At 40.0% G+C, this 961,326-nt stretch overlaps 4 protein-coding genes, 2 long non-coding RNA genes, 1 other non-coding gene and 3 pseudogenes across 18 annotated transcripts; 4 read left to right on the plus strand and 6 right to left on the minus strand.

The window, feature by feature from the left end:
- The first annotated feature begins 9,206 nt into the window (after positions 1-9,206).
- Positions 9,207-10,814, plus strand: LOC126950054 (26S proteasome regulatory subunit 4-like; annotated as a pseudogene).
- A 23,399-nt stretch (positions 10,815-34,213) lies between these two features.
- On the minus strand, positions 34,214-41,218 carry LOC126950055 (coiled-coil domain-containing protein 86-like; annotated as a pseudogene).
- A 26,345-nt stretch (positions 41,219-67,563) lies between these two features.
- On the minus strand, positions 67,564-384,039 carry HIBADH (3-hydroxyisobutyrate dehydrogenase). 2 transcript variants are annotated; one of them, XM_050783207.1, is made up of 9 exons: positions 384,036-384,039; positions 209,033-209,213; positions 195,509-195,669; positions 178,210-178,319; positions 175,279-175,400; positions 85,066-85,199; positions 80,096-80,172; positions 73,219-73,375; positions 67,564-68,494 (listed from the first exon to the last, which is right to left on the minus strand). In XM_050783207.1, exons 2-9 carry the CDS (start codon positions 209,121-209,123, stop codon positions 68,336-68,338), a joined length of 1,011 nt encoding a protein of 336 aa, XP_050639164.1. In that variant the 5' UTR covers positions 209,124-209,213; positions 384,036-384,039; the 3' UTR covers positions 67,564-68,335. The 2 variants fall into 2 exon arrangements, with proteins under 2 accessions (XP_050639164.1, XP_050639166.1); XM_050783209.1 differs by lacking the exons at positions 209,033-209,213; positions 384,036-384,039 and adding an exon at positions 205,400-205,538.
- On the minus strand, positions 280,677-282,091 carry LOC126950059 (phosphatidylethanolamine-binding protein 1-like; annotated as a pseudogene). The gene has a single exon (XR_007724043.1). The product of XR_007724043.1 is annotated as a phosphatidylethanolamine-binding protein 1-like (transcript).
- Positions 289,223-381,356, plus strand: TAX1BP1 (Tax1 binding protein 1). 7 transcript variants are annotated; one of them, XM_050783183.1, is made up of 18 exons: positions 289,223-289,397; positions 295,996-296,164; positions 305,833-305,935; positions 315,232-315,419; positions 319,046-319,204; positions 335,554-335,702; positions 335,790-335,880; positions 337,833-338,018; positions 343,039-343,263; positions 344,100-344,246; positions 345,334-345,457; positions 347,117-347,220; positions 350,958-351,083; positions 354,365-354,436; positions 367,785-367,956; positions 368,325-368,473; positions 379,532-379,614; positions 380,219-381,356. In XM_050783183.1, exons 2-18 carry the CDS (start codon positions 296,003-296,005, stop codon positions 380,418-380,420), a joined length of 2,442 nt encoding a protein of 813 aa, XP_050639140.1. In that variant the 5' UTR covers positions 289,223-289,397; positions 295,996-296,002; the 3' UTR covers positions 380,421-381,356. The 7 variants fall into 7 exon arrangements, with proteins under 7 accessions (XP_050639140.1, XP_050639142.1, XP_050639146.1 ...); XM_050783185.1 differs by having other exon boundaries at positions 289,247-289,397; positions 367,785-367,926; XM_050783189.1 differs by having other exon boundaries at positions 289,247-289,397; positions 367,785-367,830.
- On the minus strand, positions 382,157-731,465 carry JAZF1 (JAZF zinc finger 1). Of its 3 annotated transcripts, none has more exons than XM_050783212.1 (5): positions 731,116-731,465; positions 542,798-542,870; positions 448,403-448,599; positions 392,228-392,397; positions 382,157-384,549 (listed from the first exon to the last, which is right to left on the minus strand). In XM_050783212.1, exons 1-5 carry the CDS (start codon positions 731,228-731,230, stop codon positions 384,373-384,375), a joined length of 732 nt encoding a protein of 243 aa, XP_050639169.1. In that variant the 5' UTR covers positions 731,231-731,465; the 3' UTR covers positions 382,157-384,372. The 3 variants fall into 3 exon arrangements, with proteins under 3 accessions (XP_050639169.1, XP_050639170.1, XP_050639168.1); XM_050783213.1 differs by lacking the exon at positions 731,116-731,465 and adding an exon at positions 622,942-623,958; XM_050783211.1 differs by lacking the exon at positions 731,116-731,465 and adding an exon at positions 570,445-573,539.
- On the plus strand, positions 427,210-511,202 carry LOC126950065 (uncharacterized). Its single transcript, XR_007724045.1, has 3 exons — positions 427,210-427,345; positions 461,698-461,809; positions 509,304-511,202. It is a non-coding gene; the product is annotated as an uncharacterized LOC126950065 (long non-coding RNA).
- Positions 669,615-669,721, minus strand: LOC126951742 (U6 spliceosomal RNA). Its single transcript, XR_007724611.1, has one exon. It is a non-coding gene; the product is annotated as a U6 spliceosomal RNA (small nuclear RNA).
- Positions 731,095-744,419, plus strand: LOC126950066 (uncharacterized). 2 transcript variants are annotated; one of them, XR_007724046.1, is made up of 5 exons: positions 731,095-731,192; positions 732,132-732,260; positions 740,671-740,824; positions 741,003-741,130; positions 743,971-744,419. It is a non-coding gene; the product is annotated as an uncharacterized LOC126950066 (long non-coding RNA). The 2 variants fall into 2 exon arrangements; XR_007724047.1 differs by lacking the exon at positions 732,132-732,260 and having other exon boundaries at positions 731,103-731,192.
- A 90,491-nt stretch (positions 744,420-834,910) lies between these two features.
- On the minus strand, positions 834,911-835,408 carry LOC126950870 (peptidyl-prolyl cis-trans isomerase A-like). The gene has a single exon (XM_050784824.1). It carries the CDS (start codon positions 835,406-835,408, stop codon positions 834,911-834,913), a length of 498 nt encoding a protein of 165 aa, XP_050640781.1.
- Positions 835,409-961,326: the final 125,918 nt, after the last annotated feature.

Here is a 961,326-nt window from a genome sequence, read left to right on the forward strand (position 1 = left end):
AGGTGAGTTTATAGAGGCAGTAGGCCTTGCTGAGCTGTGGTGGGCTCCGCCCAGTTCGAGCTTCCGGGCCATTTTGTTTACCTACTCAAGCCTCAGCAATGGTGGATGCCCCTCCCCCTGCCAGGCTGCAGCCTTGGAGGTTGATCTCAGATTGCTGTGCTAGCAGTGAGCAAGGCTCCATGGGCATGGGACCCACTGAGCCAGGCATGGGAGAGAATCTCCTGGTCTGCTGATTGCTAAGACTGTGGGAAAAGCACAGTATTTGGGCAGGAGTGTCCCGTTTTTCCAGGTACAGTCTGTCATGGCTTCCCTTGGCTAGGAAAGGGAAATCCCCCAACCCCTTGTGCTTCCCAGGTGAGGCGATGCCCCACCCTGCTTCAGCTTGCCCTCCGTGGACTGCATTCACTGTCCAACCAGTCCCAATGTGACGAACCGGGTACTTCAGTTGGAAATGCAGAAATCACCGTCTTCTGTATCAGTCATGCTGGGAGCTGCAGACCGAAGCTATTCCTATTCAGCCATCTTGGACCATCCAATGTTAAACCAGCTTTGCATCCCTAGGACAGTCCCACTTGAGTGTAGTGTATAATTATTTTTCTATATTACCTATCCTAATATTTTGTCAAAGACTTTTGTGCCTGTATTCCAAGAGATACTGATACGTAATTTTTCTTTTCTTGCCATGTCTTTGTCTGATTTTGCCTTCAGAGTAATACTGGCCTCATGAGCAAGTTGGGAAGTCTTCCCTTCTCTTCTGTTTTTTGGAAAAGTGTGTGAAGAATTGGTGTCAATTCTTTTTAAAATGTTTGGTAGAATTCATCAATGAAGTCAATTGATCCTGGGCTGTTCTTTGTAGGAAGCTTTTTGATTACTAATTTAATTTCTACTTATTTTAGGTTTATTCACGTTTTCTATTTCTTCTCAGGTAAGTTTGGTTGTGTCTGTCTTTCCAGGAATATGTCCATTTGATCCAGGAATTTGTCCATTTGATCTCAGTTATCTAGTTTGTTGGCATCCAATTTTTTATAGTATTCCCTTATAATTTTTGTTTCTGGAACATCAGCAGTAATGTCCCTCTTTCATTTTTGAGATTTATCTCTTTTTTTCCTGTTTAGTCTGGCTAAAAGTTTATCAATTTTGTTGATCTTTTCAAAGAACTAACCTTCAGTTTTATTGATTTTTCTGTATTGTTTTTCTGTTCTCTATTTTACTAACTTCTGCACTAATCCTTGTTGCTGCCTTTTTTTCTGCTTGCTAACAAAGCTTTTTTGTCATATTAAAAAGAAGAAAAAATTACTTATCCAATATACTTTTGATGGTCATTCTGGTTATTTCCTGATTGAAGCTAGAGGCTATATGTATAAAGTTGTATTCTTGCACATATATTTATACGAACATGTATTTTTATTTCTCTTAAGTACCTAGGAGTGGAACAGGAATAGGGTAGATGTTTCAGTTTGTAGAAAGCTGTCAGTTTTCCAAAGTAGTTGTGCCATGTTATATTTCAACTAGCACTCTGTGAAAATCACCACGTCCTCCCAACATCTGGTATTGTCAGTCTTTTTCCTTTTAGCATTATGGTGGGAGTATAATGGTATCTGGTGTTTTAGTTTGCATTTCCCTGATAACTAATGAGACTGATCATCGTTTCACTTCTCTCAAAGTAACTAATCAAACTTTCGTCCCCTTTTCTGTTGACTTGTCTCCTTTTGTCTTACTGATTTGCGTTCTTAATATATTTTATATATATATGTCTTTTGTTGAATAAATTACAGGACCTTCATACAATGAATTACTCTAGAGTAATCAAAGTCAATTAACTATTGCTACATACACTTATGTGTATAAACTCACAGACATAATATTGAGAAAAAGAAGCTTTCAAAAAAGAGTACATACTTTTGCATAAAGCTCAAAACCGAGCAAAACCAATCTACCATATTGAAAGTCTAGTGAGTGGTCCCTATAATTGGGTAATAACTAGGAAGGGGGCATATGGGGATCCCTGGGCATCCTGGTAACATTGTATTTCTTCAGCTGTACACAGGCTACACAGGTGAGTTCACTTGTGAAAATCTATTGATATGCCGCATTGCAATTTATGCATTTTTCTGAATGTTACATCTGAGCAAAATATTTTAAAAAAAGGAAAATTGAATGAGTTCTTGAAAAAAATCTGTTAATTATCACATGATATTTGTTAGCAGATTCTCTGTATATGATGTATTTCTAACACTGTATGAAGGTGGGGGTTTTTGTATTAAATGCTTTCCTTGTTCATTCTTTATATTGTAAGCCTAAAAATTTCATTCATAGGTCAATAACAGCTTAACTTTTCCTTTGCTCTGGACTGCAGACATCTTGGCAAATAATACAATCTGAGTTCCCAAGGGCTATACCAATTTTAAAATCTGCTCCTTCCCCATCAATCTCATAATGCTGAATACAGTGCTCATACAATGAAATGCCACAGCTAACACTGCTCTAGCTGTCCCCTTAGGAATTCATTGTAAAAGGGTTTCACTGTACTTTGTAAAGCAATTTGGAATCCTTCATGATGAAAGGTTCTATATAAAGAAGGTAATATAATGGACTTGGCTTTCAACTTATTTCATTTAAGCCTTAACAGAAACATGAATCTACTATATTAGCATCATAAACCAATAGGTGCTATATAAATGCTGAATAGAAATATTCTGGGTGAATTAAATTGCGAATATAACCATGTATTAGCTAAGTGCTAGTATTATGCAAATACTGATTAATAAGAAAATTATACTCAATTAAAATAATAATAATGCTACATTCTTCTATATTCTCCCAATTCTCTGAGCACCCATTGACTTAGTTATTTTGCGTGTGTCTGCCACCCAAATCTCAAGCCTAAATGCAAACTCACATGAGATGTCCCTTTGGAAGGAAACAGTCTTCCCCATGGGTTGGTACCAAACACAAACTTCGGTGAGTGTATGTCAAGGGGGCGGGTAAAGGAAGTCCCTCTAATACATGTGATTGACATGCTTTTAAAAAGTCCATAATATTAAAAAAAAATACTGCTGGTATTTTACACAGGTATTCTGTGTAATACTGCCCAGAGTTACTTTTTTGCTTCTTAGCATTTCTTTGGAGACCAGATTCTCCAATGCTTCCAACATTATAATCACCAGGCATTAGCCATGTCATGGAACAGTTGCTATGCTTCACCCCAAAGACAGTGATGACCAGAAATGCGTGATGCAACCCCTACATGAAGTTTAAAATGTTACTGGAATGGTTTTGATGAAAAGTGTGTTAACATGAATCATTATCATCATCATCATTGTTCTTTTAAAAATTTCATCTTTCAGGACTGAGAGATGATTCCTACATCTATAGGAGCTGCACTTTAATTTTTTTTTTTTGTATTTGTGAGTCTAGATTTACAGAGAAATGTATTTATGGAAAAATGTGTTAAATCTGCAGCTGTTAGTTTTGCAGGTATGTCAGATGAAGTACTCAACTTGATGGGTAAAAAATGGCATTTCTATCTCAACCTCTCATTTACTGTGCCTTACTGTGATGGGACAGGGCACAGCAGGGTCTGGTTAGAAATCAATTTTCTTGCAGTTCTAGCCTTCTGTACAAAATAATATAAATCCAATCCTATTGCAGAAAGTTTCAAATTTCACTTTGAATGGTCACAAATTTGAAAACGAAGAGAAGAGGGACTGCTAGACTGGAGAGGCTGCGAAAGAGACGATGGTGACCAACTGTTGACAGTGTCACTGAAGATGGGGCCTGGCTTAACTGAATCAGGAGGTTGTGAGGGTTTATATCCCTGAAAGGAGTTGCAATGAAACATGCAAGTCCCCCATCTCAAGGAAAGCATAGAATGAACCCTATTCTTGTCTCTATTCCTTTGGGTTGCAACATCACAGATATTCTGTGCTCAAAGATTCTTAAGAGTAGTCTAGCCAGGTGGAGTGGCTCACACCTGTAATCCCAGCACTTTGGGAGGCCGAGGTGGGTGGATCACCCGAGGTCAGGAGTTCAAGACCAGCCTGGCCAATGTGGTGAAACTCCGTCTCTACTAAAAATACAAAAATTAGCCAGGTGTGGTGGCACATGCCTGTAATCCCAGCTACTCGGGAGGCTGAGGCAGGAGAATCACTTGAACCCAGGAGGTTGAGGTTGCGGTGAGCCGAGATCATGTCATTGCACTCCAGCCTGGGCGACAGAGTGAGACTGTATGTCAAAAAAAAGAAGAGGGTTTCAAAGCTCCTGTAGCTGTGGAACACTTTGTTCAAGGAACCTTTAACATGAAACCTCAAAGAGAAAACAAAAGCCCCAGGATCCTCTCAGGCCTCCTTTCATTTTCCTCCAGCTCTGCACAGGGGCCCTCCCAGCTTATTGTCACTGCTCTATTTTTGTGGAATCAAGATCCACAAGGTGAGGCCATTGTTAGACTCCCAAAATCTTCAGTGAGCTTCATGAAACAGATGGGATCTGAAGCAGGGCTCTGTCCTGGGGGATGAGGTGGGACAACTTCAGGCACATCAAAAAGAAAGGAATGAAACACAGGGAATGAGTTTCCTACAAGTCACTGGAGGGGCTGGAGGAATGAGTCATGGTGTCGCTAAGCTAGATGATTGGCTTCAAGGTCACATCACAGCAACTATGATGAAGAGGTCAGGAAACTGCCGGAAACTGAACTGCCTCTGCTCTGGCTGCTGCCACAGTCATCCTACACCCAAGAAACTGTTAGAGACCAGCTGCTGCCAACAGTGCTTGCTCGTCAGGCAGCACTGCTGCAGGAAGATGGCCTCTGCTTCTCTCTTTCTAATCTTTATGCAAGGGCATCTCATTGCAGAATCTAAATCACATCCAGAACCATAGTCTAGGAGTCTGAGAGTTTAGCTATCAGCCTTCCAGCTCCATGAGAGGAGACAGAACTAGGTGGATCTCAGTGGATCTGGCACAGAACAATTGGGGAAGAGGCAATGCTTGTGAAGAGCCTGAGTGAAAGTGGTGCCAAAGCAAACTGGAGGTGAATTCTGGAAGTGGAGAGAGCTTTAGTCCTGCTGTGAAAACAAGAAACCCCAGCGGCCTTCAATGAATAAATGGAAGGCATAGAATCTCCTTCCATAGCAAGTAAAAAATGAGGCCAGGTACGGTGGCTCACACCTGTAATCCTAGCACTTTGGGGGGCCAAGATGGGAGGATCACTTGAGGCCGTGAGTTCAAGACCAGCCTGGGAAACATAGCAAAACCTTCTGAAAAAAATATTAGCCAGGCATAGTGGCAGGCACCTGTAATCTCAGCTATTTGAGAGGTTGAGGCAGGAAGATCCCTTGAGCCCAGGAGTTTGAGGCTGCAGTGACCTATGATCATGCCACTGCACTCCAGCCTGGGCAATTGAGCAAGACCGTGTCCAAAAAAACAAAAAAAAAAAAAAGAAAGAAAGAAAGAAAAGAAAAAGAATAGCTCAGGCCATCATTTTTAGAATCATTTGAGATGAAGTCTTTGATTTCTTTCCTATTTTTGTAACATAAGAAACTTACATTCATTGTAAAAAACACTAGAAAATGCATTCACTCGAAAAGAAATACAAAAACCACCCGTAATCCCACCATTCATGGATAATCACCATATTGGTGACTCTCCTTCCTTCCAGATATTCTAGGGTTAATTTACTATCATATCATTGTTTTAAACTTTTTAAAAATTATGAACAATGCCATCAGCCACACTGTTGACAGCATTCTGTTATAGAGATGTCTCATACTTTAATAAAACATTTGAAGTCCCCATTTTGTTAGACATGCCAATATGTTAGATTAACAGTGATGGAATGGATAGAAAAGGCAATATTGCAGAGGAGATTTGAATTGGGAGGTGCTTAAAGCTAAAGTATTAATGAGATGGGAGGATGCAGGAAAATTCACAATCTTTGAAGCTAGAAGGAACTTAGAGGTCATTCTCGCCCACCTTCCTCATTTAAGGGATGAGGGCAACTGCAGCCACATCACACTCTTTATCCCACGCTCTCCAGTCCTCCTTCTTCATATTTCTTTATTCTGTCCTCAGCCATGTGTATGATTCTTGTTAAAACTCCAATCTAAACAGCAACTCACAGAAAATATGACTTAAAGAATAAGAACAACAAAAAGTCCAAGTCATAATAATTCCATTCCATTCATTCCTTTCACCTAGCATTTATTGAGAGATTGCTCTGTGGCTGATATAGTGCTATGAGGGAGGGGTTTAAAAATCCAACACAGACCCAACCCTCCACACACTCACTATCTTAAAAAGAAGATGAGAAGAAATATTTCAGTCACATTGAGGCGCCTGCTTTTCCTGTATGTGGGAATGGCCCTGGGACCCAGACAATTTCTTCCACGATTTTTTCCTTCTTGGGCTTTGGTTGTAAAGAAGCAGGAAAGTGAGAAAGGAGGGTGTATGGTTTTATATCTTCCAGTACAAGAACATTTAAGACAAGGTCTCTAATATTTTTCTTGTCTAGACATCCCCATCTTTTTATTTTTTAATAAAGCAAAAGGCAGTTGTGCCTTGTGGTTTGTAGCAAGAGTTCATTATCAGAGGAATGCTTGGCTTTTAAATGGTGTTAACACTGAAATCCTCTTCTCTTGTCTTTTCCTAGTTAGGATTTCCTCATCTTGATCCTCTCTCCTCACATATTGATCACACATTGCATGCTTCAAAGTGTTCACTGAATCATTCCACTTTTTCCAAGAGAATAGCTAACTCTTAACATGCTGCAGGTTTCCTATTACACTTCCTTTGCCTTAAAACATGTCTTGCAAGAGTAAATCTGCCCATAAAGAAACCACTCGGACCAAAAAGCCTTTGTACACACTCTCCCAAATGGAGCTGGACTGTAGGCAGGGACGATGTAGCAATAGCATCCACACACTGTCTGGGGTTCCTGGACCCATCTATTGTCCCATTTGAATGGAAACAAAGCCTCTGCCCGTCACTCCCTCACATTTGACTTGTACCTTCTAAGGTCTCAGCCACACGCATCCGAAGCTGTCTGGGGATTATTCATTCTACAAATGGTTTAAGATGTGGTCATTTTACTCTGTTGTTGTTGTATTCCTTCTGTTTGACAATTTGTAGCTTTTAATTTGGGGGACAGAGTAATAACTCTTAAGCAGATGGTTGTAATTGGTCCCCAGGGGTGTACTTGGGGAGGGAAGTTGGATGGGACTCTCACCAAGGTCCAGCACTCTGTGACTCACTCGGCTTGATTCCAGGCCAGGAGTGAGGTTGCTGATTGCTTCTAACCCGTTCTTTGGCAAGTAGTAAATGTCAATTGATCTTTCTTCATATGGTAGGGATGATATCCATATAAGAGAACATGAAAAATAGTACGTGTTAAAATGCATTCTCAGCAGCCAAACCCATGCGTGCTTAGAATTAAGTTGTTGCATCCAGTCCATTTGTCATTCTTTTTATGTCCAAGTTTTGGTAACAGAATGTTTTCAAATAGTTTACATTTCTCTTGGGACATCTTCCCTAACCAAATGTCATACTAGTGTTAGGCTGGAGTTATTCGGATTGCTCAATTCTTATTGTTTCCAACAAGATTTAGGCCATTTCTGTGAGCAGAATTCTGCATTGAAGATAATGGGCTTTTCATGCCTGTCCTTAAGGAGAAAAATTATTAGATCAGTGGGAATTTTACAGAGTACATTATTGAATTCTTGGACATTAAAAACTTCAGCTACTTGGAACACACACATGGCAGAAACAAACTGCAACTGACATTCAAAAACACACCTGATGGAAATATTAAGGTTGATGTTTTTCTTAATATTATCCTATGTAACGTCTAGTGTTCTCTAAGGAAATTATATTTATTAGGCTTTTCTTTTTTCTTCTAAACTCTTTTATTATGCTGCAAAATAACTTTATTTTCTGGTTATGAAGTAGTAGATCTTCACTGTAGAAAATTTGAAACATACGGAAAATATAAAGAAAATTTTTAAAGTATCTATGATTCTTCAATCTTGGGGTCTTATTTATTTATTTAAAGACATAGTCTTGCCCTGTTGCCCAGGCCGGACTGCAATGGCGTGATCTCAGCTCACTGCAACCTCTGCCTCCCGGGTTCAAGCAATTCTCCTGGCTCAGCCTCCCACATAGCTGGGATTAGAGACGTGTGCCACAACGCCCAGCTAATTTTTGTGTTTTTAGTAGAGACGGGGTTTCACCATGTTGGCCAGGCTGGTCTTGAACTCCTGACCTCGTGATCTGCCCACCTCGGCCTCCCAAAGTGCTGGGATTACAGGCGTGAGCCACTGGGCCTGGCCGGGGTGTTTATTTTTAAAAAGCCAACAGTGAACATTACTTGAAATCTTATTAAATGTTAAACACTTTTTTCTGAATTAAAGATTTCCTGATTTAAACCCTGATTCATTATTCTGCTAAGGATCTTGCTCTAGTGTCAAAGCTCCCTGATGCCACACTTCAAATGAAGCTTAGTTCTAGAATGACTCCTTTTCAGATAAGTGGACAATAAGTTATGGGCAAAGGTTTAGCCTGGGTCATCTCACTGGGGTCTTGGTGAAATCACTATTTCCTTTTTAATGTAATATTCTGTGAATAAAATCAAGATTAGAACAATGCTTGCAACTAAAGGGATTACTCAGTAGTAATAAGATAATTAGAAAATGAAGTATCAGCCCCAGCTGCAAGGAAGTATGGGGATGTGAGTATTTTGAGTAGGACACATTGCTGCTCTAGATAAAATGTTTCTGAAATGGAAGGTGAAAAGGGAGTAATAACTAGTAGGCTGCTAGCTGTGCCTGCCACAGAGATTCTCACAGAGCCACTTAGAACAATTCGGGATACTAACCTAAGACTTCTAGCCATACATCCCATGAGTTGTGAGCTACAGAGGAGTTATTATGCCCACTTTTCCATATAAACCTGAAACCAAGTCAACAAAATAGTTATGTTTTAGAATTGTTCAACACAGGTAGTGAAAGATAAAATAATAGCTTCACAGAGCACATGGAATTTTACTGAACCAAATCATGTAGATGTACTTATGGCTGAATTCACCTTCTATCTTCAGTAGGCTTTTAAAAGCCAAGTCTCTGGAAGCATGTCAAGAAATGTTTGTTCTATGACGGGTGCGATGGCTCACATCTGTAATCCCAGCACTTTGGCAAAAGGATCACTTGAGCCCAGGAGTTCAAAACTAGCCCAGGCAACATAGCAAGACCTCATCTGTACAAAAAATTTTAAAAACTAGGCAGCTTGAGTGGCCAGGGCAAGATGGGTCAAAGTCAGAGTGGTGCTCATGGTCTTGGAGCTGGAAAGAAGGATGACAAGGACAAGAAAAAGAAATATGAACCTCCTATACCAGCTAGAGTGAGGAAGAAGAAGAAAACCAAGGGACCAGATGCTGCCGGCAAACTGCCACTGATGACACCTCACACTCAGTGCGGGTTAAAATGATTGAAAGTTGGAATTAAAGACTGTCTTCTCATGAAGGAAGAATTCATTAGAAATCAGGAACAAATGAAACTATTAGAAGGAAAGCAAGAGGAGGAAAGATCAAAAGTAGATGATCTGAGGGGGAGCCTGATGTCAGTAGGAACCTTGGAAAAGAGTATTGAAGACAATCATGCCATCATGTCTACATCTGTGGGCTCAGAGCACTATGTCAGCATTCTTTGATTTGTAGACAGGGGTCTGCTGGAACGTGGCTGCTCGGTTCCTGCTCAACCACAAGCTGCGTGCCATGATATGGGTTGCTGATGGATGACACGGATCCCCTAGTCACAATGATGAAGGTGGAAAAGACCCCCCAGGAGACCTATGCTGATATTGGGGGGTTGGACAGCCAAATTCAGGAAATTAAGGAATCCATTCTGAATATTATGAAGAGATGGGTATAAAGCCCCCAAAGGGGGTCATTCACTATGGTCCACCTGGCACAGGTAAAACCTTGTTAACCAAAGCAGTAGCAAACCACACCTTAGTCACTCTCTTGCAAGTGATCAGCTCTGAATTTATTAAGAAATACCTATGTATGGGAACTGAACAATGAGATCACTTGGACTCGGGAAGGGGAACATCATACACCGGGGCCTATCATGGGGAGGGGGGAGGGATTGCATTGGGAGTTATACCTGATGTAAATGACGAGTTGATGGGTGCTGACGAGTTGATGGGTGCAGCACGCCAACATGGCACAAGTATACATATGTAACAAACCTGCACGTTATGCACATGCACCCTAGAACTTAAAGTATAATTAAAAAAAAAAAAAAGAAATACCTATGTAATGGGCCCAAACTCACATGGGAATTGTTTGTAGTTGCTGAAAAACATGCACCTTCCATCATGTTTATTGATGAAATCTATGCTATTGGGACAAAAGATATGACTCAAATTCTGGTAGTGAGAGAGAAATTCAGCAAATAATGTTGGAAATGTTGAACCAGTTGGATGGACTTGATTCAAGGGGAGATGTGAAATTTATATCCACAAGCCGAATAGAAACTTTGGATCTAGCACTTATCAGACCAGGCTACATTGACAGGAAGCTTGAGTTCCCCCTGCCTGATGAAAAGACTAAGAAGTGCATCTTTCAGATGCACACAAGCAGCATGAGACTGGCCAGTGATGTAACCCTGGAACAACTTGACACTTGACATCAAGGCAATTTGCACAGAAGCTAGTCTGATGGCCTTAAGAGAACATGGAATGAAAGTAACAATGAAACCTTCAAAAAATCTCAAGAAAATGTTCTTTATAAAGAACAGGAAGACACCCCCAAGGGGCTCTGTCTCTAGTGAACCACAGTTGCCATCAGGAAAATGGCTGGGAGATTTCCCAAGCCCTCAAAGGGATGAGGTTGGGGGAGTTGCCCAGAGGAATTCGTGTTCCAGTTTATTTTTATTAACAACACATCCTGTGAGTCTTTTGCAGTATGATGTGTAAGACATCCACTGGGCTGTTTTTGTCTGTTGGTCACTGTGCAATATTCTGCTTCCCAATAAACTGTGCTTTTTCTTTCTCTCTCTCTCCACACAGACACGAACTAAAAATGAGAAATGTTTGTTCTAGAACCAGTAGTTTTTCATATAAGCAATTGCTAAGCAGAAAAATATGCCCTGGCTAACAAACATCAGGTAGGAAAAAATAAACGTATTTAACAGATTTTTGTTTTGGTGTGACTTAGTTCCATAGGTTTGTGTATAGCAATGACTTTAATCTTCTAAGACATCATTGATGTAATGCACTTCAAATATATGTTGATACCAAAATTATCTATAAATCTAAATTTCTATGACTTTTTCTTAGGCTTTTATCTTCCCATTGCAATTTGAAAGTAAAGGCATTCTCCAGCTTATATTCACAACCTTAACCCAACTCTAGGTTGAAGAACTTGTTAATTCTTCATAACTTTCCCATTCTCCACCTTCTGTCTCCATTTATCACATGCATCCACTCACACTAGCCTATGGATCAGGTGAAGTTTAGAAGCATAAAGGAGATATTATTTGGAACAAGGTGTTGTTTTATTGCAGTCTTACCCTTTCCTATTCTTCAAGTGAGTGACTAATTCCTCGGAATTTCTAAGATTTGGGTTTAAAACTGCACTGTCTCTAGGCTGTACCTATTATTGAATGAGATAACTATCCTTGCAGAGGTGCATAAAGTTGTTTTGATGGTAAAGCACATTCATTTGCAACCACTGCGGCACACAATGAAGGAAATGCAACTGCTGTCCTCCTGGGATAAGCCACTTAGGCAAGAAAATAAATAAGAGGATTTTGATTATATTTGGAACTCTTAAGCTTGTGCTCAGGGAGGCTCCATCTTTAAACTCTTGTCATTTCATGTTTACACAAAAATTATAATGGAAAAAATAGGCTTATCGTTTTCTGTACAAGCATTGCACGTTTTAAAAATGTATCCATGTTTTACTGGGGTAATGCCAGCCACAATTCGCACGTGTTTGTTATTGCATCTGATTGTATGAGACAACAAATGAAAAGGGCTCAGCACGGTCTCTGGCACAGTGTGGACCAGGAGAAATGTCCTTTTTCTTCCATTCTCTCTCTTTTGTGTGTATCTTATTGCTCCTACTTCTTGTTAGAAGTTATTCTGAAGAGAATGCAGAATTCCAGGTATCTGAGCCAGATACAGCTGTCAGAGCCAACAAACGTAGCGCTCTGCTATTGGACAAATTCTTCTAGTTCCCACTATTTTCTGTGTACATCATGTCTCTTCATTGGTGAGTGCAAAGAATCCATGTTCAAACTGCCTGTTCTTCCCCTACCTGCCAAAATTAATTCAGCAAACGGAGTACCAGTCTAGCTGGGGGAGAGATGTGTACCTGGATAATAACAATATTATTATTACTAAATAACACTATTTAATAATAATACTGTGTGCCAGGTACCAGGTGCAAATACTACAATAACTGTTACTACTATATTGAGCACTTATTATATGCCGAATATTGTGCTAAATGTTTTTACACATGACAGAGAATTATTCACTAAATGGGCCCAAAGAAGTAGGCTTTAATCTGGAAGCTTCCTAATTTATCTCCTTCAAACACAGTCTATCAGAAATTGGACAATATTAGATGCCTGTCTCTCCCGGTCACTGTCAGCTATTAAAACAGTCCTAGCCAGGCTTTGTGGCTCATGCCAAGTGCTGTAGTCCCAGCACTTTGGGAGGCTGAGGCATGAGGATTACTTGAGCCCAGGAGTTTGAGGCTGCAGCGAGCTAAGATCATGCCACTGCACTCCAGCCTGGATGACAGAATGATACCCAGCCTTTACAAATAGAAATAAAACAGTCCTAATTGCAGACATGATAAGGTCCAAGTCATCCTAAAACAAAACTTCAGACTCGTATGCAGTTTAGATCTGCCTGAGTCCCTGACAGCTTCCCAGTTGCCGTCTGTAATCCCCATGAAGACCAGCTGCTCCTGACTTCCATGAGCCACTCCTATACCTGTTTAATAGTCTCCTGTCTTTATTTGAGCAAGCTGGCAACCTTACAACCAACTAGTCAATCCCTGACTAGAAGAGGATGGACAGTACATTCTCAGCAGAGATTTTGAAAAAAAAGACACTTTGGCTACTGCCACCTCAACCCTGGCCACTGCCCTGTCATTCTGTCAGGAATCAGCTGCCTTTCTCTGCCTTTCCACCTTGAAACTTTCATGTGTTGTGGTTTCATGATTTTTAACTAACATCTTTATTTGTGTAAAGACACCAGGCACAGTGGTGCATGACTGGCATACCAGTTACTCACAAGGCTGAGGCAGGAGGATCGCTTGAGCCCGGGAGTTTGAGGCTGCAGTGAGCTATGATCTCACCACTGCAATCCAGCCTAAGTGACAGAGCAAGAGCTTGTCTCTAATAAATAAATAAATAAATAAATAAATAAATATTTTATATATATAGGGGGCGGGTTGCAGGAAGGTATTTTAGAAAAGGCTTTGCCATCTATCATGAGGGAGGTTTCTGCCTTCTCCCCTCCAGTGAAGTAGGGCCCCCATGGGGCTACCTGGTAAACTTAATATGTAAGCCCTATGAAGTGCAGTGAAGCTCTAGCCTCCTCTTGCAAAGTCTGCTAGGGTCATGCTTGCTGAATCCCTTTGTGAATCCGGAGGGACGTTTCTTGTTCCACTCTTTCAAATACAGAGTTCCTTTCCCCCTATGTCTCCATTTGGAAATTCAGTCAAAACCTAAGTCAACAGGATATGTCCCCCTGTACATTTTGTTATGTAAACATTGGATATAATCCTCACAATAGCCTTCTGAGGGAGAGAATAAGATCCTTGCTTTACAAATGAGGAAGTGTAGGGAGATGAAATACCTTGTTCTAGATCACATGTTTAGTGATGCTAATACAGGATTAAAACCCAGGCCAGTCTGATTCTGAAGCCTATCCTTTCCACCACATCCTGGCAGAGAAGAAGGCAAAAAAAAGGTTGGAAAAGGTTGGTGCAAACGTAATTGTGGTTTTTGCAATTACTTTTTTAAAAAAATGGCCTCCCAGCACTTTGGGAGGCCGAGATGGGCGGATCACGAGGTCAGGATATCGAGACCATCCTGGCTAACACGGTGAAACCCTGTCTCTACTAAAAAATACAAAAAAAAAAAATACTAGCCGGGCGAGGTGGCGGGCGCCTGTAGTCCCAGCTACTCGGGAGGCTGAGGCAGGAGAATGGCGTCAACCCGGGAGGCGGAGCTTGCAGTGAGCCGAGATCGCGCCACTGCACTCCAGCCTGGGTGACGGAGCGAGACTCCGTCTCAAAAAAAAAAAAAAAAAAAAAAAAAAAAAGGCCAAAACTGTCATTACTTTTGCAATTTTGCACCAACTTAATAGCTAAGTGTGAGCAGTGTCCTCGGGGGGAACCAGCAATGTCTGCGCTCTGTGGACAGGGTGCTCCTGGCCAGCTGGCACGGAGGGAGTCCAAGGGGGATGGTAGGTGACGGGTCTGCAGAGGGTAAGATCTGGCCAGACCATGAAGGACCTTGATCTAGGAGGTTTATGTAAAAAATGGTAGGGAAGTTGGACTCTGCCACAGGTAACTGGGGGTCATTCACGTTTGGAGCCAGTGAAGGACTCCTTCAACTCTGTTTCAGAGATCGCCCAGGTGGCCAGGTGCAAGCAAGTAGGAGGGGAGCAAGGTTGCAAGTGGAAGCGGATTGCAGATCCTGATTGGATGTAGTAAGAGTCCAAGTAGGCAGTGAGTGCCACAGGGATAGGGAAGGAGGGACTGGGCTAGGAGAAGAACCAGTGGCCTGCAGTGCCCACTAGTTCTTCCCAGACACAGACAAAATTGAGGCAGGAACAGGAAACGAGTGTGGGTGCTAATAGTTGGGGTGTCCCCAGATAAAACAGCCCTAAGGGCGTCTCCAGCGAACCCAGCCCAGCTGGCACACAGGACGACAGAGAGGTGCTGAGTTCTGCAAAGGCAAGTTAAGTGCTCAGCCAAATGCATTCCTGCAGCATTAGATGACCACAGCCCCCGACATGTGTTTTTAATGGATTCCCAGGCTGCTAACAGTTAACATTGTTAATGACCTGCGGAGAGTTCCGATCCCTGGATAAGGGCTACCTGCAAATCTTGGTTATTACTTTTAAAGTATGCAAAGTGAACCTGAGCTGGTTCTTTTCTTCTTTTTTTTTTTCTTAAATATAGATTCCAGAGTCTTAAGGGTGTGGGGTGGTGTGTGTGTACGTGTGTGTGTGTGTGTGTGTGTGTGTGTGTAGTCATGTCTATATCATCTCTCGCATTGACAGACCACTTTCTCTGCCTGAGTCAGGTCACTTTGCTTAGGCTGAGAAACTTCATGTCAAGCATGAAGCTTTTCACTCTAAATCAGTTTTTACTTCTAAATTAGTTCCACAAAACAGCATCCATTAATCAATACCCTGTTCAATCATGAAGCCTTTTAAGCTGGAAGAGGTTGAGTGCAAGTGTCTGGCGTGGGCTTCCAGATCGGCATCCCTAATCCCTGGGGGCCCTTCATCCTCTGCCCTTTCTTGCCCTTCTAGCCTCATCTCTTCCCTCTCAAGGGCTCCCTGTTTCTCAGCCTTTCACCCAACATGCTTCTTCACACTCTAGGGCTTCTTCACACTCATGGCACATTTTGTTCTTTCTGCCTGTGCCCTTCAAGTGCAGCACCATGCACACCATCCTTTCCTCACCCAGCCCCAGCTCTCCTTGAATGCTTGGTGCAGGTGACACCTCGTCCAGGAAGCTCTCCCTCACCTGCTGCTCTGCGTTTTCATCTTCTGTGTTCACACAGTTTTGTCACAACACTTTCACCCTATATTTAAAAAGTATATTTCGCTTGATTATAAAAGTCACTCACACTTGTAGAAAATATGGGAAATAAAAAAAAAAAAACTTAAAGGGAAAAAATACATGTAAATTGACAATTTGGGGGTTATAAGCACTGTTAACATTCTGATGAATTTCTTTCCAGTATTTTTTCCATGTATATATTTGTAAAACTTTCATACTCAGAAAAGAAAAAAATGCCGTAAGAAGATGGGGAAGGAACCTTGACTGATAAAAAGTTCAGTGCATTTATTGTTTCTAGGTGACTGGCAACTTAAAAAATTGCTTAGTTTAAAAATCAAATTACAAGGGATTTTTTGGCACCAGTGTAACAAAAGTGTGTGCTGGAAAATGAGTGCTTACACAAATAGTCAGTGTCCTCTTTTTTTTATTTAGCATTTTGTCATGTCCTAAGACATCTTTGAAAATGTGTTTTTACTCCATAACCCTCTGTTTTCTGATTCTCATTATGTTGTCCTGTTTGCTTACCTTTTGGTAGCCCCTGTCGGACTATAAGCTTCTTTCTTTCAGGCAGGGCCTGTGATCGTACCATTTTTTAATTCAATCCCTAACCCATTCTGATGAAGTGGGAATAGGTATGTAATAAACAGAATGCATTACCTGAGATTACCAAAAGATTACCTGAGTCTTCCTGAATTGCTTACTTACTCAACCCCTATTTGTTCTCTATGCTGAGGTGTCAAGACTATACCAGCATCCACAGGTCTGGTGGGGGCCACAGGCCTGCATCACCCACAGGCCCCTTAAGGGATGAAGGGCCACTCTACAGCTGCAGGGACTGCTGCTGGCAAGAAGCCCTCAGAGATTGCCTCGCCCAATGGGGAGCCGCTTCATCCAAGGTCACCCCCTTTCCCGGGGTGGCCTGCTGCATCAATGACTGGTCCTTGGAGGTATAACATCCTGGCCCCTATTCCCCAACTGGGACAACTCTGAAAAGTTCTGCTTCAGAACTCTCCTTAGCATCTACCAAGGTTGCCATTGAGACCACACCGAAGCTGGACTCCTCCCCCTGCCCGACCTTGCTTCCCTCCCCTCCCTTCCCTCAGGTGTCATCCCAAGAGCACCCCCTACAAAGCTCCTTCAAATTCATCTACGCCTCAGAGCCTGCTTCCTGGGTAGCCCAACCTGCAACAACAGGCATCTAAACAATGCCCAGACACACCCCTAACTTGAGGTGACTTACAAGCCAGCCGTGTCATGTGCTTCCAGGTTGTAGATTGTGAGTTCCTTGAACAGTGACCATGTCTTATACCTTTCACAGTGCTGGGCCTCACTACAGTCCCTGGAGCACAGAACATGACCAAGCACATCCCACATCGAGAGGGTAACAGCGAATGGGGAGGGAATAGAAGAACAGTTCCCAGGGAGCATCAGCTGGGTGCTAATGGCTGTTGGGACAAGGTGAGAATGATGAACATGTGGTTTCTGAGTCTCAACCTGAGAGACTGCGAGAAGAGTGACTGCTGGAGCGAGAAGTTCCTATTGTGGAAAATTGGTCTGATATTAGATTGGTGTGAAAGTGTTACATTTGAAGCACCAAAATCTTCAAGGGGAACTGTCCTGTAGGTGGTAGTTGAGGCAGAACCAGGTCTTGTGTACAGAACGATTTAGAAATCACGTTGAGGCACTATGGATTCCCACAGGGGTGATATTAGAAGCTGTGAGAATAAGGACAGTTTCAGAGAGTTTCTGTTTGTTTTTCTTTTCTTTTTAAGTTCAGACCTAGAAGAGAAGAAAATCCACCAAATGATAGCTGGACTTAAAGTGCGACATCAGCTTTTCTCTGGGTCTCTAGCCTGCTGGTCTACTCTGCAGGTTTGGGACTTGCCAGCCTTCATTAGCCAATTCCTTATAATCTCTCTCACTCTCTCCATATGCATATACATAACAAGAATGACAAATAGGTGGTTTCCAAGTTTCATATATACATGGAGAGAGAGAGAGAGAGAGAACCATTAGGGGGTGGGTGTGTGTGTGGGGGTGTGTGTGTGTGTTTCTCCGGAGAGTCCTGACCAATACCAATTTTGATTAAAATCTGACTAAGACACTTGATTAAGGAAAAAGCAACAGCACTGAAAGGAAGGAGAAGTTAAATGTTTTACAAAGAGATTCACTATGGAGCAGTGTCTTCAGGGGCAAAAAGAAGCAGGTTTCAATCGTGATTTCCTTCTGTTTCTTTGGCTCAAGCTGCACATTGAGTTAGCTGTCCCATAATGCAGGCTTTGTAGAGGACACAGAAACAATGCAAGGAGCAGGGGGAAGCTTCCGGAATAGAGATTGATATCCTCAGAGAGTAAGCAAAATCAGATACTAGAAAGAAGATCCAGCAAACAAGACAAAGCTCTTGGAAATTAAACCCATGATGACAGAAATTTTAAATGTAATAAACGAATTAGAAGGTAATTGAGTAACTCTCACAGTAAATAGAATAAATAGTCAAAGAAATTGAGAAGAGAAAATTGGAGAATCAATTCAGAAGGTCTAATTTCTGAAAGACAGGACAGATAAAATGGACCAAGGAATTATCAAAAAATTATACAAAAAATTTTCCTGAGGGATGTAGTATTTCAGATTGAATGGGCTGAAAAGCCCAGCATACTTAATGAAAATGACTCATAACAAAGCATTTCATAATGATATTTCAGAGTTCTGAGGATAAAGAAAAGATCCTGAGAGCTCTAACAGGGAGAGAGAGAACAGGTCACAGGTGAAATAAATATGGGATCAGTCTTCTCAATACCAATACCAGAAATTAGAAGTCAGGCCGGGCATGGTGGCTCATGCCTGCAATCCGAACACTTTTGCAGGCCAAGGCGGGAAGATCACTTCAGCCCAGGAGTTTCAGACCAATGTAGGCAGCATAATAGGACTCCATCTCTACAAAAGTAAAAATTAAAAAAATTAGCTGGGTGTAGTAGCACATGCCTGTCATCCTAGCTACTTGGGAGGCTGAGGTGGGAAGATTGCTTGAGCCCAGGAGATAGAGGCTACAGTGAGCTGTGATCACGTCACTGCACTCTAGCCTGAATGACAGGGTGAGACCCTGCCTCAAAATAATAATAATAATAATAATCATCATCATCATGTTAGAAGATAATGGAAAAATGCCTTTGAGATCCTAAGGGAAAATAATTTCCAACTAGGATCTTATACTCAGCTAAGCTTTCAATTGAGGATGAGGGGGTTAAGACAAGGCCTCAAAATGTACCTTCCATATATCACTTTTTGAGAAGTCACTAGAAGACGCACTCCACCAAACCAAGACTGTTGTCAAGAAAGAGAAAGACGTGAGATTAACAACAACCACAATAAAAATAAATAAAAGCCAGAGGATTTTCCACAGAAGAGCAGGAAAAAAGTTTCAAGGATAACGGGGCAGAGGAATATAAGAAAGCTCAATTCTGATCTTTCATAGCAGGAATTCAGTGGGTGATATCTGTAAGTGAAAAAGAGAAAACAGTATAATGTTGTTATTTAGAAATATGAAGGTACATAGCAGGAGGAACGGCTAAAGAGATGAAAGGAATTTCCTTTGGGAAACAGGAATTGAAGGAGGAGGTTGAGTCGGGAAAGGATTGCTGTTTTTCTTCATAAGTCCTGTAGTATTATTTGACTTTTAAACTAAGCACATTTATTGCCTTCATACAAATTAAATTTAAATAGGCAAAAGTCTATTAATATGCCAAAAATAATTTGTAAATTGTGAGTAAAAATAGACCCCTTGCCCACACTACTAGAAGTGGTCTTTCAGGAGAGAAAGCACGACCCTCTGATTTGTCCCTCTTCCTCTGCAAATGGTTTTTAAGCAAATTCTTGGGAACCCATCAATCTGCCAATTAGAAGAAAATGCAAGAGTAACAGCAGGAATCATGACTGCAAGGAAACAGTTACCATCCCATAAAATTATTGCCTTTACCAAATTAGAATAAACCTGTCAAGACAATGTTTAACTATCTTTATGTAAAAATCAAAACGGTCTGACTTCAACTGTCAAACAGAGTCTTCGAACTTGTCTGTAACAAAGTGCTCCCTTAGTAAGTCGTATAGTTCAAGTTGCATTTGCAGTTTGGGGAAATGGAGCTGCCTGGCCCATGAATCCAGCAAGCTCGACTTTTCCATGGCTGACGTTCCTGTAGAATGACTGGCTCATTTAGTTGGCCGGGCAGTTGCAGCAGGCTGGGTGGGTGTTGCTACTGCAGGAAAACTATGAAATAAAATATCATTGCACCTACCTCACTGATCAATAACATAAAAGAAAAAAAATCTAGCTCCTGTATTTGGACAAAAGGCAATTTTCTGTGGCTTCTCACATTTGCTAGAACTTTACAAATATGTATCATAAACTACCAGATGAGACAAATCGGTACAATACTAGTTATTTTTATGTGCTGCCTCATCCTTTATTCAAAATATCTCAGATCACTTTAAAATGAGAGGTCAGAATGGAAAGTGTGATTTATAGAGCCTAAGGGACCAAGGCGAAGGCTGCAGAATAGGCAAACGGCCCACTAAGGATTCTGGGAAAGGAAGGCAGGCTGAGTCAGATGCAAACCTCACTTGCAGCCCCTTCCAGAGTCCAGGGAGACAAGTGTAGTGGGTGTCACAGCTTCAGTTTTGCAGTTGTGGAGCTCATTATGAAAGGATGATCAAACTAGAAGATAAATGAACATTAACAAAAGTTGAGCTGCTTCTAAAATTATCTGCTTGATCATCTTTTTTAAAAACAACTGCTTTTTAAAAACCTCCTGGATTCAAGCAATCCTCTTACCTTACCCCCCCCCCACTGTCCCCCTGGGAGTAGCTGGGACCACAGGCACACACCCCAACACCTGGCTAAATGTTTTATTTTTAGTAAAGACGAACTCTCGCTATGTTGTCCAGGCTGGTCTTGAACTCCTGAGCTCAAGGGCTCTCCCACCTTGGCCTCTCAAAGTGCTGGGATTATAGGTGTGAGCCACTGCACCTGGCTTGATATTTTTCAGTGTATTTACAGAGTTGTGCAATCACCACAATTTTAGAACATTTTTATCCCCCAACCCCATACCCCTTAGTAGTCACCCTCCTTTCTCTTTCTACATGCCCATTCCCCCTACACACACACACACACACACACACACACGCATGCACGCACACACACACGTACATGCCCATGCAGTTCCAGGAAACCACTATTTCTGTCTCTGAACATTTAATATCAACAAAATCATACCATATATATTCTTCTGTGACTTGTTTCTTTCACACCACGCTGTGTTTTCAAGGTCCATCATGGTGCAGCATTATCAGCATCTACTCCTCTTTCTGGTGGAATAACCTTCCGTTGTATGTACGTACCAGATTTTATTTACCCATTTCTCCATCCATGGACATTTGGGTTGTTCCCACCTTTGAGCTGTATCAATAATGATGCCACAAACATTTATGTACAAGTTTCTGTACACTTGCTTTCAATTCTCTCTGTTATAGACCTAGAAGAGGAATTGCTGGGTCATGTGATAAATCTATTCTTAACATTTTGAGGAACTGCCAAACTATTTTCCAAAGTGGCTGCACTGCTTTACATTTTCATCACTGGTGTATGCGGGTTCTGATTTTTCCACATCTCCATGTGGAAATTGTTATTATCCATCTTTTTATTATAGCCACCCTGACTGGTGTCAGGTATCTCATTGTCCCAATAATTTCTCATCTTTAATGATGCTCCTATGCTCTCATGTTATGTGGATTTTAATATCCAACAGCCGTTTTGTTAAAATCCCAAAATGGAAAGAAAAGATCAATAAAGAACTCTGGAACTTTGGTGCACCATTCAAAGTTGTCCATGGATTCCAATGCTTGGGAAAAAATGTTTATTTGAAGGTATAAGCGTGGATATTGCATAAACCACATATTATTACTATTCAGCAGCAGCTATTGAGAACATATTGGCCACCAAATGGCTATTCTAAGTGTCTTAGAGGAAATGAAAAACACACAGGCTCCTTACCGCCAAGCACTTGCAGAATTCCGGTACTCATAATGACGGCAGTAATACTGTTTACATGCACCTTTACAGATTATATAGGGCTTTGAAATTTTAATTCTGATTCCTGTTCCTGGGGCCGAGAGTTTCAGCAGCCACGTCATTCAGGCCCTAACATTGTATCGTAGGGGACTGGGAGGGTTTGGCAGGCTGAAAAACGGTGACCCACCCAGGTCCTTGCCTCTGACTGCCCTGACCTGCCCACAGAATCTGGTCTTCAGCTCTGTTAGTTTTCAAAGAGGTGCCAGGATTCAGGGGGCCCCCATCCTTGTTAAACTCCCCAGAGACTGACTAGTAAGCCAGGCTGGCTATATATGAACACACTCTGCCCAGAGAATCAGGAGAGTCGGCTGACATTCTGTGCATTCTATCTTCAGAGGGAATGTCTCCTGGGAGGCCCCAGGAATTAAAGAAAAGTAGGTTGGATGGTTGGCAGGGCCAAGTGACTGAGCTAAGAGCCCCTGATAGACACAGGTCCGCTCCAAGGCTATAACCACCAAACAGACATGAGGATGAATGTTAACAGCTGGGAACCCCCCTCCCCACATAACAGTGCTGAAATTCTCTCACAAACTCGTCTTTACACTCTTCCAAAATGCTGAATCGGTCACCAGAGCTTCCACTATTACTGCACCTAATGACCAGCATAGAAGCCCAACACCTGGTAGGTACTCAACAAGTAAGTGGATGAGTTGGTGAATTAAGTTTCAAAATTATCTTCATTTGCTACACATTTAGATAAGATTCTGGAGCCGTTCTCCTCTTAGGAGTCAGTCACACATTCTTTCTCGGGATGAGTTATCTCCTGGGAAGATTTCCAAAGAATCATTCAGTAGATCACTTTTCACTCATTTACTCACTGAAAATTCATCTAATGAACATTTCCTGGGGTCCTACTACATACAAGGCTCAACAGCACATGTAATGGGGCTTTTAAAAAATTACATATATAAATATACAAAGAAAAAAAGGCATATCAAAATAAAGGACAAAAGACATACCAAAATGTTAACAGTGGTGGCATCATTGATCATTTTTCTTTCCTTCTTTTTGCTTATTTGCATTTACTACAGTGCCCATGTCCTGTTTATTTGAAGTGTTTTAAAAGCATTCAAGATGCATCTTGCCCTCAAAAAACATGGATAGAGTGAGTGGGCAGGAAATGGGACAAGACAAACTGAAAAATGACAACTCTGACACAAGTGCAGACCGTGATCATTTCCCTAAAAGGCTTAAATGCTGTCAGGGTTAAGAGGAAATTGCAGCGACCCCGACAGATCAGGGACCAGGTCACAGAGGTGCCATCCTTGAAGGACAGGAGGGTTTCTCCAGGGAGCAGGACCTCAGAGAGTGGGAAGCATAAAGGTGGGGCGACAACAAGAAGTCTTCACATTTTCTATTTTCTCTTTTTTGAGACCATTTCAGTGACCTTGCTTGCGTAGGCTCTGGCTCTCTAACCTCCTACCCCAACAAGGCAAAGGATCAGATGGCTTACTAGGAGATGGGGATGCTGGGGGAGGGCAGAGTGGCAGAGGGAACATCTCTGATGGGACATGCTGGGGGAGCCCCACGACGCAGGAGCACAATGATGAGAGCCAAGAAGGATGGGAAGCCGGAGAAGGAAGTCCAATCACATCATGATTCCATGGGCAGGAGAAGCAACTGGGTACAAAGAGGTAAACTGGAGGGCCTAGTGCCCAGATATGCCCCAACAGAGTGGGACCAACCTGGAGGCATTTATTAAAAGTCTTTGCCAGCTGGGTGCAGTGGCTCATGCCTGTAAACCTGCACTTTGGGAGGTCAAGGCGGGACAATCCCGTGAGAGCAGGAGTTTGAGACCAGTCTAGACAACATAGTGAGACCCCCATCTCTATAAAAAAATTGAAAAAACTAGCCAGGCATGGTGGCACATACCTGTGGTCCCAGCTACTTGGGAAGCTGAGGTGGGAGGATCACTTGAGTCCAGCAGTTTGAGGCTGCAGTGAACTATGACGACACCACTGCACTACATACAGCCTGGGTGACAGAACGAGACCTTGTCTCAAAAAACAAAAACAAAAACAAAACCCACCAAAAGCCTTTGCTCTCTCATCACCACTTGTAAGAAGTTGGCCAAAGTGCGGCAATCAATGCTGTTCTCAATGTAGCCTCACCCTGTGCTGCCCAGTCCTCTGCTGCCCTTCTGCTGGCATGGGTCACTCTCCCATATGCTCTGCAAAGCCTTCCCTGATGCTCCTGGGCAGAATTGACTCCCTTTTTCCTGTGTTTCCTCACCCCTTGCTTTATACCATGATTGCCCTCATCATTATCTAGCATGCTGTATATAAAGTTGTATACATTTTAGTTCCTCAGATAGTGAGGTCATTGAAGGCAGGGTCTCTGTTTCATTCATCTTTCTATCAACAGTGCCAAAGTGGGCGATGCAAGTCAAAGCATTCAAAAGGGAGGGAGGGAGGGAGGAAAGGAAGGAAAGGAAGGAAAGGAAAAGGAAGGAAGGAAGGAAGGAGTAAATGAATTTAAAGGAAATACCAGGTTTGTTTAGAAAAATACTTGTTTAGAAAAATATTGTCTTGGATAAATGTCATGACTAAGAGTTCATCTCAACATGAGATCAGAATAATTAGCAAATTGTGCTTATGTTTACACTTTTGTTTTCAAGAGAGACTATTTACATATGCTCCCCTGCGTTGATTAGAGCTCTTTTTGATTAGTTCATACAGGATATAGAGGTATTATTTCAACCAAGAATGCAATAAAGACAAAAGAGAAATTAAAAAATGAAATGCTTTTATTTACTAATGGTCATCAATAGCAATGAGCTAGAAGTGCAAAGAAATGCACAGTTCCTGAACCCAATTACTTTCCATAATAGTAAGATACATTAAAAGTGGGAGAAGGGCCGGGCCTTTAGGTGATTTTCTAAGAAATGTAATGCACTAGTACATTTGCAGAACAATAGGGCAATGTCAGAGATACCCTTTGTGGTACATTATGTCCTCAGAAAGGAATTGATCTGCCTGTAATGAATTAAAGATGGCTGCAAATTCTCTACCACTACTCTCATGGAGAGGCAGAGTCTGTACTCTTTCACTTTGAATCTGGGCTGGCCCTGTAACTTGTTTCATCCAATGAAAAGTAGCAGAAGTCACACTGCATAACTTCTGAGGCTAAGCCTTGAGAGATCTGCAGTCTCTGCTTTTATGTGCTGGAAATGTTCCCTCTTAGAATCCAGACACCGTGCTATGAGAGGCTGCATGGAGGGGTCCTCCTAAGGTGGTCTGGTCAACAGCACCGAGCTTATAGCCGATAGCCAGTGACCACTGCCAGCCATGTCAGTGATCCGGCTTCAACATTCCAGCCCAGTGAAGCCTCCAAATGACTATAGACCCAGCCAACACCAACATGAAGCAGAAGAACCACCCAGTTGAGCACAGTCAACCCACAGAATTGTGAAATATAGCAAATGCCCGCTGTTATTTTAGACTACTGTGTTTTCAGGTTGTTATGCAGCAATAGATAACTGAAACAACCCCTGATTTGTATTTACTGGAAAGTAAGAATAATTTGAAATTCTACTCATCTCTAGGAATAGCAAAGTGGGACAGAAATAAGACTTTCTGTCTCCCAGGCAATTCCCAGGAGAAATACTTAGTTGGCTGTAGAAGAATTAATAAGAACAATGCAGTAAAGTAAGTGAGACAAACTGTGTCAAGTCAGCAGTGTCACTGGCAAAGTGTGCAAAAACTTATCGCGCCATTAAGGCACACAATCCAATTACTACAATATGTACAAAGTGAAATGATAAACTTAAAGTTGATGGGAAGAGTATATAAAATCAGTGGCTGTGAAGGGCATGGTAGAATCAATAAAGTTTATGAAAATTGAATTAGTTGTGCATGAATGTGGGTAACAAATGCACAACATGTTCTATATTTAGGAAATAAGGAGAGAGCCCTCTGTGGTCTGAGGCTACATTCAGAATAAAGGGTTAACAAATACTCATCTACTCCCTGATTTATTTTGGTCACATCTAAGACTATTGGGTTTATTCTATTTTTTTAGGCTTTCCTTTTGCCTGTATAGCTTCTGCCTCCAACCCAGTGAACTCCTACTTTTCAAGGTCCAGTGAATACTACCTCTGTGAAGCCTTCTTTACTTCTCCTTCCAGTAATTAGTCATGTCCCTCATTGTGTTCCAATGATACTTTTTACGAGTTGTTGTAATAGCACTTATCAGCTCTGTTTCAATTTCTGCTTACATGAGCTCACTGGGGATGGAACCAAGCCTTATTGAGTTTGGTGTCCCCTCTCATGGGTAAGACATGGTTCCAGGCAAGTAGAAAAGGCTACATTGTGAGTGCTCAGCATTCAAATAGATAGATGAATGGATACATGGATAGATGAATACAAAAAAGATTAAATGGATGAGTGTGTGAATCCCCACTAAACTGTGACTTTTAAAGTATCCTAAGAGCTGGAAAGACAGGAAAGGAAGAGTTACGTGGTATCTTGAGTATTCTCTATAGGATTAGAACCATTCGTTGTTCTAATAGCTTAAATTCCAATCCAGATACAATGGCAAGGACCACACTGTGTACAGGACACTCTGGCAACAGAAAAAAACATTGTCTGCAGATGAAGAGAGCCACATTATATATACATTCATTCAGATTACATTTACTGAGTGTCTATGATGTGCCAGGTCTGTCCCAGGGGCTGGGATACAGGGATATGCAGCTCTTGTAAAGTTTATGTAAGTCTAGTTAAGAGTATTAGACATTAAATAATAAACACACTCATAATTAAGTGCTGTGGAAGAAAGAACAAGATGATATGATATAGAAAAATCTAGCGTAGATGGGGTGGAGACAGAAGCGGAAGGCAGGAAGCAAGTACCAGTTAGATTGAGAGCTAAGGGTATAATTCAATGAGATATATATAATTTGTATATATACATATATGTGTATATATATGTGTGTGTATATATATGTGTGTGTGTATGTGTGTGTGTGTGTATATATATATATATATGGAGTTGGAAGTTACTATTAGGTTGAACCACATACAATTACTGATACTTAACCATTTATTACCTACAAAATGGCAATTTCATGTGGTTCAAGCTAACGTGTGTATTCCCAGCAGGGTCAGGGACAAAAGGGTATTCTATAATACTTTCATCAGGGCAGGGACAGATGGCTGCAAGATTAGAGGGAACTGTAGCAACGGAAAGAAAACTTGCAACCCCACATTATAAAAGTAGCACCAGAATTTTAGCATTATGAATTGAGGTTTATAGTATTCTTTTGATTTTAAATACTCATGCTTGTTCTCAAAACACTGAATGGATGATTGGAGAAAAATCTGAACTTCTTTGATCTCACCTCTTTCTGAAATAAAGGTGGAGAGGGGGATGTTGTTTAAGTTTGGGCCTTGGACAGCAAAATAAACTATCATCAGAGTGAACAGGCAACCTATAGAATGGGAGAAAAATTTTGCAATCTACCCATCTGACAAAGGTCTAATATCCAGAATCTACAAGGAACTTAAACAAATTTACAAGAAAAAATAAGTCATTCAAAAGTGGGCAAAGGATATGAACAGATACTTCTCAAAAGAAGATATTTATGCAGCCAACAAACATATGAGAAAACTCAACATCACTGATCATTAGAGAAATGCAAATCAAAACCACAATGAGATACCATCTCACACCAGTCAGAATGGTGATTATTAAAAAGTCAGGAAACAGTAGATGCTGGTGAGGCTGTGGAGAAATAGGAACACTTTTACACTGTTGGTGGGAATGTAAATAGTTCAACCACTGTAGAATACAGTGTGGCGATTCCTCAAGGATCTAGAACCAGAAATACCATTTGACCCAGCAATCCCATTACTCTGTATAATACCCAAAGGAATATAAATCATTTTACTCTAAAGACTCATTCACACGTATGTTTACTGCAGCACTATTTACAATAGCAAAGACTTGGAACCAACCCAAATGCCCATCAATGATAGACTGGATAAAGAAAATGTATCACATATACACCATGGAATACTATGCAGCCATAAAAGGAATGAGATCTGTTTTTGCAGGACATGGATGAAGCTGGAAGCCATCATCCACAGCAAACTAACACAGGAATGGAAAACCAAACACTGCATGTTCTCACTTATAAGAGGGAGTTAAGCAATGAAAACACATGGACACAGGGAGGGGAACAACACACACCAGGGCCTGCTAGGCAGTGCGGAGCAAGGGGAGAGAGCATTAGGACAAATAGCCAATGCATGTGGGACTTAAAACCTAGATGATGGGTTGATAGGTGCAGCAGACCACCATGGCACATGTATATCTATGTAACAAACCTATACATTCTGCACTTGTATCCTGGAACTTAAAGTAAAATAAAAATAAAAACAGTTTGGGCCTTGGGGATTATGTGTTTCTAAATGAATCAGCCAGCTGCTGATTAGAATCAGTTTCTAAATGAATCAGTCACCACGTACTGTTATACAGTCACAGTGACAGGAACATGAGCACCCAGCATTAGGTATAAAGTGTGCTCATGTCCCTATTACTGTGAACACATAACAAGCTACCCCAAACTCAGTGGTATAAAACTACAGCCATGTATTACACTCACAGGTTCCAAGGGCCAAGTACTAGGAATGGCACAGTAAGGATGGTTCTTCTCTGTTCTATGATGCCTGGGGCCTCAGCTGGGAAGATATGAACCGTGAGAGGCTGGAATACAGACACTTATTGACTTACAATGGAATTTCATCCCCAGAAACCTATCATAAGTTTAAAATATTGCTAAGTAGAAAATGCATTTAATTCTCCTAACCTGCCAAACACCATAGCTTAGCCTAGCCTGCCTTAAGCACGTTCAGAACACTTACGTTAGCCTAGACACAGATGGGTGTTTCGCAGACATGATGGGATGTGAAAACACGGAACACAGTATCTAAGAAATGCTGGCAACGCAGTACATGGTCGGGTATGGGTTGTTTATCCTTGTGATTGCGTGGCTGGCTGGGAGCATGAGAGAGGATCACAGGGCATGTCGCTAGGCTGGGAAAAGATCAAAATTCAAAGTACAGTTTCTCTTGAATGCATATGATTTTCATACCATCTTAAAGTTGAAAACTCCTAAGTTGAGCCCTCATAAGCTAGGGGCCGTATGTAGTATGATATGTCGTGGTAACTGGAGGATCCACTTCCCGCATGGGTTCTTCACTCATTGGTGCCTGAGCTGATATGTAGGCGGCTGGCTCCACTGGACCTGTGGTACACAGCATCCCACACAGTGTGGGCATCTCGCAGCCTGGAGGCTCAGTTTTGAAAGGAAGGGTCCTGATAGGGGGCCTTTGGAAAGGCAGAATTCTAAAAGACTAGGCCAAAGCTCCATGGCCCTTTCTTCACAGCCCATTCCTTCTAGTGTACTTTACTGGTAGAAACAATCACAAGCTCACTCAGACCCAAGGTGGCGGGGGTGGGGGCAGGGGGAGGCTGCAAAAATCCCACCTCTCAGTGGGAGGAGCGTCAAGGTCACAGTGTAGAAGAGCACCTGGGATAGGAGTATTGCTGCATCTATCGTTGAAAATGTAATCTGCGGGACAGGTGCCATGGCTCATGCCTGTAATCCCAGCACTTTGGGAGGCCAAGGCAGGCAGATTGCTTGAGTTTGAAACCGGCTTGGGCAACATGATGAGACTCTGTCTCTACAAAAAATGCAAAAATTAGCCTGGTGTGGTGGTGCATGCCTGTGATCCCAGCTACTTGGGAGGCTGAGGTGGGAGGATTGCTTGAGCCTAGCAGGAGTCAAGGCTGCAGTGAGCCTTGATTGCACCACTGCACTCCAGCCTTGGCAACAGAGTGAGACCCTGTCTCAAGAAAAAAGAAAAGAAAAGAAATATAATCTGTGATTAAAGTGATTCAAGAGAGAGTAACACCCAAAGAAACTTTTATTAGAGGGCCAGGTAATAGCTTTGCACAGGATCGTTGCGTATCTGCACAAAGGGAAGGCGAAGGTGGGAGTATCCCCTATCACAAGAAGGGAGTGACCCCACCAAAAGAATCTTTCCAAAAACAGTCCTTCTCTTGTCATAGCATGCAGAAAACTATTGGCTGTTCCTGAGAAGATGGAAGCACACACACTCCGTCTAGAGAGACAGGTGACTTCTGCCGGCAGAGTTAGAATTTTGGAGAGTGTAGTAGGGTAAACAGAGTCCCCCAAAGCAATCAAAGGTTCAGGTTGGAAAAGCTGCTCCTTGAGCAAATCACATAAGCAGTATCTGAGAGTTAGTGGTCTGAAGCAAGAATCAGATGTAAAGACTTAGCTATTGTAGACTTCAGCCCAGAAGAGGGGGAAACAGTAAAATAAATACCCTGACCTTTCTCAACTCCTGCCATTCCATCTCCTTCCACTTCCTACCATTGGCCAAACCAAACCAGAGCCAGTGACACTGGCCTTAGATGCCAGCCCCCAGAGACACAGGGCAGGGTGCAGATGGGTAGAGGATGAACCTGGAGCACAGCCCTAAATGAAAGAACCCAGAATCTAGAAAAGATAGGCTCAACCTATTTATTACATTCAAGATCCAGTGGCACAGAATAAGCAGCGATAATTTTGTGTTATTGAGGCTTATTTCTGGCTTTATGCTAATGGTATAGTAGTATTCTGAAAAAAAAAATCTTAATGTGAATACATCTAGAAATCAGGATTTCTGTGTTCCCTCTGAATTACTGTAAGGCAGGCAGCATGGTGGTTGAGCTTGAGGCTCTGGAATCACATAGTCTGGGTTCAAGTCTTGGCCCTGGCACATATTAGCTATGTGGCCTTAGGTGAGTTACTTAACATCTCTGTGCTTTTATTTCCCTCATTCAGAAGTTAGGGATGATGATTGCACCTCATGGAGTGTTCTAACAATAAGATGAGATTGTATGTAGCAAGCAGAGTGCTACTCTGGGTAGTAAGGGGTTGATAAATGCTACTATTGTTTTTGTGCACTAGAAGTTTTCACAGAATAGTTTATATGTGAACAGCTCTGTACTTTTTCAATACAGTATAAAGTTGCTTAAAACATACTTTTTAGTGCAATTTTAATAACATGCCTCTTAGTTATTCTTTAACCTTCATCCCCCTGACACTTTTCAGGTAGACAAAAACATTACCAGTCAAAATTTAAAATCCACATGCCCTTTGACCCAGCAATGGTAATACTAGTATTTATTTAAAACAGACTATTGCCGGGCGCAGTGGCTCACGCCTGTAATCCCAGCACTTTGGGAGGCCGAGGCGGGTAGATCACGAGGTCAGGAGATCAAGACCATCCTGGTCAACATGGTGAAACCCCATCTCTACTAAAAATACAAAAATTAGCTGGGCATGGCAGCATGTGCCTGTAGTCCCAGCTACTTAGGAGGCTGAGGCAGGAGAATTGCTGAACCCGGGAGGCGGAGGCTGCAGTGAGCCAAGATGCACCACTGCATTCCAGCCTGGGTGACAGAGCGAGACTCCATCTCAAAAATAAATAAATAAGTAAATAAACTTTATTTTTTAGTGTTGTTTTAGATTTATAGTAAAACTGAGCAGAGTCATGAAGAGTTCCCATATAGCCTCTGCCCCCACACATGCATGGTTTCGCCCATTATCAACCACCTCTACCACAGCGGTACATTTATTACAATTGATGAGCCTCCTCTGACACATTTTCACCCAAAGTCTGCAGTTTACATTAGGGATCACTCTTGGTGTTGTACATTCTATGGGTTTTAACAAATATATAATGACCTGTCTCTAGCATTATAGCCCCATACAGCATCATTTCATTGACCTTAAAATCCTCTGTGCTCTGCCATTTTACCCTTCCCTTTCTTACCCACCCCCAATCCCTGGCAACCACTGATCTTTTACTTTCTGCACAGTTTTGCCTTTTCTAGCATGTCATATGCTTGGAATTCTACACTAGGTAGCCTTTTCAGATTGGTTTCTTTCACTTAGTAATATACATTTAAGATTCCTCCATTCTCCCATGTCTTTTCATGGCTTGATAACTCATTTCTTTTTAGTGTGGAATCATATTCCATTGTCTGGATGTACTATGGTTTATTTATCAAGTCACCTTCTGAAGGACACCTTAGCTGCTTCCAAGTTTTGGTCATTATGAATGAAGCTGCTATAAACATCCATGTGCTGTCTTTTTTTTTTTTGAGATGGAGTCTCACTCTGTCACCAGGTTGGAGTGCAGTGGCACAATCTTGGCTCACTGCAACCTCCGCCTCCCAGGTTCAAGTGATTCTCCTGCGTCAGCCTCCCATGTAGCTGGGACTACAGGTGCGCACCACCACACCCAGCTAATTTTTGTATTTTTATATTTAAAGCCCAGGCTGGAGTGCAGTGGTGTGATGTCAGCTCACTGCAGCCTCCGCCTGCCAGGTTCAAGCAATTCTCCTGCCTCAGCCTCCCAAGTAGCTGGGACTACAGGCACATGTTGCCACACCCGGCTAATTTTTGTATTTTCAGTAGAGACAGGGTTTCACCATGTTGGCCAGAATGGTCTTGATCTCCTGACCTCATGATCTGTCTGACTTGGCCTCCCAAAGTGCTGGGATTACAGGTGTGAGCCACTGTGCCTGGCCCCATGTGCTGTTTTTTGTGTGAACCTAAGTTTTCAACTCCACTGGGTAAAAACAAGGAGCACAATTGCTAGATTGTATAGTAAAATTATGTTTAGTTTTGTAAGAAGCCGACAAACTGTCTTCCAAAGTACTATCCTTTTGCATTCCCGCCAATAATGAATGAGAGTTCCCCTTGCTCCACATCCCCACCAGCCTTTGGTGGTGTGAGCGTTCTGGGTTTTGGCTGCTCTCATGGGTACATAGTGGTATTTCATTGTTTTAATTTGCATTTCCCTAATGACATATGATGTGGAGCATCTTTTCATGTGCTTATTTGCCATTTGTATATCTTCTTTTGTGAAGTATCTGCTAAGGTCTTCGGTCCATTTTAAAATTAGGTTGTTTCCTTATGTTGAATTTTAAGAATTCTTTGTGTATTTTGGATAAAAGTGCTTTATAAGGTATGCCTTTTGTAAATGTAGTATTTCCTCCAGATCGGTAGCTTGTTATTTCATTCTTTTGATAATGTCTTGGCCAGGCACAGTGGCTCACACCTGTAATCCCAGCACTTTGAGAGGCCAAGGCGGGCAGATCACGAGGTCAGGAGTTCGAGACCAGCCTGACCAACGTAGTGAAATTCCATCTCTACTAAAGATACAAAAAATTAGGCAGGTGTAGTGGCATGTGCCTGTAATCCCAGTTGCTCAGGAGGCTGAGGCAAGAAAATTGCTTGAACTCTGATGGTGGAGGTTTCAGTGAGCCGAGATCGCGCCATTGCACTCCAGCCTGGGCGACAGGGTGATACGCCATCTCAAAAAAAAAAAAAAAGAAAAAGAAAATGTCTTTTGCAGACATTTGAAATTTTTAATTTAATTTAATTTAATTTTTGAGGCAGAGTCTCTCTCTGTTGCCCAGGCTAGAGTGCAGTGGCGCCATCTCAGCTCACTGCAGCCTCTGCCTCCCAGGTTCAAGCGATTCAAGTGCCTCCATCTCCTGAGTGGCAAGGATTACAGGTGTGTACCACCATGCCGGCTAACTCTTGTATTTTCAGTAGAGATGGGGTTTTGCCATGTTAGCCAGGTTGGTTTCAAACTCCTGATATCAGGTGATCCACCCACCTCAGCCTCCCAAAGTGCTGGGATTACAGGCATGAGCCACCACTCCCAGCCTAGTTTTTTAATTTTAATGAAGTGCATTAAAATTTTTTTGCCTTAATTATGCCTTTGGTATTGTATCTAAAAAGTCATGTCATACCAAAGGTCATCTAGGTCTTGTCCTCTGTTACCTTCTAGGAGTTTTATAGTTTTCCATTTTATAATACTAGGATTTAACCCACAGATATGTGTGTTGCATCCAAATAAGTATGCTTGAGGATGTTCTCTGCGGTTTGTTTATAATTTCAAAAAATTAGGAAAAACACAATTGTCCATCAGTAGGGGACTGGTTCAATTATGGCACAATCTATACGTGGTGATGTTGAACAAGCTTCAAGATATACTGTTGAATGGAAAAAAAAATCAATATGCAAAGCAGTGTTAACAATGTGCCACCTCTTGTACTTTGAAAAGGGGCCGGGCGCGGTGGCTCAAGCCTGTAATCCCAGCACTTTGGGAGGCCGAGGCGGGTGGATCACGAGGTCAGGAGATCGAGACTATCCTGGCTAACATGGTGAAACCCCGTCTCTACTAAAAATACAAAAAACTAGCCGGGCGTGGTGGCGGGCGCCTGTAGTCTCAGCTACTTGGGAGGCTGAGGTGGGAGAATGGTGTGAACCCGGGAGGCGGAGCTTGCAGTGAGCCAAGATCACGCCACTGCACTCCAGCCTGGGAGACACAGCGAGACTCCGTCTCAAAAAAAAAAAAAAAAAAAAAAGAAAAGGATACAGTGTATACACACACGTATAAACATACAGACACACATACATACATGCTGGTATACATGTAGACTATCTCTGGAACAATATAGAAAAAACTAAAAACAGTGGTTGCTTCATGTGCAGGGGAAGCAAAGGCCTGGGGAGTGGGGCAGGGATGCGAGGAAAGGGACCTCATCTTCATTATATACTCTTTTGGACATTTTTAGCTTTTGACGATGTGCATGTATTATTCAGTAAAATTAATGAAATAAAAATCCAAATACAATAAATGCATAGCAATGGACACCTGTTCTGTACAATTCAAGGACACATTTTAGGGTTGAAGAAATAATGCTAACGCATTATTAGAATTTAATATTTAGGTATCATACTTTTAATGATTGTAAAGCTAAGATTTCTGGGGATGTGGAGGAAATGGAGAGGGATAATCCACCTACAGGAGGGCTTACAGCATGGACATTACCTCGGGCTTTCCTCTGCTGGGAGATGCAGCTCCATGGGGAGGTCTCTGAGGGCAAGGAGGGGTCTCTCACTGGGTGTCTCTGCCAACCATCCACATCAAAGGTCATTCTCACTCCTGCCATCTAGCAAAAAGGGTGTGAATTTTAGGAGGCCAATTATTAGACTATGGCATTCTCCATTTCTTCTTTACCAGGGTGTCATTTACTAGCATATTTTAGCAAAATAGGATGGCGTTAAGAATGCAGAGGTGAGGAAGCGTGGGAAATGCTTGGGAAGCGAAGGCCTTGACTGGGGAGCAGCAGAGGTCTTTGAGGTATCCTCAGAAAGCATGCCTTGCCCTTTCTCTGGTTCTAAACGGAAAGGCTGCACAGCAGGGAGCTCTGTGTGCCCCACCACCTGATTGCCACCCAGTGCCACTGAAGCTTAGCCTGTGCCCCAGGAGCTAAGCAGAGATGGCCAGCCTCCAGCCTTCCGGGAGCCTCCATGGCCTCCAAGACCATGCTTCATCTTCGTTGGTGGCCCGTGTGCAAATGGGCCAGGGATCTTAGTGACCCCCTTGAAGTCATAGCCCTGGACCTCCTCCCACAACCACCTGCTGTGATGAACTGAGTTTGGCCTCCTTGGCACAGTGGCCGTTCTCTTGTTGGAGGCTGGTCACCTAGAGTACAGTGATTAGAGCCTGAACCAGGCCAAGTTAAAGCACAGGTCTCTAAGTCCTATTGTGTAGAGTGGGTGGAGTGCAGGGTTTCAGTCAGTTTCCCTGACTGAAACTGCAGATAAATAAATTCCATCTCGTTGCCTATCATTTGTTCCTGGTCTTCTCCCACAAGCCAAAATTACCAGAAAAGTACACACAGGTGAGCCAGAGAAAACCAGGGAAGTAAAGACCTGGGCCAGAGCAGCAGGGCACTAAATCTAAACAGGTGCTAGGATCCAGCCCCCTGGATTTCTTTGGGGCCTGGTTTCACCTGGTAGACACTCACCTGGCTCGAGAGTCCTACAGATGACTGCACGGGCTGTCCTGTCTCTGAATCTCACTTAATACTTGGATTCAGAGATGGCTTGTCTGGAAGGAACACTCTGCCCCACATGAAGACTTTTTCTAAAGCAAGACTTTTGTCTTTTAATGAGAAGCATCTTATCATTTTTACTTGACCCCTGGACTGCAGTGGAAGCCGTGTCCCAGCTTGAACGTCCTCTCACTGGAGTGCAAATGAGCTTCCACTTGCACCACGTGTTCCCTGTGTGCCGGGACCTGCTGGGCGGTCAAGTGCATCGTCTCACTTACTTCTCACGGCATCCTCTGAGGTGTGTGCTATTTCTAGCCTTGTTTTACAGAGAGGAGATGGGTTTGGAAAGGAAAAGCAAGTTACCCAAACTCAACTGGGCAGCCTGACTCCATCCCTCCACCCCTCATTGCTCTTTTAGTAGTTTAAACAACACATCCAAAAGTTAAAGATCTAAAATCCCATTTATTGACCCCCTAAAGTCCGATGCTTGATTTCAGTGATGTGGTCCTGTAGTTCAAGCAATGCAGGGTAAAAGAGATGAAGTCAAAATCTTCTGACAGCACCCAGTGCCTTTGCATGCAGGAGAGGGGACGGCTGCCCACTGCTGTCCCATGGATGGTACCTTCTCCTTGTCCTTCCTCCAGAGAAGAGATGTGGTCACAGCTGACCTGCCACAGTGAGAAGCAGCTTCTCTCGGCAGACTGGCAGTGTGTATGGATAATCTCGGGGTTCATTGGACCTGTTCTTGGAGGTGAGGGTCTGCCCCACCAACCGTCACCTTATGTCCACTCTGGCTCAGGACATCTGCTTCTGGGCACACATGCAAAACATCTCCTCCCCAGGCAGGGCCTTTGAGGGGATATCCTTGAGCGCAGCCTGGCTCGTTCAGGCTTCTCCCAATTGGGAGATCATCTGCTTTCATCAATCTCTAAGTTCCCTAGCTGATTTAACAAGACACTAGTGCTGTCCGCAGGATTCCTGGAGTCTACAAGTCTTTGCTTGGAAATCCCTGGGGAGAAAGAAGGGCACCCTAAACTTCTTTCTTCCTCACCTTTAAAGGGGTTCCCATTTAAAATCCTCCCTAGTCCCCTCCTTTCCTAAACAAAAGGCATTCTTTACAGTCCCAACTCACAGTTCTATTTTTCAATATTTGGTGGTTGCTTTAGTGTAAGGTCCTTGGGGTATTTAAACTACATGGATTAAAGAAGAGCAGCTGGAAGGTGGAGAACTTTTCAGCAGAGTATCTTTTCTCTCTCTAATTGGTAGCAGCACAATCTGTAACAAGGTGAGTCTAATTCCATTCTGCTGAGAGAGGAAGAGTTTTGTTTTTATTATCCTTCCAAGACTGGCAAATTGGCAGGGTTTTTTTTTTTTTTTCCTAATATAATAAAAAGTAGAAAAGCCCCAGTTTCTTCCCATTTCTGAGGAATCATCAAATGTGGGGATCAAATGAGGACACAGACGTCCCTTTCATCACACCATTGCCTTGCTCCAGAGCCCCCTTGTCTGCCGGGACCCATCTTATCTAGTCCAGCCTGGTTCAGCATTACTTGGAGACAACGTGCCACCTTCTCCCGTCCCACCACTCTGTGCCCACACCTGCCAGGGCTGGTCTGGAGGGCACCTGCTTCACATCAGCGGCTTTCTCCACCTCTGGACCAGTCCATTACCCACCTTCAAGACCTTCCTCAAACCTCATCTCTCCCCAAAGCTTCTCCAGACTCAACCAGACCCATAAGACTGCTCCCTTTCTGTGAATTCCTTTAGCCCTTATGCCCATTACTGCAACCATGCACTGCGTGGCATAGTTCTCTAGGTGTGATCACAGCAGCGTGGAGGGAACCTTCAACTGTCATAGACATAGACCCTGTGCACACTGTCAAAACAATTACTATAACCCCCTTCATACTCTTATATTGGCCAATTAAAAAGCACCTAAATACAGCCCTCACAGAGGGTAATTTGGTAATATGAATTTAAAAACAATATTTTATAGACCCTTTAACCCAGCAATTACACTTCTAGAAGTATCTTCTCAGGAAAAAATCATGTATGTAGGAATGTCCATTAGGAATATTTATTCTAAAAATTAGAAATAATTCAAATGTCCAACAATAGGAAAATGGCTAAATTATAGAGGAGCTGTGCAAAGGGCTATTCTACAGTCATTCAGATATTATAGAATAGTATTTAATGACAGGCAAAGATATTAAGGTTATATTATTTAGTAAAACAAAACCAAACCAGACTTCAAATTAATGACAAATTTTACTTTAAATCATCTATCTACAGCTCAGAAGAGCTAAAAAAGAAGTAGACAAGTCATAGAATTAGAAGGTAGAGCTCTTTCAATGGGGTAATGATTCATTTTCTATATGCTAGGAAAAAATTAAAAATACACATAAACAAAGGAAGAGAAAAATTGACCAGCTGCCGCCACCCACACATAACCACAGTTAACATTTTGGTGGAGGCTTTCCATGATTTTTCTCTGTGTGCATGCAAGTGCATGTGTGCTTGGGTATGAGTGCATGTGTCATGAGTGGTACTCTTTTAGTAGTCCTTGGGTCATTAACACAGAGATGCAGTATACATCCTGATTTATAAAAGCCTGATGTTATTTTGTACTTCTGCCCTCTTCTGATAATGCCTTAAAATACTAATTTATTAATTTACCCTTTCCATCCCACTCTGACCTTACATATTATTGTTGCCATGCATTTTAATTCCATAGATATTATAAATTCCATGAAGCATTGATAATCAATATTTATTTATATTTCCTACATACACTTTCCATTGTTCTTCATTCCTTTCTACACCTCCAATTTCTGTCTTTAATCATTTTCCTTCTGCGTGAAGAATAACCTTTAGTATTCCTTTAGTATAGGTCTTCTGCTGACAAATTTATCCATTTTTGGTTGAAAATGTTTTTATTTCATCTTCATTCTTGAAGGATATTTTTACTGAGTGTAGGATCCTCAGTTGGTTGATTTTCTGTTAACTCTTTGAAGATGTTTTGAACAGTTTTCCTGTGATGTGCCTAGGTCTGCTTTTGCTTTTATTTGTCCTGCTAGGAGTTGGTAGTACTTCCTGAACCTGTGGCTCAATGTCTTTCATCATTTTTCGAAAATTCTCAGCTACTGTCTCTTCAAATATTGCATCCACCCAATGTCTCTCCTCTACTTTTGGGACGCCAATTACACATTATGTTAGATTCTTCATAGTATTTCCATGTCTCTTATTCTTTCCTCTGTCATCATTCATCATTCCAAATATTTTTTCATGGTCTATCTTGCAGATCATTAATTTTCTATTCAGCTGCGTCTATTCTTCTATTAAATGCACTCAATTAATTAGTTTCAGTTACTGAATTTTTCAGTTTTACAGATTCCATTTGATTTTTCTCTGTGAAAAATCACAATGTTATTTACTTATTTATTTTTGCATTTGCTTGTTTATTATGTTTTCTCTCCATCAGAATGAAAGCACCTCGAGAGCAGGGACTTTGGTCTACTGTCTGTATTGGCTGGTGCCTAGGGTTGTGCCTGTATGCAACAGGCACGCAATGAATATAAATATTTTTGCTGTACACTGGATGGACGTGAGTGATTCTCTGGGGCTTCTGCAGAGTCTGGTTTGGGAAAGGGGGTGCTAGGGAAAAACCCTGCTCCCTGCAGCCTCTCATTTTAATCTTTCAGTGTTGAAAAGTGGGGAGGAGCCAGATTCAGTTTGCTGGGGAGAGAGCCAGTGGGGCGCCAAGGTGCCCAGAGCAGCCTTTGGGAAGGTGTGGGGGAGGCTGGATTCCCAACTGCCAGCCTCCAGGCCTTGGATGGACCTAGGATGCTGAGACAGAACATACAACACTAGGTGAGTCACCCGCCAGTCACCAGCTCACTGAGGAACCAGAATAATGTACTGTTCTTGGTTTGAAGGCACTTGGAGAAGGAGAGGAAGGAGAGATGGGGGCTGAATCTCTTCCCACCCCATCTCTGTCAGGTCCCAGCCTCCTCTCTGGGCTTCTGTCCCAAAGAGACCTGCCTGCAAGCCTTCAAAGGCCTAGGAACCCCAGTTGGGGGTCCCTGTTCTGGAGCCATGGGGTTGGAGTGCCAGCTCCAGCAGAGTTGTCTGAGCTGCGGCCTGACATTATTGTTGGCCATGGAAGGCCTCGGGCCATCCTGAGCTCAGATCTTGGCTGCCGGCCGGCTGCTTCTGCAGCAGGGTCAGGGTGTCCTGCTTCTTAATGCAGCGCAGCTGCTCCTGCTTTGCCTGCTTGAGCTTGGTGGGGTTTCAGATCACTTGGACGATTTCCACCTTTGGCTCATTCCGGGCATTTCAGGTTCTCAGCCCGGTGCTGTTTCTTCTCCTGGCGGCGCCTCTCCTACTCCTCCTCCAGGTGAGGGGCAAAGTCCTAGGCCAGCTTCCTCTCCTGCTTCAGCTTCCCCTGCCACGATGGGCGCAGGGGCTTGTCTTGAAGCATCAGAGAGAATCTTTTCTTGGAGTGGTTCTTCCACACTCAGCCCGATTTGGGCTTCCCCTTCGGGATTACAGAAAGCTGCTCTTTCTTCAGCTTCTTGGACGCTGGGGCCTGGGATGAAGAACCCTTTCGCTTCTTTGCCGAAGCCGTGTGTCACCACCTCCCCAGCTGGAGGTGGTTTGCTCTGCTCGTGCTGACCCTGACCCCGGGGGAAGCCAGGTGCCTCAAGTGTCAGCTCCAGTAGTAGCTGAGAGGGCTCCGGACCCGGAGCTTGCTGAATGGGGTTAAGGCTCTGGTGATCCTGGGCCTGGCAGCAGCTGATGCTGGGAGGCCCCTGGGGTCAGCTCCTCCTTACTTTGGGCCAACACCGAGGCCAGTACTCCCTCGCCCTGAGAACAGTTGGGTGCCTCCTCACTTGGCTTCGGCTGACATCGTGGGGATTCAGGACTGACTCCAGCTGTCTTTGAGGCGACTCCAGGTGTAGGTCTTGCTGACGCTGTGGGAACCCTGGGCCTGATTCTGGCCGCCCCTGGGGGGGCTCCAAGTCTGCACCCTGCTGCAAAGACTGGGTGATCCTGGATCGTCTCCAGTGACCTTTCAGCGGGGCGCCCCAGGTCAGCTTGTTGCACACTCGGAGGAGACCCGGGCTCCCTCGTTTCTTCTGGGTTTGACTCGAACTCCACAAGGACCCGTCTCACCCGCAAAACTGAGGTGAGGCTCTCGGGGGATTCAGGCCCTAGGCCTTCCAGCCCTTGGCTGTGCCTTAGCAGTGTATCCATGGTTCAGCTGTAAGTTTCCAAACCCCTACACATATCCACAATGTTATCTTTAAACATCAGGCATGGTTATTTTAGAGTCTATGTTAATACCTTCCTTGTCTGGATCCCCCGTGGGTCTGTTCTTTCTCTCGATTTTCATCTGTACTTTTCTTTTTCTCATATGCCTGGTTATTTTTGCATAAGTGCCTGAAATTGGTTATGAAAAAATAGTAGAAAAAATTAAAAGTTAGAAGAATGGTATACCATGTCTTCAGAAAGGATTTATCTGTGCATCTGGATGATAGCTGGGGCATTAGCAACCTAGGATCCCATTAATCCAAATTCAGGAATGAGAGGATTTGAAGCTGAGTTTCAGTCCCTTTGAAAGTTAGTTTACGGCTGGGCGCGGTGGCTCAAGCCTGTAATCCCAGCACTTTGGGAGGCCGAGACGGGCGGATCACGAGGTCAGGAGATCGAGACCATCCTGGCTAACACGGTGAAACCCCGTCTCTACTAAAAAATACAAAAAACTAGCTGGGCGAGGCGGCGGGCGCCTGTAGTCCCAGCTACTCGGGAGGCTGAGGCAGGAGAATGGGCGTGAACCCGGGAGGCGGAGCTTGCAGTGAGCTGAGATCTGGCCACTGCACTCCAGCCTGGGCGACAGAGCGGGACTCCGTCTCAAAAAAAAAAAAAAAAAAAAAAAAAAAAGAAAGTTAGTTTACTTCTGGTTCATCTTTTCTTCCAGAGTATACATAATTATGAGTATCACCTCAAATTATAGAGTTCAGTTTCTGTTCCCCTGTGTTCTGCAAAGCAATCAAAGCCCTGTTTATGTTTTTAACCTCTCAACCATAAGTCTCTTCTGAGATTGGCAGAGGTAGTCCTGAATGCCACTGGGTCTCCATTGCTCTGTGTTTCTGCCTTTCCCCAAATCTTAACCTGGTAACTCTTTTCTGCCTTGTTTGCTCTCTAATGCCTTCAAGCGGATTTTTACTACTTTGTTAGCTTTTCTAATGGTCTTCCACTGATAGGTAGGTTGGTCCAAATATCCTATTCTGCCACTACTGAAAGCAGAAGTCTGATATCTATTATGAAATTCATTTTAAAGGGCTTCTATAACTATTTTTTTACCCCTATTACTGAATAATTTGCCACTTTGTTTCTTATTACTGTTGAATTGGTTGTCCTTTGTTCCTTTGAATCTGAAAAGAATTGCCAACCAAAACTGTAGAAAATTACTTCTGCCTGGGACTGCTCAAGGATTCTTTCTCCTGTGGTTCATCTACTTATATCCCACTTTACTACTCAGAAACTCATCCATGATACTGCCTGGCCAATTGGGACCCAAGACAAGAGTGCCTCTTGATGTCTCCCTGAGTGCAGACTACCCTGCCTCTTCCTCTTTGGGGTCTAATTTTTGCCAATGGATGAAAGCCTGTCGTGGCCTAGATCTACTGTCCTAATTCTAATGCTTTGGGGCTCTATAGAAGAAGAAAAATACAGTCTACAATTCCACACACCAAAGGCCTGGGAAGCAAAGCCAAAGCATCAACAAGATCATATTTTAATCTGCCTTTTGCCTGCCTCTCATTTGTATTGGTGAGAGCTACAGCTACTGGCCCCTTTTCTGTCAGTGATTCACACAATTTTGTTGCTAGTGCTGAATTTCCCAGCTACCAGAAAGAGGATCTAATGTTTCTTTTTCAAAGGTCAAGTCTATCACAGTTATTTTTTTGTTTGAGTTGATTTTAAGAACAGTCTTTGGAAGGATAGTGGGTGGGGCGGCATTCTATAACACTGCTTCCCTCTCCAGGGCTCCTAATGAACAGAGGTAGGACCCGGGAGGAGGTAATTGCAGCAGTATCCAAGACTTCAGTGTTGGGTTCCTTTTGTAACTCATCCATCCACCCACTCACTCCCCTACTCTTTGGCTTGGTTTGGGGTGCTATAACAAAGTGCCACAGACTGGGTGGCTTTGAAACAACAGGAATTTATTTCTCATGGTTCTGGAGACTGGAAGTCCGAGACAGTGGTAGGGTTCTGGTGAGGACCTTCTTCTGGGTTGCAGATTGTCATCTTTTCGTTGTATCTTCACGTGGATAAAAGAGTATGAGAGAGCTCTCTGGGGTCCCTTTTATAAGGACACCAATCCCATTCATGAGGCTTCCGTGTTCATGACCTAATTACCCTTCAAAGACCCTCACCTCCTAATACCATCACATTAGAAATTAGTTAATGTATGAATCTGTGAGGGACACAAACATTTAGTCCATAAAACTCATTCACCTCCTCATTGAATATATACTCATTAGACCTTACCACTTGCAGGACCTTTTGCTAAGTATAGTACTTCAGGGGATTAAAAACGTTAGGCAAGGCACAGTGGCTTGCGCCTGTAATCCCGGCACTTTGAGAGGCTGAAGGAGATGGATCACTTGAGCCCAGGAGTTTGAGACCAGCCTGGCCAACATGGCAAAGCTCTTGTCTCTACAAAAAAAAAAAAAAAAAAGAAAAAGAATTAGCTGGGTGTGGTGGTGCAGGCCTGTAGTCCCAGCTATGTGTGCAGCTGAGGTGGGAGGATCACTTGAGGCTGGGAGACAGAGGTTGCAGTGAGCTGAGATTATGTCACTGCACTCCAGCCTGGGTGACAGAGTGAGACCCTGTCTCAAGAGAGAGATTAGAAAAATCATTATAGAAGGACGATGATCTAACAGAGGCCACTGTCATGGCCCTAAAATGTTTGCACCATGTGATGAACGCTGAGATGCTCCTCTGAGATTTTCCCTTCAATGAAAGACCAGTTGTCCCAGCTACTGGGAGGGGTGGGCAGACAGCTTTCAGTTGTCAGACCCTTTAGGGATTGCCTCAGCTCCCGAGAACCACCTGGCCTGGTCTTCACAGGTGGTCTCCATCCAATGAGTGTCTGATGCATGAGTATAAAGGCCTGGGCATCTCAGCCCAACTTAGGAACAGTCTGAGAGGCTATTCCAGGTTCAGAGCTCCCTGTGTGACTGGCTGAGTCTGTTGCTGGGGCTGCATCACAGCCCAGCTTCTCTATCTAGTCCAGCTTCCTTGCCCTATGTTCCACAGGTGTCAATACCAGAAGTGCTCCTTAATAAATATCTGCACATTAAACTCCATCTCAGAGTTTGCCTGCTAAGAAATTCAATCTGCCATACACCTGTCCCAGAGTATCTAATGGTTACAGAAACTGCTAGAATAAGTCAGGTTCATGTAGACTTTTGGCATAAGTCTAGCCAGGGCTGCAGAAGCAGTACTGCATGGGGCAAGGGTTGGCATTTTTTTTTTCCTTAAAGGGCCAGTAGTAAATATTTTAGGCTTTGCAGGCCATGTAAGATTCTTGTTGTATATTCATTCTCTCAGTCTCTCTCTCAGTCTCTCTCTCTCTCTCTCTCTCTCTCTCTCTGTGTCTGTGTGTGTGTATGTGTCAGTCTATTAATGTAAAAAACATTCTTAGCTCATTGGCAGTAGGAAAACAGGCTGAAGGCTGGTGGGCTGTAGTTACTAACTCCAGTGTAAGGTATTAAGAGCCTAGACTTGTTGGGAGGCAATTATCCATGGGTCTTTCATGTTTCTACACATCTAGCAATGCAGAGATACCAAATAACATTGTTCTAAATTATCTTGTTGTGTTAGACCATTCTTTCACATTGCTATAAAGAAATACCTGAGGCTGGGTAATTTATAAAGAAAGGAAATTTAAGTGGCTCAGGTTCTGCAGAGGCCTCAGGAAGCTTTTACTCATGTCAGAAGGCGAAACAAGAATAGGAGCATCACAAGGCCTACTCCCACTTTGGGAGCAAGAGAGAGTGGGGAAGAGATGCCACATACTTGTAAACAACCAGACATCACAACAACTCAGTCACTACCCTGAGGACAGCACCAAGCCATGAGAGATCCATGACTCAAACACCTCCCACCAGGCCCCACCTCCAACACTGGGGACTGCATCTCAACATGAGATTTGGAGGGGACATCCAAAGTATTTCACTTTTGAAAAATGTTGTAGAGTAGTCAGCCTTCAAAGATACAGTGTCTCTTACCGGAGAAGAGATTAGGCATACTCTCTGTCCATTATAAAAGACCCAGGTTCCCTCATCTCAGTATTCCTCTCCTATAACTCAACCTACCACATGTAAAGGAATCAACTGGCCCTCTTTGTGTTGCCCTGTGGCAATGAGGCTCATGAAACCAGCACAAGAAAATGCTGATGCTCTGCCTACTGGTATTGCTATGAGCAATAAACTGCTCTTTGTCTCTGATCCAGGAGTTTTGTGTCTGTGGCCAATCCATGAAACTGTAGCAGGCTAATTTGTTAGATTACAAGTAGAGTAAAACCTCAGACCCTTCATAGTTCTTAATTTCCTAGGTTCAAATTCCTTCACCATTGATAGGTTGGTTAGATGGCCTAATTCCCAGGAAGGCCCAGAGACAGGGACAGGTAGGAACCATACCCAGGGACTGCCCACAGACCTCACCAGCTGACTGCATGTTGGGCTTGCCCCATCCCTGGAGTACAAAACTCTGCAGCTGCTCCCAGCTGAGCTTGCCCAGGCTCTGTATTTCCTTCCCTCTTTAGGTTAGAGCAGTGGTTCTCAACGTGTGGCCACCAGGCCTATAGTATGAGTGCCCCGTGAGAATTAGATATGCCCATTTTCAGATGACCAAGCTCTCAACTCAGATGCACTGAATTGGAAATTCTAGGGGCAGAACCCAGCATTCTGGTTTACCAAGCTCTCCAGTGATTCCCATGAGCGTCTTGCTCTGGCTTTTCATCTCAAGAAGCAAAATGCTCTGTTTCACAGCCCGAATTCATTCTCACCTGTCGGAAACCCAAAGGTGCCAGGGTTTCCAGTGAGCAACTACACCTTTTAAGTAAATTAAATTCTTTCTATGAAACTTTGACCCCCATCCAAGGACGTGTTCTAAGCACAAAATTAAAGGATCAAGAAACATGCCTCAAAGTCAGGGCTCCTGTGAGAAGACAACAAATTCAAGCTTGCGAGTTTTGCAAACCTCTCTAGGTACACATTTTTTCCCCACCTGAAAGCCCACTGCAAAACTTTTCCTACTTGTTGTCATGAGAAATAGCCCATGCCCCTTTGGTAAATATTAAAATCTCAAAATTCTTCTTTAAACATTTGAATTATCAATATCCTGACTTAAATCAATCTAATAGTACTTTTACAAGAAAAATTATTTTGGTATTAAAAAACATTTTGGACTGGGAGTGGTGGCTCACGCCTGTAATCCCAGTATTTTGGGAGGCTGAGGCAGGCAGATCATTTGAGGTCAGGAGTTCGAGACCAGCCCAGCCAACATGGCAAAACCTACTAAAAATACAAAATCTCTAGAATACAAAAATTAACCAGGCATGGTGGTGGGCACCTGTAATCCCAGCTACTCGGGAGGCTGAGGCAGGGGAATCACTTGAACCTGGGAGGCAGAGGTTGCAGTGAGCCAAGATTGTGCTATTGCCTGGGTGTCAGAGCAAGACTCCAGCTCAAAAAAAATACACAAAAAAAGTTTTGATCATAGGCTATCAGTGTGTCACACACTTTCTATCCTAGGTAAAACATGGAGGCTGGATCCAATCTAGTCTGTTAGCATCAAGCCCAGTTCATGATGTGTGCAAAGTGTACTGTGCCCGCTTCTACCCCCTTTCTTTGTTAAGAATGCTTCCTTTCCTCTCAATTGAGAATCTCTGATTTAATATCAGTAGAATGACAACAGGGTGAAAAAGTATAGACCAAGCACCCTAGAGTGTCACCTCAAATTGTGTCTGGTTTTTATTAGACTATATTAATTTTATATACTGTTATTTGTAAGGTATAGAGCCACAAATACAGAAAAAAGGAATGAAGTAAGTCCTCACTTAATGTTGCCAATAGGTTCTTGGAAACTGCAACTTTAGGTGAAATGCCATAAAACAAAATCCATTTTCCCACAAGCTAATTGGTATAAACAGGAGCTAAGTTCCTGGAATATTTCTAATCAGAAAAACATCACCAAACTTCTAAATAAATACCAAAATGCGCCTAATAGTAAACACTGAAATAAATATGAGCAATATATACACTTAAGACAAATTCATAAGAACAAGATAATTATCTTCCTACTTATTCCAGTTCAGGGTGCAGGACGGAACCTGCCCCAGCCTGGACACCATCAGATCTCAGGGCGCACTCACACACACCCCTGCTCACTCTGGGGCCAGATAGACATGCCGTGTGCACACCTTTGGGATGTGGGAGGAAACCAGAGTGCTTAGAGAAAACCCATGTAGATGTGAGGAACGTGTACCAACTCCACATAGACAGTGGCCCCAGCTGGAATTCATTTTTCTTTTCTCGTCAACGTGGTAAGAAAATAATGTTGAACTAAATGTTATTTGGCCGGGCATGGTGGCTCATACCTGTAATCCCAGCACTTGGGAGGCCAAGGCGGGTGGATCACCTGAAGTCAGGAGTTCGAGACCGGCCTGGCCAACATGGTGAAACCCTGTCTCTACTAAAAATACAAAAATTAGCTGAGCGTGGTGGTGTGCGCTTGTAGTCCCAGATACATGGGAGGTTGAGGCAGGAGAAACACTTGAACCCAGGAGGTGGAGGTTGCAGTGAGCTGCGATGATACTACTACAATCCAGCCTGGGTGACAAGAGTGATACTGTGTCTCAAAGAAAGGAAGAAAAACGTTATTTGAGGACCTGCAGTATTTACTAAGTGCCAAGTATTGAATACGCATTACCTCAATTCAATACACAGCAGCCTTCCAAGGTCGACAGCAGCATCGCCGCCCCAGGTGGTTCTCATGTGCAGTCAGACTTGAGAGCCACTGATGGGTGAAGTTTGTTAGCAAATGTCATGGTTACTGAATGCTGGGGCTCACCAGCCTGCTTCTTCAAAGCCTCAGGTTCACCCTGGAACCCTGAAGCTGACACCACAGATGGTAAGGGAAGACTCACAGGAGGCCACATCTATTCATGGATGTCTGGGAAGCCGCCAGTCCCATGCCTGCCCCTCCTGGACCTGCCTGCGCTGGCCATGGGTCTGGAATGGAATACTTGAGACCCTCCAGTGCTGATGGCACTCTTAGGTTGCCACTCGCCAGGAACATTCTGTGGCTCAATATTTGTCAAGAAGGTGGTCAGTTAAAATGGAACCTGCTTAAGAGAAAGAGCAATTATTAAAGCACCAGTGTGCCGATTGTGGAGGCTGGAGACTGCAAGTTTATATGGCCAGAGAGAGAGGGGCCTGATCTGGGTTTTTCCCCAAAGCTTCACCGGAACCAAAGCCACATCTCCGGCCCTTGCATGGTTATTCTCCCCTTGGTGCCAAGAGGGGCCTTGTGCTGGGCTCTGTTAGGCCTAGCTTCAAGCGCTGGGTAGCTAGCAGAGGGCTGTCCAAGCTCCTAGGCTGTTTCCTTCTCTGCCTCCCTTACTGCCCACATTTTGGTCATTTTGCTGCTCATTAGCACCTCCTCCAGAAGGTGACCTGGTTAAGGGGAGGAGGTGAAACTCAAATCCAGCAATTTTCCTGCCTGTTAGCAGCTCTTATAAAAGTCTTGATGGACAAGCAGGTTAATGCTGTTGGCTAACCCTGGAGGCTCCAGCATCCCCGTCCAGGGGCTGCACAGGGGCTTGCATTTACTGAGCACCTACTGGCATCACTAGAGCAGCAAGTGATGTTCTGTGAGGTACTGATGAGTTCACGGAGCACTTTGGAACATATGGTTCAGGTGATCCTCACAGCAAGCTTGTGGGGTCGGTATAATTCTTATCTTATTTTACAGATATGGAAGCTGAGACTGGGAGAGGCAAGTGACTTGTTCAACATCCCACAAACCACAGCAAATAAGTCCACCAGGAATGTGAATTCTGATAGGAAGTTGGAGTCCAGATCCTACTCACATTACTGTACCACTCTGTTTTTCTACCCGGTCACATTCGGTGTGAAGATTTCAAGTTCCCATTCTCGATATACTTCTGACCTGATGGGGGAGGAATGGCACCTTTGAGGTGAAAACCTAAAAAACAAAAGGGAAAGGGAAATGTGAGATCACAGCTGCTATGAGGAAGATGAGACATCAACAAACCAGTGAGAAGGAGGAGGGGATCTCGAAAGCGGTATCAGAAATGCACTTGAGGCTGAGCGCGGTGGCTCATGCCTGTAATCCCAGCACTTTGGGAGGCTGAGGCAGGTGGATCACCATAGGTCAGGAGTTCGAGGCCAGCCTGGTCAACATGGTGAAACCGCATCTCTACTAAAAATACAAAAATTAGCCGGCATGGTGGCAGGCACCTGTAATCCCAGCTACTTGGGAGGCTGAGGCAGGAGAATTGCTTGAACCTAGGAGGTGGAGGTTGTAGGGAAAGGAGATCATGCCACTATACTCCAGCCTGGGTGACAAGAGTGAAACTCTGTCTCAAAAAACAAAACAAAACAAAACAAAACAAAAAAACACTTGGAAAGTGGGGGGCATTGTGAAAGAGCCCAGAGGAGGTTCTAGGCAGGGATAGGAAAGCTGGGGGCAGTGAGCAGGGGCAGGGGACTGGGTCAGCACTCCTAAGGAAGGAGACCTTGCAGGATGACAAGAGTGTATGGTGCAGATGAGAGTGTCGTGGGAGGCATGGCCACTGTGTAGTGTTAAGGCGAGTGCCAGGCTGGGGAGGCTGCTTCCTTCACAACTTCTACAGGGGTCTGAGCAGATCAGGTCTGGTTGGAGCTGTGCTCCAGGAAAGCCAAGTAGCAACTGTGCATGGATTAGGCCAGAGGGGACGGAGTGGAGGCAGGGGAATGAGTCTCACTAACGGAGAGGGAGAAACAAAGGAAAGGAGGGGCCTGACCAGCAGAAAGACATTGTGCAAACCGAATTCTCTCTATGACTGCAATGAGCTCTCTCGGCAGTGCCTGTTAAACTAGGCTGCAGGGCTTCCATAATGTTACCTTGTAGCATCAAAGGGCTTAGTTTCTGATCCCCAGGTGGCTGACATATCTGTCCTGGGATTTATAATTTTTGTAGAAAAACTAAGATTCCTGATAAAAGATTCAAATCTTTCAGTAATAATTTTAAAACTCTCAAACTTTCTCTAACAACTTCTTCCAGGCTTCATAAATGCAGCTGTGATTAGGCTCTTTGAAGAGAGGTAAGTGGGGGTACCTGTCTTCTACATAATACTCCAGAAAATTTCAATTCGTTACACTTCCTCTCACTAGCCTCTCAGGTATATAGTTTTATGTCTTAATATAAGTCCCTAAAATAAAATAAAAATAAGTCCCTAAAATAAAATAAAACTGGCCCACAAAATATCTTTAAAATTAATGTTAGTTCCTCATACTCACCTTTCCTTCTTTCTCTCCCTAGAATAGGTCTGGCAGTAAATAAATTTAGAAACTTTTTTTATTTCCTGACTTAAACTGACATTTGCATTAGGGAGCAGGTAAGAGTTTTGTTTTGGTGTATGTGTGTGTGTGTTTGTTTTTTTGTTTTGTTTTTGATGGAGTCTCGCTCTGTTGCCAAGCTGGAGTGCAGTGGTGTGATCTCAGCTCACTGCAACCTCTGCCTCTGGGGTTCAAGTGATTCTCCTGCCTCAGCCTCCCGAGTAGCTGGGACTACAGGCGCATGCCATCACGCCCAGCTAATTTTTGTATTTTTAGTAGAGACGGGGTTTTACCATGTTGGCCAGGATGGTCTCGATCTCCTGACTTTGTAATCGGCCCACCTCGGCCTCCCAAAGTGCTGGGATTACAGGCGTGAGCCACCGCACCCAGCTAAGAGTTTTTTCCCATGTTGCATTGAGATTTTTTATTCTGTAGTTCCTACAAGCTGTGATAAATTGAAGAGTGGCCAGCGGCCCACCCCTCAGGCCTCTCAAACTGCCTGCCGGTCCTCAGAGGGTCAGCCTTCTGAGTTTGGCCTCCCCTGCTGAGGGTCAGCCTTCATGCAGATCATTTGTATCCCCAGCCCCTCGAGCTGATCCAGAGTCCAATTCTAGGCTAGCCAGTGACCTGTGGAAGGTTGGGAGCAAAACATTTTATTGGACCGATCAGATTCTAGCTCTTGAGAATTGAGATGGAGGAAATCAGGCATCAGTATGAGCTGAAGCTGAAAGGAGATGCTGATGCAGAAAGGGGTTGGAGGGGCCATGATGGACCACGTCAAAGCTTAAGTTGTGCAGCAGCAGAAGCCATGAGGAAGCGCTGAAATGTGGTCCGTGAAGTGGGGAGAGTGGAGCAGACACAGGAGCTAGGGGCAGAGGGCAGCCTGTCCCTGGAGCTGCCTCCAGATCTTGCTTTCAGACTCCAGTTTGGGTCCATGTATATCCCATGAGTAAGCCCTCTGCTTCTTGGAGTGCTCTGGGTCTAGGATTCTTTCCTCGCAAAGGACATCCCTTCAAACTAAAAACCTGCCAACAACCCTAAACACCAGCATCTCCTGACACAGTGCGAGCTGAGGGATACTCAGCAGCTCTTCTCAGACAGGTCTGGCTAGCAACTGAGGCTCTGCATGTCTGTCATGGCCCCAGGTGCTGCCACTCCCACGGCCCCCAGTTCACAAGAGCAAGAGAAAGGGTGACTTGCGTGAGCAACCCTGTTACTCAACTAGAAAGAAATCCCGATCTAAAACAAATAAAACCAACAAAAACTTGATTTCCAACTGATCTAAAAGGCAGTAAAGAGGCAGAATAAGTGATATTTCCTCACTTTTTTCCCCTTTCTGTGGCATTTGGGGAGAGGAAGATGCTCAAATCTGGCACATGACCAAGCGCCTCTGAGGCCTCAGGTCCTTAGCATCTTGAGGAAAGCTTTTTTCTTTAATTTGTTTTAGAGAAGAATTCTTGGGTTTTTAAAAAAATCTGTTCTCTGGTATCAGTAAATTTACCCAGAGAGGATTTTTTTTTTTTTGGCTAAATGGATTGGTCTTGAATAGTTTCTAAGACTCTAACAAGAAAGTGTTAGATTTCACTAGAAGGTAGTATGATGGGATATGGTAAAAATTCTGAACTCAGCAGTAGGCCTCCTGATGTGCAGTTTCCAAACATGCTGCTTTCCATTGCCGCTGAAGTCTGTTGAAGTTTTTGATGCATATTTTGCTTTTAAAATGAGAGAGCTGACTCTTGACCGAGTGACTGAGTGCAAATGGTAACATCAATTTCCTCACACATATTTTCCTATTCTAACTTCAGGCTAGATCAATGTTTGCCCTCTTCAAACACTGGAAAGGCTCCACTGGGATAGAGGTAACAGTGAGATGGGAAATAAAGGGAAAACAAAGAGTACATTACAGCAAATACCAAAGTCAAACTTGGATCTGGTTCAAAAAAACCAAAAGGCATAATATAAAAATGTAAGCTTGAAAAATATCCAGTAGACTAAACATTCACTCATCCTGATAAAAAAAATAAAAATAAAGGCCTTGCCTTGGTGTCTTCTGGGCTAAACTCTTGGGCAATGGCTTTTAGTACAGTATAATTTGTTAGCATTTACTGCCGGTGATAAATTACGAGGCCCCACCATGAGATTTTACTGCTTCAGGTAGGGTGATCACAGCTTTCCAAATTGTAAATTACTTTAGCAACTACTTGGGACAGAAGGAAGTGAAACAGAACACTTCAGCTTAGAAGACCATTTCTTCTTATTCCTCTACCCTGGTGCTTATCTGCATGGAATGCCTGGGTAAAAGCAGGCTTCAAAACATCCCGCCATCCCTTGCCTGATCAGCCTTTTTAATTGTCTTTTGAGTAAACTTCAAAGCCATCTGTTAGTTATGCAAAAGATACCAATACAACTCACCTGATGTTAAACACAGTGCTCACTGGAAGCACCACATTTTAGGTAATCATATTTTTCAAATCCTGCTCTTGGACTTACTAATCCATACTTTGTTATTTAACCAACTTCTTAACAGAGTCTTTAATCAAAAAGGTCACTACAAGGGTAAATTCCTTAAAACCCCACTAAGATAGTGGAAGCTACGTATACGATATAAATCAGACTATTCAGATCTGGGACAACAGAGTTTTAGATATGTCACACTGATTGTGTCTTTTGAATGTGAAATCAACACACCTTATATAATAAACATTTCTTAAGGAGACAACAAGACAAAGTATTTGAAAATGAAACTCACTTTTATTGAGTACCTTCCCTGGGTCAGATGCTTTGTATATGCTCTTTCATCTCACTTAATTCTGCCAATAGCTCTACAAATTGCTTTTCCTATTTTGTTTTAATTATTATTTTTTTTAGAGACAGGGTCTTGCTCTGTTGCCCAGGCTGGAGTACAGTGGTGTGATCATAGCTCACTATAGCCTCAAACACCTGGGTTCAAGTGATCCTCCTGCCTCAGCCTCTGAGTAGCTGGGACTACAGGCATGTGCCACCACACCCAGCTAATTTTCATTTTTATTTAGTAGAGATAGGGTCTCTCTATGTTGCCCAGGCTGATCTCCAACTCCTGGGCTCAAGTGATCCTCCTGCTTCAGATTCCCAAAGTGCCTGCCTGCTTCTCCATTTTATAGATAAGGAAACCAAGCTTCAGAAGTGTTAAGTAGTTTGCTATTTATTGGCAATTCAGGTACTCAAATATAAGTCTGCTGTATTCCAAAGCCCCTATTCTATTCTCTATGTCCTAAGATAACTATTCTACACAATGGCAGCTCTCTCTCATCCTCTTTCCTTCCCAACACCATCTTCCTGTCTTCCCCTGGCTGCACACACTAGCTCTATTTTACTGTGATCTCTATTTACATTCCATGGCTCTATTATGCTGGAAGCATGTTTGGCTGGCTATATGCAGTTATTTGTATTCCCTGCCTAGGGCATTTATTAAGCATCTACTATAGGTCAGTAACCAGGAGAGCTGTGGATGGCTGCAAGTGACGATGGATAGATAATTTTCACCAGCCATTTCATGCCTTATTGACAATTTAACAGTGGTAGGGAACATTCCAGGGTTCCTATGGTTCATTTTTTCCTCCCCTGAGACGGAGTCTTGCTCTGTCACCCAGGCTGGAGTGCTGTGGTGTAATCTCGGCTCACTCAACCTCTGCCTCCTGGGTGCAAGCAACTCTCCTGCCTCAGCCTCCCGAGTAGCTGGGATTACAGGTGTGCACCACCACACCCAGCTAATCTTTGTATTTTTAGTAGAGACAGGGTTTCAACATGTTGGCCAGGCTGGTATTGAACTCCTGACCTCGTGATCTGCCAGCCTTGGCCTCCCAAAGTGCTGGGATTACAGGCGTGAGCCACCGTGCCTGGCGGTTCCTATAGTTTTGTGGTGGCTCTTCCCACTTCACTGCCACCTCCAAAGCCAAACCTCTTCACCAGCCGCACTGGGCCTGGCAAAGCTTAGCTAGAAAGAGCCCAATAAGGAGACCAGGGCATGGAAAAGGATCTGAATCACTTGTCAATACTATTATATAAAAGAAGCTAAGATGAATGAATACATTTGTAAATATTTCGGTGTTTAATTATAAATGAGTGTTTTTAAAATCTATTGGCAAATGATGCTCCAGCAAGACTTTTATCAGTCTGCATTCCCATCAGCTATGCACTAGCTGAGTCCCTGGGTTTGCAGACATTTAGCTAGCAATCTCCAGTTTGGTTTAGAGTGATGTCTGCTTGTCTGGCAGCTTCAGAATTTCTAAATGGGAAAGTCTCAGGGACAGGGATCTCATTGGGTGGAGGTGGGAAAGTGCTTTGAAACTGCATCTGCATAGCACTTTACATGAGATTGACAAAGTGTCCATTTTCCACATCAAAGAATGGGGTAGGGGAGCATTGCACAAAAGACAGGACTTAAAGCCACCATTTGCCCCACTGGGCTGAGCACTCACAGCCTTGGGCTGCGCCAAAGCCCCAGCTCTGAGTGGAATTCATTCAGCAAGATTTGTCTCCCAGAATATGACCTTGCAGACCACTGCTTTTGTCTTAGCAGATATAGCCCATGAGTCCAGCACATTTCTGACTTATCTTCTGCCAAGTTTGAGAGAGCCAGGCTTTTCGTATTCACTCTCTCTACTGGGTCCTATGGCATTAGAGGAAAAAAATCTCCCACAAGCAGATTCAAATACCCTCTTGCTAACTAACCAGAAACCATTTGAAGTAGAAGATGGCTGATGGCAGTCTTGTATTTATCAAGTTTGCTCTTCACCAACTGGCTTCTTGGTTACCAGTAGCTCATAATAAGAGCTTGTAAGTTTTAGTGAGCATTTACTATGTGGCAGACACCATGCCATGCCCTGTACCTACACTGTGTTATTTAAGCCTTTCAATTATACCCTGGGACAGTTACTGTTATCCCTATGTCATGATGAGAAAACTGGCACTGAGAGGCTGGGCGCAGTGGCTCATGCCTATAATCCTAGCACTTTGGGAGGCCGAGGCAGGTGGATCATGAGGTCAGGAGATTGAGACCAGCCTGGCCAACATGGTGAAAACCCGTCTCTACTAAAAACACTAAAAATTAGCCGGGTGTGGTGACACGTGCCTGCAGTCCCAGCTACTCAGGAGGCTGAGGCAGAAGAATTGCTTAAGCCCGGGAGGTGGAGGTTGCAGTGAGCCAAGATTGCACCACTGCACTCCAGCCTGGGCAACAGAGCAAGACTCTGCTCAAAAAAAAAAAGAAAAAAAGAAAAAAAACTGACACCGAGAGAGGCTAAGTCACCTGCTCAAGTACACACTAGAAAATGGTATTGCTGGGTTTAGAACTCAGGCCTGACCTCTCCGGGGCCCACCTTTTAATACAGTGTTGAAGGATGTGGGAGGTGAGTAGGGCAGCAAAGGATGGCTTTCATCATTATTTTCAAAAGTTGATTATAAGTTTGTAAAATAAAGCAGAGTGTTTAGACATATCTCACTTAGATATATTAAGTGAAATGAGATTAAGCCGTTTCTGGTCTTCTGCTATGGTGGGCTTCTGTGTTCTCTAAGCTTGATTAACACAGCATTTCAGTGTTAACGGGCTCGTGGCTCCAATCAAAGATCCTACCTGCTGGTATTCAGATGCAGTCTGAGAGCAAGGGCATTTATTAAGCATCTACTACAGGTTAGAAACTCTGCTAGTGCTTTATGTGTGTAAAGGGATGTTTAGAGGGCCTCTTCCTGATGCCTTGGAATTGGTCCTGGGCCCATAATAACAGAGGCTATGTGTTCATGTTTCTAACTCAGGGAAAGCTTCCAAATATTGGGGCCAGGCTTCCTAAGACTTGGCAAACCCGCCTCACTACAGTCAGTCCCTCATTTCCTCCAATCCTTCCTGCTTTAGAGCCCATGGAATGAGGATCCTGGGAGCTTTGGCTTTGCCTGTGTTCCTGGACAGCTAAAGGAAAGGGAATTACTAGTTCCTTAGTAATTTTATTAGTAATTCAAGAGAATTACTAATAAAAACTGGGGCCATCTCATTCATTTGTTCCTTCACTCATGCACCAAACAAATGCCGTGTGTGGAATGCATCCAGTGTGCCAGGTGCTTGTGATACCTCAGTCACAAAACCATGGTCCGTGCCCTCATGGAGCTCGTGTTTGAACATCTTCTCAGGCAGTGGACATGCTCATTTGCCTCATGCCAGCCTGTGGTAGAAATGCAGGTGCTGCCACGCATCAAGAGGCCTCCTCAGTGGGTAGGTGGGTTGGAGCCTTCTTGTCAGTGCCCATCTAAAGGGCTCCTTCCAAGCAGGAGGTCCCTGCCTGTACAAAGCAGGTCTGTGCCCCTATGGAAGTTGAGAGAGATGTGGACAAAGGCAAGCTGGAAGAAATTTCTCCATCAGAAAATAGTGGGGTTGGGGAAAGGTGCCAGCAAGAGGGACTGCAAGGCTCTCTGAGGCCTCACATGTGGTCCCTTGTGAGATACAGAATACCCCCTGTTTTCCTAGGGAGGGATGCAGGTGTCTTACCTGGTCGCAAGTAGATTTTACTAGAATACTCTCCCTAGCCATATTCACAAGCAGACAAACTAACAAGGCCTCCTCTTCCTCCTTAGCCTAATTAAATCCACCTGGAGAGACAGAGGGCATGGCCTCCCTTTACACCCACTATCCATCTGAATTACCTGGACAGGACCCGGAGTCTTGATCACGCCAGTATGAAATTGTCCCCAGGCTCTCTTCTAACACTTCCCAGAGCTGCACTGTGTCTTCCTGAGTGCAGTGGATCCAAGGTGACATTTACAGGAGAGTGCTGATTTGATCTCGCTTCTAGGAAGCAGGGTAAGGCTGAGGTCCTTGGCCTTGACAAGGCAGGACCCAAAGGCCAAAGGTTGCTATTTAAACCCAAGTTTCCAGCTGACAAAGTTAATGTTGCCAACGTTGATAATATTTAAAAAACATTTCCCATAAGCAGGATGCTGCTGCTGCAAGCCAGACAAAGAAGCACCCACTGTCCCCCGGCAGTTCACTACATGCTTGGAAGTCAGAGTAGAAAACTTCAGAGATCACTTTGTTTTACTTAGAAACTGCTTATTTTTCAAAGTTAAAAATAAGCAGTTTCCAATTTTTTGTTTCTACTGAGCTGCTCTGTTTGTTATCTATTAAGTGATCAAAATAGGCAAAGGCTTGCTTTCGACATTTTTTCTTTTTCTTTCTTTTTTCTTTTTTTTTTTAAAGATGGATTCTTGCTTTGTTGCCCAGAATGGAGTGCACTGGTGCAATCCCAGCTCACTGCAGCCTCTGCCGGTAGGGTTCAAGTGATTCTCATGCCACAGCCTCCTTAGTAGCTGGGATTACAGGCACGCACCACCACGCCTGGCTAATTTTTGTATTTTTAGTAGAGATGGGGTTTTGCCATGCTGGCTAGGCTGGTCTCGAACTCCTGACCTCAAGTGATCTGCCCACCTCAGTCTCCCAAAGTGCTGGGATTACAGGCATGAGCCACCACGCCCCTCCTCTTTGAACATTTTTCTCACTCCAACATTTAAGGAAAAGAGAGGTTCTTAATTACTGACAGGAAGGTGATTGCCCATTTTTCTGAAACTCAAAACCAAAAGTGCAGTAAGATTGATCAGAGGATTTGCTCTCTCTGGAAATACTGTTCTTGCCATCTTCAAGCAAATGGCGGCTCACTGGTAGAAATTTCAAAACCTGTGCTTAAACTGCCAAATTCCTTTCCTCTGCTGTTCCCATTTCTCTGTAATGATGGCCCCAGAAGGGAGGCTCGGTGCAGGCAGAGGCTCACTCTGCCTTGGGCAGCATGGAATGTCTCACCCTTGACACACACACACACAGCCAGGTTCTAAGGAGGTCCTCCATAAACATTTGTGGATACATATTTGTGGTCTGCGTCTGCAGTGCATTTACCTTCTCTATTATAATTCACATTAGTCCTCCTTTGTCTCTCTAACAATAGAGAAGGGTAGGGAAACCTTTTTTGTAACCTAATTTCAAACTCATCACCTATTTCTTTCATTACAACCTTCACTATTTAGAGCAAGCAAAGCAAGTCTTAGGTCATCATTTTCCCATTAGTGAAGGACAGCAAGCGTTCACTTTATATGAATATTCTTTCCCTTTCCCACAAAGTAATGATCTAAGACTTATAGCTAGCGGGGAAAAATGGTGTTCTTCCCAACCTGGAAATGGCATTGCTCATTAAGTGACTGAGGCTTGCTGAATCCTATGCAAATCAGTCCTGATGAGCCTTTAACTAATCTGTTTACAAACCAGACCTGCTAGACAGGCCTCAGTGATTTTCTATCAAAGCAAAAAGCACTGCTCTTTATGGGGATCTGGCTGTCCCTGAATGGGTAGTTTAAACATAGACTCTTTCCTTCAAAGTAAGATCAAAGGCTTTATGACTCCTAAATGAGTGCATTATTTCCACTTACTACCTTCTTGTTTGCAATTTGTGTTTATTAACAGCACTGTCTCAGGTTTACTTTGTGACTTACTAGTTTCTGAAAACAGTATGGCAGTTTTATGGACCACAGTATACATTTGTGGAGATTATGTAGCATATAATACATAGAATGGCCCATCAGACAGGACATTAGGCAAAGACAGTTCTCTGCAGAGATGACAATGCCTGTCCATGCAGAATACATTCATGATTTTTTTTTTTTTTAAAGAAACCATATGGCATAACAGGGCTAACACAAGAAAAGATTCCCCAACTCTCCAGATTTGATAACTCTTTGACCACCTTAGAAGAATTTTCTTTGAAATTTTATTTCTTTTGAAGAGAGTAAGTTCCTAAAGCTGTATTGTTGGTGAGGGAATGCCACTAGTACTTTTCGAGGAGAAGCACAAACAGGTTCTTTTAGAGAACAAGCAGATTGTTTTAAAAACAACAAAGATTCCAGCATGTAACTAACCACTTAAGAAACCCTTCTTTTAGTCCTTCAGCCAGCAGCTTCCCAGTGCGAAGACAGAGGTCTCTATCGTCCCTGGTCCTAACACAGAGATTAGAACCCTGTCCTTCACTCCCACTCTCCAATTCATCTTAGGAGGATAAAGCTGCCAAGAAAATTGCATCTTTTAAGATTTGTAGTGACTCAGGTATACAGGCTTCAAGGTGTCACTGACCTATAAAAGGGACTAGACTAAACTGCAATGAGTACAGTGCAATGCAGGGAATATCCAGCTTTGGAAGGGGCAGCTTTTAATGTCACTAGATGGTCCAGCCAGAAATTAAATGGGATGGCCAGGAAAGGCCATAATCAGGGACCAAGCCACTGTTCAAAGTCATATCAGTTTTTAATAGATTTTTTTTTTTTGGACACTGAAGTGAGCATAAATTCACAAGGATAAAAACACATTTGTCAGAACCCCATGGACAGACCCCTACCAATCCAAAATGAATTGGGCTGAAAGTGGCAAGCTGGACAATAGGGAAACTAAACCCATCGTAAATCTTCTCCTTAAAAGTCTCTTCCAGCTTATCACCTTCTAAGCGTCCTTGATGGCCCAGTTCTGCCATTGCAACTTTGAAAAAAAAAAAAAAAATCAGAGACTACGTATTAAACTCAAGTCAGAAAAGCACGCCTGCACACACAAGCAGAATCAGAAATTATGTTATAGAGGCTGGAGAAATAAGACATTCGAATCACAAAGTGACAAACACAAAAATTTTTAACTTGGAGATATGATGACTCCTAGAACTCACAAGAGGAAAGTAGTCTGAACCGGAGCGCATTAGGCTGTAACTGTATAATAAAACATGTTAATGAACATTTATACTGGACTATAATATGGCAGTTGAGGTACAGGATATAAAGATACTCTCCCTCTCCAGCAGTTTGTTTTATGTTTCACTCTAGGGTAGTAGTCTGTATCCTGACTCTTGTTTATGTTAACTGTTTGCATCTCTTTGTCTAAGACATAGATGTTTCATCTCTGAGACAGAGGGTCAATTCTAGGCAAAGTAAAAGCCAAATAAATGAGTTAGGAGTTAACTAGTAGAGCATACTTACATTAGTGCAAATAAGCTATCGGGTCTCCCTGGTCATCTTGGCTCATTAAAGGAACAAAACTAAACCAAGCAAAGAGAATGAATCATGTTTATAGAGAGTGGTCCTCAGGTCAGGGTTAAGGTCATTAAGAGGAGGGATGGAGAGATGAGATGAAAGCTGCATTTGCTCTGGAGTCTCTGGGATTGGAACTCTAAGGTGAAGTTTCTGGAAAAGGTCTCAAATAGTCTAAAATTACCATAGACTACTTCAATTCTATCCATAAATGGTATACAAACGAAGTTCAAGAGGCACAAAACAAATGTAAAAGACTGGTGAACTTGATATCATCTGAACTCCTCACAGGGGATGAAAAGCTCCATCTGGAAGTGAATTAACTCTTTCAGGGCACGAGGCTATCTCTTAATGGTGCTGGGAGGAGGAATTCACTTCCAAAAGGCCCAGACCATCATTTTTACAAGGAGAACTGGCAACAATTATGCTCAATTCATATGATTAAAGGGAAAATAGTGAAAAGATTTTAAGTTTTGATTTGACAATGTCCATGAGAAGTTTTCCACTCTAAAATCCTGTTTAGTATTGACACAGTATTTATTCTAACCTACAGTAATCCAAACTCTATAAAGTATTTTAGGCATTTATCATTTTTAATGACTACAGCAAATGCCAAATTTTGTCCTTTTGAAGATAAAATGCTACACTCAAAAAGTCATGGGATTTGCATCTACAGCCAGGGCTGAGAAGCATACCCCAAACCTGCTTTTGATTTTATGAGTCTGGCTGTGAAGAAGGTTTCCATAGTTTCTTCCTCTGCCAATGTCATTATTTCACAGAGAGGCCTGCCAAAATGCAGCTTGAAGCTAAGCTTATGTGTCAGGTTTATTCAAGTGGCTCATTCTAGATGAGCTTTCTTGCTATCTCTTTACCAGGCATGACGGACCATCATTAATAAAAATGTATTGATCTCTGAATCTATTCCTGGCTATAAAAAAAACCTTAATAAATGAGATGGCTATATGAGCAATAAATAATACCTAACCAGAGAGAGTCCAAAAACTGTCAGAAGCACATGCCTCATGTTTTCTTAAATCCTTAACTACGGGGAATCAGAATTTTAGAGCTAAAACAAACCTTAAAGATCAATGGAATGCCCTCATTTTAAAGAGAAGGAAACAGATCTACAACACACACAGCTTAGTGCTGACCTAGGACTAGAACTCAGGTCTTCTGTCTCCCAGCCCAGGAACCATTCTTGTAACCAAGCCATTCGAAAGCACTCCCTGTAGGCTGGTTGCAAAGGGCTTCTGATTTACTGTGTTTTCCTATTAATGCTCTAATCTGAATAAAGAAGTCTTCATCCCCTTTAGATATTCTTGAATTATTAAGTGATGAATACAATTACATAGCAAAAGGTCATCTTCAGTCTGTCTGCCACCAATGAGAGACGACTCCACTTGCGCATCGGTATGATGGACACGCTAGTTTATGGGTCTGACACCTTGCATGGAATGTTACAAATCCCTATGATGTCCTTAAGCTCCCTCTTCAATTGAACTGAAAGATGGCTAAAAACCCCACTCAGGCAGACGCCTCTCCATTGGCTGGCCATTTGAGAATGCTCAAGGGTGCAGTTACCGCAGCTGAGGCTGGTAGTAACTCGCGCTGTTTTCCTGAGCAGCAGCAGGCTTCTGACAGTAGCCTGGGTAGAATTTATGCACATGGATAATTTTGCCCCATTCTCTGCTCGGATTTGCCTTTCTTCCCCCTACAATGTGGACATATTATACACATTTCTGATTGCTTAGAAAACAAGATTGAACTTTGTGTAATGTGAAGAAGGGCTGAGTGGGCCCAGTTCATTTGGTGTTCGCTTTCATGTGGACTGGGCTGTGGCTGAGCAGTGTGCTCCATTATAATGGTGTCAGATCAGCAGGATGGCAGAGTCTCTCAAACACCTATTTACAGATTCCCTTGAATAAATCAAACCTAGATTCTTCTGAGATTCACCTCATGTCTCAAGGTCTACATAGCATGTTATGTAAGATGACATTTGCAACTGCTGTGCTCCATAAGGGGAAATAGGTGCATGCTTTACTGTAGGCAAGTACATAAAAGTTTAGACTAAGCTTGCTACCAAAAATGCATACTTTCTCTTTTCCAGAATTTCTCCAGTTTTAACAGCATAAGCTAAACTTTTGACTAATAAACTTGGTCCGCTAAGCAAGAATCTTTAAGAAAATGTTTATGCAGTCAGTAATTCCCCTAACATAAATGTAATGCCCGAGCTTTCACTCATTCATTTATTCAAACGCTTATTGAGCTCTTACTTAATGCTAGGTGCTGAACTCAACGCAAACCTCAAAGCTGACAGGACATATTCTGTGCCGTCCAGGAGCTCACAGTCTGGTGAGGAAGACAAATGAGCAAACCTGGAAATATAATGTAACAGGGCAAGTCCTGTGATGAGAAAGATATCAACAAGGAGCTATGAAAACAGAGTGGCCACAACTGAGTCTGAAGTAGCTGAGGAAGGCTTTTTAGAAGATAACAGTGCTGAACCAGTCACAGTGCCAGAAGGGGCGGTGAAGGGCATTCCAGATGGAGGAAATGACATGTGCAAATGTACTGAGGTGTGCAAAGCATGGCAGGTTTGGGAAAAGATGTATTGTGGGCAGTGGTGCCGGTGAAATAGAAGCCCCAGCAGGAGGGTCTTGGAGACCAGACTGTATCCTAGACTCAAACATTCTAAACAGGGGGTTGGCTGGATTGGCTTTCAGTCTTAGAAAGACCTCTTCTGCAGCAGTGCTCAGCAACTGGGAAATAAAACCAGGCTGGTGGCCAAGAAGCAGCTTTAAATCTAGAGTCAGAAAGCTTAGTAGCCGCCAATGGCTGGGGGCAGGGAGAATGAGGAGTGACTACGAATGGATCCAAGGGATTTTGCAGGGGTGATGGAAATGTTCTAAAATTGAATTGTGATGGTTGTAAAACTCTAAATGTACTAAAAGTCATTCATTATATAAAAGGAGCAAATTTCATTGTATGTACACTGTACCTTTAAAAAGCTGTTAGGAAAAATAAAAGGTGTCACTGAAGATACTGAAGTACCCTAGATCAGGGGTCTCCAACCCCCAGGCCAAGGACTAGTACTGATCTGGTCTGTGGCCTGTTAGGAACTGGGTTGAAGGGCAGGTGAGCGGCCAGCCAGTGAACAAGCAATACAGCCTAAGCTCTGCCTCCTGTCAGATCAGCGGCTGCATTAGATTCTCATAGGATCCTAAACCCTATTGCGAACTGCACATGTGAGGGATCTAGGTTGTGCGCTCCTTACAAGAATCTAATACCTGATAATCTGAGGTGGAACAGCTTCATCCCAAAACCATTCCCCCAACCACCGCCCATGGAAAAACTGTCTTCCACAAAACCAGTCCCTGGTGCCAAAGAAGTTGGGGACTGCTGCCCTAGGTAAGAACTGGTGAGGGCCTATAATAGGCACTAGATATTTAGGATTAGCTGTGGAGATTGGGTGGAGGAGTGGAGGAGTCAGGGATGGGTCCTGAAAGCCTGGGAGAAGTCATGGGGTAGGACCAGAAGGAGAAGCAGGGCTTTGGGGGAAAATGAGGAGCTCAGGTGTTGATATGCTGAGTTCAGGTCCTGTGGAATGTACACCTAGAGCAGCATTTCTTAAACTTTGCCTGACTCGTATTTTGGGCAGGATAACTATTGTTGTGGCTGCTGTCCCATGCATTGTAAGAGGTTTAGCAACATTCTTGGCCTCTACCCACTAAATACCAGTAAAATGGACAACCAAAAATGTCTCCAGCCATTGCCATGTGTCCCCCCTGGCAAGCAAAACTGCCCCAGTTGAGAACCACTTATCAAAAGATCTTAACTCATGATATTTTCCTTAGGCTTTTTAAAAATTGAGATGTAATTCACTATTTTCAAATATACAACTCAGTGATTTTAAAATATATCCACAAAGTTGTGAACCATCACTATTCCAGAACATTTTCATTACTCCCCTCAAAAAACTCCATATCCATTAGCAGTCATTCCCCATTTCCCCCTCTCCAGTCTGTGGATACCACTTATCTACTGTCTCTGTGGATTTGCCTATTATCTGATACTTCAGATAAGTAGAATCATACAATACGTGGCCCTTTGCGTCTGCCGCCTTTCACCTGGTATGTTTTTAAGTTCATGCATGTGGTAGCATGGATCAGTACTTTACTCCTTTGTATGGTCAAGCAGTCTTCCACTGTGTGGATATAATAGTTTGTTCATCCAATCATCAGCTGGAGGATATTTGGATTGTTTCCACTTTTTAGCTATTATGAATAATGCTGCTATGAACATTTGTGTATAAGTTTTGTGTGGAGATATTTTTTTCCTTTCTTGGTTATACATCTAGGAGTGAAATTGCTGGATCATGTGCCAACACTGTTTAACCTTTTGAGGAACTACCAAGCTATTTTCCAAAGTGGCTGCACCATTTTATATTCCCAGCAGCAATGTATAAGGGTTCCAATTTTTCCATATGCTTGCTATCATGCGTGATTGTCCTTAACTTACATCTTTTGTTTTCATTTCCAGAAAGCATCTAATATTAAGCTAGACTGTTTATGACAACTTCATAGATGAGAAAATGAATGGTCAGTAGAGGGTGGCTTGCACAGGGTCACACGCAGAGGGAATTCCTTTCCAGCACAAATATTTTGTTCATGTTGAAAACTGTATAATTAATTACAATTCTATTCTTCATGTAAGATGCTGACAGGCTGAAATGTGATCTGATCTGTTTTTGCTGGTTCCTTTAATTTGCAGAGATTTGGCCCAAGTTAAACCCCTTCCCTCTCAACTACTCAAAATATATCATTTAGCAAGTATCTTCTCTGTTGTGTCATTACTTTCCCCCTCGTTACTGGATCATTCCACTTCCATCCGTATAATCCCATAATATTTCCTATTTTAAAAATATAATAAAACTCTTCCTGACCCCTTATTTGCTGCCAATGTCTACCCCATTTGTCTGTTCTCCTCTGCAGCAAAGCTCTTCAAGAATTCTCTAGTTTCCAATTCCTCTCCCATTCTCAATCCAGGTCTCATTTCCAAGACTCCACCAAAACTCTTGAAAAAGTCACCAGTGATAGCTCTTTTGCCAAATCCAAATGACTCTCAGCCCTATTACTCATCAGATCATCATTCCCTCCTTAAAATACTGTTTTCATTTGGCTCCTGGGACACTGCTCCCATGTTTTTTCCCTACTTTGCTGATCTCTCCTCTTCAGTTTCATTTGCTTATCCCCCCCATTTTCCTAACCACTGAAGTTACAGTAACACAGGGCTCAGTCCTTGGACTTTTGTTCTTTTCTTAGATGTCTATTAGGCATCTCATATAAATCCCTGACTTTTTTCTCCTAAACTTCCTACAGTTCTCCCCAAATCTTCCTCCCACGATCTTGCCCATATAGGAAATGGCAACTTCTTTCTTCTACTTTCTCAGGCCACTGACATGGGGTTATCCCTGACTCCCCACTTTCTCTCTCATGCCATCCATCAGTTAGTAGCTCTGTTTTGTAGGTTCAGAATCTAACCACCTCTTGCCTCCTTCATCATTTTAACATTCTGATCCCAGCTACCACCTCTCAACTGGATTATTACTATTGCCTCCGAATTGGTCTCCTTGTTTCCAGCTTTGCTCCTACAGACTCTTTTCCACACAGCATCCAGAGTGATCCCTTTAAAAAAGTAGGTCAGATCACATCAATCTGGTGAAAAACTTTCACAGGCTGCTTGTGATAGGTTGTTTGCAAAAAGACAACCATAATGCCCCTCTTTGTATCCACACTCTCATGCAGACCCCTCCTATGCTGATTCTGGGCTTGGCTATGACATTTGCTGTGGCCAAGGGGAAAGTACCAACATGAAGCAAGCGCAGGCTTAGAAAGTCAAGGCTTGTCGTCTGCTGCTGCTGGGATGCTTCCAGCACTATGTGAACAAATTCATACTAGACTCCTGGAAAATGCATGACCACATGGAGAGAAGCCTCAACCATTCCAGCAGTCCCAGCTGAGCAAAGCCAAACTAGAGACTTTAGCTAGAGATGAGCTGGTCTAGACCAGAATAATATGGCCAACCCACAGAATCTTGAAAAACAATACGTTTGTTGTTTTAAGCCACTAAATTTTGGGGTGATTTGTTATCCAGCAAAAGCTAAGTGATACATTGCCCATTTTGCTCAGAATAAAAGCCAGTGTCCTAACATACACTGCAAGGCCCCGTATGATCTGGCTACCCTCATTCTGAGCCACTTCACTTATAGCCTGCCTGTTACTCCTCATATTCAGCAGTGTCCTACCTCAGGGCCTTTGTACTTTCTGTTCCCTTTGCCTGGAATGTTTGTTCCTCAGGTACCTGCATTGCTTACTCCCTTACTTACCTCTGCTCAATTGCCACCTTATTGGAGAGAACTTTCCTTATCACCCTGAGAAAACACCCCAGCACTCCCTATCCATCCCCCTTATTCTGCTTTTTCTTTTTAGTTCTTATCTGAAAAATACGTATTTCTTGTCTGTCACAAACACATGAGACACCAGAACTTATGCTCTGCAAGGGCAGAAATCTTGTGTCTTGTTCATCACTGTATCCCCAGCACTTTTAATAGTGCCTGGAATTTTTTATCACCAGGAAAATGATGAAAGCAATAATACTTCTGCCAAATTTGGTGTCTAGGTCTATTACCTGGAATGTTGCTAGAGGCTGAGGTGGGAAAAGTGGTGACTGTGCTCCATATTGGGGCATGTTACATTTAACACAGGCTGAATTCCTAGAGAACTGATGACCTAAAAAACATTCAAACTAATACTCAATAAGGATTCAGGTAAAGCAGCAAAACACTGGCTTGCCACTGGCCAACTCAGAGCTTTGTTCCTTTTGACCTCCCCTCCTTTCTCTTTATTCCCATCCTTTCTCCATTAATGTGAACGTCAGTTTGTCAGATCATTAGTTCACCAAATGATGGGGAAGAAACAAAAACCAAGAAAGTATTACCAGTATAGAAATTTATTTGAATTCAAAATAATATGGCTATATTTATAATAATATAATAATTATCTAAAGCAAATATCATCATTGGCTCTGAAATGGGTCTAAAGATGTCATTCTTTTCAAGTCAAAAAAATACGTAGTAAGAATGTACAAGACAGAAAAAAATACAAAAACAAGTCTGCTGAGTGTTGGGAGTTGGTGAGGGATATCCTACCATATTGTGACTGAGTCCAAATAGAAAACATGCTGCAATAGTTCTCCTGCTTTATCAGCTCCCTGGAAAATAAACCAGTAACCCTGGTAGTGCAGTAACCATTTGGTTAACAGCACAAACTTCCTGATGGACACAGATAGTAATTCACTGCATATCCCTTCTCTAACTTCTCTCTTCACACCAATTCCTTTAAGATGGGTTTCATCCGGTTGACAAAAGATTTGCTTTTATTTGTAAAGTAAAGCAGATAATATCCTGATTGGAGGATTCAACGATTTAGTTGAGGATGCTCAGGGATCAAACTTTGTAAAAGGTCAATTCAGCTAGTTAGCAGAGACTATCAGTGGCTTGCAGAAAAAAAATTCAGATGTTTGTTAAAAAGACAAAAAGAATAAGTGGTTAAAAATGGGTGAAAAAATCCTAGAGATTACTGTGACCTAGACAATCAAAAGCAGATAGGTGACCTTTGATTAAATCCATTTACTTGTGGAGTGAGCTAGAAGGAGGCTCCAAGACAGAGTTTGGTTCCCAACAGTGTCCGTGGCCAAAGGGCACACTCAGAAGGTCTCCTCCTCTCGTAGGAACTGGAACACAGATGAGAAGTCTTTCTTTGAGTAGCCCTTTGCACACATCATCCTGTAGATCTGATGGGCCAGGCTGCCAAGAAGGATTGGGGTCTTTGTGCTGGTAGCAGAGTCTTGTGCCAATCCCAGATCCTAAATCAAACAAGAGGAAGAGAGAACACATTGAGACTGGTGGTAAAGGCTCTTTAGAACTGTGGTTCCTAATGTTTTGGTTTCAAAGAAGAAAAAATGTAATCTGAAAAAATAAGATAAATACTATGGTAAGTTAACATTTTTTAGTAAGTGCTTTCATATAATTGCAAAACTGCTCCAGACAGAAACCTTGATTTCTCTTATATTTTTCCACCTTCCACAATACCTGTTTGTTTCACAGATTTGAAGAAGAAAAAAATTTCCCTGTGTAATCTTATCTGTGGAAATCTGTAAGACTGACAAAATTTTTTTAAAAGATTCTTAAATGAAAACAAAGAGAAATAAAACTGCAAAACAGGAAACAGTTACAAATATTACTTCATCCAGTAAATATTTGAAGTGTGCTGACAATGTGCCAGAAGCTGGGATAAAATGATGAGCAAAACAGCCACAGCCCACCCAAACTCACATTGTGTTAAGGAGAAAGACAAATAAACATGGTATAATTGGATAGGAGGAGTACTATCATGGGATCCAAGGAAGCAGGGTCTGGGGTGCTAGGAAAGGTAAAGAGAAAGAGACAGTGAAGCACAGACCTGGAGCCAGGTGAAAACATCGGGGTGGCAGGGAGGTGGTGGGCAAGGAAGAATGATCCTGGCAGACGGAACAGCAAATGTGAAGGTTTGTAAGAGAGAGAAATGAGTTCAGCATGATGAAAGCAAGGAGTGGGGGATGGGAAAGGAAATCAGTCTGGTTGAGGCAAGCAAAAGCCAAGGCATCTGGGGGCTTGTTAGACAAGTTGCAGGGATGGACTTTAATCTCGAAGTAACTGAAACTACTACAAAAACTTCAAAGTAGAAGCGACACAATCAGGATTTTACATTTTAGAAGCGCACTCTTGCTTTGTTGTGGAAAATAAAGTGGAGAAGATCAGGCTGAAAGACAAGATCAGTTAAGATGTATTTGTGGTACAACACACACGAGGCTCAGCCAAGGTACTGCTAGCAGGGGAGGAGGGATGGATTCAAGGCATATTCAGGAAGCAGAATGAACAAAGGTCATGGGGAATGAGGGAGAGTAAGCCAAGTATGGGCACATCTTGTCTGTCTGACTATGCTTCACTTTATCATGCTTCACAAATAATGCATGTTTGTTTTTGTATTTTAATAATCAAAGGTTTGTGGCAATCCTGCATTGAGCAAGTCTATCAGCACTGTTTTTCCAACAGCATGTGCCCAGCCATGCAGCTGTCACATTTTGGTAATTCTCACAATATTTTAAACTTTTTCATTACTATTATTTCTGTTATAGTGACTGTGATCAGTGACTTTTTTTTTTTTTTTGAGACGGAGTTTCTCTCTTGTTGCCCAGGCTGGAGTGTAGCGGTGCAATCTTGACTCACTGCAACCTCCGCCTCCCAGGTTCAAGCGATTTTCCTCCCACAGCCTCCTGAGCAGCTGGGATTACAGGCATGTGCCACCACACCTGGCTTTTTTATTTTTAGTAGAGTTATTTTAGTAGGGTTTTGCCATGTTGGCCAGGCTGGTGTTGAACTCCTAACCTCAGGTGATACACCCACCTCGGCCTCCCGAAGTGCTGGGATTACAGGCATGAGCCACTGCGCCCAGTGATCTTTGATGTTATTATTGAAACTGTTTTGGGGTGTCACAAAGCGCATATAAGATGGCAAACATAATCGATAAATGTGGTACACATGTATTCCGACTGCCCTGCCGCTGAATGGCAGCTCTCTCTCTTTCAATCCTCAGGCCTCCCTATTCCCTGAGACACAAAATATTGAAATTAGGTCAATTAATAACCCTACAATGATCTCTGAGTGTTCAAATGAAAGGAGTCAGCTGTCTCACACTTTAAATCAAAAGCTAGAAATGATTAAGCTTAGTGAGGAAGTCGTGTAGAAAATCAAGACAGGCTGAAAGGCAGGGCAACTAAAACAAACAGCAGAATGCAAAGAAAAAATTCTTGAAGAAAATTACAAATGCTATTCCAGTGAACACATGAATGATAATGTGTTACTGCTCCCTATTGGCCTTACTGCTGATAGGGAGAAAGTTTGAGTGGTCTGCATAGATCAAACCAGCTACAACATTCCCTTAAACCAAAGCTTAACCCAGAACAAGGCCCTAACTTTCTTCAATTCTATGAAGGCTGAGAGAGGTGAGGAAGCTGCAGAAGATGTGTGAAGCTAGCAGTGATTAGTTCATGAGGTTTAAGCAAAGAAGCCATCTCCATAACATAAAAGTGGAAGGTGAAGCAGCAAGTGCTGATGGAGAAACTGCAGGAAGTTATCCAGAAGATCCAGCTATCGCTGATGAGGGTGGCCACACAAAACAACAGATTTTCAGTGTAGATGAAACAGCCTGCTGTTGGAAGATATCATCTAGGACTTTCACAGCTAAAGAGAAGTCAATGTCTGGTTCCAAAGCTTCAAAGGACAGGCTAACCCTGTTGTTAAGGGCCAGTGCAGCTGGTGACTTGAAGTTGAAGCCAGTGCTCATTTATCATTCCAAAAATCCTAGGGCCCTTAAGAATCACGCTGAATCTGCTCTGCCTGTGCTCTACAAATGGAACAACAAAGTCTAAAAGAAAGCGCATCTGTTTATGGGATGGTTTACTGAATATTTTAAGCCCACTGTTGAGACCTACTGGTCAGAAGATTCCTTTCAAAACATGACTGCTCACTGACAGTACACGTAGTCACCCAAGGGTGCTGATGGAGATGTACAAGATTAATGTTGTTTTCATGTCTATGAACACAACAACATCCATTCTGTAGCCCATGGATCAAAGAGTCGTTTTTCAACTCTTATGTGAGAAATATTTCGTAAGGCAATAGCTACCATATATAGTGATTCCTCTGACAGATCTGGGCAGAGTAAACTGAAAACCTTATGAAAATAATTTGCCATTCTAGATGCCATTAAGAATATTTGTGATTCATGGGAGGAGGTCAAAGTATCAACATTAACAGGAGTTTGGAAGAAGCTGATTCCAATGCTCATGTATAACTTTGAGGCCTTTAAGACTTCAATGGAGAAAGTCACTGCAGATGTGGTGGAAACAGAACTAGAATTAGAAGTGGAGCCTGCAGATGTGACTGAATTACTACCATCTTGTGCTAAACTTGAAGGGATGAGGAGTTACTTCTTATGGATGAGCAAAGAAAGTGGTTTCTTGAGATAGCTCTACTCCTGGTGAAATGACAACAAAGGATTTAGAATATTACACAAATTTAGTTAATAAAGTAGCACCAGGGTCTGAGAGGATTGCCTCCAATTTTGAAAGAAGTTCTACTGTGGGTAAAATGCTATCAAACAGCAGCACATAAATCTTCTATGAAAGGATGACTCAATCAATGCAGTAAACTTAAACTTCATTACTATCTTATTTTAAGAAATTGTCATAGCCACCCAACCTTCAGCAACCACCAACCCTGGTCAATCAGCAGTCATCAACCTCAAGGCAAGACCTTCCACCAGCAAAAAAGACTTATGACTCACTGAAGGCTCAAATAATTGTTAGCATTTTTTAGCAGTAGAGCATTTTGAAATTAAGATACGTATATTGTTTAGACATAATGCTACTGCACACTTAATAGACTACAGCATAGTATAAATGTAATTTTTATATGTACTGGGAAACCAAAAAATTTGTGTGACTTGCTTTGTTGTGGTTGTCTGGAACTGAACCCACAATATCTCCAAGGTATGCTTGTGTGGTATCTAGGTATATGTATTCTTACTTTTTCTTTTTTTTTTTTTTTGAGATGAAGTTTTGCTCTGTTACCCAGGCTGGAGTGTAATGGCACGATCTCAGCGGACTGCAATCTTCACCTCCCGGGTTCAGGTGATTCTCCTGCCTCAGCCTCCTGAGTAGCTGGGCTTACAGACGCGTGCCACCACGCCTGACTAATTTTTTGTATTTGTAGTAGAAACGGGGTTTCACCACGTTAGCTGGACTGGTCTCGAACTCCTGACCTCAGGTAATCTGCCCACCGTGGCCTCCCAAAATGCTGGGATTATAGGCATGAGCCACTGCGCCTGGCCGTATTCTTACTTTTGAATCAGAAACAAACAAAAAAACCCACCCTCAACTGGGAGAAAATAGCACTGCAGAAATCTGAAAGTTAGCTCGTCTAAAAATTATTTTCTACAGTTGACAGCACAGACTTTCTAAAGTTGAGATCTCAAATAAGGATGACAATCTGCTTTTCAAATGACTTAACTAATTTTTACATATAAATCCATATATTAAAATTTTAAAGCAGGAAGATGTATTTGGAAATCTATTATCAATGGGAAAATCCTCTCTTCTTTTGTGATGCATATATGCACTGCCAGTGTATTATCAACAATGAGAAAATTCTCACTGCTCTCATTTAAGAAGTTGGTAAATTAACCTAAGTTTATGATGAACCAAATTTTACCAGCTCATATAAACAAACCCAAGCGCGCGTGCACACACACACACACACACACACACAGCCTGGCCCATTCTTCTCATCCAAAAGGCCAGGAATAAAAATGAACAAGATACGGATTTTCATCTAAGCTAGGTTTTTACTCTTTTAGTGAGAGTGAATATGCTAGTAATTTTGCCTCTTCTATGAGACATATGCTTTATTAAGAGAAAGAGAAGGAAAGAGTTATTAGACCATGAAACATTTTTCCTTCTCTCTTGGTTAGTGTCTACATTTACCATACCTTAGCCATGAGTGTTGTTCCAAATCCACCCTGATAGTTATTAGCCGAGGGAACACCATCCATCACTCCAGGCACAGGATTGTAAGTGTCACTTGACCAACACCGTCCTGAGCTCATGTTTAGGATTTTAGCCAATAGTTTTGGGTCAAGCCCTAACCTGTCAAAGGTCAAAGAAAAGAAGTGTTAAGTGTCAAAATGTACAAGTCGTGCGTGACTTGTACGACTTGTATGGGGATGCTCCATCTTCTCTCTCCATTTATTATATGTCTTCTAAAATCTAAGCAGATTGATATGAGAGTGAACAATCCAATTTTGAATTATAGGGTACTAAACACTACTGGTTAAATAACATTTTTGAGCCAGGACCATTTTGCATTTAGAGAAAACCTATGTTATCCTATTATTAAGAAAAACTAATATATAATTGCATAAAAGTACTATTGCTTTATCACACTCATGGGTTTTCTAATCTTTGGACATTACTACATTTATGTGTCACATAAGAACCTTAAACCAATATGATAATTTAAATTCTACATTCTTTACCCACAAATGATATATTTCAGAAAGAAATATTGACAGATAAATGATACATCATGGGAGTCTGTGTGAATGCATTTATATGTATGTTTATTCCTTTAGTTTTTATGAGAATAAATGCAAGAGATGAGCCAGGAGCTGTAAACGAGCTTAAGAAAAGTTATTATAAAAGAAGACTTTTTTGCTGCAAACTTTTCCTTACTTATTAAATCTTTATTAGACAATCTTGCTTATGAAGCAAGTCTGCACAGAGTTGTGACATATGCTATCTATTCAGAGACATGCATTATAGTTCTGGGTCAACTGCTGATAAGGTTACTGATCCTGATAAAACAAAGCTTGCCCAAGCGGAAACATCATTTGTTCTATCACTGGGCTGATGGCAGAAACGGCTGTTCAGTATGGACCCTAGAAAAAATAGAATCAAAATGCTCCATTACTTGGATTCTAAAGATATAATGCAGTTTGGGAAGCACAATTTTGCTAAGTATCATTGAATCAAGTTTCAAATAAAACTTTATACCTAGCAATTTATTTGGTTTCTTTTATACACAGAGCCATTATGAAACAATTGTCATAAAAGCTTTCCGCTTTTTCTTAAAACCAACCTCTTCCAGAAAATAAAAACACTGAAAAGAGACACTTATGTAAATGTTAAACAAACTATGCATCTTGGCATGCTTAGATTGTTTGTGTGTCTAAAACACATATGTTTATTTCAAAATCTGAATATCATGGCCAATAAAACATTTTTTTCAGATGCTAGAGCAGGGGGCTGAGGCTAACAGCCAAAAATATGTATGGTATTACCACATAATACAACTGTTATGTAATCAGGCTTTCAAGGGGTAGCTGTGGTTCCCAGACTGCTATGTGGCATATCAAGTATCTGAATTCATATGGTGGCCCATGTTATAGTGATGGGTTTTACTAAGGATTATAACAGATACAGAAACTCAGTCTAAATCGGCTATCATTCATTCTGTTCAACTGTAGATTGCCAGAGAGAAACCCAACAGTTTCATTCATTCTTTTATGAAGATCCAAGTTCACTGCATGTATAGTTTGCTACTGATGCTTGCTTTCTCCTTTTAAATAAGATTAGGCTATCAGTATGCTATTGTAGTATATCACTTAGGAAAAGATAAAGCCAGTGTGCTTAGTGAAAAATTGTGAAAAGTAAAACCACAAATTAACAATTAGTTAATTCGTTATACCTGGAAAGTACTAATGTTCAAGAATGCATACATCTAATATGCTCCATAAGGAGAAAATACTTTTAAAGACTCCAAAACGTCGCTTTCTCCCTCCACTTGAAATACAATTTCAGGGCTTCCTAATTTAGATCTTTTAAGATGGTTCATCACATTTAAAGCAGCAGAATTCCTCCCTTCTTTCTAATCTACCAGGTTACACTCAGTAGTAGCTCACAAGAGCTTTTACGGCTAAGGAAATTCTCTTCTATAATATTCAACAAAATGGTGAGCAAAGCTAATTATCCTAACTTTGTAAAACCCTACATTTTTCTTGAATGTTCAAGGAAGAGTACTGGTACTGATTGATGGAAACCCTTTTTGGTGAACACATTACAATTTAGAAGCATCCTGAGGGGCACACACAAAAAAATCAGGCGGCAGTTTTTCATTCTCACTTTTCAAATCTGATGCTTCCCCACCGTGCTGATTCCCTTCAGGAGATAGTTACTCCCTCTCCACTTCCCTCCCCCTGCCCCCACCCATAGCAAAGTGTATCATTAAAAACAGCAAGTTAGAAGTGTTTTGCATTTCATCTTTCTGAGGATTCTTTCTCTGGCACATACATAACTGACAGTTAAAATTAGACATGATATTAAAATCAGTTACTGAAGTCCTCTGTTTTCCACTGTGCCCAAGGCTTGTAATGGTCTGAAACCAGCTAGAATACACAGTAATTGTCATTCAGAGTCTATCCTAGAACGTCATGCTTCACTGGAGAAGACTGAGTTTCCATTCGAAATCAACAAATTAATCCAAGACAGGTATCTGAAAGGGCAAGTTTAATAGGAAGCAGCTACTGGGCTCTCAACCATGATAAAATGTTATTGCTGTTTCCCTGTAAATTGGCTGGGAACATATGATACTTTCTGCATAAGAGCCCCACTGCTGTTCAGAAGATATACAGCTCAAGCCATCAAAAGAATGACAGTCTGTCAGTCCCCATAATAACTTGCCACTGGATGTGGTTCGAGAGTGCATGCATGCATGCATGTGGCTTTACAATTGCTGGAATGTTCTCTGATATAAACAGAATGAATTCATTGCTCTGACTGCATATATAATGCATCTCAAATAAACGTCACTGTGTCAAATCTACTCACCTCTAAAGCATAAGAATTTTAAATGAGGTTTTGGAATAAGTAAAAATAATGCATAAACTGTAAAAAAATTTTAAAAATTAAACATTTGCCTTCAATGTAACCAAGACTTTAAGGGCCAAAAAAGTTTGTTTATATTATCTGTGAGTAATCTATACTGTCTGGTTTTACGAAAGAATGAAACAAATTATGTCACTAAACTGGGATGTTTATATATCACAGGAACATATCTGGAAATGAAACATCTAAGACCATGTCAGTTTTAATTAATCACTTATCCATCAATGTTTACTGAGATCTACTATACCCAAGTGCTACATGTAGTGCAGCCAAGGAGACAGTAAGAAGGAAGCTAAGAGGAGGCTGTGCCAGTCTGCCAGGAGGGCTGAGTTAAGACCCACCTGGATAACTTTTACTTTTGGCAAGAGACTCACTCACTCACTCACCCCTACCTCCTCCCTCCTCTCCTTATTTATCTGACAAATCTTCACTGGGTGCCTAATACCTGCCAGGTATATTCTTAAGATATGGCAATGAGTAAACAAACCATTCCCCTTCATGGAGCTTCTAGATGGGAAGACAGGTAATAAACAGACAAATAAATATGTAATGCCAGCTAGTGAGACATGTTAGGAAGAAAAAGATTAAAGTACAATTTAATTTCAAACAATAACCACCTCACCACAACCACAAATATCATTACCACATATCAACACCTACTATGTGCCAGAAATTGTTTTACGTGGGTTAACTCACTTAATCTTCACAATAACCCAGTGGATAGATGTAATTATTTTTGTCATTTTATAAATGAAAAAAGCTTAATTATGTGGGACAGCTTGGATGCAGACCTACATGCACGCCCAAACACATGCTATTGTATTGGCTAGTAGTTAACTATTAAGTAGGTGGTGAACTTAATACGTATTGGTATACGTAGGTAGTAAACCAATACGTATTGGCTAGTTGTTGATAAAATATGATGGCATTTTATCAGTTTATTAAGAAATCTGTATGATAAGTGAATGATTTGGGTTGACATAGTCTTAGATGTTTCATTTCCAGATCTGTTCCTGTGATACAAACATCCCAGTTTAGTGACATAATTTGTTTTGTTCTTACGTAAAACCAGACAGTATAGAGACATACAAAGAACAAACTTTCTGGCCGTTTACAAATTACAAACCTTTGCCATCTGTTATATTTATTAGGGTACACAACTAAGGCTCCAGTCATCACATAAATGCAAAAGCAACATCTTCTAAGGGCAGTATGCAAGAAACTATTAATAAAACCACACTGGAGGGAAAGTTCTCATCTTGAATAGCTTTCCAGAAGTTCAGCTGCTTCAAGCTTCTTTTGGTGGAAGACAATACAGTGGGTGCTGGAGGAGCCTGGGCCTGGTTGGTAATGCAAATAACTTGTTATACTACCAATATATATATATTTTAAATCAATTTCCAGTGGAGCTGGTAATTTAAAACAACAAAACATTATCAATGTTGTCTCTATGTGATACACAGGAACAAAACCTCTCTAATACAAGTAGGGTACTTTCAGGGCCATAAAACTATGATTCTAATGCCTATGTAGGAATGCAATTAGAAAGCAGAAAGGTCTAATAAAAAAGGAATCTCAAAATATATTGTATACCATATTTTGTACTTTTTTTTTTTTTACAACATTTAAAAACTTTGCTAACATCCATAAAGACTCATTGTAAAAGAGCATAGGGTCAATAAGAATTTTAAACTGTAAGATTTTATTCTTCATTATTTTTAAAAAAGTGTTCCAGAAAAACCACTGACTTATGAGAATAAAATTAATCAGAGATGATCACTTCACAGGAATGGGTGACTCAATTTGTAAATGTTGACATTAATGCTCTGAAAAATTTCACTTCAGAGTGGACAGAATATAAATGTGGCTAAACCGTTTTGATGCTATACTACTTTGTGGGAATTTACTACTTGAGAATTTATGCTTGCTGATGCCAATTTTCTCTTTCACCTTGCAGAGCTCAATAAATCGTGGCTGCTCTCTATACTCTATTAGAGAAAAATCCTGTCACTTTAAACCATGTCTGTAAACCATGGAGAAAAGACAATAGCAGAAGCATTCATTTTTAGGGCCTTTAAACCACTGAGAATCTTTGTAAGATAAAGTGGTAAAATCCTCATGTTATGAAAATAAGCAATTCATTGGTATAATCTGAAACACGAGAAACTTTTACATTATTTTTAACAGTTAAGTACAACTAGTGAGTTTCTGCCTTGTGTTCAGACTTTTAAAATATATTTTATGTTATATATATCAGTATATATGTAGAGTTTTAGAAAAATGAAACATTTAAAAGTTTCATATTTCTAAATAATAATTTTGTCATAGTTGATCAGAGCCAAAAATAAGGGAAACTCTGTTAATTGCTTCTGCTCTCTTACATGTCTTTTTTTTTAAAATCACTTTTCATTTTCTCCTTGAAAACGAACCCACTACAAGTGAGTGGGCAAAGAGGGAAAGTTGTAGTACAGTATAGCCTAAGTTCATCCAGCATTTTACTTTATATAATCATTTATATCCAGAAAATAAAAATAAAATTCTAAACATACATATGCATACCAATCCTGCTGTCAACACCAATTGTATATGTAATTTATGTTCCAGAAATGTACATTTTCCTCTTCCATGAAATTAGTCTAGAGAATGAACATGAAAACAAGTTGCTAGTAACCAGTTTTTCAATTATAAGTGACCCATATCCTAAAACTGGCCACAATACAAACATAACACTCTGAAAAGGTGCCTATATACTACCACTTTTATTAAGGCTCTGTACAGACATGCTTTACCGTCTTATGGACATTCAATTTTAAAATGTAAATGGTACACGATATTGATAAACCAATTAGTGCTGATGCAAAGCAAATTCCTCTTTTATCTCAATTACAACATGACAACTTAATAGGTCAAGATAGTTAAACATCTGAGACAAGGGCAATTCAATAAAATAACAGCATCTTGATATGGTAATTAAGAGGAAATGTGAATCCGTTACTGTGTTTTCAAAAATATCTCAAGTATGTTGGCTCTTTTTATTACTTTTATTAAAAGCTGTGCTAGGAAACACTATTCTGTTTTGTGATATATTTGGTAAGCAGTTTTGGGGAATGTGATGAAAGCAACTGAGTAAAGCATCCTGCTCATTAAGCATTTTCTAAAGTAAGCAATGTATATTTATTATTTTCATGAAATATAAAACATTCAAAAAATTAATTAGGTGATTAATCATATGTAGCATTACTAACCCAAAAGATTAAAGGCTAAAATTAAGACATTAACCTTAAGCATTTAAAAGATGATCATCCATAGGAAAAACAGAATTCCTGAATCACTTTAAGCAAAGTATGCCATTTTAATAGAAAGATACATACTAATGCAAAGTAACTAAACGACAGGCAAAATAAAATGAAAGAGTTATACATATGAACTGCAGCTTTATGAATGCTATCCAGTTTTTAGCCTGAGAATGAACCACTAAGAACACTTTTAGGGCAGATTTGGGGGACCATATTTTTAAAAGGAACATAAACTAGTCACATGGTAGCATACCACTTGAATTCACTACACACTAAAACCATGTCTTATACAAATTTGTCCCGACATTGCCAAAGTATGTTTAAATTTTATAGTAAAAATGTTTCTTGCATTTCAACATAATAGAAGAAATGGGGCTCCCATATAAAAAGGATAATATAACTTCAAATGCACAGGCAATACATTTTATGGCTATGGCAAAAAGTATTCATGCTCTCCTGGGTCCTATTGCTTGTCCAATAAGCAAAGTCTGTTCAAGTTGAATAATGAAGTACTTTCAAAATGTTCTTGGATCAACTCATTTATCTCTCATGAACATCATTTTTTAACATCAGAAAATCAAATAGGAAAGCCTATAAAAATGTTAGTATAAAAATATACTATTCAAACCTGATTCCAAGATTCATAGTTTCAGCAGTTCCGATCATACTAATAGCTAACAGCATGTTGTTGCAGATCTTTGCCGCCTGAAAATAAATTGAGTACATATTAAATATCTGTATTTTCAAGCTATAACTCACAGGATGTTTTTCCTTGCCCAATTCCAGGGGCTACGTTCTAAAAGAAGTAACATTCAACTGTTGATTTTCTCGAGTGGGGAAGAGAACATGATGCAGCCTGGCTCCCTCTGAACCTCATGCTATCCCAGAGCAGACTTGCAGGTCTCCTCCACTAGGTAATAAATTTGCCTATGTGAAAATTTATTTTTCACATCGCTACTACGGGCTCAGCACTATAGGGTACAACTGCTCTTTACAGGATGTAACTTACAGTCTAATTGGGAAATGGGAGTAATATGCTATATGAAAAGGCAACAAAACAAGTGGTGAATTGTAAGGTAGAAGCTATAAGAGATAGGAGGAGGAGTTCAGAGCAACACGATCACTGAAGGCAGGAAGAGAGAGGAAGTGGAACCTGAAATCATCCTTTAGGAGGCCAAGGCAGGATTTAAACAGGCAAGAAAGGGAAAGAAGGAGATCTGGGGAGAAGGGTAAATATATAAGGATTAAATATTTTACATGGGATGTTGCTGGGGAACAGTAAGAAAATTGATTAATATGCCTATGTTTTAAGGAATAGTGAGAAATTTGATAGTTAAGACTGGGGCAAGAACATGTCAGCTATGAAAGCTAGGGTGTAGAGTTAAAATTTGACACGGTAGAAAATTGGGATCTATTCAGAGTTTCAGAATGGGGAAGCACTATGATGATACAAGCATCTTGATGGAGTTGGTCTGGGTTATGGTGTTGGACTGAGGGGTAAATTTGGCATTCAGGGACTTATTAGGCCCCCTGAGCAGTAAACTAGGTGTGAGACACTGAAAGAAAGGGTTGGACCAGGTCCTGTGTTGAATGGAAATGAAGGTCAACAATGAGAGTAATTTGAATTAATAGAGCTTGGAGACTGTGTAAGAATATGGAGACGATAAATATATCTAAGATAATACCAAGTCTAGAGTGAGATAGAGTCCTAGTGACTAGGATAAAAGCATTAAGAGGAGGAGTGACAGTGTGTGTGTGTGTGTGTGTGTGTGTGTGTGTGTGTGTGTGTGTGTGTGTGTGTGTGTGTGTGTGTGTGTGTGTATTGGGAGGGGGAGGGAAACAACTAGCTTGATTTCAGTGTTCAGTATTGTTTAATCGTCTCTGTCAATCACCTCATATTTCTAAATTAAAGTTACTTTTCAAGAAAAAGTTTGAAGTCCATGAGTTATTGCTGCCTGATTGTACTACAAATAGAGCTATGGCAAGTACAGTTGACCCTTGAATGATGAGGGGGTTAGGGGTGCCAACCCCCGGTTGCAGTCAAAAACCTATGTATAACTTTTGACTCTCCAAAAACTTAAGTACTAATAGCCCACTGTTGACTGGAAGCCTCGTCAATAACACAAACAGTTGATTAACACATATTTTTACATGTATTATATATTGTATTCTTACGGTAAAGTAAGCTAGAGAAAAAATGTTACTGAGAGAATCATGAGGAAGATAAAAATATATTTATTATTCATTAAGTGGAAGTGGATCATCATAAAGGTCTTCAATCCCATCATCTTAATAATGAGTAGGCTGAGGAGGAAGAGGAGGTGTTGGCTCTTTGCTGTCTCAGGGGTGACAGAGGCAGAAGAGGTGGAGGTGGTAGAAGGGGAGGCAGGAGGGGCCGGCACACTCCGGATAACTTTATGGAAATTGTAATTTCTATCAGACTTTTCTGCTGTTTCATTTCTCTAAAAACGTTTTTGTATGGTACCAATCCGTCTTCCACTGTTTGCTTTATTTTCAGTGTCTGTATCATAGAAAGGTCCATGTTGTAAAAGAAGTTGAAAGGAGTCTTGAATAATAAGAACCATTCTGCCTTACTGTCTAATGTCCATTTGTTTCCTGGCCCTGCTTTCAGTACATCATCTTCCTCCTCATCTGGCACTGTTCAGAAGCTCTCATCTCCATCAAGTCTCTTCTGTTAATTACTCTGGTGTGGTGTCTATTAGCTCTTGAATTTCTCCAAGATCCGTATCTTGAAAGCTTTCATACACTCCCCACCTTTTCTGCCATATGCACAGTCTCTTTAGTGATTTCCTTGATTGGCCCTGCCATAAATCCGGTGAAGTCCAGTACAACATCTGGACACTTTTTTCCAGCAGGAATTTACTGTTAGGGACTTGATGGCTTTCAAGGTGTTTTCTACAATAACAATGGCATCTTCAGTGGTGTAACCGTTCCAGATTTTCATGATGTTCTATCAGGGTTTTCTTCCACAGTGACAATCCTTCCCATAGAGTACCATGTGTAATAAGCCTTAAAGGTCCTTATGATCCCCTAATCTAGAGGCTGAATTAGGGGTGTTGTGTTTAGGGGCAAGTTGGCCCCTTGGATGCCCTTCAGTGTTGAACTCATATTATTCTGGGTGGCCAGGGGTACTGTCCAATATCAAAATAGCTTTAAAAGTCAGTCCTTTACTGGTAAGATATTTCCTGACTCCAGAGACAAAACCATTGATGGAAACAATCCAGAAACAGGGTTCTCACTGTCCAGGCCTTCTTGCTGTACAACCAAAAGACAGGCAGCTGGTATTTATCTTTTTACTCAAAGCCTCAGGAGTTAGCAACTTTATAGATAAGGGCAGTCCTGATTACCAACCCAACTGCATTTGTACAAAACAGGAGAGTCAGCCTATCCTTTCCTGCCTTAAATCCTGGTGCTTGCTTCTCTTCCCAATAAATGTCCTTTGAGCATCCTTTTTATTTCCCCCCATCATAGGGCACTTCTGTCTGGATTAAAAACTCATTCAGGCAGATATCCTTTCTCTTCAATTATTTTTCTTTTTTTTTTTTTTTTTTTTTTTTTTGAGATGGAGTCTCCCTCTGCCGCCCAGGCTGGAGTGCAGTGGCCGGATCTCAGCTCACTGCAAGCTCCGCCTCCCAGGTTTACGCCATTCTCCTGCCTCAGCCTCCCGAGTAGCTGGGACCACAGGCGCCCGCCACCTTGCCCGGCTAGTTTTTTGTATTTTTTAGTAGAGACGGGGTTTCACCGTGTTAGCCAGGATGGTCTCGATCTCCTGACCTCGTGATCCGCTCGTCTCGGCCTCCCAAAGTGCTGGGATTACAGGCTTGAGCCACCGCGCCCGGCCTCAATTATTTTTCTTAATGGCACCTGGGAACTGTCTGCTGTCTCTTGGTTGGCAGAAACTACTTCGCTTATTATCTTGACATTTTTTAAGCAAACCTCCTCCTAAAATTATCAAACCATCCTTTGCTGGCATTAAATTCTCCAGCTTTAGATCTTTCATTTTCTTTTTGCTTTAAGTTGTCATATAATGACTTCACTTTTTCTTGAATCATATTAGATGTAAGTATGCCTTTCTATAGCAATCCTGCATCTACATAAAAGCTGCATTTTCAATGTGAGATAAAAAGATGTTCTGCAAAAAGTGCAAGCCTGCTGGAGTAGCTGCAGTGATGGGTTCATGACTATTCTTTTCTTTTTTTACAATGGTCCTTACATTGGATTTGTTTATCTTGAAATGGAGGGCAAATGCAACCGCAGACCTCAATCCATGGTACATATCAGGCAATTCAACTTTTTCTTGCAATGTCATGACTTTTCTCAGCTTCTTGGGAGCACTTCCAGCATCACTAGTGGCACTTTGTATGGGTCCTATGGTGTCATTTAAGGTTTATGGTATTGCACTAAACATGATAAAAAATACAAGAGAATTCCAAGAGATCGTGTTTACTATGATACACAATTTACTGAAGAGATGAACCACTCAAAGATGATTAGTGTCACATGACATTTTATGTCCAACACTTGTAACACGTGAGTTCACTGCAATAGCAACAGGAGGTGGCCACAAAATTATTAGAGCAGTACAGTATTACTATAGTTAATTTTATGCCATTATGATTTAATACTTCTTTTCCCAACTGTGAATGGTGCCATGTATGGTCTATAAGTGTTTGTAAATTTTGATAAATTTTAAATCTTTGTAACAGATTTGTGCATATTTATAAACTAGCATCTATCTACATATAATGCGTTCATGACATATCTAACTTTTTCTTAATTTTTTTGGTATTTATAGGCCATGTGGTTCATCTGTTTTTTCAAACTGTCACAAATCTTCAAAAAGTTTTCAATATATCTATGGAAAAAAATACATGTATAAGTGGGCCCACGGAGTTCAAATCTGTGTTGTCCAAGGGTCAACTGTAATTACAAAATTAGGTGGAGGAAAATAGCAACTCAGAAACAAGCACTTCAAAATAAGAGCAGTTTTAAGGATGATTTCAGTAGTTGCTGGGATGACATGTCAAGATCCTAATAATGAAATTTTTTTCCCTTTTTTCTTTTTTTTTGAGATAGGTTCTTGCTCTATCACCCAGGCTGACTGCAGTGGCTCTATCATGGCTCACTGCAACCTTGATCCCCCACCCCTGGGCTCAGGTGATCCCCCCACCTCAGCCTCCTAAGTAGCTGGGACTATATAAGTGTGTGTCACCACACTCGACTAATTTTCTTGTTTATTGTAGAGATGGGGTCTTACTATGTTGCCCTGGCTGGTGTCTAACTCCTGGGCCCGAGTGATCCTCCTGCTTCAGCCTCCCAACGTGTTGGGATTACAGGCATGAGTCATCGCATCTGGCCAATAATGGAAGTTTTTTTAATAAGTTAATTGACTGATGTCTGCTTAAGCCCACCAGGAATGATGCAAAACTAATTTATTCCAAATAAATTTTTAAAAATCTGAGCAAAGAAAGAATCCAAAGGTTGAAGAAAGAAGAATAAAAATATGGTCAGGAAAGAGAAAGGAACATTAGTCAATTTTACATCATCAAGTCAAGGTCATTAATGTAAAAATCTTACCTGCCCAGTCCCAACAGCTCCACAGTATACCACGTTGGAGCCCATGCACCCCAGCAACTCTTGGGCAGCAGCAAATTCATCTTCAACTCCTCCCACCATAAACGTGAGGTTCCCAGATCGTGCAGCTCCTACACCTGAATCATTTGGGGGTAAAGGTATAGAAGCAAAAGAATACATTTCTTAAAATTTTTAGGCATATAATAAAATTAGAGAAACCAACTAAAAACATCCTGCCTCCAAACTGTATTTTTGCCAGGCATGTATAAGATACTCTAAATCTCTACAGAAATATTCAGCAATCAAGTATCACCCAGATTAATCACAAACCAAAAGAGACATATAGATTCAGTCGTACTCTGAATCTCAACTCACCTTAATCATTTCGGCACAATCATGGCCTAACAGATAAGGGAACTTAAAATGTAAATATTATTATTCCCATGCATCTATTATTCTCCTAAGAAACCTATTAAGTTACAGAAAGTACACACAAAAAAAGTTTTACCTGGGCCCTGATCAGCAAAGGAGCAGCCAGAGAGAGGTCTGCTGACCACGTTTGGATTTGGGGTTCTTGCTCACTCACCCACTCTCCAAATACTATCTATAAGTGAGATCTACAAAGAGGGAGACCTGGCTCTTTGTTCCTTAAACAAGTAGGCATTTCAGATGGTAGATTCTTTTTTTAAGGCAAGAAAAACTGTTGCTTATTTTGACTGATTATTCTCATGTGTACTTTTCAATATTATTTGATTTTTCTTTTCCTTCCTGCTATACATCTTTTGGGCAATTTATTTTTAGTGATATGAGCAAGAAGAAGAAATAAACTTTAACACTGACTTCACTACTCCTTAGTAACTTTTAACAAAGACTTAATGCATGTTCATTCATTCGAGTGACTGGAGAAACAACTTTTTATTTAGCACAGAAAATATGATCTAGACTTGTCCTAAAAGGAAGAGGAAGAAGCTTCATTCATCTAAATTTTTATTAACTATAAAATCAAGAGTATTATTACTGTTTTTAATATTCAAAGAAATCTTGGTTCATAATTTTCAAGCTAGGCTTTATTTTTCAAAACTTCCCAGGCAAGTATGTGGAAGAACTTATTTTACAGTACGGTAAGAACAAAGAAACTGTAATTGTCTGTAGTATATATCAAATCTGGCCATTAGAATAGACAGCTGCAAGTAATGGCCTGCTTTTGAATTTAATGTATTCAATGAAATACCGTATTTATGTTTTTTAAAAGCCCAAGTGAAGAAATACCTATTTCATTCAAATTGTGAATATTTTGCTTTCTATTTTACAGTTGATACTAGTCATAGCCAATGATTAAAAGTCAAAAAAAAGTCAGCATTATGCTAGCCAAACAATCTTGGAATAGTGAGTGCCCACATGTTCTGAAAACCTGAGATGCTCATGCATATAGTTAAATTACATTATTTTGCAATATCTTCACTTTGAAATGGATTATATACAAAAACCCAATTTATAAAAAATGCATTCAGTTAGCCAATCTATGTCATTCAAACATTCTTATTAACATTTAAGTGACCGTTGTTTTGTTAGTTTCTAGTTTACTTTATCAAGATGGTAAACCATTAATGTTTTACAATTATTTTGCTCAATTTCTATAGCCATTTTTATTTAAACCATATAACCACCATTCCTCCTAATCCTGTTGATCTCACCTAGAGAAATTAAGTAGAAGATTTAAGTCAAAGCTTACAAACAAATCCAGCACTATCCATCATAGATCAATAGCTTTGCTTTGTATTTAGATTACAGACTGCTAAATAGCTTCAGAGTCATTTATTTAAAAAAAATAAATTAATGTTGACAGTGATTCTCAGCTGGTTAGTCTTTTGACAGGTGTACTTTCTCACTTGTTCAAACACGTATTTTAAAAAGCAGAAATAAGTTGCTTAAGCAAGAGAAGACCACAAAAGAAAGAATAGTTTATCTTTTAATTCAGAGGTCTGTGGTAGTTCGACTCTTTCCTCATATTGATGTGGTATCATAATTATTTCCGACTTCATCATAACCTACATCCCAAAGTAAGGGTCTAACTAAAATGGGTAATTCTAAAGTTTTGACATTCCTTGGAACCAAATCTTATCTTCTCATACATATTCCTTTAATCATACAACACTATCAAGCCTAGTCCCTCTGCAAAGGCAGAATTAAGACCTAAATTAGCTAGGCATGGTGGTTCACATCTGTAATCCCAGCACTTTGGGAGGCTGAGGCTAGTGGACTGCTTGAGCCCAGAAGTTTGAGACCAGCCTGGGCAACAGGGCGAAACCCCATCTCTACAAAAAATACAAAAATTAGCTGGGCATGGTGGCATGTGCCTGTAGTCCCAGCTACTCAGGAGGCTGAGATGGAGGATTGCTTGAACCCAGAAGGTGGAAGCTGCAGTGAGCTGAGATCATGCCACTGTACTCCAGCCTGGACAACAGAGCAAGACCTTGTCTCAAAATCAAAACAAAGAGACCGAAATTATCCTGAAATAAATGTAAGTAACCATTTTGAACTTAGGAAAGAATATCTAGAAAGCTGTGACTCTAAAGCTGTGTAAGACAGCTTATGGATTTCAGAAGACATTGTATAGATTTTTATGTCTATCAAAAATGAAGAAATTTATTACAATGACATGCCATTTTGATTCAAGTCCATTTTCTAAAATATAAAAACACAGAATGCATACTCGGGTAGCTGCTAGAATACTGGAAGAAATATTTATTTTACTATATATTTTAGTAATTGTATATACAAAACCAAAATCCACCCTGTGCTTAATTCTATTACAGCATTTATCATACTTTATTAAAATCTTAGATTTTCTTGTCTGATTCTTCCATTATAAACTTCCCACAAAGTCAGCACTGGGGGCATGGCTTGCCAGCATCCCCATTATCTATTATAGTGCATGATATACTCAACAAATGGTTGGTTGATAAATAAACTAATAAGCATGGTAGAAAGGGTAAAATATCTGGAGATGTTATATTTTGTTTTGGGGATGCGCCACTTGCTGGCAAATTGTGTGACAAATTATTTAACTTCTGAGTCTCAGTGTATAAAACAGGAAAAGTATTAATAACCTCTTCATAGATTGGCTGTGAATATGTAAATGTATGCTGTAAAATAAAAATGCTATTTATTTTTTGAGACAGGGTCTTGCTCTGTCACCCTGGCTGGAGTGTAATGATCATAGCTCACTGCAGCCTCAACCTCCCAGGCTCAAGCAATCCTCCCACGTTCAAGCAATCCTCCCACCTCAGCCTTTTGAGTAGCTCGGACTACAGGCATGTGTCATTGTGCCTGGCTATTTGGCTTTTGTTGTTGTTGTTGTTGTTGTTGTTTTTGGTAGACAGGGTTTCATTTAGGTTGGTCTCGAACTTCTGGGCTCAAGCAATTCTCCTGCCTTGGCCTCCCAAAGTGCTGGGATTACAAGCATGAGCACCCTGCCCAGCTAAAAATGCTATTTAAATGTAAGGGCTTACTACTTTTTAACTTGAATTTGTGAAGTGGACATTTTCCTATTTAGTTACTTAAGCCATTGTCTTCTCTGGGATAATTTTAGCCTCTCTTTTTAAGTATTAGTGGGTTTGGGCTGCACCTGTAAATAACAGAAGCAGGGTGGCTCAGGTTAAGAAAAACTTCAGTGGTCTACAGCCATTATGTTAAGATGACATCACTGTGAAGACTTCTTGCAAAATCTTTCACTGGCAGCATAGTGAATGGGGAAGACACAAGAAATCTGCATTTGTTTTATCTATTCAACACAATTAACTGGGCACCTACTAAGAATCAGGCCCTGTGGTAAGCCCTTGGGTGAAGGATGAATCACAAATGTCCCTGCTCCTAAGAAGTTAGGCACTGGTGATTCAGCCACTTCTCTCACTGTCCGTCCCTACTACCCTGGTCTGAGCCACAGGTAACTCCTGCCTGGATTACTGCAATAGTCTCCTACTTTATTTCCCTTCTCCTCTTGTCTCTGTAGTCTGTTCTCCATATAGCAGCTAGAGGAATCCTCTTAAAATATACATCTAGTTCACCCAGCTCATGTTTGTTCCCTATTCCCAACCCTCCAAAGACTTCCTATCACTCTTGGTATAAAATCCCAAGTCCTACAAAGCCCTACATGACATGGCTCTGGGCTACCTCTCCTATTTCATTTCATGTCATTCTTCCCATCACTTGCTGCTTTCCAGCCACCCTGCCCTCCTTGCTGTTCTTGAAACAGGTTAAGTATGCTCCCATCTCAAAGCCTTGAACTGGCTATTCCTTTTGCCGGAAATATTCTTCCCCCAGATATTCATGACTGGTATAGTTTAGTTCATTGAGGCCTCTGTTCAAAAATTCACCTCTTGAGAGAGGCCTTCCCTGACCCCACTCAACCTAACAATCTAAAATAGCATCTCATCGCTCTCTCCTTTTCCTGCTTCAATTTTATTCATAGCATTTATCACCTCTTTAACACTTTCATTTGTTTCTGGTCTGTATTCCCTAGAATAACACTAGCTCCATGAGGGCAGTAATCGTTGGCTCATTCACTCACATCCACCAGCTCTAGTACATAAGAGATTCTCAGGAGGCAAGAGAGAAGAAAAGTCCAGGAAACAGACCACAACTGTAATACCATGTGATAACTGCTCTCACAAGATATGCACGAGATGCCAAAGATTACAAACAAAGCATTTCTATCATTCCAGCAAGTCATTAAATGCTGCTCACCCTGTTTCTTCATCTAGGATGTGAAGTGGTTAGAGAAAATTACCACTGAATTCCTTTTAAGGCTTTGAAATTCTATAATTTTGGGTTTTCAAGTTCATAATCATCCACTTTCCCACATTTATTATATTAACACACAAAACTATGGCATGTTTTATTTTGTACAAAAAAAAAAAAGTTCCAAATGAGAAAAAAAAATTTCTCATGTAACTACATTAACCCTAAAAAGCCTAAATATTTGTGGCTGCCGTTAGTGCTTTTTCTAACACTTCCCTGTGATGATGTCTCTAGTGTTTCTCTCCCATAATACTAGAATCGGAAACACTGAACTCATTTGTACAAATACATGTTTTTGGCAAATGCCCAAACCGCGCAAAATGGGTAGCTGACTACCCTGATTTTAAAGTGATAGACATCTGTCACTTCTCTTGGTAATCTGTTTTGATTTTAGTAAGCCTTATAGGGGAGAAGCACTTTTAAATCTAAGCACAAATCCTCTAAATCAGCCTCTCTCTCTCTCTTAAAAAAAAAAAGGTATCATAGATGACTCCATTTGCTAAGCTACGTTCCTTCTTCCCTTCCACACCTACTTATAGTTGACATCAAAAATGTGATCACTGGAGATCCATTCTTCAGTGGTCCTCAACCCTGAGAATGAGGAAGAAACAATCCTTGTTCTCAACGAGTTTGAAATTTTGTGCTTGTGATGCTGGGGGGAGGGAGACGTTGGAGAATGGAGGTAGCGGAAGGGATAAGGAAAATACATATAGCTAATAAAAGAGTCAGATTCGTGCTATTAGAGGGTATACAGTTGTACAGAGGTCCAAAGAGGAAAAATATCATCAGCAAATATTTATTCAGTGCCTTTAACAACTTGCTAGATCTTCGTGCTATGTGTAAAGATTCAACAAGTAAATATATGCTGAATCAAAAATAAGGACTTGTTTTCTGTTATATTCAGAAACTACCTGAAATACGACTATCACAGAAAGTCCAAAATGTAAGGTCATGGTAATTATAAAACCTAGTCTTTGCACTCAAAAAGTGCAAAATATAATTAGGGAAAGAGATGTATAACCAGAAGAAAATGCCAAAAGGTAGCATCACATACCAAGTATCAATGAATGAGGGCAATCACCACCAAATCCTGATTCCCCCTTTCCTTTCATTTTTCAACCTTCGTCATTGAAAGAATAATTCTCAGAAAGAGAAGGGGTGAAAAAACAACAAATTGTTCTTGAAGAGTAATATTCTTGCTGTCAACTGTAGGTAGGCATATAAAAACTCTGATAAGAATATAGGTATTCTGAATCCATTTGCAAATCTAGTTCAGAGCAGTTTAACTAACATGAACTGAGCAGGTAATCTGGTATGCTTTTTATTAGATGCTGAGTTCTGCCTGTTCTCTAAATGCACGTAACACTCTACCTCTCTTCACAACCAATGTGGGTATGCTTATCAGAGCAAAAACATTAGAGAGCTTTTAGAAAATCAGAAATAAGGAGAAGTTCAAGAGACCTGTACAACATAGTGATTATAGTTAATAACAATGTACTGTATTCTTGAAAATTGCTCAGAGAGTAGATTTTAAGTGCTTTTATCACACAAATAGTATGTGAGGTAATGCATATGTTAATTATTTCGGTTTAGCCATTTCACAATATGTACATATTTCAAAATATGTTGTACATGCTAAATATATACAATTTTTATTTGTCAATTAAAAAATGAAATCAAATTTTCAAAAGAAAACAAAATCAGCATTAAGAACAATAAAAAAAGAAACCATAGTATCTCACAACGAATCTCAAATATGGATCTGAGTATCTTAGAAGTCTTGGGAAACCCTATTTGGGAGCAAGCATCTTTTCCTTGAACTGAGTTCCATATTTTTAAAAATTCTCATTTGGAACTTCATGCAGGAACAGTAAATGAAGTAATGAACAATGTTTCCACATTTTTGCATCAAAAATAGTGACCTTTTTTTCCCAAGATAAACTGAATTGAAGCTTGGTTCTTGCTTTATATCCTTTCCAGGCTAATCTTAGCCTTATACCTATAAAATAAATAAAACTTAAATCACCTCATTCTAACATTTATGCTTATCTGTCTCCTAATCTTTGGGCAGTTTTATTTGATATGAGAATGAAAACAGGCTCAAGTCTTAAGTTATACATTAACATGAAAATAACCAGCAACTGAACACATTATTCACTATTACTTAACATTTCCTTTCTTTTATCTGAGACGAGTCTCAATCTGTCGCCCAGGCTGGAGTGCCATGGCGCAATCTCAGCTCATTGCAACCTCTGCCTCCCGGGTTCAAGCAATTCTCCTGCCTCAGCCTCCCGAGTAGCTGGGACTACAGGAGCGTGCCACTACACCTAGCTAATATTTTTGTATTTTTAGTAGAGACAGGGTTTCACCATGTTGGCCAGGATGGTCTCGATCTCTTCACCTCGTGATCCTCCTGCCTCGGCCCCCCAAAGTGCTGGGATTACAGGCGTGAGTCACCACGCCCAGCCAACATTTTTTATATAGTCTCAAAGTTCCTCCCATTTTTTCTCCATTAAGTTATTCTTTCTGAAGTACCTATATATTTATGCTTCGGCAAAAAGGTGAACTACATAACTCACTGTACCCTCTCTTCTGTCTTGAGTTGTAGGAAGCAATGAATTTTCTCTTCTCTCCTTAAATGACCTCTGATTTTTAAATCTTTATTTTCCTTGTCAGTGAATCCTAATTACTTCTTTGGTCTCCTCATCTAACCCTTGCAACAAAAACTACCACTCAATGCACACTGAAAACTATTTGCAATGGCCAGAATGTGCAATGATTTTTCAAGTACCCATGCCTATCTTGGGCTGTTCCCTCACATGAAATACCCTTCTCTGCCTTCTTTGCCTGGCTAACTCCTGCTTATTTTTCAAGACTCAACTCATGTCAACTCTGAGAAGTATTTCATGACCCCTCTTTCTCTATCCTTAAAACATTCCTGGTGATATCTCTAATAAAGCACACTACTCTAATCAATGATTTTTCTGGTGTGTCTTATTAATATCCTTATGGGCATGAGCTGTTTGAATCTTTGCACCCAGCACATGGCATGTATCTGATAAATGTTAATTTTCTTCTTAGTAGGCAGGCAGATATCAATGGCTAATAAAATGACCAATAATCCTCATTAAGACTCATTAAGACAGTATTTTCTAGTTTATCAAAAAACTTTTTAGTATCAATGTATTTATTGTAATCTTGAAAATTACTGAGAGTAGATTTTTAAGTAACTTGACCACACCCCCCCTCCCCCCACACACACACGGTTAGTATGTGAGGTAATTAACTAGCTCAGTTTGGCCAATCTACAAGGTATACATATTTTATAACATGCACACAATACATACAATTTTTTATTTGTCAATTACTTTTTTTAAAAGCTCAACTTTGGGGCAGCATGATTCTTCACATGTGGTAATGGCATTTTCATTTACTGCTACATAAGCATGCATAAGCATAAGTGTATATGTATGGGGACATTATTATGAAGAGTTAAAAGTGAAAAACGTGATTGAGTTAAAAAACTTGGAAAGAAATCACAGGGCAGGGTCCCACCTCTTGGACAAGTTATAACAACTCTCAATCTTGGTTTCTTCATCTGACAACAGTGATAAAAACACTGGCCACACTAACTTTGACACTCAAATCAAGCAATACATTGGAAAGGTATACAGCTATTACACAAATGTTATAAAAAATTTAAACATAACAAGTACATTTATTCAGCTTAAACATGTCAAAGTCTTTGACCTAACAGTAGCAAAGAGCTGAAATTTGGAATTTAGCCTTACTGAAAAGGTGACCCAAAGAATTATGATAGATAAATAATGATACAGGTGCTGATAACTTAGATTAACCACTCCCAAGTTACTAATAAGGAGATCATTTTCAATTCTATGGCTATTGGAAAGAAGGCTTCAAGTCCAAAGAGGGAAGAGATGGAAAACTAAAAAGTACAATTCAAATTATATTTGTCTTTAACACTATAAAAATATTGCCGCCAAAGCACTTCCATTGATATATAGCCAAACATAGTCAATCACTTAATTTACTCAAAAGAACTTAAATGTTTTAACCAGTGTGCCATCAAAAGACATCAAGAAGAGCACCAATGGGACTTGGGCTGCAATGTGAGCCATCTTTAAAATGCAATTGTTCTAATCATTTTCTACAGATGCAGCCTCACAAGGGGCTGCTGTCACAGGGACCATTTACGACTTGTTATGGTGTCTCTATTGTTTACCGGCGACATTCGCAGAAAAAGGCGACAGCTGGGAAAGAAAGCTGCTACTCAACGAACAATATAATCCCGTGAAAGTAATCAACAAATTTAAGGGTGTTAATTAACTTTACACTTTATCATGTTCAATTAGTTGTCCTTTCTAGAAAAGATTGCCGTGCACAATCAGTTTAGAGCATGCCATGTTTGATTTGTAAGTGATCACTGTTTCTGTTTCAGAGTCCATGTCAGATGTTCTCTTGGGTTTTGGTGACACAGATGAATGGCTTTGCACATGTTAGGGGTGATCTGGTTTAACATAAGCCAGCATAACATAACCCCTTGTTAACACTATTTCTGGCATTATCCAAGCTGGAAACAGAAAAGCAAAAACACTCACAGCACTCTTCTGGAGTCAGATAAACAAAGTTTAGTTAGCTTTTCCTGAAATAAACACAGACACAAATACATGAAGAAATAAGCAATTTTTCATCATTATTTTTTAGAGTAAGACTTGTCTTTCAGGAGCATGTTTGGGATCATTTCCTCCCAGCAACATCTCAAAGCTCTGCTATATTATGCACAAAGCACCACTGTATCCTCAGACTTTACATAATGCACACAGTCTTTTCTATGGCAGTTGAATAAATGTTAGGGATATGTTGTTAAGTGCTGGCTTGTGTTAAATTCTAGAATATGACTTTTAAATCCAGAAACTGTATTTCACAAGTATGAAAAATCTGGAGGAAGAATATTAATCTATGAATGCAATTTGCCTTCTCTCTTACCTTAATGCACCTGTTCCTACTTGCTAATAGGACAAGGAAAAGCTCATGATGGAGTGACAATATATTCAGTATTGCATTTTAATGAAAGTCACTGCAGCAGTTCCTCTGAATTGATAAATAGAGTTCTGCATCAAAATATTTCATAAGCCATTGACAAAGTGAACAAAACTCAAAACTGATATTTGGTAGGTGTTTATCTTTAAGAAAACAAAAGCAAGGGACATGCATCTATCTCTTTTTTTAGAAGAGGCATCTACATAGGATTGTGACACATCTTAATAAAGCTATACCTTGCTCTTAGAGACTAGCCATTTCCTGCACAATACACAAATTAAATGCATATAAATAAACTGTAGCTGATTAGCTAAAGCGTACACAAGGACAAAGCTGAACTTCTTCAAAATAGAAAAGTTGTTGACTCTGAAAGCTAATAATGTCCTAAGTTAAATATTAAAGAAGGAAATTATAGGCTATATCTGAAACAGCTGAAACCACAATACACAGCAGCAGAAAACATTAGTTTTCTGCAGAAGATCTGCAGGGAGAAGAGAAGCGGTCGATAGATCCTTAAATTGGAAGCAATAGCCGTTCTTCTAGCCCAAGTTGGCAGCTGCTACATTTGCAGACCTGGTTCATTATTTACCCATAATGACCATCAAGCTGCAGTCAAAGTCAGATCACAACAACTGTCAGCAGCTCTTTTAATTAGCCTTGCTTGAATTCAGATAAATATCACAATAGACCTGCTTATGCTGAAAGAGCAACAGAATGTTCCGCATGGAGCTGGCCGGCTTGAGGAGGACCGATGCAGTACAGAAGCCGTAAGACAGAAATGCAGAGTGGGGTTTTTAAAGGGAGGGCAAATCAGAGAATGAAATGGTTTTCTTTCATTCTAAAAATCACTTTAAAAAGCAATTCCCTGGCATTCACCTCAGATCAAGACGGTGCACAATGCTGGTTTACAATAAAACGCTAAGCTCCTGAAAGCTAAATAGCTGGAGCACAAAGAGAGTTAACTTAATGCCCCTGGAGAATATGATTTTTAAAACTCCATCTTGCAAATAATGTAACTTTCAGCTTTAAAAGTCATTTTTATTTTTACTATTTATTTATTTGAGATGGAGTTTCGCTCTTGTCGCCCAGGCTGGAGTACAATGGTGTGATCTTGGCTCACTGCAACCTTTGCCTCCTGGGTTCAAGCAATTCTCCTGCCTCAGCCTCTCGAGTAGCTGGGTTGGTTGGTTGGTTTGTTTACTTATAGAGTTTCGCTCTTTTCGCCTAGGCTGGAGAACAATGGTGTGATCCCAGCTCACTGCAACCTCTGCCTCCCGGGTTCAAGTGATTCTTCTGCCTCAGCCTCCCGAGTAGCTGGGATTACAAGCGCCCACTATCACAGTTGGCTAATTTTTGTATTTTTTAGTAGAGACAGGGTTTCACCTTGCTGGCCAGGCTTGTCTTGAACTCCTGACCTCAGGTGATCCACCTGCCTCAGCCTCCCAAAGTGCTGAGATTATAGGCGTGAGCCACCGTGCCCAGCCAAAAGTCATTTTTAAAAGCCAAATAAGAGAGAGAGAAAAAAAGCCAAATAGCTTGCAATCGTTATGTCCTTCTATTTTACTTTCTTTAGGCAACACATAGTTTGTAACATTTCTGTGACAGGAGTTGGCTATTTTCCTGTAAGTTTCACATGCATCCTTTCATTCAGCATTAACAATCACAAAGTAAAACAAGGCCAATAACCAACTTCTCAGTAATCCAATTACCACCAATACCACACCCTTCCGGGTATCCTCCCATCCCTAATCTGTCTAGTTTGCTTGAGAAGAAAAACAGGCATAATCATCATGTGCCCTCTATTTTAAAGAGAACTGATTATTCACATGAGTTTTGTTATAACTTTGAAGGTAGGTATAAAGAAGTGATGGCTGTCAGAGAAAGGAGGGAAGAGAGTAAGAAGAAATAAGCAAAAGGCAAGATGATAACCTGGCAGCAAATAGTAGAAAACTGGGGACAGCAAAAAACCAAAGATTAAGAGAAGGCCGTGCTATGAAGCTACACTTGGCTAACCAGGAATTATCATCTCTTTCATGTGAAAATCCCTTGAAAATGTGGACTCTCATATTTTGGGGTTGGGGTACAGTTGAAGACGGTGCCAACTCCTACATATGAGTTGAGTATGGTCCACTCTGCCATTCTTGCTAGCTCCTCAGCCAATGCGTAGCCTTTTGCAACCATTTCTGATGGTGCATTAACATAACATTAAGGAAGGGTAACCAGATTTGCGTGAGGACAAAGAACGCAGTACTGCTTGTATCGAGTTTGGATGCCACGTGACTATTTCCTTATTGAGCAGAAAAACACTCCACTGGGAAGTAGTTTAAAAAATTATGTTTTTGGGCTACTTCAAGTACTATAACCTTGGAACAAAATTTTTGTAGAATTCTGTATGTGCGATAAAGGCAACCACTGCTTAATGGTAGTAATTTAAGTGGGGAGAACTGTTCTGGTTTCACGAGAATGAATCATAGCCAAAGGAACATTTCTTGCTCTACTTTTTTTTTTTTTTAAAGACTAAGCCAAATACATAAACCTATCATGGATAATGGCCTTCTCCCTCCTCAGCCCTTAACACAACCCACCTCCTGACTACATACAACTTGTTTCAGTAGAACACTGAGTACAAAGACAAGACTCAACTTTCAGTTCCAAGTCTAGAGTCAAAATTTCAACTATCAGCTAATTCTTACTATTGGCCCTTAGAAGCACAGTGAATTCAACATGTCCAAACAGCTTTTGTCGCCCTACCTTCTCCTCAAATAGACCTCAAATTGGTCTCATGCATGTCCATTCAGTTATGATATTACCATTACCCACTTATGGCAGCATTTCCAAATTTACAGTGATATAAATGTATAGATATGTATTATTTATTTGGATCACTTGAAAGACAATTCAATACTATGCCAAGAAGTTCAGGCATATAAAAAAAGTACCCAACCAGTCAAAATCTAGAGACATGATTCATGCAGTATTTGCCAAAGTAAAATAGAAGCAAATCCTTGTAAAAATCTTGTCTATCTTCTCAAGTCAAATATATATGCATCCAAGTGTGTGTCCTGAACGCTTAACCTGTTAGGGTCACATGATCAAGGGTAGCCAACTGCATTTCTTTCCTTGCCCTTTCTCTTCAAGGGGCTATACTAAATAAACACCTTCAAGTGTATTCTGAAAACAAAATTTATATTAAAGATAGTCGTGAATTAGAGAATAAAGGATTTTAACTTAATGCAAAAAATATTCCACTTCGATGCCTTACAGTATTTGAAAAAATGTCCACCATAAGTTACTAATTCTAAGACTCGCTTTTCTCACTTGTTAAATGAACTGAGTAATACCTGCCTTGACAGGACTGTGAAAGACTACATAAGCAATGCTTGATATACGATAGTCCTTCTGTGTCCTCTAGAAAAGTCGAGTATCTTTTTACATAGTTCACTGGGTTTTCTCTTCAGTAAATTGCCTATTATATGTTTCTCTACTTTTCTCCTGATTCTTAGTCTTTTTCTTGTTAATTATAGTAGATTTCATGTCTACTCTGTTATATATTTTGCAAAGAGTTTCCCTCAGTCTGTTGCTGCCTTTTAACTTTTCTTTTTGTCACAAAGATGTGTGTGTTTTCAATTCTTGGATCTGTTAATTTTTTTTAATGGTTTTTTTATTGTCTTGCTTCGGAAGGTTTTCCTCATTCTAAGATTTTGAAAATATTCTCTTAGACTTTTATTTGGCCTTCTTACACTTTTGTTTTAAGCAGTTATTTAATCCATCTGCCATTTATTTTCAGTGTATGGGGTGAAGTAGGGATCTGCCCCCACAATGAATTGTCCTAACAACATTTATTAAATAATTCATTTCCCCACTGATCTGATTGCCTTACTCAGATTCTAAGTACCTATACATACAAGGGTCTGTTTGGGGACCTAACTCTGTCTCCCAGTCTGTCTGTTCTTGAACAAATATCATGCTGTTTTAATCACTGTAACTTTATACTGTGTTCTGATATTTATGGAGTCCTAACTGCCTTATTAAAATTTTTTTTTTGGGCAGGTGCCTATAATATTTGGGAGGCCAAGGCAGAGGATAGAGGATAAAGGAGGGTAGAAGAGGATAGAGCCTAAGCCCAGGAAACCTGCCTAGGCAACATGGTGAGACCCTGTCTCAACAAAAATTTTTAATATTAGCTGAACATGGTAACACATGCCTGTGGTCTCAGCTACTCAGGAGGCTGAGGCAAGAGGATCACTTGAGCCTAGGAGGTTGAGGCTATAGTGAGGCATGTTCACACTACTGCACTCCAGCCTGAACAACAGAGTGAGACCCTGTCTAAAAAGGAAAAAAAAAAAAAAAAAAACTGGCATTTTTTATTTACTTAATTCTCCCAGATGAGCTTAAGGTTTTTTGTTTTTTAAGAAATAACATGGTTTTGCATTAAAATTTATATATTATCTCAAGAGAATGGACATGTTTACATGCTTTCCCAAGCAGATAAGTGGTATCTCCATTTATTCAGATCTTATTTTGCCTTTATAGTTTTGTCATCTTCCTCATATAGGTCTTAACACATTTCTTGTTAAATTTGTTAAGTACTATTCTAGACCTTAGAACCTAGAATAATATTAAACTATATTATATAGTTACATATTGTCTTAGTCTGTTTTGTGCTCCCATCACAGAATATCACAGACTGGGAAATTTATAAAGAGCAGAAATGTATTTTTTCAGTTTCGGAGGCTGGGAAGTCCAAGATCAAGGCACCAACAGGTTCAGCTGTCTGGTGAGGGCTGCTCTCTGTTTCCAAGATGGCACCTTGTTGCTGTATCCCCTCCAGAAGGGAGGAACATTGTGTCTTCACATGGCAGAAGACAGAAGGGCAAGCAGAACAAACTCCCTCCATGAAGCCTTCTTATAAGGGGGCCTAATCCCATTCAGGAAAGGAGGAACCCTCATGACCTAATCACCTCTTAAAGACCCCACCTCTTAATATCTTTACATTGGCCAGTAAGTATTAACACCTGAATTTTGGAGAGGACACATTCAAACCGTAGCACAATATACAAGAACTAAGTATTACTTGAAGACTACATAAGACTTGTCTTTTAAAACCATCTTTACTTTGTTCCTCCTTAGTAATGGCTGTTAGAATACCTTTGGTCATTGGAAGTTTACTTATGTGTTTACCTCTTCTTGAATCGATTTTGGTAACTTATTTTTTCCTAGAAAATCACCTATTTCCTCTGGACTTTCCACTTTTCTGCCCCCAAACTTATAATTCCTTATTTCATCCATATCTGTGTGAAATCTCTTATCTTATTCTTGATGTTGATGGTTTCTCTATTTTTCTTGGTGAAACTTCTTAAAGATTTGTCTTCTGAAAGACCAGTTCTTGGTTTTATTCAACGATTCTATTTTTCTTGTTGCTAACTAATTTCCTAATTAATTCCACTTACCACATTTGTCACATTTATCTTCTTATTTAAATAGATTTATATTTGTTTTCTTCTAGTTTACTGAGTTTGAGAGGCTCTGCTTATTTTCAGTTTTTTTTTGAGAGAGGGTCTCGCTCTGTCACCCTGGCTGGAGTGCGGTGGCACAATCTCGACTCACTGCAACCTCCAACTCCCAGGCTCAAGCAATCCTCCCACCTCAGCCTCCCAAATAGCTGGGACCACAAGCACGCATGACTTCACACAGCTACTTTTTTCTATTTTTAGTAGAGATAGTGTCTTGCCATTTGCCAGCTGGTCTCAAACTCCTAAACTCAAGCAATCCACCTGTGGTCCCAGCTACATGGGAGGCTGAGGCAAGAGGACTGCCTGAGCCCAGGAGGTTGAGGCTGTAGTGAGCCATATTCACTCCAGGACTCCAGCCTGGACCACAGAGCAAGACCAGGTCTCAAAAACAAAAAACAAAAACAAAATAAAACACCAGCACTTAAAGTCTGTAAAATCTCTTCTACAGTTTTAACTTTATAAGGGGGCCAAATCCCATTCAGGAAAGGAGAAGCCCTCACATTTTTAATGTAAAATGTTCTCATTTTCATTTACTTTAGCTTAAAACTTCTCTGATCTTCAAACTATCCAGCAGAATATTTTCAAGTTTGAAATGGTAGCTGTATTAGTTTGCTAGGGCTGTCATAACAAAGTACCACAAACTAGGTGGCTTAAACAACAGAAATTTACTGTCTGACAGTCCTGGAGGCTAGAAGTCTCAGATTAAGGTGTTGGCAGGATTGGTTCCTTTGGATGGCTGTGAGGGAAGGATTAGTTTCAGGACTTTCTCCTTGGTTTGTAGATGACTGTTTTCTCCCTGTGTCTTCCCATCATCTTCCTTTTATGTGTGTCTGTGTCCAAATTTGCCCTTTTTATAAGGAGAACAATCAAATTAGGGCCCACCTTAATGACCGCACTTTAACTTGATTAACTTTGTGAGGACCGTATCTCCAAGGTGGTCATATTCTGAGATACTTGGGTTAAGGATTTCAACATAGGAATTTTGGGAGCCCACAAATCAACCCAAAACCACAGCTTAAAACTCTATTTAGGCTGGGCACAGTGGCTCATGCCATAATCTCAGCATTTTATGAGACCAAGGCAGGGGAATTGCTTGAGCCCAGGAGTTCGAGACCAGCTTAAGCAAAACAGCAAGATCTCATCTCTAGAAAAAATTTAAAAAATAAAAAAATTAGCCAGGAGTGGTGGCCCAAACCTATAGTCTCAGCTTCTTAGGAGGCTGAAGCAGAAGCATCACTTGAGCCCAAGAGGTTGAGGCTGCAGTGAGGTATGATCACTCCACTGCACAGCAGCCCAACCTAGGTGACAGAGCAAGATTCTGTCTCAAAAAACAATAACAACAACAACAACAAAAAGCTATACTTGTCCTTATGAGTAGAGAATCACAAAAACTATACATGTCCTTGTGATTAGGGAATATGACAGGATTTTCTATTTCTGAATCTTTAAAGGTTTTATCTGTGGCCAGTTCTCCCCACGGAAATATGATAAGAAAGTATATTCTCTATTTTTGTAGTATTCTATTAAACTAAGCATCACTGTTACTTTTATATGCGTTGTCATTTTGATCTGTCAAATGCTGAGAGAACTATTATAAATTTCCAAAATAATTGTAGTTTTAAATCAAACTCGTAAATTTCTAAAGATTTTGGCTTTATGTATTCACTGATATATAATGATGCCATATGCATAAAAGTGCATAATTTTGTTTCCTCTTCACAGTTGTGCAGTTTTGTTCCATTGTAAGACATCCCTGTTCATCACAAATTTTGCCCTAAGTTTTCGTTTCTGTAATATGATGTTGCCATCAAATCTTGTTTATATTTCTATTATTATTTTGATACAGAGTCTTGCTCTGTTGCCCAGGCTGGAGTGCAGTGGTGCGATGTTGGCTCACTGCAACCTTCACCACCCAGGTTCAAGCGATTCTCCTGTCTCAACTTCCCAAGTAGCAGGGATTACAGGTGCACGCCACCATGCCTGGCTAATTTTTTGTATTTTTAGTAGAGACGGGGTTTCACCATGTTGGCCAGGCTGGTCTTGAACTCCTGGCCTCAAGTGATCCACCTATCTCTGCTTCCCACAGTGCTGGGATTACAGGTGTGAGCCACTGCACCCAGCCTTTTATTCATTTATTTTAAACATTTTTTATTTCATTAACTTTTGGGGTTCAAATGGTTTTTGGTTACATGGATGAACTGTATAGTGGCAAAGTCTGAGATTTTAGAGCACCTGTCACCTGAGTAGTGTATACCCAAAATAAATATGTCTTTGTTTTTTCTTTTATTGTTAGCCTTTAATATAATTTTGTTTCAGATATTTCTTAAAAAGAGCAAAGAGCTGCATTTTGTTCTCTAATCCTGAGAATCTTGTCTCATAGTAAAATTCAAGTCAGTCATGACTGTTAATCATTTAAGTTTCGTTCCTGAGGCCGGGCGCGGTGGCTCAAGCCTGTAATCCCAGCACTTTGGGAGGCCGAGACGGGCGGATCACAAGGTCAGGAGATCGAGACCATCCTGGCTAACACGGTGAAACCTCGTCTCTATTAAGAAATACAAAAAACTAGCCGGGCGAGGTGGCGGGCGCCTGTAGTCCCAGCTACTCGGGAGGCTGAGGCAGGAGAATGGCGTGAACCTGGGAGGCGGAGCTTGCAGTGAGCTGAGATCCGGCCACTGCACTCCAGCCTGGGTGACAGAGCGAGACTCCATCTCAAAAAAAAAAAAAAAAAAAAAAGTTTCGTTCCTGGATTTTTACTTAGTGATTTTTTTATGGTAAAATGTACATAAAATTTACCATTTTAACAATTTTTAAGTGTACAGTTCAGTGGCATTAAGTACATTCACACTGTTACACAACCATCACCACCATCATCTCCAGAACTTTTTCATTAACCCAAACTGAAACTCTGTACCCATTAAACAATATTTCCCTATTCTACCTGCCACCATGCCTGTGTTAACAACTGTTCTATTTTCTATCTTCTAGGAATCTGATGTATGGAAAAGCATACACTATTTGTCCTTTTGTGTCTGGCTTATTTCACTTAGCATAATGTCTTTAAGGTTCATCCACATTGTAGAACTCATCCGAATTTCATTCCATGTTAACGCTAAATAACACACCATTACATGCATATGCCACATTTTGTCTGTCTATTTATCCACTGATGGACATTTGGGTTGTTTCTACCTTTTGGTTGCTATGAATACTGCAGCTATGAACATATGTGCTTTCAATTCTTTGGGCATATACCCAGAAGTAAAACTGCGGGATCATATGGTAATTACATGTTTAATGTTCTGAGGAACCACCAATATCATTTTCCACAGTGGCTGCACTATTTTACATTCCTACCAACGGTGCAAAAGGGTTCTAACTTCTCCACATCCTCAACACCACTTGTTTTCTATTTGTTGTTTTAGTAATAGCCATTCTCATGCGTGTTAAGTATAATCTCTTTGTGGTTTTGATTTGTCCTTCCCTAATGGTTAGTGATGTAGAGCATATTTTCATGTGCTTATTAGTCATCTGTATATCTTCTTTGGAGAAATGTCTGTTCAAATCCTTTGTCTATTTTTAAGCTGGGTTATTCACTTCTTGTTGAGTTCATTTTAGTTTTCACTATGTACTTTAGATTGGAAAAAATTCAAGTTTTCTTATACTCACCTTGCCCCCTTATATTTTCAAATTCCACTCAAAACTTGCATTCTCAGTTTCTTAAAAGTCCTGCTGCAGCTGCATCCCAGTTTACTAGACAGTATTTTCATTATTGTTGAGTTCTAACATTTTTTCTTGACTTCTTCCACTAAAAAAAAAATTCTTTAGAAGTGTGATTCTAGAAGATGGCTGAATAGGAACAGCTCCAGGCTACAGCTCCCAGCGTGAGCAACACAGAAGACAGGTGATTTCTGCATTTCCAACTGAGGTACCGGGCTCATCTCACTGGGGCATGTCGGAAGGTGGATGCAGGACAGTGGGTGCAGCCCACCAAACAAGAACTGAAGCAAGGCAAGGCATCACCTCACCCGGGAAGCGCAAGGGGTAAGGGAATTCCCTTTCCTAGCCAAGGGAAACTGTGACACACGGCACCTGGAAAATCGGGTCACTCCCACCCTTAATACTGTGATTTTCCAAGGGTCTTAGCAAATGGCACACCAGGAGATTATATCCCGCATCTGGCTCGGAGGGTCCCAAGCCCATGGGGCCTCTGTCATAGCAGTCTGAGATCTAACTGCAAGGCGGCAGTGAGGCTGGGGGAGAGGCGCCCACCATTGCTGAGGCTTGAGTAGGTAAACAAAGCAGCCAGGAAGCTCGAACTGGGTGGAGCCCACTGCAGCTCAAGGAAGCCTGACTGCCTCTGTAGACTTCACCTCTGGGGACAGGGCATAGCCAAACAAAAGGCAGCAGAAACCTCTGCAGATTTAAATGTCCCTGTGTGACAGCTTTGAAAAGAGTAGTGGTTCTCCCAGCATGGAGTTTGAGATCTGACAACGGACAGACTGCCTCCTCAAGTGGGTCCCTGATCCCCGAGCAGCCTAACTGGGAGGCACCCCCAAGTAGGGGCAGACTGACACCTCACACGGCCGGGTACCCCTCTGAGACGAAGGTTCCAGAGAAACAATCAGGCACCAACATTTGCTGTTCAGCAATATTCAATCTTCTGCAGCCTCTGCTGCTGATACCCAGGCAAACAGGGTCTGGAGTGGGCCTCGAGCAAACTCCAACAGACCTTGCAGCTGAGGGTCCTGACTGTTAGAGGGAAAACTAACAGACAGACAGGACATCCACACCAAAACCCCATCTGTACGTCACCATCATCAAAGACCAAAGTTAGATAAAACCACAAAGATGGGGAAAAAACAGAGCAGAAAAGCTGAAAATTCTAAAAATCAGAGCACCTCTCCCCCTCCAAAGGAAGACAGCTCCTCGCCAGCAACAGAACAAAGCTGGACGGAGAATGACTTTGGACAGTTGAGAGAAGAAGGCTTCAGACGATCAAACTTCTCCGAGCTAAAGGAGGAAGTTCAAACCCATCACAAAGAAGCTAAAAACCTTGAAAAAAGATTAGACAAATGGCAAACAAGAATAACCAATGTAGAGAAGTCCTTAAATGACCTGATAGAGCTGAAAACCATGACATGAGAACTACGTGACAAATGCACAAGCTTCAATAACCTATTCGATCAACTGGAAGAAAGGGTATCAGTGATTAAAGATCAAATGAATGAAATGAAGCGAGAAGAGAAGTTTAGAGAAAAAAGAGTAGGAAGAAACGAACAAAGCCTACAAGAAATATGGGACTATGTGAAAAGACCAAATCTATGTCTGACTGGTATACCTGAAAGTGATGGGGAGAATAGAACCAAGCTAGAAAACACTCTGCAGGATATTGTCCAGGAGAAGTTCCCCAACCTAGCAAGGCAGACCAACATTCAAATTCAGGAAATACAGAGAACGCCACAAAGATACTCCTTGAGAAGAGCAACTCTAAGACACATAATGGCCAGATTCACCAAAGTTGATATGAAGGAAAAAATGTTAAGGGCAGCCAGAGAGAAAGGTTGGGTTACCCACAAAGGGAAGCCCATCAGACTAACAGCGGATCTCTCAGCAGGAACTCTACAAGCCAGAAGAGAGTGGGGGGCCAATATTCAACATTGTTTTTTTTGTTGTTGTTGTTGTTTTTTTTTTTTTAATATTCTTAAAGAAAAGAATTTTCAACCCAGAATTTCATATCCAGCCAAACTAAGTTTCATAAGTGAAGGAGAAATAAAATCCTTTGCAGACAAACAAATGCTGAGAGATTCTGCCACCATCAGGCCTGCCCTACAAGAGCTCCTGAAGGAAGCACTAAACATGGAAAGGAACAACTGGTATCAGCCACTGCAAAAACATGCCAAAATGTAAAGACCATCGATGCCAGGAAGAAACTGCATCAACTAGTGAGTAAAATAGCCAGCTATAATCATAATGACAGGATCAAATTCACATATAACAATACTAACCTTAAATGTAAATAGGCTAAATGCTCCAATTAAAAGACACAGACTGGCAAATTGGATAAAGAGTCAAGACCCATCAGTTTGCTGTATTCAGGAGACCCATCTCACCTGCAGAGACACACACAGGCTCAAAATAAAGGGATGGAGGAAGATCTACCAAGCAAATGGAAAACAAAAAAAGGCAGGGGTTGCAATCCTAGTGTCTGATAAAACAGACTTTAAATCAACAAAGATCAAAAGAGACAAAGAAGGCATTACATAATGGTGAAGGGATCCGTTCAACAAGAAGAGCTCACTATCCTAAATATATATGCACCCAATACAGGAGCACCCAGATTCATAAAGCAAGTCGTTAGAGACTTACAAAGAGACTTAGACTCCCACACCATAATAATGGGAGACTTTAACACCCCACTGTCAACATCAGACAGATCAACAAGACAGAAAGTTAACAAGGATATCCAGGAATTGAACTCAGCTCTGCACTAAGTGGACCTAATAGACATCTACAGAACTCTCCACAAATCAACAGAATATACATTCTTCTCAGCACCACATCACACTTATTCCAAAATTGACCACATTGTTGGAAGTAAAGCATTCCTCAGCAAATGTAAAAGAACAGAAATTATAACAAACTGTCTCTCAGACCACAGTGCAATGAAACTACAACTCAGGATTAAGAAACTCAATCAAAACCGCTCAACTACATGGAAACTGAACAACCTGCTCCTGAATGACTACTGGGTACATAATGAAATGAAGGCAGAAATAAAGATGTTCTTTGAAACCAATGAGAACAAAGACACAACATACCAGAATCTCTGGGACACATTTAAAGCAGTGTGTAGAGGGAAATTTATAGCACTAAATGCCCACAAGAGAAAGCAGGAAAGCTCTAAAATTGACACCCTAACATCACAATTAAAAGAACTAGAGAAGCAAGAGCAAACACATTCAAAAGTTAGCAGAAGGCAAGAAATAACTAAGATCAGAGCAGAACTGAAGGAGATAGAGACACAGAAAACCCTTCAAAAAATCACTGAATCCAGGAGTTGGTTTTTTGAAAAGATCAACAAAATTGATAGATGGCTAGCAAAACTTATAAAGAAGAAAAGAGAGAAGAATCAAATAGATGCAATAAAAAAATGACAAAGGGGATATCACCACCAACCCCACGGAAATACAAACTACCCTCAGAGAATACTGTAAACACCTCTACACAAACAAACTAGAAAACCTAGAAAAAAATGGATAAATTCCTGGACACATACACTCTCCCAAGACTAAACCAGGAAGAAGTTGAATCCCTCAATAGACCAATAACAGGCTCTGAAATTGAGGCAATAATTAACGGTCTACCAACCAAAAAAAGTCCAGGACCAGACGGGTTCACAGCTGAATTCTACCAGAGGTATAAGGAGGAGCTGGTACCATTCCTTCTGAAACTATTCCAATCAATAGAAAAAGAGAGAATCCTCCCTAACTCATTTTATGAGGCCAACATCATCCTGATACCAAAGCCTGGCAGAGACACAACAAAAAAAAGAGAATTTTAGACCAATATCCCTGATGAACATCGATGCAAAAATCCTCAATAAAATACTGGCAAGCCGAATCCAGCAGCACATCAAAAAGCTTATCCATCATGATCCATCATGATCAATTGGGCTTCATCCCTGGGATGCAAGGCTGGTTCAACATATGCAAATCAACAAATGTAATCCAGCACATAAACAGAACCAAAGACAAAAACCACATGATTATCTCAATAGATGCAGAAAAGGCCTCTGACAAAATTCAACAGCCCTTCATGCTAAAAACTCTCAATAAATTCGGTATTGATGGAACGTATCTCAAAATAGTAAGAGCTATTTATGACAAACCCACAGCCAATATCATACTGAATGGGCAAAAACTGGAAGCATTCCCTTTGAAAACTCGCACAAGACAGGGATGCCCTCTCTCACCACTCCTATTCAACATAGTGTTGGAAGTTCTGGCTAGGGCAATCAGGCAGGAGAAAGAAATAAAGCGTATTCAATTAGGGAAAGAGGAAGTCAAATTGTCCCTGTTTGCAGTTGACATGATTGTATATTTAGAAAACCCCATCATCTCAGTCCAAAATCTTCTTAAGCTGGTAAGCAACTTCAGCAAAGTCTCAGGATACAAAAATCACTGTGCAAAAATCACAAGCATTCTTATACACCAATAAAAGATGAACAGAGAGCCAAATCATGAGTGAACTCCCATTCACAATTGCTTCAAAGAGAATAAAATACCCAGGAATCCATCTTACAAGGGATGTGAAAGACCTCTTCAAGGAGAACTACAAACCACTGCTCAATGAAATAAAAGAGGACACAAACAAATGGAAGAACATTCCATGCTCATGGGATAAGAAGAATCAATATCGTGAAAATGGCCATAATGCCCAAGGTAATTTATAGATTCAATGCCATCCCCATCAAGCTACCAATGACTTTCTTCACAGAATTGGAAAAAACTACTTTAAAGTTCATATGGAACCAAAAAAGAGCCTGCATTGCCAAGACAATCCTAAGCCAAAAGAACAAAGCTGGAGGCATCATGCTACCTGACTTCAAACTACACTACAAGGCTACAGTAACCAAAACAGCATAGTACTGGTAACAAAACAGAGATATAGACCAATGGAACAGAACAGAGCCCTCAGAAATAACACCACACATCTACAACCATCTGATCTTTGACAAACTTGACAAAAACAAGAAATGGGGAAAGGATTCCCTATTTTATAAATAGTGCTGGGAAAACTGGCTAGCCATATGTAGGAAGCTGAAACTGGATCCCTTCCTTACACCTTATATGAAAATTAATTCAAGATGGATTAAAGACTTAAATGTTAGACCTAAAACCATAAAAACCCTAGAAGAAAACCTAGGCAATACCATTCAGGACATAGGCATGGGCAAGGACTTCATGTCTAAAACACCAAAAGCAGTGGCAACAAAAGCCAAAATTGACAAATGGGATCTAATTAAACCAAAGAGCTTCTGCACAGCAAAAGAAACTACCATCAGAGTGAACAGGCAACCTACAGAATGGGAGAAAATTTCTGCAATCTACTCATCTGACAAAGGGCTAATATCCAGAACCTACAAAGAACTCAAACAAATTTACAGGAAAAAAACAACCCCATTTTAAGTGGGTGAAGGATATGAACAGACACTTCTCAAAAGAAGACATTTATACAGCCAACAGACACATGAAAAAATGCTCATCATCACTGGCCATCAGAGAAATGCAAATCAAAACAACAATGAGATACCATCTCACACCAGTTAGAATGGCCATCATTAAAAAGTCAGGAAACAACAGGTGCTGGAGAGGATGTGGAGAAACAGGAACACTTTTACACTATTGGTGGGACTGTAAACTAGTTCAACCATGGTGGAAGACAGTGTGGCGATTCCTCAAGGATCTAGAACTAGAAATACCATTTGACCCAGCCATCCCATTACTGGGTATATACCCAAAGGATTATAAATCATGCTGCTATAAAGACACATGCACACGTATGTTTACTGTGGCACTATTCACAATAGCAAAGACTTGGAACCAACCCACATGTCCATCCATGACAGACTGGATTAGGAAAATGTGGCACATATAGATCATGGAATACTATGCAGCCATAAAAAAGGATGAGTTCATGTCCTGTGTAGGGACATGGATGCAGCTGGAAACCATCATTCTGAGCAAACTCTCTCAAGAACAGAAAACCAAACACCGCATGTTCTCACTCACAGGTGGGAATTGAACAATGAGATCACTTGGACACAGGAGGGGGAATATCACACACCGGGGCCTATTGTGGGGTTAGGGGAGGGATCGGGATAGCATTAGGAGATATACCTAATGTAAATGATGAGTTAATGGGTGCAGCACACCAACATGGCACATGTATACACATGTAACAAACCTCTATAGATGCAATAAAAAGTAATAGTGCTAAATGGGGGGAAATTGACATCTTTACTACACAGTCTTCAAATCCATCAATCCATGAACACAGTACACTTCATTTATTTAGGTCTTCTTTGACTTCTTTCATCAACTTTTGTAGTTTTCACGTGTTCTGCGCATTTAGATTTATAGCAAGTAATTTAGTTTTTTAAACAAATGTAAATAATAATGTTTTAAATGTTAGTTACCAATGCCTTTTAATTTATTTCTGATGCTTTGAAATCTGGGCCCTTGCTGATCCTGGAGAGACTGCCCCTCCCAGGGCTAATCAATTCCTAGAGAGAGTAAAAGACTAACCTTTAAGCGTGCCTTTCATATGCAAACCAACCAATCTAAAGCTCATATCCCCAACCACCTCCATTATACAGCTCTTATGCTCCAGGCTACTATTTCTCTGCCCTAATCACCCCAGGGCCAAGTACCAGACACTTAGAGATAGCCCCTATACCCCAAAACTGCTGAAATTATTCAAACTAGCCAAGCCTAAGCCTGCTTACCCTGCCTCACACATTCTTTCATGTGGAAACCGCAACAACGGCTCTTGCCCACGTTTTCCTCCTGTTCCTTCTGCCTCCTGATAGACCCTGATGCATACCCATATGGTCTTGTGTGGTGTGACATGGCCCCTCCTCTTGGGAACTGTGAGTAATAAACTATCTTCTCAATGGTAGTGGTGTCCTGATCTGTTGGCCTCACTATACCTGCTTAATAATAAACTCTGTATCTTAAAACACCAATGTTGATTGCTAGTATAGAAAAATATGATGAATTTCTGCATGGTGACCTTGTGTTCTATGACCTTAGGAAACTCATTTACTGTTTATAAGCATTTACTTGTAGACTCCTTGAACTTTTCGATATAGACAATCATGTCATTTGTGAATATGAATAGTTTTATTTCATTTTTTTCTTACTGTACTGGCTAAGATTTCTAGTGAGAGACTGGTGAGAGTAGATATCCTGTGTTGTCTGATCTCAGGGGAAAGCATTTAGTCTTTCACTGTAAAGTATAACATTAGCTATAGGTTGTTTTTGTTTTAGTATATGCCTTTATCAGTTTTAGGAAGTTCCCTTCTATTCCTAGTTTGCTGAGAGCTTTTATCATGAATGGATGTTGAATTCTGACATATAGATATATGTCTTATATATGTCATACATATATATTCTGTATACATATATACACACACATATTAGCATGAAGTCTTTAGACTATTAATATTACAAAGATTGATTTCAGTTGAACAAGATTTGCATTTTAAGATAAATCCCACATGGCTGTATTGTTCTTTTTATGTATTGCTGATTCAATTTATTAATATGTTGATCAGAATTCTTATGTGTACAGTATAAAGAATACTAATCTGTACTATTCTTATAGTTTATCTGGTTTTATTATCAATGTAACACTGGTCTCAAAAAATGAGTTGGGAAATACTGCATACTCTTCCAGTTTTCTAGAAGAAATTGTGTAGAACTGCTGGTATTTCTTTAAATAAGAAAAAATGTGGTAGAATTCGCCAGAGAAAACATCTAGGCTTGTGTTTTTCTTTTTCAGAAAGTTTTTAACTACAAATTCATGCTTTAATTTCTTTTTAAGTAATTTTTAGTAGTTTGTGGCTCTCAAAAAAAAAAAAAAAAAAAAAAAAAAAAAAAAAAAAGGTCCCTTTCATTTACACTGCAAAATTTATGTCAATAAAGTTACTTACAGTGCTCCATTCCTCACATTGGCAATTTGTGTCTTTTATTTTTTGGTTAGGCTGGTTTTTCAAAAGTATCAACCTTGGGTTTTATTGATTTTCTTTAATGTTTTTCTGTTTCCAATTTCATTAATTTCTGTTCTTTATTATTTCCTTTATTCTGTTTGCTTTGGTTTTATTTTACTCTGCTTTTTCTAGTTTCTTACAATAGAACTTAAATTACTGATATGAGACTCCTTTTCTAATACAAGCATTTAATTTTATAAATGTCCTTCTAAGCACTGCTTTAGGGGCATCCCACAAATATGTTGTATTTATATTTTTGTTCAGTTCAAAATATTTTCTAATATCCCTTGACATTTCCTCTTTGACCCATAGATTACTTAGGAATGTGTTATTCAATTTCCAAATATTTGAGGGGTAAATTTCCATATATATTTGTTACTGGTTTCTAGTTTAAATCCTTATGGTTAAAGAATACATTTTGTTTAATTCTAGTTCTTTTCAAATTGTTAAGGGTGGTTTTGACCCAGGATAACATCCATCTTGGTAAATGTGCACTTAAGTAGCATGTGTTTTCTGCTGTTGCTGCAGAGTGTTCTATACATGTCAATTAGGTTCATTTGATTGACGATGTTGCTCAATTCTTTCATATTGTTGTTGATTGTTCTGTCTACTTGTCATATCCATTACTGAGAGAGAAGTGTTGAAGTCTCCAATAATAATTGTGGATTTGTTCATTTCTCCTTTTCATTCTGCTAGTTTTTATTTTATGTATTTTGAAGCTCTATTGTTAGGTACCTACAAATTTAGGACTGTTAGTGTCTTCTTGGTACATTGACTCTTATCATTATGTAATGTCCTTCTTTACCTTTGGTAATTTTCCTTGCTCTTTGTTTCAACTAGTACTTACATGGTATATCTTTTTCTATACTTTTAATCTGCGTACATCATTATATTTAAAGTGGATTGCTTGTAAACACACTTTGGTCTCTTTTTAATATTTTTTATTTTTTCTTTTGAGACGGAGTCTTGCTCTGTTGCCCGGGCTGGAGTGCAGTGGCACCATCTCGGCTCACTGCAAGCTCCACCTCCCGGGTTCACACCATTCTCCTGCCTCAGCCTCCCAAGTAGCTGTGACTACAGGCAGCCACCACCACGCCCAGCTAATTTTTTGTATTTTTAGTAGAGATGGGGTTTCATCGTGTTAGCCAGGATGGTCTCAATCTCTTGACCTCGTGATCTGCCTGCCTCGGCCTCCCAAAGTGCTGGGATTACAGGCGTGAGCCACTATGCCCGGCCTGGTCTCTTTTTTAAGTCCAATCTGATAATATTGTGCTTTTTAGTTGGTGTATTTAGGTCATTTACATTTAATGTTGGTATTGATAGGCTTGGATTTAAGTCTACTAGTTTATTTTCTGCTTGTCCACTATGTTTTTAGTTCCTCTCTTTCTCCTTTCCCACCTTCTTCTGCATTACAGTATTTGAGGATTTCTTTGATATTCCATTTTAATTTACCTATTGCATCTCTGTATAGAGTGTGTGTGTGTGCATGCGCGTGTGTGACTGACCTAGGGATTACAATATACATACTAAACTTTTCATGTCCATTGAAAATTAATATTTTACATCAAGCAAAATGTAGAAAAATTGCCCTTACTACCTTTAATATTATAATTGTCATCTGTATTACATTTACATACATACAAAATTCCACCAATGTTTAACAGATGGCCTTCGACTTAGTTTGCCTTACAATTTTTTTTCACTTTACAATGGCACAAAAGCCATATGCATTCAGTACACTCCTTGACTTTCCATGGGGCTACATCTAGATAAACCCATCCTAAGTTGACAATGCATATTCAATTTATAATATTTTCAACTTATGCAGGAGTTACCGAGATGTAATCCCACTGTAAGTCAAGGAGCATTGGCAATTTTTAATCACGACCATCACACATATTTTAAAGAACTTAAAAGTAGAAAAAATACCGTATTTATCCAAATGCTTACAATTTGTTTCTTTTTCTTCTTTCTTGAGGTTCTATAGTTCTGTTATCAGTTTCCTTTTACCTGAAGAAATTCCTTTACCTTTTTTTTTTTGTAAAGCAATCAACTGGAGATGAATTTTCTTAGTTTTCCTTTACCTGTGAATATCTCTATTTCATCTTCATTCCTGAAGGGTATTTTTGTCACATATAAAATTCTGGTTTCAACACTTCAAAAATGTTATTCCACTGGTCTTTTGACCTATATTTTTTTTCTGAAGTTGTTGCAATCATTGTTCCCCTGTAATGCATCATTTTTTTTCTAGCTGATCTCAAAAAATGTTATTTCTTTAAATAGACTTTTATATTTTTTTTTGCGACAGAGTCTCTGTCACCCTGGTTGGAGTACAGTGGTGTGATCTCAGCTCACTGCAACCTTCGCCTCCAGGGCTCAGCCAATTCTCATGCCTCAGCCTCCCGAGTAGGTGGGATTACAGGTGACTGCCACCAGGCCCGGCTAACTTTTTTTTTTATTTTTTTGTATTTTTAATAGTGACAGGGTTTCACCATGTTGGCCAGGCTGGTCTCAAACTCCTGACCTCAGGTGATCCACTCACTTTAGTCTCCCAAAGTGCTGGGATCACAGGTGTGAGCCAGCGCCCAGCCGGCATTTTTTTCTATGTGTCTGGTTTTCAGTAGTTTATGATAATCTGGGCATAGAGTTCTTTATTCTATTTGGGGCTCACTGAGCTTCTTAAATCTCTAAGTTTGTCTTTCACTAAACTTAGGAGGCTTTCAGCCACCTTTTTTTCCTTTTTTTTCAAGTTTTTTTTCTGTACCACACTCATCTCTGCATGAAACTCCACTAGCACAAATGTTAGATATTTCTTGGTATTATCTCAGAGTATCCCAAGGCTCTGTCCATTTTCTTACAGTTTTTTCTCTCTTTTGGTCCGATTAGATAATTTCCATTCATGTAATTTCTATCTCCAAACTCACTCTTTCCTTTGTCACACGCACTCTGCTTTTGAACATATCCAGTGATTTTCTTCACATTTCTAATTATTCTATTTTCCAGTTATAAAATTTCCATTTGGTTCTTTTTTATAGCTTCTATTTCTTAACTGAGACTATTATTTCTTAAAGCATGGTTATAACAGCTGTTTTAAAATCATTGCCTCATACAAAACATCTGGGTAATCTCAGGGTTGGTATCTTGTCTTCCCTTGAGACTTAATCGGACTTCCCTGGTTCTTTTTGCATCAAGTAATTTTGTACCATATCATGAACATTTGGGATATAAAATGCTATGAGACTCTAGATCTTGCTCAAATTCTATGACGAACAGGATGTATTTGACTCTGTCCTAGATGTGCATCAGTCAGGAGTCAGTCTGCTGTCTATTCCATAGCTACTTGATATGCTGTTTAGGGTCAGATCCATGTTGTATGGCTCAAGGGTGGGCCCTGAAGTTCATACATAACATCATGTGGTCCCTTTTATGAGCTCCCTCTTACCTGTGAAGGGCCCCACTCTCTGACACTCTACTACCCCACCTCCATCCCCGACTGCCACCCAGTCCTCTGACTAGAAAGTCTTGTACTTCCTACAACTATATCTGTCTCTGGGGCCAAACAGCAAGAGAATTAAAAAAAGAAAAAAGCAATAGAAATCATTCTGCACTGTTTGGACCACAGTTCCTCTGATCAGAGAGTATTCACCTCCCTTGGATTTTTAAGCGTCTGGTTGGCTACTGCTGCTACCACAAAACTGCAGGTTCAGAAGTGAGGATCATGTGGCAGCGCTGGGAGGGAAGAAAAACAAGAGATAGCATTTCTTCCACTTTCTGTCTCATAGAGCCTCTCTTCCTGCTCCTTGGATCAGAAATTTCCCTTGGAATTCTTGTTGTTTGCACCTGTGCACAGTCCTAGGATTCATGCTGTCTTTGAATTCAGACTCGGAGATACAAAAAGTGGGGAAAGGATCCAGGAAACTCACCACCAGAGCTTTTGTACTTAAAGTTCTATTTCTTCTCCAAGCTACTTGCTATCATTTACCTTTCAGAGTCCTCAGACAGCTTCCCCAGGCATTCTGCCCAAGGTTTTTAGCCACATTCAGTAGGAGAGAAAGGACAGTGTATTCACTTCATCTTAACCACAACTGGAACCTACTATCATTCTTGATTCTGTTGGATGCAAATTCTAAGGTGACAGTTACTTGTATTTTGATGATACTGTTCTACTGTTTTCTGGCTTCAGTTGTTCTTAGGAAGTCTTGCTACTGACACAAAAGGCTACCTATTGTATGAATTCTACATGCATATGTACATGATATTTACATGGTATTTTTACATGATATTCTAGAAGAGGCAAAACTATAGTATCAGAAAGCAAATCAGTGTTTACCTAGGGCTGAGGAAGGAAATGACTTCAAAAAAGCATGCGGGGAGTTTCTGTAGTGACAGAAACTCCCCTCTGCCTTAAATGTGATGACCGTTACACAACTATATATAGTTGTCCAAATTCATCAATCTCCACACTTCAAACAGGTAAATTTTACTGTATACAAATTATACCTCAATAATGCCGGGGGCGGTGGGGGGAATAAAAAGTAAGTATGGTAACAGGCTGTATTGTTCTTTTATAGGTAATGTGTCTTTTTTTCCTAGCTGCTTAAACATTTGTATTTGGTACTTAGTAGTTTTACTATCATGTACTTAGTAAGATTTTTTTTTTTTTAAATTTAAACTCCTATTTGATATACATTGTGCTTCCTGTTTCTGTGGGTTTATGTCAATTCTGAAAAATTCTCAGATTTCATCATGTTGACCACTCTCTCCCTATTCTATCTGGAACTCCAATTAGATGCATGTATAACTTTTTCTTTCTAGCTTTCTATTCATGGCTCAACCTTTCTTTCATATTTTCCATTTCCAACTCTTTCTGTAGTATCTTTATTTCTTTAGATCTCTCTCCTTATTTACTAATTCTGTCTCTTCAGCTCCCATGTACCATTTAACTTATCTATTAATTTTTAAATTTCAATGATTTTTCTAAATTCAGTCATGTCTGACATTTTCTGGATCCTTATTCATTTTCAGTCTTTTTATTTTTATTAATTTTTTTTGAGATAGAGTTTTGCTCTTGTTGCCCAGGCTGGAGTGCAATGGTGTGATCTTGACTTACTCTCTGCCTCCCGGGTTCAAGCGATTCTCCTGCCTCAGCCTCCCAAGTGGCTGGGATCACAGGCATGTGCCACCAGGCCTGGCTAATTATTTTGTATTTTTAGTAGAGACAGGGTTTCTCCATGTTGGTCAGGCTGGTCTCAAACTCCTGACCTCAGGTGATCCACTTGCCTCAGCCTCCCAAAGTGCTGGGATTACAGGCGTGAGCCACTGCTCCCAGCTATCTTTTATTTCTTTAAATGTTTTATGTATAGTCATTTCACATTCTGTTTTGGAAACGTCAGTGTCTACAGTTTGTAGAGACTGAATATTTTTGTTCCTGTTGGCTTGTCTGGTGACCTATCTCCCTATGTGTCTGGTAATTTTTTTTTTTAACTGTGAGCTTATATTTATTATACTTGATATTTATGAGTTCTAAGATTTCTGGATTAAGGATGATTTTCTCCAGAAAGAATTTTTATTCTTTCTATGGATGACAAGTGCTAGCCCTACCAAATTAAGGTCTTAAATTTAATTATTCGTTGGGTACCTTCCCAACTGGATGAGTAATTTAAATTTGAACTTTATGCCCACAAATTCAGAGCTACTGTTATAAAGATTCAGGAGAAACTAATATACTTTATTTCTCAACCTATAACCAGCATAGACAGACAGACTTCCTGGATTCTTTAACTAGCAGGCTTATTATCCACAGACCACCCTTTCTCCCAGAAGTTATGGTCTCTTTGGGCATCTGGCTTTGTTGGGTCATAAGGGTTGGCTTCCTCACTTTGTGTGAGCATAGGGCCTAGGTTTCCATTACCCCATGATTGTTTCACTCACGAATGTTAACATCCAGAGCCCCTGTTTTCTGGAATCAGCATTTGCTTCCAGGTCAGCCAGAGCTTTCGGCTATATTTATTATTCTTATTTCAGATTACTACTCAATTATTTGGTCATTGAAGATCTCCCTTCTCTACTGAGAAATGTAAAGTACAGTTAAAAGTACATTTATTGTAATATATCCAGCACAGGTATTTTATTGCAGCAGGGTATTTTAATATACCCTAGTCCACCATATTGCCAGAAGCAGTAGACGGCTATGTAAAGAAACAAAACAGGCCCTTAAATGTTAAACGAAAAATTCATTTCCATTGTATTTTTTTTTTTTTTTTTTGAGACAGAGTCTCGCTCTGTCGCCCAGGCTGGAGTGGAGTGGCGTGATCTTGGCTCACTGCAAGCTCCGCCTCCCGGGTTCACGCCATTCTCCTGCCTCAGCCTCCCGAGTAGCTGGGACTACAGGCGCCCGCCACCTCGCCCGGCTAGTTTTTTTGTATTTTTTAGTAGAGACGGGGTTTCACTGTGTCAGCCAGGATGGTCTCGATCTCCTGACCTCGTGATCCGCCCGTTTCGGCCTCCCAAAGTGCTGGGATTACAGGCTTGAGCCACCGCGCCCGGCCTTCCATTGTATTTTTATGCCAAGATACTCTTAACTATTTTCTCATAATAAAACAGGTTTCATCTTTACCATTAGCACCTTCATTATTCACTATTACAGCAGACTGTTGCTTTTATGGCATCTACTTTTACAAATGAAATCAAGAAATCATCTAACTACATACAGCAGTCAATCATGTTAATGAAGACTTTCCATGAAAGTAATCTACAAGAAACATTAGGTACTTGAAATCTCTAGATAACTTCAATTTTGTGCTTTTGTTTTAAATATCTCATAAAAATACTTATTATTCACAAATCAAGTATTTACTGAATATCTTCTGTATACAAGGAACCCACTCTCAGCTCTTCAGGGTATACAAAAATAATTAATATGTAATTCTTGCTCAAATTAAGAATTTGATTTGGTGATCCAGACTATTACTACATTATAAAATTAACTTTAATACAAAAAATATTGTCATACAAAAGTTAAAATGTTCAAAATTCCAAGAAGAGAAATAGCACATTCATTTGGGGCATAAAACTACAACAGAAGAGTAAAAGAAGCTTCACTAAAAAGATCAGATCAATACGGGCCATGAAAGATGATTAAGATTATATATACTGGTAAGAAATGACTTGGGACAGAGAGAGAAATTCTATGTAAAGTGATCTGCAAAAGCAAATGCTTAAAGGTGAAAAAAGTAGGGGATTTGTATAGAAAATCCTAAGTAGCTGAAGTTAGAACAAACAAAACTCCAGAAACATTGACTCTCATTTAATCTTCAAACATGCCATGCCCTTTTCTAATTCTCAACTTTGAATACTATCTCTTCTTGGAATGTCCTCATTCCAACCCCATATATATGGTAAACATGGATTACTTCTTCAGGAAAGCAACTGCCTAGCAATCAGATCTGGTAAATGTGGATGACCCTAACTACATCATCGTCTCATCGTGGAACTTGTTTCTATCTCTGTTATGGCAATTACCAATCTGCACTATAACACAGTATCTTTTTCCATGCCCATCTCACTGACTAGGCATCTTCTAGACTAGAGTATGAGCTCCTTGAGAGCAAAGGCTATGACTTATTCTAACAAAGTGGCTGATACACATATTATTCTAAAAACAGGAATGTAGGAAGTATGGGAAAAAAGGAACAAGAAAAATTCTGTAAATTTCCTTGCATGTATTTAACGAACATTGAAAGGCAGTGCAGAACCAGAATATGTCATTGGCTAAGAGAAAAATGTAGCGGCAGACTCTAAGGCTGTGTCCTGTCCAACAGAGTAGCCACTAGCAACATGTGGCTGTTGAGAACTTAAAATATAGCTAGTTCACATTCAGATGTGCTTTAAGTGTAAAATACACACATTTCAAAGACTTAGTGTGAAAAAATGTGAAATATCTTAATTTTTATATTGATTACATGTTGAAATTATATTTTTGATATACTGGGTTAAATAAAATGTATTCCTGAAATTATCCTCACCTATGTTTCTAACTACTTTTTTAATGTGACTACTAAAAAATTTTAAATTACACATGTGGCTTATATTACATTTCTATTGGACAGTGCTACTTTCAGAATCTGAACCTAAAAGATCAGAAAAATTGAAATTGTAATATACTATAGAGGACCAAGAGGAAGAGGTGGTTTTACTGAAACAGAAAAGCTTGACTCCAAAAATGAGCTTGATTGAAGGGGTCCAATAAATAAAAATGCAGATCCAGAAATCAGAAAAGTCTGTGATGGAAATACAGAGTTAGAAAATCTCTTTAGAAACAAGATAGTTGGAATTTTGGAAAAGCAGGTGAATCCCCAGATAAAATTTTAGATCCCACAGCTTAGAAAAGGGGAGGAAGACACAGTAGGTGATTTTTTTCCTCAAAGGATAGGATAGGAGGGGCTGGTATCCCACGAAGGATCTCTGAAATCATTTCCTACAGAAATACGATGACAATTGTGTTATAATTTAGGGATATTCTGAATATATGTGAGGTTGAAAATAAGGACCTAAATATATTAGAAAATATTTTTCCAAGGAAAAGTACATTCCAAACTTCTAACAGGTAACTGTTAACCTTTTTTACTTGTAAACCAAAAACACTGCAAGTTAGCTTCTATCATAACTAAGGACATAGATAGGTTCAGACATGCAGAACTTTATTATTGCTGCTCTGATAGAGGAAAAAAGGGGTTATGCACATCTCCCCCTCTAATAATAATGAAAATTTATATACTGTACTCAGCCACTGGAAAAATACTTGAAAAGAGCCCCCAAAATATAGTTCAAGTTCAAAATTCATGTATCTTCCACATATCTTATTTTTACCAAAACACAAGCCATCTGGAGCTGTTATAAGCAAAAGATTGTTTTTAACAAAACTCAATTTCTTCAAAATAGAGCCATGTACATATAAAATGTACATACCATTTTAAATTATAAAATACATTTTCTTTTCATTTAGGAGATTTAATATAGAACTGTTTGTATTCCCAGTGATATTACAAAGCAGGTAATCGAGAAGGGCAAGCTGACTACTATTCTCATGTGTTCAGACAGAGCTCAACTTATTGGACAAAGGCCTATCTTTTGTAGATGAGAGTTCTAGCAAAGGATATCCCACAGTCTTCCCTAATATTACAAACCTTAGCATTATAAAATTATTTTACTTTTCCCAGAATAAAATTAGAAAGCCAGATACTCTGCCAAATAGGTTTTTTAATTGGAAATTTTAGCACTCTTGATTTATTTGTCAAGAATCTCTGGACTTACAATGTAGCTGAGAACATAGGTACACAGTAACTACAATGTGAGGTGAGACCCTACCTGTCATGGTGCTTCACAGGGAGGGTGACCTCTACCTAAGGAGGGATCACAGGAGGTGGTATCTACATTGGGCTTAGAATTTGACAGATAAAAAATGAAGAAAAGGTTAAAATCCTAGTAGAAGAAAAGCGTAAATAAGCACCAGGGACTTGAGTAAATAAGAATTAGTGAATAGTCCAGTTTGGTTAGAATTTAAGGCATGTGGAAAGAAGTAGCAGGAAATAAGAATGGAAAAGTAAGTTGGATCCAGACTGTGGAGAGCCTTGAACGGCAGGCTGAGAAGGAAGACTGGGCTGGACTGGGTGAGCATCAGGAACCAGAGAAGGTTTCTGAACAATTTATCAGAAGTATATCTTGGGCAGACTGAAACAAATCTCAGAACAGTGAGGGGGATATAACTGTATAGCAGTTGGCATAGCAGCAGGGATGGTAAAAGCAGCAAGAAGTAGAGGAAGTCCAAGGAATGGTGTGATATGCCTGCTTTCTAAGAAAGAATGCACAGGGCTGTTTTCAAAAAAAGGAAACACATGTGCACATGTTGTTTTTTCCCTATGATCATGAGGCCTCCTCTTGGGCAACTAGCCTAGCCTGTAAGGAGGAAAACAGTTTTTATCACATAAGTACGGAAATCTGCCTTTTCCTGAATGGATTCTGGGCTGGACAGCCTGAAGACAGCCATCTGCTCGCAGCAACAGCAGCAGCAGCATGCTTGCTTATATGCATACAATCTTCCTTTGCACTGCTGGTTGGCTCAGCTCAAGTTGCCCACCCTAGGATTACTTTAACATATGCAGTAAAAGTCACGTTCTTCTACTCATTGAATCAAGGCTGGAAAGCTTGAGAAGAAACATTCAATCACTGACAAAATAAAGTGGAAAAGGAATCCAAAGGAGGGAAGGAAAGGAATGAGAGAGCAGAGAACAGGGATGGGAGCAACAGAAACCAAGAATGAAGCAGGAAGACAAGACATGGGGGAGAAGAAGGAACTGATCATAACCATTACACCTATGTTCACTTAAAAGTAATTGTTATTTAGAGTAAAACTTTATTTCCAAAAACCCTGTGGCCCACAAAAGATGTGGAGGCGGTAATGTTAATTATGTCTCATAATTAGTAATTAAGATTATATAACAAAGCCTTTGGCTATGTTCTATTCTAATGATGGAGGACCAACGTCAGAGAAATATAATAGTGTATTAGCATAACCACGTATGCAAAGTACATAGAACCATTTCCAAAGTTAACTTGTCATTGAATGATTAAATATGAATCCATAATTAGAAAAACCAACACTGTAATTTATTGGCTCTCCTGATCGTTCTGGTTCATTAAAAGTTGATTACTAAACAGTGACCTCTAGTGGCCCATAATTTTCCAATGCTATATTGTTTCTCTTAGAGTCAGCACAGATTTGAAGAACCTATTTACCCTAAATAAGGCAATTACTCTGAAGATGTTAATATTCCTTTTCATTATAAAGGGAAATATTCCTTTTTCCTGCACTTAGCTCCTTAAAGTATATTCTGGCAAATACAAAATGCCAAAAAGCTCTCCTGCTTCTACCCAAAGTGTCACACATTCATTAACAAATTATGATCGAGCACCTATTTGTGAAACCCAGGGGCTGGGTGTTTGGGATATTTTATGAATAATTAGAAACTGACTTCACTAATTTTTTACTATCCAATGAGAAATGAAATCAACATTAATACAATTGTCATGCTACTATCTATTCACTGCCTATACACACGGGATATAGTGAAAACATACCTGATTTTAAAATTCAAAGACATCAATAATTTCCGATTCAATGCATACCAAATTACTGAGGTTTATCTTAAAAGGCAATAGATTAACAACTATAAAAAACAAATCCAGTTCATCTCTTAAATTTTTCGTAAAGAGATTTCTATAACAATGACCTTTTGGAAGAAATTACTTCTACAGCACATTTGTGAACTTTCCAAGCATCATTTCTCCCTTAAAATGAATACAAATCTTTTTAAAAGACCCATATCTTTATAATAATAATTTATGTTAAATTTAAACCCAATTTAAAAATCCACAAATATATTTGTTTTTATTACTTGCAACCCAGGTACACTCATTATGAAAACAAGGTTTCAGAAAGGCTCACAACATAAAGAGAAGACTTTGGGTGTGTTATTAAAAGGATTATATATCCCTTCATCCCCCCAAATCAGTCAAGATAATCATCCTGGTTCCCTAAAGTAGTGGCAATGCTGTAGCATCCTTTGAGAATGTAAGTAAGCCTCCAAAAAATTTGAGATGTAAATAAAAGAAACAAATATACTTCCCTGATGTACCACTGCTGCAGAACACATGGGTGTGGAGTGCCAGTTGTTCCTGTAATGATTTAATATAGTAGCTGGATAATGAGTTGTACCTTCTGCAACAACTGAATCACCATTTAATGCTATTATCAACAGTTCATGACCCACCAGCAAGAAATGTCAACCTGATTAATCTAAACACTGCTGACCTCAAAAAAAACCTTACTCCTCACAGAATACTGTTATTAGCATCCATTGTTCATGAGTATGAAAATATATAAATCAAATCATTAAATAAAAGAAATAGTTTAGAGTTCAGTATGCTAATTTTGCTAAGTGAGAGTCAATAGGGTTCTGAAAATGTGAAGCTGAAGACATTACTTAAACATATTTGTTAAAACCAAGAGAAATTTTTTTTGAAGATACATTATTTTTTAAGTTCAATATATCAATGAAAATATTTGTTTTCTTAGTACTGTATATTAGGGTTACAGTAAGATTTCATTTTGGTTCTAAAGTTCAATGTTTAGATTTTTTTTTTTTTTTTTGAGACAGAGTTTCGCTTTGTTGCCCAAGCTGGAGTACAGTGGTACAATCTCAGCTGACTGCAACCTCCGCTTCCCAGGTTCAAGCAATTCTCATGCCTCAGACTCCTGATAGCTGAGATTACAGGCGCCCACCACCACGCCTGGCTGACTTTTTATATTTCAGTAGAGACAGGGTTTCACCATGTTGCCCAGGCTGGTCTCGAACTCCAGAACTCAGGCAATCCTCCAGTCTTGGCCTCCCAAAGTGCCAAGATTACAGATGTGAGCCACCTCGCCCAGCCAAATGCTTACTTCTTAACATAAATTTCAAAAATAACCAGATTATATTTACAGCACATACTGGACACTAATTTTTACTAAAAATAAAATGAAATTTTTTTTGTTGTTACAATAAGCTAGGTCTTTAGTACCCATAAAAAGTAGTCAAACTCTGCTTCCTTGCACCTGAGTTGAGAGGTTAGGACTCTAAGAAAAGCAGATGCAAGCAGGCAGAACAAGTCAAGATTCTCTATAACTGAATGCTAAACTTCTTAAAAAATAATCAGACTCTATATGGTAACCAAAAAGATTTAACCTAAAATTAACAGTAAGAAAATAATCAGACAAATCCAGAATGAAGAACATTTCATACAATAACTGGTCTAGACTCCAGAAATGTAAAGAAAGATTTTTTTAATTTTAAAAGGGAGGGCATGGGAACTGTTCTACATTAAAGAAAGATGAAGAAACAGAACAACTAAATGTAATCCAGGAGCTTTTATTAGATGCTGGCTCAAAGAAAATTAGAAAGTCCAGTTATTTGTGGGACAACTGAGAAAATGTGAATATGGGTTACACAAATAAGATGGCACTGAATCAAAGTCAAATTTCTTGGGTGTGATAGCAGTCTTGGAGTTATATAGAGGAATGTCCCTATTCTCAGAAGATACATACTAAAAGTATTTAAGGCTGAATGGTTCCACCAAAAAAAAAATTATGTGTGGCAGGGGGCTGAAGGGGGCAAAAGAGAACACATAAATTGAAATGTAAAATATAACAAATAATTAGATAGCAGAGCACTGATACCACACATAAAGAGAATCTCTATACACTCATTATTTAGAAATGTTTCATGAATTCTACTTTTACTGTGTCTTCCAAAAGGGCAGAAAGTGAAGGAGAAAAACTTTGGTCCCAAATACCAATGGAGGTAAATAGTTATCTTTTGATTTATAAAAAGGATATTTTATTGAAACATCTGAGTCAAATTTCTGTAAACTGAATACTTAACCATTAATTTATATTATTACATTGCTGCGTTACTCTATTATTACATTGCTGAGTTACTCTTTATCTCCACTTTAACAAGCAGGTTTACGTATGTGCTTTCTGTCTCTAGTAGCTCTGAGTCTGCCCTGGCAATAGCTTTCCAAGTAAATGACTAACCACATTAATCGTGTTTGTTCTAGGGTATCAACTACAACATTATGTTTAGAAATGACCTAGCTGAGTTCCATTTTAGGGTTGTCTTACAAAACACAGCCACCAAAAAAGAAGCGAGGCATCTTTATCATAATACCATTTGACTCACATTAGTAAGAACTGCAGGATTCATGGACTGGTTCTATAACATACTGCCACGTTACTAAGTTATAGCCCAAGAAAATCCATAATACTTGCTCCCATACTAAAACTGCACTGCATGTATTTCAAAATACATGAGAGTCTGTTTGAACAGCCATACTTCTACAAATTAGGATTCAGGGAAAAGAGATACAGAACCAAATTAAAATACATGTGGCTGTTTTCCTATGATTTTTCATGAAACACAGGTGTCAGGGAAACAAACATGCTTCCCCTGATTTTAATGAAAGAAATGCAATCAATTATATTGAGACTATACTAGGCATTTCTTAATACAAGAATCATGCCCAGATTCACTTCAGTGAGACAAAGTGATGGAGCAGGCAGTTGAACTCCGGTCTTCGAAGTAGCAGTAATGAGTAAAATGAACAGTTCTGGATTTGTACAGATCTATTCACTTGTGAAACTGCCACCAGAGAAATTCGTTTGAAAACCAAAGCTTAACCACTTAGAAATCAGAAAAATCTCAGTTCCCAGTAACAACAACAACAAAAATCCAGATAACTAGGACTGTCTGCATAAAAATTCTAGGAAAAGTTTTCAGGTGAGGACAGTTACAGTAAATCAGCAGAAAACTCTTTAAATGAACATTGTAAGATGAACAGTTTAGCTCCAATTTGATCATACAACACAAGGAAAGATTATTTATTAAGTATGTTTTGTGCTCTTCAGAGCTTGTACTGTAATTTATATCTTTTTTACCAGAAAGATTCATTCGTTCATTTATCCATTCACTCATCTATCCATTCAACACAAGACTGAGTGCCTACTGTTGGGTTATGTATTGTTACAGACACTGAGAATACAGCAGTGAGCAAGAGAACAAATCTTTGGTCTGTGGAGTTTATATTCTAGCAGAGTGGTTCTCAATCCCAACTACGTATTAAGGAACAACTCTTAGAAATTGATTTAACTGGGGAGAAGGTAAGAGAGGTGGAGATCAAAGCAGAAGTAGAAAGGCTGACTTCAGAGAGACCACTAATGCTTGGCCAATTGTGACAGGAGGATAGGCAGAGTATGTGCATACAAATGCATGCAGGTTAAGGGGTGGTGGATCATGTGGAAGTTCTTTCTCGACTGTGTCTATTCTCAGTGAAAGTAAAAAGGAAGGTCATCAGCTGACACTGGGAGAGAGTACCAGAGGCGCAGAGATAAGAGAAGGTGTGAAATAATTGTTTAGGTGATGGAAAAGAGTGAATGGACTACGGAAATGAAGGGGAACTGTCAAGCAGCCCTAAAGGCCAACTTGGGATTACTGATCATTAATTTAAAATTCAAGCCAGACCCACATGGTCATCCATTTACTCCAACCATGTTCAGCTACTCAAGGGCCAATGCAGGGCAAATGAACAGTTGGATTTGACCAGGGATGGGGTCAAATTCAATAAAGGGAAGGACGAATGAGGGAGCTGAGGATGTGTAATCATGTACAGTGGAATATAAACCAGTAGGGAAGGAAGTTAGGACATGAAGAGGGTATAGATAAAGAATAAGGTATTTAATTATTCTGCTTCAGTTTTATCTACAACAGGTACTGCCATCAACTATAACTGCTTATCTTCCTAAAATTTGAAATTCCCTTCCTTTAGAATTATTCAATTCATTTTACGGAAGGATGGAAGATAGATTTCTTTTTCTCCTCCAACTTTATTAAGGTTTAATTGATAAAAATTTTATAGATTTATGATATACAATATATTTCGATAAATGTATACATTGTGCAATGATTAAATCAAACTAATTAACATATCCATCACCTTACATACTTACCGCTTTTTCTAGATTACTTTTGCTCAGGAGTGGCCAAACTTAGTTTCTTTCAAAGTTCAGAAGAATCTAGTATTTGTGGATCCTTCAGCACTTAAAGACCACCATACAGAATATCATTTTTTCATTCTCATTTAAAAGAAATGAGATTCTATTATGAAAAGGAATCTACAAAGAAAGACCAATTCAAATGGATTTAGCTTCTTGTGTTTTCTTTAATAAACACAGATCCTCTAGAAAAAAATATGGTACTTGATATTAGTCCCCAACTTCATGTAAAGTGACACATACTTATTTGAAAGAAGATAAAATAAGAGATGCTTGTTTTCTCTCTTTGGATGTAACTATTAGCATTTGAAATCACGGGCCAAAAAGACTTAATGCTTTGACTTAGGATTAAGAGTCCTTTGAACAGAGCTATCACTTGTCTATTCAACTTAGTAAAGTAATTGATGCTTCTTTATTCTTGAAATGTTGTTATATGCTTTACAAGTATGCAATCCCTTCCCTTCAACTCTTATACAATAAGCTCTGAAATGCAAGAGTTTTTCTTCACTCATTTGAAAGCAGAACTTTACCTGAACTGATTTAAGGCTACAGTCTTCATTTCTTCTGCTTAGTGTGAATATGCATATATTTCATCGCATAAATTAATGTGTTTTGATTACAGGGGGCTGCCCTGGTCTCTGCTAGGGATGTTACACAGTATATGGTAAATATACATATTATCTTTCTATAATTCTAAAACAAAACTCACATGACTCTAAGAGTTTCAAGTAAGGGATTGTGGGCTTATGGGAAGTTTTTCTTTTCCTATTTTATGAACAGGAACCTAAACTTCTGGCTTAGTCTTAGAATGATTGTAATAGTTCACTCCCACTTACTGAATAATTACTATATACCAGGCACTGGGTTTTACACATTTACATTATTCTAATTGAACATTGTGGAATGAATCTTTACGACCTAGAGATCTAAGTGTATGGGACTTTATCCAGGCTTCTCCCCACCTCAAAATCAATCTGGTCTCCCAGAGTAAGAAGCTGGGCTAGCTGCTCTTTGTGTCCATATGGTGGTTTTTCATTTCTCTTTAATCAGAGATTATTATATGGATAAAAAACACAAACCTTACAGTCATCCAGGCTCATGTCTGAATTAGCTCCACCACTACAAATGAGTAGGACAAGTTCTTTAACCTCTTTATGAGACCATTTACGTCAGTAAAATGGGGATAACAACAATACTGACCTCACAGGGCTTTTGTGGGGATTAAATGAGATGATGTCTATAAAGTACTAGCAATTTTATAAAGTACCTGGCCTAGTACTTAGTGTATAATCATAAGCTACCTTACCTATCTTTATCAATAAGCATCTGCATGATGATAATTTACTTTCTGTATTACAGCTATTATTCCACAAAACCTTTTTTTCCACAGAAATAAGATGATATTTACATGATGTGTTCTTGTTTCAAAAGACCCTTATTTTGACTTCAAGAGAAACTTTATTAAGCATTAAATGTCACAGATACACCGCTATTATACAGAATTTTAAAAGTTAAGGGAGATGTTAGAGGGAAGTAAAATACATTGAACAGCTTACTCTGTTAACAAGCTTGATCTGATTTTTAAAGTGAGGAGAACAAAATTCAGGCTTGGCCAATGTTACAAAACTAGTAAAGAGCAAATACCTTCATCAAAAGCCAGAAGGAAACAGTATCTCACGAATCAGTCTAATACTCTTATGACAACTTCAAAAAAACTTTTTCTACCTTCCTTTTCAAGAGAAAGCTGCCTAATACCTAAGTATTATAGAATACAATATTAAGTATATTATATATTAACTTTTTGTGACATTAAATCATGTATTGTTTCATAACCTGCTTTTACTACTAACAAAATACTGTAAAATATTTTCATGTCAAATGTTTATCTACATCACTGATTCATAATATGTAATTTAATCGTTTCTCCCTTATTGGACACTTGGGTTATTTCCAAGTCCTTATCATTTTAAACCAGTGATTCTTAAACTTTTTGGTCTTAGGATCTCTTTATACTCTTTAAATATTTTGGGGGACACAAAAGCTTTTGTTTATATGAATTGCATCTATTGGTATTTACTATATTAGAAATCAAAACAAATTTTAAAAACATTTCTCAATTGACTTAAAAACAATCATAAACCTACTACATATTAACATATTTTGGGGAAAATAACAAGCAAAAAACTTTAGTGAGAAGAGTAGCATTGTTTTACAATTTTTCAAATCTCTTTAGTTCTGGCTTAATAGAAGACAGCTGGGATTTTCATAGTAGATTAAATGCAGAAGCAGATATATGTTGTTTTGGTTGAAATACATAAAGAAAAGCTGACCTCATATAGATAATGCAGTTTAAAAAAGTAGGAGAGAATTTTAATAACTTTTTCAGATAATTGTGGATATCCTTCTTTTATATTAAACCCAAACTTGACAAATGGTGGTTTCTTAAAGGCTTGTTGCAATGTGGAAAGAACTTTTTATACTATGTTACATTAAAATCTATCCCTCTATTTTGTACTTTGTCTTCATCTTTTATCTAGGCATAATTTTGTAACATCATACAATGGTCACTTGGAAAATACTGGTTCAGTTAGTTATGCAGATATTCCAAATTCCCAGTATACAATAGCAGAAACACATTCTTCAACTGCACCAACAATCTTTGTCACAAAAGTCTTTAAGGATTAGAAAGTTATTAAGTTCATATGGTCAGATACAAGTTTTCCAAAATTCTAATTTTTACTTTAAAGATCCAGTTTTATCATTAGCTACAAATACCCTCATATGCTTTCCTTGAAGTAAGACTCACTTTTTTCTTTCTATAAAATGTCTTGTTCTTCTTTGAAATAAAAATGGTGTTCCACAAAAATGCAGATAGTTTAGCTGGCAACTCAATCACCTAAATACTTCTCAAGACAACCCCAATACCAACACTAGCAGGATCATTTGGGGCATATTTTCCATTACGTCAAATAAAATATACAAAAGACATGTACTCAACATCAAGATTTAATAAAATTAATAATTTTTAATCCTTCATCAAGGAACATTAAGTGGAACTGCATTATGTGTAGCTGTTAAGAATACAATATCACTGTCTTGACTCTTGCTAAGGGCAGCAGTTTTACTCACCATTCCTTTTGCACCATGAGTATACTCTATTATTAGAAAAATAATTTTCACTTTATGGCCTCCTGGGGGATCCATGGAGGGCACATTGAGAACCAATGTTCTTAACAATGCTAAAAGTACATTCTTATACTTTAGTTAAACCTTTAACTAAAGTTAAAGAAAGATTTAAAGATTTAACTTCAGTTAAATCTTTACAAGTATTCTTAATTTGGGGGGATAAATTCTTAGAAGTGGAATTACTAGGTAAATTATATATATTTGTAAAAATAGACATATATAAATTACTAGGTAAATTTATAGATCTATATATAGCTTTTACACATACATACAGGTGTTTTTTATATGTTATATATGTATATGTGTATACACACATGTATAAAACGTGTGTATGTGTGCATGTACGTATATGCATGTGCACATACGTGCATATATACACATGTGTATATATGTATATGCACACACGTGTGTATGCATAAAAGTTAAGTTTTTGATGCATACTACCAAACTGTTCTCTGAGTTGGTTCAAATAACTTACATCACCAAAGCAGTCTATGAAGCTACACATCCTTCCCTATCTATGCTAAGACTAGACTTTTGTATCTCTGCCAATCTGAAGGTTAAACACAACTTTTCAGAACCATCCTGACTGCCAGAAAGACTGGGTGGCCCCAGATTAGCCAGGAGACACTACATATATTTGCTTTCTTTGTGGCTCACATTTCATCCCATCAAAATGAAGATATTATTTACCCTAATTCACTGGGATGATATGAAAAATAATTAGGAAAAGAATGAAAAAGTAAAAAGCATTTGTAAGACAATTGAAAGAGAAACAGATCAAATGTCAATGACACACACTCAAAGGAAGTATATAAATTGTTTGTTTTCACTAGATTTTGGTTGTCCTAAAAGTGAGTGAGTTTCGGGCTTTTCAGGCTTGTAACATTTAAGTTTTCTGTTTTAGTGAAAAATGAATCTAGAGTTTTCCTGCCCTTAAAAATGGTTGTATTTTCTAGGTACATGATTTATTATTTTTTTTATTTTTTTGGAGAAAATGTTATAAGATGACAAAATTCTCAATTTAATAACACAGATGTAAACTTTATTAATAGCAGGTAGAGAGCTGGCCTTCCTTTCATGCTATTCTATTCTAATCTAAGAAGATATGGGGTTATGTAATTCCTCCACATAAATTCAGTCCACCTGGACGTAAAGGGGGAGGTGACTTAAACTGACTTCACATCAGTTCACTCATTTTTCTCTGCAATTTATTCTTTAAACATGTTTTTTTCCCTATGAACAATACATTTAATATAAATTAGATTATCACCAATTTCTAAAAAAAACAAATATGCCCTTGTTGCGAATATGCAAAAACAGAAGGAAAACACAAAAAGGAACGTTCTTTTTCCATTCCAACTGATCGTCTATACGAACTCTCAGGAAGTTTGGCAACTAGGTTTCAAGGTTTTAAGAATATTACAATAATCCAGAGTGACTGCAGTATAAAGGAAGGAAGGAAGGAAGGAAGGGAGGAAGGGAGGGAGGGAGGGAGGGAGGGAGAAGAAAGAGAGAGAGAGAGGGAGAGAGAGAAAGAAAGAAAAAAAGAAAAAGAGAAAGAAAGAAAAAGAGAAAGGAGGAGGAGGAGGAGAGAGGGAGGGAAGGAAGGGGAAGGGAAGGGGAAGGGGAAAGGGAAGGGGAAAGGGGAAAGGGGAAGGGAAGGAAAGGGAGGGGAAGGGGAAGGGAAGGAAACGGAAGGAAAAGGGGAAGGAAAGGGGAAGGGGAGGGGAGGAAAGGGGGGGAAGGGGAGGGGAGGAAAGGGGGGGAAGGGGAGGGGAGGAAAGGGGAGGGAAGAGAGAGGAGGAGGAGGAAGAAGAGGAGGAGGAGAAGACAAAAAGAAAAGAGGCCTGCACCCTTAGAAAAGGAGGGAAATCACCCTATGAGGTGTTAGCTTTGTGGTTGCAACAGTGACCATCTCTACTTTCCTGGGACAGATTTATTCAGCTTAACCACCCTCACTGGTGACTTGTGACATTCTCCTGCCAGTCCCTGCAGGTACAGTACCCTGACAGGCCATTATAAAAAGGCTCTTTAACAGGGCCACTGGCTGTCAGAAGCCACCAGCTGGCCTGCCACAGCCCTGCAGTCGCCAGGGTCCAGCTGCCAGTCTGGGCGGTGCTGTCCACGCTGAGCAACGTGCCACCCAGCTGCTGCATGGTCACGTCCATCTGGAGCGCTCTAGCTAGACAAATCTCTATGCCTGTCAGATCTCTTCAGCAAGCCTTGTTATGCAAATTCAATTACTCAAGTGTGCCCTATTACTGCTGGCTAACTGCTCCTAGAACCGATCTCACACTGACAGTTCACATTTTTTGTTCACCAAAAAGTACCTCATTTATTCTTGCTTTGCTACCTCCTTGTATCATTAAAGCTGAACAGCCAAAGTCCACGGTATTCTAACCTCTCTACAGTGGGCTACTGTTCTCCACAAAGAGCTGAGAGGAAAATTAATTGCAAAAAGAAAACCTTCTAATCAGACATGAAGTGGTGTTAAAGGTGCAGATTCCCTACACTTGACAGAGATGATTTTACTACCAGAAATATGAAATTTAAATCTTAATGACCGAAAGGAAAATCTGGTATAACAAGTTATATTAGACAAAAAAAAAAAAAAAAAAAAGAATTATTAGGAGAAAATGCTGTAGTAGCATTTACTAATACCTACTTTTAAATAAAAAGGAAAGAAGTGACAAGACATTTCATCAGGTAAAGTTCATGTTGATGGCTCACTGCCTTGTCTACATTCTCCCCTCCCCTGCACCCTCTAGCCCTAGCCATGCCACTCCCAAACACGTGCACTCCCTCTCCCCACTGCCTATACCCTCTAGCCTTACAGCTACAATTAGGAGGTTTTGTTCTTTTTCAATAATTCATTTTAAACCAGCAGTGATTTGAAGGTTGAGATAAGTATTTGAAGGCATTTAACCATTTCTAATCCATTCAAGACAACTGAGAAAAGATTCCAAGGTACAGCTGTAATTCCAAGAGTCTCACCCAAGCAACGTCATCACAAAATGAGACATTTTAAACTGAAGAGGTTAAGAGAAAAAGAGTCCATCAGTAGTTACACTTTCAAAATAGCAGTTTCCAAACATGAATGAGTACAGCAGTTTAGAAGAGAAAGGGAATAAGTAATGTCTGTTTATGAATCATGCAATGATACGAAATACCAACAGAAATTTAGCTAAAATAGGTATTACAGAGAGAGTGATATTTGGACATCAGTCCCCAAGGAATGTTTCTAATGCACAAATCTTTAGGATCTTTACTCTGAAAATAACAATTAACTGTTGATTACAAAACTAAAAAAATGAAAAGACTGCTGGCCAGGCACAAGTCAAAGTCAAATGCAACCGTGTTTCAAGTTTAAAGCTTATGGACAATGGAGGGTTGTTGGTTTTTTTGGTTTGCTTTATTTTCTAAGTGAACTTGGAAAATGTGTAAGGAAAGGAGATCCAGGATAAATACAAGCAAGAAGTTTTGGTAAACAGTGTTTATTTTTTTATTTTCTTTTGTTTAAGAGATAGGGTCTCACTCTGTCACCCAGGATGGAATGCAGTGGTATGATCATAGCTCACTGTAGCCTCTAACTCCTGGGCTCAAGTGATCCTCCTGCCTCAGCCTCCCAAGTAGCTAGACTACAAGTGCATGCCACCACACCCAGCTAAGTTTTTAAAATTTTTTTGTAGAGGCAAGGTCTTGCTATGTTGCCCATGCTGGTGTCTAATTCCTGACCTCAAGTGATCCTCCTGCCTCGGCCTCCCAAAGTGCTAGGATTACAGGAATAAGCCACCACACCTGGCCCAGTATAAGAGTATTTTAAAATAGATCATGAAGCCATCTTATTTTCTGCTAAGATGATTTTAGTAACTCTATAATTTTGCTTCTAGAAATTATTAAAATTTTCTCAATTCCATCTGAGCAATCAGTACTCTAAAAGCATAAAGTGTTATATTCTCTAATTATTTTTACTTTTGAACTCTGTTCTTGATCAGAAATGAAAAAGTAGAGTGCCTATATGCTTGGCCTTAAACCCCTAAAATCCAATTGTTTAGGAACTGCTTTTCAAATGCCTCATTTGTAATCATTTTTTAAAATCAGTATCTCTTACATTTTGAGAGACCCGACCAAAGTTATTTTAAATTATACTAGTTAAAACTGAAAGCAAACTATTTCACTCAAGTATGTGAATAATATGTATGAAAATTAGGAACTATCTGCATTTGCAGGGACATACAGCTATCCCACAGGAATGACTTTTAAAATGTGGGAATGGCATTATTAGGTAATACAAGTATATTGAAAATGTGTATTTTTATGTAACAAAATGGTTTTATCAACATGTTATATTTCCACTTATAAATTCAGATTAACAAAAAAGGGTAAGTATGCTTCTATTACATTTTTAAAAATCACTAAAATGCTTATATTTGATTTAGGAAAAACCTAATTTTTAAAATTTTTATAGTGAATAATATATTTTCCTTCAAATCTTTATACACAAGTAGAAAAGCAGTAACTAGAATTTATCCTTAAACTATGCTGCTAGCTCTCAAATTCTTATTGACTAAATGAGAAATTCGTGTTTTCCCCTTAATAATTCCAACAGGGATTTTAATAACAATGGGAGTAATTAACACTATTCAGCACATACTGTGGATCAGGTACTTTTCTAGACCCTTGAGAAATCAACCCTTGAGGTATGTATTATATAATAATGTCTATTTTACAGATGTAGAAAGTAAGGCACAGAGATATTAAATAACTAGGACATATGCCTAGTATGCATCAGAGAAAGTGATTCTAACTCCATTGTCTTCAAATGTATGGTAGAAACTAAAAGGAAAACTGAAATCAAACACTTGATTGTAAGACAATCAGTAAAAAGGCAATCTGGGGAAATACTTCTCTGTATATAAAATGAAGACAGTTGTGTTCTCTGAGCAACCTTTTCTGTGGCAAAGACTCTGTGGTTCACTTTTGAATATGTGGTTCACACATACCCAAGTTTACAACTAGTAAGTGACCTACATTGGAGTCCTGAATCCAAATCCCGTGATCGTTCCATCACACCAAACTGCCTCTTCTCAAAGTTCCAGAAGTCCTATTTTGTGAACCAGAGTAAGAGTTCTGATTTGGGTTATCACATTCTCAATTAAGTACTAATCTGTATCTTTCCACAATGATTACATTAGAACATTCTGATAAAGTCATCCCTGAGGTTAGGATTTTGGTGAGAAAAAAAGAAAACATCAAAATCTCATTTGATGTTCACAAAAAGCACAGGCCCTAAAAATGGCATTAGAGAAAGGAATATGCCCACTCCAAGAGATTCAATGGTACATCATTTTATTTAAGTCTCAAAATAAGCAATGCATTTAGACTCAGCACCAACAGTCCCATCACTTTTATTTACACCCAGAAAAGCTGAGGCTCAGAAAAGTTAATTTGCCCAAAGTCACACAACAGATAGAGGAAGTAACAGAACTCAGATCTATCTTCAGATTTCTCATGTAAGTGCTCTCTTGACTATACCTAATGCACTTCTATACTGTAATTAATTGTTCTGCTGCCCATCAGTCAGAATTTCCTGCTTATCCAAAACTGTCCATTTTACAAAGCAAAAAGAGTAGGCCCCAAATTTCCAAATCATCTGAATAGTTTCTTCTTGATACTTTCAGAAGCACTTACAAACATCAAGGTTTCTCATGGAACCAAGTCAGCAAAAATTAAGCACTGTACTTAATAGACCTCTGGTTTGCAGATTTTAAAAGGGACATCTGCTATTACTTAACCACCACCCATCTAATCCCTTTAGAGCTCTACAGCGATCTACATACACCTCAGGTGTAAAGCATTCTGAAGGTATCTGTTAATCCTTTCATAGTCCCAGATAAGGATCTCACTTAATTCTATAAAATACAACTATCACTTTCTTCAAAGTTTGGTCATAATATTAGCAATTATTATTATTTGAATCATTTGAATTAGAAAAGCACTTTCTTATACCATTTAAGAAGATGCTACCAGGTATGGTTAAGTGAAATTATATTTCCAGCCTTTCAGTGAGGGACTCTGTTAGCTTCAATCCTTGAATATCTCCCTCAAATAACAGAAAAATGCTTAAAGGGAGGAGAAAGGAGCTCAGGAAAAATACTAACACTGCAAGAGAAAAGTCAATTTTTCCTTTTATACGGAACTTAACTGATACCATCATATTTTGGTATCAACTGGTCTCATCTAAGTTTTTTTAATTTGAAGTTTAGCTTTCAGTTTTCCTAAATTGAGGCACTATATAAATTCAGTTAGTTAAATGGGTACGATCAAAACATCATTTAAAAAATTCTCTACGACTCTCAGAGACTCTCCAAGTCTCTCCTTAGAAGTAAATTTTAAGTTTGGTGAGGACCTGAGCCCTTTCAGCTCACTTAAGATTATCACCTAACCCACCACAAGTTCTGACTGCTTTCAGTGAAGAGCATGGGAATTTCATGATTTTGTTTAACTTTCATTATTTTGTTTCATCTGCAAGCATTTACATATACATACAATGTAAGGCATTTATCAAGACAGTATATTCTAAAAAGTACAACTAAATCGTCCCCTTGAAACTTAGTTTAACAATTTACTTGTTAACCTAGGTAAAAAGGGCATTTTTTAAATGGAGCTGTGGGCTTCTAAAATCTAAATACATTGCTATGTTAATTTTTCATGCTAGCCTTTTATATCCCCCAATGTAAATGCTTTTCTGAATACAGCGATTCTAGAAGAACCTTCATGTGAGTGTCTTGTCAATCAAGCCAATCTCATCTCTTCCCACTTCCCTCTCCATTTACAACCAGAAATGCCAAAATCCAGAAATTTCAAACTTCCAAATTTCAGCAAAAACATTGTATTATTTCACGCTTCTGTGTCTTTGTAAATGCTATATTCCCTTTGCCTGAAAACAGCCTTCCCCTTCCTCACTTGGAAAATCTCTATTAATCTTTTAAAATGTAATTTGAACCTCACCTATTCCAGAAAGGCTTCCAAATGATGCCTCAAATGTATCAACAGCTTCATTTTGTGGGTTACATTTAGTGCAATGTGTTTTTTATGAATATGCATCTGTCTCACCTAATACATTATGATGATCTTGAGGTCCCTGAGCATCCATTTATCTTTTTCCTCAGCACTCAGCAGAATGCATGATACAAGAGGTACTCAAATGTTTGCTGGATGAAAGGATGTTTAAGATAACGAAGAGACTATCTGAAGAAAAGAGACTGAATTTTTAGGTCAGAAACCAAAATAGGAAAGATGAGAAAAAAGAGCAGGATGAGAATAAAAATAAAACAAAAAGTACTCAGACCAACTTGGTTATTTTTTATCCCAAAAGCCACACCTTCACCCGGCCCCATTCATCCTATGAGTTATTCTTGGTGAATGTTATAGGCTGACTTCTTGTAAAGCCTAAACTTAAGATACTTTTAAGAAAACAAACAAACAAAAAAAACTGACAACTTTTCTCTATCTCTATATCTGTAGCTCAGGCTACCATCCCTGCATGCCTGGACTACTACAACTGACTCCCAATTGTCTCCCAGCTTTTACTCACACCCTGTCTCTAACATGTTTTCCACACTATAGCTACCATAATCTTTTAGAAATCCTAATCTGATTATGCTGTCTCCTTATTTAAAACTTTGAATGGCTTCCCACTGTTCTTAGCATATGAACAAAATTAGTAACGTGGTGAAAAAGGTCTTGATAGTCCAGCCCAACCTCTCTCTTCAGCCTCACCCAACACCATACTTCCCTATTTAAAATGTGCCACCAGGTGCTCGGCATGCTCTTCCTCTGTGTCTAGTTAACTCAAACTCTCCTTTAAGGTCACAATCAATGGTTACTTTTTCCAGCAAGACTTTCCTGACCTCCAAGAAAATCCACCTTAGGTAAATACTCCTATGGTTCAATGTAACCCTGCTGTAGCACAGGGCAAAATATGGTACAGTTTTTATGATTATATGATTAATACAGGTTGAGAGGATCCCAGTCCAAAAATCTGAAATCTGAAATGCTCCAATGAGCACTTCCTCTGAATATCACGTCAGCCCTCAAAAAGCTTTAGATTTTAAAGCATTTTGGATTTTCAAATTAGGGATGCTCATCCAGATATGTATTCTGCAAATACTTCAAAATCCAAAACACTTCAGGTCCCAAGCATTTTGGCAAATCTATAATCAATCGGTATCAGTTCTCCCAAACAGACTGTAAGTTCCAAGGGCAGGGATTGTGCCTATTCTGATTGCTCACTTTCCAGGGCCAATGCAGTGACTGACTCATACTAGAAACATTATATATTGGTTGAGGAAATTAATAATGCAAACATAAATTTAAAAAAAGATATTTCTTCAACATAATTTTTCAAAAATCTCCTTCAAACCAAAGCTACCACTGTGTTCAAAATTAACTCAATGAAAGCATTTTCATTAATGTCAGGAACATGACGAGAACACCTGTTATCACTACTATTATTCAATATTATTCTGGAAGTATTAACCAAATGTTTAATAACCAGTTAAGAAAGAAAGAAAAAACAAAAAGAGGCAATATGATTTAGGAAAAAAAGGCGCAAAATGATCATTTTTAGACCTAGAAAATCAGAGAACCACTGAAAAACTAGTAGAATAAGAGAATTCAAAAAGGAAGTAGGGTTCAAATTAATATATAGAAATCAATACCTCTCATATGTATAAATATCAATGGAAATTTTTTTTTTTTTTTTAAAGAGGAGTCAGTTTGCAATACCACTAACAGAGGCAGGAGAATGGTGTGAACCCAGAGGTGGAGCTTTCAGTGAGCCGAGATCGCGCCGCTGCACTCCAGCCTGGGTGACAGAGCGAGACTCCATCTCAAAAAAATAAACAAATAAATAAAATAATACCAGTAACAATAAAGGTAAAAAGACTTGGGAATAAGCTGTTGAAGAAATGTTTAGGTTGTTACATAAAGACGTTTTTTGTTTTTTGTTTCTGAAACGGAGTTTCACTCGTTGCCCCAGCTGGAGTGCAATGGCACAATCTTAGCTTACTGCAACCTCCAACTCCCGAGTTCAACTGATTCTCCTGCCTCAGCCTCCCGAATAGCTGGGATTACAGACATGAGCCACCACACCTGGCTAATTTTGTATTTTTAGTAGAGACAAGGTTTCACCACATTGGTCACGCTGGTCTCGAACTTCTGACCTCAGGTGATCCACCCGCCTTGGCCTCCCAAAGTGCTGGGATTATAAGGCGTGAGCCACTGCGCCCAGCCTAAAGAAGACCTAAAAGTCCTAGTAAGAGACACACAAAAAGAAATCAATGAGTGTATCTTATTCTTAAATATAAAGATTTAGCTATGTAAATTTTCCATAAATTAATCCATAAATTCAGTGCAATCCCAACGAAAATATTAACAGTATGTTTTGGGAGGAACATGATAAAATGATTTTCATGTCTCTTTGGAACAATAAACAAGCAGAAGTAGTCTGAAAAATTCTGAGCAGGGAAAAAGAGCAATGAAAGACGACTACCCTTCCAGACAGTAAAATAAAGCAATGGAAAGTTGTCCTACTCAGGAAACACTCAACAATGAGATATCAACAGAGAGGTCAGAAAAAGACCCAAATACATATTGGAACTGAGTGTATGAAATTAATGGGGCATTTGAAATGAAGGGAAAAAAGATTTTCATTCAAGAAATTTTTAAGAGAAAAAGTAATCTAGATTTCTACCCTCACCCCTTCAACTAAAATAAACTGCAAATGAATCAAAAATTTAAGTTTCTAAAAATGAAATCATAAAATAACTAAAAGAAGATATACATAAATTTCTTTTTAATTTTACAAATTTAGTGACAATAAACCTTTTCTGGATAGGACATCAAACTCAGAAGCCATAAAGGAGAAGACTGATACACTCAACTGTACAATAATTCCAAGCTTCCATATTTTAAAAATTACCATAAACTGAATAAAGAAAGGACAAACTGGCAGAAAATATTTGCAACATTTTTATCTTCCCACACATATTCATACTCATTAAAACGTAATTTCCAGCCAGGCGCAGTGGCTCATACCTATAATCCCAGCACTTTGGGAGGCTGAGGTGGGCAGATTTCTGGAGGTCAGGAGATCGAGATCAGCCTGGCCAACATGGCAAAACCCGGTCTCTATGAAAAACACAAAAATTAGCCAGGCGTCGTGGTACGTGCCTGTAATCCCAGCTACTCGGGAGGCTGAGGCATGAGAATCACTTGAACCTGGGAGGCAGAGGTTGCAGTTAGCCTAGATGGCAACACTGTACTCCAGCCTAGGCGAAAGAGACTCTGTCTCAAAAAAAAAATTTTTTTTTAATTAAAAAAAAAATGTAATTTCCATAAGGGCAGGAGTGTGTGTGTGTGTGTGTGTGTGTGTGTGTGTGTGTGTGAACAGCTATATTCCCAGGCCTAGACTAGTACTTGGTATATGACAGATAATAAATATTTATTGAATAAATGAATGAGCATTTGATACTCATACATACCGATTAGAAAAGATCAATGCCTAGCACAGTGCCTGGCACACCATAATCAAGAAATAGCTGCTGAATGAATAAATCTAATAAAATCATGCATAAAGGACACGAATTCGCAATCACTTTTTAAAAAGGCAAATAAATGGCCAATAAGTGTTCCTAAAATGCTCAAACAAGATAATTTGGAGGAAAAAAAGAAAAGAAAATCAAAACCACACTATACTATTTTTTACTTCTTATTAGACTAGAAGAAAAGAAATGTAAAGATAATGTATCAGTTCCCCCAACCAGACTGTTGCAAACGTATGAATAAATACTCTTTTTCCTTTTGTGATCCTACAACAAAATACCTGACACTGGGTAATTTATAAAGAACAGAAAAGTATTTCTCACACATTTCTGAGACTAAGAAGTCCAAGTCAAGATGCCAGCAGGTCTGTTGTCTGGTGAGGGTTCCAGCTCTGCTTCCAAGAAGTTACCTTGAATGCTGTGTCCTCTGGAGGGGAGGAATGCTGTGTCCTCACAGGGCAGAAGGCAGAAAGGCAAAAAAGGACCAAAGGACCAAACTCCCTCCACCATGCCCTTTTCTAACATTATTAATCCATTCACAAGGGCAGAGCCCTCATGATCTGAACAGTTCCCAAAAGTCCCCAACACTGTTGCATTGGGAATTACGTTTCTAACACACGAATTCTGGGGGATACATTCAGACCACAAAATTCTCCTACATTGTTGGTAGAAGTAAAAACTTTGATGAAAAGACTGGCAACATCTACCAAAATTTAAAATGCACATACTCTTTGACCTAGAAATACCATTCCTTAAAATTTCTCCTACTGATAAATTTGCATTTACATGAAAATATCTCTGCTCAAGAATATTCAGAGTAGCCTCTGTAATAGCAGAAGGCTGTCTACAATATAAAATATTTTGTAGTAACTTGAAAGTATAAAGTAAATTTATTACAGGCTGAATGTCCCTTATCTAAAATGCCTGGGACCAGAAGTGTTTTGGATTCCAGATTTTTTCAGATGTTGGAGTATCTGCATTGTACTTACTGGCTGAGCATCCCAAATCCAAAAATCCAAAATCTGAAATGCTCCAGTGAGCATTTCCTTTGAGCATCATGTCAGTTCTCAAAAAGTTTCAGATTTGGAGCATTTCAGATTTCAGATGCTCAAGCTGTATATATGAAAAGATATATGAAATTTTTAAAAAGTAATTTGCAAAAAAAATCCCATTTTTGTTTTTTAAAGAAGTGCGTATATGCATATATATGCAATAAAAACTTTTTTTAAATATTAAGGCAAGAGTTAAGAGAAAAGTAGAGGTAGGGAGTCTTGATTTTATTTAAAAATTAGAAAAAATAAGCAAAGAAAATAAAAACTAAGGCAGGAATAAAAGTACATAGAGAAAGATTTTAAAAAGAGACAGAGCAGCACAAAAACCTGATGGCCCTATAATTCATATATTTACTTCCAAAAAGGATTTTGAGATAATTTGTAAGATGACACAAACATATGGACCATAAGTACTAAGAGGAAGGAAAGCAGGTCTCTCATGTATACCATTGTATTCTCAGTGCCTAGCAGATAGCAGGGACTAAATAAATATTTTTTAAGCTAAAGACACAAGTGAAAATAGAAACCACACAGAAAAAGGGAAGGCCAGGGGAAAAACGATGATTATTATGGGGTACCAAAATGTAGCTCCGAGCTTCCCATAGCCTCAGTTAAAACAAAACAAAAAAAAAACCATGATGCTCTGAGTCAATAATCCTGTATTCTCAGGCTTAGAATAGTATGCTGGGTACAGAGGCAACACCACTGTAAGAGGCACTACCAGAATCCCCCAACCAGACTCCTTTGCATCCTGTATCTCAGATGCCGTAATCACAGTCAAAGACATGAGTGGACTCCAGATACCACTGAGACCACTTACTGTTTTGATCATAGTTCATCACTTTCCCCCGACACCAATAAAAAGAGGGGCTTAAGACTGCGGATGCTGCTGCTATCTTATTTTGCTCCTAACTATTGAAGGAAAGAATACATACAAGATAGAAAATAAAATATAAAGGAATTCAAAGAGGGAGTTTCAGATCCAACATCAATTTCTAATTACCTATATTAGTGTAAGAAAATATTAACGGCAAATAGCTGAGATGGAGGATAATAAAAGTTTGCAAATCACCCCACAGACTCAGTTCAGGCTATAAATTTACTCCCAATTGTGTCAGAGCATATCTGCAGTGGGAATCACCCAAGAAAGAAGAAAGAAACTCTGTCTTTAAATGCCAAGCAATTTGATTAGAACCTCCTACTTGTTTTTAGTAACAAGTTTATTTGTTGGGAGAATTTAATCAAAAATTTATTTCCATCCAATAGGTAAGTGGTGGCTAACAGCTTTCAACACAAGTGTAGATAAATTACAGATTGCATAAAAGCTATTAGAAGTACACAATTATCTAAAAATACTATTAGTCAAACTAATCAGAATAAAACTAAAGACTGCTATGCTACATGAATGGGAGAATTGAATGTTTTATTTCTGGAATATGAAAGAACCAAGTAACTTCTTTGCTTTTATTTTTCTTTTATAAAATAAGGACAATCCTTCATTATCTAGATATTTCTTTCTAGAAGCTCTGAAGAAAAAGGTTTGACTATTTCTACCATTTGTTTTATTTCAGACAAAACTAACAATCATTCCTGGTTTTTATTCCTAAACCTTTTGTTTTAAAGAAAGAAAAAGAATCACAAGCATCAATTAGAAGTACACATTATTATTGCTGGTCTGGCTCATGGACTTGTTTGCTCAATGGTTTGAATACTATGATTCCATTTTCTTCAGGAAACTGAAAGGAACAGTAATCTTTCCAGATCAAACTTCCACCAAGCAGTTTTAGTACAACATTTATCATACCTAGCAAAAACACCACAGGACAACTCCATCTGCTACAACAAAACAGAGAAAGATAAAGGTCTCCAAACACTTAATAGCACTTTCCCAAAAAAAGGCCATATACCTAACACCACTGCAAGAGAAATGCAATCTGCACTTTGCAGACCTAGACAGGAATTGCTTCAATACTATCTTTTCCCCTCTTCCTCACCATAAAAACTACCCAACCCTAGTCGTGATGTACAGATCTACATCCCAAGACTCTTGGAAGATTAGGAACCTACAAATACCAACAAAGACAGGAAACAAGGACTTCTTTCCCACACAAGCTTTATGTACTGAGTGTGCACTGAAAAGAAAAGAAAAAGTATGACCACCAAGAGGCATAAAGTGAGTACAATTCAAACTCGACATACAGTAGCATAATCATCTATGTCAAATGCAGAACACCTTACAATGATATGTGATTGATCCCATTCAACAATTTTAGTTCATTACGGGGAGGGAATAATTAAGCAGCCCTTCAGAAAGCAAACATTGTATCAAAGATGTGTTCACATATGAGGTATGTACCAATTAGTCCATCAGAGTTGCTATTTTGGATCCAAATAAAAAAGTTTATCAAATGTGTTCCTTAGGTTGAACTTAAGGATTAAAATGAAAGAACATTTTTTAAAGGAATTTCTATAGAAAACGCAGAAAAACAGCAGAGTCAATTAGATCAATTTCCCTTCCCAAACTTTGTTTTAAATCCTTTGTATTTCAATTTTTAATTAGTTTTAAAAATTGATTAAAACTGAACAAGAGAAAGTAAAATAATACAAATAAAACCAAATACCAATTGTTTAGAAGATTCAGTGTTTTTTTTTTTTTTTTAAGGAAAGTTTTTTTCTTCAAAAAAGGTTTGCATGGAAAATTATAAGTAAATGTTTGTTGGTCCTTTATAATTGTATACATTGTCTTATAATCAAATAAAAAATTCAAAACTCAGACATAAATAAAAGGAAGCTATATCACATTTTTGTCGCCAATGGGAAAAAAAATCAAAGTTTAAGTTACTATAGGATATGGAAGAAATAACAGAGATAAGTCACTTCTTATTTCTTAGATGCTAAAATGTTTTGACAGAGTCAGGGAGTTCTCTCCCTTAAACAACAAAAATAGAAAGGGTCTTCTTTTACGTTCCTTATTTTTCTTCACCTTCATTGCTATGGTTTTCCCATATCATCTCTCCTTTATGAAAACACTGTCATGTTCACTTAGCATACTTCCTAGAATATAACAATCCACCCTTTTAAACTTACAGCCTCTATCTTCAAAAAACACATCACTTAAAACATGCATAAATATAAAGAATTGTTCATTTTTTTTTCCAATGAAGAATCTCATTATTATAAGGCATTTTGGTTTGAAAAGATAACACTGAAGTCAGGCAAAGCTAAACTTGACCTTGGTCCTGCCATAATCAAACAACCCACTAAACGTCTTTGCCAACCCAACCAACTACAGGAAAAGAGTGAGTAAAATCACACAAAAATAAGAGTTGGCTAAACTCCAGTTTTCATCACTACCTAGTTGGGCAATTTTCTGGCTAGCAATAATCTTTATTCCCTTGGAACTTTATCCCACTGAGGGTCAGGGTCAGAATATATTTTCAAAAGTAATTTTCTCTACTCACCCTTTTCTAAACCTTTCCTTTCATAGCAACCTATCTAGTAAGCATTTCTAGAAACAATTTAGTATATAACGAGCCAGGAATCTTTAGAATAAGAACAAGTTGAAATGAAAAGGTCTTCATACACTACTTCTAAAACAATCTGGAAACTGATAGCTGGCTCTTCTTTAGTGCTCCAAGCTATAGTAACAAAAATACTGGTTTATATTTTACTTTTGAACACACCAATGTAAGAAGAAGAGCCTCTTCTTTACTCTTTTTTCCAAACTGCTGACAATCTTATTTGGTGCAAGAAATCTATGAGTTATGAAGCCAGACTTATTAGACTATTGAATTCTCATTCTTAAAATATGTAAAATATACTGGGCAAGTGGATTTTGGTTTGTTTTCCGAAAATACATTAGCATTTCGTACTTTGGATACTTGATCTTTGCAAAATTCAGACAAATACTGGCAAAGGAAAATGTTATAAACATCAGATTTTCTTACAGCCTTCAATGAAACCTATGTATAAAACTCCAAAAGTTAAGTCATGATGATAGTATGGGCTGGTTGGTTGGGTCTTTCTAACATACTCTAGAAAGTATCTTTCACTGAGTTCTCTTCAAGATAAAACTATTAAAACACACACATCTCACACTCTTGAAGGTCCTCTGTTTAAAGTTGTTGGAACAGATTTCTTTTGATGAAACTACTGAAAGATTACATATGTTGAGAGGGATTAAAAATACTAACAAGATGAAAATCATCAGTTACCAATATAAGTCTTTCAGTATAACACCAAATGATAATTGCAATGTCTACTTAGCACTGAATGGTGTATTTTATTATGATCGTGCAATAAGCTTGATACACTGTTAATCATGTATTAACGTTAAATACCTATACTATAAACGTACTTAAAAAAAGCTTATCAGTGATTAATGTTGAATACTGAAATTCTCATTGATATTTTGTAAAGGTCAATTTTGGGTATTTAAAAAGTTACAAAAGAGCATTTAACTGGGTAATGTTGCAAAATAAAAATTTAAAAATATAAGGTAAAGGGGAAAATATGTAAAGCTGTCCTGTGTACTCATATTACAATTAATGACTAAATAAGATATTCTGGCTCTTTTTCCTAATCCAATTGCTAAAAGACCTATGAAGGAAATTATGTTAGAAGGTTAAAAGTTCTGGTTTTCATTTGTTTATACATGTTTGCCCTTCCTGTTCCTTTGGTTAACTAGATTAAAGCACTTAAAACCAAAACTAAAATTACTTTAGATTACCTATGTGAACTTTTTTTGGCTGGCTAACAATTCTTTCTGTATTTTGATTGTGGGTACGTGTGTGGGAGTTGGGGTCATTGAATGGTGTGATATCGATAGAGCAAGAAAAAGTATTTTTCTCTATTTTGTTTTTAAATGAAACAAACCAAAGCCTTTTAGTTATTCTAGCAACCCAAAGAAACTCCAAACTTGAATGTATTAGTCCTGCCATAATATTGAAAATCCTCTACCTAAATTGTCTTCTTTTTGCTAAATCAGGCTAATTCTTAAAATTACATATTGTCCTATCGTGCCTTCCTGAGACTCAACTTCCTCACTGGAAAAAAAAAAAAAAAAATTTAGGATAATCTGCATTTCATGGGGATGCTATAAGGATGAAATGTTTTAAAATACAGAAACAACCCAGTGAGGTAACCTGACACACAAAAAGTACTTAATAAATGAGCTGACTTCTAGAAAATTCTGCACTATAAAACTTTAAGGTGATTAGAGATGTTTTGAATCTACTTATTGATAAGGCTGTGTGCATTTTCACACTTTCCACTCCGTTAAGACTATCAGATTTTACTCCAAGAAGGTGCGGGGAAGAAAAAGCAGCAGGCAAAAACTGAAACAGAAAAGCAACACGGATGTTGTAGCTCTTACTTTCATTCTCTTATTTTTAAAAATAAACTTGACTTTTCATCCCTTGTTACCTATTTTTCCAAGAAATACAAGTTTCCTTAGTCTTTTAGTTTTTAGAAGCCATGTTTAGAGCTAAGCCGACTATGCCAAAAGTACACTTAAAACTGGGCATCTTCATTGCTGAACGTTTTACATTATAAGGCATCAGTCTTTAAAAAAAATTTTTTTTAACCTGAAGATTACTGACAACTAAGCATTCTCTAACAATTATGAATTATTTCACATCATTTTAAGGTTTCACTTGATCCATTTTAGGTGCAAACATACTTTCTCATTCTTTACTCTCTTTCCTACTATGTTTTGCATGCCAAAAAAATCCACTAATAGATTATAAACTCTGCTTGCCAGTTCCCTTCTCAACAACCCCCATCCATCCCAGCACCCACCCACTCCCAAAGAGACACCCAGCATTGTTTATGTGGAGTTGGAAACAATACACTCCCCACTGCTGGTTAATTTACATCAGATACAGCCAGGCCCGGGAAGCACAGTGCCTGTCGTTTTCACCCCTCTTTCTTCTCGCTTGCTTGCTCATGCCCCCTCACCTCTTTTAATTTAAATTACTCATTTTAACTTAAAAACTTCTGGATATTTTATTACCTTGGCAGCTTTTTCTCTGGATTGACTAAAAAGGTAAGTTTAAACAGTTTTTGTCAGGTTAATATCTCTTCTTTTTTTTTATACTTGTATCTGACAACCAGAATCCATAGTGTTAAAACTGCCATGATGATGATGCTGCATTTTACCAGGCTAACTCAGGTTGGGCACAATTTCATTGTTTTTTTGTAACCTAAGCATACAAAAAACAAAAATGTTACTTTGCATGCAGTTAAATTGGTTGTTCTCTAATCATCTCTATCTCTATAATCTTTATGTGCTCCTAAGGGATATAAAAAGATTTTATGTTAGGTTTTGTTGTTTTCATTCTTTATTTTTTTAAACCATAAAATATTATACATGTAGATACAGTAAGTCATTGTTTCCTTGCCTATATATTTATAGAAAATTACTAAAAATCTAATATTAAAAATACTATAAAGCCAAAATGCTAGCTTTTCTTTGAAAGTCACATTAACTGTGTCCTAGTCAGTTTAGTTTTTCTAAATTTCAGATATTTAAAAAGAATTAAATATGATAACCATCTTTAATAACATGTATAATTAAAGCCATTTCAAAGACTGAAATCCTCTCAAATTTCACTAAATTAAATTTTATCTAAAACCAAGTAAGTTAAACATACTCCAATGTAGGTTAAAAATAAGGTATGCAAAGACTCCCCAGTATGTGCAAATGATACCAATAATTAAGAATCACATTTCAAGCTTTAAAACACTTCCATCTAAAAGAATCCAAAAGTATGAGTAAATTGCTTTGACTGGTAACATTTACTTTCCGTAGTACTTTCTCTCCCCTTTTCATCCTAGCTCTCACCCCCACACCAACACATACATAAAATAGATCATTTAGGCCACTGGTATTTCAGTACATCGCCCCTCCTCCTCCACTTAGACAGTATTGCCTTTTATATCTATGTGGAGGTTCCCATGGCAACACTCACTTACACCAATACTATTTCCAACTGAAATTACAGAATCCAAAATCTAAATGCTTCATTACTAAATAACATATACCCTAACAAGTAAGAATTGTTTTTCTCATGATCAGTATTTTTCAATGTTTTTAGATTTCTGAAATTTCAGCAAAAAAATCATCATTTTATTATAGAAATAAGTAGAAAAATACAGTCATTGTGGGCAACTATATGTATGCATATCATTACATGAGATTTGCATGTGCTTACTCTTACTGCATAAAATTGATATGCTTAGCCAAGAAACCTCAATTATAATTATGAATAGTAAGTATAATTTTTACTAATCCAGTTTGCTCTATCAAATTTGATTTTTTTTTTTTTTTTAATGTTGGCTACATAGCTCACAAAAGACCCTGGTGAGAAATTCTAACACAACAAGCCAAGAAGCAATTCATGGACCGCAGGAGGCAATTCCAGAACACAGGCCTAATCTATAAAGAGAAACCTCGACAGCTTTTTGATGTTAAATAAGTAGAAATATTAGCATACAACAAAGCTAAGAAGCAGACTGTTGTATCAAGTTTAAAAGTAAAAATTTCAGGGTCAAATGTCATGAGTACCTTTGTCTAGATTACTTTCAAATGTGAAATTTCCTAATTTTTAAAACCAAAAGGTCTCTTTTGGTAATACTGAAGGGTACGTATATTTAGTTTTAGTACAACACACATTCTCATCAAGTTATTCAAAATATAAGGGAGAGAAGGGTTTTGCTTTTAAGTGGGAACATCAAGGTGGGAGGTCAAACATTTACTTTGAAAACATATACATTTCTTAAACAGGTTGTGCACATTAAGAAGCCTCAGAGAAGAGGCAAGAGTATAAAATGAGTAGCACTAAGCTTTTTGATAAATGATCAAAGCTAAGCATTAAACATCTCTCTGCATGGTGAATACATTTTTTAAAAGAATAAAAATCAATAGAATATACACTGAGCTTTATTTATTCTGACAACATATCCTAGCACCTGGATAGCTGTATTAAGTAATTTAATTGTTTCTGCTACAGTTTATTAACTAATATTTATGGCTTCATAAAAATAGAACATGAATACGTATTTTAATGAAAAAAATCACACTTTTATAAAATTTATAATGAGCCTTTTTTTATTGTGCTTTTTACATTATCACTGTTTTAAAATGAGCTGATTCAAAAGACTATAAAGACTCCCTGAAAACCAGTACAGGAAACTCAAGAATTTACTTTCCCAAAAACAGCTTTTAAGACATGAACATGAACTCCTAATGAATCTCATAGTGAGGCTTGTGAAAAGGACCAACTTGCACCTTTCAGAGGTCTCTCCCTCTTTTTAAAAATTCCCATACAGTAAAACCTGCTGACACTTTTTTTTTTTTTTTTTTTACAAGACCCAAGGAGGGGGGTGGAATCTTGCCACATGGTAGGGGGCGGGGATTTGAAATATTTGTGAGAATCTTTATAGGCTGGATTCCCCTCTCCAGTGTTTAGACGAGCAAAAAAAAAAAAAAAAAAAAAAAAAAAAAGCCAAATGTTAAATGCTTATTTTACTAAATGAAAAATAGCAGTCCCCTCAATGTTTAATTTTCATTTACTTTCGTTTTAATATCAACAACCTAAAAACAAATATTTACAGAGTTTAGAAATCTTTTCAATTCTTTGGAGATACTTAACCTTGATATCAGATGTAGTTTTAAGTTAACTTCAAAAGCAAAATCTTTATATCTTTAACAAAAAAAATATATTTTATAATCCTTCTTTTATCATTAGCAGGTTTGGATGCAATGCCACCTGGTGGCACAGATAAATTCTTAGCTGGACTTAGGTTTTTAGAAACTGAGCTGTTCTACGAAATACTAACCAACCCTTCTGACTAACCTCCTCCCAAACAAGTTATTCATCCCATAGTTTAACAATAAATGATCATTTTTATTTAAAAACTTTTAAGATTTTTAAGCAATTAAACTGTACATATGCACATGACAACTTCCTCAGCATTTAAACATCATAAAACAAAAAAACGTTTTTTTCATAAACCAAAATTATACCAAAGATTTACTTTTTAAAAGTTGAAATGTTTAAATATGGGGGAGGGGATAAGATGGAGTAACCAAGTTGCTTTGTAAAATTACACTGTATAATTAATTCCATGGTAAGAATGTTTTTATGGTGTGTTTTGGTGACCTTTTATTACCATCAAGTTCACAATGCTGGTGGGCTGCCTTTTAATCCCTCCGCAGACAAAGGCCCTAAATAAACACAGATCCCTTCCTGGGAAAAAGTCCACTCTGGTTAAATGGTAAGGAAATGAGTAAATCATTAGTAATCTTTAAAGCCAAAGCTATAAACTCAAGTTACCTTAAGTTGAAATGAAAGTGTCCTGCAAGAGTTTCAAAGTTCTGTCACAGATAGAAATCTCCAGCTCTTGACTCCAGACTAGGCGCCAGCTGATAAACAAACAATTTAAGTCAAGAGCTGGAGAATTCCCAGCTTTTTCATTTAATGGCTTTGGCCAAGAGTATTTATTGCCTCCAGTTTTATTCTCACTTAGCTCTAAGAGGAAATTTAAACTCATCATTATCTTAAAGCCCCATATGGGTAGCAGTCAGCTCACCTGATAATAGCTCCTCTTACTCTGCACTGATTGTGAGTCTCTATTAAAAGTGATGTAACAATATAAACTAATTAACTATAGTTTTAGGTTGACTTTTTAACAGGCTAAATAAATTTTGTTCAATATAGTTTACATTCCCACTTGGGATAGTTACAATTCCAAAAAGTTTAACTTTACAGTTTTCGGTACAAACTACCAACTAAAATGGAAGAGGACAATGTAATCGCACTCTCATTCTTGCATGCTCTGCTCTCTGGCACCCCCACCCCCCAACCCTTGTTCACTTGCTCTTGAATATTGCGTAAGGTAACTTTTACATAACAAATGTAGACTTTTCCTATTGGCTTCAAAATATCCAGTGTTGCTCTATTTCCTAACAGAGCAGAGTGCAAGATTTAAGATGTAAATGCCGAATCATGAAAAGCTGTTGATTTTATACGTGTACTAATAAGAATATAAAAGTTCAGTCCAATTAAAGACCATATGATATCATCAAACCTTTCTAAATGCTGTTTTTAAAAGTTTGCAGCTGGGCACCGTGGCTCACGCCTATAATCCCAACACTTTGGGAGGCTGAGGTAGGCAGATCACCTGAGGTCAGGAGTTCGAGGCCAGCCTTGTCAACACAGTGAAACCATGTCTCTAGTAAAAATACAAAAAATTAGCCGGGCGTGGTAGCTCATGCCTATAATGGCAGCTACATGGGAGGAAGAGGCAGGAGAATCGTTTGAACCCAGGAGACGGAGGTTGCCATGAGCTGAGATCACGCCACTGAACTCCAGTGTGGGCAACAGAGCAAGACGTTGTCTCAAAAAAAAAAAAAGTTTGCTATTAAAGATTACAGGTCTCAAAGTCAGAATTATGTCACTGCTCTTATTCCTTTCTCAAAATTATCATTTATTTTTAGAAAAACTTCATCTCTACCCAGGATTTTATATGAAAATAATTATTTTAACTATCTGAATATTTGCAGATATTTAACACTTACAGTAAACTAACTAGCCTCCTTCCTCCAGCTGCTTATCTAATGAAAGAATGCTGCAAAAAAAATGTTACAGCCTAAGGTAAAGGGTTAATAAAATATGCCATTAGTGCATAGAAAAATACTTTTCCTCCCATTTCTTAATTTTCACAAAGTTTTACAAACCTATCTTGGCTGGAAAAGCCAATTAACTATTCCAGTGTCTGCCAAGACTGGTTTCTTTTCTTTTAATATATGCACATAGTACATTAAAAATGTTGGTCACTTAAGAACAAGTATTACTCTCACACATAAGAAGAATTAGGGGAAATGAAATGTAATTAATGATAAAATTATTTGTATTCTGGCCTCATACTAAGTTTGGTTTTTAAAATCTCCCTAGGAACAATGTCCTCCTAGAGGCTATAGTAGATAAACAATGATGGTAACCAAAACTAACAGTCAATAATAACTCAGTGTAAAAAGATGTCAGATGCTAATGTTAAAATTCTTAGTACTCTAAGGAATCCACATCTTTCCTATCCCTGTAGGTAACCCAAGCTAAATGCAAAATAGCAACAATCTTCTAATCTTCAGGTCAGGTCAAAATCCTTCCAAGGCAGAAGACAGAAGGCATACCTGCTGCCATACTTTCCTTGGACCCGAAGGAAAGATGACTACTATGAAATTTGCATGTAAATTTAAAATGTTCATAACTACATCACCCAAGCAATGCAAAACAAAACAGAATTTTATGGCAAATATATTGAAAGACAGACTTAAAACTTCATATACTTTTCGTCTGTTAACATTATCAAATTTTAAGAAAATCGGACTTCTTGAAAACTTCAAATAAGTCTGATAAGGTTTCAGTTTGATTATGGTAGCAAGGCCCTTGTCAAATTCTGAATTACATCTGCTCCTCCCACTTCACTACCAATGCTATCCAGGGGTCACAAACAAAGCCAAATAAAGACATATAATACATAGAGTATTCTGGAACTAGTTTCACATTGCTTAGAAATCAATAGATGTTAAAGAAAAATAAATTGTACATAAGTAATAGCTTCAGATTTATTTCCTAAATTCACCTTTATATAAACAGGGCTCAGTAGTCCTAAACTGTGACCAGACCCAATTGTGTCTGGTCTGACTTACATCCTGAATGGCAATTAAAGGACATTAAAAATACACTGGGATTACTTCAGGCAGGACCCCTGCCTTATCCATACACTTTCCAGCATAGCCATGTGAAGAGAACACAGGTTCCCCCTCCACCACAGAATAGAGCCCGGCAAGAGCAGCCGGTGTCATGGTTACTTGATTGGAAATTACAATGCAATTAATATTTGGCCTTCAGGTTTGGTCAAACTGTGAAAGTAAAATTTTAGAAATAAAGTAGCTTGTTGGCAATAATAGTAATTATCACTAACAATAAATAATGAAAGCAATAATAAGAAAATACTGTAAAAGTGATCACCTTGCCTTCTCTAACACATTCTTCAGTAATTTTCTTAGGAGACAAACTGCTGGAGCTGCCTCAACCATGTTATCTTGGGCAGTGAGTCAGCAGTCTTCTTTGAATGTGTTAAGAACTTAACACCTTATATAACGAATTCTTGTCTATGACAACTGTTGTAAGGCAGTCTTAGGCATGCCAAAGAATGTAAAAAGAGATTTTTATGGGCACCTCTTCTTCAGGACTAATTTCAAAGAAACCCTTGGAATTTATTTACCAAACATTTCTGAACTACTTGTGCAAACTGTAGAAAATCCCAGGCTAAAGATATTCTCCAGAGACAGAAAGGATACTTTATGGATACAGAGTGATAAGTAAAATTATGGGAAAATGTAAATGGCTAACATAATTGACCCAGTTCTGTGTACTAGTACTGATGAATCTTAACTCATTTCTAAGGAAATGGATTTGTCCCTCAAACAACGTAAGGGATACTTTAATTATGACAGTCACCGAAGTTTTAAATAATAGCAAGTCAGACCAAGGAAAGTCTTATTTTACTTAATTTTTTTAAGATAGTGTAATTCAAGCCTTTCATATAATAGTCAATGCACAAAGTACTTTAATTTTTATAATAAATAACAGAAGTTGCTAATTAAAAAGTTAAGTTTTTTAAAAATTTATTTATTTATTGAGACAGAGTCTTGCTCTGTTGCCCAGGCTGGAGTGCAGTGTGCGATCTTGGCTCACTGCAACCTCAGCCTCCTGGGTTCAAGCGATTCTCCTGCCTCAGCCTCCTGAGTAGCTGGGATTACAGGCACATGCCACCACACCCAGCTAATTTTTATATTTTTTTAGTAGAGATGGGGTTTCACCATGTTGGCCAGGCTGGTCTCGAACTCCTGATCTCAGGTGATCTGCCTGTCGCAGCCTCCCAAAGTGCTGGGATTACAGACGTGAGCCACCACGCCTGGTCAAAAGTAACTTTAAAATACGTAATAGTACTATAACTCTTTAAAGAGAGGAACCCATGGGGATGAATTATTTTACCAAAATATTTCAAATCATTCTTAAAAATTCTTTCTTAAACAGCCTTATTGAGGAATAATTGATATACTGTACATATTTAATGTATACAATTTGGTGAGTTTGGACATATGCAAATACCCATAAAACTACCACCACATTCAAGGTAATAAACATTTCCATCACCTCCAAAAGTTTCCTCATGCCCCACATGTTGTGGTAGTGGTGGTTGCTTTGTGGTAAGAACACCTATCCTGATATCTACCTTCTTAACAAATTTTTAATACTCAACACAGTATTGTTAACTATAGGCACTATGTTTTACAACAGCTCTCTAGAACTTACTTATCTTGCATAACAAAAATAAATTCTTACTGAGGTAAGAATAAAACGTAAGAATAAATATCACACACAAGACTACTGTATAATCGAAGCACTTGTGAGAGTATCAAAAAAAGACCTATTCTGATAGCCCTTCCCCCTCTACACATTATAATTTCAGTTATATGAAATTTGATAGAAGAATTTGCTTTTTGGACAAAAATAGCAATGTTTCAGCCCAAAGCCAAGTAAAACTGCCAAGTTATAAACTTCTCTAAGAAAACGTTTTAATGGAAATGCCAACAGACCCTTAACTATAATAGTGTTAGGTGCCAAAATAGAAATAATTTTTTGTGGTCCTTTTACCATAAATTAGATACAGATCTAGTGGAAAAACAGTAGGTATCCAGTTCAGTGAGCAGTAAAGGCCAAGCTTGAATGGTTGATTTTAAAAACAATAATGAAGTCTATAGGAAACTCACTGAGATTTACCAAGCAAGCCTAGCACTCTAAGAGAAATTTCTTAATAGGTTTTGCGCTTATTCTAAGAATGCCTCAAACAAATTACTAAAACTTAACTCAGCCAAGTAGAGTATAAAATTTGGTTTTCTGGTATGGAACTGTTATACAAACACGTACACACAAGTTCAATTATTTAATTTTGACATTAACTCCTACCTGGAACAATACAGTTTAGCAAATCAATGAGGCTTGCCAGCATGCAGTGCCTGGGGCTAACTACAAGCGCCACTTCAGAATCACTTCAACTTAAGGTCTCTGGGCAAATCTACAGATGTATTGGGCAATCAGTGAGTTTATTCTTCAGTTATTCAAGCACAGCTATAATGATGCCCTGGGAGCAGACTGAACAGTATTTGGTCATCAGTCACTAGCAATAGTTTTTAATTTAGTTTTAATTTGCTCTATGTCTAGCATTCATTATAGATGACAGCTGATCAAGCTAGAACCAACGCTGTGGTAGCAGACCCACTGCGTGCACACACACACACACATACATACATACACACACGTGCATGTATCCAAAATGGCATGACTAAACAACATTAGACATTAAATAAGGATTACAACTTTCATAAAAATGTGATTTGCACAAGTTAATAGGGCACCATACTTATGAGACCTGTGTCATGGGCTAATTTATATAAAGCCCAGTTCGCTTTACTTTGGAAACAACAAACTGATCAACAAAGGCATAGTATTAGACATATGGTGAGTCAGGTACAGGTTATTCAGTTTAACAAACTCTGAGGGAAACAACTGCTAAGTCTGGTGATACAAAGATAAATGTTCCATGAACACACCAAGCCAGTTCAATGCCTCGGAGCTCTTAACAGAGCAACTCCTTTCAGTGAAACACTCTTCCCTAAACCTTTTCATTCAAACCTCTGCTTAAATATCACTTCCCCAGAAAGGGCATCCCATCCACTCTATCCAAAAGAGCACTCTCAATACTTTCTATCTCCCAAACTGTTACTCTTCCTTTTTTTTTTTTTTTTTCCTTCATAGCAATTATCACTGAAATTATTTTTATGTTAACTCTCTCTATTCCTCTAAGTTTCAAGAGGCAAAGGACTTTGAGTATCTTTAAAGCCTTATCCCTTCATCTTGTTCTGAGTATTTCTCTACCTTCTTTATATGAACTGGAAAATGAGGCAAGTCCCTTGTGGTGAAGATGCTGTCAGCATAATACAGAAGATGAGATTAAAGTGTATAATCAGAAACAAGTAGATAATCTTGTAAGGACTATATAAATAATTTCAAGTACAAGATATTTTGTTGAAGAAAGAAATGCAGACCTTGGTTTTTAAAGTTACATTCTCTTTCTTTTCATTTTCTTTTTTTTTTTTTTAAGAGAAGTCTTGCTCTTGTCCCTCAGGCTTGAGTGCAATGGCTCAATCTCGGCTCACTGCAGCCTCCGCCTCTCAGGTTCAAATGATTCTCCTGCCGCTGCCTCCCAAGTAGCTGGGATCAAGCTGCCTGCCACCAAGCCCAACTAATTTTTGTATCTTTTAGTAGAGATGGGGTTTCACCATGTTGGACAGGCTGGTCTCGTACTCTTGACTTTAGGTGATCCGCCCGCCTCAGCCTCCCAAAGTGCTAGGATTACAGGCATGAGCCACCGCGCCTGGCCAATTACATTCTCTTTCTAAAAGTACCAGGCTCAGCCAGACACAGGGGTTCACACCTGTAATCCCAGCACTTTGGGAGGCCAAGGCAGGAGGATCACTTGAGCCCAAGAGTTGGAGATCAGCCTGGGCAACACAGCCAGACCCCCCATCACTACAAAAAAATTAAAAAATTAGCTGGGTATGGTGGTGCATGCCTCTAGTCCTAGATATTCCAGAGGCAGAAGACCGCTTGAACCCAGGAGTTGAAGGATGCAGTAAGCTATTATCACATCACTGCACTCCAGCCTAGATGACGGAGACCGTCTCCAAATAAATAAATAAATAAATAAATTATATATATATATATGTATGTGTGAACCAGGTTCTTTCTACCATCCAAGGAAACTTCTTTCAATTTATTCTTTAATAAAAGCACAACAACAAAAAACCTAAAGGTGGTAGGAGAATTATATGAACTAATTCCCTTTCTTCTTTATTTAAAGAATATGTACTAAAGAACTGTCAAATCTAATTCCAAATTCCACTGGTTCCCCCAGGTTGTTACTGGGAAGCATCTTAAAAAATTTCCAGTTGATCTTTAACAGAAACATTCCATTTCCAGAACTAAAAGTCCTTCTGTTGGCCTGGAATCAGCTGTATAGATTAAATCTAGTGGGGTTTTTTGTTGTGGTTTTTGTTTTGTTTTGTTTGAGACAGGTCTCATCTGTTACTCAGGCTGGAGTGCAGTGGCACAATCTCAGCTCACTGCAACTTCCACCTTCCAGGTTCAAGTGATTCTCCCATCTCAGCCTCCTGAGTAGCTGGGACTACAGGTACATGCCACCATGCCCAGGTAATTTTTGTATTTTTTGGTAGAGACAGGGTTTCACCATGTTGGCCAGGCTGGTCTCAAACTCCTGAGCCCCAGTGGTTCACCCACATTGGCCTCCCAAAGTGCTGAGATTACAGGCGTAAGTCACTGCTCCCGGCCTAAATCTAGTGTTACTCTCTTTAAACATCCAGAAAGTTGACTAGGAGATAAAAGTGTAAATAGTAATAGTCAACCGAGATGGGATGAGGACTGTTTCTTTACAGTGCCTAGAATGCTGTTAGAGATTAAACTGGCAATGAGGAGTTCCATTTCTGCTTGTTAAATACTGGGAATACTGCCATATTGCAGTATTTTGCATTCTGTAACTATTTGCAAGTATTAGTATGTTTTTCTAAATTCTAAACTTTTAATGTAAGAACTTCCTCTTTAAGTTGTTTTGAGTATTTCTCTACTTCTCTTATCTCATCCCTACTAAATTGATCATAATCACACTCACCACAATGGCACCTAATATTATAATACAATATTTTTAACATAGTATATACCTGCTACCTGACTGATAACAAAATGTAGAGGCAGTTAGCTCACACTTCACAGAGAGATAAATAATCTGGAGATAACCTGGAGGACAGCTTCAGAAAGATGAATTAACTCAGCTCAAAATATTTAACATCAGTCTTGAATTTTAAAATAAGAAAAGATTCTTGATTCAACCAACCATACTTTATTAAATGTCTACAAGGAGATATACATTGGAGATATAAATTAAATAAGATATGGTGTCTGCCCTCTTCAGTCTAGCAGAAGAGACAGGCACAAATATAAGTGTAACACAGTTGTCCTTGCAATAGCATAGATTCTGTACTATCATTGTTGCTATATAAAAATCCTCTCATCCCTTTGCTTTCAACTATAATTCTGTTCAATTCACAAATCCTTATACCTAAAAACAGATCTTATCCCATTAAACTAAAACATGTTAAAGATATGTCAAGGTATTACTTTACTTTCTCTTTCTCTGGAGGCTTATTTGATGAAACAGCACTAGTCAGGTGGATCTCAATCAGGAAAGACCCCAAAAACTGGTTCCATCCCAATCCATCCACAGAACAAATGCCCCTTAGAGCCAGTTAACAAACATTCCAGGATGGACATAACCTAATAGGACTGATCTGATCTCTCCTGAGTTCTCCAGATTCAAGAACAGTGGCTTCTCAATGATTCCTTCTCATGTGAATCTGACACAGAAGTATTAAGCCTCTTTCAGATTATAAGCTAGCCTCTGAGGACTAGGAAATATGGCGATTCCCTATTTTTACTACATGCCAGTGCCCATCGGCTAGCAACATAGGAGATGGGGAGCAGTTGCTGGGGTAAATAAAATGGATACAAATGGAGTTATGAGAATCCCTTCCGATCTGATAAGTATGACTGCTATGAAGAAGAGAGGATGCCACCATGGAATGAGACTGAAGGGAGGAAGGTGTGACACAGTGTGGGAAGAACATTAGATTTAGCTGGAAAACTGATTCTAGTCCTAGAGTTGCTAAAAACCTAGAGAACCCTGGGCAAGTCACTTATCCTCTTTGAACCTCGATTTTTCCATCTATAAAATGTTAACAGAGTTAAATTAAATTATTAGTAAGGCCCTGTCTAATAATAAAACTGAAGTCTAGGAGCACAAGAGACATTTAACAGCTAGACATACTACAGCCATGCACTGCATAATGACACTTCAGTCAATGACAGGCTGCATATACAACATTGGCCCCATGAGATCATCACGGAGCTGAAAAATTCCAGTCACCTAGTAATGTCACAGGACAATACATTATTCATGTTTGTGGTGATGCTGGTATAAACAAACCCACTGCACTGCTAGTCAGATAAAAGTGTAGCACACAACAATTACGTACAGCACATAATACTTGCTGATGAAAATAAAACAACCCTGCTACTAGTTGATGGATTTACTATAATTTTAGAATAAATAGAGTATATTCCTTCTATTGATAAAGAAAAGTAAGCTACAAAACAACCCCAGGCAGGTCCTTCAGGAGGTATTCCATAAGAAAGCACTGTTATTTTAAGACATTATATCTCCATGCCTGTTAGTTGCCCCCGAAGACCTTTCCAGTGAGACAAGACGTAAAAGTGAAAGACAGTGTGTCTTAGTCCATTTAGTGTTGCTATAAAGGAATACCCAAGGCTGGATAATTTATAAAGAATAGAGGTTTATTTGGCTCATAGTTCTGCAAGCTACACAAGAAGGATGGCACTAGCACCAATGCATTTTCTGAGGGCCTCAGGCTGCTTCCTCTCATGGCAGAAAGTGAAGGGGAGCCAGCATGTGCAGACATCACAGGGCAAAAGAGGAAGCAAGAGAAAAAAGGGGAAGGAGCCAAACTCATTTTAACAACCCGATATTGCGGGAATTAAGACTGAGAATGCACTCACTCCTCACCTGCAAGGAATAGCATTAATCTATTCATGAGGGATCTGCCTCCATGGCCCAAATACGTCCCATGAGGTCTCTCCTCCAACACTGGGGATCAAATTTCAACATGAGGTTTGGAGAGCTCATACATCCAAACCACAGCACAGTAATATCCTATGAGTGAATGTGAAGGCTTAGGAAAGGCCCAGGCTAATGTGTGTGTTCATGTCTTCGTTGTTTTTTTTGTTTTGTTTTAAATATAGGGTTTTGCTCTGTCGCCTAGGCTGTAGTGCAGTGGTGCCATCACGACTCACTGCACCCTCAATCTTCCAGGCTCAATCGACTCTCCCACCTCAGCCTCCTAAGTAGATGGGACTACAGGTGCACACCACCACGCCCAACTGATGTTTGTATTTTTTGCAGAGAAGGAGTCTTGCCATGTTACCCAGGCTGGTCTTGAACTCCTGGGCTCAAGTGTGTGTTCACCTTGGCCTCCCAAAGTGCTGGAATTTCAGGCATGAGCCACTATGCCCAGCCCCTGTGTCTTCCTTTTTTAGAAAAGAGTTAAAAGGAAAAAAATTAATTAATAGGAAAAAAGCTTATAAAATATCAGGAAAAAATATTTTTTGTACAGTTGTATAATGTGTTGCTGTTTTGAGTATTATTACAAGAGTTAGAAAGTTTTTTAGAAATTTAAGTTTGTAAAGTAAAAATGTTACAGTAAGCTGGGGTTGATTATTGAAGAAAGAAAAATATGTTTTCTAAATTTAGTGTACCCTAAGTATACAGTGTTTATCAAGTCTACAGCAGTGTACAGTAATGTCCTAGGCCTTCACATTCACTCACCACTCACTGACTCATCCAGAGCAATTTCCAGACTCACAAGCTCCATTCATGGTAAGTGGCCCTATACAGGTGTGCCATTTTTTATCTTTTATATTGTATTTAATATTGTATCTTTTCTAGGTTTAGATATGCTTCGATACACAAATACTACTGTGTTATAACTGCCTACAGTATTCAGTACAGTAACATGTTGTATAGGTTTACAGCCTAGGAGCAATAGGCTATGGCCATACAGCCTAGATTCAGATTTGTGTAAGTACACTCTGATATTTGAACAATGATGAAACTGCTTTACATTAAGTGACACAACACTGCATTTATCCCAGCAGTCTGAAGAACACTATAACAACTTTTATTAAATTTTCACCAGCTTGGTCAAAACTCAGTTACCTGGTTGAAGATGGCTGACGACAGATATCAGACAGCCACCCTCTCCAGAAAGAAAAGCCAAAATTAGGAATAAAAATACCTCAAGTAGAAGAGAACATTAGAGTCCACGGGTGAATTCACAGCAAACACCAGAGGCATAGAAAGAGAAGAAAGAAAGCAGTCAGCTTAACCAAGATCAACCAAGAGCCCCGAGGGACTCTGTATTACAGGAAAATGGTAAGTAAAAGAGCTTCAGCAGTCCATGTCTCTGCAACGGACTGTTGCGATCTGATGAACCACAAGAGAGCTCCTCTACCTACATGAACCCTGACACTAGCGCAGGTGGAGATCTGCAAACGCTGCAAGGGCAGGCACTGCACCAGACAGGAAACTCATCCTGGGTCATTCGCCATCCCCCAAGACCTGAATGGCTGTGGTGGCACAGCACTGGCTGAATCCAAAGGACTTTAACCCACAGGGTATACTACTCCCCAGGAAAAAAATGGTACAGTGCACTGAAAGGCAGTACCTGGGACAAAGGAAACCGAAGCACACTCTACAGTGTCTGAGAGCTCCCTGTCCGGGGCTGTGAGAAGTGACTCCAAGCCCAGCAATTCACAAACCCTGTGCTTGGCTTTGCAAAGGGAGAGTGAACTCTTCTCCTACGGGTGGAACAGCCTCTGTGATCAAGCTCTCACACACACACAGAGCATGGTACCCTTCCCCCTGCTCTGTGTACTTGTTCCTGCTATCACTGGAGGCTGGGCTAGGCAAGCTGGAGGGCTACCAGTGAGGGGCAGTGAGTGGTGACTGAAACCCCACTGGCAGCATGGCCTCCATGCTAAGGCTCACATGCAAAGGCAGGGCCCCTACACCACTCTGTATAGCATGGCAGCACTGCTGCTATAGACAGCAGGAAAGCCTGGCAGCAGCATGTCTGGGGCTGTTGGGGGTGACCCTGTATTGCAGCCACCACCATCACCAGCCCACACAGATAGGGACCCAGAAGGTAATCAAACCACCAATATTGCCATTGCCCAAACCACTCCAGCTGGCCAGGGATATGAGAACCTGCTCACCTACCCAGCCCCCACTGCCACTACTGGCATTGGAGTAAGCCATGTGAAGGCATCAAGAATTGGTCCGCCGTAACCACTGACACAGGTGCCAGCATGTATGAGGCTGTTCTTGCATTGCTATAAAGAAATACCTGAAGCTGGGTATTATAAATAAAAGAGGTTCAATTGGCTTTTGGATCTGTAGGTTGTCAGGAAGCATGGCACCAGCATCTGCACAGCTTTGGGATAGGTCTCAGGGAGCTTTTCTCATGGTGGAAGGCAAAGGGGGAGAGGGCATATTACATGACCAGGTGGGAGCAAGAGAGAAGGGGGAAGGTGCCACACACATTTAAACAACCAGGTGTCCTGAGAAGTTACTCATTATTGCGAGGACAGCACCAAGGGGATGGTATTAAAACTTTCATAAGAAATCTGCCCCCATGACCTCCCACCAGGCTTCACCTCCAACACTGGGGATTACATTCTTGGGCAGACAAATATCCAAACTGTACCAATCACACACTGCCCTGGGGAACAAAGCATGCACAGCCCACTGCTGCCACCACTAGGGCCTGAAGACTGGCCTACCTGGCTTCCCAGTCCACACCGCAACTTCACCACAGCTTCCACTAATAACTTCACCCTAATCCTCCAAGGAAATAACAGATACCAGTAAAGCTATTTACAGCCAAGGAAAATCATGCAGTGACTATAATACTGCATGCAACCATAATCAAAGCCAAAGAGCCCTGCTCAATCATGAAACCACAGATATATCTTTAAGAAAAAGTCTTCCCCTACAAAAAGTAAATTCAAAAATAGGAGGAAGAGACTATTACACCAGATGCATAGATATCAATATGAGGAGACAGGAAACATGAAAAAGCAAGGAAATATGACATCTCCAAAAGAATACACCAATTCTCCAACAATATATATTAATTTTTTAAAATCTTCAAAATTCCAGATAATAAATTCAAAATATTGATTTTAAAGAAGCTCAGTAAAAAACAGATTAATTCTAAAACACAATGCAAACAAATCAGAATAACAATTAAGGACATGAATGTGAAATTTACCAAAGAGATAGATATCTTTAAGAAGCAACAAGTAGAAACTCTGGAACTGAAGAATTTATCGAAGGAAATATAAAATACATTAGAAAGCTTCAACAATAAACTAGACAAGCAGAAGATAAAAAGCTCAGAACTTGAAGATAGACTTTTTTAAATAATGCAGTCAGACAAAAATAAATAATTAAAAAGAATGAGTAAAGCATTCATGACATTTGGGATAACATACAGTGACCAAATATACAAATTATCAGTATCTCCAAACCCACAGAAAAAGTGAAAAGATTAGAAAATCTATTTAACAAAAGAATAGGTGAAAACTTCCTAAGTCTAGCAAGAAATTAAAATATTCAGATACAGGAGGTTCAGCAATTCCCAAAAAGATACAATGCTAAAAGATCTTCTTCACTACACATTTTAATCAGACTGGCTAAAGTCGAAGCCAGCGGGATATGGTGGCTCACTCCTGTAACCCCAACACTTTAGGAAGCCAAGGTGGAGGAGCGCTTGAGCCAAGGAGTTTGAGATCAGTCTGGGCAATATACTGAGATCCCATCACTACAAAAATTTTTAATTAGCTGGGCATTGTGACGCATACCTATTGTTCTAGCTACTCAGGAGGCTGGGGTTGGGGGGAATCACTTGAACCCAGGAGTTCAAGGGTGCAGTGAACTTTGATCACACCACTGCACTCCAGCCAGGGCAACAGACTGAGACCTAGTTTCTAATAAATACATAAATAAATAAAGTCTTTTTTGTTTGTTTGTTTTGAGATGGAGTCTCGCTCTGTCGCCCAGGCTGGAGTGCAGTGGCGCAATCTCGGCTCACTGCAAGCTCCGCCTTCCGGGTTCACGTCATTCTCCTGCCTCAGCCTCCCGAGTAGCTGGGACTACAGGCGCCCGCCACCACGCCCGGCTAATTTTTTGTATTTTTAGTAGAGATGGGGTTTCACCATGTTAGCCAAGATGGTCTCGATCTCCTGACCTCTTGATCCGCCCACCTCGGCCTCCCAAAGTGCTGGGATTACAGGTGTGAGCCACCGTGCCTGGCCATAAAATAAATAAGGTCTAAGCTAAACAGCAAGACAAAAGGACCTGGACACCTATAAAGGGAACCCCATCAGACTAACAGAAGATTTATCGGCAGAAACTTTATAGGCTGGAAGAGAATAGGATAATATATTCAAAGTGCTGACAGGAAGAAGAAAAAAAAAAAACCTGGCAGCCAAGAATACTGTATCCAACAAAATTACTGTTCACGATGAAGAAGAAATAAAGTTTTTTCCAGAGAAGCAAATGCTCAAGGAATTAATTCCACTAGCCCAGCCCTACAAGAAATAATCAAGGGAGTCCTGAACCTGGAAGCAAAAAGACATTTACCATCATGAAAACACACAAAAGTATAAAACTCACTGGCAAAGCAATCACACAAAGAAAAAAGGACTCAAATGGTATCAATACAGAAATCCACCATGCCATAATGACTAACAAGGAGAGAAAAAGAAACAAAATATATAACATCATTGTAAAATAATTAACAATATGACAGGGACAAAGCCTCTCATATCAATAATAACCTTGATAGTAACTAAACAGATTAAATTCTCCAGTTAAAAGATACACAATGGTTGAATGGATTAAAAAAAAAAAAAAAAAACAATCCAACTGCTTACAAGAAACTCACCTCACTAATAAGAACACATACACAGTTAAAGAATGGAAAAGATATTCCATGCAAACAGAAACCAATAGCAAGCAAGAATAGTTATACTTACATCAGAAAAAAACAGACTTAAATAAAGAACAATAAAAAAAGACAATCATTAATTGTAGGGCATTAAATAATGAAAAAAGAATCAATCCAGCAAGATGATATAACAAGTCCAAATTTATATACACCCAACACTGGAGTACCCAGATTCATAAAGCAAATATTACTAGATCTAAAAGAAAGATCCAATAATAGTTGGGGGCTTCAACACCCAATTCGCAATGTTAAACAGCTCACTTAGACAGGAAGTCAAGAAATAAACATTGAATTTAAACTGGAGTTCAGACAAAACGGACCTAACAGACATTTACAGCACATTTTATCCAACAGTTGCAGAATATACATTTTTTTCATCAGTATATGGAACATTCTCCAGAATAGACCTTTTATTAGGCCACAAAATAAGTATGAATAACTTTTAAAAAACTGAAAACAGCCAGGCGTGGTGGCTAACACCTGTAATCCCAGCAGCTTGGGAGGCCAAGGCAGGCAGATCACTTGAGGTCAGTGGTTTGAGACCTGCCTGACCAACATGGTGAAACCCCATCTTTACTAAAAATACAAAAATGAGCCAGGTGTGGTGGCACAAGTCTGCAATCCCAGCTACTCAGGAGGCTGAGGCAGAAGAATTGCTTGAACCTGGGAGGTGGAGGTTGCAGTGAGCCGAGATGGCGCCACTGCATTCCAGCCTGGGCAACAAAGTGAGACTCAGTCTCAAAACAAACAAACAAACAACAAAAAACTGAAAACCTGTTAAGTATCTCTTCATACCACAATAAAATATAACTAAAATCAATACCAAGAAGAATTCTACAAATACATGGGTGGGGTTGGGGGGGAACATGCTTCTGAATTGACTAAGAAATTAAGATGAAAATAAAGGCTGGGCACCATGACTCATGGCTGTAATCCCAGCACTTTGGGAGGCCAAGATGGGAGGATCACTTGAGCCCCGGAGTTCAAGACCAGACTGGGCAACACAGTGAGAATCCGTCTCTACAAAAATCAGACAGGTGTGGTGGTGCACACCTGTAGTCCCAGCTACTTGAGAGGCTGAGGCTGGAGGATCCCTTGAGTCCAGGAGGTCGAGGCTGCAGTGAGCTGTGATTGCACCACTGCACTCCACCCTGGATGACAGGGCAAGAGTTATTTAAAAGAAAAAAGAAAAAAAAAGAAAACATGGAAATTAAAAAATTTATTGGAACAAATGAAAACAGAAACACAATATACCAAAACCTGTGAGATACAGCAAAAGCAGTACTAAGAGGGAAGTTTATAGCAATAAATGCCCAAAGATTATAACATAACATAAAATGAGCAGAAGAAAATAAATAATAAAGATCAGAGCAGAGCTAGATGAAACAGAGACTTAAAAATACAAAGGATCAACAAAACAAAAATTTGGCTCTTCAAAAAGATAAATAAAATTGATAAACCACTGGTTTTAACCAGGAAGAGAAGAGAGAAGCCTCAAATAAAATCAAATGAAAAATGACACATTACAACTGATACCACAGAAATACAAAAGATCATCAGAGACTATTATGAACTATCATATGCTTAAAAAGCTGGAAAACCTAGAGGAAATGAAAAATTTCTAGAAACATACAACCTATCAAGATTGAATCAGAAAGAAATAGAAAACCTGAACTGACATTATGACTAGCAAGATGGAATGAATAATAAAACATCTTTCAACATGGAAAAGTCCAGGCCCAGACAAACTGACAGTTGAGTTCTACCAAACGTACAGAGGAACTAATACTAATCTTTCTGAAACTATTCCCAAAAATGGGAAGAATTCTGCCTAACCCATTCTATGAAGCTGGAATCACCCTGATCCCAAAATCAGACAAGGACACAACAAAAAAGAAAACTACAGGCCTATATCCCTGATGAACACAGGTGCAAAAATTCTCAACAAAACACTAGCAAACAGAATCCAGTAGCGCATCAAAAAGATAATACACCACGATCAAGTGAGATTTGTACTAGGGATGTAAGGATGGTTCTATGCAAATCAGTAAATGTGATACATCACAACAACAAAATGAAGGACAAAAACCGTAAGATCAATAGACACAGAAAATGCATCTGATAAAATTCCACATCCCTTCATGATAATAACATGCAACAAACTAGGCATAGAAGGAACATACCTCAAAATAATAAAGGCCATATAAAACAAACCCACAGCTAACAACATACTGAATGGGGGAAAGTTGAAAGACTTTCTCTAAGAACTGGAACAAGACAAAGATACCCACTTTGACCACTCCTATTTAACATAAGTACTGAAAGGCCTAGCCAGAGCAGTCAGGAAAGAGAAAGAAATGAAAGTCATCTAAATTGGAATAAAGGAAGTTAAATTGTCCCTTTCTGCTGATGATAAGATCTTACACCTAGAAAAACCTAAAACTCAACCCAGAAGTCTTAGATTTGATAAGTAAATTCAGTAAAGTTATAGGATACAAAATCAACACACGAAAATCAGTAGCATTTCTATAAACCAAGAGTGATCTAGCCGAGAAGAAACTCAAGAAGGCAATCCCACTTATAATAGCTATGAAAAATAAAGTATCTAAGAATAAATTTAACTAACAAGGTAAAAGATCTCTACAAGAAAAACTGCAAAACACTGATGAAAGAAATTGAAGATGACATAACCAAATGGAAAAACATGACATGCTCATAGATCACAAGAATTAATATTGTTTTTTGTTTTTTGAGACAAGATCTCACTCTGTTGCCCAGGCTGGAGTGCAATGGCACAATCTCAGTTCACTGCACCCTCTGCCTCCCAGGCTCAATTGATTCTCCTGCCTCAGCCTCCCAAGTAGCTAGGACCACAGGCGCACACCACCGTGGCCAGTCAGATTTTTGTCTTTTTAGTAGAGACAGGGTTTCACCATGTTGCCCAGGCTGGTCTCAAATGCCTGAGCTCAGGTGATCCCCCTGCCTAGGCCTCCCAGTGCTGGGATTACAAGCATAAGCCACCGCGTGCCCGGCCAAATTAATATTGTTAAAATGACCATATTGCCCACAGCAATCTAAATATTCAATGCAATCTCTACCAGATTACCAAGTTATTTTTCATATTAGAAAAAAAAATCCTAAAATTCATATGGAACCAGAAAAGAGCCTGAATATTCAAATCAATCCTCAGCAACAAGAACAAGGCTAGAGACGCCACATTACCTGACTTCAAAACATTCCAAGGCTATAGTAATGTCAAGCTGGCCTTCATATCAAAACCACATTACAATTATTCTCCTTCAGAAAGAGTTTATAACACTTGTACTAAATAAGCACAGGTAGCACACTGATAATACAAGCAACATTACTACATAATTATGGAAATATCAACTTTATTGGCTGCATCCATTATTTACTGCTACAAAACACCCACCCCCAAATTTAGTGGCCTTACTTGTTCACAATTCTGTTGATAAGCACTTTAGATTGAGTCTAGCTGGAATGTTCATCTGCTGCTCAGCCCTAAGGTCACTAATTCTTGTATTTAGCAATCTTTATTTCCCTCTTGAAATACATGAGAACTCTTTAGAAAATATTATTTCCTAATACAGTAGAATATGCATTAAAGAACTATCATGCAGTGACCAAGGAGGAATTTCAGGGTGAATGGACTGCTCCAGCTCCTGAGTTCACTGCTACTCAGCCTGAGGTTGCAGACTATCTGAAGGTGTGCAGGTGCCCTCTGTGCCTGTTCAGCAGTTCCCTACTTAAGACTGGAGTGCTCAGCCTGCCACGGAAGACTGGTCTGCAGTTCCCACTGCTCAGGCCACTGAATGGGTAGGAGCAACCACTGAATGGTCTTAAGCTGTTCTTGCACGGGCTCTTAAGCAACATGGAAAAATGGTTGATGAAAAATAAACATCAGTTTCTAAAAGTTGAAAAAAAAAACAACAACAACAAAAGAACTATCATATCAGTCCTTCAATTCTGCCAGTAATTAATAGTATGGTCTTGAGGTAAGTTATCTAATATCTCTTGGTGTTACTTCCATCCTTGGTAAAATGGGAGTATCACTGCTTATCCTGTCTATTTTCACATGGTTGTTTTTCCAGTTGAAGTCAACCCAAGTTTTTAAACATTTACTGAAGACCAACCATGTTCTAAGCATTACACTGGAAAAACAGAGACTAAAAAGACACATTTCATAGTGTGTAAGAATGTGAATTTTTTTAAAACTTGGAAATAATCCAAATGTATATCACAATAGAAAGAAGAAATAGTGATATATTTATATAGAATACTACAGAGCAGTTAAAATTAATGAACTACATGTAACAACCATGTAATAGAGATACATTTTATGTACTGCACATGGGCATCTAGCCAAACGGGTGAGCAGGGGCTGACATTTAATCCACATTCAGTGTGTCAAACCGCAAAGCCTGACGTAAGGTCACATGTGTCCACAGAAAGGCATACCTTTTTCTTTATACAAAGGTTCATTCTGCTCATCTGAAGGGATATTTTGGTACAGACAGGTGCCCTTTCTAATTCTCACACAGGCACCAAGTAAGCCAGTGGCTCCAGTAACACCAGGGATGAAATTCAGAAATACAATGTAAAGTGAAAAAGCAAGTCACAGAATATGCTCATTATGATTCCATTTCTACAATGTTCCAAAGATGGAAAATAAACTACTGTTTAGAAATAAAAACATACGGAGTTAAACTATTTAAAAAAAAAAAAAAGGAATGTGACATGAAATTCAGGAAGCTGGTTACCTCTCATCAGAGAGAAAAGAAAATAGGATCAGGGAAGCAAGAACTTCAAAGGAAATAAATAGCAAGGCTCTAGTTCTTAAACTGAGTAGGGGGTACGTATTAGTTCAATGTATACTTTATACTGCACATATATTTTATAAATATCTTGTACATATATTCAATATTTAATTTTAAAAACTGGGGAAAAAAACTTACTCCCTGCACTTAAAAAGCTTAAACTCAAGAGGAAGAGAATCATAGCCTATAAACACAGTGTGATGTGGGCTCTGATAAAGACATACACATCAAGGCCGGGCATGGTGCCTCACACCTGTATTCCCAGCACTTTGGGAGGCTGAAGAGGGCAGATCACCTAAGGTCTGGCCAACATGGCGAAACCCTGTCTCTACTAAAAATACAAAAATTAGCCGGGTGTGACGGCAGGCGCCTGTAATCTCAGCTACTCGGGAGGCTGAGGCAGGGAGAACTGCTTGATGCCGGGAGGCAGAGGTTGTAGTGAGCCAAGATTGCTTGACCCCGGGAGGCAGAAGTTGCAGTGAGCCAAGATTGCTTGACCCCGGGAGGCAGAAGTTGCAGTGAGCCAAGATTGCTTGACCCCGGGAGGCAGAAGTTGCAGTGAGCCAAGATTGCACCACTGCACTCCAGCCTGGGCGACAGAGCAAGACTCTGTCTCAAAAAAAAAAAAAAAAAGATGTACAGTTTGACAGCTTCAAAAAGAAGCACCAAGCCCATTTTACATGATGTGATTATTATGCAGTGCATGCCAGTATCAAAACATTTCATCTACCCTGTAAGTATATACACCTATTATATACCCACAAAAATTAAAATTAGAACAAACAAATAGCAGCACCAAATAGGCTGAGGCATGCCAAAGTGCTTTATAAACTACTATCTATACCATAAAGTGATAACTACACCAATATTAAAGTGGTTCTTCACACTGGTTTCAGTATAAATATAACAAGTTTAAGCATTACTTACTTTTGATTTTTAGAAGAAGTCATACAGCACTTAAATATAATTGTATTCTTTCGAATAAGGATAATGTATGCAGGAGCCATTACACAGTGGGTCTAATAAGTATCAAAATGAAACCTGAGGAAAACTTTCAATCTGTTACTCCATAGGCTAGAACAATGATTAAGTAATAATTCTTACTTTACTCCCCAGAATAATACTTAGCAGGAAGTAGGGGGAAACACTTGACTAAATAAACCAATTGCTTCTCAAAAATCAATACTATTTTAAATTCATCTGAGTTTTTTTAAAAAAAACTTCTCTTTAAAAATACTAACCATAGACTAATAGAAGTATAGTATGTTTCCATTTACAGTTTTAGAATACTACTCTATTTGTATGTACCTATATATAAATCCAGGATGCATTTTTTAAAGTCTGGAATAGGAAATAGATGAAGACTTGGGAGAAAGGGATGGGGAGAAATTCTTCAAGTTTTTTTCAAATGATCTCAAATACTCTACGTTTCAAGATTGATGAACACAGGACTTCTATAAAACTGTGGGCCCATTTTGGTTATCTAAGCCATGCTTTTCCCACCTCCCTTTTGAAACCACCACCCTCACAGAGTTGATGGAGAAGTACAAGCCAGGCTTTAGGCAGAATTATAGTCAGGCACTGACCAGGGTGCACTGGGGCACTTCAACCCATTTCCCTGTAGCTGGTAACTAACCAAGGGTCATGTGGCATGCTGACCACCTGCTCCCCCATTGTTCCTATAGACAGAATCTCTGACACTGGACCTTTTTACCCAAGAATTGCTTATGGCATTTTCAGGTCCTGAATTCCAGCAGAATGGCTGAAGCCATTCTAAAGACGTCAACCAAGGAACCAAAGAACTCTGCACAGGAATGCGGTTTCTTCATCTCCCTGTCCCAGGAATTCACCCCTTGCTTCCTGACCAATCAGCAATCCCCACATTTTAGCCCTACCTGTTCAGACCCTTTACAAGCTCCATCCCCAAACCCTTGAGGGAGGAGGATTTGAAGGATCCTCTGTCTCATTTGACTGCCCTACAATTATTAAATTCTTTCTCTACTGCAACTCCCATTGTGTCTGCATACTGGTCTGTTACCATGCAACAAGCAATCAAACCCAGTAGTCCTATAACACTTTGGTTTAACTTTATTTAGTTAAAATACAATAATTTTTAAACCAGCCCATTTAAGTGGGAAGGTAGAACAGTTTGTAACACACCATGTTAAAAAATATAAACATAATAACAATAAGACCAATATAAATAAGCTGTTATTATATACTGGTTAACCTCATAATGATCATGTGTCAACCAATAAATTGCCACAAATCATCCCTGCACAAAGCTTTTAATCTACTGTATAGTGCAGATTCAGGTGTATTCAGTTATATTAGCATTTTTGTACACTAAAACAACAAACCAAAGTTTAAAAATTGCTTGACAAGAACTAAAGAGTAATTTCAAAGTTTTCTCACAAGATTGTATTTTAAAGGTTAAAATAATGTTTAAAACTCAAATTGGTATTTTTTATTATCAGATTATAATTTCAGGTTGTACTCCTGAGGCCAAAGAAAATCAATCAATGGCAAGAACATTTGTACCATATCAATTCTCAAATTCAACTGTAGAACCACTCTAAGAAAGACCTGTTCAGTTTATTAATTCCAACCAATAAAAACCACACAAACACCAACCTTAAAACCGCTTATTAGTATTTTGTAGGTACTTTTACTCAAAGTACCTATACCACATCATAAATCTTTATACCTAAATCCTATTTAAGTAATTCAGTATAACAATCAGAAGAGCTAGCAATTATTTATTCCTCCACCTATATTCAAAAATCATTTGGGATATAAGGTACCTTTACAAGATCATTAAGTTCTTTATAAAAAAAATACAAAATGATTTAAATTTCTATATTTTACTTTTTAATTCTAAAGCCCACAATCCAGTTTAATGTAACTGGAATAAAATTCATATTCTGCTGCCTACTGCTATACTGCTACAAATACATAATATAAATGTGTACACAGTAATTCTGATTACACAGTAATTTTGGAAAACTTGGAAATTACAGAAAAGCCATACTATAATCCTGCCATTCCAAACTACCCAGATACCCACTATTAATATATGAGTTAATAGTAAGTTTTTAGAATTTCATTACTGGGTCTTTTCTTCTAATTGAGACAATCATATGACTTTTAACCATGTTAACATGGTAAATTATATGCACAGATTTTCTAAAATTAAGCCATCTTGGCATACATGGGCTAAAGGAAACTTGGTTATAGTGTTTAATCTCTTTCATACATGGTTGGATTTAGTTTGCTAATATAAAGTTTTTACATCTATATTCATAACTAAAATAAATCTACATTTATTTTTTCTTTTTTATAACATTTCTATCTGGTGTAAACATCAGAGTTATACAGGTGTTACAGAATGAATTGGGAAGTATTTCCTCTTTTCCTATTCTCTGGAAAAGTTTGTATAAAATTTAGATGATCTGCTCCTTGAAATTTTGGTAATATTCATCTGTAAAATGATCTGAGCCAATGTTTCCCTTGTGAAACAACTGTTTTTCTTTTTTTCCACTTGTTCAATTTCTTTAACAGTTACAGGATTATTTAAGCTGATTATTTTTTACATTAGTTCCAAAAAAAATTTTCTAAAAACTGATATATTCCTATCCACAGTAAATGGACCAAAAATTCACAACACTTCAAAGTTATGACACTTTTTTATCTGAATTTAAGACTAACAATGTTACTTAGACTTGAGAGTACTAAATAACATGTCGGTTTGTTTTTATTTTTAATGAGTGAGAATCCTGTAACAAGTCTAAAAATAACTACTACAAAACCATATGGTACCACAAAACCATAATTGCTACTTCTGATAAACATAAATAGGTTTGCATATATTTTAGCTACCACTTACCACCAGAAACAGGGGCATCCATGAAAACTGCTCCCATTTTCTCAACTTCTTTGGCCAATTCTTTTGAAACTGCAGGATCAATAGTGCTGGAATCTATTAATAACGAGCCCTTCTTCACTTTTCTAAGTAAATAAATAAAAATATTTCTAGTTTACAATTCCGAGTAAAAATTTCATGCACCTACCTATAGAATTAGAATCTGCTAAAAAGCTGCCATATATCAAGGAGGATTTTAGTTTAGTATTAAAAACATTATTTTAGAATAGGTTTAAAAATCTCATATTCTTTTTGAGATCAATTATAGTTCAAAAGTAAAGCCAAACTCTTTCAAAAGATCCAAAAAAACCTGATACATTACATGGTATAAATTCTGATTTCAGGTGAAGTACACACTAACCACAATAATAAACACGAAGCTAAGGCGTAAGCAATTTAAAACACCTATTAACTTTAAAAGGGTATTAGATAGGACTTAAATTTTTGTTTGTAAAGTAGTTGGGTCTTTAAAAAGTAATTTATTTGTCTTTAACAAGCCATACTGCAAATTTCATATATCTGTGTTATTTCCACTATGAAGAATAAACATAAGCAATTAAAATCTAGTCATTTGTGTTGAGATGGCATATTACTTTATAACTGTAACTTTTTAATGACAAAATAAAATATCAAACAGGTAGAAAGGAAAATATATGAAAGAATCTGGAAATCTCACAGTCTTTTTGGCTTTTTAGGGTAACTTACGTATATACACTATAAGGCACTGTCTATCTTCACTAGCTAGGAAACTCTAACCTAAATTATAATTTCTTTAAAGGGTATGGCTAACCTTTAATTCAAACTTTCCAAAGTTCTTTAAGACATGGTCTCCCACCTCAGCCTCCCAAGTAGCTGGGACCACAGGTGCATGCCACCATACCCATCTAAGTTTTATATTTTATATTTATAGAGATGGGGTCTCACCATGTTGTCCAGGCTGATCTTGAACTCCTGGGCTCAACCAATCATCCTGCCTCGGTCTCCCACAGTGGTGGGATTACAGGTATGAGGTACTGTGCCTAGCCAAACTTTCCAAAGTTCTTACTATAGATATACTAACCCAGAGGACATGGAATCATGATTAGAAAATTAAAACTGAATAAATGTAAACACTGAAGAAGAAAACAGAAAAATCATTGATAAAAACTACTAAAAGGAAGAATCTTTCTATTAAAAAAATAGCACACAAAATGGTTTAAACATAACCAGGCATGGTGGCTTATGCCTGTAATCCCAGCACTCTATGAGGCCAAGGCAGAAGGATCACTTGAGGCCATGGGTTGGAGACCAGACTAGGCAACATAGCAAGACCTCGTCTAAAATAAAAAGAAAAGAAAAATATATACATTAAAAATTGTTTAAACAATTTTAGACATATGAATTGTTACAATTCAAATGCAATGGGTATATTTCACAGAAGAGAAATAGCATACTCTACGAGTATGTAGGTTTCTCTTTAGCCTAAAAAAATAAGAATTAAGTTTATCAATCTGTGATCTTAATATTTTAAGATCTTAAACCTTCAAACAAATGGAAAATCATCCAAAAAATTATACATGCAGTGGGTGTATGGAAATGATCCTTACCCAGAAAAAAATAACCACCCATAAGAAGCAAATTATAGCTCAAGGTAAAGTCAAACTTTTTAAAAACACATCCTGGACCAAACTGTTCTGATAGCTAGTCACCATATTCCTTAGCAAAGGATATTAACAAATATAGGGCTATGTCTCCTCAGAAGTTTTTAGTAACTTTTCCTTCAGAGGCAAAGCAGGACCATAACTGAAACAGGCTAGGTAACAGGACAGCTAGGATGCCTCTGGACCACACACACTGTGGCCCTGAGAGCTCCATCCAAAATGAGTGTCTTTTAACCTTCCCTGAAATCTAAACATTTATCTTATCAGTTTTCTGCCTAATATCCAAGTGTCTTTTGCTTCCTTCCAAGTTGGTTAGTTTTCCAACACAATTCAATTTCCAAAAACTTCAAATTTCACATATTACAGTTTCCTGAAATCAAACCCTTTCTTTTAGCCCTTCTTGTGACTACAGCATCTACCAGTTTGCTCTAGCTCTTTGTTGAAATTCAACAACAAAATAAGTTAGGAATAGAAACAGTGAGATGAGAAAACTAAGTTGGGAATTCAAACACTATCATCCTAACATAACCACAAGGGTTTGGCAATAAGCAGCAATTAACCAAAAGGTTTCTCAGAGCCAGGGAAGACAGGCACAGATTAGGAAACTCTGACCTAAACTTTATTTTACTTAGCCCATTTATGCCTACTGTTCCATTTACACTAAGTTTGTTGGAGTTATTTACATCCTACTGCTCAAGGTCATTGCCAAGGTCTGATTTTTCACAAAAAAATTTGCAACCTCCGACATAAATGGGTTAAAGAGCTACTGCTAACCTTTAATTCCAACTTCCCAAAGTTCTTACTAAAAACATACTAACCCACAGGACATACGATAACTTTTTTCATATAATAAAATGTTAAACAATGGTGTTCTTTCCAATGTTTGGCTATATTTTTCTTAAAACTCTTTTCCTGAATTTCTATAAGCTGTAAGAAAATTATATTATTAATAGTTGCAGCTTAAAATGTAAGCTTTAAAAGTCTCCTAAACATGTTACCAATGAAAGGGTAAGTTTAAAATCCAAGAGTTAAAGGAAAAAAATGAAACCAAAAAAATTTATACACAATGTCACATACTTGACTTCAGTGAAAAAAAATAAGCCTTTTACAATGAGAAAACCACACTATTCACTGTATGAAATAAGAACAGTATAGAAAGGTTTAACAAACACAATTGTAATTTCCTAATAGTTCTAACACGTGAAATTCATGAACTATCATAACAAGAAAATATCCACAGTTGAGAAATACATACTTTAGAATCCCATTTGCTCCGGAATAAGCTTCTATTGCATTGATACTTGTGGGCAGCATTGTAATAATTCTGTCAGCTTTTTCAGCAACATCTGCTGGGGAAGATACTACCTTTAAAAAAAAAATTGCAAAGGCACATTATTTAAATTATAATGTAAGCAGTTTCTAGAGCACAAACAGGATCCACTTTTCATGCATGCCTGTAACAGTGACAGTGCATAAAAACTAATCCTTGTTTGCAAACGACCAAAAAAAAAAAGCTTACTGCCCAAAATAAAGGCACATCATTATACATATACAGATGCAGTTTCTGTGAAATCAAATCTATCGTTTATTTTTAAAAGTGTGAAGAGAGTTGAGGGTAAAAGGGCAAAACCCAGCAGTCCTGGGAACAGACACACTTCTCATGGGTTCTTCCAAGTTGGATTCCTAAACAGCATAGTCTTTGGTATACACTTTGACTAAGAAAAATATTATAGTACAACAACGCTGGTAACTCAACTGTAGGACTCATTAGTGATTTGGTGGGCAGCAAAATCCCTTAACAAAATCTCAAGTCCCAATCCCCACCATCCTCCAGTCTCTATTTTCAAGCAAAAAAAGAAGAAAATATAAGTCTGTTTCAGAAAAGAAAAGGTCAGGACAAGGACATAAACACTTACTACAATGACTGCAAGTACCACCAGGAAGGCTAACAGTATGAGCTACCTAAACTTATGTGGAAACTACATACAGAATAAAGATATATGAATAGGCATCAGGGCACTCTCTCAACCCTCATTTCTGCTTTATTAACGACCACAAACATACTGCAAAGGAAAGTCGCACTGTCTATCCTGTTTGTATAGATGCATGCATGAGTAGATGCACTGTCGCTCAAATCCCCCACCCCCAGCTCTCTCGCTCTTTTCCATATATTCAACTTGAGAAACCTGGCCAGTCAACTGGCAACCAAAGAGGTCAGGAGAGACCAGGAGCTCCCTCCTTGACTCAAATTACCCTTTAATAGAAAGAATCAGCTGGGCATGATGACTCATGCCTGTAATCCCAGCACTTTGGGAGGCCAGAGCAGGACTGCCTGAACCCAGGAGGTCAAGACCAGCCTGGGTAACACAGCAAGACTCCATCTCTACAAAAAAACAGAAAAATTAGCTGGGTGCAGTGGTGCGCACCAGTAGTCCCAGCTACTTGGGAGGCTGAGATGGGAGGATAACTTAAAAAAGCCCAGGCGTTGGAGGTTACAGTGAGCTATGATCACGCCACTGTAGTCCAGCCTGCCTGGGCAACAGAGCGAGACCTGTCTCTTAAAAAATAAATCCGGCATCCCAACTGTCACAACATCTTCTGTAAAGCCTTTTTTCTCTTCGTTGAAAAAAGACAAAAGACTATCAGGCAGATTATTGAAGATTTCTCTCCAGAATGAGTCACATATGGAAAAAGAGACATATTTCTACATACATTATGCATGTAGAAACATGTATTTTCTACTAGAAAATGTGAAGTGACATGTAAGCATCTTACAAATAGGAACGCCTCTGCTTTTCATGTGGTAGAAGTTTACACATTTTATATTTTACGTGCATTTGATGAAAGTAAAAGAATAGGAAGCCAAAGAGAGTGTGTAATCTAAATATTAAGAGCTAGAAGTAATTACATTTCAATTTCCACAAGAGACTATGAGTTTCTAAATCAAATTCAAGATAAATGTAGCTTTAACAAAAAGCAGTTTCATAAGTCACACTTTAAAATTTCAGTAAATCAAGTATCCTGGCATATGGTGTATTAACAAGGTAGGAAATGACATTATAAAACATCTCAGACCCTAAAACAAACAAACAAAAATTCTCTTTTAATGTTTCACTCTAAAGACAATGCAGCATTTTAGAATCTACAATGAGATACATTCAACCTGTATATTTTGATACATAATGAGGATTTGCTACAAATAATTCTAAAAATTAAAAAATTTTCCATCAAATTACAAAGAAATGCTTAAGTTGCATGAAAACCTTTCCTACACCTTCATAAATATTGAGACTCTAGAAGAGGCAACTATTTCCTGGCAAACAGTTGAAGTTTACTCAAGAAAAATAGAGCTCAGTGAAATAAGAAAAACAAGTTGTAGTAGTCATACTTCTCTATTCCTATACTATACCAAAAATATGTTACTTAGACGGCCCCATTTATTCATCCTACTCTAATAAACACAATGCAAAACAATGGCATACTTTCCTTCTATTCCAGCTCCATCCTTCTAGATCTTTCAAGGACATCAGTAAGCCATGAGGTCTAAGAGTTAATTCCAGACTTCCTCTTAGGAATTGAGTTCTCTCTCACTGAAGAAAATTAAATTCCATCTACATAACTCCTTTAGAGGGGCCCTGAAGGGCACCAACAATTAGTTCACAGGTCAAGGGTGTTTCACACCTCCAAGTTTCCTAATCCCATGAACTGGCAGTGCCAATTCAGGCACTTGCCAAGTGCATGGGGTGGCCAATCAGCCCCCTGCATCTCTAGCATCTGCTTCTTGAGATGGTTGCATTGCCAGAATACTGTTAACCCCTCAATTATACAGGAAAGTAGTGTCAAAGCTCACAGGCCCAGAAAAAACACACAACAGTAGTGATAGCTGGAAATGTCACCACTGTACTGGCCACAACTGCTCTAAATCTAATAACACACAGTCTCTCTCTCTCTATATATATATGTAGATATATAGACATACAGATATACATGTATATATGGTATATCCTAACAGTCTCTAATTTGTACTACAAAGGCATGTTTATTAGACAGATAAACAGACATTCAAATAATCTCACCATCCATGTGATGACTTCAAGACCCTGAAATAACTGACTGACAAATCTGGCCACAACTCAAAAGCTGGGAGGAAAAAAAAAAAATCAACCTTGTTGCCAGTCTGACATCAACTACAAAAGCCTTTAGAAGCCAAACTAATTAGAGTCCCTTCAATTACATTTGCTAATTGAATGGATAAGCAAAGCCAGCATAGATCAGTGAAAGGAACACTAATTTGGGAAGCCAGAGACCCGGGTTTAGTTGCAGCTCAGCCAAGAAGTCACGGGTGATTCTGTGTAAACTATGTAACGCCTCCAGCTTCAGTTTCCAAATCTATAAAATAAAAACAGTGATTTGGATTATCTCTCAGTGTTCCCATCCCCAAAGTAAAAAGGAAACTTAGGCAGAGATACTTTTCATATTTAGTAATCTCAAGTTCTAAGAAGGTATAGTTCCCAAGAAAAAGGGCTGAGGGGACTGGAAGCACGTGCAATGATTCAGCACAAATGCACAGCATTAGCAGGACTTTCACCGTGCAGGTTTTCAACACCTCCATAACCGGGGATGGTCACTGGCCTGGCTGATTCTGGGACATGGCTCTGCTCTGATTGTCAAGGCTGCCCCAGACAGATCTGCTAATTCCAACTGCCTCACACTTATACTATTATGAATTAAAACAATTCTACTCTTCTATTATCTCAATTTTGACTATAGGAAATTGGTTTCTGTGTATACCACAACACAGTCTTTAAGATTTCTTGCAGCCAACTTATCTGAATTTAACTTTATCTGTATGCCAGTATGCATCAACGGCGGGTGTGTAATATAAAGAGCAGAGGACTGAATAAATTAAAAATCTGCTAAAATAAATTAAAGATCTGTTTAATAAAAACAAAAATCTGCTTTGCTGCATGAGGAGGGGGGTGAAGAGCCAAGAGTAATCTGAAGGGACTACACCCTCTTTTTACATATCCATTGGGAGAAGACAACTGTTACCTAGTTGCTTTACATGAAGGGAAAAATCTTGCTGCCTCTTCTAGATAAAACAGTCACGTAAGTCAAGTTCAGCACTGCTTCCAAGTAAACCAGATGGGTAACAGAAATTTACAAAGAAACAAGAAGAACTTGATCTTGTTAAACTTGCCACTCCTGTGTTTTTTAATCTTTAAAAGTACTATTTAAAAGTACTTTTTAAATACTTTAAAAGTAGAAAAGCACAATTACTTCAAAATTACACTACACTTGGAAAACTGACAAAAGTGCTTTGTGCCTACATCTTGAAACATTTGGTCAACAATGATGGAGCCCACTCAGCAAGAGGCTTTTAACGCTCTCATTTAACAAGACCTGAGTGGATGCCAGATTAGATCCCAAGAGATTTACTTAAGCAAACATGTTCAGCCTTACAACTCAGGAACAACAAAATGGTTTCCAAGTTTTTAAAGAGAAAACAAAAGAAAAGAGAATCTAATTAAGCCTAGTTCAATCAGAAAACTCACACAGAAGTGGTGCATACATCCCAGACTTTTGGCATAGATCAGGAGCATCTCCAAGGAAAATCCTAGACAATGAAAACAAAGCACAAGTCGCATGTCCTTGATGCTAAGGCCTAAGTTAAGAAGAAAAACCAGTATCTTCCGCAAAATAAAGGTGGGTCAGAAGGGGCAGTGCAGAATAGACTCAAACAGGAATGCTGCCAAATCACTTTACCGCCTAGCTTGGTTTTAATTTGTATCTTCATTCTTTCATTTAGAAATATGTCTCCGTATCACTTCTTGGCCTTTGGGCTATAATCAAGAATGAAAATATATCTATGACTCTCTTTCAACATATTCTGGACTCAATAATGCAGCCGAGACAGTGGTGTTTGAGGTGTGTTGGAGAATAAAGATTTTGGAGAAAAATGCTATAGCTACAATAACAACAGCAGCAGCAGTAATAACAACAGCAGCAGCAATAATAGCAGTAGCAGCAGCAGTAGTGGTACTTTCTATGTGCCAGGTTATTTTGGGCTAAGAGAAAGATACTCTTATCCTCATTTTATATAAGAGTAAGAAATTTAAGCAGAGAAAGGTTAAGTCATCTGAAGTCACACAGCTATCAAATGGCAGAGCTGAGATTTGAGCCCAGACAGTTTAGTTCCAAGGTTTATGTTTTTAAATCACTACATTCACAATTTATTGATTCAAAATTTCTAAAATATGAAGATCTGATCATTATTATCAGTTACATTTTTTAAAAAGATGCTAAAAGTTGAAATGATGCATCTGTTTCCAACAGAAACACGAATATAATAAAGGGATAAGCTATGACAAACCCACAGCCAACATCATAATGAATGAGCAAAAGCTAGAAGTACTCCCCTTGAAAACCGGAACCAGACAAGGATGCCCCATCTCATCACTCCTATTCAATATGGTACTTTAAGTCCTGGCCACAGCAATCAGGCAAGAAATAAAAGGCATTCAAATACAAAGAGAGGAAGTCAACCTATCCCTGTTTGCAGACATGACCCTATATCTAGAAAACCCCATAATCTCAGTCCAAATGCCCTTTAAGCTGATAAACAACTTCAGCAAAGTCCCAAGACACAAAATCAATGTGCAAAAATAAGTAACATTCCTATATACCAATAATACTCAAGCCAAGAGCCAAATCAAGAACACAATCCTACTCACAATAGACACAAAAAGAATAAAATACAGGAATACAGCTAACAAGAGAGGTGAAAGATCTCTATATCAAGAATTACAGAACACTGCTCAAAGAAATCAGAGATGACACAAATGGAAAAACATTTCATGCTCATGGATAGGAATAATGAATTTTGTTAAAATGGCCATACTGCCCAAAGCAATTTATAGATTCAATGCTATTCCTATCAAACTACCAATGACTTTCTTCACAGAATTAGAAAAAAACTATTTTAAAATTTATATGGAACCAAAAAAGGAGCTCAAATAGTCAAGGCAATCCTAAGCAAAAAGAACAAAGCTGAAGGCATCATGTTACCTGACTTCAAACTCAAACTTTTCTACAGGGTTATAGTAACCAAAATAGCATGGAACAAAACAGGCACACAGACCAATGGAACAGAAAAGGGTTCCAGAAACAATGCTGCACACCTACACCCATCTGATCTTTGGCAAAGTCAACAAAAACAAGCAATAAGGGCTCCCTATTCAATAAATGGTGCTGGAATAACTGGCTAGCCATATGCAAAAACCTGAAACTGGACCCCTCCTTACACCATACTCAAAATTCAACTCAAGATGAATTAAAGACTTAAATGTAAAACCTAAAGCTATAAAAACCCTGGAAGATAATCTAGGAAATACTGTTTCTAGACATAGGACCTGGAAAAGATTTCAAGACAAAGTTACCAAAAGCAATTGCAACAAAAACAAAAATTGATAAATGGGACCTAATTAAACTAAAGAGCTTCTTCTGCACAGCAAAAGAAACTATCAACAAAAAGTAAACAGACAACCTACAGAATGGGAGAAAATGTTTGCAAACTATGCGTCCCACAAAGGTCTACTACTCAGAATCTATAAGGAACTTAAATCAACAAGCAAAAATCAAACTGCATTAAAGAGTAGGCAAAGGACATGAACAGACACTTCTCAAAAAAAGACATACACATGGTCAACAAGCATATGAAAAAATGTGACCATACTAATCATTAGTGAAATGCAAATCAAAACCACAGTGAGATACAGTATCACACCAGTCAGAAAGGCTGTTATTAGAAAGTCAAAAAATAACATGCTGGCAAGGTTGCAGAGAAAAGGGAACATTTATACACCACTGGTGGGAATGTAAATTAGATGAGTTATTGTGGAAGCAGTGTGGTGATTTCTCAAAGAACTCAAAGCAGAATTACCATTCAACCCAGCAATCCCATTATTGGGTACATACCCAAAGGAATATAAACAGTTCACCATAAAGACACATGCACCCGTATGTTCATCACAGCACTATTCACAATAGCAAAGACATGGAATCAACCTAAATGCCCATCAATGGTAGACTGAATAAAAAAAATGTGGTACATATACACCATGAAATACTATGCAGCCATAAAAAAGAATGAGATCATGGCCTTTGCAGCAACATAGATAGAGCTGGAGGCCATTATCCTAAGCAAACTAATCCAGGGAGAGAAACCAAATACCACATGTTCTCACTTATAAGTGGGAGTTGAACACTGAGTACATATGGACACAAAGGAAGGAACAACAGACACTTGGGACTACCTGAAGGTGGAGGGAGGGAGGAGGGTGAGGATCAAAAAACTACCTGCCAGGTACTATGCTTATTACCTGGGTGGCAAAATAATCTGTACACCAAACTCCTGTGACATGCAATTTACCTATATAACAAACCTGCACATTACCACTGAACCTAAAAGTTAAAAAACATCTTCAACTGCAAGCTTCCTGCGGGGCTTGGAGGCTGCCCTACAAACACACTCATTTTCTGAGTCCATCATTCTGCCCAACTTATTTTAATAAACGCTTATATAATAATAACTTCCCTCTGATGTTTTTAAATTTAAGAAAAGGGATAAGGCCGGGTGCGGTGGCTCACACCTGTAATCCCAGCACTTTGGGAGGCCGAGGCAGGCGGATCACCTGAGGTCAGGAGTTTGAGACTAGCCTGGCCAACATGGCGAAACTCCGTCTCTACTAAAAATACAAAAATCAGCCAGGTGTGGTGGCAAGCACCTATAATCCCAGCTACTTGGGAGGCTGAGGCGAGAGAATCGCTTGAACCTGGAAGGTGGCGGTTGCAGTGAGCCGAGATTATGCCACTGCACTCCAGCCTGGGTGACAGAGCGAGACTCCGTCTCAAAAAAAAAAAAAAAAAAGGGATAAGGAAATAGAAATGTCTACATATTTTATGAAAATGACCACAACAAGTTCAACCAATTATAAATGCCCTATCAGAATAGGTTAACACTTCAAGGCATAAACAAGCTATTAAGTAGTCATGTAAAACGTATTAAACATATCAAAGTTTTTATTTCCCTAATAATCCACATACAGTCATGCAAAAGAGATACGTTCTGAGAAATGCGTTGTGAGAAAAGAAAAACAACTTGGAGCAATCTGAGCTATGTGAGGTTTGCAAAATTTATCAGGCCCAGAGAGACGTGAGCATAGGACTTTGGTCACCACCACCTTCCGTGCCCAGTGGTAATTACTTAAAGGCATTTTTGTTCCTGACTAGCTGCCTCACTTATTATGGTCATGTTCCTGAAATCTGGAATACAAAGAACAGTGTACAGCCAATTAATAATTTATGTTAACGTAAACTCTTGCTAAACAACTTAGGAACTGCCTCTTCTTTTTTCCTTAAAAACTCACCTGGGGCCAGGTGCAGTGGCTCACACCTGTAATCCCAACACTTTGGGAGGCCAAGACAGGCTGATCACTTGAGCCCAGTGGTTCAAGCCCAGCCTGAGCAACAAAGCAAAACCCTGTCTCTACAAAAATACAAAAATTGGCTGGGCATGGTGGTACACGCCTGTGGTTCCAACTACTTGGGAGACAGGGCAGGAGGATCACTTAAGTCTGGGAGGTTGAGACTGCAGTGAGCTGTGATCCCACCACTGCATTCCAGCCTGGGTGACAGAGAGAGACCCTGTCTCAAAAGAAATGAACAAACAAAATCACTTGTAACATCTGGTAATCACATATATTCAAGGCAACTTGAATTTATGCTTCCAGGTGGACATTTTCCACCTTTTGGGCTTGAATAAACTCTATACCTAATCACAGTTTCTGAATCGTTATTTAAGGTTGACAGCTGTTAGGCTATTTCATGGTGTCGAACGTCAGAGAAAGCACTTACAGACCTTCATGGTATAGTGTATTGCTTCTAGGCTACAAACCTGTACAGCAACATTACTGTACTGAATACTGTAGGCAACTGTAACATAATGTAAGAATTTGTGTATTTAATGTATCTATACATACAAAAGGTACGGTAAAAATACTCTATTACAATCCTATATGCAGTCCATGACCAAAACATCCTCATGAGGTGCATGACTACAGTTTTACTAAAACTTGAAGAAAAGCCTCCAGGGTCATAATATTCTAAAACACTTCTTCACCTGGAACTGCAGGTGGCCATCTTGCACCTTGAAGGGAGAAAGGAGCCTAAGGGAGAAAAGCAGACTCAAGAGGCAAAGAGAAAAGAAAAGAATCTGGCTGTATCTATGTCACTAAATTCAACTCTGCCAGAGGTCAGACCACTCCCCAACTCTTCGAATACATGAAACAATAAATTCTCAGTTTTTGCTTTCAAAAAAAGAAAAGCACTCCTTCAAAACATCTGATTTTCCTCCCTGCAAATCTCTCACTGAAAGAACAGTTGACATTAGAAATCAACTAGCCAGCATTTCTGCAATCTTGGCAGGGTGTTGGGGGATGGGCTTGTTTTCTTTGACTCTCACTTCATCAGCTTGACTTGATATAGTAACACAGAAGGAGGAAATGGACACCCATCCTTAAAAATGTATGAGTCAACTCAAATATACCCTGAATTTTTTAACCTTTAAACCCTTCAGGGCACTATTGTGGCAAAAAGTTTCAAGGTTTCACACATACTTTTCCATCTCATCCCAAGTTGTGTCTTGGCCTTATAGTAGTAGAATGAAATTCATTTTTTCTTTTATCCAACATTTTAAAAAACTAAACATAGCTATGAAATAAGAATGTTGACATTTTAATATATCAGAACCTATCTAATATTACTTTTTAAAGTAGTGCTCTTAGGAAATCACACTTGTTCTGATGATGTCGCCACTGTTCCAAACATTCTCTAAGCTGCCAACATAAATCATTTATCAACAAATGCTTTCATTTTCTGTTGCCCTCAGGACCAAAGCTTTTTCACCCTTTACCTTTCTCACTTCATCTGAATTTCACATTGTCCTACCTTCCACTGCTGTTAAAATCAATACTCAAAGGACCTCTTAGAGTCAAGATGCTTAAGAGAACGAGAGATGTGAGGAAGAGAGGCAAGAAGATTCTGTCTTCCAGGCTTCCTGCCGCAGTGTGAACCACACACAGAATTTTCCCCACTGTGTATTGGGGGAGGAGTGGCAACTGTACACAAGAAGCTAAGTCTTTGCTATTCACTAATCTGGGAGGAGCACTGACCCAGAACCCACCTTCTTTCCTTCTTTACAACCAGTGACATATTGCAAGGAAGAAGAAAAAGGAAAACCCAGTAACTGAGTCTGTGTCCTGGAACCCTCAAATTTTTATGCAGGAATCTTGGAGACCTTGTCCTTCATGACTTTCATTTCAGACTACAAAGATAATACAATCTTTGTTGGGTGAGTAAAGATTATATGCAATCTTTACTGTAATTAATCCTGTTTATATTAATAGGGAATTAATCCTGTAATTCCCTATCAGAAATGAAATGACCCTTAGGAGTTGCTTATTTTTTTCTACCTCAAAAATTGCCTTAGCACTTAATTATAGTCAAATTACAATTTTAGTAGAAACTTCCTTGCAGTATTAGTTGGTCTTGCCACCTAAGACATATCCAACACCTTGTCACATCCAACTCAACCTGTTTTATTCCCCAAGAGCATTAGGTAAACTACTAGACATATGGTAGTTACTCAAGCTATCTCTGATGACCTAAAGTAACAGTCTTCAGCAAAGACTGAGGCTCCACTTCTTGAGGAAATTGCTCCTTTGTCTTCATTCTTAATCTGGATAAATCCTATTTGTTATTTTGCTGTCTGCCTAAATATCTAGTCTTTAGAGAGAATTCCCCTAACCACCCTCTCACCTAATGTAACACAGATTTTTATTAAAAACTAATGTGACCTTTTACTTTTTCTTTAGACTTATCACAGTTTGGAATCACATATTTGTGTGATTTGACAATCTAACACCCCCTATTGGTCCCTAAAGGCAAGGACTGTGACTATCTTGTTCTGAGCTGTATTCCCAGTGCCTGGCACATAGAAAGTTCTCGAGAAACATCTGTTAAATTAGTGACTTAATGAAGGTCCTATCCCCCGTTTTGCTAAGGTAGTCTACAGTAGCCTTAACCCATAGTGATTAGAGCAATAAAAAGTAACTTTTCTTCATAGAAGAGAATATCTGATACTACCATTTGAATGGAGAACATGAGAAAAGGAACAGCTGTGTACAGCAGAGATGAAACTAAGGCATACAGAAACTAATTTATAGTTAACATTAACATACAGTGATTAATATGTGCCAAATGCTATTTTAAGCTCCATACATAATTAACTCACTTAATCCCTGTAACAACTCTATGAAAACAGTATGATTAATCTTCATACATGTGGAAACAAGGGTATAGAGACACTGAAAAACTTGCCCAAGATTGCACAGATACTAAGTGGTAAAAAAAGATTCAAAACCCACACATTTTGTAGATTCCCAATGTTTGCTGCATTAGTTTTCCATAGCTGCTGCAACAAGTTACCACAAGCACAGTCGCTTAAAACAGAAATTTACTCTCTCACAGCTCTGGAGGTCAAAAGTCTGAAATCAAGGTGTCAAGAGAGACACGCTCCCCACAAAGGCTCTAGGGGAGGATCCGTCTTTGCCTTTTCCAGCTTCTGATGGCTCCTGATATTCCTTGGTTGGCAGCAGCGAAACTCTAATGTCTGCTTCCATCTTCACATGGCATTCCCCTCTGTGTCTCTGTGTCTTCTTTTCTGTCTCTGGTAAGGACACCTGTCATTAGCTTTAGGGTCCACCCTAAATCCAGGATGATCTCTCTTAACTTACTTAGATCGTCAAAGACCCTGCTTCCAAAAACGTCACATTCACAGGTACTAGCAGTTAGAACTTGAATATATCTTTTTTAATAGCTTCACTGACATATCATTTGCATACAATTCACCCATTTAAAGTGTACCAAAGGCCCTGTTAACATATTCACAGACATATGCAACCATGATGACAATCAATTTCAGAAACTTTTCAAGAAGAAACCTGGCCGGGCCTGGTGGCTCACGCCTGTAATCCCAGCACTTTGGGAGGCCGAGGTGGGCAGATCACGAGGGTCAAGAGATCGAGACCATCCTGGCCAACATGGTGAAACCCCATCTCTACTAAAAATACAAAAAAATTGGCCAGGTACGGTGGCTCACACCTATAATCTCAGCACTTTGGGAGGCCAAGGTGGGTGGATCACCTGAGGTCGAGTTCGAGACCAGCCTAGCCAGTATGGTGAAACCCCATCTCTACTAAAAATACAAAAATTAGACGGGTGTGGTGACATGTGTCTGTAATCCTAGCTACTCAGGAGTCTAAGACAGGAGAATTGCTTGAACCCGGGAGGCAGAGGTTGCAGTGAGCCAAGATTGCGCCACCGCACTCCAGCCTGGGCAACAGAGCAAGACGCCATCTCAAAAAAAAAAAAAAAATTAGCTGGGCGTGGTGGGGCGTGCCTGTAGTCACTGCTACTCGGGAGGCTGAGGCAGGAGAATCACTTAAACCCGGGAGGCGGAGGTTGCAGTAAGCTGAGATCGCACCACTGCACTCCAGTCTGGTGAGAGTGAGACTCCATTTCAAAAAAAACAAAGAACAAGAAGCCTTATAGGCATTAGCTATCATGCCTCTATGCCCAACTTTCCCTCTTCCCCAGTGCTAAACAACCACTAATCTACTTTGTGTCTCTATACAGACTTCCTTATTCTGGACTTTCCTGGGAAGTCTATAGTATGTGGTCTTTTATGACTGGCTTCCTTCACGCAACATGTTTTCAAGGTTCATCAATGTTGCAGCAAATATTAGTACTTCATTTCTTTTTATTACTGAATAATCATCCATTGTATGGATATAACACATTTTGTTTGGACATTCTATCCACTGATAGATTTTTGGGTTGTTTCCACTTTTTCGTGATTATGAATAATGTTGCTGAATACACATTTCCATGTGGATACAAATTTCTCATTTCTCTTGAGTATATAGCTAGGTGTGAAATTCCTGGGTCATGGCATAATTCTAATGCTTAATTGTTTGAGGAACTCCCAAACTCTTTCCCAAAGTGGCTGTACCATTTTACATTTCTACTAGCAGTATATGAGGGCTCCAATTTTTCTACAACCTCACAAACACATTTTGCTATCTAACTTTTTAATCTAGATTCTAGTGGGTGTGTCTCATGGTTTTAATTACTTTTTTTTTTTTTTGAGACAGACTCTTACTCTGTCACCCAGGCTGGAGTGCAGTGGTGGCAATGTCGGCTCACTGCAACGTCCACCTCCTGGGTTCAAGCAATTCTCCCACCTCAGCCTCCTGAGTAGGTGGGATTATAGATGCGCACCATCACGCTTGGCTAATTGTTTTTGTATTTTTAGTAGAGACGGGGTTTCACCATGTTGGCCAGGCTGGTCTTGAACTCCTGACCTCAAGTGATCCACCTGCCTCGGCCTCCCAAAGTGTTGGGATTACAGGCGTGAGCCACCTCACCCAGCTGTTCTGATTACGTTTCTATGATGCCTAATGATGTTGAGCATCTTTTCACGTGTTTACTGGCCATTCATATATCTTCCTGGGAGAAATGTCTATTCAAATCCTTTGCCTATTTAATTGAGTTACTTGTCTTATGTTTCCGTTGTAAGACTTCTTCATATATTATAGATACAAATTCCTTTATCAGATACATGATTTGCAAATATTTTATCACATTCTGTGAATTGTTTTTCACTTTCTTGATGATGTTCTTTGGAGAACAAGTTTTTAATTTTGATAAAGTCCAATTTACCTATTTGTAATTTTGTTGCTCATGCTCTTGATGTCATATCTAAGAATCCTTCGCCAAATCCAAAGTCATAAAGATTTACCTCTGTGTTTTCTCCTAACAATTTTATAGGACGTCATTGGGGGTTGGGGAGGTGGGCCACTATTCAACCCACTAAACAACCCATACAATAGATAATTATTATTATATTCTAACTCCATGGGTACAGAACCACACAAGAGAAGGGGCAAGGGAGACAAATGATCAGTGGCTTGACTGATCTAGGCACTTTATTTTCCAGCAATCTAGTTTATAAATAGGTTAACAGGTAGCTACATTTCAGAATCATCAACAGCGATGTCACACACACACACACACACACACACACACTCAAAAACGTCTTTCACGTTAATTTCACTAATTAGTGACTATACATCACATAATTAAAAGAACCAAAACTCCAAAGTCAAAGACCTTTGTTTAGACACTGGCTCTTGCTATTCATTCACTGCACAGTGGTAACTCTTCCTCTGAGAGGTATCCATTCCAAGACTCGCAGTGGATGTCTGAAACCACAGACAGTACCAAATCCTATAACATAGTCTATATGTTTATAGAACATAGTCTATATGTTTCACTTCATGTTCTATATGTTTATAGAACATAGTCTATATAAATATACAGACTATGTTTTCCTTTTTTTTTTTTCCTTTTTAAGGCAAGGTCTCACTCCATCACCGAGGCTGCAGCGCACAGCTCACTGCAGCCTCAACCTCCTAGGCTCAAGTAATCCTCCCACCTCAGCCTCCCAAGTAGCTGGGACTACAGGCACACACAACCACGCTCAGCTAATTTTTTTTTTTTTTTTTCTGAGACAGAGTCTCCCTCCGTCATCCAGGCTGGACCAGAGTGGTGCAATCTCGGCTCATTGCAACCTCCGCCTCCCGGGCTCAAGTGATTCTCATGTCTCAGTCTCCCAAGTAGCTGAAATCACAGGCACATGCCACCACGCCTGGCTAATTTTTGTATTTTTCGTAGAGACGGGGTTTTGCCACATTGACCAGGCTGGTCTTGAACTCCTGGCCTCAAGTGATCCGCCTGTCTTGGCCTCCCAAAATGTTGGGATTAGAGGCGTGAGACACAGCGCCCAGCCAGTTTTTCTTTAAATATACACTTCTATGATAAAGTTTTAATCTACAAATTAGTCACAGTAAGAAATTAAGAAATTAACAACAATAAAATAGAACAATTATAACGATATGCAAGCATCACTACTCCTGCACTTTGGACCATTATGAAATAAAATAAGGATTACCTGAAAATAAGCACGCAATATCACAACAGCCAATCACTGAGGCGGCTACTAAGCGGCTGATGGGCCAGAGAGTGTCTACAGCATGGAGACACTGGACAAAGGGATGATTCACATCCAGGGTGGGCAGAGCAGGACAGCACAAGATTTCATCATGCTACTCAGAACGGCATGCAATTTAAAACTTATAAATTGTTTATTTCTTGAATTTTGTACTTAACATTTTCAGACCACATTTGACTATAGGTAACTGAAATTGTAGAAAGTGAAACTACAGATAATAAGAACCACTGTATAACGTTAGGGATATTATTTAGCTTCTCCAAGCATCAATTTCTTGATAACACTTCTGTTGCAAAGACAAAATGAGATAATATACACAAAATATTTAGCAAAAGACCTGACACATAGTAGGTGCTCACTAAATACTGTATTAGATTCTTTTCTCTGCCTTTCAAAATATCTGTCAAAATATATCTATTTCAAAATAAATATCTATTTCAAAAATATCTATTTGAAAATAAATATCTCATTCACACAGGGTGAATCGCCATCTCTGAAGATGGTAAAAGGCCACCTTTCCCAGATTCTCTTATTCTTAAGGTAGGCTTCCTTCATACCTACCTAAAATTAGCAACACAAAAGAAATAATAAACTTGTTGGGAAATAGAGGTAGGCCTGGTAACTTCAGAGTATGAAGTAATTCAGGTAGGGCATCAGAAAGCTCTAGAATTCTGGGAAAACACAGGAGAGATTCACAAAGCAGTGACGATCATTACAGTTGTTCCACAGACAAGCTGGAAGTGCTACAGGGATAGAGGGAAAGTACTTGTGTTGGTAACAATTTAAAAGGTCACAAGTTTCTGCTTTGCCGGTCTAGGGTAATAGTCTCCATTCAATTCCTATTCCACTCTTTGGTCAAATTTTGTATTTAATTGAAGATATTTCCTCTGTTTAGAGATGAAGTACCCTTGTTACTCTTACTAACAGATAAACCACTGTAAAACGGCAATACCAAATAGATGTGTTATCCCAGAAAATAATAACCATCTCCTCAAAATAACTACTAATTGGTTCATCTCAGACTGAATATCAACTTGAAATGCTCACCATCTCTGAAGATGGTAAAAGGCCACCTTTCCCAGATTCTCTACTATACAACTGATCAAATTTCTCCAACAAGGCTACTAAGTCCCTACATTAATTAAGCCCATAAGCCTGCTGTACTGGGAGTATAGTATCCGTATTCAGCGACTGAACAGGCAGAAGCAGCCACAACACTACGCTGAAAAGTTCCAAAGTCATACTTCCACCCTAACACTACACTGCTGCAATTTCCATATGGCACAAAAACCACGGAAGGGGAAAGATTCAGATATCTAGTTGTGAAAATGGCCTCTAAGTTACCTAAAGCTGTTCTGTATCTAGGTATAGCATTTATCAGTATTTATTTTCAAGTCTATTATCTAGAAGTTGACTAATTTTTTTCTCTCACCTTTTTCTCAGGAATTTTTTAGTATTCTCTGTTTTGGGGTCACATACTATCCTCAGTTACCACTCTACAACTTGACCAAGAAGGATTTCCTCATATCTAGAAAAAACAAACTCTATATTCAGATACTGATACATGGTCTCCTATAATTTGAGTTACTGATAAAGTTTAACAAATCCAAACAACTCAAGACTTAACCAGCAGATACTATCATCCAACATGATAAACTCTAGTACCAAAATTCTTTAACATGAATGATAGCCTAAAAACAAAACACTAGAGATTCACTATAACTCAACTCTTCATTACAAGACATAGTGTTTTTAGGTTGTCTCCTGGTTTATGGCCAATAACTAATAATTATGCACAAAGTGCTGCTATATGGTGTTTACAAAGTATGTTCACATACATTCTCTCATTTGAGCTTCACAACCTAATGGCGTAGGTTGTCATCATTCACCTTTTAAGAATGAGGAAATCAGCAGAAGTGATGTAACTTGCCCCCAGTAAGAAAGCACGTAACTATCTGAACTAGAACCCAAACTAAGCTTTATATCTCTCAGTCTACTCTTGTTTTAAAGACAATTGTGCTTTTAATAACACAGGAGATTATTTGCACCAAACTAAATACTTTAACAGCACAATCAGTAAAGTTACTATCTCAGAAAACTGATACAGAGCTAAAGCAAGGCCCTCTCACCAAATGTGCAAAATGTTCCAAGTCACCCGCCAAAGAATAGATACCCCTGAGTGTCTGACGAGAACTCTCCTTTACTGCAAATCTGGATGTTGGATGTTTACATATATATAAAATTAACATTGAATCAGGTTTACAACTCCATTGGGTATACTTCTAACAAGCTGTCACTTATTTGAATGTACATTCATTTTTAATCCTCAAAATCTAAAACAAATCTAAAGAAAAGGTCTTACCTGTTCACCTGCATCTTGAAACTCTTTGCAGGCATCAGGGAACACATCATAAATAATAAGTGGATAGCCATGTTTCATGAGATTTTTTGCCATTGGATTCCCCATGTTGCCCAGTCCAATGAATCCAACTGGAGTCTTTGAAGCCACTGACCTAGAACACACTGATTTCAATACATTATATTCAATAGAGGCAAATAATATTTTTTATTGTAAACATTCATTTAATATTAGCAAGTCAATTGTTAGGTTTTTTTTTTTTTAACTAAAAGAAACTTTTAGGACCAGGTGCAGTGGTGCGCACCTATAATCCTAGCTACTTGGGAGGCTGAGGCAGGAGGACTGCTCAAGCCCAGGAGTTTTAGAACAGCCTAGGCAACACAACGAGATCCCATCTCAAAAATACACAAAATAATAATACATTTATTTAAGAAAAAAAAATCCCACTAACTTTTAAAAGGTTAATTTTAAACTAATGGACCTAACCACATTTAAAGTTATCAACAATGTGCAGGCAGACTAACTTCTAATTATTTAGTTTTCTGGGGCACAGTCACAAAATTTTAAGCATTTTTCCTGTTTTGTACCTGTATAACATTCCTTTACCATTTTTAACACTAAACTAAATAACATTATCATTTACAAAACACCTAATATGTGATTCACTTATAATGTGAAGTATTCTATATTATCTCCCTTAATAATGTGTATAAAAGACAGAAGTATTCAATAAGACCTATGTCTTGGACCAGCTCCAAGAATGGAAAAGCTTTTCACCTTCCCACTCCCACAGTTACAGAAACCATCTCCTCCAATGATACAAAAAACAAAAAAAAACCTCAAAAAGATGTTAAACCCAGTAGAATGGAATCATCGGTTTATAAAGGTGGTCCTGGGGGAGAAAGCGGAGACACTTCCATAGGCTTTAAATGGCAAGTATAACAGTATCAGGACCTTGGTCTAACAACTCTGAACTTTCACAAAAGAGAAACTTCCTTATTTTATTTATTTATTTATTTATTTATTTATTTTTTGAGATGGAGTCTTGCTCTGTCACCCAGGCTGGAGGGTAGTGATGCAATCTCGGCTCACTGAAGCCTCTGCCTACTGGGTTCAAGCAATTCTCACGCCTCAGCCTCCGGAGTAGCAGGGATCACAGGCACGTACCACCACGCCTGGTTAATTTTTGTACTTTTAATAGAGACAGGGTTTCACTCTGTTGACCAGACTGCCATTTAAAAAAAAAAAAAAAAAAAAAAAAAAAGCCTTAAAAACTATACAGATTTTATTTATTCTTTTCTTTTTCATATAAGACTTTTTGAAATTACTCTGTGGGCATATGAATCAAAGTAATGCGTTACAGAGTGGGGAGGCTTTACATTACTATGGAAATAACATTAGATGCAGTTTTTCACTTTCTAGATTGAGAACTCCACTCAACAAATATTAATTGCATGAAGTACTACGACAGAGCTCAGAGATAGACACAAGCAATGTATGGTCCCTGTCCTTTAAAAGCTCACAGTCTAGTGAGGGAAGAAAGAGAAATAACTCTCCTTGCCCTTTCATTTCCCAGAATTCTTTTTCTTTTTTCTTTCAAGAACTCCAGCTTTAAAATTTGTAGTGCAACAACTAATCACAGTCCCTCTTTTAAGTTTCAGGTCCCCTCAACTGAACTTAATCTGCTCTTCCCTGAATTGAATCTGAATGGAATGAGACTTGTTAAAAGCAAATTATTTGAAGCCCTAATGCTTAAGAACTAGAGGTCTTCTTGGGTTAGAAGCATATTTAATTCCTTTAACTTAATGATTGACTAACACTCCCATTAAATGTGGGTGTCATTTCTGTGCAACATCATTTAACAGGTGCTAAGTTTAATACACTGATATAATAGTACATTGGTATAATTTGTCTTTCTGGCCCACGAGGAATTCAGTAACAGAAAAGTGACACCTAATTGAAATTTTATTTTGATATTTAAAAAAAATGAGTACACTTCATCGAGAACTCTAACTAATGCTCACAAACAAACTAGCAATAATAGCCAGAAAGACAATGTGGCATTACTGTGCCTGACTACTGTGTTATGGTTGAAAAGGTATAATTTAGCAATCTAAAAACATTAGAAACTAGGAAGATTATAATTTAAAGACAGTTAATTTAACAGGCAATTCACCCTAGGTCAAACACTTCGTAAGTACAGTCAGGTAGAACCACAATTCATTCACAAATTCAACAAATATTAAGCAACTATCACATGTACCAAAAGAGATGCCAAGGAAGGTAAGAGACACAGTCCTTGCCTTCAACAAGCTTAAAACCCAAGAAGAAATAAACCATGTACATAAACACTGACATAAGACAGTTAAGGATAAAAACAGAATGCTGATGAAAAATGAGAATTCATGGTGTGGGAACTTGAGGAAGGTGGCATCTGACCTGGATATTAAGCAAGGGGTAGGATTTCAAATGGATAGGAGGGTAAGGAGAAAAAGTTCCAAATAGAAAAAGGAACATGAATATACACAAGGAACTAGAAGAGCCATGAAGAAATGACAGTAATAGTTAATACTTGCTGCAATTTTACTACATGCCAGACACTGTACTAAGCACTTTATAAACAGACTTATTACCATATGCTATATATGAAGCCCATCTTACAGCTGAGAACCCTGATGCTTAGTGAGCTGAAGTAAAATACCCAATACTTTACTAAGTTGTAAGGCCAAGATTCAAATCCAGACATTCTAATTTTAGAGTCTCCACTTGTAAACACTGTATGATACTGCCCTCTATTCTTCCTAAAGAATGCACAAAGAAACAAAACAGCAAGAGATTAAGATTTTTTTAAAAATGCAACCATAATGTGGAAGGATGGAAGGATGCTAAACAACTGGTATTTTGTAGGCAAGAGGTAGTTACCGAAATGGTGGGCAAGAGAAATGACAGATGAGACTTAATACTTTAGGAACAGAAAAGAGGCAGCAGTGCACAATGAATGAACTTAAAGAAAAGAGTCTGGAGGCAAGAAGACCAATATAAAAGCAACGGTAATCCTCTAGATGCCTTAGTTTGAGCTACTATAACAAATATACCATAATGGCTTAAATAACGAATACTTATTTCTCATAGTTCTGGAGGCCAGGAAGTCCAACATGAAGGTGGCAGCAGATCCAGTGTCTGGTAGGTCCATTTACTCGTTTCCCGATGGCCATTTTCTCACTGTATCCTCACACGGTAGAGAGCAGAAAGAGAAGCAGCTCTCACGTCTCTCTGTATAAGCGCGCTAATCCTATTCACAGGAGCTCTACCTGCATGATCTAATTGCCTCCCAAACGGCCGAGCTCCTAATATCATTATATTGAGGGTTACGAATTTTGGCCAGGCACATTGGCTCACGCCTATAATCCCAGCACTTTGGGAGGCCAAAGTGGGTGGATCACCTGCGGTCAGGAGTTTGAGACCAACCTGGACAACATGGTGAAACCCAGTGTTTACTAAAAATACAAAAATTAGCCAGGCATGGTGGCATGCGCCTGTAATCCCAGCTACTCAGAAGGGTGAGGCAGGAGGATCGCTTGAACACAGGGGGGTGGAAGCTGCAGCGAGCCAAGATTGTACCACTGCACTTCAGCCTGGGTGACAGAGCAAGACTCCATCTCAAAAAAGAAAAAAAAAGGAATTCAACATAAAAATTTTGTAGGGACATAAAATTTCAGTCCATAACAAAGTCAAAGTTAATAAAGTGTGGTAGCCACAGGAAAAGACAGGTATAAAAAATACTTCAAAGACAGAAGTAAAAGGATATAACAATGGATTGGATTATAAGCTAAAATAAGGGTGAGGTCCAAAATGACAGCAAGAGAATAGTGTTATCAATACCTAAGTGAAAAAATCAAGGAGATCTGGCTCAGTTTTACACAGGGCAACGATGAACTGTCAATGAGCTGAAAGACGTCCAACAGACTATTAGAAATATCATGACCAAGGTTTCAGTTATAGGATGAGAAAAAAGAGATATACATGGTAGCCACCTGTCTCAAAGTAAGAGATGAAATCTGTAAAAGCTAATAAAATCACCAGATGAGTATAAAGAGGCTGAAGGTCAAAAGCTGAACCTCTCTGAAGCCCAAGAGAATGTGTATACTCAAAAGTCAAAACCAACCCTAAGCTGAAACAGATGTTAGAATCAGGAAACAAGGACATTAAAAATTATAACTGTAGTCCATATATTCCAAAGGTAGAATTATGAAAGATATTTTTACCAATCCAAATTAAATTTCTTGAGATGAAATCTACCAATAAAATGTGTGAGATGAAAATTATACCAGAAGATTAACCAAAGAATAGATACCAAAGATTAATAACCTTGAAGATAAATCAATAGAAACTATTTAAAACACAGAGAAAAAAAACAATTTAAAAAATAAAGAGAGCATCAATATGCTGTGAGACAGCTTCAACCACCTAAACACATATGTAACTCGAGTCCTCAAACGAGGGGAGAGAAGTGGGGCAGAAAATATATGTGAAGAATGAATGGCCAAAAATGTTCCAAAGTTGATGAAAACTACAAACACCCCATGCATCCAAGGAACTGGATGAACCCCAATACAAAAAACGTGAAGAAAACCATACCAAGACACATCACAATCAAACACATAAGAGCAGCCACAGGAAAAAAGACACACTATGTAGAAAGGGAAAAAGATAAGGATAAAGGCAGATTTTTCATCAGAAACAATGCAAGTGAGAAGACAGTGGTGCAACATTTTTTAAACACTAGAAGGAAAAAACAACTGTCAAGCTAGAAATCTATAACCAGGAAAAATATACAAATATTCATATATTCCACAGGTATGAATAAATCTCAGGGATATGGTGATGGATATGTTTACTTTTTTTTTTTTTTGACAGGGTCTCACTCTGTCGCCCAGGCTAGAGTGCAGTGGCGTGATCACAGCTCGCTGCAGCCTCAACTTCCCAAGCTCAGATATCCCACTTCAGCTTCCCAAGTAGCTGGGACTACAGGCACATGCCACCACGCCCGTCTAATTTTTGTATTTTTTTGTAGAGAAGAGGTTTCATCATGTTGGCCAGAATGGTCTCAAACTCCTGAGCTCAAGCAATCAACAGGCCTCAGCCTCCTAAAGTGCTAAGAGTGTAGGCGTGAGCCACCGCACCAAGCCACACTATCCTGTGATGATAGCTTCACTGGCTTATATACATCAAAACTTACCAAATTGTATACTTTATGTACAATTTATCGTATGTCACTATATTGCTAACAAAGCTGTTTTTAAAAAGTCAGTATCATATTTATAGAATCAAACAAGACAGTTCTCAATTAAAAAATACTAAAGTGATAGATTAATCAAATGTAAAGTAGGAAGTCTGAATAGATCCTTTTTAAAAAAAGCTGGACTTTCTTAAAAAAATAATGAAATCTTGAATATAAACTGTACATTAGATGATACCATGGAATTGCTGCTAATTGGCTTAGGTAGGACAATGGTAGTTTGGTTACATAGAATATCCTCATTCTTAGATTCATGCTGAAGCATTAGGGTTAAAGTGTCATGTCAGCAATTTACATTCAAGTGGAATAGGTATATATGTGGAACAAAAAAAGATAATGTGGCAAAATATTAACAACTGTTGTTTCTAAGGAAAGAGTATATGGATGCCAGTTATATTACTCTTTCAATACTTTCTGCTTCGTATTTTTCATAATAAAACAAAGGGGAAAAGTTTAGCACGTCTATGTGGAAAAAATATCACAAACAGATAAAATACAAATAACAAGAAAAATACTCCAACACATAACAAAAATAGGGCTACTTTGTTTTATATGTAAAATAACTTTAAAATCTGGAAGAAAATATAATTTTTTTAAGTAGGCAAAAATCACGAAATGACAACAGAAAATTTGTAAATTACCTCCCAAAAAACCCTCTAAATATATACCCAACTTGTCATAATTAGAGAAATGCAAAACAAAATGATGTAATACTATTTTTCACCTGTTGGATACGTTTTATTTCTTTGATAAAAACTGCTCTTGGTAAGAAATAACTGATGAAAACATATGCTCTCATATACTGTCCAACTGTATATTAGGTCAACCTTTTGGATGGTAATTTGGCAAAAAAAAAAAAAAAAAAAATTTGAACTTTTATTTAAAATTTAAATTTAAAACATGCATACTCTCTGACCCAGCAATTCCATTTCTAAGAATATATAGTACACATGAGGGGCCAGCCAACTTTGTCTTAAAGGGTCAGGCAGTAAATTATTTTCAGCTTTGTGAGCCATAAGGCTCACAACTATTACAACTATTACATTCATCTATTTACAACTATTTCATTCTGTTACAACTATTTCATTCATCTACTCTAGTTTGAAAGCAGCCATAGACAACATACAAACAAATGGGTATGGCTGTGTTCCAATACAATTTTATTCACAAAAAAGGTGCCCAACTAAGGGCCATAGCAATCCCTACTATGTATTAAATTCTGAACAACACAAAGATACAGTTTATTACACCACTGCTTGTAACAGCCAAAAAACTGCAAATAACTATATATTAATAAGGCACTTCATTCATAACTAATTATATATTAATAGGGCACTTAATTCATAACTAAATATACATTGTAGGGCACTTGATAATTCACAGTAAATAACACAATGAAATGTGCAAATGTTTAAAAAAAGGTGATATATTTATCTAAAATTATAGGAAAAAATCTCCAGGATAAGCTATTAAGTGGGAAAAAAAACCCCACAAAACGCTGAACATTATCTATAGGATAGAGTATGAGAGGAGAAAAAAGGATACATATGCATTAAGTTTTCTGATTTTCTGTATGGAGACACACGAAACAGTACTTACACCTGGAGAGTTGGACTACTGGGTCAGAGTTGAAGAAAATATTACATTTTATAACCTTTCCCATTTTTTTACCATGAGCATGTAACTTTTGTAACTACTTTTATAATAAAATTAAATACATAAAGTGGCACAGTGAAATTTAATATATGCCATGTGAATGAATAATAAGCTAGGTAAGTTTCATCAAATAGGCATATGGGAATAAAAGCCAGTTCTAAAGCAATTACAAAGTAATGATGCTGATAAAAGTGGATTGTGTAAAGGTAAACAGTGTCACAGCAATCATTACACATTGCAGGTTGACTCTCCAATATTCTTTCCCCTAGATCCGAGGTCAAGTTCCAAACTGCCTAAACTAATACATGGTAATGTCATCCTTCTGCCAAATGACTAGTTCAGGAGCTGCCAGCCCTAAGTTAAAGTTCTAGAAATGCTGTGGAAAGTCTGCAAATGTAATGGGGAATGAACAAGAAATTAATGAAAGCATTGTATCTAATCAGCAAACTTCTGTGACTCTCAATACCACTAAGCTAAGTGACAGCTGGGGAAAGGCACAAACAGACCACAACAACGGATTTATCGAGAAATACAACAAGAGGCTGAAAAAAATAGTATTAGGCATCAGTGAAATTCCTAATTATAAATAAGTTTGAGACTGGATACAGACAAACCTAGAGAGAGACCTAACGAAATGAGGAAACAAGAAAGTATGTCTATGTACTTGGAGGAAAACGGAGGGAGTCAAAGGACCAGGTGATGAGCATTATGTAACATTATGTTTGTTAGAACAAGAATCACAGAGGGGGTTAAATCAACCAGAAGACTAGTTCTGCTGGTGAAATCTCGGCAAGAGAATCACTCCCACTACTAAGATCCTAGAGAAGCTCAAGTAGAGTGCTGATGTTTGTTACTAAAGCTGAAGAAGTGAAGAACAATGAGGCCATGTTGGATGGGCCAACATGAATGTGAATGAAGATAAAGTTTTCAAAGGGCTCAGCTCTCTTTATTTCATCTTTGCCTGTGGCAAAGTTAAAGAAAGGGCAGTATAATTAGATGACCTGATGTCAAAAGAGAAGAAGTTATTTATTGATAGTGATAATGTTTAAAATTTTCTCTGAGTTGGGAAGGCCTAGGTTCCTATCCAGATAATTTCACTTCTCAGATGTATACAAGTTACTTAACTTCTCAAGACATTGTTTGATCAATAAAAGTACCTACTTCAGAAGGTTATTGTAAAGATTACTTGAGATAATGCGTATAAAGCGTTCAACAGTGCCTGACACATGACAGATAATACGTATTACTTACTCTTACTAAAATTGGTCAAGAAGTAGCAGTACAGGTGAAGTCCTATGCCAACTGCCCCATTTTGCCTAGTGGGTTAGAAGTAAGAGTCAAAGAGATAGAAAAAGGAATAGATGCCTGTAGGAGAAGCCCTGTATCTGGGGAAAGAAAGCTTTTAGTTAAGGTGAAGCACCTGAATAAGCACTTGGCAAATACAAAAGAATTTGCAACCAAAGGAGCAGAAATCCATGAGCATAATGGAATGATTATTGCCCTAAAAACTTTCAAACCTAAATAACGCATCTCTCTTTAAATAACTTCTGACAGTAGAGAGTGGAAAAAGTAGAGTTAAAACATAAATAAAACCAAACTGGGAGAAAATCAATCAACAAAATACAAAGGTGATACTGGTTGACTGGTTAAGAAACTAGCATTAGTGTCTATTACTGAGGACCAATGTAAAGAAACTAGCTAGAAAACTTGGCAAAGTTTGTTTCTAAATTTATAGATGCAAATTTACCAATCATGACCTCTTTCTCCAATGTAACAAGGGGAGTTATCCGTATCTTTTTTTTTTTTTTTTTTTTTTTTTTTTTTTGAGACGGAGTCTTGCTGTGTCACCCAGGCTGGAGTGCAATGGCCAGATCTCGGCTCACTGCAAGCTCCGCCTCCCGGGTTCACGCCATTCTCCTGCCTCAGCCTCCGGAGTAGCTGGGACTACAGGCACCCGCCACCTCGCCCGGCTAGTTTTTTTTTTTTTTTTTTTTTTTGTATTTTTTTTAGTAGAGACGGGGTTTCACCGTGTTAGCCAGGATGGTCTCGATCTCCTGACCTTGTGATCCGCCCGTCTCGGCCTCCCAAATCCGTATCTTGACAACCTTAAGTGCTACCAAAAACCAGGTTTCACTAAGTGTCAAAATGCAAAAACTGGTAACAAGTTAATTACTTTACATTTCTGAGGCTTCTTTTCTATTCAAAGTAATGCATTTTCATTGTAGAAAACTAGAATGAAAAAGTATATAGTCATAAGGGGAAACAATCTCATTACACAAAAATAAAAACATTTTGCATGGACCTTCAGTCTTTCGACTGCATTTTTCATTGTATCATTAGGTTTTCTATACAATGTATGTCTATTTTATCACATAATACTGCATCATAAGCACTCTATCTGCTTTACTATTAAGAGTTACTAAACTAAGGGTGAGGACTTTCTCTATAAAGGCCTTTATGGTCTCAGTTAACTTATTTTAGTAATAAATACACTCCTTACGTAATTTCACAAGTTTAGGGTCAACTTTTAGTCCCAACTTTTACCACGAGCAGCTTTTCAGAACTTCATGTGCAGCCCCAGAAGCTAAGGTAAAGGGAAAAACTGCCATTATATATTTGATTTATCCAATGAGTTATGCTACTTTGAAAGTAAATTTCATGTATACAGAAGGACCAAAAATATTAAAAATTGTATTCCTGTTTCTATACATGATGCTAACTTTTCCATTCTACCTTTGGTCAGGTGGTCACTTCAAGATGATCTGATGTGATTTATTTTTCCATGTACAAGCTGGAGAGTCACAACAAGACATTTTGTAGAGGGCCTACATCCATAGATTTTTTTCTCTGTATAAATAAGTCTGAAACTAAATTTAATTACCTTGTAAAATAACATACACAATTGTATCAAACAGGTGATGAAATAGTAATATACATACAATTTAATATTTCTCATTCTTCTATTTCCCTTTCAATGCTTTAAGTATTTTAAAATTAGGCTCAGGTACAGCGGCTCATGCCTGTAATCCCAGTACTTTAGGAGGCTGAGGTAGGAAGATCAGTTGACTCCTGGCGTTCAAGACCAGCCTAGGCAACATGGTGAGACTCCATCTCCACAAAAAAAAAAAAAAAAAAAAAAAAAAGGCCAGGCGTGGTGGTGTGCACCTGTGGTCCCAGCTACTTGGGAGGCTGAGGCAGGAGGACTGCTTGAGCCCAGGAGGTTGAGGTGACAATGAGCTATGATTGCACCACTGCACTCCAGCCTGGGCAAGAGAGAGAGAAACCCCATCTCAAATAAATAAATAAACAAACATACAAACAAACATTTAAAAATTAAGATGTGGCAGGCTGGGCACAGTGACTAATGCCTGCAAGCCCAACACTTAAGGAGGTCAAGGCAAGAGGATGGCTTCAGGCCAGCAGTTCTAAACCAGCGTAGTAGGCTACTAGCCTTGTCTCAAAAAACATTTTTTTTTAATTAGCTAGGTATGGTGGTGCACCCCTGCAATCCTAACTACTTGGGAAGCTGAGGCAGAAGATCACTTGAGTCCAGGAATTCAAGGTTGCAATGAGCTAAGTAGGTGCCACTGTACTCCTGCCTGGACAACACCGGGAGACCTGTCTCTAAAACGTATTTATAAAAAAATTAAAAAGATGTGCTACTAACTGGCAACTTTCAGGTTTCATTTTTTTAAACAGTAAATAAATTATATAGATCCTTATATTATCATTTGTATGATATAAACATCTTAAACATACTACAAATATCCAAGAGAATTCAGAACATCACACATTATTATTTGAACATGGTTCTTTTCTTTTTTTTTTTTTTTTTTTTTGGGACGGACTCTCGCTGTGTCGCCCAGGCTGGAGTGCAGTAGCCCCATCTCAGCTCACTGCAAGCTCCGCCTCCCGGGTTCAGGTCATTCTCCTGCCTCCGCCTCCCGAGTAGCTGGGACTACAGGCACCCGCCACCACACCCGGCTAATTTTGTTTTGTATTTTTTAGTAGAGACGGGGTTTCACCGTGTTAGCCAGGATGGTCTCTATCTCCTGACCTCGTGATCCGCCCGCCTCGGCCTCCCAAAGTGTTGGGATTACAGGCGTGAGCCACCGCGCCCAGCCTGAACATGGTTCTTTTTCTTAATGTCATTTGACTCCAAACTTGCAGGTAGATTTTTTTCTACTCTTTAAGAATCTAATGTCAAAAAAGTTAACACTTTTGCAGTAAACTCAAATTAACAGAAATTTAAATGTTTAAAACAATTCCAGAGAAAGGCCGGGAGCGGTGGCTCACGCCTGTAATCCCAGCACTTTGGGAGGCCGAGGCGGACGGATCACGAGGTCAGGAGATGGAGATCATCCTGGCTAGCAGGTGAAACCCCGTCTCTACTAAAAAATACCAAAAAAATTAGCTGGGCGTGGTGGTGGGCACCTGTAGTCGCAGCTACTCGGGAGGCTGAGGCAGGAGAAAGGCGTGAACCCGGGAGGCGGAGCTTGCAGTGAGCCAAGATCACGCTACTGCACTCCAGCCTGGGTAACAGAGCGAGACTCCATCTCAAAAAAAAAAAAAAAAAAAAAGAATTCCAGAGAAAAAAACAATTGGTGAAGTGATCTAATCACTTTGTCACAAAAGAACTATTTAAAATTTATCAGAAATCTACATTCTTACAATATCTTTGGGCCAAAGAACCCAAAGTACAAGACCATATGCCAAAGTAGTCTAATCAGCACTCTTGAGGTAGGACCTCCCAGTTTACAGAGGCACCTATTAGTCTTAGGCCTCAGGCTCTTTCACCATGAACTGGTAAGAACTTTCATAACCCTAAAAGGTACATCAAGGGTTCATTAAAATACCATTAGAACACCTTGTAAAACCACTAAACAGCAAATATGTCTTCCTTGGCTAATTAGAACTGAAAGAATTGTGAATTCATGTGAAAAGTGCTGCTACTGTGGAAAAGTGTCTTTTTTTTTAAGGTTATCTCAAAAGTCGGGAGCATTTTTGTAGCTCAATATATAAGCTCAAATAGTGATTACATTCAGGTTTGGCACATTCTGAGTTTTTATCTTGTTACTGTGGTTCTGTATCAGACACCTGCTCTCTTGCATCTCGCCAAGCCTCTGTCCTCCAACCAGAAACGAAATTCAGAAGTTTCACTGAGGGGGAGAATGGCAAGCTGTTAAGAATTTTAAGAGAAAGTTCTTACAATTCCAGGCCAGGCACGGTGGCTCATGCCTATATTCCCAGCACTCTGGGAGGATCACTTGAGCCCAGGGGTTCAAGACCAGCCTGGGCAACATGGCAAAACCCTGTCCCTAGTGAAAATACAAAAACTGGACGGGCATGGTGGCGCATGCCTGTAATCCCAGCTACTCGGGAGGCTGAGGTGGTGGGAGGATCACCTAAGCCCAGGAGGTCGAGGCTGCAGTGAACAGTGTGATTGGGCCACCGCACTCCAGTCTGGGCGACAGAGACCCTGTCTCAAAAAAAAAAAAAAAAAAAAAGGGGGGCAGGATGGGGGAGGCTCAAATCCTAACCTACCACACTTTTTTAACCAAACATTAGAAAAAATTAATGCCAAGATATTTTTGTGGTTAATCCTCAGTATCATCTTGCTACAAGGTGCACTGTTACAACTCTCAAACTTTCACAAGAAAACGGCAGTGTCCCCACAAATCAACCAATTTTTCAATTAAAGAGGAGTCTTGGTGTGATAGAAAGTGAAGGAATTAGGTAGAACTGAGAACTACTTCCTAGATCTTGCTGGGAATATCCTGATTCACTTATCCAAGGGGCCTCATGTCCCTCGTGCGGAATATGAAAGACTGTGGATCTTCATCCTGGCTCTAACAACTGTCTCTTCATAAATTCATGGCTAGCTTCCACAATTTACAATAGTATGAGAGGAGGGAGGCAGGATAAATTCCGCCCACAATCTTGAGGACGCTGAACATGCTTTGGTTCATAATTTGACAGAAATGACATTTTTTAGATGGCACAGTTACAGTAGAGGGGGGAAGCCCGTCTTGCTGGTCAAGGCTGACTCAAACTTTGCTGGAAGATTTACTGCCTGGCTTGTACAGACACCGCTTGTGTAATAAGGCCATTCCCTCGTACTCAAGTGGTTAAACATCAGGCCCTGCTGCCCAACTGTGTCCCCAATCCAAGGTGCACCCTGGGGGCGCTGAAAGGCCAGGGGGCGCTGGGGTGAGTGCGGGGTTGCCCCTGGAGTTGGGCCCTCCAAAAGTCCTGCTTAACTCCAAAGCAGCATGCCGCGGTCCCAAATACTCTTCCCTTCAGCGCAAGCTCTTCCCCACCTCTTCCTAAATACCGAAAAGGGCGCTGAACCCTTTCATCAGGAGCCGGGGAGAAAGGGAGGTAAGGCAGAGGGGGGTACTCGCGGAGTGGCGGCCGGAGAAGAGGACAGGCCTTTAGGACCAACCAAAATATTGGTTTTTAAGCCCCAGCCCAAGCGCAGCACCTCCCGAGAAAAGACTTCTTCGGCCGTCTGGACAGAAGAAGCGAGCGGCCGAAAGAAGGACAAGGGGGAGGAGGCGTGAGGTCCTTACCCGCTGCAAAGCTGCCGGCTGCCGGCCGCAGCCGCCGGCTCCAGTACCGGAGACCGGAGGCAGCTCCGAGGAGCCGTAAGGAGGCTGCCATGCTGCCCCCGCCCCTCCTCCCCGCGGTGACCGCCGCCGCCTCCTGGAGTGCCCACAGACGGCGAGCGTGTGCAGCGGGACTAGCTGGCTCGGCCACGGAAAAAGCCGCGCGCGCACGCGCTCTCACCGCTCGGGGGCGGGTGCCCACGCGCGAGAGAAGGAGCGCGGAGCCGAGAGGAGCGGCCTGACGCGGCAGAGCCTGTCAATCCCCTTACGGACAGGGAAACAGACCAATCAGAACTCCCAGATCCGCCGCTGCGCGAAGGACCAATAAGAGGTCTTTTTGAACAGTGGCGTCAGGCGCCCTGGCTCTGCCCCCAAGCTCGTGCCTCATTTACAGCCTGCGGGCGGGAGTCTCCTTGTTTACCAAAGCAGAGGGCGTGTGGGAGCAGGTGGCCGTCTCTCGCTCCCGCCTCTTTGGAAAACCTGTCCCCAGAACCGTCCTACGGAGAGCTGTATTGCGTGTTTAAAAGGACAAAACTGACTCGCAGCTTGAAAAACACTCAGAAAGCTACCATGTGTGTAATAACTTTTAAATTCATTTGATTTTGTTTAACACAACAGTTTCTCAATAAATTCTAAAAATAGTAGGAAAAGAAGTTGGTAACATTATCTTTGAAGGGAAGAATTACTAGAAACTTGCACTTTCTATTTCAAGTATTTCTCTAATACTTGAAAATTCTACAGCCTAAATCCATTTTGTAAGCAAAACTAAATATAAAATCCAGAAAGTAGTAGTATATGTATGTGTATTAGAAAGACAGTCCTTTTTTTTTTTTTTTTTTTTTTTTTTCCTTCTTTGGAGACGGAGTCTGTCACCCAGTCTGGAGTGCAGTGGTGCGATCTCGGCTCACTGCAACCTCCGCCTCCCGGGTTCAAGTGATTCTCCTACTTCAGCCTCCGGAGTAGGTGAGGTGGGACTGCAGGCCTGCGTGCGCCACCACACCCCGCTAATTTTTTGTCACTTTTAGTAGAGGCGGGGTGTCGCCATTTTGCCCAGGCTGGTCTCAAACTCCTGGCCTCAAGTGATCCGCCAGCCTCGGCCTTCCAAAGTGCTGGGGATCACAGGCGTGAGCCACTGCACCGTGCGGAGAGACAGACAATCATTCTTCTGTCAGTTCTTGGTGTACCTATTCGAGTCTGTAAACCCCTTGAGGGTAACTGCAGGCCTTCTCATCTCCACTAACTCCACCAAAGGGTTGGAAGTCATGACCGCACCAAAGCAAAACTATATAGCCTTTGGAGAATGGCGATAAAGCAGGAAAGAGGATGTGTATGGAGTAGGTAGGGAAATGCGAACCCCAATCTGAGGAGCACAATCAACAAATTTGACTTTGACCTTTTTTTTTTCACTCTACCCAGTAACCCATGGAGTTGAAAGCACAGGAATTGGATCATTTCCATCTGGGCTCTTTCATGTTTCTGGGCATGCTGGCAACGTTTCCAAAAACCTGTACAGAGTGCAAGGTCCCTATCTGTAACTGGGAGGAAAGTAATTCCCTTCTTTGACCATCTCTCCACCCCAATCCTCTACCCAACACTAAATGAAAAGAATGAAGGAAAGGGAGTGAGGGAGAAAAAACTCATTTCACCAATTAGACCCTCTCCTAGATTTGGGTCCCCACCCCTACTAGGGGTTAATTAGTTTCTGGAGCATTCCCCACCTGTGCCTCTCTTCCTGGTTTCGTCAGGTTTTAGCTGGAATAGATCTCCTGCAACCAATAAATGTGGGCCTACAGGTTTCTTTCTTTTTCTTCCTCCAGCCCTACAGATTTCTGTAATTAACTCCTGAAGTGCAATTGGCCTTTCAACTATGTCTCCTCCAAGAAGCCCTACATTGTCTCCTCCGAGAAGCCCTACATTGATTCGTAAACTAAGGAATTTTCATAGGTTTCTATGATTTTTAAAAGGCGTTATGAATTTTTAAGTAATTCTTACTGTTTGAAGGTGCTTGCAAATATTATTGTACTGGCAAATGCAGTTACTGCCTATGGCTGGCTAGCTTTCTTCATTTGATTGCCCTCCTGATGCCCTTGTTTGAAAGGCACTGCAACTCCTCCCTGTGTCTTTGCCACGCGGTTTTGTTTGAAATTGTTTCAATGCCTTATAGTGGCCCCTGACTTCTGCTTCCAGGAAGATGGAGTAGATAGGTTTCTCCCTATTCTTCTAAGTACAGCTAAAAACTCGACATTATATGTAAGATAAACATAGGGAAACTTTGAAAGGTGGAGAGAAGTCACACTGGCTAGGGTCCAGAGAGGAACACAGTGGGAAGTTCCTTGGGTTTTCATGTAGCCTTATGTATCCCCAACTGGGTCCTGGAGAAGCCAAAAACCAGAAACCCCAAAATGCCAAGAGGCATAGATAGACAAAAAGTGCCCCAATAAAAAGCCGCTCTTTCTAGCCAAGCAATGAAAAAGGAGCAGCCTAGCAAGAAAGAAAACATTTAGAAGATAATCACTCTACTGTAGACAAACAATACACACACACACTCACTGACCCCACCCCATAAAGCAAAGGCTGAGTGGGGAGCCTAGACTTCCACACTCTCCAGGTTGTGATGAGACACGCCAGCATCCTACCACCCAATCTACTCCTCAACCCCTCTAAGGTAATGTCAGAGAAAACCAAAGAGAGAGATGAGATTTTCATCTTCAACGGGTCAGTAATGAGTGATCCTCCACACACATCCTTCCCTACCATCGGTGTCCCTGGAAACCACAGGGGATGAGCCTGGATTTCCACTCCTACCTTACAGTGATGACGTTCCCCTCCCTTTCCCTGCTTAGATGGTGTAATTGGAGGCATACTGGAGAGTCAGAGCTTTCATCACTGCCCAGTGGTAAAGATGTCACCCCTTCCCCTCCATGGTGTCAGTGGAGGCTACGTGGGGGCAGTAAGGAGCCATTCCAAGCCTTTTAAACTAGGGAAGTATCAGTGGACAACTAGTGGGGAGCTGAAACTCCCATCATTGCCCGGCAGTAACAAGGAACCACCCACCCTTGGTGTCAACGGAGGTGGAATAGGGAACCTAGATGTCTACCACGAGTTGCCGTTTACAAGTTGATGCCCCTGCCAGAACAGTGTCAAGAAAAAGATAGTTAAAATAAAAGCTTAAATAATATCCAAAATATCGTAATACCCAAATGTCCAGATTTCAGTAAAAAATCACTCATGATACCAGATTTCAATTAAAAAATGACTCATGATACCAAAACCCAGGAAGATCTCAAGCTGAATAAAAAAGACGATAAGTGCCAACACTGAGATGACAAGTTAAAATTATCTAACAAAGATTTGAAAGCATCCATCAGAAAATATTTCAAGAAGCAACTAAAACACACTTGAGGCCAGGCGCTGTGGCTCATGCCTGTAATCCTAGCACTTTGGGAGGCCGAGGCTGGCAGATCATTTGAGGTGAGGAGTTCAAGATAAGCCTGGCCAACATGGTAAAACCCCATCTCTTCCAAAAAATTACAAAAATTAGCCAGGTGTCGTGGTAGGCACCTGTAATCCCAGCAACTCGGGAGGCTGAGGCAGGAGAATCACTTGAACCCAGGAGGCGGAGGTTGCAGTGAGCCACTGCACTACAGCCTGGATGACAGAGTGAGACTCTTTCTCAAAAAATAAAATAATAAATAAAACATGCTTGAATTAAATAAAAAGAAATCTCAGCAAAGAAACAACATGTAAAGAAGAAATAAATGAAAATTTTAAAACAAAAAATGCAAGAAATACAATTTTTTAACTCAACAGCGGAATAAAAAGAATCACTGAACTAGAAGATAGAACAGTAGAAACCATCTAATCTAAACAGAGAGAAAATAAACTGGGATTTGAAAAGCAACAAAGCTCAGGGGTGTGTGTTGTGACTCTAACAAAAGATCAAACATTCGGCTGAGTGTGGTGGCCCACACCTGTAATCCCACTTTGGGAGGCCCAAGCATCCCTGATCTCAGGATCACCTGAGGTCAGGAGTTCGAGACCAGCCTGGTCAACATGGTGAAACCTCATCTCTACTGAAAATACAAAAATTATCTGGGCATGGTGGCAGGCACCTGTAATCCCAGCTACTCAGGAGGCTGAGGCAGGAGAATCCCTTGAACCTGGGAGGCGGAGGCTGCAATGAGACGAGATCTCATTATTGCACTCCAGCCTGGGTAACAAGAGTGAAATTCCGTCTCAAAAAAAAAAAAAAAAATCTAACATTCCTGTCATCAGAATCTCAGAATCTGGGAAGAAGAGGAAAAAGACTTTCCCAACAATGCCTACACTATCTAATCATTTTTACACCTATTCCTAAGATATCATTCTCTCTGTACTCACCTCCCTGATAATGCAGTACTCTCTCCCTTTCCCAGAGCACTCTGAGTTCCTCAGGTTCTCTGTTTTTCTTCTTTCGTTCCTTTTTTCTTTTCCACACATTCTAATGTCGCTTTTACACTCCCCGCTTTTTAGTACTCAACTCAGTATGACTTTCCTCAAGAAGTCTTTTTCTGAATAATATATAAGCAGTCATAAAAACAATCCAGTTTGATTAAGAAATTATATCTAAAGTCACTTTCAAAAACTATCAGCATCAGGTTTGGTTGGATAAAACAAAGTCCAAATGATAGCAATTTGGTTTTTCCTCTCATAAAAGCGGTGTGGACGTAGACAGAACCAGGGCCAGTTTGACAGCTCTGAGTTGTCAAAAATCCAAGATTCTCATTTTGTTTTACTATCTAAAATGATTTTCTAACCTCATAATTACTTCGTGATCAAAGATAGCTGCTAGTGGTCCAACCATCTTGTCTGAGTTCCAGGCAAGAGGAAAGAAAAGGAGGGAAAAGTAAAGGAAAGAGGTGTGTCAGCAGACTGTTCTCATTTTCAGAAGCCTCCCTGTAAGTCCCACCCTACAACTGTCCTCCCACTGACCAGAACTTTGTCACTTAGCCATAAGATTTGGATGGCATGACAAGTCTTTGTTCTAGGCAGTTTCAAAAATTTTGGAACACAAAACCCTGGTAAGATAATTGAGTTGTGTCCTAAGATGAGAGCAAATCTAAGTACATACTATTGCATTAATTTAAATGGATTAAAGTTGGAGACATCAGTATGAACTAACTTAATATGGATACAGATGGTTACATATAGAAATGTTTTTCAATGTGTATATAGACACAGGTTAGTATACACATGTCTCTTTGCTCTGTCATCTGAGGGGGCCTAGAAGCATTTATACTCCAGTAGCAACAATTGTGTGTTTTCCAGTTCTATATGTCTTTGACTGTGGTGGTCAACAATTATCTTGTAATTGGATTACGAGATCCCTTGTAAATATGGATTACAAAATTGTATTATTGAATACAATTACATTGTTGAATAAATTTAATTACCATTCAATAAATATCTGTTGATTCTGCCAATTATTATTATCATACAACCTAATTTATATTCAGTTATTTTACTTACTATGTGGTCCTCAATATGCAAATTCAATATGAACATTTAATCAAATGAATTAACTATATTCTTTTGTTTCTGTTTCATAAAACGTATCCAAACATGTTAATGTTCATTACTACTATTGAGCAATGCACTACATCTTTCGTTATCTTTTTTTCTTTTATTTTCTTTTCTTTTTCTGAGACGGAGTTTCACTCTTGTTGCCCAGGCTGGAGTGCAATGGCATGATCCTGGCTCACTGCAGCCTCTGCCTCCCGGGTTCAAGCAATTCTCCTGCCTCAGCCTCCCAAGTAGCTGGGATTACACGTGTGCGCCACCACACCTGCCTAATTTTGTATTTTTTTAGTAGAGATGGGGTTTCACCATATTTGTGAGACTGGTCTCCAACTCCTGACCTCAAGTGATCCACCTACCTCAGTCTCCCAAAGTGCTGGGATTACAGGCATGAGCCACTGTGCCTGGCATACTTTCTAATATGGCATGATAGTAAGGAGCCTGAGACGTAATTACCTCTTTTGATGATGTCTATGGTGTAAAGGTGTTACAAATTCCCATAAATCCCCGTTCCATCTTGATAATTTGGTTCCTCAATCATGGACCTGAATTTTTATGACCTCTAAGTATGGGAAGATTCAAAATCATCCTTACTTTTTTGCTAGTTATATAACTAGCAAAAAAAAAACCCCAAAAAACTAGCGTATGAATTAATAATATTAGGGATGTATACAAGTGATAAAACTTCTTCTTTTTTTTTTTTTTTTTTTCCTTGAGACGGAGTTTCACTTTTGTTGCCCAGGCTGGAGTGCAATGGCATGATCTTGGCTCATTGCAACCTCTGCCTCCCAGGTTCAAGCGATTCTCCTGCCTCAGCCTCCTGAGTAGCTGGAATTACAGGCACCCGCCACCACGTCCAGCTAATTTTTTATATTTTTAGTAGAGACGAGGTTTCACCGTGTTGGCCAGGCTGGTTTTGAACTCCTGACCTCTAGTGATCTACCCACCTCCACCTCCCAAAGTGTTAGGATTACAGGTGTGAGCCACCACACCTGGCCAAAACTATTTTAATTATAATAAAGACCACGTATTAAATCAGTCTTTATGTCACAAGTTGTCTTAGTTCATTTTGTGCTGCTATAACAGAATATCACAAACTGGGTAATTTGTTAAAAACAGAAATTTATTTCTCACAGTTCTGGGGTCTGGGAAGTCTGAGATTAAGGTGGCATCTTCTGTGGGCCTGCTGGCTGTGTCCTCACGTGGCAGAAGAGTGAAAGAGGGCAAATCTACTCCCTCAAGTCCTTTTTATAGTGGCAGAGCCCTCATGACCTAAACACCTCCCAGAAGGCCCTACCTCCCAACAGTGTTGCATGGGGGATTCAGTTTCCAACTATCAATTTTAGGGAACACATTCAGACCATAGCACAAATTATTTTAAAATTTTAATTTGCTTAAAGAAATAAAAAGAGGGTGTTTTTCTGCATTACCGAAAAGTCCATAGTAGAGAGACTTGCTCCACTCTACCTGCCGTGGTCTTGGCTTCATCTTCAAGCATCATGCACTGTCCTAGTTGCTCCCCTGGCAGTGGCCAGTGGCTATGGCTGCTTTACATTCTCATACTGAACCATCCTGGGGTGGATATGAACTTTCTTATGGAAGACAGAAACTTTTTGTCCTCACAGAACTGATTAGATTCTTGCTTATCTCTGAATCAATTACTATTGCCACAACAATGGAATAATACAAAGCTCTGGTATCTGGGCTCACAGTGGAGCTAAGTTGAGGTCATTCTCACTCCAACTAAATGGCTTGAGCATGGGAGATGAGGGAAAGATGTGTTCCGGGTTTTTTAACCCACAAGAGGATGAAGGGCTACAGGATAACAACAATGGATGTTGACCTCAGATAGCGACTGAGCAAATTAATACTTAAATGTGACTTTAAACAGGGTTTTAGACTGGCAGCTCCAGGTAAAATCTCATCTTCAAAATGTGCTGCAGTGCTTTTAAAAATTAGAATCACAATCTGTCATGGGATTAGAGTGAAATAATAAAAGAAAAAGAAAAAATTGGAATCAGATGCCTTTGGAGAAGTCAGGCAGTCTCCCATGTTGACATCGTATGTTTATATAACCTACTGGCCCCTTTGTGATTGAGGAAGCAGTGGACCAAATTTGTTCAATATCCCATAAACCAATTATAACAAAAATAGCTGAAGTATGGGGTTTTGCTGTTGTTTATTTGGTTTTGTTCAAGAATATAATTACCAGAGACTCACAACATAATTCTGATAGCCTTGGATCACTCTGATATTTCCTAGTCAGATTACTTCTACATCTGGCCCAAGATGGTTCAGTTTATCTTCCAATCCACTTGCAATTCATCTTCACAGATCATAAAGCAATGGCTTGCCATCCTAAGTGCACATTAGAACTTTTTCAAAATGTGAATGTCCAGTCCCCATCCAAAAGTAATTTCTAAGGTGAGTCATCAAATATTTGATTTTTTTTTTTTCAGATGGAGCTTTGCTCTTGTTGCTCAAGTTAGAGTGCAATGGCACAATCTCAGCTCACTGCAACCTCCACCTCCTGAGTTTAAGCAATTCTCCTGCCTCAGCCTCCTGAGTGGCTGGAATTACAGGCATGTGCCACCATACCTGGCTAATTTTGTGTTTTTAGTAGAGATGGGGTTTTACCATGTTGGTCAGGCTGGTCTCGAACTCTGACCTCAGGTGATCCACCCACCTCAGCCTCCCAAAGTACTAGGATTACAGGCATGAGCCACTACACCTGGCCGAATTTATGTTTAATTTCCTCAAGTTCTGCTCTACAGTGATCATTGAGAGCCACTGCCATAAAAGGTAAAGCTATCTAAGACATAAGAGATGCTCAGGAGCCGGGCGCGGTGGCTCACGTCTGTAATCCCAGCACTTTGGGAGGCCGAGGCGGGTGGATCATGAGGTCAGGAGATAGAGACCATCCTGGCTAACACGGTGAAACCCTGTCTCTACTAAAACTACAAAAAATTAGCCGGGTGTGGTGGCGGGTGCCTGTAGTCCCAGCTACTCGGGAGGCGGAGGCAGGAGAATGTTGTGAACCCAGGAGGTGGAGCTTGCAGTGAGCTGAGATCATGCCACTGCACTCCAGCCTGGGCAACAGAGCGAGACTCCGTCTTAAAAAAAAAAAAAAAAAAAAAAGAGATGCTCAGGAATAAATCATGCTGGTAGTGATAGCAAGCATAGAAAGAAAGAGGCAGGTATGAGAGATATCTGGGGTGCAAAATTGATGCTATCAGTTACTTGCAGGGGTTGAAGGAGACTTGAAGGAGGATGGGTAATCTAGGTAAATTCCCAGGCTGTTGGGTGAGTAGATAGATGAAAGTGCCATCTCCCAAGACAGGGAACTGAGTAACACTGAGTTGGAAGTGGACATGTTCAAGGGCAGTTGGCCATATGGAAAGTGTGAGTTAGAGATATATATTTGGGAGTCGTGGGCTAATAGATGATACTTAAATCATCAATGTAGATGGGATCATCCAAACATTTATAAAATGAGAAGAGAATACGGTTGCTGATAAAACCCCTGGGAACACCCCTAAGGAGGTGGGAAGGGGTGTAGAAAAGTTAGTTTATGAAGATGAAGAAGGAGGGGCCATTGAGGAGAAAAACAAGAATGATGTCATAGAAGTTGAAACAGCAGCAAAGCTCGAGGAAGGAATATTTCACAGTGCTGGTTATTATCATCACTTGGTAAGGTAAGTACAGAAAAGTCTGTATAGGCTTTTACAGCTAAGAGTTATTGTTGACTTTAATAAGGGAGAGCAGGTTCGGTGAAATGGTGGGGCCAGTCACAATAGGTCAAGGGAAGAATGAGAAATGGGGAAATAAAGACAATGAATCTTGCCCACTTTTTCAAGAAACATGACCTGTGAAGGAAAGGAGAAATCAGAAGACAGCAAATTTAATGAAGGTTTTTATTTGTTTGTTTTCATTTTAAAGAGGAAAGAGATTTGAGTATGTTTAAATGCTAAGGGGAAAAAGCTGGGCAGGGTGGCTCTCACCTGTAATCCCAGCATTTTGGGAGGATGAGGTGAGAGGACTCCTTGAGCCCAGGAATTCAACACTTGCCTGGGCAACACAGCAAGACACTGCCTCTACAAAAAAAATAAAAGAAAGTAGCTGGGTGTGGTGGTGCATGCCTGTAGTCCCGGCTACTCGGGAGGCTGAGGTGGGAGGACTGCTTGAGCTCAGGAGGTTGAGGCTGCAGTGAGCCATGATCATGCCACTTCACTCCAGCCTGGGTAACAGAATGAATCCCTGTCTCAAAAACAAAAACAAACTTTCCCATTTAGTTTACACATGTGGCAAAGTAGTTGGCTGAATTGTGTTTATGTTGTAGTGTTTTATGGAAGGTAGAACTCACAAGTGATGAAATTGGAAGTTTCTAAGCAGTGTTAAAGGAGGGGTTTGGTTCCTTCCATTTGCAGTAAAATGCAACAGGAGAGAAAATAGTTGAAGATTAAATTATCAAGCAAAAAGGAACCAGAAGTCAAAGCAAGGTTTAGCAAGTCGCAAAAGAATAAGTACATTTATATGGTACTCAAACCAGGCAGAACAAAAAGTATTTCATTTTTTGAATACACATACAGATAGTAAAACTATGATGATGACTTATTATTTATTTATTTATTTTTTAGATGGAGTTTTGCTCTTTTTGCTCAGGCTGGAGTGCAGTGGCGCCGTCTCGGCTCACTGCAATCTCTGCCTCCCAGGTTCCAGTGATTCCTTGCTTCAGTCTCCCAAGTAGCTGGGATTACAGGCACCCACCACTACGCCCAGCTAATTTTTGTATTTTTAGTAGAGACGGGATTTCTCCCTGTTGGCCAGGCTGATCTCGAACTCCTGACCTCACGGGATCCACCCGCCTCAGCCTCCCAAAGTGCTGGGATTACAGGAATGAGACACTGCACCCAGCCTAAAACATTATTTTAAGCAAGAGAATAATTACCACATGTTTCAGTTAGAGGTTACCTCTGATTGGGAGGAAGGGGAGGCAGGTTTATTATTATTCTTTATATAATAGTAAAGTCAGGAAAATTTCACAGGGATTATTCCATGAGTCTGGATCAATGATTCAGAGAAATCAACATGTTTTATATATTCTTAGTCACAGGGCATGACACTGAGTAGAACATTTCCAGCCTGCCTTGCAGCTAGCTGTGGTTATATAACTAAATTTGGGCCAATAAGTTATGAGCAGAAGTGATGTGTGTGACTTCCACATCTTTCCTTAAAGCCAGAGTCCCTTGCCCTCAACATTTTTTTTTCCATTCCCACAGACTAAAATATAAACATGGAGAGAGCCAGTTTCAACTATATGGATGAAGAAAATACCTAGAGAGGTGGTAAAGCAAGGAGACAGAAGAAACTTGGGTATCCGAATGAAACCCAGGCCTCTGCTCTAATGAAGTAAGACCCTCAGACCAGCCCTGGACCTCTTACTCTAGACTTATAAGAGAGAAAGAAACTTCATTTTATTTAAGTCAATATATTTGGAGTCTCTTTATTATAGCAGCTTAGCTTGCACCTTGACTAATAAAGCCACTGCCATGTATTTTTTTTGTAAATGTCAGTAGATAGGCATGACTTTAAAAATGGAATACTGTGCACAATAGCAAACACTTGGAACCGACCCACATGTCCATCAATGATAGACTGGATTAAGAAAATGTGGCACATATAGGCCGGGCACGGTGGCTCACACCTGTAATCCCAGCACTTTGGGAGGCCAAGGCAGGTGGATCACGAGGTCAGGAGATGGAGACCATCCTGGCTAACATGGTGAAACCCCATCTCTACTAAAAATACAAAACATTAGCCAGGCGTGTTGGCGGGTGCCTGTAGTACCAGCTACTTGGGAGGCTGAGGCAGGAGAATGGCCTGAACCTGGGAGGCAGAGCTTGCAGTGAACTGAGATCGCAACACTGCACTCCAGTCTGGGCAACAGAGTGAGACTCCATCTCAAAAAAAAAAAAAAAAAAAAAAAAAAAAGAAAGAAAAATAAATATACAAACAAATAAATAAAATGTGGCACATATACACCATGGAATACTATGCAGCCATAAAAAAGGATGAATTCATGTCCTTTGCAGGGACATGGATGAAGATGGAAACCATCATTCTGAGCAAACTATCACAAGCACAGAAAACCAAACACCGCATGTTCTCACTCATAGGTGGGAATTGAACAATGAGAACACTTGGACACAGGGTGGGGAACATCACACACCGGAGCCTGTCAGAAGGTGGGGGGCTGGGGGAGGGATAGCATTAGGAGAAATACCTAATGTAAATGATGAGTTGATGGGTGCAGCAAATAAACATGGCACATGTATACCTATGTATCAAACTTGCACGTTGTGCACATGTACCCTAGAACTTAAAGTATAATTTAAAAATAATAATAATAAAATAGGAAAAAAAAAAAAAAAGAAGGAATAGTGTGCATGTGCCATGGTATACAAGAAGACCAGCTGCTTCCACATCCTGGAAATGTCATTTTCTCAGTGCCTGGGAGTAATCAGGCCCTGAGAGACTGGGACAAGTTGTCTGAAAAGCACAAGAGACCAAAATAGATACCAGAATGCAAATATATTAATTTACTAGGAGAAATAAAGCAGCAATACCCCTGTGGACATAATAAGCATATTCCCACTCCTGTAATGAAGCTACATAGGAAGCTAAGCCATATTCACAAGTCATTTCCGTGATTTGCTAGAAATATTTGAAGTTCAGGTGGTCAACCCAGGCTCTCCCTGGTTGACCTACGTTGGAATTAGATGGTTGCTTCATGAGGATAAGAGAAACAGATAAATCAAATGTTTAGGGAATGTCCTGTTACTTTTGTGACCTATATTAACAGGAAGAACTCGAAATCAATGCCTAAATCTCCAATATTTATCTTCACATTGGAAATGGTGTTGCAAGGCCAGGCGCAGTTGGCTCAGGTTTGTAATTCCAGCATTTTGGGAGGCTGAGGTGGGAGAATCACTTGAGGCCTGGAGTTCAAGACCTGCCTGAGCAAAATAGTGAGACCCTGATTCTACAAAAGAAAGAGAGAAAAAATAAATGGTGTTGCAACTGGAACCAGGAATAGGTCAAATTTAGGTGGCATAGTTTCCTTTTGCTTTGACAGTGGACACTACTGGTGTTTGCCTTTGTGACTTTTCTTTTTTGGAACAGGATCTTGCTCTGAGGTCCCGGCTGGAGTACAGTGGCATGTTCTTAGCTCACTGCAGCCTCAACCTCCTAGACTCAAGCAACCCTCCCATCTCAGCCTCCTGAGTAACTGGGACTATAGACATGTACCACTACACCTGGCTAACTGAAAAAAAAAAAAAATGTGTAGAGACTGTGCAGGCAGAGCAGGGGGCCTCACTACTCAAATTCATCACTCAAACTCAAGCGATCCCCCTACCTCAGCCTCCCGAAGCACTGGGATTACAAGCACAAGTCACTGTGCCCAGCCCCAACTGTGACTTTTCTTATCCCAAGGACTGATCCAAAGAGTGTTGCTTGCCTTTAAGGAGATTTTCACCTGTTGGGGGAAAAAGCTCCCTAGATTAGTAGACTTTCTGGGAAGTACTATCTTTGTTCTAAAGATATGCTATTTGTTATTTTTTGGAGATGAAACATCTTTTCTTTTAGGACATGACAGTGGTAGTAGACTATTAGATCTTTTTCATGCCAGTCTTGGGTAAATTGAAAAGTTGGCAGCACTTCATCACATTCTACAATTTTTTTTCTAACTTGGTCATAAAACTTGAAGTCCTGGAACTACTGTTCTGTCCTGCCAGAGTTGAACAACTACTTGTTTTGATTGATACATCCTTAAGATGCAATAATAACTTCAAATTGGTTTCATTAAAATTTTCTGGGCCTTCGGCCAGGCACAGTGGCTCACACCCGTAATCCCAGCACTTTGGGAAGCCGAGGCGGGCAGATCTCGAAGTCAGGAGATCGAGACCATCCTGGCTAACACGGTGAAACCCCGTCTCTACTAAAAATACAAAAAATTAGCGGGGCGTTGTGGTGGGCACCTGTAGTCCCAGCTACACGGGAGGCTGAGGTAGGAGAATGGCGTGAACGTGGGAGGCGGAGCTTGCAGTGAGCCGAGATGGCGCCACTGCACTCCAGCCTGGGCGATGGAGTGAGACTCCGTCTCAAAAAAAAAAAAACAAAACAAACAAACAATTCTGGCCCTTCCAGCTATCCTTCATGTGATTCATTTTAGTTAGTTCTATAACTAAAAATTTAGGGGCATTTTGTTTTATCACATTTGTAAGTTATCAATGCATATCACTATAGCTCTCAATTATTTACAACATCCTATGAATTCACTTTCTAAGAGCACAGGAATCATGTCAATAGTAATAATAACAATGATCTCTACCATTTATTGAGCATACTCTATATGCTAGGCACTATGTAAATCCTTTATGTGGATTAATTCAGGTCATCCTTTCAGCAACCCTTTGAAGCAATTATAATTATTATCTGCATTTGAAGATAAGACAGGAAATGAAGAGGTTGTTAACTTGTCCAAGATTACACAGCTATAAATAGGACTAGAACTCAAAAAAAGGCATCTGATTCCAAAGTCCATGCTCATAACCACTATATACTCTGTCTTTCAAAAAATCAGGGGCTGCATCCCCGTTGGGAATTTGAACTGTGGTTTTCCGTGAGAAAACAAAACTAATGAGGCCTCGCAGGGCATTTTTTTTTTTTTTTTTTTTTTTTTTTTTTTTATTATTTAATACACAAAAAATATTCAGTGCTAAACCTAATCTACACCATCCGTATACAAAAAACTTTCATTTTATAGGGTAGACTAATGAAAATGCTTCTCAATAAATTTTTTTTTTTTTTTTTACTATTTCTGTTTGTAAACTTTTTGTCCCTAAAAATATTCCTGACTGCAGCTTTATCAAGAACAGTATACTTTAAAAAAGAAGTGACCAGATGCGTGGCTCACATCTGTAATCCCAATATTTTGGGAGGCTGGGGTGGGCAGATTGCTTGAGTTTGAGACCAGCCTGGGCAACAAGGTGAAACCTCATCTCCACTAAAAGTACTCAGGAGGCTGAACTGGGAGGATCGCTTGAGCCCAGGAGGCAGAAATTGCAGTGCGCTGAGATTGCACCACTGCACTCCATCCTGGGCAACAGAGATACTGTCCCTCCCCTCAGAAAAAATGAAGTTTATTCTTTCTTGCAGGTCCTTGTTTTGTTTTGTTTTGCTTTGCTTTGCTTTGTTTTTCCAGCACGCTTTCTGATTTTAACCTACTCAGCCAATGTGACAGAGATAATACCAGCCCTTGTCTCTCTATTCCCTTTTCTAGGATGCGGTCTTGGGTTCTGTTTAAGGAGGGTCCTGTCTCTGATTTGCATGTCTCTCTGCCATACTGAATCCTTCAAACCTTCCTTGGTCTTCCTGCACTGATCTCTCCTGAGTGTACCCTATGTAACTTGTCCTAACAGGGATCTTTTGGGAAGTCTACAACATATGCCAATTTTCCACATATTATTAGCCTCGGCTTTAGTGCTTTGAATCTCCCAACCATATTATGTAATGCTGGATGTATTCAGGGGTTCCCATTCTGAACTCTAAGAAAAATAATGAAAGCAAAAATTACATTCAAGACTTCCTCCAGTAGTTTCCGTATATTAACTGATATGTCAAGGGCCCCCAAGACCATCCCCAGATTTGGTTATTTGCTAGAAGGACTCAGGAGTCCGCATATAGTCACACTCATGGCTATGATTTATTACAGCAAAAGGATACAGAGAAAAATCAGCAAAGGCAAAAGCACATGGAGCAAAGTCTAGAGGAAACCAAGCTCAAGCTGTTGATAATTCTTTCCCAGTGAAGTCATACAAGACATGCCTAACTCCTTAGTAATGAATTGTGATGACACATGGGAAATGTTTTATACCACAGAAGCTCATTATACACTCTGCATCCAGGGTTTTCACTGGTGGTTAAATCACATAGGCATCCTCTGCCTACCACCAAATATCATATTCCCAGAAATAAAGCAGATATTCAGCATAAACTCACATTGTTTGTACAGTTTAGGTATAGCGAGCCGCTTTTATCAGTTAGCATGGAAGAAACCTTTCCCAAATTCAAGTTCGCAGATGTCAGCCAAGGGTGAACCTGGTAAGGAGCCAGGCCTGCTATGTTAACTGTTTTTTTGTTTTTTTAAATATCTGAGGAAATACAAATAGAGATCTGATTTTCCCTAAGGCAAATCCCTTGAGGGGGAGCCAAGGGTCTGAGGCTGGAGTCACCAGACGTAATTGTCAAGTCCAAAGGTCTGCAGCTTGACAGTGAATGGGAAAGAAAGCCAAAATGGGAAACCAAGCAGGAAGCTGATTGAAGTACAACCCACTGAATGTTTTGGTCAGAACTGATTGGTCCCGAATGCTGCTGGGTGCCCAAAGTTACCCCTCCAGGTGCATAGGTGAATCAAGCAACTTAAAGGTGTAGAGAGTCAAGATTGGCAAACACTCTCCAGATGCCCCCCATGACATGGCAAAGATTCCTCAGGGAAGAAAGGCTGTGACTGGTCACTGAGGTGAGTGTTTGTATTAGAAAGCCAGTGTTCTGAGTTTTTCATTGGTTTTTCCATTTGCTTTTTCCATTTCTTTCCAGCCAAAGTCTAATAACTTCAGTGTCTGACATGACCCAATCTTTCAATGATGCATTTGTGGCAGATGCTGAATTATGTGTGTAGTATCCCACAACATACAGCCAACTATTCTTGAAGAAAAGCCCCCACCTCACTTCAAACTGGGCTGCAGCATCCCATGCTCCTTGGGAAGAATGAGACCCTATGTCAGGAATACCGTGGCCTGCCCACAGTGACCTTAGGGCATCATTATCCACTCACTTCCTCTGCAGCCAGTACTAACAGGCCCTGAGAGGCTCATCAGGGAGTTAGATCTCTGAGGAGGCTAAAGCCTTGGGCATATCTCTCAGGAAATAAAACAATTTTTCCAAGCCCAGTTCAGATGTTTGAATACTGGCTATAAATATTAGTTTCCTAGCAATTGATTAACAACATTTTTTATGACTCTCTGAACTAATAGACTTATTTGGTCCCTGGATCTTGCCTCTCACACACCTCTGGTGCTGAAAGTCCTGGACTGAAATGGATGTGGTATGCTGATCTCCAGGCAAACTGAAGAAATTCAATTCTGAATGCCTTGCTTATAGAGAGCACCTCCTCAGACCCAATATCTATTCATAGATTTTGGATTTTACAGCCTCTGGCCACACATTCACTAGCCTAACTCTCCCACTGACTATTCTCTGGAGCAGCACTGTGCAAAATAAACATAATTTGAGCCATTTAAATGTTATAGTAGCCACATTTCAAAAGAGTATAGAGAAATAAGTGAAATTACTTTTAATAATATATTTTATTTAACCTGATACTAAAAATATAGTTGCTTCATATAATCAATATTTTAAAATGATTAACAATGTATTTTATACTTTTTTAGACTAAACCTTTTCATTCTGGGTTCTATTTCATGCCTGGAGTACATCTCAATTCGTACCAGCTACCTTTCAAGTGCTCAGTAGCTACCTGTGGCCAGTGGCTACTCTACGGGACTTTGAAGTTCTAGAGAAAGGCCAGGGGGTCACTCAGATCCAGCAGTCAGGAAGTTGGTAACCCTGTAATGCACCCTACACATTAGCATTCAATGCCATTGTCCTAAGAAAACACCTGCGGAGGTGCCCTGCTACATGCTCAGTAGTTTCACACAGACTGATGCCAGATGAGCCTAATTACTAGGGTAGAAGAGCAGCTCCTCACCATGAAGTTCACCTTCCATGCCTAAAGACCCCACCTCAAAAAGATCTATTGCCAGGCACAGTGGCTCACGCCTGTAATCCTGGCACTTAGGGAGGCCGAGGCAGGTGAATCGCCTGAGGCCAGGAGTTCAAGACCAGCTTGAGCAACATGGTGAGACCCCTTTTCTACTTAAAAAAAAAAAAAATTAGCTGGATGTGGTGGCACAGGCCTGTAATCCCAGCTACTGGGGGTGGAGGTGGGGGATGCTGAGGTGGGAGGATCGCTTGAACCCAGGAGGTCAAGGCTACAGTAAGCCATGATTTCACCACTGTACTCCAGCCTGGGTGACAGAGCAAGACCCTGTCTCAAAAATAGAAAAAAGACTTAGTGTTCCTAGTAAGTTCAGAATGAAGCCCTCAGCAGATATGTGCCCCTAGAAATAACGGCCAGAGGCTTCATTCTTCCATTGGTTAATTTTAGGTTTTAAGATGCTTTGAGACCAAGAAGTCAGAAAATTACCCCCATTCCAGATCTTTCACTCAAAAACCTCTACTATATAGTCCTACAACCTCAAAAGGACTGGCAAAACTCACCCAGTGCCACCAAACAAAATTTCTGTATCTGTCCAAGCTTACAGGGCTCTGAACATACCCTGAGAGTCAGCCATGTGAACTAAGAGTAAGGAAGGCCTCCCATGCAAGTACAGCCAGTTACATGTCCCAGCAGACACGGACTGGGTCCAGGTCTTTCTGCCGTGCCAGGATGCAAACTGAAAGGGCCACTGGGGCCCTTTCAAGGAAACTAATTTGACTCCTTAGGGACTCTAATGGTCTCGTGTGTAATAAAACTTCTTTCATTAGTCAGGCAAGTGCAAATGGTACTCCTGGCCAAAAAATAAATGGGTGATTCCCAAAATGCTATTATTCCTTTTTCTGCCCCCTGAGCCTCCTAGGGAACAATGTCATTCGAGTTAATCATAAACTTTCCTGTTTATCTGGGTTCATCTCAGGGACGATGGAGCTGTTAATGAAGATAGTTTTATTTATCACTTGTGCCTGACTACACTTAACACTGGACACTCAACCATGCACCTACAAAATGTGATAGAACAGTATAGACCACTGAGTAGATTCCTGTCATACAGAACCCTTAAGAGGACCTACACTTGTGACTTGCCTTGTAAGACATCAATTCCAGGTCCGAATGTACTTCCCATTACCCCTAAACTCACGGCTAAGAATTCATCAACCACGTGCTAGAACACTTCAAATTTAGGGCATCTTCTTAATAGGGTAATTGCCCTTAATAAGCCAAACTTCACACTATGAAATTTTTAAAAATAACTCCATTCAGCCAATATTTAAAATACATACTACAATTATGGGTTTCACTCTGTCTTAGATTATTTGGGCTGCTGTAACAAAACATGACCTGACAACAGAGGAATGAATAAAGACGTCGTGGAGGCTGGGCACAGTGGCTCATGCCTGTAATCCCAGCACTTTGGGAGGCCAAGGCGGGCAGATCATCTGAGGTCAGGAGTTCGAGACCAACCTGGCCAATATGGTAAAACCCTATCTCTACTAAAATTACAAAAATTAGCCAGGCGTGGTGGTAGGCGCCTGTAATCTCAGCTACTTGGGAGACTGAGGCAGGAGAATTGCTTGACCCCGGGAGGCAGAGGTTGCAGTGAGCCAAGATTGCATCACTGCACTCTGGCCTGAGCGACAGAGAGAGACTGTCTCAAAAAAAAAAGAAAAGAAAAGAAAAAAGAAAGTGTGCTATCTTTGTGTATATACATAAATATATATAAATATTTACATATATGTGTAAAAATATAAATACATTTACACATATATGTACCACAGTGTGTGTGGGTGTGGGTGTGTGTAAAATGGATATTTATTCCGCCTTAAAAAGGGAGATCTTGATCAGGCACAGTGGCTAACACCTGTGATCCCAGTGCTTTGGGAGGCCAAGACAAGAGAATCATTTGAGGCCAGGAATTCAAGATAACAGTGAGCCATGATCATGCCACTGCACTCCAGCCTAGGTAACAGAACAAGACCCTGTCTCTTTTTTTTTTTTTTTTTAAAAAGAGGCCAGCGCGGTGGTTCTCGCCTGTAATTCTAGCCCTTTGGGAGGCCCAGGCAGGCAGATCACCTGAGGTCAGGAGTTTGAGACCAGCCTGGCCAACATGGTAAAACACCATCTCTACCAAAAATAAAAAATAAAAAATAAAAGGCCGGGTGTGGTGGCTCATGCCTGTAATCCTAGCACTTTGGGAGGCTGAGACGGGAGGGTCACCTGAGGGCAGGAGATTGAAACCATCCTGGCTAACGTGGTGAAACCCCATTCCTACTAAAAATACAAAAATTAGCCGGGCGTGGTGGTGGGCATCTGTAATCCCAGCTACTCGGGAGGCTGAGGTTGGAGAATTGCTTGAACCCAGGAGGTGGAGGTTGCAGTGAGCCAAGATTGCAGCACTGCACTCCAGCCAAGGTGACAAAGCAAGACTCCGTCCCAGGGCAGGGAAAAAAAATACAAAAATGTAGCCAGGCATGGTGGCAGGAGCCTGTAGTACCAGCTACTTGGGAGGCTGAGGCAGGAGAATCACTTGAACCTGGGAATTGAAGGATGTAGTGAGCCGAGATCACACCACTGCACTCCAGCCTGGGTGACAGAGCAAGAGTCTGTCTCCAAAAACAAAGGGCTCCTGTGATTTCCCATAACATGGCTGAATCTGGAGAACATTGTGCTAAATGAAATCAGCCAGACACAGACAGAAAAGTATTACATTATCTTACTTATAAGTTGAATCTAAAAAAAAAGAGTCAAATATGCAGAGATAGAGAATAAAGCAGTGGTTACCAGGGTTAGGGGGGTGGAGGGAAGTGTTGTGGGAAGTCAGGGACCCTGAATGGAGGGACCGACTGAAGCTGCGGCAGAAGAACATAAATTGTGAAGATTTCATGGATATTTATTAGTTCCCCAAATTAATACTTTTATAATTTCTTACACCTGTCTTTACTATAACATATGAACATAAATTGTGAAGATTTCATGGACACTTATCACTTCCCCAATGAATATCATCATGATTTCCTATGCCTGTCTTTTTTTTAATCTCTTAATCCCATCATCTTCTTTGTAAACTGAGGAGGATGAATGTCGCCTCAGGACCCTGTGATTGTATCAACTGCCCAAATTGTAGAGCATGTGTGTTTGAACAATCTGAAATCTGGGCATCTTAAAAAAAGAACAGGATAACAGCGATGTTCAGGGAACAAGAGAGGTAACTTTGAACTGGCCGCTGGTGAGCCGGACAGAACAGAGCTATATTTCTCCTCTTTCAAAAGCAAATAGGAGAAATATGGCTGAATTCTTTTTCTCAGCAAGGAACATCCCTAGAAAGAGAATGCACCCTGAGGGTAGGCCTATGAACAGTCCTCTGGCCCTCTCAAAGTGCGCCGTCTTTTATGTTCGAAGCGAAGGGATGAAATAAGCCCCGGTCTCCTATAGTGCTCCCAGGCTTATTAGGATGAAAAAATTCCCACCTAATTAATTTTGGTCAGACAGGTTATCTGCTCTCAAACCCTGTTTCCTGATAAGATGTTATCAATGACAATGCGTGCCCAAAACTTCATTAGCAATTTTAATTTCGCCCCATCCTGTGGTCCTGTGATCTCGCCCTGCCTCCATTTGCTTTGTGATATTTTATTACCTTGTGAAGTATGTGATCTCTGTGACCCACACCCTATTCGTGCACTCTCTCCCCTTTTGAAAATCACTAATAAAAATTTGCTGGTTTTACGGCTCAGGAAACCTCACGGATCCTGCAGACATGTGATGTCTCCCCCGGACACCTAGCTTTAAATTTCTCTCTCTTGTGGTCTTTCCCTTTATTTCTCAACCCAGCTGAGACACTTAGGAAATAGAAAAGAACCCACATTAAACATCAGGAGCGGGTTCTCCTGATAGGGAAGAAATGGGGAGATGTAGGTTAGAAGTCACAAAGTAGCAGGTATGTAGGATGAACAAGTCTAAGGAGCTGATGTACAACACCATGGCTATAGTACGGCTAGAGTTAATAAAACTGTGCTGTATTTGGAATTCCTGCTAAATGAGTAGATTTTACCTGCTCTTACCCCCTCTATACACAAAATGAGTTACCATGTGAGATGATGCATATGTTTATTTGCTCCACTCTAAAAATTATTTTGCTATCTATATGTATCCTGTAACATGATGTTGCGTACCTTAAATATACACAATAACGTTTATTGTTTTTTAAAAAATCATAAATGGGGTGGCTTATAAACAACAGAAGTTTATCTTTTTACAGTTCTGGAGGCTGGGAAATCCAAGATCAAGGCACCAAGAGATTCAGTATCTGGTGAGGGCCCACTTCCGGGTTCACAGATGCTGTCTTCTTGCTGTGTCCTCACATGTTGAAGGGGTGAGGGATCTCTCTGAGGCCTCTTTTACAAGAGCACTAGTCCCATTCATGAGCACTCCACCCTTATGACCTAATCACCTCCCAAAGACTCCATCTTCAAATTTTACCACTGAATGTATGTTAGGAGTTAACATATCAATTTGGGGGTGACACAGACATATAGTCCATTACACACTCCAAATAATTCTCCATTATTCACTTCAATCACCACTACCACAACTCATCTAGAGAATCCCATGCAGCCCAGAAGAACCATCAAGCCTCTCGAGACCTAAAAGACTAGACTCTGAAGTCTGAAATACGGCCAACAATAATTGTTTTGTAGATGGTGTCCATGAAACATTCAGCTTTGCTCCCATTATGAGGTTCTTTGGGAATATCTCCTTTTGCTGGGCATACATTGAAAAACAGATAAGCTGAAATGTTCACAGTTGCCATTGTTTCTCTTGATAGCATCAATGTTTACTCTATATTGGGCTAAATCTGGGAAAGACAGAATGTTCGTGGTAATTTTAACATAAACTTAACATAACTTTAAAATTTTAACATCATTTGTATTAGCAAGGAAATATTCTGTAACTTATTTGTTAGGGTTTTTATGGGCTTCTCTCTGTAACCTTTACATTGTTTCTTCGTAGACAATCATTATTGAGGGAAAGTTAGACCTAATGAATCCCAGTTTGGAGTTTAAAATTATACATTCATCATCATGATAATTATTCTATATTCTCTCCAAGCCTGACATACTTGAAGATATAGTTCTATTTCTATTCCCCCAATGGTTGTATTCTAATTAATAGGATAATCTAACAACTGATCTGTATCAAATGAGAGAACTTCCTATAAATTACATCTTTTCATAAGACATATTATGATCATTATTGCCAGGCATTACTCTGTTGCTATAGGAGAGAAATTAATTCCTTCTCTTTGACAATAATTTGAGAACTTTTTGGAGGCAATAGTGGAAACCCTTTTATAATAGCATTGAGGAAGATTAGAGAGGGAGTCATGGTCTTTGTTGGTTGCCTGCAAGGCACCAATTTCCCTCTCTTCCCTTTTCTAACAGTTTCCTAATTCAGGTTCCAGTATAATTCTTCTCTTGTACTTCAGGGAACACTGTTATACTCAGCTCCAGAGGAAGACTATTTTGAATGAAGGGTAATGCCATCTCCCTTGCCACAGTGACTGGTACAGGAACCCAGGCCTAAGCTTATGTGCATATGGCATTCCTTTGACCACAGGGAGTAGTTCAGGAATGACATAAGAACCAGTTTAAGCCAATGAGACATAAGAGGACACATGCAGAACCTTCTAAGAGTTTTCCTCTCTTTCTTTGGGCATTAAGGAGAGCAGATGTGAAGGTAGCATTTGGTCATGAGAAAAGCCAATGTGAAAATGAATCTAGCTAGGGACAGTGGTTCATGCCTGTAATCTCAGCACTTTGGGAGGCCAAGGCGGGTGGGTCACTTGAGGTCAGAAGTTTGAGACCACCCTGGCCAATATGGTGAAGCCCTACTTCACCATTTTTGTCTCTACTAAAAATACAAAAATTAGCCAGGCATGGTGGCTTGCGCCTTTAGTCCCAGATACTTGGGAGGCTGAGGCAGGAGAATCGCTTGAACCAGGGAGGTGGAGGTTGCAGTGAGCTGAGATTGCACCACTGCACTCCAGCCTGGGTGACTGAGCAAGACTCCGTCAAACTCAACAAACAAACAAACATTAGCTAGGCTGGTGGCGCACACTTGTAATTTCTGCTACTCAGAAGGCTGAGGTGGGAGGATCACCTAAGCCCAGGAGGTTGAGGCTGCAGTGAGCTGCAGTTGTGCCGCTGCACTCCAGTCTGGGTGACAAAGTGAGGCCCTGTCTCAAAAAGAAAAAAGAGAAAGAAAATAAATCCAACAAACAGGAATAAATAACAGTCCTGGCAGCCTGCATCAGGCAAAACCTAAAGCCTGCCCTGCTCTGGACTTCCGTTATGTAAATTCCCAGTTACATAAGCCAATGAAAACTAAGCAGAGTCTGGTTTTCTGTTACTTTCAAAAAGCATTCTAAATGAAATGGTGAGTTAGTTTTAATTTTATTTCACTTTTGAAGTATTTTAGAGCCTTAATTCACAACTGTAATTCCAGCACTTTGGGAAGCTGTGGTGGGCAAATCACCTGAGGTCAGGAGTTCAAGACCAGCCTGGCCAACATGGTGAAACCTTGTCTCTACTAAAAGCACAAAAATTAGCCAGGCATGGTGGCGGGCGCCTGTAATCCCAGGTACTCAGGAGGCTGAGGCAGGAGAATCGCTTGTCCCCGGGAGGTGGAGGTTGCAGTGAGCCAAGATCACGCCACTACACTCTAGCCTGGGCAATAAGAACGAGACTCCGTCTCAAAAAAAAAAAAAAAATTATAAGCATATGGTAAAATTCAAGCAGTGTAAAAGGGCAATCAAAGTAAATGTCCCTCTCATTTCAGGCATCATTCGTCTCTCCAGAGTCAACCTCAGAACAAGTTTCGTGTGTGTGTGTGTGTGTGTGTGTTTCATTTGTGCTCAAATACAAGACAATATACACATTGTTTTAAATTTTGTTTACTGTACTTTATATATCTTTCAATCAATACATATAGATCTATCTCCCTTTTTAAATACTGCATGATACTATATTGTATGGATATATCACAATTCATTTAACCAATTCTAATTTTTTACCATTATAAATAGTGATGAAATGGACGTCTTTAAATTTACATCTTTAGACAAAGTTGTGAATAGAAATCTGAGGATATATTCCTAGAAATGGAATAACTGATTCAAAAAACATGCATTTTACATTTTAACAGCAATCTCCAAAATTTCTTCTAAAGAGGTTCTATACATTTACATTCAAGAATAAGATAGTTTTAGATAATAGAAAAAGTTCTATCCACCCTCATAGATTTCCAAAAGCCTTAACTGTTGTCTATTTCAAAATTAGCAGACAATATGGTCATCTCCTATATGCTAGGCACTTTGCTAAGCACTTAATATACACTGGCTTATTTAATGATCAGAACAGTCCTGTAAGGCACAAAAGGATGAAGTAATATGCCCAAGGTCACACAGATAGTAAAGAACAAAGGAATTAAGTAACATACCAAGGTCACATAGCCAAGAAATGGTGAAGCTGAGACTAAACACTCATAAACTGACTTCAGAGCTCATGTGTCAGATACTATCCTGTCTCACTACTTTACTTTGAGTTTTATATTTATCAAAGTAATATGTATATATTGTTAAAATTTTTTCATCTTATAAAAGCAACTATAATGAGAGACAATAGTCCTCTGCTCCCCAGAAACCACAGCTTTTAAGCACTGTGATTTTACTTCTAGTAGAGACTTCCATACATCTAAATAATATGTTCATATTTCATTGCTTGATTTATTTGTTGATCTCCCACTTTAAAAGATGAGGATTTAACTCACTCAACTTACATCTACATCTCTTTCCACTTTTCCTCTTCTAGATATTTGACTGTTGTGTCATTTTTTAAACTTTGTAATATTTAAGTTTTTATTTCTTGTTCTCTTACTCAAAGACAGTATTTCTTAATTCCCCATTATGTTTTTGTTTTTTTAAAAAAAAGGTTATTAGTGTCCCTATGCTTCCATTTACTTCTCTTCTTCAACTTTTACCTACCAATTTCTATCAACTTTATCTTTCTTTTATATTGTCAAGAGTGGTTTATATTCTGTTCTGTGGCCATAACATAATAACATTTTCTGTATCTTGTCTATAAATTGATTCTAAAAGTTGAATCATAATTAATAACACAATTATTATTTAGACTATAAAGGTATTGTTCAATAGAGAGCCAGGAAGTTTGCTTTTTTCAAACTATAGATTTCATTTAGGATTGCTGTATACATGAAGGAGAATGCTTCTGACATCATAGTCAACTAGATTGTTTTTGTTTTTATTTTTGTTTTTTGAGATGGAGTTTTACTCGTCTCCCAGGCTGGAGTGCAATGGCATGATCTCGGCTCACTGCAACCTCTGCCTCCCTGGTTCAAGTGATTCTCCTGCCTCAGCCTCCCAAAGAGTTGGGACTACAGATGTGCACCACTACACGTGGCCAGATTGTTTTTTATACTCTGTCTTCCACTGTATTGTATTTCCTTGTACTGTATTGTATTTCCTTTATACTCTGCCTTATACTGTATTGTATTTTCCTTGTACTCTAAATACAATATAATCCTTGTACTATAAATACAATACAATTAAATTATACTGTATTTTAGATTGATTAATATTAGTAATACAACTTTATTTCAGCATTTTTGTTTTCCTGGAGTTTCTAATTGCCTTTTTTTTCTTGAAAAAAAGAACATGCTTACTTTGTCATATCCAAATATCTTCCAACATTTTATTTATTCTACCTATGACATGGGATTCTTTCCTTTCTTACTGAAGATGTTCTTTTTAGTCCCCATTGAATTCTTGTTCCAATTTGGAAAGACTTATTTCTAGGCCTGCAGTACCCAAAATAAGTTCTTTTTATTGAACTCCTGAGTAGTTCCACATTTTCTGTATTCTAAGTGATTTTCTTTCTGATTTCCCTCCGTCTTACTTTTTTCTTGGGTACATCAAGTAACTTCCTAAGAAAAGGATTTTCTGAGACCTAAAGTATCTTTATCTTCTTTTCATGCTTACTTGATGGTTTGACTCCAAGTTCTCCAGTCTCAGAGTTTCTCTGAAGTGCCGCTGGTTAAATTCATTCCTATTGCCACTGTAGCCCCTCTTGATTGTATCTGGGTTATGGCTTCCTTCCTTCTGTTTAATTACATGATTCCATCTCTTTTCTGACTTCCATAAATTTAAAACAAATCTCATCTGTTGGTGATTCTCATTCCATTCTCTTCATTCTTGTGATTTTATTTCCTTTCCAATTTTTGTTCCTTTATTGTCATTTTAATGGCTTCCAGATTAAATAACCCTGTGTATAGTTTGCCATTGAAAATGGAAGCTTCTCCCTTGTCCTTTTTATTTTTTAGAGTCGCAAAGCTTGTGTTATTGGTTGTCATCGTGCATAAGAATCCACCTTTCTACTTTTTCCATGAACTAGGCACTATAATGTGTGCCTGTAATTGCAGCTACGTGGGAGGCTGAGGTGGGAAGATCACTTGAACCCAAGGGTTTGTGAGCAGCCTGGGAAACACAGTAAGACTCCATCTCAAAAAAAAAAAAAAAGTGGCTCATGGTAAGATCTAACCTCTTATATAATTATATAAAATTGAACTATATAGGTGGGAATAAAATGTTACTTTCCAAAAATATTATGCAGTTAGCACTTCAACATGGTTTTAAAGTCTCACCGTAGATCTCATAGGAGTTCAATTGTCTATTTGTCATCAAAGTGTTTAAGGAAATAACTGAATGGGAATTCCTATTAAGCACTGGTAACAGCCTGAAATTTTTGTAGCATTGATGGAGTATGATTTAGGATGGAGTCATACTAATCTGGAACTAAGTGAGTGAGAGTGGAATGAAATGATGCATTATTCATATTTTGTTACTATTAGCAATTAATTACAAACATATTACCTAGAAGTAGTGGTGTGCTAGTAAATGTTTGAAAACTGACTCTTCAGGGAATAAAAGTGTGCATACATATTTATGTGTGTGTATATATAAGTTTATTATAAATTTTGTGACATAAAAGATATACAACATATAATTTACAAATAATAATAAAATATACAATACTTTTATTGTGACTTTCATGTAGCCAATGGATTTGTGAAGAATGTGTTTGTTAATTTTTGCCAAACTTTTGTTTCTGTAGCCAACATATGGTTACAATTGAGCGATGATTTGACAAATGGAGTTGCATCTCAATCTGCTAACTCTTTCCCCAGTAAATCTTTTGTCATTAAATCTGACATGTGTACTTTATTTTTCATGATGGCTTCATTTAACAACCAGCTTGCAAAATTCCTGAAAATTTAATACTCAGCTCTCACAATCTGGTACAAGCCAACTCCAGCACACCATCACTTACAAACTCCACTTCTCTGACTTGAAGGACAAAATGAGGAACCATCTATTTTTGTTATCCAAATCATACTTCTCCGACATGAAAATATCTTTCTTCTCTGTAATCCCATCTCTCTGACCATTCCCACATTCCACCATAGGAAATCCATATACCTCAGGGACTGGATAGTCAGGTCTGCCTCTAGAAGAGAAAACCAGAAATTCGGCTCAGTCAAAGTGGCACATTGGGCTAGATCTAGGCTGTTGCTGGTGTCATAGCCACATGATGGCACTATTGAAACACAGGTGTTGCAGCTGCCTCAGTACCCCCCTCCACACCCAGCCCCCAGCTTGTCCTCAGTCATGCAAAACCTACATCTCTTCTAAAAACTTCACATCCCTGTCTCCCTTCACACCCGGTTCCTTTCAAGTGCAGGAAGTTCCCTAAGTGCCAAAAGCCTGTGGGCATTCTGCTTGCCTAAAAGTCCTATCATAGGACCTTCCTGTTGCATCTGTCCTGGCAACTTCTACCTTTTGACATCTGATTTTTAGACTCTGTCATCCATAAGTCACCAGGGCCCTCTATGTCTCTCATTGATGCAGGCAATGCTTTGTCCGAACACCATTCCAGGGCCTGGGTTCAAGTTCTTATAATTTGTGTGTCCTTATTTATTTGCGTCTTTCTGTCTTCCATTGTTTACTTTATCTGCATGGCTTGCTCCATATGAGATCCCAATGGGAAAACTTGATTGTTTATCATTTTCCATAAGAAATCTAACACAACTCAGCATTTCTGTGTTTCGGTAGCCTCATTGAAGTGTTCCTAGTTTCATATAAATATCCCAGAGGAAGACTCTAATTGGCCCAGCTTGGGTCATATGCCTACTACTGGGCCAGTGTGTGGCCAGGAGGATGGAATACTATGAATGATGAGACCTGCATCACATGATAACTTCTATGATGGTAAGAATATAAATGAAAACCTGGAACTGCATGGAGTGAAGGAGGAGCAGTATCCTCAAAGAAGTGGGAAAGTATTACCTGAAGATGGGAGACAGAAATACTGAGAGAATAAATGCAACAAACTTTCCCTACTGGTAGAGATTTGACCCTTCCTTATGGCTAGTTCTCATTTTTGGGATGTTTTACAATTCATGGAGAAAATAGGGAATGATATGCTTTGGGAAAGAATGGTAAAATGAAAACATATTTACCATAAAGTGATGCTGAAGAATGTCCTTTGAAGCATTCCTTTGAAATATTAGCTTATCTATTATGAAGCTTGGATTTTCACCCATATAATTGGCATTATTAAAGCGGGGACATGATTTTGGCATCCTTTCAAACTCTCTGACATGTGTAGTTACTTTAAATTCTCCCTTAATATGCTATCATTATAATTTAGGAGCTTCAATGGAAAGTAAATCAGAAGCTGCCTTATACTACTTTGGTAGAGCCCAAAAATGGAAAATAATCCCACTGCTATTTATTCTACTATTCTAGTTTTATATTTTTGTCTTACAGACTTTTTCATCTCTAAAAATTCAAAACATATAGATTAAAATAAAGAAAAGAATTTAACTTTGGAATTGAGTTCTGCCAATAGCAGGGCGTGTTCATGAAGGAGTTCCTTTTGCCCTACTGATTTTCTGGAAGGTCTGGTGCCGTTTGCATGCCTCACCACCGGAAGCTTATCTTTTATCTTGCATCTTCATAGCACATGCACTTTTAAAAAGAGTTCAGGGGAGTAGGCTTCAAACTGGATACTCATATTCCTAGGGTACATGAAGACTTTCCAAAAGCATATGGTGATGGATAATGCAATCAGTTTCCAGATTCCCAACTTCTACAACTTGGTTTCCTGAGAGCCCTCCTCTTAAGGCCTGCCAATATCTGCCTTTACATGTTCACCCTTCTTCCATTCAGAGAAGACACACTTGTCTCTCTCCCAACCTGAATCTTTCCTTCGTGCATTGCTCTGGGGTATACAAATCTTGAGGATAACTCATAAGGGGATAATTTAAAATGTACTGCTTCTGAGGGGGCTTCTTCTCATTCCTCCCCAACAGAGAAAGAAAGAAACAGAGAGAGAGAGAGACAGAGAGGAAGGAAGGAAGGAAGGAAGGAAGGAAGGAAGGAAGGAAGGAAGGAAGGAAGGAAGGAAGGAAGGAAGGAAAGAAGGAAGGAAGGAAGGAAGGAGAGAGGGAAAGAAAACAAGAGTAAAGAAAGTATCAGTAAAAATTACTAAAGCCTGACTGGGCACGGTGGCTCACGTCTGTAATCTCAGCACTTTGGGAGGCCGGGGCAGGCAGATCATGAGGTCAGGAGATCGAGACCATCCTGGCTAACACGGTGAAACCCCGTCTCTACTAAAAATACAAAAAAATTAGCCGGGCGTGGTGGCGGCGCCTGTAGTCCCAGCTACTCGGGAGGCTGAGGCAGGAGAATGGCGTGAATCCGGGAGGCAGAGCTTGCAGTGAGCTGAGATGGCGCCACTGCACTCCAGCCTGGGTGACAGAGCGAGACTCCATCTCAAAAAAAAAAAAAAAAAATTGCTAAAGCCTTATTTTATCCAGGCAACAAACTCTTGGCAAATCTCCATGCCTTCTCTCTCTACCTCATCTCTGTCTCTCTCTTATAGAATTAAGATTCATAATAATATGCCATTCATTTAAATTTTGAAATGATAGGCAGTAAGTCTGATTTAGCTGATTGGTTTGACAGGGAAGACTGGCTTCTCCAGTAATGTATTTGTGCGGTGGACTTATTCCATAAAGTGAATGAGCTAAACCTGCAGCTCCAAGGATTTGATAAAAATAAAATTAGGCCAGCCACTGTGCCTAAGGCCTGTAATCCCAGTACTTTGGGAGGCTGAGGGGGAGGATCACTTGAGGCCAGAAATCCAGATGAGCCTGGGCAACATAGTCAGACTGCCACCCTGTCCCCCTAACCCCATCTCTACAAAAAAATGAAAAATAAGCTGGGCACAGTGCTGTGTGCCTGTAGTTTTACTACTTGGGAGGTTGAGGCAGGAGGATCTCTTGAGCCCAGGAGTTTGAGGCATCAGTAAGCTATGATCAAGCCACTGCACTCCAGCCTGGGCCATAGACAGAAAGACCTTGTCCCAAAAAATAAAGTACATATTCAAATTACAATACACCAGAAAATACATTATTTGCAATGACTTAAACTTGATACAATGTTTTTAGATATCCATGTAAAATGTTCAAGAGATCCATTGTTTTTCAAAATGCTTTTGAGACTAAATTTGCAAAGAATTTTGAAGGCCCTGGGTCTAAAGAACCAGAAAAATACTTTAAACAGTTTAAACTCTATTAAGAAAATATAACTATATACTTACAGCCATAATTATTAAAAAATACCCCACTGAAAAGAGAAGGATGGAAAAGAGCATAACGTGTTAGTAAAATTTCTGTTAACTAAGCAAACTTTTTTTTTTTTTCCAAGACAGAGTATCGCTCTGTCACCTGGGCTGGAGTGCAATGGCATGATCTTGGCTCACTGTAGCCTCTGCCTCCCAGGTTCAAGCAATTCTCCTGCCTCAGCCTCCTGAGTAGCTGGGATTACAGGAGCCCACCACCACACATGGCTAATTTTTTGTATTTTAATAGAGACGGGGTTTCACTATGTTGGCCAGGGGGGTCTCGAACACCTGACATCGTGATCCACCTGCCTTGGCCTCCCAATGTGCTGGAATTACAGGCATGAGCCACCGTGCCCAGCCCTTTTTTTACTCTTGAGTCTAGTCAAATGTGGGGATTTTCCTGTTGAATATAGAATTTGGCCAGAGGACATACTAGCTTTCAGTCCCACCATCTTTTAGCCTGTTTGCTTATGCTGTAGGCAGGAAGTGCCTGGTGTCTAAATTCTATTTTTCCAATATTTAAGCCCATTATGCTTATATTTTAACCCCTAAAAGAGCGAAAGTTTCTGATTACAGTTCTCCTGGTGGTGATTTTTCCCTTCTGCTAAATATTTCTTCAAAAAAGAAGAAAATAGCAATTTCCCCGTAGTCTGGTAGATCCCATGACTATTTCTACCCTATGAAAAAGTAAATCGTGAAAGTACTACTCTTTTACTTTCCCTTTTCCACCTCTGCTGCTTAGATACTTTAGGGTCACTTAACACAATTATAATGCAAAATTAATTACTAAGATTTGATTATATTAAATTGCCAGATAGTTTCACTGACCCAGAACCAAACTGGTTTTTCTACCAGAATTTTCCTCCCTGTTTCTAATACCTAAAAAAAAAAAAAAAAAAAGAAAGAAACATATAAAGACTATAAATGCTAAGCAGCACAATTTTCTCCACAAACGGTACCCTCTTACCCATTAATTTGCTTCCAGCTGAGAGAAAAATGTAGCAGGGACAGGGAGACCCCTGAGAGCTAGAGGGAGGGAGAAGAAGTGACTGCAAAGAGAAAGGGAGCTATTTGGAGATGTGCGTGTGCCAGAGACAAACTTCCTATTGCATAAGCTTGCTTCTGGCCAAGCCAGGCCTTGAGGACAAGGCCCTCTTTAATCACCACATTTAACCTGGGATGACCTTGGTTTGGGGAGACACAGTAATGTATTGATATATATTTGGAGCAGAGGGTTAATTTTAATTTAGCTTTTCTGCACTTAATTTTTATTTTCTATCTGCCGTGTAGGCAAAGCCCTTGCAATAATAAACTAGGTGCAGCTGCAGCTTTTGGTACAAAAATCGAGGTTTGAAAAAGATATTCTAGCTATAGACTTGGAAGGGTTTTTCTTTTTTTCTCTTGTTTCCATAATATTTTTGATGTAGTGGCTGATTCATCTATATTTTGCACTTACATCCTGTAAAGATTTTTCTGTTGACTCATTTGAGGAGTAAAAACTCCCCAATTTTTTTTCAAGAATATAATCCCAAAAGGGTAATTACCTGTTCCCTGTGGTGATGGGAACATTTTCTAGTCTCATAAGCGGAGACTGCAGAGCACAGCCAATGAACAATGAATAACTGTTAATAAGGATAAAACCATAAATAAGCAAAATTAAAGTGTGATTCATCATAAATTATAATGGTGGACATGTTACCAAGAAGAAACAAGTGCATTACTCATGTAATATATTTTAAAATGATAAGAAAACCATTCATTGGTACAGAACTCTTCCTCAGCTCAGATTAAATGAAGATTTAAGTGCAGTTAAGTGTATACACGTGCACTAGAGAGTAGACAGAATCTTCTTGCCAACTGCTTCATACTAATAAGGACACTGAGGTCACTGAGGAATTCACTGAGACTCTGTCTACGCAAGGGCTCAGAGTCATCAGTTTTGACACAGTTCCTTACAAATCTGTTTTCACTATCATGTAGGAATAATCATAATTTTATAAAATCAGTATGGTCTACCTTATAACTTTTGCAACCCAATAAGCATCCCCCCAATTCCCCCACTTCCTCAGCAGATACTGTTAAGGTAAAGCTTCTGTTTGCCTAGCCTTCTAAGGTTAATCTAATCAACACTGAATTATGTATTGACTTACTTCTTCAAGGCACCAAACCTATTTTCCATCAAGAGAATAGGAGAATGATGTACCAGAAAGCATACTGCAGACCAGAGGACTGACTCAACGTTTTAGCATGATATGGGATAAAATACAGCCTAAGAAAGTGCAGGCAAGGAGGAAACATATGGATGTGAAATATATCTTGTCTGGAAACACAAATTTAAAGTATTCCCTTCCATAATCTCTGATCAAGACGACAGAATGAGTTTACTTGGAAGCAACATCCTACCCGCAAGAAAACCACCCTCTGCCCTCCACAGCATCACAGACAGAATGTTTATTTTAATAAATGTATACTTAAAAGTGTTAAAGAAAAAAAGTATTCAAAGATGCTAGTTAAAGCATGCTAAAGAAGACTTTATTCAGGAACACTGCAATAGGTGTAAGAACCATGGCAAGGGGATTTTGCAGTGGAGGAGAGAGATTGGGTTCAACTCTCAATACAACATAGGCAAGTGGGAATTTATAGCCAAGAAGCCGGGTAGGGCTCAGTGATAAAAAAATTACTAAGAGGAAACATTAAGGTTGAGGGGGATTCTGGTGAAATTGACCTAACAGGATTCTTGCTGAAGATGGACCAGGATGATCAGATATCTCCTGCTGGATGGCGGAGTTTGAGGAACCTGATCAAGCTATTGAGGGTGATAGGATATGCAGGGTGGGGAGTTCTTGCTAAACTGACTTAGCAGGGCTCTTGCCAAAATCGGATTTTACAAGGAAGAGCATAGATGGGCCTAGGAGAAGGTTCAGGAGACTGACTAAAGTTTGGTCAAGCAAAGCATCTTTGTCAAAAGACACCTCCAAGTTCCAAAATGAGAAGTTTAAAATGGCATTTAAAATATGTCTGTATGTACACATGGAGAAATAAGAAACATGATAAATTTATATATTTTCTTGTAGAGAAGTTTGTGATGCGTTAACTAAAAAATAGTAAATTGTAGATTCACTTTTATAATTCTATTTCACAGAAAACAAACTCAAAAATCAATCTGTGTTTGTGTGTGTGATGAGCAAATTATATAGGCTAGATTATATTATATAATTTGTGAAATGATGCATGTTGGTCACTTAACATGTTAGCCTTAGATGGCAGAGACAGAATATAGAGATAAAATAGTTTTTTGACTTTTAAAAAGAGACAGGGTCTTGCTGTGTTGTCCAGGATAACTGGAACCCCTAGACTCAAGTAATCCTCCTCTCTTAGGTTCCTAAGTAGCTGGGACCACAGGCATGTGCCAGGAAAAAAATTTTTTTTTTAAATATAACTTTGTATAATCTCAGTTATTACAACTAGCCTGTATCATTTTTATAGTTTGAAAATCCCCAAATTAAGGAAAATAAAAAAAACTACACAACTAAGTTTTACGTAGTTTCTAGATTCAGCAGTAAATTTCATACTGATTCAGGATTCATTTGTAAATTTTCCAAATTTCATCTATTTATAAAAATATTAAATATTCATTTAAGAAATATTGAACAACACAGAAAATCACACAAACCCAAAGGAAATAGGTAACATCAATAATTCCAACTCTTGGAAATAAATATTATGAATATATTTTGGTGTAATTATTTCTGGTCTTTTTTTTTTTCTGCATGTGCTATGTGTGTGTTTGTATATTTAAAACAAAAATTTAAAAAAAATACTGTCTATACCCCACTGTTTTTGAAGCCCAACAAAGGTTTTCCAAAAAATCAAATATCCTTCTTTAGCAGCAGTGTAGTGACTATACTGTACACTATAAGGGCAAGGATTATATTTGACTAAAATGAAACGGTGATTTAAACACAAAAGTAGGCAGTTCAGGGATGGTATGGTGGTTCCTTGATGTGAAGGCTGACTAGGTAATTGTGGGACCCAGTGCAAAATGAAAAAGTGGGGGCCCCTGTTCAAAAATTTTAAAAATGTTTCATTAAGAGTACTGAAATATAGGCTGGGCATGGTGGCTCAAGCCTGTAATCCTGGCACTTTGGGAGGCCTACGCGGGCAGATCACCTGAGGTCAGGAGTTCAAGACTGGCCTGGTGAACATGGTGAAAGCCCGTCTTTACAAAAATACAAAAATTAGCTGGGCATGATGGTGGTACATGCCTGTAATCCCAGCTACTCAGGAGGCTGAGGCAGCAGAATCGCTTGAACCCGGGAGGCAGAGGTTGCAGTGAGCCGAGATTACACCACTGCACTCCAGCCTGGGTGACAGAGTGAGACTCTGTCTCAAAACAAACAAACAAAAAACGAGTACTGAAATATAAAGATTTTTCTTTTCTGCTGAGACCTCTCTCTTGACTTGCCCTGGTGTTTTAAAAAATTTCCTATTTTAATGTTGTTCTAAGTAACAAAAAATACATAAAAACTTAAATTGATAGCATGAATTTTACCCTTCATCTTTATATTAAGCAATGCTAGTTTTAAATGCAAACATAAGAACATTTAATGTGTGTACTTGAGATCACTGAAATCACACAATTCATATTTTATAGGATGTGTGTGCATTTGTACTTTGTTCTTAACCAGAAGAATGAAAATGTTGCCCAAAATGAAATTAACTGTTTTTATTTCACTTCTTGATACGAGCACCTTCTACCAACACTCTCTACCTTTGGCTTACTGATGAGTAAGGAAGGACTGAAATTAAAAGGAACTATGGGCTGTTTTCCCTTTTCCTTCTATGCTATTATTTTCAGGGTAAGTTGTTGACTACTACAGGGAAGTAACGTAAGTAAGAAATGACACAACAGGATTCCTTGATTGTGTATGTTTCTAGAAATGCCACTGCCTTCTTTCTGCATAGCAAGTTCTAGTTCAGATGGGAAGTGTGGCCTCTTGGGGCCATCAGTACTCCAATTAATTAGTCATAGATCTAACACATTCTCCTTGTACACTCTGAGTCTCACTGAACTCCCACTCACTGTGGGGCCTCCGGAATTCAGAGCTCATGGGGCTACATGCAAATAGGGCAACAAGAAACAGCAGATGTGCTGATTGTGTGTGTAACTTCTCTTCTCACATTCATGCTTCCTTGTTCTACTAGACTTTATGTAGAAAGCACAACCTCAGGCTGGGTGTGGTGACTCATGCCTGCAATCACAGCACTTTAGGAGGCCAAGGCAGGCGGATCACTTGAGCTCAGGTGTTTGAGACCAGCCTGGGCAATGTGTCAAAACCCTGTGTCTACAAGAAATGAACAAAACAAAACAAAACAAAAATGGACGTGGAGGTGCATGCCTGTAGTCCCAGCTACTTTGGAGACTGAGGAGAGAGGATCACTTGAGCTCAGGAGGCAGAGGCTGCAGTAAGACTGCACTGCAGCCTGGGCAATAGAGGGAAATCCAGTCTCAAAAAACAAAACAAAACCAAAAAATACAATGTCAAAGATGACAGTTATTAAGAATTTCAAGGTAGCAATAATAGAGCATTGAACCACATGTGAGGCCCTTCTGAGCAGAGGTCCTTGTATGACTGCACACTCCAAATCTTCCAGGATTTGGTCTTCTTTTATCTTTTTCCTCCTTCATATGAGGGTCTCCAACCTCAAGGTCACTTCATGGTCCAAGCTGACTGGACCATCCAACATCAGCAAAAGGGGTGCAAAGGAGTCTCCCCTTTAGGCTGAATCAGCTTCCTCGAGGGAGACTTCGAAGAAGCCTGGCTCTGCTTCCATCTCATTAGCCAGAACTTAGTCATGGGACTACACTTAACTTGAAGGACAGCTGGAAAATGTAGTCTTTTTGCTGCATACATGGCCACCTAGCAAGAAATAAGGCTGTTACTAAGAAATAAAGGTGAATGGATATGGGTAGGCAACCAACAGTCCCTGCCATACCAACCGAAAAAAATATGTAAGCAAACTTTAATTTTTATTTACATAGGTTGTATCTGATTTTTCACCATTATCAACATTACTTCCAAACTTTTCAATTGTGTCTTGCTCTAAATTTTTAAAAAACACATCCCTAAATAACAAGTACACCTCTTTGGAATAATTTTCTGTTTATTAAATCAAATTATATAATATGTATCTAATTAAGGTTGCAACAATAACAGTTGAGTTCTTTTTAAAAAGGAGGGCAATTGAATGTTTATATTGATATTTAGTCCTGACATAAATCCTTGTGGGTCAAGGAATAGATGGCTAAGATAAAGATACGTTAAATTATTATTTTCTTTCTTTCTCTCTCTCTCTTTCTTTTCTTTCTTTCTCTTTCTTTTCTTTCTTTCTTTCTTTCTTTCTTTCTTTCTTTCTTTCTTTCTTCCTTCCTTCCTTCCTTCCTTCCTTCCTTCCTTCCTTCCTTCCTTCCTTCCTTCCTTCCTTCCTTCCTTCTTTCCTTTCTTTCTTCTTTTTTGAGACAGTCTCCCTCTGTCACCCAGCTGGAGTGCGGTGGCACAATCTTGGCTCACTGCAACCTCTGTTTCCTGGGTTCAAGTGATTCTCATGCCTCAGCCTCCCGAGTAGCTGGGATTACAGGCACATGCCACCACACCCAGCTAATTGTTTTGTATTTTTAGTAGAGATGGAGTTTCGCCATATTGGTCAGGCTTGTCTCAAACTCCTTACCTCAAGTGATCTGCCTGCCTTGGCCTCCCAAAGTGCTGGGATTTCAGGCCTAAGCCACCATGCCTGGCCTAAATTATGATTTTCTGTTCCTGTACAGTGTTGCTAATTAATGTGTGACTACATTACATAAAGCAAAAGTGATATAAGCAGCTTCTAAAGGTTGCTGATGTATTTGTTTATTTATTTATTTATTTTTGAGACGGAGTATCGCTCTGTCGCCCAGGCTGGAGTGCAGTGGCCAGATCTCAGCTCACTGCAAGCTCCGCCTCCCGGGTGTACGCCATTCTCCTGCCTCAGCCTCCCGAGTAGCTGGGACTACAGGCGCCCACCACCACACCCAACTAATTTTTTGTATTTTTTAGTAGAGACAGGGTTTCACCGCGTTAGCCAGGATGGTCTCGATCTCCTGACCTCGTGATCCGCCCGTCTCGGCCTCCCAAAGTGCTGGGATTACAGGCTTGAGCCACCACGCCCGGCAGGTTGCTGATTTTTTAAAGATCATTTATGTCTACCTAAATCAATCTACTGCCAATATCTGGATGCATTGTATCATCTTGCATTAATGTTGTCTACTTGAAGCATTCCAGATAACTAAATTTAAATGAGAAATAGCTATTGTTCATTTCTGCATTAGCATTTTACATGGCACATAATCAAGCTGTTCTTTAATTGGTGAAAACTAGTTCTCTGTCTGGTGTTAGTAACTCAAGGCTGAAATAATTTGAATTTTCTTAGCTCATTTTTATGTTTCTCACATCTTTGCCAGGCTTATCAAATTATTTCCATGTGAAATGAAAAAAGACTTTACTAGCCTCCACAACATTTTTATTTCAAGTAAATAACTGTGAAAGAATTTACTTATTCCGACCAGTTTTTAAAATTTGTTTTTAAATTACAAGAACTTGTAGTTTATTAAACAGAACAATTTCTGCATATTTAGATTCTAATGTGAGATTTTTCTGAATGAATTTGGGCACAATTCGATTTCAAAAATGGAACCATTAAAATCTGAGTATTATGAGCAAACTGTTATTTATAGAGTATAGTTCTACATATTCTGACATTTTGTCTTTCACATATAAATATCTGGGTACATGCACATCTGAGTGTATAAAATTAAACTACCTGAACACCTTTAAAAAATTAGAATAAAACGTAAAAATGTCTATAAAAAGAAATTCATTAGAGATTTCAAAATATCCGTAAGTGCTAAATAAGGTTTCCAGAAATCAGTGATTATGCTGAAACGTGTCACAAGGGGAACTGTTAACAAGTGTTACTTTGCCAATGGTAGGAAGATTGCCAACCTTTAATTGGCTTTAAAGTTGGTGTTCTATCAATGGTGTATTGTAAAAGGTAATAATGCCCACATTTATTATTTAAGCCTGAAATGGGAACTCTAGATTTGACTAAAGGTGGCACTGTGCACTACTCCTTCTAATTAAAAATATTCAAATGCCCACATTTTAAATTTGATTAAGATGCACATTATCATGCTTTTCATTAACAACAACAAAACAAAAGATGTTTGTCTACAGTTTATAATACACAATGACCAGCCAACCTTCCCTTTTGGTTTGCTGTTCATTAACTCTTTTGTTCTAAGGAAAATGCTGAAAATAGCTGTTGGTAGGTTGATAGGAAAGTACAATTTTATTGAATGAAACCCAAATTTGGCATGCCATCTTTCTTTGTATTCTGTAAAGGTCGGGGAGGCTCCTCATTAATAAATGCAAATGAGGGATTATCTTATCTTGCAGAATAAATAATGCTGTATCCATTGGTTTCTGGATTTCTAACCATGAATTAGACCCAGAACCTAGGACAGCACACAAGAGCTCTTGAATAACAATTATGAACAAATAAATATGAGGAAAAACTAGTCAAACCATTAAGAGGAAAAATTCTAACAGAAAGATCACTTTCAATATGTGTGAGGCTTCAGACAGTAGGAAAAAGATCCACTGAAGGTTTTTGAGGGAAATCAGCTGAATGTTGAATACCAACATTCACCTGATTAACCTCGAAGTTTTGTTCTGCCGACTTGAATAGCTTTGTGGATTAGGGATAGTTTACAATTTTTCTGACTCTGGCACATTACATATTCATCAGACTATCATTCTATACCAGGAGTGTGTCTTTTTTTTTTTTTTTGAAATGGAATCTCAATCTGTCACCCAGGCTGGAGTGCAGTGGCGCAATCTCAGCTCACTGCAACCTCCACCTCCCAGGTTCAAGCAATTCTCTGCCTCAGCCTCCCGAGTAGCTGGGATTATAGGCACCTGCCACTAGGCCCAGGTAATTTTTGTATTTTCAGTAGAGAAAGGGTTTCACCATGTTGGCCAGGCTGGTCTTGAACTCCTGACCTCGTGATCTGCCCGCCTCAGCTTCCCAAAGTGCTGGGATTAAAGGCACGAGCCACCGCGCCCAGCCACCATGTGTCTTTTAGCCCTCTCCTCTTCCTTCCACCCCATGTGACATTCACATCCTCCATATTTTAGCTCACTGGCCATAAGAAAGATGCAAGGCACATGGAGTGACGATAGCTACAAGACCCCTGTGGCAGACCTCATTGGCTGCCTTCCCAAGGTCTCCTTCCTTGTGGGCAGGGCCATCTATATTCTATAACAGAACAGAAAATATCCAGTACTTCCATTCCTAGCTTCCCTGTGACCCCAGTTCTGGTTTATTATGTGAGGTGAAGTCTGCTGAGAATTTCTGGAAAGAAGAAAAGAAAGAAAAGTTTCTCCCCACCTCACATCCCCAGGCTTTCTGTTTTTAATGTGATTGTGTAAAAGATGTGATGTTTGGAGCCCAGAAGACAAAGAGGATCACGCTCAAGATAACGGATAAAAGCCAACTTACGGTCTGTTACCCAGGCTGTCACCTGGGTGGAGTACAGTGGCTTAATCATAGCTCACTGCAACCTCAAACTCCTGGGCTCAAGTGATCCTCCTGCCTCAGCCTCCTGAGTAGCTAGGACTAAAGGCGTGTACCAAAAAATAAGCTATCTTTTAACGCTGCTTGTTAATTGATTTTTTTACTTGCATCCAAAAGCATCTTAACTAATACCACTAAATCAATATAGTTTTCTAATACAAACAGACTGACTTGTGATGACTTAAGTTGTCTTTCAGACAGTGCATAGTATCTACTTGGTCATTTCTGAATCCAATTTTTATGCTGCTATAGAAAAGTAGCTATCAATCAAAGGTATGCATCTAATAAGTTGAGATTTAGATATAATCTACACAGAGGGCCAGGTGTGGGTGTGGTCACTCACGCCTGTAATCCTAACACTTTGGGGGACCAAGGTGGGAGGATCACTTGAGGCTAGGAGTTCAAGACCAGGCTGGGCAACATAGTGAACCTCTGTTTCTATAAAAACCAAAAAAATTTAGCCAGGTATGGTGGTGCACACTGGTAGTCCCAGCTACTTGGGAGGCTGAGGTGGGAGCATCACTTGAGCCCAGGAATTCAAGGTTACAGTAAACTATGATTGCATCACTGTACTCCAGCCTGGGCAACAGGGTAAGACCCCATCTCTTGAGAAAGAGAAAGCCTAGATAGAACAAGAGTCTGTGAAAATTACTTATCCTTCATGACAAAATTCACTCATCCTCAACATTAACGCATTTTTTCTCCCTAGATGCTTCTATAAACATAAGGCAGAATGCCTGTGAACATAAAAATGTCTTTTCCAGAAAAGGTGGATTTAAAGAAGTCTTTTTAATACAATGTCTTGTGGAATGTAAAATATGAAAAGATGAAAATCATAGCCACTAAGAGCTAAAAGTAATGATAATTTTAAAAGAAAAACAAAATTGACTTTAATATTTTGTTCATGCACTCATTCTCATATAATCACAAACTATGAAATAAAAATCTAAGTATTTAAACCTGAGGTTTTGAGGTCATCTCAGGAACATTAGCAAACGCTAAAGGAATCTTTTGCATTTATTCTCAGCTAGAAAAAATTGTCAAAAATTTTTCTATATCCTGTAAGCATCACAATTATTCATTAGTCAGAAGAATAGACATGTGGAAAGGATACTAAATATGTTTGAGAATTGGCAAATCTCTGTGCTGGGATTAACACTGAATTAATGGGAGCTCAAATATAAAATATTGACTAAATCACCTCATATTGTAGTCTCTCCCTTCATAGCCTATTCTATGATATGGAAACAATATTATTGACAGTTCCTGAATGTCCCCTGTGAGCTTGGAAAATTTCCCATCATGGCTGCGTGTGGTGGGTCACACCTGGAATCCCAGCACTTTGGGAGGGCAAGGCGGGTCGATCACTTGAAGTCAGGAGGCGAGCCTGACCAATATGGTGAAACCCAGTCTCTACTAAAAATACAAAAATTAGCCAGGTGTGGTGGTGGGTGCCTGTAATCCCAGCTACTCGGGAGACAGAGGCAGGAGAATTGCTTAAACCTTGGATTCAAATGGGTTCATTTATGCCACTACACTCCAGCCTCGGCTACAAAGGGAGACTCCATCTAAAAGAAAAAAAGAAAGAAAGAAAGAAAATTTCATGCACGCTGAAGGTTAACCCCAAGCAATTTACAACCTGATATCAGTTAGGATTTGGCTAGTTGTTGGCAACATAGACTGAAGTTATAGTAGCTTAAACATATTGTTTATTATCTATCATAAAATAAGTCCAGACATGGCAGTTTAGGGCTGATGTAAAGACTTCACAAAGTCATCAGGGACCCAAGCACTGCTATCCTTGTTGCATGGCTTCTGTCCTTATTCCAGCCATCATATCTACATTCTAGCAGGAAGCAGAATGAAGGGAGTGGGAGGAAAAGGGAACAAATAGGGTAATTGCAATGAAGACACCTTTTCAGAAAAGAGGAGAATGTGAAATGTACGGTGAAGAAATCTTTAGTTACTAGTGTCGTTCCACCATTGATTTCTTGGTTTTGACAAATGTACCATGCCGAGGTAAGATGTTAATATTAGGGGTAGCTTGTTGAAAGGTAGAAGGGAACTTTTTTATATAGTGGTAAAATTCACCATTTTTAAGTGTGCAATTCAGTAATTCAGTGGAATCAGTGCCTTCACAATCTTATGTACAGTGTTACGCACAATCACCACTGTCCAACTCCAGAATATTTTTGTAACCCCAAAAGGGAGCCCTGTACTCATTAAGTACTCTCCACTCTCTCTTCTCCCCAGCCCCTGGCAAACCACTAATCCATTTTCTGTCTCTGTGGATTTGCCTGTCCTAGATATTTTGTGTAAATGGAATTATACAATACGTGGGTTTTAGAGAGAGTAGTCAGAAGACTGGCTTCTTTCACTTAGCATGTTTTCAAGGTACGGGAATTCTTTGTACTATGTCTTTTCAACTTTTCTGTAAATCTAAAATTATTTCAAAATAAAAAGTTTATTTAAAAAAACTTATGGTCTGTTTTCTTCTAATATGTTCCCTTTGCTCGTGACTATAGTCAAAGATCAGGCTACATTTGTATATGCTGAAGCCATCATATTCATATTCCAGACAGGAAACAGGAGTGGGAGTTGCAGGACACATGGGATCATTCAGCAACTTCTGCTTACATCATGGCTGGGGAGTTGTAGTCTTTTAGCTGGGCACACTGCTGCCTGGATAAAACAGTGATCCTATTCCTCACTAAAGAAGAAGGTTAGAATGGATATTGGGTAGGCAACTAGCAGTCTGCCACAGACCTCCAACAAAACTCCTCATGGCAATGAAAATTTGAAGCAAGTTTGGTTGCTTGAAGTTGTTTGCTCTAGGGAGCAACAGCATGAAACTTGAAGTCTGTCTGAAACCCGGCTTTGATACTATCTTTGTTATTTACCAGCTATGTGGCCTCAGGAAAGCTGATATCCAAACCCTAATTTTCTCTTGCATAAATGCAGAAAATAAAATATGCTCAGTACTTGTTAGAGTGCCTGGCCATCATCATCATCATCATCATCATCATCATCATCATCATCATCGATGCCTTATCTCCCAGTCCAGGAAATTTTCTATTACAATATTTTGCCCCCTTTTTTCTTCTTTTTTTTTGGCAGGGTCTCACTCTGTCGCCCAGGCTGGGGTACATAGGCACAATCTCGGCGCACTGTAACCTTTGCTTCCTGGGTTCAAGTAATTCTCCCACCTCAGCCTCTCGAGTAGCTGGGACTATAGGTGTGTGCCACCACACCCGGTTAATTTTTGGTAGAGACAGGGTTTCACCATGTTGGCCAGGCTGGTTTCAAACTCCTGACCTTAAGTGATCTGCCCGCCACGGCCTCCCAAAATGCTAAGATTACAGGCATGAGTCACCATGCCTGGCCAATATTCTGCCTCTTTTAAGATTCTTTTTTGGTTTTGTTTTTTAATACATTTTTAAAAAAATTAAAAAGTAAATAAATTTTTAAAAAATAAAAATAAAATAAAATATGCTTAGCAAGAAGATTAACCGTAATAATAAGTGGGAGCTATTTCTTATTTATCTGATGAGAAGTGATTTTAAAAGATAAGATCCAGGGCTGGAGCAGGACTTGGAGGGGTTTCATAGGCACAGCAGCATTGATGTTGAAAACAGGAGCTAACTGGTTCTCATGGATTTCAAAATTTTCTCCAATAGGCTGCTGACTAGCAGTGCCAACAGGTATACTTGTATCCTTATGGGAGATCTCAAAGGCTCTTCTGCCATAGTTCTCCATGATGGTTACTTTTATGTGTTATTTTGGCTGGGCCACAGTGCCCAAATATGTGGATTATTCAGGATGTTTCCATGAGAGTGTTTTTGGATGAGATTAACTTTAAATCGGTGGACTTTGAGTAAAGCAGATTACTTTCCCTAATGTGGATGGGCCTCATCCAATCAATTGAAGAAGACCTGACTACAACAAAAGGCTGACATCCACCACCCCCAGAGGGAGTTCTAGTGGCATATGGCCTTCACACTTGAACTGCAGATTTGGGGTTTAACAGTCTCGGTAATCGCTTGAGCCAATTCCTTAAAATAAATCTCTCTTTCTTTATATAGGTATATACACACACACACACACACACACACACACACACACACACACACCCCATCCCCTATTGGTTCTATTTATCTGGATAACCCTGACTAATATATTATCTGACAGAAAACCTAGGGGTTAATTTCACTGTAGTCTCTTTTAGCCTAGATCCCTTAGTAAAACTGACCCTTTTTAAGATGTGTCTTAAAACGTCACTGTATCTGAGGAAAGCACAGGATAATGACCCAATACCAACAAGATTGGTTACAATGAGGCTCTGTTTGGATGATTAAGTGGGGAGAGAATTAACTCTTAGCTGGGTATAAATGTGCATTGCCTATTCCAACCATGTTTATGATAGACAAGGTCTTTACACATAAAGTAGGGGCTATATAAACACAGTGTTGTAGTGACTATGTGTTTTACTCATATTACTTTTCCATATTGAGCTGGTGATTTTCTGGAATGCTTATTAATGTGCATATTAATTGCATTTCTAAAAGCCTTTTGCAGCTTTTAAAACACAATTTATTAGCAAATATAGTTCACAACCACAAACTCTTACTACTTTCCAACTGTGAATGCATCAATTCATCATTCCTTGATACTTTTTCATCGTACATTTCAAAAGTGCATTTTCAATGTTTGGCTGGAAAAACTTCAAGTTGGCACTGAAAACAAATTATTGAGCATGAATGTGATTTTCCTATTCCAAAATATAAAATTATACATGTAATGGTGACCCATTTACACAGGTAAACTAGAGTTTTATGTAAGTAACCGAGAAAGAAGAGATATTTATGTTATGATTTTTCTAGTGTTGAATAAGAATTTTATGACTAGGCATGAGCCTTTTCAATATAAAGTAATAATTATTTTTCCACTAAAGATAATATGTGGCTTGTGCATTCAGATATTTTTGATCACATAAAGTATACTGCTTTATTTTTAGCTTTTGCATTCTAAAGAACTGAAATAGTTTTAGGAACGCTGTCATTAATCTTCACAACATTCCCTTTGAGCTATAATGGGAATCAGTCATTATCTTTGGGTAACATAAGGATGAGATAATATAGATGTATATTTATTAATATAAGTATTAATATGCTGTATGCAGAATACACACATGCTCTGAGTATGTCCAGTTCTTAACATTTTTACTTAGACACGGGTTAAGTAACAGAGCCTAGTAAATGAACATCTTTCATGAAATCTTTACCAGCCATATCTCACATGCGTATGAAGGTCTAAAGACATTTAGTCTTGGCTGGGCACAGTGGCTCACGCCAGTAATCTCAGCACTTTGGGAGGCAGGCGGATGGATCACTTGAGGTCAGGAGTTCAAGACCAGCCTGGCCAAAATGGCGAAATCCCATCTCTACTAAAAATACAAAAATTAGCCCAGTGTGGTGGCAGGCGCCTGTAATTCCAGGTACTCGGGAGGCTGAGGCAGGAGGATCGCTAGAACCCGAAAGGCAGAGGTTATAGTGAGCAGAGATCATGCCACTGCACTCCAGTCTGGGTAAAAGAGCAAGACTCCATCTCAAAAATAAATAAATAGAGACATTTAGTCTTGATTACATTTGTATTAAACACACACACAAAACAGTACTGTATTTTTCCTATGCATATAATGCATGGAAATAATCTGGAAGGATGCATATTTAACTAATAACAGCAAACACCTGTGGAAAAGTAGCGCTTGCATCAGGATGGAAGTGGTGTTCTAAGAGACTTTAGTTTTCTCTATTACATATATAAACTCCCGGCCTCAAGTGATCCCTCTGCCTCAGCCTCTTGAGTGGCTGGGACTGCAGGTGTGTGCCACCACACACCCAGCTATTTTTTACAAGAAGCTAAGTTATGTGTTGTTTTAGGAATTAATTTTAAAAACTTTTTCCATCCCACCCAGCATGAGGCAGGAAAATAGGGTCTGGAGGCAGGGAACCTAAGGCTGATTCATGCTGACTTCCTAGAACTGAATGAAAAGGAAAACTCCAACTTTGCACACCCAAGTAACAAAAGGACCAGAGGCTACTTCCTTTGCAATACCCCCCACCTTCTGTGTTGCAGATGAAAAAAGGAAAGTACCTCTGATTGGTAACCTCCTGCAACCAATCAGACATTTGCATAGGGTATAACTTTGTAACTTCCCTTCAGTCTCTGACTGGTTGCCTTGTGCCAGAAAATTCTGTAACCAGTGCTCTTGAGCTGCTTGCTGGAGCCTGCTCCCACTCTGTGGAGTGTACTTTTATTTTAATGAATCTATGCTTTTGTTGGTTGCTTTGTTTGTGCGTTTGTCCAATTCTTTGTTTAAAACACCAAGAACCTGGACATCTTCCACCAGTAACAACCAGGCAGGCATAATTAAACTAATTCGTAAAATGAAACTGCTGGGCTGTTTTTCCTCTTTGCAAGACAGAATTGCAAACAGTATTTGTCATGCCCATCACCTGGGTCCCTATAATCCTATATCACCACTTTTGACCCTGGCCACCCAGTATCCGGTTTTAGAGACTCTTCTTACCACGAAGGAATGGGTTTTGTGGAAAATTGTACATGAGGCTCCTTTATACATATATGATGGCTGAGAAAGAATAAGTAACACATGCATCCCTTAAAGCTGTGTTTGCAGGTTTAAGTAACAATTATTTATTCAAAGCCTATTTGGTATCTAAGACCAGTGTAAACATTGAACATATAAACATGCATAAATGTGTTCTTGCTTTTAAGGAAAGATGGAAGGAGTGGGCAGACATAAATAAAAGAATGAAAATATAGTGAGAGGAAAGCTAATGGAAGTCTGGGCTAAGTGCTTGGGCAACACAGAGGATGAGGTAACTAGTAGTGCAGAGGATAAAGGTGAAGAATGAATCAAGGAAGACTCGTAGTGATATGTAAGTTGATTCTTGAAGCAAGAGTAGGTGTGTGCTAGGGAAACAAGAGGAAAACGAGCATAACCAGTCAAAAGAATTGTTAGATTCTCTAATCAAAGATCACTAGGAGTACCTGTTGATTGTCCAAAGCTAGGTTTATTACGCATACCGAGCAAGGCAGAGCACGACTGTGATGGTGTCCCAAAACGAAGGAGTCAGGGAAGGGTACTTGGGTCGGGGCTGCAGTTAATCATCAGGTGGTTTTAGGTGGCAGATAGTAAGTGTGGTCTCAGCAGGGATTGGTCAGAATATGTAAATGAAGTGGCCTGTTAGAAGAGTCAGTGGTTCCATCTGCACAAGATATGAGTCTGCAAATTTTCAGTTAAGTCAGTTTATCTGTGGTCTCACCTGGAAGATGTGGCTCTGAAGGAGATAAGAGTTAATTTGATCTTAGATTGTGTGTGTGGCACATTGTGGCTTGGTGCAGTTTATCTGTTTTGTGAGTCATAGTGCATTTTCCAAGTTGTATTTCTGTTTCATTTCTAGGATCCATTTGTGCACTTAATATAAGGCCATGATCTGAGTAATATGTCACATGAAAATAATGACTCAGTCTGGATGTCAGCCTCAGGGCCACGGCAGTGATCCATCACAGACAGGTTTTTGTTTCTGATTGCCCAGTAGGTCCATGGCATGGTATGGGGCAGAAGGACCAATCATGGCTCCAGTTGTACGTCAGGAGGGCAAGAACAAATCTGTGAGATTTCTAATGTTGGAGCTGGAGAATTGACTCCAAACAGGTTGTGAAAGTAAGAAAAGCCTGAGATGAAGATCTTGAGCCAGAGTAAGAAAGAACAAACAATAGTGATTTAAGCTGAACAAGTAGGATTCCTAGTGATGTGTTTGCCTATAATACCAGGAATCAAGAAGACTGTCAGAAAATCACACCCCAGATAAGAACTACACAGTCTCTGAAGTCCTCTTCAAATTCAAAACTTAATGGATCAAAAAGATGAAGGTAGAAAAGGGCAAGGTAGAACCGATGGATGTAAGGATAAACAAATGGTCATAAAATACACACAATTTTGTCAAGTGCAACTTCCTATCTACTCATGCAACATCCCCTCAACGGGTGGTCATCTGCCTTCTGCATGGACAACTTTCAAAGAGTTTATATACTACTTTATAATGTGTCCATTTTGTGTGTGTATGTGGGGGTACAGTTTTAATCATTAATTTAGGTAAAACTGGATTATCTGCCATTTCTGCTCATTATTTCTGCCTTGGGAACTATACAGCACATATCTTACCTTCCACACAATAGAGGCCTGCAAATATTTTAAGAAAGTAACCAATATTATCATCTCCTCAATGTGTTTCTTATTCCTGACGAATGGACCTTTTTTAATAAAGGTCCATTAAAAAAATTTCTTGGCCAGGCATGGTGCCTCAATGCCTGTAATCCCAGTACTTCAGGAGGCTAAGATGGGAGGACTGCTTAAGGCCAAGAGTTTGAAACCAGCTTGGTCAACATAGTGAGACACTGACTCTACCATACTCTACCAAAAAAAAAAAAGAAAAAAGAAAATTCACTTTTATTCTGATAACTTCTTGTCATGTACATATAGGATTAAATTATAAACATATATGTAAGTTTTGACTTTTATGGTTTTAATATTGATAAATATTTTTAACAGTGAATAAACTTTTTATTTTAGAATAGTATTAGATTGATATAAAAGGTGCAATAATATTACAGCAAGTTCTCACATACCCCACACCTAGTTTCCCCTATTATTTATGTCATTATGGTACATTTGTTACAGCTAATAAACTGATATTATTAACTAAAGTCCATACTTTGTTCACATTGCCTTAGTTTTTACCTAATGTCTAAAAGTCCACTTTTCACATGACAGTTTTCTGGCCTTTATAGTCCTGGTCAAAGCCCCTTCAAATGCTCAGAAATAAACATGATTCTCCAGATGTAATCTTCCCAAAGAAGATCCCTGGTCAGAAACTAGAAAGTGAATGAAAATAAGAAAGAGAGGTTGGGGCCACCCCAAGAAAGGATGTGAGGCTGGGCGCAGTGGCTTTTGCCTGTAATCCCAGCACTTTGGGAGGCCGAGGCAGGCGGATCACCTGAGGTCAGGAGTTAAGACCAGCCTGGCCAACACAGTGGAATCCCATCTCTACTAAAAATACAAAAATTAGTTGGGTGTGGTGGTGGTGCACCTGTTATCCTAGCTACTCTGGAGGCTAAGACAGGAGAATCACTTGAACCCAGGAGGCAGAGGTTGCAGTGAGCCGAGATGGTGCCACTGCACTCCAGCCTGGGCAACAAAGCAAGGCTCCATCTCAAAAAAAAAAAAAAAAAAAAAAAAAGAAAGGATGTGAGATCAGCATCAAGGAGACTATGTCTTAAAAGCTGTGCACTGTTCATTGATGGATTCATTTATTCCTGCCAACCATTTAGGAGGTAGGAGCTGTCATTGTCTTCATCCTTAAAGAGACTCTGATATGTTCATTGATCTTCCCAGGGTCACAGATGTGTCTGACTCAGAAGTTCATTTCATTGTCTCTCCTAGGTATATTTCAAAGAAAGGATGCCACGTCTCTCTCTCTCTCTCTTTTTTTTTTTTTTTTTTTGAGATGGAGTTTCATTCTTGTTGCCCAGGCTGGAGTACAATGGCGCGAAATTGGTTCACCGCAACCTCCGCCTCCTGGGTTCAAGCGATTCTCCTGCCTCAGCCTCCCGAGTAGCTGGGATTACAGGCATGCGCCACCACGCCCAGCTAATTTTGTATTTTCTAGTAGAGATGGGGTTTCTCCATGTTGGTCAGACTGGTCTCGAACTCCTGACCTCAGGTGATCTGCCTGCTTCGGCCTCCCAAAGTGCTGAGATTACAGGCATAAGCCACCAGGCCTCGCCAGTATGCCACGTCTCTTATCCATGAACCACTCATTGTTCATCCAAGATTGTAACATGAAGGGCATTTAGCCATTCTCTGCTGTGAATTCATTCATTTAACAAGTGCTTTAGCTCATGCTATGGGGCAGAAATGACTGCACTTTGCAGAAAGGACTTTGGATAGAAACAAAGGTCAGGCTGGGGCATGTGGCCCCAGCTAGTAAATGTGAGTGTGAAATATCAACACGTTAATGTTAAAGTCAAATTTCTTGCCTTTAACCATCAGACTCCTAAGAACAATAAATGCAGGGAAACTGTGTTCAATTATGATTTGGAGTTGTCAATAAAGATAGATCATAATTAAGAAACCAATAGTACCCAGGTCCATACGTGTGCTATTTGTACTTCTATCTTAAGTGAGTAGGACATTATTAAGATTCAGGGGTAAACAGGTGACTCTTAATGTATATCTCAAGGTTGAGAACCACTGGTTTACTAAGTAGGTTGTACGTGGGTGAGAGACTATGTAAAAGAAAGTCCTGTTTTCTTTTGATATGTATTGTCCACCTAACTGTTGATGTAAAGTAGTTGTGATATCATAAACATGTACTGATGATGTTGGCCACCATTTACTGAGCCTGCGGTGATGTGGACCAGCCTCTGCATTAAGTGCTTGACATTCATTTTCTAATTTAACCTTCACAAAGACTCTTGTGTGAGATATCCTAATCACAATTCCATAAAGAGTGAATTGAAAATTAGAAAGATTAAGCACTTACTATTAGTAATTTCGTACCGAGCCCAAGTTTGAGCCTGGATTTGTCTGATGCCTGGCTGGCAGTAAAGAGGCTGTGGTTTACCTGGCTCAAGCATGAGCTATATGAGTCGGGGAATGAGTGATGAATGGCTGGCCTTGAGGAGGTTCACCACTAGGGTTTGGAAAATAAAGATATCCTTTAAACATGAAATAGAAATGTTTAGTTAGTTCTGATGTATTAGTCCATTCTTGCACTGCTATAAAGACGTACCTGAGACTGGGTAATATATGAAGAAAAGAGGTGTAATTGACTCACAGTTCCACAGGCTCTACAGGAAGCTTGATTGGGAGGCCTCAGGAAACTTACAATCATGGGCAGAAGGTGAGGGGGAAGTGAGCATGTTCTTACATATTGTAGCAGAACACAGAGAGCAAAGGGGGAAGTGCTGCACATTTTTTTTTTTTTTTTTTTTTGAGATGGAGTTTTGCTCTTGTCGCCCAGTCTGGAGTACAATGGCGTGATCTTGGGTCACTGAAACCTTTGCCTGCTGGGTTCAAGCGATTCTCCTGCCTCAGCCTCCTGAGTAGCTGGGATTACAAGTGCCTGCCAGCATGCCCAGCTAATTTTTTGTATTTTTAGTAGAGATGGGGTTTCACCATGTTGGCCAGGCTGGTCTCAAACTCCTGACTTCAGGTGATCTACCTGCCTCAGCCTACCAAACTGCCGGTATTACAGGCGTGAACCACCGCGCCCGGCCTTGCTACACACTTTTAAACAACCAGATCCTGTGAGAACTCACTCACTATCACAAGAACAGCAAGGGGGAAATCCCCCCCATGATCGAATCACCTCCCACCAGGTTCTTCCTCCAATGTCAGGAATTACAATTTGACGTGAGATTTGGGTGGGGACACAGAGCCAAACCTATCACCTGGGATGTAATATTGTGTCATTATACTAAAGTCCAGATGCCAGGCTAGCACTCTAGGTAAAGAACACAAGCTTCACCTTTTTAGCATAACATGAAGCTTTCCACCATACATTGATGAGTTTGATACAGTTTATTCCAACAAACCTATAATATAATTTATTCAATCAACAGGGCAATCAGTTTAAAGGGAAAAGAAATAAACTTTACCTACCCATGAGGGTAGGAGGAATGAGAGAAAGAATGGGGAAATTAATACATATAAATGTAGAGAGAAGGAAGGAAGGTGGTGTCTTCCCATGCTGATATCATTAATATTAGTAATAATAATGATGATGATAGTATTTTAGTCAGTTAGAGCTGCTGCAACGAAGTGTCATGGACTGAATGGCTTAGAAACAACAGAGATTTACTTGATGCAGTTCTGGAGGTTGGAAGTCTGAGATCAGGGTGCCAGCATGGTTGGTTCTGGGATGGCCCTTTTCCAGGTTGCAGACTGCCAACTTCTCAATGGATTCTCACAAGGCAGAAAAAGGCCAAGAGAGTTCTCTGAAGGCATTATAAGGGCACTAATGCCATTCATGAGGGCTCCATCCTTGTGACATATTACCTCCCAAAGGCCCCTCCTCCTAATATCATCACACTAAGGGCTAGGATTTCAATATATGAATGTAGGGTGTGGAGGGGGGGGATACATTTAGTCCATTATAGATAGGAAATTTTTTGAATATTTATCATATGCAGGCACTTATGTGAATATTTCATAACTATGAAATAGGTGCTATATGGATGATAAAAAGGTTCAGAGAGGTGAAGTAATTTTCATAAGGTCACTCAGGTCTATCAGACTCAAAAGCTAAGAAACAGTACTATTTCTTTATCCATGCGTGTATCATCTATTATCCAACCAGGATGTCCTTCAAATCTCCCTCTAAGAAGGCATGAAGACTAAGAAGGGTGTGTAGAGAGAGTATGTGGGTGATCTGAGATGCAGTTTCACTGGATGGGATTCTCAGGAGGGTGTGGACACCACTGGTGAGAGCCTAGTGCTGTTTCGTTATTGTAGTGGGGGGAAGTCTATGCTTTCTCAGCCTCACTGTACTTATGAACTTTGTGTTTTCTTTACATTCTTTTGTCTTCAATCATATTCCTTTGGGAAATTCCAGCTTGCTTTGCTGTGCTGAGAGTAACAATGTTCTTTTGTTCATGTCTGAGCCAGAGAGTTTCTCTGCCAAGGGTAGAGGAAAGGATGTGATAGGATGGGGGTGGGCATGGAGTTAACAGTGGATATCAAAGTGTGAGAAGCTTAAAAGGGTGACCCATCTGCACACACACACTCCTGGGTCGTTTTCTCCTCTATGTACCATCGCAAGGGAGAGGGCAATGAAAAATGGCGAACATCTTTCTACTTCAACTTGCTATGTTGTCCCCTCTTGGCTGTAGATGCTCTCTGTAAAACAGGCATCCAGTGGAGCATATGTAGGGTTCTCTGGGGACCCCTATAGGGGTCCTCCCCACTGTTTAGTTCTCTGACTAGAGAGAAGCTAGCCTGATGCTTTTTAAAATCCACCAACCTCCTCTCCTTTCCCTCTTTTCCAGTCCTGCCGCCCCTTGATCTTGCGTCCTCTTGCCCACAGGCAGCCCACTTGGGCGGGGCACCCCCAAGATGGCTCAAGCCTATCTGTCTTCGTCAGGGTCCACTCAGATCCTTGCCAAGCCCAAGAGAAATCTGACCAATTACTCATACAAAAACAAAACAAAACAAAACAAAACACACAACTGTTTCCACTGACCCATTTGTGTTTTATCAGCTAAGGCTAACAAGGTGCCGTCTTTGAGTGCACCTGTCCTCCTACCTCAGCAAGGGAGCAGCCTGCTCCTTAACCATCCACTCTCCCTTCCTTGTTGTCACTCCCTGATTCCTTTTTCCTTATGCTCAAATGGGCACAAAGGATAAGTAATATCAGGGCATAATTATAACTTCAGCTGGGGAATGACTCTCTCCACACAGGCCCTTTCCAAATGTACAAATTTACCAGAGATTCTCTTACTGTCTTCCTCATGTGGCTTGGCTTGGGAATGGAGAAGGAAGAAGCACAAAAGAAGTGTGGTGAAGAGAGGGGACTCACCACATAGCTAAAGGTTTTCTTGAGAATTGTGAGTGGGAAGTACAAGCACCTATTTTCCTCAGTTTTAGGATCTGATGTTCTCAGCTTTGGGGTTTTCCCAGCAATCAAGAGGCGACAGGAAAAATCTTACTTAGCTTTCAGTTATATGTATATTCATGCAACAGCAAAGGTGCAGAAATATGTTTATCTCAATCATAGGGTCGATATGATAATCAAATGAGATAGTCAAAAGGCTAACAGCTCCAGCCCACGGTATCTCTTAAATTAGTGTTAGCCATTCTAGTTCCACAATCCCTTACTTGAAACCTGAAGGGCTGACCATATTCTAAGATTCAGGAGTTTTTGGACTTTAGAATAGTAATTCCATATGTTATAGCACCTCCAGGGAGTCTGGAGCAAAGCCTTCTGATCAAATATTCATATTTCTGCAGTGAAATATATAAATAGTAACAGTAAATGGTTTAAATAGATTTTAAATAGCCTAACATCAGTTCAGGTGATAATTTGCCACTAAATGAGTTCAGACTAGTCCAAGGTTTGGCATTTTGAGATGTGACAAATTGTCAATTTCAAGAGTTCTTTGGATTTCAATATTTCAGATGAAACTTTATGGACTTGTATTAAGAATACAAGGTCTTTGTCTTAGGAACTAAAGCCCAACAAACCAAGTGCTACACTATAGCTTTCCGTACTGACAGTTTCTGTCATTGTGTCATTGACCTGGCCCTTCACAAAATAAACTGTGCTTTGTTTGACCCATTCATATTTTCCTTATCCAGCCTAAAACAATGCCCTTTCTAAGTGCATCAATTGTTCTCCCACTCTGGCAAGAGTAGTTGGCTTCTAGTAGACAAGGCCTCTTGGGTGACTGTAACAGTACAGAGATTTATTAAAGGGTGCCCTGCTGGTTAACAAGCATTCACACAACTCTGAAACATGCCTAAGTTATAAGTAGGGATGGTCAAACACAAGGCTGAGTTCATTGGGAATTTTGCTCCCCTTAAAGAGTACAGAGTACACTGTTTAGTCATTAGCCCCTTTAAAATGTTTCATTCTGGCTACTGTCCATTGATTAGATATGCCATGAGCATTGGCCAAGCTCCAGGTAATCAAGGGTTCCTTCTACTTTTGAATGACTGATTTTTTTTTTTTTTTCAGTTTAAAATAAGGTAGAATGAAAACCATAAATTTAATCCACAGAGTCCCCAGATTACTTGCAACTATTATTTGACTTGGGATATTTACTACCAATTAGTTGACTCATTTAAAATAATGTATGGTGGAAAGCTTCATGTTATGCTAAAAATATTTTTAATATAAACTTATTATAGCAATGAGAGATATTTTTAGCACAATTTAAAAAGTGCCCTAGAGCTTTAGAATTGAAAGAGTATGTTAATAACTTCCACAGAGTTGGCATGAAATATAATTTTCAAGAAATATGTGGGATGATAAACACTTAATTCAGAATATTAGTTACCCCTATATGGAGGGGAATACAATCTCTGGGAGTACACAGAGCCCTTCTTTATCAATAAATCAATACTCTGAGAGCTTGATTGATAAAGTCAATATTGATAAAGTTTTGATAAGGTTTTATTTTTAAGGGGGATTAAGGGTAAATGAGAATTTATTATTCTTTGTTTTCTCCCCTCCCCTCCCCTCCTCTTCCCTTCCCTTCCCCTCCCTTCCCTTAGTTTCCCTCCCCTTTTCCTTCCCTCCCTTCCTCCCTTTCTCCCTTTCTCTCTTTCTTTCTTCTTTCTTTCTTTCACAGTGTCTCACTCTTTCACCCAGACTGGAATGCAGTGGCATGATCATGGCTCATTTTAGCCTCAACCTCCCTGGCTCAGGTGATCCTCCCACCTCAGCCTCCTGAGTAGCTGGGACTATAGGCGCATGTCACTACATCCAGCTAATTTTTGTATTTTTTGTAGAGATAGGGTTTCGTCATGTTGCCCAGGCCGGTCTCGAACTCCTGGGCTCCAGTGATCTGCCTGCCTCAACCTCTCAAAGTGCTGGGACTACAGGTGTGAGCCACTATGCCTGGCATTTATTATTCTTTATGCTTTTTTGAAAGTCTGAAATATTTCATGATAAATTAACTATAATATACATATAATTTCATGAATTCGTCTAGGCTAGGGTAGTGAAGCACAAAATAGACTTCTATATCATACATCTTGATGACGATGAACTATTTACTAACCAGCTATCCTTCCATGAGTTTTCTCCTCCTGTCCTCCAGTGATCAATATTTCTTCATCACTGGCTGTCCCCCAAGCTCAGAATTCATTTTAGAAACTAGTTGTTAGACAAAGGGAAAGTCCTCTCCATACAAAGTCTGTGAAAAATGATTTCATTTTAATGTGAGGTGTGACATTTTATTCTTAGAAGGAGCTTAAAAGCACTCCTAGCCTCCCCCAAGGCTCACTGTGGTGAATATTTCTGCTTCCTTGCTCAGTTCTTGCATTGTCTCCTCCTGGCCTCACCTTTGCATGAGGCAGAAGTCGGTCATGTTATCTGTATTTTTGTTCTAGGCTTCCTGTCTCATGGAAACTATTGAAAATAAGGCATCATTACTGCATGGGAGTGGCCCTTCCCAGAATTCCAGGCTCTTTTCCATAAAAATTTATATGTGAAAAGAGCCACAGTCCGTATTAGTCGGTTTTACAAAATGTGGGAAACTAATAGTGGGTCTACTCGGTCTTTTCTAAGCAGAAAAATCTCCTTGAAGGCAGATATTAAAGCAAACATTTTGAAAATGCTCATTTAGCACTATTTATACAAACTTTAGTATGTTTAAGAATTTCTCATATTAAAATAGTATTCTCCTTTTATGCATTATTACAGCAATTATGTAACATTCCATTATGAGTATAGTTCAGATAAGAAAGGTCTTTGATATCATACACGTATGCTACATATGTGTTATGTGTAATGCCTACAATATGATTGTTCATAGAATCTTGGAGAAGTATGTTTGTCTGAAGTAAAATACACTAAATCTGAAATCCTTACATAAACTCGTGATTTTCAAAATTTGTTGCTTCATTAAAAAACACTGAAGTTTTGTTGGAGCTGTTTACCTTCTACCTGTGGGCAAGTCTCTGTGGAATGGTCAGCTCTAAAGCCTTCTAACTCAGTAGCTGTCTTTACTAGTAACTCCTTGAAACAGGTGTGGGGAATATCAGGAGCAGAACCAAAGTCCCAGAAGTCAAGATCTGGCAAGAGTGTCCAGAAATGACTGATATCACATTAAACAGAGCAGGGAACGTAAGGAGGGAGAATGAGAGGCATGTGTCCTTCAAGTCCCTTTGGTTTGCTGAATGAAGACAGGACCGTGATTTCCTTGGTTCCATGGGCAGAGGCCTGGTCAGTCTTGTGTTAATGTGCACAATGGTACAGAAAAGGATCAGTCTACTGCGGTAAGGAGCTCAGAGTAAATTCAGTACTATTGGAAATGCAATCCAAAATTATGTTTTTCAAAGGACAGGGGCAGTTCCATTATGTCCAGGAAACGGAGAAGCCAGAGTTCAATTGTGGAATAATATGATGGTCTATGTTTCTTTTCTTTCTTTTCTTTCTTTTTTTTTTTTTTTTTTTTTTTTTGAGATGGAGTCTCGCTCTGTCACCAAGGCTGGAGGAGATTGGTGCGATCTCGGCTCATTGCAACCTCTGCCTCCGGGTTCAAGCGATTCTTCTGCCTCAGCCTCCTGAGTAGCTGAGACTACAGGCGCCTGCCGCCACGCCCAGCTAATTTTTGTATTTTTGTAGAAATGGGGTTTCACCATGTTGGCCAGGCTGGTCTTGAACCCCTGACCTTAAGTGATCTGCCCTCCTCGGCCTCCCAAAGTGCTGGGATTACAGGCGTGAGCCACCACCCCCAGCCAATGTTCTACGTTTCTAAGGGTTAAGTTAGCCACAGTACATTTGTTTCTAGGCAGTGACCTCAAGAAGAGCCTGTTCTAAAACGGAAGCTTTTCTGAGACATTACTACACTGCTGACCTCAGTGTAGTAATCTGACAATTCTTTTAGTCTCTTCAAACTGGACTGGAAATAATGGTAACTAAACTATATAGGGCCTTGGCATTTGCAAAGTGTTTTCTCCCATCCCTAAATGCATGAGTCAGACTCTGGACAGATAATCAATTGGTGGCAGATAGAGTAACTCAATATAGCAGGTTTACTGATTTGGCTTTGATGAGGACTCTGAGCTGTATAACATGTACATTCATTTATTTAAATTTTATATATATATATATATACTTTTTTTTTTTTTTTTTTTGAGATGGAATCTCACTGTCACCCAGGCAGGAGTGTAGAGGCACAATCCTGGCTCACTGAAACCTCCGCCTCCTGGGTTCGAGTGATTCTCGTGCCTCAGTCGCTGAGCAGCTGGCATTACAGGTGTGCACCACCATGCCCAGCTAATTTTTGCATTTTTAGTAGAGACAGGGTTTCGCCATGTCGGCCAGGCTGGTGTGGAACTCCTGGCCTCAGGTGATCCGCCTGCCTTGGCCTCCCAAAGTGTTGGGATTATAGGCATGAGCCATTGTGCTAGGCCTATTTTTTTAAATAATATTTTTTGAGTTTCTCTTACGTGAGCACACTGTTCAAGGCATGGAGACATTGCAGTGAATAAAACAAACTAAGTCCCTCTCCAAATGAAGCCTATAATTTTTACAATCGCAAAGATGACAAATGTGAGTTAATGAAGAGTATTATTTTTAAAAAAGCAGGATAAAGGACTAGAAAAAAGAGTAAGTAAGTAGGCTGAAGGACTAGAAAAGTAAACAGGATAAGAGGGATGCTGTTTTGCATAAGGTAGTCAGAGAAGGCCCCTCTTAAGAGGTGACATTTGAGCAGAGGCCAGAATAAATTAAGGAAGCACACTACGTGGCGACCTGAAAGAACGATATTCCTGGCAGAGGTGACAGCATGTGCATAGGTCCTAAGGCAGAAGCATATTTGCATCATTTTTTCTTACTTTTTATTATGGAAAAATTTAAACAATACAAAAGTAGACAGAATTGTATAACAAACTGCATGTATTCATTAATCTGCTGCTATACTGCCAACCAATTAATCAACACTCCCACTGGATTATTTTAAAGCAAATCAAGACATCATATAATATCATCCAAAAAAATTCAGTATGTATTCCTAAAGATAGGAGCACTTTTCTTTGACATACCACATCACTGTCATACTTCAAAAATTGTCAATAATTCCTTAATATCATTGAATATTAACTAGTGTTCAACTTTCCCAGATTGACTTATATATATTTTTACTAGTTGGTTTGTTAAAAATCAATATGTAAATAAGGTTATCTACAACATCCGAAAGATAGCAAGGAGGATGGTGTGGCTGGAAAGAACATAGCTCAATACCAAAGCTTACAGCTTCACAGAGAGGGAAAAAAAGCAGGATTGGAATCAAGAAAGGAAGTGGGAGAAGGAAGTGGGAGAAGGAAGTGGGAGAAGGTGATCAGTAGTTATGAGGATGCAATGAACGGGCCAGTGCTGGTTGGCAGAGGTGCACAGGATTCTGTCAACATTCATGAGAAGTGTCGTCCTGTGGGTCCCAGCTCCAGGAGGAGCAATATAGAAGATGCTATTGCCCCATCCTTGAGATCCTTGGATCTTCTTGCCCCAGACAGGAGAGAATACTAATCTTTATATACCAGCTCCTAATTCTCACAATAGCCCTGCAAGATGATAACTGTTGTTTATAAAAGATGAAAGAGGCTCAGAGAAGTCAAGTGTCTGGTGTGGTGTGGAGAATGAATTTGAGCACTGGCCTATCTGGCCCCAAAACTGACCTTCACTTTCTGATATTATATCCTAAATCTATTTCTTTATTGTCCCCATCACAAGGGCAAGGACCTTGTCTGTTTCATGCACTGTGATATCCTTGGACCTAGAAAACTAACTGGCACATGGAAGAAACAAAAATATATATATTAATTTAAGGTATCAATATACATGTTGTATAACCTTGGGTCTCACCGAAAATGCTTTTGCAGGGATTGACTCAATTTCAGATCAATTTCTGTATGTCTATGGCTCAACATGATACTTTCTACCTCTCTCTACTTTCTTTATTTTTTCTAGATCCACAGGTCTTCGATGGCTTGGAATACGGTCAGAGTTAGGCAACATGAAAATAGCTCAGGAATGACCCCAACTGAGAGACTATTTTATACTTACTAGATCAGTAAAAAGAAAGGCTGACTATATCAAGTGTTGGTGAGGATGTGGACTAACAGGAACTCTTACATATCACTGGTGAGAATGTGAGTTGATAAAATAACTTTGGAAAACCTTGGCACTGTCTTGTAAAATTGAACTTCTGCATATTCTAAGACTCAATAATTCCACTCCTAGGCCTTATTCCTGGAGAACTCTTGTACCTCTTTACAGGAGACTTTCATGGCAGCATCATTCATAACAGCAAACAACAACAATACTTTGTAGTTCTTTTCACAGTGGAATGAATTCATAAACCACGCTATTGTCAAACAACAGAATTTTATACAGCAGTGAAAATGAATGTGTGAGCTACAGCTACCAGCAACAATATAGATGAATCTTGAAAACATACCCTTGGGTGAACAAAATCAAGTTGCAGAAGACTATTTTAAATATGTTGTTTTTATAAAGCACAAAACAAGGAAGATGAAACAGTGCAAAGTTTAAATATCTGTGTATTTATATCTATCTACTAAAACCGTTTTTTAAAATATAGGAAGAACAAATGCAAACAAATCAAGATTTCAATTACCTCTGAAAAGGCAGCAGAAAAATGAGAAGATTCTGTGAGGTAAAGGAGAGAAACATATGTAGGTAGGTGAAAAAAATAGATAATTTGTCATTCTTCTTAAGTTTGGGTGGTGTGTTAATGGCTGCTTATTTTATTATAACACTTCAAAGCTCAGAAATTAACTACGTGACTTGTTTTGTAGGTATCAAATAAATAAATAAAACAAGCCAGTCAGCAGGATGGAGCAGTGTGTGAGGGCATCCTGTCTGCCATCCACACAGCCATCTGCTGGCTGCTGGCAGGAGTGTGTTTTGGCATCTGGATGCTGTTGTTTACTGTATGGTGGGTGCCAGGAGGTGTGCTGAATCCCTTAAGTGAGAAATGAAACACTTGCTCAAACTTGGAACTCCCAAGTACACATCCAGTAATTACACACCAGGGAGCAGACTTCATTCAGGGAATGCATAATTTATTTGTGCTTATACATTCCTTTACTGTTTGACAATGTAGTGATCACACCGAGAGGTACCAAGGATTCAAATGTGTTCTTTTATAAACATTTTTCTTCATGCACATCACGCTGCATAAAGCTGCCAAAGATCACGCCTTAAGTTCACTGAGCTTCTTTGCCACAGACGTGGAGGCACACACATTCTCAGCTACATGTGTAGAATTAATGTGTCTGATCTCATTCGGTCTCATGTGAGAAAAGTCACAAATTTCATCCATCTTTCTAGTACAGTTTCAGGAGCCCTGGCAGCTCTTGCAATCTATGAATGGGGTAACTATTAATTCTAATTAAGTGTCAGAAATGAAAATAGAAAACATACAGAGGGACTTTTTCCTTAATAAGAAATGTTAACACCATGTGATCTTAGCTTGTGCCAAAGACAGTAGTTGTACTGGAGTTTAAGGTGTCAGACTGTTTTGAAGAGTTTTAAAAGTATGTTGAAAAGGAATTTATTCATTCTTTTTAATGATAAATTTTAGAGAATAAAAATCTATGCTTACTCTCCCCACAATGAAAATGAAGATTTATAAATTATCCAGAAAATATGATCAATGTAAATAAACTGGTAATCTAGATACCTTTATGTTTTTGGCTTATATTGTCAACTGAATGTCTTTATCCCATGAATCAGAAAATTGCTATATCTCCATTTTACTTTCTTCAAATTACACACAGTGTTAATAATTACTCTGGCCTACAAGATCATTTTCTTGCAAATTAAAAAAAAACTTTGAATAAGCCAATTGAAGAAGGCCATGTGCATATATATAATATGTAAACATATATGTGCATAATACATGATATATAATACATACATATTATATATGTATCTAGTAACAGTATACACATATTCAAATACATATATATGGAAAAATTTTTTTTTTCTTTAGAGTCAAAGTCTTGCACTGTTGCCCAGACTGGAGTGCAGTGGCATGACCATAGCTCACTGAAGCCTGGGACTCCTGGACTCAAGCAATCCTCCCACCTCAGCCTCCTGAATAGCTGGGACTACGGTCATGTGCACCATGCCCAGCTAATTTTTTTTTTTTTTAGACAGAGTCTCACTCTGTTGCCCAGGCTGGAGTTCAATGGTGCGAATTGGCTCACTGCAGCCTCCACCTCCCGGGTTCAAGCGATTCTCCTGCCTCAGCCTCCTGAGTAGCTGGGATTACAGGCACACGCTACCATGCCCGGCTAATTTTTGTATTATTAGTAGAGACAAGGTTTCACCATGTTGGCCAGGCTGGTCTTGAAACTCCTGACCTCAGGTGATCCGCCTGTCTCGGCTTCCCAAAGGGCTGGGATTACAGGCATGAACTACTGTGCCCGGCCTGCCCAGCTAATTTTTAATTTTTTTGTAGAGACAGGGTCTCACTATGTTGCCAAGGCTAGTTTCAAACTCCTAGGCTCAAAACAATCCTCCTGCTTTGGCCTCTTAAAGTGTAGGGATTACAGGCCTGAGCCACAGCATCTGGCCAGGAAAAGCATTTTTAAAAAACTGCCTAGTATTCTTAGAATATGTAGCAGTGGGTTTAAAAAAATAGACATTAAAATGATTTTCTATTATATTAATTCACATGTAACTTTTTAATTTTTTTTTTTTTTTTTTTTTGAGACGGAGTCTCTCTCTGTCTCCCAGGCTGGAGTGCAGTGGCGTGATCTAGGCTCACTGCAACCTCTGCCTCCCAGGCTCAAGTGATTCTCCTGCCTCAGCCTCCTGAGTAGCTGGGATTACAGGCGCACGCCACCATGCCTGACTAATTTTTTGCATTTTAGTAGAGATGGCGTTCCACCATGTTGCCTGGGATGGTCTTGAACTCCCGAGGCGAGGCAATCTGCCCACCTTGGCCTCCCAGAGTGCTGGGATTACAGGCATGAGCCACTGTGCCCGGCCCACATGTAATTTTTAAAACTTATGATCATCAATAAAGAATGACACTGCACACAGCATGATGTACGTGTCCTTTTGTAGCTTAAGGGTCTGGTCACGCTGCTGGGACTATTTCTTACATAGTCATTAGTATTTTCCTTTATAAACATTTGATTCTTGGGCTCCATGATTATACAATATCCATTTATTTATTCACTAATTTATTCAACAAATATTTATTAAATATTTGAAAATAATACTGTGAGATGCTGTTCACTTTGGTTCTGGGGCCACAATGATGGACAAAACCAAATATGACTCTTTACCTCACAGAACCTTCTGTCTAATGCTAAATATATTAATGAAATAATCACCAAAGAAATTTTTAAAATTTTTTTTTAAATTTTGAGATGGAGTCTTGCTCTATTGTCCAAGCTGGAGTGCAGTGGCATGATCTTGGCTCAATGCAACCTGTCTCCTGGGTTCAAGTGATTGATTCTCCTGCCTCAGCCTCCCAAGTAGCTGGGAAATACAGATGCCTGCCACCACGCTCGGCTAATTTTTTTATTTTTAGTAGAGCTGGGCTTTCACCATACTGGCCAGATTGTTCTCAAACTTCTGACCTTGTGATCCACCTGCCTCGGCCTCCCAAAGTGCTGGGATTACAGGTGTGAGCCACCACGCCTGGCCCCAAAAAGGCATATAATTATGAAATGTGAATAAAGAAAAGTATGTGGTGCTGAAAGATTATAATGGAAATATGCCTTAGTTTGGGAACATCTCAGAAGGCCTTCCTGAGAAAGTCATGTTTAAGGTGAAGAGGGCCTGGTATACAGAATCAGCCATTTGAATCTCATTTTCTTTAGAATTCTTTTTAATGGCTGGTGTTTTGCCAAAGTTACTCTCCAATTACTTTCAAAGTTGTATGATTAGTTATAATCAAATACACAAAAACTGAACACGTACTACGTGATGAGTAGTATAAGTATTAAAATAAAGTTCTTCCCTTCAATGAGTTACTTAGGGTAAAAGCACAATATGATAATATAAAATAAAACTTATAAGCAAAATAAGAGATATACAAGCTAGAGTACAAAAGAAGGAAAGCTTTCTTCTAGTTAGAAGTAGATTCTAGAGCATTTTCACAAGCTTGTGGCATATATCTTGGGCCTTGCAGTGTAGATAGGAGTTTGAAGATACAGATGGGGGGAAGTAATTCAGTACGATGTAGGGATGGGAAAACATGAAATATATTCTAGAAGTTGTGGGTCTAGTTTGAGTTCTGTAAGAGGAAGTGGTGAGAGATGTGGCTGGACAGTTAGACTGGAATCAGCCTTTGACAGTCCCTGATGGCCATTAATTTGTATGGGCGTTTGAAAGTAGTGGATGAGCCAGCCTCGGTGGCTCACACTAGTAATCCCAGCACTTTGGGAGGCTGAGCTGGGCGAATCACTTGAGGCCAGGAGTTCCAGACCAGCCTGGCCAACATGGCGGCACTCCGTCTCTACTAAAAATACAAAAATTAGCCGGGTGTGGTGGCTCACGTCTGTGATCCCAGCTACTTGAAAGGCTGAGGCAGGAGAATCACTTGAATCCAGGAGGCGGAGGTTGCAGTGAGCTGAAATCCTGCCACTGTACTCCAGCCAAAAAAAGAGAGGGAAGGAGGGAGGGAGGGAGCGAGGGAGGGAGAGAGAGAGAGAGGGAGAAAAAAAAAAGAAAGAGGATAGATAACTCCTTAGATGTGTAAAGAAGTGAATGATAGATAACTCCTTAGACGTGTACATCCAGCCTTGCTCAGCTCTCCTACTCCATACTGTGGCTCTAGGTCAAGAAAATGATTAACTCTAATATCCCCTGTCCGTTTCTGTTCCTTAAGCTGGGCAAAAGTAAGGCAGATAAATTGTGTGCATTTGGAGGAACACAGAAGGACTATATCCTTGAGGTTAGGGACCTTGTCCTATTCATATTGCTATGCCCATCGCCTCACATAAGCCTGGCATTTGATTAATAATAAGTAACTGTTAGTTCCCATATTTATCTACTCAGTCACTAGGTAGAAACAATAAAGATCAAAACCCATATATTGCCCTTTTTTAATTACATTTTTTATTTACAAGACACCGAACAGACATAACCAAATAAAATGTATTTTACTGGAACTTGGCTTGAAAAGAAATAGGTACAAAAGGCATTCTTCGGACATTTGGTGAACTCTGAATATGGCTGATTTATAGAAAGATATTATGAAATTATTGTTCATTTTCCTGGGTGTTTGCAACTTTCTCAAATGTTCAGAAAGCATACATATAAGGCAAATATATAAAAATATTACCAATTGTTGAATCTGGATGGATGATATGCAGTTATTCATTTTACTATTCTTTTAACTTTTTTTTTTCTTTTGAGACAGAGTCTCACTCTGTTGCCCAGGCTGGACTGCAGTAGCGCTATCTCTGCTCACTGAACTCTACCTCCTGGGTTCAAGAGATTCTCCTGACTCAGCCTTCCGAGTAGCTGGGATTACAGGCACATCCCACCACGCCTGGCTAATTTTTGTATTTTTAGTAGAGACAAGGTTTCACCATGTTGGCTGGGCTGGTCTCGAACCCCTGACTTCAGGTGATCTGCCTGCCTCAGCCTCCCAAAGTATTGGGATTACAGGCATGAGACACTGCACCCAGACTTAACTTTTCTATATGTTTGAAATTATTCATAATAAAAAGTTAGGGAGGCTTTTCATTTCAAAAATCAGTGTTTTTAGTGTCTAGTAAAGAAAGGAACTCTGGCTTATCAGGAAAACAGTTTTTACTGAACCGGTAGTGGACAGCTCACAGATCCTCTGGGAAGGCTTGAAAATCATAATATGGGGGACCAGTCCTTCCAAGAACTACTCACCTTTCCCCCACCGTCCACACAGCTGGTTCTGCTAAAACTGATGCTACAATTACTGTCATGTCTCCCTCTGGAGACCCGATAGTTTCCACCGAGCTGCTGCCTCTCCTGGGCCAGAATGAATTCTATATGCAGCTAACTGGTGGAGCCCAGGCCCTGATAACAAGGGAATATGAAAAACACATTTCTTACCTTTTCAGTATTTATAATGGAATACAAAATCTGCCTCATAAGGTGGGGGATTCCCTAAAGCAAGGTGGTTAAGATGTTGATTGGCCAAGAACAATAACAAAGGTCAACTACAGAAGTATGTATTAATTATTATCATTTTTTTTTGAGACAGAGTCTCGCTCTGTCGCCCAGGCTGGAGTGCAGTGGCGTGATCTCGGATCACTGCAAGCTCCGACTCCCGGGTTGACGCCATTCTCCCGCCTCAGTCTCCCAAGTAGCGGGACTACGGTTGCCTGCCACTACGCCCGGCTAATTTTTTTGTATTTTTAGGAGAGACGGGGTTTCACCGTGTTAGGAAGGATGGTCTCGATTTCCTGACCTCGTGATCCGCCCGCCGTGGCCTCCCAAAGTGCTGGCGTGAGCCACCGCGCCCAGCCCAGAGGTATGTATTATTGAAGATGAAAGTTACACTCCTTCACAGACACATAGGAGACATATGAAAAAAGAGTTATACCCCTTTCCAGAAGTCATCACAATTTTACATGTATCCTTCCATATATACAGATAGATATAAATACATATAGATATATAAGATACTGGTAAAAAATGTATTTTATATAAACAATAATAATGGTAGTAGCTAACATTTACTGAATAATATCTGTGTACCGGATACCATTTTGAAATACTGCTTATGTAAACTAACATATTTACGGCTGACAACACAATCCTCTGATACGGGTACTAACATTATCACTCTAATTGTCCTATAAGAAAACCGAAGGTTAACTAAATATTTAAACTATACAGGTTTCCAGAACTAGTAAGTGGTGGAGCCAGGATTGTGAATTCAGATAGAGCATACACTCTTTAAACATAGCCTCTCCAATACCTATTGTTTATTATTTTCCTTATTCACTTACAATATGTGATTGTCTACTTCATTCTTTTAATGGCTACATATTATGGGCATATCACAATTAATCTAACCATTCCCCCGTTAGTCAACATTTAGCTTGTCTAAGTTTTCCCTATTCAAAGTAATAAGTCCTATTAAATATTTTTCTGCATATGTGTAAGTATTTCCAAGAGTCCTGGAAGTGCAGTTGCTGGTCAAATAGTACAAACATCTTAAATTTTATGTATATTGCTAAATTGTCCTCTAAAAAATTTTGTACCAATTTACATCCCACCTCTCTGAGTATGAGGGTCTCTTTCTGTTACGTCTCTACATTTGTACCAATTTAATGGTGAAAAGCATTTCATTGTGATTTTAATTTGTTTCCCTGATCATTAGTGTAGCTCAGCATCTTTTCACACGTTCATTGACTGTTTATAATTTTCCTTCTATGAATTGCTTGTTTACGTATTTTAATCCATTTTTCCATTGGTTAATCTTTTTTTTTATTCGAAGGTGCTCTTTATGAAAAAAAATTCCTTTGTCATGTTACTAATGGTTAAACTTTATGTAAACTGAGAACAAATAATTTAAAAAGCAAGAGACGTGTGTGTGTGTGTACGCACTTGTGTGATTAAAAAATCAATCAGAGGGTGCAGCACACCAACATGGCACAAGTATACATATGTAACAAACCTGCACGTTATGCACATGTACCCTAGAACTTAAAGTATAATAATAATAATAAAAAAAATTTTAAGCCTTCTTAAAAAAAAAAAATCAGTCAGAGGTGAAATCTGCACAGGGCCTGTGGTCTAGTTAACAGTATGGTACTAATGTCAATTCCCTTACTTTGATATTGTACTATAGTTATACTAAATATTACCATGGGGCAAGCCGAGTGTATTAGTTTCCTAGGGCTGCTGTAATAAATTATCACAAACTGGATAGCTCAAAATAATAGGAATTTGTTCTCTCTTAGTTCTGCAGGCTAGAAGTCTGAAATCAAGGTACTGGCAGGTCCACGCTCTCTGAAGAGTCTACAGGAGGATCGCTTCTGGCTTCTTCCCCAGTTTCTAGTGGTTTCTTTCAAATCCCTGGTGTTCCTGTGCTTGTACATATAGTACTTCAATGTCTGCCTCTGTTGTCACGTGGTGTTCTCTGATTCTCTGTGTACCTATGTCCAAATATCCCTCTTCTTACAAGAACGCCAGCCACCGGATTGGGGCCCACCCTAATCCAGTATGACCTCATTTCAACTTGATTATATCTGAAATGATAAGGTGATATTCATCGGTTCCTGGGATTAGGACTCAAGCATATCTTTTTGGGGCACACAATTCAACTCAGATACTGGGTGAAGGGTACAGCACACTCCCTTTACTTTTTTTTTTTTTTTTTGCCACTACCTGTAAGTCTAATTATTTCAAAATTAAAAATTAAAAAAAATGTATCTGGAAAAACATAACAAAATTATTAACAACGGTTACCTCTTTAGAAGATTTTACATTATATTTAATACACTTCAGTTCAGCTTGGCTTTCCTTGGGAGTTATGGTATATGACTTTTGTCATTTAAAAACTAAAAAAGAAAAAAAGAAAAAGAAATTTGGGAGAAAAGAATGGTCTTGTCATTAAAGCACTTAGATCTTAGCCTTTTGGAAAGAAACTTTAGTAGCAGTGTGAAGGGATGGTAAAGGGATGGTTTGATGCTAGAAGCTGAGAGACTAGATAAGAAATGCGTGCACTTATCAAGGTGAAAAGAGATCAGGACCTGAGCTGGGAACACTGGTAGGGAATGGCAAGGAGGAGATAAAGGTGACAAACATTCAGAATGCAACATAGACAGGATTTGGTGACTGATTGCATATAGTGGAGTAAGTAAGAGCGAAGAGTTGAGACAAGTTCCCAGGTTCCTGGCAAGCAAGACTGGGTCCTTGGTGTTGCCATTCATTGAGGAGATAGGCTGGTGATTGTCCATTTGCCCCAACAGAACTATTCTCCACTCATTACCTCACTACTTTCTGCCCCAAGGAGCTGACCTCAAGAGACCAAATCCCTGGACTCCTTTTATCTCTGGTTTCAGGTTGGGTTTGGCCAATGACTGGTGTTAGCAAGAGATCAGAGAGAGGCCACAGCTTCTGTCAGAGAGCCCTTCCTCCATGCCCAGGTCTCAAATGCTTCCCTGACCTAGTTGGGGGATAACAGCTTCCTCTCTGTTGTTGCTCCTCTCTGTTGTTGCTCCTAGAGAGAAACTTTATAGGATTCTTAAAGGGTCCCATCATTAAACTCTCATCAATGACTTACAGAGTGTGTCATCCATTTCCTGCCAGGACCTTGATTGGTACAGAAAAGGAATACAGGTGAAGGGGAGTGAGGTGAGAGAAAGATGGCAAATTCGCTTTTAGAAATGTGGGGCTGGGCATGGTGGCTCATGCCTGCAATACCAGCACTTTGGGAGGCCAAGGCGAGGGGATCGTTTGAGGCTAGGAGTTTGAGACCAGCCTGGGCAACATAGCAAGACATTGTCTCTACAAAAAATGAAAAATTAGTCAGGTGTGGTGGTACATGCCTATCATCCCAGATCTTCAGGAGGCTGAGATGGGAAGATTGCTTGAGTCCAGGAGGTCGAGGCTGCAGTGAGCCGTGATTGTGCCACTGCCTTCCAGCCTGTGAAAAAGCAAGACTCTGTCTCTTTGAAAAAAAAAAAAAAAGGGGCCAGGCACGGTTGCTCATGCCTGTAATCCCAGCACTTTGGGAGGCCAAGGCCAGCGGATCACGAGGTCAAGAGATCGAGACCACCCTGGTCAACACGGTGAAACCTTGTCTCTATTAAGAATACAAAAGTTAGCTGGGTGTGGTGGCATGCACCTGTAGTCCCAGCTACTTGGGAGGCTGAGGCAGAAGAATCACTTGAACCCGGGAGGCGGAGGTTGAGTGAGCCGAGATTGTGCCATTGCACTCCAGCCTGGCGACAGAGACTCCGTCTCAAAAAAAAAAAAAAAAAAAAAAAAAGCTGGGGTTTAGGATGTTTGTGTGACATGTAAGTGGATATCTATTATATGTAGGGTTGATGTCAGGAGGAAAGCCCGGGCTGGAGATAGAGATTTGGTAGATCTGGTAGTTATTAATAAATACATTAGTATATTTGGCAATTGAAAATATGTAATCATAATCGGAAATAATTTAAACCTGAAGGGACTGATGGCTGGACTCTGAGGAAGATTAGTACTTATGGGAGCAACTGCAAAATGAGAAGCCCACAAATGAAATTGAGAAGGCATATTCAAAGAAATAAAAGGAAGACCAGGATGCAATTGTATCCCAAAGGGGATAAGGAAAAAGTTTTAAGCAGGAAGGAGTGAACAATTCTATCATTAGAACTTCTTGGTTGAAAAGTTTGTGGAATAAGGTCTGAGAACTGAAAAGTAGGTTGGGAAATGAGGGTCATTGATGACCTTATCATGGTAACTTTCAGTGGACTGGTGGGGGTTGAGCACACTTTTTTTTTTTTTTTTTTTGAGATAGAGTCTTGCTCTTGTCACCTAGGCTGGAGTGCAGTGGTACGATCTTGGCTCACTGTAACCTCCGCCTCCCAGGTTCAAGCGATTCTCTTGCCTCAGCCTCCTGAGTAGCTGGGACTATGGGTACCCGCCACCACGCCCGGCTAATTTTTGTATTGTTAGTAGAGACAGGGTTTCACCACGTTGGCCAGGCTGGTCTCGAACTCCTGACCTCCGATGATCTGCCTGCCTCAGCCTCCCGAAGTGCTGGGATTATAGGCGTGAGCCATCATGCCCAGCCTGAGCACATTTTATGGGGTGAGGAATGCAAGATTAATGAACATGTAGCAGTATGAATTTTAGCCCACAACTCAAGCTTGTAAAGAAGTATGTTTTAATATATTCCACGAATTCAATTTCTGTTTTGAGTCTCCATTCTAGTTTTTTCGTTTTCATTCAGGTTTCCATTTTTATTCAACTATAAGCAAACAGCACAATTAACACAACATTCAGCAACTCCAGACCAGCTTTTCTGACTCCCATGAAGAACAATCAATTTAACAGACAAAGATGTAAGGATTCCTCCTAAGCTGTCAGCAAGCGCTGCTGCCGGTCTCCATGGCCACGTCCCAACAGCAGCAAAGCCACTCTCCCTCCTGCCTCTTCCAGGACTGCTCTTTAAAGGGGTCACAGCAACATGCTGATGCCTGTTGAGGCATCTGAGATGCACCGTGTTGGGGGTCCGCTTCAATGCCAGCCTCTGCTTGTCTAGGTGAGCGACATCACCATAAAAACACGTTGTGTACCATTCTGGACTCAGGTTCACAAAGGCAGAGGCAACCAATCTTTTTTTTTTTCTTTTTAAACCTCCCTTAAAGATTCTTCAATGCCTTGCTCTATCACTGTAGACCTGGTCTTTTTCCCACCTGATTTTTTCTTTTTTACATTCCGGGTTGCTATTTTCAGATTAACAATTTGATGACCCCATCACAGTACCAAAATATCCCCCAAAATGAAGTTCAAATTTGATCAAAACATAAATCAGAGTGAGTAAAATTATAAAGGTCAGGCAGCAGGAAAAGTCACCCTCAACCACCATCTGACTGGTCAGGTGTCGTCTGTGCCAAGGTGGGCAGGAAGAGGAGAAATCTATTATACATGCAACACTGAACTGGGAAACAGGGCTTGGGTCCTCCAGGACAGTTGAGGTCCCCAAGCTAACCCCCTACTTCCCAGACAGCTGCTCGTACAGTTTGGGCACATAGTCGTCCCACTCGGCCTGGTAACATGTGCCCGCCACCGGGGTCCCGAGCTGGTACTTTTTATGGAAGGACGCCACCTTGAATTTGTCACGTTGGTTTCCAGATCGGTTGCTGAGGGGGCTCGTCACACTTTAGCTGCCTGGCCTGCTCGTAAACCAGCCAGACATAGTAGTGGAGGCCTGTGCCCTTGGGAGGCCCTGAGCCCACATAATCGGAGAGGACTGTGCCATTGCTGATGTCACTGCCCTTAATGTTGACCGCCAGGAAATGATGCCATTCCCTGTATTTGGGATCCTTTCTGCTGGGAGCATCCGGGTCTGTCAGGACCAAGGTGTAGAGCTTCCCTGAATCAATACCATCCCACCAAATGCTGGTGGGTCTATTCTTAACCTGGGTGGGCGTCAGCACTTTGCCCAGCTTGTCCACCGCCGCCCCCGGCGTAGGTGACATGCAGCGGGTGCTGCGTCTGCTCATCCACTTCTTGCAGGCTCTAGGGCCTGGACCACTTGCTGAGGTCCACCGGCATGGCGAGGCCAAGCAGAGTGTGCAGCCGGGAGTGCCGCGGCAGGCTAGGCGCGGGCGGCAGCGGCGACACGGAGGCCTCAGCACACTGGCCCGGGAGGGCGCAGAGCCAGCGACCGCGCGAGAGCACGCGCCCCAGCCACCGCCCAGCCCCGCGCACCGCCCCGCTCCATTCTAGTTTTGTCAGGATTTTGAAATATTGCTCTGTACTAAGATAGGGTAGGGGATGTCTTGGAGACCTAGGAAGGTTAAACGGGCTGTGTGCTTTTGTCCACCTAGAGGTACCCTCCCATCCTCTCTGGCCCAGAGAAATCTGTTTCTAGAGTTGAGGGGGAGGAAAATGCTGGCTGTTCTCCCTCCACCTACATACCCCTGCCCTTGGCTTCTCCTCAAGCCATTTCTCTGCAGCCTGAATCCTCTCCCCATTTGTGGGGTTCGAGAGTCTGGAAACAAAAGCCAGAAAGATTTTCCTTCTACGTCCTTTCTTCAAGGCAACATATCTATGGGTGAAGGTTGGGAAAGTGGCAAGCTATACAAGGGGAAAATACCAAGAAAAATAGGTTAATATCTCAAATATATTATCACATCATATAGATTGATTCTTAAGAAGTTCAGCTGGGAAGGAAAGAAAAAAAATAGGATGCTAGTTGGAAGAAGATATGGGTTAAAAGGAGCTTCTTCCAGAATGATAGCAACTGTGCTTAAAGAAGCACAAGGAAGGTTCCTTACTTAAAGAGATCCTCCCCCCATGCATGGAAACCTCGCTTGACAGACTCATTACTTTATGCTCGTAGGTCCTTTTTTGAGATCCTAAGACTTGCACTAAGTTTCTCGTAGGCACAGAGATTATTACTGAGAATCAGTTTTTTTGTTTTTCCCCCTGGATAAGACTGCTTGGTGCCCGAGGGGTGGGGCTGTTAAACCTGTGAAGGGTACCTGAAAAAGAGGAAAAAGTATAGAAAAAGAAAGATTCAGGAAGGGGAATTTTGTCTACTCACAGCTTGTCTTAGAACTTGCTATATCACACTACGTAACCTCAGAAGCCAATTTTCACAATTAACTAATAAAATATATTACAAATTACTTTCTAAAGATGCTCAGCCTAAGTACTTAGTAATAATTTCATGTTTCCTTTTGTCCTCATGGCAGGATCAGCCTAGCCATGGTCTCTTGTGAGAATAAAGGCATTTCTTTCATCTATTAAACCCAATGCTAAATGGCAATAAATCATCATTCATTGAATTCTGCAACCTAAACTATACCTTACTGAAGAAATTCTAGCCCCTATGCATCATAATTAACATCAAGTAGCAGTAGAAAATTGCAGTACAACAAAGACCTACATTTTGGCAGCAACCCTACTTGGTTGGAACCGAATGAACTCTGAGCAATTACTTCAGGGGAAGAAAGAAAAATAAACAAGACAGGCTCTACCTATGAAGCTAAATGAAGCAGTAGAGTGGTTTGTCAGTCTGGGTCCAAATAGCAGAGAAAAACCACATAGGTGATATGAACAAGGAAAGTCTAATATAAAGAATTATTAACTATAACAGGAGATTGGAGTCACAAGGCTAATGGGAGTAAAAGGAACTCTAAAAAATATAAGAATGGCTGATATAAGGAGAGACACCACCCCTAGGACTGAGATAGAGTGTCCAAGCAAGATCACCTCTCAGGGCTGACATCTAGGCCCTGGAGAGGGCACGGCTGTGGGTCCCTGAATAAAGTCCCACAGAGAAGTCTCACAGAGAAATCCTTGTGTTGCTGAGCTGGTGAAACTTACTGGAAACTCACCTTCTGGAACTTGCCAGAAATCTACCATCTGGAACTTGCTAGAAATCTGCCCTCTGCATCTTGCTAGAAATATGCCTTCTGGAACTTGCTGGAAATAGATGGAAGATGAGGGAGTACCACAGAGACAATTCTTTCTAGAAGCAAGACAGTTGCTTGTAAAGACAAAAGACAATAGGAGCTGGAAGGAAATAGGGAGCTGGAAAAGTTTTAAAAATTGAAGAGACTTCAGCATGTTTAAAAAGACAACGGAAAAGATCTCGTGGAGATGGGGGTCTTGAATATAAAAAAGAGATGATGTAGAGTTCCTGAGAAGGTGGGAGGTGTTGAGATCTGTGAAATAAAAACATATTTGAGCCTAAAACTTTGATTTAGCCTTGGTTAAAATTAAACATTTGAAGATTATCTTAATAACATTTCCTTAAAATAATTTTTATTAACTTCAATTATCATTGATACACAGTGACTCACAAAATACAGGCATTTAATAAGAAACACTGAGAAGGAAGAATCTTGTTGACATAAGTACCTTAAAAATTCAAAGTACTTTGCTGGCTATTACTCTTCTCAGTAAGATGAGGAAGAGAGGTTAGAGAATATTTACATTCTAGTGACCTTTCAGTTGCACAAGGAACAAAGAACACTGTTAGGAGCCAATGGGGCAAAGGTCTTTCTGAAATATAAACCTCTGCAGGCTCTGTTTCTTAGTATAATAAATTACAGTTTCTCTTTTTGATAGTGCAAGAAACTTCCCAAAACATTCTATTTTAACTTCAAAGTTTCTGCTTAGTATTTCCAGACGTAAACTTTAGTGTAAAGCATGTGATGACCACAAAGTCCGTGATGCATTTGTTATAGGAAATTTTCTTTAATGTGCAAGATAGGAAGTCAAGGGAATTTACGGTGTTGGAAGTCATGTTAATGAAATTATAGCCTATGGACTCTAAGTTGGATACTGAGGGAAGCATTAAAAGAAGAAATGGACTGAGATGCTGATGAGTTTGAAAAATAGTTCTGCTGGGCATATCTGAATGAGCAAGTTAGAAGAATAGGAGGTTGTGGTCAAAGAGTAGGAGGCTTGCTTTTCAAGATGATGACAAGGGCCAAGGTGTGACCACAGAAATAGGTATCTGGAGCGGAGTGGAGTATTTGAGATGGGGGATTCAGGATAAAATGCTGGGATGTTGGCCTTTTCATTTTAATTTCATCCAAGTAGACAATGAATGGCTTAGAATGGAGAAGGAGGCTGTGCACTAGGTGACAGTCTTCACTGCATGAGGAACAGTGACTTGGAGATCAGAAGATGACAGCCACAGGGAGAGAAGACGGAGCATAACACAACAGTGTATACCTCAAAGGAGCAAAGGTGTTTTACAAGCATCTAGGTAGGTAATGGTTGGGAAACGAGCAATGAGTACATCAATAAAATCTAATAGATAGGGAAAGAGAAAATAACCCTATTTTAGAGTGTTTGGAATCCTCTCTTTCTTTGCCTATCCAAAGCCTACCATTATTCAAATCTCATTTTTAAAGCCTCTCTTTTTAGATTGAGATCATCCTGGCCAACATGGTGAAGCCCCATCTCTACTAAAAATACAAAAATTAGCCGGGCGTGGTGGCGCGCGCCTGTAATCGCAGCTACCCAGGAGGCTGAGGCAGGAGAATCGCTTGAACCTGGGAGGCGGAGGTTGCAGTGAGCCAAGATTGCGCCACTGCACTCCAGCCTGGGTGACAGAATGAGACTCTGTCTTTAAAAAAAAAAAAAAAAAAAAAAAAAAAAAAAAAAAAAGCTCTCTTTCTAAAACAAAGGTTTACAAAGGGTTTTTTTTTTTTTTAAATTAAGAATCATTTATAGCAAAAGGTATCTTTAATACAAATTCTAATGTAAACCATTGTTCTAAGAAAGGAGAACAACTTATTTGCCTGGCTTTTAAAACCTGTAATGTTTCTAATAAAATATGTCTATTTGAACTTTTTCAAAAATTTTCAATCCTTGTTTTGCTATCTAATTGTCCCATCCGTGCCTTTTAAATTATATTATTCTCACTATGTAAGCCTTTTCTTCATCTTTTCAAATCTTATCAGTCTTTTGAAGTTTAGAACCCAATCTCTTTTACAAAGTCTAGCTAATTTCAAAATTATTCTGTATATCTTTCTACTTTATTTCTCAGAGTCCATTTCCTGCAAATTTGACAGTTATCTATACCATCCTGTAATATCTTGACCTGATTTTAAGCAGTTTCAGGGAAGAAACCATGCTTGATTCCTTGTTTTTCCCAGAGCACATAGTAAATGAACAAAACGCTCTTAGTAAGAAGCAACATGACACAATGGTGAATGCATGAACTTTGGAGGAAATTATTTTTGGTTAACAATTTTCTTCCTGATTCCTTTGTCCAAGCTCTTAAATCCTGACTGGAAAGTCCTCCCCCTATATCTCCTCATCAAAATCATACCTCACTTTAACAGTCCAGGCCTGCCTCTCCCATGAGAAGTGTACTGCTAACACTAGCCTGTACTTTCTCTCATCTCTAAATATCTGTCTTCTTATTCATTTATTTACACTTTAGTTACCTACATTTTCATGGGCTCATTTCTTTTCTTCCTTTTGCTATCATAAGTTCCTCTAATGAAAGAACACTGTCTTTTAAATATAGTCAGCATATTTTCCCAATCAAAACACAGGACAACTGCCTACAAACTACTTGAAATTGTAGTTGTTCCAGAAAAATCATGGGTTACTCACTGATTTACTTTCCAATAATTCTCTCAATAGGTCTGCAATCCCTTATTTACCATTTTGAAATCTGAAAAGCTCTGAAAATTGGCCGGGTGCGGTGGCTCACGCCTGTAATCCCAGAAGGAGAATCGCTTGAACCTGGGAGGCAGAGGTTGCAGTGAGACGAGATCTTGCCACTGCCCTCCAGCCTGAGTGACAGGGCAGAGGGCAGAGACCCCGTCTCAAAAAAAAAAAACAAAAAAACCTCTGAAAATCAAATGTTTTCTTAACATTTGGTGGCAAAACCTGTTTGACCTGACTCATTTGTCATTAAAACTTGACCTGAACCCAAGGGCAAAGTGGCAGAACCTGACCTGAAAAACTTGATCTGAAGTGAGACTATACACCTCATTTATCTTAGTGTGATATTCATAATTGTTTGGGAAAAAAAGTTGACTGTGGGTGCTGCCCCAGATAGTGAGAAATGTCACATAAAACACACCTCTCTAAAGTCTGAAAAATTCTGAATTCTGAAATCCCTCTGGCAGAAAGATTTCACTTAAAGGAAGTGAATCCATATCTCTTCTAGCCGTAGTCCACTGCCATACACATAATAGGCTAACTTTAAGAAATTCAATTAAAGCCGGGTGCAGTCACTCGTGCTTGTAATCCCAGCACTTTGGGAGGCTGAGGCAGGTGGATCACTTGAGGTCAGGAGTTCGAGACCAGCCTGGCCAACATGGAGAAACCCTGTCTCTACTAAAGATATAAAAATTAGCCCAGAGTGGTGGTGTGCGCCTGTAATCCTAGCCACTGGGGAGGCTGAGGCAGGAGAATTGCTCGAACCTGGGAGGTGGAGGTTGCAGTGAGCCGAGATCATGCCACTGCACTACACCCTGGGTGACAGAGTGAGCCTCTATCTCAAAAAACAAACAAACAAACAAACAAACAAAAAACCCAACCCCCCCCCACTAAACCCAGAAATTCAGTTAAATACTAAGAGAGTATCTATTTATCTTGGTGGGAAAAATGTGGTGTAAAAATTAAAGGATCATTATTAAAATGAGTGAAGCAAGTTAAAATTCCAGAACAAATACCTTCCTGGGGAAAATAAGGTCTAAAAATTCAAGAAATTATTAAGAATAACAAAGTAAAAAAATACCTGTGAAAATGTCTTTCGAGACTAGCCTGACCAACACAGCAAAACCCCGTCTCTACTAAAAATACAAAAATTAGCCAGGCGTGGTGGCTGGCGCCTGTAATCCCAGCTACTTGGGAGGCTGAGGCACGAGAATCGCTTGAACCCGGGAGCCGAGGTTGCAGTGAGCTGAGATTGCGCCACGGCACTCCAGCCTAAGCAACAAGAGTGAAACTCCGTTCCCCACGCCCCCCCAAAAAGACTTTCAATTGTGGTTTTTATTAAGCATACTGTTTTTCTGATTTCATTAACTGAAAATTAGTGGTCATTAAAAATTTATTACATGTGAATAGGAATATGATTTAAACATACAAGGAGTGACATCTCTGACAAATTGTGCTTATAAAGTTCACTGCTATGTTTACATTTCTTAAGGGACACAGTTATTTCTACTACCAGAAGGCTGCTACCAGTAACGCGAGTGATAACTTAAGTTGATTATTCACACCGTTTTCTTCATCCATAAAATAAGGAGACTGGGACTAAATGACCTGTTAAGGTTCTTCTGAAATTCTATGATCAAGTATACTACCCAGCACAAGATCAAGTTAAAAAATGTCAATACATAGGAAAGAAATCAGTCTGTAAATACTGAGAACCTGTATTATCAAAGCTAATGTCTTCTGAAATAACGAAGTAAAGATGAAAGTATATGAAAGATAATTTTGAATGTTCTGTATTTAGAATGTGCTTCAACATTTAACGCGATCTAATTTACATACCTTTCAGGTGCTATTGCAAGTTTTATCAGGGTTTTATGGCAACAGACGAATATGATGAATTCGAATGGGACACACTGGCTTCTGTGAAGTTAGGATTCAAACTGAATGTCTAATATAGGAAGGCAATACATACAAAAGGCAAAAGTGATTTTAGAAATAACAGAACGCGGGACAAAATTCACACACGGAAAATGATATGGCTAACAAAAGCCGGTAACTCACAGAAATGCGGGTAGAAAAGAGGCCTCTCTGCTGGAGCGAGAGCAAATAGAATCAGACGGCATTAGAACTGAAAGGCTCCTAGGAGCTTTCAGTGAACAAAACTTCGTAGTCAAAAAAGCACAGGACGGGCCAGGAGTTGAGAGACAGTCCTGGAGTTTAGGTGTTTGCAGCCCTAGCCGTGTGGTAACTCCCTTGCTTCTCTGGCTATTTCCTTATCTATAAAATCGGTGGGTTAGTTTAGGCCGACTGAGACGCAGGCAGGGACACGGTACTGTTCATGGACCTCTGAGCTGCCCTTTCCACATCGCGGTTGAGTTACTTAAATCTCTGGTGTGTTTCCCCATTTCGTATGTCAAAATAATAACATACAATCAGAATGTAAATCCAGACGCACTGTTTTTCTGCGATTAACTTGCTGAGCGAAAATGGCAAAGACGAACGAAGGAGAGAACCATTCGGCCTGCGAGAGGAGGCACGCCTGGGTCCAGCTTCGCGTCCCGCGGCGCAGTAGGCTGGGGGCGTGTCGTCGCGGAGCGGCGGGACGAACCCTCCAGGAGGCGGAAGAGACCGCCCCGTGGGCGGAAGTGACGCAAGGCCTACTGTCGGCTGTGAGGGTAGGTGTAGCCGGTCTTTGGGGGTAGGCGGTGGTGGCGGAAGAGGTTCCGCGGCTGATGGCGGATCAGGATCGGAAGCCTGTGTAACTTTCTCCCTTGGTCCGGGAGTCTTTCCACTGGGTAAGGCGCCTCCCCGGTCCACCCCAGCACCTTGTGCGGGTCGGACCCCAGCTGCATCTCTTTTAGGGCTCGTGCTACACCCCTCTGCCCCTGTACTGTAGGGGCCTGGCCGGTCTCGGGAGAGGTCTCAGTGGTGACGAGGCTTTCCTTCCCGAGAACAAACCTTCCCTTCCGGACTGCGATTGTGACGGGGGTGTGGGCGACTCGGATCAGCCGTAGAGTTTTGGAATAGCAACGGGTGGCCGCCCTACGCGGAGGGAGGCCCGCGGGACAGGCCTTCGCGATTTGGGGGAGGCGTGTGGGACGGGTGCCCTTTGGCTGGGGACGAGTGACGCTGGCGACCCCCGAAGGAAAAGCTTCTGGTGTCCAAGGCTTAACTCTGGGATGACTGTTTTGAGGTCCCTGTGGGTGTTACCGGCTCAGTAAGCTGAGAAAACACGTACGTCGCGTCCGAGAAGGACGCTGGGGTTTGCCTCTGCGGAGAGAAACCCAGCTGTTTTGGTTTGAGTCGCCGATGGCGAAGGGGGCGGAGACTCCCTGCGCCGCCTACTTTTGAGGGCCGCGGGCGGAGTTGGCTGTTCCGGCTGATCTGCTTCACCTGGAATCCTTTCCCCACCCCCGCCCCAACACACCCCGCAGGTTCGCGAGGTGTGAACTAGTCCCGACCGACCTGCATTCCTCGCTCAGGGAATCTGTGGCTAGAGTTTAGCGTGCGCGTGTACACCTTATTAGTAAAAAATAGAGCTTAGCATGCGTTTGTGTGGGTGTGTGTACACACCTTATTGGTAAAAGTTTTGTTGGACAACACTGGCATATGACTTTAGACGTACAGTGTTAGATTTCCGATTTCACACAGTGGTTATGAATTGCTATTATGTCAGGCTTTAGATGGGAAAATCTTAATTGTTCAACTGTCTGCATTCTGCTGATGTTAAAATTTCTACGTGCTGTGCACGAACAATTACTAGTTACAAGTTTGGTGCTTAATTCCAAAAGGATTTAAGGAGATCATTTGAATAGAAACTAAAAGTGGGTTGATTGTCCTCAGTGCTTTTCGGGTTTAGAGAAGGAGCTGAGGACAGCCTTTCTCCTTCGTTCTGTTCTTTTCAAGGGTAAACTTGAAGTATTGTTTGATGATGCCGACTTCTAATAAAGTTTTATTTATTTTTCAAGCTGTTCAACTTCAAAGAACATCTTACTGTATTTTTTGTTTTATAGCCATCACGTTCTTTTTTTTTTTTTTTTCCTTGAGACGGAGTCTTGCTCTGTCTCCCAGGCTGGAGTGCAGTGGCACGATCTCGGCTCACTGCAACCTCCGCCTCCCAGGTTCAAGCGATTCTCCTGCCTCAGCCTCCTGGGTAGCTGCGATTACAGGCGCGCACCACCACGCCCGGCTAATTTTTGTATTTTTAGTAGAGACGGGGTTTCTCCATGTTGGTTAGGCTAGGGTCGAACTCCTGACCTCCTGATCTGCCCGCCTCGGCCTCCCAAAGTGCTGGGATTACAGGCGTGAGCCACTGCGACTGGCGCATCAAGTTCTTAAATTGTAGACCGCTGTTTGTAGTTCTCACTGCAGCCATATTTGTAGAATTAACCAGTAAATATCTTTTCCATAACAAAAGTAAAATTTTGGAATTCAGAGTTTCAACCTTTTTAATGATGTTGAAATAATTATAGAAGATCCTAACGATGCTCCTTGTATACTTCTTTTGGGGACTTTATTGTATTCTTTTGGAATGGATATGTAAAATCTGGGCTTTATGCATTTCTGTCTTTTTAAAGCTTATTTTGTCCCAAATAAACCTTCAGAAGAAGATAAAAATGTCCTCTCCCCTAATATATGTGGGCCAAGATCATAGCATTTTAGAAACCAACTTATAAAATCTAAGAAGTAAGTAAAAGTGGTGCGGGTGACACCTGAGCGGAATGTCTTGGCACTCAGGTGTAAAGGATTCTGGAACTAGGGATGCCTGCAATGGTGCAAGTTAATAGACTGGGGCCTTTGCTTTTGCCTCCTAGAAAAATTGCTGATTACATTTTTTTGGAAGCAGAGGTCTGTTGATAGTTGTTAAGTTTTTCTTTCTTTGAGCCACAGTGTGAATAATTGGAAACTGTTTGAATGTTGGACATTTTTTGCTTTCATATGTTTGCGTGTCCTATTGGACTGAAGTTTGGAGATAATTCTAAAGGTTTTTTAGCTGAGGATGTGAAAAACTTTCGGTAACTCTGTCAACCATTACCTGAATTATAACACTTCTAAAGATACAAAGTGTTCATATTCTAAAATGCAGTGTTTCTGCTGCAGTAGGTCTTATGTGGAGTGTTACTAATCTGTTTCATTTCTTTATTTGCTTTGGTTTTCCTATTACGGAAATTTTCAAACATACACAAAGGAGAATGAACAGTAAAATGAACTGACACTTTACTAATCTTGTTTTATTACCCCTCTAACATTTATTTTTTTCCCCTGGAGTTTTTAAAGCAAATCTTAGACATCAAGACGTTTCATTTGCAGTTAGTTTAGCATCTTTAACTGAGAAGGACTTTAGAAAAACACAGAATTGCCATAATTATATTATCACACATAACAAAATTATTTTTGAATTCTAATTGTTAGGACTGGCAAATTATATTTAATATTTATCTAAATTAAAAAGCTTAATTTGGCTTCATATGTTTAATGTACAGAAGTTCTTACTATGATCTATTTTTTAGTAAGTTCACTCAGGCTTATATTTTTGGGCTAAAGTAAAACAAGTATTGGGAACCACTGGAAAAATACTACCACAAAAGTCAAATCTGTTTTGGGGTTGAAAAAGTTCCAAGAGGAGTAAGTAAAGATAAGGTTGAAATGCTTCCCCACCCCCACCCCATGTTTATTTTAGCTGTATACATAACTGAGTGCCCACTATGTATTATTTATCTTTTTTATAGACATTAATGCATTTGCAAAATAATAAAATTGGAATTTAGACCAAAGACTCTATAGTATACAGTTTACAGCGTAACACACATAAAGAAATTCTAGAGGCATTGGAGCTTGAGGGAATGTAGGAGGAAACCTGAAAGAGGGCACTGTAGTCAGCATGTGTAAGCATTTCTGACTTTGTTTCCCAGCCAAATGTGTCTGGTCCCTTGATTGTTGACTGGACGTTTTGTACTTATCCTTGGCTTGCCAACTTACTATACTCCTGTTTGTGGAGATGCACTTTAGAGAAGGGGAATCAGAATTTGACATGGTAAAGCTGCTTGCTTCTACTTTGCTTTTTGTGTAGGGAGTGTACTTCTGTCCAACTGAGAGGAGGTTTGTACTTTTTCTCAGGATGTTAGTGAAGCTACACTTCCCAGGCATTACCACAAGGTGATGCAGTGACTTTGCATATTGTTTCTCCTCTCCCATGCGACCTTGACATTCTCAGTGAATTCCAGCATTTTTATAAGCTTGCCTGTCTCTTCAGTCTGTTATCTGTAGGAGGAGTGAACCAGAGGAACTATGTAGGAATTATAAATTTTATTATTTAAAATGGGTTGATTAATGACATATTTAGATTGCATTCATCCATGTAAACTTTTTAAATGATTTGTAGCTATATTTTAATAAGAAGAGTAAAAAATGACAAGGTACTGGAATGACTTTTGTAAAATATTTCTATAATTATAGCAATTAAATTTTAAAAAGATTGGAGTGTTGGAGAGAGATTAATGAAGGCGATTAATAGGATAATCACAAATTATTTTACTTTTCAGACTTGTAAACATTGTGAATACTATATTTTAAACTGAAATACTAGTGTTTTCTATTAGAAAATGTGAAATTCGGGGGAGGGTTTAAAAATGGGATTTCTGGTTAATAGGGCTATTTAAAACAATAGAAATAATACATTTATATATACTTGTAAAAATTCAAACAATAAATTGATGTAAAATTTAAAGTCCTTAAGTCTTGTTTTTACACACATCCCTTATAAGACTATTAACTTAGTGTATACTTCTTGAGTTCCTTTTGATGCATTTGTAAACATATACAAATACATATATGTATACCTATGTGCTATTTTGTACCTCAAAAACTTCAGTGAACTAAAAGTATAAGGTTGGATTGTGGATTTTTAAAAACTGTTTTAATTGAGGTTAACAGAAGTTTAAACACTTTTGCCTTGTCTTATAAAAAAAATTGTTACAGCTTTGTTGTTTAATTTATTTTAGGAAATGACATGTTAAATTTTAAGAAAAAAGTATTATTCTTAATCAGCTTTTGATTAAAAACATGGGACGTTTATTCTAAGCTAGTTTATTTCCTTCTTACTGAAAATCTTTCTCAGAGGAAGTGTGACTGTTCACTCGCTTCATAGAAAAATATTCTCTTGATTCAATTTTGGTAGTTGTATCTAATAGATGTTGGTTCAGTTGATTTAGCTATAGTTTCTTCTGTTGGTATCTTATAACCAGTAGTGACTTTTTTTTTTTTAAAAGAACTGGAATTGGTGATTTTTTCATCTTTCTTAAGCCACTGACTTGAAAAGAGATTATCATTAATGACTTCATTAATATGACCTCCCTGGGAGCCCAAATTAGCTCAGACAACTCAAAGAAACAAAATAATAGAACTCTTCAGTTATTTTAGGCAGAGTTCTCCAGTGTTTGTAAATGCTACCTTTTCATTTTTCTGATGGCTTTAGATTACCAGGTAGAGAGTGTACATAGTTAAGTCTTTCCATGAAATATGGTTGCTGGTAGCAAAGTCCCTTTGTTAGTGCAGAGGTAAAGGAGGATTGCTACTGAATATACTCTTTATCTTGGAATGCTTGCAAACCTCAGGTAGGGAGAGGCTAACAACTAGCCTGATACTCTACAGTGGTTTCCAGGTTCATGATTTACAGTCTCTTTTTGGGATATCCATTATATTCAGTAAAGCAGGACTTTGGCCGTAACAGAAGCAGAGGGGGACATAAGAAGAAAGTTGGTATTTTTTAAAGTGCTTATTATTACAAAACTTTAAAAATTTGCCTTAGTATTTCAAACAGGTCAGCAAAAGAACAGTTGTAAAAGCACACTGTTTCAGATCTTAGCAATAAGCCTTCTTACTAATGGCTAAAATATGAGTAGAGCCTTACTGCTGTGCTTGCTCTGTAGAAACTTCATTGATTTGTGAAGTAAATTAGATTAATTTGGTTAGCAAAAATCTTGCCCCAGTTTTCCCCATTATTACAGAGATGCCTGTTTTAATGACTCAAGCAAGTGCGGTCAGGACAGTCATAGTTTCTTATGTGTATTGTAGAATTAGTGATTGTACTGAGCCTGTGACAAACTCTGCAGATTGCTTTTTTGGGTAAATCCTCATTTGTTTCTGTTTTCTCAAAAGTAGAGCACAAAATAGGGAAAACATTTGGATCTTGCAGTTTTTATAATCTGCTTTCACCATTCATCTGCTATCCAGTGCTTGGTGTTTACTAAGCCAGTGAGCGTTCGTGAATTTCTAATAGATTTTCAACAGTATGTATTTTATTAACACTACATTCCTATTTTTATTTTTAAATATAAGTTTATTTTAATCAGTAAACATATGGAAAGGGTACATGAATACTAGAAGTCGAAGTAGGATCGTTGGACCTAGGATGAAATGATAGGTTTGTTATAGGTAGAGAAGAATGAATAAGCTGAGCCATTTCAAGTAGACCAGCTAAGATTTTACATGGTTTGAGAGATTTGAACAAGCTTGTACCAGAAACCCAAGAAGACAGGCTGGGTCTGGGATCTGTGGAAATGAGTGAGTTAGTAGTAGAGACTTAAGTTGTTGGATAGTGGTTCTCTTTTCTGGTTGCATACAGGATTGAGATTACTTGGGGAGATGTGGGGGCAGGGATATGTATATTCATATACACACCGACAGACACACATGCACACACCCCCAGGCCCCACTCCCAGAAAGTCGTTGTCATCTATTTATTTATTTATTTTTTAAAGGCCGCTAATGATTCTAATGTGTAACCAGGGTTGAGAAATGCTGGTCCAGGGGATTTAGAAGGGCAGGAATGTAGGCACAGAGATGTTAGCATCAGGTTTAGTTATAGGATCCCAAAACCTAGGGAGAGGGGAAGAGATGAATGGGATGGGCTAGGTTAGGGAGGAAAATGATGAAGCTCAAAGGTTCTCATAGGAAGGAAAAGTTAATTGACCCATAGCCATTAAAATACTGACTTTTAACTGTCCTTGTTTCTGTTTCTAGCGTTCGTTACTAGGAGCCAGCAGGTTTATATTGGCAGCATGTGCATGAAAACAGCTCTGGTTCATTTGGTTTTGATTCAGATAGATGCAGAGGGCTAGGCTTTCCAGGAGAGTTGAATTTTTGGTTTGGTTTTTTAACTTTTAAATGCCCACATAACTTTCTGAGCCAAATGGGTGTTAGTTATTTTCCAGTTTATCTGTATTTTTATATTTAATCATATTTTTAAGAAGTTGCAGTATTTACAAAGTATATATTTTCTTAATTATGACATGCAAATATAGTTGAAATTTATATTAAATATTATGTATTTTCTGAAGGCATAAGTTTATTCTTAGTTGGTATAATTTAACTTGTATGAATTACTTGTTTCAGATTCACAATGGCATCCTTTCAAGAAGTCCCATTGCAGACTTCCAACTTTGCCCATGTCATCTTTCAAAATGTGGCCAAGAGTTACCTTCCTAATGCACACCTGGAATGTCATTACACCTTAACTCCATATATTCATCCACATCCAAAAGATTGGGTTGGTATATTCAAGGTAAGAAAGCTTTCGGAATATGTTCTCCATGTAAACACTTTTAATTTTCTTTTAAAACAGATTGATAAGTAGCTTGTACTTGCCTTTTCTTAACTCTGCATTAGACTCATTTTTTTAAACGTCACCATGAAATATTTAACAGTGAGGGGTAGATAAAATGAATGTTGGTAACTCCATTTCACCAGATTTTCCTCTCTCATCAAAAAGTTTATCTTCACTTAAGGACTTGTGAACATTTTTTCAGAATCTTCTTTTCCTATTTTCTCCGTTCGTTACCTGAAAAAAAAAAGATCTTTTTCTTTGGGTTCTTATATTATTTACTGTCTTTTCCAGTCATCTGAAATTAATTTTATACAGCTTGACAGTCATGTTATTATCCCTTCTACTGTTGTCCTGCATGGCTTAAATATTGCTCAGATTGTATTACACAGTTTTAAGAGTATTCTGTTTGTATTACACAGTTTTAAAGTATTCTGTTTAACATGACTGAAGAGTAAACTCTTTGATGGCAGGAGTTCCAGTTCTTATATTTTACGAGTGATTTTGTATAATACTTTCTTGAAAATAAAGGTGATCATTACAGTGGTATACCTCACTATGCAGGACGTTTTCTGGCAATTTTAACTCTTCAGAATGTAGTGGAAAACCAAAACATAAGAGTGTCCTCTGAGCAGTCAAAATAATGTCATGAATGTCCAAACAGTAAAACACATTCACTTTTCTCCTGTGTTATTCTGTATTCTTCCTCAGAATCAGTTTGTTTTATTTTAGTTAGGATTTTTATGGGCTTGATATTTTGATTGTCTAACCTGTATAAAGTTAAACGACAAGGAAGAAAGAAATGAATAGCTGCTAGAAATTAGGCACATTGAAAGTGTCTAGAAGTAAAAGTCCAGCCTGATGGGAAGGCAGAATAACATTTGGACAAAACAAAGTTTTGGCATTTAACGACTTTTAGTTCCTTTCTTTGAATTCCTCATTTCTTGATGTTTCTGAATACAACATAATAGTTATTTACTGTAGTTATTTACCGTTTACTTTTTGTGTCAGCTTTTTAGGCTTGTTAGATCCCAAAATGGAGAAACATTCATTGTAACCGTTTTATGAAATCAGTAGTAGTTTTTTAATTTTATTTCTTATTTTTTGAGACAGGGTCTTATTCTTTCACTCAGGCTGGAGTGCAGTGGTGGGATAGTGGCTTACTGCAACCTGACCTCCTGGGCTCAAGTGATCCTTTCCCTGCAGCCTTCCAAATAGCTGGGATTATAGACACACCATGCCTGGCTAATTTTTAAATTTTTTTGTAGAGACAGGGTCTCATTATGTTGCCTAGGCTGGTTTTAACTTCCTAGGCTTAAGTGGATCCTCCGTGTCCCAGCCTCCCAAAGTGCTGGGATTACAGGTGTGAGCCACCGCACCTGGCCTCAGTAGTAGTTTCGATTTTATGGGAGATACTGGTATCAAGTTAAAGATACTGATTGAGAACTGGTGTTTTCTGTAGTAACAGAGCAGAGTGGAAGAAAACAGAAATGTGATTGAGGAAAAAGAAGGGCATTTCCAGCAGGAAAATGGTATAGGTTAAACATCCTAAATCTGAAAATCTGAAATGCTTTGAAATCCAAAATTTTTTGAATGCTGACATGATGTGCTAAGAAAATGCTCACTGGAACATTTTATGTTTTGGATTTGGGATGCCCAACTAGTAAGTATAATGCAAATATTCCAAAATCTGATGACCAATTTAGAAATCCAAAGCACTTCTGGTCTCAAGCATTTCAGATAAGGGATATTGAATCTGTATAAGCAGAGGCTCAGAGGTAGGAATGTTCATGAGAATGAGTAAGTCAGTTTACAGCATAAGCTTCAGTTAGGAAAGTTGTGGAAGATGAGATTGGAGATAAGTTTCATTCTGTCTATGGAAGACCTTCAGTGTTAGACAGTTTATAGACTTTTTTCTAAAGGGCAGTGAGAAGTCTTTGTATATGTATGGGTTGTTTGAAAAATTATGTTTCAAGAAGATGAATTATTACCTTTTTCCTGCAGACTCCTTTTTTATTTCTTGTATTTTTTCATTTTTTTTACAGCCAAAAGCCTGTGACTTTCCCTTCAAATCCAAACATCAGTTTTAACCATTTTATTACTTACATATTTCTAAATCCTTAATATCACTGCTCTAGTTCATGCCTTCTGTATTTTTTACCAAGACTATTGCAATAGGTCACCTGTTTTACCCCACTTTCATTCTTGTCCTCTAACCTTTGTTTTTTAACTGCTCTATATAAGCTGTAAAATGGAAACCTGAACATCTTTCTGTTATTTGAAACTCTTCATTAGTTCTTCATCATCTATGGAATAATGCGAAGACCAAATAACCTAGAGCCATACAGGGCTCCTGTATAAGATTTAATTTCCAGCTTCATTTTTGGTCATTCCTGCTGCTGCTTTTTTGCTTTGGTAATGCTGAACTATACTTCTTTCATTGTGCACTTTAAGGATTGTAAGTTTTCTCTCAGCAAAAAAGAAAAAAAATCTTCTGTTTAATACTTTTTCCATCCTTTTTGCCAGGATAAAACTTTAAAACTCAATAGGAAGTTCAAGCATATAGTAAAAATTTCAGGTAATACAGGAAGGCTCAAGGAAGAAAATAATCATGCTTAACACTTTTACCTAGTGTTAACTGTTGTTAACATAATGGTATATAGCTACATGTAATAAAATTACAAATAATTATACACATGCATAATGTGTGTGTAATAAATATATACACACATACTACTGATGCATCATAGTGTGTGTATATATTCATTGAACCAGTTTCTTAATATTGGAATTTACAGTGTTGCTAAATGCTTATCATTAATACGTAATAAAGTATTAATGTCTACCTATCTTCATTTTGTCTACTTATTTCATAAGGTAAGTTCTTGGAAGTAGAATCACCATGTTTATGACATTGTATGTTTTTAAGCACTTTATGTGTATAGCAAATTGCCCTCTAAAGTGATTTTGATAGACACCATATTGACAAGCAGGCAGGAAGAGAGTGCCTGGGTAGCAATTGTAAGGGAGGAGGAATGAAGATGGAAAAGTGGTATGCTTGAGAAAGTGTTAAGGAATTTGATTTGCTTGGGACAACTATCAATTAAAAATTTATTATTATTATTATTTTTAGAGACGGGGTTTTGCCATGTTGCCCAGGCTGGTCTCGAACTCCTGGGCTCAAGCGATCCACCTGCCTCAGCCTACATAAGTGCTGGGATTGATAAGTGCTGGGATTGTAGGCATGAACCACCGTGCCCAGCTGCAGATACCAGTTTTAGAAGATGGATGGGAAAGGTTAGTTTGGATCATGTTGTAGATTGTTTTAATATTTGAGGGATAGTTTTTAAGTAAGGAGTAATAAAGTTTAGAAGTGAAGCTTAATCTTATAGTGCTGAGTATGATAAATTGGAATTTGAAGAGAATGGAGGTAAAGAGAACATTTAGACTATCCTAATTTTCTGTGTGAAATAGTGAAAGCCTAAAGTGGAGAAGGAAGTAAGTTGTGTGTAATAATCCATAAATAGAATTCATAGGATATGTCAACAGTCAATTGAATTAGGACTGGCACTCATTCTATGGCATCTCAGTAAGGAGGAGCAAGGTCATGTGTTAAAAGTTGGGGAGGGCTTGAGTATAGATAATTGTCCTTGCTACTGTGGAAGAATGTCACAGGGAATTGGAGTAGCTTAACCAGAAGATTACTAAGCAGCAATTTTATGACTTTCTCCAGAGAGATTCAGCATTTGGAATTGTGTCAAGAGTGCCAGAAGTGGCTGTCATTCAAACTGGGTGTTGGAAAAGGGTGGGAATGGGAAGGGAAGAGGACGAAGGATACTACGGTGGTTTTGAGTATATTATTGAAATGATTGACTGATAGTGAAGTCCAGGTTGGGTAGGGAAATGAGTGAAGCCAAACAAGGGATATAGACCGAGTTGGAGGTTTTTGTTCCTTTTAGTTTTTTTTACTCCCTCTGCAGTATTGATTGATTCGTTTTAATTATAATGAAAATAAACATATAACTTATGTTTATTATTTTATACGTTCACCTCTCATCTGAGCATTATACTCCCTATTTTACAGATGATGGAACTGAGGTCCAGAGATTAAAGTGACTTGTTCAAAGTTATCCATTACACATTGGAGCTGAGATTTGAACCTTATGTAAATTGGCATTCAGTAATTATTCTCTGGCTGTTTGGTTGAGCTATCTGATTATTCAGAATTAACAACAGAGTTGCTAATAAGTTCAGCATGGATTTTCTTTAGTGACAGAATTGAAGTAAAATTACAGGAAAAGATTTAGAACTGCACCTGATGCAGGCTGGGCACAGTGGCTCACGCCTGTAATCCCAGCCCTTTGGGATGCTGAAGCGGGCAGATCACTTGAGGTCAGGAGTTTGAGAACAGCCTGGCCAAAATGGCAAAACCCTGACTCTACTAAAAATATAAAAATTAGCCAGGCGTGGTGGTGTGTGCTGGTAGTCCCAGCTACTCAGGAGGCTGAGACATGAGTATCGCTTGAACCCAGGAGGTGGAGGTTGCAGTGAGCAGAGATTGCACTAGAGCACTCCAGCCTAGGTGACAGAGCGAGATTCCGTCTCAAATAAAAAGATAAAAAGAACTGCACCTGATGCCATATCTTTATTATTAAACCAACATTAATTGCAGTAAAACATTATATGTTACATTATATTTGAGTTTTGTTCTGTTTTGTGTTTATGAATTTGATTTGGTCTTAGTTGTATAAGTACATAAGCATGAGGAATTGGTGTATGTTTAGATTTATGCTTAGTACAAATTAAATTACCTTACAGTTAAAGACCCCCAGTGGATACCTGAAATTACAGATAGTACTGAACTCTGTTTACATTGTACTTTTCTGATACAGTCATACCTATGATAAAGTTTAATTTATAAATTAGGCACAGTAAGAGTTAACAACAATAACTAAAAATAGAACAATTATAACATGTAATTGTTATATTACCTGATAGCCCGCCTGCATCATTAGTAACTCTGTTGCTAATTTTGAATAATCAGATCTTTCACTTAACCAAACAGCCCGAGTAAAAGTTATGTGAATGTGGTTTCTCTCACTCTAAAAATATCTTATTGTACTGTACTTACTTATTTTGGGGTCTTGGTTGACCTCAGGTAACTAGAACCACAGAAAGTGACACCTTAGATAAAGGATGACTACTGTAGTAACATTACAAGTCCATTAGTTTTTGTTTTTTAAACTTTAGAGTCTTAGAATTCTCACATCTCCAAGATACTGTTCTAATTGGAATTCTCACATCTCCGAGATACTGTTCTAATTGGAATTCTCACATCTCCAAGATACTGTTACAGTTGAGGAAATTGGAAGTGCAGAGTGGTCATGTGATGTGTTCAAAGTTACATTGCTAATGCATGACGTACCCTATACTAGACAAACAAAACCTCCCTATAAGATACTGTTTTCACTGCATCCTGCTGCCAAGCACATCAAAAACTAAGTTGCCTGATTAGAAGGTGGATCTAAACAGTGATTTTATTCTTGAGTATCCTGTTTCAAGCTTTTGTTTCTTTGTTCCTTGTTTTTCCTTTTCCTTTTCAAATTTTTTTCCTCCTCCTCCTGTTTTCCTGCCTTGGTCTCCCCTTCGGTCCTGTCTCATTCCACTCATTTTCTGTTTAAACAAAAAAGTCCTCTGGTTTTAAAAAAATAATTATAATTATTATAATATATAATATATACATATTTATAATTATAATTATTTATAATTATAAAATTAAAACGTCCTATAGTCCCACTACCAAAGTATATCCCTACCTAATATCAATGGTTAGCACTGTTAATGTTGTATTTCCTTCCAGCCTTGTTTTATTAATGGAAGGAGACTTTCAGTCTTTTTTGTTTTTGTTTTCGAGACGGAGTCTTGCTTGCTCTGTCGCCCAGGCTGGCGTGCAGCGGCGCAATCTCGGCTCACTGCAACCTCCGCCTCCCGGGTTCGCGCCATTCTCCTCTCTCAGCATCCCGAGTAGCTGGGACTACAGGCGCCTGCCACCACGCTTGGCTAATTTTTTTTTTTTTGTATTTTTAGTAGAGACGGGGTTTCACCGTATTAGCCAGGATGGTCTCGATATCCTGACCTCGTGATCCGCCCACCTCGGCCTCCCAAAGTGCTGGGATTACAGGCATGAGCCACCGCGCCCGTCCTCAGTCTTTTTTCTAATATATGTATTTTGAATGTTGCTGGCATATCTCATGTATTTTTTAATGCCGTAATTTTTTCACTTAATCACTTACAATTAGTTCTGTACCGTTTTATCTCGTTGAGGAATTTATGCTGTTTATGATATTTCTCTCTTGAATCAATGTTGCATACTCCCTTTGTATATCTAGGCATTTTTGCAGTTATTTTTTTCCTAAAGGAACTTTTCTGGTAACGTGATTTTTAGAAGCTACATTGTATACAAAAGAAGGAAAATGAATGCTCCTACGCATTGTACTCCTAGCTTCCCCAGTGATGTCTGTTGTTATATGTTTCTGGATTAGAAAAATTCATAGGCTCATTTTATACTTTTTTGTGGGCTTTTTTCCTCACTTAATTGTATTTCTTGGGAATCCTCCTATATCCATATGTAATCAGCTCATTTATTTTCAGTGCCCTTCCTGCTCCAAGGCTTGTCTCCCTTTATTCCTCTCCAAACATCAGCCCCTCTTCTCTGTTTCTTTCTTTCCAACTGGTCTCTCGTATGCTTTCCTCACCCTAATGTTTCTGTCTTTTCCTCAGTGTTTCTCCAGGATTTATTATCTTTATTTTTTCTAGGTAACTTTGATGTCATTATGGTCTTCTGTATGTTCTTTCTCAGAATTTCCTTTATGATCAAAACTTACCCGGCCGGGCGCGGTGGCTCACGCCTGTAATCCCAGCACTTTGGGAGGCGGAGGCGGGCGGATCACGAGGTCAGGAGATCAAGACCATCCTGGCTAACACAGTGAAACCCCGTCTCTACTGAAAATACAAAAAATTAGCCGGGCGTGGTGTCGGGCGCCTGTAGTCCCAGCTACTTGGGAGGCTGAGATAGGAGAATGGCGTGAACCTGGGAGGCGGAGCTTGCAGTGAGCCGAGATCCGCCACTGCACTCCAGCCTGGGCGACAGAGCTAGACTCCGTCTCAAAACAAAACAAAACAAAACAAAAACAAAAACTTACCCAGCGTGTTTTTCTGAAATGTTAATCCTGTTTAAAAGGAATATATTGTGGCTTTCTCCCTTCTCTGTCATCCTTGTTTAATTTCCATTTTCTCATTTATTTTGCTGTTGCAGTAGTAACAAGAATGATGCCCACTGCTGTTGTAATTCTTCAAACTAAAGTATGTGACATATTCATTGCTTTAGTTTCTTTCTTAACATAGATACAGCCTCCAATGGTATCTGTGACTACAATTAACTGGTTAACTAGATTCAGGTGTATCTCCTAGAAGCAATATATTTTGGCAGTTTTAGATAACTGGCTATTTTGTCCCATTGTCTGAAGTGTTGCCATGTTCTCCCTGCCATTTTTCAATATTTGAAAATTGCTGTTATCAACTGTAAGTGTAATAATTTTCTTTTCGCTTGGTAATGGTGGACTAAAAGACAAGATTTCTTGTATTTCAGTGTATCCTGTAGCATTGAGAAGCAAGTTCTAGCCCGGTGACCAGGAAAATAAAACAGAGAATCAACCTTTGGTTTGGACACGTTATGGTTTATTGACCCTTCTAATTAGATTTATTGTTATTGCAGTGGACTCCTACATAATTTCCTGATGTTCATCTTTTGTGTTCCTTCCAGTACTGTCCACTCTAACATACTTTCATGTGGGAGCTTGATATAAGACAGTTACATCCCAAAGGAGCCCATTCCCTATGTCTTTCCAGGTTGAGAGACTTCTACATTTATTTTTTATGTATGCCTAACATGCCGCTCTCTAAGTGACTTAAGAACTATTTAGTTTTCCTTACTTAAAAGCAGTTTGAAGTGTAGTTCTGTATTTCTGACTTTTTGCTTAGGATTGTATCTCACCCCCCAACTTCTTGGTAGGCTCAGTTCTCAGGCTGCTAAGAAGCACTTGTGTGATAGGCACTGTGCTAAATACTCTACAGGGATGATCTCATTTAATACAGACACAACCTTTAGAGGCTGTTTTTGTTATCAGAGGAGAAAATAGAAATGAATAACTTGTCCAAAACCATACAGCTAGCAAATGATCTGTTCTGGTATTCTGACCTCACACTCTATGCTCTTAATTATTACAAAATACTACACCTATAATAACTACCATTCATGGAGTGTTTGCCATGGATTAGGCACTTCACGTGCTGCTTTTAGGTTCATTATGTTATTTAATTCTTCCAACAACTGAAAGGAAAAACTGGCTCAAACAGGTGAGGTAAATGACTTGTTCACTGATTCCTTAGGTTTCATATCTGTAAAGAGATGAATAGTGTCAAGTGTTTTTTACCTTGACACAGAACAGAATAAATTGTAAGATTTGTCCCAGCATGCAAATACACCAGAAACCAAATTTCATGAAACACTTACCCTTAATGTACTCCAGTACTTTCTCTTCTATATAATTACAAAATAAATGCCAGTCATGAACCACTAAATTGGTTTTATCACTTCCTACTGGGTTGTAACCTGTAGTTTCAACCATTCTTTTGGAGGCTAAAGGTGACAAGGTTTATCCAGCTTCAGCATTCTGTTGTCTATAATCAGGCCAATCAGAATCCTAGGTATAATCTAACCTTTTGGTTTATGCATAAATTTTTGTAATATTACTAGCAAATGGATATCTAGTACCTGTTTTAAACATCTCTAGTTTTCAATATTTAGCATGGCATAGTCCATCTGGAAAATACGGATTGAGATATGTATATATTCATGTTGTAAGTAGAAAATGTGTTATTTGAGACATGGGTGATCTATCTGTATATATATAAACATCTTGGTGCTAAAGGTCTTTTTACAAAATTTGCCAATTGGCTGTAGGCAAGACTTGCCAAAGATGAGGGATTAGTGAATTTAGTGAATTTAGAGGGAGGCAGATGTCTAAGTAAAACAAATAAAACACTTAAATTGGAGGTATAAATTTTTTGAATTTTGATATATCTGAAAATTCTTCAGAGGTGAATTTGTAACGCATGTCTAATGTTTTAAATATTAATTTTCTTTAGTCTATAACTCCCTCAGTTGTTGGATCTACTAGACATTCAGTATGTGCCACCTTTGAAAATAATACTCTGTGGTCAATAAAAAATAAATAACAAGTATTTAAAAACTCACTGTGTTTAGTGAAATTAAATTTTAATCAAAACAAGTTTTTATATTTGATCATGTGGATGGATTATCCTTGAGAAATTGGAAGCAAATTCCTTTTTAATACAGTAGAAATTCTACTATTCAATTTATGTAGATTTTTATAGCATTAGGCTGTGGTTTAATTTAAAAATAATTTGACATGCTTGTTAAAATACTCAAGATTTGTAAACATATTAAATGTATATTTTAACTATAAAATACAATTTAAAAAATGCTGTATGAGCCTAATATTAAACTATTTGCTTATAAACCTGCCTTTTTTGTTATTTCCCTTTAGGTTGGATGGAGTACTGCTCGTGATTATTACACGTTTTTATGGTCCCCTATGCCTGAACATTATGTGGAAGGATCAACAGTCAATTGTGTACTAGCATTCCAAGGTAAGGACTGAAAACTGCAGAACTCGATGAAACTGGATGTCTTACTGCCGTTAGAGATGTTGTACTCCATTGTAATGATTTGTTCAGGTATGTCCAGGGTACCAAAGTTGAATTAATTTGTGTCTTTACTTAGCAAAAGCCCTAAGAATGTAACTGTCTAGTGTAGGCCACATGATGTTTTATGTAGACATTTAAAAGTTATTGGTTGTTGTCTTAACTTTCACTGAAGAGTGGGTTTCTTTTTAGATATTAATTTTTGGGGATTTTTTTTTCAAGTGAGAAAACAAACAATAGTGATAACAGATATTAGAATAATGTAACAAAAAAGAGGTGAGGAAATAGTCCAGATGAAAACCACAAAAATGATTAACAGAACTTGTAGTTATTTGAATTCTGTCATGTGTAAGTTCCTTTATTATAAAATGGATATAAAGTAATATAAAATTCATTTTTGTGTTAGCTTGGCATTATTTACAAAATTTTAAAAATACTCTTATTCAGGTAATTCTGACATATGCTACAATATGGATGAACACTGAGGATGTTATAAGTCAAATAAACCAATCACAAAAAGAAAAATACTGTATAATTCCACTATATGAGGTACTTAGAGTAGGGATAGACACAGAAAGTAGAATGGTGGTCCGCAGGGCGTTCAGGTTCCCTCAAGGGAGGAATGGGGAGTTATTGTTTAATGGGGGTAGAGAGTTTCAGTTTTGAAAGATGAATTTTGGAGATAATGTTAGTTGCACAACAATATGAATGTGTTTAACATTGAACTATACACTTTAAAATGCTTGAGATAGTAAATTTTATGTGTTTTTTTACCACAACTTAAAAACTTGAAAAAAAAATAACACTTATTCAGAGATCTATCAAAGAATTTGCTGCAGAGTAATTTTGTATTATAATTTTACTGACTTTAGGGTTGTATTAAAGTGAATTCTTACTCTTGTGTATGTCATAGATTTCTTCTGGTCTGGTGAAGTTTGTGGACTCTGTCTCAGAATAATATTTTAATGAATATAAAGTAAGACAAAATTGCAAAGAAAACCAATTATATTGAAATAATTATAATATCACAATAACAGATTTTTGATATATTAATACATGTGCTTCAAAATCTGTGTAACAAGATGTATTTTATTGGCAGATTTAATCGCTGCCATGATTTCCAAGTAAGATAACATTGAGATACCTGTAACAATTGTAATGTGGTATTAACATATAAGTAATTCCTGTTGGTGACAAAAATCACAAATACTGATAATCAAAGTACATGCTGAAATTTTAGTTAAATGTTGGTAAAAATAAAAATATAATGTTTTTACCATTAAAGTTGATGGATGACCTGAATTTTCTTTATCCTTTGACCCCAGGTTGAACATTCTCTAAAACTGCCTCTTTGCTATTGAGAACTTTATTTGCCTTTGTGTTTAAAAAAAAAATTCTAGGACTTTATTGCTCTTCCCTGGGACTGGCTATTAATAATTAAGACTTTTTCCTCTGAGTTTCTCATATGTTTAAGCAATGGGCTCTATTAAGAATGTTCTTATGTTAGCAGAAAGAAGTTTACATTTTATGAATCATTAAAAAAATGTGCTCGGGATTATGAGATGAATGATTTAAAATAAAGTTTATTGTCTCACACATTTTCACATATTTTAATGCAATTTAAAAATCGTGTAAATCTTTTTTGTTTGAGCCGGAGTCACACTGTGTCACCCAGGCTGGAGTGCAATGGTGTAATCTCAGCTCACTGCAATCTCCGCCTGCTGGGTTCAAGCGATTCTTGTGGCTCAGCCTCCTGAGTAGCTGGAACTACAGGTGCTCACCACCACGTTTGGCTAATTTTTGTATTTTTAATGGAGACGGGGTTTTGCCATGTTGGCCAGGCTGGTCTCAAACTCCTGACGTCAGGTGATCCACCTGCCTTGGCCTCCCAGAATGCTGAGTTTACAGGTGTGAGCCACCATGGCTGGCCCTAAATCTTTAAAATGAAACCTCAAATCATTTCTCCCTTATCTGATCTGGTTTACCATCTTCAGAATGTTAAAAATTAAATTTGTTTTAACAAACTAAAAGAAAAGCCTCTAAAAAACCAAACTATACTAAAATATTTATTTAATGAAAATACTTTGTTAGCATGCAAATGCTTACTTCAGAAAGGAACTAAAAAACAGTTTGAATTTGGGATAAACATTTCTAGTATTATCGATTTCTTTTTTTTATTTTTATTTTTTTGAGATGGAGTCTTTCTCTGTTGCCCAGGCTGGAGTGCAGTGGCCCGATTTCAGCTCACTGCAAGCTCCGCCTCCCAGGTTCACGCCATTCTCCTGCCTCAGCCTCCCAAGTATCTGGGACTACAGGTGCCCGCCATCACGCCCAGCTAATTTTTTTTGTATTTTTAGTAGAGATGGGGTTTCACCGTGTTAGCCAGGGTGGTCTCGATCTCTTGACCTTGTGATCCTCCCACCTTGGCATCCGAAAGTGCTGGAATTACAGGCATGAGCCACCACACCTGGCCAAAAAATTTTTATAGTGATCCCTCCCTTGAGTTTTAGCTTTTGTTATAGTTGCTAAGAGAGAGCATCAGCCTGTTTTAAGGGCAGCATAACTTGGAGCCTATGCACATAGCTTTGGTATAGTGATTTCCAAATTTAACTGTAATTTGGAATCACCTGAGTGCTTTAAGACATGCAGAAATTTATGTCCCACCTCCAGATGTTGTGATTTAATTGGTCTGTGGTATGGCCTGGGTTTTAGAATTTTGGAAAGATCAACAGGTGATTCTGTTATGTTGAAGTTTGGGAACCAGTGGCATGGCAGACAGTTTTCAGCAAATAATTGTTAACATTATCTAATTGATTGGGAGGCCGAGACGGGCGGATCACGAGGTCAGGAGATGGAGACCATCCTGGCTAACACGGTGAAACCCCGTCTCTACTAAAAAATACAAAAAAACTAGCCGGGCGAGGTGGCGGGCGCCTGTAGTCCCAGCTACTCGGGAGACTGAGGCAGGAGAATGGCGTAAACCCGGGAGGCGGAGCTTGCAGTGAGCCGAGATCCAGCCACTGCACTCCAGCCTGGGCGGCAGAGCGAGACTACGTCTCAAAAACAAAAACAAAAACAAAAACAAAAACAAAAACACATTATCTAATTGATAGGGTCTTATCTAAGTTAAAATGTCCTGTTTTTTATCAGGCAATATCTGACTTGGATTTTGGTGACATGTGCAGAGCAGCCTTCTAAAATAACTAGGCTCAGATTAATCAGCTTCAGATGGTTTAATTTAAAAAAATTAATAAACTTTTTTGGAGCAGTTTTAGGTTTACAGAAAAAATTGAATGAAAAGTAGTTCTCTTGCAATCCCTTACACTACCCTTCCCTGCTTTCCTTAATTTTAACATCTTGTGTGCTCCATTTGTTACAACTGATGGACCAATATTAATACACTATTATTGTCTGAGTTCATAGTTTACGTCAGGGTTCACTGTGTGATGTAAATTCTGTTGATTTTGATGAATGTATGAAGACATATACCTACTGTTGCAGTATCATAAAGAACAATAACTTCACTCCCCTAAAAGTCTCCTGTGTCCCACCAACTCATCTCTCTTTCCCTCCTCGTAAAACCCTGGCAACCAGTGATGTTTTACTGTCCCCACAGTTTGCCGTAAAATGTCATAGAGTTGGAATCGTATGATATGTAGTCTTTTCAGATTGGCTTCTTTTACTTAGTAATGTGTGGTTTAAATTCCCTCATGTCTTTTAGTGGTTTGAATAGCTCATTTCTTTTATTACTGATTAATATTCTATTGAATGGATGTATCATAGTTTATTAATCTATTGAAGGACACCTTGGTTGCTTCCACGTTTGGCACTTACTAATAAAGCTACAATAAACACTCTTGTGCAAGTTTTTGTGTGGATGTAAGTTTTCATTTCATTGAGTAAATACCAGGGAATGTAATTAATTAATTGTATGATAGGTTCAGTTTTGTAGGAAACTGCGAAACTGTCTTCCAAAGTGGCTCGTACCATTTTACATTCCTCCCTGCAATGAATGATGAGAGTTCCTGTTACTCCACATTTCAGCAGCATTTGATGTTTTGGATTTTGGTGGTCTGTTTGTTTAAAAACTTTTTTCCACTTTATTCTGAATTTTGCATATGTTTGGTCTAAACATTAATTGGCACTGTGAGTGCATGGAGCTTGCATATATAAAGATATTTCCTTATATTCTGTGCCAGGAAACCAGTATGCAGAGGATAAAACTTGTAGTGTAATATGGGCAATGATTTAGGTCCTCATAGATGTTTTTGGATAAGGAAATGTTATAAATTATATATGTAGTTTATCTTTTAAAATAGCTTTTTTAGATAATAAAATTTAGGTGTGTATTGGAACCAGTTTTGTTATGTTTAAAACTTCTTTCCTAACAGCTGTTGTTTTATTTTTAATCATTTTTATTGTGATTGGTTTCCTCTTAATAAGTTAACTGCCAGGTTATTATAAGTTATTATAATAGGTTATTATAAGTTAACCTGGCAGTTAACTTATTTTTTTAGTGGTGACTCACACCTGTAATCTCAGCTATTTGGGAGGTTGAGGCAGGCAGATGGCTTGTGACCAGGAGTTAGAGACCAGTGTGGGCAACATAGCGAGACTCCATCTGTTGCAAAAAAAGTTATTTAATGTGTTATAGTGACTATTGCATTTGTTTATTAGGGACTTAGCAATAAGTTTAAAAGTGGTTAAAAGACAGAGAGAGAGAAAAAGCATCCAGTTTATTTCTGTTAATACTTCAAAAACATTTTTGGGCCAGACGTGGTGGCTCACGCTTGTAATGTTAGCATTTTATGAGGCCAAGGAGGATGGATTGCATGAGCCTAGGAATTTGAGACCAGCCTGGGCAACTTGGTGAAACCTTATCTCTACAAAAAATATCCCCAAAATTAGCCAGGCATGGTGGTGTGCACCTGTAGTGTCCCAGCTACTTGAGAGGCTGAGGTGGAGAGGATCACTTGAGCCCAGGAGGCTGGGGTTGCAGTGAGCCGAGATTGTACCACTTCACTCCAGACTGGGCGACAGAGTGAGACCCTGTCTTAAAAATTCATGGGCACTAAGCATAAATGCAATATGTTTTACAAGTTTCTGAAAATTCAACAGTTCATTTTTATTTTGAGTTTTGAAATTCAGAAATAAAAGCATCTGCCTGCCTAGAACTTTTTTGTTGCGTAAGGAAGTCAGGGAAAGCTTAGTCATCAAATATTAGAGTTATAGAAGGGCTTTCAAGCATAATGCAAATCACTTTGCTCATTTTGTGGATGAGTCATGAGAATCCTGGAATGCGAAACCCGAAACATCTAACAGTACCTAAACGTGATTGTTTTCCTAAATGAACCCTTATTTATTTATTATAATCTTGTTGAACACTAAAGGCACAGTCTGTAAAATTCGACTCGAAAATTTTGTTTTTACTTTTTCCGATTTTATTTTCAGTATCTATCTGACAACAGTTTTTCCAGGCAGCTTTAAATTGCAGCTCTGAATAATTAGGTCTATCTCAAATGGTTTTGAACCATATTTTTTAGCAGTTTATTTTAGTGAAGTTTTTGTTTTTTAAAGAATCGGACCTTGAGGTCGGGCGCAGTGGATCACGCCTGTAATCCCAGCACTTTGGGAGGCGGAGGTGGGTGGATTACCTGTGACCAGTCTTGCCAACATTGTGAAACCCTGTCTCCACTAAAAATACAAAAGAATTAGCCAGTCGTCGTGGCGTGCGCCTGTTAATTCCAGCTACTCGGGAGGCTGAGGTAGGGGAATTGCTTGAAGCAGGAGGTGGAGGTTGCGGTGAGCCGAGATCAGGCCACTGCACTTCAGCTGGTGACACAGTGAGACTCCGTCTCAAAAAAAAAGAATCAGACCTTGAATACCTAGTTTGTAGAGTTTCTAATGTCTTGATGCCAGAGCTGATTAATTATGCTGTATATTTGTTTTCTAGTTAAGATTTTAAGTAAGCCTAGTGGCTATTTGGAAGTTGGTATGAATTAGTAAGTTTTTAGTAGAGATTAGGAGGGTGGATTTTTAGAAACCTTAAAAATGTATATTGCCAGATACATGTCTATGATATTTGCTTATTTAAACTTTGTATTTTGAAGTAATTTTAGATGTAAAGAAAACTTGCAAAAGTAGTTCACAGAATTTCTGTATGCCCTTTGCCCAGCTTCCTCTCATGTGAGCATCTTGCATGACCATGGTACATTTATTTAAGAAAACAGTAGTTTAATAGTGGTATAGTACTATTGACTAAAGTACAAGCCTTACTCAGATTTCACCAGTGCTTCCATTACTGTTCTTTTTCTGTTCTTAGATCCAGTCCCTAATCCCTCTTTGCATTTAGTTGTCATGTTGTCTTAGTCTCCTTGGTTTCTCCTTATCTTTCATAACCTTTACTTTCTTGTAAAGTACTGTTAGCATTTTGTGTTGTTGTTGTTTGTTTTGGTAGTAGCTTGTCTCTCATCTTGGTTTTGCTCATTGTTTTCTCATCATTAGATTGAAGTTATGCATTTTTGGGAAGAATGCCATAGAAATAGTACTGTACCTTTCTCAGTACATTTTATCAGGGAGTATGTGATGTCCATATATCTTATTACTGGTTATAATAATCTTGATTGCTTAAGATTGTGTCTTCTGGGTTTCTCCACTGTAAATAAAGTTATTTTTTTTCCCCTTGTAATTAATGCATATTAAAAGGGAGCTACTTTGAGACTGTGGAAATATGTTGTTTCTCCTCATATTTTCAGCCACTAATTTTAGTATCCCTCTGTGTGCATCTTGCCTACGATTATTGCGGTGTTTGTCTAATGAAGTTCATTACTTGTATATTTATTAGTTGATCATTATGTTAGAAAGAATTGTCGTCTTCTCCATGGAATCATTAATTTCTTCTGTGAAATAAAGTCTAATACCGTATTTTTTTTTGTTACTTAATTGTTTCAGCTTTAGCCATTGGAGCATTTCAAGTAGGCTCCTGTACTTTTTTTGACATGCTCCACCCCTCCTAATTTCTTTTTGTGGACTACTACTTCGCTTTAAAGTGCCACAAGAATTTATCTTATGTGATATATTGTCTGCCTGTCCTCTCTGTTTCTGGGAGACACAGCCTGTCTCACTGTGTCTCCCAGGCTCGAGTGCAGCGGCGTGATCTCGGCTCACTGCATCCTCTGCCTCCCATGTTCACGTCATTCTCCTGCCTCAGCCTCCTGAGTAGCTGGGACTACAGGCACCCACCACAACGTCCAGCTAATTTTTTTGGATTTTTAGTAGAGACGGAGTTTCACTGTGTTAGCCCGGATCGTCTGGATCTCCTGACCTCATGATCTGCTCGCCCCAGCCTCCCAAAGTGCTAGGATTACAGGCGTGAGCCGCCGTGCCCGGCCTGTCCTCTCTGTTTCTAAGGAGAACAGCCAGCTGTTTTTTAAAGAGTGAAATCAGGCCAAGTAGGTATAATAACTGAGGCTGAAAATTTCAAGGCATGAACGAATAGCAAGCATAGTGATTATAGCTTTTGGGGTAGATATTAATAAGGTAAGATATTTATCTTTGTTTATTCATTTCACAATTATTGAATGTTTTCTTTTTACAAGTCATTGTGGGGAATTCTGAATTTTTTAATATGTATATGCACAAATATATACACATACATGTGCCCTCAATGTGTATGTGTGGTATCTACGGTGTTTTAGAGGTCTGATGTAGTTGTAAGGCATGTACATAGTAACCAGTAATGTTAGGTTTACTGTGGAGGTATGTAGTTTTTACACTTGATCTTAGCCAAAAAGGCTGAGAAGCGATAGGAGATGTTTATTTTTTAATGTAAAAAGTACTGTGTGAGCTTTGAGGGGGAGGCAAATATTAATTTTAAGTTACAATAATCCAGCAAAATTTAAAATGGAATAACAAATTGAGGAAAGAAGGGGGCAAATATTGAACATATTATTCTAGATACTATAAATATATTATCTATTTGTTAATATTTTGGATCTCTGAGACAGATAGCCTTTTTTTTTTCTTTAATTTTTTTTTTGAGATGGAGTTTTGCTCTTGTTGCCCAGGCTAGAGTGCAGAGGCGTGATCTTGGCTCACTGCAACCTCCGCCTCACAGGTTCAAGCGATTCTCCTACCTCAGTCACCAGAGTAACTAGAATTATAGGCATGCGCCACCACCGCTGGCTAATTTTGTATTTTTAGTAGAGTTGGGATTTCTCCATGTTGGTCAGGCTGGTCTCAAACTCCCAACCTCAGGTGATCCACCCGCCTCAGCTTCCCAAAGTGCTGGGATTACAGGCATGAGCCACCACCCCTGGTTTTTTTTTTTTTTTTTTTTTTTTAACAGATTAAGAGCCTGTAGCTCAGGGAGGTTAAGTAAATAATAGTGGTAGAGCTGGAATTCTGAATAGAGCTGTGGGGTTCTAAAGCTTTTTTTTTTTTTTTGAGACAGGGTCTCACTTTGTCGCCCAGGCTTGAGTTCAGTGGCACCATCATGGGTCATTGCAGTCTTGACCTCCTGGGCTCAAGCGATCCTCTCACTTCAGCCTCCCTAGTAGCTGGGACTACAGGCACATGCCACCACACCTGGCAATTTTTTGTATTTTTTTGTAGTGACAGGGTTTCACCATGTTGGCCAGACTGGTCTGGAACTCCTGGCTCAAGTCACCTGTCCACCTTGGCCTCCCAAAGTGCTGGGATTACAGGCATGAGCCACTGCACTGGGTTCTAAAGCTTATTTTTACCATACTGCACTAGCAGACCTCATCTTCTTTTCTGCCTTCATGTAGTTCACATGTGCAGCATATTCCTTTAGTTAATATCTCTCATTTACATGTAATGAATGTCAAATTGGAGGGAAGATTTCTTTAAATGACATATTCCCATCCCCACTCCCAGTCCTCAGTAGATTTTTATATTGGTTCTTCCCTTGCTTCTCCTCCAGCCTGTTTCCCATTGTAAAGTATATACTTGCTTCTCCCAGATGAGTGGGTTTTGCCCTAGAAGATACAAGGGGAAAGGATATTCTGGGAATATAAGCTTAAACCTAAGAGAAGAAAAATTTTAACTTTAAGGAGGAAGGAAGAGTCTAGTTTTGATAATTTGTGAAAGGAGGAAGGACATTTCCCAGATACGTGCCAAGAACAGTGTGCGGAATGAGATACGGCAAGTATTGTTAAATTGAAATAACATGAATTTTATAATAGGAAGTTTAATAATTTTGTTTGTTAACTTCCTCTTAGGATATTATCTTCCAAATGATGATGGAGAATTTTATCAGTTCTGTTATGTTACCCATAAGGGTGAAATTCGTGGAGCAAGTACACCTTTCCAGTTTCGAGCTTCTTCTCCAGTTGAAGAGCTGCTTACTATGGAAGATGAAGGAAATTCTGACATGTTAGTGGTGACCACAAAAGCAGGCCTTCTTGAGGTTGGTGTTCACAGTGAGATAGTGATTCACTGATAACTTTAAGAACAGAGCTCATCTCGGTTGGCATTTTAAGAACTTTAAGGTTACGTGAGAGTTGCCACAAAGATCGAATGCTTTAACTTGATGCAGTGGCTCACGCCTGTAATCCCAGCACTCTGGGAGGTCGAGGTGGGAGGATCACGATGCCAGGAGATCGAGACCATCCGGGCTAACACGGTGAAACTCTGTCTCTACTAAAAATGCAAAAAATTAGCCAGGCGTTGTGGCGGGCGCCTGTATTCCAGCTACTCGGGAAGCTGAGGCAGGGTAATGGCCTGAACCCGGGAGGCGGAGGTTGCAGTGAGCCGAGATCGCGCCACTGCACTCGAGCCTGGGTGACAGAGCGAGACTCCGTCTCAAAAAAAAAAAAAAAAAAAAAAAAAAAAAAAATCCAATGCTTTTTAACTAAAATAGAGTGTCTTTTTTGAAATGCTTAAAAAATCTTTCGGCCATAATTATGCTGTTGGTTCCACTGTGGCAGGGACTGTCCCTAGGGCCTGTCCTTATTTTGTGCATAGTAGATAGTGCAGTAAGTACCAATTGGGAGAGTTTAGGTCTAAAGCTTTCCTTACGTTCCTTTGCCTAACTTTTTGTGGTGGCGTAATCATTTCATTGTAGAATGTTACCAATTTGAGGATGAAGCTGCTTGGGATAATGGTATAAATCAGTAAATCTAACTGTAAGGATGTGAACTTGGTTTCACTACCATGAGCATTCTCTTTCTAAAGTGTGGCAGTGAGGCAGGAGAGCTTCCCAGTCTCTTAATTTAGATTGAGCATTTTTAGAATGATTCCTGTTGTTGTACTTCTGATGAAATGGATAAGCCTAGATTAACCATAATTTAAAAAGAAAATTTAAAAAGCTATTTACTATTTACTGTTTTTGTAAATATAATATTATGGAGTCATGATAATGGCTTCAATATAAATTTACTGTGTAGATGGTCTAATAATGCCTTATGTATTAATTTTTAGTAGTCATTGACAGAGAAAATAGAGTGACATTCTTTTCTCATTTTAAGATCACATTTTTCAGTATCTTTATCCTATACCTAAAAAACTACAGCTATATTTGAGTTATTGTGATTAATTATATATAGTGCCCTCCATTATAATAGTAAGAAAAATAGCTTCTCAAATTGGTTCATTATACATTTTTGGCTAATTTATATTCATATTTCTTCTATTGCAGCCATTGCTTTTTTTTTATAGTTGGATAGATTTTTTTAACATGTAAATATTTAATGCCTTTGATTTTACTTTTATTTACCTCAAAGAACTGAGACTGGAGCAAAAAGACAAGAGGCTACAGATATAATACTTTTATTAGACAGTCAAACTAGGTTAGGAGGAACCAATCATTTTTTATTGTGAATTCTTTCATATCTTTCCTTCCCCTTTCCAGAAATTCCTCTCTTATCTTAAAGAAATGTAACTTTTATAGGGTGACTAAAACATTTTGTGGTGCAACTGCTTGATGATCAAGGTTTTTAGCTTTGTATTTGAATGCCAGTCAAAGATGCTGAAACAAGCCCAGATCTTAAGAATGCAGTTAGTATTTATACTGTAGCTTTTTGAATACTTATTAGACCACCCTCATTTCAGGGCCTCCAACAGAAAAGTGATGGGCATTTTGGCATTCACATCTATGTTGTACTTTTTCTTCAAGTAGATTGAGACATACCACATTCTGTTTCACTCCTTCCTACTTTGCAAAGGGTACTTTATAAAGAAAATGAAAATTGCTGTTTCTTAAGTATTTCTAAGATTAAATTTTTTTAACCAATATTTTGATGAGTCTTTAAAATCCCCACATTCATTAAAGTTTTTGTTTTATCTAAAACTGCACAAAATTAGTACAAATGTGAGACATTATCTGGGGCCCTGTTGACATTAAAAGTGATTAATGAGACATAATTTTGCCATGTGTGGACCTTGATTATATCCTAGATTAAAAAAAAAATTGGGGGAATAATGAGGGATATTTGACTATGGCCTATTGGGGAATATAAAATTATTCTTAATATTCTTAGCTATAATAATAGTGGTGGTTTAAAGCCACTGTCCTTATTAGGTGATGCTTGCTCTGAAGTATTTAGGAGTGAAGTGTCTGCAATTTCATTTCATTCAAATGGCTTAGAAGAAAAAAGGATACATAAGCTTAAGTATATAAAGAGAGATAAAATAAACATGGCAAGATATTAATAATTAGTGAATTTAGGTGATGGATGTTTGGATGATCATTGTAAAATTTTAACTATTTTGTATTCTTAACATATTTCAAAATACAAAATTGAGGCAAGAAATGAGACATATACGTTCTTATCTAATTTGAATTCTTCTAAAATGTCTACTTAAGTTTTAGTGAACTCGAGAAAGTATATGTGAATTAAATAAATCACTGGAAAAGGTGATTCTTTTATAAAGTCTGTGTTGTGCTTTGTCAAGATATATCTTTATTTTTAAGCTGCCAGATAGTTTTGAGCCAGACTTAATGCCAAATTAATAATGATACTAACCTTTATGGGTAATATACTTGCCTGGTTCTAATTTTCTGTTGACTTTATTGAATGCCATTTATTGCAATCTACTTCAAATCATTTTTAAAAAATAGATAAGATATAAAAGAAATTCAATGATTGAATAAATAAACTTTTCCTGGCATTTTGGTTTGATTTGTTGGAACAGGTAGAAGAGTCATTCAGAAAGTTTGCAGCTATTCAACTTTGATAAGAGCCATTTTAGAATTTAATCAGTTTAATTTCATAATCCCATGACCCTGGAAAACCAATTTAGGGTATATGGAGGAAAAACATTTTACCAGTTAAATGTATAATACCACCTTTGTTAAGTCTTCCCTCTGAGTCTTCATTCTTCCTGTAAGAGAAATATTAAACTTTGTTTTACTATCTTAGGACCATTAATTTAGTAATATTTTAGAATATTGAAGTTCATATTTTCCTGAACTATTGGCTGTTCCTGTAAGAATCAGGTATATTGTTAATATATTGTTACAGTCTGCATGTTTGTCCTAAAATTTGTATTTTTACTTATGAAGAGTGTTTTAATTTAGCCAAGTAGAGGCCATTTTATATATAGAACCTATAAATTTCTTGATGTCTTAAAGAATCAGCACTTTCAATAGTAATTCCATAGATGAAGGCCATATATACCATATAAGTTTGTGATAGATGCAAAGATTTCCTATAGGTTTGCATTCCAGAAGAGGTACAACTTTTCCTCTCGGAGTATCTGATTATTACTGTGGATCAGAAAGTCCCGTAATTAACGGAAAAATTAATATGCCTTTTTTTTTTAGTTTTGATCTCAAAAATGATTAGCAGCCAACTTCATAATACAGTTCTCTCATTTTATATCTTCTTTTAATATTTTCTTCTTTGCTCAACCAAAAGAAGGTTTAAATTTATGATTGTTGAATTTTTGTAACTGAAGTCTAAGTAGGTAGAATGTAAAAGTTCTTTCTGTGAAAGTCTTCACTATTTTTTTTGGAAATGGAAAACTAAATTTGTAATAACATATTTTAGGATTAAGCAAAAAACTATTTAATTTGAGTTTTTTGCTTTATAGTTGAAAATTGAGAAAACCATGAAAGAAAAAGAAGAACTGTTAAAGTTAATTGCCGTTCTGGAAAAAGAAACAGCACAACTTCGAGAACAAGTTGGGAAAATGGAAAGAGAACTTAACCATGAGAAGGAAAGATGTGACCAACTGCAGGCGGAACAAAAGGTTAGTTGTGTCTTGTGTAACTGACTGAAGTTGATAGTATATTGCCTGAAACCCACCTTTTTAAAGAGCTGAACCAATTAAGTAAGCAAAAACCAGGTATTGAGAAAAGTAGCCTTTTAGACATTTATACAAGAACAGGTCAGTTCCTATTAACCTTCTGCCACAGCTGCTTTTATGTTTGTAAGATGGTTAAAATACTTTTAGACTTTTGGTACCAGGCTTGTTGAGGTAGTCCCTGACAACTATTTCCAGATGTTTTACATCTAATTGTAGAATACTTGATAGATTTTTTGTTCTTGTTTAGAAATACAATTAGAAATGATAAGCACTGAATAAAGGAAAAATAGAATACATCAGTTAAAATTACTTTTCAAAAAAGTGTAATTTGGTGAAATAAGATGTAGTATTAGACAAAATTTTGAAAGTTTTAATGGGAGAAATGTTATATTATCCTAAGAAACAAACTAGTTAAAGTTGGCAGAATTCCTTGAGCTAAGAAAGAGAGAGACAGGTACAATGCAAGCAGAAAACATTGCGGCTTCATTAGTAATAGAAATAGACTTGTAAGAAGCCAAAAACAGTGAAAAAACAGTTATCTAGTCATTGAATTGTTTAATATTTTCACAAGAAAAGCAATTTGTTCTGATGAAACTTACACAGACTGTGATCATATATATTACAGTCTCACTTATAGTAGAGCTGGTGGGATATACTTACGCCCATTGACAGTATTGAGCTGTTGTTTCCTGAGGATGGGGTCTGTTCTGTTATCCTTTTGTTCAACAAGGCCTCCAGCAATTGCTTAATAATTGCTAATGAACTATTAGTCCTGTGATTCTCAAACATTTTTATACTCCAGTGGAGTGGTTATATATTGCACACCTGGGCAGAGATGTTATACAAGTAAGTCTTAAATTCTGAAAAGATTTTCCTTGCTTTGTTCTATTTGTTTGAGGATTGCTCTTTTGAGTTAGAGGGTAAACATAATGTCAAATACTGTGTACATTTACAAATCTCCTTATAAATGTCTGTGAAGTCTTCACTTCTGTCTTTTCTATCATTAGTCTTTTTAGTTAAAAATATGCAAGTATTTGCCAGTTTTACTTTTAGTGTCCTGCTGCAGACTGTAGGACTGTAGGAGTAGGATTTTCCATTTGGTTAAGGAACTACTTTTTTTCATTTGAACCTTTCAAGCAGGTATACCAAATATTAAAATACAGTGAAATCTCATAATACGTGCCCTCCATGACTATTAGGACATTCAGCTAATTTTTTTTTTTTTTTTTTTTTTTTTTTTTACTCATTTGTTGTAATCTCTTGCTGCTTTGTGTAGTTATTACTCTCTTTTTCTCCATTCTTTACATATTTTTCTCATGATTTATACCTGGATTTGGCAGTTTTCCAAAGTGTAATGTCAATCTTTTTTTTTTTTCCCACTGTATTACAAGCCAGAGGGATCAAGGTGAGATAGATAACTCATGAAAAAGGCCCATTTCACCATGTCCTAAGCCCATGAGATCAAGAATATCCCGAAATGTGGCCTTTGGGGTTTTAACTCTGATTACTTTGAAATCCAAGAAAAGAATGGATGATTGTGCGAATAGGAATGGCAGAATGATAGACCTTCATTTATGTGAAATTACATATATATACACACATCAGGCCATTTCTGTGGTTCATTTGAGTAGTAGCTGAAATTTAAACAGTCTCACATTCTCTGTCCTTTCCAGGTGATAAAGGGGTTAAGGACTACAGACAAGACTAAAGTGGTAGACTGAGGTCAGGGGATTAATGAAGCAAAACTTGTAGGAGATTGTGGCCTTGGTGCTCAGAAGAGGTCTTCAGCAGAAGTTTTTATGGCAACTCTTAAATCTTGATGACAGTCACTAATCTTGGAGGAGACCACTTCTCTGCTGCCATTCTTGCATTGGGGCATATTCCCTTTCAATTGGAGGCACTTGAAAGTGATTTTTTAAATGATGCTCCATATTATAGAAAAGGTTGATAAAAGTACCTGGAATGGTACTTGATGCATGGGAGGTTCTCCCTAAATGTAAGTAGCTATTACTATTTTACTATTTTTCATAATATGAACCAGAGAATCATCAAGGAAGGACTAAAATATAAAGTGTCATCCGACAGGAGTGGAAATTCATAGCATTTCCCTCAGATTCTAAAAGTATAATGCATATATACTGTAACCAAAAAAACTAAGTTATAAAACATATGTGGTGACAATTGTTTATTTCTGGGGATAAAACGTGTTTGCCAGGAGAGATAGTTCCTCTTTGTTCCTCTTTGTTACTAGTCAACGGACTTTTAGTTTTTTTATTTATTTTTTATTTTTTATTTTTTTATGAATTTGCTTCATATTCCAAAATTAGTCTCCTGCTGGGCTGCTACAGCTCCAGACTTTCAAACTGGTCTGGTTGGATGGCTTATAAAATCTGTGACATTTCTTGGCATTTGTTTTAAATCTGTTCCATGGTATGAATCCTATAGTAGTTCTAGAGGTCTTCTATTTGAGGTACTGAGTATATAAACTGTTGAATATCTGAAAGATTGTTCTGATGTATCATCTATAATTTCATTTAAAGTTTTATAATGGATACTCCATGTAATAAGCAGAGACCTTCATTTTCTTCATAATAGAAATTTATTGCATTTCGATTCTTTTATAAAATAATGACTAGCTTATTACCTATTCCATACTTGACAAAAAATAAATTAAATGTCTGTAATTGTTTATTAATAAAATTTTTCATCTTTTATCACATTGACTTTTATCACTCTAAAGTGCTCTAATAATTAAAACTAAATGAAATTCTGATAATTACAATTCTTTAACTCAGTGAATTAAAAGAATTGGATATGTTGGGATTATTACAACAGATTGGTTTAAATTATATGTTTGTTTTTAATGTTATTTTATGAAATTGGCTGCTTGAAGGAATAAACTAGGATTACAAAGTAGATTAAAACTAAGACAAGATAATGTTTATAAATTGAGAAACAATAAATTACATATTGTATTTCCCCTAGATTTTTGTGGTATCTACTTCGTTATTCATGTACATCCTAGATTTGAAAAGTAACTATTATTAAGGATAATTTTCCATTAATTTCTGGTTCAACTGTAAGGGAAGATTTCTCCCCTCCTCTCTTGAAAAAGGCTCATTAATAAAAATAACTCATATAACATCTAATAAAAGCCAGATGGTGATTTGAGTGCTTTACATATGTTAGCTAACTTCATCCTGTGAAGTAAGCAGTATCGTCTGTATTTTTCAGAGGTAGCCCAGAGAGGCTACTTACTTGTCCGTGATTGCACAGTTAGTAAGTGATAGAGGCTAGCAGTATGGCTCCATCAGTGCTTTTAACCACTACTCCATACTTCTGAGGGCCAAAGATGTGAGCTGATCTAATTGATTATTTTTCAAAACAGCTTTATTGAGATGTCATTTGTATATCATAAAGTTCACCAGTTTATACAATTCAGTGGATTTTAATGTATTTACAAAATCATGCAACCATTACCATAGTCTAATTTTAGAACAAATTCATCCCCAAAAGAAAGCTTTTACTTACTTGTGGTTACTTTCCATTTACCTTCCGATTCCTTCCCCCAGTCCCAGACACCCACTAATTGAAATTTCTGTATCTATGGATTTGTATATTTTGGACATTTCACATGAATGGAATTATATAATATGTGGCCTTTGTGACTGGCTTATTTCACTTAGCCTAATGTTTTCAAGGTTCATCCATGTTGTAATATATATTATTAATTCATTCCTTTTATTGCCAAATAATCTATTGTACTGATGAGTATTTTTTAAAAACCCCATCTTTACATTTATCAAAGACTTCTGTGAAAATTAGCAGTTTGTGTGTTTCATTGTGTTCTCGTTTGTATTTTGGAGTGCTAGATACATAGTGGAAATGGAAAGATTTAAAATTGAGGCTCAGAGAACCAATGATTTTGAATCTTGTTTTTCAAACAGGACTAAAAAGTGCTGTGCCCCTATTAAGTTTTTCAGTTAGTTTAGTTTATAATTTTTTGGAGCCTAAACTATGAATTGAGTTTTTTCATATAATTGTATTTTCAACTTGAATAACAAAATGGATATGATGTACTTCAAGACATTTTTGAACTATATTATATTTGAGAATATTAAAGTAATATTGCCAAAACGATGTAATGGAGGCTGTTACAAACTGTTAAATGTACTCATACTGTTTTGATTCTTAAGTTTCACAAACTGGGTAGGAGACATCACCAGGTATTTGGGAAGTATCATAGGTATAGGAGTGAGACAATGTGCAAGATCTCTTCTCTGGCTAGTGTGGACCTCTTAAGCTATCTTTATCTTCTTGGCTTTTTCTTCTCTAAAGTGTAAACATATTTCGCATTGTTGTAGAGTGACAGCATATACTCCAAAGAATAACTTGTCATCACATGGAGTTTTCCTTTTTATTCTCATTGAAATTGCTTTCAAAAGGTAGTCACTTAGTTTTTCTGAGTTCAGGCTTCCTCATGGATAAGTCGTCTAGTTAACAAGTGGCAAAGTTGAGAACCTGAAAAACCAAGATAGGTGTTTTTGTTGTTATATTACAATAGCTTATAATAACAGACGCAAGTGTGGTATGTCTCTTTATTCATCGAGTGTTTGTGGAATAAATAGGTAACAATGAGTTTTGGGGCTTGTGGCATTCTGACCAGTTTTTATTGTAGTCAAAAGAAGGATCTGAAGGTGACATTTTACTTCGGATATGGGATTTTATGGTCTTGAAAAGGATTAAAAAAACATATACTTAAAAACTATCATTCTTGGACAGTCCTGGTTTACTATATGTAAGCTATTTACAGTGTTTTCTTTTTATGCATCTTTAGTGTTTTTCTGTGGCCTTCCAGTTCTTTTAAGAAGTTTTAAAAAGAGCACTATTTTGCACTTTATCATTTTACAAATATTGTGGGTATTCTGGCATTTAAAGGGACGAAAATACCAGTTTGTAACAGCTAACAAATGAAAGATTTTGTATTACTAAAACTCAGCAGTCATTTGTCTCCCTCTAGCGATCACATAACTGTGCCACATTGCCCATTTACTTACCATGTTTTGATTGAAAACCAGAAAAAAATAGTTTAATACTTTTAAAATTATGTTTCACATTTTATGGAATTTGATTTACATTTATTTAAGATTGTCCTGATTATAATTTTAATAGAAAATCAATAGTTCCTGTAAAGATTTTGGGAAGCCTTTATTATCTTGCTTCATTGAGCCTGAGAAGCCATGGTAATACCTTTTTACTTCCAGGAAGAAATAATCCAAGTAAACTAAGACATGCCATTGATTGTAAGATACATCTCCGTTTCAGAAAGGATAAATTGTGGGAAAAAAATTAGCATATAGTTTTAGTACAGTAATGTAATGTCTTTGTGGATATTAGTCATTGAAATGGTTTTCTCATTTATAGAAGAAATTTTTCTTATCAGAATATTCTAGGATACATAATGGTATGGTTAGATGAAACTCATTGATAATACAATTGAAGGATCATATGTATTAAAAGTTTAAAGTTTAGAATTTTGAGTTGCGAGAACTTAAGTCAAATGGAGTTCTTTTTGATAAATGGAATTTTATGGTGGTAGCTTTGTAATATGTCAGCTTTGCTAGGCTGAACTTATTTTCCAGAGTTCGCTTCTCTGTAATTTGTTTAGGATGAGCCACAGGAGAGATTCTTGCATGAGATGAGGCAGAAGTGAAGCAGCAGCCATTTTGTAGCTTATACAAGTTGCGGCTTCTCTCCTCGCTCTCCTTGTTGGTATGAGGTAATAGTAGCCAGGCTGCAATTGCCCTACCTTCTGTGGAATCCTCTTTCAGTTTCTCCATCTCCTGGGTTAGGCCTGTCAGGAAGGACCCCAGCATGCTCAAGACACCTTGAGACTATCAGGGTCAGAATAAAAACCAACATGGACTTCAGTTTTCAGTCCATTCTGGTGGGCTTCAGCTGGTGATTGTGGATCCTATTTTGTTCTTGCTTTTCCCACTTTATAAATGTCTTTCTTGATTGCCTGCCTTACACAAACTAGTTCCAGTTTCTACCATTACACAAGATCAAATCTCTTAGTGTCTCTCTCAATCTGTCTGTTCGTCTGTCTTTCTCTCTCTTTCCAGCTGTTTGCTTATCTAGTTAAGCGCTTACTGATAAATTTACCATGGTACATAATTCTTAAGGAGTTTTTAATGCAATTTCAAATTTGAAATTCTAGTAATGTACATTAACATTTAGGAAATTGAATTAACCATTTTCCCTTCAAAATGGTAGTGGCATCTTTTGGAGTACTAAAGTATTCTTCAGTGTATTGTAAGTAATTTTGAGGATTCTTATAAAGAACCAAACTGGTAAAATGCGTAGATAAAGATTTCTGTCTGGTATAATTTTCCTTCTGCCTGAAAGGACTTTCTTTAACATATTTGTAGTGCAGGTCTTCTGTTGATGAATTTGTTCAACTTTTGTATGTTATGTTAGGAAAAGTCTTATTTTTACCTTTAGTTTTAAAAGAGATTTTTGTTGTGTATAGAATTCTAGATAGATAGTTTTTGTATTTGAGTATTTTAAAAATGTGGTTCTTCTCACATTTATTGTTTTTGATGAGAAATTCAATGTTGTCAGTATTTTTCTTGCTCTGTATTTAATGTGTTTTTTCCCTCTTACTATTTTTAGGATTTACTCTTTTATCATTGAATTTAAGCAGTTGATTATGTTGTGTCCTCTTTATTTTCTTTATTTTTTATGCTTGGGGTTCAGTGACCTTTTTGTATCTGTATACTTAGAGTTTTCATTAAATTTTGAAAATTTTAGGCCATTATTTCTTCAGCTGTTTTTTCTGTCTTTCCTGTTCTTCAGGGACTTGCGTACACATATGTTTTGTTGCTTAAAGTTGTTTCAGAGCTCACTCGTGCTTTTTTTTTTTCCCACTCGTGCCCTTTTTTTTTTTTTTTGGTCTCTTTTCGCTCTGTTTCATTTTAAATAGTTAAATTTTGTATGTCTCCAAGTTCACTAATCTTTTCTTTGCAATATTTAATCTGCCATTAGTCCTATCCAGTGTATATATATTTTTTATTTCAGACATTGTCATTTTCATTCCTGGAAGTTTGATTTGAGTCTTTTTCATGTCTTTCATGTTTCTGTGTATACTATGTTCAATTTTCTTCTAGCTTCTTGAACATATGGAATACACATGTTTAAATACCTATTAACTTGATCATCTGGCTCATTTCTGTATCAGTTTTGATTGATTGGCTTTTCTACTCATTATGGGTTATATTTTTCTGCCTCTCTGCATGCTTAGTAATTTTTAATTGGATGTCATATATTGTGAATTATACCTTGCTGGGTGTTGGGGTATTTTTTATATTCCTAAAAATATTCTTGAGGATTGTTCTGGGATGTGGTTTAATTACTTGGCAACAGTTTGATCCTTTTGAGCCTTGTTTTCATGCTTTGCTTGGTGGTACCAGAGCAGCATTTTAGACTGGGGTTACTCTCTCCCCACTACTGAGGAAAGACTATACTGTAATTGTTCTCCCACGAATTATGAGTTTTTCCATTCTGGCTGGTAGGAATAACCACTATTCCTGGCCCTTTTTGAGTTCCAGGCACTGTTCCCTGTAGTCGTTTTTGGATGATTCTTTCTCCAGCCTGGGTTAATTTCCTCACATGCATATGCTGTTCAGTAATCAGCTCAAGACTTGAGGGGGACTCCTTGCAGATCTCTTGAATTCTTTTTTCTATATGATCCTTCTCTGGTACTCTGTCCTGAAAACTCTATTCTCCTTAGCTTTCCTAGACTCTCAGTTTCTCCCCATAACTCAGGGAGACCACTGGATTCTGCCTGAGTTTGCCCTCTTTGCCCTGTGGCCTTAAAAGTCTCTCTAGACAGTAATAAGTTGGAGCAGTTATAGAGGTGACCTGTGTTGTTTCTTTTCTTTCGGGGATCACTAACCTTTTATCCTGACGTCCAGTGGCTTGAGAGCTGTTCTTCATTCAGGTTTTTAGTTTTCAGGTGGTAGAGTTCATTCGGTTCTTGTTACTCTATCTTGGCACTATTTTAGTTGCATCTATTTGTGTGTTTTAGAGTTGCTATCAGGAGAAATGTTTATTTAGAGGAACCAAGATGTTCTTTCTCAAGTGATTTGAATTATCTGGTATTCTAGGTACCCAGGTTTAAAAGCCTGTATGGTTTTTCTGCATGTATTTGGCGTTCTGTTCTTAGTTTTCTTTTCCATGGTACTCAAAGTAGCTGGTTCAGAAACTTTGTTACTGGTCTGTGTTGGAATGAAAAATGTACACTGCAATGTATGTAAATGCATTACTTCCTTCACTGAGAAAGTATTGCTGTGAAAAGCTATTAGGTGAACCCAACAGTGTGGTTAGCGATGTAGTTGATTTATATTTTTTACAAGTGTCTTGTCTTGATATAGCCTGGTAACTGTTGGTGGTCTAGTACTGTTCCCCTAGTCACACTCCTGAGTAGCTGCTTGTACTTTATGTTACTAGTTTAACAAACGTGGACTTTTATTTAATATGCTTTTTATTGGACTCAAGAATATAGATAGGTTCTGTAAAATTGTACCCAGGATTACTCAGTTGCAGATATAAAAGAAAGCAAGCATCCAAAAGCCAACCTATATTAATATCAATTGTCTTGATTTTTAAAAAATATGCACAGTTTGCCACGTGCGGTGGCTCATGCCTGTAATTCCAGCACTTTGGGAAGCTGAGGTGGGTGGATCACGAGGTCAAGAGATCGAGACCATCCTGGCCAACATGGTGAAACCCGTCTCTACTAAAAATACAAAAATTAGCTGGGTGTGGTGGCACATGCCTGTAGTCCCAGCTACTTGGGAGGCTGAGGCAGGAGAATTGCTTGAATCTGGGAAGTGGAGGTTGCAGTAAGCCGAGATTGTGCCACTGCACTCCAGCCTGGTGACAGAAGACTTCGTCTCAAAAAAAAAAAAAGTATACAATTGGATGGTTTTTTGTATATTTACAGAGTCATGCCACCATCAACACAATTTAATTTTAGGATGGTTTTTATCATCCCCCAAAGAAACCTTGAGTCCGTTAACAGTCACTCCTTACATACCCTTGTCTCCATCCCTAGGTAACCATGAGTCTACTTTCTGTGTCTCTATATTTGCCTTTTTTTTTTTTGCATTTGCATAATGATTTTGAGGTTCATCCATAGATCAGTACTTTGTTTCTTTTTATTGCTTAATAATATTCTGTATCTTGATGTAAAAATTTTTTTTTAAAATATAGAGACAAGGCCTCACTATGTTTCCCAGCTGGCCTCAAACTCCTGGACTCCAGCCATCCTCTCACCCCAGCCTCTCAAGTACCTGGGACTACAGGTGTGTGCCAGTGTGCTTGGCTCATATCTAGATTTTTGGTTTTTGAGGCAAATATTTTTCTGACAAGTGCTTTACTGTTTTGAGATCCTCTATCATATGTATTTGTTGCCCTTCAAATTGGCTGTTTTTGGATTAAGTGTACTCAGTATCGTAGCAGTGTTTGAACTAGCTTTATAATTTCCTTATTTTTGGCTTTTAGTTGCTACATTTTCTCTTCAAGAATCAGATATTTAAAGTAATTTGCAATAGTAGTTGAATTTGGGTATGATCAGTGGTGCATATCTTATACTTTATTACATAGCCAATTTAATTTTTTGTCTTAATGGCAGTGTATCAGATGGGTTACTTGATTTGAATACTAGTCAGGGATAAATAATGAATTAGAGTGAAGACAAAGCAATCCAACAGTGTAAAGTGTTTGTTGTTGTTGTTAATGTAACAGTCTATGTCATAAGTCATTGAAGTCTGGGGAGGGGAGCGCGGATTGGCTTTACATGATTATTCAGGGGCCTTGTTACCTTTTATATCATTCCACTGCCCACCCTTAGAGTCCTAGAGAATTTATGTCTTCATGATAGAAACTTAGTCACTGGCATATCCTGGTTTCAGCTGGCTGAAAAGGGGAAAGAGATCTTAGACAAGGCATGATCAATAATGTAAGTTCTAGAGGTGGAAGTAATATATATAATTTCATTGATATTTAACTGATGATAATTTAGATAACTATAATGCATTACAAGAGAAGCTGGGAATAAAGTGTAGTTGGGCAGCGATATGTAATTACTATGGTTGAAAGGAGGTCATAATTTGGCAGACAACCAGCAGTCTCTGCCACAACACACAACACCAATGTAGTACCAACAGTCTCTGCCACAACACACAACACCAATGTAGTACCAGCAGTCTCTGCCACACCACACAACACCAATGTAGTAGTCTTTGAATTTAGCAGTTTATGAATGAGATCTGGAAATTATCTTTGAAGAGTATCTTATAACTTTATTTATTAGTACCACTGTTAAGAAAGGTCATATCAAGAGTAGATAAAAATCAAATTACCAAAATTTCAATACCTCAATTATTAAAATTTTCAGTTATTATTTTAGAAAACTTTTTAAGAATATTGGAAAGTTGAAATCATTCTCAGTTCTTCCATTTACTAGCTGTGTAATCTTTGATAAACTACCTAACTTCTCTGTGGCTCACTTTTCTCATGTGAACAAGCATCATAGTTGTTCCTAATTCTTAGGCCATGTGTTCATCAAATGAGAATGTATTATGCATAAAGCACATAGAATTTCCTACACAGTAGCTCTCAAGATAGCTGTTATTGTTATCATAGCATTAGGTACCTGGTTTTGGACAGAGGCAGTTTAAGGCGTTTACTATCTAATACATGGAATTGCCAAAAACCAATTTTGAATTTATGATCTAATTGAATTTGTTTTTGTTTATTTTTGCCGATTGTCATCAAGAAAAGATACAAAAGGCTTAATTTTAATACATGGGGTGATGATTATGACTTATGTATACATAGCAATATATTTCTTTCAAGCCAGTTACTTTAATATTGTACCTGCTCTACAAAGTAAGTTTTAAGAAATTCATAATATATTATTTCTACAATATATTTATATACTTTTAAATCCATAATTTTTGTATTGATAAGTATAGAACTGTAAAATGAAGCATTTTTATAGTTTATTTCATAAGACTACATCATTGAGTAGTTCCCATTCAATCTAATTAAAAGGTAATTTAAGTTATACTACCTTAAATTTTTGCACTTATTCCCTAACTCTTTAAAAATGTATATGAAACCTAATGTTCAAAAAAATAAAATCAGTAGTCTGTGGAATAAATTCATATTCAGGAAATTATTTAGACACTAGTATATTTGTAGCCTGTCTCTCTTCCCCCTCCTCTCCACTCCAACCACAAAAATAATGCTTGGATCTGTTATTTTCTATAAAAGTTGAATTTAAGTGCATTTGTTCATAGCAGATTTTTCAGTGAATTGAAGGTAGCCCTCATTACATTTTTTACTATAGTAATGCATCACTTACCAATGGGGATATGTTCTGAGAAATGGGTCGTTAGGGGATTTCCTCTTTGTGCAAACATTATAGAGTGTACTTACACAAACATAGATAGTACAGCCTACTACACACCTAGGCTATATGGTATAACCTATTGCTCCTAGGCTACAAACCTGTAGTGCATGTTAGTGTACTGAATACTGTAGGCAGTTGTAACACGTGGTAAATATTTGTGCATCTAAACATATCTAGACATCTTAGAAGAGGAAAGGTACAGTAAAAATATTGTATAAAATGTAAAATTTGTTATACCTGTACAGGGCATTTACCACAAATGGAACTTGCAGGACTGGCAGTGCTCTAGGTTATTCACCGAGTGAGTAGTGAGTGAACGTGAAGGCCCAGGGCATTGCTGTACACTACTGTAGATTTTATAAACATTGTATACTTAGACTACACTAAATTAATTAATTATTATTATTTTTTTTGAGATGGAGTCTTGCTCTGTTGCCCAGGCTGGAGTACAGTGAGTGTAGTGGTGTGATCTTGGCTCACTGCAACCTCTGGCTTCCAGGTTCAGGTGATTCTCGTGCCTCAGCCTCCCGAGTAACTGGGATTACAGATGCACGCCACCACACCTGGCTGATTTTTATGTTTTTAGTAGAGACAGTGTTTTACCATGTTAGTTAGGCTGGTCTCATACTCCTGACCTCAGGTGATCTGCCTGCCTCGGCCTCCCAAAGCTGGGATTACAGACATGAGCCACTGCACCTGGCCAGACTACACTAAGTTTATAAAAAAATTTTTTCTCCAAAAATAAATTAACCTTAGCTTACTGTAACTTTTTCACTCTCTAACTTTATTTTTAAAAACTTTTTGATTCTTTTGAAATAACTCTTAGCTCAAAACGCAAACATGTACAGCTGTGCAAAAATACTCTTTCTTTGTATCCAAATTCCATAAGCTTTTTTCGATTTTAAAAAGTTTTTGTTTTGTTTTCTTTTTTTATTTTGTTTTATTTTGTTTTGAGATGGGGTCTTGCTCTGTTGCCTAGGCTGGAGTGCAGTGGCGTGATCTAGGCTCATTGCAACTTCCGCCTCCTGTGTTCAAGCAATTCTCCTGCCTCAGCCTCTCGAGTAGCTGGAACTACAGGCACACACCACCACGACTAGCTACTTTTTTTGTTTTTGTTTTTGTTTTGTATTTTAAGTAGAAATGGGGTTTCACCATGTTGGCCAGGCAGGTCTTGAACTACTGACCTCAGGTGATCCACCCACCTAGGCCCCCCAAAGTGCTGGGATTACAGATGTGAGCCGCCACACCTGGCCAAATATTGTTATTTTTGTCTGGTGGATTTCCAGAAACCAGAGAAGATGCATTTATAGTCTGTGTAGCTGTCATCATAACTTGGTATTTTAGTTGATTTCAAAAGTAGGGTGTTTGAGAAAAGCCAGATTAAGTAAAATGAGTGAGATTTGATTTATAATCTGACTAGCAATTTTCATAAATAGTTGTTTTGTCAATAATTTGCTATTTAAAGTATTCAGTTGCTAGTTTACTAAATTTTACTCTGTATGTGTGTGAATCTAGAATACCATTCCTTTTTTCTAGATAATTGTTAGTGATACTATATCTGGTTTCTTCATAAGCTTTTGTTTATAATCAGAATTTTATTTTTTAACATGAGAATAAATGTGCTCTGTTATTTTAAATACTTTTAAAATGTGTTTAGCCACCTAGATGAATGATTCATAATCTTTTTATGTGGTTATTCATATGTGAGAGTTATGACTTATGGGAATTGGTAGTAGTGGCTCTTGGAAACAGTGATTTTTCAGTTTAGGAGTGAGAGGAAAGTCCCTGCATGAATCTGAAGTACTCACATCTCTTTATCTCCTTTTGCCCCAATTTTTATGATTGTTTTCTTATTGGTATACAATTTAGCAGGCTTAATTATCTGATGGAGGTTTTCTTTGCTTTAATATTAGAATTATGATGTGCTTTTGGCGTGATTTACAAATGGTGACCAAAAGTGTTTTAGAAAAATTGTGTTTTAGATTTTACTCTTTTAAAGTTAATTTTTGTTTTTTTTGTTTTTTTGGTTTTTTAAAATTTATTTATTATTATTATACTTTAAGTTGTAGGGTACATGTGCATAACGTGCAGGTTTGTTACATATGTATACTTGTGCCATGTTGCTGTGCTGCACCCATCAACTCGTCATTTACATCAGGTATAACTCCCAATGCAATCCCTCCCCCCTCCCCCCTCCCCATGATAGGCCCCGGTGTGTGATGTTCCCCTTCCTGAGTCCGAGTGATCTCATTGTTCAGTTCCCACCTATGAGTGAGAACATGCGGTGTTTGGTTTTCTGTTCTTGTGATAGTTTGCTAAGAATGATGGATTCCAGCTGCATCCAAGTCCCTACAAAGGACTCAAACTCATCCTTTTTTATGGCTGCATAGTATTCCATGGTGTATATGTGCCACATTTTCTTAATCCAATCTGTCACTGATGGACATTTGGGTTGATTCCAAGTCTTTGCTATTGTGAATAGTGCTGCAATAAACATACGTGTGCATGTGTCTTTATAGCAGCATAATTTATAATCCTTTGGGTATATACCCAGTAATGGGATGGCTGGGTCATATGGTACATCTAGTTCTAGATCCTTGAGGAATCGCCATACTGTTTTCCATAATGGTTGAACTAGTTTACAATCCCACCAACAGTGTAAAAGTGTTCCTATTTCTCCACATCCTCTCCAGCACCTGTTGTTTCCTGACTTTTTAATGATTGCCTTTCTAACTGGTGTGAGATGGTATCTCATTGTGGTTTTGATTTGCATTTCTCTGATGGCCAGTGATGATGAGCATTTTTTCATGTGTCTGTTGGCTGTATGAATGTCTTCTTTTGAGAAATGTCTGTTCATATCCTTTGCCCACTTTTTGATGGGGTTGTTTGTTTTTTTCTTGTAAATTTGTTTGAGTTCTTAAAGTTAATTTTTGAAAGCAGGATTCCTAGTTGTCTGAAATGGCAAAGCTCTTAACTTTTTCATGCTAGGGAGGACTGAGCCACATTGAAGATGCTTATGCTTAACTCAGACATGAAAACTAGAGGCCTGAAGACTAATCCTTACTTTATAATTTTCATGTCTTTTGAAAGGAGGCTTGGATGCTGAGAAGCTATCAGGTGCCTTTATGGGCACCAGAGAAAGAGTCTAAGCGCTTGTAGTCAGAGTTAATATATAATTCACTGTGAAGTTAACTGACTCAAAGCAATTAGTTCATGATTTACATTCAGTTGCTAGTGATTTTTTTCTCTTTTCCTATGCGTTTTGTAGAATGCTGTATACCCATTATAGGGCTTCATTACTTTCAGGATTGGAAGCTAATTTTGTCCTAGGGAGAAATACTTGGGTTAAATCTGTAGTGTACTTGCAGTGCCAAGAGAGCATTGGTAAAACTAAAAATGAAAAAAAAAATGTAAACTTTATTTAGAAACCTCTCTGGCTGTCTTTATAAATCAACACAACAAATCCTGAAAATGTGCCCAGTGTCACAGCAATCATTATGATTGCAGAGGAAATAAATATTACTTGTTTTTTCTCTGGTATTATGGCATTGGAACAAAAAACGCATTTTGTACAACAGTTTTTGGTTAGTGTTACAAATTCAGTCAAACATTTGCTTTGAACAAAAATATATCAATAGGGTGTATCTGACTTTTATAAAATAATGTAGCAATGTGCATATTCTAGCAAGATATTTAAAATGATATTCTATCAAAATATTTGGGTGAGTTCTTTTATGTGAATTAAAGTGAAATATAAATACTATATAATGTTTCATACTTTTAACCTGGCAGAATGATAATTTTTTAAGTTTTTGTTGCTGGGTAGGTAAGTATTACTGTTTTGGGGAGAAATTTTAAAACTGTTCTCTAATAAAAATAATTTTATTTTAATTTACCAATTCTTTTATTGTATAGTTTTCTATAACAAAGCACCTCCCTGTATACACTGTTGTATTTGAGTCTTATAAATCGTCCATTTAAAGTAGAATATTCCAAGTAGAAATACATTCAATTTGTTGCACTAACTACCTCTTTTGTATTTGTCTTAGTATCTTTGAATATTTGTTTAGGCGTGAGTCACACTAGCAAGAACATTAGGAACATGGCTTTAGGCATATTTTAGTGCTTTGATGGGACTTAGTTACCTGTGCTAGAAAAAGTGGGTGTTAACCTCGATGGTGTCGTGTAAGACTTGATTTGTCGTGACTAATTTTAAAAAATTTTTCCTCATTTTTCTTGCCTGCCCCCTGGTGGAGAAAAGTTAGTAAAATCAACACACAGGGTACATGAAAAGTCTGAAGGTGGGGGGAAAATGTATATAAAAAAAGTAATCATTGCTCATGCGTGTAGTCCCAGCACTTTTGGAGGCCGAGGCAGGAGGATTGTTTGAGCCCAGGAGTTTCAGCCTGGGTGACATGGCAAAAACCCTGTCTCTATTAAAAAAAAAATACAAAACATTAGCCAGATGTGGTGGGAGTGCCTATAGTCGCAACTACCTGGGAGACTGAGGTAGGAGGATCACCTGAGCTTGGGAAGTCGAGGCTGCAGTGAGCTGTGATCGTGCCACTCTACTGCAGCCTGAGTGACAAAGTGAGACCCCAGACAAACAAAAAACAAATTATCGATTAATTTAGTATATGAAAATTTAAATATATGTTATCATTTCAGGTTTTATAGTCTTAGCTTCTCAATTTTGGAGGGAACAAATGCGGGACTAAAATTGTAAGAATACATAGTTTTCTTAAAGCTATGCAAATTTGCTTTGCTGATTGTGTTTCTGTGTTTCTCAAAATACCTTCTCACTTCTCAGGGTCTTACTGAAGTAACACAAAGTTTAAAAATGGAAAATGAAGAGTTTAAGAAGAGGTTCAGTGATGCTACATCCAAAGCCCTCCAGCTTGAGGAAGATATTGTGTCAGTAACACATAAAGCAATTGAAAAAGAAACTGAGTTAGACAGGTATTTCTCATGCTTTTAAAAAATAAATTCAATAAAAATTTTAAAACTTTAAAACATTATAATGTTACTTTATCATACCTATCTCAGTTTAAAGGACAAACTCAGGAAGGCACAACATGAAAGAGAACAACTTGAATGTCAGTTGAAGACAGAGAAGGATGAGAAGGAACTTTATAAGGTAATTTATTTGTTGCATATTTATTGCCTGTTACTTCAAAAGAAATGACGCCAAAGCTTAGAGGCTGTAGGTCAGCAGTTGAGGAGCAGCTTAGCTGAGTGGTTCTGGCTCTGGTCTCTTGTGTAGTTGCAGTCAGGATGTTGGCAGCGGCTTCAGTCAGCTGAAGGCTTGATTGGGACTGGAAGAGCTGCTTCTGAGATGGCTTACTCACGTGGTTTTTGACAGGAGGCCCTTCAGCTCCTCTTGAAGTGGTCTTTTCATAGGCTGCTTGAATATCCTCACAGCATGGCAGCTAGCTTCTCTCAGAGTGAGTGATCCAGGAGAGAGCAAGGAGGAAGTCACAGTCATGTTGTGTATCACCCCTAAAAGTTAGTTTTCAGGGAATTAATTTGCTTCTGTTTTAGATACTTAACAGGTAGTGTGTAATAAGTTGAAGAGGTTTAATGACATTAAGATACTTGTTTATCACAATTCATATAACTATTTTTCCTTTTTAAGAACATACATATATGTATACCTTGGGGAGAACATTAATTTAGTAATGATCCTGTTTTAGAGTTTGACTTTTAGAATATCTTCAGAGATGTCATTTTATAAAAATATCATCACTACTAACAAATCTTGACTGCTTGAAGTTTTAATTTTTTTTTTATTTGAGATGGAGTTTCACTCTGTCGCCTAGGCTTGAATGCAGTAGTGCGATCTCAGCCCACTGCAAGCTCCACCTCCCGGGTTCACGCCATACTCCTGCCTCAGCCTCCCGAGTAGCTGGGACTGCAGGTGCCCGCGACCACCTCCGGCTATTTTTTTTTTTTTTTTTTTTTTTTTTTAGTAGAGACAGGGTTTCACCGTGTTAGTCTGGCTGGTCTCGATCTCCTGACCTCATGATCTGCCCACCTCAGCCTCCCAAAGTGCTGGGATTACAGGTGTGAGCCACTGCACCTGGCAGTTTTTATTTTATTTTATTTTTAAGCAACCCTGAAATATAGGGTAGTTAGCTTAATTGTCACTAACTAATAATGTTGTGGGTGCAGATTGAGACTTATTTTTTTAAGTGGCTCATAAGCATTTCCTGAAGGCAATTCCAGATGAGGAATTTCAAGAACATTCTGAGTTAAGTCCGTTTCTTGTTAAGTCAGTTTAATGAGCTGATGATTATGAAAATCAGGTAGTGTTTTAAAGTGATGCTGCAAGGGTGTTGGCTGCTGATGCCTTCAGAGAATCAGGAGTTAATATTCTATCCTTTTGAACAAGAATTAGTCCTTCAGCATTCTGTACATTGAAAGAGTAAAGTTCAAGAAGTAAGTTAATTCATTTCTCCTCAGTACTCTTAACCAAAGTAAGATATACTTGATAGTGGACACTAGGGGTCTGTACTTATAATTCCAGTTATTGAATTTGATTTGTGTATCTGTTAGGAGCAAATCTGCAATAGCGAAAGTCATGGGAAAATCAACATAGTTGGGTTAGTCAACAAATACATTTTTCGGCACATTAAAACTAAGTGATACCGTACTTTTAGCCTGCAGAAAATGGAATTGTTTGAGATGTTGTTTTTGAATGTACCCCTTCTAGTTTTCCAGAGTCTTGTCATGCCAGATTTGAATATGCCAAGTAACATAATTTGTTTTCCCAAAACAACAGCCAAATCTATTTGCATTTTTAAAGAGAACCTGAAACCATTAAATCAAAGGAAAAGACTTTAGAGATCAGGTAATGTTGTTAGGCCTTAGAATAATCTCTATGGAAAATAAAAAAGCTTAGAAAAGCTGCGTTCTGCTCCTGCATGCTTAACTAGTCATTTGGCAGAACCTGGGTCTCCTAAATCCTAGTCTAGTATGTCTTTCCTTCCTTTAATTATCTTTGGGTTAGAAATATAATGGCATTTTAAACTTTGACTGACTTAGGTCATGGAGTTAGAATGTTCTTGACATTTTCAAACACCATTACAGGTACATTTGAAGAATACAGAAATAGAAAATACCAAGCTTATGTCAGAGGTCCAGACTTTAAAAAATTTAGATGGGAATAAAGAAAGCGTGATTACTCATTTCAAAGAAGAGATTGGCAGGCTGCAGTTATGTTTGGCTGAAAAGGAAAATCTGCAAAGGACTTTCCTGCTTACAACCTCAAGTAAAGTAAGTACTTTTGCTATATGTATTTGAAGATTGTAAAACATACCTATGAAATGTATGCAATATGATTTTCATTTTTAATTCCCCCAACCTTTTGTTTTGAAAAAGTTCAAATTTACAAAACAATTGGAAGAACAGAACAGTGTATACTAATGTATGCTAAAATATTTTGCTTTTCTTTGTTTTATCTCCCCCATTTATATGCCCTTTTTTCCTGAGTGATGTGAATTGCAAGTATTATGATAATTTACTCTAAATACTTTAGCATGTCTCCTTTATGAACAAGTACATTCTTCTCCATAGTCATAACACCATTATTACACCTAAGAATTTAGCATTGATTAATAGTCATTCTTGTATATAGTTAGTTCACATTCAAATTGCCCCAAATGTATGTATAACCTTATATAACCTTTAAAATTTTGTGATTCAGACTTAAAGATTACATATTATTTTGATTGTTGTATTTTGAGTCTGTTTCAATCTATAATAGTGTCCCTACACTTTTTATGACATTGGTATTTTTGGAGAAGACAGGCTAGTCTGAGAAAATGTTTATAATCTGGATTTGTCTGTTCTCATGACTAGATTCAGGTGAGACATTTTTGCAAGAAAAGACATAGATGATGTTTTGTCCATCCTGTTGGAGTCATATCAGAAATTATATAATGTTGATTTGTTCCATTCTTGATAATGTTAGGTTTAATAATTTGTTTAAAGTTATGCCTACCTGTCTCTGTATAGGTGCCTTTCTTTTCTTCTTTGTGATTATTAAGCAGTCTGTATAAACACCCTATTCTCCAACAGCCTTTCCCCAATGGTTTTATTGTCCTTTGATGCTCCTCACCTGCAGCAGCTATTACGTTGGTAATAATTAATGATAGAAAAATGGTGATTTAAAAAATTCTCGGCCGGGCGCGCGGTGGCTCAAGCCTGTAATCCCAGCACTTTGGGAGGCTGAGACGGGCGGATCACGAGGCCAGGAGATCGAGAGACGATCCCAGCTAACACGGTGAAACCCCGTCTCTACTAAAAAAATACAAAAAAACTAGCCGGGCGAGGTGGCGGGCGCCTGTAGTCCCAGCTACTCGGGAGGCTGAGGCAGGAGAACGGCGTAAACCCGGGAGGCGGAGCTTGCAGTGAGCTGAGATCCGGCCACTGCACTCCAGCCTGGGTGACAGAGCAAGACTCCGTCTCAAAAAAAAAAAAAAAAAAAAAAAAAAAAAAAAAAAAAAAATTCTCTTATTCCTTTTATGTTTATTTGTAGGTAATCTTTTATAATGAGGAAGTTCCTGTCACCCCTCCCTCTTTTTTTAATATAACTTTGTACTTACGAATTTTTTGTTGCATATTATGCATAATCATCATTATTCTTTTTCGTACCCAAATTGGTCTGAATTTAACTAGGGGAATCTTTTCAAGCCTGCTTTTTTGTCCTGATATGTTCCTGTAATGCTTTCAATACTTACTTGCTTTATGGCACAACTGTATGTTCTAACTTCAGGTTGTTCCCCCAGACCTGATATTACCATTTCTCCAAGAAACTCTGGTTTTTTTAGTAGGTAATGGTATTTTGAAACCAAGAACGGGATCCTATTGCTACTATGGGGCTGCTGCTTTGCACTTTCAGTGGGTATTTTGCATCTTTATTTTATATTGGTAGCTCCAATTCAGATTTAGTACCTTAGGATTCTTCCTTCCTTTGCTCCGTTCCATATTTTTATCTGTCTTCTCCCAGTGTGAGAACTCTTGTTTCTAAAACATCGTTATTACTCATGTGTTTCCATCCAGCCGTACACACCAATGGTTTCACAATTTTTACATCGATGCCACTTCCAACAATAAATCTACTAAATAAAGTTAAGGTATTTTTACAGCTCTTTTTTCTTAGAATATGTTTCACTAAGGATGTATAGATCACCATGTTCAAAAGTTACTTGAACTATTTTTTTTTTGCATACATATGTTATAAATTTATAATATAATTTCATTTGTTTGTATTTAATTTTAATGTTTGCTTTTATTCTTCTGTTTGATTTAATTTTATTGTTTGAAAATGTGAAACAGTTGCTTTGTTCAGAAGTCAAAATGATAGAAAAATTTTACTCTGAGGTCTCAATCTTTTCCTTATTTTTTTAAACCCTTTTCTTACCTATACCCGTAGGTAAACATTTTCATAAGTTTCTAGTTTATTCTTACGTTTCTTTTTGTAAAAATAAGCTTATATATGCATGTGTACATGTACATACATCTTTATCCTCTTCTTTCTTAAAAAAGATGGCACTACTATACATACCGTTTTGCATCTTTTTCTCACTGAACAAAATAAGTTGCTAGTTATTCCATATCAGTTCATAGAGATCTTCCTCATCTGAAAAAAATGGCCATATAATATTCCATTATATAGATTTCCCTTGATTGATTCATTATTTCTTATGATGTTATTTTTAGTAATTTGCTATTAAAAATACTCAGACATAGTTAATGTAATACCTAAAATGTCAGAAGTGCATGACATTTAGAATTAATGATTAATCCTTGTTACTTTTTAATGTAACAGATTGCCAATGCAAACATGAGAAGTGTGTTTGATTATTTGTTATTTAATAAGATGCTAAAAATTTCTCTAAGCATCTTTTTCCTATTTAAGCAAGACTTCTGTAAGGAAAAGCATAGTTATGGAAGTACCTGAGAAAAATGAGTACTAGTTGCTAAAGCTTTTTAAAAGATTGTAAAAGTAGTTTGAGGTTATGGTTATAAAAAAATTTAAACAGTATGCGAGGGTACAGAGTAAAATGTAACCCTCATCCCTTCTCAGATAAGTCAATATTGAATTTATGAATATATGTATATTTATATTTTAACACAAATTAGAATTTATACATTTTTTCCTTTTTTAAAAAATTTATAAATGGATATCTTGCACTATGATACACATGTGAATCTTTTTCATTCATCATAACAGCTGCCTAGTATTTCTTCATTTAACAACTGTATAGTATATGATTGTTTAGAGTCTTCAGCTTTTATAAGCATCCTGCAGTAAACATCCTTATAGCAATATGTAGGCACATTTATAATCCGTAGAATAAATTATTTCAAGTGGAATTACTGGGTCAATGAGTATTTAAATTTTGATAGTTATTTTCAAATTACCTTTCAAAAAAATGTTCTGTTGATTTTTTTTATTCCTACCAAGAGTATATGAGATATGTATTGTTCGTAATGACTGCACAGACTTTGATAATATGGGAGTAGTATATCGTAGTTTATCATAAATTCTCATATTGGTAGACATTTTAGGTTCTTAATAATTTTTCATTATTTTAGTATTTTGTTGAATCCTTGTAAAGCTAAACCTATGTCTGCCCTTTGATAATTTTCTTGGAAACTTACGGAAATAAAATTGCTAGATCAAAAGCTGTGAGAATTTTTAAGCTGCTGATGAATGTTGTAAACATCTGATGAGAAAAGATGCCAGTTACAGTTTATATAAGCCCACCTGTTTGTGAATATGCCAGTTTCTCAAAACCCATGCAAATATTGGAATGTTACTGTTTTTTAATCTTTGTTAGTTTGGAAGGTGAATGGCATTTGTTTTAACTTATTTATTTGATTGTTAGTGAGTTGAATTTTTTACTGCATAATTGCATTTATTTCTTTAAAAAATTTTGTATGTTCATGACTTTTGACTTTTTTTGTTTTGTTTCTCCTTTTCCTATTGACTAGAAAAGTTATTTATGTCAAGTATTATTATACCTTTCTTGAATATATTACATATAATTTTCTTCTAGTTCTTTTTCTTCTCTTTTGACATATAGAAGTTGGCAATATTTGTATAGGTAGATCTATTAGTGTGATGCCTCCGAAGATTTTGTCCATGCCAACACTGCGTAAAATCATCGTTTATATATCCTTCTAATGGGCTAACACTTTAGAAACCAATATTAGGTTGCATTTTTTTTCCTGATTTTACATTATTTTTAGTGCAGAGATTAAAAGCAGGAAGTTGAATAAACTAAATTTATTGTGTTTATAATGTTTAAATGTTATAATGTTTAAACATTAATATTAAAGGAAATAATTTCATCACAGCAATTTTAGCTTTTTAAAGATACTTTTAGGTTTGTCAAGCAGTATGCGTTACTTTTCATTTTCCCAGTGGCTTGTCTTTACTCCTTGTATATCAATATTTTGTTTTTAGAACTAAGGCCTAAATCTGTTCTGTGTTTTTATAATGATATGTGAAATAGATTAGATTAGATTTGATGTCTTTTTTTTTTTTTTTTTTTTTTTTGTGAGATGGAGTCTCGCTCTGTTGCCCAGGCTGGAGTGCAGTGGTGTGATCTCTGCTCACTGCAAGCTCCGCCTCCCGGGTTCACACCATTCTCCTGCCTCAGCCTCCCGAGAAGCTGGGACTATAGGCACCCGCCACCACGCCCGGCTAATTTTTTTTGTATTTTTAGTAGAGATGGGGTTTCACTGTGTTCGCCAGGATGGTCTCGATCTCCTGACCTTGCAATCCTCCCCCCTCGGCCTCCCAAAGTGCTGGGATTACAGGCATGAGCCACCGCGCCTGGCGATGTCTTTTAGGGTAGAAAGTAGGAAACATCTTTTAACCAAAATTTTTGGTGTTACAAAGAAGCTTTTGAAATGATTTTTACGGGTAGTCATACAAAATGAAGGTCAGTATTTCTAGGAGGAGAGATTCTGGGGGATGGGATCTTTTGTTTGAACCTCAGTTTGGGCAGGTCCTTAAGCACTGGGTATGTTGCCTGACTCCCTGTACTTTAGGTTCCTTGGGTATGAAGTAGTAGCAGTGAAACCAAGTACATAGGGTTGTTATAGAGGGAACCTAAAACAAAGTTACCTCTTAAGTTTTTTATAGGCATATACTCTGTAAGTCATGAGTAGAAAAATCAATATCTAAAATTTTGGCCCTGTTGAAATATGCAAAAATTGTTTCTCTTCTGTTTTTTACTTGAGTGGTTGAATTACAAATATATTTATCTGCTTTCTTCAGGAAGATACTTTTTTTTTAAAGGAGCAACTTCGTAAGGCAGAGGAACAGGTTCAGGCCACTCGGCAAGAAGTTGTCTTTCTGGCTAAAGAACTTAGCGATGCTGTCAACGTACGAGACAGAACAATGGCAGACCTGCATACTGCACGCTTGGAAAATGAGAAAGTGAAAAAGCAGTTAGCTGATGCAGTGGCAGAACTTAAACTGAATGCTATGAAAAAAGATCAGGTAAAGCAAGTTAATTTTGAATTTGCATTTTGATTTAAAAAACCACTATAATCTCACAAAATAGTAAATTGTGTTAAAATAAGGCAGGTCAGATATCTGATCAGAGAATGTTAAATTTTCATTCCTTTTGTTTAGTCATTGTGACTTCTTGGCTTACAGTTAATGTATGCTGTAAGAAAAACTTCTGTGAGCGAATTCTTAATGGTTGGTGAAAGCTGCCCTATTAATTAAATATGTTGATGTCAGATATGTATTGCTTTGTTTGGAATTTCTTATTAGCTGTATAAAACAGTATTATGGTTGTTTAAGAACTTAATAATTGCTCTTCAGGAGGTAGATTATTTTTCTCTAGTTTTTTAAATGAACCTTAGTCCTAAGAATGTAAAACTGGACTTAACAAGAGACCCTGTGTTGCTCTGTAACCAAAATCCCAAAATAAAGAAAAAAGTGGCCAGAGGCAGTGGCTCACACCTATAATCTCAGCACTTTGGGGGGCTGAGGTGGGAAGATAGCTTGAGCCCAGGAGTTCAAGACCAGCTTGGGCAACGTAGTGAGACCTCATCTCTACAAAAAAATTTCAAAAATTAGCCAGGTGTGGTGGTGTGCACATGTAGTCCCAGCTAGTCAGAAGGCTGAGGCAAGAGGATTGCTTGAGCCAGGAGGTCAAGGCTGCATTGAGCCATAATTGGGCCACTGTGTTTCAGCCTGGGTGACGGAACAAGACTGTCTCAGAAAAAAAAAAAAAAAGAAAAAAGTAAGATTGAAGTTGGGGTTACTATTAACATTAGGAGAGACCAGATTTTTATTTTTTTCTTAGAATGTTTGTTTCTTTCTAGGACAAGACTGATACACTGGAACACGAACTAAGAAGAGAAGTTGAAGATCTGAAACTCCGTCTTCAGATGGCTGCAGACCATTATAAAGAAAAATTTAAGGAATGCCAAAGACTCCAAAAACAAATAAACAAACTTTCAGATCAATCAGTAAGTATCATTAAATTTACACATAGTAAAGTATCTTGTTAGTATTTTTATTCGAAAATCAAATTTGTAATATTCTAAATATCAACCTTTTAAATATAATTTATCTCTGCTTGATTTCAAGTAATTGGCCGAATATTGTCAGAACTCTTCTTTAAAAAAGTCTGGAATTTTAATTTACTGGACAGCCAACAAAGGAAGCAAGGGCAGTAACAAGGAGAAGACAAAGAGAACAAACAGTCCTCTTTTCTAGATAATTTCCCTCTTAAGTTCTTGATGAATATCTTTATCACTTAAAACTCAATACTTATTATTGACTCTTGTGACAATGACATCTATTCTCATTGGAGTTCACCATTAATCATCCCTTGGTCTTAGATGGTTTCTCAGTTGTAATTGGCAAGTTCTTCCTACTCATATTAGGAAGATTCTTATTCCTATTAGATTAGGAACAGTTAAAGAGTATTAGCTAATTCTTTTGTATTCCATTTGAGACTAGGTAGGTAGATTTGTAAGACAGCCAAGGAAATGTTTTTATTTTGAGGTATGTATGTTTCAATGTGGGTCCTTAAATTGTACTTAAATACAGGGCTTGCTATCTGAGGAACTCCTGGAAATGTAGAAGAAACATAGTTAAAACCTGAATATGATGCATATGATACTTTCCTGGTCCTACTTTTTTAAATCAGAGGAGACAAGCAAGAAATGCCTGTAGTAAAATAGGAAGGGTTTTGTGAAAAAATATGATACTTTAAGTATGACTCATCCACATGTATGAATTTGGCCTGGGGCCTTTTGAGTACATTATAACTTTGTAGTAGATTTCTGTGAATGACTTATTTTGGTGGTGTTTTGATGAGTTTATAAGAAAAAGCAAAATATGGTACATTTCTTTTGCAACATTTAGGTCAGTGAGGAAAATGATGTGTATAACTTTAGTCTTTGTTGGCATTTAAAACAAGAGCAGCTTTTGTGGACTTCTTAGGATTTCCTAAAGTAATATGTAAAAATATTATTTACTTAGTTACTGCAAGAAGGAAATATAACTAATTCATTGACTCATTTAACAACTTATTAACATTTTGAATAGGCTAATAATAATAATGTCTTCACAAAGAAAATGGGGAATCAACAGAAAGTGAATGATGCTTCAGTAAACACAGACCCAGCCACTTCTGCCTCTACTGTAGATGTAAAGCCATCACCTTCTGCAGGTAAGAATCTTTTAGACTTTTTGTGGAGGGTAGTGTACACTGGAAAGTACTTATACTGCCTTCTTCCATGTGTAAGAACTTCAGGGTGTTCATAAAAATTTTCATGTGATAAGTGAAGGAATTGAGGCAACGAGAAAATAAGGGTGTAAACGTAAAATAGAGTCATGCATGTGGTGAATATACAAAACATGAATAGATAAAATGTGAATGTAAACTAGTAGTTATCTTCTTGAGACTATTCACACATGTTAAAAATGAGCTGGTGCTTGTGAGTACTAATTTGGGCTACATAGGACAAAAGCCATGAATTGAATTTTTACTTGATGTTCCATTAAATCTATGGAATTTTGAAGCATTTTATTTGTTGATTTTAATTTTTAAATTCTGCAGGGGAAAATAATCCCCTATTATTCTCGTGTTTTTCTGTTTATTCATTTATTTTTGGCTGCTTTGGATCAATGGGGTACTTCTTCCCTTGTCAATGTACCTGTTGGCTGATGGAGTTAAGTTTTTATTAATTTATTACCTTATAGAACAGAATAGAGAGACATAGTGAAAACATGAATAATATGAGAATTTGGGTTAACTAGGTTTTCATCTGCCCTAATTTTTTCACTTTTATGTAAATTTGACAGTAATGACATTAAATACTAGAGAAAGTATATTTTCTTGTTTAGTGTGTGGGGTAGTTGATCTTTTAAGTCTTTTTAAATGTAAACATCTTAGACTATTAAATATTAGGTTTATTCCCTGTAGGACAGAATTGAGCCCTCTGTTTCCATGTATCCTTTGTAGTAACTAAAATGGTGTTATAGGGTATTTACTTAATAAAGACTTAGTGGTAATGAAGGGCTAGAAGAATGATTTAAAATGTGTTCTTGGCTGAGTGTGGTAGCATGTGGTCTCCTAGCTACTCTGGAAGCTGTGGCAAGAGGATCACTTGAGCCCACGAGTTTGAGGCTAGCCTGGGCAACATAGTGAGACCCTGGCTTTCAGAGAGGGGAAAGAGAATTCTCAGAGTATGGTTTTCCTACTTACCATGTCTATTCAGTTATATAAGGAGAACAATTTTTGTGCTGTTTTGGAACTCTTTTTAGCAAAAAATTTTTTTTTGTTTTTGAGATGGAGTCTCACTCTGTCACCCAGGATGGAGTCCAGTGGTGTGATCTCGGCTCACTCCAGCCTCTGCCTCCCAGGTTCAAGCGATTCTTGCCTCAGCCTCCTGAGTAGCTGGGACTACAGGTGCATGCCACCATGCCTGGCTAATTTTTTGTGTTTTTAGTAGAGACACAGTTTCACCGTGTTAGCCAGGATGGTCTTGATCTCCTGCCTCAGCCTCAGCCCACCTTGGCCTCCCAAAGTGCTGGGATTACAGGCATGAACCACCACGCCCGGCCAGTTTTTAGCAAATTTTTTAAAAATCAAAGAATAATCCTTTATTATTGAACGTGAACTTGGTTCTAGCCAAACGCACATTTAAAAATTCTCAACTAGAGTTTATGTATCCTTTGTATATCTAGGATATAAATAGATATTTCTGTCCTTCAGTATTCCGTTTATTATATTTCACAATATGCAGACCTTTAAGTTTTTCTGAACAGGAAGATAATATAAGGGGCAAAATACTTTTTAACAGTCTTATTTTCTGCCTTGCTACAGCAGAGACAGATTTTGACATAGTAACAAAGGGGCAAGTCTGTGAAATGACCAAAGAAATTGCTGACAAAACAGAAAAGTATAATAAATGTAAACAACTCTTGCAGGTAAGTTAACTACCTTGTAAATGAAAGAGGTTTATAAAATGTTGATGACTTAGCTTACCTTTATTGTTTTGATTGATTGGTATCTTTGAGTTTCTTTCCCATCCCCATATACTGTTACTTAGTTTCACTTTTGGGATGATATGGGCGTTTTGTGTACCTGTTCACATAGGCATGTGTGTAACATCATGAGACCTGAAGTTATTATTTTCTTTTCACCTAATAAAATGTTCTTCTTTGGGTAATGGGCAAATAGTTAATTGAGGTTAGAAATTATTATCTATCATCGTATAAAGATTCATGAGAAATATTTGAACTTCATAAAAGGAAAGTGCTGTTTTTAAATTTACTATTATAGGCCAGGTGTGGTGGCTGATGCCTATAATCCCAGCACCTTGGGAGGTTGATGTGGGTGGATTCCTTGAGGCCAGGAGTTCAAAACCAGTCTGGCCAACATGGTGAAACCCCGTCTGTACTGAAAATACAAAAATTAGCTAGGTCATGGTGGAGCATGCCTGTAGTCCCAGCTACAGTCTCCTGAGGCAGGAGAATCACTTGAATCCGGGAGGCGGAGGTTGCAGTGAGCCGAGATTGCACACTGCACTCCAGCCTAGGCAACAGAGCGAGCCTCTGTCAAAAAAAAAAATAATAAAATAAATTACTATTATAATAGCAAAGATTTTTACATCTTAAAGTGACTAGACTTGCATAGTGGAAAAGGGAATGTTAACCAAATGAGTCGTCTCTTATGGTGTTGTTTATTTTCATTATGATTATTACTATTATTATTATTATTTTTGAGACGGAGTGTCACTCTGTTGCCCAGAATGGAGTGCAGTGGTGCGATCTCAGCTCACTGCAAGCTCCGCCTCTCGGGTTCACACCGTTCTCCTGTCTCAGCCTCCCAAGTAGCTGGGACTACAGGCGCCCGCCACCACACCTGGCTAATTTTTTGTATTTTTAGTAGAGACAGGATTTCACTACGTTAGCCAGGATGGTCTTGATCTCCCGACCTCGTGATCTGCTCACCTCGGCCTCCCAAAGTGCTGGGATTGCAGGCGTGAGCCACCGTGCCCAGCCTATTTTGATTATTTTAAACAGCATCATTCAGACTTTTCTGGTTTGCAGCCTTCTTGGTGTAGTATTCACTACTGGAATATTTAAAGGAAAAGGGAAAATGCTTCTCATTTATATCAATTTGGCATGGAGAGGAAAAAGTGGTGTTTGTGTATGTGATTTTTGTTTGTTTTATTAAATGTGCTTTTTTGTGTGTGTTTTTGTGTGCATTGGGGAGGGGAGGAGCCTTGTTTAGAGCTATAGAATAAAATTTACACATTAGCTTAATTTTACGGTAATTTAATTTACAGTAATTATTTAAAATATTTTCATGTTAGTTATAAATAGCGAAATCTTTTAACCAAAGTTAAAATGAACTTTTTTTTTTTTTTTTTGCTTGAGAGAATCTTGTAGAAGGGTTGATTAGAACAGTTTTGAGTTCAGGGCAGTTGTTTGTAAGACTGAACTACATTTTCATTAAAGATGAAACAATTCTGGATGAATATTTCAAGATTTTTCTATAGAAATAGTATTGAAAGGAAGGTAGAATAATGTTCAAGCAAAAATCTTTTTTTTTTTTTTGACAACAATATTGAGGTATAATTGAAATCCAGTGAATTACTACACATACCTAAAGTATACAGTTGGATCAGTTTTGACATACACAATTGTGAAACTATCACCACAGTGCCATCACTCTTCCAGTTTTTTGGGTACGTGTTTGCAACACATCTCTTTCGTTATCCTTACCTCCGGGAAATCACTGGCCTGCTTTCTGTCACTATCAATTAGCCTACATTTTAGACAATTTTATAAAATGGAGTCATGTAATATGTACTTTTTTCCACCCACTTTCAGCATGATTATTTGAGATGTATTCATATTATTGCTTATATTTATTTCTTTTTATTGTATCATTTGTTTATCCATTCCCCACTTGGTGGGTATTTGGGGTTGTTTTTCGGCTGGTACAAATAAAGCTGCTTATGAACATTTGTTTACAAGTTGTTTATGGACATATGGATTTTTTTGTTTCTTTTGGGTAAATATCTAGGAGTGAATTGCCTGGGTGATATAGCAGTTGAATGTTTAACTCTATAAGAAATTACTGGCTGGGTGCAGTGGCTCATGTCTGTAATCCCAGCACTTTGGGAGGCCGAGGTGGGAGGATCACTTGAGGTCAGGAGTTTGTGACCAGCCTGGCTAACATGGTGAAACCCCTTCTCTACTAAAAATACAAAAATTAGCTGGACATGGTGGTGCACTCCTGTAATCCCAGCTATACAGGAGGCTGGGGCAGGAGAATCGCTTGAACCTGGGAGATGGAGGTTGCAGTGAGCCAAGACTGCGCCACTGCACTCCAGCCTGGGTGACAGAGTGAGACTCTGTCTCAAAAAAAAAGAAATTACCAAACTGTTTTGTAAAGTGTTTGTATCATTTTACATAGCCAGCCTAATGGGTGTATACTGACAGCTCATTGTGGTTTTAATGTGCGTTTCTGTAATGACTTGATGTTCAGCATCTTTTCTTATGCTTATTTGCTCTTGATCTCTTTTTGTGTGAGTGGCCAGATCTTTTTGGTAGTTTAAACATTGGGTTGTTCACCTTGAGTTGTATTTTTTTTTTTCTGGATATGTCTTTTGTCTGATATATGTAAGGTGAATATTTTCTCCAAGACTGTAGCTTGCCTTTTCATTTCCTTAATGATGTTTTTAGAAAAGCAGAATTTTAATTTTGATAAAGTATAGTTTATCAGTTCATTTATGTTTTATGCTTTTTACCTTCTAAGGAATGGTTTGCCTAATCCAAGGAGATAAAGATTTTCTCCTGTGTTGTCTTCTAGAAGTTTTATAATCAGCTTTTCTATTTAGGTCTGTGAATCATTTTAACTTTTGTGTATGGTATGAGATATGGAATGTATGGTATGGATATTCAACTGACCTAGCATTATTTGTTTAAAAGATTTTCCTCTCCATTGAATTGCTCAAAGTATATTTTTAGGTGTTCACATTGAACAAAATGTTCCAAGTGGAACTGGCCTAATTACCTTTTTGTCATGATTTGTAGCTCCTCCTTTATGATAATCTGGGTTGTAGAGAAGATCAATGTATAAGAAGTCAACCTAAAAATTATCTTGGTCAGCAAATCCTGGAGTTTATCAATGTATGGAAACAACAGCATTATAAATATGACATTATTTCCTCCCTTTGCAAAAGTAATATATACTTATTGTGAAATGTTGTAGTGTTCCAGAAATGAAGAGTAGAGATGGCAAAAATTACCTCTATCATTCTGATCCCCTGAGATAAGAACTATTAATATTTTGGTTTATATTTTTGTATATAACACAAACATAGATATTATAACTGTGTAAAACAACTTATAAACAAAAATGGATTATATTATATCTTCTTTTTTAGCAACTTGCTATTTTCAATTAATGTATCTTAACATTTTTTCTTGTCAACTTGTACAACTGCCTTATTTAAAAATATATATACTATTTCGTTGTGTGGATAGAAAATGATTTATCCAATTGTCTATTAATAGACATTTGATTAGTAGTTTTTATGCTGTTACAACAGTGTTATAATAAACATTCAGCCCATATCTAAGTATGTTGCTATAGATTTTCACTCTACATGGATTTAAAATCTTTTGGTAATTATACTAATTTCATTTAGGATGAGAAAGCAAAATGCAATAAATATGCTGATGAACTTGCAAAAATGGAGCTGAAATGGAAAGAACAAGTGAAAATTGCTGAAAATGTAAAATTTGAACTAGCTGAAGTACAGGACAATTATAAAGTAAGTTTGGTACTCATTGTATGTAAACTTAAGGCATAAACTTTTGAAAATTTGTTATGTATAATTTTATTCAATCTAATGTACATTTTAAATATGGATAATTGATAGTTTTTTCTACAAGTAAAAATGTACTATATATTTAGTTACATGAATACTGTTCATTAACTTTGAATTGAGAAAATGGATACCATTTGGGTTGCTATTGTGGCTTTAATTCTGTGGATTCAGATGGCTATTAAAATTACATCTTTGCCGGGCGCGGTGGCTCAAGCCTGTAATCCCAGCACTTTGGGAGGCTGAGACGGGCAGATCACGAGGTCAGGAGATCGAGACCATTCTGGCTAACATGGTGAAACCCCGTCTCTACTAAAAAATACAAAAAAAAAACTAGCCGGGCGAGGTGGCGGGCGCCTGTAGTTCCCAGCTACTTGGGAGGCTGAGGCAGGAGAATGGCATGAACCCGGGAGACGGAGCTTGCAGTGAGCTGAGATCCGGCCACTGCACTCCAGCCTGGGCGACAGAGCGAGACTCTGTCTCAAAAAAAAAAAAAAAAAAAAAATAAAATAAAATTACATCTTTTAATTGTGTTTATTTTTAAAGGTGAAAAGTGATCATTATCCTCCTGTCCTCTTGTTCATTTTGAAACAAACATGAATGCTTATGTAAAATTATTAGGATTGCTTGAGTCCAGGAGTTTGAGATCAGCCTGGGCAACATAGGGAGATGCCCACTCCCCCACCAGTCTCTAAAAAATAAAAATAAATAAATAAAAAGAATTATTTTAGGGCTTTGACTTTTTTTGTAGTACAATAATATGTCATCAGTAATTTTAAAAATTTGGCTAGAGTTTTACCATTTGTCACCAAAGTATGTGACTGTGATCCTAAATGAAATACTGTAAAAGCAAGTGATGTAATCTTAACTAATGAAAATTATTTTTGCCAATATAATGTTAGGCAACAGACAAGCCCAAATAATAAATGGTAACTGTAAGAATGTTAGAGAAGGTCAGGTGCCGTGGCTCACGCCAGTAATCCCAGCACTTTGGGAGGCTGAGGTGGGTGAATCACGAGGTCAGGAGTTTGAGACCAGCCTGGCCAATGTAGTGAAACCCTGTCTCTACTAAAAATACAAAAAATTAGCCAGCCGTGGTGGTGGGCACCTGTAATCCCAGCTACTCGGGAAGCTGAGGCAGGAGAATCACTTGAACCCTAGAGGCAGAGGTTGCAGTGAGCCAAGATCATGCCATTACACTTCAGCCCGGGTGGCAGTGCAAGACTCCTCAAAATAAATAAATAAATAAATAAATAAAATGTTAGACTAAAAAAAAAATAGGCTGTCTAGCTACTTAATAAGTAGAAATATATATTTCTTCTAAGGAATAAAGTATAATTTAATATATTTTAAGAAATGTATATGGATATAATTTACATTTTTTTTTTTTAACTGAAGACAGGAATTCTAAATGGTTCAAATATCATAGCTGGTTCTACCTGTGATCTAATTTTAAAATTAGAATTACTTTAGTTTTCCCCTGTAGGGGCTGGAGATGTAGGACATTACAGACTAAGATACATTAGCTTATTATTTCTGTGACCCTTGTGGATATTCTTTTCAGTAACTGGCAACTTCCTTAACTATTAAGTGTGAATCATGAATTCATATGAAAAGAATTTTTTGCATATTGACTAGGAAAATGATTTAGTAAATGTTTACTGAAGCCTATTTTACATAAAGTACTATGTTAGATATTATGTGGGCAATCACATAAGGCACAGTGGTATGCTTAAGGAGTTTATAATCTAGTAGATTGTTAGAAGTGTAATGGTAGTGTGCACAAAATTTTCACACCACCGTAGGTAATCATCTGTAAACCATGGGACGCTGAACAGATAATTTTATTTCATTAATGTTAAAAGTAAGCATTGAGATCAAACAGCGTATCTAAAATTATGTAGCTGGTAAATGTGTTTGGCTTTTTATTTAGTTCCTTTTGCCCTATTTTGTACTATTTTGACATGGACTAACACTGACCAGACAAGGCAAAATGTGATAAAGCTCCACATGAATAATAAGTTTAATTGCCTTAGAGTTGTTTCCAATCAAATATTTAGGGGGAAGACATTATGGAATAATTACACCTTTGAAAGAACAAACTGGAGGGGAGGAGAAGCAGAGCTAGGGAAAGGAAGCAGCAGCATTCTATGTAGATGGAAGAGCATTAAGACATATTTGGAGTTGAGAAATGGAGCACGTAGTCTGCGAACTGTGAGCAGTCTTGATCATTAGGACTTGTGTCTGTAATAGAGTAGCTTAGGCTTGAATGATAGCTTGAAGCCAGGTTTTAGGCCTAAAATGGAATTTCGGTGCTAGTTCTATTAAGAATTTTCTAGGAGAAAAGAGACCCAATCACAGTCTTTTTGAAAATAATTTGGCAGTATTGAAGAGGATTTAGAGGTGGGAAGGGTTTGAAGGTGAGGAAATCAGGTAGAAATATTCTTAAAATGAATTGATAAAGACCACCTCCTTTTGGGTACCTTCCCTGATCACCTGCCATTGAATGGATTATATATTTACTAGAGAAAGCTGTGAAAGACATGTTTAGGGAAGAACCATTGAAGAATGATTTTATTTGTATTTGTATCCATTAATGCTTAAACTGTAATAGGTGATCAGTGGGTGACTGCTGAATGAATGAATGATTTAGAGACTGAAAGTGTTGGAGAATGGAGAAACAGGAAAAGGGAAAAGTATTACAATATAGTTTCTCAGCTTTAGTCACAGTGTAGTCTGAGATTGAGTTCTGTTAACAGAAGTATGAAAGTAGGCTTGGGACATTAACTATCAATTTAAAAGGCAGATTTGGAACTTGGGAAAGAGAAAGTGGTACATTAGTTAATACTTGTGATTTATTCCCAGGGGGGTGATATTTGAAGGTATGGAAGAAAGTGAGTTTTCAGAGAGAATATTGAGAGAAGAGGCCAAAGAAGAAACTTTGGAGAATACTCATATTTGTATTGGGAAGAAAAAAACACACAAAAAAGGGCATGGGATGATGAAAATATTCATGCAGTTTCACATAAACCAAAGGAATAGTTTTAAGAACAAGGCAAGTTGGTCAATAAATGACAAATAATTCAGAGAAGTCAAAGAATTAGCTGAGGAAAATACATGGATTTAGTAATAGGAATTATTTTCATAAAGCAGTATAAACCAGGTATCAAAGTTGCAAGGAGGGAGAGGTAATGAAAAAAAATAATGAAATTTCTTTCTTTATTCAGCTTCAATTGGCAGAGAAAGACAAAGAAATAAGTGGTCTGACTTCACATTTGGAAAACCTCTCCAGGGAGAAGGTATTGAGCAATGTAGTTAAAAAAATTTGTACCATATGAAACTGAATAATAATAGAACTTTATGAAGAGACACATTTTAAAGTTCATGTGACAGTACAATGTTCAAATTTAGGAAAACGTGAAATTTCTAAAAATTACATGAAATGTTTATCTGGTTTTCTTTTATAATAGGAAACATTTTTGAAGTTGTTTAATGACTTACAGCAAAAGCTCACAGTCAGATAGAGCAATATATCGGTAATGTAAAAGACACTATAGTGCAGCATTTCTGAGTGTGGTCTGTGGTCCTTTTGGTGGTCCCCAGTCCCCTTTCAGGGGCCTGCAAAGACATGGTTTTCATAATAATACTACCACATTATTTGATTTTCTCCCTGCTGTTATATTCTCACTGTGTGAAAGCAGTGTGGAAAACTGCTTGTGTATTATTATGAATTAAGGCAGTGGCACCAAACTGCTTTAGTAGTTATTGTATTCATCACCACCGTGTGCTCACAATAGAGAAAAAAAAGCCAGTTGTACTGAAGATGTTAAAACAGTAAAATATGTTAATTTTATTGATGCTTGACCCTTGGGTACATGTCTTTTTAGTATTCTGTGTGATTAAATGGAAAGTACCCCTAAAGTTCTTTTGTCGCCTAATGAAGTATGATATTTAATAAAGGTAAAGTGCTTGTGTGGTTGAGTTGTGAGTTGAACTAATCTCTTTTTTCATGGAAACTATTTTTACTTTAAAGAACAATTTCTATATTCAGACTTGGGTATTTGGCAGATATTTTCTCAAAGTGAAATGAAATGAGCCTGTTATTTTAAGGAAAAACAATTGATAATATTTTTCACCATTGATAATATTTAAGCTTTTAAGCAAAAACTAGAATTTTGAAAAAATTGTTATCTTCCACTGTGAGCTTGATGCTTTCCAATGTTTATAAACTTTTCTAATGAGATGGGTGTAATATTTAGACTGTATTTTTTTTTGTTGTATAGCAAAATTTGCCAGCATTTGGAAGATCCACATAATTCAGTGAACCAGTAGTTTTCCAAATGACCAGCTATGTTGCAAAATCATGTGTCATAAAAGAACCATTCTAAGTGCAAGTTAGACCTCAAGGTTGTATGGGGTTATTGTAATAGTTGTGAAATTCTGATTTTTCAACTATTACTACATTTTCCACATTTTTTCTTTGGCATTCTACTGTAAGAAAGAACCTTCGTTTGTCCTTGTTTATATATGTCTGTGTGGTATTGTTCCAGTAACAATTTTCTGACGCCAAAACTGGTATTCTACAATTCAGTTCAATTCTGATACTAACTACCATGAGTTAGCGTAGACCCCACAGGTTAAGGGCTCAGTCCCACAGGACTGCTCCCACTTTAGAGGCCAATTACAAGTGAAGTCCTCAGGCTACTGATAGCAATCATTTTCTTACACTTATTCACACATAAGTACTTAATAGCAAAAATTATTATGTACCATTAATAACAGTGAAAAAATAATGTGGCACACGTGGAATTTTCTACTTGTGGCATCATGTCAATGCTCAAAAAGTTTCAGTTTGGAACATTTCAGATTTTGGATTTTTTTATCAGGGAATGCTCATCCTGTGTATGCTTTTTCTCAACACTACTATATTCTGAAAATCATTCCATATATGAAGTTCATACAAATCCTCCTTTTTTTTTTAAACAGGTGTGTAGTACTCCATTGTACATACCATAATTTATTCAACCAACCTCGTATATTTGGCCATTTAGGTAGTTTCTAATATTTTACAAATAATACTACAATGAAAGATTCTATGTAGATACAGTTTTCTGGTGTTGGGGTAGTACCTTCAAGGTAAATTGCTGGAAGTGTGATTGCTGGTTTGAAGGGTAAATGCATGTGTAGTTTTGTTAGAGATTGCCAGATCCCCTTTCATAGAGTTTGTATTATTTTTTGTTTCCACCAGCAATGTATGAGAAGTGGACCTGTTTCCCATATAAATTGTAATCAGGTTTTCTAATTTTTGCATATGGGATAGATTAGGAATAGTATCTTAGTGTAGTTTTAGTTTGCATCTCTATTATGAGTGAGGTTAAACATCTTATCTTTTTTGTGAGTTTTTTGGCTCATTATTCTCTGATTTTTGGTTTGTTTTACTTACCTTGTTATATATATATTTTTTTCCCCTGTTAAGAGATATTAGCCCTTTATCTGTGATATATATGTAGCAAGGATTTTCTCTCAGTTTATTTGACTTTTGACAGTGCTCACTATGCTTACTTTTACCATGTAAATGTTCTTTATTTTTGTGTAAAGTGTGGTACTGCCTTGACCAGCAGTGTCAGCACCATCTGGAAACTTGTTAGAAATCCATATTCTTTGCTGGGTGCTGTGGCTTACGCCTGTAATCTCAGCACTTTGGGAGGCTGAGGCTTGTGGATCACCCGAGGTTGGGAACTCGAGACCAGCCTGGCCAACATGGTGAAACCCCGTCTCTATTAAAAATGCAAAAATTAGCCAGGCATGGTGGCTCACGCCTGTAATCCCAGCTACTTGGGAGGCTGAGGCAAGAGAATTGCTTGAATCTGGAGGCAGAGGCTGCAGTGAGCTGAGATCGTGCCACTGCACTCCAGCCTGGGCAACAGAGTGAGACTCTGTATCAACAACAACAACAAAATGCATATTCTTGGGTTCTGTACCGGCCCTGCTGAATCAGCAGCTCTGGAGATGATGCCCCAAAATATGTGTTTGACAAAAACCCTCCAAGTGTTTCTGATTTATGCTCAACTTTGAAAACCACTGATGTGTTGCATTTGAATTTTTATTTTCCACGGAAAGCATTCCCTACACCCAGGTTATAGAGGAGTTCACTTGTGTTTTGTTCTAATACTGATATAGTTTCAGTTTTTTTTTTTTTTTTTTTTGAGATGAAGTCTTGCTCTGTTGCCCAGGCAACAGTGCAGTGGTGTGAGCTTGGCTCACTACAACCTCTGCCTCTCGGGGTTCAAGCGATTCTCCTGTCTCAGCCTCCTGAGTAGCTGGGATTACAGGCTCCCGCCACCACACCTGTCTGATTTTTGTATTTTTAATAGAAACGGGGTTTTGCCATGTTGGCCAGGCTGTTCTCAAACTCCTGATCTCAGGTGATCCACCTGCCTCAGCCTCCCCAAGTACTGAGATTACAGGTGTGAGCCAACATGCCCAGCCAGTTTCAGTGTTTTGTTTCTTTTTTTTTTTACATTAAAATTTCTTATCCATTTAGAATTTATTCTTAGATATCACAGAAGGAATGAATCTAAGTTTATCTCCTTCTAAATTGCTGTCTAGTTATCTCAATCCATTTATCAAAATGCCGGTTTCGTGTCAGTGATTTGAGATACTAAATTTACTGTATAATAGATTTCCATGTGCAGTTGGGTCTCTTTCTGTACTTTGAGTACTGTTCCATTGATCTGTCTGCTCATATGGTAGTACCATGATGTTTTAACTGTAAGAACTTTGTAGTCTATTTTAATATTTGGTTGGGTTAGTCCTTTCTCATAACTCTTTGTTTTCAGTGTTTTCTGGCTTTTTTCTCTTGAAGGGTTAGTTTTCCGTATCAATTTTAATACCAACTTTTCTAGCTCTAGAAATGATTGTTGGTATTTTTATTGATATTGCATTAAGTATATACATTAACTTAGGGATAACTAACATCTTGGTGATATTTCTACTTTTTAATAAAGAATAGGCAATATGGGATGTGTCGTTCAAATCTGTTTTGTGTCTTTCAGGAATTTTAAATAATTTTCTTCCTATGGGTTTGGAAGAATTCTTCTTAAAGTTTATTCCTAAGTATTTTTGTTTTTCCTTTTGAAAATGGGATTTTCTCTTTCATTGTATGTTGTAACAGGTTATTGTTTTTGAATGTGGGGCTCTTGAACTTTTTGTAGCTTTTAATTTTTATGTAATTTCGAACTCAAGTTGAAAAAATAGTATAGTGAACTCTCATATATATTCTTTCCCCACCATTTGACAGTAACTGGAGGTGAAGACATAAGAGTCCCTGCATATTGTATCCTCAGTACAAGGATGTTCTTTCAGCCATGTTACAGTTAACAGATTTAGGAAGTTTAACACTGACACAGTATTATCATCTAACCTACAATACATATTAAAATCGTATCCTTAATACTTTGTTTATTGTTTATAGTCTTTTCTTCCCTGATCTAGGATCTAATCCATGATCATACATTGCATTTAGTTATCATGTGTTTAGTTTTCCTTTATCTGGAACAACTTTATAGCCTTTCTTAACCTTGACATTTTTGAAAAATATGGGCCAGTTATTTAATATAATATTGATTTTGGTTTAATATTTCATCATGATGAAACTTAGGTTATGAATTTTGCCAGGAATGCTACAGAATTTAAATATCCTTCTCAATACTGGTAATCTTTAATTATTTGGTTAAGGTATTGTCCACCAGGTTTTACTGATGTAACATTAATATTTTCCCTTTGTAATTAATAAGTAATTTGTAGGGAGATACTTTGAGACCATGTAAATATCTTATTCTTTATCAAACTTTCACCTGGTATTTTAATATCTATTAATGATCTTCTAACTCCATCATTCCTTCTATATTGATTAGAATTTTTCTGTAAGAAAGAGCTATCTTTTCTTTCCCCCTAATTTGTTTGTTTATTCATTGATTTTTATCATTGTAAACTCATGGATTCCTGTTTTATTCAGTGGGTTACAGTCTATTTTTATAATCATTTTGATACTCAGCTTGTATCAGATTTAACTAATAAGAGCCCCTGCAAACTAGCTCTTGTGGCTTTTTATTATGTCTTTCATTATTCTTTGAGCACTTATTACTTTCTGGTGCAGAAAGATGTTCTAGGCTCATCTTGTTATTTTCCTGCCCCAGCCTGGAATCAGTCTTTTGTCCAAGGAGCCCTGTTCCATTTACTGGTGAATGTAGTTTAGAAACCAAGATCTGGGCTGTAGGTGTGCCCTCATTGATTCATAGTCCTTAGCAGACAGCTAGAAAATACGTTTCTCCCCCTCTCTTTATATTAAAAAATAGCAACACACACACACACAAAACCCATGAGTAAATACTTATATCTCCAATTGTAGTCTAAAACTACAGCATAAATTCTAGTCTTCTCTCTTTCCATAATGTAACTTCCTTTTCTAATTAGACTAGGAACCTGGTCTCAGTTTCCTTGATATATTTACTCAAGTGTTGAATACACAGAAAATAATTTCAGAATTGCTAACCCATAACACTGTGAAAAGCACATCTAACTAGAGTTCAACATTTGTTTCATTTTTTGGCAGGTGGGGTGGAGAGTGTAAAATTTACATATTTAGTTGTCCCATGGTGTACTCTCCATGCTCCTTTATTCTCAGAGCATCCCCATAATGGCAGAGAAGAGGAATATATTATTTCTCCTGTTTACCAGTTGGGAATATCAGAAACATCCTTAACTTGTCAAATAATTTGTAAAACTGGGGTCACTGTGAGCCATTGTGGGTACCGAAGAAAAAAGTATTTAGGCACCCTGGCAAAGGCAACCAGCTAAACAGACTTGTTCCTGGGAGCTGGAATAGTAAGAGGTGACTACTTCTGACAAAATCTGTTTCTTAAACTGTGGTGGCTTTCTATTTTAGGAAAATTATGAGTCAGCAGTTAATATTGTTTTGCTCAGTTAAGATAGCTACACTCATGTTTTCCATGCCTTTGTCAGTAGGAGAGATCCCCCAGGGATTCTTGACCATTTTTGTCTCTAGTACCCTTTGATATTTTGATGAAGTCTGTTTTCAGAAAATGATTTAGAATGAGTACAGCAAAATGTGTAGAATCACAAAGGAAACACATTGTTGTGGTTATCAAAATATTAAGACAAATTTGTAATATATGTGATAGTAGAGTATGTACGTATTCTTTTAAATGTTAAATAAGATTTAATAGCCTATCTAATAATGACTAGAATTTTGAAGCAGTGATGAATAGAAAGGCTATTTTGAGATGGCTACAACAAATGTAGTTCGAAACAAATGGAAGATTTAGCAGCATGTCTGATAATGACCATAATTTTGAAGTGGTGATGAATATCAAGGCTATTTTGAGATGGCTACAACAAATGTAATATGAAACAAATCTATTTGATTTCTGTAGGTGGCCAAATTGCAGGCACTACAACCATTATTGTGTTCTTTGGCCTACATTCCTAATGGAAGAAAATCCTAAATTTTAGTTAGAAGTTAGTGAGTAGATACAATGTTTTTGCCCATGTAAGTTAATGGACCTCCTGAAATCTAAACATGGACCCTTTGAGGGGCTTTGTGAATGCAAGTTTAAGAACCTTCTCTAAGTCCAGGTATTATGTTTTGGAGGGGAGAGTTCAGTCTTCTGATTTGCAAAAGAACCTAACCTTAACTATCTTGTCCATGTTCAGGCATTCTCTCTCCCCCATGAGGAATCAAAGCTACTTGTCACCAATCCTGTTCTTACCCTGAATCCTATTTGCAAGGGATTTATTGTATCTTTGATGGTAGAGTAGGCATATTAGATTAAACTCCCTATTAGGTTGGAACTCTCTATAAAGTTGCTTGACTGTACCAATGCAGCATAAATCTTTTGATGAAACCCTTGACTGTATTTCAGTAGTATGTTATTTGCTTATGGAAGAATTTAAACTCTACTTCTTTTTGCATAAACTTTTGATAGTAGAGTATGTGCTTATTCTTTTAAAAGCTAAATAAGATTTAATAGCATGTCTAATAATGACTATAATTTTGAAGTGGTGATGAATAGAAAGGCTATTTTGAGATGGCTACAACAAATGTAATTCAAAACAAATGGAAGATTTGGAAGTATTTTATTATCTCTAACTTCTTTTGTGCCTTTTTGAGTTTTTTTTTTTTTTTTTTTGAGACGGAGAATCTTGCTCTGTCACCCAGACTGGAGTGCAGTGGAACGATCTTGGCTCACTGCAACCTCTGCCTCCTGGGTTCAAGCGATTCTCCTGCCTCAACCTCCTGGGTAGCTGGGACTACAGGTGTGTGCCATCATGCCGGGCTAATTTTTTGTATTTTTAGTAGAGACAGGGTTTCACTGTGTTAGCCAGTATGGTCTTGATCTCCTGACCTCATGATCCGCCCGCGTTGGCCTCCCAGAGTGCTGGGATTACAGGCATGAGCCACTGCACTCGGCCCTTTTTTTTTTTTCCTTCTTTCTTTTGAATCGTGTTTGAAATATTTCTTGGATTTAACCTTTCTTTTTTTTCTGTAGTCACATACCAGTCTTGAATGACTACAGTAGCATCTCTGGGGTTTTTAGTCATGGCAGGAGATGAAGGATATCTTTTGAATGCCTGTCTTGTTCTAAATGTATCTCCTATTTCTCAATAGCCCTGTAAGGCTTAGAAAAGATAAATTCTTTAGGGTTATTAGTGCTGATCTGATGATCAAATCTAGGTCAGCCTGATTCCAGTCTACCATGCTGTGCTGCCTTCTTACTAATTTGCTTCTTGTTTGCATATGCCCATTATTGTTTTGCTAGATTAACCTTACCAAGGACCATTTTTACCTGTTGTTATTGTTTAAAAACCTGAAGGCCCATTGTAGTAAATTGTATGACAGATTTGACACATCTGACCTCCAACTTGTCTTTTCAGCTATATCTCCTACCTGAGACAGGGTCTTGCCTTGCTCTGTTGCTCTCCAACTCCTGTGCTCAGGTGATCTTCCCTCCTAAAGTGCTGGGAATATGGGCATGAGCCACCATTCCTGGCTCCTGCTACTCTTAATATGTATCCTTTGCTTTAGTCATATTATTCATTTACCAAGCCTGAAATATGTTATTCTTTCTCATATCTTCTGTATCCGTTTATTTACTTTATGTCTATAATGCTTTTTATCTGCTTGGTGAAAATTCCTGAGGATCCACCTCAAATGGCTCTTCTCTATAGTCTCTTCCTAGTATACAGTGTTTCCATTTTGATACATTGCATTTTACCTTCATCTCTATACTAGTCCACTTATCACAATTAGTTGTTAATTATTTATCTAGAGTTGTACCTTTTATTAGACTGAATTCCTTGCAGGCAAAATCCATTTCCAGTTAATCTTTGTATCTCTAGTTCCTAGTACGCTACCTGTTACATAATTGATGGTGTGCTAGGTATCTTGAATGAGTATTTTCTTTTTTTGCTTAAAGTTTCACAAGTCTTATTTTTACAATAAAATAATGAATGATTGAAAGGCAGGAATGCCATCTTAACCTCACAGTTTTACACAGTACCTGGCGGAGTTGATACATGGACATGTATTTATGAATGGACTTGCTTAGAAAGAACGTTTAATTCCTCCATCTCTTACCAAACCTAAGTTGACTTGAATTTTTCTTAATGTTTGCCAGTTTTGCTCTTGATGATGACTTTCATTTTAAGGTTACTTAGTCCATTTTTTGGATCATTTATATAGGTAAAAATGTGTTAACTTAGAGTCTCATCTCTACCCCCAAGAAATGAAAAGCAGCAAAACCAGCTAAACTTTCCAGACTAAATTTTTCATTCTTATATCCTTTGTTAATAAGGCCTCTGGTTGACTTTTTTTTTTTTTTTAACAGCTCTGTTAAGGTGCAGTTTACATGTAATATAATCTGTTCATTTAAATGCAGTTTGATGACTTTTGGCAAATGCATGTAGTTCTGTAACTACCATTTCACCCAAGCAGTGTAACATTTCCATTACTGCACAAAGTACCCTCTTGCTCATTTGCAGTCATCCCCTCCCGCTACCCCCCATCCTAGAAAACCTCTGGTCTGCTTTCTGTCGCTGTTGTTTTATGGCTTCTAGTATTTCATGTAATTGCAATAATGCAGAATTTATCCATTCATTAGTTGATAGACATTAATCCTCTTACCAACTGATGGACATTTAAATTATTTCTGATATTTTGCTATTACAAGTAATACTGCTATGAACATTCTTACACAAGTCTTTTTGTGGACATATGTTTTCATTTTTCTTGGGTAGATACCTAGGAGTGGAATTGCGGGCTTATATGGTAAGTGTATGTTTTTAATGAAACAGCCGAATTGTTTTCCAAAGTGGCTGTACCATTTTGTATTCCCACTGGCAGTGTATGAGCATTCCAGCTGCTCCATATCCTCACCAGCACTTGGTATTTTTGTCAGTCTTTAATTTTAGTCATCCTACTGGGTGTATATCTCGTTGTAGATTTTAGTTTTAATTTCCCTGATGACTAGTGATGCTGAGCATCTTTTCATGTGCTTACAGGCCATTTGTACATATTCCTTTGTGAAGTTTCTGTTCAAATCTATTTTTTTTTATTGCGCTGTCTGTCATCTTTGGTTGCGACAGTTCTTTATATATCCCAGATATAATTCCTTTGTCAGATATTTTGATGTTGTTTTCTTCCAGTCTGTGGTTTGTTTTTTCTTTTTTTTAACAACATTATCTTTCGAAGAGCAAAAGCCTTGAATTTTGAGGTAGTCCAGTTTATCAGTATTTGTCTTAATGATTCATGCTGTTCGTCCTATCTTAAATTTTTGCCTAAATCAAGGTTATGAAGATATTCTATTTTTTTCTTCCAAAAGGTTTGTAGTTTTAGCTCTCTTACTTTAGATTTATGATCTATTTATTTTTTATATGGTATGATATGTAGTCAAAGTTTGTTTATAAATACCCAGTTTTTAAACATCATGTTGAAAAGACCATCCTTTTCCTCCATAGAATTTCCTCTACATCTGGAGGTATTTTAAATGTTGAAAATACTCTATAAGTATGGGTCTACTTTCAGAATCTATCTTCTATTTTATTGATTTTTACCAAGGGTCAGAAAACTAAGGCCTATGTGCTAAATCTGGCTTTATATAAATAAAACTTTATTAGCACATGGCCATGCCCATTCATGCAGGTATCATCTATGACTGCAACTGCAGAGACAGATTTCAGTAGTTGCAACAGAGACTGTGTGGCCTACGAAGGTGAAATTACTGTTTGGCCCTTTGCAGAAAAAGATTGCCAACTCCTTATCTATTTTCTTATGCCAATACTCTACTGTCTTGTTTACTGTAGCTTTATAATACATCTTGAAATCAGGTTGCATAAGTGCCCCAACTTTGTTCTCTCTCTTTTTTTTTTTCCCTTAAAGACGGCGTCTCACCCCGTCTTCCAGGCTGAAGTGAGTGGCTTGATAATGGTTCACTGCAGCCTCGACCTCTTAGGCTCAAGTGATCCTCCTGCCTCAGTCTCTGAAATAGCTGGACTACAGGCATGTGCCACTGTACTTGGCTAATTTTTTTCTTGTTTTCTTTTCTTTTTTTTTTTTTTTTCCTGACACAGGGTCTTACTCTGTCACCCAGGCTGTAGTGCAGTGGTGCCATCATGGCTCACTGCAGCCTTGACCTCCCAGACTCAGGTGATCCTCCCACCTCAGGTTTCTGAGTAGCTCGGACTATAGGCACATGCCATCACACCAAGCTAATTTTTGTATTTCATGTAGAGTAAGGATTTTGCCATGTTGCCCAGGCTGGGCTCAAGTGATCCATCCACAGCCACCCAAGTGCTGGGATTACAGGCATGAGCCACTGTGCCTGGCCATTTTAAAATGTTTTATTGAGATAGGGTCTCACTGTGTTGTCCAGGCTTGTCTCAAACAGGCAATTCTCCTGCTTCGGCCTCCCAAGTGCCACGTTGTGAAAATCATTGAGAAACAGGAAATGAAGGTGGCTTGTCCAATCTGATTCTAAGGCCTAAGGAATTGTACAGTGGCCAATAGTCACACACATCCCATTAGTAACTACTTATTTAGGAATGAAATAAACACATTACTTTTTTTTTCAATTTATGTGTAGTTTGTTTTTTAATGGTCACTAAATTTGTTAGAAGACAAATACTTAACAGTCAGTAAATCCTTACTTAACATCATAGAGCAGTTGTTAGAAACTGCAACTTTAAGTGAAAGGACTTACAGCAGGTTGAAAGAAATAACACCTCATGATCCACCCACCTCGGCCTCCTAAAGTGCTAGGATTACAGGCATGAGCCACCGCACCTGGCCCCCTTTTTTTTTTCTTTCTTTTGAATCGTGTTTGAAATGTTTCTTGGATTTAACCTTTCCTTTTTTTCTGTAGTCACATGCCAGTCTTGAATGACTACAGTAGCATCTCTGGGGTTTTCAGTTATGGCAGGAGATGAAGGATATCTTTTGAATGCCTGTCTTGTTCTAAATATATCTCCTATTTCTCAGTAGCCCTGGAGTTACAAGCATAAGCCACCATGTCCAGCCTGTTCTGCTTTTTACATATGGGCTATTACAGGACCTTTGTATTTCTGTGTACATTTTAGAATTATTTTGTCAATGTGTACAAAAGCCTACTGGGATTTTATAGGTATTGCGTTGTAACTATAGTTAATTTGGGGGAATTAATAGTGTAAAAATACTAAGTTTCTAGTCCATGAACATGTTATATGTCTCCATTTGTTTATGCTCTTTTTAATGCATTATTTTGTTTAGTGTAGAGGCTTTGCACATCTTTTGTATATTTATTCCTAAACATTTTATCTATTGATTTTACTCTAAGTAGAATTACTAAAAATATCATTTTCCAATTATTTATTGTATGTACAAATACAATTGATTTTACATATTGATCTTGTATACTGCAACCTAAATTATTTACACTCATTTTACAAAAAAAAACCTCCTATTTTTTTTTTCGAGACGGAGTCTCGCTGTGTCACCCAGGCTGGAGTGCAATGGCGCGATCTCGGCTCACTGTAACCTCCACCTCCCAGGTTCAAGCAATTCTTTCTGCCTCAGTCTCCTGAGTAGCTGGGACTACAGGTGTGTGCCACCACGGTTGGCTAATTTTTTTGTATATTTAGTAGAGACGGGATTTTACCATGTTAGCCAGGATGGTCTCTATCTCCTAACCTTGTGATCCACCTGCCTCGGGCTCCCAGAGTGCTGGGATTACAGGCATGAGCCACTGTGCCCGGCCATTTTCCTAGTTTTTATAGATTTTTTGGGATATTTCACATTCATCCTCATACCATTGTGAATAAAGATTGTTTTACTTTTTCCTTTCCAATCTACCTTAATTTTGCCTTGATCCACTGGCTATTTTGAATGGAAGTGTTGAGAGCAGACATCATTGCCTTATTATTATTGGATCTCATTATGATCTTCAGTAGAATCATTTAGTTTTTCACCATTAAGGGTCACAGTAGGTTTTTTTTAGGTGCCTTTTACGAGGTTAAAAAAGTTCCTTTTTATTCTTTAGTTTCTGAGATTTAAAAAAAATCATGAATGACTTGGATTTTGTAAAATATTTCTTCGGCATCAATTGAAATTATCATATTTCTTTTTCTCCTTTATTAAAAGGTAAATTACATTTATTGATTTTTGGATGTTGAACTGCATTTGGTTTTTGGATGCTAAAGTGACTTTTTTTGGTGATAAAGTCCATTTGATCAGGTTTTATTTTTTCATATTGGGTTTGACTTGCTATAAGCTAAGGCTTTTGCATCAATATTTATGAGGGATAAGGTCTCTAGTTTTTTTTGTGAAATCCTTGTTTTTGGTATAAGAATAATACTGGCTCTGTAAAACAAGTTAGGAAATGTTTCTTTGTATTTTGAAAGAGTTTATACAGGACATACTTTTATAAAAAAAATCTTAAATGATAGAATTCACATTTTTCTTTTTTTAAGGAGACTTTTTGGCCAGGCACGATGGCTCATGCCTGTAATCCCAGCACTTTGGGAGGCCAAAGTGGGTGGATCACGAGGTCAGGAGTTCAAGACCAGCCTGACCAACATGGTGAAACCCCATCTCTACTGAAAATACAAAAATTAGCCAGGCATGGTGGTGCGCACCTGTAATCTCAGCTACTCAGGAGGCTGAGGCAGGAGAATCGCTTGAACCCAGGAGGCAGAGGTTGGAGTGAGCCAAGATTGCGCCATTGCACCCCAGCCTGGGCAAAACTGTGTCTCAAAAAAAAAAAAAAAAAAAAAAAAGAAGACTTTTTATTCATAGCTAAGTTGTAAGAGATTCACAGTTTACCCTAAATTAACTCAGTGAGAATGATGTACTTTTCTTGGCACAAATAAATTTGAAAATACATTGGCTTTATCCTGCTTTCTGATTTTGTTATATGTGGAGGATACATTTATGAGAAGTTGAGAGCCAGCTTTTCTAACTGTATTTCCAATTGCATTCCAACTTCATAATAGGAAATAATTTTATTGTTATATTTTGACTAAATGTTTAATAGTACTATACTTATGAAATATTTTATTGCTTTGCTTATTCATCTTTGTTTTTGTTAATTTTAGGAACTTAAAAGGAGTCTAGAAAATCAAGCAGAAAGGAAAATGGAAGGTCAGAATTTCCAGAGTCCTCAATGTCTCAACACATGCTCAGAGCAAAATGGTTATGTTCTAACACTATCAAATGCACAACCAGTTCTGCAATATGGTAATCCTTATGCATCTCAGGAAACAAGAGGTTATTACAGTATTTTTGGTTTGGGGTTAGCTGCATCTGGAGATTTTTTTATGGTTTATATTTTCATAGATTAGCAAACTGCTGGTATAATCAACTCTAATACAAACATTATTTTATTTGTATAATTAGCAGTTTTAATATTTAACAGTGTGACTGGCCTCATCTATAAGTGATGCACCATGAGATGAGTAGTTTATTTGCTTATTACATATAGTTCACAATTTAAAAAATCACCTGGGTTAAAAATAAAAACATCTATTTTTTTCATATACCAAAGTGGTTCTTTATATACTGTCATCATATCTATACATACAGATGTTAATTTTAGTAACCGGTTTCACTGTACCCTTCCAAAAATTTTATTACAGATGGAGCAGATGGTGCTTTTTACCCAGATGAAATACAAAGGCCACCTGTGAGAGTCCCTGCTTGGGGACTAGAAGACAATGTTGTCTGCAGCCAGCCTGCTCGAAACCTTAGTCGACCTGATGGCTTAGAGGACCCTGAGGATAGCAAAGTAATTTTGAATTTTCATTGTGTGAGCCTGTCCCTTTTTTATTTTTTAGCTTATGTAGAGAGTTAAGGGTATGTGTGCATATGTGTATCTTTGTGTGTGCATGTGTGTGTGTGGAAGGAGAGTGTATACTTGTGCCTGCACACAATTGTCTACTTGATTTTTGGAAAAACCTGCTTGTATTTAAATTAGAAAAAAATCTACCAGTATGCTTCAGACTTATACTTTAGGAGTTATATACTAAAGTAAAAGATTAAGTTTAGGGAATAATCTCAGAATATTGTAGTTATCAGATAGTTTAATCTTAAACATCACTAAGTAACTTACTATATTCTTTTGATTATAGATGTACTAGGCTTGAAGCAGCAAAGTGTTAATGGCAATATTACGTTTCCTTACAGCAGCTCTTTTTGGATAATAGTTTCTTTTCTTCATAGAAGCTCTTTTTGGATTTCCTGTGCATTAAGATGAATTTAAAAGAAATGCTTTATCGTGCTCTTTGCAAGTACAGTGGTATCATGACCTGTTTCTTATTTAATCTAGTTTGCTGCATTTAATTGCTATTAACCTTTGCAGAAACTGATCAGTGTTCAGACAGGCATGATTTTAGCCCTAGTGCTCAACACCCATAATGGAGAAAAATGTATTTCTCCCTCCTGCCTTTTGGCCTCCTATGTCCATTACTGGGAATAATTAGGAAAACTGTCAGAACTTTTGTAGCCTATTTAAGGTCTAGAGTATCATCTTACTGCTTTTTCACACCTTTACCTCACATTTTGCATATTTAATCTGATCATTCTTGGCACAGATGTTACATGTGACAAGACTTTCTCTTCTGTAGTCATCTGCTTCAGTTTAATTAGCAGAATGTTCTTTCTGATCTGTGTGCTTTGCCCTCCTGCAAACCCATGAGAAGCAGTGTTAGAGTCTTGTGCTCATTTGCTGACATGCTTAGATTTGGTAATGAGATGGAGGACTTTTAATATGCACACTTTGAGTAACTTTATTTTGCAGTCAGAAGATTTTTCACATTAGAAAGTAATTCTTATGTATATTCAGAATTTAAAAAAATTATTGTCATTACAACAATAAAAAATCACTTGCAAATGAAGTGTTTTAGTAAGTAAGTTTAGTAAGAATATGGAAAGCAAATTTGAGTTAATCTGTTCTTTCTTTCTGTTTCTCTGCCCTGGGAGTGATTAATAGCCACAGGCCCCAGCACTTTTGAGTCAGGGTTGAGGTGACGTACCTACTCTTTCAGCCTACCCTGGTGCCTACACCTGCCATGTCTCCTCTCTTCTGCACCAGAAACTGTGGTCAATTGTCAGATCAAAAACTTTTTGTGGCTCCCATTTACCTAACTTTAACATCATAATTATGACAGCAGCAAACATTTCTATACCCCTCTTTGCCATTAATGCTGAGCTCTTTAGATAGAGTCACTTAACGGTTCTTCATAGCAGTTCTTCATAGCAGTCCTGTCACAACTTTATAATGGAGGAAACCGAGAGACAGATTAAATAGCTTGCCCCAAATCACATAGCTGCTGTAGGTAGAGACAGGATTGAACCTCATGAGATTGGCTATAAAAGCTGTGGTCTTAGCTACCTGTCAAATGGACTAAACCAGAGGTTTTCCTACTTTCTTAGTTCATGGCACCCTTAGCATGTCAGTAATTTTTTTTTCACAGTAACTCCTACACCAAAAGACGGACAGTAAGTCCTCACTTAATGTCATATATAAGTTACTGGAAATTGTGACTTTAAACCAAATGATGTATAATAAAACTAGTTTTTCCCTCATCAGCGTTTTAATGAACCGACAAAAGAAATGATGTTACTTCTTTCAACCTGCTGTAAGTCCTTCATTTAAAGTTGCAGTTCCTAAGAACTGCTCTATGATGTTAAGTAAGGACTTACTGACAGTTAAGTATTTGTCTTCTAACAAATTTAGTGACTATTAAAAAAAAAAGTACACCTAAATTGAAAGAAAATTAATGTGTTTATTTCATTCCTAAATAAGTAGTTACTAATGGGATGTGTGTGACTATTGGCCACTATACAACTCCTCAAGCCTTAGAATCAGATTGGACAAGCCACCTTCATTTCCTGTTTCTCACTGATTTTCACAATGTGGCACTTACTTTATATCACAGCAGCTGCCAAAACCAGCATCTCAAAGATAAGATGACATTGAAAGGAATGGGTAGCACTATTCAAAGTTGAATCTGTGAGCCGTCTCCAACGATTGTAGTTGTTCACGTGGTATATGACAAATCCACATGCTCCTCAACTTACAATGGTGTTACATCCTGATAAACCCATCATAAGTTGAATATGTGTTTTCGACTTGAAGGATATTTTCAGCTTACAGTGGGTTCATCGGAACGTAACTCCATCATAAGTTGAGGAACGTACTGAATGTGTATTGCTTTTGTGCCATCTTAAAGTTCAAAAATTGTTTAAGTCTAGCCATTGTGTGTTGGAGGCCAACTCTAATGAGTATTCTGTGTACTTCTGCATATATAATATCTTTAGAAAATTTAAATTATCCCACAGTAATCCTCGGAATTTACTGTGGTGCCCTAGGTACTTTCATACCTCATTTTGGGAACTATGGGTCTAAATCGTTGCTTCTCAAAAAAGTGGTTTGTAGACCAGCAGTAGTGGTATCTCCTAGGAGTATGTTGGAAATACAGAATCTCCTGCCCCACTCCAGCCCTACTGAGAATCAGACGGCATTTAACAAAATCTTTAGGCGATCATATGATTTTTAACATTTGGGATACACTATTTTAAAACTTCCTAACCCTAATCGTTCAAGGCCAGATTATTTTCTCTTCCCTTAATTCATATCTTACTTTCTAGTTGTGTTCTTGCATTTCTTAGTGTTTCTCTTCTACTTTCATTCCTTTCTCCTCTGTCTCTTAAAGATGAAAGCCCACACATTCTATTAATATGTGGCTTATTTGAAACTTTCCACATGAGCCCTTCACTGTGAACCCCTAAACTGAAGACATTTTTTGTTGATAGACAGTTTTTTCTTTTTTCTGGTGAGTTGTAGCTTTTATTCTCAGAAGGGTCTGTGACTCCAAAATGATTGAGAACCAGTGCTTGAGAGAGTCAAGGCCTGTTTCCCATTTATCATGATGCACTGTTTGAGTTTTTGCCTTTCTCAAATTTGCCATTTTTCGTGTATTATCTTACGTTTTAAATTTAATTTTAATGTGTTTTCTGTTCGCAAAAATAGTGTGTGGTTACAGTCAATTTCATCTTTATCAAGAGTGCCAAGACAGTTCAAGAGGAAAAGAATAGTGTTTGCAACAAATGGTACTGGGAAAATTGTATATCCAGTTCGATGAAAGAGTGAAATTAGACCCTTGACTCATATCCTGTGCAGAAATTAACTCAAAATTGGATTTTAAATGTAAGAGCTAAACTACAAAACTCAAAACATATAGATAAATCTTTATAACTTGGATTAGGCAGTAGTTTCTTAGATATGACACCAACAGCATAAGCAACAAAGAAAAAATAGATATAGGTTGACTATCCCTTATCCAAAATGCTTGGGACCAGAAATATTTCAAATTTCAGATTTTTTCAGATTTTGGAATATTTGCATTATATTTACCAGTTGAGCACTTCTAATCTGAAAATCCAAAGTCCACAGTGCTTCAGTGAGCATTTCCTTTAAGTGTCATCTCAGTGCTTAAAAAGTTTTAGATTTTGGAGCATTTTGCTCTTCAGATTTTTGGATTAAAGATATTCAGCCTGTAATTGAATATGTCATCAAAAGGATTAAATGAATCTTTGCTGTTCCATTTAAAATTTTTTACACACAGTTATTTCCAACAGATAATATATAGCTGGTTGGCATCTCGTAATGCTGAATATTCCCTTTTCTATACCATATTAGTATAATACCTTTTATATAGTAGAGGCTTTTTAAATGTTATTAATGAATTTAGTTTAAAGAAATGTGTTTGTTCCATTTTTGCCTATTAAACCATTTAAAATTCAGGCCATCTTAGAAAAGTAATTGTTGGGCTGGACATGGTTGCTCACGCCTGTAATGCCAGCACTTTGGGAGGTCTAGGCAGGCAGATCACTTGAGGCCAGGAGTTTGAGACCAGCCTGGCCACATGGCAAAACCCCATCTCTACTAAAAATACAAAAAAAAATTTAGCTGGGCATGGTGGCACATGCCAGTAATCCCAGCTGCTTGGGAGGCTGAGGCATGAGAATTGTTTGTATCTGAGAGACAGAGTTTGAAGTGAGCCAAGATTGTGCCACTACACTCCAGCCTGGACAACAGAGCAAGACTCTGTCTCAAAAAAAAGAGAAAAGTAGTTAATTTTTTGTGGTAGCTTTATTGAGATATAATTTACATATTGTACAATTAGCCATTTAAAGTATACAATTTAGTGGTTTTTAATATATTCACAGAGTTGTGTAACCATCACCATATTCAATTTTAGAACATTTTGCTCTTTACCAAAAGAAACCCTGTACCTTGTAGCAGTTAACCTCTTCCCATTTATTCCCACCAGCCCAGGAAACCCTCAGTCCACTTTGTTTCTCTATAGATTTGTCTGTTCTGCACAGTCATATAAGTCAAATCATAAAATTGTTATCTTTTGTGACTGGTTCTTTCACTTAGTATGTTTTCAAAGTTACCCATGTTTTAGCATGCATCCATGTTCAACATGAAGAATGGGTTTTCTTGTTTGTTGGTTTGGATGTATAGATTGAGCGTCCAAAACCCAAAACTGAGTGCTGACATGATACTCAAAGGAAATGCTTACTGGAGCATTTTGGATTTTCAAATTTGGGATGCTCAGCTGGCAAGCATAATGAAGTATTACAAAATCTGAGAAAGTCTGAAATCTGAAACACTTCTGGTCCCAAGCATTTTGGGTAAGGGAGACTCAACCTGTCCCACATTTTGTTTACCCATTCATCTGTTAGACATTTGGGTTATTTCACCTTTTGGTTATGGCATACATGCTTTTGTTTGTGTAACTTTTCACTTCTTTGGGGAAAGTGGAATTACTAGGTCAGTTCCACTAGTAGTTGCTGGAGTAGAAATGCTAGGAGTGGAACTGCTGGGCCATGTGGTAACACTTAGGTTTATCTAAACCTTTTGAAAAACTGCCCGATTGTTTTCCGCAGTAGCTGCATGACTCTACATTCCCGTCAGTAGTGTGTGAGCGTTCCACTTACTCCACATCCTCAGCCACACTTGTTACTGTCTTTGTGAAATGGTTCATCGTCATGATTTTGATTTGCATTTTCCTGGTGGTTAATGATGTTAAGCATCTTTCATGTGCTTGCTGGCCATTTGTATATCCTCTTTGGAAGAATATCTGTTCAAATCCTTCTGCCGTTTTCAAATTGGGCCCCTTATTAGAGAATATGGTTTGCAAATATGTCTCCCATTCTGTGGGTTGTCTTCACTTTTATGATGGTGCTGTTTGCAGCACAAAACTTTTTAGTTTTAGTGAAGCTGAATTTATGTTTATTTTGTTGCTTATACTTTTCTGTTATACCTAAGAAACCATTGTCTCCAAAGTTTTTAATTTACTCTTGTGTTTTCTTATAAGTGCTTTATAGTTTTAGCTCTTATATTTGGTTTTTGGTCTATTTTCAGTTAATTTTTGAATATGGAGCAAAGTAACTAAAGCTTTTGAAAACTAAAAGAGCTTTGCAAAATTATTTTTAATTTTTGAATATGGAGCAAAGTAAAACTTGAAAACTAATAGAGATTTGCAAAATTATTTTCTTTCTGATTTTAAATACTTTTAAATTAGATAAATGATATAGTTCAATGTTATTTCTTCATTGATTTATTACTAGAATTGAATGTCTGACAAAGCATAAACAATAACATCTCATAAGAAGAGGAGGAATACTGACTAATATTGTATAGTAATACAAAGGTTTGAGGGGCAATTTAAATAAAAGTTTTAAATAAAAATTTTAAATAAAAGTTATCCAGAGTCATTGGGTACTCTCTTTTCCCTTATGTATTGATTTTGGTCTTAGCAAATATATAAATTTCTTAAAGTGTGAATGCTCTTGAACTAAAGTAATAATTACCAACTTAGTAAGAGTTTTGTTAAGTGGTAAAACTTTCTTCCTTGATATTCATTACTAATTCCTGAATGATAACTAAGTATTTCAATTAATAGTTCCTAGCAGAGGTAGAATTACAACACGGTTTGGGAAATGCTGAGTAGATAGAGTCCCACAGTCTGGATACTAATAATACAGATGATGTAACTCAGTCATTAACCCCTGAGTATGTATTCCCATAACTTGATTATGATAGATGGCATTTTTTTTTTATTGTGGTAGAATAAATATAAAATTTGCTATCTTAGCCATTTTTAAGCATATAGTTCTGTAATGTTAACTTTACTGCTGTGCAGCCAATCTCTGGAAACTCTTCATCTTGCAAAACTGAACTCCTTACCCATTAAACAACAATTCCCATTCCCTCTTCCTCCAGCCCCTGAAAACCACCTGTAATTTGAATTTGACTACTCTGGGTACCTTATGTAAGTGGAATCATACAGTATTTGTCTTTTTGCGAACGGCTTATTTCACTTAGCATAATGTCTTTCTTCAAGGTTCATCCATGTTGTAAACATGTATCAGAATTTCATTCCTTTTGAATAAGGGTAAATAATATTCTACCCTATGGATATATGCCACGTTTTGTTTATCTGTGCCTATATCAATAGAAATTTGGGTTGTTTGTACCTTTTGACTATTGTGAATAACGCTGCTGTGAACATGGGTTCGTGATTGAACATATCTGTTCAAGTCCTTGCTTTTAGTTCTTTTGGGCATATACTCTGATGTAGAATTGCTGGATAATATGGTAATTTTATTTTTAATTTTTTGAGGAACTACCATGTATGATCATGATTGTATTTTGAAGTTAGTGTGATCTAACCCTAGTTTATTTTCCAACAGGTTATAACCCCCTTTACATCAGGCCAGGCAGGTGACTCATGCTTGTAATCTCATCACTTTTGGGGAGGTCAAGGTGGGAGGATTGCTTGAGCCCAGGAGTTTGAAACCAGCCTGGTTAACATAATGAGATCCTGTCTCTTAAAAAAATATGCCGAGTGTGGTGGTACACTCTGGTAGTCCTAGCTACCTGGGAGGCTGAGATGGGAGGATTGCTGGAGTCCAGGAGGTCGTGGCTGCAGTGATCCATGACTGTGCCACTGCACTCCAGTCTGGGTGACAGAGCAAGACCTTGTCTCAAAAGAAAAAAAAATTACTATTAAATGTCCAAGGTGGTCACATGCTTTTAATAAGAAAACAAGAATGTTTTTGTACAGAGTATATCCTGAGCAGATAATGAGAAGTTTTTGGGTTTCAGATTGAGCGTCAGTTTATCGTAGCTTGTTTCCTTTGCTTAAAAACCAGTTTGTAATGGAAAGAGTATTGTGCTGATGGGTATAAAGGTAGATGAACACAATAGGGCGTTTAGATCTTTAAATGGATTAAAGTAATATTAATAAAAGTTTTCTGAAAAGGTTTTTCTTAAAATTTGGAATTGTTCATATATTTCAGTATGGTATTCTCAATAAAATTTGCTTACAAGATTATTTTAGTAGTTTAGCTAAAAGACTAGGTGGTGATATTTTAAAATGTGCTGTTAAACCCTTTGGGTTTGTAAGTTTCAGTGCTGAAACTGATAATTTAATAATTTGAGGTAGAAATATTTCTAAAACAGAATACATGATTCTCTGGCTTTCATTTAATATAACCTTGATGATCAAGGTTTATTTAAAAAATCAATGTTACATGGTGTCATATTCTTTTAAGATGCATAGTAAGGCTGTGTGATCTGTTACCAATAGTGAAATGCCTAACATTGGATATTTCGAGTTCTTGTCTTGCTTTTCTCTTTTTCCCAATAGCTTTTTTTTTTTTTCCTAAACTGCCGGTCAGCCTGCTTATAATAGCTTCATTTCCCAATTAAAGTATTTTTAATCTACTATGGCTCTGAAACTAACCAGGCTTGTTGAGTAAAATAGAATAAATGTATTCTCGGCTGGGCGCGGTGGCTCAAGCCTATAATCCCAGCACTTTGGGAGGCCAAGACGGGCGGATCACGAGGTCAGGAGATCGAGATCATCCTGGCTAACACGGTGAAACCCCGTCTCTACTAAAAGATACAAAAAAAAAAAAACAAACTAGCTGGCCGTGGCGGTGGGCGCCTGTAGTCCCAGCTACTCCGGAGGCTGAGGCAGGAGAGTGGCGTAAACCCAGGAGGCGGAGCTTGCAGTGAGCTGAGATCCGGCCACAGCACTCCAGCCTGGGCGACAGAGCGAGACTCCGTCTCAAAAAAAAAAAAAAAAAAAAAAATGTATTCTCAGGTAAAGATTTCACTCATCATTTTGCCTGTCAATATCATGAGAAACGTTATTATATGTATTGGCTTCTTAAGAGTGCTTACTGCATACTCTCTGATTTCAGCCTATGTTCTGAGTAGATGGTTCATGTTTTATTTCATGAGAACTTATTGTTTCTCATTATAACATGTAGAATTATACTCCTGAACCCTTCTCCCCTTTTATTACGTAATAGGTAGTAGAAGATAACAGAATAATCGAGTTATCATTGCCAAATTATACATGACTTAGAAAGTATAAATTACTTCTACTTTTTTTCCCCTCCAGGTATTTAACGAGCAGGGTTAACATGTCTGACAGGTTGTCTGAATCTGAAACCTTAGCTACAAACTCTACTGTTAGCTGATTCATGGAAGCAGTAAATTGGTGTATGCTGTTAGCTATTATAAAACAGGAAAAGAAGGTTATGAGATTTTTGGTTCCATTACATTTTTGGCCTTTGGAAAATTGTGTTCTATCTTAAAATATTTGTCATTAAAAATTCTAAAAAATATATCAAGACCTGCCCCGTTTTATCTTTTCCCATTATTTTCTTCAACATTTCATAATTTTGGATTTTTGTTTTTCAAAGATGAGTGAGAAACTTTTGTTCCTTATCACTGATTTGTAGTTATTTAAGCATACTCAGTGTTTCAGAGATTGTTGCTGGGAGGCCTAAATCTGGGAGCTAGAGTAACCTGGCACAGAATCAGAATTCACTGTCAGCAGATTCAACTACTTTCTCATCTTCCTTCTTTGTATCTACAGACTTAAAAGCTATCTGGGGCTGGGCACGGTGGCTCACACCTGTAATCCCAGCACTTTGGGAGGCCGAGGCAGGCGGATCACGAGGTCAGGAGATCGAGACCATCCTGGCTAACACAGTGAAACCCCGTCTCTACTAAAAAAAAAAAATGCGAAAAATTAGCCAGGCGTGGCGGCGGGCGCCTGTAGTCCCAGCTACTCAGGAGGCTGAGGCAGGAGAATGGCGTGAACCCGGGAGGCGGAGGTTGCAGTGAGCCGAGATCGTGCCACTGCACTCCAGCCTGGGCGACTGAGGGAGACTCCGTCTCAAAAAAAAAAAAAAAACTATCTGGATTTTAGTTACTTGATTGAATTTTTGAAGTATATAAAGGATTCCTGTTTTATCTCCCAATTTAATCCCCCTTTAGGTTATCTGTCCTGTTTTCCTTTTGCTCAGTTATATCCTATGGGACTCATAGATAAACAAAAGTATTTTTCCTCTTCTTTTACTTTTCAAGAGGGGAATATTGTCAGAAGGATAGTCAAGTACCAGAAATACTCATTTTGTCTTTTGTTTGTTCATTTTGCACTTCACACCATATATACTTTTTTGGTGCTCCTTCCCATAACAGACTTAACTGACCCATTAATAGCAGCTCTGGGGCAAGCATGCCTACCTAGTAACATAAAGACTTCATCAGGGCCGGCTACACTTGGGGATATGCTGTTAGTTCATGACATGGAGCAACTAACAGCTGTTGAGATATAAAAAGGAAATAGGCAATTTAGATGATGTGCCTTGTTTTAGTGTTAAATGAGCCTGTGTGTTTGGCTGTTGATGTAGCACGTACAGATCTCTAAAAACTGACTGCTGGGATGCAGCCATGGGAATCCAAATCAGTGTTTTCTTTCTGATTAAAACTAGATGCACACATTTTTAGAAGTCTCACTTGACAACCTCTGAAATATTTAATTTTGGATTTTGTTCCTCTACAGCAGAGTTTTGAGGCTTGTAGTTGAGTGCATTGCTTTGCTTTAACATGTGTTAATCCAGTTGGATTTGCTGCTGTGTGTTCCCAAGAATATACATATACAAACTCACACATACTCTATTAGTTTTTCATTATGATTTCTGTATATCATGCAATGGATGTATCTTGTCAAAGAGACTGTCTTTCTTGTAAATTAAGCTTACAGTTATTAAATGAGAACATTTGAGACAGTAATGCCGTCTGACAATATTGAAAGTAGGGCCGAGCGCGGTGGCTCATGCCTGAAATCCCGGCACTTTGAGAGACCGAGGAGGGCGGATCACTTGAGGCCAGGAGTTTGAGATCAGCCTGGCCAACATGGTGAAACCCTGTCTCTACTAAAAAATTAGCTGGGCCTGGTGGTGCACACCTGTAATCCCAGCTACTCAGGAGGCTGAGGCATGAGAATTGCTTGAACCCAGGAGGCAGGGGTTGCAGTGAGCAGAGATCGTGCTACTGCACTCCAGCCTGGGTGACACAGTGACGACTCCATCTCAAAAAAAAAAAAAAAAAAAAAAAAGTGGCCACCCAGTCTGCAGAAAGATAAAGTCAGTAAAAGTTACCTATGTATATAGGTTTGAAAAGGTCTACTGTTCTCAGTTTCATTTACACACACAGGTATGGTAAATGGTATGTCTCTATTCCTCTGAATACTGCTTTTTATTTCAAGAACACCACACTGTTAGTCCATAGTGAAATACTCTGCAGAGTTTCAAACATGTTTATTTGAAAGTCTAATTAAATGATAACAGAGAGAAAATTTCCTGAAGTGTAATCTTCTTTTATACAGTCAGTATGTGCTTGATTGAATTAAGGAATTTATATTTGGTTTTACTTTCCTTAAAAGTTCCAAAATTATTTTTCCCCTAGGAAGATGAGAATGTGCCTACTGCTCCTGATCCTCCAAGTCAACACTTACGTGGGCATGGGACAGGCTTTTGCTTTGATTCCAGGTAGATTTTTCTTTCCTTTGTATAATTTGGGTTAATTTAGGCCAGTGGTTCTCAAAGGTGGTCCTTGGGAACTCATTAGAAATGCACATATGTAGGGCCTGGCCTAGCTGAACCAGAAACACCAACACTGGGCATAGGCCCAGCAATCTGTGTTTTAACGTGTCCTCTGACTGATTCTGATGCATGCAATCATTTGAGAACCAGTGCCATAAAAACTTTTAGCTATTAAACCAAATGCACTGGTGGGAAGTTATGAGTTGTATTTATCCTTACAGTCTTACAAAAGGCATTTTCTGTTAAACGTGGAAGAATTCTTGGTACTAATAATTTCACATAATTGTGATTGGATTTGGAAGGTTTTAAGGGGAAAAGTTTTGTTAATCTAATTGTAAAACTAAATTTAGAGGCTCTATAAATGGGTTACACAATTGTCTACAGCAAGCATTTAGAAGCAGAGAAAGGTTTCTGGAGTAAAGACTTGTAAGGTAGGTTGTTTAGTATGAATATCAGCTAACTAGATAAATGGAACCTTGTCATATACGGACAAGTTACTGTTGTTCTACATTTATTAGAAATATGTAATTTTTTCATTTTTCTCTTTAAGCTTTGATGTTCACAAGAAGTGTCCCCTCTGTGAGTTAATGTTTCCTCCCAACTACGATCAGAGCAAATTTGAAGAACATGTTGAAAGTCACTGGAAGGTGTGCCCGATGTGCAGCGAGCAGTTCCCTCCTGACTATGACCAGCAGGTGTTTGAAAGGCATGTGCAGACCCATTTTGATCAGAATGTTCTAAATTTTGACTAGTTACTTTTTATTATGAGTTAAGACAGTTTAGCGGTAAAAAAAAAAAAAAAAAAAAAAAAAAATCACCTAAAATAGACCACTGAGGAGACCATAGAGCGATGCCTTCATGCACCCTCTATTGCACTTTCTGACCAGGAGCTACTTTGAGTTCGGTGTTACTAGGATCAGGGTCAGTCTTTCGTTTATCAATAAATTTTAATCTGTTAATCTTACTTGCTTTAAAACAAAGTTCTTGTGTGTTCTTATCTTTATTTATTCCCTAGTTTGCAGAATTGTCTGAATAAAGGATACAAGGATTATTTCAGTGTTACTGCACTGAAAAATGTGTATGTATTAGTGTGCTACATTATTTAGCAGAATATTCACAAGTTTCTGTTGACCTTGTTGATTGAGCATGACTACTAAATATTATGTAATAAAAAGCATTTATCATAACAGTCTTGTGAAGTAGTTCTTCAAATACAGAGAGTTCTATAATTTAGCCCATGAAATGATAGGTTTTTAATTTCCAGAAATGGAGCTGCATGTAGAATGAGATCACATGCTTTTTATATGTGAAATGTTGGTTTTAGCAATTAACAGAAGGCATATTTTGCTAATTTTATGACAAAATTTTAGAATAACCTGAATGATTATTTTTAAACTATCTTAAAGTTGTATGTATATATCTAATGGGAAAATGGAACAAGAGATGTCAATATTGTTTTCCTATTAAATGATCTCATAACAGGGGTGTTTGTGGCATAAAATCACAGAATATATATCAGTATCTTTTTTACATTTTCCTGATGAGAATATAAATTTGAAATATTCTCAGTAAGTGATTAAAAGTACAATGCATAAACCCAAATCAAAGTAATGTGTTTCTTCAGTTATGTCTCTGCTGTATAGAACTCTCACTAACATTAAAGAACGAGGACACATTTTCCAAGATCTATAATTTCATTGTTGTCACATTTATTTGTGAGTTTTTCATTAATCTAGCATCTTGAACATCTTTTTTTTGGTTTGGGCCTTTAAAATTCTTCTGAACTGTATTCCCTTTCCCTTTTATAATGTGCATGTGAATAATTTAAAGTACCAGCTTTTGATTTTGCTGCTTTTGTAGTTATCAAAATAGTTTACATTTGTTCTGAGCAAACTAAGCTATTGAAGATGTTAATGTAATATTTAGACTTGGGGGCATTTTGGGTTGCTATATGTGAACTGCAGCATATGTCACTTGTATTTGTTTGTGGAAGCAGAGTTTGTATATTGTTAGAATCCTTTAAAAAGTTTGAGTCTAGGGCAAACCAGTATTAGGCATTCGTATGCCAGCTGTTAGGACACAGCAGTCCTAGGAAGCAACAGCTTTGGAGACTCCAAGTTTCAGCTTCCTGACAGGTTATATGACGAGCAGAATATACTTAGGTAAAATATGTTCAACAATGGGAGCATTTTTGTTGCAGTTAATAATTATGGACCATGTTAATCCAAAAGTATCCTTTGAATATTACAGTAGTAGATGCTGTTGATCTTACTGGCCTAGAACTTATTTTAAAATAGTTTAAATCCAAGCTTGTTATTGATAGAAAAGTAATACAGGCTAATCTAAGCAAAAAATGTAAGGGAATAAAGTCTACGTGCATCAGCTGAACAGCCTTAGAATGAGGAACTGAATGGATATATTTATTAATTTCCATGGTAAACTTGATACTGGTTTTCATAATAGATACTAAGGGAAATAAAGAGCCATATTTATTTTTGGGTCAGAGGCAGTTTATTTTCAATGTGATTTCATTTACATTTATAAGCAGCTTTTCTTGACAGGAATTTTGATTAAATTGCCTTCAGTTCTAAAACAAACCTCTGTTGCTTTCAGACTTAATGTGCTCTGTCCCCAACAAAACATATGAAAATATAATTTAAAGCACAGTTTTCACAGACACAGTACAATACATTCACTATACACAGTATAACAAAATATTCCCATCCTTACCTGTTTAGTAATACTGTCACAATGAATAAGTAAATAGAAATTGGAATTTATCATTGAAAGAAATGTAACATGCACAATGACTATTTTATGACTGTTTAGCTGTTGAACTACTGATCCAGCCTGCAGTTTCTTGCACTAGAAGGAGCGAAGCTAAATAATAATTGCTGGCCTAAAAATTTTTTTTTGGTCGATTGTAGGTAGATATGAAATAGCCAAGTGGGGCCTTCTTATGCACCAACTAGTTGCGTCTCATATCTGGATCACCCTTTTAAACACAGGATAACACTGTATATGCAGGACCAAGGCCATACTTCAGATCTGAGGAAATTTTTAGAGGGCAGTGTATTTATAAATACTTTAAAATCCCTCATTATGAGAGATTCAGAACTTAATGAATACAGAGGTTTACTCATCTGGCTAACAGAATTGTCATCCTTTCAAAATGTTTGAAAATTGAGGAGGGACCCCTGCTTCCCAGCTATATGTTACGTAAGACTTTTCATCAAATGGGAACATGGGAAGAAACTTTTTAATAAGCAATTTGAGTTTGTTTTATGGGCAGTTAGCTATCTTGAAGCATTTTTTATTGCATAATTAGGCAACTGGTAAACTCTCATGTTTAAGGAATAGCACTTGGGAGAAAAGAACACTCAAGGCATGATGGTACTGTCGGTGAGGAAAAACTTCAGGAATGGTCCAGGTGTAGGTTACTCTAACGGGTCAGATTAGTCACGCTTTTCTTTGACCACCTGCTGCAAGAAGCACTTAATTGTCAATAAGGCTCATTTTCATATTTCAGCAAAGTGTTTTATAAAGCTAAACAGACATTTCCAATGAGAACGCAGACCTCTCTACAATGTGATGAGAAAAGTGCCTTTTAAAAATAAGTCAAAAATGAGCATGAAGAGGAGGCAACAGGGGTCTTAACAAAAATGTTCCTCTTTGAAACGTGCTTAGAATTTTAGTTCTGATTTGCAACCCACAGGTTTGGTAGGGCAGTGGTTGCAAGAATTGGCAACACATAAACATTAAATTGTTGGCAATAGAGAACTACAAAGTGCTTTAAAACTTCATCTGAAGATGAAGATATAACTAAATTTCACACACACAAAATTTGCACTTAAGTATTTCAAAGTGTTTCCTAACAGATTTCAGGGAAAAGTATTTCACTAAGTGGGTATCTTGGTCCGCAGATATCAATAGGCATAAATTGAATCCCTTGTATCCAGCAGGCACTCAATGAATGTGTATTAAATGAATGAATGAACTGAATAGACTATTTTGTACAAAATGCCATTTATAACACTAAAATGACTAGTAAGTGAGATGGCAAGATTTTCAGCTTTTTAAAGGGCAAAAGGATTTGCAAGATAATATAAAACACAGAAAGCACACCTTTTATGTATGTTATTTAAATATGAAAATATTTTTAGCATATTATGTTAAACATTCTTTCTTATTTATATTTCCATTACCTAAAGTCTTTCTACTCACAAATACTAACTCCATTATGTAAGGCATGGTAACCAGTTTGATAATGAAGGTATTATTTTGGTTTTGAACATATGTGAGTTGATGTGTTGAAAACTTCAATCACATTACAATCTTGAAAAAACATCTCAGTGCCAGCCCCTCCTCCCCCCAGTTGATACCACTGCAATACAATTCTACAATATGCAACATGCCCTCAATTTTATTTTGTTTTGGGGGAAATGTGCTGAAGAACCTAGAGCTTGTTTTGTTTAGCACCTTATATCAAAGTAATGAAAATGGGTATGATGATTACATGTGCAAATGTACAAAATCATTAACTCTACAAAGATACATCATTCCAAAATTACAGAAAAAATTTAAAGCATGCATTTAATTCTTTTTCTTTAAAGGGTTGCTGAATGCTTCCCCTGAAAAAAGGTGGCTGTTTTCAAAATCAGCAACTGCTGGTGAGGATTTCTTGGCACAGTTATGACCAGCATGTTATTGCTGCATCTTCCTGATGATCTCAGCCGACACCGGGGGATGGAAATTGATTGTGTGGTGCCGCAGGCCCTGAGCTGTCTTGTAACTCTTCCCACAGCGACACTTGAATGGTTTGCGGACACGAATCTGTGTTCTGTGACCATTCTTAGCGTGATATTTTATGCCATTCACATTCTGTGGAGAAGACGAAAATATTGCTTATTAGATGGATTCACAGAATGCCTGTCAAACTTGGGAAACCTCAGTTTGGGTCTGGACTGCAGTTCCTGGATGGCAGCTGTTTAGTGTAGTCTTTTGCAAGGACTCCAGTTGGGACCCTTAGGGACATTCTGGTGTGTCAATCATGGGCTGTACGGATGGCCACACACGCAGCTGACTCCAAATTTCAGATGTGCCTCAATTACTCTGAAAATGAAATTACTGATTTCTTCCAATTTTATATAAAATATATATTTAGGACTTAGACTGTATAAAGAAAATCCTCTGAATCTTTTCCACTCTAAATAAACAGTGAACAATCCTATACAAATGTCTTCAGCATGTCCAACAAAATATCTTTCTAAAGAAAAAAAACATTAGGGCACATCTCAAAAGTTTGACGTATAGAAATTTTTGATTTGAAAACTCAATTTACATCTTGCTTCTAGACAACTGTGTTAACAGTTCCCTACCATGCCTTAACCAGAGTTTTTGTCAATGTTCTGCTCGGCCCTAAGCCAGTATCTCTGATGCCACTGTGGGAGCTACTTGTTGCCCAAATCGTGTTGCCCCACTGTACAACTGTATATGTTTAATAAGCACCTGTGGTCAGACTGGGCCTTACCTTAAGTATTACATTCCAAACATACAATGAACTTTAAAAATTTAAGGTTATTTATATAATGTTAGTCACTAAGATTGGACTTCTTAGCATCTGGATACTAAAGTTATCAAAATGCTTTCTGAATTTCTATTAATCGGTTTTGCTAGCTCACCAGCATATTCTATGTAAGACTCCATTCCTAGAGTCACTCTCTAGTTTTAACAACCAGTAATCCTCATCCCAATTAAATGGTGAGGAGATAGGCTCAAGGGTAGTAAGTAACTGGTGGAAGATTTAAGAAGGGATGGCAGAGGTGTGGTATTTGAGCATAGGTCTTAATTTCCAAGTTGGCAATTGCCAGATTAGAGAGTAAGGGAACACAGAAGACAGCCTAAAACAAAAAGCACAGATTTTAGGAGAGTAAGCTGTTTCCTAAAATACTACCTAAATCCAGTCCTGCTAGGCCCAGTCCCTTGCCCAGCTAAAGGATTCCAACACAATACTGTTCTCACTCTTCATGGGATGCCTTTAAAGAGCTCCCAGAAAACAGCTCCCTGCTGTCGTCTCATGAATATCTAGCACAGTGCCTGGCACATTGTAGATGCTCAGTAAGTCTCTGTGAGTGAATGAAGTTACAACAGCACTTCCCAAGTTCATGCCTCACTAGTAATGGAAGAAGGGTTGCTACTAAATATAAATATAAATGTTTGGTGGTTATTACTACCACATTAGAGATGTGCAATGCACGTTAATGTTTTTAAAAAGTCCTTGGAAGAGAACTCTGCTGGACTTTGTTGAACCCAGGGGTGCCAAGTAGCAGTTGGCTCAGAGTCTGAAGGTTGTCCAGTGATTTGAAGCAGGACAAACAATCTGCTCTGAACACCTGGCTCCAGGCCTTCTGTACCTTGTCTCCAGCCTTGTCCTTCCAGCATCAATCCTTTCAAACATAAGTTCTTCAGTCTTGTTAAGAGGCATGTTGGGGGTTTCAGAGCCTGCTGGGGCAGGAAAGGGGAGGGTAGTGGCAGTGGCAGAATCAGACCCACTGAGATGTTTGATGGGTAGATATGTCCTGCCAGTCCCTGGCGGTTCCATCCCCTCCGAGGCCCAGGCACATGAGTGAAGAGGCCAACGTGTGTATCGAGCCCAAGTGAGCCTTCAGATGATTCTAGCCCCAGCTGGTGTCTTAGAGCAACTGCGTGAGAGACCCCAGGTGAGAACCACCTTGTTGAGCCAGGCAGCCCAGAGAACTGTAAAAGATAATTGTTTTAAGCCATGTATTGTGTGTGAGAGAGACAGAAAGAGAATGAACATTAGTTTTATGGCCATTAGAAAAAGACTTCCAACTTTAATATGGTAGAAAGTGTCCTGGGTTACAAATGCTAGAGATGTGCACCTGCCTGCTTAGTAATATCCCATTTATAGCTCAACGAATATTGAGCACCTATCAGGGTCCTTTTCTGTGGATGAAGGGCTACTAAAACATTTCATGTCCTTGTTTCCATGGGGAACTTGATGCAGGACAGATCATTAGTAATCCAGCTACCTCTGTGCCCCAGAACCATTCAAACCTTGTCAGAAAATAGAGGAAACCAAAAACAGAAAAGCATTAACCAAGAAACAAAAAGGCAGAGCAACTCTTAACGGTGTCAGGGCTTAGCCATTCCATTGAGGGCTGAGGTTTTTTATAACTAATTAGGCTAAAAAAAAGATTTAAGACCAGAAATTGCTAAAACCAGAGAAGCCAGTCCAACGTGAAGTCAGATCTGTCGTTCATCAAGAGAAGGACAAGCCAGGGCTGAGGGGATTCCAGCAGGCGCTGTGGCCCGTTCCCAGCTTGAATGCAAACATTATGTTGTGTGTCTGGCATGAGACTATGAGGAAAATAGCCAACACTACACACACATCAGCTTTATGGAAAAATCAGGAAGCACATTTAGAAACATAAGGTATTTCCAGGGTTGGTCAAAGAACCTGCTGTGCCATCACTCCTTTGTCTTTGCTGCTGTGATTAAAAATGTTGACAAGTGTGAGTGGGTTGCCTTTATCACAAATGTTAGTACAAGGTCAAGTAAGACTCTCTTAAGACATTTCCTCCATCCAGCCATTCAGTTAGAGGCCGCAGGAACATCCTCTTTACAAGACCAGAGGAGCTCTGAAAAGATCCACCGAAGTTTCTTATTGCATCAGTCCTGAAACAAATTTGATCTTTCAAAAATATTAGTAAAAAAATAAATAATGGCTGGAAACCTGAAATGCTGAAATTGCTGAAATTCTTTGGTCTTTGAAAAAAATGGAATCAAGCTTAAAAGGGCAAGGAAGGTTGCTAACGTTTATTAAGAGCTTATCATACTGGGTACTTGATGTCAATTGCCTTATTTAATACTCATGTTCTGGATGAAAGAACTGACTCCTAGAGGAGGTGAGTGACTTGGCCAAGATCACATGGCTCGTAAATTACAGAATTGGAATAGGAACCCAGGGATGTCCGATTCCATAGTCCATATTTCCTCATGTAGTCTCCTAACATGCTAGGTACTCGTCAATTACAACAACCAGCTGGTGGTCTTTGAAAAATCTTACCAGTTGGGAAGAAGGATTGGGATAATAGTCTGGAGAAAACTGTCTGTGAGTTACAATGATGCTCTGACATCAAGCTAGTAAGGGAAGAAAGTGGGAAGGTAGGAGGTAGAAAGGAGGACTTAGGTGGGGGTTCTACCATTAGGAACTACTTGTCCCCTCTGATGGAATCAGGCCAGTCAATAGACAGCAGGCGATTTAGAGGCTTTTCTAAAAGTCTACTCCAAATCAAATCATGAAGCCTAAAGTCCAGATGCCAAGCTGGGCCATCCTGTCCTTACCTGGATGGGATCTTTGTTGTCAGTACTCAGACCTTCATGTGTACAACATGACACTTGACCTAGATAAGCCCAATGGTCAGTTTCCCAGGGGCCTGGATGTTGTACACAATGGAGAAGATGAAGTTGCTTGGGGATTTGATGAGGAAGAGGAGTAAGAAAACAAACTGGGGATGGTAGTAGTGGTAATGGTGGGGGTTAAAAGTGAAACCACTTGCAGCAATGTGGACACCCCACCAGCCGCAGAAAGCAGGAGGGCTGAGGCGCACGCAGTTCCCTACTGGCCACTGCACACCAGCACACAGGGTGTCTAGCAAGTTGGGTGGGGTCTTTAGGAAAAAAGAATTGCCTCTTCCCTCAGTCATTTAAGTAATATGTTCAGTTAGACAATTGCAGAAATTCAGAAAACACAGAAGAGCATAAAAAAAGAACAGATACTATCACTGTTAATATTTGAGTTAATGATATCTTGAGTTACATAATTGAGTTAATAATCTCTCTCTCAATACCTTTTTTCCACTTAATGTTACTTTGTGAGCACTCCCTCATCATTAAGTGTTTCTCAGTGTTTGAAAACGGGACACTATCTGGGTCTGTCTCTGTTGATGAAACTGTCACCGTGCAGAGGACTCCAGAGGAACTTTGGGGGGCGGGGTATTGTTGTTTTACATTTCTTAAAAAACAAAACAAAAAAACTTTAAAGTGCCTTTAATCTTTGCCATTCTAACATAAAAATTATCAAAGGGAAAAAACCTCAAAGCACTTCAACCCATCTTTTAAACCTATCTGCATTATAAGGAAGGGCAGTCGTCTCTGTTCCCTGAATTCAGGCAAGCGCGCGCAGGGCAAGAGTGGTGGGCTCAGTGGTTGTGGCCTGGCACGCCTCTGGGAAGGATACAAAGGAAATAATCCTCCCACGGCTTTGGGGCTCCGGGGCTCAGTGGGGAGCCCACACTTCCCTGTTCCCATGGGCTACGCCTTGATTCCTTTGCCCTCAGAGCACCTGTCACATCTGAGACCTGTGCTGGGTGCTGAGGAGGGACAGTGAGCTCTGAGGGTTTGGGGAGCAGTAAGGGAGATGGTGCCTCAATGTAGAAAGAGCATGTGGGGAGGATGAGAACTTGACCTACGAGAGGCGGAGAGGGGAGTCGGTCTGGGAGGTTGGTGAGGGCTCCCAAAGGTGGTGGCACTGGAGCTGTGCTGGAGAAAGGAGCGGAATTAAAATGAGAGATACTGAGGGAGAGAGGAAGGGACGGGGGACCGGAATATGCCTCTTTGCCCTAAGGACTGTTTAGCTGAAGGCAGTTAAGCAGCAGCAGATGCAGGAAGGAGTCCCTGCTCTCCCTCTGTGTGCCTAAAAACAGGACACAAATTTACAAAGACAAAGGGAAGGCCACCCCCACTTCTTCCAGGGAGATCGAAGGTTAACCAATGCAGAAGACTTTAGACTCTTATTGGCCTGGAGATGGTACTGGAGGAATCTACATGAACAAGCTAATACACTAACAGGACTCTTGTCTGTCTTTTGTTTTTCTTTTTTCCTTCCACAAGCTGCTGCTCCCAGAGACTCAAAGCCCTTTTCCTTTGTTACTTCTCTAAAAATGTACTTAACTGTTCTTTGTTGAAGAGGCTGTATAAGCTGTGAGAACCGCCCATTCCCTGGGTGTCTTGTCTCCCATGTATATATGAAATACACATGTTGATAAACTGTTTTTCTCTTGTTAATCTCTCTGTTGTTACAGAGAAGATGTTGCAACTAGAACTTAGGATGATTGAGGGAAACATTGTTTTTTTCTTCTACAGAGGGCAGGGAGCATCCTAGGCTAAGGAGTTAACATGGGAAGGAAATGTGGAGACCTGGCTTTACTGCGGGGTCCTTCTCCCATTCCCCGCTCGGCATGAGGTCTGGGAGTTCAGTACCTCATTCTGTCTGCTCTGTAAATGCCAATGAAATGGCGAGGACTGCTGATCCTGAGTCAGTGTCCAGGAGACTTGGCTGGCAGAGACTGCTGCCAGCAGCAAGCAGGGAGTAAGAAAAGTTTGACTTGCCTTGGGAACAAATAAGGTGGCAGCACTTCTGGATTCTGCCCGAGTCCACAGTACCCAGCTCATCCCACCCTCTTCTCTCCAGTACCCAAGCCAGCAATGATGTCGTGAATAAGATGAAATACGAATCCCATTGGAGCACAGCCCTACCTTCCAGCCAGCAACTTCGGGGCAGAAAGAGTCAGCCGCCAGCTTGGGATGTAGGAGTGGCTCATCTCCAGTGCCTGGTCAGAGGTGAGGTCACAAGCCTGCTATGGCCCTGCGTATCATGACCTGCATTCTGGCCCAGAAAAGGAAACTCACACTTCCCTCGCGGGATCAGGACCACCCACTGCCGCCCACGTCACCTGCCAGTCAACGGGGCTGGAGTCGGCAGCCCCTTCAGCCCAAGGCTCATTGAATTCTCAGTGGTGGAGAGAGAACACTCAGAAAAGCCCCCCCAACCCAGACACAGACAACGGAAGGGGGAAACGGCCAGAAACCCAAGCAGAGGAAAAGTAAAAGAATGACAAAACAGAAATGACAAGAAGGAAAGGATGCGAACAAGAAAAGGGGATGGAGCTAGAGGTGGGAGAGAGGGGATGCCTCCCCTGCACCCGCTGCCCAGAACTCAGGGCGTAGCTTGTATTTCCTTTGTGTTTTGGCGGGTCAGCCTGAGTACAGGTCATTACTTGGCTCCCGCTTTTAACATGGCCGATGTGGAAGACACCCCCGGCCGGGTGCTCGGCCCCGGAGAGCAGGCAGCAGGACGGCAGTGGTGGGGAGGAACAGCTGCGGTGAGATGCGGTGGGAACCGGCCCCAGGGGCCAGTCACGGCCTTCTCTGTAGAGAGCAAGAAAGAAGGAAAAAGTCTCTTTCTGCAATGAAGCGCTGCCCTCTGGAAAAATGGGCTTGTCCAACAATCCTGTGGATGTTTTGTATCCCAAGGTAACCCTTGAGCGGCCCTTCCCTCCTCTCCCAACTCCATGCCTCTGACACAGAATGTACAGATGCGTCCTGAGGCCTGTTCTGACCCAAATGCAGCGCTCCTCTGCCAGCCCGCAGAGGCTTCTCACATCTGCGTCCTGGGGAGTTCATTTCAGCTTAAACAACGAGCATCTGGACTTTGCATGATGGAACTGTAACAGTACATAGAGTAGGTGAAACCTAGAAATGCTAACTTTGTGGCACATTTGTGTGCCATGCTTTTACATTGACAGCTGCTATGAAAAGTACTGAAATAGATGAGTGTTCAGAGAGACCTATTTAAGAAGGGGCAACATAAGTGCTTATGCTATCTTTTCTTTTAAGCTTAAAAATGAGTCAGTCTGCTATGAGTGAATCAGCGTACCATCGAGCATGCCAGGTATGTTTCTGATGTTTCTACTCCTAGCTCACAGGTGGATGTGAAAGAGCTGCTAACACCTCATGGGGAAGTTTGCAATTTTGTTTTTTAAAATGCCCTCTAGACCCATACTTGACTGTTGTGGTGTTTCTCATTTTGTCCCTGTTCCTTATTAGAAAATTTAGCACCCCCAGCTGCCCATGACACCCAGTCAGGCCCTCAGAGACCTGGGTCAGCAGACAGGCAGCTGAAGTTGAAGTGGGTGGTTTGGTGAGAAAAATATCAAAGACCTTTTTTCTCCTGATCCCCTTTCATGCCAGTGGGTGGAAGGAAGCAAGAACTTCCTCAGCTGGAGGCTAAATACCCTACCACACTCACCAAATGGCTCTGGGAGCCATCTGGGGCTTTTACAACTTCAAAGTGGTCTCCCGTGAGCCACCTGCAGGGCCATCCATTGGGGAAGGTGCTTGGCAAATAAATAGGTTGACGTATTTGATACTCTGTTCTGATGGGTCCCCCAGTATGACATGAATTTGAAGACTATCAAAGACATGATCCTCCTACAAAAGATCTCTCTTGACCACCAGGATCCCAAGTAGGTGAGCAGAGGGGAAAGCCCCGGCGGCAGCCAGCGGTGGCGGGTGAGCACTGCCCTGAGGGCACCTGTGTGCATGCAATGGTGAGGGCCACGCAGTCTAATGCAGGAGAGGGGAGTGTCTCCCCCCAGCCCATACACTTGCTTTAAAATCAAGAAAGGGCGGCTGCCTTCCATGAAGCTTGCCCTGTTTCCATGTGGTTATGCCAAGCACGCAGCACCTCTGTTACCTTGTATCTCTTTTTACATCCAGGAACTGGGCAGGCAAAAGGCTTCTCTTCCCCTCCATTCATGCACATGGAGCTGAGGATGGCTTCGGAGCTGATGGCACTCTCTGTGGTCCAGGACTCATCGCTGTCCGACTCCTCATAGTCCACCTCCTCCTCGTCATACTCACTGCCTGCGGGACAAGAGAAGGGCAAGGACTGTCAGGAGCACTCATCTCCCCACAGGTTCACCCGGCCACTCCCAGGACAGGAGACGTGGCAGTGGCAGCGCAGCGCTGACGGCCCAAGGAGAGGGCACTCGCGGCACCAAGTGACTGCAAACATGACTATTCCCTTACAATCCTGGGAGCAAGAGCCCTGCGTTCCCACCTAAGAGACCAGGGCAAGGGCTTCCCAGCAATTCGTGGCTAGGAGTTGGCGGAGCAAGAACATTAACTCGGTTCTACGGCAGCCCAGCCTGTGGCTGCGAAGGCACAGGGAAGACTCGCTCTGGGGCCAAAACCAAAAATAAGCAACGATGACAGACTCCTCACACTCCCCACACTAGTGCCTGACACTCCCAAATGAGCAGAACCCTGTCCCCTTAGCTTTATGCTTTACTGGCCTAGTAAATGCAAAAATCTCCAGGGTCAGGGTCAGCTACAATCAAATCCTTGGGTGAAACTAGTCATCTCCCTCGGCTGCAACAAGATGGACTTTTGTTTATACTTAATTTTGTCCTCTAACAGAGAACATCAGCACAGACCTGGGCTCATGCCTTTGCTTTCATTAGCTGAAGGACAAGCCGCTTGGCTTTTATTTTCTCTTTCATGAAATGGGCACAAGTCTGTTCCTTGCAGGTTGAATTTAAGGATGAGAATGAGTGTGTACAGAATACCTGGGATAGGAGGACTTCCATAGAGTACGAGCTGAAAACATACGTTTTGGACTTCTTAGGCATTTCCAGTAGGAATGAATTTCAGGTGTTTTTCTTTATGGATTTGAGCTGGGAAATTTGGAACTAAAAGAGGGTTACCCTCAGGCTAGGGAGCAAGAGGCACAGAAGGCCAGGAGCTCTGAGGGTAAATCACCAGCAGCGACTCGTCCTGGAAGACGAAGCGATCCTCTACACACGCAGTCCCAGGCACCGCGTCTGCCCTTCGGCTCATGCCACGCTTCCTGCTAGGGCTGGCCCATCGCAGTCACGCAGCTCAGACAGGAAGCAGGGATTCTCTTATATTCCTAAGGGTGAAGAGCTCTGCTAAGAATCGAATTGAAATAGACTCTACTGACTTCTGTGCAAGACGGCAGGGATGGAGAACCACTCCAACAGGCAGCCTCGCTTCACTCTTTTTTAATGAGGCCCAAAGCCATTTATTTGGAGCTTTTGCACAATACAACCCTGAAGGACGTAATTCTACAGATCATAAACAGTGTAAAATAATATGTTGACAAGTCCTAATGCATTTACAAGCCCCGTGGAATAAATAGGAATTATAGCACAACATTAATAAGAATTATATGGTAGCAATTACAGTTGTGAAATTCATCCCCCAGGTGTGAGGCTAAATTGTACCAGGGGCCTGCCTGGGTGCTTCAGGGGCTTACTCTGCTACATCAATTATTTCAACACCAAATATTGGCACTTTTATTGGGTTTCATTTTAATAGGCATTAATAAGATTGTTTGAAGAGCCAGTTGAGCCAGGAACAGGGACACCGGCATCTGAGGCTAAAAGTTGAAAGGAGCCAGGAAGGAAGGAAGGGACCTGAAGTTTATTGAGTGCCTATTATGTTTCAGGCACATTATATGCATTATCTCATTTAATCCTCCAGTAACCCTGTGAGGTGGGGATTACTGTCACTTTTATACACACGAGCACCTGAGCCCTAGGGAGGTTAAAACGCTTATGCATTCTGAATTAGCCATTAAGGGACAGTGTGCTTTTCCCCCATTGCTTCCCAGCCCCCAGTGCCAAGCTCTTCTGAGGGGTTCCTTTTTAATCTCCTTTGAGTTGCTGGCTCTTCACCATTTAATACTGAGACGGAATTCAAAGCAGTCTGTTTTGAAGTCTGTTAGAAATTCTTGGGTGGTGCAGAAAAAACAATTTGGCAAACATGAAGCTTTGGAGTTAAATGTGGGTTTCAGTAAATTCCGCTGTACTTGGCCATAGCTCCCTAAATCAAGACAGCCGGTTTGGAAACGCTTGTACCAGGCGACACAGGGGTGCCACTCTGCCACGTTGCTCAGGGTCTGTCCTGGAGCAAATCTTGAAATCTGTTTTTAAGTAGGGCATTGTTTAAGACATTTTACTCTTAAACAAATGCCACATGCTGGCGTCCTTTAACTTGCTTGTTAGAAAACTATAAATGCTATTTCGCAAAGCTCCTCCAGCGGGACTTCAGAAAGTTAGAATGACTAATTTATCCATCTAATTGGGCTAATTTGTTAACCTCAATACCAAGAACCACGAAACATTTAGAATGGGGGAGGGTGGGGCACCTCAGACCAACTGGGAGCTTAATGAAGCCCAACAGAACAGAAAACTTCAAAACTCCACTGGATCAAAAGCGATCAGGCCGAGGGGCTGAAGCTGCCTACACCGTCTCCGTCTCCAGGGAAGGCGCGTGGTATCCAGCCCCAGGCAGGGCAGGCAGGGGCCACGCAGCTCACCCTGCAAGTTGGAACACTTCTGAGACGGAAAGGTAGTGTGGGCTGACAGGTGTAAGCTGGGACTGTCCCAGGCAAGGTGGGACACACACCACTCAGCAGCTACAATCAAATCCTTGGGTGAAACTAGTCATCTCCCTCGGCTGCAACAAGATGGACTTTTGTTTATACTTAATTTTGTCCTCTAACAGAGAACATCAGCACAGACCTGGGCTCATGCCTTTGCTTTCATTAGCTGAAGGACAAGCCGCTTGGCTTTTATTTTCTCTTTCATGAAATGGGCACAAGTCTGTTCCTTGCAGGTTGAATTTAAGGATGAGAATGAGTGTGTACAGAATACCTGGGATAGGAGGACTTCCATAGAGTACGAGCTGAAAACATGCAAAGCAGTGTAAGCAATGCCATCTTTGTAATCATATTACATAGACATATTCCACATAAAATAAGATTATCTTTAGAAGGGCCTTTTGTGAAACCAAACAAGATAATTCCAAAAGGGTTGGGAATCCCTACTGGAAAAAACACAAGAGAGACTCCAGGACCAGACAGGCCCCAGCTGCTTTAAGCTCAAAGAAGGAGCAAAGCACACTCCAGCCCCCACCTCCCTGAGTCTGCAGGGGCCGGGAGGGAGCGCAGCTGGGGCTCAGAGCACTGTGAGCCAAGGCAAGTGCCGCTACCTCTCTGAGCTTCGAACTGCTCATCTGTAAAATGATGAATGCCTGTACGCACTAAGGCTATTGTGAAGAATAACTGAGTTCCTGTGTTTAGGACTCTGGACAATGCCTGGCCCATGGTAGGCATTAAAGTAGTATATGGCAAGAAAATAAAATGCTATGTGAGCTGTTTATCTCATCTACTGTTCCCTTGCTCTCTCTTGAGAACAGTCCCCTTTTTAAACCTGAGGAACATGCTGGGGTTCTACTACAGCTTTTCTTATTGCACCCCAAATGCTTCCCTTTTATTAACCAGGTGTCCACAGCACCAGGCGGCAGCCAGAGGGCCTGGGGCGGGCAGCGTAGGGGCTGCGGGACCCGAGTCACAGGCGCTCAGATGCTGGCACCCATTCGTGTCCCTGGCAGGGCGTGGGGGGTCCTGTAGAAAACTTTTGAGGCCAAAACACAACTGCTGTTAGTCTCCTTTCAAACATTTTGGAACTGTAGAAAGAAATACCCTAAAACGAAAGTCACCAAAGCTGCTGGGCCAGCCTTTGTCCTCTGCTTTATCCATTTCCTCATGTCTTCCCACAAGAGGAAAATAAATCCCAAGCTCGTTCATTCGTTTTCAATTGCTGCTTCAGCTGCTATCTCAACACTCGATGCAGAATGAACAAATCCCCAGCCGTCTCCACGCCTTTGCTAGGGAACTCCTCCTCCATTTCTGGAAAGCAGGAGGTGGCAAAGCTGCTTCTCCTAGCTGCTTCTCCCAAGTTTTACTCCTGCGCTTCAATTAATAAAAAATCGTGAGCACCGCCCCGAGTATGAATGTGTATGAATATTTTTATTATAAATGCCGTATATGTATTAATATATTATTGCAGAAACCACATCTGCAAAGAAGCAAAAAGGGTAGGGCTAAAATAAGTATAAATATCTTAATACAGGAATAGTTTTAATAAATTATTTATAAGTAGGTATAAAGATTTAATACCCCCTTCTCGCCCCTCACTTTGAGCCCACTGCCCTGCATGCCAGCTGGGGCTTCAACGGGGCATATCACAGTCTGCACTGAGGCTATCAGGTTGAAATGAGGCTCTGGGCTACTCTAGGGGAAAATGAGAGGACCTTAAGGATGAATACATTCATTTATTCACATGGCAAACTTTTACCCAACACCTGTCATAAGTAGAGTTGGTGATCACTAGGTCCTGTCTAAACGCCCCCCTATAAGCCAAAGGAGAGGTGCGGGGTGTCTCGCCAGGAGACAGAAGATCATGAAGAAATGAAATGATGTTCTTGTTCCGTGCCTCACACTATCCCAAGACAACAAATGTTAATTTCCACACAATTTTTGAAACAAACAAAAATATATAAAGTATTTCCTTAAAAGAGAGGGGAAAAAACAACCATGTGTATGTATAGTTATAAGCAGTTGGGGCAGGAAAGGTCTTTGGAGTGTGAGAGTCACAGAAAGAATGTGACTGGGGGCCAGAGTGGGCATCTGGGGACAGGCTGGCAGGTGTCCTCAAGGCCACCCTCTTAGCAAGCTCTGCTGGGGAACCCTGGACTGTGGGGTCAGAATGTTGCAACTGGGAGGAACTTGCAGACCACTGAATCCCACGCTCATCTTGGTGTTTCAGAAGTTAGTGACTGGGGCTGGGCACGGTGGCTCACACCTGTAATCCCAGCACTTTGGGAGGCCAAGGCGGGTGGATCACGAGGTCAGGAGATCGAGACCATCCTGGCTAACATGGTGAAACCCCGTCTCTACTAAAAGTACAAAAAAATTAGCTGGGGTGGGTGCCTATAGTCCCAGCTACTCGGGAGGCTGAGGCAGGAGAATGGTGTGAACCCGGGAGGCAGAACTTGGAATAAGCCAAGATCATGCCACTGCGCTCCAGCCTGGGAGACAGAGCGAGACTCCGTCTCAAAAAAAAAAAAAAAAGAAAGAAGTTAGTGACTGGGGGTGGGCAGTGGGGAGGGTTAGTGGGTACAAAACAAATAGAGTAAGACCTAGTATCTGCTAGCACAACAGGGTGACTTTAGTCAATAATAAATTGTATATGTTAAAATAACTAAAAGAGTATAATTGGATTGTTTGTAACACAAAAGATAAATGCTTGAGGGGCTGAAGACCCCATTTTACATGATGTGATTACACACTGCAGACCTGTATCAAAATAGCTCATGTACTCCATAAATATATACACCTACTATGTAGGCACAAAAATTAAAATTAAGAAATTTAGGCCAGGTGCAGTGGCTCACGCCTGTAATCCCAGCACTTTGGGAGGCCGAGGTGGGTGGATCACGAGGTCAGGAGTTCGAGACCAGCCCGGCCAACATGGTGAAACCCCGTCTCTACTAAAAAATATATAAATTAGCTGAGTATGGATGAGTGCCTGTAATCCCAGCTACTCGGGAGGCTGAGGGAGGAGAATCGCTTGAACCCGGGAGGCAGAGGTTGCAGTGAGCCGAGATGGTGCCATTGCACTCCAGCCTGGGTGAAAAAAAAAATAGAAAAAGAAATGTAAAAAAATGTTAAGTGACTGGCCCACAGTCACACAGTGGTCCGTAGCCCGTTCAGGGGGCTTCCCTTCTCCAGGTCTACCTCATGATGCAGGATTCTAAGCAGGAAAAGATCACGCTATGGCCTGCACCCATTCACATTCCCTCTCTTCTTCCTCTCTCCTCCACCCCACCCTTTCCAGCCCTAAATCCCAGGATGCCTCAAGGGAAAGGGACATGGTGCTAAGAAAAAACCTGTTATGTGCCAACCACCCCTCCCGATACGTTCCTGTTTGGGGGTCCAGAGGAAAGCTTTCTCACCACTACCACAAAGCTCTCTAGCTTCGTTCATCCTACGTACCTACTACTTCGTAACTTCTAAGCTACATCTCCCCATTTCCTCCCTCTACCCCATAACCACTGTTTTATTCCCTATCTCTGTATATTTGACTTTTCCCGCACGTAAGTGAGATCATGCACTAGTTTTCTTTCTGTGTCTGGCTTATTTCACTTAGCATAATATCCTTCAGGCTCATCCATGTTGTGGCAAATAGCAGGATCTCCTTTTTGTAAGGCTGAATAGTATTCCATTGTGTGTCTCACACACACACACACACACACACACACACACACACACACACACACACACACACACACACACAGATTCTTGGTGCATTCATCCACTGACGGACACGTTGGTGGTTTCCAATTCTTGTCTACTGTGAGTAATGCTGGGAGAACATGAGAGTACAGACATCTTCCTGAGGTGATGATCTCATTTTCTCTGGGTATATATCCAGAAGACGGATTGCTGGGTCATATGGTAGCTCTATTTTGCTAACACTTGTTATTACTTGTCTTTTTGATCAGAGCTGTCTGAATGGGTGTGGTTTTGATTTGCATTTCTTTGATGCTTAGCGATGAGCACCTTTTCATATTCTGTTGGCCATTTTTATGTCTTCTTTGGAAAAATGTCCAGGTCCTTTGCCCATTTTTTAAACCAAGTTATTTGTTTTTCTGCTATTGAGTTGTATGAATACTTTGTAAATTTGGCTGTTAACCCCTTATCAGATATATGGTTTGCAAATATTTTCCCCAATCCATAGGCTGCTATTTCATTGTGTTGATAGTTTCCTTTGCTGTGCAGCTTTTTAGTTTGTAGTCTCATTTATTTTTTATTTTTATTTTTTTGAGACAGAGTTTTACTCTTGTTGCCCAGGCTGCAGTGCAATGGAATGATCTCGGCTCACTGCAACCTCCACCTCCTGGGTTCGAGTGATTTTCCTGCCTCAGCTTCCCAAATAGCTGGAATTACAGGCATACACCACCACACTTGGCTAATTTTGTGTGTGTGTGTGTGTGTTTTTTCTTTCTTTTTTTTTTTTTTTTTTTTTTTTTTTTTTAGTAGAGATGGGGTTTCTCCATGTTGGTCAGGCTGGTCTCGAACTCCTGACTTCAGGTGATCCACTCGCCTCAGCGTCCCAAAGTGCTGAGATTACAGGCGTGAGACCCTGTGCCCAGCTATGCAGTCTCATTTATTTTTGTTTTTGTAGATCGAACTTCTGGTGTGATAACCAAAAAATTCATTGACAAGGCTCATGTCAAGTTGCTTTTTCCCCACCTTCTCCTATTCTCTAAGAGTTTTACAGCTTCAGGTCTTATATCCATGTGGAGTTGATTTGTGTGTATGGTGTAAGATAAGGGACCAATTTCATTCAAGTGTATGTAGAAACCCAGTTTTCCTAGCACGATTTACTGCAGAGATTATCCTTTCCCCATTGTGTTCCCTTTGTGCCCTTGTCAAACAGTAGTTGAATACATGTGGCTCTCTCTTCTGTTCCACTGGTCTATGTGGCTGATTTCATCCCAGTACCATACTGTTTTGATAATCACCTTTGCTTTGAAATATAATTTTTATTTTGAGATGGGGTCTTGCACTATTGCCCAGGCTGGAATGCAGTGGTGCAATCTTGGCTCACTGCAACCTCTGCTTCCCAGGTTCAAGTGAGTTTCCTGCCTCAACCTCTTGAGTAGCTGGGATTACAGGCACCAGCCACCATGCCCGGCTGATTTTTGTATTTTTTGTGGAGACAGGGTGCTATGTTGGCCAGTGTGGTCTCAAACTCCTGACCTCAGGTGATCCGCCCGCCTCAGCCTCCCAAAGTGCTGGGATTACAGGCGTGAGCCACTGTACCCAGCCTGTAATATAATTTTACAAGACCAGTGCTCTAACCACTGAGCTATGGAGCCCACGTGCCTGTAATAAAATTTTAAAGCAGGAAGTGTGATGCCTCCAACTTTTTCATTCTTAGGATCACTTTGGTTATTTAGAGTCTTTGCGGTTCCATATCAATTTTAGGATTGTTTTTACTGTTTCTGTGAAGAATGCCATTAGGATTCGGATAGGGATTGCACTTATTTCATATGGCACTTTGGGTAGTATGGACATTTTAAGAACATTAATTCTTCTGATCCATGAGCAAGGGATATTTTTCATTTATTTGTGTCTTCTTCAATTTCTTTCATCAATGTTTTATAGTTTCTAGTGTACAAATCTTTCACCTCCTTCATTAAATTTATTCCTTTTTTTTGATGCCATCATAAATGGGATTGTTGTGTTGATTTCTTTTTCAGCTAAGTTGTTATTTGTGTATGGACATGCTACTGATTTTTGTATATTGATAATGTATCCTGCAACCTTACTGAATTCATCTTCCTCTGTACTTAAAAATTAGTTGGATCAGATTTGTAATTTTGATGAAACAATCCTCTATTAGAGGAGAATGCCTGCAGAGATCTACCTTTCAAAAGGACACAAGGTTTAAGGACACAAAGGATCCACTGGCTGTGACACTGGGTGAGTGTGACAGTAGGGTGGAGAGTCAGCCCAGCAATCCCTTTTATTGGGATGGTTAATTGTTTCTGCTGATGCTCCAGTGAAAGTTCGACGGTTTTGAGGCCTGATTATTTTTAACAAACAAATGGGCAGATTGTATAAATGTGTACATGTCATGGCAGTCAAAATGCCTGTTTTTTGTTTGGCCTCCTTTTGCTCTAAGCCATTAGCTCCTTAAATTATGGCACTTGCCTTTATACCCAAACCTACCTGTGCTTACTTGATTTTTTAGTTTGGTAAAAATTCTAGCTGCCTAAGAATGGGCAAATTTTGTTTTACATGTGCATTTAACCAGAGAAGTGTCTTTGCCATTGAGGCTTGAGGTGCCGCCTATGAACCTGGCCCTAGGAGAGGTGCTCTCCACATCACCAGCCTTTGTCTCTCCAACTGATCAGAGGGGAAGGCTAGGGTGTGGGAGGGTAAGGGATGTGCCGCAGGTCACCTGGCTAGCAACAGGCCCATCAGGTCTTTGGTTTCAAAATTTGTGTTCCTTTGATTCATTTTTAAATTGAATATCCCCTGTATGATGGGGAGAACAGAGATGCGACAGACAAAGCAAGGCCCTGGAGATGGGCTGCAGAGAGAGGAAAATGAACACGATGCATGGAGTTGCTCAAAACTACATGTGGTGCGCAGTGTGTGAGCAGGTGGGAGCAGCGCGCTAAGCCTCATGACAGCCAGTGATGGGACCCTGCCATCCAGGTGGCTGTGGTCTAGTTTTCCAAAGGCAAGGGACAAGAGCTGTCTTTGTAAGGCTCTCCGTAGTCTTAGATATGATTAATCAATTTTAAAATGATGTTCACTAATGTTAGGGTTTCTGCAAGAAAATGTAATTTAACCTGACGCTGTCACATATAAAAATTGGCTGCCACTCATCTTTCTTGGGTTGAGTTTTCTGTATTCATACTCCATGGTTTCATAACCACTGTGGTGGGAGCCTGGGGCAGGCAGGACAGCAGCCGAGAGGGGCCTCAAGAGCTCATTTCAGCATTTCAGTTGGGGAAATGACCAAAACCAAGGTACGACCCTTGGTATATAAGACAATTATATACCACAGGATGGCCAGGGAGGGTTGTTGGAAAAGGAGGTAAAAATCAGTGTCAGTTTCATGAATCACATGAAGAAACTGAGGTGGCCTGGAACTCATGCATGCACATGCACACACACACACACACACACACACACACACACACACACCCCCCTCTCTTCCCGGCCACCCGCCTACACCAAGCCCACATCGCCATCCAGGGGCCTTGCCGGGTGCTTCGGCCACATTTGCTCTCTCACTGGCCACAAGAAGATTTCCAGTCTTGCCCACCCTCCTCGAACCTCTGCCCGCACTTCCCTTTGCTGACTCCTTACTCTGTGGAGATGGCCCAACTCTGTTTTACTGCCTACAGAGTTCTCATTCTTTGTAGTCATAAACATAAAATAGTGACATACAGATAAAAGTCAACCTTTTCCAGAAACCCAATATGCCACATTTTTCTTATAATGCATATCATTAATATTCATGTAAAAGTGATAACTGCGGTGACAGCAAATTAAAACTTTCCTGGGGTATCACATTCTGGCAAATACATTAGCAAAGAGTTGCCTTTCTGTCTTATAGATTTATCATTATAAATTAGCTTTAAGTGGTACTGACCCACTTTATAGGAGCTAAAGCAACAATAGTCAAAATGAATTGGCAATGAATGATTACAATGAAAGATACATTAATGGCTCTGGGACCACAGGCCCTGCCTGGAAAATTCTTGACCTCTTTGTTCCTGGACCTCAGCTCATTACTGGAACGTCATTCCGAGTTAAGGAGGAAACAGGTTCCTCCTTAACTATGGAACTGCTCCTGGTTCTCCAAACCAGAAGTAATAGTTCCATAGGACTTTACACTTTCTAATGAATTGCCGTCCCGGTGTTGGATTCATCTCTGGTATTTGGAGTTCTGGTCACTATTTGTGATTACCTCACAGTCCCCAGGACACTGCCAGAGCCACAAAGAGCCACTGGACATGTGTTTGTTGAATCAGTGAATGAGTGAATCGAGTTCAGAGGGGAAGGAGGCCCCAAGATTACACAGCTTCAACTCTTGACTCCCACTAATCTTTTTTAAAAAAAGATTTATTTCACTTGCCTGCTTAAACCCTCCAGTGGCTTCCCACAGCAAAGAGCAGCCCTGGGCCTCATCATGACTTTTTTCTTTATCAAGGTTTCTTTATCAAGGCATCTTTCAGCTCTGAAGGACCAGTTTTTTTTTTAACTTAAGAACTATTTGTACTTGGTTTAATGATAAGCTTTTACAACTATAAATCTAACAAACATTTATAAATCTTTAGATAATATTAAATAATAATACATTGGAATGTAATTTGTAAAGTTTTTTTTTTTTTTTTTTTTGAGACGGAGTTTCACTCTTGTTGCCCAGGCTGGAGTGCAATGGCGCGATCTTGGCTTACTGCAACCTCCGCCTCCTGGGTTCAAGTGATTCTCCTGCCTCAGCCTCCAGAGTAGCTGGGATTACAGGTATCTGCCACCACGCCCGGCTAGTTTTTGTATTTTTAGTAGAGTTGGGGTTTCACCATGTTGGTCAGGCTGGTCTTGAACCCGTGACCTTAGGTGATCCACCTGCTTCAGCCTCCCAAAGTGTTGGGATTACAGGCATGAGCCACCAAGCCCGGCCTAAAATAATATGTTCTAATACATTTAAATATTGATTACACACACACTCAAATTTGACATATTTCAACAAAATCATGCCAACTTTACTATGTAAGCTTTAAAAGATCTTAAAAATACACAAATCAAGGCTGGGCATGGTGGTTCACACCTGTAATGCCAGCACTTTGGGAGGCTGAGGTGGGAGGATCATTTGAAGGCAGAAGTTTGAAACCAGGCTGGGCAATGCAGTGGTACCCCGTCTCTATCAAATAAAAGTTTAAAAATTAGCTGGGTGTGGTGGTGTACACCTGTTGCCCCAGCTACTCAGGAGTCTGAGGCGGGAAATGAGCAAAACCAGGATAGAACCCTGTGATAAGTTTGGGAAGATCACTTGAGCCCAGGAGGTTGAGGTTGCAGCGAGTGGTGATGGCACCACTGTACTCTGACCTGGGTGACAGGGCAAGATCATGTCTCCTAAAAAATAAAAAAATGTTGGCCGGGCGCGGTGGCTCAAGCCTGTAATCCCAGCACTTTGGGAGGCCGAGACGGGCGGATCACGAGGTCAGGAGATCGAGACCATCCTGGTTAACACGGTGAAACCCCGTCTCTACTAAAAAATACAAAATAAAAAAAAAAAAAACTAGCCGGGCGAGGTGGCGGGCGCCTGTAGTCCCAGCTACTTGGGAGGCTGAGGCAGGAGAATGGCGTAAACCCGGGAGCCGGAGCTTGCAGTGAGCTGAGATCCGGCCACTGCACTCCAGCCCAGGCGACAGAGCCAGACTCCATCTCAAAAAAATAAAAAATAAAAAAAATAAAAAAATAAAAAAAAATGCAAACCAAAAAACGAATCACACCAATGACCACAATGACTATCAAGCCTAAATTTAGCCTGTTACACAGTTGGTTCTAAAGAGCTGAATTATTTTTTCATAATTTCCATACTTAGCTTTGACCTTTCTGGGTCACAAGGATCTGGTGAGACCTAAAAGACAGAGGAACTGACCTCGGGCCAGTGGAGGGTGGGGGTTCTGAGTTATGGACCCACACTGGTGCTTGGTCAGGATGCAGTCAGGACAAGATGATTCAAAAGTGAGCCTGGAAATAATTGCATTAGAAGATGAGTGGATACTCACTGGTTTCAAATAACTTATTTATCTCTGCCTTAATTTCATTATTTACCCAGTAGTCATTCAGGAGTAGGTTGTTCAGTTTCCATGTAGTTGTACGATTTTGAGTTAGTTTCTTTATCCTGAGTTCTAATTTGATTGAACTGTGGTCTGAGAGACAGTTTGTTGTGATTTCTGTTCTTTTACATTTGCCGAGCAGTGTTTTACTACCAATTATGTGGTCAATTTTAGAATAAGTTCGATGAGGTACTGAGAAGAATGTATATTCTGTTGATTTGGGGTGGAGAGCTCTGTAGATGTCTATTAGGTCCACTTGGTCCAGAGCTGAGTTCAAGTTCTGAATATCCTTGTTAATTTTCTGTCTTGTTGATCTAATAGTGACAGTGGGGTTTAAAGTCTCCCACTATTATTGTGTGGGAGTCTAAGACTCTTTGTAGGTCTCTAAGAACTTGCTTTATGAATCTAGGTGCTCCTGTATTGGCTGCATATATATTTAGGATAGTTAGCTTTTCTTGTTGCATGGATCCCTTTACCATTATGTAATTCTTTGTCTTTCTTGATCTTTGTTGGTTTAAAATCTGTTTTATCAGAGATAGCAAAAACCCCTGCTTTTCTTTACTTTCCATTTGCTTGGTAAATATTCCTCCATCCCTTTATTTTGAGCCTATGTGTGTTTTTGCACATGAGATGGGTCTCCTGAATACGGCACACCAATTGGTCTTGACTCTTTATCCAATTGGCTAGTCTGTGTCTTTTAATTGGGGCATTCAGCCTGTTTACATTTAAGGTTAATGTTGTTATGTATGAATTTGATCCTGTCATTATGATGCCAGCCCATTAGTTTCTTCATAGTATCTATGGTCTTCACAATTTGGTATGTTTTTGCAGTGGCTGGTAATAATTTTTCCTTTCCATATTTAGTGCTTCCTTCAGGAGTTCTTGTAAGTCAGGCCTGGTGGTGACAAAACCTCTCAGCATTTGCTTGTCTGTAAAGGTTGCTATTTCTCCTTTGTTTATGAAGCTTAGTTTGGCTGGATATGAAATTCTGGGCTGAAAATTCTTTAAGAATGTTGAATATTGGCCTCCACTCTCTTCTGGCTTGTACGGTTTCTGCAGAGAGATCCGCTGTTAGTGTGATGGGCTTCCCTTTGTGGGTAACCCAACCTTTCTCTCTGTCTGCCCTTAACATTTTTTCCTTCATTTCAACCTTGGTGAATCTGACGATTATGTTTTTTGGGGTTGCTCTTCTCAAGGAGTATCTCTGTGGTATTCTCTATATTTCCTGAATTTGAATGTTGGCCTCTTTTGCTAGGTTGGGGAAGTTCTGCTGGATAATATCCTCAAGAGTATTCTCCAACTTGGTTCCATTCACCCCTTCACTTCAGGTACACCAATCAAATATAGGTTTGGTCATTTCACATAGTCCCATATTTCTGGGAGGCTTTGTTCATTCTTTTTCATTCTTTTTTCTCTAATCTTGTCTTCATGCTTTATTTCATTAAGTTGATCTTCAATCCCGGATATCCTTTCTTCCGCTTGATTGATTCAGCTATTGATACTTGTGTCAATGAGAACAAAGACACACAATGTATCAGAATATCTGGGACACAGCTAAAGCAGTGTTTAGAGGTAAATTTATAGCACTAAATGCCCACAGGAGAAAGCGGGAAAGACCTGAAATGAACACTCTAGTATCACAATTAAAAGAACTAGAGAAGCAAGAGCAAACACATTCAAAAGCTCGCAGAAGACAAGAAATAACTAAGATCAGAGCAGAACTGAAGGAGATAGAGACAAGAAAAACCCTTTAAAAAAATCAACGAATCCAGGAGCTGGTTTTTTGGAAAAAATTAACAAAATAGACTGCTAGCCAGACTAATAAAGAAGAAAAGAGAGAAGAATCAAACAGACACAATAAAAAATGATAAAGAGGATATCATCACTGATTCCACAGAAATACAAACTACCATCAGATAATACTATAAACATCTCTACATAAATAAACTAGAAAATCTACAAGAAATGGATAAATTCCTGAACACATACACCCTCCCAAGACTAAACGAGGAAGAAGTTAAATCCCTGAATAGACCAATAACAAGTTCTGAAATTGAGATAGTAATTAATAGCCTACCAACCAAAAAAAGCCCAGGACCAGATGGATTCACAGCTGAAGTCTACCAGAGGTACAAAGAGGAGCTGCTACCATTCCTTCTGAAACTATTCCAAACAATAGAAAAAGAGGGACTCCTCCCTAACTCATTTTATGAGGCCAGCATCATCCTGATACCAAAAACTGGCAAAGACACAACAAAAAAAGAAAATTTCAGGCCAATGTCCCTGAGGAACATCGATGTGAAAATCCTCAATAAAATATTGGCAAACAAAATCCAGTAGCACATCAAAAAGCTTATCCACCATGATCAAGTTGACTGCATCCCAACATATGCAAATCAATAAATGTAATCCATCACATAAACAGAACCAACGACAAAAACCACATGATTATCTCAATAGATGCAGAAAAGACCTTCAATAAAATTCAATGCCCTTTCATGCTAAAAACTCTCAATAAACTAGGTATTGATGGACCGTATCTCAAAATAATAAGAGCTATTTATGACAAACCCACAGCCGATATCATACTGAATGGGCAAAAGCTGGAAGCATTCCCTTTGAAAATAAGCACAAAACAAGGACGCCCTCGAGGTCTTACCACTCCTATTCAACATACTAGTGGAAGTTCTGGCCAGGGCAATCAGGCAAGAGAAACAAACAAAGCATATTCAAATAGGAAGAGAGGAAGCCAGATTGTTTCTGTTTGCAGATGACATGATTGCATATCTAGAAAACCCCAGGTCTCAGCCCAAAATCTCCTTAAGCTGATAAGCAACTTCAGCAAAGTCTCAGGATACAAAATCAATGTGCAAAAATCACAAGCATTCCTATACACCAATAATAGACAAACAGCCAAATCATGAGTGAATTCACACTCACAATTGCTACTAAGATAATAAAATACCTAGGAATACAGCTTACAAGGGATGTGAAGGACCTCTTCAAGGAGAACTACAAACCACTGGTCAAGGAAAAAAGAGAGGACACAAACAAATGGAAAAACATTCCATGCTTGCTGCGGGAAGTCAGGGACCCTGAATGGAGGGACCAGCTGAAGCCATGGCAGAAGAACATAAATTGTGAAGATTTCATGGACACTTACCACTTCCCCAATCAATACTCTTGTGATTTCCTATAGCCTGTCTTTAATTTCTTAATCCCATCATCTTTGTAAGCTGAGGATGAATGTCACCTCAGGACCCTGTGATGATTGCATTTAACTGCACAAATTGTTTAAACAATATGAAATCTGGGCATCTTGAGAGAAGAACAGGATAACAGCGATGTTCAGGGAACAAGGGAGATAACCACTAGGTCTGGCTGCCTGAGAGCTGGGCGGAACAGAGCCATATTTCTCTTCTTTCAAAAGCAAATAGAAATATTGCGGAATTCTTTTTCTCAGCAAGGAACATTCCTGAGAAAGAGAATGCGTTCCCAAGGGGAGGTCTCTAAAATGGCCACTTTGGGGATATCTCTCTTTTACAGTTGTAGATAAGGGATGAAATAAGCCCCGGTCTCCCGTAGCGCTCCCAGGCTTATTAGGACAAGGAAATTCCTGCCTAATAAATTTTGGTCAGACCGGTTGTCTGCTCTCAAACCCTGTCTCCTGATAAGATGTTATCAATGACAATGTGTGCCCAAAACTTCATTAGCAATTTTAATTTCATCCTGGTCCTGTGATCTCGCCCTGCCTCCATTTGCCTTGTGATATTTTATTACCTTGTGAAGCATGTGATCTCTGTGACCCACACCCTATTCGTGCACTCCCTCCCCTTTTGAAAATCACTAATAAAAACTTGCTGGTTTTGCAGCTTGGGGGGCATCATGGAACCTGCTGACATGTGATGTCTCCCCCTGACACCCAGCATTAAATTTTCTCTTTTGTACTCTTTCCCTTTATTTCTCAGACCGGCTGACACTTAGGGAAATAGAAAAGAACCTACATGAAATATCGGGGGCTGGTTTCCCCCAAAACATGCTCCTGGATAGGAAGAATCAATAATGTGAAGATGGCCATACTGCCCAAAGTAATTTATAGATTCAATGCTATCCTCATCAAACTACCATTGATTTTCTTGACAGAATTAGGAAAAAACTACTTTAAGTTTCATATGGAACCAAAAAAGGGCCCGTATAGCCAAGACAAACCTAAGCAAAAAGAACAAAGCTGGAGGCATCACGCTACCTGACTTCAAACTATACTATAAGGCTACAGTAACCAAAATAGCTTGGTACTGGTACCAAAACAGATATATAGACCATTGGAAAGAACAGAGGCCTCAGAAATAATGCCACACATCTACAACCATCTGATCTTTGACAAACCTGACAAAAATAAGCAGTGGGGAAAGGATTCCCTATTTAATAAATGCTGTTGGGAAAACTGGCTAGCCATATGCAGAAAACTGAAACTGGACCCCTTCTTACACCTTATACAAAAATTAACTCAAGATGGATTAAAGACTGAAACGTAAGACATAAAATCATAAAAACTCTAGAAGGAAACCTAGGCAATGCCATTCAGGACATAGGCAAGGGCAAAGACTTCATGATTAAAACACCAAAACAATGGCAACAAAAGCCAAAACAGACAAATGGGATCTAACTAAAGAGCTTTGCACAGCAAAAGAAACTATCATCAGAGTGAACAGGAAACCTACAGAATGGGAGAAAATTTTTGCAATCCATCCGTCTGACAAAAGGCTAATATCCAGAATCTGCAAAGAACTTAAATTTACAAGAAAAAAACAACCCCAACAAAAAGTGGGTGAAGGATATCAACACACTTCTCAAAAGAAGACATTTATGCAGCCAGCAAACATATGAAAAAAAACTCATCATCACTGGTCATTAGAGAAATGCAAATCAAAACCACAATGAGATACCATCTCACGCCAGTTAGAATGGCGATCATTAAAAAGTCAGGAAACAACAGATGCTGGAGAGGATGTGGAGAAATAGGAAGGCTTTTACACTGTTGGTGGGAGTGTAAATTAGTTCAACCATTGTGGAAGACAGTGTGGTGATTCCTCAAAGATCTAGAACCAGAAATACCATTTGACCCAGCAATCCCATTACTGGGTGTATACCCAAAGGATTATAAATCATTGTACCAGAAAGATACATGCACACGTATGTTTACTGCAGCACTGTTCACAATAGCAAAGACTTGGAACCAACCCAAATGCCCATCAATGACAGACTGGATAAAGAAAAAATGGTACATATACACCATGGAATACTATGCAGCCATAAAAAAGGATGAGGTCATGTCCTTTGTAGGGACATGGATGAAGCTGGAAGCCATCATACTCAGCAAACTAACACAGGAACAGAAAACCAAACACCGCATGTTCTCACTCATAAGTGGGAGTTGAACAATGAGAACACACGGACACAGGGAAGGGAACATCACACACTGGGGCCTGTCAGGGGGTGGAGGGCTAGGGGAAGGATAGCATTAGAAGAAACACCTAATGTAGATGACAGGTTGATGGGTGCAGCAAACCACCATTGCATGTATATACCTATGTAACAAACCTGCACGTTCTGCACATGTATACAGAACTTAAAGTATAATAAAAAAAGAAAAATAATACAAATTATCAAAGTCTGTAAAGTCTGATAATCATACAAGTGCACGACAATAAACGATGATGTACAAAAGTGCTCAGTGATCCTGCCACATCTGTTATTGCTGGTTTTTGAACTGTGGTGGGAGAAGGTGCTCCTTACAATATTCACACATTCATTCCTTAATTTAACCCACTACCAAGAAGACCACTGTCACTCACTGATGCATCAAAAGGATTGGATAAATAATTACCCTGTTTAATTAATTTTCTTAAATGTATGAGAGTTCACATTTATTTTAATGTTTACTACTAGACGTGTTTTGGGTCTTTATTTAGAAGTTTGGTGATGTTTTTGTGACCAGAAATATGCTGTAGGAACTTAACTTCTCTTTGTATAAATTAGCCTTTGGGAAAACTGGTTTTGTTATATGTCTTTTCACTTAAAGTGAAAATTTCCAAGAACCTCTTGACAACATTAAGTGAGGCCTTCCTGTATTTGGCTTCATTAGTATTCAATGCTGCACTATGATGACGCTGAGCCATAGGATGAACCAAGCTCACATCTTTATCTTCCTTGGAATTCAACACCATCTCCATAACCTCTGTTGTGATCTTTCTCATCTTCATGCTCCTCCCCATCCTCCTCATTGCATGAGCGGCTGATGTGTATCTGGGGCCCACTACAGGCCAGGCACAGCTCTAAGTGCTGTACATCTATTAGCTCATTTAAATGTCACAACAACCCTTTTAGGTGAACACTAACGTTATCTTCATTTTACCTAAAATGGAAGCCCAGAGAGGCAGAGTGTCTTGTCAGAGGTCACAAAGGTCCTCTGTGGGGGTGTAAGGGTTCCCAGCTGGCCATCTGGCTCCAGAGTCTGTGTTCCCAGCCAGAATACTGCGCTGCACACTTAAATTCAGTCTGACCCTCGGATGGACTGTAAGCCTCTTCTCAGTGTGTTTAAGCCCCCAGGTATTCTGGTCCCCCCTCCCTACTTTCCTCTCTGCCTCCCCTCATCCCTCCTTTTTCCTAAGAGACAGTCTTCAAGCACCTGGTGCCCTCTGTCCTTCTGCTCCGGGACCACCCTGCATGGCTGCCATCCTGGGATTCCCCTTCTCCACTGTCCCAGGAGTTCCCTTTTCTTCTCCCCATATGGGGCCGATGCCTTTTCCAAGGTTCTGTGTCTTCCTCTTTCTTCGTTCACCACTTGCTTGGGTCATGGGAGGTAAAATCTGGAGTGCCCGAATGTCTGAGAATGTCTTCATTCTACTCTCAGGTCGCAGCCCACGAGTCCTGAGCTGCACTGACTCCCAGTCTCAGCTGTGTCCTCCTCCCAGGAGAATCAGCTTCTTGCTGCTTTCTGTCATTCCATTTGCCATCCTTTTACTACTGTGCTGGGGACTCATCCACCTGAAAACTCACGCCCTTCAGTTCTGGGAAATTTCTCTGAAATTTGCTTTTTTATAATTTCCTCTCTTCGCTGCCTTTCTGGGAATTCTTTTTATTCTAATATTACACCTCCTGGACTAATTCTCTTATATTCTTACCACTTCTATTTTCTAAATCTCTGATTTATTTTTTCCTTTTTACTTTCTGGGAGATTTTTTTCTAAAATATCTCTCTGTCCTTTCTACAAATGTTTTCATTTCTGCTATTATCTGTTTTAATTTCCAAAGACTCCCTTTTTATTCTTTTTTTCACGCACAAAGCTTTCTCCTCTCTGTAAGGAGAAAGTTATCGTTTGTTTTTATTTTCTCCTGCCCCATGCACTGTCACTGTTTCTCTGGTGTGCCTTTCTTCCTCTTTAATCTGGTCTGACACTGTCTGCCCTGGAAGCCATTCCCAAACCTTCAGGATCCTTGTCTGTCTGCTTATATTTAAAAATGAGGCATAAAAAGCAGATTGGATGCTCTGGTGCATGGGTGGGTCTATCAAATGGTGAAGGTCCATATAGTAAACCTGGAGGGGGACCACCTCACAGGTCCTTTTCCCTTGGGCTGGCCGTCCTGGGTGGTGCGAGTGGCTACAGGTAGGGAAAGGGCACTAGGCTTCTACCACTCAGGATGGAGTCTCTTCCTCAGTCTCCCTGTTCTCCGAACGGGGTCCTCACCCTGGGCTCTGCCTGGCAGCTCTGGTTCAGCATCTCCAGAGCTATGCTCTGTCACGGGAGGGATGGCGGCTGCCTGGCCTCGCAGGGTTAGGGAGGACACAGAGCGGGAAAGGAAGGGACATCCTGTGGAGACCGTCAGCCAGTTCTCCTGACTTCAGCCTTGTCTGCACTCCCACATTCAGAGGTATCTGTAGCTCCATTTTAAAATTAGAACAGATTTATTTTTTACTTTTTAAAGATATTTTCAACTTTTATTTGAGATCTAGGGGGTACACGTGCAGGTTTGTATATTGTGTGATGCTGAGGTTTGGGGTACAACTGATCCTGCCACCCAGGTCCTGGGCATAGCAAACAATAGTTAGCTTTTCAACCCTTGTCCCCTCCCTCCTCCCCTGCCCCAGAGGTCCCCAGTGTCTACTGTCGCTGTCTTTATGTCCATGAATACCCAATGAACATAAAGCTTTACTGAGGTGTAATTCACATACTATACAGTCCACTTATTTCAAGCGTACAGCTCAAGGTTTTCCATATATTCGCAGAATAGTGCAGCCATCATCACAATCAATTTCAGACCATTTTCATCTCTCCAAAGAGAGACCATGTACCTATTAGGCTGCTCCAGATCTGGAGGCTTTCTGGGATTACTGAACATGAATCAGCCCACCTCTGAGCTCACCCTTTTCAGCTTAAGTTCCAGCTTTTTCTAGTCTGCTAAGTCAGTGACCTCTTTTCCACTTGCTCTCCAGCTTCCACACTTCTGTTGCTGCCGCCTCTCCTCTATCTTCATCTTTGTGGATTATGATTTTGAAATTCCGCTTTCTGTATTTTGGGTACATGTGTGTGTTCACACCACCTTTTAAAACTGGAAGTTCCCTGGCTGCTTTGAAATCATTCTTTTTTCTAGCAAGAACAAAAGTTCCAGGCCTGTCTTAGATTACTCCTGCCCTAAGACATGTGGTCTGCTCCTTTCCTTTCAATAGAGGACAGCACTGAGACCAAAATCTAGGTGCTGCTGTGGGGCCCAGTGGTCCCATGTGAGGGCTGCTTCTGGGCAGCACCGCCGTTCCGGCCTGCCTTGGGGACAGGGCTGTCTGGGCTTCTCTTTAGGATCATGAATTCACTACTGACATTTCCAATTTAATGCTAACATCAACACGTGCTTCAAAATGTTATTCCAGGTGAACATGCGATTTATTTTCTCTGCCTACAGCTACTTCATTGTCTATTCCTTCCCTGCCCATCATTATCCTTCCCTCTCTTTTATGATGCTTGTATGTCTCCATGTCCATCTGGCTGGGGTCCTTTAGATGACCCTGTTCTCCCTGCTCTGAATTAGAGACTGGTGGCTACAAAATGCTGAGCCTGTCCCTGCCACAGGGCCTTCTTCTCGTGGCGCCCTCTCCTTGGACTTTCTTCTTCTGGTTTGTCTCATGGGTGGCTGCTCAGCATTCAGGTCATGTCAGCTCAAATGTCACTTCCCTCAGGAGGCCTGCCCTGATCACCTCCCTGCCAACGGAGCCCGTCCTTGCCCAGGCACAACCTCCATACTTGGGTATCTCCCTCACAGTGCAGCTAATTTTCTAAATGATATCGTTTTCGTCTTTGCCATCCTTCTTCCCCACTGGAATGCAAGCTCTGCAAACCTGAATTCCTGGTATCCTTAAAAGTGACTTGCACACAATTGACACTCAATATATATTTGTTGAAGAAACAAATCAGAGGCAGAGACAATGTGCAAACACTCCTGACCCCCAGGCCATGTCTTGTGACTATGCGATGTGGTTCCTGGGGGAACAGAAATCCAAGTACAAGGCCCAAGGGAGGAAGGCATAGTGAAGACACACAAAAACGTCACCTACCTGAGATTCAGCTTCCAGCAAGTGACACACCTAAGTCCAATTCCCTGTCACATTTCTCTATGCCAGTTTTTGGCAAAGAATTGAAACTCACGAGTTCGTGGAATGTTTGTGGGCAGTGGCACTTCCCACTAGGTCAACTGCCAAAGAGAGGAGCGCAGGGGAATGCAGGGGTCGCCTTCCCCAAGCTGCCAGCTTTGTGAACACAGCCCGGACTCATCAGGAGCGCAGAGGCCTGACTGCCGCCTGGCCGCCGTGACGAGACCGTTGTCATCCTAACGGCTAATGACGCACAGAGGAGGCTGTGACTCACCCCTGGCTCCCTCATCCTCCATCAGGGAAGAAGGAAGAATGTCACCCTAACTCGATGGCCGCGATTTAATTTGAGGTCAAGATCAAAGCTATTCAAATCAACATCTTCTAAAAACTGGAAATTCAGATTTTAAGACAATTCCACAAAGCCATAACAAGAAATTCTGCATGTATTTAAATAAGCACATTCTCAGAAAAAGATAAAAAGAAATGCACACCCTAGGAAAAAAACAGTCCCTTTCTCATTAACCCTATAGCGCCAGGCCCCTTCATCCTTTTCTTCTTTTCATTTTGAGACCTCAAAGCAGCCCTCTGCTCACCTACTCAGTTTGGAGTCCACACCCGCGGGCTTGCCCAGCTCAGAGCCTACTGTGCCTCTAGCAGGAGTCCTCTCCCTGCTGACGGCTCCAGCCAAGCTGACTTCTCCTGGTACCTGAGTTCCCTGCTCTCCCAGCTTGGTTAGAAGAGAAAGAACCACCTGAGTAGCACAAGAAAATATGGTCTCCTTTATTGTTCCCATATGTTGTTTCAGGTCCCATATCTTTAAAATATCCCACATTTTAAGGAAAAACTGAGCAACGAAAAATGCCAGTGTCTCTTCAGGACAGCAGGGAACTTAGAGGGACACCTTTCCCCATCCCTATCCAAGTCAGAAGTCCCACTGCTTCAGAAGTCCCACTGCTTCCTTCTTAGGGAGATCAAAATGACTTCTTTTCCCTTAGCTTTCTCACTGCTGCTAAACACTTGGGGACATTTGCTATAAAGTTTTCCTGTGGCAATGGGCTCCCTCACAGGACCTGCTTCCCCCAGAGTCTCCAATAGAGCTTCCAAACTGCAGACCGTGACCCAGGAGTAGGTTGTGAGATCCATTTAATGGGGCATGACGAGCATTTGAAAAGGGACGAATGGAATAGAGAGTATCAGAGTATAAGGTGTGTTCATAGACTGGGCACCGTGACTCACAGATGTAATCCTAACACTTTGGGAGGTTGAGACAAGCAGATTGCTTGAGCCCAGGAGTTCAAGACCAGCCTGGGCAACATGGTGAAATCCTGTCTCTACAAAAAATACAGAAATTAGCCAGGTGTAGTGGTACACGCTTGTGGTGCCAGCTACTCAGGAGGCTGAGGTAGGAGGATTGCTTGAGCCTGGGGAGGTTGAGGCTGCAGTGAGCCATGATCGTGCCCCTGCACTGCAGCCTAGGTGACAGAGTGAGACCCTGTCTCCAAACAGAAAACAATGACAAAAGAGACGTGTTCATGAAGCTTTTGTTTCAGGGGTGTATGTGCTGTCTCTCATGTAAAATGTAGTTCTTACTACGTGAAACAGTAAAAACCTTTAAAGCCATATTTAACCATCAGCATCTAGTTTACAGGATTTCTTTATAAAAGAACCAACATTTAACCAGAAAAAACATATTCGTGAATAAAGGTATCCAACATTTAAATAGGATATAAAACAGGCTAACAGAGAAAGAGAAAGGGAGTTTCTGACGACCATCGACAAGATGTTGTGTTAGGTAGGTGTACAGTGAGTGCCACCCGCCAGCCCTCCCCACCAGGAACCTGAAGTCTAACCGGGGAGAAGAGCTGTTGCCAATCTGACTTCCGTAGCTGCAGAAGGGCCCAAGTAGAAGGGAGCTGACAGCCACAGACACGAAAGTGACAGACGTACAGACTGATGGAAAGTGTGCAGAAGATTCCTGGCTGATTCGGTGTCCTTTAGGACACGGGGCATATTCTTTGTGAATATTCTCAAGGGCAGTCCACCCTTGCTTTCTGAGCAGGTGACACTGTTCTAGGGAACGGCCACAAGTCACCTGGGGCTGTTCTGCTGGACTAAGAATGATCATGTATGCAGTACTTTGCAGCCCTTACTCAGGCCGCCATCGGGCTGCTGCCCAGAATGGGTGCACAGACAGGTTCAAGTCTTGCAGCCCGACCTCAGCTTGTCTTCATGGAGTGAGGGCAGCACCGCCGGCGCTGGAAGAATGGTGCTCTGTGACACAGTGCACGTAGGCGTTTGTATGTAGTATGGATATTTTGTACCTAGTAATTTTGCTTACTTAATAGACACTACAATTTCTATATGATAAAATGAAAGGAGCCACAATGATGACAGGCCAGATTGCGATGTGCAAAGGTACACACAGAACAGCTTCATCCTTCTATTAACCCTAATGAGCACAATGACACAAACTCAACTGTCCAGAGCCCACATGGTGAGGTGGCTAAGAGAGGCACTTGGGAGCAGGTGGCCTGTGCTAGATTCTGTTCTGTTCTGACAGATATCTCACCTCTCCACGCCTCCATTTCCTCATCTGTAAAATGGAAATAATACTAGAGCTAACCTCACAGGGCTGTGGTGAAGATTCTGTTCATAAGCATATTTAGGTTGACTTCCGGCACACAGTGAACACTGTACTAGCGTTGGTTGCTATAGTCCTGGTAATCAGCATTTTAAAATTAAATGTCTGGATTTGAACGACAACCACGGATCCACAAAGGCCTAACAATAATCCAATTCGAATTATCTGCCTATAATTAGTGGACTAAAATGTCTAAAATGTAGTTTACATTTCGAATACACTCGATCACAATACTGCTTCCTAATGATGTTGGAGAAACATAGCGTGCTCATTGAGGATTATATTGCTGAATTTATTTTCATTAATCCACTCACATTATTGGAGACCTGGGGATAAAGAAGACACGCCGTCTCTCTGGCCTCGAGGTGCACGATGCAGGACTTGGGTGGGCAGACTGCGTCATGCCGTGGAGGAATGCAAGGTCGGAGATGGCCCAGACACTCAGGGAGTGCCTCACTCTTAACGACATGACTTCTGAAGGCAGTGAGAATGAGTACTGTCCTTGTTGGACCAAGTGCTGTTTGTGTCTGCACTGCAGCAGCCCTTGCCAGGGCTTGTTTTGGTATGATGATTTCCTTCTTAACTGTGAAATAAAATGTGCTATATTTATAGAGCGTATACCTACAGACAGGGTGGATATTTTTACGCCAAGAGAAAGCTCAAAAGGAGGGTTGGGAAAGGGAGGATGATTGATATAGAGAAAAATGTTGCAATGATCAAGATGAGAAATAATTAGGGTCTGGCAGCCAAAACCAGTTTCTACTACATCAGAGTAATTGTCTCTGCCCAGACATCGCATATGACATGAAAATGCACCAACAGAAAATAAGCTGCTTCTCTCGGGAATAATGTCGTGAGAGTCACTGAAAGTTCACGCAAATCTCAGAGATTGCCCATAAAAGCTTAGTTTCACACTTCGTCCCATGTGGAAACTACAGCCTGTGCCGCATGAAAAACGAGTTTTATGAGAGTACTTCTGATTTTTAAGAAGGCTATTTGGCTTCATAACAGGGCAGCTTCCTGAGAGCACCAGCAATGTCGCTTTTACATACTGCACGTACCAGGCAGGCCTCATAACCATCAGGGCTGCATTTAAATCTGGTAAAACGTTATGCGGGTGACAAACTTTGACAAAAGCGATTGGGAGAAACTGCAAGGGCAAGAATTTCCCACTCAAAGAAATCGTTTTAAGCATGCTCTAAAAATCAGTCAGAATTTTACACTCCAGGCATGACAACAAAGACCAAGGGAGAGGTAGACAGCGTGGCTGTCCCTGCTCCCAGTGCCATTCATGTCCGACATGCTGATCTACCAAGTAGACATGGGCATTGTGGCCAGTTTCAGCAGGCCAAGGTCTCAGTGGGAGTGCCCAGTGACCCTGGCGATGCTTTTCCTGTCATTTCTATTTCTTTCACAGGATCTCACCTGGTTATGAGAGGACACTTTGTGACCCACTAGCCTGGGTTCCATGTTGGTTTCTTCATGGACTCACTTGGTGACTTCAGGCAAGACATTCAATTCCATTTGCCATTTTCTTCTCTTGCTACAGAGCCCACTTCAGAGGATTCAGTGAGTGAATACGACATACGTGCTTAGGTCAGTGCCTGCCATACTATCAGCACTACCTGTTACTATTTTCACTGGGTAAGCAGACACCTGAGTTCACACATGACACCGTCTATTGGGATGATGCACATTGCTTGCTCAATGGCTTTAAGGCCTAGGATCAGTGACAGAACTCCAGGAGCAGTGGGGTTAACATGGTGACCAATTTCCCCTGCCCACTGTCACTCATATGGCCCATGCCTGCTCCTGCAGATGCCGTTCCTCGGTCCTCACCGCAACTCCGTGTGGGGTTGACAGCTGCTTGCTTCTCCCGTCCCCACCTCCCTCTCCAGATTCCTCCGCCCCTGCATGGGCCGCCTCGCTGGGGTTTCTCACTGTCCACTCTGAACAAGGCCTGGAGTTGCTTGCTCCAGCCTGGCTGGTCAGCTCCCCAGCTGCCCTGCCCCAGCCCATCTAGGTGACAAAGGCATGATATTGCTTCCTCTGAAGACTGGATTCTTCTTTAATTTGGACACAGTGGACTTCAAAAGCGGCACTCAGATTTCCCTGTTGCTGTGACTTATAAGCATTAACTCTGGCAGTGAGACGTTGCCTCCTGATAAGAGAGAGCATGGTACCTGTCAAACTGCCAACATTTAAACCCTGTTTGTGGGATCTTGGGGACTTACTTCTTCAAGCCCCAGTTACCCCACTTGAAAAATGACAACCACAACAGTAGCTCGCTGTGGTAAGGATGCAGCTAATACATGGAGAAGGCTTTTCACGGTGCCTGGCAGAGAGCAGTAACTCAGTCTAGACCCTGGGCAGACGGTCACACCAAGAACGAAAGGCACGATGTCTTTCTTCCCCAGAATAGAGGTGTGTGGGCTCTTCTCTGCGCTCTTGTCCTCTGTTCATTCAACTTCAGGGCCTCTCTGGATACATGTATTGTTATGTATTGCTACACTGGAAATCCTGCATTCACAAGCTGCAAACTTCTCTGCGTGTTCATAAAATGTCTTGCGGAACAGAACGATGCCACATAAATGCCACACAGTGATAAGCAAGAGGTTTTTACGTGGTTTGGTAATAAGACTGTTACTAGACATCTATTCAGGGCTGAAAAACAGGAACAGTCATGGTCTAATAAATCACACCTATCAGTTCCCAAACAAGCGGCAACAGAAATAAGGGAGGACCCCGCACCCTGCTGTGAATGGAAATGTGATGAATGACGTATTTACCAGTAGGACTCCAAAACCCTCAGGTGCTTCCATTAGCTTCTGCCTGAACTGTGGGTGGCCAGTTTGGATAGCAGTTTTCATTGTAATACATGCGGACAGACTAGGTATTTTTGGGATTCTAGACAGCGGTGTCTCAACGGCACCAACATGGAGGTACAAACATCTCCAGCATCAGCTGTGCCATCCCCCTTCCCTCCCCCTGCTTCCGAGACAGATGATTAAATGGATATAGGCGTCTATTTGGGTCCCTTCCTAGCGTGGTGACCCCATGCAGGAACCGAGGGGTTGATTCTGGCCTGTTTTCCAGAATCACATCCAGGACGGGGCAGGCCAGGAAGATGCCCCAGCTGCCACTCGTAATGTGCAGTAGGAAGTAGGCTTTGTGTAAAACAAAAATAGAAACACGGCAACAAAAGACACTATCTCTCCGTCCTTCTGCCATTTCTTCCCTTCTAGGGTTAGGAAATGGTATTTCTACCAAGGGCTGACTCTCTGTGCAAAGGGAGGCTGGTTTGAATTTCTGTGTCTTATTTTCCTCGCCCCTCTAATCAGGCTCTGCCTCCCTAACTACATTTATTTTATTTTATTTTGAGATGGAGCCTCACTCTGTCGCCCAGGCTGGAGTGCAGTGGCACGATAGCAGCTCACTGCAACCTCTGCCTCGTGGGTTCAAGTGACTCTCCTGCCTCAGCCTCCTGAGTGGCTGGTATTACAAGCACGCACTGCCATACCCGGCTATTTTTTGTGTGTGTGTTTTTAGTAGAGATGGGGTTTCACCATGTTGGTCAGGCTGGTCTCGAACTCTTGACCTCATGATCCACCCGCCTTGGCCTCCCAAAGTGCTGGGATTATAGGTGTGAGCCACCACACCTGGCCCCTAACTGCATTTAAAAAGCCCCCATAAGCTCATTTCCTGGGGTCTCGGAGGAGGTACTGGTCCTGCTGTGCTTCTCCCTCCAGCCCCACCTTGCTCAGTGCCCCTGACTCCGGCTCTGCTACCTGTGTTCTCGCCATGCCTACCCCTTTCATGTATGAATTCCACATCTGCTTTAAGTTCCAAGTGGGCTGGGACCCTGTTTGATGAGTCTCTCCTACACAAGTCCCAAGTATGCCATCAGTACATACTTTCTGATAGATTTTAAAACGGCCAAAGCTTGACCTGTGTACAATGTTATCACTGCGTCATAGAATAATAATATTTCAGGGCTGGAAAGAACCTCAGATTTCCTGTGCCAACCTCCCCTCTTATAGACCAAGGCCTGGGGAAGGGGTGACCTGTCCCAGGTCACACACTCAGCAAAGGTCCAAGCAAGGGTGGAAGTCCAGCCCCCAGGTCACTGGCAACCCCTCCAAGGTCCTGCCAGTGGCCGCCCAGGTCAAATAAATGGGAAACCAGCGTTTGCAAGCCAGGAGACGGAGCCCTCCTGAGTCACAGATGCTGCTCGGAAGGCTGCTTAAAACTCATTTTCAGGCATACACCAGTGCACACGTCCAGTACTCTGCGATTGCGTCCACCCAAACAAGCTGCTTATCTACTTTTCTGAACTTGAAGTTCAAATAGTGAGTGCTTTTGAAAACTCCAGAGTAGTTATCAATGCTTCCTAGATGACTTTAACTGGGTTCACGTACCCCCAAGCAATGGTATGTATCTGTAGACGCAGTTTCATGAATAGAGGAAAAATACCAGGTTTAAATGTGTCTCTTAAACTGTCATTCTAATGGGAAGTTAGAGTTGGGTCCTGAGGGAAATAAAAAGGAGAGATTTTCTAATTCTAAGTTCTCAAACCACTGAATAGCTTCGCTGCTCCTCCTCAACTGGTTTGGAGTTTGATTTGAGACCAGCACTAAATACAAATGGCTCCTTTTTCAAATCAATCTTGATCTAGAGACATACAGGTCGACCTTGGGAAAGCAAGGTCAGTGCTTTGTGCCAACAGGGTTGTGACATCTGTAAGGAGATGATCACAATCTTTAGCAAACCTCCATTTGTCAGCTCAAGTCTATTAACTGTTTCTTTCCTTGCTTTGTTTTGCTCTGTAAGGAGAATACTCCTTTTCATCTCAGGACAAACCAACGATATGTCATCCACAGATGTCCTAATGGGATAATCCATGTGTCACAGACCATAAGGAAAGTACTTTCCAGTTAGCTAAATAAGGATTAATGAAAAGATACTCAGCAAACCTTTTGGGGAGACACAGACAACCTCTGCAATGGGCAGTGTCATCAAAGTCCAAGAAGCCTGCCTAGTACACATTTGTAAATGGCCATTGCAAACTACTTCAGAGGCATAACTTTCAAGTTTGTGCATCCAAGAGAAATGTTTTCTATGTCTATATTTTTCTAAAAAGTGAAGGTTTAGAAGAACAAGCTTCAACTGTTAATTATATGATGGTCCCAATCTTTCGGGGTGGGTTTGAGAATTAGAAGCGTGTAAAGGGTATGTGGTTCAAGTGGGTGGAACTTTTTCTACCTCAGCCGACTGTCACACGAGAACTGTCAAGGATGGAAGGTGGAGAGACACACATGTCAAAGATGGAAGGTGGGAAGAAAGTGGTGGTACTATCTGCGGCATGTGCTCTGTTCAGCGGAGCTGAAAGTGCAGCTGGAACACTTCTGAGGTGCTAAAGCAAATTGTTACAATGTCACTGCCCATGGTGCTGTGGAGGCTTTATAGCCACAGAGCGCCCATAGTCTCTGGAAGTCATTCTGCATTCTTACATAAACTCTTTCCCCCCCAGCAAACTCCATTCTCCACAGAAAAAGGCCTTTCAATAATGAACAGCCGTCTGTTCCACAGAGCACAGGAAAAACATGATAAACCAAGTCACACAGCCTTGGCTGTAAACATATTCTTACATAAGATTTCTACAACTCCATATAAACAAAAAAACAAGCTATTAACCACTTGCAGAACAAAAAAAAAAATGCATTGGGTTTCCTGCAATTAAGCTGCAATGTTTTACAGTGCAATTTTATTTATAACTGAAAAAGAGCAAATAAGTAAATATATAAAACGTCGAACAGACCCCTCCTGCCAAAGGCTTTTTCTGCAAATTAACTTTGCAGTAATAAAACCTGTGCCAGCTGGAATCTTTTCCCCTGTGCTCTGTGGCAAGGGCAGCCCACGCGGGTATATGGCTGAGAAAAAACACAGTAGGGCATTTTCTACCTTCAGCCAGGGGATGCTAACTGAACTTTGGCAAGTGTTTAAAGATTTCTCTCTCCATGTTCAAGAAAGAATTAAAAACAGTTGAACTGGGGAAAATGAACATCTGTTACTTACTTACACTCACAACCACAATGAAAAACATTCACAATTAAAGCAATTTTGCTTCCCTGCTAGTTACAGCTGTAATCTTGGGTTAAAAATATAAATGTGGAGGCTCCTTATTGTCTTTGGAGCTTTCTTCTTTGGGCTGCTTGTAAAAAAGGTAGTTTACTTGGGGTTGATTTTTTTTTCCCCGTTGGAATAACAATATCAGGAAACAGGTCTGCATAAAAAGATAGGGGATGACAACAAAAAGTACCTACGCAATGGAGCCTTGTTTTATGAAGCTATGAACCAGTAGTCAATAAGTGTTTTATATTTGGGAGTTAAATACACTTTACAGCTGTGTAAAAAACCAGAGCCATTTTTGGCCAAACATAAACATTCCAGCGTCTACAAGGTTTACTTATATTAAGCAACAAGGCAGGTTTCTATCAACTGGGAGGGATTTGTGTGTTATGCATGACAGCGCTGAAAAGCCTTCCACATCAAGTCATTTCCCTTCCAACATGCAGAAATTTCATCAAGAAAATCAAATCTATTTCCGACAAGGTCTTCATACTTCCACCCCAAGCTAATGAAATAACCTCCTAACTGATATGCCAGGCTCTAGTCTCTTGGCCCTCCAATCCATCGTCTTTCCGGCTGCCACATTCAACCTTCCTCCAAATAGCTGCAATCCATAATACCGCTCTTCTCTGACTGCATTGGTTACTTTGCTTATTAAAAATGGCTCCACTGCCAACTCAAACACAAATTCCTTAGCGTGGGATTTAAGGTCCTTATATCTATGCATATGCTTCATGAACCCAACACACCAGTTCACTGGTGTGGAATGGGTCCCCAGCCATCCCCTGTCTGTCTGTCTAGGTTTTTCTGGCTTGAAATACACAACACTCAGCCCACCCTCTACCCTTTCCTGCACTCACTCTTGAAAACCTCTCAAATGCTACTTTCCTCAGGTTATTGTTAGCTGAATTGTTCCCAGTAGATGTGACTACTAACCCTTTTAACCATGATAGCGGTTCACTGAAGGCACTGAGGTTCAGAGTCTCCTAGGAGCTTTATTTACACCCTTGTTTTCCTCTGTGACTTCACTGCCATCTCTCTGAGGGTGGCTCATCTTTGCATCCCCTCCAGCACTCAGTGCTGGGTCTTCAAGGTACAGCCATTAGAGCCAGTCGCTTGTCTCTCTTCTAGAGAGCTGGTGGAACATTTCCTGACTCCACTCTGATATGCTGCTGAGAAGGTAGACTGAGACACACGGATGCGATTATTATATGGACTAAAAACCATCAGACTTCCACCAATATCACATATAATTCAGCCAAACAGATTTGCCAGGTGTGGGTTCTAATTGGAATGGCCATCATAATTAGTCTTTCTCCTTGGTCAGGCCAAGAAGGAATTAATTTGTAACTCATTAACATTGATTTGGAGCAATCTTAAACCACGGTAGGAATGAGTTCATCTCCAACTGGGCACAGGGCCTTGCTGCTGAAGGTCCAAGGTCACTGCCCACAAAGGCTGGCTCAGCCTTGGAATGTCCATGGGCTCCTGCCAGCCCTGGCCCTGATCCCACACCACAGAACCCATGTGGCTGAAGAAGCTGAGGCTGGGAAAATCCCCAGGGAGGGGGCAGAAGACTGTTACGTCCTTAGCAGAACATGAGGCTTTTTCCGAGGTTCTGGAAAATAAGTCTGGACAGTTTTCTTTCAAAGTGGTATGGTTCAGCACACCTCTGCCCTCCTTTGCCGTCCCCTCAGGAACAAAAACCAGAAGTGCAGAGGGAGCTGTCATGTTATTCCTGGCCCGATGAGAGCAGGAAGTGCCATAAATCTCTCAAGACAGCCTAGGCTCATGGGATTTCCAGAACCAATCTGTCAATTTATGAGAATCAGATCATTCAGACAGACATCCGAGCTTAGATCCTTATGAAAAAACATTTACAGGGCATTCCTGTCACTTAGGAAAACATTATTCTTTCAAAGTTCCTCCCATAGAACACATCCAACATCTAGGGGAAAATAGCAAAGAAGCATGGCCTGAATCAGGCCAACCGCTGAACCTTTAATCTCGGAATGACTGACTTATCTGGGGAAATCGCTAGCAGCCCTGCTGGACAATGATCAATGAAGGCTGGTGTGGCGTGGCACTGCCTTGGCCCTGAGCGGGAAGGCTGGTCAACAGCCTTTGGGATCATCAAACCCGGCCCCAGCAAACAGGAAACAGAGCAGTTTTGCAAGTGTTTGGCTTGCAAACACTACCTACAGATGATGTTGGACCGGCAGTGCTGGAGCGCCGGAGCTGCAGAAAGGACCTGAGGCCCAGGCTCCTCTATCCCCTGGAATTCGACTTGCTAGATCTGGGGTGGGTTCCAGAGAGCCATATTTTGAGGGTCACTGGGAAAAGCTTGTGAACTACCAAAATACCATATATTCTGACAGAAGGGGTCAGTGATTTAAGACCATGTCTTGATTCTAAAAGAGAGTCCTTGACCGTAGGCTGCCCCTGAAAACCTGCTTGTCTCCCATCTGCGCAAGAAATGGCCCGGCCTTTACTTGGTTGCCTGGGAGTCTTTCTCTCTCGCTTTCCCTTCCAGCCTCATCCAACTCCCATCGGCTCTACCTCCAAAACATTTCGAGTTCATCTGTACCTCCCCGCTCTGTGATCCTCGTCCCAGACTCGCATTGCTTTCCTCTTTCCTCTGCACAGCTGGAATAGAGTCCCCCTTTTAGCCAGTTTTACAGCCCCAATCCCAACAGTCATTGGTCAGTCAGAATAACCTTTTAAAAATGTGAAGCAAACCATGACATTCCCCTGTTTAAAACCCTCCCTTGACTGCCCCTCACATGTAGCAAAAAGTGCTAACTCCTGTCATCTGGGCATGTTTCCTCCACCCCACCCACCAGAACCAGCCAGCCTCACACTCCTGTTTTTTCTCTTCATCTTTAAAGATGAGCTCTGAGCTCATCCTTAAAGCTCAGACTGGGAATCACCGCTTCCAAGAAGTCTCCTGACTCTTCATCCAAGTCTGGGCTAGGTAGATGCCTGCCCTGTGTGGGCTCTGAGCTCATCCCTATCAGAGAATTGTCCACCCCATGTGAATCTTACCATCCGTCTCCCCTCTGTGTCTCTGGGATACTGGGGTTATGTCTTTTATCTCTGTACATTCATTAGGTACACAGTAGGCACTCAGATGTTTGTTCAGTATATTAACAAGAAGACCGATCCTAGTTATACCTGGAAAACTAGTAATTATCCTAGGAGCTAAAATGAATGTTATGGAAGGACACACAAAAGAAATCACATTTCCTATATATCCATTCATTCATTCCTAAGTCCTCAGAGGCAGCAGAGGAGAACACTCAAGAGTCTGCTTTGCAGCAAGGCAGCCCTGGGTTAAGATCCAGGCACTAAAACTTCCTAGCAGTGTGGCCTGGGGCATGTTACCTAACGTCTCTTACCTTCTGGTCTACATTTACATAGAAAATGGGAATGTGAATTACATAGAAAATGGGTATGGTTAGCCAAGTGCCCAGTACATCCTGGGTGTCCCCACATGGTAACTCACAGTGTTGTTCTTACTCCTTTAGGGCGCTAACCCTCTAATGCCTCTGGCCAAGGTGGGGTGGAAGGGACAGAGGGTCTCTCTTCAACCTGCTTCCAGAACTGTTTTATCTAATAAAGCATAACTCTTGATTTGTTTTCCTTTTTAAGTAATCTTGATTTTTGGTATTTCTGAAAAGTCAACTCTACTGGACTCTAGAATAGCTTTGGTCATCTGTTTCCACCTTGACTCTTGGGAGAACATCTGATGGGACCTCGAGGGGCACACTCTCCCTTTCTGCCCTTCTCCCTCTACGGCGCATGTTTCCATTTTCCAGTCCCATTAACACCACCGTCACCACAACTGCTAGGATTTTGCTAAGTACTTAAAGCAGAAAGAGGCCTGGATTAGAATTCTGAATCCTTTTAATCTCTCTACAGGTAAGTTCTGCCAGCCTAGTTTCTTAAAATGTCAAGTATTAAGCTGCTTTTATCTCCCTAATTAATAATTAGCTTTGGCAAGCAAGAAAGTAAAAGGCATGGCTGGATCTTTCTCAAAAATAAGATCCCGGATAGCAGACTAGGTATAAAACGCAAGGAGATGGAAAGATCATTTGGATTCAAATAAAGCAGAAATCATGAGCCAAGTGTCCTTCCTCAGAGGATGGAACTGAGCGGGTGAGTTTCCATTACTCTCTCTGGAGAGGTCTGTGCACTGGTGGGAAGGGGGGTTTCCACAATGAGTGCTCTATACTTGAATGCCCTTAAAGACTAGAGGCAGTCTTTTCTATTGCTGCTTTGTAGCTTGGAAATCCCAGCTAGTGATGACTTTATGGGTTTGTATGGTCTAGACAAGAGGGTTACTCTTTGGTGAAATTGCTCCTTAGGGAGGTTACTGTGAAAAATTCCCATACAACTAATTAGCATTCAGAAGGGCAGGCTACTGAGAGGGCGCTAGACTTTGGCAGAGGCCGCTGCTGGAAAGCCAGCATCCCAGGCTTTATCACCGACCACGTTTATTTTCTTCCCTGTCAAAACAAGGACAGGAAAGGGGAACAAGAGAGCTAGCGAGAAAACACAACTCAACGTAATAGTGGAGAACAAAAAATGAAGCCTGCCCGTGGCTCTGAATGAGAGGTCACGCCTTCTCTGAGAAATACGGAAATACCAAACTTTTTTTTGTTGTATATTTTCTACATAAAACATTTTCAGCTTTCTCAGCAGCTTCAGATCTTTGGAAGCAAACATGGAAAGGTATAACAGTCTGAACTGGGTATGGGGTAAAATGCTCCTCCAAATGTCAGCAAGTCATAGTTTTAAAACCCAGAGGAACTCACAACTATTTTCACCTCAGGTTTTACAGGGCCAATAGAGGTAGGTGGTTGTACGTGTTCCTTCAATACGGGGAAGAAATAACTTTCACCTACCCTAGGACTGAGCCAAGAGAAAACACCTGTCTAGAAAGCCTTGGGTTCTGGTCAGCTGACAAGCGGCCTCTGTGCAGGGATGTCAGCCTGTGCTCCCGAGTCTCATATCCAAATGCAAAACCCATTCGGGCAAGTCAGCATCTTCTCCAAGAAGCCCTTGGAGACTGGCCCTGCATGGCGGCTTTCCTTGCCATACGTGCTCTCAGATGATCTCGCACTCACACAGATGTGGTTTTCTCACGTCTATGTTATTTGTAGGGATGCAGTTTCTTCTTCCTGTTGAGTTCATCAGGGTGTGGCATCTTCTCCACCTGCACTTCACCCTGATGGCCCTATGATGGTCTTGCAAGCTAAGTGCTTCACACCTACAATGGAATAACTGAGTATGCAAAGGGGGACCATCTACAAAAGCAGCCATATTTTAAAAAAGCATTTTTCTTCCTCTCTGTGGTTACGCTCCAGACAGGGACTGTGTATGCATTCTGGTGACGCCGAGTCTGCGAGTGTTCCAGGGTCTGCAAGCCCGAGGGAATTATATAGCTATGGCTTGATGGGGTCTCAGGAGTGAACTACAAACATGATGCAGTGTGATTATGGAAACACACTTGCTGTTTTGTAGTGGCTAGAATGTGACTGAAAGGAATAAGCACTAGAGTGGGAATCAGGAAGACTGGACTGTGGTACTGTTTTACGCAATTTAACTACACATCCTTGACCCTACACTTATGAAGAGATGAGCCTAGATCACTTGTAGGCTTTCAAATTTTTTGACCATGATCCATTGAAAAATATATTTTACATTACAACTCAGAAAACCACACACATACACACACACTCACACCGTTTCCCCAGCTAATATTTATCCTTATGGAGTGTGAAACACTATTTTCTGTTTTTTTCTTGTCTTTTAAAAATACTGGTTATAACTTACCAATTAATTTCATGATCCATCAATGAGATATGACTTCAGTTTGAAAAAAGTAGCCAAGATGATCTCTGCATAAATTTCTGGTTCCCAAATTCCATATATGTAAAGATCTGATGCTATTTTACGCCACAGTGTTTTTCCTTGTTTTCTTTAATTGGGAGGAGTTCGGAGCAGTAATGCACTTTGTAAATTTAGGAGTGTTAAGGAATGACAACTTCCATAACGAAGCCATTGCCTCACCTGCCATTCTCCCAAGAATTCTCATCTAACTGGTGGAATAGGGAATGGAGTCACCCTCTGGTCTCTTTGACCATCATTTTATTTATTTATTTATTTATTTATTCAGTTAATACAATTATTTTTAAAATTCTTGCTCATTTCAGTTTTTTTTAAATTATACTTTAAGTTCTAGGGTACATGTGCACAACGTGCAGGTTTGTTACATATGTATACATGTGTCATGTTGGTGTGCTGCACCCATTAACTCGTCATTTACATTAGGTATATCTCCTAATGCTATCCCTCTCCCCTCCCCCCACCCCACAATAGGCCCCAGTGTGTGATGTTCCCCTTCCTGTGTCCAAGTGTTCTCATTGTTCAATCCCCACCTATGAGTGAGAACATGCAGTGTTTGGTTTTCTGTTCTTGCTATAGTTTGCTGAGAATGATGGTTTCCAGCTGCATCCATGTCCCTACAAAGGACATGAACTCATCCTTTTTTTATGGCTGCATAGTATTCCATAGTGTATATGTGCCACGTTTTCTTAAACCAGTCTGTCACTGATGGACATTTGGGTTGGTTCCAAGTCTTTGCTATTGTGAATAGTGCTGCAATAAACATACGTGTGCATGTGTCTTTATAGCAGCATGATTTATAATCCTCTGGGTATATACACAGTAATGGGATGGCAGGGTCAAATGGTATTTCTAGTTCTAGATCCTTGATTGCCACACTGTCTTCCACAATGGCTGAACTAGTTTACAGTCCCATCAACAGTGTAAAAGTGTTTCTATTTCTCCACATCATCTCCAGCACCTGTTGTTTCCTGACTTCTTAATGATCGCCATTCTAACTGGTGTGAGATGGTATCTCATTGTGGTTTTGATTTGCATTTCTCTGATGGCCAGTGATGATGAGCATTTTTTCATGTGTCTGTTGGTTGCATAAATGTCTTCTTTTGAGGAGTATCTGTTGATATCCTTTGCCCACTTTTTGATGGGGTTGTTTTTTTCTTGTAAATGTTTGAGTTCTTTGTAGGTTCTGGTATTAGCCCTTTGTCAGATGAGTAGATTGCAAAATTTTTCTCCCATTCTGTAGGTTGCCTGTTCACTCTGATAGTAGTTTCTTTTGCTGTGCAGAAGCTCTTTAGTTTAATTAGATTCCATTTGTCAGTTTTGGCTTTTGTTGCCATTATTTTTGGTGTTTTAGACATGAGGTCCTTGCCCATGCCTATGTCCTGAATGGTATTGCCTAGGTTTTCTTCTAGGGTTTTTATGGTTTTAGGTCTAACATTTAAGTCTCTAATCCATCTTGAATTAAGTTTTGTATAAGGTGTAAGGAAGGGATCCAATTTCAGCTTTCTACATATGGCTAGCCAGTTTTCCCAGCACCATTTATTAAGTAGTGAATCCTTTCCCCATTGCTTGTTTTTGTCAGGTTTGTCAAAGATCAGATGGTTGTAGATGTGTGGTATTGTTTCTGAGGGCTCTGTTCTGTTCCATTGGTCTACATCTCTGTTTTGGTACAAGTACCATGCTGTTTTGGTTACTGTAGCCTTGTAGTATAGTTTGAAATCAGGTAGCATGATGCCTCCAGCTTTGTTCTTTTGGCTGAGGATTGTCTTGGCAATGCAGGCTCTTTTTTGGTTCCATATGAACTTTAAAGTAGTTTTTTCCAATTCTGTGAAGAAACTCATTGGTAGCTTAATGGGGATGGCATTGAATCTATAAACTACCTTGGGCAGTATAGCCACTTTCACGATATTGATTCTTCCTATCCATGAGCATGGAATGTTCTTCCATTTGTTTGTCCTTATTTATTTCATTGAGCAGTGGTTTTCAGTTCTCCTTGAAGAGGTCCTTCGCATCCCTTGTAAGATGGATTCCTGGGTATTTTATTCTCTTTGAAGCTATTGTGAATGGGAGTTCACTCATGATTTGGCTCTCTGTTTGTCTGTTATTGGTGTAAAGGAATGCTTATGATTTTTGCATGGTGATTTTGTATCCTGAGACTTTGCTGAAGTTGCTTATCAACTTAAGGAGATTTTGGGCTGAGACAATGGGGTTTTCTAAATATACAATCATGTCATCTGCAAATAGGGACAATTTAACTTTCTCTTTTCCTAATTGAATACCCTTTATTTCTTTCTCCTGTCTGACTGCCCTAGCCAGAACTTCCAACACTATGTTGAATAGGAGTGGTGAGAGAGGGCATCCCTGTCTTGTGCCAGTTTTCAAAGGGAATGCTTCCAGATTTTGCCCATTCAGTATGATACTGACTGTGGGTTTGTCATAAATAGCTCTTATTATTTTGAGATATGTTCCATCAATACCGAATTTATTGAGCGTTTTTAGCATGAAGGGCTGTTGAATTTTGTCAAAGGCCTTTTCTGCATCTGTTGAGATAATCATGTGGTTTTTGTCTTTGGTTCTGTTTATATGCTGGATTACGTTTATTGATTTGCGTATGTTGAACCAGCCTTGCATCCCGGGGATGAAGCCCACTCGATCATGGTGGATAAGCGTTTTGATTTGACCATCATTTTAAAAGAGAGCAGTAGGTGGAAACAGCCCCCTTCCATCCATGTCACTAGGATCCCTGTTCTTACCGGGCAGCAACTACTAAAATGGTTTACAGCTTCCCCATTCTTAAGACATACATTATTATTATTTTTACCAATCTGTTTCCCATTCTTTTGAATATTCTGAGGACATTTGTACTGAACACAAAAGATGAACAGGAAGATAAACAACATGTTACAGCAGTGCTGCTACTCTGTCAATGCATAAATGGAGGCCAGAGATCTTAACACAGAGCTCTCAGGAGTCTCTGAAATCTGCGATTCTTTTATTTCCAAAACATACGCGGTAAGACACTCATTTGAGTTGTTTTCTGCATAACCATGATATTTTCACACTGACCTTGAGGGTAAGGCCAGTCTTTGAGAATGTCATTTGTCCTATGTGTATGTTCCATTTCTTCATACCGAGCATCATCTCTTTTCTGAGAGTCAAGGGACCACACTACCTGTTGTTTGACGTTTAGCTAGCTTCAAGGGCATGGTTCATGGCGCCAGGATGAAGCTAAGTTAACCGGCCCACATGAGAATTAAACCCATGACCTCAGACTTATTAACACCATGTTCCTATCACCTGAGCTCCAGTTTGCGAGTATCATGCACAGAGAGGGAAATGACTTCTTATAAGACAACAATGAACAGGTATGCAGAACTGATTCGATTTAGTATCTTCTCTAAGGTACTAAATGAGTTAGTATCATTTAGTATCTAACTTCATCATCGTGTATTTTAGGGAGACTTTCAACACAATAATGGTCTAGAACTTGGTGGAATATTAGAAAGTAACCATTTAAAAGGGTGGGGCCTGCTCAAGATATAGGGTCATGATCATGCTTCAAAAACACCATCCTACATTTAGTATCTTAGAAAAGATACTAAAAGTACATTCATTTAGTATCTTAGAAAATATACTTCAATGAGAGGAACCAACGATAACTATTAATTTGGCGTCTAAGTAACAATATGGTTTATTAGGTTAATAAATTCAGAACACTTTATAGACAAGAACCTGCGAACACTCTGAAGAAGCCACAAATTGCCATCTTCTGGAAGATAACAAAAGAGGCAAAATGTATCAGAAAACATCCATTCACTTTTCAGTCCTGCCATCTTTCCAAAATAGACTATTATATAATAGAAAACAAAAGGTAAATAGAAATTCTAGGAGGCTGTTAGATGCTATTTTTAAGAGGCACAGCTACCACGAAGATGGAGCTACTTTCAAGTTTATATATAGCATAATTCATTTTCCAGTTTACCCTCCTTGCTTGACAGAATTAAAATGACAATGTTCATCAGTGTGCCACATTTATAGCTTTAGCTAAAGGTCTCCCACATGGCAAAGGACAAGCTTTCTAGTCCTGGCAAAACTTCCACTTTTGATGATGCCAAGAAACACATATTTGTTGGAAAGCAAAAAAGGGAAGGAAAAAAATCCTTTTTGGAATATTTATTACTTATTCATTTTAGAAAACAGAGCCCTATAGATTACTTACAAATGTGTTAACTAGCTGGGCACAGTGGTTCATGCCTGTAATCCCAGCACTTTGGGAGGCTGAGGTGGGCGGATCACTAGGTCAGGAGTTTGAGACCCGTCTGGCCAACATGGTGAAACCCTGTCTCTACTAAAAGTATAAAAATTAGCTGGGCGTGGTGGCGGATGCCTGTAATCCCAGCTACTCAGGAGGCTGAGGCAGGAGAATTGCTTGAACCCAGGAGGCAGAGGTTGCAGTGAGCTGAGATCATGCCACTGCACTCCTGCTGGGTGACAGAACAAGACTCCATCTCGGGGGGAAGAAAAAAAAAGGTTAACTAGATTCTACTAAACTTTGTTTTGTTTTGTTTTGAGACAGGGTCTTGCTCTGTTGCCCAGGCTGGAGTGCAGTGGTGCAAGCTAGGCTCACTGCAGCCTCAATCTCCCAGGCTCAGGCGATCCTCCTGCCTCAGCTCCTGAGTAGCTGGGACCATAGGCACATGCCTCTGCACCTGGCTAATTTAAAAAAAGCTATTTGCAGAGACAGGGTCTCCCTGTGTTACCATGGCTGGTCCCGAACTCCTGGGCTCAAGCGCCTCAGGCCTCACCTGTTTTGGCCTCCCAAAGTGCTGGGATTATAGGCATGAGCCACTGTGCCTGGCCTGAACTTTTAATTTACTATTTAGTTGGCAAGTACCGTGTATTAGTAACCAAAGGTGTATTTATGTTTCTGTAATGCGTATTTATTATACAGTTATTCCAGAAATGGTTTCATTTTTCTTTGATTTAAAGAAAAAGCCAATTTTTATATTTGCAGTTACTTCATAATTTTAATTTTATGGTTTTACTTTCCAAAAGGGGCCTATTCATCTCCCGGCTGCGGGGGGAACCGTTCCAGGTTAAGGTGCATGGCCCACAGGTGGTGGCAGTACCCCATCTAGCCCTTCAGAACCAACTCCAGTCAAGATCCCCTTGGTAGCTTACTCACAACTAAGTTGTGACATTTTAATTGCATGCTTTTAAATATTAACCATTTGTCAAGTTTTGTTAGTCTTAATAATTTTCCTATACACACAACATAGCATATTTTGAATTATATATACTGGTATTACAGAAACCAAGTGGCTTTAATTAAACACTTTTTTCAAAGAATGCTTCCTTTTAATGGCAGTGAAATGCTGTTCATAGCATCTAAGTGCTCTGCCAAAACTAACTTCATCATGGTGAATTTCAGGGAGACTTTCAACACAATAATGGTCCAGAACTTGGTGGAATATTAGAAAGTAACCATTTAAAAGGGTGGGGGCCTGCTCAAGATATGGGAGTCACGATCACGTCTCAAAAACACCATCCTACATTGACGGCCCAGCATCAGTCCCCGTAACTGTTAGCACACTGTTAGTACAGCCTGGATAACCCCAGACAGTTCTGTCTAGAGGAGGATAGCTGAGGATGCACCACCAGAAACGCATATCGAGGGCCTTTCCTGCCCCTGAATGTAAGACTCTAGGCAGCCATTTTCAAGTCAAACATTCTGAGGAGACTTTTTACTATACAGTGACACAGCTTATCTTAGAGAGCTCACATGAAAACAGATCACACGAAAAGCACCACTTTATTTGCCAGAAAGAAGTCTGCTTGACTTTTATTTTTTATTTAAAAATTTTTATAGTTTTGAAATAGGAATCTATTTGAAAAATAAAAATGCATCCAGTCTCAGGCTGCAAGGAAACATCTTAGCTGGTAGACAATGTCAGGGACCAACTACTCCATTCAAAATTATTCAGGTTCCCTGAGAATGATTTGTCCTGGGGCCTATACCTATTTAGAATACTCTAGCTGCCTTAAAATGAAACTGAAGAATTGGGGTACTGAGATAGAAAACACAGTCCATCATGAGATCAGTAGATGTCAAATTCATATACAGTTGTCCCCCAACCAGCTTTAGTTTCTTATGGTTGATTTTACCTATGTGTTCTATACCAAACAGAGCCTAATTGACTTGGTTTTTAAAAAAAATACTTATTTAGACTAGTGGAATATGAAATAAATCTTTGATCTGATAAGACCAACTCAACTTGTTACTGCTAAAGATGAATTAACACCAGTCCAATTTTCCAAGGAGGAACTGTGTACTTTCGGTTGCAAGGTGCCAGACATGCACAATCCCTTCGTCCATGGTCCCAGAAAGGTTCCAGCAACCTCAGTTTCTCCCTGCCTGTTAAACACCGCTTGTTCTGAGTGCATTTCCAACATCTGACACAAGTCCTGGGACAGGAGCAGTGAGATTCTGCCCCTTGTCTTTTTAGCAGAAACAAATTAGCTCAAAGCATTCTCAGTTTTCTGCAGGTTCTTTAACGCTGTGCAGCTGGGTGTGCCTGGGGATCATTTTATTGTTAAAACTTGAGCCACATGGAAAAGACATTAAAACAAGTTTGCTGCCGTGATACTCAGAAAGATGAAAGGGCTTCTCTGATTTTAATATGCCGTGTTGTAGACTGGTGGTGGCAGGGGTGGGGGCGCGGAGAAAAGGTGTCTTTGGAAATATATGAGTTTGTCTGGGCTGTGAATTCTTCAGGTGCTAAATCTACATCACCTTCATAAGGGAGGCGTATGGCAGTCGCGGGCGTCTGTTTGTTTATTCATGTTTTCAGTAGAATCCACACCACTTTCCAGGCTTACAATATGTTGCTCTCTTTAGCACTCATATTTCAGTTCTGGTTTGTGCTTCCAAAGGAAAATTACTGAGAAGTGTGCACTGATGGATGTTGGCATATGAGCGAGCTCTGGACGTTGGCTTAAAAAGATGGCATTCTTTCTTGGGGAGACAAGGTGTGAGCTGCACAGTCTTAATATGTGCTCTTTAAAACAACTTTACCTTGTGATCTTTTTTGGTATTTTTTTGGCCGATGCAGAGACCCCTGCTGGGACAAAGAAAAAGCAGCTAGGACCTAGGACCAATGCCTCACCACTAACCGTGTTGCTAGCACGAAGGGAAATATGACTGTAAAGACCTTTGAGATTTCTTGTGGGAATTCTTAACAATGGACATACTATTTTTATTGAGTTTGATTAAACAACACAGTTAACAGTAGAGATGAAATTCAGGTTTTTAACTAAATGTAAATGGTCAAGTGTGGTATAGGATCATTCTGCATGAACAGTATAAAAAATAACACAGAAACACTGAATTATTGGCTTTCTGTTAGCACAGATATTAAATCTGAGGATTTAAGTGCCTGCCCATCAGAGAAACCGGATTACTTAGAGTTTCTGAGGATGTGCTCAACATGGACTGAACCTGGGTGGCTTTAATTTTCTTTCTTGTAATATTCTCAACGTAAGGAAGCACCCTTTATCTCATGGGAAACAAAATATTTTGGGTATTGGAAGATGTAGGTGCTGTAAGTTCTATCAGAAACACTTTCAGTCATTAACCAATTCTCAACTGTGTCACTGGACTGAGAGTTTGGCAAGAGTGCTTCTTTATCTTGTCTTCCCTGCTCCTTCTCTCTACTTAATATGTCCCGTAACTGTTTTATTTGTCCATGTTACTGCTTCCTTAGTGTTCCTATGCTAAGGATAAAGAATTCCGCCTACTGTCTTTCTTCAATGAAGAGGAAATTCCAGAGATTTTCAAACTCAGACTACTGCATGTATTTACTTCATTGTTCCTAAATGAATTGTTTGTAACAGAGGAAATGCTATTTGCTAGTTCAAAGAGTGACTGGAAGTTGTGGACTCCTGTTCTTTATTCCTGCCTGAGCCACCACTCTTTTGTTTCAATTGAGGTAAGATTTACACACAGTGAAACGCACAAATCTTAAGTGTATACTTGTTTTTTTCTGAGACGGGGTCAGTGAAACGCACAAATCTTAAGTGTATACTTGTTTTTTTCTGAGACGGGGTCAGTGAAATGCACAAATCTTAAGTGTATACTTGTTTTTTCTGAGACAGGGTCTCACTCTGTCACCCAAGCTAGAGTGCAGTGGCACAATCACAGCTCACTGTAGCTGTGACCTCCTGGGCTCAAGCCATCCTCCCTGCCTCATCCCCAAGTAGCTGGGACTACAGGCATGTGCCATCACGCCCAGCTAATTTTTTGATTTTTTGTAGAGACAAGGTCTCACTATGATGACCAGGCTGGCCTCAAACTCCTGGGCTCGATTAATCCTCCCACCTCAGCCTCCCATGCTGGGATAACAGATATAGGCCACTGCATCGGGCAGGCATATAATTGGATGAGTTTGATAAATGTATACATTTGTGAAACCAACATCCCAATCAAGACACAGAATATATCCATCATTCAAGAAAGTTCCCTTGTCCACGCCTTCCTCCTCACATTCTCACATTAACTACGGTTCTGATTTCTGTCGCCGCAGGTTGGTTTGCCTGTACTTGAATTTCATGAGTACCCTTTGGGTCAGGCTTGTCTTGCTCAGCATAATGTTTTTGAGATTCATCCATTTTTTTTGTGTGTGTATCAGTACTTTCTTTTTATTGCTAAATTATACTCCACAATCTGGATATATCAGTTTATCTACCCATTTATCTGTGGATAAACTACTCATCAGTTTGGGGCTACTGTGAATAACTGCTATGTACATCCTTGTACCTGTCTTTTGTGGATACATGTTTTCATTCCTCTTTGGTAAATACCTAGAGTGGAAGTGCTGGGTCAACATCACTCAGCTCTGTGGCTCTGAGGAACCTACATCACACCTCTGTCCATTTCACTCTCTGCTGGGCAGAGGGATAATGAGATCTGCTGCCCTCTCCCCTCAGAGCAGGTTTGAGGACATTCTCCGCTCTGCACAGGAAGGAGGGAAGGGAGTTTCAGAGACACTGTAGTCAAAACTCCCCCAGTTCTAAAGACTTTGAGATACCCTTTACATGGCCCTCTGACCTTGATTTAAATCTCACCAGTGGGATGTTCAATTCTACACACCTTAAAGGGAATCTGAAATGTAAAAGGACCCTAAATTGGGTGGCACAAAGGGGTGTCCCCCCAGTCCCAACTGTGACAATGGTCGGGGCTATGTGGGCACATCCTTCAACAAGAGAGGGGACAGAGCTCCTTCACCAGTGTGTTCACCTGCTGGAAACATCCAGTGCTCTGTTTCTTAGTACTCTGAGCCTCCACAGTTAAAAGGGTTATTGCTACCTTTACTAAAATAACAAAAAGGACATAAAAGTTGGTCAACTTGCTACATCTTCACTTCTGCCACCCCTGGTTATAAAATGATAATCTTAAATGCTTCTGTGTTAATAACAACGGTGTCATGTCCCCCCATTTCTAAATTGGGTTGTCCTTTCATTATTGAGTTGTAGGAGTTCGTACATATTCTAGATATGAGACATTCATCAGATACATGGCTTGCAAATATTTTCACCTATTCTGATTGCCATCTCAATTTCTTGATAGTGTCCTTTAAAGCACACATTTGTTTCGTTTTGACGAAGTCCAACTTCTGTTTTTTTTTTTTTTCCCTTTGGTCCCATAGACACTTTAGATATAGCGTTTGTATCCACTCTGACAAGAAAATGAACCCATCTCCTTCCTGAAAATGTATCCATGTCCAGAGTGTTCATTAGCAAATACCACCTGTAATGCACATTCCTGGAATCAGCCTTCTCTGAGGTTAGTGCAGACTAAAAATAAACATGCACAAGCAGCCCTGGCTAGGGCTGGTGAAATATTGTCTGCCCAAAAGGGCTGGATTCAGCTTACAGCAAAAAATATTTTGATTTACAGGTGCTACCTAGCTATTTCTAGAAGCCCTAACTAACCTGACTACATAAGCCATTTCCACCAATTCCAGTCAACAGTTCCTGAACACATGGGGCTTACTTACTAATGCAGGGTATTTTGAAAGCAGAGCGGGGATATTCCTATGCTAATTTATTTTCTGAACTGGTGGTTAACACAGCAGTTGTTCCTGGCCCTATCCTTATTTAATTAATCCTCCCAGTAAGGTAAACACTGCCTCCATTATACAGATGAGGAAACTGAGGCTTGAAAACGTTTAAGTTCATCTGTCTCTCAAGCAGCAGAACCAAGATTTGGATTGAGACCCCTTTGGTGTCCAGGACTCTTAGCACTTTACTTCTGTGCTCCCAGAGTTCGGGAGGGTCTCCCAGAAAAGTCTAGATCTGCATACCACCTTTAGTCAACGCATCCAGGTCTGCTCACTAATTCCCTAACCTGACACATTCCATAATCATGGACTATAAAATTGTTCGCCCAAATCACTTTCCCTGTGATGTCACCTTATTCCTACTCCTTTGGAACTTACATTTGCCTTGCAATTATCTATGACATTTTATGAGTGTGAATATACATCTTTCAATTGCATTAAAACAGCGTAGAATGACCCCATGTGTATTTCTATACTGTCTTATTAATCATCTGTGCTGCTAATGTAGCCCGTATGTGTATACATCATGTTCATTAGTTGTCTGTTCCACAGGCATATGTAGCCTGCTTCTATTAAGGGTTGTAAGTTCTAAACCACAAGGGCTATGCCTTATGCTTTTCTGTATCCCCAATACTTGGCACAGTGCCTTATAACAAGATATACATGTTCACTGCAGCACTATTCACGATAGCAAAGACATGAAATCAACCTAGATGCCCATCAATGATAGACTGGATGAAGAAAATGTGGTACATATACACCATGGAATACTATGCAGCCATAAAAAAGAACAAGATCATGTCCTTTGCAGCGACCTGAATGGAGCTGGAGGCCATTACCCTTAGGAAGCTAACACAGGAACAGAAAACCAAATACTGCATGTTCTTACTTATAAGTGGGAGCCAAGTGATGAGAAAGAACTAACTGATGAGAGAACACATGGATACATACAGGGGAATTATACACACTGGGGCCTTTCGGAGGGTGGAGGGCAAAAGGTGGGAGGAGGGAGAGGATCAGAAAAAATAATGGGTACTAGGGTTAATACCTGGGTGATGAAATAATCTGGAAAATAAACCCCCATGACACAAGTTTACCTATGTAACAAACCTGCATTTGTACCCTGGACTTAAAATAAAAGTTAATAATACTTGTCTTGTGTGCTATCAAATATTAACAAGGATCAAATTACATGGTGAATGTGAATGCTTTTGTGCACTATAAGGTTCGAAAAAGATTATGATTACTGATCACCACTGACTTTTATTTATTTATTTATTTATTTATTTATGATGAAGTATTACTCTGTCACCCAGCCTGGAGCACAGTGGAGCAATCTTGGCTCACTACAACCTCCGCCTCCCAGGTCCAACTGATTCTCATGCCTCAGCCTCCCAAGTAGCTGGGATTACAGGTGTGCACCAACACGCCTGGCTAATTTTTGTATTTTTAGTAGAGACGGGGTTTTGCCATGTTGGCCAGGGCATGAATTCCTCTTTGGTAAATACCTAGAGTGGAAGTGCTGGGTCAACATCACTCAGCTCTGTGGCTCTGAGGAACCTACATCACACCTCTGTCCATTTCACTCTCTGCTGGGCAGAGGGATAATGAGATCTCGAACTCCTGACCTCAGGAGATCTGTCCGTCTTAGACTCCCAAAGGGCTGGGATTACAGGTGTGAACCACTGCACCTGGCCAATTTGATTGTTTTCCTCAAGTCAAAAAAAGGTTTTGTTTGGGAAGGTTTTTTCTAAGTGGTATAGCTGTGGAAAAATAAATCCCATTTCCTTGTTGCCATCCTCACTGCAACACTTTCAGTAGCAAGAAGAGATTAAAAATAAGTGGCTGCGGAAGATGCTGGGGAAGCAGAATTAGCCATAAGACTCGACCATGATACTCAGGCAGAGGAATAAAGGTTTTACTGGTCAATCAAAAAGGAAGAGGAAGCGACAAAGATTAGAACAGAGTAGTATATAAACAAGCAAATGACCTACAGAATGCAGGCAGAGAATATAGCAACATCTTCTCATTCTCCAGCTACAAGAGCGGGAATTTATGTGAAAAGGAAAATGTAAATCAGATCAATAGGAAGATTTTAGGGAATGTTGCTTAGGTATCATGCAGACATCCAACTCTTTAGGGAGAGTTTTTTAGAAAAACCAAATCACAACCTCAGGAATTCACAAGTAGATCACGACATTCAGTCAGGCTGAAATATTTCACTTTCCTCCCTCATTTTCCACTATTAAACAGAACAGGATTTCTCTGAGATTTTTCCTTCCATTTTGTTCTTTTCTTTTGGGTAGGTGGGGGATGTATATTAGTTTATACTTTATTTTGCTTATCTTTTTTCTGTCTGGAATTTTTTGTCCTTACTAAGCCTGTTTATTTTGTTTTCTAACAATAAAGGCATGAGGGAAGAGCTCACCTCAACTCCATTCAGATAGAGCTTCTAAATGCCAAGCAAAGTTCTATCAGTCCTGTAAGTCTGTATTGCAGAGTAATGTTCACCCCGAGGGAAAAATTAATACTATATTATTTAAAATAATTTGCTGCGTAGTAATAACTCCTGAAGTTTTCAATATTTTTATAATCTGAATAATTTATTGTAAAAGCCATAAAGAAATATTTTGTAAAAGGCCATACCAAAAGACACAGGAATATGAGGTAAAATAATATAAAATTTAAGCTTCTGCATTGTTTTAAGAATCTAAACAAGAAAACCTAAAAATTGGTTTAATTTCCTTGGGTGCCTTTCTCTGGTTTAATACTTGAATTTTCCCCCCCAGAGTATGCCAAAATATATATACCAATATTTTCCAGGAGTAACTATGTGATGCCACTAGAACCAGAAACCCAGCCAGCTCTTTCCACGGCTTCTCCATTAAGACATGAGTGAGCATCTGTCAGTCCCACTGGATTCATCCCGGAGGCCAAGGAAACAGATTACAATAATCTTTCTCCAGACAACGTGGAAATATGTTCAAAATTCAAGCTAGAAGGCACACAGATACTACAACGAGATGGGCCACGTTTTAAAACAGTGGTTTCTTAACTCTGGTTGTAGGTTAGAATTACCCACCCAAAAGCGCTTTTAAAAACTCCCAATGCCCAAGCCCCACCCACCAACTGAATCAGAGTGGCTGCAGGGGAAGCCCAGGCTGAGGGAGATTACAATTTTTTCCAGGTGATTTCAACGTTCATCCTGATCGAAAGTCACTGTATTAAGAGGTTCAAGGGGGAAATATGGCGGGAGGGGGGACAAATTACTTTCTTAACTAAGCTGTAGGCAATAATAACTAAGGCAACCTGCTCTCTAATGATGGATGCAAAAGCAAATAGGCCTTTGCTACAGGATGACCTCACACCACAGGTCAATTAATTTGATGGAAAGAGATTCATTCAACTCTTTTTAGGGCCAGTAATTCTATATCTTCCAATCATATGGACTAAGTTGCTTTAATTATAAAAAGAAAGACAAGCTCATTTCAGAAAATGTGGGAAAAGAAAAAGAAGAAAATAACATTCATCTTCCTACCATATTAAGGTAGATAACCATGGTTAACTTCTCTGAAGTAAAAGATAAAATTCAGATCACGGGTCAGGTGTGGTGGCGTAATCTCAGCACTTTGGGAGGCTGAGGCGGATCACTTGAGGTCAGGAGTTCAAGACCAGCCTGGTCAACATGGCAAAAACCCGCCTCTACTAAAAATACAAAAATTAGCCAGGAGATGTTGATGCGCACTTGTGGTCCCAGCTACTTGGGAGGCAGAGGTGGGAGAATCTCTTGAACCTGAGAGGTGGACGTTGCAGTGAGCTGAGATCACACCACTGCACTCCAGCCTGGGTGACAGAGTGAGACTTTGTCTCAAAAAAAAAAAAAAAAAAAAAAAAAAAAAAAATTGAGATTATATTGCTTATGCAGTTTTGAAATTGGATCTTCTCGTGTAACAATATAATGTAAAAACCTTTCCTACAACATTGTGGTGAGTGGCTACAAAGCAGTTCATTGCTTGAAATGGTCATTATTTATTTATTGGTGATTGACTTTAGGTTTATTCGCAGACACATGGATCCACGATTCCTTGAACTACAAACTAAGTAAGATTAACCTGGTAAATACTGAAAGGAAAAAACAGTGGTATAATGGTAAAGTGAGGCAGGGAAGGTCCTGATATGTAGCATTTGCCAATTTCACTGGTGTAAATACTCCCACCATGGCCAATTTCAAGGTAACAGTTTAGCAAACAGCTTGCAAACCTGATTATTTAACAACTGGCTATCTGGAGTCAGCTGACCCTTAGAGAAACCCTGGCTGAACGAAACTGTTAAGTCCTTCTGTTATGACATGCTGTTTGAATGGTAGAGCTGTGTGAAAATGGAAGTTATGGTGAATGAAGTCAAACCAAGGTTTCAGTAACTTAACGTATTTTGAGTTTGGAGGTGTCAAGTTCACACACACTGTGGATGGTCTAATAAAGTTTTTAAAAAAGTATTAATGTAATAATAACGAATGTGGATAGAAAGTGCGGGTATACTAGAAAGAGCATATTCTTTGAATAGACAGACATGGATGTGTCATTAACCTTATTAAGCCTCTATTTCTTTATCTGTACATGGGAATAATAATGTCTCAGTGAGTCTGGTGTTAAGATTAAATACAAGGTCATACATAAAGAATATAGTAAGCACACATAGCAAACACTCCACAAGTGCTACCTGCCTTTCCCCCTAAGTAATTATACTCTAGATGTTACTTTTTTTTTTTTTAGATGAAGTCTTGCTCTGTCACCCAGGCTGGAGTGCAGTGGCGTGATCTTGGTTCACTGCAACCTCCACCTCCCAGGTTCAAGCAATTCTCCTGCCTCAACCTTCCAAGTAGCTGGGATTACAGGCATGAGCCACCATACTTGGCTAATTTTTATATTTTTAGTAGAGATGGGGCTTCACCATGTTGGCCAGGCTCGTTTCGAACTCCTGACCTCAGGTGATTCGCCTGCCTCTGCCTCCCAAAGTGCTGGGATTACAGGCGTGAGCAACTGTGCCTCGCCGATGTTACTACTTTTAAAAGGAGAAGGGTATGAATTATCTTAACACTTTATTTTCATATAATTTAATCACATTTATTTTTAAATTCAATTTCTCTATTATTTAAAGCAGGGGTTGGAAAACTGTGGCCTATGGGCCAACTCTGGCCTGTTTTTGTACATGGAGTTTTCGAAAAACTTTTAATAAAACATACCATGCCCATTAATTTAGGTGGTTCTATAGCTGCTTTCACATTACAATGGCAAAGTTGAGTAGCTGAAACAGAGGCCCTGTGGCCTGCAAAGCATATTTACTATATGGACCTTTATAGAAAAAGTCTGCTGATCTATGATTTAAACTATTCTAAGCTTTTCTTAAATGAATACTTTCTCTATATATTAAAAGAAAACAAGACAAAGATAGGAAAGGAAAACAAGAAGAGAAAAAGATTCTTATAGGATGTAAAAATGGCAAAACAGGCCATATATGATGGCCCCTGCCTATAATCACAGAGTTTTGGGAGGCAGAGGCGGGAGGACTGCTTGACGCCAAGAGTTTAAGACCAGCCTGGGCAACATAGCAAGATCTCATCTCTACAAAAAAAAGTCAAAAAATTAGGTGGGCATGAGGGCATGCACCTATAGTCCCAGCTACACAGGAGGCTGAGGTGAGCTACCCAGGAGGCTGAGCCCAGGAGTTTGAGGCTGCAGTGAGCTATGATAGCATCACTGCACTCCAGCCTACGTGATAGAGTGATACAGTAAGACCCTGTTGCAAAAAAAAAAAAAAAAAAAAAAAAAAAAAATTGCAAAACAAACATTGATTCCAAGTATACCAAAGAAATACTCAAAAGTCTAGGATAAAGCTGAGCTCTAATTCAGTATTGTCAAGAAAATATACCTTAAAGAACATTTTATAAATGAAGTTCCTACAAGATGACTATTATTTCTGAAGTGGGAATGCACCATGAATATGGAACTTGGAAGAGTGAATTTAAGGGGTAGAAGCGTGGAATTTTATAACCTGGCAATGAAAGTGACTGAAACCACATTAGTCAGGCAAAATAAGCTGATCTCTCTAACTACAGGTAAAATAACATTCCAAACATTGAAAAATGTACACAATCAAAATTGTACATGGTAGGGGTTTAAGAAACCATTTCCCCTGCTAATTTTTGATGTTTACATGGAATGTTCTTCCAGCAGCAAATAACTTACCAATGATCTTGACAGATTGAAAATGATACATCTTTACCACAACATAAATTAATTCTCTCAATGGGAAATTGCTAAAATAGGCAAGGTGTCAGAAAGATTTCTTTATGTCTGAAGGAAAGGAAATGATTCCATTTCTTCCAAACATTCTTACGTGAAAAATAATAAACTCTCACTTTTAAACTGTCTTTATTTTCAGGGGGTCCTAGGCACCCGTCACTAATTGGGGCAGTCATAGTTATCTGGTGTTGGACATGAGTCAGTCCATATTACTTCAGGTATAAAACACAGCCAGTTGGAGACTGCCTCCATAATTCATATTATACATGAATAAATATCATAGCAATACCCAGAAAAGAGGATTGAGGAATTACACTTCACTCTCTTTCATTCCTTAGATTTACAACATAAATGTCACACAAAGATCCTGGAAAGTCAATATTCACAAAATAAAATATAAGGGAAACATGGTGGTCTATTCAAGGAAATAGATAAATGCCTAACACAAATGAACTGGTTCGTCCTCTAGAAGAATGACCTTGATACTGTTCCTAAAATACAAAGTTGAAAACCCCAGACGAAAGAGATGAACATTTACTGAGCACTGTGTTATACGTGTGCTATCACATTTAATTTTGATACAAAATCTATATAATTGGTATTAGTGACTTGCCCAAGGTAACATTTGTAAAGAAAGAAGTTCAGGCAGGAACTCTGGTCTATCTCCCATACCTAACCTGTCTTCAAAATGTTCAATCCTGATTGAACACAGGGTATCTGTCAACCTTGACAGATACCCTGTGTTGGTATGGGGCAACCCTGAGATGCCCCATAGAGAAAGAGGTCCCCTAATCACAGCATCTAAGTTTACTAAATCCTCCCTTTGGAGACTAACAGTGCATATTAAAGCCCTGAATTAAAGAAATCCATTTAACTTTGTCGAACTCATCATCTCCCCAAACTTACTAGGAAATCCCTTTTCCCCAACTAGTATTTTGTGAAGTTAGTATTCTGAAACACACTTTGCACAGTGGAAAATGGATGACAGAGAGATACATAAACTGTCAGAGAAGATAAGCAATTTTAATCATGGCTAAGGAGATGATGGTGTAGTTACAAGTGGCTTCTCTTTGCTCTTCGATTCAACCAAAATTTTGAGTAAGACCCCCAATGCCCTAGTCCCCACCTACCTCTGAGTCTCATCTTACACTTGGGCCACCTGGCCTGCTTTCAGTACTGGGGACCTGCTGGGCTTTTCCCCTCCATGGAGCCTTTGCAAAATGTTCCCTTTGTGACATTGCTCCACCTTTCCTCTTTACTAAGTTGACTCCTTTCCTGCCTGGGTCAAACTTCTCTCTGGTTGCCCTCCTATCACAGAATTCTATATAGCACTTGCCATGATTACAAGGTTATATTTATTTGTGTATTGATTTGATTAGTGATGGTCTATACTCCCACCGGGGGAAGAGAGCTATCTCTCTGTTTCTCAGACAGCACAAAGATGCGGGACCTCTTCCACCATCTCCATTCACTCCTGCCCAAGCAGGAACAGTGACTTAATAAAGCACGAACTAGGGAGGAAGGGCTGGACACGCTCTGCTCAGGGTCCAGGGTGCAGTCTGGTCAGCTCCCACCCTGAGGTAAGCTGAGAAGTGCACTGTGGGAAATAAACTGAATTCTGGGAAGACATACTAGGAAGCCCAATTATTACAGATCCAAGCTCCATTCTGTGGTTTAGCTTTATGTAATACAGGTGATATTTTGTTCTTCATCTGTGACTGCTGTTTTATTTTTTAATCATTTCCATACTTAGGAGAGGAAGACAAAAGTGATCTTGTTTGGCCTCTAGAATGCCAACATTCTCCAACAGGTGTAAGCTCCTGTGGTCAGGGAGAAGGGCCTCTCTCTGCTCACCTCAGTAGCTCAGTTTCTGGCACTTACGAGGCATTCAAAATGCCATTTCGCCCAGGCTGGTCTTGAAATCCTGGCCTCAGGTGATCCTCCTGCCTCAGCCTCCCAAAGAGCTGCGATTATACGTGTGAGCCACAGTACCCAGCTGAAGTCCTAGTTTCTTGATACATGTAACTCTACCAAGATTTTCTTACTAATAAATTTTTTAAACAACTGAACTTTGTCTTCAGATTATTACAGGCTAATCCTAATGTGGAACTGAGGATAAAGTTTTGAGCAGAGTCAATCCAAATCAATGAAGACGGTATCCTTAAAAGGACAGAAGCCTCTTTAAGGCGAGGACCTGGAGGAGAGATGAGAGTGCAGGAGTAGTGGACATCCATGTGTGTCAGGGAGACTGAGATGAAAGAGGAGGCACATAGGAGAGATGGGCTGGGAAAAATAAAATGGATTACTTGACTGGAGAATAGGTGGGTATAAAGAAGCAAGTGAAAAAGCTAAATTGAAGGGCAAGTTTCCACTATTTACAGAAAAACCTGGAGAAGACAAGGACTCCCCCTTTTTCTCAAGGCATTGTAAAAACAATGAAGTCTCCTTGGAAGAAATATTCTATCTAAATTTCTCCAAGACTGCTTAATAAATTGTTTTCTCTAAAAAATGTAATGATTTTAACTGTTTTAGAAGACAAAGTGTTCATAACATATTTAGTTGTAAATCAGGTGATGAAATATATATTATTGTAGAGCCCATTAAAAATGTTGTGTATGTGGGTATGCACAGTAAAAATGGGAAATATATTGACAAAAAATCTACGAAACCATTATCGCATGCATATTAACAATAATCTAGAAATATTTCTTCAGTAATAAACTGAAGAATGAATCAATATACAGAGACTAGTGAAAGGACGGACGATGTGGTGGGTCTGTGTCATCATCTGTCCAGCCCCTTTCTGCCCCCAGCACATCGCACACACTTTCTCTTTCTCCTCTCTCCTCTCCTCCTCCTCAAGGCGGTAGGGCCAAGCCACTCACCTGTCGGAGTGCTGCTGCGGAATGAAGAGGAGGGGGTGATGGGTGGGGTCACGGGGGGAGTAAGGCTTCCACTGCTGTGGCGTGGGGGAGTGGACACATTCCCTCGAGACACTGAGCTGGACAGAGTCAGTGACAGCTTCGGCTGAATCTTCTTCTTTAGGGACTCCTGCTCTCGGCGGGCAGCATCTGTCATGAATCTGAAACAACAACAGAAGGTAAGGAACCTGGGCCACGTATAGAGCATGAGGACTCACGACATTCATTAGAGTTTCACAGATGCCCGACCCTGGAAAAGGACCCTGGCCACAGGTCAGTCCCAATCTCAAAAACTCACAATAGCTTCCCTTTTCCAATGCAGTGGAATTATCTTCTAGCTTGTTATTTTTAAGGTTCCTCAAAGTCAGGTTCACTTCTTCCCTAGCAAATCCTCCTTGCCAGGAAGCTTATACACACAGAATACATCTGCACCCACTGTAATGCTTTCAGTTACAAGATTTCCTCTCTTGGAAGGTCTGCTCTCTTTTTTTCTACCCATAGGAAGCCCACACATCCTCAAAGTTCCCCAACCACTCCTAAGTAGACAGCGCTTCCTTTATCTGCAGGTTGGCAGTATTTCTTTGTACCACTTAACTGCCACCTAACATATATGGCCTCATGAAAACTCTCTTTTTTGTATTACTTTGATTCTCACATTGTTATTTGGGTTTAAAAACTCTTCTTGGCTAATTGAGGCCTTGCTTGCCTCATCATGAAGGCAAGGATTCTAGTCCCCAGTTCCTAGCACAGTGCCAGGCCCGCCTCAGGAAACACAGACAGAACTGCATACATTTGCCCAGGAAGATTCCAGAAGGGAAGAGAGCAGCACAAGGAGGGAGGTCACCACTGATGATCTGTTTACGTTCTAATTTTATTACTCATAAAGAGAAAGGTGACTTTTCCTGATAGTTTCACTTTGGAAACTTGAGTTATTCTTCCAATGCTTCTCTGATGTTGGTAATATTCAAACTTCATTCTTTTCTCACTGTATAATCTACCAATTTGTAAATTCGTGTAATATGAGATTCAAAACAATCTATGAAATGGTATCTCCTACCTAAAGAACATTCACCTTTTCATATTGGCAGGCAAACTTTGTCAGCTGCATTTTTGAAAACTGCCATAGAAAGCATAGTCCATAAATGTATGATAGCGTTCAGATGATAAAACCACAGCTGTCCCCACCACCTAGGCTAAGAAACAGAACATTCCAGGCCCCTCAAGGCCTCTCTCCAACATCTTCCGCATGAACTATATTTTGACTATTTCAATACAATTTATCATAAACTCACTGCATTGCACTTAAACATGGTATTTTACCCAACCTATTTCACATTTTGTCTACAAAATTCCTTAGTATTTTTCCTCACTACATGATGAAGTTTTGAAAGTCAACAGATAGTTCTAATACCTGGTGAAAGCTTGAAGTCAATTAAATACCCAATGAAACAACAGTAATATTGTTACGCTGTCTTAAAATTTCTATTTTTATACTTGGAACATGGATGGCACATTTCTTGAATGGTTCTTGCAATATAATCCAGATATACAAACTGGATTTTATATGCTGAACTGAGGTTAGTATGCCTTGAGCTCTTAGTTTGTGCTATAGCATAGTGATGATTTAAAAACGACTGTCAAGGCAAAAGAGAATTGTTTGCACATGGTAGCCAGGTACTCATTTATTTTCAGATGCAAAATTGGTTCTATTGTCCTTAAAACTTCTTATTCCCCTCCTCATAAACCTCTACTAAAAATACAGACTCACAGAGAAAAGCAAAGAATTAGTGCTTTTTTAAAAAAAATTATTCTAAGAAGAACTGCTAACTCGCATGGTGCTGAGCGTCTCACACTGGGGTATGCAGCGCGCCAGGGAGTGGCAAAGCCACAGGATAAACAGGCTGCTGCTTCCAGGAAGGCTGATTGTTCTCGAGGGCAAGTTATTCAAACTAGTGCTTCAAATAGCAAAATAAACACGGACATGCTTATGGGGGTAGGAAAAAATTTTTACATCTTGCATTTTAGTTAAGAGCATGATATTTGGAGTGAGGCCAGGGTTCAAATCCTGGCTGGGTTATTATGTAATTTGAGGCAAGTTGATAAACTTCTCTGAATCTCAGGTTTATTCTCTGTAAAATGGGAATGAGAGAGTAGGTAAGGAATTAACATAAGTCTTTTCCCTTTCTGCATGGGAGTCTGATCTTTGGCTAAATTTGGTAACCTGCTAAGACAGTATGTCAACCACGTTACCAGGCGACACTATATAAGAATGACCTCTGACTGGTGAACTGCACAGCCTGGGAGGATCTAGGAACCTGTAGCTATCTGATAGGAAGCCAAGAATCCTGATTTAGGCTTCCTGAGCATGGTGATCTTGTAGCTGGGCATGGCCCTTGCAAAGAACTGGGGAGCTATGCCCAGAGCATGTTACAAGAGCTTTGGCTTCTGTAGGGCATGAGGCTTTTCTACCAGGATGGTTTCCACTCCTACCCCTCTGCACCTGAACAGACTCTCATGTGCACTGCTGCAAGGGTGCCTGCAGAAGGCGGCCTGTCCTCCATCCTCTGAACGGGCCCAGTGCCCTATTGTGGCCCATTGTCATCTGTGAGTCTGAATGTTCACAACCTAAGAAGGTAACCTGCTGGCAGACGGGGCAATAACATTTCAACTTCAGAGGACTGTTGTGAGGATAAATGAGGTAATTGGCCCGACATGTAGCAAATGGCTCAACATGCAGAAGCTGTTATTAATTACATAAAGCATTATAATATGGTTATGTCTCTTTATTTTGTCCACCTTACTCAACTCCAAGTGTCTTGAGGACACACCACACACCCATGGCTCTGAAAGCACTAAGCACACACATGCCTTGTGTAGAGCAGAAATTCCATTTGTGGAACGGCTGAATGGAATAAACCCAGAGGGTGCATATCCAGTGTGAGACAGAGAGGGAGAGACAACCAGAGGGAAGAGAGAGAAAGGCTTCTCTATGTCTAACTCATATATTTATACATTTTTTTTTTTTTTTGAGATGGAGTCTCGCACTGTTGCCCATGCTGGAGTACAGTGGCACAATCTCGGCTCACCTCTGCCTCCTGGTTCAAGCGATTCTCCTGCTTCAGCCTCCCAAATAGCTGGGAATACAGGTGTCCGCCACCATGCCCAGCTAATTTTTGTATTTTTAGTAGAGACAAGGTTTCACCATGTTGGCCAGGCTGGTCTTGAACTACTGACCTCAAGTGTTCTGCCCGCCTCGGCCTCCCAAGTGCTGGGATTACAGAACTCATACCTCTTATTGTAAAACTCTCCTACACCTCAGATATAACACAACAACTATAAACAACCATAACAACATTCACACACACACAAACCCCGCCTTCACCCTCACATGGGTTTGGCCAGCTACAGACAGCAATCTGGATTTGGGTTATATCTTCTATAGTGCTTTCTAGAAACAAGAACAAGGCACCTATGTTAAAAGCATTAAACATGAAACACATTCTTAAAGCCCTGTCGCCAAGACTTCCTCCTGTAGTTCTCCCTCCTCTCTTGGATTGGTGTTGTGAATTTGGACATACGATCTATAAATCATGGTAACCTTGACATATCAAGGCACACAGCTGCACAATTTGTTCTAGTGACAACCATACACACACATCCCCACACCACCCGCCCCCACAAACACACACAGGAGTGCCACACAAGCGCTGTGGGAACCCTGGTTAAAATAGGCCCGTGTCTCCCCTGCACTACCATGTCGCTCCTCTTCCTCTTCCCTTCATTAACCACGACTTAACAAATTTTCTGAGACTTACTAAGTTCTCAAGTTTTTGAGCAATGTTCCATCAGCACAGCTGTCTGTCAAAAGGTGGGCAGATTCCCAGTGGCAAGGAACCATTTGGGGAGACAAGAGTGTCTAGAGAAGCCAAGGAGGCATAGCAAAGGCTGTGATTCTGGCCAACAAATGAGGACTATGTTCCCCGTTTTACCAAATATCAGGGCTGGGAAAGGTTCACCATGTTCCCAAGGCTGAGTTCAGGTTAAGTGAGTCATGTCATTCAGTAGCCTGAGCTTTCCTCAATGAGTAATGAGTCTGGACACCACTGGTGATCTTTCTGAAGCTCTCAATAATCGATTTTTTTTTGGAGATAGGGTCTTGCTGTCACCAAGGCTGGCGTGCAGTGGTGTGATTACAGCTCACTGAAGCCCTGACTTCCTGGGCTCAAGTGATCTTCTTGCCTCAGCCTCCCAAGTAGCTGAGACTACAGGCAGGCCCCACCATGCCCAGGTAATTTTTTGATTTTTTGTAGAGATGGGGTCTCACTATGTTGCCCAGGCTGGTTTCAAACTCCTGGGCTCAAGTGATCCTCCCACCCAGAGTGTTAGGATTATAGGCGTGAGCCACTGCACCTGACTCACTTGGGTTTTAGAGCAGGAAGGAACCTTGGTTAAGTCAGATCATCCGGTCCAGTCCCCTCATTTGTTACAGCAACTGTGAACTGAGGTGGTGTGACCTGTTTGGGGTCATTTAGGCTAGTGGCAGAGCTGGCATCAGAGCCTAGTCAAGCCTCGGGACTCTGTCATGGTTTTCACAGTTGAAAGCGTTCAGGGAGCCGGAGCATGGGGCCTGGGGCAATGCCCCTCTGGCAGTTTACATGGGGGCAGTGGGCAGCTGGGAGAACAAAAGGCTCATCCTCCAAATGTCAGTCCGTCCTGCTGTGTGGGACCACTGGGCTCCCCAGTTGTGGGGCAGGGGGTCTCTGGAATTGTAGCCCCACTGGGCTACAATCTGGGGAAGGCAAGCTGGCTGTGCCCACCTCCCAGAATTCTCTCTGCTTTGCAGTGGTGACACTGCTCTGATCTGGCAGCTGCAGTGTGCTGGAGCTGGCTCATACTGGGTTGTGAAAGCTGACTTAAATTTTCAGGGATTTGGTGAATCTGTTGTTAAACACAGCCGTTATTAAAAACTAAATTATGTAAATAATTAAATCAAGTGCTTTGTTAAAAACAAGGATATTTAACTCAAGGCTCATCACTTAATTATTTTACTGCATTTTAATATTATCTATATTCTTGAGGTTATTTACATTAACATTTTATCTATTTGGTAGAATTACTGTATAACTATATGCTATATAATGCAAAGTAACCTACTCTGTGTTCAGTAACATGTGGGTAGCTTGAAATTGGCTATGGCAGGAGTATTTATACCACCGAAACTGGTAATACCACAAATTGGGATTTTTTTTCCTCCCCAAGTCAGTTCAACATTTGCCAGTACACCTTCTAGTGATTATTATTATTATTATTTTTTGAGATGGAGTCTCACTTTGTCACCCAGGCTGGAGTACAGTGGCGTGATCTTGGCTCACTGCAACCTCTGCCTCTCAGGTTCACGCCATTCTCCTGCCTCAGCCTCCCCAGCAGCTGGGACTATAGGCGCCCGCCACCATGCCCAGCTAAATTTTTTGTATTTTTAGTAGAGACGGTGTTTCACCGTGTTAGCCAGGATGGTCTCAATCTCTTGACCTGGTGATCGACCCGCCTCGGGTTCCCAAAGTTCTGGGATTATAGGCGTGAGCCACCGCGCCTGGCTGTGATTATTATTTTTTAATGTGGGGAAAAAAAGTGTTTGAACTGGGCTTCTTGCCTACTCACTAAAGGAATTAATCAGGGAAGGAACAAAGAATGAATAAGGAAGTCTTTTTTCAAATTGTAAAAAGTAATGTATCTCAGTAAAGAACACTTACAGAACATTTTTTATGGATTTGTGACTTGTGTTTAAAAAGCGTTTTAATTGACCAATACAGAGGTTAGGAAAAGAAATGAAATAAAGGTATTTTTTAAAATTATGGAATATATATGCAAATCAATATCTACATTGCCATGCATAAAGATTTTAATAAAATAGCAATCTGTGTACCTACCATTCAGCTTATGAAAGGAATTTTTGATGTTTCCTGTGTAAAAATTTTTTTTTCTAAGAGAAATATTACCCAGATAAAACTATGGTTGATATTTTAGGGTTTTTCCTTCTAACATTTTTCTACACATAGAGAAAACTGAGTATTTCTTAAAGAAAAAAAGTCACTTGAGACTCTTTCACTCGCTGTTGACTAACAGCCTGAAAATCTGCGGTCAGGCAAAGCAATGTTTTCATTTTGAAACTGAAACTGCTGTAAGATTAATTTCAACTTTCCTACAAATCAGAAATGTCTAAGTTACTTTAATTTAATATGGTCATTTGTAGTAATATTTGTTATTGCTAGGGGAAGTACATATTCCTTAAGTAAATTTTCAAGACTCCATTATAAATCTTTTAAATCCTCAGACCACAACGTTCATTTAGTCTGACATGTTCAATGTGGAAACATGAATATAGCTCCACAGGGGGAAAATGGCAACTGCTGGTCCAGGGAGACTAGTTTCAACCACAAACTCAGGAAATGTACAGTATTTGCTGGAACCTGGGCAGAGACTCCATTGCCACCTCAGTTGATGGCCAAAACACCTGAGTCTAAGTGACCTGCTGGGGAAAAAACATCACTGGGCTTTCACTGGATCAGAGAACTCAGAAATGGAAGTGACCACTCAAAACTGCAGTCTGAGAAAAAACGGAAAACTCCAAGATATGTGGTGTGGCGTGGCTGTGATTATATGACTCTGGAGAAGGCGCGTGGTCCAGAGGTCTGCACTGCATGTTGCCAGGAGGCTTGCTCTGGGGCAAAGAAACGGGTGGCCTCCGGAGTCACTGCATTTGCTCTTGTGGTCTTGGTTTTTCTACTTGTTAAAACTGAGGAGATTTGGTTTTATGGATATACGGAATACATCACTGCTAGGGTCCTTCCCAGCTCTAACAGTGAATGATTCCAGCAATAGCATTGTGCAGTAGTTTTCAAACTTTGACTTCAACCCAGTGTAAGAAATGTATCTCACGGTGCGACCTGGTGTGCTCACATGTATAAATAGGCCTGCAACCTGCAATTTTGAAATCTCCAAAGCTCTGAAATCTGAAATTAAAAAAAAATAAAGTTTGGCAATAAAACGTCATTGGAAGGCAAACTCTAACCTGACCGGGTGAAAGGCTACTTACAGATTTTATTGTATTTAGTGAAAATATTTGTGTGTTTCACTGTATAAATATCAATGTATGTGATTATATGGGGCTGCCCCAGACCCTACTGGGGATATTATGTAATATGTAGTATTTGTACCATATTACCTTTATGAAATCTAAAAAATTATGACTTATGAAACATATCTGGACTCAAGGATGAGACATTTTAATGTAAATATCTGAAACAGAAATTTCACAAAACAATCTTTACTACATGTGATATACTCTGGCATTTTTCTGTTCTATTTCATTTTAACAAAATCTGATGGTCATGACCACCACATTGACTTCCTGACCCCCTGGGAGGTCATGGCCTGGAGTCTGAATACATTAGTGTAGCAGTTAAGAGGGTGGGCTTTGGAGGTGGACTGTCTAGATTTAAATCTCTGATCCATGCCCTGCTAGCTGTGTGATGACAGTGGGCAAGTTACCTACCTAGCCTTTCGGTGCTGCCATTTTCTCATCTATAAATGGTGACAATGACAGGCCCGACCAACGGTTGTGGTGAGGATTAAGTAAGTTAATATACATAAAGCACTTAGAACAGGGCCTGACACTTCGTGCTTGACAAATGTCAGCTTCCTGGTTCATAAAAGAAGCGACTAACACTTGTACTGGAAATCTTAACTCGCAAACCTTTTACCTTCTGCCATCTACACTAGCATTTGGTTACTTCTGAGCTGGGGCACTGAATATTAGGATTTTAAATACTGTCATCATGAGTTCTGCTGATTCTGAAAGCAAAGAGCCACCTTTACTGATTCTGCAGGCATTCATGTTATTTTTATTTATTTTTTGGCTTTTGTGACAGGCTCTCACTCTGTCGCCCAGGCTGGAATGCAGGGGCGTGATCATGGCTCACTAGCAGTTGCGTGATTTTCTTGTCAGCCTCCTGAGTAGCTGGGACTACAGGCAATCGCCACCACACCTGGATAATTTTTTGTACTTTTTGTAAAGATGAGGTTTTACCATGTTGCCCAGGCTACTTTTGAACTCCTGGGATCAAGCAATCTGCCCACTTTGGCCTCCCAAAGTGTTGGGATTACAGGCGTGAGTCATCGTGCCCGGCCCAGGAATCTATTAAATTGCAGTGGCATCTATTGAATGGCAATCACAGGCAAATTCAAGAAGACAGATACAGTAACTATTAACACAACAGAAAAAGAAGGTTCGTCTCATTAGACAACATGCTGGGGCCCACCTATAAACTCATACACCTCTTCTTACTTTCTGGCCTTGATTTCTAGAGTAGAACCAAATTATAGAGGGTCTTTCCAGCAGGACAGGCAATGGGAGACCCTCCATACCACGAGCTGCTGGACTGACATCCTTCCATCCAGCTAAAGGTTCTCTGCTTGGGAGATTCATCAAGTTGCACAAGGCTCTGACTTGGTCTGCCAGCAGACCCTCCGTAGAACACCACATCCAATTACGCTTCATTTGAAGTTCAAAAGCTTTGTTCTGCCTTTTCAATGGCCCTTTGGGCACTGACATTTCTCAGCAAAAACAAGCTTTTGAGAAAAGCTGTGGGGAGTTGGCAGATAGGCCCTGAGATTCCAAGCACTCCAAAATCTGGTAATTCATTGCTCCAGATGATGGTATTTCTGACATAAAAATCTAATCTTCTGAAGGACAGTCTAACATGGAGAGTAAGGATTTTTCTTTTTCTCTGGCTGTTACTATGCAATCCAGGACAGAACCAGTAAGCAAGCAAAACAGTGCATGGCACATTTGAAATGTGTCTGTGGGAAATGGTGATGGAAATAATGGGTACATTTCAGCATGCAACCATGTGTGGCCCACATGTCAAAGGATCTGGCTGCTCTAGGTCTCAATGTAATGATGGCTTTCAGAACGTACGTCTGCTAATAAATTCATGTGGCGGGTCTTCTTATTTTAGCAGCAACTTAATTCCATAGTGAAGCTAAAGGTGTATTTGGTTAAAACAGCTAGTTAGTGAAACATGACCTAGAAACAGCAAGTGGAGTAATCATTTGTCAGCACCCCTTCATTAATAGAATGGCCTTTTTTGGTGATCTGGGAACTTAATAAATGTACTTTTCAGTAGAAAAGAGAAAATCTGGATTTCCAAATCACATTAATTTCAGAAAGTTTATAGTAATGCTTCAAATAATCCTATGTTTCACTTCTTATCCCAGAGTTATTTTTGACTTCATGATCTGAAGCCCATGGGGTGGATTTTGAAGCTTCATAAAACTTTTTGCAGTATCACCAAAACTCTGAGCCCCTTTTAACATGCCATTAAAATGTTAATGCAAAATAATAAAACTAAAAGCAGCACGAGGAAAAAAACCCACTCCATTTGATCAGATCAGTTTGGCACTTAACTTGTAAGGGGTATTTTTTTGTGATTGACCTTTACACTGGTTGCGGACATAATTTGAGAAGTACACAGCTAACGAAATAGACTGTGTTCTCAGGTACCAAACTAAAACTGACAGACTTACTGCATTAAGAGAGACATTATTTTCTCTCTCTCTCCTTTTCTTTTTAAGACAGGGTCTCACTCTGTCAGCCAGGCTGGAGTGCAGTGGCATCATCACGGCTCATTGCAGCCTTGACCTCCTGGGCTCAAGCGATCCTCTTACTTCAGCCTCCCAAGTAGCTGGGACTATAGGGATGCACTACCAAACCCAGCAAATTGTTGTACTTTTTGTAGAGCACCACATCCACCTAATTTTTGTAGAGGCAGGATCCCACTCTGTTGCCCAGGCTGGTCTTGATCTCCTGGGCTCAAGCAGTCTTGTTGCCTTGGCTTCCCAAAGTGCTAGGATTTCAGGTATGAGCTACCCACATCTGGCCTGCTTTTCTAAGATTCTATTTGACATAGATGGAAGGATGTAGTTCCTGGTCTTTGGAGAATTCTAATCTAATTTTGCATAAAATAAATAAATATGAGGGCAAGCCAATTTCAGAGCAAACCTTTAGCTTATTTTGCGTACAGACATTCATTTCTTTCTTTTTTTTTTTTTGTGGGGGTGAGGGAAGAGAAAAGGTGGGGTAAGATAAAAAGACAAGATAAAAGGTGATCTTTTCTTCATCTACTGTCTTGACAATCATATTTTATTTCTTTTTCTTTTTTTAAAGGCAGCTACAGTTAATTTATATTCTGTTTGGTATATTATAGCTTGGATATTCTACACCTTTTTTAGTATTTATTTAAATAACACTGGGTTGCAAATTTTTATATTGCCATGTATACCTTATCTAACTAACATCTATCATCACCAGCCTCTGATTAAAAAGAAAAAACTACTTTAACATAAAATATAAGAAGATCATAATCTTGGAATAAATCTTTTCTTGAGAAAGACTGTTCTTTATTCTGAGATTAGGATAACAGAACACAGGAAAAATCTACTTAAACTGTTTTGATGAAGAAAAGCCACAATATAAAATTTCATGTTATTACTTTATACTTGCATCATATATATATTGTATTATTTATAATATACTGTTTACAATTATTCTGTAGATGCACATTTTTAAAAATATCTAAATGTGTTTTCTATTATTATCATTGCAAAAAATTCAGTTGCAAGGAATGCTGACCAAACAGAACTCTTAAATTTAGGTGGAATTGCTTGAAATACGCTGAGCAAACGAAGAAGGCAAACAAAAGGGCACTCAAATCCAGCAGCTTCTCGTTTCCAAGAGCTGGGAGAAGGTGAGCAAGAGCTGAGTGTCCTCTTACAGCTGGACACACAAAGGGGTGGTGAGGTGCTGAATGCCCACTGTTCCTGGCCCCACATGCCCCAGGCAGCTCAGACACTGCAGACCAGTGGAAACGTCCTCATGAACAGCAGCAGACTAGCAGCTGTGCTGCGGATAGCACTTAAGAACCACTTTTTTAAACCAGTAGTATCTTTTCCTAAATTCTGACACTCAAATGAAATCCAGGCACCAAAGTTAAGCCACTGAAATAACAAACAAAATCCCAGTCCTGAATACGATTTCTTTGTATGTTCCCAACAAATATTGTATATGTTCTTCACAACTATGGAATGATACAGTCAATTTACCTTAATGAAAGCTTGCTCAGGCTCCGGCAATCACTCTTTAAAGCCACAGGTCAGCATAAATTATCAGTGAAGCAATTAATTTTGATGTACTTTAGCCTGAATAAAATAAACCATGGTCTTTTTCATCATTGATGCCAAGAATAAAAAACACTTCTGAAAGCTACTATACCACAAGTCTTTGGTTTGGAGACCAATGGAATATCTTTCTCTTGGCAACTCCCTATCCTCCTTTCCATTCCTTTCACACCCTTCATTGAATTGCAAATAAGTATGGCTATTTCTTACACATGGTTTTCATTGCTAATTTGACATTCACGTAGACTAATTAACAAAACAAAGAAGTTGCACTTTACAAGGTTTTGTGATATAAAACTACAAATAGCTTTTGAGTTTTCTTGTTTTGCCTCCTCTAGAAGCAAATTAAATGAGTTACTGAGGTTTCACTGTAAGCTGCTAATGAGATGATGCGTAACTTTCCCCATAAACTAGAAGAAATTTAAAAACTGAAGAAAAAGTTGCACTTACGGTCTCTGAGAGTTTTAAATCCAGTATACAGCTGGGAACACAGCCTGGTGAATGAAAAATCTAGGTTCTGAAGGCAAACTCTTGATCTGACTTAGCTGGTGTTCAAGCTTGGGAAAATTAATGACTCCTTCTCATCTTAGGGTCTTCGTTATAAAAGAGAGGTAATCCAAACACTTACCTCATGGGGGTTATTATCAAGATCTCATTGGAAAATGCATGAAAAGCCCTTGGCTCCACATAATACTCAATATATGTTAGGAGACCACTCAGAGTTGTGGTATTTCCATGGGCGCTGGCCCTATGCTCTTGACCCTTTCCCAGGAAGGAGAAATTGTTTGTAAATTTAACAGCCATCTAGGAGAATTCTTACATAAGAGGTAATTTCTTGGGGGAACCTATACAGTCCACAGGTGGGCTAAGATAGGTATCTAAGTCTGGGATTGGACAGTTCCATTTCCAAAGAAAAGTACTTCTCTGATGTTGCATGGCCTTACCCTTAGGTGAATTCTTCTATGTGTAAATCTTGGCTATGGAAAGGATGCAGATGGTGATAATTTAAAGTTTTTATTAGGCATAATTTTTTTAAAAAACCCACAACTACCGCCACAACGTCAGTATTTTGCTATCTTATTTAAGCTTTCGCCCTTCCTCCCTTTTTAGGCCATGAGTGATAATTCACATATTTTTCATCTTGTGTCCACATAATCACTTAAAAATTTATAGGGATTTTTAAAAATGGAAGAAAGAACAAAGGGAGAAGGAAATTATTCCAACATAGTTCCTGGGAAATACCTAACATAGATTCACAATTAAGATGGCCAGCAGCACAACTGCAGGGACACAACACACTGCCAAATGCTTGTAGAAGAGTACTGTTATATAGAATCTATATCATTGAATGACACTGAACATTTATTAATTTGAAAGTATCAGCCAATGGTTTCCAACTCTTTCAGGTATGAGAGTCTGTTATAATGTCAAATGGTATGTTGCGTTGCATAGTACAGTATTTAGATTTAGACACAGTATAGAGATTTTGGTGGTTTTTAAGTTAGAGGGAAAAAAGAATGACATAAAACCACTATTCAGTAATGCTTTGAAATGAATGTATATTTTATAAGATCTCCTAGCCACCTTTCCCCTACATGCTTCCTCCCATGCATAGCTCCCATGCAAAGCCTGCACAAATTTATGGGTTATCTGGAAAAAAATTCAGGGGGAATGTGTGTGTTTAAATTTTTCAAGAATGTCACTACTTAACTGCTAATGAAGTACTTCTTGGAGGGGCCTCTGGACCTTCTGCTGATTTACAAGGAGCAGCCTTCATTTGCATGCCAAAGGCGTGCACTAATCCTTAGCATCAGCTGGCTTCCAGGAATGCATGCGTCCCACAATCCTGTTTATCCTGCTGGTTTATTTAGCAAAGCTTTTCTTCAGAGAGTACAGGCCCGCATTTCAGGCCAGCCAACCTGATTATCCCAAATCCCTAATTAGTGTAATTAAAGCTTTAATGGATTGCAGCCAGGATATAAACCAGGCAAACCCCCATTAAAACCTATTACTTGTGTATGCAGGAATGGTCCACAGCAGAGGGCTCCTTGTTGAGTGACTGAAGGTCCTGGACACCTCTGCACCCAACACCCAGGCCATTTTTGGTGACCAGGGAGCCTCTTTCACCAAGTTCAGGTATGCAAACCAAGCGGTTATTCCCCCTGCCCCAAGTATCCACTGAAGCAATGGGCATTTTCAGATGGGTTTACCTTTCAATCATTACTCCAACAGATGCTAGCCTCATGGAGATTTTCCTCCTGTTATTATGCCCTGGGAAATGAGACAAATACCCTAACTAAAATAATTTCAACCAACTAGGAGAATCTTGTTAGACCCTGCTGAGCACACTCATATTAACCATGATGCAGAGAATCGCTCAGAACTTTTCCAACAACCGAACACCAAAGATCTACAGCTTTAAGCCAGATTTAATCCATAGCGTTTTTAGGTGTTCCCAACAGTGTGCAAACTAACCCCTTCTTAAAATGGCTCTGGAGAGTGTTCACATTATCCAAGCTTCAGGTGGATATTTGGACGTTAATATTAAAGAAGGAATAAGGGCAGAAGATCTATGACTTTTAAAAAGTCTTTTTAGTATGTGATATGCTAGGTGCTTTATCATTATTACCTTATTTAATCCTCATGACAGCTTGCAAAGGGTTATCAGTCCTATTTACAGATACAAAATTGAGGCTTGAGACATTAGTTTGCCCAAGGACCCACAGTTAATATCACGCCATAGGAAAGTTACAAAGTGCTAAAAGTCTGTGTTCTTCAATACAGTAGCCATTAGCCATATGAAGCCATGAACACCTGAAAGGTGGCTAGTGCAGCCAAGGAATGAAATTTATAATTTTACTTAATTTAAATTTAAGTAGCCACATATGGCTAAGGGCTCCTATATTGAATAGAAACATAAGATTTCCACGATCACAGAAAGTCCTATTGAGCAGTGCTGTTATAACTGATAAGAGCTCCATCTGGATATGCTGGGTGTGAAATGGTGGTGGGATACTCAAAATGTAGACAAACAGGTCAGCGATCTAGATTTGGGAGTCATCCACCCAGAGAAAACTAAGTGAGCAAGCAGGGAAAAAGAGGCGAAGGGTGAGAAACTTGGGGAAATGCCTGCAGTTTAAATGGTAGGAGGAGAGACTGAGTAATGGGTCTCATACATGTTTTTTCAGACTTAATATTTTTACGTTTTTAGATGAACATCTGGGGTACAAACATTACTTAAGAGTGAAGATCTTAAATGAAAAAGTACATTTATTTGAGTGTTTTATGCAAAGATGTCCTCTCCTTCAAAGGCATAGCATTTAAATCTTCCAGCTCAGAACGGGGGTGTACTGGGAACTGAAAAATGTTAATACAGGACACAGGCATCACGTGGCTTTTATGCAATAAGTAGCTCAAATTCAATTTCATTCTGTCCACAGACCTCCTAAATAATGGGATCCCAACAATTTGCTGAAATAAAACTCTAACACTGGTACCTGCTGTGAAGGGTACTTTACAGTAATTTTCACTTACACTTCTTTCAGTTGCCTGGGGGATTCTTTGTGATGTTAACCGACCTTGTATTTCTTACCATGAAACCAAAAACACCTAGAGAAAAAGTTGACTCCTTTTCCTTATTGGGCGTGAAAAGTCTGCTCACAACACAGGAATTTCACTTTGGTAAGATCTGAGACCAAACCTTTGAGACCAAAGGTTTTCCCTTGGAGAGGGTGAGAAAAATCTTGGGGCTAGTTTACCTCCATACTCTGCATCCTATGGAAGGACAGGAGTCTGAAACTCTGACTTCAGAAGAAAAATTTTCACCCACCCCTACAAATGGAGGTGAGTGATGCAGAGAGGAAGGAAGGAAGAGGGAATAGTGAGAAAGGTATTAGAATGGGTTGCTAAGATTAGGGTTAAAATTAAAACAAAAACCTTGAAATTTAGAGTTCTGAAAAGCCAGTTAAGACATTTCCAACTTTTTTTCCCCTACATAATTTACAATGGGGCTTGGGTGACTTTACAGAGCATGTGACCCTACAATGCAGAATTTGGAAAAGAGGAATTATGGGAATTAAAATGCAGAAAGTGTGCAAACAGAAGGCCAGTGTTGCCTATGACAGCTGGGAAAAGACTGGAGACGGCCAACACAAAGCTCCCTTTTCCCCGTCCTCACTCGTGATGGTGGCAGGTACCGTTTCCACTCACGGTGCTGATGATACAGCTGGCTCTGGCCTCATTTACGCAATTAACCCCACATTCTCTGTGTCGGTATCGCTCCCTCGGAGAACATGAGGAATTTGTGAGGAGACTTTATATCTTTCAGGGTATCTGGGAGCTACTTAGTGGGTAATTCACTTAATGCTACCCCAGTGTCTTTGAAAGAGTTAATTCACCTCCTGAGGGCCTCCAGAATCTGCCTCATTAGGCCTTATGGGACCAAAGAGAGGTCAATACAGAACAGCATATATATATAAATATATATGTATATTTTATATATTCATATACATATACGATAAATATAATTTATAGATGAATATATATTTATATGCATATAATATATACATATAATGTATATTTATATTGTATATGTTTATATATTCATATATGTATTTATAGACAATACATATTTTTATATATTATATATATTTTCATATACGTATGTGTGTGTGTTTGTAGCCAGACTGATATTTTCTAACCGTGCAATGTATTAAGAAAAAGGGGGGAGAAAAAAACAACGAAAGCACCAGAAGGCCATACCTTTCGGACAAGCAGGACAGTGAGGAGGGAGGTCTTCTCTAGTCTGTCTCATCTCCGCTGTCTGTGGGCGGAGGAGGGTGGGGAACAAGGAGACCCCAGGTGAACAGAGCTTGTGGGAGGGGGTGCTGAGAAGCTAAGTGGTCAGCATATCTGCTGCAGGAGGGGTGGAAACCCCTTGCTCTCTTTCACACCGGGTCAGAGCTCAGCTCAAGCCTGCTCTTACCCTCTCTTCCTTGACTGATTAACATCTCCAGAAGAAGAAAATCCAACCCACCTGTGGGAGCCCTTGCAGATGCCTCATTTCTCTTGTATTCAGGCAGTGAGATACCTTGCCCATTTGATTTCTGACCTACCCTCTTCTTACTATAATTGAAGTCTAATTCTCTCTTTCATTCTCAGTGAGTTGTTACTTAGCAGGGGCTCTTAGAAAAACAAAGGTGGGACCTGCAGGCAAGCCCTCTATTCAGCTTTACCACGTGCTAGTTATATGCCTGTGATAAGCTTTTAACCTCTGAGCTTCAGTTTTTTGTTTGTTTTTTGGTTTTTTTTGGATACAGAGTTTCACTCATGTTGCCCTGGCTGGAGTGCAGTGGCGTGACTTAGATCACTGCAGCCTCCGCCTCGCAGGTTCAAATGATTCTCCTGCCTCAGTCTCCCAAGTAGCTGGGATTACAGGCGCCCTGCCACCACGCCCAGCTAATTTTTGCATTTTTAGTAGAAACTGGGTTTCACCATGTTGGCCAGGCTGGTCTCGAACTCCTGACCTCGTGATCTGCCCATCTCGGCCTCCTAAAGTGCTGGGATTACAGGCGTGAGCCACCATGCCCGGCCCGAGCTTCAGTTTTCTTATCTGTAAATGGGGGTTTCACTGATGTATTTCTTTATTTCCACGAGTTCTGAAGGTGCATAAGGTGGCTCTTCAGGATAAAGATTTAAAGCACAATAAAATCGAATGAGTAAGAGGGGCGGGAGAACTGAGAGAGAACAAACCTGGGGACAGAGCATAGGGGCAGGAATGGGGCAGCAGAAACAAAATGTGGAGGAGAACTGCCTGCTACCTGTTTGCTATTTGGGTTGAAAGTTCTTGAATACTTGTAAATTGGAAAGTTCTGAGTCAACAATGCAAGGAATTGCTCCCAATATTCTCAGATGCTTCTGAGTGAAGGACCAACATGTGCTGTAACTCCACTTCACAAGTAGTTATGGAAGTACTTGTACATGGGCTGAGGGGACATGGAGATGGGGACAGGGTCTCTGCTCTCCAAATGCTGCTAACAGCCTGGAACAGGTGTCTGAGGGAGGGCACAAAGAATTCTAAAGCCGACTGTGGGGTGTATGTTTGCACAGGGTGAGGCTCGAAGCAGAAGACCACTGTGTGTGGTTGGGCCGGGGGCTGTACTTTGGTCCTGGATGTTAAAAACTACTGTGTGTGCTCGTCAACCCCAGTTTCTGTTTTGTTCAGGTTTATACGAATAGTGGCAACCTTTTGTTGCCAGACGCATTGTGATTTTCTCATGCCTTCAGCAGGACTGCCAGAGAAGCAGCCCTCACATCCCTTACTAAAAATGGAAACTCCTGCTCACCAGCCAAGGAAGAGAGGGCTGTGTGGCCAACATTTACCTTGCAATTGTTACTAGATCTCCCATATAGATGTAGCACTTCTTCAAAAGCACAGTGCGACAGTTACCTTTCATTTCCACACAGGGGCCTCTGAGGATCTTATAGTAGATCGGTTCAGCCTCCATTCCATCTGATGCCCAATGTCCCTGCAGGAAACAGGCTTTGGGATTTCACAAGCCATGCACTGTGCTCCTCTGTTCTAGAACCTCCCTCTGGTGTGCTCATAGGATCTATTTTATTCGTGGCAGCAACCAGAGTGCCGTTTACTTTATGTAAAGGATTTCAGCTGGTGAAGAAATGAGCCCCAGCCCTTAAGCGAGGATTAGACCCAGCCTCAGCAACCAATAGGATGGCAGCCACCAGCATCTTAGCTGCAAATTACTGTTAAGAGTCTACTATCAGGATGATTCCTTCAAGCAGGCCCTATTAAAAAAATAATCACCATCTGCTAGACTCCCTTCTTTATTAAACTGGTCATTAATTACTCGTAACAACTAATTTTGTCAGGATTTTATTGAGTAATTATAAAATAAACAGGGAGGAGATCAAGCTTCCTGCCTTGCTGAAGGCAGGAATTCTTTATAATGCTATGTTTCAAAAGGGGGCTGTAATAAATCCCCAAATTCCATTTAATATGGTAATTATAATTTGCAAAATTCATCCTTCCTGTGGTGAACGAGTGCCTTCTTTCAGCTTAGCTCAGCCTGACTTCATCTTGGATCATTAAATAGCAAACTAGTCTTTACCCACTGGTAACAATAGACCTTTCATGGGTTATTGGCTAATTAATCAAGGTGCATAATTTGATCGCTAGCACTTTTTAAAAAGTTTTATATTCCAGGTATCATAAAACAATATGATATTGCTGTAGAGTAATTAAAAATGAAGCAAGTTTTAATGTTTTGATTAGAACAGGTTTATTATCCTGAATAAGGTGAAGTGCAAAGTTTCACTGATTTCTTCAACTACAACATTTAGGTTGAAACATTTGAAACAAGCCATTAATTTAACAACATGCTCATCCAAAACAAATCATAACTCATTTCTTTTTACTGCAAAAGTAATTGAGTAATGAATAATGAAAATCATCCCACTGAAAAGGGCAGTAAATATGTTGACTTTATTATTAATACTCAATTTTGGTTAATAAGGCAGCTATTAAATTTGAAACATGATGGACCTGATTTATTGACTTATTCAAGATTAACAGTGAAATACTATCCAGTAAATACTGGGGTTCTTACAAGAGAAGATTTGATTCTGAAAAATTAAGTAGAATTCAACTGAAATTTCAGTTCATATTTAGAATGATTTGACCTTAAATCTCTTATCTCTGTACTTTGCTTGTTCCTTAAAAGAATTTAAATTGTGTGTGTGCTTATGTGTGTGTGTACAGGGGTGAGTATGGGAGGCCTCAGAGGGCCTTATACCATGCACTCTGCACCCTAGTGAGCTGGAATTCTCTGATGAAGTCAGTAGTGGTATGGTCATTCTTAGACTCTCTCCAAAAGGAGTTCATAATAAAATACCACAAGGACATTCGTTACATCTAAAGGATTAGTTGCAACCTAAGTCTCAAACACAACATTTTAGTGATGGTTCAGGGAAAAGAAAAAAAAAAAGTAAAAGGGATCAGTGAATTTTTTTCTCCTTCAAATAGGATTATTTATACTAATAAGAATACTTGTTATTCATAGCACTAAGTTTCTTTGAAACTGAGTTAGTGTATACTGAACCAGTGCTCCTAGGGGAAATTCAAGGTTAGGTTCCTGCAAGCCTCTGGCCACAACATTTTCCTCAACGGATTAATACACGAACTTCTTTTAGGTGTGTTTCTGTTTAAAGACACCTTGCGTAATACATGTTGTTGATTCCTTGAAATCAGGGCCAACAGTACTATGACTCATGCCGGTGTAAACTTACCTGACACATATATTCTCCTAAGTCACCTTACAGCCTTCTTGTGCTTAGGAACTCTAGATAGCACTTCGGCACTATACTTGGGGCCATTTTAAACAGCAAGATCACCAATAAAAAGCTTGAAATGCAAACAGCATGGCACTAAACACAGTGTGAAAAGGACACGTGTGTAATGTAAGAGCTGAAACAAGAAAGCAGAGCACTGCTTTGCTCAACCTCAGCTAGGAATGTGTGCACTGGTCAACTCAAGAATCTCACCACTCCATCCATGTCGGCGAGTGACTATGAAAGCACCACTTGGGGACACAAATACATATTAGTAAGAAGGCAAATTTACAAACACTGAATCCACAAATAATAGCAATTGACTGGGCCTGGCACAATGGTTCATGCCTGAAATCCCAGTACTTTGGAAGGCTGAGGTGGGAGGATCCCTTGAGCCCAGGAGCTTGAGACCAGCCTGGGCAACAGAGTCAGATCTCACCTCTTAACAACAACAAAAAAACCCGACTGTACCTTAAACTACAGGCTCTTACTACACATTCACCTATGTATTATTATATTTGCTTATCCACAATTTGGGGACATTTCAAGTGCTTGTCAAACATTTTCTTATTTATCTGCATATTTCAGAGAAGGGCTTCATTTCCTTAAGGAGCATTAGGTAACATCCCGAGTTTGCTTTCCATGGAGGCACAGTCTTTTCTAAAGGCAATGAGGACCTGTTCCAGAGTGCCTCTCCTCACTCCCAACTCTGGCATATTTCTCCTCAGGTTTCACTGACCAGAACTACATCACAATATTGTTTACATCAATCAGTGGCATGAGGAATGAGTTGCTTCCGTCAGCTTAGACCAGAGTTCTGACTCAGTAGGTCTAGGATGGCACCTAAGAAGCTGCAGTTCTAACAAGTTCTCAGGTGATCCTGATGCTGTTGGTTTGAGAACCACGGAGCTTAGACGATTTAAGATTTACCACCTGAATACACTTTTATGGCCCTTCCAGCAAATGAGAAGGGGAGAGTTTTAGGTGGAAACAGGCAATGGAGCTGTTCTACATGGTCTTTGCAGACATATGATGTCTGCTGAGATACTGGTCATTGGTGTTAATGAAACTTAAAACAGGCTGTATTTCTTTTCAACAATTAATGTCATTTCCCATACTTAAGCAGCAGTTCAGTATAAGCTCACCAAATTTCATTTTAAATCTCACTAGCTGATTTTTTTTCCTCATCACCACTGTTTTCTCTTCTCCTTAATTCATTTTGGAAAGGGAGTGAACAAGACATGTACAGTCAAATTCTTCAGAGAAATGGAAATTTGCATAGGTGGTAAAAATTGCCACAAGCACAGTTAATGAAGCAAGCACGTGGCTACTTGCAACTCTGCTCTCAAATTTTCTGTATAACTGTGCAGCAATATGTGCTCAATAACTGCCTGATTATGTGCAGATAGCACTTGGAAAAGTTCAAATACTACAATATATTGACATCCATTCTCCAGCTAGATTTGCAAGTGGGGAAAAGTACTCCAAAGAAGGCTAGCAACATATATACCAGCATTCTAGATGGAAGCAGAAGCCAAGCAAGCTATTTTAAGATCCCTGGAAGGTAAGCTGGAGATTTTCGTGCTATGATAAGTTTGCATAGACAGTTTTATTTACTCTAAGCATTGTATTTGTTCTAAAGATTACACAGAAAGATGTGGCAGTCACTGATGCTGTTTCCCACATATTTCTGACTCTCCACTTTTGGGCCACATGATGGTACTGCACTTCTTTGTTCCCCTTGAGGTTACATATGGGCAGATGACTTGATTTGGAAAATGCACAAGCAATGATGAGCTATAGTGGCACCTCCTGCTATAGTGATTACAGAATGTGGGTTGAGATAAAGCTTCTATAAGACTAGGTTCCTGAGTGAAGGAGCAGGGCCTCTCTAATGAACCATGGTGGACACGCAGAGTAAGCAAAAAATAAACTCCTGTTGTGTTAAGTCACTGAAATTTGGGGATTTGTTACTGCAGTATAATCAAACCCATTCTAATACAAAGGATGTAAAACTTTTATACTGCCCTTTAATTATACATGTTTTTCCTTTAAGCTCAAATGCCCCTTTAAAAAAAATCCTAATAACCCTTCAAGCTCTGGCTCAAGTTACATCTTCATCATCACTCTAGCCAACATTTATCTCTTTGTGTGAACACCAGTTGCAACTCTAAGAAAAATCACAAGGTTTAGCACTTGATTATTTTATAGTTGTCCATATATATTAGTATCACCTCACTGACTACATCAGAGACTTAGGAGGGGGGCAGAGTTCATGTCATAGGCATCTTTGTGTCATCTTGAGCAAAGGAGGAAAATGAGTAGTCTTCAGATAAAATCTAGCTGGAGAATGGATGTCAATATTTTCTAGTATTTGAACTTTTCCATGTGTTATCTGCACACAATCAGGCAGTTATTGAGCACATATTGCTGCACAGAGTCATACAGAAAATTTGAGAGCAGAGTTATAAGTAGCCACGTGCTTGCTTCATTAACTGTGCTTGTGGCAATTTTTACCACCTATGCAAATTTCCATTTCTCTGAAGAATTTGACTATGCATGTCCTGTTCACTCCCTCTTTCCAAAATGAATTAAGGAGAAAACAGTGGTGATAAGAGAAAAAAAAATCGGCTAGTGAGATTTAAAATGAAATTTGGTGAGCTTATACTGAACTGCTGCTTAAATATAGGAAATGACATTGATTGTTGAGAAGAAATACAGCCTGTTTTAAGTTTCGTTAACACCAATCATCTAAACATGGGACTTTGTGATATTATCTGGCCTAGTCCTTGGTCTTCAGATTTGTGCTTTTGAGCACGCGAAGTATCATGGTTCTTAAAAGGTAAGAGGCTGAGTGAAGGTCTCTTGCTTACTAAGTGATGAAGGTAGCACTGAAACACAGGTCCCAGTAACGGGCAACTTTAAATGCTCAACATAGGTGGGCAGACTATCTCATTAGCATGAAATGTAAAATTATATTTTGAAGAATTATGATTTTTGAGCTCTTAGAAGAGAAAAATATTTTGAACCTGGCCCCCCATTGTGAATAGAAACTAAAATGGGAAAATTTGGAGAAATAAACCAGTAAGGAATAAAGATCATAGGTCATTCATGCCAAAACCTGTGATGAGAGTTAAAGAAAAGTCATTTAATTTTTCAAAGGTAAATAGAAAATGCAAGCAGGTCAATAATGCCTTAAAGCTCAGTAGCTGCTTATCTTGTCAAAAATGTAACTATCAGAGCTGGATAAAACAGAACAAGCATGAGGATGCATTCTATGATGATAAGGCAGCAACATGAAATAACATATTTATAATCACTAAAATAGTGCCAAATTTGCTTGGGTGAAGTCATAGAAAAGAGGGGTGACTTACGGTTACAGAAGGAAGGAGCAAGCTCAATTTTGTGCTATTTGACTACAGGAGTGCTCTGGAACGCCCAGGAAGATTGGACCAGCAGTCTAATTCTACCCACACCATTTATTAAATAATTAATACCTAATCATTTCAAAAAGTACTAGTTGGGAATTGGCTGTAAATCTAAATATCACTAATGACAATGTAAGTAGAGGCAAATTCAATCCTGGTTTCTAAACAACTTCACAATAAGCAGCTTGTGGAGTTTACTCTGTGTGCAAGTTGTATTACTGCTTGCGCCTTGGAATCCTCCTTCATTGCTACCCTTAAAATCCAAGCTAAAGGGACTCTCTTACAGGGATGAATGCCTCAAGGGAAGTGCCTTCAGTGTTTGAGGAACCAAAAGCTCCTGGCCCTGACCCAAAACTAATCCACATTATTGTAAGGTACATCCAATATTAAAGGCACTACGGTGATGTTTTAGTACACTGAGTTCTTAGCTTTCCTGAAAACTTCAGCTTCATTGGGCAACTGATGCCTTTTGGGGAGCAAAATTACTTACATCGTTAAAACTTCATCAAGTCATAATTTTATTATAATTGTTAACATAAATAACTACAGTAAATAAGTACAGAGTGATCAATTTGTTCTTGATATCTCAAGGGAGTCCTTATTTAGCTTTGATATATAAAATCAGGACATTATTTATTTGCATTACAAACTGCATATCAACTATTCACTTGGGCATGTTTTAATTGGCTTTAGGTTTAGCACATTCCATAACTGAACTGTGTAAGCAGGTCGGCTTCACAAATAAGGTCTCATGTAACAGCTAAGTCTAAATGACGATGTGTCATATGGCGTGTCAAATATTTTTCTGCTTTCCTCTGCTTCCCTTCCTGACATCAGAAAAAACTTTGTTATAGTGAAATAGAAAATAAATTCTGCTACGACGGGATAAAAGGGGGGCATGTGAATAAGACCCTCTTCTTTCCTGGCCAGCAGGAAGTGCCTCCAGTTCTCTGATCTGCCTCAGTAGCCCAGCACAAATTTTTCAATTGACTAATGCTCCCCACTTCCACCAACAACAGAGTAAGATATCGCCTGCTAAGATAAATTACCATAATATAATGATTGAAGGGAAAATATATGGCGTAATAGAGAGGTCTAAATACCCGTAAGTGGAAAAAAGCATAAACGACCATTTTAATTAATTTCCTAATGTAAAACACAGCTGTAGTAATGTTGGCAAGCCTCACCTGCCCGTTTTAAATTTGTGACATGAAATCATGCCACTTAATTAAGTCTTAATGCACAAAAATATATTTTATTTACTTTTTATGGAATACCAGCATTTAAAGCTTTCTATTTATGTGTATAAGCGCTTTATAAATTACTTGAAATACTGAAAAAATCTGACTACTACTAATCGGCAGTTACAAGTACCAGTTTTAGTTTCAATAATTAAATGCCTTTTTGGTGGACTCCTGCTGCTATGTGAACTAGCTCTAGGCTATTAAAGTAATGAGTCCGGACAGAGTCATCTGATCTCATGGTTGGTGGAAAACTCAAGGAAAAGGGCTTTGCCCACAATTCCTAGTCTGTTTACCAGACTGCAACCAGACTGCCTGCTGGAAGCATTATAAAGCCTCTGGGCTTCCCCTTCCCCCTTCCAGCAAGTACCTTTTTTTTTTCCGCTTTTGCTTTTTACAAGTGTTGTCTCGGAAAATATGGTATTACAGAGCCCTCTGCAGGCCAGAAGTTTTGTAGTGTAGCTTACCAGCATGACTTTTCTTAAAGTGGCAGTAAGAGATGGGAAAAGTATAATTGTCAAAACTTCATAAATCAGATCTCATTAAGAAATATGTTTGTCATAAGGGCAGACTGGCATCAATTCTTCCAGAAGACGCACTGAAAAAGAACATCGGTTAACTTGATTGAGGGATGTTGCCTTGATAGCAAAATTCTGGTGGCCCCTGGTAACTCTTCATAATGGGTTGCAGTGTTAGGGATTATATCATCTTCATCATCATCGTAATTCTTAAAATAATCCATGAAAAATACAGGGCTCTGAACTGTTCACTTAAAAATGCAATTTCTGGCCAGGCATGGTGGCTCAAGCCTGCAATCCCAGCGCTTTGGGAGTCTGAGGGGGTAGGACTGCTTGAGACCAGGAGTTCGAGACCAGCCATGTAGTGAGATCATGTCTCTACAAAAATAGAAAAATATTTAAAAAAAAGAATTTCTATCACACCTGGGCTTTAGAAGCCTAGGTATAAGGAAGAATAAATTAGAAGTTAATTATACAAACTCCATGATTTCCTCAGCCAAGTTTTCATTCGAGTGAATGAAGTGTATGCCTAGAAAAATTCAGTGAATTTCTCAAGTGTTTTAGGGAACTTAGTATAAATTTTTACAGGGCATTTTATATGTTTTAAACTTTTTGGATGAAATGGATATAAATCATTACAGAAAGAATGCATATGTAAAGATAAAAATGAGGAAGTGCATTGAAGACAAACAACAAACAAAGTAAGGTCTCATTTTCATTTAGACAGTACTTTTCGAACCACATTTTATGTTGGTTATATTCTTTTTTTATTGGAGACAGAGTCTTAGTCAGTCGCCCAGGCTGGAGTGCAGTGGCACGATCTCAGCTCACTACAACCTCCACCTACCAGGTTCAAGCAATTCTCCTGCCTCATCCTCCTGAGTAGCTGGACTGTAGGTACACACCACCATGTGCGGCTAATTTTTTGTACTTTAGTAGAGATGGGGTTTCACTGTGTTGCCCAGGCTGGTCTTGAACTGCTGAGCTCAGGCAATCTGCCTGCCTCGACCTCCCAAAGTGCTAGGACTACAGGCGTAAGCCACCGCGCCGGGCCTTATAAAATATTCTTAAAGTCAGCAAAATAACCAACAACTTTTAATAGGAAAATTTTTCCTAATATTTTCAAGTCAGCAAAAGTACTAACTGCTTTTAATAGTGGTTTTTTTTTCATAGTAGTCAAGAGAGTATTAATTTAAAAGAGGAAGCATTTGACCAAAATATTTCCTTTTATTGAGTTTAATCTGTGCCAGGTAACTCATAAACCTCCTGGAGCACCCAGAGATACATGCTTCTAACAACTCACAAAGGTGCCAGAGCCGTCTCCTCAAAGTTCCTCACCCTGGTAGTAAAACATTATGATCAACATTTGCCTAGAAGCTAGGATAAGTAGAAAAAATGGGAAGTGATATGACGATGAAAAGAATCTGATATTGCATATGTTAGAATTTCCTTCCATAGCATTTTAATCATTTAACAGGGTCTCTTTAAGGACCTGAAGGGAGTTATGAGGAGGCCGTGGTCTGGAGGTGAGAACCCAGGCTGTGGTGGTTGGAGGCAGTCTCCAGATGAGCCTCAGCAGCTCCCTGGAGACTCTGGTGACATTCTAAGACCATGCCTTCTGTGGCTGTTTGGCATAACTGACTGCTGCTTTTCCCAAGGACAGCCATTTGGTGTTGGAGGTTTTTCTAGTCTTCTCTACTCAGTGGTATAGACAACACCAGCATGTCCTTAGGGTAATGTCCGCAAGGGCTTGGGTTCCAGTAAAATGACTCTTCCAAATGAAAACCCGAAATTAAAACGTCGAGTTTCCAGATTTGTTGAATTCAGAAACAAGTGCTCTCAGCATGAACTGTCAACAGCCAAAGTTAAAATAGGCCAGCTGGTGGCTCCTGTGGGATCGTCTCCACACACTCTATCCCAACTTTGCAGAGTTGAATGTCAGACATTATTCTATCAGGCCTGGAATCCGCTGCCAGACTCAGCCTCCTTCATCCGGCTTATCTCCTACTGGGAGGCTGTGGCTGACTGGATGGAACTGCACACTTCCCAGCAGATGCTGGGCTGCCAAAGGATGGGAGCACGGCTGGGCTGGCGCCACCAACATTTACAGCCATTCCTCCCGCTCCATTCCCCCTGCAGCCCCCCAGCCCCATCCCACCAATGCCTGCTTACAGACTTGGCACACTAGGAGAGGACAGGTGATGAGGATTAGGCCAAACGTATTTGCATATCCTCAGCACAGGGACGGAAATTAACACCACAGTGACATGATTTAATGGCTAACCTTAAACCCGAGAAAGCCCTGAACCAATTTTTGAGCACTACGAGACTGAGGGAGATGTAAAATGCAACCCATCTGGCAGGGATGGGTTTGTCCAGGGTTAATGGTAGAAACAGAAATGAATTAGTTTGAGTACGAAGTGTTGTTTAACGTTCACTCACAAATTATGAGTGGGCCTTATTCTTGGGCATAAGAAATGCCACCTTTACTGTATTCTTGTGGGATGGGGACGGGGACTGAAAATGGTGGGACAGTTTTCATGATCATTTTCTCCTCTGGCAGCCGTATCACAATCTTTTGAGACCGAGTCTTGCTCTGTCACCCAGGCTGGAGTGCAGGGGCGTGATCTCAGCTCACTACAACCTGTCTCCCGGGTTCAAGCAATTCTCTGCCTCAGCCTCCCAAGCAGCTGGAATTACAGGCGCCTGCCACCACGCTCGGCTGATTTTTGTATTTTTAGTAGAGATGGGGTTTCACCATCTTGGCCAGGCTTGTCTTGAACTCCTGACCTCGTGATCCACCTGCCTCGGCCTCCTAAAGTGCTGGGATTACAGGCATGAGCCACCGCGCCCAGGTCACAGTCTTAATAGGCCCTTAAAGACAATGTTGACCATTTGTCTGCAGCCAAATTCAGAAATGCTCTGACAATTAGGCATTTCAGAAATGTTCTGACAATTAGGTATTTCAGAAACTGAACATGTCATACAATTTTTGTTCACTATAATAAGAGCATAAAAACATTTTCACAATCTCTCACAAAGTTAAGTGAATGAGAAAATGAATTAGTACCCATGAAGTATATTTTCATTTTTCTAAAGCTGCTTCTTGTGGGAAAGTCAGAAAAGGGGTTGATTTTTTAAAAATGATTATTTAGACAACTGTGTCATTCTGTAATTTGAAGCAGGCAAGAAGGCAGCTAATGCTCTTTCAATTTGCTGTCATATGAAGGTACCTAGAAAAATGAATGCCATTAAAACTTTCTTCTCATTTTTATGAATCCAATAAGGATTCTCTGGGCAAATCCGCATAAAGCTTATTTAATTTGTTTTCTGCTAAGACAATGACGAGTTAGTTTCTCTGTAAGTAAGCACGAGCCTAGCATCCCTTGGAACACAACGGTGACATCCATCATGAACACAGTGCTTTACCAACATAGGGTGACTGACAAATGCCAGACATATATTTTTAAAAATAGGGTTATTTCCTTTAATGCTGCCATCTTAGGGGGATATATGTACTTACTCTGCTGTGCTGCCATTTTATTACTCAAAAATATTTTGGACTTCCTATTGAAAACACCTTTGGAAAATACCTGGACTTCTATGGAAGATCACTAAGGGTGGTAACTATCACTGAGGAGCCAAAGGCCATTTGTAGTCAAGTTTGGAGAATAAAGTAGGTAATTCAGCTCCCAGAACCCCTTGAAGTAAAAACCACACAGCAAAAACTTACCCAAAACAAATAAGGTGAAGCTAAATAGAATCTCAGCCTTTCATGAGATTGGAAATTATCTTTGAAGACCATTCCAAAAAAGCAGCTAAAAACATATTTTGAGCAATGGTAGAGTCATTGAAATAGGTCTGGTAAACATCCCCCAATGGGGTACTTTTTAAAAAGACAACATTCATTTATTTTATTTTTCTAGAGACAGGGTCTTGTTCTGTTGCCAAGGCTGGAGTGCAGTGGCAGTCATAGCTCACTGCAGCCTCTAACTCCTAGGCTCAAGTGATTCTCCTACCTCATCCTCACAAGTAGCTAGGACTACAGGCATGGGTCACCATACCCCACTAATTTTATTTTTAATTTTTTTCTAGAGACAGGCTCTTGCTATGTTGCCCAGCCTGGTCTTGAACTCCCAGCATCAAGGGATCCTCTCGCCTCAGCCTCCCAAAGTGCTGGAATTACAGGCATGAGCCATGTGCCCAGCCCACGGTCAATATTCATTTGGATGTATATGTTCTGGTATGTTGTGTATTATGTGTCTTTTGCAGAGGAAGCAAAATGTCCGTGGGAGGAGTTCTTAAAAATCATGGCAGCCCCTTCTACAACTAGGAATCTCTATTGAGGTCACCTGGATGCAGATCACCTTTCTTCTGGGAAGACACTGGAATCTTACCTCCGTAGTTACAAAGTAAGGTGTACTAAAAACCTTAGAAACCTCACCATGGCCAGCCTGGAGAGTCCCCTGTGGTATGCAGAGCTGAATACTTGGAAGAAGTGAACCACTCTGCATGAGTGATGAGGGAGTCCCCAAAGGGAAGTGATGTTGTCATTAGGGCAGGCAGAGTGTGGACAGGCTCAAGATAGACAGGACACCTTGAGGACAGGCTCAAGATGGAGAGGAAGGCTGGTTTGGGAAGAGTGTATGATGAGTTGGAAACTCCTTTGTACCCATCTTCCTGGACACAGTACTTGGGTTTGGGGAAATCATGGCTGAGAGTACAATTATGAAACAAAGCTGTGAACAGAGGCCCACACGAGGATCTACCATGGTGTGAGCCATAAATGGACCTGCAAATCCCCCAAATAGCAGCTAATCCTTGGAACTGGCAGGACATACCTTCAACAGCAACACTGTACAAGAGAGATAGTGAAAAACAGCATTCAGGTCCTGGCTTGCACTTTTTCCTTAGCATCTACAAAACAAGACTGACCTTTTTCACTGAGCAAACCACTGGGTTCTTGGGTAATTTGTGCATGTCAAGAAGACATCAGACTTTCTTCTAAGAACATATAGGTGCTCTACTAATTGGAAAAAGTCACCATATCAGCACTCTAGCCTATTTTTTCATCTCTCATTCATTGCCTTGAATGAGGATGCACAGGAGATCCAGGAGCTGCTCTGTCTCCCCCTTCAGAGTTTCCCAGGATTCCCAGAGGCAGTGGCTCCAGCACTCTCCTGCTCAGCTGGGAATCCCCTGCGGAGCCCCCATCCCAATTTCTTCCCCAAACTTCTGTTTACAGTATTTACTAAAGAAATGAACAAAGAAACTCTCACTATTGGGAAGGCCACTTAGGAACATGAAGAGGATGGGCTTCGAAACCTTTCTGCTGTGATTTTAATCCCAGCTTGATCATCTACTGTCTGTGACAATGGACAAGTTTCTCAACATCTCTGTGCCTTAGTATCTTCATCTGTAAAATGAGGATAATAGTATCTTCCTTATCGTGTTGTTGTAAGCATTAAATGATATAATAAATATAAAGTACTGATAATCGTGTCTGGTACATAGTACTTAACAAGTAGTGAGATTTTAATGCCTCCCTCTGCTTTTTAAAGTAAACTATAAGCCCTTTGTGGGCAGGAGCCTCATAGAATCATCAATCTATATTTCTCATTTGAATAACATCTCACAAGAGATGTTTTTTATATTGCAACACAAAAATATAAAAAAGAACTATGAAGAGAAGTTGCCAAAAATATAATTCATAATGGTAGATGTGGGAATGCTGTTTGGGTAAGGAGTTCTCAGCACCCTTTAAGTCACCCCAAATGCAATTAGTATTCTACAAGAAGGTCAGAGCAAATTCTAGAGGCAAGAATTTCTTTCCCAAATCAATTTTCAGGAACCCTATGATGAAAACTTCTCATTTTACATGTACTTGATAAAATGAAATAATAATTGAATCTACAAGGCCCACATGCAACATGAGGTCATATAACTGTGTCAATATGTTTGTGTTTTATTTGAATAGTTCATTTGTATTTATTTAATTATATATTTACTGAAAAGCAACACAGATTTGTACTACATTGTGCCAAATGGTATGTGATGGCTATACTTAAAATGCCCAGATTATTTTGAACAGAGGGATTTATTTTCTTCTCATAGCTTTTGGAAGTCTGGGCCTATCTGGTTTCAGTTAGGCAATAGTCTTTGGCCAACATTTTCTGGTACATTTGAAACTGTTGAACAATGAAAAGTAGAAACTTTTCATTGCCAGTGCAGCTTAAGCCTAATGCAGATATAAACACATTTAATAGCACTTTATTTAGGTTCAGCTTTATTATTCTTAACTTTCATAGTAATTTTGAATCACATTGCATTAACAAATTTTTATTGGGTTTCCCAATGGAAAGCCAATTGCAGGCAAGGCCTTTTACGACTAGGATGTCGCAGTCAATCTTAGATTTACCTTCTAACAAAGAAGAAAACACAATTCTTCAAAGCTTGCTTGTGTTAAGTTCTGATGTAGTATGCTCTGAAGGACACTAGTTCTTTGCTAGTGCCCTTCCTAGGTATTGTACAAGTACCTTTCTTAAACATCTTTGAGTTACAGCCTTCTAACAGAGCAAGCACATGGATGGAGCTGGAGGCCATTATCTTCAGCAAAGTCACGCAGGAACAGAAAAGCAAATACTGCATGTTCTCACTCCTAAGTGGGAGCTAAATGATGAGAACACATGGACACATACAGGGTAATAATACACACTGGGGCCTGTCAGAGGGCGGAGGGTGGAAGGAGGGAGAGGATCAGGAAAAATAACTAATGGATGCTAGGCTTAGTACCTGGATGACGAAACAATCTGTACAACAAACCCCCAACACACTTTACCTGTGTAACAAATCCACATATGTACATATGAAAATATGTACCCCTGGACTTAAAAAAAGAGCACATGGCAGTTGGCGACGGGAAGGGCAGGGACGATGCTTACCTACAGGCTCAAAATCTAACCTGGGCAAGAGGGGCATGTTCAAGATTTGATTTTAACTGGCAACTTACTTTTCTTGGCAACTGAAAGTATTCTAAGCAACTTATTCCTCTGGAGTCCTCTTCAAAACTTATAAATAAAGCAGTCTTCTAGGAGCCAGCTCCTTGAGAGGAGCTGCTATATTCTGGTTTCTGATTTATTTAGTGGTTAAAATATTTCCCTGTGATTTACGGTAGGGTGGCTCCAGTGGGCAGCCAAGCATTGCCCAGTGGCCTGTGGCATGCCCACAGCATATTGGGTGCTATGGCCAGCAGGGGGAGGGAGCAGAAGTGGCGGCCACCCTGAAAGATCTGGTGGCCAGCAGGCCAGGGAGTGTGTCCAGCAGCCCTGTGGAGGAGATCCAGGCTCCCAGAAGGAAGTGAGGGTCAGCCTGGAATCTTCAATGAAAACCTTCACTACAGGGTACACTACAGAATAACCACTTTTACTAAATATTACCCTAACCACAAAGAAGTTACTTAGTTTGCCAGTTACAAGCACTTTAGCTTATTGACTGTAAGCAGAAGTTTGTAGGTAGGAGAGTACATACAGTACCTAAGAATGTGAGTTTAGGCATGAGCTGTGTGACTCTGGGCAAAAGATTTAATCTCTCGGGTAAAATTTCTCATGGGTAAAATGAGGTTTATCCCATCTGTACATGAGGAATGCTATCAGGATTAAGTGATTAAGCTGTTGCAAAGTGCAGAGTAAAGCCAAATAATAAATGGCAGTATTATTATTCCTAAGAAAGTATAATAGCAATTTTTTAAAATGCATGTAATACATGTGGGAAAAAAAAGCCTAGAAAGATATACCCCAAAATATCAACAGTGGTTATCTCTGGGGAACAAAATTATAGGAGAATATATTTCCTTCTCTATCCCTTCCTCCATATTTTCTGCATTTCCTTTTTTTTTTTTTTTTTTTTTTTTTTTTTTGAGACCGAGTCTCGCTCTGTCGCCCAGGCTGGAGTGCAGTGGCGCGATCTTGGCTCACTGCAAGCTCTGCCTCCCGGGTTCACGCTATTCTCCTGTCTCAGCCTCTCGAGTAGCTGGGACTACAGGCGCCCGCCACCATGCTTGGCTAATTTTTTGTATTTTTAGTAGAGATGTGGTTTCACCGTGTTAGCCAGGATGGTCTGGATCTCCTGACCTCATGATCCACCCACCTCGGCCTCCCAAAGTGCTGGGATTACAGGCGTGAACCACCGTGCCCGGCCAATTTTCTACATTTTCTATAATGAACATATATTACTTTTTGGTCAGAACAAAGTTATTACAATACTAAAATGTATCTTACATGAAAATATAAAGAAAATGGCTATGAAGAACAAGATGAGAAAATGTTATTGCAAACCTGACCACTGGTTTCCCTGAAAGTATTTCTGGAACATTCCAACCTTGTCCTCCTTTTCTCCCAAGAACACATTGCAAGTGGTCACACTAAAGTTAATGAAAACAGGCACATTTATAGCATACAAAAAGGCAATACAACACAAGTATGTTCACTTTTTGATGGTTTTATTGGTTTTGTGATATATTTTTTTAAAAGGAAAGATTAAACTTTTCTTCATAAAAAAATGGTTCAAATAGTTATTTTTAGACACTGTCATAAAAACTTAAAATTGTAGGTTTTTGCTCTACCACTAAGAAAACGTTCATATAATCTAAATTTCGTATTATTTTAAGAAACTATATTTACATCTTACCACTATAGCCCAAATATTCCAAATAATTTTCTCCTATAGTCTGACAGCCATTTTTTTTCTTAAAAAGGAAGAGATAAGTTGACAAAACGATATGCTAAATATAACACAGCCATCAGCAGGGCAGTGGTATTATATGAACAGTAATTGAAGTTTTCGATCACTTTGCTATCAGAAAAAAAGCCAGTATTAAAAATAACATTTTTACTGAATGTGAAACCAGATCTAAGTAGATTAAATGACTTGTCCAAGTCCTTTCTGTAAATTTGTGGCAAAGGAGAATTTCTCAGTGGACTAATTACATCTTTGCCTTCTGGAAGGCCATCTACAATGAGATTTCATGTAGAGCAAGGGTTAGCAAACTTTTTCTGTAAAGGGTCGGACAGGAAATATTTTAGGCTTTGTGGGCCGAGAGTTTCTGCTGCAATGACTTCACTCTTGTGAAAGTGTGAAAGCAGCCATAGACAATTCATACATAAATGAATATGGCTGTGTTTCAATAAAACTTTATTTACAAAAACAGGTGGAGGGCCAGATTTGGCTCACAAGTCATGGCTGCTGGTGTGGAGGAACCTAACTGTTGAATTATAAAACCATTCTTTAAAACCTCTATCCTAAAAAAACAAAACAACAAAACAGAAAGACACAGGACTATTATATTATAAGAATAAACTCACAGGTGGGAATTTGGGATACCTTGGCACAGCAATGTGTGTGTTTGCACATGATGGCAAAAATCAGATTTGGAGGCTGGGCGAAGTGGCTCAGGCCTGTAATCCCAGCACTTTGGGAGGCCAAGGCAGGCAGATCACCTGAGGTCAGGAGTTTGAGACCAGCCCGGCCAACATGGTGAAACAATGTCTCTACTAAAAATACAAAAAATTAGCTGGGCGTGGTGGTGCACACCTGTAATCCCAGCTACTCAGAAGGTTTAGGCAGGAGAATTGCTTGAACCTGGGAGAACTGCTTGAACCTGGGAGAATTGCTTGAACCTGAGAGAACTGCCTGAACCTGGGAGAACTGCTTGAACCTGGGAGAATTGCTTGAACCTCGGAGAACTGCTTGAACCTGGGAGAATTGCTAGAACATGGGAGAATTCCTTGAACTTGGGAGAATTGCTGGAATCTGGGGGAACTGCTTGAACCTGGGAGAATTGCTAGAACCTGGGAGAATTGCTTGAACCTGGGAGAATTGCTTGAACCTGGGAGAACTGCTTGACCCTGGGAGAACTGCTTGAACCTGGGAGAATTGCTAGAACATGGGAGAATTCCTTGAACTTGGGAGAATTGCTGGAATCTGGGAGAACTGCTTGAACCTGGGAGAATTGCTAGAACATGGGAGAATTGCTTGAACCTGGGAGAATTGCTTGAACCTGGGAGAACTGCTTGAACCTGGGAGGCAGAGGTTGCAGTGAGCCAAGATCGCACCACTGCACTCCAGCACAAGTGACAGAGTGAGACACTGTCTTGAAAAAAAAAAAAAATCAGGTTTGGGTGATTTCTTGAATGTAGTTGGAAATAATTCTCCCTGGTTCATCACAGGCTCAGTCCTGAGCAGGAACTTGTTTGATAAGCTAATAGCATGGGCTATTGTAAGTTTTTTAAAAAGGAGGTTTGGGGGACTGGAGAAATAAGCCAAAGGAAAAGGGGTTAAAGACAGAGAAGAGTTTTATGTGTATGGAGAGTGAGAAAGGAAAAGAAAGAGAAACCCAAGGTTTGGGAAGGTCATCTGGAGTTGGACAGGACTAAGGCAGTAAGTTACCTAAGACATTTCCCCCAACTGTTCTCAAGTCCAATCAGGGATGAAAGGACGCATGTGTTGTGTGTAAATCCATGTATAATGAGAATGCTGTTTGAAGTAGCACAATCTTGGCTCTACAGCCTGTCACAGTTGAGAAAAATATTGGTGTTTGATAGGTGCTCCCACATCATAATGTAATACTTTATGAGGACTGTTGCCATGTAAAGTCACAGATACAGTCATCCATAATCTAGGTGCAGGTGGAAGACAGGGTACATCTTGTGCTCTCAATCAGCTGGAAACAATAAATAAATTTATGATTCCCAACATGAAATACAGACTTTTAAAAAGAAAGACTTTAAATGAAGGTTTTAGTTACACATCGTTTATCCCAAACCATTTTAATGTATATCCATTTACTGCAAACTAATCTTTTATTTAAATAATGACAGCTAGAAGTAAATCGAGACTGAAGACAAAAAACAAAGTCCTTCAAGATGTGAAAATGAACTTGGTGATGATATTCAACAGACTCCTCATGCACTCTCCTGCAAACCTATAAGCTGAAGAGATTTAGAACTATTTACATGTGTGGTGATTGCACAGGCTACTGAAAACCAATGATTATTTTCTTCTTTGAGGTTTACATACTTTTTCATACATATAAATGTTTTTATGCTTCTTTATGACATTTTTGATATTGTGTATAAATATGAAAGGGCTGCATCTGGTAACGAGGGCTATCATTCCCTGAGCATATAGGCAGGCCAGGAGATGCTTTATAAACGTTACTGGGACGGACATTATAAACAGCTCTGTGGAATGGGTATTATTATTTCAATTTTCCAGCAGAGGAAAATGGGCTCAGTGATGTATAGATGTTCCTGGTAAAAGTAGGACAAAGATGGTTAAACATTTTTAAAATAATGCTCTCAAATTAGTGGAGGGTTTAATAAAGACAACATTCAATCTATATTCTAAATGGATATGTGATGTGATATGATCATTTTGAATACAGATGGAGAATTCAAAAAGAGCAAACAATCACTAGCTGACCAATAACTACTAAGCAGAGATTTTCTCAAAATAATACTCCAAGCACTGAGAGGGTGAGAACTGACTGAAATATAAGCTCTAGAAAATGAGCAGGGCTGCTTCTGCAGTAGGAAATCGTCTACGGTAAAATCCTTCCTAGGCCCTCCTTTGGGACTCCCCAGTTTATTAGAAAAAACACACACAAATATTACTATGTTTTGTGCTTTTGAAAAGGTGCAAACAAAACAGGTTGTTTGGCTATGGATGTTCTTCTCTAGATTTAGCAGTTTTCATCTTTGAATCACATTTACAATAATGGAGTTATTTAAGAAAGCCATATTTCGCTAAATATTCTTTAAGGCCTTGGTGCTTGTGGATATACTGTATTTTTGCACACTTGTGGACAAGATGTTGGCTTCATTTTACAACTAACATCTTGTCCACATCAGGGGAGCTTTCTCACACAGACATGCATACCATGTGGGCTACCTGCTGAGTTCTGGCAAGCTTGGCAGACTGCAGAACATAATGGGAAGGCGGTTGGAGCGGAAAAAAACCTTCCTGGGAATTTTTTAAGTGGTTACAAAAAAGGCATACCATTTCCTAATGTCCCACACTGTGAGTTGGCACAGGAAAGATAATCCAGGAAATGAGATGTAAAAACTGTACACAGGTTTCTTAACAGAAGAGGCATTTTGCAAACAGCCAACATAAAGAATGCATTTCCATTTAGGAAGTCAACCACTTGAAAGTTTTACTTTTTAATTAGCCGCATGGAAGTTGAAAGAATATGAGCTGTAAATGATCATTAATTCCACATGGAGATCTTACAGTTGAGCAACCAGTTCTCAGAAGCCAGTATGCTCATTTGTTAGTTAGGGTGCACATTCAAAACAACCCAGTTGGAGAGGATATTCATTGGGTAATGTCTTCAAGAATTTCAACCGGAGAAGCTGTATCAGGTAAATGTGATCTAAATGCAGTTATTTTAGTTTTCTACTTTGGTGGAAGGCTTTTCTCTAGTAAATTACTTGGCTTACCAAAGCAAGATGTAAACCTTCTGATTTTTAAAGCCAAAAGGAAGAAAAAGAGAGAAAATGCAATAGCACCACCTAAAGGGCATTTCAATAGCAATAAAAACTAAACGAAGCTTGAAAACCAGTGAAGATTTTTCATTTTGCCACACACACACACACACACACACCCCCCCCCCATAACACACCATATATAATATATATAAAACATATATATTACAGTGTACCAGATTGTTATGATAAATGCAGTTTGACAGATGGTACACCGTGGCGGTAGTCTCTGGAGCACTTATATTTGGCTCCATATCCCATCGGGTAGGGGGAAAAAATCAATCCAATTTACAGAAAGGATCATTTTGCAAGGTTCAAAATTCAGTTGAATGAACTCATACACCAAGACGATCACAGACCTAAATGTAAATGTAAGAGCTAAAGCTATATATAAAACTCTTAGAAGAAAACACAGGAATAAATCCTCCTTACTTTGGGTTAGGCAGTGGTTTTTTAGATATGACACCAAAAGCACAAGTGACAAAAGAAAAAAACTAGATAACTAGGCTTCGTTAAAACTAAAACCTTAGTGCTGCAAATGATATCGTCAAGTAAGTGAAGACAACCCACAGAATAGGAGAACATATTTGCAAGTTTTATATCTGATAATGAACTTGTATCCAGAACATAAAAAGAACTCTTACAACTCAACAATAAAAAGATCACTAACCCAATTAAATAATGGCAAAGGATTTGAACAGTTATTTCTCCAAAGAAGATATACAAATGCCAATAAGCATTTGAAAAGATGCTCAACATTATCAGTCATTTGAGAAATGCAAATCAAAATCGCAATGAGATTCCACTTCATACCTGCTGGAATGGGTATGATCAAACAGACAATAATAAGTGTTGGTGAGGATGTGGAGAAATTGGAATCCTCACCCATTGTTGGTGGGAATGTTAAACGGTGCAGCTGCTTTGGAAAACAGTTGGCAGATCCTCAAAATGGAACTGTACCTCAAGTGAGGAATGAATAAACAAAATATGCCATATTCACACACAATAACATTCTTTGGCAATAAAAACAAAGTACTGACATATGTGATAACATGGATGAGCCCTGAAAATGTCATGCTAAATGAAAGCAGCCAGACACTTTAGGTCACATATTATATGATTCTGCGTGTAGGAAATCCAGAATAGGCAAATCTATAAAGGAATAAAGTAGATGAGTGGTTTCCAGGAGCTGGGAAAGTGGGGAAATGGGCAGTGACAACTAATGTGTACGTGGTTTCTCTGAGAGACGACAAAAATATTTTAAAACTAGGTTGTATTGATGACTGCACAGTTCTGTGAATATACTAAAACCAATGAATTATACACTTTAAATATGTGAAATGGTATGTGAATTATATCTACAAAGCTGTTACATTGAGTTGAATAGTTCTCAATTGCTAGCCCCCAGCAAAATAGAAGGTATTGTTTATACACAAAAATAAACCAGCCACAGCCTCTGTGATCCTGTAGTTTGCAAATCTCTTCTACGCAATGTTGAAGGGGGAAACAGTGACAACTTGGTGAGGTCACACAGCAGCAGAAGTGGGACCAGGAGCTGGGTCGCCCAGAGTTTCAAGCAGGGCCAGGACTAGGGTGAGGAGTGAGGTACTTGGATTGCCCCAGTGAAGGGGGTGCTCACTCCCAGCACTTCGTGTGCCTTGCCCTAGTCCCAGCCCTGGTTCCGCTTTCCATGCCACCTCCCTGGGAAGTTCGAAACAAGAACAGCTGCAAGTAGAAATGCTATTGTTAAAGCATCAACCATCATTCTTCATTTTTTTCCCCTAAAAACGTCGTTAAAGAACAAGAAAAGATTTCTTTTTCCCCTTTACTTTAGGGAATACTTTAGGGAAAAGAGAGATGACCCAAAGAATGAGAAGTCAGGCAGAGCCTGGAAGAAAAACTAACTGAAAAAATACATGCTTGCCAAGAGGACATGCTTTCTCTGGTGACCAGAAGTACCACCAGCACTTATTTTTAACAGTTTCATCTAGCATGGTCTTCCACAACATGCCTACTACAGCTGCCAGTGGAATCTAGATTGGCCACCTCCCTTCCTCATATGTGTCTATACCAACATGCTTCAACTGGATTAGTGAGTTTGTGAGTGCAGTGGACATAGTGTAAATGCTACAATAAAAATGTGGCCTTATTGCTCCCCAGCAATCTTTTATTTTTTATTTACACATCTATGCAGTCTCTCTAAGGTAAGCTCACACACACTCTCTGCATGCTACATGGTTATATCCAATGCACAAACTCAGGGACAAAGTATTCCTGAAAGAGTATAGAAGCTTTCAGCTTTATTTTGTCCATTTGTTTACTTTGACATGAGATGGTGGTAGTAAAGATTAAAATGCTCTCCCATGTCTATCCTGATTATCTATCCTGCCTGTTGATGGTATAAAACGGCTCGTAAGGCCAGACTTTCTATTTACATGTTCTGATTTATTTGCTGTTGTCAAAGATTCCCTGTTTATTATCCCCTCCAGAATGAGCTCCATGCTCCAGCTAAACATATTTTTATACCCTTTCCTGCTTTAATCATAGCCAAATATTTGAAATCACGGACATGCTTGCTGACTCTAAGTTTAAGTATCCCATTACACAGCAAGTTAAATAGGTGCTTGGGCTTTACAGTCTTCATGTTTAGTTTTGCTCTATTTGTTTCTCTACATAAGCATTGTACTCATTCTTAAATTTTCTTGTGAGGCTTTGCCAACAGTGTTAGGTTTTTTTTTCATGCACTTCTATTGCTTGGTGTCAACTAGAGTTGTCAAAGCCTTGCCAAATTTACTTTCTTAGTATACATCTTACAAACCAAAGAGATTTGTGCATTATGAAGACAGCTCTTATGTCCACAACGTTTACTCCTTAAGCAAGCACATAGGCTTAATGTTTAACAAGGACTCCACAAGACTAACTCATATACAGGGTCTGAAACCTCCCCCTACCACTTACTAGCTCTGTGCACATTCTTTACCCTAGCTCTGCCTATTTTCTTTAATGGAAAATGGTGACCAGTGTGACAGCTCCTCCATCCAGCTGTCATGAGGATTAAATGAAGTACATAGCAATCACTCAATAGAGGCGGTTGCCATTAGCATTGCTGTTGAACTTTTGTCTTTAGGATGTTCTCATGACATCCTCTTATTCTGGTTTGCTTAAAGGTAACCAAAATAGGATCCTCTCCTTTAAGAGCATATGTAAAATAAATATATTATTGACTCGAAAACACTCAAAAACCTGTAGAATAGGTTTATTGCTTATAAACAAGAAAAAAAATTAAGCAATCAGTGTTCCCTCTTGGTTTTATGGATGGATGTATAACAACAGAATCAATATGCTATGAAAAAGCTTTATATTCCATTAGGAAATCTCATACCTGAGTGAATAGAACTATCCATTTAAACTTGTTTTCTATCTCTTTGCTTCTTTGGAACTCAAAAGCAACATATTTTTCCATAAAAATGCAAACATCACAGGATTACTGATACTGTAAAAAAGCAAAATTCTTACAGTCCTATCCCAATAGCCACTGTCAGTTATCGGGAAATACTCTGGATTGCATTTTTTTGGTGCATTTTCTTTACCAACTATTTTTTCTTCTTAAACTTAGCAATAGATCTTGGACATCTTTTCAGGTCAGTACATACAGATCTACCTCATGTTTTTTTTTTTTTTTGAGACGGAGTCTCGCTCTGTCACGGCCCAGGCTGGAGCGCAGTGGCCGGATCTCAGCTCACTGCAAGCTCCGTCTCCTGGGTTCACGCTATTCTCTGGCCTCAGCCTCCCGAGTAGCTGGGACTACAGGTGTCCACCACCTCGCCCGGCTAGTTTTTTGCATTTTTTTTAGTAGAGACGGGGTTTCACCGTGTTAGCCAGGATGGTCTTGATCTCCTGACCTCGTGATCCACCCGTCTCGGCCTCCCAAAGTGCTGGGATTACAGGCTTGAGCCACCGCGCCCGGCTACCTCATGTTTTTAAACAGGATGGATACACTCAATTTAATGAACCAATCTCAAATTGAAGAATATTTTGGTTACTTCCATTTTTTTTTTTCTATCACAAACACTTTTGTGGTCAAATTCTTAATAGTTTCACAATCTGACCCAGTCTCTATGTTTGAAAGGCTCTTCCAAGCTTCATGATTATCTATTGAAATGAATGGCAACATCCATCCTCAAATGAGCCCTCCTATTTTACGTCCTCCTCTCTTTAGAAAGCTTACGTTACATTGTATCCAGGAGCATGGCTTGTTTTGTTCTTAACTTTCCATCATTACCTCTTCCCTGGGAAAAACAAAACAACAAAAACAAAACACTAAAGCATCTGTGTCTATGTTACAATCCTCTGAAAATCTGTTTCTCTGTCCTGGTTCATCTATTGACTAGCTCTTTGTCCTGTAGCAATTCCAGGGAGGTCCAGGGCATATTAACCTCAGCTTCTACAGCCTTGGGCAAGGTACTTATCGCTGTGCCTCAGTTACCTCATGTGTGAAATGGGTATAATACAATTGTGAGGACTGAATGAATACAGTGCAAAGTACTTCAAATGGTGCCTGGTAATAGCTGGTATTCAATAAGTAGTAGCCATTATTGTTAATAGTTGGTTGGTTGCTTTTAATGATTTTTTGAGATAGGGTCTGGCTCTGTTGCCCAGGCTGGAGTGCAGTGGCATGATCATGGCTCACTGCAACCTCCACCTCCCAGGTTCAAGCAATTGTCCCACCTCAGCCTCCTAAATAGCTAATTTTCTTTTCTTTCTTTTTTTTTTTTTTTGTAGAAATGTAGTTTTACCACATTGCCCAGGCTGGTCTCAAACTCCTGAGTTCAAGCCATCCACCCGCCTCAGTCTCTCAAAGTGCTGGAATTACAAATGTGAGCCACCATGCCTGGCCATAATGATTCCGTTTTAAAGAACTGAAAATACTGATTTCTGCCCCCTACAGGGAGAATGGCTCTCACTTGTTTCCATGACTGATGCCGCTTTTGCCACCATCACTGTTTAGCAAGAAATCTGAAGCTTAGGCCGTTTCTCTAAAACACCTTGTGTTGCAGAGCCAAGTAGCAGCTGGCCATGAGGTGTATGGAGCACAGAGCAAATCTTCCTACTTCAAAATACATGAACAAATTGATACGGTTAGAGGTTCATTACGTGGGGCTTTAGGAATGGTTTTGTTATCAGGAATTCTCTGCTTAAAATATCAAAACTCCTGGGAGGAAGAAAACCTTTAGTTATCTCACAGCTCAGCAAAGATGAATTGACAGTCAGCTAAGCTAAAATAGGTGGAAATCACAGCTGGGGGTGGGAAGGACTGAGTAGCAGTGTAAGAAGCAGCACTATGGCAGGGGAGGCAACAGGACAGGAGAGAGGCCTTGCTTCCTTTGCAGGGTGTGGTTCCCAGGTCCTGCCATACCCCCAATACTCTGAGGGCACCAAGCCAGGTTTAGAGGCCCCTGGATCGGGACAGAAGGGGATGAGCTGTGTCCCTGGGGTGAGATGGCCCCTGTGCCCTGTCCCACCTGCCAGTTACCCGTGGCCTCAGGCTTTTTTCCTCCTCCACACCCCTCTGATGGCATCTTCAGCAATGAGCCAGTGTAGGGAAGAAATGGCCGTGGCCTCCTAGAGGGGGAAGACCCTGTGTGTCAGGCCACAAGCCAAATGCCACCTTGCCATCAGCAACCCTAACGTGTTGCTTTTCTTGGGCACTCGCAAGAGGCAGACTGGTTTTATAACACACCCACTCATGGTCTTTCTCTCCACTTCATGAGAAACCCCTTCAGAATTCAGACGGTTTTCACACCTCGGTTCTCATCACGGGGTCTACGCATGATGTTTATTGGGATGAACACATTGGAATCTGGGACTCTGCTTTCCTCTTTGCATGTAAGTGACCCTGCCACTTGCTAACAGTGGTTGAAAGCCATTCCACGGCAGCCGTGGCCACTGAGGAGGGTTCTGAGGACTGAGGCAGGCAGCAGGGCCAGACTGCAGGTGTGTGCCAGGAGCCCTGGCACAGCAGTAAGCAGCTCCCTGTCTCCTGGGAAGAAGAAACCTGGCTCCCGCCCGCTGCCCTCCTCTCACCTGCTCCCTACAGAGTGCTGCGCCAGCCCTGAGCATGCCCCCGGTACCATTCTCAGTGAGCGCGGAACACAAAGGCCTCTTCATGTTCAGTTTTGATAAGTTTTGATAAGTTCCTGGGAAAGGCTGGTGAAGAAGGCGACAGCTTTCTGCTCTCCTATCTTTCGCGGGGCCGGGTCACGGCAGTGTGGTGGTGGGGGTGCTCTCCCCGCCACCCCCCGTGATCAGCCTTACCCTTGCACCTCCTCACTTCTAGCTCCTTCATGCACCCTGTGACCCAGACTCACCTCAGAGTCCTTCTGCCTCAGTGTAATGCATCTTATTCTACAGCCTGCACTTCCAATACACAGCACACACACATGCCCAGACGCCATCTCAGCAGTCAGCCTACATGGTTTCACAGAGAACGACCACAGGCACAATTAGGCATTGAACAAAAGCTCTCTGATGATGCCGCTGATTTGGTTGAAATCCCTCAAGTCTGATGACAGCACTGAGAGGCCAGTCCACAAGAAAGACTGACTGCTGCATCTTGGGTGGGTGGGTGGCGTACTCGGGTGGAGGCTGCCTGGGTCTTGGGTCTCTGATCAGAAGGGTTTTACACCAACGCAGCAGCCCTTGAAATTAATTTTCCATTAAAATCTAAGCCTCTCAGTCCGATAAACAAACTGCACATTTACTGTGGATTCTGTATCTGACCTTTTACACTGGTTTTGTCAACAAAATTCACTGTATTCATAAATACTAATGTTCTCATTTGGTTCCCTATCTTTAGTATACTGTAAATTATAAGCAAGTACATAAATGTCTTGGGCTGGTAATATAGTGGCCTGAAATGACTTCCTTTTTCCTTTAAAGATGTTGCAAGTTTTAATGGTAGGTGTTTTTAATTAACTTGAAGTGCCATAAACTGCCCATGTATGAACAAAGACAAGTGAGTTGCATTAAATTAAAAGTGCAGTATCTGACTAATGTTAACAAATTAGGCATGCCTTCAAGATGCACAATTTCTGTTTGGAGTTGTCATCTTATTAATGCAGAGATACCAAAGCTCCTACAATAGCCGCACCAAATGAGCCTTTCAAAATTAATATTTTTGGCAATCAATTAGGAATAAGATTTCAAGCTTTAAAAAGATTCCCACTCAGGCATCTCAACATAGCATCCCTTCCCTTTTTCCTTCATAAATGAGCTCAATTTGGGGATCTGATCTTTTTGCCAATATCAGTCCAAATTAGCACTGTAAATATTGAAATCAAATGTTACTACTTCGCCTAATTTTCTTTCAGCCTGCAGTTAATCTTTATTCAGCCTTAATGAGTATTTATTGTGTGACCCTGACAGCTTGCTACTGCTGTGATAAATTATCTGACTCAAGTCCGATTAAAAATGCAACCCTGAGTGCTAATTATCTCAACAGACCTGCTTAATAATAGCATTTCTTGTCAATTATGGAATCTCAGCATGGGTGTCAATAGCAACAAATGCACAGGCCTACCTTGGATGCTGACTTCCCATAATGCCCTTTTACTTGCCATATGTAAATCAGAGTGCTTCTGTACCTGTGATGACCTTTTATTAGCAAACTGTCAAAATGATAAAACTAGCTGTAGCAAAACCCCCACCACCATACAATTAGGGGCTACAGCTTAGGACAACAGGAGGGCAATCAGACACAGCTAATTATGATGCATCTTACTTATGGCCTGTCCAGCAGGAAGAATGAGCTGTTTTTGAAATTTATGCCAGCTTCAGCATGGCCCACAGGAGGGAAGCTGCTGGAAAGTGGGGTAAGGGGGGAGGGGACAGGCAAGGAACTGCATGTTTCTACAGTTTTTCTGGGAATCTGGAATCAGATCTGAGTTCAAATTTCAGCTCACTTATTTGCTGTGTGATGCTGAATAAATCAATTCGTCAGAAAAATGGAGGCAACACCATTTCACTCCATTGGGGGCTGGATGAGTGAGGGGAATGGAAGGTAACAAATGTAGAAACACTTAGCAGAGTGCTATCACGTAGAAGGTGCTGAGTATCTTGTTGACTTTCTTCCCATTTGCCTTTTCCTTTCCTAATGACCAAGACAACCAATAACAACAGCTAGAAGTGCCGTTTACAGAGCTCTTGCACGCATCCTGCACACTGTCTTATGTGCAGCCTTCCTCCTCACCCTGTGGTCAGAACTGATGAGAAGAGCGGAGCTGAAAGCTACCCTACCCAGATCATTTAGTGCAGTCTCCCCTTCGTAGGTACAAACGTCTTAAAGAATTCAAAAGCAAAGACGACTCTCTTCACAAAGGGTTATCTGAGTATTGCAAATGGAGTAGCATTTATTTAATTGAGCATTTACTACGTGCCAGTCACCATGGGGAGTGCTTCACTTTGTTTGATCCACACAGCATCCCTATGAGGTGGCTGCTCTTAGCATATTCCCTCTGGAGATGAGGAAAGAAGAGAAGAAAGGTTAAACGACTTGTGCAACCTCTACAACTTGTACATTTCAGAGCCCAGGCCTGAGCTGAGAGTCAAAACACCCACTTCTCAAAATAGGGGGGACACCACAACAGATTTTAATTACCTCCATAATGCTTTTAGTAGAAAAGGACAGGGTGATACCAGCCTAAGAATGTTCCCCACACCGTTATATGGCACTCTAATTATAAGGAACAATAAACAATACATGCCTTTTTGGCTCTCTGCTGTGACAAACCACAAAGGCAGCAGGGCAGGAGGCAGGTCTGAAACAAGCTTTGGCCTTTGCATGGGGCAAGGTGTGTTGGGAGTGAAGTAAGATGAGGCACTATTTGGTCACATGACCTGAAGCATGATCAGTCTTGGGTGGTAATTTATGGGGCACAAACCTCCTCTGGCTTAATCCAGAGAGGCTTCTTTCTCATGACGAAACTAATTCTGTCACATTGACGCGTTCCTGCCTCACCTGCCTGCCCTTCCTAGGCCAACCTGACAAGAACCCAGAATACAGCAGGGTTCTGAGCATAACTGGAGGCAACGTCCTCAGACACAGTTCTGAATTTTCCCAGAATAGAAGGGGACTGTCTCAAGTGAACCCCTATTAAAACACAGATGTTCACATCCCCTGCATCCGGACTGCCTGGCCTATGCAGACAGAACAGGGAATCCATCCTGTTCTGTAAGGAGCCAAATGGCATTTCCCTGGTGGCCACACCCAGGTTGTGATAAGGCTCAGGGTCGTGGGAAACAATGCAGAGGAAAGGAGGGTAGTGTAGACGCCTCCGCTGCTAGCTGGAGACCGCGCGCTGGATGGCTAATGAGGCCCAGATGCGGGTCTCTCACTGACTGATCCGGGGAGATGTGAGAAAGGAATGCGATCATTTCCGTCTGAAATAATGTGCTCCCTCTTCCCCGACACCTCGGGCCCACTTCATTACTTCCTCCACAGATGATCTCAAATTAGGAAGCCAATCCTTCCCCTCGATATGATGCCAAGTTAGTGCCACGAGGGTGTAAATCAAGTGTTTCATAAACACTGTGTGGGCTAATTTCTTTCCAGGGGTACTCAAGTCAGTCATCTCCCTCTCATGAGCATTTGCTGCTTTCCCATAAAGTGAGCGTGCCTGTGCTTTCTTTGATGAGTGATGCTAATTGTCATTTGGGGTGAGCTACAAAGCTCTTTCTCTAGGGCATTAGCTGAGAGTTAATGCATTCCACAGAGATATCTGGGGGCCCAGTTTTCAACATCCTGACGCTTCTCATCACCTTGTTCTGTCAAGGTAAACCCAGATTTCAGCTGGGAATAAAGCCTTGTGGGTTTAAGTCTGTCTCCTGATTTTCATACTTTCTTTGATTCCTATGACACAAAGCAATGTTGATGTAGAAATTATTTTGTACCACACTTGCCTCCTTGGCATGTCCTTCAGCAACCATTCAAATTCCACATAAGTTTCACAGGAACTATGGAAACATATCCTCTACAGATGAGCTTAGCATGAAAGTTATTACCCCACTGGGTCTGACATTATTTATCTCCCTCTGAACACTACTATAAAAGGAACAACATCTTGCCGAACACTTTAGCAACAAGGAACATAATACATGTGCCCGGTGAGCTGTTAGATTCATATCTGTAGTCTCTGTATTCCAAACTGTTCTATGTGTGAGTCTAGTGCAAGAAAAAGTGTGGCCAAAGGCTGTGTCTACAGCGCATAAGGTTTTAATGGCCTTTGCTTGTTTGCAGACCAATCCCTTAATTTTCTGGTTATCCAACCATTTGCCATTTGGCTTCCTATTTTGAACAATATGCTTGTTGACACATTTTACTGAAAAATCAAGTAATCTGAAATATAAACTGTGCTTAAGTGGTAGACTATAATTTGTTTTGTAGGTGGGTGCCCGATTTGAGCAGCTGTTATCTACTTTTTTCATTTTATAATGTTGACCCAATCTTTTTATTATTATGATACCTTAAGTTCTAGGGTACATGTGCACAATGTGCAGGTTTGTTACATATGTATACACGTGCCATGTTGGTGTGCTGCACCCATTAATGTTGACCAAATCTTAAAAAAAAGTTTGTTTCAGTCTGGGTCTCAGGCCAACAAAATAGTCCCCTGAACTTGACTGAAACATACGGATGTGAGATTTCATTTATTGTTTTTGGTAAAGTCACGTTCCTCCAGAAATTCTGCAGGGGTCAAATGAGAATCTTGGGTGCTGCCACTTGCCTGAAGCTGTTTCCACTAGCAACGATCTTCCTAAAAACACATGTCAGCAGTTAGCAATCCAGCAGTATTACTGAAGCCAGCCCTAGGGAGCTTCATTTCTATTTTGGGGCCTCACTGGCCTTCCAAGGGACAGAAAAAAAATTTGGATAATTTGGCTTTGCAGGAAACCCCTTGCCTAATTTCTATTTCTCTAAGCCACACCCCTTCCGGAACCCTGTCATCAGCTAAGGTGTGACTGGTAATACATTTTGGATTTCGAGAAATAATCCTGGACACCTCCCCACTATGTATTATCATCTTAAAACTATCACAAGACCCACGGGAAAATAGTTCTTCCACCTAGGATCTTTGGAAAAGTGATCGAGAACTCGCTTTGGTACTTCTGGGGGTACTGAAGTAAAAAAAAAATTTTTTTTAAATCTTCTTTTAGGGCTGGGGCTTAAGCACACCACTGTTAGACACACTGTTAGAAAAGAAAGTAAATCCAGAAGCCATGATTTCAAGCAGAATTGAGTGTGGGTGCTGACTTTATGCAGGATTATGACACAGCTAGCATGTAAGATGTCCAGGGAAGTCCAGCGGGGCAAGCCATGCCCAGCACTGATGCCCTGGACTAGGAAAAGCTCTCCTGATCATCCCCCTGAGCTTCTGTGTAGCACCTCCCGATTCCTGACCTTGGTGTGGGCTAGCAGGGTCCTCTGCAACTCTTCTCTAAGCCCCAGGCCTTGTGGGTACCTAAAATCAGATCTTTTCAATTCTTCCTCCTCCTCCTCTCTGAAAGTTACTACCACTTCCCACACCCAGGTCAAGTTACACCTGTCCAGTTTTTAGGTTATTTGATTCCCTCTAGACCAGCAACCAACACATCTCAGGGGCTGTGGTTCATCACCATGCCCTTGCTGGGAGTTCTCAGAACCAGCTGCATCAGCATTGCCTGGGCACTTGTTAGAAAGGCAGAATCCTAGACCCCACCCCAGAACTCTGGGATTTGCATGCACTTTAAGTTTAAGAAGCACTGGTCTGGAAATGATAGGTGTTTCTTGACAGCAACTTATTTCTGAGAGTTCATGAGTGATCTAGGATTTTGGGCCAATTCACAGAATATTGACAACCATGGTTGCCTTCTAAAATCTCACAGCTGAAGTCTTCATTCTGCAGACAGACTCTCATTTATGATAATTTGACTTACAATTTTTTGACTTTAGGATGGTGCAAAAGTAATACATATTCAATAGAAACAGTACTTTGAGTACATACAACCATTTGGTTTCCACTTTCAGTACAGTATTTAATAAATTATTTAAACCTCTACTATAAAATAGGGTTTGTGTGAGTTGATTTTGCTAGAATAAAGGTTAATATAAGTGTTTTGAGGATGTTTAAGGCCAGCTAGGCTGAGCTATGATGTTTGTTTGGTAGGTCAGGTGTATTAAAAGCCTTTTAAACTTATGTATTTTTAACTTATGATGGGTTTATCAGGACATAACCCCATTATAAATCCAGGAACATCTGTATTTGATATCCAGGAGATATGTTTAAATCTGTAGTAAATTTGTTTAGTCTAAAAGTGAAATTAAATGTTCTAGTTACCACACACACCAAATAAAGATATATAATTTTTGAAGAATTAACCTAAAGAAGATCTATCTAATACGCAATCCGAAGGCACTTTGAAATCTTATAGTGTCTCATATTTAGCACCAGCTGACAAAGGCCAGGGATAAAGCAGCCTTTGTTTTAACTGAAATTCTACTGGAAAAAACATCCAAGAGTCTCCATGATTCCCCCAATGACCAACTGAGTTTCCTTCAAGTTTTGGAGTACTCAGTATTCACAGGGTTGTGAGTGGCTTCCAAAAATAGATTTCTGGGCTGCAAGTCATCCCTAATAGAGCAGAATCATCAGATGTTGGGATAGGGATTTGTGGTTTTAAATCTCCCTAGTGACTGCGGAAGGACCGCAAGTGGGAGCAATTATTCCAGGCCACTGAGGGGCTCTGAAGGTGGCTTCTGTCTTACGTTGTAGCTGTAACCTCAATCACAAACACAGATTTATACACAGAGATTCTGATGACACAGAGTTCTGAATCCAAAGGTGAGGAAGGGTTTTGTGGTCTACATGTCAGTCCTTGAACTTGTGCCTACATGTTTAGTAAACTACGGTGGTCTTTTATTCCACTGAGGACAGAATACCACTGTAATATGTAAATATATGCTACCAACAAATTCTACTGCCCTAAGGTGAAAAAAGAATTCAAAATGTTCTGAGTAGCTACACTATGCCCACTGCATTCAATCAGAAATGGTCCTGAATTTTTTGTTTTCAAGCAAACTTGGCGAAAGTCTAGATCATTTTATAGTGGAATCACAAAGCAATTTGTTTTTCCTCTCTGAGGTGAAAATGTAAAGCCTCCTGTTACTTACGCCATGACATCTAAAAAGCAGATGATATTATACATTTTTATTATCTTCAAGAGTCTATGTTTCTGTTCCTTTCTAGTAGATTATTTAGTTACTCTGCCAAAGGATGCTCATAATGTCATGTTTGCAAAATAGCTTTAAATGCTTTCAAATACTTCCAAGATTAAAATAACTGCTGAGTTATTTTGCTTTCTGTGGACAGTTCAATTTCATTTAATCTCTGAATATACTCTTTTTCTGATGGATTTATAACTACTACACAATAGTAGCCATCCATAAAGAACAACACAATAGGTACTAAGAATCTACCATTCACAGTTGTTCTGTTTTTGGCATTTGTGGTTCATGATAGCCTCTGCTATTCCTTTCAAATGAATCTGTTTTCATACAGCATTTATTTCTTGACATTTCACATAATTTAGTCAACACTCCTTAATTTTTTTCCCCTTTGATCTATGACTATGTGTAAACCAACCAAACAAAAAACTATAAAACTCTAAACATAGTGAATTTCTCCTTTTTCTCCTCCCTTCTCCTTCTAGTTGGTTATTTACATCACTAGTGACATACTATAATAAATTGCCATCACCATCCACTCCTCACTGTGGATCAAAGCCTTGGAGTGCTTGATGAAAATTTATTAGACCTCTGCCCACTGATTCCCACCTGGCTGCTCACAGCACCCTTGGCTAGCGTTGCCTTGAGCTGGCTGGAGACGGACACTCTGATGACTAACAGCTGGGTGTCTCAGACAAGACCTCTCTACCTCCAGCCTCCATGGGCTAAGTCCGTTTGCTTTCCTATTTCTTTTTCCTTATCTTACACCTAGGTCTTTGGTCAATTCATGGCAGAGGCTGCCAAGGATGTCAAAAAGAGGACATGGGGGCGAAGGGTTGGGTGTGGCCTGCAGATGGTCTATGTGCCGTACCAGGCCACTGGACAGTGCTGCTGGACTGGTGATATTCGGGTCACTGATGTGGGGTAGCCAGTCACTGAGAGGTCCTGGGGAGGCTGAAAATCACAGGTTGGGCAGAGAAAAACTCTCTGAGGGGCTTTACTCTGGGAGATTTATAAGACCCAGGGGTGTTTACATCTGTGTTCAGTTTCAAGCATTTTCCCAACTGCTTCATGCCATGGTGCTCCAGCTTATCACTGCAAACATGGCCAAATAAAAACTACATGTGGCATTTGGTAAAATTTATACAGAGGGGCAGCTCTTTGTATCCTGCCTCACCTGAGGCTCATCTAATCAAACAAATCTGGCAATAAGGATGACAGACTGTAAAATCCAAATGAAGCATTATTTATTTTCTGCACCCCCTTTCCCACTATGCCACGATGCCTATGGAAAAAGAGACCGAATCAAAACCTTCTAAGAGTCTGTAATTACCCTGACAGTAATGACTTATCATTTGTACACCCTTGTATTTTCTGTCCCTTCTCTGAAGATTCACTTCAGGCATGCGGGAGCATTTACAGCCAAGACGTCAGGAACAGAAACACAGTGACCGTCTGAATATTGATCATATACAATCTGTATACAATACACAATCTGTATATTGACTGTATATTGACCATCTGTATATTGATAACTTACAAGGGTTTGCAGCTACATTGCTAGCTCATATTTTTGGTGATTAAAAAGAGAATGGGGGCTCCTGGATGTAAAATATCACACTTGAAGGTAGTGGTTGAGTTTTGGAATTTTTTGACTTGATTCATTCCACAGTTGTGCAGCGTTCTACCCTATGTCAGCAATTAGAAAACTGGGCAATTAACTTCATGGATTTCTACCTGCCCTTAGAAGACATCCATTTGCTGAACACCCAGGAAGTCCTGACATATGCTAAAATGTGCACCCACAAACTCACAAGGCTGCATAAGAGGCCAAATTCAGCAGGCCCTGCTGTCAGCCACACCCTCAGCCCACAACAGCTGCTCTCATCAGTTACACCCTTTGCATCCCTGTCTAGATGTTATTTTCTGGACTCCTCCAATTCCATAGTTGCTCAGATAAATTCTGTAGAACAATAGTATTGACATCTGGAGTTTGGGAGTCCAGGGAGAGTTGAGGAGAGAGAAAGGGACGAGCAGGGAAGGGAAGGATTTGCGACGCAAGGCAACTGTCAACACAACCATTCTGGCTGGTCATGCTGTTCCTTGGGCTCCCTGTTTGACCTCCACCAGCCTTTCTATTGTTGCACCCTCCTGTCATTCCCCAGTGTTTTCTTTTCCTTTTGGTAGTGGAGGCCCCCACAGTTGGCCTTTAGAGTGCATGTGTAGTTCCAGGACCCAAACTACACGCAGGGAAGTGTTGTCATGCTCGTGTGTGATGCTAACCTTCACCCTGTGGGCCTGAGCCACAAAGTGTGCTCTTGTGGTCATTTAAAAGTCTGCCTTTGGCCAGGCGGATCACTTGAGGTCAGGAGTTTGAGACCAGCCTGGCCAACATGGTGAAACCCCATCTCTACTAAAAATACAAAAATTGGCCAGGCGTGGTGGTGCGTGCCTATAATCCCAGCTACCTGGGAGTCTGAGGCACGAGAATTGCTTGAACCCAGGATGGGGAGGTTGCAGTGAACGGAAATTGTGCCATTGCACTCTAGCTCAGGCAACAGAGCAAGACTAGCAAGAGTCTGTCTCAAAAACTAAATAATAAAATAAAATAAAATTAAATTAACAGTCTGCCTCCTAGACAATGCCAGTCTTTAAGAAGCTTCCTCTCACAGCTCTGCCAGCCTCATGAATGTATGTCAGGAGTCTCAAGTTTACCCCTCAGACACAGGTCAAAATTATCGCTCCACTATCTCCTAACCTCCAACTTAGGAACTTCCCAGGATTCCTGACTTTTACTAGACACTCAGCTTCAGACCTAAATTAGAGAGATAACTTACCTGCTTTTCATGATACTTTTGATACAATCTCATTCCACCCTCCACTCCTCTTTGTGAAACACTGGCATCAAGTTGAGCTTTGCACCGGTTAACATTTTCAAGGTTTAAGATTTCATTAAACATTTCAAGGTTTAAGACTTTGTAGGACCATCATGAGCATATCAAATGAGACTATGTATACCAAAATATTTTGTAATCTGTTAAGTAATATAGAAGTGGTTAGGTGAGCCAGATACCAGAGCATTAAGACTCTCTGCAGAGTTGTTGAGGCTATACAGTCTGATGTCAGAGCAGGAGTCTCAGCTGACACCCTGAGTAGATGACAGTGAATCACTTGAGGGACTAAATATGCAAAGCTGCTTCAACCTCAAGGTGGCCCAGTACCCACAGGCACGTTTGGATCCACTGCCTTGGAATGCCATCCCTCCCAAAAGGGACTGGGATCATCCAGTGGCCCTATCTAGTTGATGAAAAGATCTACAGAAGACTACCAATGAAAAGCCACTATCACGCCCACGGGACCTTTGAGTAGGTCTAGGTAGGCGTACACTTTACCAAAAACCAGGATTTTTATGACACTAGCCCTAATGATCTTCAACCTGTAATAACTGAAAAACCAAATGTCCAAACACAGGTCTGGTACTTAGGAAATCATTCTCACTTTGAACCAAACCTGGTTAACAAAACTTCAATTCCGTATTGTCCAAGGGACCTAGAGAGTGTCCATTATGCACCATGAGCTTGATAGTGAGCCAAGTACATTACCTGCATTGTACTACATAAGATTACACCAAGTAGTCGGTCACAGCACTCATAAGCTAAGGGCTACCTCAAGGCCAAACAGAGGACACAAAATAATTACAAATCAGCGCAACAGGCTCCTGTTAGAAATGAACGGATGGCTCAAACAACCTGAATTTCAATGACAAAAAAGGCACAACTCTTGCATACAAGATAATTTAGTCTTTCTCTTCTAATTTTCTGCAAATACAAAATGAAGCAACAACATTTTCCATTTTAAATGATATTTAAATAAATGTTGGTATGAGTTACAGGGAATCTTGCCCATTCTTTTAGGATGGTGAACCCACATAACCCAGCTTTAATTACTTCTATTCCCCCATCTTACTCAAGAGGCATAGCTCAGTGCCTGGCCCATAGTAAGGACTCAATAAAAGGTTGTTATAATTAAGCTTATCAATCCTATTTAAATATGCTGTTCAATTTTCATCTGGGTGTGCTAACTTCCCTGTAGGAATGCCACTCTGGCTCACATACACCTAGAACCCCTCTGATGTGTAATGGTCTTTACTCTGGCATTGCTTGAGACATTAGCCCTGCTAAGCCAAAAGAAGAGTACTATTACCTTCAGAAACTGTATAGGTCTCTATTTAATAATGCAATTTCTTGCCGGGTTCTAAGGCATTTGCTGCCACAGTGTACATGAATAAAAAGGAAAAGCATGCATTTTAGACATTAAAGCATAAGCCTTATGGTTACTTTTCTGAAATGGTCATCTTTCCTGGGCAACCAGATTTGTTTTTATAGCTTCAAAAATCCAGGTGTGTCCAGTTTTGCAAAATGAATTAGTTCATTCAGCAAACATTCAGGATCCTGAATCCTTTTACAAGTTAATTATTACAGTATTTAGGTCCTGATGTTGGTGCTTATACTCAACAATTCTTCCAAAGGCAGAGAACCAATTAACAAGAACAGAATATTGGTCCCACACTATTGGAACAAGACAAAAACACGGCTCAGGCATCTTCTAGTTTTAGAATCAACACATCAGAAAAGGTATCTGGTGTAAGAAGAGAAAGACGGCGGGTTCATGAGCCACACTGCTGACATTCTACAGCCTCTCTCCTTTGCTGCCTCTGTGTCCTTCCTCAGATTGAATTACTGGGCTGAGCTGCAGGTTCTGTCTCCTTTCATGCTCACTCCATTCCCTCCTACAGAGAAACTACAAAAGCCTACTCCTTGAGGAACTGAGCCAATACAGAATATTCCCTGCATATACCTGTAGGATGAGAAACTGGTTAATGACTAGGCAGGTGGGGTGGGCACTCAGAGCAGCTGTGTCATCAGCAGTTCATGGCACAATAAAGAGTTTGTGTTCACTTCCAGGGACATAATGAATAAGAATTAGCACCTCCCTTCAAGGAGCCCATAGTCTAGCAGGGAAGGCAGGTTCACAAATGGAAAAACTTAACTACTTTGCACAAGGTAGAGGCAGCACCTAGCAAAGAAGGGGTAATGAACCCTAACGGGTGGAGAGGGGTCAGAGAAGACATTTCTGAGGAGGTAGGTTGTGAGAAAACATCTGAAGTTTATCAGTCCCAAACGGGGATTAGAGGACCGATCCTGGCACCCAGTGAAATGGTTCCCATGCTTCATCTGTGTCACCAATCTCAACATGGGACCTTTCCCCACTTTCCATGAGGGGCTTTGTCCATGCAGACACAACCTATGAGTACAAAATTACATTCTAATCCACCAATTCTCTCTTACATTCTTTTGTAGGTCTCATAAGTAAACCAACAGCTGAAATACAGATCTGGCTACAAGAAGTTAAATCCCTTTAGGCCTTCCCAAAGTGGCTGAGCTGTAGTTGGCAATGGAGTTGTTCTCTGAGTTATGAATCACTGAGGGAAAAGGGCTGGAGAAAACTGCAACCAGCTATAGGGCTGGGGGAGTTGAACAACAAGCATATTCCTTTCTATTAAAATCAGATGTTAACAAATTTCATCTGTTTTCTTGTTATGCACAGAAATGCACTGAAAACATGTTTGAAACATGTTTAGGAAAAAACACATTAAGATATTTTTATTCTTATGAGAGTGTAAGCATGGAGGGATTTGAAGGCATCTGCTATCAATATTCAATATAAAAATCTTACCTATTTGATCTCTTAAATGTTACCAAGTGGAACCACATCCTGATCAACAAAGAGCTTCATAGTATTAAGCAAAATCATTTTTAGCAGAGAGAAACGTGCAGTTTCCTCTTGTTGCTCTAAAGGCAGTAGCATAGGATATTAGTTACAGCATTAGCATAATCCTGAGCTTACTTTATTTTAAAAGCATGGAACAAATATTTGATGATGCCTCAAGTTTTACCAAACTCAAGTTTTTCCAGCTGGCAAACCACAGGCTGAAAAGTTAAGTCATATAAGGCTTTATAGCTCCATGTACTAAAAATATTCCCAGCCAATGGGTAATTTTTAAAGCTGTTCTAATCCTACCTGTAGGTGGATAAATTTTAAGCTTGAACAACATTTTAAGGGGTAGGCTTTTTGTTAACTATAGCCAAGAGGTAAAAACAGTCCAAACCCAATTCTGGCATTCATTTGCAAGGTCATGTTTGAGATTAAAATTTATGTGTATAAAAAGGATTTACAAACTTAATGCTGAACCCAAAATGTGCCATATTGGTTACCATGACAAATGACAAATCTAGCCCTCTGACTTCACACTTAGCTGAAGTGCCTGCAGCTTAATGCAAGCTCAGCTTTGAGAGGACGAGAGGGGAGTAGGCTTCAAAAGGTTCTGTGGTTTGGCTGGGGTGCCTGACCTCAGAATCCACCTACTCAGAAAGGTTTGGATCCCTGGAATCTCTGAAGAGACTCCAATGAGGTGGCACACACACATCTATATTCTTTGGGGGTGGAGGGTTATGAAGGATTAAAAAGACAAATTTAACTTGAACAACTAGAAAATGAATAGACTGAAAAGTATGTTTAATCCTCTTGAGGGATCAAAGATCTGTAAAATACATACGTATCCTAAGTTATGGGCTGAGTCTGTGAGATGATAAGAAGTACAGCTTCAATGATATGGAGAAAAGATGGATGTTTACTCTGGATAACTGCAACACAGTCAGCTTCTTACTGGAGATGTCATCAGAGAAGTCACAGTGACAGCATTCACACTGCCTCAGCATGGCAGATAAAGGCATACATCCTGACCTAGATGACATGACCGGTGACCCATTGGGCTTCCAACATCTTTCCACCCTGGTGTCCTGCCATGCCCCACCCTGCGGTGAGCTCATTAATCCCTCAGCCAGCCCTTCCCAGTTAGTCTGTCTAGGAACCAGTGAAGATGAGACTTTAGATATCTAACTGCAAACATTCTAGAGGCTTCTGATAGACATCACTTGTCCTTCTGTAGTAGCCCAGCTCAGGGATCCAATCCATCATAGCTCCTAGAGGTAAATACTGTAGTTAGTGGGGTCCATGGTATTTCTTCTTCCTGCTGCCTTTCACTATTTCCTGCTCAACTACTCTGTTCAGCCTGACTGGGGCTGTGTCTCACCGATCATGCAATGTCAATAAAGATGGCCCTATGGAAGCTCAGTGTCTGCCATCATCTGCAGAGGGACACTATCTGTGGAATAGAGCATGGTCAGCAGTGGGTGTGGCTGCTGAGTTGGGAACACTAATTTAGGATGGTGGCTTTGGCAGGGCATCCTTGTCCATCTGCAATATCAATCTTGTCCTCCACCCCTCAAAAAAGAACTCTGGTCTTGTACTCCAGCAGCTTTTCAATATTATGACTAGTCAGCCCATACATAAGGGTCAAATTCAGCAACTCAAATGCAGGTGGCTTAGGGTATCAACTGGTAATGTGTAAATGCAGTTATTTCTGTGACAATCAAATTTATCCACCTACAGGTAGGATTAGAACAGCTTTAAAAATTACCCATTGGCTGGGAATAGTTTTAGTACATGGGGCTATAAAGCCTTATATGACTTAACTTTTATAGCCTGTGATTTGCCAGCTGGAAAAACTTGAGGCTCATGGGTGGGGGACAAGGCATGTCACCCCAATCTGTAAACAAGGTCACTTTCTTAAGTATCACACTTGATTTTCCAGATTGCAAACAGGACTTCTTTCTTTTTTTTTTTTTCAGATGAAGTTTTGTTCTTACTGCCCAGGCTGGAGTACAATGGCATGTTCTCAGCTCACTGCAACCTCTGCCTCTTGGGTTCAAGGGATTCTCCTGTCTCAGCCTCCCGAGGAGCAGGGATTACAGGCATGCACCACCATGCTCAGCTAATTTTTGCATTTTTAGTAGAGATGGGATTTCTCCATGTTGGTCAAGCTGGTCTCGAACTCCCAACCTCAGGTGATCCACCTGCCTCGGCCTCCCAAAGTGCTGGGATTATAGGCATGAGCCATGGTGCCCAGCCAGGACTTCTTTCTAATTGACATCTTCCAACTAAATGACAATTAAGTTGCCTGGCCAATAAATTCTTGTGGTTTGGTCTACAAAAATTTCTTAAAAAGTATATTAGTCTTTTACATGTTCAACATTGGTTTCTGCCAGATTTGTGAAGTAATAGAAAAAAGTGGTCATAAGTGAAACACATCCTTTGTAGCTCATATGAAAAGGATGCCAACATGCATTCCCTGAATTCAGTGTGTTTTTAGAAAAAGCGGTATAATTTATATCATTTCATTTACAACAGTGCTAAGTTAATGCTCTTGGCTGATTTTGACAGAGGCCTTTCCAATCAAACTGCAATGATTTGTTTCCCTTAAACACTTTCTGTACTGACGGACTTTTAATTAGCTTTCTAGAGTGTTTTCCTGATGGACATCACCTCCCTAAAGCCTTGTAAGTTTCCTGGCTTCTAAAAAAGAACAAGAAGTTAAGGGGCATTCTTGGAGTTTCAGGCTTTCTGTGAGTCAAGAACAAATCGTCGTTTCGTGAAATTGGGTGCAACTGCTTACTGGGAATTACGTAGAGAGGCTTCTTTCTCTACCCTCTCAGCCCAGTCCCCAAACCTGCTCAGCAATTTGACTGTATTTGTTTATTTTACAACTGATTGTGACAGTGTACTAAAAGGCATGTTTTTATACAATAATGTCAGCTGGGGGTGGTAATATGAGACCACAATTAGGCATGACCTCTACTTCATGAAGCACTCCCTAAAGGGTGGTGGAGGAGTGCCAAAGCTCAACAAGGTTAGCCAGATTATCTTGAGTGAATAAAATGCTCAGAGGCTGGAACCTGCACTGTGAATCTTTTAAATCTGTACCTAGGACACACAGCAGGTCCCAAACTCAACCACAGACTCCTTCTTTGGAAGAGCGTTTCACGGGATGAGTGTTCTCAAGAACTCACTTCGGGGCACGTTGACCTCATTCACTGAATTAAGAGAGTGCTGGAGGAAGGGACAGGTGACCTTGTTGTGTTCCGATTGGGTGGGATGGGGTAGCAGAGATGAAGTAGTGAAGGAGTGTCAAGGAAGTTCGTGAGTAGGGTAGAGCAGATCTTAAAGGCGTTTCACAAGAATCAGAACCTGTATTTGGCTCCGAGAGCTGTCATGAAGTAAAGGGAGGAACGTAGTGGAGGCGCTGACGTGGCACCTGTGAATGTGCATCTATCCTTCCCGTTCACATTCTCATGAGAGCAGTCGACTAGCCATATATTATAAAACTGAGGGTCCTCTGACTCAGTTACTTCCCTCATTGATTCTGCCAGGTGACCAAAGACCCCTATTAAGATCATGCTCTTTGGGGGTGTGACTCAGGCATTCCGAAGACTTTAAAGTGGGAATGCTATCAAGGATGATAACGTGCTAGGCCATGGTTAGTCAATGCCCTTGAACCTCATGAATTGCTCATTATTATTCCCTAATATCCGCTCCACTTGTTGTTCCCCATTTTCCACTCCTAACCAGGCCTCTCAACACTACTGGGGAGAAAGTTTATTTTCTCTTCATAAAAGTGCCAGGGACTGCTCTTCTGGAAGAAAGGGCCCTGTGTGGTAGGGCTACAGAGTACAAGGCCAGAGAACACCAGGCAAGTCACACCATGGCCCAAAAGGAAGGTGGGGTGAAAATGCGGTCATGCCGAACCTCACCTCACGGTTCTGGCTATGGCCAGTCCGGGCTGCTGGGGACATCTGCCTCCACGGCTGTCTGAGAAGAATATTTGCAAACTGTCAATTTGAGCACTGGGGGACTGGGAGGCTGGAGTGGCAGTAAACTCTGTTGAGTGCCACTGCCAAAGCAAGAGTCTATTTATGTGAGATCACACGGAGGCAAGGCTGCACACGAATAATGGCAAACCTCACTTTTGAGTTTTAGTGGTACCTCATAAAGCCATTTGTTGATGGAAAGTTTGTGCCGTTGACTCAGTTCTGCTCTGCCCTGAGTCTGCATTTTTCCCTCCCTTCCCCCAGTGGCAAAGGCCTATTTGGACCTGACATAGGAATCATCTTTGGTTCTCTCCCAGGTAAGTGAACTGAATTTAAATCCTCAAAGCACTCCTCCTGCGACCTTCAGGAATAGCAGCTAGACCCTGACATCAGTTGGCCACATTTATTCCTGAAATTTCTAGCTTTTGTGTCCGAGATATGAGGCCCCACTTGGCACTTGAGAAGTGGTTCAGTGCTTAATTATTTTATTTATAAAATAAATAACATGATTTTTTGCTTTTATTTTCTAGGATATAATGACATAGGGGATGATGTTTGTTCAAGGTATCCTCAGAGGAAGCAATACCTCGAGGTAGTTCATCTAAGTGGGGACATTTCTGCAGGATTTCAAACGACGCACCTGGTGTGAAGCATTATACATTTCAAGAACACCAAATACAGATGTATAAGAAAGTGGAGGAATGAAAACAACTCAAAAATACATTCAAACGGAGCACTCTGGTTACCCTGGACTACTGTATTTCCTACCCAGCCCAGTTCCATTGATGTAACGTCCTACCACCCAGAAGATCCTCCTATTTTAAGACACTATCTTGCAAATGCCCCTGCTCCATACTCAGACTACTGCAATTACACAGTAAGATTAATGAATTCACAGGCTGTTTCTGAGGATTTAATGACTTCTTAATAGAACAGGGTGCACACATAGCTAGACTACTATGACAAATCATAAAAGCTTCTTAATAAGAAACCCCAATTAGTTAATTAAAATTTGCTAATTGAAAATTCTAAGAATAGCTTGTAAAATATTCCAGACCTTGAGATAAAGCAGTAAAACACATATCTAATGTGCCCACCAGACAAGTTTTACATATCTATGCAATAGGAGACCTTGGTAAGTGAAACAAGAAATGAGGAAATAGGTCATCACAGAGAAACCTTGAAAGTGGTCTAATATATCAAGAGTGAGAACTGGAAATTATTATTATTTATCACACAGAGAGCAGGTGCAAGGAATGGGGTCACCTTTATTAATTTACTCATACATTTCTTACTCCTCCTACTCCGTTACTGATTCATCTCTCTGTAATGGCATAAAGGCATATGTAAGTAACATTGCATGGATCTCACCAATTTTTGGATATTTTAACATTCATTCCTGTTCTTAAAAGATGTACTTGATGCTCAGGGTGGCTCTACAAGAAAATGCTCAAAATGTGCCTCATTAAGATGACTGATGTAAATTTTTACTAAAGAGTAGGTGAAATGTTGTAAGGAAAGGAATGCCTTCTAAAGCAAGTAGAGAGAAACCATTTTTTTTTTTTGCTCCAAATGCCGCATAACCAGTTCTAAATTAAGGGGAAAGGAGGAAGAAGGGTAACAGAGCTACAGGACTCAACCTCCATGAAGTCATCACATGGAAGCCTTGACAGTGGTCTAATACAGCAATCCCTAGTTTTTGTGCTGCAGAGGGAACATGGCTGCTGCTCCACCAAAGCAATCTGGCAGGCTAGACTTCACAGCTCACCTGAAATATCCTTGGAGCTATGTACATGGCTCCGGTGAAACCTAAAGCCCAGCCCAGGCTCTCCGATTCGTTCTTGTTTCGAGCTGGGGGTCCAGTTCTGTGTGACTTACCTTTCCTCACCATAACTTGGGAGTAAAGTAAGGTCAAAGGTTCTGGCTTTGACTTCAGCCTTCAAATTTGATTTTGCAGTCCAGACGATACCAGATCCACCCTGCCATCCCCAAGTTAGGGCTCCTTACAAAGAATTTTTGGAAAGAAGAATGGATGACAATGAGGAGGGCAGAGGGGACAAGCAGGGAAGGAGCTGGGATGTGACCTGGTGATATAACTTATAGTACTAATAGCAGTAACTGGTTTTACTAGTAGTACCAGTAAAAGTGCAAGAGTAATGGCAAGATTAGCAATAGCAGTGGTGGTGGCAGAACAGTGACAGTAGTACGAGTAATGTTAACGGCAGCAATCATTTGGGGAAATGCCTACTGAGTGGTAAAATAAAAAGACATGTTATTAACTTTTCTGTACTATCTTTACTTTACAGATGAGAAAATTATAGCTGTAACCTGCCAAGGGAACCGGTCCAAGGCCACACACAGTTAACAGCAGATAAAGATTTGACACCAGGTGTCCCAACGCTTTCTAATTATGATCAGGGTTCTCTGAACAAATCTCAGGAAATACTTGTAGGCTAGTCATTTTACCATTCCTTTTACATAAAATGTCTCTAGCTAGCCAGCTCCTCTTTATACTGCAAAGTCCATTTCCCTTTTTCCTCCATGAAACTTCTCTGATTACTTTAACTCCTATGAAGTTATAGCTCTGATCATTTGAGCTATTAGCCTGGCACAAGGACATACTTTGGCCCTGTGACATACTTTACACTGCTATTTAAGTTTCCATGTGTGTCATCTTGAGTATACAGACCCACCATTTATATTTCTTTGTCTCTTCTAAAGTACCTGACACCTGTGAGTATACAGTAACCATTCTCTATACAGAGCATATGTTACAGACACTCTAAAAATGAATGAACAGCTGGGCGTGGAGGCTCACGCCTGTGATCCCAGCACTTTGGGAGGCCGAGGCAGGCAGATCCTCTGAGGTCAGGAGTTCGAGACCAGCCTGACCAATATGGCGAAACACCTTCTCTACTAAAAATAAAAAAATTAGCTGGGCATGGTGGTGGGTGCCTGTAATCCCAACTACTCGAGAGGCTGAGGCAGGAGAATCGCTTTAACCCAGGAGGCGGAGGTTGCAGTGAGCCGAGGTCACGCTATTGCACTCCAGCCTGGGCAACAGTGAGATGCTGTCTTAAAAAAAAACAAAAATGTGCAGATGAGTTTCTTAATTTTGTGGAAGTGCATGACACTCAGATCAGATGCCCTGTTGCAGATGATAAGGACAGACTGTACCAACGTACCGGGGGTCTAAAATGAGGTTAGAGTGAAATACTGCAACCTTGCCACTTACTTTACTCAGTATAAAAATGCATTTAAATCCCCCAATTATTCTCTCTGGAAAAGGTATACATCTGTGAGCAACTCCCTAAGAGAAAAAGGCAAACTTCAGAACACGAAATATTCCCAGTTCGTTAGACTTGTTGTGCTTATTTAATTGAATGGCATTTTCACTGGAAAATTTTAACCAATTCATGTGTCTCCTTAAACCACAAGACTGAAAGGACCCAGGGAATCCAGTAGTGAGAATTTACTCCTTTGGGGAAAAAACTTCTGTGTTCTAAGTGCTAATTTTTAACCTGCATATCTTTCTTCCCGGGGGCACAGTGTTTATCTTGTATGCACAATTTCTTTAGGTTACATTCGTTTTGGGGTAACCCATGCCAAATGAACCCAGTGGGCAGACTTAGAAGACAAGGCGTTGTGTAAAAATGTAACAAGGATTGATTGGCTCTAACAATGTCTGACAGTCTTGCTGATATATTATTCAGTGCACAACAGGGTATTCTGTAGAAGTTAAGCTGTGGCATGAGGTGGAAGTTCAGCCTGGCTGCTGACATATTTTGGACAGCAGAGAGGGCTGAGGTTGCTGTGGTTGCCCTGACAATTGAGGGGTTGGCACATCAGCAGAATGAGAATTGGAGAAGTCTGGCAAAAAGTAAAGCCGCAGGAGGGTGAAATCTGGAGGAACAAAGCCTGGTTTCCCAAGCCACCCAGGAGGCTTGGGTCCGTGCAGCTCCAACTCACAACCTGGTGGAAGAGCTTGCTGGGAGAAAAGTGCAGGAAGGTATGCAGACAAGGAAGGAACGGCGAGGGAGGGAGCAGAGGGGAGATGCTGAAGGTGGGCAGAACAGACAACAAACACAGCTAAGAATGAGGAGTCCAAGAGAATCATGACAGGCCCAAGAAAACCCTGGGGTGTTATAGAGGGAGCATGTGACAGTAGGCAGTGCAGAAGCAAATGGAGTCAAACAAACCTCCTCATCAAAATGGAAATATGGCATTTGAGGACTTAACTGTTTGATCTTCTATGAGAAACCAGGACAGTAATAGCTGGCAGTTTTATTGCTTACTACATGCCAGGCACTGTTCTAACTATTTTACAAATATTAACTTATTTAGTACTTATAACAGTCGTCAGAGAGTAGGCAGTGCAGAAGCAAATGGAGTCAAACAAATCTCCTCATCAAAATGGAAACATGGCATTTGAGGACTTACTGTTTGATCTTCTATGAGAAACCAGGACAATAATAGCTGGCAGTTTTATTGCTTACTATGTGCCAGGCACTGTTCTAACTATTTTACAAATACTAACTTATTTAGTACTTACAACAGTCGTTAGGGTAGGTATTACAACTTCCATTTTACAGATGCATAAACTAAGGCACACAGAGGTTAAGTAACTTGTCAAAGGCCACTGAGCTTATCAGAAGCAAAGATGAAATTTCAACTCAAGTAGTCTACCTCCAGAATCTGTGTTCCTGGTCACTAAGCTATACTCTCTCCCACAGACCCACGACGTGTAATTATAATATATGATTTGTATATGAAACGTAATTGCCTGAGGCAGGATTCTCAATTCCGACTGCCGCCCAAAGCTGGTGTGTGGGTGAGTGGCACAGGCGATGACTCAGACCCACTGATTGTCCCCGACCACATCATAACTGGGAGAAGCTGGTTTCTATCTGTCACCACACATATGCCCAGGAACTCTGGTGAAGACATTAAAGAGTTTATTTTTCAGGAAAATATTCTCCCCAAAGAAAGCTTACTGCAAGAGCCAGAGGTGGCAGGAAACAAGGAAAAGTGATAGGTTTTGCCAGATTATAGAAGAATTCCTTTTTGGATAAATTAAAGAATAGAATGTTGACTTTGATGCTAGTTGGACTTGTCCACCAGACAGTCAATGTGAAACAAGGAAACACTGTCATTTAAACAGTTTCAGTGGGAGCCCCGGCCAGAGAAATACTGCATTTTAAGGGGGAAACTGTACACCCATGCCATAGTATTTGAGAATCTAGGGATTCATGGTGCTCTCCGGATCCTTCCATCATGGGTATCAAAGGTTTACTGTCATCACCTAGAGGCAGAAGGCTATATGCTGGTCCAGGACTTTGGCACTGGAAAGACCTCAGTTCAAATTCCAGCTCCACTAGTGGTGAGTAACCTTTTTGAGCTCTGTTACCTTATCTATAAAATGAAGATGGCATCTCAGTCATAATAATAGATTATTTAAATAGTGGTCATAAACACTCTTTGCTTTTTCATATCAACTTTTGATTGATGTGAATTCTTGATAGTCTTCATGTGCAATAACACGATTCACTGCAGTATGAACATTCTCACTTAATTTACTGAATATTTACCAGATACCAGACTAACTGCACACAAGAGGAAACATACATAGGTAAGAAGTATCAAATAATTTTTCTCAAAATTTTCTGATTGTAGAGGTGCCTAACTTTGTTGACATTATGTTAGAAAAAGATAAAAGTGATCATAGTAATATTCAGAAAATTACCCTGACAACCACACCCATTAAGTGTTAGGAAGGCCAAGCCTCACAGTTCATATGCATCAGTTATGAAAAGTTTATCCAACTGGCTCTCATGGCTGGGTGATTCACAGTCTTCCCCAATCCACAGAGAGTCAAGACTTGCTTTTCTAAAAACAGAAAGCTTTCATGCTAATCCTGGAATCTCTGAGGGACAAGAGAAGTCAAAGGGATCAGTCCTTGTATTTTATAAATGGTGGATACAAGTTATATTTGGAATCCCATATTGAATGCAGAACTAACAAATCCATAGAGGAAAGGCAGTAGGCTTTGCCAGCCCATAAATTAATTACCTTTAATAGCCAGGCTTAGGGTAAAAGCAGGAAGATATGCAAGAGCTTCCCTATCTGCTGCTTTCATTTTGGTATTTAGTCCTGGAGTTAAAATCTAATCAGCAAGAAAAGCAGTTGTTTTAAAAACAGTAACATGCTGAGGGGAGAATTTCCCCTGATATTCTAGGGAATGTGAACTTTGGCCTTTGCTGTGGAATAATCCTACATATGCCTTTCTGAAATACACTGCAAATCTTTTTTGTCCTTTTTAAATGAATAGACTAAAGCTCTGAAGCTTAACAGAAATGATCTACCCACTATCCCTCCTTTTAAAGCTTCACTGTGTGGGGTTAGCATTCACCTGTTTAATAAACTGAGCAAACCAAACACGGCAAACCTTCAGAATTAGGGAATCTGAATTCCAAATTCAGATTGTGCTGTAAAGTGTAATTCTTTGGGATGGATTTTCTGTGAATGAAGGGGAAAACGTAATAATACAGAATTTTCTGGGGAATATACTCTTATGTATACTGTGTTACAATTTGACATACAGCATTCTGCAAACTTATTTTCTAGTTAAGTCAAGGACAATTTTAGGAGTATGGTAATAATCATGTTTCTCTGTATCACAGTTAAATTTCAATTAACTTTAAATTGGAAACAACATAGCTTTGGTGCTTTCTTTCCACCTGTTAAGAGGATCAGAGTAAATTCTTGGATGAGAAAAAAACCTACTCTTTTATTTCCTTCCAAATTCAGAACTGCCATGCTGGTTCCCTATGATGACTCAAGTTACAATGGTAAACTGGGGGCAGCTGTCAATCCTGGGGTCTTGCACATTGTTGTGATGGGTCACAAATATTCGAATAATTGCACAAATGACAGCAAATGGATCAATGTTTGCAAAAGCCCCCCTCTTTTTTTTTTTTTTTTTTTTGGAGACAGGGTCTTGCTCTGTTATCCAGGCTGGAGTGCAGTGGTGCAATCACAGTTCACTGCAGCCTTGACCTCTTGGCCTCAACTGATCCTCCTACCTCAGCCTCCCAAGTAGCTGGGACTGTAGGTACACACCACCACGCTGGGCTTTTTTTTTTTTTTTTGGTAGAGGCAAGGTCTTGCTACATTGCCCAGGCTGATTTCAAACTCCTGGGATCAAGCAATTCTCCTACCTTGGCCTCCCAAAGTGCTGGGATTAAGGCATGAGCCAACATGCCAGGCAATGGCTCCACTTTTAATAAACTGAAGTAGACTGAAGATTAAAGTGCTAGATGTAAGTAGCACTTTCTTTTCTTTTAACACAATTTCTTCAGTGGAGAATGACGACAACATCTGAACTGGTTGCTTATATACCTATATACCCATAATATAGTGATGGCAATTGTGAATTTCTCTAGTGCTTCTATTATACCCTCTTCCTCCAAATGTTTTGGGATTTAGTAAAAGTCTAAGTTTTCCCTTGGAAATGTTTAATGAATATTATCGTCCAAAACACACACTGGTATAAAAATTGGAAACTCACTGGTAAATAGCGTTATAACATCCGTATCCTTTCTCCCCAGTCCAACCACTTCTGAGACAAGGTTCTATGAAAATGATCTAAATGGAAAAAAGATCCATTAGGTGGATCTTTTCTGGCACAATGAAAAATGTTTGCTTCAGTGTCATTTATAATAATGAAAGCTTGTAAGCAGCCATCATGACGAAATGAAGGGCATGTTTCAGTGAACTCTATCTTATGGAATATTACGTGGCCATTAAAACAGTAATTTTGAAGATGCAGCAATATGGACAATGCTCATGATACAATAATTAAATGTATGACCCAATTATAATCTTGCCACAGATGCTTATAAAACTAGAATGGGACCAAAAACATGGAACCACTGAACATAAAATATTGTACAAGAGTGGTACAATATAAATAATCCACCCCACCACCAAAACCATTTTCAAAGCTTACTTTTTACTATTTCCCTAATAATCAGAAAAAAATTTTTTTTAAATGGCTGACACAGTGTATTATGCTTTTAAAAAGAAGCCAAGCAGAAGATGACCAAGGAAACCAAAGGAAAAAAGAACCCACATATTTTGGTAGTCATGAATCTTACCAAAGGCTAGTTGGGTCACCTCAGATGCCAACAATGGTAATTCATGAATCTGTTAGTCCTTAAACTATTGGCTACAATGGGCAAACTAATCTCTTAATAAAAGTCATTTTAAAAAGCAAGAGAGCAAGAGAGACACTTTCCCAGTATATCCTGTGGTCTGGAATTTATTGTGGTATCTGTGACGGAGAAGAGTGTATGTTCGCATGTGTTTCTTTTTTCTAACATTATCAGCATGAGAATGACTAGAAATGTGCTGTAAGTTTTTCAGAAGTCAAGACAGCTGCGACAGCTACAGGGTTTCATTTGTAGATACTGACACTGCATATTTCAGTATATATCAGACACAAAGGTTAAAATATGTGCATACTGTTCTTCAGCATAAAATCTAAGCAAATATCTTAACTCTTGACAGCACCAAAATGTTGCTCTTACTTTTTCCAGCCATTGTACACCCAACATACTCTATTCCCCGATATTTATAACACAAATAAGCAAACAAAAAATCAGGCATCTAATCAAAATGCATCCATTCTATATTCGAAGTCTAAGAAAGTAAAACTGGTGACAGGTATTAAAAGAAGATCTGAACATGTTTATTTTTATAGTCAAGTTGTCTCACAAAGCATACATACATATGTTTTCCTTATAGCTAATATTAACACACATAAATGCCTATCACTTAAGTCTTCTGACATCCCAAAATTACTGCTTGAGGTGAATCAAGACTGTGGATCACAACATTCTTAAATTTGACTGCATGAAGAAGACTGGCAAATGTCTCCCTCTTTTAAAAGATGTTATATTTCTACATGAGGCATCTTTTTGGGATACATTTGAGCATATTCAGTAAAATGCTGATTAATCTTTCTTGATCTTTACTTCTGATAAGAAATGAAAGATCCTTGTATTTTATAAATCTTCAGCAGTTTAGATTTCAGTAGTCTAAAGACTAATGAAAAACGAAAGAGAAAAACAAAGCCAAAAATCATAAATCCTTCCTGACCAGAAGGCATTCCTCCCTTATCCCTAAAAGAAATTCATTCCTGCACATCTTGTTTGAATTTAACTTCTGAAGTTTGTCTTGTTCCATCTCCAGAACGAGTCAGGCTGCAGGGTATAGAGATATGACTACATGAATAAAAACACATGAGCAATGCAGCCACTGCATATACAAAACCAAGATGACTGTCAAGTGACATGTCACTTGGATACATGTGTTTCTGTACTTTGTCATGAATGTTCAAGCTGAAAGCTACTGGAAGAATCTGAATTCTCCTTCCCCTGCTATTGCAAAATATGGTAATGTAATTAGAAAAAGCTAATGCTTTATGAGCAGCATGCTGGCATCCCTTTTTAGCTGTAGAAGATTCACTTTTTAAAAAGCACTCAACACATTAACACTATACAATACATTCCACAACGCTACAATGAGGGCAAGACCCTCCTACTAACACAACCCCAGGTTCTGAGGAAGTGCCTTGCACAGATGCTGGGTTTGAGTTTTACTCAGGAAGAGGGTGCTGTTTTTCTTTAATCCCACCCACTCTTTCTTACACCAGCCTTACATGATTTATAGTATTTTTATTACAAATAGAGAAATGAAACCTTGGTTTGCACAGATTGAAGTGGTGATGAGGGAATTGGGGTGGTTTGGCAATGGATGGAGGTAGAGAGTGAGATGCAAAATTCTATTCCCATCACAAGTGAGAAAAACACAATTCAAGGCTGATCCTGGACACAGTCAAGTTCACAGGGGTAGTCCAGGAAGGGAAGGGCACTGATGGTGTATGTGGCCATGCCTGTAATGAGATGAGGTCCATAAACTACAGTTCCCCTTTTCCTGAGTCTCCATAAATGCATGGGAGAAGCAGAAGCAGGGTAAATTTGCAGGAATTGTTACTGGTGGCCAAGGCAGGTTTTCTTTTTCATGCTTTTATATTAAAGCCTTTGAATAAACAAAATTCTTAGGGAACTCTCATGGGATAATTTTGTCTAGAAAGTTCCTTCTGCTTCTTTCTTAATTCCTTTAAAGGTGTGGGATTCTGACCTAGTAACTTGCAATGAAGCAGTATAAGCAACAAAGATGAGGTAGTGGTTTAACTTTACAGCTGCTTCAACTTTAGACAAGAAAAGAAACGGATGGGGGCATCCAGGTTGCTTGGCAAGGTGGTGCAGACTGCACAGGTCTAAGGAACTGACTAGTCAGCGTCCACATCAGTGATAAACCAAGAGATCTGAAAAGGCCCGACTGTCTTTCTTATTGCGGTCTCCTTTTCATAAAGCACAGTTTTTATGCTTTTATTATACACATATGTATCCCAGACACATCGGTTTTAATTTTTAAAAATAAAGTTGTCCTTATTTGGGGTGGGGGAAAGAAATTCAACTAGCTGCACCCTCCTCCAGATGGTTTTGGGCAGTGGGTCAAAGTCACTGGCAGACCCATGATGCACCTGACAGAGCTTTGGAGTAGATACTGCAGGGCCCCCGGACCATGCTCTGGCCATACTCCTGCCCCTGAGACATGAACAGGAACAGCTAAGGAATCTGAGGGGTCCTCTGCTTGCACATGGGAAGAGAAAACAGAACATAGGGGCATCTTACAGCTTTCTGACTGTCCGATCCCTCTCATGGTGATAAAGGGAGGGATCTGACAGACTAACACTTTTAGTTGTAAAAAGATGAAGTAATGTCTTCTTGCCAGCCATATTTGTGTATTCAGATCAATCAGGGTCATTAAAAACTATATATTACTAAATAACAATCTACAAAAACATAGGTTAAATGAAAAAGCAAAATTTAAAGAAGTTCCTCTAATGCAATTTTACACATATGTGTGGATAAACACTTGAAGGGAAATATAAAAGCATCTTATTTGTTGATAAATTCCTGGTGCTGTTTCTTTCCATTTTTGCTCCTATTATTTTTAAATAGAAAAAGAGATAAGATGGATCAAAAATAAATTGCTCTAAATACCACTATACAACTACAAGAATGACTAAAATAAGACCTTGAAATTACTGACAATACAAATTGTTGGTAAGCATGCAGAACAACAGGAAGTCTCAAACCTTGCCAACAGGACAGCATTGTGGTCCATTTTATTTTTTATATTCTTTTTTTTTTTTTTTTTGAGACGGAGTCTCGCTCTGTCGCCCAGGCTGGAGTGCAGTGGCCGGATCTCAGCTCACTGCAAGCTCCGCCTCCCGGGTTCACACCATTCTCCTGCCTCAGCCTCCTGTGTAGCTGGGACTACAGGCGCCCGCCACCTCGCCCGGCTAGTTTTTTGTATTGTTTTAGTAGAGACGGGGTTTCACCGTGTTAGCCAGGATGGTCTCTATCTCCTGACCTCGTGATCCGCCCGCCTCGGCCTCCCAAAGTGCTGGGATTACAGGCTTGAGCCACTGCGCCCAGCCGGTCCATTTTATTTTTAAAAAGTTTAGCTGGTTGACTGTTTTTACTAGCTGAACACACATCTATACCACAAGCCAGTGATTCCACTTCTAGTAATATATTAGAAATAACTGCTATGTACACAAAAAGACTGGGAAAAGAGTATTCATAACCTCTCTCTTTATAGTAGTCAAAGACTTTCAACAGAGAATAAATAATTGTGAAAACTCACATAGTTGGACAGTATATAACAAACAACAAAACATGTACTAGCACATGCAGTAATATGGAAGAAACTCAAAAACATGCTGAGCAAAAGAAATCAGACATAATTAAATGAAAGTTAAATGAAGACCACCTGAAATTCCAGATTAATTTGCTTTGCCATAACAGGTATTATTCTATACATAATATAATTAGTCCCATAACTCACAGTCACATAATAAACTTATTAACAGATGGGAGAGGTGGTAGCAACTGGTGAAGAACTTGTTTTGAAGATGGAAAAAAAATGCTTATATAAGGTAGAATTCCAGAGCCTGAGCCTGGTCTTTTTGCGTTCAGCATCTTTCAGTGGCTACAAGGGTGTTTGTGCCTAGGAAATCAGAAATTGCAGGGCTTATAATAGTTTTCCAATTTAAATTAAGAGTTCTTTGACTTTGCTATTATATACAATATGCACATGCCTCTTTAAAATTGTAGAAAATAAGACTTTGATGCCTTAGCCCTTCAGATAAATGTATGCCAAAGACCAGAAAGTGCTATTTTCAAAAACAGTAAATGAGTTAAGAGCATAATATGCCTTTATTATTAAAAGCATTCTGGCTTTGAGTTTTCAAAAATATGCCTGCTGTCTAGCAAAGATTAATGCAATATAGAAACCAGCTTTTCATCATACTTATTTGGCCCAGGAGAAGTGTACATCGCTAAATCTGGTTGGTGCTGAACACATGATAAAATGGGCAATAAAAGAAAGTAGGGATGTTTGTATGGGCACAAGGAAGACAAGTCTAAGCAACCTCCCAGCTAATTTGCTCCAAATGAATTTATCCCAATAATAAAAATGAAAAAAAAGATCAATCAAGTTTGTACCAATAACAGTATTTTTCCTGGTAGCCTACAGTACCGAGATGGCCCCCACTGTCTGAGAGTAACATAGCACTCTTCCTCTGGGTGTCAGGATGTGATGCCATTTATCCTTTTCTGCTAACCTTACTCTGGTCAAAAGGTAAACTTGGACAACTCACAGTTTGCCAAGGTGATACTGTGATTCCTGAGAGACACAACTATTGACGATTGCTTAGCTCTCTCAATTTGAAATCAAAGAGTGAGTTCAGCCAAGTCTGGCATCATCAAGAAGAGACGCACACAGACATCACCAAGAAGGCAGGGACAATTCCAAAACCCAGATCCCATTTCTGGTCTTGGCGTGCTGAATGATATCTCATTAGGGGAGAGAGGACGTGGCAAGGACTGATTATACACCAGCCCTACCAACTGTAAATTACACAGGGCCCATGTTGTCACCTAAATCTGCAGGGAAATTCTGGTGATCACGGAAGGTGGAAGCTGCTTGGAGAGCTTCTCTGCGAATCCTTCTGCTTGTTGAACATCACGTTTATGGCCTTAGCAACGGTGTAGAGTGAATTGATTGTCAAGGAAAATGCAGTAACTCATATCAAGCCAGGGAAAAAAGCTCCTGGGACGAGGCTGACACGAGTGCAATGACCAGAGACTAAATTACCACCTGCTTAGGGTGGAATGAAAAGACCAAACAATAAGCAAGGGGATTTATCTGCAACTGGAGACAATGACATAAAATACAAGCTAGCACTTCAATTATTCAAGTCTGGTAATTCCACACAGTCTGCATGTCTGGTTAAAGAACTCTGTGGAAATTCTTGAGCTGCAGGTTTTTAGAGGCAATGTGTATGAGGCAAGACAATGGAATTGGAGATTAGGAGACACAGGTCTTGCCTTGGCCATGCCTTGATTCCGTGCAGTATGGCGAGAAATCATCTAGCATCTTTTTACCTTTGTATCTGAGCAATCAAGAATAGTGATAAAAACAGGGATGTACAATAGAAAGATCTCGGAGTTCAAACCTTGTCTGCCATTTATTAGCTGTGTAAACTTGGGCAAGTCACTGAATTTCTCTGATCCTTGCTAAAAAAAAAAATAGTGGTAAGAGCAATCTTTTAAAGTAGAATCATGGCTCACTTGAGCAAATGACTTTGTAATAAACCAGACACCTGGGAGTATCTGGGCAAGTTCTTTGTAAAATAGAAAGGGTTATATACATTTTGGTTTTCATTACTGCTTCTGCCATGATTTACCACACAGGGCAGTGTGATGACGTGTACAATATATAAAAGATCTTACAGAAAGCAAGGTATTAGTATGGAGAAGTTCTATGATATCCAAGAAAAAACAAAAACTTTGGAATCACATAAATTTGGGTAAGAACCCACTTCTAAAAGTTTGACTACTTAGAACTGTGATGACACCTTACTCAGGCATTCTTAACCTGAGGTCTGTGGACCCAAAGTGGTCATGGGGAGAATTTAAGAGATCTGTGAACCTGAACAAAAACAAAAAACACCAAAAAACTTACATCATTACTTTCAACTAGTCTGTAACTGAAATGTACCATTTCTTTCAATTATAAGTATATGCAGTGAGTCACAGTATTTTCACAGTATCTACGTATGACTTTGTACCTATTAGAAGTCAGATATTTTGATATCACAGTACGATTGTAGCAGGTATCTCAAAATATTGTTTATACTCATGACTAATTGAAATTATGGAAGCTACTAACCCAGTGACTAAGCTTTCTTATTTAAGGCTTTACTAAAGAAGCACACATTAGTGTATCACAAATTTGTAATTTTACTATTTTGACAACAGCATTTTAATGTAACTGGTTTTCTTTGGAATCTTACATATTTTAGTTTATGAATCTTAGTTTAACCAGTTTTAGTTAATTCCAAAACACTATTTTGGGAAGTAGTCCACAGGCTTCACGAATTTGCCAAAGGGCTCCCACAATCTCCCTGGGAATTCATTTCTTTAGGTGTCAAAGAGAGCTAAGAGCCATGATGCAGGGTCACCGTGAAGATTTCAGATGACACGGAGAAGTACACAGTCTAGTGCCCCACACAAAAGCCAGTGTGCATTGAAACAATGAGACAAGGGAATTAATTTCTATTTTGTGTCTTTCATTCTTCCTAATTTCAATACAATTCATTTTTGGTATTTCAAGGATTTAAGTCAATGAAGACTTGACTGTCTTCATTTGCTGTATGGCTTTGGGTGTTGTTTGTGATGATATGGTTACGCGGATGTCCTTTCCTTCTAAGTTCAAAGTGCTATCGCTGGACACAACCTCTGCACAGGCCAGACGGGAGAGCTCTGGGGATGAGTCCACGTTGGCTGGGGATGGGGGCGCCTTATAGGGGATATACCGCTGACTTAGCTGAACTGCTTTGAGCCAATGGGCAAGGTCTTGGCCACAGTGGAGGAAATGAGAACAAGTAATTTAGAAACTGGGAACACAGAGCTATTTAAAAGCTTGCCAGTGAGAGAGCCTTCAAAGACAGGACTAGTCTTTAGGCTCAGCATAATGAACCTCAATGTGAGAAAATTAAGTAATGTTTCAACTTGAGTCCCAAATCAACAGTCTCAGCAATATGAGAGTATTCTACGAATGGGAATGCACTAGAGCTACAGAGGGAAGATTCATGGCCTTCTTAATTAACTCTGAGGTGCCGCACATAAGGGGAAAACGATAAATCAAGTAGATTACTGCCAGCAATCTGAATTTCCAAATGAAATAAGAGAGGTGTAGCGCCTTGAGTCATTTTGTAAATGTGTACGGTGGGTGGAAGGGAAATCTCCAAGGTCATCTCTTGTGTTTAATTTGCCAGTTTATGATTTAATTTCATACCATGTGCAAAGTACTTGCTATACAATCAGGTGTGAAAAGATAGGAAATAGAAAGATTAGTAAGACATGATGGGAGGGCAATGCAATATACACACATGTAAAACTGTAAACTTGTTACTCATGCATTTATCCCAAATATATTTATTGAGCTACTACTACTGTGTAACAGTGTACTACCTACTGTGTAACAGTGTTCTAGAAGCTGAGGATGTAGTAATGACCAAGATGGACAAAGTCTCTGCCCCCATGGAGCCCACATTCCTTAGGGAAAGACAGGTACTCAACAAGACAATTACATAAACTGTGATTTCAAGCAGTGATAAGCACTATGAAGAACAGAAGAGAAGAGTAAGGGCACAGAGAGGGATGAACAGGATACTGCTGTGCAGGTGACATCTGACCAGTGACTAAGAGAAGGGGAGGACATGAACTGTGTAAAGCTCTGGTTGGAGGGAGAGCATCCCAGCAGAAGGGCCAACAAGGACAAGAGCCTTGGAGCAGACCTGAGCTGGGTGTGCTCAAGCGGCAGCAGCGACAACTCTTTTGGGGGAAGGGAGATGGGGGTAAGAGTTGAGGCTGGAGAAGTGAGGGGATGCCTGGTTGCAGAAGCCATGCTGGCCATGATAAGAAGTTTCACTTTTATTCCTAGTGTGACAGGAAGCCTTTGGCAGGCTACAACTTAGCTCCTGCTAAGATAAAAACACAAGCAAAGAAATATAGGTCCGTAGAACAAATAAGGATTAATCCAAATTGCAGGATTATCATTAGTGGTGAAAAACACAAACACATGCAAGCAAACCTGGAAACAACTGGGATATCCACCACTTAATAGTAAAACAAATAATTATATATCCATATTATAGTATTTTGTGTTGCTGTTAAAAAGAATGACTTAGATCTATCTCTATTGACCTGGAAGGATGTTACATGAAAAACAAAAAAGTGTGTGGGGGGGAATGAGATATATACACATATACATATATGCATATATGTATGCAATAGATATATTTTATGCATATATATGTATATATGTGTGTGTGTATATATATACACACACACATATGATGTTTATTTTAGGCTCTCAACTTCATTTAAAAAATGTCACAACCAATCAGGGCTATATATATATATATATATATATATATATATACACATACACATATATACATACATATCTCCACACATGGGGAATACCCGCCACAACGTTAACATTTATTAACTTGGGATAGGGCAGGGTGGGGTGTTAGGGAGAGAGGAGAGAAGCTATTAGTCTTAAATATATTTGTACACAATTTTAAAATTTATATTATTCAACAGTCATAGCCAAATGTGTTAATGTTACGATTTTTAAAATTTTAGCTTTTTAGAGATGGTGGTCTCACTTTGTCACCCAGGCTGGACTGTGTGTGTGTGTGTGTATTATTATTATTATTTTCCGAGACAGGGTCTCACTCTGTTACCCAGGCTAGAATGCAATTATAGCTCATTGCAATCTTGACCTTGTGGGCTCAGGTGATCCTCCTCCCTCAGCCTCTTGAGCAGTTGGGACTACAGGATCATGCCACCATGCCCAGCTACTTTAAAAATTTTTTGTAGAGACGGGGTCTTGCTTTGTTGCCAAGGCTTGCCTTGAACTCCTGGGTTCAAGTGATCCTCCTGCCTTGGCTTCCCAAAGTGCTGGGATTACAGGTGTGAGCCACCATGCCTGGTAGGGGGTGTATAATTTTGAAAAAGGCACTTAATCAAATATTTAAACAATTTATTCTCAGTGACTGGGGAATCTTCGTAATATAGATAGTGTTAAACGTCCATCTCGAAGAACAGGATTATCACAGCCAGAAAGAAGTAGAGACAAGAAGGAGGATGCTGCAAGTCAAGGGCAAAACAATGGAAGGTTTTCATTCACGGCACAAACAGACTGATGCTTTCCACAGATCTTGTGATGGCAGCTGGTGGACAGGGTTTCAGTGGAGAGAATGGAGGCAGAGAAAGCATTCATTTGCTGTATGGCTTTGGGTGTTGTAATCAGTGAACTCTTGGGACAATCCCAAACAGGAAGTCAGCGCTTCAAGTAAGGACAGGAGCAGGGGAAGCATTCAAGAGGCGATGAGGATGCAAAGGTTATACATTTGGTGCCTGATTGTTTGGAAACAGGGGTGAGGAAATGAAATGGTTGGAATATAATTAATTCCAAGCTTCCTAGACTAGTGAATGGGTGGGTGCCATTAAACGTAATATGAATCAAAAAAAAAAAGGAGACATTCTGGAGAAGGATGTGAAATAACGGGCCTGGCACTAGATGAGCTGAGCCTGTACTGAACATTCCCAAACCCACAGGTAGTGGGGTGGTTAAAAATGGGGGCTGAACGAAGCATGGGACTAGGGTCTTCTCCACATAGGTTAACAGCCAAGGTCAAGGCATGGAACAAATACAGACAGAAAAACAAAATGCCAGAGACAAAACTTAGGGAGAGGCCACTGCTTTCATGGCAAAGAAGTAGAAGAACCAGGACAGAACAAACTAATGGGCACAAAGGAAGAAAGGATTTCAGCACTGAGAGCAACTGTCGACAAGGGGATGGGGACTTCCTTAAGGAACTTGAGTACAGTACGAAACACTTCAAACTGAACTGCAGTAAGTTTAGCAAGGTTTTGACCTGAGACTGTTACAGGTCAATCTTGAGGGTCCAGCCGAGGTTGGAAAGATTGCATTTGAAGTGGGACGAATCATCCCACTATATACTTTTATGTAGCAATTCTCCGTGGCCACTAAGTAGAGAGGCACATATTAAGTTTATCTGAGGCTGAGGACTGGAGATGATGAGTGGGCAAGGTCAAGGGGACAAGGGAATTAACCTAATTGATAAATTCAAAGTTGAATTTAGCAACTGGGTGAAGGCAAGTTGTGTTTGGCTGTTCTTGTGAAGCTATAAAGGAATACCTGAGACCGGGTAATTTATAAAGAAAAGAAAAGAGGTTTAACTGGCTCACAGTTCTGCAGGCTGTATAAGTATGGTGCCAATATCTGCTTGGCTTCTGGGGAGGCCTTAGGGAGCTTTTTTTTTTTTTTTTTTTTTTTGAGATGGAGTCTCGCTCTGTCACCAGGCTAGAGTGCAGTGGCGTGATCTAGGCTCTCTGCAACCTCTGCCTCTTGGGTTCAAGCCATTCTCCTGCCTCAGCCTCCTGAGTAGCTGGGACTGTAGGCACGTGCCACCATGCCTGGCTAAGTTTTTGGTATTTTTATTAGAGATGGGGTTTCACCATATTAGCCAGGATGGTCTTGATCTCCTGACCTTGTGATTCACCACCTGCCTTGGCCTCCCAAACTGCTGGGATTACAGGTGTGGGCCACCACGCCCAGCCAGGGAGCTTTCATTCAAGGGTCGAGGCAAAGTGGGAGCGGGCGTATCACATGCTAAAAGCAGGAGCAAGAAGAGGGGGAGGTGCCACATGCTTTTAAACAACCAGATCCTGTGAGAACTCATGATCTCAAGGACAGCACCAAGGGGATGGTGCTAAATCAGTCATGAGAATTCCACCCCCATGATCCAATCACCTCCTACCAGGCTTCACCTCCAATACTGGGGATTACTTCTCAACATGAGATTTGGAGTAGACATCTAAGCTATATCACATGTCAAGGAAGGACGGGCTGAGACCCTAGAGGTCTCAAGGCAAATGTGGCACCCAGGAGAGGACACAGCAGGGGAAGCACTGGAGCCTCTGGTCAATAGGTCAACTTCACAGTTTGAGATAATGAAAGTACAGCAGGTCTTGCTTATGACAAAGTCCAAGACATCGCTTTCTACGTAAAAAAGAAAAAGGAAATCCAAGTCTATTTCTAGAGAGTTTCCGTATCACTGAATTTCCACTGACCTGTAACAAGTTTAAAAATTTTGAAAAATTATAAAGCAGCTTTGAATTGGGCTAAAGATGCATAAGAAGAAGATCGGTCATAAATACTGATGAGTGGACATAAAGATTTTTTAAAATGGTCTGATGTGATTTCAATTGTATAAGCAAACTTTTTAAAACAGAGTGTCCTAAGAATGAACTGTAGACTGCTGGAAGTGCAGTTCCTAACAAATGAATCACATCACCCAACTGTGCCAAGACTCACCTCTCCTACCAAGTGTTTTGTGTGAGCAATGCAAACTAATTCTGTTGGAGCAAGCCGAAGTGTCACATAAGGGTTGTCCTTCCAGCTTCCCAGTGTCCCTCAAGAATATATGGTCTTTCTGGAACACAATGAGCACACCAAATCAAGTTACAGATATTACAAGGAAAATCTGGCAGGCAGCCATCTCAGCTTTTCTTCAACTAATGTCCATAAAAATATAGGGTAAGAAAATGGTAGCACGATGCCTGGTGTTTGAGACCAAACAGCATGCAGCATGTTTATTATGGCATGTATGAGGCCACAAACTTCAGTCTGGGGCTGGGGCACACAGCAGAACCTTAGTTCTAGTAGACAAGGGAGGAAAATAGGAAGGCATGCCTTGTACTGTAATAAATATGACTGCTCTCAGAAGACCATAAACAGGTGGTTTCATGAAAAAATAAAAAAGTCACTGCTTTTAGATTTAAAAAACATCAAATGCTTCAGGCTTGTTTGTATTAAAAAAATAGAAGGCCAGTACACACTCAGCTAATTATAGCATTTTTTATGAGGCTATGGCTGACTAAAATCTGGCAAAAATGAGTCCAACTGAAATAGCAAGAGTGAGAGTTTGGGAGGATTAGGTGAGGTTTTGGAGTGGGAAGAAATGTGGGAAAGAGGAAGAAAGCTTTCATTAAGCAGCTCACATTCTGGTAGAAGGAGGAAAAAAAGCATCCAGACTGATTTTATTTTCATTCAAAACAATCTCTTATTCCATACATTTTTACTTTAAATCCCTGAACATGTTTATAACGGCTACTCTGAAGTCATTGTCTCTTAAATCCAACATCTGGGCTATCTCAGAAAAGATCTCTATTGACTGCTTTGTTTTGTCTAAGGGAAGATTTTCCTACTTCCTTCATGTCTAGTAATTTTTAATTATATATTAGACATTGTGATATCTGATCCATTCCTATGAAGATACTGAGTTTTGTTCTAGCAGGCAGTTCAATTTCACGCTGATCATGTTAAACTTGCAAAGGTCGAGACTTATACTTTATTAGAACACATCTCTTAAAAGCCCAAAATGTTTCCCAAGACCCTTTAACTTGTCAGGACTCCAAATTCTGTCTCCTCTGACAATCTTACGTGGGTTTGGTTTTACGGATCGTTGGGGTGCTTTTAGAGCAAGTCATACCTTAGAACAAAGTCCTTATTCCTAATCTGAAGTCTTTCTGGTATCTCAGTTGAATGACCAGATGTCCACAAATTGTTTCCATACTGGCTGGGCTGGAGTGCAACATGGTTTCTCTATTCTAGTCTCACCCTTGTGGCAGCCACTCTTTGATAAGACTCACGGTCTTACCCTGAACAACAGCAACCCACCCTCAGCCATGGACTCATGGAGGATCCTCATACAGATTTTTGGAAAGTCTTCACAGATCCCTTATCTTCACTTGCACCCCCCTTCCCTCCACACACATATACACACAGGCAGATTTCAGTGGCTTTAGTTGTGCCAACTCTGACTTCTGCCTCCTCAGTTCAGTGAAGCTGCTGCGCTGTGCCTGGACTCTAGCTTACTCCATTGCAGTAAGGACATTGTCCTCAGACAGTGAGGGCCAGGTAGGTGACCATGGGGCTCACCTCCAAAGCTTCCTTTCTCTCAGGGATCATGGTCTTGTACTACTTATTGTCTACAGCCTGAAACCATTATGTTGTACATTTGTCCAGTTGTTTATGGTGAGAGAAATCATGATGGCAATTTAACATATTTTTATGCTCCATGCCATATGAATGTTGAATAAAAGTTGCAATAACATTCCACATAGCTCTCTCAATGCAAGTAGCAGTAGTGGCTCCTGGTTTCACATAAAAGTGTCCCTAGAGTTCTTTTTTTTTTTTTTTTTTGAGACGGAGTCTCGCTCTGTTGCCCAGTCTGGAGCGCTGTGGCCGGATCTCAGCTCACTGCAAGCTCAGCCTCTCGGGTTTACGCCATTCTCCTGCCTCACCCTCCTGAGTAGCTGGGACTACAGACGCCCGCCACCTCACCCGGCTAGTTTTTTGTATTTTTTAGTAGAGACGGGGTTCCACCATGTTAGCCAGGATGGTCTCGATCTCCTGACCTCGTGATCCGCCCGCCTCGGCCTCCCAAAGTGCTGGGATTACAGGCTTGAGCCACCGCGCCCGGCCCCCTCGAGTTCTTAGATCATTCATTCTTATTCTTTCATAAACAAATTCACGTATTCATTGAATAAATACTTATTGAGAGTCTTGTATATGACAGACAGTGTTCTGGGGGCAGAGACAAGATTTGAACTGAAACAAGTCTGACTCCTGCTCCTATACTCTTAACCACTACATTGTTCTACTTCTCAAAGAGAGGAGAAATACATTGGAAATGTGGGAAAAACAGTGATAGTTTCTGAGCAAAAAAAGCGGAAGCTATATTTTTAATAGAAGCCAGCCTGGTGTCTGAGCAGGTTATGAGAAGTAGGTGGGAATACCACTAAAAGAGGCACAAGAGGATACTTTGATTGAGTTATACCATTAGGGCAAAATTTTGTCCTTGTTCTTCCAAGATGATGATGAGTAAAAAGAGTATTCTACCTTTTGAATCAGAAAAAGAATAAAAAGCCATTCTGAATAAAAGGCTTCAGGGTTCCTTGGGGAAGTTGAGGAAGTAGGTGGAAGTGATACTACTCTAGTGATATTACTATTACCACAAACTATATACAGAACACTATTCCCATCAGATGCTTCAAGAAAAAGTGCTCTGGGATCAGGTGCATATAAGAATTATATTACTCCTCTTGGAGACTTAAAATGCCTATCAGCATAGCAGAGGATCTGATAAATCATAGGGTAAAGAAAACCATTTAACTCAAAATCTCCCAAACACAAAGACCATAGTACCCTACTGTGAGTAAGTGCGTGAGGGTGTGAGGGTGTGTGAGGGTGTGTGTGTGTGTGTGTGTGTGTGTGTCCGGGGGGAGAAAGGCCGGAGAGAGAGAGAGAGAGACAGTGTGAGAGGACATGTGAAACCGGTGAATATCCCTTGGAATTATTGTTCTATGAAACAGATTTTAGAATTTGCTATCTAATATCAACAGCAAATACTAGGCTAAATAAAAACCACTTTTAGAGGTCAAGCCTACCACTACTACACCAAGTAGTGCAGGAAGTTCTACAAAGAGAACGAGGGTAGATCTGTAACTAACTTGTAAGAACATAGTATATTTTTGTTAGGTAGTAAATGAAAAGAATCGAGTATAAAAAGGTGCCAATTTGTGCCTAGGCATGACAATTCTTTACATCTTATACTAAATGCTATATATGTATTTTTAAGTTAAAGTTAATTTGGAAACTCCAATTTATGTTATTTTAATAAAAGCATATTTTGCAGAAAATACAGTATAATTAACAGCTGTGGCCATGTACATTACCATGTCTTATTTTCTTTCTCTTTTTTAACAAACAAAAAACAAAAAAAAACCAGAGTCGTTCTTGTTCTATCACCCAGGCTGGTATGCAGTGGCGCCATCATAGCTCACTGCAGGCTTGAACTCCTGGGCTCAAGCAATCCTCTCACCTCAGCCTCCCAAATAGTTGAGATTACAGGTGTGAGTCACTGTCCCTAGGATCGTATCTTTAAGTTTTGTCAGTTATCCATTTCTGGGGAGTGACAAGTTATTATAAGCTACCTGAACTACTCTGACAATAATCTGAAGGAAACACCGAGGGACAGTCCCACGCTTCTCAGTAACCTTTTTATGGAGACTCACCTGCCTTTGCCCTGCAGCTCCCCTATCCCCTGCCTCATTGGTGAGTCACGATGGAGGATGATTTCCTGGGTGCTATGCCCTTTCTTTCCTATTGATTGGAGATGCTAAGGTGTCCTTATCCATTATAGCTGAGGCCTGTTATGCTAGGATTTCCCTTGCACAGTCAACCTAATTCGGTGGTAGCTATCTATCATATAGGAATTACTGGTTACCTCTCTCGTAGCGTTTCCAGCTTCTTCAGTCTCCTACTGTTTCATCTTATCAGGTTGCTAACCTCTAATTATCTAGGACACAGCAATTATTCTGATATTATTTTTATGTCTGTTCCCTCTGCCCAGGTGTCCTACCCCATTTTTCCAATATTAGATACTCTTTCAAATTCTCCTCTTACTTTTCTATCCTCTAATACTTAACTTCCAACTCTGATATCCCAACAGGTCAAGCTACACAGTGGTTAGAGTCTAGAGCCTAACTGTGCAGGTTTGAACCCAATGCCCCACTGTGTACTATCTGTGCAGGTTTGAACCCAATGCCCCACTGTGTACTATCATTTGCAGGTTTGAACCCAATGCCTCACTGTGTACTATCATTTGCCTTTTTCATTCTCATTTTTTCACAGGTGTACTGTGGGGTTTTCCAGAGGTTGTATGACATATAGCATTGCAGCAGATTCGATGCAAAATCCAAAATCCAGCTGATGACCATTACGTCATTAAAAAGCCCACTTTTAAGAAAATCAAAGGTTTTTTTCCTATTTTCCTGTAAATATCTATTATGTTCAACATATTATGTTCAAGAGTGTAGAGTAATTTTAAATAGGTATATAAAGGCAACAATTTTTACTTAACTGTTTTCTTCTTTCTTTTATAATCCAAAAAGCTAGCTCCATTTTAAGGAACCTAACCCTCTGTTGATTGATTAGTCAGTGTTATTGCCAAAGAAAGTTTCATCTCAATTTTGAGACGGCCAAATGTCTATCAAGGTTGTTTAAACATATATCTGAGCAGAAAATCATCATTCTTTTCCGGTCTTCACTGCTCAGAAAAATTAGAGCTTATTTCCCCTGAGAGGAAATAAAAATCTCTTATTTGTATAAACCTCATTTTTTTTTTAAAAGCATTATCTTCTGTCATATTTAGCCTATTGCTGTCAAGCTGATTTTCTTTCACATGAGTTAACCCGTATTACTATCATCTTGAATGCATACTGGCTTCATCTGAATTTTGATACTGCATGCTTCCTTTCTCTTATCAAAGGTCACCAAGATTCCTTTTGGTCATCTTTCTACCATGGCCAGGTGAGTAGTTGTCTGTTGCTTGGCACTCTCTTTCATTTACTACTTTCCTACAGATACATATCCAAAGTGCCTATTGTGTGGTAAGTTTATGCTCTGGCATATGGCACTAGAAATCTGGTATGAGTGGAGGTGGTAGTAACTTGGGCAACCTTCCACTCAATCTTTCTCTTCACTTAAAAATAATTGGTAAACTTACTGATCCACTATACATGCCCACTTCTCTCCCAGCCAGAATTTGATCCATCAAATTCCCTATTTTCTCAGGTTTGTAATTACAATGAGGTGCCCAGTTCAAGACCCATCTTCTCCAGATCTAATTTCTAATTTACAGTAAATACAGAAGACAGAGGAACCCATCAATTGACGTCTAGAGGAAACAACCAAGAGAAAATCCAGAAAGTAGAAACATTCTGTGGGACAACTAGCCTATCTCTTCAACTAGTTATTGTCAATAAAAGGGACTGTGCCAGATCAAAAAAAAAAACTTTAGGGAGAAAATATCCACGTGCAATGTGATTCTCTGAATTGGGATGCTAGACTAGACTGACCAGTTATAAAGAACATGTTTAGACCACCTGGAGAAATCTGAATATTAGATTAGAAATCTGTGTATTAGATAAGATTTAAATTTAATGAAACGGAAAAGTAGAGATGAATGACTAAAAAGAGTAGATTATGAAGTAGTATGTACAGCTCTTGATTAAAAATTATATATTTATGTATTTTTATAAAATGATCTGAAAAATATGAGTTAAAGTTTTAGTAGCAGTGATACCTGGGTGGTGGGAATGTGATGTTTTAATTTGTTTTTACATTTTTGTCTGACTATATTTTCTAATTTTCTATAATGCCTATAACAATAAAATGTTATCTTAAAAATTACTCACTTTCTCTGAGATGACTTATCCAAGAAATTTCACACCCACTGATCATGCCCTGACTCTAGAATTCCAGCACATCCTACTGACAGTTTATGCCAAACCACCGCACTTGATTCAAGTTCTCTGGTGGTTTCTGTATGTGGCCCCATCCCTATTCTTTGACTTCTTTTGTAGTCCCAAACCATGCTTGGCAGAATATTTATTACTTTAGTGAGTATAACTCCCATATAGAGAAGGTTCCAAGATGGCTGAATAGGAACAACTGCAGACTGTGGCTCCCAGTGTGAGCGAGGCAGAAGACGGGTGATTTCTGCATTTCCAACTGAGGTACCGGGTTCATCGCACTGGGGCTTTGTCAGACAGTGGGTGCAGCCCGTGGAACAGAGCAGGGCATCGTGTCACCCGGGAAGTGCAAGGGGTCGGGGAATCCCCTTTCCTAGCAAAGGGAAGCCATGACAGACGGTACCTGGAAAATTGGGACACTCCCACCCTAACACTGCACTTTTCCAATGGCCTTAGCAAACGGCACACCAGGAGATTATATCCCGTGCCTGGCTCGGAGGGTCCCACGCCCACGGAGCCTGGTTCACTGCTAGCACAGCAGTCTGAGATTGAACTACAAGGTGGCAGCAAGGCTGGGGGAGGAGCGTCTGCCATTGCTGAAGCTTGAGTAGGTAAACAAAGTGGCCAGGGAGCTCAAACTGGGTGGAGTCCACCACAGCTCAAGGAGGCCTGCCTGCCACTGTAGATTCCACCTCTGGGGGCAGGGCATAGCTGAACAAAAGGCAGCAGAAACTTCTGCAGACTTAAATGTCCCTGTCTGACAGCTTTGAAGAGAGTAGTGGTTCTCCCAGCATGGAGTATGAGATCTGAGAACGGAGAGACTGCCTCCTCAAGTGGGTCCCTGACCCCTGAGTAGCCTAACTGGGAGACACCCTCCAGTAGGGGCCAATTGACACCTCATACAGCTGGGTGCCCCTCTGAGACGAAGCTTCCAGAGGAAGGATCAGGCAGCAACATCTGCCGTCCTTCAATATTTGCTGTTCTGCAGCCTCTCCTGGTGATACCCAGGCAAACAGGATTTGGAGTGGACCTCCAGCAAACTCCAACAGACCTACAGCTGAGGGTCCTGACTGTCAGAAGGAAAACTAACAAACAGAAAGGACATCCACACCAAAACCCCATCTGTATGTCACCATCATCAAAGACCTAAAGTAGATAAAACCACAAAGATGGGGAGAAACCAGAGCAGAAAAGCAGAAAATTCTAAAAATCAGAGCGCCTCTTCTCCTCCAAAGGAATGCAGCTCCTCGCCAGCCATGGAACAAAGCTGGATGGAGAATGACTTTGACGAGTTGAGAGAAGATGGCTTCAGACGATCGGTAATAACAAACTTCTCCGAGCTAAAGGAGGATGTTTGAACCCATCACAAAGAAGCTAAAAACCTTAAAAAAAGATTAGATGAATGGCAAACTAGAATAAACAGTGTAGAGAAGTCCTTAAATGACCTGATGGAACTGAAAACCATGGCACAAGAACTACATGACGCATGCACAAGCTTCAGTAGCCAATCCGATCAACTAGAAGAAAGGGTATCAGTGATTGGAGATCAAATGAATGAAATGAAGCAAGAGAAGTTTAGAGAAAAAAGAGTAAAAAGAAATGAACAAAGCCTACAAGAAATATGGGACTATGTGAAAAGACCAAATCTAGGTCTGATTGTTGTAGCTGAAAGTGACGGGGAGAACGGAACCAAGCTGGAAAACACTCTTCAGGATATCATCCAGGAGAAGTTCCCCAACCTAACGAGGCAGGCCAACATTCAAATTCAGGAAATACAGAGAACGCCACAAAGATACTCATTGAGAAGAGCAACTCCAAGACACATAATTGTCAGATTCACCAAAGTTGAAATGAAGGAAAAAATGTTAAGGGCAGACAGAGAGAAAGGCTGGGTTACCCACAAAGGGAAGCCCATCAGACTAACAGCAGATCTCTCGGCAGAAACTCTACAAGCCAGAATAGAGTGGGGGCCAATATTCAACATTCTTAAAGAAAAGAATTTTCAATGCAGAATTTCATGTCCAATCAAACTAAGCTTCATAAGTGATGGAGAAATAAAATCCTTTACAGACAAGCAAATGCTTAGAGATTTTGTCACCACTAGGCCTGCCTTACAAGAGCTCCTGAAGGAAGCACTAAACATGGAAAAGAACAACTGGTACCAGCCACTGCAAAAACACGCCAAAATGTAAAGACCATCGATGCTAGGAAGAAACTGCATCAACTAACAAGCAAAATAGCCAGCTAACATCATAATGACAGGATCAAATTCACACATAACAATATTAACCTTAAATGTAAATAGGCTAAATGCTCCAATTAAAAGACACAGACTGGCAAATTGGAAAAAGAGTGAAGACCCATCAGTGTGCTGTATTCAAGAGACCCATCTCACGTGCAGAGACACACATAGGCTCAAAATAAAGGGATGGAGGAACATCTACCAAGCAAATGGAAAACAAAAAAAGCAGGAGTTGCAATCCTAGTCTCTGATAAAATACACTTTAAACCAACAAAGATCAAAAGAGACAAAGAAGACCATTACATAATGGTAAAGGGACCAATTCAACAAGAAGAGCTAACTATCCTAAATATATATACACCCAATAAGAGCACCCAGATTCATAAAGCAAGTCCTTAGAGACCTACAATGAGACTTAGACTCTCACACAATAATAATGGGAGACTTTAATGCCTGCCTGTCAACACCAGACAAATCAACAAGACAGAAAGTTAACAAGGATATCCAGGAATTAAACTCAGCTCTGCACCAAGCAGACCTAATAGACATCTGCAGAACTCTCCACCCCAAATCAACAGAATATACACTTTTCACAGCACCACATCACACTTATTGCAAAACTGACCACATAGTTGGAAGTAAAGTACTCCTCAGCAAATGTAAAAGAACAGAAATTATAACCAACAGTGCAATCAAACTAGAACTCAGGATTAAGAAACTCAGTCAAGGCCGGGTGTGGTGGCTCATGCCTGTAATCCCAGCACTTTGGGAGGCCGAGGCAGGTGGATCACCTGAGGTCGGGAGTTCAAGACCAGCTTGACTAACACAGAGAAACCCCGTCTCTACTAAAAATACACAATTAGCCAGGCATGGTAGCGCATGCCTGTAATCCCAGCTACTTGGGAGGCTGAGGCAGGAGAATCACTTGAACCCAGGAGGCGGAGGTTGCGGTGAGCCGAGATCATGCCATTGCACTCCAGCCTAGGCAAAAAGAGCAAAACTCCGTCTCAAAAAAAAAAAAAAACCTCAATCAAAACCGCTCAAATAGATGGAAACTGAACAACCTGGTCCTGAATGACTACTGGGTACATAATGAAATGAAAGCAGAAATAAAAATATTCTTTGAAACCAATGAGAACAAAGACACAACATAGCACAATCTCTGGGACACATTTAAAGGAGTGTGTAGAGGGAAATTTATAGCACTAAATGCCCACAAGAGAAAGCAGGAAAGATCTAAAATTGACACCCTAACATTGGAATTAAAAGAACTAGAGACGCAAGAGCAAACACATTCAAAAGCTAGCAGAAGGCAAGAAATAACTAAGATCAGAGCAGAACTGAAGGAGATAGAGACACAAAAAACCCTTCAAAAAAATCAATGAATCCAGGAGCTGGTTTTTAGAAAAGATCAACAAAATTGATAGACTGCTAGCAAGACTAATAAAGAAGAAGAGAAGAATTAAATAGACGCAATAAAAAATGATAAAGGGGATATCACCACAGATCCCACAGAGAAACAAACTACCATCAGAGAATACTATAAACACCTCTACGCAAATAAACTAGAAAACCTAGAAGAAATGGATAAATTCCTGGACGCATACACCCTCCCAAGACTAAAGCAGGAAGTTGAATCTCTGAATAGACCAATAACAGGCTGTGAAGTTGAGACAATAATTAATAGACTACCAACCAAAAAGTCCAGGACCAGACAGATTCACAGCCGAATTCTACCAGAGGTATAAAGAAGAGCTGGTACCATTCCTTCTGAAACTATTCCAATCAACAGAAAAAGAGGGAATCCTCCCTAATTCATTTGTGAGGACAGCATCATCCTGATACCAAAGCCTGGCAGAGACACAACAAAAAAAGAGAATTTTAGACCAATATCCCTGATGAACACCGATGCAAAAATTCTCAATTCTCAATAAAATACTGGCAAACCGAATCCAGCAGCACATCAAAAAGCTTATCCACCATGATCAAGTGGGCTTCATCCCTGGGATGCAAGGCTGGTTCAACATACCCAAATCAATAAACGTAATCCAGCACATAAACAGAACCAAAGATAAAAATCACATGATTATCTCAATAGATGCAGAAAAGGCCTTTGACAAAATTCAACAGCCCTTCATGCTAAAAACTTTCAATAAACTAGGTATTGATGGGACGTATCTTAAAATAATAAGAGCTATTTATGACAAACCCACAGCCAATATCATACTGAATGGGCAGAAACTGGAAGCATTCCCTTTGAAAACTGGCACAAGACAGGAATGCCCTCTCTCACCACTCCTATTCAACACAGTATTGGAAGTTCTGGCCAGGGCAATCAGACAAGAGAAATAAATAAAGTGTATTCGATTAGGAAAAGAGGAAGTCAAATTCTCCCTGTTTGCAGATGACATCATTGTATATTTAGAAAATCCCATCGTCTTAAGGAGATTAAGCCCAAAATCTCCTTAAGCTGATAAGCAACTTCAGCAAAGTCTCAGGATACAAAATCACTGTGCAAAAATCACAAGCATTCCTTTACACCAATAACAGACGAACAGAGAGCCAAATCATGAGTGAACTCCCATTCACAATTGCTTCAAAGAGAATAAAATACCCAGGAATCCATCTTACAAGGGATGTGAAGGACCTCTTCAAGGAGAACTACAAACCACTGCTCAATGAAATAAAAGAGGATACAAACAAAAGGAAGAACATTCCATGCTCATGGTTAGGAAGAATCAATATTGTGAAAATGGTCATACTGTCCAAGGTAATTTATGGATTCAATGCCATCCCTGTCAAGCTACCAATGACTTTCTTCACAGAATTGGAAAAAACTACTTTAAAGTTCATACGGAACCAAAAAAGAGCCCGCATTGCCAAGACAATCATAAGCCAAAAGAACAAAGCTGGAGGTATCATGCTACCTGACTTCAAACTATACTAAAAGGCTACAGTAACCAAAACAGCATGGTACTGGTACCAAAACAGAGATATAGACCAATGGAACAGAATAGAGCCCTCAGAAATAATGCCACACATCTACAACCATCTGATCTTTGACAAACCTGACAATAACAAGAAATGGGGAAAGGATTCCCCATTTAATAAATGGTGCTGGGAAAACTGGCTAGCCATATATAGAAAGCTGAAGCTAGATCCCTTCCTTACACCTCATATGAAAATTAATTCAAGATGGATTAGAGACTTAAATGTCAGACCAAAAACCATAAAAACCCTAGAAGAAAACCTAGGCAATACCATTCAGGACATAGGCATGGGCAAAGACTTCATGACTAAAGCACCAAAAGTAATGGCAACAAAAGCCAAAATTGACAAATGGGATCTAATTAAACTAAAGAGCTTGCAAAGCAAAAGAAACTACCATCGGAGTCAACAGGCAACCTATAGAATGGGAGAAAAGTTCTATAATCTACCCATCTGACAAAGGGCTAATATCCAGAATCTGCAAAGAACTTAAGCAAATTTACAAGAAAAAAATCAAACAACCCCATCAAAAAGTGGGCAAAGGAGGCTGGGCATGGTGGCTCACGCCTGTAATCTCAGCACTTTGGGAGTCCAAGGTGGGCGGATCATGAGGTCAGGAGATCGAGACCATCCTGGTTAACATGGTGAAACCCTATCTCTACTAAAAATACAAAAAAATTAGCTGGGCGCAGGGGCGGGTGCCTGTAGTCCCAGCTACTCGGGAGGTTGAGGCAGGAGAATGGCGTGAACCTGGGAGGCGGAGGTTGCAGTGAGACGAGATTGCGCCACTGCACTCGAGCCTGGGCAACAGAGTGAGACTCCGTCTCAGACAAACACACAGACAAAAGTGGGCAAAGGATATGAACAGACAATTCTCAAAAGAAGACATTTATGCAGCCAACAGACACATGAAAAAATGCTCATCATCACTGGCCATCAGAGAAATGCAAATCAAAACCACAATTAGGTACCATCTCACACCAGTTAGAATGGCCATCATTAAAAAGTCAGAAAACAACAGGTGCTGGAGGGGATATGGAGAAATAGGAACACTTCTACACTGTTCGTGGGACTGTAAACTAGTTCAACCATTGTGGAAGACAGTGTGGCGATTCCTCAAGGATCTAGAACTAGAAATACCATTTGACCCAGCCATCCCATCACTGAGTATATACCCAGAGGATTATAAATCATGCTGCTATAAAGACAAGTGCACACGTATGTTTATTGTGGCACTATTCACAATAGTAAAGACTTGGAACCAACCCAAATGTCCATCAATGATAGACTGGATTAAGAAAATGTGGCACATATACACCATGGAATACTATGCAGCCATAAAAAGGGTGAGTTCATGTCCTTTGCAGGGACATGGATGAAGCTGGAAACCATCATTCTGAGCAAACTATCTCAAGGACAGAAAAACCAAACACTCCATGTTCCCACTCATAGGTGGGAATTGAACAATGAGAACACTTGGACACAGGGTGGGGAACGTCACACACTGGGGCCTTTCATGGGGTGAGGGGAGAGGGGAGAGGGGAGAGGGGAGGTATAGCATTAGGAGATATACCTAATGTAAATGACGAGTTAATGGGTGCAGCACACCAACATGGCACACGTAGACATATGTAACAAACCTGCACATTGTGCACATGTACCCTAGAACTTAAAGTATAATAAAAAATAAAAAATAAAATAAAATAAAATAAAAACTCCTATATAATTAGTAGCTACCTGCTGTCCAACATGGCTGACAATATAAACACAAATAATGAAGGTGAAAATTTCATAGATTCTTATTAGAATATGGCTTAGTATTACACAAATTTGTATACACATAGGTGACATATTTTACCCAAAGTGACAGTCACAGTATTACAAGTCCTACTCAGTACCATAATTAATCTATATGCCTGTTCATCATATTCTCCAATATTAGGAGGCTAATATTATTGGTTATATTAATTCATATAACTTTAACATATAATTAAAAAATTTCAAAACCCTTGCTAATTACAGAAAACAATACTGACTCTGTAAGAAACCCAGAAAACTGTATGTCTTTATTTTCATTTGATGTAATTTTGAAGGTTCTATTTAACACATGTCAAATATTATGGGTAATTAAAAACTGCAGATATTCCATCTCACTTCTTGGGAAGGCTGATAAGCAAGAAATCCAAGGGAGGTATGCAAATAGATATTTCTGTCCATAAATCCTTTTAAAAACATGTTTCATAGAAGAGCCTGAAACTGAACAACAGGTATCTCTAATTCACAGCACTATCTGGGCAAGAATCAAATAAGTTTTCTAAAAAGGCACTCAAATGGAACAGTACAGATAATTCATTCCCAGCTTTCCACTTCAGACCCCGAACCTCAGCTCTGGTACCAAGAGACTAAAAACACTCCTCACCTACTATTAAAAGACCTATCAATAGAAATTCATTTCCTGAATTATGAGCAGAGAGTTTCTCATTCTCATTAAAAACGAGTTTTGCTTTTACTTTGTCTTTTTTGCTTTGGGACTGTATGTTTTCTTAACCTAAGTTGATTTCAGTTTCTCTCCAAATATTACTGTCTCCTTAATTATTTGAGTTGGCTGAAACACTAAGTCCTCTTTTAGGCCTGATATATCAAGTTTGAAATGGTGCTCTAAAGTTGGGCTCACACGTTCAGTTTAAGTAAAAACTATGTTACTTTACAGATGGGGTCAGTTGTTGAGAATGTTTTTACTAAAAGATGAGCTGCTACTAAATAACTTTCTGATACTAAATTATTTCAATTTATTATATTCTGATATTACAACAATGTTTTGAATTCATAAAGTACTTCTTCACCTCAGGATTTAAAAGGTTCACTCGAACATAAATCCATTAATCTCCCAAACCGTCCTATGAAATCAAAAGAGCATATTCTAACTATGCATATAAAATACTTCCAAAATGAGCTTATAAATCAGTCATGTTTGCAGCATATGCACAGAGCGTTACAATTTGACTTCTCCCTAACAAAGAAACAAGAGCATTCCATACACAGGTTGCTTTTAAATAGTTTCATGCAAATATTTTAAGACTGAAAACATTTTTCTACTCTGTTAAAAAAGACGTGTTTAAAAAGTCAATAAGCGGCAGATATGAGGTTGGTATAAATTCTGAAAATGGCTTACCTATTAATGTAACTCAGGGCAACGTAGGTTGGCTGCTGTAATTCTTGTTTTTCTAAAACCCGTGGATCTGTATCTGTAATAAAAATAAAATTATGATTTTTTTAGATTTTTGCATTAGAATATATGAAGCTACCTAACACAAAGTAACAGAGGCTAAGCAGAGAAAAAGATTAATTTAGTACACCACTTTTTAAAGCAAACTCAGTCGGCAAAGCACAATCATTTGTTCATTCATTCATAAATAACAAGATATTGCATTACTTTTCAAGGGAATTCCAAACATCAACAGTGATAAAATGTCCATCTGTCACAGAAACTCTTGCACAATCCCCCTCATAAATATTGGTTTTCACTGCTTACAGTTACAATGTTGGCATGGTTTTTGGTGGTTAATCGGCCTAAGAAAGAAAGTCTCTGTTAATTATGCTCACTTCAATGCTGGAACAAATTAGTTTCCATTGGAAAGCTCCATCAATTTGAAAATCTACTGAGTATTGTTCTTGTTCACGAAACACTTTTCTGCATTTGGATTCATATTCTGGAGGGCAGTTCTTCTCTTTTTAAAATGTATGAGTTTATTATAACTTTTCTAGACTCTCCATCAGAAATTCTCATACTGGTTCAGAGTCAACAAACACTACATTCACCAGAGGACTTTTCCCCTCAAAGAGACAGAATTCAACACCATAGCAACGCTTTATAATGGTGCTTCTCCAGCACAGCACCAAGAAGATACTTTTCACAACCAGAAATGTATTCTCAAACTTCTCACATAGAGAAATGACTGTATAAATATATGCATAAACAATGTTTATGTAATAAGGACATAGGAAGAAAACAAGCACACAATTTTGTTTTCTTAGAAAAAGGTTCATAGACTTCACAGATTTATCTTCATTATAACCCCACTTAAAACTATCTCATTATTAGAAACCTTACAGCTGCACTTGGCAGTAACCCCTTCTTTGATGTAATGACAGATGTTGTTTCCAGCACCTTTGCACAGGAAGTGTTTACTGCACATGGTAGATGTAAGCTATGTCCACTAACTCCAAAGTGCATGAACAGGTGATGGGGGGAGGGAATGAGATACAGTGGCAGAGAACACGGGTGGCAACAATGACAGCATAAAAATCAATTTACAATGCTTTTAACTCCCAGACTAAAACTGGACATTAGTACCGGTTTTATTCGTGGTGTTAAAGTTAAGAATCTCATGTTCACTTTATGATTTTTTCTATGCCAAGAATTTCAGGGAGACACTATTCAGAAATCCTGCTTCCTGGGTCTTTGCCACTGCAGGTCCTTGAAAGCCAAATTCTGACACAAGAGACAAAGATTCTCTGAATGGCTCCATCGAGTCGGGTCTGAAGGTTTTGGCAGTGCAAATGAGAACAGATCAGTAGCTCTGCGCTTCCTCCCTCCTACAATGAGTACATATGCAACTGAGGCTATCCTCCATCTCTGGCCCAGTGATAAAAGGAGTGGTTCTCTAAATACAAGAAAACCACTCTTCAAGGGGAAACGCGTTTTCACATGCAACTCTTATTCACACTCATTTAAATTTGCTGTAATCCCAACATATATCCATGCTTCTGAGAGGAAGATCCTCGCTGGAGGAGTCAGTAGAACAATGTTCAACAGGGAAAGGTGTTTTGTCCAAAGAAATGGCACATTGGTATGCTGGGTGGGCCATGTGTGCAAATGGTGACTGACATGCCAATCCTACAAGGTCTTTCTAGGTGCTTAACGAGGTAAGAAATAAGAAATTAGAGATAAAAACCATGAAAATGAAAAGAAAGGAGGAAGATAAGAAAGAATAGGGTAATGCAGAAAATTTCTCAAGTGCTCACAAAATAGTTTCACCTCAAGTTTAGGTACTGACGATTAAAGGGCTTTGCTTTTGACACAGGGGCCTTAACTTGAATTGCTAAAAACCGTCCTTCAAAGAGGTATCTGGTGCATGATTTAATAAGGTGTATTATTTTGAAAGAAAAGGGCACCATTCAGAGTCTAAAATTTGTGTATAAAGGGGAAAAGGGGCCCATAAACATTTTTATAATCTTTTGCTTGTCTTCATTCCTATAACTGACATTCCCCAATCTAACAATATTCCCACAAACCATCTTCTAAAGCTTTCCTTTGTTCCCAAATTATATAATTTCTAAATGTTCTAAATATTACCTCTCCAGACTACCTTGATTTTTATTTTTTCCCATGTATATGTGTACAAAGATACATTTATATTATCCTTTTCCTTCCTCAAGCTCTAGAACCTCTTTGGAAAACAGGAAGGAAGTATCTTATATAAAAGTCTACAACTTTGATGCTCAAATAAATGGCGTCAGCTCCTGCTGATCACACAAACTGCATCTTGTAATCTTGATTCACAAAAAATCAAGAATGTTTAGCACTTTATTTGCAAAGCAAGGTTTTAAAGTTTTGTTTTCTTAATTTGCTTCATCATCTTCCATAACCTATTCTAGACCTAGGCTCACACATCCTCAAATTGTAAGTGGGAAACAGACTTCTGGAAGCTTTCAAACACCACCCTCTCCATCACAAAAAAACCATTTGGAGGCACCTCAGGTAGGATTCTACTTTCTCTAGAATGTACTCTGGTAACCAACAAGACAGCAGAACTTCTTGACAGACATCCACCGGGTCCCCAAATCTCCTTTTCAAACTAAATGTTTCCTTGGGCAACCTTTAGAATATCCATTAAAGCGCTGAAATCTTAAAATGAAATTAGGCACTTGGTACCCACAAATCAGGAGAGGCCTGCACCAGTGCCACCGGAGGAGTAACATCAGCTGCTGGTCACAAATAAATGTCGGTTCTGTCACTTGCCTCCTGGCTGGCTGGTGTGTGGGGATTATGACTCACCATTTTACGGATTTAATTATGCTGTTGAGCACTTCACATTCAGTAAAAGTATAATAGCTGCCTTCACTATTTCTCCCTCCCTGACAGAAATGTAACTGTCTGATGCTAAAAACTCTCCACAGGATAGGAAGAGAGAGAAAAGAGAGTAGGTTTTCAGAGCAGGACAGATCCCCAGGTCCTGCACAATGACATACTCCTCATGAGGATTATATGAGGGCAGAAGGGATACAATCAGAACAAACTGGAAAGAGTAACACTATTCACTAAACATTACTAAATCCAACAGGAAGAACTTCCTTATAATATGCCACATTGTTCAGAATTTTTTTGAACATGATAAATTGCTACACGAAGGAATATAATATGAAATGAGATGGCCACGGCACACGTTTATGGTGCCGATAAAAATCTGGAACTAGAACATTGGTTACAATTGCCCAGAGATATAATCCACCTCAGCAAATGGTCTATGGAATACTTGGTTTTTCATAACCACATGAGGCTCCTTAAGCTTGTAATTTGGCAAGAGAATAAGCATTTCTATAACATGGCTGTCAACAGCCACATAACAACATTCAACCTCTTTCATATCACTAAGAAGTGACAGGAAGATAAACTCAAACTTCAACTTTTTTTTAGCAGGGCAGGGTAGGGCCAAACACAGCACCAACAGAGATTATGACACTGTTTTCTGCCCTAGACTACTCCTTGCACAGTCCCTTGCATACTCACAGATTTCAGGTAGACTGGAGGCTAAAATAATTCACATATTAAAATATATTTTAAAATACCCGAGTGATAAACACCGACACTAGCTTATTTCAAAGTTTCTAAAACATAGCATTCTTGAAAGTAGATGGCAGTGTGTCTATCTTTATCTCAGGGGATGAGGTTCTGAATGCACAGCTCTATAATAAGGACTTCGCTGTGTAACACTAGACACAGGTACAAATTGAAAGTTTTCTGTAGCTCCTGTGGTCCTAGTAACTTATGGTTTTATAGACTCAATTACATTGCGAAGGGCTGGGGGTCACAGTACTAGCTCCCACTGCTTCTCAAGTGGCAAGGAAACAGCAAGGCAGATAGCAGAAACAAGGAAAGGACAGCATTCAGACCCTTAGTAGGAACTGGAACTGCAACGTGACCAATGAAAGGCGAACACCACAGATGACCTCGTTGTCTCTGTGAAGCCCACGTTGATCAGCTTTGTTGTCTCTAGCACTGGAACCAACGGCCATCAAGCATCAGGATTGCCACGGTTCTGAAGAATAGCCTTTTGCAGTGCTCGTGTCGAGTCTAAACGAAAACTTTATCAGGGTTATTTACCTGGTCAACTGAGGCTAATTAATGAGCTCTTGGGCTTTGGCTATGCTTTAGCTAGTCTACATTTTATAACCTGGATTACTTATAATTTTAGAAAGTCAGAAACCAGACGCACAACGTCTCAACAAAACTAAGGAGGCCTCTAAGGGCAATGTGCTATTCGCAGGCTGGGAGGTAGCAGGGTGGGGAAGATGTGATATCATGCCGTTTGAGAACTTGTTCGAATTCGATATCCTCCAAATACCAGGTCCTTTTTAAACTGTGTACAGCAACAGTGGGAGGCCTGAGAGGATGTGGGTGGGAAGGGGTGGAGGATTTGCAGTGCTGGAAGACCCTGGGGAGGCGAATATCCACCCAGCCAGATGAGTGATTTTGAAGATCTGGGCTGGATACACCACTTTTCTTGGGAATCAGCAACAACTAATGGGTGCTGTCTGTTCTTGGCCTTCCCCCAGCTATCCAACTTGTGAAGTCACAGAGTTGTAGACTTTGTTCAGCACAGCCTTCCACAACATTCCGTGTGGAGTTTGCTGCATCCTCCTCCTCCTCATTCTGCACCACTGTATTCCTAGTGCTAGCACTGCACTTACGCCCCTGGAGGGATGTTATCCAGGCATCTCCTCTCCTCCTTCCACACTTTTCAGAGGTGAAAAACTTGTCTCAACTTCTTTCATTTCTCTAGCACTCAGCTCAGTGCCCTGCATGTAGGAGATGCCAAGTAATTGCTGAATGAATACACTGTTCCACTAGTTTTATAATGAGAAAATTGAAGGCTTTTGCTTATAGGTAGCAGCTTCATCAAAGGCATGTTTCCTTCACTATCCAAAGCCCCCTAAAATAGAAATAAATGAATAAACAACTAATTAATGATAGAAGAATGGCAGCAGAGGCATCAGGAAATAAGTTATTTCAACCAGTATTTTGGAAGGTGGAAAATCCATACAGGAGTAGACAAAGACATAGAGTAGATAGAGTCTCAAGTACCTGCAGTGGGGGAGACCCAGAGCCAGGATCTGAAGCCCCTGCAGAAACCCTGAGGCCCCAGACTTAGAGGTGTCAGGTATGGCAAAAGGCAAGTGGGGGAAGGTTCAGGCCTGAAAATAGGGGGGTTGTTTAAAAGGTTGATTATCCAGGGACACTAAAGCAGGACACCAATTATAGTGGAGGGAGGAGAGGGAGAGCGCAGGGCTGAAAATAGGGGAGTTAAAACGGAAATATGCCAACTCCACTGCTCCCAATAACAATGGTAACCAGTCAGAAGGATTCTTCTCTGATTCAGTTAAGTGGGTGTGGAGAAAAGACTGCCAATGCCAACATCTGGTGATTCCCTAATTAAACGATCTCCCTACAGTTAAATGCATGGTCAACCGGCTCCATCCATGCTTCCATCGAGAGCCTCCTAGCAGTTTTTTCTTGCTGTGATACATTTTCTTAAGAGTCAAGGTCTTGCCCTATTGCTCAGGCTGGAGTACAGTGGTGGAATCAGACCATAGCTCACTGCAGCCTCAAACTCTGGGCTCAAGAGAGCCTCCTGCATCATCCTCCTGAGCAGATAGGACAGCAAGTGTGCACCACCATAGCTGAGCAATTTTTCTTTTTCTTTTTTTGTAGAGATGGGGTCTTGCTATATTGCCCAGGCTGCTCTTGAACTCCTGGCCTCAAGCAATCCTCTTGCCTCGGCCTCCCAAAGTGCTGGGATTACAGTTATGAGCCACCGAGGTCAGCCTGCCTTGGTTTTAAATATGAGCCAAGAACAGTCAAGAAATTGTCTCTAGACATTGGAGGAAAAGTCTTAAACGTGAATGAGAGAAACCAAAACAAACAAATGGGGAGGGAGGACAGAAAAAAAGGAAGGGAAGAAGAGAGGAATGGGGGGAAGAAGGAAGGAAGGCAGGTAGACACGAGCGAAGGAACAAACACATCAAGGCCTGGGAGGTTAAGTGACATGTCTACTTACACAAACCCGGTACTGGCAGGGCTAGGACCAGAAGCCCTGCATCCTAAGTCTTATTGGGCCAGCATTTGGACTATTAAAAATGCTGCTCATCCTCTAAAGACATTTCATTGCTACCATCCAGTTGTAACACTGGACTCCGTATAGATAATCTTTTTTATACTTTCTTAAAAGCCCCGTAGTTCTGTTGGTTGCAACTTTCAGTCCACTTTGAAGACTGAATTTGTTGCATCAACAATTTACAAAGACCAACTTTTAATTCATGGCTAGTTTACTTCAGCTGCTGAAACAAATAATTCTTGTTGGCAATGGCCCTTTAAAAAAAAAACTCTACAATTGCACGTAACCAGCCTTTGAATGGATCAACTTTTCCTTAGTTTATAGACACGTCATTTGAAACTTTTCCCAAGCCATAATTTCCATTACAGGGAAGTCAGTGCAAATCAGTGAGATGCTAGCTTTCCCCAGTTCAATGTGAAATCCAGATGCGGTTAAGTGTTGCTGTAAACTTTATGAGTTAAATATCTGAAAGTCAGGGACACTGTGCAGCACAATAACACCATCTATTAAAACAAGCATTCATGTTCACATTTGTAGCCCGAGTTTTCCCACCACAAGTGAATGAATAAACATTATTCAACCAAGAACTGTTTGGACAATACTCCATAGGCTAAATTAGCTGGCTGTTGCAACTTTCCCTATTCCTGGCAGACCAGAGGGCTAAAATGATCAAAAATAATTCTGACTAGGATACTTCCCAACTTTACCAATCTATCAAGCTTCTAGGATCATCAATGACTGCTGAAATTTTCCCTTAAGTATAAGATGTATAGTCTTTCTATCGATGAAAAGGACACTACCAGTTCACACTTTTCAGTGGTGATGGAGTGTGCTTTATCCACTCAAGCTCTTGCCTTGCTACTTGTGAGAAAAGAGCCTGCCAGAAACCATAATGGCTGCAAGATATGCTTGTAAAATATACAACCTGCACATCTGTCTACAGCAGCCCTGGAAACTGGGGTGCTGAGACTAAATAACAATAAAATTCTTTCAAACCGGAGTAAGGCCAAAATTTGGTCCCATTTAATCCTGGGACCAAGTTAATTTGTGTGCACATACAAATAAATATACATGCCTGCCTTTTCCAGAAATGAACCTGATGACAGATCCAAGCAGCATGCAACGCAAAAGATCATAAAGGAGCTGCTATATCTCCCCCTGCCCATGAAAAGAGCCTATGAGAAGGTATCTGGAAGAGAAGACAGCTGCTTGTGAGTGAGGTTTAGTGACAAAAGAAAAGGCAAGAACATGAGGCTCTCGAATTCGTCTCTGAAGGCTGGAAGGCAAAAACCTGTTTATGGAAAGGAAACCTTCCCCTCCTTCTGCCTAACATTGTTTGCCCAAGGAAATCCTACCCATCTTCCAAGGCTTTGGCCCATATAGTACTGTCAGCATGCACTATACCATATATATTTGCAAATATGTCTTATCAGTCCATTAAAATGGAAGCTCCTTAAGGAACCAGATCTTAGAGGCCACAAATCCTAAGCCCAGTGTTCTGTAAATAATCAGTGCCCATGATGATATATGACGAATACACGAATGAATGCCCTGAACATGCAGTACCACAGAGGATACAAACGCATTCAGTTCAGACAGCTCTGCCTTGGAGAGTCAGGCAAACAGGGGGGGAATAGTAAATGACTTTACCAGGATATATACTTCCATCAAAATACATCCCACCAAGCACAGATGTTCAGAGAGCTATAAAATGATGTACAATTCACAATAACAAGGGACAGAGGGCAGATAGGGCTAATCCAGGAAGGCTTTACTGATGAATGGGAACTGAGCCAGGTTTTGAAGGGAATGAGCGTAGGGAATCTTCACAGGTGAGGGCGGGAAACCTAAGAATAGCACAGGGGAGAAGTCCGTGGATACTGTGGAAAAGCAGTGGAGTTGAAGAGTATTAGTTGTAGTATTAGTATTAGTTGTAGAATATTTATAGAGATACCTTATAGAGATACTTTAGAAGAGTAGTTCTGAACTGCAGGCAATTTTGCAGCACCCCCCACCCCCCGACCCCTGCCCTGGGATATTTGGCAAAGTCTGCTAACAATTGGAGGGAGGGTTCAAGTATAGTATCTAGCAGGTAGAGGTCAGGGATGCTGCTGAACACCCTACATACGCACGCAAAGCAGCACCTACAACAAAGAATCATCTGGTCTAAAATGTCAATAATGTCAAGGTTAAGAAACCCTGCTTTAAAACTATACGATTATGAGAAACAGAGCTATTGCTCCTAGATTGCTTCTAGGTTATAATTTCTGTTGTTTTCTGCAGTCTAAATCAAGAGGCCAGAAGACTGGTGAGGAGGCAATGAGAAGAGTAACACAGAGGCTGTTTGGACCTGGATAAGTGCTCCTATTTTCTTTTTCTTTTTCTTTTTTTTTTTTTTGAGACAGTCTCGCTCTATCACCCAGGATGGACTGCAGTAGTGGGATCCCAGCTTACTGCAACCTCTGCCTCCTGGGTTTAAGTGATTCTCATGCCTCAGCCTCCTGTGTAGCTGGGATTACAGGCACCCACCACCACACTCGACTAATTTTTGTATTTTTAGTAGAGATGGGGTTTCACCATGTTGACCAGAGTGGTCTCGAACTCCTGGGCTCAAGCAATCCACTGGCCTTGGCCTCCCAAAGTGCTGGGATTACAGGCGTGAGCCACAGTGCCTAGCCAGTTCTTATTTTCTTACTGGAGACAAATAAATTGAATTCATTTAAAAGACATTGAATTCTTGCCATGTTTAGTTGCTTAAGGGTAACTTTAAATCAGTAGGTTCACAACTGAGCAAAAAAGATGAACAGAATTCACAGTTAACAATAATCTGGCCGGGCGCAGTGGCTCATGTCTGTAATCCCAGCACTTTGGGAGGCCAAGGCGGGCGAATCACTCGACGTCAGGAGTTCGAGACCAGCCTGGGCAACCTGGCAATACCCTGCCTCTACTAAAAATACAAAAATTAGCTAGGCATGGTGGCGTGCCTGTAATCCCAGTTACATGGGAGGCTGAGACATGAGAATCACTTGCACGCAGGAGACAGAGGTTGCAGTAAGCTGAGAACACGCCACTGCACTCTAGCCTGGGTGACAGAGTGAGATCCTGTCTCAAAAACAAAACAAAACAAAAACCTAAACAAAAAAACCCAATAATCTAAGACAGACTACAATGTTTGTCAATACAGAGGAAAATACTAACTACTCTAGAAACAAAACATGATTCTCTGTGCTACTCAGGGGAACTTTTTGAAAGAAAAATTTACATGAGCCTTGAACTAAATCTACGTTCAGAAACGATGAGAAAATGATGAGTCTGAATAGAACACAGTTTGAGCAGATAAACAGAAGTATTTAATAGAAAGGAGCAGGGAGTGGCAAGAAGTCAGTGGGGCTGGAACTCAGCAAGAGACCTGAAATGCAGATTGGGTCACGTCGCAAAAGACTTGCAATGCTTTCCAAGACATCAAACTTAGTTGTGCAGACGATGCAGAGCACTGAAGGTATAAACTGACAAGGCCCATGTTTTAGAAAAATAACCTGTGGTGGCAGGGAGGACTAGGAGGGTGGGGTGGGGAACTGGGATGTAGAAATATAAGATTTGGTAAAAAGAACTGGAAATAGAAGATTTTTCTTATGTTATAGATCTGAGTATTTCATTACAAAAACAAAAAGTAACTAGAAGGTGAAAAGGAGTTTGCTAGACAAGAATATGAGGTCTGCTTCTGACGTGTGGTAAGACATTCTGCAGAACCAAGAAGTCTGGAACTCAAAGGGCAGATAAAAGACTCATGGTATAGATAGGAAGTGAAGTGCTGAAGAATCCCATCATAACACCACACATTCCAACAGGCAACTGAACCAAAGCATGTCTCTCAAAACAAAACAATGATATTCCATAAAACCCCAACTACGCTGATTAAAAACTCAGTTATCAAATAACTTGGCCAAATACTGGCTGAGAACCTACTAGGCCCAGTGGAATTCCAGCAGGGATTTTTTAAAAGCCAGAGGTTGTGCTGCATTTGAAACCAACTGAATGGTAAATTTCACAAAAGATGAGTATGACAGACTGGGGGGAAAAAAGAATAGAATAAAAATTGGCCCTAAGTTCAGTTTTGATCTGGTACCCAAGTCTCCAAGGCTCACTATGACAATCAACCTCTCATTGGCACATTTGGTGTTGCATACAAGTCAAACTGCCTCAATTCAATCCTAGCTGTGTAACTTCTTTAAGCCTCAGTTTTTTTCATCCACAAGAAATTGATAAGGATAGTCCTTTCACCCTAGGGTTGAAATGTGGATTAAATTAGCAAGCATGTTAAGTATAACTACTGCTCAGTTCTTTAGTCCATAAGGTATTTTGAAATTAAAATTTGCACTGTTCTGGATTATTTCCATTTTATGTGGCATAATGATACACAGAAAATCTAAGAATTCATCACTCACGTAAGTGTGGCCGGGACTGCTGGCTGCTGCCCAACAGCTATTTTCCCCCCTTTCCCTCCATAATGCTTAGAAACATGGCTGCCTGCCTGGTATAAAAACCACATTTCCCAGCCTTCCTTGAGACAGAAGCATTCATGTGACTAAGTCTTGATCAATAGGATAAGGCCTCAGGAAGCCTCCTTAAAATGGTAGATTTCTTTCAGGCTGCCTGAAAGAAATACTGGGTATGAGATAATCTTGTGAATGGAAGTCATATATGGTGAAGCAACACAATAGGAGTCTGGATCCCTGATTGGGTGAAGCTCCACACTACTCTTGAACTGAGCACCTCCAGCCTTCTTTAAAGTGAGAGAAATAAACTTATCTTCCAATTAAGCCATTATTTGAAGGTTTTTCAATTATATGAAGCCAAACCAAAACTTGACTGAAACACAAAACCACCGGAATTCTGGTTTATTTTGTTGGACCTGAAACTCTCATCTGAAACATGAAATATTTCATGTTTCGTTTTATTTTCTTGGATTTAAAAGAAAAAAAAAACTCTTTAAACATGTATCACAATAAATGCATGGAAAGAAAATCAGAGCAAAATCACACCTGAATCACCACAGCCTCTGTGGCTAACTCTAAACAGGGATGTTTAAAGAATGGGAGAAAGAAGAGGAAAAAATCATCATGTCAAATTATGGCTCTTTTGGTCGTTTTAAGACTTTCTCCAGAATTAGTTATTAGTGGGCAATAATGAAGCAAATTGCACATGCATATTACTTCTGAGTTATGAACAATACAACCAGCAGTAACCTTTGAAGCTGTCAGGATCTTTTCAGGCAGGCAATTAAAGTGAAAAATGAGAGTGTGCACAACTTCCATCACCCAATACTACATGTAATAACACCACCTACAAACACTGACATAGGAGTGGGGCTCAGTCTGAATATTTATTAATGCAGATCTGTTCCCATTTGTTCCTCTTCTTTTCCTATAACCCATCCCACCCCCACCTGCCAAAATTTTTTTTCTTTAAAGGGCAGCTCTGACATCATGCATCGCATTTACCTGAAACCTACATGCACCGTGACATCTCTCCTATCTGCACTGAAAGAAATTTTCTTCCCTTTCCCTTGGCTCAAATATAAATTTAGGACAAGCTTGGATTCTACAAGGAAACGAAGTTGATAAAGTAGTAAGCCCAATTAGGAAAACACAAAATAAGACGAAAATAATCAATAATGGATATTTACAGATGGCCAAATATATACGTCAAGTATGGGGTGCTAGGCATCGAAGGTCCCCCTGCCTGCCCCTACCCACCCCTGCCAACACACATACAAAAAGGTCTCAGCTCTCAAGCAGACTGGCCTGTAGAGGAGGTGACTTATACTGATCTAAGAATAATATAGTGTAGAAGTATCAGCTTTTCTAATAAAGTGTAAGACCACTATTTGCATATTTTGTGATTTAAGTACCTAGACTTTAGAGAAATGGCAGGGATGACCGCAAAGCGGTGGGGGGGGGGGGGGGGGGGGGCTGATGAGCCAGTTGGAACAGGTGTTCCCAAGCTAAGAAGAAACACCCATGCTAGAGGCCTAATACCTGACACCTATGAATCCATCTGTGAGTCTGTCTCCTGTGGTTTCAGCCATTTCTAAATCAACAAGAGCCTAGAGGCCAGTGGATTCTAGCCAGAACTGCCCATGATTATCACCTGGGTAATTTAAAAAAAAAAAAAAAAAAAAAAAAAAAAAAAAAAAAAAAAAAAGCCTGATGCCAAGGACCCATCCCCAAAGATTCTAATATGCAATCAGGGTTGACAATTACTATTTGACTCTGAGAAGGCTCAGAAACTGGAAAAGAGATAGAGAACTGGTTGGGAAAGTTACTTACACCAATTTGCATCCCTCTCACCCTCCCAAACTAAAAAGGCAACTGTGAAACTGGAAAGGAACTACTGGAAGTGATTTAAAAGTTGTATAAGTCTGACATCCAGTGAAATCATTAAATTTTTTTTTTTTTTTTTGAGATGAAGTCTTGCTCTGTCCCTCAGGCTGGAATGCAGTGGCGTGATCTCAGCTTACTGCAACCTCCGCCTCTTGAGTTCAAGTGATTTTTGTGCCTCAGTCTCCCAAGTAGCTGGGATTACAGGTGTGTACCATCACACCTAGCTAATTTTTGTATTTTTAGTAGAGATGGGGTTTCACCATGTTGGCCAGGCTGGTCTCGAACTCCTGACCTCAAGTGATTCGCCCACCTCGGCCTCCTGAAGTGCTGGGATTACAGGCGTGAACCACAAGACCTACCTGAAATCATTAAATTCTGACTTCACTTGGGACTCAGGTTTATTCCCCCCGCTTTCACTTTCTATACAGAAAGTATTAAGCTTAGAAGTTATGTAGACAAGTTAATGTTTTCGTGTATTTCTAAAACCAAATCACAGTCTTTGTGAGTGGTTTTCATCTATTCAGTAAGAATGTTCTGACAAGACCTCTGACTGGGAACCATTTATTTTTCTTCACAATATGTGCCTACAATTAATAAGACCACATCACTTTAGTTGTTCTGCGGTTCAAAATTTTCTGTAAGTCAGATGGGCCAGAACCAGTGTGGTTTTCCTGTGCTGTTATTATTCACCTCAGTAATAAATCAGACCATATCCAGGCATATTAGTTTTGTATTTCAGAAGCCAGTTTTGTCAAGGATTTGGCAAAAGAAATTGCCTTTGTTACATCCTATCTCCCAGGGAAGCCGAATCACTGCTTTAAAAAAAAAAAAAAAAAAAAAAAAAAAAAAAAAAAAAAGGCCACAGGGAGAAAGAGCCGAACATCTGGACCCAGACTGACTGGATGGCTTTGCCTAACAGTTATCAAATGTAAGTGTACATAGGTCACAGCTTACTCAGGTCAAATTCTGGTCCAAGAGACTCTGCCTGGCCGGCTAGAGCATTATGCATGCCGACTCCATGCCCAGGTGGCAGCCAGGAACGCAGTGTTCAGGCTCGTGGGCCACAGAGGTTACGTGCTAGCTGGGGATTTATTGCTCCTGATTCTGCGCAGGTTGTGTATTCATTCTGCTTGCTAATGAGTAGGGGAGCAAGCTGAGCTGTAACTCAGATTGATCTCGCTGATGGTGTGAATTTGGGCGTCTGGGAAGTCCCTGGACCTTCTCAGTTATCTGGCACTTGGCAGATGGCTCCTGACAATCTTGGCTTCTGTGGAAGGACTTCTGGGAATTAACTCTGGACTCTCTGTTGCTTTAAAAAAAAAAAAGGCTTAAATTTCTTTAGACAATGTAAGATGGTAGTTACTGACACTCTGCTACTTTCTGTGTGACTTGAGCAAGTTTCTCAGCAGATAAAGACGACAGTGACTCATGGCTCCTACACATGATGAAGTTATTATGAGGATTAAAAGACATAAGCCATAGACAGCACAGAGCACAGTGGCTGCTGGTACATGGTAAATACTTAATAAATCTTACCCACTAGGGGCCGGACTTGGTGGCTCACGCCTGTAATCCCAGCACTTTGGGAGGCAGTGGCAGCTGGATCACCCCAACTTGGTGAAACCCCGTCTCTACCAAAATACAAAAATTAGCCGGGCATGGTGGTGTGCTCCTGTAGTCCCAGCTACTCAGGAGGTTGAGACAGGAGAATCGCTTGAATCTGGGAAGCAGAGGTCACAGTGAGCCGAGACTGCGCCACTGAACTCCAGCCTTGGCAACAGAGCAAGACTGTGTCTCAAAAAAACAAACAAACAAAAAACCCCAAGAAACCAAAAACTTACCCACTAGGTACTATTATTATTTTAGGTAGTAAGGTCTGAAAGCATTTAGTGCTTACATTGTGGGACTACATTTGTGAGCAATCAATATTTCTCAAGTAGCAATAATAACTAATAATAAAGGTATTATTACTATCACTGAGTGTCTACTATGGGTCAATACAAAATGAATTGCTTTCTGTGTGCAGTCCTCATGAAAATCCTGGAAGGGAGATATCTCCTGACCCACCCCGCTTCCCAGAGGAAAATACAAAGCTCAGAGAAGGCCCCAAATCACATGACCAGGAGATAAAGCCTTAAATCTGGGTTTGTCTGACTTCAAAGTATGTGCTATTTGACCACACTTGCTGCTTCCCCTGAGCAGAAATAACTTGTTTCACAGTATGGAGCTCTACAACACTGTTCAGTAACAATGCTCTCAAATTAAATTGCCAGGTGGCCTTTCCTTTGTATTTTAACTTTTAAGATGATTTTATTATATCTCTTCCAGAAACGAACATGGATTTTTTATAACAAAATTAAAATAAGCATTATGTAACTATTAGCATAAAACATTTTTGTTCTTGTATGACCTAACATCATCTCGCATATCCCCAGAAGCATGTGGAACACTTTGCAGGCACCCCACCTTGCCCAATTCCCACTCTTTAAGTGCTATCCTGCAATGGGATGTCAGCAGCCCTATATCTTAGGAGCAGGTAAAAGTATGGTATTCCTGATCTTTCCAATAAAGTTTATGTTTTTGATTGCCCATGTCTGACTCTAGGCTTAGAATCATTTCTGGACCCAAATATTTCTCATGTCCAGTACTTTGGGAGGCCAAGGTGGGCAGATCCCCTGAGGTCAGGAGTTCGAGACCAGTCTGGCCAACATGGTGAAACCTCGTCTCTACTAAAAATACAAAAATTAGCCGGGTGTGGTGAGGTGGGCAGATCACCTGAGGTAGTGAGTTCGAGATCAGCCTGGCCAACATGGTGAAACCCTATCTCTACTAAAAATACAAAAATTAGCCAGGTGTGGTGGCGGGCGCCTGTAATCCCAGCTACTGGGGAGGCTGAGGCAGGAGAATCACTTGAACCCAGAAAGAGGAGGTTGCAGTGAGCCGAGATCATGCCACTGCACTCCAGCCTGGGCAACAGAGTGAGACTCCATCTCAAAAAAAAAAAAAAATTATTTCTGGACACTAAGGTTGCTCTTGGAGCTGGTAGGCAGCTCTCTGAATTAAGCAGTTGGTTTTGGCCTCATTGCCATGGTGTCAGGAATCAATACAAGTTGACCAGGTGACAGACTGGATGGGAAAGCATACAGGTCAGAATCATGCCTCTTTCCTTCTTTTAAAAAGACTGAAAAATTAGACTTTTTAAAAGAGTAGTTTTAGGTTCACAGCAAAATGGAGAGAAAGGTACAGAGATATCTCATATACTTGTGTCCCCGCCCCATGCATGGCCTCTCCCATTACTAGCATTCCCCACTAGAGTTCTTTTTTTTCCTCGCTAAAAAGTGCTTCATAGAATGCCGGAATGCTTTGGAAGCACTGGGATGAAATATTGAGACAAATTCTGATGGAAATTAGAACCCATGACAGAAGCTGCAACACTATTACTGCACCTGCATCTTTTGTTAAGTTTCTCCTTTGGGTGACTGATCTTAAAAAACACCAGAGGTTCTAGTCCAGGGTCTAACTATTTCTAGCTTAGAGTTTTCATCAAGTCGGTTACCTGTGAAAAGGAGATAATGATATATGCACCAACTCCCTCACAAGCTTTAAGTGAGAATCATACGTTTTAATTATTTATTTTTAAAATTAATTATTATTTTTTTAGAGATAGGGTCTGTTGCCCAGGCTGCAGTACAGTGGCACAAACATGGCTTACTGCAATGTCAATCTCCTGGGCTCAAGAGATCTTCCCACCTCAGCTTCCTGAGAGGCTGGGACTACAGGTGTGTACCACTATGTCCAGCGAATTACAAAAGGAATTTTCTTTTTTGTGGAGACGTGGTTTTGACCAGGCTGGTCTTGAACTCCCTGCCTCAAGTGATCCTCCCACCTTGGCCTCCCAAAGTGCTGAGATTATAGGCGTGAGCTACTGTGTGAATCACACATTTTAATTGGTCAATTCCAGTATAAATTCTAAGGTCCTACCCCAGCTGCCAAGATAAGGTGGCCTCAGAGTCATTGTCTCTCCAGCAGGAATAACCCAGTGCAGCCATGTCTTAACTTATTAGTCTCTCTGGCAAATAACCTCTGGGAAGAGAAGGCTTAAACTATACACTAAAATAGAAACCTGAATTATTATTATTATTATTATTTTGAGACGGAGTCTCGCTCTGTCGCCCAGGCTGGAGTGCAGTGGCGCGATCTTGGCTCACTGCAAGCTCCGCCTCCCGGGTTTACGCCATTCTCCTGCCTCAGCCTCCCGAGTAGCTGGGACTACAGGCGCCCGCCACCTCGCCTGGCTAGTTTTTTGTATTTTTTAGTAGAGACGGGGTTTCACCGTGTTGGCCAGGATGGTCTCAATCTCCTGACCTCGTGATCCGCCCGTCTCGGCCTCCCGAAGTGCTAGGATTGCAGGCGTGAGCAGGCGTGAGCCACCGCGCCCGGCCAAAACCTGAATTATTTGTATAAAGAACTTAGATTTCATTTTACTTTTCTATCCTTGGAACTTGAGTGCACACATGCACTCAGATTATGATTTTTCTCTTGCAAGAGTAGGGACCTGTATCAGAAAAGTTCTTCAAAAGTTCTTCCAAAGAGCCATGTGACTTTTCAGTAGAGACAGAAAACCTTCTGGCTAGCTTTAAGCTGAGTTTATTAAAAGCCATTCTGATTCACTACAAGCTGTGTGATCAACTAACTTGTTTCACACATAAAAGGAAAGCCTTTCAATTTATAAAACCAAGATACATTTAAATGATTTTATCACACATTCAAGCCAAATGCAGAACTTTCTATCATGGTTAAGTAAAATAGACATTAACAAGGTAAATACAAGACATCAGATTCCTCAGAGAAGCTCGGGTGACTTCTGGGATTTGGCAAATGTTACTATCAGCTGAGTTTCAACAAATGGAAGGCAGAGACTCTGATGGATTTTCTAGGCTTACTTAAGATGAGGTTTAATACTCTAGACATGGATTCAATATCATAAAGATACTGCGTCTTCATTTCTATGGCTTGGTTTTAAAAGGAATGCAGAGATAACATACTTTAAAAAAAAAAGTAGTTGCTGAGTATCTACAACCATTCTGCCTGTCAATCTCTCCTCCTTTCAGCCCACACCTTCCTACTTTAGCCAATCAGTTCAGTGTTTTTACGATATTTTTGATGCAACTCACAGTAAGACATACATTTTAAATCATAACCAGTACACCGCTCCAGACACAAACATACGAAAGTTTCACAAAACATTACCAAACTTCACCATATGTGATAATACCATTGCATTTTTTTTTTTTTCTTCGAGACAGAGTCTCACTCTGTCACCCAGGCTGGAGTGTAGTGGCGCAATCTCGGCTCACTGCAACCTCCGCCTCCCGGGTTCAAGCGATTCTCCTGCCTCAGTCTCCTGAGTAGCTGGGACTACAGACACATGCCACTACACCCAGCTAAGCTTTTGTATTTTTAGTAGAGATGGGGTTTCACCATGGTAGCCAGGATGGTCTCAATCTCTGGACCTCGTGATCCGCCTGCCTCGGCCTCCCAGAGTGCTGGGATTACAGGCGTGAGCCACCACACCCGGTCACCATTGCATTTTTTAAAAATGTTATGACAACCCATTAAATTGATGTTGTCACTAACTAATGAGTCCTAAATGGTGACTTCAAAAAAATTCAAATCTTGCTAAATTACAAATCAATAATGGCGTGTGTTAAGCCCACTCCTACACATGGCTCTTTATTGCTTATATGATAAGAGATTTAGGTAAAACATAGAAGATCATTTGCAATTTGGCTCCCTCAATCAAATTCTCCAAACTCATCTCTAGTTCTCTACATGCCCCCTACACTCCAGCAACTCCTAACTTCTTCCTGTCCTCTGCACATACCTTGTCTACACTCTATACCTTTGGTTCTGATTAGCCTGTTTGCCTTTCTGTGTCCTGTTCTGTGTGCTAAGTACTGTTTTACACAGTCTCTCTTGCCTCTGGTTAGGTTCAGAGAAAATCAGGGGGAGAAAGGAGATGGTGGTCCAGTATCTGTTCTCCTACTCCCTCCCAGCTAGGCATGGTTTTGGAAGCAGCTGCTATGCTCTACCTAGGGCCACAGCTCTGGATGGCGGCTGTCCCCCTTCCAAGGCTGCCACTCTCCAGGTTCTGTTCACAGCATCACCTCCCCTTTCCCTGCAGCTTTCTGCTGTTGCTAGGTCCTGGGTGCCTCAACATCTCCTACCCTGCCAGACCCCTATAAATAGCCCCCATATTTAACCCTCTTCTATTATTTGGGGGCCTAGAATGATATGCCATGCTACCCAGAACACCCCGTCCTCACCTGCTTCTCTGTGGTCATCCTCAAACCCATCATCCAAAGTCCACTATAAAAGTCACCTCCTCTAGAAAACATTCCATGAAGCTACATGGTAGAATCTGCCTTAATAGTCAGGTATATTAAAAAGATAGATTACATTTTAAAGTGCTCCCAACAGACTCAGCTTCTCCAAAAGCTAGCAACTTGTTTCCCTCCTGTCCCTAGCACTTAGCACGAGGGCTGGCAAATAATCATGATCATTGAAAGAATAAATGAATGAAAGGTAAGAGGATTATCAATTATTAAATGACATCACAATTACATGCCAGTAGGTAGTATTTTCTAACAAGAGTGTCTACAGAGCTGCTTCATCTGAATTCCCATTCTGGGGTGATCTAGTCAATTTTCTCTACATGTAGCTGCTGGGATCCAGCTAGAGACAACTGCTGCTTACTGTGTGGTGAACCCTCTATCCCTGGTGGTAACTAGCTGGCTCCCCACAATCCCACATCACCTGGCAGGGTGTTTCTGCTTACGATGCTAATGAGATTTTACTTGAAAGATGTAATTATTGCTGCAACCCAAGAAAATAATTAATGGCCAATTTTGGTGGGCAAAATATTCATTAATCAAGTCAACAGACAAGAGACCTGCCGAGTTTAGGAAAAAGGTCCTTAGAGAGAAGGAAAAAAAGATAATCACCTAGAGATTTCTCCTTTTCATAAGTATAGGTTAAATCTATTCAATTATAGTCTCTTCAAAGTTTACATTTCAGATTTAGTCCAATGACTTCTAATGAAGTCTAGGTTTAAACTTTTTAGTTTTAGAATGCATTGCACAACTGTTATTTAATCATTATGCTGCACCAAAAGGTAGTGATAACGAGGAGACAGCATTAATCTCATACTTGGTTGGTTTAAAACACTTCACGCAAGGATTTCTAAACATGACAAATGTCAGCTTCTGTTTTTATATTACAAGCGAGGAGGAAGAAAGGTGTCATGATGAGAAAACCACTGGGCTTGGTGAACGTTTACGTCATCTTTGACCCTTACAAACACACAGCCTTTTAAACCTGAGGGTGAGAGGACATTTTAAATTCTTCTAACACCTTGGTAATCAGAGCGCAGGGAAATATTTGCCCAAAAAACAACACAGTGACCCAGAGATCAAATCAAACCTACACCTACTATTAAAAGATACTTCAATCCCAAAGAGCATGGGCCCTCATAAAAAATGATAAACAAACCCTCCAGCCTCTCCCTCCAGCCCTTCTTCGCAATGCCTTTTTATAATATTCATGTCCTCAGATTTATGTCGACCATATATTGCCTAGATGTGTCTCCCCATTCCATTAAAAGGGACTTAAGGGATGGGAGATGGGTCACAGAAGGCAGCAAACAATAGCTGACAGTCGAGTTTATTTTTTAAAACCAAAAAAACTTCCATGTTTTCATTTAACTTTAAATGCTAACAACCATATTCTAGCCTCGACATGCCCATAAAGCTGTTTCACAGTCCAGGGAAAAAAATTTTTTTGTTGTAAATAATGTTCACCATCCACATCTTAACAGTCTGGATACTGAAGCATTTTTCATTCAGAGTAATGATCTCCAGGAGTAAAAATAATATAATTATAACTGAACTACTTGGTCAGCTAAATCACAACCAGAAATGCACTGGTATGTATTTCATTCACTGTGTCAAAAAATCTTCATTCTGAACTATCAACACAGCACTAAATTTTGATCTGTCATTGAAAACAGGTCGCTTCTATTTCTGGCTTACAGCATGGTAACAGGGCACAGCAATTGGCAAAGACAGCTAATATTTCACATTAAATCTCCCTACCTGACCTTCTGAATCAAAAATGGAGGGACTCATGAAGAAGAAATTAAGTAAACACTCCTTTTTCTTAAAAAAAAAAAAAAAAAAATCAAAACAAAACCCCTCTTAAAGGATAGAAAAGAAACGACTGAAATTCTTGGGATACAAATTTGTTGTTGATAGGTTAGCCACTAAAGGCCACTGAAGGGTGTGGGCTGCACCCCTGGGCTGCCTCCTCTTACAGAGGGATAGGAGGGAAAAGGGAGTTTCTTGGTGTCTAGGTGGTCCTTAAGACAAAGCCAGAATTGGCATTTCCAGTGGAGGGAGGACCACAAGGTCAAAGGGCACGTCAGCCACTTTGGGTGTGGCCTCAGCTGGCCCTTTGCAACCCACTGCTACTGATGGTTGAGATGTGGACAGAGGATGATGGACATGCATTGCAGAAGGAAGCAACATCTCTTGAGATTCTTCTCCTCCATGAGTCGTTTTGAAATCACTTGTGGATCTGTATTTAAACCACGTTTTTATCTTTTAGTTTACCTTTAAATACAATCTGAGAAAAGTTTTGCAGATACTTCTTCCTCCTTTGTCCCACCACAACCCAAGCCTGGGTAAAGTGACCCTCCCAACCCAAGCCTGGGTAAAGTGACCCTCCCATCTGCTCTTTTTAGTTGCCCCATCTTCACACGTACCCCATGGTTTGAAACCACCTGATGGGCATTCTCAACCTGGGTAGGTTCACCAAGTAGCGTCTCCCTGCTATAGCCCCAGTGATTTCTGATTTAATTGATCTGGCATGTGAGACCCACTGAGACACCTGAGTGCACCCCAGGTGACTCTCATGTGCAGTCAGGGCTGAGAAGAACTGCTGTGCTAAGCTCCCAGAGGACAAGCCCTGGGGCTGTTCACCTTTGAACCAGACCTAGCACAGGGCCTCCTTGCTAAATAGTAATGGAACACATAAAAGAATGTCGTTCAGTGATTGAAGAAGACAGTGGGAGGAAAAAATAGGAGGGCCATTCAGGATGGCCTCTCAAACGTGAGTGTGCATCAGAATCACCTGGAGGCCTGTTACAGCTCAGGACAGCAGGGGTCGGGGGGAGGGCGGGCATCCCCAGTGTTCCTGATTTAGTAGCTCTAGGGTGGGCCCTGAGAATTTCCATTTTTTACAAGCTCCCAGGTGACGCTGATGCTGCTGACTGATCTCAGGACCACACTTCTAGAACCAAGGCACTGAAACGACCAAAGCCGTCTAGTAATCTTAGATTAGATGACATATAGTAGTGGACTGCAGGATCTGATGAGGTGGCCAAGGACAGTAATTCTATGAAGGACATCACAAGGAGAGGCTGCACAGGTCTTTATTCCTATCTGATTGCTGGCCACAGAGACCAGGGTTGAGGAAATCTCCCTTTTAAACTGTAATTCCAGGTCACTCCGCTACCTTTAATCTTCATGGCTTAAGTATATGAATTATCCATCATGTGTCCACTACTATTCAGAATTACGGTGTGGTTGGCAAAAAGAACAGACTGCCATCAATATCTAAATAAAAATTACAGTAACACTTTCTTAGAAATAGGCCCAAGATCAAATTTTCCAAAAGCAACCAGTGGCAGACCTAGGCCAGAAAACAAACCCAGGGCTGCTAGTTAAATCAACGGAGGCACTGGATTCTACAGCTGTAAAAATACAGTGGTTTAAAATTCAAGCTTCCAACAGCCATCCAAATAGATGCTATACTAAAATTACATGGGGGGGAAATGCAAGCTTTCTTCAACTACTGCCAGTTAAGGTATTTCTTTCTTAACAGACAAAGCAAAGGAATAAAGAAAATGCCAATTGCATTTGGTTTTCTTAAGAAAGCACTGGCTACTGGTTCCTAGGAACCCTTCCATCACCCAAGCCATTGAACAGTGACACAAATGGCATTGTGACAGTAACACAAGCAGGGGTTCTCTCTCCACTTCTGGCGAACCATCTGATGGGTTGATATGGTTTGGCTGTGTCCCCACCTGAATTTCCTGAATTTCCACATGTTGTGGGAGGTAATTGAATCATGGGGGCAAGTCCTTCCCATGCTGTTTCTGTGATAATGAGTAAGTCTCAAAAGATCTGATAGTTTTAAAAAGGGGAGTTTCCCTGCACAAGCTCTCTCTCTTTGCCTGCTGCCATCCATGTAAGATGTGACTTGCTCCTCCTTGCCTTCCACCATGATTGTGAGGCTTCCACAGCCACATGGAACTGTAAGTTCATTAAACCTCTTTCTTTTGTAAATTGCCCAGTCTTGGGTACGTCTTTAACAGCAGCATGGAAATAGACTAATATATGGGTCCTAGCCAGAAGTAATAAATCTGGGTGTTAGACAACTGAATGTCTCTCTACTTTGGGGTTGTGAGACAGTCTTCAAGGAGTTTCTAGAGCAGAAGTAAACAGGAAATTGTGTTCTCTGGAAACACAGTCTGTTATTGGGAGGGGAGTGGTATAAAGATGATGGGCTCACCCACTCAACAAGGATCAACCCTTATATTTGCAGAGAGCAGTGGTTTAAAGTATGGTCCTGGACCAGCAACCCCCAGGATCCTGCCAAATTCTCAGCCCCTGCCACTTCCCAGACCTAGCAAAAGCAGAAACTGTGTGTGTGTGTGTGTGTGTGTGTGTGTGTGTGTGTGTGTGTGTGTGTTTAGGGGTAGGGGGCAGTGCAACCTACATTTTAACAAGTCTCATGCTAAAAATTCTGATGCAGCTCAAGTTTGAGAGCTACTGACAGAGCTTTACAGTCCTCGAAGCACCTCTGCATACCTTTTCTTGGGCAAGTCCAACAACCACGTGGGAAAGATGGTATCATTACATTTTAAACATTAGGGAACTGAACTGAGACAACAAAGATAAGCTTAAGGAGGCATAGTGCCTAAATGGTAATATAGGATCTTGGAAGAGAAAAGGGACATTAGGGGGAAACTAAGGAAATCTGAATAAAGAATAGCAAACAATGCATCAATTTGGTTCATTAATTGTAACAAATAGTCTATACTAATGTAAGACATTAATAATAGGGAAAACTGGGCATGGGAATATATAAGAACTGTACTATCTTTGCGATTTTTTTCTAAAATAAAAAATTTGTTTAAAACAATTAGGGAACTGATGCTCTGAGATACATGTTAAAGATGCTAAATACACAATGGGTGCCTATGGCATTATTTTCTGTATGTTTAAAGTATTTATGAAATATTTTATAATAAACTATATAATACTTTGAAACTGTAAAAACTATACTCAGACACTGTTTTGTCTTTTCTCCAGAAAAGGACTGGCATGTGTTTAGATAAGGATGCTGTGCTTGCAGCAGGCCTGAAACACCCCCTCGTCCCAGCAGAGGCTGTGGATCCTTTTTGTGCAGGCCCTCTTTGTATTGTCAGCTCCCGCACCACGAAGGGGACCTGCCCATGCTCAGGATCCTCCCTGAAAAATAACTGCTGCGATGGAGATGCTCTGGGTTCCACCTGCTCCCCAGGCTCCAGGCCCCCGCCTCTCCCCTCACACCCACCACAGGCCTGGGCATCTCATCATGTTTATAACCCCACAGGGCCCTCATCTCGGCTAGGCCTCCTCTAACAGTAGCTGCTCCTCCTCCAGACAGTGACGGCATTTTAATGAGGGCACTATAGAGCCTCTGAACCCCGCAGAAGTGAACTGCATGCTGAAAGCTGCTGGTGCCTTCAGACCAAGCCAGTTGGCCATTTCCCTCTGCCTTTCTTTGCTGCAGACTGCGCTGCCCTTGGTGAGAGGTAAAACCCATGCCCCTCGCCCCAGTGGCTCCTGATGGAGCAATGTCTCTGAGGCCAGCCCGGAGCTCTTGAGGATGCATCAAGTCATTTACTTACCTCTTTTCCAACCTCGGAAGGAGTTAAAAACAGGTAGTGAAACCAACAGAATAGGGATTCAGAGGAAAGAGAGCTGAGAGGCCTGAACAACCCATAAACTGAATGTTAATCCCTAGAATAGTGGGACATTCACGGCTGCCCACACGTTTCTGAGGCTGGCTATTTTCACTCTGCTGTTTTAATGCCAACACCAAGGAATGTGTGTGGCAGCCAGCCTTCCGCTGACACCTTTGCCTTGGGTCTTACCCAGACCAAATGAGTGAGGATGAGGGGACAGGAGCCAAGGGGGCATTGTTTGTGAGTTCAAGAAACAACACTGAAAGCTTACTGGTTTGTTTTCTAGATCAAACACGTCACCCTCATGTACCTGCCGGCTCCCCCGGCCCTTACTCATGCCATTATGTCATTTTCGACTGCTCTCCCTCCACTCCTCAGTGGAGTCAAACCCAATTCCTCCCTAAAGGGCCTGTTAAAGTCCAAAAGGCAGCCCAGGGAATCGTTCTCTGCTTTCTTTTGTATCATTCATTCTTTCATTCAACCAATATTTACTGAAGACCTACTATGTGCCAGGTACTGTTCTCGGCACTAGAAATACAGCAGTGAACAACAAAAAAAGAGGATTTACATTCTGGAAAGGACAAGGGTCAATAAGGACATCAGTAAATACACACTGCTATGTGTACCATGTCAGATGGTAACTTCCAGGAAGAGAAACAGAACAGGGGAAGGGATGATAGTGACAGCTGTCCTCCTCTCTTCACTGGCACTTAGGTTAAATATGCCATTATCTGGCCAGGCCCAGTGGCTCACACCTATAATTCCAGCACTTTGGGAGGCTGAAGCAGGTGGATCACTTGAGGTCAGGAGTTTGAGACCAGCCTGATCAATATGGTGAAACCCCATCTCTACTAAAAATACAAAAATTAGCCAGGCATGGTGGTGGGCGCCTGTAATCCCAACTATTCAGGAGGCTAAGGCAGGAGAACTGCTTGAACCTGGGAGGCAGAGGTTACAGTAAGCCAAGATCGCGCCACTGCACTCCAGCCTAGACCAGCCTAGTTGACAGCGAGACTCTGCCATTATTTAACTCAGTTAATGTTTTGTTTCCTCTTCAGCTAGATACTCTGTGTTCTCAAACAGTAAGGGCTGTTTTTGGCTTCTTCCAGCATGGGATTGTATACAATGTCGCCGTTCAACCAATTCTGTTGAACAGCTGATTCATATTTTAGAAACACAGACCTTCTGGGTGCACAGGGAAGTCAGGAGATGAATTAATCCAGATGGAACCGCAGGCAGTGAGTCATCCATTCCACACCTATTTTCCAGCAGCCATGTCCTAGGCACATGAGTGCAGCACTAGCCAGATACTTGTGGGCTCACCAGTGAAATCCTGCCCTCGTGATGTGTACATTTTGGTGGAAAAGACCAGCAAATGACAAGCGATTACTTCTTCGTTGTTGTTGTTGTTTGTTTGTTTGAGACAGAGTCTCATTCTGTTGCCCAGGCTGGAGTACAGTGGCATGATCTTGGTTCACTGCGACCTCTGCCTACAGAGTTCAAGCAATTCTTGCATCTCAGCCTCCCAAGTAGCTGGGATTACAGGTGCCTGCCACCACATCCAGCTAATTTTTTATAATTTTAGTAGAGACAGGGTTTTACCATGTTGGCCAGACAGGTTTCGAACTGATCTCAGGTGATCCGCCTGCCTCAGCCTCCCAAAGTGGGTAAGCGATTACCTCTATGGAGGAAACGGCAGGAAGATGAAAAGAAGAAAAGCAACACAGAGGCTAGGAAAAGGCTTTCCACCGAGATGATGTTCCAGCCAAGACAGGAAGTGGGAGAAGGAGCCAACAAGGCCAAGGGCAGGATAGGGGTGGGCAAGGATACTGAGAAGCAGCGCCTGGAGGAGGAGCCGGGCAGGGCACAGGCCTGGAGGTGGAAATGTGCTGGGTGCGTGGTCACAGAGTCCAGTTAGTATGGGGATGAGGCTGGGGAAGACAGGAGCCAGCTTTCACGGGCCCTTGTAGGTCACTGTAGGGAGTGTGGGTTTCATTCTAAGTGCAATGGAAAGACACAGGAGAGTCTAAGCAGGCGAGAACACAAGATTTGTATTTTAAGAGGATCCCTCTGAAAAGACTGCCCCAGAATCGGGGTGACTACATGTCACACTTTGCCAGGGACAGTGTTACTTTATGCCTGTTGTCCTAGCATCATTATTAATAGCACCCCATTTCACTCTCCAAAGTGTTGCAGATTAAGGGAAAAATTATACAGTCACCCTATCCAGAACCCATTATTATAACTAACATGATTCACTGTTCTGAGAAACCTGATATGCTATGTACCAGTCACATCCCCCCAAATACAGCAGAGGCTGAATACAACATATTCTATAGTGGGAAATTAAGCCTGTCCTCCAGCACCGCAATTATGAAAAGGTTCTACTGTGTTCTGATGGCTTTTTTTTTTTTTTGAAAGACAGGAAGAAGAGAAAATTCTATAAACTTCTTTCCATGATGTATTCCACATTTTACAGCTGCTGCGAGGGGAAAACTTTTCCACAGATCAAATCTAAAATTTTCGTGGTTCAGTTGGAGTCTGTCCTCACTTGATATGGACAAAAAGGGCCAGTCATTGCTCTCTGTGCAGAGATCCTGAGAGTCCTGTTCTTGAAGAAGCCTGCCAAAGTCACCTCCGAGCAGCTCCAGGTTACATAAACCCTGTTTCTCTAACCTCTCCTCTCAGGTCTTATTTTTCAAATGTTCAGTCATCCTTGTGGCTCCTCTGTTTATCCTTGCCAAGTTCTTCACACTGACACAGTACTTCTAAAGTTATACTCCAGAAGCCCTCTGCTATTTTCCCTACCAAATCTTTCCAGAAGCCTCAAAGCCATTCTCCTCTGCATCTAAGCCATGGGCCGGGAAACTGGAACCAGTGCTGACAAGCCACACTGTACCTCCTGCCTTGCTTCCACCTGTCCTCCTTGGAGTAGACCACCTAAAGAGAGGATTAAGCATAATCTTACCGTGTCTGGGGGATAAAGGCATGTAGGGGTAGCAACCTCTGTCGGCTTGGATTATGCCCCTTCTCATATTCCATCTTAGAATCTCAGAATGTTGGGATAAATGCGACCTTAGCAACACTCTTTTCATTTGGTAGATTTATTGAAGGCTGATCCTACAAATTGCTCATAGATGGGACAGAACTCACCTTGGACCGTGGCCCTTCCCCTCTGCTTTGCTGCCCCTCCATCCACTTCATGGAAATGTTACCGTCCTCTGATTGATTTATACTGAGCTGAATTTACATGTCTTTTCCCACCCCTCTCCTTGACTTGATTTAGCTTGAGGGCAAATAATATATTTAATAGGTCTCTGTATTATTCACAACATGGCATCTTTCATGTAGCCAGGTCTCCAGGGAGATATTTGCTGAGCAAACTCCTGAATGGACTCTTAAGGCTCCTCCTTGCTTTATGATAGAGACAAGAGTAACACTCCCAGGCTTTTGGGGGTCACAGGCTCTGGGGACAAACAGACCTGACTCCAAATCCAGGCTATGCCACTAGTTTCCAGGCTATGCCACTAGTTTCCAGGCTATGCCACTAGTTTCCAGGCTATGCCACTAGTTTACCAACTAGTAGCTAACTGGCTGTAGGAAAGGTATTATAATTCATCTTTCTTCATCAGAATAATGGATGCAATATACCTACCTCTTTCTGAGGGCTACAAAAGCCTCCCTATGTTGCACAGAAATGCCTCAACAGATACATGTTCTGCCCTGAACACCACTGCTCCCTCTTTTGCTTGCTCTGCTCAGTTAATATGAGTTCCAGCTATTTTCCCTATAGGTTAAGCTTTTACCAAAAAAGAAAAAACATCCCAACAGTGCTGTTCTTACCAGAGAGACCATTTTTTTTTTCTCAGGCTGAACTACTTAAAACCCTCCTTAGATAAGAGATAAAACTATGCTGGAACTTATATCCTTTTGCAAATTTTTAAAGTAGAGTGCTGAGATAACACCAAAATGGGGGAATTCCTAAGGTGACTTGGGACATAAGTAGGAGTGAGGAAAGTAAGCTTAGAGAGAAAACGAAGAGAAGCTTTCTGATGAGGTGTGAGCCCATGGAAAACGGCGCAGGGAAAATGAATCGGAAATGCAGCCTGTGGGGTAATACCGCTGCAGAAGGAAACAGGCGAGGAGAGCCAGCCTCCACGGTGCGTCCTCCTCCTGACTCAGAAACTCGCGGCAGCAGGAGTTGAAGCCTATGACCCCTAGGACTGATCCCATACTGACATCTTGTGGTTACAAGTGTCATGACACTTATGTGGCCCCACGGCAAGCATGGACATGCATATTCATACCACAACCAGGTCTTCATTTTGCCGCATTTCAAAAGCATCAAACGTTTTCTCAACCCCAAGCTCCCTGTTTTCAGTAGACGTAGAAGTGAGCGAAGGAACTGTTGATGAATGTGACACTGGCATTTGTCTCCCCCGACTGCATCCATGCTAGTGGCTCCAAGCCTCTGCAGCCTTGGCTGGAGCATGTCTTCTTCTCCAGCACCCGAGGCTTCTTTAGAATTACTAAAACTCACTGGTTGTTTTAAATGTGAAATGAAAACTGCAGCTGCTCAGAGCTTTCAAACACCAACCAAACCACCCCCTCATGAAGTCTAAGGGAGGAAGGCAGGAAATAGAACAGTAACCTGGTTCTTTGGAATTTCAAAATTAAATTTCTCTTCACAACCGTTCCCCGGAGCTCCTCAGTAATGGAGGTGCGCCAGAAACCCCCCATCTTGCAGAATCCCAGATGGTCCTGAGTGCCCGCTGCATTCGAAGCACCTGGGGATACTAATGCACCTCAGAGGGCCCACGATCCAACAAGAGATGGGCAGGACCCCATCACCGTGAAGTAAAGGAGGGGTGGCAAAGGGCGGACATGGGCCGAGAGAGTTCTGGCGGGAGACACCAGGAAAGGCTCCCATAGGAGAGCAGCATTTTATCTTTTAGGATGAGCAGTGTGGGGCAAATAAAGTTGTGCAAGAAGGCATTTATAGCACCTAAAGTCACAGGCCTTAGGAATCAGACAAAACAGGAATTTACGCCCAGGCCCATCACTTCCTAACTGTCCATCTGAACATGATCTGTGAGCTCTCAAAACCTTGTTTTCTTCCTCTGAAAAGCAAGGATGAAAATTCTGACTTCATGTTGCAGTTGTGAAGAATGAGTAAGATAATGTGTAGAAGCGATGACTCGGCACACACTAAGGACACACACATGAGAATGCCAGTTGCTAACAGCTGGAGGAGCAGCAGGAGTGCAGAGATGGGCAGGAAAGGCTGCCACCACCTGCGGAAGTCAGGGGCAGGTGAGGACAGTGTGGACGTAGGACAAACAAAGACAAGGTGGTGGGGCAGGGTTGGAGGACAGAGGCACTGGACACCAGGCAGGGCCGCCTGACCAGCTCTTGCTCCTCTCTGCTCTCCCAATGTGTCGCCTGACTCTTCACTTGGTTTCTTTTTGCCTCTTTATATCCTCTCTCCCCAGCGAGGTTATTTTGGCTTTCTGGAGACATGGGCCACAGTTCATCACGGGTCCAGCAGAAGGCTCAGGTGCAGAGCAGACACTCACTGAGCATTTGGCCTGGCCCCTGACGATGCTGGGTCACTTTCAGCAAATTAGCTAACCTCTGTTAGGAGGCAGGTTTCTCTTCAGTACAATTCAAACAAAGGCAGAATACTTGTCTCTTTTGGTTGCTGTGAAGATTAAATGAGAAAATGCAAGTGAATGGACAAATGACTGGGAAAAGGCTCAATAAAAGATAACTGCTATGAGAGCCGCACCTGCTAGAGTCCTAGCTGCCAACTTCACAGAAAGCACTGCAGACTGTTTTCTATGAAACCCTGTCTCAAAGACCTAAGGATATGCTCAGGATAAATCAGAGAGGGTTGAACAATATTATCACAACAATATTTTCTAAGAGAGTTGTTAAGAAAATTGAGTTTTCATCTGAATTTCTCTGTATTATGTAACTTTCCCACTTCTTAATCATAGCTTTCAGAAACACACCATGGTAGCACTGCCCTTAACTGCTTTTCCAGACGAAATCTTTTCAAATTTCCACCAAAAGAATGCAGTTAGCACCACCTTCTCCTGACCGTCCTAACAAATGGATAAACGTTGCTGCAATGAGACAGTTTAGAACAACATCTGCTCCTATCTGCCAACAAAGTTCAGCTGTGGCTTCTGACACTAAACAGGGCATGAAAATCTCTTCCTTTAAAAAATAATAACATGTATACTTTTTTGTTGATCAAAAATAACAGATGACTATAGAAAAAGTAGAAAATCTAGAAAATTATAAAAAACAAGCTACCCATAATCAACTATCCACACACAGTTCAGGCTGTGCATTTTATAATATCCTTTACTATCCTTCTAGTCTTCTTTGCAGATATATTTTTAAAATGGAGTCAGTCTTATCTTTTCACTTATTATACCTGAAGATTTTATTTAATATTTCACTTTTGTTCTTGTTGTTGTTTGTTTGTTTTGAGATGGAGTCTCTGCCGCCCAGGGTGGAGTGCAATGGCATGATTTTGGCTCCCTGCAACCTCCGCCGCCCGGGTTCAAGTAATTCTCGTGCCTCAGCCTCCTGAGTAGCTGGGATTACAGGTGCGCGCCACCACATTTCACTTTGTAAAAAATTACCACATTACATAAAGCTGGCAGTATTGAAAGAGATGTGAGGTGAAGTCTTTGTTCTCTAGAGGTCGGTGCTTCATGAGGATACATGACACACACACAGGAAAAACAAATAATGGCATACAATAATGATGGGATACAAGAATGACTTAAGACAGGGTAGTACAAACAACATCTGTGAGGTTCACACCTCGATGAGATTACCATGGCCTAGAATGGCCTTGCAAGGACTTCATAAAGGAAGACAGAAACGAGTCCAGCCGTGAAGCATTGTAGTTCTATAGAAAATTTTGAATTGATAATGACTAATTTACCTCCCTTTCTCCAATACACAGAAGGACAGGTTCACTGAAGTCTTCCCTTGCTAAGCCTTTGTTCTTACGGACAAAGCTGAGCTCCCACAAAAGCTGTTTTTCAAATATCATAAATAAGGATGTAAGTAATTCGAAACAATTTTCCAATTATGTTTGCATTCATGAGGAAAACCAAGGTTTTAAGAGAAAATAAAAGAGGTTATCTGAAGAATTAGAAGTCAATTCTGAAATTCCAGATTCCTAGTGTCTAAATAACACATAATACAAGAATTAGCAAGAATCTACTCCACACATGATATTGAAACTTGGAACCACTTGTCAACCAAGCTTAATTCCTGGGACAGACCTTCCTGCTTAACCTGTATTCATCCACTCATACATTTAGGAAATACTGTTCAGTATTTTAGAATGTGAGTTAATGAGTCCGACACTGGGCTAGGCGCTAAGGTAAAGTGAACCATATGGACAGGTTCCTGCCATCATGGAGTGGACAGTTTTAGTACGAGAAAGGCTGACAGGTAAACAGACAATGACAACCCAATGTAATCAATGCTCGGTAAATTAAGCCACCTTAAGGACTTACAGATGCTACAGATATAAATGCTTCATTAAGAAATGACCACCTAGAAAAAACACTATATTACCCTACGCTTGGAAAATTAGGAAAGGCTTCTTAGAATAGATAACATTTAAGTTTAAGGAAGAACAGCAGAAAGTCAGGAGAGGCAGTAAAAGAAATATCTAGGGCTGGGCACAGTGGCTCATGCCTGACATGCTAGCACTTTGGGAGGCCAAGGTGGGAGGATTGCTTGAGGTCAGGACTTCAAGACCAGCCTGGGCAGTACAGCAAGACCCCATTTCTAAAAAAAATTAAAATAAAAAATGTAAAAATGAATATGGTGGCACTGCCTATAGTCCCAGTTACTCAGGAGGCTGCGGTGGAAGGATTGCTTAAGACCAGGAGGTTGAGGCTGCAGTGAGATGTAATCACGCCACCACACTCCAGTTTGGGTGACAGAACGAGACTCTGTCACAAAAGGAAAAAAAAAAGAGAGAGAGGTCTAGGAAGAGAGAATAGCATGTTAAAAATTCTAAGGGAGAGAAAAAAACATGGTGAAAAAGTGGAAAAAAGATATTCAAATGGCTGGGTCAGAGGGTGGAGAAGGGAGGATTTCGGTGAGCTAGAAGTAAGCACATACATAACCAGGTGTGGGCATGTGTGTATACACACATACTCATTTAGACCTCAAAACAATCCTCCCATAATTATCATCATTTTGAAGATAAGGAAACAGGTATGAGAACACTAGTTGGTGATAAACAATAAGTAGCCAAAGGACCCTGAATGGAAGAGGGACATGATGAATTTTGCATCTCTGGCAAAATACCAATGATGCAGTGTAGAGAATGCTTTGGAAGTTAGGAAGTGATGATAAAATCTTTATTAAGCTTCCCAGAGAGATTAAAGGGCTCACTTTCTGTCATCTTACATGCCATACCCTGAGTCTGCAACTTGAGAGATCAGGAAACATAGACAGAACCGTTTCCTTCAAGGAGGTTATAATCTACCAGGGGCAACAAGCATATCAGGACACTGGGTGCTCTCTGTAGTGCTTGGCAAGGATTCCATAGACCAACTACTTTCTAAAGCACCATGACCAGCAGAATCATAGACTGAGGTTCCTTCTTTGAAAGACAGCCAAGCTTCTTCCAGGAAGAGAAAGCCCTGACCACAGGGAAGCACTGACCACAGCTACAGCCCCAGTTCTTCTCTGGGTCTGACAAACTCAGGACAATGGTTCTGTCCCCTAACACCTTTCTATAGTCCCAAATCCTAACCTGGTGACCCACTAACAATGTCCACATGGTACCGTGAGTGTCCAGGGCTATTCCTGGCTTAGTCACACTCTTCCCCTCTTGGGGTTTAGCTACTTTGTCACCTCCCTGCTGGAGAAATGCCACTTACCCATGATAGTGTTAAAGAACATTTGTCCTCATACTTAACAACAATCCAGTCCACCCTTTATTCTACTTTCTTCAAAGCTATGAGTAAGAAAGAGAAATTAAACTAAAATGTTCAGTGTAGGTAACAGGCTCTCCATACAGCAACATCGTATCTAAATCTTTACAACCACCACCATGAGAAAAAGATGTGCTTGTCCTCATAAAACATGAAAACACAGGAAAAGGTAAATTGACTTGCCTTGGTCCACACAGCTAAATAAGAGCATAAGCAGGCTTCAAATCCAGTTCTGACTCCAAGGCCAGCCTCATTCTACTGCACTATTTAATTCTTCAGAAGTAAAATAGGTCATTTGAAAACATACTATCTTTCTGAAGTTGGCAGTTAACGTGTTTGCTACAGAAGATTGGTCAAGAAACCAATCAGCGGTTTAAAATTTGACTTTGAAGTTATATCCTCAATTCTTAAACCTTCATTTATGGTTTGGTGGCGTATTTAGTCTTGTCAATAAGGCCCTTGCAGCAGCAGATGTTGGACTGATGTGAGATGGAAAGATTTTTGGCCAGGTTTCTGAAACCCTAAATTCTAGACCAGTTTTCCATAGTGAACACAGGTTCATGAGAGCTAGGGCGGAGCTGGGGTTACTCTAGCCAAATGCACACTGTTATTATTCAGAGCCTTGGCACCAAACTTTGGCAAGGTGCTGATAAACCAGGGTAGGTTATATGTCAATGAATTATAAGTAGGGGATCATATAATTCCTTGTCCAAACCATTGGGACACAGCAAAAGGAAGTGTTATTAAATATGACAACAGGACAAATGTGTAATCCAGGTCTGGCCATGGCAAACCAACACTTATGGTCACCCAGGTCATAAGGAGCCCCGTTACTTTCTAGCTTAAGGCCTAGGTTACAGGAAGTCTGGAGGCCCCACTGGGTCTGGATGCCCAGGCTCACATGCTCATCTTGTTGCTAATAGCAACAGGTGGCTTCTAAAGATGAATCTAAGGAAAAATGCTCCACAGGAATAAAAGCTACAAAAGTATTCTTCTCTAAAGCCCGAAGTTAGCCCAAACCATCCATCCTAAACCTTGGGGCAGGGTGGGCTGCAGTGGAGGCAGTCTGTCTTTCTTACTACAATACCCTTCTCAAAGGAGGACGAAAAGAATAAGAGAACGTAGTGCAGACACAAGAGCTCTGAGCCTTTTGTGTACCAAACTGACATTCCCTGGTACTTGTGGCCCAGGAATAGCCCGGGTTTTGAACCTGTTCCAGCTGCTTTCTCCCTCAAGGCTCAGGTTCCTCTGGGTGACTGCAACGCCTCTAACAGAAGCACAGAATGAATGTTGAAAATGCATTCCCCCTAGAATGTGCTACTCATAAGAATTCCTCAGTGCAGGGGAATCAACCAATGGTGCAGGTATCATTTGTGTAACTGTCTAAGGTACCATGCAAAGGCTGTTTTTTCATGTTTATAAAAATAGATAGACCCAGTTTCTTGCCCCTAACACAGAACTCTATACCTCGTAGTCATTTACTAAATGTTCTCTCACCTGAATAGGACCTAGTTAAGTATTCCTGAAGCCATTGGCACTGGAGAGGAGTCAGCGCCTCCTTACTGGTGAGTGGTCAGGAGATGTCCACAGAACGGTTTACACCACAAAACTTACTGCACCCCTTACCTCGGTTTTCCACTGCATCAGGTCAGAAACTTATTTGATTTGCTGCCCCGAGTGGGCTTCACACCTTCCCTCCTATTCGCCAGTGTGTCTTTTTCCATTACCCATGTTTAAAAACAGACTCTTTAATTTATGGGCATTTAGGGCTGGTGAAAATCTCCAAGCTCTGGGCTCACCACAGACTCAGGCCCCTAAATGGTAACAGCTGAGCTGGCTTGTCAGGCGGGGTGAGGCCCCTTCTCCCGTCCCTGGAGAAACAGCCTGAATGAACAGACGTACTGACCCCAGCCCCATGCCGGTCTCAGGGGCTGCCCCAGAAGTGGCTCACTTGGGGATACGGCTTGTTGCTTCCATGGTGAAGAAGAAAATCTTTATTTGTGCCTGGGGAGTAGGAAAAAGGGGTTCCTAATGCTGGCCTTGGTCTGTTTCTGATCTCTCACAAGGGATGAAACATTGATAAGGACGGTCCTTTATTTGTGGTTATGTTCTTGTTTGGTTATTAAAATACCCTTTCTTCTGTGAAACGATGTTGGACAGTGGGTGACATTTTAAAATGTCTTTCATTGGCAAAATAAAGAGTTACCATTGGCATACTGATAAAGTTTTTTGGTAAAATTTTACTGCCCCCTGAAATGCAAAAGTCTGGGAAACACTTCCTTAGACTCCATGGCAAGGCTTCTGAAGAGCAGAGAGATGGGAACGTGGGTCGGGAGAGTGGGGAGAGCACTCTCATCTCAGAACTCCGATCTGCTGGCTGCAACATATACATTAAATAACTAATGGGGATGGCAACAAAGCTATCTTTGTCACCTAGTCCAGGCCAGGCTGGGTACTTGTATTATCTCAGTTAATCCTCACAATTACCCTGCAAAACAGACACTACATTTTCCATTTTATAGCTAAGGAATTAAATGTGCAGCTATGTACCATCAACAAGTAGCTGTGGAAGGCTGGGATTCAGCCCCAATGCCTGTTTCTTTCCCGGATGCACGGGGTATGCAGTGGGGAAACAGGGCTATCAGCTTCACTAAACAGCAAAACAGAGCTTTTCAATTAATCAGAGTTGGGAAGGGACCCATTTCTGAATGGAGCCTATTACATTCTAAAACTCAGATGATCATGAAGACATTATAATGGAAGTTTGTTTATTCTCTGTATTTTCTAACTGGTTTATTTGAAAGTTTGGTCTCAGGAACTGCTCTGCAAGGCTCTGGAAATGACTTAATCAAAACAAGCCCAAGTTCAATGTGAAACAAGCAACCTATCTTCTGCAAAGCAATAGTCATCAGCCAAATCGGAAGCACCCAAGTAGTCATTACCCTCCCTTTCTTGACCTGTGGGTATTTCATTGCTTCTTGCCATTTCCAAGAGTTCAGGCAGGCTTGAGTAACTGTTCATTAAAACCAGAGTTTAAGGGGGAGGATTTTGAACAATGTCAAAGACCAAGGAGCTCACTTGAATATTACCTGTAGATTTAACTTAACCATGCTGTTGCTATTTCTAAAAAGGCATAAATCACACGATGGCTGTATTCTTAAGGGTCATGTAGCACTAAATACTAAATCAAACTTCTTGCAGCCATTGAATCTACTGAAGGCAATATGTAGAGATGTTGCAACATTCTTCGCCACTACCTTTCCATTCTGCTCCATTCCCACTTTTAGACACAAAGCAAAACCATCCACCCCGGGAATTTAACAACAATGCATCCGATCATTAATAGGTACAAATAAAGATGCAAGAATCAATTGTCACAAATAAGGATAGGATTTGGCATCTGATTTGGAATGTCTCCTTGGCCTTAACAACCCTATTAAGCGTTGGTGAATAACATTAGGCAACTATTCATTCAACCAATATGTACCAAGTGTCTACTAAATGCCAGCCATTGTTCAGGATGATGGGGATGCAAAAGTGAATTAAGAATAAAGACAAAAATCCTTGCCACTATGGACTTCTCCCTGTAGTGCAGAGAAAACTTGATATTATACAGTAAAAACTTCACTTATTAAAGTTAAAATTTTAAAATAATAATTTGACTTTTAGATGGTTTTCATGGTACATGGAAACTCATGATTTTCTCAAATTTATTGCTTCATCCTAGGAGAAAATATTATTTTGCAGATGATTTAACATAATATACCTAACTTGAAGCAAAATCATGCAGACATCTTTTGTTACTATCCACATTCCTGACATCTTCCTTGAAGTTTTTCACTTCTAAGGGCTGCAGTGATTCAAGAGACTGCACTGGGTGCTTCTTAGAGGATGGCCCTGGGGAAGAATAGGGTTCCCAGCACAAGACTTGTCCTTGTGATGTTCTGCCAAGTCAAATTTACTTCCTACAAAACCAACAATTCACTTTTACACTGGATTACCAAATAGTAGGGCAAAATTTTAGTCAGAAAACTTAGGCAGAAGCTTATGAAATATCTTAAGAATGAAGGAGAAAGAATGAGGACGCAACAATGGAATCAAGAGTATCTGACATATCACACTTTGTCTGTTGTAAGGAATTGCTAACAGATGAAAAGAACGTCCTCTAAAAATCCCCTCTCGAATAATCAACTATCAAACACGTGCAACAGAATAGACTATGGGAAGTTACTGCAAAGGCAACTGCTAACTTACTTTATCCTAAACAGATGGATCACAGATAAAAATGGCTACAGAGCTTGGTAATACCTATGTAGAGAATGAAAGGCTACATGGCAAAATCTATATAGGAAAATCTATAGAATTCTTATGAAATAATGTTTTCTATCAAATGGGAACCATTTTAAATATTGAGGCAACTGAGATATTAAATTTTTTAACCTAATGTTTAGATCTTTTCTTATACTGTATAAGCTAAGTTATTTAAAAGCTTGAAAAAGAAAGCAATGGCACCTTTGCAATGATCAGAGCCAAGTTTGCTGACAAGGTGAAGAACTACACAGTCAGGACTCAGGTGCTGGCTGCAGTGCATCACTAGGTGGAAAACAAAACATAGGAATCAGTGGTAAGTTCAGACTCAGTAAAGTGCTACACATTCCTTCAAAGTCGACTGGTTAAGGTGAATGGAGCACTGGCCTCAGGTATACCTGGGTTAAAGCATTCTTACTTTCAAAATCTGAAACATAGCAAGAGTTAATAATACAGCTTGGCATCATTATATCAGAGTGTCAAAGCAGGTGAGCTGATGAGATTAGAAAATAAAGACAAGGACTCAGAAGGTGGCACCCCTCTAGATGCAGACCTGAGCAAACCAGAAGGAGCAAGAGCCCTGTAGGGGCTGGCACAGGGTGGAGAATGTTTCTAAGGAATTGAAAAGGAGTGTTCAGTTTAAGTATACAGATACAGAACACAGCCTCGGTTCTGACTGTAGTTGAGGGAAGTTTTATAGGCTTGTGGAAGGCAGGCGTGGAATACAAACAAATCAATGCGGACAGGAGTAAGAGATAAACAGTTTTAAATGTCTTGTACAACTAAAATGTTTCTGCAGCCCAGGTTTACTGCCAAAAGAGGAGACTTGGAAAATTTTGGTCTGGCTATTCCAATTATAGAGCTTTATGAAACCACATAGGATACAGCACTACCTTCTTGAGAAAAGCAACGATGTCTTGACCAGGTAAACCTCCACGGTAAGTGTGACTTGTTATGGATAACTCTGCATAAGGGCTGTTCATCCTTTCAAGGCCTGGCTTCATTCGTTTTGGAAGACAGTTGCAAAGATCTTGTAAATTTTGCTTTATCTATTTGTCAGATTGAGACTTGTACCACTAAAAAAAAGTACATGAGTTACTATGAACCTTTGTACTATTTATAATGTGAAGTACAGGTCGTCAGTTACCATCTTGACGTTAAAATAGTTTTTATTTATCTTTGTGTTGGTTTAGAACTTAAACTTTAAACAATGTCTCTCTCTCTTTTGGTTTAGGGAGAGAGAAAAATGAAAGTTTTAATTTCTATTTTGGTCTTGCCCAAAAGTATTTCATAAACATTTACTAAGAAGATTGTCAAGCTCTACCTAACTGCCCCCATGAAAAAGATAAACCTTCTTATGATATATTCAGATAAATATATTCATCATTTTCATCCTGGTGTTGTTATTCATACCAACAAAGGTACAGTTGTCATTAAAAGTAACCAGAGTTCCCAGGCACCTCATCAATTACCTACCTACCTATTCTTGGCAAAGCTTGGTTGCTATACATAAAGCATATTTACGTCTACTTAGTATATGGTCTAGCTGTTGAGTCCTCTAAAGCTAAAAAGACATCTATACCTCAGGTTCAGCTCTCCTTTCCATCCTTTCTCTATTGATGGCACCTTCATACATTAGATCCTAAAAAAGAAGTCACCCTTAGGTCTTTCTAGACCTTAGGAAAGACAAGAGTCTTTAGAAGTTGATACGGGGAAGAGGGGGCCAGGAAGTATCATCTTTCTGATGGCCATTTCTGCCTGTGTGTCTAACACAGTGAACATTCATATAGAACAAACACTGGCGCGGTGGGGGTGGGGGATGGTAGATGTTGAGTGGATGATGGAGAGAAGGGAAAGTGTTTGTGGAAAGACCCTCACTCCCAATATCCCACCCCTCAGTCCCAGACTGCTTTGAGACTAGGAAGCAGAGAGCAGGAGGAATGCAGCTGGTGATGCAGTGAGACCTTATACTGGTTACTAGGACTATCCTGCAGAGTGTACCATTTGTGTATATATGTTTGTGTATGCATAACTTTTTCACTTAGAAAATGGGGCTTCTTCCATTATTCTCAGCAACCTAAAGCAGGAACAGAAAACCAAACACCGAATGTTCTCACTTCTAAGTGGGAGCTGAATACATGGACACAGAGAGGGGAACAACACACACTGGGGCCAGTCATGGGGGCTGGGGGAAGGGAGAGCATCAGGAAAAATAGCTAATGCATGCTGGGCTTAATACCTGGGTGATGGGTTGATAGGTGCAGCAAACCACCATGGCACATGTTTACCTATGTAACAAACCTACATATCCTGCACACGTACCCCAGAACTTTAAAACGAAGAAAAGAAAATGGGCTTCTTTTCTCTGATAAAGACTCTCTGGGAAGAGACAGGATCTACACTTTGTCACATGGGAACCTGCAATGGGAGATATGAGGATTTTCTCTTTCTGCGTGTGGAAGGCTTTGCTTTTCCGAGAACACTTTGGAGTGTCTCAGACATCCAGAAGTGAAGACTGGGGCTGGTTCTCTTCCTAAGCTTCACAACAAATATAAAAGTTCTAAAAGTGTTATGACCTATGTTTATAGAAGTTCATCTTGTATATGTACAAATAACATGAATAAAACATGATTTCTTCCTTACTTTCACGTTTACCTTCTCCTTCTCTCTTTAACCTGCAAAAGGGAACTGTGAAATCTGCATAAGAATCAACACTGGCACTGCACATTTTGGATATAAACCAAGGACAGAAAATATGGACTCTGAAAATACTAGTTCAGAACTAAATAAATAGATCTGCAATTTGGAAATTAATAATAAGAAAAAGTTACTGGCTTTCTTTGTAAGACTCACAGAAGATAAATACCTCTTATAGTTTGGGAATTAAAGAGAAAAAAAACATGGCTCTGCTGTGCCTCGATGAAAGCTTTCTCTGCCCTGGCATGTTTGTAAACAGCATGTTTCACTTTGCTAGCAGGAGTGACAGCTTGAGTGTCAAGCCCACTCCCTCATTTGCTAGATCAGATAGCCTCTTCTGTTTGTGATAAGCGAAACCTAATCTTCACTTGAATGAGAATTTGCCCAATATATTTAGAACATGAGGCAGGGCTATCCCTGAAGCAACCTAACTGCCTCTGTGCCTCAGGCATTTTCCGCTAGGTCTAAGAATCAACACAAAAAGATCGAAAGCTTTAAACACCTGAGTTTGGATAATTCTGGCCAGGAAGAGACCCCATGAACAGTCAAGTGTCATTACCAGGTAAGGAAGTAACATTAGCACAATGGGCCCATTCTTGGACCCTAACCTGTGCTGTACCCACATGCTCTACCTCCTCCCCTTTATACCTCTTGGTCCTCCCATTGCAGGTCCAGCACTTCCCCTCAGCTCCCTACAAGGATGCGAAAGCATCCCAACACAAACGTGTGTCCAAGTATCTCCTCTCCGTCCTCGACCCGTTCATTTTTACTTTCTAAAGATATTACTACAGCACCTTGCAAATTGAATTTAACAAAGGACCTATGTAAGTATGGATTATGTTACTTAAGCAAACTAGATGGGGAGCCCATCTTTTCCATATTTACCCCTAGAACAAAGCAAAGTGCTTGGTCCTTAGTTGATACAATGCTGACTCAAGTGAAAATAAGGAGACTGCACAGCCACTGGGATGGAACATGGATTATGAGATCGAAAAGTTCACAAAAATAAAAACATTTCAAGGAGTTAAAGAGGAAGACCAGAGATTTGGAGCCTAGTGTGTAATGTGAATAAAGACTTGAGGCTGGCAAGGTGGCAGAGGACAATGGCACCAGGGCTGGGATGGCAGTAGACTGTGGCTCTGATTATAAATGAGACACTCTAGGACCCAAAACTGGCTAGGCCTAGGGTATGCAGGAGCTGCACATGTAAGATTCTGAAGGCCCCAAAGTTATTTGGGGAGTAGAACCCTTGGAAGAGAGAGGACGTACCGCTAAGGAGACTTGAGGGTGTGGAGCAGATTCGGGGAATTACTGTAATGTGACCACAGGGCACACCCCAGCTGAGGAAAGCAAGAACTTGCCAGCCACACGTGTAAATACTATTCTTTGTGCTTGACAGCAACTCCTCTTTCTTTCAAATGACATGCACCTCTTTCCTTCCTGACTTTCAAAGAGCCCTGATTACTGAACTTGTAATTATGGTACTCTATGGGAACTCTTTTTTTGGGGGGCGGTGGGAGGAGTCTCCCTCTGTCACCCAGGCTGGAACGCAGAGGCACGATCTCGGCTCACCACAATCTCCACTTCCCAGGTTCAAGCAATTCTCCCTGCCTCAGCCTCCTGAGTAACTGGATTACAGGCACCGCCACCATGCCCGGCTAATTATTCTATTTTTTAGTAGAGACAGGGTTTCACCACATTGGCCAAGCTGGTCTTGAACTCCTGACCTCAGGTGATCCACCCGCCTCAGCCTCCCAAAGTGCTGGGATTACAGGCATGAATCATTGCACCCGGCTGGAACTCTTAATTCTTTCTTAAATCAGTTAGTCCTGATGCATAAGAAATACCAATACCTCTCAAAAAAAAAAATTCTCTTTTATGACTTTCTGAAATAAAACATCACGATATAAATTTCAAACTGTTCTGTGGTCTCCTGATCCCAGGCAAAACACACACATGCGCGCGCACACACACACATACACACACACACATACACACAAAGTTTAAGCAGAACCTTACTTAAGCGACTTGAGTCAAGGAACATGAGAATCTGAAAGGTTAGGGTGGGTTTTTGTTCCCTTTGGCCAAATCCTAGAAGACTTTGTCCACTGGGGGTCCCACTGCCTTTAAGACAAACAACAGGGAGAAGAACAATTGGAATCACAAAGATATCCTTTCAGTTTCTTTTGTTATTTTGAGGCAGCCTTTGAGGGTGGCCAGTTATAATGAAAATAAGAAAGAAAACTAATATACACACACACTGATTTATAATTTTCATAATGGAGCATTTAATATTCACATTCTTGTATGGAAAATATTCTTATTTTCCCCAATCCTGCTTCATTCCAAAAGCATTTACAAAAGAGACAGATCTGTCTTTAACTCACAAATGAGAAAACAGAGGCCAAACTGTGTAAGTGACTTTCCTATATTCACATACCCAGGTGTATGGCCAAGCTGGAATCTGAACACAAGTCTTTTGAATTAAAATGCCACAATCCTTCTACAAAGTACAGAAATGACACCATCATCCTCCTAACAGAAACAGAGATCTGGATGAAATATCAAAAGAGAAATCCTGCTTCCCTGTTCGCTCGGAAAGGAATTTGTTATTGAATAAAAGGTAAACATGCCATGGCCTCTGCAAACAAAGTGTGATTTTTTACTATCCTGTATATTAATGAAATACCATCACAGCCAGTAAGATGAGAACTTACAATGTGAAGCTAAGGACATGAAGGCTGAGCAGTTACCATCCTCAAATTGCAATATTTTATATATATAAAAGAAATAGGCTGGGTGCCGTGGCTCACGCCTATAATCCCAGCACTTTGCGAGTCCGAGGCAAGTGGATCACCTGAGGTCAGGAGTTCGAGACTAGCCTGGCCAACATGGTGAAACCTCGTCTCTACTAAAAATACAAAAATTAGCCTGCTGTGGTGGCAGGCGCCTGTAATCCCAGCTACTCAGGAGGATGAGGCAGGAGAATTGCTTGGACCCAGGAGTTGGCGGTTTTGGTAAGCTGAAATCGTACCTCTGCACTCCAGCCAGGGTGACAGAGTGAGACTCTGTCTCAAAAAAAAAAAAAAAAAAAAAAAAAAGAAAGAAACAGGCACAATTTATCTGTTATAGTGTTGAAAAACATCAGGGTGGCATTAATCTCAAGTAAGTAAAAAAAACAGGAAAAGAATGAGAAACTTAAGACATCTAAGAGATTAAAAAAAAGAACATCATCAAAAATAAATTTTTTCAGAAACTATTTTTTCAAAAAATGTTTAACAAACTCTTAAAAGCAAATAAGACACTCAATTTCGGTGTAGAGCCCTTTCTCCTAATGGATGACTGCGGGAGAGATGTTTGTGGTTCCTTGCTTTCTTTTTGGGAAGGGCTGGGCAGGAGGAGTAAGCTGGAGGATAAAGGGCAGAGAAAGTATGGCATGCTTAGAAATTGTTAACGTGTACTCATTAGTGAGTACACAGAGTGACAAGATGTCAATCAGAAAATATATAGCTGATTCACTTTTCTTCTGGGTTGTTAAAACCCACCAAAGCTTTCAACCACTGTCCTGAACAATTCTCAATTTCAATTCTAAAGCAACAACAACCTGAAACCCTGAGAACAGACCATAGACATGTATGGCAATAAATACACAAAAATAAAGGAGAAAAAATTAAATGCAATTGTCAAATAATATCTTTAACTGGAAGAAGATATATTTGTGACAATTCAGCAGGAAGACCTTATTTTTTTTTTTCTAACAATGTAACATACACAAAGTCAAATGGAGTAGCTCTAGCCTCTCTTTAAGTACATGTATATGAGATGATTGCCAAGGACCCTTGCAACTTTACTCAGTAAATTATAATCATTTATTTGTCTTGATGCACTAATATGTAATAACTGTGGGTGAAAATACAAGTAAATAACACCTTCCCCCAACCAGTCATTTTAACATGCAGCACTCTGCAATAATTATGATTCCTTTATACATTCAAGTCCACAAGGACAGCAGCCCTGCCTAGAATAAACTTCAGGTTAGAGTCAGTTTGATAAACATTGATTAACAAACCACTGACATAGTAACAAACTAAAACCTATCTGACTTCTGTAGTGACTTTTTTCTTATGTTTTGTACAGTTATTGGGGGCATGCATATTATTTGGAAATATTAGTATCATGAAGTTGTTTTCTTTGTTTATTCTTCATCTGGTGCCACAGTCTTCACTCACTTTGGCGGGGAACAATGAGGATGCAAATAGAAGTGGTAGATTAACGCAACCTCACTCTGCAGGCAGCTTTGGACACAGAGCATCTTGACAAAGGCTCGCACTGGAGGAGGTAGGGTCATCTCTGGAGGACATTTGGGCTTCCTCGTGGCACACAGGTTATTCTGGGGCCTGCCCCAAATGCCATGATGCCTTGTGCCAAACAGGGGAAAGGAGGGAAAGCTACCTTCCTATTGTGGGTTAGTGGCTTTTACCTCCCTTTATTAGACACCTAGAGGTTCCTAACCCTGCCTGGGCACTCAGGGGTGTGGGATGTTGGGGGTGACGCTGTGCTCCTGGGGATGGTAGGAAAGTATGGTCAGGGATGGGGAGAAGCATCTGCAAAGAATGCACATAGCAAGACCAGAGAAAGTGAATAACCAGCAACCCTCACGGCAGCCCATTGGCATCTACAGAACAAACTCCCTCTAGGTACAGCAGATGCCAATCTTTCGGCTCACGAATGGGCACAGCTCAGTGGCCCAGTTTAGGAAGATTCTGGGCCTGGGGACAAGGGAACACAGTGGAGCACACCCTTACTGGGGTACAGAGGGAATCAATCTGTTCAGAGTTTATTTAGGTACATGCAGAACTTGCTTAACTGTCCACCTCTGAAAAGAGACAATTATGATGTAGGAAAAGAAAAAGCAGCAAGACTAGATGTACTCAAACACAATAAATATTATGTTTTCTTGCAAATGTCCTCAGCAATGAGATACAGAAGCAGAGGAATTTAAAGAACACATCCAAGAGATCTGCACAGTCAGAGAAATCAGTGACTTTGTTTTATTTTTCAGTTTTCCAGGCAGGACCAATTAAACCTGTCTTAATAAAATTCTCAAGCAATGCTGACACGATTCATCTGTGCAGTATTATAAGAGTTTAGCAGCCCCCATTTTAACCTTGGTTGAGTTTTATGACTCATGTAAAACATTCTGAAAATGACTCAGGGAAAAAATGGGGACATGGTGAGATAAAAGTGGAGGAGGTGAGTCATGAGATCTGAGTTCTTATTTCCCAGATCAGTAACTAGCTGTGTGGCTTTGGAGGGGTCCCTTCACTTCTCAGAGCCTCTTTTTCCTCATGTGAAAGAAAGGGAAGGAATTTTTACAGTTTTATTTGCACGTGTCTATTTCATCTCAATTTTATTAAAAACCGGGCTCAGGTTGAACACACTTGGTCAAAAGGAACCCTCTTTCTAAATGCCAATTCGCAGGATTGTTCCATATCCAGAGATGTGTGGATGGAAAGTTTCCTTATTCAAACCTTACAAATGAATTCCAGACACCCAGGACACCCCCAGCAACAAGGAATCTTTTGCTGAGTTGGTTCACGACATTTTTGGACAGCATGATTTATCACAGATGTCTCCAGGTAATATGTTTCCTCATACTTTCTACCTCAAACTCACTTTTCTCTCCTCTAGTCACGTGTACACATAAATTGCTTTACTAGAAATGGGCAGAGATATTTTGGAATTTTCATTGCCAACATCACAATTTCAAATAGGAAAAATAAAAAGCTCTTTTTCTTCCAGCAGAGAAAAGCATGAAACTCAGTTGATAATTCTTACAAATGGTACCAAACAAAGGAAGAAAATACCAGAACCGATGGGCTAATGCAAAACAATAGAAAGAACAGAGGAGAATGGGAATTTCCACGCAGTGGGTAGCCTATTTTTGGCAAGGTAAATGAAACATTAACATATTATATTAGAGTAATTCAGGTAAAAGAAAACATACAACCTATAAACTTTGGGATGGGGGAATGATTGTGGCAAATAGCTTCTCACTGTGCTTGTATTAGCATAACTAGTAGATACAAGCTCATTTTTCAGGGTTTTATGATTCTGACACTATAAATCCAAAGTAGACTTGACCTTGTTAAATAAATGATTCATATAATTTTGTTTACATCACTGAACTAAAGAGAGGAAGACAAGATAAAAATTCTACTATGGAATTTGTTGTTTTCTTTCAAGCATTTAAAAATATTAGAGATAATCTTCCTTTTTATTTAAACAAAACTGTTTAACATCTGCTTTTTATAATATTGTTATTTCTTGTGAACATTCAGTGTTTGAAACTCTTGTTCCCAAGAATTACTTGCAAATATCACATAACTAAAATTCCAAAAAAAGAAGCATGCACACACCCCATAACTCCAGCAAATCCTTGATTAACTGAAAGCCAAAACCCAACCAAACAGAATTCCAGACGAGCTGAAGCTTGTCCTTTCCATATGACTTTTATAAGAAAGTAGGAAACTACAAAAAAGATACAAATGTATTTAAAGCAAAAGACTTGCTGAACATATCTGTAGGTCAGTAATATTCAGCTGCACTGTCCATGCTTGGTATGCTTAAAGTATTATACAAAAAACCATGCTCATGATGAGGTATGAACTCTACCTTTTATTTCTACCTCAAATTCTTTTGTGGAACAAAGCAGAATATAAGCAGGTATTATCTTTTATCTCTACAACTTTAATGCGTAGCACATCGATTAGACCTGCATACTAAAATATTTCTGTTAACAAATGAATAAAGAGTGGTAAATGAGAGGCAAAGCATGCTCAATCGAAAAAGATTCATGATCGCTCAGCATATGGAATGTACGCTCATAGCATCTTAAGGTTTAAAGAGACCTTGGAGATTTACTTAGCCCTCCCTGGTGCAGGGCTCAGCTTCTCCAAGAACGTTCTAATGTTTTAAACAATGCTTTGGTATTAGCTACCATATTGGGAACACACGCACACGCACACATGCATACACACACACATACACACAATCATCTTATTTCATAGTCTTATGAGATAGATGTATTTATCTTGCAACCAGGGAAACTGAGGTTCAGAAAGTGGCAGAGGGAAGACAAGGAAGAAGAAAAAGTCAGAAAGAAGTGAAACACGTTTTTTTGCCAATTCTTTTCTATGGTCTAAGATCCAAGAATAAGTAAGAAATTAATTAGACAAGATGAAAATGTGCCTCCCCTGCCCCATGCAAATACCAACATTATAACTGACTTTCTGAGATATATGAAGCTAAGATAGTCCCTGGAACATACTACACACATGATGTTAGCTTCCTTTCTTTTCAGTATGTTACAGCATCTTGGGGACAGGTAAAGATATTTAGGACCCACTCTCAACTCTGAAAGTTTTGGAATTACCGCATAACTAAAGAGAGTTATGAGGAATGCTAAAACCCATTCCCCTAAGAATAATCATTGCAACTGTGTTTTTTATTTTAATTTAAAATTCAATGTGTATATGTCTCCTTCCCGCCGCCCCAAGGATATAAATTACTGGAATGACTGAATACAGCAAAAAATACAGATGTGGGGAAAGGGTGGCAGTTTTAACTTTGAAATTCATTATATTTGTCAGTTAAAGTCAGGCCTAAAGCATTAATTTATTCTGAAACATTAATTAACTGGAGCTTTTTTGCATTTAATTTTCTCTGGCATTTTGGAATCTATTCTAAGCCCTGTGGAAATGGCAGGTCTGATGTTATTAAAGTTAGCCTTTCAGAAAGTCCTCGAACTGAAGACTCCTACACATTAAAAAATGCTGAGAGTCCAGATAATGCAAACCTAAAGTATTATTAAAGGGTATTCTTTACACATGAAAGAAAAACCTTACTTTTATTAAAAATGAATTAAACTGTCAGAAGTCTACAATTTCACATAATATTTGAGCCCTTTAAACACATAAAAAACAACATCTAAAGCCAGTTTCATTTTTTTATTTATTCATTCACCCACTCATTTAAGTATCTGTTGAGTGCCAACTAAGTGCCCGGCAGATACTGTTCCGGGGGGGGTGGCAAGCAAGGTCCTGTTCTTGTGCAGTTTACAGTCTAGATGGGAAAATAACAACCAACCAATATATAAGAAAATATCGAAGAGAGATGGGTGCAATAAAGAAAATTACAGAGTAATGTAATCAAGAGTGACTGGGAAGGCCTCTGTGAAGAGGAAGAACTTATGTCAAGTCCTAAATGATCAGCAGTTGGCTACACAAAGTCTGGGGGTAAACATCTCAGAGAGGGGGATACACAGTGCCACACTGGGGAGGTGGGAGTGAGCCAGGCAGGTTTGAGGAGCAGGAAGGCAGCCATAGAGTCTGGGCCACCCGGCAAATGAGGGTGTGGGGGTGTAGAAATGTGTTTGGTGGGATCAAGAATTGTATTTTGGACACAAGGAATTTTAGATGCCCACTTTAAAGAATGGTATGATAAAACAATAATTTATAGCAATTCCATGATCGCCCAGAGTCAAGAGAGGAATTGGGAATGGAATTCAGGGATGGATGCCACTGACTGCAGCGATGTAAGGTAGAAGACCACGATTCTCTAACAAGCTTTATCCCATGCGTCACTTTAGATATTCCATTTAATCGGTTAATACTTAATTTAATATGCCCCAAATTCAACAGAGTAGATACTGTTCCTTAATGTTCTATTAAGGAAAAGAAGACCCATCTAGAAACCACGGAGATTATTTCTATTACATAGATATTTCTTTAATAGTCAGTGTGCTCTCAAAGAAACAAATTCTTTCAGAAATGCATATAAATGGGTGCCCTAGATACATGTGGCAAAAATTTTAAAAAATTAAAATGTGTGTAATCGGAGAGAGTATTTGGAGAACGTAAGAGCGAAAGGCTTTCTAGTGGTGGTTCACAACACAAAGAACTATTGTTTACCTGGTGAATGTCTGTGTGTTGGAGCCCAATTGTGTGCGTGTCTGCATGGGTGTGAATGTGCGAGTGTGTACGATTTGATATTGCTGATGGTGGAGGGAGGGAAGTTCACCTTCTTTCCAAGTCAGATGGCCCAAATGATTATATCTCCTTGCTTGGGATGTTTTGAGCTTGATTTTGGATGGATAAATAGTTTATAATTTGGTATAAGCTATTTTTAAAAAGGTGACATTTTTTAAAAGGTATGGGAAAAATTAAACTAGACATCTTACTATGCAAATTTCTGAGGCAGCAGAGAATTCCATGGCCACATCTATTTCCCAAGACACAGCCTTCCAGAAGCCAGTGAGATATCACCGCTTCTTGTGCCTCTTTACTTTCCAAGACATGTTTGTGTCTGAGCCTCATCAGCCTAAGGGCAAGACCTACATATTTCAGATGATTTGCATTGATGGGTTATGACTATAATACATACCAGAGTTAACAATCTTGATTTCAAGTCTCCTTGACTACATTTGGGAAAGGGCCACCTTACTTTTTGTTAATAAATCTTCAGAGAATTCCCCTGTAATGCAGCTGTCTGATACTCATCTTGAGTATCTCAGAAACAGTATTTCTCATACCAACAAATACCACTCATGACTAAGTTTTCTAAGAAACTGGCAGGGAGTCATTTCCACAATTGTTTGACTTTCAAAGAAAGGCTACTTTCTACTCCTGTAGGAGGAGATCAAACCGAACTGGGCACCAAGTATCTAGATCACCCTATGAAGTGCTGCCCTCAAACACGTTCTCTGTACAGTCACAGATGGTGGGGTCACCCAAGGAAAATAAAGACCTGGCCTAAAAGACGCAGTCCTCTTGGGGAAGCACAGAAGTAAACAGTGACAACCAAGAAGAAGAATGTGCTGAAAGCACACAGGATAGGTTTTGAAGGATCAACAGGAATTCATTAAGAGGGCTGAGAGATGGTGACAACATTTCAAAGAGGATGGAGCCAACTATGACAGAAAGAGGCAATGTGGAGTGTGATGTGTGGAACAAGTAGCCCCATCTGATTACAGCACAGCGTGTGGGGAGGGAAGGGGAAACTACTGCCAGTTCCATTCAGAAAGACCTTAGAGTTCCTGCCAGGGTGGGACAATTGCCCTGAAGGAAATGGAGAAGCACAGAAGAATTCTGAGTTTGAGGGGGAGTTGGAGGCGAGTTGGGTTCCTGACATGATCAAGTTTTAGAAAGATCAATGGAAATGGCAATAGCTGAAGAATGGATGGGTTAAGGCTGGGGAAGTGTGAAGACTGAAGCCAAAGTAGAAAGCAAATTAATTTATGTTAAAAACCAAAGTAACAACCGTCCTTTAACCAACTGCTTAGCGGGAGGGATTGTTTTTAAAACACTGTTGTCTTGGTTGTCTTCTATGCACTATCACATACAGATACGTACTGCAGAACAACATTTTGGTCAATGATGGAACATTTATGCAATGGTGGTCCCATAAGATTGTAATGCTGTATTTTTACTGTACCTTTTCTATGTTTAGATACAAAATACCATTGTGTTATAATCACCTACAGTATTCAGTACAGTAACATACTATACGGGTTTGTAGAAGCAATAGGCTATAGCATATAGCCTAGGTGTGTAGCAGGCTCTACCATATAGGTTTGTGTAAGTATGCTCTATGACGTTCAGGTAATGATGAAATCATCTAACAATGCATTTCTCAGAACATGGTTTCTCAGAAAGTATTCCCATTGTTAAGTGATGTATGACTGTATTCTACTAAGTATGTGTGCTTTGCCTACCTGACAGTCTTCTGGGGTACCTGCAAAAATATAAGATAGATATGAAACTGCTGCAAAAGATGCATATGATCTGAGTATCACTAGGAAGTATATAGGAATATTGAATGAGGATTCACATTAACAGGTGAAGCTAAGTCTGTAACAATGAACTGTGACATAAGGAGGCAAGGTAGAGTACTAGGAAACCAACAAACTGGCTAGCCGATGGCCTTATACAAAAGATGGCTGCCTGTTAATGGCAGACCATTAGCTCTCTTTCCCCCAGAACATGAGCTCTTTGGTTGCAAGAATGCCAACTGTTGTGAGTCTGTCTTTTTGGGTGACCCATTACCTCCATCTTTCGGCTCAAGTGTTGCCTCTTCTGAGAGCCAGAGTGTGAACTACCCTCCCCTAAGCTCAGCATGTTCTACCTACCTTACAGCCCCAACATTTTCTTGGGGGCTACTTTTTATTCATCTTTGTGCTCTCCGGGCCTAGACAAGGGCCGGATACATGAGTTGGTGTTTGTTTTAAGAAACACTGTGAGTTAAACCTAGCTCTAAAATTATTACACAGCCATTGTAGAAAACTGGCAGATCCTCACAAAATTAAACATAGAATTACCATATGACTGGCGATTCCATTCTTAGGTAAATACCGAAGAAAGCGGATACAATTGTTCAAAGACTTGAACATAAATGTTCAAAGCAGCACTATGCATAGTAGCCAGAATGGAAACAACCCAAGGGGCCACTGACTGATGAATGGGTAAACAAAAGGTAGTATATTCTCACAGTGGTGTATTATTCAGCCATAAAAAGAAACGATGTACTGATGCTTGCTACAATACGGATGAACCTTGAAAACATTATGTTAACTGAAAGAAACAAGACACAAGAGGCCAGATACAGTATGATTCAACTTAGAGGAAAAATCCAGAATAAGCAGATCCATAGAGGCAGAGAGCAGGTTACTGGTTACCAGGAGCGACGGGGAGGGAGGAGTAGGAAGAGACTGCTTAATGGGTTTGAGGTTCTTTTGGGGTGATGAAAATGTTCTGGAGTTATACAGTGTTGATGGTTGTACATTATTGTAAATGTACTAAAAACCACTAAATTGTACCCTTAAAAATGTTTAAATGGTGAATAGTACGCTATGTGAACTTTACCTCAAGTAAAAAAAAAATGGATCAAATATATCTCATTTCACTGAAGACCATCAAATATATCTCATCTCACTGAAGACCATCAAATATATCTCATCTCTTCTTAGCTAGTAAGTGTCCATCTGTCCTTCCTTCCTTCCTCTCAACACTCCTCTCTTCCTCATTCCTTCCTCCATTCCCAGCTTGCTATGAATCTTCAACAAAGTCAAGTAAACAAAGTCTTCACCTGCCAAATAGGAACTGCACGAAGATGATGATCATACATTCTTCTCTGCTGTAGCATCTGACAGATAATTTGCTGGGATGCTGCAGTTCCTATGGACTGGACATCCCATAGTAGACAGCAGGTACAGGGATGAGTGATCCACCTCCTCCCAAGTGTCTGCACTGTCCTAGCTGATGAGGCCATATGCCAAAAATTTTAAGAGTCTGCCCACGTTCTTTGAAAGTTCAGCAAGACAGTGGGAGTTACAAAGAAAGCTGATAACCTATTCTTCTAAGGAAAAAAAAAATCACACAAAATGTATTTTTCTTTAGTTTTTAATTAAAAATGACCTTTCTGATTCTATGGCTGGAGGCAGCTATAGTAATGAAAAACGATGTCATTTACTGGTGATACTAACAGTGTGACAGTACAATGAAAAAGGTTATAATCATCAGAGAATTCCTAGGTGTCTACACACCACCTAATTGCTGGGATGTGGGGAGGATACTGATTGAGAGACATTGTAATCACTCTGGAGCAAAAGACTAAACACAAACCTATTTGGCATATGGTACTCTTGGGACTTTATTCTCAGCTTTTCCTTTAATGCTGCCAGCAACCAGAAAAGCACATGAAAAGGAGTTCAACCCTAAGAGATGGAATTTTGACACCATGGGTCACCATCCTCTTAAACTCTGAATGAGGTGAGACCAGTGCCTAGCCTAAGGGGCAGGCAGGCAGGAAGGAAAAAGGCTGGGAGGAAGCCAGGAGGAAGGTGAAAATTAGGGAGGCAAAAAAGAAATTCTTTTGCTTAGCTTGTTCAAAGAAGGTGAGGTACGGGAGGTGGGGGTGGGGATGAGTGGTAGGAGTATGTCTACAGAAATGCTGCTGAATGCCTAAGTGCCCTGAAGCCCATTTTCCCTAAAATCCAAAATATGTTCTCTTCAGACAGTATCTGGGCTACTTTCTTCTTCACCCAATTCAACCCAACCTGAGTAACAAATGAAGGGGAAGCTGCCAGGAACGGGAAGAGTTTCTAAAGACTCTTGAGAAAAAGGTCTGCTGAACTGAGATTAAACTATTTCTCCACCACTGTGCTTATTTTCTGCTATCTTCAAAACCCAGGGCAAAGGGAAGTGATTATATTCAGAATAAGAAACATCTATTGGTTTAGTGGCTAGAGGATAGACAGAACTGTTAAAAGCGCAACGAGTGTGTGGATTAGAAGAACTTCACAGCAGAATTTTGTTTTTGTTTTTTAGAGACAGGATCTTACTCTGTCACCCAGTTTGGAGTGTAGTGACGTGCTCGAAGCCCACTATAGCCTTGAACTCCTGGGCTCAAGCGATCTGCCTACTTCAGACTCCCAAGTAATAAAGACTACAGGCATGCCATACCATGTCCCGCTAATTTTACTTTTTATAGAGATGGGGTCTCACTGTGTTACCCAGGCTGGTCTTGAACTACTGGCCTCAAGTGATCCTCTTAACTTGGCCTCCCAAGGTGCTGGGATTACAGGAATGAGCCACGATGCCTGGCCTGTTTTTATTGTTTGTTTAAAAGCATTTTATTGGCCTTAAAAATTACAAAATAGCATTTGCACATTTTTTAAAAGTGGAAAACCATTAAACATTTTAAGAAAGCCTTATAGAAGTATAAAGTTAAAAAGTGAGAATCCTTCATCTCCCACTACACCTCCCTAGGTTAATTACTACAAGAATTGTGATAGGTTTCCTTCTCTAATGTTTTCAATGTATGAGCAAATATGTAAATGCTTTTGTTATATTTTATATCTGTTTGTTATTCAGTGCTTCCAGCTGTGCCCAGCATGACACAGGAGTTACTTCTTTAGTTTCTACAAAACTTTTAGGAGCCAAGTACTACAAAAAGCCCCATTTTTAGTGATGGGCAAACTGAGGCGCAGAGAAGTTAAGCAACTTGCTCAAGGTCAACCAGCTGGTAGATGACAAACCTAGTTCCAGACCTGGCTTGTTAGCCCTTATGCTGACATACGGCATCTGTCCAACCATGGACAGCTAGCTTGTTCTTTTCAAATGGCTGCATGGCATTACATGTAATGAATACTCCAAATTTTATTTAATCTGTTCTCTTACTGAGGGACATTTAGGCTGTCCCAAACTTTCCTCTATTATAAATATCGTTATGATGAATTTCCGCAGTACAGCAGAACTGTTAGGTCAAAAATAGTATGGTTTAAGTTTGGATAGGTGTTACCCTCCCAAATAGCTTATGTAAATCTACATTTCTAGAAAGAACGTTCCAAGAGCGTCCTTTCTGACACACCTTCCCAAGTGCTGGACGCTGCCAGTCATTTTCATTTTTGGCAATCTGATACATGAAAATTGATTCCTTTTTTTTTTTTTTTTTTTTTTTTGAGACGAGTCTCGCTCTGTCGCCCAGGCTGGAGTGCAGAGGCGGGATCTCGGCTCACTGCAAGCTCCGCCTCCCGGGTTTACGCCATTCTCCTGCCTCAGCCTCCCGAGTAGCTGGGACTACAGGCGCCCGCCACCTGGCCTGGCTAATTTTTTGTATTTTTTAGTAGAGACGGGGTTTCACTGTGTTAGCCAGGATGGTCTCGATCTCCTGACCTCGTGATGCGCCCGTCTCGGCCTCCCAAAGTGCTGGGATTACAGGCTTGAGCCACCGCGCCCGGCCGTGAAAACTGATTTCAATATTTTTTTTTCCCTGATTGTAACTGAAGTTGAAAGTATTTTGCTATGTTAAAGAGTCACTTGTATTTCTTCTGTGGTTGTTCATATCCTTCCAACATTGATCTATTTCACTCTTTTCCTTCCTGATTTGTGGGAGCTCTCTATAAATTTTTAATATTAATGCTTTTTCTGTTACATATGTTTCACATATTTTCTCCCAGTTGGCCCTCCATATTTTCATGTTGTTTATGGTCTCTTTCACCATAATTTCATGAAATTGAATTTGTTAAACATTTTAAGACTTCAGAGCTTCTTGTCATGCTTTTAAAGGTCTTCTCCATGACTATAAAAATATACTGCTTTGTTTTCTTCTAGAATTTTATAGATTTGAAATGTAGTATGTTATGAATTAGGGATCTAAATATATATTTTCCCAAAGAGATTGCCAGTTGACTCAACACTATATATTAAATATCCCATCTATTCTTACTGAGTTGAAAGTTACCTTTATCATATATTAAATTCTCAAGTACACATGGATTTCTTTATGGATTCTCCATAGAATATTTTAAAATCTGGTGGGGCATATTCCTTCTAATTATTTCTTTTCTTAAAAATAGTTCTTTGATATTTTTGCTTACTTATTCTCCTATATGAACTTTAGAAACAAACTTTAAAGTTGTAAAAAGAAATTCTATTAGAATTTCATTGAAATTGAACAGAAGTGTTACGTTAATTTGAAGAGAACTTATAATACTGAGCTCCTAGCCAGGAGTGAAATGTATCTACATTTATCAATATCTCTTTCTGTATACTTCAGTAAATTTCTATCATTTCTCTCACAGACATGTTTTGTTAATTTTACTTTTACATTTTTATAGATTGTGATGCAATTGTGAAAGGTATCCCTTCCCCCCATAATACCATATATATGGTTACTGCTATCAGATGAAAAAAATATTCATTTTCTTTAACTTTACTGAAGCTTTATTTCTCCTAATCCATTGCTTCTGATATTTATCATATATGGAGATGATCATATAGATTTTGGCCTTTTATGCTATTAACTAATCAAATTACACTGATTTCCTAATATTGGACTAGTCTTGCTTTCCCAGGCTAAGTTTACAATATCACGGTGTATTGTTTTTCTGGTATTTTGCTGTACTTGGTTTACACTTATATTGATAAATCAGATGGTTTCATGTTTTCTTGGTCATATTCTTGTCTGGTTTAGGTAACAAGAGTTAAATCAGTCTGTAGAATAAGCCTGGATATGTTCTATCTTTCTCTATGCTTTGGAGGTGTACAAATTACCAGTAAAATAATAAAATCTGTCCCTAGTATCATTTAGGAGGAAGGAGATCTGGCTACTTTTCAGAAAGAATTAGATGGTTGGTTAGAATGAATGGACCCTCCATGGATGCATGGATGGACAGAGAGATGAAAGACTAATTTTCTTCTGTGGTTCCTTTCTATTCATATGTTCCTTTTTGAGTCATTTTTGGTAATTTCCAAGTTCATTTCTAAAAGACTGATACATAGAAAAATTTTATAAACCTTTGGTTCTATCTCCCTCTAACCCTCAAGTAAGCTTTCCAGGTGTTCCTATTTTATCAACATTTCCAAAGAGATGAGTTTTATTTTATCAAATCCATTAGGTTTTTGTCTTTAATCTTGTTTTCTATAATTTCTGGACTTATTACTTACGATATTTGACTTTTTGCTTTATTAAAATAGTTGTTCTTTTTCTCAAATATTGATTTGAATATTTAGTCCATTTATTTTCAGCACTTCTAAGTTTCTTTTCTTTTTTAGGCAAGGGATGCTGGCAAAAAGCTTGTCTAATTTTCTTATAAATGGCTTTAAGACTATAATTTGTTCTCTGAGAACTGCTTTGGCCAGACTTCTGGTTTCTTATGTGAAGTACTCTCATTCCTATTAACTTCTAAATAGTTTGTCATTTTCATTATGATTTCTTCTTTCACTGAAGAGTTATAAAAAATGCTCACACAAAGACTTGTAAATGAATGTTCATAGCAGCATTATCCATAATAGCCAAAAGGTAGAATCATCCCAAATGTCCATCAGTGGATGAATGGATAAACAAAATGTAGTATAACCATACAACGGAGTATTACTGAGCCATAAAAAGGAAGGCAGTATTGACACATGCTGCAGCATTGATGACTCCTGAAAACATGTTAAGGAAAAGAAGCCAGACACCAAAGGCCATATACTGCATGTTTCTATTTATATGAAGCGTCCAGAAGAGGCACGAAGAATCTCTCTCTCTCTCTCTCTGACAGATTCTCACTCTGCAGCCCAGGCTGGAGTACAGTGGCGTGATGTCGGCTCACCGCAACCTCCGCCTCCCGGGTTCAAGCGATTCTCCTGCCTCAGTCTCCAGAGTAGCTGGGATTACAGGCACCCGCCACCACACCCGGCTAATTTTTTGTATTTTTAGTAGAGACAGGGTTTCACCATGCTGCCCAGGCTGGTTTTGAACTCCCAACCACAGGTAATCCATCCACCTCGGCTCCCAAAGTGCTAGGATTACAGGCGTGAGCCACCGCACCCAGCCAGAAACCCTTTCTTTCTATTCTACTACTTCCAATACTTCACTTCTGACACCAGATGTGTGGGTTTTTTTCCCTTACACCAAGCAATTCTCCAATCCTTGGTGAACACCAACTGGTGTCCTACAATATTTTCGATTCAATTATGACACTAATCAGAGTTAGTATCAGTTCCCACAGGTAAAGGGCTCAGTCCTACAAGAATGTCCCTATTTCAGATGCCAATTGAAAGCCCAGGTAGCTACTTGTACTTCTGAACAACTGGCTATAAATAGGAAGTTCTGGTAAATAGAAAACTCTCTTCAGGTTCAATTATTTGCTAGGATGGTTGACAGAACTAGGGGAAACACTTTACTTACATTTACCCATTAACTATAAAGGATACAACTCAGGAACAGCCATGTGAGTGGAATGGAATGGAAGTGAGGCATTGGACAAGCTATGGGAAAGAGGCACAGAACTTCCATGCCCTCTCCAAGCACACCACCATCCCAGCACCTTTCCATGTTCACCAGCCCAGAAGCTCTCAGAGCCCCATGCTTTAGGAATTTTTATGGAGGCTTCATCACGTCGGCATGATTGATTATGAACTTAATCTCCAGCTCCTCTCCCCTCCCTAAGACTGGCAGGTGGGGCTGAAAGCTCCAACCTTCTAACCATGGCTTGGTCTTTCTGGTGGCCATCCCCATTCAGGAGCCCACCAAGAGTCGCCTCATTAGAACAACAAATAGTCCTGTCACTCAGGAATGGAGATGGGGGAGCTCTGTGTCAGGAACCAGGATCAAAGACCAAATATTAGAATTAAAGATAAACTTAGCACCCCTATTGCTCAGAAAATTGCAAGGGTTTTAGGAGCTCTGTGCCAGGCATCAGGGGCAGAAATCAATATATTTATATTTATTATGTCACAAGGCAAATCCGTAAGAGACAGAACATAAGCTAGTGGTTACCAGGGTTGGTGAAAGAAGTGAATGGGAAGTGACTGCTGATGGGCACAGAGTTCCTTTTGGGGGTGATGAAAATGTCCTGAAATTAGACGGTGCTGATGGCTGCACAACTCTGTGAACAGACTGAAAACCCCTGAATTGTATACTTTAATAGGGTCTATTTTATCTTATATGAATTGTATTCCACAACAATAACAGTTATAAAGAATAGTATTTTCAAATCTCCATGTTGTTAGATTTGGGAAGGCTAAAATCTACTCTTACTGTATTTTGTTTGGAGAATTTAGACTATGCACGGTGTCCAATTTTTGAAATGTATAGAGATTTTCTTTGTGGCTTAGTCTCTGTCAGTTTTTGTAAGTGTCACTAAGTACTTCAAAAGAATATACATTCTCTCATTGTTGGATTAAAAAAAGAATTCCAAATACTCTCATTAAGTCATGGTTGTTGATCGAGTTATTAATATTTTACATATGCCTTCTCTTGTTACTGATTCTGTCAATTTCTGCTAAAGGCATATTAAAGTCTACTACGGCCAGGCATGGTGGCTCATACCTGTAATCCCAGCACTTTGGGAGGCTGAGGTGGGCGGATCACAAGGTCAGCAGTTCAAGACCAGCCTGGCCGCATATGAAATCCTGTCTCTATTAAAAATGCAAAAAATTAGCCAGGTGTGGTGGTGTGCACCTGTAATCCCAGCTACTTGGGAGGCTGAGACAGGAGAATCGCATGAACCCGGGAGGTGGAAGTTGTAGTGAGCCGAGATCACACCATTGCACTCCAGCCCAGGCGACAGTGCAAGACTCCATCTCAAAAAATAAATAAATAAATAAATAAATAAAATAAAGTCTACCACTATAACTGTTTTTTAATAAAGAAACTATTGTTACATTTTAAGTGAGTATCATATTCTGTTTTTTTGTTTGTTTGTTTTTGAGATGGAGTCTTGCTCTGTTGCCAGGCTGGAGTGCAGTGGTGCGATCTCGGCTCACTGCCTCCACCTCCTGGGTTCACGTGATTCTCCTGTCTCCGCTTCCCGAGTACCTGGGATTACAGGTGCACACCACCACGCCTGACTAATTTTTTTGTATTTTTAGTAGAGACGGGGTTTTACCATGTTGGACAGGATGGTCTCAATCTCTTGACCTCGTGATCTGCCCACTCGGCCTCCCAAAGTGCTGGGATTACAGGCATGAGCCACCGTGTCCAGCTGTGAGTATAATATTCTTATAATAAATAATAGCTCTAATCTAGTGAAGTTCTGCATTATCTCCTGCAAACTGGCTCTTGAAACCTAATTTTTCCAGCTCCTTTTGCATACTCATCTATTTCACTTACAACCAAGGCGTCTCCCCAACAAGCCTCACCCATCCCACTTCCCCACTAAAAAAAAGTCCTGAGGTTCATATGCAAACTCCCTACAAAGGTCAGTGCCACCAAACAGTGCTATAAATAACACAGTTCATCAATATTTAAAGCCTGCAAATAAGAACAATTAAACTCAACTAGTAACTCAGAAAACAGAATCACAAGGAAAGAAATCACACCTTAAATTGATTTAGACGGGCATTAGAAACCTTACAAAGTGATTTACTGACAAACTAAACATTCTAGTGTGGCCTAGTGGAAAAGAAAAAACACTGTCATTTTTTTCTGTTTAGAAGCCAATGCATAGAATCTGAAACTGCAGGTTCACTCTGAGGGCAGGCCTCATGTGATGTTTAAAGGAAAAAAAAAAATTAACCTTGTGCACACCTCTTATATTCAAGATCATTAATGAAAAGCCAAAATGTTTAATTTGCTCTGATGTTTCTGCTTTCTGTCATTTTTGTATAGTTAACAGGATCATAATTTAAGTAAGTCACACATTGTAAATAACCTGGGCATATTATTCTCTTCTCCTTGGTAATTAGACCACCTTTTGTTACAAAGAATCCTATAAACCATTTAACCATGAGTAGCTGTAAACTGCTCATATTAAAAAATGGGTGCTTCTGCTCTTAAGAAGTTGAATAGCACCAAGAAAATGACATACCTTTTTGTCTCTCCTTCACGTGCATTTTATTTGAGTTTCTGGAGTCAGTTGACTAATTTGATAATTGATATGCAGGTGTAAAAATCTACTATAAAAACTTGTAAAAGAAAGCAATCCCTATTGACCCGTCATTTTACCTCAGTGCGAAGCAGATAATCTACACTCAAGACCTCACCTACAAGTGGCTTCTCCAGCCATGTATAAAAAAGATGAAGCCATCTGGCACAACAGGAGTTGCAGAAGTATTCAACAAATTAAACAAACAAACAAACACCTCCAATCACTTCAGTTTCTTAAGCAGAGCAAAGCAACTTGTATCTTTGTGTTACTTGTGATTACTTGATATGCTGATCAATTAGGATGTAAAAATAAAACTGGCAAAAATCAAGCTAAGAATCCTAGTGTTAGAATATAGGACATTCACAAAGATGAGGAATCATTTTCACGCAAACAAACAGCAACAAGTATGGATACTGACTTTTTTTTAAAATTGTGGTAAAAAATACAATATTAAATTTTACCATCTTAACCACTTCTAAGTATATAGTTCAGCAGTGTTACGTATTTTCATATCGTTGTACAACAGATCTCTAGAATTTTCCATCTTGCAAAATGGAAACTCTATACCATTAAATACTAATTTCCCCTACCCTAGGCTTTGACAACTGCTTTTCTACTTTGTTGCTATGATTTTGATACGTCATATGCTTTGACTCACAGTACTTGTCCTTTTGAGACTTATTTTGCCTAGCATGATGTCCTTGAGGGTTAGCCATACGGTAACATGTGATAGGATTTCCTTCATTACATCTGCATGATATTCCACTGTAATTACACACCACACTTTCTCAATCCACTCATCTGCTGATGGATACTTGGGTTGCTTGCACTCCTTGGCTATTGTAAATAATGGTATAAAGAATATGGGTGTGCAAATATCTCTTTTAGACCCTGCTTTGAATTATTTTGGATATATACTCAGAAGTGGGTTTGGTGAATCACACAGTAATTCTATTTTCGGTTTTTTGAGGAATGTGTTTTCTATAATGTTTTGTTTCTGTTTTGAGGAACTGTTTTCCATAATGGCTGTACTGTTTTTTATTCCTATAAACAATGCATAACCATTCCAATTTTTCTGCATCCTTGTCAACTCTATGACAATTACACAGATATGAGGAAGAAATCTTTTACAGGAGTGTATTCAGGAAACAATTGAAGAAATTGATTCTACTATATAGCAAAAGAAAACAATAGATAAAACAGTATTTTCATACCTCTTATTAATGGCAAAAAGTATCCCAAAGAACCAAAATATGTTGTGATCCCAATGAGAGATTTCAACCAATAAGAGTTTGCAATGAAATAGCTTTTCTTAAATTTCATAACACCAGCACTTGGCTTTTGAGCAAAGGAGTGGAAAGGTATGGAAACAACTGGAAGGGGCTAAGAAGACACTGGCTGAATCCACTCATACTGAGAAGATGCTAGAGGGCCTCACAGAACCCTTCCATCCTCACCTTTCCCACCCCACCCCACGCCCCGAGCAGCTCTGCATCCATCTTTTTAAAAAACTGTTGAATAAAGCCAAAAGAAAAGGAAAAAAGGAAAGCCATTAGTCTTCATGCTTCTTCCAGGATTAAAATTCAGTTTCTTCAATTAGGATAGGAATCCTTGTCTATTTCTCACTTTGCATATATACCTCCCCAAGTATACACTTCCCATCTTCATTTTGAAAAGTAAATGTGCCTCGAACCAATCAGTGATGTAGAACAAAACCTTCAAATTCTGCTTTCCACAGAGCATATAATCCTGCATCTACTTAAATATACAAAGCACTACTTTCAGTCATCATTCTTGCTCAATCAGTACCATTTATCTATTAAATGGATGGCTCTCTTATTTGCTCTAGCATAAAACTGACCCCATAGTAGTTACAGAAGTTGAAGAGACACAACTTGAAAAGAATCTACCCTTTTTAATTTAACCAATCCCAGTTGTCCTTTATAACAACTGATGCACGAATATCCAACTAGAGTATGGCAGGGCAGTCACCAGCACTGGAACGAAAATGGGTCCTCTCCTATATATGAAGAGAACACCATACAATTTCTTTTGAGAGGGAGAATGGCAAAAAGCACTGACTCTAGGGCCCTTGCTCCCTAGTCATGCCCCTAGACCCAGTGAAGCCTCCCCTTGTACACTTGCTGACAGGATCTCTATTTGCGGTCTGTTTGGGTATGTTCTGGCCACACTAAAGCTACTTGTAAATATTTCTGCCATTTCCCTTTAGGAAACCCAGGGCCTGGTATAATATGTGATTCTCTCATGCTCGAGGCCATTAGGGTAAATGTGCCTCGTGTATCCCACTTAAAAAGTTAACGCAGGAAGAGGTGCAGACGCTGGTAGACACAGTCTGCCTTTCTTCCTGCTGTCTGGTTAATGTAGCAACTGGCTGCTCAGGAAGGAAGGGGAGGGAGATGGACCGGAGAGCTGAAAAGACGGCTGGCGCTAGGTAGGATTTACCTCATAGACTTATCCACACCATCCCTCCCTAAAACAAGCTACAATGCATGGCGCTCACATTGCATTTTGAGGTAAAAGTCCTCAATATAGGTGCTGGCAGTGTGCTCTATCTTGATCTGGATGGTGTTTACCAGGGATATAGATGAAATATGCAATTGTTAAAAATCAGTCATGTACACTTAAAGTTCATGTACCGCATGTTAATAAGACTTTGAAAAATTAAATTTGAAAGTTCCCAATATAGACTTACTAAATGACAGAATATGGCTCCAATTCATTCCTTTCAGGTTTTTTTCTTTTTTTAAACTAAATTTTGCAATGACCTGATCTCTCCAACTTCTGGTCTAGTCTCTCTCCCTTCCATCCCCTTTTTGCATCACTAACACATCAAAATTCCTAAAGTTCCACTCTGATCAAGTCATATTCCAGGTTAAAAATGGCTCTCCATGGTTTATCACTGTCTATAAACTCCCTGGCCTGGCACTCACTCCCCACTCCAGGGTTAGCCACATGCCCTGGCCCAAAACACCCCTCAACAGCCTTCCTTGAGCCCGTCCTATGAAGATCTCCCAGCCCGCGCTTTGGTGTGTGTGATTTCCTCTCCTCTACCTCCACCCATCCCCAAATTTCCATCTTCCACTGTTAAACATATGTATGTATATCTTTCCAGCTTCCTCCAAATGGATACTCTAATAGTAACAGCAAGAGATCTTCATTTATTATGGATTTGATAATAATGTTTTAATATCATTTACTACATACAATGTAAGCTTCACGAAGACAAGGCTCTTTGTTGTATTCACCAGTGTATCTCTTGGGCTTGGAAGAGTGGCTGGCACATAGTAGGTGCACAATGATTATTTGCTGATTTGATGATAATAGCTTTCCTGAAGGACAGCCTGTTTCCCACACACTGTGCTTTATACAGATCATTTCTATTCCTGAAAACACCAAAGCAATATGTATAATATAAGCCCCATATTCCAGATGGGGAAATTGAAGCTCGGCGAAGTTAAGTAACTTGTTTAAGGCCTCACAGCTCAGGGTAGTCAGGATTCAACCTCCTCTTCCTTTGAATTCTCAGAAAACATTGTACTATGGTGCTTATCTTCTGTCTGATACTACACTACACAGTAGCCTGTTCTCTCTTTCTGCTTTCCATTCTTTGTGAACCGAGACAGTGTCTTACCCATCACAGTGTCCTCTGAAGCACCCAGCTCAGGTCTTCACAGTGCAGGGGCTCCATAAATATCTAGTGAGTGACTGAAGAGTAGATAATAAAGGGGTGGGGGAATATGATTTAGAGAATATCTCTAAAAAAAAAAAAAACCCGGAGCATGCAATAAACTAAAGCATAAATGAACACTAATTAATAAAAGGAAGAAAGTTAATTAGTAAAAGCAGGCAGTTCACACCACATGTACATGACAGGAGAGAACAGCCTCATGTCAGATGGGACTCCTGGGAGCGCAAGTCTTTACCATATAAAAATTAACTACAAGACTCAAAGGGCAACACCACGTGGCAGCTTCATTCCTTGAACTATTTCAACAACTACACACACACAAAAAAAATAAGAAAGAAATTGTTGAGGCTGGACTGAATATATTATCTGAATGTGAGCATGAAATTTCACAGAAGAAATCATCATAAACCTTTTCCTCCTCAAGAATCATGTCCACCATGTCACAAGTGCTAAACTAGTAGATTAAACTAAAAGCAAACACAGCTCATGACATCAGGAGAGCTATCTGGCTTTATGCTCAGCTGGGGCTCAGGCCGCTTTTGCAATCACCAATGTGGCTGCATACTACCCTTCTCTTTGTCTTCTTTATGCTAACAATTCCTGATGCACCCTCCTGTTCCCTGCTCCTGAAACCCTTTCCCAAGTCGGTAGTTCCTCGCCTCCATGACTCAAGAACTAAGGTACAACGACTTTCCAGAACCCACCCATCTCTTAAGTTGGGGGCTGCCTGTACTCTCCTTTATGAATATATATATATCATAATGTTTTGTGTCTTTAGGGGATAAGATTTTGAGCTGCTATTCTAGAGCATGTTAAAATGTTAATTCTATACATTTATTCTGGAACACATGAACAATAACACTACTTTGGCTATTTTTCTGAATTCCTCCATAATAGAAAGTAAGATTAAAGCAAGTTCCTAGCTCTCCATCATGCTGTGACCCTCATCAATGAAGTTCAGAAATTGTTGCACATTAAAGAGGGTTTACCTGCTAGGGGCTAGGCTGAATCTTACCTTTAACCCACACCTTAGTAAACAATTTGCTAAATAAATGAACTGGTAGTATAAGGAAGATTTCAGCCTGATTATTGTAAAAGCACATAAAAAATGTTTTTATGACCTTAACCTCTATGTCTACCTGTATGAGGTTTTCAGAGATTATTTATTTTAAACTCTACTTTTGTACCTCAGTATAGGTTGAAGAGAGACCCTGCAAACAAGCCCAAGGAATGTTAAGAGTGATAATAGCTAAGATCTACTGACCACTTAATATTGTGCCAAGTACTCTCTAAGTACTTTATATGTATTATCTCATTTAATCCTTGATCATCTTATATGATAAAAACATCTGGGCCTGGTGTTTTCTCTATGAAAAGATTTAAATTTTTAACTTTTTGTTACAGAGATTTTTCAACCATACACGGAAGTAAAGAGAATGCTATAATGAATTTTCATGACCCATCACCCAACCTATGGGATTTTTTACTCCTATTTTTAATGGTTATAAGCTACTTAGGTCTTTGTAGCCTTTGAGTCAGTTTTAATAAGTTAGGAATTTTCCCATTGTGTCTAAGATTTAAAATGTATTGGCCCCAAATCTGTTCAAAATATTATTTTATTAGATTTAAATCTCTGCCCTAACTGTGGTTACTAACATCATTTGTTTATGGCTTTTCTCTTTTCATTTTCCTTGATCAGTCTTGGCAGAGGTCTGTCAACTCTATTCATCTTTTCAAAGAACAAACTTTTGGCTTTCTTGATCCTGTCTAATGTAAAAAAAAATTTCCCCTTAATTCTAGTTCCTCTTTCATTATATCCTTCCATTTTCTGAGGGGTTATTAGGTGGTTATTTTTTCTTACTGAGGCTGGATGCTGTACTAGTCAGGGATGCAGAACCATCACCAGTGATGTGACAGGAGGAATGCTTACAGCAATTAGACCCTGCTACTGTGGGAGGGGCTGGGGAAGTGAAGGTGGTGGTGCTGATCCTGATGGGGACACCAGCGACTCCTTCTGAAGCGCAGGAGCAGGAGGACCAGTCAGAGTTTGTATGCAGGGAACTCAGAAGCCAGGCTCATATAACACCAAAGTGGACCTACAAAGTGGGGGATGCACAGAGAGGTCTAAGGAAAGCTCACTTTTTGTGGGTCCACAGGAAAGAACCTGGGGTGGCCAGTCAGAGGGAAGAAGAGCTAGATACAGAGAGGACAAAAATGAGGACAAGCCAGAACCTGCCTGCACCTGCCTCTATTTCTGTTCATCAGCTCATCTCACCCTGAAGTACTCTGGAGAATGAAGGCCACTGCTTCACTAATTCTACCCCCCAGTCTCCTACAAGTTCCTCTTTTGGACTTCCCATACAAGGAAGGAGATTCTGGGAAACAGTTCCTAGTTTAACCAACTTGATCAGGGAACAGAATAGCACAGATGCTTTCATCTCATTAATGTTCAGCCTTTCTTCAATACATTTCTAAGTACTATTCAGCTATATCCCATAAGTTTTAACATAGATTCTATGTATTTTCATTATTATTTCTAAATATTTTATGTTTCCCATAATGTCTGCTTTGTCCTGTGATTTATTTGCATGCATGCTTCATAATTTCCAAACATACGGGTTTTCTTCTAGTTTTTGTTACTGAGTTTATAGTGCAATTGTCTTAAATATTTTCATTGCAGTCAATTTTCTTAAGTATTTTACGTGCCCTTAAAATGCTCTCCCACTTCAAATGTTGGATGCAGCGTTCTTTATATGTCTTTCACATCAAGCTTAACACTGTTACTTTTTTGCCTGCTTGATAAACCAATTAGACAGAGTGAGAAAGAGATTAAAATCTGCCCCATGATAACAAGACTGTTTTATTTTTCCTTGTGATTTCAATAATTTTGATTTTACATATTTTGGGTCATAGTAGTAACATAATAAGTATATAAACGTTTAGAATTGTTTTATGTTTCCGGTAAATGGAACCTGCTAGGACCTTCTTTATCATTAATAATATTTTTGCTTAAATTTCATTAGTAATATACCAGGTTTCTTTTTGTAGGACTCTGCCTGGCATATAACTTTACATACTTTTCATTTCATCTTTTCTTTATGTGTTGTGAAGATGATTCTTGGAAGCAGCATGCTGCCAACATTTTTTAAAAATCCAGACTGATAATCTTTGTCTCTTAACTGGAATAATTTGTCCAGTTATATTTAATATAATTTAGTGGTTATTCTGAAAATACCAAAATTATACATAATGTATCAAAACCTAAACATTGCCAATTTACCTTCCTCCCAAATAATACGTTATATGTAATCACGTCCTGACTGACATGCTATAAACGACACATATTTTGGTTTTCTAAGCTCACAAGAAAGTTACTGTTGATTCAAATTTACCCACATATTTACCATTTCATTCCTTCTTTTAACTCTAATCATTTTATTCATGATCTCTTACCTTCTTCTCAAAGTACATATTTTAGAATCTCCTTTCATGAGAATATGTTACTCCTCTTTCCTTGGTCTGAAAATTGCTTTATCTTATCCTCATTTTTGAAAGACAGATTTGGCTGAGCAAACAATTACAGGCTAATTTTCTCTCTGTATTCTGAAGACATTGTCCCACTATTTTCTGCCCTGTCATCACTATAGTTAGTTGAACCGCTCCTTTGAAAGCTACATGTCTTTTCTCTGTGGCTGCTTAAGGATTTTCTTTGTGATGGTGCTCTGCTATTTTACTATGCCATATCTAGGCATACGGATCTCTTAAAAATTTAATCTTGTTTAATGTGTTGGTATCTTTAATCACTTCTGGAAATTCACTCTTCTTGTTGTCGTTTAGCTCTCTTCTATATTTTTCATCTTTGTATCTACTGCATTCTAAATACTTTATTCAATTTTATCTTCTAGCTTATTAATTCTTTATTTGATTCTATCTAATCTGTCATTGATTACCTGTCAAGCTTTTAATTGAAATTTCTATATTTTAGTTAATATAAGTTGCATCTGCCTAATTTTCAAATTCTTTGTTATTTCAATACTCTTGCTCCTTACACATATTTTTAATCTTCTCTTGCATTTTTGTAAATGTAGTAAACATACTTATTTTATGTATTATGTCTGATAAATTCAGTATCTGAAGTCTTTGCAGGTTGATTCTGCTGACTCTTTTTCACAATGATTTATTTTTTGTGTGTGTTTTGAGATTTTTGAATGGGAGCTAATGTATTTCAGGAATTCTGTAAGGGTTCTTTATGGTCAAATAAAGAAAATTCCTTCACAAAGAATCTGCATTTGCTTCTGCTAGGTAACAAGAGCGACTACCAACCTGGTACCATTTTAATTAGATTCTAAGCTGAATGTTTTTCTGACCATTCAGCTAGTGTGAATTTCAGCTGTAAATCCACAAGTTGCTCTGTGGTTACAAATTTTCTGAGGAGATTTATTTTTTGCTCCTCCACATAGCTCTAAGGTTCAAGACAGAAAATTTTCCTTGGAGGAGTCTCAGGTTTTTTTCTGGCTTGCCGTTACCAAGAGAATACAGCTTAGAGGTACCAGTTCCATGGTGGGAGGAGCCTTTGCTAATTATACAGTTCAACTTGGGTGGGCCTAGAGTTTTCCTTCTGTGGCTCTGGAGGTTGTAAAAACCTAAGAGCAAGTTCAGGGTGAAAGTCAGCCTCCAGAGCTCTCTCTGGGTTTCCAAATTTCACTTGGTATTTAGCATCTGAGTATTTCTTCCTGTCTTGTCAGATTGGCAGTACAATTGAAAAAAATCTGTTCCACTGATCCTGCAGGCAGTATGATTTACAGTGGTTCAGAATGAGAGCTTTGAAACCAGACTGCCTGGGCTCAACCTTCTGCACAGTACTGATTAGCCAGGCAGCCTTGGGAAGTTATTTAAACTCTGCTTTAATATTTCTACTTCTAAAATGGGAATAAGAATAGTACTTGCCTCATACATGGGTTTTTGTAAGGATCAAATGAATTAGTGCAGTAAACTACTTAGAACATGGCTGGCCATAGCACTCAAAAGAAAAAAAGGCATTATTATTACTACTATCACTGTTAGATTGTGGTACCATGATGAGATCTTACAATGCAGATGTTGCTTTCTACTTCCTTAACATTCTCTCTTGTATTATCATGTTGTAAAATCAAGCTTTGCAAAATGTAATTTTATATAAACATTTCTGCCAATGCACTCATTTTTATGAAGCTGCTATTTAAGGAAGTAGACAAAACACATAAATATATGCATAACAATGAATGGCAGACACACTCCACTGAACACTCCTATTCAACTGCTCTTACAATTTAGGACCAAGAGGGAGCACAATGAAATTAAAAAGCATTAATCAAAATAACCGAAAGAATAATTTTAATGATGCCTAATGGAGGGATTTGGCTGTTGCCATCAAGCGTAAAGGTGAGCATGTTAATAGCAAAAAGAAATGGCTTTGTTAAATGTGATTATCCCTTGCTCTTACTAAGCCTTATGAGATAGAGCTACACAAAAAAGAGCCAGTAGAGTTTTCAGGCCCAGAGTGGCTGTATTTACAATGGTGAAAACCCAGTATATTACAAATTATATACAATTTTTTTTTATATTATATACAAATAATATAAAAAGGCATATACTATGCATACAATCAGAAAGAGCTGGCTTTAGTAAGACAAGGGGGTATTTCTTGATTTTAATATGCGAACATTTTTCAAGTATCAAAATAAATCTTATTATCATGAACACATTTTTTTTTTTTTTTTTTTTGCTTGGCCATGAAAAATTTTATTTTTATATTTAGGTTTGATGAATGAACAGCCATGCAGAAATATGATTGGACACGAAGGATCTGGCCTAACGGTGATGGACGGAGTGGGGAAACCCAGCAAAACCACACAATTTTTTACTGAGTACTTCAGTTATAAGGTAGAGAGTGAACCCTGCAAGAGAAATGAGCTCCTGTTGATTTGTTTATAAATTATCACAACAAAACGTCTCTGGCTAAATTGGAATGTGGGATTTGGGGTTGTGCCAGCTGTCAGGTGATCACTGCTCAACTCCAAATACACCCCTTAATAGCTGCTCTGTGATAATGGACTGGACTCGAAGCATTCTTCTTGACTCAAAGCCTAACATTGAGTGAGCTCAATGTCAGTTAGAGTGAGCTCAGAGTGAGGCCTTGTCAGTAGAGGGCGCCGCAGGGACACTGTAGTGGCTCCAGAGTACGGTGTTTTGACATTTTCTTGCTGCTGCTTCACTGTCCTTCAGCAGTGCATGTATATAGGGACATCTCTGCTCCGGTCTTGTGTGCAGAGCATGCAGTCCCTTAGCGACTCCGCAGCCCTGTCCTGAGGCTGAGTAACCACCTTTCCACAGGCCTCCCACACAGCGCCTGCAGCTTGTGCCCACTGCGATACTCCAACTCCCCACCAGCATCAGGTTGCCTGTGCCCCAAAGCCAGCAAACTTCCGTGCCATGGCAGGGAGCTACATCCACACCCTCCCCAAAACAGTCTGAACCCAGCCTTGGGGAGTGGCTTCCAAGTGTGTCCTTCTTTGCATATTTTTCTCCAGCCTTAGGGCACTTATTGAGTTCTCTTTAAATCTTTATAGTTACTCTCCTATCTTAGTTTAGTAATTCCTTACACTAAACTTCCCCTGTTTTAAGTTCCTTTGTGGTTTTTGTCTCCTCGTTCGACCCAGACTGACACAGTGTTTAATTCTAATTTCTGAATTCATAGTCATGTACTCTTTCCTCATCATACATCACTTACTTTATCCATTAAAAATATGCTGTCTTTTCATGTACGTGTCAGCTGAAATGATGGCCAACTACATGTTTTGAAAAACTTTGAATGATGCAAGAAAACATCTTCTAAGCTTATTTTATTCTTTGCTTATATCATATGAAAAAATTCCAAGCTCAGCACCTTGCCTACCAAAGGATTTAAAGTCAAATTAATTATTTCTTCCTCTTTTTACACCCTGTTCTTTCTCTCTTCCACAGAAAAGGGCTGGACTTTTGTTTATAATTTAAAAATAACAAATAGATTTCACAACACCTTATTCTAAAACATTTTAACAAGAATTTACAGATCCTAATTACTTCCAGAGTAACATTTGAAACTAAGATATTAAAAAGTGCATTGAAAAACATAGATCATTTATTTATCTTTCCTTTAGTACCCAGTACTGGACAGACTGTAGACTAGGAACTGTGATCTAAAAAGATGAATGAGGCATCCTCACTTCTGCAAACTGCAATAGAACGAGAACATAGGTGAAAAAAGAGAAGGAAAGGCAGGGAGACTTGATAGCAAGATATAACAAAAAATTTCCTCCAAAAAATCACCCTTGTAATAATGACCAACATTGTTAAACACTCCTTAAGAGTATCACCCATATAATTCAGGGGGAAAAAAATCAAGTATCTTTAAGAATAGTTTCATATCACATCTATTTGAACTTGGGCTCTTAATTGTAAAAGCTAAATTAAATCAAAATATAAAACAAAACTATACTAAAATAGAACAGAAAGAAAAGAATGACACGCATTATTTGTAGTATCTTCCTGTGTTCCTTGGTAATGGAAACAAGCAAATATCTGGGATTACAAAAATTTTTAGGACATCTATTTCACCAGCATGCAAATAACTTGACATTTTACAACTATATTTATAGTACCCTTTGAGGTTCCCTGAATAAACAGTTTCCAATCTATATGCATCTCTTTGACATGTGAGAGAGGGCTCAAGAAAAGCCACAGTGTGAAAGTTATCAAAATGGAATTTTAAATCTAATGAGTTGCATATCATATCTAAGCAGAGAGTTTTAACATGACTGCAAGAAATGCTCTATTTTTTCTCCTCCCAAAATCTAAAAGGTCACACCAGTCTAATAGTGATACGTAACTGCCAAGAGTTAAAAAAAATTGGACATCCTGGAAATTATAATTTAAAAATATATACATGACTGAGGTAGGCAAAATCAAGGAAACCAAAGATACGGAATTAACACCCTCAATGACCAGAACGTCTGGCTATATATTTACTTATTTTTTTCTTTTAATTTTAATTTTCCCCCAAAATAGAAACATATTTCAAACCTCATCATTTTCTACTTTAACCAGCCAGCAGGAAACCAACATAAAATTTAAAAGAAGGAAACTATGTAAAAATCTTATATAAGCAAAAGCTTTTTCAATTTTTATTCCAACATGAGAGCAGAAAGCAAGATTTCTGGAAACTGATTATTAAATAGAAAAGAACAAAAAGAAATGTGGTCCTATTTATCACCCATTCAACAAAGAACTAGTTTTTAAATTGAAAAACTAAGCAATGCATTCTGAAATGTGGCTACAAACAATTCTATAAATTTTTAAACTAATATTAATGAGAGTTGAGGAAGCAAACTTTCAACAACACTCAAGTAGTTAAACAGAACTTCCTCATACTTCATGTTTGCCAAACAAAATATCAGGAATGTGGGATAAAGCGTAAAGCGATCTTATTATCATCTAACTCAGTCTTCTTTCACAGATTAGGAACTTGAGAACCAAAGAAGATTTTTGTTTTTTGTTTTCCTCTAAAAAATGCTCTGCTAATGATCTTACGGGCAGGTGGAATAAAAAGGGTACAATTTTAGAGGCACTAGATCACTTAGCCTTTAAAATTTCTTGACCAGCCTAACAGAATATCTTAAATTCCACCATTAGAGATTCATTCTATAGGGTTATTCATTATAACTTTAGATCTAAGAATCTAAAAGTTTGAAGGGCACTTGCAGATCCTGAGTCCAAACTCACTCAAGGAGCATATCCAAATCACATTTAGGTTAAGTTATTTTAGGGAAATGACTGGGTCCTCTTTACCTCCATAGTCCCAGATCCTGGCAGACAATAACCTACATATTAATTGTGGTGTTGGTGAAAATGACTAAAGAATCAGTCAGCTGACTTTCTCCCTGAGCACTGAGGAGGAATCTTTTGGGAATAAGATTCAGGGGTGGTAGGTTTTAAATAGAAGAGGACAGAAGGGAGCCAGACGTGGGTCCAGGAGACACAGTTTGGGGTTCTTGACAAATGTAAGCAGAGTGAAAACCTGGGTAGGGTAGAGGAGTGGGTGAGAGAAGGGGGGAGGTGCCTCAAGAGAACAATAGGACATCGAGGTGAGGGAATGGAAGAAACACACTTTGTTTATTGCACAATGTTTCACAGACCTTCTCCTGCCAACAAGCAGACCATAAATGTCACTATTCTATCCTAACATGTGCTGTTAAGTCAGTGCAGGATGGTCCAGAAATTTTGCAACTATTTCAAAAAATTACCAAAAATGTTTTACATCTTGCCTAGCATCTTGTTATCTAGGTAGTAAAATACCAAGGGTTAATGTGATAGCTAAAGAAAAAGAAAATCACCCAACCACCTCATGCCTTTTCTTTTTCTTTCCTAGGAAATTGCCAGTTATATGGGTCCTACATTTGTCCTTCTTTTTAAATGGGAAAAGGCAGAGAAAATAAAACTACAACGCGTTTTATTTGTGCGTTAGCGATTACAGCCCGGGGCTATTTTTCCTTTCCCAAACAGTGTACATTTTAGACCTGACACAAAGCAGGGGGTGGTACATTGAGCTCCATCAAGCAAATTTTTACTTGTGACCAAAATACTGGACCAGATGGATCGCAAAACTTGCCAAGAGCGCAGTTAAATGTTCACGAGAGGACTACTAACGTAAGCAAGGAACTCACTAGTGCTATCTCTGTTTTTTGTTTTCATTCCACCTAGAACCAAGAATTTAGGAATGCTAAGGAAATCAACCCCAGGCAGATTTAGTCTTTGCTAAGCACATTACAGAACTGTTAACACACACCTTAGATGCACTGAATTCGAACAATTACAGAAACAAATCTCTAAGGTTATGGAACTTCACCAGAGGTATTTCTAAGAACTGCTGGATGATTGTTAAAAGAACACTGGAAAGAGTCTGGTACAGGCCAGGTCAGGGTTGGAAGTGGCAAAGAAAGCATCAACAACAAAGCTGGGCGCGGTGGCTGACACCTGCACTCCCAGCACTTTGGGAGGCTGAGGCAGGTGGATCACAAGGTCAGGAGTTCAAGACCAGCCTGGCCAGCATGGTGAACCCCCATCTCTACTAAAAATACAAAACATTAGCAGGGCATGGTGGCGCATGCCTGTTATCCCAGCTACTTGGGAGGCTGAGGCAGGAGAATTGCCTGAATCCAGGAGGCGGAGCTTGCAGTGAGCCAAGATAGCACCACTGCACTCCAGCGTGGGTGACAGAGTAAGACTTCATCTCAAAAAAAAAAAAAAAAGAAAGAAAGAGAGAAAGCATTAACAACAAAAGGTAGGAACCATCAAACCAGATAATGATCCTCAACCAGAGTACTACAAGGTCCCTGCTTGGAAAAGTATCTGTGCTTGCCTCAAGCTCACGGTTACTACCTAATGGCACCTTCCAGAGGGTGGCTGCTGCTGTTGATTTGATTGTTGTTACTGTTGTTTTAAAACTCTAATTGGAAAATCAGTTTGTAATTCCATTTTATGACTCCTGAGGAGATGAATGGTCTTTTTAAGAACAGCTATCAAAAAAACCCTACAAAATCCATCCAAAGACAGCCTCTGCTCATCCAGAGCCAAGAAGAACTAGCAGGTACCTACAGCATCTCGGCACAAGGCTGGTCCCCATTCCAGATGAAGCTTCCACAAGTTAACTCCTTTGTACCTGCCTACCCTTGAATATGAAAATCTTTGACAAGCTGCTGCCATCCCTCCATGGTTGTGAGACCACCTGGATAAAAACTCTAGGAGAAAATGCTGGAGTCTGTGTCCACTCCAGACAACTAAGTGAAGCTTTGTCATTTACTAGGTCCACAGCAGATGGAACTAGGAAAGGCTGGGTTTGAAAAACCTAAATTAAGGTAAATATTATCCTCAGTGAACATGTTTCCCTGCTCCATCAGTGTTGTGAGGGGGGAAGATTCCAGAGATGATGACTCAGACATCAACAGGGATGAGTTCTACTGTTCTGGTTGTTAAACCAGTGGACTCTTTATCTCTCCATTAACAAATGCTGTTGTGCCCATATCCCCAAAGGAACCCCTTGCTGCTCCTGCCCTCTCCTTGGGGCTACTTTAGGCCCCCCTACAATCCAGCAACTAAAGAGGTGACCACAGAGCACAGCCAGAGGCCTGTGAGAATCAATGCCAAGGCTTCAGCCAGAGTCTCATCAGTGCTGCCCAGGCTACACCAGGCCTTAGGTAATCTGACTTGTGCTGCTGGAAAGCTCTGGAGAACCAATGATGGAGAAAGTGTTGGGCAAACTTTCTCTTGTTTTCTGCCCAGGCTAACAAAATGAAAAAATGAGGAAGAAGGTAGATTTGGGCCACTTAGAAAAACATAATTTATTTGAACCAAGTACGGCAATTTAGTTTCAATTTGTGAAATCTCAGTGTCAAAATAGGTTGGAAGGGGACTTGGGCAGGTGCTCAACCCAATCTTCAAACTGTACAGATAGGATAAATGACTTACGCTCGCTTGCTAATCAGTGCTGAGGCGAAGAACAGAACCCAGACTTCAGCCTCAGTCTCTCAGCCTAGTGTCCTTTCCCGTCTCCTTCTGCTTCTAAGTAGTTTGTTTGTTTGTTTTTGAGACAGAGTTTCGCTCCTGTTGCCCAAGCTGGAGTGCAATGGCACGATCTCGGCTCACTGAGACCTCCACCTCCCAGGTTCAAGCGATCCTCCCCGCTCAGCCTCTGGAGTAGTGGGATTACAGGTGCAAGCCAACATGCCCAGCTAATTTTTTATATTTTTAGTAGAAACGGGTTTCACTATGTTAGCCAGGCTGGTCTCAAACTCCTGACCTCAGATGATCCGCCCACCCAAAGTGCTGGGATTACAGGCATAAGCCACCGTGCCCAGCCTAGTTTTTATTTATTTATTTATTTATTTATTTATGTATTTAAGACAGTTTGTAGTACTTTCAAGTGTGCCAAAAACTGGGCTAGGAGGAAAACAATATAAGATGATTATCTCTAAAATACAAAAAGGATATGTAATGGGCATGCAATTGGTCAGTAAATACCTAGAAGCTTCTCATGCATGCATAATAAATTGCTTCCCTTAAGTTAAACAATCCTCTTGTCATATCAATTATACCATTCACCTAATTAACAGAATCTTTCCTAAACTGTGCAAAGGCAAACTTCCCTGAAGACCTTGCAAATGATTCCAGTGCCCAATTGCTGGAAGGGCACTAATGAGATTTGACTCTACTGACAAATTAAAATTTTAATCAGGGCCACATGAAAATCTCAAGAGCAGGAAAAGTAAAGCAAATCGAGAGGTTTACATCATAGGTTTTGAGATACTTTTCCATACATGCAACATAGAACAGAGAAATTAGCAGGCCAAGGAAATGTTATTTTTTTAAAAAAGGAGGAGGACAAAGAGAAAAAGAACACACGAGTCACTGGTAAACAATGTTGACACTGTTGGCCACTTTGTTTTAAAATCATATAAAATCTTTGGGGTATTAACAATTGCCCATACTTTCCCCTGGAATTGCAGAAAAGCTGGCTCTGCAGCAAAGGGAGATGGTTTAGGCCACTGACTGAAAGACTCATCCCTGTGTGTGGTTTCAAAATGCTGCCTGGTATCATAGCAACCATACATGACTGAATGTTGTACAAAATGTGATCAAGGCCTCCCCTGGGAAAATCTCGTGGAATTTACTCCATTTCTAAGATGTTCCCAGGGCTCTGGAAATCAGGTCCTCAGTACAAGGATCTTAGCGCAGGAGGAACTTACACATCCTCCAATCTGCCTACTGACAAGGCACAGAGGGGATGGAAGAGCCCAGTGACTTAACCAGCACCGTGACTGGTGGCAGAGCTGAGAACAGAGCCAGCTATCTGGACTCCCAGCTCAGCACTGCTTCCTCTTCATCTCACGGCCTCATCTCTCCAATTTAGTGAGAACTGATCTTCCTCACCAATCAGCTGTTTCACAATGAGACTCATGCATCATAGCTGTATTATATTTTAACCTGGAGATCGAGTATGGTACGCCAGTTGGATGTTTGTACTCTGGGGATTTTTCCTTGTTCTAAGGTGACATGACAAATGGCAGATCCTACACCTTCCACTTCACTAAAGATAGTCTTAAGGACAAGTGCCTCGACTTCCTTTGGCCATTAGCTCCCTGCTTGCTCCCTAGCATTAAGAAACAAAAGAAAAGTTAGCTGATTTGTTCCACGAGCCTGAGCCATGCACCTGGAGTGAGAGGTACTGAGGGAGAGGCCCAGGTTTCCTGGGTCTGTACCAGGTTCAAAGGGCAGAAGAGCTGCTCTCCATGCCCAACTTGGAACATACATAATGACATAAAGGGGGAGAAAACTTATCTCCAAACCTCTGGTTCACAGGCAATCATGTGCAGAGGCCTTTAGCTTTACAGTTTGGGGTGCTTTTTTCTCCTGGAGGTGCCGGGTACGGCTCCATGCTTGGTCTGTAGCATTCACCATGCTGAGCGTTGAGCAGCGTTCTCAAAAACTCATGCCCCCAAGTTTGAACAAACTCATACTTGTCCCCTAAGAAGTCCCTGTCATCCCAGTCTGTCTGGACATGAGCTCCTCCTCCCCTGACCGTGAGGCCCACAGATGGGATGAAGCCAGGGCCCGGCTCCTCACTCAGGTCCTCCCGCGCCTTCTCTGGATGCCTTTCTCTCCCTGCTCACGGCACACTGCACTTTGTAAAACATCTTCAGATGTGGAGTGCTGAGTCCTGGCAGTCATCCCAGGAAAGGGGAGCTTTATTGTTGCTCTGCCCGTGATTGGTCCTCACTCTCAAACAGCTGTGAACCTTTTTCTTCGTTTATTTTCAAGCAATTAAAACTACAGCTTGATAGCATTACTGTAATCTCTCCCACTGTGTTTAGAGAAATTTTCTTTCTTCGAGATTTCATGTATCTATCCAAAAGAGAGAGAACAGTCTAGAGGCACCGCATACCTCACGAAAGTGATCTGATTGGTTTCTATCCCTGAAATAGCCAAATACTTGGAAATAAGAAGTTGAAAACATACATGTGGCCACATTTTCCTCTCCTTTGCTTCCATGTCCACATGGAAAAGAAGAAAAGCTTCTAGATATTTGCAAAGGTTTTGTGAAATATGAGCTTTGGCTAAGCAAATGTTTTTGAAAATATTTGGACCCTCCAAACAGAACAGATGTTTTTGCAAAATTTTCCACCATCCAGTCACAGCAATCCCGGCATGATCCTGCCCCATGTCCGGCTCCGGGCAGGCTGTCAGTGGCAGCTGGTCTGAAGAAAGTTTCACAAAGCATCTAGCTCTTCTTTGACTTTAGAACAAGCTCCCTCCAAGCCTTGCAATGTTCCAAGGTAGAGGAGGTAGCAGGAAGATGGGCATTTGAACAGCACGGAGGGCCAGAGGCAGAGTGTGAAGGCAACAGTACCAGTTCTCTTAGTGACAATCATCAACAAAGCCTAACATTTCACAAGTACTCGGGCTTATTTCTTACGAAGTCCTGAAGCATTAAGGTCACCCAAAATCCCCTATTAAAGCGTGAGCTCCTCGAGGGCACAGACTGTGGTTTATTCATCTTTCTATATCCAGCACTTGCATACTGCATACCCAGAGCAGACACTCAATCAATTTGATTGACTGAAATGAAAGCTGTGAATACCTTCATGGGAACAGGACCATGACCAGCAGGCATCTTACCTAGAACTGGTTACCAGGTGAAGGCAAGATAAACAGAGTATTCCAACATGGAGAAGGCAGCTGCCTAAAACGGAATCGGCTCTGGAGAGCCAGAATCCCAGTGTGTAGCGAAATACTACAGGTCAGCAAGCAATGCGGTGTGATACAAAGATCCAACGATGTGCAGCCAGAAACCAGTGCACAGGGAGGTTTGATGCCAACAGAGACTGTCCTAAATCACAGGCAAGACCTGCATTCATAAAGTTATGAAAAGAGCTCATCACAGCATATTTCTTCTCCGCTTTTATGCACCAGGACAAACACCTAATACAATATCCTTAGCAGATACACCTCTGTCAACTCCAGCACCAGCAGGCGTCGACAGTTTGGTGGCTAAATGAAAATTCTTCTGCAAACCCTGCTTCAACTGCCCTCAAAAAATCTTTAATCCTCCTTTCAAACTTTTATAATTCAACTCTCGTTTCTCTCCTTCCTCATAGAACCATTTGGAAAGATTTTGGTTTTTCAATAAATATATTAATACACAAAAGTTAGTATGTCCTATAAAAGTATTTTTAACCCAGCTCCTAATCTGCCAAGATTTCAGTGAAACCTTTCACTTACCATTTGCCACCCACATACAGACCCAAGGACGGACCTTCTATCCAGTGACGGCACTTACAGCTGATTAAAGGGTTTGGAGGTGATGACAAAAATATGCTTGGTTTACAAAGACAGGCAACATGGAAGGACACATCTGTGATCAGAAAAACTGCAAATCTGTGGAGGAGGAAGCTGCTTTCGATTTGCATTATTATTGCTTGGGTTCAGGAGAGATCGTGCTGTTCCAAGTGATTCCATATTTAACAAGTTCTCGGCATTTCTCATTCCAAAAATATGTAATGAAACTACTAACAATACCAAAGAGCTGATTTTAACTTTTGTCTTCTTGTCAGAAGACAGAAAATGTTAAAGAAGAAATTTATGATGTCGTAAGTTTAACATCATAGTATGAAGTCTGGGAGACATGTCTGAATCAAACACATCTTCCGTTCTAAAATCTACCAAAATGAAGAACTTCCGAGAAGACGAATGAAGGAAACACTGTATATATTGCTTGCATAAATTGGATCTCATTAAAAATATGATGGCTAGGCTTCACACACAGTTTGCACCTTAACCTTGCATCTGTTATAAGTGCCCCAAGCATTATTCCAGCTCTTTCATTTTAGTGAGAAAGTGTGATGATTTTGTCAACCAGGGTGTAAAACTGACTTGAAACAAACTGCTATAATCAGCTTCCCACAACCCACTGAACTATGCGAAATGGCAGTATGTAATAAATAATTAATGCAATTAACAAAATGGCATGAGCCTACTATAGAATATAATCTGTTCAGGCTGAAGAATAAAGTTCATTTCAAATAATTGTTACCATATTTACTTATGGATATGGCTATATGCAACTGTACACTTAAATAGCATATAACAATTCCCAAAGTCAGGTCTTTAATGTAAATTGGCCTTGCTTCACTTTTGAGATAAGTATCTCCAGACATACGAATTCTTGGATAAAACTTAAAAAGACTAGAAGTCATTATAAAAAATAGAAAAGATAAACTGAAAGAAAAAATAGAAACCATCCATAATTCAGCTCCCTTCCACCCCCCGCCCCCTCCCCCACCAAAACACGTACAGTTAACATTTTAGAAGGAAAGAGACAAACACCTAACAGTTGTTTCAAAAGTTGGGATGGGGTTAGAGGATCAGGGAAGGATGAGTTTACCTTTCTTTGTATCATTTAAATTTTTCAAGTCATGTGCATGTATTTTTAATTTTTAGAAAATAGTTTATATAAACTTGCATACACCTTTCAGATTTTCCTCTAGATACATATTTTTTAAAAACCAAAACAGTGATGACATTGTGTGAATAACCAAAAAAAATTATAAATTTAAGAAAAGTACAAAGACAACCTCTCTCACCTTGTTCCCCTCCTCCCAAACCTCAGGAAAGGAAACTCCAGCCTTGCCTCGGTGTGAAAATATATGACTTTTTAAATTAGCACTATTGGTAGGTGTTAGCAGTGAGCAATGTGTGACCCACAATCTTCCTTTCACACAAAACACAACACTATTGTCTTCTAAATTTCCTTCATCCGAGTTGGACAGGACCCTCTCCAGTCCTCTATGTTTTAAAATAAGCAACTGATATCTAGGTAGGTTACAGAGTACTTGAGTTAGCAGAGCTAGCCATGCTGGAGCCTGGCTGGAGACCTGGTCTCTGGACTTCCCATGCAGCCCACACAGCCATCCATGCTGTTACTGGTAGAGCTCTTTTATACTGAGAGGGAAGGTCAGTCCTCAGATTTGCCCTGGAGTGTGATGACTTCAGGCTGTCTCCCCCTCGCTTTCTCTCAGGCAAGGGCGCACCCAAGGACTGAAAATCAAAGCCAGGACCACACGACTCCCATCCTGACTCTCTGGACCCGAATCTTTGCATTTTGCTTTATTTTCACTTTAAATCAAAGTAGTTTGTTAGGCTGTCTCTTAATACTTTGGCACATGTGTTCTCCTGGGGGACAATTTCACAAGGTACACTTACAACCACCGAGGCACAGTCTCTTTGGAAGAATAAGGAGCCCTCACGTCTCATCACAGTGAACGTGCCTGTTTATGTCACGTCTGCATTATTGCCCCTGCCTGGGGCAGTGCTGGCAACCCCAGGAGGAAAAACCATTCTGTTGTGCCCATTTTCAAAGAAACTCGCCTTCTACATACAGAAGCCCCTGGATGTGTGAATTTTCTTCGCAACAAAGGGACAGAAGGCCCAGTGATAGTCTCATGGTTATATGGTCAAAGGGGTTGATAAGAAGCAAAACATAAAATAAAATAATCATAATCGGAAAGAAATTGCATAAGAAAAAGGAACCTAAATGCCAAGTAAATTCAATTATTTAAGAGTAGATGCTTGAAAAAAAAGCTGACTTAGTTAAAAAAAAAATCAGAAGTGAGGCTTTTTCCCTTCAACGTATTCTATTGCTTTCTTATGCTTTATTATAAAATTAGCTGACAGTACTGTACAGGGGTCACTGCAACATTTTCTAAGTGCCTCACGTCTACCTATGTGTTCCTACTTTTCCAGGCCTCTGGGCAAGGATGTTTACATTATTTGTCCTAAGTAATTAACTTGCCCCAAATAAGTTAAAAAGTCAGTGTCACAATGTCAGAAGAAGGGCCATGAAATGTTTGTTAAGGTCACTGGAAGAGGCTAACTTGTGGCTAAATTTAGTAAGTATTTCTTTCATAGGAATAATTCCAAAGTTTGAGTCATGGAATAGAGAGGAAACCTGAAATGAGATTTTAATATTGTGCACAACACCTTAAAAAGCCCAACAGGAAAGCAGTATCCCATATGAAGCAGAAATCCAAGCTAAAGAAGATATGGAAAACAAACAAAACATTGTGGAGAGTTTTTAAAAATCCGAAACAGAAATACATATATGTATGTACTTATGTGCACATACACACATACATATAGAGAGCCCTATTTTTTGTTGATGAAATAAGCTTATTTTTATGAAATCAAAAAGATTCGTGGCTTAATAAATATGTTAGAAGAAATGAGCTATTTGAGTAAGCTACTACTTCGCAGGAGTAAGTTTATAAAGGAGGTTATACATACTTTTATAATTATTCTGATCTTTACATTTTGCATAATATTTATGAAGACAACCCTTGCTTGTCTGATGTGTGAAATTATTTATTTTTAAATTGTATTTCAAATGAAATTAACTGACATTATTACACACTGCCTCATTTTAGGACAAAGGCTTCCACTCACTGGAGAATCCACTGTGAATCCCATGAGCACAGAATGAGACTTCTTAATGACTAGTCTAAGCCTTTATAAAAAATGTCAACCATTAACGACAATAACAACTACTCCTGAATTGTGTCCTCATTTTCTTGAAAGAAATGAAGAGGGAAAGGACACAGGTCCCAGGAAATCAAATCCGCTTTTAAAGAACTGTCCTCAGAAACCAAGCAGGGAAAAGGGAAGAGGTTATGGGCATGTCGCTGGAGCCAAGCTGACCTGGGTTCAAAGCCTTACTACACTCACTGCAAATTTGTGGCCTGGCAAATCAACACATCTCTCCAAACCTGTGCACCCTCGGGTGTAAAGTAAGTGTAACAGCATCTACCCCACAGGGCTGTTGGAAGGATTTTCCAAAATGAAGAATGTAAAGTTCTCCCTCAGTGATAACCCCTCTCATCATTACTATGCCCCAGCATCCCTTAATACCAGAAGTTTCTCCCCACTCCTCCTGGGCCACAGAAGCTCATTTGTTTACTTACAACAGGGCATTTACCTGATAGTGAGCTAAACTCCCCCTAGAATATAAAAAGTATTCATTAAGTAAATATGAGAAAATAATTTTAAAATACACATATACAGACAGTAAAAAACAAACTTTACCTCCTTCCATCTCCACTTCTCCTGATTTTTACCATAAATAATTTAGTATGCTTTCTTCCAAATCTTCTCTCTCTACCTATAAATGTATATTGTAATTGGGTTTTCCCCAAAAAACACATCATGCTTCTACAAACTGTTCTATAAGTGACTTACTTTACTCAACAACATAAAACAGACAGTATTATTCTTTTTAATGGCTGCATAGTGTTTCCTATAGTGAATATACTTTACTGAAGCACTCCCCATATTAATGGATATTTAGGCGAATCCCGATTTTGCTATTAAAAAAAAAAAAAACAGGCTGTGCACTATTTTTAGGGTGGATTTCTAGAAATGGGCTTGCTAAGTCCTTGATTCATTTGAAACTTAATTTGACACTGGTTATCTTGACCACACTGACATCAGATCATAAATATGGTCATAATGACATCATAATGGGAGAGACGAGAGAGAGAACTTCTATTGGTATTCAGAGCATTTTTTTTCTCTTGGACATAAAATGGATCCATTGTACAGGAATGCCTTCTCCCCATTCTCAGTGCAGAGACAAAGCTGACAAGCTTAAAAGTACATGTTTAGGATTCTAGACTTGGTTTAACTCAAATGGCCTTGATTGGATGGGGTCCCTCTGCAGTATTAAAACTGCTCTAATTGCATTCTTCAAGCCAGCTGAAGGCTGACAGCTTCCGCTCCCGGCTCATTATCAGAGCACTTCAAGGGGCTCCATTATGAGCAGAGCACCTGGTCCAAATTTATTTCAACGGCCCAGAGCAAAATGGGAAGGTGCTTAATGTTCAACCACAATGGTGACATTTTTATGAGATATCCAAGGTTCAGAAACAAATAAATGAAAGGTTTGAAGGGAGCATGAACAGAAACCGTGACAATAAAAATTCAACATTGATATATCAATTTAAAAACATATACCACCCATACACTTGGGGTAAGGCCAAAGGTTCAATGCAGGCTAACCAGAAAGAAAAAGAAGAAAAAAGGTCAATACTCAACTCCTCCCGTGACTGGCTTTGCTAAAAAAGACTGATGAAATTCTAAAAATGTTTAAGGAAATCAGAATGAGATGCGAATTCTGGTTAGGATAACAATTATGTTATCTATCTTATCTATCTTCACCAACATGAGAACGAAAGAAAATCCAAGTGGAATTCAGAGTGAATTCTAAATGTATTATGTTCATAGTTTTTCTCTGGTTTGCTTACACAATTGCTGTCTTTCTCTCTCTTAAAAAAAAAAAAAAAATCCCGTGTGGAAATAAGTTAATAATTCCTTACAGATGTTTCCATAAGAAAACATTGTGCAAATATATATTTAGAACTTTTTAATAAATGCATAATAGGGAAATTTTCCCAGGTAGATCATAGCAGGTCCAAAGTAAACATGACATCCTATTGCATAAATCCATATCTAGAGACTGCTTGTCAAGTGGGATTTTGCTCTCTGCAGCTGAGTACTTGCAGAGATCTTAGTGTGCAGACGACAACCAATTTTAAAGCCCGAAACCCAGCTGCAGAGCATTAGAAAGCTCTACCCTCTACTAAGAATCTGTTTAAAGAATGTTAAAATAAATATTTGTATTCTTTCACTAAACACAACAATGACACTTACATTGGAATCTAAGAAAATGATGAATGAAAAATTATAACACTGGCACTTTACAATGGGAATGCTGACTAAATCGGAACTATACAAACTCGGAGGATTTACTCAATGTTTAGTCTCTTAAGAGAAAAAGAGGAGGACAATTAATCAACTACATAGAAATTTTTTTTCAGCTATTAGTTGCTTTTGGTCTTGTGATTTTTATCTTTCTCAAGCATTTTCCCTATTAAGCCGACCATATGGATGTGCAATGCATTAATCGGCCAGACTATAAAGGCTTTAATTATTTTACTGATTTAGAAAGGCAATTAGGCAGCACCTATTTTTCACGTATTGATTACACCGACTCTGGTTTTAGATCTGAATTCATGAATCATCAGGCAACTGGTATAACCACAAAAAAGGCTACTGGAGTCTTTTTTTTTTTTTCTACAACAAATAAATAAAAGCACTTAAAATTAATTACCTGATAGAACCACCTTAACTACAAAAAAAGAGTGGCAAAATCCCAGTAGAATAAATTCGGTATGTAAGTCCTCCAGCAAAGTGATCACTTTTCTGAATGCCTGCAGGCCACCCAGTGTTAGGTCTTAGAATTTGGGAGCTTAGAAAAATCTTCATCTGGGTGTACAAAAACAGGGTGCTTTGTTTTGGTTCTGATTTAGCCTTGCTTCTGCCTTTACTGTATTCTGCTGCCTCCTTTGAAACTACATAAAGAGCTGGAGCTCTGGGAGTCCATGGGGAATTTCCAAGCTCACCATGGAAACTGAGGAAGTGGTCATTTGGATTATGTACATCCGGGTTCTGATTTCTCCTTCACTTTGACCTCCTTCTCCTCCCCATCTACTAACTATTTAAGACCCGCTATGTAATCTAGCTCAGAACAACTGAGACTGCAATGATGGCTGTGCATGGTGGCACTTATGAAACGAATAATTCCCAGCCTTTCCCATCTTTATGGAACAGAAGAAAACATAAGTCTTGAAAGTTTTCACAAGACGCTATGTTAGATGAAAAAATTTGAGAATTTTTCCCATAGAACAGATGTTTCCTAGCTTTGTACAGCCTCTCAGCTCTACATAAGGAAGTCACTCATATGATGATAATGTACCATTTATAGGCAGGGTGGCAAGACACTTGGATTCAAGCACTGGATGGCATTTATCAGCTGTGCAACTCTATGCAAATTATCTTCAAGTCTTTCTAGCATTAGTTTCTCCATCTATAAAATGGGAGCAATTATGCATGCTTTACCCATCACAGAGAACTGCTGAGACAGTCATACGTGCATGTGAAAATGCTCTCTAAGCTGGAAACTAGTGTCATAAACGTCATTTCTTTTTGCAGAAGCCATCTCCTTCATGCAATCACCTACACTGCCCTCTCGTGGTAGGCAGGCTGCATTGCTACTCAAAGGCAAAGACAATTATTTTGTGAATTTAAGATTGTATTACTACCAGATTAATTTCATGTCACCAATTCTTAATTGCCAGGCAAATAGAGAGAGGGCCACTTGACATGAAATACACAATTCAAAGGATCTACTTGGGTTTTTTTTTGTAATGCCATTTATGAACAGTGAATCCAGACACTATACTCTGGGCCCTTTTCTTGTACTAGTAGTCAATGATAAAAATTTTGAAAAGTGGAAAACACTGGACAAAAAGAGAAGCAGGAGATCAGCTGAGTATTGGTGAAAAGTCTTACCTTCCCTGTTACTTTGGACATGGATATTAAAGCCAGTGAAAATGTTCATAAAAATTGTAGGAACAAAAAGCCATCCATAGTTTTGCCGTACTCTAGAACTAGAATAACTGACTTTTAGAACTGGCAGGACCTGAGATGCCACATTGTTCCTCCTCCTTTCTTTACAGATGGAAAATCTAAGATGCCTATAATTTTTTTTTTTTTTGGTGAGACAGAGTCTTGCTCTGTTGCTCAGGCTGGAGTGCAAGTGGTGTGATCTCTGTTCACTGCAACCTCCACTTCTCTGGTTCAAGCAATTCTCCTGCCTCAGCCTCCCAAGTTGCTGGGATTACAGGTGGCCGCCACCATGCCTGGCTAAGTTTTTAAATATTTTTAGTAGAGACAGGGTTTCACCAAGTTGGGCAGGCTGCTCTTGAACTCCTGATCTCAGGTGATCTGCCCGCCTCAGCCTCCCGAAGTGTTAGAATTACAGGCGTGAGCCACCACACCCGGCCATGTGCATAATTTGAAAGATGTACCTCACTTGGTCGCTGACCACCAAATTCCATCACAGCAACCACCTTCACTTGGAGCTGCCTCCTGCTTCTGTTTTTATCACTTCTTAACTCAAAATACATCTTCAATCCCATTTTTCTCTGACATTGATATAGAATAAGAAATACTGGAAAACTAAGCCACGAGGGGCAAAATAAAATATAAACATCACTTAAGATAATTCATTATGAGAAATCATAAAACTGACAAGTCTCCTGAACAAAAATGACTTGAGAGTTTACCCAAAGGTTAGCAAATATTAAAATAATGACAAGGATAACAACCACAAGCAAATCAATACATGCTTGCTGATGAACTGAGTAGGAACTTAAGAACTTGACGCCTCTCTAAAATTTTTAGTTGAGAAACATTTAATTATACTCACTATGCAGTAGGCCATGTTTCAAATGCTTTCTTATAATCTCATCACAACATCCAATATGCTGTTAATAACCTTTATTGACTGCAGCATCGGTTTACAAACCCTGCTGATTGTTCAGCTAGCACCATGGATCGGGGAGTAATCTAGAGGCATAATTCAGAGATACTGCTGGTCTGGTTCCAGACCATTGCAATAGCAAATATCACAATAAAGCGAGTCACACTAATTTTTTGATTTCCCAGTGCACATAAAAGTTATATTTACACTATACTGTAGTCTATAAAGTGTGCAATTAACATTATGTCTTTAAAAAGTATATATCTTAATTTTAAATTATTTTATTGCTAAAAAATGCTTTGTAAAAATGCTTATAGTCATCTGAGCTAGATCTTCTGGATAAACTGTTGCAGCTTCTCCAGCAAGTACTTGAGAAGCTGCCTCACTTTGCTGCCTCACTTTGCACTTTCACATTATGGAGATGGCTTAGTTTCTTAAACTTCATGAACCCAACTTCTGCTAGCTTTCAACTTTTCTTATGCAGCTTCCTCACCTCACCCAGCCTTCATAGAATTGAAGAGACTTGGAGCCTTGCTCTGGATTAGGCTTTGGCTTAAGGGAATGTTATGGCTGTGTTGATTTTCCATCCAGAACACTCAAATTTTCTCCATATCAGCAATAAAGCTATTCTGCTTTCTTATCATTCGTGTGTTCACTGGAGTAACACTTTTAATTTCCCTCAAGAACTTTTTCCTTGCATTCACAACTTGGTTAACTGTTCGGTGCAACAGGCCGAGTTTTCAGCCTGTGTCGGCTTTCAACATGCCTTCCTCACTAAGTTTAATTCTTGCTAGCTTTTGGTTGAAAGTGAGAGACGTGTTACTCTTCCTTTCACTTGAACACTTACAGGTCATCATAAGGTTATTAATTGGCCTAATTTCAACATTGCTGTGTCTCCAGGAATAGTCAGGCCCAGGGAGAGGGAGAGAGACAGAGGAAGGGCCTGTTGATAGAGCAGTCAACACATACAACATTTATTGATTAAGTTCACCATCGTATATGGGTGCAGTTCATGGCACCACCAAACAATTACAACAGTAAAGTCAAAGATGACCGATCACAGATACAATGACAATGAAATTTAAAAGATTGCAAGAATTACCAAAATGTGACACAGAGACATAAAATAAACACAGGCCATTGGGAAAATGGCCACAAACCTTCAATTTGTAAAAAATGCACTATCTGCCAAGTGTGGTAAAGCAACGTGTGCCTGTATTAGGGAAGGGAGGGCATCAAAGTTCCTTAGAAGATAGAGTAGTAAGCTGGTAAATTATGGGAAAAGTCAAGAAAACCTCGTGGGGACCAGCACAGGAAAGGCTGGCAGAGATGAAGCAGGCCTTGCATTCTTTGACCTCAGGGCAGTGGAGGACATCTCCGGGATGTGACCCAGTCAGGTTAAGGTTTTGAGACAGGGCTAAGCCCAGTGTTGTTACTCTTCAGTAAGCCTGGAATGGAGCCACCCCCTCCCCAAGCAAATCACATTATGATGAGGAAGAGTCACATGCAGATAAACAGTAAATGAAGACAGGACAGCCAGCTCGGAGGAACCAACACCAACATGGGGGAAGGGGTGCGGGCGCGCCTGGGGGGCTGCACCTGCAGAGGGGAGCAAGAGGGCACTTTGGGGCACCAGATGCTTTTTCTAAGGTTTGGTCATAACCAGCACCAAAAAACAGCAAGCCGTGCCATTCCCTCTGCTATTCTATTTCTTCACGCTGCCTAGCTGGGGTTTTAGGGACTTGAAAAGGTACCTGGGGCTACAGAACAGTGTCCATGCACTTTGGCAAGTGGGCAAGTGGGCCTGGGACATTGTAGCGGCCTCTGCTCCACCCTTTTGCCTTGTCCAAAAGTCTCGACACTGCCAGAGAGCGAAGTGGGACAAGACCCCAGAGAAGAATTTAATAAAACATCAAGGCCAGGGAGTTTGTGATACTTAAAACTTTGTGGAGGATGGGTCAATCTGCATTTATATGTGTTTCCATCTTTCCAGAGAGAGAAAAAAAATTAACATGGACTGAATTTTCTCTATTTCTATTAATTCACATATTATGGCATTTTCATTACAACAAAATGCTGCACTCTTATACTTTCTTAAAAAGATCACTATAGTAAAACTCCTATTAATCTATATACCTGGATGACACTAGAGTTTAATAAGTGTTTACAGAATAAATCAATGACTGACAGTAATATTAAGGGGCTAAATAAGTTGATCTCTAAAATTACTTTCAACCTAAAAATGCTAAGTCCTTAGGTTATTTTAGAGTAGAGTATGTTTGACGATTATGAGAAAGTATCTGGAAACGTGAAACTTTAGCCTGCTAAAGCATCCTCTAGACAGGTCCCTCTGACAAAATGAAGTAAGACCTGGTAGAATTTTTCAGACAAATCATGCCAAAGCATCACCTCCTTCAAGACAATGCATGGGGGTGTGGGGAGGCAAGGACATCACTTACCCTTGCAGCCCTTGTCTATTTGGCTTTCTTTACAACATTTTACTGGACTGATGAGTGCTCCTCATTGAACTCTCCTTCCTGGGCTTCCCCTTGCTCTCCCACCTCTGCCCGTTCACTCTGCTCCTGTGCAGGCTCCCTTTTCTCTGTCCACCCTTAGTGAGTCTTTGGCCTTAGGGATCTTCTTAGGTTCTCTTCTCATGCCACACCGTCTTTCGTCTCCCGTGATTTTAGTTAATATCTGTATGGTGATGGCTTTCAAATCTCTTCCTCCAGCTCCAGCTGCCTATTGGACGTGTATAATCGGTAGCTCCCCAGGCTGCAGTATGTCCGAAGCTCCCTGCCCTGGTCTCCCTCCTCGCAGCCTCTTTTGAGTGACAGACACATGTCCCACCAGCCACCCATGAGCCATCCTTGGCACCTCTCTGGAACCTTACCCCTCACATCCCATAAATCCCCAAGGACTGTGCCTCCACCTGCTGAACATCACCAGAGTCCACTTCCAACTCCACTCACAGTGACTGCAAAGGGGGCCTTTGCCTTGGTGCCACCATCACTATTCCCTGCTCCACAAGGTGGGCAGGGTCAGCTTCTCAAATGCTGATCTGGGCACCTCAGTCCCAGTTCAGAACCCACCAGTGCCTTCCTACAGCCTGTGAGAAAGTCAAAACTCCTCCATCTGGGTTCGCAAAGCCCTTCCAGAGCTGACCACCACTGAGTGCTCTGGCCTCTCCCTCATGGAAACACATTTTCTCACCTCCTTTACTTCTGCTGTACTCGTGGATTAAATTGTTTTCCCTTATCCAAATCCCCTCCACCTGGCTGGGGCCATTGCCTTCCAGCTTTTTGGCTTCTGGTAAGTTCTGCCTGAACCCCTTCAACCCTAGATCAAACACCCCTTCCACATGCTCTCTTTGGGTTCACATCTCTCATTTTAGCCCTTGTGCCTTGAGTGTAAGTTCCTGTAAAGTCTCAGTATCCTTGCCCCACTCGTGCACAAACCCTAAGGCTGTCTCATTCATATCACAACTCCAGAATCTGCACAAGGCCTACCACATGACAGCCACTCAATGGATATTTACTGAATAAATAAACTCATGATTATGAATATTTTAGTACCTGACCTATGAGTTATTGATACATAATGGGAGTACCATGGGTTTCAAAATAACACAGACCTGGTTTCCCATCCCAGCTCCACAGCTCACAAGCTATTCGATCTCAGAAAATGTATGCCAACCACTTACTTCATAGGGTTGCTGTGAAGACTAAAATACACACAGCATGTGAAGTGCCAAGAGTGCTGTATTATTTTGTATTTTTCAAAATGCAGTGCTACCAACTTCTTTATCACTATGTCAATTAATGCTATTGCTGCCTTAACCCACAGGCCATCAGAGACATTTTTAAAGTTCTTTATGTGAGCATTATTCAAGGAAAAGCCTTGTCTGCTGACCCAGCCAGTAAAAACATTGGGCCTTGACATTGGGTAAGAAATGTTGCTTACAACATTGTAACATTGTTGCAACATTGTCTTACCCAATGCCAGGGCCCAGTGTTATTACTCAAGCAGGCTGGAACATCCGATAATTTCCGCCAGCCTAAGAATTATTGGTATTGCTTCTACATTTTACATTTTATGACAAGTCTAACAATACAAAGCAAACAGTGAAATAGCTTGTTTCTTTCCAGGATTATCGAATGAGGGCAGAAGATGTCATGGGTATATTTTGATAAGTATTTCAGGCATTACAAACAACACTGAAATATATGCCAGCCTTGTAACCACCACACTGCAACATTTTCTGCTGCCTTCTGAAGACTGTGGAAAAGCCCCCTTGTGAGGGAGGGTGGAAGGAAGAGAGGGAATTTCTCAGAAAGAGAAGAGAAAAACCTAACACTTGCCCAGTATCATTGTGGGTTTAACCATTTTGCTTTACTGATTTTATGGCACAATCTAGTCTCCCCGTATCCCCAGAGCAAAAACAAACTAACAGCAACAACAAACAACAAAAACCCTTTCCATCAGGCCACCTAGTGGCTTTGGAACCAATTACAAAGTACTATGAGACAACTCTTTAAATGAAAACTCTTAAGCCATTCACCAAGTCAAGTACATTGTGGGAGCTGAACTCCCACTTCAAAAGTTTGGGTTCTGACCACGGCCTCCAATCCAACCTCCCTCAAATTCCAAGAGACTTCTGGCTTCCCGTCAGGAAGTTTGCTCTCACAAACTTGTAGAAGTACTGGCTATTAAAAAGTGTATGAGTTCTTTTAGTCTTTCTGTGCCACGGTCAGTAAGGGCACAGAAGAAATCCTGAGCTTCTAAGGGTGACCCCACCCCACAGGGGGCAAGCAGCATCATGCCATCGCCATGCCCAGGAGGGAGACATGGAGATGGCCTTGGAGCAGCTCTGGGCAGACTCTCTCTCTCTTTACACAAGAGGCAACTTATGTTCTAGGTCAGAAAGGATGTTTGTTGTCTGCTGTGGTTTGAATGTTTATCCTCTCCAAAGTTCGTGTTGCAATTTCATCCCCAATGTGGCAGTACTGAGAGGTGGAGCCTTTAAGACGTGAATGGATTAACATTTATGGATTAATAGGTTAATATGGGATTGGCGCTGTCGGCTTTTATAAGATGAGGCAGAGAGACCTGGGCTGGCATGTTTGCACACCTCAGGACTCTGCAGAGACCCCACTTGGAGGAAGGCCTCACCAAATGCAGCCCCTCAACCTTGGACTTCTCAGCCTCCAAAACTGGAAGAAATAAATTCTTTTCTTTATAAATTACCCATTATCAGGTATTCTGTTGTATGCAACATTGTCTTGCCAAGGTGGCCCAGTTCATACTATATTTTCCAAGGCTTGCAAAAACTAAGCTTTGCCCTAGAATTCTTGTTGAGAAGGATCTGAAACATATGATTTTTATGTGGCTGACAGGCATAAAATCCCAAAGACATTAATACAGAATGATTTTTTAAATATCTTCTGATATGTACCATACCATGTTTAAAATGTTCCCTTCCAGTTTAAAATGTATGCTCTACCTATAGAGTATTTCCTTAGAAAAACTGAACAAGAGGAGCAATAAGAAATCCTATTTATTTAAGATTTTTCTCTTTAAAGTACATAAAACTTGAAATTTTTATATGCAGCTTAGGTCTTCATAAACCTACAAACAGGTAAATGGAATACTTAAATCTTTTCCTGAAAATATCTTTGTTTCCCCAGACTAAGACCTCATATTCAAAGTGTCATCCCCCCGTGATTTTTTATGACCACGTTATAAACCCCTCCAAAAATGGGGTTTACAATGGAAGTGTTGACATCATGTTAACTATTGCTTTGCAAACCGAGCTCAGTAATCAAGGCCCATTATATTTATGAGGCAGGTAAAATCTGTAGCCATTAATCACAGAGCCATATTGACAGATCCTAAGTTTGAGGTCCAGCAAAATTAATGTATCCCATTTCTTATATCATTGATACCACGAAGAAAATTTGCAGGCAGCTTTATAATTGTGAGGCTTTCACATTTTTACAGAAATCCAGAGGCAGACTTGTTGAAACATTTCATTTATTTACACCTGCTATGGTCAGTTTTTGCACATCTGCAAAGTACGAGAGAAGATTTTTCTTTCCCCACAGATAATTCATGAGAATTACATGCATTTGCACAAATGCAGCCTTTATTAGGAGAGCACTACAATCATGAATTCTATGTATCCATATACCTAACCCACACTGACATTGTACCAAATTGTGATTAATTACCAAAAGAATATTCCACTCCTAAATTATAATTCAACATCCCTATATAAAACAATCTGAAATGTCAGCACTCTGTCTTTATGACATCATGCCATCCCAATAATTCTGTTTTACAAGTAAATTCCTATTATACATTAATAAGGGCTGTTGGTGGCTAAACATCTTGCCTCCCCAGTAATGACTGGCTTGAAGGCAATTAGAGCAGCCAGGTGCAGTGGAGCTGGGTACTCATAAAAGTTTTTAAATTTTACTGTTTCCGTTTCATTTGGGGAGGTGCATTCCAATCTGCCCAAATTAAAGAGGAAGCTCTGCCCATGTTTTCAGCTGTTGTGTGTTCTAACCATTACTGATAAACCCCGTTAATATTTCTTGGCTCCTTAGAAGCTGATGATCTGAGGAGTTCAAGTTTCACCACGAGCATCTATATTTCACTGGCTGTCACAGTGGTTACTCCAGACACACACATATATGTGCACACACACAGTCCCAGGGTAACAGAGCAGCACCTTCATTTAAGACTTTCTGGGGCAGCCCTGAGTAGTAAAATTGATGCATGAAAGAAAGAACTTTACTCACTTTGTTAACATGTTTTTGCTGTAATTAGTTTGGGTCAGTGGAGGAGACATCAAATTAAAGTTTTATGTCATAATAGGAGCGATGATTTTCCCATTACAAGAAAATCAATTTCCTTCTACAAACTACAAACACTACATAAAAGAATTAATAAGTGTAAAGACTTAACACATCTGAAGCAAGAGAAAAGGTTGCCACTGATGATGACAAATATCCTTAGAAGTAGAATTTTAAAAAGAGTTAACAACTTCCCCACAGTAGTATTATAAGGGTGATGTACCCTGGGAAATTTTCCTACCATTCAGAAAACACAGAGCCCTTTATTTAACTATTATGTGTCTTTCTTCTCTTTACTGTGTAACTCATACTAATCAATTTAATTTAATTCAGTTAAACATTTTTAATGTTATAAACAATCAGTTTTATGATATCAAATGACTGACCTAAGTAGGTTTTTGTTTAGCTTTCAACAAGTTATATGGATACTTTATACATTAATGATCAGATAGACAAAAGTAATTATGTAGCAGCTGCTAATCCAAGGACCAATACCATCCTTAAAAGCTGGATTCATGTCGATGACAGTAAGACAGGGTCTCACTTGATTTCAAGAATATATCAGTCAGAGCTATTCTAGGAAGTACTCTTGGAAGAGCCCCTTTAGAAGTAAAAAAAAAAAACATATTCCATTTAATTTCAGAGGGCAAAACAGACGTGACTGCCTCTGAATGAGAACAGTCCTCAAAAGTGATACCCAATTTTTTTCTAGGCGGTTTGGGGATTTTCCTTTTTGTTTGCTTTATTTTTGATAAAAACTTTACACTTACCAAAATAGGATTTAAAAAAAAAAAGAGTAGTGCAGCATTAATTCAGAAAATAACATCATTCAGAAACACACTGTTGGTCTGTATTAACAACCAACCTCTCAATTTTCTGAGGGGAAAAAGGGCACATAAAATGAAGACCCTTTGCATACAGTTAATCATCTCTTGCTTCTAAGCAAAGAAAAATTTATCAAGCACTCATTTACTTAGGATAGTGAGCTTCAGAATGTCATCATTCAACATAAGGTTTTTCAGAATTCCTAATCAGGAATAATGCAAGGAGGAGGCCATTTGTAATATCAAACAGGGAGCACCAAAATCTAGATTGCTTATCTCTGTGTCCTTCCTTTTGTTTTCCTTAAACCATGAAAATGTCCGTTTTAAAAAGAAAAAATAGTCACAATCAGTATTCTTACATATTTTCTTTCTCCTCTCTACTTTTTTTTCCTCGTGGGAATACGGGAGATAAAGAGAAGGGTTTCACAAAGGGCCTTTATTTCTTTTAAGCAATTACCAAGACGAATCCTGCTTCCCAGTGGATGTCTCCCTGCCAGCTTTTGAACTACATCCTTGGCCCCCTCGTACAGATTAGCCGCCCTACATTAACAGACACAGCCTGAAAACCAGGGAGTCTGAAAACACATCCCTTCACAGAGCGTAACAGTCACTCAGGGTTAACACCTGCAGGGCTGCAATCTGCTGCAAGAGGCAATGGTGCAGGGACATGGTAGCCGACAGCAGTTTCAACCGGTATCATGTTCCAAAAGTTTCATCAGTTTGAAAACTGCAACTTCTACATTTTTCTGCAAATCTCTCTTCTGCATTGCTGAATCCATTCTGGATTCTGAGATATTTTGCTGCTAGCAGCTAGCTTTCTTACTGGCTCCCTGTGCCTTATAAGGCAACTAGGCAATACATTAATAAGTGCTTTGGTGGCTCCCTTCTGACCACTGAGCCACAAGTAGGTTGCAGGTAATTTGATCTAAAGGCTCCATTGTCAAATACACCTTTCCTTTTCCTAATTACATGAGAAAACCTCAGTAAGTCCCAATTTTAAAAGTAGTGCTTCCTGCCACAGGGATCAAAGTCAGAGATGTGTGTGATGAAGTGTAGCTAGGTTTGTTTAAGGAGGGTCTCCTTTTCCTTCTACTTCCAACCCTTTTCCTAGTATCTCCCAAAGAAAAGGGGGCCTGCCTCCATCCCCAAGGACAGGTCCTCTGATTCTCCTCTGTTAGAACTCTGTTATTTTCACCTGCCAAACCATTATGCCAAAAATCACTATTTGCATTCTGTTGTCCTACATGTTTCTTTTTTATTGTTGTAAGCAGGGATGGATGTTTCTGTGAGTATATATAATCTCTCTCAGGATAAATGCATTCTTTAATAATGGGCTTGATTCTCATGTTAATTCCTCCCTTCAATTAATTTTATTTTACCAGCATCTCCAAACTAGGGGGACACTGGACAAATCATTAGCACTGCACATACTGAGCATATTTCCAATCATCACCAATTTCCAACAAGAATAAAAATGCTGCCCAAGAAATAAACTCCCATTTGGATACACTCAGTCATCAGAGTGCATTCCAAAGAGCAATGCAGGAGGAAAAAAATAAAACAGAAACAGAAAGCAAAACAATAATAGTATTGAATCTTTAAGGCAACTTAAAAATCTAATCCCCAATGTGATGGTATGTGGCGATGAGACCTTTGGAAGGTAATTAGGTCATAAGAGCGGAGTCCTTGCCCATGATGGGATTAATGCTCTTATAAAAGGGGACTCGAGAGAACTTGCTTCCTCTCTCTCTCTGTACTAGTTGAAGACAACAAAACCACAGCTATCTGCAAACCAGAAAGAGGGCCTTGTCAGACCCAATTATGCTAGCAACTTGATCTCAGACTTCCCAGCATTTAGAACCATGAGAAATAAATACCAGTATTCTATGATAATAGCCCAAGCTAAAACAGAAATTGGTATTGGGAAGTGGAGTGCTACCTTAACAAATACCTAAAAATGTGGAAGTGGCTTTGGAACTGGTTAATGCATAGAGAGGCTGGAAGGTACATGCTAGAAAATGTTGATATTGCTGTGAAAGGACTTTGGAAGACGATTCTGGTGAGGGCTCAGAAAGAAAAGAGGAGAGACATATAGAAAGTTTTCATCTTCTGGGAAAACACATAAGTAATGCTGTTCAGAATGTTGGTAGAAATAGGGATGGTACCAACGAAGGCTCAGACAAATGAGGAACACGTTATTGAATAATTAAGGAAAGTAAATTCTTGTTATAAAGTGGCAAAGAACTTGATTGAACTGTGTTCATGTACTAGTATTTTGTAGAAGGTAGTATTGGCAAGTGATAAAATTGGCTATTTAGCTGAGGAAATTTCTAAGCAACATGTTGAAAGAGCAGCTTGGTTCTTCCTGACTACATATAGTAAAATACAAGAAGAGAGAAATTGAGATGTGAGGGAAACAAGAAACTCTGTGGTGAGATTACACCATTTAGATTCAAAAGTCCATGTAAGATTTGGGTCCCCAAGAAGTTAACCACATAATCAAATCCATTATGGTGCCATTGTCAGTCAAGAATCAAGGTTGCCTGCCAAGGCTTCAATCCCAGTATCCACTGTGGATACTAACAAGTTACTCAACCTCTTTAAACCACACTTTCCTCAACTTCAAAATCAGTTTAATGATTGAACCTACCTCATCGGACTACAGTGAAGATTAGATAAGATTTCCTGTATAGCTCTTATAGTGCCTAACATACCTTATGATCTCAATGAACATTAACTGTCATTATCATCAACATCATCTTCTTCATCATGAACAACAAATCTCTCTGCTTATCAAAGATGCTAATATCCAGTTAAATTGCAATCTTAATACTGGGTTTCCCCAATTTCTTCAATAACTGCCTAACTTGTCCATTCATCTTATTTTTCATAACTTTAAACATTATTAAATCAAAGCACAAGAATCTAATATAAATTCTAGGCCAATTACACGCCAAAAGGAAATTATTTTAGTGTTACGGTACATTCTTAGCATTATCCTATTCCATCTACATGAAAAGTAAAAACTCACTCTTTGTTTAAAATATCTCATTTGAACATCACAATATCCTCCAACACAGGTAATCTGTACTCCCATATAATAGAGAAGAAGAGTGAGGTGGCTTCACGGCTTAATTTACCCAAGGCCATGGGCTAGTAATTGGTGGAACCTGGATCAAAGCCAACTTACCTCACTTTTAACCACGCCTCCTCATTCTCTATCTTCCTCTTTTCCTATTCAAGTTCTTAATTTTTTTCTATTCCACAGACTTTTTTGTTTTAGTTTTTTTACTTAAAAGTTAATTAAAATTATTACTATTTTTTTCTAATTATATCAGGGGAACTAATGTTATTCTTATTTTTACATACTTTTGAGAGATGCACTTTCTTCTGTCAACCTGAACTTCAATTTTTCATTATGTATCAACTAGAAGTCCATATTTTCATGAATATTTAATGTTTCCTTCTAACAGTCATGTTATTTTTCATGACTATTTAAAACCACAGTTGTTAAACTAGCTATTTATGAGGCATTTTCCCTTGCTCCCAATATGCTACCATAACAATTTTAACCACTAAGAACGTTCTTAAAATAGTTCAGTTTTTTTTTATTTAGGTATTTCCCATTAAATCCACTTTTGGAGAAAAGTGAATACAGTTTTACTTTCTTTCATCCTCTTAAAATCAACTTAATACTAACCTGAATAAACAAAGTCCTGAATGATGATCTCAATGTAAGTTTAAAAAAAAAAAAAAATATATATATATATATGTACAGACACACACATATATATGCACACGCAGAGAGAGAGAGAGAGAGAGATCAAAGGAAAATCTGTTTAATGTAAACTTTATTACTTTGGGGTTTTAAAATTCAGAAATACACTTCAACATTCATATCGCTGTTAGAATAGTCAGTGTATGTATGGCCCAACTGGAAAAATATTCTCTTGTTTTAAATGATGATGGGTCCTTGAATCCTGTGTAATGGAACTTAAAAGACTCATATCTTCTATCTTAGCATGTCAATAGGTCAAAACTTTGTAAAATCAACTTGGCAATAACATTTCATGCAGTCCAAGTATGTTACCGTAGCAGAAAATTTGCTATGATGGCTTAATTACACAAGTACATAGCAACATTCAACTTCCAGTGAGAAAAGGTTTAGATTTAGGGAAACTTTTCAATATTTTCTTTTTCCTCTCATTGAGGGTATATTTGGGGTATTACACATGACTTCATGTATATATGTAAACACAATGTTGTATTTGTGTATATATGTAAACACTGTAATTACACATATAAAGGGCACTCAATGGGTAGGAGTCAATGTTTAAACTATCAACTTTTAATTAGTTTCAATTTTTTTTTTTTAACCTGACAGCAATAATCTAAACTCTAACATCCCATTTCAGGGAAAAAAGGCAAAACAAAACAAAACAAAACAAAACAAAAAAAAACCAATGTCAAAGTAGAGGAAGAAGGAAATAGAAAGATCTCATTTTTAGAAATGACAGCTCCTTATTTTGGCTTCTATTTAATTAAAATACACGGTTGGACTAAGCTTTGATGTTATACTGCCTATTCAGAAAGTGGCAAGCAATATTAAAAGTATATAAAAAATTAAAAGTAGGGAAGAAAAGGAAAAGAAATTGCTTAAACTACTTCATAGAACTGCTTTTAGAAATTTCTGGCTGGATGCGGTGGCTCACACTTATAATCCCAGCACTTTGGGAGGCTGAGGCAGGCAGAGTGCTTGAGCCCAGGAGTTCAAGTCCAGCCTGGGCAACATGGTGAAATCCCACCTCTACAAAAATACAAAAAGAAAAAAAATGAAAAAATTAGCTGAGTGTAGTGACTTGTGCCTGTAGTCCCAGCTACTCAGGAGGCTAAGGTGGGAGGATCACTTGGGCCTGGGAAGATCGAGGCTGCAGTGAGCCGTAATTACACAACTGCACTCCAGCCTGGGAGGTAGTGTGAGGCCCTGTTTAGAAAAGAGAGACAGAAAAAGGGAAGGAAGGAAGGAGGGAAGGAAGGATGGAAGGAAGGGAGGAAGGGAGGAAGGGAAGGAGGGAGGGAGGGAGGGAGGGAGGGAGGGAGGGAGGGAGGGAGGGAGGGAGGAAGGAAGGAAGGAAGGAAGGAAGGAAGGAAGGAAGGAAGGAAGGGAGGAAGGGAAGGAGGGAGGGAGGGAGGGAGGAAAGAAGGAAGGGAGGGAAAGAAAAGAAAAGAAAAAAGAAAAAAGAAAAGAAAAGGAAGGAAGGAAGGAAAGGAAAAGAAGGAAATTTTTATCTAGAAATTTCCATTCATAGACAAATAATCAAAACATTATTCCATGTAACTTCAATTTCTTTCCTAAAACATGTCCCTGAAAGGGTTTCTACAAAGTGTTCTAGTTGCCATGTGCATTTGAAGAACACAGAAGTGCACAATCTTTTTAAAAGCATTTTTAAATTTTGATGTTTCAATACTTCAGTAGGACTTACCACCCCTTACTTCCCACCATTAATTAGCATCTGTGAATCTGGTGTTTGATATGGTTTGGCTGTGTCCCCACACAAATCTCATCTTGAATTATAGTTCCGTAATTCCCACATGTTGTGGGAGGGACCAGGTGGGAGATAACTGAATCATGGGGGCAGTTTCCCCCATACTGTTCTCATGGTAGTAAGTCTCACAACATCTGATGGTTTTATAAGAGGTTTCCCTTTTCACTCGACTCATTCTCTTCTGTCTGCTGCCATGTAAGACGTGCCTTCTGCCTTCCACCATGATCGTGAGGCCTCCCCAGCTACGTGGAACTGTGAGTCCACTGAAACTCTTTCTTTATAAATTACCCAGTCTCGGGTATGTCTTTATCAGCAGCGTTATCAGCAGCATTATCAGCAGCGTGAAAACAGACTACTACAGTGTTGCAGACAAAAAAATTACTGATTGGATAACTTCAAACTTAAGTTATCTGAAAAACTTGATTCTTCATCAATTACCACTTACATATGTTCCTTTCAATTTGCTAAAAATTTCTCTTGGTATATGACCATTTCACATTGCTAAAATCCAGTCAGCTCTCTCAGGCAGCGAGTTCACTGGGCTGTTTTGCACATTCAGGGGGAAATGAAGAGAGTGCCACAGTGATAGTTCACTTCTCACTGAGCTTTGGGCAAACCCAAAAGACAGGTGCCTGCCTGCAGATGCTGTCCACTGTCTCTTCTTTTCAAATGCTGTAGCACCCCCCTGTGGCAATGCCTGCAAACAAGTCAATAACAAGAATGCCTTTTAGAATGAGCTGCAGACAAAAGGGTGTAGGGGGCAGGACCTAGGGAGGGAAGAATATATTCAGTGCTCAAGACAACTTGACCCTCCTTCTTCAGTATTCCATATATTTATTCGCAAATCTTTATTAAATGTTACAAGCACATCATAAATGTAGAGACACCGCAGGACAGACCATGGTCCCACCCCTAACTGGAACTTAGATTCTTGTGTGGCCAAAGCAAGAGACAGACAGTAACTATGAAAGCACACAAATAAAATCATTTCAGACAGTGATACACGTCCCCACGACTCAGAGGTGGAAGAAGTATACATGTTCAAAACAGGGTAAGGCTATGAGACATGGTAATATGCATATATCAGCAATGTAACCCTCTGAAGTAGAAGTCAACATTCTATCTGCTCGGAGGCAATAGACATTTGCATTTCTTTTTCGGATCAAGACAGGATCTAAAAGTAAATCGTTGTCTGACTCCCCGATATCCCTTCTTCCCTTTTCTCATCAATACAGATCGCTAATGTTCACTCAGAACAGAGGCTACATTTGCCAGCCTGAAGGTCCCACAGCTGGCAAGGGGCAGGACAGAAACCAAAGGGCTGACTCGCCAAACATCAGCAGTCTCCTTTCCAGCCCCAGCACGTCTCTCCAGGGCTGCTCGCTTCTGCCTATCCACTCTGTAGCACAAAAAGCCTGCAGAGGCTTGGCCTGGCCTGGGTTTCTGTCCTGACATACCAGCTAACTCGTCTGTGACCCTACACACATTAATAAGTTCTGTCTCCAAACTGTCATCTGCTGAAAAGCAGCCACCTATCTTATAGGAATGTCATGGGGGAAGAAGGAACCCAGGAGGCACCCAGGACTTGAAAATTTCTGGCAGAAGGAACATGGGCAAGCAGACCCGAAGCTTCTCCTTCCAGGCAAGAGCACCCGCTTCACCACTACTTATTCATGTTTTGCTTATGGTGCTTTTTAAAAATTATTTTTTTTTATGTTTTTGCCAGCTCAGTCCCACCCTGTGGCCAGAGGGGACCAAGGGCCGAGCTGTGCCTCCTCATGATGTTTTAACAATGCCCTCTTTGCTCCACTGCCCTCAATCGTCGTACCAAAGCCCCCTTAGTAAGACGGCAAGGAGGAAACACACAGAAATATATCTGGAGTCCCAGCAAGAAGCTCCATCCAGAAAAACTGGCACCCCAGAGAGAGGCACAGTCTCTACTCTGTGTTTTGGCTTATGCGATACCCACATTTATCCCAAGGTTGTGCCATCTCCAAATCTGAGAAGCTCCCACAGCACCAAAGCCAAACTACTTTCAAGGCTCTACGCAACCTATCCCATCTTATTCCCACAAGTCTTCAGTTTCATCCCAGCCCATCTCTTCACTCTCCATCAAGAGCACCACGATCATTCTACGTATTTGTTCACTCTCTCGGGCCTCCTAGGCAAGCCCTATATTAGTCCATTTTTATACGGCTATGAAGAACTGCCTGAGACTGGGTAATTTATAAAGGAAAGAGGTTTAATTGTCTCACAGTTCAGCATGATTGAGGAAGCCTCAGGAAACTTACGATCATGGCGGATGCAGGGAGGAAGGAGAAGTGCCAAGAGAAGCAGGAGGAGCCCCTACAAAACCATCGGATCTTATGAGAACTCACTCACTATCATGTGAACAGCATGGGGGAACCACCCCCATGATTCAATTACCTACAGCTGGTCTCACCTGTGACACATGGGGATTATGGAGATTATAATTCAAGATGAGATTTGGGTGGGGACACAAACCCTAACCATATCAAGCCCCTTCCTCAAGGAGTTCTCTGGCTTTCTGCTCATCTTCAGCCCACCTGTCCTTCTAGCAGAGCCTCTGCTGCCTTCCAACAGGTAATCATGGTCCCCTCCTCTGAACCTCAAATCCCTGTGAGATCCTAAGAGGGCATCAGTCAGCTTAGGTTGCCATAACAGAACACCACAGCCAGGGTAGCCTGAACAACAGAAGCAATTCTGGAGGGCAGAAGTCCCAGATCAAGGCACCACCAGGACTGTTCGGCTGAGGCCTTGCTTCCTGTCTCATAGGCTGGCCCTCTTGCTGTGTCTTCACATGGCTGAGACAGAGAGCTCTGGTGCTCCTCCTCTTCTTATACTGGCACTAGCCTTTATCAGGCCCCAACCACATGACCTCGTTTAACCTTCGTCATCTCTTCAAAGCCTCCATCTCCAAATACCCTGGGGGTTAGGGCTTCAACATATGAAATTTGGGGAGACACAAACATCCCATAACAGCAAGGGTGGCGTGAGACAGAAGACATTAAAAGGGAGAGGGATAAGCAGAACTGAGAGGGAGGCCACTGAAGAGAGAAGGGGGAGGCAGGCCCTCTGTCTGCTCTTGAAGTTGGAAAAAAGAAGAATGAAGGGAACAAGAGGGCCAGAGGGTAGGGTTGTCTGAGGAGTTCCGTGGTGAGGAAAAAATTATGAGTAAAAGGCAACACTTTTGGTTATAAAGCACAATAAGCTATGACAAGAAGCGGTCCTTTGGTGTTAACTCTCTGAAGGTTAACTTGACTGGACCATATAAATCGGAAATGACCTTTCCCTTGTCATAAAAATAACTGAAACCCTTATAGACATAATGAAAAACGTACTATCCACTATTGAGCAAGGAAAAACATCTATCATCAAATTAAATATTTTGTCTTTTAAGTGCATGAGCAAAATAATTTACATAAGAACTACAATTTTCACATAATCATTCATGCATGTTGATAGGCAATTCAAGGAAAAATTCATAAAACAGAACTGTAGCTCAAATCTGTTCTGAACAATTTATCTTTTTACTAGAAGATGGCCAATAAAAGACTATTTTTTAACTTTTTCATTTGCAATTTTTTTTTTTTTTTTTTTTTTTTTAATTCTCAAATTGCATCTGTGTCTCAAATAAAGTAATGTGAACATCCTACCTCTGGGGTGTGGAAAAGCAGCCATGGCTGCTGGATGGCCGTGGGAGGCTGACTGCAAATGAAACACTGGCTTACACTGCCCTCTGCTGGTATACTGACCACATTTCAAGTTCCTTCGTTTACAAAGTTACCAAAAGACGTTCAGTATTTTGAACCAGCAAATTCAAGCCTAATTACTAAAAACAGGTTGTGGAAAATATTACCAAGTGGCGTAAATGCCATCTGCACCACATCAGGCACACATTCCTAATGAAAAGGGCACATGTGCAGAAAGAGATGGTGCCAAATCACATCTGCTAACCTAATATAAAGGGTTTTTAACTAACTCTTTAAAATATGCATTAAGTTCACAATAACGCCTTTAAATCACCCCCCTCCTTTCCCACTCAACCCCTGCCATGCCAACCAACTTTTCAGAAAACAAATAAATATTGCAAAAAATTAAATCTTGGCTCCCACCACTGCATTTGGGCCTCTGTTTAAATCAGCTCGGCAATAAATAACTGCATGTTACCACAGTTTACAAAATTCATTTTCTAAGTACAGACTTTTTTTATCTAGATGCTGCTAATTTGCCAGAATGTTGCTGGAAAACATGCCATTTGTTTAAACACACACAACATCAGCCTCCATTAAAATGATTACAGCATCATTCAAAAGTCTGAAGCATTTATTAGGTGTCTCTAATTCCACAGAGCCTTTTACTAAGCCCTGTATAAATGAGTTAAGCCAAATTCCTGCCTGAGAGCTTATTTCCTAAAATAGATGAAGTCACACACATTGACACAATAGAACAACACAGGTACACTAAGTTAAGTGAATGTACCTACATTGTGTTCTGAAGCAAGAAATGAAAGAGTTGTAGGAGCCGGATATATAAAGGGTGGGGCAAGAAGAAATCACAGCTGTCTACGAATCAGCCAGCAAGTCCTTTAGGAGGAGGTGGGATTTCAGGTAGCTGAATGAAGGGGAAGCTTCGGGGAGCTAGAAAGAAAGGTGGCAGCCACAGGACTGCTAGAGTCTGGGAGGTCATTTGCATGTAGAAATGGGATGACAGGAAAGAGGTAAATCTTGGAAATGCCATGACTCCCAGCAGCCACACAGCAGCTTGCTTTAACCAAGCCAAGAACACTATGCACTTCTGCACAGGGGTGCCCAGCTCCAGGCTACTCATTAAATTCTCAAAACTATTCCATAACATAGCTATTATTATTAAATCCCAAGTTTTACACATGATGAAACTGAAGCACACAAAACACAATATTTTGTCTCTAGACCCCAAAAACCTTAAGCTTGCTGCTATGGACTGAATGTCTGTGTCCCCTTAAATTCCTATGTTGAATCTGTAATCCACAATGTGATGATATTTGGAGTGAAGCCTTTGGGAGATGATCAGATCATGAGGGTCTCTGGATGGGATTAGTGTCCTCATAAGAAGAGAAGCCAGAGAGCTTTTCTTCCCCCCTCTCTCTCCCTGACACATGTGGACATAGCGAGAAGACAGCTATCCACAAACCAGGTAGCAGGCCCTTACCAGGAACTGAATCAGCCAGCACCTTGATCTCGGATTCCCCAGTCTCCAGAACTGTGGGAAATAAATGTTTGTGTGTAAGCCAAACAGTCTATAATATTTCGTTGTAGCAGCATTTCGTTGTAGCAGCCCAACCTAAGACACTTCCTGAGTGCAGGGACCAGGTACGTCTTCCTCATCTTTATGTCTTTAGTATCTAGCACCTTTAGGGCCTGGCATATAGGAGGTATACAGCGACCACCAGGAGGCATTACTAAACAAATACCACTCAATCATAATCTCCCCAATAGAATGTAAATCTGGTTCAGAATGGAACATTATTCACCTTTTATTTCAGAGTCTCCTTTACCTAAAGTGCAACTAGATTCTAGTTCCTTTGAACTCTGGATGCCTCACAATGTGTCCCACTGAGGATAAATGAATGCTAGACTCACAATGAAACATTTGATGGTAAGAGATGATTAGTAATGATGACGGTAATGGTAACCGCTAACACTGACTGTACTGACAACATGTTGGGCATTGTGCTAAGCATATCAAGCACAACATTTCATCTAACCATCAGGAAAACACTCCGAGGACAGAACTATGACCATCCTCCAGTGCAACAAGAAAGTCCATAAAGGGAGGTCCACTAGTCATGCCCAACTCCTACTCTGGGATTATTCCTAAAACAAAGCAAAATGTTCTGAATTAAATGTCCTCTCTCTCGGGCCATGATAGGCATCCATGAGCTACTCTACCTTTTCCTAATAAGCAGCAGGGCAAAGTCAGCACTAGGACTGAGGGATGCCAGCACCACTTTCTTGGGACTTTCTGTTATTGTTGACCTGTTAGCCAATGTGACTTAGAATAACATGGAGATTATTTGCAGTATGGAATGGAAACCTTCCTCTTCTTTTCAAAGAGGAAAGTATACTTTGTTCAAATGTCCAGTATCTTGTCTCTTATGATGACAGTTGGCCACATCTCCATCCCCAAATTCCAATGCTCTTTAGCATTTGGTACTTATTTCTTAAATGTGTATTCAGTCTGACTAAAAGAAATTATATGAAATTTTCATTGTCTATTCATAACTTCCAGCAAGACTAAAAAGCATTTTTTTTTTTATAGCTAATAAATTCCAGCTTAGAAAAGTTAAAACTTCCACGCTTTGGAATTTCACCAACATGGGGGAGAGAAGTATGCAAGATGGAACGGCTTTTTAACTTTTTTTTTTTTTGAAATGGAGTTTCACTCTTGTTACCCAGGTTGGAGTGCAATGGAGCGATCTTGGCTCATTGCAACTTCCGCCTCCTGGGTTCCAGCGATTCTCCTGCCTCAGCCTCCCAAGTAGCTGAGATTACAGGCATGCACTACCATGCCTGGCTAATTTTGTATTTTTAGTATAGATGGGATTTCTCCATGTTGGTCAGGCTAGTCTCGAACTCCCGACCTCAGGTGATCCGCCCACCTCGGCCTCCCAAAGTGCTGGGATTACAGGCATGAGCCACCATGCCTGGCCTTTTTAACATATTTTTAAAAGCTAACCAGCGACAAAAAAAGAACTAATGAACAAGAAGGGGTCCTCACTTTCCTACAAAAGGATATGGCCTTTTAGTCTCCAAGATTTCAGTGCTTGGAGCTCCACTTGGCCTGCCTCAACACTAGGAACAGCCAAGAGAAGTTTCTGTGCTCACTAAGAGAAGAGAGATGCACTAAACATCGTGTTCTTTTTAATGGTTCTGATTATATATATCCAAGTACTTAAAGTCAAGTTTTTGAAAGATGCTTGCTTTCTTCTGTTAATTAGTCTAAAATCTAGTATTGGAAGGAAGAATCGTGGACAGTGTGTTCCACACCCCCAAATTTATTAGAAAGGACAAAGCGGAAAGTTCCGAGGAGAGGGTGGGGAGAGAAACCCATCAGCCTTAATAAATGAGAGTAATACTTCTGTTCATAAATCAAGTTCAAAATAAACTATAAACCAGCATTTCTAAACCAATACATAAGAGCATTTTTATAAACCACAATCCTTACATGAACTCTGGGTTTTAGATTAGCATCTCTCTGAGCTTGCCTAAAACTTGTATAAAGTAAATCATTCCAAATCCAAATCAAAAAAGTTTTATTTTTCAAACTATTGATTGTTCAGGTAGAACATATGTATATATAATAACAAGATATAACCCCTATTAAATGATGAGGTCTCCATTTTACCAGCAGGGAGAGGTACTTTCAGATGGATGGAATTACATCTCAGACAACTTCTCAATGCTTAGGGTGATTCTGCAAGCTTAATTTATGGTCCTGTAAGTTAAGGCTCTATGAGCAACATGATTAGTGTCCTACAGAATGGCTCAGTTTAACATAACCCATCACAGAAGTGCCTTCACACTCTGATCACTCTAGACCCAAACTTAAAGAAGTATAAGAAAGGAAAAGAAAACAGAATTACAAGACCACCATCCATATGCACTGCTTTAAAAATGTGCCGAAATTCTGAGAAGCAAAGGTGTGTCTGGAAAAGAATCCAGAGAATAGCTGGACTAAGTCTGTGGTAGGTGGACATGGGGCCACCAAGAAACAGGTTTGAGGCATCTGTGCATCTACACTGTATTTTGTATTGGGTTAAAAACTGGGGAAAAAACAAAACAAAAGTTTAGGCAGCACTCATCCACTCTGGATAAAGAATAAACTCTCCATCTAACAGTGAGCTGGTGACAGGACTTATTTACAGATCATGTCATCTAAGCACCTGAAAAGATAAAAATATCATAGTGATTTTTATGAAGTTTACATTTTCAGAATTGCTTTGAAGCATGTTTAGTGACTTAATGACATAAGCATTCCTTCGGCATTCCAGATAACAATAGAGGCATTGGAAATACAGGAGGAACTCTTTTTTTATCCTCATCGTGCCACATTAATTTTGTAAATAACACAACTGTGACTTCAAACACAATTAATCTGATATTTCTGCCACTACAGCTTTTCAACGTTTGAGCTCTTGCTGTATACCACTTATTAAACACACCTCTATCACAGATACACAGTTATACTATGTGTTATATATTATTTATTACATATACTATGTTATATATTGATTCTACTGTAAGAATATCTGAGAAGACTAGGGGAATCACAGAAGATTCTGACACATTTACAGTTTTGGCCAGTCATGGTGGCTCATGTCTGTAATTCTAGCACTTTGGGAGGCTGAGGTAGGAGGATTGCTTGAGGCCAGAAGTTTGAGACCAGACTGGACAACATAATGAGACTCATTTCTACCAAAAAAAAAAAGGCTGGCATGGTAATGCATGCCTGTAGTCCCAGCTACCTGGGAGGCTGTGGAGGGAGGATCGCTTGAACCCAGGAGGTTGAGGCTGCAGTGAGCCATGATCCTGCCACTGAACTCCAGTTTGGGTGATAGAGCAAGACTCTGTTTCAAAAAAAACAAAAACAAAATAAAATTTAAGCCAGTTTTAAGTGTGTGCTTGGTGTATTTGAGAATCTGTAAAAAAAAAAAAAATACATATTTAACTGCTTGAGGGAAATTCCTTTTTTTTTTTTTCTTAGCTCAAAACGGATCAATATGACAGGGGATGCTTTTAGATGTATTTTTAACAGAATACAGCTAGAAGGATAAAATGCTAATTTTCTATGCATTGTCTTATGAACCACAGAGGAATAAATGGTGCCTCATCAGACACGTCTCAGTGATGGAACTGGGGAGTGGTGCCACCGTGGGTGGGAGGCAGGGCACCAACAACCCTTCCCAGCCTGTGCCACCACCCTGATTGCCCAGAACCCCCGAGGGACAATGCAGAGGCAGGCAGCTGGAGGGACAGCTTAGCTTGGGCTCAAATCTGAAACACAGAAAGAGATAAGAGAGGACCAAATCCATCCCTGCTCCAGCATTTGCTGCAAGGTAACCACAAGCAAATGTCTTTATCTCTTAGGGCGCTTGCTGCAAACGTGGAAACAGTAACAGCTACACCTCACAGAACTATGGTGAGAATTAAAAGACATATTGTGAATAAAATGCCTGGCAATCGCGCCCAGCGCATGCTTAAGGCTCAGTGAATAGAAACGATTCCCGTTAAGTATCACTCTCTGACTTCTGGGTTTGTTCTCATTGGCAATCCCTAGGTTATTTCTTATCACCATGTCCTTGCAAACCATATCATAAATATCTAGGCACTATTTGAGAAAAAAAATACAACAATGTATACTTATACATTGTTGGTGAAAAAGGGTATATAATATTTAGCATAAAATCATTTTTTGAAAAAAATGTCTACATAGGTGGTTGGAAAAAAGTCTGAAAGGACATATACTGATTTGTAAGCATGGTAGATTCTGAGTGGTATAACTACAATCAACAGCTTTGGCTTTCCTTTTGCTTCTCTGGTTTTCTAATTTTTCTATAGTAAGCATACATTCCATAGTTACATAAAAATATGAGAAATCAAAATTTTCATACATACTAAAAAACAAAATCAGAAGATACTGCTGCTAAAGTATCAGGACTAGTACAAACACAATACCACCTCCAATGCAAAAGCACACGATGACGTAAAACAGCACTCAGAGGTCAAGCACAGCCAGAGGACTCTCATGGCAGAGAGAAAGTGAACTTGACCTTGAGCCCTAACCCAGCTATTTCCCAGCCACAGCCCTCGGGGAGTCATTTATCTTAGGCCTCAGCTTATGACCAATTGATGTATCCATTTTTGCCCCAGTGGCAACACTTGCTAGATATGACCAGTCCCTTCTCCTTGGAACACTGCCTTGGCTTCCAGGTCACTCCCTCCTGGCTTTTCCTTCCACCTCGGTGGTCCCTCCTTGGTCTCCTTTACTGGTTCCTGGATCCCATCCAGTCTATTGTTTTAATGCCCACCAATCCCAAATGCATATCTTCAGTCCTGACCTCTCTCCTGAATTCCAGACTTGAATATCCAAAACTGCATGGTGGTACTTACCTATAGTTCCAGCTATTTAGGTGGCTGAGGTGGGAGGATCACTTGAGGCCAGCGGTTTGAGGCTGTAGTGTACTATGATTGTGCCTCTGAAAAGCCACTGCACTCCAGCCTGGGAAGCAGAGCGAGATCCATCTCTAAAATATTTTTTTTTTAATTGCCCACTGAAGATTATCATTTGGCATCTAATAGGCATCTCAAACTTAACCTGGCCAAAATAGAGATCCTGATTTCCACCTTCCTCCAAAACTTCCCCCAGCCAGTCACCCTCATCTTAGCGAATGCCAGCCAAATCCTTCCAGTTGTTCAGGTCAAACACTCTGCATTCATCCTTGGTTTCTTTCTTTCTCTCATACCCAAACCAAACCTGTTGACCTTACCTCTAAAATCTACCCAGAACTCTAGCACTTCCCACCACCTTCACAAGTACCACCTGCACCAGGACCACCATCTTGTTACTGGACTATTGCAATCCCCCTTTAATCAGCCTCCCTTCTTCCATCCTTGTCCCCTCCAGTCTACTCAAGACACTGCAGCCAGAGTCACACTATTAAAGCACCCATTCATCCATCCTGTCACTCCTCTTCTCAAAGCCTCACTGGCTCCCCATCTCCCAGAGTAAATGCCTCAAGCACACACTGGCCTATGTGGGTGCCCACTACCTTATCTCCCCCTGCCCTCTTTCTCACTCACTCCAGCCCCACTGGCCTCCCTGCAGTTCCTCCAGCACACCGGGCAGGCTCCCACCTCGGGGCCCCAATCTGAGCTGTTCCCTCTACTTAGAATGCTATTCTCCCAGTTGGCCACCTTCCCACTTCCTGCAGGTCATTACTCAAATGTCTTCTCCCCAGGGCAACTCCCCGGCCACCCTAGGTAGTACTGTGACAACCCCACTCTCCTCTCCACTTTCCTTGTCTTACTTTTCTCCATGGCAGTTTCATTTCCCAACATAACTTTTGTTTCACTCACTTCATTTATTTGTGGTCTGTCTCCCTACAGCTAACACATAAATTCCACAAAAACAGGATTTCTTTATTGTTTTGTTCCCAATTGTATCCTTTGTACCTAGGACAGGGCCTGGCAAATACTAGGCACTCAATAAATATTTACCGAATAAACAAATAGGATTTAACAGCCTGCCCTTACTTGTCTGAGTTATATAAGAAGCCCACAAAATAAGGAATGTAAACATAACTACTTAATAATTTGTCACTTAAACATGTGGACAGTGTTATTATTATCACTGTTGTATTAAAGATGTGTCCCAGTTCTGCCACATGTGGCCTTAATTAGTCATGCTTGACCTGTGATTCCCCACCTCCCTCCTACTTTATTTATTTCAGTACCAAGGCTGGTAACTGAGAATTCCTACAACACTAGGATTCTGGAAAGTATTAGGTTTGCAGACCCACTCAATAAATTAAATAATTATCTGAATCTTCCCATTTTTGTCTCCCATGGGGAAGGATAAGGGGAGATTAAAACATTGAATGTGATCGCTGAAGAGTGCAAACAGTGCCTATTCTTCCTTGACTGTGCATCAGAAATAGTATACCACTGAACCTAAGGCAGCTCAGGGTAGAAGACTCTGCCCTTGACTTTTGCTTAGCCCTCATGAAACAACCATGTCTCACCCGAGGTGGATTTCTGTGTGACCTCTCGCAATAGACAACAGCTTGGGTTCAGCTCCAAGATCTTCATCTGGAAACCAAGAGTATTTAAAATATGCTAGTAACTCTAGGAGATACAGAAAACTGCACGTTAGGTTATGACAGGCCCAGATTTTTTTTAGAGACACCAAACAGAAATGATACAGAGTTAAAAAACAAACAAGAACTCTCCTCTAAATGCCAAAGTCTCTTGGCCAGTAGAAAACTCTACTTGAAGACAATTTTGCTGACCCATATTCCATCTTGGTTAGAAATGGTTGTTTGGAACTCTTCTCCGTAAGTTCAAAAGAACCATAGCCCTTTCGAGGTCAATAACAGTACTTTTTACTTACAAAACTAACACTTAGTTACCGCAGATAAACTGCAAAGCATTGTGAATCCTGGTGAGGAAGGTAATTAATCTAATTGAGCTGAACACATAATGGTTTTCGAGTGGATAAAACTGCATCTTGGGACACCTGAGCCCAGCAGCAATGCCTGCCCTATTTCAGGAATGCGCAGAGTTGACAGGAAGGCAGTTGTATTGAGTTCACCTTTCAGTTTGACAAAAGGATTTCTGTCGTCACACCCTAGGGCTCCTTTAGAAAGAAGCAACTTATAAAATTCTATCCTGTAAAATACCCTAATATCAAAGTGGGAAACTGACCGATTTAAGACTTAATCAGCTTAATTTGTAAGATTTTGCCTGTCAGCAACATACCAAGCTTGACTTGCTCCTCTCACCTCATTACATGGAGACTGCGTTACCCCAGAAGCAAGAGGAAGAGTCCACCGGAAAGAATTACACAAGCGGCTACAGAAAAAGCTTTCATTTCTCACTTTATGTAAGTGACTCAATGAGCACACAGCATCTCATCCTCATCAACCGTGGCTTCTTTCTTCGTTAAAAGTAAACCAAACAGACAAAAAGCTATTTTGCATTTGGACTCTCTTTCAGGAGTAACAACATATTCCCAAGAAAAAATGAGGTAGCATGGGAAACTGTTTTAAGGATGACACACTGGCAAGCTCACGACCGCTTCTGCTAGGATCCAAGCATATGTGGAGGTTTTCAGTAGGTAACAAGAACAACCTTCACCGTGAATGCTGTCTCACAGTTTACTTCAGCGTTTAAAACGCTTTATTTATGATAGCAAAACTAGAGAACATAAATGCATCCGTATCAGACCAAAGGATTACAAATAAATCCCCTAGTATTGCTGATGTGGCATTTTTCCTTCCGAAGAGCGATGGTTTTTCTTTTCACTTGCTTTTGGTGTTGGTTTAACTCCACATTGGGTTTGATATTCTCATCACACACAAGTCAGGAAATCTGGAGTTAATGTTCCAATAGCCACTCTCCCAACAACCTCTGACGCAGACGTGCACCTGGCTTGCTGAGCAGCAACGTCCTGATTACCGCATGTCATCATTTCAATAAATAGAACTCAAGTGTTACAAGACAACACTGAGTTCCAGGGAGACACAGGATCTGACACATGTTAATACCTCATTATACATCCAAGCCTTCTGCCAAGCAGAAGAAACACAGGATCACCTTCTAACATAAACATTACCGGCCTTTCTTGCTATAGGGATCAAGTCCAGTATATTTTTCATTCACCACATGGTTATTTCCCTCCACTGTAAAGGAGATGCAGTGAATAAAAGCTATGTTAGGAGGGCAATATGCTTGAGATTTTCAAACAAACCAGTGAGGCAGATCACTTATGGTTTTCATACCAAGCATACCTCTGAAGGCTGCATATAAATACTCCTTTCAGCTGTGAGCACCATGCACCCCGATATGAAATACTGTACTCTATATATAAGCAAGAGACACAGCATTCCACTGACTCAGGAAACACAGGTCCAGACTTTCATACTTTCATCTTCCATGCAGGCCCCATGGTCTAGTGGGCTAGCACAAGGCTGGAACTGGAGGAATCTGAGAGTTAGTTACAGGACTGCCTAGTTCCTGACGGATTTTGAGTTCAGGAAAATTATGTAAATTATAACTTGGTTCTTTATTTCTGGAAGAGGGAACAAAGTGACTACAAATTCCTAATTGCAGCAGAATCATCTAAACTTTGATGACTCAAGTTGCCAACATCGAATTAATCTGCCACCTGATTGTCCCAGTTTGACAGGTGTGCTTTATATTTGTCCCTCAAACACCAGCCATTCCACAAACATCCCACTAGAGTATGTTTCCAGCACTTAGTGAGTGAAGTATCTTGAAGGTATTTCTCATCATGGGCAGAGTTTTACAACCAGTCTCTTGAAGCATTTTTGTGTATTTCAAAAACCACGACCTACTACAGAAACGTTAGCGCATACAGTAGCTGTGACAAGTCACCTGTGGAGAATACAACCAGGAGCAGTGTCCACCTTGGTATCAGCTGTACTTTACTAATGTGCTCTGGGGGACTGAGAATGTTTTTGGTGCCTGTACTCACTGTACTTCTCCCTCCAAACTGATGAAACCTAAACTGGAGATGTGTTTCAAGACATACAGTATGAAATAGCCGGGAATATAGGGATCTAGTGTCTCCACTGGCTTCAACTTCTCAAGCCAAAAATTACCGTGTAGCTATCTAAGCCAGAGGCCACCATGGCAGACCAACAGAAACAAGGCAAAATTAAGTGAAACGTAGTCAGCCCAAGGCACATACACAAAAAGAGGACATGAGGACCTCACAGGTTACAACATTATCAGAACAAAATGCCATTCAATAGTGGTTCAAAGGAAAGAATAAACAGAGACACCATTTCCGTTGTTAGACACACATATCTAATGTAGTTTACTGCCAGAGAACACATACAGAGTTCCACTTTACAGACCCTGTGATGGACCTAAAGCATTTTCACAGAGATGACTTATTAAACTAAAATAAATGGTGGCCCACAAATGAAACCAGAGACATAAGCATGAAGGCTTAGATCCAGCATCGCACCCAGGCATACCTCACTTCCCTGAGCTCAGAAGGCATTTGCTCCACCAGATCTAAAGCAGTGAGCTCCCAGGTCCCAGAGGCCCACTGATCAGACCTGGGGGGTGGGATGCAGTAACTCTCTTCTTCAGAGGACAGGCTTTTCCAGATGGTAGTGTGACAATACAACCTCAATTCTGCAACTGGTTCTCTGCACTATCTTTATTGTGCCCACTGATTCACTCAACAAATATTTCCTCAGCCCTTGCTCTGCCAGGTGCTGGACTCAGCAATACTTTTTCCTAGTCGAGACAGTCATATCCAGGCCCAGTTAATGCCCTGATTGGATTAACCTTCCAACCTCTCTTCACGCTCACCTTTCCAGCAATGCCAAATTCATTCGGTCCCCAAGGTCACTGGCATCCTAGTTTCAAATGAGGAGCCTCGTCATGGTGCTCCTATTATTATTATTATTATTATTAATTTTTTTTTTTTTGAGACGGAGTCTCGCTCTGTCGCCCAGGCTGGAGTGCAGTGGCCAGATCTCAGCTCACTGCAAGCTCCGCCTCCCGTGTTTTACGCCATTCTCCTGCCTCAGCCTCCCGAGTAGCTGGGACTACAGGCGCCCGCCACCTTGCCCGGCTAGTTTTTTTGTATTTTTTAGTAGAGACGGGGTTTCACCGTGTTAGCCAGGATGGTCTCGATCTCCTGACCTCGTGATCCACCCGTCTCGGCCTCCCCAAGTGCTGGGATTACAGGCTTGAGCCACCGCACCCGGCCGGTGCTCCTATTATTACATTTTGGTGGCAGGATAGCCCCTGCCCTTAGTTTCCAAGCTCATCTCTCTATAATCAAAACAACTCACGTTGTCTTTACTCTTCCCTGTCAGTTCTCTCTGCTCCTCTAACATTCACTTGCTCAGTTTCTCATGGATCTGATCATCCCATGAGGCAGCCTGATCAAGGAGGGCCTGTCCTCTGTGGAGAAAATGAAACCCTTGTGCACTGTTGGCAGGAATGTAAACTGGTACAGCCACTATGGAAAAAACAGTATGGAGGTGCCTGAAAACATTAAAAACAGAACTACTGTGTGATCCAGCAACCCCACCTCTGGATAGATGCCCAAAGAACACAAAATCAGTATCTCAAAGAGATACCTGCACTCCCGTGTTCACTGAAGCATTATTCTCAATAGCTAAGCCATGGAAACAACCTAAATGTCCGTCAATGGATAAACAGACTTTAAAAATTGTGGTATTCATACACAATGGAAATTATTCAGTCATAAATAAAGGAAACCTTGCCATTTGCAATAACATGAATGAACCTTGAGGGCATTATTCTAAATGAAAAAGTCAGACACAGAAAGACAAATACTGTATGATCTCACTTATATGTGGGAACTAAGAAAGTCAAACTCATAGAAACAGAGGGTAGGATTAGAATGGTGGTTGCCAGGGGCTGGGGGTGGATGGCTGGAGGAGGAATAGGAAGCCATTAGCTAAAGGATATAAACTTTCACTTATAAGACGAATAATTCTGGGGATGTAATTAAAAGCACAGTAACTATAGTTAACAATACTGTTTTATATACTTGAAAGCTGGTGAGAGGACTGGTCTTAAATATTTTCACCACACACGCAAAGTTAACTATGTGAGGTGATGGGTCAGTTATTTAGCTGTTTTGTGGTAATCATTCCACAATGTTGACATATATCAAAACATCACATCGTATATAGTAAATATATTCAATTTTAATTCATCAGTGATACCTCAATAAAGTGGGGGAAAATAAAATTGAAATAAAAAAATAATAATTTTTTAAACGGCCTATCCTTTTCCTTATTCAGGCAACTGATATGCCACATGCCTACATATTTCATCTGATAACCCATAAATGCTCTCTCAAGGTATATCAACCACCTGCCCAGGAAAAAACATTTGCAATAACAATAGTACTGAATACTGTAAAGCACTTCCAATTATACCATCTTAATCCATCCTCGACACTGTGAAATGCCTATTACCTAACTCATTTTACACACAAGGAAACTAAGGTTTGTACAAATTAACTAGTCCTAGATAATAGAGCTAGGGAATGGCTGAACTGGGACTCACTCTGTCAACAGGCTCCTAAATAAGGGTCCTTCTATCACCCACTCTGCCAATCCCTGTTCAGTATTTGCCATGAGAGACTGTGGGGATGGAGGGCACTCACCCTGCCTATCTCCTGAAGGCCAAACTGGGCCAACAAGTGAAGAGATAATCAGCCAAGCCAAAAGAGACGGGCATATGAGGACTTGAATCCTAAACGGCCTAAGTGAATTTAAAAGAGTAGTAGTACCCAACGAGAATTTGTCAGAAAATAACTCAGAATGAAGCTGCAAAGGTTACATTACAAACCACACTAGATATTTTTTAAGGAACACTTGCACTTCACACACATTAATCAATAAAAATGAAAATATTCACCGGGCGTGGTGGCTTATGCCTGTAATCCCAGCACTTTGGGAGGCCGAGGCAGGCAGATCATGAGGTCAGGAGATCAAGACCACCCTAGCTAACATGGTGAAACCCTGTCTCTACTAAAAATACGAAAAAAAACCCTGTCTCTACTAAAACCCTTGGGAGGCTGAGGCAGGAGAATGGTGTGAATCCGGGAGGCGGAGCTTGCGGTGAGCCGAGATCACGCCACTGCACTCCAGTCTGGGGAAAACATTTATTTGACTGCTGAAGAGTTAAAATCAAGAGGAAAAGAACCAACTGAAAAGAATTATAATTAGAAAGTTTAGGCCGGGCATGGTGGCTCACACCTGTAATCCCAGCACTTTGGGAGGCCAAGGTGGGCAGATCACCTAACATCAGGAATTCGAGACCAGCCTGGCCAACACGATGAAACCCCATTTCTAATAAAAATACAAAAATCAGCTGGCTGTGGTGGTGTGTGCCTGTAATCTCAGCTACTTGGGAGGCTGAGGCAGGAGAATCACTTGAACTTGCGAGGCTGAGGTTGCAGCAAGCCGAGATCACACCATTGCACTCCAGCCTGGGTGACACAGAGTGAGGCTCCATCAAAAAAAAAAAAAAGGAAAGAAAGGAAAGAAAGAAAGAATAAAAAAAATAAGCAAAACTTCCAGAAGTCTCAGACTAAGATGTTAGAGTTCAGTTACCAAGATGTGAATGGAACGGTGCTTTCTGCCTCAGGGTCCTGAAGACTAAGACGTGGTGATGTGCCTACATGGCTGGCCACAGGGTAGCATGATATCTCAGTCACCTAAAATCACACTCACAACCCAGGAGCCTTGCCTGGGAGGGACTTCTAATTCCATCCAAAAGTCTTGTTCTCCTCTTATTTTTGTGAAGATAGCAGTAAAAATTACCACTGGTAATACATTTAAAATTAAAAAGTAGGATGAGGGAAAATGCTTGCAATCTGGTCAACAAGAGGGACAAACAACCCTGAATTTCTGGCTTAGAGTTTCCTGAGGACTCTGCTACAGTAGACAACTAGATCTGGCTGAAGAAAAGTAAGGAATTCATAGTCAATCTTTGCCTATTTTATGCTTGATACAATCTGAGTATCAAAATATTCGTAGATAAAGGGATAGTCTGTTGTTTTCCTAGTTAGCAAAGCAATGCTAATCCAGTTAAGTTCAATAAATACTTCTTGCAAATCTACTGTAGGCTTGCCTGCATCCTTGTCAAATCTGGTTATAGGCATAGAAGTAACAAACAGAAAATATTCATTTGCTTCCATGTTTCTACTTTCTGGCCACTGGAGACATTTCTCTCTAGGGTTTTGTTTTATTAGGGTTCTGTTACATTTTATTTATGTGTTTCTTTGTTTATTAATTCATTTGGTGAGCTTTTTGTTGAGGAAGAACATGCAATAAAGGATTTTCCTTCAGTTTCATGGTAAAATATAAAATTAGACCTTTATAAAATATCATCGCTTTCTACCAAATGACAGCTATATCTTTGAATAAGTCACAAGGCTTCTTTGAGGAGGTTCCTCAGTAAAAGCGGGATAATAAAATCTATGCTTTTCATCTTAAAGTGGTTTTCTGAAAGCCAAATCAAATGATGAATCCAAAAGTGCTCTGTAGGTATTAGAGGATATTGTTACTTATTATTAGCATAGATACCTATGGATCAGAAAACCTAGTAACAACAACAGTGTATTTACCTTCAGGAGACTTCCCAGGGGTGTGTGTGTGCATGCGGCATGCATGCATGTACAAGTGTGTGTGTGTGATCAGCAGAAGTAGGGTGGCTCTGTGCCTTGCAACCAGGATGGTAATTTCCCAGGTACAACTATATTTCTGCAAGCATCAGAGTTCAAGGAAGAAACAAGACTTGGGACAGCTATCATATGTCTGACCTAGAATTGTGTAGTATTATGGTGCTATCCCAACATCTAATTTTTAATCATCCCAACACTAGAGCTGTTTTTTCACTTTGCTGTTGTTTCCAGAGCTTGACTGGTGGCAAAGGATACTTGAAATATCCCAAACCTATGATTTTATGATCATGAGGTGTCTTCGCCTCTCCCCTGCTGGTGACAGATACTTGGCTGTCCCAGGGTTACTTAGAACAAGTACCACTGGGAAAGAACTTTCTGAAGAAACCTTAGTGGCCTCCAAATTGGCAACGGAAAGAAACCAAGTTAGTGGAGGGGAAGTCACTGACATAACAATGGAGGCCAGTTTCATTAGTTTCATTCACTGAAGCAAAACTTGGACCAGAAGACTCATTATTCAAACCAGATGCTGATTTTGTAACATCCATTTCAGTGATGAACTGTCTCCATTTTCTTTTTATTTTGAATATGCAATATTACAAAGCAGACAAATCACCACATTAATAAGGGCACACTTAAAGTTTGTAAAGTTGGTTTTAAAAAGAACTGAGTGTAGAAAATCTGTTTTCAAAAGTTTATTGCCAAAAGCATTTTTTTAAAAAAATTTTAAATCATGTGACAAAAGAAATGCTATAATTGGTTTAAGATAAGATCAATTATGGGCAGCAATGAAATTACCTTTTAATGATAATTAGCCCCAAATCTTGATTACTGCCAGCTCGAATTATCTGGTCATAAGGCACACAAAGTACTGTGTTCAACTGTCTCAAACATGAACGAATGGTGGGCCTGCCCCAGGTTAGCAGTCAAATAAGATGGGAGGCAGGGGAGGAAGGGGAGCAAATGAGGCAGAGAAGGCTGACCGTACAGACCTCACGTGCTTAAGAGAAAGCAAACATTCATAAAAATTTGTATCAAGCACAAAACTCACTTTTAAAAACAGCCTGCTGATAAACTTCCTCTTAAAAATGATTATTCTATATCTCTTGTCAAAAGAATGACAAGGATCAGATCTCAACCCCAGAAAAAATAGCCTCTCCAGGGAGAAACTGAACCAGGTCGAGCTCAGGAGAATATGAAAGCAGAACACAGGGAATGGAGCCTGGAAAGAAGACCTGGGCCTCTGGACACAACCTCAAAGGGGAAATGGGAACCCGCCTCCAGTTCAGGGCATTCGGGGGTGACACAGCCTTGTTGCCCAACGTCCAGGTTCGTTCTCAGAGTCCGGCCTGGTGAATAGGTATCCTACAAATAAGGCAGCGTAACCTCTGGGGGCCCACTTCTGTTGCTTTATGGAGGCAGACTATAGCATTTAGAGATGGAAATGATCACCAGCCTCATTTTACAAACAGGACCAAGGAGGCAGAATGAATCCTCATGGGACTAACTAATGGCAAAGCCAGTTCTCTAACCCATGTGTCCTGACTCCTTTACCCAGCTGCTCCTGTCCTCTCTCTCTGGGCTGGCGGTGAGGCTCTGATCAGTTACTAACACTGGTGCTGAGGAGCACTCGCTCGCTCACCACAGTCTGCCCACTATGAAAGGACATGCTCCTCTCTGGCCTTGGGCGTTCTCACCTGGTTATTCAACACCAGATAGCTGCAAATAAAATCTGTATTCATATTGGAGCTATAAGTCCTATTTACCAAAACTTATATGGACCAGGCACAGTGCTAGGCTGCTGCATTCATTCACCTCTTGTAATGCCTATAACTTAGGATGGGTTTAAGCCTCATTTTACTCAATAATGAGGCTTAGAGACATGAAGTAACTTGCTAAGTCCACACCACTAGGTAGTGACAGTCCTAGGTTCAGACTGGTTTTTCTAGCCACTGAAGACACTCTACTTTCTACTACGCTACTAGCTCTCAAAATTTTGCTAAAGAAAGAGCTCCTCATTCAGCTGATTATGAGAGCTGCACAGGAAGCTTTACCTGATGAAAATAATTGGATCTCCATATAAGAAATAAATAGATTCTAAACAATGGTAATAATGCTTCTAAAATCTTGGGGGGTAAACACAGGCCCTTTCAGTTTACTTTGCTAAGGAGAGAAGTTTCTTGCAAAATTCGAATTTTTCCTTCCCAAAATCTTCGCTCCACATATCTTGGGTATTGTTTATTATTCTTCATTTCTCTTTAGAACAAAAGCTTAACGCAACAGAAGAGAAGAACAATGGGAATATTAACAGGCAAGAATAACTTTCCACAGAGGTGGTAACCGAAGTAAGATCCCACAGACCAGACTGTGGAGAACTTCATTATTCCAGCTCGCCGCCTCCTTGGAGCTGGCCATGTTCCACTGATGCTTTCACCTTCTGGCAACCACCTGCTACCTTTACCTTCTGCAAACGCAGGCACCTGGCCAGCCTGGAGAATTCTGCTCTCTGAACAGAACACAGATAATTCCCATCTTCCAGTCGGAACACAGCCCTGAAAACTAGAACTCACTGCAGGTTTGGTGCTACTGACAACTCTGCAGTTTGTAATCTTCTGCTTGCAGGGAGGCTGGCCTGTTCAAAGCTAGAACACTCCAAAGAGGCCTATTCTTAACCAAGGAAGGCTGACAGGTTGGAGCCTGCTTTCCTCAATATATAGATTAGACAAATAGAAGCATCATCAAGGCAAACCGGGCATGGTGTACTCTCAACCAAATACAACCAACTTCTTTTTAGGGTTTGTTTTTGTTTTTGTTTTTGTTTTTACTTTTAGGGTTTATTTACTGGCAGTTTCAGGTCTGGAAATACAAAAAGGAACATGACATGGGTTCTGCCCTTGAGGTGCTCTCAGTCTGGTGAGGGAGACAATACCTTTCAAGGGACAACTGTGGTACTGAGGATGAGTGTGAGAACATAGAGGTCTACTAGATGCTATAAGAAAATGGGACAGGGGAACTAGGGATGCCTCATCAAAGAAGGGGCCACATGAACAGGGCATATAGATGAGTAGGAATTTTCTGGGCAACAAAATGGAGGCGAAAGAACATTCCAAACAGAAAGAACAGTGTGTTCAGAGACTCAAATTTATCAAGAGGCCTGCAGTCCAGGGAGTAAAGAGAAGCAGCGTTTGTATGTGCAGCGAAGTGGGGAATGGGTAAAGGAAGGATCTCAGACTATTTACAAAGGGTCTCTGTAGGCATGTAGGAGGCAAGAGGTTTTAAAGCAGTGAAATGACACATGTAGGTTTTGTTGTTGCTTTTAAGTAATTCTGGCAGACAAGCTGACTGTGGATAGGAGGCTACATCAGGGCTGCACAAGAGAAGTAAAATGCCAACCACAGGGCCAAGCCACATATGTAATTTTAAATTTCCTAGTAGCCACACTTAAGGTAAGAAAAGACAAGTGAAATTAATTTAATAATACGCTTTAACCCCTCAAACCCAAACTACTATCTTTCAACATGTAATCAAGAGTTTTAAAATTATAAATGAGATAGCTTACATTCTTTTTTTCATACTAAGTCTTCTAAATCAGGCACAGTACAGCACATCTCAATTTAGACTTGCCACATTTCAAGTGCTCAAAAGCCAGATGTGGCCAGTGACTACCATGACAGACAGCACAGCTGTAGATAAACCACTACAGCTAATATAAGACCCACTTAAGAGGCTGCAGTCAACAGTACCAACAAGAAATGATAAAGCTCTGGGAAGGTATTTCTGGCCCTTGGACATATGTTGAACTGGCACTGAAATACAACTGTAAAGACATGTAACTTATTTTTTGTTTTGAATAGGCAATACTTTATAGGCTTCAAATATAAAAATAATACAACAGAGTACACAAAGAAGAATATTGCCCCCTGCCTCTTCCTGCTCACCACATCCTTATCCACGCTATCCCGCACCCACCCACTCAAAGTAACCACTTTTATTGAGCTCCTTTTGTTTGTTTATCCTTTCAATGTTTCTTCATGTGGATTCAACCAGATATGACTATAGACTCATATTTTGTCTCCTTTCTACATCAAAGGGAGCATACTATATATGGTTCTATACTTTTTTTTTCCATTTAATAACATATCTTGGAGGTCTTTCCATATCAACGTATGAAGAGTTTCCATGCTCTCTTTAAAATGCTGCACAATATTCCATTGTAAAGGTGGATCATAGTTTATTTAACCAGTCTTTCACCAGTGGATACTTGAATTGCTTCCAGTCTTTTCTATTATAAACAATGGTCTAATGAGACACCTACTCTATAGGTCACTGCATACGTATTCAGAAATATCTGCAGGAGAAATTGCCAAAGCTAGACTGCTGGGTCAAAGGGTAACTGTATTTGTAATCTTGATAGATGAAAACCGGCCGAACTGGCCTTCATGAGGGTTATGCCATTCCGTACTCTCAGAAGTACAGTGCTGATGTTTCCACAATTGGTCAACAATGTCTAAGTGTCACACTGTAAAACTTTTGCCAATCGGAAAAAGTTAAAAGTGCTACTTCAGCACAGTTTAAGTTTGTGATTCTCTTATTATGTGTAAGGCTGAAGATCTTTTGGTAGATTTGAAAACAATGTCTTTTTTTTTTTTTTTTTTTTTTTTTTGACAGAGTCTCGCCCTGTCGCCCAGGCTGGAGTGCAATGGTGCGATCTTGGCTCACCGCAACTTCCACCTCCCCATTTCAAGCAATTCTCCTGCCTCAGCCTCCGGAGTAGCTGGGATTACAGGCACGTGCCACAGCGCCCGGCTAACTTTTTGTACCTTTAGTAGACACAGGGTTTCACCACGTTGGCCAGGCTGGTCTCGAACTTGAACTCCTGACCTCGTGATCCACCCGCCTCAGCCTTCCAAAGTGCTGGGATTACAGGCGTGAGCCACCGCACCCGGCCAAGACAATGTATTTCTTATTCTGAGGATAATCTGTTCATAGCCTTTGCCTAGGCTATTGGTATTCCAATTCATTTTCTTTTTTCTTTTGAGACAGAGTCTCGCTCTGTTGCCCAAGCTGGAATGCAGTGGCATGATTTCAGCTCACTGCAACCTCCGCCTCCCAGGTTCAAGTGATTCTCCTGCCTCAGCCTCCCAAGTAGCTGGGATTACAGGCATGCACCACCACGCCCAGCTAATTTTTGTATTTTTAGTAGAGACAGGATTTCACCATGTTGTCCAGACTGGTCTCGAACTCCTGACCTTAGATGACCCACCCACCTTGGCCTTCAATGAATAAGAAAGTCATTTTCTTATTCATTTGTAGAAACTCTTTATATGAAGGTTAACTCTCCACTGCAAATAGTTTCTTCTCTGATTGTCATTTGAATTTGCTTATGGCATTTTTTTAATCAGGTAAAAATGCTTTATTTGAATTTAGTCAAATTTATCAATTTTTTTTTAATGGCTGCTGGATTTTGAGTCATGGTTAAAAAGTCCTTCTTACTTAAAGGTTATAAAGGAATGGCTTCTAGTTTCTCAGCATTTCATGCAGATACAAATATATATTTGTATATTGAAATCCTTCTTAAAATATCATTTTTCACTTTTTTCCAACTGCGGTAGACTAGACATTTGCTGAATTGCCTTTCTGATTTCTCCTTCCTTTCTTTCTTTGTCATAACTCTGTTGAATATGATGCTGGTCATCATATAAAATTAATTGATCAAGTTGGAGTTTATCTGAATGGTATGAGATAATAGAACCAACTTCACCTTTCTCCAGAGATCTACCCACTTGGCCCAGTAAAAATCTCATCATTCCATGGGAAACACAATTTTAAATACTATTCTATTTGTGTGTAGACAGCAACCTAGATTTTTATAAACTCATGGTTCTAATTCTCTAGTCTAGACACTACAGAGGTAAATACAACCTGTTATTCAGTTATTTATGGGAACTGCCAAGTTTCATGAAACTGCATTCATCACATCATCAACAGTATCTTTTGAGCAGATGCTTGACTTGAAGAGATATACAGACACAAACTGCCATTTAGAAGTTTACAACTGGGAGGTCGCTAAATTATTTTTCACAATTAATTTGTTTAAAAAGCAAGCAATACAACACAATTAAAGTCTGGCAAAACTCACAGAATTCTGGTTTACTCAAGTTTATTTTATATGAACACCAGTGCAGTATTAAAAAAAAAAATTATAACAAAAATAGGACAGGGAAAACAGGCAAATCTGAAAATGTCTGGTCTACCTCAGCTGGAAAAGTAGTAAATGACATTTCTTTGAGTGTTTCATAAGGATAAAAATATAAAATGCTTCATAAATGTGTGTGTCATCCTTGCATAAGGGCCATGCTAATCTTCTCTGTATCTTTCCTATTTTTGCATATGTGCTGCCAAGCAGAGTACAAAAAGAATATTTTTGGCTGGGCACAGTGGCTCACACCTGTAATGCCAGCACTTTGGGAGGCCGAGGCAGGTGGATAACAAGGTCAAGAGTTCGAGACCAGCCTGGCCAATATGGTGAAACCCTGCCTCTACTAAAAATACAAAAATTAGCCTGGCATGGTGGTGGGCGCCTGTAGTCCCAGCTACTCAGGAGGCTGAGGCAGAAGAATCGCTTGAATCCGGGAGGCAGAGGTTGCAGTGGGCCAACATTGCGCCAGGGCAACAAAGTGAGACTCTGTCTCAAAAAAAAAACAAAAAAGGGAATTTTTTTTTTAACAAGGATCTAACATTCCCAATTATTTCTATTTGAAAGTTTCTTGTAAACTGTAATTTTTAAAGTAAAAATGTGAAAGCTACAGTATTCTATGGCAAAAGACCTTGTATTTCATTACTAACTCTAATTTTCCATATTAACATTCTTCAAGTTTTTATTCAATCCATAATGTACACATTACCCTGTCATTTGAGGTTGTAAGATTAGTTGTTAGAGATCCATTCCTAAGAGAGTTTTACACACACACACACACAAACACACAAAAATACACACACACACACAGTCATGAGCAGCATATCCTTCAAAAACAGCAGGGGGATCTGTTCCTGCAGGGGATGTTCATTTATTAGACACAAATTATAAAACTTCCACACGGCAGATGATCTTACCAGATAAATAGCTATGACGACAAAATGCCCCTACATAGGAAATAAAGGCAATGCTGGGGAAAAGGGCAGGGAGAATCCCTGGGAATGAAAGCTCCCTAGACATGAACAAAGTATGACTCCTAAGACCTCTGTGCTATTAAAAGAAACAGTTGAATTGGAAGCCAACGGCTCTGTGAACCAAGAGGCAGTGGCCATGCTGCTCCCCAGGCAGCCCCCAGTCTCCCTCTCCACTCCCACCCTCAAGAAGTTCCTGCTTCCCATGGCAACCTGCAGACCATCACTCACAAACCTGATCTCCAGCCCTGAGAGGATGCTCCTGAATTTCAATCTTTTTTCGGCTTGCAAGTGAGATGATTTGCCCTTCTATCATACCTAAGTATCTAAAACTAACCATTAATACCCACTGCCCCTCCCCTCCAACAAAACCCTACTTTGTTTCCTCTATCTATGGCAATCATATGATCATTTTCCAACTTACCCGGACTCTAGAGCACCTCCGACGGCAGGCATCTTCTGACTCAACTTTCCTTTGACACCTACAATAACCACTCAGCAAGTCTGTTTTTGTGATGTCTCCATCCTGCCCGTCCTTTTTGTTTCCAGTGCCACTCATCTATTTCAGACCCTCCTTACGACCCTGTGCCCACTTCACAGTCTCTTAATTTGCTTCTTCATTCCTCCATTTACAATCGGCTCTCCACATGGCTGCCATGGACCTTTCCTAAACGGTACTTTCTCAGAAACCTTCTGTGCTTCCCCCTACTACTTACATGACAGCCCCAAATTATGCCATTAATCATTTCATTCACTCAACAGATATTTACTGAATACCCACTATGTGCCACATGCTATTCTGGGCATTTGGGACATATCAATGAAATGATAAAAACTCTTGCTTAATCTTGTCTTAACCCGTTTTCTCCTGCGCCTTACCGCACTAGTCCCCTACATAACTGTAAACATTACCTATACATGTACCTGTATCAGCAGTTATATTCTACTGTACTGACACATTCAATGATGCCTAACAAGCCCCTACCATGTGTTAGATCCAGCAGTCAGCAAGACAGATGTAGTCTTTTCTGTTCCCTCTAACCCTCCATCCTAAAATATGCAATCCAACCCCTCCAACCTCCGCGAAGACTGCTGTAGGCATCCAAGCCCACATCAGGGGCCATCAATTTCTCTCTGTCTTGCAACAGTGATCTTATCTTGTAAAAGCACTTATGGTTTTCATTTGTTTGGTGGGGTTGTTTTGTTTTTAAGCTTTTCAAGGGTTTAAACTCCCTAATTAGAGTAAAGGTCTTAGAGGATTGGATGCTTATTCTCTTCTTTGCACTCCCTAGAATGTCATAATCACTGAACACTAGAGCCAAAGGAAACTTCTGACCCCCGTTCATCAAACCAATATTATTGCTCGAGGAACTTGAGACACAGAGAAGCTAAACTGTAATATCAAATGCTAAAAAGAAGTGAATAAAAATATGAAGGAAGTCTACCAGGCATCCTTCCCTTTGTCCCTAGGGGTAGAGGAAGGAAGATGTCTGAACCAGTAGTCGTACACAGTTCTTTGTTTTCGAGACAGTGTCTCGCTCTGTTGCCAGGTTGGAGTGCAATGGCGTGATCTCGGTTCACAGAAACCTCCACCTCCCGGGTTCAAGTGATTCTCCTGCCTCAGCCTCCCAAGTAGCTGGGATTTTCATTTAACTCTGGAATTCATGCAGGGGCTCTCACGCTGTCTGATGAATTATTTCGAGCTTCTCCCCAGATGAGGCCTAACTAAGCTGGGAAGCCACCCCAAGTGGGAGATTTGCTCAGCTCTGCTCTGCTGCTCTCTTTTCAATCCCCTACTCCTTGCATTTGCTTGGGACCTAGACAATGCTAATAAACTAAACCCTAAGCCCAGATACTTACCAGAACTAAACCCTAGGCCCAGATATTACCCCCACCTTGAAATCCAGGCGTTCCACTGGGCATGTTGGCTCACACCTGTAATCCAAGCACTTTGGAAGGCCAAGGCGGGAGGATCACTTGAGGTCAGGAGTTCAAGACTAGTCTGGCCAACATGGCTAAACCTCGTCTCCACTAAAAATACAAATATTAGCCGAGCATGGTGGCATGTGCCTATAATCTCAGCTACTCGGTAAGCTGAGGCTGAAGAACCGTTTGAATCCGGGAAGCAGAGATTGCAGTGAGCTGAGATCGTACCACTGCACAACAGAAGGAGATTCTGTCAAAAAAAAGAAAAAAAAAAATCCGGAGGTTCCCTTATTCTGCCATATCAATGCTTTACCCTCCCCTCTAGCCAGTGAGCTGCCCCTGCTGGAAGCCAGAGAACTCTCTAAGGGAGGTAGCTGTTACCCTCAGCTAGAGTTAGAATGGGACCACAATTAAAAGGATCTACAAGCACAAAGTAAGAATCATCATATGAGACATGCAATTTGAAACAGGCTGGTAGAGTCCAGGAATCATCTACAAAGCTGTGAGATGCAGCATGGTGTATCCTGCTATAAGATTTTTAACATGAGCTCCGTTTCTGTATCCATGTGATTTCCTCTCCACTATTCGTATGACACTCAAGGGGGAAATGTGTGTTCCTATTTTCATCCCACCCCTGTGCTCACTGAAATGACAATTGGTGCTCAATAATGTTTCCTGAATCCCCTAAAAGTGAAAGTCAAATTTAACAGAGGTGTAGTTGCAGACATGTCGACAATGTAGATAAGAATGTCTCATATGTTTGTACATTTCTCTGTGGGGCCTAGAAAAAGTGATAGCACTTAATTGGACATAGATTACGATGTCCATGTTGACCAAGTTAGACACCCTTCAGGTGTTGTTTAACGCAGCTTTCCCATTATTCACAAGTAAATCTGTACCCGCATTTTATAATCACCCTTCAATGTCCCAGTCTTTTCGTTTAGCTGAATCCCATAATCTTGGAAGCTGACAAAAGTTCTCTCCCAAGCTGCCATCACACCTGGAGGATAGTTTGGTGCCAATGTTCACACAGAAAGAAAAGTTTTCAAGATCAAAAAATATTCCTTGCATTTGTGAAAATCTTTGAGGTATAGAGACTTTCTACCTAGCAGCAGCCAACAAGTGGCCTTGTTTATTTCTGTTTAATTAAATGAACTGTTAAAAGCAAGAGAAACATACCATTCTAAGCTCCAATTTTAAATATTCTATCTGATTTTAGCTTCTCGGGGGAAAGAAATAAGAATTCATGTCTGAGCCAAAACCAAATCCATACAAGTCCTGCCATCAGTGATGCAGCTGCCAGAGAGTCTTCTCTAATGTGCTCCCAAACTCATGTTTCAGTTTTTCCTCCCCTTCCTCCCCTGCAAACAGGACGGGCACCTTCCACCCAATCCAGGCTCCCACCATGTCTGGAACATGCTCTGTAGCTCAGCTTATGTGAACATCTGAACCTTGTTTTCCAGAACCCAGCCACCATGACCCAGGTCAGCCTAACAGTAACTGCTGACCCAGACCACAGGGCTGGAGCTCTTTCAGGCCCCTCCTGCCTTGAGCTGAAATTGGTTCAAGCAACTAGGGCGAGGCTGGGGCACCAAGCAGGATTTAAGGGGTTCTCCGGGCCCAGATCTGTGGAGGAGGAGAAAACAGTGACTGAGGAACCATCTGGGCCTGAGATGTCAATGTGGCCTGCCTTCCATCAATCCACAAGACCTGAACAGACGAAATATTAACCTACGGGGCAATCCCGGAACACTAACCAACACCACTCAAGCAGGGACGCAGCACTCATGTGTCATGCATTCATTCTCTAGGAAATGAGCCACTCCATAGTTACAAGGAGATACATCCCAATTTGGAAAATCTAGTGAGCCTCTAGTTAGCTAGAACGCAAAGAAGTATAAACTTCCATTAACTACATGATGGGTTCCTTCACATAAGCGACATTTCAGCCACAATGAACTTCTCATTATTTCCTGAACACACCAAGATGCCGATATCCTATTTAAAGATGCCTCTCCCTCTTCTCTACCAGCAGCAATCAGTTCTATTTATCGTTAAAGACAAACATGTCACCCCCCTGAGAAGTTTTTTCCAACTCCCCCAGCCTTTCCAGGAGACTTTCCAGCTACGCCACCCTGCATGCCCCACCTTCACTCTCTCCTCTAGCCACACTGCCCTTTTCTTCATTGCTTCCATGTTAAGTTGCTTCCTGTCTCAGAGCCTGTGCACATGCAGTTTGCTCTTGAGAAATGTTCCTGCCTGTACTGCAAATCACGACCACCCCCAGCACCGCGACCCGCACCACTCATCCCTTCATCGAAGTAAGACTCACCTTCTTCAGATCTCAATTCAACCAGCAAAGTCTTCCCTAACCCCCCAACATTATTCACCCTCACAGCAACCCATGCCTTTCCTTTCCTGCACTTATCAGAGCTGTACTGTAGAACCGCGATATGACCTGATTAAAGTCTATTTCCCCACTAGACTGCAAGCTCTGTAAGAGTAGGGACCATGACTATTTTTATCTATCATTGCAACCCCAGTGACCAGCACAGTAGGCACTCAGGAAAGATTAGCTGAATGAACGAATGACCTTCTCTATAGTGTCTGTGTCATTATATTCTAATTGCCCACTGTGTGCTGGCCACAAAGCCTGGCCTGTGCCAGACACGTCAAGAGGCAAACACTTTCCCAGAATTCATTTAAAAATGGAAATGGACATGTATCCCTATCACCTGCGCCTTGTACATACATCTATAGCAATGATGGAAGGTGGAAATAAGGGTCTTAAAATCCTGGGATTGATGACTCTTACTAAGGACAGGAAAAAGTGGCCGTAGAACAGATCCAAACAGGTAGAAATACTAACCAAAAACCAAGGGGGTGGGTAATATTACTGTTTCTGATCAATTCTAACCTAACCAGAAAAGTCACAAACAAAAAACCCATTTCTTGGCTCTTCTGTTGATGTTTCAGCTGTTTTGACTGCTGAGAAAGAACAAAACTGAATGAACAGGAGACACAACATGCCACGTGCAGCATCTCGGTCAGTCCCTGTTTGGGGTTGACCTGTGTCCTTCCAAAATTCATATATTAAAGTCTTAACCCCCAGTACCTCGGAAAGTAACTATTTGGAGATAGGGCCTTTAAAAAGGAAATTAAGTTAAAATGAGGCCATTAAGGTGGGTCCTAATCCAATCTGATTAATAAGAGGAGAGCAGGACACACAGACCCCAGGAGCGCGCACGTACAGAGAAAAGACCCCGTGAGGACACAGCCAGGCGGCGGCCATCTGCAAGCCACGCAGAGAGGCCTCAGAGGAGACCAACCCTGTCAGCACCTTGTTGCTGGACTTATAGTGTCCAAAGCTGTGAGAAAAATACATTTCTATCCTTGGCGCCAACTGGCCTGTGATACTGTGTGCTGTGGCAGCCCAAGCAGTTCTCGAGAGAAAGGGAAGGAAGAGGTTCCAAGTATCTGCTGCCTGCCCCACTCTTCACCATCCTGGGTGTCATCTTCTCTCCAGTGCCGTCCTTTCATCTTCATTTGACAAATAAGGACACTGAGGCTCAAAGCCACAGAGGGGGCTGAGCCAGAACTTGACTGCAGGGCTATGTGCTTCCAAGGCCATGTCCTTCGCACTTTACCGTCAGATGCAAAAGACCAAAGTAGAGTATGAAATATGAAAGCAGATTCTATTTTGCTTTTCTTAGCCCTTAGAGAAGGGGGGAGATCACCATTTTAACTAAGTTGAAAAACCAGACACATTTAAATAAAGTGACTGAAATGCTGTGGAACAGATGTGAATAGGAACTAATTTTGCTTTTTAATGAGCATTTTGACCAGATCAATACTAGAAAATGCTGAACTGTACAATGCCATTACTGTGTAAATGCAACTACCCAGTTGATTGGCTCAAAGAGGCATTACGGTAGCTAAAAAATGTACTTTATAAGAGCAGGGTCTATTATGTAAAATAAAGTCATAAAAATCTTAATTGCACTGTATAAAGGACAGAACCTGATCTAGCCTACAAACCACGGAAAGCAGAGAAAAATAAAATGCAGCTGAATGCTTAATCAGCTGTCTGTCACTTTCTGAATAGTGCCTAATATTCTAATTATTAGTCACCACACTGAGAAGGTGCAATTATGGAACAGGGAAGATTGCTTTTTTTTTTTTTTTTTTTTTTTTTTTGTTAACCCACAATTTGGAAGGCCTTCACAAAAATATCATTTAAGACCCAATAAGCTATAAAGGGAAAAAAATGATTAACAGTTAAAATTCAGTTTTCCCCCCAAAGCATTTTTAAAAAGTTTGAAGTTGTATTGACAGATATGACTAACAATTGTAATCACAGAAATAAATGTAGTAAAACGATAATTTATCTGTCACAATTTACCGAGGGGGAAAAAGTGCAGCACAAGCAGCTGAATTGTGAAGTTAAATGAAAGCAAAGATAGAACCCGGTTTTTAATGAAATGTGGAGCATTATTAATTGGTTTCCTAGCAACAACGGGGCTAAAATTACTTAACACGTCTGTTCAATCAGATGCAAATTTGAGTGCTATCCCTTAAATGTTGATTATAGTTGGTCTTTTCAGATGCAAATCCAATGTGTAAAGTGAATGTAAATGTTGACAATGCTGATACAAAAAATCCCCTGATTAACATCATTCTGGTGTTCAAAGCACTAGAGTTGAGGATATTCCCTTGGAAGGACTGCAAGCTGCCAGGGTTGCCCATCTTGTCTGGCATTTTTCTGTACCTGTCCTCCCTGTCCCACCTCACCACCACCCTCACTCAGTGCCAGCATGAGAGATGACTAAAAAATGAGATTGCTGGGCCTTGTGATTTCTCAAGCACTGGTTTCTCATCAGTGCTAAATGATAGAGACAGATGATGCTTTCAGCTTAGAATTCCATCAGCTGATGCAAAGGCCTTGCCAACTCAAGACCAAGGTTGGTCTCAAGTGTAGTTTTTCAGATGGAACAAGACCTTTGGGTGACTCCACCGGAATGGGAGCCAAGCAAACAAATTCCCTGCAAGACTGCCAAATAAGGCAGCCTTCCTCAGCTATACCCTGGCCGTATCCTATGGTTCAAATGTAGCATATTCTAGTAAATGGAGGCACCAGGAAGGTGTTAGGGGTGGGAAGGATGTAGCCCCTTCATAATCTCCATCATCCCCCAAAGCTACCCTAGTAACACACTACTCCAGACAAAAGCAATGTGCTTGCCTCACTTTCACTCTCATGCAACAAATATTTATTGCATAGTTACTATTTGCCAGGCAATGATCTTAGGGAGCTGGAGACACAGAAGTGAATTAGAAAAAGTTCCTACTCTCATCCCTCCTAGTGCAGGGGAGAGACAAATACATAAATAAACTTAGAAACAATAATTTCGGGTAGTGATAAGAGCTAGGAAGAAAAAAGTAGCTTAATGAGGAGAGGGGGATGGGCATGGCTGGGGGACCACTTTGGATAAGGTCTTTTGGAGGGAGGATACCTTATGCACAGACCTAAAGGAAAAGGAGCAAGCCAAGCAAGGTGGGGGGAAGCGAGTCTCACCCAGAGGCAGGATTGACTTTGGAAGAGCACAGAGGCCAGAGGCTCTGAGAATGACAAAACAGGACGGGGAGCGGTGATGATGAAAGAAGAGCAACTTTGAGATAAGTTCCTAAACCATCTTCCAACAAGACTGCACTCCCCATTCTCCACCTTACGGTGTTTCAGGGACACAGTCGTCTCTAGAGCCACCTCAGGGTACAGTGCAGGAGAAAAAGTCTGCCATGTGAGGGAGAGGAGAGGGAAAGGAAGAGGAGGGGAGGAGTGAAAAGAAGGGAGGAGAGAGGAAGAGAAGAGAGGGTGAGTCCACAGAACCCTAAAGGTCATCTCCTTTCCAAGTCAAGGCCCGGTCCCTTTCCAACCCCACCCCACCCCCAAAAAGATTCCATACCAGTGGAAAGTACATTCTTAAACTGATCTCCTCTAGAAAACGGGGAATGGCTTTTCTGGCCAAAGCCCCCTGCCTCTCAATGAACAGTTTGTTCCAGACACTCAATCAAGGCTCTGGGATATCCTAGGCAGTGGTCAACAGGACATATATTCCACAAAGTTCTGAAGCTTGCTTTTGACTAAAATTGATAGTCTCCTGACAGCTGCATACTAGGCCAAGGATCCTAAGGTTAACCTTAAGAGTACTGGGGCAAGGGAAAATTGGCAGACCCTTCCTGCAAAGCATCTCACTTTAGCCTTAGAAGTCATGCCTTCAGTCTTTGAAGTATTTAAAGGTTACTATTAAATGCGAATGCCCTTTACAGAAACATGTGTAACCTTAGGTATAACCCACATCAGGGTGGGGATACAGATGCCAGAGGAAGCTGTAGAAGTGGGATGGAACCTAAACTATCAGCACGGACCTGCATTGGGAATGGTGACAGTGTCAAAGTATGCAAGGGGAGTTGTGATGCCTGACTGGAAAACACAAACCTTCACTGGGCTTGCCTTAATTCATGTTAACCCTTAGAGAGAAACACCGGCACCTCACTTCACCAGGGAGGTCTAAAAGGAAAAAAGTGCGAAAAAGTTTTATTTCATGAAAAGTAGAGATAAATGTCAAAAAAAGAGAAAAGAGAAAATGTGGCTGTATTAGTCCATTCTCACACTGCTAATAAAGACATCCCCAAGACTGGGTAGTTTATAAAGCAAAGAGGTTTAATTGATTCACAGTTCAGCATGGCTGGGGAGGCCTCAGAAAATTTACAATCATGGCAGAAGGGAAAGCAAACACATCCTTCTTCACATGGTGATAGCAAGGAGAAGTGCCGAGTAAAAGGGAGAAAAGCCCTTGTAAAACCATCAGATTTCATGAGAACTCGCTCACTATCATGAGAACAGCAGCACGGCGCGTAAGTGCCCCCATGATTCAATCACCTCCCACCGGGCCCCTCCCAGGACACATGGGGATTATGGGAACTACAATTCAAGATGAGATTTGGGGTGGGGACACAGCCAAACCATAGCAGTGGCCTACCACTCGATTACAAAAAAAGAGATATCCTCTCTTAGTAGCATCTACTCAGAGTTCCAGAAGGCCATATTAAATTGTGAGTTAAGAATCAGGTTGTACATGTGACCATAGTCCTGGTTACTGAGATGTATCTTCTAGATCAGTGGTTCCCAAAGTCTGGTCCCCAGAGCAGCAGCTGATGCAACACCTGAGAACTTACTAGAAATGCATATTCGACCAGGCACAGTGCCTCATGCCTGTAATCCCAGCACTTTGGGAGGCCAAGGCGGGCGGATCACAATGTCAGGAGTTTGAGATTAGCCTGGCCAATACGGTGAAACTGTGTCTCTACTAAAAACATAAAAATTAGCCAGGTGTGGTGGCACGCAACTGTAGTCCCAGTTACTTGGGAGGCTGAGGGAGAAGAATCGCTTGAACCCGGGAGGCAGAGGTTGCAGTGAGCCAAGGTCATGCCACTGCACTCCAGCCTGGGCGACAGAGTCCGTCTCAAAAAATAAAATAAAATAAATAAATAAATAAATGCATATTCACAGGCCCGGCCCCAGACTTATAGAAATCTGGCAGTGCCCCCAGTAACCTGTGCATTAATAAGCCCCCAGGAGCTTCTGATGCACAGTATATTTGAGAACTACCATTCCAGGCCAATTCAGCAGGAAGGTGTGTCTGGCTGAGTTTATACTTAGCACTGACTTTATATTTGCTGAGTTTATACTTAGCACTGACTTGCTGCAAATTATTTCAATCAACAGGAAACCAAGGATAGCTGCACTGTACCTCCTGCATGATGGCACACATTCAAAATAAACACATTCACGGTGTGAATTCTTTCACATAATGACTTCTTCAAAAGAATGTACCACTCAGAACACAAGATGCTGATTTACTGATTTCTTAAGATAACCCATTGTTCTGACTGGGAGAGAAGTAAAAAGAAAAAAGTGAGTTATTCTTTAGGAAACTTAAGTTTGGGGTAGCCTTCTGAGAGTAGCTCTGAGAATCACTGGGTTCTCTATTTTTATGCGAGACTCTTTTCCTTGACCCTTCATGGCCAGCTGTCAGGTCTCCATCCTAAACAGCAGGAGCTCCCTAGCAGTGGACAGAGGGTCTTAGTCATACAAGAAGACCCTCTGTGAATACCCCCCAAACTCCCTCTACCTCTCATATTTTAGACAGAATCATATAATCTCTTAGTGTTCCTGACAACAAAATGGATATTATGCAGGCGTATGGTTACTTAAAAACTCTGAAGATGAAAACAGAGCCTAGAAGATGTTTTAACCATTATAAGATAGCTATACATGAAGAAATCTACAAGCAGAAGGATGAATCTCAAATGTAACTGCACATCAGAATCACTTGTGATGCCTAATAAAAATGGAGATTTCTGGGGTCCAAACAGTTCGGATTCATTTGGTGTGAACTGGGACTCAAGAATCTGCCTTTTTGGGGGTCCAAGAATCTGCCCAGGTGATTTTGATAGAGAGATTCGTGTTTAACTTATCTGCATGGTAACTTCTCCAGTTTTCAAGGGGTATTAATATGGTATAATGATAGAGGGCTTTTTAACTTAGGGAAACAAAGCAATACTATAGCAAAAGAACTACAATTTCCTTTTCCCCTGGGTGTTTACTAAAGTAGTTGAGAAAAAGTCTGTATGTCTCTCATTAAAGTAAGTTTGTAATAAGTAATCTTTTTTCTTTTTATAAAAGCTATACATGTTCATTGTAAAAAATTTTAAAAGAAAAGAAAGAAAAACAAAAGGGAGAAAGTATAAAATACCCATAATCGCACCATCCAGAGATAAGTTGGTACATTACATTCTTCCAGATAACCTGCTGGCTCTTTCCAAACACATTTTTTAAATAGTGGGATCAGAGTATATGCAGGTACTGTGTTATGTGTTTTTCACATTTAATAATACTGTCAATATCTTTCCGCCACTCCTCAATTCTTTAAGATATAAAGTGAAAGAATGCCTAAACATGAACTCTCTATTGATAAGTTTTTTTTAAAATCAAGGAATTAAAATTCTATGTAACCAGCACATAAATACAAATATTTATGGCACTTGTACAAGTATGCTAAAAATCTGTTTTTATTAAAGTGATTTTGTATTGAGGCAGAGTTTATTAGTAACCTTTACTAGCTCATTAGCTCATTTTAGTGAAAGCATGCACATTACTGGAGGCCTCTGGATACACCTACAATATATTCATACAACAAGTATCCACTTTAATGAAATGTATTCGATGAAGGTTTTTCTCATGAAATCCAAAGGGAGCCAAAAGACTCTACTGGAAAAAAAAACCGAGGACCCTCCCCCAAACAAAAGATGTTTTTTTTAACTTGCCCTGAGAGTCTATAAACTAATTCTGTTCAACTAGGGAGTGGTTGAAAAATAAATATACTTCACAGAATGCACTCATCATAAACTGAGAGCTAAATTCTTGCATGTTTATAAATGAGACACAAAGAATGTGAGTTTATGTAACAACCCACATTCACACTCCCTTGCAAGGCCTGCTTGGTATCAGAAAGCTTGTAAAAGCTTCAACACAGTAGTCACATGAATGTAGGCAAGTCACTTAATACTTCTGTGTTTCAGTTTCCTCGTCTGGAAAACATGGAGGCTACTAAAAAGCACCTGTGCTAATTTACTCAGGGTTTTCTGAGGGCCACATGGGAGAAAACATGAAGCTCTATGTAAACTGTAAGTGGTACTCCAATGTGATCAGGAGTCTAACTGGTATTTCTCTCTCTCTCGAAAGGGTGCTTGCTCACCATTCCTTAGTCTATTGCCCATACACAGTATTCCACAACTTCCTGAACACAAGGGATTGGATAGAATACCAAATGCATGTGTGTTAGGCCAAAGAACAGAGACTAATTTAATCTTTCAATATTTGGCCCGATGACTGCTTACAATTGAATCAGACCCATGGATCCCTCACTACCATCATGAAAACTTATATATTCTGGGAAAATCTTTGTTAATAATAATTCTCTGAGAATTATCGGGCATGGTCCCAAACTGAGCTTATCATCACCATTACCTGGTAGGTTTTTCAGAAACAATGGATTCTCAGGCCTCACACCAGAGATTCCGGAGCTTTTAACTTAATCACACAGACAATTCTAAGATGCCCTAACTTACCTTAGTATTTTCTGTGCCAAATTGTACTTGACAAAAGATTGTACATTCATTTCGGTAAGACTGGGAACCCTCAGTACAATATGATTGAATTGCATGTCAGTGATTTTTATATTCACAAAGACAGATGACCCTTAAAATGAGTGTTCTCTATCACTTCAAAAAAAAAAAAAAATCTAAATGAGTATACCTGACTGTACACAACAAACTTTCTCCCTATTGCCCAGTGTTAGGGAAATAACAGAAAAATCTCAATCCCTTTCCAAAACACTTTTTATTTCACCAGAGCCTTCTCTCCTTACATAAATAAAACCACAATATGCACTAGATGACCAGAATCTTTAAAAATATCCTTAAAATTATAGGTATTATCTCTTTTTCCTGTAAGCATTTTGCAAAACGAACAGACATTTGGTCCATGGTCGATACGACCTTATCTTTGAATATATGGACTAAGCTCTTTACAACATTCTTTTATTTATCCAACAAATGATCAAAATAAGCACTTCTCAACACCAACCACAAACCTTCAGGGCTTATCCCGGAGCAGTATCCTGCAATTTGCATAGAGTTTTGTTGCCACTCTCAGATATTCAAATATTGCCTAATTTTTCTAAGCTCTAGGTTGGAAAACTGGGCTGTTACTTTGCCATGGGCATTTTTTCTCAAAAGTTTCTTCTGCTATGGGAAAATTGACAAAATACTTCACTCAATGTATTATTAGAAGTGATTCTTCTGCACTCCAGCCTGGGTGACAGAGCAAGACTCCGTCTCAAAAAAAAAAAAAAAAAAAAAAGAAGTGATTCTTGAAATTTAATGGAATGGAAAATGCAATGCACAAATCTTCAAATTTATTGTACTAAACAATCTCTCTAGAATATATGGGGCAAAGACTAACCACATAAAATACTGATTTGAAAAAAAAAAATACTCTTTGATCCTACTACCCCCATGATCAGATGCTTCTTGGTGAAAACATTTCCTACTTGGAATTCCATGGAGAATATCATTACATGTAATTTTCCTACTATAGCTGATGACATGGAATGCAATAAGTGCTCATTTTGAAAACATGTGAGCTATTGGTCACTTGGTTTCCATCAGAGAATACTAATTAGGGTAAGCAGTACATGGCGGTCTTGGCCCGAAAGACAGCAATGAATTCATTAGGGAGAACGAGGATCAGCAAGGCTCAGCTAATTTATCATATTGACCACAACATGAAATCAAGTCGCGTTCCAGAACCAGAACTCATTAAAAATGTAGTGGGAGAAGAGGGAGCAAAGACTGTTTTACTTAGAAGCTTAAAGACTTGTGGGAACAAAGTATCAGGATACCCATAGCTTAGGGGAAACCAGGGCTGCCCGCAAAGATTTCAAAGGAGTCAACTTCAAGGACATGGAAAGATTCTTAAGGGTGGTAAGGAGAGGATTAAATAGAAGTTATAAAGTGAAATTATTGCAAAGGCAATTGGAGCTACACATAAGGAAGCAATTTCCAGCCATAATTTTAATTAGGAGCATAGAATGATCTTCTGTGTAATGATGACCCTTCATCATTACCATTACTCAGAATTACCCTGCATCCACATGCATAAACATAGAATGGAAATTAAATATAGACATGGAAGAAAGGTCAAACATAATCACATCTTTCAGATCCTCCAGCTGCAGGTGAAACTTTTCAAACAAAATACTAAAATACAGTTAGCTCTCAATGTATAAATATTCAACTTACAAGCAATTGATAAATTCATTGTCACTGCTGCCCCCCCACCCCTACCCATCTCTGAGCCTTCACACTATGTACTCTTGACTATGGAACTCCCTGCTGCTGCTGCAGTAGCAACACAAATAATTTTATGGATAAAAATGGAACTTTCAAGAGAATGTGTGTGTGGAAGAAAGGAAGAAGCCGTGAAAGCAGACGTGCTTTAAGCACAGAAGCAAACCCCCTCTGGCAAGCAAACAAGGCTGGCTCACCCCTTCCCAAAAAGATCACCCTCCAAACCTGTGACATGGATTACTCATCTTTATTTTACCATCTTGTTCACTAAAGCAGGAGATTCATTCAGCTTAACAAACACCCTTTGTAAAATGCAAATGACTTGATAAGTGGACCAGACCACATCCATTATTCACACTGTGAATCAGATTTACTTTCCTACTACCAGCTACCATCAGCTGCCTTGAAGGAATGAGAGTTTTGACTGAGAATGATTAAAAGAGGAAGAAAGGTAAAATTAAATTCAGAAAACGGAGTGCTACAGGAATATGACAAGGAAGGAGTATCACAACAGGGAAAGAAAATCCAAGAATCATAAGCCTATCAGCTGCTTAAAGGGCTCTAGATGAAGAGAGATGATGACATAAATTGTACTTTTCAAAATCTGCCAGGAGAATCCAGGAAATAAAACAAATATTCTTTTCTCCTCTTCCTTCTTTCCCTAGCAGCAACTTGCTTCCAGGCCCCAGAATTCAACTTAGGCTCACTAAAGAGGAAAAAAAAAAACAAAAACTAGAACTGGGCTTCCACTTGAGATAAATGGTCTTTTGTGCACTAGCCTAGGAACCTGTCCACTGTCATAATTCCTTATCGTGGCCTCCTAGGACACCAGCTCCCCCACCAACCTCACCACGGTCCTTACTCAGTGTTCTCGCCATATGGATTTTCCTTCTGTTCCTCTAACAGGTCAACTTGCTCCTGCCTTACGCCTTTGCTGTTTCCTTTGAGAAACAGTCTTCTTCCAGAGAGTCCTTCACATCACTGTGGTCTCAATAAATTTCACCTCTCCAGATGGGCCTTCCCTGACCCTAACCAATGTTGTCCCACTGCCATTCCACAAAACTCACACATAACTACTTGTCTCTATTAGTCTCATTACGTACTTACTTCCCTCTTAGCACTTAGGCCTATAAGAAATATTATCTTGTTTATTTATTTACTCACGTATCATCTGTCTTCCACACTACAACCCAAATTTCCTGAAGGCAGGGGTGACAACTCTTGATGGCAGCTGTCAACCCTGTGCGTTGAACAGCGCCTGGTGGGTACTGAGCACTCTGCATGTTGGCAGTTCAGAAAAGAATTTCAGTAACTATATGGGACACTTCTTTTTTTAATTTGGGAATTTCTCTATTATGAATGGTTTCAAAGGCATAGCCAATAATCATCTCCAACTACATATTTATAGTTCTAATAGCCCAAGTTCGGTCTCCACATATTTTTGTTTCTTTGATGATTGATTGAGAGAGACAGGGTCTTGCTCTGTCACCCAGGCTAGAGTGCAGTGGCACAAACACAGCTCACTGCAGCCTCCATCTCCAGGGCTCAAGTGATCCTCCCAACTCAGCCTCCCGAGTAGCTGGGATTATAGGTATACACACCAGCATACCTAGCTTTTTTTTTTTTTTTTTTTTTAATTTTTCATAGAGACTGGATCTCACTTTTTTGCCCAGGCTGGTTTCGAATTCTTGGCTTCAAACAATCCTCCCTCTTCAGCCTCCCAAAGTGCTGGGATTACAGGTACAAGTCACTGTGCCCAGCCTCTATCATTGTTTTAAATTTACCAATATTTGTCTTTTACTGAACAAATACAAGACCCTGGTTCCTGTAGGCCATCAATTAGAACCCAGTCTAAGTGATATATATATATATATTTTTAACAAATGATATAATTTATCATTTGTTATAAATGATATAAGAAGAGAGAATTGAAAACTATGTGTATATAGGTGTGTGACTCCTACAGTATACTGTCCAATCCTGTTTTACACTATCATTTAAAATCTTCTATTTTGTATTAAGGTTTTATGTACACACATACTCTCTCGCTTGGACTATAAGCTCCTTGAGGAGTGGAATCCATGTCTGATTCCTGCTACCTCCCGAATGCCTAGGATTGTGCTTTATATATACACGTGCTCGACAGATCCCAAATGAATGCACAAATTATACTTACACTATTACTCAAAGTGACTCAAACTATGACCTATCCTGTCTGCAACAGCAATTTCCCTAAGTGATAACTGGGTAATTGTAGGGAAGCAATATTTTCCTTTTATAGTAGCAGCCTAAATGACAACTGAAAAATGCAGACTATTTGAAATACAAACATGCACAGGTTACACTGTATAAACACAGACACAGGTTTGAATGAAAATTAAATGTGAACATTTAAACATGGACAGTTCTATTCCCAAAGTTTGTGTTCCCCAAAACTAAGGAGCCCTGTCTCCTCCACCGGCTTGATACCTAACAAGCAGGCTGTGTTGCTACCACAAACATTAACTAAAAGGCAGATATGAGACAGAGTTTTCCCTATGTGGCACTAAATATATTGTTTAATATGTAAGGGTTGCTACATGTTATGAGTTTTACAATTGTTCTTATGTCAGTTAATTGCTTATAAGAACAAACAGCACCCTGCCACATGCTCACAGCCACATGTTCTTTGGCTATTTTAATAAGAACTGGACTGGATTTACAGCAAAATAAGTTTACTTAGGACTTTCTGCCAAAATCTTATCTGATAACCGCCCCCCACACATGGACATCTGGGGACGGCATTTTGAAACACTGTTTTGAAAGAACACGGAGATGTTTTCAAGGGCAAAAGAAAGCTTCAAAAGAGGCAATTACTTTTTAAGTCTGATCAATAGCGAAGAGCAAGAACTATAAAATACCTCTTAAAAACTCATTTCAGGGTGAGGTGCAGTGACATTTACAGCAACACCAAGAACAAAATTCTTATAAACAAGCTGGTGGTATTCTGGCTAAGTAGGTGGTATAAACATAAAATTCTGTTTGTATCTATGTAACTAGGTAGATGGAGATTATCAACCAATTCATCTCTGGTCCTCTTCCTGTATTAGAGTCTTGTGCTATTGTACTGGCTCTCTTATTTTAAGCAACTCTGTGTAATGAAGCTTCTGCAAGCTGCAGGGATTGGCAACTGTACAAATACCTTTTTCCATTCTCCCTGTTTCACTTCAGGAAAGAATTTCATTCTTCTGAAATGTATGGATAGCACTGCCAATCTACAACGCTGCTATGGAAGCCCAAAATACAACAACAACAACTAGGATGATCGCAGCAGGGGGTAATTACTGAATGCTCACTGTGTCGGTCACCGTGCTGAATGTTGGGTATTTGTTATCTCTAATACCCCTCACACTCTATTCTCCCTATTTTACAGGTGAAGAAGCTGGGACACAGAGTTTAAGTTACTCGATTAAGGTAGTTCAGGTAAGAATGAGTGGTAGGCGTGGGATTCCAACCCAGTTTTTCTAACTCTAACCCAATACCCTTATCTCCCATATTGAAACAGTTCCTGCCCTGGTGATGTCATAAACGGAAATTCAACCTCCCTCAAGAAGGAAAAGATAGAAATCCCTGGACACATATGGGGATCTGGGCTGCATCACACCAACAAGGATGAGTCTAGAAACAGCAGCGTGCTCAGAATCTAGAGAGAAACACCACCTTGGTGGAAGTGGGTCTGTGCAGGGCTGCCTCCGGCACTGAGTTGAATGTGTGGTATGAGTACACAGTTCAATTCCACCTATTTTTTAGTGAGCACCCACTATACACCCACCATTTCAACACATGCCACAATTTCAGAGATGAGTAAGTCTTCGTCCTTATGGAGTTTGTAGTCTAGTTAGGGAGAGAGATAGGAGGAGGATGAATTAAAATACTGCATGAAGAGACCCAATTCTGAACTAATTGTTCAGGGACAAGGGTATGTCTAGACCCAGCCTATGGTGAGGAAGACAGGAAGGCTTCCTGAAGGAGAAGGCCTGAAGGAGCCCACAGAGTGAGATGGGTGGAGAGCCTGCAGGCCGCAGGATGGATGAGTGCTTGCACGGGAGGCTCGCAGGCGATGAGGCTGCAGGGCCAGAAAATAGCAACGGCCAATGCTGAATGCTTATGCCATGCCAGACCCTGTGCAAATGTACTTTAATGCCCAACAGTCCGATAAGCTAGGCATCCTGATGTCGTCTTACCAAGGCAGCTGGGGCACTGGAAAGCAGTGACTCGTGTGAAGTTGCTCAACAGTTAACATGGTGGGGTAGGGACTGAGACTCAGAACGTCTCACTCCAAAGCCTGCAGAGAACTGTGGTGCTGTTGGCCTCTGAGGCTCAGTAAGCATCTGAGGGCAGGAAGGAGCAACACACAAAGAGTCTAGGTAGAGAAGGAACATGATTCAATCTGTGTCTTTGAACACCACTCTCACAGCTGTGAAAAGTAAGCGGCAGGGGTGGACCAGAGGAACGGAGACCAGTCAACTGCTCAGCAACAGCATCTTCCTGTGGTCAAACTTCTCTTGCTGATAGCTCCCTCTCCCGCTGCCAGTCACCCTTCACAAGCCTGCGGCATTCCAAAACAAGGAAGGAATGTATTTGGAACAAGCAATCCATAGCAAATCAGAATGCCCTTTGCCAGTCCCCTACCTGGATCTCCTTAACAGCATTTATCACGGGCCTCAAGAGGCCTTGCAAGTCCTTTTCTGCCTCCACAGGGTACGCTCTTGGATGAACTGTGCATAATTCCTCTACGTATCCCTGGGATATAGATGGCAGTGGTTTCTAAATGATGCCTCCCCCTCTACAGATGCCATTTCTTGATAGTCACCACATGAATGGTGTCTTCCGTGCAGCCAGGAACTCAGGATGGCCAACTTCAATCCTTTGAGACCATATTACAACTGAGAGCCCAAAGGGATTCCATTATTAATGTGAACCAACATGAGTGGTACATAGAAGGTATCTGACACTTTTCCAAGAACTTTCCGTGTATTCATTCAATTGTCATGACAATCCTATGGGAAGACACAATTAATTATTACCCATTTTCCTGATAGGGAGACTGAGGGACAGGCAGGTTAAGTCCCTTGCCCCAAATCACACAGTAGGTAAGTAAGTGGCAGAGCCAGGATTCAATTCCAGGTAATCTCACTCAGAGCCCTTAGTCTTAACTACTATCCTCTGTTCAATGCCTCCCACAAGAAAAACTAAAGAAAAGAGATCCATGTTCCAGAACCACACCTACCACCTGCTATGAAACAAGCAGGTATAACCTCTCTGCAGGGCTTATGTATTTATTACCAGAAGGGAATAAACACAGATTTAAAAAGCACACATTTTCAAAAGCCTGATGCTGGTAGAAGTCACAGTGGAAGCAGGAGCCAGAAGCTATGAACAGACCCCGCCAGGTAAGACAGGCACAGAGAACAAGTTAATAATGGCCTAAATATAAAGACATAGCTTCAAATCCAACCTACTATTAATTAATTTATGTATTGCCACTAGGGAGGAGGCAGTTAGTATTAAGTTAGATTAAATTATGGAGAAGCTTCAGCATTGCTGTGACTATTTCAACAGTAATTATTAAGTTGCTATGCCTTCCTTCCCTAATAAAAAACCCTTTATTCTCATTCTCAGAATGCTTCACCGTTCACCTGTCGCTAGCTTCTTTTGACAGGCATGACAGGCTTTTAAGATTAGACTGCAGACACTTTTCAAAGAGAAAAAGGAAATCTGATTTCTAAATCCTAGTAGGCTTCTCATCCTAACTTGCTCTGTGAAGAATATTTGCCGCCCATCTTCTTCTCCAAAGGGTTTTAGATTTCCTTGTTATGCTGAGTGTTACACTTGCAAAGACTGACAGTCCTGGAAGGAAATTGTAGATGTCGAGTGCTGGAGCACTAAATTAGGAGTCCAAAGACCTGGGCTCGGGCCCCAGACTTACCACTTGTGAGTATGAATTTGCCCTCAGTTTCCATATTTATAAAATAGAGGCACCTCCCAGACTACCTCCCAGAGTGGCGGGAGGCTCAAATGAGATAACATGCATGACAGTTGTTTGGAAACTGTACCATCACATGAACGTGAACGACATGGTGAACTGGCTAATTAATTAGGTCAAGGTAGACCTGAAGTGGAGGGGCTGAGTCACTGCCCCACTGCCCAGCACTGAAGATCAGGGGCCTGGTACTGGTTGTTTTGCTTCACCATCAGAGACAAATTTCCCGGCTGCCTATAGTGACCTTGGTTTAGATTTTGTCACAAAACACTGATTTTGTGTCCTCCTGTCAGTACCTGAAGACCTCAAGGGCCATCAACCCACTGCATCTATGAAGCTGCCAAGCTTTTCATGGAAACACCAAAGGAAACTCTTTGCAAGGGCACATTCCTTCTTCTGTGCATCAGCCAGAGGCCCAGGGAACAGTTAGTGCCATGAAGTGAACTGTGTTCCCCAGAGCTGATCCATTGATGTCCTAACCCCTGATACGTCAGAATGTATTTTATTTGGCAAAAGGGTCATTGCAGATATAATTAGTTAAGATGAGTCATTAGGGTGGACCTCTAATCCAGTGTAATCGGTGTCCCTATAAAAAGGAGACATGTGGACACACAGACAGACATGCACACAAGGAGAACTTCCTATGAAGATTGGAGTTATGCTGACAAGAAACTACCAAAAGCTAGGAAGAGGACCTGGAATCGACCCTTCTCTAGCACCTTTAGAGGGGGCACAACCCTGCCAATACCTTGATGCCAACAATTTTAGTCCCTAGAAGTGGGAGGCAATAAATTCCTACTGTATCAGCCACTCGGTTTATGGTACAGTTATTGTAGCCCCAGGAAATCATATATTTAGGATTTACTTTTCCTGTTTCCCTACACTCAATAATTCATTCATTTAATCATATTTACTGAGGATCCACTAAACGACAAGGATGAAGAAGACATCTATATCCTGCCTTTAAATAACTTAGAGTGGGGTAGGAGGCAACAGCCCTCTGGACAAACGTGATAAAGTGGTGTCGAGGTATGTTTAGAGTATACGTATTTGCGGAACAGGGAAGAAGGCATGGTTCTTTCTGGAAAGGGAAGGAGGATGGGGAGGGAGACTAGAAAAGGTTGCAGAAAGAAGTGCTTACTCTGACAAAATAAGTCCTTCAAGGTATCCAGCTCCTATAAAAGTTGAAAGTCACAAATCTTTTTTTTTGAAATGGAGTTTCGCTCTGTCACCCAGGCTGGAGTGCAGTGGCGTGATCTTGGCTCACCGCAACCTCCACCTCCCCCTCCCCGGTTCCAGCAATTCTCCTGCCTCAGCCTCCCGAGTAGCTGGGATTACAGGTGCCTGCTACCACACCCAGCTAATTTTTGTATTTTTAGTAGAGACGGGGTTTCACCATGTTGGCCAGGCTGGTCTCAAGTCTCAATCTCAGGTGATCCACTCACCTTGGCCTCCCAAAGTGCTGGGATTACAGGCGTAAGCCACCGCGCCCAGGCAAAAGTCACAAATCTTAGTAGCCCAGAAAACAGGCAGAGAATAAAATAACCAAGGTGTCAAAATATGAGGAAGGCTAACAGAGACAGAAATACTCACTACAGTATTTTTACTGCAGTCTAGGAAACATAACACCTGCCACTCCTCACCCCAAACCCCACTGAGATTCTGACTCAGTAGATCTGGGGTGGGGAGAGAACATGTATGCCCTTAAAACGTTCTAGAGGAGATTTTACTGTCCAGCCCCCCATGGATTCTGTTGGTGCTTCCCAACATTTTCACATCACAGTACATAGAGTCAATAATATGTGTACAATACATTGAATTAAAGTAGAGATAACCTCGCAACATTTATGCAGATAAGAATCTGTTTTTATTCTTTATATCACATTGTTATGGCAAGAGAAATAAAATACTAGGGAAGATCTTAGCAAGAATTTTTATAAATATTCCAAATACTAAATTCAAGAACTTTACATAAGTTACATAAGAAGCCACATAAGTGATGCTCAAATATAATTTGAACTGTTATAATGTTTTGAATTGTTGTAGGAAATGTTAAATGTTTTAACAGAAAGAACTTTACAGCTGTGAATATCTGGTGGCAATGTGAAACTCACTCACAGCATATAGTTTAGGAAGCTCTTGGTTATGTTATGCTATCCCAGCTTTTAATTTGGAGTAGAACAAAATTTCATAGACTCAAAAGATGCAGCCACAGCCCTGTATCCTGTTACAGTGAAATCTCAAGCCAAATGTGAAATAGAAAATCGAGGCAGACACAACTCAGAGACCTGTGACTTCTAGAAGGTTGAAGTTAACAAACAAAATGAACAAGCACCTCCTACATGGAAAGCCTGACAACCAGAAGAGAAGGTTTAAGGAAAGGATTTTTCAAAGACTCGGCTTTTTAAGCTATAGAGGTGGATTCTCAGAACTTGCCCTGAGTTCTTTAGGTACACAGTCACGGAATGCCAGAAAATTCCTGTAAGGTGTTGGTAAGAGGCCAGTGCTACTCAAACCAGGCCAGTTTTCTCGGTAAAAAAGGTGTAGTTAGAGTATGTTGAGTTAATTCCCATAAGACTGTCAATTCAACTTTTATAGGATTGTATTATAGCCCTAAGATCAATTTAGATGTTTTCAATAAAACGTGCCTTAAGAACAGGAAGCCTTCATTATCATCAGGCATAGACTAAACTAAAAAAGAAAAAGAAATCCTGGTTTTTAGTACAAATGTTCACATACAGTAAGTTCACCAGTTACTGTGACCTCCCCCTGAGAAAGAAAATGGAAGGTTCTGATGTTAGGTGCTTGACGGATACCTTACGTATAGTTCTCTTAACCTATGACTTTCAGAGTTTTGACCAAGGCTGACAGTAAGAAATAATTTCTAATATCTTCATCAGTATACCTACATGTTTAAAATGAAAAAGTTTCACAAAACACTCTTTTCTAATTTGTTTTATTATAAAAATAATACTTTTTACTGGTCAATATTGATATACAACTTCTTATTGGGTTTACAGTTAGAAAAAAGACTACAGTCAGAAAAATACCAGTGAGCTAAATTATACTACATCTGCAGAGCAAAATATGTGGCAGTCGTTAGAAACAATGAGGCAGTTCTACTCATATGGAATGATTTTCAAGATATATGATTAAATGTAAGAAAATTAATTTTAAAATATTAGGATTACCTTCTTAATGATGTTCAAGCATTTTTTTCCCTCTTCTTTGTCAACAGGACATGAAAACAGAATTTCGTAAATGCTACTGCCCATAAACATCATCATCATCTGGGGAACTCAGTGAAATTCCTGGAACTCATCCTCAGAGACTCTGATGTGATGTTCAGAATTCGGTATTTTTGGTAGGTACCACCCCCTACCCACACACACATATACACATGCAACAATTCCAACAAAGGTACTCTGAGGACCACACCTCGAGAACCATTTCTAAAGCCTCACTGACACTCAGGTGAGCAGTAATATATTCCCTGAGACTCGCTGAGAAGCCTCTACTTTAAAATAAAGCCTCCACTTTAAAATAAACACTTGGGAAACACTGACCACCAGGAGTCAGAAATAAGTTCTAAGGGCAATGGAGGAGGTGACTCCATAAGTACTTCCTAAATACTCAAGGCCCTTCTACTGTGGGCACCTTTCCTTTGTCCTGCCATGTTTAGCTCCCAGCACAAAGGACACTTCAGTAAGACGTCAAGTATAGGAGGCCTTGCTGTTGAACTTACGTTGCTCACTGTATCTGTCCCTTGGAGCCAGAGCATGTCTCAGCAGGCCACCCAAGGCCCTGCTAGCCCATGCAGCCCTTTTGTCAAAAGAGGTACCACTACTTCTGGGTAGGACAACAACCTAGCACGAGATGCAGGGCATGGCCAGCAGAGAGCAGGCTGGATTTCAGCACCCTTTCCCCCACCCAGGTGTTCACGCACAGTGAACAACCTGCACAACCACACTAGATGCAATCCAATTCACTGTCAACCCTGCCTAGAGCTTCTTCTGTGTTCTGGGGATAGAAAGTATGGGCATTGTGTTGGAGCAGAAAGACCATTGTACTGGGAGTCAGGAGAGCTTTCAGTCTCTATACCCTGCCTCCAACCAGCTACTGAGATCTTCACTGGGCCATACTGTTCTGCAGCCTCTGAGAGACAGAATGAAGAGTTTTGTTTAAGCCTAGGTCCAACCCTCTGGGTCTAGTCTCACCTTCCACAACTCTCATCTCTTTCTCTATACTGCAGATTGACTCAAATACTTCTACTTCGAAGAGTCATCAGACTTTCTCTGTGATGCCTCCAGCCTTGTAGTGCTGTTCCCTGCTTGGGAAGCCCTTCCTGATACTTGTGTGTCTTGAGAACTCATCCATGTCCTTCAAGTTTAAGTTCCAGCAAATTTAACTTTGATTTTAAAAGGCTGAAATAGAAATAGTTATTTCTATGGCCCTCTATCTCTGGGGAAGCCTTCTCTGACTCCCTCAGGTACTGCTTCCAACCACTACACCTTGAACATAAACACCCTCCTTAGACAAAGCATCACACTGTATTATAGCTCCTGGCTGGTGTGCCAGTCTTCCCTTTGCATGCAGGTACACAACCTTTGGAGATGATGTTCCACTGACTATACAGTCCCAGGTTTAGAATGCTCAGCATTCATGGAAGGAATTAATATATGGGAAAACTGTTTCTTCTACCCTCTAGCAGTTACTAAAGTGTCCCTCTGATCAAAGAGAGGGATGGACCTATGTCGTCTTTGGAGCTATAGACACATCCTTTAAGTAGAAGAGAAAATGATACTATCCATAAAAGGAATTTATGGTATATTCTTTTCATCAATGCAGCCAGACTGCAGGTCTTAAAGAGGTTCCTTTTATGGATAATATCATTTTCTCCTTACATATAAGTTCCTCCTTATATACCGTAAGCCAGGTCATGTTTATTATTTTATTATCTGTCTTTCCTCCTAAAATGTAAGCTCTAGCAGATCAAAGTCAATTTCATTTAGTGCTGAATCCTCACCACCTAAAACAGCACCTGGAGCCTACAAGGTGCTCTGTAAAACGTTGTTGAATGAAGGAATAAATGAACAAATAAGCCTATGAAAATTAAAGTTGCTGGGTGGGGGTGTTAAGAGGAGGGAAAGAACTAGGAACAGGTGCTGCATTTGTAACACGTTTACAAATTGCTTTAAAATCACTAATTAGCCACATTCTCTCCAATGTAGGTAGTGCCTATCCTCCCAATTTTAAGATAAGGGAATTCAAACCCAAGGTCACACAGCAAATCAGCTTCAAGTTCAATGCTTAGCCCCTAGCCAGTAATAAGAATAAGATTAAAGATACTGCTGAGCTCCAAAAGGTTGAAATATTAGAGAAAGTAAGAGTTGAAGGCATGGGACCCAGAAAGCTTTGCACATATTCTCAGCACACTGCATCGAAAGAGAAACAGACAGTTCTGTCTGGAATTGTAAGTTCTCAGTGTGTATACACTGCATTATTCAGTCATCAATTTCCAAGGCCCTGAGAGGCAGACATTTGCAGGAAACAATGGGAGCAGCAGTCTCGCTCCAGAGTCTCAGGCCCTGCCTGCCAATCAGCAGTGACACCACTCTGTCACCAGGAGGCTGGGGCTCGCTCACTGCCAGGGGTTTGTACAGGCTCTTTACAGAGCAGCTGGAGAGGAAAGAGAAAAGGAAATAAAACCTAACTTGAAAATAATTAAATCAAACAAACAATAGGCTGACATCAAAAATAAATATATTTAATCACAGTTTAATCACAGTATAATCATCTAGCAGCAAATATGCTCATTTATATTATACATGAGATTCCAAATTAAATTTTTAAAAAAGGAAAATGGACAGATGGATAAAGATTCCTAATTTTTCTATTTCAGCCTTTTTAAATCAAAGGTAAATCTGCTGGAAAATGGCACTTGGCTTCCAGTATTATTACTCATATTCCAAGAAAGGAAAGTAAAATGTAAATTTTGATGAAACTTAAAATTTAATTTTGGTTGGACTTTTTCATTTTACTTTTTACTTATAGTTAGGAGATGAGATCACTCTCCTCTTCTGTTTTAAAAATCATTTTCCACAAAACTATCCAAACACGTTCAATACTGCTAGATCTAATGACAGAGGTCATAGTGAGTTTGCATCACTGAACGAGGAATAAAGAAATCAAGAGATCAAAGCATGATTTAGGCTGAGAGAAAAATAAAAAAAAGAAACCAAGAGAGTTCCCATCCTTGATCCCTTCTAAACCGGATCCACATTTCCAGCAAGTAGAAGGACAAAGGAAAAGGTAACTAAAATGTCCAGGGCAGTAAAAGGCCTGTGAGTCAAGGTTCACATGTACAATCTTTGCTTTTCCAGGTACTGAGGGTATGATGCTAAGAGGTCATGCCTCCCAAACTACTGGAGGTAAATATGAAAACACGCCTAAGCACATACTGAAATGGAGACCAGGAAAATCCAAAGATAAGGATAAATTATATGCTGACCCTGCAGCTTAATCATCAACCACTTAATCTTACCCCTAAGTAATGTCACATGAAGCATTTTTAAATATTTAGCACCACAGATTCTTGTAGGAATCCAACAGATAATAAAAGAGGGAGAAGGGTTTGGTAACAATTCATTCTCAAAAGAGCACGGAAAGTGACTGGAAGCTTTCTCATATCACTTAACAGCTACTGAGAAACAATTTATATAAAATAAGAGTCATCCATTTTTATGTGTGTAGTTTGATGGGTTCTGGCAAATGCTTACAGTTGGGTAACCACCACCACAATAAAAAAAAAAAAAAAAAAAAAACAGAACATTTGCAGCACCCCCAAAACGTTCCCTTGTGCTTCTTTGTACAATCTCCTTCCCCCATTCCAGGATGCTGGCAACCACTTATCTGTTTTCTGTCTCTGTAGTCTTGCCTTTTCTAGAATTTCATAAAGTAAAATCAAACTCTATGTAGCCAAACTATATGAACGCTTCTTTCACTCAGTATGATGGGTTTGAGAGTCACGCATGTTGCTATGTGAATGAGGAGTTTGTTCCTTTTTATTGCTGAGTAGTATTCCATCTCTCCATGTCAATTTTATACTCTTCCTAGAAGCCTTAAGATAAATCCCATACTATTATTCTAAATACTATTTATTGACTTCCCTTGATTTTGTCTTTGGCAGAAATGTCAACACGGCTGTGGCCACTTGGCCAGGTACAAAAATAGCACCTGTCAGGAGGGTCAAGCTAGGTAAGCCAACAAGAATTTAAACAAAGAGTTGGAAATGCCTAGACATACTAAGGAGCAGAATCCAGCAGATGACAGGCCACCATCTTGAAGAAATCTCTTGACTGTAAAAGATTAGAACAACATTAAATTAAGGAAAATCATTTCCCCATTGATCGATTGATCAGTAAGTATTTCCATTTAGGGAACAGTGATACACCAGATGATCTGTAACTTGTCCCACTGTGAGGGTGACATGAGCTATCCTATGGCACTTGAAGATTCAGGATGTTCTGGTGTAACACATGAGTGAATCTTCAGATAACTGAAATTTATCTTATTAAGTACTGTAAGTACTAATTAAGTATTAAAAGGTGCTAATTCTATGCCTTATTAAACAGAGTCTACTGAATATAATCAAGTGTTTACTTGATGACGCAGACTGATCATTATAAACAGTCTGACTGCATGATAAGCTCTTAAATAGAGTTGTCCTCAGGGATGGTAGACAATTGTCTCCCTATTCCAAATGGTCCCAGAGTATTGTCATTTAAAAAAAGAAGTTCCAATTTTCTTCCTATAATGTTAACTATCACTAGTCATACTGTTGCTGTGTTCTTGCTTTTAACCTACTACAGGCTGAGTTTCCTTTGTCTAAAATGCTTGAAACCTGAGCATTTTAGAATTCTGTATTTTGTTGTTGTTGTTTTTGTTTTTGAGACGGAGTCTCTTTCCGTCACCCAGGCTGGAGTGCAATGGCGCGATCTCGGCTCACTGCAACCTCCGCCTCCCGGATTCAAACAATTCTTCTGCCTCAGTTTCCTGAGTAGCTGGGATTACAGACGCCCGCCACTATGCCTGGCTAATTTTTTGTATTTTTAGTAGAGGCGGGGTTTCACCATGTTTGTCAGGTTGGTTCAAACTCCTGACCTCGTGATCCTCACACCTCAGCCTCCCAAAGTGCTGGGATTACAGGTATGAGCCCGTGCATCTGGCCCAGAATTCTGATTTTTTGGTGTTTGGGATATTTGCATTATACTTACTGGTTGAGCATCCCTAATCTGAAAACCCAAAATCCAAAATGTCCCATTAAGCATTTCCTTTGAGCATCCGGTCAGCACCCCAAAAATATCCAATTTTAGAGTATTTTGGATTTCATATTTTCCAATCTGGGATGCTCAGCCTATACTATTTTCTCTTTTTATATAAAAAAATAAAATATTTCCTTCATACAGAAAAGCCCAAAGAATAAGTATCCAAGTACCCACCTTCTGATTCAGCAACTGTACACACTTAACATACTTCTTTCAGATCACCTTTCCCCTACTAGTAAAAATAATTTTTTTTTTTTTTTTTTTTTTTTTTTTTTTTTTTTTTTTTTACATTATGAAAGTGTAGCTACCTTCCAAGACATCTGGAAAATGGAGAAAATAAATCAGTCTTGGCTGGGTACAGTGGGCCATGCCTGTAATCCCAGCACTTTGGGAGGCCAAGGCAGGTGGATAGCTTAAGCCCAGGAGCTCAAGACCAGCCTGGGCAACATGGCAAAACCCCATCTCTACCAAAAAAAATGTGTGTGTGTGTGTGTATATATATATATATGTACACACACACACACACACACACACATATACATATATACATATATATATACACACACACACACACACAAAAAAAAAATTAGCCAGGTGTGTTGGCACATACCTATAGTCTCAGCTACCTGGGAGTGGGCTGGGGGGATGGGGGACAGGGAGGCTGAGGTGAAAGGATCACCTGAACGTGGTGAGGCTGAGGCTGCAGTGAGCCGTGATTGCACCACCACACTCCAGCCTGAGTGACAAAGTGAGACCCTGTCTCAAAAAAAAGGAAAAGGTAAGAAAAAGAAATCACTCTTAACATACCACAACCACTCTTTACATTTTGGTGAATTTCTTTCTTTCCTTTATCCTCATGCAACTGGGTTTCCCAGGTATGTCACTTTATCACACGTTTCTTACTTTATTTTATTTTGTTTTTTTGAGACAGAGTCTCACCCTGTGCCCAGGCTGGAGTGCAGTGGTGCGATCTCAGTGCACTGCAACCTCCGCCTCCCGAGTTCAAGCAATTCTCGCGCCTCAGCTTCCCGAGTAGCTGGGATTACAGGCACGCACCACTACACCCAGTTAATTTTTGTATTTTTAGTAGAGATGGGGTTTCACCATGTTGGCCAGGCTGGTCTCCAACTCCTGACCTCAGGTGATCCATCCACCTTTGCCTCCCAAAGTGCTGGGATTACAGGCGTAAGTCACCGCGCCTGGCCCACATGTTTCTTTAGATTGCTACACACCATAATTTTTTAGAGGCTGCATAGCAGAGCAAGTGAATATACTCATTATTGAACCAATCCTCTCTCATCATTACTCACTTAGGATATTTCCAATTATTTGCTATTGTAAATAGACTCCAGAGAATATCTTTAAGTATATGGTTTAGTCTTTGGACTTTTAATCTACTAAGAAGGCATATCTGAGTATTTCTTGACTTAACTTGTTATCATCAGAGTGAGGCCTAAGAAACTCTGTTTCTTAAAAATAAAGAAACTGTTTCATTCACTCATTCATTCATTCATTCATTCATTCATTCATTCATTTATCCATCCATCTATTCATTTACTCAAAACACATTTACCAAGTTCCTTCTTAATGTTAGAGATCTTTTTTAGTGAAATAAATTAAAATGCATAGTTGCTACGCTCAATAAGCTCATGAACTAGCTGTGAAGACAAACTCACTGCACTTGAAACAATCAGACAGCAACAAAGGAATGAGGAAGGATTCACTGATTCACTGCTGACTGAATGACACATGCAACTCAGGGTCTGCAGGAAGAAAACCTCCTTGCGGTTTACGCAGTCAGAAATGGGCAGCTGAGGAGTCCTTAAGGATAGGCGAGGTTTCCATTTCCGCTGGCTTTACTTATCTATTTTACTGCTCTCATATTAACGAAGGGATGGTACTCAAATCTTTCCCCCAATCCAAAGTCAAGTAGAGCAAAAATAACTCTTTGTCTCCTGGCATTACGTGCTGTCCCCATCATTTTTGGTGAGGGAATCAGGGTGATGGACCACCTTTCCTGTGCTACCAGGGAGCATTCACACACAGGCTGGGCTGCAGAGCCTGTAAACAGCCTCCTCTCCTCAAGCAGCCCAATCTCTCATATCTTAGCAATTGAACCAGACAACTATATCCCCTTTCTTGCTCTGTCAACAAATGCATGAAAAGGCTCTTTTTTTCTTAATGCCTATCAGACTGGAAAAAGTGCCAAAGAAGTATGTCGCCAGTGTCAAGAAAGATGTCCATGGAGAAAGAAAGGGCAACAGTTCACCTATTTTTTTCCCTCTGAAGATCAAAATGTAAACAGGCAGGCAAAGGCAGGCAAGCAGAAAGGCCTGGGTCAAACTCAAAGGTCCCCACCCCACCCCCAGTCTCTCTGCTCTATGAGGCCCTGTCTTTTCGGGCTATTGCAAGTCCTCCTTGGCATGCCTCCCTCATCGGTGAGGACACTGAGAAGTGTCAGAAATAGGGAGGAGCATCCAGTTGGTAAGAGCACAGAAATAAAGAGGCAATGGGAAAGCCTGAACCCACGGGTTCAACTGGATTCCCACACAAGCACACATTGATCGTCAATCTGAATCAGTGGGGGGAAAGGTCACTTATCTTTAAACGTGAGAGTTGTCTGAAACGAACGTATCTGCTGAAACATGGGATAGAGCAATGGGCTAAATAATTACTAATTAATTCACTTAGCAGTCATCTCATTTTCTTCCCACTGTCCATTTTCTTACTCCTTGTCTTCCCCATATTTTCTTCCCCTGAGGAAATAAACACATTGATGAAATAAAACAAAATCTCACAATGCTGATTGGAAAGTCCCTTCTGGCAGGAGCCTCAGCAGTGACCATTAGAGCAAACAGAGCACCCACGTGATCTGCAAGAAGGTTTTACCTTCCTCTATTCCCTTGCCAGGAGCACCCTGACACACATTCCCTGGCTCCTTTGAAGACAGGTTTCCTGAAGAGGACTCCACCTCCTTCAGGAACTTTCTAGGGGAGGCAGTCAGAGGACTGAGTAACTGAAATGAGTGTTACTGTAAGGACAGGATCATCCTGACTGGTGGGGAGGCAGGTCCAGAAAGCTCAGGGGGGCAGGGTACTGCTTAAGGGAATTTTGATAGAATCTGTCATCTTGTCAAAGGCGGGCATTCAAGGAAGTAGGAAGAGGGTGGGCAAACATGTGTTGGGAGCACTCAGGGAACTGCCAATCATTTGGCACAGCTGGCCTGCAAAAGAGTTGCTTCCAGACTTTTGGATTTCACAAAGCAGGCCATGAAAGAAAAGTAATGCCCACAGAAGAGTCCAGAAAACAAAGATAACGACTATCATTATCTTCATTTTGTAAAAGAAACAAGTTTAGTGCACACACTCATCAAAAGGTATCACCTCTGAATAAAGGCCACAAATGCCCCCACATCTAACTTAAGGGAACAGTCACAACAGCGTGTGTATGTTTTTTTCTCATTGCATGAGGACCAGTGGGAACCCTGTCATGGGGCCGGCCCTGGTCTGCACATTTGGGCATGATGACTACAGGGCACAGGAAGGGGCTTTCCTCTCCTAAGAGGCCACGCAACTCGCCCAAGCCTCACACAAGGGAGACATTAGGAAGCACTCAGGTGGGGTCTGAAAGAAAGCCTGTGTGTCCACCTGCTTCTCATGCTACAGGCCACCTCACCTCGAGGCCCATGCTGATGGCCTGACAACTGAAGGAGACTGGTTGTTGAGGTCCAAAACTCCACCAGTCATTTAAGTGTCTGCAGGCAGCATGTGAAGTATAGTCGTCAAGTATTTTAGATTAAAATGTGTTCATTCTATAGGATAGAACTATTCAAATTTCATGTATGAAGAATTTGTACTAGAAGTAAGAAAGTTTTAAGTTATAAGGCAAATGGAAAAGCACAATACAAATTATACATAATAATTAATAATGTAAATAAAGACTGAAAGGAAATGCATCCAAATGTTAACAGCAGTAGCTCTTGGGAGGGGGATTTTTTTTTTTTTCTTTTTTTTTGAGACAGAGTCTCACTATGTTGCCCAGGCTGGAGTGCAGTGGTGTGATCTCAGCTCACTGCAACCTCCACCTCCCGGGTTCAAGTGATACTCCTGCCCCAGCCTCCCAAGTAGCTGGGATTACAGGCACATGCCACCACACCTGGCTCATTTTTTGTATTTTTAGTAGAGACAGGGTTTCACCATGTTGCCCAGGCTGGTCTTAAACTCCTGACCTCAAGTGATCTGCCCACCCTGGCCTCCCAAATTGCTGGGATTACAGGCATAAGCCACCATACCTGGCTTGGAGGGGGAATTTAAAAAATGCTTTTCTACGTCTTATAAATGTACTATTATTTATTTTCACGTTTTCCTTTATTTTCTATATTTTCTACAATACTTTCAAAAACAAAGGATAAGACCAGGTGCATTGGCTCATGCCTGTAATCCCAGCACTTTGGGAGGCCAAGGCAGATGGATCGCTTGAGGTCAGGAGTTCGAGACCAGCCTGACTAACAAGGTGAAATCTTGTCTTTACTAAAAAAATACAAGGTTAGCCGGGCATGGTGGCGCATGCCTGTAATCTCAGCTACTTGGCAGGCTAAGGCAGGAGAATCACTTGAACCCGGAAGGTGGAGGTTGCAGTGAGCTCACGCCATTGCACTCCAGCCTGGACCAAAAGAGTGAAATTCCATCTCAAAAAAAAAAAAAAAAAAACCACTGAGGATAAAATCTTTTAATTTTTAGAAGTTTGAGTCAAAATTATTTTTTTAAAAAAACCTGCATTTTGAAATTATCATAAATTGCCACAGTTCACTCTACTAGTAAAAAAAACAAGAAAGAATTGTGGCTCATGTTGACATATACTTAATAATTATTTTTCTTTCTACTTTACTATCACTATCTCATTAGCATTTCATTTATAGATTTCCCAAATCAAACCAGCAGCTTCATGTCTTTACGTAGTTTCATCCTCACATGACAATGTGAGAGTTTCGATTTGACTTAATTATATCATTATGCAGAGGAAATTTAGCTAGGTCTGTTGATGAATCAGATGTTATTTTATATAAAACAACAACAACTACTACAACTACAGGTCAGCTAATGATATAGATGGTTTTTAAAGGAAATGAATTGGGTTTCATGGTTTCATGACAGGGTTGCTAAAACTTTGCTCTATAGGATTTTCCCATATTTGGCTACATCTCTTCAACAACTTCACAAATATTCATCTGAATATCTAAAAGTCCTATATTTGGAATAAATCAAAAGGCTTGACTGATTACTCAGGAAACCGTGAATCTAATCCCTGGTATAAGTAAGGTGGCCCTCTGACCCACTCCATCTCCCAGTTACCCCACTATGCTACCGAGCACATCTTTTCCTCTCCCAAACCCCACTGCATTTCTTCCAATGCGTACTCAGTGCTTCCTCTATGTCAGGCATTGAATTAGTTTTTTCTATCTCCCATTGACTCAGAAAAGGGAAAAGAAAAATCAAAGGCCATATAAGTAATAACAAATGAATTCTGACTTACTGCTCCTTTGTAAAAGAGAAAGATAAAAATTAAAAATTTGACTCAGGAAATAAAAGAATAGTTAAGTAAATATGGCGAGTTAATGAAGAATGACAGACAAGAAAGTAGTGATTGAAGAATGGGTTATGCGGAGGTGAAATTCAGCTAGGTCTGTTGATACAGGACAGGAAAAGGAAGAAGGTAGGAGGTCTGAAAAGGGGACACTGCAAAAAATGACAGTGAAAAAGCATAAGAAAGATACAGAGATAACCCAATACAGATACATAGAAATACATTTGAATTTTACAACTTTTTCATAACTATTATGATTAAATGTTTTTAAAAACAGTGTAAATTGGTGTTGCATTTTCACAAAGCTGTATTATATAGTTTCTTATGTTTCTAGGAAGAATTTTTAAAATTTATACATCATGTAAAATGTTTGTTGAGCAGTCTAGGTAATTTCCAACTTCCAGAGACCAACGTCCAGTTCATCACAATTTCTCCCTCGATTCAGCACCCCCACTGTGGGCCTATGAGCAGTGTGGGGCCACTAGTACTCTCCAAGGTTACACCTTGGTTTGCTCATCTTGGAGCACATGGTTCTTAACACTGTCAGCGAGGAAATGGGCTCTCAGAAAATGTTTGCTGAAATAAAACTAATGAAATGTAAGCATCTGGCTCTTTGCAAATGATAAAAAGCATCATATCTCTACTAAAAAAAATGAGCAACAATGTTTTCTATAAATTTATTTTCCTAAAGTCTGTATTTAGAATATGATTATTCAAAAAAAGTGACTAACTTCTATTGGGGAAATTTTCATTAATAACCAGATTGCAGCTTTTTTCCAATTATAATAAAAAGGCAAAGACCAAAAAAAAAGAAAAAGATTGTTCAGTTAGATGAAGATACCAGGAAATTCTACCTGAGGCAAACCTATCCCACAGCCATCTCCATTCTAACTGTCTCACTCTCTGCAGCCATACTGAAGAAATCTATTCCCTCTTTCTTGACAGCCCTCCTCATATCTGGAACTATGTTCTCTTCACCAAGCTAAGCATTACCAGTCCCTCTTCTCTTACTCATTCATGGCTTCCACAGCCTTCATTTCTTGATAGCCTTTCTACAGAGACTACTTCATTGAATGTGACAATCAGAATTGATGTGGTCTGGCAATCAGCATGGTGGGGTTAACACTCACCATACCCAGAAATCCATACCTCTATTAGGGGTGCTTTGGGATGTCTGCAGCTCAGAATTGTTTGTAAGATGTGTATCCTCTCCTGCCCTCCACCTACCTGCCCTTCTACCCCCTCCCGCTGGAACAATTATCATGAGACTCTAAAAGAAGTCCCTATCAAAATGTCACTATGAAAAATCCAGGGAGAACACCGGGAAATGCCAAGAATTCTCAGTCCTTGGGTACTTTCATAAAGGGAGGAAGAGGTACACATGAAGACGGCCCCTATCAAAGCCTCCCCAAAGTTTTGGGGACTGCTGTCCTCCTTGACTGCCCCCTCCCATCCCAACCCATGAGGGTAACTGGCTTGTATAACCACTTAAGAAAGAATCTGCTTTTGCTACAATCCCACAAGCTGATCCCACAATCTGAGCTGTCCAACCACAGAATAGACCTGCAATAAGCTGATGTGCCCTTAGTGATTACAATGTTCAAGCATGGCAGAGGGCCACTGTCAGGGTCCCTACAGAAGTCTCCAATGGGGAGAACAGATGGGTTTGAGACCACTAATGACTCTTCCAGTACTTAAGATATGATCATTATATAGCCTCTTCAAGATCCTCTGGTCAAACTTAACCTCATATCCAATACTCTGACGCCCTGGAGTGAGCGCAGGACTCAAACATTTATTCAACAATCAAACAACTAACCAAACCACATTTACTGAATGTCTCTTGAATGCCCACCATTGTGCCATACAAGTGAAAAAGGAATTCCACTCACATTCTCTGGCCAATTGGATCTTATTAATCTATCACTGAGCAAACTTAGGCTGCTGCTGACAATATTAAATAATTATTTATGATTCCCTATTCCTACTTAACATTTATTAATTATGGTACTTCTTAGTTTCAAAATTTCTGTAACATCAATGACTATAAATATATTATATTTCCTACAAAGATGATGCCTACAATATTGAAAAAAAAAGGGGGTCTCAATGATAGACCGAAAAAATGGCCTTTTCTCCTAAAAACAATTATATTCATAATAGACAAAACATACTAGGGAGAGCAAAGGCAAAACATTTAAGAAAAAGAAAAGAAAAAGCTTAGAAGTAGATACAATAAGCTATCTGCAATTGCTATCTGCCCTTGCTCACTAAAACTAAAAATAAAATTGGCCTGTGGTTTACTAAATTTGGTTGCAAGTACTCTTCCCCACCAAACCACTCTGCAATCACATCAATCACTAATGAAAATGATTGGGAGGGGGGATGGAAAGGAGGCTGTAGTAAAAATATACTGTATATTTTCTGGAACGTATGATGAAACAGAAGGTTTCACTTCTTGTTTCAACCATTTTAGCACCTTCTCCTTTTACTCAATTTCAGGGCATGAAAGAGACTGGGCAGTTGGGCAGAATATGAGGAGAACTCATTTTGAGAAAAGATTAAAACCTGGCCCACTAATAAACTGTCTTCAGTTACTATACACATCAGTCAAACCAAATAATTCACTCTCAGTTTAACTCATTCTGCAGGGCTCTGGAATAATACATCATTCTTCTGATAGAGGCACAAGTCCATTAATTACCAAACTGTGCTGCCACAGAGTTATACGGTCTTCATTATTCCCCTATAAAGTGTGTTTTAGTTTTCGAGGCAAGAGGAGAAATTCAGATGGGAAATGAGTAATTTAGGAATCTTTTACAGCTCTCTAGCCTGCACTAAGTAGTCCTTTCTTCCCTTTCAGAGTTAATCATCAAAGGTACTGAACACGGTATGGAGGGCCGGGCCACCCATGCCCATTCAGCAACTACAACCTCCACCTAAATTCAGAATTATCACACAAGAAACGACCCATGCAGAAGAGACCAAGAGAAACAACCACACCTAGGTTGTGACAGCACAGAGTATGTGTGTGTGTGTGTGTGTGTGTGTGTGTGTGTGTGAGAGAGAGAGAGAGAGAGAGAGAGAGAGCAAGTAAGCAAGCATGGGATGTATAGGAACCAACTACCTGGGCCCAAATTCTAACCCTGCCTCTCCCTAGGAAGATGACCTTGTGCAAATTAACCTCACAATGCCTCAGTTTTTTGATCTGGAAAATGATCATAAGGGTATAAGGGTACCTACCTGATAAAGTGTCTATGAGGTTACATAAGCTAATGTAGATAATGTCCAAATCACAGTACCTGGTATGTGTATGTGTGTGTGTGTGTGTGTGTGTGTACATATATATTTATTTATATATATTTACATATTTATATATATTTATATATGTAGATCAAGGATATCTATCTATCTATATATCTCTATATACATCCTTGATAGACACCGTATTCATTCAATCCAAACTGCCACTCACTCCAGCACGCTGGTATCTCTGGCTGCCAAAAGTTATGCAACAATATACTTAAACATCAAATCATCTAAATCATTTGGGTGGAATCATCGATCCTTAACCAGGCTTGTGAAAGGTTATCTTGGCTCTGTTTACTTTGGACAGGCATCAAGCATCTGCTTTCCTCAGAATCTGAAAGTCACTAGGTCAAGGCTGTCGAGGCCCCTTTTCACACAGAGGAATCAGTCAAGGACTGAGACTGCTCTGTGTGGTGGTGGTGGTGGTCACCTGGCCAATTGCATGGGGAGTCACTTCGTGGCTTTGGCAGAGTCTGCCACTGTCTGCTAGAACAAATGTGGAGCCAAAATATGATTTGTCTGTTTTGACGTGTGTACATTTTCTGAGTACAAGAGACTATTGATAAGAAGTTTAGGTAAGTGGAGAGAATGTTTGTTGATTCCCCAGAAAGCACAAAATGTTCATTCAGTGAAGAGAGAAGGCCATTCGCTCATTATGGTTATGAATTAACGCTACATCTTCTATAGCAGAGGTTCCCAAGAGTGTATTGAAATTGCCTGGGAATTTGTTGAAACACAAATTGCTGGGTCTCAGCCCCATAGTTTCTGATTTCGTAGGTCTAGGGCAAGTGGACACAATGTTGAGAATCTGCACATCTAATACGATAATTCAGAAAATACTGATGCTGCTTGTCCAGAGACCGCTCTTGGAGACCACTGCTCTATAAGCAAGAGTACGTCACTAACCGTAAGAAACGTAAATTCAGATCCGAGAACTAGCACACTACCAAGCAAGGGGGGAAATCATTCTCATGAGACAGTCATTGAATGAATACATGAACCAAAGAGCACATAAATACCTTCTCCTCTATCATGCTACATTTCCCATATTTCTTTATACTGGACTTCATACTACATATAAATAAAGATGGCCTTCGATATCCTTCAACCAACCACAGTGGGTTCTGAAAGCATACATACATGTGCATGCACACCTCCCCTGTGGTGGTCTGCTCAATGTAACCCAACCTCCACTCTCTCCTTCCTTTTAATAGCAGAACCTCCAGAGTGCCTGCTGGGCAAATGGCTGCCCAGCTGCAGACTGATCTCCTCACCCCACCCCGTAGCTAGGTGTGCCCACTAAGTCCCTCTTCCCACAGGCTGAAAAGCAGATAAAGCGAGAGAAGGCTGGCCTCAAGCATCAAGTCAGGACTGCAGCCTAGAGTAGAAGGTGGCAAAGTTCTCTTGTAAAGAGCCAGACAGTGAATATTTTTGGCTTCGTGGGCCCGATCAGCTCTATCACAACTACTCAACTCTGCCATTGTAGCACAAAAGCAGTCACAGACGGTATGAAAATAATGAGTATGACTGTGTTCCAATAAAACTTTATTTATGGACGTGAAATCTGAGTTGCAAATAATTTTCACATTTTTTCCAACCATTTAAAAATGTAAAAGCTATTCTTAGTATGTGGGCTGTACAAAAACAGGAGACAGGGCAAATCTGTCCCAAGGCCGGTAATTTGCCAACCCCTACCCAGTGAGAAGATGACACAAGACAGAAGGAACCCGTCCTTAGACAGCTTCGTGGAGGAGACCTACTACCCACCCTGAACCACAATCTACTTCCATTAGTGACAGAGACAGCTTTTATCTTCTTTTAAACAATTGATTTCAGGGTCCCTGTTAATGAAGCTTAGCATGTAATGCTAACTCATGCACCTACATACACACGATCACATTTTGGTGTGACATGGTTTGAGTTTAGGACTGTTCAAAATGAACAAAAAATTAAGGAATGGAAGAGTCCTCTTTATTTTTTAATCCCCGATGTAAGCTTAAATTCCACATGGTCACCTCCTAACTTTCTCAGGTAGCAGAACTGATAGGAATAAACACTCATGTTGGTTCCTGCAGCAGGGATTGCCCAATGCCTATTCTCTCCTTATCTCTGCATAACAGAACCCTGGACAATGTGCCCTGCAGGGGAAATTATACTTCTCCACCTCTCAAAACTTGGTTGAAAGCAGGCACTCTGGGCCTAGGGAGAAAGAAGGCCACATTGTAAAAAAAAAAAAAAAAAAAACACACACACACACACACACACACACACACACACACACACACAGAGACAGATAGCACTAGAGAGAGAGAGAGAGAGAGAGAGAGAGAAACAGAGAGAGAGAGAGAGAGAGACTTCCTAACGTTGCCTGGGCCTCACCCAAAACCCATCGTCCATAGGAGACTGACAGGAGATAAAAAGGCAAGGAGGGGTAGCCAACATAATGGAGGCAGTAGTTATTGGTAGGGCCTTCCAGAAAGCCCTTTTGGCCTTCCTGCCCTTTCTTCTGGAAGCCTAGAAATCATGGAGTGCTAACGAAAGGGGAAGAGAATGGCAGAGACTCCAGTTGGCACAAACATCCTGGGAGTGGGGTTGATGGGAACTCCCTGTACTACTTTTGCAACTTTTCTGTAAATCTAAAATTATTCTAAAAATTAAGTTAATTTTTAATTTAACAAATTTTGTAAACTCTAAAGAAGAGTAACCTAAGCAGAAGAAACAAGAGCAAAGATCTTGAGACATGAACAACATTGGCCAACTCAGGAGAGGACAGTGAGTGGGTGCAGCATAGGAGCAGAGAGGAAGGCGGGAGGGAGGTGGGGCCTTCAAGGGGGTATGGGCAGGAAGTGTTGAGACCATAAGCCTTAGGAAGGTGTCTGGGTTTCCTTTTGTTGGAATGGAGAGCCTTGTCAGCACAGTGGCTTGACATGACTGACATTCTGAAGGATCACTCTTGCCGCTATGGAGGACAAGCTCTAGGGCGGTGGAGGACGTAGAGGCAGGGAGGCCCAGGAGGAAGCTGATGGGGCTTCAGTCACAGTCTTCAGCCTCCTCACCAACTGCAGGAAGAATCAGTTGTACTAGTAAAGTTCATTCTTCCTGGTGTACACACAGCCTATTATACTGTAGACTGCATAAAAACCGGGGAGTCCAGATTCTCATACTTCACTCCTGGTGCCTCAACAGTTTTTAAAAATATTCACCCAAGCCCTGATACCCCTTATAAACAAAGCCATAATTACAAAATAAAGTGCTTTGAATTAAAAAGTTGTTTTAGGTTAGATTGTGATAGTTTAAAAACAGCTACTTCATGAGTTTGGTTCTGCTTACAATAGCAAAAAGCAGAACTTAACAGAATGATGGGGTGATGCTGCCCTCCAGGTGGTGAAAATTGGTTTTGGGTGGAGCAGGGATCTCACTCTAAGTGTAAAGCACAGATTACGTACAGGACATCAACAGATGCACAGTTTATCTGTGGTGTTAAAATCTCATGAGGAGGGATGGGAATAGGAAAAAATGTCAAAAAAGGCTCCGGGGTATGGGGGCACATTGTGAAAAAAAGGTTGAGAAATGTGAATTTGCATAAGCACCCCAAATATAGCATAACCCAGGCAGAACTCCCCTGTCACTCTCTCCCCTCACCCTGTTCTTCTTTTCTTTCCAGCCCTTACCACTACCTAACACGATATACTTTTGTTTCTGTTGTTGTCTATCTGTGTCCCCTATCTAGAATGTAGGCTCCATGAGGGCAGGGGCTTTGCTTGTGGCTGCACCCCCAGCACTTACAGCAGGGCCTGGCACATGGTAGGCGAGGCTTGTTTTGTGAAGGGAGGCTGTTGGGTGAGACATCCTCAAAGGTTCCTTCTGCTGCAAAACTATAAGATTCTCAGATACCCTCGCATTGTCAGTCACAAAACATTGCTTTAGATCCATCCCAGGAGGCCATTCCTTGCATACCAAAACCATCTCATCAGAAGGTGGCCCCGCTTATGATCTCCACCCCCAGGACCAGCTGTGTTTTAGGAAGGCCACGATATATTTATCGAAGCAGCTCCATGGTCAGAAACTTCAGCATGACAGTACCTCATGCTGCATCAGGTGATCAAGAAAAGATTATAGGCTTTCTAAAATTATCAGCAAGATATGGACCTTTATGACTTGCATTCAGCTTCTAATTTTCAAGAAGGAAGTAGTAAATCATTTGGAAGTTTGTTTTTGGTTTGCTTGGAGAGAAACGTTTTTGAGCTATCAGGGATAGAACCACAGTATTTTTTGATCTGAAAGAAACCTCAGAAATCATCCGCTCCTGCATTAGGATGTAGCTGTGGATCTCAACATCTAAGTTTGAACTCTGGTTACGTTCTAGTAAGTAACAATGGGCAGATTATTTAAGCACTCTGTAGCTCAGCTTCCTCATTTGTAAATTGAGAATAATACTAGGTACACCCCATAGATGAATTAATTCATGTAAGGTTGTCTGAACGATAACAATGCGTAGCACAATTCAGGCATTCAACAAATATTAGCCATTATCATTATAAAAAGCCTTTTGGTTTTTACTTTTTTTAACTTGAAAAACCCTTTAATCTAAAAAACAAGTCTATTCAAAAAGCCCTGTAGGTAGAGGATGAAAACTACTAGGAAGTCCTACAGAAACCCTAGAACCCCAAGAACTAGAAAACCAGTGATTAAACCCAATGCACATATTTTATTCCCCAAGAAATGGAGGCTGCAGGTTGAAGTGGCTAGTCAAGGTCACAGAGTACTCCAGTTTCAACTACTGGCCCTCTTGCGCTCTGCATTACCAGGTGCCTCCTCGTTATTAAGGAAGTACAGAACATGTGCTAATGGGGGCTTTGCTGCTGTCACGGGAATGAGTGCCAAGAGTGACATTCAGAAACTGCACGTGATCTTCATAGAGAATCATGGAGGTCCCCATGGCAAAGTGAAAAGCAGTAAGTCTCTCTGGGGCTTCCCTAGCAGATGGTTATACAGCTTCTGCTTGAATATTTCCAATGAACCCACTGCTTTTCCTGACAGCCTTTGCTGCTAACTAGCTATAGAAACCAGACTTAGAAGCAGCATATGATTATCCTTTATTCCCCAAGAATCTCACCATTCCCAGGGCAGTATGGTGAAGGCTTTGGAGTCAAGCAGGCCTGACTGTGTGATCTTGAGGGGGTTACTTACTCTCCTTAAGGCTCAGTGTCTTCACCTATAAAATCCAAAAAATATATAGTACCTCCTTTGCAGCCTTTCCGAGAGGGTCAAATGAGAAAATGCATTCAATTGTGTTTTGTAGTCCCCAGTACTTAGCTGGAGCACAATAAATTGTAACTGCTATTAATTATCATTATAACCATCTACTCTCTCCATTAAACCATTAGGCTATATGTTAGCTCTTCAAAGGAAAGGCAAAGTTCTCAACAGCAGGCTCACTTATTTGGTCCAAGGCAGAAACTTGCTAGCTGCCTACCCAAATTAGGCCTTCCTTTCCTCCACAGTAATAGAATTATAGTTAGGCCACGCCGAGGATATATGCACCTGTGCCTTTGCAGCTCCATGTAGCCATGGAATTAAGTTCTCACTAATGCAATAAAAGTGGAAATAACAAGTTATCACTAACAGCCTAGGCCATACACATTGTATGTGTACTCCTCCATACTCTTTTCCTTTCCCTCCAGAGGAACACAAAGTTTCATCCTCAGGCCCCAGAGAATCCAGCCTCTACCATACAGAAGAGGAATACAGTTTAGGAGTGTAGAGAAATAAGATGGAAGGAACCTGAGGCCCTCAATGACTACATGGAGCCAGGAAGACTGCCTACCTACCCTGGGCCCTTACGTGAAAGAGATAAACTTCTTGAGCCTTTAGTTCACGTAAGGTTGGGCCTATTTGTTACAACAGCTGAACTTTCTGTCCTAGAGTGACCGCTCCTTGGGATCAGTGACTTAAGCTGAAACATTTACAACACCTGTCAACAAGCTAAACAGTAAGATCATGGCCACAACCTGAGAGACAAGTAAAAGGACAGGTGTTAGAAGAATATTAGAAGAATATATTCTTTAAATACCCTTTAAGTCTTGTACATACACCATGAAAATTAGTCTCCATGCTTTTTGCAACTCTTCTGATATAACATAAAGACACCAGGGGCTTCCTTGGGTATATAAAATGTCTGATGAAAGGCAAAGCATGAAACTAACTCAAAGCCTTTACATTCCTATGGCTTCAAGAGTCTTTATTTCAGGCAAAATATGAAAGTGAAAAAAGGAGGACTAAATCTGTTTTTAGGCATAATCTAATCTGGTCCTTGGAGCTTAAGACTTCATGGTAGAGGAAACATATCTGAATATGATTCAGTGGCAATCAGTTTAAGTTCCTGTGTCATAAACTTAGTGCCACTGCAGATGAGATGCAGAGCCATGGATCATGTCTTCTGGAGGCCCACAATTTAGTGAAGAGAAACAGGAAGATAATGGAATAACAATAATAGAGTGCTGCCTGTTGTGCCTGCTATAACAGATAATAAGAAAAGCATTATCAGCTCATAGTCATTAAATGTTTAACATGTGCCCCTCTCACATCAGTCTTATATGGCAGGTATCCTATTCCTCATTCCTCAGTGTGCACATGGGAAAATCATATATTAGTAAGTTGCCCAAGGTCACACAGCAGTCCAACCAGAACCTAGGTCAACTGACATCAGTGACAGCTCTCTCTGCCACAAGAAGGTGTGACATACAGTGGGAGAATGGGAAAAGAGGTTCCCAACTGGCTGGGCTGCCCTTTTCCATCCTCCATGACATCGACTTGGAACTGGGGAAGAAAAGGGGCACATGAACAAGTGGCAAAGCAGCCCCAAAATTCTTAAAGCTCTCTATGCTAGGGGAGGGCATCACAGGAAGCATCCCTTAACGTTCTCAGCCTTGCCAAGCAGATCAGGAATTGAGAATACAAGTGCAGAAGACTGGGCAACCCAAATTAAAGCCTTTAGATTTTTAAGGAAACTTATAATGAAAAGGGGTCATCCCTTAAAAAAGCAGCAGGTTCCCCTATTCTTTGTGGCCAAGCAGAAATCATTTAATTGCTTTTTTTCTCCTTCAAGCCTCAGTTTCCCTGCCTGAAATGCTTATTAACTCCTCCATGGGGAGTTACAACATATGCATCCCAAGCCCTCTGGGATGCTGTAGGGACAGCAACCTCCTGTTTACAGAGTACCATGGTCAGTTTAGGAGAAAATTTTTATCTCTGTACTAAACATCAAAATCCTTTGGACTCCTCCTATTTCTGATAAAATGCATCCATGATAGATTGGATTATTGTTCACTCACAGCTCTTCCTCCTCAAAAGAAATATACTTCCTTGACCTATTAATTCTGGGCTTGGCCATATGACTTAATTTGGCAAAAAGAATGTTGTGTGCACGATGTGAATAGATGCCTTAAATAAGCTTCTGTGGTTTGGCTTGGCACTTGAGCTCTAGTAGTCCACCATGAGAAAAGTATGTCCCTACTAGCTGCTGCCCCTTCAGCCTGGTTCCCAGAAGGAACACCAGTGGGCAGATGTAAGCCCAACCCACAGCAGATTAGCTGACCAGCAGCCTAACACAGAGCCACCCAGCTGAACCCAGACTCAGTCAGCCAAACCACAGTCCCCCTGCAGACCAGATAGCATTCGTGCTTATTGTCTAAAGCTACCGAGTTTTGGGATAGTTTGTGATGCTGCATTATTGTAGCAGTAGCTGATCATCATTTTACTTAAGGAAAGGCTTAATTACAGGTACAAATATATCTATCTTGGCATATTTCACACTCTGATTTTTCTCTTGAACTTCATTGACTGCATGGGCATCCTGTCACCCAAAGCACATTACTTTTCAATTACTTGAACAAAGATGCTGACAGGTGAAAATACAGAAAACAGGTCCAGATGTCCGCGGTAAAACAAATGGCGTATTCTGACAGTAAAGTGTTTCTACTAACATCTCTCCATGACATGCAGATGTGAAAGAAAAAAACTACTGTTCATGGAATTCATAAAATACTACCTTGCAGAATTAAAGAAATGGCACTGTGATGGTGAAATAGTATCTTCAGAGTTGGAATCTATACAATCTCCCACAGTACTTTTTCTCAAATAAAATATATGTCACGTTACTGCTTTCAAGACCATTCTCCTCCCCTGCCCCCATTTCTGGCAGTCTCATAACCACTAAAATATACGCAGATTTCACAAAGCTACTGAAGAAATTTTTTAAAGAAATCTATAGGCTCTCAGTTTGAAAACCGTACCAAACATTATTTTCAATACATCACAATTGGCCTGGCATGTGGCTCACGTCTGTAATCCCAGCACTTTGGGAGGCTAGGTGGAAGGATCACTTGAGCTCAGGAGTTTGAGATCAGCCTGGGCAACACAGGGAGACCCCATCTCTACAAAAAATATAAAAATCAGTCAGGTGTGGTGCTGCACACCTGTAGTCCCAGATACTCAAGAGGCTGAGGAGGGAGGATTGCTTGAGCCTGAGAGGCGGAGGATGCAGTGAGCTAAGATGGTGCCACTGCACTCCAGCCTGGGTGACAGAGTGACATTCTGTCTCAAAAGAAAAAAGCAAAAACAACAACCTTATTTTCACTCCCACTTCCAAATAGCAAACACTAAATAAATTACATTAGTCAAATGAGTTACATTAGCCAAAAATTTTTATTTCAATACAGAACATAAAAAATAAATAGAGCTTTTAGGATTAAAAAACAAGCAAACTAGATTTAAAGAGAACTAAAGTGCCAGTTAGGGCTTCTCGGGTCCCTAGGGGGCTTTGAAGGTGGTAATGGGGCTTTGAGCTATTTGAATGTTATAAAAAAGCAGAACGGAAACTAACCATAATGAAGCCACACAACATTCCACATCATCCTCTGGGGCTGGAATTAGGTTGCCTCCACGTGGTGACATTGACTGACACAAGGCTAAGCATGCAGATCCCAGCTCCCCCTCCTATCCCACCCCCACCATTCTCCTCCTCAAACACACCAGATACTCCCATCTCAGGCCCTTGCAGCCTCTGCCTGGAACATTCTTCCCAAGACACCCCAATGGCTCATTCACTCCCCTTCATCGAGCTTCACTGAACTTTGTTCAGACCCCTTCTGAAATGTTTCCCTCTCAAAGAGGCCGTTCCAGACCACCTTATCTCAAACAGGCCTTTCAACCTCTCCTGACTCGCTGTATTTTTCTTCACAAGGTTATGACTGTTTGAAATTAGCTCATGTATTGTGTTTTGTCTGCTTCTTCCATGAACATGAGGCTTTAACTGTGTAGTTCACTACTATATCCCCAGCTCCTAGACAGTACCTGGCACTCAATAAATAGTTACCAAACACATAAATTGGGTGTTTCAGATGGTGCTGCATGAAAAATTTAAAAACAAAGCATTTAATTACTTATTAAATCAGCCTGTTTTGTTAGACAAAATCTTTCAAGAAATAGAACCCATGAGAAGGGAGAAAGAAAATTAACAAAAGAGGCCCTCAGTTATATTAAAAAAAAAAAAAGTTGGAAACCATTTTCTTACTCAACTACTGCTAAGTCAAATAAGCCTGGACCAGCTGCTTAACTGTATCAGGGCAATATATTCTGTAAGGCTAAAAATGGTTTCAACTGATGTTGACAAAGATTGTTTAGGAATAAAGTATTTTAAATATTCTCTGCAGTAAGTAAACAACTCAACTATTGCTATGCAAGCTTCTAAAACAGGGCCCAGCTTGGGGTTTGCCCGAGAAGCTTCCAGCATTTAAGTCTGTAACATTTCAAGGACTATTATTAAAGAGATGCACGGCCCCTTAAAGAGGAAGGCATAGCATTTTGTGAGTCCTATAGTCATGTTCTTGGATTTCTTCATAAAAGCCCTACAAATCCTTTTGAATGATTCACAACAAACCTTTATAAACCAGACATATAAAATAATCTCTTGTTTTTTCCTTTGCTTAGTTGTTGCAACATGAAATAATTATGTTTTCTGCTTATATAGTTTAACAAACCTCTCTAGACTCTTGAAATGCCTTTTCTCTGAAATAGAAAATTATATTTATCAAACATGGAAGTATTTTTCTAATCACATGATCTAATGTCTCAAAAACTTAAATCTGGATAAACAATACTAAATTAAGGCTGGTATATTTTCAAACAGCAAGAATTTGTGTGTGGAATGTTTTAACAGCTCATGAATTCCTACGACCACTCAGTATGACTTATACAAACACAAACCAAAACTCTACCAGGGAAATCAAATTTCACCAAATATCTCCAAGTTAAAAAGCTTAACAAAAAGCAGAAATGTATATGGTTATTTTGATTATTTTCCTCCCATCATATTATGGAAACATGAAGAGGACAGGAGAATTTGAGGAGTGTGTGGCATGGGGAGCATCACCATGGATGCAAAAAAAAAGGTAAATCCTATTAGTATTACAACATGTGTGGGGGCTTCCTGATCACCAGGCCCTTCGTAATCATGTTTCTATTTAATTCTCACAACAACACTGGGAGATAAGTACTATTCCCATCCTCATTGCACAGTAGCTGAGAGCTAGAGGAATTAAATAAGTTGGCCAAGGTCACGTAGCCTGTGGGATTCCAGTGGCATGCATAACCGCTTCACAGTAAAACCTCCACCCCTGCCTCCTGCAAGAGACAAGGAAGGGAAATAACCAGACAGCTTCTTTTTCTTCAGAATTCACCAGCTAACACACTGCATATAGGTGGTGTCTCACAAAACACTGTGATATGTTCATACTATCATCCCATGTTAGAGAGGAAGAAAGTGAGGCACAGGGAGGTTCTATAACTTGACAGGAACAAAGCCAGGACCCCAAGAGAGGCAGGCAAGCTCCAGGAACCTCACACTGAACCACGGCTTACTGCTGTTCTCTCAACTTTTCTCATCCAAGCACCTGCACTCACTCACAACTTTAAATTTTCAAGGACGGAATTAGCTAGTTGGCCTAGATCATCTGTAAGTTTCCTTTCCATTTTTAAATGATAGGATGCTCAATTCACTTGCAAAAGGATTTTTGCTACAATAAAAACACTCTGGAGAGAGTTTTTCAGTGGTCCTGCTTTTTTTTTCCCAGGGGAAAGAAATGGTACTGATAATAATCTTAATACACTTTTAGGATTAAGGCTTAGCATTTTAGAATTTGGTATAAAAGAAAAAGTTTTAATTACAATGTTTTCATGTTAAAAATAGTTAACTGCTTCATAAAGAACAATGGAAATTTTGAATAAAAACCACTATAAGCTATTATTCTTTTCATTATTCTATAGTTTGGATAGCTTCTTTGCAGGAAGCAATGGTATACAAGGTTTACTTTGTACCCTGCCATTCATATGTGCTTCATTAAAGCACATGGCCTGTCATCAATGGCTCTTATTAAATACAGCGATTGGGTGGAGTGCAGTAGTTGTCTTGCACAATGTTTTTAAACCCATCTGTATTAGTTGCCAGCATTTAAAGATGAGTTTCATGTAAAAATCTTAATTCCTAGCTTCTCTCTCTCAAATAATAATAAATAAATAAAAGCATCTGCCAACAAAGGGCCTGTACCCCAACATGGCAACACTGGGTATCAGCTGCCCTTTTAAGCAAAGCAAAGACTCTTCAGTTTGCCAAAGTCTCCACCACGCCCCATTGCATTGAACTTGGTTACTTCCTCCATACACTATGTCCTCAGGCATGTGAGTTTAAGATCCTTTCACCACCACAGGCTCCCCGGTTTGAGCATTTCTACTCTAACCACATAGCTGAGATAGTATCACAGCATCAAACTTGCTGTATATTAAACGTCTGCCTCCAGTATAACTAAAAACTACACCCACAGAACTGAAACCCAAAATGGACACACCCCTTTAAAAGTCTGATTCCTTTTTGAAACAACACAATCCTCCCAATGCTCGATATTTCATTAGTGTAACCCAATGAGTTCCCAACCTTGGCCGCACATTAGAATCAACTCTGAAGGGCTAAGAACACATAGGCCCTGACCCAGACCATTCCACACCAACTGCATCAGAAGCTCCGGGGATAGAACCCTGGAAACCTTTTCTCCCCCAGCTTCACCCAAGTGATTCTGAATGGCAAGCCATGTGTTAAAGTACTGGGGTAAGCTCTAACATACACGGTGTGACTTATCAATCAATAAGGCTGATTTTCCACAAGCCACAGATGAGAATCATTCTCATTACAAGTTATGTTAAATATATTCCACTGAAGGTGCCATGATAGTTCCAGCAATTGACAAAAGACGATTCCTTTACTCTAACATCTGAAGTGAAGTGCATGTATAACTTAATGTTATATGTTAATCTCTTGATTCTTCTGTGCGATGTTTGCATATTTTAACAGCAAATACTTTGGTGTGGGCCCCTGAAAGTGCTGAAGTGGAGCCAACATATAAAAGGGAGTTTCCAATCTGGGCAGAATATTGAGACACATTAGTTTAAATCACACATCATCAACCACTTGGTTGAATTGATGCCAAACTCCAGATGTCTAGTGTCAGAAAGATCTTATTAAAAGATGTACCTGGCATCTCTCTGAAACCTAAACTATGTCTAAGTTACACAAGGACTGCGAAACACCTGTGCGACACTTGCTATCAGTCCTGAAGATGAGTCATACTCCACAGTCCATCAGCCAGTCAGATTCCCAAGTAAACTGAGATGAGCTCAATGAGGAAAAGAGAGGCCTAGGAAAAGTTAACTGGGAACTGTCGAGGCCACAGCTTTCCATAAGAAGTACTCAGCTTGGGTTTACAAAGAAACTTCAAAAACCCCATTTCCTTCATGTGATGTTTGATACCTGAGGAAGCCTGGGCATAATTTCTGCTTCTGTATGCCTATTGCCATGGTGTTCAACTTACTTAACAGAAAACCGTACAAGTATGTCTCTACAGATTCCCCTGCTTTTGCCATTACTTTCATAATTATGCCATATATGGAAAATCAGGCAGCTAAATTAGCATTCGAGAGGCTCTCGCTAAATGAATTAGGTAAGAAATGGGTGCTTCAATTTTAAGCCCAGATGTGCTCCTGCAGAAGCGATTTAAGATCTGGTGCTGGAGTGACAGGACTTGACGTGTGCCCTCTGTGTGGATGGCACCAGGGAGATGTCCAGCAGTGAGGGCTCTACACACAGGCCACGAGCACTGAGGGTTTTCAGTGCTTAATTCACAATGTTTACAGTTGGAGCCCGTATGTATGTACCGTTGGTCAAAAAAAAAAATCTTTAAAATAAAGTACATGAGCTGAGCACTGGGCCATGTGCCTGCAATCCCAGTTACCAGAAGGCTGAGGCGGAGGATCGCTGGAGTCCAAAAGTTCAAGATCAGCCTGGGCAACATACCAAGGCCCTGTCTGAAAAATAATAATAAAGTAAAGTACATGAACATAATTACATGATTTCAATTTTGGAAATCTGAAGCAAAAGAGAAGTTGGTGTGTGTGTGTGTGAGGGTTAGGTATTGCGTTTGTCAGGAGAACCTATCCTTAAATAATCATCAGTGAGGGAGAGAAATCCAGTTAGCATCTTTAGACAATTCAGTAATTACAACCATTTTAGAACTGCCAAAGTATTGTTTTCATTGTTGTTACTGTGATGGGATGCTCATGGACCCTCCTGTCCTACCTAAGCGTTTTCTTCAGAAGTCTTGAAACATTCAGAAACATTTCTACCTCAACCAGACAACCAGCATCAACATATTTCATCAACCATCCATATTGCTCCCATCCACACTGCTCTTGGTGGAAATCCAGCCTTTCTGTATTTATTTCTGCAAGACTTTCAGGTGCTGAAGAGCCTTCAATGAAAATGCAAACGTCTTGTAAAAGATCACAACTTAGGGTGTAAAGGGCAAGTACGGAGTATATGGGCACACCTGGGAGCAAAGCTGTCCCTGGCTACCCCAGGCATTTTCCTGGCTGTTCTTTGCTCTGTGTCCTGGCTTCCTCCTGTGTTGCATGGGACTAACACTGTATAATGCATATTAAAGCAACTAGCCAGTAGGTACTGTGAAAGGAAAATCAATCTCGGGACCCCCCAAATAATAAATAATACTATTACTATCTCATACAAATAAGACTGTAAGAGCTGCTCAGGTTTGAAAAGCTCAAGTTAGTGAGATCAGGAGGATTCAAAATCCAATTCTGTGTAACTTCACAGTCCATGCTTCTCACCACTCAGGCCTCTGCCTCCTGTATACCAAATACCCCTGGCAATTTAACAAGGAAAATCAATTTCCTTTTTAAATCAGCTTTTAAAAAAGTCTTTTTCAGATTCCCTTAATATAAACTACAGTGGACTAATTGCATAACTGGTATTTGTGTGAATGCCATAAACACATAAATATACAGCCCTCATAGATGCAAACCTACAGAAATTAATTTCAAAGATGTTTTTCACTGTCCAAAGTTACCTTTGTAATTTATTTTTTTCACAGCCCAAAGTACTTCTCAATTTTTATTTTCATACCATTTCTGAAAACACGTCTTGGGGAGGAGGATAGGATGATGACAAGACCCTGAGTTTCTGGGGGAGGAAACAGTGCACAGGAGGTGACCACACAGTTCAATGCACACCCCTGCTGGTGCAGCTGTGGGCAGGGGCAACAGGACAGAAAGGGAAAGACCTATTAAAATAGTGATATTTATTGAGGTAAAAGAGGCTTTCTGTCCTGAAGGAAAATATTTCTGTTTTATACCAATATAAACAAACACTCTAGTTCATATTTCACTAGGTGTGGTATTTAATTAATATGGTAGCATATTTAACTCCAAAGGAGAAGGCAGTACGTATAGGATGGGGGTAATGTCTACTTCACAGGCTTGCTGTGAGGGCCAATGAAATAGTATACAAAAATTATTTAGCACAGTCTGTGGCAGATAGTCATGATTCCCGAACTGGGAATTCATGGAATAGACCCAAGTTTTGTGGGCCTGCAGATTCAGCCTTTTCTTATGAAAAAAAACAAAAATTGAATGTTATAAAATGTTTACCAAAGTGATTATTTATTGAGATTAACAAATCACAACAAATCACAAAATTTTACAAGCTGCAATCCCAAAACATCCTAAAATCAGAATCCAGGAAAAGAACCCAGTATGTGTATTAATTAACTTCCTGACACACTGTTATAAATACTTCTTTTGGGCTGGATACTCTGACGAATCCTCATATCACAAAGACTTATATTCATACCATTTTCTACAGGGCAGAAAGATGACTCAATCTCCCCTCAAGCATGGGTGATCAAAATTTATTCCTAATTATTGATAATTCAGAAAATTTACTTTTGGCCTTATAGTTCTTTATTGGCAATGACATATACATTTTTAGGATTGTTATCAAACCTCTAATCACATCTCTTAATTTTCTTTCACATATGAGTCATAAAAACCCAGGACATTTCAAGTTTTCTCATGTAGTGACTAACTTTAAACATTCTTTTTATCAATGATACTCATTAACCAGTTTGTTGTCAGTATTTTTGGTATCAGGCATATTCATGTCAAATGAACAAGAATCTTAAACACAGAATTCTCATTAAAAATAGTGCATTTCTAATAGTATATTTGTATTACTGAGTATATTCCTAAAAGAAGAGAATTTTCATACTGACTACACTTAGATAAGAACTGAATCCTCCACGTAGAATCTTACACATCTAACAAGTGAAAGAATTCTCCACAGACCTGGCTCCATACACCATAAACCATCCCACAGCAGATGTCACGGTACCCATTAACACTGCAATGCTCTGACTCTCCCTTTGTGTAAGGACCCCAGGTGAGCTGGCACAATGGGTGGCGATCCTATGAAGCAATTTCTACACTAGGATGGCTACGGATAACTTGACACAAAGGTAACTGTGAACTGCATAAATACATCCCACTAAGCCCAAACGAAATGTGGCCCCAATTTGACTTCCCTCTAGCTATATCTCAAAAGCACTTTCAAGTCCAATGTCATCGAACCCAAACAGAAATGTGAGAGCAGGGAAGTCAGAATGAGAAAGAAAAACATTAAGTGATTGCTGTTAAAATCTTCTTCCAATTTTACCAGTTATGATCTCACAAAGGCCCAGCTACATACACTGCTAGGGCTCCTCCAGGGGCCTGGAAAGTGCTAGGTGAGCCCTGGCAATATATTCAAAAATGGCAAGGAATGTGTTGTACAGGTGAGGGGCCCTGGGGCTGGAGCTTCATTAACTTCACAATAAATCTGCCTCTGTGGTCCCTATTATTATTCATCATTTATCTCAGTCTGTACATGTCTGGTCTCTCCAAATAAATTTCAAATCCTTAGAGATAGGAAGTACTGTCTTAAGCACTAACATATAAGAAATACTAAAAAATATGTGGCTGTCTTCACTATCCATGGTGATCTTAAAAGAGAGGGAAAAATGTATAATACAAATGTATATATACACACACATAAATATGTATACAAACATGTGGATATACATACACACATATATGTGCTATGTGTACAGACATATACATGTATTATTTATATATGTGTTAGATATCCTATATGCCTTTGTGTCTAAAATATATATTTATTTCTATATATCAATTATATCTATAATACCAAAAAAATGGTGAGTTTTTCAGTGTTATTAACCTGGTATCCAGACCATGTCCCTTCAAGGAGGTCTATCTCAGGCGAAAGTCACCATTGAAGTCTGGCAGGCAATAAACAGTGCTTCCTTGGGAGGCCCGTGGGTGAGCCGGGCAAGGGACAATGGCCATCAGGGGCTATCAGTGCTCTCTGGTGCTGGGCAGACGGTCTATTGTTAGTGACCCTAGAGGAGTCCCTCTGACTCCTGCCAAAGTTGAGAGCAATTGGAAAGACTTCACCCTTAGAGAGGATATCCACTAATCTGGTCCCTGCTTGCAGCTAGCTTTAAAAAAAAAAAAAAAAAAGTAGGTGAAAACTACTGCCATGTTCCAGTGCTTACAGCGAGGGGAAAATACAATTTTCTTTACACCAATTAAATATATTAAATGAAAGGCACTTTTAAAAAATACACACATAATGAATTTCTGACATCTATGGTTTCCCATCTATAGATTCTAAATAAAGAACACTTTTCAATTTAATATGTTAGCCAGGTCAACATGGAAACAAAATGTGTATCTACAATCCAGCAGGTATTTCTTTGTATGCAGGACACGTCTGCACTGTTAAGATCTAAAGGCAGGGGTAAGAATGGGGTGGAGAAATATAAGGAAATGTGGAGTATGTATGATTCTTGCCCTAGAAGCAAAAACTAGAAAAGGAAGATTTTTAAGGAATTCAGAAACAATGCTCTGCAATACCAGGCCTCTGGCTTCTCAACAGTCCCAGGGAAGCCCCTCATCAAGTGTCACCAGCCTGTACCAGCCTTAAGGCGTCCTCATTGTCATATACAGGAAGAATTGGGTTTTCTCAAAACAGCTGTCAGTTTGTATTTCCAGAACTGTCAACGTAGGAGATATCTCTGAAATATATGAACGCTAAAGAAAACCATTTTCTGAAGAATATGGAGGTTTCTGTCAACCCAGTTACATGCAGAGTTTTGGTGTCTGTACATTTCGGTCACATGTCAGAAAATGTGTATACCAAATGAAAACAATTAGAAGCTTGTGAAACTTATGAGACAGGATGTTCAACAGTGATGTTTTCTGAAGGATGATCTGACTGTTTATAGGTGAGAAGAGGCTTATGCAAAAACCAGTGAAGACAGAGTTTTGGAGACTGCCATGAAGTTTCAGATTTCGGGTTCCCTTATCCTGCCTATGGTGTGTGTGGGTGTGTGTGCGTGTGTGTGTGTGTGTGTATGCACATGCATTTAAAATTTCTCCTAGCACTACACCTGGGGGCTTCTCGGGAACCCTGGGAGTAACAGTGAGATCTTGCCGCCAAGCCACAGGGTGCAGGCAGAGAACAGGGCAGGCAGCAACAAGCCTTTCATTCATTCATTTGTTCATTCAGTCATTCCTTCTCCCCACAGGAAGTGTTCTCAAGGGAATGCACCCACAGGCCCAAGGCACAGTGCCTCTTTCTAGTCCTGGATTTTTTCAAATAAATTCAGGCCACAAGGAAAGGCCATGTTGGAGGCCGCTGGCTTTAACACCACTTTCCCAGTCCACTGTGGCAAATGCCTCTGCCAGGGTATAAAGTGCCTCTGGCCACACAAAAGAGAACGTGGCCAGAGGCTGCAATACTACCGCTAGATTGTTGAGGGGTCTCCTATTTCCCATTCTCAGTCCTTCCCAGGAAGAACCCAATGATGTCACACAGTTATAAAATGCCCAAAACAATACCACAAATAGGTGGATACAACCCATGTTAATCTCGAAGGTAGACTTTAACAGTAGGATTACATATTTATTTAGCAGATACACAAATGGCAAGAAACTACATGATGTAGACAACTTATTATTGTAGATAAATACTTCACATATATTATCTCACTTAATCCTCATTAACCACTCCGTGAGATGGGTGCTGCTACTATCCTCATTTTACAGAGGAGGCACAGTACGGTTAATTTGTCCCTGGTCATACGGCTGACAAGTGGCAGACATGTGTGTTCAACCCCAAGCAGTCTGGGTTCACTATGCCACTGCTCAGATGACCTTCATGTGGAGTTCAGTTACTTTCTAAAGGAGGAAACACAGACCAATCGTGTGAGGGGAGGTGAGGAGGGGACTGTCGAGTTCTTCACCTAATTGGCAACTGGCATAGGCTCAGCTTTGCATACCTGTCTGGAATTCAAATCTCCAAATCATACAAACCAGCCACGAAAGCTTAGGCAATTATAAACTGTTCCTTAGTTTGCTCACCTGAAAGTGGGAGTAATAAGGGCCAATGACAGACTGTATGACTTATCTATTTAGTACACTGTGGTGCTCCTTTGAGAAGATAATGCAAATATTTACTAAATCATCTTAGGAGCTAAATTCTATATTTTTGATAGTAAGTGGCCTGATTTTTCTTTCCGGAAACTTTGACCTTTATTAATTAGATGGTTTATAAATCTATACTATGAAATGAAGCACTATAGCTTTATTACCTGGGTTTTGGAGATGAGGAAACTAACAAGTAGAGACTCACAACAAGAAACCTGTTGATATTTGGAGTTAAGAACCAAGTTATAGCTAATGCAAGCCATTCTTGGTCAGTGAGACTCTGCCCCTTAACTGGGCCCTTGCAGGAAAATCTCTTTCAATAGCAAAGCTGAGAGTCCTAACATCTGAGGAGAGTTCTGAATGACCTGCTAGTCTGGTACTATCACACGAATAACTGAATTGGGTCAGATTCCTGTGTTTCTATTCAAGTGGTGCAGTCCTGCCTTGGGGCCTGTGCACTGCTGGCTCCCGGAATGTCCTCACGGCTAACTCTCACACCTCCTTCGAGGTTTTGTCTCCCATATCAGCCTCTCGGCAAGGCCCACCCTGACCAATCTATTTAAAATTCCAATACCTTCTCCTCCCAACCCTCCAGACCCTGCTCTAGTTTTTCTCTTTTCTGTATCATTAACCACCTCCCAACATACTGTATATCACATACTTCAATTGTTTATTGTCCGGCCCCCTACCCTAGAATATAAACTTCCTAGAGTGGTATCTTCATTTTGTAAACCAAAAAATATCAAGTGCTCATAACTTTGCCTGGCATAAAGCAGGGACTCAATATATTATTACATAAATAAATTCAAAATGCAGAGGTACTTCTAAAAATGCACCAAATAAATAAGAATGATTCAACAGTTGTGTTTCTGAGACGAAAAGTCATACGATTTCACAGCACTGGGATGCAGGATTGCAGCAGGCATTTCATGGGCCTGGGGCATGACCTTCAGTGCTAAATTTAGTGCTCCTGGTGTTTCTAAGATTCCCGGTTACCAGTTTAACTTCATCTATCTAGGATGTTCATACCGAGTGTTTCTACAAACTCAAATACCTACTCAAAATAAGAAGCAAGCAAATCCGGACCTGCTTTTCCCACCTCCATGTAACAGACCCAGACCTATGAATGAATTGATAACAAAATTGATGGAGAAGCACTTCACAGTTGCAGGGCTATGGGATTTCTAGGCAATTTAAATTTAAGTGGGAATGGGGGACAGTTTTAGCTAGGATATTCAGTGTGTACACTGAGACAGGTACTCCAGTACTGAACCAGCAGTGAAATGCAAGAAAGAAAACAGGAATACCAGTACAGCACCCTTCCAGGAGGGAAAAGAGCTAAAACAGTGGATGGTGAAAATCACACTTCCCTTGGTGCCAAAGCCCCAAATCCTTGTTCATTATGGGGAGAGGAAAATAGTTAAAAACAAAAGTTAAGCATACACGTATAAGATAACAGAGAGTTATTCTCAACTTAATGTGCTTAATTAATCCAAACTAAACATAATACTTTGATAATGAAAAATACAGGCCTTGAAAAATCTGCCAAGCAAGAAACACACCACATTCCCATAAATGTTCATTTTATCGCTGTTTAAGGGTTTTTACTAGCGGCTAAAGGTAATAACCCAGATAGGCCCCCAAAATGGAACGCTCGCCTAAGCATATCTCTAATACTCATGGTTGCTAAATAACAAGACTGCTTAACAAATTAAAAGCAAAATAACACATCTCTTATTTTTTTCCTGAATCTTTTTAATGTAACCACTCACCAACAGACATGAAATCAGTAAGTCAATCATTAAAAATAACAGTCTCCAAACTCTTATAGATTGAATTACAAACGATAAATATCACATAACAATACCAGTCTAGAACTTTCACTAAATGCTTTATATTTTCACCCATGTCTCTTCATCAAAAGTGTATTATGACACTATCTACTAATCGGGATATTTTTATTCTTTCTTAAGATCAATTCTTACTTCTTTCTGCATATAGGGCTGCCTTTGATAGTAAAGGGCCTCTCCCCAGCAGAGGTGTATAATAGTTTGAGCCTCTTCATCCTGGGAATTGCAAGTGTTCATTCATTTTAACATTTGCTTTTCATAAAGTTTGCTGGTTCAAACTATTTTCTACTGTGTTAGCCCTGTGACACAGTTCGCCTAGGTCACTGCTATTGCTGTAAACTTAATTTTTTCATATTTTCACTATTAAAAGGACAACACTAGCCTTCTGGGAATGAGATAGCATTACTTCAAAGTTGAGTTTTAGAAAATGTATCGAACTCTTAACCTTCTTAAAAAAATGTGTGCAAAATATTAGGACAATTTCTACACTTAAAAAAACCTCATGACTCACCAAGTTTTAGACCATCTCATACAAACTCCTCAAGAAGGATAACTGTCTTTAACACATCTTAATAAATAGAATTTATACTGTCTTTAACCAGCTTGTCTAAGTAGGCAGGCAATGGGGTAAAATTATTACTCAGCTTACATAAATTATAGTTTATTCTGAAATAACTGTTAGCGAGAATGAATGGGATATGCAATGACAGCCTTCCTTAAGTCAAGAGATATTATTTATTTATATTACTTATATCATACATATGAATTTATAGCATTATTTATATTTCTTATTTTTTACTTATTATTGGGAGTAAGGGGAAGAACTTAAACTAGTAACATTTCTACCAGAACTTCACAGTACTGGTGTTTTCGCTTTACTTTAAACTAGCCATCATGAAAAATCTGATTTAATACTTTAAAGCACTTTCAGTAATGACTATTCAATCATGATATGAATCAGCAAATTTGTTGCTCCATTAAACTGCTTTTAAGACTACCAAAACTTGCCCAGCTCTTCTGTCACACCTTTAGCAGAGGAAATGGAAGAAGCTATTACAAGGACACCTGAAAACTTGAAAAGTTTCAAAACGTGGACAATTACTCAACAGAATTTTCTTCTGAAAGACATTTTGTAGACGTTTCCCATGATTATCTCCTATTCCGGATGGCCCATCAAATCACATTCTAAACAGGCATTCAACACTTATTAAGCACCCACTGTGTGCAGAGACAGCACTATACTAAGCAAAGGAGCATAGGGTTCTGCCTCATTTTATTCCTGCATAAATACACAGCAGTCGTGATTTATTCTCTCAACTTTGTAGAAACGTGAGCTGCATCCACATGGCTGAATCCATGGCATTCATTTGGACTTCCTGGGGGCAATTTACAGGTTCTCTGGATTAGACAGCCCCATTGGGACACCGCTCGGACCCTTCACCTTCCAGCCCACGCAGGACAATTCGCTGGCGTCGACCACACCTTCCGCAGGTGGTTGGACCGCCTGAGCCAGATGCACCCGGCCCACCTCCCTTAGCAGGGGTTCCGAATATAAGTGTGAAAATGTGTGCAAGGACTTCTGCAAATCAGAGGATTTGTTGAAAGGTCCAGGGGTCCAGGCGTGAAGGGAAAGTAGCCACCCCGCGGGGCGCCCTCTCCCCGGCGTCCCCCGGGCCCGGGGCACTGCGCAGGCCGCCGCCGGTCCCAGGGCGCAGCCAGCGTACCTCGGGCCTAGCACCATTAGAAAGGCAAATCGCAGAGCCGGGGTGCATTTAAATCCCCGGCCATGGGCCCGGGGGGTGGCTCTCCAGCGGACGCTGCCGCAAGGGCCTCCAGGGCGCGTCGACCCCGGGGCGCTGGGCGCGGCCCGCGGGCGCACCCAAGACCTCAGCCCGCAGCGCCCGGGCGTCCGCGCCAGGCCGGGGCACGGGAGGGCACCCAGAGCCCCCGGGCCCGCGTCCCCGGCCCCGCCCGGGTCGCTCGGCCGCCTCCCAGAGAGAGGGCAAGCGCCCGGGCCCCCGCCCGCGGCCGCCGGCCCCGGCCCCCTCCCGATGCACCACACCTAGCAACCGGCGCTGACAGGACGCAGTGGCGGCGGCGGCGGCGGCGGGAGGAGGAAGCGGAATGGCTGCCGCGGTGGAGCCACCCCCGCCCCCCCGCTCCACCTCCCAGCGGCTGCAGCCGCCGCCGAGCCCTGACAGCTCGAGCCGGGGCGGAAGCGCCCGGCGGCGTGCAGCGCCCGCCCCCCGCTGCCCTCAGCGCCTCGGGCTGCTCCGACCACCCGGGCCAACTAACTCCGCGCCCCTGCCCAGCGCCCAGCGCCCGCCGCCCGCCGCGCCCTCCGCCCCGCGCCCCGCGAGCCGGCGCTCGGCCCCGCCGCCGCACCCCTCGCCGCCCCGCCGCGGCGCTCCCCGCTCCCACCACTTCGCAGCCCGCGTGCACGCCCCTGAGTCCCCCAGCCGCCAGCCCGCCCGCCCGCGGCACCTCGGGGCGCCCGCCCCCTCCCCCACCCCAGACCGCTCCCCGCCCCCCCGGCACCTCGCGTCCCCGCATCCCGCCACCCCCACCTCGGGGCTCGCACGCGCCCTCCCCGGCCCGCTGCCTCCCTCCCTGCGGGCCACCCCTGGCCATTCCGGGGCTCCCCGCCCAGGCAGGAGTTTCCGCGCGCCTGGCACCTCCGCCCACCCCCGGGCCATTTACCGATGTGGTTGTCCTCGATGTGCTCGATGAGGTCGGCCAGGGTGGGGAAGTGGAGTCCGCAGCCCCCGAATCGGCAGGTATTGGAGAAGAAGGAGGCGGCGGCGATGCCTGTCATGGTGCTACATCGAGAGCCCCCCTGGTGTCGGCTCTGCGAGCGCCGGGCGGGCGAGGGAGGGAGGGAGGCCGGGTGGGGTGAGGAGAGGAGGGGCTGGGGGAGGGGGAGAGAGGCGGGGTGAGGGGAGCGGCGAGGACGGGACGGAGGGAGAGGGGGCGAGAGAGATGGAAGGAGAGCAAGGAGCCACCGGGAGGCAGAGGGGAGGCGGCGGCTGCGGCGGCGGCGTCGGGAGCGGCGCGGGGAGGGCGGGGGCGGGGGCGGGGGGGAGGCCGCCGCAGCTGGGAGGAGGGACCAGGGCGCGCGGCTACAGCTGTGCGGCCCCAACCTCAGCGCCCGGACCCAGGCCTCACCTGCGAGCCCTGCCACCAACTTTATCTCGCTAGGCCTGCCCTTTACAGCTTGCGATCCGTGCCATCTGTTTGGAGCCTCCTTGGTTATGTATATGACGTTCTTAATGCACCCACATGGATTAATTACACCTACCTTCCTGCGAGGAGAACTCAGGGAGTTACCCTGGCCCCTCTCGGGGACATTTTTTTGTACTCAGCCACCTGTCTAGGTGTGACACATTCACAGGGGACCCGGGAAAGGTAATTGTGTGCACCTTCTTCTTTAAACCTTCTTTAGAAAAAGTCTGCATTCTCCGGAGGTTTGTACTAATTGATTTTAATGAAGCTTCCCTCTAGGCCAGAAGAAAATCTTAGCTTTATTTAAATTTCAAAATAGAGTGCTTGGTTGTCAAGTGCATTTGCCTGTGTTTTACATATGTACCACGTTTTTTATACTCCCTGCTCCTTCTAGGAAAACAAAAGCTAAAATAATTTAATCACCCGAAATTACAGCACCCCACTGCACCCACTCCACCATCTCAGGTGTGGTAATTAACCCAACCTCGTTTCAGCCACGGCAGAAAGGACGGTGCATTGGTTAAGGCTAGAAGGAATGGAAACAACGGCGAGGGAAATGGTGACTCTTATTTAAAAAGGAAGCGATTTCATCCTGTGAGCATTTAAACCATAATGTTGACCAGGTAACCACTTAAGTTGAATTTAGTAGCTTCCCTGAAAACCAGCATTTTGCTGATTATCAATTACTTTCTGGTCCCCACCCCCTCCTCCAGTTGCAGTCATATTTCTGCTGTAAAGTGTCTGTTTGCCATAGCAATTTTCAGGTGCCTAAGAAATACTACACATTATCAGCAGTTTATGACCCAACAGTACATTTTTTATTAATATTAATATATGCATACTGAATTTAGTATTTTTCCTTACGGCAAATTTCACTTACCCTCTGGTGCAGATAAATGGAGAAATAGTATTCCTCCCTCCATAAACTCTATGCATCCCTATCTAGTGTTATTTCTAATAATGGGATTGTTTGCTTTTCATGCAAGTTCTTAGAGTAAAGGTACATGTAATATGTCTGTTGCTACAGGAAGTTTTATGATCTGACCATCACGGGTATCATTTTCTCTTCTCATCTCTTCTGTCTTGCAGCTCACAAGGTGACAAACTTTTGCTGAGATGAGATTTGGCTTGGGTGGGGCTGGGGCAGCTGTGTCTTGAAGTTCAGTTTGGTGCCAAGAATGGTTTCGTGGTCCCAATGAGGGAGGGGGCAGGGCCCTGGTGGGCCTGATAATGAGCCAGGGACCCAGTTGGCAGGGGACTGAGGCCAAGGCCAGACAAGGGTCTAAAGAGCAGGAGTTAGAATTCTAGATCTTGAATTAGAATTTTGGCAGCTGTGCAGTACATTCAGCTGCCCAATCTGGGAAGGCCTTCAACTGAGAGCAGGCAGAATATCTGGCAGGCACACATCACACCGAATGACATGGAAATGCAATACAAAAACTTCAGCCAAAAATGGTGCCAAAACAGCCACTCTTAGAGATGAGTGTGAGGCACCCCCACTGTGCAGCATCTGGGAGCCCCAATAGCTTTGAAGAAGTAGCAATTCTGTCCTCCGGAGGAAAAATTGTCTATGTGGAGTTATTAACTCCCAAGAGTGTGGAGAGGTGGTTCAGGCAACAAAGTTCCAAGATGGAAAGTGCCGGAAATGTGCAGGTGAAAGATGAAGGAAGTAAGGGGCCTGGGTTTCACTAATGCATGGCTTTCTACTACCTCCTGTCAGTTTCACTATTCCTAAAATAAAACCTTGCTAGACCAAATTGAAAAAATAGATTTTTTTTTTAAAATGAAGTGAGCTAAAATAACTTCCGAAGTAAATCAAGATTTTGATTTTTAAGACAAAATTATTTTCTCTACCTTGGATAATTATTACTATTTTATAAGGAATCAGTTCATTTTGCCTGAAAATAATCCACCCTACTACTTCTTCATATATGACTGAAGCTTTGTTTATGTGTCATTCTGCTTATACTAGTTTTTAAAAATCTGTATACTCTAGGCATTTCTGGTCTTTGTATAAGATACATGATTATGATCTCTTAGATCTGGAAGATGCTCTGGCTGTCAGAACCACTGGTTTTGGAAATGTGGTAAACTGACGCCAGGGGCATCAAGCAAGTTCTCCCAGGTGCACACAGTTTTTTCTCTGTACTCGTGGTGCATTTAGAAGGCATTGATAAACAATAGAAGGACAAATATATAGATAGTAACCACATGCAAAGTTTTTAAAAAATTGCTAATAGCATGCTTACCTTTCTGTACTTACATTTTTAAAGTGTTTGTTTCAAGGATACTCCTTTAGATAAAGTCAACATCTAAGCTACAAAAATATATAAAACAAACAATTCAACTTATTGCATCCGAGAGAGAAGGTGATGACTGACATACCTCTGTACTTGCAAAAAACATTTATCTGTCTGATTTGGGAAGTAAAAATATTTGAAAGGAGAGGGACAGTGAGGGAACTGAGAAGTCAGAATGATATGACAGTGGCTGTAGACAAGAAGCATTCTCTGGGTTTAAGAGCCTTCCTTGAAAACATGTGTCTCTCCCCAGAGCCTAGTGCCTCCCAATGTGTAGGCACAAAGTATGGATGTGCAGTGGCCCCACAGTGTGGTACTTAGCATTACAAATGGTTTGAGATCCCATAACAGTCTCTCCAAATCCAGCATGTCCAGTGCCCTCGAGATGGGGCAGCTGCCGGAAGGTGTGAATCCACTGGTCTAATGGAGCCAACTGAAGACACTGAGGATCCTGCTTCATACAGCTGTCTGTCCTCCACATGCAGGAATTAGTTTATTTTGGCATACACTGATAATCAAAACCGTGCACTTCCTGTGTCCTGTGTGGACATCTGTTAACGATGCAAGAGGATCTATATGAACATTAGATTCTATCTTGAATCTAACTCTATACTGCCTTCAACTCTAGCTTTCTCTGGCTTTTTAGATTGTTTTCCAGGTCCCTCTTGAGGTGCTTTTCAGGTTTACTAGATATTTCTTCTCTTGTCACCACTGTGTCGAATGAGCAGATCATGAATCTCGGTCTTCTTCAGCTCATGCAAGTCTGTGGACACTTACAATGTCTGATGTTCCCCGGCTCTTGAATACTAAGGCTGCCACTTCCACCAACAGCAACCTTGGGCTCAATGGCATGCCTTCTTTAGGCTCCATCTTCTTCTAAGGAGGATGATGTCTATTCCAGGTTTTATTGTTTAATATTTATGCAACCAAGTTCTCTGTATTGATTTTATTCCAGCTCAGAAATGAATCAGCTTGGCCGGGCGCGGTGGCTCATGCCTGTAATCCCAGCACTTTGGGAGGCCGAGGCGGGCAGATCACAAGGTCAGGAGATCGAGACCACGGTGAAACCCCGTCTCTACTAAAAATACAAAAAAAATGAGCCGGGCGCAGTGGCGGGCGCCTGTAGTCCCAGCTACTCGGGAGGCTGGGGCAGGAGAATGGCGTGAACCCAGGAGGCGGAGCTTGCAGTGAGCCAGGATCGCGCCACTGCACTCCAGCTTGGGCGACAGAGCAAGACTCCGTCTCAAAAAAAAAAAAAAAAAAAAAAAAAAAAAAAGAAATGAATCAGCTTTATCTGCTCTCTGCTGATTAATTTTCATTTTGTCCCCCAGTCTCATTTTGCCTAGGATTAAGAGCTAGCCTTAGAATGAGTAATGGGGGTATTCTCGTTAGTTGCCACCAGCGACCTCATGAGTGTTAGCCCCTAGCTCGCCACCTGGCTCCTCCTGCCTACTGACTGTATACGTAGTTATGGCATTTATTTCCAGTTCCTTTTAGGACTTTTCCAGAACTAAAATAGTAAAACACACCACCAATCACTGCAGTTCTAATTGAGCGTCTTGGATGCATTCCCCTACGTTATGTGCTATACTGCTATCCAGATGATAACTCCAAACCCAAATCTGATGGGAGCCACTGCTGCTCAGGCCAGCCCAACCTGAGATTTAGAATAATGTTAACAAAAGCAGCTAAGCAATTACTATTTCATTTTTGCCTTTAACCTATCTTGATTGAACATCTATGCAAGGCTCCTGTTACACAACTCCAGAAAGCTCTATTTATATAGGCAACTGCATGAACAGTGACCCTGGGATCTGTGCAGCCTTGCAGTGCTGTTCCACCATGCAAGATATGAGGGATACAATTTGAATGAGACAAGCCCAGTCTGTCCTCACATGAGAGAGCACTAGGTGCTTTGCAAGGTCCTCCTCAATCTATTCTAAGGGTCTGCTAGGGGTGGCTTGGTTGGACTCCGTGTACTACCCTCTTGGCTGCTCTAGTATCTATTATTTCCCTTCTTTCCAGCTTTGGCTCACTCAGATGATAACTTCAGTTGCTGCTGACTGTATTGGAGGCACTAAGGCCACTAATGCTTGTAAAAGACTGCACAACCGTTTTTGCCCAAAGATGTGTTTTTAGGCATCACTGATTCTCACACAGCAATGCACAGTCTTGAGGATTTCTATAACTTCAAAGGCTACTAGCACCTTTTTTGTTGTAGCTTTTTGAGGTTTTACCAGCTCACACTATTGCAGTCCGTTTCCTCTAGGACTCAGACAAGTATCAATGGAGATTGGACTAGAAGATCAAATTGGGAATACTACTCCATGATCTCATCTCCCCTGCTAGAATGTCTTAGTGGTAACTTTCACTACCAGAATAAGCTTCCTACTTTTCAATGACCAAAATTGATCTCTGCAGAAAAATTTGATCCCAGCCTTACCTCCTACAGTTTTCCCACGCGTACTGACAGTTCAAGATGTACCAAATCATTTTCGTTTTCTTTCTTCTTCTTTTTTTTTTTTTTTTGAGATAAGATCTTACTCTGTTGCCCAGGCTGGAGTACAGTGGCACGATCACGGCTCACTGCAGCCTCAACTTCCTGGATTCAAGCAATCCTCCCACTTCGGCCTCCTGAGTAGCTGGGATTACAGGTGCACGCCACCATGCCCAGCAAATTTTTTGTATTTTTTGTAGAGATGGAGTTTCGCCATTTGCCCAGGCCAGTCTCAAATTCTGGGCTCAAGCGATCCACTCGCCTTGGCCTCCCAAAGTACTGGGATTACAGGCGTGAGCCACTGCATGCTGCCATTTTAGTTTTCAAAATGCATTCACTTGTTCACACAAAAGCCACCTTGCCTTTCTTTGCAAATGTTGTGTAGCCTGCCTGGAACATTCTTTTTCCCTCTTCCCCATTCCCTCCCCCGAATATACTGCAGCAACTCAGCATGTAATCTCCTCCAGGAAGCCTTCCCTATAACTGCCTCCTCTTCCTTCCCTGCTGAGCTGGATGCCTATCATCTGTGTTCTAGCCAAATTCCCTCTGCATCAGATTCTGACTGCTGGCTTACTGGTCTTCCATCTCCTGTGTACCAGTAGTTCTCAAACCTTTTGATCAAGAATCCACTTGATCTCATTAATATTTATATTTATTTATAAATTATATACAGGAGCTACTTTTCACATATCGTATGTATATTATAGGCTAGACACAGTGACTCACGCCTGTAATCCCAACACTTTGGGAGGCTGAGGTGGGAGGACATTAGAAGCCAGGGGTTTGAGACTAGCCTGGTCAATATAGCAAGACCCTATGTCTGCAAAAAATTAAAAAATTAGTTGGGTATGGTGGTATACCCCTGTAATCCTGGCTATTCAGGAGGCTGAGGCAAGGGGGGAATAACTTGAACCCAGAAGTTCAAGGTTACACTGAGCTATGATCACACCTCTGCACTCCAGCCTGGGCTACAGAGCGAGATTCTCTCTCTAAACCAAAAACCAAATGTAGTATGTATATTATGAAATAAACTCTTTTTTAAACGTAGGAATAGAAGGCCTGGTATCTTCATACTATACTGCAGAGTATTGCCTGGCCCACATCCTGGGGTAAATGTATTCCTCCTTGGAGGCCTCTGCACTTGATGGTAGCCTCCTTGAGGAAAGAAACTTTTTTTTTTTTCTTTTTTCTGGAGTCTCACTCTGTTGCCCAGACTGGAGTGCAGTGGCACGATCTCAGCTCACCGCAACCTCCGCCTCCTGGGTTCAAGCAATTCTTCTGCCTCAGCCTCCTGAGTAGCTGAGACTACAGGCGCGTGCCATCATACCTCCCTAATTTTTTGTATTTTTAGTAGAGACGGGGTTTCACCGTGTTAGCCAGGATGGTCTCGATCTCCTGACTTCATGATCTGCCCACCTCAGCCTCCCAAAGAGAAACTATCTTTAGGCCTGCACTGCTCAATAAAAGTTGTGTGGAAGTATAGTTCAGCACTGTGATAAGGCAGTGTGCTAAGATTTCAGTTTTCAATGTTAAAGTTATTTCTAACAATTTGTTACTGTTCTTCTCTTATGTAGCATCAAGGAAAGAGTCTTTAGTCTCTTAGCTTGGATAGATTACAAGTCATTCCTTCCTGTGATTGTGGATCCACTTTTGACGAGACCTCTTTCTAAGGTCTAGTGCAATGACTGTGCTGTGCCAATAACAGGCACTTACAAACTGCTTGTCTCATTTATTTTGATGATGCTGGTTTCCTAGTCTCTGCTGACGCAAAGCCATTCAACTGGACAGAGATAAGCAGGGAGCCGTTCAGTCATGACATGAGATCTGACACTAGCTCTCCTTTTGTAGACTGACTAGGATATCTTTCCCTTTCACAGATGTTCAAATTCACTATAATGATTATTTTAAATAACTATTACTACATTCATTGAGTGCCCACTGTTGGACTTGATGCCTTAACACAGAGCAGTTCTTAAATCCTGTGAGGTAGACAAATGCTATGCCCAAACTATGGATGAGAAAAAACAAGACCCTGGGAAATGAGGTAACTTGCTGAGGTCCTTAAAGCTAATAAGTGCTGGAACTAGGATTTGAACTCAGCTCTGTCTGACTCCAGAGTCCTGGCACTTAACACTCTATCCATACTTGAATTTGTGGATTATAGAACACTTTTGTTCTCTCCCCTTGAATCTGGGGGCAGGCCCATGCTCACATAAATCACAGACACTGGGCTAGAGGGGCAAAAGCATCCTAGTTTGCCAAATGCATTAGGTGAGGATACTGAGAATCAGGATGGGGATTTGATGATGGAGATGTCATGAGGCCTCCAGCAGGAACTGAAGCTCTTGGCTTGTCTTTTGCCCTCTCCTTCTCTATTGGGAGGTCCTCTCATTGCTGTTACCAAGCTTGTTTCTGGTCTTAAATGCCTTATTTTAAAACTAAACTTTATAGAGATATCAGACTTTTAAAAGATACCCTTATGTTGCCCTTCACCCTGTTCCTGACAACCTCCACTCTGTGCCTTCCTGTTGGTGATTTTGGGGTGGAATAGGGAACACAGGCATCACCTATCATGAGGAAAGGTGACCCTTTTGTTTTCGTCATGCTCTTTGTCTTTGCTCCTGTTTTGTAAGGACTTAACTCATGTTGTCTTTCAGCCAATTGTTTGGCATAATTATATTTTCTGTTGCAATTTTAGTTCCCAGAGTCACAGAACAAACAGTCCCATTAAACATCATCTCAAAGGGCTCTGCAGCTCAGTCCCTTCTTTTGCAGATCTGGACCAATGTGGAGGCTACTTTTGCCTTACAGAAAATGGACCCAGATTCCAGTCATTTCTCTAGGAAATGACTTTCCCCCTGGGTTTTATAACTCAATTTGCCTTTCTGTAATTTTCATCCCATTATGTGTTTGCCAAGATAAATGATTCTTTCTTCTCTGTATTGCCTTATATATGTAATGACTTTTCTTATTTATAAGGCCTCAAACTCAGAAACCTTAGAGTCAAACAGGATGCAATGAGAGAAGAGGTGTGTGAATGCACGTTTGTATTGTGTGAATGGTGGGGCAATGGTGACCTGGACAGAACTGTTCTTTTAAAACACTGGAAAGCAAACACATTCCACCTGCAGCCCACAGTTGGCCCATGAGCCTTCCAGTTTGCAATCTCTGTTTTTCTTTCCATGCCACAGTGCCCAAATTAGATTACTCTTATTGCCACAACAGCCCAAGAATATCCAGATTAATTATTTCTCATCACTGTGAGATGTAATCTAATTCTTGTTGTAAACAATTCAAGAAGGGTCCTTTGCACCTTAAACAGATCTTGAAGATAATATCTGAGCTGCCCAGGTAAACGGTCATATCAGAGGGAATAAATAGTTGATAAGGACTGTCTTCCTGGTTTTAACATTTCTTGGTTTTCAGCATCTTTCTGTATTACCCAGTGCAGATCAAAGTCATAGGACATTTTCAACAAGCTGACTGTATAAATACTCCAAATTTATCTCTAAAGTGAGTGACGTAAAAGATAATGTTGTATAGCACCTGACCAGTCTTCATCTATAAAATAATTAACAAAACCCTTCAGTTGGTAGGTTTGGGCTGCCCAGTCTTTGAGTATTCCCTCTCCTGTGTCTGCAGCTCAAAGTCACATTGCTTGCAAGATATTCTCTTTAAAAATGTATATAGTAAACAAACATTTTAGATTACAGTCTTCAGGGTTAGAGCCAACTCATGATTCCAATTTCTCTCTCATTCGCCATTAACATTCTCACTCTCCCCTTCCCAATCCAGCGTCCCTCCCCTGCTACCTTTCCCTGCCTGTCCCCGACCCCCTGAAAATATGGTGACTTTTCAGGATTGATTCTTGCATGGGGCCTATGCATGGAGAGTGTTTGGTATCGTGTTTGAGAAAGTTGCACCAGAGAAGAGAATTCAAGAAAGAAACAGGAAAAAGGAAATTGGGAAAGAAAACTAAAAAAGGGCAGAAGCAAAGGTTGAGAGATCTTTTCTGTCTTCTCTCTCCTGTGCACCAAAGTCCTGCAGCAGAGGAATCCTCTCTTCAGATAATCCCTATACTCGGTCTCTTATTCTTATGAACCACAATCAAATTTGCCTCTTATCTTCCTTATTATGTACCCTGATCCAAAAGACTGATAAGAGGAAAGGTCTTCACAAAAGTTCAGTGTTGAAAAGACCTAGATCCTAATACCAGCTCTTTTTTTTGACTTGCAGATCATTAACCTTGGGGAAGTCGCTCAATCTCTCTGACACTTCCTTACCTACACACTGGATATAACAGTACAGATCCTATCCAACTTCTGGGGATGAAATGAAATGCTGCATGTGAAAACACACTGGGAACTATAAAATGCTAATCAAAGATGAGGTATTACCATTATTATCTCTGAATCCAGTGCTACAAATGCTATGGCATGTGGTCATCTAACCAAATTTTCTTAGATTTTTTTGGAGGAGGGGGTGGGTGTTACAGTCTGGTGCAGCAATAAGGTAGAGCTTGAAGTTATAGGAAGGAAACTTTAAGTTGCCAACCATTGCTATTTCAGAGACATCATGAGGATGTGAAATCACTTTGGAGCATACCTGCTTTATTTTGAGATGAGCCATTTGAGTGGATCCTTTTGAGTGATGTAGACATAGTAAGACACTTATTATTCTCGGGGAAGTACAACAGGTATTGTTTTAGTTTTGGTTTTGGTTTGCTTGACTGGGGCTTGAGGTTTCAGCACTGCAGGCAGCTGGAATCTTGCTGCCAAAATGTTTGGTTCGGGAGGTGGGCATGTGGCCAGAAAGTCCCATCAGAATTAAGTTCAGTGCTTTTATCCAGTGGTTATCTGCATTTCTATCCAGATAAGCCTCTGCCTGCTCTCTTCTCATCATTTGAGAAGGAGGTACTTAGCCCAGTTGATGCTGGCAGACATCTTAAGACCATGAGGGACTTCTGCCTGAGGACAAAGCCAACTTAGCAGAATGCGGAATTAAGAGACCTCAGAGAAACTGAACTGGAATTCTGATAGAACTGTGCTGGAAGCCCACATTGGTCTTTGCTGTTACACGATCCAGTGATTCATCTTTATTGTACAAGCCAGTTTGTGTTGGGCTTTAGAGTACTAGATAGTGACGGTGAAGTCATCATCCTAAATGATACAGAGTTTGAAGGTTTCTGGAGAAGGGGTGGGAAAGTTTACACAGTGTTCGGGGAGCTTACTGAGAGGCAGCTGCCTGTCTCCTAATCTTTCTTAATGAGGTTCACCGCAGTGAACCTGCCTCTGATGGGCTAAGGTGGGGCCACGTATGATCAGCTGATGGAGAGAACACTGCAGGAGGGAGGCCTGAGCTATCACAGAGGAAGGAAGGCTGAACTGGGTCCTAGCATTGGGGTAGGGCTGTGGATAAAGCTGTGTCACTAAGTTGATGGCCATGGTATAGTCCGTAAATATGCCTATGTTCAGTTTTCACAGATTCTGCCAAACCATTTTCTAGAGCCAGGTTAGCAATTTACATACTCATCATCACTGGTTCAGAGTTCCCAGAGCATTTTACATTTACATTGTCTACAGGCTAAATACATTTCAATTCTCTTAAGTTTTTTTTTTTTTTTTTAATGCAAGTATAACAAAAGTGCCTGAATGCCTGCTGGTTCTAACCTATTCTCCATGAAATAGGAATATCTTAGCACCCCCATCAAAATTTGTCTTCCTGATATAGCAGTCATGTGGGGAGAGGGAAGGGGAAGGAGTATGTGGGGGGCAAATGATGAAGGGGTGGGTAATGGTAGGGAAGGTTGTTTTCTGCACAAGTAGCAGCCAGTCAAAAACATTTTATTACACTTAGGTTGATTCTGTGTCTTGGCTGTTGCAGATAGTGCTGCAATAAACATGAGAGTGCACATGTCTCTTTGACATGCTGATTTCATTTCCTTTGAATATATATCCAGTAGTGAGATTGCTAGATCATATGGTAGTTGTATTTTGAATTTTTTGAGGAACCTCCACACTGTTTTCCATAATGGCTGTACTAATTTGCATTTCCATCAACAGTGTATAAGAGTTCCCCTTCACCTGCATGCCACCATTTGTTATTTTTTTCTTTTTGCTAGTAGCCATTCTAGTTGAGGTAAAGTTATATTTCATTGTGGTCTGATTTGCATTTCCCTGATGATTACTGATGTTGAGCATTTTTCATAAATATCATCAAGGAATGAAGGAATAAAGAAAATATGGTATTTTCACTGCGATAGCCTGAGGAAAGAAAGAAAGAAATAGAGCAGAGAGAGAGAGAGAATGTGTTATTTATAAACAATGGGATACTATTCAGCTATAAAGAAAGAATGAAATCCTGTCATTTCCAGCAACATGGATGAACCCAGAAGACATTATGCTAAGTGAAATAAGCCAGGCACAGAAAGACAAATATTGCATGATCTCACTGAGGTGCAACTTAAAAGTTGATCTCACAGCTGCAGAGGCTGGGGAGGAAAAAGGGAGAGTGAGATGGGGAGAGATCAGTCAATGGGTACAAAATTATGGTTCTATAGGAGAAATAAGTTCTGGCATTCTGTTACACAGTGATTCTGGCTAACAATATTGTATATCACAAAATAACTAGAAGAAAGGATGTTGAATGTTCTCACCACAAAGAAATGCTAAATCCATGAGGTGATGGATATGCTAAATACCTTGATTTGACTTTTACACAATATTTACATGTATCAAAACACACTGTACCCCATTGATATGTACAATTATGTGTCAGTTCAAAAGAAAACAACGTTCCATTATATTAAATTATTCAATATATGTTGATGAAACAAGCAATAAGATTTGGTATTATTGCTTTGATTTGGTAATATTGCTGGTTAATTTTTAAATTAATTTTTACTTAAGGTAATGCCTCAGTTATCTAAAAAATTCATTTCATTGGGCTTAGTTGTCTAGTGGCACGAGCTTGTTAAGCATGAAAGATTTACTTGAAGATGGAGGAGAGAGTTGATATAAATTTAATTGACTTAATATTTTCATTTAAATGTATATCTCCTAAAAAGCAAAACACGCAAACCGACAAAACTATGCATGTTCACTCAAATACTACCTAACATATTCCTATGTTGCCTTTCATGGGTTCCATCCTTGGAGTAGAGGGTGGCAGCCTCATAAATTGGAGTCCGTGTTTCCAGTGGCAATGTCTTTCACTGTCTATTAGGTAGGCTTGTCATATATGCTAGATTAATGGGATTATTATCCATCAGTGTTACCTGCCGGCCTTTGGGAGCTCATGAACAGAGCTCAGGAGTTCCTGAATTTTTCTATGAACTTGTTCCTGCCATGTTACAGTTGGCACTTTCAACAATTCCCATTTTCGTGCATTCACAGACATCTTGCGGCAGAGACTTCTAGGTGCCTATCCAATATCTATTCTCACTTGCTCCTTAGTAACAGGATGAGAATAAAAACCATACTGACCCAACTGCTGGGCATTGTTTTCACTTGGCCCATCTTCCCTTCTGTTTCCAAGAGCACAATGTGACAGCCGGAATGACAGTAGCTATCTTACGAATGTGAGAATGTGGATCACACTAGATTGATGAACTGGAACTGCCCTATCAGCCCTGCACTGCCTACTTCTGGAATTCTCATTCTGTGAGAGAAAAATAAATTCCTATTTATTTAAACCACTGCTTCTCAGGTTTCTATTACTCATAGTCGAATGCAATTCTGGTATTCTAAATATTCATTCAATGTAATCCCCCATTTGATTTGTTCAACATTTTACAATTGACTTGGAACAGAAGTCTATACAACAGAAATGCGTACAACTCACTCAGGCTGCCTGACCTGGTCATGAAAGACTAAGCTTTAAAGGCTCTGCCAAGCCAAATTATCCACTATAGAACAAGGGGCTGAGTGGCAGGGCAGGTCCTTCTACTCCAAGGTAGGGTCGGAAAGTCCACAGGATGGAATCAAAAGTTGAGGTCTGAGGGTCATCACAGCAGAGCTCCCTGCCTGTTGTCATAGCAGGAAGGAGAGATCCATGACAATGTGTTGCGACAAATATGAAACTTCCCCCTGCTTTTACACTAGAGACTTGCAGGCCCACCTGTTGAGTTAATCAAGCCCCCTGAATCTAAATGTCGAGAGCTTTTGGAAGCTGTAAAGGATTCTGTCATCAGCCCATAGGCACTCTCTCACTGCATCTGCCTTTTTCCACCTGGCCTCAGACTAGGGATGATTCTCTACCCTTTTTCCCCCGCCCCAACACCACCACCATTGGAAAGATCACTGCAGCTGTGAAAGGAGCAGCGAAAATGCTCACTGTGGCAGCTCTCACTCCCATTCCCTTTTATCTCCCACTCCATTTCCCCGTTTTTAAAATTTTATTCTCTCAAACATTTTTTTATTTTATGTTACGTTATTTTATTTGAGATGGAGTCTGACTCTGGCCCAGGCTGGAGTGCAGTGGTGTGATCTCAGCTCATTGCAGCCTCCACCTCCTGGGTTCAAGTGATACTCGTGCTTCAGCCTCCTGAGTAGCTGGAATTACACGAGTGTGCCACCACACTTGGCTAATTTTTGTATGTTTAGTAGAGATGGGGTTTCACCATGTTAGCCAGCCTGGTCTTGAACTGCTGACCTCAGGTGATCCACCTGCCTCGGCCTTCCAAAGTGCTGGGATTACAGGCATGAGCCACTGCGCCTGGCCTCATCATTTTATTAATAAAAAAAGTGTTTACAATAGAAAATGTTTGTAGGAACTAAAACAGGTAAACTGCATACTGAAACATTTTGTGAGTACAATTTCCCAAAAGCAATTTATAGATACAGAAAACTAAAGCAAACTGAAGATTAAAGCAGGGGAAAAAAAACAAAAAGGAAGGAAGAAATGAGTTTAAACTTAAGCAGATCTGATCTACCTGCTTGGTAAATGAATGAGACCATTTCCAAAATCAAGAACTTTTTTTTGCTCTGCCAGTTATTAAATTAATTATCTGAGCTATATCCCTTAATACCAGAGTCATTTTAGTAATGGTGTAGCTTATAAACTTTTCACTCTCCTGTGGTTTCTTAAGCTGAGCCGGAGCCAGCTTTTCAAACTACATTTAACTCAAAGCGCTGTTTTAGTGTGTTATAGACTTCAATAGAAACTAGAGCAGGTGTTTCCCTGGACCACCATGCTAGGTGTATGCTCAAAGTGGTAATGAGGAATAAAGCTCACATTCTGTGTCCCAACTCCCACAATCTCCTCCTTCATTTTCTGTTTTCTTTTATTTTTATTTCTTTGAGACAGGGTCTTGCTCTGTCACCCTGTCTGGAGTGGAGAGGGGCGATCATGGCTCACTGCAACCTCGACCTCCTCGAATTAAGCGATCCTCCCACCTCAGCCACCTGAGTAGCTGGGACTACAGGCGCAAGCCACCATACCTAGCTAATTTTTTGTAAATATAGGGTCTCACTATGTTGCTTAGGCTAAATCTCCTCTGTCTGGTCCAAATAAGACAGTGAATTGCTGGGGGCCCTATAATGGCTTCCATTCCTACAAGTGTCAATGTCTGTCCCTGGCAGCCCCACCTGGAGAATCCAGGGGTTCTTGCAGGGTCCTGCATGTGTTATCATAATGTTGCTCCGCTCAGAGCCCTGTTCCAGAGTCACGCCAAGCCCACTGAGGCCTTCTCTACCTTGGTAACCTGAGTGAGGAGTCCCAGCAGCACAGGGCACATCAAGCTGCCCCTAGATCTGTCATCTCCAAATGTGCTCGGGGGGCCCCTTTTTTCTGGCTCCCACCAGCCACACAGGGACTCTCACTGGAGTAGGCCTAGTGACATTTGTCTGGATTCCTCTGATGGGTACCTGAGCCCCACAAGTTAGGTCACAAAAGCATAGTTACTTAACACTTGAATCACTTAATCCTTCTAAACCTCATTTTATTTATCTGCACGATGGGGATAAATCATGGTACCTTCACGTTGCAGTCGTTATCACCACAGCCACAACTACCATTTTTTTCCCCATTTACTACAAGGCGTGTATGGCTTACTGGTTAGACATACAATCTGTAATGCCAAATTGCAGGGGTCAAGCCACGCTTCTGCTACTGAATTCCTAGATAACCACGGCAAGCTGTTTGAAGGCTCTGTGCCTCAGTTTCTCCATTTGTAAAATGGGGAAAAGAAGGAGCCTACGTTTACAGGGCTGTCATGGAGGGAAAGGAAGCTAATGGTATTAAAACACTTGGAGAAGCCCACAGCAAGAGAGAGAGTGAACGCCAAGCCCACGCAAGCCCTAAGTAAGACAGCGGGTGCCAGAGTGCTTGCCAAGCACAGGAAGCTTGTTTACCCTCCCACAGAGGTAGGTACCATTTATTCTTATCTCACAGATAAACAAACTGAGGTTTAGAAGGGTTAAGTGATTCAAATGTTAAGCAACTGTGCTTTTGAGGACCTGGGGTTTTTCTCCTTTTCTCCTTTGCTTTGAGAAGCCCTAGATCTCATGGGTGGGGGGTCATCACCCATACTTCCCAAATTGATATTGGGTTTCACAGGCTGTTTCCCTATACCTCAAACCTAAACTGAAAATACATTCCTTCACCTTGTCCCAGTGCTAACTCCTACCATTCACCCACAATTAGGCCCCTCCTCCCTCCTGGGGCCACATTCGCCAGGGTTCCTGGTGAAATCTTGGTTGGGGGAGATGCCTCATTGCAGAGAGAGGGGTGTAGCTCCTGCTGAGAGTGGGGCCTGCCGCCCCGCAGGGACAGTTGGCTGCCTTGGGTGATAACTGTACCAGTCTGCATGAGTGGCTGCAGACTGTTTCGTTTCTTCTCCAGTTCACACTTCATCATTAGCCATAGCCTCACCACCTTCTTCAATTTCCTGTTCTAGGTTTCTAGCACACACAACGAAAATCTCCTTCTAACATTTCTTCCTCACATACTTCTGGGAAAGAAGCACGATCTCCTTTTCTGAATGGTTTGATCCTGAACATGGAGTTAGTGCCTACTTTTTCCACAATGACCTTGGATTTTTTTTTTAATTCTCTCTCAGCTTCCATCTGAACTTCAAGTCTGGCTGCGCTGGGCCAGAAATGAGCAGTTCTCACACTCAGCAGCTAATTGCTCATGTCAGGGAATGTTATTTATCTACTCTCCCCTGAAGTTTAGAGCAACACACCTGCAAAATGCCAATAGGGCTTAATATGGTTTCTTCATCTTCTTCCCCAAAGAATTTGGTGTGGAAACGGATTTTCTATCTAGTGACAGTTCTCAAAATGTAATACAGTTCTCAGAAGTACATCGTGAAAAGTAAGTCCTGCTTCCCACAAGGACCACACCCTCCCCAGCGTGCCCCTTCCCAGAGGCAATCACTATTACTCACTTTTTGTTTTGCCTTCCAGATATGTACAGGCCCATGTGTATGTCCCCTGTAACCAAGGGGTAGCATGATATTCACATTGTCTGAGACTTTTATGTGTTTCATTTAATAATATGTCATGGGGATCTTCCTGTATGAAAATGTGTAGGTGCTCTTCATTCTGTTAAATGGCTGCATAGTATTCCATTATATGTAGAAGTACTTGTATTAGTTTCCTATTGTTTCTATAACAAAGCATCACAAATATTGTGGCTTAAAACAATACATATTTATTATCTTGTGGTTCTAGAAGTGAGAAGTCCAAAATTGGTCTCACTGGGTGGAAATTGAGGTGTCCTCAGGAATGCATTCTTTCTGGCAGCTCTAGGGCAAAATCCATTTTCTTGCCTTTTCCAGCCTAGAGGCTGCCCTCATTCCTTGGCTCATGGCCTCCATTCACCAGTGCTATCGCTGTGACTTTTGTGTTTGTGATCACATCTCATTCTCTCTGGCTGTTACACTCCTGCCTTGTGATTACATTGGGCCCTCCTGGATCATTCAGGATAATAGTCTCCCCAACTCCAGATGCTTAATCAAGATCCAGCTGAAATGTCTCTTTTGCCATGGAAGGTATTCACAGATTCCCGGGATTAGAATGTGGATATCTTTGCAGGGGGCATTATTCTGCCTACCACAGTGTCCTGGTTTATTTTATCTGCTTCCTACATATGGGCTTTTAGATCATCTTTTATGACAAGCAGTGCTTCAGTGACTATCCTTCATTGTGCTTGAGGAACTCTGCACAATATCGCTAAACCATTTAGAAGATAATATAATTTACTCTCTTATCTGTGATTGCTACGATTGGATCCTTGACTTTAACAAAGACTCTGAGTCTCAGGAAGTGGTTTTATATTCATGGAACTGAAACAATTTATTTGGTTAAAAACCCAATACTCTAAAGCTGTAGCTACTTTAATTTAAGTAATTCAGAATTAAATAAAATTAAGTATTTAGTTTCTCCGTCACACTAGCCACATTTCAAGTGCCCAATAGCTACATGTGACTGGTGACTGCCACATGAGACAATGCAGATACAGAACAGTTCCTTCATTGCAAAAAGTTCCATTGTACAGTGTTGGTACAGCATGATCTTTTAATCCACTATCAAATTAGGACTAATCTGTTGCCTGGACTGCATTTAACTCTTTCCTATAGACTGAATGTTTATGTCCCCTAAAATTCATGTGTTGAAACTTGATCCCCAAGGTAGTAGTATTAGAAGGTAAGGCCTTTGGGAGGTGATTAGGTTATGAGGACAGACCCTCATGAATGGGATTACTGACCTTATAAAAGAGACCCCGGAGAGCACGCTCACCCCTTCCTGTCTCCATGTGAGGGCACAATGAGAAGGAGCCGTCTACAAACAAAGAAGTGAGTCTTCACATTCTGCTGATGTCTTGATCTTGGACTTCCCAGCCTCTAGAACTGTGAGAAATAAATATAAATGGTTGTTTACAAGTCACTTGGTCTTCAATATTCTGTTATTGCAGCCTGACTAGACTAAAAACACCACTAATTCAATTAACATTTATTAAATGCCTACATTGTATGAAGCATTGTATCTCCTAGATACTCCAGGAGATACAAGGACTTTTTTTTAAAGGTTCCTGTCTCAGGTACATCACACATCAATGGAAGAACACAGAAATGTTTTCTGGACTTGCCCCAGGAACACCAACCACCTATAACCAAGAAAATAACAAGTACAATAAGTTCCAAAACAACTTAGAAGCAGAAAAGAAGTACATATATTATGTGAGTAATCCTGGAGGCAAGAATATATAAATTCTTTTCTCATCTTTACAAATAGCTTGGTCATTGTCTTTGTCCATTTTTTTGATGCTATTGAAATATTGAAATGTTCATTGACATTTTATATGTAAATAATACAACGAATAAGATTTTAAAGGCCTTTTTTTTTTTTTTTTTTTTTTTTTTGAGACAGTCTTTCACTGTCGCCCAGGCTGGAGTACAGTGGTGTGATCTCCACTCACTGCAACCTCCGCCTCCCGAATTCAAGTGATTCTTCTGCCTCCCAGCTAATTTTTTGCATTTTTAGTAGAGACAGGGTTGGCCGGGCTGGTCTTGAACTCCTGATCTTGTGATCTGCCCGCCTCAGCCTCCCAACATGCTGAGATTACAGGCTTGAGCCACCATGCCCGGCCTTAAATAAAGCCCTTAATAAGGCATTATAGAGAAGCAATTACAGCACAGATTCTGGAAAGGGACTGCACAAGGTTCAAATCCAGATTTTGCTGTTTACTAGCTATGTGACCGTGGGCACGTTACTCAACTCTTCTGGGCCTCACTTTTCTCATCTGTCAACTTAGCTCTTATCTTACAAGGTTGTTATGAAGATTAAATGAGTTAATGTCTGTAAGTACTTAGGATGGGGCCTGGCACTTAGTGCTAGCCCTTATTATTTTCTAAACATCCTTAACTACAGTGCTGGAATTTCAGCTGCTCAGAGTGAGTCTAAATGTTTCAACTGGTTCTGAACTGACCATGGAGGAGTTGGTAGTTTGTGGAAGTACTCTAGGCTCTGAGCAGTCAGTGAGATAGGCGTGATGTATGTGTGGCTGTCTTGGCTCAGGTCCAAGTTGCCCTCCCTAGACTTCTTGAGGCATGATGACGTTAAGGAAATTTGCAAGCAGAAGGCCTGAGTTTCCTCTCTAACATTCACTGAGAGGGAATTCTGCACTCTCATGGTTCGTTATGGCCCGGTCATTTGTAAATTTAGCCAAATACTACCTCCTCATGTTCTATGTGCTTTTTTTTTTTTTTTTTTTTTTTTTTGAGACAGAGTCTCTTTCTGTCACCAGGCTCGAGTCCAGTGGTGTGATCTCGACTCACTGCAACCTCTGACTCCCTGGTTCAAGTTATTCTCCTGCCTCAGCCTCCCAAGTAGCTGGGATTACAGGCATGCACCACCATGCCCAGCTAATTTTTGCATTCAGTAGAGATGGGGTTTCACTATGTTGGCCAGGATGGTCTCCATCTCCTGACCTCATGATCCACCCGCCTCGGCCTCCCAAAGTGCTGAGATTACAGATGTGAGCCACTGCGCCCGGCCCCATGTGCTTATTTCTAAGTGAGATAACTAATATGTCCTGTCATTGATTCTGACATCTCAATCTCTGAAAGATACCCCCTCGCCACAGTCTAGAAATTCAGGTTTCTATGCTGGTCACAATTGCATTCATTTCAGTTATATTTGCCTTTGGATTTCTCCAATATTCTCACTGCTTGGAGTCTGTCTTCCTATGGCATTTGTATCTTTCTGCCCTTTAGATCATTTTTTGTAGCCTCTGCCTTTTTCTCTCACCTTTCAAGTGATGCTGGTACCCACCGGGATTGGTCTCACTAGATCATCAACAGAAACAATTAAAGGTTAGGAAACATTTAACAGATACAAAGCACTATATAACTGTGAAATAATGCTTTGTACTATAAAATGCATATATCATTGCTTTCATTGTAATATGGGTTACCTGACTCATTTGTATCTACAAAGCCTACTTCTTAGGTACTAAATTCATCGTGCAACATTTGGAAATATACATTATAAAAGCTATTTGTTGTACTGACTAACCACTTAGCATCTGCTTTTAAGTGTCTAGGGCTGTTGTTTATCTCCCTGCGACTGTCAACTTCGATCTTAAAGCCAAACTACAGAACTTTAGATTGTTTTCACCAGAGAAGAAGTTGAAAAAAAAGAGTAAGGAAACAAAACACACCATGCTGCTTATATTTTCCTTAATGCAAATTAGCTAGAGTTCTTCAGAAAAGCAGGAAAAAAGAAGTAATTTACAGGCAGTCCCACTACAGTCTGTACTTCTGCTCTGAGACAGTTTTCAGGCACCTTGCTTGCATGAGTCCTACCAAGACCCTGTGTCTAATGCTGTATTCTTTTTCTTAAAGAGTTTCCCCATCAGACATATTAGCATCAAGCACCACATAATCTCATATCCTCTGTTGGTGCCATAGTAATTATCACATTTGGCCACTGGCGCCTGATCCAGCTGCAATGTCAGGGTTGTGGGGGTGGGGGGCGTGTGTTCTGTGGCAAGTGTTGATCTCTGCTGTGCAGAAGATTGTGCACTACTTGGTCGAATTGTTCATGGAGTTGCTAACCCAGGGCCTAGGACACCATCTCTACTTTTATCAGGCAGCCCCTGTGGGCTGAGAACTCATTCCCTAAACTTCACTCCATATTTCTTCTTCAGAATCCTGCAGCTTTGAGAAGAGTGGCTCAAGTCAGTGAGAGAAGAGGCCATTTTCAGAAGCTATTCCTTTAATCCAGGGTTTCTCAACTGCCGTGCTACTGATATTTTGGGCAAGATAATTATTTTTCTGGGGGGTTTCCTATGTGTTACAGGATATTCAGTAGCATCTGTGGCTATTGTCCTGCTCCTGCCCCCCAAGTTGTGACAACGAAAATTGTCTTCAGGTAATGCCAAATGTCTCCTGGAGCAAAATCTCTGTTCAAGAACTGGTGCTTAATCCGACATTCCAGTAAATACTCTAAGATGAAAACCCTCCTTTTCTCCTAGAAGGCAAGACTTCTGCCACTCCAGTGCAAGACTTCTGCCACTCCAGTGCAAGACTTCTGCCACTCCAGTGCAAGACTTCTGCCACTCCAGTGCAAGACTTCTGCCACTCCAGTGCAAGACTTCTGCCACTCCAGTGCAAGACTTCTGCCACTCCAGTGCAGACAGGACTTCTGACTGGTGAATTCAACGTCCAAAAGCCAATTAGTTCTTAACAGATGACATGGTCTTATATGTAGAAAACCCCAAGGAACACACACATACACACACACACACACTCGCACAATTATTAGAACTAATACATGAGTTCAACAAGATTACAGGATACAAGATCAATATACAAAAATCAACTGTATTTCTACAATTGGTTTGAATAATTGAGCATGAAATTAAGAAAACAATTCCAATGAATAATTAAACATAAAATTAAGAAAACAATGCCACTTACAATAGCATCACAGGGAACAAAATGCTTAGAATAAATTTAACAAAAGATGTAGAAAACTTGGACATGGAAAGCTGTAAAATAAAACGTTGTTGAAAGAAATTAAAGAAAACGTAACTAAATGGAAAGACATTTCATTAGAAGATTTCATACTGTAAAATGGCAAAACTCCCCAAACTGATCTACGGCAATACTCCCCAAATTTAACAGCTTAATCCTTAGAGAAATTCCAGCTGCTATTTTTTGTTGGCAAGAATTGATAAACTGATCCTAAAATCCGTATGGAAATCCAAAGAACCGAGAATAGTTGAAAAAATCTTGAAACAGGGGAACAAACTTGGATAACTTAAACTTTTCAATTTTAAAATTTACTATAAGCTGACAATAATCCAGCCAGTATGGTATGGGTACAAAGAGGGACAGACAGTAGTCAATGGAATAGAATTGAGAGTCCTTGGCTGGGCGCAGTGGCTCATGCCTAAAATTCCAGCACTTTGTGAGGCCGAGGTAGGCGGATCACCTGAGGTCAGGAGTTCGAGACCAGCCTGACCAACCTGGAGAACTCCTGTCTCTACTAAAAATACAAAATTAGCTGGGCGTGGTGGCACATGCCTGTAATCCCAGCTACTTGGGAGGCTGAGGAGGGAGGATCACTTGTACCTGGGAGGCAGAGGTTGTGGTGAGCTCAGATCACACCATTGCACTCCAGCCTGGGTAACAAGAGCGAAACTTCATCTCAAAAAAAAAAAAAAAAGAAGAAGAAGAAGAATTGAGAGTCCTCTTATATTTATGGTCAAATGACTTTTCAACAAGGGTGCCAAGAGAGTCAACGATGGAAATCAACAAATGGTGCTGGGACAGCGGGATACCTACATGCAAAAGAATTAAGCCGGACCCCTACTTCACACTATATACAAATTTAACTTAAAATGTATTAAAGACCTAAATGTAAGAACCAAAAGTATAAAATTCATAAAAGATAACATAGAGGTACATATTCATGATGTTGGATTAGGCAATGGTTTATTAGATTTGACCCCAAAAGCACAAGCAACAAAACAAACAAAAGCAAACACATTGGACATCATTTAAATTAAAAATTTTGTACTTCAAAGGACAATCCACAAAATGACGTAAAATGTTTGCAAATCATATATCTGACAAAGGACTTGTATCCAGAATACACAGAGATCACTTACAGCTTAACAACTGAAAGACAATCCAGTTTTAAATGAGACAAAGGATTTAAATGGATATTTCTCCAAAGAAGTTATACAAATGACCAAAAAGCACATGAAAAGATGTTCAACATCATTAGCTATCAGGAAAATGCAAATCAAAACCACAATAAGATACCACTTCACACCCACTAGGATGGCCGTAATAAAAAAAACAAAAACAAAAAAACCTGGCAATAACAAATGTTGGCAAGGATGTGGAGAAATTGGGGTCCTCATACATTGCTGGTGGTGATGCAAAATGATGCAGTCGCTTTGGAAAACAGTTTAGCAGTTCCCCAAAATGTTAAACATAAAGTTATAGTGATTCCACAGTCCTATTTCTAGGTATTGAATTAAAATACGATAATGAAATATGAGAAATATGAATGAGAGTTTGAAACACATTTCTACAAACAAGTGTTTGTAGTAGCATTCTTCATAATAGACACAAGTGGAAACAACCCAAATGCCCATCAACTGATAAATGGATAAACACAATGTGCTATACTGGTATACCCATACAGTGGAATTTTATTCAATAAAAAGGAATGCAGGGCTGATACATGCCACATCATGGATGAACCTTGGAAACATGCTAAATGAAATAAGTCACATACAAACAACCACATATTGTACGATTTCACTGAATGAAATGTCCAGAATTGGCAAATCTACAGAGACAGAAAGTAGATTAATGGTTGTCAGGGACTGGGGGGATGGGGTAATGAAGAATGGCTGCTAGTGGATATGGGGTTTCCTCTCGGAATGATAAAAATGTTATGGAAATAGTTAGTGGTGATGGTTGCACAATATTGTGAATATACTAGAAGCCACTAAATTGTACATTTAAAGAATAAACTAGAAAAATGACAGAGCAATTGGAATGCAAAAAAATAAAAACGCCAACCCTTGACAGAAAAACAGGATTTCTATAAAAACTTCATCAGAGAGGGTCTTATGGAGAACATAAGATGATAACTTAGCACCTCTTAGTAAAGGTTGGAGAAAATGCTTTTCACCTTATCATACCAGCTGCACCAAGTGTATCACAGGAAATGGCGCTGCTGAAGGTCCCACCCTCTCCAACACCTCCCATGTTGTCTGGTCTATAAGTTAGTCTGATGAAACTTTAAGATCTCACAGGAGGGAGCCACTGATAAAACCCACAGGGAAAGGCCCAGTAAAAGACTTGCTTGCAAAGTATGATACACCAAGGGCGAGAAGCAATGGTGTAAGGATTACATGCCTCCCTCATTCCCATAATAAAGATGAGGTTTCCCTCCAGGAACTGAACACAGAAATTATTCCTAGTTTTTACCCATTGTAGAAATCTGCTCCCTTTGAGGTTTGCCCCTTGCCAATTACATCAGAATCAGGACTGCTCTCTTTGCAGTTTATTTTAAATAGAGAAAAAAAGAAGGTAAAAGAACAGTGCCAGGCACTGTCCAAGGCGCTGGATAATACAACAGTAAACAAAACAGAGCCATATTCCTGCCCTTGTGGAACTTATATTCTAATCACTTGATGCCAACCTTTTTTCCAGGAGTGTGACATGTTTTTTATTTAAATCCATACTACACTGTTATGATGTAGCTGCTATTATAATACCCATTACCCATGAGGAAAACTAGTGGAAATAATAGTCTTATCAACAAATGGTGCTGGGACAACAGGAGACCTCATTATACCTCTAAGCTCACACTGTAAGGGGTGGGCCAAGATAACCCAAGCAAACTCACTCTAGTTGCTGAGCACTGAACTGCTTTGTCCACGGTTCCCAAACCGGGGTGCCCTAGAGGGCCATAGGGAGGAATGGCCTGCAGAATCTTTTACCTTTTGAGAGAAACACAGACCGATCTTTCAGGAACCACATTGACTACTACTATTCAGTTGTTTGGAATTAAACTAATAAATAAAATCATTAGGTATTTCTTTTGACCTCGGGACACTGTGAAATATTACGGAGATGCTAGAGGCACCATGAGCTGAGAACACTTGGGAACTTCTTCACTATGCTATTGGCTATTTACATGTCTGGTACCTCCTCTAGAATGAGAACTCCTGAGAGCAGCCTGGCACACAGTAGGCACAACAACAGTGTTTGTTGAATGAATGAAGAATAGAATAGAAGTAAGCAGAGATTTATAAGGGAATTGGAGCCAAGATATGAGCAGCGGGGACAACAGAGAGAAGAAATGGGAGAAGAGGGTGCAACATTTGAGGAATAAAAATCATGTAGGGAGCATAATACAGCAAAAGGCAGTATAGTGAAATTGTTTAGTTGTTGCTCTCTGAAGCCAGACTACCTGACTTTGAATCCCAGCTCTACTACATACTAGCTCTGTAATCTTGGGCAAGTTATTTAATTTCCCTAGGCCTCAGTTTTCTCATCGATGACATGGAGTTAGAGTTATTATGACTGGTTAAATGAGTCTACATGAATAGACTACTTGCAACACTGTCTAGCACATGGTAATTGTTACATATGTATTGTTTGATATCATTATTAGTATTACTTGGGTTCTAGTCAACCAGGTTTGTTTCTTCATAAATTTGGAGTCATTTGGACTCTAAGAGGATGGGACACCAGCCAAGCTGGTGGCAGCCAGGAAGGCCCACTGTCCCCTTAGCCTGGGACTGAGAGGTTTCCCTGGAGATGAGATTTTCATTGCTAAAACTGGGAAACGTTTTGGGGAAACTGGGATGAGTTGGTCACCCTAGTGGCTGTCATCTCTAATTCCTGAAAGCTTAATTTAATTGTAGGCTTATTCCTGGCTCAGGAGAGGGCAATTCCTTGGAGACCCAGAAGAGGCAACAGTGAAGCATTCGAGTTGTGATGTGTCTGAGCCCCGTGAGGCAAGGAGTGTGCAATTTAAGGCAGGAATGCATACATGATTCGATTTGTGGCAATATTCTACCAACAGATGAAAGGATCCATCACTACCCACCTTCATAAATGCACCAAGTTGCTTAAACACTGTATGTTTTTGAGAGTTTTCAGAGAAGGGGAAAAAGGGGAAACAATTGCTTCAATTAAATTTTATAGATAATTGAGATGACCCAAATATTATTGGACCATGTGAATACATACACTAAAAAAGCCTTCCTCCGCTCCTGTCATCTAGCCAGCCAGCTCCCCACACATGGAAACATCCTTCCAAGAGTTCTTTAGCCACATGCAAGAAAATACCAATATGTATTCTTATTTTACCTTGTTCCTGGCATCAGAGACCTTAAAGGTGGTTGCAAGCATTCTGGTCACTACAGAGGCTATGCTTTAATAAGCGTGCAGCCCAGAGTCAAGCTCTAAAAGACTATTCACCTTCTGAGTCCACTGACAAATTGAGGATTGGGACCTGCAGAATTAAAGACAAGCCTGTGAGAGGCAGTGACTACATCAAGGCCCAGCTACCTGGCCTTGATACCTTCATAGAGGTCTCCTTTATCTCTTTATTCTCTTGCCTCTATAGAATAACTGCAGTTTTTTACATATTCATTGTCAAGATTCATAACCGCTTTTACATCGAATTGTTGGTGGTCATTTCATTTTTATTTCCTTTGTCATATTGCCCATTCAGGATGCTTGACACCTCTCTCCCGCTACGCCTACAAGTTAACCTCATGGTCCCCTTTATCTCAGTTTCTAACCGGTGGTTTTTGTTTTGTCGACTAATTCTATCTTTAGGTACTCGAAACTCCTACTCCAAAAGTTATGTGGGACGGGGGAAAGATGCTGTAGGTGTGGGCTGGTTCACTCCAACATTTTGTCCAACCTCTGCCTTTGCCCTCGTGTGCCATTACCCTACCCCTCTCTGCTTGCCATTCTTATGTCCTCTGCCTTTTTCTGTGTTTACTTCCTTCTCACATCTCAAACCTTCCATGTGAGTTACTTACATACTGACTGCTGTACCTTTAGAATTTCTTTGAATAATGGTCATCTGGTAATAAATTATATTTTTCCTTTACAAATGTCTTTATTGCCTTCATTACCAAAAGTTATTGTCACTGAGAAATATATACAATTCTACACTGGTAGCCATTATCTTTCAGCATAATGAAAATATCATTTCTGTTAAATGTATGTTAGACCTTATCACTTTACAATCCAGGCGTCTTAAGCTGTCTTCCATTTTTTCCCATGTTTTTTTCCTCCTCTTAGTGTGTTCTGGATACATTTTTTTTTTTCAGACAGGGTCTTTCTCTGTTGCCCACTCTAGAGTGCATTGGCCTGATCACGGCTCACTGCAACCTCGATCTCCCTGGCTTTGGTAATCCTCCCATGTCAGCCTCCTGAATAGCTGAACTATAGGAATGTGCCACCACACTCAGCTAATTTTTTTTTTTAGTAGAGACTAGGTCTTGCTATGCTGCCTAGGCTGGTCTTGAACCCCTGAGCTCAAGTGATTTTCCCGCCTTGGCTTCCCAAAGTGCTGTGATAACACTGAACCCGTGGATACTTTTTCTGTATGTAATGCTACTGTTAAGCCCATCTATTGAGTTTTTAATTTGAATTATTGGTTTCATTCCTAGACATTCTGGACATTTCTAAACACTGAGTTCTTTTTCAACTATACTAGATCACCTTTTATATTTTCTATATCTGCAGAAATTTTTTCAAACTTGTGTCTAATAAGTCCAATACTTCAATTATTTGGGTTTGTTTCTACTTTCTATTGTTTCTGTTCTTGCTCATGATGCCTCATTTCCTCTGGTGGTATGTTATTTTTGACTGTGTGCTTCTCATCAGCTTAGAAAAGTTGTATGTGGGGGTTCTTTGAGGTCAAGGATAAAGGTGCCACCTCTGTAGAGAATTTGTTTTTGTTGTTGCTGTATAAAAACTGTACTATTTAGCCTGGGATCACTTGAAACTAAATTCATGGCTTGAGGTTCTTTTGGACCACCCAGATGATGTAAATTTTAGGTAAAACTTTTTGTTAGAGCTACTTTGCAGTTAAAAAATTCAGGATGGAGATTTCCCCCTTGTTCAGCTCAGCATAAAGGCAACTTTCTTTGCATTCCCCTGGAGATGGTGTTGGTGTTGGTTATATTTCCAGTCTTGGGGTACCTTGAGGGTTTTGATTTATTTCCCTTCACCCCAACAGGTAGAATTTTGAAGTTGCCAGGACTGACAAATGATCTCAGGATATAGACGGTTGCTGGGATCACTTACCTCTCTGGGTTCTCACTTTTGTTCGGATATCTTTTGTTATTTGTTGGATCTCCTTTGTCTTAAGGGCTACTTTAAAAATATTTTAGCCAGCATTTTAAATTGCTTTCAGTGGGAGGGTTGGTATGAATAACCTAGTTTGCCATTACCAAAAATAGCAGTATGATTTTTTAACAGCTGCATACTTTTCTATTGTATGCATATACCAGTGTCATTTAACCACTCTCCTATGATGGATATTTATGTTGTTTTTATGTTTCATATTATAAATAATAGTGCAGTGAAAATTATTCATCCACCATGTATACATCACATATATATTATACACACACACACATAGATACACACACACACACACACACACACACTTATTTCTGTATGGTAAGTGTTGAGAAGTAGATTTCAGGATCAGATTTTATTATACATTTTTCTTTTGTTTTTTACTTTTGAGAGCTATCACCAAGCTACACTCCAACATACTAGCAACGTCAGAGAGCTTCACCACAGCCTTGAATTTGGGGGAAGGCAGATAGTTCTTAAAGCTATATTCTCAAATGCATGCCACCTTGGCTTGTCTAGAAATTGTGGCCATGCGATTGTGATCAAGGTGGGGACCTTCCTGGGTAGGACCACAGCTGCTTTCAAAACCTACCATAAGATGAGTATTAATTGAAGGCTCAGTCATATACTCAAGTCCCATAGTATCTGGACTTAAAAAAAATGGTAAGCCCAAGAAGGATATTGACCAAGTTGGAATTTAACACCAAGATTAAGATGGTCTCTCGAAGATATGGTGCAGAGAGACCTGAATGGCCTCTGAATTAGTGGGCTAGGAAACTACTTCTCCAATAGTGAAGTTGTCCACATAGCTCTGAAAGTTTTCCAGAAACTTTAATCATGGAATAAGGTTTGTCTATTTTTAAAATGTGTGGATATTATTATTGATAAAGGCTCTAATCCAGGAAAAAAGAACAATTCTTAATCAATACCTACTGTTAGGGATTGAATTATATCACCCCAGATTCTCCTTCTTCCTTCCTTCCTTCCTTCCTTTTTTCTTTCTTTCTTTCTTTCTTTCTTTCTTTCTTTCTTTCTTTCTTTCTTTCTTTCTTTCTTTCTTTCTTTCTTTCTTTCTTTCTGTTCTTTCTTTCTTTCTTTCTTTCTTTCTTTCTTTCTTTCTTTCTTTCTTTCTTTCTTTCTTTCTTTCTCTCTCTCTCTCTCTCTCCCTTCCTTCCTTCCTTCCTTCCTTCCTTCCTTCCTTCCTTCCTTCTTTCTTTCTTGACAGAATTTCGCTTTTGTCCTCCAGGCTAGAATGCAGTGACGAGATCTCGGCTTACTGCAACTTCCACCTCCCAGGTTCAAGCAATTCTCCTGTTTCAGCCTCCTGAGTAGCTGGAATTATAGGCACCCACTACCACACCTGGCTAATTTTTGTATTTTTAGTAGAGATGGAGTTCTGCCATCTTGGCCAGGTTGGTCTCGATCTCCTGACCTCAGGTGATCCACTTGTCTCGGCCTACCAAAGTGTTGGGATTACAGGCGTGAGCCTAATCCCCAATATCTCAGAAAGTGACTGTGTTCAGAGATAGTCTTTAAAGAGGTAATTAAGGTTAAATGAGGCTTTTGGAATGGAGCCTAATCCAGTGTGACTGCTGTCCTTGTAAGAGAAGATTAGGACATAGATATACACAGAGGGAAGACCACGTGAAGACACAGGGAGAAGACAGCCATCTGCAAACCAAGGGGAGAGGCTCCAAAATAAATCGACCCGACTGCTACCATGATCTTGGACTTCAGATAAATTTCTGTTGTTTAACTCCCCCAATCTGGGGTATTTGTTATGGCACCCCTGGCAAACAAAAACAGTTAATTATGGCTGAGGAATTGTTCATCCTATCTGATGTTAAACTGCCTGAAACTCTGAGTTAAAGAAAATATGATGAGTGGAAACTTATTTCATAACTTACTTGCCTGCCTCTGCTCTACTTATTTTAATACAGTTCTTAAGGAGTCCACAGAGTGATTTATAGGTTGGTGCAAAAACAATTACAGTTTTTGCCATTGAAAGCAAAAATAAAAAAACCGCAATTACTTTTACACCAACCGAATAATTTTGAGATGAATGAAAAAAAATTTTTGAAATTTTCAGAACTGTGATATTTTGTTATCCTTGCATTTTATGAAAGTAGTATGATATTAAATGACATGATGGATACATGACAACTAGAACTTTTTGACTATGATTGTAAGATAGACAGGGCAGGACTTAATACTTCTCTGGGCACTGTGCTGCCTCATCATGGAAAGCAGAGTCCAGGTTGACCCTTGGTCCCTAGCATAGGTACACGTTCAATGCAAACCTCACACTGTACGACTGGCCATTTGAGTGGGATGGATTACACATGCTTCTGTTGAGGGAGGTGATCTGGGACCTGAATCCTTTCTCTGAAGGATTACTCAGAGACCAGCTCCTACACCTGATAAGTTAAGATTTTGAACTTCTCACTGTATCTCTTTCAGTAGATGAGGGTGGAATTTGGCCCAGAAGGCAGTGTCAGGAGGTGCATGCTGGGATTGTCCACAGAATACCTGTTTACTAGCGAGTTGAAGGGCAGCCTCTTTGGGCACAATTTGCAAACTGTTGACATATGTTTATGAATACAGAAAAATAAAATATTTGCTTAAGAAAATTCTCTATTTTTTTTTATTTTACAGACTGCTTTTAAGAAAATATTTTGCCTTTTTTTGAAGACAATTTTTAAAAATCTTCATTTCATATTCTTCTGGCCAAAGGAATTTACTTGTTTTAAGCATGAGGAAAAAGCTCAATGCTTGGGGATCTTTCTTGTTTTATATTTTGAATTTAATGGCTTTCTGAGTCATATTCTGTTGGCAGGTACTATAGATATCCATTCAAATTACTGAAGACCCGGGTGAAAATAATGTCTTGTTACATATGCCTAATTATCATATCCATATTTCCCTAGAGCATATCACTGTTCTGAAACCATTAAGTGATTGTGCAAACTTAAATATAAAAGACAAACTTGAATAATAACAATCTTAAAAAAATTAAGATATCTATATTAGTCAGTTTTCATGCTGCTATTAAAGATATACCCAAGACTGGGTAATTTATAAAGAAAAGAGGTTTAACTGACTCACAGTTCTGCAGTGCTGGGGAGGCTTCAGGAAACTTACAACCGTGGCGGAAGGGGAAGCAAACACATCCTTCTTCACATGGCGGTAGCAAAGAGCAGTGCAAAGTGAAGGCGGGGGAAAATCCCTTATAAAACCATCACATCTCATGAGAACTCACTATCATGAGAATAGCATGGGGGAAATGCCCTCATTATTCAGTTACCTCCCACCAGGTCCTGCCCATGACATGTGGAATTATGGGAACCACAATTCAAGATGAGATTTGTGTGGGGATACAGCCAAACCATATTATTATCAAACCTCAATAACTTTACTAAAAACAAAGAAAACACAGCATAACTAATTCCAAATAATTTGAGATTATTCTCAAACTTCCCATAATTTTTCAGATTATAACGTAAATCTGAATTGCAAGTCTATAAAATTATTACAAATTGCAAAAACAGTATGTGTTATTTTGAAATAGTTTCAAAATAACAGAAAAGTTGCAGGAACAGTTCAAAGAACTCCTATATGTCCATCTCTCAGAGATCCCATTCACTTCACTAATTGTCTCAATAATGTCCTTAGGGAAATGATCTAATACAGTGTCATGTGTGGCCTTTGGTTGTCATGCCTCTTCAGTCTCTTTCAATCCAGAATAATTCCATAGTCTTTCCTTGGATATCATGACTGTAACATTTTTTCAGATCATGGGCAAGTTATTTTGTAGAATATTCCTCAATTTAGGGGACTTCAATGTTTCCTCATTATTAAAGTCAGGTTACGCATGCAGTTTTGAGGGGACATTACAAAAGCAATGCTAAGTTCTTACATCCTGTCAGCTGGCACATGATTTCAATCTGGTGATGTTACATTTGATGCTATACTTGAATAAGGTGGTTTCTGCCAGGTTATTTTATTAGAAAGTTATTCTTTTTCCTTTATAATGAATATGTCTTTGTGGAAACATACTTAGAGACTATGTAAATATTTCATTTGTCTTCTGACTCTTGCCCACAAATGTTAGCATTCATTGATGTTTCTTGCCTGAATAAGTTATTACTATGATCCTTGCCAAATGGTGATGTTCTATTATTTCTTCTACATTTAATAGCTAGCATCTGCTATGGAGAGGAACTTTCTCTTTTTTCCATTTATGTATTAGTTTGTTTAAATATGCTTGGACTCAATGATACTTTATTCAATGGGTTAGTGGTTAGCTCTTCAAACCGGCTGCTATGTCCTTTTGACATGCCCCCGTCATTTTTGAGTACTTCATTACTTCCTGACATTAAGTTAGTTTTTAGACTGGGCACAGTGGCTCATGCCTGTAATCCTAGCACTTTGGGAGGCCCAGGTGGGCTGATTGTTTGAGCTCGGGAGTTTGAGACCAGCCTGAGCAACATGGCAAAACCCCATCTCCACAAAAAAATACAAAAATTAACTGGGTGTGGTGGTGCACGCCTGTAGTCCCAGCTACTTAGGAGGCTGAGGTGGGAGGACAGCTTGAGCCTGGAAGGCAGAGGTTGCAGTGAGCTGAGATTGCGCCACTGCACTCCAGCCTGAGCAACAGAGAGCCAGACCCGAAAATAATAATAATAATAATAATAATAACAAGTTATTTTTCAGACTCAAAAAAAGCAGAAGCAAATTGTGCTTTTGCTGCACCAGCCCTGAAATCAGTCTTTATTTTTTTCTAAGATCTCTTCTGTTAGTGGAAAATGATTTCTAGAAATCCGTGTGCTATGTAGGCTTACTGCTATTGGCCTATTGCTGCTTCCAGGATCCCTCAGTGGACAGAACAAGGATAGAACATTCAGACATCTTATTCATTTTTATATCTATCTAATTTTATATATATATATAAGTTTATAGCAGTTCCTCCAGTTCAAACACAATCCTTTCGCCTTTTCATATTTAAAATTGTCTTATCAGGCAGCAAAGGAACCTGGCTGCATAATCCTTAATATACAGTTATCCCTTCATATTCATGGGTAGATTAGTTTTAGGACATTCCAAGGATACCGCAATCAGCATAAGCTAAAGTCCCTGATATAAAATGGCATAGTATTTGCATATAACCTAATCATATCCTCCTGAATACTTTAAAAATTATTTTGGAGACAAGGTCTCTCTCTGTTGCTCAGGCTGGATTGCAGTGGTGCAAGCATGCCTCACTGCTGTCTCAACCTCTGGAACTCAAGCAATCCTCCCACTTCAGCCTCCTGAGTAGCTTGGACTACAGGCATGTGCCACCACACCCACTTAATTGTTTAAATTTTTTATAGAGATGGCATCTCATTATGTTGCCCAGGCTGGTCTCAAACTCCTGGCCTCAAACAATCCTCCCCCTTCAGCCTCCCAAAGTGCTAGGATTACAGATATGAGCCATCATGACCAACCTGTCTGAATACTTTAAATCATCTCTAGATTACTCATAATACTAAATACAATGTAAATGCTATGTAAATAGTTGTTATACTGTATTATTTGGGGAATAATGGCAAGGAAAAAAGTCTGCACATGTTCAGTACAGATGTGATTTAAAAACATATTTTTGATGCATGGTTGGTTGAATTCACAGATGTGGAATGTATAGATATGGAGGGCCGACTGTATTTATTTGCTCAGTCCCCCCGTATGCAACAAATCCTCCAGCCTGCTGGGCCACCATCCACTCAATTACTTTCTAACTTTCCTTCTTCTTGGGCATCTCCAATGATTTTTAAAATGAGTGATTAAGTGGAAAGGAAAGAAAAAAGAAGGGAGAAAAGGAGGAGGAAAAGAAGAGAGAGAAAAAGTAAATAAGGAAGGATGGATATTAATTGTTAATATTGATCATGAAAAAGTGTGTGAGTAGAAAATTCAGAATCAGGAAAGAAAATACAAAATTAAGGATCTGCCTGGTTGAGAAGGTAGTTACTAGGTGAGACTAGGTTGTGTTGCAGCAATAAAGACCCTAAAATCTTAGTGGTTTAAAACAATGCATGTCATGAGCGGTTCTGCAAGGTGAGTGCTCTTTGTGGGGTGCTCAGCACTCCAGAGTGCTTTGACTTCATCATCAGTCTGTCTTAAGATGTTACCATTGCGATCCAAACCTTCAGGGATCACTGAAGTGGGAGAAGAGAAGATGTGACCAGCTCTTACATACTTCCTCGTGGAAGAGACACACATCAATTCTGCTCACTATTTATTGGTTAAAGAGGAGTTAGGTGATCACTCATAATTTTAAAGGGGCAAGGAAGAATAGTCTTCCCACTGCCCATAGAAGCAGAACAGAAAATGCTGGTAAGCACAGGGATAGTTACCACAAAAGCTGTTTTCTACCAACTGTTAGGAAAAGCTAGCAATATTGAGACTATTCAGATTCATCTTTTTTTTTTTTTTTTTGTCAAAAAATTTTATCATGTCGCTTTTGCCATAAATATTCTTGAAATCCAAGATAATTAAGATAAAGGTCACATTACAATTACCAAGAAAATCATCTAAAAATTATTTACTTTGAATTTACATGGAACTGAAATCTGAATTTAGAGATGGTTCACATCGTTTCTACTCTGAAACACTTTTTAGTAAAGACTGAAGTCACTGATTCTTGAATAGGGCTGCACATTAGAATCACTTGCAGAGATTTATAAAAATTGCTGCCTGAGTGAACCTTGTTCTTGGAGATTCAGATGGAATTGGCTTGGGTGGGGTCTAGACAGCAGTAGTTTTTTTTTTTTTTTTTTTTGAGACGGAGTCTCGCTCTGTCGCCCAGGCTGGAGTGCAGTGGCGCGATCTCGGCTCACTGCAAGCTCCGCCTCCCGGGTTCACGCCATTCTCCTGCCTCAGCCTCCCGAGTAGCTGGGACTACAGGCGCCCACAACCGCGCCCGGCTAATTTTTTGTATTTTTAGTAGAGACGGGGTTTCACCGTGGTCTTGATCTCCTGACCTTGTGATCCGCCCGCCTCGGCCTCCCAAAGCGCTGGGATTACAGGCGTGAGCCACCGCGCCCGGCTCTCCAGGTGAGTCTAATGCAAAAGTCAGGATTGCAATCCCTGCTTCTAGCCCTGACACCATTGTACTCCCACTGGTCCTTCAGCCTGCATATCACTTCCCCGAGGAAACCTCCCTAACCCCTAAGTCTAGCGATGTGCTCCTATGTCTCTCTGTGCTTTCTGTCTTACTCTTTTTGGAGACGGAGTCTCGCTCTGTAGCCCAGGTTGGAGTGCAGTGGCATGATCTCGGCTCACTGCAACCTTCGCCTCCTAGGTTCAAGCAATTCTCCTGCCTCAGCCTCCCAAGTAGCTGGGACTACAGGCGCGTGACACCACGCCCTGCTAATTTTTTGTATTTTAGTAGAGACAGGGTTTCACCATGTTGCCCAGGCTGGTCTCAAACTCTTGAGCTCAGGCAACTGCCCGGCTTGACCTCCCAAAGTGCTAGGATTACAGGTGTGAGCCACTGCACCCGGCCTTCTGTTTTATTCTTTATCACACTGTGCTCTGTTTGCCTGGATGCTGTGCTATATTTAGCTGTAAGCTCTATAATGGTAGGAACATGTGGTCTTCATTTTTTGAATGCATAGTCTCTGACATAGATGCCTACCTAACACATAGTAATTGCTCAATTAATGTGTGTTGAATAAAATTAATACATAATATTGGACTTAGAACTTTCTTTATATTGCATCCTGTTCCAGCGTAAAGCTTGCAAGGACAGACATAGGTTTAGGAAATTAGTTTATTTGTATCCTTAATGAATAACTGATAGATATGAACCTCTTTTAAAAGGATCCTGGCCTACCTACACAATGAACATGTGTAAGATGGAGTAAAAACAGAAAGAAAGTAGGCTGGGCACAGTGGCTCATGCCTATAATCCCAGCATTTTGGGAGGCTGAGGAGGGGCAGATGGCTTGAACTTAGGAGTTCCAGACCAGCCTGAGAAACATGGCAAAACTCTGTATCTACAAAAAATATTTACAAAAATTAGCCAGCGTGGTGGCACACTTACGGTCCCAGCTACTCGGGGGGCTGAGATGAGAAGATCGTTTGAGCCCAGGAGGTTGAGGCTGCAGTGATCTGAGATTGTGCCATTGCACCCCAGCCTGGGTAACAGAGTGAGAACCTGTCTCAACAACAACAACAAAACCAAAAACAAACAAACAAAACCCACAAAAAATGCAAAACAAACAACAACAACAAAAAGCAAGTAAACATTAGATGCTTTTCCAAAATGATTATTTGAACTCGTTTACAGGTTAAATACACTGGGAAATTTTCTTAAGAGAATCAGAAATGGCTAATCTATTTGCCTAAGCTTGTTGTAGCTGTAAACCTTTAGATGACAATTATAGTGCCTGCAAGGTAACGAATAAACTTCTCTGTTATTCAAAGACCTTTGCAATCTCTTTCCAGCCTGCCCTTCTAACTTCTCCCAGCTGAGTGAAGGTGGAAAGAGTACATTTGGAATTCAGAAGCCTCAGAATCAAATTGCTGTTCCACAGTATTCTATCTGAGAAACTCAGACCAGTTTCTTAATTTCTCTGGGCCCCAATTTCTCCATCTGTAAAATAGGGGAAAAGGAGCTACCTCTCACAATTGTTTTGAAGATTAAGATATTGCATCTGAGGGTGCTTTGTAAAGTGCAAAGCCCACTGCAAACAATTCTTAATATTAATTGCCAAACAGAGTTACTGATAGGTGTCACACTTTAGATGAGTACCTGAAGTTTCTCAACCTGGTGCCTTCCCCAGCTGAGAGTACTTTTTCTTGTCATTCTATCTATCCAGTTATTATGCTCAGTAATTATGAGTCTCCTTCCCTCCCTTCTTGAATTGTTATTTCTCAATACGTCTGGGCAATGGAACTCAAGCCGTGATGCAGCGATGGGAGGAAGATGCAGCGATAGATTGCCTTTTCTGCGGCACTAAAAGTGGAGAAGAACAGGGTAGGAAAGAAACAGTAATGCCTGCAAGCATCTGCTCACTAATCTCAAATGTGCCATTTACTTTTAATTATTTATTATACTACTTCAAAGCATATTTTGTAAAATTAATAAAGCCTGAGTAATTTGAAACCTCTCCATTTAGCTTGCCAATACATCTTTGTTGAGAAATGCAGTGAGTGGAATTCTGAGAGAATGATTTGATCTATGGGCCAGGGACAGAAGGATTACTGAAGATTTTTATATGTTCTTAGAATGCCTTTCTATTTCGGGAGAAAAATAAAACAAACATAAAACAAACTCCACTTCATAGCAGCAAGCCAAGTTATACCAGAAAATCTCTTATTACTTAGCGAAGAAGAGAATTTCTACTCTAAATCACACTCCTTATATTTACATATATTAAATGTAGAATGAAAAGAATTTAGAAAGCAAAAACAATGTTTATAATCGAACTTTTAAAATCAGATGCAGACATGTAAATGAAAATGTTACCGTTGTATGAGGACCTATGTTAATTTTTGCATAACATTTGTTTCCATGGGTTCCTGTGTTGATTAAAGTAAATGCATTTACCAGCATACATGTCATGGAAGACTGACTCTGCACCATGCTCTGTGACAAAAGGCTTCAAGATTAAACCAGTTTGGTAAATCCTCTTCTTGGAGACACACAATGCATGTCTGCCTATTAAATCTCTGAGTGCTCCAGCAGTAGAGATCCTGTTGAAATTTAACTTTGTCATTCTTAAATTTCCTTGACTGTGGAGCCTTTTAAAATAATTATTTCACCTATTAACAGCTGAAAACGTGCTGTTCTTTGGAGTACCTCTTGGGAAACTCTCAATGACATCAATTAAATACATTCACTTGCCCTGCTCATCCACAGTGTCCTTTCTGGAATGGAGTTGCAATAAGAGTTAGGTAAAATTTTACATAAAGCATAATGTGATTTAAAACTAGTCATAAACGGGTTTTTCTTGGTAAGAGCTTTATTGGGATATAATTCACATAACGTACAATTAACCCATTCAAAGTGTACAATTGCATGGTTTTTCGTATTTTCATAGAGTTGTGCAAGCATCCCCATGGTGAATCTTAGAACATTCTCATCGCCTCAAAAAAGAAAATTCATTCCTTTTAGCTATGATCCCCTATTCCTCTATCCCTCCACTCCACCCCTAAGGAGCAACTAATCCATCTTCTGTCTTTACAGATTTGCCTATTCTAGATATTTTATGTAAATGGAATCATACAGTATGTGGCCTTTTGTGCCTGGTTTCTTTCACTCAGTGTAGTGTTTTCAAGGCTTTCATGTTATAGCATGTACTAGTACTTTATTCCTTTAAAGTTTTAAAGATGGACAGAAGCCCAGGAAGGCAAGAAAGTATTAAGAGGGGCAGGGTGGTGAGTTGGTGCCCTGGGGATCCTTGAGCTTGACTAGGATAGGAAATGCCCTGCCTGGGAGAGAAATGCCATATTCTTTCCTTTCTTCCATAACTTCTTATGGTTTGGGCTCCAAATCTTTTTACACACACAGAGTTGATCTCCTCTGCAAAATCTGCTTCCTGAAAATTGTTGGTGGATCAACACTGATACTTTTCTTGGATATGAGGGACACAAGGCTTGCACCTGTTTCTCAAAATGAGTATCTGAAGTTCGAGACACTTGTATTTGTTTCCTGCTTATTTTACAGACTTGAAGACGGACTTTCCAAGGGGATTGCATGGCACTTCAGTTAAACCTTTGAAAATATAAAAATAGTCAAGAAAAAGAATGCTGCTTCTCTCCTGAGGCAGCTACTAGAATCACTGTAGGGATACTGTATTTTGTAAAAAAGCTCATAATGGTTTCCAGTAATTAGGTCATAAGAGCTCTGGGGGTGAGAAGAGTTCTTTTTCCTCACAGAGCAGGTAAGTCAGGGTCTAGGTACAGAATTTATCATCCAGTCAATACTCTTCCTAAGAGGAGAAAAAAATGAAAAAAAAAAAAAAGTATGTGAGTGTTCCCAAGTGCTGGAGATTAAGGTTGATTTAATCTTGTTGCTTCTATTTTGCCACGTTGTGACTTTCATGTGCATCCCATTGCCTGATGCTTATAAATGGTGGTTGTGTATAATGTCCCATCTTTTGGGTGCAGAGTTCAAGGACCCTAAACCAGCTGTAGGGGGTGTTTCGGACACTGGTCTAGCAATGGCCTCAGAAGATCCTGATAGAGGTTTGATTGGTCACTTTACAAGTAACACTGGTCTGTACTTAGTCTGTGTTACATGCAGGAAAATACTGATTCTGAGGCATTGGGGTCACAGAACTTAAGATGCTTTTATCCACAATTCGGCCAACATTCCTTGAGTGCTGCTGTTTCTACACAATAAGTATATAGCAGTAAATAAGACAGTCCCTGCCCTCGTGTAGTTTATAATCTGGCGGAGATTCCTGTAAATCAGAATTGTCTAATGTTCCCTGTGGATTCTATGAAATGATCAAGATGTCTCAAATTAACTCGTTTCTGACCTGAGCTCCCTAGAGAGACCCTGCGTGAGCAGGAAGAAGCATTCTGTGCTATGTGTCAGCCACTCCGTTGGATATGTCACACGCCTTTCTCCTTTCATCTTCCCAACCAGCCTACATGTAGGGTCTTATTGCAACTCTTTGGTGGAAGAAGTTGAGGCTCAGCAAGGTTTATTAGGAGACAGAACCAAGATTAACTCTAAGATTGTCTACCCATTCTCTTTCAATGAATCAATGCTACTCCAACAAAGAAACACTTTGATATTGACCCCAAGTTCAAGGGATGCCCAAAGGAGCACTAACAGGTGACAATAAAAAGTGTGCTCAATTCAACAGTAATAACAGAAGGCATTTTTGTGCCTTTAATCCTGTACTGTGGTGGAAAGAGCATAGGCTTCGATAAATCAGTGAGGATCACGTTAGTCTCCAATCAATCAAAATTCCAAAAATAGAGGCTTAAGAATTAAAAGTATTTTCCTGTAAAAGGTGGCATGAAATTCCTTGGTCTTCAGGGTCAAAGGCTCTTCCAGCTTTCTGTTTCCTTATCCTCATTGTCCAATATGGCTGCTAGAGCTCCAGATATCACATCGTAGTTCCAGGCAGCAGGAGAGAGGAAAGGCTGAAAAGGGGCATTGCCCCTTCCCTTTGGAAGACTTCTCAAATGTTTTACATAACACTTTAACTTCCATCTCTTTGTTTAGAACTTAGTCACATGACCAACCTAGCTATAAGGAAGAATGGAAAGTGTGATCTTTTAGCTGGAGGGCAGTGTACCCAAATGTTAATTGAGGTTCTGTTACTAAGAAGAGGAGTCTTGTTACTAGAAGGTAATTAACAGTCTTTGTTGTAATATATTCTATGCTTTTTAATTATATGATAAAATCTCAGCTAGAGCCTATTAACTGAATTGATTGCATTTTTTGCATTCACTCAACAAACACTAGTTGATGCCTACTGTAGGTATTGTGTTAAGTGCTAGGGATGCAAAGACCAATAAGACACAATATGAACTTGACATTATCAAGATAAGTATTAAGGTTGATGACGAAGGGATGCAGGGTTTCTTTCAGAATTCTAAAATTGATGGTGGTGATGTATATACAACTCTATAAATATACTAAAAATCATTGAATTGTACACTTACATGGTGAATTGGATGATATGTGTATTCTATCTCAGTAAAACTGTTTTTAAAAAACAATGTGTGCCAGAGTAAAAGGAATCTGTATGCCAATGCTTAGGAGATTCGTGTCAGTGCAGAGAATGGATTAGAGCAGTGGTTCTCAAAGTGTGTTCCTGGACCAGCAGCATCTGCCTCACCTGGGAACTTGTTAGAAATGTAGCTCCTCAGGCCTTACTCCTCATCTGCTCAGTCAGGAACACTGGGGGTGCGAGCAGCAATCTGTGATTGAACAAGCCTACCAGGGGATTCTAATGCACGCTCAAATTTGAGAGTCTCTAGATTAGAGAATATGAAAGGACTGAAGGAAAGCATTTAGGATGTTACTTCAATGAACACTGGTGAAATGACAATGAACACTGGTGACCCTGAACACTGGTGGCTTCAAGTAAGGATAAAGAGACAGACGTGGAATTATTAGCTATAGGTGGAAACACTTCTAAAAGGGTCTTAATATACTTATCTATTAAAGTGATGAATCAGGAGGTAATGGCTAAAGCTGATGAAAAAGAACTCGAAGTCTATTTAAGCATATAATGAAAGTAGCCTATAAAGGAACTAGAGTGATAGTCATCAACATTTTGGAGGAGGGGAGAAAAAGAATAATGAAAGTGAACTACGTTTTTGCCTTTCTGGCAATCTCTTGAATGTTCTTGAATCTTTTGAATAATCTCTTAAATTGACAAATAGATTTTTGAAAAAATATATAAACTTATTACGTAAGGAAGAACTAAACCCAGAAATGGTTAGGTTTCCTTTGATGAGGTGGTCAGTGTGGAGCTTTTAATTATATGCCCTTCTGCACTTTTGAAACAGGCAAAAATACAATGTTTATTAAAAAAAAAAAAAACACTTAACTCTCTAGTGAAGTAGATAATGCTAGTAGTCTCACTAATCTGATACCCCTTAAGACATCAGCTACAGTTTATGAGTAAATCTGAAAAACCAACAGTTTTAAGAGGTAATGCCAGAGAATTAAATTTAATCTGAGAAAAAAGTCATCTAACAGTAACACAAGTAATCTTGGGTGTTTCTAAAGCTTTATAGCTGATACCTTTTCGTTGTGTGTTAGTACCTGAAGAGTCATGATGTTCTAGTTATTTTTCTTTCTAATTCGATTTGCTCTTGTCCTGTCTCTTAGGTGTGTAATATCTCTCTCAATAGATTTGTTTTGCTGGGTCCACCCAAGTCAATAGTATCCACTGGTTCCTTCATATGCTAAATTATTTGTGCTGTTATACTTCATGGTGATGAGCATCCCAGGAAGCCTGGGCCACATTTCACTCAGGCCTTCAGCCTCATCATTTCTCCAAAATCTATCCCTTGAAGGCCCAAATAATCTTCGTGCTTCCAGTCTCAAAGCTCATTTCTTGGTGTACATCTTATTCAACCTACCAACCCCAGCTGACCATTTATTCATTGACTATCTTCACTTGGTTTCCAGCACCCCACTACCTTGGTTTTCAGGTTTTCCTGATGGCTTCTTTTTTAATCTTCTGTGTTGGTTGTGTCTCTGAACCTTGCTGAGCCTCAGGGATCAGTCTGAAGAGCTCCTTTCCTCTCTAGCTTCACTCACCTACTCATTCCCCAAATGATCTTATGTAAGTCTCATGACTTTAAATGCTGTCTATACGCCAGTAACAACCAACATTTTATCTCCAGCTCTCACCTCTGAACTTATACCTCCAGCTGTCTATGTAATGTCTCCACTTGGGTGATCAAGTAGCCATTTCGAATGTGGCATGTTCCAAAACATTCCCTCTGCAAACTCTTACTCTTTTGCAAGCTTTCCCAGCTCAATATGTTGAAATGTCCTTTTTCTAGTTGCCTAGGTCAACACGGACTCATTCTTTGTCCCTCTCTTCCTCTCATTCCTCAGGTGTGATCCATTAGTCATACTGCAGCTCTCCCATCAGGCATATTCAGAAGATGACCGCTTCTCAACATCTCCACTACCACAACCCTGAGTCAAGCAGCCATTATTTCAGCCTAAAGTATTACAATAAGTGGTCTCCCCACATCCACCTTAATACCTTCTCAATTAATTCTCCACATAGCAGCCAGAGTGAGTGTCTTAAAATATGCACCAGATCTTGCCACTTCCCTGCTTAAATCACCCACGACTCCCATCTTACTCAGAGAAAAAGCTAAAGTCCTTACATATTCCCCCGAGATGTGGCCTTATCTAGCAAACGATACCATGGTTTTCTTTCCCTAATCAGTGTTGGTTTCACTCTGTTCTTGTTAAATCCTTTTCCTGCAGCTAGCTATCTTGAACACATAGGCCACTGAACACAGAGAAAATTCAGTGAAAGCAAGTGGCTGAATCAGTGTATTTTAATCAAAAGGTTAAAAAAAAGAGTAGAATTTATGATACCCTATTAATGATGAATGTGTATACATAGAGCAAGTAATAATCTCAGTCTGTAAGCTTAGATATTCCAAAGATGTAACTTTATTTTTCTACAGTTCAATTTATATCTATAGCAGCGTGCATCCTGTAGAATCTTCTGAGATGATGGAAGCATTTGCTGTCTGCAGTGTCAAATAGAGAAGCCATCTATTTTCTTGGACAGGACAGATCCAGAGCCCCCATTCCTCCCAGTGGTGGAAAACATAATCAGCGCAGGGCAAACTCAGTCAAAACAAGGATTTCTATCATTTCAGGGGATCTCCCTCCTCTCTTTATCCCTAGGTTGCATCTAAGTCTTACAAGGCTCCTTGTGAGTTTCTGGTTCTCAATCCTCCAATTGTCATCTGCTGAGCAGTCTGAGTTCTTATTGGTTTCTGGTCATTGGTCTCTCAGGTGACTGTATCTTCTGGTTTGCTGGCCATCCCGTAAGTTTTTTTGGGATAAGAATGTACACTACAGGTGTTTTTGTTTGTGACCTTGTGGGGTATGTGAGTGTGTGTGTGAGTGCTAGATAAATGTGCATTTGTTCTAAATTTGAGAATATTCAATTCTGCTATAGAAAATAGAAATGGGATGGTGATACTCCTAAGATGTGTTAAATATAGATAAGGAAGTTAGTAACTTGTGAGATGTGTTAAACGTAGATAAAATAAGTAGGGCTTATGCATACTGAACATAGATAGGGAGAGATGGAAGAACTAAGAGACACTTAATTTTCACGAAGCACTAAATATACATGGGGTACCAGAGGCATCTAATTTTCATGATACACTAAATATAATAGAGGTATATGAATCCCTTTATATTTATGACATCTGAAATTGATAACCCATTGATGATACCCATTCTGACTCCAAATGTCCACTGCCAGATAAAATCCACAGCTGTTCAACAGGCTAACTGGTGAGGAATAGCTGTAGCCAGATATAACAAATACATGTGTTTCTCCTAGAAAACAATTGTTTGTGCTGGTCCCAGGCATCTTCTGTGTCTTGGGCCTCTTTGCTCATCTTTGAGGAAATATAGCCACACCATCAGGAGGGAAAACTGTCTATGGGTCTTTTGTCTATGGGTCTTTTGTAACCCAGGTTTTATGTAGTGTGGTCCTTCTACCTTTCCTGCACCCTTTCCTAAGCACATTACCCCACCCCATTTCTTTTCTCCTTTTTATTGCTGCGTGGATACATTGATTTAATAAATTGTGTGCTTTCAGTATTTTAGTTTGGTCTCTGATCCTTTTTAGTCCTGCATCTCTAGGGTAGCTTGTGCAACAGTGTACTGGTAGCATAGAGGCCATCATGGCATCAAGGTAATTTCCCTCATGACACTGGGGGTAGATAGGATTGAGACTGCCTCAGGGTGACTCTGCCCAGGCAGGCTGTGCTATCATCACTGTCTACTGCTGCTGCTCTACCACACTGCTGCGGGAGATGGCTGGAAGATTTGGCTCTTCTGTGAACCCCAACTAAGGAGTGAGACATAGCCCTTGATCGTGCTCAGATTCCCAAACTTACTGGGGGCTCTATCTAGCCAGACTTGGCCAGGTGCAGGTGTGACTCCTTCTTTGGGACACCCACCAGTGTCTCAATAGCTTTCTTCCTCCTCCTCCCTCAGTACAGAGGGTCTGGTCTGTATGTGCTTTGGGAAGCACTGTTTCCAAATCTGTGGCTAACAGTATAAATTTCATGCCTCTAGTCCTTAAGAACCTTGGTTTTGATTCTGATAATCCAGGCTTTTGAAATTCAAAAACGTTTTTTGAATTAAACTTTTTGAGTTTATTGTCTTTAGTTTAAAAAGTCGATTTCGAAACTCTACTATGGCCTGAATGTCTCTCAAAATTCCTATTTATCTCCACTGTGAAACCTGGTCCCCACTGTGCTGGTATGAATAGGTGTGTGGTCCTTTGGGGAGTGATTAAGGATTAGTGCATTATAAAAGGGCAGGAGGAAATTAGCTTAGGTCGCTTTCTGCTCTTCTGCCCTTCTGCCATGTGAGGACACAGCAAGAAGGACCTCACCAGACACTGAATGATGGCATCTTGATCTTGGAATTTCCAGACTCCAGAACACTGAGAAATAAACTTCAATTAAATTACTCAGTCTGTGGTATTTCGTTATAGCCACACAAATGGACTAAGACAAAGTCATTTCTCTTTTCTATCCCTGCATTTCTGCCATAGCAACCCTACTGTGAGGGCAGGCACACACCTACATGCTCACACACACACACACATGCACATACACATGACATCTCTGCTGCCTGAATTGGGGGAAGGTTGAGGGTAGGCCTGGAATACTGGGGAAGGAATAAGCCTAAGTCGTTATTTCAAATTCCCATCCTTCCCCATTTGCAAAGGACTGCATGTAGCTATGAGTGAGTTGTCTGGATACAGGGTTTGGAGGACTTTGCAGGCTGCTCCCTCTTTGTGTCTTAGTCTACTCTCCTGCTTGTCTTTATTCAGCAGCAGGATGGACACTGGCAGTTCCACGACAACATTATCCGTAGAGTTCAGTCAAGTTCAGAGGATGCTTTGATGTCCCTCTGGATCTGAAAATATCTTTCTTACCTTCTAAGTTTGCTTTGGTCCTTCAACGGAATGGAGAGAGCATTTATTGATTACCTTCCACATGCTGGGCATCACTTTCCAAGAGGCCCCTTTTAAAATGTAAATTCCCTCTGGCAGGGAAAAACCCTTAAGCCCTCATTATCTAACCCCTAGAATTAACTTATTAGAACCATTTCCATCTGTCATAGCCAGCTGCGATCAAGGCCGTGTGAGACTGGCGTCAGGATAGCTGTCCTGGGGAGCACCCTGGGAAGGGGAGGGGGCAATGAGAGGGGCAGGAGTGGAAGACCTTCCAAATCAAAGTTTATCTGCTCCACAACATTTGCCCCGTGGTAGCCCTGAAATAATTGATGTGCTAATTAAAATCTCTGTAGATTCATTAAAGCAATCCCGAGAAAATCCCTGCTTTGCACTTAGGTTGCCCAGCCAGTAGTTTGGGTATAAATATGAAAGTAATGAAACTCATTGCTTTAACAAAAATGATCCCATTTTGACTTTTTCTATCAGTCCAAATGATGAAGTTTTAACTTCATTTTAATGCTTAGAAGTGCAAAATAGTGATAGATGAGAGAGGGTGTGGGTCACATAGGCAGGCTGGCTTGTGATTTACAATTTATATTATACAGACTGGCCACAAATGATCAATTAGCATGCATGAATTAAAATGGCCTATTCACACAATGAGATACTCCTCAGCAATAAAAAGGAATTACTGATTTATACAATCACGTGGATGCATCTCAAAAACTTGTTGAGCAAAAGACCAGACACAAAGGAATATACACTGTATGACTCCATTCACATGTTCTTAAACGGGCAAAACTCATCTACAATAAAACAATCTGAATAGTGGTTGCCTCGGTAGGGGTAAGAGGAGAAGATTAAAGCATGAGGGGACCTTTTAGGTAGGTAGAAATGCTATCTTGATTTGGATGTTGATGTCAGAACCTACACGTTTGTCAAAACTACTAGAATTGTGCACTTCAGAGATGTGCGTTTAGCCACATGTAAATTATAACACAGTGAAAACAATTTAAAAAACATTTCCTGGCCTTTTCTTGAGCTATCTTTCCTCAGAACTGGCTGACTGCATGTTGGTTTGGTGTCTGAGGTAACTAACAGCATAGGTATATCTAGCATAGAGCCGTAACCGCACATTGTGTAACATGCAAATTGCTTTAAGTTGAAGAGCTAAACGTTTAGGGTTGCCCACATGTAATGTTATTAATCACTTTATTATGTAATACTTGCTCTGAAATACAGACAACACAAGCCAATCCCATCAATATTCTTTTGAATTTTTTATTTATCCAGAGTGTGTGTGCATGTGTGCGTGTGTGTGTGTGTGTGTGTTTGGGAGGGAGTCTCGCTCTGTCACCCAGGCTGGAGGGCAGTGGTGCTATGTGGGCTCACTGCAAGCTCTGCCTGCCGCATTCACGCCATTCTCCTGCCTCAGCCTCCTGAGTAGCTGGGACTACAGGCGCCCGCCACCATGACCGGCTAATTTTTTTTTTTTTTTTTTTTTGTATTTTTAGTATTTATTCTTTCTTTCTCTTTCTTTCTTTCCTTCTTTCTTTCTTTCTTTCTTTCTTTCTTTCTTTCTTTCTTTCTTTCTTTCTTTCTTTCTTTCTTTCTCTCTCTCTCTCTCTCTCTCTCTCCCTTCCTTCCTTCCTTCCTTCCTTCCTTCCTTCCTTCCTTCCTTCCTTCCTTCCTTCCTTCCTTCCTTCCTTCTTTCCTTCCTTCCTTCCTTCTTTCTTTCTTTATTTTTTGAGACGGAGTTTTGCTCTTGTGGCCCGGGCTGGAGTGCAATGGCATGGCTCAGCTCACCGCAACCTCCACCTTCCGGGTTCAAGCGATTCTCTTGCCTCAGCCTTCCGAGTAGCTGGGGTTACAGGTGTGTGCCACCTCGCCCAGCTAATTTTGCATTTTTACTAGAGACGGGGCTTATCCATGTTGGTCAGGCTGGTCTCAAACTCCCGACTTCAGGTGATCCGCCCTCCTCAGCCTCCCAGAGTGCTGGGACTACAGGTGTGAGCCACCGTGCTGGCTGACTTACCCTTTTCTAAGCTACTCCCTATGCACCCCTTTTGTTACAAAAAAAGTAAATAAACACAATAAAATAGTTTCACTCTGGCCCTGTAGTATGCTACACATAATAACTCACGTACACCTATAAATCTCTAAGATGCTACTGGAGAGTATTTCTGCACAATTGGCGTGTACCTGATTGGAATGTTATGGAGCTTTGATTAGGCTTCCCCTTGCCCCTTTTATTTATACAATGTCTACATTATAGGAGTAGCTGCATCTTAGGGTAGGTAAGGTCTCCTAGAAAACTGAACTGAAGTAATTGTTTTGAAGGCTGAAGAAATTTTGAAAGACCTATAGTGTACATTCTCATCCTAATATTCCTCCTATTCTGATTGAGAATAAGAATCATGATTATTTTCGTTACTCATCTGCTCCTCTTGTTTATTCCTTTCCTGAAGTCTTAATCCTCTCCTTGAGACATCCCAGTTGGTTGCTATGGAAATGATTATTTTGCCACAAACAGAGAATTATGACCTACAGTAAAGAATAAGCAGCAGAAGCCAATGAACTCTTGGAAAATAACTTAGTCTTGCTGACACCAAAATAAGACTAACACTATTAAAACTGGAAGCAAAGTTGTCCAAAGTTTTTCATGAGGCAGTAAGTTATCATGAATTTTTCTGAAATAATTATTAGATGAGTTGTTGAAGAATTTATGGTTTGAACACATTTATGGGCACTAATACCTTTACAAGTTAAAGTCTTTCCAAAATTTTGAACCTAAAGGTTCAAAGCAACTAATGATGTGATATTAGTAATAATCATTTAATTGTTTCTGACCTGTCATACTCAAAAAGTACACTTAAAACTCTACTTCAGTCTGGGTGCGGTGGCTCATTCCTGTAATCCCAGCACTTTGGGAGGCTGAGGCGGATGGATCACCTGAAGTCAGGAGTTCAAGACAAGCCTGGCCAATATGGTGAAACCATGTCGCTACTAAAAATACGAAGAATTAGCCAGGCATGGTGGAGGGCGCCTGTAATCCCCGCTACTTGGTAAGCTGAGGCAGGAGAATTGCTCGAACTTGGGAAGCGGAGGTTGCAGTGAGCCGAGATCACACCATTGCACTCCAACCTGGGAAACAAGAGCAAAACTCTGTCTCAAAAACAAAAACAAAACAAAACAAAAACTCTACTTCAAACTCAGCCATTTAAATTCTTGTGTATACCTTTCTGGTTTTATATACAGATATAGCCATAATTTACTAAAATGTATGTATATTAAATAATTTTTAATATGATTATATCTACTTTTGACATAATAAAATACATCTGTACTTAATAAAATAGAAATATATTTATGTTTCTATCTATATTCTTTTCCATGTTTCTATGCCATCTTAATTTTCAAATTAAGAAACTACTTATCCTGGTTCCATATAGTGGAATATTTATGTTGTATCAAATTCTTTTGCCGTTATAAATGAAATGTCTGTAAATATCTTGATAGCAGGTCTTGAAAGAAATTCTCTAGAATTAACTCAGAGAAACTGTGTTCTGGGCATCAGGAATATGAGAATTTTAATGTAACACACTTCCCTATATATAGTAGGCCATCAATAAATGTTTGTTACACGAATGGACCTCATCAAATACATTAAATTGAAAAGCAATGGCAAAAACCGCAATTACTTTTGCATCAACCTAATACTTACTTTATGGCAGGTAATATTGATGGCTCTTAAAAGTCAGAGAAGCTAGGACAAGAGAAAGTTCCAAGGAATCTTAGGGAAGAAAGCAAATCTTTCATAGACTAAGGTCCAAGAGTGTCAGTAGCTTGACTCAGGCCCTGCTTGTGAGAAGGGTGTGTTTAGAAGTTTCATCTTCCTGCTTTCCATTGAATTTTCTTTGCACTGCACAGGCTGTGCTTCTCAGGGAGCTCAACAGAGCTTGCAAAGGCCCTGAGGGAATGCAGTGTGTTCCCGACTCTGCTTAGTTTGTTAAATTCTGTGGTTTTTTTCTTCCAAAACGATTTTAGGCAGCTTATATAGGAACATCAAATACAGTGGAATAACACCAAAATGAAAACCAAAAAAAAAAAAAAAAAAATCAAGTCAAAGAGGAAGTATAAGCAACAAAATAAAGTTGTCCCAAAAATGTGTACCTAGGGTCATATGGAGTTGGAAAAGATGCGACACAATTGGACTCTGAACTTCCTCAAGGCCAGAGGAAAGGGGGACATAAAAAACAGCACCTGATCCATAGCATCTGCTAGACAAAAACCAGTTACCTAAGGGAAGAATGGCACTCTTTGTCAGTGAGTCCGTGTCTGTCCCTGAATGCCAAGATAGTGCTAAGTCCCTCTTCAACTCCACTGCGGAGCTTTCAAGCTTCGCTGTTGTGACAAGTGCTGCCACTGACATCGGCTGGTTTCATAACGCCTGGCCCCATGAGTGCCTCACACTAGATGACTGAATTTTGATGACTGCCACGAGGAGGGTAGAAATACAGCCTTGATGAGAGAATTTATGTGTAAATACCTGAGAGTCTGAAACTGTATCCCAGATGAACTCGATTAAAAATTTTTTTCTTATTGTGATTAAGAAAACCACATAACATAAAATTCAATTGATTTTAAATATTTTTTTCTGATTTAAAAGGTAATATATAATAGTTTTCTTGTAGAAAATGGAAATTTTAAAGAAGAAAAAACTGCCACTGTAAATCTGTAATATATAAGGCCAGTATATATTAGATATACCATAGAGTCTTTTCTAATTTTCCACCGTTGCACACCTAGGCTGTTTTCAATTTCATGCTATTACAAATAGGGCCGTGATGTACATATTTGTACATGTATCTTTATACCTCTGATAAATTCCTTGAAGTAGAATTACTGGGTCAGAGGGCATGCCTATTTCTAAGATTTTTGAACAGATTACCTAGCCTAGAATATGTGTATCAACAAAGCCCACACCTTGTGATCTTTTGAAGTCTTTTCTAGCCTTCTTTTCTGTGGCTCATGCCTGTAATCCTAGCACTTTGGGAGGCAGAGGCGGGCAGATCACTTGAGGCCAGAAGTTCGTGACCTGCCTGGCCAACATGGTGAAACTCTGTTTCTACTAAAAATACAAAAATTAGCTGGGCGTGGTGGCAGGCACCTGTAATCCCAGCTACTCGGGAGGCTGAGGCAGGAGAATTATTTGAATCTGGGATGCGGAGGTTGCAGTGAGCCAAGATTGCAATGCTGCACTCCAGCCTGGGTGACAGACAGACTCTGTCTCAAAAAAAAAAAAAAAAAAAAAAAAAAATACAATATGTAGAATTTTTCAAGGCTTTGGGTGTATTTCTTTCCATAGTTAGGGTTTTATGTGTGTGTGTGTGTATATATATGTGTGAGTATGTGTATGTGTATATGTATGTGTGTATATCTATCTATATTTATATACAGCTATATCCATATATGTAGCGAGAAAGAAAAAGAGAGAGAGAATGTCTACAGACAAAGCAAATTGAAAAGAGGTAAGCTGAAAAGATTCTTTGAGGCCCTGCAGTATAACCGCAGGGGGTTTAATAGGGTCTCTTTGGTCTTATCCATGGGTGGAAAGGGAATTAAGGACTCCAAGTCGCTTCATGTGGCTATCCCTCGGTTTCTCTAAGACTCATATTCCTCAGTGTCATTGTGTAATTTTCCACATATAAACACCACGTATTTCTTGTGGAGTTTAATACTACTATATGTGTTATTTTTTATATTGTGAACAAAAATGTTTGTTCTACTATATTTTTCCCTGGCTCCATTTCTAATAGATACAGATTTTTATACTTTTTTTTTTTTTTTTTTTTTTTTTGCCTCTGGATGCTTAACTAAATTCTCTTTTAATAATAATTTTTTTTCTTTATGAAGGTTTCCTTGGAATAAAATGTGTCCTGAATATAATAACATTATTTCCTGCTTGTTGATGGACATGTTTTTAAGACTCAGTTATATATAGCATTTATCTCTAAATAGAAATAATATGCCAAAACACTTTTTCTGCTCATTAGACTCTGTGAATCAGTTTTTTCATCAGTAGCTGTTATTTTCATTATCTTTTAATGGAGGTTTGGTGGGATTAAGGGAAAAAGAAGCCAACAAAAAAAATAAGGAAAACTGTCTTTGTCTTTAATCCTGACTTTTCTGGTCCCATCCTTCTTTCTATTCCCCTCCTATGGATCAGTCTCATATCTGCAATATTAGGAGAATAGGAACAACAGGTGTGAACAACAAATGTGTACTCTCGGGATGGCTAAATCTTTCTAAATTGTATGTTTTCCAAGTTACCAGGATCCCTGTTGTGATATATAAAAATCCATCACAATTATAAATAATATGTATTTTTCCTTTATATTAATATTATATAAGTGGCATGTCCGATGGAAGAAACGGACTTTTTTTTTTTTTTTTTTTTTGAGACGGAGTCTCACTGTGTCACCGAGGCTGGAGTGCAGTGGCGCGATCTCTGCTCACTGCAAGCTCTGCCTCCCTGGTTCACGCCCTTCTCCTGCCTCAGCCTCCCGAGTAGCTGGGATTATAGGCGTTGGCCACCATGCCCGGCTAATTTTTTTTTTGTATTTTTAGTAGAAATGGGGTTTCACTGTGTTAGCCAGGATGGTCTCAATCTCCTGACCTCATGATCTGTCAGCCTTGGCCTCCCAAAGTGCTGGGATTACAGGCGTGAGTCACCGTGCCCGGCCCAGAAACAGACAATATTTTGAAAGCACACATAAAAAAAATCTGAATTATCCAGAATTGTTATATCCCAAAATAACCTCTGTCTTACCCACAGTGGGAGTGTTTACACCGTGGAAATTGGTGAAAGCCACAGATCAGGGCTATTTTTGTTAGAGAGCTGTCTAAAGGTTTATTGGCGTATCACTTGAAACATTGATCCACTGGCTCCTATCTTCTCTTAGTCTTACTTGGGTTTTCCCAGAAAGACCCTGGGACAAGGGCTCATGTGCAGATTGTCTTTTGGGAAGTGATCCCAGGAATGGGAGTGGAGGGCTAGAGAAAGGGAAGCAGGGAAGGAGGGAAAGCCATTCAAAAGTGTACTATCAAATCGTTCACCACTCTGGATAACTAAGGTTTAGTCTCACTGTAGAATGTGCTTCAGATTGTCCATTGAAGAGATGGAAGGTCGAGGCTGCAGTGAGCTGTGATCATGCCATGCACTCCAACCTGGGTGTCAGAGTGAGATTCTGTCTCTGAGAGAGAGAGAGAGAGAGAGAGAGAGAGAGAGAGAGAGATGGAAGAGGTGAATATATTCAATGGTGTGTTGGAACCTGCTTGCCCAGCTTGGCATGGCCTGTTGTGCATATGTCGTGCCAACTTTGTGCTCAGTGACATCAGGTTGGTAGCTTGAAATTGACCACAGTGGGAGTGTTTACACCGTGGAAATTGGTGAAAGCCACAGATCAGGGCTATTTTTGTTAGAGAGCTGTCTAAAGGTTTATTGGCATATCACTTGGAAAATCGATCCACTGGCTCCTATCTTCTCTTAGTCAAGAGTCACTCCATAAGGAACTCCCTTGTTCTTCCAAATTTGCAGAGACATCAGAAGGCTGAGAGAGTTTCTGCAGACAACCCACAGGGTTGAGAGGACATCCTCCCAGCCGAGGCAATATGCTGTCAGTTTATACCTGTGTAGCTGCTTTCCACAGCAATGACTGAAGTAAAATGGCCGGCTGAGGGGATGTGAGGCCCCAGAGGTGTCTAATCCAAGCATTATTAATGTTTTGGCAGTTTTCATGTATCCGTGCATGCACACATATAAAAACACACAGTTTTAAACTTACTAAAATGGCATCTTACCCCATACTCTGTCTCCTTCTCAGCTTTTTATGTTTACTTAACAATAAGTTGTGAACATTTTCCATGTAAACAAATACTACTTTACTGGTTGCAAAGTATTAGATATACCATAGAGTATTTTCTAATCTTCCACTGTTGCACACCTAGGCTGTTTTCAATTTCATGCTATTACAAATAGGGCCATGATGTACATATTTGTACGTGTATCTTTATACCTCTGATAAATTCCTTGAAGTAGAATTACTGGGTCAGAGGGCATGCTATTTCTAAGTCTTTTGAACAGATTGCCTAGCCTAGAATTTGTGTATCAACAAAGCCCACATCTTATGATCTTTTGAAGTCTTTTCTAGCCTGCCTTCCTTCCTTCCTCCCCTCCCTTCCCCTCCCTTCCCCTCCCTTCCCCTCCCCTCCCCTCCCCTCCCCTCCCCTCTCCTTCCTTCCTTCCTGCCTTCCTTCCTGCCTTCCTTCCTGCCTTCCTTCCTGCCTTCCTGCCTGCCTTCCTGCCTGCCTTCCTGCCTTCCTCTTTCTTTCTTTTCCTTTCTCTCTCTCTCTTTCTTCCTTTCTTTCAGACAAGGTCTCACTCTGTCACTCAGGCTGGAGTGCAGTGGTGCAAGCACAGCTCACTGCAGCCTCCACCTGCCAGGCTCAAGTGATCCTCCCACCTCACCCTTCTGAGTAGTTGGGACTACAGGTGCACGCCACCATGCCTGGCTAATTTTTTGTATTTTTTGTAGAGATAGGGAACTTACAATGTTGCCCAGGGTGGTCTCTAACTTCTGGGCTCAATCAGTCTGCCCACCTCAGCCTCCCAAAGTGCTGGGATTACAGGCATGAGCCACCATGCCCGGCCTTTAACTTTCTTATTCTATAATTCTCTCATTCCAATGCAGAAGTATCAATGATTCCTGTAAGACTAACATGAACCACAATAAATAAATAGATTGCTTATGACTCTGTATCCAATAGCCCTGAATAGTACATACTTTTAAAACAAAACAAAGCTACTTTACTTTAATATCTCTACCCAAAGAAATAATGTTTTTCCATATTTATGATTCATATAAACAAAACAAACTTGCAGCAAACTAAAAATTGAGTTCTTTAGACTTTAAAACTTACAGCATTTCTATAACTGCTACTAATCACCAGTCTTAAATATATTATCTTCATGTCTTCAGACTCAAGAAGACTTTTGTCTATAAATCCATTCTACATAGCTATTTTATTTGGAAGAGAGCATAATGCAGATGACAAATGATTCATTGTTTCTGGAGCAAAGCAATATTATTCCAGAACAAAAGGAAAGAGAAAAATAGTAACAAACTTTGTGATATTTTTGAATTTGGATTGATTTGATCCTTCAACACTGTTCTAAACTATCATATTTCTATTTGATTACATTTTTTTCCTAGTCAGATTTTAATGACAAAAACATACTGTTTGAAATCTTGCGTATGTGCTCAGGTATTTAACAACTTAAGACATTTGTGCTGCATTCAATTCTATTGCACTGCAAGAAATTAGAAAATACAAAGTCAGTGTAACAAAGCCAACATGAGATTTCTGAAAGGCTTCAATTCAACATTTGTCACCAATGTTGACTGATCACTTTCTCTGTACTAGTTGTGGTGCTAGGCACCAGAGATAATGCAGTGAACCAGACAGACCCCAGACACCATCCCTAGTCTCATAGAGCTTGCAATTAAAAACCATACTCCAATGGAAATAAGGAAGGAAAGAAGCAAATGCCCAGACTTCTACTTGCTCTTCTGGTCTTCTATTGCTTTCTCAGCATCATTTCCTTTTTGAACAATGAAGGGCCTGCTACTGGCCTAACTTATAAGGAAAAGCTCATAAAATTGATTTGCCAGATTGCCTCACAACCCAAATGCATCTATTTTTATGGCATAAAACAAAGATGTGGTATGAATAACAAACATACTTGCTTTAATGGATGTCAATTGTATTCTTAGTCTCTCTCCAGGCAATTAATATTTCTCCTTGCCATTTTAAACACAAAGATCCTCTGAAAAACTCAGCTAAGGGCATAACACGACTGTTGTCAGTGACCATGGATCCTAAGAGATCCATATAGGCTCCCAGGGCAAGCTGGTCGTGGGTAAAACTGCAGGGGTAATGGTCGCTGATCACTGTTGCCTCTCCCTGGAGTGACAAGATACCTCCTTCCCACCCTCTGCATCCAGCGTCTCATACTTGTGCCATCCTTTCCTTATTAAAAGGTTTTCAGGAACTGATCAAGTATTAATGCCCAAAGAATAATAAAACGTGAATTTTAGCAAAAACCAAAACGGTGAATTTAGCAGAAAACAAATCTTTAAATCAAAGGGATAGCCCAACATATGTAATTTAAGATATTCATTAGCATATAGAATATATTTGGGCAGGAGAAAAGTCCAAATATAAATTAACTTGAGAACAAAAATAAGAGAAAACTAGTTAAACATAGGTGGGTGGATGACAGGCATCTGGGTACAGTAGGGAAAGCCCAAAATCTGGATGAAAGAACATACCTGGGTTCAAATTCTTCCTGAGCCTCAGTTTCTTCAACTACAAAATGGGAACAATGACATCTATAAGATTTTTTCTATTTATAGGATTAAATATGATAATGTATGTAAAGAACATGGACCACATGAGCTGTCCCTGTGCCATCATGAAGTCAGACCACAAAGGTACCTGCAAATTCTGCATATGAGCGCTTCCTGAATGCCTTTTCCTATCTGTAAAATGAGGTACAACAGGATTTTCAGCTGAGTCTGAACTCCAATAATTTGGAATACCGATGGAAAATCATGAAGGGAGAGTGAGAAAAGCAGACTTTGTTGGTTTTGTTTTTGTTTTTGTTTTTGAGAGAGGATCTCCCTCTGTCACCCAGGCTAGAGTGCAGTGGTGCCCTTTTGGCTCACTGCAACCTCCGTTTCCCAGGCTCAAGCGATTCTCATGCTTCAGCCTCCCGAGTGTCTGGGACTACAGGAATGCACCACCACCCCGGCTAATTTTTGTATTTTTTGCAGAGACCGGATTTCGCCATGTTAGCCAGGCTGGTCTCAAACTTGGCCTCCCAAAGTGCTGGGATTATAGACGGGAGCCACCGGGCCAGCAAAAGTAGACTTTTTTTTTTTTTTTTAAAACTTCAGTTTGTTTTTCTAGAGCGAAACAGTGGGGTCTTTAGTTTGCATTGGAATCACTCAAGAAACTCCTCCCCACCTTTAAATGTTCATTTATTTATCACAATGAACAGGAAACATGTAAACCATGTGGCTTTTTCCTCAGGAAATGGGTTTTTAAATGCACATTCTGGGGCCCAGTCCTATGAAATTCTGATTCAGAAGATCTTTGGGAATCTGCATTTTAAAAAAATTCCATAGGTCATTCTGAGGCTGGGCAGCTGTGGGCAAACTTGGAGAAACAGGGCTGGAGAGAGTGTACCTTGATTTCCACTTCGAGAACACACTGTTTGAGAGTCTCTTTAATGTGCTATTTGGTAATGTAAATGGAAAGCAAAACTCCTTTCCAAAGTGGAAAGATTTAAGACAATGAATAACTAAATTGATTGGCAAAGTAAAATAAAGTCCGTTTTCATTGTGAAGTGAAATCTTGGCAATGTGTTTCTTTAAGGAAGTGCTTCTTGTTCTTAATATAGATTTGGGCTACTATAAATCTGGACATTCTTTTGGTTCCCAAAGAACCAAATCATTATGCCAGGAAAGCTGGAGTAGAGGTGGGCATGAGCAAAGGATGAAGGAGTCTAGTTTCTCTTTGCTGATGTGAAGGGAACACAGAGGTGGGCCTGGTAGTTCCAGAGCCCAACACCTTCAGTTCTGTGCGCAGTTCCCTCTTGGTGTTTTTTTATACCGGATGTTCCAAAATGTGAAAAAGATGCTACTGTCAGCTTGAATTCGGATGCCTTGTCCTTTTGCCAATAGGAGGTGGGGTCTTCCTGAATGTCAGGGCTTCCTGGATGGTTGGCCATCCTGGAAGGCAGACGTTTGTGAACTGCAAAGTTTTCCTTTAAACATTGGTCAGGGCCTGGGCTCTGGGAGAAGACAACTGGTCTAGGGGCTCTTGCTGGGGAAGGCACTGGCCACTGCAAAGTGGTGGGCGCAGGCTAGGGATGAAGGAGAGAGTGCTGGTAGGCCACTTTCCTCTGGAAGGGCTCCTCTTACGACTCTGCTGGCAGTCACATCCAGTGTGAAGGTCTTTGCTATTCTTTGATCTTTTATTCTTTTTTGTTAATTCCAATCCTTCAGTAAAGTTGGACACTTGAACAGATTTTTCAGTTCCACAAATTGAAGAGCACCTCTCATATTCTAGGATACTGAAGTGAGCATGGCAGACAAGTGTCCTATCTTTATGGGCTTTCTAACTTTAGATCCTGAGGTCTGAGGGGAATTAAGGAATGAGCTGGCATCCAAAATTGGACTGGGTTGTATGAGGTGAGCTACACAAAGGGTTCACACTCCTTCTGTGCACCTGGCGGGATTTGCCTGGAGCTACACAGATCTGACTACTCCATCCACCGTGAAGTTACCACTGATGGTCTATTATCCTTCCCTCCTATGGAAAAACCTTTTAAATTTGGATTAAAGATTTATAGAGCTTTACTAATGTCCTCAAAGAACAGGCATATGCAGTTTGAACTCTATTATAGAAGCAATTCAGCTCTTTGCAACTAAAAACATTGGCTTCTACTTGAAGTCTAAGTAAAAACTGCCTGATTGACTTGATAATGAGAATTGTCTGTAATTAGCAATCACTTGTTTGGCATCCAAATAGCAGCCCGTTTGCTCTCTTGAAGCATGCTCAAATCACTCACCATGTTACTTTAAGAAAAATTTCTTTCAATTATAGATGTAACATATGCTCCTATTGAAAATTTAGAAAATAAAAATGAAGAGAAGGAAAAAAGATTATCAATAGTTTCACTTACATATCCATTGTGATTTATTTTCTTCTTCTGACATACAAACAGTTGCCAGTTTATGAAGGTTTGATATGCATTTTTTTGACCTTACATTGGTACAAAAGTGATATGCATTTAGTAGAAACCATACTCCAAGCACCCACATGGCAATTCTCAGTACAGTGTTTAATACATTACATGAGATATTCAACACTTTATTATAAAATAGGCTTTGTGTTAGATGATTTTGCCCAACTGTAGGCTAATGTAAGTGTTCTGGACACGTTTAAGAGAGACAAGTTTAAACTATGATGTTCTGGAGGTTAGGTGTATTAAATGCATCTTCACCTTATGATATTTTCAACTTAAGGATGAGTTTATTTAGCCCCATTGTAAATTGAGAAGCATCTGTATTAATTTTTACACAGTTGCAATTTCATGGTATATGTGCAATTGCATAGGCTGGTTTCTTAAAAATCTGTTTTTAAAATATCTGCTAACTGTATAAAGCAGGAAAAATATCACTTAGAAGTCTGCCTCCCAGAGAAACTATCCCTTCCTTTAACATCTGGGTGCATTCTCTTATAATTCCTTTTTTTAAAAAAACATAATTGGGTTTATGCTGGATTAGTTTTGTTAATGTGCACAGATCTTGTCAGAAAGAGTTTCAGAGGCTCGGTTGCAGATCATATCTGTTATTGGTGGTTTAGCAGTCTTTCCCAACTAAACCTCAATGACTCAGGACTCTCAGTATGACTTTTAAAGGTGCAGAAAACCATCCTTCTTGTTCCATGGCAGAAAAAAAGGACGATTATGTTGCACTACGTCATTCTACTTTTGTGCAGGGAAAACACCTTTTGAAAGTGATTCCCCTGGTTCAGTTTCTTAACAGAGTGACCCACATAGCCATTGTCAGCAAGCACTGGAAGAGAACACTATTAATTATGGCTTTAAGTGGCCACTAAATATGCAGAAGATTTCCTCTGAACTGAGAGTTGAAGAATATGGTGCAACAAGCCCATTTCCTGGCACTGGAAAGTGGAGAGAGAGCTGCAGAAGAGGCCGTGATGAAGGAAGCACTGCAGGGCCATGCTTGGCCCCCGACGTGGGCCTTCAGCTGGGCCTCGTGATTCTAGGTCCCAGCCTGAGTACACGAGGATTCCTCTGGCCTGTTAGCTACAACTTCCTCTTCTAGAGGTCATACTTGTCATCTATGTCTTGGTCATCTGCATATATTTTCTAGAAATTTCCTCAAGATACTGTGATGATTCACTTTCTGAGATGTCACAAACTTGAGAATGACTTACTATTGTCTTCATATATGTGTGTGTGCATAAGCACACACACACACACACACACGCACACATATTTATGTGCATGCATTCTGGTGTCATGACCCTTTCCCTAAAATCTTTATTGTCTTCTGAAGTTTACTATTATAGACGTCAAGACTGAGCAAAGCCTGATTTGTATCATTTTGTAGAACCTTCTGTTCCGTATTTTAATTTTTAGTTTAATAATTTTTCTAGAATATATATAATGTGGATACTTCTTTTGTAAACTCCTCAACTATACTTACTTTCTGTGTAATCCAATTTTTTTTCCCCTTTCTCCTGCAGCCCTTCTACCATGAAGGTGAGCCGTGAAGTCTATTGCCCAGGGATTGGGGACGTTTGTATTAAAGAAGGTTTTGGAGTACAGAAGCAGGAAGATGTGTTGTGGAGATGCTGTTGGCAGAAACAACTGACCTTGACTAAACAAACCAAGAGTTCCTGCAGGAGCAGAGGCCACTGGGTGGAGGCTGATGCCCTTGCACAGGCTTGGGCAGCTCTTCTCCACGTGTCCGTGTGGCTCACTTCCTCACCTACTTCAGGGCTCTGCTCACATGTCACCTCCTCGAGGAGGCCTTCCTTGACTACCCTGTCCTCACTCCTAACGCTTACCCCTGCATTCTCTGTCCCTCTCACTCTGCTGTGGTTTATCCTACCTGACATAGAACAGATTTATCTCCCTGTTGTCTAGCAGGCTTTTATCTAGTTCTGCTTTGCTGGACTGTATCAAGTAAGTCCCAGTTCCTGGACTTCATCACTCAGAAAGGGTGGAACACATGAAAATGGGATTTTCCTGTTCCCACTACAGCACTTTCTTGTGGATACCACATCTTCCCACATGCAATATTCCATTCCCATCTCACTCTTACCTCTTGCCGAGCTATTTTCTCAGCACGTGAGTCTCTGAATGGAAAATCTACTGCTTTGTGCCCTGCTTGAGGATAAGCTTCACCAGAGCAGTCTATATTGTTGTTGCTGTTGTTGTTGTTTATTGCTGTATTCCTAGCTTCTAGAACAGTGCCTGGCATGGCACTCAGTGGCATGAATAAATTTATGAGTATATATAATGGACAAGTTTGGGAGAAGAAAATTAGTTTGGAAACAGGAGAGTTTAGTGGGAGAGACAAGGCCCTGACTACTTCAAAAAGCAGCAGTACTGTAAGAGGACAGAGTTTCTACTTTTCTGCCCGGCCTAGGACTTGTACTGGACTTTCAACTTGAATTCATGTAGCAAGATGGTGGTGGTAAAAAGATAAAGGCATTTCTACCTCGGTAGACAGTTTCTTTTTCTGGAGACAAGACTTGAGAAGGCCTACCAGATTCTGGCAGTGAGTTGACTGTACTTGTTTTCAGCATTGTGAATTTTTGCCTTCATATGAATTTTAGTAGGGAGTTGAGCAATGCTTCCATCCAGATTTCCATTTCAAATTGGGTATCTATTTGCACCTTTAATTCATGTAACAAATACTTCACAGAGAATACAAAGTTGAACTATGGGCAGCTCAATTCATCCCCCAAAGGCAGACAAGAGATGGCAGGTCCAAGTTATGCCTATACTACACAGTAGAGATTGCATTTTAAGTGTTTTGTCATTGCTTCCAAGTTCATACAAATGCTTCTTACTAATTCATTTTGGCCACATTCACTATTCTTATTTGGTACTCATTAGTGAGTTTTTACTCTTTTAAAGAAAAGAAACCTCCAGATTAACTAAAACATTTAAATATGAATTGTATGTAGGCTTTATTCATTTATAAAATGCAAAGAAATTAAGATTAAAAGGAAAATCACATCAAAACCCAGAGACATAAATAAAATGCATTTAAATGATTCTTCAGTAGTTTATTGATGCTGAGATAGTTTTTTTTTCCCTTGAAAATATATAAAATTTTCTTTTCATCTTTCCTGAAGCATATCCAAATAATTTAGTGACTACATAATTAATATCCAGGTATTCTGTGATATTTGGATATAGGCTTCAACTTCTTCTAAACTTATTTTATACTTCAGACCACACATTTGCAGTTCGTTGATAATGCTTTTGGTTGCAGCCTGAGATATTTCCAGGTTTAAAGCCAGGTTCACATTTTGCTTTGAAGGGACAGAAATTCTAAACAAATACAGATGGTCAGGCCATAAACTTAATTAAAATTTCTGCTTTATTGGATGTTACATTAAATATGGCCATAATGCCAAGAGAAATACATGAAAAATCCATTTGCATCCACATCCTGCTGCTTCCACATAGAATGAAATAACAGAATGCTAAGAAGTATGTGTTTGTGTGTATGTGTGTGAGAACACATGTGTATTAAGCGAGTTTTCTCTTTTGGCTGGGTGGCCATACTAGTCTCATATTTTGACTAATAAAAGATGTTTTTTAAAAAAAATTTTAATTAATTTTTTTGTTTGTTTGTTTGAGACCGAGCCTCCCTCTGTCACCTAGGCCAACTTGGCTCACTGCAACCTCCGCCTCCCAGGTTCAAGCGATTCTCATGCTTCAGCCTCCTGAGTAGCTGGGATTACAGACATGCACCACCATGCCCAGCTAATTTTTGTATTTTTAGTAGAGATGGAGTTTCACCATGTTGGCCAGGCTGGTCTGGAACTCCTGACCTCAGGTGATCTGCCCGCCCTGGCCTTCCAAAATGCTGGGATTACAGGTGTGAGCCTCCACGCCTGGCTTAAAAGATGAGTTTTAATTAAAATCTGGGATTGGTCAGCTCCATACTGTTAACTTTCCCATAGAGTGCTGGAGCACTAATTTAGAGAGATTTTGAACTACTGTGTGGTTTGTCTGTCTTCTTTTTGTGTAAATCTAGGACTTTTTTTTTTTCTTTTCCAACTTGCCTGGAATATTTTCTTACTTAGAATTCTATGGAGATGATAACTCATCTCCAGGAGGGTGAACAAGGTCACTCATAGGAAGGTGGAGCATGGCTTTCTTACACAATTGGAAGGGAGGACGGGACGCAGCCCTGTCATTTACAGATGAGGACTCTGTGTCCCAGGAGGGCAAGGGAGCATGCAGAGTCTGGTGTGGTAAGCACAGGCCCAGCTCTGTGCAGATGGGGCAGTGAGAGCAGAAAGGACTACTGTGGCCACATTTGACAGGTCTGGTTGACCCTGCAGTAGGACACCATCCAAAATTTCCATTAAGTGCCTTAGTCCCAATTCCTCAGAAAGAAGGGCTTGAGAGCAAGCCTATATATGAAGTCTTTATTGGCGAGTATGATCCCAAAGAGGAGTAGGGATGTAAACCAGGAAAAACGGGTAAGTCGGTCACTAAAGTCAACTGTTTGCTCTGCCCATCAGGACCCTGTGAGGAGCCTAATGAATTGTAGCCCGGGACCCTCCATCATGGGTTGAATTGTGTTTCTCCAGGATTCATATGGTGAATCCCTGACCCTCAGTATCTGAGAATGTGACAGCATTTGGAGATAGGGCCTATAAAGAAGTGATTAAGATAAGTGAGCCTGATAGAATGGGCCCTATTTTAATCTGACTAGTGTCCTTTTAGGAACAGAAAATCTGTACACACACAGAGACATCAAGGATGCATGTTCACAGAGGAAAGGCCAGGTGAGGCCGTAGCAGGAAGGCAGTCATCTGCAAGCCAAGAAGAGAGACCTCAGAAGAAACCAACCTGCTGACACCTTGATCTTGGACTTCCAGCCTCCAGAACTATGATAAAATAAATTTCTGTTGTTTAAGTTACCAGTCTGTGGTGCTTTGTTATGGCAGCTCTAGCCAACTCATACATTCTTTGACAGGGAAGAAGAAAGACTTCAAGTTTTGACTCTTAGAGGGTTCGTTGCCTCTGGGTTGCATGTGCTTGGGTATGAAGAAATTTCCCCTGGAGTCTCATGCACTGGGGTCAACAGAGATGTCCCAGGGCAGGAGATGACAAGAGCACAGCTGGGTTTCAGGTAAGGCCCTAGTAGGTGGCAGATGTTAGAAGCAGATTGGAGCCTGTGCAGAAGTGGACTGCAGGGGGTGAGAGGTGGGGAGGGGAGACAGGTAAGGCTGGGAGGAGCAAAAGCAAAGCTGAAGTGGTGATTAATACACAAGGTAATAATGGTATTGATAATAGGGATACTGATAATGGGTGATATTTATTGAGCATATTTTATGTGCCAGACACTGGGCTATGCACTTTACACAAACTATTTCACTTTCTATCTCACTAACTCCCCAGCAAACACTCCAGGATTTAGGTACCACTCTTATCCCTATTTTACAGACAAAAAAACTGAGCATAGGGAGTTTCAGGAACTTATCCCAAGGTCATAACATCTACTAGTCAGTTGCCTCAACTCAAGTGATGTGGCTCCAAATCTTGCATTCTTAGTCTGCTTTCTCTTGATGCTGTCATTAAAAGAGTGTTCTAGAAAGATACATTTGAACAGTTGTTTTAATTCATTTTAATTTCATATACGAGTTATATTTTAATGAAAATATATGGTATTCTATGTGCAAGTTTATCACAAAAAGGTCAATATAATAGAGTGGTTAAGCAGTCCGACCACAGAGCCAAGTTCCTAGGTTCAAATCCCAGCTCTACTATTTTCCTGCTGTGAGAATTTGGGAAAGTTACTCCACTTCTCTGGGCCTCACTTCAAACCTGTGGATGATAAAAACAGCACCTACTTCATAGCATTTGTCCCAGTTTTCCAGAAAGGGGAGGATTAAATTATTTAATATACATAAACTGCTTTTTGTACATAGTGAATATTAGGGTTTTTTATTATAATCTTTAAAAATAATTTAGCTGAGCACAGTGGTGCAGACCCATAGTCCTAGCTACTCAGGAGGCTGAGGCAGGAGGATCTCTTGAGCCTAGGAGTTTGAGGTGTACAGTGAGCTACGATCACACCATTGCACTCCAGCCTGGTCAACAGAGCAAGACCTTGTCTCTAAAAAAGTAATAATAATAAAATAATAAATAAATGAGGAAAAATTGACCAGATGTGACTTTCAATAACTCTTACTCATTAAATTCTTGAATTTTACATGTGGATCTCCAAATTTTTGCAACACTTCTGTTGCCGTGTAAGCTAAGGGACCCAGTTTTTTTGAAGTACTGGTCACATGTCAGCTGTTAAACATCACATTACTGGCATCATAAATGAAGTCACCATTTGGCAAATAATTTCTTGGCAGGAGTGGCTCTCACCAACAGGGAAAATGTAAAAACATAAATAAAATCCCTATTGCAATTATTTAACACATTTCAGACACACGGCTCAGCAAGTTTTTCAACTGCAAAGCTCTTTTCCTTCCATCTTTGAACTCAGATGGCTGAGCTGTGAGGAGGAATTGAACTGTCCGGTAAATCCATTTTTTTTTTTTTTTCTGTAGCTGTCACTTATCTGCAGGTGATGCTGTTTACCACAGGAAAGATAAGCACATTATGCAAACACACGCATGCGCTTTGCCTTAAAAGGCCATAGTTTGTTATCTGATTGCTCTAAGTTAACGTGGGGAACCCGCATGAATGGTTGCAATAGTTGTTCTTACGTCATTTCCTCCCTTTCAAGGGTAGATAGAGCAAGTTTCTTCATCTGAGAAACGAAGGAGGTTGGACCAGATATCCTCCAAGCTCCCTTTACGCTGTGACATTCTGTGGCTTCAGATTCTCTTCTTCTTGGGCAGTGTTTTCGGTTTTTAGGGCACTGAACCCAAACAGCCCTACCTGCTAATTTCAGTTTGGGCTGCTATGAAGACAAAAGGAAAGGACTGACGTTTCAGTAAAGCATTATAACATACAGAGTGGCTTCACATATGCATCCTTTATGAAATCCTCACAGAAATTTCCAAGGAATTTTGCAGATGAGGAGAATGAGATCCCAGGAGGTTAAGTGACTTGTCCAAGGCCACACAGCTTGTAGGAAGTAAGGCCAAATTTAAAACTCAAGTCTTTTTATCTGTTGGTGCAGTGTTATTTGCAGCATGCCACAGTCCCTCACAATCCAAGAGATAAACCTGATGAGATTATGTAAACTTTCAGTTCCTTCAGCCAATGGGCCGGCATTGACTCTATTAGTTCTGATTGGGTCATGTGTATAACGCTGAACCAATCATTGTGGCAAGGGCAGTGTAAAGCTTTTGATTGACCGGACCTAGTTACAACCTCCCCCTGAAACGTGGGGAGGTTCCCTGAAACACAAAGCTAAAAATAGGAGATGAAAAAAAAAAAAAAAAATCAAGGGCCCTCATCAGACCAGACAGAATAAATGATGCACAGAAAAATAAGAAAATTCCCATTGTACACAGAGAAAGAATTTCCCCTAAAATACACTTCAAAAACAAGTTGTTTTAAAATGTCTTATTTTCTATTTTGTCTTAATTGAATTTAATTTTTGCAAAAGCAGTTTTTTTTGAACCGATGTCAAATCAAATACTAACTCAAGCGTGGTTGAGGGAGCACAATGATAAAAGCCCAATCATTTCAAGTACTGGGATTTCTGAAATTCACATTCATTTACTGCATTTGGGTCCCAGTTCAAATGAGATAAGCTCATTCTTCTTTGGGGAATGAAATAAGGATTTGAACTGCTCCCAATCAGATCAAATCAACAAACATTTCTTGGACACCTTATGTGTAAGGTGCCCAGGATAAAGAGAGGTGGCTGAGCCAGCCATGTTTCCAACTTTGTTAATTTGTTAAGTTTTCTGTTTCTTGTCTTGTGATCCCCAGATTTTATACCTGGGAGACATTTTACTTGTTGGGCGTGCATCATTCACATTCCCTTTGGCTTCTAGAAGCTGCTCAAAGGGTTTTTTTTTTTTTTTTTTTTAATTGCTTTTGGATTATATTCTGTTGAGCAAAACTTTCCCCTTGGTTGTTATGGCAACTTTCAAATTGCCAGAGTTAGATGTCAGCCCAGAGGTTTGACAAACAGATGACTTCCAGACAGAGGGGCTGATTTAGGAGTTTTGGATGGGGACACAGGGCTTTTACTGTACTCTGAACTAGTTTACATAATTTGCAAATTGTTTTGGTTCAAGTAAGCTAACCTCTGAACCAACCATAGAGTATTTGGTTACATTCCAAGTCCCTACAAGGAGCTACTCAATTCATTCATTAATATTCTATAAGTTTCAACTAGCAGCTAACTAGTTAGCCCGTATATGTGGGGGCAGTGGATGGTGTCTGCATCTTGCAGTTGTTGGCAAGCTGGGTTCGGTTGTGCTTTTGCTTCTCATGTCTCCTAACCCATCTTCAAGTTTTACTGGCTTCCAAAAACATGAATCCAACCCATTTCTAAACCTCTGTCCAGAAGCCTGACTCCTACACACTCTCTGGGACTATCTGGGACTCTTAGGGTGAATGTGATTGCAAATCATAATTTTCTCAGTGAAAGGAAGGTGTTCCTGGTTAAATTCAGGGTTGCTGCTGCCCTCTCCCCAACCCCCCACAAAGATTCTTAGTCTACCTTTTCAATGAGAGTCTATATAGTTATTTTTTGTTTTTATTGTTATTGTTGTTTGTGTTTTCATTAGGACAACGAGTTATTTGTAGTTCCAGTTCTTGAAACTAAAGTCTATTCCTTTAAATTGTCATGTAAAGGAAATTAAAAAAAAAAAAAACTATTGAGAGGTAATTCACATACCACAAAAATTCACCCATTTTGAATATATAATTCAATAATTCTTAGCAAATTTACAGAGCTCTATAACTGTGATCACAATCCAAATTTAGAACATTTCTAACACCCCAAATACAAACCCAGTACCATTTTAATCACTTTCCAGTCCCACCCCAGCCCCAGGCAACCAATAAAGAAGGATGATTTATCCTTAGTCTATTTGGCTTCACTACTAAATCCTCAAAGTCCCTTTTGGGATTCGTGAATGATCATCATTCCAGGAAAAAAATAAAGGAAACAAAACCTTTATTATTTTTTTCCTGGTTACAAAAGTAAGACATGCTTATTGTGAAACAAATTCAAAATTTAAAGAAAAGCACTTTTAAAATATGTGATTTGTAGCAGAAAAAAACTACTGTTATATTTTGGCATGAAATATTTCAGGTTTTTAAATCACATTAGAAACAATAAATATTTATAGTGGAAAAGGGAAAATGCTTAGAAGCACAAATAATTTTAAAAATCACTTAATTTCACTGTCCAGAGATAATCTCTATGTATTAGTTACCTTTTTCAGTATAACAAATGGCCTCAAAGATCTCAGTGGCATAAAACAATGAGCAATTATTTCTTGCTTATAGTTCTATGGGTAGGCTCGGGCAACTCTGTTTCATGCTACAGGCCAATTTTAGGTTTGCTTCACAGATGTCACTTTATTTCTTAAACTCAGTAATTACGTGGAACATGTCTACTCAGAGGATTAGTGGAAACGTGATATTTCTTAAGACCTGCAATCAGACCTGCCATACTCAAGGCACATGGAGCAGTCCAATTTGAATGTGCGGGGAAGCATACTCCTCCCATGGTGATACTGGGGAAAGGGAACCAGTATTTGCTAAACAGTGTATTAGTACCCTGTAAAGATTATGATGTCTATTCTTTTCTTTTTCCCCCTATATAGTATTTATATAAAAACTTTTTTTTCTGTTATGAAAACAGGTTCTTTCTAACAAGTACATGAAAAGATGCTCAACATCACTAATATTAGGGAAGTACAAATCAAAACCACAATGAAATACCACTTCACACCCATTAAGATGGCTATTTTCAAAAAAACAGTAAGCAACAAATGTTGGTGAGAATGTGGAGAGACTGGAACTCTTATGCACTATTGGTGGGAATGAAAAAGGGTGCAGTTGCTACAGAAAACAGTATGGCAGTTCCTCACAAAATTAAAACTAGAATTACCATATGATCCAGCTATTCCACTTCTGTGTGTACACCTAGGAGAATTGAAAGCAAGGACTTGAACAGATGTTTGTACATTCATGTTCGTAACAACATTATTCACAATAGCCAAAAGGTAGAAGCAGCCCACGTGTTCACTGACAGACAAATGGATAAACAAAATATAGTATATCCAAACAAGGAAATATTTTTCAGCCTTAAAAAAAAAGGAAATTATGATGCATGTTACAACATGGATGAACCTTAAGGACATCATGTAAAATGAAATAAGCCAGTCACAAAAGGACAAATACTGTATGAGTTCCCTTATATATAAAGTACCTAGAATAGTTAAATTCATAGACACAGAAAGTAGAACTGTGGTTCCTAGGAGTTGAGGGGAGGGAGAAACGGGAAGTTATTGTTTAGTGGATACGAAGTTTCAGTTTTACAAGATTAGATAGATTCTGGAGATGGGTAGTGGTAAAAGAGGCATAACAATGTAAATGTACCCAGTGCCACTGAACTGTACATGTAGAAGTTGTTAAAGCGTTAAATTTTGTGTTAATTTTATCATGATAAAAATGGTTTCTTTTCCTACATATGGTTTTAATTGCCTTGTTAACATTTCCAAGTCAATAAACATTATTTTGTAGCATTATTTTAATTATTTATTTATCTATTATTTTTTTATTTTTTTATTTTTTTGAGATGGAGTTTTGCTCTTGTTGCTCAGGCTAGAGTGCAATGGCACAATCTCAACTCAATGCAAACTCTGCCTCCTGGGTTCAAGCAATTCTCCCGAGTAGCTGGGATTACAGGCATGTGTCACCACACCTGGCTGATTTTGTATTTTTAGTAGAGACGGGGTTTCTCTCTGTTGGTCAGGCTGGTCTCGAACTCCCGACCTCAAGTGATGCATCCACTTTGGCGTCCCAAGGTGCTGGGATTACAAGTCTGAGCCACTGCACCCAGCCTGTAGCATTATTTTTAATGATTGCTTATATAGTTTCTCATAATGTAGATATAATTTACTTAATTTCTTATTATGGGCATTTACTTTTTCAATTTTTTTCTGTTGTAAATAATACACTTTTGTTCCCACCTGTGATTATATTCTTTAGATAATTTTCCAGAAATGGAATTTTGAGATCAGTGATTATGACCATTTAAAAATATTTAAAAATCTGGATTCTCACTTCTTCAATTACTTGCCACTATGGCATGTTACTATCTTAAAAACCTTTTTTTTTTTTTTGGTCACATGAAAAATGCTATTCCATAGATATTTTAATTTGGATTTCAAAGATTAGTAATGAAGTTGAACGTGTTTCGACATGGCATTTCTTTTTCTCTTCCCCTACCCACCCCCTGACCCCCATCTCTTCATTTTTTTTTTTTTTTTTTTTTTTTCTGTGTGTCAATTGCCAGCCCATGACATTTGCTCAGTGTTCTGTTGGGACAGACACACACTAAGGGCAGGACAATGGCATCAGTCTATCCTGGGTACAGGCCATATGGGGGTGTATTGACTGTAGGCAACTTAAAACCAGTAGTGAAACCTGTTAAAGGTCAACCTACACCAGCATTCTAAACAATGTCAATGTAAAATACTCCACCCAGCCCTCTCTTTTCTTTCCTTAATGGTCTATACATTCTTTATATATTGCAGTTATTAAACCTTTGTCTGACATTCATGATATTTGCCCTTTCATTTTGTGGATAGTTTTTAAATTGCTTTGAGTAAGTGATTCATTCACATGTTTAAAATTCAAAAAGTATGAAAGGGTCATCAGGGAAAAGTATCCCTCTCATCCCAGCTACCTAATTCTCCTCCTTTCGGACACCATTGTGATTAACTTCCTATGCATCCTGCCAAAAAAGAATTTAGGCATAAACATTTCTCCTCTTTTAATCAAATAGGAGCATACTATAATAATTTCAGTGCCTTGCTTTTTTTTTTCACTTAGTAATAGAGACCGTTTTATAACACTACCTTTATAACACTCCATTTTCAGTGCCCTGAAAAGTTAGATTTGTGCCTACTGCCAATGACAGAGGGAGACTGCTTTAGCATGCAAGGAGGAGGTGAGGGATAGAAGTACTTAGGAGACAAGAGAAATTAACTTGCCAAATCATTCTCAGCATGAATGCAAAAAAAATCTTGCATAATGAAGGATTGCCTCCAGCACCACCAAACATCCATTTTCTTGCTTTTCTTAACCTTGGAATTTGAGGTTCCAGAAATCCTCATAACTTTGTGTGGTGTTTGTAACAGTTGCACATTTTAGTATCAAACAATTCATATATATGTGTGAAGTGTGAAGTGTGATATCTAATATTTATATGGGCAACCGGATGACTTTTGAACACTTGAATTGCAAAAAAAACCCCTTATTTCTATAAAAGTATGTAATAAGCTTTTACTAAGTTTTCAAAAAAGCTGAAATATACTTTCAGCTTTATTAAATACTTTTCATTTAACCCTACATAAAATTTTGATTTTTGTTAATAATAAATTGCATTTGCCTTTTTTAAATAGACTATTTTTAATATTTAGAAGAAAATATTTTTGGAAAGCACATATAAAAAGTAAATTTAAATTTTATATGTTTATATTTATTTAACTTATATTTTTTGATAAAATATTCAAATTTTGGATATTTTAATATGATCACATTTTATATTTTTAATCTTTTAGATTATTACTTTCTACAGGCCACAATTCATGTGAAATTATTCATTATAACAACCTAGTTAGTGATTTATTAAAGTGAAGTTAACATATATTAATTTTGTCAAATAAATATATAACTTATAAAACTATGTATGTCTATTTTATTACAACATCACAGCATAGCAATACAACATTCAGATGTGTACAATAATAAGGCCAAACACAATGGGTCACACCTGTAATCGTAGCACTCTGGGAGGCCAAAGTAGGCAGATTACTTGAGCTCAGGAGTTTGAGACCAGCCTGGGCAACGTGGTAAGACCTTGTCTCTACAAAAAATACAGAAGTTAGCCAGGCATTGTGGCGCATGCCTGTAGTGCCAGGAGGCTGAGATTGGAGGATCCCTTGAGTCCAGGATGTTGAGGCTGCAGTGAGTCATAATCATGTTACTGCCACTCCAGTTTGGGTGACAGAACAAGATGCTATCTCAAAAAAAATAAATAAATAAAAATAAAATTAATCATAAAATTCAGTTGTCTTTGACGTTTTTCCCACTTTCAGTTATCTAAAATACCTTGTTTGAAAATCATAGCTTTACATGCATCTTACATGCATTTAATATACATTATAAAGGTATATTTGTCAAGATATGAGAATAAAATGTACTTTACAAAGGTTGGTAGTTCAATTCATAAGTTTTAAATGTCTAGACAATGGCATTGGGCTTCTGTGTGTTCTTGAGCTCCAGGCCCTGTAAGTGTGGGATGAGCTGGTACACACACACTCAGGTTTCCCCACTGAATCCATCCTCAGGTTTGATTACTTGGTTAAGACTGGTGACCACTGAATCTCTCCACTGGCAATGTACAGTTTGTCTTTGTATTTGGTCGGTAACTGATGGGGTGAGACTTTGCACCATGTTTTAGCATCCATTGGCTATCTTTGCCAAATCAGTTATTATCTTGGGGACTAGAAAAAGATGTTTTTTTTTCTACTTCCAGTATTGCTTCTACATGTACTAGATGACGTTGTTCTGTAACAAACAAAAAGCTAGGCTTGCCTTTGTACTTTCCCTGCCCTAAACTTCGAGTCACCTGGATCCTCAAGGAGCCTCTCAATGCAATTTAATCTGAAAATTAATGGTCCCGCTTTGAGTGATGTTGAACATTATTTTATTTATTTAAGGGTCATTTGATTTTCTTTTCTGGAACTGTTTGTTGATACCCTTTGCCCATTTTCATTATCCTTTAGTTTTTAAAAAGTTTGAAACATACTATCATGGCAGCCACAAAAATGTACTTTTCAAATCTCCCGCTGTGGGTAATGTAACTGACTAACATCGCAGCTACTGCTTTCTGAAAGCACCTCTGAATTCATACCAAGACCATGATTTCCAAGGCTGGTCCTAACCTGTGGCTGGGTATGACAAGAACACTGTCCCTGCAAAATGGGGACTCCTTGATGGGTGACTTTGACTCCTTATGGATCTGGTTGAAACTTTCTTAGAACCATGCTGCAGTCCAAGGCTCTGCCTATCTAATCCTGCTTCCTTCTCCTTCTCCTTCAGAGGTATCAGACCTGCACCGTGGTGCCTTCCAGGCATTTCCCTAATAAGTTTCTTGCATGTTTAACCCCATTTTGGCATCTGTTTCTTAGAAGACCTGAGCAAACACAATTCCATGAACATAAGAGTGTATAAAACACATATGTACACTTTATATAATAAAACAATAGATGTATGAACCTGCCACCTAGGTTAAGAAATAGAAAATAACCTGTAACTCCCTCTTTACCCCCATCACTTCAAACTTAACCATCGTCCTGAATTTTGTGCTATTATTCCCTCACTTTTCATTATTGTTTAATCACTGATACATGTATTATTAAGCAAAACATTGTTAATTTTGTCTGTTTTGGAACTTTATGCCAATGGCATTATACTTTAGGTATTCTTCCGTGACTTAATTGTATTATTCACTCAACATCCCAGGGCATCAACGCAACATTCAGATGTGTGCACTCTAAAGTGCATAACTAAAGTTAATTGACTTCGATATTTGCCCAGTTTTTCTATTTGATTATTTGTTTTATTCTTTTGTAGTAGTTAATTGTATATTCTTGATATTGATTTTTTTTATAATTATAAGTGTTGGAAATATCTTATCATTTGGGGCTTGACTTTTCACTCTCTTTGTAACTCTTGACGAACAGATGAACAGAAGTAATCAAATATATCTATCTTTTCCTACATTGTGTCTTATTTAAGGAATTCTTCCCTACTCTAAGATCTTAAGTTATATTTTCCTGTGTTGGATATTAAAAGTTTATTTTGTCTTTTATGTTTTAATCTTTAATGTACCTAAAATTGATTTTTAATCTGCCATGAAATAGGAATCAGATTTAATTTTTCTTATTGAGGTGTGATTTACATCCGGTAAAATTCACCTTTTATAGTTCTATGAGTTTTGACAAATGCAGGTGGGTAAACCACTACCATTATCAAGATAGAGAACCATTCCCTCACTCCATAAAATCCCCCAACCTCCTTTGTCATCAACTTCTTCCCCTGCCTCAATCCCTGGAAACCACTGCTCTATTTTTGTCTCTATAGTTTTACCTTTTCTATAAGGTCTTATAAATGTCAGATGCATACACATGGCATTTTGAGTCTTCTTTCATGTTGTAAAATGCATTTGAGATTCATCCACATTGTATGAATCAGTAGTCTGTTCATTCCTTTTTTATTGCTGAATAGTATTTCGTTGTATGGTTGTAGCACAATTTGATCCATCATTCACTGAAGGATATTTGGGGTGTTTTCAGTTTTTGGTGATTCCCATCGACAATATAAGAGATTTCCATATCTGTGCATTCACCAGCACTTGGTATTATTGGTGTTTTATTTAAAAAAAATTCAAATGGGTGTGTGCTGGTATCTCATTGTGATTTCAATTTGTATCTCCCTTAGGATTAATGACATTGAGCATCTTTTCATGTGTTTATTTGCCATTTGCATGTCTTCTTTCATAAAGCATTTTTTTTAAAAATTGGATTTTTGTGTTCTTATTGACTTATTGAATTGTAAGAATTCCTTATATGTTGTAAATAAAAGTTCTTCATGAGATAGTGGTGTGCAAACATTTTGTCCTAGTCTGTCATTTGCCTTTTCATTTTCTTTTTTTTTTTTTTTTTTTATTTATTTATTATTATTATACTTTAAGTTGTAGGGTACATGTGCATAACGTGCAGGTTTGTTACATATGTATACTTGTGCCATGTTGCTGTGCTGCACCCATCAACTCGTCATTTACATCAGGTATAACTCCCAATGCAATCCCTCCCCCCTCCCCCCTCCCCATGATAGGCCCCGGTGTGTGATGTTCCCCTTCCTGAGTCCAAGTAATCTCATTGTTCAGTTCCCACCTATGAGTGAGAACATGCGGTGTTTGGTTTTCTGTTCTTGTGATAGTTTGCTAAGAATGATGGATTCCAGCTGCATCCAAGTCCCTACAAAGGACTCAAACTCATCCTTTTTTATGGCTGCATAGTATTCCATGGTGTATATGTGCCACATTTTCTTAATCCAATCTGTCACTGATGGACATTTGGGTTGATTCCAAGTCTTTGCTATTGTGAATAGTGCTGCAATAAACATACGTGTGCATGTGTCTTTATAGCAGCATAATTTATAATCCTTTGGGTATATACCCAGTAATGGGATGGCTGGGTCATATGGTACATCTAGTTCTAGATCCTTGAGGAATCGCCATACTGTTTTCCAGAATGGTTGAACTAGTTTACAATCCCACCAACAGTGTAAAAGTGTTCCTATTTCTCCACATCCTCTCCAGCACCTGTTGTTTCCTGACTTTTTAATGATTGCCATTCTAACTGGTGTGAGATGGTATCTCATTGTGGTTTTGATTTGCATTTCTCTGATGGCCAGTGATGATGAGCATTTTTTCATGTGTCTGTTGGCTGTATGAATGTCTTCTTTTGAGAAATGTCTGTTCATATCCTTTGCCCACTTTTTGATGGGGTTGTTTGTTTTTTTCTTGTAAATTTGTTTGAGTTCCTTGTAGGTTCTGGATATTAGCCCTTTGTCAGATGAGTAGATTGCAAAAATTTTCTCCCATTCTGTAGGTTGCCTGTTCACTCTGATGGTAGTTTCTTTTGCTGAGCAGAAGCTCTTTAGTTTAATGAGATCCCATTTGTCAATTTTGGCTTTTGCTGCCGTTGCTTTTGGTGTTTTAGACATGAAGTCTTTGCCCATGCCTATGTCCTGAATGGTACTACCTAGGTTTTCCTCTAGGATTTTTATGGTATTAGGTCTAACATTTAAGTCTCTAATCCATCTTGAATTAATTTTCGTATAAGGAGTAAGGAAAGGATCCAGTTTCAGCTTTCTACTTATGGCTAGCCAATTTTCCCAGCACCATTTATTAAATAGGGAATCCTTTCCCCATTTCTTGTTCCTCTCAGGTTTGTCAAAGATCAAATGGCTATAGATGTGTGGTATTATTTCTGAGGACTCTGTTCTGTTCCATTGGTCTATATCTCTGTTTTGGTACCAGTACCATGCTGTTTTGGTTACTGTAGCCTTGTAGTATAGTTTGAAGTCAGGTAGCGTGATGCCTCCAGCTTTGTTCTTTTGACTTAGGATTGTCTTGGAGATGCGGGCTCTTTTTTGGTTCCATATGAACTTTAAAGCAGTTTTTTCCAATTCTGTGAAGAAACTCATTGGTAGCTTGATGGGGATGGCATTGAATCTATAAATTAACTTGGGCAGTATGGCCATTTTCACGATATTGATTCTTCCTATCCATGAGCATGGTATGTTCTTCCATTTGTTTGTGTCCTCTTTGATTTCACTGAGCAGTGGTTTGTAGTTCTCCTTGAAGAGGTCCTTTACATCCCTTGTAAGTTGGATTCCTAGGTATTTGATTCTCTTTGAAGCAATTGTGAATGGAAGTTCATTCCTGATTTGGCTCTCTGTTTGTCTGTTACTGGTGTATAAGAATGCTTGTGATTTTTGCACATTAATTTTGTATCCTGAGACTTTGCTGAAGTTGCTTATCAGCTTAAGGAGATTTTGGGCTGAGACAATGGGGTTTTCTAAATATACAATCATGTCATCTGCAAACAGGGACAATTTGACTTCTTCTTTTCCTAACTGAATACCCTTGATTTCTTTCTCTTGCCTTATTGCCCTAGCCAGAACTTCCAACACTATGTTGAATAGGAGTGGTGAGAGAGGGCATCCCTGTCTTGTGCCAGTTTTCGAAGGGAATTTTTCCAGTTTTTGCCCATTCAGTATGATATTGGCTGTGGGTTTGTCGTAAATAGCTCTTATTATTTTGAGGTATGTTCCATCAATACCGAATTTATTGAGCGTTTTTAGCATGAAGGGCTGTTGAATTTTGTCAAAAGCCTTTTCTGCATCAATTGAGATAATCATGTGGTTCTTGTCTTTGGTTCTGTTTATATGCTGGATTATGTTTATTGATTTGCGAATGTTGAACCAGCCTTGCATCCCAGGGATGAAGCCCACTTGATCATGGTGGATAAGCTTTTTGATGTGTTGCTGAATCCGGTTTGCCAGTATTTTATTGAGGATTTTTGCATCGATGTTCATCAGGGATATTGGTCTAAAATTCTCTTTTTTTGTTGTGTCTCTGCCAGGCTTTGGTATCAGGATGATGTTGGCCTCATAAAATGAGTTAGGGAGGATTCCCTCTTTTTCAATTGATTGGAATAGTTTCAGAAGGAATGGTACCAACTCCTCCTTGTACCTCTGGTAGAATTCAGCTGTGAATCCATCTGGTCCTGGACTTTTTTTGGTTGGTAGGCTATTAATTGTTGCCTCAATTTCAGAGCCTGCTATTGGTCTATTCAGGGATTCAACTTCTTCCTGGTTTAGTCTTGGAAGAGTGTAAGTGTCCAGGAAATTATCCATTTCTTCTAGATTTTCCAGTTTATTTGCGTAGAGGTGTTTATAGTATTCTCTGATGGTAGTTTGTATTTCTGTGGGGTCGGTGGTGATATCCCCTTTATCATTTTTAATTGCGTCAATTTGATTCTTCTCTCTTTTCTTCTTTATTAGTCTGGCTAGTGGGCTGTCAATTTTGTTGATCTTTTCAAAAAACCAACTCCTGGATTCATTGATTTTTTGGAGGGTTTTTTGTGTCTCTATCTCCTTCAGTTCTGCTCTGATCTTAGTTATTTCTTGCCTTCTGCTAGCTTTCGAATGTGTTTGCTCTTGCTTCTCTAGCTCTTTTAATTGCGATGTTAGAGTGTCAATTTTTGATCTTTCCTGCTTTCTCTTGTGGGCATTTAGTGCTATAAATTTCCCTCTACACACTGCTTTAAATGTGTCCCAGAGATTCTGGTATGTTGTATCTTTGTTCTCATTGGTTTCAAAGAACATCTTGATTTCTGCCTTCATTTCGTTATGTACCCAGTAGTCATTCAGGAGCAGGTTGTTCAGTTTCCATGTAGTTGAGCGGTTTTGATTGAGTTTCTTAGTCCTGAGTTCTAGTTTGATTGCACTGTGGTCTGAGAGACAGTTTGTTATAATTTCTGTTCTTGTACATTTGCTGAGGAGTGCTTTACTTCCAATTACGTGGTCAATTTTGGAGTAAGTATGATGTGGTGCTGAGAAGAATGTATATTCTGTTGATTTGGGGTGGAGAGTTCTATAGATGTCTATTAGGTCTGCTTGCTGCAGAGATGAGTTCAATTCCTGGATATCCTTGTTAACTTTCTGTCTCGTTGATCTGTCTAATGTTGACAGTGGAGTGTTGAAGTCTCCCATTATTATTGTATGGGAGTCTAAGTCTCTTTGTAAGTCTCTAAGGACTTGCTTTATGAATCTGGGTGCTCCTGTATTGGGTGCATATATATTTAGGATAGTTAGCTCTTCCTGTTGAATTGATCCCTTTACCATTATGTAATGGCCTTCTTTGTCTCTTTTGATCTTTGATAGTTTAAAGTCTGTTTTATCAGAGACTAGTATTGCAACCCCTGCTTTTTTTTGTTCTCCATTTGCTTGGTAAATCTTCCTCCATCCCTTTATTTTGAGCCTATGTATGTCTCTGCGTGTGAGATGGGTCTCCTGAATACAGCAGACTGACGGGTCTTGACTCTTTATCCAGTTTGCCAGTCTGTGTCTTTTAATTGGAGCATTTAGTCCATTTACATTTAAGGTTAAGATTGTTATGTGTGAACTTGATCCTGCCATTATGATATTAACTGGTTATTTTGCTCGTTAGTTGATGCAGTTTCTTCCTAGCCTTGATGGTCTTTACATTTTGGCACGTTTTTGCAATGGCTGGTACCGGTTGTTCCTTTCCATGTTGAGTGCTTCCTTCAGGGTCTCTTGTAAGGCAGGCCTAGTGGTGACAAAATCTCTAAGCATTTGCTTATCTGTAAAGGATTTTATTTCTCCTTCACTTATGAAACTTAGTTTGGCTGGATATGAAATTCTGGGTTTAAAATTCTTTTCTTTAAGAACGTTGAATATTGGCCCCCACTCTCTTCTGGCTTGTAGAGTTTCTGCTGAGAGATCTGCTGTTAGTCTGATGGGCTTCCCTTTGTGGGTAACCCGACCTTTCTCTCTGGCTGCCCTTAAGATTTTTTCCTTCATTTCAACTTTGGTGAATCTGGCAATTATGTGTCTTGGAGTTGCTCTTCTCGAGGAGTATCTTTGTGGCGTTCTCTGTATTTCCTGGATTTGAATGTTGGCCTGCCCTACTAGGTTGGGGAAGTTCTCCTGGATGATATCCTGAAGAGTGTTTTCCAACTTGGTTCCATTTTCCCCCTCACTTTCAGGCACCCCAATCAGACGTAGATTTGGTCTTTTTACATAATCCCATACTTCTTGCAGGCTTTGTTCATTTCTTTTTCTTCTTTTTTCTTTTGGTTTCTCTTCTCGCTTCATTTCATTCATTTGATCCTCAATCGCTGATACTCTTTCTTCCAGTTGATCGAGTCGGTTACTGAAGCTTGTGCATTTGTCACGTATTTCTCGTGTCATGGTTTTCATCTCTTTCATTTCGTTTAGGACCTTCTCTGCATTAATTACTCTAGCCATCAATTCTTCCACTTTTTTTTTCAAGATTTTTAGTTTCTTTGCGCTGGGTACGTAATTCCTCCTTTAGCTCTGAGAAATTTGATGGACTGAAGCCTTCTTCTCTCATCTCGTCAAAGTCATTCTCCGTCCAGCTTTGATCCGTTGCTGGCGATGAGCTGCGCTCCTTTGCCGGGGGAGATGCGCTCTTATTTTTGGAATTTCCAGCTTTTCTGCCCTGCTTTTTCCCCATCTTTGTGGTTTTATCTGCCTCTGGTCTTTGATGATGGTGGTGTACTGATGGGGTTTTGGTGTAGGTGTCCTTCCTGTTTGATAGTTTTCCTTCTAACAGTCAGGACCCTCAGCTGTAGGTCTGTTGGAGATTGCTTGAGGTCCACTCCAGATCCTGTTTGCCTGGGTATCAGCAGCAGCAGAGGCTGCAGAAGATAGAATATTTCTGAACAGCGAGTGTACCTGTCTGATTCTTGCTTTGGAAGCTTCCTCTCAGGGGTGTACTCCTCCCTGTGAGGTGTGGGGTGTCAGACTGCCCCTAGTGGGGGATGTCTCCCAGTTAGGCTACTCAGGGGTCAGGGACCCACTTGAGCAGGGAGTCTGTCCCTTCTCAGATCTCAACCTCCGTGTTGGGAGATTCACTGCTCTCTTCAAAGCTGTCAGACAGAGTCGTTTGCGTCTGCAGATGTCTGCTGCGTTTGTTTAGTTTACTGTGCCCTGTCTCCAGAGGTGGAGTCTACAGAGACAGGCAGGTTTCCTTGAGCTGCTGTGAGCTCCACCCAGTTCGAGCTTCCCAGCAGCTTTGTTTACCTACTTAAGCCTCAGCAATGGCGGGCGCCCCTCCCCCAGCCTCGCTGCTGCCTTGCCGGTAGATCACAGACTGCTGCGCTAGCAATGAGGGAGGCTCCGTGGGTGTGGGACCCTCCTGGCCAGGTGTGGGATATGATCTCCAGGTGTGCCCGTTTGCTTAAAGCGCAGTATTGGGGTAGGAGTTACCCGATTTTCCAGGTGTTGTGTGTCTCAGTTCCCCTGGCTAGGAAAAGGGACTCCCTTCCCCCTTGCGCTTCCCAGGTGAGGCAATGCCTCGCCCTGCTTCAGCTCTCGCTGGTCGGGCTGCAGCAGCTGACCAGCACCGATCGTCCGGCACTCCCCAGTGAGATGAACCCAGTACCTCAGTTGAAAATGCAGAAATCACCGGACTTCTGTGTCGCTCACGCTGGGAGTTGGAGACTGGAGCTGCTCCTATTCGGCCATCTTGCTCTGCCTCTGCCTTTTCATTTTCTTAATCAGGTTATTTAAAGAGCAGACCTTTCTAATTTGATAAAATCTAATTTGTTAATGTTTTTCTTTTAAGGATCATGCTTCCTTTGTCATATCTAAGAATTCTTTGCCTCCCCAAGTTCATTAAGATTTTCTTCTAGATATTTTTTAGTCTTAGCTCCTGTTTTAGATCTATGATTCATTACAAGTTAACCTTTTCATATGGCATGAGGTCAAGCAAATTATTTTTTATTTGTATGAGGTCAAGCAAATTATTTTTTATTATACTTTTTAAAAATTTCTTCTAAAAAAACAAGATCCATGTGCAGAACGTGCAGGTTTGTTATATAGGTATACGTGTGCCATGGTGGTTCACTGCACCTATTGACCCATCTTCTAAGTTCCCTCCCCTCACCCCTCACCCCTCCAATTATTTTTTAACAATATATCACCATTCTGAAATATTCTGTTGACAGTTACGTAAGATATATTTCAACTACTTCATCTGAACTTGTTTTTGTTTTAGTTTGCGGTTTTAAAAATTTTATTTATTTAAAAAACTTTGAATTGACAAACAATAATTGAAACATTTATGGGGTATAATGTGTTGTTTTGATATATGTATATATCATAGGAGATTAAATCAAGCTAATTAACATATTTATCACCTCACCTGCTTGCCATTTTTTGTGGTGAGAATTTTAAAAATCTACTCTTACAGCAATTTTGAAATATACAGTGCATAACTGTGCTCACCTTGCTATGCAATGCATCTCTAAAACTTATTCCTCCTAACTGATACTTTGTATCCTTTGACCATCTCCCCTTTTCTCACCTGTCCCACCGGCTACCTCCTGGCTGAATCCCCAGCTTCCATTCTACTCTCTGCTTCTAGGAGTTTGCCAATTTCACATCTAAATGAGATCAGGCAGTGTTTGTCTTTTTAAACGAAGCAATGTGACTGCTTTCCCTAACTTATTTTTTTGAACTTTATTTATTTTTTGAGACGCAGTCTCGCTCTCTTGCCAGGCTGGAGTGCAGTGACGCGATCTCGGCTCACTGAAACCTCTGCCTCCTGGGTTCAAGCGATTCTCCTGCCTCAGCCTCCTGAGTAGCTGGAACTACAGGCACACACCACCACACCCAGCTAATTTTTGTATTTTTAGTAGAGACAGGGTTTCACCACATTGGCCAGGATGGTCTTGATCTCTTGACCTCATGATCTGCCCACCTTGACCTCCCAAAATGCTGGGATTACAGGCGTGAGCCACTGCGCTCAGCCTGAAACTTATTTTTTAACCGGACTATATGTCACAGTATAAATTGATCTACCCATTAGCCAATTTCCTTAGCAGCATGAAAACTACCAGATAGGATATTTCCAATGCAGAGAAACTTTTGCTTCTAAATATAAAAACACTTGATGTTACTGAGTTGAAAATATAGATCTCAAAACATGTTTAAGACAAACTTGCTTTATTTTTAAAATTTCAATAGGAATATTGTTTTAGTAATTTCCTTTTTCTTAAAATTCCTGTTTACTTAATGAATGCATTTAAAAACAAAACCCTCAAGTGGGGTATTTTGCAATAAGACTTATTTTGATATAGGCTCTGAGAAAGCTTCTACAATTGGTGTTGCCTGCCTGCAGTTTGCCCATGGCAAGTCGAGTTGACATAGCAGGTGCACTTAATTTTTCCCTCATCTTTTAAGATGGTTATTAAGATTTATGGGGCATGTGTGCCTGTATATGCATGCCTGAAGAGACCTCATGGAAATGAAAAGCCTCTTTCACTTTGTGCACGTGGGGAGCCAGCCCTTTGATTAGTTACTATTGTGGAAGAGGCTGCTAGCTAAGGCCTTTTGCAGTTCATGATGCTATCTCTTTTCCCCACCATTAGCCTGAAAACTTTGTCCACAAACAGCAACTCCATTCAGCACTGCTGAACTTGTGTCTGAAGTAAGCCTTTCTGGGGAAGGTTCTTCAAAGTACAGTTTGACTTACAGTTTGAAATGATAACCTTAGCAGGTGTCAAGCAGCACCCAACACTGCAGAATCCCACAAGTAAGCATTTCAACGGATAAATGATATTTTGTGTCTTCTACATAATGGATTTAATGAGGGGTTAGTGTCAAAGTCATACACAGAACAGAGGGAAGGATGTTATTGAATGCCCAGCATGATATCTACAAAAACTGTTTGCTGAATGCAGTAAATTATCAGTCTTTTCAGGACTGATAAAAGCCAAAATGGGCTGGAGTGCTGACATTGAGGGGAACCTAATAGAATCCCACTTTGGCTTCGGACTTGGCTATACTCTGTCTTCTTTTTAAAGTCACAGAGACAAACACCATACACAGGGTAATTGATATCTTTTACTTCTGCCTGTGTGAGCCTGCCACAACTGTTAGGGACTGGGAAGTTATGAAAAGGATGAAAAGAAAAGATGTACCTTGAAATTCCATGATATTGTTACCAATGCAAAATGGCTAGGATCTTAATGTCCTCGAAAAACTAAATAGAAGACTCTTCATGTCTAGCTCTGTGAATGAGTAAAATTTAGTTAATACATCAAAATTAAATCTTACTATTTAAAAAACTAAATAAGATTAACTAAATGCTTCCTCTTTCTCAATTTGGTTGGTTGATTTGTTCCTGGGTGTATCTAGGTGAATTCCTCTATTGACTAATCTCCCTATTTCTGTGTGTAATGAACTAGATTCTTCCCAGTTCTGCAGGTGCAAGCCTATCTCCTTTGTAGCAGAGTGAACTTGGGTCACAACCCGAAGTTATCCTGGTGAAGCGGCTTCGTTTGTCTGGGGTGATACCCGAGGTTCGTTGTCTCACGCCAAGGAAATCGAGGATGCGGACACACAAGGAGTGGGTTTAAGAGCGGAAGTTTAATAGGCGAAAGAAAGAAGAGAGCTTCCTTGTGCAAAGGAAGGGGTCCTGAACAGGTTTCTGGGTTCTCAGTGAGATGCGGTGTGTTTTATAGATGAGCTTAGGGAGGTGGTGTCTGATTTACATAGGGTCCAAAGATTGATTGGACCAGGTGTATCATATACATCGCCTGTGAAGAAGCTGGACGTTCCACCCTAATTTTTTATTATGCAGATGGAGTCTCTACCTGGCTGGCGCCATGTTGCCTGCTTTTTTACTGCACACACGTGGCAACAAAGAAAAGGGAAGAGGGAACCTCCATGTTGAATATACCTGGCCCCCAGGTAGTCTTTTCCTGTTGGCCCAGCCGCTGGCATTTACTTATGAAAGCTTCCAGCTTGCTTATCTATGTCTGCAGCTCGATTTTACAAGCTGGTCTTTGTTAGAAAAGAAATGATTTGGTGGCTGCTTTTTGTTAAAAGGAAATTCCACCGAGAACTCTGTTACCCTTACTAACTGCCTAAATAATTTTTGTTTTTTTTAGCTCCTGTATCACTTGTTAGTGGCCCGTGTGGTTAGGTTTAAATGGCAAGGTTACAGAAAATCTCCAGAAGGGCCAATAGCTATTAAGGGATTATATCTGCTTTTTGAGTACCGTGCTTAAAATTTTAGCTGTTAATGACTAATGTTTCTCAGAAATTGTTGCAATAAGCAGTTTTATTAATCATTTTATTAACTGAATTGTAGAAATATACATATGCATATATATCATACAATCTTTTGCATAAGTTCACTTGTGGATGCCAACTGTCACAGAACTTAGAATTCTAAAGAAAACAGTTTAACAGGTACCCAATGTCTTGTATTGCATTAAAAATTCTGCAGATAAAATTCTAAATTATCAAATATCTATAACCCTTTTAGAAAGCAACAAGGCAATATATAGTAACTGTGGGCTCATATTCTTTGATTTAGTAATTCAACTTCTGGGAATTCTTTAAAGGATATCATCCAAAAGAAGGAAAAGGAGTATGTACCTATATTTTCATAGCAAGGCTGTTTGTAACAGAAAAGAAAGGAAATAAATTTCTCATGAAAGATAGATGTTTAAATCAATTGTTAAAAATGCAATGGGTGATTATAGTTTTAAACTGACTCTTATTATTTCTATTTATAGACACGTAAAATGCCTATGATTTGATATTAACTGAACGAGCAAAAATGTGTGTCTAATATGATTGAAACTATATAAGGATATTTATAGGAGCAAAGAATGAAATGTTACTAAAAATAAAAGTGTGGTGGTGATCAAATTGTAGAAGATTTTTGAAATATTAAATTATTTTTTGCCTGTTTCTTTTTTTTGAGACAGAATGTCGCTCTGTTGCCCAGGCTGGGGTGCAGTGGTGTGATCTCGGCTAACTGCAATCTCTGCCTCCTGGGTTCAAGGGATTCTCATGCCTCAGCCTCCCAAACAGCTGGGATTTCAGGCACCTGCCACCACGCCTGGCTAATTTTTGTATCGTTAGTAGAGACAGGGTTTCACCATGTTGGCCAGGCTGGTCTCGAACTCCTGAACTCGTGATCCACCTCCTTGGCCTCCAAAGTGCTGGGATTACAGGCATCAGCCACTGTGCCCAGCTCATTGCTTAATCATTATTTTAACAGTAAAAGATATTAAAGTATCTTTAAATTGCAAAACCACAGAAATTTTGTGAAATATTTGTAATCTTAAACCAAAGTGATTCTTCACGTATTTTCAAAACGCCAAAAAAAGTACCATAAAAGAATCAATTACATCACTAAGTATACTGTTTAGTTCAGCTGCTTTTTTTTTTTTTTTTTTTTTTTTGGGTGGGGGGAAGATTTTTTTGCCGAAAGAGCAGTACTTTGATTTATATGCTGGCACAAATCCCTTCCCTTGTTGTGGATAACCTGTTGCAGACAACGCTCTGAACAACCCTGCCCTGCCACACTCACCTTTCTGTTTCTCAAACATGCCGGCCTGGTTTCTGTCTCTGGGTTTTACACTCACTACTTCCGCCTGGAATGCCCGTACTCTGGATTGTCCTGAGTCCTTCTCAACGTTTAGGTCTCAGAATATTATCATTTAAAAGGAATCTTCCGTTAACCTACCTTAGCCAAGGTTGTGGCATAAAATTTCTTTTTTCTTTTCCTGGAACTCTTCAGCAAGATCTCCAACTTTGGTTATGCATTGGGAGGTGGATTTATGGGTAATTTTTTGGATATTACAATGATATGCTCAGAGCATATTTCAGGTGGAACCAGAGCAAGCCACTGACAGTTACCAATATGTGGGAAGAGACCAGAGTCTTATGTTTGAAATAGGAAGACTCCAGAGATCTCACAAAGGATCTGGGAGAGCTCCCCACTTAGGTAGGACACAGGATGGAAGATCCGGTAAAGGAAACAGGAAGAGACATGTGACTTCAGAGGCCTCTTTATTTTCTAGTCCCAATGAATGACATGCATTCTCATCCCTCTGATTCCCAAGTGGCCGCATACGCTTTTATTATCCATGTCTCAAGAAGTCCCAGATGAAGTGATGGTGGTGGTGGGAATTTTGCAAGGGCAATACTCCTGTCATGTAAAAAGCAAAGACACTATTTTAAGTAAATTTATTCTTGGTATGTCTTTCCTTTCAGCACTGAACCAAATCCTAGTACATTCTTTGTGATGTGGAGAGGCTGCTGCTCTGGGATTGCCTGGGCACCATCTTTCCTGGCACCCACCCTCTGTACCAGCCTTTTTTCTCCTCCTTAGTCACCAGAAAACTGACTTCTTTTGCAAAGTAGCAGTGATGAAAACTTTCCAAGTTTCAGCGGGTAGAGGATATCCAGCTTTGACCCTCAAAGTAAACAGAGCCTCAGAAATTCCATGGAGTAGGCAGGGACAAGCAACAGAGCTCTTCAAACTTTTTGAATTCACAACACTCTTTCTTTAAGTTTTCTGGTTAACTAAATATATACTAGTACAGCAAAAATTAATATTGGTATAGAACCAAGAAGCCAGAGATTCAAAAAGGGTCTGAAAAAGCAGTAATTAAAGATTGAGAATAGGAGTTGTGGGACTCATAGTAAAATATTCCTCTCTACTTATTACGGTCCTTGTGTAGGCCAAAACGTGACAAACCGAGTGGATAGTTCATCTATCAGTGCAATTTGCTTTCTGAAGTGGTTCTTGGTTATACTTGAGGATAAATACACTGCCACAGGATGAAGATGATCGTATAATTTGGAAAAAGAAGAAGAGAAAGAAATTGCTTCCGAAATGCCTTCATAGAATCTTAAAATCAGTAGAGCCACAAAATCACCTAAGCTTAATATTTCTTCCGAATGTCCCAAGGAACTGTAAGATACATTTCAGAAGACTCTTTTAGCATCATGAAAATACATTTAGAAAGACTCTAATTTTTGCCTCTAATGGTTGACTGGTTTGACAAGTATGGTTAAAATTCCTCAAAATTCAAATTTCATAGGTAGCTTTCTTTTTCCTCCCCCTCCCTCCCTCCTTGCTTCCCTCTTCCTCTCTCTCTTTCTCTCTCTCCCTTCCTTCCTTCCCTCTCTCCTTGCTCCTTCTTCTCCTTCCTTCCTTCCTCCCTCTCTCTCTCAACTAACTTCCTTCCTTCCTTTCTTCCTTCCTTCCTTCCTTTCTTCCTTCCTTCCTTCCTTCCTTCTCCTAGAAATATCCCTTAAATAGATTTATTTTACAAAGTTTTTGCCCCAAGATAGTCTAGCAGTTAGGAACAGGGACTCTAGTGTGGCCAGGGTTGAAATCTCAACTGTCGTTTACTCACTCTGGGACCTGGGCAGGTTACTTAATCTGTCTCAGCCTCAGTGTTTTTATTTGTAAAAAGAGGGTAAAAATAGTACATATCTCATAGATTTTTATGAAGACTAAATGAGTTAATCAATGTAAAACTCTTAGAACAGTCCCTGGTGTATTGTCAAGGTTTGGAAAGTGTTTGCTATTGTGATTTTAAACCTAGGGGATCGAAGCATTAGCTTAGGTATTTTTGGTAAAACATTTAGCTGAATTGGATAAATATTCTTAAATGAGTTAATATTAATTTCACTGTAAGCAGGTCCAAGATTTAAACATGCAAATGTTGTTTGTAATAAGTTGTACTGATCAGTTTTCCCAGTACTTCAACAAAAGAAACTCTGGCACAGTAATTCTGAAACTTGAATGTGCCTCAGCATTGTCTGCAGGACTTAAGACGCAGGCTGTTGGGCCTCACTCCAGAGTTTGTATTTCTGTGGCTCTAAAGGAAACTTAGAACTTTCTTTTCCAGCAAGCCATCAGGTGCTACTCATGCTTCTGGCCCTCATACCACACTTTGAGAACCACTCACTGCTTTACAGGTTTGAGGAGCTCATGGTAATTGTATAGAGGGAAAATTCTCCTCTTTTCCTTTCTTTTTCTGTGAGAAACACAGCCTTCCTGTGGTTTCTTGGGAACTATAGTATTGTTTATAAACAACTTGATCTCTTTAATTGAATTAAAATCTCCATTACTACTTTACTTGGTCTCTGCAAGTACTTCCCAGACTGCTCATCTCTGGTCTAGAGCATTGGTGTTTTGTTTGTCTTGGGTTTGGTTTTGCTTTTTAATTTGGTGCGGAACATTAACTTTGCAAAAGACAGATCACTTTTTGCTTCCTGGTAGTGGTTACACCAGTTACCACAGTGTGATCTTGGGTAAGTTTTCTAATCTATCTTTGGTTCTGTCATCCACAAAGAGGGTATCATCTTCTGAGGCAGGAAAATAGGGTCCGGAGGCAGGGAACTTAAGGCCGATTCACACTTCAGCTATGACAGGAAATATCCTCTCCATAGGGCATACGCCAAGTAAATGACTTTGTAACTTTACTTTATCCTCTTCATTTACATTGGGCGTACACCAAGTAACCAATGGAAACCTCTAGAGGACACTTAAAACCCCAACAATTCTGTAATGCGGCCCTTGAGCCCCTGTGCTCAGGCCCGCTCCCACACTGTGGAGTGTTTTGTATGTTCAATAAATTTCTGCTTTTGTTGCTTCATTCTTTCCTTGCTTTATTTGTGCGTTTTGTCCAGTTCTTTGTTCAAGATGCCAAGAACCTGGACACCCTCCACTGGTAACACTTCTATTTCACAAGGGTGTTGTGGGAGTTGAATTAAATAATGTAAGGAGAGTCCTTAGTGTATACTTGCACAGAACAATGGCCCAATCAAGTGAGCTATTAGTATTCAATAAACATAACACAAAGCTGAGAACTGGATTTAAAAAGCAAAGTAATTGAAAAGTAATAGAAAAAATATATAATTTTTTACAAAAAGGAGATGGGAGTGAGGGGGATTTTAATTTTGATCAGATCACGGAAGCCAAGTCACCAGTTACTTCACTTCAGCACTTAATAATATTACACATCAGTTAAAGCCAATTTACTGGATTATTTTGACTTGTTTCAACTCGAGAGACTAGAAAACTTTTGCTGGGGCTTACCAACATGTTGTTGGAGGAATGTTGCTGCCTTTCTCTTCTCTCTATCAGTACTCTTTACATATAACTTCTAGGTAGAGGGAGTTAGTCCATTTTGTATCTTTTTATATTGTGAATGCAATCCTTTCTCTTTCAATTAATTTACTTCCCTGATGCATACATTTTCCAAACCACATTTCAGAAAATCACAATTTAACATAATTTGGCAGAATTTACCACGAGTGGGTAACTCACTTTTGCAAAAATTTAAGCTTCTTTGGAAGAAATTTTCAGACTCACTTTTGGCTGATATCAAGTTGATTCTTCTCATGCATACATATTTGTCTTTCTCACAGCACCAGATATTAATATAACAAAGTTATGTCTACAAAAATGGATCTCTGCAGTACATATATTAAAATTCTAAACAAGTCTCCAAAATTTCCTTTAACTATAAAACAAAGGAAGCTATTATTGTTGACATTAGTATTGTTGCTAAATAACTTTCAAATTTATTTTGGGTAGGGGGCACCACATAAGGAAAAGAACTTGGTGAAATATAAACTCTTATGGAGAGAATTTCATATAAGAACTAATTTACAGAGGCAATCCAAAACATAAATATTCAATAAAATGAATGAAACAATAACTTTTGGCCTTGTAGCAAAATATAAGCCCAAAGCATTTTTCTTTTGCTTTTAGCTGAAATGTTCATAGTGTGTATAGTTACCAATTTGCAAACACCTGACTTACGAATGACACACCAAACAGCTAACCTTGTTCTGAACCCTCAAACTTTTATAACCAGTATTATAAAATAACTCAGGAGAGTGATTTTTGGAAGAAAAGTCTAAAAAGAAAAAAAAAATCCAACTGGAGACTTTAGAGCAGTGGTCCTCAAAGTGTAGCCTGCCTCGGAATCACCCCCAGGGCTTGTTTAAACACAGATTTGTAATCCCACTCCAGAGATTCTGACTCAGTGGGTCTCAGGTGGGACCCCAAAATTTGCATTTTTACCAAGTTCCCAGGTGATGTTGATGCTGCTGATCTAGGGCTCCCATATTAAGAACCATTGATTAAGAGTCTTTGAGGTCAGCCAGCCTGGCTCGCACCTGTAATCCCAGCACTTTGGGAGGCCTAGGTGGGCAGATCACCTGAGGTCAGGGGTTCGAGACCAGCCTGCCAACATGGTGAAACTCTGTCTCTACTAAATATACAAAAATTAGCCAGGTGTGGTGGCAGGTGCCTATAATCCCAGCTACTCAGGAGGCTAAGGCAGGAGAATCGTTTGAACCTGGGAGGTGGAGGTTGCAGTGAGCCAAGATAGCGCCATTGCACTCCAGCCTGGGCAACAAGAGCGAAACTCCGTCTCGGGCGAGGGAAAAAAAAAAGAAAAAGTGTCTTTGAAGTCAAAATACTGGAAAAGAGACTAATGAATTGTTAGAGATAAATTCTATTACTTACCTTTGGAAACCACACAGAAAACAACAGAAACTACTTGGTAGAGTTGTGGTGAGGATCAAATAAGAAATTATATGTAAAGTACTTAGATGGCTAATGAATGGTAGCTTTTACTGATACTGTTACATTGTGGTTCCTCTGTTTTCAATATCTACTAAAGTATTACTGAGATGTATCTAGGCACTAGGAATATAAAAGTGAATGAAAGCCAGGCTTGCTCCCTGTCCTCATGGACTTTACTGTTTGATATTGATAAAATAATCAGTTGTTAAAAGGAAGACTTTTGACAAATTAAACTCAACAGAGTTTATGTGAGCAATGAACAATTCACAAATCAGACAGCTGTCAGAACCAGATGAAGTTGAGAACTCTGCTCTGCAATGTAGGCAGGCAGCATTTGTAGACAAAAACCAGAAATGAGGTACAGAAACAGCTTGATTGATTACAGCTCAGCGTTTGCCTTATTTGGACATGGTCTGATCAGTTGGCAGCCTGTGATTGGCTGAAGCTCAGCTTCTATGATTGGCTGAAGTGCAGCTATTTGTTATAAAATATACTCTTAAATTAGGCTTTTGGTTTATTTAGGTACTGAATTGGATTGCATTTGTTATTTAGGGACTCAGTACAGAGACAGCCTCAGGCCAAATTTGGTTTAATTTAACACAGTCAAATTAAATAAAATAACAGCTAGAGCAAGTACTAGGAAAACAAGGTACAGAGTGATATGAGCATATGTAAAATTAAACCTGACTGGTATTTTCTGACTGAATTTTTTCACTGTCTGCTTTACTGTATGAAATTTCACCAACTAGAAATTCATTTGATTTGACCATCATCTGTCCTCAGGGGACAAATAACCTCTGCAAGGTATTTTATATGGTTAGGGACACTGAAAAACCACAATAGACAATATTTTCCCACACTTAGTTTTTCTTTTTAAATTGTGGTAAAATACGCATAACAGAACATTTACCATTTTAACCATTTTTAAGTGTACAGTTCAGTGGTATTAAATACATTCATATTGTGCAACCAATCTCTGGAGCTTTTTTAATCCTGCAAAACCAAAACTCTTACACTCATTAAAGAAAAACTTCCCATTCCTCCTCCCCTCAGCTTCTGGGAATCACCATTCTACTTTGTCTCTATGAATTTGACTACTCTAGGTATCTCATATGAGTAGAATCATATTTTATTTTTAATATTGTGACTGGCTTATTTCACTAAGCATAATGTCCTCCAGGTTCATCATATTATAGCATGCCAAAATTTCCCCCCTTTTTTTCTTTTTTGAGATAGAGTCTCACTCTGTCACCCAGGCTGGAGTGCAGTGGTGCAGTCTCGGCTCACTGCAACCTCCGCCTCCCAGGTTCAAGTGATTCTCCTGCCTCAGCTTCCAGAGTAGCTGGGATTACAGGCGCCTGCCACCACATCTGGCTAATTTTTTTATTTTTAGTAGAGACAGGGTTTCACCATGTTGGCCAGGCTGGTCTCGAACTCCTGACCTCAGATGATCTGCCCACCTCGGCCTCCCAAAGTGCTGGGATTACAGGCGTGAGCCACTGAGCCTGGCCAATTTCTCTCCTTTTTAAAGGTCAATAGTATTCCATTGTGTGTACAGTATATACCACATTTTGTTTGTCCATTAATTATTTAATGAACACCTGGGTTGCCTCCCTGTTTTGGCTGTTGTGAATGCTTCTATAAACATGAGTGTAGAAATATCTCTTTGAGACCCTGCTTTCAACTCTTTTGGTTATATAACTGAAGTTGAATTTCCAGATCATTTGGTAATTCTGTTTTCAATTTTTTGAGGAATTGCCATACTGTTTGCCACATGGCTGCACCATTTTGCATTCCCACCAACAGCATATATAGGGTCCAATTTCTCCTATTTTTGCCAACATTTGTTATTTTCTGATTTTTTTGATAGCAGCAGTCCTAATGGGTATGGGGTTTAGATTTGCATTTCTGTGATCATTAGTGATGTTGAACATCTTTTCATGTGCTTATTGGCCATTTGTAGATCTTCTTTGGAGAAATGTCTATTCAAGTCCTTTGCCCATTTTTATTTTATTTTTATTTTTATTTATTTATTTTTTGAGATGGAGTGTTGCTCTGTTGTCAGACTGGAGTGCAGTGGCACAATCTTGGCTCACTGCAACCTCCACCTCCTGGGTTCAAGCAATCCTCCTGCTTCAGCCTACCAAGTAGCTGGGACTACAGGCGCCCACCACCACACCCAGTTAACTTTTTGTATTTTTGGTAGAGCCAGGGTTTCACCATGTTGGCTAGGATGGTCTTGATCTCTTGACCTTGTGATCCGCCTGCCTTGGCCTCCCAAAATGCTAGGATTAGAGGCATGAGCCACTATGCCCGGCCTCTTTGCCCATTTTCAAAATCGGGGTTTTTGTTGTTGTTGAGTTGTAGGAGTTCTTTATATATCCTGGATATTATTAACCCTTATCAGAAATATGAATTGCAAATATTTCCCCCCTGCCTTTTTGTTCTGTTCCTTGTGTTTTTTGATGCACAGAAGTTTTAATATTTTTATGTAGTCCAATTTATCTATTTTTTTCTTTTGTGGCCTATGCTTTCAGTATCATATCCAAGTAATCACTGTGAAATCTATTGTTATAAAGTTTTGCTACTATGTTTTCTTCTAAGAAATTTTTAGTTTTAACTCTTATGTTTAGGTCTTTGATTGATTTTGAGTTAATTTTTGTATATGGTGTAAAATAAGTCACTAATATTCTCTTCAGCTATGTCTAATTTCTGTTTAACTGATTCACAGTTTTAACATTTCAACAATTATTATGTTTTTACTAAAAATCTAATCTGATTATTTTACGAATCTGACTGGCCATTTTGGTAGTTTTTTCCTTGCTTATTTGTAAATACTTCATTTTTAATTAAAAAAAACATTTCCAGATAGTTATATTTTGTGCTGATAACTTCAGTATCTGAGGTCTTTTGGAGAAGGGGTTCTAACGGTTTTTTTGTGGTTTCTGTGAACTCTCACTCATAGTGTCTTGCTTTCTTGCATGTTTGTTGATCTTTGTTTACTAATTCATATTTTATCTAGTCAATTATTTATTCTATTCATTCATTGAATAGATATGGAGTGCATACTCTCTCTAGCCTTTGTTTGTATGTCAGGCATACAGAAGTAAACAAAGTAGATAAAATCCCCTTCATGGAGTTTACATGAAGGAGAAGAAGAGAGAGAGAGAGAGAATAAACAAGATAAATATGTCAAATATATGTTATATGATGACAAATTTTAAGGATAAATTAAATAAGTGGGATATAAAGTGTGAAGTGTTGGGTTATGGGTTTTTTCGTTTGTTTGAAAAGTTGGATAGGATTGCCAAGAAGGCTTCATTTAGATGAATTTTGAGTAGGCGTCTCAAGTGAAGAATCTAGACAGGCAGATATTTGGGAGAACATTACATGGAGAATATAGTAGGTGAGAAGACCCTAAGGTGGGTTCTTGACTTCCAGGTGACAGTGAGGGGCAGAGTGGCTACGATGGTGAGCAATGGGGAACAGACTGGGAGATGAGGCCAGAGAGGCATTGAGGACCAGATTATATAGAGTCTTGTAGGTCAAAATAAGGACTTTGGCTTTCATTCTGAATGAGTTGGGGAGCCACTGGAGGATTTTGTTCAGAGAAATGACCACTTTAGCTTATGTTTTAACAGACTCATTTTGGCTTCTGTGTTGAGGATAGATATCAAGGAGGTACATGTAGAATCAGCGCACCTTGTTGGAACCTATTTCAGTAATACTGACAGGACATGAATTGGCTTGAAGCATGGTAGGGGCAACGGAGATGGTGAGAAGTGATCACATTTTTCTACATCTATAGTTTTAAGTTTTACGGTGGAACCAACAGGATTTTTAGGGTTAGATGGGGAGCGTGAGAGAAATGAAAGAGTTCAGAATAACTCCAAAAGGGCCTGAGCAACTGGAAGGATGGAACTGCCAGGTACTGAGATGAAGGAGGTTTATGGGCAGAGAGGTTTGTGAAATGAAAAGAGGAAGTCAAGAGCTCAGTTTTAGACGTGTTGATTTTTGATGCTATTAGTCATCCGTTTGGGGATGGCCAGTAGGTGGTTTCATATATGAGTCTGGAGTTCTGGTAGAGATCTAGGATAGAGATATAAATTTGGGAGTGTTGGCATAGAAATGGTACTTAAAGCAATAAGATTGAATGTGATTACTAGGCAGAAAATATAAAAGAGAAGAGGTCTAAAGTCTAAGCCCAGGAAGTCTCTAAAGCTTAGAAATCAAGAAAATGAGAAGGAAACAGAAAAAGGACCAAGAAAGACCAACCAGGAAAGTAGGGGAAAAACCAGACAGCTGTGGTGTCCTGCAATCCAAGTGAGGCAAGTGAATCAAGGAATGTCAAATGCTGATGACAGGCCAAGTAATATTGATAGCAGCGGTATTTGGGTCCCTGAGGTTCCTGGCATCTCCAAGCTTCAGGGTGCCACCATGTTCCCTGGTGCCAGCTGTGGAAGCTGCTTGCAGTGCACCTGGTCTAGTCACAGCCTTACAGAGAGCTGGCACCGGTACTGGCACCTGGAGCTGCCCGCTCCGCTGCAGCAGCTGGCACTTCTGACTGTATGGTGACCAGACCCCATACTCACTTACACACCCCTTACTGCTCCACGCAGTGTCCCTTGGCAGGTGTGGGATCCATGCTGGTACCATGAGTCAAGAGCAACCTGCCAGGCTGAGTGGGTAGAATGAGTCCAGCAGGCCTGAGCAAAACTTGAGCAAAGGTGCCACTGACCACAGAGGTTTCTGGCCAGAAAAGCAACACCCCAAAGATTCTGTGACAATATGAAGACTAAGAAACATTCAATGGATTTAGTGACATCAACGATACTTGGGACCTTGATAAGAGTAGTCTTAGAGGAGTCACAGGGATGAAAACCTGATCAGAGTGGATTCAAGAGAGAATGAGGTACACCCATGTTTTTGGCAGGATTATTTGTAATAGTCAAAAGCTAGAAAGAACCTGAATGTCTATCAATGAGTGAATGGATATGCAAAACGTGGTATATACCTACAATGAAACACTATTCAGCCTTAAAAAAGAAGGAAATTCTGACATATTCTACAACACAGATAGAACTTTAGGACATTATCCTAAGTAAAATAAGCCAGTCACAAAATTATAAATATGGTGAGATTCCACTCATATGAGGTACCTCGAGGAGTCAAATTCATAGAGACAGAAAGTAGAATGTTGGAATGAGGAGTTGTTTAATGAGTGTAAGAGTTTCAGTTTTGCAAGAAGAAAAAGCTCTGGAGATTGGCTGCAAAATAATGTGAGTATACTTGGCACTACTGAATTGTACACTAAAAAGATGGTATGTTTTATGTTATGTGTATTTATCACAATTAGAAATTTAAAAAGTTAAAGAAATGAGAGACAGAAATTGGAGACAGAAAGTATAGAATCTTTTGCGGAGTTTTTCTGTGAAGGAAAGGAGAAAAATAGATGTAGAAATAAGACCAAGAGTGTTTTGTTCTTGTGATCCTAGGTTGTCTGCTCATATTTTTGAAGAGTTATGTTTATTAATCTAAGAATGCTTGCGTAGATTGCCTCTCTTTTAGTGGGAAAATTGAAGACAGCAGGGTGTGCATATGAATAGGTCTGAGTCAGGAATGTCCAGGTGAGAGATGGGCAGATGAATTTTTGCATTTAGAAAAATGGAGTAATAATATTATCTACACCTAGGGCAGTGGTGATTATTAAAACGTATATGAAACGTATTTTCTTGAGCAGTTAGTGCTGAATAAATGGTAGGTGCAATTATTATTTGTTTTTCTTCATTATTTGCTACTTGGAAAAGGCAAAAGTTAAATCTTTTATATTACTTTTAAATGTGTGAATTAGGAGACAATGTTAGCTATTTTACTAGAGTGACTTATATGGTCAAACAGATTTAGTGGAGATTCCTTTGTCTATATCCCTGATACTTTTCTACTTGATTCCTGAATCTTTTATGAGGGAATTATAAGAAACAGGAATTTCCCCCTTCAAATTTGATTTGGTTGTGTTTTGCTATATAGGAAAAAATAAAACAGACTATTTTTGTAAAGCAATGGTTGCTTGTGAGCTAGAAAAAAAAATCTCCGTTTGACAAGAAAAATGTATAAATTTTCCCAATCCTTTACCATAGAGAAAAACAAACAACAACAACAACAAAAAAACAACACAATTTGCTTCGACCTTTTTGAAAGACCCTAGTTATCTAGGCTCCAAGAAAAAGGCACGCTCAATTTTGTGAATTACCATTTTATGTGAACAAATTGAAGTCTTATAGCATTCTTAATTTGGTTTCTGAGAGATATTTAGATAATTGGGCAATTTACAATAGAGTATGTTCTATTTGGGGCGAAACCTGCTTTTTCTTTGGGTTGCAGATTCTCTGCCCCCTTGTGGCCTTTCTCCTTCCTCTGGGGGCGTGTGTGTTTAATGCTACTGCGTTTTGCATTTCCAGGCTGGTTTGAGAAGAGCGCGGCTGCCTGGTTCCCTGAACACCAGACGGGGTTGCTAATTACATTTGCCCAGATGGCAAAGGGGGTCCCTCAGCCTACGGACTTAATTTCGGAAATTTACTTTCAGAGAGAATCGAGAGAGAGGATTGCTTTCCAAATTAAAGAGAATTATGTTACAGGCATTTGATTGTGTGAGGAGACAGAATCACAAAACAGGAAGGAAATCCTCAGAAGTTATTTAATCCAATCTGGACTCCAGAAGACATTCAAGACAGATGGGCAATCTCCTAATCTCCATGTTTTGTCTTCCTGTCTCTTTTTGAAGATAATGAAAGGATTCTTTTAAAAACATTATTTATCAGAAATATATTTATTTTAAGATATTTGGAAATCGTTGAAAAATGTAATGAGGAAAATAAAAATCATCTATAACCCCATCACCCAGAGATAATTACTATTTAAGGGTTTAACTCCTCTTCATATTTTTTGATAGAGAAAAATTAAATATACACTTTTGCATTGTATAAACGATACATGTTTTCAGATGGGAGCAGAGGCTGGCAAAATATGGCTTGTGGACCAAATCCAGTCCACATTCTGTGGGCCTGTATTGCCTGTAAGCTAAGAATGGTTTCACAGTTTTAAATGGTTGAAAAAAAGAATGACATTTCCTGACATGTGAAAATTACATAAAATTCAAATTTCCGTTCCCATCAATAAAGTTTTATTGGAACACAGTCATGTGTATTCATTTATATATTTTCTGGGGCTGTTTTTGCAGCACAGTGGAAGAATTAAGCAGTTGTGGCAGAGACTGTATGTATTAGTCCATTCTCACATTCTCTGCTGTAAGGACATACCTGAGACTGAGTAATTTATAAAGGAAAGAAGTTTAATTGACTTACAGTTCCACAGGGCTGGGGAGGCTTCAGGAAACTTAAAATCATGGCAGAAGGGGAGGCAAACATGTCCTTCTTCACAAGGTGGCAGGAGAGAGAAGAATGAGGTAAAGAGGGTAAAGAGCAAAGGGGGAAAGCCCCTCACAAAACCATCTGATCTTGTGAGAACTCACTATCAGGAGAACAGCATGGGGGAAACGCCCCCATGATTCAGTCACCTCCCATGAGGTCCCTCCCCCAACATGTGGGGATTACAATTTGGATTACAATTGAAGATGAGATTTGGGTGGGGACACAGAGCCAGACCATATCTCTATAGCACTATAAAGCCTAAAATATTTACCATCTGGTCCTTTACAGAAAGTTTGTCACTGCTTGGTATTGAATAAGCATTTTCCAATACCCTTAAATGCTTTTCAAAAATAGACAGCAAGGCTGGGCATGGTGGCTCATGCCAAAATCCCAGCCCTTTGGGAGGCCAAGGCAGGAGGATTGCTTGAGCCCAGGAGTTTGAGACCAGCCTGGGCAACAGAGTGAGACCCCATTTCTATCAAAAATTTAAAAATTAGCCAAGTGTGATGGTGCGCACCTATAGTCCCAGCTACCCAGGAGGCTAAAGTGGGAGGATCACTTGAGCCTGGGAAGTTGAGCCTGCAGTGAGCTGTGATTGTGCCACTGCACTCCAGCCTGCGCAATAGAGCAAGACCTTGTCTCAAAAAAAAAAGCAAAATTATTGTTCATATAATTTTGTGGATGAATTCAACTTTTATTCTCTTAATTCTCCTGCCTTTAAACATTTTTTTACAATGGTCCTTTAAATAATATTCAGTATAAAAAATTAAAATATACATAGAGAGTACAATATGGCCATATATCCCTCATCCAGATTGAATAGTTACCAAGATTTGGCCACATTTAGCTAATATTTCCCTTTGTTGAAATACTTTAAAGTAAATTAATAGAGATTGTAAAATTCCATCCCACTTGAGCAATCATTTTTTTAAAAAATTATAAAACGGTTTGCCAGAGATTCAGGTTCAAAAATATTATAAAACTAGTTCATGTTCATGATGAATATTGAAGCACATAAAAACAACACAGAATGTGTAAATACTTGAAGTAAAAAGTAGAAATCCCTCTTCACCCCTTCTCCCCTGCCAGTTTAGTGGGTATCCTTTCAGTTTTTTTCTTATGTATATAGGAATAAATTTTTTATAAATTAGATTAACTGCTTAAAACATAATTTTGGAATAAAGGAACAAGAGAAGAAACTTGAATGCAAGCACATAGGACAGCACTCCAGATTGGTGCCTTAATTGTTGGAGAGTGAGGACTGGGCCCCTCCTAAGTTACTAGCTAGGCTGGGATATGTTTTCTTCTTCAAATGCCACTGATCACCAAGAAACACACAACAGAAACCAGGAATGGGAAGATGATATTGGCGTGGACCCTCCTTTTACTGCCCCTTGCCACCTCCCCACTTAATTTCTCAGGTAACAGGTGGATACACATAGTAAATTCGAGAGACCCTACTTTAGGCTCCCTCAAATGAGAGTCACTGTATATAATCCACCTTATTACTTTTTGCACTTTTTATCTTAAAAGCAAAACTCAAATTTAGAGAAAGTCTGCATGAATAATGTAATGAGTTACTGTATACCCATAACCCAGATTCACTAGTCACTATTGCCATATTTATTTTCTCTATATATACATACTGATATTTATTAATATTGTTGTTATTGCTGAAGAATATGTGAATAAATTGTAGATATCATGACTCTTCTTGATCTTTCAGTGTGTAAGTGCATTTTTGGGGAAGCTTCTTCTTCTTCTTTTTTTTTTTTGAGACAGAATCTCACTCTGTCACCAGGCTGGAGTGCAGTGACAAGATCTCGGCTCGCTGAAACCTCCACCTCCTGAGTTTAAGCGATTCTCCTGCCTCAGCCTCCCCTGTAGCTAGGACTACAGGTGTGTGCCACCGCGCCCAGCTAATTTTTGTATTTTTAGTAGAGACGGGGTTTCATCATGTTGGCCAGCATGGTCTTGATCTCTTGACTTTGTGATCCACCTGCCTCGGCCTCGGAAAGTGCTGGGATTACAGGCATGAGCCACCGTGCCTGGGCTAGGAAGCTTCATTTTAATGTGTGCTGAAGTCTGGGGAAAGGACCCTCAGGGTCTACCGGATGCAACATTTCCATGTACAGTTTACTTGAGTGGTTTGTGGAGTTACCAGATCATTTTTGTACTATAAATTGACAAATTACACAGTCTCTTCAGTTGTTTCATTTTTATAAAAGAAAAATATTTCTTTTAGAAAATAAATTTTGTAGTGTTAGAATTGGAGTAAATTTTTCCCATTCTAGTTTTTGTTTTTCTGAAACGTATACATAGTTTAAAAAAATAACAGCTTTATTGAAATATTACTCACCTAACATAAAATTCATTCTTTTAAAGTACATAATTCAGTGGGTTTTAAAAAATATATTCACATGTTGAATTGTCATCACTACTTAATTACAGAACATTTTCATCACCTCAAAAAGGTACCTGTCAGCAGTGATTTTTCCTTCTCACATCTCTGTAGTCTCTGGCAGTCACTCATTCTGTTTTGTGTCTCCATAGATTTGCCTGTTCTGGACATCTTATGGAAATGGAATCATGTAATATGTCACTCTTTGTGTCTGACTTCTTGCATTTAACACAATGTCTACAAGGTTCATCCATGTTGTAGCATGTATCAAAACTTCAATTAATATTCTTTTATATAGGTAGGTTACATTTTGTTTATCCATTCATCAGTTGGTAGACATACACATTGTTTTCATGTCTTAGCTATCATAAATAATGCTGCTGTGGACATTTGCATACAAGTTTTTTGTGTGGAAATATGTTTTCAATTCTCTTGGGAATATACCTAGAACTGGAATGGGTCATTTGGGAACTACATTTAATCTTGTGAGGAACTTTTCTGAGAAACTGCCAGCCTGTTTTCCCAAGTGGCTGTACTATTTCACAATCTCACTAGCAATGCATGAGCATTCCAACTTTTTCATATCTTTACTGAGACTTGTTATTGTCCACCTTTTTTTATTATAGCCATCCTAATGTACATGAAATTTCACCGTAGTTCTGATTTGCATTTTCCTAATGACTAATGATATTGAGCATCTTTTCATGTGCTTATTGGCCAAATTGTGTATCTTCTTTGGAGGAATTCTATTCAAATTCTTTGCCCATTTTTTAGTTGAGTTATTTGTTCTTTCATTGTTGAGTTTTAAGAGGTTTTTATATATTCTGGAGACAAGTACCTTATCAAACATATGATTCAAAACATGTTCTCCCATTCTGTGAGTTGTCTTTTTATTTTCTTAATGATATTTTCTGAAGCACAAAAGTTTTTCATTTTAATAAAGTCTAATTAATTTATTTTTTATTTTGTCATTTGTGCTGTTGGGATCACATCTAAGAAACTATTGCTAATCCAAAGTTATGAAGATGTATACCTATGTTTTCTCTAGGAAGGTTGTATAGTTTTAATTCTTATTTGTAGATCTATGATTCATGCTGTATTAATCTTTGCATATGGTGTGAGGTAGGGACATATATTTTAAGAATAAAAGTATTTAAGAAAAAATATTTCAGAATAAAATGTTTTTAAGAATAAACAGTTTTAAAAATAAGTTTATGATCATAATGAACTGACAGCTTTCAAAGTCCTAATATTTGTTGTTTCAAAATTTGTATGCCTGTAGGCTAGAAATTTAAATTGATCATCATTAGATTGAATTAGAAAAAGATATACAAAAGCAAAGTCAGCTTTTTCCTTTTTAAAAAGATTGAATAATGGAATTGTCAGATGGCTGCCATCTGTGTATTGTTCAATTAACAAAGTATATGCATGTGTTTTTTGCTCCTCCCAATAATCTCATTATTCACAAGAAAGCTAAAAATAGTCATGAAGATCTAGGTGATAAATTTTAAGCAAACAGGCAATTAAAAAATAACAGGATTGTGAAATATCCAATTAAAATCATATTAGAAAATGGTCCAGGAATCCCCAAATAACTTTTATGTACATTATATGGAGATAAATGGATCTTAAACTTTCTGGTTTTCATTTTCAGAGGTCATAGACATTTAAAAAATTTTTTTTGATAATGAAAGAATATTTATTTCCATGTTGTGCTCAGGCCTGAGCTAAAGTACATTAAGACATTGAATGATGTCACCCAGGGATATGTAACCAGACAATATACAGGACTAAGAGGAACAAGTGGTGGTGGTGGTAGAGGGGGTTGCATCAGTAATTCATGTAGAAGGAACCAGGCAGACAGTAAAACAAAAATTTGCAAAACACACCAAGTGATCAAATCTCACATCTTCAGGATAGGCAAACTTGATTGCTGGGTTAAGAACTTTAGAGGGCAATTAAGGTGGGTAGTGGTGGCATTTTCTCAGCTTAGATTGTCCTCTGGTATGTATATTTCAGCCTGTACATCTACTTGCCAGCACTGTACATTTAATTTCATGAGAAACGAAGTCCTCAATTAAGGGAAGGGAATCGCTTTGACCAGATCTTTTGGCTCAGATTTGGCAGGTTGGCAAGATCTTAAAGTCTCCATAACCAAAGTTAGAGAGAGGCTCTATATGCTAGAAGCAGTAACTAGGCACTGCATGTGGTCTGGGCCTTAATCCTCTGCAGGAAGACTGACTACAGCATCTGGCTTTTCAGACTCTACCTAAGCTAAGAATTCCACCATAATTAAAAGATGTATAAACTTGACCTACATCCTCCAACTCAAATAACTTAAAGGGCCCAGGACCCTTCCCCATAGAGCCTAAAGCCCAATATCCTTCCCTCAAGGAATACCAGCAGTGTTCAAGTTTAGCTTTGTTACAGAAAATGAGTCATAACAGATTTCTCAGTTTGTGACACTAGTCACCTTGAAGAACACCTCTAAATGCATGAACTCATTGAGACTGGTCCAACCTCTAATTTCTGGCTCCTTGTTTTTCCTGCCCCTGCCTACCTTTAAGAGACAGAGTCTCACTCTGCCACCTAGGCTGGAGTGTAGTGGCATGATCATAGCTCACCACAGCCTTAACTCCTGGGCTCAAGCAATCCTACCATATCAGCCTCCTGATTAGCTAGGCCTACAGGCATGCACCACCACGCCGGGCTAATTATTTTTTGTGGAGACAGGGTCTCACTATGTTGCTCAGGCTGATATCAACTCCTATCCTCAAGTGATCTTCTGCCTCAGGTTCCCAAAGCTTTGGGATTACAGGTTGTAAGCCACCATGCCCAGCCCCTGCCTACATTTTCAATATTCCACTCAACAAATAACATTGAGACTTCCTGGGTCTGGAAAGTAAAAAAAAAACTAAGTACTATGTAGAATTAAGCAAGCATGTAAGTGATGTTTCAGAAGTAACGTGTTTCTGTTTCAAGTAAGGCCTACACCAATGCCCTAACTCAAACAAGGACAGACAATAGTTAATTAGTTTTTATTTCATAATCATAAACTTAACTCTGCAATCCAGCTAGGTATGGAAGGGGATGAAGAAAACATGGAACCCAAAGGGAACTGCAGTGGAAGCACAAAGATTCTAGGATACTTCCAGCAAATGGGGTGGAGGGCTGCTCTCCCGAGCTACAGAAGGAATGGTCTGGTGGTTAAGGTAAAACACAAGTCAAACTTACCAGAGCTGTCCACAGTCATCTATGGTGGTCTTCTTGCTGGTCTTGACATTCCTGCATCCAAAGAGCTCCATGGCCTCCACAATATTCATGCCTTCTTTCACCTTGCCAAAGACTACATGCTTGCCATCCAACCACCCCGTCTTGGCAGTGCAGATGAAAAACTGGGAATAGTTTGTATTGGGTCCGGAATTTGCCATGGACAAGATACCGAGACCTGGATGCTTCAGGATAATGTTCTCATCTTCAAATTTCTCCCCGTAGATGGACTTGCCACCAGTGCCATTACAGTGTGTGAAGTCACCACCCTGACACATAAACCCTGGAATAATTCTGTGAAAGCAGGGACCCTTATAACCAAATCCTTTCTCTTCAGTGCTCAGAGCACAAATGTTTTCTGCTGTCTTTGGAATCTTTTCTGCAAACAGCTCGAAGGAGACGTGGTCCGAGGGCTCGCTGCCGACAGTAAGGTCGAAGAACATGGTGGGGTTGTCCATGGCTGATAGTACCAGGACTCCTGGCGACAGTAGCCTCTGCAAAGCTGGTCATAGAAATTTGAGAGTTTCTCCTAGATGGAGGTTTTAGCTATTTATTTTTATACTAAATGGTAAATTCTTGACTGTAGGTACCTTGTCTTAATCCCCTTTGTTTTTATTTTTTTCCGTCCCCAGGGCAGCCATGTTTGCTTTTACGGATTGTGTAGTACACAGCTCTAAAGAGTGCCTGGGGTTGAGCAGTGCACATCTATCTCACTGTACAGGGAAGCCCTGACTGTCACAATAAACTGCAGGCAGCAAGTCTTTTTATTTATTTGCTGGGTTAAAATGATTCCCTTAAGTTCCCTCTAAAATTACCGACAGATTTTCGGTGGGAAGAATGCATTGGAGACTGGCATTAAATACTAGTCCAGGTTAATATTTGCATTGAATGCCTCTCTTATATCTTTTAGCATACATTAAAATGGTCTCTAGTCTTGTTCTAGTAAAACCCACGACAGAGTGAACCAAGGACGAGACTGCCGGTTGGTCGTGCACACTCTGGAGGGTGCCAGGAGGCTGGCTTCATCCATGTTGCAGTGTTTCCTAAGGAATATCTTACATCTAGAGGCTATGGTGTCTCACATCTTTGCCCCCAGTTATCTACCTTGTGTGTACCTTGCATTCCTTCATTTTCAGAATGCAGAATTGAACTTGGCTTTGAAGTAAAACAATACTGTTTTTTGAGTGATCCAGCAGCTGTTATACTTTGGTGAGAGTTTTCTTCTCCACCCAAGTCTTGTTTTTCATTTCTCTCTCCACCACTTTCTCTTCTACCCCCACCTCTTCCAGCTTACTCTACCCAATTACCATGCCAGAAACAATTCTTGTCTATCTCCTTTCCCAAAGAGATGCTTCCTTTATTCAACTGCTTAAATAAGTAAAACAAAGTTTCCCTTTCCCCTGAAGCACCTGCTCAAAATACAAGCGGGAGACCAATTATAACCCAGGAGACAAATCCCCTTTGAACAGCTGATCCAGGGAATGGATTTGGAGGCTTATCTTCGGTCTGAATCACAGGGTCACACCAGGGTCATCCCTAGAGCAAATTGTCCCCTTGGCTTCCACTGAACTTACCCTGAAATGTGCACACTGGATCTCTTTTCCCATGGATTATGAAGCTGTTTGGTGAAGGCTGCTCATTTGATGTACTAATCAGCATCTTGACATAACACATGGGAAGAGTTTAAACGTTTGCTTTTGTACTGCAAGGCTTCTAGGGTACTTTCTAATTAGGTCCTTGTAATCACAGACAAAAGCCTGTGACTGTAAATCTGAAAAAATGACTTCCAAAGCATAGGGCAGTGCTTCTCAGACTTTCATGTGTGTACACATCATCCAGGTATGTCATTTAAACGCAGGTTTTAATTCCCTAGGTCTGAGGCATGGCCTAAGATTCTGCATTCTTACAAGGTTTCAGGTGAGGCTGATGCTGTGGTCTGCTGGACTGCACTTTGAGGAGACCCTACTTGATGGACAGTCAGCCAGGAAACTTTCAGTTTGAGGCATAATTAGTGAAACTTCATATTCCTTAACTACTGCCCAAGGGCCTTGAATGGTAGATGCACCTGTGTATGGTAGATGCACCTGACAGTGATAACCTGACTTCAGCACACCCTGAGAATGACCCTGCATGGTAGATGCACACAAATGTGTATTTGGAGTTCTGACCTAAGGAATTCAGAAGTTGCCAGCCTGGAGATTCATTCCTTATCCGTAAGGAATATCTGAGCCCCTCACCCATGCCAAGGAACACAGGCTGTACAGGAGATCAAAGCCCTGTGTTTTGGGTTAAATGAAGGTTACCAGTTGGAGGTTGTTAGGAGGAGGGTGCTAAGTGAAAACGCTATTTCAACTGCATGCTTCTTACAAGCGGCTCTCCTGCCTTGCCCTTGCCCGCTGCCACTGGGGAGAGCAGTTCCACGTAGCCCACTGTCACTGAACCATCCCTATATGTAAGTAAGTTTCCCTCAATAAACCCCATGTCTGCTTTGCTGGCTCTGGGTCTCTTGTTCGGGCTCTTGAAGCTGGTGCATTCCCTATTGGAGCTGAGAGGGGTCTGGCATGATTGATTTCCTCTGTACAACTGCCCAAACTTTGCTGAGCATTCTTATTTTTGCCTCCTTTCTCTGGTTCAAATGTTTTACTGTTGTAGTCATCATTTGAATGATACTTATTTGTTTACATGCCTGCCTCCTAGACTCTGAGCATGTAGGGATAAGACAGCTAATTCTCATTCATCTTTGGATCAAGGGCACCTAGAACAGTATCTGGTAACACACACACACACACACACACACACACAGAGTAGGCACTCAACAAATACTGGATAAAAGAAAAACTGATAGATTAAACTCATAAAATTAAAACCTTCTATCCATTCCAAACATCATAAACAGGATACAAAGGCAAATGATAAACTGAGAAATATATTTGCAGTGTATTAAGATCTCTTATGAGTTGTTACGGTTTGAGTTGGGTCTGTCAAAAGATATGTCACAGTCCTAACCCCCAGTACCTCAGAATGGGAACTTACTTGGAAATAGAGTCATTGCAGAAATAATTAGTTAAGCTGCGGAGTAGGGAGGGCTCTTAATCCAATATGACTGGTGTCATAAAAGGAGGAGACATGGACATACAGGGAGAACCTCATGTGTGGATGGAAGCAGAGATTCAACTGATGGAGCCACAGGCTGTGGAACACCTGGGGCTGCCAGAAACTGGAAGAGGCAAGGAAGGATCCTTCCTAGAGACCTCAGCAAGAGTATGTACTGCCAATGCTTTGATTTTGCACTTGCTGTCTCTAGAATGCTGAGAATACATTTCTGTTGTTTTAAGCCACCTAGTTTGTGGTATTTTGTTACAGCAGCCCTAGTAAACTGACACATAAGCAACAAGAAAAAGAATGATCTAGTAGCAAAGGGGGCAAAGAACCCAATCATAGGTAATGCACAAACAAATGCAAATTGCTCACAAACAAACAACATTCAAGGGCTAGTAATCAAAGCAATGCAAAATGAACACAACATTGAAATGCTCTTTTTATCTTATTATATTTATTATTTTAATTAGGAAAAAATACAGTGTTGTGAGTTTAGGACAACCAGGCCCTCTTCTGCGCTTGAGCCACTAGTAGCTGTTGATATTACCTCCAAATATATCTTAAGTTGTTCCACTTCTCTCCATGTCTTCTGCCATTGCTTCCTTCTAAGATACCATTGTCATTGTCATTGACTTTTTAAAAATTTTATTATACTTTAAGTTCTGGGATACGTGTGCAGAACGTGCAGGCTTGTTACACAGGTATATATGTGCCATGGCGGTTTGCTGCACTCATCAACCCATCATCTATATTAGCTATTTCTCCTAATGCTATCCCTCCCCTATTTCCCCACCCCCTGATAAGCCCTGGTATGTGATGTTCCCCTCCCTGTGTTCATGCGTTCATGTGTTCTCATTGTTTAACTCCCACTTATGAGTGAGAATATGTGGTGTTTGGTTTTCTGTTCTTGTGTTAGTTTGCTGAGAATGATGGTTTCCAGCTTCATCCATGTCCCTACAAAGGACATGAACTCATCCTTTCTTTGGCTGCATAGTATTCCATGGTGTATATGTGCCACATTTTCTTTATCCAGTCTATCATTGATGGGCATTTGGGTTGGTTCCAAGTCTTTGCTATTGTGAATAGTGCCGCAATAAACATACGTGTGCATGTGCCTTTATAGAAGAATGATTTATAACCCTTTGGGTATATACCCAGTAATGAGATTGCTGGGTCAAATGGTATTTCTGGTTCTAGATCCTTGAGGAATTGCCGCACTGTCTTCCACAGCGGTTGAACTAATTTACACTCCCACCAACAGTGTAAAAAGCATTCCTCTTTCTCCACATCCTCTCCAGCATCTGTTGTTTCCTAACTTTTTAATGATCGCCATTCTAACTGGCATGAGATGGTATCTCATTGTGGTTTTGATTTGCATTTGGCTAATGATCAGTTATGATGAGCTTTTTTTCACATGTTTGTTGGCTGCATAAATATCTCCTTTTGAGAAGTGTCTGTTCATATCCTTTGCCCACTTTTTGATGGGGTTGTTTGGTTTTTTCTTGTAAATTGGTTTAAGTTCTTTGTAGATTCTGGATATTAACCCTTTGTCAGATGGATTAAAGACTTAAACATAAGACAATAAAACCATAAAACCATAAAAACCCTAGAAGAAAACCTAGGTAATGCCATTCAGGACATAGGCCTGGGCAAAGATTAAGCAATGGCAACAAAAGCCAAAATTGACAAATGGGATCTAATTAAACTAAAGAGCTTCTGCACAGCAAAAGAAACTACCATCAGAGTGAACAGGCAACCTACTGAATGGGAGAAAATTTTTGTCATTGACTTTCTAGACAACTGAATTAATCTAAATGGTGTTGTTACTTACCTTGCTTAGAGCTGGCAGAAGGAATCATTTAAAAAACATTAGTCAGACCACATGACTCCTCTGCTTAAAACCCTTCAGTGACAGCTTTCATTGCAGTTAGTGTGGTCCCTGCCAAGCTCCCGCTTTCTCCGTCAATGAGCTTTGGACCCGTGGCTTCTTTCAGTTCCTTTGTGGAGCTCTTCTTGTGGGGCCAGCACATATTGCTAGTCCCTCTCTGAGAATGCTTGTCCTGCCACTCTTCACCTTCTGATCTTAGCTTCAATGTCCCAGTGGAACTTCCTTGGTATTCCTCCTCGGGCCCTGCCTAAGTGAGGTCACTGTATTATATTTTCTCATGGTAATTTGTTGGTTTTGCTCATGATTTATTATTGTCATGAATGTTGGGTATTTGCTTATTGTCTCTCTCTCTATCTAGATTATAAACTTTATAAAGGCAAGGACTGTATTTCTGTTGTCCTCCAGCTGTAACTCAGACTTGGGTATAGAAGCAAACAGATAATAGGCAATCAATGTATATTTGCTGACTGAATAAATGGAGATTAACTTGGCAAAAGAGGTCAAAAGTCTTAGAAATGTTGATATCCTTTCAATCAGTAATCCCATTTCTAGGAATATATTTTAAGAAAATAATTAGGGATGTGTGTCAAGACTAGTCACACTGCAACTTAAATAACAGTAAAATAAATTTTAGCAATGTATTGGGAACAAAAATAAATACCTAAAAACGACCAGTATGATAAATTATGATTTGTACATTCAAAGAAATATCAGATAGATAATCAAAGTGGTATTATAGAAATATATTCATTGACATATAGTTTCAGTGAGCATATATTTTTGTAAAAATAAAATGTATATGTTTTTATATTGTTCTCGAATGCATAGAAGAATATTTAGAAAACTATATACCAAAATATTAATTGTGGCTCCTTTTAAAATTATTTAAACTTATTTAAACATTGTATCATATGTATTTTTAAAACATTCCATAAAAAGGATATTTCTAGTATTATTAGGAGAATAAAAGTTTTTTTGAGTGAATGAGAGTTACCTGGAATGTTTGGTCTGAATTTGAAACCTTCATTCCTACAAAAAATAAAATAACTGATATAATCAAAAAGATACTTTCTAAATTTCAGATGCTGTCATTCACTTCCACACAAGCTTATGCTGTGAAGGAAGACATCCTGTCTGTAGTTAAATCCCAGGTCGTCACTGTTTTCCATGGTTGAAAGTTTATTCTGTATCTTTTTGTTGGATAAACTCTTTCTTTTATGTTGGAGTTTTTTTCATCTTAGGTTTTGGGTGAGAATTGAATGTAGAAATCTGCAGTTTCTCCTGTCAAAGAAATTTCAATACTTTGGTAGGCATCCAAACAACACATTCTACTATATAGACCAAATATTGTGTCAAAAATGGGCTCTGGATCAAATTTATGAAAACATATTGGATGGATTTTATAATCTGAAAAGTTTCCGAGATAAAATTATATCTAATCTTATATCTTCATTTCCTGATATGTCTTTACATTAGGAAGCCCTTAGGTTCTCTGGAGACCTTTGTTCTCCAGATGACCTGTGTTACTTCTTTATTTTCTCCTTGGACGTGGCTCCTTGGTTTTCATAGCCATGTGCAAATACAATATTGGTTTGTTTCCAGTCTCCAGATTCGACTGTGTTACACTATTTTTCACCAGAAAGAACAAGTTAAGGGAGCACATTAGTTTGTGTATTTACTTATGTACACAGACACATACACACACAAAATTTTTGTATCAACAATGAGTCAATGACAATACAACATTGGGCAATTTTTAATCTATCTATAGCAGATAATGAAGCTATATCTATTTTAAAAAGTGGTACACACTCTCTTTCCTTTCTCAGTCTGAAATGTTATTACTTGAGGGAGTAGGGGAAAGAAGAGGGAATGATTTAGGAGAAATGAGGCAGGGTATGGGAGTGAATGGGTAAGGAGAAAATTCTTAGAGACACTCCCAAGTTCAAATTAAAAAACCAAATTAATAAAATAATTACTGCCCTTCCATGGCCCCTCTTTTGTATACTCACAGCACTTAGTCATGTGGGTAGGTATCATTGCTCACCCTGTTGCTATGATAAACTCCACTTCCAATACTAAAGACGTGTGTGACTGCTAGACCTCAATGTCCTCAATTACATCTCTGTGAGAATCAAATGTGATAAGGTATAACACTCTTGGCATGGTGGCTTGTAGATATTAACAACTGTTGCTATGTTGTGCTTCTATGTCTATCTTAATCAGGGGTTGTGTCTATTTTTCTGCATCTTCCTGGGTATCTAGTAAAGTAATCAGAGCATTACAGATGCTCAATGAGTATTCAAACAATTGAAAAGAAATTTTCCGAGCACAGTGGCTCCTGCCTATAATCCCAGCACTTTGGGAGGTCAAGGCAGGTGGATCCCTTGTATTCATAAGTTTGAGACTAACCTGGGCAATGTGGCGAAACCCCATCCCTTTACGAAATACAAAAATTAGCTGGGTGTGGTGGGGCATGCCTGTAGTTTCAGCTATTTGGGAGGCTGAAGTGGGAGGATGGCTGGAACCCAAGAGGCAGAGGTTGCAGAGAGCCGAGATCGTGCCACTGCACTCCAGCCTCGGCAATGGAGCCAGAACTCGTCTTTAAAAAATGAATAAATAAAAGAAATGCATAAAGCTCCTGTTTTCACTAAAATGCATTCTAATCTAGGCTAACTCTATAGGAAATTACAACTTTTAATTTTCCAGTTAACATTTTTTGGGGATGTGGTTGAATGCAAAAAGAATTAACACCCTCTGGATTTTTTTTCCACATGATACATTTAATCATTTTCTTTCTATTTAAGTGAAGGAAAACATTTAAATTTTGCACATTTTGACTTCTGTATTAGATAATTTTCACATTGCTATAAAGAATACCTGACACTGGGTAATTTATGAAGAAAAGAGGTTTAATTGATTCAGAGTTCCACATGACTGGGGAGGCCTCAGGAAACTTACAATCATGGTGGAAGGTGAAAGGGAAGCAAGCACATCTTACATGGTGGCAGGAGACAGCCAGCATGAGGGAAGAGCTGCCAAACACTTTAAAAACCATCAGATCTCGTGAGCGCTCACTCACTATCATGAGAACAGCATGGGGGAAACCGTCTCCATGACCCAATCACCTCCCACCCACCAGGTCCCTCCCTTGAGATGTGGAGATTACAATTGGAGATGAGATTTGGGTGGGTACACAGAGTCAAAACATATCAACTTCAATCTTTCATTATTCATGTCTCTTCTTAACTGTTAACCCCGGATTCCACTAATTTTTATAATAGTGATTATGTCTCAGATTTTCTGGTTTCAATATTTAGTTTCTTTCTACTTTATTTTGATCTCCTCCTCCTCCTTTTTCTTTTAAAATAAGGACACAGCTAACCTAATGATTTTGCAATTCAGTATTCCCTACCCAGGACTGACTACATAAATTCTAGGTGTAGTGAAAAATAAAAATGCAGGGTCCCTTGTTCCAAATATCAAGAATTTAAAGACAGCAACAGCAGAGCATTGATCCAAGTGTGGGTCCTTCTGAGCCCAGGGCCCTGTGAGACTGCATAAGTTGTAGGCCCATGAAGTGCGTCTGTGCAATGGGTCCTGTCCATAGCAAGGACATTGTCTTTGTACAGGGCAGTGATTAAGAGTGTAGATTCTAGATCTGGATTTAAATTAGATCATTAGTCATTAGATCTGGATTTAAATCCTTGCTTTGCTAATTACTAGCTGAAAGGCCACGGGCAAGTTACTTATTTTCTCTGGGCTTTAGTTCCTTCACCTGTGGAATGGGGAAAATAATATCACCAAACCGTATTACGTGAGCTAATATATATGTAAAGTGCTCTGGCATAGTATTGCTCAATAAATGTTTGCCATGTGTTTGTGCACACATGTGTGCATGTGTGTGTGTGCGTGTGTGTGCGTGTGCGTATGCCTGTGTGTGTGTGTGTGTATTGCCCTTCATTGTCTGATTGCCTGTAGGCATAGCATTCACATCTTTGAGAATTGAAGCTGCATCATTTTTCTTTCTCCTCTTTCATTTATTGAAACAGCTTTTGTGTGTGTATCACAGTTGTTAAGAGTTATCCTGCTCCTTCTCAATCCCAAGAATTTCACATGAAATCTTCATAATTTGTAACCACAGGTAAAAGTCAAATGCTCTAATTTGCCTGCATCTTGAAACAGTATGGGCTAAAGGCACCAGAACAGCTTGGCCTGTTTTCTGTTTCTTGCTCCATTACCTGGTCTGTGTGGCATCACACCAAGTACTTCCCTCTGCTCTCTTTCCATTGCACAATGTATGCTATGTAACATTTCTACATCCTGATCTTTTTGATATGATATTTATTTAGTTATAGGTGCTATAAAAACAGACAGATCAAGGTGATAATCATGTCTCCAAAACCAGGCCGGTGACGAAGAGTGGGTCTGACCAACTCCAAACTGAACCCATTTGGAAGAGGGCTTTCCCGAAGGGAGAAATGCCCCATGGCTCATTGGAAGTGAATACAGACTTGTCGGGAATATGGCCTTGGAGCATCTGCCAGTGGTGCTGAGAAGACAGAGGTCGGAGACAAAAGCCTAAGTCAGAATGAAGTCTGTGCCATTTAGTTGCTGATTGACCAAGTCCTTCCCTGGACCTTTTCTTGTCACTTAAGACATCGGGATACTATTCCCTGCCTCAGGTGGTTGGAATGAGGATTGGGAAAACATAAGGGAAAGTGTTTTGTAAACATAGCCAAAGCTCCTGTACTCTGTCACGATCTCGAGGAACAGCTGAGGAATATATGTCTGGCTGGTGAACAAAAATCAGTGCTTATTATGATTCTTCCTTCAGGAGTCCCAGGGTCTAGAAATTTGCATATAAAGGAAACTAGTGACTTTGTGATACAGAATATTTATACCATGAAACAAAAGCTGGTGCTCTGTAGTCAGATAGACTTGGATTCTGGTCCCTATCCAGTCATTTACCAATTGGGCGTCTTTGTGTAAATTGCATAAACGCGGTTAATCTCAGCTTTCTCTTTGGGTAAATGGAACAAATAACAGTGACTTACATGGTCATAGGATTGTCATTTTACAATTAAATGAGATAATGCAAGGCCAGCCACTTGGTGCTGTGGAATTGCAGTTTGCAGACCACATTTTGAGTGGAAGAGACTAAATTACATACAGTGACAGAGGCAAGTTACAGTTTGTTATGACCAGCCCAGCAAGCATTTTTCCAGGAACGATTTGGAACGATCCCACCACCCGTGGAACACTCACTTTGGCTCACAGAGTCAAAGAGAATCTTTTAACTTTATTCCTTTACAAAACAAATTAATAATCAGTAGCCACGGATCATTTCCAAGGGGGCCTTTAAACACTTCTTGAAAAAGAGCTTGGTTTTAGCTGCATTTTAACCTATAAAAGCCAACTTATCAATCTATGAAAACCACATTCAAGTTAGATACATTTCAAAAATAATTGAGGTCAGAAGTAGCTCTTCTAATTTTCTTGGGCCGTTACAGCATTGGATTAGGAAAGAAAATTGTGATTGTGAAATTGAGGCCTTCTCCGGGTTTATTCTGAAGACAGCCAAGCTCGATCTTTATGACCATGGCCTCAAAGCAGTTGAAGCTATTCTGTTCTGATAGTTAATGTTGTGGTACTTTCTTCAGATCCCCCTTTCAGGACTGGGGGCTCATCCTCTCAACTGCCAAGAGCATGTTCACAGCTGGGCTTGTCCTGGGGAATGGCCCACTAATGGAAGAGAGCAGCCTTGACAAGGTCATGCCCATCCAATGATGGTTGGGGAGGAGGGGTAAAGGGGGAAGAACTCAGCTCCTTACCTGTATTTGGGTCCAGAGCCCCTCAAGGGATCTGTTGAAACCTTTATTGTAACTGCATCTCTGTTCAGTGTTACTCTCTGTCCAACCCGCTTTCTATAGATACTGTTCGTGTTACTCCCAATAAACCCCTTACACAGGGAACCTGACCTAAGATACTTCTCTAGGATTACCTTCTGAGACTTCAGTAACCTAAGACCAGTGGTCTCAGCTCAGGATAATTTTGTCCCCTAGGGCACATTAGGTCTGGAGACATTTTTGGTTGTCACAAATAGGGTGGCAGTGGGGAGAGGCATCTAGTGGGTAGAGGCCAGGGATGCTGCTAAACATTCTACAATGCACAGGACAGCCCCGATATGGTTTGGCTCTGTGTTGCCACCCAAATCTCATGTCGATTGTATTCCCAGTGTTGGGGTGGGGACCTGGTGGAAGGTGATTGGATCATGGGGGCAGATTTCCCCTTGCTCTTCCTGTGATAGTGAGTGAGTGTTCATGAGATCTGGTTGCTTAACGGTGTGTAGCACATCCTCCTTCACTCTCTCTTCGTCCTGCTCCAGCCATGTAGGACTTGCCAGCTTCCCCTTCACCTTCTGCCATGATTGTAAGTTTTCCAAGGCCTCCCCAGCCATGCTTCCTGTACAGCTTGTATAACCATGAGCCCATTAAACCAATTTTCTTTATAAATTACCCAGTCTTAAGTAGTTCTTTATAGCAATGTAAGAACAGACTAATACAAGCCCCCACAACAAATAACTATCCACTGCAAAATGTAATAGGGTAGAGGTTGAGAAACCCTGGATTATATATGTTTTGATCATGGCTTTTTATATCCAAGTATAAGAAGGAAGATGGAAAATAAGTGTTGTAATTCAAATTATCAAATCGTGCTTAAGGTGAGAAGAAAACCTATGATCATGAGCTCCAGCTTCCCTCCTCCAGCCTCATTTCTTCTTTCCATGTGGCTGTTGACTGCAGATACCAGTTTGCTCAAAAAATGCCCTCTGTGGTAAGGCCCCAGAACTTCTCCTATTACCAATTACAGCAGACAACACTGGAAAATATGAAGCAGCACTTCTCATTAAGAGCGTTTCTTTACTTCCTTTTTGTTCGTTTGTTTTTAGAGACAGGGTCTGGCTCTGTTGCCCAGGCTGGAGTGCAGTGGTGCAATCATGGCTCACTGCAGCCTCAAACTCCTGGGCTCAAGCGATCCTCCCACCTCAGCCTCCCAAGGAGCTATGACTAAAGGTGTGTGCCACCATGCCTGACTAATTTTTATATTAATTTTTGTAGAGACAAGTTCGCCCTATGTTGCCCAGGCTGGGATAGTGTTTTTTAAATGAAGTTTTTCCTCCGCCAATCTGCTTCTGCTACCTCATCCTCCTTGTTTCCACATCAATAATGACTCTATTCACCTATTTCTTTTTGGGAAGGAATTTTTCATTAACTAAGAAATAGCTGATTTGCTCCTTGACTTAGTGCTGGGAGGTCTCATGCTTTCATGAACTTGAGCTATTTCTTGACCCAAATCAGGCCAGACTGAGTTTGCATTACAAATGTGCCACATTCAGCAAATAGTTGACATTGCAGACTGTGCTGTGCCTTTGAAGGCCAATGCTGACTCCCTGAGGAATCAAAGCCTTCACCCCAGTGAGGGCCAGGCACCTGGTGACTTCTGCATACTCCTCCTCTCCCATTTGTTCAGGAATGAGACACATTTGAGGGCTTAGACTACGGTTTCCTGAATTGTTTTCATTCAGAGGGTGAGATGGGCGAAAAGTATGTGGTGGCAGAAAATAAATGATGAGTTCTTTTTTGGATATGTCAAGTATAAGATACCTATTAGCCATTAAGTAGAGAAAGCGGGTGAGAGGAAACGAGAGGTCAGGGACAGGGAGAAAATCTGATTGATATTGAACTGCCCATGGGATAGAAGGAAAACTGGTAGATTGTAGGGTTAAGGACAAAGAGGGGAAAGCATTTTAAGAAGAAGAAGCTGGTCAGCCATGTCTAATGTTGAAGAGAGGTTTTAGTAAAGTGGGAACAGAGAAGGGAAGTTAGATTCCCAAACTCAGAAAATTAAATGAGAAAGGAACAGGCAGATAGGACACCCACCAGGCGATGGTAAGAGTTTGTGCCTTGGCTGCAGTACACTGATTAATAACAGTCTGCTGAAATGGCCCTTAAAGGTAACTTTGAACACCCTCTGCCACTGTCCCTGCCTTCTCTTCCTTCATCTCACCCCAAATTGCAAGGCCCTGAGCTTTTCATCATTACAAGAGTGTTTAATGCCCTCTCCTAACTAATCAAGAGAAAGGGAGAGGTGATAGAACCATGGCCTTGAGCGATTTGTGCTCATGGTCCCTTGAGTTGCCTCCTTTCCACACCACACCCTCACTACATTGGGTATGGGCAGAGCTGTTAGACATGGCAGAGCGGCAGAGCAGCAGAGCATTGGTATGAAGCCACTTTACCTCTTTGAGCCTTGGTTTATGTTAAGGGAGAGTTTGGGACTGGAGGATCTTTCAGGCCCCTTCAGGCTCCAATATTGCATAGATCTGAAGTGGTTCCATTTCATTTACCAGCAGTGAAAAGCAGCATGCACTCAGCTGTTCCGTCAGTTTAGTCAAAGCAACACATTTCCCCTTCTTGAATTTACCTTCAACAGAGGGGGAAATGTAGGCTGCATTATTCCCAGCATGTAGAAGCTCTGTTTGAGATTCTTAGTATTGCAGGGTACATTTACTTTTTGCTAATGATCCCTGAAGCTGACTGGTTTCAATCATGTGATTCCAGCAAAGCACAGACACTCTGATTTGTAATAACGACACCGTGAAATCAATATCGAAAAACCTTGGGCTATATGAAACTGCTACTACTCAGTGAATCATACTATGCAATATTTCCTGAAAGATAATGGGTTTCAAAACCAAACATAAATCTTCAGTGACATGTTGGCTATTTGTCATGTTTTCTGGTGGTGGAATTACAGCAGCTTCAATAAAATCCATTTGGTGGTTGGGTTTTAGATTAATATCTGATACAATCATGGTCTTCGAACCACAAGAAGTAAAGCTTAGTGGGAGGGAAGCAAGTTTGCAATTATTCTAGGGTTCTAGTACCCCTTGTGCCAAATGTTGGCACAGAAATTGCTCAAAAATTACAAAAAAGCAATATAATGTGAGACTTTGAATACCAAGCACTGTAAAGTGATACTGTATTCTTGAAATAGTAAACATGACTTCCATATGTGGCTAAGTGTGCCCAAGACTGCCAACTGTAATGCAAAGCAAATTGATTCGCAACTGTTGTGTTCTTACCACTTGAACTCCTGGCTTTCCATTTGAATCCTTGACACAAACTAATTAACTCTACACTTTTCTCAACTTAGCAGAAATATTTCCCCCATGACAAGGAAAATGAAATTGATTTTCTGATTAAATGACTTCACTTAGTCCTTCTGAGTTAATATTGCTTCCCTGTGACAGATGAGTCAGCAACATTTATTGAGCCCCCACTGGGCAGAAAGTATTTACAAGGTGTTACATGAATCTATATGAACAATAACTTTCTGGCTTTCCTAACCCATCCATGTTTGGAATTAAGCAGCTATTTCTGTCTAGATGCCAGGCTGACACCTAATTCTCTCAATATTGTGGAGAAAGGGAAGGTTGTCTTGACAACAGTGTGGAAAAAATCAACTTGAAAAATGTATTTAACCTAAAACTGTAGTCTTAGCAATTGAATGTGGATGCAAGTTCTCTTGGTAATTTAGGCCAGTATCAGGATGGATACCTCTTTTTAAAAAAAATGAATAAAACGATAAGTAACATAGTCACAGGTTACAAAAACTAGGAAAGTACAAAGGATACACAGTAAAAAGCCTCCATCCCATCCCAGTCCCTCAGGTACCACTTCCAGTCCCCATAGGTATCCACAGTCCCCAGTTTTCTTTTATGTCCTTCTAGAAATATGAAATGCATAAACAAGCAAAAACATAAAGAATATCTGTTTTTTGTTTTAATATGAATAGTGGCACACTGTATACATATGCTTTCCAAATAATAATATTTCTTGGAGATTCTTGCATAACAGCACAAAGAGAAATGTCCCTGTTCTTTTTAATGATCCCCTAGTATTCCATTGCATTGATGTACCATGATTTATTTAACTTGTTCTCTATTGATGGATTCGTTTCCTGCCTTGGTTTTTACAAGCAAAGTGCAATGGATAACTCCATAAATGTCACCTTTCTTATACATTGGCATAGCGATAGGGGAATACATTACTAGAATTGGGATCACTGAGTCAAAAGGTATGCAACATGTATTTAGCAGATAAATGGAAAAATGAATGCATAGACAGATGGAGGATGACTTCATGTAGATGACTTAGTGTCATTTTAATTTACATCTCTCTTATCGAAAGTATACTTGAGGCTGGGTGCAGTGTTCATACCTGTAATCCCAGCACATTGGGAAGCCAAGGTGGGCAGATTACTTGAGGTCAGGAGTTTGAGACCAGCCTGACCAATGTAGTAAAACCCCATCTCTACTAAAAATACAAAAATCAGCTTGGTGTTGTGGCGTGCACTGTAATTCCAGCTACTTGGGAGTCTGAGGCAGGAGATTGCTTGAACCTGGGAGGTGGAGGTTGCAGTGAGCCGAGATCACGCCACTGCACTCCAGCCTAGGCAACAGAGTGAGACTCCATTTCAAAGAAAAAAAAAAGTATACTTGAACATTGTGTCATGTTTCATGTCTTCATGGGAAGCAGTTTCCCTAAAAATTACAAATGGAACTATCATATGATCCAGCAATTCCAATTCTGGATATATTCATACATTTTCAATTTTGATAAACACTGACAAGTTGCCCTCCACAGGGGCTGTATTAATTTATTTTTCCACCAACAATGTATGAGAACGCCTATTTCTTCATATCCACCCTAACATAGCTGTAATAACATAGCATGTTAAAAGTATGTCAGCCATGATCGGGTGCAGTGGCTCACACCTATAATCCCAGCACTTTGGGAGGCCTAGCCGGTGGATCACCTGAGGTCAGGAGTTCGAGACCAACCTGACCAACAAGGTGAAACCCCGTCTCTACTAAAAATACAAAAATTAGCTGGGCGTGGTGGCAGGCACCTGTAGTCGCAGCTACTTGGGAGGCTGAGACAGAAGAATGGCGTGAACCCAGGAGGCAGAGGTTGGAATGAGCCGAGATCATGCCACTACACTCCAGCCTGGGCGACAGAGCAAGACTCTGTCTTAAAAAAAAAAAAAAAAAAAAAGGTATGTCAGCTTTTTTTGACTTTTGCTAACTTGAAAGTGGAAAATTATATCTTAATGCTTTCACAGTGTTGGGAGAAGGCAGATCAGGAGCCGGATCTAGATAGAATCCAGGTCTACTGTCTTCTAGTCCAGGGATCTTCTCTCCAGAGTCTCATACAGAAGTCACAAACAACACACAGTAGGCATGTGACGTATGTTTACTGGATAAATAAAGAGGTGGATGCATGGGTGGATGGAGGACGACTTGATGTAGATGGAATGGTTAATGTCATTTTAACTGATATCTCGAATATACTTGAACACTGTGTCATATTTCATATCTTCATGTATGGCAGTTCCCCTAAAAATTAAAAGTAGAATTACCCTATGGTCCAGCAATTCCAATTCTGGGTACATACCCAAAAGATTTAAAGCTTATAAAGACTTGAACAAGTATTTGTGCACCCACGTTCATAGCAGCATTATTTCAACAGCCAAAAGGTGAGGGCAACCCAAGTATCTATCAACGAATGAATGAATAAACAAAATGTACATCCACACAATGGAATATTATTTGGTCTTAAAAAAATGGGAAGTCTGACACATACTACAACATGGATGAGCCTTGAAGACATGCTAAGTGAAAGAAACCAGTCACAAAAAGAAAATATTGTATGATTTCACTTTTCAGAAGTACCTAGAGTAATCAAATTCATAGAGATATAGAGACAGAGGCTGTGGAATGGGAGGATTGGAAGTTAATGTTAATGGGTATGGAGTTTCTGTTTGGGAAGATGAATGATTTTTGTGATTGTTGTGTGGGTTCCACAACACTGTGAATGTCCTTAATGCCACTGAACTGTACACCTAAAATGGTTAAAGTGGTAAGTTTTGTATTATATATGTTTTATAACAATAAAAAGTGGGGATATTGAGTTCTAACAAATATCTTTTCAGCATCTATAAAAAGGATCATATGAGTTTTCCCTTGTGCTATAGCTATATGATGAATTAAATCAATAGATCACCTAATATTGAGTCTTTCTTGGCATTTCACAAAATAACCTCAACCAAGTTATGGTTTAATTATTTTTAAATGCTGTTGGGTTCTTTTTGCTAATACTATATTCAGGATTTTAAAAAATTGAAGCCCACAAATGAGATTGTTTTGTTTTCTCTTCTTTCTTTCCTTCCTTCTTCCCTTCTCTCTTTCTCACCTTCCCTTCTTCTCTCCCTTTTTTCTCTCCTTCCTTCCTTTTGTGCTAGGTCTTCTGTTTTTCTCATGAGTCTCTCCTTAATAGCTACAGTATTTTTCTCTGACTCAGCTATGCCATTGCCAGAATAGTCCAGCTATATTTCAACTTAGTCACAAAATTCTGAATGTTTTATCCTGTTGATAAATTATTTCTATTTTGAATAAAAAATACATTCTAAGGAGACTGAGCTTTTCAAATGATGTTGCTATTTGAGAAATTAGATAACAGTATTTTGAATCATATTAATACATTTCACAAACATTTGTTGGTCACCTTCTACGGGCCAGTGACTAAATTAGATGTGGGGAATAAAAATACGGCTGAGATAAGGCTTTTGTTTGGTGGAGACAGAGGAGTAAACAGGCAATTGGTAGGCTGTAAGATAAGGCCTATGGAAGAAGCATGTTCAAGATGCACAGTAGGGGGCGCCTGGGGGCCTCAGGGAAGCCTTTCTGGCTGAATCCTCCACCTCGAATCTTGTTTCTTATAGATTATGCTTCTTCACCTAAACTCAGAATTGGCACGTAGCCTCATATCTGGTAAAATCTCCCTCTTCTACTTATCCAAGGATTGTCTCAGGATCCAAAATACTTCCGGTGATTGTTTGTACCTTCTTTGGATTCATAGACGTCTCTGGAGATACGCCTCCAGAGCTTGTAAGTGGCCTGCCCAAGGACACCCAGACAGTAAGTGGAGTCAGTGAAGGACTGATTTACTGTCAAAAAACAAATTTGCTAGGTTCCCACTGTGTGCTGAGAACAGGCTCTGCGGATGACAATGGAGAAACTGGAGCAGAGCCCTTCTGAGAAGGACTTCAAAATCCTCAGGAAATAGCGAGACCTGGTGTGGGCCTCTAGTCCCAGCTACTCTGGAGGCTGAGGCAGGAGGATCAGTCGAACCCAGGAGTTGGAGGCTGGGACTATACCGCATCACTGCAGTCCAGTCTTGGTGACAGAAACAGACCCTGTCTGGGAAAACAAAAAACAAAAAACCAATTCAAGAGGTAACGAAGATCTTTGCACTACTTACCTAGTGCCAGTCTGTGTAATTGTGTTTGTTCAGTCTTTGTCTTTCTGCTAGGACTGCCAACAAAAGTATCAACACATGCTAAGTGGGTCAATGTTGTGTTCATGTCATTTTCTTAGGTTTAAGCTTGCTCTCTCTGCATTTGTGCCGGGGAAGATTTGCAGCTCCTGTCAATTTTTTTATTTTATTTTATTTTATTTATTTTTTTTTTTGAGACGGAGTCTCGCTCTGTCGCTATCTCGGCTCACTGCAAGCTCCGCCTCCCGGGTTCATGCCTTTCTCCTGCGTCATCCTCCTGAGTAGCTGGGACTACAGGCGCCCGCCACCACGCCCGGCTAATTCTTTTTGTATTTTTTATAGTAGAGATGGAGTTTTACCGCGTTAGCCAGGATGGTCTTCGATCTCCTGACCTCGTGATTCGCCCGCCTCGGCCTCCCAAAGTGCTGGGATTACAGACGTGAGCCACCGCGCCCAGCTGCAGCTCCTATCACTTTAAAATGTCCCTTGGAGTTACATTTTGTAAGATCTTGAGCTCCAGCAAGATTCTCTGCCAGACTTAGCACAGTCTTGGGGCCTCTTGAGTTGTGGAAGCCGGAGGTGCGCCATCTTTACTTTACAATCACAATGAATGCTGTATGGAGCTGGTTATTTTCAGTTCCTTTTTTTTTAATTTCCGAATTTTATTTCAATTTCAGGGGTACATGTGCAGGACGTGCAGGTTTGTTACATAGGTAAATGTGTGCCATGGTGGTTTGCTGCACAGATTACCCCATCACCTAGGTATTAAGCCCAACATCCATTAGCAATTCTTCCTGATGCTCTCCCTCCTCCCCACCCATCTTCTTGCAGGCCCCAGTGTGTGGTGTTCCCCTATTTTCAGTTTCTATATAACTTTCTGTTCCTTAGACATTTGCTTCTTGGAAACTACATCTATAAGGAGCTTAGCTATATTTCATATTGAGTATTTTTCCCATGAGTGGAAATTCTAAATTGAAACAAAAAAATCAACTAATCCTACACGCAATTCTGTAACAGTGTAGTCCAGGTAAAATGCAATACCGGAATGCCATTCAAATTCTTTACCCGAGAACTAGCTACAATAGTCAGAGACTAATGTGGCTTTTCAAATATTTAGGTTTAGCGTAATTATAAATGTACATAACTAATGATTCATGAACTCCCAAATTATACATCTGTGTTTAATTTTATGTTGAAGTGTTTTTAAATCCTCAGAAAATAATGTTACCAAATGTTTCTGGCTCACTAAATGTTCTATTTAAAAAAATTCTTAATCAAAGGCAAAGACTCATCCAGCACCTTCATATAAAATTTGATGAGTGGGAGATACATTTCTTGTAATGTAAATACATCGGGCTGAAGGAATTCAGAGACAATCTTCTGGAATCTTAAAAACAACAGCCCACCAAGATGATGATCACTGGTGTTTTATATTCCTTCTGAGAAAGGCTATAAGACAAAGCATGGATTAACTGACGATGGAAATGCGTGTGACAAAGTCACAGTGTGAATAGACAGGTTAGGTCCCCCATCCCATCATTGTCACTATCTTACCTGACTGCTTACCGCTTATCATCGCGATGGTGCAGGATTCTTCCTTGGTCAGAGAGGATTCTGCTGGAGTCAGAAATTCAACCAACCATATTGCCACTGGGTGGCACAATTGGAAATCTCTAAAGAGGTCTGGGCTTTAAAAGGGCCTTTTTCCCTCTGTCCAAAGGACTGCGATTTATAAATACTAAAGCTGCCGGCCATTGTGATTCCTTTTACTTTGGGACTGTTTATAAAAGTGGGGGGAGTCTGTGACCTTTCAAAGAGTGTGGATTTCACAGTGGAAGCCTCTGTGTTGTTGTTCTATAGGAAATTAACTGGAATATTTTTTAGATTTGTCTTATTTTTGATCTGATGAATCCAAGGAGTGGAGCAAGAGGCAGATTTTGGACACGGTTATGAGAATGACAGAAAGTGCCTAAAGCATTTATGCTCTGGCATTCCTCCCTGTTTCCGGAGGTCCAGTATGGTAGGCAACAGCCATGTGTAACTATTTAAATTAAAATTAATTAAGATTGAATAAATTAAAAATTCAGACCCTCAGTCATACTAGCCACATTTCAGTTGCTCAACATGTGGCAACTAGCTACCATATTGTACAATACAGATATGGAACATTTCCCTCATTGCAGAAAGTTCTAGACAGGGCTACTGATATTCTTTTCTTATTGTCCTCAAAAGAATAGACAAATACTGGATGTTTTCTGTTCATGCTACCTGAAAACCTTAGGAAGTGTTATTCACTAGTATTGATGGTGCGATGTGACCCGACAAACATTTGCTTAACATTTACCCTATGTTAGATAGATATATTTTGCAATGCTGTGATGTTTTGTTACCAAAGCTTAGGAGCTAGGGTAAATTGGATAATGTGTTTGATGGACATCAACATGGTCTTGAAATCGAATTTGCCTGTTGCATATTGTAAGAATCAATCTATACCACTAAGATTTTGATAATTAAATGTAATTATTCAGTCAATCCTAATTTCTCCAGATCCATTTTTGTGTAATGTGTTGCCCTTTTCATCCTGTTTTCCATTTTGTTATTTATACTGCTTTTTAGCTTTATTTATTTATTTATTACTACTTTAGATGTTTCTTTTCAGTCATACAGGGAGGGATGCTCGCCTTGTCAAACTTTGACCCTCCTTTACCTGTACAGGAATTGTTTGAACTAGGCTTCTCTCTTTCCTTGTGTAGTGCTAGTTCTCAAGCTTTGGCTCCCATTGAGAATATCACATTTACGCATCGACTGAATGGGCTGTGAGAAGATAATTTGCTTGTCTAATATTTGTGTCAACATTCAGGAGTTTTGGTTACATTTATATGCTGTCAAAGCAGCTTGGTGAAAAATGAAAATTTCAGGCAATTTTGTCCTTTTCTCAACAGAGCATATGTCCATCTCCAGGTGGCTGGTGTTGGGTGGACAATAAACAGATTCAGCTCTACAGTTATTGAACATGTCTATGTGCCATGCCCCCGTGTGTAGTACCTGTGGGGACAAAGGTGCATTCAAGAAAGCCCATGCTTTTGAGGAGTTTTCATACTAGCAGTAAAAAAATACACATTTAAACAAAAATCCCACTGAACATTTCCTGTTGCTGAAACATTTTGAAGCCATGGATAGTCTGTGCTGAAACTGGTTGAGCATTAGTGTGTGTGATTTAATGTGATGAAACACATTTCACACGAAGTATGGGAACTAATATGGTTTTTTTATGGGCTCATCTTTCTCTAGGACAGTGATTATCAAACTTGGCTGCACATTAAACTCTCATGAAGGGGTTTTAAAAAAAAATGCTACTCTTCAGGGCCAACTCCTGAATAGTGGTTCTCAAAGTGTGGTCCACAGACACATAAAACCTTGGAACTTGTCATACATGCAGATTCTCAGGCCCTGGTCCAGACCCACTGACTCAGAGACTGGGTTTGGGATCCACCAATCTGTGTGTTAACAACTCCTTCAGTGATTCAGATATTTAGAAATTTAAGAACTATTGCTCTGGAGACTGTGATTTAATTGGTCCAGGGTAGGATCTACATTTTGATTGTTTTAAAGGCTCTTTTTAAAGGTGACTGTAATATGTAGACAGATTTGAGAACCACTGCTCTAGCAGAAAAGTCGTTCAAGCTTACTTTTTGATTGGGAACTGTTCAGGTTGGTGTGACATCAGAGAACTAGTTGTTTCAGCTGTCCTTGGATTGTGGTCAAACTGTCTGGCAGGGATTTTCATGCCTTTCAAATACATGAGGGGAAGAATCCACTCACTTTAGACTAGTGTGTGTGGGAGCAAACTTTAGTATTGACCAAAACCCATTGGAAAATAATTCCTAAACTGAGGTAGATGAGTGCTACTCAAACACAAATGTTCATACAGATTACCTGGGGATCTTGTTATTATACATGCAGAGTCTGCCAAGGTAGGCCCAGGTTGGCCTGAAAGTCTGAAAGTTTGCATTTCTAACAAACTCTGAGGTGCTAATGTTGTAAACTCTGGAACTTTGAGCAGTGAGTTAGAAATTACGACTCAGGTCCAACCCCAGATATACTCAATAAGGATCTACATTTTAATAAGATCCCTATTGTCTAGAGGGACTCTATATTCTAGAAGAAGAGAAAGCATTCTCACCTCTGGAAGACACAGCCTGGCTATGAATTTCTGTTGTCTATATTGCCAGTCCTGATCCTAGAATTAATTATAGCTTGTCTAATTCCAAATGTTTGTTCTGTTGTTCACAGGTTTGTTTTGTTTAGCTCAGAGGAGGAAGATGCACAAGGCACATCCATGTGACTGAGTTCCCGGGGTTACTAAAGTGAGAGAAACAATTGTTTAAAATTTCTTTGGATTTGATGTCTATTCTTAAAAAATTTCACCTTGAGACAAATTCTCTGGAGGTTTGCCTAATGGGAAAAGTGACTGAGTGAAGTCAGAGCTTTGATATCTGGAGAGGTGTTTTAAATAGAAGCTACTTCAGAAATAATAAGCAATTGGGTTGGAAATTCTTTAAAATAGATAAACTCAGAGAATATTTGAGTGGCCTATGTATCATCAGCAAAGTTAATTTCTTTCATAATAAATGTGGTATATTATTTAAGCTAAAAATAACAAAATGTGAAATTTCAGAATCCCTATATATCGCATTAAAATATTAATCCTCTAATTTTAAAGCACCAAATAAACGGCTGCTTATTTCCTATCACATTAAGTATTTCATTAATAATTTGAGGGTTTTTTTAGACTGATTTTTGGTTTCTACTGAGAAGACATACACATGTCAAATTAATTTCAAAACAAACATTTATGCAATTCTCTTTATTGAATATCACATGTTAAAAATCTGCCTTAGTTCAAATGATTCATACATGTTAAAGCTGAAATTGACAATGGACGTTAATGTATTTTTGTCATGTTTACTGTTTGGAAATCAAACTACATGGAACATAATTATCTAAATTGCAGGATTTTAATATGATGAATTCATAGGATTTAGAACTGGAGGAGATTTTAGATTTTGAATCCAATCCCTTCATTTTATATGTAGGGAAGCTGAAAGCCAAAAAGTTTTCATGCCTCTTTCAAAGTCCCAGAAAGGAGGATTTAGTATGTGATGGGCTGGGGCCAAAAGAGGCAGGCAAGGCCATGAACGTCCTGCTCAGGAGCTTGTGCACACCCCCTTTCACGTTCCATGGAGAGCCAGCCCTCTCTCCAGCATGGAAAACAACTGCTAAAACACCACCTTTAAAGACCAATGTGGAAAATCACTTTAGGAGAACAGAAAACCACATCTGTTTGGCTTTGGACCCACAAGAATTACATAAATCACCTCTTCTTTGCCCACCAATTATGGTGATTAAATTACTATAAAAATCAAACTTGAAAGAAAAGGAATGCTATTCACAGGATGATGGCAGAATATAGCGTTGCTCTCCCATCCCCCTTCACCAATTTTTTTTAAGAAAATTCAGAGCATAGGTCTATATTGCTAGTCCTAATCTTAGAATTAGTTGTAGCTTGGGAGGTGCCAGAAGGAGAATCGCTTGAACCCAGGAGGCAGAGGTTGCAGTGAGCCAAGATTGTGCCATTGCACTCCAGCCTGGGCAATAAGAGCAAAACTGTGTCTCAAAAAAAAAAAAAAAAAAAAAAAAAAGAATTAGTTATAGCTTATCTAATCCCAAATGTTTGTACAATATATGTTTAGTAAGCAGATTGTGATGAACCTTATTTATTTGGGTAAGTGTGATTGGTTTTGGACTGCCCCAATTCATAGGCATAATTTTTGAGGCCAGTTGAAAATTTAGGTCTTCACTTAAATGTTGGCGCAGTTAACTAAGACCCAATAGAAAAACAAAGTAGCATAAGATTACATTTCATTTTACAAGATAAAAGCAATCAAACATTAAAAAATACTATAACAATAAGTCAAGAGGGGGAAATTAGCCAGCCTTTATCTAGTTAACATTTGAGCATTTTAATGTAGAGAGGCTCTTCCCTCTGCTTTTTTAACTTTGCTGATGTAAAAATACATGAACACCTAATAAATGCATATTTGCTTTTTGATTAGGTTGCTTGACACAAATATTTGCATGGTTGCTGAAGATGAACAGGAATTGTATGTTGTGTTGGACCTTATATGAGGCAGTAAAATAATAGGATTGATATAAATATCTAGTTTTGCCTCCCTGTGGCCAATTTCTCACTTTCTAAAACTTTATGGATACAATCCAAAATATACACATATACATACATATTTAACTTAATGTTATTGCAGATAAGAATTTGAGAAATGTGGACCTGATTAATGTTAATGGGATTTTACAGTATTTTTTGCACAAGTGTTCAAAAATAAAATTTAAATATATGCAAAGAAAAACACACATTTAATTTACATTGGCAATAAAAATGGAATAAAATAAATACAGTTTTAGAATAAAAATCAGGCAACCTTGCTAATAAGAGAATAAATAGCTGAAAAGAACAGCTGCTTTTTTATGATTCCAATATTGGCATTTGGAATGCTATAATGTAGCTCAAATGTATAAATCAAACAGTGTTATTCTAGTACCTAATGATAGCAAAAATAAACATAAGGCTTCATCCTGTTTTCTTTATCTATAAGTCTTCTATTAAAGATGTGAGTCTGGTCTCAGGGGAAAAATAAGTGAGAGTCCTGGCAATTTTTGTGTGTGACCAGGACATAGAAGAATATCATGGTTTAACCATCCACCAAACTATTATTTAAATAAATGAAGATTTATAAGAAAAGAAAATGAATGTATATATTTGGCTCTGTCTCAATCATAGACTCATAGTGCAAGAGGATATGTGAAAAATCCATCTAATGACAGGCATGTGGAAAAATGTTCTTTACAAGTAAACAAAGACATTACCATTTATAGTAGATATTTCATTTTCTCCCTTTTAAATTCCTCCTTTTCATCTCCCCCTTCAAATGCTAATACCCCCTTTGATTGGGGTGGAAGGATGGAAGGAAAAGCACTTTCTTAGCCTGCTGGTGGGAGTATTTGTTGATTCTTTTCTGGAGTACAGTTGGGCAATGGTTATGGAGAAGCACAAACTTGTTCCTATCTCTTTCACCTAGGAAATCTCAAAAGCAATGAGAGGCATGCATAAAGATTAATGTTTTTGTAAGTCCATAAAAAGAGAAGCCACATAAATATCCAATAATTGTGGACTAGTAGATAAATTTTAGTATAGTATACCCATACCATGGAATATACTATAGCTATTAAAACTCACGTTGTGAAAAATTGAATAGAATGGAAACATTTCCATGATAAACTATTAAGTGGGGAAAAGCCGGCTGTAAGACAGAAAATAGTGTATGGTTCTGATTTTTATAAAAATATGTATGTATTTGTAGAAATGAAAGACTGGAAGAATATACACTGAAGTGTGCACAGTAATTATCTCCGGACAGTATACATACTCTGGGAAGTATTTCTTCACTGAAATCTTTCATAGTTCCCAAATTTGCAACATGTTTGTCAAGTTTTATAACTAGGAAAAAATACATTTTAAAAAAAGTTTAGCTCCTCCAGCCTCTTGTTCTAAATTACAAAGCTATGAGTTGCCAATCTTGTCCTAAAACATAACTTAGGAATATTTAGCATCTCTCTTTCAGCGAAGTTCTTAAATACACTTCTCTTACAATTCACATTCATAGTCTCCCATGTTCTTCTGGGGTAGAATTGTCTTTATTTTTTACAATACCTTTGATTTCATGTTGAAACACAATTCTGAATCCACACCTTGGCTTTCTCATCTCCGATCTTTACAGTATCTCTTGTCCAGCCTTTTGCTCTTTCTTTCTTTCTTCTTCTCTGAGTCTCTCAGAGAACATCCCAGGAAAACCTACAGTCCACTACTGAACATGCCTGGAGGCCAACTCACTGTTTCCTTCAACAACAGTGTAGATGTCAGAGGAACCCAGCTTTCCCCTGGGAATTCTAGCTCTGTAGCTCAGTAGAGTTGCCCCAGTGCTGTGGAGGAGTGGGCACTTACCCCGAAGCTACTGCCTTCCCTTTGGGCATTCTTGGTCTGACAGTGAAGAGTGAGACTAAGAAGACCTCCTGAAGTGAGTTAATTGACTTGATGGGGACTCTGCTATTCAGAGCTCCCAGTAGCCACACTTTCTCATCCTTTCCTGGATCACTCAGCATTAGCCTTCATGGTGAATATCACCTGTCTGCTTGTTTTTCTATTTATTTGTTTATTTATTTTAAAAAAACTTCATTATTTCATTTTAATTGACTATTTCATTCATTCAGTTATTTACTTTTGATTGATTCAAGTAACATATTCTCCTTGTGAACTAATTCAAACACCACAGAAGTATATAAAGTTTGCCCAGAGGTAACAACTAATATTATGCATGAACCCATCCAGATATTTGTCTATACACCAAAAATAGTGTGTGCGTGTGTGTGTGTGCATTTACACATGTGTATGGACATGTATACTGATTTTAATTAGTGTTTTTGCAAAAATGATATGCTATTGATAGCAATTTAGGTTATTTTCAGTTTTTCATTATTACAACCAATGCTACAGTTATTCCTGGATGGTATCTTTGTGCCACCTGTTTGAGAAAGACAGACTCTCTCCTGGGCTCTAGCTGCAGCCAGCCAAAGCGTCCATAATTGTAACACTTGCTCTTCATGCCTAGGGTAGGCAGAAACCCACAAAGTGTGAAACTGAATACTAGTTGTAATATTTATTGTTTACTGAGAGCTCTTTATGTGCCTGCCGTGTTACTCTTTTCTACACACCCATTTTACAGAGGAGGACACTGAGGCTCAGAAGGTAATAGCTTGTGAACCATCACACAACTCTGAAATATCTGACTCTGACCGCTGTTTTTTTTTTATTCCACCACTCCAACTTCCCTCTGAAACTACAGCCCATTCCTAATTGGGCTGATGTCCACCAGGGCAGACTCCCAAATCAAAAATCTTTTTTGCTTATAATGCCACAAGATTTTAAATGGGCGATGAAAAAAAATTGGTGTCAGTACATACAGACACAGTTTTATTGATATAAAAAGGTAGTCATGAATACATATGAAATGTGAGAATGATGATTGGAGTAGGAATCTAATAGATGACAACATTTTGGTTTACTTGCTTTTGCAGTACAATGATTGCTCCAGCAGTTTTTACCTGTTCAGATAAGAGCCACCCTCACACTTTTTCTTTAAATTTTATTGACTGCTATGAAACCTAACAGTGTTTCAGGGAATGTTCACTCTTAGCTGATAAAGAGATGGATGTCAGATGCCCTTGTTCCTCCTCTAACGTCCCTTGTCCCTGGCAGATGTTGCTTGTGGTAGGACGCTTTCACACTCAGCCAGTGCTGTGGTTTGAATACATTCCCTCCAAAATTCATGCTGAATCTTAATACCCCTGGTGGTACTACTGAGAAGTGGGGCTTTCAGGACCTGATTAGACCACAAAGGCTCTAGCCTCATGAATGTATTAGTGTCTAATAAAGGGGTTTGAGGGGGCGAGTTTGCCCTTCCATCCCTCTCAGCGTGTGAGGACCCAGTGTTCATCCCTTCCAGAGGACACAGCGACAAGGTGCTGTCACAAAAGGGGAGACTGGGCCCTCACCAGATACCGAACTTGCTAATGCCTTGATCTTGGACTTCCCAGCCTCTAGAACTATAAGAAATAAATTTCTGTTCTTTATAAATTACCCAATCTAAGGTATTTTACTATAGCAACACCAATGGGCTTAGACAGTTGCCATCTGACAAAGCTCCAGAATCCTTCTCAACCTGGCTTCTAAAATGCCACTGGAAATTAGTTGGACTTAGCTGAGAGCTGAAACCTGTCATCTCTAGATTTATTAAATTCTTGCAAACATGTATTTGCTGAGCACAATGTGCCTGGCACTGTGCTGGGTCCCAGAGGTTCAACTGTGAATGATGCAAACTTGATCCCCAGTCTTAGGGAGCTGGGTGAGAAGGAAGACAGATAATGATTGCACATCTAATTCCAACGCTACTGATGATTGATGTGAAGAAGAGCAGGGGCTACAGAAGCATACCTTGGAGAGACTTTTCCTTAAACAGAACCCCTAATGATGCATGGGAGCTGGTAGGTAAGCAGGGCAGGACCCAAGGAGGGCTGCTCCAGGCATAGGTGACAGCACTGCAGAGACCCTGAAGATAATTCAGGGAACATGGAGAAACCTGGCAGCCCTGGTGCCTGGGGATCCCGGATGAGAGAGGTAAGAAGTGAGTCAATGCAGAGACACATCCAGAACAAATCAGGCAGCCTTAGAGGCCCTGATAAGAACATGAGTCTGTTTCCTAAGGCAACAGGAAATCTTGGAAGAGTTTTAATTAGGTAGCTTAAATAAAATTGCCTTTTAAAAAGACGGGACTGAAATATAAGACAATCTTTATATGGCTTAGTCCCTTTTCGTTTTGTATTATTTGAAGAAAAATTTCAGTTCAAAATTTCCCGAGTGCTCAGAGCACAATATATAAGCTGCTCTAGTGCTTTTGACTAATACTAGCAAACAATTCCACAGCACTTCCATGTACCAGGCTTCACAAATATTATTTGTGCTTTACAATAATTTAACTTATTGAATTTAGATATTATATTTGATTTAGGTATTACCAATAGCCTCATTTTGCAGAGGAGAAAACTGAGATACAAAAAGGTGAAGTAACTTATTCAAGTTAGCAACGGGTAGACCTGGACTCAAATCCCGGCTGCCTGGTTCCTGTATTGTGTGCTAGTGGTGAATGGCTTGCTCCCTTGCTCCCTTCCCTCCAATAGCTTAAAAAGCTGCCTGTCTTATGTCAGTCCCCTGGCACCACCCCTTCATATCCACCCCTACAAGCTCGTGGGCTCATCCTTTCTTGCCCATTGCAAGAATCATATAATGACCTGGGTCTTCATCCAGGTATAAGGCCTTTTAGTCTTCCAGTTTCTGCAACGAGTTGAGATCTTTTCTGTTTGTCCCTAATGGTTATTTTTATGTGTCCATTTGGCTGGGCCATGGGATGCCCAAATATTTGATCAAACATGATTCTGGATATTTCTGTGAGGGTGTTTTGGGATGAGATTAACATTTAAGTGGGTGGATTTTGAGACTTCCATAATGTAGGTGGGCCTCAACCAATCAGCTGAGTAGAACAAAAAGACCAACTATCCCCCCAGCAGAGAGAATTCTACAGCAGACTGTCTTTGTGCTCAAACCAGAATATTAGCTCTCCTGGGTCTCCAGACTGCCCATTTTGCCTTATGGTTGGAACTGCAGCATCGGCTCTCCTGGGTCTCTAGTCTGCCAGTCCCCCCTGCAGATTTTGGACTTGCCAGCCTCCTTTATCATGTGAGACATTTGTTTATTCCCTATAATAAATCTCTTTCCCTCAATGCACACATGCTATTGGTCTGTTCTTCTGGAAAGCCCTGACTAATACATCCCTGTATCCTTGGCATTTGGCTTAGAGTATGTGCTTAATAAATATGAGTGAAATTAATGCACTTAGAACACCTGCTCACAAAGCCTTAGTCTCAGGCCCCTCTTTTCTCTTGATGCCATCACCATGGCCAGTGAATTTGCCTGGCTTTCTGGCACATGCTCCTGATTTGTGTCCACTTTCTTCTGTATTTCCTTTCCAGGGATAGAGGCTTTCCTGGATCCAGGCCTCCTGGATGACATCCTGCTTAACCCTCACCAGCTTCCCAGTTTGAGAGCCTGGCTGGTACTGCCCTGCCCGGTATTGCCCTGCCCTCATTGCTGAGCTGCCTCACTTGATTTTGCCAATGCCAGGAGAGCCCACCTACCAGCCCTAACCCATCAGGCTGGCTCCTTTTGGATACTGATGCTCCCAGCTAGGAAAAGTTCAGGTTTCCTTCATACTCTTTAGAAATGATGTTTGGATCTTGGCCCAAACCTGTATCCCTCCCTTGCTATTTCCAGGACAAGCCACATCATAACTCCTGGCCCTACATGGCCTCTTTGCTTCTGGCTTTCTCCTTTTCTTCTCTGATTTCTGCCATTGCATCTCAGCATGCCTGACACGAGAGCATTGAAAGGGCAGGTCATACATGTGCTTAACCATTAACAAGGAAGGAGATAAGGACAATAATGAGGCTCAAAACAAGGGCTAGGGGTGTCCAGAGAAGGAAGGGAACACTTTCTACTGGAAAAGGGATGAAAGGGTTCATGGAGTAGCTGCATTGTCCTGGGCTTTGGAGCTAAGCAACGTTTTAGCAGGATAGGTTAGACATTGGAAGGTGGACACAGACACCCAAAGTTCAGTATGAGGTCAAAGGCATCAAAGAATGCAAGGATCCTGGAGGATGGAGTGTCCTTGGGGATGGAGAAAGGAGTGGAAGGGAGTGGGGAGGGGGTGAGTCTGCAGAGAATAGGGAGAATTATTTCATGCAAACGTTTACTCAGAATGAGCAAAGGAAGTGTTCATTTGGCCTTTGACCAGACCTGCTTCTGTAAAATAATCATAGTACCCTGTCTGAGAGTTTATAGCACAAAGATTAGAAAGCAACATTCTTATGCTTGTCTAATGGTGTTTGGTGTAGGAGCTCTGGACAGAAAGCCTAGAGAACCAGATTCTAGTCCTGGCTGGGCTATTAAATAGTTGGAAGAGCTTTGGAGTTCTGAGATCCCTCATCTGGAAGACAGGGATGGGTGGAGTGGACTGGACAAGGTCTAACATTCTTTTCAACTATGAAATTTTTAGAGTTTCACATCAATTTTGCTCTTAGGAGTAATTGCAAGAGCAGGATGATACATTTCTCTATATATTTGCCTAAGGATTTTTAAATTACACAATTTTAAACACACACGAATGTATGTTTACCTAATTGTTAAGATCTCACTTTATTTGCTTCATCTATTCAGTCCTCTTTTCCTCTTTTCGGTTGAATTATTTTAAAAGACTGACTTCATGTCATTTTTACCTCTACGTGCTTCAGTGTTCTGAATTATGCAGGCATTAAAAAGAAGAATTACAAATAATTATTACACTCGATGAACACAGCTTTGTATCATCCAATATGCAGATCATAACCAAATTTTCCCAATTGTCTCCAGAATATCTGTTTACAGTTGCTTTGTTTGAATTATGATCTAGATAGAGTCCACATGGGACATTTGGTCATTATGTCTCTTTAATCTCTTTTAAAGAATAAATATTTTAGGCTGTGCGTGGTGGCTCACGCTTGTAATCCCAGCACTTTGGGAGGCTGAGGTGGATGGATCATGAGGGTCAGGAGATTGAGACCATCCTGGCTAACACGGTGAAACCCCATCTCTACCAAAAATCCAAAAAAAAAAAAAAAAAGAATAAATATTTAAATGCAAAAGCGGTTTTGTGAAACTAGTAAGAGTGAGTGAGCCTACATTGCATTTAAGGAGACAATGTAAACGGCATTATGAGCAGACACCCCTGGGTTGGCTTCCTATCTAAGGGAGGCAGGTACTGTTTCTATCTCTCAGTTCCTTTTTCATGGACTCTTGAGCCCTTAGGACGTATTTTCAAAGAACTGTGCTGAACTTTAGCTGTGTCTGCATCATTAAAACCAATGGGAACTGAGCAGTTAAAACCCTGGGCAGTGCTTTGAAAACATATCCCCCACTGTCCTCTCTTCCCTCTTCCCGTGGAACATTGATCAGAAACAGACCTTTGGATCTGTCCTCCTTTTACACATTTAAAACGTTTTTCGGTCCTACACAGTGTACTTTATATTCTACCCCAGCAAATTATTGTAGCCACTATGTTCTTAGTCTCTTTCTTTAATGTTGACCAGTTTGCCACAGACTCTGATTTAATACTGTGTTAAGACACATTTAGAAAAGAGGGAGTCAGGAGCCCTGAGCTCTGGTCCTGGCTGTGCCACGCCTGGCCAGTATACTCCTGGCAAGGTATGACACCTCTCTGGACTTCCGTGGCTTGTCATTGAAGACCCTGACTAAACTAACCAGTGCATGGAGTCGCCGACCAGAACCTTCTCTGCAGCAAAAGCGTCACGTGGCAGGCACGGTCTCTGCTGTCTGCACTCCTCCCTCCCCAGTGACAGTCTCCCTGCTGATGCGGCCCCTCCCATAGGCCCTTTGTACTTCTCAGGAGGTTTGGGCTGTTAGGACCCTGACTTCTTCTCCCTTCTTCCTTCCACCTCCTGCGGAGCCAGTCCTGTGTTCTGCACCCCTTTGTTCTTCTACCTCATGTAGAGACGATTTTTTTGAGTTGGAAAAGATCTAATTAAGTGAATTCACACCCTAAGATGTAATTGGCTCTTATCAACTTGATGTGCTCTTCCTTTGGGGTCATTTTCATTTCATTTCATTTTAGTGGAAGGAAATACTTAACTAATTGATGAAAAAGTGGAATTTTAGCTAGCAGTGCCTAGTTGGCTTATAAGGGTCTTCCTGGAGGCCCTCATATCATGACCCAAAGGCAGCCTCTTTTTCTGCTCATGGATGGTGAGTTTTGAGGGCAGCCAATGAAAGCATGTTTGCGAGAGAATGAAATACCCATGATACCTACTCGGATTTCACAGAGGGGGAAGCACAGAGTGGTGGAGCTGCAAGAAATGCTAGCATGAGCTGAGGGGGCTCAGTGACAAGACCAGTGCAGCCAGAGGGCAGCAGCACAGTGGCTTGGGGAACCATGGACATGCAGAAAGTCTCTGGTGTACAAAGGAGGAGGGAAGCAGGTAGAGGAGAAGAAACATGGGTGCTGAGTCTGGCATTTACTGGCTCTCTGAACTTGGACAAGTCACTCAACCACTTTGAGACTTTTTCATCTGTAAACACAGGGATGGTAATAACACCCATCTCATAAGGTTATTATGGAGACTAAATGAAATAATTAATATGAAAGTGCCTGGTAAAAAGTAGGTCCCGGTGTCATCTCCAGAAATTAGTCCCAGGTATTGGTATTTTGTTTTATTTTAAAGCTCCTCAGGCCATTCTAATGTCAGAGTTTATAACAATTGTAGTGATGTATTCCAGTTCTGTTTCCATAACTCATAGTGTTGCCAGTGGTCAAGCCTGAGTGTTGGTAGAGCATCAGTTCCTCATTCCCAAAAAGAAAATAATGCAGACCAAAGAACCTTATGAGACTCGTGAAACTACAGAACTGAATGGCCATCCAGTCCAATCTCCTATCCAATGGTTGAATGCTACCTGCAGTATTCTTGACCAGTGGTAGTTTAGGTCGGTGTTTCTCAAGCTCCAGCAGACATTGGAGTTACTAAAACCCACAGTGCTGAACCTCAGCCACAGAGTTTCTGAATTAGTGGGTCTGGGATGGGTCTTGAGAAATTTCGTTTCTAGTATGTACCCAGCTGTCTGGGCACCACCGTTGGAGAACCACTGATCTAGATGGTGCTGGAATACCTCTAGTGACAGAGAACTTCCTGCTTCATGAGCCTGCTCATGCCATCTTCTGAGAGCCTAAAGCACGAACACACTTAATCTGATGGAAAGTTTCTTCTCATATGAACTTGAAACCTGTTTCCTTTTACCTATAGGCTGTTTGTCTTGCCCTTTTGACAGTAGAGTTAAATTGTATTCATCATAGTTTTAACAGAAAGTATTGTTATTACTTTTGGTCTGTGATTCACTATCCTAAGAATAAAAGACGACCTGACTGTATTGGCACTCTGAAACTATGGCAAAAACCTCAAGCCATTCTAAGGAGAAAAGAATCTGATCTATTCCTGGGAAAACAACTTCAATTGAGCAAACGTATTTTGAGTGCCCAATGTGTTTGGGATGTGGGAGATGCACAGGTGAACAACCACTTCAGGGATTTCTGTGGAAGGTGGGAATAACCACTGAATAACCACTCCTCACTCAATGGATGTAGATTTCTAGTGATGGACAACTCAATACCCCTTCATGGTTTTAACACAGCTTTGTGGACTTGTGACCATTTCAGCAATGAAATGCATATTTTGGCACATATGCCACTTGCTGAAGAAATAAAAATTTAATAGTCATATATCTGAAAGTTTCTAGCACTTCAGGGAGATTTTGAGATTTATTCTAGCATACCATACAATGAGTTTTATTGGGAGCTGCAAAAATATATAATTTTAATAGAAATAGGTAAGCATAAAACATTGACACCACTGAAAAAATATTGGCCATGCCAAAGCAACTCCCATAAAAGTCTGCAGAAAGTTTCAGAAAAGAATCAGAGAATTATTAAGGGCTGATTTTTCTAGTGGAGCTTTGGCCAGGGTCTCATTTTTAAGGAAACATATCTATGTTTCCAAGGAAAAAGCAGATATTTGCTGCCTTTGAAGTGCAGCTATCCTGATGTTTCTTATAGCTACGTGAAGAAAGATCATGGAGATTGTTTTGTGCAGATTTGGTGAAAAAGCTTAATTAATGATTAAAAGCACAACAGTCCTGTTAAATCAGACATGTTTGAGGAAAACACTTCAAGATGAGATGACAGTGCCCTCCTACATTCAAAGGCTAGAAATTCGAGGATTAGAACATTCATCACTTTTTCATGGGAGTTGGTGCTGTCTTTATGATCCATCTTCATCACTTGCTCCAAGTTAAAATGGTTGATTTCTTGCTGCTGATTATAGGGCCTGAATCTTAGTCCTATGGAGCTTGAAAGCACTGTGCCTTTGTGTTCTTCAGTATCTCTGAGCTTCATTTTCATTGTCTGGTCAAAACCAGGAGAGTAACATCTGCCACTCAGATTATTGTGATACGACAACACACACAGCACAGTGTTTGGTGACCAAGACATGCCTCTGTCATAGTTCATATACTATGGGGTAAGGCTTAGTGAGCAGCGACACGTCTACCCCAAGGCAAAGAAAACCAGAAGGGCACTTCCTGAAGGGGAATCTTGCTCCAGGTCCCCAGTGTCTCTTTGCTGAGAGCCTGTAGCTGTTCTTCCCCAACTGGATCACTAGTGTGCAATTTGACCTTAAGAAGTATGTTGTAGAAAAGTGCTGTGTGGTCAATAAATTTGGCAAATGCTGCTAATGGGCACATCAGCATGTTGAAGGCTGTAGAAAGCCTAATAGTAAAGAAACCTGTTTAACTTGGTTTCATGTAGCATTTTTCTAACCATATTCCAGTGACAGGAGCATATTTTCCTGCCTCAAGACTGGTATGCCTCAAAACACTGTTTGGGAGCTGCTAATCCAAGCCCTTGAAGTCAGTAGGTGATAAGGGGATCTTATCTTATCCTTGGTGTTTAGTGCAGTCCCAGCCTATAGTAGGTATGGAACAGACGCTGGGTGAATAAATGGCTCAATGTATATGTCAATTTCCTGATGATTCTTGCCAAATCAATGACTTCCTGTGGGCAAAATTCATTTGAATTGTCACCACCAACAGGGACTACAGCACAAATCCTACCCACATAAGCTGGCATGGCTACTATGTTGCCAGTTTAGTGAATTTTGTTAAACAGACTTCTGACCAGCCAGGGTCCTGATTTGACAATTTTATTTTTTCCGAAAAAGTCACTATGATGTCTCTGTTTGCAGCAGTTGTCCAAAGCTGAGGTCGCCTTCTGTTAGCCACTCCTCTTAGTTGGACCTGAGCAATGGGCAGGTGCCAGAGAACCCTGGAGAAGAAGATGCTTCCAGCTGGGCACTGCAGAAAACTTGTTCTGCAAAAGCAGACAGGAGACGCTGAATGAAGTACTCTGTTCTCCAACAACAGATTTCATCATTGCGAGGTTCACATGGGGTGTGTTTTCGTTTTGTTTTCCCCTACAGTTTCAATCTTCTTTCCTCCCAGAAAGGGTTCTTTTGTGTTTGACCTCGTCCCGACGCGTTGGAAAACTTCCTGCTGCACCAGCTCTTAATTCACCTTCCTGTGTGGACTTGCCTCTGTGGCAAAGTCACACTCATTAACAAGTTCTTCCTCCCTGCGCTCTGCACATCACCCAGCTATATATCTTCCAATGCGTTCCCTTCTGTGGGGAAATGAGCTATTGCCAGAGTCGGGCTCTGGGACACGGAGGACTGGCTCATTGGCTGGCTGCCCTAGTGATAATCTGGAAGTGATCAGTGGAGGAAAAAGATAACACAGCTGTGATTTTCAAGGAGACAGGTCCTGGTTTTTTTTACCTGCCAACCACGTTTCCTCCGGGGAGTTTTTCGGCAAGTGCTGTAAAAGAGACCTTTTAATCTTGTTTCAAAAACCTGGAGACCCAAGTTGTTCCAGATCTTGAGTAGAAAACAGGCCAGGGAAACGTGCGTTGCCGAGGAGGCGGGTGGGATGCCATTGCGATTCCGTGGCTTAGTTTTGCATGTGCTTGAGAGGACTTGGTGAACTTGGCCTCCAAGTGCTTTCACCCACAAGTATGATATGGTTTGGGCTGGGGGTGGAGGGTGTTGCAGAGGTTGATGAACATAAATCTGTCAGTGGGTGATTTTCAGACATCTGCCTGGAGCACTTGCAGACAAACATTGGAGTCATTGGAGCCAGAGAAATGCCTGACAATGCCTGGGAAAACCTGAGCCAAAAAGCTGGCCCGGGACACTGCTGGGCCAGAAAAAAAGGATGTGTCAGTAATAAATAGTTTATAATTTAAATTGGGAGCAAAAAAAAGGAGAGAGGAAAAAAAGAAAGAGACAAATCAATCAGGATTGGGAGCTTGGGAACTAAATATTGTCTTTGTTAGGAGTCAGTGAATGCTGCAGAAATGCACTGCCAGATCCTGGCAGTGTCTGCCATCCATTGGGCATCTCGTATCACTCCTGCCAGCAGCCTGGCTTTAGTTGAGCAACAAGGCCCAAGAAGTCCCCAGTGTGTGGTTTCAGAGATTTACTCAATTAGGGCATTTCATTTTTCTTAGTGTATAACTGGCAGAGTTACCATCGTATTTTCTAGCTGAAAATTCTACTGCTTAGTGCGGCATGATCAAGTCAACAGCTCTAACTGTGGTTACATTTCAGAATACTTTCAAAATCTCCTTGTTGATTCACAGTGCAGAATGTATATAGTAGATGGCAGCTGGGTTTCTGTGGCTTCCTCAAGCCTCAATATCCTAACCTTTAAAAGGGGGATGATAATACTTGTCTTGAAGATTGTTGAAAGAGCAGACACATGGTTAGGTCAACAATAAATATGACTTCGCCTCCCATAAAATGCAAGATTTTCATTCTGAAGGTGAGTCTTGGTTTACGGGTTGTCTTCTCTGGCTGGCATACTTGATACTTACAGAACTGACACCCACATAGGTATTTGGTAGAAATATAAAAGGAGACCCATCCCATCTCCTCCCTGACAGTATTTATCTGTCGATTTTTTTATTTCTGCTGCCCATATTTCTGCTTCAGCTTCAGTTTCTCCCTGTTGCATGGTGTAAGCTGGCATCTCACACAGAAAAGGAGGGTTCAGATTACCCTCGGAAAGTGTAATGCAGAGAAATCGTCGTCAGGGTGAAACCAGGGTGGGCACAAGCAATGAAAACCTTCGAATCAGAGGTGAATTTCTGGCTGTTGTTTCCCATGTGACAAAGAGCCAACAAGTAGTTTCTCCCTTATTCCACCTGGGGCATCCCATAAACTTCAAAGTTCAAAACACACTTTGAGTGGGCAGGGGAAGAGGCGTCTTCCTAATAGCCTTGACCTTCCTCATCTCTGAATTTCTAAGGCAGCAATAGCTGGTGCTGTGGTATAGGCATCAAGAGGCAAAAGAACACGGGAGCTAAAAGCAATGGGCTTGCATTTATTCAGACAGACGTGGCTTAAAGCTCAGCTTCACAATCTACGATTATGTAATTTGGGGCATATTCATTTACTTGTCTGATTCCCATTTATCTTCTTCCTTCATTGTGCTGAGAGAATTAAATTAGGTAATGTATGTAATTAGCACAGTGCACTGCACATTGGTAAACATCAGTAAATATTTTTCAATAATGACGTACAGTGTGTTTTATATTATTGTTCCGTACCTGTCGGGCTAATCTCTTCATTTCAGTTCTAAGCACCTTAGGAGAAGGACTGTGTTTCTATTTGTTGAGTTCTCTATGGGATTACTGCATTTCTAATTGTACCACATAGTAGATGGCCATTCAATATTTGTAACATTGACTATCAGCAGAGAAAGATGGATCTTGAATCTATTTAAAGCTCTTTAAGTCCTTTAAAGAAATTTCCAAATACACTTCTGAAATTTGCCAGTAATACCAAAAAAAAAAAAAAAAAAAAAAAAAATCCCCAAATTTCCAATAAATTCTTTTATTTCTAGCCAACAGTTTTCCAAATATATGAAGTTATCTGATTTTAAAACCTGCCAGGTATTCCTAGTATTTATTCCTAGAATTTTAAGTTTGGAATGATTCCGACATTCCAATCTACCACAGCCTATGTTTCTTCTATAAATCCTATGATATTAAGCTCATTCCCTCAGTTCAGATTACGACAGAGGGCTGTTCAATTTGATACATGAATGTTGTGTTATTGACGTAGCCAATCTGCAATGTGTTGGTTCTAAGAACAGGCGGTAATAATGATGCCTCAGCAAATAAGGTGCAGATGTTCTAGGAATATCCACACCAGACAAAAGTGTGTTGTAAAAATGAATAGGTGCTATTTGTAAAAGTATACAACATTATTTTCTAAGTTTCAAAATATGTTTACTGTATGCCTTGAGGCATTGGTGGGTTACATGAAAATGTATTATTCATTTCAGAAAAACTATGACCAACAATACATGTATTTCCAACATCACTGATTCTCTATAGAGCCTCCCATCTCTGCTGCAATGCCTCACTCTCAGAGTTGCCTGAGACGGGAGCTGGACCACATGGCTTGACCTAGGAGGCGTGTTCAGGCTGGAAGAGACCGAGAGACAGAACCATTTCCTAGTTCAGGGATTGTGCCCAAAATGTCCTGTATCTAGTTCTACAGAATGAAATACTAGACTCTTAGAAGAGGCACAGAATATCATCATAAATACAGCATCCTATGCTGCTGCATTGAAGAGGAAGAATTTCAAGGCTCACCAAAATCAAATTGCTTAGGCATCTGCAGATTGATAATATAACACCTGGAAGTAATTATGTGGGGAAGAAAAATAAAAAGTACTAGACAAGTCCTCCCAAATATTTACATCTACTCAACAGATTTCGATTCTGGACTGACATTCTATCTGTGACATTTCAATCAATTCGACTAAAGGAAGCCCGCTTATCTGTATGTTAAATGTACTAATTCAGTGGGTGGAGTGACACATGGGGTCATTCCAATACTCTTTTCTAGTTTCTTTAAGGTCAGGGCCTAGAATATACCTTGAGACCTGTTCCCTAGCTCGAGAAGGACAGAAAGCCATAAGGAAAAACTCCAGCGGAGGGAAAGGACGAAAATGGCATCTCCTATTAGGTCTGCCACATTACATGGCCTGTAGAGAAGACCAGTGGGTCAAGGGCAACTGAAAAACTCACTAGTAAGGGCAAAAAGGGCTTGTTTCTCTTATAGAGTAATTCCTGTATATCTTATTTATCTTTCACTTGTGCCGCTCATTTACATAGAATACCTTTGTCCATAAGTTGGAGTATTTTTACCCCTCAATGTTGGCAAGTTGCAAGATAGCTTTAGTGTAAAAGAGAGCAAAAGTGTGTCATCCTTTGATTCTCAAGATTCCTAGTGGAAGCATTTTCTTTGTTATTCTCTGAACAAAAGATAAAGAGGAAGCTGGACTTTCGAGGATTTGTGAAAATGCAATTTCTAGCACTCCATCCACACGGCACCTTTTGGTATTCATCTGGAGGTGATGAAGGTGGATGCAGGTGACTCCGCTCTACCCATGCTCACAGCCCAGCCCACTCTTCTCAGGAATGCCCACTATTTCCCCATCAAGTCCAAAGGCAGCACCAGAAGGGTAGAGTGAGCATCCCCAGAGTCTGTGTCTTTATTACTTCCGTGGTCTGCTTCAAGTGTTATTCCATGTGCTTGTGGTAATGTGTTTGTTTAATTGGTGAAAACTCTAGGTTGCAGGAGGGTGGGAAGATGGCTAGGCTTTTTCATATTTATTCTCATGGAAAACATTCCCCTTTATAAATCTTTTTGCTACAAATAGTGTGTTTTTTTTCTTTTATGTAATTTTCTTAATTTTTTTTTTTTTAATTTTTGAGGCAAGGTCTTGCTCTGACACTCACGGTGGAGTGAAGTGGCATGATCTTGGCTCACTGCAACCTCTGCCTCCTGGGTTCAAGTGATTCTTATACCTCAGCCTCCCGAGTAGCTAAGACTACAGGTGCGTGCCACCACACCTGGCTAATTTTTGTAGTTTTAGTAGAGATGGGGTTTGTCATCTTGTCCAGGCTGGTTTTGAACTCCTGACCTCAAGTGATCTGCTTGCCTCGGCCTCCCAGTGTGCTGGAATTACAGGCGTGAGCCACCACACCTGGCCACTTTTATGTAATCTTGATGTAACACCAATCTCATGTAGTCAGCACAAATTATAAAGGGTGTAAATGGTGAAAAAAATAATGCCCTTCTCAAAGAGAAGATAATTCCATTACAGAGAATCTAGGGACCGTTCAATGCCAGAGGATCCCACCAGGAAAGCTGGTAGCTGCAGGGATAAAAGCCAGCAGTTTGGAAAGAAACACCTATAAGTACATGGACCATGTAGGAGCCTAGCTTCAAGCTCCCCTTACCAGGCTTCCCTTCCCCTTTGCTGAATTGCAGGTCCTGATCCTGCCTGCATCCTACTGGCCTGTCTTGCATAAAGATCTAGTTCCAGAATACAGGAAATATGGTGGAGGTTGTTCTATGTTAAGGTTCCAAGCCAAGTATGGGCCCATATCCTCAGCTAAGATAATTATTGGTGGGAGAATAAATTAGGCTTGCCGGCACTTGTTGTCTGTTTAAGCAAAGACAACATTTTAAACATTAGAAGAATGTCCACTTCACTCTACAGAGTCAACATTATTCAGCACTTCCATTAGCTGTGGATTACTAAAGCAGAAGACAATTCTTAAGTTAAGAAAAGTTTTATGAGTGGAAAAACAAACGTAAGCAAAGTGGATATGTATTCTGAAAGTTTTATGTGAAAACCAAGATGCAGGTGTAAGTATATGTAATTGATATATAATGCAGAGAGGCAGAATGGGAGAGCAGAGGAGAACACAGACTCGGGAGCGAGATGGCCTGAGTGTGGAGAATGGCTCTGCGATTGACTGCCTGGGAAACCCTGGGAAAATTACCTGACCTCTCTGGGCCTTGCTGTCTCCTCATCTGTGCAATGGGGCAATGATAGAACTTGTCTCAAAGGATTGTAGAGAGGATTAAATACCCTAGAGCATGTAAAGAACTTGGACACACTGCTTGCCACTTAGTAAGTGCTGTGAAAGTATTAGCTTCCTAATGCAAGCATTGTCTTTGCCCTCTTCATCCTCTTTTTTTCTTTTGTCCCCTTCATCCTCCTCTTCTTTTTCCTCCTCCTCTTTCTGTCTCTTCTCCTCTTCCTCCTCCTCCTTCTTTATCAGCATGATTGTACATGCTAAATGGCCAGGGCTGGCTATATAATTTGTGGAGCACAGGGCAAAATGAAATTTCAGGGCCTCTTGTCCAAAAATCAGGGGAAAAAACATTTCTCTCTCTTCTAGCTCTCTCTCATGCCCAATCTATCATGGGGTTCTTTGTTGGCTATTTATTGACCCATTTTCTCTCAGGCACAAGGATATTCTCTTGGCAAATATAGACTCACGAGTGCCCAGAGTCCCTCCTCGAAATTTGGTGTGTGAGTGTGCGCCCAACTCCACCCCTTGCTATGTTTGTGTCCAGTCTCTCGCCAGGGTGGGGTGACAGAGATCACTGGGCTGAGGGAAGCAGTGGGTTGTCAGAGAACCCATCCCAGGGAGGCAGGGAGGTGGTGAGCGGGGTACTGCACGGGAGCAGAGGCCCCAAGCCCTAGCGCATGCTTCATTGTTCACTGGACTTCACTTAGGAGAAACACACTAAAAGGTAAAATTAGTAAGAATTTTCTTTTTTTTTTTTTTTGATTTTGTTTTTGAGACAGAGTCTCGCTCCCAGGCTGGAGTGCAGTGGCGCGATCTTGGCTCACTGCAAACTCTGCCTCCCAGGTTCACGCCATTCTCCTGTCTCAGCCTCCTGAGTAGCTGGGACTACAGGCGCCCCCCACTACGCCCGGCTAATTTTTTGTATTTTTAGTAGAGACAGGGTTTCATCGTGTTAGCCAGGATGGTCTTGATCTCCTGACCTCATGATCCGCCTGCCTCGGCCTCCCCAAGTGCTGGGATTACAGGCGTGAGCCACCGCGCCCGGCCAAGAATTTTCAACATGATCACAGAGCACTGATGCTCCAGGGGGTGACCCCCTTCTGAGTGTGGGACCCTGTGTCAGATGTCCTTGAAGTTGGCACTGACAGTAGCAGAAAAGATTTGAAGTTAGCAATCAACTAAAGCCCCATTTTGGTTATTAAGCAATTCTTTGGTTTAAGATGTAGAAATTGAATTTTATTATCAGTTTTAGTGAGGCCAACACAAATTAGGTAACTCATTTTATCCATTTATTAAACTTGGGGGCGAAATGCACATTTTAACCACTGGTCTACCCCAGAGATGTAGTAAAAAAGTAGCTTTTACAAAGATCTTTGTGCTCTTCTACCCAAAAGCATTAGATGGGCATTTTCCAAAGTGTGTTACTTGAGAAAAGGGTTCTGTGAGGAACAATTGGCTCCTTGGGTAAAACTGAATTAACAGGTTTTTGAAATTCAGGACAACCACTTACTAAGTAAGTAGTATAATTGTTTTTCTGTTTATTTACCTTAGGTCTTACTCTTTTCTAATTAATCATCTTAGACTTTGGAAGGTGAGGGGAAACATGGAAGCAGAGTCCATTTAGCAAGCTGAGATATTGTCAAATTTCAAAATGAATTTTTTTAACTTAATTTAATTTTTTTATTTTAAAAATTTTACTTTAAGTTCTGGGATACATGTGCTGAATGTGAAGGTCTATTACACAGGTATATTAAGTGCCGTGGTGGTTTGCTGCACCTATCAACCCGTCATCTAGGTTTTAACCCCCTAATGCATTAGGTATTTGTCCTAATGCTCTCCCTTCCCCAGCCTCCCACCCCCCACCGATAGGCCCTGGTGTATGATATTCCCCTCCTGTCTCCACATGTTCTCATTGTTCAACTCCCACTTATAAGTGAGAACATGCAGTGTTTGTTTTTCTGTTCCTGTGTTAGTTTGCTGAGGATGATGGTTTCCAGTCTCATCCATGTCCCTGCAAAGGACTTGAACTCATCTGTTTTTATGGCTGCATAGTATTCCATGGTGTATGTATGCCACATTTTCTTTATCCAGTCTATCCAAAATGAATTTTTAATCTTAAATGTAACTGGCCTCTCAGTTCTTTCACCATGTCACCTCCAATAATCATTTTCTATAATTATCTACCCCTAAGACCATATTCTTAGTCCCCTCCCTCTGTCCTTTAGCTAACCAACTCTATACTCACTAGTAATTCTTCTGCCTTGTTGATGAATTGACCACCAACAAATCATTGACCAGCACTTTAATACCTCCCTTAGTGCCCTCATTTCCTTCTGTATCCAGCTTAATGACCATGCCCTGTCATTAGGGACATTAACACCCTAATTCTTTCATAACTTCCTCTCACCAAACTTGGCTGGGAGAGCCCCAATCCTGGTTACAACCCACAACCACCTACTCTGGACTTGGCTGGAGAAAAACCCACAACTGTGCTGACTGTTCTCACTTTAAATCCTTGCCCTCAAATCTCAAATGAACATTCAACGTAGCAGCAAATCTTATTTACTTCATTTTTCCATGCTTCAAAATTACTCTTTTTATTCTTTCTCCTCCTCCCTTCCTCCCTGTTCTTATCTTGGGACCCTGCTTCATTCTTCACTGGAAAAATAGAAGCAGCTAGATAGTAATTCTTTTGCTTTTTTTCAGCAGTTAATCTACCTACACCCTTTTCCTTTTCTTCTTGTGTCATAAACAAAGTGCCCCTTCATCCTCTCAAGGAGTTATTCCTACTCTGTATCACTTTTCAGCCCATGAACTCTTACCAATATCTCCCCTCCTGCATCACTTGCTGCGCCTCCAACATCCCTACTCTGTCTAGGGCAGTGAACCCCAGCCTTTTGGCACCAGAGACCAGTTTTATGGAAGACAATTTTTCCATGGACTGGGGGTGGGGAGTGAGGGATGGTTTCGGGATTATTCAAGTGCAGTACATTTATTGTGCACTTTATTTCTATTATTATTGCATTGTAATATATAATGAAATAACTATACAACTTACTATAATGTAGAATCAGTGGGAGCCCTGAGCTTGTTTTCCTGCAACTAGATGGTCCCATCTGGGAGTGATGGGAGACAGTGACAGTTCATCAGGCATCAGAGTTTCATAAGGAGCATACAACCTAGATCCCTCATATGTGCAGTTCACAACAGGGTTCATGCTCCTATGAGAATCCAGTGCCCTTGCTGATCTGACAGGTGGTGGAGCTCAGGCGGTAATGTGAGCGATGGAGAGTGGCTGTAAATACAGAGAAGCATTGGTCACTCGCCCGCCGCTCACCTCCTCCTGTGCGGTCCCTGTGGGGGCTGAGGAACCCCGGTCTAAGGGATATACAACTAGAGCCAAAAATGTGCTCTGAAAACTCCTGTTTAAGGAACAAAATACAAAACAAACCTTACATGATCCCATTTTATCCTTCCAGCTTCTGCTGCATTTCTCTGCGCCCCTTCACAGCAAACCTTCTTTAAGAGTTGTCTATAAGCACTATCTTCACTCCCTCATTTCAGTTCTCTGCTTCACTCATTCCAGTTGGGTTTCTGTCCCCACTCTTCGTCCTGAAACTGCTCATGTCAAGGCACCATTACCTCCATGCTCTCAAGTCCAGTGGTTTTACTTTATATAATATTGCCTCATTTTTGATATGGCTTTAAAAAAAATCTTGACTTCCATGATGCCACATAGTCCTGGTTTTTCTCCCACATCACTGGCTATTCCTTCCGTCTCCTTCACTGGCTGTTCCTCCTGTCTCCTTCACTGGCTCTTCCTCCCTGCTAGAGCTGTAAATGCTGGAGGCTTTTGGAGCACATTCCTGAGCCCTCTTCTAATCCCAAGTAATATTTTTTTTCCTGTGGATGATATCATCCAATCACAAGGTCTTCAATATAATCTGCACACCAGTGACTCCCAAATCCATGTCTCTAGCTCTTTGCTTTGACTTTCAGATTTTCTATATCCATTTGTCACAGACATCATCTTCACGTGGATGTTTGCTAGGAAGCTCAAATTGCTATGGTCAAAACAGAAAGGCTGATACTTCCTTTCCCTCCCAAATCTGGTACTTTCACAATCATCCTATCTCAGTAAATAGCCCTGTCATCCACTTAGCTACTGAAGCCAAAAATCTAGGAACTATCTTGATGTTCTCTTTTCTTTACCTTTTTATGTCAAATGTATCAGCAAGACTTGTCAACACTTCTTTCAGAACTCATCCCTAAACTGCCCACTTCTTCTACCTCCTATGTATGACTCTACTACATACTGTCATCTTTTCTAATCTGAACAACTGCAATAACTTCTCAATTAATTTCTTTGCTTCTACACTTATACACTTATAGTCCTTTCTCTACACAGCAACCAGAGAGATGTTTAAAAAATGTAAATCAAACCATGCTTAAACCATTCTGAAGGCTTCCATTGATGCTGGGAATAAAATCTCACCTTCTTGCACTGGTTATGCCCTACCTGGTCTAGACCCTGTCAACATCTCCACCTATCTCATATGATTCTTCCTGTGCCTGCTATGCACACTTCAGCCACTCTGGCCTTCTCTTTGTTCCTCTAATATGCCAAGGTCATCTTAACTAAGGGACCCTTACTCTAGGTTCCCACTGCCTGGAATGCTCATGCCTCTGATTTCCATATGGTCAGCTTCTTCTCACTCAGATGATGACTTAAATGTCACCCTTGTTATTTATGTCATTATGTAGCAATGAATTCCTGTTGTATTCAATGCGTTATAATCAATTACTAGCATTATGCGTTTTGATGCTCAAATTGTTCCAAACTTGGGTATTAGGAATCCCTTCAAGCTGGCTTCTGTGTCCTTTTGACAAACCTCTGTCATTCTTTGAGTACTTAATTATATTCTGCCACAGAAAGATGTTTCAGGCTCATTTTATTCTTTCTCTGGAATCAGTTCTTCAAGGAGCTTTAATTCCTTTTAGTGGAGGATTTAGTAACCAAGTCATGGACTCTAGATGTACTCATCGTTACTGTGATGTCATTGCTTTTAGGCCTTCTCAGCAGACAGAACTGGTACACACACACATTATCTATCTATCTATCTATCTATCTATCTATCTATCTATCTATCTATCATCTATCTATCTTTAAAAACATGAGTTCACACTGATACCCACAGTTCCAACCTAATACTACATACTTTTTAAAACCAACCTCCTTTCCATATTTATAGCTTTTTATTTTTCCAGGAGTGAGAATCCTGGCTCCCATTATCCTTGATATATTTATTTGCTAAGTCCCTCCATATGTAGCCAATCTCCTTACCTGGACTGTCTCCTTGGCCCAGCACTGCTGGTTCACAAAGCTCATGCCAGTTGGGAATCCATGCTTCCAGCCCCACTGCTGTTTGATATTAACAACTTGTAACTTTCCAGTAGGTACGTTCATTCTGTCTGTTCATTCATTCGTTCACCTATGAAATATTTACTGAGTGTTTAGTCACATCAGGCACAATGCTGAATGCTGCATAGACACCAGTGAACAAGGCAGCCAGAATATCTGTCCTCATGGTTGCTACCCTAGACCTTGTGTCTCTGCTCTTGACAATTCATCTTTATTAAACTTGAAAGTTTGTTGAACATAAATAGGTTGAGGTTACATATGATCTTTATTATAGAATTAGGGCTCAATTATTTTTAATATACCCTTTGGATGTCCATACAGTTCTAAGTTAAAGAATATCCTAGGTAGACACAGGTGGATAAACATATAGAAACTGTATTTAGGCTGGGCGCAGTGGCTCACACCTGTAATCCCAACACTTTGGGAGGCCGAGGCAGGCAGATCACGAGGTCTACTAAAAATACAAAAAATTAGCCAGGCATGGTGGCAGGTGTCCGTAATCCCAGCTACTTGGGAGGCTGAGGCTGGAGAATCATTTGAACCTGGGAGGCAGAGGTTGCAGTGAGCTGAGATCACCCCATTGCACTCCAGCCTGGGCGACAGGGCAAGACTCTATCTCAAAAAAAAAAAGAAAAAAGAAACTGTAGTTAGTGGACTTTATCTGAGTATGATTCTGGAAGGTGGAGTAGGCACAACCAAGTGAGCAATGCTTATTAATCTCTGCTATGTTATGCATTAGCCACACTCAAGAGTTGTAAATTTTGGCTCCAAGAAATGCTTCCAACCCATGAATCTGCATTTTGTCACGTACCTCAGAGTGACTTGATGACCTGCCTCATACATTGTAATAAAACACCATGGGCTGCTCTAAAGGAAATGAGATTTAAATATATAGGCCTAACACTCATCTGCAAGTCAGCGGTGTTCCTTGCACACAGTAGGTGTTGGATAAAAAGTGGTTATTTGAATTAAAATTTGTTATTATATAACTTATCTTCTGCTGTAGTATGTGTTAAGATACTTATTAATAGCATTGTTTATTTGTCTCTGCCCTTCCCACTTCTCCCATAATTGGGCGTTTCTGTTGCCTTTGCAATCTGATCCCTTGAGAGCTTTAATTCTTTTTTGCCTTTTTCTTTTTACCATGGCCGCACTTCCTGCTAAACAGTCTTGCCAAAAACATTCTTCCTCCTTTTAATATCTGTAAATATAGGTTCTCAGAATTTCACTGAAACAATTTTTGCACCTCCCCCTGAGAGAGAAAACGCTAACACAGATATTAGAAATTGTTTATGAGGCCTGATTTGTGGCAGATAAGATGGCTTCTTCAAGACTCAATTTGGGGATAAACGAGTTACTTTATATTCCATTTCCTTTTTCAAAAAACAAGTCTGGTTTTGTTCAGACCCCTTATTACATTTAGCCTCTGCTCTCATAATCCATCAAAATTACTAGCTGAAAGATCAAAAAATAAAAATCTTCTGGTGTAGATTGAGAACGTTCCTCTTCTCAAGCCTGCTGTTTAAATAGCTGCAGCACCCCTCAAACACATGGGCCTATCTCCTACTTGCTTCTAGGATTTCCTGCAAACCAGAGTCAGTTGTCTGCGATATCAAGTGAACTTGGAAGAATGGATGAGAACAAGCTACTCCTTTTCCATGGCAACTTTTCATGACTGCTTTCAATCTAAGCCCATCATCCTCATTTGGTTTTAGCCTCCCTTCTTAGTAAAATACAATTTATAAACTTTATTGTCGTGTCTATAGTTGGCCACAAGAAAGAACTAAGAAACAGAGCAGTTGAGACAGATTCCCACACAAAAGGGTTATGACTGTGTCTCAACTGTCATTTTTGGTGAGGCACAGACCTCATTTTCAAATCGTTTCAAATATCTTTGGCAAGAGAAAGGCCTTCAAACAAGGTGTGTGAATGAATGACTAATTGCTGTATATTTTTAAGGCGTGGCCATGTTTCTACCTGGCTTTTCTTCTTTTCCATTAGGATGCCCTGTCAAAAGGCTTTTAAATGCATTTTCCAAATAACAAAAATAATAGGAATAATATTTGCTGAGCACTTACGATCTGCAATGACTTCCAAGTTTAGAGGGATTCTGCTTTATGTACAGCCATATGTTGTTGTTAGGCACTCTGTTCTGGGAAGTGGTTCTCATATTTATCAAAAGTCATCAGCTGCTTAAAAGGCAGGTCACCACCAGATATCTGATTTGCGTGCTTAGGATGGGGCTCAGGAACCGAAAATGTTCAAAAGTGGCTGGCAAATTTCAGCTATCATGGGTCAAACTTTGAAAACCACTGTTTAGGGTATTGAGAGGGCTCTTGGCTACCACTCTATACACCATGATGTGATGGATAGTATTCCTGGAGAGTCATATGCAAGTACACTTTTGGTGAAGCCAGTTGAATTTTGTCGGTGACTTACCCTGCCTTTCTGAGAGGTGTGTGTCATCTGTTCTTTTGTTATGTCAAGTAACACAGGTGTCTGTAAACATCACTTCAATGTAACCCATGAAGCTCTCCGTTCAGAGGAATATCTTAGTGGTTCATTTTGTAAAGCTGAGAATCCATTTCTTGGGTAAATAACCACCCTTAATAGATGAATAGGGATTAGCATATGGGGAAATTTCTCACAGAAAGGGAACCACCATTCTGTCTCATGACACCATGACAATTGTCAAATCTATGAGCTGAAATGACTGGGGTTTCATTTTTTGGCATCATGCTCTTCATCACTACAGAAATGGTTCTAGTTTTGCTGCTAGCAGATCATAGACTGAGGTAGAGGCTGTGTTTGCATTTCCAGAAATTGCCAGAGTTGATCCTCCCACTGGCCTTCCAGCTACAGAATGGGGTAACACTGGAAAGAATAGACTGCACTGGGGCTGAAGCCTCTCAGGCTGGCTCAGTGCCCAAGGTTCTTGCATTCGGAAAACAAATGTAGATTCAAATTGTAAACATTCATAAAAATCAGAATGACATTTTTGACTTCTCGCCAACTTGTTTAAACTTTTCAACTTCTATCTTTTAAAAAATCGACTTGCTGGAATATGGTGTGTGAGAGATTTTAGAGCCAGCATTTCTCTCCACCATTGAAAAAAGTTCCCTAGAATGAGAACTTTTGCATCTGGTTTTAGCCATGAAAGGGTGCAGCGCTTTGTCAAAGATAACACTGTAATTCTCCCCCACATAATGTGATGATTTATGCCCTTGGCACCTTGCAGTGTTAATAGGACAGAGGGGCATGAATTCTCTGTTGTTAATACAGAAATAGTTCTCACAGCTTTAGCTGTGCCATCCCATGTGGTGCTGGTCAGAGAAGGAAACCAAACCAAACACATCCAATAAGAGCAGATGCTTAAATACTTTTTACACTGATGGGTTTCTGGAGCTGTTTTCTCTTAAGGATGGAATAATTTGAAACACCTTTCCCACCAGTTCATCCACTCTGGCAGCAGCTAAGCAGCTCCATGGGGCCTCACCATTCTTGATGCCTGCAACGTTAGGTCCCCTGAAGGGCGAGCGTGGCCCAAGATGCCCTTGCTTGGCTACAGGTTTCAAAGGACATCTGCAAATCATTGTGCAAAACTGAAAAGTACAAATTCACCACAGCTCGATTCTCTCGTGTTGAGTGTGATATTTCCTGTTTTGAAGGTTTCCTTGGTATCGTACACTGGCTGTGAAATGCCAGCTGCTCTAAGTGACTCAAATTTATAGATCCTTTGATCAATTATCTTGTCATGTTACTCAATTTCTAGATAATTGAGAGGAGGGTTAAACTCTCTCCTTATGTAAATATGACTTAATTGTTTAAAAATTCTGTCTTTTAGCATGTGCTAAAAGAGGCTTACTATTTTTTTTTTCATATTTAGTTTGCATCATCAGTGGAGCCTTTTCTCCCTAATGATATCTCATAGTGCTTTGCAGGTAGACCAAACTGGAAATATTATTAATGACAGATTGAAAGTAATAGAATGACTTATCTAAGTTTTGCGTTCTTTGGTGATTCATTTAGTTTGTAAGATCTGAGATCTTTGCAAAATAGAAAAGTGAAAGAGAAGTCGCGAGAAACAACCACAGACTATGAACTCAGCCTCCCAGCTGAAGGGCAGGTTGAAAGCAGAAGCACCAATTTTCATCATGTTCTTGTATTTTCCTTCGTGGTACAAATTCCAAAGTGATGGTTAGGGTGTAGGTATGGTCATAGAGAGACATTTGAATTTGCAATAATTGGACTTGTTTTGCCTGAGAGCCCAAATGGCTGGAAAAATATCCAAGGAAATTTATGGTGTTATGACATTGGTGTGTCATGTACTTGTGAAGCTTAATAAATATTTCCTTACTAATCCTGACACTTATCTCATGAAAATCCTCATCTAGCCTCTGCTTGCAAACTTCCAAGGACAGGGTATTTACTACCTTGTGGGGACAGACCTGGTTCACTATGAGTCACTGTATCAGTTACAATGCTTCTCCTCATTAGTGAGGCCCACTTTGTCTCCCCGAAGTTTTATCCATTTATTCAATAATTGAGTTAACAGTTACTGAGCACTACTCATAAATGACCATGACATGGTTCTTAGTTTTGAAGGAGTTCTAGTTCAGTATTCCTCAACAATTTTCTATTATTGCTCCCTAAAGGAGTCCTTTCAGGTTTTTTCCTCCCTAATCACGCATCCACCCCATGAAAATTTAATACCATAGTTTGGTGCTCCTAAGACATTTTTTATTATTGTTCCCTTAAGGAACCTTTTTAGAATTTTTCCCCTAATTACCTCTCCATCTCATGAAAACTTAATATTGTAGATCTGTTTATGTGCTATAGGTATACCTGTGCTTATTATATAAAAAAGTAAGGTTTTTCGCCCCTCATGAACCAATTTCTGCCCCTTGAGGAAGGGAATGCATGGTCTAATGGGAACTACAGACGTGTGTGCAAATGACTAAAATCCTGTATGGGGATGCCAGCATACTCTTCCCTCTGTCCTTATTTTTTTACTCCTGCATTTCCACTACCTTTCCTAGCCTCTGGTAACTATCATTCTACTCTTTATCTCCATGAGTTCAATTGTTTTAATTTTTAGCTTCCACAAATAAGTGAAGTTCGTCTTTCTGTGCCTAGCTTATTTCACTTAACATAATTCCCTCAAGTTCCATCTATGTTGTTACAAATGATAGGATCTCATTCTTTTTTATGGCTGAATAGTATTCCATTGTGTATATGTACCACATTTTTAAAATCCATTCATCTGTTGATGAACAAAAAGCAATCTCCTATTGCTTTTTGCACATGCTTTTAGAAAGAATTTTGGGAAGCCAAGATGTGTGGATCACTTGAGGTCAGGAGTTTGAGATCAGCCTGGCCAACATAGTGAAACCACATCTCTACTAACATAAAAAAATTAGCTGGGTGTGGTGGTGCATGCCTGTAATCCCAGTTATTCTGGAGACTGAGGCAGGAGAAGTGCTTGAACCCAGGAGGTGGAGGCTGCAGTCAGGCGAGATTGTGCCATTGCACGCCAGCCTGGGTGACAGAGCAAAACTCCATCTCAAAAAAAAAAAAAAAAGCCTGTTTCATATTTTATTTTAATTATTTGCTTAGCCATTTGTAGTGAGTTGAATGATGACCCTCCCCCAAAAGATATGGTTTACCCAGAACCTTTGAATATAACTATTTGGGAAAAGAGTCTTTGCAGATGTAATTCAGGATCTTGGAATGATATCATCCTGGATTATTTGGATAGACCCTAAATTCAAGGACAAGTGAGTGTCCTTATAAAAGAAAGGCAAAGGATATTTGGGACAGATACAGAGGAGATGCCCACATGAACATAGAGGCAGAGATTGGAGTGATGTGGCTGCAAGCTAAAGAATGCCGACAGATGCCAATAGCCACCAGAAACTTGGAAGGGATTCTCCCGAGAGCGTCTGTGAGGAGCGTGGCCTGGACTGAAACTAGACTGTGGACTTTTGAACTCCAGAACCGTGAGAGAATGCATTTCTGTTGTCTGAACCACCAAGTTAGAAGTAATTTGTTATGCAGCTTTAGGAAACGAATATACTGTCTCTCTCCTCCACTCTACCCTAGTCTCCAAAAGGCACAGCATCTTATTTATCTAAGTATTTCTAAGTGCATAGGCTGATGACTGGCATATAGTAGGTGCTCAGTTTACGTTTGCATGGTAGAAACAGTGAGTAGGAAGTGACTCTAAGCTTGCTGCCTCACCTACTACATGGACTTGGAAGTATTTGAAGATTACAATCATGTACACCTTCCCATCTCCTCACACTCCCAGCAACCTTCTCCTGGGCTAGAGGCACAGTTTCTGAGTCTTATATTTTAAGTTTAGAAATAAACGTTTAAAAAATGTCAAACTATATAGACCCACAACTTTATACAAACTGGATAATAACATATACGTTTTTCTGTAGTCTGCTTTTTTCCCTCACTAACTAACTTGTCGTGGGCATCTCTCCACGTGAATAAGTGTAGCTCTACATCATCATTTTACTAGCTACTTGGTTTTCATTGTATGGATTCCCATAATTTATTTAACCAGTCTCCTATTGATGGATGCTAATGTCCTTTTTGAAATGGAATAGTCATTTTGACATAAGATACCGTATATTGGCTAGATTTGCCTCACCAATATAATGAGACTATTTTTGCTTTTGACTTGAACACTACACTAGTTTTAATGTGATTGACAATTTCATTAGCTTTGAGAGATAGTTGCTACTTTCTTTTGATAGCAGACTGCTATTGTCTTTTAACTCTGTAATTAACTAAAACCCCTACGACTTTTAACCTGAACAGCTATGAAGTGGGAATGCTCCTAACTTGTGTTTAAATAATTGATTATATAGTTAAAGAATTCATGTGGGATTTTTACATAACTGTAATGTAAGCTTCAGCATGGTCTTGTTTCTACTTTTATATTTTGTTTAGCATATTGGTTTTATAATTTTTAATTTTTGTGGGTACATAGTAGCTGTATGTATTTATGGGGTACATGAGATGTTTTGATACAGGCATACGATGCATAATAATCATCTTGGGGTAAATGGCATATCCATCAACTCAAACATTTATCCTTTCTGTTAAAAACAATCCAATTATACTCTTTCAGTTATGTTAAAATGTACAATTAAATCATTATTGACTATAGTCACCTTGTTGTGCTATCAAATACTAGACCTCATTCATTATTTCTACCTTTTTTTTGGTGCCCGTTAACCATCCCCACTCCATCCACCCACTACATTTCCTAGCCTCTGGTAACTATCATTCTACTCTTTATCTCCATGAGTTCAATTGTTTTAATTTTTAGCTTCCACAAATAAGTGAGAACATGTGAAGTTTGTCTTTCTGTGCCTAGCTTATTTCACTTAACATAATTCCCTCAAGTTCCATCTATGTTGTTGCAAATGATAGGATCTCATTCTTTTTTATGGCTGAATAGTATTCCATTATGTATATGCACCACATTTTAAAAATCCATTCATCTGTTGATGAACACTTAGGTTGCTCCCAAATCTTAGCTGTAATGAATAGTGCTGCAAGGAGCCTAGGAGTACAGATACCTCTTCAATATACTGATTTCCTTTCTTTTGGGTATATACCCAGCAGTAGACTTGCCAGATTATATGATAACTCTATTTTTAGTTTTTGGAGGAGTCCCTAAACTGTTGTTCATAGTGGTTGTACTAATTTATATTCCTACCAACTGTGTTTCCTTTTCTCCACATCCTTGCCAGCATTTGTAATTGCCTGGCTTTTTGATATAAGCCATTTTAACTGGGGTGAGAAGATATTTCATTGTAGTTGTGATTTGCATTTCTCTGATGATCACTGATGTTGAGCGCCTTTTTTTTTGTTTGTTTTGTTTGAGATGGAGTTTCACTCTTGTTGCCCAGGCTGGAGTGCAATGGTGCGATCTTGGCTCACTGCAACCTCCACCTCCCAGGTTCAAGTGATTCTCCTGCCTCAGCCTCCTGAGTGGCTGGGATTACAGGCGTGTGCCACCATACCTGGCTAATATTTTGTATTTTTAGTACAGACGAGGTTTCACCATGTTGCCCAGGCTGGTCTCGAACTCCTGACCTCAAGTGATCCATCCACCTTGGCCTACCAAAGTGCTGGGACTACAGGTGTGAGCCACCATGCCCAGCCAACCACATTTTTATATAGCTGTTTGCCATTTGTATGTCTTCTTTTGATAAATGTCAACTCAGATCTTTTGCCCGTTTTTAAATTGGATAATGAAATTTTTCCTGTAGAGTTGTTTGAGCTCCTTATATACTCTGGTTATTAATCTCTGGTCAGATGCATAGTTTGCAAATATTTTCTCCCATTCTGTGGTGTGTCTCTTCACTTTGTTGATTGTTTCCTTTGTTGTGCAGAAGTTTTTAAATTTGTGATCCCCGTTTGTCTGTGTTTGCTTTGTTGCCTGTGCTTGTGGGGTGTTACTAAAGAAATCTTTGCCCAGTCTAATGTCCTGGAGAATTTCCACAATGTTTTCTCTTAGTAGTTTCATAGTTCGAGGTCTTAGATTTAAGTCTTTAATCCATTTTGATTTGATTTTTGTATATGATGAGAAATAGGGGTCTAGTTTCATTCTTCTGCATATGGATATCCAGTTTTCCCAGCACCATTTATTGAAGACTGTCCTTTTCCTATTGTATGTTCTTGTCACTTTCATCCAAAATAATTCACTGTAAATGTATGGATTTGTTTGTGGGTTCTCTATTCTGTTCCCTTGGTCTGTGTCTTTATGCCAATACCATCTCGTTTTGGTTACTATAGCTCTAAAGTATAATTTGAAGTCAGGTAATGTGATTCCTCCAGTTTTGTTCTTTTTGCCCAGGATAGCTTTGGCTATTCTTGTTTTTTGTGATTCCATATAAATTTTAGGATTGTTTTTTCTATTTCTGTGAAGAATGTCATTGGTATTTTAATAGGGATTGCATTGAATCTGTAGATTGGTTTTGTAATGTGAACATTTTAACAATATTGGTTTTTCTAATCCATGAACATGAAATATCTTTTCATTTTCTTATGTCCTTTTTTATTTCTTTTATCAATTGTTTATAGTTTTCATTGTAGAGATATTTCACTTCTTCAGTTAAATTAATTCCTAGATATTTAATTTGATTTGTTGCTATTGTAAATGGGATTACTTTTTAAATTTCTTTTTTCAGATTCATTGCTGTTGGCATATAGAAATGCTACTAATTTTTGTATGTTGATTTTGTATCCTGCAACTTTACCAAATTTGTCAGTTCTAGTTTTTTTTTTGTTGTTGTTGTTGTTTTTGGTGGAGTCTTAAGCTTTTTCCAAATAAAATATTGTATTATTTGCAAACAGGGATAATTTGACTTCTTCCTTTCTAATTTGGATGCCCTTTATTTCTTTCGCTTGTCTGATTGCTCTAGCTAGGACTTCCAGTACTATGTGGTATAACAGTTTTGAAGATGGACATCCTTGTCATTTTCCAGATTTTGGATGAAAGGCTTTCAATTTTTCCCCATTCAGTATGATACTAGTTGTGGGTCTGTTGTATATGGCTTTTATTATGTTATGTTCCCTTTATACCCAGTTTTTTGAGGGTTTTTATCATTAAGTGATGTTTAATTTTGTCAAATGCTTTTTCAGCATCAAATGATCATATGGTTTTGGTCCTTCATTTTGTTGATATGATGTATCATATTGATTGATTTGTGTATGTTGAACCAGCCTTGTACCCTGGGATAAATCCCACTTGGTCATGATGATTGATCTTTTTAATGTGGTATTGAACTCAGTTTGCCAGTATTTTGTTGAGGATTTTTGAATTAATGTTCATCAGAGATATTGGCCTGTAGTTTTATTTTTTGATGTGTCTTTGTCTGGTTTTGGTATAAGGGTAATACTGGCCTCATAGAATTGGTTTGAAAGTATTCTTTCCTCTATTTTTCAGAATAGTTTAAGTAGGATTGGTATTAGGCTTCTGTAAATGTTTGGTAAAATTCAGCAGTGAAGCCATAGGGTCTCGGGCTTTTCTTTGCTGGGAGATTTTTTATTATGGCTTTGATCTTGTTACTTGTTATTGGGCTGTTCAGGTTTTGGATTTCTTCATGGTTCAATCTTGGTAGGTTGCATGTGTGTAGTAATTTATCCATTTCTTCTAGGTTTTCCAATTTATTGTCATATTGTTGTTCATAGTAGCCTCTAATGATGTTTTACATTTTTCTAGTATCAGTTGTAATGTCTCCTTTTTCATGTCTGATTTTATCTATTTGGGTCTTCTTTCTTTTTTCTTGGTTTGGTTAAAGGTTTGTCAGTTTTCAAAAAACCAACTTTTCATTTCATTGATCTTTTGTATTGTTTTCCTTATTACAATTTCACTTATTTCTGCTCTGATCTTTACTATTTCTTTCCTTCTACTAATTTTGGGTTTGATTTGCTCTTGCTTTTCTAGTTCTCCAAGATGCATTGTTAGATCGTTTATTTGAAGTTTTTTTACTTTTTTTGATATAGGTACTTACAGCTATAAACTTCCCTCTTAGGACTGCTTTTGCTGTATCTGGTAGGTTTGGATATGTTGTGTTTCCATTATCATTTGTTTCAAGAAATGTTCCAATCTCCTTCTTAATTTCTACATGGACTCACTGATCGTTCAGGAGCATATTGTTTAATTTCCATGTGTTTTTATAGTTTCCAAAATTCCTCCTGTGATTGATTTCTAGTTTTATTCCATTGTGGTCAGAGAAGATACTTGATATTATTTCAATTTTTTGAATGTTTTAAGACTTGTTTTGTGGCCTAACATATGGTCTAGCCTCAAGAATGATCCATGTGCTGAGGAGAAGAATGTGTATTCTGCAGCTGTTGGATGAAAAGTTCTGAAATATCTATTGGGTCCATTTAATCTATCGTGTAGGTTAAGTTCAATGTTTCTTTGTTGATTTTCTGTCTGGATGATCTGCCTAATGCTGAAAGTGTGGTGTTTGATGTCTCTAGTTATTATTGTATTGGAGTCTATCTCTCTCTTTAGCTCTAATAATACTTGCTTTATACAACTGGGTGCTTCAGTATTGGGTGCATATATATTTACAATGGTTATATCCTATTGCTGAATTGACTCCTTTATCATTATATAATGACTTTCTTTGTCTCTTTTTATAGTTTCATCTTGTAATTTATTTAGCCTGATATAAGTATAGCTTATCCTGCTCTTTTTTGTTTTTTATTGGCATATATCATTTTCCATCCTTTATTTCAGTCTATATGTGTCTTTATAGGTGAAGTGTGTTTCATGTAGGCAACAGATCATTGGCTTGGTTTTAATTTATTTTATTTTTTAATCCAGTTAGCTACTGTATATCTTTTGATTGAAAAGATTAGTCCATTTACATTCAATGTTATTATTGATAAGTAAAAACATTCTTGCCTTTTTGTTATTTGTTTTCTGTTTGTTTTGTGGTCTTATCTTCCTTATTTCCTTCCTTCTTGTCTTTCTGTTAGTGAAGGTGATTTTCACTGGTGATATGTTTCCATTTCTTGCCTTTTATTTTTTGTGTATTTGTTGTATGTTTTTGATTTGAGGTTACTATAAAGCTTGCAAACAATATCTTATAATTCATTACTTTAAACAGATGACAACTTAATACTGATTGCATAAACAAACTAAAAAACAAGAAAAAAGAAAACTAATAAAAATTCTACACTTTCACTTCATTCCCCTACTTTTTTTTTTTTTTTTTTCTGAGACGGAGTCTTGCTCAGTTGCCCAGGCTGGAGTGCAGTGGTGCCATCTTGGCTCACTGCAAGCTCTGCCTCCGGGGTTCATGCCATTCTCCTGCCTCAGCCTCCTGAGTAGCTGGGACCACAGGTGCCCACCACCACGCCCAGCTAATTTTTTTTTGTATTTTTAGTAGAGACAGGGTTTCACCATGCTAGCCAGGATGGTCTCGATCTCCTGACCTTGTGATCCACCCACCTCGGCCTTCCAAAGTGCTAGGATTACAGGCGTGAGCCACCACGCCCAGCCCATTCCCCTACTTTTTAACTTTTTGTTGTTTCTATTTTTATCTTATTATACAGTCTACATCTTGAAAAGCTGTTGTAGTTATTATTTTTGATTGGTTCATCTTTTAGTTTTTCTATTTAAGATATTAATAGTTTATGCACCACAATTACATTGTTGTAATATTGGGTTTTTCTGCATACTTACTATTGCCAGTGAGTTTAGTTCCTTCAGATGATTTCTTATTGCACAACAATGTCCTTTCTTTCAGATTGAAGAACTCCTTTTAGCATTTCTTGTAGGATTGGCGTGATATGATGAAATCCCTCCATTTTTGTTTGTCTGGGAAAGTCTTTATTTCTCCTTCATGTTTGAGGGATATTTTCAGCACACATACTATCCTAGGAAAAAAGGTTTTTCCTTTAGCATTTAAAAAATGTCATGCCACTTTCTCCTGGCCTGTAAGGTTTCCACTGAAGAGTCTGCTGCCAGATGTATTGAAGCTCCATTGTATGTTATTTGTTTCTTTTCTCTTGCTGCTTTTAGGATACTTTATTTATACTTGACCTTTGGGAGTTTGATTATTAAATGCCTTGAGGTAGTCTTCTTTGGATTCAATCTGCTTGGTTATATAACATCTTGAATTTGACTATTGACATCCCTCCCTAGGTTTAGGAAGTTCTCTGTTATTATTGCTTTGACCTAAACTTTTTACTCCTCTCTCTTTACCTCCTCTTTAAGGCCAATAACTCTTAGAGTTGCCCTTTGAGGCTATTTTCTAGATCTGGTAGGCATGCTTCATTCTTTTTTATTGTTTTTTCTTTTGTCTCCTCTGACTGTATACTTTCAAATAGTGTGTCTTCAAGCTCACTAATTTTTTCTTCCGTTTGATCAATTCTGCTATTAAGAGACTGATGCATTCTCCAGTATATCAATTGCATTTTTCAACTCCAGAATTTCTGCTTGATTCTCTGTATTTGAATCTCTTTGTTAAATTTATCTGACAGGATTCTGAATTCCTTATGTGCGTTGTCTTGAATTTTTCTCAGTTTCCTCAAAACAGCTATTTTGAATTCTCTGTCTGAAAGGCTACATATCTCTGTCTCTCCAGGATTTGTCCCTGGTGCCTTATTTAGTTCATTTGGTGAGGTCATGTTTTCCTGAATGGTCTTGATGCTTGTAGATGTTTGTCAGTGTCTGGGCATTGAAGAATTAGGTATTTGTTGAAGTCTTCACAGTCTGGGCATGTTTGTACCCATCCTTCTTCAAAAGGCTTTCCAGGTATTCAAAGGGACTTCAGTGTTGTGATCTAAGTTTTTAGTCACTGCAGCCATATCTGCATTGGGGGAACCCAAGCCCAGTAACACTACGATTCTTGCAGACTTTTAGAGGTACCAGTTTGGTGGTCTTGGATGATCTGCGAGAATTTTCTGGATTACCAGGCAGAGACTCTTGTTCTCTTCCCTTACTTTCTCCCAAACAAATGGAGTCTTTCTCTTTCTTTCTGGGCTGAACTGCCTGGAGCTGGCAAAAAGGTGACATAAGCACCCCTGTGGCCCCCACTACTTGGGCTGTGCTGGCTCAGACCTGAAGCTAGCACAGCACTGAGTCCTGCCAAAAGGCCCACTGCACCACTGCCCAGCTACCACCTATGTTGACTCAAGGCTCTAGGGCTATGCAATCAGCAAGTGGCAAAGCCAGCCAGGCTTGTGTACTTCCCTTCATGGTGGTAAGTTCCTTCTGGCCCCAAGCTGGTCCAGACATGATATCCGGGAGTCAGGAACTGGAGTCATAAACTTTGGAAATCTACCTGGTATTCTATTGTACTGCAGCTGAGTGGACACTCAAACTACAAGAGAAAGTCCTTCCCACTCTTCCTTCCCCTTTCCTCAGGAAGAGGAGTTTCTCCCCAGGGCCAGCACCACCACAGGCCCAGGGGCAGTACTGGTAGGCTACCGCCAATGTTCACTTAAGGCCGAAGGGCTCTTTAGTTAACTTGTGGTGAATAATGCCAGGTGGGGGACTGACCCCTCAGGGTAGTGGGCTCCACTCTGGCCCAAGGCAGTTCCAGAAATACTATCCCAGAGCCAAGGCCTGAAATTAGGGACTCCAGGAGCCTGCTTTGTGCCCTACCCTACTGTAGCCAAACTCGTACCTAAGGGGCAAGATAAAGTCCTGTTTCCTCTTTACTCTGCTTTTCTCAAGCAGAAGGAATCTCTCCTCATAGCCACCACAGTTAGGAATGTTTTAGGTCACACCTAAAGCCAGCATGGCTCTGAGTCTTACCCAAAGCTCACAGCAAGTACTGCCTGGGTACTGCCTGGGTACTGCTGCTGATCATTTAGGACCCAACAACTCGTTAGTCAGCAGGTGATAAATCCTGTCAGGACTGACTGCTTCCATTCAAGGCAGTGGGTTCCCTTCTGGTCCAGGGTATATATAGAAATGTTGTCTGGGAGCTAGGGCCTAGAATGGGGGCCTCAAAATACGCCTACTATCCTACTATGGCTAGGCTGGTCTCTAAATTGCAAGACAAAGTCCTCCGTACTCTTCCCTCACCTTAAGTGAAAGGAAGGAGTCTCTTTTGGAGCTGTGAGCTGTGCTGCCTGGGGTTAGAAGAGGGATGGTGCAAGCACTTAGTTGGCCACTCTGGCTGGTATCTCACTAGGTCGTGTGCCCCTACAAGTCCACTGGCTCTGAGCCTAGCACAGCACCAGAACTTGCCTAGGAGTTGCAGTCCTTGTAACCTAGATTGCCTTTCAAGTTTATTTAGGATGCCAGAGCGCTTTAGCCTGCAGTAGTGAGGCTTGCCAAAACTCAATTTCTGACGGCTGGGATGGGTGATTCCCCTCTGGCTAGGGCTCATCTAAATGTTCCCTCAGTGGGCATCAGTTGAATTCTGCTCTCTGTTGGTAGCACTGAGTTCTAATGCGAAGTCCCACAATCACTGTGCTATCTCTCCCCACATTCTCTCTCTGCACAGCTTTTCTCTGTGTCACATGGCTGCTGCTGGGGGATGGGGAAGGAGTGGCATTGGCAATTGAAGAGTGTATTTCTTACCTTCTTCAGAGCCTCTTTCAGTGATACGAAGTTAAAATTAGGTACTGTGACTGCTCCTCTGATTGTTCGTTCTTATGAAGCTGCTTTGTTGGGTAGATAGTTGTTAAATTTGGTGCTGCTATGAGGAAGATGATTGGTGGAGGCTTCTATTTAGCCATCTTGCTCCACCTCTTTTAGTTTTGACTTTAAAATTTTACACTATATCATAAGCATTATTTTCTACTGATTTTCATTAGTTTAAACCTATACGATTTTATATTTATCTCTGTTTATTGTTGGAAAAATATTTCCATCATTTCAACTCACTGAGATAATTCTGGAACTAAACTTTGTTCTCAATTATACCAGTCATTCACACCCAATAAGCAGGTATTTTATATTTTTGTCTATGTTAGGGATTGCAGTGTTGACTAGTGCAAGGCAAGAGATGGAACTCTGGCTCTTACCTCAAGATGTCTACTTCCTGGTTGATACTAAATTCCTAATGGACATCTTGCCTTCATCATCCATATACTACCTCCATCTGATTGTATTGGCTTTCATCTTGGCTCATGTAGGAAAGGGCTTGCACTTTATTTTGTCTTGCATTCTTTGTAGTACTTAGTTCAGTGCTGGATGTGCAACATAAGAGGTACCCAATAACCGTTTATTGTTTTACATTGAATTGTCCTGGAGAATATAGTGAATTGTATGTAGTGGACCCACACAGCCACTTAACAATTAGTACTTTCTCTTGCCCTTGCTCATTTATCACTTATTCAATAATTCATTCTAAAATTCACAAGGGATTGATGCCAAGTTCACTAGAATATATGTACCTTTGCCCCTTTCTTGAAAGTCAGCAGTGAGGGCTGGGAAAGTTTTGTGCAGGAAGTGAGATTTTGAGTTGATATTGATGGACAGTTATAATTTGAGGAGAGGGAAGGGAAGGAAAAGGCCATTTGGAAATCAGGAGCTCTTCTTAGTAAATGTGGTTGGAAGTCAGAATTGTTCACAGACACAGAGAATCATTTTATATTAGTGAAATTTCAGCTCAGCCAGCACCTGGACAATCTTGAAAAAGTGAAAGTTGTGTTGGAAGCAGAGAACGTCCTGTCCTCCTCTGCTCTTCTCCTATATCCATTGACACTCATGAGCCTTAAATGTAAGCCTCAAGTATGTAAAAATATTAATACATTTATTATCACCATTCCTCTTTTCCATTTGGTGCCTAGATGTGGCTATCATCCTTTGACACAGTGTGGAAGGATAGATGGGGGTTAGTAGGAAGATTAAAGTGGTATAGAAGCCCCCTTTTCCCATGAGCTGGTAATGGCTAAGAAAGTAACTATATAAGATATCAACTTCATTGATTCAGACTAATTAGTACAAATACTAGTAAAAGTGCAAAGTTTGAATTACTGAATACTCAAGAAAAAAAAGGAGATTTGTAAGTGATCAGTAAATCAATCAACTCAATTAACAAATGCTTGCATCTGCAATGTTCATTATAATATAGCATCATAGTTACAAAATTAAAATGGCAAGATTATAAAATATAAGATTTCTGGAGTTTCAAACTTCTATATAGTAGTAAGAGCCAAAAAGTAACTCTTCATTTCTGTAATATCATTCCATCTATATTTGTAACTCCTCTCTCTGTTCTACTTCATCCTGGGCCTGTGTAGCCTTGAAAGGAACAGATTACAGGAGGAACAAAACCATATCCCAATTTCAGTTGTCACTTTTTAAAAACTGACACATAACAATTGTACATATTGATAGGGTACAAAGTGATGGTTTGATAATGTATAATTTGTGTCATGATCAAATCAGGGTAGTTAGCATATCTCATAAATTCATCATTTCTTTGTGGTGAGAACATTCAGAATCCTTTCTTCTGGCTATGTTGAAATACGTAATACCTTTTTTTTTTTTTTTTTTTTTTGTTGAGAACGGAGTCTCGCTCTGTCACCCAGGCTGCAGTGCAGTGGCATGATCTCAGCTCCTTGCAAGCTCTGCCTCCCGGGTTCATGCCATTCTCCTGCATTAGCCTCCTGAGTAGCTGGGACTACAGGTACCCACCACCACACCCAGCTAATTTTTTATATTTTTAGTAGAGACGGGATTTCACCATGTTAGCCAGGATGTTCTCGATCTCCTGACCTTGTGATCTGCCCGCCTGGGCCTTCCAAAGTGCTGGGATTGCAGGCATGAGCCACCGCGTCTGGCCTGAAATATGTAATACTTTATCATTAACTGGAATCACCCTACTGGACAATAGAATACCAGAACTTATTAATTCTGTCTAACCGTAACTTTGTACCCGTTGACCAACCTTTTCTTATGCTATCCCCCGATGCTGGTAACCACTTTTCTGTTTTCCATTTCTGTGAGATCAACATTTTTAGATTTCACATATGAGTGACATCATACAGTATTTGTCTTTCTGTACCTGCCTGGCTTATTTCACTTAACACAGTATCCACTAGCTTCATTCATATTATTGTAAATGACAATATTTCATTATTTTTAATGGCCAAATCATATTCCATTATATATATCTATATCTGCATCTATATCTATATCTACATATACCACATTTTCTTTATCCATTCATCTGCTGATGTACACTTAGGTTGATTTCATATCTTGGCTATTATGCAGTAAACCTGGGAGTGCAGATATTTCTTTGACATACTGGTTTCATTTCCTTTGGATGTATACCCAGTAGTGGGATTGCTGAATCATATGGTAATTCTACTTTTTACTTTTGGGAGAAACTCCATAATGACTGTATTGATTTATATTGCTACCAACAGTGCACAAGGATTTTCTTTTCTCCACATTCTTGCCAACCTTTGTTATCTTTTGTTTTTTTCTTTTATTACAGCCATTCTAAGTGGAGTAAAGTGATATCTCACTGTGGTTTTTACTTGCATTTCCCTGATAATTGGTGATATTGAGCATTTTTTCATATGCCTGTTGGTCATTTGTATGTCTTCTTTAGAGAAGTATCTATTCAGAATTTTTGTCCATGTTTTAATGGATTTTTTTTTTTTGCTATTGAGTTGAGTTCCTTATGTATTCTGGATATTAATTCCTTGTCTGATGTATAGTTTGTAAATATGTTCTCACATTCTGTAAGTTGTCTCTTCAGTATGTTAATTGTTTCCTTTTTTGTTGCTTTTGTTGCCTGTGTTTTTGAGGTCTTATCCAAAAAATTCTTTCCAAGACCAATGTCATAAAGCATTTTCCTATGTTTTCTTCTAGTAGTTTCATAGTTTTGAGTCTTACATTTAAAGCTTTTATCCATTTTGAGTTGATTTTTATATATGGTGAGAAATTGGGGTCTAGTTTAATGCTTCTGCATGCTGATATCCAATTTATTCAGCAACATTTGTTGAAAAGACTATCCTTTCCCCAGTGTGTGTTCTTGGTCCTTTTGTTGAAAATCAGTTGGCTGCAAAGGTATGGATTTATTTCTCAGCTCTCTATTCTGTTCAACTGGTCTATGTGTCTGTTTATATGCTAGCACTATGTTGTTTTGGCTACTATAGCTTTGTGGTATATTTTGAAGTCAGGTAGTATGATACTTCCAGCTTTCTTCTTTTTGCTCAAGATTGCAATCAGAAAACAACTAACAAAATGGCAGTAGTAAGTTCTTATCTATCAATAATTATTTTGAATGTAAACTGATTGAATTCTCCAATCTAAGGACAGAATGGCTGAGCGCATTTAAAAAAAAAAAAAAAAAAAAAAAAAAAAAAAAAAAAAAAGACAAGATCCAATTGTATGCTGCTGACAAGAGACCTACTTTAGCCTTAACACAAATGGACTGAAAGTGAAAAGGTGGAAGAAGGCATTCCATGCCAATGGTAATCATAAGAGAGCAGGGGTGGCTATACTTATATCAGATAAAATAGACTTCAATTTAAAAAGTCCACGAGAGACACAGAATGACATTATTTAATGTATAAGGGGTATAATTCATCAAGAAGACATAATAATTGTAAATAATATATGCACCCAACATCAGAGTACCTAAATAGATAAAGCAAATATTAATGAGCATGAAGGGAGAAATAGACAGCAATACAATAATAGTAGGGGACTTTAATGTTCCACTTTCAATGATGGGCATATCAACCAAACAGAAATTAATAAGCAAATACTGGAATTGAACTACACTTTAGACTAAATAGACCTAACAGATACATGCAGAACCTTCCATCCAAGTGCAGCAGAATATACATTCTTTGATGTAGGGAGACCCCCGGAAACTATTGCTATGGAATAAAAGATGAAATGCTCCTGATTATTGTAAATACAAAATTACATGGAGGATTGTGTAAAGACAATGCCAGGTTGGACTGCCAGAACGAGCCGACAGCACATGCTGTGCTTCCCCTTGCAGAGAGCCTATGAATGGACATGCAGTCAGGGAAGTTTCACATCACCAAGATTCCTATCCCAGAAAAGCAGATGTTCATAGCTCTGGGAATGGAATGCGACCCTCGTGGAGAGCCTATAAATGGACGCAAGAAGGGCGCCTGTCCATATGGATAAGACAGGGCTATAAACACCCTCATCTTGCCACGGCTCTTCTAGGACTCTTTAGGGTTAAGGCATACTCCCTTCTGAGAAATTCTGGTCTAACTGGTTGTCTAACTTCACGTCCTTTTTCTATGAATTGTTTGTAACCAGCTTTTGCTGTAACTGTTACTGCTGATTAATATCTTGCTAATCATAGGTTATGGAAAGACTGTGTTTCTGTTTTAAGACTCTGTTAGAAATTACTGATGCACACACTATATTGTACATTCTTATCTCTGTATACTGTACTTCTGCATACAGATGCTATGTTAAAGAATTACTTCATCCCCATGTGACCATCTCACCTCATAATCAAATGACCCTAAATCCCTCACTAACCTACCCCCACCCTCACTAAACTTAATAATAAATGCTGGCATATCCAGTGCATTGTTGGCACTGCAGGACCAGAAGGCAGTGACCCCCCTGGACCCAGCTTTCACTATCTTGTGTGTGTCTATTATCTCTCGACCTGCCTATCCACCTGGGAACAAAGAGAGAGCCCTGTTGCATTGCAGGCTGTTGGCCAGATCCCGCAATACTTCTCTAGTGCACATGGAACATTCTCCAGGATAGACCATATGGTGGCCCACAAAACAAGTCTTTTTTTTAATATATATATCTTTTCTCTCTGAGTGTGACAACTAACACAAAACAAGTCTTAACAAATTTTTTAAAAATCAAAATAATGACAAGGATTGTTTCAAACCACAATGGTATGAAACTAGAAATCAATATCAGTTGTTACTTTTGAGATCCCACTGAGCTAACAATACCACTTACTGTATAACAGGGTTTGTTGTGATGGGGTGTGGGGATGGGATGAATGGTGCTGGGAGGGGCCAGGCTTGACCTCAATTTATCCTTTAGGGCAGGGCAGGTCCTGCAGGCAGAGAGGTACAGAGGCAGGGATTGTGTCCTGCTCATTGCAGAGTTTCAACCCAGTGGGTGAACCAGACACACTGTTCAAGGGGACAGGAGTTAGCAATATCTTGTGTTGGTTCTGGCAGATGGTTAGCACTGGGCAAGTGGGGAGGTGATTGGGATTGTCCAACAGGATGGTGGGAGCTGCTGATGCCAGATGAAGATAGGCCAGAGGCAGGAATCCATGCAGGCTCTCAGCTATCATCCAGGGACTTGTGCACAGGTGGTGTGACCCAAACTGACACAATGGAGCTCAGGAACATAGGGAGTGCTGGTGATGAGGGTGGGTGGCATGGCAGGGGCTTATCCTCAGCAGGAGACAGGCAACTTTAGTATGGTGGCCCATCAGAAGCCCCACCCTACAAACTATAGGGCAAGGCCTCTGCTCAACTCAAGATTCAGACACAGATACCATGTAATCAGAAGGGGGGCACTGTAGTGATGGGTTAAGTGTCCCAGGTTGGGTTTTCTGGGGAAGTAGATTCTGAGATGCAAATCATCATATTTGGGAATGCTCTTGTGATCAACACCTGTGGAAGGAAGCAATTGGAATATTGAGCAGAAAAAGAAATTGACCAAGACACCATCTGTCTTAGTCTATTTAGGCTGCTAAAACAAACCACCATAAGTTGGTTGGCTTATAAACAACAGACATTTATTTCTCATAGTTCTGGAAGCTGAAAGTGTGAGATCAAGGCATCCACAGATTCAGTGTCTGCTGAGGGCCTGTTCCCAGTTGGTAGCTGGTGACTTCTTACTGTGTCCTCACATGGGAGAAGGAATGAGCTAGCTCTCTGGGGCCTCTTTAATAATGGCATTAATCCCATTCATGAGGGCTCCACTCTCATGAACTAATCACTTCCCAAAGGTCCCACCTCCTAATACCATCACCTTACGGGTTAGGATTTCAACATGTGAATTTTGGAGGAACACAAACTTTCAGGCTATAGCACCATCCCAACAAAGGCCTTAGCCAACTCCATGGGGAAACTTGAAAGGACCCCTCAGAATTGCCCTGAATTAGGGGAATCAGGAATCAGGCCTTTATACCCCTATATTGATTAGTCTGGATGCAACAGGAAGCGGGTGGGACTTTGGGCCAGACACTTTTCTTCAACAGAAGCAAATCTTAAAGGTGGTTAAGAGCTGAGGGCCATCTTCTGGCTGAGCTCCCAGGAGCTGAGAGAATAAGTCCTTCCTTCCTGTAAAGGGATCTGGGGCCTGCATCACAACATCCACCACAGTGGGTCTACCACAAGCTACAGCTTGAGAGATGTGAGTGCCAAATGGTCATGCATAATAGGATGGGGACATTACAAGTTTGATCAATATAAAAGGGAAGACATAATATTATATTAAGTACCACTGGGTTGGCCTTGGTAGGAGAAGAGGCAAGGACAAAGGAGGGAGTGGAAAAGAAAGAATGGGAGGAACGGGCCAAGACAATTTGCATATTTGAACCCAATTTCTCTGTGAATATCCATGGCACATTTCTCCCTGTTCATTCTAGCAAATCTTGTACACTATGGCCCTGGGGCTTATCATGCCCTAAAAATATTCAAACAGTCAAATCTGCTCATCATGTGCAAACATGCAATGTTAATTTTAAGAAGTATTTCTTAAGGCACTGATGTAATTTTGTCCCTTAGACTTAAATTAATGTTTTATTGTGGGATTTCCAGTGTGTTGTTCCAGCCATTTTGCATTACAAGACCAGAACAGGAGATTTTTGATTAATTTATTTTAAGGGAGACCCGTCTCCTCTCTGCACAGCTCAGAGTGGTCTTTGATTTAATGCTACTTAGAAGGCAGGAAAGAGGACAACAATGTTTAGATTGAGTTCAAGAATAGAAAATTCTTATATCAAAAAATCTTTCCCCTTTAAAAAATGAAGTGAGTAAGCAGAGAGGAACTCATATTAAAGCATATTTCGATGTCAGCATTTAATGTGTCACAACATTTGGCTCATCTTGGCAAATTATGAAATTTTTCTAAATCTTAGAGTGTCATTAAACAGCTGTTGTTTCTTTTCTAAATAATACTAACCCTGCCCCACTCCCCGCCCCGGAGTGTCCAGGTTTCAATAGCTTGAAATTTCAATGCAATAGCTTCAATTTCACTTTGGAATCCTTTCACAGATTATGTATGTCCACTTTGCATGTGGGGTGTGACTCTGCATGAGTCTGTTGTTCATGAAAAGATTCAGCTGTAGCAGCATATGGACAACACACTTTAAAAAACGTGGTTATTTCATAATTGCATCAACTCTGTCCAAGAAAAGGGAACACATTCGAATCCCCTGTAATTCAAACCACTTGTTAGCAGAGCCCTCCCTCCTGAGCTGGGGAGGACTGGTGTCCTTGAGGGATTGTTGTGTTCCAAACCAGCCACCTGGTTTGAAAACTCATCCTGGAACCAGTGCCCTGGCCCGGGAAATTGTAGGGAGAGAGGGTCCCCAGGTGTGAGCTATGAAGTGCTGTCCTGGGTTGGGCATGGGTTATGTTCGTGTGCTGAGATTCCACGTGTTATTCAGCCGAACACTCTCACTGGTCAATCCAGAGGTTTCATGTGCACAGGATCACTGGTTATCCATGTGGCTTCTTATTCCACAAGGGCAGAAGCAGGTCATGGCAATAGATAGCGTGACTCAGGGAGAACAACGTGGGCTCAGGAGCTGACGAAAACTGAGTCTGCATCTCATCGCTGGCACATTACTAGCCTTAAACAAGTCATGCCAATTCTCCAAACAGCAGCTTCCTCATTTATAAAATGATCAACATGTGCCAGCTTTCTCTCTCTCTCCTCCCCCCCCCCACACACCTTGCATGGTAGTGGTGAGAATTAGAGATATGTCTAAAATGCTCAGCATACTATCTGGCCCACAGTAGGGACTCAATGCTTGGAAGTTATTATTATTATTAGCTATTACTAAATAAGGTCTATGGAAAGAGTCTTTCTGTATAATCAAAATTCCCATTATGCTCATCTTATGCCCAATCTGGCTGCAAAAACAGCTTGCCAACAGCATCCATCTTTCGATTCACAAGTCACATGAAATATATGGCCTTTTTCCTAAAGGGTTCCCAAAGGTCTGCTAGCTTTCCTGGCAATGAGACAGCAATTCAAGCCAGTCCAGGTACAGAACAAAGTGGTGCCAAGAGCCACATTCCTTGCACAGAATACTCCCCAGCCAGGCCATCCACATGGCGGCTGTGTGTGCCAGCCTCTCAGGCCTGGCTCACCAGACAGCTGCATAAATTGCTTCAAACATGAGTTTATTTATGGCATAACCAACCCCGATTTTGGCCTAGCTCTTGTTCTCGTTTCTTAAATGATAGTATTAGTGCTGGGGAAAGACACGTGGTGTAGGAAACTGAATTCCACAGACAAACGTTGCCAGGTGCAGGCTTACCAATGCAATTGCATTGGGCCTTGTCGGTTTATTGTCAGCTCCATAATTCCAGGCTCTGGGGTGGCATTAAGTATCCTAAGTGAAGACAGTCCACTGCACATCAGTGATGCCTGGGTGGAGAGGAACGGTTTGACTTTTCTGTAATTTTGAAGTTTCAAGAGCTCTCAGCAAGGTTTTCGGACAGTGGTTATAACCTTATAAGTAAGGTCAAAAGAAAATATCAAAGTGTACCTATGATATTTTCCAATTTTTCCCTCTTAATTTACTCTTCATCTGAAGTTTAGACAGATGGAACAGTCTTTCTTTCTTAGCTTTCCCTAATTTTCAAGTCAAAGTAGCCATATATTGAAATCCAGAGTTAAAATTCAATTTTTGATACAAATTTCCCCCATTCCCATTCAATCTAGTATCCTGTTGGGGTGGGAAAAGGGAAAGAGGGGATATAAGCCATGGTGTTGATTTTAGGGGAAAGGGCCAATAGGGAGATGTGAACTTTCATAATTTTATAATTTTGCTTTTGCTCCAAGTTCTTATGGCCTATGTACCAACTAAGGAAGTAGGCCCACCATCGGCCCCTACAATTTAAATACAATATAGAGACTTTTAAGCCATGCCAGTGTGAATAATTGTCTGCTTGACCAGGGACTTTAATTCCAGCGATGGAGGGACACCAGGGAGGATGTACAACTGGGGGGTGTGACAACGATGATTACTCCTTTTTACTTTGATACTTGTGTTTGTATCTTCAGTCATTCATCCAGTCAGATGACTATTTGTTCAAATATTTATTCTACTACATGACACACTGTGCTAGATACTTCAGAGGTAACTGTGAGTTTTGCTTCCTGTGTGGTAGCTCTGTGGTAAAGGTGATGTGATGTCACAAAAATCACCAATTCTGATTTTATTTGCAGTTGAATTACTGACATTATTGCTTTCAATTCTAGTCAAGGCCTTTTAAGTCATAGGCTGACTGCTATACAGAGGCAATTAAACAGGAAAGTTAGCACCTTGAATTTACCCTATGGATACAGGCAATCAGCCACCATTGGTGGGATGCAGGACAAAGTGCTTACTTTTGTCTTTCAGAGTGAAAATGGGAAAGGTTAACATAAGGAGTAAACTAAGAAAATATATCCATATCCATATTCATAATTATATCTCTGTTTATCTAAAAGATTGGTCATTTTTTACTCCTCCAACACCCTCCGACGTGTTCCATCCCATGCTATCTCTGAGAGAGAAGACTGGCCGCCTGTGGAGGGGAAGCTGCCTCAGTAGAGGTGGTATTATTGCTTCCTGCTCAGCACGCGTTGCTTCTCCTCACAGCTTATCGTCCTTCACATTCCTTTTGGGAAAGTCCTCTTTCTCCGTTTTTATCATGTGATGTGGGTGGAATTTTTGCCTCCTTAAAACTTCATGGGAGAGTACTAACTGGCTTCAGCCAACTACTATACCTGTTTCCTCTGGCTATAGTGATTGGTTCAGGGAGAGGCCCTTAATCTAGTAGTCATTGAGATGGGAAAAAAACAAGCAAACAAAAAGCAAACAAACAAAGCCTCTGCTAGAATTTCTGGAAGAGAGAGATTCCTCTCTTCGCTCCCTGGAATCTACTAGATTTCATAGTGTGTGTAAGCACGGAGGCCAGACATTCATTCTGCGATCCCACGGAGAGCCCTGAGCTTCAAGGGTAGGCAAGGAGAAGAGGGCAGTGTGGGGAGCTGGAGGAGGAAGCCAAGCTGCAGAAGGAAGAGCTGGGAAATGGAGAGAAGTCAGATCACTGGTGATTACTGTTTGCGCTGCTAGATTCAGCCTTCTGTAAAGTCAGCCTTATCTCTGCTTTCCAATCATATGAGCCAATACATTTTGCTTTATTTTCTGAAGCCTGTTTAAGTTGGACTTTGTGTCAGGTATGACATAAAGAGACTCAACAGGTACCATGGACTTTGAGCTTTTCCTGAATGCCATCCATACAATGAGTCTTGAAATGACTCATTTCAAATGAGAATTTCCATCTGACATCTTTATGTAATGATAGAAGTAAAATGCATTCTAAAGATGGATTATATCATCAGAAGAAACAGACTTTTAAAATATTTTTAAATTACTTGGTAACTGTGATAAGTGGCTGGGATGGTAAGGAGAAACTAGAGCTGAACCTATGTGAGAGTGAAAATAGCATTTTCAATTTTGGGGAGCAATATTTGATTTTCTGGAATAGCTTCCATTCCCCCAAGTATCTTCATGAAACAAATCTATAAGAATGATCCTAAGATTATATAGATTTTTCAAAGTGTTCCATGTCCTCTTCCACTCATAGGAGATAGTTCCTATTCAGGACACACACCCGGTGCTTGCAGCTCCATACTGCTAGACTACATGAAGGAGGAAGAAAGATGTTTGCAAAGGAGCCAAGGGGGAAAGCAGGTTGCCTGTGCCAAGAGTGGACTGTCTTTTGTGTTCTTTGATAACTTTGAGATTTCCCTTTCCTATTCCTTTCTTCCCATCTATTAATGAGCATGAACTACATCCTGGCCTTTAATCATTGATATCATTTCATATATACTTTTTCATTATCCTCATCTCTCCTTTGCTTCTATGAACATCTGTTTCCCAGACCTCTTGAGAATGGAGTGTGTACATGGCAGCTTTCCCCATCTCTGAGCCACGAAGCTAAATTTCCTATGCACTTTCAAGCATTACATTGAAAATTAAGCTAAATGTACCATATTTTGTTATAATTATGGTTTAGAAAAAAAAATCCTTGTTAATTAGGTATTCAAGAAAGTTATGTGGTCCATATGCTATGGAGGAATTTATAGTCCACAGTAATAAAGTTTGGTAATAAAGGGATAGTGATGAGTGAAAGGGACAAATGTAAATTAACATCCCCCAAATAAATCAAGCAGTTTAGGAAATTGGGCCATTCATGGAAACCACATGCAACTAGTTTTAATTGCCAGTTTTAAAGTGTCTGATTTTTGTTTTTTTAAAAAAGTTATTTTAAAAAACCAAATAGACATGATTTGAGGCTTAATATTCTGTTATCGTTTGAAGGCACAGAGCTGCTATGTTATCATCAAAAATTATTCTGATGATTTTTCATAGAGTCTTTGGCATTGGGTTGGACAATGATGGAAATTAGCGAGTTTTACTGACAAGGTCCTTCCTTTGAGGAATTTATCCTCCACAACAATCTGCACTCACCTGAGCAGTGTTGGGAATAGTCTCTCTTCCTTGGCCTGGAAGAGTCCCCTGGGTGATAATGATGATGGACATCAAGTATCAAGGGCTTCCTCTGGACCAGCTCCAGCACTGAGCACCTCATGCTTACAGTCCTCAGAGGGAGTATGTTACCTAAGATATTTTTTAGTCACAGGTATGAAAAACATAAATCAGAAATTATATAAGTGGTAAAGAAATCTCTCTTGTAATAAGAAGTTTAAAGATTGGGCAGCTCCAGGATTGATAAATTTATCATATGACACTGTTAAGGACCTGGATTCTTTGTTTTTGCTCAGCTCCTCTCAGTGTATGAGTTTCTCTTTGGGTTGGCTTCCTTTAAAGTCACAAGATGACTGCCACAATCTCAGAGTCACATTCCTCATGTCAATCCCCAGAGGAAGCAGAGGGCAAAAACTTTTCCTGGCATCTGGTTTTCTTTATAGTAGGAAGACTTTTGCAGAAAACTTTCACAATAGGTAAGGAATAGATGTTGAGTAGGAAACCAACACATCTATTGTAGATAGAGGCTACCATTATGCCCATTTTACAGACAAAGAAACTGAGTCTTGGAATGGTTCATTAATGTGCCACTGTCTCCTAGCTAATAAGTGGAGAGCTAAGGTTTGAACCAAGGCATTCAGACTTTACACGTATTCTTATCCACCGCACAAACCACTTGGCCGTGGCAAACACATCCCTACCTCTGAATAGCACCATGGAGTTAGTCCAAGCGAAAGAAAGGGGTAAAATTTTTCTTCAATTTTTATCTTTGTTCTTTCCCTTAGAAGTGCCTCTTTTTCTTTTTGTTTCTTTCTTTCTTTTCTTTTTTTTTGGGGTTTTTTTTTTGTGTGTGTGTTTTGAGAGTTTTGCTCTGTCGCCAAGGCTGGAGTGCGATGATGCAATCTTGGCTCACTGCAACCTCTGCCTCCCTGTTCAAGTGATTCTCCTGCCTCAGCCTCCCGACTAGCTGGGTGGCCCGCCACCACACCCAGCTAATTTTTGTAGTTTTAGTTGAGGCGGAGTTTCACCATGTTGGCCAGGCTGGTCTCGAGAAGTGCCTCTTTCTTTCCAAAGTCCTGTCCTAGATCCCATACTCTGAAAGAGAAGTACAGGGTATTGGGAGGGTCTATGGGAGGGGCAGGTAACTTGGCCTTGGAGTGAGTGATGGCTTCTCAGAAATGAGTTACATTATCTCCAGCAAGATGTGAAGAACAAGGAAGACTAGCCGGGTGGAAAAGTATGTATGTGTACATATATAGGATAAAGTGTTTCAGGGAAAGGAAGCAGCATACAAAAATGGGAGAATGCGGTGCAGCTGGAAAACTGAAAGTAGCTTGGATAAGCAAGGTGTCAAGCACAAAGGGTGATGAAGTGGACAGACAAAGCTCTAGAGGTAGTAAGACACCATTAAAGACATTATTAAGCAGATTAAGGAGCTTGGACTATATCTGGAGATAAGCAGGAAGTCATTTGGAATTTTTAGCGGAAGAGGGACTTGATCAGAATAAAATTTAGGCAAGATCCTTCTGCCAGCAGGATAGAGAATGAATTTCTGTACTACTAAGGAGTGCTTGCATGTCTAAATTAAGTATGGAAGGAAGGTGTGATAGTTACTACTGAGTGTCCACTTGATTGGATTGAAGGATGGAAAGTATTGATCCTGTGTGTGTCAGTGCGGGTGTTGCCAAAGGAGATTAACATTGAGTCAGTGGGCTGGGAAAGGCAGACCCACCCTCAATCTGGGTGGGCACCATCTAATCAGCTGCCAGTGCAGCCAGGATATAAAGCAGGTGGGAAAACGTGAAAAGGTTAGATTGGCCTAGCCTCCCAGCCTCTGTCTTTCTCCTATTTTGGATGCTTCCTGCCCTTGAATATCAGACTCCAAGTTCTTCAGGTTTGGAACTCAGACTGGCTCTCCTTGCTCCTCAGCTTGCAGACGGCGTACTGTGGGACCTTGTGATCATGTGAGTTAATACTTAATAAACTCCCCTTTATATTTCTCTCTCTATCCTATTAGTTCTGTCCCTCTAGAGAACCCTGACTAATACAAAAGGCTACAACCTAATTCAAGCTCCCACCTCACTGCAGTGCCAGGGCCCTCCCTGTGCCAGACTCTGTTGGTTGACTCATCAACTCTTCCCTCCTTTGCCCACATCCCACTTCAGAGACTTAAGAACCCAGATACTTGTTTTCCCAGCCATTTGGCTAGGGGTAGCCGTGTGACCCAGTGTGGCTGTGGGTTTCTGGGAAAGAGTTTAACTTGTTGATAAGAGGAGAGACGCACTAGGAGGCTGTGTCAGAAGCCTATGTCTGGGCTCCTCTTTTGACCGTGAAGTCACAGACGTAAGGATGAATGCCAACTTGGAGCTAAAGGATGGAAAGAGCCTGGGTCCCAGATGACAGCATGACACCCTCCACCCCCGCTTGTCTTGTTAAGCAAACAGTAAATGTGCCTCTGGTGTAAGCCACTGTTGGTGATGTCTTCTGTTGCAGCAGAAAATATCCCTAGGAAAGTCACATGCATTAATGCAAGAGACTTGCAATTATCTATTTCATTTTGACTGTGTATGCACTGCCCGGATTCTTCAAGCAAAAGAAGGACATTTCTACAGTGCATTTGTTATGGTGACAGGTTACAAGACAGAGCTCTGTGAAGCTCCTGCTCCCTTTGGGATGAAAGCATACGCATGCGCAGTACTGCTCTGCACAGCACAGAAGAGGTCTGGCAGATACCTTCAGCCGTGGCTCGGTTTCCTTCTGCTGACCCTTGGCATGGCATGAAATAAAGCCCATTTGGTCTGTGATTTCATCTGAGACACCCATAGCCATAGTAGAGAGGATCATGAAAATTTTTTATTACGTGATTTTTAAAAATCATGTAATAAGACTTTATGTTTGGAGAAAAATATTACAACATACTTTGCCTTCAAGCAATTTATGTTAATAGAAAAGTGTCCTAAAGAAAAGATTAAACACACCAGTGGAGGCTGTTATATTTTTCTCAGACAGACACAGCCCTTTTATTGAAATTCTAATGAAATATATACCCATAAAAATGCTCCCCCTGCCACCACTTAAACGGTATTCTCATGTATAGCATACCCACGCCAACAGCCGCTGATTAACGTGTCATCTGAGGTCTGCCATCACCTGACAGGATAAAGCTAATCCGAATCGACTACCTGCCGCATTTTTATGACACGCGGCTATTGAAAAGTACAGGAATAATTAACTGGAAATGTAATAAGAGGAGGCTCTCTCTGAACTCGGGGCTGTCACAGAGCATAACACCTGATATGGCTTCCCTGAGCGCCAGGCCCGCTGCAATAACACTTTTTATGCTACTTTCTGAAGAAACGAGTGACTCAAGTCGTCCATCAGGGCAATTCGTTGTGAGGAGAGCATGACAGCTGTGGCAGGTATAAAACAGAGGTGCCTTGTTCCACTGAGTGACACTAATTACGGGTAAGGGCTTTGTAAACACGCCTCTCTGTTCGGGAGAAGTGAACAACATAGAGTAAAGCACCAGCATAACCAAAATGACGTCTATAAATAAATAGAAAAGAACAGCACTTTTCTAATTGAATGCAGATAGGTAAATAAATCAGGGGGCACTTAAGCCCATTTTAGATACAATGAGTCATTTTCTACTCTTCGACAAAGTGAAAGGCAATTGGCTCTTGGAGTTTACCCAGATGTAGCATGCTGGAAAGAAGGATTTCCACCTCCACAGCTGCTATCTCAATGAAAAGTGCGTATGTATTTGTATTATAACACACATATGTGTGTGCATACATGGGTTTGTGCAACACCCTCTCTACTTAGCAATAGGTTTTATTTTTACAACGTTGTTTTAGGCAATGGTTTGGTACTGTGAATGCATTTAACGAGAGGTGAAGTGATACATGTGTTGATCATTTACCCAGGCTGGCCCACAAATATAAACCCACAGGCAGTCTGATCAATAGGCTTTCGATAACCTACCTTCACCTGTTGTCTTGGTTAGCATTGCATTCAGCTACAAGTGAGATAAAACCCAAAGGAACCTCTTGAATAAGTTATTTTATGCGTCATGTAAAAGTACATGTAGATTGCCTAGGGCTGCTATGGTACTCCTGGAGCGGGGAGACAGGCTGCCCCTGCTGTGTGGCTTTGCTACGCCGAGTGCTGTGTTTCAGCCATAGGATGAGAATCGACAAAGGGCACACACACACTGTTTCTTAATTAGGTTCCTGGATGCTGCCACATGGCACTTGTCGTTGGCCAGAGCTAAGTCACATGGCCATCTCTGGTTGCAAGGGAACTGACAGTGTGTTTCCTTTCCTGGGGGTTAAGAGTGTTATTACCATAAAGAAGAGCAACATGGATAATGGGGAACAACCAGCAACTCTGCCATATGTATATAGAGGAGGAAGCTGTTTTGTAACAAGTAATAAGACAAAAATGCCAGGGGCCCTGGCACACGCTCACTTTCTTCTTTCTTCTTTCCCTGCATCTTTCACTAAAGCCACAGAAAGAGATACCTGGTGTGGGTCAAGAAACAAACGCTAAATTGAAGAATATTTCTCACTCTCCAGACAGGGTTAAAGGGAAGCCTGTGTTGCTGGCTTCTTAAATCTTACCTTGCTGATGTCCAAATTCTACAGCACATCTTTCTTCAGCATGGATCTAGATTCTTCTTTGAAAGGCAGCTTCCTGTGGGAATAACTTTCAATGTCTATCAGCTTTTTACATTTTCATTTGGAAGGGTTTCTGAGTTTCCTGTCTTTTCTTGCAAGCAGACGTCTTTACTGGGAGAAACATCAGGTTGGACCTGCCCATATAACTTGCTGAAGATGAAGGCAGGTATAGTAAATTGGGTATTTAAGTGTTTGTATGATTTATTTAGGATTTTGCTGTTCACAGCCATTGGATAAGAATTCTATTAATCTGGATTTTTTAAAGAAAATTTTGTTTTCATGTGTCTTTTTTCACTTAAGCAATGAAGAAAAAGAAAATAAAATTACTCTCAATCCTTCTTTCCCTTTTATCTTTTATCTCTCTACTTTAGAGATGCGTGACTTCACGTGTATGGATGTGTGTCACTTAGCACATGCTCCTGGGGAACATTTAGCATATGCATTGGAGTTCTTCTATGTACAAGAACTAAGTAAATACAGTATTGCACCAGAAGTTAACTGTGGAGGCAATTGCTTGGAATAGCATTTAGTACCACTCTATGCAAGTCAGAGCTTTCATTAAGGAATTATTGGAAGTGGCTGTGGTTCATGAAAGAAAGGAAAGATCCTTAAAGTGAAAGGAGAGGGTATTTTGGGGGGTTATGGGCTGAGTAAGGTGGGTGGGGGCAGAATCTAAACTCATATCATTGGATTTAGTATGTGCTTATTGATAGCAGAGGAAGAGGCCAATGTGGAGAAAAGAGCCCGAGTTTTGGGGGTTCTATAGTGAAGGAGCTGGTAGCCTTCACTAAGCACCTACTGTATGTCATGCATTGAAGCATCTTGCATACACACATTTTTTTAGTCTGCACAACAACTGAAGTCCAAAAGAAATGAAGGACCATGGTCAAGGTCATGTCCTCTGAAAATCAGAAAGGGGGCTTAAATATGCTCTGCTGACCTCACAGCCTCTGTCTACCTTACCATAAACACTGAGTTAAAACATAAGGAGAAGAGCTGGTAAGCTGGTTTAACTGGGGGCTCCTGCTCACACGACTCTCAGATCTCCCACTCTCCCACCCGTGGACCCCAACCGTCACACATTCCCCAGCTGAGGCAGCTGCTGTGTCTCTGGGACTTGACATGGCTGCTTGTGGCTGGAGAGCCCATTGCTGGTGTGCAGTCAGCATCAGGACCATTAGTGGTTCTTGGATATCACGGTTGGTCACCACTTATTAGCAGATGGGACAGGTCGGGAGCTCTGGTGGTTAACCAAGGCATGTTGTTTTCTTTTTAGACATTGCCTTGATTGCCAATTAGCCAGAACTTTTGTTTTGCTTTTAAGTCACGAACATCCCAGCTGTCAAAGTCTTTCTTTCCCCAGCATCTGCAGCCATCCTGCCTGGGGCCATGAGCTCATCTGATCTCTTACTCCAAGCTGCCTCGCATTTGACCTGGTCTTGGCCATGAGACTGTCAATGAAAGACCAAGTGGTAAAGTGGTATTTGTGAGTCAGTCCTCCCTCTGAGTCAGAAATGAAACAATGCCTCAGCATGGTTAGAGGGAATGTAGAGCCATCCTGACATGAAGCCTAAAGGATTCTTCCCCCTTAGTTCTTTGGGGTGCAAAGTGACTTGGTATACATGCTGGGGAGTTGTTAGTAGGGGTGAGAAGAACTCCTCAGGGCAGCTAGATGCATTCTCATTTTTCCTTCTTTCTTTTCCCCTCTCCTTTATTTTCTTCTTTCTGACTTTTCTGTCAAAATATAGAAGTTAATCATTCAAGGATGATTTGTTTCTCTTTAACACTTTGATCAATGAATTTATTCCCAATTTAAATTCTGTCATTTGTAAAACTGTGGTAGGTAGAAAAAACACTGGGTAGGGTGGGAAAGAAGGAAAAAAAAATTCCAAACCCAGAACGAAAAAACAAACAAAAACCCCAAAAAGCAAACACACACACAAAACAAATAAACCAAAAAAAAAAAAAAAAAAGTTTTAAGTACTGGCTGGATAAAGAGATAGTTGAGATATGTTAAGCAAATCACAATCTCTTTGAAGCTGCATTTCCTCAAAAGAAATATGAAGACAGCCAAACTTGTCTTACCTCCCCCATAAGAGTGTTGTCAGACACTAATGAAATAATCTGTGTGAGAGTACTTTGTAAACCCGTGCATTTACGGCCAATTGATTTTTGACAAAGATGCCAAGAACACACAATGGGGAAAGGACAGTCTGTTCAATAAAGGGTGTTGAGAAAACTGGATATCCATGTGCAGAAGAATGAAATTGAACTCCTATTTCATACCATACACAAACATCAGCTCAACATCATTTAAATACTTAAACATCATATCTGAAACTGTAAAACTACTAGAAGAAAACATAGCAGGGAAAACCACACAACACTGGTCTAGGCAATGATTGTTTGGATTGGACCTCAAAAGCTCAGGCAACGAAAGCAAAAGTAAATAAATGGGATTACATCAAACTTAAAAACCTTCTGTACATCAAAGAAAACAATTGACAGAGTAAAGAGACAATATACAAATTTGAAAATATATATTTGTAAGCTACATATCTGATAAGGAGTTAACATCCAAAATATATAAGGAACTCAAACAACTCAATAGCAAGGAAATGAATAACCTGATTTAAAAAATAGGCAAAGGCCCTGAAGAGACATTTCTCTAAACATGACATACAAATAGCCAACAGATATATGAAAAAACGCTCAACATCACTAATCATCAGGGAAACATGAATTAAAGCCACCATCAGGTATCATCTCATACCTGTCAGAATGACTATTCTCAAAAGATGAAAGATAATAAGAGTTGGTGAGAATGTGTAGAGGGAACACTTGTGCACTGTTGGTGAGAATGGAAATGGGTACAACCACTGTGAAAAACCATATGGAGTTTCCTCAAAAAACTAAGAATAGAATTACCACATGATTCACAATCTACTTCTGATTATATATCTAAAAGATTGGAAATCAGTATGTTGAAGAGATGTTGGCATTTCCATGTTTTTTGTAGCATTATTCACAACATCCAAGTTATACAATCAACCTAAGTTTCTATCGGTGAATGAGTGGATTAAAAAATATGGTATCTGTCCACAATGGAATGTTATTCAGCCTTTGAAAAGAAATTCTGTCATTTTCAACAACATGGATGAACCTGGAGGACATTAAGCTAAGTGAAATAAACCAGGCACAGAAAGACAAATACTACATGTTGTCACTTATATGTTGAATCTCACAGAAGCAGAGAGTACCGTGGTGGTTATGAAAGGCAGAGAGTGGGGGAAATAGGGAGATGTGGTCAAAGGGAAGAAATATTTCAGTAAGACTGGAGGAATAAATGGAATTTGAGGTAATAGATAAGCTAATTAACTTGATTCAGTCATTCCACATTGTATACATATAATATCACTTTGTGTCCCATAAATACATATAATTTTTCAATATGTAATAACACTTAAAAAATAGAAAGTGCCTTATAAAAGGTGTAGTCTGTCACAAGCATAGTCAGCAGTTTGTGTTCTGGGTTGGGACTGGTCTGGGAGCAATCCTTCCTAGTGGTGTGAGATGAGAAAATTAGTTTTTATCAGTGATTCTCCACTGGAGGAAACTTTGTTTGATCCCAGGGATATTAGGCAATTTCTACAGACATTTTTAGTTGTCACAACTGAGGGGCAGGGTGCTACCAGCATCTAGTAGGTAGGAGCCAGGGATGCTGCTGAACATCCTATAATGCACAGAATAGCCCTCCACAACAAAAAATTATCTGACCCCCAATGTCAATAATCCTGAGGCTAAAAACCTCTGATTTATTTTAATAAGCCTCAGAGAAAAAAAAACTTACTGTAGGAGAGAAATAACTAATAATAAGAGTACTTATTGCACAGAGGTTGAATAAAGCAGCACAACTAACTCATAGCTCAGTGCCTGGCATATGTTGCGTTCATAAGCCTATTTCATGCTCAGTGTTCCTGTTATGGCTCTTTCTAGAATCCTTCCTACATATTTGAAGTCCTTCATCATCAACCCTTCCTAATTTTACATGAGTCAATGTTCATATTGCTTTGGCTGCCTACTCTCCATTTCCCCTCTTCAATAGCACACCAGTTTCCTTTTTGAGAATTTCTTCTCTCCAATCATTGTGAGGCCTTGGTGGCAACATAAATCCAGATGCCTCTCTAAGGAAGCAAAAGAGGCCACATCCTTCTCCCTGCCCCAGCCCAGCTAGGCAGTGGGCATATGACCTGACATCGGCCAAATAATTTCTTCTAGAACTTGACTCTTGAGTGGAAGAAGTGATAAAAACATGCAGCAGTTTGCTGACCTCAGGGTTCCTGCTTGAGTTTATTCCTCTGGGGCCTGCTTTCCAGCTCCACAGAGCCTCTTGGTTTCTGTCTTTTTCAGGGCCTCTTTTCAGCCTCCTGCGGATTCAGCAGGGCTCCCACAGCATTCAATACATTTCCAGAGTTTGTTCTGTTGCTTGCAGTAAAAACTCTTGACTGATCACTTGCCCACCAATGACCCAATGCATAGAACAATAGCACTCTGTATTGTGTCTTTTGGTAGAGAGGATGGGGATGGAGGCATGGATTTGTAGCCTAACAAAACAGCAAAGAGCTTCTAATTGTATATTTCCCACTAGCACTGCAGCAATATTAAGTTCTAAGTTCTTTATTGAAGTAAAAGTTGAATCTTCTTCCTCCAGCCAGGTCCTTATCAATAAACATAAATTAGCAAAGTGTTTTAGCTCTTTCTTGCGGTGAACCCTTTACATTTGGCTAATAGAATTGGGCAACAATATGACTTAAAATATTGATTTAAGCAAATTCTCAGAAGTACATAGTATACTTATTGTAAAATATACATTTGAAGCTATCTTTTTTCACACCATTTTATCTTTAGTGTTTGCCAAAACCTGTTTTAATATCCGTATAGAATGGAAACTTACATTTTGTGTCCATCTGGGAATAGTCCAGCCAAGCAATGACACTGGCTAGTGATAAGCACAAAAAAGAGAAATTAGCAAACTCATTCATTAATAGTTATTTTTAATTTAGGTTGTTTCTCTGGACCTGAAGTATGACTGTTAGAAAAAGAAAAATCTGATAAGCTTCACTTCCTGTTTTGAAAAAATAGCTTAGTAAAAAATCACATGTGTTTAGTGGCTTAAAGTACACCAGTCATTTTTAAGTTTGTAAAATAGATTGTGCATATGCCTTTTCTCATTATAAATATATACCTGTGAAACTCAAGTGCATGAGAGATTTAAGCAGCTTTTAATTTTCAAAGGCACAAAAGACAATATTTGGAATAGAAATAAGAAATACAATTGCAATTCTTGATTTTGTCACTAATTCTCAATACATAACACTAGCAGTTTTCCAAGTTTAGACCGAATTGTATGAGCTGTAATTAATAGGTATTTGTAAAATCAAATTATGTGTTTATACATGGCTATAGTAGTAGTTACCATCCTCATCGTCCTTGGGTAGAGGTACACTCACGTGAAAATTGGATAAACAAGCTTTGCAAATATTTTTAAATAAAGTCATTATGTCTCTGATGAAGCTGGTTGAAAGTTTAACACCGCTAAGACTCACTTTTCTCATCTGGAAAGTGGGGATGATAATGGTAATTATTCCAGCTGGTTGTTTTGATGACTAAATGAGACCATGTGTGTACAGGGTTTAAAATGCATTTGAAGGGCTATGTTATGGGGAAGGATTTTATAATATCTAACACTAGGGGGAGAAAGCATTTTCTAAGTTAAGATTGTGCTAAGGATAAGCTCAACTAAGCACTAGAAGCAGCCATTGTGTATCACTTTGGGTCCATTTAAAGAAGGAACGTATTATGGATGACATTACTAGAGCAGCCAGATATTTCAGGAGGATATTTATGACTGGAGAGAGTTTGGTCATCCCATTATTAGTGACATCCTGGGGACAACTAACTTTCCTCACTTTTCTTCCCCCATCTTTCCCTAACATGGCAACACAAAGCAGGTGTTCTTGGTCCTGACCCATGAAGAAGGCAAGCACATACTTTTCTTTTGATCAGGCTGAATGCAAGCAAAGGAAATTGGCTAGGATGACCTAATTTTGGGATGCTGACCCTGAAAGGAGTGTGACTGCTGCTTCAAGACTGAGCCTCATGGCTGTGAATGTATCTTCTCTTGTCCACCTGCTGCCTTCTTGTCCATCCTTCGAAGCCTATCTCAAGCAGCCTCTCTTCCATGTAGTCTTTCCTGATCTTTCAATTAGCCTTGATCTCATTCACCGAGAATGGGTTTGAACTTCTGTATGGAACTTACTGTGAGTCTGAATCCCCCACTAGATTATAAACACCTTGAGGGTGAGAACTACATCATACTCATTTTTGTATCCTCCCTATTCACAATACACTGCCCCACATAGACTAGCACTGTGGCATCGAAGAAGAAGAATGGATTTTTGGAGGCAGCACAGCTGAGCTCGAATCTTGGCTTCCCATTACCTAGCTAGGGGACTCCAGAATGCTACTTAATCTCTCTGAAACCCTTTGTTCTCATCTGTGAAATGGAGAGAATAATGCCAGAATCTGAGGGGAGAATTGTCATTGGTCTCAAATATTAGTTTCATGCATCATATTCCCTTGATATGCATTATTTCTGAGTTGAGTTAACATGCACAAGGAAGTTTTGACCCCATATTTACAAGAGCAGTGTTTATAGTAAAAGTACATTCTAGTTAAAATCTATGAGCCAAATTAGGCTTACAACTAAAGTTTAGGTTAGTTGAAATGGATAAGTAAACGTTTATCTAATTGCTTATTTCTCTAAAATTTTCTCTCAAGTCTCATCTGTGAATGGCTTAATGTTTGGTATTTTCAGTTTATCTCATAATGAACTTATGTTTCTTCAATTGGGTGTTAAAAACTTTTTGTTGGATATCTTCAGAAGCGTGGGCAGAAAGATCTCTGGAATAAACAAGAAAATGCTGGCCTCAAGAGCTTATGATTTTTGCACAACTGCTCCCTGGTGGTGACATACCCAAATTGCAGGAACATTAAGAAAACACAAAACTCTAGCTCTATGAGGAAAGTTATGAAGAGACAGTTCTTAAGTACAGTTGCTCTTTGACAAATTCCTCAACATCTATTGCTTTTTCTATCAGTGTAAAACAAAAACGTTGAGTGTCAAGAACACGTATCTTCTACCTAAATCCTCTGGACTTTAGAATGCACTGATAGTGCATCTCCCTTGTAGAGGCCAAAAGGGCAAATTCATTCATTACTGACATCACCAGCAGAAGCTCAAGCCTCCTGGACCATCCATCATACTCCAGACCCCCTCCAATGTTCTTCCATTATGCATGCTGGTACTCTCAGTCTGTCATCAGCAAACCCCCTCCTATCCTCAGGCTCCTCTCTGAACTGATCTTGACCCTCTTGCTCCATTTGCACCTACCTTACCAATATTTGTCTAAAGTGGCAGCTGCCTTTTCTCTTACACTCCTTATGCCTCAGATCATAGAGGTAGAATAGCTGTCCTCCTGGCTACCTATCATCTGCTAGAAACTATTTGTCTTCCTTCATCTTTCAGAAATCACAACTCTTCTAAAGCTCATGGCATCTTACTATTTCACCCAACTTTCTTTTATAGCCCTCTTTTACTGGCCTCCCAGTGATGCCCCTTTATTTATGAGATTGGTACCTGGTTCATGGTCTTTTTCATTCTACTCCTGTTATTATTCTTGGTGACATCAACATCCACTCAACACCCCGAATCTCAGCTCCTTAGCTTTATCACCTCCAATTACTTTTTCCTCCATTCCACCTCATCATTAATTTCCTTGACCAAACCAAGAATTGCATTTCCTCTAGAATATCAGTCTCAAACATTCTTATCTCTGGTCCTTTCTATTCTTCTAGCTCATTTACTCTATTAATGTCACTGCAATAATGTTTTAGACCATATCAAGATGGCCAATTCCTTACCCCTACAACATTTTCCACTATTCATTATCCTTGTTATAAATGGACACAATAGTACTGGCGTCTATACCCATACATCACACACCTTCCTTCTTACTACAATGGAAGGCATGTTCATGCTTCACTTGTGCTCTGGATCCCACACCCTCACCTTTGCTCCCGGAATTATCCCCTTTCTTCCATGCATTATCTGTTTTTCTATCTCTGTTGAACTCTTCCCATCAGCCAACAAATGTGTTGTGATATCTTTATCTACCTGTTCTTGATCCCGTCTATCCCTCTGGCTCCCACCCCCTTTCTCTGCTCTCCTTCACGGCAACATTTATTGAAAGTTGTTCTTACTTGCGGTGCCTACTTCTTTACCTCCCATTCTCTCTTCAACAGATTCCAACTGGGCATCTGGCTCTTTCACCCACTCTACAGAAACTGTGCTCCTTGAGGTTGCCCATGACCTGTCTGTTGCCAATCCAAATGTATTCTCATTTTACCTCTCAGCAGCATCCAACGCAGCCGAACACTCCCTCTTTAAAATATTTTTTTTCTTTTGGCTTACTTGTGTTGTTTTCAAACATTTTTACTCATATAGCACCTAAAAGAATTTTGTAAAATTTTGTAGACCGTTACACATTTTTAGAATTGACATCTATATTTTTCATCATAAGTTTAAATAGTTTCTAGGGATAGAGTTTCCAGTATGTTACAAATATTGACAACTTAAAACTGTCATATGATTCTTTTAATATGTGCCCAGTGGAATCTAAACACCATAGAAATTTGATACCATAATTTGTGTAGAAAATACACAGACTTCTTTAAAGAATTTTTACATTGTTTCCTTTTCCCTTAAATTTATATTTTCATTCAACTTTCCCTGCAAAAAATTTTCCCAATATATTTTATCACTCCACCAACTTCTCTGAAACTAATCATGTAATTTGAAATTAGAACTTGAAAAGTTTCCTATAAGGCTCTATAAGTCAAAACTTTTAAAGATGCAGTTATTATTGTAGTTATTTATTTATACACTTGATCAAAATAACATAAACATTATAGATTACAAATTTTGATGAAAAAGCATTACCCTAAAATACAATTGTATTGTAAATATAAATTCTTAGGAGTTGGCTAGGACTTTTTTCCCCACCCGTTTAACTTGTGTATCTGAGGATACTACTATTTATTGTTATTGCGAGACAGAGTTCAGCATTAATCCTCTCTATATTTTGTCTTTTTAAAAGATGTCAGCTCTGAGAAATACTGTTTATATACATAAGTAGATAGGAACTTTGTCATAGAAGTGTTATCCAATTCTTTGAATTCCTTTTGAATTATACATTCACAATCAGAGTAATTTATTTTTCTAATGATTTAGTTTTCTAATGATCTAGCTCTTAACTACCAACTTTCGACTCAAATTCTCCTCTGATTTTCTGGAAAGCAAAATATTGGACATCCTTGTGCAAGTCAGGTGATGTCCAATATTCATTACCTAGATATTACAGTTATTAACTTAATCAAACTGACACCAGTATTTCTAATTGCTTTGTTTTCATGCCTAGGATGTTTTACACTGTTGGACACTGCAATATAGTAAGATTTGGGACAGATGCAAGTGGTAGATGGGTAATCATGAAAGGAAGTTGGGATGGAGAACATCTTTATTTTATTAGGTACATTCTCAGGCTGAAAGGGTTTGGAGAGAGTACATAGGAAGTTGAAGATCTGAAAACAACTCTCCTTAAAACTATCTATGCATATCTTCCCCTTGGAAATTTTCAGCATACTCTTAAGACCCCTGTTTTTTCTCTTCACTCCATAGCTTTCCTTGTGAGTTCCTTTGCTGGCCATTTCTTCCATTTATCTCTAAATGTTGAGCAACATGGGTATCATTCCTGGGCCCCTGTCCATCTCCTTTTTGGACATCTCTTCATCAGTCCCAATGCTTCAAGTACTGGCCATAGGCTAACGGTCATCCCACCAGCTCAGATTCATACATACAACTTCAACTTGTTTGCCCCATGTGAAGGCCCAATTGGCATCCCACACTGCTCATGTCTAAAAGAGAAGTCATGATTCTCTGGTACCACATCCAATCAACCCATTCCTCCACAATCTCCCACATCTGAGAAAATGGTAACATCATTCTTTTAGCTGTGAAATGAAAAAACCTAGGAGTTATTCTTGATTTCTCTTTTTCATCACTTCCCACAGCAAGCTCCAACAGTGCTACCTTTAAAACATAGCCTGGGCCGGGCACAGTGGCTTATGCCTATAATCCCAGCACTTTGGGAGGCTGAGACAGGCAGATCACGAGGTCAGGAGTTCAAGACCAGCCTGACCAACATGGTGAAACCCTGTCTCTACTAAACATACAAAAATTAGCTGGGCATGGTGGTACGTGCCTGTAATCCCAGCTACTCGGGAGGCTGAGACAGGATAATCGCTTGAACCCAGGAACCGGAGGTTACAGTGAGCTAAGATCCAGCCACTGCACTCCAGCCTGGGCAACAGAGCAAGACTCCATTTCAAAAAAACAAAAACAAACAAACAACAAAAAAACAAAACATAGCCTGGATCCATCCACTTCTCTTCGTCACCTTCCCTGTTCCCTCCCTAGATCAAGATGCCACCATCATGGCTTGCATGGAGGACTCGAGGCTTCCTACTGGCCTCCTTGCTTTCATTCTGCCACATCCCACCAATGACCTATGCTCCACAAAGCAGCCAAAGTATCTTTTCATAATGTCAACTGGATCATGTTACTCCATTGACTAAAACACTATATGAAAAATAATTACAGAATGAAACTGGAGGCCATTATCTTAAGTGAAGTAACTCAGGAATGGAAAACCAAATACCGCATGTTCTTACTTATAGGTGGGGGCTAAGTTATGGATGCACAGGGGCATACAGAGTGGTATAATGGACATTGCAGCTTCAGAAGGGGAGGTAAGAAATGAAAATTACCTATTGGGTACAATGTACAGTATTCGGGTGACAGGTACATAGAAAGCCCAAATTTCAACACTATACAATTCATCTATGTAACCAAAAACCACCTGTACCCCTAAAGCTATTGAAATAAAAATAAATTCATTTAGAAAAAAGAAAAATATTCAAATTTTATATCTGCATCTGTAAGTGCTCTGTGGTCTGGGCCCTGCCTACCTTTCTGATTCCAGTTTCATGTCTGTCTTGCTGTCTTGCTAACTGAACTCCAACCACGTGGACCCTCTCTTGTTCTAAAACATGGCAAGCTTGCTTTTCACTCAGGGCCTTGTTCTTGCTGTATGCTGAACCTAGAAATTTCTTCCCTCAGATGGTCCCATTGCTACCTCATTTTCTTTCCTTAGACCACAGCTCACATAACATTCCCTTTTAGAGGCCTTCCCTGACCACCATGCTAGCTCATTATCATATATTTTTAAATAGCAAATATTCTACTAGAAATTGATTATATTGGTTGGGCCAAGTGGCCCACACCTGTAATCCCAGCACTTTGGGAGGCTGAAGCAGGAAAATTGCTTGAGCCCAGGAGTTCGAGACCAGCCTGGCCAACATGGCAAGAACCCCCTTCTACAAAAAGTGAAAAATTAACTGGGCATGGTAGTGGACACCTGTAGTCCCAGCTACTTGGGAGGCTGATGTGAGAGAATCGCTTGAGCCTGGGAGGTCAAGACTACAGTGAGCTGGGATGGTGCCTCTGCACTCCAGCTGGGCAACAGAGAGAGACCCTGCCTCAAAAAATCAAAAACAAACAAACAAACAAAATAAATTGATTACATCTGTTGTTATGTATGTAAACTTCACAAAAGCAGAGATCTTTCCTGTGTCATTTATCTCTGTATTCCCAATGCTAAAAATGAGTCAAACATGTAGTAGTAGGTGCTCAATACGTACTTGTTGAATAGATGCAGAAATTTTTACTGTTTGCTGCAGTTTTATGTAAGCACAGGAGCATGGCCCAGTGGTATTTCCAGGGAAGAATACATTAGTAATGCAGGCTTGGGTAATCACTCGCAGCTCACCCCACTACTGAGCATTGACCTGGAATTGGAGCTGATATCACAGAACAGGGAATGATCATGGGCTCTGGAGTCAAATGAGGCTTTTCAAGGATTTAACCCCTGAACTGTCAGTGTCCAGTTCTATGGACATTGTGGGCAAGTCACATCATTCTTTACATCCCAGTTTCCTCATATATAAAATGGAGATAACTTGTAGGATTGTTGTAAGAATTGGAAATAATGCAGACAAGAGATTGATACATAGTAGGCATTCAACTAACAGTAGTTGTGTTAGATGCTGTTATCACCCCATCTGATTCCCCTGAGATTCCTTTTACTGCTCTGTCCCTATCCCAGTGGCAGACTGGGATAGGGTTATAAAATCCCCCCTAGGATAGGGTTATAAAATGCCTCAAGGCAGGGTAGACCCTGGGGAGTCCTGCAACAGGAGACCAAGACTTCTATGTCTGCAAATCTTCCTGTGAGTTCAGGCTAAAGCTAATCTTCACCAGACACCACCTCCTTCCCCTTCTCTATTCTGACTGCTTCACTTGGTATTACTTTCTCCTAGGAGCAATGCCTCAATAAGTCATGGGTACGTGAATCCCTGGCTCACGTTCTGCTTCTGTGGAACCTGAATAGGGTAGTGGTTATCAACTTTTGTTCGGCTAGAAAACCCTAGCAGCTAACTTTTCTTTTTTTCTAGCAATGCTGTCTATTAATTCTACTTAGCTGCTCATAGTAAAAACCATAGCTAGACGTGAGAATTACTAAAATGTCTTTGCATTAGTTTAATGTTGATAAGAACAGCCAACTATTATTAATAGAAGAAAGAATGGGAAGGGTAAGTAGTTACATTTCTCATTAGTGGAAATGGGAGAGGCTCTATAACTTAAACGCTCAGGCCTTTCTATCTGTAAGGCCACGGTAGGACGTGCCCTAGCCTCAGCCTCAGGTATCCTGAAGCCAGGCCTCTGCCACTCACTGCTGAGCTGTGAGGTCTGGGAAGAAATACTCAACATCTCTCTGCCTCATTTTGTCATTTGTAAAGCGAGAAAAATAATACAGAGTTGTTGAGTGAAGTAAACGAACTCTTGTATGTGAAAGAGCTTGGTAATTATAAAACACCTCATAAAGGTGAGGTGTTTGAGAGGATAAAAGTGACGTCCTGGTTCGTTCAAGAATTGGAAGTAAATGCATTAAGATATTGCACAAAAGTGTGAGCCTCTTTAAATATGTAGAAATAGGGGAAATTGTGTTTGAGTTATGTGTATTATGTTTTAAAGAAATTACTTTTGGGGAAAATATATTTCATACTTAAATAGTAACAAATAAGGTAGAAGCACTTTGTAAATGATATAAAGTATATAAACACTGCAGAAAATGTATGCACACGAACACATACTCACTGTAGCTCCAGTGACTTCTGGGAACTATTTGGGGGAGTTGCAGTAACAGAATTTCATAGGATTTATTAGCAGTAGAAAGTTCCCCAGAGCTGCCTACATAAGGCTTTAATTATTCAAAGATTGCACTTTGGCACTTCAAACATTGCCAACCCAAGAAATCAGAAAAATGAGCACATTTCTGGTGGCAAAGAGAGGCATTTTGTGCAGGAAGCAGCAGTGAAAATGCAAACCAGAGCCTCTGAGGAAGCCATCCACTGCAAGGTAACTTTGAGGTCTGGGAATGAGTTCTTCCCTAGACTGAAGGAAAGAAGCACTTTCCTTCAAAGGATTGAGCCAGAGCCAAGAAGAGAAAAAATAAATGACAGGAGACAGCAAGTAAGGATGAGCAAAGTAAAGCAGGAGCGGAAAGGTTCAGAAAGTGGCAGACAGCGACAGCTGGGGGAAACCACAAGAGGTAAAGGGACCAGGTGGCAGCAGAAGATTCAGAGAGGCTGGGCCTGGTGGCTCATGCCTGTAATCCCAGCACTTTGGGAGGCCGAAGCGGGCGGATCACAAGGTAAGGAGATCAAGACCAAAAAAAAAAAAAAAAAGAAAAAAAAGAAAAAGCTGGGCATGGTGGCGCAGGCCTGTAATCCCAGCTACTCGGGAAGCTGAGGCAGGAGAATTGCTTGCACCCGGGAGGCAGAGGTTGCAGTGAGCCAAGATCACGCCACTGTATTCCAGTCTGGGAGACAGAGTGAGACTCCATCTCAAAAAAAAAAAAAAAAAAAAAAAAAAAAAAAAAAAAACCTAGAAACGATTCAGGGAAAACGGGGAGGTGGGGAGGCCAGGCCTGAGCTGGAACAGGTCTTCAGCCCTGGAGAGCCCTGCGGGCAGCACCACCATGGCCCCAGCAGTCGTTTAGTATCTGGCCTCCTCAGGCAGCCCTGCTTCTACATCCAGGAGGAAGGCTGCCGGTTTGAAATGCCTCCCTCTTTTGGTCCTCCAGACGAAGTTGGAAGTCCCGCCCCTTTGTCCCCTCTGCAGGTTGTTCACTGCACTTATTCTAAGACCCAGTGCTCATGCGTGTCCTCCAGCAGTCTCCAGTGGGAGCCCCAAGGGCAGGCTGTCTTTGCCACCTGAGCGCTTGTGGCCGGCCTGGTAGACGCCACGCTCCCGACGATGGTTAAGTAAAATCTGCTTAAGGCAGGAAGACTCTTCATCCCAATCTGTACCATTTGAATGGCCCAGGACTTAGAGGGTTAAGATATCAGCTATTCAAAGGACCTACGGGTCCGTCTATTTTTGAGTGAGCCAGACTCTGTTCTGGGGAGTAGCAAGCCCAGAATAAAGTCAGTAATAAAGATGCTGTTAACAGTGGGGAACATCAGGTCACGATAGCTCTGTGCCAGGCGCTGGGCTAAGTGCCCCATATATACAATTAGTTAATTCTCACGGCAACTCTCTGCCCTCAAGGAAGGCAGATGGATTGGTGATTTAAAGAGGAAGGTATATACATACATTACTAATAAATGGCAAATAAATTATAATAAAATGCAGCAAGTAATATAAAAGAGTGAGAAACAGGGAGTGAGTTATTTTGTTTCTCTGAATTTGGGGAGGGTTTCCCCTAGAAGGAATGACCAAGTAATAGTGAAGATGTCCTGGTAATTTTAAAATTATTTATTCCTCAAGGAGACAAAGAGTCCAAAATAGACCAGGAAAAGTCCTTCCTTGTGTATTAGCCTGGTAAAAAGCAAAATAAAGCTCAGCAATATATTTTATCTCACTGAAAAGCAAAAGTTCCACATTACAATCGTATTATTTGGGAAGGATATATGAATTGCGTAAAGGTGTAAATATTATTTATGATGCTTATATTTAACTGGGCCGATAGTGTTATTGCTCTTATTTCTCCAGTTCGTTATAGATTGGTATTAAGGCATGACTATAAAGCTCTTTGAATAAATCACTTTAATTGCCTGGTAATATGAGTGTTCATGTTAATTAAGTAGATATTTTGCACATGGCAAAGATAATTCTTTTCAGCTTTTTCTTTGGAAAGACAGCCTTATAAAGTGCCCTTTGTGGAATAAATGACTTTCCTATTATCAAACTGAGTACCATGCAACTCTCTTAAAAATTGCATTAAAACATTCAAGTTTGATCTTAAAATATAGAGCTGCCTAGCAGAAACTGGGCCCCAGATAGCTAGAATGTGTATGGCTTTGTCATGCTGCATTAGCAGTGTGGTGTGGTGGGGAGGGTGTTTATGTGGGGTAAGGACACACTACTCTGGCTCCTGCCTGGCTCTGTTTTGCTGAGTGGTCACAGGAAGTTCTCTGGGCCTCAGTTTCCTCACCTGTTAAATGCAGCATCTGGATTCCAGCTCTAATAGTCTTTTATCTGTGACTAATTCCTAGCATAAGACCTAGATTCTATCTTCTCTCATGGAGTAAGTCCAGACTCGTGATGTCTATCCTGACTGGACATCAGAAGGGGCATGTCCCTCCCATGACAGTCAGGATAGATGAAAAGGCACAGAGAGTTCAGTAAGTTGCTCTTTGTTATATTGCAATTTAGAAGTATATTAGGAATTGCTGTTTGGTTTTTTAAATGGTACACATTATGTCAAAAAATGTACAGAAGTGACAAAATATTAAAAAGTGGTAGTATGATATGGGGTCTTTAATTTTCTTCTTTTTCTTTCTCCCCATTTTTTTTTTTTTTTGAGACAATCTTACTCTGTTGCCCAGGCTGGAGTGCAATAGTGTGAACTTGGCTCACTGCAACCTCTGCCTCTGGGGCTTACGCCTCCCAAGTAGCTGGGACCATAGGCACATGCTACCATACCCAGCTAATTTTTTTTTCTTTTTGGTAGAGATGAGATTTCACCATGTTACCCAGGCTGGTCTCCAACTCCTGGGCTCAAGCAATCCACCTGCCTTGGCTTCCCAAAGTACAGGGATTATAGGCGTGAGCCAATGTGTCCTGCCTAATTTTCCTCTTAATACCGTTACATATTTTCTAAATTTTCTATAATGAGTGTATTCTACATACATATTCATATACATACATTCAGGAAAATGAAAGCACTTAACTAATACGTGTGGTTAATGTTCATAAAATGCCGGCAGTGAACCAAACTCTATCCAACACTGGTTTCTGCCTCCATGTATAACTTTCTAGTTTTATAAACACTTTTATGCCCGGCAGGGACACACCAGTACCTTAAGTGAAAAGGGGAAATTAGAAGTTACCAAGGTTACCACTGGTCAGCCTTTGTTCTTAAAAGCCTGAGTTTCAATGGATTTGAATAAATGCTTTATTAAAGAAGATATGCAGATGGCAAATAAGCATATAAAAAGTGCTTTACATTATTAGTCATCCAGAAAATGCAAATTAAAACTACAAGGAGATACCACTACACACCCACTGGCATGGCTAAAATAAAAAAGACTGACAATACCCAGTACTAGAGATGATGCACAGAAATGGGAACCCCCTGCATTGCTGGTGGGAATGTAAAATGGTGCAATGGAAAAGTTTGGCTGTTTCTCAAAAAATTAAACATACATTTACAGTATGACCTAGCAACTTCACTCTAAACATATTTCCATGCAAATACTTGTATGGAAATGTTCATTGTGGTGTAATTAACAATAGCCCCAAACTGAAAACGAACCAAACATGTATTAACAAGTGAGTGGATAAACAAAAATGTGGTATACTCATACAATGGAATAACTCAGCAAGGATAAAAATAAGAACAAACTACTGATACATGAAACAATGTGGATGAACTTCAAAAATATTGTGATAAGTGAGCGAGGCCAGGTGCATAAGACTACATATGATTCCATTTGTATGATTCCATTAGTATAAAATTGCTAGAAAAGGTGTATCTATAAGGACAGCGGTTGGTTGCCTGGAGCTGGGGGTGTGAGTGGGTGTCGGCTGTTTGAAACAATTTCAGTTCCCAACTCGTCAGTCATAGCATTATAGCCTCAGAGCAAGATAGGCCTTTGGGAATATCCATCCCAGGCTGACCTCGTGCCCAGATAGCCCTTGATAGGAGCTCACCCAGTCTCAGTGAACATGCACAATAACAGAGAGCTCTTCCCTCACAAGGGAACTCATTCTATATATGGACAGTTCTGTTAGAAAGTTCTTCCCTCATTGACATCTATCAGTTGACTCTCTTCTGCCCCAGGAAGCAGAAGACTGTGAAGTCATATGTGGGCAGTAGGGGGAGGTAATGGAAGTGGTTTAAAACTGGATTGTGTTATTAAATCTTGTCGAACTCAAAAGGGGTGAATTTTACAGTATGTAAAGCATACCTCCATAAAGCTGTAAAAAATTAAATCCAAAATTACCTAAGACCTCCTTAGAAAAAAAAGTTTGGGGCATCTAAGATTTTGTACTGTTTGGTTATGGGAAATGTACCTTCAACATTATTTCTTGAAATAAGCCGGGCACAGAAAGACAAACATTGCATGTCCTCACTTATTTGTGGGATCTAATAATCAAAACAATTGAACCCACGGAGACAGAGAGTAGAAGGATGGTTACCAGAGGCCGTGAGTGGTAGTGGGGGTTGGGAGCGGGAATGGTTAATGGGTACAAAAAATTAGAAAGAATGAATAAGGCCTAGTATTTGATAGCACAACAGGGTGACTATCATCAAAAATAATTTAATCATACTTTTAAAAATAACTAAAAGAGTATCATTGGATTGCTTGTAACACAAAGGATAAATTCTTGAGGGGATGGATACCCCATTTTTCATGATGTGATTACAAATAAATAAATAAAAAGAAAAAAGAAAAGAAAACCAGATTTCTTGAGGGGTCAGGTGGGCATCATGAAAATAGTTTAAGTTCTGAGATGGGTTGTCCATGCACCTGTCCACAAAGATACAGCCACTCTGATCTGGAAGTGAGTACTGTTCAAAACAGACCACTTCTGTTATTGGAAAAAAAAAAAAATCAAATATGGAGGCCTGGAGTGTTCCTAGACCAGGGATTTTTCAACTGACAGTAAGAAAAGAGACGATGTTTAGTCTGTAATAAGTATTTTACATGGGTTATTTCCATTAATCCTCACAACTCTGAGATAAGTACTATCATTACTCTCATTTTACAGATGGGAAAACTGAGGCCCACAGAAGTTAAATAACTTGTCCAAGGTCACATAATTAGTGAGAGGCATGAGCTTGAACTCATGTAGTTGGCCTCCAGAGGCCATCTTGTCTCCCACCATGCCCCTTCCAGCTTCTCCCAACTACTGTTGCATGTGGATTATAAGAGGCTGGCTCATCAGACTGATTGTTTATTCAGTTTTGGTCAGACTGACTATATGCTGGTGCCAATCATCAGCTGCTGCAGATGGCGAGGCCTGGGACTGTGACTTGGTTAATGTCACACAAGCAAATGGTCTTCCTTTGTGGACTGCTTTCCTTTTTGAATAACACTTTCAGGAGTTCCTCCAGAGAAGTTTTTGTGTTTTTTTTTTTTGATGGGGTCTCACTCTGTCACCGAGGCAGTGCAGTGGTGCAATCTCGGCTCATTGCAAACTTCACCTCCTGGGTTCAAGCGATTCTCCTGCCTCAGCCTCCTGAGTAGCTGGGACTACAGGTGTGTGCTGCCACGCCAAGCTAAATTTTCGTATTTTTAGTGGAGATGGAGTTTTGCCATGTTGGCTAGGCTGGTTTTAAATTCCTAACCTCAGGTGATCCACCTGCTTCAGCTTCCCAAAGTATTGGGATTACAGGCATGAGCCACTGCACCTGGCCAGAGAAGTACCTTTATATTCTCAACATGTTGATGAATTTAATGCAGAACTGAAGCTAAAGGTGAGCTGGTTGGATGAGTGCAGCAGTTAAGTGTATATGTTAGACACATGTTCTAGGTGGGTTATTTCCAGACTCACCTTAGCTCAGTGATGTGATAATAGTCTCTCTTCAGCCTCATATCAGAGCCTGAGCCAATAATATGAGCTGTCTTCTTGGATAGCTTAGGCTGGGCTCCACACCAGAAGAAGCAGGGGCAAATTGGCTCTGTTGCTGAGACCTGCCATGTATTTGCATAACTAGGTTGGCAAGATCTTCTTAGAAAAGGCTGGCTGGCCACTTGTCCCAGAATGTTATGAAGCTGATGATTCAAACAATTTCTATTCCCAATCATACAATTATAGACTTAGAGTGAGAATTAACTACAGGGTTATCCATCCTAGCCCATGCCTTCTGTGGAAATGCCTTAGTAACCCTTGACTCGTTATCTCCCAGTCTGAATGAGAACATATCCAATGACAGCCCTTTTTACCCTGCAAGGGGTCTTCTTTCATTTTAGATGCTTCTATTAGAAAGGTATCCCTTCCTAACATATAGGAATTGGCTCTCTTTTGCTCTGGGAAGGTACAGAGTTGTATTGTCCAGTATAGTAACCACCAGCCACATGTGGCTGTATGGAGCACTTGAAATGTGGCAAATCCTAATTGAAATATTCTGGAAGTGGAAAATACACACAAGATTTCAAAAACTTAGTATGAAAAAACTTTATACTGATTATATGTTGAAGTGATAATGTTTTTGATATATTGGGTTAAATACAATATATTAAAATTAATTTTACCTCTTCGTTTTTACTTTTCAATGTGGTAACTAAAAAATTTTTAATTGCCTGTGTGGCTAGCATTTTATTCCTACTAGATGGCACTACTATGGAATATAAGTCTTTACCCTCTTTAAAATGCAGCCTTCAGATTTCTGGAACACTGCTATTGTTTTTCCCTTAAAAATTTTTAAAGGGTAGACTTCTCAGGTTCTTTTCAATGTTCTTTGTTTAACATAACTTCCTTCACCATTAAGTGTGTTCTAACTTTTCAGTCTCTACATTGAGCTGAATACTGTAAGCTGAAGATTAGAATTAAGATGTACCATGCCCTGTCAGGCATCTTGGCTAACACGGTGAAACCCTGTCTCTACTAAAAATACAAAAAAATTAGCCAGGCGTGGTGGTGGGCACCTGTAGTCCCAGCTACTCAGGAGGCTGAGGCAGGAGAATGGCGTGAACCCGGGAGGTGGAGCTTGCAGTGAGTCGAGGTTGCGCCACTGAACTCTAGCCTGGGTGACGGAGTGAGACTCCATCTCAAAATAAAATAATAATAATAATAATAATAAAAAAACCAAAGATGCACCATGCCCTTTAGTGCTATTATCTCCCTTGTTTTAATATTACACTTTTGTTAAAACAGCTGGTTTGCTATAATTTGTATGGTAGCCCAATTATACCATCTATGAGTCCTTAACTTAGGATTTGTGAACCCTGGTTGGTCATAGATGGCTCCAGGTTTCCATGATCCACCTGAAATTGTAAACAAAATTTTATGGCTATGGGCATTTGTCTATAAGTTAGTCTTTAGCTCTCTTAGGTTTTCAAAGAGATCTGAGGCTTTTAAAAGTTAAGACCTATTAGATTGTATTGCGGCTACAGTCACTTACAACTCCTGGGATTTTTTTTTTTTCCTCACAAAACTCTTTTTAATTTCAGTCTTCCATACATTTGCATTTAATTTTTCTAAATGGATGATTTTACATTTATTCCTCTTAAGTCTATACCTGTTCCTATTACCCTTCTATTTTAGTTTATTGATACCTTTTGCCTCTCTTGGTTTATCTGACATTTAATGAATTAGGCTTCTGTCCTGGCTTTGTCACACCTGCAATTTTGATAAGCATGTCTTTTGTGTGTTCATCCATCACTAATTGAAATTTTAGACTGCATAAACTATAGATAGCACTTGGGAGTCTGCCATAGTGACTGCCCTTTGGATAGGCAGTGATTCATCAAGTAGTCAACATTCCTTGGGTAGAGTTATTCAACCACCTACAAATCTGCTCCACTGTACTGGCATTTGTGCCTTCAACTTATCCAGTGGATGTCAAATTCTTCGCTGAAATGAAGATATATTTTTGCCTATGGTATTCCCCCGATCTTCCTGACCCATAAGCCTGTCAAAGAAGGAAATGTGGCTTGGTGAAAGATTCATTTGAGGAACCTATGCTGGCTCCCACTGATCGCTGCCCAGCGTCCTTAAAATAGTTAATTCCAATGTTACTAGAGGTTTGACATAAATCTTGCCAGGCCGCAGTTTCTGGCATCTGCTTTCCCCCATACTTTCATGGCTTTCTGAAAATTGGAACAATTGTCTTGATAAAGGGGTGGTTGAAAAATTACATTTATATTGGATTGAAAATGAAAAATAACACGCTTTTAAATTAGCTGAGCCTTAGTAACAAAGTGGTGATGCTGAGTAATGATGCATTCAGTCAAAGGGTAAAGTTACAGGATAGCAGGGGCCTGGATACAGACACTATCTACTACACTCATATGTTCTAACCACCAATTTAAGCTAATTGCGCTCCCAAAGCAATTCAATTTGTTTATCACAATGTGTTCTGCTGACCCCAGTGTTTTAAGGTTCTGAGAGCTACTGTCTTTGAAATATCCATTTTGTTTTAAAACCTAGAACAGCTAAGTTCTTTTCTACTAAAAATCATAAACATGTTCTCTTCTATCAGATGAAGTAGATGTCAGATGCTTCCTCTGCTTAACTCTCAGGAGTTATGGAGAAGGCCAAGGCTCTGCTCTCACAGATCCAGGGCCAGTGGTGCCCAATCTTGGATGCACATGAAAATCACCTGCTAGCTTTAAACATCCTGGTGCCTGGGCCACACGCACCCTGAAAGGTTCAGATTTAATTGGTCTGGATGTAGTTGGGCATCAGGATTTTAAAAAGCTCTCCAGGGATTCTAACGTGCAGCCAACATTGAGAATACTGATCTAGGTCAATGGTTCTCAAAGCAGAGTTCCAGACCAGCAGCTTCAGCACCACTTGAATTTGTCAGAAATACAAATTCTTGAGCCCCTACCTCAGATCTACTGAGTTAGAAATTCTGGAGGAGGAGTTCGGAAATCAGTATTTTGTTTTGGTTTGCTTTGTTTCTCACTCTGTCACCCAGGCTGGGGTGCAGTGATATAATCATAGCTCCCTGCAGCCTCAAACTCCTGGGCTCAGGTGATCCTCCCACCTCAGCCTCCCAAGTAGCTGGTTTACAGATGTGTGCCACCATGCCTGACTGGAAATCAGTGTTTCACAAGCACTGTAGGTGATTCTGATGCATGCTATGGTTTGAAGACTACTGCTGCAGTCTTCCTTCCTCCTTGGGAAAAGCTTCTCTGTCAAATGTTATTGACCCTAAGGACATCTGGTCTGAGGCCAGTGAAAGTCTCTACAGCCATAGGTAAATTACGAAGGAAGCTTTGGGTGCTCAGTTTTCCACTCAGCCAGTGAGCTGGCCCTGCAGAAGGCGCTAGGAATGCTTTCATCTAGTATCTGCACACTACTGTGCTATCCTCCGTGGAGGCTGCTCATCAACATTTGCTATCTACTCCACTGTGCCTTCCCTTCCTGCCATTTATTTTATTCTCTGACAAGTGGTTTTGACCCATAATGGCTGATACCAGGTCTGCTGCGATGGTGCTAGATTGCTGCAAAGAAACAAAGGAAGAATCCCACTGTGGGCATTAAAACACAAGTTTTACAGCCATTTGAGGCACAAAGAAAGTAAACATCAGTATGCAATTAGAAATGAGTGGAAGGTCTTTGGCATCACATCCGAGGGGTAGGTTGTGGGGAGGTGGTTGGGAGAAACTCTGGCCCAGACTTGTAGTGTTTGTGGCTGCAGAGTCACATGCCTTAGCGAAAGAAGGCAGCCACAATGGCCAGGTGGGCACTGAAGGAACCTGTCACCATTTTTGGCTCTTCCTTCTGGTAGTGTGAACTTGAATGGCCCACATAATTTTTTTGACCTAATATGTAAACATTTTCCTTCATGCGTAAAAATAGGGACAACGGTGCTACCTCGTGGGGTTGCTGTGAGAATTGACTGAAATCCTAAATGTGAAAATACCCAGCACAGCAATAGTAAGGGGTGGTTATTTGACAAGCCTCCCATGCACGCTCCATGAAATTATAATGTTGTCTGTAGTGAGTTTTTCAGAACTAGGGCTTAGTATAAAACTAGGGGGCAGGTGGTTTGCTCATAGATGCTCATTACATCCTGGTTCCAGAAAATCCTTTTCCTCATGGCATCTTTTCTCCTTTTCAAGCTAGGATCTTGACCTCTCTTTACCCTCCTGAAACTCACCCTTGCTTATTGGTCAGTCAGAAGAGTGCTAAGGTATTAATCAAGATTAGGGTGAACATGACTTAGAACTATTTCATGTGTTAGTGTTTCAGAGTGAGATGAATGTAACAGTAGTTAAACATCTTTTAACCCCAAGGAGGGAAGGGAACCCGTGAAAATTGAGTGCCTTCCTCATAACAGGAAGTTTGCTTTCATAGTCACAGTCACTTAATCCTCAGAAGAGCTGCTACTATTATTCCCATTTTAAAGGGAAGGAAACCAATGAGAGTGAAATTTAAGAAACCCATCAGACTATTGGGAAATGGAGTAGACTTCCCAGAGCTCCTCAAAATATCATGTAGCTTTCAGACTTTGATTTCCCATAGGGTTAGCATAGATCACTGGAAGAATTAGAAAAAAATTGTTTTCAAATACAAGTTATCTCTTTGCCTAACTGTGAAGCATTACAGAATGATTAACAACAGCCCAGAAAGCACATTCCTCTACCCTCATTGTTTAATAAAACCAAGAATACCCTAGCAGAATGAGCTATATGGGTTTGCTAATTGGTTAATCTCTGATAACACTGGAATCTTTCTTAACCCACCTGAGAAAGTAATCGCTCTTAAGTACAAAACAGAACCATAGTGAGGTGGATAATCTCTCTCCAAGAGGAACTTGGTAGTGGCTGAGTTTTGCTTATGTCTTGTTACATTGTGTTTTAGTCAGTGATCTCCAGAGTGACAGAACTGACAGGGTATTTATGGAGAGACACCATATATAGAAAAAGGTTTTATTACGGTAATTGGCTCACTTGACGACAGAGGCTAAGTCCCACCACAGACCGAATGTGTGATGAAGAACCAGGGAAGCCTGCTGTATGGCTCAGTCCAAGTCTGAAGGCCTCAGAACGGAAGCCAAAGGTGTAGCTCTCAATTCAAGGCAGAAGGCCCGAGAGCCCAGGGGCCACTGGTTGCAAGTCCCAGAGTCCAAAGGCCAGGGATCCTTGAGTTCTGACATCCAAGGGCAGAAGGAGAAGGGCGACCTGGCTCCAGGAAAGAGAATTCACGCTTCCTCTGCCTCTGTGTTCCATCCAGGCCCCCAGCTGATTGGACGGTGCCCGCCCACGTTGAGGGCACATTTTCCCCACTCAGTCCACAGACTCACATGCCTATCTTTCCAGAAACACCGGGGCAGTCCAGTCATTCTAATCTAGAAGCAAAACCATCTGGGTTTCGCTTTCAGCAGAATCGTGGTAGGCTTGGGGCCTTCTGAAGCATTGAGAATAATTAATGCAATGATTGAGAATAAATAATGCTTTATCAGCTATCTAAGTACCCCTTAATTCAGTGAGGTAGACACCCAAAAGCAACCATTCCGCATTTTTTCACATGAGCATTAATAAAGTCTATTGATCATTGTAGAGTGTTCTGGAAAATGGTCACTTCTCAAAATGACAACTCATCTTTAAATCATCTCCTCCTTTCCAGAGTCATTCCTACCCTTCCCTCACCTGAAGAATCGATCTGTCAGCCCCAGTTGGTGCTCTCACAGTAGTCATTTACAATTGCACTTAAAATGCTGAGTAGCTTATTGGTCTGTTCTCAGCACCCCCCTCACCCTCGTTAAACCACAGACTTGTCAGAAAAACGGGTCATGATACTCACCTGGCAGCAGGGGAGATACCAGATCAAGAAAACGGGGTCATTGTCTTATTTAGCTTTGTCTCTTTCTCCCAAGTTATCATGAGAAAAAAAACTAAATTTAATGAATCAGTGAAAATTGCCTGGCTGTCTGAAAGAGGGAAGAAATGTTGAGTAGGAGTAGGGAACAAGGCTACATTCTACGTGGGGTTAAGCCTTGAAAACCAAGCAGAGGGATTTATACTTAAGGTTGAAGCAGCTAGAAGCCACTGTAGAGTGTTGAGTGAGTGGTGTGGAGATGAAGGCAGAAAGAGGCCTAGATTTTACAGAATTAAGCCAAGTGGGAGGATCTGGAGGCAGAGACCAATGAGCATGCTAGTGGCTGCATGGGATTGGCGGATTCATGTTAGGCATAATGTACACGTGTTAATGGGGAGAAAGATGGGATGCAGAGAAAAACTAGGACTTGGTGAGAACCTCTTCTAAAGGGCTAAATCAAGGGGAGAAAAAATGTGATTTCAAAGCAGCTAGATCAGAGAAGTGGCAGAAGGATGGAAAAGTTAGTCGGAAAAGGGCAGCTGTATTAGTCCATTCTTGCATTGCTGTAAAGAAATAGCTGGGACTGGGTAATTTGCAAAGAAAAGAGGTTTAATTGGCTCAGGGTTCTGCAGGCTGCACAGGAAGCATGGCGCCAGCACCTACTCAGCATCTGCTGAGGCCTCAGGAAGATTTAATGGTGGAAGGTGAAGTGAGTGGAAGGTGAAGTGAGAGCAGGCTCATTTCACATGGCAGGAAAGCAGGAGCAAGGGTGGGAGGAGGTGGCACACACTTTTAAACAACAAGATCCCCAGAGAACTCACTCACTATTGTGAGTACAGCATCAAGGGGATGGTGCTAAACTATTCATGAGAAATCGCCCCCATGATCCAATCACCTCCCACCACGTCCCATGTGGAACATTGGGGATTACAACTGGACATGAGATTTGGGTGGGGACACAGATCCAAACCATATCAGTAGCCACTTTGGGGAGTACAGAAGATGGGGAAGGAAGTTAGGATACATTTTGTTAGTTGACATTCTATTTCTTTGAAGTGTCAAGTACACATACAAATCACTCAATATTTAAATTTTACTTTTTCCTAAAAGTGTAACGAAGGGGTGAAATAACCTCATTGCTCTTTACATTTTAAGGAGTCCTTATTTTATCTGCTACCAATGTAGGTTTTAATTCTCTTTGGAAAATGAATACTCTTCTGGGTCCCATGGGAGCTGTTCCTTGTGGCATTTGCACAGACGACCATCTGAGCTGAGTGCTTATTAGATCGGATGAAATATCGTTTAAGGTTAGCAGCCAGACATTACAGGCCACCCACTGGACATGCTGGGAATGAAAAAGAGGCCAAAGGACGAGTGTCTTTAGTTAGCAAAGTACAATTGCAAGATTAACAATGGCAACCCCAGTGCGCAGTACTGCTGGTGGAGAGCGAGTGCATGATATCATAACAGAGTAAGAAAAGGCAGAAAATTCACATTCAAAGCTCACAGTATGACAGCTTTACAACTGTCTTTTGAATCGTGTCTGTATTAGTTTCCTATTGCTGCTGCTGTAACAATTACCACAAAGTTAGTGGCTTAACATGACTTTGCCTATCCCAGTATTGTGGCATTATGCTTCCAATGAGGTTCCCATCCTCGCCCCTCAGATAACCTGGCATGAACAGGCATTAGGGTCTTCATATATGAAAACACATCATTTCATTTTAAAGAGAACCTGAGCTGTCAAAGCAGTTACTTCTCCTAATCAAAAAACCCCAAAAGATAGATTATTTGTTTAATGTTTTGGGGTTGTATTAATTAATGTGTATACTAGATGCAGTCAGAGAAGGAGACAAGTTTAAGATAGTATAGTAATCATCAGAGTACTGACAGCATATTTGGTGCAAAGAGAAAAGCAGAACATTAAAATAAGGCCACTGCAGAAGTATTTATTTTTCCCACTGCAATGAATCAAAAAGATATTAATCTGAGTTCCTGTGAAACCCTTGCTGTTGAATGCTGTAATCAATTTAAATTGGTAAACATTTCCTTGTTAAAACTAACATAATGTTATGTGAAAATTCAAATGTGGCTCTCTGTCTTAGTCCAGAGATGTTTAATATTCCAAATTCACTTAAACGTACCAAACATATATCAGTGTTTATATAATTAGTTCTCTCTTTAAAAAAAATCAAAGTATTAACATTAGTTTTCTTTGAGAAGGGTGTTTCATTTATTATGTGCATCTGTATTTTTAAAGAGAAGTATATATAACTCATAGTTTAAAAGAAATAATGATAAAATAGTACTGTAGCATATACAAACACTTAGTTCCATGTTAACTTGTGTAAGTATGTATTAACCAGTTGAAAGATAAAGAGTATTCATGTCCTCTGAAAATAGTTCTTACCTGGCAGCAGAATTGTGCTTTTAAGTCATATTTTTACAAAAAAAAAAAAAAAAAATCTTGCTCATATGTATCACCTTTGCTAGTTAACCAAGTATCTACAGATATGATTCTTCTGCAGGTTTCTTGCCTAAATTGTTCAACTTTGAAGTCAATGGAAGAAGTATGTATATGAGGCCAGGCGTGGTGGCTCATGCTTGAAATTCTAGCACTTTGGGAAGCGGGGGTGGGCAGACAGCTTGAGCCCAGGAGATCAAGAACAGCCTGGGCAACATGGTGAAACCTTGTCTCTACAAAAAATAAAAAATAATCTGGCCGTGGTGGTGCGTGTCTATAGTCCCAGGTACTTGGGAGGCTGAGGTGGGAGGATCACCTGAGCCTGGGGAGGTGGAGGCTGCAGTGAGCCATGATCGCACCACTGCACTCCAGCCTGGGTGACAGAAAGAGACCCTGTCTCAAAAAAACAAAAAAAAAAAAACAAACAAAAACAAACAAAAAAAACTCTGTGTATAAGAATGAAAAAAGAGGTAAAATGGTATGAGGTTTTTTATAATTAGTTTTTAGAATAAAAACATAAATATTACTAAAACAAAGTAACAGACATAGAATGTTAGCACCACATGGCTTCTCAGATATAATGCAGTCAAGTGAGTTTCTAGATCATTTTTTAGAGCCCTGTGGCTTCAAGGTCATAGCTTGTGGGTAAACCCTGCTGGTAGGAATCTTGGTCTGTGGCCCGCACTTCTATCAGAATGGCTCCATTTTATCGGATTTATATGTGTGTATAAACAGACTTCTACATCCACCAGTTTAATCACTTTCCTCCCATCTTACAGAATATTGTTGTCCACTATTTTGGGGCAATCTTTTTCCACTTTCCCAATTTAGACATTAATATTGTTGTTTTATACTGTCAATGTTTCTTTAGATTCACCCACTTACTCGCATTTTCTTTGTCTATTTTCCTTTCTGGCATCTCAGACCTTCCTTCTAGAATCATTATCCTTCTTTCTGAAGTACATCCTTCAAATTTCTTTAATTCAGTGGCTTCTGGCAGTAAATGGACTCGGTTTTAGTTAGTGTAAAATGTATTTCACCGTCATACATTTTCTCTATGTAAAATTCTATGTCGATCATTCCTTTACACATTTTGTAGACTTTATGTCATTACAGTCTGGCTTTGGTTGCTGCTGTTGAGAAACCTGCTGCTGGTTTAACCATCCTTATTTTATAGATAATCTGCCTTTTCCTCCAGGTGCTTTCAATATTGTCTTTATGTCTGGTGTTTTGCAGCTTCGTTTTGATGGGTGTAGGTGTGAATTTCTTATTATTTATCCTCCTCGGGACTTGTGCTTTCTGAACTTGAAAATTTTTATCTTTCATCTATTCTCAAAAATTCTGTGCCATTTTTACTGGCATTTCTCTAAAACCATCTTTTTAAACTCCAACTGGACATTTATCAATTTGTGTTTCTATTCTCCATTTCTCTTAAGTATTCTCTTGCAGTTACCATTACTTTGTTTCCCTTGCTTCTGTTTTGGTTAATTTTTTTTTTTTTTTGAAACGTAGTCTTGCTCTGTTGCTCAGGCTGGAGTGCAGTGGCCGGATCTCAGCTCACTGCAAGCTTCGCCTCCTGGGTTTACGCCATTCTCCTGCCTCAGCCTCCCGAGTAGCTGGGACTACAGGTGCCCGCCACCATGCCCGGCTAGTTTTTTGTATTTTTTCAGTAGAGACGGGGTTTCACCATGTTAGCCAGGATGGTCTCGATCTCCTGACCTCGTGATTCGCCCGTCTCAGCCTCCCAAAGTGCTGGGATTACAGGCTTGAGCCACCGTGCCCGGCCCTTGGTTAATTTAATTTCTTGAGTGTCATCTTCCAGTTTCCCAATTCTTTCTTTAGTTTTGACTAATTTATTGAATTACCCTGTGCTTTTAAATTTAATTTTTAATTTTTAAAATATCTCTCTGTTCCTGCATTAGTTTTCTGAGGACAATGGCCTCCAGCTCCGTCCATGTCCCTGCAAAGAAGATGATCTTGTTTCTTTTTATGGCTGCATAGTATTCCATGGTGTGTATATACCACATTTTCTTTATCCAGTCTATTATTGATGGAAATTTAGGTTGATTCCATGTCTTTGCTATTGTGAACAGTGCTGCAGTGAATATACATGTGCATGTATCTTTATAATAGAATGATTTCTATTCCTTTGGGTATATACACAGTAATGGGATTGTTGGGTCAAATGGTATTTCTACCTCTAGGCCTTTGAGGAATCACCACTGTCTTCCACAATGGTTGAACTAATTTACACTCTTACCAACAGTGTAAATGCATTCCCTTTTCTCCATAACCTTGCCAGCTTCTGTAGTTTTTTTACTTTTTATTAATAGCCATTCTAACTGGTGTGAGATGGTATCTCATTGGGGTTTTGATTTGCATTTCTCTAATGATCATTGATGTTCAGCTTTTTTCATGTCTTTGTTGGTTGCATGTATGTCTTTTGAGAAGTATTTGTTCATGTCCTTTGCCCACTTTTTAATGGGGTTCTTTGTTTTTTTCTTGTAAATTTGTCTAAGTTTCTTGTAAATGTTGGATATTAGACCTTTGTCAGATGGACAGATTGCAAAAATTTTCTTCCATTCTGTAGGTTGTCTGTTCATTCTGATGATAGTTTCTTTTGCTGTGCAGAAGCTCTTTAGTTTGATGAGAACACATGGACACATGTGAGAGAGCAAAACACACTGGGGCATGTCAGAGGGTGGAGCGGGAGGAGGGAGAGCACCAGGAAGAAGAGCTAGTGGATGCTGGGCTTAGTACCTAGGTAATGGAATGATCTGTGCAGCAAACCACCATGACACACATTTACCCATATAATAAACCTGCACATCCTGCACATGTACCCCTGAACTTAAAATGTTTTTTAAAAAGAGAAAAAGAAAGAAAAAAATATGTGGTGTTTTGAGAGTAACTTATTACTTTCTCAGGTTTTTATTTCACTAACATTTTACACTTGGTTATTTTATTCTGCATCATCCATTTCAATATTTTAAATTCTTGAGAGTCTAATTCAGCTGTTGATTTTGCTGACTCTCAATCATGGAATCTACTTCCTCATGTACTTTGTACTTTTGGATTTTAAGTTTCTATTCAGCTATATCTGGAAGAATCCTGGAAGACCTGAGTTGAGGGTGAGTTCCTAAGAGAGAGTCTACATCTAATTCTGCCAGGCCCTGCAGGTCACTACCCATCTGGGTCCACATTAGATTAATTTGTTGGCCTAAGGTTTCCTGGATTGAACAGGTAGTATCAATTTAATGGGAGACCTTTGAGGGACAGGCCTGTGATTATGAATTTTCAGAGAATATGTAATATTCTGACCCAGAGCCCAGGCTGAGAAGATTTTTCTTGTTCTCTTTATGTGGTTTCTATGGAAGTTACATCCTTCATTATTTTGGTTTTATGTAAGGTCTCGGTTCAACTCCCCATCTTGCTTAGGCCTTAGTGTGACCATTAAAATCCAAACCTCTTGGTTATCAAGATTGGCAGATGCAGGGCAGCCACAGATTCAGCTAATACCTGCTTTCCGGCTCGTAATGAGCTCAACTATTTGTTTACCTTTCCTTTATTATGAGCTCAACTATTAAATGATTGTTTAGTATATTTCATCCAGCATTTATAGGTACCTAGTTCCAAGTATTTCTCCAGACAGAAGCTTTTCATCATTTTTCTGATGAAGAAATTAAGGCACAAAAAAATTTGTTGACTCTAAAAAGACACAGCAATAGTAGAAAACCAAAACTGAGCCTCTGAACTCCTTGCTCACTTCTTTCTCAATCATGCATAATGCCTCAACTCTTAGAGCTGGCACTTGTTGTATCAGTCCTAATAACTCTTGAGGTGTCTGTGAAATCAGAAGTAAATTTCTCCCAAATTGTGATAACTGGCTAAAATAAGGTGAGATCAAATCATTGTTACAAGGTCATTTGATGTATTACAGCTGTGAGATGAGAAGACTGCATCTCTGACTTTCAAGGCTGTGGTGACATGGGTAGAAAATTTAGTTGTAACTATTTCTTCAAGCACATTCTGGCTTCTAAGTTTCAATCTGAACCACTAATCATGGAGAGGAACTATTTGTAGTAATTAAACAGCCTTTAGTATTCATACATGCATAGTTATCAACAGCATCAGAGCTTTCTCACGTGCAAAAGCCTCACATTCATTATTTACTGAATATTGGGGAAAGAATTTGAAAAGTCTACACATTAGTTACGTATGCATTCTGAAAACAGTGAACACTATTTGCGTCTTGAAAAAGATCTAAGTAATGCTGTATAATATTGCAACCAGCAAATCTTAGACTAGAGAAAACTAATTTTGAGATTTCAACATAAAGAAAATAAGGTGGATTAGGAATTGCAATTGACTTCTCTCAAATGACCCAGTGTTAACAAACCAACAACTACACACACACACACACACACACGCTAATCCAGGGCTACTGGCTGTAGTTTTATTTTGCTTTGTTCCAAATTCCCAAATCTCCATGTAAAATGGAGACCTCATGAACATTCCAAATTTTTCTTCAATTTAATCTTGTCCGCAGATGGTGTTCACCTTACTTAGCCTTTGTTTTCAAATTCAAGAAAACCAGTTGTGGGTTTAAAACTTCCTGTAGAGGGCGCTATTGATATTGCCAACTATACTAAACTTTTTTTTTTTTTTTTTTTTTTTTTTTTTTTTTTTTTTTAAGGGTTCATAAACTACAGTTTCTGCTTAGAAGTTGTTAGATTGATATTTGGGAGTTAAATTTAAACCAAAACTCTAAGCGGACTAGTAACTATTAAGCTGTCTAATACTTTTGAAACAAGCGTCCCTCTGCTGGCTTATTTAACGCAGAAGCCTGAGAGGCCCCTCCCCTCCCCCTTGTATTATTTAATGAACAATTCCTCTTCTGGTCTGTATTAACAATGGTGCTTGGAACTCGGCATCGATAACACACTGTATGCCCTGTTGTGCTACATGTTGAATGATTTGTGTGTCTTTGAGAAAGTCCAGCTTCTCCTCTTAATCTGGTATCGTGGAGGCTCTGTAATTTACTCCTACAGTTCCCGGTCGTAACGTATTTCATGTCAAGCAGGAGGGTTTTTTTTTTTTTTTTTTTTTTAAACTCTTAATAGAGATATTTTCAAACAAAGACAGAGGGCAAAGAGGATCTTCTTAAGATATTAAATGAGAACATAACCATCGCTTATTTTTCTTTTGTATTATTATGAGGCAATTGATGATTGCCTGGGGCTCTGCTGATGAATCAGACTTTTAATAAGTTTCAGCAAGAACGGTGTTCACGGAGATAAGTTAATTAATTGCTCTGCTGTGTGAAAGCTCATGTAGATAGTGTTTTATTCTACTGTGCTGCCTGTTCATAAAAAGGCACACAATTCTTTACTGCACTAATGCTTATCGGCAAACCTTCACAGAAAACATTATTTCACTCTTTTAAAAAATAAACTGTTAACCTTATTAAACCAGAAATGAAATATGTTACTGATCACTTGCCAAACATGAAAAGAAATCTTTCCTTTTGGAGCCTCTGATGTCTTGCATCTAATTGTTCACAAAACTCTTCTAGATACTGACAGAAACTTCTCCCCTTATTACTTTTAACCGTGGGGTTTTGGCAAAGTGCTGCTTCTTCCTCTGCACCACTTGGCTGATTTCAAGCCAGAAGAGTTCTCTATTTATCCTTTACCCTCTCTGTGTAGCAGCAGTATAAGGGACTATAGGAAAAAGACTTTGAAAGTGTCACATGGTAGTACAGTGGGGTTTTCTCCTGATGGCTACAATTTACATGCCAGGAGCCCTGTAAGCCCTCTAGCATTTTCTTGATGCTCTGAAGGAAAAAAAAAAAATTCAAACAGTTCTTAGAGTCTGGAATGCTTTCCCTGGCAATTGACAACAGAGTTCAAGTCAAGTTTATGATTCGAACTCAAACTTGGAGTTTCCTTATGCACTTTTAACTCTTTGAAAGACGAGTTGAATATAATATAATATATACCACTTTCCTCCTGGTGTATTTGTTTTATTTTTATTGAATTTTCAAGTCTTTGTTGATAATTGTGTTTTGTAGATATTTTTAAATAGAGAAAACAATCCATTCAGTCTTGTCATCTTAGCACATTGGCTGTTTGTTTCTCAGTTAAAAATTATCCACTAGGTAAAACAAATATGTTTGTATCATCACTCAGTTTTCTGTTCTATTTCAAATTTAATATTATATCATAATTTTATCAAAATTTTTTTCACGTGTGTTGGCATGATCTTCAGACCTGTGGTAATTATCACACCTCTCTTAAGGGGTGGTGTGCTGATCAAATACGTTCAAATGTCAGTAGCCAGCACACAGCGTGGCACATAAGCACTTCACAGATGTTTTGCCTTTTCTTCCATCTTTTCTCACTGGTCATTTAATTGGATTTCATCTGTAGTTACTAATAGGCCATTATGTGCCATAGAATGAATGTTTTGAAAAGTCATCGTGTGAGTAAATAAAACTTGTATTCAAAATGTTTTCATGCTTTCCAATGTAATGACAGCATGAAGTAAATGAAATCAGAACCACTGGCCATTGAAGAATTTCTCATTGGAGAGTCTGTGCCACCAGGAACTTTGCTGTGATATAAGGTCTACTCCAATTCTGATGGTCAATCACTCAGCATCCGTCAGTGTGCTTTTTGGTGACAGCCACCTATATGATTTGCTTTCAACCCAGTCTAAGTATTCCCGTGTCCTCTGGGAAGGATTGGATGTGGTTCTTCTCACCAAATATCAGAACAACAAATCAATCTTCCATCTCTGTCTCCTTTTTATATTTCTATTTCTCCACCCCCGGTGTTCCTTGCTCTTTACCTTCTATGTAATAAGCAGCTATTTTATTTTCAGTTTTGGGGTCTGCTTCCCAGTAGCCTTTGCATTCCTAGCCAGGGTGCCTCTGGAGGACATCTCTCCATTCCTAATGTGGCTGTTCTAGGAATGCCAAAGGGAATTCTTCATGAAATCATGTCCTTTGCAGGGACATGGATGGAGCTGGAGGCCATTTTTCTTAGCAAAGTAATGAAGGAACAGAAAACCAAATACCACATTTTCTCACTTGTTAGTGGAAGCTAAATCGTGAGAACACATGGACACAAAGAGGGGAATAACACACACTGGGGCCTACTTGAAGGTGGACGGTGGGAGAAAGGAGAGGATCAGAAAAAATAACTGTTGGGTCCTAGGCTTAGTACTTGGGTGATGAAATATCTGTAAACAAAACTCTGTGACATGAGTTTACCTATATGACAAACCTGCACATGTACCCCGGAACCTAAAATCAAAGTTTAAAAAAACAAAGAAAAATTTCTTTAAAAAAGAGTATGCTTCTCCCCATTCTTGATCTAAGGGGCTGCTCTAAGCCTCAGCAGATCCTGGTTTCTGGGTCTCTGGCTGTGGCTGCCTCTTTGAGTCTTCTCAAGTGGCTGGGTCATTCTATTAGCTTGGCGTAAAAGTAATTGCGGTTTTTGCTGTTATTGTCAATGGCAAAAACCGCAATTACTTTTGCACCAACCAAATACATGTTATGCCTTGCTTCTGACAGCCCAGGTTTATGTGGGATTACATGTTATGGGTTTTGCAATATTTGTCTTGTAGGATTCACTTTGGGGTCTTTCTAATTCACTCTTGACTTTGACTGATGATAGATCAATATTTCTACTGCCTATCTACATTTCATAGACTTTTAGAATTTCAATTTAGAGTGATCTGATAGTTCATCTAGTCAAATCCTCATTTTTATACATACGGAAGAGGAGATCAGGAGGGCAGAAGAGATTTTCTAGGTACAGGCTATACCTTAGTCCCATAACTAGACCTCACCTGTCTCATGACATGATTTCAGCTGTCGTCAGGGCAGGTTTACTGCCACCTCAGACCCTCTTTGTTTACTCAATTGTCCTTTTTAATTAAAGCCATCTCTCTCAACCCACAAACCAACAATTTTTTTTTTTTTTTTTTTTGAGACGGAGTTTCACTCTTGTTACCCAGGCTGGAGTGCCATGGTGCTATCTTGGCTCACCGCAACCTCCGCCTCTCAGGTTCAAGTGATTCTCCTGCCTCAGCCTCCCAAGTAGCTAGGATTACAGGCATGTGCCACCATGCCCGGCTAACTTTTGTATTTTTAGTAGAGACGGAGTTTCTCCATGTTGGTCAGGCTGGTCTTGAACTCCTCATCTCAGGTGATCCACGCACCTCAACCACCCAAAGTGCTGGGATTTACAGGCGTGAGCCACCGCGTCCAGCCATAACAATGTTTTTAAGTCAAGAAATTTCAAATATTTTTATTGAGTCTGACTCGTCTCTCAGAATCCTTGCTTCCTCAGACTGCATTTCACAAAGCAGCGAGCTAAAGGTCTAGATTTTCAAACAACTCTCCCCTATTTCTTCTCTCTGCTCTATTTTCGCCCATCTCTCCACTCATTTAAACTTTTCTTGGTTACTTTGATATTTTGATGATTGCTTGTGGATTCTGGTATCATTGCTTTTCCTTCTAGATCCTAATTACCTGTCCTATGTTCTCACCTAGTCTTACTGTGGTGAAAATTCAGGTCAACTTTTGGCTTCTAGTCTGACATAAAAAGAGCTTGGCAGTCATCACTGCCATCTTCATAACTGAAGCTCAACAGCTGTCTAACAAAAAACAGATTGTTCTAAATAATAATAGCAACAATATATTGGGGGACTATAGTTTAGGAATAAGTGAAAGGAACGAGAGCAACATTGTAAGAGATGAGGGGAGAAATTGGGAATTCTCTGTTGTAAGATACCTGCATTAACCTGTGAAATGGTGTAGTGTTAAAATGGACTTGGGACCGGGTGCGGTGACTCACGCCTGTAATTCCAGCACTTTGGGAGGCTGAGGCAGGTGGATTACCTGAGGTCAGGAGTTTGAGCCCAGTCTGGCCAACATGGTAAAACCTCATCTCTACCAAAAATACAAAAATTAGCCAGGTGCAGTGGTGCACACCTGTAGTCCCAGTTACTGGGGAGGCTGAGGCAGAAGAATCACTTGAACCTGGTCAAGGCTGCAGTGAGCTGAGATCATGCCACTGCACTCCAGCCTGGGGAATGGAGCAAGACTCCGTCTTAAAAAAAAAAAAAAAGGTGGACTTGGATTGGTTGTAAATGTATATTGAAAACTCTAGGGTGACCACCACATTTTTTTTTTAAAAAAAGAAATATAATTGATATTTTAAGAGAAGAGAGAGAATGGAATCATATAAAATACTCCATTAAATACAGAGAAGGCAGAAAAAGGTAGAAAGCAAACAAAAAACAAGAAACGAGGGTAATGAATAGAAAACAGTTACAAATAGGGTAGATATTAATCCAGCTACATCAATAATCACTTTAAATGTGAATGGCTTAAGTAAGCCTAGTAAAGGACAGGGACCAACAGAGTAGATTAAAAAAAATAAGACCCAGCTATACGCTGTCTACAAGAACCCACTTTATATATAAAAACAAATGTAGGTTAAAAGTAAAGGTAGGGAGAAAGGTACACCGTGCTAATACTACTAAAAATAAAGCTGGAATCGCTATTTTAATTTCAGATAAGTTAGTCCTTAAGGCAAGTAACAGTTAAGCAGAGGCTAGGTGTTCTTAAGAGCCCTTGTTCTTTCCTTATATATAATTTATGTTAAAAGAGGGTCCCCCAGCTTTTCACATTCAGCACAGCCAAATTTCCCCTACATTTCACAGTGTGCACACTGTAATTTAGTGACATGCATGCCTGTTCAGTGTTCAAGTCTGATTTGGCTTCACCAAGAATAGCACAATGTTTCTAAAAAGTTTGTCATGAAAAGAAGTCCATTTAGGAATTCATCTTCTAACCCTTGCATTTTATTTATTGATTTTTATAAAGAAAGAATAAAATAATTATCCTATTTTCCTATTTTGCTTTGCCACATCTTTTGCTTTTAGACCTTCTTTGAATTGGAGTGACTTCTATGTACTGGGAAATATTCATCAAAATTATCTTCCTTTCTGCTTTGAAAAGATACAGATTATCTCTATTCCCTGAAGGGGGAAAAGGACTACAGCTACTTCCCTGGGGGTCTTAGGAGAAAAAAATGTAGGGTTTAAAAATTTTACTATATATTCAAGAACATTGTCTAAGTTTTCCTTGGAAAATTGTCTATAGTAGGGTCTTCATTTAAACAAAAACCATTTTAAATGACGTCTGTCAATCTCATCATAATCTCAGATTCCAAAATGCAATTATTTTGGAGTATTCATCTATTCTCAAGGGCAACAAGCCCATTCCAAAGGAGAGTGTAGCCATTTCTATTAGTGGTCAAGGACAGTTTCTTTCCACACTTGTTCCATGATATGAACTTCCTTTTTATACAATCCTCATTCCAGTGACATGATTTACAGTGGGTGAAGATGAGTATTTGTTAGGAACAAAGTAAAGGAAGAAAGAGAGGCCCTGCCTTCTCACTGATCTTCCTGATGTTTCTGTTTTCAATATCCTTCATGCTACAGCCTTAGCGCATGTCAGGACAGGGTTGGTGTTAACCCAGGTTCTCCCCTACACCTTTCTTTTTCCAATTAGCTTCATGGGGTAGCAAATATCTGACTTGCACTATTCTCCACGTTGCAACAGGTTGGTTTACATTGTGTACTACATGCAGTGGGATATGCTCCAATTACAGAGAACATCCTAAACAGGCCTCTGCTTTAATAAAGGCATAAAACCTTTTTACCCTAGTGGGACCAAGAATCTCAACCCAAAGGAAGCATTCTATGAAATGGTCTACAAAGTAGGGCAAGGAGTTTCTTTTTTCTTTCTATCTTTTTTTTTTTCTGTAGTAACTCTAGGCAAATTCCTCAGAAATCAGATTGGCAAGGGAAAAAAAGGGGTGGGCTGGAACCCTGGAATTTGGGCTTGCTGAATGCATGCCATTCCATTGCCACATAGTACAATTCAACGCCAACTGCAGAAAGAAAGATCTAAGTCAGAAGTGCGATGCAGACACAAGGCAATCATCAGCTCAATTAAACTGGTTATTCTACAAATAACCTAGAAACAGCAGGATTGCCAAACAATCTCCAGCCCCTGAAACATTTGCAAATGAGCATGACGATTGAGATTTTTCTTTCTTTGTAGCCATACACTGTCACATTTTAATGATGAATTATAGACATGGGCTTTTGGCAGCAGACTGTAGCAAACATGATTCTACACTATTTTCTTTTAATCAGAAGATACAAAGGCTTAGAGATATATGGCACGGTGCCTGAGAAAGAGTTAGATAAAGCTCTAGAAAGAAGGATGTGGGATGGAAATATACATAGGCTTCCCCTTCTTTTTGGATGCAAGGCAGATATGCTTTTATTGTTATAAGATACATTATCTTTTGTTTTATTTTAGGTGGTATTTTTGCACCTGTTAGGGATGTTTATAATAAAATTTAAAACTAGCTGGTATGGCATATGTATCTAATTCTATAATATACACTAATCTATATCAGTGTCATTTAAAAATTGCAAATTAAACATATTTTTTCATAAACTAGTAATATAATCTCTTGATGTCATAAATATGAAAGTAACATATTATTTGTATAGTCATGATGTCAGGAGGATATTATTTAAGTACTTAATGGGATCAGAGGCTTAGTGCACAGGAAATATATTTTTTTCTATAAGTTTCCTGTGTCTGTTTTACTTAGTTTAATCATTTTAATTGCAATTTTTAAATTTTTAAAACAGGACTATAACTCTTGGCTGCTATTACTTCATTTTTATCCTGGCAAGTTCAGAAATACCCGGTAACATTGCAAGAATAAAGCCATAAGTTCTGAATTCTTCTCTGGCCCTGTCTTGTCTCATATCTTTTTGCCTTCATCTCCCTTTGCCTTCTCTTCCTTCTTATACACTGGATTATTTATCCCTTATTCATTTCACTAGGCTTTGAGTATAAAAAGAAGAAACAAACCTAAGTCTCTTTTTGTAAAGCAAGATTGCTTTATAATACATCTTAGATGCCATAAGGCTAGGTAGATATTTTCTTGAGGAGTGTTTTTGTTCATAACAATGCCTAGCATTAGAGGGTTAAATGATATGTGGAAACTGATTTCTCAGGAAGAATTTATTTTAAAAGAGCAGTGTAATGAGTTGAAAATACAGAGGAAAAAACTCCAACATGTGGACTGAAAAAAAAAAAAAAAGTCCAGAGCTTTGGTTTAGGTCCCATATGTGTGGATGTGTGACATCCATCAGTGGGATAAACAGTGCCTGGTGGCTGATTTACAGAGTGGTATTCCTCTACAAGAAGGCAGCCATTCACCCCTTGACAACGAAATGAGTGATGGCAGCTGTATTCCAGAAGGATCTATTTGGGGAAACAAAACTTGGGATAGGGTGGGACGGACATGAAAAGATAAGGAGACGTAAGGATCCCATCTGTTTGGCCCTCTTGGGTTGGAGCCAGCTTCTGGAGTAGACAGCATCTCCCTCTCCCCCTAGATTGTGGGGGTATTGAGAATTTGCATCTAGGAGACTCAAGCAGGCCACAGCTGCCCCTTGGTCAGTTTATTTGGGCTAGTCAATCATTGGCATCTTTTAAGAGTAATTAAACTCTCACATAAGATATCAAACGGATAAAAATCTGTCTTATAAGCAAAACTGAAATTGGTGGTTTGCACGTGAAATCCGACAAATGGAGGGCTATACCATAGATGCAAGAGAGTTTAAAACAGGATTCATACTCCTAGACCATCACAACAACACCTAAACTTGATGACTACGAACCACTGAAAGCCTGTCCCATGTGTCTCATTTAATCATGACAACCCTATGAAGTCAGTATCATTATCAGCTCTTCTATTCTGCAGACTAGTGCACTGCAGTGTAGAGAGGGAAGTGTATTAACTTTTGCCTGTGGAGCTAGTAAGAGGTAGAACTGGGATTCTTTCTTTCTGTCATTTTTTATTATGTAAAATATACATAACAAAATTCACCATTTTAGCCATTTTAAAATGTACAGTTCAGTGATACTAAGTACATTTACAATGTTAGATAACCATTTTTGTTATCTAATTCCAGAATATTTTCATCATCCCAAAGAGAAACTTTGTAACCATTAAATAATAACTCCTCATTTCCCCTTCCTCTTGGATCTGGGATTCGAACTCATGAAACCTGAGATTAAAGCCCCAAGTTTAAGCACCAGGCTCTACCACCTTTAATGGTACCACCATTTCCTCCTTCATTGTGTATTTGACTTAATTCCAGGTTTTAGTGTTTGCTTTTTGTGTCAGGCCTTGTGAGTAGAGCCCTGCATGGTGAAGGAATAGCAGCCGTAGAATAGTTCCAGAATAATGGAGGCTTTGTGGCAAAGGTAGACGTCAGGGTGCAAGTCAGCCTTAGCACTGCTAACTTACCATCACTTACTAGCCTGTGGGTAGTTCTAACAACTAAACAAGAAGGCCAGGATGTTGTGCTAGGCTGATGAATCAGTTTACAAATCTGAACCTTTGCTATCCCATATCAATGAATCATCAGGGACTTCAAATTTAAAAATCATTCAGTTTCCTATGCTGCTATTTCCATAGCTAATAGGGAGAATACATACTGCTTTATAGCAAATCGCATGCTGGACTTAGTGTCTTTCTAAACTCTATTTTATGCCTAGATGTTGAAAAGTCTTCTCTTGAAATTAAAGTAAATTTATGCAACTATATTATTTGGTAAGATCAGACAATTATTATTATTATTATTATTATTATTATTGATACAAGGTTTTGCTCTGTTGCCCAGGCTGGAGTGCAGTGGCATGATCATGGCTCACTACAGCCTTGGCCTCCCAGGCTCAAGCGATCCTCCCACCTCAGCCTGCCGAGCAGCTGGGACCACAGGCATGCGCTACCACACCTGGCTAATTTTTTTAAAATTTTATTGTAGAGACAGGGTCTCACTGTGTTGCCCAGGCTGTCTCAAACTCCTGGGCTCAAGCAATTCTCCTGCAAAGACCTCCCAAAATGCTGAGATTACAAGCATGAGCCACCACATCTGGTCTAATATTTTTTCTTCCCCTCTGATGTTCTATTATACATACCTATCATTACGTTACCATTTTGCAGTTGCTAAACTAAGAGCGCAGGAAAAATGGAAAGGGCCAGGTAAAATGTAATAGAGATCTGATATAAGAGTGGGGAAGATCTTTCTAGAATCATGAACCCAAGTATTGACATCATAACAGAAAGTGGACTATATCGAAATTTAAAAGTTCTATATGGCAAAAGATACCATAGACAAAGCTAAAAGTAAAAAGACAAATTGGAAAAAAATCTACAAAATAAGTGTTAGGAAAATGGCTTTAGCCAATAGCCAAAGCAATCCTAGGCAAAAAGAATAAAGCCAGAAACATCACATTACCTGACTTCAAACTATATTACAAAACAGCATCATTCTGGTAAAAAAAAAAAAAAAAAGACACATAGAGCAATGGAACAGAATAGAGACCCTGAAATAAAGCCACACACCTACAACCAACTAATCTTTGACAAAGTTGACAAAAATGAACAATGGAGAAAGAATATCCTATTCAATAAGTAGTGCCGGGAAAACTGACTAACCATATGCAGAAGAATGAAACTGGACCCCTACCTCTTACCATATACAAAAAGTAGGCCTGGCATAGTGTGTATAGTGTCTCACACCTTTAATCCCAGCACTTTTGGAGGCTAAGCAGGAGGATTACTTGAGCCCAGGAGTTTGAGATCAGCCTGGGCAACTTAGCAAGATCTTGTCTCTACTAAAAACAAAATTAAAAAATACGGCTGGGCGTGGTGACTCATGCCTATAATCCCAGTGCTTTGGGAGGCGAGGTGGGTGGATCACCTGAGGTCAGGACTTTGAGACCAGCGTGACCAAATGGTGAAACCCTGTCTCTACTAAAAAAAAAAAAAACACAAAAATTAGCTGGGCGTGGTGGCAGGTGCCTGTAATCCCAGGTACTCGGGAGGTTGAGGCAGGAGAATCGCTTGAACCTGGGAGGCAGAGGTTGCAGTTAGCTGAGATCATGCCATTGCACTCCTGCCTGCGTGACAAGAGCGAAACTCTGTCTCTCTCTCTCTCTCTCTCACACACACACACACACACACACACACACGTTTCATAGGTAGCTTGCTTAATAAAGCTAAATAATGTTAAGCAGGAGGGTGAAAGGAGAAAAAAAGTGTCTTGAAGTAAAAACACAGCAGAGCATGATGGACAATGGGGATTCTGGAGTCAGGACTAGGTTTGAAACTCAACTTCCTTAATTATTACCTGTGTGACCTTAGTCAGATTAGCCTCTCTGAGCTTCAGTTCTCTCATTAATAAAACAGTAGTAATCATAATCATACCTTTCACCCAGAGTTGTCAGGATTAAACGTGATGGAAGATACAACAGCCTTGACCCAGAGTGAGTGCTCACAAATAATAGTGTTCTTTCCTTCCCCTCAGACTTTGACATAGCATTAAATAGCCACGGCAGTCCTGAAAATAGATGCTTTTGCTAAACAGCACAACGTCCCAGTGTACTGTTTATACTGCAGTCTCTTAAAGTGTAAAGTAAGGGCACTGTTATAAAAGCCATAGGCAGAATATTGTAAAACCAGGAAGGGGGAGGAGAGCTGGGTGGGGAAGCTTTATATTTTCTGATATCCACAATGGGTAATATTCAGGATCCAAATGAAGTTCACAGTAACTATCCAGATTTTAAATATTCCGTGTCATGTAAGAACGAGGAGGAATTGCTGATCAATTAGGTTTAAAAGCTACTGAAATTCTCAAGAATCATTTTAAAAAGGTACTTATAAATGCCCCTAAAGAGATGAGAATAACCTTCCGCATCAGCAGTACATGAGTTAAACATGTGGTTAATGATGATACAAAAAGAGGTGGTATGTGAAATATATCAGTTCCTGTGAGATGACGCTCAATATTAATTTATGGGATATCAATAATGTTTTAGTCTAAACGAACCTTCCCTATATATAAGACATTCCTAATTGTTAAACCGTTACTTTCCACTTACCATTGATCTTAAGGAAATGACTAAAATTTTTGGAGTGTGCTGACATGGCATTATTATTCTGGGTCATTATTCAGAGCAGGTGTCAATCTCTTTCACTTAATCCCAAAGCAGAAAAAATAAAGACTAAGTAGTTTTTGCTTTAATCAAGTCTCCTTCAAAAAAAGAAAAACACTAAGATAAGAGCAACTTTTATAGGGATGTTAACATGCTAATACTCCTGGAGATAGGTGAAGCTTTTGATTTTCAGCCAGGTTCAAGAGAAAACATTAAATTTTATAGAGTAGTGAATACAATAATTCCCTATAGAACTAGGTCAAGCCACTAGCAGCCAATGGTCTTCCGGATGAGGTTCCCCAAGCTTAAGCCAGGTGATCTAGCTGTCTCTTGTTAAACAACATTTCAAAGTTGATACACACCTGCACCTCCAATGCAAGAGCATGGCATTTTTGAGTTACACCTGTTAGGATTTCAAGACGTGATTCTGAAAACTAAATCATACTGGAGTCAATAATTATACAACCACTGGTGTAAAATGCATTTGTATGTCAAGACTAGAAGGGTAAATTGTGATAGCTTCAACTAGAACATCAGCTTGTATAAAATTGCTCTGTTGCTCACAAACTCAGTGCAGATTTGTTAACCTAAAGGTACCATCTCCTTCAAATACAACTGGCTTATGCTATGACTCTCAAAAACTGGACTCAGGGCCAGTTGGATTGATTCCTCCGTCTAACCCCTAGAACTTCAATATTGCATCTTATATGCAATTTTATGTAACTAATATTTATTGAGCACATTCTAAATGCCAGGCACAGGGCTAAGCACTTGACATGAATTTTTTTTATTAAATTATCCCCAAAACCTTATAGGGCATAATGATATGTAAGATGATTTTTCCAGTAACTACTAGTGCCAGGCATTGTTTTAAGCATGTTACATATATTAACTCACTGAATCCTTGCAGTATCCTAGGAGGTAGATGCTGATATTATCTCCATTTTGTAGATGAAGAATCTGAAGTTCAAAGAGGTAAAGAAATTGGCCCTGATCACACACCTAGTAAGTGACAAGGCTACGGCTGTCAAATCTCTTGCTGTCTGCTGCCTTTCCTCTCAGCATGTGAGCATGGAGCTGGGGGTCTGGTGGATCCTGTCAATCATATGTCTGGGCAGCACCTGACACATAATTTTTGAACCCATTGCTAACTGAAAATACAGCGCCTCTTGTTTAAAAGGCATGGGAAAAGAGCCATTGAAGACATTAAATAGAAAGTTTTTCCTCTCTTGCAAAGTCAATCTCTTGACTTGTCATGGTATGTTTTATTTGCTTTTTAATGTCATTTTAAATAGCGAAAACTTAAAGTGTTACATTGCTAGCATTAATTTTACTGTTCATCTTTACATCCTGCAATGCTAGTTTTAAATGTAAATATAAGATCACTTAACTTGTATGTGAAATCACTCAAATCCCACAATCTGTATGTCATGGCCCATACATGCATATGTATTTTGTTCTTACCAGAACATGGATACACTGTACAAAACAAGCTCAACCACCTTTATTTCACTTCTTGATGTGCACACGTTCTGCAAACTTTCTGCTTTCTGTTTACTTGTGATGAGGAAAGATGGAAAAGAAAAAGAACTATGGGTCGCCCATCTTTCTCTTGCTTTCTATGTCATCATTTTCAGTGTATGTGGTTACCTAACACAGGGGTCTAATGCAGGTAAGATAGGGTCCTTGGTTGTTTATGTTTCTTGGGATGCCATTGATTTTTTTCTGCATCCCACGAAAGTTCTGGTTTGAAAGGAAAGCGTGAACTCTCAGGGCTGTCAGCCTCACCTCTCCTTTCCCATCCCACTCAGTCAGAGAGATCATGAATTTACCTTGTATTTGATTTGAGTCTTGCTGGATTCCCATGCATCTTGGGTCCACTGGAATTTGGTGCTCCTGAGGCATTATGAGCAAGAAATAGCAGACACACCGAGATCACCAAACTCCTCTGCTCATGCACATGTTCCACCAGGCTTCTTTTACAAAGCATAAGTTCAAAGATAAAATTATTAAGAATTTCAAGATGATGACAGCAAGCCTTAAACCAAATATGGGACCCTTCTGAGCATGAGATGAGGCCCTGTGTGACCGGGCATCACAGGCCATGAAGCCAGTCCTGTCTCTCTGGAGTGGCTTTTGATTAATCAGGCACAGAGTTTGGATGGAGGCTGGTGGCTTTTCCTATTCACTGCCAATCTCTGGCTTGTTCTTAACTCTCCTGATTCTTGCATCCTCAAACTGACTTGTGCTCAGGACTACCAAAGCATGGAGTGCCTTCAGGCAGGCACTGGGACAGGCACCAGCAATGTAGGTTCTTTTCTCAGCTCGGCCATGCCCCAGCTGTGCAATTCTGGGTAAGTTACTCAGCTTTTCTAAGAGTAGATCTCCTCATTGCAAAATGAGAGTGGTTCCAGCTGCCTCACAGAGACGTGAAGATTAACAGAGAAAATGCATATAAATCCCTTAGCTCAAGGCTTGGCACGGAGCAAATGCTTGGTAAATGTTAGCTCACCGTGTTGTGGTTTTGACAGTTTTGGATGCATTTTGCAGTTCCATTTATTTGGAAATCTTTATCCCTTCAAGTAAGGTAATGAAGAAACCTGGTGAAGACCCATTTTAGAAGGGATGGAAACTTCCCAATGGGATGATAGCTAGATGTTTAACCACAAAGTGGGCTTCAGCAGCATCCCTTTCCCCATCACTTTTAACTTAGTTAAGAAAAGCCTAAAATAAAATGTAAAAAGTGGGAAAAGGTCACTCTGAGTGATGTGCGCAGAAGGGATGATGAGAAGCCTTCTCTAGGGATATGTTCATCTTTTTGGGAAGCTGCTAAAGGATTGGTCTCTTTTCTTTTTTTGAAACAGGGTCTCACTCTATCATCCACGCTGGAGTGCTGTGGCACAGTCACTGCTCATCATAGCCTTGATCCTCCTGGATTCAAACGATCCTTCCATCTCAGCCTTCTCAGTAGCTGAGACCACAGGTGCACATCACCATGCCTGGCTAATTTTAAAAACTTTTTGTAGAGACGCCCAGGCCAGGCCGTCTATGTTGCCCAAGTTGGTATCGCACTCCAGGGCTCAAGTTAGCCTCCCGTCTCAGCCTCCCAAATAGCTGCGGTTACAGGTGTGAGACACTGCGCCTGGCCTTGATCTTAAGCATATGAAAGCTTGGGTCATATTTTTGAGTGTCTCAGACTGACCTCTTTTCTTCTCCCTCATCAGCTTCCTCCTGGATCACTGCCCATCTATGAATTCATTAAACTAGAGTCACTCGAAGTATGTGTGTGTGGTGGTGGTAGGTGGGGAGTTCCCCAGACACTTGCATCAGAATCACAAATGCAGAATCCTGGACCCAATGCCAGCCCTTGGAACTAAAATCCCTGGGGAAGTCTGACTCAAGAAACTGATTTTAATAAGTTGCCCAGGTGTTTTTTGCTTACTCCACTATGTTTGAGAACTTCTGTGGGAGCCTAGGAGCTGGGAAGAAAGAGACCGTTTTTTGTTTTCTGTCCTCAGCACTGGAAGATCCACTAATGTT

This window comes from Macaca thibetana, chromosome 3, assembly GCF_024542745.1.
Source record: "Macaca thibetana thibetana isolate TM-01 chromosome 3, ASM2454274v1, whole genome shotgun sequence".
Classification (NCBI taxonomy): domain Eukaryota; kingdom Metazoa; phylum Chordata; class Mammalia; order Primates; family Cercopithecidae; genus Macaca; species Macaca thibetana.

Excerpts from the sequence above, each read along its gene's own strand:
- TAX1BP1 (XM_050783183.1), top strand. The coding sequence starts at position 296,003 with ATGGCATCCTTTCAAGAAGTCCCATTGCAGACTTCCAACTTTGCCCAT. Across the intron at positions 367,957-368,324 it reads TGCATCTCAGGAAACAAGAG|ATGGAGCAGATGGTGCTTTT; the intron begins GTTATTACAGTA and ends ATTTTATTACAG. Across the intron at positions 368,474-379,531 it reads AGGACCCTGAGGATAGCAAA|GAAGATGAGAATGTGCCTAC; the intron begins GTAATTTTGAAT and ends TTTTTCCCCTAG.
- JAZF1 (XM_050783211.1), bottom strand. The coding sequence starts at position 570,571 with ATGAAAAGAGTGTTGCTAAGGTCGCATTTATCCCAACATTCTGAGATT. Across the intron at positions 542,871-570,444 it reads GCCTTTATCCCCCAGACACG|ATACAGATCCACGGGTTTTA; the intron begins GTAAGATTATGC and ends TTTTTATTACAG. Across the intron at positions 384,550-392,227 it reads GATGTAAAAAGAGATACAAG|AATGTGAATGGCATAAAATA; the intron begins GTAACAGAGGTG and ends TCTTCTCCACAG.
- LOC126950870 (XM_050784824.1), bottom strand. The coding sequence starts at position 835,408 with ATGGACAACCCCACCATGTTCTTCGACCTTACTGTCGGCAGCGAGCCC.
- HIBADH (XM_050783207.1), bottom strand. The coding sequence starts at position 209,123 with ATGGCAGCCTCCTTACGGCTCCTCGGAGCTGCCTCCGGTCTCCGGTAC. Across the intron at positions 80,173-85,065 it reads GAGCTGTTGGGACTGGGCAG|GCGGCAAAGATCTGCAACAA; the intron begins GTAAGATTTTTA and ends ATTTATTTTCAG. Across the intron at positions 73,376-80,095 it reads ACTATGAATCTTGGAATCAG|GTTAGGGCTTGACCCAAAAC; the intron begins GTTTGAATAGTA and ends GACCTTTGACAG.